The following is a 920839-nucleotide window of genomic DNA, read 5'->3' on the forward strand; positions in this document are numbered from 1 at the left end:
AATTTAAAACAGACTGAAATCAGCAAGGTCTGGAGTTATGAGTAAAATTTTCATGGATGAAACTTGAAATGGAATTTAAGCTGAAAATTTTTTAACTAGAAAAAGGAGAGTTAGAAAGAGCATTCCAAGCTAGAGGGAAAAAAATCTATTAAGAAGCAAGGATGTGGGACTAGCTATGGAATAGTCATCAGAAAACAAAAAGACTAGAATCATCAGGAAGGAAGGAACATGTCAGGAAACCAAACAGTAAGTGGGCAATAAGATATAATGGGTCTTATAATGCAGGACCAGACACCCAGACAGGGATATCTCAAGTTGATACAGGAAGTAAGGAGCTCCTGATAGTGTTATCCATTTCAAATCAATTCAATAAGGGTTTATCGGTAAACCCTGTTGTATGAATTGGAATCTGCCCTCCCCCCACAGCCCACTCATTAGCTCAAATATTAACCTCTCTGCCTCGATATTTTTTATTTGCAAAACAGGGATCATTAATTTCTTTATTTGTTAAAACAAGGATCATATTACTACCACAAGGTGGAGATGAGGGATAAATAATTTAATATTGATAAACTTCTTAGAACAGTGCCAGACACATTGTAGGCACTCTATGAAGGTGTAAAACAAGTGGAAAGCACGGTTTACAGAAATAATAGACCTGAGATGTACATGGCAGAACCTTACCTACGACCCATCATCTTGTCTTTGATTTTTTTTTACTCCACTTAAAAGTAGTGTCAGGGAGTGTCCTCTGGTTGAGAATGAGTGACTTCTGGGTGTTGAGGGCATAAATCAGGCTCTGATTGTGAGGGCTGAGGAACAGAACATACCCTTACAATGTTTTCAAAGGACATTTTATTTTATGTTCCTAGAGATGAAGAGGAGGCTTAAGCAAACAACCAAAATAACATTAGGTTTCACTGAACATAGAAATGAATTCTCACACATTTTCTCAATTTCACACTATGAGATATACCACCACATCAACAACAGAGGCTCACAAGATCAAAAACTCCCTATTTTAATATGGAATCTTACAGTTTAGAAAGCATGTTTGCATAAATTGGCTTTCACGATAATCCCTGCATCCCTGGGAGGTGAGTGGGAGTGATCCTCTTGTCCCATTTTCAGATAAAATACTGAAATTCTAGTCATAGGTAAAGAGTCAAACCTGCCATTTCCTACTTGAAAGTTCTTTTTTAAAAATTTTTATTTATTTATTTGAGAGAGACAGAGTGAGCACAAGCAAGTAAAAGAGAGAGAGCATGAGCAGGAAGGGAGGGGGAGAGGGAGAAGCAGACTCTCTGCTGAGCAGGAAGCCTGACATGGGGCCTTATCCCAGGACCCCAGGATCATGACCTGAGCCGAAGGCAGACACTTAACCAACTGAACCACCCAGGTGCCCCTAAAGTTCTTATTCTTAGCCATTCTATCCCTTAGACCTTGTCCTTCCCAGTGTCTTCAATATGTGTCCTATTCTCTGCACTTCCAAAGAAATTATGTTGAGAATATCACTGATGTCCTCCGATTTTGTCATCTACCTGAAGGAAGCAGCCTAATCTTGCAATAAGTATTTTCATTTTGGCAACCTCCAGTTGGAAACTGCTTTAGAACCCTTCACCAAACATCTGAATCAAACGGATATGCCTAGTCATTAGGGTGGGTGACCTTTGTGACTAGCTTTCATAAAACTAGTCTGGGCCAGGTGTGGGCTGAACTTGGGAAGCTGAAGACAGGGGAGCATAGTGGCAAAAGCATTGGCTTTGGCTTCAGATAGATGTGAGTTTGAATTCAGTCTATAACCGTGCCATTTAGCTCTTCACTAATTCTTAGAGTAAAAGAATAGTGTATGTGTGTGTATTATTTAAATATATATATATATTTACAGATATGTGGTGTGTACTCAATAAATGGCTATAGCTATTTTTATTACTCTAAAGCTCATTGTTTAAACAAACAAAATAAAATAAATTAGATTGCCATTTGCAGAAAGCCCCTAGAGTCTATTCCAACCTCTTCTCTATGGCTTGGTCACTGGATATCTGGGACCAGAGTGACACTGTGGTCAAAATTCAAGTTCCCTTTATCCTCCACCACACATAATATATATGTGACCAGAAATGCAGAGTCTGAGGCTTCTCTGACACTTGCTGTGAGATCTTGAGGGAATCCTTAAATTCCTCCAAAGTTTAAAAATCAAGCAAACAAGGCAGTGAGTGGGGAGTGGAGGAGAGGATAGGAGTGGCAGACAGGGTATATAGTGCCTGCCCAGTCTACTTCCAGGGTTCTATGAAGGATGAAATGTGCTAATGTATGTTAAACTGTCATACTAACCTCAAGGGGCCATGTGAATGCCAGAGACTATTACAGGGAGTTCTGAGTATGTCTTCTGCTGGCTCCATGTTGCATGCAGCTTGTGTTTCTCTTTAAAATGTGTAGCAAACATTTGATCAAAGAAAACTTTACAAACACCTCTGCCTGTGACTTCCCTCCTTGCACATTCTCATTTTCCTCCCCATCAGTGCTCACCTGCCGTTTGTGAAAGTGGCGAACTGACTTGCCTAAGAAACTGTTTCCTTTGCTCAACTCTCAAACTGACATAAAGGAAACTCTTCCACTACTTAATATTTTGCTGACCATTAAAGCAACACTGCAAATGACATCAAAGTGATCTCATCTCCATATTCACTTTAAGCTGTAAAAGTCTGGGGCAAAGTACCCAGAAGTGGATGAAGAACTCCATATCCATCTAGAACTTTGACAACTTGCTTAATCATGGAAGATCGCACGCAGAGAAAATAGGCTCATTCTGTCCAGACTTGGTGAGATCAATTAGACTCAGAAAGACAATTTAAAATTTTACCAGAAATGGCTCTTGCTGATGGCGAAATCAACTTGAGAATCCCAAATTCAATAGATACTTATTGAGTACCTAATATGTACAAAGCACTATGAATACTACAAAGTCATCATCCCTACTTTTAAGAAAGCTGCCACCACATATAGTAATTAAAGACACATACATCATAGACTTGGTTTCGCTGGAACACAGGACCCTGATGGAAAAGTAATGTGGAGGGGCACCTAGGTGGCTCAGTCAGTTAAGCATCCAACTCTCAGTTTTGGCTTAGGTCATGATCTTATGCATTGTGGGATCACACACCAAGTCAGGCTCCTTGCTCAGCAGGGAGTCTGCTTGAAGATTCTCTCCCTCTGCCCCTCCCACACACATGCTCGCACTCTCTCTCTCTTTCAAATAAATAAATATTTAAATAAATAAATAAATAAAAATAAAAAAAGAAAAGTAATGGGGAATAAGTTCAGAGGCTTACTGTAGGAAGCTCAGCATACAGAGAGCTACTGTTTTTTTGCATACTCATTACCTAGTGTCCAGTACCTCATTCAATCTTCCCAAGAGTCCTAAGAAGTAATTGTTATCACCTTTGTGTCATAGATGAGCTGGGTTTTAGAGATATGAAATAACTTTCTCCAAATCATCCAACTAGAAATAAGCTGAGCTGGGATTTGAACCCAAGTCCCTCTGATGTCAGTGCTCATGGAATTTCCATGATGCTTCATTTCCTCCCCAAATGTCTGCATAAGAAATTTTTATAAAAGCCTGGGCAATTAGGAGCCACTGAAAATTATTGAGCAGTAGAGTAAAAGAATAGATTTGGATTTTGAAAGATCAATTTGACATTAATTAGTAAAATGGATTAGAAACAGGGGAGAGATAAAAAGGGAGACATTTAAAAATCTATTTTAATTGTCTGGCTAAAGGAAATGAAAGTCTGATCTAGATCAGTGGCAACAAGATGGAAAAGAAGGGGCAGAGACAAGAGACACTGCAAAGTTTAACTTATTAGATGTAGTAAATGTCTAGCTGTGGAGGAAACTAAACTGAAATGAGAGGGGTCACAGCTGGATGAAGTGAATACCTTTATGACAGATGTCTTTGAAGGGTACACTGACCTTGTACTTGACCTGTCAATGAGATAAGCTCCTTTTTAACTGCAAAGTTCCATGGTTTTAAGGAGGGCCTAAATAGGGTTTATTTCTTACAAAACTGTAGAGATGTGTACCAGGGTCATTTCACCTTTGACCTGAATTCATGGTCTAGCTCTTCAAAAAGTTATTCAAGGAATAACAGTCCCAAATGTCCATTGACCCCAACTTAAAATATGTAGTAAATGGTTGTCTTGTCACAAAAAGGTCTACCTGGTTGGGTGATAGGCATTCTGGTCTATTATCAATTGAAGTTCAGTCCTTAAACTCGTAAGAAAACTCAAGCATTTTATAATACTTAACTTTCATTTTCAACAAACAAACAAACAAACAAACAAAAAACAAAAAACAGAATAAAGGGGGAGGAGAGGCAAGAAAAGGAGCTGAGTTTCAAAAGATGTTTTCCAAGATACTGTGCAATTGGAAAGCTTTATAGACAGTCATTTTAGGTGATACTTATCTTAAATTAATGGAACTTGCTAGCTCCAAGAATCTCTCTGGTCACCTAGGATTTATTCCACATGTTAGCAAGTGGCAATATATAAAACACAAGATGTAATATTCAAAATGCTTGTAATAGCAAAGTCCTTCCTGCCAATTTTAATAGCATTAAAATGACTACACACGTCTAGCAAATCTGCTGGCTTCCAGTGGCTGGAATCAGACCAGATTCACCTTCTGTCTGCTGTATGAAGCCAGAACTTGAAGACAGGAAAAAAATTACTGCCAGTATTAACTCTGAGCTTTTGGTCTTCTATTACCCCCATTAGACTCCACTCATGAAGTCCACATTTTCTACCTTCTAAGAAGGGACAGCTGGAGTGCAGAACACAAGGATACCTAGGGCCTTGTAAAATCACTGAGATGAAATTGCAGGGAAGTCTAATTGAGGGAGATGCTCCCTTTCTTATGTACATGGAAAAGAGATCAGACTTTACCAAAAGCAATAAGTATAGAACTGAGAAGAATGTAGGAAAGGCCGTCTAGGGTGCTGGGTTGGAAACCAAAATTATCTAGAATGGATCAGAATTGTGGTGGACACTGAAGAGAAAGGACTAGAATGAAAGTGGCACTGAAGTAAGAACAGGGGGAATGGGCAAAGAAGAGAGAACCATTTCTAAGGAAGAGTCTGGTCACGTCAGAGCAGGCTATTTAGTTACATACCCATGTGAAATATGCACTGGGAAAATCAAGGAAAAGCAGAGGCATGTGGGTGCTCATCCTGATCAAGCTAGTAATTAATTTGAGCAAGTTATTAAAATTTTCTAGTCCTTTGTTCCTCAGCTATAAAGATGCTCCCTTTCTACTCTATGGCTCTATATGCTTACGATTTAATGCCTATGATTTTCTAATATAACCTCTAGAAGTTGGAAAATTGGAAAAGTCTTTGAAATCAATGAGTCTAACTCCTCTTTCCAGGACCTAAAAAGAACAAAAAAATGGGGGCATGGAATTTGGAGATACTATGATTTTCATTACTTAATCCTATGCTTAGAACATTTTGAAAAGTGTAAATTAACAAGAAAATTTATCAACATCTATATGTAAATTACCTTTGAACTTTCTTTGAATACATCTTAAGACCTGAATAAGAGTTATACATGCAACTAACTTTAGGAAAACTTGATGTGGAAAATCCAAACTTATAAAACCAATGAGTTAAAGGGCAACTCCTTCACAGAGCAATTTACCTTAGCAAACTTTTGTGTGGAAATTTTCTCTTCCTGGAGGATTTAAAACATTTAAAAATTGAATTTTGTAAAGCAAAAACAAATTCCAATAGGACATTTCTGTATAAAGCTAAATGTCCCCAGCAAAATATATTCAGAAAACTGTCCTAGAGTTTAGAATGTTTTATATCAGGAAGTTCTGAAATTACAAAAACATACCTGCATTTTGTTATAAACATTTTACTAAAGATCTAATCTCACTGAGAGTAAAAGTCAAATTCCATAAAATGACCTAAAGCCCTACAAGACTTCTCCTTCTCTTACCCTATCAGGTACCATGCATCTTCATCTCCTACTGGCTTCTTCCATCAACCACCATCCCATATATTTCCCTCCAACCATGCTGATATTTTCACAGTTCATGTAATGTGCTGGCATGCTCCAGCTGCAGAGCTTTTATACTTGCTATTCCCTTTGATTAGCATGCTCTTCCCCCTAGATATCCAAATGAATTGTTCTTTCCCTCTTAGTGGAATCTATCCTTGGTGCCTTTAGCAGTAGTTGGCATAGAGAAGGTAGGTGCCCAATAAGTATTTGCTGAGTTAATTAATAGTCAAAAATGATGGCATATGGATCATGGCTCTTCTTCATTTCTAATTCTTTTTTTTTTTAAGATTTTATTTATTTGCCAGAGAGAGACAGCAAGAGAGGGAACACAAGCAGGGGAAGTGGGAGAGGGAGAAGCAGGCTTCCCACGGAGCAGGGAACCTGATGCGGGGCTCAATCTCAGGACCCTGGGATCATGACCTGAGCCGAAGGCAGATGCTTAATGACTGAGCCACCCAGGCAGCCCATTTCTAATTCTTAAAAAAGAAAAAAAGATGGCTAAAATGATATCTCCCCATTCATTTTACAAACTGCTAACCACAAGAGATAGGTTGAGGGTATCCTTATTTGAGGGGACTGTTGTGAATTACATGATTAGAAATGCATATTTGTGGAGTCCCATAATTTTTTTATGAATTATATATCTTCAGTCTTAATTCAAAAGAGTTCAAAACAGATTTTATCAGTTTTATCCAGATGAATGATATATTTATAGCCTAGTTGTAACTATCGATAAACTTTTATTAGTATCAATATTAGTATTTAATAAGTAGAATTGTTCTCAAGAATTCTGGGAGTTACTGCAAATGGAGAAACATTTCAATTTGAACCAGAAATTTCAAGAGTCTTGGGCTTCATATTTGGTCCCATAAAATTCCAGAACACTGTGGCTTATTAAGGCATGGTTTGCTTTCTCTTCAACCATTTCCTCTGCTTAAAACTTATCTACACAGATACTACATCTTACTAAATGACTGATGTACATCTAGAGGTTTGCCCCCATCAATGGCAGCTGCAAAAACTTAATGTTCAATTCAAGCTCATCAAAATTTGTGAATCTCTTCTGAAAGTGTGGCTTCATTTCCACTATATAGAAGTGACTATTGAACTCATCATACTTTAACAATGGAAAACAAGGGCAGTAGAAAGACATCAATTTCCTTGACCCAGTTTGAAAATAGATGCAAGTACTTCCTTGAATAAATCCATAATGCTCTGATCTCTCTTTCCTCACTGTTTTAAGTTTTTTTGTGTGTGTGTGTTCAGTTGCCTTCAATGTCAATCACAATGTGTCCACCGGAGAACAACAATTCTAAGGACCTCTTTATTTTAATGTACATTGTTGGTTATAGAGAGAAGGTATTTGTCAAGGTGTTTCTTCATATAAAGTACAAGTTTTTATTTTATTTTGGCATCTTCCAACTGTTCCACAACTTAGGGATTGTTAATGATGTGGTTATCAAGGAAGCTCACCATTTTGATGTCTTCCTTCATCACTTTTTTTAATTAAACTAATTTGCAATATTTGGCACACCCTTCTATAGAGTGACAGAGAATTAGTAAACTAACTTTCTTTTTAACTTAAACACTTGTAACTTTCCTTTTTCCTCTTTCACTGGTAAGCAGAATCAATTTTTCCATGCTTGGGCTGAACATCTCAAATTCCTTATTAGCAGGGGTTAGACCACACTGGTACATATATACCAGCTAGTCTGATAAAATCTCTTTTGCTGAATTCTCAAGCATGAAGCACCCTGGGGAAAGGTAAGTTGGATTGGACCCGTGGAATGAGTTCTGGAATAAGCCCTGGACTATGAGTCAGATGACCTGAGTTCCTGTCTTATACTGCCAGTTACTGATTCTGGGAGTATGGACAAGTCATTTAACCTTCTTGAGCCTCAATTTCCTCTTCTGTGTAGTAGAGGGGGATATTGTGGTTTTTAATTTTACCAGCAGAGAGATATATGGGGATTAAATAAAACAATGTTGTCACAGTGCTTTATGAGCTGAATATTATATAAAAATGTGATAAATTATTACAATTGTTCCAACTATTGCCAGCTGAAGTTTGGTCCATGCCTCATTTCTGGCCAGGCTATGTTCTCTTCTGTATTCTTTGGCTATTACCTCACACAATCCAGAAGCTGCACAAATTATTTTGCTGCACTGGACATTTGGGATGTCTAATATTGTTGAAAATAAATACCTTTGAGAATGCTTTTTGCTCTGAGATTTCCTTGTGATTTTTTTTTTCCAGTTAGATCAATCCTCGGCAAAATTATGCAACAGTATTTTCAGCACCACTCATTATTGTTCTGGCAACACCATCTCAGTATTCTCAATGCCCTTCTTTTTTCCAGGGAGTCTAATGCTTCGTCTGGCTCTGATGCCAAAAGAAAACCTTAATCTAGTAACAGTGGTGCTCCATCCTTCATTGTCTATGTAGGTAGCACCCTCACTGGTCTCCCATTCTCTAATACACTTCCAAATAGATCTGGCTAGAGCTCCATTCTTGGCAAATAGAGCCAATCCGGTTAACTAATTAGCACTGAGTCAATAATGGAAATAATGGTCCAATATGTTTTCTGCACCCAGGTTTAAAATTTACATTTTAATATGTGCTTTTCATGCCTTAGCTCAAAGGCCATAGGGTATTTCTAGGATTCTGTTCTCTAAGAGAAATCTTCCTCACCTATTCCTCTACTTTATCTAGTTAATGCTTATTCTACTTATTCTACCTCCATTAAGAGAGAAGTTTTCTCTGATCTCCCTTATTAAATCAATTCCTTCTAATGTAATTTCTTATAACATCATGTTTTTTTCTTCATACCATTTATTGTAGTTGTAATTTTACATTAATTCACGGATTTTTTTAATGACTTTCTCCCCAACTCCACGCTAAGCTCCAAAAGAGTATAGACTATCTTTTACTTTTCATCTTCATGCCCCAGGTCTAGAAAATAGCAGGGACTCAATAAATATTAAATAAATTAACAGATTCATATATGAAAAATTCATTTTTTTTTAATCAGGGAGATTTTACTTTTGAATCACCTCCTGAGGGTGATCAAGAAGGGTCAGTGGGAGTTCTTACCTGCAAGCAAAACTTGACCCTCCGTCTGGGTATTTCAAGTAAGGGTAGATTTATGTGAAAGACTTTGAGGGTAAATGGCAACAAGCATTCACCAATAAGCAGATGTGTGCTGGGAGATCAGGTTTGGAAACAGTAGAAAGTAAAAGAACTAAATATTTGAACCTAGAAAAGAGGAAACGCAACAGTCTCATGGGCAACAAAAGTTGGTCTAAATGTCCCTTCTGTTGCCTCTCCTTCCACTGTAATTACTGCCCCTTTCCTATGTTAAAATGAATCTGGCCTCTACATACTAACATCTTCCTTTATCACTAAGAGTCAATGTATGCCCAGCCTTTCTAGATACGAGGGAATACTTCTGCCATATTCTCTTTCACTAAGCGTATGTTATGTGCCAAAAACAGAAGTATCTATAGTGGGAAGAGACCATAAGTGGCAGGTACCAGGAATTACAATCTAACCTGGATTGTTTCCATTTAAGAGAAAGAATTCCATGGGACAACGGAAGGAATGGATGCTGAGCACCAGAAAACCTCATCAACATCAAGTAAGCAGTAAGTTAGTATAATTCTAGCTCTGTTTATTCAGAAGAAATCCGAAAATGGCAGAAAAAGTAAGAGGAAAACATTCAGAATCCTTTCCATAGGTCCAAAAAGAAGTATGAAAGACAGAGATGGTAAAGTCCCCACAGATTCAGACATTAAGCTTAATATGGACACACCAGTCTTTCCATAACAAAAGATTCACTTAGGAATTAGAATTCTAATGAGGCTCCCCATCTATTCAGTGACTAATCATCTATGACTAGCCAAGATGGAAAAATATCTTCCTCAGATAAACCTATGCCAAAAGTCAGAAGCAAAGTTAGAGCAACAAACAAAATCCCTAGCTTTCTTCATTTTATTCCTCTTAATGCATTCAGATTCTAGTAAATTACTAGGGCAATAACTGGATGTTATATCTAATGCTCAATACATTGCCCAAGAGAAATAGATTACTTTCTGTCAGAAGCTGTTCTACAGAAACTTCCATAATTCCCTGATCCTTCCATTTAACTGCTCCCACACCCATATTCTGTGTGCTTTTTTTCATAAACATCTCTATTTTCTGTTTTCCTTTTGTTATTCATCTCTTTTAATCTACAATGTCCTTCCTTTTCATTGGTTTAGCTATTTGAAAGTTATAACCAGTCAAACAGCTAATACCAAATGTTAGGAAGTAATCCTTCTTCCTAACTCCTGATGATTCCTTTCTGTGGAAGGATCCAACTTAGTGTAACACTTGGCCTCTACTGCTTCTCTCACTGGACCCAGAATAATAAACCTGCCAGCATGACCCAGCTCCATACTTGTCTTCTTCTGAGGAGTATGTGCTACCCTCCACTCCCCCTCAGATATGCCTTTTGCTGTTCTTGCAGGGCAGGATCTTGCCCATGTCCAGTGTTGTAAGAGACTCAGAAACAAAGTCTGCCATATTCTAGGGATCTGAGCTTTCATACTTGGCTCCATTATGAACATGGATTGATTTTATAAGGTGATGTGCTGTCCTCCATTTGTCACTCCTCTGTTTAATTATTTCTAATTACTCAAAACCTCAGTGAGAAGAGTGGTGCTATTGGAGGGACCTTCAGAAACCAAAATACCAAACACTTTTCACCTAATTTTAACTCAACAGTATTTTTATCTCCATATTTGCCTCTCTCTCTGTGAAGTGAGTAAAATCTAGGGGAAACTAAGGAGGAGAAACGAAGTACCCAGGGCTCTTGTCTAAGCTGGCAGATAAGGTACGTTCCTCTGGTCTAGAAGATTTTTCACATAGGATCAGTCCTGATGAAATCATGAGAGTTTAAAATGAGAACATCTGGCTGGTAAAATCCACAGAGGTTAAAGAACTTGTGCTCATCCCAAATGTGCCATCACCAATGTTATGAGGAATGTTTATTATCTTGTATTCTCTAGAATGCATTGTAAAGAGGAACCAGGTGCTCCAGTCCTCTTCTGTTGCACAATTAGTAGCAAACCATGCATGGAGTACAATTGCTTGGTCCCTGAGTGATTTGGCTTTCCAGACTGAAGAGGCCAAGAGCAAGCTGGCGCTTCCCCCACAACTCAACTCACAGCTGGCTACTCTATTCACAGGACTCCATCCCAGCCTCATCAATGTGTGTCCAGTCTGTCAGGGCTTATAGAAGCTTGGAGGGAACAAAGAAGAACATTTTAGATTGATTGTTTTCAGGCACAATTCACCACACTGATTGTTTGCCTATAAAGGGAAGTGACGATGGTTCCTAGATTTTATTTGCAGAGGGCTCTTATACCAATAAAGTCAGTTGTTCAAGGTAGTTCTGCAAAGGATGGTTAATTATTTCAGATTTTTAATGGCAAAAAATAAACAGGAAAAAACTGCTTACATTGAAAGCACGAATCAGGTTGTTGGGTTCAGAATGGCTTTGGCCATTCATCTGCATGATAAATCAGATATGTCATTTATCTACTTAAAATTCCCTGTGGCTTCCCTTGTACCTAGGATAATCCAGACTCTACACGCCATGTTCATTCCTGTCTTAGGATCATTCCACAGGCTCTTCCCTTTGCTTTAGATACTTGCTTCCCCCTCTGCCAACACCCTGGACCTGATTAGCTCACTCTTATTATTTGGTTCTCAACCCATATGTGACCTCTTCAGAGAGATCTTTTCTAACAATTTTATTTAAAGAGGTAAACTCCTGCAAATCAAAACCACAATGAGATATCATCTCACACTTGTCAGAATGACTAAAATAAAAAATCCAAGAAAAACACAAGTGTTCACAAGGATGTGGAGATAAAGAAACCCTTGTGCACTCTGGTGAGAATGTAAACTGGTGCAGCCACTGTGGAAAACAGTATGAAGGTTCCTCAGAAATTAAAAATAGAAATACCATATGATCCAGTAATTCCACTACTGTGTGTTTACCCAATGAAAATGAAAACACTAATTCAAAAAGATAATATGCACCCCTATGTTTATTGTGACATTCTTTACAATAACCAAATTATGGAAGCAGCCCAAGTGTCCATCAATAGATGAATGGATAAAGATGTGGTACACACACGCATGCGTGTGTGCACACACACACACAGAGGAATATTACTCATCCATAAAAAAAGAATGAAATCTTGCCATTTGCAATAACATAGATGGATCTAGAGAGTATAATGCTAGGTGAAAGAAGTCAGTCAGATAAAGACAAATACCATATGATTTCATTCATATGTGAAATTTAAGAAACAAAACAAACAAAGAAAAAAAAAAGAGAGACAAACCAAAAAACAGTCTCTTAACCACAGAGAACAAACCAGTGGTTACCAGACGGGAGGTGGGTGGGAATATGGGTGAAATAGGTGAAGGTGATTAAGAGTACATTTATCATGATGAACGCTGACTAATGTATAGAATTATTGAATCACTATATTGTACACCTGAAACTAATATAACACTATGTTAACTGTACTGGAATTAAAATTTTTTAAAAATTATAAAAAATTAAGAGGCACACTCCTGAAGCTTGTTTTTTGTTTGTTTGTTTTGTTTTTTTCTTTCCATTTATTGCCTATCTCCCTCATTGTAGTATATACTACATGGGGGCAAGTGGCTTGATTGTCATATTCACCATGATAGCCCCACATTCTGGAATAGTGCTGGCTATAACATGATAGGCACTGAGATGGATTTGTTGAAACATAGCAACTTAAGCACTTTCAATGAAAATTTGAAATATATATACAATAACTACAAGAATATGTAGTAAGTGAACCTTTCTATATCTGGTAATTGTATCATTTAACACCATTTGGTGGAGTAGCCCAGTAAGCTCAAGATTAATCACCAGTTTCTCTCCATGAATCTCTACATAGTGCTATAGAGTCAGGATCCCAAAGGAAGGAAATCTGGACAAAAATTATATATGTCCATTATATAGCCCTTTGAACAAAATATCCCACTATGCTTGCTTCATTATTCAGTCACTCTCTGCTTTTAGTAACAGGGTGAAAAATAAAGGAGCCTAGACAGAAGGAAAAATGCTGATAAAATTTTTGGTCATATCTAAGTTTCCATAAATAATAAGCAGTAGATTTTATCAATGTAGAACCTGAACTTTGGGGGATATCTGAATCCATACTAATTCATCAACTTTACTACTTTTTTTTTTTATTTCCAACATCCTGTGTTACATCATCTAAAGTGATGTCATGACACATATAGATAATGGCTACACAATAAATAATGTTTTGATTTATTTTTACAGTGTCATTGAACTCTTGAGTAATCTTTTTAGAAAATAATCAGGGAATGCCTGGGTGGCTCAGTTGGTTAAGCATCTGCCTTTGGCTCAGTCATGATCTCAGGGTCCTGGGATCAAGTCCCACATCGGGCTCCTTGCTCAGCAAGGAGCCTGCTTCTCCCTCTGCCTTCCTCTGTCTCTCTCTCTCTCATAAATAAAATCTTAAAAAAATTTTAAAAAGAAAAAAAAGAAAATAATCAGAAAAACAATTCTCATGATGTAAATTTTTAATGTTTAAATTTTCCATTTTTAAATTTAATGTTGGTTTCTTCAGATTCAGTCTTAAACTGTTCTGCATCAGAATTGAGACAGGACACATATTAAACTTCAAATCTCTTTTAGCAAATAGGTTATATCTGTATGTGTAAGTGTGTTCATCACATATGGTTATAAACCATTCTCATGGATCCTGGAAAGAGTTATAGGAAACTACAAAGTATTCTTATTTCTGAGGCTCCCAAATAGTATTAAGGCTCTTTTGGTTACAAGTGATAGAAAACCAAGTAAAACGAGATTAAGGTCATGCTTAATGAAATTTATTGGTGCATTTCACCAGCAAGTAAACCAAAGTACTTCAAGAATCAGGGAAAGTGCCCCAGGAACTAGGGTTTTCAGTTATAGAAGTGGAACCTGGGATCACAATACTGTTATTTCTTTCCTCTTTTTATTCATCTCATCTCTGCCTCACTTTGTTTCTCTTTATATGTTGGTTGAATTATTTCCTACTACAGAAAAGCTTTCTCCATGTGGCACTGAATGTAGCACCTGCCAGCTTAAACTTAGCACAGAAAAAGAAATCTTTTCTTTTTCCCAATGCCCTTGTGTCAATCCAAGGGAAAGATCCCAATTGTTCCTGCTTTAATTAAATGCTGACTGTTGTGACCAAGGTTGGCAGAGTCCATTAGCAAGAAGCAAGATCTCATTGGGCAGGAAAAAATGTTATGACAGTACATTTCAAAGGCTAGGAATCAAACTTTCTTTCCTATTATCATTTACTGAGCACCTCCTTAGTATTAGGCATTGGACTATGTACTGTCAACACAGATAAAATGCACAATTGCTAACACATTAATTTACACACATGCTTAATATTACTTTTGTATTGAGCTAGGAACTCAAGATACAAAGATTAACTAGTTTTTTTTTCCCTCAGTGGACTCAAAATATAGTTTGAGAACAGGGCCATGGACATTAATGGAGTCATATATGACTACTTAAAAATATTAAATAAGATATGTAGCTGATTAATGCCATAGAATTTTTCAAGGGGGTCAACATTATTGGGGCTAAAATAATCTGGAATATGCTCATGGAAGAAATAGAGCCTGAGTTACTGGCAGATCTCAAAAAATAGCACCTCAATAAGCAGAGTCACCATCTCTTCTGGAGCTAACATTTTCATGTTGTTTAAATGTGCCGGATATGACTGGAATCCATGAAGGATCCAGAATTCTATAGCCCTTGTCCAGCATCTCCCCCCAGAATTTTAGAGTGGGCATTGAGACCCCAATTCAATCATGTCTCTGGCTTCAGAGTCTTGGGTGGTAGGAGATGTACATAAAAACAAATAGCTAAATAAGGATCTGAGTATCAGCTTTGTAATGGGCCAAGTCAGGGCTCTTTTATGACTGCTCAACTGAAACAGGACAGAGTTTTGGTTGTTTTTAATTTTTGCCTTGTTTATAGTTTCCTAGGAGGGCTGTAACAAATTACTATGGAATTTAAAAAATTTACAAATATATTCTCCCACAGTTCTGAAAACCAGAGTCCAAAATAAAGGTGTTGAAAGGGCCACACTTCCCTGGAAGTTTCCAGGCGAGAATCTACCCTTGCCTCTTTCGGCTTTTGGTGGCAGCAGGTGTTCCATGACTTCTGGAAGCACAACTCCAATCTGTTTCCATATCTACATGGCCTCTGATCTGTGTTTCTGTCTCACATCTCGCTCTGCCTCATATAAGGGCCCTGTGATTGGATTTAAGACCCACCCTAAATCTAGGATGATTCCATCTCAAAATCCTTAACCTAGTAACAACTGCAAAGAGCCCTTTTCCCAAATAGGGCCACATTTACATGTTCTAGAGTTTGGGACTTGGACATATATTTTTTTGGCCACTTTTCAACCCACTGCACCCTGTATTAAAAATAGTTGGCCCATTTGACTTACTTACCCAGCCACATGCAAGAAGCTAGAGAACGGCAGGCCCTACTTCCACTTGAGTGGGCTTAATGCCTGGATTTTGGAAGAAAAGGAGAAAACCAGAAGACAGGAGTGCTTATGAGTCTGAGCACTTTCCACTCCAAGAGATCAAGACAGAAAGGCACTTCTATGTATGAGTAGTACCCTCCCTTGAGAAATAAGGCCCTCTGGAAATAATGTTTTCACCCCTCAGATTCATGACTCCTCATCCTTAAGGGATAGTCACAAACATATGGAAGGTGAGCCTGGATGCTCATTCCAATCCATTTCCCACCTCCTGGGGAGGAAAGCAGAAGTCATCTCCTCTACAGAAACTTATGAAAGTAGAATATGGGTTTTGAACTGATGACTTCTACTCTGGCCTTCAAAAAGAAAAGCATTCGCATGAAGAGCTAATAATACAAGTCATCTAGAACATTTGGAAAATTATCTCCAGGCTGATACATAGATATATTTAAACATTCACTTAGTCATTTATTCAGCAATGTGCACTAAGCACCACCTATGTTCTGCAAATACAGTGGTCATGGTCCCTGTCCAAATAGAATGTAGAGTGTAGGTAGTGGAACAACATATTATGCTATAATGGCATCTTCCATTAACTAAGTTTTTGATATGGGAACATAGACCAGGGAGCATATAAACTTAGCTGTGAAGGGGTTAGGAGAAGTAGTGGCATTAAGACTTAAATCAAAGAGAAAGTGTCTGGGCAAAGGGAAGCAAGGCGGGGCAGATGGCAGGTGAGAGAGACCTGGAACTGCAGCAGCTGGTGAGATAAACAGACATTAGAACAAAAGGGCCTTGTAAACATGCTAAGGTGTTTGGACTTGTCCTGGAAGCTTTGAGGAGTCACCTAAGAGCTAGTGACCTAATTAGATTTGCATATTGAAATGCTCACTCTGACTGTAGCATGAAGAATTGATTAAAGAATACCAGAGGTGCAGGGGCCAATTAAGAAGCTCTTGTAAAATGAGGGTGTTTATTGGCATGTTATATGCCAAAACAAATCAAAATCCTCTGTGACCCTCCTATTTATTACCTCCATCTTGAATTCTCCAGTATGTGGGCCACAATAGCCAGTTCAGCATATGAAGAATTTAAGAGATTCCTGCTTGAACCTCAAAGAGATGTCTTCAGGCTTAAAATTGGGGGAAAAAATCAGAGAAATTGTTGGCCTTTGTAAGTAAAAACTAGTTTCAGACACATCTAGATCTGGGAACCCAAAAAATGTCATCAGAACAGGTCTTTCTCCCTCCATTTCTTAATTCTTCTCTCCCTGGTGTTGGCATGGCCCTTTGTCAGGTCTTCTCCAAGGGGTAGTCCCCTACACTAACCTAAGGGATGCATATTCCTAGTTCCATGATCAGCAGAAAGAGCACATTTTTTCTTCAAAGAGTTGTGACAGAAGTCATTAGTACAAATTAGATCATATGTCCAACTCTGAACTAACTAGTACGGCAAGAAAATAAAATATACTCAATAAAGTAGGGTCTGGTTGAGGTGCTCATTCTTAGAATGGAACATGGATCCATATTATATCACATAGTCTAAGAGTGAGAAACAAGTAATTTTCAAAAGTAAATTTTAAGTATTGTTATCAGAAGTAAAAGATATGGATTCTTGATGGGCAAAACCAAAAGATGTCCACAGTACATTCTCATTCTTTCTAGCCACCACATATGGATTTACATAATTAATGTAGGAAAATTAATGTTTTTTTTTTAAATAATTTCAGGTCATAGACAAGAATCCTGGACCTTGGGAAAGGAAGATTACAAAGGCTGGGGCTTTTTTCTGAGCAAACCCAACCTCTCAGCTCAACAAGCCAAGGCATTATTTGTTGTGTGGCAGCCAAGTGGCCTGCATTCTAGGGCAGAGAAGACTGCCAACTGGGTATTCCATGCCCCATCCCAAGTTAGGTCTAAAAGAAAAGAGATAACATCTTGAATGAAGCCAGCTTGGAATCAGGAGGGGAGACCAAGAGAACATTGGGATAGTACAAACCCCAGGGCTTTGTCTTTCTCACTGCACAACTGTTGCACTACATATAGAGCAAATTCCATTCAAATCCGAGCCCCAGAAAGTGCAACTTACTCATTCAAAGTATCTGTGGGGGACACATAAAACATCTTGGCTAAATCAATGTCTCAGGGATGGGGAGTCTGGACCCTGGCCAAAGATGGAAGGAGGCCCTTTTGGCTGGGAATCCAAAAGCAGCAGTGAATACAGTAGAACTCTTAGTGGTTAACACCACTGAATAGTATTACATGAGATTCCAGTGCATGTATTGACTACTCCTCTTTGGTCAAAGAATCATGAAGTTACAGTGGAAAGATGAATTTTCTTTAGGATAGCCTTTCATAGGAATTTTGGACAATGAACCAAAACTTGGCATCTTGGGGTTTTTGTTGTTGTTGTCATTGTTTTGTTGTTGTTGTTTTCTACAGAGGACACACATCTTCTCTGCCTGCTTAAAGTCCATTTCCTTTTTTGTAGTAATACCCCCATCTCAGTGGTTCAGGGGATGTTCCAGGGGTGAACATGTTGCCTAGCCTAGAAAAACACTTTGGCCTCAGTGATTGGTTCACTGATGAACATATGACCTAACTAAGGTCAATGAGAATCTGACCTGGAAAGAAGATCTGCTTGGGCACCCTTCAGAAATAAGCAATTTCATCTACTTCTACAAAGGCCTAGCATCATTTTAGAACTCTGAGAATAATGGTTTTGTTTTAATTATCTACTCTTACCTGACAAACCACCCCCTAAAACTTAGTGGCTTAATAAAGGAATCATTTTATTTGCTCATGATTCCCTGAGTCAGGAATTCTGTCAGACACAGTGGGGATAGCTAACTTCTGCTCACTAATGTCTGGAGCTCTCAGCTGGAGGGCTCAAATATGAGAGATGGCTGAACATGGGCCATGTGTTAGGAAACTTGGTTCCAGCTATTGCTCAATTTTCTCAGTTTACTTTTAAGTGGCCTCTGTATGTGACTAGCTTTGGGCTTCCTCACAGCATGGTGAACACTCAAGGTAGTAAAATTTCTTTCATGACAACTGGGTTGCCAAAGGGAATATTCCAATAGAATAAGACATGGAACATTCAACATTGGTACAAGTGGTTATTAACACTCTGAATCATGTTTTCTGATATTCTTTTGACAAAAACAAGTCACACAGTCAACCCCAGAGTCAATATGAAAGGGGATAAAGCAAGAACTTGAATACTGGGAAATGAGATTCAATTGTGAGGAGGAGCACTAATCTATCAAATCTACTACAGGCTTGAACACTGAATTTCTGACAAAGACGATGAGCCTTCTTCAAGCTCCTTCTTAGAGACCATAGGTAAGTAGTAATTACTAGATCAGGAAAGAAAAAGCATAGCAGCCACCAAAACTTCACTGCTGCTGAAAGAGTGCCTTGTAGATACAAGGAAAGCACTCCCTTGGGCACTCTGAGAAATAACTAGAAGATACCATGAAGGGTACTAATTTCTTACTTGAGTTCTTACTTGGTGCCATTGTAATGTGGGTGTAAATAGTAATATGGCTTTCCTCTCTGGTTAAGTTCTGGAAAGGTCTGGACTTAGGAATTACAGAAAATAATGAGAACAACAATAAATAGATGGTATTTTAAAACCTAGACTATTTCCTTAGCTTTCATCCAGTTTCTCCACACGACATTTGAATCATACACAACTAGTGGTTCTTATAATATTTTAGAGTGAACTAACCAAATAGAATATAGATTCCTTCATAAGATAGCATAAACTTTAACCTGATTTAAAAAATTCTAATAACAACCTCCACCACAGGGACTCAATTATGCTAAAGCTTATCAAAGAAAATATCTTCTATCTCTTTGTCACAAGTCCAATGTTGGTTGTCAGGATTCTCCAGAGAAACAGAACCAATAAGATATATATATATATATCTATATATAGAGAGAGATTTTTTATGAGGGGTTGGCTTACACAGTTATAGAGTCTGAGAAGTCCTACACACTGCCATCTGCTTGGTGGAGGCCCATGAAAGCCAGTGGTACAGATAGTTCTAGTCAAAAGCTGAAGGCCTGAAGGGCATCTGGGTGACTCAGTCAGTTAAATGTCTGCCTTTGGCTCAGGTCATGATCCCAGGGTCCTGGGATTGAGCCCCACATCAGGCTCCCTGCTCGCCTGCTTCTCCCTCTCTTCACTGCTTGTGCTCTATCTCTGTCTCTCTCTCTCAAATAAATAAATAAAATCTTTAATAATCTTTAATAATAATAAGTCTTAAGGCCCAGAAACCAGGAGCACAACATTTAAGGGCAGGAGAAGATGAAAATCCAGGCTCAAGCAGAGAGAATAAATTCACTTTCCCCTGCCTTTTTGTTCTTTTTAGACCGTCAGTGGATTAGATTAAACCCACCTGCATTGGTGAGGATGATCTGCTTACTCAGTCTACTGATTCAGATGCTCATCTCTTTCAGAAACACACCCAGACAGGGGTGCCTGGGTGGCTCAGTCGTTAAGCATCTGCCTTTGGCTCAGGTCATGATCCCAGGGTCCTGCGATTGAGCTCGGCATCAGGCTCCCTGCCCTGCAGGAAGCCTGCTTCTCCCTCTCCCACTCCCCCTATTTGTGTTCCCTCTCTCGCTGTGTTTCTCTCTGTCAAATAAATAAACAAAATCTTTAAAAAAAAAAAAAGAAAGAAAGAAAGAAACACACCCAGACACAGACACACTCAGACACACCCAGAAATACTCACAGACACACCCCAGAAATAATGTTTTACCAGCTATCTGGACATCCCTTAGCCCAGTCAAGTTGACAAATAAAATTAACCTTCTCATTGGTCAATGCTTCAAAACCTACTTTTCTAAGAAGAATCTGTCCTGTCCCCTTAACTATTCTCACCAATAAAATGAAACTCAAAATTAATTTACTCTACCAGTTGCTGGTGACAATGGTCAAACTCTTTAAGAAATCAAAACTCATTAATTAACAGCTCAGATGGGAAGGTAAGCTGCAACTCATTTGATGATAATACCACATGTTTCAAAGACATCCCTCAGAGAAAAGTTGTCTGCTTGATACCGAGAACTTCTCATCAGGGGGAAATATCAAGAACATGGGAGAAGAGAAGATTGGCATTTTCTATAGAAGATAGGGTATAATTTCTATTCTAGTTTTATTCTTTGCATCTGAAAACTCTTCTGCAACTTAACAGGGCTCAATATTAACCACTTGATTTGTTCTAACTCAAGATAGATCACAATGAAGAAGTACAAGACCACTCTAATTAAAGTGAATATCAAACTTTTCTCCCATTATTATCTATCTTCTTTAGCATTAAAAAAAGGCCTTGATTTTAGTCAACCCACAAATTTTTGTTGTACATATAGTATGTACTAGGTGCTAGGATTACAAGTGTGAATAAGACAAAATCCTTGCTTAAGGATTTACCCTTAAGGAGTGTAAATTACTCCTTACAAAGAGTGAGGAGGAAAATGGTAAATGCACATGCAAATAATCATATTTCGTGTACTAATTAATGCTGTGAAGAAGATAAAGTGATGATATGATGGCAAGCAACGAAGGGAAGGAAGATGAAATGAAGTAAGATGATAACCAGTGCTCAGGTAAATGAAGGGGAGGCTACTTCAGCTAAAATGATAGGACTCACCATTCTGAGATCAGAGATCAGTTGGCAAATAGCTAATCTGAGGTCACAGATGGGCAGGCTGGGACTACCATCTAAGTCTTTTGGCTCTATGAGATTTATAGTGACTGTATAATTTATTGTTGTTATGACTTTGTTGAACTAACATTTGTTAAGTGAAGCACAGGGTGTCAGGTGATGAGTCATGGTTCAATGACAGACCTCAAGAGAAACTGAAATAGAGAAGTTTATCAATCATGGGTCCTGGAGGAAATACCTAGGATGCCACAAGGAACCACACAGGGAAGTGAAGGCAAAGTGCAGACAGACAGAGAGATAGGACCTGGAGCACATGCCTTTAATAGGGTCTGTGGGTGGGGTGCTTTGAGGTTTCCAGACTGGAACCAGACTTTTCAATTCAGACCAAAAGAGCAGGGTTTTGGTCAGCTCCAAGGTGGTCTTGGAAAAGAGGAAGGAAAAGGCATAGAGGTGCTCGGAGGCAGGGAAAACTGTTGATCACAAGATCTGTCAGGGAAGTCCTATCAGGAACTCACGTAGGCTTGGGACTCCATAGCTATTATCGAGTACGTCCACTTGCATTAGGGACAGGTGGCAGACTGGAGGCTGCCTGGCCAAACAAAATGGATGCCACATCAGCAATACTATGTAGTAGCTGAGCTAAACTCTGGACAGTTGTCCAAACTGGACACTTCTGAGAGTGAAAGGGAGATCTATTAACATTTACTTTAGAACAACAGGCATAGATGGAATCATCTTCGGTGAACCAAGACATGTAGTCATACTAAATTTAGTGAAGCAAAATACTCTGTTATTCTTTATCAAATAATAAGGTGATAATAACTTAAAGATGGCATTTATCTCTGGAGGTATTCGGATTCTTTCCTATATATTATTTAACCGATTTTCTTGAGGAGAAGAAAATTCCTCACAAATAACAGACCTGTTCCAAATAAAGAGGCAAAATAGTTCGCAAAGATTTCAAGAAACACCATACATTTTACAAATCCAATATGAAAACTTTAGAGGCCCTATTTAAATTAAATACAAAGAATTTGAAAGAAAATAAATATAAACATGAAATTAGCAAATATTTACTAAGTACATAATAAACACCAGGCACAGTGCTGGGTTCTAGGAGACAAAGATGAATAGGAGCCCATTGCCCTGGAGAAGGTCTCTTCAGTCGGCTAAAGCATACTGCCTAAAACACTTACTATGAGTCAAAAATAAAGAGCATGTGTGGTTTCTGCTTTTTGCATCCTCTGTTGTATAATCCCTAAGTGGGAAGACTTTGACTATCAGTAGGTATGACTGCTGATTAGCCACTAGCACAGTAGCTCCCATAACATCCACGTGTTCCTGCAAAAGGAATATAATTATTCCCATTACCTCCATCTTCACAGCAGTGTTTTGAAGACAGAGGGAATCCAGGGGTGAACACTCTTTTGAGAAAGCTCTCAGCAGGCAAACCTTGAGGATAAAACTTCTCTGGGTGCCTCCAGCCTCTAGCTTTATCCCTTTCTTCTCTGCTGGAAAGAATAACCAGTACCTACTTCTAGATTCCTTGTTCACTATGAAAACCTACCCTCAGGGATAAATTTGATACGTATCCAATTGAATCAATTGGCTTCCTGTCCCTGTGTATTTTCATTATAAAACTTACTGCTAATTTCTAAAGGAAGGCTTTGTCCTGGTTAGAGGAATTTCAGAAATCTTGGAGAGACAATGAATGAGGAGTTCTGAGAGGCAAGGTGCCTAGTCTGTTGAAGTGTAAAGCCTAGCAGAAGGGAAGATTAAATTCAAGATATTTCAGGGAGAAGAGCAGTCTAATATCCTGAGAGCCCTCGAGAGACAGCGTGCCTATTGGGAGATGGGCATAGAGATGGTGGTAGAGAAAAAAATGAAAGGAAATCAGGGCTGACATTGTGAATAATTCCACTTTCTCCTGTTATGACTACCGTTAATGCAGCAGTTAGTTCTAAAATTTTTCTAAGTCACTCAATGAGCTGGCTTGGTTAATAAATCAGAAGTTATAAAGAGCTGGTGTTTATTTTCCAAGAAAGCAATGGGAACCCAAACTTTGAAGACATGTTACCCCATTCATTCCTTATTGACAGGAGATAATGAACCGAGAGCTTTAAGGCAACCTGGGAAACAGGAGCCTGCCACAGCCTGTAAACCCAGAGGCTTCTAGTTCAAAAACAATCTGTGTCAGCCTGGCCTGACCTCCTGCACGTTATATAACTCAACTCCCTCACGTGTGCATTGGGGAAACAGAAGAAATCCAATCAGAATGTGGTTGTAAAGATTTTTTTTAACCAAGTGCAGCAGTGAACATGCACTGAGAAAAGTCAATATGCATTTGTCAATTGGCTTGAAATGAAAGAGAGTCACAGTGGGAAGACTGTGGTGAGTTGTAACCTGCCCATTCTTCCACTTCTGTGAAGTAACAGCCAGAGCAGTGGGAGAAGATGGTCCAATAAACACCCTGATGATCGCACCTCCTCCTTGCAAATCACTCAAATGAAACCTCCCACATGGATGCAAAGGAGAGAAACCCCATTGCCAAAAGAAGAGGGCAAATTTGGGGGATGGGAAAGGAGCTTGAAGCATAGCCAAAACAGTTGCATTCATGACACCTACCTTTTTTCATTTAGTCTTTCAGGCTTTATTCATTAAAACAGTGAATATTTATTGAGTTTCCACTCTGGATCAGGCATTGTGTTAGGCATGTGAACTCAAGACCTGTCCTCAAGTTTATGATGCATCAGGAGGGGAAGATCGGCAACTCAGTGATGTAAGCGTCTTGACAAGGAAGATCAGGAGATGTTGTGGGAGCCCAGTAGAGGAACACCCAGCCAAAACATTAGGAGGGAGGATCAGGTGAGGCTTCCAGAGGAGGCGATGTCTAACCTGAGACTGAAAGATGAGTATGAGTTATTCAACAAAAATTTCAGGAGTAAGTGAGCAATAGTGCCAGAAGGAGTTTTTAGGAAGGGGAACAGTATGCCCAGAGGCCAGAAACCTTTTTTCCAATATTTGCAGATTGTTCCCCACAAGGTCCTAGAGGCAATGTGATATATTATAATGGACAAGAAACATCTCCAGGGAACAAATACCTTAAAACCTAACAAATAAGATGGTTTCAATAATAGTTATAAGGCAAAACATAATTTATATGCCAAAGACCTCTTAGGTTTGGTCAGTTGAGTTGACTCAGTCCTTCAGCCCACTCCCTCCACAACTCCCACTCCCCAAAAATGAACTAGTTCTTAGGATTCGTGTTAGCCAAACAATCATTTAACAGATGATTTTCTTCATCCAGTTCTTACAATATCATAAGAAGGGGGAAGAATGAAAGTCATTCTGCATTTGTATACTCACTTGAAAAATGGTCAGTTCAATGGTTAAAAGAAAGCCCTATTGCATCTCAATAAGTCAACAGTGATTTACTCTGATCAGTCCAGTAAGCTGAACTCCTATAATTACTACCACCCTATCCTCTTTTTTGGTACTTATTCTCAACTACCTTATGTTGTAATGGTTAGGGGCACATAGTGACTATACCAACCAGAACACATTGAAAAGGCTTCTGTGGAGAGAGCTTCTGCCACGTAATTTCTGTGTTTCCTGCCCAGTATCTAACACAGCAACATATATTTCAGAGAACATTTGTTCACTCATTATTGGTTTGACCCAGGTCATGAGAGTGTTTGAAAATAAAGAAGAGTAAATATTTGAAAGGTGCAAACACCTAGGAGGAAGAACAAGGCATTGGCCATGATTTAAGGACATAGAAGTGAGGAAGTACAACTGACCCAGGAAATTGGCTCCTGAATGTCAAGTAATATTTTCAATCTGGTGGGCTAGGACTGTCCCCTCCGAGGATTACCGGAACTCTTTTGGGGCCCTCTAGATGCCATCTGGCCTTGAGTAATGCTGGAAAGGAAACCTTAGAGAGTACTGTAGTCTTTCTCTGGCCCCTGATAAATGAGCAGCTGACCTGGTTTTGTCTTTTTCATCTCAGATTTCAGTATGACTCAGTTGGCCTGGAGCTCCAGTAAAACGCAGTCCGCCCTGAACTCTGGTGTCCTGCCTCATGGCCTGAGATCTAGCTGCCAAGTCACCATGGTAGCTCCGACTCCTGGCCTTCTAACTTTTCCTTGTCAGAATCTGGTCATGTAATAAAGTACAGCCTCTCTTCTCCTGGCAGTTTCCAACATCTGCTCCATTTCACTTGCATTTATTCCACTGGCTTTTGACAGGTCACTCTCTATGTGAAACCACAGTCGAAATTCGAATCTGCTGAGGTTCTGAAGGGCTCTCTTTGGGAATGAAAGAGAAGCCAACAACAAACAAACAAACCATTGAAGTAGAGCATTTAGGGGCAATGTTCCTGGTTGGGATGTCCTCTCTCTATCATGTCACTTCCCTTGCTCCACTCATCTGGTCTTCTTCCCAAGGAGATGCTAACCAAGCACTGAAAAGCAACAAAAGCATACTAGAGAGTTTGGGGAATATGCAACCTGATTTATGGGTTTTAAATATATGAGAGGTAGCTTTATAGCTACATGTAAATATTGGTATTATCTTGTGGATCCAAAATCTCCTCTAAAGTGTTGTGGAATGGCTATGGGCTTTTAGCTTCACCAACTAGTTGTTGGAAAGTCATATTATATCTCTACTTAAAATCAGCATTTATAGTCCTTACTTCAGAATCAGAATGCAAGCACTGCATTTCAGACCACTTTTCAATTGGGGAAAGCCACTCCCTTCTCTACGCCTCAGTCTCCCATCCTTATTATGGTTCTTAACATTACTCACCCTCTCTTGTCACCCCCAAAGTTAAAAGAAGAACTAAATAAAAGCATATCTTAGGAGAACACAGAATATTCTAGGCTAGTCTCAGTGCAGACTATTGAGAAAAGGGATTCAAGCATTGCAAGAGCAGGTTATAAAAAACAAAACAAAATAAAAACCTTTCCCTATGATCATGAATTAGTTTTCCTGAGCCAAAATTATACTTTGAAATACAAATATCCAAAATATAAATGATTCTCTTGTGGCCAGTTTCGGGGGGAAGGTAGTTAAGTTTGGCATTAGTACTCTCCTTGGGGTTATTTTTTATCACTAGGGATGGCTAAGTTGCTAAGCTCACCCGAGATTAGAAGTGTTTTCAAACTGCCTCAGTGTGCACACAGGTCAGAATTTGTCCCAATGGGACAGCTGCCTCTTAACTGCAATTCTTTTTTTTTTTTTTTTAATTTTATTATGTTATGTTAGTCACCATACATTACATCATTAGTTTTTGATGCAATTCTTAATCAGGCTCCTCTGGGGCACTGCCATGTCAGTTTCATGTACATCATTATCAAGCCTGATTTTTGCTCTGTGGCTGCAACAACTGACTTTTGACGTACTACATTTTAACTTTCATGTTTTTTCCAGGTGAGATTTTTGGGAACATGGCATAGAATTTTGGTAAAATATTACTTTGACCTTTACCTTTCCTGAACCCTTAGAAAATATGTCCTTCTTCTCATGGGATAACCACCAGATTCCCTGGCAAAGAGGAACTTCCAGGGTAAACTAGGAGCATAGGGGTTGGTATCTATAAATTACAGGGCTATCCAAATGCAAATCTTAGGAAGGAGTGGGCTGAATAAAGAGACCTCCCTTCTCTGCTCACCTTCTGTCTTTAACAGATTCTCACTTCTCAGCAGCACTACACCTGACTGAAAGTATGAATCCCATTTTTTCAAGGAGTATAGCCACAACATCCAGGTCTTCTTCAATGTCTCCTACTAATGAAAGCTACATCACATACTTTAGGCACCTTTTTAATTTCACCTTTTCTAAGAAAACAAGGAAGCTGGTGATCAAGGTGTCTGCAAGCAATAAGTGACTGGGCTGATATTCAAATACTGACACCTCCATCATGAGGCACAAGACTGAGGAGGGCTGGGGGCTGGACTTTTCAGTGCTCTGAAGCTTCTCCAGCCAAGCCTCTGCCTCTGCTTTTACACTTACCTGGGGAAAATAATCCAATTCTAGATTGAATGAAGCCTGAAGTGTTATAATGTTGGGTTTACCTGTGCAGGAGAGGAAAAGGGTAATTGGGATGGGGTGTGTGTCTTGGACTAGTCCCATGCTAGAAGTATTTAAGAACACCCGATGACTCATACCACCCTCTCCATCCCGCCTCAGCTAAATAATTGCTGGCAAGATATGGGAATGAAACCAAAACTGATTTTAAGAAAATTTATCTTAATTCATAAAAGAAAGTCCAGGACTTTTCAGATAGAAAGAACAAATTAATAAGGGAAAGTGACTCTGCTAAGTAAGCCAAGTGTGATAGAGTCTCTCAGACAGACATGGACTATTTGGTTGCTAAAAGAGCTTTCTTTCTTTCCCAGGAGAGGGTTAGCACAAAGGTGAAATCAGAGAGGAGAAAAGGTGATGGGGCTGCTGGAAATTTTCTCAAATACACGGAGTCGCCATGGAACCAATTTAAATTTTTTTCACTGTATCAAATTTCTTCCTTTCTGTTGCATTACCCCTACTCAAAAATACACAAACATACCTTAATAGGATCTCCTTTCAAAATTAAAATCTCTGTCCAGTTATATCTCAACCTTCTGCTCTCCTTCACAAGAGAAAACTCCAGAAAACTGTGTGCTATCACTATTCCCTCATTTACATTCATCCTTCAGCTTTCCCCAGTAGCTCATCAGTGCAACCTGGCTTCAGCCCCATCACTCCACTGAAACCATTCTTGTGAAAATCAGCGGTGACCTCCACATTGCCAAATACAAGGAACATATTCTGTCTTCTCTCTTTGATGAAACATTTCCTTTCTTGGCTTCTGTAACAATATCCTCTTCTGGGTATCTCTCCCTTTTTGTTACTGGTCATTCATTCTAACTCTCTTTTGCTTGTTTTTCCTCTATTTCCTAAACTTAAGTACTGGTATTCCCTGGGGTTTTGCCTTGGACTCTCTTCATTTTTCTTCATACAGCAGCTTCTGAGTGATTTCATCCATTCTGATTGCTTTAATTATTATCTCTATGCTAAACACTCCCTCTTTTATATTTTGGGCCCACACCTCTTCTCTGAGCTCCAGACCTCTTCACCTAACTGCTTACAGCTTCATAGCCTCATGGTCATCTGAGGATTAACGTTCCCAAGGCACAACTCTTATTTCCTTTTGCATCTCACTTCCCCATGTTAGAAAATAACATCATCAGGTATTTAATTGCTAAAGCTAGAAATCCAAGTGCCATCCCTTTTTCCTCTTTGTCCCTCTCACCCTCCACATCTAATCCATCTCAATCCTGATTATTTTATCTCTAACATGAATCTCAGCTCTGTCCATGATGCTCTATCTTCACTGAACCACCCTGTTCCAACCATCATTCTCTTTTTCCTCTTGGCATGTCGCCCTATTTCCATTGCCATCCATCTTCTACCAATTTTCTTTACAGCAGCTAAAATTATCTTCCTAAACATGTAAATCAAATCACATTGCCTTTCTAATTCAATTCCTTGGATGAATTCCCAATGCATTTAGAATAAAATCTGGACACCTGCAAGGCTCCAAATGATCAGATCTGAATTTATCTCTTCATTGTACCTCATTCCAGTTTTCCTCATCCTTACTTTCTAGCCATAAAATAATACTCATCATTATTCTTCATCATAGTCCCCTGTTTATTTCCTTCACAGGGTATGTGGTAGGCTGAAAAAAAAACCCTCCCCCACCAAGATATCCATGTTCTAACCACTGAAGCCTAGAATGTTGCTTTATGTGGCAAAAAGGGACTTTGCAAATGAGATTAAATTAAAGATCTTGAGATGGGGAGATTATCCTGGGTTCTTCAGGTGAACCCTAGATGCCATGACAAATATCCTTATGAGAGGGAGGCTGAGGAAGATTTTGCCACAGAAGAGGAAGAAACAGTGTGAGTATGGAGGCAAAAATCAGAGTGATGTGGCCACAAACCACATCAGTGAATGTCAGCAGCTTTAGAAGCTGCAAGAAGCAAAGAGTGGATTCTCCCCTAGAGATTCCCAAGGGAATACAGCCTGCTGACACTTTCATTTCAGCCCAGGGAAACTAATTGACCTTCAGAAGCATGAGAATAAATGTCTGTTGTTTAAGCCACCAACTTTGTGGTAATTTGTTATGGCAGCCACAGGAAAATGATTCAGACATAATTTGTGATGATTTTATCTATTTATTTTTTCAGTTATGTCCTCCCTTATTACTCTGCAAGCACTGTGAGAGATTAAATCTGTGTATATTGTTTGCCATTATATGACCAGTATTTGCCATAAGTAAAAGTTCAATAAACATATCTTGAATGAATGGATTAATTCCTTACAATAAGGTGTTACACTTTAAAAGACCATCCAGAAGGCTTAAAATTCAGTCTTTTATTTAAAGGCTGAGATCTTATAATGTCAGTCAGTGAGGCAGGCAACTTTTTTTCCTATCTCACCTCCACCCAACCCAAATCCAATCAGTCCCATATTGTTCAATCCTCAGTATATAGATCTTTCTCCAAAATCGCCCCACCTCCACCCTGTTCCAAACTACTAGAATCTCTTCTTGGACCACCAAAATCTATTCTTAACTTCCCTTCTTTCTCATTTCTAATATGATCACTACACGAAATTGAGAATGACCTTGTAAAACAGATTGGCCACATATGCTCCTGCTTGAAATCTTTCAGTGACTTTGACCAAAATTCTTAACATGGTCTACAAAGTCCTTTATTGTCTCTCCTCTTGTACATCTTAAACATATCACCACAACATCCACTCCCTATCTCCTTACAGTAGCATGGAGCCTTCTTTATGTCCTCATTATTCACCTTACTCCTTCCTATTACATAGCCTTAACACGTTCTCCATTTTCCTTGGTTTCATGCACTAAATGTTTGTGTCTCCACAGAATTCATATATTGAAAGCTTAAGCTCCAGTGTGATGATATTTGGAGGTGGGGGCCTTTGGGAAGTAATTAGCTTAAGATGAGGTCATGAGAGTGGGGCCCCATGATAGTATTAGAGCTCTTACGTAACAGGGGAAGAGACCAGATCTCTCTTTCTTTACACTACATGAAGACACAGCAAGAAAACAATGATTTGCAAGCCAGGAGGAGGGCTTTCACCAGGAACTGAATCTGCCAATGATCATGGGATTCCCAGACTCCTGAACTGTGAGAAATAAATGTCTATTGTTTTAACCCCCTAGTCTATGGTATTTTGTTATAGTAGCCCAAGCTGACTAAGATAACTGGTTATTATTGGTATCTTTCACCAGACTGTACAAGAGGGCGTGAGGGTAGGAAACATATATTTTTTAAAATATATTACTATTTTCACAGAATTTAGCAAAGTATCTACCATAACAGATTTTCAATATTCTCAATTGTTGAATGAGTGAATGGTAGCAAAGAAAAAATAATGTTTTAATTTTTCTAAAACACTAACTTTTTATGATGACTTTAAATATTGGAAAAGTGTTTTTACACATTATTGCATTTCATACTCCTAGAGATCCTGTGATAAAGACAAGACAGGTAATCTAATTTTTTGCGTTTTACAAGATGAGGAGTTAGTTTCTCAGAAGGTTTAAGTGACTTGCCTATGATGTTATGGCTAGTAAGTTTTAAAAGGCATAATTATACTATACACAAGTATACAAAATGACCTGTACTTTGTATATGAGCATATACATACTATGTCTTGAGTGCAGCATGTCAGGTAGTATGCTAAACATTGTAAATGAATTAATTCATTTAATCCAGAAAACAATCTTATAAGATGGGTACTATTTTATTCCCACTTCAAGGATGAAGAAATTGATCTTTGGTTGAGCAACTTTCTCAAACAAACAAATAAACAACAACAACAAAACAAAAATAAACAGCTATTATGTAGGAGAACTGAGACTTAAACATAAGTCTGTGTGATTCCAAAGTCCAAAGCTCTTAACCACTCACTTGGGAGATTCTTTTTTAATGCTGAGGTGTTTCAAATGTACAAAAAAGTATAAAAATTATAGAACCCATTAAGTCATCACCTGGCATAAGAAATAAAACATCACAAGTAAAAGTGATGTCTCCTAAGTCTTTTATCATATTCCCTTCTCTCACTGGTAGAGCTTACTTACCTGAATTTATTTTATCATTTCTATGTGTGTGTTTAATACTTTTACTACATATGTTTGCATTCCTAAATAATGTATGGCATTGCTAGCATATTACATAAATGTTATCGACTATCTCCTTCCACAACATCCTTTAATTGTTCATGACATACATCTTTGTGGATATATGTGGCTCTCCTTCACTTATGTTAAGAGTTAATTCCATTATAAAGTTAGGTTTATACCAAGAAAACAAATTAACCTTTTGAGAGAGGAGGATTTCTCTATTGTTCTAATCTATGCATTGGAGAAGAAATGTGAAGGGAAGAGTAGTTTGTGTAGCTTCTATCCCCCCAATGCATTATACCAGTGTAGCATTTAGGTTGAAAAAATTGGTAATTGTTCTGTTCATCTTGAAGCCTGATCCAAAGCTCTTAGTCAATGAGAAGATGCCTTTGAGCAGCCCTTTGGAAAATGCCTTACTAATCCAGATACTTCACAAGCCTCCTCTGATGGAACACTAGATCCCTCCTAGGAATAGGGAAACTGTTTCTAGCACATCTTAATCCCACAGAAGGCTACTTCAAATTTTGATAAGATTTTGGATGTAGTGTTTTTCAGAAACCAAACCTTTTTTTTTTTTAAAGATTTTATTTATTTATTTGAGAGAGAGAATGAGAGAGAGCACATGAGAAGGGGTAGGGTCAGAGGGAGAAGCAGACCCCCCGCCGAGCAGGGAGCCCGATGCGGGACTCGATCCCGGGACTCCAGGATCATGACCTGAGCCGAAGGCAGTCGCCCAACCAACTGAGCCACCCAGGCACCCAGAAACCAAACCTTTGAGGGAGTTTAAGCTTCTTTGTCAATTACCTGATTGTTAGAGAATCAGTTAGGTGGAACTATAACATTTTTTTTTTCTTACAACTAGTGGGATTTTTGATGCTAAGAAGACATGGTTGTAGAATCCGTGGAACACTTCTCAGGCATTGCCTTATTTAACTTGGAGAGACTCTGCTTGCAGGGGAAAAAAAAGTACGGCAGATGGTTGTTTCCCATGACACAAATGTATAAAACATTTGGTCTTAAATTCTCTTTCAACAGCTGGTATTTTGAATCTGAGCTCTGGGTTGTATCATTAATTCAAAGTGCTTGTGATACTGTTCAATGCATGTGTCCATTGGCTATAACACTTTCCTTAATTGTGCCTATTGGCTAACACAACTTCTTCACAGGGTTTACATACCCTAAAAAAATGTACTGGCCCTATTAAGTGAAGCAAAAGCTTATTAAATTGGATGATTATTACATGTCATCCTGTCAGTTAATTGGAATATGGAGTCACTCTGTAATCAGGATAGGTCTCTATATAGTGGCATATTTGTAAAAACATAAAGAAAACCGGAATGTGAAAGAAATAATGAGTAGTTACTTTTAACTACAGGCTTGAACTGAACCTTGTTTGGTTATTCTTCAAGTAAAATTTTCCTTCCCTTTGCATAATAGCATTAAGTTTAAGTTGAGGACTGGCTCAAAAGAAAAACAAACAAAGAAAAAGAGGGAAATTTCCATCCATCCTCAATAAATTAATACCAGTAAAAGAAGAGTCCAGTATGGATATTCCTCTAAGGAAAACTGCAAAAAATGCCTTTGTCCATGTCTCTGGAACGGCCTTTTAAGAAGCCCAGAGACAGACTGACCATAGGAATGAACACAAGACAATCCATTTTGTACAAGTTAGGTGAACCTTACTAAATATCTCCAGCTGAGTGGTGAGAATGCTTTGTTCCAGACACCTGCAAGTGGAAATGTGTCCTGACATTGGCACCATTGTTTGCTCTTGTCTGGGATGTTTTCACACTTCATTCCCTACCTTCATTCTCCCTCCGCTCCCCTCTCTCTCTTCTATTCCTTGCAGTCAAAAAAGATTCATAATGGAATGTTGACTTGGTGATCTCATCCCAAGGCCCTGTCTATTTAGACACAATAATTTGAAGAGGAAATAAAACTGGTCATATTGGGAAAGGAAAACTAATAAAAAGGTTTCAGTCAGTCACTTAAAAGGAATAAACTAAATTCAATCTCTGTTTCATTCCCAAACTGGTTTGTGCATGTAGGCCAAGCCTTGATAGTAACACAAACCCAACAAATTAGGATTCTGTTCCTGACTCAGTATGTAGCTGAAAGGCCCTCTTACTGGGGTCCTTCGCTGCAGTCATTTCTGGGGTGGAATGTGGCAGCTGTCTCACAGCTGGCTAACATCATGGATCAGTGGTGACACTAGGAAGTGACAAATAGCCTTTTGAATGTCAACCCTCAGGTTGATGAAGGAAGAAGAATGCAGTCCTAAAGAATTTCAGGTTGGAATCTAGCTAAAATTTTGTATTGAACATTCTTAATATTAATCAAAAGGAGTCAAAGACACTAATTAACCTCAGAAATTCAAAGTTACAGATTTATCCCTTCAGAAAACTGGAATCGTTTCCCCAGTACATCATGAGACAATAAACCAAAAACTCAGGAATGATAACTTCTGACAAAGAACATATTTTTCAATGAAAGTTAGTTGTATGTATTTCCTGGTGGTTAATTAAAAAAGAGAGAAAAGTAACATTTACTTAACATCCACCTGTGTCAAGCATGGCACTGGGAGATTGACATATATAACCCCATTAAATTACCACAACAGTTCTACGAGCTCCTGCAAAGAGAAATAAAAGTCCTTAACAAGGTTTCATTTCAGAGTCCTACAAAGATCTAGGTTACTTTCTAACACTAAATGAGATTAAGCTTTCTGATAAAATGTAGTAAAGAAAAGGTAATGCTCCCATATAAGTACCCTAGACAGAGATGAGCTTTTGAACTGAAACAGAACTTGACAACTCTCCTAGTTGCTAACTCTTCTAGTGAGGGAGATACCAGATAGTCTTGGAGGGACAAAAGGATTCTTTGTGCACAGTAGTAAGGAAGAGGCTGTTTAAGTAGGAAAACTGAGTGAATTAAGCAATCAATCCCCTTAATAAGATCCAAAAAGGTTTGTTTTGGAGCTGAATTACTAGATCATTCTAAGACTCCCAAAGATAATTTGCCCTTTGATCCTCAAATCTGGATAAAAAATTGTTCCATTCAATTAACATTTATTGAAAACTCTTCACTATATGATACAGTGGAATCTATAATAATCACCGAAATGTGGTTTTATTCTTTCAAATAGCTTTCTATGTAGCTATTATTTATAGTTTGTGTAGGGAGAAGGTAGAGCAGGAGGAACTTGAGGGAAGAACTAGGAGATCTGCTTGACCACCATAGCTAATGTCTAAAACAGTTTAAAACAGCTCCAAATAAGTAACTTTTAGTCATCCCAGTATGTTTTGCCGATGAACTTTTCTAATTAAACAAATCATCCAGTAACAACTTCAAATAGTTAATAGATAAGGAAACTGGGACTCAGAACAGTGAAGTGACTTGCATATTCGCATGGCTTGTCAGAACCAGGCTCCTCTTTGTTGCATCCAACGTGGTTTCTCCTATACTACTTGGCCTCACAGTGCCAAATTATTTCTCAACCCACTCTGAACCATATTCATGAATTAAAACTATGGTTTAGTGTATTTATTTACTTTTAATTTTAATGGGTTGATCAATTATTTCAGTGATTGTCCAATTCAGTCCAAATGGTCAATCCTATAGCCTGAGGTAGACTCAGCTTCCAAAACTTAACTTCTCCTGGCATTCAGAATGATGTCAGTGTGCAAAATTGTTTGTCAAAGGACAACATGAACTCACAATCAGCCTGTTTGGAAAGATTCTAGTGACTAAATCTGATAATGGTGTCAGTGCTTTGGCAGCATGGTCATGAAAATTTATTCAACAACTTAAATCCAATGGCTTATTACTCCATCTGGAGTTTCCTGATGAGAGAAGACATGTTGTGTTGCCATGCCTATATGAGATTAAGATAATAATTTTAACAGTAAAGACCAAAGACATTGGGAAATATTTATTAGTAACTATTAAGCAATCCCCACTTTGGATTTTGCCCTGAGTGTTGCATTGTCATTAAAGTATACCTAAAATTATATGGCTTGGATATTTTTATATGATCAAGAGAGTAATGTGTCTTGCATATTGTGCTGGAATAACTACCCATGATCTCCGTATGTTCAGCTCTCTGAAAGTAGGAAATGATACACATTTGTAGACTGAGAATTCTGATAGATTTAGAAGACAAAAACATTTGAAACTCCACTGAGACTCTCCCTAATATTCTTGAAACTTTTCACTGACTCATCGTTTTGGAATATAAACCAGGCAATCATGTTTAAGAAGTTAATGACTTCTGATTGAATTGAACAGTAATTGTTTATCTTGGTGGTTCTCCCAAATAAGTGCCCTAGACAAAGAAGAGCAACATCACAACAATCAGTAGTCTTTGATACCACTGGGGCCTAACATCTAACTAAGGTGACTATGATCTTTGGAAGAAATGAATAGATTTCATTACAGTGGTTCCTTTCTAATTTCTTGGAGAAGATATAAAATAAGGTGCTGGAAGATTGGTTATCTAGTTAAAAGATTAGTTTATTTCTCTTCTAATCATCATAAGCATGAAGCTATTAGGAAAGAGAATAATGTATACATTAGATGGTAATCTCACCATTGTCTCAATGAGTAGCAGCCACAAAACTGATATTGCTACATATGACTTCCTACCTTACATTCTACCCTTCGACCAGTATACTGTTTTCCTCCAAGAATACTGTGTATATTTACCCTTTTCCAAAGATACTAGAAAGTTCAGCTTTTCCATAAAGTCTAAGTAAAAGCGTGGTGTTCTGATTAGGTAAACTCCTTGGCTAGAGCATGAGAATGAGCAAAGTCATTTTGATTCTCTTTGTAATAGACTTCTCAAAAAATATATTTTAAAAATATATAATTAAATATATCTTAGTTATATTTTAGTCAAATATATTTTACTAAAATATAAAAATGCAACGACGTGGGTGCCTGGGTGGCTCAGTCGGTTAAGCATCTGCCTTCGGCTCAGGTCATGATCCCAGGGTCCTGGGATCAAGTCCTGCAACAGGCTCCCTGCTCTGTTGGGAGCCTGCTTCTCCCTCTCCTCCCCACTTGTGCTCTCTCTCTCACTATCTCTGTCTCTCTTTCTCTCAAATAAATAAAATCTAAAAAAAATTTTTTTAAAAATTCAATAACATGGATGGAACTGGAGGGTGTTATGCTGAGCAAAATAAGTCAATCAGAGAAAGACATGTGTCATATGACCTCAGTGATACGAGGAATTCTTAATCTCAGGAAACAAACTAAGGGTTGTTGGAGTGGTGGGGGTGGGAGGGATGGGGTGGCTGGGTGAAAGACATTGGGGAGGGTATGTGCTATGGTGAGCACTGTGAATTGTGTTAAGACTGTTGAATCACAGACCTGTACCTCTGAAACAAATAATACATTATATGTTAAAAAGAAGAAGAAGAAGAAGAAGAAGAAGAAGAAGAAGAAGAAGAAGAAGAAGAAGAAGAAGAAGAAGAAGAAGAAGAAGAAGAAGAAGAAGAAGAAGAAGAAGAAGAAGAAGAAGAAGAAGAAGAAGAAGAAGAAGAAGAAGAAGAAGAAGAAGAAGAAGAAGAAGAAGAAGAAGAAGAAGAAGAAGAAGAAGAAGAAGAAGAAGAAGAAGAAGAAGAAGAAGAAGAAGAAGAAGAAGAAGAAGAAGAAGAAGAAGAAGAAGAAGAAGAAGAAGAAGAAGAAGAAGAAGGAGGAGGAGAAGAAGATAGCAGGAGGGGAAGAAGATAGCAGGAGGGGAAGAATGAAGGGGGAGAAATCGGAGGTGGAGACGAACCATGAGAAACGATGGACTCTGAAAAACAAACTGAGGGTTCTAGAGGGGAGGGGGGTGGGAGGATGGGTTAGCCTGATGATGGGTATTAAAGAAGGTATGTTCCACATGGAGCACTGGGTGTTATACACAAACAATGAATCATGGAACACTATATCAAAAACTAATGATGTAATGTATGGTGATTAACATAACATAATAATAAAAAATATATATATATAAAAATGTGGCTCCATAGCTCAGGAGTTAGAGCACTGGTCTCATAAAATATAAAAATGTATTAAAACAAAATATAAAAAAATCGTTCTTAAATACCTTTAAAATATTAATAAAACAGGATAATGATCCCTACTTTAAAATCCATGATTTCCCAAATTTTCCTGCAATGAGGTGAATAGAGCTCTTAAAAGCATTTATAAAACTAAATAAAATGGCAATGTATTTGCAATCCATACTGGCATTTAGGGAAGCAAGATGGCCTCCTGAGGTTCCTTTAAGACATTTGTATCTATGGACCAGTTAATTAATCGTGTTTATCATGGATTAATCAGCTATTCAAGTCATACATCTTTATACAACTGTGGTTTAGTGATTTAGCATTTGGCTTCTGGAAACATATGGCCAGGATCTGAAATCTGTTTGCTTCATGTTACAGGTAACAGGTCTTAGGCAAGCATATTAACATCTCTGTCTAGCTTTCCTCATCTGCAAAATGAGAATAATAGCAACATCTGCCTCATTGGATTACTATAAAATAGATTAATATAAATTATCATATATGATATAAATATTAATATATATTATTATATTGACATAAGTGGACTGCTTTGAATAGTGCCTGGCACAAAGTAAAAGCAAGAGTTGGCACTGTTCTCTTGGTATTAGTTCTTGGTCCCTCACCTCAGATCAGCACTCTCCCTACCCATATACCTCAACTTGCTGCTAGGTTCCTCTTCTGATTTACCCAGATGAACACCTCACCCTGACTCATAGTACCACAGAAACTCCTTAGAGACTACAACCTTTGCATCTTTGTATTTCCCACGTGACCTGGCATTATATTTCCCATAGGGTGGGTAAAGTTTAAGTATTTATCAAAACTAACTACCCTGGTTGTCCCCTGGCAAGAAATTGTCAGTCAGGCACACATTTCCCTCTCTGCTGTCTTAGTGAGATGACCCTGTGCCACTCTTGAGAATTATTAAAGAGTGTCATAAGCAACATGAGTATAATTGAGCCATGAAATCTTATAGGGTGTGATCTGCAATATATTCACTACTTTGTACTCAGTGAATTATTGGGCAAAAGGACAAAGGTCAAGAACACATGTGAAGCTAGATGCCAGCTAATAGACTCTGATATTCAGATTATGGACTATGATGGTCAAATTATTCTTTCTGAAAGAATAACTTCATTATTAATAAGAGATAGGCTGAAGAGATATCAAATTACAAATTATACTTACATAAAGCCAAGAATCCAGTTTATCAAAATACTCTTTACCTTACCAACTCACCTGCATAATCTGAGATAATAGCCAAGACTAAATGGTACTAAAATATGTGAACAATTCAAACAGTGCAGAAAAAATGAATTAGTAAAAAATGTTGTTCAACAAAAGTCATGCCACTTTACCACTCTAATTTTTTTCCCTTTATCATCTATATAGAAACCAAAGAAAGGTAGACTACTACATGATAGATAGAGTATTCCTTCCAATTTAAGCATTCTATGATTCTGACCTTGACCAGGCAACCAGAAACACACTATGTATTATCCTTTGCAACTTTTGTGCTAACATAGTCCATGGCCATAGGAAAATAAAGTGGGACCAAGGAAGTGAAAATGAGTATTGTAGGAGAACTCAAGGTCACTCATTTAATGTAGACCTAGTAAATGACTTTAATAACATCTCTAAAAATAAGAGAAATCCTCTTACTGGTTAATCTCATTTCTCTTAGGTTCAGCCAGGCATCTTTAAGTTTAGTGGGGCCGACAGACATATAAATATGAGAAACACATGGTGTATATTTTTTAATTTGAAAATGATATTTTTGAAAGTTTCCATCTAAATCAATGTTTTATAAATCCAATCACAGCTAAAATGTATTAGAAAAGTTTGGTATTTATTTATTTATTTTTTAACATTTTTTTTTTAAGATTTTATTTATTTATTTGACAGACAGCAAGAGAGGGAACACAAGCAGGGAGAGTGGGGGAAGGAGAAGCAGGCTTCCAGGCAAGCAGGGACCCCGATGTGGGGCTCGATCCCAGGATCCCAGGATCAGGACCTGAGCCGAAGGCAGACGCTTAACAACTGAGCCACCCAGGCGTCCAGAAAAGTTTGGTATTTAAAGTAACTCTATAATGATTCTACAAATAAATGATTGACAGCTCACGTATATGATTGATATACTCAACTTTTTTCATTAAGAAGAGTTCATCCTTACCAGAAAAAAAGTGCCATAATGCCAGGGTTTCTTATCAGGTTTATTCTTGCCTTTGTTTTGTGAAGATTAAGCAAGTTAATACACACAAAGCCCTTCAAACAGTAATGCAGCATTCAAGAAATGCCAGCTGTTATTATTCTTGTTGCTTTTTATTTCTATGATAGTATGTCCATACATTCCCAAATATTCCCTAGTGCAGTGGGCTGGAAAAATTTCTTTCTTATCTACTCTTTTTCTGTGAACCTCCCCTCACTACCAAATTCTCCCTGAAGCAAGTAAAAGTTCTAACTGGAAAAACAGGATTCAAGTAAATTCTTTAGAGGATTTCACAATCAGATGTACCTCAAGTAATGCATAATTCATCATACTGAGTTCATATTTTGGCTAAGACAGAAAGTTGGCTATTAGCCTTAATGATATTAACTTAAGTAGTAAAAATCACACTTTTATTTCTGTTTAGCCCTTTATTGTCACATCTGATTGCTTATTTGTTTAAGCTGATCTGTCTTATCGCCTACAAAAATCGTTTTGTTTATGATTTTTACTTTGTCTTAAATTTCACAAATGTTTTTGAATTTTTTTAAACCTAAACCCATGGATATATCTTTATATGCTATCAATTCTGATAAAAGGTGTAAAAGGAGGCAGTACAGAATTAAAAGATGAGTTTTGGAATCAGACAAAATTTAGTCTTTCCATTAATCATGAAGCTTTAAGCACATTACTTATTCTCTTCCAGCTTCAATTTTTTCATTTGTAATAGACAATAGTTCAGAGTTCATAGAATTATTGTAAGGAATTAAATAATTTAAAATAAATGTCAGGGACCTTGTATCTGGTAAGTAGTCAATGCTTGTAAGTCTATAAAAATTGCTGAGGTGGGCAGAACCTCAGAGGTCATTAGAGTGGCCTTTAAACAGGGAATTATTAGCCTCAGCAACTATTCTTTTAATAAAAGAATAAATGAAAATATAATACATATACTATTCTTTAAGTACAGATATGTACTTGGCTCTTATCCATTGATACTCAATTAGATCTAAGTACATACACACACATTTAAGTAGCTATGTATACATTTATATGTGCATTTATATGTATAACAGGTATATTATTGGTCTAACTTCCTTCAAACACATTTAATGCTACATTACCTGAGTCTCTCCTGAACTCAACATTGGCCAAGTATGTTCTCATTTTCACTCAAATTTTCTAATGTTCAAAAGTTTCTAATGTTTTCTACAGCTTTTTAAATACTTAATGTATATTCTTAATCCATTACCTGTTTGTAATTCATAGTACTTTATATTTAAATCTGGACCACCCATCAAAGGTTTAGAAAGAGCATCCCCTTCCCATAACCATCTCCACATCATCAATTTCCAAATGCATTAATCATGTTTCAAGGGACTTCCAAGCCTTGCAGTGTTTACTTGGACAGTACCTAAACGTCTCTTGGTAAAATTTGTATGAAAATCACCTAAGAGTAGGAAAGCATCCAGTTACTTCCATATTGGTAAACACTGGTGTTTGATTTTATAGGGAGTATAAGATTGAGTAACCTACTTATGTTTAGCCAATAATAATAACTTGTCCTTTGTAATAAAGATGATGCTACTGACTTATCTTCACAACTCAGGTATTTGAATTATTTTTCTAGTATAGTAATGGATTACATAAACCATGGATAGTCTTCTTTTTGAGTAAATTCTGACTTCCTGGATCCCCCACCCCTGCCATCTCCACTCCATTCTGTTCATGACCAAATAAACTTATGACCAGCGTAACTGGGGTTAAGAGTACACCACATATTCTTTAATAGGTAAAATAGGTAAAATTAGAGCTCAGGACCCTGGCCCATATTGAGCTCATGACCCTGACTTCATTAGGAGCTTACACTCATTAATGGAACTAACTGGCCTATATTTAATTGATATTAATTAGGTTATTGAATAAATTAAATTAGCCATAGTATGGTTTCAATGCCCTGGTAGTCTCAGGAAAAGCCCTGGCTACCAAGTGCAGTTATACTGTTCACATCCCATCCCTTTCTATGCTTAATAATCGAGTTTGGAGGTTGAACCTAGACAGGCTTTGAGTCTTTAAGGTTCTCTTTCGTCTCTAATTGGTGCGCTTTTACACTACATGTGTGTGTTAGCTGTTACTGTGCTGTTTGAATTATTCTAAGCTTAATCTCATTGTTTCTTCTTTCTTATTTTCTTCATCACTCATAAATATGCTAAGGATTTTTTATATGGATCTCATTTCTGGGTTTTCCATGAAGTTGGTTGTCTCTGTATCATTTTCTTGTCTCCTCCTTTTTTTTTTTTTTAACTTACCATCTGTTTTCCCTTTAAACATACTTTCCACTTCTTTCTGAACTTTTGCTTAAGGCAAATGCTGTTAGAATGGAATAAAGACAAAGGACAGGAATATGTGCTCTTAGCTAACTCATCAGAAAAAAAAACGTTAATGCAGCCCAAAGTTTATTTTGGAAGATTCTAATTGCAACTCAGAGATCTACAGATGAACTTAATCTTTTTCAGGTCAGCATATAGTCTTCATATTAAATAATACCATAACAATAATGAATTTTTATTAATATAATATCAGAAAAATGGTGTAATGTAAATAGTATAAATATTACAGTAAACAACATATTCTATAATTGTATACTTGTAATATATAATAATATGAACACTGTGTCAATACTGATTTACATAATAGAATGGAAATCATTACTATGATAAATAGTATAATAATAGTTTTTTATTATTTATGTTATTAAATAATATTATTTTAATATTATTAATTCCCTTACATGAGTAATCAATTACAGGCACAATATCTTTTATGTTATTTTCAATTTCTTTGTGATGCTCAGCAAATCTGACTCAGGCAGTAGCCAGTATCCCATTAATTGATTAATTAATTCATTTATTCACCCAATTAATAGGCATTGAATAGTCTTCTATGTGCCCTATACTATGCAAAAAACTGAAGACACAACTTAGAATAAGGCAGAAATGCGTCTGCCCTTACGTAACTTGCATTCTCATGTGGTAAGAGCAATATTAGAGTAAAATTCCTTCTACTACCTAATTCTTTCCTCCCCTGGGGAGGTGGAGTGACTTATCTGATTGGTGAGTCTTGGAGTAGGTCCTCAGCATGCATATCTCAACCATTCCATTCTTCCTTCTTCTGAGGCACCAGCTTCTCTCTGAAAGCCCATCCCAAAAGATGCCAGTCCAAATGTAGCATTAGATATTAGGAAGCTCTCTGTTGCCTCACATCTAAGCCATTTCCTCCCATTCAGTAATAAAGCTAACATTTCTATGAATAAAGTAGTTGTGGCATATATATATAATGGAATATTATGCAGCCATCAAAAAATGAAATCTTGCCATTTGCAATGATGTGGATGGAACTAGAGGGTATTATGCTAAGCGAAATAAGTCAATCAGAGAAAGACAATTATAATTATGATCTCACTGGTACGTGGAATTTGAGAAACAAGGCAGAGGATCATAGGGGAAGAGAGGAAAAAATGAAACAAGATGAAACCAGAGAGGGAGACAAACCATAAGAGACTCTTAACCTCAGGACACAAACTGAGGGTTGCTGGAGTGGAGGGGAGTGGGAGGGATGGGGTGGCTGGGTGATGGACATTGGGAGGAAATATGTTATGGTGAGCACTGTGTATTATGTAAGAATGATGAATCACAGACCTGTACCCCTGAAACAAATAATACATTATATGTGAACAACAATAAATAATTTTGTAATTACTGACAAACATTAATTAGACATTGTGGTGATAATGTTACAATATATACAAATATCAAATCATTATATCATACATCTGGAAATAATATAATGTATGTCAGTTATACTTCAATTAAAAACAAAACAAAACTGTGAGCCTTCCTTATAAGGATGGGATTTAATAAAATCATTATCCATGGTGATTAATGTGGTAAAAATAAATAAATAAATAAATAATAAACCTAAAAAAAAAAAAAGCTATTTCTATCTCCAGGATTATCTTTGAATTATTTGTCTTAAGTTGTTCCAAGTTCAGCTGGTAAAGAAGATTGCTCTTCATTGGGTTTCCTTAAACCCAACACTGACCTAGTGAAGAGAGAAGGGACTAATTCTATATAAGGTGAGTGGCAGACATGGGTGCTGCCCACCAATGTTTCTGGATCTTCTCTTCTTCCAAATATGAGAGTCAACTGCACATTATAGTCCCTTACTATAAGGTCTGGCCATGTGCTTTGTGTTGGCCAAAGAGCAGAGGACATGTGTGTGATTTCCACATGGATGTATTCAAGACCTGGCATGCCACACCATTCTCTACCTTCTCTGTTCTGTTCTACCACGAATGTTGTAGAGACAGGCAGTAAAATGTGTCATTCTATGAGCATGAAGCACCCATCACAGACCGTGAATGACTATGATGAGAAGAACTGTCCTGCTGACCTGCTTTGGGTATGAAGTGTGAATGAGAAATTGACCTTTGTTGTTTTTGTTTTGTTTTGTAACATTTTAATTTGGTAGAATGAGTTCATTTTCTTTTCTTTTTTTTTTTAGCATAGTTTTGTATTTATTATCAGACAAGGAAATCCAAAAATTATACCAGAAGTTTAACTTAGAATATACGAACTATACATGTGGAATATGACTTTTTTAAAAAAAAATTTAATTTGAATATAGTTGACACACGATGTTACATTAATTTTAGGCGTACAATATAGTGATTTAACATCTCTACATGTTATGCTCACAAGTTTGTCTGTCACTATACAATCCTATTATAATATCATTAATATTCTCTATGTTCCCTACGCTATACCTTTCATTCTTGTGCTTTATTCATTCCATAATTGGAAGTCTGTATCTCCCTCTCTCCTTCACTCATTTTACCTATCCCCCTTCCTCCCTTACTTCTGGCAACCATCAGTTTGTCCTCTGTATTTGTGGGTCTGTTCTGCTTTTTGTTCATTTATTCATTTGTTTTTTTTAGATTCCACATATGAGTGAAATCATATGGTATTTGAACTTTGTTGTTTAAAGCTATTGAGATTTGGGGGTTATAAATCATGATGCAAATGGTCAGATAAAGAGATGTCTTTCTGGGGAACTATAGTGACATTGAAGCCGATGCCAAAGATAAGAAAGAGCAGGCCCCACTCAGAGTAAAGATAAAGGTTTTAAACATAAAATGTAATTTTAAACATAAACTGAAGAAATAGCTGGCACAAAGGACCCGAGGAGGTAAAGAGTCCAGAATATTTAAGGAAATTGTGGAATTCCAGCTAGAACAGGGTCTGAAAGGAGAAGAAAGTGGCCCAGGTGTTACCCATGCCACTCCTTCTGGCTTCTGGCCACTGCAAAAGGCAAGGAAGAGAATTTTAGCCCCAGAAAGTTACATCTGTGATCATGATTGACCTGGGATATTACTCTTTGCTCTTGATTTTCCTGTTCACTAAGGTGAAGACAAACTGTTTGGGAGAAAAGCAGAGAAAGATAACTTAAGTAATTTCCTCAATAAAGTATCACCATTCTCTGAATCCATTATAAGCAGGCTATCCTCTGGAGCACAGATATGATCAGAAGGGGCATGGTCAAGGTTTGTGGGGTCTGAAGTATATACAATACTCCAGGAGAGGCCTCTTTAGGCCCTTAAAGTGAAATTTCACTGGCTTCACAATCAACTCATCTTTATGTGTTTTTCTGGTTTTAAATCTGTGGTGGCTTCTCAGTGCCTCTTATAGTAGAAAAGTAGAGTAGAATATAGTAGAATTTTTAATATAGATTGTTTAAAGGAAAAAAATCACCTATGATCCCCTTAATATTGCCCATTCATGGTGTTCTTTTCTTTGGTCTTTTGCATTTCCTATATACTTCAAGAATTCCTTTCTGTGTAAGGTATGAAAAAAATTTTTTGTTATTTTTTTAGAGAATTGTGTTCATTCAAAAAGCAAAACAAAAATTGCAAAACATATTCCATATCCTCTCATGATTTGACTTTAAATTGTGACTGTACTTTTTGGTGGAAAAATATATAAAAATAATGAACATATGCTATGTTCACTCCAAAATTCCATAAATTTAGCTAGCTTAACTAGAGAATGAACTTATGATATAGTATTTTTAGTCATTGTTTTATAATTAATTATCTAATGATAGAATTATGTTTTATAGTGAAATGGAAGACTCAGCAAAACAGGGTGGCAACATTTTTAAATGGGAAAGGCTATTTTTATTTTTTAAAGTAAATTTTTAAAGTAATATATGCTCACGATTAAAATTCAGAAAGATATAAAGTGGATTTCATTATCTAAGATATAACTAATATAAAGTGGCCTGACATCCTTCTAGAATTTCATATTCACATATAAGCTCTTTAGATCAAAAAAATTCCATGCTATTATAAATTGTTCGCAACTTACTCTTTTCAGATAACGGAGTATTTTATATATATATATTAGTGTATATATCTGTAGATCTATATCTATGTCTACATGTATAGATGGATAGATGGATGGATAGATGATAGATAAATATCTCAGTCTCCCTTTTAATCTCTGTATTCTGTGGTATGGCTAGGCTGAAATATGTCTAACTATCCTCCAATTAATTGACAATATGGATTATTTGTTTGTTTTTGTTGTAGTTTCTTTTAAATCCAACCTAAAAATCCTTTTTTCTTTTAAAAGCTAAGTTAACAATAGCCACAATAGGTAAATTGGGTCTTAAAACCATTTATGTGTCGTACGTATTTTGTAAATTTCTTTGTTTTCTATTTATTATCATATGGTGCTTTATCTATTTTGTTTTTGCTTTTATTCTTCCTTATAATATTTCTTCATGATTATACTTATAATTTAATGTTGAATACTAAAGCTCTATTTCTGGATTTTTTTTCAACTTCAGGCAGTATTTATGCTTTGTAATATTTCCACTTATGAAATATGACAATATTTCCCCATCTACATTTCCTTCTCCCACTCCTTTCCTACACTGTCAGATATTTATGCATCATATTTTAATTTTATCTTGTCAAGGTTTTTAATATTTACATTTAGTTTGTCATTGTAATCCAGTGTTATGCAATCTGAGGCCTGTATTTACATTGATTCTGTTTCTTAACAATTCTTATAAGACATTGCTTTTCTTTTTCTGAATTTTTTATTCAATTCATTTCTCAAGAGGCTGACTTTTATCATCAAGAAGTTCTCTCATTTTTGTTTTCAATATTTTTTTCTTAATCCAACAAGAACTATAGTTCATGAATCCTTGCTTGCTTGAAAATATCATTGTGTGGCATTTATACAAAACCAACATCTTGGCTTAGGACTTTTTTCATCATATATGTATAGTTTCAGAACTCTGTGATGGCAATAAGGAAACTCTGACACCAGATCACACTTAAAGATAAACTGCTCTTCCGGAAAACTCTTGTCTCCCTTTATTTGTGGAGATTTTTCTTCTATTTCATCTTTGAATATATTTCCATTTCAGCATGTTCTATACCTCAGGCACACTAATTATATGATTGTTTGATCTCCTTTATCTTCCATATCTGACAGCTATTTTTTCCTTGGTGGCATCCTCAAACCTAAATACCATGTCACTGATAAGATACTTTTGAGGTCTGAAATGTTTTGAGTAATAAGCCTTCTATTTTTTGCCACCTCTTCTATGTAGTCTTTATTTATACAATAGTGTTATTTTTTCTTAACCTCTTTTCTGATTTTTGCCAGTATCCCTTGTGTCTCCTAATTTTGTCTTATCGATTTTTTATTTAAAATTAATTAGCAAAATTAATTAATTAAAAATTAAATAAAACATTTAATCAGATAAAAATGATTAAAAGAATTTTGTCTATTAAATCTCGTTATTTCTTTTAAAATATTTCCTTTTCTTTCTAATTCTCTGAAGTTATAAAGAAGTGTTTGGCTGAAATTATCTCTGATTTCAGAGAAAGTTCATGTTTTTCTAAAATGTACTTTCATCTGCTCTTTAATATAAATTATGTATTTTTTGTCTTTGTAACGTCTGTACCAAAGTCCTGCTTTGGATCTCTTTGGCTTATCATTCATCTTTGAACCCGCAGTTCTAACCTGGCTTACTTTTTTCTAAGGAACAATATGCGAATGGGCAGGTGTCTGACCTGCATCACCTGGCTTGTCATCTCTGAGCTCCTTCTCACCAAATCTGCTCTGTCTTCTCTTCTGGGGATATCTTTCTGCAGCAGATCTACGTGACTGCAGTCTGTGTTACTTGCAGTGAAGCATCTCACCACAAATGTCTTTATTTAGTGATTTAGTGTTTAGCTTTGGTCAAAGTACATGCCCACCCATCATATTCTTCACTTTCCTCATGACCATCCACACCTTCACTCCTTATTGTTCCAAGTAAAAAAAATCATCAGATGGACCCATTAGGATCCTTACTTACTTTGAGAGGAATCTATAGTCTGCTTAAGCTCAAGAGGTATATATTGGCTTTCAATGTCTTTCCTCCATTGAATTCAAGTCCCAATATATTTGGTGGATGGTTGCAATTCATAGACTGTGTTTGGGGATTTTAACCAAGTTTCAATTCAGGTAAGATTTTACATTTCCACATTTAAATTGTGTTCATCAGGATTCTGGCATGTAAAGAGGTAGGAATTGAAATAAATATGCCTTTATTCCACCATGTTTTACAGGAAATTCCTTTTCCCTTTTAAAACTGTGTGACAATGGGGTCTATTTCAGGGAATTTATGTCAATCATATACATGTCAATCATAAAGCTGTTGCTGAATTTAATTCAAAAGTAGTAGTATAAGTTACTGATGTCTACTATCTATATTCTGTATCTTTATTCCTAGTTGTGGGGATGTCCTGAATATTTCCAACACTTAAAAAAACAACTTTTTCAGAATCAAAGTAATATATATCAATTGCTGAACATTTAGAAACGTATGTGTATTATAAGAAGGAGAATTTAAACCACGTATAATTCCACTACCTTATAAACAGTATATTTCATTTATTATAAGATGGACATTTTCTCACATTTTAACATCTCCAAAATCAGGTTATGTCTTACAGTTGGTGGCACATCATAATTTAATCAACAGAATATTATTTTTTCTTATTGGTACATGAAATAATGGTGCATCATATGACTAATTCTGTCCTAGATTTGATAAACTCTGATATATTTTCTTCCAGATATATATACTATTTTAAACCAAAATTGGGATCATGTTTATACACCTTTGTGGCCAAGTTTATTTTTTTTAAGATTTACTCCTTTATTTTAGAGAGAGAGAGCACATAGGACAGGGATGGGCAGAGGGAGAGGGAGAGAGAGAATTCTGAGCAGACTACCCAGTGAGCACAGAGCCCAGTGCAGGCTCAATCCCAGGACCCTGAGATCACAACCTGAGCTGAAGCCAACAGTCAGAAGCTTAACCGACAAAGCCACTCAGGGCCCGCCCCTCCATCTTTTTTAGAGAGGGAGGGAGAGAAAGAGCATGCAGGGTGGGGGGGAAGGGCAGAAGGAGAGAGAAAAAGAGTGAGAGAGAATCTTAAGTGGGCTCCATGCCAAGTTCAGAGCCTGACACAGGGCTTAATCTCATGACCCTGAGATCACGATCTGAGCTGAAATCAAGAGGCGGATGATTAACGGACTGCACAATTTAACCGACTGAGCCACCCAGGCACCACTTTTGTGGTCATCTTTAAATGAAATGCAACAATTGAACTTTTTGTAGAATAAAATAAGCAGTATCACAACATCATCATCCTTTAAAAATGTTATACAGTTGTATAAATGGATGAAATAAATGCCTACATAATGTAAAAGAAAGATAAGTACTTGTCTCAAAATCTGCAGGCCACTTACCTTCTCTAAGCCTCAGTTTTACTTATCTGTAAAATGAATTTACTCACAATACCTACCACCTAGGAAGCCAGGATGATTCAATGCAGTGCTTACTTTAGTGCAACACATGTTAAATACTCAGTAAATGGGAGTCATCAGCATTATTGTTACTAGTTGCAGTGTCATTAGTAATGATCCATTAGGGACTGGCCTCTTTGACTTATTTCAAAAGACAGATGGCTGATTCCATGCTATTAAACTGACCTACTTACCTCATGTCAGATACTATCTGGGCACTGGGAATACAGGGACAACCGTAACTCTTACGGAGAACACTCTATGAACCAGTGTACTTTCAGGATCCTCTTCATTTATTTTGGGTAAACAGATTTATTTTTTCTGAACACTCTCTGCTCTGACCACAGGCCAAATCTTTCCATGCACTCTATACTCACATAATACTTGCCATTCTCCTCACACGCCCTTTGTCACCTTATTTCTGTACCTATATTATCATTCCTTCATCTGTAATGCTTTTCCTTTTTCCTATCTCCAGAGGTCCAAATCTCTCCTAACCGAAAGAATATTTTAAAGTTAAGAAAGAAGTTCCTTATCATTTACATTCTATTCAAACAAAAGAGGAAGGAGAACTAGAAAACAAACCAGTTCACACAGGGTATTGGGCAATGCCATTCACATGCAACTCTCCTTGCATCCTTCTCAAATCCAACTGTTTTTACGCCATTGCCTCTTCCTCCATACTCCCCAGAGCATTATTTGCAATATTTCTTATTACATTCTGCATCACAGTATTTGTGTGCGTGTCTTATCTGGCCTAGATTATGAGGTCCTTGAGGGCAGAAATATTCTTTGTCTTTGTCTCCATAGCATCTGTCACATAACGCATGCTTAATAAGTTTTTGAATTGAATTAATTTAGTCACCTGACTCTTACAACCATTATCAGGGTTATTTATCCCTTGAAGTAAGTCACTCCATCTACTTATTTGAAAATAAAAACAATGTCAGGCAGTTTTCCAAGTCTTTCAATAAAATCAACCATCTCTTTGTGCTCCTTTCCCAGTCTTGTCCTCAGAGGCAAACACTTGCCCCTCCTTTAGCTATTCCTCCCTACGGTTTGCTTCTCCATGTTTAAACAGCACATGTGCTGTGCTCTTATCTTAACCTTCCTTATATTATGATGTGGAAGATGAGCACTGATCTTTTTACATGCCTTCTTGTGCCCCATACTTATTTCACCTCCCTGCAAACTTTCAATGATTGTTCAACTTAATTCCTCCTCAGGTTCTCATGTTCCAACCCTCTTGTTCCAACCCAGACTGTCATTCTTGAAGTCCTGGGATGTCCCTTTATTAGCATGTTGGCTGTTCTTCTCGGTCCTCTCCTGTATTGGTTTCCATGTTTCTTGGGTTCCAGATATTTATATTTTTGGTTTATTCCTTACTTTGGTGCATTACAGCTTCAGCAGTTTTTCAAGAAATGCTTTATCAGAAATAGTATTTACTTTTTTTGGAAAGGGTAATTGGAGAGGCAACATTATAGGGGAAGGGACAGGGCTGAAATGAAAGCCAGGCAGGTTTTCCAAATCATCATTGATTCAAACATGACAGAACACAGAAGGAAAGCCCGCTGAGAGCAAAAGGATTGGAAGTGGAGACAGATAATACGGAGCCAGAAAAAGAAATGTCCTGGGACAAAAAATAAATAAATAAACTAAATTATCCCCAGTCACTTTCAACTTGGTGCCAACAGCTGGTTGAGACGGAGCCTCTTCAGTGGTTGACCACAATCTTGACACCTGGACACTCCCATCCCAATTTCATTTTCTTAGATGAGGTTAGCTCATCTCTCACAAATTCCCATATAACCCCAAAACATAAAATGCAATTGTACCATGAAGCAAAGCCATTCACGGTTTCCTAGAATTCAGGATCTTTTTCAGTCCAGAAAATAAGGCCAAGAGCAAACTGGCTCAAATGCTCTTTCAAATCGTTCTGCTGAAGAGGGCCCTTTAGTTCTACATCATTAGTCAGCCGCTATCTCTGAAATGGGAAGGTTAGGCATGTTGGCCAGGCCAGCAGCAACCTAACTGGTGACTGAGAAGCCTGAACAGCCATAAGATGCAGAATTCTACAAGGATACAAAATTCCATCAAAATCAACACCAACAAATGAGTGAGCAGTGATACCGTGTTTTCTATTATGCACTGCTCCATATTGCTGGAAGGTTTCTCTTCAGTCTTGATATTAATGCACTCCTTGGACTTTTGAAGTAGTTGTGAACCTTCAGGACCATTCCCTAAATGGTGCTTTAATGTGCTCTTCCCATACACGGTGTAACAAAGTTTCCTACTCATGGATACCAGATGATATTAACAGGCCAAGACTATCAGCTATTGCTTATAAATAGAGTATGCCTACCACCTCTCTGGCCTCTTCCAAAACAGATGGGCTACATATCTGCTCTGGGAAAGGAAAACTCTTGTCTCATGCAAATTCCTCACTTAAAGCCTTTTGCTTAGAAATAATACTTATTTTAGCTTTGGGTGTTTATGAAGCCAAAAAACACTGGGCAAAGAAGTACATCCCTTTGTATCTCAAGTAAGATAAGGAAAGTCTGGAGGAGGGTTACAAAGAACACTCTCCTGCCACCCAATTGCCCCTTTGCTGAAAAAGTTACAGGTTTTTCACCTACAGGCCATGATTCACAAAATGGTCTACTTAGCAGCATCAGATCACCAGGGATCCTACTAGAAATTCAGAATCTCATGTCCCATCCCTCCTCAATCAGAATCTTCATGTTTAACAAGATCCCTGAGTGATTTCTATAAATATTAAAACTTGAGAAGCACTGCCTGTAGAGATGCGGCATCATATTAGGAGGCACAGGATGTCAGTAAGTTTCTTTACTGGTGTTACCTTTGATCATTTGGATGAGGTGGTATCTAGCAGGTTTCTCCACTATAAAATCACTTATTTTCCCTTTGTGATTAATAAGCATTTTATGCTGAGATACTTTGAAACTACACAAACATCCTATTTCTCTTCACATTTGTGCCCACTAATTTTTTTTTAATTTTTTTAATGTTATGTTAATCCCCATACATTACATCATTAGTTTTAGATGTAGTGTTCCATGATTCATTGTTTGTGCATAACACCCAGTACTCCATGCAGAACGTGCCCTCCTCAATACCCAACACCAGGCTAACCCATCCCCCCACCCCCTCCCCTCTAGAACCCTCAGTTTGTTTTTCAGAGTCCATCGTCTCTCATGGTTCGTCTACCCCTCCGATTTCCCCTCCTTCATTCTTCCCCTCCTGCTAGCTTCTTCTTTTTTTTTTCTTAACATATATTGCATTATTTGTTTCAGAGGTACAGATCTGAGATTCAACAGTCTTGCACAATTCATAGCGCTTACCAGATGTGCCCACTAATTTTAAGATCCATTAATGATACTTGACTGCCACAATCATTACTATGGTAATGACCAAGTGGTGATTTTTTTTTAATTCTAATAGATTATTTTTAAACAGTTTTGGAATACATTTCCCCCATACCTAGTTTCCCCTATTACTAACATCTTACATTAATATACTTATTAGGGCCACCCGAGTGACCCAGTTGGTTGTGTCTGATTTGTGATTTCAGCTCAGGTCATGATCTCAGGGTTTTGAAATCGAGCCCTACATCCAGCTCCGTGCTCAGTGGGGGAGTCTGCAGGAGATTCTCTCTCTCCCTCTGCCCCCCCCACTCGTTTGCAGCCTCTCTCTCTCTCAAATAAATAAATCTTTTAAAATTATATGCTTGTTGGGGTGCCTGGGTGGCTCAGTCGTTAAGAGTCTGCCTTCAGCTCAGGTCATGATCCAGGGTCCTGGGATCGAGCCCTGCATCGGGCTCCCTGCTCCACGGGAAGCCTGCTTCTCCCTCTCCCCCCCCCGCTTGTGTTCCCTCTCTCGCTGTGTCTCTCTTTGTCAAATAAATAAATAAAATCTTAAATATATATATATATATATATATGCTTGTTATAATTAATGAGCCAACCCTGCTCCTTTATTATTAACTAAAGTCCATAGTTTATTCAGACTTCCTTAGTTTTACCCCCTGTCCTTTTCTATTCCAGAATCCCATCCAGATTGCCACATTACATTTAGTTATGTCTCCTGAGGCCCCTCTTGGTTTGGAAGTTTCTCAGACATTTATTTCCACCACACTTTCCTTATTTATAAACTGAAATTTAACTTAAAGGAATTCACTTATTTAATTATTTAGGTCTATATGCACCTGTGGACATTTATTTTATTCTACATATTTTAAGCTATTGCTATCATTATCTATGTTATTACACACATTGTCTCAGATGTGTCATTTGGAATTCAAGGTTCAAGTTGACTCCTCAAGATGCTCCCATTGGTTTTTGAGCACTTCCTTACTTTCTGGCATCTAAAAATATTCCAACTCCTATCATGTACTTTCCTGATTCCAGACTTTAATCAGGCATTTCTTTGAGAAGTCTGGCTCCTTTAATTGGTGAGTGGTATTTAGAAAACAAGGTCTGGGGTATAGTGTTCTTTTTGCTACTAGGGGTGTCATTATTTCTAGACTTTCTCAGTGCCATGGCCAGAAAATATGGGTGTATTCTGACTCATACACCCATGTACACCTGTATCTATTTCCATGTATATTAAGAACCATGAGTTTAGGGGTGCCTGGGTGGCTCAGTTGGTTAAGTGACTGCCTTCGGCTCAGGTCATGATCCTGGAGTTCCGGGATCGAGTCCCACATCAGGCTCCCTGCTCAGCAGGGAGTCTGCTTCTCCCTCTGACCCTCCCCCCTCTCATGTGCTCTCTCTCTCTCATTCTCTCTCTTTCAAATAAATAAATAAAATCTTAAAAAAAAAAAGAACCATGAGTTTATACTGACACCTCTGATTCCAATCCACTAGTATATGGTTCTCTTTAGCCTTTCCCTTTTATTTATTTTTTCTCTGACAATGAGAAACCTAGCTTTCATTACCATATCATTGTATTTACTTATTTATTCAATCCTAGAATACAAATAAATAAGTTGCAGAATTGCTACTCCATATCTCTGACAACAACAAATGTACTAACCAGAGCACAAGATTTGCGTACAGTTCTATCTTTTGCCTTACAGTACCCAGTTGAAATATTGTTTTCCAAGATTACTTAGTAATTTTCCTTCCCACCCTCTTTATTGTGGTTATGTGGCTCATTTGTTATATTCCTAAGTTTATTTGTTGCTTATATTCCATCTTGGATTCCAGGTAAGAGGAATGTTTGGACCATGGAAGGATCCCACTTTCAAAAAAGAGCTAAAAGCAACCCAGGTAATATTCCAGTATTCCTTGACATTGTAAAGTATTTAATAGAGAACAAGGGATATTTAAACCTCTTTGATCAGCATATTATTATCAGTATTTTAAAATTCCCATCTCAATATAATCCAAAGAAGCAAAGTAGGAGCTAGTCCAGAAAAGAGAGGCATTCCTAATTAAGGCTTCCTCCAAAACAGTGGTGTGCCTTCTCTCAGTAACTTAATGGTATTTCTAATTTGAATTCATACATTCAAATAAAACTTAGGGGTGAGGGGAGGAGGAAGTGGCAAGTCCATCAGCCATCAGTGAGAAAACATATTAGGCACTTATTGAAATAAGATTGAGGAGTCAAAACAAGCATTTTATTTTTTTTTAAAGATTTTATTTATCTATTTAACAGAGACACAGCGAGAGAGGGAACACAAGCCAGGGGAGTGGGAGAGGGAGAAGCAGGCTTCCTGTAGAGCAGGGCGCCTGATGTGGGGCTCGATCCCAGGACCCCTGAATCATGACCTGAGCCAAAGGCAGACACTTAATGACTGAGCCACCCAGGCACCCCAAAAACAAGCATTTTAGAAAGTCCATATGGCACTTAATTTTCTCTATGGCAGCCAAGGCACAAATAAGTAAAAAATTAATAATTTATAAGAGTAAAATACACATCTCTTTGGTCTGGATATCTAAAAGTCAATGCAACACTTTTCATTTGTTAGTGGACTCAGGGTCCTAAGCCCTATCAAAATATTAATAGTTATTTTCGTTTACCCTCAAGGGAAGCTTCCTTAATTTGGGGCCCAGTAGGTAATACACCAATCCTCACTATGACCCCCATGAGTCTTACCAATGCCTCTAGAGTGCCCCTGTTCTGTGTTCTTTCCTTCCTGCTTCTAAATCCTGATAAATCTCTCTCCTATGAGTAAAAATTATGTACATAGTTTAATCTCTCACTCTCCCTACCAAATGGGATAAGATAGCTTTATAGCTCTCTAGAAACAAATAAACACAGCTTTGTAGACACTTAAATGTTGGCTCTAGTTGCTTCTGAAGGAGCCAATTATGTAACAGTCCCCACAATTTGGTAGGGTTTTTTTCCTTCTATTATGTGAGATTTCCCAGTATATTCTATAGTTAATACCATTCCAAAATTTGAGTGGCTTAACACATTTTTTTTAATCTCATTCACACAGTCCATACTGTGCATTTCCATTCAGTGGCTTTTCTCTGAGCAGTGACTGGGACTCAGGTGTCTTCTATTTTGTGTGCCACTTCTCTACACAGAGACCAAATGAGAAAAGCAAATGGAGAATTGCACAAGGGAGGGATGCATGTGTCAGGTCTGTACGTGGTACCTATCAGCTTTGCCCACATTCCACAGGCAGAACCAGTTACATGGGCATGCCTAACTGCAGGGAGGATGGGAGATGAGTGCAACTGAATGCCCAGAGGAGAAAAGCAATGGTTTGGTAATCAGCCAACCTGTCTTGATGGTAAGCAGTAAACTCTCCCATCTAAAAGATTCCTATCTTTGCTTAAGCTCATTTGGTTTGGTATTTTGTCACTTGCAACCATAGGTACAGACTAATACAGGTCTTAGGCATAGTGATAGTAATAAAGTTTTGACAAGGACAAGTCCTAAATCTCTCAGGTAAACATTCAGGTAATTGCAGTATAGATTTCATTGTTCATTTCTGTTGTAAGAAAATAAGAACAAAGACCCAGAACATAAAGTAAGAGATGAAAGAAGTAGTAAACATACACCAAAAAAAAAAAAAAGGTCATAATATCCAGCAAAATATTAAGTCCTTTTGTTAAGAATTAAACTTTTTCTCTAGCCACTGACATGCAGCCCTGTCTTAGAGAGAGACTGATTTCCTTATCCCTTTCTAGCAAGGTCTAAACTTAAACATTCAGAGGTTTTATAAACTCTTCTGAGTTATTCTTCATAACCAAAGGTTCTTAGATTTGGCCATGCATCAAAATAACATGGATATCCAGCCCAAAACCCAGATATCATCAATCATTAATCTAGGTTAGAGTCTGTATATCTGTATTTATTTAATGCCACAGGTAATTCTAATGCACAACTAATTTGGAGAACCTCTGTCATAGGGTGTAGGAATAGATGTGAATCTTATCTCAGTAACATTATATTTCCCACCGTTCCCCAAGGTAAACTTAAAATGTAAATAATTACAATATTGGGTTATAAAGACCAAGTGGAAGATACCCAAAAATACCTATTAAAATAATTCCCATAAGATAAATGGTAGGCACTATGAAGTTGGAGATGTCCCTGGCTGACCTGGGCTGTGCAGCCTTCATGGGGCAAAGTTATTTGACCTGGACCCTGGTAAAAAGGTAGACTCTGATAAGAAGAGGGCAGGAGAGGCCATCCCAGACAAATGGAAGCAGCAAGAACAAAGTCACATTTGAGAAAACACCAGGTAGATTCAGGGAATAGTACACAGGGTCAGTATGGCTGGAGCAGAAACAATGAAGAAAAATACAAGGTAACATAACTAAATGTTAAACTGTGCACTGTGAACTTAAAGTGCTATGGAAATTCCAAAAAAAAGAGTCATTTGGTTAGAACAGCCAAGAAGACTTCATGAAGAAAGCAGAACTTGAGCTAGGTCATGAAAGACAACTAGGATTCTGTCAACAAAGAGAAAAGGGGGGGGGATTATTTTTATTTTGATGTTTCTAAAACCCAGCAGGCAAAATGAAATACTATATGACTGACTATTCTATTTTTTGTATAGATGATCTAGGGTATTATTTATATAGTTCAACACTACTGTAAATGTGTACTAATTGTTTGTTTAAATGTTGGTATACCACAGAGGGCTTGAGTAGGCTTTTAAGAAATTCATGTTATAAAAAAATACAATATAGTAGGATCTTGGAAGCCATTCTGGGCCTGAATCGGGCTATGTGGGATGAGACAGTTGGGAACCTATTTCTGTAAACCAAAATCAGGAAAAAATACAAATAAAAAGAGGCATTAAAGAAAGGGAGAGATTGAACACAAATGTATAAGCATATAAGCATATGTATATTTAACATAATTGATTATGTCAGCTGAAATTTTGTCTCAGAGCTTCCTGGAGATTAAAGCAGAAATAGAAACATGATCATTTACACAATTCTCAATAGCGATGAAGACATCCAAGAAGTTATACTAATCCTTCATGGGAAGGAAAATTTGGCCTCCACCTACCAGAAGAACTATGTCAACTTCGTATTAAATATTGAACAATGTACTCACCAAAGGAGTTTTATGTGTGCTCTTGAGTGGAACCACAGAAGATAAGTGAATCTCAGAAGTTGCCCAGACAGAAGTTTCAGTCTCCTTGGTGAACTTCATGACAAATCAATTGCTCACTCATGGAGAGTGAAAGCAAACTTGATTTTCACAAGATTTTCCCTACTGTAGGCCCTAAAGCTCTGGAGGAACCAGTATCATCAGAAAGGAATGTTTCTGGTGTGTCTATACAAAGTTGGTTCAGCTGCTTTGATTTAATTAACAACCAGTCAATTCAATCAATTAACAATTTGATTCCATGAAAAACATTCCATCAAAACTCAGCAATATGAAAATGAAAGAGCCCGCTAATATCCTATATTTTTTCTATTCAGATGGCTATGTAGACCATGCAAAGACACAGCTTTTCTCTTTTCCTGTTTTTTTCAGATAAAGTTCCGAGTATTCCTTGGCAGTGGCTAATTACCTGATGATAATGATTGACATCTGCATTATGTCTTCAGAACTTCTTCACAAGTATAACCATCATGTGAGGTTGCGTTTTCACCTATAAAATAGGAGGTTCAATGACTTGACCAAAGTCTAACATGTAGTTATTAATAGAAGAGGAGGAAGTATGGTGTAATATGAAGAACTTTGGAGTCATGGTAAACAAGGGCTTATTGTCCAAATCCTGCAATTACTAGTTGGGTGGATTGATGTCACCCACCAAGTTCCAAATTCTTGACTCTACACTTTCAACTTTGGTCTCTAACTTTGACCCCTCTAGAGTTAGTGTTTATTTTCATTATCACTTGAAATTTGGTCCTTGGCTTTATTCTTACTGTTTTTGACTGAGCCAACCCCTATGGTCTCAGCATCTTTTGTTGTCTGGGATCAGAACACTTTTCCAATTCTAACAATACAGAACACAGCCCTTAGATTTGCCCTTGACTGGACAGCCCTAACTATTCCCAAGGTATCCACACACAACTCAGGTAACTCCCACAGGTAATGAGGACTAGAGCAGGACTGATATCAAATGACACACAGGGGAAGGCTTGGACAGCAAAGAGAATTAAGCTCCATGTATATAATATACATTGATACATAACAAAAACAATATAGGTGTCTTACTTACCCTGGGACAAAAATGTGTTTAGATGGGTTTCGAGTGAGATTCTATGATTAAAGATCATAAGCAAATATAGATGCAAAATTCTATCCACTTCTGTTTACTTCCTCAAATTATTAATGAACAAATCATTTCCACCACAGGGAAATACATATTTAAAATCATGCTATCAATTGCACTGTATAAATAAAACCATATGGAATTCAGCCTCTCATTTCAGTATTACAGTCCTACCCCCCACCATTGACAAGATTAGATTTAGAGTATCTTTAATTAAAGGCTATCAATACATAAATAGACTGAGTGACACTGGATGGTAGCAGAGACAATTAAAACAAAGTTACTTGGTATCCTATTTATCTGTCATATGGGCTGATTTATAAGCTTCCTACAAGAAGTAATTTAATGGCTCTTTAATAGAAGGAGGCTTGATAAAATACCAGCAGATGGTATTGTGGGTAATGACCCAGGCTATAATGATTTTAGTAATGACTTGTCTTATCTATTTACTTATACTCAAACAAAGGCTGAGCTATGTACACACACATGCACACATATTGTCTTCTGGTGGACTAGGCTGCCTAAAATCCTTTTAGTAGAGAGAATGTAAATATAATTAAGTAATTAAAGTATATAAAACTCAAGAAAGGCACAAACCTGGAGAAGGTAATGATAGTAGTAGTAGTAGTAGTAATAGTAATAATAATAATAATAATAATAGTAAATTGATGTGATGATGATGATACAATCCAAACAAAAACTACTTAGTACTTCATTCTCATTTGCCTTGGCTTTCTATCAAAAGATATATGGCATCTTCCTAGAATATAAGCCTTTTAACCACTCCCAGCAAGTTTCATAGGGATCCTGAGTTATCTACTGCCAAAATGGATGAATAGTAATGGCTTATTTCCTCCAAATAGACCTTTGGCATTCATACACAACACAGGCAACTCTCACAAGCACTAAGGACTAGCACAGGATTCATACCAAATGACATCTCTTCTACTGATTAATTTCTCTTGGTCTCTATTGTCTCAGTTACAGACCCAGCGGCTATGGCCACATCCTGAATGGCTTCCCCTGACCTTGTAGGAGTAAATGTATAATTGGGAACTTTCCTTAGAGGAAACCACCAGGTCAAGTGCAGCGACATCCTATCTATTGTTTCACTTTAAGTATGGTAGTGTATGAGGGCCAGAAGTCTAGGTGCAAGCCAGGGGATCAGTCAGGGGCAGAGGCCAAGTCCTAAGAAAGAAAGTCTACAATGACTGGATCCCTTGGCAGTCCTAGACAATGGGATCAAGGATCGTCAAGGCCCTGTTCTCTCTTATGGCTTGGCCAGAGCTGAATCAGTTTTGGGCACCATCTCTGTCTGGTCTCTATGGGTGGAAATAGCAGTGCATTATTTCAGGGAAGTTGAGCTCACCTCTGACCTCTGCTCCTGGTGCCCCAGACAGTACTACTTGCCTCTGGCCATAATGAGAAGGTTTGTGAGCTCATTTCTGGGCAAGTTTTCTATGGAACAGAGACAGGGTCCCCTGGGGCTAATATGTGAGGGAAGTTTTAGGGCCCTGTTTCCTAAGTGAGCTGGAAAAGACATTACTAGGTACTGAGAAGAATAGCCTGTGGGCTTTTTAAATAAAATAAAAAAGGGAAGGCAAAATGAGAATTTTCCCAGTAAAAATTGACTTGGCTTACTTTCTATGGGTGGAGCAGCAGACACCAGCACTGACCTTGCTGGCCGTCTTTAGATAAAGTCAGGAAATAAGCACAGCGAGTCATCTGGGCTCTTGCTAAAGCACCCTCAGTCTCTGCACTCCCCTGGCTTCCCCCGGGACCCATTCAAGGTTTGCCCTCCCTGGAGGAACCCCATCCCGCAAAATTTACAAGCTGGTTCTCTAAGTGGTCCAAATGGTAGCCATTAGCCACCTGTGTCTATTGAGCATTTGAACTGTAGTTCGTTTGTGTTGAAATATGCTATGAAATGTAAAATATATAACAGATTTCAAGACTTAGTGCAAAAAAAAGAATATAAAATACTACCTAAATGTTTTTATATTGATTACATGTTGAAATAAAAATATTTTGGATATATTAGGTTAAATAAAATATACTATTAAAATTAAACTGCTTCTCTTTACTCATTTTTAAAATGTGGTTAATATAAATTTTAAGATTACATTTGTGGCTTGCATTTGAGGCTCACATTATATTTTTTTGTGACCACACTGTTTCCTATCCTCAGGGCTTTTATGTCTAATATGGTAAATTTACCCTTGACAATGACAAAGGTGAGCTTTCTCAAATAATATGCTTGATTTTAAAAGAGTTAATGGAGACAGATATGTGGGGGAACAGGTAAATCCCTTGTCCTGGAATGTGTCTCCTTCTTCTTTATTCGGGAAACTCTTATTCATCTATTCATGATCCAGATCAAATATCTCCTACACCAGGAAGCTTTCCCTAATTCTCTCAGGCAGGGAGAGTTAGTCCCTTCTGTGCTGTCTCAACACTCCATGCAAATCTTTACCAGAGCACTCTAAATCATACCATGATATACCTTAATTTATATGTCTCTGAACTCCTTCAAAGTAAGGATTTTAATAATAATAATAATACCATAGTAGTCATATTAAATGTGTTTTCTGATACTTAACTTATTCATTTTTAAATTTATTTATTCATCCTGAAATCAAGCCTTCTGAGCCATTCAATCAGAAGCAGGGATCTGCCCTTACCCCTTGTTCTTCAAATAGTCCATAATTATACACCTTGAAGTGAATTTTCCTCTGATGAATTGCCATCCCAGCTACTTCTGATGAATTCACCTAGAAATGACTATATTTATGATAACTGAACACAGAGTTTTAGCCATGTCCCTTGATTGCCTATGTAGGTGTCCTGGATTTATCTCTTTATACATGTAACACATAATCCCACCTAAACCAGATGTGTCCCCTGTTCCTGCACTGTTTCCTGCTCTCTTTCTTTCTAGTCTTATTCTCAAGGTTCTGTTGTAAACTGTCTTCTTACCTCACCCCTGAAAATACTCTCTTGCTTCCAAATGTATTGTTTATTACACTGTTTGGGTGTTGACTCTCCTCAAAGCCAGTGAAATATGGGATTTATTAGGAAGATGATGAAACTATGCTCCAAAGACTTAATGATAAGTCAGCCTTCTAACACATCCCAACCAGGCTGTCACTTTGGTCTTCCCTGTTGCTTTGTTAGTCCTTGTCATATAGACAGGTGTCCTATGTGTTGTAAAAGGAGTCACGACTTTGCTTAACTTGGGGGGGGTGTTTCTGCATAAACATGCCATGGAATACCAAGGAACAGGTCTTGCTTCTGCAGCCAGTATCCATTTTCCTAAATGTTGCTATGTAACCAACTTCTATTACCTGGCTTTTGAAAAAGTAGGTCCCAGTCTTTGTAAAGCGTTGCCTCAAAAAAGGAAGCAGCCTCAGTCCTTGTGAATTGTACACAGTCAAAACTCAACCTTCAATTACTGTTGAGGTAGTGAAAAGAAATTTGATTGACAAACAATTATCATTAAGTCAGTAAAAACAAACCAAAGTCCATTTTGAAGTGTTAAACTCTCTTTGGTCTTGAGAGGGTAGTGACAAGACACTTAATTTGACTCTCAAAGGAAAAAGAAAATCTAATTGATGCATGTCTTCATGTTTTAAATATGAGGTTGCATAACTGTGGAAATTTAGTTCCTCACTCCTTGCCTAATTTCTATGTCTCAGGTCCACTGGGATAGTTTAGAGATAAAAAATTTGGTCTGCCTGGAAGGCTCCCAGCCCTCCCACTTTGCCTGAAGAACATCTACCACTTCTTCCTTTCTGAGCTTGGATACCACTCCTACAGAAAAGTCTTCTCTGATCTCCCAAGATGGAGAGAGAAGTGTGTCTAGTTCTGAGCACAGTGCCACATAGGCACTCAAGAAATATTTGTGGAGTGAAGGAATGAGTGGTAGTGGATGTAGACAAAAAATACTTGACTTGGAGATAAGTTTTAGCTCTGCCATTTATCAACATCATTAACTTTTCTGAGGCTGTGTGCTCATCTGTAAAACAAAGGAAATAATAGTATCTATTTCATAGGCTTTTCTGAGGGCAAGTAAGGTCAGGTGTGTGACAGCATTTTATAAAATTTATAAAATTTGAAGCTACAACTTCCTTTTACCTTTTACCTACATATTTGTTATGAATGACAATTTAAATATAATGCAATATCTTGGCATGTGAGTCAAAATTATCTGGGAAGTAGGTTGGAGAGAGCCTGCTAACCATATTCTCTGCTAAATGCAGGTCCACAGTGGACTGAATATAATCCAGAGCTAATATGCAAAGAATTACTTCTGGTCAATCCAGGCAGGCCAGCCCAGGGATCTTAGAAATCAGAGCAACAGAGGAGTAGGTATTGGATAAAGAAGATGGTTTTATGCCTCTCAGCACCTGTGACTCTGTCCACAGTCAGGACTGACAAAGCTTTGAGACCTGTGTTCAGTGGGAGAGCTCTGAATACTATTCAAATGTCCAATGTTTTAGTATTTTTACCCCATGATTGGGAAGTGTATGAAGTTAAGAGTATCATCTTGCCTGCCCAGGCAGTAGTTTCTAGCAAAGTCAGAAGAATGAAAGAGATGCATACAGCAACTTTGCTCACTGGCCTCTTAATTCAGCATAGCATTTAGAATAAGCTAAGAAAGAGGACTGACTGTGAAGAAAAAGAAAGGGAAAATGAGATAACCAGGAAAAACTGGGTTTTCACATTGCACCAAGGGGCTTATGGATACTTTTTATATGTTGCTGATCACATTTCAATTATCAGTTGTTATGAAGTAGGACTGAGCTGTAGAACAGAGCTTAGTATGAGGACAGCCAAAGAAAGAAAAAAAGCCAAGATTCCTCACCCAAATCTGCTTAGTTGTGTGAATGACCCTGGCAAGGTTTTTAACCTCTGGTGCCCCAGCATCCTTATATAAGAGATGAAAGGTCAACATAAACAAATCCAGTAGAGTCAACTATTGAATCTTAAGGATAAGTGATTAAGTTCTCCCAAGTTAGTGTAGTTGACATAAGTGTCTTTGTGATTATTTGTGACAAGGAATGGATAGTTAGCTAGCTTATACAAAAGATCTGTACTATAAGGAGGCACAAGATATTTAACAGGCAGCTGAGAAAAGAAAAAGAAGAGCAGAGCCACACAAGGACAAGAACTGGAACTGGGAAGTCTAGGAGTGGGGCAACTTTTTTGTTTCTCTTGGGCAACAGGGGCATCTGTATCTTGAACTTTCTTTGTATCTTCTTTATCTTGATTGTCCCCCTTTGGTTGCATCTGGTCCAACATGGCATCTTAGGAAATCCACTATCACTGCTTTCTAACACCCAGGAACATTGGCCTAGATGTCTCCTCTTTGATCCAATCAGTTATGGCCATTAAATACAGGGTCACATGATAGAAGAGGGCAGTAGGGCTTGGTGTCGAGGCTGAGTTTTTAAAAAGAGGTTGGAAGCAGAGGTACAAGTCACATAAATTGCCAAATCTAGTCTTTAAGAGCAGTTTGGGGCTTATGAATGGTGCTGAGGATGTGGAAGAAGAGGCACATGACTGAAAAGAAATGAGGAAAATGGTTTTCTTTATTTAGGAACCAGCCCAAGAAAGCAGAAAATCAGGGTTGACCAAAGTATGATACATCTCCTCCCTTTTCTTGTGTTTCCCCTCAATAGGAAATGGTGATTTCAGTCTTCTCTGAGTCACAAAGAGAAAGGAACCTTTTCAAGTGGGCCTCTAATTGTGGTTTAGGAAAAACACTTCATAAAAAAATCTGTACCTGATTTTCCCCCTACCTACTGGTGTACTCAGCTGTACTCAGAACCAGTAACCAAAATATTAATCTACTCTTAGATTTTAAGTGTCCTTTAATTGTCCTATGCATTGCTTCTGCTTGCCTTCTGCGAAGTAGATAGCATGATTCATGACAAAAGTACAAATGGCCTTACCCGATACTCTGGTCCATTCACGTTTTCTCACACCTGCCTCCATATTTCAACACAAAGAGCCTTAGCCACATGGACTATATACACCCACCTCAATCTATATTTCCAAAATAATCACCCTTTGGCTACCCTATGGATCAAGAGAAACTGAGCCCCAGCATAACTCACTCTTGGGAAGACAGATTAGGGAAGAGGACTGAGCAGGCACTGAGAACAGGCTTTAGTATCTCAGGTTCCAAAGCAGTATAGAAATGAAGGAGGTGTGGGTTCCACAGACTTTTCATGGGACTCTAACCCAGGTGGGGTGTTTGGCATTGGGGTTAGTGTTATGCTTCTAAACTCAAGGCAGGGAAGGATGCAGGCACTCACATAGGTCATTGGCCATGCGGGGCTGGGAGTCTCTGGATTTCTAACCCATGTGCTGTCAAGAAAGGAAAAGGATCATTCAGTGAGACCATTATAGCTCCAAAAGAGTGTTTCCTAGATGGATTTCAGCCATTATTCTGTAATACCCCAAAGATGTGATGTCTCTTCAACACCAGAAATTTAACATATATGAAATCAAATTTGTCATCCTTTTTCTTAAACCTTTTCCTCTTCTTGCTTCCCTTCACTGTCTTATCCCTACTGAGAGTATCATTGTTCTCCCAATAACTTTGACTCCATATCTCTTAGGTTTCTCTCTTTCCCCTGCTCTCTAACATTGAATGCTGTCACCAAGTCCCCTTGACTGTTCCTCTCTGTTACATCAAATGCCTCTCCTCTTTCCTATCCTTGCTGCAAGGATGTAGTCCTGGCTCTTATTACTTCCTGTCTAGACCATTACAATAAATTCCAGTCAATTTTCCACTTGAATCCAACCTAAACAATAACAATAATTCTGTCTTAATCTCAGGATACAAATCTGTTCACATCACTTCCCTTCTTAAAAAGCTTCAGTGGCTTCCCATTGACCAACAATGCATCCAAACTCCTTAACCTGGAGCTCCACAACCCAGCCCAGCCAAGCTCTAGATAGCATCTGATTTAGTTTTTTAGGTTTTTTTTAATTATTATAAAAATAACTCCAGGTAATTGTAAAAATTTGTGCAAAAAATATGAAAATGATATAAATCTTAATTTTACCATTCAAAGATATTTTGGTCTACCTACATATGTCCTTCTTTATTAAAGTGGAAACATCCCCCTTTTTTTTCATTGCTAGTATATTGGTAATATTTTTTCATGCTTGAAAATAATTTTTAATTGTTTTAATACCATTTGCTACACTGACTCAAATATAAGTGATCTGTTGTTATTATGTAATGAATCTGTGCTTATGTCAAAGTGTATAAAATTTAGATAAGCATAAATAAGTAAACAAGTAAATTTATTCCATACTTAGGTAACATAGAACTAATAATTATTGGCATTTTGGCATATATAGTTACTGCTTATTTTATTTAATTATTTTTTATTTATTTATTTTTTTTTTTAAGATTTTATTTATTTTTTAGAGAGCGAGCGAGAGAGAGCATGAGAGGGGAGAGGGTCAGAGGGAGAAGCAGGCTCCCCGCTGAGCCGGGAGCCCGATGTGGGACTCGATCCCAGGACCCTGGGATCATGACCTGAGCCGAAGGCAGATGCTCAACCGACTGAGCCACCCAGGCGTCCTATTTTATTTAATTATTATATCATGACATTTACCTGGGGTTATCTTTTTTTTTCATTTTCTCTAGTGATTTTGAGGTTTACATCATGTTTTCTTTCTGGCAGTGATAAAAATATTAAATTCTACTTTTAAAATACATTAGAATCTAGTTTCTCTAGTTACCAATATCAAGAATCAAAAATATACATTTATTTTCCATGTATATAAGACATATTACTTTATCATTCTTCTTATCAGTTTCCAGTTATTGTTGATTTAATTTGAATTTTTAGATTGAATTATTATTGGGTTATTCTTTGTTTGTCACGCATTACTTTAAAGATTATTTTTGATGTTCAAAATATTTCATCACCCAAGAAATAATTATTGATATTCAAATGGCTTTATTGCTCAAAATTAATTTTTTTAACTATAACTTACTTATCCTTGAGTTTATTATTTTGTTTTAACTGTTAATTTCAATTGTCTTCCACAGATGTGTATTCAACTAATTTCTTTTTTTCAGGAAAGGTACACTAATGACTCCCCTAGCCCCTGAAGATAGGAAATATCTCTCCTTTACCCAAACACAATCCATTTGCCAAACATATTGTGAGTATAGAATTCTTGTGTAGCAATGTTTCAGAATCCAAAACCCTTTTGTCATTCATTCTTATTGTCTTTTGTATTTGGGAAAAGTATGAGTCCAGCCTCATCTTAGTTCTTTTTTTACCCAGCTTGCTGCAATTAGCTTCTATGTTTTTAAGTTTATTTCTTTATCTTTGATTTTTAAGAATTTCAGCAAGCTATTTCTAGGTGTTGGTATATTTTCATTAAATTTGCCTGATAACTGGTGAATTGTCTCAATGAAAAACTTGGTTTTTTTTAAGATTTTATTATTTATTTGAGAGAGAGAGAGAGGGAGAGCGCACAAGCAGGGGAGAAGGGCAGAGGGAGAGAGAAAAGCAAACTCCCCACTGAGCAGAGAGCCTGATGTGGGGTTTGATCACAGGACCCTGAGATCACTACCTCAGCGAAAGACAGACACTTAACTGACTGAGCCACCCAGGCACCCAAAAAACTTGGGTTTTTCTTTAGTTTGGCACAATTTCTTCTTTTATTTCTTTACTTATTCTTTCTGTTCTTTTTTTTCTATTCCTTACTGATTTCCATTCTATCGTATGTAGATTTTTTCCCCTAAATCTGTGTTCAATTTTCTTTTGTTCTCTCTCTTAAGAATTCCATTTTTTATCCTCTAGGCTCTTGGAGAAATTTTCAAAGTTTCAAACCTCATTATTCAGTTCTCAAAGTATTCAATCAACTTTTTCACTGCCTCCTTTTAGTTAAGCATTTTTAAAAATTCCCATGCAATCTATCATGAGTTCAGAATATTTCCTTTTCACAACAGCTTGCTCAATTTTTATAGCTGTGACAACTTCTTGAATCATGTTAGTAACAGGAATGAGAACATTGCTAAATTTTTCTTCATCCACTTATGGAAAGGCAGTCTTATCCTTTTGAATACAATATCATTTTGACGTGTTTGGTGATATTCCCTATTTACATGCCTCCATAGATAAAGAAAAAAATTCAATTGTATCTGCCCTTTGCTAGAATAGAAGAAGCCCAAAGAGGTAGAACTTCCTCCATTTCTCCAGGATAAAACTTGATCTTCTGGTTTTTGCTTCTTGTGACTTCTTACCACAAGCCTGCCATTCTTCTGAATTAGCAGCCCATCAACATGCTCTACCAGTCTCTGATAATCTCTACTTTTCAAGCAGAGAACACTTGCTCTTTATAGGAGGGGCAGCTTTAGGTCATTCTTCTATGCTTTATTTAATCTGTCATTTTTGGACTTTATGTGGCTGAAATTTTTTGACATTTTTAGAAGATGAATCTCGTAGTTTCTAGTTTTCACAGATTTTTGCATGACCTTGGCCATTTCTATTGGAATCTGGTAATGAGGGAATTGAATATCTCTGCTAATGCCACCATCTTTCCAAAACCTTTCTTTCCAATATTTTTTCTTTTCTCTTCCCATTATATTTTCTATCAATGTCTTCACTATATCTCCTATGATTTCTGGAAAACATGTGTTTTCTTACACTGTTACCTTCTCCTAGAAGCTCTTTCTTGGTATCTCGTCTCAATTCATCTCTTCCTACTAAAATAACTAAGACTCAAGAACTTTTCAATGAGGAACACACTAAAAGTGTTCATAAAAGAGAAAATATAGAACTCTCTCTTCTATGTGTTCTTGTGCTATTTGTTAATATACATTAGAGTCTACCATGAATGATAGCTATCTGTGGTTATACCTTATTCCCAATTACAAGCACCTAATCTTTGAGAGTAGGAATAATGCTGTGCTCATGTTATTCCCTCTGTAGGACACAAACAGAAACTGTCACACAGAAGAGGCTCCATAAAGAAGTATGTTAAATTTAGTTTAAGTTCAGCTATTTTTTGTTATGCACTCCATATCAGTAATGTGTTATTTCTGTTCCCCACAACGAGCATCAGAGGTAAGTATTATTGTCCCTTTTTGTAGAAGAGGTATCTGAGGCACATACAAGATTAGTAACATTCAGGTTATACAGTTAGTGACTGAAATTAGATTCACACCCAAGTATGACTCCGTTGGCCATGTGATTTTTCTGTCACACCATTCTGATTCAATTAAATTTTAATTAAGTTTAGATGACTTCACCAGGCATAAAATTTGCAGAAGGAATATAATTGGGTTAGATATGTAACAACATTCCTCCCTCACTGAGCCTACTTTGTGTCCTCTCTCTTTGATCAAAAATGAGAAATAGACTTCAGGGTTTCTACTGAATTGCTGCCTATTGAACTTCTGAAGCCCTTTGTAGATCTCTTTTATTCTCCCAAATAATGTGGCAATTCTCTGATTAGGATCTATATAAAGTAACTAGCCATAGCATACCTTGGAAATCTGAACTAAGATTTATAAAATATAGTTTTTCCTCATGTCTTAATTTCAATGTCATCCTGGAACATTAAACCTACACCTATTATGATCCAACTCTACTGGGCTAGATCTATCTCTGTGGAGGCAGGAGAAACATAATATGCAGCAGCTGTTGTTCACTGACCAGAAAAGTAGTAATTGAAAATGGTAAGAGCAGAAAAAAATCCTTTAAAGGATAAACTGGCAGCCATGGGCCAAACCCAACCCACTGTTGTATTGTGTTTGGATTAAACAGTGTTTTAAAGCTATTTGACTTTGTGGCTAATATTTAAAAGTTTGAAATTTTACATAAAAATCCAGATTTCTGGTTTCTTTTTTAAAAATACGAAGATCTGATCACACCAGGCTTGCATTCCTGCATGAAAACCACATACTCAGTTGGGTAGCAGCAGGATGGCTGGTGCCTCCAACTGTGGACCAGTGAATTTGCAATATTTAACACATGTGGAATAAATATAAAATATAGGAAGTTAGAGCTGGAAGGAACCTTCATAAAATTAAGACAGCTTTTCATTTTAAATAAGGAAACTGAACCAGGATGGTGATACCACCCAAGGTCACATAATTGGCTAACGATATGCTACAATAAAAATCTAGATTTTCTGACCACTCAGGCCACTGATCTGTTTATTGACAAACTTCATAATGCAATAAGGACCTCTCATTAAATTGCATTATTTAATACTTCAAAAGTGAGATGTATTTTAAAACCCCTATCTCTTGTTCTCATGTTCCCTTGGTGCCGCCCACTTCTCTAGTTGCATTAGCTAGCACACTGACTTATTGAATGACAAATAAATCTTTTGAGACAGGGATGCCAAATTATTTGAGTGACTATTTGTCAACATAGTTCTGAAAATAGGATACTGTACAAGATTCAGATTGTACAAACAAAAGCGTTGGACCCGTACAAATCTTATTATGAATATACAATACTTAGTTCATTTATTTAACAACTATTTATCAAGTATCTATCAGGTTCAAGGAATTGTACTGGGCACTCACTGAGGATAAAAAGAATGAACAATACAAATAACATCTCTGCCTTTATAGTCATATTAGCAGTACCATCTGTAACAGAATCTCCACCAGTGAATTATCTAAATACGTGTTCCTCTAGATCTAAACGTCTTTATAGATCACAGAGTATAGCAGATATAACACATATAATCCATGATTAGTGCCAGATTAGAATCAATCTCATACAAAGGCAGTAAATTAATGAATCAAGTGATAGGACAAATGCTCTGGAACTAGGTAAAAATATTAACATATAATAATCCACATTTTGAGTGAATAATTTGATTCTTTGAAGGTGAATTTTAAGGCATCCCATGATGCAAGAATATTTATATTGGAATAAAGGGTTCCCAACCACCCATCAAGTCACAGGGTAATTATCTTCTAAAGGTGCATGTTGAGTCAGAGACCTGACTATGGTTGGTGGTAGATGTAAAATGAATAAACATTTTTTTTCATTTCTCATGGAACAGTCCCCTCTCGACAAGATAAAGTCTAATTAAAAGTTACTGTATTGAGCACTAACTATGAATCAGGCATTATGTTTATCACTAGGAAAATAAAAGATGACTAAAATATTTACTTTCCTATATTAAACATTCATTAAAGAGATTAAGGGAGATAGAAAATAGTCAATGCTTAGTTACATGTTGTTTTATTTTATTTTTTCAAAAAAATTGAAAATAAATGCAATAGGTATCCAAAAGTAGGAAGAAAACAATGAGTTAGAGGATCCAGGGGCACACTTCAAGTGGGTAATGAGTCTTGAAGTATAGATAGTAACTATAATCAAGAAAAAGTAGGGAATCTTGGGGAACTGCAAGATCAAAACCTCACTGAGGGTGGATAACCAGGATTCTTTTTATTATAGAAATTTAGCCCCAACTAGATCCCTAAAGGGAAATGAAGGATGGCTAAAAAAAAAAAAAAATAGATTTGTTTTTAAAAGGTGAAAAAAAGTTTAGCAAGAAGAAGCTAAAGATCAATAAAGAAAAGGAGGATGGGAATTTATTGACTTATTTAGCTAGCTGATATTTGATTAGATGCAGGCACTGAAATGATGTCTTATGTCATCAGTAAAACATCTCTCTCAGCTTTGCCTTTCTTCACATTGTCTTCAGTGTCTTCAGGGTCATTCCCTACCTCCAACGAACATTGGAATCTCTTCTTTCTTGTCCCCACCCATATACGTGTTACCTGATACAGACATTTAGGCAATTGATTATATTTAGTCAATACTTAATTGAAAAATAATATATATGAGTTTAGTAAATAAACTCTTTTTTATTAGCCATTTGAAACCAAGAATCTTGAGGAAAGAGCCAAATAACATGTCTTTTATATCAACTGTAGCAGCTTGCATATTACCTTTCACAAAGATGATCAATACATACTAGATACATTGAAATTATATCAAATTATTCTTAAGTGAGGTGATTAGGATCTTATATTCTGGGTAGGAATTAAGAATGATAATTTAGGGGCGCCTGGGTGGCTCAGTCGTTAAGCATCTGCCTTCGGCTCAGGTCATGATCCCGGGATCCTGGGATCGAGCCCTGCATCGGGCTCCCTGGTCGGCGGGAAGCCTGCTTCTCCCTTTCCCACTCCCCCTGCTTGTGTTCCCTCTCTCGCTGTCTCTCTCTCTTTCAAATAAATAAATAAAATCTTAAAAAAAAAAAGAATGATAATTTATAGGGGCACATGGTGGCACAGTCAGTTAAGCAGCTTACTCTTGGTTTGGGCTCAGGTAGTTATCTCAGGGTGGTGATCTCAGGGTCCTAGATGGAGCTCCACCTGCAGCTCTGCACTGAGCATGGAGTCTGCTTAAGATTCTCTTCTCCCTCTGCCCCTCCCCCCCCGCATGTGCATGTGCACATAGGCAGGCACACTCTTTCTCTCTCAAATAAATGAATAAATCTTTTTAAAAAAAGAATGATATTTACAATACAGATATTGGGGCAAAGAGAGGAGACAGTGACAGATTGCATAAAGGATATAAAGGTGTTTCTTGTATTTTCAAAGCTTGCAGGCTAAAACTAGGAATAAGATTGATTTGTTGAAGAATAAAATAGCAACATTGGATAGGAGAATCAATTCCTGGAAGAAGATAAATTCCACTTTGGACACCTTGAGCTTTAACAGCTGATGAAATATTCAAGTTTCTAGTTCATATTAACAAATACCTAATGGAGGGGCACCTGGGTCGCTCAGTAGGTTAAGCATCCAACTCTCCATTTTGGCTCAGGTCACGATCTTAGGGTCATGAGATGGAACCCTGAGTCCCCTCCGGGCTGGGGTGTGGAGTCTGCTTAAGATTCTCTCTCTCCCTCTCTCACTGCCCCTCCCACCATCTCTAAAATAAATAAATTAATCTTTAAAAACAAAAACAACAAATGCTTATGGGAAATAGAAAGCAGATGGCAGTGTAGGTCTGAAGATCTAGATTTGGGATTCACTGTCCGTTAGCATAGAATTGATGATAATAATCACTAGAATGAACAACATTCCATAGGAATGAATAGCAGCAAGTTCTGCTTTCAGCAGTAGGATCAGGAATATATTCCAGAAACTATAAACCCTGAGAAATTCTGGATAAAATAAAACAGACTTTAAAATACATAGATGAATAACAAAAAAGTAAGAGAAATTCACAAGTTCAAAAAAGAAGAAGGAACCTAAAAGAGCATGCAACTGAGTGTAAGCAGGTGCTGAAGTCACAGAGTGCTCAGGGGGCATCTCCGGACAGCAGGAATCTAGATGCTCAGGTTTTAATAGTCAAGACCTGGAAGGGTGAGAAAGACCTCAGTCTGGATCACAGTAATAAGTCAAATCTGGGACTCCTACAGAAAGTTCGGTTACTTGAAGAGATATTCCCTCAATAAAAATGTAAGCCAGAAAAAAATTCATCCACTGGAAAGGAGAGCAACAGAGGAACAAGTTTGCCTTAGGTCTTGGTGGAAAGGAAAAATGACTCTCCCCTGGAAATTCATAATGACAAACCTGCCCTCTCAAAGGTTAGGGACTTGAACACTTGGTATCTTTGCATTCTAGTAAACTGCAAGCAAAATTAATTTTTCAGGGCTTCCAGGTTATTAGTGGCCCAGGACACCTGGCAGAAAGAAACACGGATCTTGTTTAGAGGAGCAATTCCCTTAACCTAGATTCCTCAGAATCTCCATCAATTAATATCAGCCAAATGATCAAAAACAAGTAAACAAGGTACTAACAAGAGATAGAGCAAAACAGCCCAAGGTCTTCAGATGTTAGAATAATCAGATACAGATTATCTTAAATATGCTTTAAAAGTTTTGGGGGATAAGAGAGAATCAAAAATAAGAACACAGAACCTGGCACTTTCAAAAAATAAGCAGGAACATTTGAAAAAGAACTCAAAAGAATTTTCACAAGTTAATAATATAAATTTTGAACTTCAAAAATCAGCACATTGCTTAAACAACAGATTGGACACAGCTGAGGAGAGATTCAGGGCACTCACAAGAGAGATCCGAGAAAACAAAAGCAGTGCAGCGCCTTTGGAATAAAAAAAAGTAAGAGATTTGGAGAACAGAATAAAGATACACATACATCTATTTGGAGTTAACAAAAGATAAAGAAATGGAGGAGAACTGACATTCAAAGAATTAATGGCTTTGAATTTTTCAGATTCCCTGAAAGTCATGTATCTTCAATTCTGGAAGCACAACAATACCAATAAGAGTAAATAAAAGGATATACTCATTTTAGTACACGATAGTGAAGTTTTAAAATACCAATGACAAGAGGAAAATCTAAAAATACAGCCAGAGAGAGAAAAAAAACAAAAACAAATGGATAACAGACTGTCAGCAGATTCTCAACAGCAATATGGGAAACACCAACAGAATAACATGTCCAAAAGTTTATCTATAATTATATTCCTGCCTAAACTTTAATTCAAAAGCAAGAATGAAAAGGGATATCCATAGAAAAAATTAAAAAATAAAAGGCGGAAAACATTTACCACCAGCACACCCTCACTAAAAGAAGATCAAAAAATTTTCTTTAGGAAAAAAGAAACTCATCTCATGAGGTAGGCCTGATATTCAAGAAGCAAATAAATTGGCAAATATGTAAGTAAATATAAATGAGTAATGTCTGTGTATGAAATGAGTGTAATTTGAAAAAGAACTAGATTATTGCACCAAAATAACATTGCAGAATATGTGTGAGAAATTTATTGAGAAAATTACAAATCTTCATTGCAAAACATTAAAGAATATCTAAATAAATGGAAAGATATATCATGTTCATAGACAGAAAAATGTGATACCATGTAGATACCAATTATCCCATAAAAATAATCTATAAATTCAACAAAATTCCAACTAAAGTGCTGAAAGTGTTCTTTCTTGCAACTTGGAAAACTGACTCTAAAATGTATATGAAAGAATAAAGTGCCAAAAATAACCAAGATGCTCCCTAGAAAGAAAAGTATGTATGGGGAAAATAAGGAGAGGAACTTGTAATAACAAAGCTTATTATGAAACTTTAGGGTTAGTTTTAATTCATATGAAACTGACATTTTTATAGGTCAAAACCAAATATTGGTAACTGCTCATGGATTAACCTAATAATAAAGATGTAGCATACAGAAAGACAAATAGACAAGGCAAATCCAGACCAGAGAGCATAGGGACAGACCTATGCATGCCTAGAAACTTGCCAGAACTGGCATCGTAGATCATTAGGACAAAAGGAATAAAAGATGCTATAATCATTAATTACTTGATAGGAAAGTAAAGTCAAATTATATTTCTTACCTAATGCCATAAACAAAATTAGCTCCAGGTGGATAAAACACATACTTGTGAAAGGCAAAACGGCTAGAAGAAAATATAGAATGTCTTCGCAAATATGTTTTCCCCTTCTACAATCTAGAATTTTCAAATGGGCACATAGCCGTCAAGAATGAAGACTATATTTTCCAACCGTCTTTGCAGGTCAGATTGTCCTATGGCAGAAGTTCCAGCCAAGGGATGTAAGTGGAAATGTCCATAAAGCAGTTTCTAAGAATCTCCTTTTTAAAAGCTGGTAGACACCTGCTTTGCCTTTATTTCTCTTCCTGTTTCTACTCTCTGGCCTCAGAGAGGGGTATATAAGGACTATAAGGCCTCATGGGGGTGGAGCAGAAGCAGGAAGGAGCCTAGATCCCTCAGGACTTTATGGAACAGAGCTTCCATACCTGCTGCAGATTGCCCACCTCAGAAATTTTCCATGAGAGAGAAAAATAAGCTTTCTGTCTTAAGTAATTATTATTTTAGGTCTCTGCTCCTCACAGGCAGACCTAAGGCTAAGTAGTGCAATTTGTGACCACATTTCCTCCCTCTTTATTACAGAAAGACTACAAGAGGGAAAAACAGAATATAGAGGAATAATCATGGGGAACATTCACTTTTAATGGACTAAATGAGAATAAGGAACAGTAAAAGAGAGAGAAGCTATAAAAGTTCCAAGTGCCAAATGCTGTGAAATACGGAAAGCGAGGACTGAAAAAAAATTACCTCTGGACTTGTCTAGCTTAGAAGGAGGTCACTGGTGACTTTAGAAGATTGTTTCCAAAGAGTGACTAAAAAACCAGTGAAGCAACACAGCCCTCAAAGGATTGTTGCCACCTGCACGTTATTTGGAGGTCTTGCAGCTCCACACAAAACCAGCATACAAACACGTTTGGTGTTTCTGGGCGACGGGTGTAACTAGATGTACCTAAATCATCAAGAAACAGAAATAGCCCTTACCCTGGATAATTTCTTGATGTCTTTTCCACAATCATGGTACACCCATTAGCAATATGGTTGGTCCGCTCCATCCGGTCACTAGAATAGTGACTGACAATTCAATTGGGGTTCAACCTTTCTCTTTCAGTGTATAACGGGATTCTTTTTTCTCTAGGTTTAGAAGGTAACTGGATTTTTGTTTTGTTTTGTTTGCCATTAAATAAAACATATAGGTTACTATTAATGATATATTTATAGATGTGTGTATAAGTGTTTACCTGTAATAGAAAATGACAAATCTCCTAAAGATATAACTAAAATAGTTAGATATAGATGTATCCTTCACCAATCTCTGCGTAGAAGCCCTGAGCACCAGAACGAGGGGAGTGGATGCAGGCCAGAACTTTGAACTTTGCAAAATAGATGTAGGTATTCCTTGATATACCCGAAGGGGGGACTTTTAAAAAGTCTGCACAAACTAAGAACACAAATGCCAAAAGAAATTTTTCCATAAGAAATAGTGGTAAAGAATGAATTCAGGGGATTTCAGTCATTACAACATATGAAGAGCTTATATATATAGTTACACATCCTCAAAGTATAATGGGGAACACACGCACATGGGTAGAGTCAGTAGTGGAGTGAGTTGACAGAGTGCTGGGTTTGATGAAAGAGACTGTCCCTATTACAAAAGCAGGGGAGGTTTGTCTCCCTCATGATGACTGTAGGAAATGAGGGATTAGTTGTGCCTAGCACCAACAAGGGGTGAGAATTCCTAAAATTTCCTTTAGGGTGTTTTTTTCACTTTAAAGAAACTTTCCTAGTCATGCATTTACAAGGCAGTACTTCTCCCATTAGAGCTGGTAAAGCACCTAAACCTTAAACAATTAAGGTAAAAAACGTAACCAAGGTGTAGATGAATAGAAACACAAAAGGCGATGAAAATGTGGTGGCTGAAGTAGGGTCCCTGATGAATCTATCCTGCAGCATTAAGTGCAAGTACCACTTAACCATCTGTCCTATGGGAGTGGCCTATGAGGATACCTAGGCCTATGGTCTGTGCAAATGCTAATAAATTGCTTAAATTGCCTCCTATGTGTTGTCTAAAACATATAAGTCAAGATTTTTGCCTGAATTGCATGGACTATATCAATCATACAATCCACTCCACCCTAGCCCATCTCCACGCTCACTGCAGTCAGGCTAAAGTCCTTATCTTTTTCCTAGGGAGAGGGAAAAATATAAAGGGGGTGGCAAGGCCAGGGAGGAAAGAAAATTTAAACTCCCTTTTCTGAAGCAGAAGTGGGAGTGGATGGGTTCCTGGATCCCTAGCATTCTCTCCCACCCAATCTCCCTGGTTTGGACCAGTTACGATAGCCACAGTTTATCAAGAGATACCTGGAATCTTTTATCACTGCTCTATAGATGTAGGCAGCTACAAGACCCAGAACTAGTCCTCCCCGGACATTTAAGCTACAAGTATCAGCATGTGTCCCATGAGGAGCCGAACTGCAGCAAGGCTCCAGCTGGTCTTGGATCCTGACCGTAGATCCCTTTAATTCCCAGTGGCTAGGTGTGAGAGCTCACCCAGGACATTGCATTAACTTTGCAACAAAGGACCTTGTACTTCCCTGATTAAAGATCGCCAGTTTTCGCACTGGCATATGTTGGGGGTTTATTCTATGCCTCTTACTCTTACGTATACTTTTTGTCTCTTTATACACATCTAACCCGCAGCAATTGACTAAGATGACTAAACCACAGTGAATCCTCACCCATGTGAAAATTGGAAAAGGATTGTGAATATCTTTGCAAAATGCCCCAATAAAAGGCATTATACTAAGGAATTTTATTACAAATTTTCCTGGAATGTCTTTAAGAGCTCCATGCTGGCTAAAAGATTCCTTTATTTTTTAAGTGCCCTTTTCTCTTTCTTTTTCCCCCTCCAATTTCTTCTGAAGGTCCTTCTTGATGGAGTGAAATGGCAATACTTCGAGGGTTTAAGGCTCAGCACATTTGGAGCTTGTATCTGACACATCAGATTTCATGTTTAGATTTTTCATTTACCAACAAGACTGTAAACACTTACGGTGTGGGAAACCATATTTCATACCGTTTGCATATATACCCACCAAATGTGGTGTTTTGCTGGCTAGTCTTTTATTTATGACTTAGTAGATGCTTAAAACATTCATTGGTGATTGCATTTTGGATATTTAAATGTCTGCTCACCCAAGAGAGGGAGAAATACAAAGAAATTACAAAAACACAGCTTCTATCCTCAGTTTTCTCAACTTTCACTGAAGCGGATTGAATTCTCTCTTCCAAGGATGATGGCCATTTTAATGTCTTATTTTTTGACGGGTTTGGCCTTCTTAGTCACATCTAATGGACACTTATAAATACAGATTGACTTACTAAATGAAAGTCCATCTTCCGCTCTTTCTAAATCTTACCCATTCGCTGAGGTCAACTCCTTTTATACTCCACAAAACCTCCTCTGAGAGCTCTACCCAGAGTTCTTTCCTTCCTTCTTCTGAACTTGTTCTTATTGATTGTACATATCCAATCACTTATTTAACCCTCATTATTAGGGAAGTTAAAGAAATGGCCACTGTGTTAACTTCTGATACCTTTGGACATTCCCAGCACTTCTTGCTCTCCTTCTTTTGGTAGCAGACCCTGGTCCAATTCAAGTCCTTCTGTGGGGATAGGGTCAAACTCTAGCTGAAGCATCTTTTAGTTACAATGTAAGTAATGTATAGTACAGTAACTATCATTAATACTGTATTACATATTGGAAAGTTGCTAAGATAGTAAGTCATAAAGTCCTCATAATAAGAAAAAAAAATTTGCAACTAAAAAAATTTTAGTTGCAAAATTTTTTTGCAACTAAATAACATGGTAAACTGAGTCAAGCTCAAAATTGTCCAAAAGATGGATTTATTCAGGAATAGCAGAGAAATTGTAATTTGGGACAAGCGAACTGTAGCAAGTTACAGGCAAGTCTGCTGAAGGTTTGGGGTAGCTGCGTTTATGGGCAGGAGTATAAAGAGGAGAGAGCTCAGTTCGGTCTGTTAAAATAAAAAACAAGGGGTGCCTGGGTGGCTCAGATGGTTAAGCGTCTGCCTTCGGCTCAGGTCATGATCTCAGGGTCCTGGGATCGAGCCCCGCATTGGGTTCCTTGCTCAGCAGGGAGTCTGCTTCTCCCTCTTTCTCTGCTGTTCCCCCTGCTTGTGGTCTCTCTCTGTCAAAAATAAATAAAATCTTAAAAATAATAAAATAAAATAAAATAAAATAAAAAGCAAATGAAGACCAATTTTGAAAATTCCGTAAGCAGACAAAACCAGTCCAGTCATACAAACAAAGCTCAATTCAACTCATCTTGCAAGACCAACCTGATCTGGGTCATTTCCTGTTCATGTGTCTGGAAACCATAATCAAAACTTCCCAACATTGATTTGAGGCAACCCCTGAACACCTCCCTATCATTTAAGAAAATTCCAATATTATCAGCTTTCTGTAAATCACGCCTTTACAGGAAATCATCTCTCATTCCTTAAGATTTTTTCCTGAATTTTCCCATCTTATATCTTCCAATTCCATTTTAGGTTGAAGTTCTTTCAAACTACATACAGTGACAAGTGTTAACTAGACTTATTGTGGTGATCATTTCACAATATATACAAATTGTTACGTTGTATACCTGAAACTAATATGATGTTATATGTCAATTATATCTCAATAAAAGAAAAAAAAAGAATGTAAGTAAGGAACTTCCCCCAACCAGATCACCCAACATGAGAAGCTGATCTGAGAGAAAAAGCTGACACTCAAAAAGAGCAGAGACAAAAGACTTAGCAAGCAATGAAGGTTTCTAAAGTCCCTGGATCCATCCAACTGTCCCTGAGGTAAGTTTCATTCCAATCATTTCTAGGGTTTGGTTATACTGGCCAATAAATTCTACTTTTTTTTTTTTTTGGTCAACTAATTTGAATTTGTCACTTGCAGAGCTTTGACAAATTGATGACAGGTTCCTGGGGGGAGTCATATCTTTGTGAATTTCGTTTCACGGCTTTAACACCTCCCGTTGCGCCCAGCACAGGTTTTACCCTGCAAAGAACAGAATCCCAATCAATAGTTGTCAGAGTTATGATTCCTCAAATTTCCATTAAAATTCTGGCATATTATATAAGACACCACAAATATTAATGAAATTATTATATGCAGGAAATCATGAGCAAGTTCAGAGTCTCAAGATATATTATTACATCGGTTAAGTCACCTGTTTTCAGGAACTAAATGCACATATTTAACCCATTGCAAATATATCTCTTGTCATTAACAGGCCATTGCCTACATAAATCATTCATATCCTTTACTACCTTCTCACAATGCAAAGTACTTGATATAAATGTGTTTAAATTTTTTTTCATTCCACATTAACACACTGCCAAGCATATTTTATATAACATATATCTGTATGTATATATATGTATATATATACCTATATAAATATTGGGATCAATGTAAGTTAAGTTAAGATCAAATATAAGTTAATCTCCACTGCTATATAGATATAGGTATATATATAGTTTTAACCAACTCCTGGAAAGTTTATTTATTGTACTTAAAAAACCTGGGGCATAAATATAACAAAGTAAAACTTTGCTCCACAGTCTCAATAGGGCTTTTTCCATGAATTCTGTGTGTGACTTGTTCACGAATATGGAAAGTATCTGAAGATTTTCTTCTAACTTGTCTTGATTTCCTTGAAGACTCTGGCACACAGCATGAGATTAAAATAACCTGGCATCGCTGGCGTCTTTACCCACAAATACCAAGGAATAAATATTAGAATGATGGATTCTCTTTCCCTTGTCAACCATGAATGTGTTCCAGCCAGGGGCAAGGTCTAGAGAGTAATTTTCCAAAATAAACAAACAGAACCAAAGAATAACTTTATTCTTTTATTCAAAGTTTATTAAAATACAAGAACAAATTTTAAAAGCACACATACCACTCAGCACCAATATAATAACACTCTTTCTACTGATAATCTCCAAAGCATTTCTGTTTCTGCAACTGAGCAGCAGAGAAATACACACGTGCATTCTCACCACATTTACCCAGTACCCATAGCATCGTGCCCCAAATAGTCTCCTTGCCAGGGAGACAAAGATGGGCAGAGGAAAACTAATGTGACTACATCCAACCACTAACTGAGTCGGTGACTCTTTCATCAGTAGTTATCATTCGCACACTGGTCACCTCTGCACATCCCAGTCTCCCTCTCTGGGTGCCCGATTACTTGGGCTAGTGATAGAGTCTGGCGATAATGTGATGCAAAACTAAGTAAAACTGGCCAACATTCCCTACCCAATATCTTTTAATTGCTTTGGTTACAAAGTACTGGATACTTATGTCTTCATAGTCTCTCATCCTAATACACATAAAAAGTACATGGGCCAGTGACGTAGTCCGGAGAAGTCTTGAGAGAATTTCTATTTATTCCCCACCCCCTTCTGTGGGTTTCTTTCATTTATGTGTTTACCTGTTTGCTTTGGGGGGAGAGGGGGGAGTTTTGAGCCCAAATAGTGACTTCATTTAACATCTCCTGGGTCCTTGAGATCTCCTCAGCAAATACTAAATAAACTCCCTGCAGCCCTGGTGCTAGTTCCGTCAGATGGGCAGCAAGCCCTGACTTGCATGAGCAGTCTTGTTTGGACATCTGTACATGTTGGCTTTCTATTGGTTCAGACTCGCCTTGAAACAGAGCTGGGTCTCTTAAGTCTGAGACCTTGCCTCTGCTGCTATCCACAACGTAAGGCGTTAAGAAGCGGCCCAATGTTCTCCTCATCCTAGTCATTCATTGACACCTAGCAGCCCTCTTCCATTGGTGAGAAGTTTCTTTTCAAATTCTCCCAAATCAGTTGACCCAATTCCCAGGGCCTAGCTCTTCTCAGTTAGCAACTTCCTGACTCTCCCAGGCCCTACTTCCTTCTTACATGGAGGACCTCAAGATACTACCAAGAGAATGCTGATCACCAAGCAGAGATCCATACTTATGCCCCATTCTGGATGTACATATGAAACCTAAGTTTGGATTCTATTTTTAAGATAAAGGAGAAAGTTGGACTATAACTAAAAACATTTTGCTCTGATTTTTGGCAATATCATTTTAAGTTCCTGGAATTGGAATTCTTACTGTTAATCTCCACTGCTGAGAGACATGACATTGGACATGTTCTGAAAGCTCTACGTGCTGGAGAGGTTTCCATTAACTCTTCAATGGGACAGAAATTGGTGTCTACATTTTCCCCTTTGCAATGGCCATATGATTCTAATTAAGCTAATTTTCCAAACCATCAGTCAGCTTTACGGATTGGAAAGTCCTGTACATCAGTGCATTCCTTTTGCTGTGGATATAACCCATAGGGCATGCTAAGAGCACCTTGTATCCAGCTGGGAATTCTCCCAAAGGCATAGTTTTGTCTTTAACATGCCCTCTGGTATTTTATGCAGCAAGGCAGTACCCACACATGACCTCACCATGTTTCATATTTTTTATTCAAGAGCCCAAATAGTGAAATACACTTCAGGCAAAATAAAAGACAGCAGGCTTCTCTTCTTTCCTTGGTCATAGAATAGGCATTTTCTGCTTAATGGCAGAATTTAAATCAATAGGTCATTTAGAACTTGATATTACCAAAAATCAAGGATACATTCTATAAACAAGGTGAAGACATAGTACCAGAGATCCAAAACATGAATATAAAAAGTCATATAAGTTAAACGACTGTCACTTTAGCTATACAAAGAACAGTTACTAGTCCGCCTCTAAGGAGGTCAGTTACATTTTAATATCTATATCAAACATTTCTACATTATTGTGTGGGCATTTCATTCACGCCCATTCAAGAAAGTCGTTGTTGATTCCACTAAAATTTTCTCTACGCAATAAAATAAAGTAAGTTTGAATAGTTCCAAGACATACATCTTTCAAACACAATGTTTGAGTAAATCCAGATGCTATGATAATATCTAAAATCTCTTGGAAACTATTTCAATAATAGACAAGCTAATTCAGTTTAAAAGGCTAAACTGATAGCTCCATGTAAACACAGCCTGTGGGGGAGGGGATGTTTAAGTCTCAATTGTTCAAAGGAACATACTTTACAAAGTATGTTTGAACAATTGTTCAAATGAACATACTTTACAAAGACAAGGTAGGTGGGGTGGGTATCAACAATCTAATAATTTCTCTGAGCATACCAGCTAAGCATTGATTCTCTTCTACTTCAGATAATGAGTTCTTGTTATATTCATAAAAGATACATCATAGGAAATCATAAAAAATCATGTTGAGATAAATAGGTTACATAATTACAGGCTTATCATAACTCTGGTAACACCAAGCCATTCTACATACTGTAGGATTCCTGAGCTTTGTCAATTCACTTTCTTCATTGGCCCCTAACTGCCTTTCTTCCAGAAAGTCTTCTATGTTCTATTGAACATATCTTTTTCCCTGATATTCAGCCTATGCCTTTGTATATTTACTTCCACTGCTTCATTTTTCCATTGGAATATCCTCGTGGAGAGGAATTGCACACACACGACCTTCTCTTTTCCTTAAACATATATCACGACTGGGTGCTTTTTCCATCATCCTTTTTCCCAGACAACTAGCACTGCCTTAGCCAAATCTCATCCCCCCACCAGCTTCTCTAACATCCTGTTCCATTATTGTACATGTAGAACAAAGGGGAAGTTTAAGGACAACAGGGCGAGTGAGCTGCAACCAAGTTTTCATTTTACTTTTCTCGGGTACCACATAATCTTGACACCATTTTAAAGATAAAATTCAAGGGGGCTCACTGAGTAGTCTGGAGTATATAGTTTAATGACTACGAACTCTGAAATAATCTGTTTTCCGTGGGAATTTCCAGAAATTTGTTAGATGATGCCACATTTTCAAAATTTGCTTTGTTTCTTTGCAGGTGTATTTTATAGAATTTAAGACACTGGGAAGCTTAAATGTTGCTGTAAAAAAAACAATCAGTTAAAAGAGTACATTAATACCTAAACAATAAACTAGTGATATGACTGATACATTGTTCCAGTTCTGTTTTTTTTTTTTTAATATACTTTTTGTTCTTACACACTCAGTTTCCACCTTTTCCTTATTTCAGGCAACTAGTTCCGGAAGATATTTTCAACTTGAGATTTTTTTTTTTCTATGACTTTTATTGTATGATTCAATCATTAATGGAATGGTCATAAGAACCTTTGATTGTACATATCAATACAACCATGTACTGTGATTTGACAGCATCCTCAAATTTACAATAAAAAATTTATAATACAAAATTAATTGGTCTATTCTTTGGGGGTTATGATATTTAGATATTATATTATAGGTAAAACTATAGTATCTTTAAAGAGAAATGTGTGTATATATATATATATATACACTGTGTGTGTATATATATATATATATACATTGTGTGTGTGTGTGTGTGTATATATATATATATATATAGCATTATAATGATGATAGAGGCCTTAGATTACTAGACCTCAGCTAATTGGAACAAAGGAAGACCCAGTCCAAATTTAAATGTAAATGGGAATTCCATTTCACCAAATTCCATGCCACTGAGGGTTGCCTTATATCAAAGCCTCCAAAATTATTAATGAGAATTGTCTCAAACTAACTTTCTACTCCTCTATTTTGTAACTGAAGAAATCTTGCTTATTTGCACCTATTATTCATTATAGTTCACCTACTTTGGGAGGAGAACAGTGCTATAGCTGAATGGCTAGGGCACCTTCCTCCCACAGCAGCTGAGAATATATTTATATATATTATAAAGACTATATTATGAAGAATGTACTCTCCAGCTCAGCCACCGTTATGGAGACTAAGACCAAGAATGAGTGGGGCCACATCATAATTGTAGGAATGGAGAGGGACAGACCAGCACCACTGGACCTGCTGGTTTTACATTTAATCAGTATCACGGGGTATAATTCACCCACTGAAAATATACATACCACAAACCTGTTTCAAAAAGTAATTATTTCTACCAAAGAATCCTCATAATTACAAATAATGAAGTGTGGGGTTCTTTTTTCTCCCCTTTCCATCCCCTTTTCTCCCTCAATTGAGGAGTATATGATAAATCCATTGATTTCATATGTATATTCTCAATGCTAATTTCAGTTGAGCTGTTTCTTTTTCTGGCCCATATATGTTTTATGTTTCCATGTTTCTGTGACTAACAAGTTAGTCCCACTCTCTATAGCTTCAAGGTGAAACTCTGTGAAGCCTCCTCATCTTTCTGCCTCCTGTCCCTAGCTTGTCAATTTGATTTTCTTCTAGGGCTTTCCCCACCTGCCTAGAAAGGAACCCGAAGATTTCAGATAATCATCCTCATCCTCCAGGTAGGGCTCATTCTTGATATCTGCAAATATACCTGTGAGTTCTGGGATGTTTAGACTGGCATAGAGCACCACAAGGCTAGAAACTAGAACAGCAGAGACTACTCAAACACTGTTAAACACAAAAGCCTTAACCACAAGGACTGGGCTCAAGGACTCGTTATAAGTAAATATTTGGGAACTTTCCAGATGGGCTCTATCCGTGCTGAATAAAGTGTAGGCAATACCCCTTATACTAATAAGGACAATAGTTCCCTAACATAGTAGTTATTCAGGTAAGTCTTTTCTTCAAGTCCCAAAGCATGCATCAGCTGTATTACTTCTTTCCCAAGGCAGAATGAACACATGTTGAAACAGGGCTTCTTCCTCTCCATCTTGGGATCTTTTCACTCAGGGCTTCTCACTAGGAAGAGATGTGCTGGGGTACTATTTAGCCAAATGCCATTTGAGTGGTAAAAGGAGTATGGAGATGTTAGAGGTTTATGTTCTTCTGACATGTAAATTCCTGTCTTTCAACAAGACAATGGGACTCAGTTGCAATAGTAGATTCAGTTCTCAGTTTCCTTTCCTTTACATAATTTAAAAAACAAAAACAAAAAACTCTTTTACAATCATACCTTTAACCAGCTAATCTAGATTTCATCTTTTGCTGAAATTCTTCTCCAGCCAACGCCGGACTTCTTGAAGGTTGTAGCAGAAGGGGCCCTTTCCTCCCAGATAAGCAATTTTCTGTCTCTGCACAATACACACACGTTCAAAGGCTACCCCATAAGCTACATTGGCATTATTGTCCATGCGGTCAGCCACAACTTGGCACTGGGGCGGCAAGGAGAAACGCTCCAGAAGCTGGTGGGCTGCTGCACATCGGTCTTCCTGGTTCCTGTGCTTCTTCACTTCAAAAGACAAAGAAGAATCACCAGGCACTGCCCAACCATCTGAAGGATGAGCCTCATCAATGTAGACCAACAGGAAGTCAGCCACTGACGAGAACTCTTCCACCAGTTTGCTGAAGGCTGGCAGCTGGCTGGTAAAAGGAGGTCAAGTGGCTGAGCCAAAGTTGACCACCAGTGGGCGCTCAGGGCTGGCAAAGTCAAGAAGGTGGCACTCCGCTCCATCAACCATCTTCACCTGGGCACCATTTCTACTGTTGTCACCTCCTTCAGAATTGGAGACATGTACCACACTGGAATTGGGGGCATCTTCACCCAATTTCACCTGGTGGTGAAAAAAAAAAAGGGAGAGAATACCATATGAAATGCGTTGTTACTCCATTTCACTCTATACAAAAACAACTGGCTCTAATCAAATGTGGTATTCCTTTATAGGATGTAATAAACCTATATTGATTTAAGTAAAGAGGCATCATGGCAGGTAATGTAAAGAAAGTCCCTAAAAAGAGTAGAAGTCTTTTTCACTCTGTAGAGTCACTGAGACTAATTGTTTTCAGCATTGAAGGCATCTCAGTTAACTCTCTTCATCATTACGTTGAGGCTGGTATTCTTTATTACCCTTGCTTTGCCGTCAATGGTTAGCACGCATTGTATAACAAATGATTAACTGACTTCATTTTAAAAGTTAAAAGTGAATGGTCTAGTTTAAGAGAAATTATCAGAGTTGTGGGAGTTAGGTACCTCCATCTGAATTCCCACTGATGAATCCCAAAATACTTGGGAAAGACCTTTATATTCTTGCATGATGCTAATTCATTTAATCTCAACCAATGGACAATGATCCCAATGAAGTGTATTTCTGTCCAGAGCTAGAAAACCCGGGCTCTGCCATTTACTGGAAGGGCTACTTCCACTTTACTTCTTCAGTGCCTCAGCTTTTCCATCTGTAAAATGGTGATGCCTTCCTTGGACAGTTATAGGGTGATAACATAAGAAAATGAGCTCTTGTACACTACAAATCATTGTGTGGGTATAGGTTCCATCATTAAATGTCACCCAAACATGTGAAACAGCATATCATCTTTCTGGGAAATTCTATGTTTTAAAAAAAGATTATCCTTAGAAGTGATTTGAGCTCTTCTCTATATGATGTCCTTCCTGGAGGTTTCTCGAGCTGCTACTTACTTTCAGGTTCCTACAACTGGAACCTCACCATTTCCATAAAACAAATGAAATAACAAAAACCTACAATTATTCCAGAATTCTTTTAATTCCTCATTTTTCATGTGTTTTTGGTTTGGTTTGTTTTCTTGTTTTTATCTAGGAAATCACAAACCATTTACTAGTCTGTCATACATTCTATTAACGAGCACCTCTGAACTAAAAAATATTCAGGCAGGTAGAGAAGAAGGTATGCAAGAAAATTGTTCCACATTCCCCTTTGCAAGTGGTTTAAATAGCTGAACACAGACTGAAGGAAAGTTTGCTGGCCTTTGGATCTGTAAATTGATGATAAAAAGCTGGCAACATAAAAGAACCAATTACTTCAGTTTGAATTAACACAATCGGATCTTCCCCTAGAATGGTTTAATCAAAGCCAATAACATTAGGGACAACTTACAACAGCCCAATTGATTTTTATACACTATACTTAATATTACAAAACACTTCCAACTGGATCGACTTATTCCCTTCATATAAATTCAGCCACACATAACACTGCTAGTAATTGAAGTCACTTAGAAGTAAATTGTTAAAAACTCAACAATCCAAACTGATGTAAAATACTCAAGGGCTTTTATTCATAAGCTTCTATCTAATGTGAATGCGTAACTCATTTTAACTGTAGAGAAAGAAGTAAAGAAGTTCTTTCTCCCTTCTGAAAAATCCTAGCAATGCAGATTTGAAATGACACAATTAGTTTTCCTAAAAAATCTTAGAATAACAACCTTCTTTCTTAGAAAAGGAAGCTGTTGGTATGATTTAAATAAGTACGTTTGTTTTCAGTTACTATCAGGGAGAAAGTTACTTTATTTATATTAATTTTCTTGGTTAATTTGCAAGTTACACTAGATGGAGAAATTTAATAAGCTACTTCCAGCTGGGTTATTTTATACGAGGTAAAATAATACCTCATTTATCTCTGAGGTATTAAAATATACTTACAATTTAAAGATACACATTTTAAAGGTATTATAAACTTTTTTTAAAAAAGATTTTATTTATTTTTCAACAGAGAGAGAGAGAGACAGCGAGAGAGGGAACACAAACAGGGGGAGTGGGAGAGGGAGAAGCAGGCTTCCTGCTGAGCAGGGAGTCCGATGTGGGACTCGATCCCAGGACCCTGGGACCATGACCTGAGCCGAAGGCAGATGCTTAACGACTGAGCCACCCAGGCGCCCAGGTATTATAAACTTTTTAATCTATGGGTACTTCTTGTACTTCTTTGTAGATCTAGGTGGTGGGTAGCATTACCATTACCTTCTCGTTAGATTTTTCCCACTTAAAATACAGGTAATAATTCTAAGAGGGCTGCTTTCAATGATATTGCGCTGTGTTCCTCAATACACTGTGATATAAAGATCTGAATGCATTCAGACCAGTCTAAATCCATGAACTGTCATAGTGACTTCTTGTTAAGTGAGCAACCCATACACAGGAGAAAAATCATCTCTGGACTGTAGACTTATAGGTTCTTGGTAGGTGAAAACAAACCATCTGCTTGCTGGAGTCATTTTAAAGACCTCTGATGCCCCTGACTCTCACCCAGGCAGAGCTGCTGATCCTCGCATTATTCTTGATTATTCAACTGAATAATCTAATCTGATGCTTCAGTCACAGGTGACTCTCTTATTACCTGTAGTTAATTTTCTTGGAAAGTTAAAGCACCTTCTCCTTCTTTTTAGTGACACATAGTTCAGCCACATAATTCTTTCAAAATACAGACTAGTCCACGTCAGAAAATTTCAAACAAGTGTAATACATTCACTCTAAAATTAAAAATTAGAAAAGTTACCAAATACATAATGCTTGTGTGTGTGTGTGTGTGTGTGTGTGTGTGTGTGGTGCCTGCAGCAGGGTTGGCATTTTGTTAAGCTGGGAATTTTGTTGAATGAATAACTGAGTGAATAATAGCTGTTATACTCCTAGGAGTAGGGGTCAATGAAGAATTTTACACTTAATAATAATCTTGACCTGCAAAGAACACAACTGTGTTTGGGTGATGGATATGCTACTGAGTCAGATAATTTGGAAATGTGAATCCTGGAGCCCTATTGTAGAATTCCGTCATAATCAACACCAAATACTATCAATCTGTTCTTGATTATCTCGGCTGGTCCATGTATGAAATGATAGTATCCAATCCTCTTTATTTTGCTGAGCAGCCATGGGGCCCTACCGCAGATTGGAAGGTCATAAGTGGACATCCTGTTCATGAGGGTGACTAGGTTAGAGAAAACGTGTAGGTAAGACCAATGATATTAATAAACCTATGGGGGGGGGGGGGCGAAACACCTATTATTTGTGAGTCCCAATGTGAGTAGACCAGTAGTCTCCTCTTGTAAACCTCATCCACTAATTGTAAAGTTTGTCCATTTTGCTAAAACCTGCTGATGACAATTTAGCAATGATAAAAAAAAATAAACTTCAGAAATTTAAAAAATGAAAGTTCCCTTTAACCTAAAAAAATAAACCTTTTAAAAGGACATTATTGTCCTTTCTCAATTGCCATTTGAGACCAATGTCATTTCTCATTTGATCTCTGTGACAATTAAATTCCTATTATGACCAGAATTTCAAATGAAGAGTTTCTTGGTTTGCTCAGTTATACGCCCTGCTGAGACGGAATGGGAGAATCACCATTGTCTTCAATGATGGAAGATTCTTTGCTTTCCCCAGGAGCAAAACATTCCTTGACAAAGAGCCAGGATGATGAAGAAAATAAAAGTTTGTCCCATAATAACATTTAGGCTGCAGGAAAGAAGCTCAACAAAAACAAGTTATCCCCTGGTACTCCCAAACTTTGTTTTAATTTCCCACAGTGGCACAGAAAGTCTCCTGGCCACAAGTTACCTATCATCTTAATTTCTCCTTCTTAGAGGGTTTGTGTTTGGTTTTTGTCCTTAATGAGACATATTTGCCAAAGAGGCATTCAAAAGGCATTTTTTACTCTTGCGGAAGAGTAATTAGGTCGGTACCTCTTTCCCTGCCAGCATTAGCTGCTCTAAAGAGAACCCTGCCCAGTATTTAATGCCCAAACACAAGAAGCATCATTTCCACTAATTGGTCTTGAAGTTCCGATGTTCCCAAAGGGTCCCTTTATTTTGCAAGGATCAGAAAGGACATACGTAAAATGTAATATCGTCATCACTGACTTTATCGCTCTCATCTGCGCTATTACAGTTGTCCTTTCTTATGTTTGTGTAATCAACATCAACACAACATCAACAAGGAAGGTAAATAAAGGGTTGCATTTTTACAATACAGGGCATCTCTGGGCAGAGCACAAATGTTGTGATAGCTATATTTATAAATATGAACGAGAGTATAAATATATGGCATATAAATTGACTCCCTTGATGATGGTATTCCTTTTACTGACAGTGTTCAGTGCATGGGGAAAAGGATAATACTTCTTTAGCATGTGGACTGTGAAATGCAGGGCAAGGGAAAAAAAGAACCATTCATCAAGCAGAAGCTGGAAATAGAGCATATACTACTAACCTTGTTTTTTTTTCCCCCTTTTCCACAGCCCAAGAAAGGCTTCTGGACAAAATATCACCTCATCTCATGGTAGGAAGTAAGGCAAATGATAAAAATGGTGGTGGGTATGTGGTAGAACAATATTTACACATCCTTCTTGCTAACCAAAGCCCTGGAATGGCTTTATTAACCATCAAGAATTTTCAAATTTTTTGAAATAATGACCAGAATGCATCAGCGGCCTTACAAACGTGGCCAAACAATTATTAAGCAGCAATTTACCCATTTACATTCAAACTGGCCAAATAAACCAGAGTTGAAGAATGAGCTACGTACTCTTTCCTCGATTCCCTTTTGGTCATTCTCTTTTTGATTTGTACCTTGAAAACCTTGATTTGTACCTGAGCTCTAGCACTTCCTAGTGGTTTATCCAAGTGATGGACAAGCTCTGGCTGTGGCCTCCTTTGTGTTCTTTTGGGACAATTTCTCTCTTAGGAGGGCTATTTTCCATTGTAGAAACTAGTATCAAAAGGTTTGAGGTGAATGAAGAGGAGAAGGATGTTAGAAACCCTTTCAAAACCAAAATTATATGTTCAAATGAATATGTTTTCTGTACTACTGCAGTATTTACCACGCAGAAGCTAAACTGCTTGTCAGCCTCTATACTGTGTGTTTACTTTTACACTTCATTTAGGTAGGAGCCAGACTCCCAGACAGGGTAGTTTGCTTATTGGTTGCATTTTTGAGTCTCGGAACACCAGCACAAGGATGCAGTGTTAGACGCGATGACACAGATTAGGAAAACTTAAAGAACACGCATCTGGTGTTCACCTCTGTCACAAGTTTCCGTAGACATTCTTTTTCATCAAAACCTTGCACGGAACTCCCTCTAACCGAGCGCAAGTTATCTTTAAAGGTTTCCCTCTGAAGTTAATTTTAACTCCCAGTCAATATTTTAACGTAGAAGGGTTGTTTTATTTGGTTCTGTTGCTTTCCTTGTGGCCTCCTATCGGAGCCAAACACAGGGATAGCACTTTTATAGCAATATCTTCCCAAATAGCTGACCTGCAACAGAGGGAATTAGAAAGGACGAGCCTAACGTTTACAGGTGCGCAAATCCCTCAGCCGGGAAAACTCTGCTTCTGCAGGTGGCGGTCTCAAAGTAACGCAAGTCAGGGTTGTGAAATACGACCCTGCATCACACAGAACCTCCTCCAGGGTGGCCCTAGATTGGCTCCACCCAAAGACAGTGTCGCAGATGACAACAGCAGTCAGGGAAGTGATTCAACCTCTTTCAGAGATTCGCCGTGACCCTTAAATGCCACCACAGCCGCCACCACCACCTTGTCATACTTGGGAGACAGAAGGAGACCTAAAATCAAGGCAAGCTGTGTTCACAACGTTTCTATTCATTAGACACCCAGTCCAGTCTTGTCTCTGGATATATGGGTTCTTGAGTTGCTTCTTCTCATGGTATCTATTATATAAATCATAAAAAGCAAACATAATAACATCAGTTGTGAACTTGGTCACTAATCAAATCAATAGAAACAATATAGGAGAAGAATACATAAACCATATGCAAAAAAAAAAAAAATCACTTGTCCTTGTCAATCTCTTGGACTACGAAACACAAAATATTGCAACACACTATATATTAGTGAAAAAAATAAATAATAAAGTTTATTGAAGAGGCATTTGGTTTTTTTTCCCCCTTTTTATTCCAATAAGCTGCTTAAGAGGAGACACACTCCTCTTGTGGGTAACAGCAGAGCCCCCATATTTTATGTGAGATATTTATACAAGGATATATGTGTATAAGTAAAATTCTCCCAACTGGTGACTTTCCTTTTATAGGCAAAAAGTCCATTATCTTTCAAAGAAGTAAGAGTTTAATATGCTGAGTTCAAGCCACTGGCACTGGCATGTTATCTTCCTAATACCTACAAGATCCAGATATGGATGAGGGAACTTGCTAATAACGTCCCTGACATACGTGAGTGTGCATTCTCCACCCTCGTCCGAAGTCTTTTCTCCCACATCAAAACATAAAACTTTCACATTCAATGATACATTTGTGGGAATGAAATGGCCATCTCGATATCTCCCTCCCTCAATTCCCCTTTGCCCAACATACATAACATTATATGGTTAGAACCTTAAGCATTGTTTCCTATTATTATAAAGGAACTTTTATTTACTAACAAGAGCTCTTACTATTCTCTGGCCTTAAGGACAATACATGCAGACGTTCTGCAGGTAACTTTTGATAACAAAGACATGCAATATAGTAAAACGCCCCTAATTCATGATGAATATTTCCTTCTTGAACACTTGTTTAATTTTCAGTGGAACAAGCTTACTCTGGATTCTTTGTGACTAGAAGTTACTTCTGTTCCTTTCCTGGTGCGCAGATTTTATTTTTCTAGATTTTATTGATGGGGGATTCATTCCTCCCCCCCTCTCTGATTCTGAGTTTTAATCCTGTTTCTGAGGTGCCACTTGTCTATAATGTACCACTTCACTGGCTTCCATATGCCTCTCAAACTCCCTTCCCTGGCATCTCGGACAAGGTCCCCCTATACAGTTAGGGAAAACCAAGATTGTCTACTTTGACCACAACTTCTGCCAAATGAGTCCATTCTTCTTAATTAAGCCCAGAGATCTTTAGGACTCATGTGGGCATGGACAGAGGGGACAACCGACAAAGGACCAGTTCCCCTTTGCCCCTTGAGATTTGAGTTGGGGGTGTCCTACCAACATCTCCAAGCAGCCAAAAGGCTGGGATGTCAGTAAGTCTTAGAAACAAAGATCATCAAGTCTGGTCTTGAGAAGCAGCCCTGGGACATGAGTTCCGCAGCTAAGTAAGGTCACTGCTCCGGTGCTCAAGACACGTGTTATAACAGTTTTGAGACTGTAACGAACCATAGACTTATCTGCTCTTTCTAGGACAACTTGTTTCACTTTTGAGAAAGCAAATGTGGTTTCCCTTACAAAGTCTGGATTTCTGACAGCTAGTTCTCAGCTCTTTCTTTTTTGCAAATTGGTATCCGCTAACCCCGGGACTCGGCGCCTGATAACCACTTCAAAAGGGTTCAAATCAAATAAGTCACGGGGATGAAAAGTGTAGCATAGGGAATATAGTCAATAATTTTGTAATAACTTTGTATGGTGACAGATGGTAACCACACATATCATGGGGAACATTTCTTAATGTATATAATTGTCGAAACCCCATGTCGTACACCTGTTCATTGTATGTCAACTATCCTTCAATTACAAAAATGTCCATGTAGAGGAGGATGCTGCACGCAGGGCTGCCTTCATTAACTCTTACCTCTACCAGGAACGAGGGGGGCTATTATGCCAAATCACACCAGCTGTGACCATTTTGCTACATCTTGCCAACTCTGAGGGTTCTGAGTAGCATTTTCTTTTTTTCCCCTTGCTTTTCAGTGCCCGCCATTGAACCGTCTTTCCTAATGCGCCTCCACCTCTCATCAAGCAAACCCTCAAAATCCCAGTTTGTGACAAGAGCAGGTTAAACGCAGCAGTCTCCCCTCCCCCGACATTTTCCGACTTTTCCCCAAGTTATTTAACCGGCACAAACACCCTCTACTCCAAAATTGCAGCAAGACACGAATGACCCTATTAGAAAGCCTCCTTACTAAGCCACGCCGAGTCATTATGACTTAATACCTGTCAGCCCCAAATCTAACCTGTGTGACAGGTGTGGAAGGTGCAGGAAGGAGCTCCCTTGAGCATAACCTCCAGGCCCCCAAAGAGAGCTCCGTGATCCCAGCCCAGGGCTCCCCACGGCCTGCCGTCCCTAACTTGCCAACCCCTACCCCTGCTGATCACGGGAGAAGCCCCTGTCGCAGCAGCTCACCTGCTTGTAGGCATCGAGGAGGAAGCTTTTCCAGATGCAGCGCATTCCCTCTGAGGTCAGCATGCGCCTCCACTCCCCGCGAGTGGACTTGGAGCGGCTCAGCAGCAGCACCACGTGCTTGAGGAGAATGACCGAGTCATAGAGTGCCAGGAAGAGGCAGTTGGAGAAAAAAACTGGCAGAATTTGCAGTGTGATCAGCAAGTCTACGCTGAGGATGCCCATCTTCTCTGCCTCCCAGTCAGTTCCCTTGTGCGCTCTGGTTCCCCTTCACCCTCTTATTTAAAAGGGGGGTGGTGATAGAGGGGGTGGGGGAGATAAAGGGGAAGGCCGGGGGTGGGGGGAGAAGGAGAAAAACTAAATTAAAAGGAAGCCCAAGTTGTCTCCTCTTTCAAAGAAGCAGAAATGGTAAGACCAAGTCCAGTCTCTCCAGCCCAGCAGTTGGAGTGTGCCCATCAATTCATTCAATTCGGAGCTGCTGCTTTTTTTTTTTTTTTTTTTTTCAGGATTTAAGATGTTAAAAAAAAAAAAAAAAAAAAACCACACACACACACACAAACTGGCGTACCCGTTCCTAATCCAGTTACCCCTCTCAGAGTCGGTTAAAGACAGGCAGTTCTACTTTCATTTCCAAGCACCTATGAGACTGTGGCAGAGATTGCAAATTTTTCTTTAGCTTTTCATTGTCTCTATGTTCAGAAACGTAGACTGTTTCTTTCTTGAATTGCCAGAGTTTTAAAAAATGTGCTTTAAGGGTAGTTTTTCCCCTTCTTTACTCCGTTTTACACACACTTTCTGTTCTCCTTCTCCCAGGCTGTCTCTCTCTCTCCCTTCCCCAGGAGCGACTGACTCCTCTTTTCCTCACTCCCTCTGGCTTTTCCTTCGTGCTATCTGTCTGTGGTGCAAAGTGCCTCTCTCTCTGCAGCCCAGTGAGTCTCCCTGAAGCCTTTTATACATTCCCTGGCTAATTGCTGCAATAGAGAAATGAAAGCCTAATCTTGGTAAAGATCTTGACGTCATTGAGAAAGAGGGCTTTACTTTGGCCAGAACTGCAGTGAATAGAAAAGCAAAACTCAACAACTTTTTTTTTTAGAAGGAGGGGGGGTAGAGGGACAGTGGAATTTTGCTTTGTGATTTAAAGAGAGGGAGAGAGAAAAAAAATTAATACTTTTGACGGTTTTCAGGAAATGCTTCCAGACTTTGGGAAAAGTAATTTAATGTAACGTGTAAATTGATAGGGAAACTCTCTCTCCTCTGATGATGATTATTGTTATTGTTCATTTATGAGGGGTTTTTGGAAAGAAAGGATTCTGGAAGGCAGGTAGAAAAGAAAAAGAGTACTCAGGGATGGTCTCTGTTCTATTTTTTAGAAGATGTGGATGCTTACATCTGGTCTTTATACCTTTATACTGTGACAGTTTCTCGTCAGATTTGTGACCTAGGTTCTTTAAATATTTTTGAGTCATGATCTTATTTAAGAAAATTCAAAGTGAGTTGTGAGGTGGAAAACTTTTAAACTCTTTGAGTACCATCACAGCATTTCTCTAAAGCTTTTTGCAGAAAATGAATACAAGTTTTCTTTTCAGTGTTACTGAAATTTCCAATGCAAAAAAGAAAAGAAAAAGAAAAAAAAAATCTTCCAGACACCATGAAAGTAGCTAGGTGACCAGACCTTCTTTTTGTTCAATTTTGCCTACATGCAGATTAAATTAAAACTTTCTATCAAGTGGCATTAAGATGCCATAAGACTGAGAAATAAATTTCTTTATAAGTGAGCTCTTTAAATTCTGCACTTCCCCTGCTTCTATTAACATAACCCTTAAGAGACCTGAAGCTTTAGGGAATCTTCCTTTTTCCTTGAAAAAAAAATTTAATTAAATTTGTAGGTGGTTAGGAGCAGACTTTGAATTGGTTCAAGAGCCACACTGAACATTGCTCAATGGCTCGCCTCTGCCATTGGTTTCCAGGACCGATGTCTAGGCAGACAAGGCTTTGGCAGAATGCCATGACCCCCACCTCATTCTAGTTTTCCTTCCTCACTTACCTAACCAATCACCTCTAGGAATTATGTTTTCTTGGAAGAAGGAGTAGTAAGTACAGACACTGGGGTGGGGATACAGAATTTAAATTGAAAATTAATTAGCCAACTTTTCTGTGTACACAGTGCTCTCATTAAGCATGAGCTAAGCAGGAGATGCAAACCTGTGGTCAGTACATTTCTGTGTTTTGTCCCTGTGGCTATAACCTGCAAGATTACAAAATAATTTAAAAGCCTAGAGCAGGGGGTCATTAATTAGTGGGCCAATGGGCCAAATTCTGCATATATATGCATTTTATTTGGTTGGCCCAGTGCTTTTTGCCTTTAAAAAAATAATAATACAGTGAGAATGCTTTTAGTTTTCATGAGACCAGGGATTCCTATCTGCTTTCTCTATTGCTATCTTCCACCAGTTAGAACCATGCCTGGCAACGGAGTAAATTCAAGGAGGATGTACTGAATGGACCAATGGGCAGGGTATGCATTGCTCCACACTAGGGGGCACCATTCACATACAATATGATATGACTACGGTGCCCCAGAATTGTACACCTGGCTGCTCTTGGATGTGGCCCTTCCCATTGACACAACCCTGGCCATTCCCTATTATCTTAAAAACCTGATTCTTTCATCTTTCTCATCAGTTTAGCCCATTATGAACCTTGGATTTATATTCCATGGGCTAAATTTTGAGAGATTTCAGAGCTTAGAGAAATGAATATAAACCATAAAGAAAAATATTTTTCCTGTGACTAGTATACATTGTTGGCTAAAGAATATTATTCATATACATGATCTCCATTTACTCTATTCATTCTCTCAATCTTCTCAATGTCCCTATTGAAGAAAAAAAGACAAAAAGAGAGGAAGTGACAACATGGCATTTTAACTAGTGTAGAAGGGAAAACTAAAGTGCCAGATGAAGTCCCACTCCACAATGACAGAAGGTCTGGAGTCAGGAAATGATGTTTCCACTCACTGTTCAAGCCTTAAAATCTTGCCCCTTCTCAGACATTCATTTTGACCTGTTTGAATGAAAGCAGTGCTCATTTAAGGCAGAGACTTTAGCAGCTATAAACCAATTCTTCCTCACTTGTCATTTGCTTTCAAGGAGAAAGATATGGTTAGAAATGGCAAGCTAAGGAGAGGGATTGGTAGAAAATCAGAAAAAATGTTTTCTTTTTAAATGCAAAGTTCAAGGCACATCCAAACTACAAATGGTTATAAATCTGAATGGCTTTTTTTTTTTTTGGTCTTTTTATTTTCCTTTCTCTTTCTTTCTTTCCTTCTTTCTTTCTTTCTCTTCTTTCTTTGGAAGTCAGATGTGTTTGAGGTTTTTTCTTTTTTTAAATAGAAGAACAAATAGACACATAGCCAACCTCTTCATATCATTTCTCAGATTTCTTCCATCACTTTTTTCAATGAATAAATGAATCACAAAACTGAGAGCCATTCTTTTACCTGTTAGACAACTTTTCCATTCTAGAAATTACATTTCTCCAAAGCTATTTTTTTTACACACAGTTTGCTTGTTCTAATTATTAACAGTATTCAGCATTTTGGTTTTCAAGTAATTATATACCCATGAAGTAAAAAAAAATAACACATACGGTGACAGAGAATGATTTGTCCCATCATATAGATGAGAGAAAGTGGATCATGAAGTCTATAGAGTCAGAGCTCATGCTAGGATATTTTCCCTAAAGCTGAATCTCACTTTTTTCTTATGTAACTGTTTTGTGGGTCCTGGTCATACTCTGAAAATCGAAACCCTTGCCAAAAGCAGCTGTGCTAAATTATTTTACCTTCTAATTTGCAAAGGATATCTGGGATTTCACATCTGTTTAATATTGCCCCAATTCAAGCTCCTGGTTTAGATTTCATATGGTCATTTCAAAGGCTTGGATATCTTCGTGGCCGTATAAGTGTTCTTAGCAATTAACATTGTAATCAGCTAATTGCAAACCAATGTGTGGCATGTTGGTTGAATTTCTCCATACAACGTTGTACACAACGTTTCAAATTCTAAACAAAGGCAGCTTAGGGCAAAATGCTTTGGGTTTTTTAGTAAGTGCAGAAACGCTGTAAAATTGTTTAATTGTGTTCTCTTTCTATAGTAAGAGAGCATCATGTCCATCATTGCTTCCTTCTGGTTGGAGAAATAATGTGAGTGGTAAGTCTTCCTTTGGTCTACTTTTTGACTCAAATTGAGACTGAGAACATGAAGGTGGATAATTTGAGAGCAGACTTGGAAATTTCAGGGGTGGAAGCTATCACTGCTATCTCGTTATTGTTTTATGAAGGAGCCAAAGTGCATCCAAAGAATTCTGTGGAGTTAATAATTCATGCTGTGGATTTTTAAGAAGTCTTGTTTCACAGAATTTTATTCCTTGTAATTCAAACAATTTATTAAATATAGTTTAAAAATGGAGTTTAATTCTTCCTTTATTAAAAACTTGTCAAATAAATAGATTATAAATCAAAAAATGTCTGGTCAGGACAGGTGTGTTGGTTTGGGGTTTGGGAATATGACTGCCATATACACCACCCCCCAAATAGTGCAGTCCTTATCAGAGAAGGGAATCAAAAACTGCACGACCTTCCGTCTCTACTAACTCCTGGTTGTGCCCAAGAGGGAGTAATAATGAAGGGTTTGTACTACCACTACTGAATCATTCAGAATTCCCTGTGGGCCCAGCCATTTTACAAACGCAGCCGTGTTCCCTGCCTTGTGATGAAACAAGCTCAATGGATAAAATAGACAACCCCAGAGTAAACTCTGACACACCTTGAGCAAAGCAGCTTAGGGCTGGGGCAGAGAAGGCAGACGCTGTGGGAGGTATGAGCGTTCTATCCCAACAGCTGGTCTTAGGTCCCTTTGCAAGCCCTGGCAGAAAACACAGGCTGAGGTGTTAATGCACTTTTCCCTCAGGAACTGCTGCTACTCTTTTGTTTCCAGGCCACCTGCTGGTAAGGCAGAGAAGGAAAGGAAAAGGGAAAAGACAACAGGAAGGGGAAAGCAGAAATGAAGAGAAGGAAGATGAGGAGGGTGGAGAGGAGAAAGGAAGGGAGAAAAGAGAAGTTTCAATGAACTGGCTGCGGGAGGCTCTGAGCAAGAGAGCCAATTAATGCCAATTGTGGCAATGTTTTCTGTGAGGAAGACAGCTGTCCAGAAACTGGATGGAAGCCACCACCTCATTTCACAGAGGCCACGGAACAGCTGTTTAAAGACAACAGCCTTCATTTGCTATTGACCTGCTCTAGATCTAAATTGATGGCCAATGCCCACCCCCAGCTGCCCAAACCTCTCTGGTGCTATGAGGCTCTCTGAGTGTTATTTAGTTCGGGGAATAGTTTATTAACCTCTAGAGGCACCTAAGGCTGGTGGTGGGGAAGGCAGGAGAATAGAAAAGAACATTCTGTAAAGTGACCCAAGATGAACTCCTTCAGGACAAGGAGCTCTCAACATGAATACATTGAACGCATCCTCTTTTCCTAAAATTTGACTCAATGTCTTCTTTCTCCCTAAAACTTTGACCCCATGTAGCAGACCAAAAGAAACAAAGGAAAACAGTCAAAAAGTCATCATCTTTGGAACAGCTTTTCCTCTACTTAGTTCCACTCTATAGCTCATAGGAAACCACCAGCTGACATTAAGTTTTAAAATAAAATAGGCCATTTTTTATAAACGGCTTTACAATTGCCTTTTAAAAAATCACTTATACATTGCCTCACTCATATACTGAGTACATGAACAGAGCATGACAAAATATATTAAGATTCATGCTGGTTCATGCAATTCCAGAGGCAATAGTACCTTGTTCCTACTGGGAGCAAAGGGTGCCACTCCTCAAGAATTGGTAGACACTAATGCACAGAGAAAATAAGCTAGATATTCTAATCTCAGTGGAGATAGTGAAACTAATAGAATTACTGTAGCATAAAAAAATCCACATTTCATATGGGGATAAAATACCTGCAATGAGGATGACTATACAATGAGATATGTTACCAAGGGAGGTTATGAAAATGTTATCAGTGGGCTTATTTTCAAGGGAGGGAGGGAGGCTAATAAGACAATCTCTCAAAACCTTTTTAAGCCATGGTGCTCTTAAAATAATAGTTTAGAATAAGTTAATATGTAACAAATACATAAAACCATCCAACAGGGCTAATGGCAGAATACCATAATCATAAATTATTGCTCTGTTTCCATTTCAATTTTGAAGACACTTTTTTTTTTTTGTACAATTAAGTAAAACCTTATGCTTTTCTAAAAGGTAGTAGACAGGAAAGCATTTGTTTGTTTTCTGCAGACAAAATATAAGGCATGAAATTCAAATCTATTTTTAAAATCCAGCCTCATTTATTAGACGGATGCTTGTAGTCTTTTATAAAGATACAACCACTTAGCTAAATGATTATTTTAAAAATAGATGTGTACAAATTCCTGAATACTCTTATTTTGTTTTCTCAGGAGAATTTTCTATCATGATTTAAACATTCAAAATCTGCTTTCCCAAAATAAAACCAATACCCTCATGACTTTTGTATCAGTAATGAACTAAATGATACACAAATCTAAGATGCTGAACTCCTTAGCCCTAGTATCTCAATTTCTTCTTGATAAATGTTAAATAATACCAGCTCACTCAGCAAATTGGCATTCACCTCTTATCAAGAGATATCTTATTCTAGCGGACTTCAAACATCAGAGACAGAATCTGTTTCTGGGACCATATAGGCCCATAGGATCAGAAACAAACCTCTGGATTGATCTTCTACCTACAAAATGGAACTAAAGCTGTCTTCCCATACTTATCTCATGTTGGTGGCTGATATATTCATGTTTTTAAAAAACTTAGTCTCATTCTAAAAATATTCAAAATAAAAAGCAGTCCTGGCTGGTAAGTTTATTTGGACCTCTTTGTATCAGCAGATTCCCTCTAATAAAAACTTCTGGAAAAAAAATAACCCTAGCAGGCCAGATCTGATTTTAGTATGAATTACCAACCTGTTCTAAATGACCTTAAGGAACCTTTGTTTACTTAGTGGAAAACAAGAAAGATTACCTGTAATGGTGGTTATTAGGGATGCACAAACTGTGCCTAAAAAATAATAATAATGAACCCGAATCTTTAACCAGACTCAACCCTGAACTGAACCTGTTTGAGAGCCCTTTGGAGAGGAATGTTCCTTAACTCTATAAATTATTCACCATGTAACCACTCCTTCATCTTCCATGATTCCAGGGAGACTAGAAAGAAAATCTACACAAATATCCCTGATCCTAGAAAACAATTGATCTCCTAAGCTTTTTTGGACCAGAATGGGGTAGAGAAACGCTCAATAGCAAAAGAGGAAAACCACTGACATTTTAATGGACAATGTGTTTGTCAGACTGAAGCCTCAACAAAATCCAGTGCCTGCCAACTACTTTGTATCTTATTTAAGAGAATGTGTACTCACCTGACATAGAAATATTTCTCTCCTACCATGGGACCTCAGAACTATGGGTCTTAAAAGAGCTATCAAAGCTATTTGGTTTTTGTTTTGTTTTGTTTTGTTTTAAACAAAACGACTCTTCTAGAAGGGACTAAGAGGCAATAGGGGCGGGGGAGAAAAGGGATAAGGCAGAAAAATAGAAAACAAGGCTGGATTTAGATGAATGAATATAATAAGGGTTTGGGGGGGCAGTGCACATTCAATAACATTTGATTCGCTGATCACAATAGATATTGGATCTATTAATTAATATATTAAATACTGGGAAAGCAGAGAAACACAAAGAATATAGAGATTAGTTCAATGAAAGGATGAGAAATTGGAAGTCAGTGGGTAAAATATTTTCCTCTTCTATGTGTAGCCCCAGTGAAAGGATATGGGTCATGTGAGAAAAGAGATAGGAAAAAGCCAAAATTATCTGCTTACATAATAAAATAAGCTCAAATTCACTCAAAAGATCAGCCACCAGAAGACATTTATTTAATTTGCCAATCTACTTACAACAAACATTTATTAAAACCTACAAAGAGCTTGTCATTTTGCTGGGCATTGAAAAGGATTACTGGTCTCAAACAAATTTGGAGTCCAGTAGAGGGGGACAAACATGTAAACTAAAGAAGGGAACTCATGTTATAGGTGCGATAATAAAGAAAGTTGCAGCGTACAGTATGGTATAAAAGAAGAATTAGCCAATTCTATGTGGGACAAGAGTCAAGAAAGTGTTAATGAAGCCACACTAAATATAGTACTGCAAAATCAAATTCAGAAATGTGGTATTTGATAATAAAGAACAAGTTCAAAACAATGTTTATGTATTATGCTAGTAGAGACTATTGATAAAATAATCTCTATTAGAGTTATACATACAATGTATTTTTTTTTTTTTACCTTGGGACTAAGTTATTTAGGTATAGATAATCTTTTCTTGATAAATGATAAAGTTGTTATGTTTACACAAAATGAAAAAAAGTTTGATTAAAACTTTGTTCTGACAAATTCTACCAGTAACAGCTAGGAACAAGGACCTAAATATATATTTTCTCTCCTTTTATAATTGAAAGTTAGTATGTACAAGTTCAATCTTAATATCTGAATGTTATGGACATATCATGGAAGGTAGGAAGTTCTTCTTGATAATGCTGTTCACATCCAGTTAAAGAATAATCAGTGATGGGGATGAGAGTAATCAGGTCAATCCTAGTCTTACACTACCATACTTGTGTGATTTCAAGCCATTCATTTCATTTTTAGGTTCTCTAGGTACGTCACAAAGGCAAGCTCATAAAGCGTACTGAGATTCCAAATTAGTGACGATCTAATATGGTAGCCTTTGGAACCTTTATGCTGCTACAGAGAAAAAATAGGTTGAGTAACTCAGAATCCAAATTTTCATTCTTCCAGTTCTCTTTAGTCAATAGCTTAGGGTATCCCTCTTGCTTCTTTGTGATTTTTATTACTTTCGTCTTCTCATGACAAATTACCCTGATAGTGTATAGGATGCAGGGTCAGAAACATTGAATATGTTTATTAGTTGGAAAATTTTGTTAAGTTCCTGCAAGAAAGATGTGGATATCAAGATTTTATGGAAATAGGAAATATTTATGAAATATAGAGCCTGCAGTATACATGCAAAAAGGAACATTCTTATTTCCATATTTGGAGTATCAACTCCTGCTGGGAAATAGTAAAATCCTGGGATTTTAGGAAAACTTATTATGGAAAAATTCAAACATATGCAAAAGTAGAGTGATGAGAATAAGGAATCCCGTGTATCCATCAACCAGCTTCAACAGATATAAACTCAGGACCAATCTTGTTTGATCTCTATCACCCTCACCTACTTCCCTGCTTTCCATGTAATTTTGAGGGAAGTTCAGGTCAGGTTTCTTTGATTTTCCCAAAATATCTATGATGTCTCTTTGCCTACAGAAAGTATCATATAAATTAGCTAGCTAATTGATTTATTTTCTTATATCTACCTTTTTACTCACCGTGACATTTATCTGTCAAGCCGCTAAGAAAGAAATGGAAAACAGACATTCCTCCCCCATCATTTTTGAGCTTGAATCCAATTTTTCATCTGAATACCCTGGTGCTACAGTGATGGGTGTTGTAAAAAAAATGCATAAACAATAAAACTGTAACACTTTTCATAAATTATTGAACCAGTCATTTCCTTTTTTCCCCCATTTTTAATGGTAGGCAGTACACATGTTGACTCAGAGTGAGATTGCTTTTTAAATTATGAGGTGGTCTAAGTTTACTCATTTACATCCATCCCAAAATGCAATGTGCTACAAGGTACAACATGAAATTGCCAACTAGGTCATAAGAATTGGACAACTGTGGTAGAACAAAAGCTGATAGGAACTCATGGAATTGATCAATGACAAGCTGATGTGTTTCTTAATGTGAAATTTCTCACAGGGAAGCTTCATTAATACAAGAAAATCATGATATTTGCCATAAAAAAACAAAAATCATATGAATGTAAAACTTAACTTCTTAGTGAAACCCATAATAATAGGTCTGTGTGCCTGTTCCTTAAAGTCATTCTCCTTCCCTGAGTCATCAAACATTCCCCAAAGGTAATAATCTCTTCCATTAGAGATTTTTCCATCTTCCCAACTACTTACCATTCCAGAACAACTCCCAGCCTAGAAAGTGATGAATGGATGTTTGGAGGGTTTTATGGAAAATATAATACCTTTCCCCATATCAACTGATCACTAAGGGAAAGTGTGGAGGGTGGGAGGGCAGAAGTGTGTGCATCTATTTAAGTGCCTGCATCTTCTCCAACAGAAAGTATAAAATTTTACCTGATGCTATGCTGGAATAGTGTACTTGCATATGCATGTACATTAAATTTTGTAGGTGTGCTTTGCTATATTGGAAAACATATTCAAATAATAAATCTCAATAAATGAAAATGACTTTCTTTTTCTACAGTATATAAAAATGCCAGGGCAATCTGCTTGCCATGTTCAGATACCAAAGAGCTAAACATTGAGTGATATCCAACTTTGTGAGACACATAAAAATGAAATAAAAATGGATAAGAAGATAAACATTTAAAGAGATAAACATTGTCAAACAGAAATGATTACAAAGTTTATAACAATCTGCAGTTTTCATTGTTTTCTGTTTACCTAGCTTTCCGTACTATGAATTTCTTTTGCTCATTTCCCTTCCTTTAATAATGCATGTTCCCATAATCATTGACATTAAAGGAAAGGATGTGAAACAGGACCCAGTTTATATTTATTGGGAGAAATATCAGTAACTTGAAAATGCAAAAATTTCCTTATATACTTGAATGTTTCATCTAGCTACTTTCATTTAATAGCTCTGGGAAATTGAGCTCCTTCACAGGGGTACTGTCTGTTTACTTTGTACTGTATGAAAGCACCACATTCAACCTTTTTTGACCTACTAAAACAGCAGTTTCATATTACTTAACCTAATAGTATTTCAAATGTCAAAAGGTCTACAGATTGCAACTGCACTTGAGCTATATGTGGTTATTTCTTGGTGAAATGCACAGAAAAAAATGGAAGTATTCCCATTGGTGCACCCTTGACATTATTTGAAATCTTATTTTTTTAAATCATATTAATAATGGAAAACAAATTAATATTATTTTTTAGTCTGCCTGTCATTGTCTCTGTCAATGGCATAATGTAGCCCCTGGAAGAAATTATGTCCCCTCCCAATTAGTGCAATACACCCAGTGGTTCCTTCTTCAAAATGATGAAACCTAATTTGTGTGAGAACACAGAATGTCACTAGAAAGCCCAGTAATACTTTTAGCTAGAAAAGGTTTTGTAGACAATATGTTGTTTTATTACTAACAAATTAGATGTTCTTATACTGCAGTAATGATGGGGGGAGTGGAAAGGACAATCTAAAGTGTTACAGGTAGAAAGGCTAACTTGAATGGGAGACTGATATTAAACAAGCCAAGTTATTAAGGATGGTACTCAAATTTAGCAGGAAAGGATTTCTGTTACAATCTAAAAATCTGAGATTTTACGTCCATAAAAAGTTGAAAACGTGACTCAAACATTTTCAGAGTATAGAATAACTTATTCTCTGAGAGAATACTACATCTCTGCTATTCCTAAAGCTATTGTTCTTAATGGGAAGCTCTATAAGACTTGGTTTCTGAGTTGCCCTCTCAATATAGGGGTTAACTTAGTCTGTCCCTATTGTAGAAAAAGTTAAATGAACTCCACAAAGCAGATTAAACACATTCTGTAGACACTAAGTCACCACTTTACTTCTGTGACTCACCTTCATTAAATTTGTCAAAGCAAAATAAAGTAACAGTAAAGAAATGTGGATTATATCATAGGCCACCAAGCAAGTACCCAGTTATCTTCTCACATAATCCTTTTTTATCAACACAAACAGCACCAACAAGTACTGATAGCTGACACTTACTGAGAACTTCTTATATAACAGTAAATTTCTAAATATTTTAATTGTATTGAGTCATTTAATCTTTGTAACAATCTTATTGGCCTAAATACCATCATTGGGCTCATTTCATAAGTGAGAAAACCAAGGCTCAGGGAGGGCGGAAGCAAATTTCCAAAGGTCACAATCTTTGGATCACAAAATCCTAACGCTGGAAGGTACCCATGAAGCAGGCAACCAGTTTATCCCTCAATTTGTGTGGTTGGCTAAAAAAAAAAAAGACCCCCCTCCTGAAAAAAGAATTTTAAATCCTAATCCCTGAAACCTATTAAGTATTACCTTATTTGGAAAAAGGGTCTTTGCAGGTGTGATTATGTAAAGGATTTTGAGATGGGGAAATTATCCTGGATTATTCAGGTGGACCCTAAATGCCATCTCACAGATTCTTGTAAAAGAAAGGCAGTGGGAAATTTCACACACAAGTGTGCACGCACACACACACACACACATACACACACACAAAAGGCAATGAGAAGACAGCAAAAAGAGATTTGAAGATGCTGGCCTTGAAGACTGGAGTGACGTGGTCACAAACCAAGGAATTCAGGCTGAAGAAGGCAAAGTAAGAATTCTTCCCTACCACCTCTTCCCTACCACCATAGCATAAATGCTAATGAATATAACCAGTTGGCTGACCAACACCTTGATTTGTGGCCCAAAGATACTGATTCCAGACTTCTGGACTCTGGAACTGTGAAAGAATAATTTCTATTGGCTAGAGCCAACCAGTTTGTGCTAATCTGTTACAGCAGCCATTAGAAACTGACACAGGCTACAATTAAAAGAATATCTAAACTACTGAACATAAATTAAATGTTCTGGTTTTTAAAAACTCTAAAAAAGAGACAATTTTTCCTTCAGTAACATGTTAACATTTGACCATCCCACTCTCAGGAAATTATCCCTTCTAATTTGTCAATCATTCACTTTCTTTTGCTCTGCTTTCTAAAGGAACAGATATTAGTTTATTTCTGTCCTTTATGAAATCTTCCATACTCTAAGTAACTTCATATCACTGTTATATACATAGGATGAATAATGCTCATTTATTTAGTCTCTTTATTACAGGACCAATTTCTGGTGTTACAATTATCTTTCCAGTTTTCCTCTGATATCCCACTGTAGTTGTGAAATTCAGAAGTCATTCCAGAATTCAATAAACTAGATTTTCTTCAAGGTCTAAGCATAATGGAGAGACATATGCCAATGGGATGAGTATGGTTGTATGATTTTCCAAATCAATAATGGATCTTTAACTCAAAAACACTTAGATTAATTCAGTCAAACCCCTCCAACATTAACAGTGATTATTTATTCCATAAACATTCCTATCAATTCCACAAAGTTACTTTTAGTCATCCATATGGACTGTAAAAAATTGTTAAATAATGTCATCTGTTATTTCTATAATGAGTTTAATCTATAAGGTACTATTACTAATTGAAACAAACAATATTTACTTAATAGTGATAGATAAGAATTTTTGTATAACAACAAATTCAAGGGACATCAGACCTCTAGTTTACTTATGGAAATTATAAAAATTACAGATACACTTACTTGCCCTAAGCTATGGCAGATTTTATACCTACCTGATTCCTCTAAAACAACAACTAGATTATTCCATCACAGAAGAGCAAGCAGAGGTGAAGATGTCCACCCCAACCCATTTCTCTTTCTCAGTGAAAATGAAAATAGGGTTCAGCAATCAGAACCTGTTTTACCTGAGCCAGTTGTTGTAGCCATAATTAACAATGGCACAAGAGGCTTGGAAGCTCATGGTAGAAGGGATGCATTTTCAGGTTGCCTATAAGACTTTCAACACATCATCATCAAAAAGACTTCACTTTTTCTACTTTATGTGCACTGTTTTAGACCAGGGTTTCTCAAACTCAGCATTATTGACAATTTGGGCCAGATAATTCCTCATTTTGATGGTTTTCCTGTGCATGGTAGGATATTTAGCAGCATCCCTGATCTTTACCTACTAGATGCTAGTTGCAACACCTTACCTGATCCCCCAATCAAAAATGTCTCCAGATATTGTCAAATGTTCCAGGGAACAAAATTACCCTTAGTTGAAAACAACTGTTTTAGAGCAAGCATAAATGCTAATGAATATAACCAGTTGGCTGAAATGACATAAGAAACAAAGAATGGAACTAATATGCCTCTTTTACAGTGGTCTTGCTTTAAAGGAAATCATAAAGCTGTAAAGCAGGCCAATAAGGACCCCCTTTAACAGTAAAGATAAATTTCTTTAAAAAAAACAATTGAGAGTTTATTTTTAATCAGACAACTCTGTGTCTGATCTTGACGCCAAAGGACAGCTTGTTCATGTTCCATATCTCTTCAATACTTCTTAACTCAGGTTTCTGGGAATGAGGATTTTAAAGCCAATCCTTGATTTACATGGATTACACTGACATTCAGGGCAGATGTGCATCTATTCATATATGTATCTAGAGCATATGGAGGTGATGTTCCTGCATCAGACATTAGCAGTTTCATTAATGTAAGTGGCCAGCAGGCACATTTTTAATTCTCTCTGTGATTTAGAAGTGGAGGTAAAGAGAAAAGGACTTAGGAGAGGGTCAATTGAGATGCTTTTCCCTTGTTTCACCCCAAAATGTGATCTTTGTTCTTTCTATAGCAGATAAAAATAAAACTAAGGCACATGGATGATAGGGTTCCTGATAGAGATAAGCTATCATGACCTTTAAAAGAAATAGAAATTTGTGAAGCAGATTTTCAGCTCTTTATATATTTTTAAAGATTTATTTATTTATCTGAGAGTGAGTGAGCAAGTGAGCACAGGGGGAGGGGCAGAGGGAGAGGGAGAGAAAGGCTCAAGCAGACTCCCCTCTGAGCTCGGAGCCCAATACAGGGCTTGATCCCACAACCCGGAGATCATGACCTGAGCTGAAATCAAGAGTTGACAACCTACTGAGCCACCTAGGTGCCCCCAGCTCTTTATTTTCAAAACAATAGAATAAACATATAAGCACCAAAATGTTTTAAATCCATCAACAGAATGGATTTTTGGGAAAGTTTATAGAAATAACACCATCTGAGCTACCAGAACTCCTAGTAGTTTCAACTTGCACTGTGATTTCTCTTCAAATCGTGTAAATACTCTATTTTTAATAATACCAGGGGTTACATGACACTCTCTAGACATCTACTTTATTTGCATTAGGGTAAAAAATTACAGCTCTGCTTTCAGATCTAAATAATCCTTACACCCCAAAAGACAGTCCATTATGGTCTTCCTCCTATTACCAAGTGAGGTCAAAGCTTAATAGCTAGTTTTCATTTCTAATACCCTCAGCCAGCCATTCATTTCTGCTCATCCTGCAAAGATAATGCATGTATAAACAAATATGGGCAAGTGTTTATTGTTGTTATTTTTAATCAGACATCATTTGTGAGAGTATTTGGGCAAAGTTGCTCTAACCCTCCTATTCCTGGCATCACAACCACTCCCTTCCAAGGCAGAGGACGCAAGCCCTGCCCTAGCTCTTGTACCAGCAAGTTGAGGACTTCTGCTGAGGATCACTTTCACAGTCATGCAAAAATTAGTATAAGAAGCTCTGTAGACTGAAAGTAGATGGGGCCAGTTCTGTTGCCAGAGATGTGCATTCCTGCCCCTCCTTCTGATTAAGTGTTTTGCTCTTTCGACTGAGGGAGTTTCAGCAGGTGAGGAAAGCTACCCTTGAATTGTCATCTTTTAGGAGGAAGCTGACAGTGCTAATAGTTCAAACACAGATTGATTGATGAGACTGTCCCAGCCTGACAGGCTGGCAATCTTTGTCATTGTCAGGATCAGGTAAGCAGTTTCACCTGCCAAAATTCTGGTCTCCCTCTTCCTCATCCTACCTACCCCCAAGGAGAGAGGAGCAGTACTGTTACTGAAAATAGAAGTTTCATGTGATGTGAGTTTTGTTGACTTTGAAGATCCAAGGACTTCGGCTTGCAAATTGGAGAGTACTTTACCAGTTCTTTGTAGTGAATAAGGTAGCATAAGAGAGAACACAGGAATAAATGCAGGTTTTATGAGGCTGGAAGTTTCTATAGTTTGGGAGGGCCCTCTTTAAGAAAAAGAACATGTAGTTATAAATACAAAAATTAGGTACAAAAGTAAATAGTTATTCAGAATGTTGAAAAGATATCATGACAAATTACAAATTTTTAAAGGCTGAGAAATACCACAAACATCACAAAATCCAGAAAAATAGCAAAGTATTTTTTTATTAATTAACTACAGGATACATTTCTTAAATTTCTGTGACTGTATATTCTTTGATCATCTCTTCATAATACAATAAATAATAATATCAAATAAAAAGATAATAGTCTTTTATATAAAATTGCAAACAGGAATAAAATTTCTTATTATTGATCATTTAGAAGATTTTCTTTCAACTTTATAACTCATTAAAGTCAATATAAAGTTTTAGGAGGGATGTCAAATGTTCTTCCATCTAAGTTTGGATAATCCAGCAGTAAGCTTCTGATTTTATATATATTTCCAACCTTATTTTTCCTCCACAATCACATCTTTAGTCCTTTGGTCCTCTACTTTGCTGTCACAGTATCAGTTGATTTGTTATAGAGGGCGATATTCCTAGAAACAATTCCACACCAGGACAGCTAACAGTAGCTTAACTATGCATAAGTGACTGCAAATAACATAAATACATCCCATTAAACCTGAACTAAATGCATTTCTACTAAAAATATCTGCTGCTCTCCAATACCACTGAACACAAAAGTATGAAAGAATAAAAGTCAGGATGTAAAGACAGTTGATTTAACCAATTGTGGTTAAAATACCTCACTTATGTAAACTTTGCAAAAATATACAACTATATAAACACATTGCAAGTGAAGGGCCTGAGGCTTAGCTTCATTAGCAAACCATAAAACTGCCTTGGGGAGAACTGTGAAGGCTGTACTCTCTGTCCACACATTCCTATCCCTCCCTTATTTCCCCCCACATACTTCACAACTCTGTATTACAAAGTGACTGACAAAAAACTTAGTCATGTAGCTTTCATTAGGGAAATTTCTAACACTAGAATGACTATATTAATTGTAAAAAGAAGATGGCATGAAGATTTAAACACACAGGATGCCAGGAACAGGGTAAAGCAAAAACATAGAGATGGCGTAGTTGAAGAAATAAGTACATGAAGACAACTTCATTCTGTACACATTCATTAAACTACAGGTATGATGTACCTGTCGATCCAAGTACTGTACTTAGTGTTAGAGACAAAAATAAGACTACAATCTGGACCTTGCCCTCTGAGGGGTCCTCATTTAAAAAATAATGTGTGTAATCAAATTCACATGTATGAAATATGTTCCTATATAAAAACACATAAAATCATGAAAAAAATTACTAGAAAAGATAGGTAAATATTTAACTCCTCTCTTTTGGAGGATGGATAATTAAAGCATATAACAGCAAAAATCACAAAGGAAAATCTTTAGATATTATAAGGAAATACTACTCTACATACAAACTATTATTGACCAAGTTAAAAGGCAAAGAATAATACAAAGATATTTTAAAATAGGTCATAAGAATGTATATGTATGAAAAATTTTACAGAATGAGGTTCATCACAGCATGCCTATAATAATGGAAAAGGTGGGAAAAACATGAATGTGCAACAATAAATTAATTATAGTCCACCACATTAAGGGATATTATGGAGCTATATCAGTGACTACAAGTTACTTGCCTAATATCCATTCTACTCTATTCTTATTTCTTAATATCATAACCCCATTCTATTTGAGACTACTTACCAGATAAAATTCTACATTACCAACCCCCTTTACAGCCAGGTGATCATGACACTATATCCTAGCCAATGAGATAAAAGCAAAATATGTTAGGTGGAACTTCTGAGAATATTCCCCTAAAGATCAGATAACTTGTGGGGGTTTTTTTCCCCATTCTTCCATTTATGCTTCTAATGACATGGTGGCTAGAGTCCTGGCAGCCATCTCAGACTCTGTGACAAACTTGAGGATGGAAACCACATTCTAAGTCTAGTAGAACAGAAATATAAAAATATCCCAGGTCCCTAATGACCACAGAAATGCCAAACAAGCACTAGATGGATTATTTCTGGTCTTCTTTAATGTAAGAGAGATATAAACCTTTCTGGTATTCAAGCCACTGGTGTTTGCTGTTATAAGCATCCAAACTTAACTAACACAATAGTTATTTTAAAATTGTGTTTAGCAATACTGCCAAAATAGGTAATTCAAGCAAAAGCTCCCATTGAAAACAAATAGAAAAGTTAGACAAAATTTTTTTTTAGATTTCCTGAAGCTATGAGACCTAAGGAGACAGTAGAAAATTAGAGGTCAAAGATTTAAGAGAAAAGGTCCCAGAGAGGTGTGTCTGACATTTGAGGCCACTTTAATTGTAAGTGCTTGTAGATTCTAGAAAAGCCACTGAGAGGCTAAGAACCTAAGAAGAGATTTTGAAAAACTTTTAGGATAGAGGGACAAAAATGAAAATCCAAGACCCCAATGCTTTATATTAAGACCTCAAAAAGCTGCACCATAAGAATAACAATAAATCACAAATATACCAAAACTCACAAAGAATTAGATAATAATCTCAAACCCTGAAATTAGACTAAAGTTGTCTCGGATTGTCGGTGCCCCTAGCCACTTGTCAAACAAATGTAAAACCTTGCTGAGGAAAAGTAACATTATCCAGTTTACAAATTATTTATATATAATGCCTTACACTCAATCAAAAATAAATACACACATATGCACAAAACAAAAACTGTGATGGGGGCCTGGAATGATAGTAAAAGAAACAAAGCAATCAAATATCTAGATAATGGAGTTACCAAAAATAAATGCTGAATCAAGTATCAATAATAGACATTTAAACATTTGATGAATATGCATGAAGAAATAGAATTCAAGATTGGAAGTATTTTTTTTTTAAACTAGCAATTGTATGGGGCACCTGGGTGGCTCAGTCGTTAAGCGTCTGCCTTCAGCTCAGGTCATGATCCTGGGGTCCTGGGATCAAGCCCTGCATCGGGCTCCCTGCTCCGCGGGGAGCCTGCTTCTCCTTCTCCCACTCCCCCTGCTTGTGTTCCCTCTCTCGCTGTGTCTCTCTCTGTCAGATAAATAAATAAAATCTTTTAAATAAATAAATAAATAAATAAATAAATAAATAAATAAATAAATACTAACAATTGTAAAAGAAGTGAATCAAAGCACAATTTCAGAAAGCAAAAATACAATAATCAAAATTAATAACTCAATGGATAAACAAGAAGAGCTAAGCTGCAGGTGAAGAGAGAATTAGTGAATTCAAAGACAATTAGGTGAAAGGAAAGGGTTCAGAATAAAACATATATTTTTAAAAGCATGAAAAATACAAAAAAAAACACTAAGAGAATAAGAGTCTAAGGACATACATTAAGAAGGTCTACTGTACCTTCAGGACTACTAGAAGAAGAAGAGAAACAAAGAGGTGAGAACATTCCAAAAATGATGAAAATGCCATAGTTGATTAAGTTCATAGTTTTTCTCATACTATCTTGACTGGAGCATGCTGAACTTCTTAGATCTCTGTAGTGCTATCTTTCATCTGTTTTGAAAAATTCTTGCCCATTGTATCTTCAAATATTGCTTAAGTATCATTCTTTTGCTTTTCTTCTTTTTTGAGACTCTGCTTATATGTTTGACTGTCCTGCAAGTCTCTTAAACTCTTCTTATTCATTCATTTCAATTTCTATTGACTTGCTTTTGAGTTCACTAATTTTATCTAACATGTACAATCTAATGCTAAGCCATTCCCATGAAATCTTAATTTCAGATATTGTTTTTGTTTTCAGATCCATAGTGTCTGCTTGGAAAATTTGTTAAAATTGTATTTATCTGTCAAAATTCACCATCTTTCTATCAAATTTTTCCATTTTTTTTCTATTTTTCCATAACAAATTGTGTAACAGTCATTTCAAAGTCCTTGTCTACTAATTCCAACATCTGGATCATCTGGGGTCCGGGATATGTATTTCTCTTTGATTATGGATCACATTTTCTCCCTTCTTCATACGCTGCATAATTATTTTATGTATGCCAAAAAGGACAATAGAGACTGGAGTCAATATTATTTTCCCTCAGAGGACATGACTTTTCTTTGTCAGACAGGGAGGGTAACTGGCTCTTTTGAACTCCTTAATTAGGAATTAAGCTGGGTAAGTGTTTCGGGTTGCCACCTTAGTTAGACTAAATTACAAAGGCGTGAGCAGTACCGTGTTTATTATAAACATTTCCACCTCACAGAACTTTGGCTTCTAAGTATTGGGACTAGAAATAGTTTTTATTGAGTATTTCAGCCCAGTCTCCCATCTCCCTCCTGCAGAACCCTAGACAAGAGTCTTATGGAGAAATATGGTGGGGGAAAATAGCTATGCATTTAGGACTCATCCAGTTTTCAAGTGGCTGTGCCATCCCTCCATTAAAAGCTCCCTGATTTCTCTTTCCCTCATCAATTTCTGCCTGTCTGTGTGGAAACCTCAACTTATAACTGGACTTGGTAAAAGCCCCCAGAGGAACATGGCTGCCAAACTCTGTCCATGTAGAAGGTCTCTTCTTGGAAATTAATTCCTCTAGACCTCTATACATTCACTATTTTCTGATAACTTTTGTAGGCATAGATACAGAGATAGAGATACAAGTAATAGGTATATATAATTTTTCAATTCATCCAGGTTTTTCTAGTTGTTACAGAAAAAGGAATGTTTGCCACTATTTTATATATCTTAAAGGAATATAGACTTTCCTAGAACTATAATATAATTTAATTCAATGAAAATTTTTTTCCATTCAGTCATGCCTGCATGACTTTGTTGATAAATTATATGAAATATTTGAGGAAGCACTAATACCAATCTTAAATAAGCTCTTCAAGAGAATGAAAAAAAAGAAACACTCTCCAACTCATTTTTTGAGGCAGCATAACCTTGATATCAAACCTTATAAGGTAAATTATAGCCAAATCTCTCTTAGGATTATAATTGCAAAAACAAAACAACAAAATTTGCAAGATTTAACTCTAATCTAAATTTATTTGTAAACAAATACCAAAAGAATAATTCATCACAATCAGTTGGGTTTACTTCAGTAATATGAGGTTTATCATTTGAAAACAACATAACTTCCCACATTAACAGAGAAAGAAGTAAAAGCATACTGAATATCTCAATGTATTCAGAGAAAATAGTTAATGAAACTCAATAATTCATAAAAGAAGCAAACCAGGAGTAGAAAAACTTCTTTAATCTGATGAAAATTATTTCAACAAAATAGCAAACAGCAAATGCCCTACATAATAGTGGTATGTTAAAATTCTCCCTCTACTATCAGTAACAAAACAAGGATTCCCATTATCACCAATTTGATAAATATATATGAGAAGTAGCAAAGAAGAAATAAAAACTGATAAGATTTTATACACAAAAAAATGAAAAGAATCTACAGATTGGATGCAAAGTCAGTATATAAAAATCAATAGTATTTTTTAAACATCAAAGAACATAAAATGAAAATTTAAATTATATCATCTATAACAACATCCAAATATATTACATGTTTAGAAACTAATCTAAGGAAATATCTTAGGAGTCCCACACAGAAAAATACAAAACATTATAAAAAGAAATAAGCAATATTCAAATGAGAGGCAAGCAAGTATTTTTTGTAAAGGGTCAAATATTAAATACTTTCACCTTTGCAGGCTAGATAGTCTCTGCTACAACCATCAAACTCTGCCCTGTAATGCAGACGATATGTAATAAATGGGTGTGGCTGTGCTCCAGCAAAACTCCATTTTCAAAAACAGGCAGAGGACCATATTTAGCCAATGGGCGGTCATTAAATAATCAGAGGAATAAAATATATTACAATATAATGAAGATATAATAAACATATCTATTCTCCCCAAATTGACCTTTCCATTCAAATTTCTTGCAGTCAAAATTCAGGAAGTGGGTTTTTGTTGTTGCTGTTTGGTAGACAGTGACAAGCAAATTCTAAAATGAAGTAAATTTACAAAGGGCAAAAGTTTGCCAATCTTGAAGGACAAGAATTAAAGGACTTTAACAGATGTTGAGACTTATTTTAAAGTTTCAGTAATTGGGACGCCTGGGTGGCTCAGTCATTAAGCGTCTGCCTTTGGCTTAGGTCATGATCCCAGGGTCCTGGGATCGAGTCCCACATCGGGCTCCTTGCTCAGTAGGGAGGATGCTTCTCCCTCTGCCTGCGGCACGCTCTCTCTCTGACAATAAATAAAATCTTAAAAAAAAATAAAAAATAAAGTTTCAGTAATTAAGGGAGCATGGTATTGCCAACAGAATAGATGCCTAGATCAACAGAACAGAACAAACAGTCCATTAATATCCTTACATATACATACAATAGGTTCATGACAAAGGTGGTACTCTAAAGCAGTGGATAAAGAATGGTCATTCTAAAAAATTATTCTAGCTCATCTAGATAGGCATATCATAAAAGAAAATATTTCTCATATTATGCACAAAGATCAACTAAAGGTATAGTGTGATCTAAATGTGAAAGATAAAACAGTGAAGCCTCCGGAAGAAACTATGGAAGAATATCCTCAGTAATATGAGGTAAGCCAAAATGTCTTAATCAGGACACACAGAGCACTAATGCTAAAGGAAAAGACATTAAAATTAAAAACTTCCACTTGTCAAAGGATATTTTAAGAGAGCAAAAAGGTAAGGCACTAATTGGGAGAAGATATTTATAGAGACTCAGTACACAAAAGAAGGTATCCGATGAAAATGTGCTCAATATTATGACACTTTAGGAAAATGTAAACCAAAACCACAAGAAGATATCAACACACACCAGTTGGAATGGCTAAAATAAAACTGGTAATCCTAAGTGTTAGTGAGAATATGGAACATCTAAAATTCTCATAGAGAGCTGGTGGATTCTAATGAGTAGAACCACTCTGGAAACATACATCCTATGCTGATGTTGAATATACATATGTCCTATTAACAATTCCATTTTTAGACATATTTCAAAGAGAAATACATGTGTGCATACAAAAGAATGTTCATAGCGGCACTATTCATGATATCCTCACACTGGAAACCACCCAGAAGTTAATTAATGCTAGACTGGATAAATATTTTGTGGCACATTCAATAGAATACTACACAATACTGAAAATGAATAAACTACTGTCCCACATACAATGTGGATAGAGCTCACCAACATAATATAGGAAATAATTTTCCAGACACAAAAAGAATGCATATTACTTCATTTAAATAAATGTTTAAAAACCAAGCAAAACAAACTATAATATTCTAAGTCACGACAGAAACATTTGTAGAGGGGGAAAGTAGTCACAGAAAGAGCATATGAGGGTTATCTGCACATTTGCCATATCTATTTCTTGACAGGGGTGATAATCACATAGATACTTCCTTATTATTCTTTCAGTTACATACATTCACACTATATTAAAATTTTTGCTTATTCAGGTAAGTGAATAATGATTGTGTTTCTCTAATGCATGGAACAATGGCCAGAAGGATAAATAGCAATATAAAATGCTCATTTCTAGATGGAGGTTATGAATATTTATTTTAATTTTTATTTGTACCATTATACTACTAATTTTCTTCTTTATAAAAATAACAGGATCCAATATTCTTCTATACTAAGAAAAAAATCAATACGATTTTTTTAAATTAAAAACCACTTCAAGTTTGTCGGGACTGAGTGAGAGGATGTTAAAGTCATTAATCAATACGGATAATAATAGAGGGAAAAGGGCAGGTTTTGGCAAAAAGAAAATCCTGCATATAGCTTAGTTTTATGGACGGTGAAGTAGCAAAACAGAGGAGTCAATCACATATAAAAAATCAGTCAAGGCTGAAGGTATAGATTTAGGTCTTGCCAACAAAGATGTGACTGTGAGAATGGGGGAAATTTTTAAAGGGAAATGTAGACTGTAAATCTGTGTGCCAATTTTTATCAAATATCAAAAGTTTTTGATTATGAGTGGATTATCAATTCGGAGAGAAGTCTTTACTCTGGAGCGTCTCCATTTTAATGTTTTTATTTACTACTGGGGTGAATGTTGCATTACCTAGCACATTACCTTATACATGGTAGTTTTTAAATAAATGCTTGATTAATGAAATATTTGTTTACCAAATTTGCTGATAATGCAAATCTAGGAAGAAAAGTAAACACACAGATGTTAGAATCAGGACTGAAAAGATCTCAGTAGGCTAAAACAATGTAACCAAATTTCCAAGATAAAACAGTAGGAATAAATGTGAAGTCCCAAATACAGTTTTTAAAAAATCAACCTCTCAAGTATAGGATGAGAAAGAAAATTTTATTACATAGACCTTAACTGAAAAGACTTCAGGTTTGAAATGACACAGAACCCAAGATAAATTCATGAGGTGTACAAGGCTACAAAAACCTAGGTCAGTTTTAGGCTATATCAATAAGTGTAGTGTCCCAAACAAGAAAGTTAATAGTCCCATCAGACATTTTGCTGGCCAGAACAAACGAATGTTGCCCTCGGTTCTGGCTGCATGTCCAGGGGAAGGTAGCCAAAACGGTGAGGTATCTGGAAACCTGATTTAAGGAAGGTTGATTTTTGGGAAAAAAGAAGCCTAAAAGGGAACAAGGCAACTGTCTTAGAGTACTTAAAAAGCTGTCATGTGTAAGTAGGATTTGATTCTCTATGAAACTTTATAGACCAAATAAAGAATAAGTGCTGAATGCTTCAGCTTAACATAAAGAAAGAGATTATAAAGTAGACATGTCCAAAACCAGAATGGGTTATTCATGAGATTGATCTGTCACTGAAACTTTTTTTTATTATGTCGAAACATTTCATAAAGTGGTACATTAAACAAATTTCAACAGTTTAAACAATAATAATATTTAAAAACCCATGTATTTAGCACTAAGGTTAAGGGAAAAAAATATCAGCAGTATTTTAGAAGCCCCTGTGGGACAGAAATATCTTGAATTCATATTTATCATATCTTTGTTTTTCTTAGAGTTTCACAACCTCTGTGTCGGTCTCCCTAAATAATAGATTGCTAGTATTAAACTTTGTAGGAACTAATCATGCTGTTATATTACTTTGCCTCATGTTTTTCCCCCTGAACTTGCAGTTTTGCATCCATGCTGATGGTGATGCATAGTGATGGTTGGTTTGTTTTTGCTAATGAATAGCACTCCATTTGTATGAATATCTCACAATGGTACCAAATTAACATTTAAAGATGTTAAATTAATATTTAATATTAATATTAATGTTTAATATTAATATGTGCATTTCAGCTGTTCCCAGTTGCTCTTAGACATGACCCTACTAAAAACATGCTTGTTTTGTATGTTTCCTGGTGCACGGTATGGAGTTTCTTTGGGTTCCAGAGCAAGGAAGAAATACTCAAGTTCAACTTCACTTGGTAACCCCAGACAGTTCCAAAGCAGTTGTACCAGCTGACTGTCCGGCAGCATCCGATGAGAGTTTCCATTGCTTCAAGTTATCACCATCCCTTGTTATTTTCAGACTTTTAAAGTGGCCCAACTGGTGTGTAAAATGTATCTAATTGTGATTTTAATCTGTTATTCCCTTAATGCAAATGAGGTTGAGTGGCTCTCATGTGTTTATGAACCATTTGTGTTTCATATTCTGTGTAAACCTCTTTATGGTTTTTTGTTTGCTTGTTTGTTGGTCGGTTTCCTATTTCTCTACTGAGTTCTTATCTTCCTTTCTGGTGTTTAGCTGCTAATCCTTTTTTGATTGTTTAATCTTCTCCTGGAATGTGTCTTGCTGTTTGGTATTGGTTATGGAACTTTTAAATATTAATTTAACATCTTTAAATGTTAATTTAGTACCATTTATCAGTCTTTTCCTTAATGGTTTACCTTTAACTTTTTAAAAAAATAATAATATATTCTTCGCTGTTGAATCCTGAAGTGTTCTCTAGGTTTGGCTTTGGCATTTAAGTCTTTATTCAATCTAGAATTGATAGTTGATTATGGAATATGGTAGGGATTCAATTTATTTTATCATTTTCATATTTTATCATTTATCATATCATTTCATATAATCACTGATATAAAAGGTCACCATTTGATAATTACTTTTATGCATGCATGAGTGTAAGGACTCCCTTTTCTGTTCCATTTGTCAATGAGTCTTTCCCTGCATATATATCAAGTATATGGCAGGGAAAGATGTACACACACACACACACACACACACACACACACACACACACTCGGGCTTTCCTCTTCAGGAGCATGGGGCCTTAGTTTCTTGGACATATGCTCTACAGTATCTATTTTAAAACCAGCTTATCCAATACCATAAAAACAAAACAATATAAGAAATCTTACTGAGGTGTTTTATTTATTTATTTATTTGAGAGAGATAGAATGAGAGACAGAGAGCATGAGAGGGAGGAGGATCAGAGGGAGAAGCAGACTCCCTGCCGAGCAGGGAGCCCGATGCGGGACTCGATCCTGGGACTCCAGGATCATGACCTGAGCCGAAGGCAGTCGCTTAACCCAACTGAGCCACCCAGGCGCCCTAGAGAATTCTTTTTAACCTATAAATCAACTTGGAGAGATCTGCCAATTCAGACCATTGACTCTCCCTATCCGAGATCATTATTTAGGTTGGTTGGTTGGTTGGTTGGTTTTACTGTTTTTTAATAACACAAACATTGTATCACAGAAATTTTTAACACCGTTTGTTAGATTTATTTAGTTTCATACCTTTCATTGTTGTGTTTCATAGAACACTTGCATCAAACACCTCTTGTGCATCATTTCATGACTTCTTATTCCAACCCTCATGACAATATAATCTCCAAATTTGGCCAGCTTAATTACATGCAACCTTATACACAGTACAGTGCCTTTGTTCATATTTCACATGGGCTAATGCCTGCCCTGAGCCTCTCTGACACACTCATGGTGCTCATCTGTAGGCAATCTGGAAGTTAGCCCTCCTGGGCCCATCCTGGAGCACTGGTGGACAAGAGCATATGGATAAATGCTTCCCTCTTTCACACCACAGAAGGATGTTTCTGAGATGTGTTGCCTAAGATCTTCAGAAGTTCTTGTGGCCAGATCACTAACACAGACTTATCTTGGCTTTCTTTTCTTTTTCATTTATTCCCCCATCTTTCACAACTGCTAAATGGTATCACATTTTCTACTTCCCTAATTGCACAAAAACCTTTGTTTCAGACTCCTAAAGAAACCTAGGCTAAGACAGTAATTTCAAATGACATTACCTAGTTGCTGATGTACAGGGATGCAACTGACTTTTTTTTAACATCAATAACAATTCTACCATTGGAGTTCCAGGTGATAAGTGCTTTATGGACATTATCCACTTCAATTCCTCACAGACTCTATTATGCAGTTATGTTAGCATAACCAACAATAAACTTTAGTATATGACTTTTGTATATAATGATGTTGCTAAATTCATATTAATTATAGTAAAATTCCTATAGAATATTTAGAATTTTCCATCTGAACAATTTTTTACTTCATTTTGATATAAAAAGAAATGCTTTCAACATTTCATGGTTAAATATGATGCTTACCATAGGATTTTTGCAGATCCTTACATTAGATAAAGTTTCTTTTATTACCAGTTTGCAAGAAGTTTTATTTAAAATGGATATTCAAGGGCACCTGGGTGGCTCAGTCGGTTAAGCAGCTGCCTTCGGCTCAGGTCATGATCCTGGGGTCTTGGGATCCAGCCCCATGTCCAGCTCCCTGCTCAGCGGAGAGCCTGCTTCTCCCTCTCCATCTGCCTGCCACTCTGCCTACTTGTGCTCTCTCTATATATCAAATAAATAAATAAAATCTTAAAAAAATAAAAATAAAAATAAAATAAATAAAATGGATATTCAGTTCCACCAAATGCTTTTTTTTTAACTTATTTAGTATTGTGACATTTGATTTCCCATCTCTGTTAATGTGATAATTTACTTAATTGATCTTAGACTATCATTGAGATAAACCTACCTTAGTCATGGCTCTCTTTTATATATGTCACTTGATTTTATTTGCTATTATTATTGTGTCCATGCTTAATAATAAAATTGACCTCTTATTAATAGTCTTGCCTGATATTCAGTATCAAGGTAATATTAGCCTTATTGGAGAATATTTTTGTCTTCTTCAAGAGTTTAAATGAGTTTAGAATTATTTTATCATTGACAATTTAGTATAACTTGCCCAGAAAGTCATCTGAGCATGGTGCTTTCTTTATGGAAATGTTTTTAAACTCCAATTCAACTTTCTTAATGATTATATAATTAGTCATATATTTCTTCTTGGGTCAGTTTCAAAAACTGTATTTTTCTATAATTTATTGACTTCACCTAGGTTTTCAGATATTTTGGCATAGGTTATTTATAATATCCTCTTAATTTGCATAACATCTCTTCCCTTTTTCATTTCTAATATTGCTTATTTGTAATTTCATCAATTTTTTCTTGATTAATCTTGTCAGTGTTTCATTTATAAGTATTTTTCAAAGAACCAACTTCTAGTTTTGTGGATTTTCATTGTGTTTCCTCATTTTCTATTTTATTACTTTCTGTTCTTATTATTTTCTTCCATCCACTTTTTTAGGATTATCTTGCTCTTCTAACTTTATTAAGTTCAATGCTTAAGGTACTTGACTTATTAATTGTGAGTCTTTCTTTAAGGCTAATAATTGCTTTCTAATACCACTTCAAATACCTAACAAGATTTTGACAGTAGGAATTTCATTATTATTAAATTCTTTTTTTAAAAGATTTTATTTATTTATTTGACAGAGAGAGAGAGCACAAGCAGGTGGAATAGCAGGCAGAGGGAGAGGGAGAAGCAGGCTCCCCACTGAGCAAGGAGCCCCATGTGGGGCTCGACCCCAGGACCCTGGAATCATGCCCTGAGCCGAAGGCAGTCGCTTAACCAACTGAGCCACCCAGATGCCCCTCATTAATATTAAATTATAATTATATTCCAAATTTATGATTTGTTCATTGTTTCATGAGTGTATTTAGTAACATATATTTTAAATTTCAATCATTTTTTTCATATTTTTAGGGAATTAATGACTTCTGTCTTAATGGCATTGCAATTAGATAATGTGGTATTTATGTCATCAATCCTTTGAAATTTGTTGTGGTTAACTTTATGACATAGCACATGATCAGTTTTCATAAATGTTTTATATGTGCTTGAAAAGAATGATTGTTATCTAATTGTTGGATGCAATATTCCAGATAGGTGAATTAGACCAATTTTGCTGATTTTGCTGTTCAAATCTTCTATACACATAGATATAAAATTATTTTAGTTGGCTTGTGCTATCAAAGACAGAGATACAGTACCAATGCCGATGATTTTGTGTACATTTCTCCCTGCAAATTTGTCAGTTTTTAAATCAAATTTTTGAGGTAATTGTGTACATAAAATTTGAGAATGTTTTTCCTAAGCTTATCCTTTCATCATTTTTTTATATTTCTCAAAATCGTAAGTAATTCTTTTGCCTTCATGTTTACTTTAGATGATACTGGTATTGATATTGATAATGGCAACTTCTTTTGGTTAGTATTCGACTTGAAGTCCAGAGGAGTTGGATGACAGGCCCAAGTTCACACAGATAATTCACAGAAGTAGAGCTAAGACCCACACTTCCTGACTCCCAGTCCAGTACTCTTGCTAAGGGTCCCAACAGAATAAGCATGATATGGTACCGAGGGCAGAAGAGACTCAGAAGAGAATGAGTGGTATGTGCCAATGAGCAATGGGGAATGGCAGGCACAGCTATCGAGGAACAATGGGGGACTACTAAAGCTGGCACCGAGTTTGAATTTTATGACAAGATGTCATGACAAAGTAGGATTTAAGGAAGCCTATCATTTTAGCAATATTCAGGAACGAGAGAAGGAAATGATTCGGTTTAGGAGGGTCCTCGCCCTCCAAATCCCATATAATGTAATGAGAAATTGAATCAAAGTAGTGGGAATGAAGAGGAAAAGGTAGACTCAAGAGCCACCTTATGGAGAAAATGACACATCAAAATGACTTCATGGATTTTAGAGATGAAGAAAACTGTAGAGTCAAAGGTCCTACCTCATTTATGTCTGTTGTACCCTGACAGCTTCATTATTTCTTAGGTTAGAAGCCTGAGTTGGAAAACAGTAGTTGGCCTAGAGGAAGAAAGAAAATAATGAGTTTTCTCTCCATGCAGTGAGTCTGGTATTTCTAGTAGACAACTGAAAACAGAGGACTAAGAACAGATCCAGATCCAGACCTGCAAGTTTTTTTGTTTTCTTTTTTTGCTGATGATGAAAGGGGCTACTTGCATGGAAGTGATAGTTGAATGTTTGGATTAAGCTCTATGTTTCTTAAACATTTCTGTTTTTTAAACACCAGGTATCATTTTTTTTGCCAAAATTTTTAAATTAAAAATGCCTGTAATTTGTTACTGTCATCTTTTAAAAATTGATATGAAGGATAATGGCTGCATGAATAAACTTCTGGACAACCCAGAGCGCTTTCTTGGACAACCACTATACTCCAGGTTGCTCTTGAGTAGCACTATATCAAAAAGTAAGGTTTACTGCTGCAGACCTTTAAAATTCCCTGTAGACCTCCCCTTAAAGTAGTGACAAGGCTCAACCCTGTTTAATTCTCAACCATTAAGATCAAAGCTTTAAGTGGTACATCTGCTTATGTAATTATCACTAATGCCAGAACACAGCTTTGTGAATTTGGTCACAATGAACTCTGAGGGAATAAGCAGTTGGAAAGGCTCTAGGAACGTTCTCCCCAGAAGTTTAAAAAACTGTACTCAACCCAGTGAATTTTTTTTCAGTGAGTTTGGTTTTGTTTTTTGTTTTTCCAACTGGATATAATAAAAATGTCTGAGATTTTGCTACATAATATCTTTTTGGAAGGGTCAACACTAATGCTTTAGGCCAGTTCAGCAGGCTTGAGTTTAACTCTGGAAGTGTGTAATCCTTTCAACAGGATTCTAATAAATCCACCTAAAAGAGCCAGCATTTGTCCATAGATTATTTATGTTGACCTCCTCCACTGGTAGAATAGGGGAGTCCTGGGGGAATCATTTAGTTGTCTGTGTATCAACTGTAAAATACTTAGAAGCACTGAAATCACAAATCCAAATCCCCACAAGGCCCACTTGGCCCTCCCTACAAGGTGCATTCATGGAGTAGAATGCTGTCTGCTAAAGAAGGCTTCAGAATGAGACTTTTATATTAATACAGAGTACATGGAACTCTGGCTTTAGAAATCCCAAGCCATTTTTGATATCAGGAGAGATTGTCTTAGTGCTCTCAGCCAAAATTTCTGGGACTCAGCTAAAGTTTCGGAGCCATTGAAAACTTGGCTATATATATGTAATAATAAAAGACATATTTCTTTATTTAAAATATCAAAATGTATTGGATCTCTAGAGTAAACAAAGTGCTTCAAAAATGTCTCCCTAAAACAGAACTAGAAGAATCTATATTGGCCAAGTTTTCACCTCTGAACTTCATATAGAACCATGAAGAATTTCCAAAAATTTCAGTAAATATTAAGTTCTTTAAAGTTTTTTGGAAAAGAGATTTTCTTCTGTTTCACTGAGAAACCTGCCAGCTGTCCATGTTTATCTTAAACCACCATCTCTTGCTACTCTCATCCCTTTCCCATGCAAGAATGAATGGGGCATGAATGAGACTAACTGGAGTTCTCCTAAAGTCACTCTCTCTCTCTCTCTGTGCATTTTCACGTGTGGTTCCTCCTGCTATCTAGGTTGACCTATCCAACATTCTCTTTTAGTTAAGTCCTAAGGATCCTTTAGCACTCAGCTGAGCTATCTCTTCTTCCAGAAATCTCTAGAAACCCTAATTGTCTTTCTTTTCCATTGACCAGGTTAGGAAACTTCCCCCGACTTCCACAGTCACATTTGCTTCTTTCTGTCATAACACTCCTCTGTGTGTCTCGCCCTCCAGCGAGAGTTCCTTAAATACAGACTGCCTTATTTGTACCTGCAGTCCCAGCACCTAGTTTAATAAATATTTGTTAATAAGTGCATAATGAAGCTCTGGTAAACTACTTTTTCCACTCATTTGGCAGAAGTACAAAAGTGGATCTTTTAAAGTGGTTAACAGATTGCATTCATTCATTAGTCCATTAAAGATACTTATTGAGAAACTGTTATGTGTCTGGCACTTTAGAGGCAGAAGGCAGAGTGATGAACAAACCAAAAATTATCCCTCTTCTCATAAGTTGTATTCTAGTGGGGGAGACATACTACGAAGCAAACCAAAGCAAACAAACAAGTAAATCTACAATACGATGTCAATTAGTGTTAAGTGCTATGAAGAAAAAGCATTCAGAGCCAGGGATAGAAAGTGAATGTGTGGGGTGGGGTAGGGTGTCATGGGGGTGGGGAGCTCAGGGAAACCCTTTCTGACCTAAATAATGTGAGTGACTGAGAGCTATCCATGGAGAGAAGAGCATTCCAGTTAGGGGAGCAGCAAGTGCAAGGATTCTAAAATTTAAGCATGTTTGATATGTGTGGAAAACAAGGAGCCAGTATGGCTAGAGCAGAGAGAGTGAGGGCAGAGTGGTAAGAGATGGATATAGAGGTGGTTATAATGAGATAGATACAAAGAGCTCAGACCATCCCTCTTAGGGACTTTACATGGGATGCATATAATGCAACTGTGAAGGGACACCCTTTGAAGTCTTTGATAAGGGACATGATGTAGTCTGATATAGATCTTAGATGGAGCACACTGGCTGCTAGGTAGAATCAGAATGTAGATGCACACAGAGAATTATAAGGAAGTTCTTAGAGTAATCTGAGCAAGTGATGATGGTCACTTTATCTAAGGTGACCACAGTGGAGGTGGTGGGAAGTAGTCAGATTTTAGATCAATTTTGAAGGCAGACAGATTAGGATTTGGCACTTAGTATTGTGAAGTTATGTTTTAAGTTTATTACAAAGTAAATTAGGATCAGGCTAATCCTGTGATTAATTATAATACTAACAACACACACATACACAGACACATATGCATAAATACACACATATCAAACAGATAGTTAATAACACAGAATACAGGAAGCCCTTGGTTTGGTCTGATCTGAGGCTTTAGGTACCATTTTCAGATGGTATGGGTGACTTAGGACAACTACTGAAAAATTGCTCCAAATGAGCCACCTCTGGATGCTCTACCCGGCTGATTAGTCTACGACAACAGTTTGTCAGCATTCACTTCACACATACATTGCCCTATGTGAGTCTGAATGTTGGTGTGTCCATGGGAGTTACTTCTACCTCTCCACTATCACAAAACCCTGGTTTGGTGTCAGCCCAGAGAGGCTGAGCTACCCCAACCTCCACTTCAGAGATATGATGAAAAGAGGAGAGGCTTGGAGTTTGAATCTTAACTCGGTCACCTAATTGGCTGAGAAAACTTGGATTGCTTACTTAACCTCTCTGAACCTTACTTTACTCATTTGTGAAATTCAGATGTTTAATAAACTTAAAGAGATGGAAAGATATTTATCCCCATTCTGCTTCCTGTGCTTCTGGACCTCATTCAAAGCCTTTCCCAAGTATGGCATCAAGGTAACACTGTAAAGGTAATGCTGGTGAAACCACCAACAGGGACATCATGGCATATTCAACATTCATAGCCATGTCCAAGGTCAGAATCTGTCTCTGCTCTAAAGACCTTTAGCTTGGAGTTGTTCCAACTCCCGTCTACAGTGACATCACTGGGACCACTTGCTGTCTCTGTAACAGAGTCCAAAGACAGCTTCCAGTTTCAAGTTTCCATCCTTGGCACTCTTAAGGGTAATAATACTCTCAGCATGGCGATCCACACACAGATAATAATGATGTCTCAGAAAGGAGCCATCAGACTGAGATGTTTTCAAGATTTGGTAAGCCAGTCTCTTTTCTTTATCTTGCCCTTTTGGTCACTGAAGGGCTAAGGCCACTTTAGTTTCATTAATTTTAAAGTAGCATTTTAGGATAAAGGCTAAAATTGCTCCAGTGGGAGGGAGAGAAAGAGGGGGTAGACAAGAGCCAAGGGTTGAGGGTTGAGCAATGTGTCAATACAAACAATGGAAATCATCAGCAGACACTGAGGGCAAATTGCTTTCATATATAGAAATTATACCACAATAGAAGACTGATAGATGCTTACACAGCTGTGGTTATTAGGGTGATATAATAGCGTTTGTTCAAAGCAAATAATGGAGTAGCAGCAGGCTCAATATGACAGGCTTTCAGAACTTACCAACAATAAAGAAGGGACAAGTACCAGATAAGGCAATAAAATAATCAGGGAAAAAGAATAAAGATTGAGCCCTGGGTTGATGTGACAGGGTGGAAGTGATGTGAGGAGGGTTTTAACAAGACAACTTTTCTAGTGTATGATGTGAATTCTAAATATCTAACAGGTTAACAATTTTCAGATAATTTTATAACCTGTGTGTAATTGAAGTGGTGTTTGTGAGTTATGTGTTTGGTTTCCAATCGAAATTTGGAATTTGGACTGTGTAATGATTGGTGTCAGAAGGGAGATGGCACATGGAAAGAGTTGGCAACTTGTCTCTTTAAAAGGAGATGCCTATGAGCCCAACAGATAATGTAACCTAAAAAACTCTTTCCTGGAAGTACCTTAGAATGTATAATTTGGATAAAGTATATTATTGGAAATGGTGGTAAAGAATTAACTAAAATAAGTTTGTGTCTCTTCTGTTGACATCATCTTTTAATACACCCCCTCAAGTAAAACTAGGCTCTCTCTTCTCAAGAAATAATACGTCTTCTTCCTTTCTTTGGACAAATTTTACCTGAGCAATAGAATTTGGTTTTGATAAATATACTCTTCAATGCCATAAGAAAGACAATCACTATATTTACTATGTGTCTCAACCTGATAGGACTCTGGAATGCTACCCATTGAAGGTGCCAAGAAGATGAACAACTTCACCTATTATATAAAGTTGAATATTATCACACAGTGATTATTACATAATCACTTTTACAAATTTGTGGCAAAAAGCAGAATCTATAGCTATTGTTAAAGAGTTATTGGCATTATCAGCCAACCAACACTAATTCAAGGAATGCTATAACCCACTGACTATAATCCCCTGATTATATTTTCTGCAAGCAGGCCCTGTGACACCCTTAAAATGTCTTGTTTATTTGGAGCCTGAGAGTCCACTGGTAATGGAAGAGTTAATCATGAGTTTGTAAAGCTTAAAGTCTTCACAATCTCATTTGTTTCTTTTTGTTCAACAGAAAGAGGCCTTGAGAAAGTATGACTGACATTTATGATAATTACATTTGAAGATTAAAATAATTTAGGGTTTTGAAAGGTTTAAAAATTATACACCATATTGGGCCCCACATGATTATGGCTTCCTCCACATCATTTTAGCTGGGTGTTAAAATCCATTTGATGTGAATGTAATAGTCATTTTAATGGATATTGTTAATTCCTTGTTTTCAGCATAATAGATAAAGGGGATTTTAATTAAATTCATTGTGTGAGCACTTATCGGGGGTAAAAAGGTTCACAGAATTATTATTTTTCTGGCATGACATGTAAAGAACATTGTAAAAGGGAAGAGAGCAATATCAGAGTGTGGCTGGCATGAGAAGTCAGGCTAGTTTCATCTCCTGTGCAGACGATGTGACGAGGCAGGCTTCAAACACTGAAAAGTAGAGCTTTGAAACAATAGTTTCCATAAGGGACCAGCACGATGTAACAACATTGCTTGCTTTCTTCTTCAAACCTAATGGAACTCTTTAGGTCAGAGTTTAAGTTTCCCCAAAAGTCTCAATAGAGAGCCAAATCCTAAATCCCATTAGCAGTCAGCTAGAAAAATGGCAAGAAATGGCAAGAGCTTTTGTCCCAGTGGTTCTACTTCCTGTGCTAGCTCAGAAAAACAGAAGATAGCCTCTCCCTCAAGGTTTTAGGACACTCCTGGTTATAATCACTGGATGACCGAAGGGTTCCAAAAGTCATTGGACTGGTTACGAAGGAGCTGTGATGTCATGGAGGGTAGCATTCAGGGAATCAAAGGCCCAACAAGAACTGCTGAGATGGTGAGTTTATTTTGGTAGAAGAGAAAAGTCTGAATTATTTATTCTGTACAATTTTTACAACATATTATCGATTGACCATATCTCTTTGGGTCATTAAGCTCAGAAACACTGGCCTTAGCTTGCTACTCACAAACCTCTGTCATAAATTCCTCAATGTTGTTAGACTGCATTCAAACAGCATAGTCATTAAATGTAAAAGTATACTGGGAGCTTCCACTGGAAAAAAATAGTTATAAGCAGTTCCAACCAGCAGCCATAGCAAAAGAACTCTACAATAAACGAACCCCATACCCTCCTATCTAATCTTTAAAATTTTGAGTTAGGATGCTAAAATTAAGTCATGCAATAGGTGTATACACACACACATATACACACACACATAATATGGATATGCTAATAGTTTTCTCTGGGAAGAGGAATTACATGGGATTTTCTTTTCTTTTTATATGACTATATTAAATGATAATATGCATTACTTTTTAAAATCTGTACAAATACTTGACAAATTGAAAAACTAAGTAACATATATACAAAGCTCTCTCTCTCTCTCTCTCTCCAACACTTGTGCATATATATGCTTATGTATCATTTTTCCCAAACCAAATCCAAATCCTTACACATTCAACATTTATCCTAATAATCTTTTCAAGATTCAAAAGCAGTTGGTGTGCAGAGGAAGGCATAAAACAACTCCATCACATTTTTTAACTTTCTCAAATTAAGTGGAAGGGGTGGCTTTAATACATATTTTGGGGGAGAATTTCTGCTCCTAACATGAACTCCATGATACCACTCTTCCTTTCTTGATTAAAATTCTCAGGGGCACTTCTTGCCAACCTCCTTGCCACACATTTCTCAGTGTTTACCATGGGTCTTCTACCTCCCACCCACTAATCCCTTAAAACTCTTCTCCCAAACCTCACCGATGACTTCCTAATTACCCAATTATTAAATCTTTGCTCACTCTTTCTCTTTGATCCTTCTGCTATATTTGACACTTTTATACATCTTCCTCCTCCTTTAGAAACCAAAGGTAAATGGATTTTATTACTCAACACTCTGGTTATTCTTCTCTAATTCCATTGGCTATTCTTGTCTTCCATAATTTCAGTGGCTATTCTTTCTTTGTTTCACCCATTCTCACTCTTTTCCTGGCTCTGCTTTCTCCTTCCACTCCCCATGTAAAAGCCATTTCCAAGTCTGTTTCCAGTCTTCATGCCATTTTATTTCAGCAAACATTAATTAAAAAGCTTGCTATATATTTAGCACTGTGTTAGGCACTGGTTTTGGACCGAAAACAGAGTGAAGTGCGTAAAAGAGGAAAGTAGCAGATTCTGCTTGCAGAGGAGTCTGGAATGACCTCTGCTAGGAAATGACAAATCTCATAGATGATAATAAAGAGATTAAACTTCTTAGACTTTATCCCATGGATGAAGAGAAACTGAGTATTTTTAAGACAGGAAGTAACACCAATTTGCATTTTAGAAATATTGTTGAAAGCAGGGAAAGCAATGGAAGAAAATACTCAGCTAGAGAAGTGGAGACTTATTGGAACTGTTGGCTGGGTGAGAACTGATTCAGGCATGACCTAATTAAGCATCAGTGAAGATGGAAAAGGGGAGATGGACAGGCATGAAGGATCAAAGAGGTAAAATCTATAGGATTTGACCCTAATTCCATATAAAAAGGAGGGAGAGAGAGAAAGGAAACCCAGATGACTCCCAGGATTCTGAAAGGATACTGCTGGTGCCTTATCTTACAGACAGGCAATATAAGAAGAAGTCTATGTTAGTGGGAGAAACAGTGGGGTGGGTTTTAGAAACAATGAGATTGAGATATCTCAGAGGAATCTGGAGAGTATTGGCTAGATGGGTCTGGACTTTGTGCTTTGGATTGGAATATAATTTGATACTCGTAAGCATAAGAGAGTCCAATTATATGATTATAATGGGAAAATAGATGAGGGAGTCAGGGAAAAAGAACAGAATAAGGAGAAAATAATACCAAACCAGAGTCCAGGAAGTATCAGCACTTAATTGGTAAGCAAAAGAAAAGTCAGCAAGGGAAAAGAAATTATTGCCAATTCTATAAACCTACCTGTACTGGCAGTCATATTCCATGTTTTCCTTCTTGCTACAAGTGAAGTGTCCCAAGCAACCTTGCAAATAACTCAAAATCTGTATCAATTAGTCAACCTCTCTTCTAAACTCCTTAGTAACACTCTCCAAATCTGAATCAAGTCTATTTTCTTTCCTACCATAACTCTTTCACATAGCCCCTGATTTTTACTCAATCAAAATTACCCCTTTTCTTCAAATTTTGCATTCACTATTCTGCCCTCTGCTTTTATTCACACTGCTCTCTCTTCCTGGGATTCCCACATACCCCACACCCAGCATTTCCACCAGCCATCATTCATCATCCTTAACCATGGCCTAAGAGAAGCTAAAAAGAGCCCAAACTGAGGTCACTAACATCAAAGGGTAAAGAAGGGAGAGTACTAATATTTATTCAGGATTTACTCATATATTAGAACTGTGCTAAGCTGTGGATGTGTGAGTGCTTGTGAATAAATATCATTTAATCTTCACGACAACTCTAAAAAGTTCCTTTTATATACAAACATACTGAGGCTCATTCATGACTTAATAAATATTTATCAAATAAGCACCTATTATTTGCTAGGCACTGTGCTAGGTGCTAATAAGCAATGGTGAACCAAACAGAGCCTCTAGGTTGCCCCTTCCAAGGGCTAAAAACTGTGGGAGAGACAAATATTAAAAATATAATTAAGGAAATAATGTATTATAGAAAGTTGGAGCAAGGGCCATAAAGTAGAAGGATTGGGACGATAATTCAGGAAAGCAGGCCTCTTTTCTAAGATAGGGACACTTTAGTTAAGACTTCAACAATGAGTACCCAGGTGAAAGGAGGAACAATGACGTGTGAGGCAAAGGAAAGAGTCTGTTAGAAGTATAAGGAACTAATGAAAGGCCAGTGAGGTTGGAGAAGTTGAAGCAAACGGGAAAGAGGTGCTCCTTGAGACTGGAAAAGTAGGCAAGGACAAGATTTTGCATGTCCTTGTGGGCTGTGTTCAAGAGTTTAGATTTTAGGGGCACCTGGGTGGCTCAGTTGGTTAAGCGGTTAAGTGGTTAACCGTCTGCCTTCGGCTCAGGTCATGATCCCAGGGTCCTAAAATGGAGCCCCGCCAGGCTCCCTGCTCAGCAGGGAGTCTGCTTCTCCCTCTCCCTCTGCCTGTTGCTCGGCCTGCTGTGCTCTCTCTCTCTGTCAAATAGATAGATGATAGATGGATGGATAGATAGATAGATAGATAATAGATGATAAATAAAATAAAATCTTTTTTAAAAGTTCAGATTTTACTCACCAAGCAATTAGAAGAGATTGAAGGATTTTAAACAGCACAGTTATATAAGGCTAACATTTAAAACAAATCAGGAAAGCTAAATAAATAAAGTCATCCATTTAATAAATGGTAGAGCCAAAGATTAAATGCTGGGTCTGGTGCCTACCATTTGCAGGAAGTTTGTAATCTCAGTCCAAACCTAATCTGAAAGGTCTGGCCTCTCCTTGTTTGGCATGGGTGGTCTCAATTCAGATTCTGATGCTTCTTATTCAAATGCAAAGATTTAGCTGACAGTATGAATTACAGAAACTTTCCCTTTGCCATAGGGAACCCTAGGGCTATCCTTCAAGTGATGGGTGCCTTAAAAGGGCATCAGCCTTTAGTAAAGGCAAATTTACGTGCCTTTCAACTCAGGATCATCCCTTAGAATGACATCTGTGGTTCAACAAGGTGTTTGGGATGGTGCTGCTACTGTTAACATCAGGCCTGTCATTACCCCAGTTTACTGGAAATACGGCTAGCCAACCAAAGGCAGCATAGGGTGATGGAGCCCGATTGCCTAGGCTCCAAATCTGGCTTCACTACTTATTAGCTGTATAGCCCTGGGCTAAGCGCTCTGAGCCTATTTTCTCATCTATAAAATGGGGATGGTGGTAATAATAATAATAATAGTACTTAACTCATAGAGTTGTGAGGATTAAATGAACTCACATATATAAAGCACTTGCAGTAGTACCTAGCACAGAAAAAGTGCTGCCTAAGTGACATCTGTTATTGTCACCAGCTAGACCCCAAGACCTGACCTTTGCTGCTCACCTACTAGTACTCACTGACTTTTGTCCCCCATTTTTCCTGAAGCTCTTTTTTCCAGCTTATCTCTTAGCTCAGGCCAGTGGAAACTGAAACCACCCCTCAAGTGATAGTGTCTGCCCTGACAAGACCTCCAGCCAGTCCAGACCACCCAGACCAGTTAGAATGTAACCCCCTGACTCGTGTCTGCACAGATGGACCATTAGACTGACCTCTAGAATGACCGACAACTATATTTACCTCATTTTAATACTAAAATCTCCACCCAAGGAGGGGCACAAGCCTCATTTACCTAACATATAATGTATGTAAAGGCATGTTTCCTTAAGGTGCATGCATGGCCTTATGCCCATCTCTACACAGATGACAAGGCTTCTCTATCTAAAAATTCATCCTAACCCTAAATAAAAGGAACCCATTCACTCTTGCTTGGGGAGTCATGGCTTTGGAAGTTCTTCCCTGTGATCTCCTTATATTTGCTGCAAACAATGTTTACTTTGTGTGACAACTCCATCTGGTATACCTGTGACTCACCAAGGAGGGAATGAACTCACGTTGTTTGGGTTATATCATTACCAACAGTTATGAAGGCATTCATCATTTAAGGTGTTTCTTAAAAAAAAAAAGCATATATTCATTTGTAACCATTGTTTATAAATCGACTGGGCTTTTAAGGTAGAGAATCCAAAACAAAGAGAAATGTTCTTTCATCTCCCTACTGTAATATGTAATGTTTGTGATTGCCAGATGCTTCATGACCACTTTGGTGCTTCTGTCCCTACATGGGAAGTAGGAAAGCCCAGGTAAATGGGCTCTGTTCCATCTGGGGTCTGGTGGAAAGTGTACCCTCACAGCACCACTTCTGAAAACACAGTGGCTGGTAGGATCTGGAAGCTACCCAGCAACCTTCTGAAACTGTTTCTGGTGCTTATGAAATCAACAGCCACCAATAAGTAACAGAAACAAACCTTAGAGACCATATCAGACTGAATACTTCACTAAGGGGACAATTCATCAAGAAGATTCTAACTAGATTCTAGACAAATTACATGAATAATATTCTAAGTGGCCTCCATACCTCCTCCCTGCAAGAGAGAATGCAGAACTGAGGAGGGGAAGGGCTTTCCTGATCCTACTACTATACCGAAGAAATGCAAAGGCTTTGCATCCATTGGTTATTTAAATGGTTATTTAAATATCTCCAGCTCTACAAATTCAACTTCCTGTTTGGAATGTTGACATTGCAGCCAGAATTGCACCTATCTTGGGATTTCGTATATATATTTCTAGTTGATGGTGTATGAGTAGAGTAGGTGGTAGGTGTATATTTTTGCATATTTAAAATATTTTCTAATAAAAAAGTATTTTAGAAGGGATGAAATGAAATTACATTTACAAAACTATTGAAAAATGAAAATTAAAATGAAATTACAATTACAAAACTATTACATGAAATGTACCCATCAGTTAGAAGATGCTTTACAATTCCAAGAATAATAACACACAGGGTAGGGTTGGGGGTGAGGAGGGAGTAGTCTGATGTACAGTCAAGAAACACAGTGCTTGTGGACTGCCTCAAACGCCATCAACCACGAACAGAGTAGTACCTCCAATTTTTTTTTTTTAAAGCTTTTTAAAAATCACACTTGGGGTTTTCTTAGAGAAAGGTACCCTTGGCTCATTTTTCTGTTCCCTTTATGTCAGGAAGCTTCCTTCAAACGTGTCTAAGGAATGAATGAGTTCCTTTCATGGTTTATTTGGAAATCTGATACAAATTATGGCAAAACAATTGAGCCAAAAAAAAAAAAATCATGAGAATATACGTATTACAATATCTAGTCCAAAGTAAAAAGAGGTTGGAAAAGATAAGCTGAAAAATGCCCAAGGATTCAATTCCTTGTGTAACTCATTTGTTGATTTTACTTTTTTTTTTTTTTAAAGATTTTTATTTATTTACTTGAGAGAGAGAGAGAGAACACAAGCAGGGGGAGCTACAGAGGGAGAGCCTGAAAGAGAAGCAGACTCCCTACGGAGCATGGAGCCCAATGTGGGGCTCAACCCCAGGACCCTGGAATCATGATCTGAGCTGAAGGCAGACACTTAACCGACTGAGCCACCCAGGAGCCCCTCATTTATTGATTTTAAATGAGAAAACATTTCTTTAAAAATCTGCAATCTTAACATTTTATATTACTTATTTAGACTACAAAGGAACGGGAATTTATAAACTTTGGGAAACATATAAGTTATATTATAAACTTTGGAACTATAGACAAAATTAAGGAAAAATTTTAAGTCTTCCATAATATGTCTACCTAGATAACTGCTAACCTTTTGACGTGCATGCTTATATTTTTCATGGATATATTTATATAAACTTAAATAAAATTGGAATTATCTTTATATATGGTTTTATAAGACTTTCACTTAACACTTAGGTAATAACACTTACCTAAATTATTACTCTTCTAAATTATCATTTTTAATAACTACATAGAATCTCCTTTTATGGTTATACTCTAAATTATTCAATCAATAACTCCTTGTTGGTCATTTCAGTTGGTTGCAATTATAGTAATATTGCAATAAGCATCCTTGACATAATTTTGGGAATATATCAGATTATTTCTTTAAACTAAGTACATGGAAGAAGAATTATTAGGTTGAAGGATATAAACATTTTTAAGACATGTGATATATATTGTAACTTGTGCCATGAAAGTGTACCAATTTGCCTTTCCACTAACAGTATAATCTACATTGATTAAAAAACAAACTACAAACCCTGAAGTTAAAACTACATAACAATTTCTGCTTCCAGCAGAACCAAACAAGAAGATGGCAAAAACAAAAAGTTATAAATAAAAGTAATAAGCATAGTTTTTCTTAAATTAGTGTATAAAAATTTGATACATTTATTTAGGCACTCATTTTAATGCTCTCTAAACTTAAAAAAAAAAAATCTCATCTAGTCTTTTAATCCCCGTATTTTATATATATATATTTTTTACTTTTTTATTATGTTATATTAATCACCATACATTACATCATTAGTTTTTGATGGAGTGTTCCATGATTCATTGTTTGCGTATAACACCCAGTGCTCCATGCAGAACGTGCCTCTTTAATACCCATGACCAGGCTAACCCATCCTCCCACCCCACTCCCCACTAGAACCCTCAGCCTGTTTTTCAGAGTCCATAGTCTCTCATGGGTCGTCTCCCCCTCCGATTTCCCCCCTTCATTCTTCATCTAGTCTTTTAAACACATGGTACAGAATGACTCGGAAAGGCTTTGAAGTGAGAGAGAAGTGGGTTCAAGTCCTAGTCCTCTATTCGAAAAGTGTGGGTTACTGGAACTCTGTGAGGTTAAATTCATTCCTACGTAAAATGCGTAGGCAAACTTCTCAGGGCTGTTGGGAAGACTGCAGGACATGATGAATGGAAGTTGCCTAGGATAATGCCTAATTCTTAGTAGGTCTTCACTCCTAGAGAATCTTCCATCTCTTTTAAACATGTTCCATTCGTGGAATTTTTTCGATACCATGGGAATATGCTGGTAAGTTGTTGAAATGAATCTAAAAACTTTTGTGTCCATTCGTTTGTTAATTGGCTTTCTTTCAGCAGGCAATATTACGAGAGAGGCCATACCATCCTGACATAAATATTTAAGAGAAAGTTTTCTTCATTCAGTGTTTTAAAAATTAAAATTACCAATTCAAACCAGAAAAATGCAGCAAATGCCACCTGTGTTATCTAAACTCTTTCTCCGTTACATCTCTGTGGTTACAAAGGCCTTTTCCTCAGGGAATCTGCCCACTAAACAGCCATTTTGGTCTCTTTTTCCTCATTATTTTCATATATTTTCCATATCTTCTCTAATGATTAATCTTTCCCATAAAGCCTGTGCATCCTGAGTTCTTCCTTTCTGCTCCATTTTGTGATTTAAATTCTATCAGGCAGGAGGGGTGGGGGGCCAAAAAGCTTATAATGAGAGACACTGAAGAATAAAGTGGTAGAGACTTGTCTAATACACTGATGAATAGCTAACATAATTGACTCAAACATATGAACAAAAGAAAGTCATGATAACTAAAAATGTGTGGGCATTAAAATATGTCATAAACAAGGGATTAGCCCAATGAGTCACAGAACCATGCTGTCTGAATATAAGAATATGGATCAAGAGAGGAAAATAGATGAATTTCCACCTTTTGTTCCAGAAATTTTATTTTTTTCATTGTGAATAAATTAAGCTTTAATATGTTTAAAATTCTAATACTGAGTGTGAGTGTATGTGTTGACGCATGTCATCTTGTCGGCATTTAATATTCACTACAAAGTTACACTTGGGAATCAGCACCCCATTCAAGAAAGCTACAATTGACCAAATGTTCAAATTGGCCTCTGTAATGGCACAAAGATGAATGCATTTCAAAGGAGGATGCTTGTCCTTTAGGTTTATATAAAATAAGGGATTTTTAAAAGGAAATTATTAAATTGTTGCTATAAACTGAATGTTTTTGCCTCTTCCCCCATTTATATGTTGAAGCCTAATTCCCAATGTGATCATATTGGGAAGTCGGGCCTTTAGGAAATAATTAGGTGTAGATAAGATCATGCGGGTGGAGCTCTCATGATGGGATTGGTGTCCTATGAGTACATAAAGAGTACAGAGAGTGAAAACAGCCAGGAACAACATCTATGAACCAAGAAGTGGGTCCTTGCCAGACATTGAATTGATTGGTGTCTTGATCTTATACTTCCCAACCTCCAGAACTGTGAGAAACATCTGTTATTTAAGCCACCCAGTCTATGATATTTTTGTGATAGCAGACTCAACTAATTAAGACAGTTGTCAATATTGGTGAAGTTTGCCAGAGTACATCAATAAAGAAAAGAAAAAATAATAGGGTAAGAGATTTATTCTATGTGATTATTAGAAAATGGAAACAGGTAACATAACATTTTCCCAGCGAAGTTTGCTTTAGTTTATTATATTATAAACCAGATCATAGACTTGCCAAACCTCACAGAGGTTTTGAAGGTAAAAGTAGAGGCCATACCATAACCCAGGACCCAATATTGTATCTCTATGTTACCAACACATCCAGATAGTCTACTAAAAAAAAAAAAAAAAAAAAAAAAAAATCTATTGGCCCCATATTTGAATGTCCATTTTTCTCAATTCTCAACTATAATTTAGTGCAGAAGTCACCCAAAGATGCAATTTATATAAATAACTAAAATCAAGATATTTACTGAGATGGTCACCCATCCCAAATGTTTAATCTTGAATAGAAAACATAAATCTTGTATCTGTGCATAGTAGACACCACTGGTGTTACCCTCTTTTTTTGCTATGAGAACCCTCCTTTTATTCTTCTAGGAAAAGAAATGTGTTCAGAGAAGATAAGAACCTCCTCAGACATTATTGTTCCAAATTAGTCAGAGCAATTCCATTTCATTTTACCAGTAATTATTTAGGAGTAGACATCTGAACTAATTCTAGCCAATGAGACGAGAGAAGTGACCTAAAAACAAAACCATCACACCAAGGGTGGCAGGATGGAAAAGTAAAACTCTATGTCAGTGCACACATCCTTCTAATACTGAATGAATCCTAAAATTCACCACCTTAAAATTTCTTGTGTAATGATATAATGCATGTTTTCATTTGTTCTTTAAACTACTTTTAATTACATATTTTGTTACTTGCAGCTGAGGTTATCATACGTTATAATTGGTGAGACATTAGACATTACTTCCAGAAATGGTTATAAACTGCCCATCTACTTAGCCTCTGGCTAAGGCCTAGTGCCTTTCTATATCACTGTGTCTTGCTCATTATGTTCTTTCCACCTAGAGTGCCCTTCCTCTCTTTCTTCCCTGAGCAAATGGCCCAATATCCCTTTGTAATGCTATCCTACATTCCCCTGCAAGAATAAAATTACTCCATTACCTCTGTTTCTGTATAATTTAGCCATTGTAATTATTATTGCTGTTATAGTCCAATTACCAAACAATATATTTATACTCTGTGCCACGTTTTACATCTTGCAGTAGATTGTTCTATTTGTTCATGAATATTTATCTGCTTCTCACTCCTGCCATGCTCCTAGAAGGCAGAGTACTCTTCCTTATCTATTGACCTTGGGCTTGGCCATGTATGCCATGATGTGTAATTGGATACAGGTGGAGAAGGAAGGTAAGATGTATTAGAATTTTCCAAAGAAACAAACAGGATGGATGGATGGGTGAGTGGATGGATGAACTAAGAGATATTATAGGGAATTAGGTCATGCAATTATGGAGACTAAGAAGCCCTGAGCTTTGCAGTTGGCAAGCTAGAGGCCCTTGAGAGCCAATGCATGACTCCAGCCTCGAAAGGCTTGAGAATTAGGAAATCCAGTGGAATAAGCCCCAGTCCAAATGTTGGCAGACTGGAAACCCAAGAAGAGCTGATGTTTCAGGTGAGAAAAGACCCACGTCCAGCTCAAGCCCCTTAGCCAGGAGGCGTTCCCTCTTACTCAGCCTTTTTGTTCTAGTCAAGTCTTCAACTGATTGGATTAGGTCTGTCCACATTAGGGACAGCAGTCTACCAATTCAAATGTTAATCTCATCCAGAAACACCCTCACAGACACACTCAGAATAATATTTGACCAAATGTCTGGGCACTCTTTGGCCCAGTCAAACTGACACATTAAAATTACTCATCACACAGTATTCCCTCATGGAATGAATATACACTCGATGTGTTAAATTCCTACTCTATGCTTGAAATAAATCTTCCTATCAACATCCCTGTAGTAACCAAATTTTCATCTTTCATCAAAGAATTTGAAAAATAAAGTGATCTTAGAAACTATGTTGTTCAATTGAATCATTTTTACAGGTAAGAAAATAAGGTTCACAGATACTAAGTGACTTGCTCTAAGCAACATAATTTTACTGGTAAAGACAGAGGTTAAGACTAGAGCCAAGGTCAAGAGGAAATTCTCTTTCCATTATACTACATGGTTCCGCTTCTTCTCAGTACTTGATTGTGAATCCCAATCCCGGAACAAAAAAGAAATTAATAGACATATAAGTCTTGCGAAGTGTTTATCTTGCTGCAGATATATACACACAAGCATTTGTGAACACAGGGAGAGATAAAATCTTTATTATAGCTTCCAAGCAATAGTAAAAAACATTTTAGATATAAAAACAAGATTCCCATAGATAAAAATGCATCTTTTGTAGTTTTTTATCCGTTAGAGGAAAATATAATAAAACACCCAATTTCTATTCCTGAATGGAGTATTTCAGAAGTTTAATTTTTCTTGCAAACTTGCAAGTAACCCAATGATGTTCATCTAAAAATGAGGGCAAAAGGTATTAAATTCATCAGCATATAAATGACTTTTCTAGAATGTAAAGATGGATCACAGTGAAAGACATCCATGATTCCAAATATTATTACTTACCAAGGAAAAATAAATAAAGTCAAGTTTTTCATGCCATCATTTACAAACTATTTCACTGAACTGTTCTTATATTATCACTTTCTGTTTTATGATTTTCCCTCAGAGAAATTAACTAAAAAATAAAGTGTATGACTCAATATTCTTCAAATCTTAACACATTTCTTCTCTCATTGTTTCCCTAAACAATCCTGTTAGCAAAAAACATTGGTAATTGACCCACACCGACTGAATATAAATGGCACCAGCTCAGAGTGAATTTCAAAACGGCTGTCATTTTGTTTCCATGCCACAGAAAACATGATGTAACCACAAAGAAAGGCAGAAATAAATGCCAGGAAATGCTTATATACTCTAGTTTAATTTTAGTACCCAGATGCATAGATAGTTGAGGACTATTATTTCGTGATCTCTTATGAACTGTTAATAAAAGTATATGAACAATCAAAAATCTCTCATAAACTGACTAAAGTTCAATTGTTTATGTATCTATTCATCCATGTACTCAACAAGTACATCTAGTTAGGCTAACAAAGGTCAGATGCTAAGCCTGGTCTCTCAAATATTTTAGAAGCTGAATTCATAAAACGTAATAATTAACTGATAGGAGTAGAAAAAGAAGAATTATATGAATAAAATATGGCTCCTACATTAAGGAGGGCACAGGGTTTGGGGAGGTCTAAGTAAATAACGGAGTCCAGGTATATTACAATACTCTATGGAAGCAAGGTAAGAGGACAATTACCTGCCTGACAAAGATTCAGATGGCTACTCAGAGGAGATGACACTTGAAACCTATCTTTATCGAGCAATGAAGAAGGATGAGGTTATTATTGAGAGTGTGAAGAATATCAAAAGGCTTAGAGGTATAAAACAGCAATATAGTTTTTGTTGAACACTGAATAGTCCAAAAAGAAAGTAGCATGTGCAGGTATGAAAGATGGAACTGGAAAAGTAGGCTGGGGCTAATCTATATGCTACGCTGATACATTTAAATATATCCCTTCCCTACTGGGGTTAACACAAAGTTTTTACACTGAAATGTAACAAGATTAATCATGAGCTCTAAAAAATAGTAGGAGGAGGAATTAAAGAGAGACCTGAGTCAATGATAATAATTAGGCAAATATAACCCAAGAAAAAAATGATGAGCACCTGAAGTAAACAATGAAGGAGGGGGATTCAAATGTACAAGTGGATCCTAAGTACCTGCAAAGTCTGTATTTGCAAATACTCCTACTTACTAAAAATTTTCTGTAACCCTTAACTCAATACGTGTGTCCCTTGCATAGTCATTTGTGGACTTGCACAGGTTGGGGAAAATTTTGAGTCGCCCAAAGTGCATATTCTCAGCTGAGTTGGCTAGATATGGAGGAGAAAGGAGAAGTCAAGAATAAATATTATTTACCTTGCTTGAGTATCTGAGAAGATGGTAATGCTATAACCTACAATAGGCAGACAGGAGATGGTACAAATTTTAAGAATTGGCGCTGATTTAAATTTTGAATAGGTTAGATTTGAATATGTCAATATAAGAGACATACAGCCAGGGAAATTTAGAAAGCTTTGGGGCATAAAGGTGTGAGACTTAGGGGTGGTGATATAGACTAGAAAATCAGCAGCATGGAGATCAGGGTTGTAGTCAAGGGAATGAATAAGGTCATGGTAGGAAAGATGTATAATAAGAGAATTGGGGCTGAGGAAGACGAATTCTCCTTGCAACAAAACAGAGAGAAGTCCAAAAGGGAGCTCATAAATAAGCAATAATTTAGGAAGAGAACCAAGGGAAAGGGAAAAATAAAAGCCTAAGAAAAGGAGACAGGCTAAGAGGTCCAATCCTCCAAGAGTCAAATGAGAGTCTAGAAGAGATAATCCAATCTCAAAATTGGAAGACCTTTGGTGACATCAGTGAGAGAACTCCAGGAAAATGGTAGGAGAGAAGCCAGACTGAAATGGGAGGAGGAAGTAAGAAGGCTGACCCATCAGCAAAGGAGTAGAGACAGTTTGTTCCTGCAAAGACTTTGGCAATAAAGGAGAGATGAAATGTAGGCTCTCAGCTTGAGGACGAGGCAACTTACTATAAAAAAAGAAGAAAGGAGTTCATGAGGTTTGCCTTCTGGGATCATCTGGAAGTTTTGAGTAAGATAAATGTATTCTTTTACCAATGATATCTGGAAAACTGGATTTAAATTATCATGTCAATTTCATTTTTTTTTAATTGCTACAATTTACCTGAAGCTTAAATTGCCATTTATCACTCATTCACTCAGCAAACCTTATGGGAACCCACCATGTGCCCAGCATTATTCTAGACACTGGGGATATAGTAGTGACAACAACAACAAAAAATAGACAAAATTCCCTGTCCCTGTGAAGATTATATTCTAGCATACTATATCTTCTAGGAAGAGAAATGGCATTCTCCAAGTATAACATAAGCCAATGGATGATATATGGAAATCAGAAAATTACATACAGAGAGTGAAATAAAAAATAAAGAGCAGATCTCCTAGAATTGTGTTAAGGATAGGAAGGAGTTTCAAAAAAAATCACAGTAAAGAATGACAAGAATGACCTTACTAACCAATAAAAATAGCAACTGAAGATCACTTCTGGCAGTTTTGTGGTGAATGGAATGGCAGGGAGCATTGGAACTCTACTTGCTTATTTAAAAACTATAAAGTATAATTTTTCAACTGGCACACAAGCCTTTTGAAGTACCAACTAAGTATTATATTCCTTTGGCAAACCCCCAATAACACTAGCATAGGGATGAACCCATCTAATTTAATACCTCAAGGGCATCCTTATATGCCCCTCAAGGATAGCTAAATAAGAAGAGTCATGATGGCTCTTCTTTCAAAATCAGAGAGATTCAGCCATCCTAGAGTGGTATGGCTCTGGAGCTGAATTCTAGTGTAAACATGAAAATGCATCTTCAGCCTTTAAACTGCTTACCCCTTAAGTGACAGCTGATGATAGACACAACAAGACTGACAGACCTGAATGGATTTTGTAACGTTTGAGTATCTAGAAATATATTATTAATAGTATAATACTTTTTTGCAGTTATAGCAATGCATAATGCTGGTTCATTGATTTTTAGAAACTGTGTGCACATGTTATCAATCTATATAAATAATCTGATATACAAATAATTGCTTTGTTTGGATGTAATTTTAATCTTGGGAATCCCTGAAGATCAGAGTATTACAAAAACACTTTGTTAATTCATAATCTACTCAGTTTGAATTTGTGATAGATCAGAAAAAGGCTAAAAGAAAAATGGTATATTAATGAAATAGCAAATATATATGGTACTGCAAAGTTTATGTTTAACTGACTAGAAAAATTTTGAGTACCTAATTTTTTATCAATCCTTAAGTAATATATTATGAATTCTTCTTATCCATTCACTTTTTAGGAATTTAGCAAATTCCTCAATGGCCTCTGACAAACACTTTAGTTACCAATTGGGGGGATTAAGTAGTACAAACTTCCAATTATAAAACAAGTAAGTCATGGAGATGAAAAGTTCAGCATAGGGAATACAGTTAATAATACTATAATATCTTTGGATGGTGACAGATTATGACTACCATTATCATGGTGAGCATTTCATAATTTTTATAATTGTTGAATCCCTATGTTGTATACCTGAAATTAATATTTTATATCAATGTACTTCAATTAAATATACATATGACTCAAATTTAATATTTCTATGACTATGTCTCAATTAATCTGAGTTAGTATGATTTAATGTCATTCCTATTTAGCTGCTAGGTAAAAGGCCCAATTTTTCTACATATCCTGGATACTCCTAAATAATTAACTTTTATTAGTCAATATCAGTAATTATACCCATTTGAGATCTCAGACAGACTATTTTGATTTCTGTTCTCTATAAAAACAGGCTGCCCAAATTATTTCCAACAGTAGAACAGTTGTCAAAATATTTCAAAAGCATTTAACCAGATTTTTAACTCTGCAGAGACGACTGTTTTAATTTATTCATACCAGGACACTGGAATCTTGATGCTACCTACAGTTGCCTTTTGAAGTGTTTGCCAAGAAAACAAAAGTAGAACCTAGACCAAAAATCCACTGTTTTATTTATGAATAGATGATGTGAAATAAGAATTTAGATGTAAGGTAAAAGAATGAAAGGAATTTGTTGTTTTTTTAACCAGAGCATCAACTTAACCAAAAGCAGAGATATCTAGGTATGTGTAATAGAGGCAATTAAGAAGTCATTTTAAAAATGATATGAATTTATATGGCTACCCTCCAGAAGAGCTAAAATAAAAAGATAGAAAAAAACAAAATTGGTGAGGCAAGTTAAGGATGAAGAGCAAGTTAAGGATGAAGAGCACTGCTCGTGGTGTATAAATGGATACAACCGCTTTGGAAAATTGCTTAACAATATCTACATACCTTATGACTTAGCAATTCTACTCCCAGGTATAAACTCAACAGAAATGTACCATATGTTCACAAAAAAAATGCAGTACAATATTCATAGAAGCACACTTCATAATTGTCCAAAACAAGATACTTCTCAAAAATACATCAGTAGTGGAGTGAATCAATAAATTACAGGATATTTTCACAATGAAATACTATGTGACAATGAATATAAACAATCTACAACTACAGGCAACTATATCGATGGTCTCTTACAAACAAAACAGGTTAGTGAAAGAAGCCAGATACAAGAGTATATACTGTATTATTCCATTTGTATCCAGTAAAAAAAAAAAAAAAAAGAGGGGGGAATCTAATCTATATTGTTAGAAGTTGAGATAGTGGTTAGTCATGGCAGGTGGTTAGAAAGAGCTACACGGGGGTTCCTGGTATGCCAGTATTGTTCTATTTCTTGATTTGAGTGTTGGTTACAAAAATTAAGTTCAAGTTTATTAAAATCCACCAAGCTATTTAATCATGCTCTGTGTACATTTTTTAAAATAGACATTTTTTTAGAGCAGTTTTAGTTTCACAGAAAAATTGAGGGGAAGGTACAGAGATTTACCATACAATCCCTGACCCCACATATCCCCCTGAAGAGCCTCCCCTATTAACATCCCTCACCAGAGTGGTAAATTTGTTATAATTGATGAACCTACATTGACATATTGTTATTATCCCAAGTCCATACTTTACATTAGCGTTCACTTTTGGTTAAGGGGTCTCTGCCTTTTCGTGGCTCGACAGCTCATTTCTTTGCAGCACTGAATAATATTCCATTGTCTAGGTTTAATACAATTTATCCATTCACCTACTGAAGGACATCTTTGTTTCTTCTAAGTTTTGGCAATTAAGAATATAGCTACTCTATGCATCCATGTCCTGGTTTTTGTGGGGATATAAGTTTTCAGCTCCTTTGAGTAAATACCAAAAAGCATGGTTGCTGGATCATATGGCAAGAGTAGTTTTATCTTTATAAGAAATGGTCAAATTGTCTTTCATAGTGGCTGTACCACTTTGCATACACACCAGCAATGAATGAGAGCTCTTGTTGATCCACATCCTTGCTAACATTTGGTGTCAGAGTTCTGGATTTTGACCATTCTAATAGGGGTGTAGTGATATCTCATTTTTGTTTTAATTTGCATGCCCCTAATGACATATGATGTGGAGCATCTTTTCATATGCCATTTGTCATCTGTATTTCTTCTTTGGTGAGATGTCTTTCAAAGTCTTTGGCCCATTTTTTTTTTTTTAAGAAATGTTTTTTTTTTTAAGATTTATTTATTTATTTGAGAGAGCGAGAATGAGAGAGAGTACATGAGAGGGGGGAGGGTCAGAGGGAGAAGCAGGCTCCTCGCTGAGCAGGGAGCCCGACATGGGACTCGATCCCAGGACTCCAGGATCATGACCTGAGCCGAAGGCAGTCGCCTAACCAACTGAGCCACCCAGGTGCCCCGGGCCATTTTTTTTTAATTGAATTGTTCATTCTCTTATTCTTGAGTTTTGAGAGTTCTTTTTAGGGGCGCCTGGGTGACTCAGTTGGTAAAGTGTCTGCCTTCGGCTCAGGTCATGATCTCAGGGTCCTGAGATCTGGGATCGGGCTCCCTGCTCAACAGGGAGTCTGTTCCTTGCTCTCCTTCTGCCCATCCCACCCCTCCGCCCTGCTCAAGCTCTCTCTCTCTCAAATAAATGAATAAACTCTTTAAAAAAAAATAAGAGTTCTTTGTATATTGTGGTAACAGTCCTTTTCAAATATTTTTTCCCAGCCTGTGACATTGTTTTTGAATCCATGTACTTTTCAGCATTTACATTATATCATTATTTTGTTTTAAGAATTTTACCTTTGTTATTGTGGCATAGATACATAATGCAAAATTAACTGAATTTAACCATTTTTAAGTGTACAGTTCAGTGGCACTAAGTACATTCACATTGTTGTGCAATCATCACCACTACCTATCTCCAGAATTTTTTCACCATCCCAAACTTAAACTCTGTCCATTAAACTGTAACTTTCCATTTCCCTTTTCCCCCAGCCCTGAAAACTACTATTCTATCCCTATGAATTTGACTATTCTAGGTATCTCATATAATTGTAATCATACCAAATTTGTCCTTTTGTGTCTGACTTACTTCACTTAGCTTAGGGGTACAAGTGGAAATAGAAATGGAGATGAAGATTACGAAATTTGTCCTTTTGTGTCTGACTTACTTCACTTCAACAAGATTCATCCATCTTGTTGCATGTGTTAGAATTGTGTACCTTTTTAAGGACTGAATAATATTTCATAGTATGTCATCATTTTAAAATGTCATATAAATGGTCTTCACATCAAAGTCATGAAGCCAAACATCCTTGGCCAACTAGCTGATACCATGAGCAATTTGGCCAGAATTATATGTAAATGATGTATGTGATCACTTCTGTAGCATTATTTGAGGGAACTGAGAGTGTCCTTGTATTCTTAAATGTCTCCCTTCCTCACTTATGATACGTTATTTAAAATTCTACACAGGCTATTTCTAAACTCAAATATTCCTGGAAGAGAGTAACTTATTAAGACAGTAACATCTTAGGATGGTTTAGATATACTACTTTCTTTTGTGAGAGGAGAGATCTTAAGAGGGAAAGAAAGAAAACATTTCTTCTGTTTCAAGTATTCTGTGAAGTGTCATGTTATGCTCATATCAGCTCCATAAAGCAGGACTGATAATCTTGGAAATGAGGAAGTAGAGACTCAGGTTCAGCAACTGGGACCAGATAAACAACTGCTATATGGGAAACTGGATTTCATTTTCAGGTCCAATACTTTCTTACTACACCATGCTGCCTACCAGAAAGAGATAGGATTTATGAAAGAGGAAGTAAAAGAAAGAAAATACCAAGAATAACTCTATCAACTTCCTAAGTTTGTCTAAAACTAGCAAAGGTTGTCATTTCAACTGGTCTATTTCACAGAAGTTGCTTCTTATCATGAAATGACTAACATACACACATTAAAACTAATTTAAAATTTAGTCCATACTGAACTTTCCCAATAAAAAAAAAAAAAAAGATTTACTGAGGGGAAAAAAAAGTATCTGATTGATTCATTGGATTCCAGGGAAGTCCTCTACCTCTAACCATTATGTCCACAGTGGCTCCCGTGGATTACTTTTTTCTCTATGGATGAGAGGGGGAAAAAAATGCCAGGCTTATGTTTGGAAAGTCATGTCACTGTTTGAAATCCTTATTCTTAGGAATTTCTTCCTTAGACATTAACAAAAATCTTCTTGCTTTAAAACTATTTTTCAGAATAGATGGAGACTAACTGGCCAGTATTTTTCAAGATTCTATCCTAGAAGATTCTCAAACAGCTTTCTTTCCCCAGGTGAGATAATGTTAATGACTTTCATCGTATCTCCTAAAATAATCAGAATTTTCTTAGACTTTAGTAAGAAGTGTCAAGACTGAGAAAGAAACAGTTCATCTGCAGCTATTCAGCATCAGCCATGATTCATAAATGCCAAGTGCATCTGCTAACATCAAGCATAAACATGAAAGTAGCTTTATTAGTTTAGGCACATTAAACTGAAATAACCTAAACTGATATTAATTAAAACATGGGAAGACATAGCTATATCACCCAGATTTTAAAATGTATCTTACTATAGTGTTGTAATTTTATAGACTGAATTATATAGACAGAGATACAGATAGAGATAGGGGTACAAGTGGAAATAGAAATGGAGATGAAGATTATGAAATTAGATTGCTTTAGATAAGACCTGAAAAAAAAAATCACAAAATCTATTGTTAAGATCTTTATAAAGCCCTAAAATCAACTGTAGAGGAATCACAAAAGTTCTCAACTCTGCAGAATGAAATAAAGTCTTTCATGTGTTTCTTTGAAATATAAACAAATCACGATATCGTTGTTGCCGCCTGTTACCCTACAGTATAGAAGTCAAGCAATATTAGATCATACAATAGCCCAAGAAAAACCACTTCTCCCTTTGACCTAGTTTCAAAAGCATTTTCCCCTGGCTTTGAAGATGAATAAATATGCTTGTTAAAATACTAGATCAGGCCATCCACTCTTAGTAATGGATTCTATTAATTATCAACTAGTCCCTATTAAAGTGATTTTAAAATTTACTTGGAAAAAATTCTTTATTGTATAAGCCTTCTAATGTCTCTCTTTTTTTTCTACCAAATGATTGCATATTGGTTGCTCAAGAGATTACTAGTTATGCTTAGCTTTTGATTATCCCTTTAATAGAAACAAAGCTGAACAATATTCCCAATGCTCTACAAGTATCATGATTAAGAAACTTAAAAATAACCTCCCCTCTAAACCCCCTTAGTTATTCCATAAAGTTTAAATACTGGAACTACCATTTTCTTTAATAAAGATATTTCTACAAAACAGCCATTATTATCCATTATATTTCTTAAGTACCACTATGCTTGTTATATAAGCAAGATTTATAGGAGGTAAATTTTTGCCCAGCAACAGCCAAAGGAAAGGATTGTTAGCCATAATCCTTAATTCTATTAAGACAGAAAATATTGGCAAAGAGATTGTGATTATTTCCTTTCAAATTGGTTGGCATTTCCTAGCTCCAGATGCACTAGACATTTGAAACTGACTTGGGAGAATAAGTAATTTCATACTTTCTGTCTAATAAATGGTTCAGTAGTCCTGCCCTTTAATATACTTTAAGTTCATGTGCTAATTGAATAATACAAATTTTAAGATAAGAATACATTTGCAAATGTAGCATATCCCCATTTCTATTTGGTGATATATATAATTGGTTTTGGAAATGTTTAATTTACCAGTATCGAAAAGGTTGTGCCTAAAAAAATCAAGTTGTTTATCCTCTCAGTAGTTTAATAATGATAATTTTTTTAATTGAGTTTTATACATAGGCAGTCAATATTAATTATTACTATGAATCTGAATGTTTAGAAATTTATCAGATTATTTACAATTAAAATAAAGAATACCTGAAGACTTGGTTGACTATTACAATTGCTTTCTTATGAAAGAGAAAACATTTATCAAAGTGCATCTTTCTTTTGGTATATCATAGTACTAATTGTGTTCTACAAAATATTTAGCAAAGAGGAATATTAAAACCAAGAAAAAAACTATCTTTTGGTTTAATAGGCAATGATGATTTCTACTAGACTCTTTCACCCTGTTGCCATTCTACTACTATTACCTATTTCTACTAGACTCTTTCACCCTGTTGCCATTCTACTACTATTACAACGATATCGTGATACCCATTAGGTGTCGCCTACCTAATGGGTAACAAACTTGCAACCCTGTGAAGAAAGGGTTTATGGATGAGAACACCTAAATTTTAGAGAAGTTATATAAGTTGATTGAGGTCACATTGCAGACAATGACAGAAACTTGATTCAACTTCAAGTGGATCTAATTCAAAAATTACATGGACCTTTTTTCATTATTCCATTACATTATGCTTTTCTCTATAGCCAGCAACAACTAATGCTATTCTCAATACCACCATCACCATGATCTTGCCTCCTAATCCCTTGAACTATATACATCTAAACCCTCACAACAAAATAGTACGCATGCTCTCAGGCGATTTAAAGTAGAATTGGGGGTTCCAGGGAACAGAGCCTAACTTGAAGGTGAATTCAAATCTGGATATTTAAAAAGCTACAAAAAAGAAGCTTATTCTGCATAATAGAAGCCTCCAAGAACAATAAATGTCAGGGTAAAAGGGACAGAAAAAGCAGAGTGTGGCCCAGATGTTCTCAAATGCACCAGCTCTGTGCTATCTCTGTGTCAGGGGTACCCCTGTTGTCTCACAGTTCTTCTAAAGAATCCATCTACACCAAAGTACTCAGGAGCAGCGCAGATTTTACTGAAGATTTTGTAGCGAAGATGGAGGAGGAGATTTAAATTACACATCTCTCCAAAGCCTTTAAAGGCTTCTATTAGATGTTTCTTTTCTTTTCCAAATCACTACCAAGACTTTTTTTTTTTTGTCTCGCCTCTTTCTCCACATGCTAGCCAACCTTGCTTATTCTTCTCTTTCCACCCTAAATTCTCAGAATCTTCAAGCACATCTCCCTTCAGAATGCTGAAATTTTCAGCTCTGCCTCAGGGACTACCTCCAAATTGCACTCAATCCCCTTGACATGCAGAAAAATAAAGGCCTTCTGATTTACATCACTCATCCTCCATAAAGGCAATGAGAAATTATAGTATTTTCTGAAATAAACTTGGCTCTCCAGAATCAGTGTCCATAAAAATTTATCCAGAATCACTGTTCATGAACATTATGTGGACTGATGCTATTCTCTACATAAACTCTGCCTGTCTCCATGTTCATTCTAGATGTCCTCACCTCAATCTCACTCTCACCCTCACTTATTTCAAATCCTGAACCTCGAGTCTGACTTTGGCCAAAAATCAGAATGGACCCTGCTTCCAAAGATGTGCACCAATAAAAATCAGCAACACCACATTTATTTAGCATTTCCTGTGCACTTGGCAGTCTGGTGAACACTTTAAAAATAAGGAATTTAAACCTCCCAAGAAGTCTATGAAGTAGATATCCATGTTCACATCTGCCCCTTGGCCTTTCCCTTGCATGAAACAAGACTTTCATCTTGGTGTTCACACATTAGTGATAAAGAGACAGTTTGCTCCGTAAGCAGCCAGGAACAGCACAGATATGTAGGTAACAATTACTTCGTACTCACATCTTAATGATTTAATGGGACAAAGAAAGTATGCCATTTTTTAAATTTAATTCACTTAAGTTATGTAGTGCTAAATAACTTCTCAAATGGTGTCGCCTACCTAATCTTCCCCAATCTTCACAGTAACATTGAGAAGCAAATATTGTTATGATCCCATTTTCACAGACCAGGAAAGGAGACTCATAGATGTTAAGAAACCTACACAAAAACCTATTAGCAAATGACAGATGTAACAGATGTCTTATAATCTCCCTCCAGACCTATGCACTTTGAACAATATCATGACTCTATGTAACTGTGTATATTAGCTATATAGGATAGTTAACTATATAACTATATAAACACACACAAACACAGAGTAGTATGTGTTGTAGGGGCCAAGGCCAAGATGGGTCACTTTGGCATGAACATTATTTTGAGCTGAAGGCAATGTAGACCCCTGCAGTTTCAAGAAAAACTTTTGCCCCTCCCTTAACTACAAAGCAGAATCTAAATTGGGCATCTTCCTCAGAATAAGGGTTATTAGCAAAGTTAATTTTTATGTAAGTGACCCATTTGCAAGGCAAGGTAACATCTAATTACTGAACATCAGCTCTTCTTATTGCCCTGTGAATTGCATTCTTCTGAATTCCCAGACCCCTACCTTTTTCTCCTTAATTCAGGATGACATATATACCTCATTTTGCCTGACTATCTTTGGAATTTCCATGTCTTTGTGGATTCCCCATGCATATGCTATTAAATTTTATTTTCTCCTATTAATTGGTCTGATTCTTAGTCCTGCTAGAAGGACCTTTGAGGGGACAAGAATTCTTGCTTACTGACAGTGTGTATATGTGTGTGATTGTGTGTGCCAAAGAAATGGCACCTGGCTTAACAAGGCTGACTTATTTAATGCAGAGACTAATAGCTCAACAGCTACTCCTCTGAAAAAGTAAAAAGTTCAAGTATAGTGAACTGACTCAGAAATTCATAACTATAACATGTAAAATTGCTTTTAATTTCATCATTTAAAGCTCATATTTTTCATCTGTAAACTAGAGGTTATTATTATTATAGGATTTTGTATTATTTCAAAAAATACAACTTTACTTTGATTTATGTATGGATGGGTACTGGGGGTGGGGGTACCACAGTGTTTTCAGAGCTGACAGCTTCTAAAATTTTGAACCCAGAGCTGAAAATATAGATCATTCCTTCACACAATGTCTACTGAAAGGAGAAAAATAGGGTGGTAGCTAGGTAGGTAAGGAGCAATCTGAATGGGAAGGAAAACTGAAATCAAGACAACTTAACATATATTACATGTATTACCAAGTGAATATGAACTGCAAAGTGTAGATGAAGTTACAAATACAAAAGAACTTCCAAGAAATGAGATGACAATCATAACATTTCTCTCACACAAGACAATTTGCCAAGAACATTATATGCATCATTTGTTTAATCCTCACATTGATTACACAAGGTATTTTATTATTATCATCTGCATTTTGTAGACAAGACAGTAGGCCTGAAGGGGTTATGCAAGAGCCCTAAGTCACCAGCCTGTGAATGGTATTAGCCACCATTTCCAAAGTGTGGCCACTACTAGCAACATTCTCTCAGGCAAAAGGGAAGGTGCGGTGGGAAGAGCTAAAAGTGGAGCAGCCAATCCACATGAATTTACAAAACAAAGAAATTAGAGTAATTTCAAACTCAGAAGTTGAAAAAAAAAAAGGAGTAATTCATGGCAGCTCAAACATTAGAAACAGGAAGTTCTGTAGCAACAGGGGCTTAATAAAAGAATAAAATATAGATAGATAAAATGTATAATTTAACAAATGTGTTCAAGCTGGCTCTTCCTGTGGAGCAGCTATGTGGGGGGAGGGGAGGGGAGTGGAGGGGAATCATGACTTAAAAAGACACCAGAGGGGTGCCTGGGTGGCTCAGCCGTTAAGCGTTCGCCTTCAGCTCAGGTCATGCTCCCAGGGTCCTGGGATCGAGCCCCGCATCAGGCTCCCTGCTCAACCAGAAGCCTGCTTCTCCTTCTCCCAATCCCCCTGCTTGTGTTCCCTCTTCTGCTGTCTCTCTCTCTGTCAAATAAATAAATAAAATCTTTAAAAAAAAAAAAAAAAAGACACCAGAGACGTATCCTAAGAGTATTGCAAGGAATTCTCGCTGAGAACAATGAAAAGAGAATAGGAAAAAGTTTCAATGTCATAAAATCTCAAACATTTGGGCAAGAATTAGAGTTAACTGCTTGAAATAAGGTTTGGAAAATGATTCTTTAGCTAATATCTTCTTAGAAAAAACAGAAGAACATTAGGTAATTTAATCACAATTACAAGGAAGGTTTATATAAAATTTCCTGTTTCTCAAAGCCTCACCTTAACTCTTGCTATTCACATCACCATTTTTGATTCCAGAGTACTGGAAACCAAGACTGTGCAATCACAAATAGAAAGTAAACATGCCGTGGTGAGTTTGTTTTCCCTTACTCAGGGTTTTCCTGTGGGGTGTATATGGTAGGAGTTACATCATGCATAGCCAATTGTATTCAGTTCATCAGCTGATTATAGACATCCCTTCCAGGAAAGCTTCCATCCCTGATATGCTCAACTCTATTACCCAACTCTGAGGCACAATGAAAGATTCATGAGGACAATGACGTATAGAGGTGTGAAATGCGAGATACCCAGGAGAAGATGAAATTCATTGCTCAATCACAATGTGTTTTATATAATACAGTGTGGCAAGCCACATACATGATCAAAAACATATCTTTATAAACTATGGCACCTCATACTTTAGTTATCATTTCTGCAAAGTAATACCTCACCTAGGCAGAATGCTCATGATGAACAGAAGATGGTCATCTCTCTGAACAGCTAGTATGCACTTACTTCCAAAGCTCGTACCTAAAACTTCCACATTTCATTCAGTGAAAAGTTTATTGGACTCTCACTTAGAGCCTTCTTATTTTTACTTTACACACAATTCTATTAATCTAATTCAAAATTAGACAGTCTCTCCCACGTATTAGTTGGTGAGGAATTTCATATTTCAAAGCCTCCATTGATTCACCTATAAAATGGGTATTTCACAGAATAGGTATGAAAATGTAATCAGCACATTGATGTAAAGTATAAACACAAAGCAAGTGCCCTAGAGTTTAAATGCAGATATTTTTTCATAGAACCTGATACCACATTGTGAACCAACTACCTTATCTGAGCCTCTGAGTAAAAGCAAACCTTTCCAATGCCAAAAAAAAATGGGCTATTCTGGAATTCTTGAGAGACTGATTATATATCGATCTCCACAGGGGAAACTCCCTAGGGAATTTTCAAAGGTAACTGTAATTTATAGGATTGCCTTTTATTGCTAGTGTTGATATCTCCCTAAGAATTCAAACTGCATGGCAATCTTAACCTAATGAGCACAGGAGTAAAGAGCTCTTCCTAAGCTCATTGCACTACATTATAGCACAGGATAATCAATGCTCATGATGATGAATAAAGCCATCAAGAAAGTGTTAAGTATATGTTCTTTAATGCTCTGAGAAAGAAGACAAAGTAAAGAGGCATGTTTAGAAAGATCACCCCTTTAAAAACCTAAAATTTAAACAGCATTTTTTTCAGGAAACTTAGAGGTTTCAGTCAAGAAATTTCATTCATTCGGGGCACCTGGGTGGCTCAGTCGGTTAAGCGGCTGCCTTCGGCTCAGGTCATGATCCTGGAGTACCGAGATCGAGTCCCGCATCGGGCTCCCTGCTCAGCGGGGAGTCTGCTTCTCCTTCTGACCCTCCCCTCTCTCATGCTCTCTGTCTCATTCTCTCTCTCAAATAAATAAATAAAATCTTTAAAAAAAAAAAAAGAAATCTCATTCATTCCAAACAGAGCTGATCACAATGTCAGAATATAGGACCACTGTCTTCCCATTCATTTATATAAATGGTTTAATATATTAATGGTTTAATGAGTTTTCAGGACTTGAACTCAAGACTACCAAGGTAATTCTTCTTTAGGTGGAAAAAAGCAGTTACCTAAACATACACCCTTTCATGACCTTTGCTTACTGTACTAAGTTGTTTATCTTTTTTTATTGATTTGTAGGAGCTCTTTAGAAAGGCCCTTGAGGATATTAAGGATATGAGCCTTTGCTTCTGAATTTTAAATAAATTTCCACAGTTTACCCTTTGTTTTATGGGTTTGTTTGTTTGTGGGTTTTTTTTGCCAGAAGTCGTAAATTTTAGTGTAATGAAATATGACATATTTTTCTCTTATGATCCCTGAGTTGCTCTCACGTAAAGGGAAACCTTTTCCAATCTGAGATGATTAAAATATCCTCCTATACTTTCTCCTATTACCCTGTGTGACTTTAGTTGCACATTTAAGTCATTAATCCAATTGTAGCTTATGTTTGCATTAGGCAAGGTAAACAAATTCCCAATAAAACATCTTGTTTGAAAATATAATTCTTTGCTTCTTAATCCATGCAGATAAAAGCATGGATTTTTACACTATGCATAGGAAAAATAAGTGGAGTAAATTTTTCATGTTATTCTAAATTATCAAACATTCATATCTGTTAAAATAAGTACACATTTTGGTGTCGTGATGAGAAGGAAAAGGGAACTAACACTTACAAAATGCCGAAAATGTGCCATGCACTGTCCTGGGGACACTATATACACCATTTCATCGAATTCAAATGAAGCAGAGATTCAGAAGGGATGACAACTTACCCCCCAGTCACGTGGAGCAATGGTTCAAAACCAGCTTGTTCTAACCTCAAAATGTAGATTCTTTCTGCACAAAGACACAGAAATGTTACAACATGTCTAAGGGATGCAAGATTATAATATTTAATGGTTAATGCTATTTTTTCCCAAATGCTAAGTAGCCCATTTAATGCTTTGGATAACAGTTACTATCATCATGTTGTATCAATTATAAAGTGCAAAAATGGTAATATAAACGGAATTCTATTCCTGAGTAAGATGAGGGCTGGAAAATGTATTATTGTCTCTTTTTCTAATTCTGTGTTCTGAATTTCGAGACTGGAACTTAGTACAGAGGTGACATGATAATCCACAAAAGTTCTAGGCAGTTGGGTAATTTTGTACTTCTAGGTATTGCTCCCATCCTCTATACACTCATCCACAATGATTAAGGACCTAGGTATAACCACTTTGTGAAGTAAAATCAAAATAAAGTAAATTCTGTTGTTTGCACATATAGCCCAAAAGAAATATTTATGTTAATGTTATGCACACTATTTTTCCTATTAATACCATGTCAACACAAAGGTTTATAGCACTTTATTACATGAAACACATCACCACATACATTATCACGATTGATTTCCACAATCACGGCATAAAAGGAAAAGCAGGGCAGACATTATTTCCTTTGCTTTACAAGGTAACTGAAGTTGCACTTACCTAGATCCCAAGGCAGGGAAACAAATGAATGAAGGAGCAGGAGCTACAACTCAGCTCCTGGGATTCCTGATTCAGTTCTTCCCCTTGCTGTACTCCTTTAAAAAGAAAAGAAAAACTAGCTTTAATTTTAAAATTCAATGAAAGTCTAATAAAATAATTTTAAATGATTTATTTTATTAACATCTGCCCTATAAACCTACCCTCTTATAAAAAGAGATAGTGTAATCTCAGTCCCTAGAGCTATTTGAGAAGTTAACAGGACAAATATCTGTCCTTGAGGATTGAGAAAAATAGCAGGTTGACAAGAAGGTCTGCTGGGTTTCATACTAAGCCAATAATGAATAGTCATAAAGGATTTACAACTTTCATATCTTTTTGGGAAAAGTTCAATTCCTGACATGCTGATAGACCTACTATATACAGAGCATTCGGAGGGGTACTAAGAAAATACAGTGGTAAGTGAGATGTTTGAAACCAATATTTCCTGTGGCTGTCTCTGAGAGTGTGGGGCTTAGGGGAGTTCATCGACATAATTCTATCTCCAAATTTTTATCTAATTAGCATGCATTTGTTTTAGAATAAGAAATAAATAAATAGAAAAAGTATGGAAAAGGATATAGTATAGTGCATTCTTATTTCTAATAGAAGAGGCCCCCCATTTTAACATGCGGAAAGAGAGGAAAGCCACATTGATTGAGCAAAGACTATGTCCAGGCATTTTCTTAGATGGTTAGAAACATTAATCTTATTTACTTCTCACCACAACTTTTCAAGGAAAATATTATCATCCTCATTCCATAGATTTAGAAACTGGCTCTTACTGAGAGTATATGACTTGCCTTTGGTCATGCAACAAGGTTTCAGACCCCAAGTACAGTACTCTTTGCGCATTCCCATAATACCTTTCTTTTTATCCTATAGACAATAGGCTTGCCTATTGCAGAGAATACCAGTCTGACTTATGACTAAAAAGGAAAATCATGTGCAGTCCCTAGGAGCGCTATATGCTTTTTTATTTGTAGTTCCCTAATACACCAAATATCAATTCTTAATGAATTATTCCTAGTTCCAATGAATTATTGCACTGAATCTATTATATCCAACCAATTGGTTTGCTTGTTGATCAAGTTTTCCCAGTAGATAAAATGGAAAAAAATATCAACCACTTACCTGTTTTATTTTTATTTTATTTATTTATTTATTTATTTATTTATTTATTTGAGAGAGAGAGAGAGCATGAGAGGGGGGAGGGTCAGAGGGAGAAGCAGGCTCCCTGCTGAGCAGGGAGCCCGATGTGGGACTCGATCCCAGGACTCCAGGATCATGACCTGAGCCGAAGGCAGTCGCTTAACCAACTGAGCCACCCAGGCGCCCCCACTTACCTGTTTTAAACTAATGTAGTTCAAGCAATTGCCTGAAGTGTTCCATAATTGATATTAACTATGCACCTAATACCACCCTGAAATTTTAATTTGTACATTCCAGGTTAGAAACAAAACATGGAGCAAACAAATGATTCAAGTTGAATGTAGAGACTGTCACTTAATGAAAGAAAAAATTTAGAATTATAAATTAACAAAAGAGTTTTTTTAAAAAAGCACATAGTCAGGAAAGTTCAGATTGGATTAATATATATCAGCAAGATGCTAAAGATTCCAATATGTGCAGCAAGATTAATATTTACAGAGAAAAATAAGCAAAATGATTAGATATTTTTGAGAAATAAAATTACTTCTAGCCATCAGGAAAATGGTTTTTCTTGGAAAGTTTTAGTGACTGAAATTAGGGACAAATGGGATTTCAGTGAGGTTCTCTTGCTTGATCTCAATGCTGGTTAAATGTGATGCTCAGTTTGTGTTTTCTGTTTGTATATCACTGTTCAATAAACATTTCTAAGAAATTATGTCTAGCAGTGAAGACTAAAAACACCCTGACTGGTTTTTAAGGATTTTTTTTGCATCTTTGCACTATAGATTAAAACAAACAAACAAGAGTCATGAGAATAGCTTATATAGTCAATATCTATTCACTTGCAAAAGAAAAAGACAAAATAGAGGCACCTGGGTGGCTCAGTTCGTTGGGCATCTGCCTTCAGCTCAGGTCATGATCCCAGGGTCCTGGGATTGAGCCCCACATCGAGCTCCCTACTTGGCAGGGAGTCTGATTCTCCCTCTCCCTCTGCCCCTCTCCCCGTTCATGCTCACTCTCTCCCTCTTGTGTGCTCTCTCTCTTTCAAATAAATAAATGAAATCTTAAAAAAAAAAAAAAGAAAAAGGCAAAAGAAAATCTCATAAAATCATTTCACTAAAGAAAAAAAGATGAGTTCCTCTTAGTATTCCATAAGTATTTGACCTGGGATAAGAAGGGGTGATCTAAAGTCCTCAGACACAACAGGCACCCAATTAACTCCCCTTTCTTCTTACACTCATATGCACACATGCACAAATACACTAACACACATACACACACCCATGCATGCACCCCAAACCAGGTAAACCATTCCTGAAAATAAGTCTCTGATCTATAAAGAGTCACTATTGAGCAGGACTCAGACACTTATATTTCTAAGGGTTAACTTTAGGATAATTTTAATTAGTGTCAAATCTGACAAGCCAAAATGCTTTGTAGGGTTATTGCTGATCCATGACACTCTTATTTTTAAAGTCAATTATTTGAACCCCCAATTCTATTGAAAGCCTATTAGAAGATAATTTTAAAATAGCACACTTAATTTCAACAGAAGCTAGTAATTCTCTAACTTTAGAATTCATAAGGATGGTCTGGAACATTTGTTGACTACATAGACTTTTAATCTTTATGTCAGAGACCTTGATTCAGTAGATCAGTAGGGCCCGTCCCAGAAATCTATACTTTCCTGAAGCATGCCAGGTAATTCTGAAACAGATAATCAGCACACCACACCTTGAGAAACACTGCCATTACTAGAACCTCAAATTTTAATTTCCTGCCAAACTCTGCATGGGATTCAGAGAGATCACAATACAAGCAGTGTGCATGGACCTGAATAACCAGATGGTTTTCATCCTGGAAATCTAACAATCGATGATTTAATACCACGCTAGAGTAAAACAAGGGAGAACAGCACAACAGGACAGGTGACTTCACCATGTTCTCTTAGTAAGTTTGACAAGATGTACCCTGGCTAAAGTATTGTACATTTGTAAACTTTGTTCCAGTACTTTCACAAGCCTTCATCCTATGAAACACAATAGTTTATGTGAGGGAAAAGGGTTCAACTCAGTAAACTTTTATGACACCCTGACCCATGGTTGGCTAACACCTAACAAAGACTTTGGCTAGCTAGCAGGCAAACACTCCTTTTGGAGACAAGCCCCATCCATGGAAGCTGTTACTCAACTTGTCACAGCAAGTATACAAGCATTACATCTGGACTGTCATGGGCTGTCAATCACAGAATGGCTTACTAATTTTCTGCAACCTAGAACCTTATCATGCTAGAGGCAGCAGCTACCTTGTTTACCCTCATTCTTAGGCAATCTTTCTCTGCACTATCATTTTGTTCATTAACGTTCTTGCATTGACAAGAGCCAAAGAAAATTCAAATGCAACCCAGAAACAACAGAAATGTGTCATCCTGGAACAGACATGTGGTCCGTCCAACCTAGGCACCTGCTTCTCATGATGAGTAATGCCAGATGTTTCGGGGAAAGATATAAGTCTCTATTACACATGTGCTTTATTCAATTGTGCAATGATATATCACAAGGGAGTTTTCTTTTTCTGACCCTGGGTTAACCAACAGTTGCAGCCTAATATTTCAAGACAACAGCCCTTGAACCCATTACCCCTACATCCTTTACAGCACCCTCTGAAGAAAGAAAAGAAAAGAAAAAAGAATATTTGTTCAATATGTTTCCTCATCAACTCTGGACCAAAGCAATTATACTTGTAGACAACATTTCCTGGTTTCCATTAAGAAGATGGCTGGATATTTGATATAAGGATAATATTTGTTAGATACAGTAGGTAAATGAGAACTAGTTCACATTTGCAGATTGCTTGGAGACAAAAATCTCTATGCTGATAATGTTCAAAGTTGGTATTAGGAAAACCTTCCAGAATCTGTATAGCTGACAGCATAATTTGGGTAAAATGACAAAAAAAAAACAAAAAACAAAAAAACTAGCAACAATTGCAAGAATTTTAAACACTAACAATTTCTCTTTGATTATATATTCTTGAAAAAATTCAACAAGAAACAAAACAACAGTGTGATTTATTCATTTGTTGAACAAATATTTATAGAGTACCTTCTCTATTCACTGTGTTAAGAACTAGGGAAGTAGTCATGGGTTTTACCCTTATGTGGTCAAAGAGAGGAAATGGACAATTGTTAGAGAAATAAATAGATAATATAATGACAAATTGAGATATATGCTCTGAGAGAAACCAGTATGGTTATAACAGAGAAAAACTAGAGGAACCTCCTTAGAGTGGCCAGGTACAGCTTCTCCAAGAGGTGATGTTTAAGCTGAAATGAAAGCTTAAGAAAATTAAGATCATGTCAAGAGCAGAAGGGGAGTGTTCAGAGTAACAGAAACAATGAGTCAAGTCCTACAGGTAAAACCAAGGTTGGTGTGTTGTAAGAACTGAAAGGAAAGGGAAATCAGTGTGCCTGGTAGTCAGTAAAAATCAGATCTTATAGGACTTTGTAGGTTATTGTGAAGAGTTGGGGCTTTATAATAAATGAGATGGGAAGCCATTAAGGATCTTCAAGTTGCAAAATGGTATAAACATATTAACGTTTTTTAAAGATCACACTGGATACAGGGGAAGAATGTAATGGAGGAGGTGAAGAGAGTTTGGGGAGGTCTGTTAGAGCACTGATTCTCTAACTTTAAAGTACACGGGAATATCTGGTGATCTGGTTAAAATGCAGATTCTGACTCTCCAAGTCCAGGGTGGGACATGAGATTCTGCATTTCTAACAAGCTCCCAAGTGATGCAGATGTGGTCCACGGACCACACTCTGAATAATAAAGTATGAGAATACTTTTACCACAGTCCAAACTTTTGTCTCTTTCAAGATGGTGGCTTGAGTTAGGATGGAAAATGTGGTAATGGAGGAAATTTGACAGATTTGATATACATCTGGGAGTTAGAACTATCAGATTTGCTATAGCATGCTTCTTTACATCATAGCAGTGTAGAATTAAGAAGACCTCTGAAACCAAAATTTATGAAGGTAAAAGTGGATCCAGAAGTTCTGGTCTCAACACTGGGTATGGATGGAGATAACAGCTGAGGAATTAAAGTCAGACGTGGAAACTTTCAATGAGTAGGCCAGAGCTTAATTTGGGGGATAACTTAGAGGGGGTTGAAGGAGGTGGTAGGTGGGATAGAGCTGTTGTCTGGGGCTCAGCCTGACAGCCAGGGAGTTATCAACAGTACATCAGTGAGACCAGATGACCAAAGATGCACAAGAAAGAACCTCGAACCTCAAACTCAGGAACTTTGTTCTCTGCCACATTTTAGCTCTGTGTCTCTGAAAAAAAAAAATCACCAGTCCTTATATCTATTTCTTTATTTAATAAAATATGATGCAATGAGATCATGCACATGAAAACATTTAGCATGACACCTATCATAATGAGAAGGTATTAATAAATATCAAGTGAATTACACTTACATGTTTCCATGGGGGACCACTTCTGCTTATTCTGAAGATATAAAAAGAAAATTGCTTACTTAGCTATAGGAGGGAGTGATTTCATAATATGGAGTGTGTCCATATGCAACCCATGTTATTTCTGTTCTGGTAAAGATGCTTTCTGACAATGAAGTTGGAAAGCCTTTTCTTAGGGGCAATAAGTAAGTATCACCTTTAAATTCAAAAATAGTCCACACTTCTGCAAATGCTTCAAAGGTAATTCCAATAAAATATAATATTGTTAATACAGAACTTAAAGAGCTTATCCAGTCCCTTCACCATACCTGAAAGCACCCCTAAAAGACTTATGTTTCAAAACTCTTTTTTTTTTTTAAGATTTTATTTATTTATTTGAGAGGGAGAGAGTGAGAGAGAGCATGAGAGGGGAGAGGGTCAGAGGGAGAAGCAGACTCCCCACTGAGCAGGGAGCCCGATGTGGGACTCAATCCTGGGATTCCAGGATCACGACCCAAGCTGAAAGCAGTTGCTTAACCAACTGAGCCACCCAGGTGCCCTATGTTTCAAAACTCTTAGGAAGGGATCGGCAACACTGAACTTGGCTCTTTCAGGTCACCCTGCAGTGGCCATCAAAATTTTTCTCTTGATTTGATCTCAGTCTTCTACTGTTGTTTGTTGTATTACTTGTACTAAGACCAAGGCTTGCTGACTTTATCTTTCCTGGTTAAATTTAAAGTCATTCATTTTACCACACTTGCAGAGGGAATAGAAAATACCTGGTCACCATATTCCAGTACTCAGGTCTGGTGTGAAGTTAGATTGACTTCAATTAAGCCTCTTTTGTAATTAACAGCAAATACTTGCATACAAACAAAGTGCCAGAAGTCCCCCCAAGCTGTTTGATCTCTAAGTGGGTAAAACATGATCCCTGTAAACATACTCTGCATCATTAATTCATAGTGATTATAGTTTTCCCAGTGATACAAAGGCAAATTCAGTCTTTTCAAATTACATATATAAAATAATTAGCTTCTTTATAATCTTAAAAGACATGGGTTTTATGGCTCTCTCAGGATAGGGAAGAATTTACAGAGTACAACTTGTATAGCCCTATGAGTTTGTTTACTTGTTGAACCCTATGCCTGAAATAAATGACCAGGGATCTTGCCCCAAAACCCACTACATCTACCCAATCAAGGCAGATGTAGTATCAGTGACCACATTCCTTTTCTTTCTCTGCACTAGAATAATTCTCAGATTCTGAAACAGGGCCTCTGAAATTTCCATTGGCAATCCACTCTGATAGAAAAGGAGTAATAATTTTGGTCATTATCATTGTGCATGCTCTTTTAGGCAAACTTTAGGACCATATCCAAAATATCACATGCAACTCTAGCCCTCTGTGAGAACTTCTCACAAAACATTTCTAAGTCAATTCCTCAATTGCACAGAACCTTTCCAATGCAGAGGAAACATCCAGGCATTTCCCGCTCTTGTGAAACAATCACTGTCCACTTCCACTCATAACCAGGGCAACATCGAGGAACTAAGTAGTCTAACCACACGAACTTCTGAATCCTACAGACCAGTCCTTCCCTTCACTTGGTCTCATAATAAATAATGCCAAATTTGGGGGTTTCAGAGTTGAAAAACTTTTAAGAACCTAACAGTTAGGCAATTATCTCTCACCTATATTTCTGAAATGACCTTGATCAAGCTCTCCCTACTGCCAATTCACCTCACTTAAATCCATCCTACACACTGACCCCAGAGGGAGATATCCAAGGTGCAGATTTGATCATGGTGCTCAGGCAATGGAAGAGCTTATATTTAACACATTAAACCCATTGATATTCTTGTCTGACTCTCTCACTAAACTGTAAAACATTTAAGGCAAGGAACAAATCATATTCATCCCATTAATCCCACAAGCTAATACCAGGCATGGCATTTAATAGATACTTCATAAATGTTTATTGAATGAGTAAATGTTAGGTCTTTAGAATCACAGATTCCCAAAAATGGAGATCAAGGAAAAAATCGGGGGGGGGGGGGAACAGTAAATGACAAAGATGCCAAAGTATAGACTTTCTCCTGCATCTTCCCTTTGTTCCCCAGAGCAGTTAAAGTAATATCTGAAGTAAATGCTTTATATCACAACCTCCTGCTACATCCAGAGCTTCTGAGATCACCATCACTTCCCAAGTGATATGCAAGGAAATCACATTTTACACCAACACATTATTACTGAAACAAAGCAAAGCTGTCCTCTAGGTTTTAAGTAGAATGGAATGGAATGTTTTCTGAACCCAATTTCACTAAAATGGATGTCAATACATATCCTCCAGTAATGATATCTCAATATCATCTGCCTTTCTATGCCTACCACACACACACACACACACACACACAGGTTTTTGATACAGCAAATCCTACTTAGATATACGGGGGGTAAAGCTTACTCACCCTTAACTACCATTCCTCCTCGGCTCCCCTAACTGCATTATAATCATAGTCATTACTGCCTTAATGATAGTAATAATGCTTTGTGCTTCTACAGCACTTCTCAGATGATCTCAAAGCATGACTGGATCATGACTGTAAAAATTAAGAACATTTGCCTCCTCTGGAGATGGCGTTTGTAATAAGGGCGAGAGCTCACAGACTTGTCTGACACCCACAAGTCAAAATTATGAGGAGGCTTGCACAGATTTCTTTTATTTAGCTAGGAAAGGGTGATTTTATGGACACAGGTCAAGACAAGTCTCCAGAGGAGCCCAGCAAAGAAGAAAGACCTACTTCTTATTCAACACTCTCTGACCTTATCAAATACATTTCATACTGACAAGGAGGAAGAAAAAATTTAATGCTTCCATAGTTTAAATTTGCAAAGTGCCTTTCAAGTCATGACAACAAATTGACCAGCTGCCCCATTTAGTCTTGTTCTTCGGTCTCAAGCCAAACCTCCATATGACTCAAACTTCTTGTCCCCCTTTCATGCGACACTCTCACAGCTCCCCCAATATCTCACTGCAAGTTCTATATGGTCATTATTATAATTATGTTCCCATGATCCCAGGAAATCACTTAGAAAACTCTACAAAACATAAGGAATCCAGTTCACCCTTCATGAGGACCAACCATCTATTATTATTATGCCAGGATAAGGCAAAGCACTGGGAACAATATGTAAAGATGTACTCTCTGCCCTTGAGGAGTTCATATTCTTTGTAGGCTAGAGATCATGAGAAGGGATAATTGGTCCTGCTTCCACACCATGACTGCCCCAAGAAGTTTATTCTCTACATGGCAGCAGAAAGACAAATTTAAAATACAAATGAGATCATATTGCTCATTTGCTCAAACCCCTTTGATAATTTCTCAGCACATTTAGAATGATACCTAAATTCTAACCATGACCTACACAGGGCTCCCTGGATCCCTTGCTGCCTGCCTGTTTCTCCAGTTTCATTCTTTTCCCTGTGAACCTTCCAAATTAAAGCACATTCACTTCCTTTCTGCTTCTTTAAAAATCTAAGCTTAAACACCTCCAGGCTTCCACACTTGCTGCTCCATCCTCTTATAATACACATCTAGACCATCATATGACTTGTTCCCTCATTTTATTAAGCTCTCTCCTGCAGCCTCAACTCAGAGAAGCCTTCCTTGACCACTTCCTCTAACATAGCTATCCCAATCTGTGATAGGTCAACTCTATCTTTTTAGCCTACTTCATATTTTTTCACCATACTTACCCCTATCTGGCATTATAATATATGTGTTCATGTGGTTGATTGGTCACCATTGGTCCTCTCCACCAGAATGTAAGCTCTATATGGGCAGGGATTTTGTTGTGTTCATTACTGTTACCCAAGCACCTAGAATAACACTGCACATAGTGTCTGCTCAATAAATATTTCTTGAAAAATAAATAGTGGAAAAATTCTCTATACCAATTTTCACCTAATAATACCACTGGATCACCTATTTGCTCCAGGTACCCTAAGGATTCTTTAAGGTCTTCAAGATGGGAAAAGGAAGGGAATGGATCTTTACCTATTGAACTGAGACACACTAATGTGGGTAATATCTATTTGCCCACAGTCATCCTTTACTGTCTATAATCCCAGGTCTCTCTGTCCTTTACACATTAGGCACTATAATTATGATTTTATTACTGGAGACTGGCTGTCCAGTCATCAGGAAACATCCTTCTTTGACGTGTGTTGCCCCATGGACATAGATAGGCCTGATAACTGTGCCTCTTTGTCTAAATCTGCTCCTATTTCTTTTGAGCAGGCTTAAACTTGATGCATTCATATATCCCAAGAAAGTTTCCTCATGAGAACAATAACAGGAACTGGATTGTTTTCATAAACCTTCATGTCTATCTTGTTAGCCCCCAGGGGTCAATTTTTTTTTTTTAATCTTGCTTCCTTATGGGGTATTTCAAACTATCAAAACAAGTTTGTGCAACAGAAAAGCAACTTGGTTGGATTCACCAAGAGCCTGGCAGTGTATCTATAAATACACACAATTATTTGTGCAAAATATTAATGGGCAAAATGCAAGGGCACAAAAGTCAAGCTTATCAAAATGAGCACACAAATCATGAGATATACCACATTGGTGCTTTTGAAGTTCTGATACGTTCAAATAAGTCTTGGAACTTACTGTAATGTCTCATTCATAATTGCCCCTAATTCTGTATAAAGCTGCCTCCCCAGCAAAGATCACTCCCTCCTTTCCACCCCAATGCCCAGTAAGTATATTGGTTCCCATTGCCAGCAAGCAGCACCCTGTGGCATGTGAGAAAACAGGTTGATGGCATTGTTTTTATACCTCTTTTTTGCTTTAACAATCAGTTAACAGTCGGCTTGATCTCATTGGCTGACAACAATGTTAATTCAGAAAATGTGGTTTCCAATCACACAGGATAAGCACAGTTTTCCCAGCAGTATTTCATGCCATCACCTGTCTTTCTAGAAAGTGAGGTAAAACACTACAGGCTTACCAAAATATTTATTAGTCATGATACTGGTTTTCTTTTGAAACTGTATTAGACTGAGCTAAAAACTGCTTTTCCATTTCTGAACCTAAAAATGAACCAGAGCTAAGTAGCCACACACCCATCTGTTCATCCACTCACCTATCCCTTTTAACATGCATTAAACATCTACTCCAGGGCAGACCCTGCTAGAATCGCAACTATAAGTATTAACAAGACACGGTCCTTGCTCTAAATCAATTATCTACCTTCAACCAAAGTTTTTGTCTTCAACAACAGCAATAGCTTTTAGGTCAAAACATACGTAGTCTGTGGAGCTTTACACCTACTAATATCCCTTTCATGGCTCTCTACCAAAGCTTTAATCGAATCCATGCTCCAAATCTGTGATGTTGGGATTCTCCTATTTCCTTGATTATTCATAGTCTATAATTTACAAAGTACTTTTCACATACAGCATTTCAATTAATCCTCGTAACAATCTGTGAGTTAAATGTCATAAACCTCATTTTATTTATTTTAAATTTTTATTTGAATCACCCAGTGCTCATCACAAGTGCACTCCTTAGTCTCCCTCACCTATACAACCCATCCCCCCACTCACTTCCTCTCTGGTAACCATCAGTTTGTTCTCTATAGTTAAGAGGCTGTTTCTTGGTTTGCCTATTTTTTCCCCTTTGCTCCTCTGTTTTGTTTCTTAAATTCCACCTATGTGAAATCATATGATATTTGCCTTTTTCTGACTTATTTCACTTAGCAAAATACTCTCTAGCTCCATCCCTGTTGTTGCAAATGGCAAGATTTCATTCCTTATGGCTGAATAATACTCCACTGTTTATTTCATGAATCTCATTTTATAGAAGCAAGAGCAGAACCTCAGGAATGCTATTTCACTTGCCCAGGGTTACACATGGTCTTCAGGGTAGAAATGGACATTTCCGACTCCATGTAACTGCACTGTGGCTTCCAGTTATCAGCTGGATTGTCTCCTTTTAGTCTTCTTTGGTTGCATACTCCATTAACAAATATTTGTTATTTTTTAAATATTTATTTAAATATTTAAAAATTTATTTATTTTTAATAAATTTATTTATTTTTTTTTGACTGCTTCATTTTAAAGAATGTCCTGGGATTTGCTCAAGAGAATATAAAAACCTGCTGTCCCTGTTTCCATTTCCAGACCCAGACATGACCCTACTACATTAAAGCATCTGCTTTTGATTTTACATCTTTCTATCTTAAGGGCCATCTTTCTGAACTAAGGTTTAAAGTAGCTCAATAAGCAGCAAGTGTGAGATGAAGGTAATGAGGGAAGTGGTTCTGGTTAAAAAGTGGCAGAAATTACAGAACTATCTATGTAACCTGAGCTTTGGTCTCTGTCAAGCACCATGCTGGCTCTTTTCTTTCAAAATCTCACTTAATCTTTACATTTGTCCTACAGTAAATATAACTGTGTCCACTATAGAGATGAGCCAGTTTGGGCAAAGACACATAGCAAAAGCCAGAATTTAAATTAATGCCTATCTGATTTCAAAACTTGTTCTTTTGGGGGCACCTGAGTGGCTCTGTCAGTTAAGCATCTGACTCTTGGTTTAAGCTCAGGTCATGTGCAAAATATCTGATAGGCAGGAGTATTCAATCCTTGACAGACTGGTCAACTTCAGTTCTGAAGTTGATCGGGTTGTTTATCTCTGTGTTCCCTGAATCTAGAACTAGTTGCCTCTATAGTTTCTAGACAAATACTATAAAATATCATGCAGAATCTGACTTAAGTAAATGTCCATTTCAGCTCCATTTCAGAAAGGGTCAAAGCTTTTCTCCATAACTCGTATCATTTTTTTAGTTCTTTTCTTATTTCGCATAGTAGTTTTTAGCCATAGTGCTTTTTCCCCTTGCCCCACCTAGAGAGAAACATAAGTAGATTAGAGGAGAAAGGGATAAGTCACGTTGCAATTCTTCTGCTGTACTTGAGAAACACAGGTGGATGAGCAGCTAGATGCACCAGAGCCCATGGCAAGTGTAAATGGGAGGCCATGAATATAGATGACTACACCAAAGCTCAGGTTACATAGATAGTTCTGTAATTTCTGCCACTTTTTAACCAGAACCACTTCCCTCATTACCTTCATCTCACACTTGCTGCTTATTGAGCTACTTTAAACCTTAGTTCAGAAAGATGGCCCTTAAGATAGAAAGATGTAAAATCAAAAGCAGATGCTTTAATGTAGTAGGGTCATGTCTGGGTCTGGAAATGGAAACAGGGACAGCAGGTTTTTATATTCTCTTGAGCAAATCCCAGGACATTCTTTAAAATGAAGCAGTCAAAAATATAAATATTTCCGTTAGTCAAAGGATACCAGATTAAGGTTTGTCAAATCAGGGACTATGGGAACTTCTCCAAGTGGAAAGGTTTACATGAATACTGAGGCACTCATCATTACCAAGAACTTTTGTGGGACATATGCACCCTTCTCCCTCATTTTCCAGATATGATGGTATGGGATGTTAAAGAAAACAAGAATTAAAGGACACAGGCACTGAAAGGAAAAAGAAAGGAGAGAGGGTGGGTGGCATAAAAAAGAACAAGTTTTTTTAAATAAAGATTTATTTATTTGAGAAAGAGAGAGAGAGAGGAGAGAGAGCATGTGTGAGTTTGTGGGAGAGGAGTAGAGGGGGAAAGAGAGGGAGGGGGAAAGCATCCCAAGCAGACTCCATGCTGAGCATGGAGCCTGACAAGGGACTTTATCTCAGGACCCTGAGATCATGACCTGAGCCGAAACCAAGAGTCAGATGCTTAACTGACAGAGCCACTCAGGTGCCCCCAAAAGAACAAGTTTTGAAATCAGATAGGCATTAATTTAAATTCTGGCTTTTGCTATGTGTCTTTGCCCAAACTGGCTCATCTCTATAGTGGACACAGTTATATTTACTGTAGGACAAATGTAAGGATTAAGTGAGATTTTGAAAGAAAAGAGCCAGCATGGTGCTTGACAGAGAAGACCCTCAATAAAGACAGGTGGCAGTGACTGTTTTTTTTTTAGAGTAAAAAATTGAAGAAAGAGAAGAAAAGATGTTCTCACTGAACGGCATGTCATTCTCAAACCAGATTTTTAAGAAATTTCTATTTCTAAAATTCTATCTGGATAGTCCAGGATCTTTTAAATAGATTATTATTTGAACTATTCTGATAATTCTATAGTGTATGGATACAAAGGTAAAGCTGCCCAAAATAAAAACTGAAAAAAGGTTTTGAGTGCACTGTTCTCAATCAGAATCACTTGTGGAGCTTTTGAAAGAAATCAAATCCCCAGGTCTGACCTCCACCTAATTTGTTTTTAGTAGGTCTTGGGCTGGGCTTAGACATTTGTACTTTTTTTTTTTTTTTTTACATTCCAAAGGTATTCCAACACCCAAACAAGGTTGTACACTGCTGTTATAAACACTACATAAAATTGGGCATTTGGGCAATGTGAGGCTTCTCCTACCACTATCCTAAATTAATGCAAAACATCAGTAGGGAAATAGACATTCAACATTCAACATTGCAACTTTCTTTATCAGATTGAAACCAACAGTTACAAAATATTTTATTTTCTGCATCTATTTGCTCAAACTTCTCTGTGTTTATACCCATCTATAAAATCAAGATAAGCCCTACAAGAAAGACTATGGAAACACAGTAAACCTTTCCTCTAGAATGTACTCCAAGTTTTAACCAATCTTTCATGGGTCTATATAATGACATTTATAACTTAATGACATCTACTTCAAATGTGTAGAGAAGTACACCCTTGAAAATGGGGCAATGACTGTATGTAGCTTGTCATGTTCTCAGGAGTGATGGGGTAACATTACATAATTGACATTTTGCTTCAATTTGTTTGGCTCCCTCCATCTGCATGAGTTATCAATTGGTGTATGGAAAATGAATTACTTCACTTCCGAATGGGTCATGAGGGAATTAAAACAATCAAGGCTAAATGGCTAATAATGTACCATGTTCCAGTAGAAGACCCTTCATTGTCCACTGATCCTTATGGAGTACACTTTTAATTCAAAATTACAGTTTTGATTGCTTTAAAAACTATCATTTCTACCATTCCAAAAGGAATATCGTTATAAGAATACAAAATATTCTTATACAGTTAACCATTTTTGAAAAGCTTTGCTTGCAAAACCCAAATGAGCTTATAATACATTTGTTTTTAAATATGCAACAGAAAAAAATGTTCCAAATAAATTTTAAAATGAAATGCCAGAAACTTGGGAAAATGTACTCAGTGGGCCAAGAAAACAAAAGAATGGATGGTGATGAGAGTTTCCCTTCTCTTTCATCAGGTTCCACTTAGTGAAGGTCAGTCATGCAATTGCAGATAAACAAACAGAGGAACTTATATTTAAACATGGTACATTCCTAACAGGACTTCTCAGCACAGGAGAGAGAAGCCATCTTGGTGCTTCCCTACCTCATGGAAGCACCAGCTGCTCCTCATCACTTGGGGAGCAAGTTGTAAAGAACACTAGTGACTTATAATTAAAGTGAAGAAATTCCATTCAGATGTAATCATAAAGGGAAATGACAGAGACACAAAAGAAATGCAGAAATTAAAAAAAAAATTAAACTCACTAAAACCTTAAAGGCCTGAAGTGACCCCAGATTATTAAAAAAAAAAAAAAAAAAGATTGGCCTTAAAAGAATTTTCCTTTTGATAGGAAAGCCACATCAATTGACATGAATTCTGAGAAAAGAAGGCCTTGTTGGTATGAACAGATACCATTTTAATAGCTTAACAATACAGATCAGCTGGTGAAAAAGGAAGGGTGGCAGCTCATCAATCCTCTAATTATTTACTTTCTTTAGGACACTGGAAGATTTTACAGGAGTTTCCAACACTGAGTTTACTAAATACGTTTAGTCTTACCAAATAAGTTTAAGGTAAAATCTCTTTGAGATACACTGAATATTTTCCGTCTCCCATAAACATTTAGATATAATGGAAGTTTCTATTCAATAATTTTATTTCATTGTTCATTTGCACTTTCTCTCCCCACCCCCATTCGTCTATCCCCTTGCTTTCTCTCCTTCTCTCTTCTTTGAATAAAGAGAAAAGATCCAATGTCTTTTTCACTATGTTCTCAAGACAGCTAAGCAGAAACACACCACTGTGGTGATGAAACAGATTAATCTTTCATTGAAATAGTCCTTCATACATTTTTTGAACCTGAAAGGAAATTACAGAAACAACCTAGCCTCATGGGCATAGTGATGTAGGCAAGAGCACCATCCAAAATATTTGTAGGGGCTACCAGTTGCTTTAGTACAGTGTGGGTATATGGCAAAAGAGGGGCCTGATGTGGAAGAGGAGAAAAAAATGATATATCAAAGATATTTGCACCATTTGCTTGCCAAGTTACCAAAGTACTGGCCTCCTATAGGTATCAGAGACAGCTGGGGCCCTTTAGCTTCAATTTTTATATATGACTTATCACTTGGGGTAACTTTACATTATAAACAGCTAGTTCGACTATTTGAATAGTTGGGAACCTAAAATAATATATTCAATGCAGAGACTTTAATGAAAGTCTATTAAGACTTGCTTACCAGATTCCATCAGCTCTCTTGGTAACAGCACATTCATAAGCTTAACTCTTCAGAAGGAGAATGAAATAGAGGAAAGCACATGAACTGAAGAGCAATGGAGACCCCATTTTAGAAGCTCTACCATAGGCCATGTGACTTTGGAAATAATAACATTTACTGAGAAATCCCAGACACTGTTATAAGCCCCTGACATGTATTAAGTATAGTCTATATGATAGCTGTATGAATTAGGTGATATTATTTTATTGATATTGAAACAAATACAGTTTCAAATGGCTAATTATTGAAAACACCAATATTTGAAATCATGGTGCTAGCCGTTGAGTGATGTTCTTAACCTCTATGCTATACCATTCCTTGGCATTATTTGTCTGACTCTAATCAATGAGAAGGTAAAGACTGTGATGATTACATAATACATACAATGTCCTTAACATTTAATAGTGCTACCCTTAAGGGGACTTCTAATTCCAGTCATGAGGAGATAACATAGACTAGATTTATCCTCCTACCTTAAACAGAAAAACTAGAAGGGGATGGAGGGATGTGAAAAAAATGATATTCAAATATACAACAGGCAACATAGGCCAGTGGTCCTTGAGAAAAATAAAACAAAATGATCTCCCTGATTGACACCACCTATTGCCTACAGAGTTTCCAGGCTGCAGTACAGAAAAGGGGATCCCAAATAGAACCAGAGGTCTTTCTGAATTGAGGAGACAAGAGATTGGAATTCAAGGAGGCTAAAAGAGCTAGAATTAGTGGGGCAGAGTACCAGAGAAGGAGTTACACAGACAGCAGCCCCCAGAAATCTGAAGAGGGGGTGCCCTTGAGTTTTTGGCTGAATACTGATGTGCATGCATGTGAAAGGAAACTATCCAAGGGTTAAGGAAGAAGAGGTAAACAATTCCTGAAACTCACACAGGGCTGAGAATAGTTCTATTCCAACCATGCTGATTAGAAAGATCTCCTTATACATGGGGAATTGAGTCTTCACTATGGCATTACCTTAGAAGTAGGGCTAAATTAGTCTTAGACTACAGGTTGTCCTATCCTAATGATAGGGTCTGTCCTAATGAAACTTAAAAGCAAGGCTTAAAAGGATGAGACTGATTCCAAGAACTTTAACTGCAAACTAGAACATAGCCAAACAGAAGTCATCATTCAAGTACATATAGTTCACAGTGTTGGCATCCCATCAAAAATTACCAGGCATGGAAATAAGGGGGAAACTATGACCCATTTTTAGGAGAAAAATCTATCAATAGAAATAGATCCAGAGATAAAAATATGACAAAATTAGTAGACAAAGATATTAAAACAGCTACTATAAATAGGTCCAAGAAGGCAGAGGGGAAAAAACATGAACATGATAAAGAGAAATGGAATATGCAAAAAGAACCAAATCTGACATGAACAAATGCACTGAATGTGATTGAAAATAGATTAGACATTGCAGAAGAAAAGATCAGTAAACTTGGAGACAGAGCAATAGAAAATATCCAAAATAAAACAAAGAGGAAAAAAAGACTAAAATACGAATGCATCATAAATGTGGAACAATATCAAATGATCTAACATGCAAATGGAGAGGGGAAATACTTGAAAAATATAATGGCAAATATTTTCTGAATTTAATAAAAACTATAAACTCACAGATCCTATAAGCTCACCACACCCCAAGCAAAATAAACACGAAGAAAACCAGTGAGTGCACATATTTAAATTGCTGAGACCAGTAATAAAGAGAAAATCTTAAAAACATTGAATGAAAAATGCATTATATATAGAAAACTGAAGGTAATAATGACAGCAGACTTCCTCTGAGAAACTATGCAAGCAAGATGACCATGTAGTGACAGCTTTAAAAGTACTGAAACCAAAACACTTTCAACAAGAATTCTACACCCAGGAAAAATATGTATCAAAACTGAAGGTGAATTTGGGCGCCTGGGTGGCTCAGTCATTAAGCATCTGCCTTCAGCTCAGGTAATGATCCCAGGGTCCTGTGATCAAGTCCCACATTGGGCTCCTTGCTCAGTGGGGAGTCCAGTTCTCCCTCTCCCTCTGCCCCTGCTTGTGTTCCCTCTCTCGCTGTGTCTCTCTCTGTGGAATAAATAAATAAAATCTTAAAAAAAAAAAAAAAAACCTGAAGGTGAATTTAAAACTTTTTCAACATTAAAGACTTTCAACATTTCAACTTTAAGAATTGATCACTAGAAATTTTTCAGAGAGAAAATGATACCAGATAGAAATTCATATCCACAGAAACATGAAAAACCCCAGAAATATGTGAGTAAATATAAAAAACATTTTTTGCATTTGTTAAATTTCTTTCTTTGAGAGATAATTCAGTGTTTATAATAAAATTAATAATAATGTAGTATGGATTTATATGTAGAAGTAAAATGTATGATACTGATATAAAGGATTTGGTTTGGCACAAGTCAATTTCAGTTTAATGATATGCAAATGGGAGTCCTTATATTAATGCAATCACTTCATTAAAGCACCTAGCATAGGACCTAGCACATAGTCATTAATCCTAACCATAGATGTTACATTTATTCCTGAATAATTTGGATTTTTATACTGGAAGGTAGAAGTACATTATTCAGTGCCATGACAGGCCATATTGAGGTTGAGGAAAAAGGGAAAATCAGAAGTGCTGATCCTGTTTTTATTTAAAATTTTGATATTGTGTTCATCATGGACTTTTTGCATTATTTTTAATTTTTAAAAATATATTAACAGGGCGCCTGGGTGGCTCAGTTGGTTGAGCGACTGCCTTCGGCTCAGGTCATGATCCTGGAGACCTGGGATCGAGTCCCACATCGGGCTCCCTGCTCGGCAGGGAGTCTGCTTCTCCCTCTGACCCTCCTCCCTCTCATGCTCTCTGTCTCTCTCTCTGTCTCAAATAAATAAATAAATAAAATCTTTAAAAAAAAAAAAAAAGACTTTAAAAAAAATAAATAAATAAAAAATAAAAATATATTAACATATTATTAATGCGGGAGGGGTTGATGCCTAAGTCTAGTGCCTCATCCTCATCCCAGCCCTGTATCACTTATGTAAATAAAAGAAGTGGAAGAGGGGCGCCTGGGTGGCTCAGTCTGTTAAGCGACTGCCTTCAGCTCAGGTCATGATCCTGGAGTCCCGGGATCGAGTCCTGCATCGGGCTCCCTGCTCAGCAGGGAGTCTGCTTCTCCCTCTGACCCTCCTCCCTCTCGTGCTCTCTGTCTCTCATTCTCTCTCTCGCAAATAAATAAAATCTTTAAAAAAAAAAAAAAGAAAAAAAAGAAGTGGAAGAGAGGCTTATTCCTTGATTACATAGCCCACTGATCAAATATTGTGGAGTTATAGGCCTGGCCTCCCACTCTGAAAGAATGGGAGATACCATATCCTAAGGGTGAAGTGTTTTCACTATTCAAGGCATTTCCTATGCCTTCTTTCAAATACCCAATTCTCCTAAAAGTATTTCGACAAAGAATTCAGTTTACTGAAAAGTTGTTTGCACAACTCTTCATAAAAATGTTTTGCTGGCAAAATTACTTCAAACAAGAATAGTAATTTGGTAACAGTGTTCAGTTTGTGTCAAGTATTGTTCTCAGCATTCTACATATGTCAAATGATTTACTTCTCTCCATAGTCCTATGAAATAGGTACCATTTTTATCTCTATGTTTATAGATGAAGGAATTGAGATCCTTTAAAGTTACATGACTTTCTCAACATCACACAACTGGAAGGTGGCAGTCAGGATTTGAAACTAGGCTTCTTGATCTGGGGCCTCACTCTTAACCGCCACACTACATGGCCTTTCACTCCCAAACTTAGCTGGCAGAGATTCAGAAAACCATAGGATGTTGGTAGGCAGCAAACACATCTAGGACCCTTTAATTCCTGCTTTTTATGGTCCCAGATATTGACTTGACTAGTATCATGGATGGGTAAACCACATCAACAGCTGGTTCCACTGCCTAAATATTCAGGAATATAAAAGAACATTCTCCGTGATTTATAGTTAAACTGGCTATTCACTGGCAGAAAGAAACACACAACACACACACATACATCCTTGGAGTATACATGGGAATTCATTCCACTTGTCAAGAGGGATTTGTGTACAAAGCAAGAACACTTGGATCACTTAGGCCTGAACCCCTTTTTCTCATTATGATATCTTTGCAGTCATGAAGTCTCCTGACAGCATGTCAATTTGGAAAATGGTATCTCTGTTGAAAGCTTGATGAGTACATCTTATTTTTAATGCTAACTAATTCCTGCTTACAGATAATCCTCTTCGAGTGATGTTTACACAAGATACACAGAAATGACAGGATAAAAATAGTTACTATGAAATTCTCCACAGGCTATAAACAGTTTTAACTTTTGGCAAAAGGACTTTATTATTTACATACTCAGACAAATATAGGTCATGCTCTTCTCAGATTATTAATGTTCTTCTGCAAATAATTGACAGTGTGTGAATATACCAACTGAACCCCTTACTGTGTCTTAATTAAATTCTAGCAATCTTGTTCAGAGTCTTGTATATCTGGTTTATCTTAGGGTCATCATTAATATATATCAATAATATTACAGTCAGAGATCTTTTCTTGCCATACTACAGTCAGAAGTAATTTATTTCCAATGATAAAGTCTAACGCCAAAATCTCAAGATTCCAATCCCCCACTGTCCAAAAGTCCATAAACTTCAAATAACATCAACTCAAATGCCATAATCTTAGTAGAGAATGAGGTTCCAGATTCGGTAACTGAAGTAAAGAGCACACTGGTTTACATTAAAACAATTATTTCTCTGTCAAATCCTCACAGCAAGAACAGAATCTCAGTTCAACATTTTAGGCCAAATGAAGCATCATGTTTATAAATAAAGCCTTCAGTCCTTTTCCTCTCTAAGCAGTAAATTCTTTGCAATCTCTGGCATTTGCAGTATGAACATCTGTCTGATTTAGTTGTAGGACAAAGGACTCTGTTGTAGGACTCTGTTATGGAAAAAGCAGCATTTCTTCACTCACCCATATCCTAAAACATTCTTAAAACGTAGGTGTCCTATGGAGTCTGTGGTAGGTGGAATAATGACTTCCAAAATATGTCCACATCCTCATCCCTGGAACCGGTGAATATGTAAATTATACGGCAAAAAGGACTTTGCAGATATGATTAAGCTTAAGGATCTTCAGATGATGAAATTATTCTAGATTGTTCAGGTTGGCACAATTAATCACATGGGTATTTAAAATAGGAAAACCTTTCTCAACTGGGTTTAGAATCAGAAAGAGAGATAAGAGTACAGACGAATGGCCAGAGAGATGCAGTGTTGCTAGCTTTGAGACAGAGGAGGGACTGGACTTGGATCCCCTCACCCTGATTATGAAATCCAGCATTCCTTGACAGCTAAAACCCTATGCCCTATGCCTACTGAGTGGCGTACCTTGCAGGAATGCAGAAGCAGGATGCTTACCAAAGGAGGGACTCAACGACAAAGATGAGTGAAGACTGGACCTAACCAGTCTGCATCAAGGTGGGCCCCAGTGCTGACCTTTCATCCACTTTTTCTCTCATTTTAATACTAAAAATTATGCCCAGGGGCAGAGATTTAATATGCTAAAGAGACATGTACATGTTTTACCCACTGTGCCTATGGGCCCAACTTCCTGTATCTCTCCCTGCTCCTCCATGCTTAGATGTCACTCCTTTCATGCCTTAGCCTCTTTAAATACAGTTCCCGGTCTTTGTTCTGAGAGTCGGTAGGAAGGGCCCTTTCCTTTGTGCTGCCTTCCTTGTGAATCAAGCATAAGCCCTGATAAAAACCTTGCCTGGAAATTCTCACTTGGCCCCATTTGACTCCACTACTTGCGGATCCCAAGGACCCGAGTCAGTAACAGCTTTGAAGATAGAGGAAGGGACCACAAGCTAAGGAACATGGAACACTCTCTAGAAGCTGGACTAGGCAAGAAAACAGACTGCCCCCCTAGCGCCTTCAAAAAGAAATACAGTGATGTCAACACCTTGATTTTAGCCCAATCACACCTGTGTCACGCTTCCAACCTGCAGAACTGTAATAAATATGTGTGTTTTAAGCGACTAAGTTCGGAGTAATTTGTAACAGCAACAATAGGAAATACAAAATATATTCAAGTTCAGAGGCAACTCAGCTTCACAAGGAATATGACTGCACCTTTACAATAGGTATTTTTAGCATCTTTCCTACCAAGAGAAATGCCTTGTGATGGTTAATTTTCGGTGTCAGATAGACTAGCCATGGGGTTACCAGAATAAACATTATTTCTGGGTGTGTCTGTGAGGGTGTTTCCTGATGAGATTAGCATTTGAATCATAGACTCAGTAAAGCAGATTACCCTCCCAAATGGGCATCATCCAAACCATTGAGGGCCTGGTTAGAACAAAAGGTGGAGGAAGAGGTAATTTTCCCCTTTTGCTTCCTGCCTGTCTGAATTGGGACATCTCATCTCATTTTTTTCTGCCCCTCAGACTGGGATTTATACCCTTAGCTTCCCCAGTTCTCAGGACTCAGAATAAATTAGACCATGGGCTTTCTTGTGTCTCCAGTGTGTAGATGGTACATTGTGGGACTTCTTTGCCTCCATAATCTTGTGAGCCAAGCCAGTTCTACAAAATAATATATATATCTATATACATACAGATACCCTTGTATCATACTGGTTCTGTTTTATTTATCTGAGAGAGAGAGAGAATGAAAAGGAGGGGCAGAGAGACAAGGAGATGCCCTGCAGAGCAGGGAGCATGACTTAGGGCTCTATCCCAGGTCCCTGAGATCAGGACCTGAGCTGAAGTCAGACACTTAACCAACTGAGCCATCCAGACACACCTGAACTTTCTTTTCTTTATACAGAACCATGTATGGTATTAGGACATAAAGAATTTATTAATCTTCTATTTTCCAAGAAATAAACTAAAAGAGTATTCTTAGGTACTGAAACCAAAACCATAGAACTAGAAACCTCAAGTTTCAACAATTTTTCATCTGTCCCTAAGATACAAGATCCTCAAAATTTCCTAACAATTAGCAACTTTTGATTTCTCATATCTTGGGTTTGCCATCAGGTTGTAAGGATAAGAGATGGGGGAGGAGAGGTAAACACAGGCCTGACTCCTGGGTGATTTCCTTTGAGAGCACCAGAGTTTCACATCTACCTGGCCGGTCAATTTATCATTTACTCATTCCTTAAGCAAATATGGATTGTGCCTCTATATTTCCAGGCACTGTGCTAGATGCTGGGGATACAGTGATGAATATGACAGGCTGTGCTTCCATCCCAGAAGCTGGAATTTACCGAGTTTACAGAACAATGAGAGCTAACAGGAGAGTAAGAACTTCTCCCCAGCTCATGAGTACCTGGTAGAGAACTTTGCTCTGCAAGAATGAAGACAAATGACTTAGTAACTACTGAGACTCACTTCACCCTCCAGGTGACTTCTAGCTTTGCATTTAAACCCATTCCTGACCAGCAAGAGCAGAACCACAGAGGCCCTACAACTTCATTCTATTCTCTGCTCTCCAAAATGCTTTCTTTGTGCACAAGTTGAGCAAGCCCTTTAACCTGGTTGTTCTCAAATTCTAGTGTGCAAAAGAACCACCTGGAGTGCTTGTTTAAAATAAAAGTTCCTGGGCTCTCATACAAGATAGCCTGATTAGGTGGGTGGGACATGAGATGCAAGAGTCAGAATTTTTAAACAAATACTCCAGCTGAAATCTGCTCAAATGACTACAGATGGCACTTTGACAAACTGATTTAACTCCTACATTTTTCATATCCATAAGGCTATGATGTTATTACCATTTTTAAAAATAATTTTTGGTTTATTCTGAATTTTAAAAAATTTTATTCATGTTGAAGAAAAAAAAATCACACAAACAATAAATCAGCCCACCTTCTTTTATACAGAGATAACCACTGTTAACATTTGGTAGGTTTTCTCCCATCTGTTTCCTAACGGGAACTAAAAAATATTTGAAGTCATTCTGTATATAAAGCTCTGGGTCTTGCCAATTTCAAGTAAATATTATAAACAATTACCTATCTGATTAAATCCTTCAAAAACGGAGTAGCTTTTGATTGGTCTTCTTTTAAGTTGCTTAGTAAAGCTTATGAATTTTCTGTCAATTATACATACTTTGTAATAACCTTATTCTTAGATATTTTCAAATTTTGTGATTATTAAAGAAATTGTTTCTATTATGTTTTCACATTTTAAAATCCACGGATGAAAGGTTGCTCTAAACTTTGCTGTGAAAGAGAGGAGAAGGCAAGGGGGTCAACACTCAGAGAGGAAGACCCTTTGCTCTTCTTTGCTACCACCTTTATTGGTCCTTCAGGATAATCATAAATCCTTATCACTCTTTCTCCAGCACGTGATGTGTGACAAGGGGTCTTACTGGAGCTAGGAAAATCTGATTACAGGAAAGATACGATATGCTAATCTGTGTGTTCTACAAGTTCTGCTAAACATAGCCTAAGGGACATGCATACATCTCTTAGATCACAGGACGGCTCTTTGGGCTAAGAAAGCTTTGGGTAAGGCAACTCCTAGCAGCATTCCTACGGCACAGTGGTCACTTAGGCCTCAGCATTCCAAAGGCCTACGCCCTTCTCCGAAACCTTCCCTGCCCTCAGCGGCCTCCGTGTTACATTTTAGCAAGCCAGGTATTATGGCTGATTTCATGCTCTACATTAACCTCAACAATTCTCTTGCTAGTTTAGAAATTTAGAAATTTATCTTTCTATATGATTTGCAAATAATAATGTCCCCTCCTTTCTAATATTTATAACTCATTTATTTTTATCTTATTCCATCTGTTAAAAAGCAATACTAAATAAATTAGTAATAATTGATATATTTACTTTATTCCTGATTTTGACATTATTCTAGCCTCTCACCTTTAAATATCACATTTTCTATTTATTTCAGACTGATAATTTTAGTATTTTAAGCAAGTTTTCTTCTGTCATAGGTTACTAAGACTCTTATTTTTAAGACCAAGAGGTGCAACATTTTACCAAATAATTTTTTGCATCTACTAAGAAAACAATATACATATATTTTCTTTTTCAGTTGAGCCTAGCTTAGTAAAACAAATTGAGATGTCCATCTTATACTAAGCTTTGTTTCAGAGCATAGATACATCTTTTCTTCAGAGATTTAAAAGAATTTGCCTTTAAAAAACAAAATTAAATTTCTGAAAATTTCCTTTTGATGCCATGCATGTGAAAAATAGGTTGAGTGAGTATAAAATTCTTAAGTCATATTTTTCCCTCAAAATCTAAATGTTATCTCATAGCATTTAATATTGTGAAAGGGATATAATTTATAAATGACTTATTTCTTCTGCCTAATATTTGTAGGAATTTTTCCCTTTTTTCTTCAAATTTAAAATATGTTGAGGTTAAGTGTAGGTGCAGTTTCTTTTTCTTTTTCTTTTATTTTGCCTGAATTTGATTTGATAATTGCTTGCAAGTGTTCACTCGTGGGAAATTTTCTCCTCTTCATATTTTTTTTATTATTTATCTTCCTTTTTCTCATATTCCTACATTGAATAGCCTGGGACTACTCTTCATATTTCTTATATTTTCTCTTATAATTATTATTTAAATTTTTCCATGAGTTTTGCGATAATTTCTCAAAGATAGTTGAAGATAGTCATAACAGATTCATTAATGTGTTTGCAAGTTTGTCTTCCATATTTGTTACAGCAGCTGTAAGTTAACTAGGCATGTGATCTTGCTTCCTTAACTGAGATAACTGTCCCTATAAAGTACTTCAGAGGGGTCTCTACTTCATTCAATAGGCTGTTTCAATCAAGCACAAGCTATGAGAACCATAGCAGTAGCTCAAGGTACACATCTCAGAGATTTTACTGAGATTGATATTTGTGTGTTACTTCCTCTATCTGCTGATAACCCCACAATTAAATTGTCCCAAGTCTATATCACTCTGAAGGAAGGACCAACCAGCCTGTGAGTCCCCACAAGCAAAGAAAAGCCTGCCTGGCAAAATCCCTTTAATATTTGCCACCTCAATCAGTCTCTCCTTTACCAGATCCTAAAAAAAAAAAAAAATTAATTCTTTAATAGGATTCTTTATGGTATTTAGACCTAGTTTTCAGTTGTGATAAGCAGTTTCCCTCCTTATTATGGCCCTTTGTCAAATGGGCACGTGGGACAAAGACTAAGGTGACAAACAGACTCGGACCATGTCATCATATGGGAAGAACACCATCAGTCTCATAAATACCTCAACATAAAGACCAAAAAAAAAAAAAAAAAAAAAGAGTAGAGGATTAAAACAAAGCATTCAAAAAATGTTAGACAACAGCAATGTTTTAACATGAAATTACTAAACTCCAAGAAGAGAAAGAGAATAGAACATCAAAACATTTAGAGAGAGTGGCTAACAATTTTCTCAAACGAATGAAAGACAATGCATCACAGGTCTGATAAGCTCAGAGAATCCCACACGAGATAAACATGAAAAAACACACAGACACATCATGGTCAAACTGATGAAAAGCAAAGATAAAGAGAAAATCCTCAAGATAGAAAAAAGGAATATACATAGAGAGAAACAAAGACATGGCCTACACCAGATATTTTGTCAGAGATTACACAAGCCCAAAGATAATAGACTCACATATTTAAAGAATGGAAGGAACAAAATAATAACAAAACAAATAACAAAAAACTGCTGACCCAGAATTGTATATTCAACAAAAATTTCTTTCAATAGTGAAAGAAAATCTTTTTCATAAACCTAAAGCTGAAATAATTGTTAGATGTGTACTCAAAAAATTTTAAAGAAAAATTTCCATCAAAAAGAAGTATGATACCATTTAGAAATATGGATCTTACATAGAAAAATTAAGAGCAGAGAAATGGCTTTTTTAAAGGATGCTCTGTAAGAAAGATACAGTGTTCTAGCAGACCTATCACAGAGACCTGGCAGGCCAGAAAGAACTGGCATGATATATTCAGGGTATTAAGCGAGAAATATATGGAGCCAAGAATATTTTATCCAGCTAGGCTGTCATTGAAAATAGAAGGAGTGATAAAAAACTTCCAGGACAAACAGAAACTAAAAGAATTTGCAATCACCAAACCAGCCCTATAAGAAATATTGAAAGGGGTCTTCTAAGCAAAGAGAGAGCCCAAAAGTAACAGAGACCAGAAAGGAACACAGACAATACACAGTAACAATAACCTTACAGGCAATACAATGGCACTAAATTCATATCTTTCAATAGTTACCCTGAATGTAAATGGGCTAAATGCCCCAATCAAAAGACAAAGTGTATCAGATTGGATAAAAAAGCAAGACCCATAAATATGCTGTCTGCAAGAGACTCATTTTAGACCCAAAGACACCTCCAGATTTAAAGTGAGGGGGGTGGAAAACCATTTATTGTGCTAATGAACATCAAAAGAAAGCTAGGGTGGCAACCCTTATATCGGACAAATTACATTTTAAACCAAAGACTGTAATAAGAGATGAGGAAGGACACTATATCATACTTAAAGAGTCTATTCCCAACAAGAAAATCTAACAATTGTAAATATTTATGCCACTAACGTGGGAGCAGCCAATTATATAAGCCAATTAATAACAAAACCAAAGAAACACACTGACAATAATACAATAATAGTAGGGGACTTTAACACGCCCCTCACTGAAATGGACAGATCATCTAAGAAAAAGATCAACAGGGCGCCTGGGTGGCTCAGTTGGTTAAGCGGCTGCCTTCGGCTCAGGTCATGATCCTGGAGTCCCGGGATCGAGTCCCGCATCGGGCTCCCTGCTCGGCAGGGAGTCTGCTTCTCCCTCTGACCCTCCTCCCTCTCATGCTCTCTGTCTCTCATTCTCTCTCTCTCAAATAAATAAATAAAATCTTAAAAAAAAAAAAAAGAAAAAGATCAACAAGGAAATAAGGGCTTTAAATAACACACTGGATGAGATTGACTTCACAGATATATTCAGAACATTCCATCACAAAGCAACAGAATACACATTCTTCTCCAGTGCTCATGGAACATTCTCTAGAATAGATCACATCCTGGGTCACAAATCAGGTCTCAACTGGTGCCAAAAGAATGGGATCATTCTCTGCATATTTTTGGACCACGATGTTTGAAACTCAAACTCAATCACAAGAAGAAAGTTGGAAAGAATTCAAATACATGGAGACTAAGAGCGTCCTACTAAAGAATGAATGGGTCAGTCAGGAAATTAAAGAAGAAATAAAAAAATTCATGGAAACAAATGAAAATGAAAACACAACTGTTCAAAATCTTTGGGATGCAGCAAAGGTGGTTTTAAGAGGAAAGTATATAGCAATACAAGCCTTTCTCAAGAAACAAGAAAGGTATCGGGCGCCTGGGTGGTTCAGTTGTTAAGCGTCTGCCTTCGGCTCAGGTCATGATCCCAGGGTCCTGGGATCGAGTCCCACATCGGGCTCCCTGCTCGGCGGGAAGCCTGCTTCTCCCTCTCCAACTCCCCCTGCTTGTGTTCCTGCTCTCACTATCTCTCTCTCTGTCAAATAAATAAATAAAATCTTTAAAAAAAAAAAAAAAAAACAAGAAAGTTCTCAAATACACAACATAACCCCACACCTAAAGGAGCTGGAGAAAGAACAGCAAATAAAGCCTAAACCCAGCAGGAGAAGAGAAATAATAAAGATCAGAGCAGAAATCAATGAAATAGAAACCAAAAGAACAGTAGAACAGATCAACGAAACTAGGAGCTGGTTCTTTGAAAGAATTAATAAGAATGATAAACCCCTGGCCAGACTTATCAAAAAGAAAAGAGAAAGGACCCAAATAAATAAAATCAGGAATGAAAGAGGAGTGATCACAACCAACACCAAAGAAATATAAACAATTATAAGAACATATTATGAGCAACTATATGCTAGCAAATTAGACAATCTGGAAGAAATGATGCATTCCTAGAGATGTATAAACTACCAAAACTGAACCAGGAAGAAACTGAAAACCTGAACAGACCCATAACCAGCAAGGAAATTAAAAAAATAGAAATATTCCAAAAATATTCCAAAAATATTAATGGGCAGAAGACATGAAGAGACATTTCTGCAAAGAAGACATCCAAATGGCCAACAGACACATGAAAAAGTACTCAACATCACTCGGCATCAGGGAAATCCAAATCAAAACCTCAATGAGATACCACCTCACACCAATCAGAATGGCTAAAATTAACAAGTCAGAAAATGACAGATGTTGGCGAGGATGCAGAGAAAGGGGAACACTCCTACACTGCTGGTGGGAATGCAAGCTGGTGCAGCCACTCTGGAAAACAGTATGGAGGTTCCTCAAAAAGTTGAAAATAGAGTGAGCCTACAACCCAGCAATTGTACTACTGGGTATTTACGCAAAGATACAAACATAGTGATCCAAAGGGGCACCTGCACTCCAATGTTTATAGCAGCAATGTCCACAATAGCCAAACTATGGAAAGAGCCTAGATGTCCATCGACAGATGAATGGATAAAGAAGATGTGGTATATATATACAATGGAATATTATGCAGCCATCAAAAAATGAAATCTTGCCATTTGCAATGACGTGGATGGAACTAGAAGGTAAGTGAAATAAGTCAATCAGAGAAAGACCAGTATCAAATGATCTCACTGATATGAGGAATTTGAGAAACAAGACAGAGGATCATAGGGGAAGGGAGGGGAAAAATGAAACAAGATGAAACCGGAGAGGGAGACAAACCATAAGAGACTCTTAATCTCAGGAGACAAACTGAGGGTTGCTGGAGTGGAGGGGGGTGGGAGGGATGGGGTGGCTGGGTGATGGGGAGGATATGTGTTGTGGTGAGTGCTGTGTATTGTGTAAGACTGATGAACCACAGACCTGTACCCCTGAAGCAAATAATATATTATATGTTTTTTTATAATTTCTTTTTTTTTAATATTTTATTTATTTATTTGGCAGAGAGAGACACAGAGATAGAGGGATCACAAGCAGAGGGAGTGGGAGAGGGAGAAGCAGGGTTCCCGCTTAGCAGGGAGCCCAATGAGGGACTCCATCCCAGGACACTGGGATCATGACCTGAGCCGAAAGCAGATGCTTAACAACTGAGCCACCCAGGCGCCCGTATATGTTAATAATAATAAAAAAGAAAGGTACAGTGTGCTTATTTTCATTGCTTTAACAAAAAACTGTCTAAAGCAAAAACAATGTTTTGCCAGATTTATAACATGTAAAAGTAAAATGTATGAAACGATCTCACAATTAAGAGAGAAAGGAAATGAAAGTAAATTGTTGAAAGTTTCTTATACCATCTGTGAAATAGTGTAATATAATTTCAGTGTCAACTATTTTAAGTGAAAGATATATATTTCAACCTTAGAGTGATCTTGAAAAAAATTTAAAAGAGGTATAGCTAATAAGCCTATAATGGAGAGAAAATTGAATCAAAAAAGGGGAACTAAGAATAGATGGAGCAAGTAGAAGAGAAGCAACAATATGTTAAGTCTAAGCATGTCAGTAGTTACATTAATATAAATGGTCTAATACCCCAATTGAAAGGCAAAGATTGTTAGATTGAATTTTTTAAAAAGCAAGATACAACTATATTTTAAGAATCCACTTTATCTATAAAGACATACACAGATAAATAGTAAAAGGTTGAGAAAAGATATACCGTGCAGACACAAATCAGAAGAAAGTTAGAGCAGTTGTCATATCAGAAAAACCACAGCACAAAGAATATTACCAGGCATATATAGGGACATTTCATAATGAAATAACAACTGTAAATGTGATTGCACCCAAAAGCAGAGCTTCAAAATACATGACACAAAACTAAGGAACTAAAAGAAAAAGTCAAATCCACAACTGTTGTTGGATATTTCCAAGATCTTCTCTTAGTAATTCAAAAAACAATAGAAAATCAGAGAGGATATAGAAGACTTGAACAACACTATCAACTAATTTCATCAAACTGATATTTATAGGCTCTTCCATTCAACAACAGAATGACATATTTTATTTTCTAGTGGTGTGGAACATTCACCATGATAGGCTTACACTCTGGGCCTTAAAATGAATCTCAACAAATTTTTTAAAAATTGAAATCATACAGGGGTGCCTGGGTGGCTCAGCTGGTTAACCGTCTGCCTTCAGCTCAGGTCATAATCCCAGAGTCCTGGGATCAAGCCCAGCATCAGGCTCCCCGCTCAGCAGGGAGTCTGCTTCTCCCACTCCCTCTGCCTCTCCCCACTGCTTGTGCTCTTGCTCTTTATCTCTGTCTCTCTCTCTCTCAAAGGAATAAATAAAAAATCTTTTAAAAAAATTTAAATCATACAAAATACAATTTCTGACCACAATGAAATTAAACTATGGCAAAACAGAAATGTATCTAGACAATACCCCAGTATTTAGGAATTACAAAATTGGTTTCTCCTAAATCTCTCAAATTTATCCTTTTTCTCCTTAAGCCTAAATCTGTTTTTGGGGTTTTGCCTCAAAGGACATTACCAGCTTCCCATGCTCTAAGACATTCAATTTTTCTACTTTTTTCTTTTTTAACCCCCAACCCCCCTATCAAATACACTCATCTGTTGACAGATCTGTGATGCTACCTCTGAGAAGTCTCTATTTCACAATGCCATTTAGCCCCAGTTCATGTTCTTATTACCTTCCCCGTGGCTATTCTATCAGCTTTCCAAACACTCTTCTTTCATTTACTCCTTCAATCCAGTCTCGCAATAAGTATGATCTTCCTAAAACAGGATTTCCAATGAAGTGTGCACAATGATCTGTTAATCCCTTTAGATACACTATCACAAAGTATTTCTGTTACCAAAAATATTAGGAAAACATAGCTTATTACATCTGTCTCTTTGAGCCTTACAACACCTCTTAGCATATTAAGATTATTTAAAGTATTGCAGTAAAAAGAAAAAAAACCTGTTTAACTTTGCTTAATCTAACATGTCCTAAATTTGTTTGGAAATTAAGTTGTTGTTTTTTCTTCATATAATACCTACCAATAATCTAAGAATCAGTGTTTAAAAGAATATCCTTCAGCAAATACTTTCCTAAATCACAACAAAACTTCACTTTTCTCCTCCTTTAAAAATCTGATGTTTAGATTATGAAATGATACCCAAGTTCTGTGGCCTAGCTGCAAGGTCTTTCATGGTCTGGCTACAACCTTCCCTTTGAGCTGGTCTTCCTCATACCCCCCATGCTCAGTCCACCAAACTGTTTATGATTCAGCCATTCTGGACTAGTGCCCATGACTCAAAAATACCTTGTACTTTCCTACAGCTCATTTTGTTCTTTCCCCTGAGTTCACCATTTAAGTCCAGCTACCCTTCCATACCCAGCACAAATACAGCATCATCTATGATGAGGTGTCATTCATTTATCCAGAAAACATTAATATCTACTAAGTACTAGATACTAGGGTCTATTCCGAGAAGGCTTATTGGAAATAATCTCTCTTTCCAAAATAATTCAACAGCAAGCTCTGCCTATGTTACATCTGTGCTTATATTTTATGTATAATAAAGCACTGATCAAAAGCTGATCCTCAAACACACTAGGCGCTCTCCTGCTGAAGGTTTACAATTGCTATTCCCTCTAAGATACTCTCCCAGGTATCTGTATGGCCACTTCCTTACTTCTTCAAGTCTTGATAGAAATGGGATCTTCTCCATGAGGCCTACTCACACCATTCTTTAAAATTGTTGCTGCCCTTCTCTCTTTTTTACTTTATTTTCTCCGTAATATTTATCATGTGTTATAATGGAACGTTTACATATCTGTGTGTTGTAAACTCCATAATCACAGGGATCTTTATCTATCTCATTCACTCCTGTATGCTTAGTACCAAGAACAATGCTCACTACTTAGTAGATGTGATGGCCAATTTTATGTCTCAACTTGGCTAAACCATGGTAACCAGATATTTGGTCAAATACTAGTTCAGATGTCACTATGAAAGCATTTTTAGATGACATTAATATTTAAATCAGTAGATTTTTGAGTAAAGTAGATGAGCCTTCATAATGTGGGTAGGCCTCATTCAATCAGCTGAAGGCCATAAGAGAAAAAAAACTTGACCTCCCCCTAAGAAGAAAGAATTCTGCCTTCAGACTGGCATTCCAGCTGTAGTATCCACTCTTTTCTGGATCGCCAGCCTGCTATCCTACTTCACCGATTTTAGACTTGCCAGAGCTCACAATCTTGTGAACCAGTTCCTTAAAATAAATCTATCTATGGATATAGATATTTATATCCATCTCTGTCTCTATCATCTATCTATCATCTATCTATCATCTATCTATCTATCTGTCTGTCTGTCTATCTATCTATCTATCATCTTTCAAGAGGAAGAGTGAGATAGGTTCTACCGATTCTCCTTTTCTGGGGAACTCTAATACAGCAGGTACTCAGTAAATATTTATAGAATGAATACATGACTTATCATTAGTCATTTACAGCTTAGACTCTAAGCTCCTAGAAGGGGGTATAACTTACCTACCCTTCTATTTGTTTGGTGCCTAACACCATTTTTCTTTCATTCATTCATTCATTTATTCATTCAACATATATTTGTGGGGTTTTTTTAAAGATTTTATTTATTTATTTGTGAGAGAGATAGTACAAGCAGGGGGGAGCGGCAGGCAGAGGGACAAGCAGGCTCCCTGCTGAGCAAGGAGCCCGATGTGGGACTTGATCCCAGGACCTTGAGATCATGACCTGAGCCAAAGGCAGCCACTTAACTGACTGAGCCACCCAGGCATCCCAACATATATTTGTTGATTACTGATCTAGTACCAGGCATTAAGTCCACACCACATACATGTCTTTTACTTCCCTACCTCTGCCTTTATCCTCCCCCCAACCCCGTTCACTTATTTAATTCTACCTATCCTTCAAAATCCAGTTCAAATACAACATCTTCTATGAATAGGAAGCCATTCATCTATTCAGCAAACATTAATTAAATGTCTACTATGTACCAAGTACTGGGTTATGTTTGTTGAATAAACATATGAACTTCTAAATAGAAAGTGTTACATAAAGAGAAAGCAGGCATGATTTTTAAAAATGTACTTATTAAAGCTGAACTTGTTAGAGAGTCTATACATTAATAGCATCGCAAACAGCAAAAATACATAGATCGTTTGATTGGAATCACTTGAGTCATGTGAGATGTAGTCCCCAGTCAGCCAGAGGACCACAGCACTGGAGCATTTAGTACAGGAAAGTAGCACATTCACATGAAATCAGAAGGTCAAGCAAATGCGGGAGGTAAGAAGTGGACACGTTCAAATAGGAGTACAGCAGGTTGGGGTAATAAAGAAGGGAAATGGTAAAGGGTTTTCAAAGGAACATCATTTTTGCACCTTATCCATATTTTTCCAACCATCAAAGGTGATTAGTCCAGGTTTAGCATCAGCACTAGCAAGCGAAAGCTTTATGTATGAGGTAAAACCCATCTTATTGGCTCCCGCCTTGCACTGAAATGATATATGAGGATAACAAAGATTGACAGCTTGGAAAGGTCACTTGTCCAGTCAGCCCAGCACACCTCATCTTGCCTCCATGTCATAATAAACTTCACTTGCAGACCCTGCCTGAAAGCACATCCATATGCCTTGGGTGCTCCAGGAATGGAAAGGTCATGTTGGACCTGAATGCTTCTCGGTCACGTGTGGGTGCTCCTGGTCTCCCCTGACTTGCATATATTTGTATTTAAAGCCACAAGCAGGTAAGTTTCCATCTCTTGTTCAGCCTGTCAGCCTAGGTCTGAATCATAAATTATATATTTTTTTCATTTTATAGTCAGAAAAATCTCCTCTTCAATGATAATAAAATCAGTGGACCAGTTTCTGCCCTTCGTTACTTATGTACAAATCCTGCTGAAGTCAGCAAAACTTAAGGGCATGCAACTTTGGGCAGAATGTATTCCAACTTTTTTTTTTTTCTTTGCTGGATTTTTATTACCTGACATCTTTCTGATTCCTCTGGATTGCACAATAAGGGAAGGGTGGCCCAGTTTGGGTAAAATAAAAAATGACCCAAACCACTGACCTAAATCCTGTCTTTGAAATTTAAAATTACATTTACTAGGAAGGAAAATAGTTTTTGAGTGTGGGTGGTTTTCTTTTTCAAAACCCATTTTCAAATGTTGACCTCCTGAATGTTATCATACCAGTTTGGATTGGAAAACAGAAGGGTAGGTAAACATTTTTTTAAGCTTGGTGGGGGGAGGTCATCCTTTCTGAATTCATTATCTGCAAAGAAGCAGGAAATACCAAGAACTTTTTTTTTTTTTCCAAAAGATTTCCTGGTCACATTGCCAGATTTGACTCCAAAAGTAGATTGTCCAATTTTGTGAAATATTGAGACTTTTTGTCTTCCCTTCTTTCAAAGGTGAACTTAGGTAGTGAAGAAACAAAGGCAGGAAAGCTTTGCTTGGGGGAAAGAGATAAGGGATGAAGGTGATGAATCCTCCTTTGCACAAATAAAGGGGCCACATGCACATTTGCCACATAGATGACAGCCCTCGTGATTCGATGTAATGACTCAAAGACTACCCCACCATAAACCTCGCAGCTTTTCCCTTGAGATGCTTACTGATGTCAATCTTTTACAATAAGATGTCATCTCTAGAAGCACTCTGTAAAATATCCGGGATATAGGATTCTAACACATTATAGCCACATACTCAATTATTTACCAGTTCTCTGAGATTAGAGCCCTGACCTAATGGAACATGACACAGGCAAATTTTGATAAGAAAGAAGAAGGATAGATGTGATAATGGAGGAAGGAAAGATTTGGAGCAAAGCCCTCTGTACATTACATTAACACTGTCCCACTGTGTTGTCATTCTTTGTATATATAACTAGTCCCTGACCTAAACTGATCTCCTTAAAATTGGGGTCTCTGGCTCATTTATTTTTGTTTCACTAGTACCTGGCATCGGGCCTGATAACATGGAGGCAGTTTAACACAGTGCTTTGATTTTACAGTCTTGGCTTTGAGTTCAGATTTTGCCAATTACAAGTTATATGACTTTGGATAAGATATTGTACCTCATTAAGCCTAATCTGTAAAACGGGTATAGTAATTCCTTCCTCCCAATATTCTTTTGAGGACAAAGTAGGATATACTTTTAAGTGTTTTTCACAATGCTTGGCACAGAGTTTGCACTTAATAAAAACCATAATTATTACTATACATTCGAAAAGTTTGTTGAATGAATGAATGACTCAATCAATGGGTCAACCCCAAATTAAGAATTAACAAGGGAACAGCGGGAGCATGTGAGAGCTTTGTCAGAGTGAGACAAAGTAGGCATGAAGCAATTAACCTCAATCTTTGTTCTCAGCACATTTTCAAAAACTCATCACATTTGGTGGGACACTTGAATAGAATAAAAGTCCCCGAGTAGCACTAAAATAGCAATAATTTAGAATACCAATGTTTCACAATGTCAATACCATGCGCCGGTAATCTTTCAGCCCTGGGTAGCTATTTAAGTAAACTATGTATGTGCTCTTTTAAAATCTTGTAGAGCAAAGTCACCACATGTTCTAGGAAACATGTACTCTTTCTTTCCTGCTGACATGATGTTTATGGGGCCACTAACCTCATTCCAGTCATGCTTTGCCTCATGCTACATCCTAAAAAGTAACATTATGGAGAGCTTACTATGCACTCAGCACACTTCTAAGTATTTTACATGAATCAATGTATTCAATTTTCACAACTTCATGGTGTTAAGTACTACCTATGTGGAAGTTACCAGAGTCAACTTTATTTTACAGATGAGGAAACTGAGGCCCATGGAATCAAATAACTTGGCAAAGGTCACAGAGGTAGCAAGAGCTGCAGTGTATATTTGAAGCCAGACAGGTAGGCTCTAGAGTTTTTAACCACAATGTCCAATGCCCCACCAGACACACTAGCTCCAGTTCCCTAACGCGGGCACCATCAGACCACTGTTTGTAAACTATATTGTAGCTACATAAATTTTCCACTTTGGTGGAAATACACCTGTATACCTGCGAAAGCTCTTTATACATGGTATGAGATCTGCTGACAGAGGCACAGTGTCTTATGGGCAAATTCTGCTTAGATCACAAATATGCCAAGGGCCAATGTGCCAAGCTGAGGAAGTGAGGCGAAAATTGACCATGTTCTCAAACATGTAATTCTCAAAGGAAATGTGGCCCATCATGAGAACTCAGCAATAATCCCTGTTCCTACTGGGATGTTACTGAAGACCTCTTCAACCCACTTTCCAAATTTTCTGTCAATGGAGCAGATAGCAGCTGGGCAATTACGAAGCATAGCCAGAGCTCCTTAAAGCCTCCTAGCTCAACTTACAAATCATTAGCAATTACTCACTCATAATAATCTTGCTTAAAAATAAACTTGAGCATGGCAATCACCAAAAGAAAGGACAACAATTATTAAAGACAGTAACCAACATGGGGAATACAGAATCTCCCATTCGGTTTGTGTTCTGGGCCCAGGCCTGTGCGCCTATATACCAGTAGGTCTTGGCAATGCTGTCATACACCAAGTTACTGCCCTCAGAAACTTCACTCACACGTATTTTTATATCTGTGCATGAGCTGATTAATAGAGCTCCCCACTTTGACTTGTTGCTCTTGGATTTATTGCATCTAGATACTAAGATTCAGCAATAGCATCTATTCTTAATTTTCTGTACAATAGCTGAATTCGGTAACTCTTGTCTAACTGAATATGTCAAACCATTGCAATTATATGCTGTATTGCATCCAAATAAAATGTTAGTTCTGTCCTAGAACGGGCAGATCGGATTGCATATTTATTAAAATTTGGAAAACAGGCCAAGGACTTTGGGGAGCTCAACTTTGTTACCCTTGGGATCTTTACCATTGCGAGCTATCTTTCTCCTCAGCCGGAACAGTCATGGCCAGTAATGGAGAACTGGTAAACTCCTTTGAGAGTCTCAGTGGAAAATTTCTTAAATAGTCCTTAGAATACTTTTAATTTTGCATATCACCTTGCATCTCTAGAGCTGTCCCTGCTGACTTATTCATCTTCTCTGTTGTCTCTATCTCAAAAGGGAGATAGCCCTTGAAAACAAGGAGCATTCCCACTTGGCAGATGGAGAAAATGGGCATCTGATTGGTTGTGCTCTACTCACATAATCAATATTCCAGAAAATCATGCAGCACAGATAGAATCCATGGGATGAAAGGAGTGCCAATTCAAAAGTAATCCTCACCCTTAGTAATCCTAACCCACTGAAGTTACCAAATAAATTGAGAAGAGTATTTCCAATTAAGATAAACACTGTAGAACTCTTAATGTTTGTCATTAAGCTTTGAATACCCTGCACCCAAGGAGTGGTAACTAATCAAGAGGAATGTCCACAGTCTGCTGCCCCTCTTCCAGCTGTATGCCCATAACAGGAGCCAGCTAGGTAATTGGCATTGGGTAAATAAAGCTAGGGTAGGATAACATTAAATCCAAGTTACCATCATATCTTACCTTGACAACTGTAATACTTCTCTACCACCATTCTTGCCCACTTCAACCCTTTCTCTTCACATAGACTAGGGTTGTTTTTACAAATACTGCATCAAGTCCTACCCTGGACCTACCTAAAACTTTCGGTGGCTTCCCATTGCACAAAGATAAAGGTTCAAATTCCTTAGTATGGTGGACAAGGTGCTTTATAAGCTGGCTGCTGCCTGCCTCTGCAACCTCATCTTAAACCCTTTTCCCCTCATCTCCTTCATTATCTCATCAATACTCACCTCCTTTAACTCCCCAAACCATGCCAAACCCTTTCCCAACCCACAGCATGTACTTTTCCCTCTTCGTGTAGCACACCACTCCCCACCTGTTCCCCCTCCCAGATGACTGCCCTCCCTCTGACTCTTCTCATGATGGCATCTTATTTTTCAGGTTTGCACTTTATTGTCCCTCCTGAGACAGACCTTTCTTTATTAACCTAGATAGATCTCATCCACTCTTCCCTATCACAACACCCTGTTCATTTTTTCATTCACCTAACAAATTTATTTGTGTACTTAGTATGTGCCAATAACTGTTTTAAGTGCTATGGATACAACAGTGAACAAAGCACATCAAAAAATGCATGCATTCATGAAGGTAATATTTTAGACAGAAAAGAATACAGTGAGCAAAGTAAGTAAGTGAATGAGTATCAAAAATATTTAGATACTGGAGCTAGGGAATGTTTTACTTAGAGGGTAACATGTGAGAAGAGAGCCGGTGGGGAGGGGCAAGTCTCCTTGTGACTACTCAAGGAGAAAGTGTTCCAGGCAAAGGGAGTATCAAGTACAAAGGCCCTGAGGCAGGAAAGTGCCTGGAATCTTTGAGGAAGGCAATGAGCTGCAGCGGCTGAAGGGGACTAAGGTGGAGGACAGTTGTAAGAGATGACACTAGAGAAGTAATAGTAGGGTCAGATAGAGCAGGACCTTGGATATCATAGCAGGTTCCTTGGCTTTTACTCTGACTGAAATGGGAAGCCCTTGGAAGTTTTTGAGTGAAGGGTGATATGATCTGCCTTGCATTATAACAGGATCATCCCAGTTGCTCCCTGGGGGAATAATTTGAAGGACTTATGCAATGAATGTTTGTGTCTTGTGTCCCCTCAAAATTCATATGTTGAAGCCCTAAAACCCAATCTGTACTTGGAGATAGGGTCTGTGAGGAGGTGATAAAAGTTGAATGAGGTCATAAGGGTGAGTCCCTAATCTGATAAAGCTGGTACCCTTATAAAAAGAGGAAGAGACACCAGAGCTTTCTCTCTTTGCATGCAGGCACCAAGGAAAGGCCATGTGAACACACAGTGGAAAGGAGGCCAGAACTGGACCAGGCTGCACCTTGACTTCAGACTTCCAGCCTCTAAAAGTATAAGCAAATAGATTATTGTTTAAGCTACCCAGTCTATAATATTTTATTACTGCAGCTAGAGTTGCAATAATTTTTATTATTTATTCTAACCCAAGAGAACAAGAATGGAAGACTTTGTTTTCTTCCTAGCATTTAAGAGATTTTGTAATTTAAAAAATCTGCTAATGTGTATTTGTTTCAAATCTTCACTCAACGGTCAACTTCAAGAGGCTCGGCTCTGGGTCTCTCTCATTCACCACTCTACCCCCATGTCCCAGTACTGCACCTTGCAAGTCACGCATGCAGGATAAATATTTGCTGAATGAGTGATTTGATGAACTTAGGACTTCTCCTAAGAAGGTCCCATGCATTCAAGATATTTGCTTTTGAATTACAAATACAAACCCCAGCCACGGCTCGGTGCAAAGATGAGCCCTAGTTGCTTACTTCAAGCTGTTAACAGATTTTTATGTTTTTCTTATTCAATATCATAGTATCATAATAAGAGTTCAAAATGCAAAAAAAGGATATATTTTTTACCAGAGCCAGGCATCTTTAATTTCTGAAATGTTTTTTTACTGGACTACTTTGCAATCATCTGTTAGAACTCAGATGGCACCTACTCAAAATGTAACTTTTGTATATGATAGACTACAGGTTTAAAATTTGGATCACTTTAAAGAACTCTTTTATTAGTTTCTTAGGGCTGCCATAACCAAGTATCATGAACTGGGTAGCTTAAATAACAGAAATTTATTGTCCCATAGTTCTGGAGGTAGAAGTCCAAAATCAAGGTGTTAGCAAAGCTGGTTCCCTCTGAGTTCTGTGAGGGAGAATCTGTTTCATGCCTCTCCCCTAGCTCCTAGAGGTTTACTGGCAACCCTTGTCATTCCTTGGCTTGTGAAAGCATCATCCTAACCTCTGCTTTCCTCTTCATGTGGCATTCTTCCTGTGTATGCTTGTGTCCTAATTTCCCCTTCTTATATATGAGACAACCAGTCATGTTGGATTAGGAGCCTATCCCACTTCTGAATGGCCCCATTTTAACAATTACATCTGCAATGACACTCTTTCCAAATAAGGTCACATTCTGAGTGGAATGTGGGAGTCACATTCTGAATGGGGGAACACAATTCAGCTCATACCAACTCTTAATAAAGGAATAAATAAAAGTTCTTCTCAAAGACTCCTCCACCTTCCAGCCCTTAATAATTACTTGTCTTTGATCAGTGTGGGGTTCCAAAGTTGAAAAAAAAAGTGGAATTCTGCATTCTACAACTTTTTTTTTTAAGATTTTATTTATTTATTTGAGAGAGAGAATGAGATAGAGAGAGCATGAAAGGGGGGACGGTCAGAGGGAGAAGCAGACTCCCTGCTGAGCAGGCAGCCCAATGCGGGACTCGATCCCGGGACTCCAGGATCATGACTTGAGCCGAAGGCAGTCGCTTAACCAACTGAGCCACCCAGGCGCCCTGCATCCTACAACTTTTATAAGAAAAGCACCAAGGGGGTGCCTGGTTGGCTCAGTCAGTTAAGCATCTGCCTTCAGCTCAGGTCATGATCTCAGGGTCCTGGGATCCCGCCCCACCTCGGGCTCTCTGCTAGCAGAGAGCCCGCTTCTCCCTTTCCCTCTGCCTGCTGTTCTGCCTGCTTGTGCTTGCTCTCTCTGTCAAATAAATAAATAAAATCTTAAAAAGAAAGAAAAGCACCAAGGTATAGCAAAGAAAACACTTTAGCAGAAGTCATAAAACACTATTCCAGTCTCACATATCTGATAACATTTGATTCAACTAACCTTATTGAGGATATCAGTGAGATTCCTCATATATAAAAGGCAGGGTCAACTTTCATCACTACCAATGTCTCAATCTGTCCCAAGAAGGAAATAAATGTTGTTATTTGTGGTAAGCAAAATTCTAAAATGACCCCCTTAACCTGCACCTCCTGGCATTAGCCTTGTGATTGCTACCTCACGTGGCAAAAAGGATTTTGTGGTTGTAATTAAGATTATCAATCAGATGACATAATCACAAGGAGATTATCCATGTGGACCTACCCTAGTCACACGAGCAGTTTTCTCCAACTGGTAGTGGGAAAGAAAGTCAGATTCAAAGTATGAGAGGGGTTCTTGTAGGTGAGGTTCTCCATTGCAAAGATGGGCTTTGGGGACAGGACCCAAGAGTGGCCTCTAACAGCTGGGAGAGGTATTGGCCAACAGCCAGCGAGAAAGTAGGGGCCTCAGTCTTACAATCACAGGGCACTAAATTCTGCCAACTTGAATGAGCTTAGAAGCAGACTCATGTCTGGAGGCTGCAGATTAACGAAATTTTTGAGACTCTAAGCAGAGAACTCAATCAAGTCCACCTGGACACTGACCTATAGACCTGTGAGCTACAAATGGGTGTTGTTTTAAGCCACTGACTTTGCAGTAATACATTACACAGCAACAGAAAACAAATACATTACTACATTATAGTGAGAAAAGGAAGAGAGAAACCAGGAGGAAAGAGAAGAGAAAATGGAGTGGAGAAAGAAACCAAGTAAAAACTGAGTAGGATGGAGCACCATCAAAGAAAAGAAGCGAGGGAAGACATAGAGGTAGAAAGAGATAAGATACATGAAGTTTGCCTTAATTATTTCTACTTAGAGTTAAAACAGGCTTATATTTCTTTAACTGTTCCCCTGTTTGCATGAGTGGTAACAGTGCATCTGACTCACACCACTTTGGACAATGAAACTGAAATCATGACCCATATTATCTAGGAAACGATAATCTAATAAAAAAAATAGAAGGGAGGGGTGCCTGGGTGGCTCAGTCGTTAAGCGTCTGCCTTCGGCTCAGGTCATGATCCCGGGGTCCTGGGATCGAGCCCTGCATCAGGCTCCTTGCTCAGCGGGAAGCCTGCTTCTCCCTCTCCCACTCCCCCTGCTTGTGTTCCTGCTCTCGCTATCTCTCTCTCTGTCAAATAAATAAAATCTTAAAAAAAAATTTATAAAAAAAAACAGAAGGGAAACTGTGCTCTTTGCACATGAGGAAGAGTAGAGGAAAGGAAGGGATAAGGAAAGAAGAGAAGATGAAGGAGAGAGAGAAAAGATAGGGGAAGAAAAGAAGGAAACTGCAAAACAAATGGTTTTTAGAGCAATATAAAATTCTGCACTGAAAATTGAACGAATATGTGTCAGAGACAAGCATGGTGGTATCAGACTTCTCTTGAAGTTCTCCAGAAGCAATAGAGAAATTGCCATTTCCATTCTGCCTTTCAGCCTTTTTGAGCTTCACTGAGTTGCCTGGCTGCCTAAACAGCCTTCAATGCCATCAAAGGGAGCAAAAGCTCCACAGCCATGACATTAAAAAAAAAAAAATGTCTTTACCTCATGTAGGTATTTCTGAATCCAATAATTATGAAAACACAAAATCACATCTGTTTGAAAGAGATGGGTAAGCCAATAGCAATGTTAGACATTTCCAATAAAATTCAGTAATTGAAAATAAGTTTTATTAGGAAAACATCATTTCTGGACTTTTCCTCAGAAGGCAGAGAAATTACTCTGACATGGTCAAATCCCAAGGAGAATTTTTTCCTGTGTCCTTAATGGTTCTATGGCTCCTTTATAGTATGCGGAGACATTTCACCCCATGTTCAATGTCCAGTGACACAGACCAACCTCAGCGCACTGAAACAAAAACACAAAGACCAAGTGGGTGTAGAATTTACAGTAAAGAGCATTACAGGGCCAAAGTGGCCAGGCAATTAAAACAACAAGCACTAAAAAATGAGTAAACTCTGTGCACAGACAGCTAGTTTCGTGTAAGAATTCTTTTTTTAATTGAGCTATTAAACACTAAAAAACAAGAGCTGAATACACAGGACAAAGTTCAGCTATACAAGCTGGCATCCAAATAAGGAATAAGAAAGCAAATATTCATCTAGCAACTTCTGTTCAGGGTTCTAAGGAAATACCAACTCTATTTTCTTTGTCTATGACTACCAATATTACTTGTAAAGCATTCTCAACAAGTTGGTTAAATAAGATCTTTTTTCCAGCAAGAGCTGAAAGACCTCTAATGGAAGTATGCTTTCAATAGCTCCTCTTGCTGTGCTCAGGAAATTCTACATGATTATTGCCATTATTTCCTACATGGATGACTGTTATATAATTGTCTATTCTCTGTCTTGTGGCCTTGGGAAGACGATTATGTGATGGTTGATGACCAGCCAAACCCCAAGACTGTCAAGTGACCCAAAGAGTTGTTTATGCCAATCTCAGGAAGGAAAAGTACTACATAATTACAAAATAACATATTTAGACCAGGGGTCAGCAAACTACTTCTGTAAAGGCCCATAGAGTAAATATTTTAAAATTTGTGGACCATGTGATCTTTGTCACAACTACTTGACTCTGGCTGTTAGTGTGAAAGTAGCCATAGAGGATACATAAATGAATGAGTGTGGCTATGTTCCAATAAAGCTTTATTTATGGACAAAAATTTGTATTTCTTACAATTTTCTTATGTCATAAAATACTATTCTTATTTAGATCTCCTTCAGCCACTTAAAAATGTAAAAACCATTCTTAGTACACATCCATCCAAAAGCAGGTGGTAGACTGGAACTGCCAGGAGGGCCATAGTTGCCCACTCCATATTTATACCATTTTATGTGTTTCCAGAATCCATCCCATGATTATACTTTAAGATTGAACACATGATACAAACATACTAAAAATTGGTTCAAGTTATATACAATGGGTACCAGATGCACACTACTGAATTTTGTGAATATTAATAGATGTTCACCATTTCTAATATATTGTAATTCTATTTACTTGGTGCTTTTAGAGCTTCTAGTCCATGAAGAAAATACAATGCAGAAAATCTGAAAGTCCCAACTAATTTCACTGCCTATCAATGCAATTTTTTTTGACACTGAAATTCTATATAACGTCATAAAACCCTGAGATTTGTTTTCCAGCAGAGAGAAATTATATCAGAATTATTTGGTGTTATTTATTCGGCTGAGCAATTATCTCAGAATTATTTGATGATTTATCATGTGTGATAACACAATTACCTATAGTCAACATCTGCCTTGCCCTTAGTCCTCTAACATCAGCAGTAGTATGAAACGGATACAAACAAAGAATCAAGTTAAGGCTGACTCCAGTTGCAGATCTTGGGGGCAGCTCTAGTGGGAGTTTTAATGTGGCTTTACTATTATCCACACAGAGTGATTCATAGTTCAAGGCAACACTAGTCATTTTTAGTGCAGCACTATTTGTATATATGTAAGTTGTCCAATGCATATGGCTGCACATTCTTCATAATTATGCAAAACAAGGTGATTGCTAAAGAGTTTTCTAACCCAGTTCAGTTTTCTCAATAAGTCAACCACCTTGTACCAACTCTGTGACTTATCTGAAGCTTCCCCAAATTCCCTTTATGTCTGCTTCCCTTTCACATACCAGTGCAAGTTACCTCTTACAATTCAGTAGATCTGGCAATTACTTTCCCCAAATTGTCATTGTTCCTTCACAATTGAATTTAAGTTTTAGGGATGTAGTTAGGCTCCACTACCAAGAGAACATGATGCAAGTGTTTGAAAAAGTAAATAAATCTGAGGTTTTTTTAAGCCCTTCCACTCTCAACAGGAAAACATACCTTCTTCTTGGCTACACAAAACAAATGCCACATCTTTTGTCTTTTCTTTAATTCATCTCTGATTTACTCTCTCCTTCAACTCTTCTTTGCTGTCATTGACTGCCTTCCTCTTTCTTTTCTTCCCTTTTTCACAGTCCCCAATTTTTCTTCTTTCCTTTCATTTTTCCCAACCTTCCTTTCTGCAAACACTGATTAGCTATCAGGCCCTGTGCTCGGCACCAGATGCACAAAGATCAGCAAGACACATATGTTGGAGATAGAGGGTGTCATAAAATGTGGAATGGATCTCAGAGTCAACTCCTCTCTGTGCCTGAGACCCTATATGCTTCATTTTCAAGAGGCCCATGTTTTATCTCCAATCTCTTCAGAGTCTTAAAAGTCTCCCTATTTCTTGCACCCTCTAGCTTCAAATGTAATCATGCCTCCCCAAATTGAAAAACAATCTTCAGTTTCATGTTTTAGTAAAATATTTCAAAAATATAAAGAGTAAAATAAGAAGTCATCCATCTAAATGAACTAATTAGAGTTTTGTCTTATTTAATTCAGACTTAAAAAATAAAAATAAATAAAACATTTCAAGTGCATCTGAAGTTTTCTTTGCAGCTATGGTTGGCCCCATTCCTACCTAATACCCCTGCCAGGTCTCTCCCCCACCAAGTAATCACCACGATGAATCCTTCCCATTTAGTAGTTTATACTTTTGCTACATAGGTATGGGTCTATGTCATTTTGTTACTCTATATGTAGTTTTAAAAATAGATAGGTTTCCTTTGAGTGTTTTAAGTACATGATATCACACTTTATGTTCCGTTCTGAAATTTGTTCATTAAATATATTTTATATATTATTTCTATACTTGAGATTTATCCATATTGATACATAACTTCAATTTATTCATTTCACCTGATGAGTAATATTCATCATATAAATAAGACACAAGTTATTTATCTTTCCCTTATGATGGACATTTACATTGCTTCCAAATGTTCACTACCACATATAATGTCGACATTTTAGTACATGTCTTTTTGTGGGCATGGGTAAAAGTTCTTCTAAAGTAATTAGCCAGATGTACAATATCTGGACCTCAGGCCATGTGCATTTTCATCTTCACTAGATACTGTAGCTAATACCAATTGCCTCTCCAAAATAGTTGTTTCAATGTTGTGTTCTCCCACTGTTAATGTCTGAGGCTTCCCCCCAGCCTTGCAGCAATTGGTGTTGTCAGATTTTTACATTTTATACTGTCTATGGGTTCAAGTGTATCTTATCATTGCTTTTCAATCTGGTTTCCATCCTCATTTAGCTATAAAACTGTTCTTTCCATGGATATCTAACAATCACCTTCTTGCCAAATCACAAAGACTTCACTTGTACTCGTCATTCTGCTTGACCTCAATTGCATTTGGCATACTGGTAAACACCAAGTCCAAATTCACTCCTCTCTTTGCTTACATTTAACAGCATTCTGGGGAAGAGAAGGCAGAGAGCAAGATGTCCCCTTAGAAGTTCAGATGTAAATCTGGTAGATAAATCAGGAAATGTTTTCTTCAAAGAAATATATTTAATAATAGAACTACAAACTTGGAAAATTTTTTAAAAATACAGGTAGCTTTCATAATATGAAATACATAAAATTAATATCAAAACAAATACTCCTAACTTTGGGTGTACAAGAAACAGCATGAGAATACATTCATAATAAGTACTATACTTAATGCAACATTTAATAATTACTTCTTAATTATGTTTAATATAATTCATGTGTGATGTATTTTTATTGATAAGCTTATTTCCTATTGAAATATAATGTTTTATGTTTTAAAAATTAAAATATTTGAATCTACTGTAATATCAAAAAGGGGGTGGTGGGTGTCATGAAAGCTATTTATGATGATGCATCTTCCTTTTCCATGAGCTATGGTTCATTCTGACTAAGCAAGCTAGAATACAGATTTAAAAATAAGATCAGAGGTGCCTGGGTGGCTCAGTCAGTTATGTGTCCGACTCTTGGTTTGGCTCAGGTCATGATCTCAGGATCCTGAGATGGAACCCTGCCTCAGGTTCCTCACTCAGCAGGGAGTCTCCTGAAAATTCTCTCCCTTTCTTCCTCTCCCTCCCCTTCTACTCTTCCCCTCCTCCATGCACCCCTCAGGCTCTCTCTCTCTAAAATAAATAAATGAGTAAAATCTTAAAAAACAAACAAACATAAATAAATAATAAATAAAATAAGATCATTTGAATCTGGCTCCAGGAACCTTAAAATGCATCTAAATGAGTAGCTATTCATGGAAAATTACCTAAAATACTGCTTATTGGAGCTCACATATATCTCAAATAGCCCCACCATCCATTGCCCACCCTTGACATCACTGATGACATTAAACAAATATTCATTTAAGAAATTTACTCAACAGATATTTTCTGAGCAATGATTCATCAACTCTTCTAGCTGAAGGGATTGAGTGGTGAATAAGAAAGCCTCTTCCCTCACACAACTTAGATTCTAGACCTCTGTAAAAGTAATACCAGGCTCTGATCAGCCATCTCCTGTTTTTATAAGTTAAGTGATGGGGAATGAGGCATTTTTGCTTTGGGGAAGAGTAGCATAACTGTCAAAGTTAGCAAAAAGAAAACTCCAAAATATTATAAGGCTGATACCAAGAGTCACAAATATTGTAAAAAGATGATGTCCAGATTTCTCAGTATAGTCCAAACCTAGGTATATAGAGCAATGGTACAAAATGATCTTCTTGAATGGCACTGGAATAAAAATTTTTTAATAAAAATCATACAAGTCCTAAAAAAAAAAAATCCTGAACTATTATTTGACCCACACTTGAAGTTGGCAATTACTAAAACCTATAACCAAGAATCCTCAAAGACTGTAAAAATTTTATGTGAAATAGCCCCTTTAATTGCAAAATGTAAAAACCTTAACTTCTTTGGTGACTTGTATTAAACCTTGTATTCTGAATGTTTCCAAAACTCTTATGAAACAAACACTATGGTGTTTTTTTATGGAAGAAGTAATATTCCTTATTAAAGAACAGTATGGTGTTTCTTTGTGTAATTTCTGTAGTCAATCTTCAAACAGATAACTCAGCAGAAAATACCATAACTCAAGTTTGGCAAAAAAATCAATCCTTACCTTTTGTTTTCTTCGGTTCACTTGGTATGGTTCTATCACTGGGAGAGTCTATTCAAGTATTAGTTTATTCTGAACATTTAAAGATTCTATCAAAAAAAATGCTTTTTTTTCAAACCCTAGCAACTACCACAAAGATCTATTATCTTCCTGATTCTATCAAAGTTTTTCTAAACAAAGGAGTAGAATTAGGGAGGAGAAGGATTATAGTATATGCTTTTCCTAGTCTAGAAATATTGGGTTTGCTCATCTAGATTGCTAGCAAAAAAATTGGAGAGGAAGAAAAATCATCAGTTTAGATGCCCTGTGCCTTTTGTCCCCAAGCAATGTACTTCCAAATGCTGCCAAGTTCTCTTAGAGAAGAACTCATCCCATTATCAAGATAATCAATATGAGAATAACAGTATATGAAACACCAGGTTTTTTTCCTTTGCTTTGTGAAGATATGTATGTGGATCAAAAAATACTTATGTTCCATGTTGAGGTCCTTTGAGTCTCAAAAGGAAATATGCTTGGCAAAATTTATGAGCTGAAAGACCAAGTGACCTATTTTTGGAACACCAGAGAAAAGACCAACTGTGTCAAACTTGAAAAAATTATAACTGTCAGTGGATCTTGGCTGTTTGGCAGATATACTTTAAGCATAGAGTATACTGAATCTGAAATTTCAAGAGAAAAATTCCAACCTTTCTCATTATAACAAATTTTAAGCCTTTATAGCCAAACCCAGTTATGGGTACTGCATATTAATGCTAAAAAAAATCTGAAGTTGTCTCAAGTTGGTGAAGATTTCAAGGACAATGCCTTAAAAATTATTTTAAGGAGAAAAAAATTGAGTTTCATCTACTCCTACTATAAGAAAAGTATGGATGGCATTTTCTTGATGCTGTGGCTAAAAATCCTTTCTGGAAACTCACAAGAAATGGGTTCTAGGATTGGACTAGACACAACTCACTTGATGGAGACTTTTTAAAGTATGCTTAATCCAGCTTCCAAAGTTAAATTTTGTACAATCATAAGTGGAGTAAAATATCACCCCAGAGCAAGTAAACAGGCTTTGCTTGTTACTGTTCATCAAATTACACGTGACACACGTTTTCTTCACTTTGAGCAAACAAGAAAAATAATGGTAGGACACATATGATACTGAAGCACACTATTATGCCTTCGTTTTCCACATAGCTTACCAGAGAAAATTTTATAGCAACCAAGAATGTTCAAGTCTCACATAATCAACTTTTAAAAAAATGAATGTAGGATTAAGCGTAGTTTTTTCTTCTAAAACTACCACTAAAGTGCTGTTTTTACCCACGGATTTGAAATTGCAGAAACTTTATACATTGAAGCTACTGTCTTTCTGATCTGTACAATTTCTTGTGTGGGGTCCTTGTCTTGTTACACTTGCCCACTAGAAGACTGTACCAAGACTTGGCTCTTGGTCATTTTCTTTCTTCTTCCCCTCTCTTCCCTCCTACCCTCCCTCTCTTCTACCTCCTTTCCTCCCTTTATCCCTCCTTCCCTCCTTCCTATATCCCTTCCTTCTTTCCCTCCTGACATTCATTCAAAAACCTTAACATTTCTCACAATTTGAACGAGGATCTCTGTGCAGAGGACTTCCAAATCTGTGTTCTTGACATTTAATCAAATCACATTATACATTTACTTCTTTCAAGCCATTCACCTAATATGTATAGGACACTGACTCTATACAGGTCTTGCCCACAGGCATCTGGTATACAGCAAACAGTTCAACAGCGCACAAAGCAGTCACTGTAGGTGCCTTTGGAGCTGCCTGCCAATGACCTCCTTACATATATGCTCAACACACTGCATTCAACATTCATTGCTTAAAACTCATCATCTTCCTTTCCACTAGCTCTCCTTCTTTTTTTTTTTTTTTTAAGATTTTATTTATTTATTTGACAGAGAGACACAGTGAGAGAGGGAACACAAGCAGGGGGAGCAGCAGAGGGAGAAGCAGGTTCCCCACTGAGCAGGGAGCCCGATGTGGGGCTCGATCCCAGGACCCTGGGATCATGACCTGAGCCGAAGGCAGACGCTTAACGACTGAGCCACCCAGGCACCCCCACTAGTTCTCCTTCTTGATTAATGTTTTTTGTCAAAGCTACAGTCACTCTCCTATTAATCCAGATGTGTAATTGTGGGGTTAACTTGAATATTGGAAGAAAGGCAAAGAGAGGACATTTTTTAGTTTCCACTCCACACTTACCTACTTTTATTCCATGTCTGTTTTTCAATTCATTTTTCTAATGAACCTTTCAGAATTCAGGGTCTTTCTCTTCCAATCCTTTCTCTATAAAGGTGGTACATTATTTTTAGAATATTATCTGCATAAGGTCCCATCTCTGTTCAAAACCATCCTTGGTTCACTACTACCTAGGTAATAATATCTAAACCTGTCATTCTAGTATTCAAGACAATCCACAAAGTTTAAGACCCTTTCCAACTTTATCTCCCATGACTCCCCAAAATATATTTTTTCTGCTACAGCCAGACCATTCTCCTCACTGTTCACAAAGCATACTTTAGCATTTGCACCTCCATAGTCAATACGTCCTGGAATGTTTCCCCCAACCCCAACCCCCATTTTCTTCCCTAGCTGGCCAGGTTTTACCCCATTTAAGACAGACCTATAGAGTCTGTCTACCTCCTCCTGAATTTGTTCCTTAACTGTTCCAACCAACATTCAACTCTCTCAGAAAGCATGGACTATTTTATCTTATCCCTCTCTGTTTTGATGATTTAGTTTTTAAAAGTGAACATATTTTATCTCTGATATCAAGTTCAATTTCCTTAAGTTGGGGCCTTCATTTTTCACTTTTACAACTCCTAATGTTGTGATTCTATTTGTCTAAAGGTTTACACTATGGAATGACTTGGCCTTTTACAGATTTTGATGTACTACAGTCTAATCACACCCTATGAAAGCAGTACCCACATGAAATATCATGTAAGATATTTATTTACAAAGAGTTGCATCCCCTTACAGCAATGTTTTCACGGAATCTCCTGTGTGACAGTGTTCCTTCTCTTTTTATTAGGTCTCAAATCAAAGAATAACTCAGTGCTTCCACATGCACCATTCATGGTGATCCAATTAGCAGGGCTTTCGTGTCATCGTAGAAAATTAAACATTATTTCCTTTCTTTCGCATGACTTCAGAGCAAGCGGCAAGAATTGCATTTTGATTTTATGTTCTCTTTGTGAACTAAACTTAGGCATTTGATTCTATTAACTGAATTAACATGTGGAAAACCTCGTGAAAGACTGGCTATCCAGACAAGTTTATAAACATGATTTGCTCTCTGCACAGAAGAGTAATGGTGAGAGATTACGGGGAGAATATCAGATGCATTTACTGTGACTAACAGCACTCACACAGCCCCGTTCTTGCTCCATTACTGTTTATTATCTGCTTTTCAACAGTGCTCTGCATTTTCTCCAAAGATTCTGATGTAGAGATGAGCAGAGTGTTCCTCAAGCGAGAACATGCTCAATGTGCGGTACATCAATAGCAAAGCGCTGATGGACATTATTCAAGAATTTCAGGATGTCAGGAACTGCACCCCTGTGGCTCATAATGGGAATCAAGTGCAGCTATTAGATTTATTTGCCAAGGCCACACCACTTTGGCTGACAGTGCCAGAAAAGACAGAGGTCCTCATCCAGTGCCTCCCAATTAATGTGTTTACAATTCCTGTCATTCTACTAAACAGCTTGTGCCTGAAAGTCACAGATAATTTCTGTGGTCAGAGTAGCCCCATCTCCCTCCTCACCTCTTTCCAAGGAAACTAAGTGTCCAATTGGCTAATAATGCTTCTGAATGGACTCCAAAGGATTTGTGAAAAGATCATGGTGTTAAGATCAGTATAATCTAAAAGAAGCGAACTGTAGGCTGGACCAGAGCAAAGACAATTCCCAAAAATATGAGTTTTCAATAGTTTTACAGGAAGAATAGGGAGCTTTAGGAGCAGTTAGTTTTTTTCAACAGCTTTATTGAAGTATAATTGATATAGCATAAATTCACCCATTGTAGGTATATAATTCAATGCTTTTTAGAAGATTTATAGAGTTGTGCCCCCATCACCACAATAGAGTTTTAGAACATTTCTATCACCTCCAAAAGTTCCCTTGTGGGGCACCTGGGTGGCTCAGATGGTTAAGCGTCTGCCTTCGGCTCAGGTCATGATCCCAGGGTCCTGGGATCGAGTCCCACATCGGGCTCCCTGCTCCTTGGGAGCCTGCTTCTCCCTCTGCCTCCCTCTCTCTGTCTCTCATGAATAAATAAATAAAATCTTAAAAAAAAAAAAAAAGTTCCCTTGTGCCCCTTGTTTGCAGTTAGTCTTTATTCCATCCCAGCCCCCAGCAACCACTGAACTGCTTTGTGTCTCTACAAATTTGTCTCGTCTCGGTGTTTTATATACATGAAATTATAGAATATATAGTTTTATGCATTGGGATTTTTTCACCAAGCAAAATGTTTTTAAGGTTCAATTACATTTTAGCTTATATCAGTAATACACTCCTTCTATATTCCTTCTAGTATCCTATTGTATGTTTGTCCATTCACCAATTGATGGTCATTTGGATTATTTCCAGTTTGGGGCTATGATGAATAGTGTTGCTATGAATATCCATGCACGTGTCTTGTCTCTGTGTGGATATAAGTTTTCACTAAAAATCAAAGTAATCCTATCTTCATGAAAATTAGTTCTTTTTCCTCAATGCCATAATTCTAAACTCCACTGAAGTGGTCAAACTCCACAGAAAATACCAAATACCAATACCAGCAAGACTTTAAAAGAATGAAAAGCCAGACCGGATTCATTTCAGTCTACTGAATTCTTTACCTGAACCTTTCTCAATTTTATTCTGCGTCCAGGCAAGTTTATACAGGGAAATGACACAAGTTCAACTCAAAATGCTAGATAAGGTAGCCTTTATCAGGGGTTATAGACTTTTTTCTTCCAGGTGTACAATAGTCTAAAGAATACAATAAAACTTATTGGCACCAACTTATTCAGTGCCATAGATTTCTTGAGACAAACAGAATAATAATCTATTAAAATGTGATTCTCAGTTTATTCTAAAATGTATTCAGCTATACACTATCTCAAAACAGAAAAATTTGCTACTAATTTATAGACACAGAGAATATTCTCCTTACAGCCTGAATTATGTCCATCTAAAATTCATATGTTGACGTCCTAACCCCCAATGTAGATGGTATTAGGAGGTGGAGCTCTGGAGAGGTAATCAGTTTTAGATGAGGTCATGAGGGTGGGGTTCTCATAATGGGATTAGTTCCTTATAAGAGACCAGAGAGCTTATTCTTGCCCTCTCTGCCATATGAGTATACAGCAGGAGGCAAATATCTACAAGCTTGGAAGAGGATTCTCACCAGAACTCAACCACGCTGACATCCTGATCTCGGACTTTCAGCCCCCAGAACTGTGAGAAATAAATGTCTTTTGTTTAAGCCACCAAGTCTATGAGATTTTGTTATTATAGCCTGAGCAGACTAAGACAATCCCCTTTTATGATCTTCATTCCACCCTAAGAAAACTTTTCCTTTCAAAAACAAAACAATACAAACAAAACTGTGGAAATTAAGATATTATTTTGTTGTTTATTTCTAGTGTAACTTCTTACCTTAAAATTTTGTGAAATTAAGATGATCCAACAAGGCCATTTCACTTATTTCTGATATCTTGTGGATAATTTTTCAGAAGCCATTCTTTCAAAATAAGTATGTTATTGCAGAGTTTTTTACATTAAAGAATGATTTTAATTTGCCGTAGTGCAAATTATAATGTAAATCACTATAAAATGTACTTTTCTTTATAAAATGTGTTCAGAAGAATTCTTGAGACGCATAACCCTTGGTAAATTGATGTATGCCCAAAATGTGCATAATCATTCCAGTGCATGTAGCTTTAACTGAGGTCTCTAATAAATGTCCTTGTTTAGCTGGCAGAAAGTGTATGAGGGAAGAATGTACCATTACCAAATGCCTCTTGGGACACTCGGCCTCATGAGCCCAAACTATGCTAAACATTGATAACATAGTAACCACAGCAATGACTTGGTATATGATAAAATTAATAAGCATGTACAAAATTCTGTATAATCAAAAAAGAATATAGAATATTATCAACAGGATATATCTCTGGGACAATCAATAAACAAGTAGAGACTCTGGGAATACCTCTTGTAAAGGCACATGGACAGACAAAAAGGATACTCCATAACTTCAGCCATAATCAGCATATTTACCTTTCAAAAACAAATCATTATAATTGCAAAAGGCGACCGTCTACACTCAGAAAACATTTATCTGAGTATTAGGAGTTTAAACAGGAGTTAAGGGGGTGCGCCTGGGTGGCTCAGACTGTTAAGCGTCTGCCTTCTACTCAGGTCATGATCCCGGGGTCCTGGGATCGAGTTCCTCATCAGGCTCCCTGCTCAGCAGGGAGTCTGTTTCTCCCTCTGCCTGCTGCTCTGCCTACCTGTGCACTCCTCTCTCTCTCTCTGTCAAATAAATAGATAAAATCTTTTAAAAATAAACAAACAAACAAACAAACAAACAAACAGGAGTTAAGGGGACCTGGGTGGCTCAGTTGGTTGAGCATCCAATTCTTGGTTTTGGCTCAGGTCATGATTTCATGGTAATGGGATTGAGCCCCGCATTGGGCTTGATGCTTAGCACAGAGTCTGCTTAAAGATTCTCTTTCCCTCTCCCTCTGCCCCTCCCACTTGTACGCTCTCTCTCTCTAAAATGGATAAATAAATCTTAAAAAAAATAAAAACAAAACAGGAGTTAAATCTTGCTTCCTTTACTATTTTCTTTGTTGTCAGAAAAAAATAAATGGCATTCTTTTTATAGTCTGCTGGTATAGGAGCAACAGATGCTTAGGCAATACTGAAAGTGAGGTGGCCAAAGGATATCAACTCCAGGTATCCCATAGTTGGAAATACCAGTATGGAGCTCAGAAGAGAAATCTGGCTGGAGATTTACAATTGTAGTTCATCAAATAAAGATGCCAACTGAAGCCATGACAATCCATAAGCCAGTGAAAGGACAATTTGCAAACTGAGTAGAGAACCAGGAGAAAATTCTCCTAAATGTCCACATATAAAGAACATGCAGAGGAGGAGGAGTCTGCAAACACTGGTAGGCTGTCTCAAAGCCACAGGAAATGAGCATATAGAGTGCATAGATGAGAAGGGGTACACCAGCCATGCCAGATACTACAGAAAAGTCATGGATGAAAAATCCTGAAAAGCATCCATTTGATTTCATAAGGTTGTTAGTGATCTTAACCAGATCATGGGAGACTGGAAAGTAGAGATGACAAAGAGAACAAAGATACAACCAGTGGGGATTATTCTTTCAAGATGTTTGGCTGAAAAGAAGGAAAGAGATATGTCACCAGTGGGAGGAACGGAGGATATGAAATTAAAGACACTTATTTATTTAGGTAATTTGATAGACTAAAAGAGGCTTGGGTACTAATGAGAAAGAAGAAGAGAGGGAAAGATGGAAGACACAAGAAGAGGGATTCTGACGAATTTTAGGTACTCAGCCAGTAACAAGTTTAAGAATGAGGGACCGAGTTCAACACCTCTCCATTTTAGATACAAGGATCCTAGAGCTTACAAAGATTAGCTTACTTGCCTAGTTGTGCTACTAATAATTGGCAGAAACAAGGTTTCATCACAGGTATACCATTTAACAGCCCAGGGCTTTCTCTACTGTACCACTATGCAGGCTGTTCAACCCAAAGAATCTGCCAGGGTGTGCTTTGTGTGGTAAGGTGGTTAATTCAGCAATGCCAGTAAGATCTGAGAAGGACACACTCTAGAAAACCAAAATTCCTGTTACAACCAGGAGACCTAACAGCTTCCCTACCCTGAAACAGGTTTCTCCCCATTTTCAAGATCCCCTTGCCCCAATTCATTGTGTGTGTTTCTGCTTGCCCCCCAATTTGCCTGTCTTGGACCCATGGCTGTGCCTCTTCATCTGCCTTTGTCAAACTCCTGTGGTAGGGCTGCTAGATAAAATTGAGGATGACCCCCACAAAAAAATTAATTAATTAATTAATTTAATTTAATAAAATTGAGGATGCCCTGTTAAATGTGAATTTCCTATGTTAACTATACTGGAATTATAAACAATAACAAATGTGAATTTCTAATAAACACTATTTTCATTTAGTATAGATATGCACCATTCAATATTTGGAATATACTTACATTAAAAAGTTATTCCTGTTTATCTGATATTCAGTGTTAACTGGGTATCCCGTATTTTTGCTTATTTGTTTTTTGCTAAATCTGACAACCCTATCCCAGGGGCCAGATAGCCTGATTGACTTTCTCTTTCCCAACACTCATAACCCTTCATTGTATGGCAGTCAGCTCATAACTCTGTTCTCCAGTCACCACCACCTGACACCCAGATGGAGAAATATTTATATACTCTGCAGGTATAAGAGTCCCCCAAATATCTGATAGATCCTAAATCATATATATCTGTCTTAACAATGAAGTCTAGGATTGTTGTTGGTTTTTTTCCTAGATTTGCTTCCTTAATCGTGTAGTTCAAATAAGGATCAAAATGTCTTAGTATTCTAAGACAAACACTAATTAATGGCAGATAAAGTCAGTAGAAATGAGAGAGAAGAGAGGAAACTGACTCATATTTTTGTTTTTCCTCTAATAATCCACAAAGCAGATAAGGAGCAATAATTACATTTAATCGCTGCTGGTTGGTTGATACATAAGGCGCAGTTTGGGTAAGAAAGTCAGGGATGTATCTTCTTCATCTTGTCTCAGAGGACTGCCTGGAGGTCAGCAACTCCTGGCACTCAACAGTTGCTGACCCAACGTGATGGCTTAAATAATAAATGCAATGAAATAAGGGCTCAGTTCATTTATGCAATTCTGCCCTGATCTGTTAACCCAAGTATATACTAAGTGCATATGGGAAAGAATGGTAGAAGTTCATGGTGTTTCGTCTATAAAAAAACCAAAAACACATTTTGCCCCAAGCATTTTCCCCTTCATTTAAAAGTTAAATTGTCTATTTCAAAGATAAATCTAAGCCATGTGTCTCACTTTTTCCCTTTAACAGCAAACTGTTCTGAAAGAGCTCACTGTCATATCAAGGACTTCCAGAATGTCATCTTTATTCCAAATGAGAAAAATCACATTTGTCCTAAACACACAACATTCGATCTCAAAAATACATATTGTCCTAACTCATGTCTCATGAAATATAATAATAATCAATTATTCAGTTGATCAACCTACATCATTTCTGAGGATACTTGTCATCTGATCAATGCCATTAGCAGTTTAACATTTATTAAGAGACTATTATGTGCCAGGCACCAGACTATATGCTTTGCAAATGTTACTTCTAACCTCAATCACCCTCGTAGGGAGGTATTATTAATTTACTTAATAGACAAAAATATTAAAGTTTCAGAGGTTATATAACTTGTGAAGCAAATAAAAGGCTAACACAACTTATGCCTAACACATAAGCCCACAGTCTTTCCATTTTTCCAGATGGTAGTATGTTCCCTTACAGATAAGAAAAGTCACATCATCCCTATTTTCTATAAGTTGATAGTCTTAATAAAACACATAGACAAAAGCATATTGGGCACCTGGGTGGCTCAGATGGTTAAGCGTCTGCCTTCGGCTCAGGTCATGATCCTAGGGTCCTGGGATCGAGTCCCGCATTGGGCTCCCTGCTAGGCGGGGAGCCTGCTTCTCCCTCTGCCTCTCTCTCTCTGTCTCTAATGAATAAATAAATAAAATCTTTAAAAAAAAAAGCATATTGACGCAGAGTTGACTAACCCATATTTAACTCAGTGGAGAACAATGCACTAAAATGGTACATGCATGGATCTAAAAAATCCATCTTTTACAAGAAATTAAATTGTAGAATTCACAAAAAAGTATTCAGATTGTCTTTGTTAAGATGATGTATAATAGAAACAAATAATGCAATATATGTTAAGAAAAAAAAAAAGAAGAAGAAGAAGGTAGCAGGAGGGGAAGAATGAAGTGGGGGAAATCGGAGGGGTAGACGAACCATGAGAGACGATGGACTCTGAAAAACAAACTGAGGGTTCTAGAGGGGAGGGGGGTGGGAGGATGGGTTAGCCTGGTGGTGGGTATTGAGGAGGGCACATTCTGCATGGAGCACTGGGTGTTATGCACAAACAATGAATCATGGAACACTTCATCTAAAACTAACGATGTAATGTATGGGGATTAACATAAGAATAAAAAAAAAGTTAAAAAAAATATATATACTGATGACAAATAAAAAGCTCAAAAAAAAAAAAAAGATGATGTATAATATATTCTATCTCCAGTACTTACAGCTCTTTTGGAGGGCTGTTAATTACATAGAGATTGTATTTTTTGGTATTACGAGGGTAGAAGAAAAGAGAAAGAGCATTTTCAAAGTGTATGCATGAGAGAGCCATCAGGGAATAGTGAATAAAAATTCACATTCTGGATTCTGACACTCCTGGGTTCCAAACCAAGTTCTGCTGCTCACTTGCCAATTATTCAGTTATGGGCTCTTTACTTAACTACTCTGTACCTCATTGTCCTCATCTACCAAATGGACATAATAATACCTGTCTTATAGGAATATTAGAATAATTAAATGAGATTATATTTGGAAAATAGTTGCCCTAGTGCCTGGGACAAAATAAGTATCCTGGGAATGGTGGTTGTGGTTACAGCTAAACCATCAAGTAGAAAACCTTGGCAGTCATGGTAAAGTCATGGAGGTCAGTGAGGCACTTTCAAACAATTGTAGCCCATGCAGAGGAAAAGATGAAACCTAGCTAAGTGCTGGACAGCCCTGGGAGGAAGGTGGGGGGGGGAAGGTGACTGTCAGAACTGGCACATATAAAGACCCAAAGGGCTTGTCAACAAGCATGGCATGTATCACAAAGAGAGGCTACTTATATTTGTAGCCATAAATTATCTCCCATCTGAATCTTTCACACAGGAAAACATAAGACATTAGAGAGATGATTTTCATTGGAGTAGGAGAAATAAAAAATTAGGGGATTCAGAATTTGTATGGTTTAGACATAGAAGCATTAGCCCATGTGCCTCTTGCCTCAAAGTAACTCTATTATTATTACTAAGGAGATTCATACATTGGAACTTTTAAAAAGTGGAAGAGACAATCAATTGTCATTATTTTGTCTTTGTTTAGTAAGAATGAAAACTTGCCTTTGAGGAAAAACACTGAATATATCTGCTTTGGTTGTTTGTGTTTTTGTTTGTTTGGTGTTTTCTTGTGCAAGGGCCAGCAAACTGCAGCCTGTGACCAAATTGGCCCATTGTCTATTTTTATAAATAAAGTTTTATGACACCACAGCCTCATTTGCTTTTTTAACTACCTGCTTATAGCTGCTTCTGTGCTACAATGGCAGAGCTGAATGGTTGCAAAAGACTCTATGACCTGCAAAGCCTAAAATATTTACTATGTGGCTCTTTACAGCCACAGTGTGCTAACCTCTTTCTTAGAGCTAAGAGGTAAGTATTTCATCTTAGTCAGCTTGGGCTTCCAAAATATGCTAGCGCGTAACAAGATGGTGGCCGATTATAAGCCAGGAAGAAAGCTCTCACTAAAACCCAACTGTGCCGGCACCCTGACTTACAACCCTCGGAACTGTGAGAAGATAAATGTCTAATGTTTAAGCCACCTGGTCTGGGGTATTTTATTATGGGTTGGAGGTGAGCAGGAAGAGTGAGCAGTAATTCTTTGATGACTAATCTTTAAGGACACTAATCCTATCCTATCAGGGCCCCACCTCATTACCTCATTTAACCTTCATTATCTCCTTATAGGCTCTATCTTCAAACACAGCTGGGGGGGGAGTGGATGGTTAGGGCTTCAATGTATGAATCTATACAATTCAGTCTATAGCATGTTTCAAACCTATAAAATCTGATTTAGCCATAAAAATATCCATCATCTTTCATTCTCAATGTCCCTTCCAATGCATCTTTCTAACACATCTGGAAAACAGGTTAAAACCAAAGTATAGTGAAAACCTCTCCTGCTGACTAAGAGTAAAGAGACCATCCAGAAACCTTATCCCAAATGTTACCCTTAGCAAAGCATTTGAGCTTGGAGAAAAATAGAGATGAAATGACTTCTGGAGGGCAGAATGAATTCCTCCATTGAGAAACTGAAAGGCACCTATTAATCCATTCCCCAAATGGTAGTTTTCATCATGTGGATGCCTTTTTATCTTACTGAGAAAAAGAGCAGCTAAAGTACTTGGGGATAATCTGTGACCGAGTGGGGTCAAAAGATTCAAATAAGCATTGATGTGTCAAAGACAAGTTGTAGGCTTCATCTTTCTTTGCGCTATTTGCAAAGAGGATACAACTCTATTTCTCTAACAACCACAGAGTATTTTAAGAGACACTACCTCATTCATCTCCTGAGTGCCCTTTGAAGTAAGTGTCCCATATTTTATTTCTATTTTATAAGTAGAAAAACTAGGGCAGTGAGGAGTTGTATGCCTCTTCCCAGAGTGAATCAATCACTAGAGATAGAAGAAGTTTAAGTCTTTTGTTTTCTATGCATTCAACCACGGATTAGTGTACTGAAGACCTTTCCATAAATAAAGTGTCTTGTGCTCTTTGGATATAGTATTACTCATACCACAATTGTGGTGTGTATTTCCTGTCATGCCAATATGGTGGACAACTCTTCACTTTGGCACTTTTAAGGACTCCTTATCAATTATAAGTAGAGAAACATGAACTACAATAGGAAAGAAATGTTAAACCAAAATAGGTTATGGCCGAAGCACCAAAAGTAGTACTGGATTGAGTGAAAGCCCCAGACAAAATGCCTCATGACATAGAAATAGGCTCTAGCACCATCTAGTGGGAGACCAAAATAACTCATGGATTATTAAGAAGGTTGTTTGTCATCCTGGGGGCTCCTTTCATCAAGAGGTTTGGATTATTTCCAGTTTAAAGCTTCCTTGGGCTTAACTCCTAAGTAAGCAAGTATATTTTTTATTGAAATCATTGTAGAAGTCCATCAAGGGTTGGGCTTGGGTTACCTGTTGTAGTTTATTTCCCAATGACACAGAGTAAAAAGGGCAAGGACTAGAAGTAGAAGAGATATGCTTTTAAATATATTCCACCAGCAGCTCTTTGGTTTTACACAGATTACCCTATCTCTCCCAGGTCCCATTACTTCACCAATATAATGAACTTAATGCCCATCTAAAGGGTAACTGTGATGATTAAGGGAGATCTTTAGTTTATTCCTATTTGTTTATATAGTGACTGTCAACAAATATTAGTTTTTTCTTTCCCCCAAGAGATTTCTGTGATATTTCCATATAGCACTACATTGGTTTGTTAGGGATACTTTAACAAAGCATCACAGACTGGCTTAAATGATAGAAATTTATTTTCGCACAGTTCTGGAGGCTTGCAATCTGATATTAAGGTGTAGCAGTGTTGGTTCCTTCTGAGGACATGAGAGAAAGATCTGTCCCAGGCCTCTCTCTGCTTATAGACAGCTATCTTCTCCCTGTGTTATTTTCCCACTATCTTCCCTCTGTACATGTCTGTGTCCAAGTTTCCTCTTCTTATTAGGACAGCCGTCATATTGGATTAGGGCCCATCCTAATGACATCATTTTAATTTAATTATTTCTTTAAAGATCCCATCTCCAAATACAGTTGCATTCAGAAGCACTAGGGGCTAGGACATCAACATATGAATTTGTGGAGGGAGCACAACATAGCCCATAGCAAGCATGATGAGCAGACAGCCATGCAGCAAGTAAATAGTAGAGGCAGGATAAATCCCCAGCCCTAGCCTACTGTGATATAGCCATGCTGCCTCCAGAGAGAGGTAAGTAGGAAAATCCAGTTTTATAGATCAAATGAAAGATCCCATTTCCTTTGGTTTAAGGCAAACTAGTAAGATCCATTTCCTCCAGAATCATAGGGTTCTGAGATAAAAAGGACTCTACAAGTACAACAATATATTGTTAATTATAGCAGCCCCCTCAGGTACCCTGGGCAAATAAGGAGGGGAAATCAAAACATTTGTTCTATCTCCTAAATGGATTGAATCGATGGTTCCTGAGTTATTATGCTACCCACCAGTGCTAAACCAACTTCGGGAAACTTCATTATTTAGCTGACTCAGGAAGGGCTTATTGTAACTTCTAGCTAATCTACAGTACAATTCAAAATCTTCAGCTGCTAAAAAAAAACAAAAAAACCTGCACTCTCCAGTTTCTATTCCAAAAAAAAAAAAAATGTGTCTGCCAGCATTTTCAAAATGTATTTTGTGAGGGGCACATATGTTAATATAAGTATAGCAAAGATTGTCCACCTCGTTGCTCTCCTATTAAGCAGATTTCCCTTTACAGTCTCCCACATAACCAGTCTCTACACTTCAGGTTTAGAGAGAACAGAATTTCAATGCTTTTTCTGCCTGCTCTACCGTGACTTTTACACTGTTTTTTCCTTCCAATCTCTCCACCACAGCTATTTGCATGTCTGGTATCCAGTCTTTCCCTGCCTGGGACAAAATAAAAAGTCATAATAATAAAACACAAACAGAAGCTTCAGAATCCCAAACAACTGCACTCTCCAGTTACCATTATCATTATTATACCATTTATATTTTAAGTGACTATATGAGTTTACCTCATAAAAAGAGAGAAAACAGTGAAAATAGAGCAATATCAAGCAGTACTTGGTTTTGAGAATCTAAATGAAGTTGGGTCTTAGAGGTCAGCTAGGAATTTTTCTTCTAGAATTGCATATTCCACTCAATTCCAGGGTGGCTTGTTATATATTTACCTCATAGTCTCGTCATCAATTTAAAATGCCTGGATAGAGTTGCCATTCATATTAATGTACAGTGTTTCACGTGGGTAACCAGTGGGCATCATGATTTATCTCCAGCTTCAACACATAATTCAAACCTCAGCTATCATCCAACCCATTCCCTTCATTCTTAGTTCTTGCTCTTCTTTCTTCCACTGGACAGATGATCCCTTCCTTTCCCTTAAGCTGACATTTTTCTAATATACAAACATTACTGCTTTTATTTTTTTTTAAGGTTTTATTTATTTATTTGACAGAGACAGAGACAGCGAGAGCAGGAACACAAGCAGCGGGAGTGGAAGAGGGAGAAGCAGGCTTCCCCCCGAGGAGGGACCCCGATGTGGGATTCGATCCCAGGACCCCGAAATCATGACCTGAGCTGAAGGCAGACACTTAACGACTGAACCACCCAGGCGCCCACATTACTGCTTTTATACCCAACACCTAGATCTTCGTTTCTACTACCATTCTCCAATTAAAAAAAAAAAAGGGACTGGTTCTAAGTCTGGCATAGAAAGGGGGTATACAAGATGGGCCTGGAGCATTTTGTAGTGTCAGAAAGTTAGAAAGTGCTCAATGAAAAAAACAGTTCATTTTTAAAAAGGATGGAGCATGTCAGAGAAACAAAGGAACCTACCTGAAAGAGCTCCAATGGCCAAAGCTGGAGCAATTTCAACAAAATAAATAACATAGAATTGGATTATAACACAAATATAAATATACATGAGTCCATATTGATTTAAATGATTGAATAAATACACAGAAGAGACAAATCTTTCATACAGAAAAGTTACAAGTAATTTATGTAGATACTTCCCATGTTATGGACTGAATATTTGTGTCCCTGCCAAAACTCATAGGTTGAAATCTTAGCCCCCAATGGGATGGTATCAGGAGATGGGCCATGAGGGGGTTATCAGGTGGCACCCTCTTGAATGGGATAGTGTCCTTATAAAAGATACTGAGAGAGCTCTCTCTGCTCTCCACCATGTGAGGATACAACATGAAAATAGCTGTCTATGAAATAGGAAGTGAGCTCTCACTAGACACCTAATCTGCCGGCATCTTGATCTTGGTCTTGTCAACCTACAGAACTGTGAGAAATAAAATTCTGTTGTTTATAAGCCACCCAGTCTATGGTATTCTGTTATAGCTGCCTGAACAAACTAAGACACCCTTCTATAAGGTAGGGCTTAATCTCCCCACACCCTGCTCTGCATATGAGCTGGATTTATGACTCACTTCCAAAGAATACAGTATGAAAAGGAAAAATCATAAACTTACAGTGGAGAAACCTGGTAAACATTATTTAAGCAAGTAATTAAGCTTAATATCTCCAGTGCTAAGTCATGTTGATACCATGAACTCCCTTCATCTGATGTAATGTGAGAGGTCTATTTGTAATATTTCTCTCCAAAACCCATATGCCCAATCTAATCTTGAGAAAAAACATCAGACAAACCTAACCTGAGGAACATTTTATAAACTACCTGAACAATTCTCTTCAATATTGTCAGGTTTAAAAAAAAAAAAAAAGAAAGAAAGAAAAAGAATGAGTCAGTCACAGATCAGAGGAGGCTAAACAGATGTGACAACTAAATGCAAAGTGGTGTCCTGGACAGGATCCTGGTACAGAAAAAGGACATTAGTGGAAAGACTGGTAAAATCTGAATAAAGTTAGAGTTCATTTAATAGTAATGTAGTAATGTTACTTTCTTAGTTTTTGGTCTTGGTCCTGCAGTTGTATAAGATGCTGACCTTAGGGGAAAGTGGGTGAAGGACATATAGGATTTCTTTGTAACATCTTTGCAACTTTTCTGTAAATCTAAAATTACTCTAAACTGAAAAGATCGTTTTAAAAATTAAAAAGCAAAAATAATTCTGCTCTTTAACATGTTGCTCATCTACAACTTTAGTTTACCACTACAGAATCTTCCTTTAGGAAAGGGTAGTAAAAAGGTAAACAAAGGAAGAAAATAACTAAAATGAAGATAGCCATAACTCGGGGGGATGGAAGCATACTCACCTCTATCTATTTGAAACAACTCACATCCCATAAAATTGACAATTTTAACATGTACAATGCATTGGTTTCTAGTGCATTCACAAAGCTGTGCAACTATTACCACTATCCAATTCCAGAACATTCTTTATCACCTCAAAAAGAAAGTCCATACTCATTAGCAGTCATTCCCATTCCCCTTTCCCTATAGCCCCTGGCAACCACTAATCTATTTTGTGTGTATATATCTCTATGCCTATTCTGGACATTTCATAACTGAAATCATATAATATTTGGCCTTTTGTGTCCATCTTCTTTCACTTAGCATAATGTTTTTCAAGATTCATCCATGTTGTAGTATAGTATAAATCAGTACTTCATTCCTTTGTATGTTTTTTTTTTTTAAGATTTTATTTATTTATTCATGAGAGACAGAGAGAGAGAGAGAGAGAAGCAGAGGGAGAAGCAGGCTCCCAAGGAGCAGGGAGCCCAATGCGAGACTCGATCCCAGGACCCTGGGATCATGACCTGAGCCAAAGGCAGACGCTTAACCATCTGAGCCACCCAGGCGCACTCCTTTGTATGGTTGAATAATATCTCATTGTACTAATAGTTAGCATTTTGTTTATCCATTCATCAGTTGATGAGCATTTGGCTTTCCATTTTTTGGTTACTATGAATAGTCCTGCTATGAATATTCTTGTACAAGTTTGTTTGTTTGTTTGTTTGTTTGTGAACATATGCTTTCTTTTGTCTAGGGTATATACCTCAGAGTGGAATTGATGTTTTATATGATAACTCTATATTTAACCTTATGAGGAACTGCCACTGTTTTTCAAAGCGGCTACACCATTTACATTCACACCAGACATGCATGAGAATTCCTTTTTCTTTTTTTTTTTAAGATTTTATTTATTTATTTGAGAGAGAGAGAATGAGTGAGAGCACATGAGAGGGGTTAGGGTCAGAGGGAGAAGCAGACTCCCTGCCAAGCAGGGAGCCCGATGCGGGACTCGATCCTGGGACTCCAGGATCATGACCTGAGCCGAAGGCAGTCGCTTAACCAAATGAGGCACCCAGGCACCCTCCTTTTTTTTTTTTTTACAATCCTAACCAATGCTTATGATCTGTCTTTTATATTATAACCACCTAATGGATATGAAGTAGTATCTCACTGTGGCTTTGATTTGCATTACTTTGATGGCTAATAATGTTTAATAACTTTTTACATGTTTATTGGCCATTTCTAGATCTTCTTTGGAGAAATATCTGTTCAAATTCTTTGCCCATTTTAATCAAATTATTTGTCTTTTTATTGCTGAGTTGTAATCATTGTTTATATATTCTGGATACCAGACCCTTATCAGATATATGATTTGTAAATATTTTCTCCCATTCTGTGGGTCACCTTTTCACTTACTTGATAGTGTCCTTTGATGTATCAAAGTTTTTAATTTTAATGAAGTTCATTTCATTTATTTATTCCTTGAATTTTGGTACTTTTGGTGTCATATCTAAGAAATTATTGTCTATTCCAAGGTCATGAAGATTTACATCTATGTTTTCTAAGACTTCTATAGTTTGAGCATTTACATTTAGGTCTCTGATCCATTTCAAATTAATTTTTGTATATGACAGGAAGTAGGAGTCCTCTATAATATATTCTCCTTTATGTATTATCATGAATAATCATTGGTCTTAGAATCAAAATTCCAAAGTTGAAATACTAGTTCCACCGATTAATAGTGTAAATGTGTTTCCCTTTTCTGAGATCCATTTTTTCACCAGTATTGGAGGGAATTAAATACCTTCTTGTAACCTGTTTCAATTCTATTTGGGGTTTTACAATCACTAAAATTTCAAGATACATTTAAGGAATTCATCCTTATTTTCTACAATTAAATGCTGAAATATTTATGGATGAAAATGTAAGATGAATTTGCTAAATAAAAAGAAAGAAGGAAAGAAAGAAAAAGAACAAAAAAAGAGGTGGATGAGCAGTGATATAATCAGACAAAATAGAATTGACCATGACTTATGAATTGTAGAATACACATAGGTTTGTTATACTTTATATATATATTTAAGGTTTAATGAAAAAAACAGTGATATTTTAGGTAGCCAAGTACAAAATTTTTAAAAATCTATTATAATTATAGAATTATTATCATTATAATTATAATGAAAGAATGGTATATGCCAAATAATAAGAGCAATACCACCTTTACATAAAGGGGATTTCTTTAATTTGGGGAAAAAACAGCTTCATGAAAACTCATTGCCTTGTCCTTTTGTTTTTCACTTGGCCATGACCAGTACTGATTCCTAGTCTAATGGTTGGGAAGCACTGACTCTGATTATAATTCTGAGGAATGAACCATAAAAGCTCAGGTTTATGATCGTATTTTTTGATAAACAAAGAATAGCATGGTGGTAGGAACTAGATATTCTCAGGTAGAATCCTGTTCATACCAAGCTTTCAATAAACCAGAGAGTGTTGAACTGTAGGACACTAAGTGAAGCTCCACCTTTATTCACAATACAGTAAATTTTTCATGAAGCTCTCATGACTACAGACTAAATCAAAATAACTGTGAGACAAGGGGAAAGTGAGAAGGGAAACTGTCATATCCTTTCTTGATGTTTGTTATTTTTTTAATTATTAAAATTATGCATGGGCTCAAATACATTGTAGTAAGTTTTAAGTGTGTGTCTTTAATTGAAAATTATTAAAATTCTAGTAACATACAAAGGATAAAATCTAGCAATAGACATAATTCATTTAGTATTTAGTTGAATTAATTAATTGAAAATTAAGAAAATTCTAGTAACATACAAAGGATAAAATCTATCAGTAGACATCATTCATTTATAAGATTCAATGTGCTGGAACTGTTTGTATTAGAAACCTCCTTAATATGATAGTGATTTCATAAATATTTTGAGGAAAACAGACAGAATTATAATTTCCAAATCAAAGAATTTTCTTTGGCCTCTGAAAGATCTCTAGACAAATAGCAAATTAGTGTCTCTGCTGACTCAATAAATTTTAGACCTTTTATCTAAGCAAGATAAAATGGTAAAATTTATCAGTTCTGTAAAAATAAGGGTAAACATTTTCTGCTGTATATATCACTTGTACTCAAGAATGGAATGGCCAGGGGCTCCTGGGTGGCTCAGGCGGTTGGGCATCTGCCTTCAGCTCGGGTCATGATCCCAGGGTCTTGGGCTTGAGCACTGAGTCGGGCTCCCAGCTCAGTGGGGAGCCTGCTTCTCCTTCCCCTCCCTGCTCCAGCTCTCTGTCACTCTGTCTCTCTCTCTCAAATAAATAAATAAAACCTTAAAAAAAAAAGAATGGAATGGCCATTAAACCATTACAACTTTGAACTTATCTTAAATGTCTTTATATATTTAGCATTTAGTATCATCCATATATTTTAGGGTGATACTCTGAACTTCCAAATTATCCCCTCATCACCTTTTTGGATAGCAGGTCTTACAATCTTTACAAAGGAATTTTGAATTTACAAAGTACTTATTTTTAAAGAAGTGATTCTTCAGCGTAATCCTGCAAAATGGATTAGTCCTAACACATGTATTTTATAGCTGAGAATTCTGGATTGTTGAAAATTTCTATGAGCTGCTTTCCTTAACTTCCTCCTTTTCCCTATCATCCCATGCACCACTTCCAGACAATTCTCCTTTACTAGTGTTTGGATCACTTTCAATTAATCATTTACCAAATATTTAATGGGTACCTCCAGGTTCTAGACATTGTTTGCATTATATGGATATAGCAGTGAAGAGCAGCAACAAAATAAAGAATGAAAAAGGCATGGCACACCCGGAGCTCCCCCTATCTTTAAAGAGGGAAAGGAAGGAAGGAAGGAAGGAAAGAAGGAAGGAAGGAAGGAAGGAAGGAGTAAACAAATTAATAAATATAATACAAGGAATCTTATTTCCATAACTCAGCACTAATTTGGTCTTCTAGTTAGCCTTACTGTGACTTTATATCCTATATTTGGTTCATGAGCTTTTCTCTTATACCCTAATACAGGCTTACATCTTGTATCCTGACAAACTAGTTTGTCTCTTCATGACTTGATATTCCAAAACTGTGATGGAGGGGATAATACAAAAGTTCAAAGAATCACCCAGAAAATATATGACTGATAATAAATGCTAATGGTATAAAGAAATTTAGGATAAGTTCAAAGTTGTACTGATTTAATGCCCATTCCATTCTTGAGTGCAAAATGATATATATAGCAGAAAATGTTTAACATTACTTTTGTAGAATTTATGAGTCTTACCATTACCTTGCTTGGAAAAAAGGTCTAAAATTTATTGAGTTAGTGGAGACACTAATTTGCTATTTGTCTAGAGATCATTAGGGGGCCAAAGAAAGATATGATTCTCAGATCCTACAGGCAATACTTTTAAATATTGCATCCTTCCTTAATTTTTCTAGCCCATCAAGGCTGCAGTCATGCTAACTAAATCCTCATCATTCAACTGGTGCCTGACACCTTTGCCAAGATCATGCCTCGCTGGACCACTTTGACACTGACCAGCAGCTGAATTGTTAAGTTCTATAAATAGCATGTTCCCTGCTTGTCTGGACTTCTTCCTCAACTGTTTAGAATAGTTTTTAAAATATCACCTCCCCACCTCTCCATCCACTCACTGTGTGGATGGGACTTTAGAGGTTGGGACTTCAGAGGTGGGTCCATTTTCCTGGTGCTTAACTTTCCTGGTTTGGCTGCCAGGCTGACTCCTGAGCTCAAAACTTCCTTCTCAAATACAACCTACACATACAGGCATAGGCAGAAAATCAGATGGGATTACCATTCTAAACTCAAGAATTCCCTAGATAAGCTCAGTTACTGATCCTTTTCCAAAGTTTATAACATTTTGCCCTGCAAATTCAACATTATCTAAGTAGATGGTTATTAGAACTTTATACTATGACACAGAAATAATGGCTATATTTTAATTATTCCATTGGATTAAATTTGAACATTTGAACATGCAAAACATAGTATTGTATTAAGTAAATGTCATAGTATTCAAAAGAGAAGTTATTCTTAAATTCAGGATGCTAACAAATATCAGAGTAATAATTCAATAGTAGTAGTCTCATCAATCAAAGGCAGGATTCTTTGAGGTCGGGATTGAGGTATCTTTGCAGCAAACAGCATGCACATGGGTCCACAGATCATAACCTCCCTGATCATGCTAGAGTCACACTGGATAGAATATTAAAAGGATGGGGAATGGGGACAGGTGTCTAGAATGAGCTAATCAGCTTTATCTTATCACCAGTGTGTCTTTTTAGTAAAAAAGGAGCAATTTACTCATCTTCTGAAAGATGGTAAGATGGGAAACTTCTTCAGCATCCAAATGTTTGTCAGAAAATAAAAGTATTTGTCTTTTGGTTACCTTCCCACATCTACTGCCCCCTCCCCCTTCATAGTGTTCTGAAGCAACAAGAAGTGCTAAGTCATACCAATGTAACAAAGGTGGCACTGCCACAGAGAAAGTGGACTGAAATCACAAAGTTAATTGGACCAGTGTTTGTCAAAATGTAGCCACTTCAAAATCATGTTTGTGAAATGGTTTTCAAGTACCATCTGAAATCAACTGAGTTAATCAGAATTTCTGAGGATGGATTCATGATAGCTATATTTTTGGAAGATGGGCTTCAGAAAGTTAACCTTGCTGACTCTAATGATACTAAGGTCTGAAAAGTATTAAGTAGATACTTTACCAAAGACAGAAGGAAGCTCCAGAGGTGGAGCTGGTATTGGGAGCAGGTAACTGACCTTGGCAGGGAGAAAGGATTTAGGAAGAATTGATGTTTGAACTGAGAGGAAATAATAATAGTGTATATCATCTTCAGTCATGAAAAGGAGTTTTTCCTCACACATGCTTCAGAGCCTGAAAAAGTAATGTGTAAATTGCTAGAGATATCACCCTTGACTTTGAGCAACACTCCTTAAGGTCAAAGTCGCTAAAGGAGGCATGGAAAAGGAGTAAGGGGAAAAGGTATAGTCTGATAGAAAGTAAGATGCATTGCTTTGTGACCAATAAGTGAATATCTAAGGAGTATTATGGGTTTATGTGACACCACTGCAAAGAGCCACACAGAAAGAATTCTGCAATAAAGAATAATAAGCATAGAAAAAAGATACTCTGCTCTTGGTGAGGCAAAAAAAAAAAAAAAACAGGTAAAATAATTTTGTTTAGAGTAGTCACACTGACAAAAATTTAAAAATCTCCTCTGTTTTGAAAGCAGAAACTAGAGCAGAGCCACACATGTTTCTATATAACAATGATATTACCTATCATACAGACAAGGTGAATGTATATGAGGAGTTTAATTTTTCAGTGTTTATTAATAATTAACCTGCTCATCAGTTTTATTAGACAGGATTAATCCCTAATTAGAACAGAACAACTGCAAGGCAAATTATTAAAATAACTGATGGAACTTTCTTTCTTGACTTTAAAAGATAAAGCTTGGCAGACCCAGATATTTCTATGTCCAGTGTGAGAAAAGAATGGAGTTTTTGGTCTTAAGAACTCTAAAGTGGACCAGCTGTGATACACTTAAGTACAAACTGGATTCTTTGAGTACTCAAGTAGGGTTTAATACAGACACTGTGAAAAGAGAGTATTTAAAACCTAGATATGTTTCTCTGGTAGGGAGGGATGCTGACAATGAAGGAGGCTATCTATGCATGTGTGAGAGCGGGGATATATGGGAAGTCTTCGTACTTTCTTCCCAGTTTTGCTGTGAGCCTAAAACTGCTCAATAAATAAATAAATAAATAAAGCCTTAAAAATAGGCATGTGTCTGTGTATTGACATAGCAAGTCTTCTACCCAACACATGAGGCTGGTCACCATTGATGCCACATTCGCTAAGAAGACCACAGCAGTGTATGTGTGTAGGAAAACATATATGCAAATTGATTTCTTAAAACTATATCTGACATGGCTTTGATCTCCTAAGGTTTTTACAGATTTAAAAAATAAATAAAGGTCGCCTTCAAAAAATCCATACTTGAAATTTTATACTAGAAAACTGAGGAAGAATAAAGTCTGCCAAATATAAAAATAGGTGATACTGGAGGAGGAGCAAGATGGCGGAGGAGTAGGAGACCTAAATTTCATCTGGTCCCAGGAATTCAGCTAGATAGGGATCAAACCATTCTGAACACCTACGAACTCAACAGGAGATTGAAGAAAAGAATAGCAGTAACTCTCTGAACAGAAAAGTGACCACTTTCTGGAAGGTAGACCTGCAGAGAAGTGAATCCGAGGTGATATATGGGAAGATAGGCGGCGGGGGAAGGGACCTCTGTCAGCCAGCTACCGGCAAGTGATAGAAGAGCAGAGCACAAAATCAGAACTTTTAGAAGTCTGCTCCGCTGAGGGACGTTGCTCCAATGGCTAAGTGGAACCCTCACTGGGACAGTGTGATCTCAGGACCCTCAGGGTCACAGAAAGACCGGGGATGCCTGAGTGTGGCAGAGTTCCCAGGTACCAGAGCAGGGAAGCCAGCTGCAAAGATGGAGCCTAGGAGTGGGCTCCTAGCTCGCGGTTGCCATAAACCGTGATCCACGGCACAGTTGGGCCACTGCTCTTTCAGCAGGGATCCAACAAGCGGCAGATCCAGGAAGACTCCCCTTCCTCCCCCGGGAGAAGCGGCATGGGAGTGCACTGCAAGAATCTGCTGGGTTTGGAGACTCCAAACGGGCTTGTGTGCCAAAGATAGAAAAGCTCAGTCACAGGCCGGGTGAGCACAGAGTGGCCGGAGACTGGGGAGACGGGAGTGACTGACTGCTTTTCTCTGGGGGCTACTGAGGAGTGGGGCCCTGAGTTCTTGGCTCCTCCAGGGCAGAGATTAGGAGGCCACCATTTTCACTCTCGTCCTCCAAAGCTGTATGTAAAACTTGCAGGGAACAAAAGCTATGAGAGCAAACCCAAGCAGATGACTTAGCCTGGACCGGACAAGGGTAGGGCAATTCTGCCTCCAGCAAAGACATTTGAGAACCACAGCAACAGGCCCCTCCCCCAGAAGATCAGCAAGAACAGCCAGCCAAGACCAAGTTTACTGATCAATGGGAACGGCGGAACTCCAGCGCTAGGAGAATACTGCACATAGAATTCATGGCTTTTTTCCCATGATTCTTTAGTCTTTCAAAGTTAATTTTTTTAATTTTCTTTTTTTCTTTTTCTATTTTTGTTTTTGAATTTTTCTTTTTCCCTTTTTCAACCAACATCTTATCAATCCCTTTTTTAAAAATCTTTTTTATTTTTCATCTTTACAGTCATATTCCATCCCTTCAACATATTTACCCTTATTTTTGTACATATATAAGTTTTTCTTTCTTTAAAATTTTGGGAGGCAGTTTCTTCTAACAGACCAAAATACACCCAAAATCTAGTGTGTGGCACTGATCTGTTTATCAGCCGGATCATATTTGATCATATTTTTTTTTCCTTCTTTTTTCTTTCTTTCCCTTTCTTTTCCCCTGGTTTCAGATCTCTTCTGATTTGTTTAGCATATATTTTTCTGGAGTCGTTGTTAGCATTTTGTTCTCTCATTCATCTATTCTCCTCTGGACAAAATGACAAGACGGAAAAACTCACCTCAAAGAAAAGAACAAGAGGCAGTACCGACTGCCAGGGACCTAATCAATATGGACATTAGTAAGATGTCAGAACTAGAGTTCAGAATGACGATTATAAAGATACTAGCTGGGCTTGAAAAAGGCATAGAAGATACTAGAGAAACCCTTTCTGGAGAAATAAAAGAAAATCTAACCAAGTGGAAATCAAAAAGGCTATTAAATGAGGTGCAATCAATACTGGAGACTCCCAGGAGGGGGAAGAATGAAGGGGGGGAAATCAGAGGGGGAGACGAACCATGAGAGATGATGGACTCTGAAAAACAAACTGAGGGTTCTAGAGGGGAGGGGGGTGGGGGGATGGGCTAGTCTGGTGATGGGTATTAAAGAGGGAACGTTCTGCATGGAGCACTGGATGCTATGCACAAACAATGAATCATGGAACACTACATCAACAACTAATGATGTAATGTATGGTGATTAACATAACAATAAAAAATTAAAAAAAAAACCTGGAGACTCTAACTGCTAGGATAAATGAGGCAGAAGAGAGAATTATTGATATAGAAGACCAAATGATGGAGAACAAAGAAGCTGAGAAAAAGAGAGATAAACAACTACTGGATCACGAGGGCAGAATTCAAGATGAAACAGTGTCAGAATAATTGGGATCCCAGAAGAAGAAGAAAGAGAGAGAGGGGCAGAACGTATATTGGAACAAATTATAGCAGAGAACTTCCCTGATTTGGGGAAGGAAACAGGCATCAAAATCCAGGAGGCACAGAGAATCCCCCCTCAAAATCAATAAAAATAGGTCAACACCCCGACACCTAATAGTAAAACTTACGAGTCTCAGAGACAAAGAGAAAATCCTGAAAGTGGCTTGGGACAAGAGGTCTGTAACCTACAATGGTAGAAACATTAGATTGGCAACAGACCTATCCACAGACACCTGGCAGGCCAGAAAGGACTGACATGATATATTCAGAGCACTAAATGAGAAAAATATGCAGCCAAGAATACTATATCCAGCTAGGCTGTCACTGAAAATAGAAGGAGAGATAAAAAGCTTCCAGGACAAACAAAAACTAAAAGAATTTGCAAACACAAAACCAGCACATCAAGAAATATTGAAAGGGGTCCTCTAAGCAAGGAGAGAGCCTAAAAGTAACATAGACCAGGGCACCTGGGTGGCTCAGTCAGTTAAGCGGCTGCCTTCGGCTCAGGTCATGATCCTGGAGTCCCGGGATCGCGTCCCGCATCGGGCTCCCTGCTCGGCATGGAGTCTGCTTCTCCCTCTGACCCTCCTCCCTCTCATGCTCTCTGTCTCTCATTCTCTCTCTCGCAAATAAATAAAATCTTAAATAAATAAATAAATAAATAAATAATAAATAAATAAATAAAAAAAAGTAACATAGACCAGAAAGGAACACAGACAATATACAGTAACAGTCACCTTACAGGCAATACAGTGGCACTAAATTCCCACCTTTCAACAGTTACCCTGAATGTAAAGGGGCTAAATGCCCCAATCAAGACACAGGGTATCAGATTGGGTAATAAAAAAAAGACCCATCAATATGCTGTTGGCAAGAGACCCCTTTTAGACCCAAAGACACCCCCAGATTGAAAGTGAGGTGGTGGAAAACCATTTAGCATGCTAATGGATATCAAAAGAAAGCTGGGGTGGCAATCCTTATATTAGACAAATTAGATTTTTAAACCAAAGACTATAATAAGAGATGAGGAAGGGTACAATATCCTACTTAAAGGGTCTATCCAACAAGAAGATCTAACAATTGTAAATATCTATGCCCCTAACATGGGAGCAGCCAATTATATAAGCCAATTAATAACAAAATCAAAGAAACACATCGACAACAATACAATATAGTAGGGGACTTTAACACCCCCCTCACTGAAATGGACAGATCAATGAGGAAATAAAGACTTTAAATGACACACTGGACCATATAGACTTCACAGATATATTCAGAACATTCCATCCCAAAGCAACAGAAATCACATTCTTCTCTAGTGCCCATGGAACATTCTCCAGAATAGATCACATCCTGGGTCACAAATCAGGTCTCAACTGGTACCAAAAGATTGGGATAATTCCCTGCATATTTTAGGACCACAGTGCTCTGAAACTAGAACTCAATCACAAGAGGAAAGTCGGAAAGAACTCAAATACATGGAGGCTAAAGAGCATCCTACTAAAGAATGAATGGGTAAACCAGGAAATTAAGAATTAAAAAAATTCATGGAAACAAATGAAAGTGAAAACACAACTGTTCAAAATCTTTGGGTTGCAGCAAAGGTGGTTTTAAGAGGAAAGTGTATAACAATACAAGCCTTTCTCAAGAAACAAGAAAGGTCTCAAATACACAACCTAACCCTACTCCTAAAAGAGCTGGAGAAAGAACAGCAAATAAAGCCTAAACCCAGCAGGAGAAGAGAAATAGTAAAGATCAGAGCAGAAATTAATGAAATAGAAACCAAAAGAACAGTAGAACAGATCAATGAAACTAGGAGCTGGTTCTTTGAAAGAATTAATAAGATTGATAAACCTCTGGCCAGACTTATCAAAAGGAAAAGAGAAATGACCCAAATAAATAAAATCATGAATGAAAGAGGAGAGATCACAACCAACACCAAAGAAATACAACAATTATAAGAACATATTATGAGCAACTATATGCCAGCAAATTAGATAATCTGGAAGAAATGGATGCATTCCTAGAGATGTATAAACTACCAAAACTGAACCAGGAAGAAATAGAAAACCTGAACAGACCCATAACCAGCAGGAAATTGAAACAGTAATCAAAAATCTCCCAACAAACAAGAGCCCAGGGATAGATGGCTTCCCAGGGGATTTCTACCAAACATTTAAAGAATAATTAATACTTATTCTTCTGAAACTCTTCCAAAAAATAGAAGTGGAAAACCTCCAAACTCAATTTATGAGGCCAGCATTACCTTGATCCCAAAACCAGACAAAGACCCCATCAAAAAGGAGAATTATAGACTAATATCCCTGATGAACATGGATGCCAAAATTCTCACCAAAATATTAGCTAATAGGATCCAACAGAACATTAAAAGGATTATTCACCACGACCAAGTGGGATTCATTCCTGGGCTGCAAGATTGGTTCAACATCTGCAAATCAATCAACGTGATACAATACATTAATAAAAGAAAGAACAAGAACCATATGATCCTCTCAATAGATGCAGAAACAGCATTTGACAAAGTACAGCATCCTTTATTGATTATAAACTCTTCAGAGTGTAGGGATAGAGGGTACATATCTCAAGATCACAAAAGCCATCTATGAAAAACCCACAGCAAGTATCATTCTCAATGGGGAAAAACTGAGAGCTTTTCCCCTAAGGTCAGGAACACGGCAGGAATGTCTACTATCACCACTGCTATTCAACATAGTACTAGAAGTCCTAGCCACAGCAATCAGATAACAAAAAGAAATAAAAGGCATCTTAATCAGCAAAAAAGAAGTCATACTCTCACTCTTTACAGATGATATGATACTTTATGTGGAAAACCCAAAAGACTCCACCCCAAAACTGCTAGAACTCATACAGGAATTCAGTAAAGTGGCAGGATATAAAATCAATGCACAGAAATCAGTGGCATTCCTATACATCAACAAGACAGAAGAAAGAGAAATTAAGGAGTCGATCCCATTTACAATTGCACCCAAAACCATAAGATACCTAGGAAAAAATCTAACCAAAGAAGCAAAGAATCTGTATTCAGAAAACTATAAAATACTCATGAAAGAAACTGAGGAAGACACAAAGAAATGGAAAAAAGTTCCATGCTCAAGGACTGGAAGAACAAATATTGTGAGGATGTCAATGCTACCTAGAGCAAACTACACATTTAATGCAATCCCTATCAAAATATCACCAACTTTTTTTCAAAGAAATGGATCAAATAATCCTAAAATTTGTATGGAACCAGAAAAGACCCCAAATACCCAGCGGAATGTTGAAAAAGAAAACCAAAGCTGGTGGCATCACAATTCTGGACTTCAAGCTCTATAACAAAGCTGTAATCATCAAGACAGTATGGTACTGGCACAAAAACAGACACATAGATCAATGGAACAGAATAGAGAGCCCAGAAATGGACCCTCAACTCTGTGGTCAACTAATCTTCGACAAAGCAGGAAAGAATATCCAATGGAAAAAAGACAGTCTCTTCAACAAATGGTGTTGGGATTATTGTACAGCCACATGCAGAAGAATGAAACTGGACCATTTCCTTACACCACACACAAAAATAGACTCCAAATGGTTGAAAGACCTCAATGTGAGACAGGAGTCCATCAAAATCCTAGAGGCAAACACAGGCAGCAACCTCTTTGACCTCAGCCACAGCAACTTCTTCCTAGAAACATCGCCAAAGGCAAGGGAAGCAAGGGCAAAAATGAACTATTGGGACTTCATCAAGATAAAAAGCTTTTGCACAGCAAAGGAAACAGTCAACAAAACCAAAAGACAATGGACAGAATGGGAGATTATATTTGCAAATGACATATCAGATAAAGGGCTAGTATCCAAATCTATAAAGAACTTATCAAACTCAACACCCAAAGAACAAATAATCCAATCAAGAAATGGGCAGAAGACATGAACAGACATTTTTCCAAAGAAGACATCCAAATGGCCAACAGACACATGAAAAAGTGCTCAACATCGCTCGGCATCAGGGAAATCCAAATCAAAACTTCAATGAGATACCACCTCACACCAGTCAGAATGACTAAAATTAACAAGTCAGGAAATGACAGATGTTGGTGAGGATGCGGAGAAAGGGGAACCCTCCTACAGTGTTGGTGGGAATGCAAGCTGGTGCAGCCACTCTGGAAAACAGTATGGAGGTTCCTCAAAAGTTGAAAATAGAGCTACCATATGACCCAGCAGTTGCACTATTGGGTATTTACCCCAAAGTTACAAATGTAGTGATCCGAAGGGGTACATGCACCCCAATGTTTATAGCAGCAATGTCCACAATAGCCAAACTATGGAAAGAACCAAGATGTCCATCAACAGATGAATGGATAAAGATGTAGTATATATATACACCGTGGAATATTATGCAGCCATCAAAAAAAAAAATCTTGCCATTTGCCATGATGTGGATGGAACTAGAGGGTATTATGCTGAGCGAAATAAGTCAATCAGAGAAAGACATGTATCATATGACCTCACTGATATGAGGAATTCTTAATCTCAGGAAACAAACTGAGTGTTGCTGGAATGGTGGGGGGTGGAAGGGATTGGGTGACTGGGTGATAGACATTGGGGAGGGTATGTGCTACAGTGAGCACTGTGAATTGTGTAAGAGTGATGAATCACAGACCTGTACCTCTGAAACAAATAATACATTATATGTTAAAAAAAAAAAAAAGAAAGTAGTAGGAATGGAAAAATGAAGAGGGGGAAATAAGAGGGGGAGATGAACCATGAGAGACTATGGACTCTGAGAAACAAACTGAGGGTTTTAGAGGGGAGGGGTGTGGGGGGATGGGTTAGCCTGGTGATGGGTATTAAGGAGGGCACGTACTGAATGGAGCACTGGGTGTTATACACAAACAATGAATTATGGAACACTACATCAAAAACTAATGATGTAATGTATGGTAATTAACCTAATTAAAAAAAGAAAAAAAGACAAATATAAAAATAGGTGATATTAAACATGAGTGCATCTAATACTTTATCTTGCTTTTTCACTCCCATCCCAAATATTACCAAGTACTTTTAAAGACTTATGAACTATCTCTTTTTAGGTTCTGGGATATCTTCGCTGATTTATGCCCTAGAATATACAGATTTAAAAAATCAAAATAACTCTTTGAAAAATGCCTGGCTCCATTGATTTTGTGGAGAGGCTCTTGCTTGGCTGAATTTAATTTAAATGTAGTCCTTTGTTATTGCTTCAAGAGGACGACAGTCATTTCTAACAAGCACAAATTATTCAGAGCATGACCCTAAATGCTGTATTTCAAATAGCAAAAGAAAACAAGCTATCCTCTAACCTACTTCACATTGCAGGAAGAGAAGCTGTGTGAAAGAGAGCTGCAAAAGGGCAACCTGACCCAGAGAGATTTGCCCTCACCGGGGCCCTCCTCCCAGCTTTCGTGGGTCTCTGGATGGGCCAGTTGCACAAATACAAGAAGATCAGGCCAGCATCCTGGAAGGGGGGAGGGGGCTTGGTATCACCCTCCTTGGATAGCTCTTTGCCAAGTTCTAGTTAACCCAGTTACAGTAAAGCCATTGTGGACTCTAGTGGAGCAAGCCTCAAATCTACATGGCATGCACGATTTTTTGATGGCCATGGCCACAGCCAGTAACTGCAATTTAGTGGCTTACACATTGTCATGAAAGGGGGCGGGCAAAGGCTCAAGAGCAGTGGATTTTACGGCAATAGGAAATAGGACACATTTTGTGCAGTCGCCAACTCTTTTGCATTTCTGAGGATGAAATGCCCCCTAGATCAAAGTGACAAAGTAGTTAGGATATTCACGGGACAGAAGACAAAAGGAGTTCATTCACTGCCAAAAAACAGCCTTCTGTTAAGTATTTAGAAGTTTAATAACAGTACTTACATGAGAAGCAGAATGCAGGAGGGTAACTTGAAAGTGTGCACAGCTTAACAGAAACTGGTCATTCTTCAGGAGAGCAGACAAACGATGATTCACTTATTCACTCATCACACATACATCGAGCACCTTCTATGTGGGGCACTGACCTGGGTATTATAAGGAGTATAAATATACACAACAAAAGCCTCTACCTTTAAGGAGCTTATAGACCTATAAAATAATATATTATTATACACTATAATATATTAATTACATATAATTAGCTTAATCATAAATGAAATTAAACCAATATATTATATATAATACATTGTATATTATATATTATACATATACATACATATCACATATATTACATATGTTATTATATATACACACACACACACATATATATGTGTACACACACACACACACACACACCCAACTCGAGGTGTCAGGCCATCTGTACAGCACTTGCAAAGTGGATGGACAAAAACTAACCTTACAGTTTTAGCCTAACACCCTCTTCAAGGGGATAAAATGATTGTAGTTAAAGAGGCAAGAAGAGAAATTCTTTCTTTGGAGGGATTTGTTGGAATACCGTACATTTCCCTCTACATGTGCCCCCCACTCTATCAATGGAGAGGTTGGGGAGTACTTCCTCCTTAGTTGATACCAAATGAAAGACATATCAAAAGAACCACTTGGGGGGACTGGCCTGTTTCCCTTTAGAGTTTTGGGGTACAGGGTCTAATGTAAGACATATATCTGAAAAAAATCTCCAGGCAAGAAGCTGCCTGAGGCGGCCTATAGTGTGTGATTTAAAAGCTATATTGAGGGACGTCTGGGTGGCTCAGTTAAGCATCTGCCTCCAGCTCAGGTCATGATCTCCAGGTCCTTGGATTGAGCCCCATCAGGCTTCCTGCTCAGCAGGGAGGTGGCTTCTCTCTCTTTCTCTCTCTCTCCTTCCCCATCACTTGCTCTCTCTCATTCTCTCAAATAAACAAAATCTTAAAAAAAAAAAAAAGCAAGCTGCATTGAGAGCAAATTGTGCTTCCCCTAATAGCAGAGACAAGGATGCATAATGTTTTCTAAGTACTGCATGTGGTCCACAGCACGTGGGAAACAGCTGCCCTAGAGCAGTTAAGGTTTTTTACCTAAGAAGGCTGCCCAGAGGGACAATGGGTTTAAAGAAATGAAGGAAGATTAAGGGAGTAGAAAATGAAGTTGGCTTCTGCCTGCATCTGATGGAGATCAGCAGTTAAATTACATTAAGGTAGAAAGTCTAAATCTCATTAAGATACTTGAAGATACAGTGTTATGGGAGAAAATTTTAAGTCACCTGACTTGTGTCACTGAATAAAGGCTGGATCTAAAAAGGTTGTATCGATAAACCTAAGTGGTCAAAAGTGAAATTTTAAGTTATTACCCAGATATTTAGCTTGCATTACTCCAAGTTTTTACAAACATACAGAGTTTGGAAGTTTGGGAAACTACACTCTTCATCTACATGCCTAATAGATAGGACACAAATAAAAAATGTAGACTCAGACTCAGTCTAAATATATTTGGTCCCTTGGCATAAAAGGCCCTTAGAGAAATGCCTTGTAAGAGTGAATCAAATAGATAATTATGGAGAGTTTACACACTCTTTCCTGGAGGAGTTGAGATGGGGTTGAAATACGAGAGAGACAAAGATAGTTTTTCCAGGCTCATTCCTGCTCCTTAGTACGGGGAGATTAGGACATTCAGAAAGCAAAGGACAAACCCTGCCTCCATACCCCAGCTTCCCTCCTTTTTTACCCTGTTAGAAAGTCCCCCTCCCCACTGCCTTGCTTCTCAACCCCCTTGACTGCTTAGCCAAATAGGTCATGCCTAGGAGTTCTTTCAAGGCTGAAGCCATGGTTTGCTGCATGCCAAGACAGCTAAAGTCTAAGCCAGAGGTCATGTGGTCTACATACCTCTGTTCTGAGGTTTCGAGAAGTGGCCCACTAATCAGGTTGGTGGCAGTGACAGAAGGAGAATCTGATCTACTGCTTCTTTAATAAGGCTATTTTGACTACACTACACTGTAGGAAGGAGTATGGGGTCACATGCACAGACACACCCCATTGCCCTGCCCCATTCTACATAGTAGTTTGGGGCCATGATTTCAAGCAATTTTATTTGGTATTAGGCAGCAACCAAAAAAGAAGGAGAAGGAGGGAGAGGGAGAGAGAGGGGGGAGGGAGAGGGAGGGAGAGGGAGAAAGAGGAGAAAGAGGAGAAGGAGTAGTAGTAGTAGTTGTAGTAGTAATTTGGAAAAGTCAAAGAAATTTACAGAACCACTTTATATACTATGAAGGTGTACCATGTGCTCTGAGTCAACCAACCAATTAAACTGGGAATGTTATGAATTCCATGAATGCTCATGTCATCTCTGCCTAGAAAAATCATGAGATTAAGTAACTTCTGAAAGAACATTTCTCTAATTTCCAATCACCTGCAATTCTCAGTGTACAAACATATAAATCTCATGTGGTTGTTGTCCAGTCTAGACAGAGGTTTCAGGCAAAGGGCCCTGGGGTTGTCTGTAGAGCCTGTGACAGAATTAATTTTGTTTTCTGCAGGGGTCCTGTTCCTGTGATGGTGCATGGGCCCACGTCTTTCTAGGAACCATTCCTAGATAAGAGTTGATTTCAGCCAGTTTTCACTCCACAGTGTCCCAGCCTCATACTAGTGTCTGCAGGCCTTCACAGAGGGTCCTTGCTCTAAAAGCAAAAAGCTGAACAGAACTGGCTGCTAAGAGTCTCCTACATTTGGAGGCGCATTCCTTGATTTGATCATGGAGATAAAACCAAATAGCTCAAACAAAACACCTAGATCTCCTGCATCAACTGTTCTTTCAATGGCAAAAAAGCAATTTTTTCCATAACATGAATAATAAAAAATATGTACTAATGAGATTTACGCAATACTGGAAAGAAGGATTATGAATGGGTAATCAAAATTTCAGGTGATTTACAGATTTCAACCAGTTCAGCCCCAGGGTATGATTATCTCATTAGTCCTGTGCACTCAGAATAAATATAGAATAGGTTGGGTGTGACCAGTGAACAACACATTTTGCCAAAAACTTGAAAAGAACAAACTGCGGATTCAGTCGGGTATGTACCAAGTATTACCTAAGTGGATTTCATGCTTATGAAAGGTGAGCAGCACCTGGCAGAGCAAGATCTCCATGTTCAGAGCCATTCACACATCTGCCACATGGCCAGACTCCCAAACAAACTACATTGTCTCACAACCATCCTGGGCCACCCCTCCTCAGAGTACTCCGTGTTCTTTCTCGACCACACTGAAATTACTGACCTACCTCTCCCTCAGGCCCTCTCTGTGGCTTGCTCCTCCAACTGTCCCTGGAAATGAGTTTATTCTCATCCACACTTATTCCTGGGAGGCACATGAGAATGCCTCCGGAAGTGTAAACCTACTGCCTTGTCTTCAATTAGATTCTACCCTAGAAGAGTTCTCCTGAAGAGAGCAAGCTGGGAAGCGCACAGGTGACCAGTATCCACGTCAGAAGAACAGTTTCATCAATAACGGCTAATGTCAAATGAACCCCTGCTATATGCCAGGCACTATTCTAAGAGCTTTATCTGTATTAACTCATCTAATTCTCTCAACAATTTCATGAGATAGGTGCTCCTAGAATCCCCAATTACAGAGTAGGAAATAGAAGTGCAGAGACATAAAGTCAATTGTTCAAGCTTAGAATGTTGGAACCAGACAGTCCTGCTCAATCATAATACAATTAATTGGACACTTAGTTGGTTTCATTAGTGTTAGTCATGTGCCAGGTACTGTGCTCTAGGAGTTATATGGATTATTTCAATGAATCCCTACAACAACCTCATGAAGTAGGTACTAATATGATGCCTGCTTATACATTGGCCTTATTTTATATCCAAAGTTCAGAAATGTTAAGCAATGGATGGAAACGAAGGTTTGAATAAAGAAAGATTTGTTGTTGTTGTTGTTCTTTTTCTCCTCACTATTGCCTCTATAAAGTTATATCCAGCTAGAGAAAGTGGGTGGGATGCTTAAGACGACATGGAGTGCCCTACTATTGAAGACAGTCAAGGAGGGGGCAGACATTTATTCAAATGGGGTAGCCTTTTTTTTTTTTTTCAAAGATTTTATTTATTTATTCATGAGAGACAGAGAGAGAGAAGCAGAGGGAGAAGCAGGCTCCCAAGGAGCAGGGAGCCCGATGCGGGACTCGATCCCAGGACCCTGGGATCATGACCTGAGCTGAAGGCAGACGCTTAACCGTCTGAGCCACCCAGGCGCCCGGGGTAGCCTTTTAAAGTCCTTTCTGTATTCTCCTGTACCTAGGGATATATGTTTATATTCATTCACATTGTTTTCATGTCTTTCTTGTATTCTTTTCCTCTCTGGTTCCTATTTACTTAACTTGAGGTTGCAAACTACCTTTCCTTTTTCATTTTAATTTTCTCACAACATCTGGGCCTCATCTTCAATAATTCTTGCTGCTGGAGCAGCTAAGAAATTTGAGATTATGGAAGGCCCTGAAAAACAAGTCTGAATTGTCTTCTTACAAAACAGACATCTCCTTGCACAGTGTTTGTGCTGAGAGCGGGGATCACATTGTTCAGACTTGTAATGGACTGGATGCTCCGAAGACGGCAGCACCACCACACCCAAGCATTACCTCAGGGATGTTTTCTTTCTCTTCAAATCTGGGTCTACAGGGTGATGTTAGGTTCCGGTACACTTACTTGGAACTTTGTGATCATAGATTAAGAATCAAGTGATCCACAGTGATGAAAAGTCCGTAGGTTCTGAATCCATTATTGTAGTGGAGTCAGTTTCTCCAAGGAGGAGGATATCATAACAAGTATAATAATAATTATTACTTAATATTTACTAAGCACTTACTCTATGCTACTCTACTGACCTCTTTACATTTATAATCTCATTTAATCCTCACACACAAAAGAAAATTAAGATATGTATTAAGATCCATCACCTGGTTACAAGTAAGAAAACAGAGGCTTTTGAAAATCATAATCAAATAGCTAACTCAGGATGAGAAGTGAAAATAGGATTTTAAAACAACCACTGGGCTCTAGAAAGCCTGCGTTCTTCACCACTACCCAACATGGCCTCTCACCTTCCCAATATAATCTATCAACACAGCATCACAAAGTTGTGCTGAAACAAGAGCTTTTATGGATGCTGCTTACTAGAGCTTCTGTGAGGGCCTTCTGTGTGGAGATAAGTTCTCACCTGAAGTAAATTCCTGCCATCTTGACTCTAAATTCAAAATGGCCCTCACTCAACTAGACATTTACTGGGTATGTTCTCACTGTACTTCCAAATATCAACAAATCCATACACTATGGATTTAAATTCACAGAACAGGGATTAAAACCTATCTTTAGTAGGAACTTCCTCTCTCCTTATATGCTTGTTTATTGGTGTACAACCATCCTCAGAATTATAGTTTGAAGAACTGGAGGCAGGATTGTGTATGTGCTACACGGACCCCACTTTAGAGGCACCTGGGTAGCTCGAGTTACTCTTGATCTTGGCTCAGGTCATGATCTCAGGGTCATGAGATGGAGGCCCATGTGGGGCTCCTTGTTCAGTGGCAAGTTGGCTCCTCTCTCTCTCCCTCTACCCCTCCCCACTGCTTGTGCACTGGTTCTCTCTCTTGAACTCTCTCTAAAATAATCTTAAAAAAAAAAAAAAAGGACTCCACTTTAGAATACACAAATTCTTTTCTGTTTCAGTTACTGTTTGGTAGAGGGGATTTGATTTCACTTTTTTTTTTTAAAAGAGATTTTATTTATTTATTTGACAGAGACACAGCGAGAGAGAGAACACAAGCAGGGGGAGTGGGAGAGGGAGAAGCAGGCCTCCCGCCAAGCAGGGAGCCCGATGTGGGGCTCGATCCCAGGACCCGGGGATCACGACCTGAGCCCAAGGCAGACGCTTAACGACTGAGCCACCCAGGCGCCCCTTTTTAAATCTTTTTTTTTTTTTAAGATTGTATTTATTTGACAGAGAGGGACACAGCGAGAGAGGGAACATAAGCAGGGGGAGTGGGAGTGGGAGAGGGAGAAGCAGGCTCCACGCGGAGCAGGGAGCCCGATGCAGGGCTCGATCCCAGGACCCCGGGATCATGACCTGAGCCGAAGGCAGACGCCTAACAACTGAGCCACCCAGGTGCCCCTGATGTCACTTTTTGCCATTGAGGATTATCTTTTTAAGGTATTTAGCTTGGAGAATGGCAATTTTTAAAAAATTTTGGCCACTTGTTTCTGATAAAATAGTTTTAGGGCATATTTTGTGGCACAGACAGCCTAAAACCATGGACATAAAGGAAAATTTTAAATATTTCATATAAAATGACATGAAAAAATCAGATGGAAGTTTAAACTAAATACATAAAACTTTAAGACTATGGAGACATGGCATCAGGGAAATACAAATCAAAACCATAATGAGATATCACCTCACACCAGTCAGAATGGCTAAAATTAACAAGTCAGGAAACAACAAATGTTGGCAAAGATGCAGAGAAAGTGGAACCCTCTTACACTACCGGTAGGACTGCTACCCTATAACCCAGCAATTGCACTACTAGGTATCTACCCAAAAGATACATATGTAGTCATCCAAAGGGGCACCTGCACCCCAGTGTTCATAGTAGCAATATTCACAATAGTCAAACTATGGAAAGAGCCCAGATGTCATCTACAGATGAATGGATAAAGAAGATATGGTACAGGTACACACACACACACATACACACACACATACAATGGAATATTACTCAGTCACCAAAAAAATGAAATCTTACCATTTGCAATGATGTGGATGGAACTAGAGAATATAATGCTAAGTGAAATAAGTCAATCAGAGAAAGACAATTATCATATGATTTCACTCATATGTGGAATTTAAGAAATAAAACAAAGGATCATAGAGGGAGGGAGAAAAAAATAAAATAAGATGTAATCAGAGAGGGAGACAAAGCAGACTCTTATCTCTAGGAAACAAACTGAGGATTGCTGGAGGGGAGGTGGGTGGGGGAATGGGGTAAATGGGTGATGGTCATTAAGGAGGGCACATGATGCAATGAGTAATGGGTGTTATATGCAACTGATGAAAAACACTGAACTCTACCTCTGAAACTAATAATACACTATATGTTAATTAATTGAATTTAAATAAAATTTAAAAATAAAAAAAAGACTATGGAGCCAGATATAGCTAAGCTATATTGAATCCAGACTCTAGATTGGCTTGAAATAACAATATTATAGAAGGTTTACTGTAAAACTTCCTTAGAAATGAGCTGTCCCAGTACCCTCACCTCCAGGTGAGGAAAGATAAGGCCCATTGTGTTAAGGTGTCTCATCTGGGATGACATAGGTAGTCAGGCGCTGAAACAGGGCCACAGTGTGCAATCCCTTCTCAGGCTTGTCACTTGGCCCCATTCACCAAGAGATCCATACTCAACTTCCACCTCTGCCACTAACTCCCTGTGGACAAACCATTTACCATGGTGCTGGCCCCTTGCTGTAACTTTGGTCATCTCTCTCTCTCTCTCTCTCTTTCTCTTATTCTTCCCCTCCTTCCTTCTCTCCCCCCCTTCCCTCTTTCACCCTCTTCTCCTTCTTTCTCTCTCATTGATCCCAAAACAAAAGCAATGACTGTACCCTAGAGCCCAGGCAGCATCAACAGGGACAACAGATTCTCTGAATTTTACAATTTCGGAAGCCCTTGTATCTCAACCAGTTACTTTTTTAAGGACCTGGAAGCTACAAGCAAGTGATGTAACATGTTCTCTTGATAACAAGCCAAAGGCAAGATTACATATTGGTCTTTCTCATGGACATTCAGCCAGAAGTCAAACATTACCTTCCCCCTTTACTATGGTGAAGTAAAATATTTGTGTCAGATGGTTCCAGTGTATTTCATCAGCCTAGTTTTCCCTTGATGGGAACTCTTCTCTCAGAACAGATCAATGGTGTTCATCAACCGATTTCAGGGTTCTAAGTAGCCAACACCAAATGCTGTTCTAGAAGCTTCCCTTGCCTTCTTCACACACTGAGGGGAGCAGAGGGGACTGCTCTGCAAATGCCAGCAAAGAGGAAAGGAGTGTTTGTGCCTTCTGCAGACATCAGAAATCTTCTCGGACTGTCTCACACAGTGTATCTAACTGCCACTGGAGATGGCCCACAGAGAGGGGCCAGCTGGCAACTCACCTGCTGGCTGGCTCTCTGAGACAGGTTCAACTCATTAAATCAAAGTTAATAGCCAAGCCAAGATTATTCTGACCCTGCATCGGAAAAGGCTGAAACCCTGCCACTGAAAGGAGGTGGCAGGGAACATGGGGAGGTTGTTCTGGGTGCAGAGTTTCTGGCTGAGCAACTGCATCTTTTGTTCAATAGCTACATCTTCCTGGATCATGTTATGGTTGAATTCTATCCATCTGAAAACGGTATGTTGAAATTCTAACCCTAAATACCTCAGAAAGTGATCTTATTTGGAAATAGGGTTGTTGCAGATGTTATTAGTTCAGATGAGGTCATCCTGGAGTGGGGCAGGCCCCAATCCAAGAGGACTGGTGTCCTTATAAGAAGACACAGCTTCACAGAGAGAACACCACGTGAACATGAAGGCCGAGCTCAAGGAGATGCTTCTACAAGCCACGGGATGCCAGTGATTGCCAAGAACCACCAGAAACCAGGAGAGAGTCATGGAACAGATTCCCCCTCATAGTCCTCTGACGTAACCAACCCTGCCAACACCTTGATCTCAAACTGCAAGCCTCCAAAACTGTGAGACAATAAATTTTATCACACATGGTCCGTGAGAGTTGTTATGATAACCCTAGAAAAGCTACTACAGACCATACTTCCAAAGTTGTGAGAAACTTAATGTATAAAGCTCTAACAATCTCTCTATTCCAGTAACAAGTTACTAGACTAGAAGAAGTTGTGTATAATTCATCATAGTTAGTATTTCTCCTTATTGGGCGATACATTGTTCATCAATTTCCACCCAACACATACCATCCTTTGAAGGTCTCAAAATACGCTGAAACAACAAACAAAAAAGCAAACTCATCAATGAAACATAGATCTTTCTGCATAATCCTTTCCAAAGCAGAAGAGCATTCCCAAAGTGGACTTAAGATCAGCTAAGGACTTCCCATGATTCAATTGGTACACTTGAGATGTATATTATTTTCTTCTCTACAAGTATTACTGTGGGGCTGCTCTGTGCCAGGCACTCTGATAAGCACTTGAGAGCAAATAGTCTCAACAGCAAAACAGGTAGCTGTTGTCTTCACAGGGGCCCATGTCTGGTGAGGAAGATAGATTTTGACCAAATAGTCACTCAAATATGTAGAATTATTAACTGACAGGTGCAATGACAGGAAAGTATCGCCACATTCTGTAGGCCATGACTTTCCCTATGGACCTGTGGACAGGCAGAGCTGGGCTTACGACTCTGCATTCTATGTGATGGTTGCAATACTATGAGTTTTCTTCCATCAAAAGAGAATGCTGAATTTTACATTCGGGGGACCAAATCACCTGCCAAAAATAATCATCTTCATAAAACATGGGCCCAAAAAGAAGGAGGGGGTAGGTGTTGAAATGGGTAAAGAGAAGCAAAGAGACAAATGAGACCCGGAGAGAGTTAAAGAAATAGGAAACTCAAGAGAAGATGCTGACATTGAGTCCCCCTCCCCGGCCCAGGATTCAAGAATAAGCGAGTGAAGATATATGCCTGGTGCTGTGAGTGTGGCAGTGGTAAATGGCATATAGTTGGGCATGAGATTGTGCGCACTTGAAAGGTTGTTACCCGAAATAAAAGCCTACCTTTGTTTGCAGCTCTGTCCTTTTAAACTGGAACATCACTGTTCAGCATGTTCCTTGCTCTGTGCAATTGTGAGCCCTTCAGCCCACTGCCAAACAATGTAGCTGGTCACCAAAGCTGCTGAATGCTGCTGAAAACAGGGAAGAAATCCATTGAACTAGTCCTGAACATTGCAAAAGCGGCTGCCTCTCTCAATTACTTTGTCAAGTCCCATTATAATTGTGGCTCTGATCACATGCAAGTTTCTCCCATGGATGGGGAAAGAGCCAGGCTCCTCGAAGTATTGACATGCATCACCCACCCCCATCAGGCCACTGTGGACAGGTCTGCTCTGCTGCATCGCTTGCCCTTGGTGGACATCGGACAAGGCTGACAAGACACATTGCTTCCTTGACATCTATATTATCCTTAGCAAGGGTTATTGCCTGTTGGTGGTGACCAACTGACATGATCTACTTTGAGATCTCCCAAACAACTTATGCATAACTGGTTTTACAAATACTTTGAAAACAACAAATGCATCACTGTATGAAAGAAACTCTAATCCTGGAGTCTGGAAATTATCAGAGGGTCTAAGAATCAAAACAATGATGATAAAGAGATGAAGAAAGTCATGAAAGAAGACTGATTATTGAGTGGTTTTTCAACTGAAGGGTGACAGACTGATCCCTGTCCTTGTGACATTTGCGGAATTCCTACAAGTTCCCTACAAACAGTATTTTCATCCCCAGATTCTTAAGTGACTGGTGAAGTTTCTGTGGCCAAGCAAGTATTTGGTATGACTGCCTTCACCTGAATCTGGACATCTTCCTTCTGAATCATTCACTGAGTGAGAAGAATTTGAAAGGAATTAGTAAAACACATTCTCTGAGGTTGGAAAAATACAATCTGCCCTAATCATAGAATGGCTAGGTTGGTACAAGCAAATGACACACAGATAAGACACACAGACTATTTTTATTCTACATGGTATGGTCTTTCTAATTATTATGTATACCTAGGAAACTTCCAGGCAGTGGTCACTGGTCAAAGGTAATGTAGAAAGGATTGAAAATTCAGGAAAGGAAAAATGTGCTACAATAAAAGTGTAGAGTTAATGTGGTTTGTCCCACCTAAAGCTAAATGCCAGAGATATTTCTCCACTTTCCTTACCCACCCAAATGTTACAAGCAACTCTTAGCTCCGGGATATTCACAAGAAAGAGGTTTGAGTGAATGGAAGTTTCTTTTTCTTTTAAACTCCTTCATTTAGCATCTACCAAAAAGACACTCGTGTGCCTAAAAGTGCCATCCATTTGCTAGTTTCATTCCCCCAAGCTAGGAAAGTAAATGTATATTTTGGCAAAAGTCTTAACTAGCACTCAAAGTTGGGTATACCAGCCATGCTTGAGAAACATTTTATTTATTCAGTGTTCCCTTATAATAGCAGGTGGTGCAAGATTAATTTTGAAAATACTAGGAATATTCTAATAAAATCTCTTTTTTGCTATGCCTAACTTTTTTTTCCAGGTATGATTGTGAGCCTCCTATCTCTATCACAAACTGACATTTCAAAAAATTCTTTAAGGAGGACACCCAAATGTGTTAGCTTCAGAGCCATCAAATCAATTTAATTTCAGTTTATAGAAATTATTTCACTGAAAAACTAACATTTGCTCATTCAAGTCCAATTCTGTGAGTACAGATCCAGAATTCAATTTTCTCTACTAAATTCTTCTCCCTTTTTTTTTTTTTTTTTTTTGTACAGCCAGGCGGCAACCTATAGTCATAACTCTGCCAAAACATTTGAGGGCACTAGGAAGTACAAAAATAGTAATTTAATATTTTCCACCTGTAGCTATAACTCTCCTTTAGTACATACTGGTCTCATGCTGGCAAGACTCATGTAATGCTTTTGACACACCTGAATTTTATAACTTTTTCCTACTGTCTTTTACTCACCACTAAGAATAGCCTTCATTGTTTATCTCTTGTTTTAGGACAATGCAGTTTTAGTCTGGGGTGCCTTACCAATCCTACAGATCAGCAGCCCAAACCCTAATTTGTTCACCAGCGGTCTTCAAAACTGAGATGGAAAGGGAACGGGTTCAGACCTCATGATGGCTATGAAATGGGGAAGAACCACTCTTAGAAGCACCAGCCCAGAGGGTTGCTCAAAGGAATTCCAAAGTTTGGCTGAAGTTTGGCTGAAGCTAAATTTCCTTTGGGACTTAAAGAGCCGACCAGTTATTTTAGGTGATACATGTCAGTTTTATTGTGATCTGTTCCTTACACTCCCTAGGCAAGTAGCTTGCCTGAGACTAAGGAAGCCAAATACCTCAAAGGACTCAGGTATCCAATGAATCAAAACTCCCTCACCTCTCTCTCTCTCTCTCCAAAGACGTGGATGGAATGAGAGGGTATTAGGCTAAGCGATGCAAGTCAATCAGAGAAACACAAGTATCATATGATCTCACTGATATGAGGAATTTGAGAAACAAGACAGAGAATCATAGGGGAAGGGAGGGGAAAAATGAAACAAGACAAAACCGGAGAGGGAGATAAACCATAAGAGACTCTTAATCTCAGGAAAAAACTGAGGGTTGCTGGAGTGGAGGCGGGTTGGGAGGGATGGGGTGGCCGGATGATGGACATTGGGGAGGGTATGTGCTATGGTGAGCACTGTGAATTGTGTAAGACTGTTGAATCACAGACCTGTACCCCTGAAACAAATAACACATTATGTTAAAACAATTAAAAACAAAACAAAAAAACTCTCATACACACACACACACACACACACACAGAGTTTAGGAACCCAAATGCCTGTAGTGGGGTGTTTCTCAACCTCAGGAGCACAGGGCTCTCTTGTTTTGCCCCCTCTCTTTCCGTTATCAACTAAATGGGGGTTGACACTAATTGGAGCCATGTGGATTAATGTGCTTCAGCTTTTGTCAATTGTATAAAACTTACTTCCTACTCTTCACATCCCCTTAAATTTTCACTTATACCATGTCCATAATATATGTCACACCTCCTTACAATAGAAACCTTTGAAAGACAGACATTTCCAAACCCCTCAGCCACGATCATGTCTTTTTCTCAGACAACATGCAATGCTATAGTTTTCTCTTATAACAAAATTTTCTGGACAGTCCTTGGGAGTTCATCTGAAAGAAATTGATAACTATAAATAAACACAAACAGTTTGAGGAAAAAAAAACAAATCTTGCCATTGACAGCACTGCTTTCTTCATATCATTTCATAAAATCTGATTATGATTTACTGATTTACTTGGTAAAAAAGCATTTACAAGACTGTTTTCATGTATACCCCATTTACCTTCCACACCATCTCCTGATTCCATCCCTAGTTTATATAAGTCATTCAGTCTCCTTGGTGTAAAATGAGGCAGCTGACCAAATAGTCACTAGCTTCCTTTCTAAGCCCTCAAAGTCTCTATCTTCAAAGAGGTTCAAAGATTCATATTTTTTTCAGTATATTTCATGGACTTTCCCTACGAAGTCCAAACTACCCCACCTAATTAAATTCAAGTTAACCCATTCATTTACTCATTTAACACATATATATTGAACATCGACCATGTTCCAGGCATTCTGCTAGATGCTGCCCTTAAGAACCTCATAGTCTAGAATTTTATATGTTACATATTTGGTAGATATTTATTTTTAAGAGAGCTACATATACTCTTATGTAGCACATTATCCATTTTATGTGTGTCAGTATAGAAATGCTCAACTTGGTCTAGCACCCTTGAGACTATAGACATCTCCAAATTCAGGAGAATATATGATCAATTTTGGCCCTATAGACAAAGAGGTTAAGAGACAATCTATACATTTAGTATAAAGACAAAACAATAACAAATAGCTTATTCAAACAAATTAAGGAAACACTATACATAACTTTCTTAAAATTTCCAGGTAAGGTAGAAATCAGTAATTCAAATCCCTGATTGTGAAGACAATTGGGATGAGATTCAAATGAGATTTGAGGACTATATTTGCTAGTAAGTTATTTCTAATTCTTAACCATTACCAATTTTTCCTCAAACCTGTACATAAATCCAGTATAAGGTTATATCAGTTAGGCAAATAAATTCAAATTTCATTCTAATAACATTTTTATCAAATTCTAGTAATCTCCAAAGTCCATCAGTTAGATTTAAAATTTAATCCAAGGGCTATGAAACCCTGCAAAGCAAGCCTATGAGATAACTTATCGGCATTCCTAAGTATGCCAGAATATTATCTTTTCATTGTTCTTCATCCAGTATCTTAGGAAACATAGAGATGTTCATAGGTATAGGAATTTTAACTACACCAGATTTGAGAAGCACTAGATAAATCACCATGCATCTGAATATCTCCCTAACTGACAAAAAATTATCTGAATTTTTCCATTAAAGGTGCCTTCTTTTGGGTTCAGACACTGCGTCATCAAGAGTGGTCTGGTTACAATAATAATGCCCATTTATTAGTGCCTAGTCTATTCCAGACACTATGATAAGGGCTTTACATACTTATTTCCCAAAACATCCCTGTAAAATAAGTATTCTCTCTTTTTCTTCCCCCAGAGGTAAGTGAAGTTAGGGTGGTCACCTAACTGGTGAGTCGTGGAGCCAACATTTAGCTCCCACACTCTTCCACTGTGCCTCCTGGGGACATTGTGTTAAGCCATCATCACTTTGGTGGCCCTGTCATAAAGAATTTTATTATATTATTCTCCCAGACTGTTGAAAATAATGAAATATTTTCAACAGCAGAGAAGAAAAACAAATGACTCATCTAGGGCCTGGGGCATTTCTCAGGGTGATTGTAGAATTGGTCTCTCTAGTGAAGAGTGGTAGAAAAAGATATACACAAGGCTGCAAAATTTGGAGGAAATAAATACAACAATAATTATTATAGCTAGCATTCACTGAGAAGTTACTATGCATATTCCCTGTCCTAAGTACCACATATATCTTAACTGATTTAAACTCCCAAGATAAGAGAAAGATCTCAAATTTGGAGAAATCTCAGAGACACATGGAGACAGGAAAAATAAAGTATACCAAACAACTTTTGTCTGCTTCAGGGATATTCCTTTGCATGGACAGCTACTTTGAAAGCAACCTTGCAGCTATCTGGACACATCACACTTTTCTAATCTAGGGCCTACAATCTTTTAAATAATATTTATATAATGAAGGAGACAGACTGAGAGTTGTTAACCTTAAAGTTTATGAAATTTGGGGGTCCTTCTTTAAGAAAAAGAATACAAAATTGGTTGTGAAAGTACATGGTGGTTATAACTGGATTTTGTTAGATTATCTTGTGTTTTCCAATTTTGCACAACATGTGAATGCATTGCAAGAGCTCCTGCTAGAGACTTGGAAGGGGAACGTGCAAGCAAGGGGTCTTAAAGCTTAAGCTTCATTTGATTCAAGGTAAACCTGTCTCTGACAATGAACAAGAATGAAGTGAATACATTAAGCAGGATGTTAAAGAAGTCATCAGTGAAATTGCAAATCGAAGTTATCTTTCAAATTAACCACCAACAGCCCAACTATTTATCTAAAAGAACTTTGTAACTGCAAGATCTCAGGAACTGAGATAAACGTGGCAACTGACGATCCAACCAGAGACTGAGGCACATATAATCAGGTTTAAAAGTGAGGCTAAACTTGCCTAGCAGAATGATAGAGTGACATATTGTTACACTCCTTAAACCTTTTCTGGGAAGCAGCAACCACCTCTCCCTTCTGAATGTGTCAAAACACTCAGAGCATTAGAAAACAACTCAGACATTTACCACATTTCCATTCTTGTATATTGACCCAAGAGATAGGGAGGGGCAAGTCTTGGTGAGGCAGTGAGCATCCTGTTACACATAATCCATCCAAGAGAACAGAATTTATTTCTTGACTCACTATCACACCCTGGGCCCCTTTGTTTCTCAATAATAGATGGACTCATTTTTCCTTCCACCTTGTAAAATCCAAAAAGAAGGAATTTAATGCAGTCAGAGAGCATTAAAAAATTCCTTAGTGGGGGCGCCTGGGTGGCTCAGTCGTTAAGCGTCTGCCTTGGGCTCAGGTCATGATCCCAGGGTCCTGGGATCGAGTCCCACATCAGGCTCCCTGCTCGGCAGGAAGCCTGCTTTTCCCTCTCCCACTCCCCCTGCTTGTGTTCCTGCTCTCACTATCTCTCTCTCTGTCAAATAAATAAATAAAATCTTTAAAAAAAAATTCCTTAGTGGGACCACCCATTAATAACCTCACCCTAGAAGAGATAAAGAATAATGAAGTATAGATATAAGAATCAAAGGAACCAGGTGAACAGGATCCTAATGGCTTTCATGGAGAATGTTCTCATAAAATGAACTGGCATGGTTCTCCTTTCAAAAGAAATCTTGAAATGAAAGAAAAATATCTTATGCAGAGTGAAACATACAGTTTTAGATAATGGACACAGACTGACTTCCTTATTTGCACCCTTAGGTTTTTCAGAAGGCTGAAGAGATTGAACCCTTCCCTGCTGTTTGTTTGATTTGGTCTGAGTTGAAGCCAAGAGATGTGGTGATGGAAGTTTGGAAAAACAATTGAAAAGAAATGTATGCAGTGGTTTTTCTGGGATCCTAATTAACTGACCCATTTCTAGGTAACATTAGGGAAGTTGTGGGCAGTGATTATTATCTCTTTAAAGTCCTAATTAAAATGTCAAACTGTAAGGTAGAATGTCTTCAAAGCTGCATGTAATTTGATTGTGTTGGCTTATTGGAAAAATGGCCTTGGAAATACAAATAAACCAGCCACTAAAAAGATCCCAGAAGTCCAGGCTTTATTCCAAAAGTATAATCTGTTGAACCAATAGCATTTTATAACTAACCACTCACCAAGTGGTAGACATCCAAATGTCAAAGCCAGTTTCATAACATGGTAACACATAACATGCTGCAAGAATGCCTCGCCATAGAATACTGGAGTTTGAAAAGGGTTTTGGCATTAGTTCACCTACAAAGGCTTATCACTCAGCTTTAAATGTTCTCATTTGATGAGCTTCAGAAATGGCTGGCATCCCACCCACGCTCTAAATTAGTCTGCTAGAGCTTTGGAGCTCTAAAAAAATTCCTGCCTCCTACGGCAGACCTCTGCTACGCTCAAGGATTGAAATCTCAGGCGGAAAGGAATCCCTATCACGCCTGTACATGAGCATTAGTAAAGCTGTCCTTCATTTAAGAAGATGATGCAGTTATGACACTTTGGGACACAAGTGACAAAAGAGCCAGTCAAAAAAATGGCTTAAACAATACAGACACCTGTTGCATAACAAGTACAACATTTGATTAACACAGCATTGCAATGATACCAACAATGGTGCACTTTCTTTCCATTTTTTCCACACTGCCACTCTCAGCATACCAGCTGCTCCCCTCATTGTCACACTTTGCTTGTCTGAGCTCTAGGCATCACCTCCTCATATAATCACTTCTAAACGAAAGGAACAGGAATGTTGCCTCCCATGCATCTCTTTTTGTCTTTTCCTAGACACCCCTCGGCAGATTTGCCATCTTGTTTCATCACCCATAATGGCATCACATGCCAATGCCTAAAGCAAGCACTGCCAAAGGGAATTACTATGACTGGATTAGCTTAAACAAGACTCATCTCCCATCCTCACACCTAGTAGGAGACCCAGTCTCCCCTGACATACATATCACACTGACACTGTAAAAACAAATCATAACTCTATCTGCAAGAAAAAAATGGAACAGTGGTTACTGGGTAGGCAACCAACAGCATCCACCCCAGTAAATAATGTGTCTACCACACCACTGTCAGTTGGGTCTGAACACAGAGTTGCTTTTCTAATGGTGGGCACATTTGTATGGATGCATCATTCACATTCTCTCTTCTAGCTCCACTCATGGCAACATGTATACAAAATACCTAGCTGAGAACTTTGGCGATGAGTAAGAGAAAAACTACTTCCTCCTTGGAATTCATCAATTCATTCACTTGTTTATTCACAAATATAGATTGAGCATCTACTAGGTAGTAGGTCCTGTGTTAGAGATTCAACAAGTCTCTAATAACAGAGAGCTGAGAGTCTGTTAGAGAGAATACATAAAGGTAAATGGTAGTATAGTATCCTAGGTTCCTTAACAGGGAAAGCACAGTACAGGAAAGTACTTAAGTAGCATATTTTTGATAGCAAAAGTCCAGGGTACTATATAGATGCACATAGAACATGTATCCCACCCAGTCTCCTAGAGAAGAGATTCCTGGGATAAGAAATGGAGAATAATATGAGGATGGGTTGTAAGTGGAAAGAGTTCAAAGGAGATTAAATAAGCCCGCAGCTTTGGCTCTTATCTAATTAATTTTGACTTATTCAGCTAACTTCTCAAGAATACCTATATGACTAAAACTGAGATTCTTAGTTTGGGATACATGGATGTGATTCAGATTACTGAACTTGGAGAAGAAAAAAAATACATCTTTATTTGTATTAACCACTAAGTGAAACTTAGCATTTCCTTCAATGAAAATGTGGGCAAAAACCTACAGTAGTGTTATCATTACCAATTACTTTGTCAATTATAGAAAAAGTGGCTATGAAAATATTACATTACAGTTGATGCAGATATCTCAAGAAAATGTTCAAAATTATGGCATTAATAAGACCTACTGCTAGATCTTGTTCTTTAAAGCATTCGTTTCTTAAAAATGTGTTTAACATTTTGATTGCTGTATTTCAATGTTAGATTCCTTTTGATTCTCTAGGTTTTATTTTATGCATCTAAAAGCAATAGTCCAAGAGAGGTTCATAGATTTCACCAGACTAATAGGAATGTATTTCTTCCCAAGTAAGACTAAGAGCTTATACATGAGACTTGAAAAAATTACCAATTTAACTTTTGTTGTAATGGTCCATCCTGCCCAGTTGAAATTTTGTATCTGATTTTCAGCAATGCTAGCTCTGTAGCTACAAAAAATAAAATATTCTTTTAGCACTGCACTGGAGCCTCTTTGAGTGTCTGAATTTGTCATTTTCTTTCTGTATGAGCAATCAGAAAATCCATTCCACGCCAAAGTCCTTGTCATCATTATTACTGTCATAATGGTCAAGGTCAGTAGCTTCTTAGGCTCTCACTTTATCACAGTCAATCACAGATAATCATCTGATTAAACAAGATCCTACTGCATGCCATGGATTATTAGCACCTAATTTCAGCATTGTGTTCAAGCCCAAGAATATGACCAAATCAATCCCCAAATCCCAATTTTTGGGTGCTCATTTCCTGGAACCACTTGTGGAACCTTTTTTTTTTTTTTTTTAATCAGTCAGGGTCCAAGGAGGAAACAAAACCATTTGAGTTAGTTGAACAGAGAGAATTTAGTATGAATTTTTTAGATTCTAGTGTAAACTTGTTAACTAAGAAGGCAAGAATAGAACATTGAGGCAGGGTTCAGTAAACTTTTTGTATAAAGGACCAGATAACCAATATTTTAATACAGTCATATGATCTCCAACACAAGAACTCAACTCTTCTGTTCAAGAACAGAAGGAACAATAGTCAGTATGTATGTGTAGTTGCCTACCACTGCATTAAAATATCACAGAGGTATCAATTGCAAGAGGCAACCACACTCCTTGGCCTGGCCAAAAAAAAAAAAAAGAAGAAGAAGAAGAAGAGGTTGGAACTTTTTAAACTTAGAAGAAAGACCCTGTGGAGCTGAAATTCAGACTCCTGATATACTCAGAAGGGAGTACAAGCTGGGGCTGAGGTCTTTGAGGTGGTGCCATAACCCAACTCTGTGTTAGAAAAGCTACAGACTGAAACCAGCTGTCATTATGCAAGTATACTGCTGATGCTAAGGGGAAGAAGTATTGCACAGTAATAGGAAATAGGCAGGAAACAAACAGGAAACCCAGACAAAGCAAACAAGAAGGATAAAATCCTCCCTGTTCTGTCCCCCAGTCTTGTCATCTATCTCTCATGCTTCCATTGGCATAGCCTTGCAAGGAACCAGGTGGCCATGCTGAAATATGGTTGGCAAAGTCTCATCCTCAGCATCACACAGTGGAATTTAGAGGAGTGAGTTTGCAGCTAAGAAACAGTAGCTTTATAACTGGTACAGACATGGTTCCTAAGCTTCACCAGACTAGTAAAGGATAGACAGCACAGGAAAACAAGTGAAGAATGAACTGGCTCAACTTTTTCATGAGCTCTGACTACTGAATATGCCCATTAAGTAGCCTGCATGAACAGTTTACTTCAGCAAACATTCATTTTTACTATGCCCTAATAGAGTATTGAGAAGTATGATCTCCCTCGTTATCAGTTTGAAAGATCAAGAACTATAACTAACTGATCAGTAAAGGCAATGACTCCATTCGAGTCACTTTTAAAAAAAGAAAAGACCACTAAAGCTGAAGCAGGTTCTCCTCCTATTATTATTACTGCTTCTGGGCATATGCAGATGGTTCCATAATCTCTTCAAAATCTACTGGGAAATTAAAAGGAATAATAAATCAATCTAACATTTTTAATAAAACAGTAATGTTTTTTAATGGAGTCCATTGCTATGGGTGGCAGAAATGGATTGGAGACAGAAGAGATGATAATTAGTAAGCTATTTTATTTATGGAAACAAGTTCCTGGTCAAAAGGACCACACATTCTTTGCCCTTGGATAATTTCCACTATTAAAAACCACAGGGATTCTGAGTGATAAAAAAAAAATAATAAAGCACATTCCAGGTTGACATGTCATAGTTGGAGGGCCCATCAAATATTCTAGGTTCCATTTTTCCCTAGGATGTTTATACCAAACAACACAGAGGACCACATAATATTTGGAATTTTTTTCCTTTTCTATCCCCCATTCTAGGTCTTTGAAAAGAAACAAAACCCTTGCAAAATTATATTACCTTCTTTGGAAACTCTGACTAGTGCCAGTCAATTCTCAATCACTTTCATATACTGTGCATCCTTATGACATTTTTCAACATGGCTTCCTCAGTCAATAACCACACCCTGTGTGTTAACTGCTTGATGCCTAGCACTGCCTGGGGTACTACAGGATTCTCAGAATGACTTCCGTTGTCAAAATGTTTACTATATGGTATGGAAAGCAGAATGGGACTATAGGAAACTCTTGGATTCACTAGAATGTGAAATGAGGTCATTTCTTACCCAGCATCTTAGTTCATAGACTCATCCCTGGCAAAGAGAAAAGAAAACAAACATTCATGAGCTCACGTATGTAGCCTACAGTTGCAAGTTAAAAATAGCATTTAGACTGGGCCTTGAAGGGTCAGTAGAATCTCAACCAAGGGGAGTGAGGCCAGGGAAATAGCTGAGCAAAAGCACAGAAGCAAAAATAAAAATTCTGACTTGGGTGAGGCCAGGGCTAAATATCTAGAAAAAAAACCCCTATGAAATAAGGTTCATAACAGTTTATGGAAGTACTTGAAAAATGATCAGTAAAGTGTGAACTTGAAGCAGAAACTTCAAGTCGGCAGGATCAGACATGCTGAAAGTGGGGTTTTGCAAAGATTGATCATTAGTATAAAGAACGGTTAAGCAAGAGGAGGGCAGACCTGGAAAGGGTTGCCTAACAAGGATCTTACACAGTGGCCACAGCAGAGGTAGGTAGTAGTCCTACTACAGCAGTAGCCAGGAGAGGAAAGAGGAAGGCTCTCGCCTATAGAAACTGAGGTCACCATGGAAGCTAAACACCAGTAGTTGATCACTTTGACAGTGTATTTTTCAGCACCCTTGGTCCCCTTCCAGTCTATCAACCTTTAGCGTGTCCCCTCCCAACCATCTGTGTCGATTGCTCAAGGATCTAAACAAAGACAGCACCATGCCCCCAGAGCGCAGTGATGAAGGCTTTTGGGTGCCAAGCTGACCATGCTGACCCACAGCTTTCATTGTCTCTTTTTTTTTTTTTTAACTACGTTCCTCCCATAGTGTTTACACCCACCTCTAATCCCCTGAAATCTTCCCTTCTGTCCCCCTACACTGAGAGAATGAATGTGCCTCCTGCTTTATGATCTGATTGAGGAATTGAGAGGCATCGGAGATCCTATCTGACCACTTCATGCTATGATCGCAAGCCCCATCTCAACCCAGAACACTTGGCCCTTTGCACAGCAGGATACATTCTTGCTTTACCTGACTTCTCGAGCCTCTACCCCCATACCTCCTCTAAAGCATCACCATATGTTTTATAGATACTCAGTGTATTGGTTCATTCCTGGTCTTAAGGAGTTCATATAGATAAGGCTGCACCATAGATTTTTATACTGTATCATCATCAGCTTGTTTTATTTTTTTTCCTCTATACTTGGAATCTACAATCTCCAAGCACAGAACTTTGTCCTGCCTAGGTTTAGCATAGCATTGCCATTCTGTATCTCAATAAACATTAGTAAATGAGCTAATATTTTTAAAAATATTTATTTATTTATTTAAGAGAGAGAGAGTGTGCGCACATGAGCTGGGGGAAGGGCAGAGGGAGAGAATCTTAAGCAGACTCTGCACTGAGCTCAGAGCCCAAAATGGGGCTCGATCTCACAACACTGAGATCACGACCTGAGCTGAAATCAAGAGTCAGATGCTCAACTGACTGAGCCACCCAGGTGCCCCGAATAAGCTAATATTTTAAATGTTTTTATTTCCTTGCTAAGGAGCTGGGGATACAGATGTAGATATCTTGACAGGGAAACCTAGAATTTCCAAACTTTAAAGGCATTGACTTGCTAACAGTTGAATGAAATTTCATAAAAGCATCTTTCCCTTTAATATATGCTGAGAGATAAATTTATATAGGCACGAACCCCAGGCTTTGAAATGTCACATTTAGAAAAGGATCTTAAGTGTTCCTTGGAAAACAACTTTAAAGTAAAACAGAGCCCAGTGTGAGGACTATTTCTCTTTTTTTAAGTAAAATGTCATTTGTTCTTTGGCACAGTGATCCCAAAATAGAAATTTATATTATAGTAAACTTTAATAGCATGGAAGCTCAGATTATTCACAGTTAATGACCATTACCTTTTCATGTTTGATTCACCAGGCACAGATTTTCATTGCCCAACGCCCCACCCTGCACATTATTGTAGGACGATTCCTCCCCTCCCATTCTTTAACTCAGTTTCTCATAGTCTCCTACCTCTGCAAAGTGTCCACTAAATACATCTAATTTCTCAGTCAATTCCTGCCTATCTATTTGCAAACTAACTATATTAATGCATCAAACCCTGCATTATTTTAACAATGTATTCTTCATGGCCAAGTTTCTGATGCTCCCTTCTCCTCCTGGAATAGAAAGAAAAAGAAAGGAACAAAAATAGCAATATCTTTGATAATCAGATACCCCAGAAGGAAAAAATATCAAGTTGAATGAAGAACATATACAAATATATTTTTTTTTAATTTTTTTTTAAAAAGATTTTATTTATTTATTTGACAGAGAGATAGCGAGAGCAGGAACACAAGCAGGGGGAGTGGGAGAGCGAGAAGCAGGCTTCCTGCCGAGCAGGGAGCCCGATGTGGGACTTGATCCCAGGACCCTGGGATCATGACCTGAGCCGAAGGCAGACGCTTAACGACTGAGCCACCCAGGTGCCCCAATATACAAATATTTTAAATGTTATCAAAAGGTAGAGTAAGTGTGAAATTGAATTACAAAAATCTATCACAGGAACATGCCTTTTAAACCAAATATGCTGTTTCTCAGGTTTTAGCCTAAATAAACAATCTACATGGGTTTATATTGATTTTTAGAATAACTAACCTTAGAGAAATTACAAAAGAATTGGTTTTAAAAGGTGCAACATAAAATAGAATAGCACATAGCCATTATAGTCATGTAGAAAAAAGAAAAAAACACTTAATGATATGGAGAAATGCTTGTGGTATATTAAGTGAAAAATCTGGCTGAAAATTACCAAACTTGGTATGATCCCCTTGGTGTTAAAAATATATACAAAAGCTGGGCACCTGGGTGGCTCAGTCGGTTAAGCAACTGCCTTCGGCTCAGGTCATGATCCCAGGGTCCTGGGATCGAGTCCCACATCAGGCTCCCTGTTCTGTGGGAAGCCTGCTTCTCCCTCTCCCACTCCCCCTGCTTGTGTTCCCTCTCTCGCTGTGTCTCTCTCTCTCAAATAAATAAAATCTTTAAAATATATATATATACATATATATATATATACACAAAAGCTTGTCTACAAAAAACCTACAACTAACATAATTAATGGTGAAAACTGGAAACTAGATAAGGATGTCCACTTTTGCTATTTCTATGCAACATAGTAGCAGAGGTCTTAGCCAGGGCAATTATGTAAGGAAAATAAAATCTCTAGATTAGAAAGGAATAAGTAAAATTGTCTCCATTTGCCAATGATATAACCTTATACATAGAAAATCCTCTAGGAATCCACAAAAAAAAAACTATTAGAGATAATCAATGAATTCAGCAAGTTGCAAGATATATCAAAATATGAGTATTAATTGTATTTCTGCATAGTAGCCATAACCAAATCAAAAATGAAATCAAGAAAATCATTCCATTGAAAATAGCATCAAAAATACTTATGAATAAATTAACTAAAGAAATGTAAAACTTACACTCTGAAAACTACAAGACATCATTGAAAAAAACTAAAGGCCTAACTCAATAGAAAAATGCCCGGGTTTGTGGATCAGAATATTTAATATTGTTACAATGGTAATATTCCCCAAATTGATCTGCAAATTCAATGCAATCTCTACCAAAACACCAGCTGTCTTTTTGCAGAAAAAAAACAAACGGATCCTAAAATTCATATGGAAATGCAAGGGATGAGAACAGCCAAAACAATTCTGAAAAAGCAAAACAAAATTGGAGGACTCACATTTCCCAATTTCAAGAGCTACTATTGGGCACCTGGGTGGCTCAGTTGGTTAAGCGACTGCCTTTGGCTCAGATCATAATCCCAGAGTCCCGGGATCAAGTCCTGCATCGGGCTCCCTGCTCGGCGGGGAGTCTGCTTCTCCCTCTGACCTTCCTCCTTCTCATGCTCTCTGTCTCTCATTCTCTCTCTTTCAAATAAATAAATAAAATCTTAAAAAAAAAAAGAGCTACTATAAACTACAGTAATTGAGACAATGTGATACTAGTACAAGCACAGACACATAGACAAATGGAATAGAATTAAGAACCCTGAAATAAACCCTATTGGTTTCAATAAGGATGCCACAGGTTAGATCCCTACCTCACATCATATACAAACATTAACTCAAAATGGTTTAGAGATCAAAGTACAAATTTGCATGAACTTAGATTAGGCAATGATCTCATCAATAGGACACCAAAAGCACAAGGAACAATAACAAAAAAGGGATAAATTGGACACTTGTAATTTTTTTGTTTGTTTTCTGTTTGTTCCTTCTGTTTTTTGTTTCTGTTTTCTTCTTCCTGTCTTCTTGTGGGGTTTTTCATAACAGAATTCCATTTTAATTTATTTATAACATTTTTCAGTTTCTTTGTTTAGCTTTTTAAGTGGTTGCTAGAGTTACTACATTATATATACATAGCTTATCAGAATCTGCTTAGTACTGTCATTCTACCAGTTCAAGTAATGTGTAGAAACTTTACCTAGCTTTATGTCCCTTTACCCTCCTGCACTTGAAATAAACATTTCCTCTACATGTATTTAAGTCCTTATCAGTGTGGTAATTTTTTTAAACCATCAAACATAACTTCTGTTTAAAGAACTTCCTTTAGTCACTCATTTATAATAGGTCTGCTGGCAACAAATTCTCTTAGTTTCCATTCGTTTTAAAATGTCTTGATTTCCCCTTTCATTCTTGAAGTATGTTTTCTCCAGGTATGCAATTTGGGGTTGAAAATTCAGATTCCTGTGCCCCAAGAGTTGCATGGGAAAGAGCAACAGCACCTCTGGACTTCAAAGGATCATGGGCTTTTCAAGGGTAACCAGAATGATGCCCAGATCTCTGGAAAGTCTATGTGGCCAAAGATTTCATCCTTGCATTACATTTATAAATAGGGAGGGAGTCCCAGTAAGAACCCAGAGTGAATTTACCACTATCTCTGAAGTATAGCAGCTCAGGACCAAATTTAATCTGATTCAAAAAAATAAAGTAACATACGTTTTGATCACTTAGCTTTGTAAAATATAGTTTAAACCTCTTATATAGTTCTCATTTTTATCTAATTCCGGCAGGGAAATGGGAACTCTTGATCCTAGAACAATTCTACTTACCTCCTTTTGATTTTTTTCTAACTTGTTCATTTCTAGATCACTGTAGCCTTCTATGATGTTATGCTCTCAGTTTTGTTTTTTTGTTTGTTTTGTTTTGTTTTAAGAAAACATCTAAAAACAAGTCAGCTTTCTTTACAGAGCTAACATTACACACTGTGGAATGACCTTAGCTTGGGCCCCAGTGTTAAAAGAAAATTCATCAAAAAGAACAGGTGATGTTTTCCTCATCTTGCACCTAGAATGTCACCTGTAACTTTAAAGGTAAAAATGCCTCCTTTTATGCTCTCTATTCCCTCTGTGGTCTGGGAATTGCAAACATTGCCTAGATGATGTGAGTCTACTTTTGTAGTTTTACAGACCTAGTGGACATTACTGGTTCTATTTTAAGACTTCTGGTATACCATGCATTCTTCCCAAGGCTGCATTTTTTCTATTACTTTTTTTTTGCTTGAAACCTCCATCCTAGTCTTCTGCTTAAAATCTTTTAAAAGCTATTTCTTGCTCTCGTTTTTTTTCTAATTATTTTCTCAACTAATTTAAAAACATTTGGGGAACTCAATAGATACGGCAGTTGTAGATATATTCTTGATTATCAAATAGTTATCTCAAGGCTAAGTCTGTCCATCTCCCTGACGTCAGACCTGTAGAGCCTCCCCTACGACATATGGAGATTTCCCCCAAGGATGCAACAAATGTATTTCAGACACAAAATATACGAAACTAAACTCCAACTTCCTCATTAAAATCAGCATCTCTGACGATAGACTCTGAAAAACAAACTGAGGGTTCTAGAGGGGAGGGGGGTGGGAGGATGGGTTAGCCTGGTGGTGGGCATTGAGGAGGGCACGTTCTGCATGGAGCACTGGGTGTTATGTACAAACAATGAATCATGGAACACTTCATCTAAAACTAATGATGTAATGTATGGGGATTAACATAAGAATAAAAAAAATTAAAAAAATAAAAAATAAAAAATAAATAAATAAAATCAGCATCTCTTCTTGGGAGCCCCATATCAGGAAATGGCACCACTGCATATCTAACCAGAAGCCCAAGCTATATTCTCACTCACTTCGAAGTTCAAACTGTTACCAAGATTTGAAACCCACATAGCATACAAAATTCTTCCCCACCCCTCCATCCCCAATGCTGCTTTCCTAGTTTAGCTTCCAATCTTTCTCACCTCAACAGACGACCGTCATCATTGCTGTTTTCCTCATGCTACTTCTGCTACTACTAACAATAGTAATAATAAAGCCAGCAGTAAGCACTTTCTATGAGCCAGGCACTGTTCTAAGTATATAACATGATTTGATTAATTACTTCTCACGACCTTAGAGAGTAAATTCTACCTTTAATCTCAACGTAAAGATAAAGAAACGGAGGGCACTGAGAAATTACATATTTTAACCAATGTATCATAGCTTATAAGAGGAAAATCAAGGATTCAAACCCAGGAAGTCTGACTTCAGAACCAGGACAGTTAACCACTAACCCGGTGCCTCCAAGCTCACCACCCCAGTCCCCCAATTCCTCCTTCGAGCCACAGTGATGGTTTTAAAATGGAAATCTGACCATGCCACTCACCCATTTAAAATCCTGAAGATAGCATGAAATGGCTGCCTACGTCATTGAAAAATATTCATCGTCTTTACCATCCAGGCTCATCTCCCAGAGCACACACCCTCCTAGCATGTTCCAGTCACATCAGCCACATATGGGTCCTTTGCCCAGATTCTTTTGACTTCATCCCCCCCCCCTTCTTCCCCTGGCTAAAGTCTATTCTTACTCCTAGAAGTAAATAGGTAGGTGGTAACCTCTTAGCAATCTCCAGGGCAAGTGGTTTCCATTAGTCAGGGGCCATTCTCCTAAACAGGTGGCAGGTATAAGGCATTAGCTTAGCATTGGTAGCAGCTGAGGAAAATGTGTCCCAGCCAGGGAGAGGCGATTTGGTAATAGCATCCTCTATAGCCTCTCTCACATTTATTGCTATGGCTTGTAGTTTTCCATTTGTCATCTTCATTGCTACCCAGGGAATTTCCTGAGGAAAGTCCAGAGGACTACAGTTTTTACTTTGGATCTCCTTCGCAAGCACACTGTCTGGTAAACTAATGAAAGAATGAATGAATGACAGTGCAGTCCCTCCCACCGTAAGTGAGGAGATAAACAGACAAATACATACAAAGCAAAGTGAGTAGTGCATTAGAAATGCAAAGGAGACATTCACGCAGTGTTGGCTTCCAAGAGAATAGAAGCCCCAGAGAGCAGGGTTTCTGTCTGCCTTATTCCCTAGCGTATCCCCTGAACCTAACAGAGGACCTTGACATTACTAAGCACTCAAAAAATACTTGTTGACTAAAGAAGAGAATTTGTGTGGATAGAATTCCTGAACTCAGGTGTTGATTAGAAGTAGTTACACTTAATTTCTACCAGCTTGTGTACATCAGAGGTCAGCAACTTCTAAAACAGTTCTCAAAGTAAGATCCCGACATAAGTATGACCTGGAGACATGGTAGAAATGCAAATTCTGGAGCCCCACCTGAAATCTAGAGAGTGAGAAACTCTGGGGATGGTGCCCATCAATACATTTATTAACAAGTTCTCCATGTGGTTTTAATGTACGCTGAAGCTTGAGAGGCATTGTTATAAAGCAATGGTTCGAAACCCTGGCTGCACATTAGAATCACCGTGTGTGTGTGTGTGTGTGTGTGTGTGTCCGTCCTAGGGACTGAATGTTTGTGTTCCCCTACAATTCATATATTGAAGCCCTAACCCCAATGTGATCATATTTGGAAGTGGGGTCACTGGGAGATAATTTGGTCTGGGTGAATTCACGGGGGTGGAGCCCATCCTTAGGATGAGATCAGTATCCTTATAAGAAGAGGCAGAAAGACCAGAGCTCACTCTCTCTCCACCATGTGAGGACACAAAGAGAAGACAGGTGTCACAAGCCAGGAAGAGGGTTCTCGCCAGAACCTGACAAGCTGGCACCTTTATCTTTGACTTCCAGCCTTCAGAACTCTGAAAAATAAATGTCTGTTGTTCAAGGCACCCTGTGCATGGTATTTTATTATAACAGCCTAAGCAGACTCACAGGGTGTTTGTGTGCACATACATGCAGTTACATACACAGATCCATACATATATACCTATATATCAGTCAAGGAGCCGGATTTAATTGGCACTTCACGCACATTCTGTTTCCTGCTACTCAGAATGCTCAAGCCATGTCTCAGAAACCCTTGGTTTCTCAGTCTAAGGAGAACTGTGTTCTGAATCTCACAGATGTTTACTATTAAATCACTATTTAATGAACAGTACATCATTCTTCTCTCCACCTCCCCCCATCCTTTGCTTCCTTATTTTTCGAGGCAGTATATGCTGGGATAAAAAGAGCATGGCCTTCAAAGCCCAAGACACAGATTTTGCTTTTATCCCAACTCTGCCAGTAAATGGCTTTGTGAGCTTGAGCAAGTCAGCCTTTCTTAGCCTCAGTTTCTCATATTTAAAAAAAAAAGTGGAATAATACCTACTCTCTGAATACTGTCAAGATTAAGTTACATTAAAATAATGTATATAAAATTCTAGCATAGCTTATAAAGCTAGGCAAATGTCACTCATCTTTTAAAATAAGCATTCCTCTCAGAGATCATATGATAAATTTAAAGGCTTCCCCAAACTTCATAATCATAACAACAAAATAAAACAAGGTGTATTTTCTTCATTTCCGACATGTGCATTTTGAAGCAATAGCATGGAGCTTTTTTTTTAGAGAATATGCTTTCCTCAGTGACGACACACAGAATATCTGCATATTCACTAATAAATGACATCCAGTTACAAAATACCAAGTGAGAAGAAAACCAACAATATTTTTAATAAGAGATTTTAATAAAGAGTCTGAGACATGTTCCAAAAGCACACAAAAAATCATGCTTGAAGATAGCCTTACTTCCTTGGAGAATGAACACAAGAAATTACATTTCATGGTTATATTCCCCTAAGCTAAGGGGAAATGTGAGAGTTTCCTTCTCTTTCACTTTGCCTCCTCAGAAAGTAAGGAGACGTATGAGGCTGCATTCCTTGTGAAAGTGTACATTACCCTCACTTTCATGAAAGACAATTTAGTTTCCCTTTGAAAATTCTTAAAAATCAGCTTTTTGGGGTGCAATTTACATACAATAACATTCACAAATCTTAAATGAGCAATCTGATGAGAATGGATAAATGCACACAGTTGTATAAATACCACACATTATCACGATGCAGGGTATTTCCATCACAACAAAAAGTTCTCCTGTTGCAGTTAATCCTCTCTCCCAACTCCAGACCCTAAAACCTACAGGTCTGCTTTCTATAGTTTTGACTATAGTTTCTATAGTTTTCTAGAATTTCCTATAAGTGCAATCATACAGTGTTCTGTGCTTGGCTTCTTTTATTTAGCATAATGCTTTAGAGGGCATTTGATTTGTTTCTAGCTCTTGGCTATTATGGGCAAAGTTTTATGAATATTTCTGTACAATTAATTGTGGGGACATATGTTTTCATTTCTTTGGATACCTAGGAGTGGGACTGGTGGGTTATGTGGTGGGTGTATGTTTAATTGCATAGGAACCTACAACGTTGTTTGCCAAAGTGGCTGTAACCACTTTTCATTCTCACAAGCAATGTGTGAGCATTTCAGTTATTCCACATCCTCATCAACACTTGGTATTATCAGTATTTTTTATTTTAGCCATTGTTTTGTACCTGTATAATATCTACTTGTGGTTTTATTTTACATTCCTCTGATAACAATTTTTTCATGAGACACAGTATTTTCTATTACAGAATATGATTTGTTATACTGAATATTAACATATTAAGTTAATGTGAGTTTGATTAAATACTAAATTAATATTAACATTATATTTACTACTTTTCAGCAAATATTCTGGTTTACATTGCATCACGGTTTAAAGTGTGTGTCTTGCCCATATTTTATAAATTTATTCGTATTTCAGACTTTTATCACTATTACAAATGATACTTTTTACATCTCAATCTCCAGTTGCATATTGCTTACATATAGAAATACACTGATTTTTGTGCACTGGCCAGGCATCCTATGACATTGCTCAATTCACATTAGTAAACAATTTTGTAGGACTTCCCTTAAAATTTTCAAGACCAACCAATTCGTGGCCTGAAAATAAGGCAGCTTTCCTTCCTTTCCAGGAGTCACACTTAAATCTCAAGTGAAAATTTATCTTACATAATAACTATTTATTCAGCCACTCTTCACCATTATAGCTCTTGAAAAATTAAGCCACATTTTGAACAGCTCCTTTGTTTTCAGAATAACATCTTTTTCACTCAAAAATATACCAAATAAGGGACGCCTGGGTGGCTCAGTCGGTTAAGCGTCTGCCTTCAGCTCAGGTCATGATCCCAGGGTCCTGGGATCGAGTACCGCATCGGGCTCCCTGCTCCGTGGGGAGCCTGCTTCTCCCTCTGCCTCTGTCTCTCTCTCTGTCTCTCATGAATAAATAAATAAAATCTTTAAAAAAAAAAAATACCAAATAAATACACATAAAAGATGATATTTTGACATAATCTCACTAATTTTCTTGACAGTTTCTTCTTCGGAAAGAAATTATGGAAACAAATTTAAATTGTGTGACCATAAGGATGAATCCAAACATTTCACTTGTATACATATGCATACATACAAATGTTTTGCTCTTACACCATGCCCACAAGGTGAGACAGATGGAAAGGTAACCACTCTTGTGTCTATATTGTATGTGTGCTTTCTCTTGTTTTTAAGAATTTAATCTTTATGAGGCCCTACCAGTGATTTTCTTTTTTTTCCCTAAGATTTTATTTATTTATTTGTCAGAGAGAGAGAGAGAGAGCATATGTAGGGGAGCTTCAGGCAGAGGGAGAGGGAAAAGCAGGCTTCCTGCTGAACAGGGAGCCCAACTTGGGGCTTGATCCCAGGACCCTAGGGCCATGACCTGAGCCGAAGGCAGACGCTTAACCAACTGAGCCACCCAGGCGTCCCACTGCCAGTGATTTTCTATAACTTTTTGGAGTGTAGTTTGATTGCAAGATAAGAATGAGCCTCAAATTATCACAAATTGTTTGCTGTAGGTTTCATATTTGCTTCCTGCCTGTACTTCTGTGAGCATCCCCCTAGCAATGTTTTCACCTTGGTAGCAGCAGACCCTTTCAGTAACAGCAGCTGAATCTAGTTTTAATTATTCCGATATTGGTAGAAACATCCTTATCACCCACCTCCCCCCGTTAAGTATATCAGCACCAGCTAAGCACAGTGACTTAGTCAGAAGCCTGTCTTCCAGGACCACAGGCCCTTCCTCCCAGCTCCCAGTGTTTAAAATTTCCAACATCTCCCTCTTGCTCTCTCCCAGCCCTAAGGGAATGGGTGCTTCCAGCAATGGTTACCTCTGAGACACCCTAGTGTTCTCTCTGTCCCCCTCATTGTCTCTCTCTCCTTCATTATCTCTCTCTTTTTCACTCTTTTTCTTTTTCTGGCACATAGATACTAATTTTAGTCATAGTTACTAATTCATTCAATCAATCCATTTCTGCTCAAAACACTGCTATGTTTTCTTTTTGATGGACCCTGACATAAAGATACTGGCACTAGGAACAGTCCTGTGAAGCAGACTATCAAACATAGTATATTGGGGTCAATTTGGTCATTTTGTGGGTTTGCATGAGTGTCGAGCTCCTTGTTAATGGGAAATGGATTGTTCGTGATCCATGACATGCACTGGCATATGATTAATCAAAGAATTACATGTGATTGATTGTGGTAAGATGCCCACTGAAGCAGGTCCTTGGGAAACTAAATGGCTATGGCCTTTCAGCTACCATGGCATTACAGTAACAAGGACTGTAGTGAGATGGATTCTCTGCGTACATCGGAACAATTGCAGGGAGGAGATAGGGAATACTCCGAGTGGATTCTAAGGATGTTAGACCAAGGACGATGGAATAGAATTCTGGAAAGCACCAAATTTATTGATTTTGATGTATCGATAAGTGTTTATGGACTTAATGTGTTGATTGGAAGTGGTTCTAATAGCTTATTCTGGTTGAGTAACCCTTGACTTTTTGATAACCTGCATTTAATGAGATGGTAGAACATCCCTGGCAAAATGCAGAACAGATCCAAAAGGCTTGAGGAGATAAGAGTGTTAGAGCAGATTTATCATATGTGACCTACATTTCCACCTCACTACTACCCTCAACCATTGCTACATTCACTTAGAGAGATTAAAGGACACTCACTGTACATTGGTGAGGGGAGAACCAGAATCTTGGGAAAGCCCTCTGATTGCTGTTATTTGTAGGAAAGGTATGAAAATGGAAGATGCTGCCGTCGAGATGTTCTCCTGATTTTCAATGGGATCCTACAGTTGCAGAGGCCAAGTGTCAGTGCCTAACTAACAGAGGCAATGTGGATACATTTACCATAATGGGGAGGAAGGAATAAACTGGTAGTTGGTATATTTTGTCTTGCAGATATCTTTGCAGTGGCAAATTAATTACAGTATCTCTAGGAATGAAATACATAGATAGCTTACTAAAATGTTACTTGATCTATAAAATAATAATTTTCAGGCTGTTAGAAAGCAGATATGAGTTGACACAATGCCTCTCTCCCAGTTTCCATACGTAAGTCCAGAACCCTTTCATTAAAGGGAGAAGCTAGTTTCATTTGTGGGTACAGCCTGCTACACTGCCATGTATATATACTATAAATATTTCTTAAGCCTTTTCCACTGTACGCATTTATTAGTATGACTGTACTATAGGAAAAATAAATACCCAGATATTTCAGGAGTTATTAGGCACTGGCTTTGAACTGGTTTTGACTTCTAAAAACCCTAAATGCCACTTTGTCCACCAGCCATATTGAAGGTTCATGGTGGTCACATAGAAAGTGGAGATAACAATGGTGTGCTGAAAATTTAAGATGGAGATATAATTTGGAGTCATTAAAATATAAATGATATTTAGAGACAAGATACTAGATGATATCACCAAAAAGTGGTGTAGATAAAAGAAAGTCCAAGGTCCAAAGATTAAGCCATTTTAATCCAAGGGTTAAAATTTTAGACAGTGATGATATGAGAAGGAACTAGCAAAAGAGATTGACAGGCAGTAGCCAGAAATACAGTGGGGGTACCAGCTGGATGTGCTGTACTGGAAGCCAAGGGAAGAAAAGCATTTCAAAGGAGAGAATAAGCAAGCTGTGTCAAATGCTAATATTCAGGCAACTAAGAAAAGGACCAAGAGATGGCAACAAGATTTCAGCGATGTGGCAACCAGAAGAAAGGAGTTTCAGAGCAGTGATTGGTGCAGAAGCCTGATTTGACTGGGTTCAAGAAAAAAAAAATGAGAAGACACATTGGAAACAGCAAGTGCTGACAGCTTTTTAAAAGAGTTTTGCTGCAGAAGAACAGAAATAGGGCAGCAGGTGGGAAAAAACAGTGAAGTCAAGAGGATGCTGTTTGTTGTTATTGTTGTATGATGAAAAAATAATGGCATATTTTACATTGATGGAAATGTTCCAGTAACAAGGGGGAAATATGATGCAGGGAAAGAGGAGAATAGGCAGGCCAGTGTCTTTGAGTAGGAGAAAAGAATAAAATGTAACACACAAATGAAGAAGTCAGACTTGGCTCTGAGCACAGTTTATCCACAACAATAGGAGAGATGGCAAAAAATATTAGTTCAGATTTAGAACACAAATCAAATAGAAATAATCTGCAAATAAAAACTTACTTCTACAATTATAGAATTCTTATAAACTTGATTTTATTAATTCTTATAAACAACATAAGTTAAAAGTTCTGATAAAGTTTTAAAATTGGCAAAAAAAAACCTCATTTGTCAAGAAAAAACAATGCTTTCATAAGCAAAATTAGGAATAAAATAGATATAATTTAAAATGCTACAGATATTTCAAAGATAGTAAAAGACTTTCATGACCAACTTTATGCCAGCAAATTTCAAAAGAAAGCCTAGGAAAATGTAACTTAGTAAAACTGACAAATGAAGAAACAGAAAATTAATAGTCCTATAACATTTTAAAAATTGAATCTGTGATTTAAAATCTTCCTACAAAATAAACTCATACTCAATGATAAAGTACTGAAATCATTTCCTTTAAGATTAGGAATAAGAGTAAGAAGAAAAGAAATAATCACCATTTATATTCATCATTATATTAAAGAAACCAGGCCAAACATTGAGGCAAGAGAAAGTCATGAGAATCAGCAAAAAATGTGTAAATACTCTTAATATTCACAGATGCTATCATTGGCTACATAGATAACCTGAAAGAATCAACAGGCTCTAAAAGGATTAATAAAAGATTACTGGATTAAAAATCAGTGTATAAAAACCAGTTGCATTTTTATAAACTTTCAACAGAAAAATTATTTTAAAAAATAATATCCTTTCAATAATAATACAATTATAAATATTTAGAAACATACAAGACCTATGGAAAAAATTGTAAAATTGTTGAAAGACAAAGGAGACCTAAATAAATGGAGATATACCATATTCATGGTTCAGGATACTCAATATCATAAAAATGTCTTTTCTTCCAAAATTAATGTATACTTTCAGTGCAGTTCATCAAAGTGTTAACAGGTTTGTGTGTGTATGTGTATGGGGGTTGGAGGGTACAAATGTGTGTATAAGTGAGTAAGTGAAATCTGATAGCTAATTCTAATATCAATGCAGAAGTATGAGGTTACCAGAAAACACAAAATTCTCTCAAATAAGAATCTACAATAGGGGTGCCTGCGTGTCTCAGTTGGTTAAGTATCTGACTTTGGCTCAGGTCATGATCCCGGGGTCCTGGGATGGAGCCCCACTTCAGGCTCCCTGCTCAGCAGGGAGCCTTCTTCTCCCTCTCCACCCAGCTTGTGTTCTCTGTCGGTATTTCTGTCTCTCTCTCTCTCTCTCAAATAAATAAATAAAATCTTTAAAAAAAAAGAATTGACAATCAATTTAAGGAAAAAATAATAAAGTTACAATTTTAAAAAAGAATCTTTTAAAGTATCCTATGAAATTTTTTAAACAGCTTTATTGAGGTGTAGTTGAAGTATAATAAACACATATTCAAAGTGTACAGTTTGATAAGTTTTGGTAAGTTTTGACCAGTTTGATACACTTGTGAAACCATCACCCTCCATAAGTTTCTTTATGCCTCTTTATAATGCTCCCCCACCCCCACCGTGTATCAAGGCAACTATTGATTTACTTTGTGTCACTATAGATTAATTTTTATTTTCTAGAATTGTATATAAATGGAATCATACAGACTGCCCTATTTTTGTCTGACTTCTTTCACTGGGCATAAGTATTTTAAAACTCATCCATATTGTAGCATGTATCAATAGTTCCTTCCTCTTTGTTGCTGAGTAGTATTCCCAAGTAAGATTTGAAATGGTAACTTCCTAAACATGGTAAAACAAAGATGAAGCAGATGACCTCACATCCTACAAATCCTCCAGGAATGCATGTTCACAGGTTTTCTTATGATGGTCCTGATTTTGCTAACCCACTTTAGAAAGCTGTGGTTTTAACTAACCAGATACTTCTCAAAGAGCCTGTTGCTAAACACCATTCTTTTTATAGGCTTTTTTTTTTTTTTTTTTTTTGGCTGAATACAGCATATTGTTATAAAACTGCAGCTATGAATGTGGTTCTCTTATGGGCCATTTAGGCTTTACTTTATTCTATTTTTATAACTGTAGCCCCACACAACAGCTAGTTGATCTGAGCTTTTGATCCCAAGAAAGAGTTTGTGGATAGGTCAGTGCTCTTACTGCAAGAAAAGCTACTGCAAGAAAAGCAGTTCAAAGTGCAAACTGACAGATTATCAGGACAGACAACACAAACAGCAAAACTTCTAATAGATACATTATTTACTCTAATGCAGTCGTGCAACTAACATTTACTTGAGTATTTTCTACATACTTGGCATTGTTATCAGAATTTTACATGTATTGTCTCATGCAATCCTTAAATCCCAAAGAGATTAATGCTATTAATTAGTCTTATTTTATACAGAGGAAACTGAAGCACAGAGATTATAAGGTCACAGAGGAAAGGGCAGAATATAGCAGAGCATAGACTGTAGAGACAATATACCCTAGTGTGACTTTTAGCCTGACATTTAGTAGTGCCCAGTTTTCTTGCTGGTTAAACAAGACTTCTGTAAAATAATTACCATCAAATAACAGTACCAGCTTATAAGGTTGTTGTGTGGCTTAGATGATACTGTGTATGTAAAGTGCTTACCACAGTACCTCACACAAACTAAGTAATAAATAGTAGCTATAATAATTATTATCATTATCATTACCATGACCGAGTAGTAATACTTTCAACCATTATTACCCTGAGTCAATTACTCAAAAGTAAAATGTTTCCAAACCTCCTAATCAAAAATGAGCTTGTGTCACTTCTAAATACTGGGCATTTAAGAAGCACAGGAGATTAATATTAATTAATATACCTTCTGATTTTCCACCACATGTGTTGATTTGTACCCTGTCACTGAGCAAGTCTCTTTACATTTTAAAACAACTAATTTTCTTTAATACACATAGAGAGAAAAACACACCTAATATTTTAATCTAGTGACAAATGCGTTCGACACATGGGTATTATCTGAGAGTTAGCAATTTGACTCCTTGATCAACAATCCCGGCTTTACTTTGTTCAGTTCAGCCAACTCCTATTTCTTTTACTTTTCTCAGCACATAATGTGATTAATGTTCCCACTGCAACATGTCACAGGGTAACTGAGGTTGCCAAGGTACACACACACACAGTCTCACCAGGCGATGAGGAGGAGGGTAATTCAGCAAGGCTGCCATGGCATTCTGGAATTCTTTATGGCTAGGGAAACTTGAAGGCTTGCTCTTGAATACAGTTAATTTCATGGTGATTTTTAGTGTGAGTTTCCTTCCCCATACATTTGATCATAACCAAGGATTATAGGCTCTTAGCCAAGACAAAGTGGGGACCACTGGCTTGCCACATGCCCTTGCATGCCACATGACAAAATTAGCTTTGCCAGTTGCATCTCTCCCTACCCCCATTCCAGTTTAGGATTAGTGCAATGACCTTTTCTAATTGGTTGGCACAAATTCCTGTCTGGAGTCTTACTCTGAATTGTAGTTACCCATCATATGACTGTAAGAAAATACTCCAAGCTGTTAGCACCAGGCAGTTGGAGGAGAAAACCAAGGTAGGAATCCTTGTTCTACAAAACTGTCCTTGGCTCTTTCCTTGTAACCGAACAGAACTGGAAACACTGTCTCGTCCTGTAGGAAAATAAAGATGAATATTTGGCAATTGTCACTCATAACCATCAAGTCCTTCTCAAATACCTCCATGGAAGATGATTTTACTAATTTTAGCCTCCTCTTGGAAACAAGAAAGAGTTGGAAGTGACCTTAGTCTTCTTCACATTAGGTTTATTGCCCCAGTCATCTGCATTTAGGATCCATCACATCACTTGCTTGTCTCTCCCTCAATAATCCCCTCCTGCACACACAAACACCAAGCTCTCAATACCATCCAGCAATAACGTAATGTCTCTTCTGTTGACTCCCTCTTCCATTCTTCATAAGTAGTATGCCCAACTCTCTACTCTCCTTAAATCTCCAGCACCCTCTCACCTACCAAAGCCTTTTCAGTCAGTGACTTCATCCTCCTGCTTCACAGAGAAAACCCAAACCTTCACAAATGGCAAACCTAAAAGAGTGCATCAACACATGTTGTATCCTTCCACAATGAAGAATGGATGATCTCTTCATTTAAGAAGAGAATTATTTTACCTGTCCTTTGGATCTTTTAATAGTCCTCCCTTCTTTTTTCTTTCTTTTTTTTGGGGGGGAGGGGGATGTAGGAGCGGGAGAATCTTAAGCAGGCTCCATGTCCATCGTGGAGCCCAACATGGGGCTCGACATGGGGCTTGATCTCACAGCCCTGAGATCATGAACTGAGCCAAAATCAAGAGTGAGACGATTAACTGACTGAGCCGCCCAGGTGCCCCAACAGTCCTCCATTCTTGAGAACCTGATCATATGGACTGCCCCACATCATTAATTCATCATCATCCTTTTTCTCTCTGTGGCCTCTTTGCTATCAACACTTAAACATTCTCAACTTTCTCTTCTTTTAAAAAGACAGAATCTCCTTTAACTGTATTTCCCCCACCAGACATATCTCTCTGTTTTTATTCACCAAACACTACTTCTAATTTAGTACCTTTCTCTGTTTTATTAGTTCTTCAGAATCTTGTCCTCTACTCTACCACAAATACCCTGAAATGGTTCTTGCCAAGGTCACCAAATGTCATCAAATTTAATTGGTCTTGCTGTATTTATCTGACTTCTCTATGGTATTCAGCACACTCCTTTCTGCTGGAAACATTCTCTACTCTTGATTTCAGAACACTATAATCTCCTGTTTCCTCCTACCATAGACATCTCTATCTCTTGTCAACTTCCCAAACTCCTCCTGCTCTACCTCATCTCCAGGGAATGATGGAATTCCCCAAAACTTAGTTCTAGGCTCTCTTCTCATGTAAAACTAGAAACTGTCGGTAGATAAATATTTATGGTCAACTGATTTTCAACAAAGATGCCAAACAGTTCAACAGAGAAAAGAATAGTCTTTCCAACAAATTGTTCTGGGACAACTGGATATCTGCATGCAACAGAATGAAGTAGAATATCTGCCTCACATCATATATAAAAATTAGCTCAAAGTGGATCAGAGACCAAAGTGGATCACATTACCTAAATGTAATAGACAACATAAAAATAGTTTTAAAAACTATAAAACTCTTAGAAAGAAAAAAGGAATAAACTTCTATGACCTTGGGTTTATAATAATTTATTAGATATTACTTCACAAGCACAAGTAGCAAAAGAAAAAATGAATAAGTTGGTCTTCATCACAATCAAAACTTTTGCCTTTGAGGCACTTCAAAAGATACCATTAAAGTATCCCAAGAATGGGAGAAAATATTTGCTAAGTGTATATATTAAAAGGGACTTTTATTCAGAATATATAAAAATGATCTCTTACAACAAAACAATAAGAAGAAAAATAACCCAACAAACAAATGGGCTAGGAATCTGAATAGTTCTTCAAATAAAGTGTACAAATAGCCAATAAACACATGAAAAGATACCAAACATCATTAGTTATCAGGAAGATGAAAATCAAAATCACAATGAGAAACTACTTCACATCCACTAGGATGAATATAATACAAATAGACAGACAAGAAATGATGATGAGGATTTGGAGAAATTGGAGCCCTTGTACATTGCTGGTAGAAATGTAAAATAGTGCAGCCAGTTGGGAAAACCACTTTGGCAGCTCCTAAAATGTTAGACACAGAGTTACCATATAATCCAGAAATTCCACTCCTAGTTATGTCTAAGAGAAACAAAAACCAATGTCCACACAAAAACTTATACATAGATATTCATATCAGTATTATTATTCATAATAGCCCCAAAGTGGAAACAATCCAAATGCTCATCAACTGATTACTGGATAAACAAAATGTGGTATATCTATCCAGTGGAATACTATTCAGCAATAAAAAGGAACGAAGTACTAATATGGGCTACAACATGGATGACCTTCAAAAACATTAGATTAAGTGAAAGAAGCTAGTCACAAAAACCACATATTTATGACTTTGTCTATGTTAAATGTCCAGAATGGGAAAACCTATAGGGACACAATTATAGCACGTGTAATTGTGCTAAAAAACACTGAAACCCACCAAAAAAGGTTTTCCACTTGAAAATACCTACATCGTAAGATTGAGCCCACCTGGATAACCCAGGATACTATCCCCATTTCAAAGTCCCTAAACTTAATCACATCTGTAAAATTACTTTTATCATGAAAGGTAACATATTCACAGGTGCCAGTGTTAAGTTATGATGTCTTTGGGAGTCCATTATTTTGCTGACTACAGTAGGTAAATTATATCTCATTAATTTTTTTTTTTTTTTAAAGAGTGGGTACATTTTGCTCTTCTGCCTCCAGAACATCTCCTAGGTCATATCCCAGGTTTGGCCTCCAGGGGCAATTTGGAAGCCCATGTCTCTCTGTCCCTGTGATGGGGCCTGCACAGATATAAGATAGAGATCCTGGCAAAGTGGATCTATAGGCTAATACACTCCCTTAGTGGGCCATTTCACATTCTAGACTTGGACAGAGGCATTAGGAAAGAACTGGTCACATACCCAAGTTTCCCTTGAAGGATGCAATTGTCTCATGTCTCAACTCTCTTCAATTTATTCCAAACTCAGAGGTTAGAGAAAAAGAATTATGTCTCCAGAAGCTCAAGCATTGATTTTGTCTTCTAGATAATGCTCATAAACATCAATTTTACCCCATCTTTATTGTCACCACTTTAAGTCCCCATCATGGCTCAGTAAGATTATTAAAATAACTGCTTTGCATATTTTCTTTTTGTCTTCTAATCCAGTCTCCTAGATACAGCCAAAGTGACCTTATTCAAATGCAAATTTTATCATGTGATTCTGCTGATTAAGCCTTCACTTTGTTTCCCATGACTGTTGGGATAAAAATTTTAAGTATCTCACATACTCTAGATTCCAACCACAGTGCCAGTCTCCACTTAAGCCATTCTTCTCCTGGATCATGGCATCTCAGAACCCTAGTATGCTGCTTTTTTTCTAGGTGGTCCCCTTTTCCCCTCTATTTTCACCTGGATTACTCCAGCATAGTCCACAATCTCAGATTAAACTTCTCTTCCCAGAGCTCACTAAAAATTAAAAATCTTAAGTTATGCCACTTTTCTTTTAGCACCTGTTCTTTTCCTTTGAGGCACTTAACCACAACTTCTATTTAATATCAGTATCAATGAATATTATCCACCATTTCCAATCCCACCTGGTACATTAACAGACTATTACCAGTACATGAGAGAGAGAGTAACCATGGGGTTCCCGCTGTCCCAGGCAGCCCTATTCCCACCAGAATGACTATATAATAACTGAAAGAGAAATTCACCCTGGGGAAAATGGCACAACCCAATAACTTCTTATTTTAATATAATTTTGTATTATTTGTTTGGTGGTAGAATTAATGTGTGTAATAAGACTATGAACACACCCATAAAAATAGGTCATTAATAAGCTTATGAAAAAAAATAGCCATATAAGTTACTTGTATACATATAAATGGAATATTGCTCAGTCATAAAAAAAAGAATGAAATCTTTCCATTTATGACAACATGGACAGATCTCAAGGGTATTATGTTAAATGAAATAAGTCACAGAGAGAAAGACAAACACCATATGATTTCACTTATATGATAAATCTAACAAAATAAGCCAAACCAAACAAAACAGAAATAGACTTATAGGTATAGAGGAACAATGTGGTGGTCATCAGAGGGAAGGGGATGGGGAGATGGGTGATATAAGGGAAGGGAAAATGTATAATCTTTCAGTTATAAAATAAATAAGACATGGAGATACAATATATAGCATAGGGAATAGAGTTAATAATATATAATAACTTCGTGTGGTGACAGATGGTGGCTAGATTTAGCATGGTGATCACTCTGTAATGTATATAAATGTTGAATCACTATGTTGTATACCTAAGACTAATATAATATTATGTGTCAACTACACTTCAATAAAAATAATAGCTATATCATAGATGTCAATATTTCAGTGACAAATCATATTTGTTTCTCCTACCACTTTCATTATCTAGTGATAATACATTTCTTTTTTTAATGATTGGAATCATGGGGTTGGAAGGGACTTCAAAATATCACTAATTTTGTAAAGGTAATTTATATGGCAGTATATAAAGAAATAGGTGGAAAAAATCTTTAAATTTTGAGTCTTGACTATGCCACCTACTAGCTGTGTAACTTCAGGTAAATTATTTAACCTCTCTTAGCCTCCATTTCTTTATCTGTAAAAGAGATAATAATAGCTAACTCAAATGGCTGTGAAGAGTAAGAGTCAATTATGATATTTGTGAAGTAACTGATCAATATCAAGCACAGTAATTCCTGGACTTGTAGATTTCATGGAAATTTCATATATATTATGTATATGCATATATATACCATATTTATATAAATATAAAATATAAAAATAATATATGTTCATAGATACATATAATTTGATTTAGGTAAGACTCACAGGATGTGTTGTTGCTTTTATTTTGTCAAATATCATTATGAAAAAATCTATAGAACACCATTATTTTACTAAAAGACACTTTAAAGCAAAATTGGAAACATTCAGCTTTATGTTATACATTTCTCTACAGAAGGATGAAAACCTGATCTCAGAGTATTACTAGCTTATGGGCTGGATTTGGAGACCCACATTTACAGCAGATATTTCATAAATGGGACTTAAACCTAGACCTGGTCTTGGCTATCATTGCAGACAATTCAGTGTCTAACCCATTCAGGACCAATTCTTGCCTGGACTCTAAGTTCTCAAGAACAGACTCTCCTGTGACTCATGGCATGCCCAAATCTATATATGCCACATAAGACTAACCTTTAAGGTACGTTCAAATAAACTCATGCCTATTGTTTTTGATGGCAGAAAAGTATAATTCCTAGTAGGAGTTTTTTAATTAAAAAATGTTTACCCAATTTTAAGTTGTTTGGGAAAATTCCAGCTAGGATATTTCAGTCTACTTGTCTCTAAAATAGGTTTAAAGAACTTTTTAAAATATGGGATTAAGACCCTAAATAATGAAGCTATAGAGCTACCTACAGAAGGGTTAAATTACGGGATATTTGAAAAATACTACTTAGGGCTCTTGTGAAATATAACTTGTACAACTTTTTTGAAAGCAAGTTGGCAGCAACGTAGTAAAAATCTTAAAATAGCTATACCCTCCAACTTGCATAATAATCCATAATAGAAATCTTTAAGAACAAAGATGTTCTTCTTAATTTTAATGACTGAAATTTGGAAAAATCCAAAAATAAAGAAAACCAAAATACAGACATGACACACACACTCGCATGATGGAATATAATTATTAAAATGTTCATAAAGAGTTTTTAGTTACATTGTATCATAGACATCTTCTCACTTATTAGGCCAGTGGTTAGCAAACTATGATAGCCCATGAGCTAAATATATTCTGTTGCTTTATGGCCTATGAGCTAAAAAGTGATTTTTACATTTTTTAATGATTGAAAAAAATACCAAAGGCAAAATAACATCTTGTGATACAAGAAAAATATATAAAATTCAAATTCCAATGCCCATATATAGAGTTTTATTGGAATATAGCCAAGCTCATATGATTATGTATTCTCCATGGTTTATTTGTCACTATAACTACAGATTGAAGAGTTGTGAAAGAAATTATATGGCTCACAGAGCATAAAATATTTATGATGTGACCCTGTATAATAAAAATTTTGCTCAACCCCATTCTAAGCCACAGTGCTATTTTAGGTTGGTTTGATTCCAAAGCTCCTTCCTCATGCCGTGCTGCCCTCCCACCCCCGCCATTGCCAATGGGGTGGGGTGCAATGCAACAAAACAAAATGTTAACAGTGGAAACTTATCTTTGAGAGAAGAGCATCTGGCCCATGATAGACACTCAATATTTTTTGAGTGAATAAATGTGTACGTGAATACCAATACATCCAGAGGGATTCATATGGAATAGAGTTCTTTAAAAGTCCTATGTCAGTCTGTCCCTTGCCATTATCTACAGAGAAGTGGCCAGTCAATGAAAAAGCCAACAACTGCTTAAAGGAGCTTTTGGGTTTCTTATTACGAGAGAATGTCCTGGCTTTTGAACTTCTAGAGTCATGAAATAATGGGGAAAGTGTCTTCTTTCAGTCAAGTCTGGTTTCTGAGAAGGCTCTTCTGACGCTATCAACTGCAACAAGCTAGCAGGGTCATTGGACTTGAACATGCTTACAACAGAGACCATGAAATAGGAACCTCTGGTACATTAACTTGGGTCTAGACCTATGCCATTAGCAACATGTGGCTCTATTTATATTCAAATGATTTAAAGTTAAATATGATTAATATTTCAGTTCCTTGCTCACACTCGCCTCATTTCGAGTGTTCAGTAACCACACACAGCTAGTGCTTCTGTTTTGGACAGCTCAGAATAGGTCATGTCCATCATCATAAAAAGTTCTGTTGAATGACAGGACAGTTCTTTTAGGCAAGTGATGGTATGGTGTGGGATTGAGCATTTTTGCCCTGAGTCATCTGTGAGATTTGTTAAGCTTAGCTTCTGGTCCCAGTATTTTCCATGACAACACATCTCTAAATTTAGAAATTACTGGGAGAGATTTGTCTTCCAAACTTCTGTTTTCTAAATTTTAAGAATCGATGTATATCTCTCATACTTTATGCTTGAAATCCAAAAATTAGGCGTGGCTCCCCATCTCACAGTAGAAACGCAAAGACTGGTTTTTCATGGCATATAATTCTTATTATGCAATTATGATAGGTCAAGCTTTGTGGATGCACATTGGTAGTCGTTTCTTTCCCTTCTCTACTTCTCTGTGATGTGTTTAAAGCCTTGTGGGCTATAAATCAGTAATTGTTGAATGTGTACTGGCTTGCAACCTTACTTATAGCACTGTTCTCTACTCTCAGGGCTTTTTATCCAAGCCTCTAAGAGTACTTTACATCTCTGGACTCATTAGAACATCTCATTCTCCTGGAAGGGTGACAGGGATTAAATCTGCTCACAGATGGAGAGACAGAGGGAAAGAGAATTACAAGGTCACTATGTGACATTGACCATTCTAAGAACTGAATCCACTAGACCAACAGTAACTGACCCAGTGCTAATAGTGATTATTTGACCTTTGAAGAACATTCCTCATCCAAAACTTCTTTACAGGCATTTTTATTTCTGGAACCATTTTCTGCATGTGGAAAAGAGCAACTTTTTTTTTTCTTTCCTTTTTTTCTTCTTTTAGTAATTGTAAAAGTAGTGCATGCTCATTTTCTTTTAATTTAGCAAGTATAAAAGAGAAAAAAAATCCAGAATTCAATTGTTAATTAATTTTTTTTCATCCAAGAAATATTTAATAAATGCTTAGTACACGCTACATACCATTTTACTTGAAGACAAATTTCCACTTCACCTCTTGGTGCCTTATATAAATATAAGTCTGGGAGATAGCAGAGTATAGTAGAAAGAGCCTGATCTTCAGTCTCAAACCAACCTGTGTCCAAATCCTGGCTCTGACACTTAACTGTGTGAAGTTGGGCAAGTCACTTAAACTCTCTGAGTCCCATTTTCTCATATGTAAAATCAGTATATTAACAGCAGCTCTGCAGTTTTTCTAAGGATTCTAATAATCTCCACTCTGCTGGATAGTATCTAGGTTGTTTGGGACACAAGCCCATGAGTCTCAACCAAGTTTTTGCTCTGCACCAATCTGGAGCAACATAAATGAGCAGGAATATATATATATATATATATTTAATCATAAAAAGAATGTTGGAGCGGGGAATCAGGGGATATGGGCTACTGGGATAGTGGCCAAGTTTTTCCAGATTCAGGGAGGGAAGACAGATTTTTTTCCCCTGGGCCAAGCTTGCAAATCCCCAAGTGTGTCACCAACTACAAAGCACTCCATGTTAACACACCATTCAGGGTGAGAATTGTTAGGTTCTCAAGCAAAGTTGTAGACTCAACACAGAAGGGGATGTATGCAGGGCAAGTAGGGCTGTGTAATCTTAAATTATAGTGAGTTAAATGGGAGCCTTTGAGAAATGATTAGGTTTATCCATAGTATTTGCTGGTCTCTCTTGCCAGCTCACATACTTCTGCCACAATGGGAATGAAGGAATCATGGAACCTTCCATACAGCCTTGCCAATTCTTTTTTTTTAGTAGGAAGCTGATTATTCAGTTTGGAAATTAACCCAGATTCCTTGTTTCTCTTTCTGCCTACTTTCCTCCACTGTTTTCTGATCAGTTCACTTATTAGAAGCTCTGCCAGAGGGTAGAAAGGAACATGTTCAGGAAGCATTGAGTCAATGTTTCATTGTTTTCTGGTTACACAGATAAAAGTTATTTGGAAGACTATACTCTTAAGACTGTCCTTTACTCCTGATTATGCAAATGACAGATCAATCAAAGCCTTGGTAGAATTATCTTGTTTTCTATACCAATACTCCATTCTTTAGAACTGGGCACTCAAGAACTACCATCTCCTTTTCCCCTCATTACCATGGACAAATTAAAATCTGGGTGTACCAAAAATCTCCCAGAGGTTTTATATTTATTTTTAGCTCCACACATTGATCCAAAACTAGTTTAGGAAAAAAAAAAAAAAACAACAACAGTGAATTTCATCTTTGATGAGAGCAATTTACAACATATTGAATAAGTTAGAGTTTCCAGCGTAAAGTCAACAATTGATAATTTAGTTTCCTGTCTTATAACCTGATTTTATGAAAAGTATAGTTGTTCAGAAAATTTTTAAGAATGTAACTTTCTAACCATCTTGCCACCATGCAATATTTATTGTTACTGCAGAGATTATTTTCCCCCCTTAGTCCCAGCTTGAGATCATTTTATGCCCTAAAGCACATCACAGTATGCCCTGGAGCATATCTTGGGAATCAGAAGTGAATCTTTAAATCACCTAATTTCACATCTCAGCAGCTATGGTTTGGTCAATATCTGTGCAAAGTACACAATGAGGCAGAGGTTAAAACCACAAAGACAAAACCTCAAACTGAGTGGAATAAAGAACTTGCCTTCAGGTAGAAACAGTGTATTTTTGTTGATTTTATCTTTCATAAGACCCCTTTTGAAAAAGATTAGCACCTCAACATCCACAAAACAACATCCTCCTCCCATCAAAGTATTTTTAAAATAATCAGGCACTGTCTTTATTACATGTGAGTTGTCAAATAGAAGATATATGCCTCTGGAGTCTGCTTCTAGGTGATATATCACTTCTGATCTTTATTTGTTCAATTTGAAGATTATTGCTTTTCATATTGCCTGTGAGCCCTTGGAAGCTAAAAAATGAGATCCAGCTATCAAGACCTAGGCAAGCTATCTATCCAAAATCCTCTAGAAAGACTCAAGTATGCAGATTCAACTATGGCTATAAATATACTTTTATTTTATTCTCAAAATTATAGAAGAATATACGTAGACTTTGGAGACTGGCAAAAAAAATTGCCATGTGACCTTCATCAATTTAATTAGGCCCAGGCTTTTGTTCTGCAAAATGGATTTAAAAATATCTACTTCGTAGGTTGGTTGTAAAGTCCAATGCAGTTCTCATTGTAAACTTCCCAGAGTATTACTGTCATAGAAGAAAAATTCAAATAACCACTCTATTTATAAGCAAACTTAAAAAGTTAGTTGAATATCTTCTTGTTATGTTACAGACAGGAAAAACCTATTTGGAAACAGAAATGTCCAGAACATCGGTTTGTCTGAAGTGTCAAAAGAAGGTGGGCAAGGGGCGGTTGTTTTGTTGTTTGGTTTTGGTCTAGTTTTGTTTGCAGTCTTGCTGTATACCACACATGAGGCCAGGCGTTTGGTATTTATTTCTCTCTGGGTTATAGTAGTAGGGGCTAACTCCCCATTATCCATCCCCAAATCATTGGCCCAAGTAAATATTGCTAATTTCACACCTGTCAGCGATGGGTTCAGGAGTACCCAATTCTGGCATGGCACAAGTTTAGAAGACAGGACACTTGCTAATAAATTGCCCCATGCTGTGTTAATTTCTCTCCTACCTCCAGACTTGGTCATCTTGGGACATAATGCTTAGAGCTACAGCATCCGTCTTGACCAGCATGAGGGTGAAATGAAAGCCAGGGATGGTAGAGGGCATCTCCTGACAACATCATGGAGTTGCTGAAATAACCAACCCTAGGGTCTACTTTGCTAATGGACTTTTATATATGATACAATCGTGTCCTTGTATAAGCCAGTTTGGGGCGCTTGGATTCAACAAAACAAAACACCATTCTAATTAAAAGGAGGAGCCACCAACTGGTTCTCTTGCTTCTACTCTTGTCCTTCATATCTATTCTCACACATTAGCCAAAGTGACCTTTCAACTCATATCTTATTATTGCCTGGCTCAGAATTATCTGGTGACCTCCTATAACCCACAGAATAAAATCCAAAAGCAGTACCAAGGCTTACAGTCTTCTATAAGCAAATCTATAGGGGCCTCCAGGACAAGGGACAACAGCATTCTATATGATCTGACTTCTTTCTACTTCTCTACTTTTCCCTTTTCTTTCCTATCCTTCTTACCCTGTCTAGTTCTGCTATCGCCACAATGGCCTTCTTCCTGTTCCTTAAACAGCTCTTTCCCACCTCCAGCTCTACATTCTTGCTGTTCCCTCAGCCTGGAATGCTCTTAACCCGATTCTTTTTTCATCCTGTTCTCAGCTCAAAGCTACCTTCTCAGAGAGGCCTTTATCATCCTACTACAAAAAATAGCTTACATTCTCACCGAAACCCAGATCTTCACGCCATTATACTATATTATTTTCTTTGTAGCATATGTCACTATCCAAAATTATATTATTCACTTATTTGTTTGTCTTCCACCCTAAAATGAAAACTCCATGGGAACAGAGAGCCCACCTGCCTTGTTTTCCCTTGCATCCCTAAGGCCATGTATATGGTAGCATATAGCAAGCATACAATAAGTATCTGTCAAATGAATGAAAAGCAGAATTATTGTAGGGATAGGAGTAACTCAGTCTGGGATAAACAGATAATGCAGAAAAGGAATTAAAGGAAATAGGGAAAATATTCAAAAGAAATCTGTGGAGGGTCATTAAAATGAAAAAAGTACAAAAAGCAATATGCAATACAAAACAAATGGCTCTGAATACCAAAGGCTAGAGGTCTAGCTCTGAGAGAAGAAAAATCAATGGATGTTCCTTTAGTATGACAATAAATCTGAATATGAAGAGGAGGACATGGTGCCCAGGTCCCAAGAAGAGGTAAGCCCCACCCGCCCAGAAAGTCAAAAGGACCCGAGATCTAAATTGGAAGACCCTTCAGACGTAAATTCAATTGTAGCTGGTCAAAACAAAAAGTTTGGGATTGCATATTCCCTCCCTTTCTTCTGGGGAAAAACTATGAAAAATTGGAAAGAGATATGAGATCTGTCTCTAGGAAACTGCTAAAAATTTAGAGAAGTATGAAAACATAGGAGGGGCTCAACCTTTTAAAAGTACCTCTTTAAATACTATTAAGATGACATGCTTTTTGGAATACACATAGAAAAAGTTAGAGAATTAAGAAAATGAAAGGATATTCAATGAAAGAGGTGGAGCCAGGTGAAACTGAAAAAACTTTCTTTTCTGTGCACACAACCATGAGGCTGAAATCATGTCCTCCAAAGCTTAGAAATTAGTTTACAAGAGTGAAAAAAAATTGTCAGCTATACCAGTGAGTAGTTAAAAGATGCCTGAAGGGAAGAGCAAGACATAAGCACTTTGTAACCTGTATTTAAAATATGTATGAAGAAGGTGTCGATGAAGAGGTAAATTTAAAAGCTTTAAAACAGAGATTTCCATCCACATAAGCGGTCGGAAAGAGAAGAAAAGAAGTAAAATTTTCATGGACTTCAAGTAATAGGGAAAAAGTAAAGTTGGTTTAAAGAAGTTCATAATGGTCTTTCTGAACAGTTGAACCCGGACCTGAGCTTATGAGCTATGACTTCATTGTTATGTAAATGCTTACCATTAAGTCAAGGACAGCAGTGTGATTATAAACAGATCCAGGAAAAAGTGTATTAACAACACTAGTCTTCAAAAACAAACAAACAAAAGCCTTAGAAAAATAATGTTTATCTGGCAGACATAAGAAGAGAGGAAAATAATAAAGCCATCTGTGTGGACCAAAGTCAGGGGTTTGGAGCAGGGGTCCTGATTACCCTGGTTATCCACAGGACTGAGACTGAATTGTAAAAGAAGGATAAGGCAGGCACTGCCAAAGGTTGTGCAGTCTTGAAAATTCTAATCTCTTTCTACTACGTAAGATGCCTGAAGTTATTTTCACTAAAATAGTAGTAATAGCTAATATTTTTTAGTACTTACTGACTACCCGATACTTGTTCTAAGCATTTTATACATAGGATCTTATCTCTCACAACAGCACTACAAACTAGGTTCTCCTCTTCTCCATTGTATGAGCAGAAAAAGTACTCATCTCTGACATCACAGTGTCTGAGAAATGATGGACCCCAAAATACGTATTGAGCCGATAAATAGGGAATGAATAAAAAGGATCAGAAGGAAGAAAAGAAAGGAGGAAGGAGAGATAGCCACAGCGAGAGAGGGAAGGAAAAAAGAAGGGAGGGTGAAGAAGAGAGATGTGATTCTGGAACAACTGGTAATAACAAAGGTCAAACAACATTAAGACAAACCAAAAGACCTCAAACAGAGGAAGATGAAGGTTTGAGATGATCTTCAGAAAAATAGCAAAATAACACCAGGCATAATTGCCTAAAATGCACCAGAAATCTCAAGTAAAAACATCTAGCATGCCAGACAGGATGTAAAAACACACAAGTCTAACCATTTGGGTCCATGCTGCATGTCCCTTGGGCACAGGTTAGACAAACAAGAGAAGTAATTCAGCCTACCGAAGAAGATGGAAATTGTTTCCTTCGAGGTAAATAAAATACAAAAAAAAAAAAAGAGAGAGAAAAAGAAAGGCAAGGGAGAAAGGAGAATGGCAAGAGGAGAAGAAGGAAAGGAGGAAGAAAGACTAACATCCTCATTGTATTTATACTGATTCCTGGCACCCGGATATTCCACAGTATAAAATTCTGCTCTGAAGGAAGTGCCAAAAATAAAGGTACAGTTCAACATTCTGAAGCATGCCTTTCTCTACGAGAGAAATTTGTACGAAAATTAACAAGAAATGTAGTCCATTGTGTGATGCTTGTTCTGGAAGAAAAGACCACTGTTCTTACTAGGACTTTAGTCTAATGAAGCAACTCTTTATTGCAAGAGCAGGAAGGCTAAAATGCAGGGTATGACCGAGTGGTACGTAGAAAGACAGCACAAAGAGTAACATAAGCTCCCAATCTGTGCAAAAACGTACAGAAGAATAGCCTGGGAGAGACTCTGAGAACTTGGTAATATGTTGAAAAAGACAGTTTTTAAGGCCACGAAGAAAGAAAATATTTATAGTAGTACAGAGACTACGCGATACATCCAGAAGGTTGTCAGAGACAGATGAAGTGATGCCTACCACTCTATGCACTGGTTTGATCCGCTTAAAACCAGGATTGGCCTGAGTGTCACAGGGCAGGGAAAAAGACTGCTCACCTTTGACATGTCTATTGTCTAGTACCATTTCTACTACCAACTAGCTGGGCAACTTACACCACCTCTCTGGGATTCAGTTTTCTCATTTGTAGGAGGCAAAAAATTATATTGATCAGAGAGATCGTTTCCAATTTAGTAAGCAATTCTCTGGGGGCCTCCAGTAAGAATGGAAACAGGGACCACTGCAAGAAGGAACATGCAGCAGCAAATAGGGCAAGTCTTCGTAAAAAATTAAAAAAAAAAAAAAGGTCACCGTCTGTTGGAAGAAGATGGACAACTTCAGTGTAGGAATCTCTGCATTACATGGTAGTTCTTTGCAAAAGTGATGACTAGTGAATTTCAGAAATTTCTAAACTCTTATGAGATGAAAATCATGGTCATTATTTTGAATGCCTGTGAATTTTAAGTTTTTAACGATTTTAAGAATTATCTTCCGACCTGACCCTTGGAATCTTTTCCCTCAATCTTCCTCTATCTCAGATTGACCCGAGTCTTTCTTCAGTGCCTGTAGCTCCATCTCATCTTCAAAAGCACCCATGCTATTTCCTTCATACTCTAAATATTGTCACTTTATTTGTTTTTGAAAACCATTCATCTTTCAACAAAGATTTTTTGAATACCTACCATGTGAACAATGACAGGCGCTAGGAATACAATGATGAAAACAGAAACCATCTGAAAACAGAAACTGATGGAAACAACACAGTAATAAGAGGGGGCACAAATGCTCTAATTTCTAAAATATCAGTCTTAGATACGTAATTAAATTTTAAACTAGGGCAAAATGTGAAGGGCAAGGATTATTTTGTTCTTTCTTGATTCCATTAGAGTACCAAGCTACAGAGGTTTTCTAGAGTAAGTGTTCAATAAACACGTGATTGTTTTGTTACATGACCCCTGTGTCATAACTGTCTTTGCGCTATGTGTAGCAGCTGAGTCTTTCACCCACTGTTCCCAATTAAATATTTGCTGAATGGCTATTGTGGGCCAGGCATTGTGCAAGGCCCAGGTGTCCTGGCCGTCAAGGAGAATGTAGTCTGGATGAGACAGGCATGTTTACACATAATTATGATAGTACTTAAGATACACCAGAGTACCATGGGAGCAAAGAAGAGTGACAAACTTCATTTAGGGAAGTAAATATAATTTTATCTTATAATAGGACCCTTAAAGTGCAAAAGTTTTGCAGGCAGAAAAAAGTGGAAGAGGCTATTCTAGGTCATAAGAACATCATGTACTAAAGTACAGAGGCATGAAAAAGCAGTTGGGTTTGGAGATTAGCAAAGCATTAAGTATGGATAGAATTGAGGTTGGGTAGGAGCTGAGTGATGAGAGATGAGGTCATAGCTGGGAATTGAGAGCTTTGTATGCCAAAGTAATGAACTGAGATATTATTCTATGGAGATCAAAGAACAAATGGAACATTTTAAGAATGGCAGAATTGTGATTGGGTGCTTTGATTTATTTGGAAGTGACCACCCCATGACAATGTGGAGACTGGTATATGTAAGGATGGCTTGTAGAAAGGCTGGTTAGGAAGGGTGCCTCGGTGGCTCAGTGGGTTAAGCGTCCAACTCTTGATTTCTGCTCAGGTCATGGTCTCAGGGCCATGAGATCAAGTCCCACTTCAGGCTCCATGCTGGGCATGCAGCCTGCTTAAGATTCTCTCTCTCCCTCTTTCTCTGCCCCTCCCCCTTTTTCCCTCTCTTTAAAAAAAAAAGGCTGGTTAGAAACAGTTCCAGGTTCAAAATGATAAAGGCCCAGTGAGGCTGGAGGGTGGACTGAAGATGTGTGTGCAACAGGGTTTACAGGATATGCCAAGTCAGTGGATGGGAAATACAGAGAGGTAGGTAAACCAAGTTTGCGTTGTGTCTAAGTTGGGAGCCCAATGGGAGCAGTGACTTCATAAAACAGGAGGAAAGGCAAATTCTGAGTAGAAAGGCCACTACTGCAGATTTCAGTCCTGTCTGGTGTGCTCATTGTTCTGCAATTCAGGTAAGGTAATTCACTTTCCTGAACCACAGCTGTGTCATCTACAAAATTGAAAAATACTATCTACTTCATGGGATTGTTAAGAAGTTAAACAGGAGTAAAACATATGAAAACATCTAGCTTACTGCCTGGACAGAGAAGTTGCTTGATAAATATTTGTCGAATTAAGAAACAATAAATAGCAGAGACTAGGGTTGAAAACTAGGCTTTGTTGTGTGACCTTGAGCATGTTACCTAACCTCCTTGACACTTGGTTTCCTCACATGTGAAATAGGGAAAATTTATCCTATCTTACTGGCTAGTTGGGAAGATTGAATTGGAAACCCTATGCAGAGTCTGAGCTAGTAGTCACTGGCACATAATTAGTGCTGAATAAATGTGCATTGAATAAAAATATAAATTAGCTCAACTGTGGTCAGTACATCTTGTTTAAGGAGGTAGAAAATGACCTCAGTTTACTAAATATTACATACATGATCAGACACATACTCACAAAAGAGAACATTGAGTGTTCCACATTAGAATTTAAAATTGTAAGATACCATTGTTCGAAAAGTTAACTTGCTTAGAAAAGTTTATTTTTCAGTGTCAAAAAATGTCATGCCTTTCTATTATATAAAAATTAGAAACTACGTTCATATCTTCTCATTAAAAGAAAAACAGCTAAATCTTCATGCAGAGTGTAGATGACCTGCATAAATTTTGCTCCATAGAACTGATACTGAGAAAACTATTATTTTTAAATAACCCAAGTTTGACCAGCATTACTTCAGTTTTTATTAGTTTGAATGCCTTTGATGATTTGTTTGGATTCTGTTCCTGCTTGGATAAATGCATTTCACTTTGTATATTGTAGCTGTGACAGATAATGCTAGATGATCCCCAATACAACTTCTCCACTTTGTTCTAATAGATGAACTCACCTCTCCAACCTCTGACCTTCTTCCTCCATCCCATTTTTAGAAACATGGCCTTCCAGCTATGGACTACATTTCCCAGCATCTCTAGAAGCTAGATAAGTTTATGTGCTAAACTTCCGGGCAATGGAAGAGGAGTGAAATCGATATCTTTCATTTCTGGGTCATCTCCTTAAACACTTGTCCTGTACTCTCCCCTGTCCCTTCTTCTGTGGGCCATAGCATAGATGTGGTAGAGACCCAGGTTTGGCAACACTGAAGAGGAATGGTATGACATCAGGGAATGGTAATGCAGCAGAAAGGAAGGAACTTGCGTCCTTTAATGACCTAGAGGAGTCAATCTACTTCACCACCTGGACCAGCGGGACTGTAATGTGAGAAATACATTTCTATCTATGTAAGCCACTACATTTGGGGTGGTTTTTTTTTTTATCGTTGTTATTATAGTATCTCAATCTCTACCCTGTGTATTGCAGGGTTTTACTTATTTTTCAAGAAAAAAAATGATTTCAGTTGTGAAAATTGCCTCTAGGACTTTATGGGACAAACAGATTTTTAAAGACAAAGGTCTGATGTGTCAGGCTGAACTCTGAATATTCATTACCACAACAAGGTTATTACCAAGGGCTTTCTATTGCTCCTTATTTAATAACAGTATTTTGAGTTCTAATGGAGAATGCTTAATTGTCAACTTAGTCAGTTTTGATTATGATTATGCTGTTGTTTACAATGAAGTAACATTTTTCTGTTTCTTTTACCATCTTCTGCCAGTGAGCAGTATTTGAATAAACTAAAGGCCTTTCAATTAGACTTAACCACAAATTAGATTAAAAACTGGGGGGTCTCAAAAGAGAATGTCTAAAAAAAAATGGTTCGCTAAGTTTTAACCTTGAAATAATAGTGTCATTTTGTATACCATAACCACCAATTTCCATTAAGACTTTTTTTTTTTTTTTACTAATGGGCAGTCAGAATTGGAAATAGAATTCTATTATATTGTTTTGCCACTCTTGTGGCAAACGAGGTAAAATATGATTCAAGATACTAGTTTTGCATACCTTCAGCATAGGGTATTTGCATCAGTATTTTTATTACTAGTGTAATGAACAGCTATGTGATGGCTTAGTTATCAAAAATAAAGTCAATAAAAAAGATAGGTAAGAAAAGAATTAGAGCATCAGGTGATGGTGAAATGTAGCATAATATAGACAGAACATATCACAGTTATCATATATGGCCACCTACACAACCTAACCCAATCACACATAGGATTGTCTTGGATCAACTGGTTTGGAAAACAATTGCACTACTGATATTTCAGTCACTTTCAATAATTCTCAGCTTCAAAAAAGCCAAATCAGTTTCTTCCCCTCACCTCAAGTAACCAGTGACAACTGTTGTAGTGGAAAGAACTCTTGGCTAGGAATCAGGAAACTTCATTGCTAGGCTTGGCTTCCCACTTAGGAAGTGTGAATTCGGGCAGGTCATTTAACCTCTGTGCAGGGTGATTATGAAGTTCAGAATAGGATCATCTATAAGAAGTATTTTGGAAAATAAAAAGCTTTATACAAATATGCAATAGTATGTGTGTGAATATATGTGTGTGTGTGCATGTAAGAAAAACTAACATCATCAATAGTAGAAAGCCACCTATAAATGTATTTGTTCATATGTATATATGAACACATATATAGAGATATATACATGTATATATATATACATAAAGATACATACACACATATATTTACTAAATTAAAAACTTTTACTATTTAGGATTTAGAAGCAGGACTGGCTGCTTCTAAAAGGAGTCAAGGCAGTTATAGATTAACACACAATGCCAAGGTGCAATGAAGAACTTTAAAAAAAGACAAAGTCCATGTAGATGACATTTAAAAGTATGTTTTAGTGAAGCCCCTTTGCTCTTCATTGATGGTTGACAGCAAAGCAGATAAAGGGAGTTTTGTTGTAATAACAACAGGTTACCAATAATTTATTGAACACCTGTGAATTCCCCCCACCCCAAATGAAAGTTAGAATCTTAACAATGACCTACATCTAATCAAAAGGTTTCACCCATATCCTATTCCACAGTCTCCCCTCTCTGGGTGATAAAGTTAATAGGTCACCTCTGCCAGAGTTTTCAGGAAGTAACATCTGGGAAGTGTCAAGTTCCCATAGTGAATACAAGGCACACATTAGGCTTGTACCCTGAAGTCAGTAGGATATTACTGTAACAGTCTTTTGAACTTTTCTCTTCGTGATCATCTAAGATCAAGGAACAAAACGACAATCCTGAGAATAACTATTCTCCCTTACCTAGTCCCACACCACCTGATAATTGTTGAGGACCCAATAATCTCCTCTTCTAAAATAATTTTAAGTGAGCTACATTCCTTTTTAAATACGTATCAATAAATTAGGAAGGAATTTCATTGTGAGGTGGAGGGTAATACAAACACCTTTGATTTGTGAGCTCAGGCAATGCCATTCTGTTTTGAAACCATCCATCAATACCCTTTGATCTTTATTTTAAACAACCAAGAGTAAAGCATTGAATTTTAAGGTCTCAGTCCTCAGTGTGAAAAACAAATATATTATACTGTATTTTTATTGGACAGATTAGCATTGATGGTCATCTACCTCAAACTGAAACTCACAGATTAATCACTAGATTAATTAGGACCAGCCAAAAAAATGGTTATGTGATGTTACCTCCCACCCACACTCCCAGACTTTAAAAAAATGATAATGTGTAAAATGGGTTCGAAATCTCTGCACAGGAGGCAAGGAAAGAGAGAGCAAGAGCTGATCATTGCCTACCATTCTGTACTTTATTCTACTGCTGTGGTTAGTTTGACTCATTACTTAACCAAAGCAATCACTCCAGGAGCATCTCCAGGCATTAAAAAATGCTCACAACTAAGACATACGTCTTTCAGAAATTGGAGTTTCTTCTCCAGATTAATATTTCTATTTTCTGATACCAAAAAAAGTTTCTAAGGAAAAATTCTGCAGCAATATATTCAAAGCTTGCCACCTTAGAACCATAATGTGCCTTTCTTCTAAAGGAGACCTCCAAAAGCAGTGTCTCATTTAGTATCATGGTGTACTTGCCAAAGAGGCCACAGAGAACACGGGCCCCGTTTTACAAATGGAGACCTGAGTGTCATCCCAGCCTCTCTCCATGCAGAGAGAACAAGAGGAAGCAGTGACAGCCACATATTCTACTCATTTCTTAAATGTGCATTTGTGAGCTCACATGTCAATGACAGAATCCTTAAGCAGGTGCAAAATAAACAAGTAAAATACATTGGGAATGCTGGTCCTTGTGATTAGAATTTAATCCGTCTCACAAAACAACTGCAAAGGGACAAATGTATGCAAGTAAACATAGTCTAATTGATTCGGGACTCACCTGACCCTTCTTGTCCTCTTGGAGTTGTAAATACCTGCCCAGATTGGCAGAAGTCGGCTAGCATAGAGACAGTCCCAAACCTTTAGTCTTTATAGGCATCCCCCCTCTCTGTTCCAATTCCAACATCCTCTTCACTCTGATTGGCTTCTGGTTCTCTCACTGCTCCTTGCCTTTGAAATGTTCTCCACTCAGCAACATGCAGGGTTAATGTCTCCAACTTCCCCCAAAACATCTACGCATGTCCTGGGCATGTGTATTTCCAGTGACCCAAAGTGACAGTCAGTGGGAAGTAGCTTCTTCTAACTCCTTTTCCTGGAGACTTGTCTCTCCCTTGCATGGCTTGTCTTGGCTCTTCTAAAAGGCTAAGGGAGGTTATCTACTCTCTTCATCCACAGGTGACAAACCATAATGTGGCTCTGTTTTAGAAGGATGGCCTGCATGACTAGGGTATCACTGCCAGAAAGAAAACTCAGGTTCTATATTTGAACCCCTACCTTGTCTTCCAAATCAAGCACCTCCAAAAATTATGAGCTCATTATTGCCTTTCTATTTGACATCTTCCTACCCAGGTTAACAATATTTCCTTTCTTAATCTGATTTCCCCCCTTTTTTCTTCTTTATGAAGTTTTCTTTATAAAGTTTCTTCTGACACAGGTGAAGCTATGGTTGTTTTCTGGAAAAAAAAAAAGAAAGAAAAATTCTTTTATTCCTAGCTTCCCATACCATCTTACAGAATAAACATATGTGATTTTCAAGGAACAATAACTGGAATAATTTGTTTGTCATTTCATCTTCATTTATTGATTGAACAAATTAATGTTCAGGTCAAATTCTGCCATAATAAGACAAGGGAGTTTCCAAGTTACTTTCTTGCAGTGAAATATTATTATACTTCTTACTTAGTGAAAGCAAAAGAGAAGCTTAAGAATCATTCAGCTCAGGGCACCTGGGTGGCTCAGTTGGTTAAGCATCTGACACTTGATTTCAGCTCAAGTCATGATTTCAGGGTCGTGAGATTGAGCGACACATTGGGCTCCAAACTGACCATGGAGCTGCTTAAGATTCTCTCTCTCTCCCTCTCTCTCTGCTCCCTGACCCCCTCTCTCTCTCTCTAAAAGAAAAAACAAATCATTCAGCTATGCATAGACTTCCTATTTTAATGATATTTGCTGAAATAGCAAATATCCAATATACCATTTTTGAATTTCACCATGCCAGCTTTGATAACCAGAATGTGATAGCATGATTACCTACATGTAACTTGAATTTTACAGCCCTGGTCTACACAGAGACTGGAAAAACATCTTTTTAAAATCATGTTCAATTGAATTTAACTTCTTTCTGCCAAATAGATAAATGTCAGCTTTCCCTACAGTCTTTTATTCCAGTGAAATTCAGTTAGTAATGGGATTTAACATTTTCAACAATAAGTTTAATCTAAGTTTAATCTTTTGAGGTCTTGAAATGGACTAATGTACCGCTTCTTCCCAATTTCTCTGGAATGGAGATGTACTGAATGTCCTCTCAGAATTCTCAAATGTTGAGTTATTTTTGATTCAGAACATTTCCACTGGTTGCCCTTGAGTAGACATTCCATATTATCACATTACCTTTGGAATCTCTTTAAACTGTGACTCACATTCTTAGTAAGGCAACTAGATATGAACACCTTCTTTTCAACCAACTTTTTTTTTTAAAGACATCTCCCTTGAGTAACTGGTCACCTTGCAAGGTTTCAATTCATTGAGCTGAGTACACGTGATACATATTCCTATGAACTGTTGGGACTTTTTGTTTGTTTTGCTTAACTTGGAAGGACCAAGAGCTTTAATATTGCCCCCCATATCTGAGTTGTAATGTTCACAATATTGTCCTAGAGAATTTCATTACTCAGTATTTCTCATAATTTCTTCACACCGTGCACACTAATTACACATATGTGTGTGCACTCATATATCCAGTTAAAAACTTAAGTTTTAGGTTAAGTCCCACCTATGTAACTCACAAGGCAGGACTTTAGATAAAATAAATTTTTCATTACCCTCTTAACATTCATTATTGTTCTCTGTGCATACCAATCAGGGTACGCTATCTTTCACAATAATCTTTTTCACGTGGTCTATCTGAAAAAAATCTTGTGAAATCATTGTCTCCTTGTCTTCATCTTCACCTCCCCTCTCCAGGTGCTCAAACCAGTCTTCAGAAGTGTGTTTAGCTAACACAGACTTCTGTCTACTACCCAGATATCTTCATTTTAATAAAAAATGAATCTTAATGAATTTCTAAATGGCATGTTTCCAGATACCCGTAAAGGGGGTAGGGGAAATTGGTGTGGAAACATTGCCAGTGCTTTGGAAGGAAGATAGCAAAAAGAAAAGTGGCAAAATGAATAGCTTGCAATCTTAATGAACAAAGTTGTACCAACTAATCATTGTATTTCCATACACTATTTCTAATATTTACCCTGAAGAGTGGGTATTATTCTTATTAACCCCATGTTTACCAATAAGGAAGCTGGAGCTCCTAGTTGTTCTGTGATTTGCCCAGGTTTAGATAGCAGTGAAGTAGCCCAGCCAGGATTCAAACCAGCTCTGTGGATGCTCATGCCCACCTACCTGTGCCTGCACATTTTACTAGACTTTGGGGAAGGGTAAGTGAGAGCTCAAAATCTCCAAGTATCAGCTCCAAGTAATTTGGAGTTTTTGTACATGAAAGGATGTTCAGACCAGAAGACACATATGGAGAATCTAAAAATGTCCCTCCTTCCATCTCTTTAAACCCAAGGAAAGTGTAAGAGTAAAACAGAAAACATGGACTTAGAAGTCAGAAAGCACCAGGTCAAATTCTGTTTCTGCCAATTATTATACTGGCTCTTACCTTGGGTAAATTTAGTTGTTTGGAGCCAGGTTCTTCCATATAACAATAAATATAACAATATCAATTCCATTGGTCTACTGTGAGGATGCAATGAAGATAACTTAGATAAAAGTCTCAACGTGAGTCCCCACTCCTAGTAGGACCTCAATAAATGGTCCTTCCCAAGAACCATTCTCTCATCCTCCCTTGAAAGGAAAGGATGGTCCTCTTTTCATCCATTGTCATAGTTTATTTATAACCTTTAAATAGTTGCAAAAGAAGATGTTTTTCAAGTCTATGGCAACATATTCTTAAATGATCACTGGACAGCAGCTACGCTACCATGGCAAAGAGTATAAATTCTAAATCCTAACTGCTGGTTTAAATCCTGGCTCTACTCTTAAAAAGTTGTATATCTTACTATATTTGCTCAATACTTCTGGGCCTCAGTTTCCTTATCTGTAAAATAGGAATAATAATAATAATAGCACTTACCTAGTGAGATTTCATAAGATTTAAATTCATTAATACAAGTAAAGTGATTAGTACAGTGACTGGCACTTAGTAGTGCTTTATAAATGCTAGCTATTATTATTAACCATGCAAATAATGGAGCTAGAATAGTAATTCTCAGCCAGGGGTGCTTTAGCCCCCCAGGGGACATTTAGCAATGTCTGGAGACTTTTTTTATTGATACAACTCAGTGAGGGGATGACATTAGAGGGTAGAGGCCAGGGACGCTATTAAACATTCTAAAATACATAAGACAGCACCTACAACAAAGAAATATCTAGTCCAAATGTCAGTAGTGCCAAAGTTTAGAAATACTGAGCTGAGAAAAACCATCCCTGGTCAACAGAGATCCTGAGATATTTTCCCAGGGGGCATAAACAGTCACTAACCAAATACTGCTGGAAAATCAAATAGGTGTATAGAAACTGTACCCTATTCAATGTCAAGTAAGCTAATATTGGAAAAAGTCAAATGGTTATTGGCTATATGGGACTGTAACACTTCAGTGTGTCTTAGAATTACATTAAAATATTCTTTTAAAAGAGTAATATTTACTTTTTATAGGCATCATTATTCCAAAATACATTGAATAAGAATTTGGAGGGTGGATAAGCAAAGATACGCAAGGGCTTTAGAGCCTGCAGGTCCTATAAAAATTAAGGCTTGCAAATTTATTGGGATTCCTTCCCCCATGGGATCCAGCAAGAGAAGATGGTCTACGTATTATGGACACTGGGTAGGAAAGAAAATGGGCATGAATTTTCATGCTACTTTGTATCTTCACCCTCCTCAACCTTACTTACTTTGTGGGCAGTGAGATTATTTAAAGAAAGCTAGACGTGAAGTGCTCAAACTATCTCCTTCCTCGCAATCTCAGGGTCTCAGGTGAATTTAGCAGGATCTTGAGCTAGGAGGACTCCTTTTCAATCCTGTGACTTTCTCTAGATATCCTCTAGCTTGGGTTGAAGAGGACATGTTGGCAACTCTAATCAGAACTAAGTAAGCCCAAGGGATGGCCTTTCTTTTAGGCCTTTCCTTAAGAATAGCCTTCAAACTCTGAGGAAGAAAGTAGGAAGCTCTCTATCAGGAGCACACTAGGTTCTGACTTGAGTTATTTGGGACCTGGTGGTTGGTACTCAGGGAACTAGAAAGATACAATGAGGTCTCTTCTTCTCCAGTCCTTGGCAGGGAGATACTGCTCAAACACAAAACACTGTTCCAATGAACAGAAGATACATGAAGAGGTAGGACTCCTTTCTAATGCTTGCGGGTGAGATCACCAGAGAGGTTCAGATGAGTTTCGGATGGACTCAGTACTATCCGCCATATAAAAGGAGGACTCTGTATCATTGTGATTGTAGTGGGCTGAATAATAGTGCATAAATATATCAGGTCCTAATTCCCAGGACCTGTAAGTGTTACCTTATTTGGAAAAAAAGCTTTTTGCAGATGTGACTAAATTAAGACTCTTGAGATGGGGAGATTATCTTGGATTATCTGGCTGGGCCTTAAAGGGAATCAGGAGTATCCTTGTGAGAAGGAGGCAGGGGAAGGTTTGACACACAGAGAAGAGGCCATGTGACCAGGGAGGCAGAGCCTGGAGGAACAGACACCAGAAGTTGGAAGGGGCAAGGAAGGGACTCTCCCCTAGAGCCACTGAAGTAAGTGCAGCTCTGCCAATACCTTGATTTCTGTCCAGTGAAAATGATTTTGGACTTTTGGCCTCCAGAACTGTGAGAAAACACATCTCTACTGTTTTAAGCCACCAGGTTGTGGTGATTTGTTTCAGCAGACTCAGGACACTAATACAGTGGTCATGACTGTGGCTTCTCTTCTCACAGGTGTCCATTAGCCGAACCTAAGTGAGAAAAAGGAAGTGGAGGAAGAGGAAGAAGAATAAAAAAAAACAGAAGGCAAGCAGGAGATAGAAGACTGAACAGGAGCAGGAAGAGGAGAAGAAAGAAGAATCAGAAAAAAAGTGAAAGAGAAATAATTCACTGAATGGTACAGGTCACGTGTGAATCGTATTGGGGAGAAGTACATACAGTCCCTAAATTCCACTCTTATCTACACGGTGGACATTAAGGTTATGCCTTAGGCTTGAGTCACAAGAAGAATTTTGTCTTTAAAACATCTTCGTGATTCATCCAATGGTTATATGTAGCTCACTAAAGTTTTTCTCATCAAGGTTACCAATGACCTCCCTTCAGGCAAAAGACAGTAACCTCTTAGTCATCAAGCCTGACTTGCCAACACTAAACATCTGTCAAGATTCTGCTCATAACCCACTTCTTCCATAAAATTTCCCTTGATCTTTGTTTCTATTTTCTGATTTCCTATTACCCTCTCAGGAGATGTGGCTTTTATTCCTGCCCCTCTAAAAAGAGGCCAGGGAGGCTGCTAAGCATCCTAAAATGCACAACACGACTTCCTACAACAAAGAATTATATTTTTATACCCCCTCCAGCACTTTGCACAGGGCTGGTGTGGAATAGAGTCCTGTGGTGACTGACTACCTATTAATTTGTTCAATAATACAGATGGTCTCATCTCCTTCTTCTTCTACCAATTTATCATATTGTACAATGATGATTGATATCGAGAATTACATCCCTGAGGCATGCTAGACCTAAATCATAAAAAATAAACTGACAAAATTCATTCATTGTCTTGCTGGTTAAAAAAAAATCTACTCATACATTTTAGATTTCCAACTGGAAGAGTTGAGGCCAGAAAGCATTACTCATTCAACCTAATTTAACTCCAAAATGCAATTAACAGCAACTCCTCAAGTCCCAAATACTCACAGCATCTGAAGATTTACTTATTACCAGGAGAGTTACAGGTTTGTCCTAAAATATACCTGAGGGTACCAGCTTTCTGGTGTTTATTTCCCAATATATGGCAACTCTTAGTAGAAAAGTAAGCTTATTTTAAAATTGATTTTATGTCCTGGTTTAAAATTTCCCAAAGGAGATTCTGCATTTGGGAGACTGTTTATATGTTTCATATTGCTCATTTGCATCCAGTGTAACTGAAATTTAAGTCCAGTTCAACAAAGCATCCCACAGTAAGTGATCAGATAACTGCCCACGTGCAAACCATTACATACACACATGGTTGAAGAATCCTGTCAAGGACATAATAACTGTTTGTGAGCATCTCTCATGATTTCACATTTTAATGTTTATTATTTTTTGTTTTTTAAACATAAAAAAACCTACGGCACACTGTGGCATTCCCATCATGTAAGAGCAGTTTATAGAAAACACATTACAAATTAAGAATCACAAACGCATGGAGAATGGAAATAGATTAAATAAAACAAGTGAACTAACTAACACCCTTCCAAAACAGAAAACCAAGACTTAAAATATTGTACACCTTAGTGAAATAACAGCTGCTCTTACTAAAGACCATATATTCCCTTAGTATAGTATTTTGTAATTTATTGCTTTTCCCACCTTGGAAAAATTATGTTACAGTTATATGGCCCCATATTAACATTTTTTTGGCCTTTTATAAGTAACACCTTTGAAACTGGACATTTAGTTATCCATTAAGTCAGTTGCTTGAGAAAAGGTTTCATTTTTTTTTTTTTCTGGCTCTTTAGAATGCTTCAAAAGAATGATTCAGGGAAATCATAAAAGGATTAATTCAAAATGATGAAATGATGAAATTGTAAAATGTAAATGCATCCCTCCACACACACCCACTCTGTTATCTATGTCTCTAAAGCATGATGCATTCACATTACCCATATATACCACAGATTTCTATTTTGATGACATTAATTACTCCAGAATAATGACTAAGGTCAAAAGTCCCACACACCATGAAAAGCCCGGTTTTATGTAGAGAAAAGGGTCCTTGATGAGGCTGATATTACCAGGCTTCTTCTCTCCACTTTCCAAAGAGAATCCTATGAGTTGTAGCCTGGTTTCCTGTTTGTTAATGATAAAATGCCTAGTATTCTACTAGCACTTTCTGAAACTCTTAAACTTCACTGTCTTCCTGAGACAACTCTGCCCTGAAGGGAAAAATAGTTTTCTTCACCCAGCGTCTTTTTCCTTGTATTAATATTAATATCCCATGAGAATATTAGCTCTGGAGGAAAGAATTTGGTGGCAAAATTCCATATTTACTCATGAAATCCACCCCCAACTTCCACTCACACATTTTAAAAGGACAGTCAAAGGAAAAGCTCCCATGCCTACTACCCTCTCTTCACGCTTCCCCTCAGCTTCTTCTGACACCCACTCTGGGTTTCTTTTCTGTTTTTTTTTTTTGTTGTTGTTGTTGTTTTTGGTTGTTCCTGCTGAACCAAAAGCCACTTTTACTAGCAGAGGCTGTTTTTTAGAGTATACTCTGTATTTATTGGGACATAAAAGTATTTAAGTTAAGGGCGCCTGGGTGGCTCAGTTGGTTAAGCGACTGCCTTCGGCTCAGGTCATGATCCTGGAGTCCCGGGATCGAGTCCCGCATCGGGCTCCCTGCTCGGCAGGGGGTCTGCTTCTCCCTCTGACCCTCCTCCCTCTCATGCTCTCTGTCTCCCATTCTCTCTCTCAGATAAATAAATAAAATCTTTAAAAAAAAAAAAAAAGTATTTAAGTTAAAAAAAAAAAAAAAAGACTCCCTTGGCCCTGGCTAGAGTGTGAAGACAGAAAATGATGTGTGTCGAGTCCTCTAGGCTCTAACCCCGCCTGCCTGTTCCCCCACTGCCTGGCCCTGCCTCAGGGGTTGCAGGAAGTGTGTATCAAAGCCTCACGCATCAAATCTCAGTAAGATTTAAACAATGCAGTGGGGTTGACAGCAGTTGCCTATCCTTCCTCTCCTAGAAATGTTGTTTAAAAGACTTGCTGAAGGGAACTTGTTGGTGCTACTGAGTCTTTAAAATGATTTTTAAATGGCTATTTGCATATGCAGCTGAGTGACAAAGCACTTGAACTCTGAAGCCATTCTCTGCATTCAAACGTGGGCTCCATACTCGACCTTGAGTAAGTTACTCTACTTCTCGGTGCCTCAATTGCCTCATTTGAGATAGTCTCGAATGAAAATGGTAATATCAACCTCATAATGTTGTTGTGAGGATTAAATAAGTTAAAATATGCGAAGTTCTTCAGAAGAGTGTCGGCATTTGGTACACACTATGGGTTAGGGATAAAGTATCTGCATCTCTTTATCAGACACACATAGAGATTTGAAGACATGCTTGTAAAAATACTTTGACCTCTGAACAACAGTTGACCTTAAACAACATGGGGGCTTGGGGCCCTGACCTCTCATTCAGTCAAAAATCTGCGTATTAACTACTGACTCCCCCAAAACTTAAATACTAATAGCCTACTGTTGACCGTAAGCCTGATAATATAAACAGTCAATTGACACATATTTTGTATGTTATATAATTCATATACTGTATTCTTACACTAAGGTAAGCTGGAGGAAAGAAAATGTTATTAAGAAAATCATAAGGGGGGTGCCTGGGTGGCTCAGTTGGTTAAGCGACTGCCTTCGGCTCAGGTCATGATCCTGGAGTCCCAGGATCGAGTCCCGCGTCGGGCTCCCTGCTCGGCGGGGAGTCTGCTTCGTCCTCTGACCCTATCCCCTCTCATGTGTTCTCTCTCTCTCATTCTCTGTCAAATAAATAAATAAAATCTTAAAAAAAAAAAAAAGAAAAGCATAAGGAAGAGAAAGAGAAAATACATTTACAGTACTGTACTGTATTTATTTAAAAAATCCAAGGTAAGTGGATCTGTGTTCAAAGTCATGCTGTTCAAGGGTCAACTGTGTGATGTATGCGTATATATATGTATACTATATACATAATATATAAGAATATATAAAAATATTTACAAACTTATGTATATAACATATATATTATATATATATATCCAAACTGGCACTCGGCAAATAGTTGGTGAATTAATACCACCTAACAGAATAAGTGTATTATCTAGAGTATAATTAGCTTTGTCACTGTTTTATATTTGCGGTGATCCATTGCTGTTAATCAATGGAGATAAGCATCGCAGGGTTCAGGGTAGACAGACCTGTATAGATGAAGGGGCTCAGGCCTAGATAGTAAAGAAAGAAATGTACAGAGAACCACCACATGCCATTTTCTGAGCTTGGCACTTTTCATGTGCCATTACTTATAAGTCTCTTAACAGCTCTTTTAAAGTAAATAATGCAGTAAGTTGTATTGTGCAGATGAGGTCAATGAGCTCAGAACTCCTCAGTAAATTATCTCAAATCATACAGCTAGTAAATTAGTGGTGGAGGTGGGATTCTAATCCTACACCATTTTAAGCAAAACAAAACAAAACAAAACAAAAAACCCATAATATGGAAAAAGGACAAAGATGGGTTATGCAAGGGAAGTGATTTTATAAAATGGTTATTATGAATATATCATTGACAAACAAGGTTTATAATTCAAAGATGGTTTGGTAGATCTTAGACTCAGCCTTGAGGTAGATATTCAGACTACATACTATCTATTTTTAATCCCATGAAGAAATTCATCGTACATTTCAATTGTAGCTTCAAACATGGTCAGAGATGGAAAGCCACTTAGGAGACCATTTAGTCCAACTTCCTCGGTTAACAGTTAAGAGACTTCAGAGGTGAAATGATAGGCTCAACGTCATACAGGCAATTAGCAGCACAAGCAGCCGGGATTCTCCTGGATCCAACACTCCTCCCCTTATAGCATGTAGAACAGCCAACTGGGACACCACAGTTTTAAATGTATCCATTTAGATGCATGTAAATTCTAGTTCATTTTAAATATTCCAATTCCTACTTTAGCATCTAAACCTAAAAAGAATATTAAGGTGATTCTTAAAATTCTTTGGGAAGATACAATAAATAATAATATTCTCTAGTAGAAAACAGAGTTTATCTCTAGGAGCTTCTATTTTTAAAACCTGACCAAAATTCTGGTACTGCTGTATGCTGTCAAATGAGAACAAAATCTAAATACTGTCTTCGGGGGGAAAACAGCCTTTTAAAAAGAAGGTGGTGTTTTTCTTCATGCAGAGAGGAATTAAAGGGATTTTAAACTTTTTTGTTGTTGTTATTAGATTACATTCATTCAACAAATATTTAGAGTACCAAATAACAAGAATAGCAGGAATCCTCCTTTCCTTGTGTATTTCGTAGCACTCATTAGAGAGGTGGGTTTTTGATAGTCATTGATTGGTGTTGCCTTTTCCTATGTTCAGCATAGTAGATGGCTTCAGGACAGTAGTCACTGAGATATGTCAGCTACTACTGATGTCCTTTTATAGAGGTAGAAGGAGATGGCTCTTGACTATTTCAGTGTTTGTGTTGTTTAGAACCACGCAGCGTGATATGCATTTTCTTAGTTATACCAGCATCAGTATTGTGAAGTCCAAAGGCTTACAATTTCTTTCATTGTGCTTACACCAGAAATTTATCATTAACAGCACTATTTCTTATCTGGCTGCCATGGATGAGGTAGTATGAAGGTACATATACTAAAAAAAAACTGTACCATCTAGCTATATCATAGTATGAACCTTTATCATGGAGCCTAGGAAGCTTTGTTAATGTGAGTTATAAAAGACAGTTATAATGTGAAAAGCACATTATCCACTGCTTCAGAAATATTGCATTATTTTTCTAAAAGATGTTATTTATTTGAGCGAGAGAGAGCGGGAGGGAGAAAGCACAAGCAGGGGGAGGGACAGAGGGAGGAGGAGAAGCAGGCTCCCCACTGATCAGGGAGCCCAACTCGAGGCTTGATTCCGGAACCCAGAGATCATGATCCGAGCTGAAGGCAGATGCTTAACTGACTGAGCCACCCAGGCACCCCAGAAAAATTGCCTTATTATAAACATAACATAACAGCTAAAGATGCTAGATCTTGGGAATCTCAAACTTTTCTACCTAAACTTCAAAATGTGCCAAACATCATTTTCATAGGAAGGGTTGCAATGGCAATGTGGAAAGGAAGTACTAAAGGAAAGACAAAGAAGGGTGGAAGTACACAATTCTAAGTGATTTTTATAGCAGACGCTTAGCCCAAGTCAGCAAATAAATTGCCAACTGACAAGAAACTGGCATCCGAACTAAGCAAGTTTCTCAGGCCAAATGTCCAGAAATAAAAGAATGCTGGTGGAACTGAATAGGCAGGGAAACCACAATAAGCCACAAGTTAGCTGGATATTGTCAGACTTATAAGGTCCAGCAAAGATTTACTTGCCATATTGTATAAAGGGTGAAGTCCCACTCTCTGAAGATGATTGAAAAGTCAACAATGATGGAGCAACTCATGTTCATTCATCATATGTGTCTATTTCCGTAAAATTCTGTTATAAAATCAATTTGGGATTTAAGGGACCAACATCACAATCTCAGGGAGTTTGTTCCATATAAACCATCTGGTGGAAAAGTCCTGATGAACTATGTGGTGATGACAGGAATCTCTATAAAAATCCACAAATATGATGTCCAACACAGACTCGGCCCTCAAGAGCACACGTACACAAACACAAGGGAGATGGTGCACGCAATGGTAACACAGATACTTTACTGATGTCCATTATGGGAAATCAGCACATTTCATGCTCAGTAAATTAGTCACTAATATTGGTGACATACTGACGTTATCTGATCAGTGTGGTTTTCATGCCATTCAAAGCACCGAAAGCATGGTTGAAACCCTTAGGCAGAAATTCCAAGAACAACACCGTGATTTGAATTTTCATGAATACAATCAGGCAACTGGTCTGTTAAGTGCTGAAAGACACTGTAAATCTGGCTATCACGATGTTAATAAACACCTTTTGCTTAGTGTAGAGAAAGATGATGGAGAGTGTAGGGTGGTTAGTGAATACATTTTGAACACTTGCACTATGCTAGCTCCTATGCTAAGCAAAGCACGGTGTCTTTTTTCAAAGAGCTTACTACCTAGTAAGGCATCTTGCAATTTAGAAATATAGTTATATTGATAGCATTTATACATACTACATAAAATAAAGATGCTTTCTGGGGACCACTGGTTGATTGGACAATTTTCCATGTAGCTTTCAAAGATTCTGATTCTGGATCCATATTGATTTAAAGAATCAAGATGTTCAATCTATGATGATATCAAAATAACAAAAAAAAACTAAATCTTGGTTCCAATCACATACATTTTTTTGGATGCTAGACAGACTTTTGTCTAATAATTAGAAAAATGAACTGCCAATATTAAAGTGGTGATTTACTTTGGTCTGATCTTCCCAGATCCTACCTGGATTCCAAACATTTCCAAATGGCTCTTCCCACAAGTTATGGGTAACTTGGGAATTCGCTCTCCTGATGCTACCAGCAAAAGGTAAGTAATTATTCTATTGGTAAAAGACAATGTTGCCTTTGTAAAATCGATCAAGCAATTGTATAAGGTTGGGGTGTTGAGATCAGTATCAAAATAAGCATGGATTTCAGTCAGGTAGTTGCCACTTTGATGAGCTTCAGTTAAGGTCACATTAGGAAAGTTGGTAAGTTTCAAATGTGTTGATTGCACATGCGGAAGGGCAAAACAAGATTCTTTTGCATCCATGCTTTCAATCTGCAACTTGGGGCCTGGTGGGGGGCGGTTAGAGACCTGGAAGATGTTAACTTACTCTCCTGTATATGCCTATTTTGTTTCCAGTTCACTTGTAATCACTCTCTGAGAAGAGCAATAAACACTAAATATTTAAGGGTAATGAAAATTTAGGCTGAACATCTACTTGTATGAACACGGCATGGGCAAGTTTTATTCTAGCTGCTCAGTGGTACCAGTGTCTGCGACTGTACATCCCACTGAGAAATATAAAGAGTCCCAAAGAGTAAAATTAAGGGTAGAGAACATCTGACCTCAATCATGGGCGTCAGGATAAGAAACGCGTAACACATATGGTCACAACTCAAAAGCAGTGATCTCGGGGTTACTGCAGACAGAGCATGGCAGCTGTTCAGTTGGACATCTGGATCTCTGGAGCCAGAACGGGATTGTTCTCACATGAGATCAGTCTACGAGAAGCTCAGCCCATCTTCGGTAACGGTTTTGAGAATCTGATCTCATCTTCATGTAGCGCCCAACAAATGGTAAATTTCTACATATACATAAGATCCTTGTTTCTGGAAAGTAAAGGTTGCCCAAAAGCAAAATATTAAAACAAGAAGGATCATTTTGGGGTTGTATGGCTCTGTCCAAACTGACCCTTCACCTTTAGTGCTTACACTCAAAAGAGATTGAGGATAATGTAAGGGTCTTGGCTGTCTGCCTGTATTATTTGATATCATCTAAATACATATAACTTTTTACCTACTTTTTAAAAGTTCAATTTCATTCCCTTTTCTGAGAAGAGCAATAAATAGCAAAATGTTGATGGGTAATGAAAGTTCAGCATATGCAAGTCTGGGTTAGTATGTAGGTTTAGTTGTCATCAATTTCAAATGGTGTATTATTAACTATTATAATTGGTAACTAGGAATTATGAAGTATTTGTATATTTAAACATATACATTCAGCTAATAAAATTTATCAGTGCATCAAATAAAGAAATTATATTTAAATTCTTAAAAATTACAAGATTAAGACTGGTGATACATAGAGAAGACTTTTGGATAGACATTTGAATTAATGGAAATAATTTCTTGGGTGGAAGGCCACCAGTGCGAAGTAACTTATGAATGTAAGTATGTGGTTGGCATAGTCCCTGTTCAACAGTGGAAAATTTTTCTAAAGCAGATCACAAAAGGTGTAATAAACAGCATTTGTATACTTACGTAGGCTTTTTTTGTTTTTAAATTATTTATATAACTAGTTGGTACAAATCCCAAACCATAAAACAACTGGGGTTATTTTAAACACAGTTTGAAGGGTTAAGCTGTTTGCTCAATTTACTTGATATTGCTATTTATGTAAGAATTGTACATCAATTGCTGTAACGGGCTGCAATTGGCTGGGGTGGGGGCTTAGCAAAGACTCTGAATGGAGTCTATTACATTACTGTAGTTGCTCAATAAATAAGTACCTTTCCAGGAAAACACACTTACTTTAATGTTATGACATAGTCTAATATTTAAATTAATTGTTCAGAAACTGAGAGAAGTTCTTGAAAAGATTTAGTTAAGATACTTTAGAATTGGAGAATTCTGTGTAGATTTCGATTTAGTCCATTCCTAAACAAATGAGAAGTGGAAACAACTTAATTTCAAACAAATATTTCAAATTATCAGTCACATATAATGGGGGGAGAGGTACAACATGTAAGATAAGAGGCCAAGACAAATTATATATGGCCATTAATCATCAGTCTTCCAAGGACAAAGAGATGGAATGATGCAATAAATCCCTGATCGCAGTTGGAGACAATGAGGGAAAGGTGGATGAGACTTAACTGTTCAGTGGTCATCAAACCAAAATCTTTCTTAAGCTGACAGTGTCAGAGTCTGGAGATGTTATTCTGAAACACAGCCTGGATGACTATGCGCTACTGGAATAGATAGAACAAAACGAAACTGCACGTGAAATGAGAACACAGAGCCAATGTCCCAATTCAGGCTGCTTCCGAGCACATGGGAGGAAGGAAAAGCAGGTTCAGAACTCAACCCTAAAGAAGTTCACACCGTTTTGATAATCAAATACCTGTTCTGCATTCCAAGCCAGAGAGAGGTGTACACCTATAGGTCCTGATTTACTTGGATGCCTCCGTGATGATCCTGATAAATGGGTGAAGAGTTCTGGTTAATAGAAGTCAGCCCGGCAGAGCGGGTGGGGAAGTAACCTCGAGTGGTAGGTAAATCAAGTATCTTTGGAAGCTGCTTTAAGCCCTCCACCTGGGTGACCCAGAGGACTGGAGTCATAGCTTGGACACCTGGAAGAATACAGAATACTGGAAACCAAATTTTAAAAGGGTACCCTTGTATATCATGTGCAAAAGAAACCACATTGTTTTGTTTGGGGATAGGAACTAAAGCTCAAAGGCAGCTACAATCAAGTGAACCTTTAAGGCATGGCTCTTGAACTTGAGCATTCATCAGAATCCCCTGCAAGACTTGTTACAACACATTGCTGGTCCTGCCCCCAGAGTTTCTGAATCACTAGGTCTAGGGGTGACCTGAGAATCTGTAGTTAACCAGCTCTCACGTGCTGCTGCCACTGCTGGGTTGGGAACCGCACTTTGAGAACTGGGAGTTTAAGGAATACTGGACAAAAGGATACCTATCTTACAGAAAACTAGGACTTGTTCTCAATGGAATCTAATCAGTAAGTTTACATGCAGTTAAAATAAAAAAATGAGCAATGACCACCACCGTTACTTTGCAACAGTCAAACTAACCTCACAAAAGACTTCTCCAATGGAAAAAATGGGAAACTCTTTCCACGGTACACATTGGCTTTATTGGCTGTGGTCTTAGTCAAAGCACAGAATGAACCTTGGCCAGCAGCATGAGGTCTCTCAAGCTTGCAGCTGTTGAGAGGAGGCTGCTCTCCCAGTGACTCTGGGCAGGAAGTGCCTCGTTAGAACCGATGCATCTATTTTATTCAGCTCAGAATAAAAAAAAAAAAAAGGCAAAACTCCCTAGGTTTATCCAAATTTCTTCTAAACTGCCCAACGTCCCAAAGCCACCATATCAGATGGTTTTACTGCCATGGCTGCCTGACTTCTGGTAACTGACAGCTTGAGGTTCAGAATGATGGGAAGTTTTCAAAATGCGAAGCCATCAGTCAAGCCTGTATCTTCACTCACAGTGGGCTTAATGATAGCATAAATAAAATGGAAATCCAAAATGACAGACAAGCACAGGGCACTCAGACTGAAAAGCATCTGAAAGGAGGCCCCTTTCCACCTGGATCCAAACTGCTAGGGAGCAGTCCACAAAGAACGTTAAAGATTAGTGTGACTTGCATCAGAAAGAGGACTCAACAGTGTGCAAGTTCACAGCACTTCTCGCCACGCCGCTTTCCAGGACCCGGCATCAGATAAAGGATGCAGTGCTACCGCAGTTCTTTTTTCTTTCAAGTCAACAGTTTAAAATGTGTGTTGTTGAAGGCAACCCAGCCTCCTCTGTGCTCATATCATTTTACAGAACTCCTGCCATCCTTCATTCCCTTCTCCAGCTAAGTGTTCAGCAATAATGGACAAACGAAATTTAAACTAGCATTACCACTACCCTGGGGATAACACTGAATACGAGTTATGCAGTATGATCTGATAATGCTTGGCTTCAAGGGCTGGGGGAGAAACAAACACAAGCACCACCTTGTAGAGGGGATATATTAGAAACGTAGAGTTTAAATCCTATGTGCAACGTGACACACATTTTGGGAACTGCTGTTTCGGCTTTCAGGTAAAAAGGTGACATAAATAGGTTCTCCTGATAGATGCAGTACATATAAACAAATACTGCTCTAAAAAATAGCTGTGAATCATCACACAAGGGTGAAGAGAAACAATCTTGTTTTACCAAAGGGAGGATTTCACCCCTTGTGAACAGACCAGCCTACATCGCTAGGGAAAAAAAAATCGATTAATTACTCATCTCACTAACTCTATGGTTGCCATTTATCCTGATGTCTTGAAACATAGGCACAGGACAAGCAGGTAGGACTCTGGTCCACAGGCTGGCCCAAGTGAAGGATATAAAGCTGCTTACAAAGATCCTTGAGGAAATTACTATGAATCGCAGAGAAAGAAATGAGAGAATGAGAGAGAGAGAGAGAGAGACACCTGGAGGAAATATTTCCAATTGAAATAGAGTATGTCAAGAACAAAGGGAGATGCACTATCTCGAAGTACAGATTTTCACCTTGTCGACCAAGTGTTTTAAAAATCATTTGAACTCCCGGTGGCTTTGTAAGAAAAGCAAAAACAAAAGGAAACTGTAATTTGATAGAAAACCTGATACTGTAACATTTAGACTTGTCCTTTTTTTTTTTAAAAAAAAAAAACCTTTTAAGAAAATATTAAGTCAGAATAAAAGGAGACCGTCCATTAGTGACTAATGAGCATATAATATATTCCTCCTTTCCCTCAAATTAAGATCTTTTCTTACTTTTAAATTATAACATCTGAACTGTTGGTAGGTTAATATCCACTAATTTTGTTTAAAAAATATTGCTTCAAGCCAGTATTCTGATCTTTTATATCCCGTCGAGTATACAGCTGACACAGAGCTCCAATATTTAAGGGTAAATTTAACTTTTTTAAAAAATTTAAATAATGCTAGTCAAAATGCTTTACTAAAGAATAATGTATGAAAGGATGTCAAGTCGTGGGGATCTATGGAGTGATGACAGAAGACAGTCTGGGCACGAATGTCCAGCATCTGCCAGTCTGAGAAAGACAGGGCATTCATTCTGGAATGGCAACTGTGTGACTTAAAACATAATGTTATTGTTCGAATTACAGGCGAGGAGTGTGGTATGGCTCTTTTTTGAGTATGGTAGCATTTTTTTTTTTCATGTTCCCGCCTCTGTGCTCACTGGTACAAGACTCTACCTTTTGAAAGGTGGAGGTCATCGGATTACATATTGTTCTGACTATCCTCCTGAAAGGGAACTATCCTGCTGCTAAGTTTAGAAATACAGTATTTTCCAGCAGAGAGCGAGGAAACAAGTTCTCATCCACAACTGTCACATGGCTTTGTACCATGTCAGAGTCAAACTGTGTTACAGAAGATACCCAGCCACAGAAATATTCCACCATGGGCAGCCAAAGACACTTGCCATTTAAATCCTTTTGCAATTGGCTGGCCCCGAAAGACAGGCAAGTGCTACAAGCCTCTGACAGTCTGCCCCCCTCACTGTAGGTCGTAGTTATTAGACTTCAAAGGCCAGTGGTTGGGGCTGATCTAGTGAATGCTATGAGTGACCTGAGTGGGGTTTGGATTTAGGGAGGATGTGGGCCTAGGTGTGGACAAAGCAGGAGACGCTAAGCTGGGGGCAGATGAGGTTAGAACTTGAAGGTCTGTCTGGCCTGGTCTCACCAGAGCAGAAAAATTGGTTTACTTTGTTACTAATCAAAAGCAAGGGAGACTTCTCTGAAATTTGTTTGGGGGCTTGGAATCTACAGTTCTGTTTCTAGATGTAAGCATTTCTCCTAGCCTTAAATTAGATGTGTCGTGTTTTGTACGGAAATGGAACTAAATGGAATCTTTCATGGTTTAAATTTCTTTTCTCAAATAGGGATAAGCTGATGTTTTTATTGCTAAACATTTGAGAACTTAAAAGTTGAAAGATGTAACTATTTTTATATCATACTTTGGTGCATGAAATGCCTTTATATACAAACTTTCCCAAATTTACTTTCCAGCTTACGGTTCATGGTTTAGTTTTGATCCAAGAAAACCAGATGCCTTTGTGAGGGCAGCTTCCTCATTTGAAGGTCATGAAAATCACAAATTTTCTTTCTTTCTTCTTAAAATTAAATTGAGAGGAAATACTGGGATAGTTTGAGGAGAGGGATGTAAGAATCTCAGAAAAGGAATAATTTACTCAATGATCACTCCTATTCTTGGCTATTATAGGGATATGGAGTTGGGTTTATAGTACAAATCCTGAGAAGAACAATTTGAGATTCCTAAATCCTTCTAAAAAAGGGTTTGCTAAGTAAATATACCACCTAATTATATGTAAGAATTGGGTCCCATTTAAAAAATATTTGCTATTTAACTATAAGGTTCAATATAGATTACAGAAAAAATAACAATTACTGTGACTCTAAATACACTATATATACCATTGACCAGAGCCTCAAAATGGAAAATGCATTTACCTTACTCGAAGGGATAAAAATGGAAAAAAAAATAGGCTTGTTTTCTTAGCTAGGTAGGTAGGCACTTTTAACCCACATAACCTTTAAATCCAAATGTCTTACATGTACTGTTTTGTTAAGCTACAGATTTTATCTCTTTTCTTAGTACAAATATGTAAATTATAACAATAAGAAAAGCTGGTAATCGATTCTGGGAAACTGGATGCATAAGATGTTATATAACCAACTGGTTTCCAACCTTTAAATCAGACACTAGTCAAGGAAATAATAATGTTAGCCAATGGGAAAAACATCCAGCCAGATTTCTCCCAGCTGTGTTTCTCCCCTCTGTGGCCTTCAGTAACTTCAGTGGAAGTTTAGTGTGTTTAGGGAGAAAGATGGCCAGAAGAATCAAAATTATTATACCAAAAAGGTCAATCCTCAAATTAAGTCTTGGACCAGGCTCACTGCAAGAATAAGGTTAATACCTTCCAATGTCCCATTACTATAAGCAATATGGCTGACCAGCCACAACTCAAATGGGGCTGATATCACAAGTTATCCTGCCAAAGGGGTGAGTGAAGGAAAAACAGTTGCTGGCTTTGAAATGTACAAATCAAGCTATTAGTGTTTCCTTAGCATTCCTTTTGATTTCCAACTTGAGCTTACGGTGACTGCAAGAGATAGGAAAAATCCTCAGAAAAGACAGGTCCTTGGATTTAATTCCATATAAACAGAGGGCCAAGGAATTTTGACAAAATTGTTTCTCACAAAAAGTTGACTTTGCCTTTGAAGTTCTTGTGTGTTCCATATTTAAAGTCAGACACCTTCATTCATCCAACAGTAGCACAGGGCCTTCAATAATATGATATAATGCCTTTTTTTTTTTTTTCCCAGATTCAAAAAGGTCTTTCATGAGATCCCTCTCCATTCTGTTATAAAAATCATCAGCTAATATGTTTTCAAGGATTTGCCAGGTAAATAATCTGTGTTACCTTCAACTTTCAGGCCTAACTGGCCTGATGTAATTTTTTTTTTTTTTTAATGGCCACAGATGTGTGAACAGTGTTTTAAATCAGTTCCTAATGAAAAGAATGGACTGCATGGAGTTCCTCCTGACACATCAAGGGAAAAGCTATTTAACTAACTTTTATCCATAGGATTTAAATAAAACCTGTTACTATTCTCCCTTATTTTCTCCCCAGTTAGTCATTTCGATCCAAGGAGATAAAATAGTATAGTGTTGGTTAAAGCATCAGTGAAAATACTGACCTAATTTCTCACTAACCCCCATATTATTCCAGTGTGACAGAGGTTCTGAGAAGTACGGGGACTGGGAACCGCTCCTTCAAAAAGGGTTACTCCCACTGAACCCCACATTGCTCATTAGCACATTAACAGCTTGAAGTCCTGAGGTTAGACAAAACCAAACCAAACCTGTTTAACGTTGTCTAATGCAGAATTTCTCCAGCTAGCCTGAACACATCACTCCTTTTTCCATGGAATCCCTAATGCCAAACAAACTGTGGGTCATGCACAGCTGGTTTTGTGTCTCTGTTTTCCTTCTTAGCACAACTACTGGCTCCTAGTAGGAACTCAATAAAAGATTTCGGTAATGGATAAATGATAAAATGCATGGCTGTCCTCTCAGAGGTTATGTAGATTGTGTTAGGTAATTTTTTGAGATCAAAGATCTCTGTCTTCTGCAGTGAGCACTGGCACTCAAGTTCAGAGACAAAGAGTGCCGTTTCTTCTGGACATTCAAGTATAGTAAGTGAGTAAAACATGGGGTTGTGGAAATAGAAGCATCTTTACAGCATGTGAGAAATCTAACAAGCAAGTATACGTTAACAAACACAAAAGGTAATTAGGAAGGTATTGCTTTATTGCCCTTGTCCCTCTGAAGAACATTCCCTAATGGCCCAGTGGGATTCAGTTCCTGGATGCTTTATTCTTAGTTAGCATTTAACAGAAATCTTTCTCCAGTGGTAGATTAGCATGTAAAAAGCAGAAGTTCTTAAAAACACTTTGATGTTGAGGAAGGCTGAGATGCAGAAAGTATATAGCGCCAGATTATATGGAGAACTCTTGCAGAGCAAATCTCATGACACAGGAGTTTGGCAACTGTGCATTTGGTCAGAGTAAACTGAAAGACGGTCCAGAATACGACTGAAGTGACTGCAGTGAGATATTTGGCCACAAAAAGATAAATAAATAAATTGTGCTATGAATTCTTTACAGTGTTCTACAATTCAGGTATCACTTGTAAATTCTTTATTGCTATTAAAAATGGATGATTGGAAATAAAATTTTAAGATACTGCATGTAGTAACAGACTGCTGAGATGATGGGTGTAACAATCCTGAGCGTTTATAAAGTGGACTGTCTAATGTTATATATGCATATCTCCATGACATGTTATAGCATGTGAGAATTAGGGAGAAAGCTTTTTTAAAAAATCAATGTATATAAACACTCCCTGAATCTAAAGTGCTGGCAACTTCTACCTCAAGGGGAACTCGTTGCCCTCCTTTTTAGCCAGTCATTTGTAAAAAAAACTCCCAATTACAAATCCAAATTTTGTTTGGAAAAATGTGACTGACCACACCTGAAGAATGAAAATGCAAAGTGAAAAGTATCTCTCTTTCTCTGCTGGTGTAAGTTGCCATTCGTGAGCTGATATTACCTGAATTGATTTAACTTCTACCATTCCCAAAGACCAAATATATTGTTCTTTCAGTCAGTGTTTGGCAATGCTGAAGCGCAGAAGCTGCGGATATGCCTGCGCAATAATCTGGGCCAAACTGCAACAGGGACAGATACGCTGTCATTTGTAAAACACTCATGTAAAGCAACGAATTACATTTTGCTTTTATTGCTTTCATAGTCCTCTTTCTTAGACGGTGGACTTGTTCCATCCATTGGTAAACTTGTGGCATCTTCCTTGATTGAAGGTGAATCTGGAGTAACTGCTCTTTTGGTAAGTGCTGGCAAGGTGAGAGAAAAGACAAAAATAAACCGAGATGAACAGAACCCCCAGGCTGACAAAATTGCAAGTAATCACTGTATCTAACCTAGTCTTCTGTAAACTTTACATGGACTAACAGACCTTCAATGTAGGAATAAACGCAGTACGTTTACTGTATTTTGGAAAACATCTATTCATAGGATTTAATTTGGGAGGGATATGAAGAGTATCTCAGAGCAGGAGATGTGTGTTTGGTCAATATACAATGATACAAAGCACACACACAGTGTTGGAGGGAGAAATCTTCAGGGCCTTCTTTTTACAGAATCTTCTTTGTTACACAAACTAAGACTAGATCCGGAATCTAGGTTTACTGTCTTTCTACAACCACTTACCTGTCTTTGAGTTCCGGATGGGCATGTCCCACTACCTATGGGAAATCCACCTGCCTGATATCTAATCTCTGATGCTTGCCCATCCCTTACTTTCTCCATCTTAGAAAGTGACACACTCATCCCCCCCAGCCCCGGTTTCTCAAACTTTGGTTCCCTCCTTCCTTTGTCCTGTCTGCTCCACCCATCCCATTTAAGGGTAAATTCTGAAGATTTTACCTCCCAAATTGACCCCAGGCCTCCAGCTCTATACCATCTCCATTTCTATCACCTCAGCCCAAGCCACCATTTTCTCTTTTCCTATTTTCATTGTGTCCCCTTCTCCACACCACAACCAGAATTATCTTTCAAAAAGGTAGATCCGATTATGTCACTTTCCCACATAACCCCTCCCCCCCAATCCTCCAATGGCCTCCCAGGAAACTCCGAATAAAATCCAAACATCTGACTGTGGCTGAAAAGGCTCCTGTGGAACTTTACCTCTCCTCTCCCTCTCTCTCTCTCTCTCTCTCTGCATCCCCTTTTCCCCCCCTCACTCAGAGCTCCATCTCTCTAGAAGACCATACCCGATTCTTCTCTGCTCTATCAGGAAAGCTCTTCCCACCCAATTTTAACTCAGCTGATTCTTGCCATTCAGGCTTCAGCTCAATTGTAACCTCCTCAGAAAGGAATCTCCTGATCACTGAAGTAGTCTGGTCCAGGTACTTTCTATCATTTTACCGTCATAGCACCAAACACCATTTAAAATTATTTGTTTACTTGCTTACTGCCTGTTTCTTCTATGGGATGAGGTGACGTTTTCTGTCTTGTTCACTTACTGTATCCTCCCTGAGGCCAGAGAGCCTCCTGCATAACCTCTTAGTAAATACTGTTTGAAGAAGTGAATACACTTACGGGATTTTTAAGAGATAGGCAATTGGGGATTTTCTAGCTGCTTTCTAGAAAATATCTACAGAGTACCTTGTGAATCGAAATAATCAGAACTCAGTTATTTCAAAATATCCGACACCTAACTGGTCAGGGAAAAGATCATCACACACACAAAAGTCACTATCACATGAACTGAAACTATAAAAAATGGAGAGACAAATGTTGTGCTTCCATAAAATAAATAAATCCTTAATGGACAAGAAAACAATTTTTTTTTTTTTGCCTTTATCAGTACCCTACATTTTGATTGTCATAAATCTTTGGCATTTTATTCTGCAAGTCTGAGGACAAACTACATATGAAGCAGTTCAGTTAGCCAGTGGATCCTGAGGTACAACATGGAAAAGAGTGTGCTGTTCTTGCTGTGGAGAAATAATTTTTCATCGGAGGGACTTAAACCCCCACTAAAGGCACTTCAGAACACAAACTGAGAACAGTAACTTTTCTTTTCATAGCAATGTAAACTGAGGTAAGAAAGCAAAAGAAAGTTCCTTTTAGTAACTTTCATTGACTTGCTTTTTAAAGAATATCAAGTTAAATTAATATGTAAGATTCATATTCAAATCCTACAATAATCTGAAGATAACTTTCCCACCCATCCACCTCTTGAAAAATCACAGTCCTTTCTTTTTTGGTTTGTTTATTTTAATAAACGTTATTGACAACAGTTTTAGAATTATAGAAAATTTGAAATCTGCATTTATTTTTAAAATTTAGTTTAGGGATACCAACTCCACAAACATTTGGCATTTTAATCTCAAAGGACTCGAGATTCGAGAAGTCATCAGATTACTACAGCCCTCCCTCAAATCCAGTCTGGTCCCAGCCCCAAGAGTGAGGGCCCTGTCTTGACAGTTGTGTTCCTTTAGCCTAAAAGAAGCTATACATGGAGACTAGTGGTCAGTCACTACTTATAAAAAGTAAAAATGACAGTTTCAAAAGCTGGCATTATAAGTCTCTCTTTCTAAGCCCCCACTGTCTAGAGGCTGAAGGTAATGGAATCCAAGCCTTCTAAAAGAGTGTCCTGAATCACGGCCATCACTTCTAGCCAGCCAGGATAAATTTGGTAGTAATCATGGCTCTAAAATAATGGATTTCTGTGTTCCTATTTCCAATGGTAATATAAACTTAAATTTATACATTTCTTCCCTTCTTCCTGGCAGAAGGAATCTACCTTTTCTTGAATTGACCTGAACTACACAAAGCTGACATAAATTACAACTTAAAACAAACTTTCATTAATGCTGGATCATTTCAGAGACCACAAATTATGCAGTATTTTCCCATTTCCTTTGTTTTTTCCATGGTCAGTGATTCTACGCTTTCGTTTGGTCACAGTTTGACAGGGCACCTAAGTCAGCAGAATGAATGCCTTCGCATCTACGGCACAGACAAAAGGGCCTCGTCCCGTACAGATCCCAACCTGAGTGAGAAGGAACCTGTTCTGTGGGCTCATAAACTCACGTCTGCCTCAGCACCTATGGTTACGTACTCCTCACGTCTCTGTATAGGTCTAAACTGCTCTAAACTCCAACCCCCAGCTTTCGTGTTCCATTCAGAAGGCAATGAGAAAATCAAACACTTGCTGGTTAGACATAAAAGCTGGGGTGTTGTTAGTAGCATTTTATTTTTACAAGATGCCTTTTCAGCCAAAGTGTGCATACACCTATCAAATAGCATCAAAGGGCTACACAGAAAGGCAGCAGCCTCTTACCCCATCTCGTCCAGTCCCCCAACCTGCACCCCAGAGTCAAGCACAATCAACCCTTTCAGCTTTTTTGTGTGTGTTTCTTTCAATTTTTGTAAGAAAGAGAAGCTTATATGGCTATTTTCTGACTTATCATTTATAGACGTATTCACGCCCATCCACTTCCCCTCACCCCATCCTCCTTGTATAGTTACATTTGAACTTCTAGTTGTGTCAATAGTGAGTATTTATAATATTATGTAAATATGGCTCACACAGACCTAATAAGTATACTATGACAACATTTCTTTTCTTACCCATTTTTCCCCTAGAGTTATTAATTGACCCATGTTTTTATTTTTGCTTTTTATTTGCTCTTTCTCTGTGACTATCCTTAATTATTTCTAATAGCTCAATGAGATCTGCCATATTCTAAATGCTCAGCTAAATCAAATAACCTGACATCTTTATTTTCTAAAGATTTTCCTAATGGAATCTTTCCTTTCTTCCATAAGGTTGAGAGAACTAAACATGAGTGTCCGGATTAAAAGTGACCACCCATCCAATAGCTAGAAAAGTGAATAAAGTAAGTCCTGCAGGGAGGCAAATCATCACAAAACTCACTGGGGTTCAAGAGAAGATCCTTAAATGTCGCAGGGCTGGGGGTTGGAGTGTTAGTAGTGGTGGAGAAGATCACTTCAAAGGAGTGGAGGTCAAAACAAAAGGACGTAAGGTTTTTCAACAGCAACATTAGATTTTGGAAGAGAACAGTGTAATGACTTCAGAAGGAAAGTCACTTTCAACCTAGATTTTTATAGCCAGCCAAAGTCTCGTCAAGTGTGAGCGGTGGAAGAAATCTATTTTCATAAATACAAAGACTGAAAGCATTTACCTCCCTTTCTTTGATGTGCTCCCACAGAAGAAAGAACTGAGACGAACAAAGGAAGGCATGCGTTCTGAGAAACCTGGGCATGAACATAGGAGGGGGTGAAGAAAAATCTCAGGATGACAGCCATGCAACAGGTATGGGCTGGGTGGGCCCTTCTAACCTACTCACTCCTGGCTCTTGTTCTCTCCTCTCAAGACTCGCTAATCAGGTACTATTCCTCTTGAAGAGATTTTCTAAGTATCTTTTCTCTTCTATTGTCCCATTCTTTTTCTTCTATTTTCTTTGTGGTTTTCACAACTTTGTCTTCCACCTTTCTAGTTTTTCATATTTTACATTTCTGAGACCTCTTATACTGTGTTCCTTTTTCATAGCACCTTGCTCTTATTTTTAATGGATGTAATATTTTCTATCTCTGAGAACATTAATGATATTTTAAAAGACATATTCTGTTCCCTGTATGATCGATTTACTGTAGGTTCATTTTTCTCTTTGTTGGTTTTGACATTTCTCCTTCTTAATCTTGGAGGTTTAAAAGAAGGTTAAAGAAAAATTACAGGATAATTTCTGTAAAGCTGATAAATTTCTGTAAAAGCTGAAACTGTTTGTGCTACAAAAATGGAGCACTATTCAGGATGATCCTGATCCACTTCTAAAATACCACATTATGAAAAAACATATAGAAAATTCAAGGTTCCGGAACGCCTGGGTGGTTCAGTCAGTTAAGCGTCTGCCTTTGGCTCAGGTCATGATCCCAGGGTCCTGGGATCGAGTCCCACATCGGGCTCCCTGCTCAGCGAGGAGCCTGCTTCTCCCTCTGCCTGCCACTCCCTCTGCTTGTGCTTTCTCTCTCTCTCCCTAATAAATAAATAAAAATCTTAAAAAAAAAAAAAAAGAAAATTCAAGGTTTATCAGAAAAGTAAATAAGAATAACTATGATCTCTAGAAATAAGTTTAATTCAATCATTTAAAATGATTAACAATAAGGTACCTATGATTAAATTTTTAAAAGTATCCTTGGAAGCATGGAGGTAGGTATGGAGGAAAATCATAAAACAGACTTGTCAAAAAAGAGGAACAGTAAAATATAAAGCTATGAATTAATAAATTAATTAACTTAACAATAAGTTAATGAAGAGGTTTAGTTAGTTTTTTTTTTTTTTAAGATTTTATTTATTTATTTGAGAGAGAGAGAGAGAAACAGCATGAGAGGGGATAGGGTCAGAGGGAGAAGCAGGCTCCCTGCCGAGCCAGGAACCCGATGTGGGACTCGATCCCAGGACTCCGGGATCATGACCTGAGCTGAAGGCAGTCGCTTAACCAACTGAGCCACCCAGGCGCCTGAAGAGGTTTAGTTTTTAAGCTGGATTTTTTTCAGTCCAGATTTTACAATGTAGACTATAATAAGTACTTTCATACCCAAGTTACATTCTCAATGATATTTTTTCCTATTCTTATTTAACTTTGTTTCCTTTTGAGCCAGTATTTATATAGAAACCTATGGCTTCCTGTGAGGAATGTATCTTAGAGAGATGACCACAGCTGGTCATGAAATGCCACTGAGTATAAAGCTGGATGTCATTTCTTTCACTGCTTGTCATAATAACAGTAAAAAAAAAAAAAAAATTCTAAAAATCTTGATGTTTTCCCTCTAATGTCTCCTAACCACTATTTCCTAGGTGCCTTTCTAGGGAGCCTTATGAAAGTCATAATGGGAAAGTGAAATAGCAGGAGAACAATGACCTCTGTGCCCATATCATGGTGCTATTTATCTCCAGGCTCCCGAATGTCTTAATGGGGGGGATACTATGATGTTTGATGATGTTTTGTCCTTACTCTCCGCCTACATGTTCACATGCATCCAACAGACCTGAGGAAAATTTTCCATTTCTTCGTATGAAACACAAAACATTTGTGTATGTGTATATCAGATTCTGAGGTACCATAATTGGCTTGAGATACAATCTACATTGAAGGGCAGCTGCCAGATTAGGATGGCAGGGGTTTATGCAGACATAAAAAATCACTTAGCAAAATGGTTAGGACAGGAAAGAGAAAATGTTCAGCCTTTGGAATAAAATAATCATGATATAATGAAAACCAAACCATTTATCAGAAACTGATAAATATTTATTCAATGAATCCATGAATATAAATCAGCAAAAATGAGAGCTATCACTTTTGGATCTGACCTACTTCTTTGTGGCTTATTTTGGTATTTTATTTTACAGCAACCTACATTTTTTAAATGACAGAGTTGTCAGTTTTAATATACAAACTCTATGTCCATGGTAAATTGAGGAGCTAAATAATTATTTAAATAAGAATCCATTAAATAATATTTGAGATCCAATGGTTTGGATAAAAGTGGACTTAAAAAAACTCATATATTCATTCATCTAATATTAATTGAGCATTTACTATGTTCCCAGTACTATGTAGGATGCTGAGGAAACAATGGTGAACAAAATGGACATCGTTCCTTTCATCACAGAATTCATTTCTTTGGTAAAGAGAATAATCACTAAACAAAAAGTCACTCAAGTAAAAAATAACTCCATAATTATTCTAAGAAGGGTTTTAAAGGAAAATTGTAATGTGTTATGGGCACTCATAATAAACACCATATTTAAAACCATAGGTTCCAAAGGCTTCTTTAAGGATATTACATACAAACTGAGACTTGAAGAGTAAGTATAATAAGGAAGAAGAGAGGTAAATGGTGGGGGAGGGTATCCTGGATTAACAAACTCACACCTTGTTCACACTGGTAACATTTTATCAACATTTAAAGTATATTCACAGAATGAAATCTAGCCACTAAGAGTATTAGTGTTCTTATTCTTTGCACAAGATGATATATTTCTGAACAGTTCTATGAAAAGATTTTCTACTTTTTGATGATTTAAATTTTATAATAATATCATCTAACTGCCTTTGCCCACTCATCCACAGTTACCAGCAACCTCCACACAAAAAATTTGCTTAATTAAGATTACTACCTTGGGTGATTCATTTTAAGTTTTTCTGAGAAGTGTAACGTCTAAAAAGAAGATATTCCATACACTTTTTAGTAAATTGGGTAACATAAATGTATCTGGGGGGCATTATTTGTATAATTCATAACAACAATTTCTTTAAACTCCTAACACGACTATTACTATCATGTACTTGCCTTACATTTTAATCTTTCTATGAGTTGCATTTCCTTAAATCCAATTTAAAAACTGGTACAGGACTTCATTACTTACGATTCAAGTGTGAAAACTGTGGACTAGACAGGAAGCGACTGTGATCACGCCAAGAGAATGAGTGCTCTAACCCATGAGCGAGGGAACTTTCAGGAAAGAGTCTGTCATCCTAAAACAAAGAACGCAGCACTTCAGTTCAATGATTACAAAATGTAAGGATCAGGATTCATTTAAATGTGCTGAAAATGAAATTGAACCTACTATATGAGCTATGTTATACAACAATTTAATGGTAAAAAAATAAGTGCACGCTAAAGAAAATATTACAAAAAAAAAAAAAAAAGGGAGAGAGAGAAGGAAATCACTCATGGCCATAACAGCATGACATATTTCTTTTGAGTCTTTTTTTTCCTGTGGCTTGGTTTTGTAAATGTTGTTATAAAACTGTGTTCTTCATTTATGTATACTAATACTCTGAACACTTTTGAAGTCACTATGTTACCTTAACCTTTAGCTTATGTGTTACTCATGTACTATCTAGTGGATAAACTATGGTTTCCTCAGCTATTACTTTATTGGGCATTTAGGTGGTTTCCAATGCTTTTCTCCTATAAATAACAATGTGAAAATATCTTTAAATATATAACCTTTTCTATATTTAGGACTATTCCTTATAACAAATTCTTAGGTAGAAATACTGGGTCAAAAAAACCCAATTTGATGTTTTTAAATACACTTAGCTACACTGCATTCCATAACGATTATACCAATCCTCTTACTCATTCAACAAATATTTAATACATAAACAAAGATGAATATAGAAAAAGGCCCTCTCCTCATGGGCTGTATGAATGTGTTCTTGTACCCAAATCTTAGCTGAAAATGGGAATTTTAACTACAAATAATTTATTAATTAGATTAAAAACAAATGCTTTAATATGTTTTCTATAATAGTGAACTTGCAGTTTTTTTTCTCTTGGATGTGTTCTAATTATTTACACTACCCTTTACTTTTTTCTTTTTTTCACTGATTCATTCATGCAACAATAATTTATTGGGCACTAAGTATGTGCTGGTCAAAGAGCAAACAAAACACTGAGGTATACAGTTATGAAACCTTCAGGCTTGCAGAAGAGAAAGGCACCAAATAAATAAACTATGCAAAATATAATATAATGAAAAATTACAATGAGTGCTAGAAGAAGAATAGGAAATAGTTAAATTTAGATTAGAGGTCCAGAGGAGGCCCCTCTGGGATGTGACATTTAAAGCAATATTTGAATGCTGAGTATGAATCAGCCAGGCAAAAGCTTACGGGTGGAGGATGAGAAAGTGGGAGGCAAGGGGGAGCAGGAGATGGTGGTCGGGGAATGATGTCCCAGACTTGTGTGAGGGGCTGAGGTGGGAAAGTTTGGTGTGTTTGAAGAACTGAAGGAAGGTCCCTTGGCTTCGGCACACTAAACCAGGGAAAGTGGTTACAATGAGATCCAGAGGTGAGATTTGGATTTGGGATTTTTTTTCTTAGGTACGATGAGAAGGCACTCAAAGGTTTTAAGGAGATTTCTATTTAAATTTTAAGGAGATTTAGGGGCGCCTGGGTAGCTCAGTTGGTGAAGCATCTGCCTTCAGCTCAGGTCATGATCCCAGGGTCCTGGGATTGAGTCCTGCATGGGGCGCCCTGCTCAGCAGGAAGCCTGCTTCTCCCTCTGCCTGCTGCTCCCCCCTGCTTGTGCTCTCACTCTCTCTCTCTGTCAAATAAATAAATAAAATCTTTGAAAAAAATGAATAAATTTTAAGGAGATTTAAATTTATATTTCTCAAAGATACTCTGGGCTCTATGTGAAGAGACTGAAATAGCACAAGTGTTGAAGTGGGAAAACCAGTTTAAAAACTGTAATTGAGGATGACCGTGGGGCCAAGGGAGAGGAGGGGATCAAGAATGCTACCAGAGTCTAGATGAGACATCTGCAGGTTAGGTGGCCCCCATGGATTCCTCCCAAACTTTGCCCCACAGAATAGGGCCTCATGCCACAGGACCATTTGATGAACTAGTCGTCATTCTCCGTATCAAGTACCAAGTTTATATTTTATTTCTTTGTCACATATGTATGTATGCAAATGCAAAAGAAAGGCCAAAAAGAACAAGTTTATGTATAGTGGTAAAGGCCTATTATTTCTGAACTAAAAGCATGGACATTATCCTCAGATAATTCAAGATCATTAGCCTGCATGTACCAAGAGGGAGTTTAGGTCTATTTAAGATGAAGGCCCTGAGTGATTTATGGTTTTTACTAATTATGGGGATTTCATAAGAAACTAGAAGTCATTCAGTGTACGATGTCTGGAAAGGAAAGGATATACATCGTGTCCCCAGTGCATTCCAGTAACTACTTTGAATGAGCTGACATGGGGCAACTAAAGGTGGGGCCAACAGAGCTAGCTTATCACAGTTCAGACACAAAACACTTAAGGCCTGGATATGGAGTTGGAAGATGCACAAATGAAAAGGAGAGTTATGTCCTCAACCGGTGCTAGAAATCTCCATTTAATTAAGCGTGGTTTCTATGAAGCATGAAAGAGAAAAGCATAATAAATGGCTTCCCACTAACAGATGCTTTGATCATTATGGGCCAATAAGAAAAAGAAAAAATAAGGGAAGCAGTGGAGAGAGCAAGAGGGGAGCTGTAGGTCTGGGCGTCGTGCTGAACGAAACACAGTGCAAAGACAGCCTTAAAATGGGCCTACCAGAGGAAGGATACAGAACCCGAAGACATTCAAATCCTATTCATCCTTCCCAAAAGACATGGTTTTAAATTTCTAAAACAAAATCAACTGGTATCAAGACGTGAGTTATATGTTTTCTGTTTACAGAAAAAGAGTAATTTATATTTTCAATGACAAAACCAGCTTACTAGCATATGACAAAATATTTTAGCAAATTTGGAAAGTACAGAAGAAACTGAAAGAAAATAATGCAATAAATTAAAAAGTAGCCTACTAGCCTAATTTAAGGGTATGTTTTTGGATTCTTTTTTTTTTAATTTTTTATTGTTACGTTAATCACCATACATTACATCATTAGTTTCTGATGTAGTGTTCCATGATTCATTGTTTGCATAAAACACCCAGTCCCCCATGCAGAGCGTGCCCTCTTTAATACCCATCACCAGGTTAACCCATCCTCCCACTCCCCTTCCCTCCAGAACCCTCAGTTTGCTTTTCAGAGTCCATAGTCTCTCATGGTTCGTCTCCCCCTCCGATTTCCCCCCTTCATTCTTCCCCTCCTGCTATCTTCTTCTTTTTTTTTTTTTTAACATATATTGTATTGTTTCAGAGGTACAGATCTGTGATTCAACAGTCTTGTACAATTCACAGCATTCACCATAGCACATACCCTCCCCAGTGTCTATCACTCAGCCACCCCATTCCTCCCACTCCCCCCCACCACTCCAGCAACCCTCATTTTGTTTCCTGAGATTAAGGATTCTTCTTTATAAATACCTTTTTGTCTTGAGATTACCATTTGTTGACAATTTTATTTCCTACTTTTTCATGTAGCATGGGAATTTTTTCTACCATCGTCATTATCATCATTATGGTTATACCATAGTTTATTTGACTAATCTCCCATTGTTGGAAATGCAAGGCCGATTTCAGGTTTCTTTTTTTTTTTTTCCTGTTATAATTTGCTAAACATCTTGGTATGCAGAGCTTGGTCCACATTTTAAATTTATTAACATAGATTTCCAGAAGTAGAATTATGAGGTAACACATTTTAAGGGTGCTTTTTAATAACCATTTCATCTAAATTGTCAAATTTATTGTCAGTATGCTGATACTCATAACATTTCCTAAATATTCTTTTAGTGTCTGTGAGAGTTCTAGTAACATCCCTCTTTCATTCTTAATATTGGCAATTTGTATATTCTCTCCTTTTTCCTAATCAATCTGGGTAGAGCTTTAAAAATTTTACTGATCTTTTCAAAAAACCTGGTTTCGTTTTCATGCCCCTTCCCCATTTTCCTGCTTTCTATTTCATTGATTTCTGCTCCTATCTTTATTATTCTCTTCCTTTACTTTATTTAGGTTTGTTGTTTTTTTTTTAGTTTCAAGCTTGGATTATCGATTATCAACTTTTCTTCTTTTGAAATATACACATTTAATGTTATAATCTTCTCTCCAAGCACTATCTTAACTGAGTCCCAGACATTCTGATAAATTGTACTTTTATTTTTATACACTTAAAATATTTTCTAATTTTCCTTTTGAACCCCCAATGGGTTATTTAAAAATATGTTGTTTATTTTCCATCTAGGAATCGTCCAGATATCTGTTATTGATTTCTAGCTTCATTCCATTGTAGTTAGATGACATACTTTGCATAATTTCAATCATCTTAAATTTACTGAGATTTGTTTTATTGCCCAGAATACAGTCTATTTTGGAGAATGTTAGATGTGCACTTGAAAATTACATGTAATCAGCTGTTGTTACGTGGAGTATCCTATAAATGTCAGTTAGGTCTAGTTGGCTGATAGTGTTGCTCAAGCTTTCTATATCTTTACTGATTTTCTGCCTACTGTTTTATCAATTACTGAGAGAGGGATGTTGAAATCTTCAGCTATAAGTATAGATTTGTCTATTTTTTCTTTATGATTCTATCAAGTTTTGCTTCATATATTTTGACACTCTGTTAATAGGTACATACAATTTAGGACTGTTATCCTTTCCCTTTAAAACTGTTGACTTTTTCAAACCACTCATATGCCTGTTTTTCATGTATAGAAATGAGGAAGCTTAACTCTAATTCAGCTTTATGTTGCAATATTTTATAGGTCTTCAAAAGACTATCAGACTCCCTCATATCACCTTGAAACGTAACTAATGAAATGAACTGTAAAAGAATACCCCCAAAGAAAAATATCTCACAATCCCTTTGAACAGTCAACATACTAGAATTTGGAAAAACCAACCAACCAACCAACCCTCAATTTTCTCCAATTTTATATTGATATTTAATTTGTGGAATTTCTATACAACTAAATTTTACAAGGTAATCTTAAAATGAATGTTTCTTTTGAATTCTTACCCATCTTTCAATCAAATACTTAAATATTTAATGGAAGTACAGGTTAAAAAAGGAAGATTCTTTGCAATTTTAGGAATCCTAGCTTTTGCTTTTTACCAATTCTTATATCCTTAGCACAAGGACCTATTTTTATTGCTGTCTTAAGTCTCAACAAGCTAGTTAGCCAGAATTCCCTGCAAAAATTCCACTGGGTGAAGGGACTTGCATTTTCTAATATTTTCCCTGGGTTTCTTCCACTTCTCTTTCATAACCCACATTGTAATTGGTTTCTTAAAAGCTGTTCCAACCTGACTAAATCTCTTTGCTAAACTGATCTCTAATGATTAATATTTAATGACGCCCACCAAGTATTTTTCTCTCAGGAATATTTTAAGTTCAAAGTTTAGAAGACAGATGATACATGTGATTTTTTTTTTTAATTTTAATTTATCTAACCCTTCCCCTGGAGAGAAGGAAAAAAAACACTGATGTGTTTCTGAATCTGTGGCAGCAATGTTTTCCTGAATTTGTCTCTTGCCTAACAACTTAGTGTACCTCCATCTCTTCCCCACTCTTAATTCCCAATTCTCCATCAGTGCTCGAAAAAGCTTAACCTCTTCTTCAGTAAATTTTATTCCTATTTGAAAGTTCACCCTGGCAGATAGTTTGCTTAAGGCCTGTCTTCCCTATCTCGATCTGCATGGATTCAATTTTAGCTTTTAACCTCAATGAGGGTGAGGCTTTCCTTGTCTCAATCCTTCTACCTACCCATCCAAATAGTCCAGAATTTAGCACAGCACCATTTGCAGTAAGGAACCCAAAAATGGTCATATATGCTCATTTCTTGGCCAAAGTGAAGAAATTAAAGTTTGCTATGGTTGAAGCTGGGAAATAGGAGACTGCCACTCTCACATTCCAGTTTCTTCATGTTGAAAAATGAGGTTGCTGGAGCAGATCATGTCTAAGTCTTCTGGGCACTAACATTTGATGATTCTAATCTGTCTGAACAGAACCATTGAAGAACCAGTACTCTATGCAAATGATCTTTACCAGAGGAAATGCAACAATACCAAAAACCCAAAGCCACACCTGTCCACATGAAGGGACTCACGAAAATAATGTGCCAGATCAGGCTATTTGATTAATTTACCTTTATCCAATTGATATTTTATTATATATAATTTAATATTCCTAGTGACTCACTAATGAAAAAGATTGTAATTGTTTTTTTTAACATACTTTAGATTTGGACCTATATGGCTTTCATCCATTTTCAGAAATCAAATCTACTCACAGTGGATAAAAATTTGCCATAAATAAGGATACTCAAGAGGATGTGCCACTAACTTGGGAATCAAAGGAAGAAATCAAAGATGTTTTAATCATGGTGCTTCATTGGAATCAGTGCTTCTTCTCTTAAGGTGACCGTTGTAAAGGAAACAATGCTTATTTGGATAAATATGTTATGAGATTTTTAATTAAGACTAATAAGACATTTAATCAATATTCCTTATATTTTTAGCCTCTAGAATTTTTAGCGACTAAAAGTGTTACCTTTACAGGTGAATTTCTCTACAATCTTTCCTAATGTCCTTGTTTAGTAAATTATAGGTAAGGTGAAAGTATGGTGCTTATCAAGGGAACTAAGTTTGGTAGAGGGCAGGCTCTAGTAGGTTAAAAAATTAAAATGCTCATCTAAGTATCTGTGTTGATTCCTAAATAAGCACCTTTGACTCACTGCTATTTTCAAATTTTATAACAAAGAAAAATTCCAATTCATTTGGCAATCTTTTGTTTAGAGCTAGATGAAATCAACTAGTTAAATATTATAGCTGGCAAGTTAGTATTGATCACTTCAAAAGAATAAAAATCTCTTTAGGCTTCTGCATGATTTGTTTGCCTACAAAGTTTCAGATGTGTCATCTAAGCATTACTGGAAAAACAGCATTTAAATTTTTTGTGAGAATTCCAGAAAAGCTGAAGCTAGGGGGAAAAAAAACCTATTCACCAATTTAGCACGTGTAGTATGCTCACTGTGTATTCTGGAGTTAAAGATGAGGCACAGTGTCCTCAAAAGTCATATAATCCAGTAGGGCAGCATTTCCCAAATTTCAGTCATCACCTATAGTTATACTTAGTATTTTTTTATGTTAGCTTAAAGATTAGCCTTGCACCCTAAATCGCTATATAGGAGAGGCTTAAAGGATGGGAGACTGGTTGGGGATAGGGGAAGCCTGCAGTTGTATTTGCACAGCAGTTTATATATGATTTCTCATCTAAGCATGGAGAGAGGTGATTATAAATGAGATACCTGGAGTATTATGGGGTTAAAGCTCCTCAAATTCTCCCATGGTTGCTGCTATTGTTTCTAAGCGACATCTGTAAAATTACCTCAATAACAATACACTGGTGATAGATTTTAAGAGTTATTAAATGAACATCACCTCTAATCTTGAATTGCACCAGGAATTATGCATAGCATGCAGCAGCTACTACTGGAGAAGATTTAAGCTATGTACAGAAATAGCTGACCTAAGAGAGGAAGTGCTAACAGCCATTAACTGCCATGAGCAAAGTATAAACAAATCATGGAGAGATTCAAGGAGGGAGAAACAGCTTCCAGGAGCAAAGCATGTACTTATATCATACAAATGCTTACACTGAACAAATATGACAAAGGGCTTTGGCTGCAGTTTCTGTCTGCAGAAACTGTGCCGAAAACCATTGTCAACACTTCCTCACCTACCCCATCTTATCCTGCAAAACATCTGCTTCTTTAAAAAGACATTACGTACTAAGTCTTCAACTAGAAATTGAAAATTACAATTTTCCTTTCAGGAGGAGGAATAAAGGGGAGGAAAAAAACATACCTTCTGTGATTTTACTATAAAATCCCCTGCTAATTAAAACTGTATATTTAGTATGGGTAGAGAGCAAAAAAGGGCGGGCAGCAAATGGGGATTTTTTTGGACAAAACCATGCTCCTCTGTGAATTCAGATTAGGAATGCTATGTTGACTTTTGAACATTCTGTTCTATTTGAAACAGCTGGGACAGCAAGGAAGACTGTATGTTTTACAGAAACCCAATTTGATGAAAGAGAGGCCATGAAAGGCTTCTGGTGTCCACACGGAGAGAAAATGTCGTGTCAGATTCAGCTTTGAATTGCATTCTAAACAAACTTTTAGAGCAGGCTTTGTCCAGTTAACTTGGTCAGCTCAGTACAATATTATATTATGCTCTCAGAAACTGTGGACATTGATCCTACTGAAAATTTTGAAAGCTTTATAGAAATCTAATTTTTTTTTTTTTTTAGTTTTAATTTAAATCCCAGTTAGTCAGCATACAGTGTAACGTTGGTTTCAGGCGTACAATCCAGTGGTTCAACACCTCCATACATCACCCGGTGTGCATCCTGACAAGCGCCCTCCTTAATCCCCATCAGCTACTTAACCCATCTGCTCTCCATAGAAGTAAACAGCAGGAGGCTGCTGTAGCCTAGACAGAGAGTACCTGGCTTGTCTACTTCCTGCTCACCGCTCTCTCCACCACCAGTGTGGTTATGCTGCATGTCTCACTGCTTTCTTACAACAGCAACAAAATGAGAGAAGCCAGTTGCCAATCTGGTTCTGATGTGCCAACAGTTCCTTGTCTGTCAAGAGTCATGCAGTCAGGGTTCTACAACCATAATGTTAATAGTGATCCTCTTCCAAACCACTGTGCATAAAACTCCCCTGTGCCTTGTCATCATAAGCCTCTTTTCAAAAGCCTTTGTAGCTGTCACATGCTCTACGTGCATTAGCTCATTTAATCCTCGCAGCAACCCTGACAGGTTGGCCCCGTTATTTGTCCCCTTTTACCATTGAAGGTTATAGAGCAAATAAATGGTGGAGCAATTAAATGGTGGAGGTAGTGTGTTGACTACCTTTTCTCTGAACACCTACAGCAATTTATTGAGGCCTCCTCCATTACAGGATTTAGCCCTTTGTCTCTTGCACTACAGTTTGTGTGAAGGCTTTAAATCCCTAAGGGTTGGTAATGACTTTTCTTCTTCTGCCATTCTCTCCAGCTGCGCCCCTGCCCCGCAGAGTGCTTGTATGTTATAGAAACTCAAATGTTTGTTGGATGTTGTATTTAAACAACAACAAACACCAGTGTCCTGCAATTAGAATGGAAGCTCCAAAGAGGCAGGGGGCTTCATCTGTTTTGTTCACTGATGAGTCGCATGCACCTAGTAAGTTCCTGGCACATAAGGGACACTGAGGGAATATATGTTGAATGCATGGGTAAGTATGAGGACTTTCCAAAGAGCGGGGGAAGTAATCATTTGATCGGTAAATCAAGAAGAGGACATACTGTATACATGCACACAGGAAGAAAGACGAGGTTGGTAATTTCTCCTTTCTTGAGACCAGGGGTTGGCAAACATAGTCTTTCGAGGGCCAGATCGTACACATAGTAGGCTTTTTGAGCCATCTACTCTCTGCCATACCTACTCGACTCTGCTGCTGAGTGTGAAAGCAGCCACAGACGATATGTGAATAAATGTGTGGCTGAACTTCAATAAAATTTTATTTACAAAAGCAGTCAGCAGGCAGGATTTGCCTCATGGGAGGCAGTGTGTTGACTCCCGCTCTAACACAATGGGGCAAGAATTAATCTCTTCCGTAAGACAAATAGGTAACCACTCCCTCCAGGAAGACCATGCCTTTGGCATCTTTATATGTCCTGCATCCTCACCTCATTTAGGTAGTACAGGGCGTTGTGGTGTAGTAGCAGCTCAGTATGTTTGTCGAATTAAACTGAATCCTATAGTAACTGATTTCCTGGAACCGCAGTTGTCAGGAGAACCAACAAATTCAAGTCACTGCAATGTGCCTTTTCTTTGAAGTCTCCTAGCAGAATATGTGGGCAGTTAATAGCTGTGGAAATAATAGCATATAAAACTAGGGCAGCACCTTCTCTCTTGACAGAGGACCAATGCCTCTTACTTGAAGCATATCCTTCAGGATGTCAACTATTAACCGGAGGCAGCTCTTCTGATTATCCATGAAGCCAAGAAACGATTAACAACTGTCTCACTGCCCATCTGAGCTCTTGCTTCTTTTGAAACATTTTCAGTGAATTATTTTCATAAAAGGCATAGTACCTACAACTGGCCAAAATATGCTCCCACATTTTCTTCCCCAAAATATGATCTTCTCATGGGTGCTGAGTTAGATTATGCATTATTTTGGGCCAGACATCTGTTACAAATGGTGAGAGTCTACTTATTCATTACTGAAATGGATCAATGTTTTACAATGTTTAAGTAATATTAATGTAAGAACAAATGTCATCATAAAATGTGCTTTGCGGCCTTTTCTTATACTTGGACTACCTACTTGCAAAATTTTGCTAAGTGTTGGCCTCACTTACAAACCAGGCCTGATTTCTTCTTCAGCTGCAAATGTAATTTTAAAGAGAACTCCAACAAGATTACTTGCTGAACATGTTAAACATTCATAGCTTTGCCATATGCTGTTATGGAAATTACACTGATTTAAAGCAATTTGGGTATCACTAGATAGTACTGACTCACCTGATACCCAATCTATCTGTAGTGAGAAATAATGTTTTAAAGGTGTCATTTGCGTCTAGACCTCTGTTGAACTAAGAGGCCCATACTGTGTTTATGTATTTTTGGAGACAACGGATTTTCACATATTAAAAATATGGTCCAACATTTGGTGATTTCTAGAAAAATTCAGGTATAGGAGGCCCAAATTTACACTATTATAGCTTAGCAGTCAAGGATATAGATTACCGAAGCCAGGCAGATTTAGGTCTTAAACTTGGCTCCACCATTTAATTGCTCTATAACCTTCAATGGTAAAAGAGGATAAATAACGGTGCCAACCTGCCAGGGTTGCTGCGAGGATTAAATGAACTAATGCTTGTAAAGCATGTGACAGCTACAAACAGAGCACCTTCACGTGGTTGGCTCAAAATGAGTCGGTAGTATTATTAGCTATTGCTGCCTAACCCTCCTACTTCTGTTGAAGGTTAGCAGCATCCCGTGTAAGTGGTGGAGAAATGCTTGAGTGTATGGGACCTGATGAGGCTGTTGGAAGATGATTTAGTGAAATTAGGATCCGCTATACAAGACAACAAGGTCACTGTTATAGTCAATAATCCCCAATGATAAAAAAAACAAAGGGAAAAAGGCACAAAGTCACAGGACACCCTTTGCACAATTAGAGCATCAATAATGTGGCATAACTGTGTTGTTTTTACTTGGGATGGGAAAGTGGAGAGCTCATTTTAAGCATGCTAGGGAAGGACTTATGGACATGAACACTGTCTTTAGATCCACTGAGCATTCTATCCAATTACATTCAAAGGACGGAAGAAGCTTCTTAGAAATAATTACATTCGGCTGTAATAAGTGAATATATACAGTGTAATGAATATTCATACATATTGAGGTCTGTGAGAATATAAAAAAGACAGAAGAACCTTTACCTTTTTTTTTTTTTTCGCCCCTAACTTGACTTGGGAGTAAACATTTGAATATAGATGGATTCTCTCTACGTCAGTGTTCTGAATGGGGAGACAGTTTTGCTCTCTAGGGGATGTTTGGCAAGTGTCTGGAGACATGTTTTGATGCCATAACTTGTGATGGAGGGTGCCACTCGCATCTGGTGAGTAGAATCTAGGGATGCTGCTAAATGTTCTATAATGCGTAAGACAGCCTCCACAACAAAGAATTATCTGGTCCAAATGTTAATGCCAAGGCTGAGAAACGCTGCTCTAAGCTAATAACTGTTCAGGACCAAATGGGTTTAAAATCATCCACACCCCAGGTGGATCTTGGGGAGACTCTAGAGAATGGTAGGCTTTTTTGTCAATATGGTCAACTCTTTCAAGTCTCCTGTGTTGATTCCACACTAATGAACCATAAGCTGAAGTAGTTGTATGGAGTTCACATCTTCAGGAAAAGAATGATTATAAATGCCAAGATTAGAGTTTACAAAGTACTACGTGTTACTTGACCTTCTGGAGACTTCAGCACTGAGAGTAGCTGGACTTACTACACACAGAGGTGGGCATCCACCTGTGCTGAGCCTCTGACCAACCAAGAGACCAGGGGTCTCCTGGTACATGATTTCTTAAGCAACATCAATGCCAAGAGACAAACAACATGTTAAGCAACAATGGCATAAAATTAAAGATAGCTCCCAAGTAAAAAGTTATAGGTATAAACCTCTGGAAATTTTATTCTCTACTCCCACAGAACTGAAAATTAAGGAATATCTTTTCTTTTATAAGCACCCTTACATTAACCCTGCAGGGGCAGCTTAGAAGGCTGTAGCCACAAACATGGATAATGCTCAAAGACTGAAAATGTATAAAAAGGACATTACTTTTAAGCCTCTGACTCTGTACTTGGTGTCATCTTGGTGCTGCTGAAGAGACTCTCCGTGAACTCTGTATTTAGAATATCTCCCATCAATTCTCTCAGAAAAACTGTGGGAATCCTGAAAAAACAAAAACAAACAAACAAAAAACAATGTCAAAACCAGTAGATGAAAGGAAAATCAGTACTTGAAATAAGAATTAGAAAGTATTGGGGCGCCTGGGTGTCTCAGTCGTTAAGCGTCTGCCTTTGGCTCAGGTCATGATCCCATGGTCCTGGGATCGAACCCCGCATTGGGCTCCCTGATCACTGGGGAGTCTGCTTCTCCCTCTCCCACTCCCCCTGCTTGTGTTCCCTTTCTTGCTGTGTCTCTCTCTGTCAAATAAATAAATAAAATTAAAAAAAAAAAGAATTAGAAAGTATTGATAATTATAGGTGTTTAGAAAGATCTCGGGGAACCATAGGTCACCAAGGAGAAAGAAGGAAATGGTTGCTCTGGATGCTACCTTAAAAATAAAAACAGGGTTACAGTTTGGTTATTTGCATTCTTTTCACAACTAGTTCTTATGCAGTCTGAAATGACTGACACTTTTAGCTGAAGGGAAACAGGTTCAAGTAACAGTGAGTTGTCCAAAGATGGTCATTAATGACACCACGTCACTTTCGAATGCTGCGTACTCTCTCTTGGAGTAGTGCCTGACATTAAAATAGTCTGTGTTTAAAAAAAAAATGTTACTGTGGCACCTGGGTGGCTCAGTTGGTTAAGCATCCGACTCTTGGTTTCAGCTCAGGTCATGATCTTTTGGTCATGGGATCGAGCCCCGTGTGGGGCAGGCTCTGTGCTCAGTGTGGTCTGCTCCAGATTCTCTCTCTCCCTCTCCCTCTGCCCCTCCTCCTCTTGCACATGCACGCTCTCTCTCCCTCAAATAAAATCTTAAAAAAAAAATGTTACCTTTAAAACTAAAGTCCTCTTTCATCATTAATTCTTAAACAACATTCTACCCTGTTAACCAATACATCACGTAGATTTTTAAACTGAAGGATACTTCATCTGCTCTCAAAAGCACAGAGATTCAGGTAGTAAAGAAATTAAGAAAAAAATGTCATTCATTCATTCATTCATTCTTTCCCCCCTCTCTCCTTCCCTTCTTCCCTTCCTCCATTTTTTGGGGAGAGGATGGAATGTAGCAGTCATGATACCCAGTTATTTAGACATTTCTATTATGAATTAGGGAGAAATTAGAATAAAATGAGAGCAACTGATCTGCATATGTAAGAAAAATTATCTGTGGGATTTAGTTCCCCAAATAGTCCCAAGAAACTTATTGAGTGTTCAAGCTGGAAGGGGTATTAGAATTCCAAAATTCTCATTTTTATATATAAAAAGTTATAGCCCAGTGGAAGTTAAGAATGATTTGCCCAAGACTAGGCAATTTGTGACAGATTTGGCTTGGAGCCCAAAGCTATTTCCTTTCTACCATACCAAATATGTAAGGTTTAAATGTGGAATTGTAGAGTTGAACAACTTCTTTCAAAATAAGGTTAAAAAAATGAGAGGGCCTATGACCTGTTTAAAGAAAAAAGGCAAGACTACCTAAAAGGATGAGATTTGTACTTACTATAGCTTATACTTACTTAGTCAGAGACCATAGTATTATCAAGAAATATACATGTGAAATATATCTTCACAGAGATGCTAGTAATACCAGTGTGAGTACGAGCCATAGAGATAACATTGCTCAAGCCCCTCATTCTACAGATGAGGAAATACCAAAGATATTAAATAATTTTGTCTGGTACATGAGCTCGGAACAGAGCTTACATCTTTGGGCTCTTGTTGACAGCATCTTGATTTTTAGAAAGTTTTAGGGGCTTGAAAAACATGAGCTACATCTCATAATCCAAAGGCTTCATGCATTTTTATTTAAGGCCATGTTTAGTTGTTTTCACTAAGTTGACTAAACAAGCTCTTTTTAATCATAGAGGGGACTTTAAAGTACATAGAGAGTGGGTTTCAAGCTAGAGGCAGTTAAGGCAAAGAAAATGGGCTTTGTAGTTAAACATGGAACTAGATCCCAGTTCCAATCACTTTATGTACTCCAAGCTTCTGTTTCTTTGGCTGTAAGACGGGGGGAAATAATGCCCATGTGTAGGGTGTCTCTGAGGATTTGAAAATAAGTGTAATATAGGTTAGAATGTAGCTACTGCCTGCTGCATAGTATGTGCGTATATAAGCTAGACTTGTAGATAATCACTAGCCCATAGGATAAAAAAGATAAAACATTTTGGTAATAGTAGAGAACTTTTAAATTGTACTTGTGAATATTCTGTTCAGTGTAGACCCCTGGAGAAAAAGGGAGCTGTCACTGGAGGTTAAATGTTTTCTTTTTTATGCTGGTATATGATAGACATCTGTTTTTCACTGGCAAATGCCACCTGTTTCCAACACCTTCTCTTGTCTGCCCTTCCTTCCCTTAGATGACTTCTGTTAGCTACAGAGAAAAAAGTGGAAGGGATATGGGTGTAACATATTGCCTGCTATCCACACTGGGTAATAGGAGGGTGAGTCAAAATTACATCTCCTTGGACATTGGTTTCATAATCCTTTGATAGGGATTTAGACTGCAAATATATAATCAAATCATGAGAAAGAATCGAAACTTTAGCAAAACGTACTAGAAACACTTCGTTTGTTTTATTTGTGACAGCCTAGATTTCTGGATGTGTCAGTTCAACCTTGGATCCTGTTCAATAATGTTTAGTTACTGAACTATCAAAATATGCTTAATGAAATGTGACTTTAAGATAGCATAGATCTTCAGAGTATAGGGATAGAGGGTACATACCTCAATATCATAAAAGCCATCTATGAAAAACCTACAGCAAATATTATTCTCAATGGGGAAAAACTGAGAGCTTTCCCCCTAAGGTCAGGAACGCGGCAGGGATGTCCACTATCACCACTGCTATTCAACATAGTATTGGAAGTCCTAGCCACAGCAATCAGACAACAAAAAGAAATCAAAGGCATCCAAATTGGCAAAGAAGAAGTCAAACTCTCACTCTTTGCAGATGATATGATACTTTATGTGGAAAACCCAAAAGACTCCACCCCAAAACTGCTAGAACTCATACAGGAATTCAGTAAAGTGGCAGGATATAAAATCAATGCACAGAAGTCAGTGGCATTCCTATACACCAACAACAAGACAGAAGAAAGAGAAATTAAGGAGTCGATCCCATTTACAATTGCACCCAAAACCATAAGATACCTAGGAATAAATCTAACCAAAGAGACAAAGGATCTGTACTCAGAAAACTATAAAATACTCATGAAAGAAATTGAGGAAGACACAAAGAAATGGAAAAACGTTCCATGCTCATGGATTGGAAGAACAAATATTGTGAAGATGTCAATGCTACCTAGAGCAATCTACACATTCAATGCAATCCCCATCAAAATACCATCCACTTTTTTCAAAGAAATGGAACAAATAATCCTAAAATTTGTATGGAACCAGAAAAGACCCCGCATAGCCAGAGGAATATTGAAAAAGAAAAGCAAAGCCGGTGGCATCACAATTCCGGACTTCAAGCTCTATTACAAAGCTGTCATCATCAAGACAGCATGGTACTGGCACAAAAACAGACACATCGATCAATGGAACAGAATAGAGAGCCCAGAAATGGACCCTCAACTCTATGGTCAACTAATCTTTGACAAAGCAGGAAAGAATGTCCAATGGAACAAAGACAGTCTCTTCAACAAATGGTGTTGGGAAAATTGGATAGACACATGCAGAAGAATGAAACTGGACCACTTCCTTACACCACACACAAAAATAGACTCCAAATGGTTGAAAGACCTCAATGTGAGACAGGAGTCCATCAAAATCCTAAAGGAGAACACAGGCAACAACCTCTTTGACCTCAGCCGAAGCAACTTCTTCCTAGAAACATCGCCAAAGGCAAGGGAAGCAAGGGCAAAAATGAACTATTGGGACTTCATCAAGATAAGAAGCTTTTGCAAAGCAAAGGAAACAGTTAACAAAACCAAAAGACAACCGACAGAATGGGAGAAGATAATTGCAAATGACATATCAGATAAAGGGCTAGTATCCAAAATCTATAAAGAACTCATCAAACTCAACACCCAAAGAACAAAGAATCCAATTAAGAAATGGGCAGAAGACATGAACAGACATTTTTCCAAAGAAGACATCCAAATGGCCAACAGACACATGAAAAAGTGCTCAATATCGCTCGGCATCAGGGAAATCCAAATCAAAACCTCAATGAGATATCACCTCACACCAGTCAGAATGGCTAAAATTAACAAGTCAGGAAACGACAGATGTTGGCGGGGATGCGGAGAAAGGGGAACCCTCCTACACTGTTGGTGGGAATGCAAGCTGGTGCAGCCACTCTGGAAAACTGTATGGAGGTTCCTCAAAAAGTTGAAAATAGAGCTACCATATGATCCAGCAATTGCACTACTGGGTATTTACCCCAAAGATACAAAAGTAGGGATCCGAAGGGCTACGTGCACCCCGATGTTTATAGCAGCAATGTCCACAATAGCCAAACTGTGGAAAGAGCCAAGATGTCCATCGACAGATGAATGGATAAAGAAGATGTGGTATATATATACAATGGAATATTATGCAGCCATCAAAAGGAATGAGATCTTGCCATTTGCAACGAGGTGGATGGAACTGGAGGGTATTATGTTGAGTGAAATAAGTCAAACAGAGAAAGACATGTATCATATGATCTCACTGATATGAGGAATTCTTAATCGCAGGAAACAAACTGAGTGTTGTTGGAGTGGGGGGTGGGGTGGGAGGGATGGGGGGACTGGGTGATAGACACTGGGGAGTGTATGTGCTCTGGTAAGCGCTGTGAATTGTGCAAGACTGTTGAATCTCAGATCTGTACCTCTGAAACAAATAATGCAATATATGTTAAGAAAAAAAAAAAAAGAAGAAGAAGAAGAAGGTAGCAGGAGGGGAAGAATGAAGCGGGGGAAATCGGAGGGGTAGACGAACCATGAGAGACGATGGACTCTGAAAAACAAACAGGGTTCTAGAGGGGAGGGGGGTGGGAGGATGGGTTAGCCTGGTGGTGGGTATTTAGGAGGGTACATTCTGCATGGAGCACTGGGTGTTGTGCACAAACAATGAATCATGGAACACTTCATCTAAAACTAATGTTGTAATGTAAGGGGATTAACATAAGAATAAAAAAATTAAAAAAAAAAAAAAAAGAATGTAAGCTACATGAAAAAAAAAAAAATAAAATAAAATAAAATAAAAAAAAAAAAAAAAAAAAAAAAAAAGATAGCATAGATCTTTTTTTTTTTTTTTAAAGATTTTATTTATTTATTTGAGAGAGAGAGAATGAGAGACAGAGAGCATGAGAAGGAGGAAGGTCAGAGGGAGAAGCAGACTCCCTGCTGAGCAGGGAGCCCGATGCGGGACTCGATCCCGGGACTCCAGGATCATGACCTGAGCCGAAGGCAGTCGCTTAACCAACTGAGCCACCCAGGCGCCCAAGATAGCATAGATCTTGAGAGCCACATCCTATCAGTGTATCTGATCATCAATATGGCATGATCAGGCTGTACTTCCTACTCATTAGATTCTCAAGTAATACGTTAGATTTAAACAAAACCTAAATGTAACATGTTATATTTTAAAGCCAATGTGAAATAAGAGGTTAATGGTTTTCAAAGAATACTCTCACCATTGCTAGCTTCAGCCACATGGGGCCAAGGTATTGTAAATCACTACAATTGTCCATTATATATGCTTCCCTAAAGGGATATGTAAGGTATTCTCTGGCCTGAACCTTGTCTGGCAGGACTGGTGGCAGAATTATTTATTTTGCATGTCTCCTCTGTGAGAACTTCAAGAAGTTCCAGTAGGTAAGTCCACACATGTAATTAATTTCCTTGAAAATGAAATGATTTGTGGTTAGAGTTCTATCAATAAATGGCATGGGATATAAAATCTAAAACTCTGTGGATTTGAATTCAAAGATCATAGTATAGAGATAACCTGTATACTATCATATCTCTAAAACAAAGAGTACTCTGAAAATTTGTAGTTAAAGAAGATAGTCCATAAATTAAAACTGCTTGTCAAAAAAGTTATCTATTGTCAATGTAAAGTGTAACCTCTTTTAAATCTTAGGTGTTTCTCAATTAAAGTTAAAGCTTTAGGAAGCCAAATGATCTTCTAGTGTGAGGGTAAAAGTCTCTATTTTCCTCTATTGTGGTAATATATAAGTTCCAGTATTTTCAATTCTGACTTAATGAATGTCAATAAACTCTGAAAAGATGGAGTATTAAGAGTCCCCAATGTTTTTTGGTCTTTACTCCCTCCCTACAATCTTTTTGCACATCAGGAAGATGTCACATGTTCTCACTCAGATAAGAATACTGAAAGAGACAAGCCAACTTTTTCTCACTCTGAAGTCTTTGAAATCTTCTAGTAAGCTCAGTTTCTCAGGCACAGACTCCAGATGGTCCAAGGCCACTCGGGTACTCTGAAAAAGAAAACATAAGGAAACCAAACATTATAAAAAATTGATCAATACTCTCAGAATCCAAGTACTAAAACTCACTTGTACCATGGTTAGAAGCAATTCAAGCAATAGATTTAGAGAGTCAAATAAGAACAGATATAATCGTATTTCTGAGATAAATACATCTTTTTAAGTCAGGAGAATTATTTCCTTTCACAGAGTATATGAGATGCATTTGCAAAACTGACTCAGATATAAAAACTCTTCCTGGATAATTACTTTCAACTGATATGCTATGAAACTTTCTATAGAGCATTTCATACAATATTAATTTATAAAAACCTGCTTCAGCGAACATCAGAAATAAAGCACAAAATAATATTGAGAAACAGATGAATTTGCAGTTACTTCACTATGGAGCATATTAGAGATCCTCACATGTTGCCATTATACAGAAGAAAAAAGTTCTCCACAATTATTTTAGTTAAAAAAGAAGAAGAGGTTCTCATAAAACTTGGGAGAAACATCTGAAATTAAGTATTTGCAACAGGGACACAAAATCCCATTGATTATAAATCAAAAACTTAGTTTTTAATTAGCTGGCCACTGATTTACACCCACCAATACGAACATTAAGAGGGAATTATCTAAACATTATTTTAAAGGCAATATGAACTAAGAAGTGGTAGAATAACCTTGAGAGCAGAGACTATATCATAGGCATCTCTGCATTCTTAGTCCTGTCACAAGACCAGCACATCTCTGTATTCTTAGTCAACAGATATTAAATTTAAAATGAATTGCAATTATTCAATGAAATAAACCACAAACCCTGGGGCTGGTGCACGGGAAGAAAGTGAAGTGCCTTGTGAGAACCAGGACGTAAGTTTGCACAGTGTTGTTGAGAAGTGAGTGGCCGCCCAATATTCCATGTGCTGCTTCCCCTACATCTCCCACGTGAGTGGTTCCAAACAACACACTATATAAGTGCAAGTGACATGTCTCACTTATGAGCTGAGTCAGTAAAGAGCTTATGTGCTCCTGCTTCCATCTCAGCCCCTGCCATGAGGACCTTGGGGGCCACGTGCTTCAGATGGCAGAGCTCCGAGAGAGCTACTGACCATATTGGACTTCATGTGAGTGAGACATCAACTTCTACTGTGTTAAGCCATGAGATTTCAGGGTTTGCTAGTTATTTAATAACACAAATGCCTTAATTATTAAAAATAATGCCTGAGAAGGACATAAATTGTAGGTTAGTCAGGTGGTCAATTGGTTCTTTTTTTGGTGGGAGGAGACTCCAAATTATGAGTATATGAGGATTTTTTTCCTCAGAGGGAGTTCAGTCTTTCTGGAACCAGAAAGGGTTAGGAACTGGTGTTACCACCATTTGGTATATCCACTTACATTTAATCTTCCTATTTTAAATCCTCTATCTCACCCTAGTGCTGTTGTCTGCCTTCACTTCCAATCTAGAGCTTCTCCAGAACATACACGTATGCCTCTGCAGGGTTTGTGTTGGGGTAGGGATGGAGACAGAGTTGAGGGTCTAACTCCTCCTTGCAGACATTTTCGATATACTAATTTCCACCCTCCCCTTCTGTAGTATAGTAAATGGTACATCCGATTCAAAAGCCTCCCTAAAATTCTGCAGGGTGAATATTTGCTTTTCGTTGGTATCCCCTTGATAGGCGCTTGCATTTTACCTTCTCTGTTTTGAGTTATTTTACCATTTTTCTTTCAGTATTCTCCAACTTGGGAGTTATACATGTCTTCTAGTTGTCAGTACATAATCAGTGTTTCTCTTTGTTCATATTCTTATTTTTCTAATGTGATCTTTGAGAGAGCAGAAACACCCTAAGTTCGCCATTTTGAAACGAAGTCATATGTGCTGTTTCTTCAAGTTCATAAAATCTTCCTTTTCCAGTTCCATTTAAAGGATTTAGTATTTTCTTCCTTTTGCTTAACATTTATATGCTTGTTAGGATTTTTTTTTTTTTTTTTTTTTGCCCCATGTGCTCACTTAAATGCCCATGCATTCTAAATGGCTTCATTTAATTTTTTCATGTGTTGGGAAGATTCATCAGAATGACATGTTTCTTAATATAGGCCCCAACATGTAGGTTTAGGAGAGCAAGTAATTTTAGCCACCATATGTGCTATATGCTTTTTAATAGTAAAATTAATAGATTTCCTCAAAAATTATATTGGCCCTTTAACAATAAAATACAAATCCACACCATGGTGATTTTAAAACAAACTTTTTTTGCATCAGAAAAAAAATCTTCATAAACAATGATTCCAATAGATTTGTAGTTTGGAAACTTTATTTCCCTTTTGTTAATCCTGTAAATTTTCTCATTCAGAAGTGACCCTCTGAACTAGGGAGAAGTATGTTAAACTCATTTTGTTCTTAAAATAAGCACATGATTTCTTTCCCTACTGTAAAATTCAGCGTGTTATGCAAATATTTTTGTTTAAAATTTTCAACCAACCAGGTGATTGCATGAAGAAATTTTTTCTTGCATATTTTCACATACTAGTTTATTTTGACTATTTGATAGTTTTTGGATGCATATTCAAAATGGCTATATATTTTTTTTGAGTGAACCTTAAAAAACTCCTTGGCTCCTACTTTCTTAAGTACAGTTATTTTTCTACTCTCCTCCCCTATCCCCTACATCTCCATTAATATCTTTAAACTTTTTCATCATCTATTTCAGTTGTGGCTTACTTTATATTCCTTTTATGTGTTGTTTCTAAGTATCTTCCTCAATATCTGAAATAGTTTCTAGTACACATGCCTTTCCCTACATCCTTACAGTTTTGTCAATCAGGTAACATCAAATATATATCTAAATATAACAGAAAGGTCCACAGGACAGAGATGACACAGTTCTTGTTCTTTAGAAGCTTTTAAATTATGGGGGCGGGGAGGGGGAGAAATTTGCATATGCAATAGATGTAAGAATTATACAAAGAAAAAATTCACTGCATTTATTTTTTAAAAATTACATATACAGATGCTGAGATTTTTAAGGCATCTGAAACAATAAGATATGAAATAATGAAGACAATGAGTCCAGGCCTGCAGGCATCTCACATCTCATAATTTCAAGATTAAGTGATATCTGGGGCGGTATATTTATTTTCTGACTGCCGTCTCTCTCTGCATGCGAGTGTGCTTAAAACCATCACTTCGGCATATAGACTCAAGAGTACACATATTCACATTCAAACATTTTTTTTTCTTTTAATAACGTGAGATTGTCTGAGATTCTATGATTAGAGTATGGTCACATTACATGTCACTTCAAGTTCACTTTTCCCCAAAAACTAACAGTGCTAGAAAAACAGAAACATTAGCAGATGAATAATCTAAATAAGGAACCTGTTGGTTTTTAGATGCCGTAAGGACCTATATAGCATGTTAGTTCCTAGGGCAAAATACCTCACGCAGAGTCAGGGAAACTTTTTAATTTTTAAGTGGTTAATTATTTCTGCCTTACACAGTCTAATGCTTTAAAAGGCAAGGACAAATCCCTACTACTAGAATTAAGGAAATAATTTCTCCAGTTTATTCAGTAATGGCACCAGCAAATGACAGGTGCTTAACCTGTCTTTAATTTTCTTAGGTCAATTTTCTAGAAGAATTAATGAGACATTCACAAAAGGGTTTAAAGACGATTTCTCTTTTGAAAATATTTTAAGATACTAAATTTCATATCAAAATTGAAAACAAAGAAAAATTCACAATTAAGAATCCATTTAATAAAGGACCAATACTTTGTGTAGAATACTTGGTTTATCTCAGGAGCTGAACTTCCCCTGAGCTAAGAGCAGTGGCAAAGCAAATGATCAATTACTCCTAATTCTGTTTAGTAGCATGATGAAGGACTGAACCATAAAAATGTAACTCAATTTTGAATATACTTCTTAATCCTCACACCATTGTATGGTGCAGATACTATTGTTATTCCCATTATACAGATGAAGCAACTGAGAACCAAAGTGTAACTAACCTCGTCAGTCATGCAGTGGCAAATCTGGGATACAAATCCAAGCAGTTAGAATGCAGAAATGGCAGTGTTCTTAGTATAGAAATACTTTCATGGTAAATCCCCAGAAGCTGTAACATTGCTCGATGTAAATTCCTAATCCCTCTCTAGCTATCAACTTTTGGCATCTAGAACTTTGGAGATATGTCCCTGATGGGCTTATTTATGGAAGAGAAGTTTCGAGACACTTGAAAGGAAGGAAGAGGTTCATCTGGCTGAAGAGTCCGTGCTCAAGATCATGCATCCAAGCACATGCAAGCACAGGAGGGCTCAGGATTTTCTTTCTTTTGACTTGAGGAAGTTAGGTATGAGATTCAGTTTTATGATACTCACTAACACACCCTTGTCTTTCTTTGTAACATTTTGCAATAGTATAGCACACTATCTGGCCACAAGAGGTGCTTCAGTAAATGTTGGCTGTAAAGACAAAGGCAGAGTTACCACTCTCTGATCGACCCACCGGTTCTTGGCTTCTTTATTAAAAACTGAGAAGCGAAAGTTTGCAGTTTCATTTATTTTCTCTAGACTAAGGCAAGATCAAGTGGTAGAAACAACAGTGAAATTCAGAAATCGTGTCCATTCGGTTCTGTGGCATTTGCACCTACAGGCAGGTTTAGCTATCAATCTGTCCAAGAGCACAAAGAATAAGCTGGCAATTTTACCATTCCCAAATCTTCAACACACATCAAACTGCCATGTAGTTGAGCAGTTTGTACTAGTCAACGGTATATTTTTCCTTAGTTGTTCCTTTGTTTCAGACTACAGGGAAATTGAGTAATGAATGTAGTATGACAACATAAATAGCAGCAATTAGGAACTAGAAAGGGGCTTTACTGCAGTTGTTAGTTTCCTGTCTCCTGTAGAGAAAGCTTAAAGAAACAGATTTAAACGTGGGTATACTTTGGTAAATATCCTTCTCTTTGTAAAAATGCACGTGTTTATTTTATTCGGAACATATAACAACTACCATTTTCTGAGAATGCTATTGCAATCATACATTTTGAGGTTTAGATGATAAAAAAATTAAAGGAGATGCTATATTTTTATTTTAAAAATAAGTGTGTGCATTTTTGGCACTATACAGATGTTAAATAAACAAGGTTATGAAGCAGTTTATTTGGGTTCAAAAATGCAATTCTATTTCATTTGGAAAGAGATCCACTGCAAAACTTTCTTGACAAATGGCTGAAAGGTGGTAAGAAGACCTGAGTAAACAAATTTCAAGGGGAGGAAGGGTGAAATCATAAAAAGGATAGACTGTCTGTCTTTTTACTTGTGGGGATTCTATCCAGCACAGCTGTATCAGCTTCATCGGGCCCTCTTTTCATCCAAACTGTATCAGGCACTCATTGAAACCAAACGGAACAGTCGCAGAGAATAGGCCAGCAAGTCATTTTGTGGATGTACATCCTTCAAAGGGCCTTAGTGCTTTGAGTTGTGTGGATTTCTCAGAATACCAGAAGAGTCCTCTATTTTTAGATTGTGTACTTTAAGAGAGTTCTAAAAATCAGACACCCACTTAGATACAAGTGTTTATGTGTATCTTGGAGTAAGAGGGTAAATAAGGCTTGTTACATATAAACACCAGTTCACGTGGCAATATGACACCAGTGACTATATTTGAGCTAAAATCTAGAAGAATTTTTGTCAACAACAAATTCTATGACTTCATATAACACCATTCTAGTCACAAGTAGTGGAAGAGCTCCTTTAAAAAGCACCCATCTATAAAATTTGAGAACAGGTGGCATATCTTCATTGAAAAACTTGAATAAAGAAGGCTTTCTAGATCTTTTCCAACTCTCATTCCCAATAATATTTTTTAAGTGCACTATATGAAACTTACAGAATTTGCTATTCCAGAGTACTGCTTTTTTTTTTAGACATGACCAAATTATAAGTCATAGTCAACCCATGATCTTATTTTAGATTAATTGGGGGAGTTTTTTGAATAATACGAAGAATGAGTTGAAGGGAAGACAGAAAGAATAAACAAACATATCTCTTCCCCTTGAGATTTTTTTTTTTTAAAGATTTTATTTATTTATTTGACAGAGAGAGAGACACAGCGAGAGAGGGAACACAAGCAGGGGGAGTGCGAGAGGGAGAAGCAGGCTTCCCGCAGAGCAGGGAGCCCGATGCGGGGCTCCATCCCAGGACCTGGAATCATGACCTGAGCTGAAGGCAGACGCTTAACGACTGAGCCACCCAGGCGCCCCTCCCCTTGAGATTATTGAGATTCCCTTTCCATCTTTTTCTTGCCACTCCCTCATGTGAGGGAAGAATCACATATGAAGACAAGTGAAGACTAGTTTAATGTTCTCTGTATGCCCTTACCACTGGTCTAAAGGCAGGAGGGTCTTGAGATCCACTATCTGATTTCTGTGACATCACTTTATTTCTTAAAATTGAAAATAAAAATTATTCCCAAGGCAAAGAATTTTAAGAATATTTGCCTCCAAGATGTGACTGCATGTTAACCAGGGGTAAACAGTATATGCAAAGACTTCCTGAAAGAGATGGAGTTTAGCCATTTCTGCTACGGTGGCAGGTAAAGAGACCATGCTTCTGATTTATTGGTCCCAGACACATGCTTCACGCCGGCAGATGAACAGTGGTGAGGTGGAAGGCAGGCTGAACCGGAAATCGGCATACCTGATTTGTGGATATGCATAGTTCCAGTAATGTTATTTGTGTTCTGTAGTTTGGGGAACATCCAATTTGCAATTTTATTTGCAAAATGGGGATAAACAGTGATGGTCTTTATTATCTCATACCCACAGGGCAGCTGTTATTATTAAGTAAGAGAGTGAATCTGAAAGCGCAGTGAAAGTTGTCAAATACTTTGCAAGCAGCAGGTATTTTAAAAAGGCTGATCCTGTGACGTACTGTCAACTCTGGTAATTCTCAAATGCAGAAGAGGAGGTCAGTGACACTCTAAAATTAACAGCTAATAAAAATTTGTCACAGAGTTTGATGCAGAAACAAGGCAAACTTAATTAAAACTATATCCAATATTTAGAAATACATTTGCTGTTCTATAGACATTATCCAAAAGACAAAAGTAATAGGAGTTTAATGGCACATAAATACTTTTATACATACTGTGCCCTCAGTGGAGAAGGTTCCCTCCTGTTTCCTTATCTGGTTAAAACTTTTCCCCCCAACATTACGAGCATTTTCAAGCATATTGGAAATCTGAAAGAAATTTACAGAGATCACCCATATACTCACCATCTAGATTCTATTATTAACATTTCATTATATTTGTTTTATCACATTAATCCATCTATCTATCCCTATGTGTATCCATGAACCCAACTTATTTTTTGGATGCCTTACAAAGTAAATTATATACATTAGTACACTTTCCCCTATAGACTTCAGCATGCATATCATTAGCTCCACTTGGATTTTTAATTTTTAAATGTAAAATTTATGTTCAATGAAATATACAAATCTTAAGTAAACTGGTTAAATTTTATTATCTTTTATCACTTCCTTAGGGAACGCTCCCCTGCCTTCACTGATCCCATCAAACAAGCTCTCCACTGTGCCCTGAGCCTTTCCTTTGCAACACTTACCAGAATATTTATTTGTGTGATTATTTGATTAATGGTCATGTTGATGCTGGGAAATAAGCATCACAAGGGTAGGACATATCTGTCTTCACTCGCCACCGTACCTCCAGCACTCTACCCCGTACCTCCATAGAGGTGGTATTCAATAACTACTCCCTGAATGAATGAATGAATGAATGAATGAATGAATGAATGGGTCTTATTCAGGGATGGAAAGGTTCCCATTCATTTATTCAATCTGCAAACATTTAGTGAATGCCTCCTCTATATCGGACACTGTTCTAGAGTTAGCTGAGGGAGCACACAACAAGATGAGGCCAAAGATGCCTCTGGGGCAAGATCTTAAGAGGGCCTTTTTGGCCACAGTAAAGTTTTTTATATTTAATTCTGAGTGAGATCAAAGGTCTTCAGAGGACTTTGAGCAGAGGAGGGATATGCTCTTATTTACAGCCCAAAGTAAACCCTCTGATGTTGTTTTCAGATCTCTAGTCCCTCACCCCCACGCAGGAGAACTCCTGGAGTCTGGGGAACTGAGAGAAGGAAAGACAGGCATCTCATTCCCAGGTTAGAGTCCTGCTGAGCAGCAGAAACTCTGAGACCCACCTCATGGGCACCATCCAGGTGGAGCTCCATGAAAAATATACTGAGAGAATATACCATATCCCTAGATAGTGACTGGTGCCATATCAAGAGCCCTTGATTTACCCAAAAACATACTTTCTGACTGTAAGCATCTGAAAATGTCCTAAATGTCCACCAAATGGTTTCTCTAATAACGTTAGATTATTTACATTAATCAGATAACATTTTTATTGTGGTAGTCTTCTGAGGTGAGGCAGCAAGACACAGTGGAAAAAAAATCATTGATTAGAAACCAGGAGATACAAGGTTCTATCTCCGCTTTGCCATAACCAGTTGCATGAACCGGGAAAATTATTTAACCCATGGGCTTCAGTTTCCCAATCAGGAAAATGGAAAAGTAGAATCTAAAAATCTCTAAGAGACCTTCTGGCTGTAGCTTTAATCACTGTGGCTTTAACTTCTTTTCCACAGTAAGTTGGGTGTCTGATTTTTAAGCTTAAGAGGTTGGAAAGAATGTGAAAAATGGTTTTATAAAGAGAAAGTAAAATAAGGAGAAAATCACATATGGGATTTTAGGAGTTAATACATACCCAAGCATACTTGTGGGGTGGAAAAACCTTCACTGCTTTATAGCAGAAAGCAAAGTTAATGATTACATAAGAAAAACAGGAAGAAAGGCATTTTGGCCTTCTTGGCTGTTTGCCCCATCAAAAAACTCCAGATATTTACCATTTTGTATTTTTAGAACAGATACTTCCAAAAGCAGGCAAAGAATTGCTTTTCATTTTTTTTTCACTTTATAACTGCCCTTAAATATATATATATATTTTCCCTTCATCTAAATACTGCTAATCAGGTTCCAGTTCTATTATCATGAATGTTACTCCATACTTCTGCTTCTGTCCAATCATGACTTTGCACATGAAGCCCTTCTGTCTGAATGTTCTCCACACACTGCTTAAATTAGCTCACGGATTCTCCTCCAAGACTTGGCTTGGTCTCTACCTTCTCTAACATGGCAGTTAAAAGTGTGGGCTCTTGAGCTGGTCGGCCTGACCTGAAATCCTGGTTTAGTCACCTGCTAGCTATGTGTCTCTAGGGAAGTTCCCGGATCCCTCTGCACTGGAACTCAGTATCCCCACTTATAAATAGGAATGATAATAATACCCACAGTGTAGAATTATTGTAAGGACCAAATATACTGGTGCATGTAAAGTATTTAGAGCAGGGAGGGACACTAGTAAGCACTCAGTAAGCACTAGCTATTGTTAAAACGGTAATCCTAGTTATTATTCTGTGAAAGGCTCCCCTAAAGTCTGGGTTAGGTGCCTATCCTCAGTGCTTCTTATGCACACATGTCTCCTGTCCTGTGTCTGATCATTTCCTAACTGTGTGCTTGCTTGTCCCTTTTAGTAGACAGCAAATGCCTTAATGGCAGGACTGTATTTTTCCCTATATTTCTAGTGCTAAGTACCTAGCATCACACACAATAGATTTTAGTTTTATGGGGGGAAAAAAAACCTCTCCTCAACACAAAGATCAATAAAGGCACAATAAGAACTCAGAAATGTTGTGGAAAGAAAAATACACTACAGATTATCTTTTAAAGGTAGAATTGAAAAGGCAACTTTTTGAGGTAGAGAATGTTTCTAAACAGACTAAAAATTAAAGGAATAACAACAAAAAACAGAACTGGAAGAAAAATGAGGGACTGTAAAGTTGAGTTAAAAGGTGTAGACAAGAGTTAGAGACAGGAAGATGAGAAATAAGATCTTCTTGTGGACCTGCGAAGCTGGAGCAGGAAGCTTGGGATGGGGAGAGCACCCTCTTCCTGTGGACGAACTGGCAGGGGGCTAAGCCACACCAGGCTGTGATGGGGACACCCGACCCAGGGCAGATACTGAGAAATGCTAATCATTTCCCTGAATACTGCAAAGCCCTAGTCCCAAGGCCTCAAGACACGCTAATGCGGGCAATCACGGTTGTCTCTTCTGTATTTAACATGGAACAGAGGGTCCTGACGTAGAACACTGATAAGGAATGATAATTGTTCTGGTTGATGTAGGGTCCAGGCTAATTTACTTAAAAGCACCTTCGTGAGGTGAATATAATTAATCTTCGCTGTTTTCAAAATAAAGGGCTATTTTCTTTTTAAGAGATGTCCTGGGTTTTCAAAGAGAATGACAAAACAAATTAATCATTCTCTATTACTCCACACACAGCACTTGGATTTTGAAAGAGCATGTGAACAGTTAATCCCCTATATGGATGAGTTTCTGGTGACAGGCAGATCAGATCTAAATAGAAATCAGGCAAGGTATTTTATTTTTATCACTGTGGCTTTGAGACTTAATTCAAAAATAACCGAGATCAATCCTGCCTATACTTTTAAAGTTTGCTTTCATAATTAATCCTTTTTTCAACACTTAGAAACACTCTTTTGGATCTTGTATAAAGCATTCCCCTGGCCGACTGCTGCCAAAGCAGACAGAAGCAGAGACTATCTAGAATATTTTAAAACCATTGAAAATTCAACTGCACTATCTTGTAAGGAATCCCAACTGCCAGGCCATACTTAGTTCAAAGTACCAATAATTTGACATTAGAGCAATGCATTTTGGCAGACAGCTTACCTAAACAACTAATGTTAAAGGTGAACTTTAAGTATGTTTGAGATGCTCTGTTAAGCTATGTCTTGAACAGAGGGCAAGAGGGCATAGGTGGAGTATATGTGAGCAAAAGTACGTATTTTTAACTAAAAACAATCCATTTCTAAATTTTCTGCCATTGGCTGAGAAAGATGGACTACCAAAGCCAGTGGGCATAAAACAGCTGACAATAGGATTTGGTGAGCAAATTCCTCTGACATTTGCCACAATCAATTGTTTTCCTGAAATTTAAATTGCTAGAAAAAAAATTTTTTTTCCCCCAAATGAAAGCCATGCATTTATTTAACTGGACAATAATGAAGCTTTGTGGCCTTGTGGTTAGTGTGAAAAGGAGTTGGTCTTGCCAAAACAATTTGAAATTTTGAACTTAGGCTCCCTCTCCCCACACTTCATTTTAATATACTCAACTAAAAGGAACAAGTTCTGTAGCCTCTACTGGACACATTTAAAAAAACAAAAAAAACAGAAGTGGCCAAAACCATATGACTTTGGACATTTAAAGTATGCTATGAAAACTCTAGAGAACATGCAAGACTCTGGAAATTGTGCAGCATTTTACAGCATTTACTATACAGAAAGTAGATGAAACATCAATCTTCCCTTTATGCAACAAGAATTACTAAGCACTTACTATGTGCAAATCAAACTATATAACATCACTACATCAGACTTCATTCTGCTAAAGCTGCCCAGATTTAGTTCAAGCATATTCTTTTGGTTCCTGAATGAAAATAAGTTAATAGGGCAATAGAGAGAAATATGTATACTGATTGCACTGTAATGTTTCATTAACTGACTTTTTTCACCATTAAACTGGGAAATTTTAAGTATAGTGACTATACCTTACTGTTCTTTGGATCTATGGTGTTAATACATAACAGCTACTCGATAAATACTTCTTGAAGGTGGTGCTATAGTTGCTTCTCAGCCATCGGGAACTATACACATGCAATATTTTAAAAATATGCTAATGTAAAAGATAATTTATATTCAATTTGGGAATGATCTCATATGCTCTCCAGTGAATATGGGTGTGCCAGGAGTTCTGGGATACACTCTAAAAGAAATAATGAAGTTGCAACAATAAATCATATTATGTGAAAAAAGTATTCAACTTTTTCTTTGAGGATTCTTGCTCTCTACATTTTCTTGGGATATACTAGGACAGGATGCCCTTGAGAAGTACCAGTCAGAAGGACCAAATTTGAAGTATTTTATATTGCTTTATACTGCCTTAACCCCCCCCAACCCCCCATCATCAACTTTAGTTGAAGGCCAAAGGTGAGAGGTTTATTCTATATAATTTCTAAGGTGGTGCCGACACATATATATCACAAAGTCATGCAGAACACTACTTTAAATATAAATATGCTCTCTCTCTCTTAAACTTAGAGGGAATCCAGTGATTCAAAGGAACTTTCTAGAGATGGAAACAAGATACCTATTGATAATGAATCTGGGTCTATCAATATAATTGATTTGAATATCATTTGAAGTCAGTTGCAATTTGCACCCTGTGGGAACCATAGGAGATTCATTTGTAACAAAAACAAACAAACAAAAAAACAAAAAGAAGGGAATACAGAATGGAACTTTGCTCCCAGATCCTGGAGCACAACAATGTACTTCTGCTTAATCTTTAGTGTATCAGAAAAATTAGTCATCACCATTTACTCTGGTCTAATGGGTGAAGTTTAAAAAAAAAATTTTAGTTATATGATAAATAATTTAGAGAATGATAGTAAAGAATAACTTTGTTAGAAATTTTAGTAAGAATTTAGGCATATTACATATTCCCTGGTTTTAAAGGTATGAATGCAAATGACTTCTGATGAACTATCATTCACAATTCTGGAAAATACCCATCTTATAAATATTGATTTCAGATTTCAAATATATTTCTAATGAGTCCTAGTTTACCATTACTTCTGTCTCATTATTCTTGCACTTGCATCTTCAAAACACAATACTTCCAAAATATGACAACTCTTAACTGTCTAAAATTGATAAAGCTATCTTTTCACTACATAACTGTAAGTTTTTCATTTTTTAGATTTATAAGCATCAATTAGAATGGTCAACCCAACAAAAAATTTTCTGTATCATCTTCTCCTTCTAATTGCATTTTTATACAACCTGCTTTCAACATTTGCGCACTTATGAACCATGTAACGTAAATTTTGGTGAACAAACATAAGTTGAAAGAGTATTGAATACATTCTTTAAGCAAAATGGGCTGGTCCAGGTTCTTGTTGCAAAATATTACATGATGAAGTCCTTCTTGTTGAATAACTAACTGGATGAGACTGTCTTATTTCCTTTCTGTCCTTAGAATATATTGTTCATTCATTGATTCTTCAGTTTGCAAAATTCATCTAGAATATTATCATTTGAAGACTCAATCTGACTTTTTGCTTATACAATTTCACCATCTTCATTAGTTTCTAGAGTGCCACTGTCTGTCTCTTTATATTCATCTTCTGATTCATCTAATAACTGTAAAATGTATTCCTCTGTCAGATTCCTTTTCTTTGTCATTATGGAAGAAAATGAGAAATTCTGAATTCTCAACCTCCGTTCAGTAAAAGTAATAATAATAAGGAAAAACACTACCAAGCTTCTTCTTGAAAGGTAATAGAACACTTGGGAGGTATGTCTCCATGACACTGCTACATGTCTTGGGATAGCTGTTATCCTAGAATAGCTTTTCAAGGATGTTTGTATAACAAACAGAAACAGTGTCTCCCTCTGGTACAAAGGTTGGGTAAGATTTCTTGTAGCTCTTTTTATAAGACTGGGGGTTGCATAACCTCAGGGTTCCTCAGCTATAACACAAATTCACTTCATGTGCCACAACCACCTGGACCCTTGTCCATTGCCCCTATGGGACTTGAGAAGCAAAGGGAAGACACAAACATGTATGTAGTTCATGGGGCCTGCTGTGCCATGAATAATAAAGTCTTTTGTCTTGTGTCCTCTTCCAGCATCCATCAAGTGTGTCAGGATAACCTGGTGAAGTGCATGTACGGTAAAATCTCTTCATTTCTTGATAAACTTTGGACAACACAGTAAGAAAACTGAAATATTATGTAATAGTAATGACTTAGTTCACTTATTGCAAATCCTTCTGTGTGATTCCATTATTCCTCCACTTTCATACTATTTTAGTTTTGCCTAGCATAGTCGGGAACAATTGATGAATAACAATAAAATAATTCCTAGGATGGTGAAACAGAAAAATGTTTCAAGAAAATAAGTTCACCAAGATCCATTATGTATTTATTACATGGTACAATAGACCCATGTGGTATTTGCGAGACAGAATCAGTTTTTTCTCTTTTAAAAGGGAGGAAAATTTCTCTTTATTCTTTGGAAGATATTTTAAAAAGAACAACGGTAAAAACGATGACAAAAAAAAAAATCAATCCTAATCAAAAGGAATGGAAAGACCAAGACTGGGTCCAACTGGTACAGTGAAGATTAAATCACCCTTTTAAAGCTCTCCACCTTTTATCAACACCTTTCAGAATCCTCTTTATCCATTTAGTGCCAAATTTCTCTTCCCTTGGAGCCTTCCTAAACTGTTCCTGGGGTGGGGTGTGTGGCTAATAGAAAGTCTGACAATTCATGAAGCACGTGTATGGCACTGCCTTGTGAGAAGACTTGCTTCCCCCTCAGTCTTGCACATGGAGCATCCATCTGGTTGTCACATGTTGAATGGAGAAGTGGCTGAAAGGTAATAAGCGTGATACTACCAAGGGGATCAACACAAAGGTAGTACAAGGAGAAAGAAGAAATGAGGAAGGCAGGTAATCAACATAACCTTAGTCACTATGCCAAAAGCAACTTGATTAAATAACTAATTTTCCCAACATACTGATGTACAAACAACTTATTTGTTTTGAACTGTTCATACAGTTTCCAAAAGTGTTGTTTTTGTGAACTGCCTGGTCTGTTAAAATTTGTTAAAATCAGAGAATTAGTCATTTGGCAAATTCATGATTGGATATATTTGCCCTTGAAGTTAGGCCTCGTGAATTTAAATTTTAGTAAGATGCTTGAAAAATTAAGGAAAACTGTCTGAGAAAGAATCTTACAACTGTTTTGGTAGATTAGAAAGAAGAAATACTAGAGACAGAATACATGATACTAGCAGTCAAAAAGGCATGAAATTAATTCAGTGGAAATGAATAGGACTAAATCCAATAGACATGAAGGCAGAGTAGCACCGGGCCCTAGGGGATGGACCATAAGGCATATTCTTAAAGGGCATGTTGACGATGGCCAAAATCAGTGATTCTCAACCATAACTGCACATTAGAATCATCTGGGGGAGCTTTAAAAAAGACTGGGTCCTACCCCAGGTCAACCAAATCTGGGGGCTGAACTAAAATTATTAAGATTATTAGTAAGATCCGTAAATCTGTATGTCTCAGAGCCAACATTGGAAACGAGCGAATTAAATTTTGGAGGCAAACTTCAGATAACATAGAGTGTCCAGACACATAACCTGTGTGGTGAAACTCAGACCAAAATTCAAATGTCCTGATCAACGAGCCCAAACTTCCTAGTTCATATACTGCTTCTGTGACTGGTGAAGGTAACGCACACATAAGGGAGGAGTATTTTTAAAAATTAGGAAAGGACTTTCTCATCCATTATCTCATTTGCTCTTCTCTGCAAAACCATGAGACAAGCAGGACAAGCACTGAGCTCATTTTATAGATAACAGAAAAATTAGGCTCAGAGAAGTTCAGAGATTTGCTACTGGCAAAAGAGCAGGGGTTCACAACCATATCTTCTAACTCCCAGTCTACCAAATCCTAATCAGTCTCTAAGAAATTTGGAGGTCACCTGCCTTTTGTCTTTCCCTCTCACTCAACTGAGAACAAATACACTCTTCTCCAAGACTAAACAAATGTCTAATGAGGAGCTTTGAGGTATTAGAGCACAGAACAAGTTCTGAGTTAGAAATGATAGAGAAATGCAAATGATGAAGACAGGAAGTTCTCTGAAAAAATGTAGAGGAGTCCTTCAGACTCCTTTTGTTTTGTCAGGGAGTCTATACTTAATGTGTTGTAGACAATCCAGTTAATGTTTGATGACAATGAAACAAACAAGCCAAGGATGTGTTTCACTGGCCTTTGCTGTGGACAGGTAGAGAGGGAGATGATAGTCGTGAAAAACACTGAAAAAGACCCAGAAAACCATTTATGTAACACCGGCTATGCAAAATAATTAGGAACAGAGCCTGGAGAGAATAATGAGGGAAGGGTTATTTTGATGGTTTGGCCTTTTACTGTTTGATGTTCAAGTATAATATAATTGGGGGCAATGATAGGTTGAAATCATTCACTAATGTTAAATAATTAACATAAGACCACTTTGGATATTTATATTAATAGTGCTAATAGTGACAATTTATGCTCTCTCCAGCCTTTCATCTGAGATCAAAGTTTATTAAAAGCCCTAAACAAACTTTATAAACACTTGTGTAAGTAGAATTAGAGTTGGTATGCAGATGCATAAAGTAAAACAGATCAACTGAAGCAAAATGTATCACTGAGCAAGCTCAAGACAGAACTAGTAATACAACCTAGAGGCATGCCAACTCTTTTCTTCAAAATTCAAAAAGCAGAAAACTAAGTTCAAAGTTGCTTTATAAAACTTTATTGATCAATACGTGGAGGGCATATTCCGACAACCCTACATATGGTCCATGAATGTCAATGTCCTATTTATAAGTCCACTTCTGGCCCTGCTCAAGGTAAATACAGGACCTGGCTGTTGATCTCCTTCCTCTCTACTTTGCACATTCACCAGACCCTTGTAAAGTGTTCCTTAACTCATGTCTTCATTGCTCTTACCAGTCACAAGAGGAGCATGTGGAATGGAAAGAACACTGTGTCACTAATCAGGCCACTTGAATTCTAGCCCTAGTTTTGCCACACTTGGCAATTCATAAACTTCTTTGGCCACTTCTCGTCTGTAGGGTGAAGGGTTTTGAAAAGGATCTCTAAGACTCCTTCCAGCTGTCATGTTATCTAAAATGTGAGACTCATGGCATCAGGGACCTAACCTGCTATACACTGAGGGATGTAACCATGGCAGAGATTCAACAAGCACCTGTTATATAATATTATATGATTAAATCAGGTACACTGTTTGATAGTAACTATTGGTAAGTCAGAAATTTTGAAGACCAGAATTTTTAATTCCTCCTAGACTAGACCAGAGCCTTTTAGGGAGGGGACATTTCATGTATCACCTGGCCTAGCCCAATCATTAAAAAAATAAGAAAACTTAAATTTAGAGAGGTTAAACAACTTGTCCAGGATCATGTGCCTGGCCATGGAAAGAGATATGACCAGAACCTACTTTTCTGACTCTGAATCAGATACTATTTTTACTATATCACCATCAAACTAGGCATGTAATAATTTTCAGCTGAAACTTGTAACTGGTTAAAACTAGATGCACAAAGTGAAAATCCCCCAAAACAGCTTTCTATTTAAAGGCTACTTCAAAAATGTAACACACACTATTCCCACCAACCATATATTAAGTGTATAATACCAATATTTTGTTTTATAGTTGTTAGGATATTAAAAAAAGACTTAATACACTATTACTCTGAGATTTCACCCATATATGCTCTTTTAGAGAAAACAGAAAGCATTTCTTCTATGTATTATATTTTTCAGAAACATCCTTCCATTGTGTTTTGTAATACACACTCATATTATCTTCACAGTATAAAGCAAGAGCTTCTTACAGAGAGAATGCCCTGTTACTGATAGTATTTAGAGCAGGGCTATGAAACACATTGTCTAGCATCGCAGTTAGACGGGCGGTGTGACTACTTATCAGCATCAAATATGAAGCTGTCAGTCTGACCTCCAAACACTGAGCAATTCGATAATATTAAATTCATCTGCCAGTGAATCTGTATTCATTATGTAATTTCTCAATGACACTTTCCCTATGTCACTGTGTTTATGAGAAATTTGACAGGGCTGTAAGAAACCACTTTTGCAGGCTGAAGGAAGTCTTATATTTTTAAATTGGTCATCACCTTTTGCCACAAGGTTGCAACTCTGAACACACATTCTATTTGTTTGAGTAGCATTTTCTTCACTTGACCTTAAATACAGTCATGTTTTAGAAATTTAACCCTTTGAAGATGACCCCATTATTGGGAAACATACATACTTTAATACTGACGAATGCAGAAAACAGGCTCTGTATTTTGGGACAAGGTGGCGAAAGGAGAATGTCTAGATTGTTTCAACCAAGATCCCTCATGAGAGATTCATGAGGATATTTCCGTTTGCCCTCAATGCGAATATACAGAAGGTAGACTAACATTAGAGCAGTGGGAAACTTGGCAGAACGGGGTAGGACAGGGTTTGTGCAAAAACTTTTTCCGGTTTCAGTTTGAATGGGTTCCCAGGAAGTGTCAAGTTCGAACAAATCCAAAATTTTACAATGTAGCTCAGCCAAAACTGCTGAGATTCACCTGATTCTGGGTCAAAACTGTACAGAGCACACTGCGTTTTATTTGGTGTAAAGCCAAGTCGACTGAACCTTTCAGGCAACTTCAATGAGAGGCTCATAGCCTTGGCAAAACCAAAAATGAACCTAGCTTGATCTTTGGTTTTGAAATAGCAAGTCTGGCTTTATAAAGAGATAAAGGCAAGTTTTACTTAGCTTTAAGATTCTTACAAATACTCAGAAGAAGCACTGCAAATAATTAACAGTTATTTGGCCAGATTTACATTCCCAAGTCAGTTATTTCCTGAGCTTAACCAGGACACTTCAGTAAGTACATTAACTCTATTGGCACCATATACCCCTAAGTGCCGTAAAACAGAATCTGGTGTTCTGACAAAGAATAATGGTCCTTCCTCAACAACTTACATGCCTGCAGAGTGGATTGCACGTGTAGTAGGATGAAGCACAACTACTGCAGGCTCCAGGGTGGGAAGGAAAGAATTAAAAATAAAAACTCCAACAGCAATTGTCTACTGTAATGGCAGACACATGAAGGAAGAGTATATAGTGTTGCCTGGTGATTTCCACAGACACACACCGGCATTCTCTTGTAGTCTTGGACACCAAGGTCTTGAAGATCTACTGATGTGCAGAGTTCAAATCTGTTATCACTAATATTAGCTGAATGAATCCTTTAGGGATATGCCAAAAGCTCCACCAGTTTTTTTTAAATAAAAGCCATATTTTAAAGAGTTTTCTAGTGTTTTATAATTTTTCTCAATATATGTAAATTTATGTATACATTTCTCCATATTGCTACAGGTTAGGATTTATTCTATAAGTTATACTATGTCTTTAAGTACACATTGAAAACAAGGGAGATTAGATTGTCTTAGGTCACTTGGGTTTGAGAAGCTGATTAAACACTGATGAATTACAGCTAAATGATTACACATTTGCTCCAAGTCAATGATTTTCAAAGTTTTGAGTAGATACTCCCCTAAAATAATTTTTTAAATTATATATCTCCCTTACCTCCCACCCCCACACACATTTTTAAGTTTTCTAAATGTTTTCATCATAAATTTAGGTAGTTGCAAAGGATGAAATTTCTGGAATATCATAAATACTGACATTTTCAAATGAAACTCTTATATTACTCATATAAACTTTCCCAGCAAACTTTAAATACTTCAGTAATTTGTTACCACCATTTATCCACTGACAAAATAACTAAATAAGATCCTCCTTAAAAGACAGAAATTTTATATTGTTCCTTTGCCCTTTGAATTTATTTCCCATCTATTTTCCCCAACAGACTTTTATCCTAATATAAAAAATATTTATGCTTGGAAGTCTTTTTATTGGTTATCCTACCATACTTCATCTTCTCTGTAAGAAAAATGTATATATACAACAGGGAAAAACTGATTTTTAAAATGCCCTGTGACCATAATGCTCCAAGGGTTATATATTTTTATAGATGGAATTACCATTTCAATATTAGGTCTATTAAAATTTTTGAGAAAAACTATTAAATGTAAACCCCAAAACTTCCAAAAGTATATCCCTTAATGGGATGGATACTGCTTTCTCTTCTCCTATACTTAATTAACTCATGTATCATTGGTTAAGTATTAACTTTTGTTTGAATAAGACAAGGTTCCATTTCATTTCTATTTTTTTGTTGTTGTTTCTATAGATTTAATCACTGAGAAATCTTGTTCACATAAAAAAGTACATGAGAATGAAAGTAGTTTGGTTATAACAATGTCACTCAATTTCTTGACTGCCGTCCTAATTTTATGGCAAAGACTACACAGTGATCTGTCATCAAAAATTAATTTTAATGATCTATCAGCTCGATTAGGTCCTCTTTCAATTTTGTTGAAAGCAAAGAATTAGAAACCACTTGACTTGCCAAAGGACTGTAATGTAGTTATTAAAGTCACTCACTTTCTGTTTTGGAAGGTATATGAAAGAGGCTTTATTTACCAAGACTTGTCAAATAACTACAACTGTTCTTCTTTCACTTAGAGGCATTTCAATGAGTTCTACATATGCAAAAAGTATTGAGAAAAGTAAAAAATCTTATTAATGTTAATACCATTCTATACATTTAATTTAAATTATATATCTCCCTTACCTCCCACCGCCCACACACATTTTTAAGTTTTCTAAATGTTTTCATTTAAACATTTAGGATTTATTCTATAAGTTATACTAACTTATAGTATAAATTTTTAATACTTTTATTTTATATTAGCATTAAATATATTTTCATTAAAACCTTAGATCTGCAGATTGGCAAAGCTAGTCTTTATTGTAAAACCAATTAGCTCAATCAGGCTTACTTTCTGGCAGGAAAAAAAAAGTCTGACTTCATGTGCCCTGTGACAATGGCCTTTTGAATTATAATCCTAAAACAGATAAATGAATAAGGCACGGAGCCAAGCCGAAGTTTGTCACCTGGATGAAGTAAGACACTTTCAATGATTTCTTTCCAAGACTCAGTTTTGTTTTCTGGATCTATATGTTCTCAGATTATAGTAGGGTGGTAAAAGAGGTGAGATCATCAAATAAAATTGTCATTCCTCCCCCTCATCATCAATCAACAATATATGTTGATTTCAGAACACCCCCTTCCCAATACCTCATCTATCTAATAAAACTCTTTGTCTTATCAAAAATATATGTATGACTAACAGGGACAAGGAGACTTGATTAAAGAGGATATGAAAGCATCAAAATCATAAAGTGCCCCTTGTCTGGCACCTTGAAGTGCCTGGGGGAATCTGCCATCATGCGACCCAGGATGGGTGAAAGGTAGGCCTTTCTCTCATCAAGTGGGAGGTTGAATAGGAAAAGTAAGATGGCCTCCTCACGCAGCGTCATGTCAAGGACTCTGCGCTTGAAGTGCTGTAGAAGCTGAGGATACAAAGATCGGTTCTCTTAAAGCTATTTGTGTCTGAAGACCCCTTGGAAAATCTCTGCATGCTCCTAGTGGTGTACTACTCCAGTGTGAAGACTAACTCACCAGCTATCTTGAACATTACCCTCAGGGACAGCATTAATCATTTCATCATAAAATTAGGAAAAAGAAAAAAAGTTCTGCTAACATGTTTCCATTCCCTCTGTTTTTTGGCAAAACATGTCATAGGCACAAAAGAGTACATAAAATATACACATGGAGTTTGAAGAAAATGACAATTCTTTGTGGTTTTAATTAGCATTTCCCTGTTTACTAATGAACCTGAATATGCTCACATATTTCTTTTTCAATTGAAATGCTTGCTCATGTCTTTTACCCTCTTTCTTTTCCTTTTCTTTCTTTCTTTTTTAAATCTGGGTTGTTTATCTTTTTCTAATTACTTTGTTGGCAATAAGATCTGGATACAAAATAATTTCGATACAAATCGCTACTCAGCTATATATTTTGCCACAAATATATCCCAAGTGGGCTTTTCTTTTCACTCTTTTTATGTTGTCTTTTGACTTACAGAAGTTCTTAATTTTAATGTGGTCACATCAGTTACATCCTTTTGGATCTATGTTTTCAGCGTCTTTTTTCCCCTCAGAAATCCTTCAAAATCCCAAGATCATGAAGATATTAAACGGCACTTTGTTTTCAAGTTTTATGGTTTGCCATGCCCATTTAGGCTTTCATCCGTTTCTGCATCTGAGATAGGAGTTCAATTTCATTTTTTTTTTAATACTACCTATTGAAAAGTCCCTCCTTATTTCCCCGCCAATAGGTGATGCCAGTTATATCAGAGACATCAAGTTTCCATGCACACGTATTTCTGTTTCTGGGTAATCTCTTTGATTACATTGGCCTATTTTTATATTCCTGTGCCAAGACTACATACACCATCTTTTTTTTTTAAGAGTTTATTTATTTATTTGACAGAGAGATAGAGAGCACAAGCAGGGGATCAGGAGAGGGATAAGCAGGCTCCCCACTGAGCAGGGAGCCTGATGCAGGGCTTGATCCCAGGACCCTGAGATCATGACCTGAGCTGAAGGCAGATGCTTAACCAACTGAGCCACCCAGGCACCCCAAGACTACACTAACTTAATTTTCACAGCTTTAATAAGGTTTGATACATAGTAGGAAAACTACCCCCAACTTGCTCATCTTCAGAAGTGTCCTGACTATTCCTGAGTGTCTTCTCTATGAAGAACTTGTATTTTTATTGCTGTTGTTAGATTCCGCCCCCCCCCCACGTATTTTGTATTTTTTGCTACTTTTGTACTGGTATACTTTTAATTACATTTTCTCTGTACTTGTTGCTGGAATTAGAAGGAAAATGGACTTTTGTAAACTGGTTTTCATAGATTAAACTTATTAAACTCTTTTTCTTAATTTAACTATGAATTCCTAGAGCTTTCTATATAGACAGTAACACTATTCAGAAAATAATGCTAGCTTCACTGCTCTGGCCAGGTCTGCATGCACAGCATCTAACAGAAGCTGAGGAATGGCGCATCCTTTCCTTGTTCCTGGTCTCAAAAGAGGACTTTCAAAATGCTAAGGTAATGTTTGTCATTGGGTTTTTCATATGACTTAGATTAAGTCAATTCCCTTCTCAGTTTGCTAAAAGGCTTTTGATGATGATAATGATATCATGGGAATAAATGCTTCTTATTCAACCACTGAGATGACCTTACTAAATTTATTTCTCTGTAATCTGTCACATGGTAAGTTACATTGATTGATTTTCTAATATTAAACCAACTCTGAATTCCTGGAATAAACTCAGCTTGTTCATGATGAATTATCCTTTTAATACATTCCTGGATTTATTTTGCTAATATTTTTTGTATAATATTTTTGCATCCATGTTAATGCATGAAAAGTCCCTTAATTTCCCTTATTTATATTTTCTACATCTGGTTTTGTTTCAAAGGTTATGCCAACTCATAATGAGTTTGGCATGTTCCCTCCTCTTCTAGTTTCTGGAAGAGTTTTTATAAAATTAAAATCATCTGTTCCCATAACATATGGTAGAACTTATCTCTAAAATTTATTTGGGCTTGGTGGCCCTTTCTGGAGAAAATTGTAATTGATTAAAAATTGTTGATGAAACTTTTTATTATTTAAAAAAATTTACTTATACTACTATGTTATTTCTTCTTAGTTCTGGAAAATTATATTTTTCCAGGAATTTAGTTATTTCTCCTAATTTGCAAATGTATAATTGCAAAATTATTCACAATACCCTTGTATGTGGTTAAATTCTCAAATAGCTATAGTTCTATCCACTTTTTCACTCTTGTTTTATTCATTTGTATCTTCTTTTTTTTCTTCATCAGTCATGCTGGATATTGGTCATTTTATTCTTTTTAAACAACCAGCTTTACTTTATTGGCCCTGCATGCTGCATGTTTGTTTTCTATTCATTATAATCTTTTCTCTATTTTTTTTTTTTTTAGGTTTTTGTGCCGTGCTTTTAATTTCTTATGTTGCATGATAAGTTCATTATTTTTTACCTTCTTTTCTAATATAAGCACGTAAGCCATTAAGTTTCTCATAAATACTACTTTTGCTGTATCATTCACATTTTATAACATAAATAATCTTTTCTCTATTTTTTTTCTTTTGTTTTTAGGTTTTTGTGCCATGCTTTTAATTTCTTATGTTGCATGATAAGTTCATTATTTTTTACCTTCTTTTCTAATATAAGCATGTAAGCCATTAAGTTTCTCATAAATACTACTTTTGCTGTATCATTCACATTTTATAACACAGTGTTGCTATTATTCAGTTCTGTATATTTCATAATTTCTACTATAATTTATTTTCTGAACTTGAGTTGTTTAGAAGTTTACTTTGAAACTTCCAAAAGTCTATGGCTTATCTGGTTCTCTTTTTGAATCCCAGAGTTATAATCATGTCACTGAATTCTGGCCCATGGAAATGGACAGAAATAATATGTGCAAATCCTAGTTTCTACCAAAGGGAAGTTAAGTGCTCTCCTTCCTTTCTTTTGTCTTGTTACAAGGCAAATATAAGGGCTGGAGGCGGTACAGGCATCTCGGATTAGGAATGGGAAGCAGTATTTTGAGGACAGTGGAGGAAAGAGACAGAAGCAGCCTAGGTTTCTGACACCGTGTCTGCCACTGACACCACACATTTGGATTGTTACACAAGAGAGCAATTAATTTCTATCTTGCTTAACCCACTACTGCTTTTGGATTTCTCCGATAATTGAAGTCAGGCCTAACTTTACTATGAAGGTATGCGAATATCATATTAATGGAAAGGAAACTAAATATAGATTTGAGAGTTGACATGAAAAACTGAATTTACTTCTCCAAGCTGAACTGTCTTACATTCCTTTTAAACTTCCTCAAATGACTCTTACTGTACTGTCTCTATCGCCTCTTCACCCTTGACCTCCCACTTACTAAGTTCACTAATTCCCGTCTCTAAACAAGGGCATCCATTTACCCCTGCCTTTTTGGCACCAAGTGCCCAATCCCTAATTTTCCAACCACATTTCTAAAGTTGGATTATGTCCAACATGCACTGTCTCTATTCCTACGTGCAGTCTTTCACCGCTGCACTCTACCCTGCATAGAACTACGACATTTGCATTCCTACACACCACATTTACCAGCCACAAGCCCTGATTAGAAACCATTAATGGGGGCGCCTGGGTGGCTCAGTAGGTTAAGCATCTGCCTTTGGCTCAGGTCATGATCCCAGGCTCCTGGGATCAAGTCCCGCATCGGGCTCCCTGCTCAGTGGAGAGCCTGCTTCTCCCTCTCCCTCTGCCTGCTGCTCTGCCTTCTTGTGCTCTCTCTCTCTGTCAAATAAATAAATAAAATCTTAAAAAAAAAAAAAAAAGAAAGAGATAAAGAAACTATTAATGGCTCCCCATTGGCTCTATGGCCTTGCTACCACTTTAACTCTCAGAGTTGTAGGTAATAGATAGCAATGCAAATGATTCTTGTTCATAGATATGCAAATAAATGTTGTCTGGGGAGGTTCAATTAATTCCCTTCCTTCACTTCGGAAGAAGCCAGTTTGCATCTATTTTAAATTCACTTCAGCACTCTAGTGCCTACCTATGTGGTTCTTTGCTCCTTTAAGTCAGCTGTAACATTTTACTCATTCTCTCATTAATTAATGAGTTAAATAAACTCAGGTGTTATGACTTCATTTTATATTTGTGTAAGAGTCATGATTTCATAATTTTACTTTTTTGGAAAAATATTCTTTTAACAAACCTTTTTGTTCCTTACTATCTTCAGAGTTTGATTACAGCCCCAACATGGGATGCCTTCTCTGGCTCTTTCTGCCTGACACTACTGATTCTTTGCATTTCAGAGATGAATCTAATTTCCTCCATCATGTCCTCAAACTACAAAATCCATGGTTTTCCTAGAACCTAGACCATGATGACGTCTTATTTTACAACTTTTTTTCTTTGTAAGAGCTCCTACAAAACACGTTGTTTTTCATTCATGTGGCACAGTGTATTTTTATCTTACATCATTAATTTATTTACATGTAACGTCTCTCCTCAAAGTACAGGTTCCTTGAGAGAACTGATCACAGTTTTTCCTTTTCTCCTCTTCAGTGTCAACACAGTGCCAGTAAATATCCACTGCTATGTCTCATCCATGGCCCATCAACTGGGGCTATCAATCTAGATTTTTTTCAGATAATTACTTAGCTTTATTTGGGGAATCAACCTGCCATATTTTGGCAGAAAGCTGGTTCCTTCCTAAAAAATTCACATTAAACTTTAATGAAAATCATAAGAGCTTTCATGAAACATCAAGTAAAGTACAATACTAATTAGAAAGGCTAGGGAAAAGAAATAAATTGATGTGCTTCTGGGGAATTTTTTTCCCTCAACTATTGAACTGGTTCTGTGTATACCTATATTCATAAGAACAGTCTTACGTGAGGATCATATATGCACAGTTGGACCTTCATTCTTTCCTTCTACAAATGTTTACTGATTGTCCAATATATATCAGGAGTTTTTGACAGGCTCTGGGATGCATTTGCAAGTAAAATGTAATTTCTAATCCAAGAAGCTTACCTGCTAGTGAAGAAGGAGAGGGAAAAGTTGAGGAAGAGGGGGAGAAATAGACACACGATTGTGACCTAAGCATTTGGATCACTGGTGACAAGCCGTATCAAGGTGCTCATTATGATGAAAAGACCATTTTATTTTCATGTATTGTAACTATTGAAACTTTCACATCTCCTAACGAAACAATGAAATTTCAAACTTTTGCAGATTTGTATCACCATAACATATACCCTACATTCAACACTTTTTATGTTAATACCAACCCAACCAAATGTAGACCACCAACATTTTCTAGTTTAAGTGCTGAGTTAGTGAGAGAATAATAAATGATCTCGAGATTACTTTCAGCATATTTGATTTTATGAACTATAAAACACTTTACCAGTTGAATAGTCTACCAAGTGTATTAATCTGCTGCTTATAATGTCATATGAAGTCAAAGAACTTCATAATATTTGAGCATTAACATTATTACCAAGCATTTTCATTTTTATGGTTTTACTTATGATAATTATTTCAAATTAAAACCATCTTGAGAAAACTGCCACTGCAAAAAATCTCATCCATTTAATCAATTTTATTTTTCTCATGATGACTTTTTATTTTTACCTTTACTCCTAAAGGAACCCTTAGAATAAGGCACTTAAGATCATACTCCATAGTACTTTTAGTAAAGAGATTATGTAAATACAAAAGACTAAGAAATGCTAATAAAAGTTATAGGCTTTTGGTTGTTGTTGTATAATTTTCAGTTTTGCATGGCATACTGGCATAATTAAAATGATTAAATAAGAAATAATAAGCAATCACATAATGATAACCTAACATTTGTCTGGCCCTAAATATTTTCACATGTATTCTGTCTCTTAATTCTCACAACAACCTGACAAAGTTTAATTATTATCATTTTTACAGGTGAAGGAATCAAGAAACAAGTGATTTGCTGAATGTTGTATAAGTGGCATTTTGTATGCTGAACCCAAGTCCACAGACTCAAAATTTCTGTTTTTGTTCATACCTTTAAAAAGAGCATTTAATTCACAAGCCAAATCCTGTTGGCAAGACACTTCCTAAGGGTAAGTAAAATATACGTAGAAGAACACTAAACATTTTATTCACCTACAATGTCATCATACTGAAACTGAGAAGGTCAGTGTAATTTCCAAATGGCCCAGTTAAATCTAAGGAATAGATTATTTACCCATGAGGGTCTGGACACTGTCAATCAAAATCACTTGCTTACACAGGACTAAATGTGCTCCATTAGCATCTTTCCATTTCTCACACTCACAAAATAAATATTTTATTCTTTATTGGCCACATTGTTTAAAGATTTATTTTTTTCCTGTTCATTAAAAACATATAAAGAAAAAATAAAAATCACCACTAGTCCCAAGCCACTTTTAATATTTTGTGTGCTTGCTTTCTGAAAGTCTTTTTTAACACAAAATATTCAATATTTGCAACATACTCTCCATATGCCTGTATATTCTACTCCCCCCTCCCCTATATAACAGCATGGCAATATTTACTTTTGAAAAATATGACTTTTTATGGCTGAATAATCTTTCGTTGTAAGGTGGTACCATAATTTATTTTACCATTCTTCCAATTCACATGGGTTTTTATTACAAAAAGGTTTATTTATAAAAGGAATATAACATTTTATAAAACTTGAAAAAATAGAGAAAGGAATGAAATCACAGTCCTAACTCTCATTAACAAGTCACTTTTATGAGTTTTTCTCAGTCTCTTCTATTCTTTATTCATATGTCTATCATTACATGTTATCACTGAAGTACACATGATTTTATTTCTTTTTTCAGTTTGTTTTCTATTATAAGCCTTTTCCGTAACCACAGTGGTATGCTGGGTGGAAAAGTATACACTTTATCCAACCATTCAGTACTATATTGTCAAACAATAAGTTGTCTCCCCTTTCTTCCTAAAATCATTTAAAATAACTCATTTCACAATAAATATTGCAAGCATGTAGTCTTTACGTTCACGCACCTTATTCCCTAATGCTAGATTCCTGCAAGTAAGATTATTGAGAAAAAGGCTGACCAGCTTTTAACATTATTTGAGTACTGGTGAAAACCATGTACAAAAGGTATTAAGGTTGAATTTCTGAACTTCATATAAACAGCACCCCAATCTCAGCTTCTGATCAACCAGTCCTTTTAGCGATTGGGAAATACAGACACAAATATATAGGATATTGATTACATTTAAACTAATTACATTTTTCATAGATTAGTACATCTTGGTATCATCAGTCTTGAGAGAGCAGTGACCACTTAAATAGGCACATTTTTGTTTTTTCTTTTTTCACTTTAAAAATCTGTATCCACATACCTTTCAGGTATAGTTTAGCTTATTCTCCCCTTTGAATCCTTTGAATCTAGAAATGCCTTCTCGAACTGCTTCTTTTGGGGAGTGCTCTGAAATCCACCTCAGGACACAGCAGTAATTCTGACAGAAGGAGAAAGAAAATGCCCCAACTTACCGTTTCTAATGCATTTAGACGGTCCTGCAAATAAAGCATAATGCAGAATTATAAAAACAAAGCTATTAAAATCATTTCAAGTTCACTTAATTTTCAGATTTTCTACTTATCCTCTATTAGTAATAATGTTTTAAAAATCTCAAAAAATGAAAACTCCTACTCAGGATGATTTCTACAATAGAAGGAGTCATGAAAGAATCACTGTACTCCTCATCTCAGCTAGTGTTCGGACCGCAAGGTTTAATTTAACAGTAAATATCATAAACTCATATACAGTGACTAAATGGGATAAACCTTACGACTTTTGCATTGGTAAAATTATTTATCTACTTAAGGATTTATAAGTATTACATACATTTGAATATATGAGCAACTAGATGATAGTAGTGATATAAAAAAGGACGTTGGTACACATACCTGCACTCAGGTACACAGTATAAAGTGTGACTTGGAAAGTAAAGTTCATACATAACTTCATCAATTCAAATTAAGAAGTAATTTGTTAACTGAAACAAGGCAGGAAAAATAAATAAGAAAGATGTCACATGCAGGCAATCTTGAACCCAGATGGGCCTTCTCCATCTATAGTATCTTCGAAAGTTCTACAGACAATATTGCTACAAAGTTAAATGATTAGGTCAATGGTTGCATTCGCAAAGCGACAGCTGTATTCTCAACTCTTTTCAGAGCTGACAGCTATGTACAGGAAGTCTTTACCAATTAAAAGAGGCTGAATATGAGAGAAGAGAGTCTGAAGATTTAAGAAAATAGCCATCAAAAAACCCGAAATCTTGACATTTGCAACGATGTGGATGGAACCAGAGGGTATTATGCTGAGCGAAATAAGTCAATCAGAGAAAGACATGTATCATATGATCTCGCTGATATGAGGAATTCTTAATCTCAGGAAACAAACAGAGTTGCTGGAGTGGTGGGGGGTGGGAAGGATTGGGTGACTGGGTGATAGACATTGGGGAGGGTATGTGCTATGGTGAGCGCTGTGAATTGTGTAAGACTGATGAGTCACAGACCTGTACCTCTGAAACAAATAATACATTATATGTTAAAAAAAAAAAAAAAAGAGAGTAGGAAGGGAAAAATGAAGGGGGGGGAAGTCGGACGGGGAGATGAACCATGAGAGACTATGGACTCTGAGACACAAACTGAGCGTTCTAGAGGGGAGGGGGGTGGGGGGATGGGCTAGCCTGGTGATGGGTATTAAAGAGGGCACGTATTGAATGGAGCACTGGGTGTTATACGCAAACAATGAATCATGGAACACTACATCAAAAACCAATGATGTAATGTATGGTGATTAACATAACATAATAAAATAAAATTAAAAAAAACTTACACTAAAAATAAGAATTTTTCCCTTGATATTAAGACAACTCCTTTAAGTAAGCTATATTTTGGATTTTTCCAGTATTCTAAAAGGACAAAATATCTGATTTATATATTCTGCCTTCTGGAATATTCCAGCATCTTGAAATAAAAAATATCAATAAGAAAAAAGAAAATAGCCATCTTTTTGGGGAAGATCAAGGCCACTTTTCCTTCTTTTCTCTCATTTTAAGCAATGGGAGATGTGTGACATCTGGATTTCCTTTTCGTTTAATCAAATTAACTTTGCCTAAGAGGCAAAGTGGGGAACTGGTACAAAGAGCCACTCAGCTAAGATCTCTCAGTAAACCTACAGGGACCCAAGTGGACACGGACACTTAGGAGCAGCAAGAACTTGGCGCTCATGGCCGCACTCCCAGCCGCACTCCCAGCATTACCTAACACATACAGGCCTTGCCTTTAAGGACTTCCACAATCCGACCTCCCACCCTCAGACTGGGAAACTGAGTTGAACATTTCTACCCTTTAAACATTTGGTTATGTGGGTACAAGTGAAATGAATATATTATGCAAAATCAGCCCAAAGCAGACTGTTCTTAGCAATATAATCTGTTTAATTGCATTTTGTTGGCATACTTGAGAGAACTTCACCCTCGCCCCCATAATTTTCATGAAATAACTGCTGTTTTGTTGGTGACTTGTGTACTGTCACTTTTGAATGCTTCATAATAAATGCATATAATAATGCCTCAAGGGGGCTTTGATCTGTTGTTACCAGGCATCTTATTCACAGTCCATCTGGGACAAAACCATTCAGCAATGCTTTATCATCCTTTGCAGATTGAACAGAAGAACCTCATTAGATACCTTACAAAGACAGAAACAGCCTTTGGGCAGTATCACATTTATATGAACCATCTTGGAAGGCTCAAAATATTTACAGCCACTATTTGGGTCTTAAGTTTTCCCCATACCATATATTTATGAGCTCATATTATTTAGGATTAGCACATTTTAAAAGCAAACATATAACTAGTTTTAAAAACACACATAAAGCTAGTTTGAAATCAGAGTTTTCATATGATGTCAAAACAATAGAATTTAATTAAATTTTGTCTGTCTTAATTCAGATCTCCGTGTCTGGCAAAGATAAACTGATATAATTTATGTATTAGTGTCTTCATTTTACTTGAATATTTGTTACAAGGCCTTAAAAGAAATACGCAGTCATGGACTGCATGTTCATATCCTCACAAAATTCATGGATTGAAACCCTAATCTCCAGCGCCATGGCATTTAGAGATGGGACCTCTGGTAGGTAATTAATTAGGTCATGAGGACAGAGCCTTGTCTTCATGGTGGGATCAGTGTCCTATAAGAAGAGACAGAATGTTTGCTTCTCCTTTTGCTCTCTGCCCTGTAAGGACATAATGAGAAAAGATGGCCATCTACAAGCCAGGAAGAAGGCCCTCACCAAGGACTGAATCTGCCAGCTCCTTGATCTTGGGACTCCTCAGCCTCCACAACTGCGAGAAATGTTTGTGGTTGTTTAAGCCACCCAGTCTGCGGTAATTTGGTGTAGCAATCCAAGCTAAGACATGTGCCTAGTCTTCAAGACTATGAACACAAATGGTCCAAGAAAACTCCATTTTGTTAAAATACAAAGATGAGGGGCGCCTGGGTGGCTCAGTCGTTGAGCATCTGCCTTCGGCTCAGGTCATGGTCCTGGGGTCCTGGGATCGAGCCCCACATCAGGCTCCCTATTCCTCGGGAAGCCTGCTTCTCCCTCTCCTACTCCCCCTGCTTGTGTTCCCTCTCTCGCTGTGTCTCTCTCTCTGTCAAATAAATAAATAAAATCTTTAAAAAAAAAAAAAGAGCCTGTGTTCAGAGAGGCTGCTCAGGGAGTGCTTCTTCGAGGAGGTGACAAAGAACTGAGACCTGAAGAATGAGGAGCCAGTTAACTAGATGAAGGAAGGGAGGAGGAGCCATCTAGGCATAGGGAAAGGCTTGTGTGAACCATACACAAGGGGACTAAGACAGCGACATGAGAGCCAGAAAGAAGATGGCCAACAATTCCCACCCCAGAATCCAGGCTGACTTGGGCCCCCCAGGTCTCCCCCTGGGGGAGGAGTCCTCATCCGCAGCTCACACCTATGGTGGGGGAAAAGCCCGGCCATGGTGGTGCACACACATTTCTGGCAAGGCCTGGGACTGCTAAACCCTGATGGGCTCACCCTCATAAAGCTATAAAACTCCAAAGGCCTCTTTCCAACAACCTTCAGAGGTTCCTACACCCAAAAATAAAGGAAGAGAGGAAATAAGGCAGGGGGGCCTTGCTTACGGTGGCACCATTTCCTGTCAGGATGGACTTCCCCAGCCTTTGGGAGGTGGCAAAATGCCCACACGGCAAATGAGCCTCAGCTTTGTTCCTATGCCTCAGAGCCCCGAATAAGAGAGCTCAGGTACGGGGCGCCTGGGTGGCTCAGTTGTTAAGCGTCTGCCTTCGGCTCAGGTCATGATCCCAGGGTCCTGGGATCGAGCCCCGCTTCGGGCCCCCTGCTTGGTGGGAAGCCTGCTTCTCCCTCTCCCTCTGCCTGCCGCTCCTCCTGCTTGTGTTCTCTCTCTGTCAAATGAATAAATAAAATCTCTTTTTAAAAAAAATAAAGGGGCGCCTGGGTGGCTCAGTCATTAAGCGTCTGCCTTCAGCTCAGGTCATGATCCCAGGGTCCTGGGATTGCGCCCCGCATCGGGCTCCCTGCTCGGCGGGAGGCCTGCTTCTCCCTCTCTCACTCCCCCTGCTTGTGTTCCCTCTCTCGCTGTGTCTCTCTCTGTCAAATAAATAAATAAAATCTTTAAAAAATAATAAAAAATAAAATACAAAGATGAAGAAATGATTTACTTCACTGCAATTTACTTACGTCTTTTCATCTATAACCTACTTCATTCCAAATTGGTAGGGAGATAGCTTTCTATGAAAAATGTAATATGTTACCAAAATGAGAAAATTAGGGCAACAGGCAATTCAGTTCATTAACCTGAATTTCAATAATTCCATTTGCCAATCAGTGGCAGCTAACAGAAGACCAGCCATCACTGCCAATTAGTGAGTTTCGTCTAAACTGCGCAGTTGTTTGGTCTTAATTGTAGGCTATCAGTAAAAAGAAAGTACTCCTGACCTTTATGGACTTACTAACTTGCTTTTAAAAGTTAAGAAATGCTTTGAAAATGTAAATGGCTGACTTCTTTTTTGGCAGGTAAGGTTAGCTGTTATAATTCTTTATATATAAAAGAATTAGGCTACTGCAAATATTTATTCTCAAACAAGCTATGTCCACACTTCCTTTCTGGTTCTTCTTACTAAAATAGAGGTAACTTAAGCCAATACTGCGGCACTGACACAGTCTGTGAAACAAACGCCAGGATATGTCCTAGAATGAACACATAAGTACAGCACAGTAAATTCTATGCTTCTTCACCTCTCCCCCTCTCACCAGAAGTGCACAGTGTTTTGTGGTTGTTGTTGTTTAATTTCCAATTCTCATTTCAACAGATTTTATCTTCAAGATCAACCTGAAGGTTCAACACTCGCCCCCTCCCCCACCATGAACACACACTCCCACACTTGGATCCTGAAAAGTATTGGGACATTCAAAGGGGGGTTAGAAGGTAGGAGGAGCCAAGAGGGAAGACAGCCTCCAGAAAGAGCCAAGATGACTTAAGAGTCCTGCTACTTCAGGTGGTTTTAATACATCAGTCGTTCTTATTTTTGTAGTCAGGGACTTTGAGAGCCTGATGAAACTTGATCTTCTCCCCAGGAAAATGTACATTATCCACAACATACACACAATTCTGCATACACTTTTAGGATAACTGTAGACTCTCAGAGGCCTTCAAGTCCTTTTATCCCCAACAAAAACACTTGAAATAAGATGTAAGAATATTATACAAATAAATCATTTTATTAAGTTAAATCTATTGATTTCTCCTATGTGAAGTATTTCTGGATAAATAACACCAATAACAAAGAAAGAAATAATTGGGAGAGGAAGGTTAAACAAAATCAAAGGAAAAATACCTTCAATGTTTTGAAGAAAAAAGTTCTTGGGGGGAAAAATCCCATTTTGTTGCTATTGATTTTTTGTGACTATTCTTTCATTCTATCCAAGGAGCGGAACAGCCTAAGAAACACCTAAAATGGCAACAATTATTGAATGTTTACTCTAAAAGATTATACATGTAGTCACTGTATAGCCATTGAGTTCCAAAGTAAAGTGCTAGTTATTCTTTATAATGTGAGTATTACACACAATTTCTGAGTGTCAATAATGCTGCTAGATAACACACTGTAATTCATTTGGGCTTGGCAGATCAAGAAGGGAGAGGCATATTTTAGAAGAGGTCTATAGCATACATACTATGAAAAGATGTATATTAACTTTTTATGAGCAGGTTAGTAACCTGCCTTGAGCTGTATATATGCCTTTTCTGCCTGATCACAGTGGTTTGTACATTGGAATTTATGACTGAACCAAGGCAAATTCATTAGCATCACTGGAGATGGGCAAATATTTGTAGGCTAAGTTAGAAAATGAGTGCTATATGGAGCGCTGGTATCTGAATCCCTGATCATTAACAGTTTGATTTAGCAAAGCCAATCAATCATCCACCCCACCTAAGAGATGAATTAGAGGCCTTGTAAGTCTAAATAATCAGAGTTTTGCCTCTGGTAGTATAGCTGAACAGGCCTAGTGACTTTATCACAATTATACAGCATTTTCCAAGAATGCTTTACATATATCCATTGACAAATGAAAATGCACAATACTGGTATAAGAATATACCAAGAGTCTCTCACTCTTCCAAGTCTAAGGATCTTTAAGAGTATAGAATAATTCTGAAAACTTCTCTGGAACTGAAAGACCATGATGGACAAATAATTTTCAAAAACAAAGACCGACAATGGGGACTCCCTCCATTACTGTTCCAAAAGCAAAAAGCCTCTCTTCTGAAGGAAAAATCCACTTGGCTTCAACCAGAGATACCACTGTGTGGCATTTTTCCTGTCAATGTTAATTCTGTTTAATCAATACTCACACTTTACTTGCTACTTCCTATATAAGTGATAAAAAATGAAAAAAAAAGTGCATTTTTTTCTTTATGAATTTCTACAAGGCAATCCATTACATTTAAGACATTGTCCACCATTTTTTAATAATTAAAAGAGCTCAAAACAATTCCAAGTATATTCTTTTCTAAAATTCAAGATATTAAAATGAAAGAAAAAGAAAAGGCCTTATGAGTCATCACAAAAAAATGAATGTTCTACATAGTGATTTAAAATAAATTAAAGAGCTAAAAACTGCAAACCACCTTAATGTTGCAACACCAAAAAAAGTTTTAAAATACAGCCTAAGTTGACTTTGAATATACCAAACGAATCAATGATCTATAAGTAAAATCCCACGTTATCTACTAAAAGTCAGACAAAATTACTCTACACTTAAGACAAACCAGAACGAGTGGCCTGAGAGCAGCATGCAGTGGTTTCCCAACCAGGCAGATTTCATTTCACCCATCACTGGATACCTGTAGTCTGCCCTTGTTCATTCATTTCACTAGCTGCTTAAGCGTCCTTTTCAAATAATCTACTACAGGATCCAAAGTAACAACACAGAAATACTGAAAAGAAAACCACAGCAAGGCATCAAGATTTTGTCTAGAAAGTTGTCAATAATAAAACTGAATGGGAAAAAGTCAGAGAGAAAGACAAACCACGCAAGACTCTGGACTCTGAAGGTCACAGAAGGGAGAAGAGTGGGGGAATGGGGTGACTGGGTGATGGGTATTAAGGAGGGCACGTGTTGGGATGAGCACTGGGTGTTATATGCAACTGATGAATCGTTGAACACTACAACAAAAACTTGCGATGTACTATATGCTGGCTAAATGAACATAATAATAATAAAAAAAGAAAGATGTCAATAACCCTCCTCAGTCCAACTCCCCAACACTGACTTATCAAGAAAAGCCAGTTTAAAGGGATGTATCATTTCCTAGCCTAGAGGGAGTGCCCAGTAACACTCCTTGTTACCTGCTTTTCACTCAGGGTGTGGCAAATCCCTGATAGAATCAGAATCAGAAGGAGGATTTAGGAACAGAGTCAAAATATGTGCTCCACATTTCTGCTCTGTTCTTTCATCCACTACCACTGTCGTGACCAGTCTGACACAGCCAGTTGTTCTTCTAGGGTTCCTCAGCAACACTGCCAGGTGGCATTGTGGGTTTGCAGTCTTGTTGTGAGGCGATCACCAACCCTTCTACTCTGACACTGTCTGTGTCGCTGTTTGACCTTGTTCAGAGAAGTCTGAGATTACACTTGCCCGCAAGTGGGATGTGTGCATGTGTTTGTTGGGGCGGGGGTGGGGCAGGAAAGATGGAGAGAAAGATAGGGAAATGGGGCTCTGTTGGTTTGTTTCAACAGATTTCACACTGGAAAATGCAGCCTGAGAGGCAAAGTAGGATTTTGCTTGAAATCCCTGTAAACACTTCCAGTCAACTGTGTAAAACTAAAACCAAAAAAATCTCACATTTACCCTTTATGTTTCAGACAACGGAGCAAAGCAATGAGGTTTCTTTTTTTCCCCCACTTTAAAATGAAGAATCATATTAAGATTCTTCTTTAATGCACAATGTAATTGGTGCATACGTGCCTAAACTAGGATAAGACTACAAACCAAATGAACCTTCTTTCTCCCAGAACTGCTCAATTCCACGGTAAGCCTGCTGTTAACAGGTAACAAGAATTCAGTGAATGACATCTGGACTGGGGAACAACTAAAAATTATTTGCAGATACCATAAAGGCTATGATGGTGGTTAGGGGCAATGCAAATGACAACCAATGTAATTGCAAAGACTGACCGTCCCCAAAAACAGATGCAGGCACAGTAGCTGAATAGTTGGGGGAGAAAGCCAACGACCCAGGAACCAACATACTATATATTTTCCCCCCAAGGATTTACATTTTAAAAAATAAAGTACATGTCTCCAGTGGTGAGGTTAGTCATATATCAGCTGAATATGCTCTGAACTCATATGCAAATTACAGTGCAGCAGCGATTATGGCATAATTTATGAGTAGGTTTGTGTCATGGAGAATTTGTGGAAAACAACTGGATATGTTTTTTTCAGGGTGTGTATCTGACTGTCACCAAACACAGCTGGCCTAATGAGACGCCCTGAGGCTGACATCTCCTCTGAATCCCTCAAGGACACACATCTTCCAGACTTGTAGGTGAAGAATATTCACAGAGAAACCCACATAACCATGGAACACACTGTCCCAAGCTCCTTCTTCCTGAATATTTGAATCGCAGCACTTTGTTGTTGACTATCATGCATGTCACAAGCTGAGTCATTAAATGGTACGAGCAAACAGTCCACTTTGGGAGTTAAACTGCTTACCTTTGAGCAATTCCAATAATGCACATCTCAATTTACATGCAGTTATTTACTCAAGTGTTTTCAGGAATTAAAGCACAAAGAACAAGTTTTAGAGGCTCTCTCACCCTCATTCCCACATTCCTTCTGTGGGTTTCTGTATAGTTACCTCTCACTGTTCTATACTAAAGAGACAGACTGTTGATAAGGATAATCAGACATAAGCAGATGGTTTTAAAATAATATATTTGGCTGACACGAGTTAGGTTTTTCTTGTCTCCTCTTCAGTTTGACTAAGATGAAAACTATTATTAATCTCCATTTCCTGATATAAAAGCATAGGTGGGAAGGGAAAGATAGTTAAAGGATTTAAAACTAACCTCAGATTATCAGTACTCTGACCATCAGTGGTGCACTATTCTTAGTATCCAAGAAAACCAAGGAAAAGTCCCAACAACTTAGTTTCTACTTATACTGCTGAGATACATACCTGAAGGCTGACTTATCCTATATGTCCTAAAATTAAGCAGACGTGGTTTGACTATTTAGTTCCAAATATCCTAAATTTTCCTACCCATGAAATACTTAACTGATTTTTCTTCAAATTGAGCTTCATTCTGATTTTTCATTGCAGTCTGACTAGCATCTTCCCAAGGTGGAATTTTAAACAGTTGCTTTGGCTGTTTAAGAGAGATGTGAGTAAAGAAAAAAGTTGGAAAGCTCTATTGTCTTAAAATATTTGAAAGCACTATAAATAGTCATAGCTATAAAATAACACTAATAGGACTACAATAATTTCTACTAAATTTTTAATTTCTGCATTTAGAAAATGATATCACACTGTGCTCTTAAAATGTCTTCCCCAAATAATTCCTTACCCAACCTAAAACACACAAATTGTAGGGAAATCATTACTTGAAATTTTAAACATTTTATTCTTCAGGATTATAGAGCTAAAATTCTTCAGGATTATAGAGCTAAAGTATTCTCAAACTGTCTTGCTTTCAAACATCCTTAGAAGTAACTAATCCTAAATTCCAAAGTCTATGATGCAAAGGAATAAATAAGGTGGGAGCTTGCTAATGGATACACCTGGGCAGTTTTAACCAGTCATGAAAGCTACTTTTAACACTCACAACCTTACTTGTGGATAATACAGCACTGATGTAATGTGCTTTTAGGAGTTCAGGAAGGTCTGATTAACTCAAAATTATGCTTTCCTTCCATTTGCAAAATTATTAAAAATTCTACCAATAGAAATGTATTCTTTGCCTCCTCCCACTCCAGTTCATCTTTTCGAAGGCAAACAGTCATGGGATAGAAAACCATTAAACTAGTTCATTCTAAGGCAGGGGGTCAGCAAAGTAGGACACTAAGCCATTCTAACCTGCCACTTGTTTTTATAGGCTCACGAGCTAAAAATGGTTTTTATACTTTTATTTGGCTAAAGAAAAATCAAAGTAAGAAAAATATTTTATGACACATGAAAATTACATGGAATTCAAATTTCAGTTTCCCTAAATAATTTTTATTGGAACACAGCCCACTCATTTCTTTACATATTGTCTATGGCTGCTTTCAGTCTGTAGTGGAAGAGGTGAGTCATTGGGAGATAGCATATAGCCTGTAAAACTGAAAATATTTAGAATCTGGCCCTTTACAAAAAGTTTGGCAACCTTCAGTTCTAAGGTGTTAGCAGCCTATAGGAATTACTTCCTGCCTCACAGACGGAGGTCACTCTACAGCAAAACAACCCCTGTCAGTTTCTGGAAGGAGCCTATAAGGTGAAACACACTGACCAGGGGAAAGAAAAGACAACAGGAACCAGAAAATTTTTACCCAACTTTTAAACTTTAAAATAACATCAGAAAGTTGTATATGCATAAATACATATATCCAGAATATAAATCATTCCTCAGGGTATAAAAGTTTCTTTTTTTTTTTTTGTCCTTTATTCCTTTTATCCATCATTTTTTTCTTTCCTTCCAATGTCTTTCCTCCCTCCCACCTTCCGTCCCTTCCACTCACTTATTCATTTAATTAATTCATCCATTCGTTCACATTTATTAAGGCAGACACTTTGTTGGGCATTGGGTACACAGTTATCAACAAGGAAGATAAGGTCTCTCTGCCTTCATGGAGTTTACATTCCAAAGGAGAAGACACATAAATAAGATACTCAAAAAACCGTGATGGGGGGTGAGGGCAGAGATTTACTTTAGACAGGTTGGTCAGGTTAAGTTCCCACAAAGAGGTGACATTTGAGCTGAAACTCAAAGGATGAAAATGAGCCATCACTGAAAGAGCTAAGGGAAAAGCATTACAGGGAGAGGAAGTAGCAAATGCAAAGGTCCTGGGACAGGGAAAGGGTTTGCTTAATTTCAGGAATAAAAGGGAGAATGGTATGTGTGTTGTGGCTGTTAATAAAAACATCCTTTTAAAATACCAGTATCATAAAACTCAACACTATTTATTAAAAGCTTATTATTTGCTGAAAATATGTTTTCATTTAATGCTCCCCCGAACTCTCAACAGGTGAATATTAATTAATTTCATTCATTTTATAGTCCGAGAAATAGACTCAAAGATATTAAATGTGTTGAATTCCACATTGTGATTGGGTTTAGACTGTAATCCAGGTCCACATGACTCAAAGGAATCTATACTTTCAAAAACAAATTAAAATTCACGTTAAAAAAACTACGTATGGGCACCTGGGTGGCTCAGTCGTTAAGCGTCTGCCTTCGGCTCACGTCATGATCCCAGGGTCCTGGGATCGAGTCCCACATCGGGCTCCCTGCTCTGCGGGAAGCCTGCTTCTCCCTCTCCCACTCCCCCTGCTTGTGTTCCTGCTCTCGCTGTCTCTCTCTCTGTCAAATAAATAAATAAAATCTTCAAAAAAAAAAACTATGTATATATTTATATATTTATCTATACAAACGATACCTTTTTTATTACCACTAGGGCTATACTTTGTGTGTGGTGGAGGTTAGTGTTTACACTGGAAAACTGTTTCAGAGCCTCTTTCTCAAAATTACACATGCCAGAACAGCATTCCAGAAACTTATTTTTAACAGATGTCAGGTGACAGTATGACAAAACACATACTATACCACAATAAAATTTCATGTTCAAATAAAAACCATTATTTGTACACATTCTTATAGTCATTTACCATATAATCAAAGGGATTATGTTTTTGCCATATGCCTTTCTTAAGTAAGTTGCAACTGCTTCTGACTTCTGGGTCTGGCATTAGGCCAGCTAAAGCACATACAGCCAACACCAATGGGGAAATATCAGAAAAAAAGAATAAAGAAAAGCATAGATCCAAACTTAATTAGCTGTGATGCTATACAGCAAACTGGCACCTCTATTGTGCTCATCTCCCAAGTCTTTCAGGTCTGGGCTGTGCAAGTTAGATTCATTACTGAGCTCATAAATGGCCTCTCCCCCCACACCTGCTTTACTGGTGACAAATTTATTAGTTCTTTTCTAACAGTGAAATGAGAACTAGGGATTTCAATTACACTCAGAATGTAGTAAAGGCATGGAATCTCTTGTAGGTAATATTTTTCTATTCCATTTTATGAGCAAATATAGAAGTACTGTTAATAGACATTAAATGTTATTTATTAGCATGTTAATAAGCCTTCACACTTTTAAAAGTAAACATTAAACTTCTAACAAATTACATTTAGAAGAGTAAGTGTAATGCAGATACTCTGGAAAGGGAATGCACTTCAGAATCAGTTTTTAAAAACCCATATCATCACTGATTATGCTAAAAAGACAAAGATAGGAGGAGATGCTTATTACTCATTCTTTCAGCTCATTTTAGTTTTATCACTTTTTGCACAATTTAAAATTTATGCAAACATTTTCAATGTTGCCTTTAATTTTTGCCAGAATATTTTGAACCTGGTTTAAAACTGAAATTGAAGAAGTCCAAGGAGGGCTTTAATAACAACTTTCTTTGGTCTGTTTATTTAAAACATGATGAATAAGCAAAAAGAAAAGGTGCAGAATGGAAAAAGAAAAATGAGCCCTTCTCCTTCCTAGAAGTGTTTGAGATTACTGGATTGTTCATAATCTTGCACCAGGAATTAAAAATCTTCCCCACATGCCAATAGCCAACCCACACACACACACCCAGTTGCCATGTATATGTAAGCTTAGAGCTAAGGGTTTGTAAATAGTTTCAAAGTTAATAGAAAAGCAGTGAGGACTTTCATTAATATTAGTCCCCAGTATTGCCTGATTTACTTAAGGCACTTTCAACAAATCATTTAGCTTCTTATAGTATTTTTCTTGAGAAGGTAAGGGGTGAGTTAGTATTTTACCACACTAAATAAATACTTAAATATTTGTAAATATGTTTTCTAATGAATCATTCTCCTAGAAAAAAAAAAGAGATGGAAGAAATTCAAAGAAGGATAGGCCAAGAACCCAAAGAAACAAAAAAAGTGTGGAAATTCTTTTCTCCATAAGCTCTGGAGACATTTAAGTACAAGAGTACAAAAGACAGGCAGATTCTAGTATAAGTACTAGCCCGGCCAACTGCTGGCTGAATGAGCTATGAGCCTCCTTTATCTGTAAAATGAAAATAACAGTATTTATCTTGTAGAAATGGTGCAAGGCATCGATGACATAGATTTATAAGTGTTGGCACAGTGTTTGACACAAAAGCATTGTCTGGCACCATTAAGATCATTCGTTAACCAGCCAGGGGGTGATATTTTCTTCTCCTTTGATGCACAGACCATCACCCTTTGGGATCGATTTAGCAGAATCTTGACAGGAACTAACAAGTACTAAATCAGTACTTGTTAATAATTGAAACATAGTATTAGTGAGTTTTTAAGATCCCAGTCTGGGGAAATCCTCTCCAGTGATTCTTTACCTTCTGGAAAATCTTCCAGAGATGGGGGTGGGAGATGGCCCTAGAAGGGAGAACTACAGTTTCTTTCAATGATCTTCTATTAATACTTGGAACCTCAGAGATTTGTTTTTACAGTCAATGTAAACGGTCTCAACCAGAAATGTATTATTGTTGAGCATCTGTTCCCAAATCTGTTGCACACTATAGTCATCCCTTAGAATATTGTTTTCACAACTGTCATTGTCATCAGGAGACAGAAGACAAGATGGAGAATGGGGCGTTATGGCCTGAATGTTTGTGTCCCTCCCTCCAAAATTAACAGGTTGAAATCCTAATCCCCAAAGTGATATCAGGAGATGGGGCCTTTAGCAGATGATTGGTCACAAGGACAGATCCATCATGAATGAGATGGTGCCCTTAGAAAAGATTTAAGAGTGTTCTATCTGCTTTTCTCCTGCTATGACCCAGGAAGTAGGCCAGATACTGAAGGCAGGTACTGAATCTGCCTTGATCTTAGACTTTCCTAGTCTCTAGAACTGGGAGAAATAAATGTTTCTAGTTTAAGCCACTCAGTAAACGGTAGTTTTGTTATAGCAGCCCAAACGGAAGACACACGATTATTTATCCAAAGTCTGAGGCCTATCCAGGGGTGTGGCTGAGAAGAATAAGCAGATACACATAAAGGAAAGTGGTCTTGAAGTGATTACTTAAATTGCGACCCAAATGAAATTGCCCCGAACTGTAAGGTGACAGTTGACTCTGGAAATGTGGCAAAAACTCCCAGACAAGCTCAACACTGCAAAACATCATAACATACTTAGATGGTTTTCATTTTTCACGAGAAAACATAAGCTGTTCTTTCATCAGCCCCAGTGCTCATGGAGCCCAGAATTTAGACTCTGACAAAGGCACTAAGGGATATTTTATGGAAGTGTTGCTTTTCATGGAGTCAACTGCAAAGGGGTTAGTATATGGAGACAAATAAATTCCCCCCTGGGCGCCTGGGTGGCTCAGTTGGTTAAGTGACTGCCTTCGGCTCAGGTCATGATCCTGGAGTCCCGGGATCGAGTCCCGCATCGGGCTCCCTGCTCGGCAGGGAGTCTGCTTCTCCCTCTGACCCTCCTCCCTCTCATGCTCTCTGTCTCTCATTCTCTCTGTCTCAAATAAATAAATAAAAATCTTTATAAAAAAAAATAAAAATAAATTCCCCCCTTGTGGGAATAATTTACAAAATTTATAACACACACTTGGCTCATCTACTCTACCAAGTTTTTAGAAAACTTTGTCACAGAGTAAAATTTGGGCACTTGAACTCAAAAATTACACTTTATATTTGCATTTTTAAAATGTTTCCAAAGGGTGTCTATCTTTTTTTTTTTTTTTTAGAGGCTTTTTTAGACACTTGACTCAAAGGAGACTGCTGAATCCTGAAGACTCATGCTTTGCATCTCTCTGGATAAACAGAACCAGCCACATATTCATATTTCTTTTATCCTCCAAGGAAAATGATCTAGTCACTCAACGTCCATACATTCAGACAGAGACTGAAGTGACTACTTCACTTTCAGGGTCTTCTACTTTCCAGTTTTATTGCCATAAATTTGGAACTAAAATTAAGTTGCCAATTTTAGGTAAAATAGAGTGATAAAATTTAATGGTCATTAAAATTTCAAGTGGAATCGATTTTACTGAGCTTGGTTCCCTGTTCCCCTGAGGCCTCTTGACGTAGTAAATGGAAGTGTGCAAATCTAATTGGCTGAGACCCTGCTTGACCCTAATACAGACTGCTAATGTTTTATTTCTGTGGAGACCTCATACCGAATTTAAGCTTGGTAAGCTTCTTTACCTTTTGAGAAAATGAAGAGATTTTAATGGGCCATTAAGTCAGCTAGTCCTCAAAGTGGCCAGTGTTGCCCAATACTCCATCCCCCATAATCACCCACGTTTTGCTTGGTTTATGTCATTGCTTACAACAGTTATTATTTTTTTTATCATACATCAGAAAAAGAAAGAGAGACATATAGTGATTTGCCTACATTCTTGCCTCTTGGGAAGAATACGTAGGTATGCGTTATGTTTGATTTCTAGAATTACGGAAGTTGCATTTTAACTCTCATGGGTCACCCTAGAGAGGAGCAGGATACTGCATTTACCTTCTAGTTTAATAAACAGTTCAATCATAATTTGCTAATTTAATTATTATTAAGTCGGGACTTCTAAAAATGTTCCTTAGTATCTCCCAAGCAAATCAGAATTTCTGGGGCAATTTAAGAATTGCTTTAATGAATCCTTCAGTTCTTCTAGAGAACCAGTGTTAGAACACAGCATCCGATTTCACCCTTACTTTCCCTTCTAAGTTAACTCAGGGATTCTTAGCAGCCCCATCTTTGCATTTGTACCTATAATCTCTAAAATCCCCAAATCACTACGTGGTTTGAAAATACAGGCTCTGGGCATTCTACAGTTAGAAGAAGAAGAAATGATTGACAGCAAAATTACGGAAATTATCCAGTTGGTCTCTTACTAGCCCAGCTTATCACGTGGTTGTTTAGCAGGAGGACTGGCCATCTATGGGTACTACTGAGATGTTAATGCACGATCCTGCTAGCCTCAACAAGGGCAATCTTTTTACCCATGTCAGCTTTTTGTCTTTGGTGTTTTTCTTGCCCAGTTTTGTTTCCAACAATGTATCTGCCAACTTTACACTGGAATTCTTTTTTGTAGTATAATACCCCTATATTAATATTTATTAGACTTCCAAAAGAACTAAGAAATTCGCGTTCTATTTTTCCCTCAAACACCATGCTGTCATAGGTTACTCCATAAGTAGCTGAAATGAAGTAATGACAGAGGAAAATATTATCTTCTCCTTCCGCTCACGTCAAATGCTTTTGCCTGAGCACTACTGAGGCGACAAAAACAAAATCAAACACCTGCCCTCACTCCCAAAACATTTCTAAAAAAATAAATCAAGTCCTTCAAATGGAAGATTCCAGAAGCTACTCGGGAGAGAAATTAAATATAATTATGGGTTATCTGAAAAACAGCGTGTCAGTAATGCCACTTCAATATCCTTCAAAGGTATATATATATATATGTAACTTCTGGAATGTCTCAAAAAAATTATATTACTTAAAAAAACCCCCACAAACCCAATGTTTTTAATTAAATGAAGGATTTAGTTCATTTCTAATGAAAATACTGATAATGAAGAAAGTGTCCAGAAACACTGGTGACATTTATAGATCCTACAACTAAAATGTTTCCTTTTTCTTCTTAAATAATGAGACTGATGTTCAAATTCAACCCATATAATCAATTTCATTATTGCCACAATGTACCTTTTTTTCACTGTTTCATTACATTTAGTAGCTATCCAAAGATGTAGCATAATCCTTTAGCATAATCTGGCCAAAATCTGAATTTAAAATCATGGTTGCCCATGAAAGGAGCAAGGAGGGTCAGACAGAGGGAGAGGGTGACTGGGAGGGCACAGGGACATTTACCACTTTATCCCAGTATGCAGCACCATGTCTGGTGTGCAGTAGGTGCAAACAAACAGTGTGTAGAATTAATATTTATGAAAGCCCTGCCAGGCACCAAGGTTTGTTTCTGCATTTCTTATCCCAGTTAATCCTCTTAATAGTCCTATGAAGTATTATTACTGTCCCCAATTTATAGATATGGATAGTGCCTCAAAATGACCTGAATATGGCTTAGTAAAAGAGGAAAGTGAATAGGAAAAAATCATGTTCATAATCATCAAGGTTTATCTTATTTGAAATAAAATGAAAAGCGAGATGGCTGTAAGTCAGCAAAGGCGGGGGACATATGTGTTTTCCAGATACTCTGCTTAGCGAGCGTCGTAGGTAGCACTTTGCAGCTTTTCATGACTAAGCATGATACTCTTCTGGTGTGATTTGCACTCCAGGGTTCACAAAGCAAGAAATCGATGAAAGGTGAACCAGGTAGGTTGGCGCTTCAGAAAACGAAAACAAAAAGCAATAGCGGCACCTACCATTACCACTCATCACAAGGAAGGTGACAGTCATTGAAATACTTTTCAACTAAAATGAGGAAAATGGATTACCCTTTGTGTCTATTTAAAATGTTTCAGCACCTGATCTCAGAGCGGATTAAAGAAGGGATTTGCTTGTTTCAATGTACCTCAAACCCATATGCCAATAGGACTCTGGTACCCTACCACACATTGAGAGTCAAAGATAACACTGTTTTTATGAAGAACAGCACGCAGTGTAACTGCAAATGAATGTCATACACACACACACACACACACACACACAAACACACCCCAGCCAGACAATATTAAGCTCCAGTGAAGAATTTTGGTAATGACCAACTGTATTATAGAAATCACTGTCAAGTATGTTTGTCTCCATTGTTTGTGATTCCTCTTAAGATTGAAAATACTCTCCCCGCTGCTGCCTGCCTCCCTCACCATAATATCCTTTTCCTTTTTCACTTATTACTACAACTCATGCCAAATTACTCACTTATTGACCTTTTGGTTCAATACTACATTCAAAGAAGGAGGGGGAACACAGCAGGATAGAGAAAAGGAGGGGGAGTGAAAGAGTGTGTGTGTGTGTGTATGTGTGTGTATACACAGGAATACTAGAACTTAGGAGCCCTCCCCACCAAAAATTTTTAACAGAAAATGAACTCTAGGACAGGGATGGTTGCTGTTTTTTAATGCGTAGACCTTATGAAGACCAGAAATAGGTGCTAAATCAGAGTCCAGTAGGTGGTATTCATGTGTTTATTTGATCAACAAAAATTTACTGAGTACCCATTATGGTGATGTGCTGTGATCTTTGGGAATGTGAAAGATGAGAGTGGCTGCATAGGTATGATAGGAAATTACCACTTATTATATGGTAAATTTTAATTTTAAAACCGAAGCCCCTTAGCTAGGGGGATTCAAGGGTTTATTTACTCAGTTTTATTATTTTTCCCTTGAAATATGCTTTGCCACGCTTCATGATACTCTGCCTTCCTGACATTATTTTCTCTATGTCTTACACGGCTTTGCAGGATTTCCGTCCTTAGCTTGAAACTTGAGTGTGAGCGTTCCCTATGGTACTGGCCTAACTTTTCATCTCTTTATTCTACATACTTTCCCTGGGGGATCCTCATTGCTCCTACAACTTTTTTTTTTTTTTTTAAAGTAAGCTCTACATCCAACATGGGGCTTGAGCTCACGACCTCAAGATCGAGAGTTGCACTCTCCACCTACTGAGTCAGCCAGGTGTCCCACTCCTATGACTTTTAGTATCATCTATATAATATGGAGACCAATCTGCTGACAACAAAATCTGCATGTCCAATTCACACACCTTCTGAGCTCTAGACTCATGTGTGAACCCCCTCTTGACACACCACCTGGATGTTTCAAGGCACCCAAACTGAAAATATCAAAAATTGAACTAATCAACTTCTCTTTCTCTCACTGATTAGCACAGCCATCCATGAAGTGGCCCAATCAAGAAACCCAGGAGTCACTCTTAACCTCTTCCTATTTACCTTCTAACAACCAATCTCAAAAGTTTCATGGAATTTTAGATTTTAAAATACATTAAGAAACCACCCACTCCTCTTCATGCTCTCGCTACCACCCAATCCAGGCCACTATCATCTCTTGTCAAGATTCCCATAAACGTCAGCTTAAATGGTCTCTGGTTTCAATCTTACCTGTTCCCAGTTATTTTGGACTTTATAGCCAGTTAGTTACCTATTAAAATAATGAAGATGTGAGGGGCACCTCGGTGGCTCAGTCAGTTAAGCTGCTGTGTCAGGCTCCCTGCTCAGTGGAGAGTCTGCTTCTCCCTCTCCCTCTGCCCCTCCCCACCACCTCTCTCAAATAAAAAAATAGAATCTTAAAAAAAAAAAATGAAGATTTGATCATATTGTTCTCTTGCTTCAAACTCTTAACTGGTTTCCCATATACTAAGGGTAAAATCCTTAACTCCTTTACGAGGTCCTCTGTTTACCTTACAAACACTCCTGTCTTGCCTCTCCTCTCTCAATGCTACATTCCACCATACCAAGCTTCTTCCACTTCCTCAAACAGGAAACTGATGTTCTTTTACCTTAGGTCTTCCCATCTCCTTCACACTGCCTACAACTTATCATTACTCCAAACTTGCCAGGGCTAACTCCTGGTTATCATTTAAATATTGGCTTCCTTTGGGAAATCTACTTGATTTGCCGCTCTACTCCATCTCACCCTACCCACCACCTTCAACCTCCTACACTTCCACCCAACCTACCCTATATCTCCACCAAGGCAGGTGTTCTTATTTTATGTTCCCACAGTGACTTGTACGTGACTTAAAAATATCATTTTTAAATATATTATTATTATATAACAGATACTTTCCCAGGGCAGGAAGGCATCAGTAGAAGCAGCTTGCTTTTGTATCCCTAGTGCTCAGTACGGTGAGTGCCTTGCACAGAAATGGTGCTCAACAAGTATTTGTTCAATGAGTATGTGAAACATTTTTTATCTGGAAAAAACTGGAAAGGGTATAGAGATGAACACCCCCTATCCTCAAGGAGGATGACATTAAATACCGAATGTCTGTTATACATAATTATATGATGATAATGAGTAAATAAAATTGACTCCAATTTGGATACATGGGGATTTGTTAACATTGTAAATTGGAATTAAATATTTAGCTCTCCCTCCTGGGATAATTTAATCCACACTAAACACTTCTGGAAGACAGTTTTATAATTTTATATTACAGATGAGAAAACAGGCACAGCAAAGTTAATTGAGTTACTCAAAGTTGCCCAGAAGTAGAGCCAGTATTAAAATTCAAAGTCATCAATTTCCAATCTTTTGCTATCATTTTTTTTTAAACTGTTTTGTCTTTGACTCCATCCGCAAAGTTCTACTGTGTGACTGTAGGACTTCAACCTAAATATTTTTTTTTCCAAAGATTTTATTTATTTACTTGACAGAGAGAGAGACAGACAGACAGCGAGAGAGGGAACACAAGCAGGGGGAAGAGCAGAGGGAGAAGGAGAAGCAGGCTTCCCGCTGAGCAGGGAGATGGATGCGGGGCTTGATCATGGGATCATGACCTGAGCCGAAGGCAGATGCCTAGCAACTGAGCCACCCAGGTGCCCCTCAACCTAAATACTTTAATAGTCTTCTCAAAACTATCACCTGTGATATTTAGAATATGAATACACATATTCAGGAATATAGGTCTTTTCAATGAATTTTCCTTTAGTGTTAAAATGAAAGTTTTCTGTGATGTGTCTCTGCACTCTTGTGCACTCTTAGAGGTGTTAGTTTCATTGTTCTTAATAGACTGTTACTATTAGGTACTAATTGTCACTACAAAGTGCCAGCATTGAACTTTCCTGCTGTTGGACATCATACTCGATACTCTACATCTATAAATGCCCATGGTTAGTTGGCTGGTGCATTCTATTGCACCCGCTGGACATTTTGGTAGGAAATGCTGCCAGTTCTTAATAAATATTTGAGAAGCAACAGAGGCTATTAAACTTAACAGGATTACTGATTCCAACATTCGTATTGTGAGAGAAGTAAATTCAAAAAGGTTTGTGCTGTCATTTCAAAAGGCCATATATGTACTATCTACTCAATGAATTTGTTTATATGTGTTATTCTGGCAAATACAATGCATAACCAAAGTGCCTCAAAAAGACCTTATTACCTTTTCAATATATACATTTAGTATACATGGAAGCTTTGCTTTTCATGACTCTGATATTAATTTCTCAGACAGGATGAGCATACACTTGAGATTTTTCCTAGCCCCAGACAGGACCAACCAGGGCTGTTTCTTTTTAACCTGGCTCAAGATGTTAAAAAAATTTAATCTGTACAGAACTGTGGCCAACACATGCCACTTTTATTAGGGATACAGAACTATCTTCTTCTTCATTTTTAGATGAATAAAATAATTTTCTTTTAACAAATACACCATTAAACAGAAGAACCCCCAATTATAGAACATTTCCCCTGCTCTTTGGGCTTCGCTTGACCCATCCTTCTTTCACCAGAAGCAAACATCTTTACCTCTAAAGCTATTCAAGCCAGCTCATTATATCACTCTTCAGTCCTGCCTTGCAGCTTCCAGGACCAGGAAGAACTCTAAATGTCCAAAGTATTTACTGTTCTTAATCCCCAGCATGACGTTAAGTGAATTGGTTCTGTCATGTGAGTATAACTGATTATGTTTCCCCTAATAAAGATAGACACTTGAGCTACCCATCTGCAAGTTAGCCCAATGTAAAAGGTAGAGAGAACCACCTCTGTCAGATGCCAAGTTAACATCAATTGCTCATACCATGGAACTGTCAATTAAAATTCTAGAGTAATCTTTCAAACACAATTTTCCAGGCCAAAAACTATGTATAAATCCATAGTGAATTAAGAGGCACAGAAGGTAAAGTCTTAAGCTCCATGTATGTGTTAATATTCTTGGTTGGTCACTGGTAGATGACATTCATGGAGTCAGAATACCCTTGACTTTCACTCGAAATGTAGGTTCCATGAATTCATCCTCATTCATCAGCCCTGTTTTTTGGTGAAATGACTTTGCAAAGACGTTGCTTTCATTTCTTAATGCTGTGGTTCCTAGTAAGCTATACCAAGGTATAAAGGTTCCTTTCAAGAGCAGCACAGGGGCTGACTTGGCTTCCCACTTTAGGAGATTATAAATATTCTCACACACTTCTAAAAGGAAGCAAATTCTAAATTGGGGCTTTAAAATTCTGACATGTTTTTCACTCCATTTGTCAGTGGTCTGAATGTGGCAATAATAAAGGCTAACAGAGTAAAAACAAATGTTTTTATCCCAAGGATACCTGTCCTATTGGAGAATTTACTTTACCTGCAGAGATTCCATTTCTTCATCTTTTCTGTGGGTCTCCTCCAGGAGATCTGTAAGAAGAAAGCAAAATGCCCATCAAGATAATGTGAAAATGAGTTGCCTCTTAGTATCAAACCAAATTCAGTCAGGAGCTTGTAAAAACTGATGCCTGGAAAGAGGATTTGATGTTTAAGTGTGAAAAGGAATGTAAAAGAAAAGCCCTTTGATCCTAACTGATGAGATGGGGCAGAGCTCTGGACTCTGCTAATCGAGCTAGCTGAGAAGCCCTGGGAGGTCTGGACTCTGGTGGAGGTACCAGAGAAGAAAGCCAACCAATTTACAAATCCAAAATCATATCAATATTTCAGGAATTTGGCCCACTGTTTATATAACTCTGAAGTAACACAAAATTTTCTTTTAAAAAAAAGCTTATTTTTCTTTTTAATGAAAAATTAGAAACAAACCATTTGCTCTTAAAATAAGCTCCCAAGCCACGTTCCACCTCCAGAGTCAATTTTTATAACCAAATTAAAACATCCTGGAATAATGGGTGTTATTAATGGAAGTAGAACACCACCTTAACTGTAAAGTCGTATTAATTATCATTTCACTCTCAGAAGGCGGGAAGCACTGGAGCTACATCTGACCAAGCACTTGGCATTATCTCAGAGAGATGAGTGGCTGGAAGGGAAGGTAGTCAACTGAAGACAGTTCTGTCTAAATGCATGCATACAGCCATGCTATCTCAGTGCTCTACATTAATTTACAAACTCACTCTAAAGGAAAATACATTTGGCAAGCAGAATTTTCTGCCTGCAGCTAGACCGCCCTGTGCTATGATCTCATTAGATCTCCCAAACCGAAAGAGGGCTGGGCTGAGTCAGAAGTTGGATGAAAACAGGCAAGAAACACCTACAGCAGTGCACATTAACATGAGCATTTGTCTTGCTCTGTGATTGATATAGCTTACCAAGAGGCCGTGCTGCATAAAAGGAAAATATAACTTACAGAAATTCAATATGTATCTCAGAAAGGCAAGTGCAAATGTTTTTAGCAAGTGTTGTACTACATACAGCAGGAAGCAATACTACAGTGAGTAGTCAAGTCACAGTGCTATCTGTCATAAATGAGCAGGCAATACACTGAAACTTCAGGAGACCTGGCAGCTGGTATAACTGATGGGGAGATTGCATGGCTAATTCAGCTACAGAGGAGCTGCAAACAATCCCCTCAAGACACAATGTACTGGGATTCAGGAGAACAGGTGATTTTTGCTCTGCATCCCAGATAGGAGCTGTCTTTGGCTCCCAAACCTTCCCTAATCAGAGTTGGGTCAATAAAGTGAGGAGAAAGCCAAGGCATTAGGCGGCATTTTTAAAGCGGTCTTTGGTTGGCATAGCAGGTTCTCTAGCTATACAGAAACCAACTTGGGGGGTGGCAGATTGTTTAAGTGCCTTCAAAAATTCCTCATCCTGAATCCTTACTCATGTGCATTGGGACACTGCAGCTGGTACCATGAGGAGGCCACACGCATCTACTTTCTACACCTCACATCTGGGCGGGCCTCCTGACTTTATTGGCTAAATAGAATACAGCAGAATCTGTGCCCATCTGCCCTGAGAGTTCGAGGCCTTGCACATTTTCATTTTTCCACTTGGAACTCTCTCACCACCATAGAACAAGCCCAGGACAACTTGCTGGATGACAAGGGCCCAGGACTCTTCCTACCTGCAACATCCTGCAGGTTGCCTTAACTGGCTGCTAGCAAATGCCCAGAAGCATAGCTGTCCACTAGCCTGAGAATGACTGGATGACTCAGAAGGGGGGCTCGATAGAGGCCAAACTGCCCAGTGAGCCCAGGGACAAGCCCAACTCACAGAATCATGATCTATAGACATGGAATTGAGGGATGGTTTGGTACCCAGCACTTGCAAACTTACAGCAACCATTTGTTAACTGTACAAGAAGCATTCAGAATTTATTAGAAGGATATAAGAGTAACTAATAGATGCATGGGAAAAGATCCAGACTCTACAGAGAGTCTGGTCTGGGATAGTAGGGATGTAAGGAGCATGAATTAATGGGCATTTTATCCTGGGTGCCTCTAGTCTTTGTGTGACTCTACTCCGGATGAAATTCCAGAAACAGAAAAGCTAATGAGCCTAACTTAGATCTCTTGCCTACTGCTTGGCTAGGGGAAAGGATGGAGCACTTCCACTGATAATCCCAAAGGGATTAGATGAAGAACAGAAAGGATAGTTTCTAAATGAAAGATCAGGGAACTGTTAAAAGAAGGAGGAATGTGTATCAGACAGGCTAAAAACAACAGTTTCAGTAAGTTGTGTCTTCAACACAACTCTCTTGAATATTCACAAGATATAAGATCACTACTGTGTCCCTATGTGAACCTGGCCATTTTGATTCACTACTTCTGGATATTTGAAGGTTCTCTGAGCTAGGCCCCTTGCAGTGAATTACACTGTTTAATGGTACATTGGACCTGGAGTGATGGATAGTAGGGTCCATCAACCACCAACGAAAACTGATCTTGTTCCTCCAACTCCACTTAGTACAGCAAACACCAAACACCTTAGCTAAAACATAGCGGATAAATAATGGGTATTGGATCTCTTGTATAATCAAACTCAACTCGCAGATTTAATAAAATTATAAATGTAAAGATGTTCAGTCACCCTCAGAACTTCAGATAATTATTGCAATTTAAAAATTATGTTCTCAATTTTCTCCAAATATATAATAGAGGTTATGCTGCTTTTCCAACAAAGCTAATACCAATTGGAATGCTTGATTTTGGACAGCTGAACAGCAACAACAAAAAACCCCAAAAAAACCCAAAAAACTACAAAGAGATTCCTACACTTGGCATTTAAAATATAGAACTTCTAGACTTTTGGGAAAGATGGTGGAGTAGAACCCTAAGCTCACCTCATCCCATGGCTACAACTACATAATGCCCACATCAGTGTAAATAACCCAGAAGACTGGCAGAACAGACGTTTCACAGCTAAATGTAGAGAAGAGGCCACGTGGAAGAGGATAAGAAGGGCAGAGATGCTGCTGGGAGCTAAATAGACCCTCACCTGTCCTCAGGAGGGAGGGACACCTTGAGCCTCACAGTGGGCACCCCAGGCATGGGGAACCCTCACAGGGAAGAGGAATCCTGTGACATTTGACTTTGAAAACCTAGTGCACAATATCAGGAGTTCTTATAATCAGTGGCACTTAACACCTGGAACTTTAAAAATAATCATGCTGGGCTCTGGGAGAGCAAGGAGGGTGAGAGGAACTGAGTCTCCACCCTTAAAGAGACAGCACGACAAAGAGCCTTGCAGAGATACAGCAGAGAAGCAACAGTCTGAAAAATGCCTGGGACATACGGGAAAGAGATTTGTTTACTAATCTCAGAGTGTGAGCTGGAGGGGCAGGGGTCATTGGGTGACTTCTCTAAGAATAAAAGAGCTGGTGGGCACCATTTCCCTTCCCCCAGTCCCCAACCTAGACACACACGGACACCTGTCGGAACCAGCGAGGTGCCAATGCTTGCTACCTAACTTGCTAACAGCATGCCCAGCAGACAGGAGCTGCCCCCCTCCAGCTAGGCTTCAACTCAAGCCCCAAGTGGCTCCAGACTGGCCCACTAACAACACAGGGACCAAACCCTGTCCACAACAGGCAAAAATTGGTAGACTTTCTCTCCTTCTGAAGCCACAAGCTGATATTAGCCTGGTGCTTTCAAAGCCATGTTTTCTACTATGCCAAAGGAACCTGTACAAAAGCAAAGCTGGTAAAGAAGAAAGCAGAGCCAAGAGACAGAGAAAGAGTAGGTTGAGGACAAGATCCACCCTTGCCTGAAGCCCACATAACTCTCGAACTTCTAACTCTCCTCTCTCCCTCCCTCCCTCTCTCTCTCCCCCCTTCCTTCCTTTCATATTTCCTTCCATCTTTCTCTTCCTTTCCTCCCTTCCTTTCCTTCTTTCTTGTACTTAAATTAGGTTTAGTTGGATTGCTGTCAGTTGTAAAAGTCTCCGGTTGTGTGGCTGTACTGAGCTTTCTTATCTTTATTCGGAAACTTGGAGAACTCAGAATTGGCAAGAATGTTCTATTTTACAGTGAGCACTTCATTCGACAATAAATAAAGACATGAGGTTCCAAGAAGGCAAATGATCTGCTTGAGATTACTTAGTCTAAAGCCATAGCTACAGCCTTGCTCTCCTTGCAATCCTGGAGCCATCTTCCTGCCGTGTATATATCACATCATGCTCTCATTTGTACCACTGGTACTTAATTGTACCTTCCTTAATACTGTTATTTTTTAAAATGCACATGTTTGTATCCCTCTGATTTCCTTTAGGAGTTCTCTGATGTCAACGATCAGGCCTCCGATGTCTTCATATCCATATCCTCCCTAACTACTGCTTCTCTACCTCTGCTGCTTAACTTGGATCCCCAAAACTGTCTCCTCCTCTACATCACTGCTCTGTGCAATTGCTCACTTGTTAGGTCCCTTGTTCAAGTACACCCATTTGGGATGATGAACAGGGTTATTAACCTGTGCTGATAAAATATGGCTGAGAAGTAACTACTCTGCTGCAACCACAAGAAGAGAGAATACAGGTGAGACTTCTGGACAGCTGAAGTGACAGATGCTGTGACAACAGTGTGATTAGCGCACCTCGTTATAATGAGCAATCCTATTGTTGTCCGGTCTTACCGGCTTTAGAACGAACGATCAGCATTGAAAAAGTGGAAGGGCTGCCCTGCTCCCTTGCTCACCACTGGCATGTTCCTGTTTTGCTTTATTATTCTCTGGTTTGCTGTTCAATACAAACAGCAATTCAACTGCCATGCAAATTGCTGTGGCTAAATGTGCTTCCATCAACATTAGTTAATGAAAGATTTTTTTTTTTTTTCTTGGTGAAAAGGGCAGCAGTCCTGTGTATTTTCCTTGGATTCGCTCCAGCTCTTTAAATGAGTTGATACTAACTCATTATGACATACAGTCATTAGAGAGGGAAAAAAATCCCATTTAAAAAAGCAGGCCAGCATGGATGAGAATTGGAGAATCTGGTTGTGTTGTTTTGTTTTGTTCCACTTTGCATTTCTCTGGCACACTCAGAGTAATATATCACGACCATGTTTTTGGCTAAGACGGTCTTGTACTACTTCCTTCACAGTTTTCGCAACTAGTGGTCTGGCTGTTTAAGGAGCTTTGACACTTTTCATGTTGATTCTGGTTCCTGGTAGCCAAGGGAGCAGACAGGTTGTTTGTTTATTTGCTTTTAAAAGGAGAATCATGTCCAGCTGTACATGAGCAACCCATCTATCTAGAAACTTGACCCTGTTTCACAAAAAGGTTGGAGATCAAGTTTAGAAATGAGTAGATTTTTCCCCTTAATCTTTACTATAAAATATCTCATCCATATTATAACTCCACCCAGCTGGTCATGGACAGAAAGTTATAGAAACAAGGGCTTCAGACATAGCAACATTTATAACGGCAGCACTGGACAGAGGAGCATCGACAGCAGAATATGGCAAATTAATGATTGCAGAGATTAGCTCTGGCTCCTACACCTCACTTAGTAACCAGTGCTCCTGTTCAGTGTTCCTCTATGTGCTGACATTTACCTAAAACAATAGAGAGTGTAAATTCTCAAAAGAATGTATGCTTTTTCAAAAGTAAATTTGTGCCATTCTTCTTTGTGGGCGGCAGTTGTGGTATAATAAAATTAATCATATAAAAGAGCACCTTACAACACTTCAGAGGTCATAAATGATGGACCTAGCCTCCCATAGGTGTATACTAGATACGTGAGACACTAGCTACATGCTAAAGACCATGGCCAATTTCTCTTTTTCTTCTTTGGCTCCCCAGGTTATTGGAATCATTAATGTTTTAGGTACAGAAGGGATCATTGAAATAACCTAATCCCAGGGTTTTCAATCTTTTATTTTTTAAAACAAGTAGAATTTTGTCTTACGAGTGAAATCATACACACTTTCAAGTGTATACAGTATATAAATAAATACAGTAATTTAGAGAGCTGAAAGGAAGCTTCTTAGGTGAAAGCAGAGGAGAGGACCTGAGGCCCAGCCTGTTGGGACTTCATTCCTATCCTGGGATCAACCCCTGTGGTGCCACGGTGGAGCTATAAAGCTCCAAATTATGCTAATTGGAAACCACTGATCTAATCCAACCTCCTCACATTTTATAGACGAGGACTGAGTTCCCAAAGGGCAAAGCCTCTGTCAACATTACACAGCTAGTGAACAGAAGTGCATGAACCTGAGCCCAGGGCTTCTAAACTGGATCAGGGTCCAGTACTTTTTCCCACAAAAAATTGACTATCCTCCTTTGCTTTTCAAGATGTATTGAAATGACATATTATTCCAAACTCTATCATAAATGCTTATACATTGTCCAACGCCTCCCCAAACTGAAAGGAAACTTTGCTAAAGCAAACTGCATAACAACGATCTGGGAGAAAACGTATAGTTAACTGCTATCCAAAATGAAATTCCTCAACCCTGGGAGAGGACATCAAGAGATGCGGCTTTGGTGGAAAGCAAATACTTAGAACATTTGAAAAGGCAGTTGTTTTTGGCAAGATGTGCTCATCACAAAATGTACAGAATATCTCACAAGATAAAACAACAAAAAATCTGTTCAAATCAGTGGCGGACAGATGAATAATTCCTCTGCTTAATATAACATTTATCAGCAAATGTTTTTTCTGTTGTTACCCTAGTATAGGTAAATAGGATAAATGAGTAATATAACTGTACATTAGCCCAAATACCCTGAAAATAATCAAATGTGTTATTTTTCAATTAATATATGTAAAACACTTAAAATTATGTCTGGTACATAGTAAGAATCATATATACATTAGCTGTTATTATTATTTTAAGAATTACCCTTCAGTATGCCTGCTAAAGTCAGGAAAATGTGTGAAAAATAATCAATTGCATTTTAAAACAAGCAAAAAAAGCCCTCAAGTGTACAGCTTTTAGACTCCATCTATGATCGGTACCTACTTTATTTAGAACTCTGCCATATCTACTGCCACCACTGGTACATATGTGGATATACCACAATGAGGTAAGAGTTTTCTCATCAGGACTGACCACAGAAAACACACAGATTAAAATGAAGAACAACATTAAAAAAGTACGGCTATCCTCTGTGGTTTGTCTCAGACGCTGAAACAACATACTGGTCTACTGATGGAGCCCAAATAGTCCAATAAATGAAAGGTTTATAATCCACTGTCTGTCTTGGGTATGTGGTAAAACATCCAAATACAGGTACTCATGTTTTATTTGATGTCAATTCACTTCTGGTGAAACTTTCCATCTTGACAACTTTAGAGACTTAAAGCCTCTTCTCCGCAAAACTGCTATGCTACAGAAAACAACACAATAATCTATCCCATTCCATCTCATTCTTGGCTCTGGCTTGGAGAAACACCAAGATGTGGAACAAAATGTTCTGACTCTGCCACCTATTAAGACTTTTATCATTTTTATTAGCAACACAACAGAGAAAGTAAGAATATATTCTTTAGTAAAGTCACTGTTCTAAATTGGTCTGAGGGCTGTCTTGGTCAATGAGACTACATGTCACAATTAGCAAAATGAGGAAGAGAAGTTTATAATCTATTGTAAACACCACTCCAAGAATAAGTTTCATATGCTCGTATCTAGCCATAAAATCAAGCCTCTTTCTGCATATACTACCTCTAAATAGTGTTCACTTAATAGAAAGTTTCACTTTTATTTAAATTCCTCAGGTTGGAAGGCAGTTTATTTTAGACCCGTTTTGGCTCTAGACTCATAAGGTGCAAGTGAGTATGTATTTTGGGGCTCATAGAAATCCTAGGTTTATGACTTGTTCTTTGATCGTCTCCTGTTTATGGAAGCTACAAGTCTGTGCTGGTTTCTTGATGCACCTACTACTCAGCTGGGCATTTTAGACTCCTGGGTCTACCCTAAATCTTCTCTAGACATCACAGACAAAGTTCTGAAAAACAAATATGAAGAACAAATCTTGAAAGCAGTGAGAGAGAAACAATACTTTAGTTATAGGGGGAAAACAATTAGAATGCTAGTGAATTTCTCATTAGAAACCATACAGGTCATAACACATTTTTTAAATGCTGGAAGGAAAGAACCGACAACTCAGAATTCTGCAAAGCACTGAAAATATCCTTCAAGAATGAAGGTAAAGTTGAGACATTCTCAGGAAGAAAAATTAATTTGTTGTCAGCAGACCTACACTAAAACAGTGGCTATGGAAGTTATCTGAAAAAGAAAAGAAATGATTAAAAAAAAAAAGGAATCTTAGAAGATGAGGAAGAAAGAACACAGTAATAAATAATACATGTGTCTGCTGGCCATTTGGATGTCTTCTTTGCAGAAATGTCTGTTCATGTCTTCTGCCCATTTCTTGATTCAATTATTTGTTCTTTGGGTGTTGAGTTTGATAAGTTCTTTATAGATTTTGGATACTAGCCCTTTATCTGATATGTCATTTGCAAATATCTTCTCCCATTCTGTCAGTTGTCTTTTGGTTTTGTGGACTGTTTCCTTTGCTGTGCAAAAGCTTTTTATTTTGATGAAGTCCTAATAGTAGGGGGTTGGGGGGATGGGTTAGCCTAGTGATGGGTATTAAAGAGGGCACATACTGAATGAAGCACTGGGTCTTATACGCAAAAAATGAATCATGGAACACTACATCAGAAACTAATGATATAATGTATGGTGATAAAATAAAAAAGAATAATAAAAAAGAATAAAAATAAAAATAAATAATAGATAAATCCAATAAAATTTCCTTCTTCTATTGATTTTTAAAATTATGTTTGATGTTGAGGGGCGCCTGGGTAGCTCAGTCGTTAAGTGTCTGCCTTCAGCTCAGGTCATGATCACTTCTCGGCCTTTTGGCTAAGATCAAGTGTAGCTCAGGTCATGATCCCAGGGTCCTGGGATCGAGCCCCGCATCAGGCTCCCTGCTCCACAAGAAGTCTGTTCTCCTCTCCCAATCTCCCTGCTTGTGTTCCCTCTCTCGCTGTGTCTCTGTCAAATAAATAAATTCTTTTTAAAAAAATAAAAAATAAATAAAATTATGTTTGATGTTGAAACAAAAAATTGAACACTATCTGACATGGTTCTAAATGCATTTAGAGGAAATATTTATTTTATATATATATAATATATATATTATATATATATATTTCAATTTTTTTTTTTTTTAAGTAGGCTACATGTCCAACGTGGGGCTTTAACTCCCAACCCAGAGATCAAGAGTTGTATGCTATACTGACTAAGCCAGCCAGGGCAAAAGAACATGAAGAAAGAAATTTGCTACACTTTAAACTGGTAAAATGACAATACCAGTAGACCATCAGGCTGTGTATGTACAATGTAATGCTTAGAGCAACCACTAAAAGAGCTACACAAAGAGATGCACTCAAAAACACAATTGATAAAATGGGATTCTAAAAAAAACCCTGTTCAAATAACCAACAATAAGGGTGGGGGTGGGGGGCGGGAAGCAGAGAAATAAAAAAACACAGAAAACAAGCAAAAATGGCAGAATTAAAGTCCTAACATATCAATAATTACCTTATATGAAAATGGTCTAAATATACCAATTAAAAGATAGAAATTGCCAGATTTGATTAATGACCTCTCTGCCATTAATCTATGACATGATCCATGCATGATATGCTGTCTATTACAAACTCACTTCAAATATACTGATTTGGCAGGATGAGAGTAAAAAATGAAAAAGATTACACCATGCAAACATTAATGAAAAAAAAAATCAGGAATGATATATCAATATGAGACAAAGTAGATTCCAGAGCCAAGAAAATTAATGGAAACAGAATAGGACATTATATAATGATAATAAGAGCTAATCTATGAAGAAGATATAACAATCCTATATATGTATGTACTAAATAACAAATCTGCAAAAAAAAGTGATGAAAAACTGACACAACCGAAAGAGAAAATAGAAAAATTAAAAATTATAGAGAATTCAACATCCCTCTCTCAACAAGTGATTGTACAACTAGGCAGAAAATCATCAAGGATATATAGAAGCACATATAAAAGATATATTTAAGCATAAATATAACAGTAAAATCTCTAAACATTGGAAACTAAACAATATTAAATAATCTATGAGATAAAGAGAATATCTCAAGGGAGATAAAAAAAAAAATCATGAACTGCATAAAACAATTGTGGGACACAGCCAAAGCAGTGTTGAGAGGTAAATCTATAGCACTAAATGCATGCATTAGCAAAAAGGTCTTAAATGAATACTCAATACCTCAAGCACCTAAAGAAAGAACATAATAAATCCCAAGCAGCAGAAGGAAGGAAATAAGAAATAACAGAAACCAATGAAATTAAAAACAGAAAAACAATAGAAAAAAATTAACGAAGCAAAGAGCTGGTTCTTTACATAGTTCAAGAAAACTGACAAACCTTTAGGAAGATTGACCAAAAAGAGAAAGAGTTATTGAGACAGAAAGAAAGGGGTGGGGGGAAATTACCAGTATCAGGAAGGAAAGAGGGGATATCACTACAAATCCTGCAGATATCAAAAGGATAATAAGGGAAGACTATGAGCAACTCTTCATATATAAATGTGAGAACATGGATGAAATGAACCACTTCTTTAAAAAGCATAACTTAGGGCGCCTGGGTGGCTCAGTTGGTTAAGCGACTGCCTTCGGCTCAGGTCATGATCCTGGAGTCCTGGGATCGAGTCCCGCATCGGGCTCCCTGCTCGGCAGGGAGTCTGCTTCTCCCTCTGACCCTCCTCCCTCTCATGCTCTCTGTCTCTCATTCTCTCTCTCTCAAATAAATAAGTAAAATCTTTAAAAAAATAAAATAAAATAAAAAAATAAATAAAAAGCATAACTTACCCAGTATAAAATATATAATTTGAATAGCCTGTAAGTATTAACAAAATTGGATTTATAAGTGTAAAACTCCCAGAAGAGAAGTATCCAGGCCAGCAGGTTTCACTGGTGAATTCTACCAAATGTTTAAAAAAGAATTAGCACCAATTTTACACAATCTCTTCAGAAAAAAAAAAGGGGGGAATACTTCCCAATTCATTTTATCAAGCTAGTATTGCCTCACTACCAAAAATATACAGTTAAAAAAAAAGATAAAGAAAAAAAATGGCAGCTCCCTCCTAAATACAGATGCAGAAATCCACAACAAATATTAGCAAATAGAATTTAACAACATATAAAAAGAATTCTATTTCATGACTAAGCTGGGTTTATTCTAAAGATGCAAGATTGGCTCAATGTTCAAAAATCAGTCCATATAATCCATCATCTTAACAGAATAAAGAAGAAAAATCACATGATCATATCAATCAATGGATAAAAATATACCTGACAAAATTCATAACACAGTCAAGATTTTTAAAAAACTCAGAAAAAAAAAATAAGGGAATTTTTTCAACCTGATAAAGAGCACCTACAAAAAAACCCTACAACTAACATTATACTTAATGTTAAAGAAAGATGAAAGATGGAATGTTTTCCCTTTAATATCAGAAATAAGGCAAGAATGCTCTTTCTCACAATTCTTATTCATCAGGGTTTGGGAAGACTTCCTAATGCAATAAAACAAAGAAATAAAAGGTAAACCATCAGAAATTCTCTACGGAAAGAAAATGTAACTATAGTAGCTAAAAGAGTTTTTAAAAAGAAGAGTAAACTGGGAGAAATCAGTCTATTCAATTTCTAGGTTTATTATACAGCTACAGTAATCAAGACTGTGTGGTCTTTGTGGAGGTATATACACACAGATTAATGGAACAGACAGAGAACCCAATTACAGAAAATGAAGAACAAATTAGTGGTTGCCAGGAGTTAAGGGTGGAGTGAGGGTGAAAGGGAAGTCAGTGTGGCTATAAGAGGCAACATGAGGGATCTTCATGTGGATGAAAATGTTCTGTTATCTTGACTGTATCAATGTCAATATCCTGGTTACACTATATACAACAGTTTTGCAAGATATTTCTATTGGGAGAAAATGGGTAAGGGGATCTTTATATATTATAAGATTTCTTGACAGTCTCACAACTTCATGTGAATAGAAAATTATCCTCAAAATAAAAATTTCAATGAAACTACTGTTATTTAACATAGTACCAGAAGTCCTAGCCATAGCAATCGGACAACAGAAAGAAGAGGCATCCAAATCAGCAAGGAAGTAAAACTTTCACTCTTTGCAGATGACATAATACTCTATATAAAAAACTCCAAAGAGTTCACCATAAAACTGCTAAAACTTATAAGCAAATTCAGTAAAGTCGCAGGATAAAAAATCAACATACAGAAATCTGTTGCATTTCCATACACCAATAATGAAGTAGCAGAAAGAGAAATTAAGGAATTAACCCCATTTACAATTGCCCCCCAAACAATAAGATACTTAGGAATAAAGTTACCCAAAGAAGTGAAAGACTTGTACTCTGAAAACTATAAAACACTGATGAAAGAAATGGTATATGACACAAAGACATGGAAAAACATTCCATGTTCAAGGACTAGGAACAAATACTGTTAAAATGTCTATATTACCCAAAACAATCTATACATTTAATGCAATCCCTATCAAAATACCAACAGCATTTTTCACAGAGCTAGAACAAACAATTCTAAAATTTGTATGGAACCACAAAGACTCCAAATAGCCAAAGCAACTTTGACAAAGAAAAGCAAAGCTGGAGGCATGACAATTCCAGACTTCAAGTTATATTACAAAGCTGCAGTAATCAAAACAGTATGGTACTGGCACAAAAACAGACACATAGATCAATGCGGCAGAACAGAAAACCCAGAAATGAACTCACAATTACATGGTCAATTAATCTTTGACAAAACAAGTAAGAATATCTAATGGGAAAAAGGCAGTCTCTTTAACAAATGATGGGAATACTGGACAGCAACATGCAAAAGAATGAAACTGGGCCACTTTCTTATACCATACACAAAAATAAATTCAAAATGGATCAAAGACCTAGCTGTGAGACTTGACACCATACAAATCCTAAAAGAGATCACAGGCAGTAATCTCTTTAACATCAGCTGTAGCAACTTCTTTCTAGATATGTCTCTGGAGGCAAGGGAAACAAAGCAAAAATAAACTGTTGGGGCTTCATCAAAATAAAAAGCTTCTGCACAGTGTAGGAAACAATCAACAAAACTAAAAAACAACCTAGAGAATGGGAGAAGACATTTATTTGCAAATGACATATCTGATAAAGGGTTACTATCCAAAATATATAAAGAACTTATAAAATTCAACATCCAGAAACAAATAATCCAATTAAAAAGTGGGCAGAAGACATGAATAGACATTTTTCCAAAGAAGACATCCAGATGGCCAATACACACATGAAAAGATGCTCAACATGACTGATCAACAGGGAAATACAAATCAAAGCCACAATGAGATATCTTACACCTGTCACAATGACTAAAATCAAAAAACACAAGAAACAAAAAGGGCTGGTGAGGACGTGGAGAAAAACAGAACCCTTGTGCACTGTTGGTGGGAATACAAACTCATGCAGCCATGGTGGGAAGTAGTACGGAGGTCCCTCAAAAAATTAAAAATAGAACTACGACATGATGCAGTAATTCTATTATTGTTATTTACCCAATGAATATGAAAACACTAATTCAAAAAGATAGTATGTACCCCTATGTTTACTGCAGCATTATTATTTACAATAGGCAAATTATGGAAGCAGCCCAAGTGTCCACTGATAGATGAATGGATAAAGATCTAGTGTATATATATATATACACACACACAATGGAATATTACTCAGCCATAGAAAAGAATGAAATTTTGCCCTTTGCAATGACATGGATGGAACTAGAGAGTACTACGCTAAGCAAAATAAGTCAGTCATAGAAAGACAAATACCATATGATTTCGCTCCTATGTGGAATTTAAGAAACAAAACAAACGAGCAAAGGGGGGGAAAAAAGAGAGAGGGAAGCAAACCAAGAAACAGTCTCTTAAATCTAGAGAACAAACTGATGGTTCTCAGAAGGGAGGTGGGTGGGGGGGATGGGTGAAATAGGTGATGGGGATTAAGGAGTACACTTGTGATGAGCAGCAGGTGATGTACGGAAGTGCTGAAATCACGATATTGTCCACCTGAAACTACTATTACACTGTATGTTAACTAACTGGAATTTAAATAAAAAATCATAATGGCTTTAGACAAAATAACAGATAATGGATATTAAAGATAACTAATTAATTAATTACTTTTTGAGGTCAGGACCTCAACATCTGCCCTTTCCTGTCCATCCTCATTGCAATTGCCCTATTCCACACATCTTCTCTTTTCTAGACCACTATGATTACCTACATTTCTAAAGCAAAGTATATAGCTTGACAATGAACTACTACTAAAAGAAAAGAAATAAAAAATAAAAATAAAACCTTGGACATGCTGAGGAATACAGAACATGAGCTTTGGTGTCAGAGTCATTTGGGTATATAATCATCCACCTACTCCTCTTTCCTTCACTCTAAAAGGTACAAAAATGCCAACATTATATAACTGTTGAATGATTATATGAAATAATGTACATAACTTTTTCAATTAATAGTATCATCATTATTTCATCACACCTGTATCACAATAATTATTAATTATGAATATAAATTGTGTTGATGATTAGAGAGCCCTGCTTTTGCAAGAGAGAAAATAATTAGGTAAAACCGCACATTGATAGGGTAAAAACCATCAGTATTTTCTCGGATACTGTATTCTGTTCTGAAGACAGAGACTCTACAATATTATTCCCTCCCCCTCATATCTTGTAAACTAGAAATTAAGTCCTTTGTTGATCTGAATTTATGGGAATCTATACAGTAGACTGCTGTGAAATATGCTATGCGGTTTTTTATTAAATCCCAAATGGATGCTATGGGGGGAAATGTTACTAAAACTTTGAGAAAAGCAGTGATCTTCAAGTTCCATAAATTCCACTTCAAAAACGTGATCTAAAATTCTCATCTGAAATACTACAATAGTGTCTTGGCTATGTTCTCTATCCCCAGTGTCTTATCACTCAGTCTTTCCCCTAGACTGCCCTGAGTGATGAATCTAAAACAGATATGCTCATGTCACTCTTAGTTCAAAGATGTTTTGGGCCTTTGAACTACTTACAGTGTTGTATTCCATCTGTACTGCCATAAGTGACTGACTGGTCATGACTTCCTAGAGTGTATATGGTCAAGTATTCTAGGGTATGCCTGAGCTCAGTGGAAAGAAGGTCTTAAATTCAGTTTGGATGTCTTCCATGGATATACGGGTAGGGGAGATTAGTAAAATGTAGAGGTCTAGTATTTCCCATGCTGAGATAAAATCCAAACTCCTTAGTAAATTATTTATAAAGGATCCCTCCACAGTTTACTTCCAAGACCATTATCTTTTGTCATCACTTTAATATCTCCTTACATTACCTATAATGTCCTTCCTGAACTTCACTAATTAGAAAATATCTAACCCAGCTTAACAAATATCCTTAGTTGACTTTCACAAGCCATCCCATGACCAAACACCACTCATATTCCTGGAAATACTGCTTCGGCTTTCATGTTCCCAGAGTAATTTCTTTTATTATTTATTCTATTATAGTAAATTATTATACATTTGGATCTGTTACCAAATTCAAACTCTTTGGTAAGTACCATGTTCAGGAGCTTTAGCTCAGGCTAAAGAAACATTTACTGAGTAAATGGATTTTTAAGAAAACAATAAAAGCTGAATTTCTTACAAAGATTCATAGAGTAAGTGGGGGAGAGAGAAAAAATATTGACTCCTACTTTGCTGTACTCTGGTCTTCACATCTATATACCATGTTATCTGGAAAGCTGGAGAGGTCAAGGGCTCACTATCTTGGACTGATATAGAAACATCACAGACTTGATATACGTCCCTCAAGATAGGAACATCAGATGACAAACCAGATGATACAAAATGGGAAGTACTATCAGCATTTCAAACTAATTATTCTGAAGTTATAACTACAATTTACTTCATTACATTTTATATTATTCTTCTATATTTTATCCCTTTCTAATAATCCTGAAACAATTGGGATTTCCTATCCCCAAAATAGTATCCTCTGGCAAAAGTGAGAAGAATCTAGTCATATCTACAATTGGGATAACTTGACAATTAAGATAATAATGGCAAAACCCATGATAAGCCAATGAGCAATGTTCAAGTTCATGGCCAAGTTTCTACCAAGCCCATTCAAAGAAGGTATGGTTTAGTTACTATTGTAGAAAATACCAGAATGACAATCAGGAGATCCGGGCTCTAGTTCTTCCTCTGCTATTAGTTAATAGAGTTATAAGAATGACCACTTAATTTTTCTTGGCCACAGTGATTATATCAACAAGATAAAGGGAGTAACCTATGTTATTGCAAAGATCCATTCAGCACTGAAACTTTAAGCACTGTACTTTGGTAAATTGCTGCATGGTCTCTACATACTAGTTGTTGTCTCTTAGTTGAGTGGCTCAATCTGTATGAGTAATAATTATTCAGAATTAATATGGATGACAATCATTTCCCTAAAACTTTTTAGAAATCCAAACAGATTCTTTACTTAGTTTAAGTAATTATTCATATTGTTAGGACTGTTTATAGATATAAACGTGACAAATTCATTCTCATTGACCTCTAATATCTGTTTTCTTTTACACCCAGGGTAAATACACTTTAGATAATTACAAATCTTCCCTTTTTTTCTTCAAATCCTCACAATTACAATAATTCTTTTATATCTTCTTATTCAGAGTCCTTTTTAAATTCCAATAAACAAATTAAATCAACTGTTTTAACTGGAAGTAGAAAAACAGCACAAAGTAGATTTTTACACAAATGAAGATTATATAACACAAATATTTTCATTTGCCAAATCAGTTTCTTTCCTTGTCAGTGTCAAGGCAAAAAAACAAAAACAAAAAACAAAAAGACCAAGAGTGTCTTCAAAGGCATTTGACAGGCATTAGACAGACCTTCTACAAGGCACTTGAGCACCCCAAACCCAGTTCATAAATAGGTAGGATTGGGATTTTAGTGGTTTTAGTCCTTTACTATTAATAAGAATTTAAAATATGTGTCTCATTTAAATAGGGATTAAAAATACTCAACTGGTAATATAAAAAATAAAGACTGAGCCAAAACAGTCCCCAATGTAAGAATATACTATGAAAAAAAAAAATCTTAAATGAGTGTTTTCTTTTGGTGTTATGTTCAGATGGCAAATAGTTTTCATGGATAATCTCACATACAGGTCATTGCTTCCTTTAATTAGTAACTTTTGTTAAACATAAAAAAAAGCTTCAAGTTATTTTTAAAACAGATTACAACTGCCTAGTCCATTAACAAATTGTCATATTAACATTGGCCACATTGTACTGCCTTTCTTTAAAGGTTACTCGATTCATTTTCATAGATTTTAATTAACTTTTCTTTTCCCATTAGGGTTGATCATGAAACAGTGACAGAGGCATTTTGTCTTTTTTTGCTTCTAGATCTACAGCATTTTCTGGTCCTGAAAAACAGGACCAGAAAATGCAAAAGATGTGGATCCCAAATTAGTCGGTGGTGACTTGTAGATATATTCAAAGAATCCAGGCCCTGTGAAATCCACCAGCAAACTGACTGAATCAATTTCATGTTGCCACCATACTTCTGGAAGTCTCTTTAAAAATTCCTATTTCCATCAGCAGCTTCTCTTATTTGCATTAGCTGGGAACTGTACATATAATCATAACTGACAGGCTAGAGAGAGTTTAGGCTTATAAGACAGGGAACGGAAAGGAAAATGTTCATTGTTTAGGTTCCCTAAAGTAGAAACTGTTATCTTTGTTTCAGAAACAGATGTACTATACTTGCAGTCCAATCCATAAGGTTTAGGCAAGTCTACAAGTTTGTAACAAATTCAAGGGTTCTATTCTCACACAATGACCTCTTTTCCCAGCACTTTCATATGTGAATATATGTAGAGACCAGAAGAACCTGGCTCTTGAACACCATGTTATGTATATACATGTAATACACGCACAAAAAAACACATACACATACATATACACGTGTGCTGGTATGATCTCTGTTCAAATGCCATCTTATCAGAGAGGACTCTCCTGATCTAAAAAGATCTAAAATAGTACTTATATTTGTCTTTGCTATCATTACTCCCTATACTCTTACCCTGTTTTGATACTGATATACGTACTTATTAATATCAAAGGCTATATTTAAATATGAACACATGTAGTTCATTTTCAAAATAGGTGCTATAAAGAAAATAACTATATACTAAGAAAAGACTGAAATTGCATAATAAATATGACCAGTTACAGGGTAAGTAAATCAGTACAAAATTGGAGGAAGAGGACGAGGAAGGAGATAGGGAGACATAGCAAAAGACATTACATGGGAAGGACTGCTATTCCTAGAGCATTTCCCCCTTCTCCCAAAGTAGATCTCATTTTTTAAGTCCTGTCCTCACATATGCAACCATTCCTTCAATATGTCCACTGGCACTCTCTCTGCTCTATTACAGCTCTCCTCCCTACAGTCTCAGCTCCAGTCCTGCTTGCTTCTCTGCCCTAGTATATGCCATTTATTCTGCCTCAGGGTCTTCGCCACGACCGATTCCTCAGCCTAGAACAAACTTTCCATTCAGGTCTCTGTTCATATTGGAAAGAACTTCCCTGATCTAAAAAGATCTAAGGGGCACCTGGGTGGCTCAGTCGTTAAGCGTCTGCCTTTGGCTCAGGTCATGGGGATTGAGCCCCGTGTCAGGCTCCCTGCTCAGAGGGAAGCTTGCTTCTCCCTCTCCTACTCCCCCTGCCTATGTTCCCTCTCTCGCTGTCTCTCTCTCTCTGTCACATAAATAAAAAATCTTAAATAAATAAATTTTTAAAAAAGATCTAAAACAATACACCCATGTCCCTTCCAACTTACCCTGCTTTGATTTCTTCTTAGTCCTTTCTGACATACAGAATATTATCTGTATGTCTCTTAACTGTTTATTGTCTTTTTCCCTCCACCTCCACCAGAATATAAGTGCTATAAAAACATGGATTTTGTTTGTTCAGGTCACTAAGTATCTTAATGCAGTCTAGAGCAGTGCCAGGCACAAAGAGGGTACTCAGCAAATACTAGTTGAATTAATGACTCTAATTCTAGCCTTCCTACTAATGCAAAATTGAATTTTATACAACACAAATTACATCTCATTTCACATCTTCATTTTCCTCCAACACCAAACTAATATTGCTTAAAATACCGTAATCAATCAGTTCCCTATGCTTTCAGACTATCATCCATATCCCCTTTATGAATTGAACTCTGTTTAATTTTCCAGTCTTATTTTTCACCATCCCTTTTCATATTCTAAATTCTAGTCATACTAAACTCTTTGTAGATCTAAAATGTAGTATGCTCCCTTCAACTTCGAAGTCCAAGTTTGTTTTTTCTACATAGAATGCCCTATCTACCCCGTTTATCCTGGCTAACTCTTACTTGTCCATTTGGGGTTAGATACCCTTCATAATTGCTCTCATAATCACTACCCTGTGCTTTGATTTCACACACCACTTTCACACTATTTTTTTAAAAATAATAATGGTTTCCTTATTTATCTGCTTCACCTCCCTCATTGCATGACGGGCTCTTTGGGGACTGCAAAGTGTCTCTTTACATTTATTCAACATAGTACCTGGAACCCAGTCAACACTTAATGAATATTGACTAATGGAGACATATTATAAATTTGTATTAAAAACTAAAGTATTCTGGTTTTTGAGATTTGAGAGCTTGCTGAACCATGACCTGAGAAAATTGGAGACATACTATGATACTGCTTAGACTAAGATCACAAATTTCTACATTAGAGTCTTCATTTTCAATAAACTACATAATCAAATATTAGTTATATGTAATTTCAAATATACAGCTGAGATATTTTAAACTTGGTAAAGCATTTGGATAAGTAAATATTATGTAATTGGGAAGGGCTAGGCATGACTCATTTTTTTTTTTCAAAATGTAACCTTGGTTAATATTTCAAAATTTGCCTACAAACTTAACTTCCTTGCCTGTAACTGACTTTTAAAACCGAAACATTAAATCACATATCTTGAACTTTACAGCATAAATAATACAAATTTAAGATGTAAACTTAGAGATTCCACTATGATAGTACACCTCAATCACCCCCTTCTCCCCATCAGCTGGGTGAGCATTTGGGTGTCCATTTTCCCACATGGTGATGGATCTGCACTTCGCTTCATCAGGTCTCCCTTGGGCCAAGAACACATTTTAGACATAATTATGGGAGCAGTCTGTGGCGGTGGAAAACCAAAGTTAGCTGAACCACATGGAAATAAAAACCATGTCATTGGTGTCATTACCAGTACACTCTAACCAACAGAGTTAACCTCAATGTAAACACCGGGCAAAAATAGCACAACACTCCATCCTTTGGAGAAATCAGTCCCTTTGGAAAGAATGCAATAAGTAGGAAACACCTGGACTCATATTTTTTGGACCCAAAGAGGACACAAGTATTTTTTTTTTTTAAAGTTTACATGCATGTAAAAAAAAAAAAAAAAGTAAAGCAGCTGAAAAAAAGTTTACAGTGAAAAGTTTCATGATCTATATAAAGAAAAAGGACTCAAGAAGGTGTAAGTGACAGTAAAATAAAAACTTTTATTTTTTTATTCTTAAATAGCCTAACAGATAAGTTTTTTCAAAATGATAATAGCAACAATGTATTAAATTACATATGCTTATGTATGTAGCTTATGTGTATATGTATATGCATGTACATATATCTATGCTTATGTACACTTACACATAAGCAAAATAAATAATAATGATATAAAAGATGGGAAGGAGGAAAATTAGGACTATTTTTTTATTATAAATGAGGTGCCAGTGAGGTGGCATAGTAGTATTTGAAAGAGGACTTGTATTAGTTGTAAATATATATTACAAACTCTAGGGCAAACACTACAAAAAAGAAAAAAAGAAGTATAGATAATATACTAAGAAAGAGAGAAAACAGAATCATATAAAATACTAAAAACCACATAAGGCAGAAAACGAGTGGAAGAAAAACTAGGAACAAAGAACAGGAGCAACAAACAGAAAACAGTAACAAAAATGGTAGGTATTAATTTGATTATATCAAATCACTTTGAATGTCAATAGTCTAAAAGCATGCAGAGATTTTTAGAGCACATCAAAAAAACACTGTGACCCAACTATATGTTATTTACAAAGAATCTACTTTAAATATACAGACAGGGGCGCCTGGGTGGCTCAGTCGTTAAGCGTCTGCCTTCGGCTCAGGTCATGATCCCAGGGTCCTGGGATCGAGCCCCGCATCGGGCTCGCTGCTCAGCGGGAAGCCTGCTTCTCCCTCTTCCACTCCCCCTGCTTGTATTCCCTCTCTCGCTGTGTCTCTCTCTCTGTCAAATAAATAAATAAAATCTTTAAAAAATATATATATATATATATACAGACATATATAGATTCCAAGTAAATGGATGGACAAAAATAAACCATGCTAACAGTAATCAAAAGACTCAGGAATAGCTATATTAATTTCAGATGGAGTAGACTTCAAAGGAAGGAAAGATATTAGGAATAAAGATGGCATTATAAAATGATAAAGGGATCAGTTTTCCAAGAAGGTATAATAATCATTATAGAAGATATAATAACCATTAACATGTATGTACCTAACAGCAGAGCATCAGACTACATGAGGCAAAAACTGAAAAAATTACAAAGATAGATGATACATCCACCATAATAGCTGGCAACTTCAAAAACCCTCTATCAAAGGTGGACAGATCCAGCAGGCAGAAAATCAGTAAGGATGTAGTTGAACTCAGCATCATCAATGAACTGGATATAACTGACATCTATAGACTACTTCATCTAACAACAGCAGAATACATAATCTTCTCAAGCTAACATATAACATTCACCAAGATGGACCACATTCTAGGCCATAAAAGATATTTTATCAAGTTTAAAACAACAGAACACACAGTGTCTGCTCTCAGACCACAATGCAATTAAACTAGAAATCAATAACAGAACGATAACTTGAAAATCCCTAATACATAGTTGTAAAATAACACACTTCTAAATAACACATGGGTCAAAGGAGAAATATCAAGAGAAATTAAGAAATATTTTGAACTGGATGAAAATAAAAACAGCACTTATCAAAATTTCTGGGATGCCATGAAAGCATTGCTTACCGGGAAATTTACAGTATTGAATGAATGTATCAGGAAAGAAGAAGGATCAAAAAATCAATAATCTAACTTTCTCCCTTAGAAATCTAGAAAAAAAAAAGACAAATCCACAGTAAGGCTAAGAAAACAAATAATAAGAAATAGAACAGATATCAATGAAATTGAAAACCGGGACTCAATAGAGAAAATCAATAAAACCAAAAGCTGGTTCTCAATAAAGATCAATTAAATTGATAAGCCTCTAGCCAGGTTAACTAAGAAAGAAAGAGAGGGCACAAATTACTAATATTGGAAATGAAAGAGGGGACATCACAATAGATCCCATGGAAATTAAAAGAATAATAAAGAAATACCATGAATAGTTCTATACCCACAAATTTGAGAGCCTAGGTGAAACAGACCAATTCCTTAAAAGATACAATCTGCCCAAACTCACACAAAAATAGACAATATAAATAAATCTGTATCTATTAAAGAAGTTGAATCAATAATGAATATCCCCCCTCAAAAAAAATACAGAAAGCAACAGGCCCAGATGAGTTCACAGGTGAACTTAATTATAAGGAAGAAATTACACCAACTTTCTACAATCTCTTTCAGAGGATAAAAGCAGAGGGAGTACTTCCTAACTCATAATATGAGACCAGAATTACCCTAATGCCCAGGCTAGGCAAAATATCTTACAAGAAAACGACAGACCAGTATCTCTTATGAACATAGACGCAAAAACTCCCAACAAAATATTCAGAAAACAAATCCAACAATGTCTAAAAATAATTATACTCCACAACAAAGTGGGATTCATACCAGATATGTAAGGCTAGTTTAACATTTAAAACTCAACTAATGTAAGCCATCACATTACAGATTAAAAAAGAATCACATGATCATATCAATAGATTAAAAAAGCACTTGACAAAATCCAATACCTCCTCATGACAAAATTCTCAGTAAACTAGGAATGGAGGGAAACTTTCTCAACTTGACACACACAAAAATTATAGCTAATGTCACATACTTAATGGTGAGAAACTTGAAGCTTGCCCACTCAGGATGTCCCTTCTCACCGTTCCTTTCAACATCATTCTGGATCCCTGCTAATGCAAGAATGCAAGAAAAAGAAATGAAAGGTACACAGATTGGGGAAAGGAATAAAACTGTCTTTGTTCACAGATGACATGTTTGTATATATAGAAAATCTGAAAGAACAGACAAGAAAAACAAAAACAAAAACTACTTCCTAGAACTAATAACTACAGGCAAAGTTGCAGGATACAAGGTTATTATACAAAGGTCTATTGCTTTCCTATATACCATCAATGAACAAGTAGATTTTGAAACTTAAAACATAATACTATTTGCATTAGCATCCCCAAAATGAAATACTTGGTATAAATCTAATGAAAGATGTACAAGATCTATTTGAGGAAAATGACAAAACTGATGAATAAAATCAAGGAAAACTGGATAAATGGAGAATATTCCATGTTAACAATAGGAAAACTCAAATGGTCAAGATACCAGTTCTTCCCAACTTGATCTACAGATTCAGTGAAATCCCAATCAAAATCCCAGCAACAGGATTTATTTTATGGATTTTGACAAACTGATTCTAAAGTTTCTATGAAGAAACAAAAGATCCAGAATAGCCAATACAATACTGAAAGAGAAGAACAAAGTGGGAAGACTGATGCTACCTGACTTTGAGATTTACTATAGAGCTACAGTAATGAGGACAGTGTGGTATTGGGACAAGAATAGATCAATAAAATATTAAGCAGAGAAAAAACCCACATAAATATAGTCAACTCATCTTTGGCAAAGGAGCAAAGATAGTTTCTTCAGCAATAGCACTTGAACAACTGGGCTTCCCTATGCAAACAAGTGAATCTAGACATAGACCTTACATCTTTCACAAAAATTAACTCAAAATGGATCACAGACCTATATGTAAAATGCAAAACTACAGAATTCCTAGAAGATAAAATAGGAGAAAACCTAAATGACCTTGGGTACAGTGAATTTTTTTAGATACAACACCAAAGACAGGACCCATGAAATAAGGAATCGATAAGATGGACTTCATTAAAGTTAAAAACTTCCTCTTTGTGACAGACAACATCAAGATTATAAGAAGACAAGACACAGACTGGGAGAAAATATCTGCAAAAGACACATCTGATAGAGGACTGTTACCCAAAATATACAAAGAACTCTTAAAACTCACAATGAGAAAATAAACATGATTCAGAAATGGGCCAAAGACCGTGAAAGATATCTCACCAAAGAAGATATAGAACATATGGACAGATGCTTCAATTAATATGCCATCAAGGAAATACAAATTAAATGATATTCCGCTGCATATGGACTGGAATGACCAAAATCTGGAACACTGAAAACAGCAAATACTGGAGAGGATGTGGAGCAATAGTAATGGTAATAAACTGCTGGTGGGAATGCAAAATGGTACAGCAGCTTTTGACAACAGTTTGGCAGTTTCTTACAAAGCTAAACATAAAAATTGCCATACATATCAGCAATAGCACTCCTTGGTATTGACCCAAAGGAGTTGAGAACTTATATCCACATGGAAATATGCACATGGATGTTTACAGCAGCTTTATTCATTACTGCCAAACTTGGAAGCAACCAAGATGCCCTTCAGTAGGTGAATGGATAAACTGTGGCACATCCAGACAATGGAATATAACTCAGTACGAAAAAGAAATGATCTATCAAGCCACAGAAAGACATGGAAGAAACTTAAACACATTTACAAAAGTGAAAAAAGCCAATATGAAAAGATTACATACTGTATGATTCCAACTATATGACATTCTGGAAAAGGCAAAACTATAGAGACAGTGAAAAGATCAGTGGTGCTAGCAGATTGGAGGTGGGAATAAAAAAAAAAGGCAGAACACCAAGGATTTTTAGGGCAGTGTAAATACTCTGTATGGTATTATAGTAATTGGTACGTTATTATACATTTGTCCAAACTTATAGAACATACATTTCATAGAGAGAACCCTAATATAAACTATGGACTTTTGGTGATCAGGATGTGTCAATGTAGGTTAATGAAATTTAACAAATGTTCGACTCTCGTAGAGGAGGGTGATAATGCAGGAGGCTTGTGTGGGGGCAGAAGGGAGGTAAGAAATCCCTGTACCTTCCTATCACTTTTGCTGTGAATCTAAAACTGCCCTAATTTTTTCTTTCAAAAGGAACCTTCATTCGCTACTACTCAAACACTGACTCCTCATCTCTTAGGTAACCCCAAGTCAACTTCTATTGCTACTTCCTAAATTTCATTTCCAGCTCATTGTATTGTCATGTGCATATGTGATGTGTGTGTATATGTGCGCAGTCCTCTCTCTTTTTTTTTTTTGAAGATTTTATTTATTTATTTGAGAGAGAGAATGAGAGAGAGAGAGAGAGCACCAGAGGGGGGAGGGTCAGAGGGAGAAGCAGACTCCCCGCTGAGCAGGGAGCCCGATGCGGGAATTGATCCCGGGACTACAGGATCATGACCTGAGCTGAAGGCAGTCGCTTAACCAACTGAGCCACCCAGGTGCCCTCTCCCTTTGTTTTCTAAACAAATGTTGCAAGTTATATACCTGCTGGGTTTTTTTTTTTTTAATGTAAATCTTTGATCCATCTGGCATTAATTTTGTTGAAAGGAGTGTGGTATAGATCATACTTTATCTTTCTTCTTCTTTTTTTTTTTTTTGAATTTTTAATTCCAGAATAGTTAACATACAATGTTATATTAGTTTCAGGTATAAAATATAGTGATTCAACAATTCCGTATATCACCCAGTGCCATTACAACAAGTGCAGTCCTTAATCTCCATCACCTATTTCACTCATCCCCCTACCAACCTCCCCTCTGGTAACCATCAGTTTGTTCTCTATAGTTAAGTTCTTGGTTTATCTCTCCCCCTCCCCCGCCCCGCTTTACTCATTTGTTTTGTTTCTTAAATTCCACATGAGTGAAATCATATGGTATTTGTCTTTCTCTGACTGATATATTTTGCTTAGCATTATACCCTCTAGATCTATCCATATTGTTGCAAATGGCAAGATTTCATTCTTTATTTATTTTATTTTTATTTTATTTTTAGATGTAGTGTTCCATGATTCATTGTTTGCATATAACACCCAGTGCTCCATGCAGAAAGTGCCCTCTTTAATACCCATCACCAGGCTAACCCATCCCCCCAACCCCCTCCCCTCTAGAACCCTCAGTTTGTTTCTCAGAGTCCAAAGTCTCTCATGGTTTGTCTCCCCCTCCGATTTCCCCCCCTTCAATCTTCCCCTCCTGCTATCTTTTTTTTTTTTTTAAACATATAATGTATTACTTTGTTTCAGAGGTACAGGTCTGTGATTCAACAGTCTTACACAATTCACAGCACTCATCATAGCACATACCCTCCCTAATGCCTATCACCCAGCCACCCCATCCCTCCCACCCCCCACCACTCCAGCAACCCTCAGTTTGTTTCCTGAGATTAAGAATTCCTCATATCAGTGAGGTCATATGATACATGTCTTTCTCTGATTGACTTATTTCGCTCAGCATAATACCCTCCAGTTCCATCCACATCGTTGCAAATGGCAAGATTTTATTCCTTTTGATGGTTGCATAATATTACATTGTATATATATACCACATCTTCTTTATCCATTCATCTATCAATGGACATCTTGGCTCTTTCCACAGTTTGGCTATTGTGGACATTGCTGCTATAAACATCAGGGTGCAGGTACCCCTTCAGATTCCTACATTTGTATCTTTGGGGTAAATACCCAGTAGTGCAATTGCTGGATCATATGGTAGCTCTATTTTCAACTTTTCGAGGAACCTCCGTACTGTCTTCCAGAGTGGCTGCACCAGCTTGCATTCCCACCAACAGTTTAGGAGGGTTCCCCCTTCTCCACATCCCCACCAGGATCTGTTGTTTCCTGACTTAGCAATCTACACATTCAATGCAATCCCTATGAAAATACCATCAACTTTTAAAAGAAGAAGAAGGTAGCGGGAGGGGAAGAATGAAGCAGGGGAAATTGGAGGGGTAGACGAACCATGAGAGACGATGGACTCTGAAAAACAAACTGAGGGTTCTAGAGGGGAGGGGGGTGGGAGGATGGGTTAGCCTGGTGGTGGGTATTGAGGAGGGCACATTCTGCATGGAGCACTGGGTGTTATGCACAAACAATGAATCATGGAACACTTCATCTAAAACTAATGATGTAATGTATGGGGATTAACATAAGAATAAAAAATAAATAAATAAATAAATAAATAAATAAAATACCATCAACTTTTTTCAAAGAAATGGAACAAATAATCCTAAAATTTGTATGGAACCAGAAAAGACCCCAAATAGCCAGAGGAATGTTGAAAAAGAAAAGCAAAGCTGGCAGCATCACAATTCTGGACTTCAAGCTCTATTACAAAGCTGTCATCATCAAGACAGCATGGTACTGGCACAAAAACAGACACATAGATCAATGGAACAGAATAGAGAGCCCTGAAATGGACCCTCAACTCTATGGTCAACTAATCTTTGACAAAGCAGGAAAGAATGTCCAGTGGAAAAAAGAGTCTCTTCAACAAATGGTGTTGGGAAAATTGTACAGCCACATGCAGAAGAATGAAACTGGACCATTTCCTTACACCACACACAAAAATAGACTCCAAATGGTTGAAAGACCTAAATGTGAGATAGGAGTCCATCAAAATCCTAAAGGAGAACACAGGCAGCAACCTCTTTGACCTCAGCCGAAGCAACTTCTTCCTAGAAACATCGCCAAAGGCAAGGGAAGCAAGGGCAAAAATGAACTATTGGGACTTCATCAAGATAAAAAGCTTTGGCACAGCAAAAGAAACAGTCAACAAAACCAAAGGACAACCAAAAGAATGGGAGAAGATATTTGCAAATGACATATCAGATAAAGGGCTAGTACCCAAAATCAATAAAGAACTTAGTAAATTCAACACCCAAAGAACAAATGATCCAATCAAGAAATGGGCACAACACATGAACAGACACTTTTCCAAAGAGGACATCCAAATGGCCAACAGACACATGAAAAAGTGCTCAACATCGCTCGGCATCAGGGAAATCCAAATCAAAACCTCAATGAGATACCACCTCATACCAGTCAGAATATCTTTTTTTTTCTTGACATAAATGGCTAGGTGACTTAAAACCATTTATAAAATTACCAAAATTTTACCCACTTGTTTGAAATGAAATCTTACTGGGAACTAAATTCTGTATGTATTTGAACACATATCCAGGAATACTACTGTTCTTAATATCTATTTGCATAGTTATATGCTACTACCATTAATTAATGTTGCTCTATGTTTTAATAACTCAGAAGAGGTATAAGAATCTAACAACATATCATGTGGTAAGTGACAGAATGGTAGATGTAGCATTATGATATGAAAGCTCAAAACTATAATTCATGGGGTACTTTCAACAATCCTGAATCTCAAATATTTACATATAAAATAGGGATAAAATCTTTGGTTTAACAATCAAGTAAAAAGTATGAACATATGTTGCATGAATGAGGGAATACATATTTTCATTCATTCCTAGCCGGAGTGAAAATCGGTATAACCCTATGGAAAGAAATTATACAAACACTACCAGAATGATCAATCCACATACTCTGACTTAACAATTCTACTTTAGGGGATTTATTCCACAGCCATACTTTTATTTGTGCAAATGACATATATATGTTTTTATTCATTGCAGCATTACAGCAAAATCTGAGAATATATTATATTCATATCGGCAGGGAAACTTACTAAATGAAGTATGGTATATTCACCCAATGGAATTTCTACACAGTTGGTAAAAAGGATGAAGCTCATCATACATTAATATGGAAAGATCTCCAAAGCATATTAAGTGAAAAGCATGATGTTGAACAGTGTGTAGCATGTCGCCAGTTGGATAAAAATTAATAGAAAAATGATATGTATTTTTATTTGCTTTTATATGCATAAATTATCCCTGGCAGAATATATAACAAAATAGGATGTGCAAATGTGTGGCAAAGGAACAGAACAAATGGTAAGATTTTTAAATAAATCTTCTAATGTATCATTTTAGTTTTAAACCTTGGAATCAATGGTCAATAAAGTAATGAAAACCTATTATGTTACAAGAATCAAGGATTTTTCACTTTCATTATTAAATTTATTCAATGCATCTTTATTAAATATTAAAAGATTATAGAGAAAATATTAAGAACTTTACATTGCCATGCATTATTGGGGGAAAAAAAGAGAACTGGATACCAACATCAGGTAACTAAAAAAAAAAAAAAGTAATTCTATCTAAAGTAAATTTTAGTTTGCAATGATAAAGTTCATTATTAATTATGGCTAAGTAAATCAACAGTGAAATCTAGTGAAAAGTGCCTCAATAAAACATGGATAATTCAATTTAACACTAATGTCATAGCATATTAAGTTATGGTTCTTTTAAAGTATGACATTTTGATAAAATTACAGCTTAATTTCAAATTTTCCTCAAAGTTAAGTGATAAAATATTAAATATTTTACATATAAGAAAAATCAGTAAATAAGTACCTGCTAGCATAATGGCTACAATCTTGCTGTTTTATGTGGTATAAGCCACAAAAGTGTAGTCTGACTTTTAACTATTCTTTAAACAATGGTAAGCATTTCTTGCCCAATAAGCTTGATAGATTTCAGAGTTGTCTTATCGGCTTCTATGAAATTATGTTATTATGTTAAAATAGTTATGTTAAATAAACAAATAAGTTATGTTAAAACAATCTCAAAAAATCTCAAAATGACTTGATGAAAGAATTCCAAGAGTAAACAAAGAAAATATAGAGTTATGTATACATATACAGTGAAAGAATGAAAAGGAAGAATGTAAAATTCTAAGATTAGGAATAGCCTGGACAAAGAGAATAATCATATTAATTTGATCAATGTACTTCTCTTGTTATGTATAGTGCTCTTGGTGATGACATTAGATCTTACTAGATCAGAACATTATGATTCTTACCTACTTAAAAAAAGTACCATGAATTTTCATTTGAGGCTTAACCAGAATTCGAATTTAAAGGCTTAGAAATAAAAACAACTGCCAGGTAATGATGGCTGTGATCTTACAGTTATGTGTACACAGACTACATACAGTAATTGCCATTTGCTTCAAAACTATTCTGAAACAGGGCGCCTGGGTGGCTCAGTTGGTTAAGCGACTGCCTTCGGCTCAGGTCATGATCCTGGAATCCCGGGATCGAGTCCCGCATCGGGCTCCCTGCTTGGCAGGGAGTCTGCTTCTCCCTCTGACCCTCCTCCCTCTCATGCTCTCTGTCTCTCATTCTCTCTCTCAAATAAATAAATAAAAAATCTTAAAAAAAAAAAAAACTATTCTGAAACAATAGAAAGCATTTTTAAAAAGTATTTTCCAAAATCATTATCCAAATGACTCTTTACAAGAGATGATCGGTCTGTCTCACTTTTCTATGTATGTGTGTATATGCATGCATGTAATGTATAATATATTTCCAAATATAAATTCTAAATGACGTCATTATATTTTGATTAAAAGTCATTATGAATTAAGATAGCATACATACCCAGGAATATGGGTATGTATGAGTAGAACACTGAGTAGAAGACAGCAAAAAGACCTTTCAGGAAACAGAGTTCTTTATGATGGGAAGGTTGAGAAATGTGCAGATACAAATGGTACCTCTTGGGGTGCCTGGGTGGCTCAGTTGTTAAGCATCTGCCTTTGGCTCAGGTCATGATCCCAGGGTCCTGGGATCGAGCCCCACATCGGGCTCTCTGCTCAGCGGGAAGCCTGCTTCTCCCTCTCCCACTCCCCCTGCTCATGTTCCCTCTCTCGCTGTCTCTCTTTGTCAAATAAATAAATAAAATCTTTAAAAAAAAGAAACAAAAAAAACCAAATGGTGCCTCTTTATCATCACAAGTACAATGGAAACCATTTAATTGTTTACATAATAAGCTAATCTCATTTAATAAAGAAAAAGTGGTTATAGAAAAGATTTTATAATTTTCCATGATAATAATGAGATAATGTTTCAAAATAATAGGGGGAAGGAGTTACAGATAAAGAGAGATATAAGAATTAACGAGTAAGATACACAGAATATAAATAAAATGGGAAGGAAAAAATTGAGGTAGTTAAAAAAGGAAGAAGAAAAGAGGACAAGTAACAAAATGACTTACTCAGAGGTAATATATTTTGTTCTATATAATTATAGCAGCATTACATCACCTCCATATATTGCTGAAGCCAATGGGTAAACTTTCTATTCCTACCTTATTTGGGATCTTTGCAGCATTTGACACTCCTGATCACATTCCCATCCTGGAGACTCACCTTTCTTGACTGATGCGACAGTGCTCTCCAAAAGTCTCTCCTATCCTTTTGTCACTCACTCTCAGTATCTTTTGAGAATTCCCCTTCCCATGACTAAACCTTAATTATTACTATTTAATTGTTCTATCCCTAAACTCTTCAGGTTAATATCCAGGGTCTCTACAGATCTTGTTCAATAGGAGTAGCCGAATTTCAGCTCCCATGACCTGCCTCCACCCATATAGCACCCTGTCCCATCCAGGCAGGATGCTTCATGAGATCTTGTTTTCAGAATCCTGCTCCTTCTCTTCTGAATGCCTTTCTTTGCATGGATAACTACTACTTAACCTTTAAAACTCTGGCGTAGTGTCATCTCTAAGAATTTTCTCATAAATCCTTAGTATAGGTGACTTTTCTCTGTGCTTCCACAGAAATCTGCTCATGTAATAGCATTCAACACTACTTAAAAATCATTAATTTACATGTCTGCTTTCCTACTAGACTATAAATTCCTTGAGGTCAGACCACATCTTTTTTTTACCTTTTTTAGTAAGAAGTATAAAGTGCACAAAGAAAGTTATCAAATGTACAGTTCAATGAATTATCACCAAGTGTACACCTGTGTAACTAATCCTAGAAAGATCATATATCTTACTTGGATTTGCTTCCTCAGTGATTAGTGCATAATAAATAATAAATATATGATAAATAGTAATAAATGACATTAATTAGGTTTGGAGTAAATCTGCAAGAAATGTGCAAGAAATCATCCCAGTGCTGTGATCCAAAAATCAGATTTTAGATACAAAGATTAAATATCATTTATAATGGGGAACCTCTATAGTCACATAAACTAGCAACAGCATAGAACTAAAACTTGCAATTCAACAATATGAGGTCAAATAATAATGTTGCCAGGAAACTAAAAATATAGAGAGCTTAGCATCAAAATCCAGGGGACAATCAGGGTCCATCAAATATTGCTTTTGTCAGCACTCGCTCTTCTGGGCTAGCCAGTTACCGGGGATCTCTAAGAGTAAAACCCAGAGATAAGCAATCAGCCAACAGCCAAACAAATTGGCTTCTTAGCACTGAACATGTCAAAAGGATTGATGAAAATGGAACAGCTACCCATTTGCCCCATGGTGAGGAGATGCGGGAAACTGAGAAAAGTGGCCAGGAGAAATGCTATTGGGACACAGAAGCACAACTCCAAGAGTGAATTGCTTAGAAGTGACAGCAGCAGACAGGCCCACTGGTGTATAGGATTGAGAGACAGATTGTCTCAATTTATGTAAGAACACTCTGCAGCCTGGGAGGCTAAACAGCACAAGCTTAAATATGGAAAGGCTGTACAGTTGACCTCTGGACGACACCTGGGTTAGGGGCACTGACCCCTGAACATTGACCTCTGAACGACACCAGGGTTAGGGGGGCACTGACCCCTGAACATTGACCTCTGAACGACATCAGGGTTAGGGGGTCACTGACCCCTGAACAGTCAAAAACCCACATATAACTTCTGACTCCCCCTGTTGACCAGAAGCCCAACAGATAACATAAATAGCCAAACAACACCTATTCTGTATGTTACATGTATGATATACTGTATTCTAATAATAAAGTAGGCTACAGAAAAGAAAACATTAAGAAAGTCATAAGGAAGAGCAAATATATTTACAGTACTGTTCTGACCAAAAAAAAAAAAAATCCATGTATATGTAGACCCATGTTGTTCAAGGGTCAACTATACAAGTAACAGCAGCAACTGCTAACCAATGGGACTGACTACAAACGTACTTCACTTATTTTTTTTTTTTAAGATTTTATTTATTTATTTGACAGTGAGAGAGGGAACACAAGCAGGGGGAGTGGGAGAGGGAGAAGAAGGCTTCTCGTGGAGCAGGGAGCTCGATACGGGGCTGGATCCCAGGACCCTGAGATCATGACCCGAGCTGAAGGCAGACACTTACCGACTGAGCCACCCAGGCGCCCCACAAACGTACTTCACTTAGAATGGTTTTCCTGTGTCCTGTTCAACTTTACTCTTGCTGATGAGAACAGAGTAGGAACCAGACTCAAAAAATTATTTAACACAACTAAAAAATTTGCATCAATTTCAGTGTTACATTTTTACTTCCCTGATAGTTCATTTAGTGGGAGCTATAATATAAAGGAAAGATGCTTAATAGGAATCATCATTGTGACAATGACAATAAGAAGAGCTAAAATTAATGAGTGCTTACTTATTTTGAACTAAGTAATTTTGAACTAAGTAAGCAGACACTGCACTGAAGGTGTTCATGCATTTGCTCATTTAATCCTCACCCAATTATGTAGAGACTATTATTTTCCCCATTTTACAGAGGATAAAACAGGCTGGGAGAGAAACTCACCTCCATGACTGGGAATTAGCAAAGCTGGACATCTAATCCAAGATGGACTTAAAATGTGCACTTTTCTCTGTTATGCTAAATCACCCAAATTCAATGATTTCTTTCTCTGACATAAGTATTTTAACAATCAAGTGCTTGCATTTCCAGTCACGATGACTGATGATAATGAGATTCTTAAGAAGCAAACAGCCGGAGGTCATCATGTGAGATGACCAAGTTTACCTTAGTTTTCCCGACATCAGCTATGAATGTTTCAAATTTACATCATTATACATCACAAAAATACTAGATGGAGTCTCGCTGAGGAAAGAGCAGCAAAGTAAGACTGTATCATTAAGACTTAACTGTCTGTAGTTGAAAAAAGTAAATTATTATGAACTACTAATATTGAATGAGAGTATCTGAGCTATAAAAACATTTAGAGAGGATGTAGTTTAAAAACAAACAAGAGAAAACTGAAACCCAGGAAGAATAGGTGACATAATAAACAGCCCTACCACCCTAGTCAATAAAACAAAGACTATTTTGTTCAGACTTCTTAGTCCAATGATGCTTTCTGTTAATCACAGGGCCCCAGTGGATATTACTCCGTCCCCTAAACAAAACTTCCAATAGTTGGGTTGGTAATTTTCCAATCAATAAACTGTATTATAACCACAGAAGAACAAATTTTGAACTAAGTAAGCCAGCCTACCAACCATAGGGAGGATGTTTGGCAGCAAATAGACTTAAGTTCAAATTCAACTCTGATTCCCTTGGGCAAAATACTTAACTTAGGTGAGCACCATGTCTTAAAAACCATAAAAGGGTGGGGTGACTGGGAGTAACTACTTGTAGGACTGTTGTAAGCATTAAATAGGAAATGGGTGAAAGGGCTTAGCATGACAGACAAACCATGTTTGTTCAAAATGTTGTTTTTCTTTCCTAAAAGGAAGTGTGGTGTATTGGTTAAAGCATCAGCTCCCTAGTTGGGCTGCATGGGTTCAAATCCCACTTCGGTTAATAGCCATGTGATCTGGGCCAGATACCCACATTCTCCATGCTTGAGCTTTCTCATCTATGAAATGGGAATGGACTATTTCTAAGGATTTTATTAGATGACACATGTAAAGCACTTAGCTTACATTCCAAGACACATTAAATGTTCTTGAGAGCAATTCTCTTGATTCCATTTTATAATACGCAAGACCTTTAAGTATTCAACACTCCTATTTTGACTGTATAAAAGATACTATGTCAATATCTTTGCTTCAATTTTTATTCCCATATCTTGTGTGTGTGTGTGTGTGTGTGTGTGTGTGTGTGTGAAGATTTAAAGAACCTGGGATCATCAGGTAATTATATAAGGAAAACTGAGGGCCACATATCTATTCTGTTTCCAAATTTAAAACAAATCACAATGTGTATTCACTATTCAAGATAAATATCAGTATACAAAATGAACAATTTAGCTAACTCTTCTGGCAGTAAGAGGACTCTAGCTATGCTAGAAGTCTTCTTACTGCACACACCTTCATATTCTAAATAAAACACGGTTGAGGGCGCCTGGGTGGCTCAGTCGTTAAGGTCTGCCTCCGGCTCGGGTCATGATCCCAGGGTCCTGGGATCGAGTTCCACATCGGGCTCCCTGCTCTGAGGGAAGCCTGCTTCTCCCTCTCCCACTCCCCCTGCTTGTGTTCCTGCTCTCCCTATGTCTCTCTCTGTCAAAAAAATAAATGAAAAAAATCTTAAAAAAAAAACACAGTTGAGTTCACAAGAAAAACAAGATGTCCCTGAATGCACAGGGTAAAATGACAACCTGAGATGGACAAACAAGTTGTTGTTGCGGCAGACCTTGTGGTGGGGACAGGACTGGGGGGAGGTCTATCAAACCTGAGGATAGGCCCTATCAGCTAGAGTTTGGGATTTTAATGCCCATTAATTGACAGGAAACAAGGTCTTGATGCCCGCCTAAATGAGAAAGCAAGCTGGAACTGAGATTCTTGCATGAAGTTGGAATCCTCTCTAAGTCTATACTTCCCACACTTCAGCATTCATAAGGATCACTGAGAGGGCTGATTAAAACCTAGATTCCTCAATCTATTTCCAGAGAGTCTGACTCAGCAGGTCGGGGGATCTGCATCTCTAACAAGCTCCCAGGTAATGCTGATGCTGCTGGTCCTTCACATACAAAACTTTGAATAACTCTGCTGGGCTGCACCATTAGTGAATAGGTTCCTTAAAATGATCTTTCTTGGGGCACCTGGGTGCCTCAGTTGTTTAAGCATCAGACTCTTGATTTCAGCTCAGGACATGATCTTAGGGTCATGAGATCAAGCCCCGCGACCGGCTCCACGCTGGGTGTGGAGCCTGCTTAAGATTCTTTCTCCCTCTGCCCCTCCACCACCCACCCATCACCACCCCTCCCTCCCCTGCTGGCACATGTGCTCTTAAAAAAAAAACAAAAAACAAAAAACTTTCCTGCCCCAAAGAGATGATAAGAAAGCTTATCTCTGATCTGACCAGGGCTCCTATGTTGTATACTGGTTTGGAGTAAAAATGTACACTGCTTGCACAGTATATGAGTGCTACATGTAAGAAATTAACATTTTAAAATTGGTCTTGGGTTGGGGATTCCTCTCAGGCATATGAAGAAGGAAACATAAGACTGCTTTAAGGAAAACTTTCACAAGCCAGGTTATGTAAAATTCCCATTTAGATAACTCACAAGCAACAATTACAAAACACACAAGGAAATGTTCACTATGAGTAAGAGTCTACCAAAAAAACCCAAAAACAAAACAACCCCCCCAAAACCCAGAAGATTGACACCCCCACAATTTAAGGTAATAGAATAACTGAAGGAACCTATAAGCTTTCAGTTATTTAAAGACACACACACACACAGAAGAATAGAAAACAAAACAAAAAAAAAGAACTTGTAGAAATGAAAAATAAGTCATTACTACTAACATTTCAATAGCTAGGTTTTAGATTAGAGACTGTTGAAAAAAGAACCGGTAAACTGGAGGAACTGTCTAAAGAAATTACACAGAATGCAGCATGGGATAAAAAGATAAAAAAAAAAAAAACCACTAAAGAGCAGTGAAGGTATATTAAGGTTAGGATGAAAAATTCCAACATGTGGCTAATGGCCATTTTATTATTTGGCTAAAAATAGAAGCAATTTTAAAAGATATGATGGTTAAAAATCGTTTAGGACTGGGATTCTGGGATTAAAGAATCGTAGAGAGAACCAAGCAGAATAAATAAAAATAAGTCTATACCAAACATATAAAAATAGTAAAACTGCAGAATACATTGGCAAAAAACTGTCCACCTACAATTCTCTACTCAAGTAAAGAGCCATTTAATAATTAAGACAAAATAAAAGACATTTCCAAGACAGAGAATCTACAGTTCATTGGACAAACTACCAAACAATGCTTTTCAGTAAGAAAAAAACTGAGCCCAGACCAAAAAAAAAAAGACTGGGCCACAAGGACAATGATGAGCAATGAAAATGGTAAATAAGTGGGTAAATCTAAATAAGCATCATAATTAACAACAATAATTAGCATAAGAATGTTTAAGAACAATATGTAACTAAAGCTAGATAAATTCTAACATGCAAAATGGGGTGAGTGAAGAGAGTGAGATTTTAATGTCTCAGGAGAGAGATACTAGTATTGTATGCTGTAAGTAGACGTTATGGTTTCAAAGTAGGTACCCAAATAACAGAAACAGGATGCACACTTCCAAACATGTAGAGATGAAAAATGTAAAGAACACAGAAACAAGTTACGAATGCATACATAGATAGTAAAAGTATAAATATACCCACAAGAATGATACAGGATAGTGGTCACAAATAAAGACTGTGAGAAGGAAAGCGATATGCTTCGGACTCTAACAATATACAACAATTTCATTAAAATATGGCAAAATGTTACCATCTGCTAAATCTAGGTTGTGGGTACAGGAACATCCAACATTTTGATCTCTGTATACCATGAGCTGAAATATTTTGTGATGAATTTTTTTTTTTTTAAAGATTTTATTTATTTATTTACTTGAGAGAGAGAATGAGAGACAGAGAGCACGAGAGGGAAGAGGGTTAGAGGGAGAAGCAGACCCCCCGCTGAGCAGGGAGCCCGATGTGGGACTCGATCCCGGGACTCCAGGATCATGACCTGAGCCGAAGGCAGTCGCTTAACCAACTGAGCCACCCAGGCGCCCCGTGATGAATTTTTTAATTTAAGAAAGTAAATAGGTTTAGCTAATCCAACTCAGTAAGAAAGGCTTAGTTAACTGGAAAGTAAACAACCTAGCACGGATTTATTTTCCAAAAGAAGTCAGAATGTGCTAAAGTAATTAGGTAGCAGGCCCATGAAAACCAGGTTAAAAAATATTTAATACATATTCTCTTTCCTCTGGAATTTCTTCCTATTTGGTTTGTATAAGACTCTGATTGCAGAAGAACTTATAATGAAAAAAATATACACCAAAATGTGGTGTTCTTATTCCACTGATGGTCGCCTCCGTGGTTAGCAGAGGATTTGAACGGATAAAAGATGCCATCAAATGGGATTTAAAGCAAATTCTACAGATGAACCAAAATCTTGTAAAACTACCTGAAAGGTGATAGTACTATTTTAACCAGCTTAAAATATACACATAAGAAAATCAGAAAGACTAAAAACAGGTTGCATTCTACGTTAGTGTTTGAGATTCATTAGTTTTAGTCTTTCTCAAAAGTCAAGCTCCAAATCTGCTGTGATATATTTTTTTATTTTGGCTTCAAAAGACTCTAACCTCAGCATTTTTCACTGATAACTCAATCCTTCTGCTATTTCCACTCAACATCATATGAAAATCATGCTTCTTTTTTTTAATGACTCATACCTTATAATATGTTGTTTATTAATTCCAAAACAATTCCTGTTAGTGACTGTTATGTTATTCCCAAGAGAAAGAAGGCTAAAATTAGACCTTTTGGCTTCCACTTTGTTCCTGGGCAGGTATGTGCACACTTTGACCTTTCCCCCCACCAGCTGCTCATTTCTTATAAGGCAGCAGCATAAGGGCAGAAGTCAGAGAAATGGAATTGTGTGGCCTCACTTTTAAAATTAAAACTGACAGGTACAATGGGGTAAAAGAAAAACATGTGCACATAGATGTGGTCAAAGACTTCAGAAAGCCATTTATGGCATTATTAATGCAGCTAAAAATACGTACTGGTAATGGGAGTGATTTTTTGTTTGTTTTGTTATTTGTTTGTTTTTGCCTGTAGACAAAAATGGCATCTTTTCAAAATACTTAGGTTTCCGTGAAATGGGCCTCTAAGCTGCCCTACCCCCTTGCCAATATCACTTATTAAGATTTAAAGCACTATTTGTTTCAGATTTCATCAGCTCTGGTCAGAAATATAAAATGCTACAACTGACATTCATATTTTATATTATAAAAATAAACTATATTTGCCAATGTCATGGAGCAGAAAAACGGAAAACTAGAAGGTCACAGACTCAGCACACAGGAGACACTCAATAACCATTTGGTGAATTCAATGACGAACTAGACCCAAGGTCAACAAACTTTTCCTATAAATGATCAGATAATTATTTTAGGTTTGTAGGCCATAGGTCTCTTTTTCAAACATTCAACTCTGCCATTGTAGTGGGAAAGCAGCTTTAGACGATACATAAACAAATCAATGTGGCTGTATTCCAGTAAAACTTTACGAACACTGAAATCTGAATTTCATATAATTTTCATGTACCACAAAATATTATTCTTTTGATTTTTTTTTTTACCTTTAAGAATGTAAAAACTACTCTTACTTACTAGCCACACAAAAACAGGCAGAGAGCCAGAGGTGGTCTGTGGGTCATAGTTTGCCGACCCCTAAAAGAGAGGTTAGTGATTTCATAAGCCATCTGATCTTATTCTTCAAAATTACATGTGAATGTAAAGGATTAAATTGAAGAAAACAGTAAGAAATGTGGGTAACAACTGAAAGGATGAGCAAAGTAGTTTAAAGTGTATATACAATTACACGTCTTTTTCTTTTTGAGTAGCTTCACAAAAGACTAGTAACTTTGATTCATGGATCTGTAGGCTGAAAGCAACACACATCCTAAAAATGCAGATGCATTGCTTTGAGTTGAATTTTATAACAATACAAACCTAAGGATACATCTAAGTCAGGAATTCTTAATCTGGGATATATACATATATACTTAGAATTAATGGTTAGTCTTCAGGGATCCCTTGAATTTTTTTTATTTTTGAAGTTGTAAATACTTGTTTTATGTGCATTTTTAATGTAGAGTCAGTGATGCTTTCATCAGTTTTCAAGGGGCCAGTGGTTCAAACACCAATGATCTAGCAGATTGGAATTGATTAGCTAATAGGCCCAACTACTATTCCTTTGAATCTTCAATATCCAAAAGCAGTATCATTAAAAAAGCAAATACCTAAAAGCTTGATATTCAAACTAGTATTAAAGGGAACCCATACTTTTAAAAAAATCATTTCCTTCTAGAATGACTTTTTAAGGTATGGAATTAGTTTTCTCATTCATGCCAAAATCAAGCGGGCCTGTATTTCTCTTAAAAGCCACAAAGTACTAAAGAGGAACTGTGGTAGGCTGAATAATAGCCCCCCGAAGATATCCAGGTTCTATTTTCTAGAAGCTGTGAATATGTGACTTTACGTGGTAAAAAAAGGACTGTAAATTTTAAGGATCTTGAGGTGAAGACACTGTTCCAGATTATCCAGCTGGGTCTTAAATGTAATCACAATTGTCCTTATGAAGAAGGAGGCAGAGGGAGATCTGACTGCAGGAGAGAAGGCTATGTGACCAAGGAGCAGGGGTTGGAGCGATACACTCTGACAATGGAGTAAGTAAGGGGCACAAGCCAAGCTACCGGCAACCACGAGAAGCTTTTTGAAAAAGGCCAGGAAATGGATTTTCCCCTCAGAGCTCTCAGAGGGAACCAGCCATGTGGACATCTTAATGTTAACACTGCAAAGTGATTTCAGACTTCTGACTTCTAGAACTCTAAGAGGATAGAGCTGTGTTGTTTAAAGACACCCAGTTTGTGGTAATTTGTTACAGCAGCAGTAAGAAACTAATACAGGAACTCTATTCCTGCTTCCACCAGAAGGTAATCATTGGTCCTGCACCTTTTTACCTTAATTTTTACTGAGTTTAATCTCTGGTTTCTAGGAAACGAGGATACGGACAATTTGATTTTGAATTTTATGTTTATGTGTTTCACAACTAGAGAAGTACAAAAACACAATCAAAATGAAAGGGTCTAAATCCAACCAACTTTTCCCTCCCTAAAGCAAATCCTATAGATGAATTTGTTGAATAACTGAGAACTTTCATATAAGTTATGTCCCAGTTTTATCCTGAAAATACCTAAAAAACAAAATAATTTTAGAAATTATCAGAATACAGGGGCGCCTGGGTGGCTCAATTGGTTAAAAGTCTGTCTTGGGCTCAGGTCATGATCCCGGAGTCCTGGGATGGAGCCCCGAGTTGGACTCCGTGCTTAGCGGGGAGTCTGCTTCTCCCTCTCCCTCTGCCCTTCCTCCTTGCTCGTGCATGCACATGCGCTCTCTCACTCTCAAGTGAATAAAATCTTTTTTAAAAAAAGAAATTATGAGAATACGTACAAAATAATTTAAGAATTATCAGAATATCATATGCCTTCTCTAAATACCTAGTAATCTCAACTTTTAGAGTGCAGTCATGAAAACAATATCCTCTCTCTAAAGACATCCCATTTTACCTTTCTCCCACCACATATATGCTCATAAGTTTGAGGTACAGGGAGAATGATACTGAATAGTCAAGACAGATGCCCCAGAATTGATGCACCCAAAACATCATACATTTTATTCACAGGTAAAACTCTCAATGTTTTCCTCGGACCATAAGGACTTTTATATTCCATAAAATTCTGACCAGGTATTTTTTAGACCAATGGATGTTTAAAGAAGACAATCCTACTTGGGCACAAGGAGATTCTGGGAAACTGACAGAAGAATGTACTCTCGACTGCTGGAAAAAGCAACATCTCAGAATATGGAAGAAAGTGACATGGGAAATGTCAGAGCATGGTACATGAAAAGCAAGTAGGGCTGTACCCTCAGCTGATGCTGAAGATAACTATTTTGTTAGAGTACAATCATCAAGTTGAGAACAACTGCCCCAAGTCTTTAAGTAAATGCTTGGTATATTCTGCTTGAGAAGGTTAAGGGAGGGGTGCCTGGGTGGCTCAGTCGTTAAGCGTCCGCCTTCGGCTCAGGTCATGATCCCAGGGTCCTGGGATCGAGCCCCGCATCGGGCTCCCTGCTCCGCGGAAAGCCTGCTTCTCCCTCTCCCGCTCCCCCTGCTTGTGTTCCCGCTCTCGCTGTGTCTCTCTCTGTCAAATAAATAAATAAAATCTTTAAAAAAAAAAAGGTTAAGGGAAAACGAGGAACTATAAGGCCCTTATTGAAAGCCTCAGATGCAATTAAAACAAATATTCATGCTTAAGGAAGTGTCAATCTGAAACATTTATCTATTTACAGCACTACTAATGCTGCTAGCAGAACTTTGTAGATGGTCGACTGCCATTTGATGGATAAATTCATGAACAAACAGTGAATTAAATGAACATCACTTATTGTAGATATGCTGATATAAGTGTAATAAATTATATATTTACTTAGGTTGTATTTAAGAGAACTTAGGTTGTATTTAAGAGAAATATTTAGAAATTATCTAGTTCAGGAGCAGCTTTGGGAAATGAAGAAAATAAGAGAAATGAAAATACTTAGAAAAATAATTTGCAGTTTATTTTTTAAAAGCTTTAATAAAGTTAAGCCCAGTGCCTGCTCACTCAGATTTTTGGTGTTAGACACATAACAGAACTAGAGCAATAACCCCACCAGGCTATAAAATGAAAGTTCCATATCAGAGATTGCATTCAATTTCCCTTAAGAGTTTTTCAAGTAACCTAACACGTTTACTTCACTCAGGCTGTGTGTGTGTTTAAGTCATGTTCAAAATCTCCTCAGCAGTGCTCAGTTGGAGGCAGTTCATTCTCAGGAGTAAGCATACCAGTGAAAAAGCTTAGGCTGCAAGGACAGAAAATTCAGAGAGCTTTATGCTGCTATAGATCCATATGGTAGTTTGACAGATCAAACTAACCTCCAAAGGGACCTTTCCATCTGAATAGTAAGTAGATGATTATAGACATGTGCTTGAGGTTTTATTTAGAAACATAGATTAATACACCTGCTATCCTAAACAGTGAATGTTGGCCATAAAGATTTTCCTTTCTTACACTTGGGGTCACTACAGATATGTTTATTGGTGTCCTCTTGCATTTTCAACATAATGTACATTTTCTTTAGCTTGATTAAATGTCTTTAGACATAAGTATCAAATTAGGAAAAGCACTTTGCTAAATTGGTTACATGCAGTAGAAGCTAGAGAAGAGAGGTATTTCAACGTATTTAAACAATTTCAAAATATGAACTGAAATGGCTTAACAGGCTCAATTCTTAACATACAGCTACAATGGATGCCTATTGGTTTTGCCTGTCCAGTGTCCATCTTCCCCCTTTCCCTAAAAAGAGTGCCCAGATTTTGCTTTGGCAACCACCCTTCCCCACATTTATCCTATAAAGTTCTAGTAGGGCTAACCCCACTATCTGGTTTTAGCTTTGGACAAGTGGCTGAAAGCTGGTCAATAAGAGTACCATAACTGGGAATAGTTTAAGGGTAGCATACATGGTTAGGTAAATCATAGTCAAGGAGCATCAGTCCCAAGACTTTTACTGGAACTACTGAAAATTAAGCCTTTGCTTGCTATTGCTTGCTAAGTAAGATGATAGGATGTCAGCCTACAGCTAACTAGGACCATGTTGTCACTACTTAAGAGCCTTAAAAGTTAACATAAAAGAAGCTTTTTTACATAAAAGGGCTGATTGGTCAATAGAGTAAGATTTTTGGATGACACAAATGAATTTTCTTGTGCCACAGTGAGACTACATTTGTATTTTTTGTTCCTAAATCAATAAGTAACCTAAATAACTCCCAGCTTTTTTTTTTTTTTTAAAGATTTTATTTATTTATTTATGAGAGAGAGCGAGCGAGCACAAGCAGGTGAAGCGGCAGGCAGAGGGACAGGGAGAAGCAGACTCCCCGTTGAGCAGAGAGCCCGAAGCCAGGCTCCATCCCAGGACCCTGGGATCATGACCTGAGCCAAAGGCAGCCGCTTAAACCCACTGAGCCACCCAGGTGCCTCTCCTTTTTTTTCTTAAGTCGGTTTTTTTTTTTTTTTCTTTTAACCAGGTTTAATGTCATTTCAACAAGATTACTACTACAATAGCTCCTACCATTCACTATTTCTTTCCAAATGACTTTGACATTTTGTTATCTATCAACAATCAAAAGAACTGGGCTCTGACTACCCAGTGAGGCTTGGGTTCTAATCCTGGGATCAGTAATGTGCACTGTATGGTCTTTAATGAGCTATGTCCTCTGAGGCTGGTTTATCTCTTTATATACATGTATTTATATGTATCTTGCAAGGCTGTTTTAAAGATTAAATGCACAGTGTGCTAAATGTCCAGCAGATTGGACACTTGGTAAATTGCATTTCCTTTTCCTTTTTTAAGAAACGGAAGGGCTTTTATATATTTATTTTTATATTTTTTACATTTCATGGTGAAATGACAAAATGGTTCCTCTGAGATAGGGTTCTGTAGTTCAAGAGACAAAGGTAATCCTTAACACATATATTAGAAGTGTGTGTGTGTGTGTGTGTTTAAGGTAGGGACAACCCTGTTTTGGAGAACTAAGAAACAGAAGTCTAGAAATAGGTAAAAAAGAGAGGATCTACTAAAAATTTTTTTCACATAAGTAGAAGTCTTATTAATGTACATCAACAGGAGGTATATAGTCTAGACAGACCTACGGTTTGCACAGAAGTTTTTCTATATGGTTTTATTGTTTGTTGATTTTAATTGGCTTGAGGCTTTTGGCTTGTTTTGCTTTTCTTTTTCATCAGTGATTTACCCAATCTGAGTGTCTGTAACTTTGAGTCACATAATCCTGGGATACTATAGTTCTAAAACAACACGAGAATTAGGTATCCTGGGAAAAAAACATTTTGAACTGGTTTTTAGGTAGACAAATCTATTTAAGAGTGAATTTAATGTGTTTTAATCATGTGGTTTGCTATTCACTGACCCACTCATGAAACTCTGTAATGAATTCAACAAACTTGAAATTTCTAAAGCCATGTAAGTTTAGGATATTTTAATATTTCTTTTATCCTTGAAACCCAACCTAGATGATATGTTCATATAACTATTACTCACCCTCAAAAGAAAAAACAATCTGTAGTAATTAGACACAGAAGAGTCCTGTCCACTCTGTTTAACACTGCTCTAGCAGTGGTCAATATAAACACACCAGTACATCAGTGGTTTAAAAGCTGATAAAAATTGTCAACTATTACTCTTAAACACTCACATATTTTTATAAACTGTGGTGGAGACTTCTCTTACATGGCATTAAGTTACAAGCAAAAATTTAATTCTATAAGCTCAAAGCAATTCACTGTAATTATCTAACTTGTGATTTTGGAGAAATCATAGAATTCTGTAAGCAGCTAGAACTGAATACCTATAATTACCAGTATGGAAATGTGACATGATATTTAATATTTAAATTTTCTATAGGCTTTCGAGTTTAAACTTAGATGTAAGATGAATTCATTAGGATAGTAATTTATGGGTAGTCAATTTAACAATTAACGTTAGGAAAGATTCTTTAGCATATGAAAATGAGATTCTTAAGAAACACCCCAAAACCTATCTTTGTAAAAAAAACTGAGTCATAAGGCAAAAACACAAGTTACAGTAGAGGTTGCCTCATTACAAGCAATACACACATTGCTTCTGAATTATATAGATAATGAAATCTCCAGTGTTCTAAACCAATAAACAAATATTTCTATTAAATTCACATGATTTGTTTTCATGGCAGAATGTAGTCATGTTTTTATTTTGTGAGGACTGATCAATATAAAGAAAATAATTTATTCAATCTAGATGCAGAAATACAAAGAAATAAGTCTGTAATATCTAGAATCACAAAAATTTACTGTCAGGGCACAATCTAATACAATGTGAATAGAAGGTAATATTAAGATTACAAGAGACATATTTTTACAGGGTCAAACAATTTTCCATAAGATGTTTTATTTGGGCTTCTGTTTTTTACTGAAGGACCAATGTAAAAGAAAATCTACAATGCCAACTTACTAGAGGGTAATTTTTATCTCTGTAACAGAGAATTAAAAATATTCATACTTTTTTGATCCAGCAATTCCACTTAAAAGAAAAATCAGAAATGTACAGAATTACATATATGTAAAAATTATCATTTTCTTGTTACTTATAATAACCCCATTTTCTAAAGAACCTAATATCTGGCAACAGATTAGTTATTACCTCCTCTGAGAATCTGGTGAACACCAAGGATTCTTTATTCCAGAAACATACACATTTGCTTTATTTCTATAATACACACACACTGAACATAATATAAAAACTGCGTTGTCATCTAACTTTGAAAACTATTAAAGGAGTCAATAACAGTTTTATAGTGTATAAGAGTAACTTTTAGGATTATGGAAGGAAGAGAATGCAGTTTTCAAGAAGTGAAAAATGCAGTTCCTTTGGTACTGAAATTAAAATGACTGGTCTAAAGAACTTAGAGAGATAGCAGATAAAATTCAAATTAGAGACTACACAAAGGTGCTCATATACTATTAAAGTTTATTCATCTCTATTTTTTGTATTTAAAGACAACACTACTGATATCATTCTATATATGATTCAGAGGCTGCTAAGATTAATGAGTGAGGCTTTAGAAAGCTGATCTTTGATTTGAGATTGCAACTGTGATTGACAAAGCTTAGAACAATTTGTATTTCTCTTGTTCCATAGAAGTACAAAGTACAATGTTCACTTATTCATGCAACTCACTTCAATTCTATAAACATACTCATCAACTCAATTCCATAAACATATCTATTATGTGCCAGATTTAGATGCTGGATATACTTAGATGAATAAAACACAGAGCCTGTATTCCAGGGAGCTCACTATTTTAAGAAGCATTCATAAACATTTATTTACAACAGCAAGAGAGTAAACCTGCATGAGGATAGGGATTTTTTATTATTTTACTCAGTAGTACATCTTGAGTACCTAGGACAATTTCACAATTACTAAGAGAGAGAGGCAGAATTTGAAATATGGTTTGTCTGACTCCAAAGTTCATATTCTTAGTCAATACATTATTCAGCTCTCTGGTATTTTGACTCTTCACCAAACTACAGATTAAAAATTGGCTTATTCTAAAACATATAAAATCATATATCTGAAACACAACAGCAAGGACATTACATAATAATAAACACAGAAAATTCAGAAAATAGCCAGAATAGATACTATGACCACTATTATTCAGATTTGTTCTTTATACTTTTCTATGTGCACATATCTCTAAATAATATGTTTCATTTTACTGTCTTTTGACATTATATAATTACACTAGAAGTGTTCTTTTGTGACTTGATATTCTCAACTTTATAATTTTGAGACTGCCATGGTGGTGAGTTGATATATATAATGCATTTGTTTAAACTGTTTTTCAGTATCCTGTTGTATAAATATGCCATGGGTTTTGTTTTGTTTTTTTAATTATTCTATGGGTGGGCATGCAGTATGCTTTCATTTTTTTTTGCAGTTACAAATAGTGAATATTTATGTGCATAATCTGGTTCAGGTGCACAAAGAGTTTCTCTTGGGTGGTTGCCTAGGAGTGGAATCACTGACTCATGTGGCAAGCATACATTCAACTTTATAAAATAATGCTGAGCTATTTTCCAATGTTCTTCTACCACTTTATAAGTACACCCTAAGAATGAATGAAAGTTCTGTTGTGGCAGTCTGCACCACATTTGTTACTATATTTTTTTTTTCAAGTTTGCTCATCTAAAAAGAAAGAAAAAAGTCTTCCTTTTATGACTTTCGTCCAGAGGGATAATACGTATCAGCACAAGAGGACTGCTATGTTGGTAGTTAATACTTCTCTTAATTTAAAAGTTTCACCATAAAGTCTTATGGATATTAGGATACAAATCTACTCCTATCACTCTCCTGCTAACAGCATCCCTGCTCCTCTATGTTGGACAAGCAGGACTTACCACAATGTGCTCCCATCCACCAGCTGGACTGCGGGTTTTGTGAAGTTGGGGCTGAGCTCTACCTCATTCACCACTGTATCGTCATTGCTTCAAATAAGTCCTCAATAAATATTAAAATGGATGATTAGATGTTCCTAGCTGAAATAAATCTGCTCCTTAGGAAAGGCATCTACTCTTCCTGTGAAAAAAATCTGCATCCTTAAGTCTAAGTATCAGATGGTAGACCATGATGAATAGATCAAGGTTAAGGGCGACCACCAGAGCCCTCCTGAGGGGAGTCTTTCCTGGGTGTGCACGTCTAGAACAAGAAGTACCTGGGCCACATGTGTCTTCTTTAATATCTGAAATATCAACAATTTCCACGGCTGGAGGTATGCAGGGGTCAGGAGATGAGGCTACAACTCTGGGTCACTATGGGTCCTGCATGCCGCATTAGAGTTCAGATTCTGTCCTATAAGATTTAAGCTTAGGCAAGTTATGACTAATTTAGGATTTCAGATAAACTTCCTAGGATGTTTTATGGAGGAAAAAACTTTGAGAAACAAGGCTTCTTGCTGGAAGCCCATGATGCCAACTTTTACTTTACATTGACTATATTCTCATAGATGAATGAATCCTTAATATTTTCCTCCTGGGAGCACTTTTTGGATTTTGATACTGAAGGGCATGTATGGGTAGAAATTTTCAAAGCAATGAAAATGATCTCTGAGGACATTTATGACTATTTTAAAATATCTGAAAGTGGCACTAACATCAATATAGAAGTTCCATGAAGACACAAATAGAAGAGCAATGGAAAGTAGTCATTTGGGCAACTTTTCAGTATTTTATATTTTCTCAGTTGGTGAGTTCAGCTTGGTAGGTATTTTCTTCAGATTTTATCGAGTAGAAGATAGAACTAACGTTGCTATTCTCCCTTTACCCTAGCCATCATTTATTCCTAACTTCTGGTTCAGAGAAGCCAACCTCATACTCTCAGTGATCTCTTATTTCTTTCTCTTTTCTCCCTTACATCTTCTACAAAGTCACTCATGTGTCTTTTTCTGCCTCCCCCCCCCCCCCCCCCGCCACAGCTACCACTTTGGTCCATCTCCTGATGCTTGGATTATAACAAAAGCCTTCAAGCAGTTTTTCTATATTTTCTCCCAACTCCAGTGTATTTCCAACACAGTCAAGATGATTATCTCCAATTTTCATAAGATTGAAATTTCACAAACCTCATAAGATTTTTCCCTCTTATATAAGAGCCACCAGTGTCTTCCCACAGCCTGGTTTATCAGTCTGCATTTGCCTTAATATTCTTGGTGAGCCATTAACATATGAATCTGGCTCCAAAGCACCAGCCCTTCATATTCATAACTCACTGTTTTCTAAATACCTCCTCTCCTCCTAGAAACTGATTCCCTCTGATAAATCCCGTTATCTGCCTTCCTCATTCCAGCTACTTCTAATACGCCTACCTTTCGATAGCCTTAAAGAACTGTTCCTGGCTTTATTTCTTACAACTCTGATCACTTCCTGAGTCTGTCAATGAAAATTCATTACAATGTTCTCCTTGGAGTGTCTCAATTATAGATGAGACACTTACTAATTGAATTTCTCTTTGATTTGGACCTAGAATAGATATGACACACTGAATCCAATGCACAGTACATTATAGGAAGACTTGACATCATCACTGCCTCTGTGCATTCTCTCTTCCCTCTCCAGAATGTCCACTCCAAATTAGGCCTTTCCACCATCATTCACAGCACCCAAACATGACTCTGTTATTGCACGTATTAAATTGTTAGTCCCTAAGACTAAAATTCTGAAGGCAAGAACAATATCCCATCATTACATTAAGAGAATACAATGCTATACAACAACAACTAATATTAGGTTTTCAATAAATTATCAATCTATCCATTTACAGAGTACCCACTCTGTGTCAAGCACTGGTTCAGGTAATACAGATTTCTCAGTGAGCAAAGCAACTTAATCCTAAGGCATCCTGAATGAATAAAAGTGCATCTTCATATTCCTACTACTTATTGCTACTTATTTGTCCTCTTGTTTTCTGAAATATTCTATATCTGTATCTATGTCTTCTACCTTTATGATGTTATTCCACAGTATGGGAGCTGTATGTATGTATGGTAGTCAGTGACTGCTTGCTAGATACATGCATGGAACATACAAAAGTTATTGTTACTAATACTCAAATAAATAAGAATGCTACCTCCCAACATAACACCCATCTCCACCCCTACTGCCCACAACTATCATTCTCCAGGAACACAGGTTATGTTTTATAGTATAAAGCTACAGTCCCACTCTTTTCTGTTTTTCATATGCAGTTCTCCACTCATGCCAATCCTCACTCCAAAAGTCTATTTTCATGCTTTTCCCCCCTTCTACTACTGTTGTCTCCAAGCTATGCAGAAAAACAACATGTTATTTTTTTCCCCAAAAGCTGTTCCTCTTCTAATATTCTCTCTTCCAGGGAATAGTACAACACAGTCTTTTGGTTCTGCACGCCAAAAATGCACCCCTCATCTCTAATCTACCATGGGTCTCTCCGATTTAAAATCTCTCTTAAGGCCAGCTGCATCTCAGCATTTCCATTACCACTACCCCAAGCTAAGTATATTTTCTCTGGGACTGGGATGGCTTCTTAAGTGGCCTCTCCAGCTCTTCTCCCCCTTAGTCAGAATTACCTTTTCAAAATACAAATCTGACCATATGTCCCCAGCTTGCTTAAAACCCAGCAATGGACTATCAGTGCTATTAGGATAAAGCTAAAATGCTTAACATGATCTGTGTTACCTGTGGTAGACAAAATAACAGCCCCGAAAGATGCCCCCATGGAAGCTAGGAATATATTAGATTACATGGCAAAGGAGAATCGGGTTTGCAGATAGAATTAGGTTGTTAATCAGATGACATTAAAATAAGGAGAATATTCTGGATTGCCAGATGGATCCTTAAACATAAAAGAGGGAACCAGAAGAATCAGAGGATGAGATGTGAGGGCAGAGAGAAGAGAAGCAAGGTTGTCAGAATGACGTGATGTAAGGAGGACTCAGTCTACTCTTAGGACTATGAGCCAAGGAAAGTGGGAAGCTTCAGGTTCTCCCCTAGAGCATCCAGAAAGCCCTGCTGACACCTCAATTTTAGCCCATTTTGGACTTCTGACCTAGAGAACTGAAATTCATAGAAATAAATTTGTATTATTTGAGCATCTAAGTTTGTGTTAATTCGGGTTAGCATCAGTAGGAAACTATTATACCACCTAACACTCCTCTCAGCCCCTCCTTACAGAAGCCACGCTCTCTCCTGCCACAGGGCCTGCAAATATTTGTTACAACTATTTGCGTCATCTTTGGATTAATAAAACCATGTCCCTAACTAGATGGAAAACTCCATGTAGGTGGACACAGCGTCTCCTTTTTGTTCACTATTTTGTCACAAGCTCCCAGCCCAGGGCCTACAGAAAGTAGAACAAATAAGTATTTGTTGAATGAATGCAGCCAAGCATATACGTACCATCAAACTCTTGACTACCGCCCTCTAGTGGACTATTGCTCCAGTGTTTCTCTATTCTAACGCATTCTATACATGAATCCTGGATACAGTCTCTTAAACTACCAAGCCATGATTCCTCAATTTAAGAGTTGACCATATCTCAGGAACCGATCATGGATCAAGGTCAGTTAGAGAGATGTACATCAGTGAAGCAAATTGCAGTTCCCCTTTCACCGCTTCTTTGCTGAGTTAAGTGTCTTTAGACAATTCAGTTAACCCCTCTGGGCTTCAGGTTCTTCACTCTTAAATCACAATAATTTCACAGAAATTAGGGATGTGGACAAGAGATATATGACTCTGCAATTCCTAATCCTTGTATTATAGGCTCTCTGTTTTTTGTCCCTACTTTACCCTCACTTTCACCTCTATGACGTATAAATTCTATAACGTCTATAAATTCTATAAAGTTAAGGTCTGTGTGTTTGCTTCCATGTCTACAACTGTGTCCTACACAGTGTCCATTGCAGACATTTGGTAAATATCTTCTACATGCATGAACATAATCATTAAATATTTGCTAAGCACATAAAGGAAATATTCCTGATAGAAACTCTTACATTCTTGTTAGATGGGGCTCTGTATTGTTAAACATGCTTATCTTCTCTATAGTGGTTTGAATGGTGGCCCTCTAAAAATATCAAGACCTAATCTCTGGAACCAGTGAATGCTACATTATAAGGTAACATTTTTTTACAGATGTAATAAGTTAAAGATACCGAGATAAGGATATTATACTTGATTATCTAGATGTGATTGAATTAAGGATCTTAAGAGGAGGAAATTATCCTAGATTATCCACGTGGGCCCTAAATGTTATCACAAATGGCTTTACAAAAGAAAGGCAGAGAAAGATGAGACATATACAGAAGAGGAGGAGACAATGCAACAATAGAGGTAAAGGCTGGAGGGATGCAGCCCCAAGCCAAGCAATGCCAGCAGCCACCAGAAGCTGGTGAGGCAAGGAATGGTTCTCCCTTAGAGGCTCCAGAGGGACTGAGGCCCTGTTGATACCTTGATTTTGGCTCAGTAAAATTAATTTTAGATTTCTGGCTTCTAATATTGTGAAAGAATACATTTCTGTTGTTTTAAGCCAACAAGTTTGTAGTAATTTGCTACAGCAGCCACAAGAACGAATACACTCGAGGGGCACCTGGGTGGCTCAGTAGATTAAACATCTGCCTTCAGCTCAAGTCATGACCTCAGGGTCCTGCTCAGAGGGGAGTCTGCTCCTCCCTCTCCCTCTGCCCCTCCCTCCCCGTTTGTGCTCTTTCTCTCTCTCAAATAAATAAAATCTTAAAAAAAAAAAACAAAAACTAATACACTCTCTTTTGAACTTCTGATCATATTCCTGTCCATTCTGAAATGCCTTATTTTCATGTGTTAATAAACGTTCATCAAATAAGTAACAATAAATAGCTAAATCCTATAGTTACTTCAAGTGTACTTCTTCCATAAAGCAGTCTCTGGATATTGAAGGCCATGTAAATCTCTTCCATCTGTGTGTAGAGATGATAAATTCTATTGAGTTTTGCAATCCTGGCCTCATATACCCACTGGTATATTTTTCTAATTAACCCACAGAAGCAATTCAATGTTTAATTTTTCCTGGTGTCCCTCAGACTATGCACAAAGCCCAATTATGGGCATGTAGGCCTGAAATGTTTTCTTCCCAGATGTCCACAGGGTTTCACGCCTCTCTTCACTCAGATGCTCCCTTGTCACCTGATCAAAGAGGCCTTACCTGACTACCCAATCTAGAAATAACACCTCTCCCCCATCCTTCTACTTCCTTACTCTATTTTTCTTTATAACACTTTTCATATACCCTGACATGTTTTTTGTTTATGATGGTTCTTCCCCTTCCACAAAGAGAAAGTGAGCCCCAAGAGCATAGCACGTAGTAGGAACTCAGTAAATACTAACTGAATGAATGAATGAATGAATGAATGAATGAATGAATGAAAAGAAATGCCTAATATTAATCTTATTAGCTTTATGAAACTAAGTAATCTGGACATAGGTGATTGAAGTAGTAGCTCCTAATATTTGAAATACTATCTCTGAATTCAACCAAGGCCCAAATTTCAACTCCAATAACTCCTTTATTCAGTTTCTTCTGAATGTCTGAGAGTCAATGACCCATTGCAAAACTACTTAAAGGTTAAAAAAATAGAGTCCTTCTTTTCTCTTCTTTTTGTTCCATTACACAACTCAACTAAAAGTTGAGACGTGAAGAAAAAATTATGGAATGCAGTCCCCCAACTCTCTAATGTGTAGGTGGTTGGTTATATCTCATATGCAATGTCCAGCTGATGTGGGAAACAAAGGCAAAAGAAAAATTAAATTTCCTTACAACCTACAGCCCACTGACAAATCCTTGAAACAGGCAGAGTGACATTCCTCTAGGAACTCAGCTGCCTCGATGTTAATATTTTGCTAAGGGCAAAAGGCAATCTTAGCCTGATCCCCAGAATCCTGTAAGTCTACTTTAACATTTAAAAATTCCTTTGTAAACTTCCTTTATCTGTTGGCAATCATCCCCTAAGCATATGACCACTGATACACATCTGAAGAATCTCATGACTAAGGTTTTACTAGACAGTAATAAATGACCTTTTCCTACCAATAGCTAGCCCCCTCAAAGTCCTGGAAACCTTGCCTCCAAAATCCCTTAAAGATTTACACTATCCCTAACCCTCTCCCAACTTAAAAGTATATAATGGGCCACTTCTCATGACCCCAGGTCCTGTCCCTGTGCTTTAATAAAACTACCTTTTTGCACCAATGATGTCTCAAGAATTCTTTCTTGGCCATCGGCTTCGAACCCTAACATTTTTCCTACATCAAAGCAATGACAAATTGACCATTTGTCAGTGAACTCTGTTAGAAAATGGTATTAAAATAAAAAACCAAATCAATATTGAAATTAAACTCCTTTATCTATTTCCACAAATGAGATTTAAACCAATTTTTACCTTCAAATGACTGAAATGTTTCTGATTACAAAGTGAACTGTACAAAAATAACTAGAACAATCCTCATTCTGGCAGCTACATACATGATATGGTTCAGAAGCTGAGTTCAGACAAAACAGTTTTATGCAAAAGCTAACAAACATATGGGATAAGTTACCAAAAAAGAACTGCTGAAGCAAAAAAACACCAATATGTTCCACTGAGAGCAAGAAGAGTATTTACATACAATTCAAATGAAGAATGTGGGAGAAGAGTAAAATACAAGAGAACTGGAATTGTCCCCAGAAATCTGTGTCTGAAGTATATTCATTGTATTATTATAATTGAAAAACAATAAAGTATTGTATGCCCTTCTTAAATGTGTTTATTGTTGATATTTGTTAGATTCCTTATAATGAAAATATGTGGACCACCCAAATCTTTTTATTCTACTATAATTTTTCTAAAATTAACACATTAGTGGACATTCTTTGTTTGTATGTCTTAGAAACAACTGACTGCCATCTTTCAATAATGACTAGTCTACCTTGTGGGGTAAAAAGGAGGAGTTGAAGAGAGAATGCAAACTTCCCTGCTCCTTTGAGTAGAATTAAAAACTCATGATGAGCCATGGTTTGTTTTGATGTTTTGTTTCGTAGATTGGAATAGGCAAGAAGAGCTGACAGTGATCATTACAAGCTGTCAGGACCAAAGAACAAACAACAAAGTTTAACTCAGCCTCTCTGACTTTGTACAAAAGCAAGTAACACATTATCAAATTCTTTCTTATAGGAAGTGACTTTTCCATGGACCAAGACCAACAAAAAGCACTCACTGTATGACATTTACAGTAACCTCAATAACAACGCATTGTTTCTAACCATCATCCTTTGGAATACAGAAACATCCTTTGCTATTTTACCTTGAAAGGGTATTTACCATAACGGATTTTTATTTCAAATGGGATAGGTCCCTCTGTGATTAGTCAGTTCAATGGCTAGACCACAGTATAAATAAATCTAATTCAGGTACACAGGAGGTACCCTCTTCTTCCTTTTCCAGATCATAAAGTATGTCTTTAGTGGTAGATGGGATCAAATCAGAGATGGACGATAAACTTTCTTTTTTTATCCACTATCCTTACTGCTAAAAAACAAATTTCATGGGGCACCTGGGTGGCTCAGTCGGTTGAGCGTCACACTCTTGATTTTGGCTCAGGTCATGATTTCAGGGTCTTGGGATTGGGCCCCGCCTCAGGCTCCACACTTGGCAGGGACTCCACTTGGGGATTCTCTCCCTCTCCCTCTGCCCTCCCCCCCACACCCAAGGCTCACACCCTCTCCCCCGCTCTCTAAAATAAACAAATGACTCTTAAAAAAAACAAATTTCATGACTTATTAGTAACAGGTGAAGACTGCTACTTTCATAAATGGAGAACAGTGCATTCATATTATTTTTACTACCTCATTTATTAATTTCTCAAGCTTTTATAAATGGACTCTCACCTCTTCTCAAAACCACTACCAATTCTCTCCCAATGTTTAGTCCAAGTGACTAACCTAACTTGACTTATCTGTTGCACTGGATGCTATGGACATTTCCTCAAATTTTTCTTTTTTTCTCCTACAACGTTCTCTCCTTTACTCATTATTTAAATAACTCTGATTATTTAAATAACTCTCAATTTGGCTCTCCCAAAAGACCCATCATTTTTTGGAGCTTAAGTTCCAAATTCCAACAGTCTCTTAGAAGACTTGACCTAGATATTTTAAGGTACCTCAAACACAACACCTATATCTATACTTGTTATTCCCTACCTGTCCTCCTAAAAATTTAAGAGCATGAGTTTTGCAGCTAGAGAAAAAAAGCAGCTCTGTCACTGCCTAGGTTAAAGTTATTTGTATTAACTTCTTGACATTCCTTGATAATTGATTCCTAGTTACTTTGAAGGGCTATTATTATAAGAATTAAATTATATTACATAATGGCCCTCAATAAGCATAAGTTTCCAAGGTTAGTTCTATTTCCTTATAGTCTGTATCTCAGTTAAAGGTACAACAACCACCTAGACATTCAAGGTAGAAACCTGAGAATCATTCTGGACCTCTCTTCTTTTCCCTACATCTATAGCCAATTAGTAATAGACTATGAACTGTCTACCATCGGCAAATCTCCAGAATTTGCCCCCTTCGGTATAACTACTCTCCTTTTAGATTAAATCCTCATCCTTCCATATTGCAATTATCCACTGACATCCATGCTTCTAATTGAACCTACACACTATGCCTCTAAACATAAAATATGCTATGGCTCCGTGTTGTACAAAAGCTAATATTTTATGTGCTCAGCATGGGATCCAAGTGCCTTTTCCACTTGGCTTCCACTTGCCTTTCATTTTTATCAAGTGCCAATTTCCCCAGTACCTTAAGCTTCAATCACAAACTACAGATGTTGTGTTGTCATTATTTCATTATTTCTCCAGCTTTGAACTGTGAGCCTACCTTTTTTCTAGAGTCTGATACAATAGCTGGCATGAAGTGTGCACAGATAAAATACTTGTTGGATTTAAAACCAAATTTTAAAGTATTTATGGCTGCTGAAGAGTGCTTTCTGGGTCTAATGTTAATAGCTATTAAAAGGTCAAAAAGGATATTTTTTTCCTACTTAACAGTATTTATCTTAATAGTGAAAGAAAGCTCTTCTGTAAATAATTAAAATAGCCATGTCAGAACAACTTGGCAAATTAATTCAATTCAACTCAGTACTACATGTGTGGGATACGGGAAATACAAAAACATAGGGAGCTGGTCCTACCTTGAACTCAAGCTGCAAACTGCTAGGATTCATATCACCCCAGGGATATTTGAACAGTTGGTACGGAGGAGCCTGACAGGGACCGGTTTGCGTGAAAAAGAGAGGGCTTTCCTGGAAAGACCTCATCTTAAAAAAAGAAGGGGTGAAGCTTTGTCCAGTAATGAAGCTTTAGCATTAATGAAAAACAAGTAATTCTTAATACAACATGGGATGTGTAACTAAGATTTATTGCTTCAGAACCTACCTTATATAAATTGAAAGAATGCTGTGAGGTTCCACGAGTTTCCCAGGCACCAGCAAGGTTGCCACAGGCAAGTACAGGGCCCAGCGGGAGATGGCAGTCATGCCCATCAGTAATGGAGGCCAGAGGCACCACAGCAATTAGCAAGGACAGTTGGGAGGTCTCATCAATGTGGCACATACCCTAGCTCAGGCAACGGGGCTTAACCATGGTGGCAGTATGTGGAATACACAGCAATATGCTGCCAAAGGAGCACTGGTATCCAACAGAGACAGCAAAGCCTGGCAGAAGCAACAGCATGTGGCAGAAATAAACATATTCCCAGCAAAGGGGGCAGAGTGCTTGGCTCATACCAAGTATCGTGGGTTGAACAGTGACCTCCCCAAAATTCAGGTCCACCTGCAGCAACCTCAGAACGTGACCTTATTTGGAAATAATGTTAGTTAGAGCTCAAGAAGAAATCATTCTAGATTTAGAGTGGGTCCTAAATCCAGTGACAAGTGTCTTTCTAAGAGAAAAGAGAGGAGATATGGATGCAGTGACCTAGGGAAGAAGGCCATGAGATGTGGGGACAGAGACAGGAGTGCTCACTCTGTAAGCCAAGGAACACCAAGGACTACCAGTCACCACATGAAGTTGGAAGAGGCAAGGAAAGATTCTTTCCCAGAGCCTGCGTAGGGAGCAGGGCCCTGCCGACATCTTGATTTCTGACGTCTAGCCTCCCGAACAGTGAGAGAATAGATTTCTGCTGTTTTAAGCTACCTGGTTTGTGGTACTTGTTATGGCAGCCCCGGAAAACAAATATAACACAAGTTACTCATTAGACAGGGGTATATGCCCATCAGAGTCAAACACTTAGGACTCCTCAAAATACTTGTAGCAATAGGAGAGAAGACTTTACTGACAGAGTGGGACCTGCAAAAGCAAGTAAGGACAAAAGCTAGTAAAATAGGGGTGTTATACTGTCAAGAGAAATACATTCTACTTTGTTGTCTACATTTCACTATCAGTACTTGTTTCTATTGTTTCAAGAAGAAGGTATTGTTTACTTTCTCAGAAATCTCACTGAACCAAAATAATGAGAATCAAAACTCAAAAACTGGAGCAGCAATTAGTAATGACCATTATTCATATTAGACTCATTTGTAAATATTCAATTCAATGAAACAACACATTACAGTATTAACATAAACCCTGTTTATGTTAATTAAGCTCATCTGAAAGTAAAAGGATGTGAGTCATGACAACTGGCCTTTGGTTAGTTTCTCATTTCAATGAATTAAATAAATAATAAAGGTACAAAAAAGAGGCACAGTAACATATATATTCATTGTTATTTTAATGAAATAGGACATTTTCAATAACACGCTCTTAAATCACAAATTCGCATTTTCTAGGAATAGAACCCATTTTCACAAACAAAACTATTCCTATCTGACTCAGTAAAAATGGGAGAACAATAGCACAGTTTTGAGGAAAGACTATGAAAGGTGATAAATGAAATGTATCACAATTCTACCTCTGTGACGTGGATTGGGTTATCACAACACTGCATCCTGGCTGCCTCACAAATAAGTTAAAACGTTAACTAGGTTAGGGGTGTCTGGGTGGCTCTCTCTCCCTCTCCCTCTGCCCTTTCCCGCTGCACACACTCTCTCCCTCTCTAAAATAAATAAACAAATCTTAAAAAAAAAAAAAAGTTAACTAGGTTACTTTTCACTCTAATGAGCTATGATTCTATGAACTACATATAAACCTAAGACTATTTTACCCACTTCTCAACAAAAATGAAGCAACTGAGATATACTATGGGTACATTTCTAAATGGTTTTATTTTTTAAATGATTTTCATCTGAAAAATATAACCCCAATCCTTCTATTCAATAAATGTTAATGTTTATATTTTACAGAAATGTATTAAGTACTGCATCTTATGTAAAAAAATGGCTGCTGTCATCACAGAGTTAATATTCTAATAGGAGAAATGAGAAAAGAAATGAGCAGCATGTAGTGAGTCTAAATGAGTGGTAAAAATGAAGATAATTACAGTATGGAGTGGGGAGGTACTTAATGGGTTGATTAAGGCAGTATTATGGAAGTTGTAGCATTCCAATTGGGCATTTAGGATGGGAAGGAATTAAAATAAGAAAAGAACACTGACAACACCAAGTGCTGGCAAGGACGTGAAGCAACGGGAATTCTCATTCACTACTGATGGAAATGCAAAATTCTGCAGACACTTTGGAAGACAGTTTGGCAGTTTCTTACAAAACTAAACACATCTCTTCCCATATGATCCAGTGATTGTCCTCTTTGGCATTTACCCAAATGAACTGAAAACTTATGTCCACATAAAAACCTGCACAAGGATGTTTCTAGCAGTTTTATTCATAATTGCCAAAACTTGGACTCAACCAAGATGTCCTACGTTAGGTGAAGAGATCAACTGTAACACATCCAGACAATGGGATATTATTCAGCGCTAAAAAGAAATGAGCTATCAAACCATTAAAGACACAGAGGAACCTTAAAGGCACATTACAAAGTGAAAGAAGCCAACCTGAAAAGACTACATACTCTTATGATTTCAACTATATGACATTCTAGAAAAGGCATACCATGGAGACTCTAAGAAAATCAGTGATTTCCAGTTCAGGGAGAGGGAGGGCTAAATAGGCAGAGCACAGAGGCTTTTTAGGGTAGTGAAAATACTCTGTATCAAACTATACTGGTAGCTACATGTCAATACACACTTTTAATACCTAAAGAATTTACACCAAGAGTGAACCCTGATGTAAACTATGGAGGGTGATTATGACATGTCAATGTAGGTTCAACAATTTTTAACAAATGTAGCACTCTGGTGGGGGATGTTAATAACGGGGGAGGTGGTGATGTGTGGGAGCAGGAGGTATATGGGAATTCTATGTACTTTCCATGACACCTTTTGCTGTGAACCTAAAACTGCTCTAAAAAATAAAGTCTGTTTTATTTATTTTTAAAGATTTTATTTATTTATCTGAAAAAGAGAGAGAACAAGCAAGGGAGAGCATGAGCAGTGGGGAGCAGCAGAGGGAGAGGGAGAAGCAGGCTCCCCCCTGAGGAGAGAGCCCAACATGGGGCTGGATTCCAGGACCCTGGGATCCTGACCTGAGCTGAAGGCAAATGTTTAATTGACTGAACCACCCAGGCGCCCCTAAAAATAAAGTCTATTTTTTAAAAAAGCAAAAGTTGGTGGAAAGACTTGGAAGATAATATATTCTAAGCAAACACAAAAATATAAACAACAGTATGGAGTTAGAAAACCATAGTGGCTATTAAGGGTTCAGGTGATGTTCAGATTGGTCAAAACATACAGTTCTTCTGAATCAGTAATAGAATTGATCTTTAATAAGTTTAATGAATAATTGCTCCTAAATGAATATATCTTTAACATATAAACCTACACATACCCTGAGGAAAACATATGTCATTATACATACATATATATGTTATCACATGATATTGATATATATATATACTTATATCTCAATGTCATCATTGAAAATGGATGTATAATATTCCATTAAACACATTCATGAATGTAATCAACAAATATTACTGAGTGCCTACTGTGTCCAGTCACTATTTAGATATACTAGGATTTATTCAACACTCTCTACTTTGGCCAATTATATTGATTTCAATTATCGTAACACTGAGATGAACATACATGCACATAAATCTTGCACACTTTTTTTTTCTAAGAGCAATTTCTTAGAAGTAGAATACTGGGCCAAAGAATACTTAGATTTATAAGGCTTTAAATATATGTTTATGCATATATATGTATACACACACACATATATATACGTGTGTGTGTGTGTGTGTATATATATATATATGTAAATAAAAGGTAGAAGAGCTTAATTACAAGGTTAACATGAACTTGTGGGAAAAGAGGCCTGCAAACAGAAAAGATGCTGCAGCTACCTCCTGAAAATGTACACGGGTAGGGTGATAGAAATGGGGCAGGTGAGTGAGGTGGGAGGGCTCCAAAGGCTAACACTAAGGACTAGGACTCAAAGTGCATCCCCGATTTCCCACCCTCCTCCTCACCTCCTCTCCTCTGCAACTAACAGGGTCACAAAGGGCAGGCGCTACATCTGTCTTCTAAGGTCACCCGTAATCTGACTGGTTCTACTTGATACTACTTTATGACAGAGGTAAAAGGCAGGAGGGGGGAAGGCTTAAAGCGCATGTCTCTAATTTTTGGCTTATGACAAAGGCTGTCATATGTAGAGGGCATGAAGAATGAAATAATGAAAAAATGAAGTGTAAATGAAATAAAGACGCTAGTGCAGTAGAGAAAATGTGAGCCTGGCGAAAAGACTGGATCAGATGAATGAGACAAAGAGATGGAGGGGAAGCAGCAGGACTTCTGAGCCTCTGCAACCTCAGAAAGAAAGATTCTAAAGCCTTTCAAAGTGTGGTCTCCAGGCCACTCGTATGGAGCTTATTTGGGGACACTGTTAAACAGTCTCTTCTAGGGCCCTACCTTGCAATTACAGAATCAGAATCTTTTGGGGGGTGGGTCTCAAAAACCCACATTTAAAAAAAGCCTCCCCAAGTACTTATTAACTTTTGGTTCCCAAAAGGAACCAGAGGGTAAATCTAGTCCTGATTTAAAAGCAATCTTCCAAATCTCGTCCAGAGTTTTTCACATTGTAAGATATGACCCAATAGTGGACTGTTATATCAACAATTAGTAAGTTTTTTCACTTTGTAATGACAAAGAATGCATAGCACAGTATTAAAAATAAAATCACATCCTGGCATAAGGAAAGTATTGTTTCATGAAACTTTTGTTTCAGTCATAAATATGTGTGCAGTGCACGTGTGTCTCTCCACTGCTACTCATATGTAGTGGGGTAGTGACATTGAATGCATTTCTTATGGAGGGGCAGGGTCAAAAAAATGGGAAAGACACTATGTTACCAAACAATAAGGAACATTCACAGTCAGTAACTGGCATTCAGTTCTTGAGCCCAGGAAGAAGAGATGAGCATTTGTGGTTGGTGATTTCCTGCTGTGTGCTATATGGGTCTGACATGACAAATTAGAAAGTGTGCTATTTTCCTATAGCAAATATCAGATATATGACCTGACAAAGCTTATCAAATCCACTGGCTGCTATTTATTATTTCTAATTCACCTGGCCATGAATAATATACTTGGGAAAAAATGGAGTACATGTATAGTGACTCTGAAGCCCAAGATAGGAAGCTGAAGGGTTTGGGAGATATAGTTTTCATTTCTTCTTTTAGTTGAAGGTCAGGACATTAAAATAGAAAGGGGAATATGGGAAGCGAAGGACAACTGCATAAATGATATAGGACAAAATGAAGTTAGTTTTCTGAACCGAGGATATGAAGTCAAAATGGGCTTCTGGCAGGGAAAGAAATTTATCACATCATTACAAGAAAAAAAAAATGATAGGATTTTTATCAAAATGCCAAAGGGGATTTTGACCTGAAAATGTGGACAAGTGGGAAAAAAAAGCTGAAAATAGATACTACGTGAATCACTATTCAAGGTGAGCTACATATTTTATAGGAGAAAGTAACCCAGGGAAAGTGAAGAACTGTACAAACATCCATGGACACCTATATATCATTATGGAGAACATGGGTGATAGTCATTGTGAACTTATAGTTGAACACATGGAGAGAAAGTTGATGTTGTAAATATCATCAATGAGGCCCACTTGTTCAACAGACACTCATTCAGTCTCTTCTTTTAGTTAGGTAAGAAAGAAACAGGTGTCACCCCTGAGGAAGTTCTACTTTATGAAAACTTACACATAAAATTATATTAATTAGAACATGATTAGTATCAGAAAAGATGCAGATAAACTGCAGTGCAGATAAAACCCAGAGGAAGGAGAAAAAACTCGGCATGGAAATTAGGGAAAGCAAGAGGTAGCCTGCTTGCTTATGTATTTATTTGGTTGTATATTCTCTATCCAGATTTTTATGAGTATAACAATGATAATTTTATAAAGAAACAGATATCTCAAAAATTTCCCTCAATCGTTTTATTGCCTTCATCTCATAGAATACAAAAAGAGGAAGACATCAAAATTAAGAAATAATTATCACTGATTTTTATGTCACTTTTATAGAAGAGGTAGCTTATTTTGAAATAAGTCTCACAAGAAGAATCACACTAAAAATAGATTGATCGATCTGGAATGGGATAACAGAATAGTACACATTGTTTTGGAAACTCAATCCAATGAAGTGATCTAAAACTAGTGATAACTCCCATTATATTTATATGTTTATTTGTATTTTCATATGTGTATATCTGTCATAAATGCATATATAAATACATGAATAAAATGGGAGGTATAGTGAGCAGCTTTTTTTGTAAATAAAGAGAAATAAATTGGTATTTCTGGGGAGGATATTACATCCTGATCTGTTAAACAGAAAACACAGAAGATGCCTTCCCAAAACTTATTGTAAAGCCAGACTACAGAGCAAGATATAGTAGTGAAGGGAGAACACAAGGTCTCATCTAGTCAGAGACTGTTCTTATTTATCTTTGCATTTCCTATATACCACCCATCCATTTATTCCGACCCCCTACCTTGAATAGTGTGCATTTACCATTTAAGTATCAGTTGTGCAAATGACCAAGAGAATAAAAAAAATGAGTGAACATTTCTAAGAGAGCACTTGAAAATTCTAGACTAGCTAGATAGGAATGCACAGGACATGATCAAGAAACAGCATGACTTTCAGTTTGGCTGGAATACTGGGAGCATGTAGAAAAACATAATGTTCACCCACGGGATTGGTGAGAGATTAACATTTGAAAGTTAGGTTAGCTCTGGTAGGGTGACTTAAATCCAGGCTTTTGCACTCAGGCTTTGTACATTAATAATGGGGAGACACTGAGGATTACTGAGAAAGAAGTGACATGATCTGAAAGAACTCTAAGAAAATTAATTTAGGAATAGGTAATAGGTTGGACTTACAGAGACTGAGCTACAGTGAAGTATTTGAGAATCATCACTGTGGTAGAAAAGACCCCCTGGGAGAAGTTCAATGAAACAGCTTTGGCGATTACCTCTCACTAGAAAACTTCCTTGAAAGAGTAGACAGCAAATGTCTCCACTTTCTTAACACCTGTTTAACTCTTGCAATTTGGCTTGAAATGGTATCTCAAGTATCCATAGTGACCTAACTGCCAAATGCCATGTTCTTTCCTTTTTCTCAATCTTCAACTTTCTTGAGGTATTCTATATAATAACTATTCTCTTTCCTTCTTGAAACATCTTTTTTGTGTGGACTTTTTACTCTCCTGGCTCACTCATCTCTCTGATCAATCTTTTCCTCTTTTCGCTTTTTTTTTTTTTTTTTCTACTTCACTCTACCCCTACTTGTTTTTCAAGTCTTATTCCTGACCTTTTTTCTTTTCTCTTTATCTCTTTTCTCCTTTTACTTTCGGCATTCTCATTGTGTGAACTACATCTCTATATGCATGATCTAAATCCTCATGGGCTTTAACATTATAGCTATCGGTAGCAACAGCTCCTCCAAAGTACCATTTCACAGTGTTAGCTGTGGTTCTAATTGTCCTGAGAATGCAGTTTGTGTAAATAATCATCCATCTGAAACCAAAATCATTTTCTCTCTAAACATCGCCACAATTCTCATAGTCTCAGTCAAAGTAAATGTCCCTTTCCTCTCTCACCTCTTCAGTGAGTTGGCAATTCCTGTTGGTTCTTTGTTCACATATACTCACATCAAATCCCTTAACCTATATGTATTGTTTCTACCCCTGTTTAAGACCTTATTATTTCATCTTCCATAGCTAGACCCTAAATGCCAAATCCAGGTAGACAGGTGGGAGATACACAAGATTATATTTTGGAATAAAATATTATAATATCTCCATCCCTATTTATCCATCCCTCCATCCATTCATCCTATTCATATTATCACCACAGTGATCTTATCTGAGAATCTGATAATATCGCATTCCTTGTGCATCCTTCAATTAGAGCTCTTACTATGATGTGCAAAATCCTTAGCTAACACTAAAGATTGTTCATAATGTGGCTACTGTTTCCACTCTAGCCTAGTCATCCACCATATGTCTTTCCCTATACTCATCTCTATCTTTTGTAATTCTCCTATTCTCTCCCTCCCACCCCCCTTGTTTGTCTGCCTAGCATCCTCTTAAGGGGCTCCAGGGGTAAACACATGACCCAGGCCTGGCCATTCAGGGAACAACTTCTTCCTGGACACAATGATTGGTTTCCAGGAAGACAGCTGATTGAACCTGAGTTAAGGCGGTGTCTCTAGGGGACTTTTGTTATAACTTTCAGCAAAGTGGTACCTAGCTACCCTGATTGTTTGGCTGGTAGAAAGACAGATGGGGGATACTGGTGGTCATCTTTGCCACCACTTGGGAGAAACACAGAGGACAATGGAAAAGAGATGAAGGCAGATTCCTAACTATAGATCTATGCTAGGCTTTTGGATCACATGAACCAATGGAAGTCCTTTTCCTGCCCCGCCCCCCCCCCCCCCCATTTAAGCCAGTTTTGAGTATTCCTTTAGTTGCAGCTGAAAGTATGCTACTCGTAAGAGTTACTTTAAGGAACATTTGCTAAATCTAGTTTGTTTTATTCATCCTTCTTCTCTGTCGTATGCTGCTGTTTCTCCACTCCAAGTATCATGCATCTGGTCACAGAGTTAGACAAAAACTGGAGCCTATCAAATACTTCAAAAGAAATTTTACATCTTTGGCCAAGTCCAAAGTTAATTTTCTATAATAAAGCTCTCCAATGAGATTTAATGAGTAAGCAGGGGGTGGGGAGGTCAATATTAATGTGAAGGATCCTCAAATTTTTCTTGAATAATCCAAGTTTATAAAAAGAAACTCATTCAGGACAACAGCTCCCCTGCTTTCAAAATTCTCCTTCTTATAGCTGAAGCTATAGACTGCACTTAGTCAACTTCATTGACAGCAAGGGAATGCCACAAGATAGAATGTTAGAGTACTGAATAAAAATAATGAGGACTGAAAAGATGGGACTCCTTTTGCTTACCCTTCTTAATCATGGAATTATTTAGAAACTAAATGTGACAAGTTCTAAGTTGCCTCAGAAGACTCTTAAATTTAGCTCTATTCTACTTCAATCTAATGGGAAATTTGTGAATAAGCATTCTTAAATCAAAAGAAAACCAAATCTAAATTTAATTTTTGGTGACGAAGAAAGAGACCAGAATTAATATTTATAGTGTGTTACTAAATTCCCCTCCTCTGGTCATCACCTAATATCCAGGTTCCCATTTCTTTTTACTGGTCCTGGGTCCACCTAAGTTCATTCATACAGACCTTTCCTGTTCCGAGCTGTCCTGGCCTAACCCTAATGTGGTGTAAATAGAACTTAACCAGACAGACAAATAGAATACCCAGTCAGGTTTGACTAGTTGGAAATCCATTCATTTTCTAAGAATACACTGAACTTTTTTTTTTTTTTAATGGTGGCATCTCATTTTCCTTAAAAGGCAGAAATCTATTTTGGCCTTGTATATGTGGCCATTAAATGGATATTAAGTTTCTTCAAGGGAAATGACATAAAGTAGTAGCTCTACTTACTGTGTATTTTTTATACATACAATTCCCATTAACACTAGAGAAAAACACATAAAAAATTTATGGAAGAAAGGGAGGGGAAAAGGGAAATTTGAAACTCTTTCTAGTAAGGCAGACAGGGGTCTGTTTGAGCAAGAAATCTTTTGTAACCCAAAAGACTAAGAAGTGATGGGTACTGATGTTAAACAGGACAATAAAATGTACCTCTAAAAACTCTTTTTGAAGATAAGGACTCTTGAGTAAACAAAGTTTAAGTTGAAAGTCCCACTGAACACCCTGTCTCCTCTTATTGTGTATACTTTAAGTTTTTAAAAGCTATCACCAAAGTAGAGTACTTTAGATTGATAATTTAGGCCTTCCAAGAACATGGGAAAAAATTAAGCTAATTGGTTTTTAATTCACCTAGTACAAGTTTTAAAAAGGTAATTTGTCATTTTTGATCTGACATTGCTTATGGGCATGGCAACTATAGAAGAATTATGACAAGGGATATAGAAAATGACAGAGAGAGGAAATTGGTTTTGAGTCTTCGTAGGTTTTGCATCAACATTCTTGCTGTTGTTGCTTGCAAGCTTTATTGCCCTATTCATATCTATGCCTGTCAGCAAATTTCCCTTGGCTACTTTCAAAAGGCAGCTGTTCCTCCATAGTCCCCAGTGAATAAAGGATATATCAAAGCCAATTCTGGGCCCGATAACATGATCTGATTTTTAGAAGAGCTGCCAGCTTCCTTAAGATACTCACAGTGTGTCCCTTGGACCCAGGCAGCCTACATATTTATTTATTTTTAAATTAACTATTACCGTATTCCAACAATACTGTAAAAGTAGGATAATCACTTGAAATCTGGAGGCTCAAAGCAAGTAGTAATTCCATTGTTTAAATATCTCTATGTATGTAGATTGTCTATAACACCTTAAAAAAGAATGATGCAGATTCCTCTTTAAAAGGCTGTTACAGGAGGCGCCTGGGTGGCTCAGTCGTTAAGCGGCTGCCTTCGGCTCGGGTCGTGATCCCAGAGTCCTGGGATCGAGTCCCACATCGGGCTCCCTGCTCAGCGGGAAGCCTGCTTCTCCCACTCCCCCTGCTGTGTTCCTGCTCTCGCTGTCTCTGTCTCTGTCAAATAAATAAATAAAATCTTTAAAAAAAAAAAAAAGGCTGTTACAGGTACAAAAGATGTGATACCCTTGTGAGAAGAGGTATGGCTGATCAAGAATTAAAACAGGCACAAGCAACTGACAGAACCTGGTATATCAAGAGCTATTTTGATTTGGGAACACCATGGGTAAAATCATATTAGCTATAAAGATGTTCTACCACCCTAGATGAGGACTCAGCTCCCACAGTAATGCTTACATTTATATAATGAGACTACTGACAGGGGACAGGAACAACCAGGCTACACAAGACAACTTTTGTTTCCATGTTAACTGACCTACATGAACATAAAGTATAAATGTGGCCTGTGAATACCTGAGGAAATGAATTGAGAGGCATTTTTAGAAAGACAGTGGTCAGAGTATTGTGACAAGTGTGAAAATGATTTCAAAGGACAAAGTTACTGAAGAACTTTGTTCTCTTCAAGGAAATGGCAGACCTTTTCAATGAAAATAAGCTTTGCTAATAAAGACAAAAGTGATAAAGGTACAAATAGGGCACAGTTAGGTTTCTTGAAGAAGACATTCTAGAGAGAAAGTGGCAAGATTTGGTAATAATTTTGCCCCACAGCAAGAAAGGAGTCAAGAAATACAGAGATCCCCAAATGCCCCTCTCTGCATCAAACTAATGTATCTTAACATGCGTTACATTTTATTATTATTACCTGCTTCAGGGTCTGTCTGCTCCATTGGATGGTATGCTTCCTGAGGTCATGACGCATAACAAGGGCAACATAAATATTTGTTCAGTGAATGAGGATACACATGCATTCAGACACAAGTAGAAAATCACAGCAGTACTCTGCCATCACTTAAGGCTTTCCTGCCCGTCACAAGCCTCAGTGATATCTACAATTTCCCAGTTTCCTCAGCTGAGAGCTCTACCACCTTAAAATTTTGAAAGTATTAAACTAAGTATAATAAAATGCACTTGCTGATTTAAATAACTGTGGTTTCCTATTGAAACATGATGGTGACATTTCTATTTTAACTAACAGAATAGGCCAGTACCAACTGGAAATGACTGAATCAGGTATGTGTTTCATTAGTGGCACTGGCTTTTTAAAAATTCCCATAAAACTATTATAAATAATGATGATACCCATTTTTCCAAGTCAGATGTGCAATAACATGACAAATCAGCAGTACTTATGATTCCTCAACTATTAAGATGGATTCTGAGTAGCCCTTTACTAAAGTACAACCCTGAACTTTCCCAGAACCAAGGCCCCCTTAACTGCAATGTTCTCAGGGCCAGAGAGTGTGTACTCAAAGTTGTGTTTATCAGAGATAGCAGATGTGAGGTAGGTGGCAAACGCTTATAAACGGACGGGTGGGTCTTTTAAGCACACTAAAGATACTGTGAATAATCAAGATTATAGCATTTTCAATCTCTTCTTTACCCACGTACTCTAAATCCTCAAAGACAGAAGAGGATTTGGCTTTGAGATATGGAAGACGTTTAAATAACAGGATGGGGCTCAGAGCACTTCAGATACATCATCTATAAAAATACAGATTATTATATTATATTAAAAGTCTTCAGTTTGGACATATTACCTGAATTAACATGTCATCTTATCATATCTTAAAATGTTCTTTGCTTATTGACCATATCAATGAGTTCAGAGATACAAATGCAGTAACTGACACCCCATGATAACTATCACACCTGAGTGAGTTATGTGCCATTTTCCACATTAGACACGCTTGCCAATTATGCAGAGCATAAAATTAGTTCTTCTATCAGATCTTACAATTGCAGTGATAAATCCGGAAGAGTCCATAACTCACATAAATTTAGCCTGCATCACACGTAGGTGTAGACAGATGCACGATGAAGAGCAACTTAAAAGCATTCACAGATCATTGCCATGTTGACTACAGTGTTCAATAACATTTACCGAACACTTGGTATTTTTAGGTACTACGCTAATAAGTACAGTTATCTTCACAATAATCTTATGAGGTATTTAGTATTACTTTTATCCATGTTTTATGCATGAGAAGAAACAGAGGGTCAGAAATGTTATAGAACATTCCCAATGTCGCATGGAAAGAGGTAAAGCTGAGCCAGTGTTTTTATAGCCATTTGGCTCTTATTCTGTGCCCCTAGCACATTTCCCTTATACATATACCCTGAAACATACAGAGATGTTTCATATAAATTATCACCTAAAAAAAGTCCTGCCCAATATCTATAGCTGAGTTATTATCATTGCTTAGAAAAAATAAAATTCATATATTTTTTTAAAGATTTTATTTATTTATTTGAGAGAGAGAGAATGAGAGAGAGCACATGAGAGTGGGGAGGGTCGGGGAGAAGCAGACTCCCCGCCGAGCAGGGAGCCCGATGCGGGACTCGATTCTGGGACTCCAGGATCATGACCTGAGCCGAAGGCAGTCGCCCAACCAACTGAGCCACCCAGGCGCCCTAAAATTCATATTCTTACCTACTGACTTACCCATGTCCTTCTACAGACCCTTTAATGCGTGTACTAGGAATCCTATAAAAATCAGGGCCATGCTGAACACCAAGCAAGGTTCAATGAAGGCTTAATTGTCAAATGAAAGTTCATTTGCCTGAATGCAGGCTCGGCCACCCAGTGAAATCAAAATATGAGGTTAAGAAATGGAACTAGTAAGTACTATAAAAAAATAAAATAAAAAGTGCTCCCCCACCAGACAAAGCAATGACATCAGTCTTTCCTCCTTTTCTGCTTCATTTTTAACAATGCTATGCCATTATTTCCATGTGTTTAAAACTAAAGAGTCTACTGGCCTGTTTTGCTAATGTGTTATTCCTAGGACTACCCCAAGATCTTAGGGTCACCATCAATATGCTTCAAAGATATGAAGGGCCCTGGACAAGCACAGAAGCAGGTAGCTGTTCTGCCTAATGGTCTGAAGTCATGAGTCTTTTTAACTGAAGATAGGTCTCTGCTAGTGATAGGGACTAAACTGAAGTTTCCCTCTTAAGAATAAGAACAACAAAAATAGTACAAATTGTTGTCAAGGGAAATATTTATATAATTGAGAGACCAAACTGTTTGCAAGAACTTCAGATGCACTTGTTACCTAGATACATATAAATAAACTGTAAATACAGGCAAACATTGTTCCTTAAAAATATATTGTAAAATTATAATTGTTATCTCTTCATTAAAGAAGGTTTTTGCTCGGTGATTTGACTTCAAATAACTATATATATTGAGGAATTTAAGTACTTTTTTCTAGAATGCCTTAAGCTTTATAATTCAAATTTTTTCGCTAATGTTGCTTCTCAACTCTAATTAATGAGATTTAAAAATGATCAGAATAACCAACAAAAATGAATTCCAAGTAGTTTTAGGGAGGGCAGATGAAATTGCTTAATGGACTAAAGAACATCAATTGCTTAATTATACAGAATACATTGGGCTGAAACAATATCACTCAGTTTTTATCAAATCTTCCATCAGCAGAGACAGAAGTTTTCTAGCTGCTTAGATAAATGCTTTTTCCAGTTTGGGTAGAACTACAAGATATTTAGATATGGGCAACTTGATGTGCGTTGAACGCATGAGAAACAGCAGTGACAATATTTCAAGTGACCCCAATATCATAGGACATTTGCTGAAACATCCCATAACTAATTAATGAAAAATGGGTATGTGCATCATTTGTGAGCCCTAAAACATTTAGGAAGTGAGTCTGAACAGTTCATGCCATGGACGGTGGATGACTTATTTGTGCCACAGTGGTGACGCTGATTATTTCTTTTTAGAATAGAAAATATTAAGCATACTTTCAAACATTAAATCTGAAACTCTAAATTTATATCTAGGTAATATAGAACACTGCTATCTCTAGATATGGTTATTTTGCCACATTTTTAAGTAATGACTAATTATAAAAATTCTTCAAATCAATTATCTTTAAGGAATTATTATTCATTCTGACCTTAGTCTTTGATAGAATCCAGATGGACTATCAAGGAAAATTTCTACCTTGTCCACCCACCAATATAAAGCCATTCATCCAGGCTTAATTTGACAGCATGTAGTTAAATGGAGGATTGGCAACATTGCAAAAAAAAGAAAAATGGAAAAATAAAAGGGTAGGCTGTGTAATTATATTCTGTAACTTACAATGTACCTACGATTTTCCCATATATAATAAGCAGATGACAGGTAATGGGATAATATATTAAAAAAAAAAAAACTGAGAGAGGAAAAATAAAATATTAGACATGTCCCTTGAGCTAATTTCAAGTCTTAGGGACCACACTGATATTTATTCCACTATTGTTCAAAAGAACTTTCTGTGATGATAGAAATGCTCTAGATAGGGGCGCCTGGGTGGCTCAGTTGGTTAAGTGGCTGCCTTCGGCTCAGGTCATGATCCCAGGGTCCTGGGATCGAGCCCTGCATCGGGCTCCCTGCTCGGCGGGGAGCCTGCTTCTCCCTCTCCCTCTGCCTGCCTCTCTGCCTACTTGTGCTCTCTCTCTATCTCTCTGTCAAATAAATAAATAAAATCTTTAAAAAAAAAAAAAAATAAAAAGAAATGCTCTAGATATGTTCAATACAGAAGCCACCGGCCACTGGAAATGTGGCCAGTGCAATTAAGAAACTAAAATTTTAAATTTATTTAATTTTACATAGCCTCATGTGGCTAGTGGCTCTGTACTGGACAGTCTAGTTCTGTATGTCTCTTCGTTACCATCCTTGACCATGACACTCTCATATCTGAAATACAAAATATGAGAACTCTATCACTATTATCAGGCTTTGTTGCAAAAACAAAAAACTCAATACTATGAGTGAGTAAAGATTATTTTTTGTCGGGCTCCATGCTATCTTCACTATACGCTCCCGGCTGAGGAGGCAGCCCCAGGACAGAAGGGAAGAAAAGGGAGACTGCAGACTGCAATCTGGCTTTTAAAGTTTCTATTTAAAAGTAATTCATGTCACTTCCACCCGCATTATTGGCCAAAACTAGCAATTTCCTGATTTCAATAGGATGGAGCCTAATGTCACATGGCAGAGCTAATGTCAATGGGACCAGGCAACAGAATCCTCTTCCAGGGAGCAGTAGCAAACATCTTCAACAATATTATAATCTACCACAAGAATAAAATTTTTATTTCAGTCGGTGAACATATACAGGTTATAAGACATTTTGGTTTACACCATTTGTCGGACAGTCAGGATATAAAAATGCCCCTAGATCTTGTAAAGGGCTCTTCTCCAGCCACCTTCCAATGACAACAACAACAACAACTAAAATCACAATAAAAACAGCAGCAACAACACCAGCACTTCCCAAGCCCCTCCTTGTGCTGGTGTGTACTGTCACAGTGCTTAATGTACATGATTTCACTGTATTCTCTCACCAGCTCCAGGATGTTGGTATCATTTCCATCAGCCCCCTTGTAATAGAGGAGGCTGAGGCTGAGGCCCAAAGCCAGAGACCTAAGAAACTGCATCACTCAATTACATCACAGATGCCTCAGATGGGACTGACTTCTCATCATATTCTTGGGCTACACCTATTCCTGGTATCAAAGTTGATCGTTATTAACTATAATGTCAGTATCCAGAGGTAGGTACAGTGCAAAATGTACCTGGAAAATCCCTACCCTGCACTCCTCATCCACTCTACCTCTTTACACATCCAAGATTCTAAGCAGCCACCAATGTAACCATCACCCCAACCTACCTGCCCCTGGCAAGAAGATACTACATTAATCTTCCCATCACCTTTCTTGGAAAATGTGTACTTCTAGGGTTTTTTTAACACCTTTCATTAGCTGTTCAACCCAGAATATGGGCTGTTTCACATACAGACGGCCACCTATATAGTGCCTAACATTTGGAAATTGGAGGTGCCCTCCGGTCTAGATGTTCTGGAAAACTGGTGAGGGGATAGCCCCAAGGCCTCATAACAGAAGGGAAAGACAAGAGTTCAGGTCAAAATCACCCTTCACAGGGCCTGAAAATAACTGAACTAAGATTCTGGGAAAATAAGAATATCAGAAAATTCACCAAGTTAGGCAATTTAAACAATGAGCAAGTAGAGAAAAAGCTATCAGAGGGATGTAGCCAGTAATGCTGATGCTGTCTACATGACAGGTTAGAAAGCAGAATAAGGAAATGAGGCAGTAAAAATACTACATTAATTATTGATCCCATCAGACAATGTGCTAAACAACTGCTTGCAACAGCTCTTGGATATAGGTATTATTTATCTTCATTTTACAAATGAGGAAACCAAGGCCATGAGAGAATAAATTCACTGCCCCCATCACAAAGTGGAAGTGATGCACTTCAAACCTAGGTCTATCTGACTTTGAGGAGAGGTTCTTTTTTTTTTTTTTTAAAGATTTTATTTATTTATTTGACAGAGAGAGAGATAGCGAGAGCAGGAACAGAAGCAGGGAGAGTGGGAGAGGGAGAAGCAGGCTTCCCGTGGAGCAGGGAGCCCGATGTGGGACTCGATCCCAGGACCCTGGGACCATGACCTGAGCCGAAGGCAGACGCTTAACGACTGAGGCACCCAGGCGCCCGAGGAGAGGTTCTTAACTTTTAACGTCAGTATAATTTTTAGAAAGAAAAAAAATAACTGCCAATTTAGGCATGCCTAAAATCACGACCATAGAGCTGGTCAGCCAATTGGATGCTAAGAAATTGTTTCCTAGGGCAAATTTCCCTTCTCAGATGTTGGAATTGACTGGAAAGATGAATACATCACCTGCATTTTCAACTTTCCCTCCATGAGCACAGGTGATGGAGATCTGACTGCAGTGTGATTGCAGTGTATTTCATTAATCAGTGACTTAGCCGAACCTTAAAGCAGTCTCACAAGTCGAAACCAATGAGCTAATGACTCTGCCAGCAATAAAGGCTCAAAACCAGAGAAATGGTGTAAGAATCTACAATTTTAGATTGGATTTTCTATAATAGCACACAAAAAAGTCAACTCCAAGGGTCAATGAAATATACCTACAGTGTGCAGGTAGGTCAGGGGCAGTCTGCTTTAATTAGTTGGATGTCAGCTGGGTATCTGGTGCAGCACTGAAACCATATCATATTTTAAAACAAATAAATGAGCATTTCCTAGTAGCACCAACTGTCAAAACTAACAAGAGAAGACTAAGAATTGGAAAGGGAAATCTAATTAATTGGTGATGGCCAGGAGACATGGAAGTTAATTAACTTGGGAGAAAAGCAAAAGGCAGAGACTGAAAGAGGAAAAGAGGGGACTTTAGATAAAACAGACTCTCTGGGCTTGACCTCTCACCCCTTTATTGTAAGGTACTATGGGCTTATGATAGGGATAAAATCAAACTCATGCTATCATCTTAATGTGTGTGTAGCAAGTGGAAAAGCAAAAGTTTCAAACCTCAGGGGCACCTGGGTGGCTCAGTTTGGCTCAGGTCATGATCTGAGGGTCCTGAGATTGAGTCCCAAGTTGAGCTCCACGCTCAGTTGGGGAGTCTGCTTGAGATGCTTTCCCCCCTCCCTCTCCCTTCCCCTTTGCTCCTCCCCACCTCTCTTCTCTCTCAAATAAAATCTTTTTTAAAAAAGTTTCAAAGTTCTCCATAAAAAGGAGATAATCCACAGTTTAAACCTGAAGAAAACATGATAGGGTATAAGGAATTCCTGTCTTCCTAATAACCAGAATCACTATCTAAATGATTATTCTTTGTTCCCTAATTTCTCCTCAGAAAAAATTAACAAATGCAGGTAACTTATACTAGATATAGAAAGATACTTTTCTTAAACAAATTTAAAAAAGTATGAAAATTGAATCAATAGCTGAGAAAATGCACATTTCTCCACTCTAGGCCCCAAATCATAAAATGGTAGTTATGGAATTAAATAAAAAAGATACAGCTATGCCAGTACTAGAAAGAAGAAAGTATGCCACAGACTGACTAGAACATGAGAAATTATTGCAACATTTTAAAGTAGATGGAAATGGAATACCAGGGAAAGAAGAGAGGAGGAAAGATTATCGTCCAGAGAAGGACAGGAAAAAAATCACCTTTGAGGTAGGAGCAATTCCAGGGCTTTTCCAACATCAGAGTAAAATTTATTACAGAATCAAGAGAGGACCACCAGGTTAATTAATTTTACAACTCCATTAAACTGATTCAAATCAAGTTTGCTTATAATGAGCAGCAGAGGGGAGTGATATGTGCCCCAAGGAGAAAACCCTAAGTAATCATCTTAAATAGATCGATAGCAATTCTCAGAAAGGAAGGAAAAGAAAGCTGGAAGCATCAAGCTCCCTGCTTTTAGACTCTATCATAAAGTTATAGTAATTAAAACTATATGGTACTGGCATGAAAATGGCACATAGATCAACAGAACAGAATAGAATGCCCAGAAATAAACCCATACATATATGGCCAATTAATTTATGACAAAGGAAACATAGGGGGTAAGCTCCTTGAAATTGATTTTGGCAATAATTTTTTGAGTCCGACACCAAAAGCAAAAGCAACAAAAGTAAAAATAAACAAGGGGGACTACATTAAACTAAAAAGCTTTGCACAACAAAATGAAAAGGCAACCTACTGACTGACAGAAAATATCTGCAAATTATGTATCTGATAAGGAACTACTATTCAAAATACATAATGAACTCATATAACTCAATAGCCAAAAAAAAAAAAGAACCAATTCAATTAAGAAATGGGCAGAAGATCTGAATAGACATTTTTCCAAAGAGGATACACAGATGGCCAACAGATACATGAAAAGATGCTCACCATCATTAGTCTTTAGGGACATGCAAATCAAAACCACAATGAGATATCACTTCACGCCTGTCAGACTGGTTACTATCAAAAAGATAAGAAATAACCAAGTGTTGGCCAGGATGCGGAAAAAAGGGAACGTTTGTGCCCTGTTGGTGGGAATGTAAATTGGGTTTTCCACTATGGAAAACACTGTGTGGGTTCCTCAAAAAATTAGAAATAGAACTATCATATGATCCAGCAAATCCACTTGTGGGTATTTATCTAAAGTAAATAAAAACACTAATTCAAAAAGATATGCACCCCCATGTTCACTGCACCATTATTTACAATAGCTAAGATATGGAAACAACCTAAGTGTCCATCGATGGATACACACACATACACACACACACACCCATCACAATTTATTTCTGGCATAAGTCTCACAGATTTGATTGTGGGGCAGGATCATTAAGACAGGTCTTGGTAATTTATGTCCCCCAGGAAGCAGGAAAGACTTAATCTCCAGGAAATCATCAACACCCATAATCCTCTGGTAATATGATCTGTCTCTCTCCCAATCAGAATCACTATTCTCTGAGAAATCCAACAGAGTTCCAATATACATTAAACCGAAATCCATTAATGATGAAACATTTCAAGAAAAAACACCAACTTTTACTCATTGATTCTACAAATGTGTAAGTACCTACTACATAAGTAATGGGAATTTCTTAAGAGCATAGGAATATAGTAGGGAACAAAACAAAGTACTGTGCTCATGGAACATATGTTCTAGGGGGAAGAATAACAATATCCAAATAAACATATAAATGCAATATCGTATGAGTCCCAAGAGAATTAAAGTAGGGTAGAGAAACAGGAAGTAACAACTGACTAATAATAAAGTTAATTTCACAAATGATAGAAGAGAAGAAATAATATAAATAAAAGTAGGCATTAAAAAGTTTCCAATCAGAATGACACAGTAAGTTCTGCACCCCTTTGCTCCAAAACACACCAATACTGAGTAATAGATAAAAACAAGAAATCAGTAAGCCATTTCCAGAACCCAAAAGAAGGCAACTATCTCCATGAACATGAGGCCTCACAGGTCAATGATGAGCATGGCTGAAGTCACACACCTGCTTGGCTACAGATCAAGAAAGCAGGTGGTAGATGGGGAGTTCAGCTCCTAAGGATAAGGGTGACCCAAAGTAGTCAGTCATTCAAGGGAATGGGCCCAGGATCTCTGCTTGAAGCCTGAAGTTTGGGGTTGGGTTACAGACACTAGAAAGGAGGCTAATGAAAAAATGCTGCCTGAGGCTGTTATAGCTACTGAAACAAAGACACAGACACACCTTGCAAATGGGAACAATGGAGTGGCTGAGAGGCTCAATAATCGGGTGTAGATTCAGCCCACATGTTCCTAGCACAAGAACTCAGAATCAATTATCAGGAGGATTTTGGAATGTGGGATAGGGTAACTATAAAACTGTTAGGGGGTGGGGATTCTAGAGGAGGGGAGACAACAGTAATGATAATTAACCAATCAACATGTGCTTTCAAACACAAATTCTAAAACACTTGAAAAAAATCTATAAAGCCGGCCAAGAAAATCAACACTCAGAATATGAATTTCTTTCAGATTAAATGAATTTTATAGTGCATCATGACAAAGATTTTATTTATTTATTTATTTTTATTTGAGAGAGAGAATGAGAGAGAGGGAGTACATGAGAGGGGGGAGGGTCAGAGGGAGAAGCAGACTCCCTGCCGAGCAGGGAGCCCGATGTGGGACTCGATCCAGGGACTCCAGGATCATGACTGAGCTGAAGGCAGTGGCTTAACTAACTGAGCCACCCAGGCGCCCCATCATGACAAAGATTTTAAAGTAACATTTATCATACTCAAAGAACTAATGATACTCATCATGAAAATGATGCTGATGATGAAGTTTATTATGATGGTGGTTAGTGAATGATGATGTCACTACCGATAATGAGCTAACAGTAATTGAAAACTTACTATATGCTAGGCATTGTTCTAAACATCTTATGTAAAGTAACCCTTCAATTCCATAAACGCTCAAAATAACTTATAATATATATTTATATTATCCTGATTCTACTGATGGGGAAACTGAGGCATGGTCTCGTTAAGTAACTTGCCTAAAGAAACACAGCTGTTATGTGAAAAGCTGGAATTCAGACCCAAGCAGGCTGCCTCCAAAACCTATGAATTTAACTATACCAGTTTTCCTGAAGGAATAAAAAGCACTGAAATCCCTTTTAAAAGAACAAGAGAGGGGCACTTGGGTGGCTCGGTCGTTAAGCGTCTGCCTTCGGCTCAGGTCGTGGTCATGGTCCTGGGGTCCTAGGATCAAACCCCGCATCCGGCTCCCTGCTCAGCAGGAGGCCTGCTTCTCCCTCTCCCACTCCCCCTGCTTGTGTTCCCTCTCTCGCTGTGTCTCTCTCTGTCAAATAAATAAATAAAATCTTTAAAAAGAAAAATAAATAAAAGAACAAGAGATTATGAAACACAGTGAAGCAGAAATGAAACAAGAATTTTTGGATATAAAGAATTACCAAAGTGAAATATTAAGAAATGAACACATAGTGATTCAAATAAAAATTAATTACATGTGATAAATTCTGGACCACACAAAGTAAATTAGAGAGTTGGAAAATGAAAACTGCTGGGGAATTCATTCAGAATACAGCACAGAAACAAGAATGCAAATAAGAGATAGTTAAAAATAATATGAAAGAGCAATTATGTCTCATGAAGGATAGATTGAGAGGTTCCAATGATTGGTTATTAGGCATTCCTGAGGAAGAATATAACGTGGAAAAAAATACTGGCTGACAATCTTAAGAACTGAAGGAAGATGTGAGTTCTCAGAAATACAAGGTGGGCTTATCACAGTGAAATCATGAAACATTAACAAAAAGTGACAATCTGAAAGGCGACAAAGAAGAGAAAAATGATGTGAAGAAGAAAAAAAAAGACAACTAGACTGATAGCAGATTTCTCTTTGACAACAATAACCCCAAGGGAAAATGGTGTAATATTTAAAAGAATTAAGAGAAAAATTAAATTAGAATTCTGTATTCAATGAGTTTTTAATCATTGATTCATATTATATATTGTCCTTTCTCAGTACAAAGTGATATAGAAATAGATGTAGCTTAAAATTGAAAAAGAATTAGAATTAACTACTGAGTCCTAAAAAAAAAAACCTTTCGTGTGATTCTTCTTCAAAGATAAAACTAGAATAAAATTTATAGCTTCTAAGGCATCAAAGAGGGGAAAGGGTAAATATAGAAAATGTTGGAGAGGTTGTGGAGAAAGGGGAACCCTCTTAACATTGTTGGTGGGAATGCAAGTTGGTATAGCCACTTTGGAAAACAGTGTCGAGGTTCCTCAAAATATTAAAAATAGAGCTACACTATGACCCAGCAATTGCACTACTGGGTATTTACCCCAAAGACACAGATGTAGTGAAAAGAAGGGCCATCTGCACCCCAATGTTCATAGCAGCAATGTCCACAAAAGCCAAACTGTGGAAAGAGCCGAGATGCCCTTTAACAGATGAATGGATAAAGAAGATGTGGTCCATATATACAATGGAATATTACTCAGCCATCAGAGAGGATGAATACCCAACTTTTACATCAACATGGATGGGACTGGAGATTATGCTAAGTGAAATAAATCAAGCAGAGAAAGTCAATTATCATATGGTTTCACTTATTTGTGGAACATAAGGAATAGCATGGAGGACATTAGGAGAAGGAAGGGAAAAATGAAGGGGGAGAAATCGGAGGGAGAGATGAACCATGAGAGATTATGGACTCTGAGAAACAAACAGGGTTTTAGAGGGGAGGGGTTGGGGGGTGGGTTAGCCTGGTGATGGGTATTAAGGAGGGCACATATGGCATGGAGCACTGGGTGTTATACAAAAACAATGGATCGTGGATCACCACATCAAAAACCAATGATGTATTGTATGGTGACTAACATAACATAATAAAATTAAATTAAATTAAAAAAATAATAAAAAAAGAAAATGTCAGTTTAATTCAGGTCAAAAACAAAAGAAATAAAAGTAAAGAATAATAAAATAACATCACACCCAAAAAGGGCAGAAGTCCCAATATATTATTAATCACAATACATACAGATGGAATCAACATACCTATTAAAGACATATTTAAAAACAAAAACTGCTGCTTATAAAAATCTCACCTAAGGCAACACAGCAGCGTGAAATTAAATTGGTAAGAAAAAATATGACAGAAAACAATGAACCACAAAAAAGCCACTGTGGCATTTTTATATCAAACTAAATTGTACTGGGGGTGCCTAGGTGGCTCAGTTAGTTAATCGTCCGACTCTTGGTTTCAGCTCAGGTCATGATCTCAGGGTCCTGGGATTGAGCCCTGTGTTGGGCTCTGCCCTCATTCGGGAATCCGCTTGGGATTCTCTCTCTCCCTCTCCCTCCCCCCACTACTCGCACTTGCTCTCTCTCCCTCTCTCTCAAATAAACAAATCTTTAAAAAACAAAACCAAATTGTACTGAACTTTTACGCGGAAAAAGAGATAACATTTTTAAAAAAGTATAAGCCACAGGGGTGCCTGGGTGGCTCAGTCAGTTAAGTGTCCGACTCTTGATTTCTGCTCAGGTCATGATCTCAGGGTGGTGAGATGGAGCCCTGGGTTGGACTATGCACTGGGCATGGAGCCTGCTTAAGATTCTCTCTCTCTCCCTCTCCCTCTGCCCCTAACCCCTGCCCCCCCAACTCACACACACTCTTTCCTTCTTTTTCTCTCCCTCTCTCAAAAAAAAAAAAATATATATATATACACACACACACACACACACACATTCCACAAAGAAGATAGAACATTAATGAGCTTATATGCACCTAGCAACAAAAAGACAAAATATTAAAAACAAAATTGTTAGAAATGCATTAAGAAACACACACATACACAATCTTATTGAATGCTTTAACATACCTCTATCATAAATAAATAGATGGAGCAAATAAAAAAATAGAAAATATTCTAACAAAATTAATAAGTTAAATCTATTACATATACAAAATCCTTAATACTACAGACAGAAATAATACGTGAATATATTTTAAATATGCATGAAATATTTACAAAAGTAACTTTTAAAGATCATCAAAATGGAAAATTATTTGGCAATTTACTTCACAACATATAAATGTATATTCTTGAAGAAATAAATATAATAATGTGAGAAGCAAAAATTTTAAATTGCTATTAGAAAATATAGAAGACGGGCGCCTGGGTGGCTCAGTTGGTTGGGCGACTGCCTTCGGCTCAGGTCATGATCCTGGAGTCCCGGGATCGAGTCCCGCATCGGGCTCCCTGCTCGGCAGGGAGTCTGCTTCTCCCTCTGACCCTCCCCCCTCTCATGTACTCCCTCTCTCTCATTCTCTCTCTCTCAAATAAATAAAATCTTTAAAAAAAAAAAAAAGAAAATATAGAAGACTATCATTATGAACTCAGAGCAAAATTAAAAAAAAATCTTCTATTAAATAATTGAAGCCATAATCAAAATTAAATACTATGCGTGTCCCAATGTTATATAAACACAAAAGATATAATTTTTTTAAATGGGCAAAAGAAAGAAAAATGTCCCATACACATGAAAATGTAGTTTCACTGGTAATCAGTAAAATACAAGGTAAAGCAATGTCAGATACCATTACCCAGCCATCCGATTTCCTGGAAGTAAAAAGTCTGCAAATGCCATTATTGTATAAAAATATAAATCAAGAGAATGATGGAAATATATACCAACCACTTTGGACAGCATTTTGATAATAATTTGGATTTTACCTACAGCTTGGCTTTGATCCAAGAACTCCACTCCTAGGTATCGATCTTGAAGAAATTATCTCACATGTGTACAAGGATATATATGCAAGGATGCACAGTACAAAAATTGCTTTAAAAGCAAGAAACTGGAAGGAACCTAAATGTTTATGAATGAAAACTGGAAAAACCAATTATAGTATAGCTACAATTAAAATGAATGAAAACTTTACTATACGGTCAACAGTAAAAATTAAAAATCAGATTATTGTAGGAAAAAAGTCATCTGTATAAAGCTTAAAACCTACAATCAATAGTATATATATTTTGTTGATAAATAATATGTAGTAATAAAAGTACATAATATGTTCAGGAACCACAAACACCAAATCAAGATAATGTTACCTCTGGGTTTCTCTCTCCTCAGAAAAAATAATGGAATTGGGAAGGAGTAGTAATTGGTTATAGAGGCATCAACTGACTTCTTTAAAAATAATAGTAAAATAAATCAATAAAACCCAAAGCTGTTTTATTTTTCTAAAGCCCAACAAAATGGAAAGATATTTGCCAAGTCTAATTAAAGGAAAAAAACAGAGGACAAACTGAACAGCATTAAAGATAGAAGACCTGGGTGCCTGGGTGGCTCAGTTGGTTAAGCGTCTGACTTCAGCTCAGGTCATGATCCCAGGGTCCTGGGATTGAGTCCTGCATCAGGCTCCCTGCTCAGCAGGGAGTCTGCTTCTCCCTCTGCCCGTCTCCCTGCTTGTACACACCACTCTCTCTCTCGCAAAAATAAATTTTAAAAAATCTTTTTTTTTTTTTAAGATTTTATTTATTCATTTGAGACACAGAGATACAGAGAGAGAGAGAGAGAGAGAATGTGCAGGGGGAGAGGCCGAGGGGGAGGGAGAAGCAGGCTCCCTGCTGAGCCAGGAGCCCAACATAGGGCTCAATCCGAGGACCCTGGAATCATGCCCTGAGCTGAAGGCAGACGCTTAACCGTCTGAGCCACCCAGGGGCCCCTGAAAAATCTTAAAAAAAAAAAAAAAAAAAAAGGATAGAAGACCTACATTTTTTGTGTAAGTCCTATACCTTTTGTTATGGGCTAAACCGTATTCCCTTAAAATTCATATGATGAAGTCCCAACTCCCAGTACCTTGGAACATAACTGCATTTGGAGACAGGTCCTGTAAAGAAAAGAATTAAGGTAAATGAGGTCACTAGGGTGAACCTTAATCCAATATGACTGGTGTCTTTAAAAGAAGAGATTAGGAGGGATGCTCACACGTGTGCACTTGAACACACACACGCACAGGGAAAACTATGTGAAGGCAAAGGGAGAACGCAGCCTCTACAAACCAAGAAGAGAATATAACCGACCCTATTGACACCTTACTAGCCTTAATTGTGATCAAATAAATTTCTGTTGTTTAAGCCACCCAAGCGGTGGTACTCCGCTATGGCAACCCGAGAAAACTAATACACACAGGTCTGGAAGTCCCCTTATTAAAAGAGACCGTGTGCATTAGGTTTCCTGTCACTTCACAACACTAACAAATCCTAATACATTCAGTCATTTTATCTTGGTACACCTTTTTTTTTGAAACGGCATTTAATTTACTGCAAATACATTTTAATTTGCAAAATACATACTATTTTTGAAAAGTACTAGAAAAACTTTCTCAGAGGCTCAAGTGTTCTTTACATATGAAGAAAATGCCAAAGTGCACATAATTATTTCAAACCTCTCCTTCTCTAAAGAATTGCAACTGTGGCTTGACCAACATCTTTGGTGAGATAACATTTATTGTTAATTTAAAGCTGGTGCTTCTTGAAGATTTATTTTGTGAAGACTGAGATGGTGAATGGAATTGAATTCAATTATTGATTTGTTCCGACTTTACTATAATACAAATCTAAGCATTAAAGCTTTACTAGCTCCAACATAAAAACATCCAAATCCAGAAAAAAATAATTCAGCTGCTCACTGTATCTTAAATATAATGAAAACAAATTATCACAACAAATTATTATTATTTGTAAGAACTCCAAGTTGCAAATAGTTGAGGGAAGAAAACAACTTATCTTCAAAATGGCAACTAGGAGTTTAAGACAAGATGAACATGCAATTTCTAGATATCTGTTAAAAGTCTGAGGGTTGCTGGTAGGGGAGGGGAGTGGGAGGATGGGATAACTGGGTGATGGGCATTAAGGAGGGCACGTGATGTAATGAGCACTGGGTGTTATATACAACTAGTGAAATCACTGAACTCTACATCTGAAACTAGTAATAGACTATATGTTAATTAATTGAATTTAAATAAAATTAAATTTTAAAAAGTCTGAAGGACTCAGAAAAATTTAAAAGAATTTGGAAACAATCAATTGTAAATGAGTGTATATCTAATTAATGTGGTCAATACTATTATATTTATATAAGGTTTTGCTCACTGTAGCAAAACTGGAAACTATTCTGCTATTCTGTGCTATTCTACTGTTACTGTATCGTATTACTGGTTTTGTTTTTTAAGAAAAAAAAAATCATCTTGATGCTGCTCTTAAATAGAGAACATAACATTGATCTACTCTCTCCCCAGGGTCTTCCTGCTTTGATTGCTTTCTGGTACTCTGATTTTTATCAATAAAAAGTACTTTAAAATAGAAAATTTGGAAGAACATGGCTATAGCACATGATTATCCAATTTAACCAAGAAGTTAATGGCACAGGACTAAATGTTTCAGTGTGTCTAACCTACATATGTGAGATGAAACCAAAATCCCAGATATTCGGTAGTATTATAACAGATCAATACTTCAAAAAACTAAAGCCATCATACTTCATTCATCAGTCACTGGTACGTGTACTCACCTCCAACTTTCAGTTCACTTTTATAAAGATCCAACACACCATTTTTAAAAAATAATATAAACCTGAAAATTGTTATTGAAAAAGATTTTTATCGATGAGAAGAATTCTATACTTGACTTTTTAATATACATTTGACTCAATGACAGCCATCTTGAGCCATAAGAGAACTATCATATTCAGCTGCTGCTTTTTTTTTTTTTAACTGTCTTACCTTTAACTTCTACTAAATGAGAGAATCCTTACTTAAATCAATAGGTCATCAGAGGAATGACTAGAAGCATAAGGTAGCTTTTTAGGATGTTGTAGATAATCAGATCAAACACAGACCCAGAAAGAGTATAGGAGTTTTGTCACAGACAACAACTTCCAGCATTTTATCAAATAGTAAGCTATCAAATATAACACACTGAAAAGTTAGAAGGCTAAATATTTCCACTAGGGGTATAAAAGCAAATAGATTCGAGGTAGTCTATTAATAAACTGATTGTCTTCTTGAATTAAAAATAAGGAATGAGAACTACAAACCACAGCTCTATAGTTAAACTGCCTTGGATCGTAAGTAAGGTACTGATGGTATCAGACAATCTTTAACAAATGCCAAATTCTTTGATAGACTTCTCCATTAGTTAGTAACACATGGCTTGGCTCATCAATAATAAAAATATCACAAGGCAGACTTCTGGAGAAGAGTATCAAAACTAAATCTAAGATCAGTTCAGTCATTCTCAAACTTCGTGTGACATCAAACCAGCACACAATACAATCACTGTGTCTACAATGAAAAGAGGACCCACAGAACTTTTCTTTACCTTATAAATAATTAAAAGATAAAAAACTCCTTTCTGGGCCAAAGACAAGCTATGGGAAATGAATAGAGCTAAGCAGGCAACTGACTGATAACAGACGAAAAAAGACTTTGGGTATGTGAACAGTTCAAACTGAAATTCACCACTCTTTTTGCAAGCTGGACAAGTTGGATGCTTTATTTTAATGAGCCATGGAGAAGAACTGATTGATTATAGGGGATGTTGCTTTATGGTTTACTGTTCACAAATCACTGATCTCCTTACTGTATTGTCTATATATAGTAATCCGTTTTCTCCTTCTTGCATTTTTGGGGAAAGAACAAAGAGGTCAGGTTGGGGAGAATTTTACATCTTCAAAATTATCCTCACATATCAACACTGACAGGCTTGAAGTTTAAAAGCACCTTTCACAACTCCAATTTAGTAAAAGCAAAAACAAGAGATTTACACCAAAGAGATGACACATATAAAAGTGACCTTGAATCCCGGTGGCCTGCCAATTATGTTTCTTATATTTCTAAGCTTATTTTCCTGGCAATACCAATAGAATACATAAGCTAGTTACTGACCATAAAATAAACAAGTCTATGCCATTTATTATAAATTTAAAAATTCAAACTAGAAAGAAATATTGTTTAAAATAATCTTCATAAAAAGCATAGAAGTCTTCTCTTGTTCTCTGAAATTAACGACATTAGCATAAACAAATTCTGAGATACTTATAAGCAATAAAAGAAAGTGTACTGAAAATAAAGAGAAAAAATGTTTTTAAAACAAATAATATCATAGAATTGATATTAAAATACTTGTTGAATTTAAGTTCTATGAAAAGATAACCAACAATTTGAATTAACAGATCCAACATGGCTAAGATTTTTAGGTAAAATGTTTACCTACAAAATATAGGGGATGAGGGATGGGGGAACCATAACATTTTTGAACTAAGTTCCATTGTTTTTAACACTTTAGTTGGCTCCTTCTTTTTCACTGCCAATTACAGACATTTATGCCCATTAAAGGCACATCTATAGTATGGTTTATTTTCACATTTCTTATAAAATTTCATTGACCCCTAAATCAATTGATTAGTTTCATTTCACAAGAACAGCCTATACTCTCTGATTCAAAAATACCTTTTTTCTAATTTAAAAGTACTATAGTATCTGGAGAAAATATTATATATCACATGAAAATTAAGCAAAATCAAAAGATAATACTTTTCTGTAAAATAATTCTACTGAAGTTTGTGAAATTAGTGAATTAAGTAAAAACCATCAGTGGCAATCTAATTCTTATCTGTCTTTATCCTCTCCAAATAATCTGTTCTCAAGCCCAAAACTCCAAACTTTGTCTCTAAAATATTTGAGGTTTAAAAAAAAAGAAAAGTGTGGGACACCTTGGTGGGTCAGTCTGGTCAAGCATCTGCCTTCAGCTCAGGTCATGATCCCAGGGTCCTGGGATAGAACCACACATCTGGCTCCTTGCTCAGCAGGGAGTCTGCTTCTCCCTCTGCCTGCAGCTCCCCCTGCCTGTGCTCTCTCTCTCTCTCTCTGACAAATAAATGAATAAAATCTTTAAAAAAAATAAAAATAAAAATAAATAAAAGTTCAATGGTTAGAAATATTTTTAGAAAAGAGAGGTAAACATCTATGTATAGTATGACCTATATAATAGCACTTTCCTATATTTAGGGTGTTTTTCCCCTGAAATCTATTTTAGGACCAGGATTAATAATAAAAGGGAAATTTACAGTCTGAGCAAAAATTTAAAATTACCATTCTACTAGAAAACTTACATAATTATAAACCATTTTAAAACAACTCCATCCTGAAATCATAAAGGAACTCTTTGTGGTATTTGTTTGCACAATTAAAGGAAGCCAGAATATTCATTAAAAGAAATATATTATCATCTCTTGCTTCACTAAAACTATTGTTTCATTAATGAGCTGATAAGCACTTTTTAAATGCATTAAAGCAAAGGAATATCACATTCAGAAATGTAAAATTGCTTACAACCTATAATCCTGGCCTACTTTGGGTTTTCCTGACGGAGATATGTATGCCTTTACTTTCCTTTTAAGCATCAGAACTCCAGAAAAGATAAGCTTCCATAAACCCCTGGATATTAATTAATAAATCCAAGAATGTGCTATCTTCATATCAAAAACAATAACTAAAGGATTTTGAATCACTGGTCCTTTACAGGAAATTGACAGTGCTTCCGATTGGCAAATTTTGAAACAATTCAGCAGAAAAAAATAAAATAAATAATTGCATAAATAGGATTATGAAAAGGAGGTCCATTTACTCTTCTTTTCCTACACAAAAGAATCTTTTAAAAAGTTTCTTGAATACTCATTCTATTTTTTTTACCACTTTGAAAAATGTACCCATTTTTGGTGTGGAGAACTGGTAAAGAACTAAAAGATTTTAATCCAAATACCTGGGTTCCAAGCCTAGCTTTAGACATATCAACTGTGTGACCAGTGAACCTAAGAGGATAACAATATCTAAATCAAAAGGCAATTGACCTCCTACGAGGCACTATTTAAAGCCATTTTAAAGGTATTTTCCAGAAATGTAAATAAAAAGGCAAAATCAGGGGTAAAAAAAAAAAAAGGCAATTGAAATTATTATTAAAAGCAATTAACACTATGCTTAGCATTCAATAAGCAGTCCATGAATGATGTTATTATAATAACTGTTCCTGCAATTATTCACTATCATCATCATCCTTACAGATATTTTGGAAATCACATCATTATAAAAATTTTCCACCAAGTGATCCTACAATTTTCAAAGTGACATAGCCCATGATTTCCATAAAATGGACTGCTAAATTCTGAAAATAATTCAAAGTTAAATGCAAAACATATTTTAAAACAGGTAAATAACAATGTTTAAGGGCTTATTTTTCTGCTCCTTATATTTCACTGAGTTTTAGAAAAGCTCTACAGTTTTAAATGAAGAAAAAAGGTCTCAAAAATGTGTATATGTATATATATATGTATACCAATATATGTGAGAATGAGATAGAAAATAGAGCCACATTTCATACTAACTTGCTTTATTTTATTCCACCAGTGCCTCTGACCTAGCTCTATTTCGGAGAACAGAAGATATTAAGGTAAAACAGTCACAACTGGCTTAACCACCAGAAAACTTATTTCATATTTTTCCCTGTAAAGTGACCCAAACACCTTACTCCACTGTGTAAGATTAATAAACAGATACAATTCCCTATTAATCCATAAGTATACTACTCATGTAACACATTACTTCTTGTTTAAAGTATAGAGCTGTTCTAAAGCTCAAATGGAAACCACATTTGACTTTAATGAAACCATTAATTACAGCCATTTTGCTTTAATCTCGAAACACTCCCACTCCATTTCACCCTCTCCTGCTCCCTTAACATGGTCTTAATTTAAATCATTCATTCATTCCTTCTCATTTATGGAAAATTTCAAACATACACAAAAGTAGAGAGTATACTTATAATGTCTTGCTATCCAAGGTGTGATGATGAACATTTGAGTTCTTTTTGCTATTTTAAACAATGATTCTATGAACATTCTTGAACATACCACCTGTTAGACACAGGCAAGAGATTCTCTTGGGTAAACTCTTATGAGTAATATTATTGGAACAGATGATATGTGAATATTCAACTTTAGAGTACAATTTTTTTTCAAGAGAGGTTATACCAATTCATATTACACCAACAATTCATAAGACCCTAGTGATCCATATTCCCTCCAACACTTGAACTTGCTAGATTTAAATTTCAACTAAATGAGTGAAAGTAGGAATTTATTGAATTAGCAACCTGCAATTATCTCATTTCTTCTTACTGGACCCACAGGACTTCCTTCTATTAAATATTTGTTCATGTCTTTTGTCCATTTTTGATTGAGATGTTGCCTTTTCTTACGGATTTGTAGGAGTTCATTTATTCTTGATTAATCTTGGTAGGTTAAATTTTACAACTAACATCTATCTTTTAATCTGTAGTTTGTTGCATTATTTTTTTAAGTATCTTTTAATGAGAAGTACTTAATTTTAAGGTAGTCAAAACTATTAATAAGAAATTCTAATTTTTTTTCTATATAGATTAACCATCTATAAATGGTCCTCCATTTTCCCTTAATATGCCATGTAAACTGTGTCATATTGCAGTTTTTATACATATATTCTATATATTAAATTAGAATTATAATTAATACTAATTAAAATGGAATTAATAGCACTAAATCTATAGGTTAATTTGGAAAAGACTGAATATTTTTATGATTTAAAGTTTTCCTTTTTTTTTTTTTTTAAGATTTTATTTATTTATTTGAAGAGAGAGACACAGCGAGAGAGGGAACACAAGCAGGGGGAGTGGCAGAGGGAGAAGCAGGCTTCCCGCGGAGCAGGGAGCCCGATGCGGGGCTCAATCCCAGGACCCTGGGATCACGACCTGAGCCGAAGGCAGACGCTTAACGACTGAGCCACCCAGGCGCCCCTAAAGTTTTCCTTTTCATAAACATGAGATAATCATTTATTATCTATTAAAGTATTTCAGTAAAGTTTTGCAATGGGTATGTGCACATTTTATACATCTTTCAATAGATATATTCCAAAGTATATTATTATTGTATTATTTTTGTATATGGAATCTTAAAAACTGTTTTCTAATTGTTTATTGATAATAAGTAGGAATTAATTGATTTTACATATTGAATTTTATATCCAAACACCTGTTAACTTCTTATATCATTTCTAATAATCTGTCTACAGATTCTTTTTTTTAAAGATTTTATTTATTTATTTGAGAGAGAGAGAATGAGAGAGAGCACATGAGAGGGGGGAGGGTCAGAGGGAGAAGCAGACTCCCTGCCGAGCAGGAAGCCCGATGTGGGACTCGATCCAGGGACTCCAGGATCATGACCTGAGCCGAAGGCAGTCGCTTAACCAACTGAGCCACCCAGGCGCCCTGTCTACAGATTCTTTTTCTTTTAATAATCACATTTATCTATAAATCATGGCAGTTTTACTTTCTCCTTTCCCACCTTTATACATAAATTTATTTTTCTTATTTTATTGCACTGGCTAGCATCTCATACTAGTATAAGGTTGAATGAAAATAGTAAAAATGAGTATAGTTTCTTACACCTGTTGTTTTTTTTTTTTTAAATAGTATCTTCCTATTTAAAATGATGTTTTTAAAGGAATTTTTTGGTAAATATTTTGTTTTAAATCAGGTTTAAAAATGCCCTTAATTTGCTAAGAAATTTTTGTAATATGTATTTGTGTAGAAATTAAGCAAATATATTTTTTCTGCAAATATTGATATGATAATGTGTTTTTCCTTCTAATCCCTTAATTTGGTAAATAATATTTACAGATTTTCTAGTATTAAACTATGTTTGCAGTTCTGGGACAGAGCCAACTTGACCATTATATATTATTTTTCTTATATAATAATTAAATATTTTCATTTAAATGAGTGAAATGCCTAAAACACTCTTTTCTTATACTGCTTTTCTGGATTTAATATCAAAATGTGTACATCTAAAATACAGATTTATATGTAAAGTTATTCTATTATTAAATTACCTATAAAGAGTTTATTTCAATATTTCTTTAAACTTTGGAGTATGCATATGTTTGTGTGTGTATACATCTGTCTGCTTCTTCTCTACTGATAACCTGTTCCTATCTATAGATACATTAGCCTTAACAAGAGCTAGAAAGCAATTCTCCAACCCAGGTGGTTTAAATCCAAAGAAGGCAAGTTTAACCAAAAATATGCAATGAAGAGTAAAAGGAATTAATGTTATTTAGGTCAACAAAAAAACAATATAAGGAAGTTGTTTTAATTATAAAAAAACTAGCATCTTTTGCATATTTAAAGGAAAGTATTGTTCCTCAAGTAACAACCTAGAGTTGATTAAACACCTAACTTGCCCAAGTGTGTTGAGCTCAATTAAAAGATAAAAGATAAAGATATTAAAAGATACATATCTAGGGGCACCTGACTGGCTCAGTAGGTAGAGCATATGACTCTTGATCTCAGGGTTGTGAGTTCGAGCCCCACACTGGGTATAGAGATTACTTAAAAATAAAATCTTAAAAGAATAAAAGATATAGGGCGCCTGGGTGGCTCAGTTGGTTAAGCGACTGCCTTCGGCTCAGGTCATGATCCTGGAGTCCCGGGATCGAGTCCCGCATCGGGCTCCCTGCTCAGCGGGGAATCTGCTTCTCCCTCTGACCCTCCTCCCTCTCATGCTCTCTGTCTCTCATTCTCTCTGTCTCAAATAAATAAATAAAATCTTAAAAAAAAAAAAGAATAAAAGATATATATCTAAAGAAAAACAATATTATTTATCTCACAATATATAAAAGCCATAAAACCTTCACTGGAATTAGGATTTTAGATTGGTATTAAAACAACATATAATTTAGGAGCTTGCTTCACAGCAAGAAAAATGGATGCTCAAAAATGTTTACGACATCTTTCATATGTTTTAGAATTACATACTAGAGTCCGAAATATAAAAAGCTAGGATAAACTAATCTATATTTTTCAGATTTTCTTGGCTTAAGAAAGGACTGTTTGTCAATTGCTATCCACCCTCTATTTTCAACATGGACAGTTACTAAGAGATATATATGCTCAAGGGAAAATTACACAGCAGTTGAAGTCATGAAAAACTGCCATTCAGTTAAGCACAGATTCCTGCAGGTGATCTGAGAGCCCCAATTCAATTAAAATGAAATGGAACAGCATGTATACAGTAGATCGAGACTTTCTATCACTTTTTTCTTAGATACAATCATTGAGGATAATCTGTAATCCTGCTGTGAAAGAAAATAAACACAAATGCTACTTTCACATAGAAGATCATCTATCATCAAAAATGCTTTTACGGGCGCCTGGGTGGCTCAGTTGGTTAAGCGACTGCCTTCGGCTCAGGTCATGATCCTGGAGTCCCGGGATCGAGTCCCATATCGGGCTCCCTGCTCGGCAGGGAGTCTGCCTCTCCCTCTGACCCTCCTCCCTCTCATGCTCTCTGTCTCTCATTCTCTCTGTCTCAAGTAAATAAATAAAATCTTTAAAAAAAAAAAAAATGCTTTTACACTGCTTACTCCAAAATGTTCTAACTCTATTCCTTAAAGAAAAGAAAAAAGTGAACTCTAAATATGTATGAGGTTAACCAGTTAGAAACTGAAAAGGTAAGAGTGAATTCTCCCCAGAAATGAGATTCTACTAATGCTTGAAAATAGACATTTGACCACTGGATGCTTGCTACCTGATGACATGCCCTATTCTTTAAAAAACATACATACATAATAGATTTTTTTCCATGTGACAGGTAATACATATATATAGCCTAGGAATTAAAAATAATTTTTATACCTCTATGAAAAGTCTTAAATCATTTACCTTTTTCTGATAATTGCTTTATATTATTCTAGCTTTTTTTTTTAAGATTTTATTTATTTATTTGACAGAGAGAGATACAGTGAGAGAGGGAACACAAGCAGGGGGAGTGGGAGAGGGAGAAGCAGGCTTCCCACTGCGCAGGGAGCCCGATGAGGGGCTCGATCCCAGGGTCCTGGGATCTGAGCCGAAGGCAGACACTTAACGACTGAGACACCCAGGTGCCCCTCCAGCTTCACTTTTTTTTTTATTATTTTATTATGTTATGTTAATCACCATACATTACATCATTAGCTTTTGATATATGCAAACAATGAATCATGGAACACTACATCTAGCTTCACTTTTAATAGACTAAGTCTCTATCTGATTATCTATGTCTGGTTTTCCAATCAGCTCTTTTATAAAATACAGGCTTCTCATTGTTTAATTTAACCTCATCACTAAATATTTACCCTCTACCAAAATGCATGCTTCCCTAAACTCTAGGCTGGTTAGAACAAGTATTAAATATTATATTAATTTCACTTAAAACAACAAAAAGTGTTTCTAGATGATCAGTAACTTCTTCATGAGATCTGCAGAATTTCTTCTAATCCTTATGCTCGCTGGTTTCAATTATCTAGTCCAGAATCCATATGACCTTAATTGTCGGCTCTCTATTTTGTCCTCATTGTAAAAACAGCCTCACCAACAAATAGGAAGAATGTATAAATTATTCACTAGCCTGTTCTATATCCATGTAATAAAAATCAACGAAATCAACATTATTTACTGACTTAACAGCATTGGCTTTAGCAAGAAGCTCTTTGCTATTAATAGTTCTTAAACCTATGGTAACAAATGTTTTTATACTAAGCAATCTTTCATATTTGTTTCATGTTGTTTCCCCAATTGTAAGATTAGATTAAGGCATCACATAGAAAGCTCATGAGGGCCCTCCGTTCTTAACAGTTGATGACAGGAAATAGAAAGGATCAAAATTTTGGAAATATTTCACAAAGCTGGTTTGAAATAATAACAAAAATGACCATTCTGTCTCTATTTTGGTATAAATAAATAAATAGAGTGAGTGAGTGAGTGAGGGAGAGAGTGAAAGGAGACCTTGCTTTATAAAGCTTTGGAATAACTAAATCAGATAGCTTCAGTAAATTCATTAGAACTCTGTTACTTTATTATAATTTCATCTATACATCTCCTCACCATCAAAGCTGGATTACATCAAATCCTTTTGAGGGCAGGCATTAGATGGGTCCAAGAAAAAAAAAAGACCAAGAGTTAAAGATAAAGGAATCATAAGGTAGAGATTTTCTCAGCAAACATAATTATCCCAAAACATTCATCAAGAAACTGCTATGAAACCTCACAATACACCAAGCCCTAGAGATACAATGATGGATAAGAAATGCTTCTTACCCTCAAGTTATTCACAGTCCAAGTAGGAGGAGACTAAACTACATTAAGCTACCAGTTGGAGGCATCACTGAAATGAAATGGGCAAGTGAATTTACAGTGATCTCAAGTAGGAGAGGGCAGAGCTGGAGTTAAAGAGGGTCAGGAAAGTGGCAAGATTTCTAGGTTATTTTAACTGCTACATAATTAAGCATTATTCCCAAATTCCAGTCATCTATATAGCAGATGCAACTACATTTAAATAACACAATTGCTCAAAGACATGCTGAATATATGTTAGATTCTTAGACTACACACATTAAAAACTTTAGGTTTTGAGCAGCTTAAACAATACTAGGGTACTATGGGGGTTGCGTGTGCACATATATTTATATATACTTTATGAATAACATAACAGAGGCCAAGGAAGTTCTTTTCTAAAATGGATAATATATTAAAATATTTTAAAGTGGAAGCATTCTTAACTTATGTATTCATAATTAAAATTTATATAATGATAGAATCAAAAGATCATAGATTGATTTTAGTGACTTCCTCAACTATATCCCTTTTAAAAAGTCATATAACTTGAGGAAAAGGACAAGAGGAACAAACATACCAAAGTAATACAGCAAGTCTGTGATACCGAAAACTAGGCATGGCAATCTTAAAAATATCAACCATCCATTCTGTTCTAACCCCTTCCACCTGCTGTTGCATTAGCAAATTGGGTTCATTGTTTTATACTGTTTTATATTTATGATTGATAGAAAACACAGTTTGGAAGACATATATTCTCAGTTAAGTTACTCAGGAAGAGAGCTGAATGCTAAGTAGCTTCAGTCTTCAAGAAATTAAATTTCTCACATTAGTTGGCTTAGGTATAGATAAAATCATTGCAAACACACCTTGTCTAAGATATTTAAAGGCAAGCGTAACAAAAAGCTCTACGTCATGACATATATCTGGGTGACAAAAAAACCAACGTATTTCTTTTTATGTGTGTGTAATTCCAAAATAGTGCAATTCCAAAACCCAACAATCAATATATTTAATACCTTACTATATAACTACTACTTTGTGACTTTCCTGCACCCCTTTATGGTACTACTGAGGTCTCTTTACCATGAAACCTCTTTGAAGCTCAAAATAATTTTATGATATAGTACCCTGAAATACTGCATTCTTATTAAACAAAAGATGTTAATATGATGAATTAGTGGGTCAGAAATTTTTTCTTTCATTTTTTTTATTCATTAAAGATAAATAACCAATGTTAGGAATGCAAATTCAGTTTAAATATTTGCCACAGAATTTTAAAACACATATTTTTAATAGATGTGAAAAATATTATTTCCATTAAGATAGTAATGTGAAAAAATGATAATGCAATGTCTTTCCTATTTCAACATCACAGCACAAATCTAACCTAACAGGAGAATAATGAATAATCCCATAACTTTTGTATGTTCAATTAGAACAAGTACTATGACCTATAACTACATGTAGTATCATCTCATTTTGAAACCATTAACACAGAAATTTTGTACTAACCTCCACAGACCAATAATTATAGATACAAATTCATCTTAAACATCTGGCCTTTCCAGTGCCTTAAGAATTTTTTTTCCTCCTTCTTCTGTAAATGGGGCAAAATTTACTTTAAAATTTACTATAAGGTGACAAAGACAAATGATATTAACCGGTGATGTCAATTCTTTCTGGTTAGTGAAAAATAGCAGTCATGCAGGTGCCCGGAGAGAAGAGAATGTCATAGCAATCACAAATCACCATTTAACCACAACCTTCTGCCCCTTATCTGGGGTCATACTCTCAGGGGAGGATTAACCATGTCTAATGTGACAGAAGGACCTAGAACATGCTCAGCTTATCCATAAGCCTTAGCAACTAAACAGGTGAGTGGGGCTGACTGCCTGGCAGGAAGAGAGGAGAGCAAGCTGTTTAATTCTCTCATAAACAATCTAGACCTTCTTAGATTTATAAAATTTCAACTTAAAAAATATTATCCAAAAAAAAGAGGAACAAAAAGTTACTAAATCTTCACAAATAAAGGGCCAATGGACTAACTGCATAACTCTAGCACTGAACCATATGAATTGCAGTTTTATAAGTCAAAAAAGCTCAATCTAGGTTCCAAAAACATTAAAAATTATGACATGATAATTATAACTAAATGAAAACTTTAATATCTTGCATTTATTGCCAAGATATAATCATTTAAAAATATTCCACATCCATAAATATTTAATAAAGTTAAGTAACTATAGTGAATCAAGGAGAGCCATCAAAAAACATTCAGAAATCTCAACAGGATTAAAGGCAAATCAAATATGAAACATAAATAGTGCCATCCCCTCATGGCCACAGAGTGGATGCAAAAGAATCCCGAAAAGATTAACTGTTATAATTGATCAACCACATAGAGGGATTTTTGGAGAGAAGGTGAAAATTGAACTTGGGGGTTTGACAGATTGCTGAACAGGAGAAAACGTAACTAGTTATCAGGAAAGGTCAGGATGCAGGACCCAGCAAAGAGGAGGCATCGCCTGTTAGGAAATGCAAAGATATAATACAACACCTGTACGAGGTGATACAGGGGGCTAAGCAAGAGACAGAGAAGTTTGGTCAGCTACAAAATTTGAAAGAGTTAAAGATCACGGTTCTGAATGCTATAAAAAAAATCAATTTCCATCAGTCATCTTCATATTAACAAATGTCAGGAACTCTCTGCCTAAAAAGTAAAATTAATCTACTGAACTCAATCATTCAAAGCAGTGGCTCTCATGTTGGTAACCAAAGAAAGGATGCATACTCTGAATGTTAAAAGTGGAAACAGGTACAACTCACAAGAAAACTAGCATGAAAATAAGAGATTTAGGAGAATGTCCCCATGACAGGGTGAAGAGTTCACTGAATTGGGCGGAAAGAAACTTCATGGGTAAAATTAAAAGTACAAAATAGGTATTGAGGAGGGCACATGTTGTGATGAGCACTGGGTGTTATACTTAACTAATGAATCATTGAACACTACCTCAAAAACTAATGATGTATTATACAGTGGCTAAGTGTACATAATAAAAAAAATAAAAGCACAAAGAATGGAATGTCCTTCTCCTCTATATCTAGTTAGTCATTAAGTGGTATATAAATTATTCTAGACTATACTAAGTGGACTATTATTTCAGGCAACAATAAATTTTGTTCAATAAAGACTTAACTTTTCTTTTGGGAAAATTAGATTTCTAATTATAAAGAGATAGGGTAGGACTAGATATCTCCCTGAGGCTCCTTCTAGATTTAAAACAACATAATTCTGAGTAGGTCTACTCATTAATACCTTGGTTTTACATCAGAAAGTTTGTTCATGTGGTGCTGTGAAACTCCCCCAAACCATTTTTACAAGGAGACTTCCCATCTTTCTCCACTGAGGGAGCCTAATACTCCACTAGTCTAAGGCAGTGCTTCTCATACAATGTGTACGTGAATCACTTAGAGATCTTAAAATGCAGACTTGAATTCAGGAGATCTCGGATGAGGAATGAGAGGCTACATGTCTAACAAAACCTCAGGTAATGTAAATGCTGCTGGTCCATGAACCACACTGTGAGTAGCAAAGGTCTGAGATACTCTGGAGGTATCGATGGTTTTGAAAAAGAAAAAAAAAGGCAGCAGCCTACACCAGGTTTCTTAAAATCTGCAGAACAACAAAAGATATTTATAATCTAGATCAAATCTAAAACCCATTTATCAGTTCGACTTATTTTTCAAGTCCCCTGTTAACAAAGACATAATTTCCATTCCACTGCTAATATTTCATCTTAGGCCCATAATTTAATGGTGTCAGTTAGAAAGGAACCTACATCTGCATGTCAGAAAATACAAGTTATAAACAGCTATGTTCTATGTTAGAAGCAATAGTACTGGCCTCAGGGTTTATTCACAAAAATTCACTTTTCCCTTAATAACACATAAAGTACTCTCAAAACTCAATTGAAATCCAATTTTTTCTATAAGGAATTTATTTTTGATCATTGAAAATCAGTTGGTATCACTCCTTCTGTTTGGAAAAAAAATCATCAAATATTTTATTTTTTTTAATGATTTTATTTATTTACTAGACAGAAAGAGACACAGTGAGAGAGGGAACACAAGCAGGGGGGAGTGGGAGAGGGAGAAGTAGGCTCCCCGCAGAGCGGAGAGCCCAATGCGGGGCTCCATCCCAGGACCCTGGGATCATGATCTGAGCCAAAGGCAGACATTTAATGACTGAGCCACCCAGGCACCCCAAATCATCAAATATTTTAAAGATGCTCTACAAAACAAGAACTAGAGGCCATATTTATTTTTAAAAAAGAGAGTGTCCAATACTAAGTTATGAGATCTAAAAATAAAAAATATTACAAAAAGGCAGCTCCATACTTACTAATATGTTTAACTGAAACTTTAAGTCAGTTGTTTGAAATTTAGACCATAATTTCCCACTTAAAAATGGTTTTGTCCCTAGAACAGATCATAATGCATAAAGTGATACTTTGTTGAAATATTGGTTTGCATTGCCAAAATATACATTTGAAAAACTTATTAATAAAAGAAAAATACTACAAATGAATAAGAAATCATTTTCAATTTACCTTAGATGCTAGCGTTTCAGAAAGGATGTTTAATTTGAGGATGAGGATGGATATAGCAGAGACTCCTAAGTATCTCCCACAAATGCTTTAGACTCTTCCAGATACATGACTTCAGTTCAAGACTTGATTTTTTTCCTTAAGACAGAAGACTTCATTTGCATGGTTTCCATACATTCATCACAACTAAGGACTGTTTTTGGAACTATTAAGCTAATCATATTATTTGCAGTATATGAATGAGGAGGTAAAAAGGAAAGGAAGTAGAGCTGTTTCCGAGGGCAAACCTTGGAACAGAAAGAGAAGAAAATTTGTTGCCGGAGGTTACATCTGTGCCTATGAGAGAGAAATGTGAAATGCAAGACAGGAGAAATGGAAAGCACACGAATACATGACCTTCATAAAGGAGAAAACAGGGTTTGGGAAACATTGGGTCAGAATTGTCTTCATTGGTCTAGACAGAGGTTGGAAAAAGGCCAGGCAATATTTCAGAGAGTAGGTGACACATAAGTTGAGCTTTAAGAAATAGATGAAGCTGTGTCTCTAATAAATAAATAAAATCGTTAAAAAAATTAAATATTTGATGATTTTTTTTTCAAACAGAAGTAATGATACCAGTTGATTTTCAATGATCAACCAGTAGATGAAGATGGACTTCTAAACAGAAAAGAAAAAAAAAAAAGTATTTCCAAAGGGTCAAGATATGAAATGGGAAGATGTGCTCAAATAATGTCAAATCATGTCACTGGAGGGCAAAGTGTCAGGGAAAGTAAGAGTAGTAATAGACTTAAAGATTCCATAAAAACTTTAAGGGTCATATGATGTACCCCTTATACAACAAAATACTATGCAAAGGATTAGGCAGGGTAAACATCTTCAGATTTCTTTATGGATCAAACACTCTGGTATTACAGAGAATAGACTGGATGGTGGAAAGACTTAGAGACAGGGTATGTGCCATGCATAGAACATAGAAAGGCTGAACCACAGTTCAGTAGTAACTGGGAAAACACAATAAAAACAAAAAGTGGTGGTGGAGGGGGTGTGGTGTGCGGATTTTCAAGCTATGAGAAAGGTAAATGAGGACCACTTAGTGATAGTTTGGTTACTGGTTTGGGAGGAGTATTGGGAGGATACTGGAAAGACCTGGAGGTTTCTAGACTGGCTGAGTGGATAGAGAAGAAATAAAGGAAGACAAGTAGTATATAAGAACATAGTAGGTTAATACTCAGACACAAGGCATTTGAGCTACTTGTAGGACATCCAAGCAAATATGTATTTGAAAGATAGTAAGATACCCATGTATGAATACTGAGGAAGGGGCTGTAGCTAGAAGTCATCACCATTTGGATATTTAAACCATAAGAGCAAGCTAAATCTTCCAAGAGCACATGGGGTATGAAAAGATAAGAGGGTCTGGAATATTTAGGAAACACTAAAATTTAAGGAATGGAGAGTAAAAGGAGCTGACAGAGGAGCTTGGAAAATGTTTAGAAATGCACTTAGTTGGGGCACCTGGGTGGCTCAGTTGGTTAACTGTTCAGCTTTTGATTTTGGCTCAGGTCACAATCTCAGGGTCCTGGGATCAAGCCTGGAGTTGGGCTCCATGCTCCGGGCAGTCTGCTTGTCCTTGCCCTCTGCTCCTCCCCCTATTCATGCACATGAGTGCATGCGCTCTCTCAAATAAACAAAATTTTTTTAAAAAATAAAGGTATCTTGATGAAGTCCCAATAGTTCATTTTTGCCCTTGCTTCCCTTGCTTTTGGTGATGTTTCTAGGAAGAAGTTGCTGCAGCTGAGGTCGAAGAAGTTGCTGCCTGTGTTCTTCTCTAGGATTTTGATGGACTCCTGTCTCACATTGAGGTCTTTCAACCATTTGGAGTCTATTTTTGTGTGTGGTGTAAGGAAATGGTCCAGTTTCATTCTTCTGCATGTGGCTGTCCAATTTCCCCAACACCATTTGTTGAAGAGACTGTCTTTTTGCCATTGGACTTTCTTTCCTGCTTTGTCAAAGATTAGTTGACCATAGAGTTGAGGGTCCATTTCCGGACTCTCTATTCTGTTCCATTGATCTATGTGTCTGTTTTTGTGCCAGCACCATACTGTCTTGACGATGACAGCTTTGTAATAGAGCTGCAAGTCCGGAATTGTGATGCCACCAGCTTTGCTTTTCTTTTTCAACATTCCTCTGGCTATTCGGGGTCTTTTCTGGTTCCATACAAATTTTAGGATTCTTTGTTCCATTTCTTTGAAAAAATTTATGGTATTTTGATAGGGATTGCATTAAATGTGTAGATTGCTCTAGGTAGCATTGACATCTCCACAATATTTGTTCTTCCAATCCATAAGCATGGAATGTTTTTCCATTTCTTTGTGTCTTCCTCAATTTCTTTCATGAGTATTCTACAGTTTTCTGAGTACATATTCTTTGCCTCTTTGGTTAGATTTATTCCTAGTTATCTTATGGTTTTGGGTGCAATTGTAATGGGATTGACTCTTTAATTTCTCTTTCTTCTGTCTTGTTGTTGGTATTTCTGTGCATTGATTTTATATCCTGCCACTTTACTGAATTCCTGTATGAGTTCTAGCAGTTTTGGGGTGGAGTCTTTTGGGTTTTCCACATAAAGTATCATATCATCTGCAAAGAGTGAGAGTTTGACTTCTTCTTTCCTGATTAGGATGCCTTTTATTTCTTTTTGTTGTCTGATTGCTGTGGCTAGGACTTCTAATACTATGTTGGAAAAGCAGTGGTGATAGTGGACATCCCTGCCGTGTTCCTGACCTTAGGGGAAAAGTTCTCAGTGTTTCCCCATTGAGAATGATATTCGCAGGAGGAAACAGTCAATAAAACCAAAAGACAACAGAATGGGAGAAGGTATTTGCAAATGACATATCAGATAAAGAGCTAGTATCCAAAATCTATAAAGAACTTATCAAACTCAACACCCAAAGAACAAATGATCCAATCAAGAAATGGGCAGAAGACATGAACAGACATTTCTGCAAAGACATCCAAATGGCCAACAGACACATGAAAAAGTGCTCAACATCACTCAGCATCAGGGAAATCCAAATCAAAACCTGAATGAGATACCACCTCACAGCAGTCAGAATGGCTAAAACGACACATGTTGACAAGGATGGGGCGAAAGGCGAACCCTCCTACACTGTTGGTGGGAATGCAAGCTGGTGCAGCCACTCTGGAAAACAGCATAGAGGTTCCTCAGAAAGTTCAAAATAGAGCTACCCTATGACCCAACAATTACACTACTGGGTATTTACCCCAAAGATACAAATGTAGTGATCTGAAGGGGTACATGTACTCCAATGTTTATAGCAACAATGTCCACAATAGCCAAACTATGGAAAGAGCCAAGATGTCCATCAATGGATGAATGGATAAAGAAGATGTGGTGTATATACATATATATTCCACAAATGGAATATTACACAGCCATAAAAAAAAAAAAAAAAGAAATCTTGCCATTTGCAACGACATGGATGGAACCGGAGGGTATTACGCTAAGCGAAATAAGTCAATCAGAGAAAGACATGTATCATATGATCTCACTGATATGAGGAACTCTTAATCTCAGGAAACAAACTGAGGGTTGCTGGAGTGGTGGGGATGGGAGAGATGGGGTGCCTGGGTGATAGACACTGGGGAGGGTATGTGCTATGGTGAGTGCTGTGAATTGTGTAAGACTGATGAATCACAGACCTGTACCTCTGAAACAAATAATACATTATATGTTAATTTAAAAAAAGAAGATAGTAGGAAGGGAAAAATGAAGGGGGGATATCAGAGGGGGAGATGAACCATGAGAGACTATGGACTCTGAGAAACAAACTGTAAGTTCTAGAGGGGAGGGGGGTGGGGGGATGGGTTAGCCTGGTGATGGGTATTGAGGAGAGCACATATTGAATGGAGCACTGGGTGTTATATGCAAACAATGAATCATGGAACACTACATCAAAAACTAATGATGTAATAATGTATGGTGACTAACATAACATAATAAAATAAAATTAAAAAAAAATAAAGGTAATGCACTTAGTAAGCAGAGAAGAATGGTGTCAAGAGTTCACTTAGAAGAGAGCAGCCATCAATGTCAAGTGCTACACAGAGATGAAATGCCAAGTCCACTGAAAAGCTGCCTTTGGATTTTACAATTAGGGTATCACCACTAATCGTGAGAGTGGTTTCATAAAATCAGTAGGATGAGAAATCAGATTTCAGTAGTTTGATGAAAGAATGTGGGAGCTGAAAAAAGCAATGAACATGATGGTTCCTCACAGACCTTCAACCAAGAGTAAAATTAAGTTGGGGCCTAAATTCAGACTGGGTTGTTTGTTTGGACAGAGCACTTTAGCACATTAATATACTGGAGGAAAGGAAACATTACAGAAAATGGGTACAAAATATGGAAAAGAGTGAAGATAACTGACATAGCAGATAATGATTCAGGGCAGAGATAGAAGGTTGGTTTTCAAGTAGAACCCTGCCAGAGGACTGTGTATATTATACCTGGATTAAACCTAAGACACCGCCCCTTGAAATTAGCTGTTTATTTGAATTGAGGTCATATCAAATTACCAAATGCCAGTGACTGAAATTTAAGAAATAAAAAAGTTTTCCAAACATCAAAAGTAAGGAACTCTATAAATCAATTTGACCTTTCAGGGATACAAGATTTCCTTCTCTATTTTTAGCTTTACTATAAAACAGATCTTATTGATGAACCAGAAGTGTAATGGTTGTCCTCCTTACACAATAAAAATAATTTAGAGGTACTAAAAGGTAGGTAATGGACTTTCTATTTTCATGCCATAATTATATCTACCAAAATGTATCTAACAGTCATTCAATTGAATGTCTTCGAGCACATCTTTTGAAACATCTGAGATTAGGGAATTTTAATGAAATACTTTCTAAATTATCTACTTTTCCCTCTCTAAACTTATTACTATTAAAATCACATTTGAAAAACCTTATTTAATTGATTTTATTCTTAAAATAAAACGGCACAGCCATTTTCTTTTTTGTCTGTGCTTGCATTTTGTTTTTAATAACTTGGGCTAACTTGGAAAATGCTGAATAGAAAATAGGCTAACATTTTTAAATAGAAATATAGAGGAAGTCATGCTGTAACATCTGTTCTATCTCCTTACCTCAAAATGTGAAGATACGTTTATATCAGATTTTGAATGTGCTTTGTTTTATTTTATTAAATAAGAGTTTAGGGACGATCACAAGAAGACTCATTGAACAAAGAAAGCGTGGTTAAGGCAAAAGATGAAAATCAGACACACATCAACATTTGGGGAAATAACATATGTCATCAGACATAACCAAAGCTATTTCACAGGACTGTGTACTTGCCTTTACAAAAAGAAAAAAAAATATATATATATATATGTATATATATATATATACATATATATATATATTTCAAAGACCATATATAGTCTATATAGATTTTTTAAAATTATTAGTTTTTATGGACGCCTGGGTGGCTCTTTCGGTTAAGCATCTGCCTTCAGCTCAGGTCATGATCCTGGGGTCCTCGGATCGAGCCCCACGTCGTGCTCCCTGCTCAGTGAGGAGTCTGCTTCTCCCTCTCCCTCTGCCCCTCCCCTGCCCCCAGCTCGTGTGCTCTCTCTCTCTCAAATAAATAAAATCTTTTAAAAATATATTAGTTTTTAACTTGTCTTTCTGAGCAATACGAGCTTTGTCCTGGTCATTCCAAAGCAGCTACCTAAGTGGAGGTTACAATTAGTAACCAAGGGTTTTGTTTTGAATTAGTAATTTAGGATTTTGTGGCATGAGGGATTCAAAGAGAAAGAACAATGTAATATTAACATTCATCTTCTTTCATGCAATATAGGATTTTTGGAGCCAGATACCAACTTGAGAGAAAATACTGTCCCCCAGTTTAGCAAACCAAGGGACAAGCTCGTTTAACTGACCATAGAGCTTTAATGTAAGGGATATCCAAAAGGAATAGGATAGGATAAATAAGAGAGTCTGTTCCTTTTGTCTCAAAGGAGGGCAGGGAGGAGAGAGATAAACAAACAAGGCTGTCTCACATATGAATTGATTTTCCTTTCTCTGTTCTCTGTCTAGAGAGGAAGAAGCTTATTAGATCGGCAAGGATAAAACTGAGGGGAGGGCAAGGCTCTAGTTTCTTGGTTCTTGTTCAAGACTGTGAAAAGTGACTGCCTCGCAAGCTGCCCCAGACAGCAAAGCCACATCGCCCTGGCAGGAGAGCACCGTCAGGTAGAAAGGGGACCCAAGGTTTAATCTGCTGATTAGCCTATGGCTAAGAGCCTATGGCTCTTGTGTTGTCTAAAAGAAAGCAGAAGCCACTGACAGTCTGGCTGAGGCCCCTACCTGAGAGGCTGCCATAATGAAGGGAGGCTGCAAGGCACAGGGTTCTGTGGAATCAAAGTGGACACATATCCAGGTCTCAGAGGAGCTGAGGGCAGCGGTGAGAGGAAAGAGGAGGTCAGGCTGGCCAGCGCTACAGGAAATGCTGCCCGAGATGAAATGCAGCAGATGACAAGTGACACCAGCTACAGACTCCAGCCATCAAATCGACACCAGCAGGGAAGCAACACCAAATGGATGGAGAACTTCACTCAAGGACAGAGGAGTCGGGCCAGTCAAGTCTTCTCTTCTGCCTCAAAGATGCATAAGCTGACCTATCCCGGGAGGTCGAGGAAGTTATCCGAGAGACTTAGCTTTCCTAGACTAAGTCAGGCTGAAAAGGCCTGTTTTAAACTTTAAGCTATATTTAGTTCACTCTTTCCCACTCCACCATCAGCCTTCCCACCTCAGAATTGGAGAGTTCAACGTTTCAGCTGTTCAGGCTAAAATCTTCATTATCATCTTTGACTCCTTTCTTTCTCTCAAATTCCCCAACTACATTCACACCCCACCCCCGCCCACTCTACTCCTGCCACACTGGCTTCTCTGTGGTCTCAAATAAGCTGGACATACTGCTGCCTCTGGGCCTTTGTACTACTGCTTCCCTTTGCCTGGGATGCTCTTCTCCCAGATACACACATGAATTTTCTTTCATTCTTTGTTCCAACAGCACTTTCTCAATGAAGCCTACTGTGACGATCTTATTTAAAATTATACTTTGCCTTTAGTAGCATTCCTTAGCCCTCGAAGCCTCCTTTCTATGCCTTTTCCCATGGCAATTACTATCTTCTAAGGTACTCCAAATTTACTTGTTTTTGTCCATCACCTGTGTCCTGCCAATAAAATATAACCAATACACCTGCGGGGATTTTTGTGTATTTTATTCACTGCTGTATCTCTAGTTCCAAGAACAGTGACTGGCATTAAAAGGAGGCACTCAAATATTTATTGAATGGATGATTAACCAAAGGGACGAGATTCAAGAGGAAAATCAGATTATGGGCTGAATTAAGGAAATCACCTTTGTTTCATACATCTATTTGCCCTTGACATTACAGGTGCTCAAAGGTGATTTATTGACTCCTCGTGTATATACTCCTGATCATATTCTTATTGTCACCTTTCCCCCATTCCCCAGAGTAGCTCCTAGACTAAGTGATGTCTAATAAGAGTAAAATCAAAACTATGAGCCATGTTTAAAAATAGCAGCTAACATGTATTGAATGCTTCCTAGCCACTAGCTACTATTTCAATTTTTCATATATCAGCACATTTGATACAACAATCCTACCAGTTAGACAATATTATTAGTGCAATTTAACAAATGAGGCGACTAAGGAACAGAGAGGTTGGGAAAGTTTCCCAAGGTCACAATGTGGTAGAGCAGTGAGACTGCAGAGCCCACGCTCTTAACTTCACCCTACGGTTCATGCGTGTCCCTAGGTTGCTTGGATACCCTGCAGCAACCACCTGCTTATTTTTTGTACTATACTATATCAAGAGCTACTTGTTTAAAATCAAGTAAAAAAAATGTCTAAGAGAGATACAGTAATACAAATACATAAAGCAAAACACTAACCAAAATATCCACACATAGCAGGGTTTTTTAATCACAGATATGTCACCGCCTAAAAATGTACACTGTAAAAAGATTATTTGTTCATTTGTCTTTACTATTCTTATGGTTACTTATGGTAACTTGGAGAGAACAGAACTAAAGGTAAAGTTATTAAAATAAAGGGTACAGATTGACAGATTAAGCAAGAAAAAGGTCAGATATAAAAAGGTAGGCAAAATCAATCACTCACAACTGTGTTAAAACAGCAGAACCTTGGGAAAAATTTCTTAACCTTTCAGAGTCCAGTCTTTCATTTGTAATAAAGACACTTATAAAAAAAATAAGGTATAAAAGGACCCTCCCAGTTCTGAAAACTATGATTATCTCTAAGTCCAAATTAAGTTGTGTACATAAGTTCTCCAGCATCTACCAGGAGACTACATTCTCTGTAGTATCCCAACTGTGAGCATGCCTTCAGTTACTGAAGACTTCCAGACGACTTTGTGTTTGTCATGGCATATCTAAAAATGTTTTTGCTGAACAATATCAGTTTTTAAGAATTTGCTCAGGTCCCTTTCTAATTTAAAATTTTAAAAATCAAAAGCTAAAAACTAAGAAATCAGAAAAAACTGTTCACTATTTTAACTAGATTTGATGTCTGATTTTCTTAGAACAGTAATTTCCCATTCAAAAATATTAAAATCAACGTAATCTATTTTTCAGTTTTTATTGTGAGATAATTATAGACTCACATACAGTTGTAAGAAATTATAGAGAATGATGTGCTTGTACTCTTTGCCCAGTTTCCTCCAATGGTACCATTTTGCATAACTGACATTCAATACTGCCACCAGGAAGTTGACCTTGGATACAACCCACAAACTTTATCTGGATTTCACCAATTTTTAACCTATACTGTGTACGTGTGTGATGTATTTAATTCCGTGCAATTTTACCATTTTATCACATGTGCAGATTTGTGTGAACAGCAACACAGTCAACACACAGGACAGTTCCTGCACAAAGATCCCTCATCCTACGCTTTTATAGACACAGCTACTGCCCTCTCTATTTTCTTTTAAAATAAAAGAACACTCAAGAAAATTGTTTGGGCAACAGTGTCTTAATTTAGATTCAACCCACAAAGTAATTACTGATAAAACTCTAAACTACAGAATTAAGAAACTAGATTACCAAGACAGAGGCCTCTGTGATGGGAAGAACACACTAAAAATAGCACCTTCATTTCTTATCCACAATTAAGTTTAGAATGACAGTATCTCTGGGAAACAATTTCGATATGTAGTCCCAGATCATTAGAAGATTTTACAAAGATTAAATTGGGATTTAAGAAGCCAGTACTCATTTGAAGAATAAAGAAAGCCATAGGGCAAACATCCCAGCCAAAAAGTTAACATTAGCCAAAAGAATATTCAAACTAAATTTTCCAAGAGGTATCATAAATAAAATTTAGGGTCTAGTTATTTGAAAATAAAATTATCCTTCACTTTTGAAGATTACTGCCACTCTTATCACACCTAAAAAATTAGTATTTAATAGTATATTCAAATATTATTAGGCAGTTGGTGTTCATATTTCCCTGACTTTTTTTAAGTTTGTTTGAAGTGGGATCATGCAATGCAATTTCATTCATTGCACTGACAGATGGGCCTCTTCAGTCTCTTTTAATCTACAGATTCTCCCTCCAGCTCCTTTACTCTCTGTAATTTTTGTGAAGAAAACAGATCTTTTCTCCTGTAAAGTTCCCACAGTCTGAATTCTGCTGATTGAAATGATTCCTATGTATATACTATAAGTTGGTAATTAGATCTAGAACCTTGATCAGATTCAGTTGTGTGTGTATGTGGGGGGGGGGGGCAGGATTACTTCATGAAGAGTAAAGAGCACAGTGGTTCTAAAAAAACATCTGAAAATCTTTAATATACCCCCCCCCCACTGAGAGGTGAGAGGGGTGGGAGAGCTATGGAGGAGGGACATATGGACAGGCTTGTGAGTAGCTTGTAACCAACAGAATACAGGGAAGTGATACTGTGTCACTTCCAAGGCTAGGTTAAATGCAGCTTCTGCACTATGCCCTGGAACCCAAGCTAGGAGCCCTGAGGCTGCCCTGCTGTGAGCAAATGGAGCCACGTGGAGAGCCATGTGGAGATTCTCTCATGGGTAATTACAGTCTTTAAATCAGCCAAGCCCACATACCAGACAACAAAGAGACATTTCTCTTCATTGCTGCATATTACCACCTTCTGAATGCACCACTCTTTCTTCAACTAGCTCCCCAATGATGGACACAGCATTAGTTCCAGTCTTGTAATTAAAAGTAATACTGCAATAAGTAGTGTTATGCAATGGGCCTTTTGTATGGTTGCTACTGTATTTTTTTTTTTTTTTGTATCTTTAAAATAGATTTCTAGAAGTAGGAATGAGGAATCAAAAGTAAATAAATGTTTAAGAAAATTAACTAGATTCAAAGTCACCTTCAAAGGAGTTGTAACATTTTGCATTCCCACAAGCCATGTATGAAAGGTTGCCTCAGTTCCCAGACTCACAGACATTCTCACACATCTGGACTTTTTATAAGTTGTTTATATATTAGGGATATCACCTCTTGTCTATTATAAGACTTGAAAAGACTTATTCTGAGTCTGTAACTTGTCTTTTTCTTTTGCTTATGGTGGGGGCTTTCAGCCATTTAAAAAAGTTTCTATGCAACCAAATTTATTAATCATTTTATTCCTTATTGCTTCTGCGTTTTAGCTAGTAGTTAGGTAACTTTTGCCTACTGCCAGACTCTAGAGGCGTGTGCCCATGCTTTTTCTAGTATTTGCATACTTTCATTGTTTACATTGAAATCTCTGGTGCATTTTAAATGTGATCTGGTAGATGGTGTCAGGAATGGAGCTAACTTTACCTTTTTTCCATATAGATATCCAGTTATTCCAGCACACGTGTTAAAAAGTCTATCCATTCAACTGATTTAAAATTCCAGTTTTATTTTAGACTAAACTTTTTCAAGCTTTTGGGTCTATTCCTGAATTTTCTATTCTGTTCCACTAAAAGAAAAAAATTATTATAAAGATTTACAACTACTCTTTAATCATGCTCTTCTTTTTCAGGATTTTGCTGGATATTTTTTTTTTATTATTCTTCCAAATGAATTTTACAATCAGCTTTCCAAGCTCTGATTTAAAAACAAAAAACAAGGGCGCCTGGGTGGCTCAGTTGGTTAAGCGACTGCCTTCGGCTCAGGTCATGATCCTGGAGTCCTGGGATCGAGTCCCACATCGGGCTCCCTGCTCAGCAGGGAGTTTGCTTCTCCCTCTGATCCTCCCCCCTCTCATGCTCTATCTCATTCTCTCTCTCAAATAAATAAATAAAATCTTTAAAAAAAAAACAAAAAAAAACAAAATAAAAACAAAAACAAAAAGAGAGTATATGTATATGGAATTGCATTAAATTCATAAATTAAGAATAAATGATACCTTTATGATATTTGAGTCTTCCTACCCAAGAAAATGGATACTTTCCTCTAGTATTCACTCCTTCCAGTATACTTCTATGTCTTTCAGGTGTATTCTACAGTTTTCTGCATATGGGGTTTTACGTTTCTTATTAAGGTCAGTTATACCTAGGTATTTTATTTTTTTTTTTGATAAATAAGGTCTTCATTTCCATTTTATTGACCAAATTTTTTTTGGAATGGTTCTGTTTCTACTTATTTATTTATATAAAGAAAGTAAGAACACATGCATGTGTGGGGAGGGGAAAGGAAGAAAGTGAGAGAGAATCTCAAGCAGACTCCACGCTGAGCACAGAACCCAACATGGGGCCCGATCTCACAAACCCAAGATCGTGACATGAGTTAAAATCAATAGTTGGACACTCAACCAACGGAGCCACCCAGGCACCCGTGAATGGTTCTGTTTTTTCCTATCAACAATTTTGATAGTCTGCAAATGAAATGTCACAAGAAACATCTGCCTTGCTTAGAGATGATACCTGATCTATGGAGGATCCTCTAACTGTAGACAATTCATTAAGAAGTAAAGCATAATCTAGAGCTGTAAGAAGTTTGCAATGGGATCGATACGTATTTCACATTTGCTTCTATAATCAAGTCACAAAAACCACAATGAGATCGTCATCTTTCTATCACATACTATAGAGCGACATGGCTATAGACTATAGAGCACATACTATAGAGCGATATGGCTATAGACTATAGAGCGAAATCTAAAAAACTGGGCGACCAACTAAGAACAAGAGAATGGCTGAAACAGGTATTCTCTTGGGGGAAAAAAAAAGTAGCGAGCACAATTAATTCTAGCCTAATAATTATTTTTGAATCCCGACCTTTGGGTCAAAGAAACAGATATTCTGTACCTATAGCTACTTACAAAAACTAGCTATTTGTTAGGGACAGGTATGGACAATCTCAGAATGAAATCATTTTGTAAAATGGTACACATATAATCTCCATCACCAAAGGTTTTTAAAACACAGGCTGAACAGTTTCTGTGTTCTTACCAGCCTTACTTGATAATTAGTTACTAGACAATAGAGCTTATTGACTTTATTTTCTCATGTGAGATCCCACAATTGTAGCGTGAAATCAGTATATCATATTAGTATAGGATAGAAAAAAAGTTAAATTCTGATTAAATACTCACACACAAAAAAAACAACAAGATAAACCTACTCACATCTACTTCAGAGTCTACTGGATTCATACATATCTCTGTAAACCTACCAAAATAATAATAGTAAAAAAAATATTGTTGTAAAAAGTAACAATAACTTGTTCATATCATAAAACCTAATTTCTTGGACTTTTCCACAAGTTATTTTGGAACATTATATATATTAAAGGAATAAATATCTTTATTTACATACTTTTATTAAGTAGTATTCAAGTAAATATAAAATAAAGCAAGTCACTTCTAATTTAAAGTTCTCCTAGAGAAGATTATCTAATTAACCCCTTGTTGGTTGGTGTACACATCAACCTGCCCGAATTCCCCACACCTACTTAGGAATTATATAGCATGTACAATCCATTGACTTTAATTGGATATTCTCTTGAATGGAATAAAAAAAACAAAAGTGATTTAGAATAACTAGAACTGGCATGTACAAACTACAAAACATTTACACAGAACAATCTTAACGCCATAATATGATTTTGGAAATGAACCATCTGATATCCAAATTGTCTAATAATTTTTTCTTCTTTAAAATGATATAAAAAATTATAGGCTAAAATCATTAACTTGCACACTCTGGAGCATTAAAGTAAATCGTGATAACTCACCAAATATAGCAAACATCCATCCTCTTCAGAAAACAAAGTATGGCACCCAAAACCAAAACAGTCCCCTAGGCTTGCGTGAAAAGCTTTCTAATTTTGTTTTTCTGATCTCCAGAAATGTTTTTCACTGTTTCTGTAGATTGAGTTAAATGCTGTATGAGGCAATATAAAGCCAACAAATTCACGTAGGACACCTTTCCTATTCTAAATCAGTCCCTTTTTACTTTTGTAGTGTGATCTGAAGTGTGGTCTGAAGATTGACATATGAGACTAGGCCATATATATGCACACAAATACAGTGAGTGTGTGTGTATGTGTATACTGTGTGTGTATATATACATATTTATTGTTTTGCCACTCTAATAGGATTCTTACATAACATCAAATAACACATAAAACATCACTTTCTCGTCAAACATAAGCAACAAGCTAGCATTAAGAGAAAACAATGAAATTGTAGTAATAGTATATTTTTTTAAGAGTGAGAATAATTCCTTAGATCTAATTGCATTTATTTATTTTTGTACCAATTCACTTTTGATTATCTTTTTTTACTACAAACATAAGTACATGAAATGAACTTGTGCATTCTATTCTAAGTCCAGTGACTACACCTGGCCATCCTAAGGAATCAGTGCATAATTCTCTTTCGAAAGGAACTTTTTAATTTGCAACTTAAAAAACACTGAATATAAGAGGACTGAAAAATTTGAAAATACAAACGCTAATGTTAAGCTCTATCTCCAACACAACGAAGAGTTTGAGACAGCTAAGTTTAGGAGTAGTGTCTGTCTTCTCTAAGGAGCTCAGCGGATATGGCTCAATTCTATGTTGGAGCCTCTTGATCATTTTCACTTCCACATTCCCAACTGATCCTATCAGATCCAAGCAGGCTGTCCTTAACAATTTCAGGGATGTAAAAGGAGGCCCTGTCGCCTGTGGTCTTCCTTTTCCACCCCAGACTCCATCTAGCACCAGGGGGCCTAAGCCATGAATGTGGAAACCACTGCACACACCCAGTCCTTTTGTTCCCTCAGCTACTTTTCAACCACCTCTTGGGCCTAGAGTTATTCACAGTGTCCTTGAGAAGATATATCCAGGAAAGCGGCCTGAACTGTTCCTCTACACAGGCTCTGGCAGTTTGAACAGGGAATTCTGGAGTCTAGTAGCCAAAGCATGGTCTAGAAAAGGGAGATGCTGTGGCTATGAGTGGTTAGTCATGCTTCCATGGCCCCATATACTCCTCATCCCATAGAAGGGTGCTCTAAAGCACAAGGCCCAACACAGGTACTGAGATGTACCCTCACAGGGTAGCTAGAGAACACAATAATCATCAAGACTTACATACTTGTTAAATTAGAAACCTTCTTAAAGTTCTGCCAATCAACCTATCTCAATCAGGAACACATCAGCTATCCCATCATTAATATTCTAAAATGACAACCAAGTCAGTGGCCAGGGTACACTTTCCCTGAGCCTTGCATTCCCCATTAGATCCAGCTCCAGCTGGACCAGCAGACTACTTCCAAATGCTACATAACCTACAAAGGATACACTGAAAACACAAGGTTGAACTAACTCCACCTTTTGCCAGACACTGCCCTGACCTACCTGGAAAGAATACAAAAGTTAAATTTAGCCATATCACAGGGTAGTTGAGATAGACACAGACATACTAGCAAGTTGAATAATATCATAGCTCCTTGTCAGTACTAATAATACAGCAGCTATTAAGAAAAGCACTTTATGTGGGAGGCATTATAGGTAAAAATTTCCCCATTGCTCCGAGCATTAGCCTACAAATAAGTAAAAGGAATCATCACACTCACCCACTAGAAAACATTTGGTCATTGATAGAAAACACTCTTCATAATCTAGTATCACACATTTCATCTTATTTTATTCTTCCTGTCCCACTATATTCATCTGCTAAAATTTTCTCCTGCTTCTCATCTAAGGAAGCTGTTTTTTATTTGTGCCTTCCTGAATTTTGTCCTATTTCCTGGGCAAACGTGGCCTTTTCAGAATTCTAAGACTTTGTGTAGGCTGTTTCCTTTAGCTACTTCTTCACCTGGCAAATTCCTGTTTAACCTTCAGAGTCCAAAGGAAATACTTCTCAGTTCCCTGACCCACTCAGGTAGAGCTAGTGCCTTGGTTATGCATGTATATAGCACCTTATTAATATCTACAGCAATATATATGAGGGTGCATTGCATGAATATCTAGACTACTGGGCCATAACCTCCTCTAGAGGAGGGACTTAGTCTTGCTATTCTTTGACTCTTCCCAGTCATGCACATAGTAGGTTTACTTTTGTGTATGTATTTAAAGCATAAAATGTTTTTAAATACAGTAACTTCTGTTCAGCATCCTTATAAGTACTGGATAAAAGAGAAGGTTGAAACTAATGTTAGTGATTTTGTTTCTAATTTTATGTAGATTGTATTCATCCTCCTACAAATAGCCTATTTGCACAAAGAATCAAGAGTCAGCTGCATGGAAAATCTTGGTTATTAGAAATGATGTAAAAGCAACTGGAGCCTGGCCATTCAGTGTTGCAGTTTCCTATTCTGTTTTCAACACCTAGTGTTTACCTCTTTTGCTCTGCTGAGTGGTAAGAAAATAGAGAACTCAGTTCAGTGAATATTACTAATGCACGTAGGATCCAATTTTAATATCCTGAAAAAATAAAGCTACTTGTAATAATACCAAATATCATATTCTTCCTCAATACAGCAGAAGCCAGCAAAATATCAAAGTGTAAATCTCAGACATTTAATTGTACAATATACTCCTTCCTAAACAAGCCCATGTTTTCTTTAGGATGTACGTAAAAAATTGGAATTTAAAAATTTCCCTGTAAGTCTACATGGGTTGCATCAACCCACCACACACACATAGTTATTTCTCTCATTGGGAATATAAACACCACCACTCTGAGATGGGAAAGGCAATAGAAAAATAAGAGAAGGAGGCCTATTGCTGAAAGGCCATTATGTCAATGGAGCATTAAGGTGTGTTTCTGTGCACATGTCTATGCACACATGAGTCCATGTATGTGTGTTGGTCCAACTAAAAGAGAGAAGACTGATACAGCAGGTTTTCTCAGTGGTAACTTAGAATCAACTAAGAACAGATCTAGAAAATTACCCAAGCTCTTTCATATTTTCTCCATGCTGACTGTAGCTACATCACTTCAAGGTCCCCGTAAAACCAACAGCCGAGAACTGCTTTCCCCACTCTTCACACTCTACCCACACCCCACACGTGAGAATAATAAAACCACAATGTAGAAGCAGCAGATCAACACCTTAAGAAACATGGAACATTTTAAGAGCAGCAATATTGTCCAATCAGCCAAGTATATTATCAAAAGGCCAGTTCCCACCTTAAAACATGAGTCACTAGGGCATAGAGTCTTCATTTACTTAATCCTCTGAAAATTGGCCTCAACCATAATTTGGAAAATATATAAAATCCTACCCTCCCAAAGTAAGTCAGAAAACAAAATTTTTTGAGCTCCTATTATTTGTCAGGCATTGTTCTATTAGGCAGGTGCAAAGCACATTCCAATTAAAAAATAAAGAGAAGTTAATTTCAAACACTGATAAAGGCAATGAGGAAAATATATGAAAATGTAAGAGCAAGTTGGAATTACTGAAGACGGCTTCTCTGTGGAGGTGACACTGAAGTCAAGAATGATGAGAAGGATGGGCGCCTGGGTGGCTCAGTTGGTTAAGCGACTGCCTTCGGCTCAGGTCATGATCCTGGAGTCCCTGGATCGAGTCCCGCATCAGGCTCCCTGCTCGGCGGGGAGCCTGCTTCTCCCTCTGACCCTCCCCCCTCTCATGTGCTCTCTCTCTCTCTCATTCTCTCTGTCTCAAATAAATAAATAAAATCTTTAAAAAAAAAAAAAAAAGAATGATGAGAAGGAAAAAGACTCTAGAGGAGGAGCACTCCAAAAACAGGGACTGAGTACAAATGGACCAAGGCAAGAAAGAGCCTGGTAGACGGGAAATTAGTTAAAAAAAAAAAAAAAAGAGGAGCCAAGGAGACTATGTCACTAGAGAATGTTAAGCCAAGGGATTCCTTGATTATTTTATGTAACAGCCATTTACTTGCTGTATTACCTCGAGCAAATTACTTCTCTGTACCTGAGTTTTCCCATCTACACAATGGGGACAGTAACAGCACCTACCAATTAAGTTGTGGTAAAGATAAAACAATTTAACATTTTAGTACTTAGAATAGTGCTTGGCACTGTAAATTATGAGTTAACCACTATTTCATTAGCATTAATATTACCTATATTATCAATAATTTAAAAATAATCACTCTGGCTGATAGATAAAACAAAAAACTGTGTGAGTGGAAGAGTGCAAGCAGGTAAACCAGCTAGGTCGTCACTGCAGTAATGTCCAGGCAAGAGTTGATTCTGAGTCAAGATTACAGCATGGGACAGATTTGGAGTATAGTCTACAAGTAAAGCCGATAAGACCATTTAATGAATCAAATATGCAAAGTGCAGGAAAAAATAGAAATAAGACTCCTAAGTTATTAACAGTTTGAGATATAACTCATACACCATATAATTAATCTATTTCATGTGTATAATTTAATGGCTTTAGGTATATTCACAGAGTTACATGACCATCACCAATACTAGAACATTTTTTATTACCCCCAGAGGAAACCCTGGGCCTCTTAGTTGTCACCTCCCAGTCTACCCTTCCTGTTCAGCTCTAGGCAACCACTAAGCTACTTTCTGACTCTATACATTTGCCTACTGGGGACATCTGATATAAATGGAATCATATGTGGCTCTCTGAGCTTTCTTTCACTTAGCATAATGTTTTCAAGGTTCATCCATGTTTTAAAATTTATCAGTACTGCATTTCTTCATATTGGTAAATAATATTCCATTGTATAGCCATCCCACACTTTATTTATCCAATCACCCGTAGAGAGACATTTGGATTGTTTCACTTTTTGGCTATTATGAACATTTGGCTGCTATGAATATTTGTGTACAAGTTTTTGCGTGAATATGTTTTCATTTCTCTTGGGTATATATACCTAGGAGTAATACTGCTGGGTATCATGGTTTAATTTTCAAGTAACTGCCAGACTCTTTTCCAAAGTTGCTGCACTATTTTACATTCTTATCAGCAGTAGATAAGGGTTCCAATATCTCCACATCCTCTCCAACAGTTATCTGTCCTTTTGATTATAGCTGTCCTGGTGGGTGTGAAATGGTATCACATTGTGGTTTTGATTTGCATTTCCCTGATGGCTAATGATGTTGAGCATCTTTTCATGTGCTCATTAACCATTTTTATATCTTCTTTGGAGAATTGTCTATTAAGACCTTTGCCCATTTTTTAATTGAGTTATTAGTCATTTCATTATTGAGTTGTAGGAGCAAAGCAAAATACTTCAAGCAAAGGTTAATTGAGAAAGAAATAATGGTCAAATCTAGTATGTCATGTTAGTTCACAAAATTTGTAAGCTTAAAGGCAAAGACTCTGCCATAACTCACTTTGAAGGATACTTGTCCCTTATAGAGCGACTAGCAGAATCAGACGTAAATTATCTTATTTTTTTAAAGATTTTATTTATTTATTTGAGAGAGAGAGACACAGTGAGAGAGAGAACACAAGCAGGGGGAGTGGAAGAGGGAGAAGCAGGCTTCCTGCGGAGCAGGGAGCTGATCCGGGGTTCGATCCCAGGACCCTGAGATCATGACCTGAGCCAAAGGCAGACGCTTAATGACTAAGCCACCCAGGCACCCAGATGTAAATTATTTTAAAGCATAAATGAAAATACTGGAAACAGAGCCCTTGAAACAAGAAGGAAGTGCCATTATCTTCAGTTCAGGTAGAAGATGGTAACATTTAGAACTCATTTCCCACGGATATGAACAACTACATTTCACTCCATGGAGCAATTTAAATCAGCTGGGCAGTGGCTGCCTAAAGCAGTGTTTCAGGAGGGATACTGAAGTCGTGGCTAACTCAGTAAACTTAGTTTACTAAGGAGGAGGACCAGAAAATGAGAATGGTGGCAGTGTGTTGTAGGGCACCATCCCTAAGAAAGTTTATATATCTTGAAAATATAAAAGCAATGCAAGAAGTTTTTTAAGGCATAAAGGTTAATTTTTATTTATAATAATTTTTATTTATAGTATACTTTTAATATTTGAAAATGACCAAATAAAATGTAAGGATTAAGCTTCTACCAAAATATCACTTAGTACCATTGTCAGAACCAGAACATTGAGTCAAATGGATCATAGATCTAAATTAGTATGTCATTTCTTTCTTTTTTTTTTTTTAAGATTTTACTTATTTGACAGAGAGAGAGAGAGAAAGCAAGAACAGAGGTAGCGGAACACAGAGGGAGAAGCAGGCTCCCCACTGAGCAGGGAGCCCGACGTGGGGCTCCATCCCAGGACCCTAGGATCACGACCTGAGCTGAAGGCAGATGCCTAACCGGCTGAGCCACCCAGGGGCCCCTAGTATGTCATTTCATATGCATCTTTCTCAGAGCCTGAATCACCGAATCCTCATTTTCACATGACTTAATCAAACCCACATGGTAAGCCTGTTATTTTCCCCTGTAGTTGAACATGTGACTCAGACTAGAAAGATAACCACAAGTCTTATACAATTCAGTAGCAATGATTTTACTGACATAAAAGACAGTCTGTACAAATTATTGGCAATTCATTAATTTTAGTATAGGGATAATTTCACATTAGTATTTATATTCAACAAAGTCTCACAGTCCTTACTTCTAAATTCTAGTTAAAAAAAAAGCCGATTAAAAAAAAATTAAACTAGGTTCAACGGATCCAAAATTTATATGGCATAAAAATACAATAATTTTAGCAATAAAATGATATAGGGCATAAGTTATAATCATTGTGTAAGTATGTGTGATATGATATATATGGAATATCATATCACACAGATACTTTACCTCTCAGTTTTCAGAAATGGAAGGAATAATAGTAAGAATAGAATTCTGGACAAAAAATACAAAGTAGCAGAAAAAGTGGAACCACCATTTCCAAACTAAATAAAATTAGTTCAGCATGACCTTGTAGTGATATTGGGAAGTATTATTTAACATAAGAAAACAAAATGGATCATGACAGTCCCTGCTATGTGTGGTTAGGGATAGGACTGTGAACATTAATTTGTTAAGACTCTTTGTAAGGGAGGGAGAGACAAGTTTAACTAGTTTAAGTCAAAAAGGAAAGAATGAAATGCAGCATCTGATCAAGAAGGGCACAGGCATAAATGAGGGCAAATGGGGACAAGGGCTTGACACCAGCAAGCCTATCATTTGCCCTACATCTCTAGTTCTTTTCTGAGTGTTGGCTTATTTGTCTGCTATTACAGTTTTGTTTTTTTTTTCTCCTTGCATGAAATACGATCTCTGATAGAGGTTTATAACCTATCAATACCATGTCCCAAGTATAAAAAGAGGTTTGCTCTCCTATTTTGAGTTTGAAATTTTCAATCAAGGAAGGATTCAAAATGGCCTAGACTGCATCATATCTCTTACAAAAGTCCCTGTGGTGAGGGGCCAGTGAGCCACCAGGGCAGATCAGCCTGGTTATATCACCATCCATGTGTGTCAGGAAATACAGTCCATTAGAACAAAGAGGGGGATATGAGGCTAGGAAGTCAACCAATTAGTATTTATTACAATTTGGCAACATTAGTAGATGAAACAGAGAAGTGAGAAAATGAACTCAGGATGGACACTTCAGGACGCAATTATGGCAAACCAGGTACCAAAAGGCAAATATTTACTCCCAGCAAATATTAACTTTGCACCCACCACAGCAAGGGCAACAGATATGGTCACTGGCCTTATGGAGTTTATACTCAACACATATATACATATATATAGATGAAGGACAGATGACATATAAATAAATACATGAACATAGCCAAATAAAATTATAGCTTTACATGCTCTTTAAAGTAAATGAACAGGCTGCAATGACAGAAATAAAGGAAAGGACCTACTCAGAATGGGCGGCAGAGTGAGGTCCACCTGAAGAGGGAACATTTAAGTGAGCTAAGACCAAATGCAGCAGGAGAGCAAAGCTGTATGTGCAGGGGAAGGGGGAAGCAGAAGTAGGACACGGGAGGGGAAACAACAGGTGTGAAAGTTGTGAGGCCAAAATAGGCTCGGCAAGTAAGAAGAACAAAAATAAAGGCAGGATAAAATGTGTCTAGAACTTCATGCTCAAGTTGAGATGGGAAATGGATGAAGCCGGAGCACAGGGAGGAGCCAAATCAGGAGGGAGGTTGCGAATCATGGTCAAGAACTTGGATTGTTCCCCCCGCCCCCCACCTCTCCAGGTCACTAAAGGGTTGAGGTAGGGTATGATATAATTTATGTTACAAAGTAATTACTCTAGGCTGCTGAGTGGTGGATGATAGTTTAATGGGAATAAGAAGAAATGGAGTCATTTCCTACACTTCCAGTCCAGCCACATTTTACAAAGCAATCTCTTATACATTATCCATAGATCCAAAAGCTTGTCACTTAACCGCTCATAGCTTTAATTTTCTCATCAAGAAATCAGAAATAAAAATACCTACCTTTAATAAAAGATTATCTGAGAAGTTATGTAAGATGTCTAACACAGAGCTTGGCATGTGGTAGGTACTCAGAAAACATTAGGTCCCTTTTCATTTCCTTCCTGTGTAGCTAATAAAAACCTTGGCAAATTCATTAGCAGGTGCTTAATTTTGAAAAACAAAATGCTAGAGCCAAACAACTTGGTCTAGACAGTCGAAACAGTGCCTGAGCAATTTAGACTCCATAGTCTGAATGGAAAAAACCTTGACCAGAGCAAAATATTTACTAAGCTCTGCTGTCTAAACCAAAGACAACATGACCCAGGTGCTGCAAAGAATAAACTCTGTTTTTAATAAATATTCAAATTATTTACTGCAAACTATACAATGTAGAAAAATGTAGGTAAAGTAGGCAAATAAATCCTAAAGTGTGCTTCCTTTTAATTTGTTAAAGTGCCCTTTACTACTCAGCTGCAAAAATAACTGCTATTCTCTACCATCTGCTTTTAAACAGAAGTAGAGAAAATTGAAAAATTCAAAGAATCTAGCCTATTCAAATCATTTCTACATATCTTTAATTTCCCTTCTGATAGTTTGGTATTGTGGCTATACTATTTATCATAAGATGCCTTAAATCATTTTTTAGATCTAAAGTAAATATTTGTTTCATAAATATAATATTAGAGTATATAAGCTTCTCTTTATAATAAAGTTACCATCTTCTGCTTCCTAAAGAGTCCACAACAATCCTGGCAATCCTACTACAGATAAATGTCTCACTGCAGGAATGATGAAATAATAGACAATACAGAGGGTCTTCTAGGGCTGTGCTGTCTAATACACTAGCCATGAGCCACACATATGCTACTGAGTGTATGAAATGCAGATGGCTGGAACTGAGATGAGCAATATGGGTAAAATAGCTGCCAGACTTCAAAAGTTCCATATGAAAAAAAGCTCAGCGATTTTTCATATTGATTACATGCTGAAATGATCATATTTAAAATATGATGGGTTATATAAAACACATTATTAAAATTAACTTCACATTTTCTTTTTACCTTTCTCAATGTGGTTATAAGATAATTTTAAATTACATATGTAGCTCACATTTGTGTCTCATTTCTTTTGGACAGCACTGCTCTATAATGAAGTACATTTTTCAACTAACAGCTCTGTATAAATCTGTTACGTAAGTCAAGATATAAACAAATAGATGGATAATTAAACAGATAAATAAAGCTCTTGATATGATATCTCTGGTTAATTTCACAACATGGCTTAATAATTGTTTGAGGGAAATGCTAAGTTTAAGTAATTAGGTAAATTTTAAAGTTAGTATTACAGGTTATCTAATAAACATGTATTAAATGAAATGCTTATGGGTTACACGCTGTGATGGGTCATGGAACACCAATATATTTAAGATAAGGTCTATGTTCTTATGTGGTTCATAGGTTTGTGCAAGGATATAAATAAGAAAATAAGTAAATGCAATAAAACATTTTCGGTGTTGTGAGAAAAGAATCTAATAGTTCTCTAAAAGAATTTGGGGAAGGGGAGAGCATTTTTCTTCTTTCAGAGAATAGATAGTGCTACTGGTATTTAGGGTTTGGAGACCAGGATAATCAGATGCCTTTCAATGTGTGAGAGCATCCTGGACCACAAAGAACTGTCCAGTTCAAAATATTCCTAGTGCCCCTACTGAGAAACATTCAGTGTCATGACACGCTGTAGACATGATCACAAGGGCAAAACACAACACAGACATGGCAATTATGTTCTGAGGCTGGTTCCTGAACACTAAGAGACTCCATTCTAAGAGTGCAGTCAACATAAAATTACCCAAAACCTCCTCTGTTCTTTGGTATATAAATATAAATACACATACACACATAAACATAACATATACACTTATAGATATGGTGTGTCTAAAATAACATATTTTGCCATTCTCAGTCTAAGAAAAAAAATAAGTTACTTGAAGCATTTAATAGCTATAAAACAAAATTTCCATATATGAGCAAATAACTTCTTTTAAAAAATTTTTACCATTTACAAATACTTTTGTTACTGAAACAGGAACACCAACCTTGCCATTCTTATCAGACTCCCAAATGGAAAATAAGTAGAGAGAGAGAGGGGGAGAGAGAGAGAGAGAGAAACCTCTCATTTGTCAACGGAGCAATCACTATTCCTTTTAACCATTAGAAAAGATACTGCCAATCTAGAATGATACAGTAAACAAAAAAGATAGTAACTACTCAATAGAAAATGCCAGAATCTTTAAAGGAAAAATGAGCCAAACTACCATAATTAGAAATTAAAACATTCATTATCTGAAAATAATAACATATATATGAAATCTATAAAAAATGTCATAGCTCAATATCAAGCATGCTCATCTCTCCCACCCAAATCAAAGAAAGATCCTTTGAAGAACTTACATTCTAGAATCTTATTCAGGCTTGAAGCAACAGGAATGTTTTAATCCAGGCTTAAATCTAGGGTAGCAAAGCTATTTGCCTCAAAAATAAGGGTGTAGTACCCTTTTCAAAATGCCTTACTACATAATTATCTCTATAAGAAGCACAAAACTTTGAACCATAAATTATGGAGGGAAATCTAGCATAATGGTGGAATAGTGTCCAAAAACTGATACCCTTATTTCATTAAAATATTCAGGGCTAATTGTGATTTTAGCACTTGTTTTTATCCTCACTTTGTTCATTGGCCAAACTTAAACACTTCTCATCTCCTTCAATGAAAAGTGGTGCTATTATGTGTCTGGAAGCATGAGCACGGTTCCTCAAAGCCTAATTTTAAGGTCTTAATTGGCTGAGGCAATGGGAGACCATACAAAGCCCACTTCAGAGAGAAGGGCAAGATTGCCAGGTCACTTGAGAACAGATGAAGAGCTAACTAGAAGCTATTGCTGAAATCTTACAGTGTTCTGGGAAGTTTTACCAAATAGTAACTTACAAAGAATGGAACATAATCATCCATCATAACACAGAACCCAGAAAGGTTGAAGATGGCTTATAGAAGCAAAGCCTAAAACAGAAAGAGTTATCTTCACTTAATAATTGAGGATCCTAACAAGGCAAGAAAGTTTTATAGAAACAGTACTGTGACTGGTTCTGCGGTGTGTTGTGGATATCAAATAATTGGCTATATCTTCTCATAACCTCTAAGTCTCAGGAACCATGTGATTATAATTCAAGAGGGTACTACTTAGTAACACTTTTGCTTATTTGGTACTACTGGACCTGTAGTCAACATCTACCTTTGCAAAGATGACCAGTCATTCATCCATCCACCCAACATTTGTTGTGTGTTATGTGATAAAAGACATGACATCAAATAAAAATTATCTTGGCCCTCAAGCAGTTCATCATTTAAAAAATAATACTTAATAATTCATCAACATACATATATTATAAAAACACCCAATTTGGAATAATTTTAAGTAAATTAATTAATTTATCATCAACTCCAACCACTGATAAGTTCTCAAAACAAACCTAGAGAAGACAAATTTTCATTTGTGAAATTCAAGATTATGAAAAAAGAAAAGTTAAAAGTCTGGAATTACCCTATAAAAGTCTTTAAAATTATTTTATTTTCACATTAACAATAAAGATGCATAATAAAAAGATATGAAACAATATACACTTTTAGGTTTGAGAACAGTGAGAACTTACTACTGATTTTTTTTTTTTTAAGATTTTAATTTATTTCTTTGACAGAGAGAGAGCAGGAGAGCACAAGCAGAGGAGAGAGGCAGAGGGAGACCGAGAAGCAGGCTCTCTGCTGAGCAGGAAGCCCGATGAGGAACTCGATCCCAGGACCCTGGGATCATGACCTGAGCCGAAGGCAGCCGCTCAACCAACTGAGCCACCCAGGTGCCCCTTACTACTGATTTATATATGTCATCAGACAGATACTCCTGAAATTTCAATAAAATGTTTGTAAGTTTGTTTCAATCCTCTCTGTTAGAAAAAGATCTAATGAGAGGCTTAATTCTTTTTTTGGTCCCCATGCAATTAATACATTCTGATTATTTACTCTAGACTACATACCCTAGTTGTTTGCTCCATTGTTCATTCACCCATTACTTCACTCAACAAATATTTACTATATGTGGCTATGAAGAACAAGAAAAACTAAGCTGCCTATTATTAAGTTTTACCTCCAACTGCCTCTCCTGGGCACCAAAGGTGTTTTGTTTATTTGTTCTTTTTTTTTTTTTTTTTTCCTATCAACCACTGAAATTCAATTCTTAAGTTCAGGTATGCTCTATCTCATTCTTATTTTCCCAAGGCCTTTTACTGCAGAAAATTTGTTCCTTTATTTCTATTACCTATTCCAGAACACAAGTTCCCTCTTATTCAAATTATCCCCAAGAGGAATGACCCACAATTGACAAAAACTGAATATACAAGGAGGAAAATTTCTATAAATCCAAGAATTATAACATGCTGGAATTTAAAAAAAAAAATTTATTTATTTATTTGAGAGAGAGAGAAAGCGTGCATGCACGAAGAAGGGGGAGGGGGGTGGAGGGGCCCAGGGAAAGGGAGAAGCAGGCTCCCAGCTGAGCAGGGAGCCCAACACAGGGCTCAATCCCAGTACCCTGGGATTATGACCTGAGCCAAAGGCAGACGTTTAATCGACTGAGCTACCTAGGTGCCCCAATATGCTGGAATTTTGTATAAGAGAAAGTTCATATTGATCAGAAGATATTGTAATTCACAATCAAAATCAAAATCTAAGAGGAAAACCTCCTTTTGGAAAAAATATGCATCATTTAAAAAAATGGAAATCTTAAATGGTATTAATTCCAATTAATTAACTTACATGGAATAATCAGACATTGGTATTTTTCAGCTACATTTACAGATCTTCAAAAACTACAAATGAGGGAGATGAGATCTAAAAAACAATTATCCCCCCAAAACAACTATCCCCCAATAAATGCTCTAATCATTTACTTACTCTGTTCCTTCACCAGGAATAAGAAAAGGGAAGAAGTAGTATAAGATACTATGCATAAAAATAAAAACTCTGTAAGATCCTTTTTGTAGGTAATTGGCACATCTCCCCTTTTCCTTCCCAATCTCCAAATCCTCCAAAGCATAGGTGCTTCTTTCCTTACTTGTGACAAAGAAGCCAACAGACCTCTCCTTCTCTACTACCATAACAGCTATGATATGTCTGATTTAGCCAAGAAACGGGTACTAATAACATCTGACTAGCAGGGAAACTTCCTAGTAACAGAAATCACAAAGACAAACTTCTCTTTATGAATGTTACAATAATCTACAGTTTATATTTCCTCAGGGCATTTATAGCATTTCACAGTCAGAGAAGACAGAAAGAGTCATCCCTTCAGTGGCTGTTTCCTTGGAAGCAACAAACCTACATGAAAAAAAAAAAACAACAACTTTAGAACCAACCAGAGTCACTCCATCAACAACTTCTCCCTTCTGTAGAACATACACCCACAACTATATAATCCTTTTCATAGCTTTCTATATAAATGTTTGTGTAAATACTTATCTGAATTAGAATTTTCGATTGTGTTAAAGAGTATGTCTCTGTCGCATATGGAACACAATGGAACACCACATACTCCAAAGACACTAAAAGGCAGTCACTGAAAATGAGGCATTTTTGGCCTTTCTTATAGCCTGCCTGAGCAAGACAAGTACTTCCATTAGCATGAATTGAACTGAAGGAGAAAAATATAAACTATACAGCCAAATGTGCGTTATATAGCAATGGATCTCATTTAATACTTCTACCCAGGTAATAATAAGAATAAATGGATATTTCAAAGAGAAGGCGTTAAAAAAAAAAAAAAAGTAAGCATAGTTAGTGACTAAATCCCAATTTCTTACAAAATGGACTTTGGAATTGAGATACTGAAAAGGTGAGTAAAATATTTGAGAACCAGAAATGTAAAAGGAGGGAGACCTTTCAAGGTGCTCCGGGAGGTAAACTAATCTGAAGAAAGACTACAAGAAAAAAAAAAAATTGCAAATGAAAAATAAACTAGAAATTTAGATGGAGGTTCTAGGAGCTAGAACTGTGGAAAACTAGTAAGATGCTTCATCACCTGGACGTGATTATGGAGGCGTGGAGACTGAAGGACCACTACAATACCATCATGACAGAGTGCAGATTGGTTTACATGGCGCTGTACAGCTGAGACCCAACAACATTTAAGTCTTGTCTAATACTGACCTTCCAGCAAGACTTACACAAAAATAAGGTTATAATGTGATGTGGGGGTGCGGGATGTTTGTAAAGAACTTAAATAGTAGGGTATATCACTTTAACATGGAATAAAGATCAATTTACAGTAAAGTAAAAAAAAAAAATCAATCAATAAAAAAGCTTTGCGTGCTGAAGCCTCGGGAGGAAATACAGATGTCCATGTCAGCTCCTTGCAGATGTCTGAGCCAGCGACACAAAGGCAGAGAGAACAAATCCTAAAGTACCCTCTGCCAGAAAGTACATTTTGAATGTTTCTTCCACAGATTCAAAAAAAAAAAAAAAAAAAAGAGGAAAAAAGAGTACAGGTTCACATGTCTATTGGAACTTTGTAAAAAGCATTAGAACTGAAATCAAACCCAAAGGGCAGGAAGACATTTCAAATTCTTATTAACGCTTATTTTTAAGGTATTTAAATCAAATCCTTTTTATTCTTTCTTAATAGTTGATTAGATTTTTTCTCTTCCCGGATTAAAAGAAGGGGAAAAAAAAGTGATAATTCTTAGATTGAAATAGAAAATTAGAATAAACACACATGCAGATATGAACACTGTAGAAGAGTATATAAACACAGTAGGTCAGAGTTTTTACCTTGATTTCTAAATAATGTAACCAAATATTAATTAGTTATATTTTCCCTCTTTTAACAGTTTATTTTTTCAGAACAACTTTTACATGAAGAATGTTTGGAAATCGGGCATTTCATTGAAATTGCATTTCCCTCTTTTCCCTTCATGAACCCCATTCTAATTAACATATTTAATAAATTATTATAAGAATTTATGTGTATAGAGAGTACCTGCAAAGTTGTATTACACATAGCAGCCATTTTCTCTTCCCTGTACTGTCCTAAAAAACTTTCTAACCTCACCATGAACAAAGATACAAATACTAAAGAAAACCCATTGGAGACTTCACTGATATGGAGGAACAAGAGACCGTGTTACTTAGATACATACCTCTGCAGAGTGTTCATATTAAATAACCAGAGCCATAAAGTGCCTGGAAAGCAAGAGCAGTCCTTATTTAAACGAGAGTTCACAATTTCGGTTCAAGAGGAATAAGAAAATTAACTCCTATATTTGTTCATAATCACTAGCACTTCATTGCAACTAAGTCATACTACACAGATGTCTCTCCCTCTGAAGATCTTTGAAGACAGGACTCCTTCCAACTGCCATAGATATTTTAGTTCTAGGAACCTCCTAGTTTCAACGTATTCTTACATCTTAGCTAAATCCTTCCAGCTGCAGTTTACATCTCTTTTCTCAAGATGAAAGTGCTTCTTTGTTAAGCTATGTTGAGTCATTCTCCATTCAGAACAGAAGAAGGTAGAGAGAGCTGTGAACCTGAGGGTAATTGCTAAAACACTGCCAGATGCAGCTGAGGTTCTTGTGGCAGATAGGACTGTGGGGGGGGGGGGGGGGGGAGGAAGAAACCGTAGATCACAAATTGGATATCCACCTGTCCTGACTCCAGTGAAATCTGAAAGCTTTGAAGAGAGCCAAATTTCTCATGACCACAAAAGCAGAAGTCAGAGGAGTTCTTGGAAACACTTGTTCCATGGAGCTCAAGCTACATAGAGATGAAAACTCACTGGTTGCTCTGAAAACTATCGTGCCCTTTAATCACTCTGAATTTTAAAACCACAACAGAAAGATGTGGTCTTGGGTAACTGATTAGGAAATAGATATCACATTCATGGTAGCCGCACACATAAGAAAAGGTTTGATATTAGTTTCTTGGTTATGGGAGAGAAAGGTCCTATACCATAATATTAGAATTAGTTTCATTAATTAACAACTAAACTAGTAGCCAAAAAGAGTGGAGGTTTTGACAGGGCAATTTTATTTCTAATATTCTTAACAAAAACTTGATCTCTTTACAACTTTAGAGAAAAGAGCCCAACAGAGTGGGGAAGGATGGGTTCTTTCCAATTTGCAAGGCCTACTGAGCTTGACTGAGTAGCACTGGTTCATTCTGATATGTGATATGACAGTAGAAACATATGATGGAGTTTCACAAAGATCTCTCCCATCTATAATTCACTGTCCCACCTTGTGAGAAGAAAACCTACCCTTCCCTCGCATCCCAGACTCAGCTGCCTGACTGTAAAATGGGATTCATAATTGCACAAGGTTGTTTTAAGGGTTAAATGAGAAAATACATATAAAAACCTGAATACAGCAAGCCCTCAAGAAATCGCTTCCTTCATTCCCCTAAAGGACATCTCAAAGACGCTGAGAGTGAATAGTTGAACATAAAGATTTAACATCACCTGCAGGAAAGGAACTGTGAAGAGCAATCTTTTCAAAGTGTGACATCATTAAGAAGTGAATTTTAAATACTAGAGTATAAGTTCAATAGTCTCAATAGGAAATCATATCTGGAATCTCTCACTGCTGATGTGATGAATTGTCATCAAATCTAGAAAGGAGAACATGTATGTCAAAGTCTTTCCAAATACTATCAGGGAAATAGGAGGAGGATTCTCTTACTGCCAATTATCCTAGTTTCAAAAGATTTAGTGAAGACAGCTAAGCTAATAAAGGACATCATCAGCATAGTTTGGGGGTAATTCTGAGTTGTTGTCTAATACCTCGTGTTTATTCCTGTGTCCTGAAGCAGAAGTAAGAATAAATCAATATTGATGTTTGTTTCCTTTTTGATTGGTAAAACAGACCTAAGTATCTAGAGTATATATTGTTGGGGGCATGATTTCTGATGACATACCATAATAAATGGGATAAAGAGGTAGGAAGCTAGATCTGTGTTATCCATTTATCTGTCCATCCATTCATCCATCCATCCATCTGCACACCTACCCAAACACCCAATAATTATGTTTATTTCCCGTTTAAATACAAAAACTGGTACAAGATGCAATGGGAAGACAAGGGTGTATAAATGAGATTAAAAATTAATATAAAGAAATACACATGTAGATACCCAGAATAAAAAGCTATAAATGTAAAATGTCATGTAATTGTATCCAAAAGTTTTAATAGTAATGGGGTGGTAAAAGGAAAAATGTCTGCTGGCAAGGGTTAATAACAAGGGTAGAGTTTTAGAAAGAGGGGAAAATGGGAGACTCCTAAAGGAGTTTGAACTTTTATTTGTTCGGCAGTGAGAAAGCCACTGAAGGTTTCTGAGCTGAGGGTCTCATGCTCAAAGCTGTGTTTAATGAAGATTCATTAGGCGGAACTGATTGGAACAGCAATTGTATGTGCACACACGTGTGTGTGTGTTCTCCAAAGAAACGCTACTGAATGGAGGTCAATTGCGGGGTGTGTTGCAAGTAATTTATTACAAAAATACAAAACCAAAGTTTGAGAATGATTTACTTTTTTGTATTGCTCCGAGCAATTTCAAGGTTATTTATAAAAGATGTCATCCTTACCAAATGCTTTATTAGAGAAATGGATGAAGGATGGCTTGGGCCCAGGGAATGGTGTGAACTTGAACACATCCACTGGAGTGTGTCTGCTTGGGAAAGTCCTCTGTCTTGGGAGCTCTGTCAGTCTCATAGGTAAAGACCAGTGAAACAGACTAAAGGTTAAGAAGGTCTTGCAAATAAGAAGCTTCTGCAATCCTTGGAGATGAAGTAATACAGAGCTAAGTAAGATAGAGGTCATCTAAGTGGAGGGAGGAGTAGATTCACAAGACACAACCAAGGAAAACTGTAAAGTCACTAGTTGCAGAGGACAAGTGAACGGGAGAAAGTAATCTTTCTTTCAAATCGTAAGTGTCAGAATAGGTTTTAAATGCTCTCAGGAAATCTTTCAAATTAATAAAATAAGAAAATTTTCCTTGGAGTTTCAAATTTCATAACCATAAGGCAATACAGGCTTTATATACAATATGTCGGCAGCCTCTATTTAAAAATATTTCCATTTTAAATATCATGACATGCATATGTTTATTCTCTGCAACCATATCTGGTATCTAAAGCATTCTGGATCCCAACTAACTCCACAATAAAGAATAATCAAACTTCAAATCTTAGTCAAGAATTCAAGGATAAATTAAAGTTTTATCTACCCAAAATATACCAGTCATCTGAACAGAGTCCACTGTAGGCACAGAGGTAATTTCATTAAGTCTACTATCTGTAAAACATTAGGTCAGTTAAAATCTTTGTGCTTGCATTCAATCTCCTTATGTCAATATGCTCCAGCCAAGTTCCTTCCCGCTTCAGCCCTTCACAAACACTGTTCCCTCTGCTGGGACAACACTGCCAACCGTCTGGACCTGACTAATGCCTACTCAGACTTAGGATCCCCATATGTGTCACGTTCTAAGGAAATCCTGTCCTCATCCCCTACTCTATAAAGTCAGATCCTCCATATGATATTATAGCACAGCCTGTATTCTTCTATCTGAGGCCAACTTCTCCACTAGGCACAGTAAGCACAGTGTCTCTGGCCAATGAAAATGTATTCATTTTATTATAAAGCTAGAAGAAAAAAATGAATAAAATAATTAATATATAATAATAAATCCAGCCTGGATTATATTCATCTTCATATCACCATAACCAAAAATTTCATTATTTCATGGAGGAAGGGGCCTGAAGGTTAGGTGCCTGGGGACTACAAAAGTCATAACGTGTCCCTAGTCATTTTCAAGAATTTCTACAAAGAAATAAGCCCCCAATCGTTATCTTTTGAAATCTGAATGATAATACCTACTTGGGGATTAACAAAATAATAAATTGTTTATAGCTATAGCACTTAATATCTGACACACAGCAATGCACGTTAGCTCTTATTACTATCTAAACAATAACTGGAGACATTGTTACATTGCTTATAGAAAGATGAATATAATATATTCCCCTTGAATTCAGTTTCCAGAATGTTTGTTTCTCATAGGAGTTTCCGTGCCCTCTTTAACTAGGATGATAAGAACCATGTGACCCAACAAGTATCCCTCTTAGATGTCAGAAAACTCAGAAGTAAATGAAGTATATTGATAAACTACAATAACTCCCTTCAGGTGCCAGGGACACTGTTTCTCTGCTCCGTATTTTTGTCTTGTGATTTTATTTTTTAATTTCCTTCTATGTACATGTTAATACTATACTTTAAGCCAAAGTGGAAGAACAATAAAATGTAAAGGTGGGAAGGGCTATAATAATGAACAAAGGCCTCCCAGCAGCCAAAGCCAGTAAGTATCTATATTTCATGTTCATTCACGACCCAATGTAATTTATTTGAATTTTCTTGCTATATTTAAGTGAAGAGGACCAAATACGTATAGACAGGTATAAGGAAATTATATTCATTTTGAAAATACCACATTTCACACATTTTAAGAACTGCCTCAGTGCATTTCAAAGTTAATTTTAGTAGACTGAAAGTAATATATGTATATTCCTAACTTTCTGACAAACATCCAAAGATGGACACATGTACCCAAAGAGGTTCAAGCAGGCTTGAGAATTACTTGATAGGCCGTGAATAAAGTGTCAGAAAAACTATAATAAATCTCTAATTTCATGATTTTATTGGTGTATTAGTTTATCATGTATCCTGCTAACCAATAAATCTAGTGCCTTAAAACAATGCAAATTCATTATGTAGATCAGAAGTCTGATATGGATCGCACTGGGCTAAAATCATGTCAGCAGAGGTGCATTCCTTTGTAGAGGTTCCAAGGAAGAATCCTTCTCCTTGCCTTTTCCAGCTTCTTAGAGGCCATCCATATTCCTTGGCTTATGGCCCTCCTCCTTCATCTTTAAGGCCATCAACAGTAAATTGAGTCTTTCTAACACTGAATCACTCTGACTTCCTTTTCTGCTTCGTCTTTCACTTTCAAGAACTCTTATGATTACACTGGGCCCAAACAAATAATCCAGGATAATCTCCCTTTCTCAAAACCGTTAATTTAACCACAACCACAAAATCTCTTTTGCTATGGAATGTAAGATATTAATGGGTTCTGGGAACTAGGACGTGGACATCTTTGAGAAGGTGGGTTTTTATTATTCTGCCTGCCACAATGGTAACTATTATGTATGCAACAAAATAGAAAAGATATAACACTTAAAAGATATAATGCTTAAAAGAACTCAAACACAGTAAGGATATGCTTTGAATTTAATAAAGCTATTTACTGACTTAAGAACTCATTCAAATCTATTTTAGCACATGTACTTCTATCTTACTCTTCTCCCTGAGTATGCTCATGATTCAAACTCAAGTAGACCACCTTTGTTGTACTATTAAACAGCAGAAAATAATGTAGATAATCTATCAGAGGATGAAACAAGAAAATCTAAGAACTCATTCATATCATATATTTAACATTTGTGGATTTTCCAAAATATAGTCCAGAATACACACACACACATCCAATAATTTAGAAGGGGAAAAATGTAAATTTTAAATATCTGAACTCTCCATCCAGTCAATACTTAACTATTACCAACTAAGCATATTACTGGAGATACTGAAAATGTTTGTCTCTAAAATTAAGTTTAGCCAATAAGAGCATAAGCTTTAGGCTCATTACATAAAGGGGCAGGTGGGCAGAGATATTTATAGCTAACTAAAAAATAATTAGCCAAACTTTCTGTTGCCAATTTACTAACAATGTGAATGTTGATTTCATATTCAATTGAAGTTGATACCTGCACAGATCTGTGGATCAGGAACTCCAGCATAACATTAATGTATTTAATTCTGGTCCTAGAAACATTCAACAAACAATGTCAATCCCCGTTGACCTACCTGGATTTCAAATCATAACATAAAACATAAAAGAAATAAAATTATTTTAAAAAAATAAAATTATCATAATGAAACATATATAAGCAAAAACACAGATGGAGATTAAAACAAAATTCTAGTTTGACTCAAATAGTGGACATAATTTAAAAAAAAAAAAACTATTTCTCAATTGGTTTTTGAAAATAATTATGAAGAAAACCCAAAAATAAAAGGGAGAAGATGTATAATTTCATATCAAACAAAAATGACAGTTTAATGAGTTTAAATAATTTCCTCAATCTATCAATCAAAATAGTATTTCATTATCTCTAATAATCAACATCACTGAACTTCTGAACTGGTGACAATGTAAAACAAGGTCCTAAACAGATTTTTTAAAATTAACCAAAATCCAAATAAATAAATTATATTATAATTAGAGGTCATCCCCTAAATTAATTTAATTACACTTCAGTATGAAATAGGAAAAAAAAATGGTTCTCTTGTTGTTAGACAACAATGACTAGTATTTATATAAATGCTATGATTGTCAAATACTCTTTCATATAGACGAAAAAAAAATGGCTTGATGTGGAACTAAGTAATAGATGAATGTGTGAGTGGGGGGAAAACTAAACCAATAAATAAAAAAATGTCATACATAAAATATAAACCATGCAACTCCATATCTAGTATAGGAAAGATGTCTTAGTCTGCAAGTCCCTCCCTTATTTCTGTCCCACAAATGAATTCTAAGAAATTATCCTCTGTTCAGCCATCTACCAACTGCAGAATTGGTACAGAGATTCAGATGAAGAACAAGGAAAAACAGAGAAATCAGCTGAAAGGACTTTCTCAGAACTCTAGGAATAGTGAAACCAAAGGAAAAGCTTTTTCTATGCAGCACCAAGCATAGAGTCAAACCAGGTAAATGAGAACCTATGAAAATGCAATGTTTTTAGAGTCAGTGCCTTGAACAACAGAGCAATTTTAGAAAACTGAGAAAAAACTGAGTCATATCTCTATTACATAGTAAAAATGCTCATCCTCAGAGACATTCTATATAGCCAGAATAATGAGGGTATAGTATACAAGCTTCATCACTAAGCTGGCTCTATGCCTTGGATAACCTTCACATAACAAGTGTTAACCTTTGGAAGCATCTTGCAAAAAATATAGTCATGAGAAACACTCTACAGTCTGTCTTAAAATGCACAAGACTTCTACTAAAACAGGTCTCTCAGGGTTGTGGACAAAGGGGAACCCTCTTACACTGTTGGTGGGAATGCAAGTTGGTACAGCCACTTTGGAAAACAGTGTGGAGATTCCTCAAAAATTTAAAAATAGAGCTACCCCATGACCCAGCAATTGCACTCCTGGGTATTTACCCCAAAGACACAGATGTAGTGAAAAGAAGGATCATATGCACCCCAATGTTCATAGCAGCAATGGCCACAATAGCCAAACTGTGGAAAGAGCTGAGATGCCCTTCAACAGATGAATGGATAAAGAAGATGTGGTCCATATATACAATGGAATATTACTTAGCCATCAGAAAAGATGAATACCCAACTTTTACATCAACATGGATGGGGCTGGAGGAGATTATGCTAAATGAAATAAGTCAAGCAGAGAAAGTCAATTATCATATGGTTTCACTTATTTGTGGAACATAAGGAATAACATGGAGGACATTAGGAGAAGGAAGGGAAAAATGGGCGGGGGGAATTGGAGGGGGAGATGAACCATGACAGACTATGGACCTGAGAAACAAACAGGGTTTTAGAGGGGGGGAGGAGGGGGGTTGGTTAGCCCGGTGATGGGTATTAAGGAGGGCACGTACTGCACGGAGCACTGGGTGTTATATGAAAACAATGGATCGTGGATCACTACATCAAAAACTAATGATGTGGGGTGCCTGGGTGGCTCAGTCGGCTAAGCGGCTGCCTTCAGCTCAGGTCAGGATCCCAGGGTCCTGGGATCGAGCCCCGCATCGGGCTCCCTGCTCGGCGGGAAGCCTGCTTCTCCCTCTCCCTCTGCCTGCCACTCTGCCTACTTGTGCTGTCTATCTCTCCGTCAATAAATAAATAAAATCTTAAAAAAAAAAAAAAACTAATGATGTATTGTATGGTGACTAACATAACATAATAAAATTAAAAAAAAAATAAATTAAAAAAAATAAAAAAAATTATATAAGTTGCAAACATCACTTTGCTTACATTTCATTGGGGGAAACTGAGTCACATGGCCACACCTAGCCACATGGAAGGCTAGGAAATAAGTAAAAAAAACAAACAAACAAAAAAAAAAAAACAGGTCTCTCAGACTTACATGGCAAACCCAGTAGCTACCTCTCATTCCTTCCGTCCTTTTCTCTAAGCAGGTATTGAGCATAGAAAAGGCAAAGATCAACTAAAGCCATCACAGATGTTAAGGAACAGTCAAAATAAAGAAATCACTACATAAATTATTGTGATAAGTGAAATTGCCAAAAATAGTAGTGTATTCAAAGAGCTAAAAAGGTAAGGAGGAAAAGCAAAACTCTTTTCCTTATTCTTTCCAAGATTCATTTTTCCACTGTTACTTTTGACCCCATCCATTCTCATACCTTCTGGGATCCTGCAATACCAATTAACCCTTCTTTTACCTGTTCAACCTCTCCCATTCTTGGATCCTTCTACTCAACATTTATAACCATGCTTAAGCTTGTTTATCATCAATAGCAAATAGGAAATTATAATCTAAAAGCTATAGTCATTTTACTATTAAGGACTGAAACTATTTTAGAAATACACGTAGTTTTAATACTGTTTACTTTTTTGGTATTCAGGTATTTTTAAATTTTTTTCAGATGTTATACTAGAGAGCTAATCAAATCATAGTACAAAATGGGGCTAGAATTACTACTCACAATGTTATAGCACCCCTAAATGAATCAGAAGGCTCTTAGAAAATATTGTCACGAAATGAATAAAAACATAAATGTTTTAAATATTTCTACTGTAAAATGTTATAGATAACTGAAATATTAGGAAAGACAAATATTGTTACCTAATCCCAGAGTGTCATAAACAAAATGTAAACCACTCTGATTAAATTACTTACTTCTGCCAAACATTTGCTGATTTGCCTTTTGGTTATGCAGAGCTTATTCTGGTTACATAGAGTACATTGTTTTTTGCTTTTCTGGGGTTTTTTTTGTGGGGTTTTTTGTTGGTTTGTTTGTTTGTTTTTGTTTTTGATGCACCTTTTCTCTACTGCCTACTTCTTGGCTAAGGCATAGTTCCTACCCGCCCCCCCTCCCCAAAAAAACGATCTGAGCAATTACTCTTCTGCTGCAAAAAATATTACCTTCTGAAGTGGCTGAAAAACTACTTCCCTTCTTCCACATTCTTTTAGTATTTTCCCTTTTATTCAGAAAGTAACTCCCTAACAAAGAGGCCTTGACAATGGCCTATTTCATCCTTGCATGTACATTCCCAATAAGTGATATATGACAGGAAGAGACAAATTAGGGAAGCCTGAATCTAGAGTGCATGCTGCTGAGAATTAACTACCTTTCTAGGCATTGTACCTATCATAGTATCAGGGTAGTAGGGAAGTAGGGATCTTGGGGAAGATCCCACCTAACCCAATAAAGACAAATGAATATAACAACTACTCAAAACTAGAAACTGGATAAGAAAATCAAATTTCATCTTTAAGGGAAAAGAATTTCAGAGGCCATGTCAATTTCTAATTACTCCAAGAAGAAAAATTATGTACACTAAATAGTCACAGTCACAACCAGAGAGTGCCTGGAAAGTAAGACAGGTCCCTTATTTAACTAAAGCTTTGTAATTTCAGTTTAAGGAAAATTATGTTAAGAAAATTACCTGCTATATTTGTTCATCATCATTAGCATTTCATATAGCAAGAATGAATTTAAATCATCCTATACAAATGCCCCTCCTTCTGAAGCTCTTTGAAAAAGGGAATCCTTTCAAATTCCACATAAATGTTAGTTTTTAGCATAATTTCAAAGTATTTTTACAGAGAAATACTGGCACATACAGGAGCAGTGGCTTATCAGAATATTAAGAAGGTAGACAGCAGTTGGTTTATTAAGAAATTATTAAAAATGACTACCTACACAAGTGGAAATATACCTAACAACTCCCAGCTGCAGTTTACATCTCTTTACTCTGGTCTTTGTTACCATTCATAACAGTGATGAATTCCTAAGTCAATAATTACTGAAATTCTAAGAGGGCCATTACATTAACTTCTAATTAGAGTCCCTCTCCTTTTTGAACACTCCAGGCCAAACCTACATGCCTAGAATAGCCCAGGAAGCATAGACAATTCAGATAAACAAATCTGGCAGCACTCACTGATAAACTGCTTGTACATGGGTTTCAGTTAACATGGCACATGTTAGTTAATATGACATTAAATCAAACTATATTAATGCAGAGAATGGCAACTGCAATGAATAGAAAGTTTCTTTGTCATATTTCTCTTATAAATAAGTTAACCTTGTTCTAACAGGTAAGTTTCTAAGATGGTGAAAGGAATCAAATACAAATTTCTACAACAATTCATTTTGATGTTTCAGAAATATATAAATTTAACCATCAGTCTTGCTGCCTGTCACCTCTCCTATATATATACCATTGTAAACAAATGCTAAAGTACCCAAGAAGAGATCACTATGCAGATAAATCCTGCAAAGAATCTTTCTTCCTCTTCTCTCTTATAGAAATCCTGTTACATTCTTCAAGGTCTAAATCAAAGAACATGCCCTACAAATAACCTCCCCATATGGGCCTCTACCCAAGTAATCAATACTCCCATTTTCACCAGAATATGTTGCTTGTATTTCTAGTAACATATTTATTTCACCCTACCTCCTAATAAATATGTTTATATGTCTCCAACTGTAACAGCCTTTGCTTAGTTTTCATTATTCATATTAAGTCCACACTATTTCTGAATCACAGACACTCCTAATACATCTTACATACATAAGGCAAGAGACTACCATATCATTTCTTTGTTAACAAAAACTTTTTTTCATTTATGACTTTAAGGAATAGGTAAAAAATAGGATCCCTCTTTCTCTGCCATCAAATCAGCCCCTACTTCCCAACTTCCTTATTTCTCCCAGTGGCAAAACCACTGAGAACTTAGATTCTCCTATATGTGTTCTATCACCTACACTGCCCCATCTTGCACTAATTCCTCCGTAATACCTTTTGCATTTGTTGCCACTACCCATACCCAACTTCTTTTGCTTTTATTGAGACTATTACAATAGGCTCCTAGTAGACACATTTACACAATCAATACTAACTAAAATAGATCTAATAACAGCCTCAAAATATATAAAGCTAAAAAAAAAAATGACACATATGTACACAATCAAAGTAAATAGCTGGATATTGTAACCGTCTTCTATCAGTTATTGATAGAAGTAGACAAAATCAGTAGGGATACAGAAATCACCAGGGACAGAAAACATTATGAAAGAATTTGACATAACTGATATTTATAAAATATTTCATAATAAAATCATAACATAACTTGCTTTAAAGTACACATGGAAAATTCACTAGGACAGATCACATTTGGGGCCATAAAACAAGTCCTGGTAAATTTCAAAGGATCGAAAATATGGAGAGTATATTCTATGACCACAGGGTATTAAGTTAGAAATCAGTAATAAAATATGCAGAAAACTCTCCACATAATTGGAAACTAAGTAGTATTCTTCTAAAATACCCACAGGTCAAAGAAGAAATCACAAGGGAAATATTTTCTCATTCAAACTAAATGATAATGAAAACATGACACTGAAACATTTGTGGAATACATTTCAAGTATTGCTAAGATAGAAATTTAGAACTTTAATGACAATATTAAGAAAGTTATTAAAATAAGGCTTCTGACTTAAGAATCCAGAGAAAAAAGCAAATGATACACAAAGTAAATAAAAGAAGGGTAATTAAAAAGTAGAGATCAACATTAAAAAGACAAATAGAAAAACAATTAAATTCAAAGGTTGTTTCTTTGAAAATATTAATAAAATTAAAACCCTCAACAAGACTTATAAAGGATAAAAGAAAATTACCAATATTAGGAATATAATAGGAAGCATCAGTACAGATCTTACAGAAATTAAAAGAATTTAAAAGGGGATATTATGAGAAATTTTAAGTCAACAAATTTGACAATTTAGATGAAATGAGCAAATATGTTGAAAGGCACAATTAATAAAACTGACTCAAGAAGAAGGAGAAATTCAGGGCGCCTGGGTGGCTCAGTTGGTTAAGCGACTGCCTTCAGCTCAGGTCATGATCCTGGAGTCCCAGGATCGAGTCCCACGTCGGACTCCCTTGCTCAGCGGGGAGTCTGCTTCTCCCTCTGACCCTCCCCCCTCTCATGTGCTCTCTCTCTGTCATTGTCTCTCTCAAATAAATAAATAAAATCTTTTTAAAAAGAAGGAGAAATTCTGAATAGCCATATAGCTATTAAGAATTTGAGTTTGAAATTTACTTTTTTTTTTTTAAGATTTTATTTATTTATTTGACAGAGAGACACAGCGAGAGCAGGAACACAAGCAGGGGGAGTGGGAGAGGGAGAAGCAGGCTTCCCGCAGAGCAGGGAGCCCGATGTGGGACTCGATCCCAGGACCCTGGGATCATGACGTGAGCCGAAGGCAGACACTTAACGACTGAGCCACCCAGGCGCCCCTTGAGTTTGAAATTTAAAGCCTTACCCAAAAAACTACAGGCCCAGGAAGCTTCATTCATGAATTCTATCATGCACTTAAAAGAAATAATACACACTTTATATAAATGTTTCCAAAAGTAAAAGGGAAACATAACTTATTTTAAGAGGTCACTGTTATATTAACATTCAAATCAGATAAAGACATTACAAGAAGCTACAGAACAATATTCCTCATGAACACAGATGCAAAAAATCTTAACTATTACTAAATCAAATCCAGCCATATGTAAATGGGAAAATACATTTTGACAAAGTAGAGTTGATCCCAGGAATATAAGGTTAGTTTAATATGTACTGGAGGTCCCATCCAGTTAAGACAAAGAAAGAAAAAAAGAAAGAAAGAAAAAAGAAAAAAACCCACCAGGAGAAGCAAAAACTGTCTTTATTTGTAGATGAAATGATTATGTATAAAGAAAACCCGAAGTGCTAAGAAATCAAAAACAATGATGACAAAAACAAACAGCTACTACAACTAATAAATGAGCTTAACACAGTTAAAGAATATAAGGTTAATACACACAAAAAAATCAATTATATTTCTATATACTAGAAAAGAATGTCAGAAATTCAAGTTTTTAAAATATCATTTAATGTAACACCATAAATCAGAAAAAATTAGGAATAAATCTGAAAAAAATGTTTAAGGCCTGTCTGCTGAAAAGTACAAAATATCCATGAAAAAAAGTTAAAAACCTAAATAAATGTATAGATATACCATGTTCATGGATTGGAATATTCAATATCAAGATACCCATTCTTAAATGTTACATTTAACAGTCTTACTAAAACACTAGTAGATTCTTTTAAAGATTATTTATTTATTTGAGAGAGAGAGACAGGGAGAGAGGGAACACAAGCAGGGGAAGAGGAAGAGGGAGAAGCAGGCTTCCCGCAGAGCAGGGAGCCCGAAGCAGGGCTCCATCCCAGGAGCCTGGGATCATGACCTGCGCTGAAGGCAGACTCTTAAGACTGAGCGACCCAGGTGCCCCAAAACACTAGTAGAGTCTTTAAAAAAACAAAACAAAACTGACAAGCTGATTCTAACATGCATAAAGGAATTCAAGTGCTCTGTGGATACAAAATAAGCAATAAATTTTTATTAAATTTGCATAGTAGAAATAAAAGAATCACCTTGAGAAATTATAACCTTTGTAACTTATCTTCTGAGGCTTTTATGAAAAAGCTGGGCATTTAAACATAATTATTTCAGTGCACAAATATTTGATTCTTTCCTTTTGGATTTGTCCCCCTAAGGGTTATAGGTATTTATAATATACTATTGCATTAATCCTTATACAAAAAAAAAGAATTTACTGGGTGATAATATTTACTAAAAGAAAAACCAGGTTGCAATCTAGTGTTTGTAAATAGTCTATAACATGTACAGAGATCATACAATGTTTTAATCTATAAAGTTCATAATTAGATTCTATTGTACTGTCCTTAAAAATATATAAATGTATTTATATCTATCTATATCTATCTATTATCTATCTATCTATCTATATTGGCATCCTCTGACTTTTCCTACTAGCACATTTTTCAATTGCACTATAGCAGCAGTTTGCAATGGATGGTTTGGGGATCATCCAAGACCTCTTATTAATAATATGAAGATATTACTTGCCTCTTTCACACTCAAGTTCTCATAAATACAGTTCAGTTTTTCCAGAGCTTAGACATGGAATATAACAACAGAATACAGATGCAAACACAAAAATGCAGCTGTCTTCTTTTAAGACAGCAATGAAAGAGATTTACAAAAGTGCAAAACAATGCCATCATCAATATTTTTGTATTGAAAGTAGTTAAAGGTCATTAATTTTTATGTTAATAATGTAATATGTTTATAATTATTATTTTAAAGGAATGAATATTTTTAAATGCTCAGATTTAATTTTTAATACGGTAGATATTAATGCATATAACATACATTGATTAAAGCTCTTTGAGTTCTCAAAAATGTTACAAATGTAAAGTGGTCCTGATACCAAAAAAAAAAAACTGAGAATCACTGCATATAGCAAAAATAATTTTTAATTGGTACCTGTAGAAGGAATAATCCTGATAACTAAAATGAAAAACCAAAAAAATTTTTAGGTAGCTATCATATGTTGATGTTTTGTTTTTCTTAGTGGGACACTATATTAAGCCTCTTTCTGGTTCTTAAATTAATAAAGTTCACCAATAAAGAAAAGACCTAAGGCCAACACAAGAAACACAGGATTTCCATACATAATGCTGTTTTTCTTCTTCCCATCATGATGTTTCCCTAGTAGAACCAAAAAGAAAAGCAGTTTTCCAAAGTTCTTGTCTAACTTTTAAAGTACTGCCTACATATTTAACATATTAATCCCTGCCCCCTGCTCTCCCATACTCCTCTTACTCTACTGTTTGCACAATTGTGCTTATAATTTTCTAATATATTAAACAATTTACCTATGCATTATATTTATTTTCTGTCACTCCACTCTATACAATGTAAGATAAATAAGAGGATTTTTTTTTTTTTGCTTTATTCATGATGTAGCCTCAGCACTTTTAATAGTGCCCAAGACAAAATAGGCACAGAGTAAATATTTATTGAATAAATTAATGAATATTCTCCTGAAGTAAAATATAAACTTCAGCATTTTATCAGGGAAGCACAAACATCTGAACACATTAATACTTGCAAATGGCAACAGACACAGTGCTATCTACCCAGGAGAGATGCACAAGCTGAAGGAAAAACTCTCAGGGCAAACAGTTTTCTCTTCTGGACCCAGAAATGAAGAAAGATAGGGAGATGAGAGACAGGAAAGGAGAGGGATTCAGAAATAATCCAAAGTAGAGACAAGAGAAATAGGTTTTTCTTTCAAATCCTAGGATTCCATAAATACAAACAAAGAAAAATAAGAGTACAAAGAGTTAACACACCTCTTTTCTCCTGGTGTATTTCTTCCAGAAGCTGCTCTTGTCTTTCTATCTGTTCAAAGAGACACTGGAGCTCAGATTCCTTGTTTTCCATCATGTTCCTCAGCTGTTGTCTGCACAGTATCAGCTGGTGCCGCAGATTTTTTTCTCGGTTTTCTCTCTCTTTCAGTTCCTCACAGAGCCACTGAAGTTTAGTCTAAAAAAGACATTTATATATCTTGTTTTTTAAAAATCTAGAAAACAGGGGCGCCTGGGTGGCTCAGTTGGTTAAGCGACTGCCTTCGGCTCAGGTCATGATCCTGGAGTCCTGGGATCGAGTCCCGCATCTGGCTCCCTGCTCAGCAGGGAGTCTGCTTCTCCCTCAGACCCTCCCCGCTCTCATGCTCTCTCTCATTCTCTCTAATAAAATCTTTTAAAAAAATAAAAATAAATAAATAAAATAAATAAAAATCTAGAAAACAGTAACATTTCAAAACATGAGGGAAAAGTCAAGATAAGCTGAACAAATATAAACAATAACAAATTTAAGCAAAATAAAAAAGTACCCATAATATTTTAATTTGATAATGATTTATATTAGTTAAAAGTTGGTACAGAAATTAAGCCATGATTTTCTTGGATTTTTATAAAATATTTGATATTCTCTATCATCTTTGGAAAGGCAATACTATGGAAAAGTTTGGCCTACTGAACTTGCAATCATAATACAATTAGCTCCCTAATGTGATATATAAGGCAGTCTAGTACATTTTTAAGCATTTTTAAAGTAAAAAGTACCCCAGAATAGAACACTACAGACTTGTCACAAAAGGGAGTTTGAATTCAGAGATTTTTTTCTTCAAAAAAAAGACATCAAAAAGAATGAAATCTTGTTGGGGCGCCTGCGTGGCTCAGTCGGTTGGGCGCCTGCCTTCGGCTCAGGTCATGATTCCAGGGTCCTGGGATCGAGCCCCGCATCGGGCTCCCTGCTCGGCAGGAAGCCTGCTTCTCCCTCTCCCACTCCCCCTGCTTGTGTTCCCTCTCTAGCTCTCTCTCTCTCTGTCAAATAAATAAATAAAATCTTTAAAAAAAAAAAAAAAAAGAATGAAATCTTGCCATTTGCAATGATGTGGATGGAACTAAAGGGTATTATGCTAAGCAAAATAAATCAGTCAGAGAAAGACAAATACCATATGATTTCACTCATATGTGGAATTCAAGAAACAAAACAGTTGAACATAAGGAAAGGGAAGGAAAAATAAGATGAAAATAGAGAGAGGCAAACTATAAGAGATGCTGAACTCTAGGAAACAAACTGAGGATTGCTGGAGGGGAGGTGGGTGTAGGGATGGGGTAACTGGGTGATGTTAACTACAGTGAATTTAAATAAAGAATTTTAAAATAAAAAATAATAATAATTTTTTTTAAAAAAAAGGATAAAATTCCTAGGTTTGGTTCCTAAAAATGCATATCCCCAAGGGTCCAGCTAATCATGTAGAGATATTCTATGTAGTATGAGGGAGATAAAGTCAGTTTTTGCCCACATTTAAAAGACTAGGAAATTTAATTGAAGCAACTCTTTTTCACAGACTCTAACCTCACCATCTTTATTATTTAGATATTTAAATCAGGGATGAGGAAAAAAAAAAAAATCTTTCACCTTCACTAGAACAGGATTTCAGTCAGCTCTTAGGAACCTTCCCAAGTGAGGCTACCCTTCAAATTCTAGTTGATTTTAAATAATCTAAAACAGTTTTTATTTCGGTAAGAAGCAAAATAATGGAAGCAGTGGACCAAACAGGAAAATTAGGTTAAGCTAAGGGATAATTTCCCTGAATAGCGTTCATCAGTAAGCAAGAAAGTTCTAGGCCTCCAGAAATCAAAGAGGTTCTCAGAATATGCCACAGTATATTAAAACTGGCTGTGATACTTCAGCCTATGATAAAGTGGGACTGGGATGTGGACCCTAAACTGGGGGCTCCCCACAAAAATCAGCTTTCAAACACCCCCAGAACTGACCTCTGGTCAGAAGGTCTGTCTAGCAGACAGTATCTCTGGGACATAGAACAGATATCATCACTAGTCAAATTGTGGAAAAATTATACCCTAATATTGTAAGGCAAACAATGTATAGTATGTGAATGTGTTAAGTGAAGGGAAATCATGCTTGTAAAGGCAAAACCTAGATCACATTTATTATAAATGCTCATCAAAAACAAAGCGGGGACTGCACAGAAGTTCCACTTCCAGAATGAGGGCAAGAGTTCTGTGAAGCTGCTCTTACATGAAAATGTTAGGTAGGAACACACCCTGTGTGACCAAAGCTCCACTTCACAGTCCACAAGGGTATTGTCAAGAAGACAGAGCTCCCTCTTTCCCCAGTTCACAGTCAAGTTATATGGTATTGTGGCACAATAAGAAAGATATTTGGTCTTTGTCCCTAATTCTTGGCACAGAGCTTCTAAATCCTTGGAATTTACAGCATAAGAATGTCCTTTGTTATTCATAACAAGCTCTTGGATCCAATCAGAGTTCATGCTAATGAGGTTGTTTAGGGTGGGGTCACTGGATAGCCTCAGGATGGGACTGGTGATGAGGGATTTGGAACTTCCAGCCCTACCCTTCAACCTCTAGAAAGTGGGATTACAGGGTCCACTGGAGCTTAAATTCTATAAAAACTCTTGAACAATGAGATTTGATTAGTTTCCATGTCAGTGAACACATCACTGGAGTGCCAGGAGTATGAAATACCCCCAAACTCTATGCAGACTCTTTGGGACCTTACCCTATATAACCTCTTCATCTGGCTGCTTCTTTCTATTCTTCATAAATAAACTGGTAATAGTAAGTAAAGTACTTCCCTTCGATCTGTGAGCCATTACAACAAATTATTAAACCTGAGGAGAGAGCAATGGGAACCCCTAATTTGTAGCCATGTCAGATGGAAGTTAGGTAACCTGGGGACCCATTACTTATGATTGGCATCTGAATTGAGTGCAGATGGGACTGAGCCCTTAATCTGTGGTATCTACTAACTAGGTAGTTTGTGTCAGAGCTGAAATAAATTGTAGGACACCCAGTTGGGTGTCTGCAGAGAACTGGAGAAATTATCTCATGTGGAAAACTCACACAGTTGGAGTAAGAAGTGCTGTGAGTAGAAACAGAACATAATAGTAGGTATTGCACTGGAAGGGCAGACCACTAGGATTTTTCATTTTCACAACTCTGATCTGCGTAGGCTGAAGTCCTGGCAAGTGCAGTGGAGATCACTAGGGATTCCCTCCTCCACCAACCCCTCGCTGACAGGGTGGTCACTCTACCTCAAACACAGCAGCCTGAGAACACTGGGGCCCAAAATGCCACCTCCACAGATGTCTTTTAAGAATTAGAGCAAAAGCTGGGACGCCTGGGTGGCTCAGTCGTTAAGGGTCTGCCTTTGGCTCAGGTCATGATCCCAGGGTCCTGGGATCGAGTCCCACATCGGGCTCCTTGCTCAGTGAGGAGCCTGCTTCTCCCTCTCCCTCTGCTCCCCCTGCTTGTGCTCTCTCTCTCTGACAAATAAATAAATAAAAATCTTAAAAAAAAAAAAAGAATTAGAGCAAAAGCCACGTGATCATATCAAAAGGTTCAGAAAAAGTGTATGATGAAATTCAGCACCTATTCACAATAAAGTCATTCAACAAACTAAGAATAGAGGGAACTTTCTCAACCTGATAAAACATATCTATGAACAACCCATAACTATTATGACACTTAATGGTTAAAGACTGAATGCTTTCTCCCTAAGATCAGAAACAAGAAAAGAATGTCTCCTCTCACCACTTCTAACATTGTATTAGGATGTCCTGGAAGGGCAATTATACAGGAAAATATCAATATACATAAATTATTTGTATTTCTATACACTTGAATGATCAACCCAAAAATAAAGTTAAAAAGACAATCATGTTATAATATCAAAAGAATACTTAATAAAACATACTTTTTTAAAGAAGTGTAAAACTTACACTCTGAAAACTATAAAACACGGTTGAAAAAATTAAAGAAGACCTAAATAAATGAGAAGCTGATCCATATGTACATATATCAGAAGACTTAATACCTTTAAGATAGAAACAGTCCCCAAACTGATCTACAGATTCAATGAAACTGCTATCAAAATCCCCGCTGGCATCTTTGGAGAAATTGACAAGGTGATCTTAAATTTCATATGGATATTTGAGGGACCCAGAATAGCCAAAAACAGGTGTTGAAAAAGAACAAAGGTGGAGGAGTCACACCTAACTGATTTCAAAGCTGACTAGAAAGCTGTAGTAATCAAGACAGTGTGATACTGGCATCAGGATAGACATAGATCAATGGAATTAAATTGAGAGTCCAGAAATAAACCCATACATACATGGTCAACTGATTTTCAACAAGGCTTCCAAAATAATTTGATGAAGAAAGATTAGTCTTTTCAGCGAACAGTTCTGGGACAACTGAATATCCACATAAAAAGTATGGAACCGGACCCATACTTCATACCATATATGAAAATTAACTCAAAATGGATCAAAGACCTAAATGTAAGAACTAAAAATAGCAAATTCCTAAAAGAAAGCACAGGCACAAGTCTTAGTAACCTTGGTTTGGCAATGATTTCATAGATACGACACCAAAAACACAAGCAACCAAAGAAAAAAAGCTGATAAACTGGACTTTACCAAAATTAAAAACGGGCTTCAAAGATTACGATCAACACAGTGAAAAGACAACCCACTGAACAGGAGAAAATATTTATAGATCATATATCTGAGAAAGAACTATTTAAGATACATAAAGAACTCAGTAATAAAAAAAATAATGAATTGAGCAAGGGACATTTCTTCAAAGATACACAAATAGCCAATAATCACATGAAACGATGCTCAATATCATTAACCATCACAGAAATGCAAATCAAAACCACAATGAGATTCCCTTTCACACTCAGGCGGATAGCTAGAATCAAAAAGACAGATGATAACAACTGTTGGTGTGTGTGGAGGAATTAGAATTCTTATATAATGGTGGTAGGAGTGTACCATGGTACAGCCACTTGGAAAACAATCTGGCCATTCTTCAAAAGGTTAGACATAGTTCCCATATAACCCAGGATTCTACTCTTAAGTACATATTTAAGAGAAATGAAAACATATGTTCATGAAAAACTTGAACTCAAATGTTCATATCAGCATTATTCATGAGATCCAAGAAATGGAAATAACCCAAAGGAACATCAACTGATAAATGGATGAATAAAATGTGGTAAATCCATACAATGGACTATTATTTAGCAAGGAAGTGAAGTACTGATACATGCTACAATACAGATGAACCTTGGAAACATTCTGCTGAATGAAAGAAGTCATTCATAAAGGACCACATATTGTATGATTCCATTTATAGGAAATGTCCAGAACTGGCAAATCTATAAAGATAGAAAGCAGATTACTTGTTGACTAGGGTTGTGGGCAGGGATGAGTGGAATGGACAGATTTAGGAGGTGATGGCTAAAGGGTCCATGTCTTCTTTTTGGGGTGATAAAATGTTCTAAAATTCATTGTGGTTATGGCTTCACTCTTCTGTGAATATACTAAAAACTATTGAATGGTACACTCTAAATAGGTGAATTGTATGGTATGTGAATTATCTCTCAATTCAGCCGTTATTTGACAAAAAACAAAAAACAAAAGAGGGGACAGGAAAACAAAGCTAAAATTATACCTCCTTGCAGAGATGAAACCTGGCTTTATTACCTGTTACATAATTTATAGGCCCCTGTCTTATCTGAATGTCACTAGGCAAATACAGAAGTCCCCAACTTAAACTGAGCTGTGGACTTCCAATTATGATTGCAAAAATTTAATGAAGGCTGCTTCATTTCCCAATATCCACTTTAAAATACCCATGCAAATACAAAGAGATAAAAAGCTTCCTTAGGACAGGAAACCAGGAAACTTAGTCAACTCTTTGCCATATAAAAGGAGCACACCCTACTAAAACTTTTCTCTCAGTAAAGCACTGAGGCAGAATATAGGGTCGACGGTGAGGGTGAGTGATATACCACCATCCCCATCTAACCACAGTATGAAAGAGACACAAGAAAGGGAATTGGACTGTTCTTTAGAAAGCTTGCTCTTTGTATAGAGTGAAGCCCACATTGGAGGCTAGAACTCAATAGACTGTTAGCAATATTCGAAACAAGAGAAAATGGTAAGGAATGTGTGTGTGTGTGTGTGTATTTGAGATTTAAATGTTAGGGATAAAGGAGAGAAAGGAATCAGTACTGATGTTCAAGTTTCTAGCTTAAGAAAGTGTGAGAGAGGAAAACTAGAAGCAAAGATTTAGGGGTTAAAAAGTTAACATCAGATTGCAATAAGCTGAAGTTGTTATGGCCAAGACACAAAAGTGTGAATGACTGGCTGGATATATAGATCTAAAGCTTGAGAGATATGGACGAGAGATACAGACTGAAGAATTAACAACATGGAGGACATTCAAGGCAAAGGAACAAATAAAACAGCCCACGGAATGTCTATAAAGTAAAGAGAGGAGAGTTTCAAAGAGATGAACAGAAGAGAAACCTAAAAATAAAGCTAAGAAGAAGAAATTGGAAAGGCACAAGGAAAATCTAAGAGTCTGGGTTGACAGAATCCCAAAGAAAGAAAATAAAAATACTACAAGAAGATGGATATGCTTAAAGTGTCAGAGACTTCCAAGAAGAAGGGGCCAGTACATTTGGCAATTTAAAAAACACACATCTATGTCAAAAACAACTGCAGCCCAACCCACCAAACCAAAACAGGACTGAAAAGATGAACACCAAACTGTTAATGATGATTATGCCTACTACGGAGAGAGGTACAAACAGGGAAATGAGGGTAGATACTCTACTCTCCACACTTCTATATTGTTAAAATCTTGAAAATGAGAGAATATGTTCAGTGCATGATGTAATAAAAATTATTCTAGACAATTTAATCATTTTAGATACAAGTCAGTAGGAAAATGATTCTAAAACATTACCACTTAAGTCATTCATTTACTGCTAGTAACTAGCCAAAATAAGGGGAGGTCTATGCTATTGCTGCCTGCCTCTGTGTGAAAACGACAATCTGAATCTACAGATTGCACCTTTTGTTCACCTCCCCAAACTTAACCAGTTACTCAAGAAAAATAAATAAACCGGGCGCCTGGGTGGCTCAGTTGGTTGAGCGACTGCCTTCGGCTCAGGTCATGATCCCGGAGTCCCGGGATCGAGTCCTGCATCGGGCTACCTGCTTGGCAGGGAGTCTGCTTCTCCCTCTCCCGCTCCCCCATCTTGTGCTCTTTGTCTCTCTCACTCTCTCTCTCAAATAAATAAAATCTTTAAAAAAAAAAAAAAGAAAAAGAAAAAGAAATAAACCAAAAAGCCCTAGTAATTTTCATATTATTATTGGCATGATAAAAGGTAAAGGTTAGATATACAGTTTCTGGAAAAGATATATTTTCAACCAAGTCTTTTTGCCGCTTATTTGGCGCCTTAAACACGTACACCTCTTTATCTTTGTATATTAAAGAATTTGATATACTAAATCCTCAAGATTGTGTTTAAGAATTTTAAATTATTCTTCAATTTAAAGCACCTTGGGAATGGATGTGTGTTCACATTTGTATGTGAGCACACACACTACAATTAATACAGCGTTCTGCACATAATGAGGACAGGACACATGCAATTAAATGAAAAATTAGATGCTGTGGAGTTCTTGCAAAGTGGTAGCACCTTGCATTTAAGTAATAAAACAGGAAAATAAAATATCTTGAAAAGAAAAATATCCAAGATTTTTTTTTAGTATCACTATATTAAGAAAGTTTAATGGCCATTCAAAAATAACGCATTTAGGACCTAAATACCACTGATCTGGATTAGAAAAATACAACCATAAAGAAGGGCTGGAAGGATGCCCCTTCTAATGTGATCATGTCCATGGTTCTTCTCAGCTCCAACAGTTTCCTATCACATAAGAATGAAACCCTAATGTTATCAGATCTTCTGATACCTCAAAAGGAAAACAAATTCCATGCTGTAATTATGCAATTGAATAATTTTTTTTTTAAATGTTCATTACCAATTCTATTTTTTAAAACCAATGTGGTCCAAACAAAGTGAGTCCCTGGGGATCACCAGTTTCAATCACCCAGTTTAATCTGCTCCTGCCCAGTGATTTAAATGCAAATTTAGAAAATAACTGCACATTTCCCTTTTCTCAAAGATTTCCTACTTACTCCATCTCAATCTTTGGCCTGTGCTCAGTACCACTGCTAAGGGTTGATAATGAAGAAACAAATAATTTGTTTTGTCATAACAATAATCCCACTGGTTCTGGTAAAAGCAAAAGAATAACACAAAATAATCTCTGAAACAAAGCATTAATCAGGTTTGATAATGTGTTATGGACTAATTGTGTCCCCCTCAAGTTTGTATGTTGAAGTCTTGATCCTCAGTGTGACTGTATTTGGAGATAGTGCCTTTAGGGAGGTAAGTAATAAAAGTTAAATGAGGTTACTACCACAGAGGGGCCCTACTCCTAAAGGACTGGAGTCCTTATAAGAGGAAGAGACACTGTGTCTCCTGACACCCCCAATTCTTCCAGTAATATTCCCAACCCCCCAAATGCCCCTCCCCTACATGAAAGTGGCCATCTACAAGCCAGGAAGAGGCCTCACCAAAAACTGACCCTGGGACCTAGACCTTGGACATCTAGGCTCCAGAACTGTGAGAAAATAAGTATCTGTTGTTTAAGCCACCCAGTTTGTGGTATTTTATTATGGCGGCCTGAGCAGACTAATATATGTGACCTATGGCTTCAGTTTATTCCTATAAAGCCTTTAGTCCATCACCATACAAAATTTAAAAATAGGTTATAGTTAAATGCTTATTGTGAATTGAATATGTAAGCAGAATATATTATTAATCCTACAAAACAAAATATCAACTTATGGAAATTTAATCAACCAATAGTCAATTATGAGAATCAGTGTTTGTTAGAGAAAACCCAACATCTTTCATTAAGTGTCTTAGAGAAACAGCTTGGAATACAGTATAGGAATAACTTTACCAATTCCAAATAATAATTAGCTGACAAAGCTATTAATCACAGTGCAAACACCATTCTATTAACCACTCCCAAGAGCATCTTAAAGATTACATAATAGGCTCATTTATTTAACTACATCAAGTATTGCTAAATAAACTAAAATAGAGAAAGCATTTCTAAATAAGGCAGTTTTTTACCTTCATAGTTGACAGCTTGCAATTAGGTGGGAATAAGTATCTAGTAAAACCATCAAAATGATCTTTTTAATCTGTAAGAATCCCCTAGTGAGATTTAGTGTAACACTATACTAAAATCATTAAGGAATGACTCAAAGCTAAAACCTAGAGAAACAGAAAATTCGAATAAAAAGATTATAGCTGATAGAGTTAGCAATTATATTAAGGCCCATAATTTTGCTGCTTTTAACTACTACACTTCCTTTGCCAAAACTCAAAAAACAATTTTGAGAGGAAATGTTTATAGAAGAACCAAAAGTAAAGAAGAGAATGGCAATTCTTAAGAATGTGCCAGGCCACCAAAACAAAAATTAAACCAGAAGTACGAAATTCAAACCCAAAGCAACCTCAATATATAATTCTTTTAGTAATATTCTCCACTTTTCTACATAGTTACGAATACAATTCAAGAAGAAAGAAAAAATATCTCCATAATAAGAGTACATATTTAAAAATACAAAATACTTTTTTTTCAATTAAACTGAATGTGTTCCATGCGCACAATCTAAAGTATCTTTCCAACAAATGAATCAAGATACCTGAGTTTTATATCTCATTTTGAGGTCTACACTGGAAGAATAAAATACCAGATGATTATTCACATCCTTCAACAAGAATTAAATACACTGAGTCTAATACTTCTCACACAATGACTGTTGTAAAAAGTCTATACCACTAAAAAGACAATATGCATAGAAGTAAGATTTATATTCAAATGTAGATTACACAACCAATGGAAAGAAACACTGACACAGAATTCAGAGACCCAGGTTCTAAACCCTTCTCAGTAACTAATTAGCTTTAGGTCCTCAGGTAAATCTCACAATTCCCAGAACCTTCTCGAAGTTAAACTACATGATCTCCAAAGCTACTTCAGTTACAATATTCCAAAAATGGCAAGGAAAGGCAACACCTAAAACACATTATACCATTAAAAGTATGAGTCCTCGGGATGATACCAAACAGAGTAATAAAGGAAAATTCCCAACTAATTTAGAAGTGTATTTCTTATCTATGTAATCTTTAAAGTTTACAGTTCTGATCAAATGAAACAATAATTGAGAGTTAATAAATTTACTGAAATCTAAACTGCTTGCTATTTATTCTTTGGTGATATTCAAACTGAGGAAGTAACTTGAGTAGACAAATGTAGTATTCCTAATAAACTCTTTTTAAAAAAAATTTTATTGAGCATTTAGGTAGGTATTATGGTAAGTGCTCAAGATGTAATGAGGAACAAGTTAGAAACAGGTCTTCCCTCATGAAGTTTGCAGACTAAAAAAAAGAGGAGGAGAATAAATGGGATAAAGGTGAAGAAGGAAGAGATCTTTATAGCCAAAGAAGCATATACCTTTTTGTATCTTGAGGAATTAATAGGTACTGGACTTCCCAAATTAAATGTGTTCTTCTGTAAACAACAGAGCACTCAGGATCCTGCCTTGTGCTAAAGAGCAGTTCGACACCAGCTTTTCTTTTATTTGTATCATAAAATGATACCTTAAGATCTGGGATCAACAGTGATACTCTCTAGTATTGTCATTCCATCCTGAGAGTGCCTGCCTGCTCTAGATTTGAAATTTGTCCGCATTTTCTGGGAACGTCTTTGCTACTTCCCGTTTCTTTTCATGATTTGAACCTAAACTCTGATCTCTGCCTCTGACCCAGCTTCTCTTTGGGGCTTTCTGTCCAAATAGGACTTTCTAGATATCAATCCCAGGCTGACAACTCTTCCAATACTTCTTCTAGCTAGCCTAACTGGGACTCTGTATATGCCCATCTATTCAGAAACCAAACTTTGAGAGAGTATCTTCTAGTTTGTCTTGAAAATCCTAGACATCTCCTTCTCTATCACTCCATCTGACATAACATTAAACATCTCTTGTGTATTGTCACCAAAACATTACTTCAGTCTGTCCCTTCCTCTGAATCTCTACAATTTCCTTAGTTTATGGATTTTCACCCCAGAGATATTGGTCTCATCCAAAGACCTCTTAACTGGTCTCCCTGCCTTTGGTCTTCCCAGCTCTAATCTACCTTTCACATTGCTATCAGAGTAATGCTTCTGAAATATGAATATGAGTAAATCAGTATCCTGTTCAAATCTCCTTTGTGGTTCCCCCCAAATGTAGAACTGAACTTAACCTTTTAAATGGCATACAATGCTCTTCTTGGTGGACCTATTCTCTACCTCTTTCTAGAGCCTCATCCCTGCCATTCTCTGTCTCACACTTTCATACTGTAGTACTGCCAAATCAGTTGGGGTTTCTTTGTATTTATCATGCTGTTTCTCTTCCGTACCATGCCTACAATTGTTTACTCTGCACACATGGTCTTTCCTCTTTATCTGGCCAGCTTTAATATTCATCTGAGATATCAGACTCCATGACAGCTTCTGCACACCTGTATCACAGCTCTTTTTTTTTTTTTTAAAGATTTTATTTATTTATTTGAGAGAGAGAGTACAAGCTGGGGAGAGAGAAAGAGGGAGAGGGAGAAGCAGACTCCCCACTGAGCAGGGAGCCTGATGTGGGGCTCGATCCCAGGACCCTGGGATCATGACCCGAGCTGAAGGCAGACGCTTAACCAAAAGAGCCACCCAGGCGCCCCTGTATCACAGCTCTTATAGATAATATTGAAATTATATATGTGTCAGCTTTTCTAGAGAAAAAATATTCCTCAAGAGGAAGGATCACGCCAAATTCATTATTATGCCCACAGCATGTAATACAGTGTCTGGGACATAGTAGCTACTCAGTAAATTCTGTTAAACTGAATAAATTTGGCCTCTAAATGCCTTGTTGGGATTTATGACAAAAACAAATCCCTGATCTATGGGAACTGCTTGCCTAGTATTCCTTAATGACTATCTCAGTCCTCTTCCTCCCTGTAATGTATCGTTCTTACCATTCTTTGCTTATCTTATCTGTGAGCCTGGCCCAACTCTTAGCTGGACTTCATATTTATATTATGCGACCAATGCCAACAAAGCAATAGTGACACTATCCTCACCCAATCCTCTAGTTCTTCCAGGATTAACACTAACAGAAGAAATTCGTTTGGCAGATTTATGAAAACAATTACCAAATGCCCTGAGAGGTCCTTCTAATACTGCAAAATGTCAGCATGGACTAGCTGAATAGCAATTCTACTTTCTATATAGTTTTTGTTCTCTGATTTCAGATCTTATCTTCAATACTTATAGAGCTGTCCAGTCATAGTTCACGGGAATTACAGTATTGTAGCCCATCCATAACCTAAACCATCTTTCTAGCAAATAGATTAAATTCCTCCTTAGTCAGTTGGTCAGTGTGGTATTGCTTATCATGACCCTTTTACACTATAGAGGAACACTTGTCTCATGCAGTATTAAAACTCGTCTGATCAGAAGTTCAATCCCATTAAATGATAAGGGAAAACTGCTCACTAGCTCCCAAATTAAAGAGCTATGATTAAGAGTCATCTCTGGCTCTCATAATTTAACTGAACAACAGCAGTGAAAGCTTTCTGTTCAGAAATGATAAAGATTTTAACTTAAAAGAAAATTCCAAGTACATTGCTCTTGTTGTCACAATTGAGGAGTCGGGAAAAAGAAAAAAGAAAAATGCTTTATTAATGAACAACAGAAGTTTCTAGCCCAAAATTTCTGAGACAGCAAAACATGTATTTCTAAATTTCCTATGCAGGTGGCATAAATACAAGTTTGCATTTGGTTTTATCGAAATGGTTAGGAATGAACAGCATCACTGTACTTAACGTAGGAGGAAAATTTTACAAGGTTGTGCAAATTTCAATAGTCCATCATAATGCTATTAGTTTCTTATTAAGATTTTTTTTAAGGCACAGCTGGCCTTCCAAGGTGAACCCTGTCTTTCCCCACCACCTCCCACCTGTACCTTACTCATCAAGCTCAGGGCATTATCTGTGTTCACTCAGATATTCTTAACTTCTTGCCATTATTATACCTATAATTAGCCAACTGGAGAACTTCTGCATATTTTTTGTATGATCAAGTTTCAATACTACATTTTTGCAGAAACCTTCTGTAACACGCTGGTAGCATCATACCCTCTTATCTCCTAGCACAGATGTCATAGTCAGTTCTTCCTCTTGTGTTTCCTTGTCAATGTTTATATATTTTTATAACAATATAACACACCTTAAGGATTTTAAAAATTTGTATACATTTCCATTTTCCTTATTAATTTCCATGGCTTGCTAACACTTATAACCCTCATGTCTATACACAAAAAAAGTATGCAGTCAATAAATCTTGGCTGAATGAAAACTTTAGACAGTAATACACACAATGGTAAGAATATTAATTGTGAGTCTAACATGCAATCCATTTTCCCATTCTTTATACGGCACTGGAAAAGTCACATACTTTTTCTAAAACCTCACTTTTCTCATATTTTTAAATTACGATATGGGACAAACTTAAGAGTTCTTTCTTACAATAAAATCCTAAGTTGGACCACAGTTGTTCAGGTTTATAGTACAGTTGGTTTTCTTATAGAATTTAAATGGCATGGAAGATTTTTCACTTTAGCATCTCAAAGCTGAAAAAACCAGTTTAAGAAGGAATACAAATGCCTAAGTGTCAATACTTGGATAAACAGACACCTACATCTTATACGGTCATAATTTTCTATATATTTTAATTAAGGAATTTCCAAGTTCATCTGATATATGAGAATAGCTGGTAATCATCCCATAGTGCAGAGGAATCTTCTGCTAAAATTAGCAAATTGTTCAATTTTACTTAGATTTGCTTACCTGCCCTTTAAATTTAAATCACTAAAGAACCACAAAGCAAGAAAGTTATCCTCAGAACATAAAGTTTACCCTTCCCACTTTGCAGGTGAAGAAACAAGATATCCAGAGAAATGAAGGGATTTGTTTGAGCCACACAGAGATTTGGCAGGCTTTGAGCTTACCTCCAGGAACTAAAATATATTAAGTATCTATGTGTAAATAAAGGTTGGTTATATCTGCCTGGACCTTTATACATTTCCCGAGACATTGCCTATCCCAAGGAAAAGGCAGAAGAATTTGTCTGACAATCTAGTTTTGATATTTCAACAGTTTTACCTTCCTTTATTCTCTCATTCTGTGAACTATAGTCCTATATAGTTAAGCTAATTTTTAAATGTTAAACTAAAGGAACATGGAGGTTTCTTAAATGCATGACAATGATATCTTCCCCAAAACAGCTTTTATGTTCTGTTCTATAACAAAATGTATGGCTGGCCCAAATAGGATACCTTGAAAGTCATAAATATTATGGTAATTTTAGGACTTAAAGATAAATTACCTTGCTTTCTGCTAACCAGCGATGTGGGTCATAGTTAATATCAGGACTAGATGAAAAAACCTACAAAAGGAAATAGTCTATTAGAAGTAGAATTTTTTCTGAAATGAACTTACATAAGTGAAATTCTTCACCATAATATCCAAAAGTTTAGTCCCTAAATTTAAAGGTTTAAAAAGAAAAAAGTTCATATCAAGTACCCAACCAATTCCAAACCACCATTTATCTGGTATGTCTACTTAAGTACACATGTATGTATGTATATACGTATGCACTGACAGTAAATATTTAGCACAAATACAGAGACATGAATCAACTCTCAAGTGTTATCATTGTTAGAATCTCTGAAGGCTGATTCCAAGGATTTCTGGCAAGCAGCCTCAATTAAACCAGTGTACTTCATTTTTGTTTGTTTCTTTGCCTCAGTCTTGTTCCACATAATATATTTCACAGTGGGTTAGATGTAATTACACGAAACTTAATTCTTTGTCTCATTTATCCTTCTTTAATTTCATACTATGAGGGCCATTTTGTCTCATTAATGGTTGTGTAGAACTGACAGAAACTAATCAACATGACTTTGTGCAAACATTGCTTTATATTTCATGATGGTAACAAAATCCTACAATAAATAGGTTGTCTATACCAGCTGCCTTGATTTCCTTCACACCAACTCATTTATAAAATCCTTTGCCATCTGGTTCTACCTTATTACTAATAAAACGGTGCTCAAAGGTTGTCACTGACTTTATGATTGTAAACACAAAATTTTTTCTCAGTTCCTACTTTCTTTGAAACAGGTGCACCTGTGATATTTTTACAGGCCTCCTCTCTAGAAACTTTCTGCTTAAAAATACCCTATCCCTTTGCAAGAGATGTCTATTTCTATTCTCAAATATTTCCATACTTCCTGATGTGCGTGCACATCACTCCCCCAAGGAATATCACTAGGTAATTCATTTAGACACATGAATACATAATGATGCCGACCATATGCCATAAACAAGAGTGCTATATTCTTTTTTTTTTTTTTAAAGATTTTATTTATTTGAGAGAGAGAGAATGAGAGACAGAGAGCATGAGAGGGAGGAGAGTCAGAGGGAGAAGCAGACTCCCCGCTGAGCAGGGAGCCTGATGTGGGACTCGATCCTGAGACTCCAGGATCATGACCTGAGCCGAAGGCAGTCGCTTAACCAACTGAGCCACCCAGGCACCCCAAGAGTGCTATATTCTTATATCCAACTTTTTTCTCCTCCACTTTTCTCACCATCCAAATCTCATCAACTCTCATGCCTCTCTGACTTCAGTGAAATCCTGCCTCTAGTTCATAGTGTTTTCTTCCTCTTTGAACTCTGCTTTTTTGTAAGCATCTATTTGTCAATTATTGTCACTGATTATATGTTTTTATTGTTCTTTTCCATTCATCTGTGTCATAGTTTTCAATTAAAACTTCAGTGATCTAAGATCGAGTGTTCAAGATTAAAGTCTAAAATAATTTGATAGGCGTATAAGTAATGTTCATATTTTGTGATTTTTTTTTTTACAAATGTATATATAGTTTAGTGTTTAAGAGAACAGCCTTGTCCACTTACAAGTGGTGTGACTGAATTTCTCTAAGCTGCAGATTATCATCTATAAAGTAGGCAAACTGCCTCATAAGGCCAAAGTATAAATTAAATAAAATGAGGGTTAGCACAGTGTCTGGCACATAGAACACTATTATTACTACTAACTGCATATAAAGATGTCATCATCAGGAAATAGACTTCAAGGTCTCTTGTGACAAGAGCACTGTAACAACAATTTGTCATAAAAAGTTAAAAGAAACAGGGGGGCCTGGGTGGCTCAGTCAGTTAGGCATCTGCCTTTGGCTCAGGTCATGATCCCAGAGTCCTGGGATAGAGCCCCATGTCTGCTCCCTGCTCTGCAGGGAGTCTGCTTCTCCCTCTGCCTCCCCTACCACTTGTTCTCATCCTCTCTCCCCCTAAAATATTTTTTTAAAAAAGTTAAAAGATACATATACATATACAAATATATATGAATATATGACCAAAAAGAAGGACACTACATAATAATGTTAGCTAGCATTAGTTGAGTATTCACTAAGTGCAAGGTATTTCACTCCATAATATGCACCTTGTATTATCTTATTCTACTTTATCCTCAAAATAAACCAACTTATAAATGGGACATGCATTCTTAGAGAGAAGAGAAATTACATAACTTGTCCAAGGTCATACATTAGCAATTTGGAGAGATGCAATTTGAGCCTACATCTGTCTTGATCCAAAGTCTATCCTCTTTATACTCTACAAATGAGTGAATACTCAGACCAAGTGTTATGAGAAAAGCTCTTCAATTATCAAAGATTGGTCTATGAAAATGATGTAACTTTAATTCAGACACTTTCCTAATTGTTTTATAATAGTCGTTGCTTATTGTTTGTCCTTAAGTTTTCAAACACTACATGCATTTACTAAAGTGGAATAAGTAATAAATATGGTAGCTGGAGAAAGAAAAAGGTAGTTAGAAATAATATCAATACTCCCAAGGACTTTTCTCAGGCTCATTCCTTACATATCTATTATCCAATTCATATCATAGCTGTCACTCTCTACATAAAATGGCTAAAAACTTTCATCAGCAATATATCAAAATCAACAAATGACAAAGAATAATTGTAATTATTCCATTTTTTAAAACATTTTGTAAGGACCACCACTCTCTGAACTATAAAGCATAGAATCAATTTTGTTTTAACAACACCTTGGGTGGTTTATTTGAGGTGAGAGCAAATGTTATATTCTTCGGTATTCATTTTTTTCCCCAAGTTTATAGGAAGGTTAACTGTTATAACAGAAGTTACTAATAGAAAAAGACCCACAATGAAAAAAGTGTACTCTAAACAAAACAACAACAAAAAACTTAATAGAATTTCCATTCTTTTGGATTTACTTTCCACCCATCACTTGGATTAAATGTCTTTCTCTAGGGGAAGAGGTGTAAAGACCCATTACCAAAGTTACTGCATTCCTGAAAGCCTATTATAAAATAGGGTGCTTTTTGTAGTATGTTGGAAGGATAATTTGTGCCTCAAAAAGAAATAAAATATTTAAGTAATCTGCTATCTACCCACTATATTTTAGCCTGTAACTGCCCATCACAAGGTTTATATATCTTATAGTATGATCCAAATTATACCATTTCTATGTCTCTATGTGATTGAAAATAAGCCATCCTGACGCAAATACTTAAATATAGAATAAAGATTTCATTGTTAATATGTGCTTCTTTTAGATGAAATTAGGATCTGAAGGCCACACATCCTTAAATATAGGTAAACATGACAAGTCTTAAATAAAAAAGTAAATAAACAAATAAAATTAATAAAATAAATTAATTAAATAAAAAAGGTAAACATGACAAGTCTTAAATAAAAAAAGCAGCAGCAGACAGGAAAAAGAATAGGCCCTATAACAAAACTGAAAGAGTTTTTCCTCTAAAGCCAATTACTTCTCATATTTGGCTCACAGTCCTCTCAAAATGACATCTGAGCCTTTTTAAAAATGTAGATAGGAATACATATTGTAGAAATTCCATCAACTTCACCAAATTCTACTCATTGAGATACTTCTGTTAAAGGTGAATCCTAAGATACCTTGCACTGCAAGAGTAGAAATATAGTTCTATTTTCTTTAAAACACCACATAAGAAAAAAAAAAAAAAGGAAAAGAATAAGAAGGAAGAGCAGGAAAAAAGAGGAGAAAGCAGCATGAAAAACAAAAAGAGAAGATCATTTTATATGAGGAAAAGATAAATGACAAAATAAAAAGAAGAAACACCTGGAAAGTATTAAAAACTAAGAAGCCCTTAGGCATAACACTAAAATTTGAGTCCTGCCATCTCATCACTTGAAATCAGTACAGGGTAAATGATGGCTAAGTGTTATGGTCCCACTGTATCGAAGCAATGCAATGCATCATAGCAGTACTACAACCTAGACTGAAGGAGGTGCTCGCCTTCAAGGAATTAAAAACATTCATGATCAATCCTGTTTTTATTTTTCATTTCATTAGAACTATAAACTGGATAGCAATATTCTGTTTTAAAGATAGAAAAACTCACTTGAGTGTGATTTGTCTTAACAGGGAACGCAAATCGCATAGGGGACATGTGATTAAGCTCCGGAGTTAGATTACCAAGGTCTAAAGTCCTGGTTCTAGCATTTAACGAGCTACATGGCCAGGGGCAAGTTACTTAACCTCGCCAAGCCTTGCTTTCTCTAGAATGAATTTAATCAAAGTACCTAAAGGACAGGGTAGTTTTAGGGGTTAAGGGAGAAAATCCTACACCGTAGCTACCACAGTACCTATAATATAACTAGTACTCAATAGATAATAGCCATTAATACACTAACAACAAAAATGGCCTGTGATAATGAAAACCCAGGCCTTTGGACTCCAAGGATACTTTTTCTGTCAGAACTGCTGCCTCTCTCATAAGACATTTTCTTTTACAGAGTGAGATAGAGGCAATTCAATGAATTAACGGTACACTTTCTCTCCCAGGACCATGCAATAGGTATAGTATCGTGTTCTTAACAGTGCAAGATGTTATTTTGTTTCATAAAACTTGCCAGAATAAAAATGTGACTACCACGTAACTATGCATTAAAATCTTATTATAATTATATATTAGGAAACTAACTGAAAGGCACAATGAGAACTCATAACTACTTTCAATTTCTCCATCGAGTCCCTGGAGAAGGTTTTACAAGCTGCATCAATTTCCTTTCCTATGACACCAAGAATGGATTCCTGTTCAGTCTCCAGGCAAAGAAGTTGATCCTTGAGCTGCAATCTGGCCTCTTCCATCCTCCTCAAGTGCTCTTCCTCATTGCTTATATGCTTTTCCTAAAACATCGATAAAAAGAACAGAAGTTAATTATTAAATAAAGGCAAGAAACACTTGTAATATCTGTACAACCAACTCAAAGGAGTGTAGTAGAAAACAGATCTGACCCTGTCAGTCTCCTTACTTCACTAAAATAAACGTTTTGCCTACTCATCAACTGAGGTCAAGTTACAGAGAATTCGGAAAAAGGGCACTGAAGGAACTGAGTGAGTGGATACTTGGCAAAGAAAATTAAAGTAATTCTGTAACCAAACGAAAATGAAGTTAAAAAAATCCTTTACATTTTAATAACATAATGCCATTAATGGACTGGAGGGTAAAAGCTGATGCCACAAACAGACTTTGAGCTTTCAATAAATATTAGTGAAATACTAGAAAAAGTAAAATATAAAATAAGATTATGTTAGTTTCATTTCAGAAAAAAATACCTATTACTACCTTATCTCATCAAAACATTGTTTTTAAAAAGTCTAAGTTTTCAAATGCAGTCATACTGCATAAATGCTTTGAGTCATGTAAATTTGATAAAAGCAAGATGGAGGTACGTCTCAAGTAAGCAAATATATTTAATGAAAAGAGGTTTCTAAGAATCCTTAAGAGATTACAAAGACTTGGGGCCCCCCTCTAGGCAAAGTCAGTCTCAATCATGATTGCACAATTTCATTACTAGAGAAATTCTAGTGGTGTAGCACAAACCTGAAAGAAAGTAACAGAATCACTAGAATTATAAGTATAAACAATGGCCCCAAAAGTCATGGTGGCTGGCTAGCTATGCTTTCACTCATTACACAGTAACCTGATCATTCTTTACCTACTCTTAAAATTAAAATAATAAAGAGATCCATCCACTCAATGAAAGTTAATCATGAAAGGAAAGATAGCATTTTAGCAGAATCACAAGATATTTCCTTTCAACTCAAATTACTTTAAAAAATAAACGAAACACCCTCTGCCCAAAAGAAGAGAGTCCTTTCACAAACTGTCTTCTATCCTTCCCTCCAGCTTCACACCTCCTTCCCACTCTGTCATATGTCAACTACTTGCAGCTTCTCAAATATGCCTTCATATGTGTCTCCAACCACATCTGATGTGTACAACACTGCCTGAAGCTGCACTATTTGAAAATGGGGCTGGTAGCTAAGAGACAGCGTTTATCTTGACGACTACATCCTTCCGATATGTATCTCAGCTTGGTAAACTTAGGAACTGGATCCTCTCCCCTTTGGTACCCTGAGTGGAGTCCTCTTTCAGCAAAAGAGTAACATTAAGCTCACAAGAGACTAATGTACAAACTAGAATGCCACTCAATTAACTACATCAGTTTACAATGAGAACCATAACTGCCATATGGATCAGAATGTTCATGTCAGCATAACCAGTACATTTTCTCCCTGCAGACCAATGTGGATGGGAAGGCAAATTATAATCAGAATGTTGCTTAATGAATAGGAAACTGGGCGAGGGGAGTTTGTTTTATGAAACAATGTGTAAATGGCATCACGCTAATGGCAGCCTGGCGTGTCCGTTGACACATCAGGGATTAACAAACCACAACAAGTGTTCCATTCTCCTGGGCAGTGTGTGAATGGAGACTGAAGTACATCTCCCCTTCTCCCTTGTTCACATTGTTTCTGTCCAAACTCTCCCTCCTGACTGATACGGCATCTCTTTAGAGATACTGATATCTTCACAGAGTCTTGCTCTCCTCTAGGAGTCTTTCTGAAAAATTAACATCCTGGCTCTGAACATTTGATGATTTTAAAGCTTACTTACTAGAAAGCAACCTTCCTGTCAAGTCCCTAGGTGAGGATACTCGCCCCTGCACTGTTGGCTATGTACCTACCACCTATACTTCCTATCCTTCAAAATTTATCCTTCAAGACTTGGTCTCCTTCCTTTAATGATTTCCCAAAGCAGAATGTTCCCAGAGCATATTATGTATATCACAGTTTTAAAAAAATATATATATCAAGCTGTAATATAATTGTTTTTCACCAGCCTCCCTCAATAAACTGCCAATTTCAGGAGCCTGCAAAACATGCTTATAATCATCTTTAAACTCCCCAAATTTGTTGAATAAGTGATTTAAAATTTTTCAAAGACTCAAATTCAACACTGGAAAGATCATTTCATCAATGACCATGCAGATCTATATATACTCAGAAGCTACTGAGGTGTGTTTGGATGTTCCTTCTATGCACACATAGACCTCCAGACTGCTGCTGTATTCTCACTGTTGTGAGATTAATAAAGAAAATACTCTATCGGGGTTACTGAAGTATTTTGAGGACAACTGGTGATATTCTAAACCCAGGCAATTCACAATGATGTTCTAACTGTTCTTTCTTTTCCCATTTCCCTCAGAGCCAGCTTTCTTCTATCCACTATCAGTTTTCTGTGCTATCACTTGACTCATCAATAAGAAGACAAAACTATTTCTATATTTTGATATTCCTAAAAAATACTGATATTGTCAGAAAAGGCTCTATAAATTCAATCTCTTTACCAAAGACTGAAAACTTCATTATCCACTTCACTTATCTTTTGTGAGACAGTCCGCAGGCCATGTCTAACTGACCTCCCTTTGAAGTAAAACTCACAGAACTATGAACGCACATGGACTTTTGGGATCAGTAGGTCTAACTACCTATTATTCTTTCAAGAATCCTTTCTTTGACATTTCCAACAAACGGTCATCCAACCCCCTACGTGACCAGCCCTAGTTTCAATGAATAAAACACTTGACAAAACTATAACATCTTTTCATTTGTCCATGTGCTATACTCAAGAATGAAAGTGAATAGAGGGAGGAGCAAGATGGCGGAGGAGTAGGAGACCTAAATTTCCTCTGGTCCCAGGAATTCAGCTAAATAGGTATCAAACCATTCTGAACACCTACAAACTCAACAGGAGATCAAAGAAAAGAATAGCAGCAACTCTCTGAACAGAAAAGCGACCACTTTCTGGAAGGTAGGATGTGCAGAGAAGTGAATCCGAGGTGATATTCAGGAAGACAGATGGCGGGGGAGGGAGCCTCTGTGAGCCGCTACTGGCAAGTGATAGAGCAGCGGAGCACAAAATCGAACTTTTAGAAGTCTGCTCCACTGAGGGACGTCGCTCCAGTGGCTAAGTGGGGGGTGGAACCCTCGCTGGGACAGTGTGGTCTCAGGCCCCTCGGGGTCACAGAAAGACTGGGGGTGCCTGAGTGACACAGAGCTCCCAGGTATCGGAGCAGGGAAGCCAGCTGCAGAGATGGAGCTAAGGTGCGGGCTCGCAACTCGGGGTTGCCATAAACTGTGATCCATGGCACAGCTGGGCCACTGCTCTTCCAGCAGGGACCCAACAAGCGGCAGATCCGGGGAGACTCCCCTTCCTCCCCCAGGAGGAGCGGCGTGGGAGCACACCGCAGGGATCTGCTGGGTTTGGACACTCCAAATGGGGTCGGGTGCCAGAGACAGAAATGCTCGGTCACAGGCCGTGTGAGCATGGAGTGCGGCCACAGATCAGGGAGACAGGAGTGACTGACTGCTTTTCTCTGGGGGCTCACTGAAGAGTGATGCCCCGAGGTCTCGGCTCCTCCAGGGCGGATATTGGGAGGCCGCCATTTTCACTCCCATCCTCCAAAGCTGTACGGAAAGCTTGCAGGGAACAAAAGCTCCCAAGAGCAAACCTGAGCAGATGACTTAGCCCGCCCCCAGCAAGGGCGGGGCAATTCCACCTCCGGCAAAGACATTTGGGAACCACTGCAACAGGCCCCTCCCCAGGAGATCAGCAAGAACAGCCAGCCAAGACCAAGCTTTCCGATCAATGAGAACAGCGGGACTCCAGCGCTAGGGGAATACAGCACATAGAATTCAGGGCTTTTTTCCCACGATTCTTTAGTCTTTCAAAGTTAATTTCTTTAATTTTCTTTTTCTTCTGTTCCTATTTTTTTTTTAATTTTTCTTTTTCCCTTCTTCAACCAACATCTTATCAATCCCTTTTTTAAAAATCTTTTTTATTTTTCATTTTTAGAGTCATAGTCTATCCCTTCATTGTAGTTAAACTTATTTTTGGTTTTGATTTTGAGTCCATCAAAATCCTAGAGGATAACACAGGCAGCAACCTCTTTGACCGCAGCCGCAGCAACTTCTTCCTAGAAACATTGCCAAAGGCAGCAAGGGCAAAAATGAACTATTGGGACTTCATCAAGATAAAAAGCTTTTGCACAGCAAAAGAAACAGTCGACAAAACCAAAAGACAACCGACAGAATGGGAGAAGATATTTGCAAATGACATATCAGAGAAAGGGCTAGTATCCAAAATCTATAAAGAACTTATCAAACTCAACACCCAAAGAACAAATAATCCAATCAAGAAATGGGCAGAAGACATGAACAGACATTTTTCCAAAGAAGACATCCAAATGGCCAACAGACACATGAAAAAGTGCTCAACATTGCTGGGCATCAGGGAAATCCAAATCAAAACCTGAATGAGATACCACCTCACACCAGTCAGAATGGCTAAAATTAACAAGTCAGGAAATGACAGATGTTGGCGAGGATGTGGAGAAAAGGGAACCCTCCTACACTGTTGGTGGGAATGCAAGCTGGTGCAGCCACTCTGGAAAACAGTACAGAGGTTCCTCAAAAGTTGAAAATAGAGCTACCATACGACCCAGCAATTGCACTACTGGGTATTTACCCCAAAGATACAAATGTAGTGATCCAAAGGGGTACCTGCACCCCAATGTTTATAGCAGCAATGTCCACAATAGCCAAACTATGGAAAGAGCCAAGATGTCCATTGACAGATGAATGGATAAAGAAGAGGTGGTATATATATACAATGGAATATTATGCAGCCATCAAAATATGAAGTCTTGCCATTTGCAACGACGTGGTTGGAACTAGAGGGTACTATGCTAAGCGAAATAAGTCAATCAGAGAAAGACACGTATCATATGACCTCACTGATATGAGGAATTCTTAATCTCAGGAAACAAACTGAGGGTTGCTGGAGTGGTGGGGGGTGGGAGGGATGGGGTGGCTGGGTGATAGACATTGGGGAGGGTATGTGCTATGGTGAGCGCTGTGAATTGTGTCAGACTGATGAGTCACAGACCTGTACCTCTGAAATAAACAATACATGTTAAAAAAAAAAAAAAAAACATAGTAGAAAGGGAAAAATGAAGGGGGGGCAATCAGAGGGGGAGACGAACCATGAGAGACTATGGACTCTGAGAAACAAACTGAGGGTTCTAGAGGGGAGGGGGCTGGGAGGATGGGTTAGCCTGGTGGTGGGTATTGAGGAGGGCACATTCTGCATGGAGCACTGGGTGTGATGCACAAACAATGAATCATGGAACACTACATCAAAAACTAATGATGTAATGTATGGTGATTAACAAAACATAATAATTTTTTTTAAAAAAAGTGAATAAATGAACCCCCTACCCTTACTTAATCACATTCCAGGTAAATCCATGTTCTTTTATTTAAGTAGGTTTCAGACAGTGCACCATAGTTGTTCACCATCTGCGTGTGTTCCAAAACCTAAAATTTAGTAGGAGTTAAGTAAGCTCTTCTATTCTGTACTTCTATACCATTCTGTATTGACTTATTCACTCATTCAACAATTTTTATAGAAGGCCCACTATGGTAAGACATTCTCCTGAGTACTAGGGACAGAGTGAATAATTAAGACTCCTGTCCTCATAGAGCCAACAACTATCTCCATGAAATGTCATCCCTTTTATTTTGCCTCATTCTTCTGGCTTGAGAATACCTACCTGAATACTAATTGCTCCCAATGAATTAGCACTTTTTCTCCCAGTTTCATGTTTCAGAAATAGCTCTACAAATGGAACAAGCACAGCTAATTCTGAGGGAGAAATGGGAAACCAGCTGACATTAATCCAATCATCCTGTCTGATTTGAGGATATATGGATTAATAAGGGGAGATGATATTATTTAGGCACCATTATGACTATTCCCTGGTTTTCTAGTGAATTCAGAAGAAGTAATTCCACAAGATTAACCAAAAGCCATCATATTTCTATAAAACTAGATAGCTCAAGGTATTTTAGAGACTATTTAGAAATATGGAAGCAAAAGTGGCTTTGTGGCACAATGGATAGGGCACTGACTGGACTTCTAGAAACATGGAAGATACAGTTAGTCCAACTTCAATGTTTCAGCATGAATGGACACAAATGTCTATGTCTTGGGAACATAAAAGGAGCTTCTCTGTGGGGGAGAGGATGAGGCTAACTAGACAGATACAGATGAAGCTGACTATCGCAGTCTGTATGATCCAAAAAGGAAGATATCCTAGACCATGACTAAGTTTGAGAAAGAATCTTAAGAGAACAAACTCAACCCTAAATTCCACAAATGAGGAAACCAAAGTTCAGACAGACTAAATAACTGGACTAAAGTTAAAGAGGCCATAACTATAACTTGAGTCCCCTGGCTCCTAAGTGCTCTCCATTAAAATGCCAGATAAGTTCTTAAAACTGGAATTTAGAAAGCCAATGTGAAAAACTCAGGGAAGTTATCAGCTGGTTATGTGGGGACTAATACAGCCTTAAAGTATAAAGAATAACAAAAAATACTGCTGAATGAACACAGTTACAAATGAAATATGTGACATATTGGGAAATTCAGAACAAACCACAAATTAAAAATAAAAAAAGAGAGAGAGAGAGAAAACATCAAGCATGCACAAGACTAAACTTCTAGGGGCTATCCATCTAAACTGGAGATGTACCCTGTGTGCACATAAAATCTGCTCTTGGCATTTTTAATCAAAAAGTATACTAATCACACAGTAAGCAAGGTACAGTTCCATTGTCAAGACAGCAAAGATTTTATGAAGCTTCCATGTCAGGACAAGAAAGGCTTACACTGTTGACATTTGTGTCTAAAGTAAATTAAAAAAAAAATACTGCTCACAGTCTCATCAAACACACATATGTGCACATATACAATGTTGACTGGCTTCATCAATGGACCTGTAATTCAAAGGATGAGAAATGTTCCTCTAATTATATATTTATGTTGCACACTCTTTACAACTCAGAACATTCATTTTCCCAAAGGCTGTAAAGATTATAAGGAGACACAATCTTAACGGAAATAGAACTTCAATAAAACTAGAGCATGTCCAAAACGTTATCTCCTTGGCAGAAGTTTATGAGATTCCTTCAATGTCTTAAGAGTCCCAAAAGAGCCACTTTATTTCCAATACGGTTGGTTACAGGACATGAAAACAGTTCTTCACATATCTAAAAAGAAAGAGTTTAGCAAATAAAGCACACTCACATGACTAAATAAATCATGAATACAAAGCTACTGTTATTCCTTTATTGAAAACTAACTTGAATAAGCAAGTATGACAATATTTCAGCTCCAAGGCCATCTTTAATACATCAGCAGTGGATGAGGGAGAGATAGGATGAGAGGCAGAGAGAGCTCAAATTATATTAAAGGTTGGAATTAAAACAAGTATAATATAATTCAAAGTTATTGGAAGCCTGGCATGTTGAAACTATAGACCAGCACATATCACAAAAAAATTTTGAGAAAGAATATTTCTGTAACTCAAGATTACTGCTACGCCTAAGCCTTAAATCCAGGACACTAGCATTACAAGGCAAATTATGAAACTCTCCTGAACAAAAATTGGATCTGTCTGGAAGCCATTTATCTAACTCTCTAAAGAAAGCTCACATTACTTACACCAACAGAGTTGACTCAGCTACAAGGAAGTTAAGTTACAATGAAATGCCAACCAAGGCAGAAACTGCAGAACAACTAAAAGAGAAGGATCTACTGTGCTTATTACAGGGTATCTGAAAGGAGTTTCATCTAGAAAATTACCACACTGCAGTTCAAACTGTCTTGCAAAACAAGAAGCAAATAAGTAAACACATAAAACATTAAGTCTTGGCCACACCATAACTACTTTTTGCAAACTTATTACTTAAAAATACAAGATTTTACATGATGGTGCATTTTTTAAATTCGAAGTATGGCTATATGTTAAATGTTCAAATTGGTATTTAAAAGTAAACAAAACAAAACAAAAAAACAAAGCAGCACTTCCAAAATCAACAGTTCAGATCAGTTTGAAAAAGTCTCCATGGATCCAACCTATGTATATCCTTTGCCCTCAGTGAACCCAACACTACTCAGGAATAAAGAGGACAAGGGAAGGTCATAAACTGAATTTTTTTACCCGTTATAAAAGTGCAATAACATGCATTTCCTTCCTCACCCACACAGATATTAAAACAACAGATAAACTTGAGCTCTTAAGAATAATAGGAATATCTGCCCCTTTTCTTGCCCCCAAGGCACTTTTATAGGAGCTTCCCCTAGGGTTCCTACTACTTTGTGTGTCTTTCATGTCTGTCTCCTTACCAGACTGTGAATTCCTAGGAGTAGAGATCTTATTCTTTATTTAAACATCCCAATACCTAGTAGAGTGTCTCATATAGCAGTCAATAGATACATTTTTCTGAAACATACATATCCTTTTATGTTCCATTCATTCTAGTGAGCATTATTTTGTGTGTGTATGCTCTACGGGCCAAACAGAATAGACCCCAACTATACAACAATGAAAAAAACAGAGTCTCTGAACTCAAATGACTTCTTAGGTTTCTGTAAGTTGCTTTTGCAATAATTTAATCTGTAAACTCACTGAGGACAATCATCTTGTCAGCAACACGTTACTGTAAATGGCAAGGCCAGGTGATGTCACAAAAACGAGGGCACTGCCAGTAGTAAGAAGTAATCAGATGCAGAGTAAGTTTTAAGGATAGAACCAGTAAGATCTGCTAATGAATTAAGTACGGATGCATGTGTGAGTGAATGAGATGCTTCTTTTTATGTATTTGATAAGCAAAAGGACACTGTAATTCCTACTAGAAGATTGGCTTCCTAAAATAAAAGTGTTACTATTTTGTAGGTTAGATATACTCTTTTTTCTCCTCTGTAAGTAGATGCTTTACACTATTTTCTTCAAAGGAGGGGAAGAAGTTATAATTAATAGTATGCAAAGAATAAGAACTGAGAGCGCTGTGAATTGTGTAAGACTGTTGAATTACAGACCTGTACCTCTGAAACAAATAATACATTATATGTTATTTAAAAAAAAAAAAAAAAGATAGTAGGAAGGGAAAAATGAAGGGGGGGAATCAGCGGGGGGAGACGAACCATAAGAGACTATGGACTCTGAGAAACAAACTGAGGGTTCTAGAGGGGAGGGGGGTGGGGGGATGGGTTAGCCTGGTGATGGGTATTAAAGAGGGCATATACTGCATGGAGCACTGGGTGTCATACGCAAACAATGAATCATGGAACACTACATCAAAAACTAATGATGTAATGTATGGTGATTAACATAATAAAAAAAATAGAACTGAGAGCATCAGTAAAACAGTAGAGCTAATAGAAAAAAAGTAAGGTATAATTCCATAACCTAGTCTTAGGCAGGCGTAGGAAAGTTATCCATAAAACAGAAACAGAAAAAAAATGCAAATTCAGATTTAAACTTCTAACCCCACTTAAGGAAATTATTCTTGCCTCAGGCTTTTTAGTATCTTTTTCTAGGAGAATATTGAGCAATACAAAGATCACTGGCAGCATAATCAGAAAGGTGTCAGGATATGTACTGGATAAACTCTAGAAATTAATACTCAAAGTTGGAAACAAAAATACTGCTAAACGGTATTTTACGCATTTATTAAGTTTTAGGACCATTTTGCAATTATTACGTATTTCTCTTAAGTCGAATGCTAGGAAACAGAAATAACGTTATTTAAAATCAGCCACTTTTGATGCATTTCTATTTCTGAAACAAAATAGGGACAAAGAAACAAACAACTAGAGTTTCAAATTATGCATTTGGAACGAACATTGTTTAATTTTCAAAAGAAAACAATGTATCATTCATCACCAGAGAAATGTTTATAAGCTTAGTGTCTTTAAAAACCATCAGGATTTCTTTTTTTTTTCTTAAAAGATACTTAAGCATGCATTTATTCTTATGAAAGAATATGGGGAAAAAAAGTTTAAGAACAAATTTCCAAATAATATAACTTATGTGAACAATGAGAACCTGTTGGTTGTTTTCCTAAAATTTACAGAATATTGCTCATTTGACATTAAATGACAAAATGGATAGGGTCACTTTATGTTGTAATTTTAAAAAACTCAAAAGACAAAAAAACAAAACCTCACTTAAAACAAACCTGGACATTCATTTTATGTTCCCTTTTAGGGTCTACCGAAGCAAGCAAGCTAGGACTGCTTAACTCCCATCAAAGCACTGAAACAAATATAGAACGCTTCATGCAGCCTTTTCCCCTTGGCTTTCCACATCACAACCAGCTGCATGTGCCATTATTTAGCCTAACTCCGACACTATGGGTATCACTCACAATCTCAAAATTAAATGAAATCAAACTAACAGTAGTACAGGATTTTAAAGAAAAGTGTCCAACAAGACTACTTTCCTCTCAGGCCCTTGTAGTTTTCAACCACTCAACGAATTAAGGATTAAATGGTAGTCCTCTCAAATCAAGTCGAAATCTGGGATGAAAAAGATGCAAACTTTGACTTCACTCACTATATTCATTTAAAATCAACCTCTTTGATTGTAAATGGTTGGTAGGAAAGGTCACTGCCAATGGAATAGTGTTTGAAAATGGCTTCTCCACACATGTTCCATTTTGGAAAGTAGAGACCACATGTACTTCTATACAGCCTTTATTTCTTGCCCCGTCTCTGCCACAGCTGTATGTATAACTGCCCCCCATCAATGCATAGTCACTTCACCTTTGCATTCTAAAGATTTTTATTTATTTATTGAGAGAGATAATTATAGACAGAGAGCATGAGAGAGGGGAGGGTCAGAGGGAGAAGATTCCCTGCTGAGCAAAGGAGCCCAATGTGGGACTTGATCCCGGGACTCCAGCATCATGACCTGAGCCGAAGGCAGTCACTTAAACAACTGAGCTACCCAGGCGCCCCACCTTTGCATTCTAAACCTGTTTCTTAAAATCTGGCATAATGTTTCATACATGGTAAGGACTCTGATGTTTCAGCCAACTCTCTGTAAAAGTCAAAGATTACTCTGGACTTAATGACTATAAGGGATTCAGTTAAAAGCACTTTATAAATAATAAATACAAAACAAAATTTGTAATTTTACCTTTAATTTGACCATCTTATCTTCATTTTTTTTAAGATGACAGCAATTTCACAGGAAATTACTCATAACATCTTAGTCAGTGTTTATTTAGAGTATCTGGTTTAAATTTGCCTCCAAATTAATATATGGTAGCTACAGCTTTCTTCCCTTTATTCTAGTCACACAATTTAAAATAGATGAAGCACCAAAGAAATAGTAAGTCCTGCCTAAGGATGGCCTAAAGTATAAACACTAAACACTATAGTAAATGAAAGAAGTCAGCAGCTCATTTGCTTCTATTTCTTTCTTGCTGTTCTGAAAAAAAAAAAAAAATTAAAATCGGAGAATTCTGCCTGCTACAAAGAATTCTTAGTAAAAAAATACAGAACAGTGATTTTGCAAAGTAGTGAATACTTTATAGACAGTTGACAATCATATATATTTTTCCACATGATGAGAAGTACCAATCCTAAACAGATGGTCAAATTAGAACCAAAACACAAAATTAAACAACATTGATTCTTTTTTTCCTGTCACAGATATATTTTATGTGGTAATATCAGGTTTTAATTAGATTTTTCTAACAAAATCACTGATGACTTCTTTTCCAAAATTGGTGTCAAGCTAAAAAAATAAAAGAGTATATGGTAATCTGTTGAATATAATAACCCTAAATTTAAATTCAACACTATGAGTTCAATGAAAAGATATAAATGTGAGTCATTTTACTGGTAGTAAATAAAGGGAAAAAATAAAAGGAATTTGTGCTCATATCCTGTTTCCACCACAAGCTGTAAATGTTGGGCGAGTCACTGTATTATACTCTCAACCTCAGTTTCCACCATCTGTAAAAATGGGCATCATAATTACATTTGCAAATGAGAATTACCGTTTTTCAAAGATCCATATTTTGTATTAGAAAAATATCTCCCCTAAGTGTTTTTATCCAATATAATAGTAGCTTTAAAATATGTTGCTAGGTGTCACTTCACAAATAATTTGAATAAAGCATTTCATGGGAAAGAACAAAAATACATGTCTATGAATCCTGATCTACTCAACACTTAGGTTCCTATAAACCACTATAGCCTCGGATGTCACAAAATCTGTGGCCTTACAGTGTCTCCTAATTGTGTCATCACAGTTTCTCATCTCCTGAAAGAATAGAAAAAAAATCCGCTTGAAAGAATTCAATATACTACATAAATTAGCAATAAATATATGAGCTAGCTAAGAATCCCAGATAACCTATATAATCTATATACTGGTTCTTATAGATTCTGGTACAACAGAAAAAAAAAAATAGAATTGGTAAGCCTGATTCCTATTTCCATTTCTACCAATGGACAGCTGGTGCACTTGGGCAAGTCAATTAACTCTTTGAGCCAGACCTGCCTCATCTATAAAAGAAGGTGGTGGAGGATTAATATTGTTTAAGGTTCTTTTATACTTCAGAATTAAACTGATGCAAAGTGTTTTGGGAAACACCACCTTTGCACAATATTCCAGTGTGATCTTGTAAACACTGAGATACTGCTTTTTAAAAATAAAAGCTAGCACATAGATTTTCTTGTGGGGCAGAAAAACAAACTACTGAAGAATCTTCCAACACTGTCATGGCTAGCTATAGCCACAAGGTATGTGTACCCATGTGACAGCATCTCTCATAACGGGGGGAGTTCTACATATGGTTGTGATTATGGGTGGATTAAAGGAGAAAAGCAAAATGAGGAGAGTGGATACCTCTGGCTTCCTCCAGATTTGGGTATCTAGTAGCAAGAAGCCTGTTTGCATAAATCAGTAACAAATACAAATGAAAGCTCCAAATATGGAAAGTACTAGATCATACAGGAGAGAAATTACTTGATCTATAATTTTAAAATAGAAAAGACACAGTAATGTAATCAACAAGAGAATGCCACATTCACCAGATAAAATATTGGGTGTCAAATAAACTTGACTTTGAAAAATGTTCAAGGACACAGGCAAATTCAGAACACAAAGCTGTGCATGGCGAATGATCCCAAATGGGATCTGTGTATCTGTGTGTGTAGAAAAGAACCCCAAAAAGAATTCCACCAGAACTCGAATGCAAGAGAGTTAGGTGGTAAGGTCACAGGTGAGTTTTTAAACCTTCCCTATAAAGTACCCTGCATTATCCAAACTGAAAATCTGTTTTATAATTTTTAAAGTTCCCTCTTAAAGAACAAAATAATTTTCTAAACAATTTCAGAATTTATAAAAATGAATGTAATCAATAAAATTACTCTTTCTCTAATATCTGAAAATTAATGTATTATGTCTACATTGGACATAGGAAAACAATCTCAGAACATTACTATCATTTTTCATGCCATTTTTCTCACTGCTTATAAAAATACCTGAACAAAATATTGTATATATTTTTTCATAAAACAGCCATACTTCCAAAACATAAGGTTCAAGAGAATAGACACAGTATAAACAGAACAATCTACAAAATAATATTCTCTTAGTTTCAGACACCATATTTATGTCTAAAACATCATGTAAACGTGTTCAAAATTAAAAACAATGTTTAATACACTACAAAATTACTTGGAAAGCTCCCCAAAGATGGCCAGTATCATTAGTAAACTCATACCTACTTTAACAAAAATTTTTTAAGTTGGATCAGATACAGGTCTGTATAAAGAAGACATTTAAAATCTTCACTATGTAAACTTTGATGTTGACTTGCTGAGCAAAAATGGCTTAATTATATGCTAACTCTTTTGATGATTCAGATTCCAGTGAAACCAATAAAAATATATTTCTGATAAAACAAACAGCATTATGAGTTTCCAGGTAAATGCCAGAGAATAAAAAGATTAATATTAATAAGATCCTTTTAGAACAAAAGAAGAAATCAAATATTTTCCTTTAAAATTTTAAGCAAAAGGAATAATAAATTTCAACGACACTACAAAGTTCTACCTAACATTTCATGAGAGCTTTTTCCCCAGTACGAAGTTCATAATAAAGTTTTAAATGCATACAAATTCTGTGGGTTGCACAATACTTGTTCTCTATGTCATGTAAAATTGAAAAAATAACATTCGATGTTAAAGCAAAATCAGATGTTGGAAAAAATGCATTTTATTACCACATATCACCACTGAATACATGAGGAAAATATGCCAAAGTTAGTTATTCTGTACATATATCCTAACAGCTATCTTCTACTGCTGATTCAGGCTGCTGATGTTAATGGCTTTACATGAATTGTGATGCAATTTTAACATTTCTTAGCTTACAAAGTAATAACATGACAAGAAACAAAGACCTAAAGTAAGCGGTCAAAATAGTAGCAAGACATTTAAAAAAGAGGGGAAGTGCCACTTCGGCCACTAAGACGGGCATGCGAGAATAATGCTATGTTAGGTAAACAAGAAAGGCATCCCTTTTGATTATAGCAGAATCACATTTGAAACCCCTTCAAGCCCTAAGGCCCATTTATCAAGTTCAACGCATTGCTTACATAGTAATCTTTGGGCTATAAGTCATGGGACTTTTTTTTTTTTCCACTGAAAATATATCTTCGTCTTGTTTTCTTGTTTTTATTTTCTGCAGTCTGCTGTCCCCCCAACACACACACAAAATGAATGTACATATACTCATAGGTTACCCATATTTTATCTACATATTACACGTATGTGCAAGCATGTATGTATGCATACACACACACTCCTCTTTATCCACAATTCACTTACAAATTACCTACTGTGTATCTGGCTCTGTGCCTGATCTTGGAGATGGAAAAACAATCAAGATTGGGTTCCTGCCCTCAAATAGAAAACATAATTATAAAACTGCCCATTTGTTTGGTTTGCTTAACACACATGCCTTCAATATCACTTGCTAATAGAACTGCCAGCTCTTTTCACAAGGGAGCCTCCTTTGTGGGCCATCTGTCTCAAGTGATTCAACGCAGTCTGGTTCTAAACTTCCAATCTGCATAGTTCGGCAATAATTCCTACTCCCAGGTCCCTGGCCCTTCACTACCTAACATTATTAGATGGACCACAGGCAGTCAATCAATACTTGCTGACTGGTTGACTGCTTGGTTGAACCACGAGCAGCATTTATTTGGAAACACAACAATAACAAAATAATGGCATTTACTAATTGATAGCTTATTAGATATCAGTTACTCTGCCAGGCACTTTATATATTTTTTCACATTTAATTCTATAGTAGAGGTATCATCATACCTTTTTATTTTTTTTTAAAGATTTATTTATTTATTTATTTGAGAGAGAGAGAATGAGAGACAGAGAGCATGAGAGGGAGGAGGGTCAGAGGGAGAAGCAGACTCCCTGCCGAGCAGGGAGCCCGATGCGGGACTCGATCCTGGGACTCCAGGATCATGACCTGAGCCGAAGGCAGTCGCTTAACCAACTGAGCCACCCAGGCACCCTCATCATACCTTTTTAAAGATGATAAAACTGAGGCTTTGAGTTTTAAGCAATATGTTTAAAGCCATACAGCTAGAAAATGATTTACACTCAACGTTCTGCCCATACCCACTAATGATATGCCGCCTCTCAGAGAGCAGAGCCCTATCTATAGATGGCGGGACCCAACAAAATTTTGATTCATATGTAACCATATACTATGGCACAGGTCAACACAAACAGCTAAGTGAATCCAAAGTATGTAATAATCATGTATACAAAAAATATTTCTAAAAGAAAAGCAAGCATAGAAGCTATACATATATATTTACATTTGTGTGTTTAAGATTATTATATCTTTAAGATTACTCACAAGTTAGACTCCAGAGACATCTTTTCTCTGCATTAGCACACACTGTCAAGACTTGACTATACAGTTTTAACAACTGAAAGCGATTTTGTTTTTCATGATCTGTCTACAAGCATTCAGTTGCAGACCCGTGTCTTATCTATATCCAACCCTCAGCTCCCAGAACAAGGCCTGCCACATCCTGGATGCTCAATACATAGCTATGGAATACAATCATTAACTCTTGAAACTCTGTCGTAAGGTGAATGTTCCATTTATATGAACGTGTGTTAACACATATATATCTAGAACATCACAGATAGAATCAGTGAAGAAACATTTATTTTAAGCAGAGCAAGGTAAACTTACATCCCAACATAAGAAATTTTCACCACTATTTCTTAAATGCAAATGTGTAAGTATAAAACACGTTAACACAATCTTCTGGCTAGAATTTTAATTATGAAAAAGTTGGGAAATTTAGCATTATCTCCACAGCAACTACACCCTGGCAACAGATACAGTAAATATGTGTGAACACTGGACACACTCAAAACAAAGCATGACATAAGAACTAAATTGCAGCAGTTGTCAAGATTGTAGGCCTAAATTTAGCAACTTAATTTAGCACATTCAATCATAAACACCAAACCTGTATCTTATTTCCTTGATTTTAACAATTACTAGAAAGGTAAAAAAATATACCTATAAAGTATAGTGAATTTTGCAGAAAACATAAAGAGGAAAAGATTAGTAAAGTGGTTAAGGAAGTTTCTTCCTAGAGGTGTGTGAAGCATTTTATGATACCCCACCCAGTGGTGGCACCTTCCTCATACATGTAACCTTATCAAGTACGGGACTCATTTGACCCTGTCTATGTTGTCTTATTCTACTATCAGTAAGTACTTCAATGGTCATCTTTACATTTGACTTCTATAATACCCAACTACCAATCCTTTTTGGAAGTTGGTGGAAGAAAAATACTCTGTCTTCTATTCCTAGTTGACTTTTGCCACAGAAGTAGTGACTCTCAAAGTCCCTAGTATTCTACCCAATGCCTGATATATATAGCAGATACTCAAAATAAATTCACACATCTACTGAAAGGAAAGCAGTAAGCCTGCTAGGGATGTTCCAAGGTTACCAACCTTCTTAAGCTTCAGTCTCTGAAACCGAAAAAATGAGCATAATAGTATCGATTTCATAAAACTTCCATGAGCATTAAAAGTGCCTCGCACATAGTGAGCACTTAACTATTACAGGTTTTATTTTGAGCCTCAGTTTCCTCATAGGTTAAAAGGGATCAATAAAATCTAACCCAAAGAGCTGTGAGAACTGAGTAAGCACACACATGTAAATCAATTGGCATAAATGCCTGACATATAGCAGGTCCTCAATAAACCAGAATTCCTTTCTTTGCTACCCTTGCCTCTAAACTCCTATTTTAAGATCCAGAAGAAATTTAAAAATCAAATGTAGTAGATGGTTAATAGTTGGTTGAAAGTTTATTAGAATGCTGGATTTTTATTCTATCATTCTTTTTGTGGCACCAATATAACTTTCCTATGAAAGACTACAATTAGCATTTATTAATACATAAAATGGGGGCACCTGGGTGGCTCAGTTAGTTAAGTGACCAATTCTTGATTTCGGCTCAGGTCATGATCTCAGAGTCCTGAGATTGAGCCCCACCCACGTCAGGCTCCGTAATGAGCGTGGAGGCTGCTTAAGATTCTCTTTCTCTCTCTTCCTCTCCCTCTGCCCCTCCCCTCCCCCCACTTGCAGGCACACTCTCTCTTTAAAAAAAAATCACATAAAATATATTCCAGAAGAAATACTAGAAGAAATCTGAGTAAGTAAAATTAGAATTCATTCGTATTTTTACCTTTTCTTCTAGCTGGTCCTTCAAAGCCTGATATTTTAGCTTCAGTTTTCTGTTCTCATTTTCATTCTGGGTTAATTCCTCTGTCAGCCTGTCACACTGTGATTTCACCTTCTCTAGCTGACAACGATGGACTTTAGCCGTATTCTTATCTTCTATACTTTCTGCCTGAGAAAAAGAGGAGAAAAGAAAAAGTCCACTGGCCACAGCTAAATTGTACACCAAACAAATTACACATTTTATCAGTGGGCAAAAACTTCAAGATTTTGCTCTAAGCGTCTGTACAGAACATACAAAGGAAAGGAAATGCCCCTTGCATTTATTCAATCACTCCTTAGTGCTCACTGAGCACTTACTCAGTGAAAGGTACTGTACTGGGTGCTGAGATAGCGAATATGAACAGTAAATTGCCAGATGCACCTATCAATTCTACAACAATGAATGATAAGTGCTTAACGAAGGCAGAAGCAAATACTGTGCCAACCCCAAGCTGGCACCCCAACTCTGCTGAGAGGGAAAGGAGTTGTGAGAGGTGTCCCAAAAGGGAAATACTATGACCCAGTACTGACTGATCAGTTTCCTCCTCTATAAAAGGAGCTTTACAACATTCCTGTTCAACCTCTCTCCTGGGTTTTGTGAAAGAACTGTGTGCTTTCAGTACAGCAAAATTACTGATCCCACCCTGAATTGTAGCAGCCAAGAAACTACAAGTAACTTAACTTGAAAAGGAGTTGATCAGTGATTATTATTTCAGTGCCAACAGTGTAATTAATAAAGTACCTGGTTTTTTATCTTTTTTTCGAATATAACCAGAATCAACTTTAAGAAAAAATTAGGAATAATCTATTCCGTGTACAATAAAGATTGGCCAAGTATGTGAATTTTAAAACTTTTAAAATAACAATGATGCAAACACTTCCTATATGTCAGGCACTGCTCTCAGACCTCTTTGCATAGTTCTTCCTCATTTCTCACAACAACCTGACCAGGGAGGTACTATTACTACTGCCTCCTTTTTTGAAGCTGAAGCCCAGAGACACTAATAACCTTGCCCCAGGATATGTAATAAGAAACTGCAGAGCCAGGATTTGAACCCAGGAATTCTAATGTGCAAGGCTTTCAACTATTCCGCCACACTGCCTTTAGGAAGGTACATTTATCATTTTTAAAAACCAGCTGGGTACAACTTAGCAATGTTAACTGGTCACACCTACCAGTTACTAACAGCTTGTAAGCAACTACCTATGATCTGTTTAAAACACATGTTTTAATTTCTAAAATACATGTTCCTTTTTACAAGTATATTTTATGTGTGCAATCAGGTATATAGGAATTCAATCACAGGAATCAATTTCCTGAGAGAAAGTTTTGTCAGCTTTAGACAAAATCTGTATTATATTCACCTCACAAAATTCACCTAAGACTGGATACCATTTTAAATTAACAAAGGAATTGATTTTTAATAAGGAATCCTGTTTTCACAACCCAAAACAAAATTACAAAATAAAGTCTCTTATCAGGAAAATTGCTCAATTATGATTTTAGTTTCAATAGAATGCTTTGCCTTTTCTTCATGGCTAATGCAACTCTTGGGTATAGAAGGTTCCCCATAAGGCCTGTGGAGAACTGAAGCTGGCTCAGGGAGCCTTAAGAGGCAGCTGTGCTTCGCTCTTCCCAACACTGTCCCTCTCGGGTGATGTCTTCTGTGATAGTCAAATGCGGTATATATCCAACACTAAACTGGGCAAATGCTACAAATCAGGGTTTCCTCCTTGACTCCCCCTCCCCCCCCAGAGGCTTTTTAAAAACATTTACCCACATGCCAATGCCTAAATTTGACTTAACTTACTTCTTGTGATTTTAGTACATTTACATTTCACTCTAAGGTTTACAAAGTGATGCTGTACTCTCAAAACCCTGTGATAAAGACATTACTAGTCCCATTTTATTGATGAGGGGGGGAAAGGTTTAGTAACTTGACCAAGATCATATAGCTAGCAATTAGAAAAAGTACAGAGCTCAAATCCTTGGTCTTTTGATCCCCACCCCCCAAAGAAAGGCTCTACCAAATGATTTCTGTTGAAATCATCATGAGGTAATAACCCAATATCCTTCAAATATTAATAGTAGCTAGAGTATTTCATTAAAATATTTTACATTTAAATTTAAAAATAGGCCTAAGTAGTCCTAGATGGAGAAAACATAATTCGTGCAGAGAAAAAAATATGGCTAACGCATCAGCATTTATTAGACCCAAAAAATAAGGGTGAAGCCAAAAGACAAAGAAATAGAACATTTATAGAGCTATTTGTCCAAAGTCCTCTTGTACATAATTCAATACACTAAGTCATCTGTGATGACATTATCAACTCCTTCTAACTGATATAAATAAGTAAAAAGTATAGGATTATGTTAGTGAAATAGCAAGAGGTAGGGGTTTTTTCCTTATGGGCAACTCATTCAGTTTACAATGAAAGTGCTCACAATCTCTGGTTCTCCTTTTAAGCTCTTATGCTGCTTTTGTACCGTATTAAAGAGTGGCTGAAATACCCTTCCTCTATTTCTGTCTTCCAAATTAAAAAAAAAAAAAATGCCTAAAAATTTCAAAATATCTACAGAGTACTTCTAAGTTATATACTCTTTACACACAGGTAATTTCTCAAAGCTTTACTGTCATTTCACTACACATGAATACAAAGCACTTCCTAAAGAAAGGATGGGGGAAACTGCCCTGTCTCCTGTTGAATATTATCCACTCTGTTTTGATCCAACCCCCTCACATTTCCTCATGGACCTTCCCTAGCCATCTCTGACAAATGGAATGAACACGTTTTTAGTTCTTCTTTTAACCTGCCACATTTGACACTCTTTTTTAAAAAAAAAAAAGATTTTATTTATTTATTTGTCAGAGAGAGAGAGCGCACCAGCAGGGGGAGTGGCTGGCAGAGGGAGAAGTGGGCTCCCCGCTGAGCAAGGAGCCTGATGCGGGACTCAATCCCAGGACCCTGGGATCATGACCTGAGCTGAAGGCAGACACTTAACCAAGTGAGCCACCCAGGCGCCCCACACTTTCAACACTCTTGACTATACCTTTCTTGAAATGCCCTGCCTAGGTTTCCAAGACACCATTCTTTTCTGGTTCCCTCCTGTCTCTCATATAGTCCTTTATTCTTACCTGCTAGAACCTTTTTCTCAGTACCTCCCTTAAACATTGGTGTTCTAGAATTTCATCCTCTTCTTTCTCCCTATATGATCTCATTAAAATCCCATGATTTCAACTACCACCAATGGGTCACTGGATCCCAAATATTCCAACTTTAATCTCACTTTCGTCCTCAATGTCTAACCCATTAGGTACTAAAAACTGTTCTGCCTAGGTCTTTCATGGTTAGGCTTCCGTTCCTTTCTACCTAACTCAACATGCTAAAAAACAAACAAACAAAAACTGGATTTGCGACTCCTCTCTCCAAATCTCTCTTTCTGCATTATCTACCTTGACAGTCTCATCATCCATCTTGTCACCCAAGTCTGTGCCTAGTCATCCTTGATTCTAAACCTTTTTTTTTGAAGATTTTATTTATTTATTTGAGAGAGACACACACAGCGAGAGAGGGAACACAAGCAGGGGGAGTGGGAGAGGGAGAAGCAGGCTTCCCGCCGAGCAGGGAGCCTGATGCGGGGCTCGATCCCAGGACCCTGGGATCACGACCCGAGCCAAAGGCAGCTGCTTAACGACTGAGCCACCCAGGTGCCCCGATTCTAAATCTTTTCGACTTATAGCAGTGTAGTTAAGAACACAGGCACTTGACTACCTAGGTTCAAACCCTGTCTCTGCTACTTTCCAGCTCTAAGACCTTGGACAGTTAACTTTCCACGCCTCAATTTCCTCATTAGAGAAGAAATACCAAACAATCTGCAGGGATGATGTGAGGATTAAATGGTTAACGCATGTAAAGTTCTTACAGTAATGACTGGCATGAACTAAGTGCCGGGAAAAAAAAAATGTCTGCTAGTATTATTATTATTGTCACAGCCAATCAATCAACATGTGACATATATTTTAAGATTAGCTCTTCTCCATATCTCTGATTCTACTTTTGTTTATGTCCTCATCAACTCTGACAGACTATTATGCCATATTTCATCAATATTAAGACATATTTTTCCACATTTTACCACCTCTGTCTTGGGATATTGTCTTGCATTGAGAGTATGTTAAGTTTCAGAAGTATTTTTTTTTTTCTTAATAGCACATATGATGAACCTTATAACTGATGGTATCTTAGGTTGAATGAAATATAGTAAGGCCCTCCTACCTATTTCCCCAGTCTCCATTCTGCTCTGTGCACCCCAATTAATAACCCCAAATCCACTATTGCCAGTAGACTATATGCAACTGGGGGAGAATTCATAAAAAGCTGAAAGCATTCTACAAATGTCAGCTATTTCATTATAATTTCATCTTTCACCAGAAGCATTTTTATGGTAGTTGTATTTCAAGGAATTTGAAAAAAAATTATAATTAACCCTTGAAGACTTATCTACTTATTCACCTATTCAGTGGATATCTACAGTGTTCCAGGAACTGTTCTAGGTACTGGAGATATAGGTGTAAACAAAACAGACTCAAATCCCAGTCCTCATGGAGTTTTCATTCTAATAAAGGGAGACTAAAAAATAAATAATATGGAATCTATATCACATGATGATAAGTAATACAGAAAAAAACTAAAGCAGGAAGGAGGGACAGATTTATCACACTCCTGACAATCATGTTATAAAATAATTCCCCTGCATGGGGATAAGGCTAATACCATTAGACCCTAGAAACATTTCCCCAAATGCAAGATCTCAGTTATGCATTTACCCAGGCCAACTTTGATTTGGAAAAGAAAGGGTAAATCTCAAAACCCTTGGGTTTACACAGCTCATAAGCTGATCCACTTTAGTTACCATTAATAAAGGACTGTGGTTATGACTTCTATGGCCTTAACAAGTCTTTGCCTTTTATATTTTAGGAGGCCACAAATGTTGAATGAGGGCACGTTTCAGGTCCACGACTTATTGCCACCTCTGCCTTTCCTGAACTCCCAAAATAGCTAAACATTCTTTTTAAAGAGCTTCAGTGCTCTGAAATAGGTGCTCCCAGGTGGCTGCTAGAACTCATTTCAACCTGGCTGAACAGGCATGAATAAGCCTCTTTACTGTTAGTTTTATCTTCCCTTCAGTGCTTAGGAATACAGAATGATCTCTGAAAGTTTACGCTTTATTAACTTCATGAGCCACCAGAAAAATTCCTTCAGTATCATCAGGATAATTCAGCGCAGGTACCTTCAGTGTCCTAATATGATTCTCAGCCTCACTCTTTTCTTTCTTGAAGTGCTTCATCAGCTCCTGGATGTTCTGTTCGTGTTTCGTTTTCACACTCTGCAATGACGATGTGAGATCTTCCAGCTCCCTCTGGTGAACGTCTCGTTCTAGCTTTAACTGTGTAATGATTGTATCTGTTTCTTCATCTCTGGATTTCACCTGTGTCTTTAGGTCAGCAAGGTTCTTAAGCACCTCCTTCCTGGCTCTCTGTTCCTCGGCTAATTTATTAGCGAGATCTGCCCGGATGGCACTCAAGTTCTTGATGGCCTCTTGCATCTCGAGAAGTTGGGCTTTGTCCCTGGCCTGGCTCTTTTTTAGCTCTGTGATTTCTTCTTCCAGGTGAGCTTTCTCAACTTTCATCTGGCTTTGAATCTTACTCTGATGCTTCAATTCACTTTCTAGCCTTTGGATAGTGTCCAGGGAATCCTTGATTTCTAGTTCAAGGTCAGCTTGATGAGCCTTAACATCACTTAGTTTCTGCTCCTTACGGTGAAGCTCCTCCTCTTGAAGGGCACGCTTGGTTAAGACATCGTTCAATTCCTTTCGAAGATTCTCTATTTGTTGTAATGCTGTATAAAGCTGGCTTTTCAGTTCATCCTTTTCTTTTAGAATCTACCAGGTTAAAAAAAAACAAAACTATAAAATCCATCATAGAGACTGTCAGAAAATAAAGTTTAATACACAGGAGAAGAAAGATCCATAAAATAGTATTTTGTATTTTTTCCATTTTTTAATGAAAAATAGCTTTTAGGCTAGAAAAAGAAAAATACAATTACCCTGATGTAGCACCACACTGAAACAATATGTTGCAGATTTTCATCACCAACACATATCAATCCTTGATTATAAATAATTATTTAAATGTAGGATAAAATTTAGCAAAAGAAGGGGGAAAGAAAAAGATTCCTATTATAGTTTACCAGAGGTTGAAACAATATGTTACTTAAAATAACAGTTCTTTGCATTTCAATTGCACACTTTTAAAAAGGAGAAACCTCAAAATAGAGAAGGAAGACAATATACGGAAGCATGCAGATACAATCTAAGAAAGGTTTTGGTACAATCAATCATTATTAATAGAGTCGGTAGGGACAGGAAATACACCAGTATGTAACTGGGAGTCTCGAAACCCCATAAAGATATAAATGAGATTAAGATTAGGATAGGTGGGAAAGGGACACAAGAGAAAAGTCAAGGGACCAGACGTCCATCACCCTTTGCCAGACTCTCTGCAGGGTGAAGGTGGACACTGAGGGATGGATGGAGGCCCAGAACTACCCCTCTCATCCGCACCACCTCCCAATGCAATGAAAAAGCCAGCAGCTAAGGAAGCTGGAATCACCCCCTTTCCCCCCAACACTGGCACCAAGAACAATCTCCATCTCTGCTTACGGATGCCTGCCATGGCTTGAACCCGGAAAAAAGAAAATTAAGATTCTCATTTCAGAATTAGAAATAACGAGTAAAAATGCAAATACTTACAAGGCAGTTTTACACTTTATATTTTATACTTAGTATGAAACAATTCAAGATAAACTACAATGAGTCAATCACTCCAAAGAAACCATTTCCTCAAAACCCTGTCAGTTTTAGCAGGGAAAAACAGCATGAAGCCAGCATGAGAAATAATAAAAGGAGGTGGTTAAGCAATTGAGCTCTGACCACAGAAAACTGAATGTGATTCTCAGTCCAGTCATAAGTCACCCTAGGGCCTCAAGGAAATTATTTATCTTTATAAAGATAATAATGGCACCTGTATCATAGGGTTGTGATGAAGACTAGTGGGAAAGAGGAAAAAAAAAAAATTGGCAGAGGATCAAGTTCAAGGAGAAGCCAGGATCCCAGGGAGGCATTCGTGTAAGACAGTAATCAGATCTTTGAAGAGCAGGTATAACTGATAAAGCAATGTCCCTGGACTGAAAAGACTAAGGACCACAGAGGATAGAGTTTACTTTGAAAGACAGGAAAAATGGCTAGAAATATAGGTAAGTCTAAGGGTAGATGTATTATTTTTCTACTGCAGTGTAACAAATTCCAACAAACTTAATGACTTAAAACAATACCATTTATTGTTACCCTGTTTCCACAGATCCCAAGTCCAGGAGAGGTATTGTGCCCAGAGTTTCCTAAGACTAAAGTCAAGGCATCAGCTGGCCTGTGCTCTTACTTGGAGGCTTTAGGGGGAGAATCCACTTCCAAGTTCATCCATGTCATTGGCAAAATTTAGTTCCATGCGCTTCTTAACACTCTGGTGTCTATTTCCTAGCTAGCTTTGGGCCAGGGTTTGCTCTGAGCTTCTAAGGCCACCCACACTCCTTGGCTCATGGACCCCTCAGATTCTGAAGCCAGTAACACCACAATGAATCTTTCCTGTGTTTCAAATCCTCTGACTTCCCACTCTCGCAACAGCCAGAAAAATTTCTAGGCTTTTAAGGATTCCTGTGATTAGATCAGGCCCACCCAGATCATCTCCTTATCTTAAGGTCAACTCTGCCATATAACATAACCATGAGAGTGATCTCATCATGTTCACAGGCTCCAGGAATTAGGGTGAGTCATCTCTGGGAGGTCACTCTACTTACCATACTAGAGAAGACAGAAACCGACAGAATCGAGTCTTGGCTGTAAGGATAATGCAAGAGGGGCCTGAGAACGAGGAGAGGTAGCTTCAAGACAGTGATTGATGTTTGGAACAGATAACATAGGCCCCTGGCCAGGAGTTAAGAGACTTCCCTGCAGCCCTGAATATAAAGATTTTATTTTCAAGATGAAGCTCTAGCAGGTAAAACACCTTTGATTACAAAATACTACATTATCTTCCTAAAGTTGGTTTAAACAGCAAAGGTATTTATTTTTCTGACATAACAGGAACACCAGAGATGGAGCACTTGAAGAGTCCTTCAAAACTCAGGCACTGCTACTCTACAATTCTGCAGGTTTCGCCCTCGGTTTCAGTATTCCAAGCATCACATCAACTCATGACAAAGGTGGCAGCCTTAGAGTGGACAGTCACAGACTATGTTAGTCAAGTTTGCTATTTCTTTGGCAATACAGATACTAAAAACTAAGTAAGTTCTATTGGCTTTTTGTTAATTGCTTGGCTAGCAGCCACAGCCCAAGATTTTGTCTAGACATTGTCTCCGAGTCTGAAAATGACAGTGTCTTAACTGCCACCTCAATATCCTGGACATTCCCAGGGGCCCTCAGTCGAATAGGTTTTATCTTGAGGGAACTCAAAACAATAGGCTTGGATCCCCTTTGTCTGGCCAAGAATGCTTAAGTAGAAGCACTTGAAAGGGGCCTGAGAAATCAGGCTTGTTTTTCACCTCATTTTTATTTCAGCTAAGTTTCCTACTTCCCTCTCTTGCTTGGACTAACTTCAGCAAGGACAGATCATTTGGCTATTCCAAAACTGAAAAACTCCAAATTATCAGACCCCGTATATTTGGATTATAGATTGCAGATTTTCAGTCTCTCTACCCGCCCCCTCCCCCCAAGAAATCTTGCGCTCTGCTTTTATTATTTATTTCTCTCTGCTTTTAGACAGGCAGGCTTCAACCTATACTTGTCTTTCTCTTGTGGAACTTTTCTGAAGGCTGCAGTAAGATCACAACACATGCCAACATCCTAAAGTTTTCATACCAGTATTAAGTAACTGGTATGAAAACTCTGAGGCACACCATCGCTGCCCCAAGATAGGATTTCTGATGGTTCAACTAACTACTTCCAACAGCACAGTTTGTCAACTTTCCCTTTAGAAATGTATGATCCTCCTGTCCCCACTTCATTTCTCTACTTAGTTAATCCTACATTTTAGGCTCTTTTACTTAAAGCTCCTTACTCCGAGAACTGATGTTTCGTATCAGCTTGAGTATCTTCTGCTCAGAGTAAGAGAAAACTCCAATTCAAGCTGACTTAAACTACAAGGTAATTTATTATCATTCCAGGCAGAACTGTTCCAGACATGGTGTCAAAGCTCTAGCTCCAGCTCTCGGCACTCCTCCCGGCAATACCTTCTTGTGTGAGAGACTTCGTTCTCAGGACCATAGCAAGACAGCCAACTGCGGCCACTGCAAGCATCACAGCCGAATACGACAAAACCAGAGAAGGAGAAAAATCTCTCTTATGTATCTTCTTCAGGAGTGAGTAAATGTTTACCATAAGCTCCCCCCAACAAACTTCATAACTCATTCTTCATTGCTCAGAACAGGGTTATGTGCTTGGTAACTGGCCTACATTAGTTTCTGAATGGAATGGAATGGATTGGGGCAGAGAGTAGATGGGGATAATCAAGACCCCTATAGAAGCCAACTGATGTTTCTAGGTAAGTTTTGCTGGTACTAGTCAGGAGCAGAAATGGGAAAAATAAGAGTTGGGTTGATTCCAGACTGAAGATCAGTTAGATGTGTGAGGTGGAAGAGAGAAATCAAAGATGCTGGTGAGCATGTCATCAGAGTAGCTTTTCACAAAGTCCAATCTGACAGGAAAAAAAAGGATTCCAGGAAATGACTGGTCAACCAGAGGAATGTGGAAAGATCAAAATCAGATGGTAATGGTTAAAAAAGGAAAAGGAAATAAAAGAAATGTGTAAGATCAGAGACTGAAATTTTGGAACTAAAGATTTGAATTCACATAGAGAAATTACAGATGAGGACAAATTTTAGCCACAGAAATTAGCTGCTGAGTGACTTGAAGGTCACTGTAAAATGGGAAATTAGTGAAGTTTAAGGATGCTGAAGTTTAAGGTTGCTGACTTGAGCTTTGTAATCACCAAAGATGACAAGAATTACATGTAATTTAACAGGCTGAGGGGAAGCCAGGTGCAAAACTCCTTGAGAAATATAGAGGCGTAATGGAAAATTATGTAGAAGTCAGGAATAATGAGAAGAGAATGTTCTAACCAAGCAAACCCAGCTTCCAAAGAAGAAAAGCTGTAAGAGAAGATAATGAAGGGAGGATTGAAAATGACTATGTGAAGCCAGAGAATGATACTGTCTAAAACCATAATAAGAACAGAAACCAACTCCTCAAAGCCTGGCCACAAAGTACACACAGATTTTTGGGCTTGTTTTTGTTTTTTAATTAACTAAAAGGTAGAAAAAATTTTAAAAAGAAATAAAAGTTATTTTTCTGCATATGAAGGTACATGCAGATGGACTGCTGGATTATTCTAATATATCAGTACTTTAGCCTTTCTAAAATTGCATAGGACAGAACCATATACACATTTAAAATGTACTTTAGCACTGATCCTTATTTTTCAACCTTTAAATTGGAAAATTCAGCTTTTAAAAATTTTTTTTTTTTAAGATTTTATTTATTTATTTGAGAGAGAGAGAGAATGAGAGAGAGAAAGCACATGAGAGGGGGGAGGGTCAGAGGGAGAAGCAGACTTCCCGCCGAGCAGGGAGCCCGATGTGGGACTCGATCCCGGGACTCCAGGATCATGACCTGAGCCGAAGGCAGTGGCTTAACCAACTGAGCCACCCAGGCGCCCCAGGAAAATTCAGCTTTTAAAAGACAGTATATATTACATATACTCCCTTTTTCCTCAGCATGAAGGCAATACAAAAAAAGAAAAGATGGAAATTTAAGATTCTTGAAGTCAAATATTGTCAAGCAAAAAGCTCAATACAGGGCAAATCAATTCTTCTGCCAACTCAGCAAGAAAAACAAACAACCTAAGAAGCATTCCTATCATCCATATTAAAATATAGATCTATGATTTTGGAAATATTCAGAAAAGCATACATTGTGATCAGAATCCAAGTTCAAAATTTTTTCCTTTATCATTTTCAAAATAGGTATAAGAACCAATAACTTCAAATAGCACTTTAAAAGATAGAGAAAAAAATAAAAAATAAAAAAGATAAAGACAAAAATATCACAATTAATGATTAGATTATTTGTATCTACAGAATTTTAGGTCTTCCATCATATGTTTATCTACATATCCCTAAAGAACATCATATCATGATGCCCTGATGTAAACATCCATGCCATTTTCTTTCAAGGAAAGTATACAATCTAATCTTTCTGGGTTTTTTCTGCAATGTTATGCTATTTGTGGTGATATGCTATCCATATCATTTGATAACAAAGTAGTTTTGTAATAGGATATATATCTAATAATCTTACCAAACTTCCAAAAATGTAAAAAAACAGAAGAAAAGTAAATCAGAGCAATTTTTAAGAGAATACAACTCTTTAGCCTTCTACTACATTTTTAAGTGGCAAATCTTAAAGCAGAAAATAAGTTATGCTGGAAAAAGAGAAATGGAAGTAGACAAAACACAAAACTGCATCATTTGAGCCTGGAAAATGGCTCAACAAGGCTACTTATTAAACAATTTACTCTGCAAAACATAATGTGTTTTATTTGGAAATTAGTATTATTTTTATTTTAATATATACTTCCAAATATGCCCTACAGTCACTTTTTGAAAATAATTAGTCCAAAAAAACAAAAACCAAAAACAAAACAAAAAAAGAGTAGGCTGTATTCCTAATGCCTTAGGGTGGCTTTGTGATTTTATTAAGAATTAAATACTCCTTAGAGGTATTATTCAGTAAGACATAAAGATATAGATGCTTGTTTCCAAAATTATTTACAATGTATTTCCACATCTCATGGATTTACCGGACACTTGCATGTGCAATGAAATAGCTGTTACCCTTTCTTCCTTGATTAACCACTGCTCTAAGTGCAACATGCCGCATTCATTTTTAAGGCTTTTAAAGTGGAAATTACAATGCCTGCTGTGATAATTGTGATACTACCCTAACTGTGGCAATCACTTTAAAACTACTCTTTGCTTATCATTAGCAATGCTAAGTGATAAAAATAATTATATCAGGAGCATTCTGAGAAATAATTGTTTAACAATTTTGAATTTTCTAAAAAACTCCATCTAGAAAACTCTGCACCATGGATTAGGATACTGTCTGATGACATGGATGGACCCTTCTAAATTTCCTCTAATTAAGTAAAATCCCCAGATGGGTTTCAATCAATCAATCCCTCCCACCCCCTTCTTTCTAGCTACCTCCCCTACTGTCATGCTCATTGAACCAGTTGCCAGCCCAGACTGACAACAGAATAATCAAGGTAGAGCAATTTCCTGGGATCAGATCAGTTCAGATTCAAGTCTGAAAGCTTTAGAACTGCTTTACCTCAGGGCAACTAGTCACCCAGTGTGTGTCAGATGGGTTAAATTGAAAAGCAGTCCAAAATGAGTGCAAGGTGATCGCTTCCTCCATCCTCTATATGTCCACAAAATTTATATCTAAATGGTAAAGCATCTTTTCCACGACAGCTCATCTGAAATAAGCATCTGTCACTCTTAAGTGCTGACAATTGATTTTATAAAAGTAACTGCCCTACATTGTGTTTTCCTTTGAAAGAAAGTCAACTTATCCAAATGATTATTCTTCTGGAATGTTCAGAATTCTTGACAAGTGACAAATGACAAAGCAGAAATGATAAACCAAGACTAAACACGGATAAAAATCAACCCTGACTTTCCTGCTTATTATCTTATAAACATTTAGGTTTAATTCAACCCAAAGATATAGTTGAGAATCAACACAGGAGCATAAAATCCATTTAAAGTAACTGATTATACAAGGGAAAAGATGATGTGCAATGCATACATGGATCAGTGAAATGCTTTTTGTTGCGATCAAAAGGCACAAAAGCAGAATCTTAAAGAGGCTTGTGACCTGGTAATACTGCTCAGGCAGTGAGATTGTGAACGTCATTCATTCAGTGAAACCCATTATAGTTGCTGCCAGAAAATGGTCCAGTAGTAACTACTGCATTTTTAAATGCTCATTTGCAACCAACACTTACTTAAGTTGAAATATACTAAAAATAAGATTTTAAAATACATGCAACTGGGGGAAAAGTCAGGTGATATTATGGAAAACTTTGTGATTTTTTTTCCAACTGAACATTAAAGAACAATTTCAACTTAGGGAACTAAAAGCTAAACTGGGGGAGAGGGATGGATCTCTTTTAAGGGCCAACTCTAAAAACTCATAGAATGTTAAACTATGAAAAAGACTTTAAAAAGATAAAAAACTAAATTACTTTTTACCTTGCAATAGCCAAGACATAAAGACTCTTCTATCAAGGACATCTTGATAGAGTACATGCACAGCATGGCACTCAAGTGTTTGTTCGAAGGATGGATGAATGAATGGTCACAGCAAAAATCATTCCTTAGGAATTTGGCTTTTATACCTGATTATTCTTGTCTGTTAGTTGATCAAGAGTTTCAGACTGTTTCTCCAATGCTCGCTCTAACTTCTTATGCTTAAGCTTCCACTGCCTGATGGACTCCTGAGCTTTCAGTTTCAACTCTTCTCTCCTCTTCTCTGCCTCCTGTCTCAGGGCCTCTGACTGCTGGAACTCGAGAAGGTACTGCTCAGCCTGCTTGGTTGCTTCCTCAGCATGGTGAGTCAGCTCTGAGATCTGAAGGTCGGCATGCTTATGTTTGGCCTCACAAGTCTCAAAGTGATTCTGGATCTCCTTAAGTTGATCCAACATCTGTAGTTGCTCCTTTTCCTTGTGCTCCAACTGATGTGTTAAATTCTGGGAATAAAGCATGAGAAATATTAGGAACATGTTCTTGTCAAAATTGGATGTCTAACAGCATCAAACAAGAATCTCTAATGTCACTGAAATGGGAATCATCTGTACCAAATTTCATTAGTAGTCAGTCTAGAAGATATGAGTCCCTTTCTATGTATTTTATAGGCACATTAGTTGGGAATAATTCTTTATAGAAATATTTTCTCTTTTTAGACTATTTCATTATCAAGAAAGGGAAAATACATATTTTCCAATTGACTGTCACCAAAATAGAAGGTCTTTTTTTTTACTATTATATTATGTTAATCACCATACATTACATCATTAGTTTTTGATGCAGTGTTCCATGATTGTTTGCGTATAACACCCAGTGCTCCATTCAGTACATGCCCTCTTTAATACCCATCACCAGGCTAACCCATCCCCCCACCCCCCTCCCCTCTAGAACCCTCAGTTTGTTTCTCAGAGTCCATAGTCTCTCATGGTTCGTCTCCCCCCGCTGATTCCCCCCGTTCATTTTTCCCTTCCTGCTATCTTTTTTTTTTTTTTTTTAACATATAATGTATTATTTGTTTCAGAGGTACAGGTCTGTGATTCAACAGTCTTACACAATTCACAGCACTCACCATAGCACATACCCTCCCCAATCTCTATCACCCAGCCACCACATCCCTCCCACCCCCCACCACTCCAGCAACCCTCAGTTTGTTTCCTGAGATTAAGAATTCCTCATATCAGTGAGGTCATATGATACATGTCTTTCTCTGATTGACTTATTTCACTCAGCATAATACCCTCCAGTTCCATCCAAACTTCCAAACTCATTTTATGAGACCACCATTACCTTGATCCCAAAACCAGACAAAGACCCCATCAAAAAGGAGAATTACAGACCAATATCCTTGATGAACATGGATGCAATAATTCTCACCAAAATACTAGCCAGTAGGATCCAACAGTACATTAAAAGGATTATTCACCACGACCAAGTGGGATTTATTCCTGGGCTGCAAGGTTGGTTCAACAACCGCAAATCAATCAATGTGATACAATACATTAATAAAAGAAAGAAAAAGAACCATATGATCCTCTCAATAGATGCAGAAAAAGCATTTGACAAAGTACAGCATCCTTTCTTGATCAAAACTCTACAGAGTATAGGGATAGAGGGTACATACCTCAATATCATAAAAGCCATCTATGAAAAACCCACAGCGAATATCATTCTCAATGGGGAAAAACTGAGAGCTTCCCCCCTAAGGTCAGGGACACGGCAGGGATGTCCATTATCACTACTGCTATTCAACATAGTACTAGAAGTCCTAGCCACAACAATCAGACAACAAAATGAAATAAAAGGCATCCAAACTGGCAAAGAAGAAGTCAAATTCTCACTCTTTGCAGATGATATGATACTTTATGTGGAAAACCCAAAAGACTCCACCCCAAAATTGCTAGAATTCATACAGGAATTCAGTAAAGTGGCAAGATATAAAATCAATGCACAGAAATCAGTGGCATTCCTATACACCAACAACAAGACAGAAGAAAGAGAAATTAAGAAGTCGATCCCATTTACAATTGCACCCAAAATCATAAGATACCTAGGAATAACTCTAACCAAAGAGGCAAAGAATCTGTACTCAGAAAACTATAAAATACTCATGAAAGAAATTGAGAAAGACACAAAGAAATGGAAAAACGTTCCATGCTCATGGATTGGAAGAACAAATATTGTGAAGATGTCAATGCTACCTAGAGCAATCTACACATTCAATGCAATCCCCATCAAAATACCATCCACTTTTTTCAAAGAAATGGAACAAAGAATCCTAAAATTTGTATGGAACCAGAAAAGACCCCGAATAGCCAGAGGAATGTTGAAAAAGCAAAGCAAAGCTGGCGGCATCACAATTCCAGACTTCAAAATAGAAGGTCTTTTGATGAGAAAAACAATGTGCGTTACTTTAGTAAGAATCTAGTGCTTTGTCCAACTGAAAAAAATGTCAGTGTTTTAAAAATTGTCAGATTATCACAGCAGTCATACGTAATATTTCACCTTCTGGCAGCACATAAAATTTTGTTACAATAAAATAAAAATACCTAATAAAAATGCGCATTGATGATAGAAACATCAGTATAGATAATACTATATTTGAAAGTCCACTTAAAAGACTCTCGGGGGCGGGGGGGGGCACCTGGGTGGCTCAGTCATTAAGCATCTGCCTTTGGCTCAGGTCATGATTCCAGGGTCCTGCGTCAGGCTCCCTGCTCAGCGGGAAGCCTGCTTCTCCCTCTCTCACCCCCTGCCCCCCGCCGCTTAATGTTTCCTCTCTCACTGTCTCTCTGTCAAACAAATAAATAAAATCTTTAAAAAAAAAAGACCCTCAATAAAGTGTAGATAGGTTATTTCCAGCTAAATCTAATGTTATAAGTTGATGAACTAACTCAAGCTTACATGAAATCAGTGTAGGATATATTTTTAAACAAACTTAAATTTATTTGGAATACATAATAATTAAGAAAAGCAAATCTGAACTCTTAAAATCTAGTTTCCCAGAATGGGTCTACATATATTTGGAAATTGCACTAAATCATCATGATTCATACATATTTTTAATTTGAGAAATAACTGGTAAAGATCTATTTTGAATTTCAAAAATGAGAGGACACTGCTTATACAAATAAAAAAATGTTGTAATCATTAACATTAAGCCACTCTTGTAGAGTTTTGGAAGGGAGTAACAAATTCAGAAATAATGTATCCCATAAGCTGCGCCTCCTTACTTTCCAAATACGTGGGTGACAAAGGTAACATGAAAAGCCCATGTTCAGAGGACTACGATGATACCAGAGCTGGACAAACAATAAGTATCATCTACATTGTTGTAAGGCTCCTACAAATGAAGACTGGAAGCCTTTACCAACTTCCTCTGACTCTCTCAGCAGAATGTTCAGTTCCAGATTCCATTATCCCTGCACTGTGGCTCAAATAAAGTTAAATACAATTTTTTTCATGGTTAAAGTCATGGTTTGACATTATAGCAAAAAAATTAAAATAATGCCTTGAAAACAAGTTTCATTTTCAGAGCAACAGGTCTGCATTTGCTCAGTTTGCTAAATTCAATGCAGCCTGGAAGAGATGAGTCACTCCTTTATCTACCCAAACAAAATAGTAAATTAAGAACTGTGCACTTGTTTGTGTGGAAAATTCTAAAATGAAATCAGACAACTATAGTGGTAGTGGTTTACCCTTTTGCCCTTATCTAAAAGTTCTACCATGAAGCTAGAAATCAACTTTACTAACCAGCAGCATTCACGTGATTTCTCCATCAGCAGAGATGTACCAATGTTTTTTTTTCCAACAAACATTTCGGAGAGTGGGTACTCTTCCTACATGTTAAGCACATAGCTTAAAGAATGGTTACTAAGACCTGGCTTTGATACCAAAAAAATAATAATAATAATAATAATATAAATTGGGGAGATATACTACCTGCTAGATTACAATAGCAGATAATGCTAGATGCTAAAATGATGGACAGTTACCTGAAGGGGCCTGTATTCTATAGTGTGGCTGGGGAGGGTCTCTCTTAGGAGATGACATATGAGCTGAGATCTAAATGAGAGGGAGCTAGCAATAATAATTATTATTACTACTGAAGTTTACTGAGCACTTGAGTTGTGCAAAGGATTGAGCAAATGCTTTATAAGAATGACCTCACTCAGTCCCACTATTACTATCTTAATTTTAGTGATGTGTAACCAACTCTTGGAACTTGCCCAAGATCACATACCTAATATGTGAGGGAATGGAATTTAGACCCAGATTGTCTGGCTCCAGAGCCCATGTTTTCAACTCTTTGCTAAGCGGCCAGATTCTCAGATGACCCTAACTCCATGCCTCTCTGTCACCTACTCCCACAGTCCTATCTTAGTGGTTTTTTTCCCAGAACTGCCACCAAGCAAGAGGTATGTCCCAGTACTCCCTTCTCCCCACTAATCCCTCCTCCCACTCCTTCTCCCCACTCCTCAAGCCTTTGGCTTTATCTACCCATCTGCCCAGTTTCCTCACTCTTTTTCTTCTGATACATCTGCTCTTCATTGTCAGGAAGATGACCACGCCTTGACATTTCTTTTGCTGGCTTTAAGTCCAAGTTCTTTGACCTAACTTCCTTAATTTTCACTTTAACCATTCTCTTGTTCACATTTCAAACTCCTTTTAAAGCTGAACTTAAATGGCAAAACCACCAGCTCTGAGGGAATTAACAAATTTCCTTTTTCCTGTATCAGGTTACTGAGTCCTCTAAGGAAAACCACACAGGAGTACCAGTTGATGTGATGGCACATGGAGAGGCAACCTCTCAAGTGCCCAGAAGTTCTACTGCATGCCTCTTCCCAGCCCAAACAGTGGCCCTTCTAAAACGTCCTGCCTCAGACCCACCATCTGTTCACTCACTTCTGGTATGTAACATAGCTCCTTCTTTTTTTTTTTTTTTTTTTAAAGATTTTATTTATTTATTTGACAGAGAGAGACACAGTGAGAGAGGGAACACAAGCAGGGGGAGTGGGAGAGAGAGAGAAGCAGGCTTCCCACGGAGCAGGGAGCCCGATGCGGGGCTCAATCCCAGGACCCTGGGATCATGACCTGAGCCAAAGGCAGACGCTTAACGACTGAGCCACCCAGGCGCCCCGTAACATAGCTCCTTCTTAAGAAATAAAATTGAAGCTATTACGCAGGACATCCCCAAAATTTCCTTAATGTACCATTCTGAAACTTACCAATGACTAGTCTATCCTCCTCTCTAGGCTTTGAGGAAAAGGAATTGATCCTTCTTAGACAAATCAGCCTATCTTTGTAATTTCCTTCCACATCTATCAAGGGCTTCACTACACCAATTATGTACTCTCTTCCTTGTACTGAACCTCTCTTTTCCTACTGGATCATTCTTCTCTACTATTCCCATCTTTAAAAAAAATATCACAGTAATTTTTTCTTAATGAAACAAATTGAAGAGGATACACACAAACAGAAAGATATTCCATGTTCATGAATTGGAGGAATCATTATTGTTAAAATGTTCATATTACCCAAAGCAATCCACAGTTTCCATGCAATCCCTATCGAAATACCAAAAGCATTTTTCACAGAACTAGAACAAATAATCTTAAAATTTGTATGGAACCACAAAAGATCCCAAATAGTCAAAGCAATCTGAAAAAGAAGAACAAAGCTAGAGGTATCATAGTCTCAGATTTCAAAATATACAACAAAGCTTAGTAATCATAACAGTATGACACTGGCACAGAAACAGGCACAAAGACCAAAAGAACAGAATAGAGAGTCCAACAATAAGCCCACGCTTTTATGGTCAATTAATCAATGAAAGAGGAGGCAGGAATACACAACGGGAAAAGAGTCTCTTTAATGATGTTGGAAAAACAGCACAGCTACATACAAAAGAATGAAACTGGACCACTTTTTTACACCATAGGCAAAAATAAACTCAAAATGGATTAAAGACCTAAGTATGAGATCTGAAACCATAAAATTCCTAAAGGAAAATATAGGCAGTAATTTCTTTGACATCGGTCATAGAAACAATTTTTCCAAATATGTCTCCTTTGGCAAGGAAAACAAAAAGCAAAATTAAACTATTAGGCCTACACCAAAATAAAAAGCTTTTGTACACTGAAGGAAACCATCAACAAAACAAAAAGGCAACCTACCGAGTGGTAGAATGTATTTGCAAATGAAATATCCAAAAAGGAGTTAATATCCAAAATATATGAAGAATTTACACAACACCAAAAAACAATAATCCAATTAAAAAATGGACAGAAAACCTGAACAGACCTTTTTCCAAAGAAGATATACAGATGGCCAACAGACACACGAAGAAATGCTCAACATCATTAATCAGCAGGGAAATGCAAATTAAAACCACAATGAGATATCACTTTATACTGTCAGAATGGCTAAAATACAAAACACAAGAAATTACAAGGTATTGGTGAGAATGTGGGAAAAAAGGAACCTTCATGCACTGTTGGAGGGAATGCAAACTGGTGCAGCCACTGTGGGAAACAGTATGGAGGTTCCTCAAAAAATTACAACCAGAATTATCATATGATCCAGTAACTCCTTGACTGGCATTTACCCAAAGAAAATGAAAACACTAATTCAAAGGGATACATGCAACTCTATGTTTACTGCAGCATTATTTACAATAGCCAAGATACAGAAGCAACCCAAATGTCCATTCACAGATTAATAAAGATGTGATACACACACACATACACACATACATGCAATGGAATATTATTCAGCCATAAAAAAGAATGAAATCTTCCCATGTGCAACAACATGGATGGACCTAGAGGGTATAATGCTAAGTGAAATAAGTCAGTCATAGAAACACAAATGCTATATGATTTCACTCATATATGGAATTTAAGAAACAGAACAAATGAACAAAGAAAAAAGAGACAAAAATACCAGACTCTTAAACACAGAGAATGAACTAGCTGTTGTCAGAGAAGAAGGGGGTGGAGGGATGAGGAGGGAAACAGATAAAGGAGATTAATAGTACATTTATCTTGATGAGCGCTGATAAATGTGTGAAATTGTTGAATCGTGTTCTACACCTGAAACTACTGTAGCACAGTGTGTTAATTATACTTGAAAAATCACAGAAATCATTTTTTTAATGAAACAAACAAAAACCTTTATCAATCCAACATGATCTAACCAGCAACCTATACTCTGCTTCTTATTAGCCAAACTCCTGGAAAGAGCAGTCTACACCTGGTACCCCACAATTTTATTCCTAATTCATTTCCCCATTCATTGGATTTGGTTTCACTCCATCATACAATTAAAATAGCTCTCATCAAGATACTCAAAGATCACCGACAGCCAAATACAATGGACTCTTTAAAAATCTACCCTAGTTTCCTTGTAGCATGTGACACTGTCAATGGCCGCTTCTGATTTTTAAGTCTCTCTTCTTCCCTGACTTTCATAATACCTCTCTCTTCACTAGTTCTCTTTTTTCTTCCTGTTCTTTAATAATCTCCTTTCCTGGGTTTCTTCCACCATTTACCTTTTGAATACAGATAACAGTATAAGGTTCTAGTATTAAGCACCATTCTATCTATAAAATATCTTCAGTAAGTAAGCATGTAGGTAGATAAAGATATGTGATTTCTAATTCAGAAGCCAAACTGATTTTCTGAACTCCAGACCTTTAAATATCAAATTATATAATGATGTCCTATATTTGGGAATCCCCTAGGCATCTTAACTTTAGCATGTCAAAAAAATTGAATTTATCTGATGCCCAACTCCTAACAATTAAGATAGTCCTACTAATAAAATGGTGGTAAAGGCTGTCTCTGCTGAAAAACTACAGAAATGGAAGTGGAATTGTATATTTAAATAGTGAGAAAGTCTGAAATAACAGCTATAGGAAAAGAGAAAATGAAAAAGAGATAAATGTTTAAAAGCTAACAAACAGAAATAAGGTCACAGTTAGATAGTCTCAAATTTATAATGGACTCAAATATGCAAAATTCTTCAAATATTCCCAGCAAGCTTTTGAACCCAGGAAGAAAATAAGTTCAGCACTATTTATTCTTCTGTAATTACAGGACAACAAGAATAGGCACATGATTAACATATGTAAGCCAGAGCTTAAGCACATAAATATCATTATTCTCACATTTTAAAAATTACAGGCTTTCATATTAACATATTACATACAATAACTCACTTAGAAGAACCTTTGAAAACATCACGGCATTAATTGGGTATATAAGTATAAATGAATAGAAAAGGATGTGGTTCTACTTGTAAATAATTGTGGTTCTGACTACTGATGGAAAGCAGGTTTGAATTTGAACTGGATGAACACTGCCTCTAACTGCCCTGGGTCTGGAAACTGTTGCCACTGATTTGCACCCATCAGTTTGTCTGTATTAGGCTTTAGGTAAAACCTGTCATAGAACTCCTTCTTATATTCATTCCTTGGCAGGTCCTATTCAGCCACTGTTTTGACATTGTCTTTAATCCATCTTCCTCAAATAACCAATCAGAATAACCTAATCGTAATAAACATTTCACCATCAATCAAGATATTATATTACAGAACCCTCATAACAATCCTTCACACATACACACACATCTATAGAGAGCACACAACTAAACAAACACATCATTAATCTGTGCATAAGTACTTTTAAGGTAGGCACATATACTAAATATTAGTACCTTCCTATGTTCTACATGAAATGCTAAATGAAAAGCAAGTTTCTTATTTATTCCATTAGGATGATTTTCAATTCTGTTACTACTATCATACATTCTTGGATCCTCTTCTATCCTAAAGAACATTTTATAGTTAAATTGTGTGAAATTACCTCAGCCACTAGAGCAGAGTGGTTAAATTTCATATCATTTAATCAAGCCTATTATTTATTTCTCATTATATAAGTGCTGTCAAAGACAGGAACCATCCAAAAACATAGAAATGTCCTTTTTTCTCCAAGAATTCCTTCCAGTTATATGGGAGGAAAAAACTTTTAGGTTTTTCTAAGGGAAAGACAGATTAACATGAGAAAAGCACACAAATTTTATTTAATATTTTTACATACATATAGGAGCCTTTGTTGGAAAATGAAGACCAAACAAAGTGGTTAGGACCAAGAGCTTCTAAGCCTTTTTAACAGAGAATTTATGGAAAAATGACAAGAAAAAGGAAAAGGGATCTAATAAGCTTTGAGGGATAAGAAACTGGAAAAGTGGCTAGGAAATATATGGCGAAAACTAACTGAAGATCAGGGTTATTTTAGGTTTCTTTATACAGATCCGTTTTGGAATCAACTCCCAATCTCCAATGATAAAAAAAAATGTTCTCTTCCTGGTAAATTCCGTTTTGGAATCAACTCCCAATCTCCAATGATAAAAAAATGTTCTCTTCCTGGTAGAACCCAAATGTTCCCAATCTCCAATGATAAAAAATGCTCTTTTCCTCATGAGAAATAATATGACCGCCTTTAGGTATAAAAAGAGGTCAGAGCACCCTTCCTGCATCTACCGTTTCTCAAGTGCCTTCAGCTCACAATAATCAGTATGCCAAAGTGGCACATTTTGGGGTGGTATGTTCTGATCCCTTTCACAGCACCTTACCAAAAGTTTATAAAAACTCCAACTCAGTCTAAAACTTTACACATTTCTCTTTTATCTCTTTCTCTTTCTTCAGGTGGGAAAAAATGTTAACGAGTAGTTGTGTTGAGGGTCTCCAGTTTGCTGATAACTAGAAGGATTCACTGGATTCAGCATATAGCCATACTTATGCTAATATTTATTAGACTGAAAAGATACAAGGCAAAATCAGCAAAGGGAAGAGAACATAGGGTGCAGTCCCATGGAACCTGGGCACAAGCTTCCAAGAGTCCTCTCCCTGTAGTGACACAGGATGTGCTCAATTCTTCCAGCACTGAATTCTGACAACATGTGTGAGGTACTGTCTACCAGGGAAACTCATTAGAGACTCAGTGCCCAAAATTTTAATTAGAAGTTAGTCACTTAGCTACTGTCTGCCTAATATGTACCAAAATCCAGACTCCCAGAAGGAAAGCAGGTGTTCAGCATAAACCACATTCTTTGTACAAAAGGTCTAGGTACCGTGAGCTACATCTTACCATTCAAGGAAAGTTTCTTATTTGATTATCATTAAAGTTCCCAGATGCCAAACAAGGCCTATTTTGGAAGCAGACCTAAGGAAATGGTCTCTGGTCTACTATGTTAACTCCTTTCTTCACAGTAGTAAAATGGCCAAAGAATAGACAGAAAGGAAAAGAATGTCTTAAAGAATGCACTATAACAATGCATTTAGAAGATGGTAGAAAAGAACTCTCTTCCTTTAAGATTGATTGGCTTTGGCTACCATTAGATCCCTTTTTAATTACTGCAGTGGTTGTATTCAAATTATAACTACAGACAGCCTACTCATATGAATAAGGCAGATGAATAAGGCATTAAAATGAAAATAGAAAATGAAAAAGATATTCTTTTTTAAAAAAGTAGTACGGATAGGATCCAACATAAATTCTAGCTTTAACTGTTCACACATCTATGATCATAATTTCACATATGTGGATTACAAAAAAAAAATATTTACCAACTTGAAATTACAAAAGTGGAAAAATTGGACTAGGTAGGAGAATAATGGAGTAAATTTACAGAATAAAGAAACCAGTTCCGTCTAGTATACGAGAATCTTCCTACCTGCCTTCTTGCTATTTCTCATATTCATGAAGAATTACTAAGCCTACATTGAAACAGTTTCCATTAAAGGACAAAAAGTAGACTACTATGGAGGTGACAACAATGATTATTTGTTCACTGATATCACTAAAATATAACACAATTTCTCCTCTACTCTTATTTGATAGTCAGTGCATACAAAGGACTGGGCACCTTAGTGGATATTTAAAAATGAAAACTTGACCCCAAATAAGCCAGGTTACTTGGAATATTTTTATTATTTTTTGTGTGTGTGTGTGTTTTTTTTAATTTTCCCATGTTTTTTTTTTTATTATGTTATGTTAATCACCATACATTACATCATTAGTTTTTGATGTAGTGTTCCATGATTCATTGTTTACGTGTAACACCCAGTGCTCCATGCAGTACGTGCCCTCTTTAATACCCATCACCAGGCTAACCCATCCCCCTACCCCCTCCCCTCTAGAACCCTCAGTTTGTTTCTCAGAGTCCATAGTCTCTCATGTGGATTTTTTTAAATTTTATTTTATTATGTTATGTTAGTCACCATACATCATTAGTTTTTGATGTAGTGATCCACGATTCAGCTTTCTTTATTTTAAATAAACATTTTTCATCTACAGTATTATGTACTTTGTGTGAGACTTGTAAGGGTAATGAGAAAACAGCTACATTTTAATGACTCAAAAACAACATCCCAGGGAAACAGTAGCATATCATGGAAAGAACATGAGTCACAGACTTGAGATCAAATCCCAGCTCTGTCACTCTATAACCTTAGGAGAAGTGCTTACCATCTGTGAGCCAAGGTAACTAAATTTATAAAGAGGACTCAATAACATCTACATATCAGAAGAATGATGACCTACACAAAATCAATTAGATAAACATCTGGAAGACTGACTGGCACATTTTAGGAACTCAACAATGGCAAAGGTTTATTACTAACTAGAAACAGCATTAAAATTAGAGAGATAGGCACCTGGTGGCTCAGTCGGTTAAGCAGTTAAGTGTCTGCCTTCAGCTCAGGTCATGATCCAGTATCCTGAGATCAAGCCCTGCATTGGGCTCCCCGCCCAGTGGGAGTCTGCTTCTCTGTCTCCCTCTGCCCCTCCCCACTGCTTGTGCATGATTTCTCTCTCTCAAATAAGTAAAATTTAAAAAAAAAAAAATTGGAGAGGTAATCCAACGTCTATATTTTAAAGATGAGGAAATTGAGAGACAAGGAGATAAAGCAATCAATCCAAGATAAGGGAAGTAGTTTACAGCAGAGAAAGAACTAGCCACAGGTCCCTAATATTCAAACTAACATTAATTCCACTTCACTGTATTACTGACTTGGATACTAGCCAAAAAACCTGTTAAATAATTAAGTAAGTTACCATGTTCTTTCCTGAGATAGGAGGAAATATTAAATAGGAATTATACAATCTCTGATGCAGGATGTTTCTGCAACATTCTGTCAACCGTCATAAAACTGAGAGGAAAAAAAAAATCACAGAATAGAGCTGACTTGGTTAAAACAAAATCAGGTATAGACTACTTATCTCCTTCTATGTTCAAGACACCGGCTAGACACTGAGGAAAGTATTGTATGAGAAACATTGATTGGGACAAATATGATCAAGCAGGAGGGAAGTGACATCAATGTTAGCTAGTAGAAACAGAATTTAAGTTAGTAAATTCAAGAGAAACTGCTCTGATCAGCAAGAATTCATAAAGAAAGGTACATATAATAAGGAGACAATGAGCAAACTCAAGTGTGAAGAAGAGAAAAGATTGGGTCACTGATAAAGGACAGGCATTTAAGACCAACAGTAGCATGGGCAAGAGCCACAGACTGGGCCATCATCAGGGCTGTTCATGAGGAGTAAAAGTTCAAGAGGGCTAAAAAGAGATTAAAAAGTAAGGTCAGAAACCAGGGTGGGAGAATGCTGATCCAGTTTAAGCTTGCGAAAGTTTTTCAGCAAGGGAATAACGTGATCAGATATGTGCTTGAGAAAGATTAATCACCAAAGGACATTATGCTAACATTAGGATATTAAAATATCATAGCAACATTAAAAATAATTGAAGATCATCCTTTTAAAGCAGGAATGGACTTTTAGAACCAACTTTTTTCTCATCTGAATTCCATTTTCAGCAATCAAATTCAATCGAGCTGGCTTATAATAGATCTATGGCATTCAAGAGACTAGGGGGAAAAAAAGAAAACACCACTTATCAGTCTCCGTCTTTCTGAAGAAAATATAGGTATGTTTCCATTCAATCCAATAAACATTAACTGCACTCAGCAATAGCCAAGCTGCTGAGACACAAAGACGAACAAGACGGCATGGTTCCACATTCTACTGCTACAGAGAACCATACAGCGTGGTTAGGCAGCAGACACGTAACAGTTATTTTTAATAAATGTGATATATATGAGCAATTTTTTCTTCTGTATTTCAAATTCAGCCTCTCTTCCCAATTTATGCTACCTAATCTATACTTACATTTCATTCTTCAGTGTCTTCATCTGTCCTTATCTTTATATGTTTTCTAACAATGATTCTTTGTCAGAAAAGAGCCCTGAGCTAACACCATTAGGTGATAGCTAAGGGAACCAAAAGAAGATAATTTGCAGTTGCTAGTGAAAGTAATAAAGACAAAGAGCAAAAAAAGGGAGGCAGGGGGAAGAAAGAGGCAGAAACATGGCTAGAGAGAAAATGAATGCCCATGCCAGCCAATCTCAGAAGCCAACACCACTAGGGCAAGAGTGTGCATAGCATTCCTGTTCTGTTTCCCTTTGGTGCCTTCTTCAATGATGAAAGTGCTCATAATGTGGGTGTGGGCAGGGGAAATGTGGTTGAGAGGAGAACGGGGAAGAAGGAAAAGATTAACAAGAGAATCTGATCAACTAGACACCTCTCCCAAAAAGTCTTCTGTAAGAATTCAAAATAACTTGATTCTATAATATTTGAAAAAGAATGATCTCAAATTAGGGGCAAGCCAAATGGAAATACAGTCACTTGTAAAGGCTTTATTTACAAATGAAAAATTAGTGGAGAGAAAAAGCCACTTGGTCAATTTTCCCAAAGAGTTTGATAAAAGCCTCTTCTAAATTCTAGGACAAAAAATTACTATAAATTTTTCTTTTAATTTTTATAATTGCTAGCCTTTGAGTTTTAGATATGTCAAATATATGGTACAACAGTTATAGATACACAGACGTACACATCACATACTTTTTAATACACTAAACATGTATACTGTAAACTTACGTGTTTGTATTATACTCACTTTATCAAAAATTTAAAAAAACAAATTTAAATTATTATAAAGATTAAGAGTTTTTATATCTTGGCATTGATGACAAGGTCATCTTAAGCATAAATGTTCTGGTTCCCAAGTCTCCTTGGTTGGAAGCACCATTCTTAATTATAAAATTTCTCATATAAACACAAACCACAAGAGAATGATCTGTTTTACAATACAGTGTCTAGAAACCCAGCACAGTGAAAAGTAGCAACTGCCTTATCAAAATGATACATTGAAACAAATATGATATTTAAAGTATAGGCAAATATAAAGCTCAATTCTTTATCAGGACAAAAATGGCAACAAAGTTAGTAAGTAACAAACAAGCCTCAAGTAGAACACCATTCTAAACAGAATTCAATTAATTATCTTAATACTGACTCTGTGAACAAAGACTAATCCCAGCCCAAAATATGACTTCCTTAAAGCAGACACAAGATGAAAACACTGACTGAATATGGATATTATATCCAAAATGAGATGTAAACATCTCAGTGAGAAAGAGGACTGATTCAAGCACAGGAAAAAATAAATATTTTTTGTATTTATTGAAATTAAACTCTTTTCCAGCATGTTGGAACATTTTAGGTTCCACATGACCAGTTAATTGCATGTATAGATGATTTAGTTTTAACTAACCTAAAATGGACAGGAAGCTTTAAAAACAAAAACCTGCAAAGAAACTACACATTGAGGGGTGCCTGGGTGCTGCAGTCGGTTAAGTGTCTGACTTAGTTTCGGCTCAGGTAGCAATCTCAGGATCATGAGATTGAGCCCCATGTTGGGCTCTATGGTCAGCACAGAGTCTGCGTAAGACTCTCTCTCCCTCTGCCCCTCCCCCCCACGCTCACGGGCTCTCTCACTCTCTCAAATAAATAAATCTTTAAAAAAAACCCAAACTACACATTGAATATAACATTACTAATGTATGGATACATATTTGTAAATGTGACATTAGGATTAACATGAATTCAACCAGCATTCTCAGAGTGCCAACTATGGACACAAAGCTAGCCTCAAGGGCTATGAAAAATACAAGGCAAGTCATGTTGCTCAGCTAAAAGAAAACCTGGTTAAGGGCACTGTGGTTTATGACCTGACCGACAGCAGTCAGCCCCATCTCCACCTCCTTCCAATATATTCTTATATTCCACAGAGGCTACAAAACTCAATGTTCAGACTCTCTTAAGCTAGGTTGGGGGCGGGGGGCAAATTAAATTCAATATAGAGAGAATTAGAATGTGGAAATGAGGTAGAGACAATATACTTGCTAATTTGGCTTTTTGCTACTGGCCAGCAAGGTCTTAAAGATATAATTTATTTTGTTCCATAGTGAATATCCCCCTTTGTGCTATCCCTTCTTAGAAGCCTAAGCAAGGCCACATCTGCCAGTATTATTATAAACAACTATTGCATAAAATACCTAGAGCAGTTCCATTTCCCACACTAACCCCTAACTGATGTTATAAAGTTTTGCTTTTACTGTATAAACAAAAGAACAGATTTAATAGGATTTCACCTGAAATTCTCGGCTTCTCAATTAAGCCATGCCCCACTCACCTCTACTGGGAAATTAGCCTGACATACTCTTGCATGTCTTGATAAACTCATTCATTTCTGTATAATCTAGGTGTTTTATGAACTGATAGTGAGAGGACAACTAATCAATTTTCCACAGTCAGGAGAACTAAAGGAAGTCTCTGAATAAAAGAACTTAAACCAAGCAAAACAAGTATGGTAGCCCAGAAATATAGCTACAGGAAGCTAAATCAGGCCATCACTCATTGGGATCTCACTATTTAAAACTTGTTAAAGTCATGATTGGTAGAAAGTAGAATATATACTTAAAATCTGTGAGTCAATTTTTCTTAACTCAAGCAAAATACATATTAATAATCTTTAATAACTGATTCAAACCCTTTTATTAGTTAGGGATCAGCTACATAAAATATCAGGGGCCACTATAATAACAATGTCACAAATAATTCTTCCTTTACAAATAAAACCTTCTGTCTTTTCTATCCTAATTTGTCTACATATACTATTACCATTTTCTTTTTGCCAAATGAAGCAGAGACACAGAAAAGGACATTAATCCCAAATAACAGGTTCCTCGGTCTTTCTCAGTGATTAAAAATAATTATTTCTCCACAAATCCTATGAGAACATATCTGCTTCATACAACTACAGTTTCCTTGTACTTTTTAATGAAACATGATACTAAGCTTAAGCAAAGTACAGAAAATAATGTTCAATTAATTAAATACATTCATCTCTTTGTGAAGAAATAAAATATTAACTTCTGTTTCATTAGCCATGATGTTCACTACATGGAACATTTTAAATACACATTTCTTCAGAGTATTCAACTTATTACACAAGGGCACATATAATTAAAATCTAGGCCCCAGCAACACACTGGGGGAATTCTGACCCTGGCACACATATCTCAAGTATATTTGTGTTTTCTTCATTTTTCTCACACTCTATTAGACTGATAATTGTAACTCTGCAACTCTGATGTTTAACTAAAGTAGGCACTTTGGGAGAAGAAAATTTGAATACAGATAAGATAAAACCAAAGCAGATTGGTATTTGGGACTGCTTTTGATTGAGGTGGAACTGCCTCTGATTAACACATTTGTTATGAAATGCAATAGGACAAAGCAGGTATCAATACAAGACAGACACCTGTGTCTCACCAGTATCGATGTGGCAGCTCAGAGGACCAAGATAAAGTTCATAGTTCAACTAAAGAAATATGTCATCCCTAATTACATTATATATAGCAAAGAGGAGAACTTAAATGTAACCTAACACTTAATATTATTGCTCTACATCATTATAGAGCACAGAGATCAGACACATTATCTTACATGATACAATAGAGCTGTGCACTTGAGAGAAATCAACTTTTCTTGATTTCTCAATTTTTATTTCTTGAGACAAATCAAAGCTAAGGAGGCTAAATGAGATAAAAAGAGCCCCCCCTTTTTTTTTAAAGATTTATTTATTTGAGAGAGCGAAAATGAGAGAGAGTACATGAGAGGGGGGAGGGTCAGAGGGAGAAGCAGGCTCCTTGCTGAGCAGGGAGCCCGATGTGGGACTCAATCCCGGGACTCCAGGATCATGACCTGAGCAGAAGGCAGTTGCTTAACCAACTGAGCCACCCAGGCGCCCCCCTATTTTTTTAAGTAAATACTGTTTCAAACAAAAATAATGATCACTTGAGATACCACCTCACACCCATTAGGATGGCTACTATTAAAAAAACCAAAAACAAACAACAACAACAGGGAAAAAAGAAAAAAAGGCAGAACAAGTGATGAGGATGTGGAGAACCTAGAACCCTTTGTGCACTGCTGGTAGGAATAGAAAATGGTATAGCCACTGTGGAAAAAAGTATGGTGGTTCTTCAAAAGATTAAACACAGAATTACCTCGTGATCTAGTAATTTTATTTTTGGATATGTACCCCAAAAATTGGAAGCAGGGTCTCAAAGAGATATTTGTACACTCATGTTCATAACAGCATTAATTATAATAGCTAACATGTGGAAGGAACCCAGGTATCCATCAACTGACGCATGGATAAGCAAAATGCGGTATATAGATAGAATGGAATATTATTCAGCCTTGAAAAGGAAGGAAATTCTGCAATATGCTACAACATAGATGAACTTTGAGGACATTATGTTAAGTGAAGTAAGCCAAGCACAAAAAGACAAATACTGTATGATTCCACTTATATGAGGTACTCAGAGCAGTCAATCTCATAAAGACAAAGTATAATAGTTATAATGCTGGTTGCCAGAAAGTTGGTGGGAGGGAGGTTGGTTAGGATGGGGAGTGGGAGTTATTATTTAATAGAGAGTTTCAGTGGGGATGAGGATGGATGGTTGTACAACAATGTGAATTTATTTAATACCACTAAACTGTATATTTAAAAATGGTTAAGATGGTAATTTTATGATTTGTACATTTTACCACAAAAAAAAAGAAAAATAATAAACTCTTTCTTGACTCCAGTTGATTTTCTAGGAAGGGCTGGCTATGAGGGATGTTTCTTTAAGCAGCTCTCAATAAAATCCAAGACTACCACGCTCCCACCATACAGCCATGTCATATTCAGGGAAAGTAAAATCAGTGTGCTATCTATATCAAAAGGAATTCAAGACATGGCTCCTAATCCAATTTCATACCATCCAATCACATTCCCACCTGTTAAGTTCCACCTATGGTTAAGTAAAATTTTTTTTTTTTAAAGATTTTTATTTATTTATTGAGAAAGATAGTGATAGAGAGCATGAGAGGGGGAGAGTCAGAGGGAGAAGCAGACTCCCTGCTGAGCAGGGAGCCCGATGCAGGACTCGATCCCGGGACTCGAGGATCATGACCTGAGCCGAAGGCAGCCGCTTAACCAACTGAGCCACCCAGGCGCCCCGGTTAAGTAAAATTATTAATTAAAAACTCAAGTCACACTGACCTCATTTCAAGTGCTCTAAGAGTACATATGGCTAACAAACTGAACAGCACAGCTATAAAACATCTCCATCATTGTTGAAAATGCTACTGGGCAATGCTAATCTAAGGCAACCACTGATTCATACCAACATGACTTGATATTCTTTATAATTTTTCTCCTCCTTTGTATGTATAGGTAGAGATCCTTTCCTGTTCTTAATGTTGATTATGTATATACTCTTTAAAAAAAAATAAATTGCATAAATTTTACCTAAGAGTGGAAAAAAATTCTATTTGTTCTCAAAAATCAATACTTAGGACAATATGTTTTGTGGAAACAATGTGATTGAACACGATTCAGTGGCTTGTTTTTAGTTTAGATCTGACCAAAGTTCGTTTTAGTTTGGTATTTGGTTTTAATTATTGTCTTAGCTGAAATACATAACCTGACTTGTTAGTGTTAATAATTTTCTTATAGAGTGTCTGGATTTTTTAAAATATCAATTGGAAATAAAGACAGCATTATTAATTCCTTTAAACAGATACCTTTCCTTCTCCCTTAATTACTGCCTGGACTATTAGCCCTATTACATTGGTGAATAGAAGGGAAGTGCTGGCTTCATTTCCAATCAGTATTTCACTATTAAGTACAGTGTGCGCTATAGGTTTTTAGTAGATACCCCTTCAGTATCAGGAAGTTTCCCTCTCTTCCTTTTTACTAAAAGTTTCCCTAATTAATGGATGTTGAACTTTCATAAATGCTTTATCTCTATTCTTTGAGACACTAATATGATTTTCTCTTATACTGATTACAAGTGTTAAAACAACCAGGCATTGCTATCATGAACCAAATATATAGGAATGATATATAAACATGATACCAGTCTTTTGTTCCATATAGGATCTGTGAATATCTTCCCCCAGGGTGGCTTGTTCTTTTCATTTTCCTAATACAGCCAAGTATAAGGAAGAAATTTTTAATTTTGTTCAAGTCCGATTTATAGTTAGTTTCGTTTATGATTCATGCTTTTGGTGTCCTAGTAAAAAATCTTTGTTTATCCAGTGTTGGAAGTCATAGTACAGTCATAGTAAGTACATAGTAAGTACACAGTAAGTCAATAAGACTTTTTTTTGGAAGTTTTTTTGTTTGTTTTTTTAAGTAAGCTCCACGCCAAATGAGGGGCTTGAACTCGTGACCCTGAGATCAAGAGTCATATGTTCTACTGAATGAGCCAGCCAGGTGCCCCTGGAAGTAATTTTTTTTTCTAATTTTATTTATTTATTTATTTGACAGAGAGAGATAGCGAAAGAGGGAACACATGCAGGGGGAGTGGGAGAGGGAGAAGCAGGCTCCCCACTGATCAGGGAGCCTGATGTAGGGCTCGATCCCAGCACTCTGGGATCATGACCTGAGTCGAAGGCAGACGCTTAATGACTGAGCCACCCGCGGCACCCCTTGGAAGTAATTCTTTTAACTGTTTCACTTTCTTCCTCTGTATTAGTTATATACCGATTACTCTTCTTTTAGTAGTTACCCTAAAGGTTACTATATGCATCCTTCACTTATTAACATATAAAGTAGATTAGTAATTTTATAACACACTTCATTAAGAATCAAAGACCTATAGAGGGGCCATCATCCCCCAGATAGACAAATAGAGTCAAACACTGAAGGCAAAGACAATGAGAAAATCTGGAAAACAGCAAAAGAAAAGTGACTCATCATGAATGAAGAATGCAATAGGATCAAAACTTATCATGAGAAACAAGGAAGAACAAAAACCAGTGGGCTGGCATATTCAAAGTGCTAAAAGACAGTCAACTAAAATCTTATATCCAGCAAAATGAGGTGTAATAGGGGTGCCTGGGTGGCTCAGTCGTTAAGCGTCTGCCTTCGGCTCAGGTCATGATCCCAGGGTCCTGGGATCGAGCCCCGCATTGGGCTCCCTGCTCAGCAGGAAGCCTGTTTCTCCCTCTCCTACTCCCCCTACTTGTGTTCCCTCTCTTGCTGTATCTCTCTCTCTGTCAAATAAATAAATAAAATTTAAAAAAAAATAAAAATGAGGTGCAATAAAGACATTCTCAGATAAACAAAAAATGAGAAAATGTGTTGCTAGTAAGCCAGCCTACAAGAAATATTCAAGGAAGTTTTTCAGGTTGAAAGCAATTGATACTCAACAGTAATTCAAATCCACACATACAAAAAAAGAGGGCCAACAGAGTCCAGTGACTCCACCACCATGGTCACAGACGACTGTACCAATGAACTAATGCTAAGCCCAAAACAGCGATGGCTCAAGTTTTCTTATCTTTGCAATCTAAAGAGTCTCAATGACAGCACTGTTTCTCCATGAAGCCCAGGGGGGCAGCTGTCAAGATAGTTTCTTGCCTCCCTACATTAAACCCCCATTTGAGTGTTTCCCAGTTTCCTGTAGCCTAGAAGGAACAAACAAATATAACTGGATAATGTGGCATAATAAGCCTGTAAAACTATAAAACCATTGTTCAGATTTTCAATCACCAATTACCAATTTCTATTTGAAGATATTTCCGCTGTTTTTTGTATTCTGATGACTCTTTGCTTTTACATTTATTGTTCTGTCCTCGGAGGATGGGGGCCATCTTGGTACGGTAAGGATGGGTACTCCTCATGCCCAACTCCTAAGGTTCAGACTCCCCATACCTTTGTTCCTCATTTTAAATCTCACTATGATTCTGCCCATCCATATTGAAGGGGGCCTGGCTTTCCTAGTGAAGTGAAACTTCAGTGCTAAATGTGAGTTCAATGATTGTGACTTTACAGAGGGCAATGAATGTTGTTTTCATTTGTGTGCCCCCAAATTCTACCACTAGACTCAATACCTAATACTCTTAATCAAAATTTACTGAACAAAAGACTGAATAAATTGGGGTTCTTTGCCAGTTAGAAGATAGAAAAACAGATCATAAAACCAGAAACCAAACCACATAATAAATTATATAACCTAAGCATGCATATGGATGGAAGTCTCATAAAATTCTTCAGAGGAATAAGAAAAAAAATGAATCTAATATTTGGTTAAACCCTACCTATCTATCCAGCTCTTATGTTAATCACCACACATTACATCATTAGTTTTTGATGTAGTGTTCCATGATTCATTGTTTGTGTATAACACCCAGTGCTCCATGCAATACGTGCCCTCTTTAATACCCATCACCTGGCTAACCCATTCTCCCACCCCCCTCCCTCTAGAACCCTCAGTTTGTTTTTCAGAGTCCATCGTCTTTCATGGTTCGTCTCCCCCTCCGATTTCTCTCCCTTCATTCTTCCCCTCCTGCTATTTTCTTCTTTTTTTTAAACATATATTGTATTATTTGTTTCAGAGGTACAGATCTGTGATTCAACAAGATTTATATTCTTTTTATAATGTCCTGTTCTCTACTAGAACTATCTTATGATCTAATTTCTTAACATATTAATAACCAATGTTTTGTTTTGTTTTTTTTTTAAAGATTTTATCTATTTATTTGACAGAGAGAGACACAGTGAGCCTGGAACACAAGCAGGGGGAGTGGGAGAGGGAGAAGCAGGCCTCCCTCAGAGAAGGGAGCCCAATGGGGGGCTTGATCCCAGTACCCTGGTATCATGACCCGAGCCGAAGGCAGACGCTTAACGACTGAGCCACCCAGGTGCCCCAATAACCAATGTTTTAAAATTGATTTCTGTCAACTCCAGTATCTGAACAGTCTATATGCCTATTTCTATTTCTCACTTATATCTTGTTTTTTAGTAATGTGGTTTTATTTCTTGATATGACTGCTAAGTTTTGATCAAATGCTAAACACTATATAACAAATTATAGAAATAATATGAGGGCTCTGAATAATGCCTTCCTCCTCGAAAGATCTACTTTGGTTAGATGAGCAGTTAGGGTAGGGACAGATAACATCACAGCAGATTCAAAGCTATGTTACAGTCTTTGTGACTGTTGGTGCATTTCCAGCTTACCCAGACTCTAGGGTTTAGCCCTTCGGGTATCCCAACTGAAAGAGTGGGATGATTAGCAGCGTCCTTCTTCTTTAATGGGCCTAAGTTCTACTGTAAGCTTTGTTCAGTTTGTGACTTAAACTTTTCAGGGGAAAAGTGGTGCCAAGTATCAGATTCATCACTCTGCATTCCACTCCTCAACAGAATACATGATTCCTCCTGTCCTTATACCCAGATAACTCTCTGATAACTTCAAACATATTTTTAAAAATGTATGTCTTACCCAGCTTTTCTAGTTTTTCTCAGTAAGAAGTCTGTTCTGCAACAAGCTAATCCACCATTAACAAAGGCAGAAACTGTTCTCTAATCAGAATTGCCAAAAGTTTACCTAATTTGTTAATCTTCACTGAGGAAGAGCAAACTATAGCCTAACACCATTATAGGTTCCCCCCAAATAAGCACTGTATCACATAAACTCATACTTCATGCAAGTAAAGTACTAGAAATTAAATACGTTTAATACATTTGAAAAAACTGCTAACACTAACCTTTGCTTATGTTAGCCATGTGTTACTTATTAAAAACGTTTTTTTGCAAAGATAATTTATACCATTCCAACATTTAAGAGTACAACAGGCCCACTGTTTTCATTGTTTAAGGCTGAGTATAGTCTCATTTCTCCTGGTAGAAAGCTGCCTGAAAACAAACTTCTAAAACACAATTTAAGTCTCCACTTAAAATGATAACGCTATCAAATTAAAATCACTCTAAAGGTTAACTATAACGACTTCGGGAATAATGCATAAACAATTAAGATATGCTTATTATAAAGTCTACTCTATATCCCTTTAATAGCGTTTGTAGTGGTCAAGAAATGAACAACTATCAATTACTAAGATTCTGCAAAAAATATTACCTCATTTGTTACATATCACCTATTTTTCCATAACAAGTCCTTTGATAATTATTCCCAAAGGTATATATTATCTTTATACTTGCTTTTAACGTCAAATCTATCTATAATTAATATAAATTATCAATACTTCATTGTTATGTGGGGAGTGTAAGTTTCTCCCTCCCCCCACCCCCTCATGCATGTGTCCACATACACGTGCACACACATCACAGAGACATACACAAAGGCCTACACATTCAACTTATACATAAAACACATGAGGCAGAAATTATCATGACTTCAGAAAATAAAGAACTTGAAAATTGACACTTTTATTCCTAAATTATTTCTTTACTGACCCTACTAAATAGTAAATATTGGTGATGTCTCAAAGGAAAATTTAAAATATTTGATCCACTTCTACTTTCTGGCTTGATAGAAATACTATGCAACTGTGAGTTACAGAAAACAGAAGAGCTGCCTTTCTTCACAACTCCGATTTTTCCATAGATGAAAGATTTAAGAATTAAACTAAATCATCTTCAAAGTGTAAAAGTTCACTTAGTTTTGGAGTTTTTACTTGTAGGGCATCTCTGCCAGTAGTCATCTTCATGAAGAACTCGGAGAATAGAGCATTTGTGGACTTAGCAATCTGCTTCAATGTCAGTTAATGTGGTTAATAACAGAGGCAGACCTCATCTGCACTAGGTTCGACAATTATAGCCTGTCTATAAAGTTTTGCTGCCAGTATTTGTTTTCTTTATAATCTGTGTATTAAAAATTACTTAGTACTCAGTACCTTATTTTACAACAAGCACTTGGATAAGGAAGAAATTATTAAGATAAAAAAAAAAGAATAGAAAATTACAGATAGGACAATGTAGGTCTCTAAGAAGGGCTTTAAAGTAGTATTGAATTGGGGTGCCTGGGTGGCTCAGTCGTTAAGCGTCTGCCTTTGACTCAGGTCATGATCCCAGAGTCCTGGGATCGAGCCCCACATCGAGCCCCACTTCGGGCTCCCTGCTCCGCGGGAGGCCTGCTTCTCCCTCTCCCACTCCCCTCACTTGTGTTCCCTCTCTCTCCCTGTCTCTCTGTCAAATAAATAAATAAAATATTTTAAAAAATAAAAAAATAAAAAAAAAATAGGGGCGCCTGGGTGGCTCAGTCGTTAAGCGTCTGTCTTCAGCTCAGGTCGTGATCCCGGGGTCCTGGGATCGAGCCCCACGTCGGGCTCCCTGCTCCGCGGGAAGCCTGCTTCTCCCTCTCACACTCCCCTTGCTTGTGTTCCCTCTCTCGCTGCCTCTCTCTCTGTCAAATAAATAAATAAAATCTTTAAAAAAAAAAAAATTTAAAAATTTAAAAAATAAAGTAGTATTGAATTGAAGGGGGCATTATTAGATAGCAAAGTAGCCAGCTTTATATATAAGAAATGCAAGAATCAAAAGTTTATCTTAAAAGCATATTAAAAGGAACAACCTTCCTTCTGTTCCAAATGTACTCATCATCAAAAAGAAAAGTTATTATTGATTATCATTTGTTTTCCACTACCCTCTTTTTAAAAGTAAATTATGGCATTACAGTTCTAAGTTTCCGCTAATGAATAATCATGTCAGTTGTCACTCAATTATCACTTTCAACATTTAATCTAAATTATGTACAGCACCTTGTGTTTTTTTTCTTTCTTTGAAGTTCCTTGTTGAATTTAAAAGTCAAATTTTTTTCTTCAAGAAAACTAAGTTGATGGAAGATGGAGGCTGAGATTAAATCAGGGAGAATCATTGATCAAGGATACTTGGAATTCTTATGAATACAAATAGCCTATCAAGGTTAATGAGGTTCAACTCAAGTTTAGAAGAAGAAAAAAAATGTACTTAGTATTTTCTATGCATATACAGATTTAGGGTTTTAGGTACAATTTGAAAGGTAAATTATGCAAACCCAAACTCAGCTTTCATTCTGGTTTTTTACAAGCTATTTTCACTGTTTTTCTCCAGTGTAAAACAACTGCTTAAAACATATACTCTGGATCAACAAAAACTAATGCAATTAGTGAGAAAGAGCAAGGGTCCCCTTGAATACTGACCGACAACTCTCCCAGAAATTAATGTGCTTTTAAAGAATGACCAGACAACAAATGTTAGCTTTGAAAACTAACCATAAAAGTGTTCTACAATTCACTATTTCAGTCAACAAATACTAATATGGGTAAGACACTATCGGGGCACAAAGAAATACAGAGATAAGACCTGGTTCTTAACCCATACTCATTTATGATTTGAAGAAAGATATACGTATTTAATTCATAAGTGGCTTCCAGAATGCCACAAGTTTGATTTACAACATCATCGTGTACTGGTAAACGACCCAGAACAAAATCTGTGCATAGCAACATATTAAAAGAAAATGCAAACAGAAGGTTGAGCATCAGAGTGGAAGCAGAGAAGATTGTTAGAAAGACAAAAGAAGTCAGTTCAACACACTCCAAAAATAAAAACAGAATCTGGTGAAATAAATAGATCCCTGGTTACAAGGACTCTGTTAAAGAGAGGTAGAGGGTGGGAGAGCCTTACCATAGCCAGGAACAAACAGTCCTTTACACATCAGTATTCTCTGACTGTGTTCACCAAGCAACTTCTTGGTTACTAATTCACCTTTCTAAAACCTAGGTATAGAAAATTGGGTGACTTGATGCTCTGCATACAACTGTTTAAATATCCATATAGAGCCCCCACAGGGTACATCAATGAGCTGGCACTCTTTTATATACTGTTCTCTGATGGGTTTCCTTGTTAGTATGAATGTCTCCTGGGCCACATTAATTCTAGGACACAGAAAATTCAAGTTTCCAGATGTGAAGACAAGACTGAAACACAAGGTCTTCACCAAGGTAAGGACATCGAGGTCAGATTTGTCTTAGTGACAGGGCAGCTTTCTTCTGCAGTCCCCTATCTCCTTCATTTCAATTCATTTTGAAATTTTAAAGACATATACCTATATACTTTAAGGCAGTGTGAGAAAGGTGCCATAAGAGTATTAGTGATGTGAGTGAAAGGATGGGGTATAGAAGGAAGGATTATCACATGTAGAAGCTATAGCCAAAGAAGGCTTCAGGAAGGAAAAGGCTTAGGATTTCCACAAAAAGAGGACCTTACAGAATCAGTGAACAACGGGAATAAAGTCAAAAAAATGGAAATGAGTAGGAGTTTAAGAAAAAATGAGTTAAGTGCTCACTTCGGCAGCACATATACTAAAATTGGAACAATACAGAGAAGATTAGCATGGCCCCTGCACAAGGATGACACACAAATTCGTGAAGCGTTCCACATTTAAAAAAAAAAAGAAAAAATGAGTTGACAAGACTGGGTATAAGGTTTTGTAGGAAAGGTGTTAGGAAGTTAAAGAGAAAGAGACTAGTGATTGAACAAACCACAAGAAAGAGTATTATGGCAAATGTTTTGGGGCCTGACCAATTAGTCACATTTTGTGCATGTTTTCTTATTTACATTTGGTTTCTAAAAAGCAACTAAAGAAGATTAAACTTCATTATAGAATGTCTAAGGCAACACCAATTTTTTTTTTTAGAGAGAGAGAGCAAGCGCAAGTAGGGCAGAGGGAGAGAATCTTAAGCAGGCTCCATGCCCAGCGTGGAGCCCAACGTAGGGCTTGATCTCACGACCCTGAGATCATGACCCGAGACTAAACCAAGAGTCGACACTTAACCAACAGCCACCCAGATGACCCCAACACCAAATATTTTTGAAAACTAAAGCAGAAACTAAATGCTTGTCAATTAAATTTCAATCAAATACCCAACAGAAGTCACATTGAGTGATCCATGACCGATACCATCACAAAGTCTACGCTAGATGTCATTTTGAGAACAGCTTGGTGATGTTCAAAGGGCCTTCACAAGGTATGAAAAATAAGCTATAATCAGAAGTGTCACAAAATCTAAAACAATGGATATAAAATTTAATTAATTATTTTATTGTTAAAAATAAAGTCGGGGGGAAAATAAAACTAGTTAATGGGAATTTCTTCCAGAATAAAGAATGTCTTTGTAATACCTTTTTAATGGCAACTGGGAAAAAAATCTTTCATCCTCCAAAAGGAATTTGATCCAAATCTAAAATACATTTTCCACTGATGCACTGACAAGATGAAAGAGAAACTCAGACTGCAGTAACATTAAATATTTCCTTTGTATTATATAAAGTTAGGTATCTTTGGGGCGCCTGGGTGGCTCAGTTGGTTAAGCAACTGCCTTCGGCTCAGGTCATGATCCCGGAGTCCCGGGATCGAGTCCCGCATCAGGCTCACCCTGCTCAGCAGGGAGTCTGCTTCTCCCTCTGACCCTCCTCCCTCTCATTCTCTGTGTCTCATTCTCTCTCTTGCAAATAAATAAAATCTTAAAAAAAAAAAAAAAAATTTTAAAGTTAGGTATCTTTAACACCAATTTTCTACCTTTCATTATAATTTAGAAAATTCTTCAAATGTGGCACCTTATTACAATTAGAATACAACTTCACTAATAAAAACAGATAGAGAAGAGGACTGATACATATCTATTTCCAAATCTGTCATCCATGTTTGATATAATTTATATAATTATATTAGAATTAAGACATCTCCTTTTTATGAAGTTCTTTCTTTTGATTTTTAATATTTTTGGATAATTACCCCAATTCTGCCTCATGTAGAGCCGTGAGAGATTTAAAAACCTTTATGGTACCTTTTTTTGCTGTGCCTTCTGCCAGTTTCACCCCAAAATAAATGATAACTCACCATTCCTTCAAAGAAAGGCCCCATCTCTCTGAAGGAAGGGCTCAACTGCCACTATAACAAAAATGTTTTCAAGTTTAATAGGTTCCTGGCTTTAAGGTCCAAATGAAAGAGAAATGAATCCATAGACATCTCTATGTATAATTAAAGTAGTCATCTACATAACTTTACATTACATATACTCAAACTAGAGTTCATAAAATACTACAAAATTTCTATTAAAACTTCATTAAGCAATTCTCTGAAACAGAACTAAAGTCCTTTGAATACAACTTAAAAATAGCAAAGTCACCTCTATATGTGCTGCAAACTGTGCTTTCTCCTTGTCTTTTCGCTCCATGCACCGCTTCGCTTCCTCTAACTCAGATGCCATTGCACTGAAGTTCAGCTGCACCCTCAAATCTGACATCTGCTTCTCCAGATTCTCTTTTTCCTGCTCAACCCCTTGAAAGAGAAAATGTAAGGCTTGACAGTTGTTCTTTATTCACAGGAGAATGTACTTTGAAATGGTACAAAGCCTTGGTGTTCTAATATTCCAGCTAACATAACCCACTATTAACACTCAATAGACTTTTCAGAATTTGCCAGCCTATTGTTTCAAGTCTCACTCAGTATTCTAAAATATATACACTGATGTGTTATCCAATATTATTCCATTTTGATACTAAAACTTGAAATGTTAGCAGATTTCTAGTACAACTGAACTCAGGGAAATCCTACATATTTTTTCTTTAACTTTCCTTACATCTCTACCTCCAAACTCTAACACAGAAATACTGAAAGAATTTTCAACTGAGTTATACATTAACTGAAAGTTACTGAAGTTGACACACAAAATAATTCTTTCTTGCAAAATAAACAAATGATACTGTTAAATCTCTGTGTATGATCATTAACTAACTAATTCTGGAGACTACCACCTGAAATTATATCACTGAACAATATAGACAGACTTAGTATTTAATTCAACATACTTGGTCTGTGACGCCAGGACACTGTAACACCACCTTCTTCAAACATAAATAACACAAAAACCTTTTCTCAATTACCTTAAACTCCAAGAATAGAAACAAGACATATAAAATACTTCCTTGAGTCTAAGATGCCAAAAATTGGAACATATATTACCAATTTAACTATTTTTCTGGTAGTTTCCTTTCCAGGAAAGGAAAGGAAGGAAATGCTAGCAAATTAAATTTATACATCATTCATAAGACACATCTGAACTTAAGAGATATCAAAGTGTTCAAAATTGTACATCTTGTATGTACATGGATGGAAGAAGATACATAGGCATTTTAATAGCATGACAAAGGCAATGACAGACACTATACAGATATTTTACAGATACAGTTATCATACAGAAATAGTACAAAGGAGAGAGTGATTAACTCTATCTTGATGAAAAACTCAGGTAGGAAGAAACAGAAACTAAGTTAAAGAATGAATATAGACTCTCACCAAGCAAAAGAGATGGGGAGTTGGGGTGATAATTCAGAGAAAGGAAGAGACATAAAGCACAGAGGTACAATACTGGATTTAATATTCAGGTAGCTGCACACAGTACTTCCACATAGCTACCACATAAGAGGGAAGGAAGAAGGAGAGTCAGCAGGGTGTTTATACATTGCTAGAGAGCTTAGAAATTATCCTATAGATGAGGAATTAGCAAACATTTTCTGTAAAGGGTCAGAGAGTAAATATTTTAGGCTTATGATCTCTGTCACAACTACTCAACTCTGCCATTGTATTGCAAAAGTAACCTAGACAGTGAATAAATGAATGGGAATAGCTATATTCCAATAAAGCTTATTTACAAAAGTCTGGATTTGCCCCTTGGGCCATACTTTGCGCAGCCCTGCTAGGTTTCCAACCTGAAAATATGCATATTTGTTTATGTGTAAAAGTATGTATTCATTTTACAAATATATATTTTAAATTTTATATTTAGATAGGTATAAATATGCATATGTGTGTGCATATAACCTATCTCTAGAGTGTCTATCTTAATATATAGGCATACATTTCAGGATATATATTATTATACATACAAAGTAACAGGAATATATATTATATAAAATATGGAGATATTAATACATATGAATACATGTATTAATACATATACATAATTTGTGAAACATATATTTAATGTGGAAACATAATAATTTGATAAGTTTCATAATCTAGACACATATAAAATAATATGGATATATAAATATATACCTAGGTACACATACATACATATATATAACAAAACGTTTAGCAAAATTAAAATACTTAAAACATAAGGTATAAAATGTAAATCGTGTTACGAACACTCTCCTCTCATACCCAGGGGATTGTCTCATATGTTCCACTTTGAAGAACACTTGCCACTTGCTACAAACACGATGGGTCAGTACAGCATAGCAGTTAAGAGTTTGAGGAGTTCAGGTTTGGGGAGAAAGAGATTCAGGTCTGTTACTTCCCACAAATATGACCTTAGGCAATCTCTTTATTCTTCAGTCTTTTTTTTTTTCCTTATTCAAATGGAAATAAGACTAGTACCCTTCTTATAGTATAGTTATAAGAACTAAAGGAGATAACATAAAATGTGTAGCAAAATGCCTCATGTGTAGTAAGAACTCAATAACATATAACAAAACTTTTAAGCAAGAGTAACATGAATGGTTTGTGGCTTAGAAAGCATCCCTTTAGTAGCAGCAGTATAGAAGACAGATCACAGAGGAATAGAATAAGTTAAGACGGTAATACAAATGAGACAAAGCATGCCTAAACTGGGATAGTGGGAATAAAGAAGATGGGCCAAATTCAAGAAATACCAAGATCTATAAATAGAGAGGGACAAAGCAGATGGAGGAGAGAAGGAATAATTTCAGATGTTCTTTGTATTTTAGCCTTGGCTATTTGGATAAAAGATGGTGGCATCAATTGAAACAGGAAATAAAAACAGGTTTTGAGGAAAGGATGAATTCAGCTGTAAATCTGTTGACTGGGGCATTCTGTGGAATAGCACATGAAGATGTCCAATGAGAGGCTCCAACTGGGGGACTGAAGATTAGTGGACTTAAGATTTAGGGATCATCATTACAGGTGATAGCTAAAGCATAAGATTTAAATAACAACCTCTAGGGAGAACTATTAAGTGAGAAACCCCATAAAGAGGATTCTAGACAACACCCGGCATTTAAAAGACAAGCTGTGAACAAAGGGAAAAGATTCAAATGAAAAGAATGAAAACAAGGAACTCAGAAGAACCAGGAAAGAGTAGAAACACAGAAGTCAGTGAAGAGTTCCAAGAAGGAAGAGGGAAAAACAGGGGTCAAGTAAGAAAAGTAATACCATGATTCCTTTGAATTTGACTGAGAAGACTACTAGTAAAGTAAAGCAAAGTCAATTTCATTTTTTATGTTTTTAAAGATTTATTTATTTGACGGAGAAAGAGAGAGCACAAGCAGGGGGAGTGGCAGAGGGAGAAGCAGACTCCCCGCAGAGCAGAGAGCCAGATGTGGGGCGGGATCCCAGACCTTGAGATCATGACCTTAGCCGAAGGCAGATGCTTAACCGACTGAGCCACCCAGGCACCCCAGCAAAGTGGATTTTAAAAGCAGATGTGGACGTTATTTTGCAATGGATGGAGGAATGAACAGCAACAGTGTGTGACTATGAATGTGAATTCTTGGGCAGATTTTTTTAAAAAAATAATACAATTATTCTATAAAGATGAAAATTTTAGAACCATTAAGAGAAGGTGAAGAAGTTCATTATGATATTGATATGAGAACTTTCAGATTTTTTTTAAACCTGGTAAGTAGTTAAGAAAAGTGACATTCTTCTAGTCCTCAAAGACTTACACCAAGAATAACTAGATTTTTTATAAGGTGAGAAAACATGTAACAAATGTACCACAGTCTTTTTCCAAACAAAATAAGAGTTCTTATGTGCATCTTTATGCAAATTTGATGAATAATCAAAAACCTTAGGATTTTACTTTTAAAAATAAATTTTAAAATATTTGATGTCAAAATATATTTCAATTATAACATCACATGAAACTTAGGTGAACTTAATGGCATGCAATTATGTTAGGATAGGTATGTCAGCATTTGCCTAGTGAAGATTTTCTGACAATGTGGAAATTCTAACTTAGGCAACATACTGAGTTATGTGTAGGGAATCTGGGAAAATATTTATCTTCCCTGAATTTGATAGTACACCAAATGCTTACAAGAGTTTCTCCAATAATTTAGGCATTTGAGTAGGAAGCCTCATTACTGAAATAATTTACAAGCTCAACAATCTGGATTAGTCTATTAGAAACCATTATAAAATTTCAATGTTACCATTTCTGTTACAAGTAAACTTCCAAAAAGAAATACATCCAGACTCATTAAATTCCACAACCTAAATCAACATCACCACTAAAAAGGTATTCTAACATTTCTCAGACACAAAGTATTCCTAATCTACATAAAAAAAGCCAGTCATACGGTTCATGACCACTTCTGCCAGATGATTAATTTTTGTCATGGATCTCAATCACAAAAAAGACAGGATCTCAATTTTAATTGTTTGTACATAATTTCAAATTGGGATAAAAGAAAATGAAAACATAGGGGTATTGCCAATTTAAGTACAAGGACAAGTACACACACACATTTAGGCATGGAAATAAGAAGCTGGAAAAAATTCCACTACTAGCTTTGTTGGCTCTTTCTAGGAGAAAGCCCCATGAGATAAGCATGTCTGAAATGGGTTTAAAAATAAAGCAGAGGAGAGATTAAAATTAGATGCTAATATCAGCAATGAACAAGTGAAATTTGAAATTAAAAATAATACCATTTAAATTTGCATCCAAATACTTAAATATAAATCTAACAAAATCTATATGAGGAAAACTACAAAACTCTGATTAAAGAAATCATAGTTGAATGAAATAAATGGAGAGAAAGTTCATGTTCATGGGTAGGAAGATGCAATACTGCCAAATGTCAGTTCTTCCCAACCTGATCTACATATTCAATGCAATCCCAATCAAAATCCCAGCAAGTTATTTTGTAAATATCAACAAACTAATCCTAAAAATATATGGAGAGGCAAAGGATCCAGAACAGCCAATGCAATATTGAAGGAGAAGAACAAAGCTGGAAGACTAACACTATCCAACTTCAAGACACACCATAAAGCTACAATAATCAAGAGTATGGTACTAGCAAAAAAAAAAAAAAAAGACAAATACATCAGTGAAACAGAACAGAGGCCCAGAAATAAACCCACATCAAAATAGCCAACTGATCTCTGACAAAGAAGCAAAGACAATACAGTGGAGAAAAGGTTGTTTTCAACAAACAGTGTAGCGCTGGGTGCCTGGGTGGCTCAGTCGTTGGGCGTCTGCCTTCAGCTCGGGTCATGATCCCGGGGTCCTGGGATAGAGCCCCGCATCGGGCTCCCTGCTCAGCGGGAAGCCTGCTTCTCCCTCTCCCGCTCCCCCTACTTGTGTTCCCTCTCTCGCTGTGTCTCTCTCTGTCAAATAAATAAATAAAATTAAAAAAAATAGTGTAGTGCTGAACAACTGGACACCCACATGCAAAAAAATGAATCTAGATACAGACTTTTAGGCATGGAAATAAGAATTCCTTTTACAGGAGTTAATTCAAAATGGATCACAGACCCAAATATAAAACACAAAATTACAAAAATTTAGAAGACTGGAGAAATTGTGGATGACCTTGGGTTTGATGATGACTTTTTAGGTAGAAGAGCAGCATCATGATCCATGAAAGAAATAACTGATAAGCTGGACTTCATTAAAATTAAAACTTTTCAGTCTGCAAAAGACACCGTCCAGAGAATGAAAAGAAAAGCTACAGACTGAGAAATTATTTGCAAAGACAGGTGATAAAGGAGTGTTATCTAAAATATCAAGAGAGGGGCACCTGGGTGGCTCAGTCGTTAAGCCTCTGCCTTTGGCTCAGGTCATGATCCCAGGGCCCTGAATCGAGCCCCTTGTTGGGCTCCCTGCTCCAAGGGAAACCTGCTTCTCCCACTCCCATTCCCCCTGCCTGTGTTCTCTCTCTTGCTGTGTTTCTCTCTGTCAAATAAATAAATAAAATCTTTAAAAAGAAATAAAAAATATCAAGAGGACTCAAACTTCAACAAGAAGCCAACCAACCTGCCTAAAAAATGGGCCAAAGACCTTAATAAATATCTCATCAAAGATATACAGGTGGAAAATATGCATAATAAAAGATGCTCCACATCATATGTTATCAGGGAAATGTAAATTAAAACAAGATACCATTACATGGGGCGCCTGGGTGGCTCAGTTGGTTAAGCGACTGCCTTCGACTCAGGTCATGATCCCGGAGTCCCGGGATCGAGTCCCACGTCAGGCTCCCTGCTCAGCAGGGAGTCTGCTTCTCCCTCTGACCCTCCTCCCTCTCATGCTCTCTGTCTCTCATTCTCTCTCTCGCAAATAAATAAAATCTTAAAAAAAAAAAAAAAAAAAAAAAAAACAAGATACCATTACAAACCTATTAGAATAGCCAAAATCCAGAACACTTGACAACTGCAAATACTGACAAGAATGTGGAACAACAGGAACTCTCATTCATTGCTGGTGGGAATGAAGAAATGATACAGCCACTTTGAAAGACAGTTTGGAGGATTCTTACAAAACTAAATATACTCTTACCATACAATCCAGCAATCATATTCTTTGGTATTTATCCAAAGTAAATGAAAACTTATGTCCATACAAAAACCTATATACAGATGTTTGGTGTATAACAGCTTTACTCATAATTGCCTAATTTGAAAGCAACCAAATGACCTTCAGTAGGGGAATAGATAAATAAACTGTGGTACATTCAGACAATGCTAAAAAAAAAAAAAAAAAAAGAGCAAGCGAGAGAGAGAGAGAGAGAGAGAGCACTACCAAGCCATGAAAAGACATGGAGGAAACATAAAGGTATATTACTAAATGAAAGAAGCTAATCTGAAATGCTGTATGATTCAACTATATTAGATTCTGGAAAAAGTAAAGTATAGGGTCAGTAAAAAGATCTGGTTGCCAGTGGTTAGAGCAGAGAGGGGGATGAAAAGGTGGAGCACAAGGGATTTTTAAGACAGGGAAATTACTCTATGATACTGTAATGGTGCCTAACTGTCACTTATACATTGTCCAATCCCATAGAATACACAACACCAAGAGTGAATCCTAATGCAAACCACGGACTTTAAATGACAACGATGTGTCAAGGTAGGTACGTCAGTTATAACAAACACATTTCCAGTGAGGGGAAGTTGATCGTGGGGGAGGCTATGCATGTGTGGGAACAGGGAGCATACAGAATAATCTCTGTACCTTCTGCTCAATATTGCTGTAAACACAAAACTAAAAAATAAAGTCTGATAAAATATTGATGCTAAATTAGGATTAGCTTATTGAAAAACCTTGTAGTAGATCAAGAAATAAGATGACAAGAGCACAATGTATGAAATGCATTTCTGAAAATGGGAAGTATTTAAGAAAGATCAAAAAAAAACAAAAACCCCACACATTTACAAATCAGAATTATACCTCTCCTAAACCTCCAGTCATCTCCTTGTTCATCCTGTTGCTTGGACATCTGAGATACTTGATGTTGTAAACCCTTTCGATCACCTTCTGCTTTCATAAGTTGTGTACGGAGCTCTTCTACCTACATACATATTGTCAAAAATGACACTTTTATCAGTTTTAAATGCAGGAAAAGAATAATTGAACTTACAAATTATTTCAAATTATTTTTCTAGGGAAAAATATTACTTCTAATGGACTACTGTCAGCACAAGTTGAAGCCAAGTTAACCTCCTTGTTATGCCAAGCACAGTGGAATAGTCTCTTGCTCTATTTCTTTACTCCTCCCATTCCTTCCACAAAGAATGTCTTTTCCCCTTCTCTGTGTCTACTGGGACAAAGAATTTGACACACACACACACACACGCAAAAAAAAATCCTTTATTGTGAACTCAGTCCACTCTACTACTATTAACCCAAGCACCCCCATAACTGTTTTTATACTTTTCACTCCTCCTCTTTTATATGAATATGGTCTACTGATTGATAACCTGAAGTGAAAAGATCACAATTTAGCATATTTTAATATCAAAGTACTGTTCAAAATAAGAAATAAATGCTGCTGAATAAACTAGAAACTCCTTGAGGTCAGGGACTATGTTATTCATCATTTCTAAAGACTAGCAAATTGCCTAGCACATTTCAGATATGTCCCCAGTAATCATTAAACAAAATAGGAGTCTCAAAAAGACTCAGTTAAAGTCACAATGACAACCTGAACACAGTAATCTCTTACTTCAAAAGATGAGATCAGAAATCACAAGTCAGAGCTCAGGGGAAAAAAAAAAGGTCTGAACTCTGCCAACATTAATTCCGTTTTAAGAATGGTTGCAGAACAAAACCAGTGAACATTTTTAAAGGTTTTGTAAAATAGGTGTCATGGTGTATTTTCAGCACTAATTGTCAAAATGCTTAAGCATCTATGATGCCTGACATCTTCACCTACCTAGCAGACTACATAGCAACTTATGTAAGCCACAACTCAAAACAGAAAGGTACGAGTGCAGTTTATATCAAACACAGGCAGAGAGGCAGTTAGGGTATGTGCTATGGTGAGCGCTGTGAATTGTGTCAGATTGTTGAATCACAGATCTGTACCTCTGAAACAAATAATACATTATATGTTAAAAAAAAAAAAAGAAGAAGATAGCAGGAAGGGAAGAATGAAGGGGGGAAAATCGGAGGGGGAGATGAACCATGAGAGATGATGGACTCTAAGGAACAAACTAGGGGTTCTAGAGGGGAGGGGGGTGGGAGGATGGATTGGCCTGGTGATGGGTATTGAGGAGGGCATGTTCTGCATGGAGCACTGGGTGTTGTACGCAAATAATGAATCACGGAACACTGCATCAAAAACTAATGATGTATGGTGATTAACATAATAATAAAAAATTTTAAAAATAAAAAAAAAAATCTATATGCCCTTATCCAATGTATGTAAGATGACTATTTCAAGTTGCTGAACTTTAAACAGCAGAAGCACCAAACTCTCATTACAGGCTAATGGGTTGCAAAATGTTATGCTTTAAAATTAAGCTTTATCTTTGGTTAAAAGGGGCAGGTAGCAACTTGAAAACGTAAATATAAGACAATGCAAAGTAACCTGAATATGTAAAGGTCTGTTTCATGTATTTTACTTCTTCCTTCACTCCCCAGTGCCTCCTTGAATAAAATTAAGCCCCTGGGAAAATTTTATCTTACACATCCACTCTCATTTTTACACCGGTTATGCTAAGAGAGATAAATTCTAAACTGGAGCAGCAATCAGCAAGACACACCATCACAGTGGGAACTTGGTCCAGGGTTTTGTACCAGCTTTCTCTGACTCTTCCTGAAAGGATTTCATCTTTTGCTTATGTGTTTTAATATACATTCCTTAGGGGAAAAAAATTCTAGACCTAGGTGGGTTTTTTCTTCCTTTCGCAAAGACATTTAATAGAAAAGGGGACTCAATTCTGATTTAATTTAAAAGTAGATTATCTTAGCTTGCGTAGACTTACCTGATGCAGAAGTGTTTCTCTGCTGCTTTCTGACTGATTCAGTAACCTTCGGGATACCTCTAATTCCTGTTCAAGCTAGAGTTTCAACAAAGGATAAAGAAAAATGTCCAGTGGGGCAGAAAATAACTAAATTATTATGGGCATAGTTTAAGAGGAGAAAACTCGAGAACTTTTCAGAAGATATTTACAGCTAATATGAAAAAATATCTTGCTATCAAAACATATCAATGCCTCCATGAAAATAATGTTATTTGGATAACAAAAAGTGAACCAGACCAGACCTCAGGGGTTCAGTTCCCATCTCAACTATGACACTCTTTTCCTAGGTCTCCTTTCTGTCATCTCTAAAATAAGGCCTTTATATTAGACAAACTCCGAGATTCCTCCAGTTCTAAATCATTGTAATCTAAATTCCAAAGCAATTTTTTCCTTTAGTACATGTAATGTCATATTGAACTGAATTAGAATAAAAACTTGAAGGACCCAATGACTAAAGTATATTTCATCCAATTGGTGATTTTGTATATTCTTAATATTCCAACATTCCTAATATTTCCCAATATTCATAACATTCCTAAAATTTAAAAATACCTAATTTCAGAATAAGACACTTAAAATTTCCCTAATAATATAATCATAAGATAAATATTCACAGAAAATGTGCTAATTAGATGACAAAATACCTAAAAAGTTTGAATGTGTCTAGCTTACTACAAGTTGAAAATATAAAAGGATGTGAAGGGGAGAGGAATATGCCACCACCCTCCCCGCCCTGCCCAAAATATGCCTCTTTGGCATAAGGATTTTTTGAGCTGAAGGGAATCAAGACCCAACAGACTCAGGAAAAGCTTTTTACCTCTCCCTGAATTACATTAAAGAATTTAGAGAGGGAGTCTGTACCAGGAAGAGAGCTATTACCACAGATAAGTTTTTATATATGAAAGACTTATCTGTAAGACGAGGCAAACATTTGTTTATGAAACATTTGCTCCTCTCCTCTTCCTCTGAATTGTCTTTCTCCCCTTTGAAGCCCAAGACCTCTATCCCATTTCCTCAGCTCAGGATAGTATATAAGCCTCAACTGCCTGGCTGCCTTTGAGCTCATATTTTTATGCAGCTCCTATAAATACAATATCAGATTTGTTTTTCTCCTGTTAGTCTATTTTAGGTCAACTTAATTATTAGATCAGCCAAAGAACCTAGAAGAGTAAAGGGAAAATTACTTTTTCACCCCTACAGGTGGGACACATGTTTGTTAACATTCCTGAGATTACACATGCTAGACATGTTTCCATTTTGTAACAGGCTGTTTTGTGAAACCACAAATTTATATTAAGATATTATTTAGTGCTTAGATTTGTGATAGTTATCCTAAGTTATCATTTCACTTGACCAAACTACTACCTATATATTAGTCCTTTAAATATTGTCCATGGGGTAGGTATGGCTATCAAGGAGTAACATAAAGGGGCACTGTAGTTCTGTATCTTCACTGTGGTGACAGTAATGTGAATCTATACATGATACAACTTCATAGAACCACATACGTGAATGAGTGCACATAATGTTCGTGCAATCTGCATAAATTCTATGGATTGCACCAAAATCAATTTTTCAGTTTGGATATGGAAGGACAATTATGCAAAATGTTACCGCTGAGGGAAAGTGGGTGAAGGGCACATGTGACCTCTCTCTACATTTTGTCTTGCAACACCTTCTGAATCTATAACTATTTCAAAATACTTTTTAAATTTGGTTATATAAGTTTTTTAAAAAAAATTATACATGTGGCCAAGAAAGTATCATATTCTGACGAGATCGGGCGCGTTCAGGGTGGTATGGCCGTAGACGAAAGTATCATATTCTAAAAAAAAAGTAAACTATATATAGAATCACAGAATCCACACAAAATATTATCTCACTTGTCCTCTGGTTTCTCTGGGGAAATCAAGAGGGAAGGAATCACACTTCAGTCAAAATGTTTTCAAAATCTACCAAGGCCCATACTGGTTATGCTCCCTGGATAATACCAGCAGCCTCAACTCCTTAAGAGCAAGCACAATGGCCTGACACGACTTGCTCACCGTAATGGGAGCATGGATGCATCATTTAACTCGACATAGGTTGGTGAAATAAAAATCAAAGAGGTAATGGTAGATTTACAGAGTGATACAGAGGAGAGAACATCACATCAGGGGCAAATTTTCATTTTATCATTCATTACCTTGGGCTCATGCTTAAATTTATTCATTTGCAAACTGAGGAGAGTTGGCTGTCCTCTAAATGCCTAACATGCTAACAGGCTCTATAGATTCACAGACATGAATATAGGTCAAAAGTCCTTAATATTTAATGCGCCTACACCGATTTTCTATGATGAAAATGAATATATTCAAAAAACCCACCCTTTAAAGAACAGGTCTTTCCTAAATAACCCTGCAACAACGTCAAGCTTCCTAAGTGTTTCCCAGCAAGGAACGATAAAGTTCAACTGGCCTCTAGAAAGGGAGTAAGTAGCCAGGTGACAAGGTAGCAAATGACCTGTACATGTTTCCCAGAGCAAGCTGCAGGAATAGCAGAGCTATCAAACCAAGCGACTCCACATCAAAACATAAAGGCTTCACTGTGTTCTAACAAATGATCTCAGGGACAATTTTCAAGGCACTCAACAAGTATCACCGGCCCCATTTCAAAGAGCATTACTCTTTGAAAGATAACTTTCAAAATCTTACTTGACTCTTCTCAGTTTCGGTCTGTTTTAGCTTGTTTTTCATGACTCCCTCATTTTCATCTGCTTTAGCTTCTTGTTTCTTCAATGCCTAGAATGAAAGATACGAAAAAATATGTATTATTCCAAAATACATACAGAACTGAAAGACACTATTAGGATTTATTAATGAAAAGGGGGGAAGAAGAGGATTATGAGTTGTACAACATACACAAAGGAATTACAACCCTCTCATTCAGTGAAGTCCTAAGAACACTTCAGCAGTGATATATATTTTTGTATCAAATATAAAAAACTTCTTGATCTTCCTAATCAATTTCCACTTAGTTTCACTTTTTCCCATCTTTGGGTATTTTGTTACACATTTAGGGAGTGTAGACAGCTAACAGTTCTCTTGGAAACAAAGCTTACTGCCCGGTGAAATAATAGTATAAAAATCATTATCTGTTCAACCATTTAGACATAATAATAAAAATTAGCTCACTAATTTTTCAAATTCTGAAAAAATATCTTAAGATAGAAACATGCTTGTTGCATCATTATTACATGTATGATGTTTTATCACTACACAGAACTGGCCCTTCAAACCATTCTTCACAAAGAGAAAAGAAAGCATTCTTTTCTACATTTGTCTCTCTTTAATAAAATGGAAAAAAGGAACTTAAAGAAAATTTGAATTTCAAAAGGTAACTAGAAAAATGTGTGTTTTGGTTTGCTCTACAGTGAAACAAAATTAAACTTAAGAAAAAATATATATACTTGGAGCAATCTTTCATGACATTTAAAAGGCATTCTATTTAAGAAAAATTTTGATAATTCTAGCATTTAGACTTAGCAAGGTATATGTGCAGAGGACATCCAAACTGAGAAAAGCCAAATGCCAGAGGTCTCCAACAAGATCTATGGTGCTCAACAGAAAAACAATTTTTAGACAAACAGCAAAACATGTTAAAAACTATTTTGATGCAGGGGCACCTGGGTGGCTCAGTCGGTTAAGCATTTGACTCTTGATTTTGGCTCAAGTCATGACCTCAGGATGGTGAGATCCAGCTCTACCTTGGATCTCTGTGTTCAGCAGGGAGTCTGCTACAGATTCTCTCTCTCCCCCTCTTCCTCTGCCCCCCCCCCCGCACATGTTCTCTAAAATAAATAAATCTTTAAAAAAAATTGTTTTGATGTAAATATAATCGATCATATTCAACTTCCTTAACTTACATATCCAACAAATAACTCCTAAGTGCATTTACTATGTGTCAGGCACCATGCTGGGGATACTAATATACATGCATATAAAATAACCATGGCCCCCTGTCAGGAAATTACAGCTCCCTCTGCCATGGCTCCAACTCTAATAAAAAGGAATTGAGTAAAAAGTCAGAGAGGCATCATCAAAATGAAAAATAATTTTGGTTTGAGTATAGTAATAATATTACAACACTTACAGCATTCACTATGTCCAGGCGTTCTTCTTCTTACATATTAAATACATTATATATATTGAACATATACACTTAATCTTTATTATGTGGGAAACAAAGGCAAAAGAAAATATTAGATTTGCTTACTACCTACAGCCCACTGACAAGTCCTTGTAACAGGCAGAGTGACATTCCTCTAGGAACTCAGCTGCCTCGATGTTAATGGTTTGCTAAGGGCAAAATGCAATCTTAGCTTAACATTATCCTCACCCCCAAGATCCTCTAAGTCTACTTTAACATATAAAAATTCCTTTGAAAACTTCCTTTATCTCTAGCCCCCAAGATATATGTTAGCAATCATCTTCCAAGCATACGACCCATCGATATACATCTGAAGGGTCTCATGACTGAGTTTTTACTAAACAGTAATAAATGACCTTTTCCAAAAATAAATAAATAAATAAATAAATGACCTTTTCCTAACAGTAGTCCCCTCATCAAGGCCCTGGAAATCTGCCTCCAAAATACCTCGGAGGTTTGTGCCATCCCTAACCCCCTCCCAATTTGAAAGTATATAATTGGCCACTCCTCATGATCCCTGTGCAGTTCTTTCCGCCCACGGGTCCTGTCCCTGTGCTTCAATAAAGCCACCCTTATGGGGGACCTGCGTGGCTCGGTTGGGCAACGGCCTTCAGCTCCGGTCATGATCCCAGGGTCCTGGGATTGGCCCGCAACGGGCTCCTTGCTCTGCAGGGAGCATGCTTCTCCCTTTCCCTCTGCCTGCCACTCCTCTGCCTGCCTGTGCTCTATCAAATAAATAAATAAAATCTTAAAAAAAAAAAAAAAAACCCTTTTGCACCAAAGAGATCTCAAGAATTCTTTCTTGGCCGTCAGCTCTGAACCCCAACATTTCAAACCACATCATTTATAAATCCATAAGTTATTATTAAGCCAATTTTATTAAGAGGGAAAGTGGGGTACAAGTAGTTGAATCGTACTGCTTTTCAGGTAGTTATCAAATGATTTTGATGTTTGGTATCTGTCCTTTCTTGTAGGGTAAGTGGAATTTGTAATAATATTTAATTCTATATGCATAATCTATTCAAGGATGTGTTTATAAATTTTGCCTGCACTAAATTACCCTAGAAACCTGAAACTGACTGCAGGCATCTTTATTCTTTCCATGACGCTTTCCCCAGCCAACATGCGTGTGTAAGAGAATGAAAAGATAAAAGATGTTGTTGCTACATTTTTTAATCATTTCATAAAGTTTTGAACTATTTCACTTCTCAACATCATCATTTCAACCTAGCCCCATTTTGTTTTAAATGAGTTAAACTTAATTGGTTATCTTTTCAATATTTTTTCATTGAGCTAAAAACCAGCCTGGGCTTTTTCCATGGTGGGGGTGGGGGGTTATTACAAGGAAGACTTCCTCTGGCAGCTGGTAAGTTTAATTAAACTATAAATAGCCTCTGATTCTGGATTCAAACTCCTGAGCAGAAGCCACTCCAATTCAAAAGGAAAATTAAGCTCCACTTCCCTGTGGAGGGAAAATATCAAAAAACGTGTGGTGCTATGTTAAAAACCACTAAAGTAATTAACACTTATTTTGGTAGATACTTTGAGACTATACAAATATCCTTAAAGTTTCACCTACCAATTTTAGTTCAAAGCCAGAGCAAAGATAACACACACTATCAGGCCTTTTTTAGTCTACAAAATTTTCCCCCACCAAACCTTGTAATCTAATGCCACCCAGATTCCTAGTAAATTAACTCAGAGGTCAGTTCCTACCAGTACGTGGAACGCTAAAACTCTCTGCATTTACCCCAAGATAACTTGCTTACCCCCAAAACACTAATAAGTGATCTGGAATTTATATAAAACTATTATAGATCGATGGAATACACTCCTCAAAGCCCCACCAAACACTGGCTGTTCTCTTAATTCTCTTGGGCTACCTCCCTGTCCCCTTACATCTTGTCCATCCTCATTGTTTACTTTCTTTGCACCTTCTGGACCTTCCCCACAACCTTCTAAAACTCCCTCTCCAGGTTCTGCAGAGCAGTTTGCCTCTATTCCAGTATTCAATTTTGAACAGTTATGCTTGTAAACACACCCAACACCCCTACTTCCCTGACCCTGTGAAGACTTATCAGTTACCAGAATTCATTCCCCCCAAAAGGGCAATGTGAGAAATTATTTTTATGCTCATACTAATAGATATTTAATCTTCATTTTTTATAATTAGTATAAATATTAATAATTTTACTTGATGTTAAAGAAATAGAAATCAATAAGCTGAACTTTAATTAAACAAATTGTGTTTTAGAACATGGAATTATACCTTACAATAACATAATTCTTCAGAAAGTCAACTTTTTTTTAAAATCCTAATTTCCATATATGAGCTAGTTGAATAAAAGAACCTCTAATTCTTTTGGATACCTAGAAATCTGCAAAAAAAAAAAATGTCCTTTCCTCATTACTTTCTACCTTCAACATCTGACCAGTTATTTATAATATCGCTTTTCCAAATAATATACTTTTCTACTATAGTTGTACTTTGGTGCCCAAAATCTTATTTAATACCCCCCCTTTTTTTTTCTCCTTTTACTCTAAGGATATATAAGTCTTAGAAAAATTTAGTCGATGAGAACTTAAATTCTATTGTTTTCAGTAGAGGAGCCAAAGTGAGGTCTAAAGGAGCAACCCAAAGCAAATAACTCTATATCCACCATATCATCTAGAAATGTCATTAAGTTTGAGCATTATTTCTGCTTCCTACAGACCATCAGTCAGTAAACAAGTAAACACACATGCAATATCTAGCCCAGAATACTGAACATATTTTCTACATTAGCTAGTTTAAAATGAAAGACAAAGAAAATCTAACTCTTAAGACCTAGTAAAAACATATTAATGCACTTTTAACTTCTGAAAACACGAATAACACTCAAGGAGAAAGACTTTAAAAACTGAATCCCCAAAATCACAAGCTATTTCTTTAAACCTTAATAATAAACTTTAATCTACTATCTTTTTAAGTGTATGAGGCTGCACTATATTTCTTTTCCATTTGCCTTAGATCAAGCAATGAGAATTATATTAAAACTGACCCAGTAGAAGCAGTTATAAAAAGAGAAAAAAAATCACATGCCAATGAATTTCTATTATTATGTTATTTTGCTTTTTAAAGTGTGGGTTTTTTTTTTCCCCTAAAAGCAGTTTAGCTATAAAGCTATCATGTGCCCTGCTCCAGGATTCAGATTGTCTTTTACACATTTAAGATTACGGCAACAACACTGAGCCTTAATAGTGCGTCCCTGGAGCACATTTAAATCTTTAATAACAACAATTTTTCTTCTTTTCCTTAAGTGTGCCTATTTCCATTAAAAAGACTAACATACTGAGTATTATACTACTGTAGTTCTTTAGAGGTAGAGGATTCTGAATTCTCATGGTTACATATATTTTTTTAAAAAAAGCAGCCTTTTCCTTTAGAAAGTAAAGGAAAGGAGAAAAGGAAGATGTTTGTAGACATCTCATCTGACCATAAAAACTCCCACAACTTTGACAGGAGGCATATTTATCAAGAGGCTCTAAAAAATAACACACTCAAAAAATAAAGAATAGGGAATTAAAGGCCCTTTGTCTACTGAAAAGGGACCAGCCCGCTTGGGTAAGAATGGAGCTGGAATGAAACAGAGGTAGGTCCTATGTTAACTCCCACACAGGCCACGGAAATTTAAACAAAAACAAACAAACAAAAAATGATGAACATAAACTATCCTGTCTCATCCTAACCAGTCAGCAGTGCTCCAAGTGCATGACTTTGGTCACAAGGACAAGAACATGCAGATGACTCACTGGTAAACCAACAAAAACTATAGAAAAACAAATCTGCTCACATGGAACAATAGGTCAGTAACATTACCCTTTAAAAGGTACAAACTTCCAAGTCAGATTTTTTTCCCCAGTAACAAAGAATGAGGTCATGTCACTGAGAATTAGAAAACTACCGCTCTTACTATGTATTATTAAAGACTTTTTTTTTTTTTATAGCACTTTTAGGTTCATAGCAAAACTGAGAGGGAAATGGAGTTCCCATATACACCAGTGTCCTCATACATGCATAACTTCCCCATTATCAACATCTTCAACAAAGTAGTACATTGTTACAAGTGATGAACCTACATTAACACATTATAATCACTCACAATTTACATTAGGGTTCATTTTTGGTGCTGTACACTCTATGCATTTGAACAAATATATAATGACAGGTATCCATCATTACAGTATCATAGTGTATTTTCATAGTGTATTTTCACTAAAAATCCTGTGCTCTACCTATTCATCCCTTATCTCCCAAATTCTGGCAACTACTGATCTCTTTACTGACTCCATGGTTTTTCTTTCCCAGAATGTCATATAGTTGGAATCATACAGTATGTAGTCTTTTCAGATTATTCTTTCACTTAATAATATGCCTTTAAAGTTCCTCTATGTCTTTTCATTGTTTCATAGCTCATTTGAATATATTTTTATAATTAAATTCTTCATGTAGGTACAAAATAAAAGTTAGCAAATATTTTAAGCTTCACAATATAATGTAATTCTGATCCAAAGTAGACCACATGAACTATAAAGTTAAAAGTTTATATTAATGTATATTGAAAATTTTAAATAGCTTTAAGAACATTTGTTATATTTCAAATCAAGAAAAAACATTAAGTACTTAATATGTATAAAATACTGTAATAAGAAACATATTTAATTGAGATTTTTTTAAAAGATTTGGAAATCTGGTGTCTATTTCCAAAATTCTCTTTTGAAAACCTAAATCACAACTCTAAAAACCATCAAATATCAATAGAATAATACATATTTTGAAAAGGAATATATATGCATAATGCAGCAGGATTTTATCGCTCAGGACTACTACTACTCACTTAAATTAACATAGATTTTATTTCTGTCAAGCTCTGTGAATTTCTAAATTTTGTTTTTTCCTAAATCAAGTTAGAGATTCCTCCCACATGAGAACTAGCTAAAGTCATGGAAAATTTTAGCCTTTAAATTCATCCAGTTGGGGATTATCTGTGCCAACAAAAACCAAACAAAAAAAAAAAATTTCTTTTCAAGACAGAAAACAATGCATTCATATTCTAAATCCCTGAACCAATATTTAACTCAAAAATAGCTAGATTTTACTTAAATTGTTCAAAGAAATTTATTTTTCAGCCATAACCAAGGAACAAAAATTCTATACAAACTACCACTAAAAAAAAAAAGAAAAAGTTTAGTAAGTTAAAGTAGACCTGCATGATAAAGTCCAAAGAGAACCCAGTTGTGATCATTACTATTATAACACCATACAGATTTTTGGGATATCAGAGGGAGAAATTCTAAAAACCTGCTGCCAGTTGAATTATGTGTATTTTCCAGATGGAAGTGGTAAGCACATTGTGTGTGGAGTCACAAGATACAACCATTCCTGTTTTTCAAAAGGCAGAGTAATATCAAGTATCATGCAGTTAGGTGAGATTTATCAGTAGTTACTTCTGATGGTAACTCTAATCCTTAATGATGTTCTTTAAAGATACCTGAGGTCTTGAAACATAAAACTCAAAGCTTCTCTTTGAGAATGGCCCAGATGTCTATTTTTTTTTCTTTTTTGTCTTCTTATGATAAGGTGTTTATTTTTTCAGGAATCTGAAGAGCTTTTATAGAAATGATTTTGGTAGGATATATGGTCACTTATTACTGACCTATTTTCCCCAATGAATAGGAAACTTCCTGTTTCTACTATGTCCATATTTATGGAGTCTGTGACTGGCTGGGGCACCCTTTGCCAACGAAGCCAACCAAGGTCATGGGTTCAATCACCATGAGAGCCAATTCCCTTTGCTCTGTTCCATGGTCATAGTCCTTACCCTAAACCTTAGCCAAAGGCCACATGGAAGACTAACTAGGCCAGAGACCCTGGATGAATCAGCAAGATCTACCAGAACTATAAAAATAACTTAAAAGTAAAATCCCTATTGACTACTGTCAGGATTTCATTCTTTAAATGTTATTAAATTTGCCAATCTGCAAAACAAAACCTTAATTACTGCCTACAAAGTTGGTTTGCTAAAAAGACATACAAGTCTTTTGCCTTCTTTAATTCAAAAGCAACAATGGTAATGAGTATTATTCCCTAAAATGCCACTGCTTTTACTGGAACGGATTTTATTTTTATGCAATCTTTCACTTACGAATAATCTTGCAAGTAAAGTTAAATGCGAGCCCAACAAGTGCACTTTCCAGGATTTCCTTCAAAATCAAAAAGCAAAGGCTCTTAGTGGAGGGTCTGTTTTTATCTGAGTAGTTTCCTCTTTGAAAAAGGACACTCAGAGTTTTATTAGAAACCCCAGAGCAATATGATACTTCATTTGACTTTCTAAATACAGGACCACTGAGTTAGAATTGTTGACAAACAGAAGATCATAAATAATTACAAAAATTTTAAATTTCTCAAGTTTAAAAAATATTAAAATAAAATTTCTCAAGTTTTATATGTATTTGAGCAGAATGCCCTGTAAATATATAACACCTTTCATTGCTTAGAGTTAGAGGATGTTATTTTATCCTTTGAATTTTTTTTTTTACTATTTTCTAATCAAAATAAAACAGTACCAAGTCAATGAGTAAATCTATCTGTAGCAGAGTGGTCTTTGTTTACACAACATTACTATGCACTCAGTAGTTGCCCAATAAATATTAATTGATAATGATGGAAAAGAGCTTTATAAACAGATGGTCTAGGATAAATTCACTGAAAATGTAGATAGAAACATTACACTCTTCAAGAAAAGCACAAAGTAGAAATTAAACAAATCCTGCACTCAGAAAATCTCAGGCTATTGTCAGGCAGCTGTTCAGTCAACAAGAGCACAGATATTTTTCACCATCATCATAACATTAGCAGCATTAAATGTCTATTTGCATATGTTGCTACACAAAGGGACTCGCACAGATTCATGCTAACCTTATTTGTTATAGTTTACAATGACAATATTAGCAAGAACAAGTAAGTACACACAGCAAAATAAATGTGATTAAACAATACTTTAAGATCTCGTCATATATGGTATGAACATAAAATGTGTCAGACTTGATTGCAACTCACAACAGCAATAAGAGTATTTATTCATAATGCAAACCTCAACTATTTCCAAACAGATTCTGAGGTTCTTTACAAGAACATCTATACACATGCTTAAAGAATAGGTGAAATAAAGAAAGGAGTCAGAGGCCATAATGGTCATTTTGGAGAAAATAAGAAATGACTCTTCAAGAACCTAGAGAGCAAATGATCAGGAAAAAAAAGAAAAGAAAGTAAAACAAAAAAACTGTATGAGGACTAACTTCAATGAGGATAGGAACAAAGAAGCTACAAGCAAACTGATCAACCCAGGAAGATAACCTGAAAAACACAGCTTATTCAAAAACATTTGAATAATAATAAATAGTTACATACAAATAATACATTATATGTTAAAAAAAAAAAAAGAAGATAATAGGAAAGGAAAAATGAAGGGGGGGAAATCAGAGGGGGAGATCAACCATGAGAGACTATGGACTCTGAGAAACAAACTGAGGGTTCTAGAGGGGAGGGAGGTGGGGGGATGGGTTAGCCTGGTGATGGTATTAAAGAGAGCACATACTGAATGGAGCACTGGGTGTTACACACAAACAATGAATCATGGAACACTACTTCAAAAACTAATGATGTATGGTAATTAACACAATAAAAAATAAAATAAATAGTTACATACATTGGAGGATTTTGGAGAAATGCTGAAATGGAGAGGTGAAAGGGGATAGAAAGTACACTGCAAACATTTAATAATTAATAATTAACATCCTTAGATAATATTTTCTTAATAAAGTAAAAAGTCTAAGAAGAGATGACATAGGTGTTAATTATACAGAAATGAGATTTTAAGAATCTCAGGACAACTGACATCTACACATCATCTCATAAAACTGCACCCTTCAAAGGAACCCAAAAACCTTCCCTAGCATCCTAACACTTGGCATTTTACTTCTCTTATGATGTAGGATACAGTTCTATACTTTCAACTTTTGTTTTATCAATATTAAATAGCAGGCTCCTGAAATATATGATCTGGAATATTCTTTAATCCAACCAGCTATTACTATCAATACTACCCAATAAAAGAAAGAGGGAACATGGCTTGTGGAAACTGTCTATAATATGCATGAACCACATGGGAATTATGCTCTGTGAATGGAAATTCAAGTACTGAGTGAGTACAAGGTTGAAAGAGACAACATACAAGATCTCTTCCAGCTTCTCTTCTACAAGGAGTTCTGGGGAAAATGATATTTTCTACAGAAAAAAATATTAAAAGGGTTTTATTGTCATCTGAAATGATCAAAGCCTAATAAAACAGACTTACAGGTATTAAGTCAGCAGGGGAAGGGGCAGGAGGCAAAGAGGTAATCAAGAAAAAGACTAAGGAAGAAGACTGGAGAACATGATGTCTTGGACCTGCACGTTTCAAGCTATGCCAAATAGTGTTCAACCGGCTTTGAAAGACAAATCCTAAAATAGAAAATCATTCTTTTCCATCTATTTCCTTTTTATCAGCATGGTAACATTAATGGTTCTTTCACAACCTTACAGAAAAGTGTTTATCTTTGCAAAAAAATAAGTAATTCACAGGTAACAAACACAGAAGAGAGAAGAAAATAACATGGTATAAAATAGTAAGACAAAGAACAATATTGTAAATCAAAACTATATTGAATCAGAATTTAAATACGTATTTCGGCCATGGATTGGTAAAGTGCTTATCATGTAGCAATAAGCAATGGGACAGAATCACATTCATAAAAGAAATACCTAAAATGATTTGAAAACACAAAGTCTCAGCAAAAATGCCACTTCTTCCACCCAAATTTTCCCAGAGGGTTAAGAAAAGATAACTATTGGTTCTAGAGGGGAGGGGGTTGGGGGGATGGGTTAGCCTGGTGATGGGTATTAAAGAGGGGCATGTACTGCATGAAGCACTGGGTGTTATACACAAACAATGAATCATGGAACACTACATCAAAAACTAATGATGTAATGTATGGTGATTAACGTAATATAATAAAAAAAAAAGTTGAAAAAAGAAGAGATAACTATTTCCCCTCTGGGCTCCTCTGAAGCCTATTTCAAAACTGAAATAACACGCTTAGTGAATTAGAGAGATTATTAACATTTCTTTCTCAGCTAAACTGGGGGTCTGTCAAAGTCAAAACAATGCTTTAAGTACCATTAAATCTCTAGTCTGCAGCACAGTACCTGGCATATACTAACTACGTGAAGGTATAGGCTGAATATTTTACTATGTATAGTTCTGACTATATAGTAGACAATATTTATTCATCACTTCCTCCAAGAAACACTTATTGGGCCCTTATTCCATGCCAGCCATAGCTCTAGGTACTGTAGATACAGCAGTGAACAAAGTGCCTGCCTTCATAAAGCCTGCATTCTGGTCAGGGGGCAGACAGATGACAACAAAAAGCACTAATAAAAAAAAATATGGCAGTTTAAGAGGCTCAGGAGTGAAGAATGGGTTTATCTAGGATAGTTAATAAGGTCTTGCTGAAGTAGGGCTCTGAATGACATGAGGGTAAACAGCAATGCAACTGTTTCCAGAGTTGAAAATTCCTGGCTCTGGAAATGGAAAGTGCAAATGTCCAAAAGCAGGAGGGTGCCCGGCATGTCTCAGGAAAAGCAAGGCGGCAAGTGTAGTTGGCCTAGAGTGGACAAGAAGAACGACAGAGAATTAGGGGAGTGGGCATGCAGGAACCCTAAGATGGGTCTTGTAAGCAGAGGACTTTATATTTCATTCTGAATATCATAAAGAAACCATTGAAGAGTTCTGAAGAATGATGTGGCACTATCTGGTTCTGTGGGGAAAAGACTGTAGGAAGGTAAGAATCGGAGCAAGGGGGCTGGCTACTGCACCAGCCCAAGCAGGAGAAAATAGAGACAAGAGGATAGATGAGAGTAGTAGTGATGGAGGGGATGAGGAGTGATCAATTCAGAAAATATTTTTTAAATATTACTGATGTGGTGCCTGGGTGGCTCAGTCCATTAAGCGTCTGACTCTTGATTTTGGCTCATGTCATGATGTCAGGATCATGGGATCAAGCCCTGTGTCCACTCAGCATGGAGTCTGCTTGCCCCTCTTCCTCTACTCTTCCTCCTGCTTGTCCTCTCTATCTTTCTCTCTCCCTCCATCTATTCTCTAAAGTGAATAAAATCTTTAAAAATAAATAGAGCTGACAGAGTTAATGATGGACAGGATGTGAAGGATGAGAGAAATGGTAAAGGCGAGAACATACAGGAACCACATAAAAATTTTTTAATATAAAGTTAACATTGCTTTTGTCATCAAGACGAGTATCCATCCTTTTAGAAGAAATAAATCATAGGAGCTACTTACTAGGCTGAACCACACAAAAAAAAACACAATTTAGTACCTTCTATTCAAGTTCCCAGGTCAGGAGGGGAAAGAACAGGAAATGGAGCTCCAGCAACCCAAGTCTGCCCAGGCTTTGTGGCTTTAAATCACAGCACCACTCTAACTTGATTCCCATCCAAGTCTGATATTGCCTAACAATACTTCAGGTTCTCAATCTCAGATGAAAAATAGGAGACTGGACAACTTCTTCTCACTGCCAAATAAGCCCATGGACTGACAACATAAGGTTATAGGTGTAAATAGTGTTCTAACTTGACCATAAAAGATAGAAAAATCTAAACAATTTCTCATTTCTTGAGTAATAATACCACAGCTTCAGTATTTACACATACACACACACACACACACAAAAATCTAGGGTACTGAATAAAAATGTAAATTAACTAGAAATGCAAGGAGTCATACAGCTATAAAAAATGCTTTTGTATCAGGTGAAAGAAACACAAACAAGATCACACAAAGGAAAATCAAACAACATTAGAACACCAGTGGCAAATGACTGTAACTGGGTTGAGTAGACAACAAGGTACAAAGGCAGTGATGATCAAGGAAAAGAAAACGATAATTAGGAGAAAGAGTTTGGATCTATATAAGATAAAAATGTAGAGAAAGTATCTTTGGGACATTCCTGTATAGATTAGATACATGAACCATAGACTAGGGCATGGGAATACATGATTCCAGTGACATAAACTCTCATATCAAATTACAGTCTCTAATTGTTTTACTATATGTAAAAAGATTTTTTCCACAGAGGGAGGGAGGGAAGGAGGAAGAACTGTAACCCTAAATAGGAAGCATAAAAGAAACTCCGGCAAAAATGCATAAAAATGATAGTTTTAGTGTTAAATATAACAGATCCTCTTAATATATAATACTCAAAGTGTCATATTTTATTTTTCAACTGTAGAAAGCAACACTGTTTCAAATTTAAATTTCCAAATAGCAATAGTTAATTATATTCTTTTTCAGTTGCAATGTTTGTGCCAAGTACACTTTCAGGGAGCCCTAATAGTTGAGGTATATATATTATCATCATTTTCCAAGAAAGTTTAGCAACTTTAATGAAGGATGCCTGCTGGGTCACAATTGATGGTTCAATACTGACGACTAGTGGTCAAAAACATGTAGTCATTCCCTATTTCCAAGTATTCTAAGACTTTTACCTAAATTTGAAACAGGTAGTGTTAATCATGTGAAAAACATATATTAAAAGAATTTTCAAACATTCTGAAAATTAAAAACGAAAAACTATCTCTTAAGTCTTTTCTGTCCATTATTTGCTATGTCTCCAAACCAAAGTCAATCAGCCTTTGATATTGACCCATAATGGGAACCTCATGAGGTGTTGGTTCATTCACAACCCCACAGTTGAATTAACAGTTTCAGAAATCCATAATTAATATCTTAAAGAGATCTTAGTTTCAGAATTCATATATCTGAGCAGTTCTAAATTTTTTTCTAACTTCATCTGTTAGGCACCAAGAAATCAGAAATTTAGCTGTCCTAAATTCCCAACATAATATGAAAAACAGTAAAGTACCATATCAAAATATTCTTTCTAAAAAGTTAAAATTTAATTGTGATTGTCTTAATTCTTGAAGAATGCTTGTGGGATTTCAGTTAAATCATTCCAACTGCTACATACTCAACTTCAAAGTTGAACAAATTTGTTAACATTCACTTTCTTCTCTGCAGGAATAAGAGCAGTAGGATAATACAACAGAGACAAACCTTTGAGAAAGAAAAAAGTTTGTTTTTTTAACCAAGAGTGTTGCATGCAGCCAAATGGTCACTCACATGTGAAAACAATGGTCATTCCTTCAAGAACTATTCACAGACTGTCTGCCGTGGGAGATAAACACTGCATTACATGCCCCACAAAACAGGTGTGATGGACAAAGTTCCTGCCAACAGAGTTCCCATTTTAGTGGGGAAGACATACAATAACAAACAAATATACAATTATAGATGGTGTTAAGTGCTATGAAAAGATAAATATGACATGACAGAAAACAATGCGGCAGAAAAGAGCTACTTTATTCTTTAAAGATTTATTTATTTATTTGGGGGAGAGGGGGACAGAGGGAGAAAATTTCAAGCAGACTCCCTGGTGAGCATGGAGCTCCACTCAGTGCTTGATCTCAGGACCTTGAGATCACGACCTGAGCCAAAATCAAGAGTCAAAGGCTCAACCAAATGAGCCACCAGGCATTCCAGAAAAGAGCTATTTTTTTGTGTGTGAGTATAGAGATAAAAGTTTATTAAGTGAAGATACAGAAAAAGCTCTTAAGAGTGAGAGGCGTCCCAACAGGGTTGCCCGAAAAGAGCTATTTTAGAAAAGGGAGGGGCAGGGCAGTTCTCTCTGAAGAGGTGGCAACAATTAAACCTGAAGGATGAGAAGATGTAAGTTTGCTGAGGGTCAGAAGTGTTCTAATAAGACATGGAAAGGAAATCACTGTGCTTAGAGCACAGATTTCTTAGAAGAATTTGTATAGATGCAATTTTTAAATTTGAGAATAACCATCTAAAAAATGGAAATCTAATCAAAGTCAGAAGTATAAAAATGAATATATAACAAATTTTAATCCAGTACAAAACAAAAAAAAAGGGGGGGGAACCAACAACAAAAAAAGAAGAGATGTTAAAAAAACAAATAAAAGGATAAAAACATTTCCAAATGCATCAATAATTTTAAGTATAAACCGACTAACCCAGCCATTAAAAGACATAATTTATCAAATGAGATTTTTAAAGTCCAGCTATAAGGTGTTTATAAGAAACATACAAAAATAAGTTACAAAGGAAGGATTAAAATATAACAGAAAAATCATGTCAAGAAAACAGTAACTCAAAGAATGCTAATATCAAGAGGAACACTACAGATTAAAAAATAATTGACCAAGAAGTAATTAATTCATATCCATGAAACCAGTCACAAAATAGAGTGAAACTAAAACTAAAAAAATAAACTAGAGTAAAATCTTGGAAACCTAGGATAGAAGGCAATGTTCTTAATCTGAAAAAAGACAGCACTGAAAAAACCAGTAGCAAACAATATGCAACCAGATTAACACTTTAGAAGCATCCCTATAAAAACAGAAATAAAGCAAGAATTCTTGCTATCTTTGTTTCTATTCAACATTGCACTTAAGTTTCTAGCCAGTGCAGTAAAGCAACAACAAAGAATTATAAAGTTAGAGACTAAATTGCCTTTCATTTCATATATGATTATCTACACAGTGTATAGTACATGACAGTAATACATGAAAGCTGCTAAATTATAAAATAAGATCATTAAGCAAAATTGTTGCATACAAGAGCCACATATAAAACCAACTGCACTCCTATATACTACAGATAACCAATCAGAGATGTAATAGAAGAAAATATTCCATTCACAATAGAAAGAAAAACTCTAAGATACCTAGGAATAAGTCTAACAAAAGCTGTTAAGACCTTTATATACAAGTACAAAACATTATTGAAGAACATTAGAAACCATCTCTCTTCAAATTAATCTATGTAGTCAGTGCAATTATAATCAAAATGCCAGCAGGATTTTTCAAGGAACATGACAAGAGATTTTCATTATCATTTACCAAAATATAATGAAAGCTATAATAATGGAGATAAAATGATATCAGTTCAGGGGTAGACAAACAGATCAATAGAAAAGCATATAGAACCAGAGAGATAACATGGGAAACTAGATATAAAACAGAAGTGGCATTTAAATCAGAGGGGAAAGAACAAATTATTCAAAAATGATGCTGAGGCAACTCATTAGTCACATAAAAAAAAACAGATTCCTTCCTCATGCCATTAAAAAAGTAAAATTCCTGAGGGAAAACACAATAATCCAATATTTTCAAATGAGCAAATGATAAACAAGCTACTGTACCATCACAAATGCAAACTGCCAAAAAAATATGTGAAAAGATGTTCAAATTCACTAATAGAGAAATGCAAATAAATATAAAAATGAGTTAACACTTTATACCCGTGAGCCTGGCAAAAATTAAAGAGAATGTAGGGCAAAGGGCCATTTCCAACCATTTTACTAACAGAACTGTAAAAGGTTAGAACCTTTTGGTAAAGATAATCTGATAGCCTCTATTATAATAAAAATCCATCCATGGGAATAAAAGATTAAGTTTGAACCATATCAGCTAGTTCAAGGAATTTCCAGAAAGTACTGGTGAGAGGAAAAACCAAAAAGCAGAAATGTGTGTGTGTATGTGTGTGTGTATAAAATATGATCCCATTTTATTAAAATGAAACATACCAAAAAAGTCCTATATATGCAAAGGTATATATGGTCCATATACATCTGTCTAGGATAATTAAGAGTAATAATTAAGGAAAATATAAAGGGATCTCTCCCAGGCTGTTCACACTGGCTCCTTTTTCTTAGAGAGTGGGGTTAATGGTTGATGATCAGAGAATACATAAGCGGGGGAAAAAATGGGCCAAGCAAATAAACAAAAGCTGAATTAAAAAGAGAATGAATGAACATTTATGATATGATCACATTATTTAGTTATACATTTATTTAAATTATATATGATTAAATACTTTTCATACTAAATAATAAAAATGTTAAAAGAATTATGTGAGAAATAAACTAAAACAGTGGATCAAAACAGTGTATGAATATGGTCACTACTTAATGCATTTGACAAATATTTATTAAGTGCATACTATGTCAAACGTTAAAAATGCAAAATGCTCAAAATGAGTACAATTAAATATCAGGAAATAGTAATTAGTAATAACCTGGCACAAAAACCTCATGTAAAATAGATCACTAGAAACAGAATAGTGAGGAGAAAAAAAGCCATCGCTGCAAAAGGAGAAAAATAGTCAATGGGATTAGGGTTTATTAAAAAAATAAAAACCAGGACTTAAAATAAGGCTCAGACTTACCCTACACATATAGCTCCACCCCATGAAGAATAAACACTAGAGCAGGAGTTCTAGGATTTTCCCCAGCTACACACATTTTCCTACAAAATAGTATATGTGTAATTGTCCTGTTGTGATACTCTGCTTTCAGGCTGTTGGTAGTCTGAGGGTCCTGCCTGTCACCCTTACTGTGTTACTCGGTGCTTACTACATCCCACCTGGTCACCTGGGCCTGAAAAGAACCGCATTCTAGAGCTCATGTCCCAAGGATTGGGAAAATAAGGTGCATCTTCTGGGCCTTCCTCATGCTTTCCATGGAGCTTGTATTTTAAACTCCCATTGACTTGTATATTCTACTGGTCTTTCTCAAAGCCCAGGGAAGCTGTTGGGCTGGTCAATGTCAGAGTGATTTAATGGGCATTTATATAAAAGGCATCAAGTAACATCAGTGGGGAAGAGGATGCTTGTACTATGAAATAAATATGTGAAAATGTCGTACTATGAAATAAATATGTGACAATGTCGGGGCACTGACTATGGAAACAGGAGGGTAAAGTGCCAAGCAAAAGTTATACAATTCAGCCTTGGAAAAGTAAGTGAAGTCCAAAAATGTACCAGCCTCAGAAAGGTCTCCTTGTCAATCCAAACCAAGTAGGAGAGTCTTAACAGGAAGGGGTTAATGAGGCCACCTTAGAACATTTGCCTGACTAGATTCTCCTCTGAATTGACACAGAAATTTCAAGGGAGATGCTAAAGCTATTAAGAGGACATTAGGAAAACATTCTTGGCTTCCTTAGAAGCTTCTCCCTTAATGAGTCCAAACTAAATACATTTATAAACTGTACCCAAGGCTTTTCTTAGGTGAAGTATCCATATTACTCAGCATCTCTGGAGCCACAGTGACATTTCTGGGAAGGAACAAATAGCTATTTCTTCATTAGGTTTTTCGCAATTGGTACAGATGCCAAAAGATGGAAGAAAAATATAGGAAAAAACATCTATCAATCACTTTAACTTTTCTGTATAGGCTTTAACATTATTGATGAGGCTCACATAATCTGGTTTCTCATAGATGTACAGACTGAAAACCATTGAGCTGAGCTCCCATCTTACACTTAACAATTACCCACTAATCTTCACCATCTTCAATTAAGATTCCATTCTTCACCTTCCCCATAGACTTCTCCATGAAGTTCTTTTAAACCTTGAGGCACCTGATTCACCCTAGATCACTGGCAAGCATGGAATATTTTTTTGTGGGGGTAAGTGGGAGAACTAGCACTTTAATATGCTATGCAATGTTCTGAAAGGCATATACAAATATGCATCCAGCATTTATCAGTAGCACATGAATAGTTGAGACTCAATAAAGGAAGCAGATTCCAGAGCATCTACAGCCCTCCTGCTTAGACCAAGAGGGGGGAAAAAACACAAACACATTAAAGAGTGAACAATTCCTTAAGACCTCTAAACAAGAAGAGGAGAGTGGCTGTTCTTCAACCAATTTCCAATCATTAATACTGTGTTTTTCATTAAATGGGAACAGATAAAGCTCCAAGGACCTAAGGACCTCATTAGATCACTAAAAAAAAGCAGGTTTTAGTCAAAAGTACATATTGCCTCCCCATGACATTATACCTAGAAATCTGACATTGGAATTTTTAATGAATACTCCTAATCTCTTAACAATTTTTAAATGTCGTAATTTTCACTAACATTGAATTATACATTTTAGGGAGGCAGAGGAGCACAGTGGCTGAAAGTCCAGATCTCCTTACTCACCTATAGATTCATTTTCCTCACCATAGCCAGAAACAAAATATATCAATTACTATCATCATACAGTATAGGTCTTTGCAAAAGTATTTTTTAATATTGAAAAGAAAGCAAAGTGTTTCCTCTCCTTAAACATGACCTTTCCAGAACAGCCTAAGCCACTTAACTTAGGAGTAGGAAAACATAACAGCCTAAATTAATCCTTTCCAGCTTCCACTGCACTGTTTAATCCAAAAACCACCTTTTAAAAGCGTATAGGTCACCACTTATATTAAAGTGACAAAATATGAAATTAAACATTTCTTATCAATAGTGATCCTCTACTGTATTGTCAGAGATGGAATTCCAAATCACAGCTCAAGCTTTTAGTCAAATTGACAATTACAATGCAAATATTCAGGCTCTGGTTTCTCAATAATAGGGGTGGGAAGCAATCTTCCTCTCCCTCTTTGTAATTTTGTGCATTCTGCAAAGAAGAAAATAAGTACGGAAAATTTCTCTAATTTTCTCTTGCAAAAAAGAACAATTGTCTATTCTTATGCTCACCAGATGCAATTTGCTTTGAGAACAAATGTATAAAAATCAAGGTTTAAAGAAAAAAAAAAGGCTACCCACATGCTATATCTAATTATTCAACAAAGTATCCCCTTCAAAGTAATTACCAACTAACAAGGGTATGCCTCCTTTTGTGAAATGGAGGAAAATGGAATTTTAGAAAACAAAAGTAGATTTTCTATTGCTTACATTATAATTTCAGGGTTGCCATTTTTTCTAATTTTCAATTGGCAGTGTCTAATAATGAAAAAAAAATTTTAATCCATCAATTTATAAGGGTCAATGATCTTCAAGCACACATAAGTGCATTTTTAGAGCACCACTTTTAGAGAAAATCATTTTGTAAAAGAAAAAGAAATCCTTTTTAAAATCTTTTTAATTTTTATACTTTACGTATAAATCTAAGACATTTAAAGGGAAATTCAACAAATTAATTTTCTATAATGATAGTAATAAAATATAACTAATGTAACACAATGAAATTCACAAATCTACACCAACATTAATTAATTAAAGGAAAAAGCAAAGTCTTTCCTCACAGTAGGAATCTAATTAATAAATGCAGAAGTGATGGAATGTGTAAAAAAAAAAATCACGATTTAGCATCACCTATAGTAATAATTGTTTCATGAAAGAATATTAATGCATGCTAAAATCTGTGGATGAAAATACAATAATAAGCTATTTTCAAGTTTCAAAGAATCTCCACATAAAATAAATATTTAAAAAAGCATAATAGTAAAATTTACAGTGGAGAAACCTGGCAGACAACACCCTAACCAAATGTTCAGTTTTCACCAGTAATGGGACAAATGGCTCCTAATAAGATAGTCCTCCTAATAAGATATCTGGGGAAGAATGCAACACCAATTCTCTGGGTTTCCTGCCAAAAGTCTATAATGTAAATTTAGTCATGAGACAACATCAACAAACCAAAATGCAAGATTTCTACAAAATAACTGGCCAGTATTCTGCTGAAAAACTGTTCCAGATCAAAGGAGACTAAAGAGACGTGATGGTCAAATGCAATATGTGACCCTGTATTATATCCTGGACCAGAAAAGGATGTTAGTGACAAAATGTGAATAAAAACTATAGATTATATCATAGTACTGATCCAATGTTAATTTCCTGTGATTATGGAAGAGAACATACACACCATATTATTTAGGTGTAAAAGTATTTATATCACGTCTGCAACTAGCTCAAAAAAAATTATATATATGTAATATATAATAACTGTTATACATTATTATTATTATTATTATTATTATTATTATATAGATATAAAATGTGAATATTGGAGGAATCTAGGTAAAAGGCATACAGAAATCCTTTATTCTAATTTTTCAACTTCCTCCTGAGTCTGAAATTTCAAAATAAAAAAGGTACCTAAAAGGTAAGTGATCTCAATTTTGGAATGGTATGACCATAGTCTAGTCCAGGGGTTGGCAAACTTTCTCTAAAAGAGCCAGACAGGCTTTGTGGGTCATACGGTCTCTTTTACAACTTCTCAATGCTGCCAGTTTCAAAAAACCACCCACAAACAGTAAATGAATGGAATGGCTATGTTCCAATAAAACTTTATTTACAAAAATAGGCAATGGGCCACATTTGGCCCAGTGGCCATAGTTTGTTGACCTCTGGTCTAGTTCATGCCAAGGAAAATTGATCAGAGTAATCACACTTTCAGTTAACATTTTTGAGCACATGCCAGATACTGTATTTAGTGGTTTATAAGCATTAACTCATTTATCCTCACACTAACATGATTAGGTAAATACTATTTCTGTTTTTCACAGAGGAAATGGGCCTAGAAAAGCAAAGGAACTTGCCCAAGGTCACACAGCCAGCAAGCAGTAGACTTTGGGTTTGATCCAGGTAGGGCTGTCTTCACACACTGAACTAGATAACCTATACGCTATACTTCTCAGACGGACTGAAATATATATGCAACAACCAAGGAACTCTAACCATTTTAACAATGGCTAAATAACTATCTGAACTATCCGAACTCAAGATTTACATTCTGGAAGGTATTTTTCACAAACCTCCTGTAGCTGTAAAGAAATAAGTCCCAGCTGATCCTGACGTTTCTCCACCAGCTCTCTTTCTGTGCGCATCTCTCTTTCTATTTCCTGAAGCCGTCGTTCCACCCGATCTGAAACCTTAACATGGACAGAAATGGTGACATTACAGAGCTGTTAGGCAAAAAGAGAACATATTGAAGAGATATTTTATGCCAGATACACTACCACCTTCAGCATTTAAGAATGGCTTGTTTATAGTATCCTTTTTAATACTATTATACAACAGATTGCAAAAAAAGGACTGAAAGTTACAAAAGAAAACAATCATTAGTCTTTAAATAATCAAAACCTGGATCCCAATAAAGGACTTAAATCTTTCAAAGTATAATAATTCAATAGATCAGAGTTAAAATAGACTAGAAAAGAGTGCCCTCTGGTGAAGTAGAAGGAAAATACCAAGTTTGCCAATGACTGCATTTATTACTCTATTAATGATAAACTGTTCTATTTAGTTCTTTTTCATTTTAATTATCTATAAACATGACTTGCCTAGAAAGGTTTTGATGTCTATGAGCAGCAAATAATTAAAAGGTTTTTCATTAGCTTGTCAATCTTTTCTACTGTGATCTACTGAAAATAAACCAGCTGTAAAAGATCAAAAACTAAAGTCAAACAGAAAAATGTTTAATTGGGACTCTCTAAAATAAACACGAAAGAATTTTTTTTCTCTGATGCAAGATTTTCCTTCCTAAAAGTTGTACAAATTTAAATACATTTCATGTGTATAATCATATAGTCCCCTAAATAAAATTTACCTATTTGATGATGTATATATTTCATGCAGGAGGCTATGGGGGATAAAAGACATTTGGATTCATTTAAGAGCAGCAATAAATATAGCCTGTTATAAGAAATCTTTTGTTAACAATTCTATATAGCCAGAAGGGTTCTGGTAACAAGGAATCTTACTGGGGCGATAGAAATGTTCTAAACTGGATTATGATGATGGCTGCACAACTCAGTACATTTACTAAAAATCATTGAGTTGTGCACATAAAGCAGATTAATTTTATGATAAATTATAGATTAAATTGTTTTTTAAAATGACACTGGTAAACATAAGTTTAGTCAATAAAAGCTGAGCAAAAATATTCTATCAAAAAAATTAGCAGTTAATATTTACTAAGAATAAAAATTCTTGGTTTTCCACTTTTTACTGCTTAAAAACAATTTTAAGATATTTACTATGATACTCACAGTGCTTTACTAAAAATTCAAACCACCCTTCAGCATCAAGCTTCTAATTTATCGTAGTAATCAACCCTAATATCCCAATAAATAATTTACTACTGTGGGCGCCTGGGTGGCTCAGTTGGTTAAGCGACTGCCTTCGGCTCAGGTCATGATCCTGGAGTCCTGGGATCGAGTCCCGCATAGGGCTCCCTGCTCAGCGGGGAGTCTGCTTCTCCCTCTGACCCTCCCCCTTCTCATGCTCTATCTCATTCTCTCTCTCAAATAAATAAAATCTTTAAAAATAATAATAATAATAATTTACTACTGCATCTGACATAAACGTAGTACCTGCTGTAATAGAAAACAATACTGGATAAATACTAAAAAATAAAAGGTTGTTAATTCATGCAATTTTTACAAAATGGAAATACCTTTGTAGTTCACTCTTAGTGTAAAAAGTAATTAATAGCAAAATTCATCAGAAAAAAAAATAATACAGAATCATCTCAAACTCATTAGGGTGGCTACTATCAAAAACAAACAAAACCAAAAAACCAGAAAATAACAAGTGTTGGAGAGAAAGTGGAACCCTGGTACACTGTCAGTGGGAGTATAAAATTGTACAGATCCTATGGAAAACAATATGTTGGCTCCTTAAAAAAATTAAAAAGAGTTACCAGCAATTCCATTTCTAGGTATATACCCAAAAGAATTGAAAGAGGGTTTTAAAGAGATATTTGTAGACCCATGTTTATAGCAGCATTATTCACAATAGCCAAGAGATGGAAGCAACCCAAGTGTCCATAGACAGATAAATGGATCAACCAAATGTGGTTACAAATACAATGGAGTATTATCCAGTCTTAAAAAGGAAGAAACTTCTTACCCATGCTACAACATGGATAAACTTTGGAGACATTATGCTAAGTAAAATAAGCCAATCACAAATAGACAAATACTGTATCATTCCACTTATATGAGGTACCTGGAGTAGTCAAATTCATAGAGACAGAAAATTGAAAGGTGATGTCCAGGGACTGGAAAAGGGGTAGCGTGGAGAGTTGTTGCTTAATGGGTACAGTTCCAGTTTTGCAAGATAAAAAGAGTTCTAAAATGGTGAATGTGCAGAACACTACTAAACATTTAAAAGTGATACAATGATAGGGTCCCTGGGTGGTGCAGTCAGTTAAGCATCAGACTCTTGTCTTGGCTCAGGTCCTGATCTCATGGGTCGTGAGATCGCGCCCCACGTTGGGCCTTGTGCTCAGTGCGGAGTATACTTAAGACTCACTCTCCTTCTCTCTCATTCCCCCCCCAACCCATGTGCACTCCCTCCCCTCTCTCTCTTAAACTAAAGCTTAAAAATAAAATAAATCTTTAAAAAAAAAAAAAGTGAGGATTACCTGGGTGGCTCAGTCAGTTAAGCATCTGCTTTCAATTCAGGTCACAATCCCAGAGTCCTGGGATCAAGCCCTGGGGTCTGGCTCCCTGCTCAGTGGGGAGTCTGCTTCTCCTTCTCCCTTGGCCCCTCCCCGACTCCGCGCTCTGTCTCTCTCTCTCTCTCTCTCTCTCTCTCAAATAAATCAATAAAATCTTTAAAAAGTGATATGATGGTAAATTTTATATTTTACCACAATTAAAAATAAAAAAGAATAAAAAGAAATAAATATAATCTGCTAATACCATCCATGAAGAGAAAAACACTGATAAGTATATTGTTGTATACTTTCAGAAATTTTTCTATGCATATGTGCATGACGAGTCAAACACATATCCATTTCACTTCTTCATATAAAAATGAAATAAATTTTTTGCAGTTGACTTATCATGGGCAACTTTCCATGACAACAAATAAATCTATATCCTTTTTCTTAACAAATGCATAGTTCTCCATAATTGATTAAAATAATTCCCTACTGATAATGGGATAACAATTATTTATTTTTACTGTATGCTATGACAAATATTCCTATGTAATTTTTGTAAATTCAAGATACAATCTTTAAGTGGAACTGTTGAACCAAAAGGTATGAATCACTTACAAAAAAATAAAACATGAAATAAAATAAAACTTGGAAGTATTTTGGATTTTTATCCAAATCTTTTACTCTAAAAGAAGACTGAGGAGATGAAGTTACTAACCAGGGGTCACACAACTAATCAGTGAGAAAAATAAGCCTAATACTTTCCAGCAATATTTTTTTTTAAAGATTTTTATTTATTTATTTATTTGAGACAGAGAGAATGAGAGAGAGAGAGCACATGAGAGAGGGGAGGGTCAGAGGCAGAAGCAGGCTCCCTGCCGAGCAGGGAGCCCGATGCGGGACTCGATCCCGGGACTCCAGGATCATGACCTGAGCCGAAGGCAGTCGCTTAACCAACTGAGCCACCCAGGCGCCCTCCAGCAATATTTTAAAAGCCTCAGGTCCATTTTCATGCATTCATTCAATAAACATGGACACTCATTTGTTCCAGTTGTTGTAGTAGGTAGGAATATAGCAATACACTGTTGTATCCATACCCTGCCTTCAAAGAGCTTGCTACTGAAGACTGATACTGAATGAGCAGTTAGAATTTCTCTCATTAAATTCAATGAGTTGAATGACTTCTGTATTTCAGGAAGGAAGGCTGTGCTTTTTAGCAAAATCCAAATACAGAAATCCAAATACTGAAATAAAAGCCCAAAATTATTAAGACAGTTTCTTCAATAAATGGTATTGGGAAAACTGGGCAACTATACACAAAAGAATTAAACTGAAACACTTTTTTTTTTTTGGACCATTTTCTTACACCATATACAAAAGTAAACTCAAAATGGATGAAAGACTTAAATGGAAGACTGGAAACCATGAAACTAGAAGAAAACATGGGCAGTAAGCTCTTGGAAATTAGTCTGTGCAATATATATTTTTTGTATCAGTCTCCTCAGGCAAGGGCAACAAAAGTAAAAATAAATAAATGTAACTAGACCAAACTAAAAAGCTTTTGCAGGGGCGCCTGGGTGGCTCAGTCAGTTGGGCAGCTGCCTTCGGCTCGGGTCATGGTCCCAGGGTCCTGGGATTGAGCCCCGCATCGGGCTCCCTGCTCGGCGGGGAGGCTGCTTCTCCCTCTGTCTGCCGCTCTGCCTACTTGTGCTATCTCTGTTAAATAAATAAATAAAAATCTTTAAAAAACTCTTGCAGAGCAAAGGGAACCATCAACAAAATAAAAAGGCAACCTACTGAATGGGAGAAGATAATCTGCAAAAGATATAACAAATAAGGGGTTAATATCAAAAATGTATAAAGAACTCACCTAATTCAATACCAAAAAATCCAATTTAAAAATGGGCAAAGGGACTAAATAGACATTTCTCCAAAGAAGACATAAAATGGCCAACAGACACATGAAATGATACTCAATATCACTAATCCTCAGGGAAACACAAACCAAAACCACAAAGAGATATCACCTCACACCCATTAGAATAGGTGTGCTCAAAAAGACATGAAATAACAAGTGTTGGCAAGCATATGGAGAAAAGGAACCCTTGTGCCCTGTTGGTGGGAATGCAAAATGGTTCAACCACTCTGGAAAAGAGTATGAAGGTTCCTCAAAAAATTAAATATAGAACTACCATACGTTACAACAATTCCACTTCTAGGTATTTATCCAAAGAAAATGAAACCACTAATTCAAAACGATATATACACTCCTATGTCCATTGTAGTGTTATTTATAATGCCAAGATATGGAAGCAACCTATGTCCATCAATCGATGAAGGGATAAAGATGTATACATACACAAAAAAGAATGGAATCTTGCCATTTGTGAAAACATGGACAATTCTAAAGGGTATTATGCTAAGTGAAATAAGTCAGACGGAGAAAGATAAATACTGTGATTTCACTTATACATGGAATCTAAAAAAATACAAAACAAAACAGACTCAGTGATACAGAGAACAATCTGGTGGTTGCCAGGGGGGAGGGGGGGATGAAACAGGGGAGGGGGATTAAAGGGTACAAACTTCTAGTAAAAAAAAAAAAAAAAAAAAATCCAAAATTATTTAGCCATTAGCTACTTCACCACCATAGCTAGTACATGTGATGATGTCGAGTTACCCTATTGGGAGGATTCTTTTTTAAAATTAATATTTGTGTTAGGTAGCTTCTGACATGGTTTCAATGGTTTCTGCTTCCTGGTATTCATCTACCTGCATAATTTCTTCCCCTTGAGTGTGGGCTGGTCCTAGTGACTTCCTTCTAATGAATACAATATGGCAAAAGTTATGAGATACCACTTCCATAATTAGGTTACAAAAAACAGTGATTTCCATTCTTGGCAGCACATTCTCTCTTGCTAGCCCTCTCTCTTGCTTGCTCTGATGAAGCAAGCTGCCATGTTGTAAATGCTCTATGGAGAGGCCACATGTCAAGTAAATCAAAGAAGTCTCTGACCAACAGATCATGATGAACGGACACTTCAATCCAATAACCTACAAGGAACTGAAGGAGCTAGGAAGCAGATCAACTAGTCAAGCCTTGAGATGACTATAACCTGTGAGAGATCCTAAGCCAAAGGACCCAGCTAAGCCACACTTAGGTTGCTAACCCAGAGAAACTATCAAATAATAAATGTTTTAACCCAGTAAGTTCAGGGATAATTGTTACACAGCCATAGATAACTAATGTACACACATTCTGCCATCTTAGATCATGAATTTGAGGCCATAACAGGAAAAAACAACAACAAAAACATGACAGAAAGAGCCAGAATCCCTTACACATTGTAGGGAGCACCACACAGAACCCTGAACTTTCTACTTAAGATTTTCCCATAAGAGAGAAATAACTTTTGTCTTTTGTAAGTCACTGTTATTTGAGGCTTTCTGTTATTTATGACTGAAACTCAACTGATAGAAGCACTTAATGAACTACAAAACACTAAGCAAGTACAACTACTGCCTTATACAACCATCAGAACATGGGTAAATCACAATATACTTCCTCTATTTTAGTCAAGTCAAATATAAAAACACTAATTCAAAAAGATATATGCACCCTATGTTTATTGCAACATTATTTACAATAGTCAAATTACCAAATTATGCAAGCAACCCAGTGTCTATCGATAGATGAATGGATAAAGAAAATGTGGTATAAATACACAATGAAATATTATTCATCCATAAAAAAGAATGAAATCTTGCCATTTGCAACAATATAGATGGATCAAGAAGACAAAATGCTAAGTGAAATAAGTCAGAGAAAGACAAATACCATATTATTTCACTCATATGTGGAATTTAAGAATTAAAAAAAAATTTAAAAAAAAGGACAAACCAAAACAGAAACTCTTGACTATAGAGAACAAACTGATGGTTGCCAGAGGGGAGGTGGGTGGCGGGATGGGTGAAATAGGTAAAGGAGATGAAGAGTAAACTTAACATGATGAGCACTGAGTAATGTACAGAATTGTTGAATCACTGTATTATACACCTGAAACTAATATAACACTGCATTTTAACTCTACTGGAATTTTAAAATGAATGAATAGATAAATAAATAAATATCACTTGGCTACTGTGAGAAGCACAGATGGGGAAAGTGTAAAGAGAAAGAGAACAAGTTCAATGCAGGCCACCACAGTCAGCATAAATGACAGTGGCCTGGACAGAAGTATTAGACAGAAGTAGAAGGAACTGAGCAGGACTTCAGTAATAAAAAGGACAAGATTTTTATAATGGGTTGGGACTGTGGTATGAAGAAAAGATCTACAGTGAATACTAGATGACCACTGGATGGCTGTGATGCCATTTCCTGACATGAGGAAGACCAAAGAAAGAGCAAGTAAAAATAGTTCTAAATGGAAGGGCATGGACTCTATACCTAATGACACAGCATATATTGATAACTTTTGAATAAGATAATTCCCAATAAGAATTAAAGACTACAATTATTAATGCCTCCTCACTTTTTTTTTCCATTTCTGAGACCTAAAGGAAAAATATTAACCATGTTAGTTAATTGATTTGATTCAATTACATTTACTACTAAGATAGGAAAAAGTCCTAAATCTCTATAGTTATAAAAATAGCAAAATAGCAAAATGCAAATTAAAATAGCTTTTAATGTTAGCATTTAATGAAAGAAGGCAAAATAAGGCGAAAGCATTCTGTTTCTGGGATTGTATTATGGTTTGCTGATTATGTTGTTGAATATGTTGATTCCTCATACCTTGAACAATATCTGCTGGTTTAAAATCTGTTTCAGTAAATATGTTGTATATTCTGTTGCTGTAACCTATGCAATAACCATGTTATCCTAAATGCAGTGTTGACAGAAGTCTCAGAGTTCAATTAATGACCAACTCTTCCAGAAACAGCTGGATCCATGCTTACAGTGACCCGCTTATAAAAAACTAAAATAAAAATGACTTTTCCTTCATGAATAATCAAACTTAGTAAGTACTCATATCACACTCAGATGGGTAGAATCTAGACAGCTAATGAACTGAAATTTCCCCTGTGGTATGAGGCCCATGCAATATTGACTGTTTATTACCAAAATTAAGTCTTAACAGAAAATATTTTCCAGAACATGTTATAAATAATAACTATGCCCTTCTAATGGGAAGTATAAAAGAAACCAAACAAACAAAAGTCTATGAATCACAAAGGATTAACAAATCAAATCTTGGCATGTCTGATAGAAACCAACACTTCTTGCCTCTCAAAGAAAACTGTGTCCTATAAACTTTCAAGATATATTTTAGTTACTGAGAAAATGCATGATAAACAACTGTAGCCTCAGAATATTGCACAATAAATGTGAATAACAGTGGGTACCAACAGAAACCAAAATTGGTGAGAGACAGTGGCAGTCGTTCATTTTTCTTTATATATTTGTACAACATTTTTTAAGTTTTCCACAGTGAACGTGCATCACTTTGGTAATTTTATTTCAAACTTAAATCTGGAGGGGGGAAACAGCTGCAGCCTCTGAGAACTTTAATGTTCAAATAACAAAACTGCATATTCTCTGACAGCATGCTATCATGAATTCACAAATACAACACAATATGTCAGTTATAAAATGTAAATGTTGACTTCAACTGGAATAAGTGAGTCAGAAAACCTATATTAAGCCTTGTATAAATTGGAAGCAAATATCATGTGGCCTTCAGAAGACCTTCTAAAATTCAAAAATATTTAAGTTTTGCATTAGACAATTGTTTCTTAATCAGGATTACATACACACACATGAGGTATGAGATGCCCTCAATTAGGAGACACCCCTACTTTGAAAGCAAGTTACAGAAAACACAAAACAAACCATAGCAACACAACCTGATGGGAGAAACTAGCAGTTGAACAACTCAACCAAGAGCACAATTAAGCATGTATAATTTTCCAGGTTTAGACAATATAAAAGGATACATCCTGAGGAGCTGGGCACACTGGACAGCTAGGTAAACTGGTGAATTGTATACACCAATTATACCAATGAGCTGAGCACTAGTGAGGTGTAACATCCAGTTGTGCAATCACAGCTCTATCTGATGTGGAATAATTCTTGATACATGGTAATAAGGATAAAAGAAGTTGGACTTTCTTTGAATTCAGCTGCTAACTTTAAGTTCAGTAATTATGTTTCAGACCCCCATTAACACTCTTGACTGTAGATGGTACATACCAGTTTTATTTGCTATATAAAAGAAATAAAAATGAAATAACTCATTAAGGGTTCTTTGTAAGCAGTGAAAGGTAAAACATTAACAAATGCAAAGCACACTATGCAAATTAGTATTTTCAAACTCCAAACTCAAACTATCCCAACTAACATCATCAAGAAACAGCATGACAGTACAACTGTCCACAGCTTACTCAAAACTACAAAAATCTCAGCAGAACATTGAGCATATCTGAGTTTGGAGCAAAGCCTTTGTTAAAAGCATGCTCACAAGTTGTATAGCTATGTACCAAGTTAAAGGAACCTCATACAGTGGATATAAAATAGCAAAACCCTGTTAGAAATAGCATTAGAAATATCAAATATAGTAATAGAACCATATATATATGAAAACATTCAGGGAGTTCCATTTTGAAAAATGACATTCTAGATAAGTCAGACCAAACCTTCCACTAAAAATAATTCAAAAAACTAGAAATTTTAAACAAAAAGCAGTTTTAAAGCCCTGGAAAGATGTAGGAGACCAAGATGAAAGAGAAGAAATAAATTAGAGATGTTAGTCCATCTTTTCTCCCTGAAATATCAGCCCACTTCTGAAAAAGCAATTGTGATACTGAGAAGCTAAACAGAATTTTTAACAGACGTGTGGGGCTACAGAGGGAAAAACCAGAGTTGAGAGCCTTTCCAAGGAAGGGGGTGCCTAGTTAAACTTCCCCAACCCCACCCCCAGCCTTTGGGCTAGATTCCTGAAGAGTCATCCACTAGCAATAAGGTGAACTAGAAATAGTTGAAACCCAGCATTGAAGTTTTAACATTGAAATAGCTCAACAAAAATAATAAGGTAATCCATGATTGCTATGGCCCTTAATCTATAATAAAAAGTAAATATATATTCTAATACATATTATCAAATTACTTATCCTTATCAAATAAGAATGCAATATATTTTCTGTCAAACAAAAGTAACCAGATAATCAAAAATAAACAGTAGGCAAAAACAATGTGATCAAAATCCAAGAAAAATAAGAGATAACAGAAATAGAAACAGACCTTTATAAGATCTAGACAATGAAGTTATGACACACAGATACACAGACTGAGGATTTGGGCAAAGAACTACAAAGTTAAAAACAATGAAATCCAAATTCTAAAGTGAAATATGTGATAACTGAGAATACAAAAATCAGTGGGTGGGTTAATAGAGTTGATTCAGTTGAAGAAAGAACAGGTAATTAAATAAAAGGTCAAAAGAAAATAGTCAAAATAAGGAATAAAAAACAATGAATTAATACTTATAAAAATGAACATAAGAGACAAAGGGAATAGGCACAAATCAAAAGAACACAACTAAGCTCATCATAGTAAAACTGAAGAAAACCAGAGTAAGAGGGAAAAACTCAAAAGCAAATTAGAGAAAAATATATATTACCATACAAAAAGCACCAACAAGACTAACAGCCAACTTCTCAACAGAAACAATGGAACTAAGAAAATGATGAAATATCTTCAAAATACAGACTAGGGGGAAAAAAAAAGGACTATCTAGAATTTTATATCCAGTGAAAATCTCTTCCAACAAAGAAAGTGAAATAAAGACATTTTCAGACAAATAAAGAGAGGATCTGTCACCAAAGAACCCACTCCAAGTGAAATTCTAAATGGGATCCATTCAGGCATATGCAGATTCACTCTGAAGAAAATTTCAAAGTATGTTCTTAAGGCAGATGAGGAATCTCAGGATGCAAAAAGGAATGAGACATGGAAAGAAATGAAAGCTGAAGATGGGACACCTGGGTGGCTCAGTCAGTTAAGCATCCAACTCTTGATTTCAGCTCAGGTCATGATCTCAGGGTTGTGATCAGGCTCCATGCCTAGCGTGGAGCCTGCTTAAGATTCTCTCTCCCCCTTGTTCTCTGCCCCTCCCCCCGCCAAAAAAAATTTAAAAATTAAAAAAGACAAAGATTGTTAATTTTTTTAATGTTAAGTGATACTCTATGGCATAAAAGTATCAAAGTCCAAAATAAATCTTAAAATTAATGTATAACACATAAGATCTCTAGATAAAAAAACTATAAAATATTAATGGAAGAATTTGCTCTGTTCATGAATAGGAAAATTCAACATTATAAAAATGTCAATTCTCTCCATGTTGGCCTATACATACAATGTAATCTAACAAAGATCCTAGGTTTTTAATAATTTCACATGTTGATTCTAAAATGTATTATGCAGAAATGCAGAGTAAAGAATACACAGGATAAACCTGAAGAACAAAATGGAAGGATTTACACTACCATCTCACAACTTATCATAAAACAACAGTAATCAAGACAATGTGATATGGGCACTGGAATAGACAAATGAACCAGAGGATTGAATAAGTCCAGATACAGATGTCTGCATATATGAACATTTGACTTATAACCAAGACAGGACTGTAAAGTAATAACAAAGGGGTGGTTCTTCCAATAAATGAAACTGAATCAATTAGATATTTATCTAAACTGTATGATCCCTACTTCATACCTTAAACATAAATTCCAAGTAGATATTAGATCTTAATGTAAAAGGTAAAACAATAAGCTTTTAGAATATTACATAAGAAAATATTTTCATGATCTGAGGACAGGGAACAATTTCTTAAACAGGTCAAAAAAGCACTAACCACAAAAGAAGAGATAGAAAACTGAACTAGATTAAATTTCAACAGAAGACCCCATTAAGAGTTTTAAGAAGGAGACAAAACAACTCTAGACAATTAGAGACAACACTGCAATACATATAACTTACAGAGTGCTCATATACAAAATAAAGACCTCCCACAAATCAGTAATGAAAAGACAAGCAACCCAATTAAAAAAAAAAAAAAGTGGGCAAAAGAAGCAAACTGGCATCTCAAAAAAGAAAATAGCCAATAGTCACTAACAAGAATGGAGAGGATTCCTACTTTGAAAAAGAAAATCAAAGCTGGTGGCATCACAATTCCAGACTTCAAGCTATATTACAAAGCTATAATCACCAAGACAGTAGGGTATTGGCACAAAACAGACACATAGATCAATGGAACAGAATAGAGAGCCCAGAAATGGACCCTCAACTCTATGGTCAACTAAACTTCGACAAAGCAGGAAAGAATATCCAATGGAAAAAAAAAAAAAAAAAAAGACAGTCTCTTCAAAAACTGGTGTTGGGAAAATTGGACGGCTACATGCAGAATAATGAACCTGAACCACTTTCTTATACAATACACAAAAATAGACTCAAAATGGGTGAAAGACCTAAATGTGAGACAGGAGTCCATCAAAATCCTAGAGGAGAACACAGGCAGCAACCTCTTTGACCTCGGCCACAGCAACTTCTTGCTAGACACGTTTCCAAAGGCAAGGGAAACAAAGGCAAAAATGAACTATTGGGACTTCATCAAGATAAAAAGCTTTTGCACAGCAAAAGAAACAGTTGACAAAACCAAAAGACAACCGACAGAATGGGAGAAGATATTTGCAAATGACATATCAGAGAAAGGGCTAATATCCAAAATCTATAAAGAACTTAACAAACTCAACACCCAAAGAACAGATAATCCAATCAAAAATGGGCAGAATTCCTGAACAGGTATTTCTCCAAAGAAGACATACAAGTGGCCAACAGACAGATGAAAAAATGCTCAACATTACTTGGCATCAGGGAAAGACAAATCAAAACCACAATGAGATACCACCTCACACCAGTCAGAATGGCTAAAATTAAAGTCAGGAAATGACAGATGTTGGCAGGGATGCGGAGAAAGGGGAACCCTCCTACACTGTTGGTGGGAATGCAAGCTGGTGCAGCCACTCTGGAAAACAGTATGGAGCTTCCTCAAAAAGTTGAAAATAGAGCTACCCTATGACCCAGCAATTACACTACTGGGTATTTATCCCAAAGATACAAATGTAGTGATCCGAAGGGGCACCTGCACCCCAATGTTTAAAGAAGCAATATCCACAACAGCCAAACTGTGGAAAGTGCCCAGATGTCCACTGACAGATGAATGAATAAAGAAGATGTGGTGTGTGTGTGTGTATATATACACACACAATGGAATACTACTCAGCCATCGAAAAATGAAATCTTGCCATTTGTAATGATGTGGATGTAATGAGAGGGTACTATGCTAAGTGAAATAAGTCAACCAGAGAAAGACAATTATCATATGTGGAATTTGAGAAATGAGACAGAGTATCATAGGGGAAGGGAAGAAAAAATAAAACAAGATGAAATCAGAGAGGGAGACAAACCATAAGAGACTCTTATCATAGGAACAAACTGAGGGTTGCCAGAGGGGAGGGGGATGGAGGGAAGGGGTAATTGGTGATGGACATTAAGGAGGGCACATGATGTAATGAGCACTGGGTATTATATAGGACTGATGAACCACTGAACTCTACCTCTGAATCTAATAATACACTATATGTTAATTAACAGAATTTAAATTCAAAACAAAAAAACAAAACAAAAAAGGAAACAAAAACAAACAAAAAGAATGGAGTAGATTCGTAACAGACAATTCAGTAGGAAATTGGGGAAAAATATCAATGATGTGATAAATAAGGCCCATATCAGGCCAAAAGATGAGAAACTCTAGAAAAGACAAAATGTGAAAAATGTTCATCATCTAGTAATGATGAAAATGCAAATTACAACCATGATGAGACACTATAAACACCTAACATACTGGCTATAATTGAAAGTCTAATAATACCAAGTATTTGAAATGATGAAAAGCAACATAAATTCTCCCGCATTGCCAGTGGTAGTGCAAATTAAGGCAACCACTTTGGAAACCGGTTTATTAGTATCTACTAAATGTGAAGGCACCTATCAATTGCACTACATGTTACATACCAACAGAAATGCATGTACATAGGCACTAAAATCATGTATGAGATTACTCACAGCAGCCTTATTTGTAATAGCCCAAAATTTGAAATAATTCAAATATCATGTTAAAATACATTGCAGTAAATCTATACAATGGAATACCAAGGAGCAGTAAAAATGAACAAACTGGAAGTACTTGACACAACGCCCAGAAATATCATAACCTTAAGGATTAGCAAAAAACAGACACAAAAAACCTTGCCCTATAGGATTCCACTTACGTAAAAATTCAAAACAGTCAAAATTAACCTATGGGGTAAAAAGTCAAAATAGTCATCTCTGAAAAAGAAGGAGTAATTAGTGATTGGGACAGGGAATGAGGAGGCTTCTCGTGCACTGGTAATGTTTTATTTCTAGATCTGGGTGGTGGTTACATGGGCCTGTTCACCTTGTAATAATTCACTGAGTCATACACTTTTCTGTAAGTAAATTATCTCCAAATTTAGAAAATTAAAAATTAAAAAACAAAAAACAAAGCTTCAGCAGGTTCTGCTATAAATTGACAGGTTCCACTCTAGAATATATGACAAGAGCCAGAAGATCATTTAGTAAGTTATAAAGGTCTGGGAGCTACATTCTTCAAAGTATGTGTTCAGTTCCTGTTTAGATAGTATGTAAATCAGACGACGGCATAGACTTCTTGCTGTGTGAACCACTGCAATTAACTAAGAAAGGCTCCAAAGTGTTAATCTCAGAAAATACTTTTGTTTTTGAAGTACGATAGTTCAAGTATTTTAGACTGGCACAACTTAAACTGAAGTTTTTGGTATGCTTTGAAAACTCTAGGACTTTATGTAAAAAAAAGGAAGTATCCCATTTCCTGATCACACATCAGCATCACCTGACATATCATCAGGCACTAACTGCAAAGATTTTGTCTATTTCAACAAAAGACAGACATTGTATCTTCACCTCTCCAGGGCACTTGGTAGGAAATCAGCACCAAAAGCACAAGAGGAATGTGCTTTTATGTGGCCAGATGTTTATTCAAATTTTTGAAACGGGCAAATTTCACTGCAAGAAGAGTAACTAAGTTGATCTCTTTAAAAATAGAGCATATCCATCTCTTAGCATATGTGGCCAATAAATTCAAACTCCAAAATAAACTCAACATATCTATGTAAAGAACTGTAAACACAATAAAAACAGCAGAAAAAAATATCTGCCTATATTCAGAAACTTTCAGTTTGAATAAAACATGTTAAGAAAAAAAGTCTGTCTGCTACGATTCCTGGTCTTGAAAAAACAAAAGGTACTGTGGGATATGAATAAATACACATTGCTCCTGAAGTTGGTAAATTTCCAAGTTTGACAATTTCTATTGATTTTTTTCTCCTAAAAAAAACAGAGAAACAACTGATGATGCAAAGAAACAGACACTGTATGTACTTCATTTTTCACTTTAATTCCACAAGGACAGTGATTTGATAAAAAGAAACCACTGAATAATGACTGTCAACAGTCTGAGTTTGAGATAATAAAACTTGAGAATTAGGGGTATTTTCAATTGGCATTATGTCCAACAACAACAGACAGCAAGGTCTTTGCAGCAATTCTGATTACAGATGTATGTGAAATAAAAATACTGAAAATACTTAATGAGGAGTGCTACAGAGTCACTACCAAGAAATTCCGTATTTTTCAAACATCATTTAACACAAGCCATGGAATCACTGGGTCTCTTCTGAATATTCATAAGGAAACTCTAAAATATTAAATAATAACTCTATCTCTGATATATTACCACTATAAACATTTAAAACTTTAATACCCCAAATTTATTAATATTTTATAAGAAGTACAAGAATATATTTTAGACAAAATGGCACATGTCACCCAAAAAGTTAAAATCTACTAAGCTTAACTATGATTATGATGAGCCCAGCCACACTATCATCTGCATATGAATTTATTTATTTATTTATTTATTTATTTATTTATTTATTTATTTATTTATTAACAGAGAGTTCTTACCACATCTGGTTTTTGGGCTTCATTAAGTTTTTCTGTCAATTCTTCCAAAGCTCTTTTTGTTTCAGCATCCGACCTAGGCAAAGAAAAATATTTTAAGTTGGCTGAGAAAATATACACAATTAGTTAAATTTACAACATAATAGTTATTACATAATACTCTACTGCAGTGGTTCTTAAACATTAGCCAACATATGAAACACCTGGAGGACTTATTAAGACGGACTGCTGAATCAATAGATCTGCAATAGTGCCCAAGAATATGCATTTCTACAAATCCCTAGCTGATGCCGATGGTGCTGATTTGGGAATGACACTTGTGTTACAAGTAAGCAGAATGGGATCCTAAAATCACAAAGTTAAGTCACCAGGTTTCACAAGAAACTTGACTTCTAATTTGGCTTAAGTAAAGTTTCTCTGCCTCACACATGCCTCTGTGTCATACAAACTATCAGCAGACCATACCAGCCCATGGATCAGAAGATTCCCAGTCCACCACTGCACATCCAAATGATCATTTAAACTAAATAAATAAATCATCCCTACAACTTCCCCTTTGTCTTCTTATAGGATAAATTTCTAAAATTCATGTTCCTAGTGCTTAATTTGTACCCTTTCTTCAAATGTGTAAAAGCTACATAATAAAGCAATCCAAGAACATACTATATTAGAATGCTGACACCATTCTACTAATTTTATTAACTTGTCAAAACTAAACACCTAGTTTTTAATTAACTAACCCTTACTGGCTTAAAAGATTAACAATAAACATAGCTCAACAATGTAGCTCAAAATTCAGGAACTTAATTTCTTTATTCATACCAGCTATATCAAGAAACGATCCTGAACCACAGGTGGTTCCATAAGTGGTAAAGAGCAAATACTCTGGGGCCATATGCCTACATCTGAATACTGACTAGACCACAAACCCCATTTGAACTCCAGCAAGTTGAGTTACTTCATCTCTCTGTGCCCCTTTCCATATCCAAAAATTGGAAAAAATAATAATGATAATAATAATAATTTGGGTTGTTGTAAAATTTAAACCTAAATCTATCTGACATGAAGTAACTGTTAAATAATATTAACTACTAGTAGTAGGAGTAATAGTAAGGTATTTAATTCTTTTTTTTTTTTTTTTTTTTTTTTTTTAAAGATTTTATTTATTTATTCATGAGAGACAGAGAAAGAGGCAGAGGGAGAAGCAGGCTCCCAAGGAGCAGGGAGCCCGATGCGGGACTCGATCCCAGGACGCTGGGATCATGACCTGAGCCGAAGGCAGACGCTTAACCATCTGAGCCACCCAGGCGCCCCAGGTATTTAATTCTTATTACTAAATTTCCTGCCTTCCTCATTTAAAGGCAGGTAAGTTATATAGACTACAGTTGATAATCACAGATTTACATTTATAGCTTTGACCCCATTTTTGCTATAGCAACACAAAGCTGGTGTGTGGAATGATTTTGTCAGCTGGAATGGGAGTTAGCAAGTGAACTTGGTAAACAAACTTCCACTCAGCTTTGTTGTTCCCTCATCACTGTTGTCTATAGATTGTGACTCTTGAGAAGGGATAAAAAGTTTGGTTTCTTGTAAAAATATGGCCTCCAAATGAAAAACAACTGTCACTGCTGATGATGAAAATGAAAAGACAGTGAAGAAATTTTAAATAAAGTGATACTTGTTGGGAACTACCCAGAATTGATAAAACTGCAAAGACTTGTCAGATATAAACCACTCACTTTTGAAGATTTCAACTGAAAGCTAAAATATCAGATTGGTCTCTGCCTCTGCCTCTCACCCCCTCCAATGTATTTGCAAATCGACCTCTTTGCTAAGGTCTCGCAATGTATCCCTCTGTAATGGCAGCACTCCAGTATAGTAAGTTAAAATGTTTTTAAAAATATGAAATTAGGGGCACCTGGGTGGCTCAGTCTGTTAAGCATCTACCTTCGGCTCAGGTCATGATCTCAGGGTCCTGGGATCAAGCCCTGATGAAGGCTCCCTGCTCAGAAGGGAGTCAGCTTATCCCTCTCCCTCTGCTCCTCCGCCTGCTCATGTACGAGAGCGCACGCTCTCTCTCACTCTCAAATAAATAAGTAAAAATCTTTAAAAATATATATGAAATTAATTTGGCTAACAAGGAGTCATAGTACATTCTAAATTCAAAGGATTTTTAAACTGTTCCTTTAATAAATTTTAAAATACTGGTATAAAAACAGCACTGTTTTTTAAATTCATGTAAACATGTCATTTACAGAACTTATTGTGTTCTTCTAATAACTCATGCCTCCAACAAAAACCGTATTCTGTTTTTACCGGCTTCTTCTGGCAAGTTCCCGATTGAAATCATCTCCAAGCCGAACTTGTTCACTGCTGAGGTCTCGGAGGGACTGATGAAAAGCATGAAGCTGGTAAAGACAAAACACAGTTATCCATTTAGGATTCTGTTTAATTCTTCCATGAAGATTCACTAAGGTTAGTAAGAACTTATTTTTTGCACTAATGCCCAAATTTTATAATGTTATTAAGACATAATAAAATACATGTCTATTCTGAAAGAAATATTTTTCCAAAGAAAAGCAATTTTTAAAAAGTTACATATAACTTTTTATATATAAACCATCACATCCTTTATAGTACAGTAATTCTGGGCCTTTTAGATACCCTAAAAGAAAAAAAAAAAAGTCAGCAAACTTTTTCTGTAAAGAGTACAACAGCAAATATTTCAGGCTTTCAGGCTATATGATCACTGTCTAAATTACTCAATGCTGCCATTTTAGCACAGAAGTAGCCATAAACAAATGAGCATGGCTGTGTTACACAATAACTCTATTCAACTAGACCACATGCCATAGTATGCCAATCCACACTGCAGAGAAACTCTTACCCACGTGCACCAGGAGCCATGTACAATAATGTTTGGAGCAACACTGTTCATAATGAAAACACCGAAAATAAACCAAAAGCCCATTAAGAACAGAATGGAGGAGCGCCTGGGTGGCTCAGTCGTTAAGTGTCTGCCTTCAGTTCAGGTCATGATCCCAGCGTCCTGGGATTGAGCCCTGCATCGGGCTCCCTGCTCAGCGGGAAGCCTGCTTCTCCCTCTCCCACTCCCCCTGCTTGTGTTCCCTCTCTCGCTGTCTCTCTCTCTGTCAAATAAATAAACACAATCTTGAAAAAAGAAAAAAGAACAGAATGGATAAGGTGCCTGGGTGGCTCAGTTGGTTAAGCAACTGCCTTCAGCTCAGGTCATGATCCCGGGGTCCTGGGACTGAGTCCCATATCAGGCTTCCCTTGCTCTGCAGGGAGCCTGCTTCTCCCTCTCCCTCTGCCTGCCATTCCCCCTGCTTGTGCTGTCAAATAAATAAATAAAATCTTTAAAAAAAAAAAACCAGAATGGATATAAATAAATTATGATATATTCTCCCAGTGGAGTATAATATAGCAGTAAAAATGAAATGCTCAAACCTACCTACACATTAGTAAGGCTGAATGTCAAAAATGTAACATCAATTGAAAAAAAGCAAAAGAAGACATACAGTATTATTCCACTTATATAAAGTTTAAACAAAGAGAATACTAAACAAGATGTAAGTAGTGCAAATGTTTTGTTTTATTTTTAAAGCAAGAGAATGATTAATATAAAAGTCAGGATAGTTGACAGCCCTTGGGGAAGGGAAGAGTGTAAAAGAGCCTTTAGGGGTATGATAATGTTTTGATTCTTGGCCTGGGTGGTGGTTACATGAATTTTTCTTTAAATTATTGTACTTTTAACTGTAAATATGTATACCACATATATATGTGTATACTATAATTTACAACAAAAAATTAAGCTATAGAGATTTGCAGAAACAACAAATTCATTCATTTCAACAAATGCACATTGAGCAACTAATCAGTGCCGGCAACTGTGGTAGGAAACAAGGGGCTCAGAATTTAACATGGGAGATAGACATGCAAACAAAATGACAAATGATGTGCAGGGCATTAAGAAAGTACACAGTCGGGGCTCCAGGGTGGCTCAGTCGTTAAGCGTCTGCCTTCGGCTCAGGTCATGATCCCAGGGTCCTGGGAATAAGCCCCGCATCAGACTCTCTGCTCGGCGGGAAGCCTGCTTCTCCCTTTCCCACTCCCCCTGCTTGTGTTCCCTCTCTCACTGTGTCTCTCTCTGTCAAATAAATAAATAAAATCTTAAAAAAAAAAAAAAAAAGTACACAGTCAATGTGGAGCTAAAGGTCATCTTAAGAGACTTAAAGTCAGGAAGAACAGTTAAAAAGAAAGGAGTGGAGGTAATACAGTAAATGAAGAGCAGACCATTCACTTGGGTTTTGCCATGGTTTTCCAGTTTTGCAAACCAGAACCCTAGGACTCAACCTTGACACCTCCTTTTCAATCATTCCCACCCTCCCCAAATGGTCATCTGATCTTCAAGACCTTTTATTTTACCCACCAGATAGCTTTTAAGTCTACCCCCAACCCCATTCTCTCCAACTCCATTTATCCTAATCCAAATAACTAGCATCTCACACCCACAACACAGCAATATCCTCTTAATTGGTTTGCCCACACTGATTCCATTTTTCCACACTAGAGGTGGAGTGATCTTTTCAAAATAACTGTCACCCCCTTACAAGGCTGTGCAGTCTCAGCCCTTCATATGTCTTCAGCCACATGGCCTTCTTTAAGCTGTTCATAGGTGTTAGCTTCCTTCTGCCAAAGTATTTGTTCTACCTAAAATGACTCACTCAACTTTCAGGTCTCAGCCCATCAGCCTTTCTTCAGGAAACCTTCCCTGACTGGGGCAAGTCCCTCTACCACACACTCCCATGGCCTATGCTTTCTGCTGTAGCTTGCAACTCAGCTCACAGTTAAGGGTGTATTTGTGTACTTATTTGATTAATAAGTAGCCCCCCACACACACACCCAGATTACAAGCTCCAGGAAAAGGTAAGTTTTACTTATTCCTGTTTCCAAGCACAAGCACTGTCCCAGAACACTAGCACTAAATAAATAGAATGAAAGAGTAAATGAATCATGCTAGGATATTGTTCTCTGCTCCAGGCTTCATTATATAATCCACTCTAGCAAGTTGCACCTACCAAAAAAATAAGTAACACAGTAAAGGAAAAGTTTCTACAAGGCATCTTCTTGTGCACTTGGTTCTGTTACTTCTATCCTAAGCTATAACAAGTAAAAGCTACAGGTGAGTATCCTGACAAACTTTGAGCCCGCAATCCCGAAACAACCAAAACATAGATGTCAAAGTCAGCAACATCCTCTAGTCCCTTATCTAATTAATTTAGCTACCCAAGGCAACAAGAAACATTTTTTCAGCTCTTGTAGGGAAGTTTAAAGTAGAAAAAGAAATATATCTGTAGAACTAATACATCCAAAATCTTCAGTGAATACATGAAATACACAAAAAAAGTATAAAAGGTCTTGCTTCTATTAAGTAGCTCCATCAGTGATTCAACAATCAGAAAAACACTAATGAAAAAAATCAATAGGTTAACAACACAGGACTAACTTGTTTATATGAAACAAAGTAGCTGACTTAGCAGGGCTACAGAAGAGTGAGCCACCCGAACAAGGAAACAAAACATGTCCAGCTTAACTCACCTTTAAATGTTCCACAAAACATCCTCCTCCATTACAAAATTCAAAGTAAATGATAATTATTTATTGAAAATAAAATAGTTTACTTGGTTTAAAAATATATATATATCAAATAGAGATTACAGAATAATACAAAGTACCTGGCCCATGTCATCAGGCTCCCGAACAAATCGGACACCAGTTCTGGACCTAATTCGCTTAGTACCCTTTTGATCCCCATAGTCCTTGAGGGGTGAGGTAGGTGGAAACCGGTAGCTCTCTTTAGAGATAAAAGAAAAAAAAAGAGAATAAAAACAAGCAGGAGAAGAAACAATCTAAAATTTTGTTTAGATTGGCCCTAACACAGACTATTTCCCAAGTATCTTGCTAGGGCCACAAAATCAGCACTAATCTTGCTCTTAAAGCGATAAAATGAGCAACAGAAATAACTTGGAGATAGAAAACATTAAAGGTTTTAATTTGCTATACTTTTCAAAGATGTAATATAGTATTTCCCTTATTTAAAAATAATAAATTGGCAAATAAAAATAACTTTTATGTCTTTCTAAAATATAAATTAAACAATTTTTCAAACAAACTAATCTAAAATCTGAACATTGTTTAAAAAAATCAATAAAAACTACATAAAAATAGCTAATTGTGTCCAATTTTTAATCCTTATTATGATCAACAGCAATATTAACAATGTGGGCTACTAATGTTCACTTCTATGTAAATCACCTCTCTTCACTGCAGACTTCTCTGTTCTTTTCTATTCTAAGTCTTTTCCATTCAAATGTGATCTCAGTGTTGTAGAAAAGTATTAAGATTAACTACAGGCAAACCAAGTGTTACATCTTTAACCTAGCCGTTGAAATCTAGCTTGGCACCAAAGATAAAATTCACCTGTTCTTAACAAGTGTCATAGGATATTTCTTAATCAGACTTTGAAAAACTATGAAGCCGGGACAAGACTTCTCATCTAGAAAGTACACCACACAGTAAATCCTATTTGTGTATTCGTTTTGATTAGGGACAGACAATTAAATCCAAGTTTTGTCAAATAAAATTCTACGTAGTCTATCAAGTCTGAGAACAAAAGTAATAGAATAACAATGTCCTACTGAACATATTTCAAAATAGTCACCACAAAATTACTGACAACTGCATCTTCTTAACCTTATTTGTATGATATTGTATATGGGTCCTATTTCTCCAAAGACTAAATGTATCCAATAATGGACTTCAGGAATATTTGTAAAACAAAAAAGAGTTTTCAAAACATCTGAAGAGTTTACCTGTCACAGTGCCACCATCGAGGTCACTTGCACTCAGACTTGTAACAGAAATACTTCTCCCTCCTGAGTTTCTCAATAAACGTTGACTCCGCAGTTGGCCTATTGATTGTTCCAAGCTTTCTTTTAACTAAATTAAAGAATATAATGAAGGAAAAGTTATTCTCTTTAAACAATTCCAAATACAAACAGACAAGAGATTTTTAAAGCTATTTCTGAAATTATCTGAGTTCCTAAAGAGAATTTATATCAGAAAAAATTTTGAAGTAAGGTATGTTAAGAACTATAAACATAGTAAAGAGAAATATTCTCAGAACCAATTCTAACATCTGGTTTTAAAAGGCATCTGTTGCTACCCATTCCGTCTATCAGCAGAATGTGAAAAACTGATCTACTACCTAAGGGCTTACAAAACCAGATTAAATGTCTAATTGATGTGCCACCCATACTTAGAAACATAACAAGGCCATATATCTGAAAGAAGAGAGAGAGTCTTCCTTCCTTCTAAATATTCCTTCAGAAGCCCCAGGTCTATAACAAATAGGAAACTAACCAGTTATCACAGTGACTTCTGCTATTAAAATAATGTACATTGCCCAACTGCATATCAGAACATCTTTTTCATTCATTCAAAGACTTCAAATACCAGAAAACTATGTGGTCAGATGTCAAACTGTTAATACATACTAGAGAATAGAGTTGTCCAAATGTTCTCTTCAGATTATTAAGGAGTCAGCCAGCAGGGGATATAAGACAACTTTTAGACCTAAAGAGCTGCATTAAATAAAAAGACACTAAATACAAAGAATAATGTCCAGAGCTATACACAGCTACAGACCTGAAAAGAGGATTCAACTGAAACCCAAGGTAACAGAGAGAAAAGCTGAGGGAAATCCACATACCCTGAACTACTGGGCAACTTCAGGTCTAGATAACTTATCCAAGGATAAATAAAAAATAATAAAAATAATGCATAGATCCATAGAACAAATCACCCATAACTCTTTAAAGAGAATGTCAAAACAAATGATTGACAGGACAGGGTTTCCTAAATTCAGCCAGAATTAAAGAGTAGAAGACCACTTATGGAGAGAACAATTTGGTTTCCTTGGGGAACCGTGCAGAAAAAAAGTAACCTCAGTTGAAGAGAAAGCACAGATGAAACAGAATGTGAATGACAAATGAGCAAATCCTTTCTCATTTTGGTTATTTGGATTTAGCTCTTCTGCAGAACCGAGGATAAAACGTCTGGATTAAAGAAATAAAATTTCAGGAGTGCACCTCTAATGTTGCTCTCATTTCTGCGGGGTGGGGGGGGAGGCTAATATTTCTGCACTCTCTGTCCCCTGCTTCCCTAATTTGGGATATACAAGATACCATCCTGCCTGAGCATTCACTGGCTATAGGACCCAGTCTAATAATCCAGAGAAATACAAAGAGAAGGCCCAGGAAAACAAGGTCTACCTTGAGAATCATTTATACGTAAGTAAAATAAAATTAAATCTAACATGTAAGTAGACCAACGATTTTACAGTGAACACGAAATAGTGTATAAGTAACCTATGATAAGCTCTGAATAAAATTAAACCATGTTAAGAAGCTCAAATCTAAACTGTAACATGAAAAAGGGATTAGAAATATAAAATGACTTTAGATCACACAAGTTAGTGACAGAACCAGCTCTATTAACTTTTTCTGTGTTTATCTTTATTATTCACATCTTTCAAGTGAGGCCTGATGACAGTATCCTTTTAGAAACAAAAGTAAGCGGTCATTTCTTGTTATTGCTTTTCTTGTGGATAGTCTGCCCTTTCTAGCTCTAATTATTAAGATTTTGTTTGACTCTGTCAATGGTCTTACTGTGATATAACAATGTGAAGTTTTATATGTAGCTATCCCATTTTTGACCCATAGAGATCATGGAATCTCTACCTTGATATCTTTCCTGTGTTATAAATTCTCAGCCATCATCTCTTCAAACATTATTTCCGCCCTTTCTCTCCTCCCTCTCTTTCTGAAAATCTGGTTATATTCAAGTAATCTTTCTACCAAATCCTATATGTCATTTATGCTCTTTTCTATATTATTCATCCTTGCATTTGTCCATTTTTCTTTTTTGGGTATCTTATGCTGGCCTATCTAATTCATTAATTCTCTCTTCAGTGTAATACCAACTGCTATTTAATCCATACTTTAACAGAATTGGTTTATTTATTTGCCTATTTTAGTTATATTATTCAGTTTCTGTAATTTTCATTTGGTTCTTTTTTGGAGTTTCCAATTCTTTGTCAAAATTCTCAATCTTGTCTTTTAATTTCTTGAACAGGTTAATCAGAATTTTTTTTATATTCTTGTGTATGTTTCTATTGTCTGGTTTTTTCCCTTGATTTTCAGTCACCTCTTATATTTTCTTATGCCTGATTATCATGCAATAGACATTGTATATGAAAAATTGTGGAGATTATTTAAAGCTCTGGATGATGACATCTTCCTCCAGAAGGGATGTGGTTTTGCTTCTAGCAGCAAGTCAGGCTAGGGTCACTAGGAAACCCAAATAACCTTAATCTGGTTAGGAACCAAGATGATTCAAAGCTGGGCTTCTGCCCCCATCAGAACAGGTCTATTTTCAGTTCATCACTTCTCTCATTTTCAGCTCATCATTTTTCCTAGGCTATCATTCTTTAGTGTCTCCAGTGAAAGCCTGAAGATTCCTGAATTCCAGTTTGGGTCTCTCTTGCCTCTCCAATCTATGGAAAGCTTTGATCCTATCCTCTCTGCTTCTAAGCCATCTCTTTTGAAATCAGCGACCGCCTTACACGAAGAAGAGTCACAAATGCACAACTCATCCTTCTGGACTTCCATTTTTGACAGGTCTTTACCAGATCTAGACTACAAAATCCCTCACTTTCTTGGTTGTTCTCTGATAGATTCATAATACTTTTTTTTTTTTTTTTTGCCTTTCTAGTTGTTCTGAATAGGAGAGGTTATCCAAAATAATCTTATCTACCAATGCCAGAAGGAGAACTTGCCATCATCCTTTTCATGTGGGTTTACTGCTAACAAATCCTAAACTGTAGCTAAATGCTGATGAATAAAATGAATTTACACACACACACACACACACACACACTCCCTACTAATAAAAACAACAACAACAACAACAACAAAAACCCATCATGGAACCATATGGAAAATATTACAGAATAAGAGAAATGATCCATTACCCCCAAATCTAGAAGTAATAACAAATGTTGGAAATTTAATCATTTCAGAAATAAGATAAAAAGTTAGACAAACTACCTGGCAACCTCATTTTAAAATTCTAAAAAGATCTATCATACACCACTGAATAGATGAACAGGCTGATATATAAAGACCAAAAACTATAATGTAAAAGGTAAATGAGACAAATATTTTTTAATTACTCCTACAAGTATCATGGCAAAAACAGGTCCTCCTCCTAAGATACAAAACTGAAAATATAATTGAATTAAAACCTACACTTCATGGGGCACCTGGGTGGCTCAGTTGGTTAAGCATCTGCCTTGGGCTCAGGTGATGATCTTGGGTCCTGGGATCAAACCCAGTGTCCAGCTCCCTGCTCAGCGGGTGTCTGCTTGTCCCTCTCCCTCTGACAACACCCCCCCCCCCGCCCGCCGCCTGTGCTCTCTCTCTCTATCTCAAATAAGTAAAATCTTTTTTTTTTAAGATTTTATTTATTTATTTGAGAGAGAGAATGAGACAGAGAGCATGAGAGAGGGGAGGGTCAGAGGGAGAAGCAGACTCCCCGCCGAGCAGGGAGCCCGATGCGGGACTCGATCCCGGGACTCCAGGATCATGACCTGAGCCAAAGGCAGCCGCTTAACCAACTGAGCCACCCAGGTGCCCCAAATAAGTAAAATCTTTAAAAAAAAAAAAAAAACCCTACACTTAAAGTAGCAATAACACAAGAGATACTGCATAAAATCTAATTGTGATATATGAAACCAATCTGATAACTCCTAAAACATAAAAACAAAGAGATAAAGAAATAATAAAATTATAAAAACTGTTTTAAACTCTTCAGGATTTTAACCCCTAACTAGGTGCCAAAGCAAATCAAACTTGAAATTAAATGGGGGGAAAAAAAAACACAACACTAATAAAACTCAATTTAAGATTAATGTACGATGACGGATGATGTTGTTTTGCTGATCGCTAAGTCAATGCTCCACACAAGACTGTGCTGCCGACTCCAGTTGTACAGGTTCTAAGAGCTTAGCGTGGCTACCTGTGCAGGTACCAAATGATGCTTCCATTTTCCACCTATGTCCCCATGTGAAAGACTGGAAAAGCAGCATCATGGAATATGTTATGCCATATTTTCCACCTCAACTTGAGATGAATGTATTATTTACATTTTAGGTCTATTCATTTACCGCCATTCATTTGATGTTAGACTAAAATAATTGAGACATTACTACTATGTACTGGTACGAATACAAATAAAACTTGGGCACTGAAACTGAATGGCAATTATAAAATAGTTTAACCAAATTGTCAAGACATGCTTTTAAACTTTAGCATTCTAGTTTAAAAGCATATTATGCTTCTAGTCCAGAAGTCCTCCTCTAGGCAGGGGCGCCTGGGTGGCTCAGTCATTAAACGTCTGCCTTCAGCTCAGGTCATGATCCCAGGGAACTGGGATCATCGGGCTCCTGGCTCGGCGGGGAGCCTGCTTCTCCCCCTCCCTCTGCCTCTCCCGCTGCTCATGCTCTCTCTCTGTATCTCTGTGTTTCAAATGAATAAATAAAATCTAAAAAAAAAAAAAAAGAAAGAACTCTCCCTCTAGGCAATGATGAAATAATTTGAGCATCAATGGAAATATTACCTACAATGGATTCAAACACTTCAAATGTGCATAAATTTGTGAGTTAAAAATCTTCAAGGGAGAAAAAAAACCACTGGTCACTACTGAGCATGCTAGGAAACCAACTCATTATTTTGGAAACTAGCAGATAAATGAAATCGTGTAAAACTACATAAGCTTTTAGACTAACATTAAAATAAAAATATCAGGGCGCCTGGGTGGCTCAGTCGGTTCCAAGTGTCTGCCTTCGGCTCAGGCCATGATCCCGGGGTCCTGAGATGGAGCCCCGCATTGGGCTCCCTGCTCAGCGGGAGCCTGCTTCTCCCTCTCCCTCTGCTGCTCCCCCTGTCTGTGCTCTCTCTGTCAAATAAATAAATAAAATCTCTAAAAATAAAGGAATGAGTAAATAAAATAAAAATATAAAACCTTAAAATTCTCACAGAGCTCTGAAAGTTCTGTGATGGCTCTATGTGAAAGACTCTAATCAGAGACAAAACAGAAGTCAAATTTAATGAACTGAAAAGAGAGTATATAACTCTAAAGGACTGACCACAGTGCAAAGCAAGTCTATGAAAGGGAGTCATCCAGGCGTCAATGGGGAGTCCAAATAAGAGGTGTGATCATTGAAAACATCATGATTCAGAAAGACCGGAGGGAAGCCGGGCAGTGATTTCCTCAGAGGTGCTACTTTTGCTTCTGCTTCTGTTCTTATCCACATAGTTCACACCATAGCAGCTAAAATTCTGTTTTGTTTTGTTTTTGTTTGTTTTGTTTTGTTTTTGAGGGCACAATAAGACAGTATGTAAAATAATTAGAACAGTGCCTGGGGAAGATTAGTTTGCTCAGTATATAGTTTTTCTAGGATGACTGTAGGCAATGCATAGAAGAGCAAAAAATAAATGGAATGAAAAAATGGGATTTTTACTCTGGATAAACTCTTCAGAAGAATTTGTCATTCCCTAAAAATGATTTCACTAAATTCCTCTGGCTGTATACTTAGGGACTCTTGAATAGCAACAGTATCGATATTCCCACTAACAGCAGGTATTTCTTTATAACTCCACAAAGAACTCCTTCATAATATGATTCACATTTCATTTCCAGCATTATCACTTTTCACTTTATTGTTTTACTATCAGCCGATCCCTTATTATTTATTTTTGTAAAAGAGCACACCACAAGTTTATCATTAGAAGGCAAGAAAGTAACACAACTATATGTTTTACTATCTGTGAGCAATCAGCAACAGACTTCAAAAGCAGTCATCTCTTATTTACATAGTAATATGTGAACTGAAGAGCTAGTAGCAAAGTGTGTACTTTTTGCAGTTACTCATAGTTACTAAACTTTGTTAACTGAAATTCAAATTGTGTTGTTTGGGGACTGGTGTTATTTGGCCAAACTGAGGAATGAAACTCATGCACATCAAAACCAAGCCACAAGGACTGCCTGTATTTACTTTCCAGAGTCCTCAAATAGCTGCTCCATGCATTCAGTAGTGGTTTTATAGAATACCCAGTGAACAATATGCTAACTCTACCTACGTGGGCCTGGAACTCTGGTTTGTTTTTTTTTAAGTTAAAAATATTGACTTTCCAAAATTCTTAATGGCAAACTTCTTGACCGGTCGTAGGAAGGTAAGGTTTCCAAGCAATAGTAAACAGTAGGAAACTAGGCACCAACTCCACAAACAGTTATCAGAAATGCCTAAGCAATAAATCATTCAATAAAATTTGGCTTCAATAAGAGAAAATGAGAAATGGCAAAGAACCACATGTATAAACTTTCTTGGTAAATATAGAGCAACAGTAACTACTTCACTAATAATCACTGTACCTCACAAATTCACATTCACAGCAAAACTAATTCCATCCTTGACTATGCTCGTTTTGAGAGAGAAAAAGAAAATCACACAAAAAATAGTCACTAGAAAATTCTTAAAAGATACTTACCCTTATTCCACAGAGACCATAATAGAAATAAACTAGGACTAGTCATTATTCACATATACATATAATAGCTACCAAATAATCATCAAATAATTAGCTTCCATACAAATGAAAAATACAACTTAAAAAAAAAAAAAGCCAGCAATAACCTTGGTAAAAATTATAAGTGCTGCACTTTAAAGTAGGCTCGGGGGTGCCTGCGTGGCTCAGTCGGTTAAATGGCCGACTCTTGGTTTCAGCTCAGGTCATGATCTCAGGGTCCTGGGATCAAGCCCAATCTTGAGCATCAGCGCAGAATCTGCTGGAGGATTCTCTCTCCCTCTCCCTCTGCCCCGCCCCCTGCTTGTGTGCGTGTGCGCATGCATGCACATTCTCTTTCTCTCTCTCTCTCTCTCTCTCTCTCTCTCTCTCTCTCTCTCAAATAAATACATCTTAAAGTAGGCTTGAATTTTGGAAACCATGTAAAGATCCCATTCAGTTTCTTCAGATACTTTTCTCACTCTAAATTGTCTCTTATTTACATACCAAGAAAAAACGTCCCCTAACATAACAGATTCTACAGAAATGCATGCAAATTTGCATAGTTAAGCAGAAACTGGAAAACATTCTGCCTGAAAATTGAGTTTTGTTTTCACCTAACACTAAAGAGTCAGTATTTAGCAAACATTCACAATATATACAGCACCAGTGACCATAGAAAGTTTGTGTTATAAATTTAGATGTATCTACAATAATGACATGTAAAAATAAATTGAAGTACTTCGATTTACAAATGATAGAGGTCAGCTTGACAAAATCCAGGGCAGAAGCGCAAGCAGAAAAGAGGTCATTTTAAAAATTCTGTCCAGGATAATGATGTCATCCATAGGCACTTTGATTAACTGCTTTTATGCCTGGCTTTCCTTCACTGCCTATTTCTCTACAGAATGCCAAAGTTTATCTGACAACAGACTGCAAAATATATTGGTTGTAGAGCAGTTAATTGTATCAGCTCTATTTTGGTTCCTTACAGTCTATTTGTCTTCTACTATTAAAAACAAGAAGAGGAAGAGGAGGAGGAGGAGGAGTTTTAAAAAATTAAACAAGAGTGTAAATTTATGGTTTGCATATTTTTCTGGTCCCACCATCTGTTGCTGAGATGTATTTTTAAAATGGTTGCTACTATTTTATTTTTTATTTACCAAAAGATCATTAGCTCCAGGTGCTTTGCCTAACCTCTCTCCATACGCTGATTTATGGAACTATAAGTGCATGATAGTATTCCCGAAATTGAGAAATTCCCTTTCAAATGATACATTTTTATTTATGTAACTATTTTGTTTTTAAATGAAATCATATATTCAAAGCCCATATATCATACACATTCTAATAATTTGGAAGTATTTTTAAAATATTTGTATGTAGTTATTTTAAGTATCAATAAATGAGCACTCACGGAATGTGTTCTTAATAGACATACTCATGAATAGAAGATAGACAAAAAGCAATATTTTGTATGTTTTAACTTAGCATATACTTTGAAGTCAAAATAATCAGACATACATATCCCTGTGAGTGTTGCAACACATTATGTTGTTTATTGTCACAATGATACACAAATGAAACTGGGTTTAGGCCCAATGAATTCAAAGAAAGGAAAGTAACCTGTTCTGAGTGCCTAGAATATACCAAGTACTACATTAAGAACATAGCCAATGCTTGAAGGTAAGGATTATTGGATGAATTAAAGAAACAACAAAAACATGAATGTTTAGCAAGTGTCTAAACAGTGTGACCACATTAATAACTGTTAGTTATAATGAGGGATATAGGACAATGTTCATTTTTCAGATGATGAAATTCAAGTTCAGAGAAGTTTAATACCTTGTCCAAAGTCACTAAAATGGTTTCAGGATTAAATCAGGATTAAATTTCAAATCTGACTCCAGAGTCTACATTTTTCCATTAGCCTCAAAGCAAAATTCTATAAAAATTATTCTCCTGTCTAGCAATTTCATGGACTTGGTAATGTAACTTTAAATATAAGACTTTAAGAACCTAATTCCTAAGATCCAAAACATATTTACAAAAAGGAGGTAGTAGCAGAATTTAACTGCTTGACTATAATTTTTTACCCATAGACTTTTTTTTCTTTTTTTTAAAGATTTTATTTATTTATATGACAGAGAGAGACAGCGAGAACAGGAACACAAGCAGGGGGAGTGGGAAAGGGAGAAGCAGGCTTCCCGCTGAGCAGGGAGCCCGATGCGGGACTTGATCCCAGGACCCTGGGATCATGACCTGAGCCGAAGGCAGATGCTTAACGAGTGAGCCACCCAGGCGCCCACCCATAGACTCTTACTACTTAACATTAAACTGAATAATTTTCACCTTCAGGACAATTAGTAAAACTCAGCCAGGAAAACAAGGGGCAGATAACCTTCAGCTTTGGGATATTACAAGTGGTTTGTGCCTGGCCCTAAACCATTACCATTATCCTTCTGGGATGTCACTATATTTGAGAACTGAAACCCATTGAATACAAGAAAAAACCTGAACTTTATTATTTAACATTCAAATTCTTTCAAAGTCCATATGCCAGATGGTAACATCCTATTACTCCCAAAGGGAAATTTTAATCAGAGTGCCTAATTAGAAGAAAAATTACCTGTTAATGCAAGTCTCTAAGTTCTAATTTGATATTACTATATTCTCATCAATCTTTACCTTAAAAATGAACTTAATCAGTCTGCTGATTTGAATCAAGACAACTGTATTTTTCTCATATAACCAATAGTAACTAGTGTAGCCTCAGCTGGTAGCCTCAGCTGCAATCCAAATTTCTACTGCAAAAGGTATTAACTTTTCATGTTGAATATTCTTTTTTTTTTAATAGTCTTCCTTGAGGGCATTCCATTTTTATAATATTAACACAAAAACAGACCCTGCTCTCTCATGAATAGGAACACATAGTTCTAGAAATATTTTAAACACTAGGCTTATCAACTGTACTATTATATACAGGAGTACAATACGTTCCAACTCTTCATAGTAAGCTTTCAAATAAAACCTTCCCCACAGGTCCTCTTTTGCCCAAATATTCTCAGACCTCCAAAGAAATCTACAGCATGAGAAATAATGTAAGATGACACTTCCATAAAGTCATTAAGTTCATTGCACCCAAAGACCCTAAGACATACTATCCAACTAAATATGGCTCATTGGCTGAAGCAGCTGCAAAAAAGGCTCGTGAAAAATCAATGGCTGTTATTTAGGAGGAAGGGAAAAACTGATGCTGATGTAGGCAACTTGCAGAACTTTCCACATTGCCTAAGTGGCAGCTAGAACCGCCAACTTTGACAATCTGTCAATGCCAGTCCTAGCTCAGTGCCATATTTCTTCCCAGTTCTGTTTCTGGATTTGTTCCTGCTAACTCTCGTTCTGGACATTGTATCAGCTATAACATTAATGACTTGTGTGACAGTGGGCTTCTGTTTTTCTATCAGTTAATATAATCCCCAAAATCTAGGTTATCATCGTAAAGTACATAAGCCTTCAAACTTTGAACCCAAAATCCCAATTTTCAGAAATATGAACTCACAGCATCACACAAATGTGAGCAACCATGACTCAGTGAAGTAAATGAATCCTGATGCTAAGCTTCAGGATAACATCCTATCCACAGCTCTGTCACTAACTAGCCCTGAGCCCATGGGCAAGTTAGCAACCATTCTGTGCCCCCGATTCTTCTATCATGTAAATGAGGATAATAATAGTATCTACCTAACAGGAGAGAACTCAACTAGGTAATATAAAAGAGTGGAGAGAACTCAACTAGGTAATATAAAAGAGTGCCTGGGATGTCCTAGTAAGCATATGGAGACATGAAAAGGGAGGTGTGACCCCGTGGACTGCATCACCGATATGCTTTAACACTGCTCAACTCCTCGTAGAGAGGCCTTCACATATAAGAAGAAGTAAATCTAGGATTGGCAGTTATAAAGATTTAAAGGAACAAGGTGAAATTATGCTATAGTTCAAGGAAAAGTCATCAAAAAAGTAACCCAACATGACTCTTGACCCTTAGGCCTTACAAACCAACAGGAGTAATTCTCACAGTTCTCTTGTTGGGGGAGATCACCCCAGGAGGGAAACGCTACGTTAAATATTTGTATTTCCCCTCACCCACTGCAAATTAGGTTCACCAAGTTAAATCCCAATGAAACAGATACTAAATATGCATATATATGCACACACACCTCACTTATCCATTTCCTGAGGTTTAGCAACAGAATCATTTACAAAATCTAAGTTAATAATAAAAATTATTGTCTTCCCTAGAGCAAAAGAATTTGCTCATTTTCTAGGAAATCTCTTCTATTTTAAAAAAAGAAATGCTAATTTCAACAAAGCAATGTATATTTAGAATGGAGAAATTTTTTAACAATTGAACACCGGTTAAATACTGGATAAACCTGTTTCAGGATGTTTAGGAGAAAAAAAAAAAGACAGCAGGTTCTATAGCAAGAAGACTGGTATGAGTTACAGCACAGCCACCAAAAGAAAAAAAAAAAAAATCACTCTCCAGAGTCTCTCCCTAAACAGGACACATATTGATTAAAAAATAAATAAATAAAAAATAAAGACAAAAACCCTCATTTTTGGTTATGATATATTCCATAGCAGTTTAATGCTAAGAAAGCAATTTTCATTGAAGAGCCCATCAGAATCACTTGTGAGAAATACTCTTTCCAATTTACACATATTCCCACAGATTATGGCAGATATTCCCACAGGTAATTTACAGGTGGCAGGGTAAAAATCATTGTTCTAATGAGTAAGTCTAATATAAGGCAATGAATGACATACTCTTCTACTATGCTGCAGGGAAAAATCATTGAGAACCAATTGTTGTAATAGAACAAGAATTTGGGGAAATGAACGAAGAGACTGTAGACCAAAGAATAACCTAAAGCAAAAGGAAAGACTCTTGCTCCCTATGTCTTACTTTTAATGAATAGCTTTGCATTCTACGTACTTATAACTCAGATGGAAATGAAATACCCGTTGAGTTTACTTACTTCCCATATATAAAACCTCACCCCAGAGTTCAGCATTCTTCAACTCTAGGCCTACCACAGAGGCTTAATGCCACAGAATACATTTTGTGTTTTAAATGTTTATCTATACAGAAGTTTACCTAATACCATTTCCCAATTCCTCCAATCAAAGGAAATCTGCTACCATAATTAACCATTTAGTATTCAGCATTAGAAAGTAGGTTTGTGCCTACTAGCTAATACTGCTTAAGTTTTCACTAATAAATTAAAAAGCAAAAAATTAATTCTCACTATTAATAAAGTATTTATAGGTATACATGCATAGAAAATGTTCAGAAAGATATACAAGAAACTGTCAAATTGTTGCCTCTTTGGAGTGGAACTAAGAAGGGCTAAGAGAGGTCTTATAATTTATTTAAACAATGAACACATATTACTTTAAAATAAACCATCCATAAAATTCTTAACTCCCATGAGGGGTAACAGTGGCCCAAATTTAGTAAGTCTCAGTTTAACTAATGTCCTGAATTCTTCCTCCTCTGACTTTAAACTTTCAAATTCAATAGAATCTAATCTATATAAGCTAGCTGGCAATCCATTTGACAAGCTAACCTACTAAAAAATAGTAATCTAAAAGCTAAAGCTGTTCACAATGGTTCTATCCTTTATCTCACCTCCCTACTTCTCAACAACTGATTTCCAAAAAGGTAGGTAAGAAAAAATGCAAACATATGTAAACATTCTCACATGTTCTATAGCACCCGCCTGTCCATTACTATAGTCTCGATACTGTCCAAGCATCTGGTCTACTTGTCGCAGGTTCCGACTGGTGTCCTTAAAAAAGGAAATGGATTTTATTAATTGTTCCAGTGTTTTTCTCAGCCTTAGCAGTATGTCAAATAGCTAAGACAACCATTTGCAAAAAGTACGATTTATATCATACTTAAGTTGGATATTAATATACTTTATAAATCAAATAAATATTAAAACCACTGAGAGAGAAACCCAAATCCATCCACAATTTACTGAAGCACACAATTTAAATCCTTATCCAAGGTTCCATAATCAGTTGGCAACAAAAAGACTCTTCATTATTAATTTGTGCACCTCAACTAATTCACACCTTTTTTATAGAAAAGGAATCCTGAAAGAACAAACCTAGGTAGACTATGTCTAAGAGAAGCAAATCATTAGGATCAATGTTATTTCAAATATAACTTCACCTCAGAACTTGATTAGGAAAAAAGAAAAAAAAAAAAGGATCCTTTAAACCTTTAGCTATAAACAACAAATTTAGTTCTAATCACAAGAAAAAGGGTTTCTACCCAAATGTACCAGATTTTACCTGAAAGATTAATGAAGGCATTTCTTTCAAAAATATATACTTACTAATGTGTCTCACTGGTGGGCAAGTATAAGGATCTGTACTCTAAAAATCCAATGGTATGCTAGTTTACATAAGCTTAAAAAGAAAGACTTCATGAGTTTTAAGTCAAATTATGGCCTCTCCAACATAAATTAGCCTCTTCTTACCTAAGCATACTAATCCAAAGCAATTTTGCTTATCCAGGCAAAGCAAAAATAAGAGATTAACAGGTAGGAAAAAAACCTCTTTTCTTTTGCCCGGGTTGGTTGTGTTACCCTTCCCCCACCTCTTTTCCCAAGTCCTTTCTATGGAGAGGATATAAACTGCCTCCATTCAAAATTCCAAAGGCAGTCAAAAATTAGCCTCTGAATAAAAATGACATCTCAGTATTGTTCATCCATGAATAATCTGCCTAGCCAAAATATGAGCAACTTCTCTAAGGGCACATGGCCACAAGAAACTAATCTGTGGTAATTCCTACTCGTTTCACTCCCACACATTTTATTTGGACATACTGCCTTATCCCAAAACACTTCCACAACCTATCATAAATTTCAAATATCTTTACTGACTGTGTTAGGCAGAATAATGGCCCCCAAAGATGCCCAAGTCCTAATCCTTAACTTGTGTATATGTAACCTTACGTGCCAAAGGGATTTTGTATATAAGACATGTATCTCAAGTTAAGGACCTTGAGACAGGGTGATTATCGTGGATTACTGGGTGAACCCAAGGTAATCACAAGTGTCCTTAAAAGTAGAAGAGGGAAGAAGAGTAGACAGAGTGATGGGACGTGAGAAGGACTCAACCCACCCTTGCTGGCTCTGAAGATGAAGGAAGAGGGCCTCAAGAAATGTGGGCAGTCTTTGAAAGCTGGGAAAGGCAAAGGAACAGACATTCCCCTAGGGTTTCCAGAAAGGAATGCAGCCCTACTGAACCCTGATTTTGGTGCAATAAGACCAGTGTCAGGTTTTGATGTACAGAACTATAAAAAATAACTTTGCTATTTTAATTATGAATTATAATTACTTATGTAGTTAGTTTGTGGTAATTTGTTACAGCAGTAAAAAAAAAAACTAATATGCTGACCAAAACTATTTCCAGCCTAAACTATTTAAAATCTACTAAATGCAACCACAGTTTAACTAACCTGTAAAGTACTCGTTATAGTGTTGACCTTCTTGGTGACACCTACTGTAGGACGACTTAGAGATTCCCTGTATGTTGACCTGGCAGTCCATCGACTCAATCGATCACGAGAGCGAAAGTGGTCTGAATCGCTGGAGGATTCTGCCATTGATGTACACAATCCTTAAAATGAAGCCAAGTCAAGGTCAATCAAACAGTAAAGAGCATGGAAATATGAGATTAACCATTTGCATTTTGATCTTTTTAAGTATTACATTAGTCCTTTGGCATATCATAATTTCTAAACATGTAGGTTGAAAACACAAGTCAATTCCCCAGGTAATTCTCTTTCCTTTGTTTTTTCTGCTATAAGAGAGCAACTCCTCAGATATGATTTTAGTCATGGTTACAAATAATAATAATCCCTTAATTTTGTGCAATGCTCCGAAATTTTAAAAGCACTCTCACGTATAGTACCTCACCTAATCTTACTAACAACACTGCAAGGTAGAAGGGACAGGTAGATTGGCATCTCTACAATTGAAAAAAAGTTATTCTTTAAGCTAGGACCTGCAGGTCTCAATATTGGTCTGAAGTCCATTCTACCAAGCTATAAGAATATGTGTGTCTTTAAACAAAAATACAACACTCACAGAATGGACCTAAAAAAAAGAGAACCCCATTCAGTGTATAGTGAACACTCTCATGCACTTTTTTTTTTTTTTTTTTTAAGATTTTACTTTTAAGTAATCTCTACACCCAATGCGGGGCTTGAACTCACAACCCTGAGATCAAGAGTCCCATGCTCTACAAACTGAGCCAGCCAGGCGCCCCCCATGCACCCTAATTTAAAATACAAAATTAAACAAATGCTATAACAGAGGTACAAATTCCACAGTAACAAATATGTGAGAAGATGGCATCTTGAACATCTCCACCAAAACAGAAAGCCAAACATCCTTAGTTTCATCAGTAGAAAATTCTCTAAATATGCTTTCTCCCCATCCTTACCTCAATATTTGACTTAATGCAAAAGAAAGTTATTTCATGCAAGACAACCTCAAAAGTTTCAGAGAATCTTTTATGGAATTTGAAGAAAAAAAATATATTTGGAACAGAAAGTCATCAGAGAACACTCATTGATCAAAAGTGGAAGTTTACAGAGTATTCCAATTTTATTTTTTGCTTAATGGAGGCTTAACAATCTTTAACATTGTTATAATCTTCCTAAAATCTATATGGCCATTTTTTCTGGCTTATTATATACCGTGTGATGAAAAATTTCATTAATGATCTAGAATATTCTGGACTTTCTGGATCTTTATTCTCAGTATATCTGGGAAGTACATGACCATACATCTAAAACAAAAATAAAGGGAATCTGCTAAATATAAATAGATCCTAGAGCAATTCATGAAAGCAGTTATGTTTTTAAAACGTTAGATAAAATAAAACTAAATAAAAAGATAAACAAGCAAGGACCTTTGCTGTAAGTTTAGGGTTTTTTTGTTTTTTGGGGTTTTTTTTAAGTGAAATACAGTCTGTCTGTGTAACATCAGAGAAAGAATCAACAGAACATCCAACTTCTGACAGCAGAAAAAGGGCCAGAGATTACGCTGTCAGACTCCTGTCTATGCCCTGTGCAGGTCTCTCAACCCCTTGCTGCACCCATCTCCTCTGCTTTGTGCCTCCCATCTCTTGCCCACAAGTCCAAAGGTATATAGAGCCTATAGTGTAGTACCCTCCCACATCAGGAAACACGAACCAGAATTATTTAGCTCTGCTTTTCTTGGATCACAATTGTTTAAGTCCAAAAGAATGTATTTGAGGAGAAATATTAAATATAAAGTTCACCTTTTAAACTTAGGAAACCACTTCCTATGTATATATCTCATAAATTGATACCACATTACCTAAAATTGTTTACTCTAAGTACTTTCCAGCATTCTCCATTAGTGAAAGCAGGAGGAATCAACATTTTCTTGTTGATTAACCATTGCTGTGTAGGGATAGCTCTATTTTCAACTTTTTGAGGAAACTCCACACTGTTTTTCTAGAGTGGTTGCACCAGCTTGCATTCCCACCAACAGTGTAAGAGGGTTCCCCTTCCTCTGCAATCTTGCCAACATCTGTCGTTTCCTGACTTGTTAATTTTAGCCATTCTGACTGGTGTGAGGTGGTATTTCGTGGTGGTTTTGATTTGTCTTTCCCTGATGTCGACTGAGTAGTCTCTGCAGTGTAGGGATAGAAGGAACATACCTCAATATCATAAAAGCCATACGAAAAACTCACAGTAAATATCATCCTCAACAGGGAAAAACTGAAAGCTTTTCCCTTAAGGTCAGGAACACAACAGGGATGTCCACTCTCATCACTTTTATTCAACACAGAACTGCAAGGCGTCCGCACAGCAATCAAACAACCACCTCCACCAAAAAAAGGCATTCAGGTTGGCAAAAAAGAAGTCAAACTCTCACTCTTCACAGATGACATGATACTCCATGTAGAAAACCCGAAAGACTCCATCCCAAAACTGCTAGAACTGATACAGGAATTCAGCAAAATCACAGGATATAAAATCAATGCACAGAAGTTAGTTGCATTTCTATACCCTAATAATAAGACAGAAGAAAGATATAAAGGAATCGACCCCATTTACAATTGCACCAAAAACCGGAAGATACCTAGGAATAAACCTAACCAAAGAAGTAAAGGATCTATACTCTTAAAAACTACAGAAGAGGAGTGACTGGGTGGCTCAGTCGGTTAAGTATCTGCCTTCAGCTCAGGTCATGATCCCAGGGTCCTGGGATCGAGTCCCGCATCAGGCTCCTTGCTAAGCAGGGAGCCTGCTTCTACCTCTGCCTACTGCTCCCCATGCTGTGCTCTCTGACAGATAAATAAAATCTTAAAAAAAAAAAAAAAAACCTATAGAACACTTATGAAAGAAATTGAGGAAGACACAAAGAAGTGGAAAAACATTCCATGCTCATGGACTGGAAGAACAAATATTGTTAAAATGTCTGTGCTACCCAAAACAATCTACAAATTCAATGCAATCCCTATCAAAATACCATCAGCATTTTTCATAGAGCTGGAACAAACAATCCTAAAATTTGTATGGAACCAGAAAAGACCCCAAATAGCCAAAGTAATATTGAAAAAGAAAACCAAAGCTGGTGGCATCACAATTCCGGACTTCAAGGTGTATTACAAAGCTGCAATCAACAAGACAGTATGGTATTGGCACAAAAACAGACACACAGATCAATAGAACAGAATAGAGAGCCCAGAAATGGACCCTCAACTCTATGGTCAACTAATCTTTGACAAAGGAGGAAAGAATGTCCAACGGAAAAAAAGGACAGTCTCTTCAACAAATGGTGCTGGGAAAATTGGACAGCCACATGCAGAAGAATGAAACTAGACCACTTTCTTACACCATACACAAAATAAACATAAAATGGATGAAAGACAAATGTGAGACAGGAATCCATCAAAATCCTAAAGGAGAACACAGGCAGCAACCTCTTTGACCTTGGCCACAGCAACTTCTTATTAGACATGTCTCCAAAGGCAAGGGAAACAAAGGCAAAAATGAACTATTGGGACTTCATCAAGATAAAAAAGTTTTGCACAGCAAAGGAAACAGTCAACAAAACCAAAAGACAACCGACAGAATGGGAGAAGATATTTGCAAATGTCTTATCAAACTCAACACCAAAAGAACAAATAATCCAATCAAGAAATGGGCAGAAGACACGAACAGGCATTTCTCCAAAGATGACATACAAATGGCCAACAGACACATGAAAAACTACTCAGTCAGCATCAGGGAAAGACAAATCAAAACCACAATGAAATACCACCTCACACCAGTCAGAATGGCTAAAATTAACAAGTCAGGAAACGACAGATGTTGGCAAGATTGCAGAGGAAGGGGAACCCTCTTACACTGTTGGTGGGAATGCAAGCTGGTACAACCACTCTAGAAAACAGTATGGAGTTTCCTCAAAAAGTTGAAAATAGAGCTACCCTATGACCCAGCAACTGCACTATCAGGTATTTATCCAAAGGATACAAAGGTAGTGATTCAAAGGGGCACATGCACCCCAATGTTTATAGCAGCAATGTCCACAATAGCCAAAATATGGAAAGAGCCCAGATGTCTATCAACAGATGAATGGATAAAGAAGATGTGGTATGTGTGTTCGTGTGTATACATGTGTATACATATATATATATATATATATTTGTATATGTATACATATACACACACACACACACACACACACACACACACTGGAATATTACTCAGACATCAAAAAGACTGAAATCTTGCCATTTGCAATGACACAGATGGAACTAGAGGGTATTATGCTAAGCAAAATAAGTCAGAGAAAGGCAAATACCATATGATTTCGCCCATATGTGGAACTTAAACAAAATAGATGAACATAGAGGAAGGGAAGGAAAAATAAAGATGAAAATTGAGAGGGAGGCAAACCATAAGGAACACTGAACTTAAGGAAACAAACAGGGCTGCTGGAGGGGAGGTGGGTGGAGGTAAGGGATAACCGCGTGATGGGCATTAAGGAGGGCACATGATGTAATGAACACTGGGTGTTATATGCAACTGATTAATCACTAAATGCTACCTTTGAAACGAATTAAAAAAAAAAAAGAAGAAGAAGAAGAAGAAGAAGAAGCCATAAGTGATTCTTAACGATAGAGAACAAACTGAGGGTTGATGGAAGGAAATGGATGGGGAACAGGTTAGATGGATGATGGGTATTAAAGAGGACACTTGTTGTGATGAGCAATGGGTGTTGTATGTAACTGATGAATCACTGAACTCTACTCCAGAAACCAATATTGCACTGTATGTTACCTAACAAAATTTAAAATATATATAGTTATTATTTCCAATTCTGACATGTGTCCTTCTAATATTTTTAATGAAATATTTAGAACATTTTAAATAAAGTCTTAGTACCTTTCCACCCCACCCTCCACTCAGTAGTATTCCTGCCTCGCATCAGGGCAACCACTAGCATGATTTTGTGTTTAACTCTCCAGGCCATATTTTTATACTTTTACTGCAGGTGTATGTTCCTCACAGTCAAGTTCTTAAGAAACACACATTATAATCAGTTGATAAATATTAACAAGTGAAAACATGAGGTATCTGAATTTAACTTTAAAACAGAAAATCTTAGCAGCATTAAATAAAGAATTGAACTAAATTATGTGTAATTGTCACACAATACAAAAAGAAAGACCTCTCACTTACCCCTACTAGGGATTACATATTTTTAATAAGAGAAAAATCACACTTTCCAGCATGAATTTCACTGCTACACACACACACAAAGTCTTCGGCTATTAATTTCAATTACTCTGAGCAATAAAAGATGTTCAAACTCCTGCATCTGATGGAACTCCTGTAAAGATATCAAGATGTAAGATGAAATCGATCTGAGAATTCTGCATGGCTTTTTTTAATACAAAATAAGAAACATTCAGCAACCATCTAAGCACTTTAATTATACATAAGTGTCATAAATGTTGAAGACATTAAAAAATCCATAATAAAAACAGAAATTAGATTTTCATTGTTGATAAAAACTGAGCACTTTCTCCAACTATTACTGACAACTCACAAAGTCAAACGTGACCCGCAAAGCTAACTGAGAGAGCACTTACCCTAAGTGTCACAACACAGAAGGCAGCTGTGATGGCAGAGACCCAACCTTATCAAAAGATGCCATGTCTCATCAGCCAACACCACCACTCCCCAGACACAGAGTTGAAGGAGGGAGAGAGAAACAAAAGAGAAAAGAGCAGCTACTAGAATTGGCAAGAAGCTAATGCCAGCCACATAATCAGAACCAGGAGTGAATATAGGGAGATCCATTAAAATAGTTCTGAAGAGCCCCTAATATAACTTACTAAAAAAGAAAAGCACAAAGCAGTAAGTGACAATTACACACACTTTATTCCATTAAGACTGTCTTATTTTACATTACAATTTAAAAAAACTTTTAAAATATCGTATATCCTACTATCAGTGGCATTAATGAAAATTGACCAGGCCTCTGAAAACTTCTCCCCAGTGAAACTGTACCCAGAGCACTAGATCTATTCCATGTTGAAAAAAGTTTATTGAGAGTGGTCACATAAGTAAACACTCCGCATGGTTATAAAAAAAACTGTTCTACCTAATTAACCTAAAATGTAAATTAAACAATGAGATGCTTTTCTAGCCTATTGACTTGTTTCCTGTTAAATAATAATGTCTATGCTTAGCCAGGTTTTAAGGGAAAGAGCATTCTTCTACTGTCCTAGTGGGAATGTGTAAATAGATACAAACTTGTCTGGCTATCAGCAAGCAGTATGTATCAAGGGCAGTTTGTACCTATCACCTACTAACTATACTTCCAAAAATTTCCCCTAACAAAATCATCTGAATACATACAGAATTTATATGTAAGGATATATGTAAGGACATATACTGAGAAGTTATAATAGAGGTAAAATAAAAAAAAATTTCAAATTATAAAAGAATGGTTAAAATACAGTACCTCTCATGCAATGAAACAGTATACAGATACTAAAAAGTCTGTTTCTGGAGACATTTAATAGCAACACAAGGACAAAACTATGAATTTTGTAATTAACATTGTATGTTGTCTATATGTGAATATAAATTATCAGTAAACAAATTTAGGGCGCCTGGGTGGTTCAGTTGGTTAAGCGACTGCCTTCGGCTCGGGTCATGATCCTGGAGTCCCGGGATCAAGTCCCGCATCGGGCTCCCTGCTCAGCAGGGAGTCTGCTTCTCCCTCTGACCCTCCTCCCTCTCATGCTCTCTGTCTCTCATTCTCTCTCTTTCAAATAAATAAAATCTTAAAAAAAAAAAAAAAAATTATCAGTAAATTTAAAGGAGCAGGAAAAGGCAACAACAAAAGGGTAAGAAAATAAACCAAAAGTATATTTACCATCCAATATTTAGTCAATTTCTGTGTTTTGAAACATTCCTATCTTTCCTGAATTTTCCACAATGACTGTATAATCGGAAAGAAAAATATAATATATACTTAAAAGAAAGAAAAATATAAACATAACCTTTAGAGGTAACAGATTAATAACAGGATGACAGCCTGGAAGACGTGTTTAAATAAAAGCTGGATTCAGAACTCCCTTTTTCTTGACAGTTGTTTCCTTCTCCCAAGCAACTTTCTTGATCAACTACTCAGTCCCCGGACACCTACCTAAATGGGGTCATGTCACTAGTCCTCACCAACTGATGAGCTAAAGAAATGGGATCACAATGTCAATGTCTACTGTTGCATACTGTAGAATACTGGCTGACCAAAGAAACCATTTATCATGAGTTTATGAGCTAAAAGAGTAATTTTTTTCATCATGTATGACTCTATCTTTGCAATTTTGCTGAAGGACAGTCATTAAATTCAAAAACGGACTCTCTTAAACATTCTAAATACTGGAACAAACGGAAAAGCTGAAGGACTATGTGGAAGTATACTAATGCGCACTGACAGAGCTTACACGATCAAATTCGGCTTTGGGAAACAAACTAAAAATGGTCTGAGAATGATATTTAATCAAAATTACAATTTGAAGCCCAAAGAGAAATTATTAAGACGAGTAGAAAAATAATGTATGCTCAAGAAAAATCTATCATTATGGTTAAAGATTTAAAAGAAGAAAATTCAGTTGGATTAGAACTCTTCCATCATAAGAAATTTAAGTGTGACATTTGTTGACAGAAAAAAGAGTTGCTAAAATTGAAGAATGCCCAAAGAACTCTTTCAAGAACTATTTATTTATTTAAGAACAATTTAAAGAAGCTGAATCACCTAAATCCTGGCTAAAGGTGAGAAAGCATTTCCTTCAACTGAAGAAAAAGCAGTAAATGTTCTCTGCAGCTTACTACCACTTACTAGTACAATAAAATCTCTCATTGATGAGAAAAACAATAATATTCATGCTGTCTGCTTCTCAGATGCTGAGCTTTTTCCAAAACCCTAGAAAGGACTAAGATGGGTGACCTCGGGTGAAAGTCTCCGGAGTCTTAGAGAAAGTTCTTGGTCTGAAACCAGATGGTACAATTCTTAGAGTAGTTTAGTTAGCTGTTCCCAACACATCAGTATTTAAAGGCATAAATATTGTTGCTTCTGTCTTAATGAACCTTATAAAGAAGACAGACAGCCACCAGAGCAAGAAATGAACCCTCATCAATTCACTCCCCCTGAGGATCCATCAAAAACAAATGTCCATATGCAAACCTGAACAACGACCAGAGAGTAAAACTGCGTTCAATCCTGTAGGAGGACTGGCAGGGAGTCTTTGCAAACTCAAGTCCACCTCTTTTGTTATTTGACCTAAAGAACCATCAGACTGTCTTCATTATAATGATGCACATTTGTATGTATGAGAGCTATAATTTATTGATTCCAAGTCTCTTTTCCTCAGAGCCAGTTTAAAACAATTAGGATTTGCAAGCTGTTCCATAAAAGATAAGCACCCAGCATCAGGGGTGATATTTCACAAAGGCTGACTAGTGCATGTTAAGTAGGTGATTGCTTCTGTGGCCTTCAAGTGCCTCAGCCGTCCCTGTCCAAGGCAACTGTCCTCCATGTTCAAGGTAATGATGTTGATATTTAAGGGTTGGGGGCGGGGGGGGGAGGTGGGAAGTGGATTTTAAGCTTAATCACTAACCAAGTTCAAATTTTAGAAAGCATTTCTCACTGTTTCAATAGCTGTAGGACTTGAGAGCTTTATTCTCTCCTTCAAGAGAAAATATTAACAAGCCAGCCGACGTTACCATGTTATCAATTGTACCTGTCTTCTTTACACCAGTGCTCCTCTGTAACTTCAAACTCTCGAAAGCTTTTGGTAAGTTAATATAAGATCAAAATTAACAGTATAGTCCATCAGCCAGTTCTCTATTAAGTCAATAGATAATGTAAGACATAGGAAACAGAATCAAAGAGATGCAATAGATTCATGCATTCATCATTTACTGAACTGCCACCACATTAGAAACGGATGAAAGTAAATTAAAAAAAAAAAAATCACAGTCCTTGATGGGAGAGAAAAAGGCTTATGAAAGTACTATACATGGTGAGCTAAGTAATATAACAAAATGCCAGGGGAGTTGGGTCAGGATCCTTTCACTCATCTGGAAGATGAATAAACGTTTGACAGATGACAAGGAAACGGGATCCAGTTAAAAACCATCTGTCTCAAAGGAACTATGGGGCGCCTGGGTGACTCAGTCGGTTAAGCGTTTGACTTTAGCCCTGGTCATGATCCTGGGGTCCTGGGATCGAGCCCCTCGTTGGGCTCCCTGTTCAGCGAGGAATCTGCTTCTCCCTCTGTCTGCCCCTCCCCTCCATTCGTGCTCTCTCTCACTCGCTCTGCTGTCAAATAAACAAAAAATATTTTTAAAAAATACTTTTTAAAAAAGTAACTAAAGGTACAAATAAGCAAAGCTCTCACATCCTTTCACCAGGGCGTAAATTTAACTGTCTACAGATATTGGTAAATGTCCCTGGGGCAGGGGCAAGGAAGGGGTGGCTTGGTTAAATCATCCCCTGCTAAGAACTTTTTAGAGAATTAACACTTACTTACACACACACACACACAATCTGATTCTTTATTGTATATTCCACTTATTCCTGTTGCTCCCATGCATCTCCTCTCTCCCCCACACACACTCCCACACTCCTCTATTCAATGGGTGAAGCCAGGCAGGCTCAGCCCCTTGGCTGCATTTTGCTCCCTTTACTCCAATACCTCTGAGTTCAAGGACAGAGTCACAGGGACCAGTGCGCAGCCAGCAGGAAGCAGGGGTGTTTCCGGAAAAGGCCATGCAGCATACAAAATGACTGCTTACTCAGACATGGAGAAAAAAAACTAGTAGCTGCTCAGATAATTATATATGTACCAATTGATAAAAATCAGGGCTGTTTTAAAAGAAAATAAAGTTACTTAATAACCCCCTCTCTGTCTCACAATCAGAATGCTATAGATATTTTAGATTTATACACCCACACACTTCTAAAATAAATGAAGTTTACAAAATTAAATAGAAAGTAGAACATGTCAAGACAAATACAACAAATGAACACTCGAGGAAAAAAACAGAAAAAGGATGCTAAAAAACCCAAGATGGATTTGTTATTTGTAATTAAACCCTAGATTTGCACTCTTGCATTTATTTGCCAACCAAAAAAACCACATATTACAATATTCCCAAAATAGCTGATAAGAATGAAGTACTCTTGGGGTACAGATGACCTCTACTAACTGTCCAAACTGCTTCAGACTGGGCAAGATATCAGCATGGACAAAGATGGTGCTAGCATCCAAGTTTCTGACACCATTTTGTTTAAATTGGAGGATGAAAACTGGAAGACTACATACCAAATCCAGGCAACCAACATGTACTTAAAAATAACACTCACTGTGTTACTTTAAAGCTTTAATTTGAAAACAAAGATTTCACATAAAAATTTCAATTTCAGGGGCGCCTGGGTGGCTCAGATGGTTAAGCGTCTGCCTTCGGCTCAGGTCATGATCCCAGGGTCCTGGGATCGAGTTCCACATCGGGCTCCCTGCTAGGCGGGGAGCCTGCTTCTTCCTCTGCCTCTCTCTCTTTCATGAATAAATAAATAAAAAAAAATTAAAAAAAAAAAAATTTCAATTTCCAACTTCTCTTTAAAAAATCCAGAGAGCTGGCAATACTGGGGGTGAATTTTTCCATGGCAACATGGACATAATACCTATAGTACCTGCCCTAGAGTCAGGCACATACCTTCTTGTTTTCCCCAGTCCCCACTGGACCTGCTTCACACGGTGAATTGCCTGACTGGCCCCACTTACCAGTTGAGCCTGCAACTTTATTTTAGATAAAGAACCAAGACAACGGAAGTTTACCAGTCTCCTTCCCCAGTTAAAAATGAGCAAGTCAATCATGAAGACTGAATCAAGGTTAAATGCTCAAAAAACAATGCTTTCCTCTATAGACAAGAAGGAAAAATGGATAATACAACTCTGATATTAGCCATCCCTATAGACTATAAAACCAGAAAGATATACTACTACTGAGCAGAAGAACTAAAACTACTTAGAATGTTTTCCCACTTAGAATGCTTCCCTATTGTATAGATCAGAAAGTACTTTCAGAACGAAAGTGTACTACAATGCATAATCCAGCTCTCATTCTTCACCCCTCCCTACATACACTGCCTTCCTACCATAGATGGAGTTACCTGCCCATGGAGTTACCAGCCCAGGTCCAAGCAAGGGTTTGAAATGAGATTATGCACTGGAACTTGCTCTCCTGCAACTCTCCCATCACCATGAGGATGTGCCCAGGCTATGCTGTTGGATGGCATGGATCCATGGTTGCCCAGTGGCTTCCAGCTTAGATCAGTAGATCAGCCAGCTGAACACAGACAAATCAGTCTAGGAATGATAAGCAGAGAGCTTAGCTAACCCATCACACAAGCAATAACCATGTATTGTTTTATGCCTCCAAGGTTTGATTTGTTATGCAGCAAAAGCTAACTGAAAAAATATAGTTTATTAATAAATCATTTGATTTGATTCAGAAGATGGTTAATTTCCTGAAGTTTGCTCTCAAGCCTACACTCCCTGAGAAAACAGGTTGGTTTCAGGCTGGTGGAAGAAAGAAAGGATAGATTCAAATTCAAAATAAGCATAAGCAGTCGATAAAACAAGTGAAAGTCTAGCAGTTTTTGAGAAAAAAAAAATCTAAACAATCATAAATAGGCAGTTGGGGATATCTGTTCTCTGTATAACATTAAGTTTTTTTAAAGAAATAAGCAATTTCTTAAGTATATTATGAAATACACTTGTTCTCTTCCTCCTTGTTTTTAAAGTATAAAAAGAGGGACACCTGGGTGGCTCAGTCGGTTAAGCGACTGCCTTCGGCTCAGGTCATGCATGATCCCAGGGTCCTGGGATTGAGTCCTGCATCGGGCTCCCTGCTCAGCAGGAGCCTGCTTCTCTCTCTGCCTGTTTCTGCCTGCCGCTCCCCCTGCTTGTGCTCTCTGACAAATAAATAAAATCTCTAAAAAATAATAAAATAAAAAATAAAGTATAAAAAGAAATTCCTCTTGACTTTCCTAGTGAACAAAACACTAAGAATTTTAAGAAAACAGTTACGTACGTAACTAATGAATCACTGAACACTACATCAAAAACTAATGATGTACTATACAGTGGCTAACTGAACATAATAAAAAAATAAGAAAATATTTTATTGCTATTTATACCTTAAATCTGCATATTGCTTTATGGATTACAAAGCATTTTCCCTAGCCTTCTCTCTTTTGATCCAGTAAAGTTGGTACAATTACAACCCTTTACTTTTGCTGAAGAAAAACAAAGCTTTGAGTAAAATACTTGTCTGTGATGACTCTGCTAAAAAGATGCAATAACAGAGGTGGAACCCACATCTTCTGCCTCTAAGCTAGTGCTTTTTCCACTTCATTCTATACATAAAAGAATTATGTAAATTCCAAATACACTGCCCAATCACTGAAATGTTTTCTTTGTCCTCCCCTACTATATTTCTTATGATCCATCCTCCCCCTCCAAGAAATGCATTTAGGGCCAGAATATTCCATATGCACTTGTTTAAAGGTTTATATGATGAATATAAGATAATAAAGTATTAAAAACTTAAATGTGCTATAAATCCAACTTACTACAGCTATTTTAAGACATCTCTTAAATAATCCTTTCTCTTGTTAAGAATATTTACAACCCAAAAAAAAAAAAAAAAAATGTAAGAATATTTACAACCCATTTCAGGCCGAAAAGTGTCCCTATTTTTCAGAAACCATATCCTAAAACCTTAAACTTTAAAAAAAGGTATTCTCCTCATGATGTATACATATTTTCTATTTCTCTTTTCCACCACTCTCAATACCCATATTTCTTTCTTGCCCCATTCTTCTTTTACTTTATATCTTTAGATCTTTCCTTTAACTCTTTTATAATAAAAAACTGGAATATATTTTTATTGTACCTATGGATATGTTTATTCAAGAGTTTGGCATTTATTCTTATTTTTAGAAGTGGATAAACAGAATGATTTGTATATTCTTTCCAAAATATAAAAAAGAAAACCACTTATAAAATGTATTTTAAAATGGTCGTTGGAGTTCTTAAGTTTGACTTGTACCATGAGCTGTTTCTGGGAATGTTTTTAAATGTTTGAATAAAAATTTTAAAACCTATAGGGTTAGAAAGGAATCCAATTATAATGAAATGCACTACAATATCATTTGAAACCAATTACATTTAAAAATTAAATTACTGGGAGTATATGTAAGTAGGCCCTGGTTAAAAACCTCAATTTCAAAAACCTTCAAAAAACAAAAGTTGAAATAATATTAATGCCGAATAACTAAGACTTCCACATAACAGATTATCGTACAACAATAACCCTACAAAGTAAGTACTATTGTCATCCCAACATATACATAAAGGGCTTAAAGAAGCTAAATATAAGTGTCCAAGGTTATACAGCTCCCAAGTGGCACAGCCGAGTCTTGAACCTTTCTCCCACCTTCCTATTTACCCCTTCTCATCGCCACTGGCACCACTCATCATTCAGGACCTTTCTCAACTCAGTCCTAGCCACCAACATGGTTTCTCTGTGAGTCTTTTCCTAGCCATTCCAACTTTCACGGACACTCCACCGCCCATGTAAGACTGAGTCTAAGTTCCTGAATCAGGAATTCAAGACCCTCAGCTAGCCGCCCTCCTCTCCAGCAAAAGAACCACAGAAAACCTAAGGCCTGCATTCAGCTGTTATGATCCCGGCTATTCTCCCATCACTTCACTCCCTCCCTAATATCATTAGTTCTGTCTAGAACATCTTCTGCTGTGTACCATTGCCACTTATTGAAATTCCACTCATCGTTCCAGGCATAGCACAAATAATACAATCTCTGTGAAGCCATCTCCAGCCAGAAGTGATCTTGCCTCCCTCTGCATTTTTTTATCTCTACAATCATAGCAAGACATTTATTAAACATGTCCTTAAAATGTAATTATTTGTGCCATGGAATTTTTTTTTTTTTCTCAATTCCTCAAACATGGCATACTCATTTCACTGCAGGATTCATAGCCTAGAACTTTCCTTTCTCTCCTTTTCCCTTAGCTAACTCTTACTTTTTCCTTCAAATCTCAATTTACAGGAAACTTCCCTTAAAAAGCTTTCCTTCACTGCCCTCACCCAACTCTGGGTCAAGTGCCCATAGTGGATACTACCTCATCACAGCCGAGAGATTGCTAACTGGCTGTTTACTTGTCTGTTTCCTCAGTAGACTCTAAATTTCATCAGAGACTCCATTTATTTTGTTCATGGCTGTGTTCCAATACCTTGCATAGTGCTGGGCATGTAGTTGGAACATTTTTAAATGAATTTACGATTAAATTTTATTATCCTGTCTGATTAACCCAGAGACAAATTTCAAAGAACAGGACTTTGCAAATAGCATGTACTAATTAAATAACTGCTGCATGAAATAATTCTAGTGGTAAATGGCCTAGATTAATTATCTTAAGCCTTCAAACAATATGGATTGAACTGAAAAACAGTGTAAATATGAATATTTGATAATATGTCTATTTAGAGTAAACAAGGATAAACATTTCAAATTGGCTTGAACACATGTGTTAAAACTTATAACTGAATCAAACCTAGAGGATTTCCTTGACTTGCTACAAATCACTTTATCATTGTCATTTGCAGCTACCTGCATTCCTCAATTATTATTTATCTGCACTATGGAGCTCTAAACTCCCAATTACTTGGGCTCTTTATCATCTGGGTCCATTCTCAGTACTGCTTCGATGTACCAATTGCTGCTCACAGGAAAACCCATTTTGCCATTTTAAAGCCTTCACTCTCCCACCACCAAGCATTTTTTTTTTCTTTCTATGATCTATAAAATTTGCCTATCTCTTCTTCCTTTAAGGAAGCTTTTGGTGTTTGGCTCAGAGAAGGCCAAGGTGCAACTGCCTTCATTCATCCCAAATCCGAGTTCATCCAACACCAGCCATTTCCACTATGCCACCTAAGTTCGACCCAAACAAGATCAAAGTCGTATACCTGATGTGCACTGGTGGGGAAGTCGATGCCATGTCTGCCCTGGCCCTGAAGATCAGCCCCCTGGGTCTGACTGAAGTAGCACCTTCTGCCTCTGCCCTGATGATCAGAACCCTCAAGGAATCACCAAGGGACAGAAAGAAGCAGAAAAACATTAAGCACAGTGGAAATATCACTTTTGATGAGACTGTCAACATTGCCCAACAGATGTGTCATGGATCTTTAGCCAGAGAACTCTCTGGAACCATTAAAGAGATCCTGGGGATTGTCCAATTTATGAGCTGCAATGCTGATGGCTGGCACCCTCATGACATCATAGATGACATCAACAGGCGGTGCAGTGGAATGCCCAGCTAGTTAAGAACTACAAAGGAAAATATTTCAATAATGGATCATTTGACAACCAACCAACCTACCAACCAAATAAATAAATAAATACTAATCATAGGTCACTTCTTCAATGATATCTCTCTTCATTCAGAAAAGCCTAGTTCAGGCTTACTTTAATTCACTCCTCCATTCATCTCTAAGCTCATTCATCCATGAGCACTCATTAATTCATTCATTCATGAGCACTTATATGGCAAATCTGATGCATAGGGTAGACTCTAAATGTTCATCAGCTAGCTGGATTCATGTAACCACGAATACTCCCATCTCCCAAACACTCCAAGCACCAGCATTGTACAGATCTACATGAAGAGTTATAAGAATTTCAGGGAGGTGTACGTATCTGAGAAAGGCCTGATTAGTCTCTTAGGATCATTCGTAACCATTAATAACAAGACACTAGAAACAAGGTTAAAAATCTAAAGGACAGGGGCGCCTGGGTGGCTCAGTTGGTTAAGCGACTGCCTTCGGCTCAGGTCATGATCCTGGAGTCCCGGGATCGAGTCCCGCATCGGGCTCCCTGCTCGGCAGGGAGTCTGCTTCTCCCTCTGACCCTCCTCCCTCTCATGCTCTCTGTCTCTCATTCTCTCTGTCTCAAATAAATAAATAAAATCTTAAAAAAAAAACAAAAAAAAAACCTAAAGGACAAACTCAAATATATTTGCAATATATGAGAATGAAGGGATTAATCATCTCTTTTAAAAATAGAAAAAAAAAAGTGTAGTAAAGGATACAAAAGGATATGTAAACAGGCTATTCACAGAGTGCATACAGCCCTAACATATAACATAGTTTATTTCACTAATAATTGCAAATTAAAATGATAAAATCATATTCTTGTTTCCCTGTTTTGTACAGATGGAAAAAAAGCTTTGGCATGGGTACACCTTGCTATAAGAGTATTAACTAGAATAATTTTTCAGGGTGCCTGAGTGGCTCAGTTGGTTAAGCATCTGCCTTCAGCTTGGGTCATGAGCTTGGTCCTGGAATCCAGCCCTGCATGGGCTCCCCACTCAGCAGGGAGTCTGCTTCTCTCTCTCTCTCTATCTGCCCCTCCCCGCCCCTCGTGTGTGTGTGTGTGTGTGTGTGTGTGTACATGTAGGTGTGTGTATAATTTCATTGAATTATTAGTAAAAAAAAAAAAAAATAAGAAAAAACAAATAGATTAAATGGATCTACTCATTGAGATACTGGTAGCAGTTAAAACAGGCAAGGCAGAAATTCATGTGCTAACATGTAATACATTAACAAGAAAGAAAAACACACTATAGAATAGTATGAACAGACTGAAAACATTTCATAATAGAATCAACCCAGTGACAGTGTTATACGGATAACAATGAGCTCTAGATTATTTTCATATTACTGCCAGATGTATCAAGACTGCAGTTCAGAATTTCTGGGCTAGACTATCCTATCAGGCCCCTCCAGTTCTAAAATTCTTTAATTCTAAGGATTTTGTACAACATAGATCCGTACATGGTGTTATTGCAAGGTCCCAATGCATCTCCCCTCTATGTTGAAGGACCCTTCAATGCAGCATGAAAATATTGGGGCTCCTGGGTGGCTCAGTCGATTGAGCATCCCACTCTTGGTTTCAGCTCAGGTCATAATCTCGGGGTTGTGGGATTGAGCCCTGCGTCAGGTTCCATGCTTAATAGAGAGTCTGCTTGAGATTCTCTCTGTCCCTCTCCCTCAGCCTTGCCCCCCCAAAACAATAAATCTTTAAAAAAAAAAAAAAAAGGCTAATAAAACCCTTTGAACATATAAAGAGATAAATAACAGTAAACACTGCTTATATGGTATATCTAATCTAAAAATGCTAACTGTAAATCAAATCTGATTAGAGAACTATCATAAACAGCAATGGGGCTTCTTTGCAATGGGCAGGACTGGGATTTGTCAAAAGATCTGGGAACAAAGACCACTGTTTTGGCTCCAGATAGCAAGCAAGTCAAAAAAATCTATCCGAACTTCCACTGCCTCAATTGTAAAATGAAAATAAGAATAAAAGTATTATATAGATAACATGTGAAGAGTGCCTAATACATTGCTTGGGACAAAATAGGTTCTCAAACACTTGTCTAACAAAAACAGTTACAGTATTGTTGCTTTTGTTATCTAGTTTGTTGCCCTGAATTTTTGTAACATCAAATCCGTTTTGTTCATCTGAATTTTTGTAACACCCTTCTCACAGCCATCCTATCTTATCTTTATACTGCATGTTAGAAAGGAGTTTCTTGCCCCCAAAAGTCTATCTGTTGAAATATTCTTACCCGCCATATGTGAAAATCTGTTAACTCAGAAACTTAGGGAGAAAGCATACTTACAAAGCACACCCCCAAAAGTCCGTGTTGTTCTCCTCTGTGTTCTCCTCCGTGCTCTTCTTAGGCACATGTGTTTGCCTCCTATCATTTCTTCATGAGGTTCAGGGCAAAAGGCCTAGTCAAGTAGATGATCTTTGGTCGCCCCTACACTTTCCCCAAACCACCTAGAGATAAACGAAACAAGGGGGTAAAATACAACTACAACCTTAATTTTTTAATATATATAATAAAGGATAAAAATAAGCTCACCTTCACCATGCACAATTTACAGCATAACAGACAACAGAGAAAGTGTTCCTTGGATCATGCAAAAGCCCCAGTGAACTCACAGGATTTCTTCACATCCAAGTACCCAGCCAGCATACCCTTCACTGGTCACTTCCACTCATGCCTGGTTACCCCTTGGGCTGGCTAGTGTGAACTGTAGCCCAAGTCTGGCTAAAAATACTATCCCTGAGCATGTCTATCTGTGGGTAAACTCACTAAGGCAGGTAATGAAGTTGACATGTTACTTCTGAATTTAATGGCCCAATTGTATTTCTAAGCCAGTAATGAACTATCCGCCAGCACTCCTAAAGGAAATATTTTATAAGCTGCCCAACTCTTCCCACATTTAGTACTGCAAATCAGTAAGTAAAAGTAAAAGGTCTCTGGTTGTTAGAGCTATGGACAGAAATATTTTCAATTCTCTGTGACTGCTTTCAAAGCAGTCTGTAAGAATCCACAGAAAGTTCGTCTGGGAACTGGTCACTGTCTACATAAAAAGTAGTTCTGGGAATACATCTATGAACAACTTCAAGAAAAAAAGTACTCTGGAAAAATTAGATCAAAATAAACTGTCCGAGAGTTCAAAGTGACCCATATCACAGAGTGACAGAGAGGACACAGGTAACATGCACACACAATTCACTCATCTAACAAAGACGCAAACTTCCCCAGCTGAGTTACACAAACAACCAAATTTTTCCGTACTAATGCGAAATGGTTGAAGTTTTAACCTTCTATCTGTGCTGCCAATACAGTAGTTACTAGCCACATGTGGCTACTGAGCTCTTAAAACCTGGTGGGTTTGAAATGACAAGGGTTGTAGATGTGAAATATAAATAACAGAATGTGAAGATTTAGTGCCATTAAAAAAATTGTTTTAAAAATGTAACATATCTCAAAAAGGTTCATACTGACTACATGTTAAAATGAGAATGTTCTGGATATACTGTGCTAAATTCTTAAAATTAATTTCACCATTTCCTTTCTACTTGTTTAACGTGGGCACTAGAAAATTTAAAACCTGTGTGGCTCATATTATGTTTCTATTACACAGCACGGTCCTGCCGAATTAATGAACAACAAACACTGAGCATTTCCACTGGGTCAGGCCCTGGGCTACATACTCCACACCCTACTTAGAACAAGGCCGCAAAGTGGTTTTACAAGACATCTGCCTAAGTGGCTGAGCTTCATCAAACTAATAAAGGATGCGGCTGGAATTCAAGGTCAGGCGTTCCCACCAAATAACTTAAATAAGGGACTGTTAACAGCCAACGCTGGGGCAACTTCCACGATGGCCTAGGAAAGCCAGGTCACTGATACAGCGTTCCCGAGAGCAGCAAACTTGTAACCAAAGAACAGGTACAAAACGTCAAGTTGTATCTCAGGCAAGTTAACACCAGAATAAGCCCAGTATCCTGGACAGCTCAGGCTTCGCAGCTGCCAGCAGCAACACCAGCTGCTCCCCAAAAAAGGACTACGTAGTTCAAATTCCCTGGATAACTTGACCACGACCCGACCGTGAACACTCATGCTGAGGGAGGGGCGTCGGGATACCAGGCACGCTGTCCACCCCGACCTCGGCACACACCCCACCCATCGCGGCCACACCCCAGATTTCCGCGCAGCTTTGGCGCCCCCGCATCAGGGACTAAGGGAAGTGGGACCTAAAACTTCTAAGATAGGATAGGGAAGTAGTAAAGAAAGGGCGAGGAGGCAGTTGGGGACAGGTACCTGAGACAGAAGAGGACCCCAGGTCCTTAAAGCCGGATCATCGCCGAGGCCCCTCCCGGCTCCCACGGCCGCCAGCGACCCAGAAGGTGCAACTGACCTGACGCTGCGGCGCAACCGCCTGTGCTTTCCCCAGATTCGCAGCTATGGCAACTTGAACTAGCCGCCTAGCCACAGCGAGAGAACAAGACCCCGCTCCTGCCGCTTAGCCCTCTGGGAGTTGTAGTCCATCTTGTCCTCAAAAGTAGGGAGTCGTCAAGAGAGAGGCCCGAAGAGAAACTTCAAATCCCAGGATGCCATATGACGGGCTTTAGGGCGACTTTCCCGGAAGAAGCCGGATTAGCCAGCACCTGAGCGCCTAGGCCGCGCCCTCTTGCCCTGTTCTTTTTTTGTTAAAGGGCCAGTAGCTTAAATAGGAGGGAAACACCTGATGGTGAATTAGCTGCCTTGCCCCCGACTGTAATTTATTCAGAAAAGTCTAAAATATTTACTTTTTTAAAAAATAAGAAAAATTCAAAGTCGTTGCAATAATAACAGACTCCGTTTCTTTTACGACTTTCAAAATAGGGAAGAGTAATTTCCAGAAGTGAAATGTACAAATCCCCTTAATACCAGATCCCAGTGTCTTTTTCCGAAGGCTCACAGATTCTTAGAACTGGAAGGGAACAGAAATTACCTAGTCAAACTCTTTAGGCCTGGAAGGAGTGACTTACCCAAGATCACATACTCATTAACAGCAAACCAAAGTCTGTAAGGCCGTCACTGCATGATTGCTGCTACATGCAGTCTACAGTGTCATCTCCTCAGTCATTTTAGAAGATGAGAGAGACGCATTCCACCGAGAGAAGTTGGTTTCAGTCGCCAAAAAGGGGGGGGGGGGGGGGCTATAAAAGCCTCAGCAAAGAATTCAGCTTTGGAAAAGCTCAGAAGATGTGAAAATCAATTAGTCATGTAGAGCCTCATTTCCTCGTGCTCTGCCAAAAAGACCATTGATCGCTTTCTCCTCGAGGCTAAAATCAAAATTTACTTTATCTGTGAAAGCTTTCCTGGCTACCTCAAGAAGAGCTAGATCACATTAAATGCACAGTTTCCCTATTCTAATAATTTTGTGCTGTAATTATCCATTTCCCAGTTGGTCTCTTCCATCAGACTCAGCCCTTCAAAGGCAGGGGCCAAATCTTTTAAAATCAGTATCTCTCTTCTCAGTCTTTCCTCACTTCCCACTCTCCCTTCCCCTCTCTCTCCCCACCCCCCAACCCTCTCATACAGGCACAAAATCATAAATAATTAGCATACAAATTTGATATATTCGAATAATTCAATTATTTTCTCTGGCCAACACTGAGGGGTAAAGTTTATTCCATAACCAGTTTGAACATAAAATAATTCTAAAAATTACCTATGTATTTTCATCTGTCTTCAAGCTGCTTACTCATAGTTGTATTCAAGAATATACTCCACCTGATACAGAGATTAAGATAATTCAGAACAGCCATAGTTTTCCCATATGCATGGGGAAACATAACTCCATTTATCTGTTAACATTTTAATTTTTCAAAACAATTATATTCATTCATTTAATTCAGAAAATGTATGTCATATCTTTCTAGCATCCAGACACTTGTATTAGACACTAAAAATGCAGTAAACATGAAAAGATGAACAAGTTTCTTTGCCTTCATTTTGCTCAGAGTCAAGTGAAAAAACATACTACTAAACAAATTTCTACAAAGTACTGTGTAGGTTTCCATGGAGAGACATGAAAGAGAAACTTTTTGAGGAAGTGATATCTGATCAAATGCAGGATCTAACAAAAAGGCTAATGTCATCTTGGGCTGCATTAATAAAAATTGACTGTCCACAACCTCTCTTCACTAGTCCAACCATATTTAGAGAACAAATTAAATTCTGGAGCCCCCATTTTTAAAGTGATGTTAACAAAATAAAGCAAAATCAGAGGACACAACAGGGACTAATGGGTGGAGAATCAGATTTGAGTTCATTATGACCAAGATATTTTAAAATACACTATTAAATTAAAGCAACTTTTTGTCATATGGTGTGCTCTCCATCCACAGATGTGACATCGGAAAAAATCTAGTTAAGTCAGATCATAGGATCTTTCTCCTCCTTAACAAAATAGACAAAATAAGAAAGCCAACAAAAAATATTTTACATAAAATGTGTCTTATAACTCCTAAAAACATTTATTGCTTTTAATCAGTGTGACAGACCCACATTATCCAACCCCAAAGCTACACTCAAGTTGAATCACCTGATTTTAGAGTCGGAAAAGCCCACAAAGATTACCACCTGCAGAACCCTTCTGTTGCAAACAATGTAAATAGAAACATAGATTACATTGCTAGTAAATAGAAACAGAGAGATTACATTGCTAGTGCTGTTATAATAAAATACCTGATTTTAGAGTTGGAAAAACCCTAAAGATTATCACCTGCAGAACCCTTCTTTTGCAAACAATGTAAATAGAAACATCGATTACATTGTTAGTAAATAGAAACAGAGAGATTACATTGTTAGTGCTGTTATAATAAAATACCACAGAATGGGTGGCTTAAAAAAACAGAGATTTATTTCTCACAGTTCTGGAAGCTGCAAATCCAAGAGCAAGGTATCAGCAGGTTTAGGTTCTCCTGGGGACTCTTTCCTTGGCTTGCAGATAGTCATTTCCTCTCTTTGTCCTCACATGGCCTTCCCCCACCCCCTGCACAGGCAGGTACTTGATGTCTCTCCTTCTTATGAAGACACCAGTTATTTTGTATTAGGGCCCCCGTCCTTAAAAACCTCATTAAACCTTAATCACCTGCTTAAAGGCACTTTCTTTAAATATGGTAATATTAATGCTTAGGGCTTCAACATATAAGGCTGGGGAGGAAGGCGGACCCGATTCAGCCTGTAACACATGATTTCCTCAAAATTGTACCCATTTACTACTAGTGTCATCAATGATTTTCCCACAACACAATACCTTGATAATGGTAGATGTAGCAGATATTTTTGACACACCTTACCCATATCACCCCTTAACTTGAAATGATTCTACCCACAGTGTTGGGCCCCAAAGTCTTGTTTATATTATATAAAGCCCCTTCTCTGACCATGGCTGATTGGTAAATGGCTGAAACAATTTGAGCCATTCAGGATCTTTATCCTTTAAGGGTTTAAAATTGGGACTCCAGCATTCAATTGGTTGTCTGAAGAGTCTTGATGTACAGGTACAAGCTGAGGTTGTCACAGTGAGGTGACCATCTTCATCACCCTTCAAGGAGAAATGGAAAAATCTAATCTGCAGAGAAAGAGAGAAATGAGTAAATCAGCAAAAGTAAACTGTGCAGCCCCAGAGGAAATAAGCCTAAGAGGACAGAACTTTGGCTCCTGACAATTTCCAAGTTCCTGGCTTTAATCTCTTGTTATTTCCACTATATTTCACGTATTTGTGTTCTGGGATACATTAGAAGCAGCCGGAGGTGGTTAAATGCACAGATTCTTGACCCAGACCACTTGGGTTCAAATCTTAGCTGTAATACCTCTCAGCTGTCTCACCTCAAGCAAGTACCTAATCACTCCGTGTCTTCACTTCTTCCCCTGCCAAATGGAGTTGATAAGAATAGTACCTAACATGTAAAGTTGTTTTGAGGATAAAAGAAATGAATGTATATGAAGCATTTCACCCAGTGCCTAGTCCATAGTAAGCCCTCAGTATATGTTGGCTGAATTTGCAATGATGTGGATGGACCTAGAGGGTATTATGTTAAGCAAAATAAGTCAATCAGAGGAAGACAATATCATATGATCTCACTGATACAAGGAATTCTTAATCTCAGGAAACAAACTGAGGGTTGCTGGAGTGGTGGGGGTGGGAGGGATGGAGTGGCTGGGTGATAGACACTGGGGAGGGTATGTGCTATGGCGAGCACTGTGAATTGTGTAAGACTGATGAATCATAGACCTGTGCCTCTGAAACAAATAATACATTATATGTTTAAAAAAAAGAATATAGTAGGAAGGGAAAAATGAAGGGGGGGAAATCAGAGGGGGAGATGAACTGTGAGAAACTATGGAGTCTGAGAAACAAACTGAGGGTTCTAGAGGGGAGGGGGGAGGGGGATGGGTTAGCCTGGTGATGGGTATTAAGGAGGGCACATATCAGCCTAATATAAGTATAATATCAGAATCCTCAAAAGACTAGAGAGAGATAAGGGGATAGAAAAAAATAGAAATAATGGCTAAAAAATTTCCAAATCTGATGAAAACCATAAATACACAAATCCAAGGACCTCAAAATACTGCACAAGAAATATGAAGAAAAATACATCAAGGTACATGGTAATCGACCAGTGATAATGAGAGTCTTAAAAGCAGACAGAGGGAGGAAAAAAAAAAAGTGTGTTACAAAAGAACAAAGAAAATTATGACAGAATATTCATCATTGGAAACAATGCAAGTAACAAAACAATGGAGCAATATTTCTTAAATACTAAAAGAGAAAAATACTGTCAATCTTTAATTCTATGTTTAGCAATGATATACTTTAGAAACGAAGGCAAGATTAATACTTTTTCAGACACACAAAAGCTGAAATCATTCATCACCAGAAGATCTGTACTACAAGAAATGTTAATGAAAATCTTTTCTTATGATTTAAATTCCTTTAAAAGATAATTGGCTATTGGGGCACGTGGGTGGCTCAGTCCCTTAAGTGGTTAAGCGTCTGCCTTCAGTTCAGGTCATGATCAAGGGATTGAGCCCCTTTATTGGGCTCCTTGCTCAGCAGGGAATCTGCTTCTCCCTCTGCCCCTCCTCCTCCCCTTAGTGCACGTGCACTCTCTCTCTTTCTCTCTCAAATAAGTAAATAACATCTTTAAGAAAATTGGCTATCTTAACAAATAACAATGTATTATGGGGCTTATAACTTATGTGTAGGTAAAATGCATGGCAACAGAAGCAAAAGGCTCTAGGAGAGAAAAAAATGGAAGTCAGGTTCTTAAATCATTCATAAAGTGGTATAATATCAACTGAAGGTAGACTATAATAACTTAAAGATGCATTCTATAAACCCTAAAACAACTGCTATAATAACCAGACAAAGAGTTATAGGTGAGACAACAAAGAAGATAAAATGAAATGATGAAAGTTCCTGGATTGATGCAAAAGGAGGTTTAAAAAAAAGGAGAAAAAGATCAAAAAACAAGTGGGACAAATAAAAAACTAGTAGCAAGATTATGGGACTTAAACTTATTATCACTAATGACATCATATATAAATAATCTATACAACCAAAATAAAAGGTAGAGATTGTCAGGTTGAAAGTAAACCTAACTCTATGGTATGTATAAGAAATGCACATTAAAATAAAGACATAAAGAGGATGAAAAAAAGTATAGAAAAACAGTAACATGGTAATGCTAACCAAAAGAAAGTTGGATTGGCTCTATCAATAAGTAGATTAAAGAATAAAGGATAGCACAAAAAATAAAGAAGTCTATTTAATAATGATAAAAGCATAAATCTGCCAAGAAAATAATAGAGTTCTTAAACATTTATGTAGCTAATAAACAGAATGTCAAAATACACGAAGCAAAACTGACAGAAATGCAATGGAAAAAAGAAAAATCCCCAATGTAGTAAAAAATTTCAGTACCTACATCTCATAATCGACATAATAAATAGATAAATCATAAAAAATACATAAGACTTGAACATTATCAACAATTTGACATATTGACAGTTACAGAATGCATGCCTTGACAACAGCAGAATGCGCCTATTTTTCTAAATGTACACTGATCATTTATCAAAATAGACCACATTCTGAGTCACAAGTGTCACTAAATTTAAACATTTTCAAGTCATAAAAACTATATTCTTTCTCTAAATGGAATATTTTTAGAAATTAGTAACGGAACAATATCAGGAAAATCCCCATATATTTGGAAACTCATACACTTCTAACTAACCCATGAATCAAAGAAGACATTTTTAAAAGTTAGAAAGTATTTTAAGCTGAAGGAAAATAAATATACAAGATATCAAAACTTATGTCTCTGAAGCAGTACTTATAGGGAATATATATACCTCAATATATCTATAATATTATCAAAGAGACAATGTCTCAAATCAATGCCTCCAGACTTCAACTTAAGAAACTAAGAAGGACAGGGGTATGTAGGTAGTTCAGTCCATTAATCATTTGATTCTTGATCTCAGGTTGTGAGTTCAAGCCCTGCATTAGGCTCCATGTTGGGCATACAGCCTACTTAAAAGACAAAAAAGAAAAGAAAAGAGAAAAGAAACTAAGAAGGACAAATCCAACCCAATGTATGCCAAAAAAAAAAAAAAGGCAATAAAGATCAGAGCATATATCAGTGAAATAGAACATAGAATAACAATATAGAAACTATGACACAAAAAGCTGCTTCTTTGAGAACATTAATAAATTTTAAATTATTGGCATAAATGTGTCCATAATATCCTCTTGTCATCCTCTTTATAGCTGTGTACTGTGTTCTAATGTCAACTCTCTCATACCTGAGACTGGTACTTTGTGTCTTTTTCTTTCCTGATTAGCACACCTAGAGTTTCCATTTTGATGGGGATGGGAGGGCAGAAAGAGACAAGCAATAAATGAGTAAACTAATCAGTAACAATAACCAATGATAAGAGGTTTGGTAACAGTGAAATGAGGTAATATGATGGGGGCGTTACTAGACAGGATTGTCAGAGGAGACCTTTCTGAGGCAGTGATATTTAAAGCAAGATTTGAATAATGTGAAGAGCTGGGGACAGATCCTTCACAGCATAGAGTTCCAGTAACAACAAATCCTGGAGGTGATAATAAACTTGTCTTGTTCCAGGTCCAGCAAAATGATGGCAGGTGCTGGACCTTGAAAGGCAGGGATCAGCAAACTTCGGCTTTCAGGTCAAATCCTTCCCCAGGGTTGTTTTGGTACAGCTTACAGGCTAAGAATGGCTTTTATATTTGTAGAGGGTTGTGTAAACAAAAGAGAAGGAGGAGGAGAAAACGTGACAAAGATCGTATGTGGCCCACAAAGCCCTAAAATATTTACTATATAGTTCTTTACAGAAAAAGTTTACCAGCCCCTAAAGTAGGGCCTTAGTGCTTAGGCTAAAGAATTTATATATCATTTTCTTTTTTTTTTTTTTTAATTTTGTTATCCCCCCCTTTTATTTTTTTGCAACAGAGTATTTCCATTGTATGGAGGTATCGCTGTTCATTACCTAGTCAATGGAATTTTGGGTTGTTTCTATTTTGCGGTGATTATTAATAAAAGCTTATAAGCTTTGAAATATTTTAAGTGTACAGTGCAATGAATTTTAATAAATGTATACATCCACTTAAGCTCCTGGCTAATTAAGATATAGAGCATTCCCATAACCCCTGTGAGTTCTTTCCTGTCTTTTTTCTGGTCAATCTCTCTAATCATTGTTCGGATTTCCATCGCCTGTCCCTGTCCCAGAAGAAGATATAAATAGAATCACACAGTATGTGAGGCGTTGATATTCTCTTAACCCAAGAAGAATTAGTAAGCAACTGAAGGCTTCTAAGAGGGAAATTGGGACAATCTGATTTATATTTTAAATTATCTTTTTAGCTACTATGCGAAGACTGGTAAGTAGGTGATAGTGTGCCACTTACGCATTCTTTTTCTTCCCATCTTTGGGGGATGGTGGGGGGGGAGGGGGGCAGAATATGGCTCAATAAAATTCCTGGGCAGACCAGAACTGACTCGTCAACTTCAAATCCTACGGCAAAGCCGGTTTCAGAGTTCTGATCAGGGCTCGGAAGTGTTCCTGCAGTCCCTGTTCTCCGCAGCAGATGGCCCCAGAGCGCAGTTCCTGACCTGCCTCGCGGAGTCCTCCGCTGCCCTAGGAGCCCCGCGCCGCCCGGCGACTCCGCGCGGCGACTGCTGTGTTCGTGGCGGCTCGCGCCCAGCGGTCCCGGTTTGCGCTAAACTCGGCGGGCAGCGAGGACCCGCCCGGGGTGTTGCGCCCGGCTGCGGCCGCACTCCGGCTGGCCAGCGAGGTGCGCCCGCCTCCGACTCCCCGCAGAGGCTTCTTAGGTTCGGGAGAAGCTGAAGTTCTGCAGGATCCCCGTCCGCCCTGGGACAGTCCAGCCGCGGGGACTTTCTCTGGTTGGAGTGCGTGCAGGTGGTCCCGGCTCCCCACCGGAAAACGTGGACCACTGGGTTTAGGGACAAGGCAGCGTCTAAAGTAGGCTTTGGAGAGAACTCCTGGCAGAAGCGCGCGGGGCAGGTTAGAAAGCAGAAGGGACAGCCCGGACTGGTGTTGAGTGTCGGGAACCGACGGAGCGGGGTGCGTGGCTCGGGGCACGGAGAGTGAAGCAATTAGGCTTGTTTGGGTGGAGAGTTGCCTAGGGAAACAGAACACTTAAGAGCCACTTCTTTTCCCCTCTCCAGCCTCCTCTTGGGTGCTGAAGTCACAACCCCAGCGAGCCCTCTCTCCTCCCACGCTCCCTCTGTCTTTCAGCCTGCGGGAACCCAAAGCGCAGAGGGCCCAGAGGATCGTGGAGAATGAAGAAATAGCCTTGGGACCCTTGGAAAATGAGGCCAACGCCCCTTCTGCAGCTGGCGCTGCTTCTCGCCCTGCCCAGGACCCTGGGGGGGAAAGGGTGTCCGTCTCCCCCCTGCGAGTGCCACCAGGAGGATGACTTCAGAGTCACCTGCAAGGATATCCACCGCATCCCCAGTCTCCCGCCCAGCACGCAGACTCTGTGAGTACCTGGGAGAGGAGAGGGTAGGATCAAGAGGCCAAGGGCAGCTGCAGAAGTGGACAGAAGTGCACAAAAAGAGCTTAAGAATAGACCAAAGGGGGTGTGTGTGTGTGTGTGTGTGTGTGTGTGTGTGTGTGTGTGTGTGTAAGGAGTAAAAACTCAATGGCCCAAATTTGGGATTGCTGACACACTAGTTACTCACAACACAGGAAAAGGTAACAAAACTTTGGTACAGGATGAAAATGAGAGTTGTCCTTTCTAAAGAGCTGCTGTTCCCCAATTTGCCTAGGCCTGGCTGACTCTGACTTTCACTTGAGATATTAACACTAATAGCAACTCAAGAATTGACCTCTAACACAGGGACCCTGTCTTTCAACCCTGAATTCCTTGTACCCAGCACAGGGCCTGGAACTAATTTAGTGCTCAAGCAAAAGCTTGTTGAATGAATAAATGAACAAATGAATATGCTAGTCTCAGACTGTCCTTTGTGTGATGGGGAGAATAAAAGGCCAGAGACATCATCACTTCTTCAGAGACTGCTTTAAAGGGGACAGAATGGCTCTGACCATGGGTGGAAACTTAGAGTCATCCTGTTTATAGTTCCACCCAATGTTGAGGAGAAAGGATAATGTTGGAGGAAGAGGAATGGACTAGGAGTCAGGATGTATTCTCTTCATCCCTCTCTCACCAACTGTGAAATTAGGTGAGATCATTTATTTGGGAAGACCCAAGATTATTTCTGGGTAAAAGAGGGGGTTCAATTAGGTGCATTCTGATGTCTTTGATGCAAGTGAGGGGATCCACTGAATCACAAAGAATAAGAAGTAGTGGGGAGACATTGAAAACAATGGGAGTGGGGGGCAGGGGAGGGACGGTGTTCTGCGGAAGGAAGTTATTCTGAGATACAGAAGAGAAATTGATGAAAAGCATGAGTGAAATGACATGCCAATTTAGACAATGGCCACAGCCATCTGCAACAGTAGCAAAGTGACTTTCAAATCTTTGGGGGGCAGTAGAACTCTTTTGACAAAGGAAAGCTTATGAGAGAAGTCAAGTCTGTAAAGCTAACAATTATACTGTGCTTATTATTCCTGTCCTCAGCACTTTGCACGAACTCACCCATTGACTCCTCACAAAATCCCACTGAGTAGGTAATTTTACTACTCTCATTTTATAGATGGAGAAACTGAAGCATGAAAAGTGAGGCAATTTGTTCAATGTCATGCAGTTTATAAGTTGTGGTGCCAAGATTTGAAATAGCACAGAGCTGCCTCTGAAACCCCCTGCTCTCAGATGAAAGCAGGTCTCACCCAGCTTTTCCCCAGTATGGTCATTAGAGAGAGAGCGAGAGAGAAAGAAAGAGAGAGAGGAGGGAGGGAGGGAGGAAGGAGAAAGGAGAGAAAAATGTGAGAACTCAGAAGAGTAGGAGGTTAGGGGGAGGAAAGAAAAAAGAACAAAAAGAAGGAGGGAAGGGGAAAAGAGAGGATGGGAGGGAAGGAGGGAGGAAAAGAAAGACTATATCTAGGTTATAGAGGGCATTTTCTGCTGAAACAAACCAGACCTTTGTCATTAAAAACCTGTTCTGGGTGGTAACCACTTTTCTGAAACCTGATGCTGTGTAAACACTGCCTAGCTGTTTTACAAATTATCATGGTGCTGAGAGTATTTTTTCCTAAGCCTTATCTTCTATCCATGTATTATGGTGCTGAAAGGTAAACAGATTGTCCCTTTCTGCATTACCCATACACTTGCCACGTGATCTGGTAGATGGATGGGAGGGAGTTACATTCTTCGTGGCTCTCATTGAAAGAGTGGTTCTGAATCTTCTTCTCCACTTCCCCTCCCCTCCAAGGGGGCATGATTCACTCTTTTAACAGTGGTTCTGACTAGGTAGGAAGTAAGGGAGAACTGCTATTCCTACTTCCCAGGGGAACATTTAGAATCTTTGATATACAGGTAGTTTGAAAAAAAATGCTCCTCCTAATTGAGAATTACTGATTTAAGGGAAATTAAATTAAGCCAGCAGAATAAAACTAAAAATTTAAATGTTGGCATACAGTTATAGATCATATTATGTCAAAACCAAGGATAGCAAGATGGACCTATTACCCTCATTCAGAGATTTACCATTTGTTACCTGTGTGCACAAGAGTACCATCCCTTCTCTGAATGAGGAGGAGGATGGGGTTAGACAGTCATTCTGGATTTATGTGGATTCTTCCTCAAGAAAGTGCTGCCTTGCCTTGTCTTGTCCTTTGACCTACCCGCTTTCAGGCTAATGATGGTGACATTCACTCCCTCCACCCCCTCCAACTCCCTCCAACTCCGGTGGAGTGATGGTTTGTCCATCACACACTTGTGTTCCTTCAGAAATGTTTCTGAAGGAGCTGTTGTGGCTATTGTTGTTTTCAGGTTTTGGATTTTGCTTCCATTATTTACATTTTGCATCTGTGGCTCTAATTGATGGATCAGCCCAGTTTTTTTTTTCCTAAACTGAAGACACTCACTCACCATCTTCAGGATTTTTCCCTGTGTTCCACCTGTGCTATTATTCACTCGTTATCTTTAAGTGACTCACTAACTGAAAAAAAATTATTTAGAAAGCTTCTATAGCGACGATAAATGGGAAATCAGCATGACTTGCTATAAAGAGGAGGTAATCCAGAAAGCTAAATACGTTGAAAACACAAATGTAATTATATTCTAGCTCAAGACTATTGCCTGTGAATGCTCTAAGCCTGAAGCTGACTTTTTGTTGTTGTTGTTAAAAGGGAAGAGTGATAAGTGTTAGAGAAATATAAAAGAGACACCAATTCAACTTTCTGTCCTTGGTGGTATCAGAAGAATTGAAAAACCGTGGGAAAGGGAATCCCTTTTCCACTGTGTGATTCGATATTGTTTAATGCCATGTGAGCATTCCACCTAGACCAATCTCATGTCATACCCGCTTTCCTCGCTTAGAGAAATGTGGGTTTGTCCCCTATTTCACAACTGTTTTAGTCACAATTGGTAGTCATAACGTGAATAACATTTGATTTCCAGCCTAAAGAGAAGCCCTCTGCTTTAGCACCCACATGCCTGTCAAATACAGCCCAATATTTTGCATCTTACAAAGATGGCATCGCTTCATGCTTGTAGACTCCATGATTTATTCTTTTTTTTTTTTTAAAGATTTTATTTATTTATTTGACAGAGAGAGACACAGCGAGAGAGGGAATACAAGCAGGGGGAATGGGAGAGGGAGAAGCAGGCTTCCCGCGGAGCAGGGAGCCCGATGCGGGGCTCGATCCCAGGACCCTGTGATCATGACCTGAGCCAAAGGCAGACGCTTAACGACTGAGCCACCCAGGCGCCCCGATTTATTCTCTTTTTATCCTCTGTGTGTGCAACTCAAGGTTTTTGATGGAAAGTAACAGGAAACCCACTCTGTCTAGCGTAAGGAGGGAATAAATGTTCTGAAACAATAACATGTAATTTACAGAATCATTGTAGATCCAGGCTTTCAAAAGAAGCCAGAGCCCAGGGCAGGCAGGGAGTTGCAGCAATAGCCAACCATCTGGTTGGAACAACTCCATACACAACAGCATAACCACAGCCACTGGACATCTGTGGTGCTGGGCACCTCGTTCTGTAGCCGCTGGACTGTCTGTGCGCTGCCTTCAGTGATTTCTCAACTGTTCCTGCCACTTTGAATCACCAGCCAGGAAGTGATTTCCTAGATAGGAGCATCTGATTGTCTGCCATAGGTTACCTGCTGTGTCCTAGCTGCTGGGGGCCGGGGGGTGGGAGGCGGGAAGGTCCCTTTTCCCTGACTTTCCATGTCTGTAGTGGGAGGTGAAGAACTGGGTCCTTCTAAGAGTACACACACACAAGGGGGAATTTTCCACCAAAGAGGGGCTATATGCCCTCAAATTGCTCATCACTTCCTTTATTCTGCAAATATTTATCGAGCACTGGCTATGTTCCAGACACTGTGCTAACACTCTAGATTTGGTGGAGAACAACATCAACATCAACATGTCCCTGCCCTCAGGGATCTTGCAATCAGTGTGGAAGCTGAATATTAATCAAATAATCATATAAACATATAATTTGAATTGTGTAAATATGCTGAGAGTATACTTGGTGGGGATAGGGTTGGGGACCGACTTAAACAGGGGAGGTTTTGAGCTACATCCTGAACCGGTAGGATTTGGGCATAAGGAGTTGCAGGTGTGGAGTGGAGGGTGAGAAAGTGGTGCTCCAGGGGATGGAACTGCTCATTTGAAGAGCTTTGAACAATTCTCACCTGATCAGTGAAATAGTTGGATTTCTTCACTTGGAACAAACAACAAAATATGTTGGGCAACAAAATATGTTACTACTTTCTTTGTAACACAATACAGGTCAAGGTGAATTCTTATGTCGGTAAGGGCAGCTTTTGTGCCAAAAAAAAAAAAAAGAAGAAGAAGAAGACTTATTGGGGGTAAATGGATTTAAAACCAAATATTTGATTCATTAAAGTAATGAATGTAAAGACTAGTTCTTTTTTCAGTTTTCCATATATTTATTATCTTATTTGTAAATTTAGTTAATGATAATAATTCAAGGAAGATTTTATAATGTAATAATATTTTAATAAACAATTTCATAAATTGTTTATACTAAATTTAAGTACAAATTTATTATATTTTATTTTAAAGCCCTTTAATTGCTTTCCAAGTACTTAGAAAATTCTAGAAAGTCTATTAAATTAGGCTTTATAAGTACCAGGAATCCTAAGTTTTTTAGCTATCTCAGTGCTATTTATAGGGGCAGGAGAGTAAAGTGGTGAAGAGTACTCTTTCTGGAGTGAGATCATCTTGGTTGAATGCCTTGCTCTACCATTTCCTAGGCATGCTTTTGGGAATGTAGAGAAGAGGAAAATATTTTTCCTTCTATTCTTCTAAATTTTTAGCGAGGACCCCTCATAACAACAACAACAAAAAAGATTAACAGGAGAAAAGCATACAAATGTATTTAATATCAGTTTTGTGTGACATGGAATGAGGACCCAAAGGTCCTTGTAAGGAAATGAAGACCCAAGGAAGTGATTAAACCTGAGTGTTTCTACATCAGGTTTGATAAAGAGTGGGAAGTCATGGAATAATGTGATAGGGGAAAAAGAGGGGATGAGCTAAGTGTAGAAAACTGGGGCACACAGCAAGTTCTGTCCCTTCAGATTCCTCTTGTTTTCCTTTTGTCTTTGAGATAAGGATGCTCCTTTCTTCTGGGTATAGGGAAGTCACCTCTCATGTGAAGGTCTTATGATCTGCTCTAGGGGAAGGTCAGATAGTCCTCTGCACCTGCTAGTTCTCAGATTCTTCCAGCTTAAAATATTAAATATGCCAAGATGCCATGTTTTGGGAGCATGTTCTGGACCCCATCAGGACCATTACCTACTTGCTCTGTAACCTCAGTTTCTTCATCTGTAAAATAAGGGTAATAATATCCTGCCTCGTTCAATTGCTGGGAGGTATAAGTGAGTTAATGGTGTTAAAGGATAACTTTCAAAGAAAGGTAAAATCATGATTCTCCTACAGCAATAAATTGAACACATTAAAGATTTTATTTAACTCTAAGTGTTTTAGTTCCCTAAGGCTGCCATAACAGAGTACCACAACTGGGTGGCTTAAAACATCATAAATTTATTCTCTCCCAGTTTGGGAAGCTTAAAGTCTGAAATCAAGGTGCTGATAAGGCTATGCTAACCTCGCACACTCAAGGAAAGAATCTTTCCTTGTCACTTCCTAGCTTCTGAAGACTGACTGCATCCTTGGTTTTCCTTGACTTGTAGTGGCATGACTCCAGTCTCTGTCTCTTTATTTACACAGCCTTCTCTGTGTATCTGTGTGTCCGTGTGTCCTCCCCTCTTCTTATAAGGATACCGGTCATTGGGTGTAGGGCACACCCTAATCGAGGATTATTTCTGCTTAACTACACCTACAAAGACCCTATTTCCAAATAAGTTCACATTCTGAGGTCCAGGTGGATGGAATTTGGGTGGGGGGGAGACACTATCCAACCCACTACAGTGAAGAAACTGGTAAAATGTTGCAATTATGTTTAAAAAGAATCCACAAAATGGACATTTATAGATAAGGAATATTGAAGTGAATGTGCTAATGGAGGCAGAAGTAACTTCTTTCATGGTCAGAGGGTGGGAGGGAATCACTTGAAGCTCTCTACCAAACAGGACAGAATTTGCCATGTCTATAGATAAAATTATTTTGCATTGCTATCAATCTACAATCTACAGAATTGTAGAAGAGCTCCCATAGAATCAGACTCAGAATCTTGGAAGAATATGCTCTAGTCAATGCATAAGTTTCCACTGAAGCACAATTTTTCCACCTAAACATTCCGAAAATGCTTAGAGCAGTTACTGGCTGCCAGTAAATACTCTACAAATAAACTCAGTAAAAAATAATTTCCTTTTCAACTTAAATCACAGGTTGAAATAAATTACTCAACTATACATTTTAAATTGAAATTGCAAGGCCGATCTATTAGATATTCCAATAGGCCAAGTTTAAATAACACAAATACTCAAAATACCAAATATATATTGACTGTTCTGTTGTTGTTGTTGTTGTTTTAAGATTTATTTATTTTAGAGAGGAGGGGAGGGGCAGAGGGATAGGGAGACAGAGAATCTCCAGCAGACTCCCTGCTGAGCATGGAGCCCAGTGCAGGGCTCAATCTCACCACCCTGAGATCATGACCTGAGTGCAAATCAAGAGTCGGATGCTTAACCAACTGAGCCACACAGACACCCCTATTGACTATTCTTAAACTCATCACAATTTAATATTATGGGTCTGATTTAGATTTTCATTTCTATTTTTAATTCTAAATTTTCCTAAGCCAAAAGATGTTTATTCATTAAGCAAGCTGGGCTCTCCCCCACCACTTTTGAACTCCAGTTCTTGATGGTACCATCCATTGGCTTCCTAGGTTCCTTATAGTTAGTGTTGCCCTATCTAAAAGGAGCTTCCTCTTGCACCTGTTATCTACTTGTAATTAATAGCATTCCTTTCACTCTCAAAGCTGTCTCAAATTGGAGGATAAATTACTAATAGGTCTTACCAATAGACCATTGAGTCCAGAGGCCCATGGGACATGCTGGAACATTCTGAGCTTTGTTTATTGTTATCATAACTGGGAGTCAATAACTTAAACAGGGGTTGGTCTCTTGGTATTGCCTCATAATCTGCAACCCCCACATAGATGGTAGTGAACTTTCTTCACAGTGTCAGCTGATAATTTTGCATTTCTTTGGCTCTCTTAAAATACCTGTGTCTTCCCTTCTGGCTTATTCTAGGAGCCACCTAACAGGTCTCCTGCTTTCACCCTTGCTGGACCTCCACAGGCTAGTCTTCACACAGCAGACAGATCTTTTAAGATGTATGTCAGGTCATGTCCCTCCTTTGGTCAGAACCTTCCAACAGTCTTCCTAGTTATGTCAAGAAAAAAAACCAGAGTCCTTACAGTGACCCCAAAGGCCTTACATGATTCAGACCTTCTTTTTCTTTTCTTTTTCTTTTTTATTACTCATTCATAATTCAGCTTTTACTCCATTGGCCTCTTTGCTGTTCCTCATGCTCGGCAGGCTTTCCACATTAGGTTCTTCCCCGTGCCTCAAACCTTATTTTCCCAGTTGTCCCCATGGCTAATCCTCTCACCTCCATCAGGTTTTTGTTCAAATGCTACCTGCTCACCGCCACCACCCCACCCCCGCCCATTCTCTCTCTCTCAAATAAATAAATAAAATCTTTAAAAAAATAAAAGAAAAATAAAATTTAGCACTTCTGCTTTAAAAAGCAAATCCATAGAGCTTGGCACCTTTTCATATACGACATAATTTGTTTGTTTTTATGTTTCGTATTTATGTCTTTCCCCACAGGGCAAAGTTTTTGTTTTGGTTTGGTTTGGTTGTTTGCTTTGTTCAATTATGTATCCCAAGTGCCCAGAAAGAGCCTGACATATGATTGGTTGCCAATAAATATTTGTTCAATAAATGAATGCATGGATGAGGGTCTCCAGAGGTCCTTATATGTCATTCCATTGGGTTCTTCAGACCCTTTCATTCTTTTTCAAAGTCCTTGAGTTTTATTGCCCTGTTAAAGTAGATGAAATTCTATCTTTAATACTTTTTCTTGCTACCTGAGACACTAGTAATTAAACTACCCTTCAGATTAAGATTCATTAACCGGAAGTTCTTCGCCTTCCTTGGTGGTCCATGGTTCTCCTCCTGGAAATCTGTGATTAAATGAAAATTTGTGTACATCAGGGCACTGCTGAGAGAATCTGTAACTTCCCTCAGATTATTAAAGGTGTCCTGACCGCCCCCCAAATTAAGAAATTGTCTTTTGGAATAATTTGACTTTTTTGTGTGAGAAGTATACATTGGTATTAACTATGATTTAATCTTTTTATTACAAAGAACACTAAAACATATATTTAAAAAAATAAACCAAAACTTCCTGACCTTTGAATGTGATATTTTTTTTTCTCCTGAATACAGTACTATGATTACTTTTTTATGCCTCACACTGAGCCTGTCTCATGAATAGGCTTTTCTCACAGAAATTCCCTAAATGTGTCTATTCTTCAAGTTAGTAATATAAAAACAGATTTTACAAGTGTCTAATGCCTCATAGCTGGCATTAAATCCTTTCTACCAACCCTATTCTATTCTCACTGAATCTGTCTGGCATGCTTGATTATTCTTTTGCCTTTCATTACTGCAATTAAAAATAATTGAAGGAAATTTTAAGTGTGGGAAAAATGGTTCCATTTGTTCAGAGCTACAAGTTAGATTTTGAAGTATTCCATTTTGATGTCAGACTCTACTTACTTTGATTCATTTCTGTATGAATCCTTAAGAATATGCAGGGTGTTCCAAAAATTTTCAAAGCAAGTCCTTTTCTTAGAATTACAAAGCAGGCATTTGTGATTTTTAAAGCATCTTATAAATGTTCTTTACATGTAGTGACATGTAAATCTAACCTGGATTTTTCTGGTACAGCCCTATTTAAAATATTTTGCCATCAGAACATTCCAGAAATTCAAATATTTTATCATCATCATTTTAACTAAACTTCCCACACCCCTTTTGCACCTGGAAAGAGCTCCCTGTGTCCCAGTTTTTCTTTCAAAAACACGATCTCTGTATTTATATGATACATGAAGCTTTTGGCTAACATTTTTGCAGGCATTAGCTTAATTTTACCCACACCCAAGTATTATCGTAATTACTCAACTCCAGAGAGGGATTGAAATTGTCTTTTCTTATTGCCAGCTACTGTCACTTTATATTTTGTTATTTCAATCTTTCTATGAGCTGGGAAACTAGAGGCTAGGGAAAAGACCTGTACATGACAATAAATAAAGGATCTAGAGGGAGGGCACAAATGAGGGGCTCTCCTGTGACAAAGTCTTTAGTGGGCTTTGCAGCTGCTCAGTTTCCCTCTCAACACCCTTTCCAATTATTTCTGAGTATGCGGCCATGATCCAAAAGTTTTTGATGACAGGAAATCTTACTCTAGACAGGTGACATTTGATTGTGGTTAGTATTTGCTCCTTTCTTTCTTCTTCTTCTTTTTTTTAACCAATATTTATTGATCACCCAATATATGCAAGTAATATTCTAGGTATTGGAGAGATATAATAAATGACCTCCTTGATCTTACATTCTAGCAGGGGGAAATAGCCAACAAAATTAGTAATAAAACATAGAATGTCAGATGGTGATAAGTATAATGGAGAAAAAGAAAGGAAGGGACAGGGAGAAGGAAGGCTGGGGGTTGCCTTTTAGATGGTCAGAGAAGGCCTTACCGAGAAAGTGACATTTGAGTAAAGACCCAAAGGAGCCAAAAACATTAGGCCGGGCTGACATCTGGGGGTTGGGGGAGAAAATTCTGAATAAATGCAAAGACCCAGAGTCCGGGGGGATATGGGAGGAGCATGCATAGGATGTTTAAGTGAAAATGAGAAAAATGTGTCTGAAGCAAGAGAGGGTTGTAGGAAATGAGATCAGAGTAGTTATGGGGGACCAGAGCATTTGTACTTTGTAGATCATTATAAGGCATTAAAAAATATAAATATAATAAATGTAAAATAATATATATATAAATGTAAAAGGATATGTTCTATATGTATTTTTTTTTCTGAATGAAGTAAGAAGCTATTAAGGATGTTGAGCCCTGCCCCCAAAATTGCTTGAAGCTACCTACATTCTACTAGGAGCCCCCAGGCTAATTTGTTAATGAGGTGAGAAATGACCCAGCTCCAACCAGCTTACTACCAGAGAAGGTGGTGAGAAATGGTTGAGTCCTGGATTTATGAGGAAGGCAAAGCCAACAAGATTTCCTTACAGAGTGTGTGGAGTCCAAGCGAAAGAAAGGAGTCTGTGATGTCTCAGCCTGGATTCTCCAGAAAGCAGAGCGGGTTTGAGAATTCTTACTGGGGAGTGTGATTCCAGGGAGCAGAAGGGTGGGTTGGGGAAGTGAAGCAGGAAGGGAAGGGAGTTTGCTGCTGCTAGAGGCAAAGGATTGCTGATCCCATGGGGCCACCTGAGAATGACATGCATCTTGGACCCTTGCTCTTTTATCCATGAGTTCTTGTCTGCTCACCCCCACCCCATAGATCAGAGTGGTAACTCCATTACCATTCCGGGATTCTTGTGCATGGGTGATGGAGTCCTGGATATAAACAGAAATGCCCCAGGGTGGAAAGGTAAGGAGAGCATGAGGCAGGGCTGAAGTGCAGCTCTGTCAGGTTGCACCTGGATGAAGCTAGTCAGCACTTACACAGATCTGGTGGCCGCAGCATGGCTAGAATAGGACAGGTAAGGCTGAGAGGATCTCAAGTGATGTATTAAGAGGTCTCCAATGTAGTTCGCCCTTTGAACCACTCAGATTTTCCAAAGCTTTCCATTATGTCTGGCTTTCATCTTAAAATATGGGACTTTCTATTTTGTAAAAATAAGATGCCCTTATGTCTTTTCTGAGATAGAGGGGGACACAAGTCCAATCTGCCACAGAGCCCCCTCCAAAATGCAAACTTTGCAAAGACATTAATGCAAGAGGGTTTGCATAAGGAAATAAGCTAAAGTCTCCTCTGCTGTGGCTGATCCCACGACTGTAATTGATAGTCACATCTCCCTTCACCTCCAATTCGAGATTTCTCTTACCCTTTGCTTGACTTTGGCCAGTGATTGCCTAGTGGAAGGACTCAGACTTTCAGCTGCAAGTGTTCTAAACCCTTGTTTGCCTTACCCTTATGAGCTATAGTTGACCTCTTTCCCACTCACCATTATCACTGGCCACAGAAAAACCAAGACATGTCCCAATGAAATGTATGTTCTGGACATACTCCTCACAGCTGATGTGCAGCAGCTACCTTAGTTTCTTATGATTCTTTTATTCCTATCAGTAGAGAAACTCCTTTATTTGCCCATTCACCCATGGTATCATGAGCCCAGAGGACCAAGTGCTCATTATAGCATCAGGCTCCCTATGGAGGAAGTAATCTTTCCACCCAGAAACTAGGACCTCTAATATGGCAGGAGCAGAGACAAGAAGTTCAGATTCTGAATATAGGTCACTGTGGTGATGGTGAGAAGGGTCAATCCTACCAACACCTCTAGGTCCTATTCTAGCTACATGAGTATTCTAGTGTATATTGGCTATTGGTTCAGCATGTATACTTCACTGGGTCAGATCCCTAACCCTGCAGGCTCTCTCCCCAATTGGAACCTTACCTGAGCCTTTAATGGGTCATTCTGCCATTCTGTTGGGCAGTCTGTTTCTGCATGATTGGGAACACAGTAAGATTAGTGGATATGATGGTCATGTGCCCTTTATTGCACCTTCTCTCCCAAGAAATGGGTCTCTTGGTTAAGTGTTGTGCTGTTGCAGTGTGTGCAAAAAGTCGGTTCTTGCAGTGCTGTGTAGGATTTCATACTGGTAGATCAGGCAATCTATAAGCCCTCGAATAGTGGTTCCAGTGGAGGCAAGGACATCAGAGAAGGCAAACCCAAATCCAAATGAACAGTTCTTTTTAAAATGAATTACTACTTTCGACAGGTAGAAAGGGTCCAGAAATCTCATCCTCCCTAAAGGAGATCTGTACTGATTAACCAATCACTCCCCACTCTCTCTCTCCATCCCCCCTGGGAACTACTAATTTGCTTTCTGTCTTCATGGATTTACCTTCTCTGGACATTTTACATAAATGGAATCATACAACATGTGACCTATGTGCCTGGCCCCTTTCACTTAGCATAATGTTTTCACGTTTCATCCACAGTGCAGGAATAGAAAGAATGTGGCCCATCAGACAAGTGGCCTGATGGAAAAACAGATGTAAACAGGCCAAGCTTTATGTACTTGCAGGACTTCTCAAGCAGGTTCATTTCTAGCATCCTCGTGTAGAGAGCAGTCCCACTCCGTGTCTAAATGCCTTATACCTTAGATATAATCATTGGAATGCCAAAAATGCCCATAGTTATTCTCAGAGGCTTAGAGCTACAAAACAACTTTCCCATGTCAAAAGGTTTTGAGAGTACCCACCTTATGAAGGAGAGTGTTTCCAGCCAGCTGGCTGACCAACACCACGTGCTTATCCCTTCTGCATCCATGGCAATCTTAGTCAACACTTCTAGAAAGAGGTGACTTAATAGCAATGCATGAGCCATTATCTATAACTCTTTTACCCTTTTAAGAGCCAGTACTTACAAAGAGCTTTTCTGTTATAGGTGAGTTGCAGAACTCAAACAATATCCCATTCGTAATGGTGTTCATTGTAATAATATTGGCTTCTATATCTTATAGCTCCATTGAACAATTTAACCAATATGCCAATAAAGAAAATTTGCTAATAATGAAGAAAAGGTTAAATGAAAAAAAATAGATTATTCTTCCCGTGAGGCTTCCTGGAGCTTACTTCTCAGCTATTTCTTCCCGACCCACTCTGGAACTTGGAGATAGAAGATGAGTGGCCAAATTCTAGCTTTCCACCAACTCACTATTTGGGAGAATCTGTTTGCTCAACTCACAGGATGAACAAACTAGTAAGATCTGTTATGCCCACATCATGGAGAAGTCACGAGGATCATATGAGGTGATGCTATTAGCGTATACGTGAAATACCTGGTAAACCAGAATAAAGCCTGATCAAAGTTAACTAGGATCACAAACGCAGTAGTAGATCTGAGAACTTGTGAGACCTGGCCTGATTTAGCCCTCGGTGTGGGTATTATATTGATTTGGAGAAAGCATGCTTCTATCAGGGACCATTCAGCAGCTGTTTGGCTTGAGGATTGTGCAGCTTTATTAAGACCAAACACTTGTCCACAGTGCAAAAAGTACATTTTAAATATTTGTAAGATTGCTTATCTTCTTCCAGAGATGTTCATCCCTAGGGAGTTACTGTCAGTAGGGTAAAGTGACTGAAATTCTAGCTGGGGATGGGGGGGGCGGGTCTCTGTCCCAATAGGGCCCATAAATCTGTAAGGATCTATCTGTTCTGTGTCAGAGTTTGGCTGAAAAGGCTGTTAGGATTTCCAAACTCTCCAGATGCCCCTATTTAATGCTTGGCTGGCCTTCTTATGTAGCATAACCAAGTTGCCATTTCACAATCATCCTCAATCCCTGGAATCTAAAACAACAAAGCCAGAAGCTCTGAAATGTGCGCTATGAAGCATGAAAGAACCTGTTAAGGTTCTGTCTGATTCAGTTTTTTGTGACAATAGAAGTTCTAATGTACTTACGAAGAATTCCTTTTACTCGTAAGAAACTTAACACTTTCTAGAAAGAACGTATCTCATTACCAAAAAGACCCAGGGTGTCTTGGAGGGGCTATGCTTCCTTTTTATATCATATCCAGTATCTTCATCTTCAATAGCAACAGAGGGAGGGGAAATATCTTGAATGAAGCTAAGTCAGCTAAAGTCATGGTGAAAAGTAGAAGATGGGGGGCACCTGGGTGGCTCAGTCAGTTAAACATCCAACTCTTGATTTTGGCTCAGGTCATGATCTCAGGGTTGTGAAATCGAGTCGGGCGTGGAACCTGCTTAAGATTCTCTCACTCCTTCTCCTTCCGCCCCTCCCCTCTCCCAAAAAGAATTTAAGTAGATGGAAATTTCCCACTTAAGGAAATTGTTGATGAACATTTTAGTAAGGCACTTAAATCTTTCTGTGTCTCGTCTTCTGTATCTTGAAATGAAACCATAGGATCATTCTGTCCTACTTTGGAGAACTGTTGCAAAGACCAAAGAAGTAATTGTTCAAGTGTACAAGGTGACATTGGTTATTCAGGGACAGTCTTTCTCATTCAACAGAGTAAGAATATGGGGGGTTATGCTTTATCAAATATTTGGGGGAACACAGATTTATCACACAGGGATTTTGAGAGAATTGGATTGTACAAACAAACAAAACAACAAAAACTAAACAATTTAAAAGCATCTCCACCCATCCTTTCAAAATCTACTCTTCCAACAATGCAATACTCCTCTACTCTTCTACCTGCATCTGTGCTCCCTGGTCTCCTCACCCCCTTCTTTGACTTCTTCCCTCACCCTCATCTCTCAGATTCTTTCCACTGTTGTCTAAACACACTCAAGTCTCGTGCTAAAACAAAATTCCTCCATGGTTGTCACATTTTAGTCCATCTGCCACTGCTGCTTCCCTACCTGTCTCCTTTCCTTTGCAGCTGGATGTTCACAAAGACTTTTCTTAAGTTGCTCTCTTGATGTTCTTACTTCCATTCACTCTTTAGCTTACTGCAATCTGGCTTTTGCTCCCATTACTCAATTTAAAAGACTCTTGCCAAAATCACTAACAACTTTTGTCGCAAAATCCAGCAGACATTTTTAGATCCTTTCCTGGATTGAACCGATGGTAGCTTTTGTAGTGATGACCACTTCCATCTGATTCCCCCACAATTGCACTCCTTGATTGCCTGGTGCCTCACAGTGCATCTCTGATCAGCCTGGGAGGTAGGGCTGCAGTTTCACAATGAGAGCAGATACTGAGATATGAGCCAGTTAGGAGTGCTGCCTGGACCCCTTGCATTTAGCATCAAGTGCATTCTTTTGTTTTAAAGTTGCATATAGTTCTTTTATAGATTTTATTTATTTGAGAGAGAGAGAGCACATACAGGGGAAGTGGCAGAGGGAGAGGGAGAAGTATGCTCCCCAGGACCCTGGGATCACGACCTGAGCCTAAGACAGAGGCTTAACCGACTAAGCCACCCAGGTGCTCCTATAGTTCTTGAATTCAGTAAAGTTGCAGGATACAAAGTTATATAGAAATTGGTAGCGTGTCTATGCACTAATAATAAGTAGCAGAAAGAGAAATTAAGAAAACAATTCCACTTACAATTGTACTAAAAAGAATAAAATACCTAGGAATAAACTTAACCAAGGAGGTGAAGGACCCGTACTCTGAAAACAATAAAACATTGATGAAATTGAAGATGACACAAACAAATGGAAAGATATTCCATGCTCATGGACTGAAAGAATCAATATTGTTGAAATGTCCATGCTACCCAAAGCAACCTACAGATTCAATGGAAGTGCGTTCTTGAATAGAGGGCTCACCTCCATGGCTGCCGAGGCTCACCCCGTGTGCTATGATCTACTTCCCCATACACATTTGGAAAGCAGAGCATCCAGGATTCCAGTGGGTCTGTCTTCCTGCAGGAATTCAGAAGAGAGGTTAGGGGGATGAACTCTAGCCCCTATTGCTCTAGTTGATGTCAGGGCCATAATTGTGCTTCTGTCTCTCTCCACTATCCCGACTCTAAATTCCCCTCACACTCAGCTTTTACCTCTGCTGGTCTTGATGACTTATCTGCTGGTATGATCTAAGCTCTTATTTCTGAGGGGTCTGAACCCATGGTAACTATACGTTTTGCAGGTGGGCATTGCTGGGATTGTTCATTTTAGTCATAATTGAGCAAGTGCTATGGCATGCCCAAGTGGATTACATGAATTCCACATATATTCCTTCCTACTGTCATTGGGTCACAGCAGACCTATCTCTTCCCACTGATCAGGATCAGTTACTCCTACCCAGATAGTAACTCCTCCTTTAGTCTACTGGTCCCTGGATTTAAAAAGTCCAAAATCCCCAGATGGCAGTCTTAGCTTCTAGATCCCTGCAGAGCCTAGAATTGTAGGGATTGGAAACACAAAATCCCTCAGTGGGTCATTGGATATAAAGACCTTCATATTCTTCCTAATGGGACACAACATCCAAACAGAGATTTGTGACTTAATGTGTAACCTGCATGACGATTTCTCTGTGAAATAGGTCTCATGGTTATATGCTGTGTTATATGAGATTATATACCTGGATCACATACTTTGAAATCTCCCAGATAGGGGTGCTTGTCTGAGGTTATAGAGGCAAGAAAGGTGAACAGTACCAAAGTAAGTATCTACTACTATGACAACAAACCACTGGCCCTTCCAGGAAGAAAGGGCTCAATGTGGTCAATTTGCCACAATATAGTACCCTCAAGTAATAGTGCCACATGGAATTCTGTTGCTAACTGTTTGGACTTTCAATGGTGGTAGTAGACAGATAAGCCGTGGTTAATGTGGGTCCTTGCTATTGACATGTAGTCTCCACTCTGTTAGTGTGCCAATTGTGCTAGTTCTGGGGTGGCCAGTGACAAAGACTAGCTACCCTCGACTGATCAAGTCATTTTGTCTTGGTTACTCAATGCTTATCCTATGGTGACTGCTTTCTGGTGGTCATTAATATCTTATACAAAGATCTTCACATTTCATGCCCACTCCCATATACTCATCCTCATGCATCTAGCCCAGACTCTTTTTTCTACAATCTTCTAGCCTTTTTCTTCCCAGGCTCTGACCAGCTCACCAATCCATTTGCTCTTGAGTTCATATATATTCTTATCTTAGGCTACTTTTCAATGAAATCCACCCATTGGGAAGATTTTCCCTGGCTGCTGTTTTTCAAGGCCCCCTTCACATGTAGCTCATGTCCATTTTGGGTGGACATACTTAACCAACTTCTATATACCAAACCAAATGATCCACTAACCAAGTTCTGGCTTTTGTCTTTTTCCTTTAGCTGCTCATATGGGACACTTCATACAGCCATAGCTGTGAGCCAAGGAAAGGACAGTGATATAATCTTAGTAGTTGATGTGGAGGTCTAGGATACTACTAGCTCATAGAGTTTATTCATGCTTTGTAGTCCTGCTCACCTTTGATCCCTGATGTGCTTTTCCATCTGATAAATTGCTCCAGAGTCTGCCTGATGTTATGACAGTGGGTTCTAGAGAACTTAGCTCATGATGGGCAATTTAGGATGCATGGTCACTTGACTTCCATAGTCAAATGTTCTGTCTCATTTGACTGACAGCCCAATAGCATACCAAGAGCTGTTCTTCTGCACTGCGGATGTGTGGACTTGCTCCAGAACTCTGGGGAACTGCATTATGAGTCTCCTGTGAAGGCTTACCTTAAACTCCACACCACAGTCTCTTTTTCCTCTGTTGACATCTCCAACACAATAGAGTTTACCATATCATATGACCCAAGGTGGAGTGCAGAGTCCTGCTCAGCCCCTACTCCAAGCTGGCAGAATTCCATGTCAACTGAAATATGATTAGAGCCATCCGTGTACAGTATTCCACTGAATGAATAAACTATAATTTGACTATTTTTCCTACTGAGGGATAAATAAGAGCATAACTCTGAGTCCTGAGATTGGTCTTAGCTTTTTCTGATTTCCCACTGACTGGATAAGGGCTTTCACATTTGGTTTTCAGTTCTTAGTTGTCTCAGCTTTTCATTATCTGTCTGTAGTAGCTTCAATACAACTTAATTGAAGTCAGCTGATTGCATGGATGCATTGCTTTTCTTCAGTTCACTCATTCCTACCCCAACCTACCCCTGACATGCATACTTTCCTGTCCTAGAGCATGAATCATTCCACAGGCTGCATTTCATCTGATTTCCATAGTTTTATCTTCCAGTTCACTATTCTTCAGCTGACTACTCTTCTGTTTAATCCATCCAGTATTACTGCATGTATTGTTTATTTCTGTTATATTTCATTGTGTTTTTTATATTTTATTTTTTTGTGGTTTTAGTTATGTTTTTTATGTTCTGGATTAATTTAAACAAACTTTATAGTCACTATGAAATTGTTCTATTTTCTGAAATTCTTGGGGACTTCAATTTGTTAATTTTTGGGTCTACTGGCTCTTCCATGGTGAATTGTTACCTTCTTATTTTATAATTTTGGATTACGAGCTCATCTTCAGCATGACTATATCATTGAGAATTTTGTACAGCCTGGGCTGAGAGCGGGAGTCATCAGGAGCAACATTAAGGATATCAACATTAGAGATTTCACCACTCAGGTGAAACATATTTTATGTTACTGTCTCAGCTTGGGAGATGCCTCAAGCAGGGAGTAGTTTAAATGCTATCCCAAACACCCAAGTCCATGGCTAGGAGCATGATTCTAGATTCTCAAGAATATTTTTTCAATACAGAACATATACAAGGGATATACAAACTTTGGTCAGGGGTTAGCTATTTTCTGCCTCATATTTTCACTAAGTATGTAGCCTTTTTACATTATCAAGTTTATAGCAGTAGCTTAATTCCACCTCTGCCTTTCACATGTGCCAAGGTCTGTTCTTCTGACCTGGTGTCAGCATTAAAAGCCAAGCTCCCAGGCTACTGAGTTTGAGGAAAACTTCCCCACTATAACCTTCCTGCTCTTAGAACACTCACAAAGCTTACCATTCTGTTTTCAGTTCTCTCTGGATATCTGGGAAGTTCTCTTCCTTCCAGGGAGTTCAGCTATTCATTAAAAGAATTATGTCTTATCCAGCATTTGTGGGTGGCCACAGTGGGGAGGCTCTTGGGCTGGGCAGACTCTAGGAAGTCTCCATTTTTCAGTCCCTACATTATTGATTCTACAGATATTTATTTTTTCAGTGGCTATATTGGGTATTGAAAATATTATGTTAAGAAAAGGAGAAATAGATCCTATGTTATCAACTTTATGATATAAACTAGACATCAGTTTCTCTAGGAAGATTTCCTGGACCTTTCTCAAATCTAGATTACATAGACCTAATCTAGCACTGCATATTTCCTCATTCTATCAGACTATTTCAATTGCATGTTTCAATGTTTGCATCATCTTCTAAATTAGACTATAAGCTCTGAGATGGTAAAGAATGTCCTCTCAATTAATGATTCCAAAGCACCTTGAAAGCCCAGCATATTAGCAGGAATTAGAATGTAATTGTTGAACACAATTATTTCTGAAAACGCTTGAAAAATTTCAGTGTCTTTATGAAAATTCCATTATCAGCCTTTCATTTTCCAGGTCATTCTAACATTATCAACCTTTCCTTTATCTTAAATTCTTTCTTCTCTACAAATAAATTTGCTCAAGTCTCCTTTATTTTTACAGAGCAAAGCAAAACAATAATACCTCCCCTAGTACTTGACACCTTCTCAAGATAGTATTTCTGTCTTCTTCAGTTAAGTACTACTCAACTTGCCATTCTTGCATCTGCAAATTCTCTTAAAAGCCAGGCAAAGCAGTCCTGGTTCTTCCTATGTGCCATTTCCAAAGTCATACTGGTCCTCTATGAGGCAATATGCTGTAGCACTCTGGTACTCTGCCGGCATTTTATGACTTCTGCCTGATTCCCTTACTTTCTGGTGACCCCCTTGCTTGTTTCTGTGTGGGTACTTTAACCTTGGTTCAATCTTCTTGTATTCATTTTGTTTTAAAAACTGCCCACACTCTCTAATTGACAGCAAAGCTCACCTGGGATTCCTCCACCAGGTCACTCAGCTGGAAGCTCTCTATTGTCTCCTCCTGGTAGCTGGCAGACTGGCATTTCAATTAGCTTATATTAACAATGCTAACCTTTTTGCTTGATGAAGTTACCCCTTAAGTTCTAGTATCTTCCTTTCACTCTCATATTCCTCACTGCCACTGTTTGTTCATTCTTTATCCCTTTTCAGATTGACTTCTGCCCCCATCCTTCTGCCAAAACTTGCTGTACCATGGATACAAGGGTGTCTTGTCAGTCTTTGTCTTCTGGATGATTTCTGATATTTAAAAATACTGCCCTTTCCTTTCCTATATATCCATGACATATTTATTCTAAGAATTGGAAACTCCATCTGAAGTTAGCTACTTAAGGGGTTTTCAAATTTGACTGCAGATTAAGATTGCCGGAAGAACTTATTAAAAATATTGGTTCCTCATGAGAGACGATGGACTCTGAAAAACAAACAGGGTTCTGGAGGGGAGGGGGGTAGGAGGATGGTTAGCCTGGAGGTGGGTATTGAGGAGGGCACATTCTGCATGGAGCACTGGGTGTTATGCACAAACAATGAATCATGGAACACTTCATCTAAAACTAATGATGTAATGTATGGGGATTAACATAAGAATAAAAAAATAAATAAATAAAATCTCAAAAAAAAATATATTGGTTCCTGAGCGATCCCTGAAAATCCTTACATATTAAAAGTAAGAGGTAGAGGTAGAGGTTGGAAATCTGCATTTCAGTTTATTTGTTCAGTTAGCAAAACATCACTTGGTAGAAATTTAAACCATATGTACTGGTGGATAAATGCTAAAATGTAAGTCACTCTTAACAGTTCTCTTTTGTTCCCTCCCCTAAGGCAACTACTGTTAGTAGTTTCTGGAAGATCCATCAAAACACAAACTCCATGTTTTTAATATATGTTTCAACTGATTTTAATGCAGCTGTTACATCAAGTTTGGGGAGACTTTGATCTTGTCCAACCTCCCGTCTTTCTTGAAATTCTTTCTTCCCTTGATATCCTTTATGCTGGTTGTCCAACATTTCTGATAGTCTTAACTTATATTGGTTCATGCTTCTTACTTTTTCTGACTCCTAAACATGGGCATTCCCTCAGGTGTTCCCTATGGTCTTCTTTTCTTTCTATATTTTCTTCCTTGACAATCCTTCTCAGGCCCACAAGTTACTTAGAAGATACACTCATACCTCAATCTTTTGCTTCAACATTTCAACCTAGTCACAGTCCAATATTTCTTCTACTATTTAGACATTTCTGTCTGGCTGTCTGGAAGGGCCTCAAATTCAACATCAAAATATATTTATTTTCTTATCAGCAAAAATGCTCAATCTTCTCTTTTTCCTATTATCCTTATAGTCTCCCATCATCCTTGACTCCTCCTCTGCCTCTCCATTGTTATTGTACCTCTGAGATATTCCACACTTTCATGCTCTGCACTTCAGTTTTATTTATGTTACAGAATTTTGCGCACTAGTTTCACTTCTAAGTGTTTCTCGCTCCTCTGCCCACTGTTCACAGACCTGTTGGGGACACTATCTTATTTATTTCTGTGTCTTCTGCACCTCACTCACTGGCTGGAACATAGTAAGTATTCTATAAATATGTTGAGTCAGAGAAAACATGATAAAGCTCAAACTTAATGTGCAGTTGGAATCTTCCATTTTCTACTTTACCAGTCTCTTAAATTTAGATACTTATCTACCCCTTACCTCAACCAGACTGAACTATTCACTGCTCTTCCTGAATGTGCATTATACTTTTCTTTTTGTATTCCTTTGTATCTGCTTTTCCTCATGCTTAAAATGCCCATCTACCTCCTACCTGCCCATCAAAATCCCACAAATCCTTCAAGCCCATATACCTCCTTTTTCATAAAAGCTTCCCAAGTCTCTAATGCCCCGGTTACCACAGCACTTGGATTCAGAGAATGTACCTGTCATACAGAACTGGTTAGAGTCTTCCTTCTCTTATACTAAATTTATAAAGTCACAGAATTTTAGATGTGGAAGGGACTTTTGAGGTTATCTAACACAACTTTGTGTTTTACAGCTAAGAGAATTGAGGTCCAGAGAGAATTAATATCTCACTCAGAATTAAATGTCAGCCAGGGACTAGCTGAGCCAGACCTGGAAAGTAACTCTCCTGAATCCACTAAAGCTATACTGTCTATGCAAATGTTCTGTCTTCTCTTCTAGACTATTAATGCTTAAGATCAGAGATCGAACTCTGTTCAGCTTTGCTTCCCTTATAGTTCCTAATCTAGTGCTTTGCGTACAGGAGGCTCACAAAATTATCCTGGATTGAAATGAACCCTTAATGTGCTGGTTAATAGATATTTTTAACCAACAGCCATCCTATTCTGTGTTCCCCAGATAACAGAGTCTAAAGCAGAGGTTACTTGCCAATGTGAGAATGAGGAAAGGAGAAGTAGGCAGGGAGGGTTGGAAATGCACTGGTTGCTGCTTTGTTCCCAATGAGCCACAAAGAACCCAGCAAGTTAGGTGGCAAGTGCATCTGCACAGCCATTTGGGATAGCTGTGGTAGGCAATTTGGAACATCCATGCTTTAGGGCAGTTCATAAGAAAGAGCTTACCCACTCCCTCCCACTTCCTGTTTCCCATTGATCAGAGTTGCTCCCCCACCCCCATTCCTATCCCATACTTCTAGTTGTGACCTCTGGCCCTTCATTTTTTTTTTTTTTTATTATGTTATGTTAGTCACCATACAATACATCATTGGTTTTTGATGTGGTGTTCCACGATCCATTGTTTTCGTATAACACCCAGTGCTCCGTGCAGTACGTGCCCTCCTTAATACCCATCACCGGGCTAACCAATCCCCCCTCCCTCCTCCCTTCTAAAACCCTGTTTGTTTCTCAGGTCCATAGTCTCTCATGGTTCATCTTTCCCTCCAATTCCCCCCGCCCATTTTTCCCTTCCTTCTCCTAATGTCCTCCATGTTATTCCTTATGTTCCACAAATAACTGAAACCATATGATAATTGACTTTCTCTCCTTGACTTATTTCACTTAGCATAATCTCCTCCAGCCCCATCCATGTTGATGTAAAAGTTGGGTATTCATCCTTTCTGATGGCTGAGTAATATCCCATTGTATATATGGACCACATCTTCTTTATCCATTCATCTGTTGAAGGGCATCTCGGCTCTTTCCACAGTTTGGCTATTGAGGACATTGCTGCTATGAACCTGGGGTGCATATGGCCCTTCTTTTCACTACATCTGTGTCTTTGGGGTAAATACCCAGGAGTGCAATTGCTGGGTCATAGGGTAGCTCTATTTTTAAGTTTTTGAGGAACCTCAACATGTTTTCCAAAGTGGCTGTACCAATTTGCATTCCCACCAACAGTGTAAGAGGGTTCCCCTTTCTCCACAACCTCTCCAACATTTGTTGTTTCTTTCCCTGTCCATTTTTGCCATTCTAACTGGTGTAAGGTGGTATCTCAATGTGGTTTTGATTTGGATTTCCCTGATGGCTAATGATGATGAACATTTTTTCATGTGTCTGTTAGCCATTTGTATGTCTTCTTCGGAGAAGTGTCTTTTCATATCTTCTGCCCACTTTTTGACTTGATTCTTTGTTTTTTGGGTGTTGAGTTTGAGAAGTTCTTTATAGATCTTGGATACGAGCCCTTTATCTGTAGTGTCATTTGCAAATATCTTCTCCCATTCTGTGGGTTGCCTCTTTGTTTTGTTGACTGTTTCCTTTGCTGTGCAGAAGCTTTTTATCTTGATGAAGTCCCAAAAGTTCATTTTTGCTTTTGTTTCACTAGCTTTTGGAGATGTATCTTGAAAGAAGTTGCTGTGGCCGATGTCAAAGAGGTTACTGCCTATGTTCTCCTCTAGGATTTTGATGTGTTCCTGTCTCACATTGAGGTCTTTCATCCACTTTGAGTTTATCTTTGTGAATGGTGTTAGAGAATGGTCGAGTTTCATTCTTCTGCATGTGGCTGTCCAATTTTCCCAGCACCATTTATTGAAGAGACTGTCTTTTTTCCATTGCATGTTTTTTCCTGCTTTGTCAAAGATTATTTGACCATAGAGTTGAGGGTCCATATCTAGGTTCTCTATTCTGTTCCATTGGTCTATATGTCTGTTTTTGTGGACCTCTGGCCCTTCAAAGGCTCCTTGGAAAGCTGGATTCCATGCCCTATTGAAAGGCTTCTCATTTGAGTCAGACTAGAAGAAGATGCCCTGATATGAATCTGACAAATATCCCTAAACCTTAACCTGTTACAGCTGTTACTTTGTTAGTTTTTGAAGTACACTGATGCTACAAACACAAAATTGGTGGCTGTTTTCTTTCTTTTTTTTTTTTTTTTTAAGATTTTACTTATTCATTTGAGACACAGAGATACAGAGAGAGAGAGAGCATGAGCAGGGAGAGAGGCAGAGGGAGAGGGAGAAGCAGGCTCCCCACTGAGCAGGGAGCCTGATGCGGGGCTCGATCCCAAGACCCTGGGATCATGACCTGAGCCGAAGGCAGACGCTTAATCATCTGAGCCACCCAGGCACCCCAGTGGCTGTTTTCTTTAGACAGAGGCCTGAAACAGGAATAATTTTTAAATGTTTTATACAAGTAAGCAGCAATGTTCGTGAATTAGAAGATTGACATACAGATTGAACAAGTCCTGATTTTTCTCTCTTAATCAAGAATAATTGGCAAATGCATTCATAGCTCCTAAAAATTAGTATTTTCTCATATGATGTTATCATTCAAGATTAAAAGACCTATAAACTCCTCTTCCCATTAAATTACTCAATATAATGCAAAACAGTCCATCCTTTTAACCTGTCGCTCCATCCTCATATGTACCTCATACTTTTAATGAAAGTTGCTAACCAGTGCACATGAGAAAAAAGACTTAAGTGTGGAGAAGAATTCTTTTTTTCAAACAAGTGGTTATACCTACTTACAAAAAAGACTTGAGAGCTTGGACACACTCCAAGAGCCTCTGAATATTTTTCTTCAACAGAAATTCCAGCCCAGACGTTCAGTAACCCAGGTTTGTTTTCAAAGAGGGAATAAAGAAACAAATTTCATAAAGACAGGCCAAAATTTGAAAGCAATTAATGGTGACAGGTCCAAGGCTTTTACTTCATTTTATTATTAACACGACACTCTTTCCAGATTTTATTGTCAAATATTGGAGAAGAGGAGGGAAAAGGAGTCTAGCGATTAAAGAGAAAATTCAGTGGAAAGGGGCATATAAAAGCCATGTTGAGAGTAGAGGAAGAGTAATTAAAGACTCAGCAGACTGCCAGGGACACTGGAAAGTTAGCGAATAGCAACAGGTGACAAACAGGAGCCTAAAGCAGGTCTTCTCATGGATTTCAAACTTTGGGAAGGATATTACAGACCAAGATCAGCTGACATTATAGGTGGAGAAGTTGCTTTAAGTGAATTTACACCAACAAACCTGGAGAGATTATATCCCTAGGTGCTAAAGTGCTTTAGTCATAAATCTCTGAGGGCACTGTCTAGAATTTCTGGGGAATCTTGGAAAATAAGCATTGAACCAGAGAAATAGGATAACTTTGTCCTGGTTTTCTAAAAAAGGGGAAAAGATAACTTCTTATTTGCTGGGTCACTTAACTGCTCTGAACCTCTAGTTCTTCTGTAAACTGCTGACTATTTACTAGCCCTATTATCCACCAGAATTGTTTTCAGAATTAAATAAAATAAGATATGCAAGTTAATCAAAAATTCTAAATCAATATAAAAATATTACCAATTATTGAAATATCTTCCTTCTTTGTATGTTCATTGCACTTTACACATGCCTGTTACACAGTTTGACATGTTGCATGATGGAAAAGTTTATGTCCAGTTTCCTAACTGGAATGTGAGATAATCAAGAAAAGAGACTGTGACTTATTTTTTTATATGAACTCACAACCCAAAACACTGATTAGCATTTAATGGGGGCTTAGTGAGTTTTTGTCAAATGAAGCAATATTAAAAAATAATCTCAGTATGTTGTGCTTTAAGTCAAAATGCACAGGATGTTATTTGAGATAAATGTTAACCCTAGGTTTAGGTCTAAAAAATACTTGCAGAGTTACAGGGGTAACTGTAAAAGTCAACTGGTGAAGTCTGAGCCCAGAGTTCACAGTAAAAACCTCTGGGAGCTGTAGTCAACTATAAAAAGAGCCGAGAGACAGATGAAATTTCCAATAATATTAATATTAATTTTGTTAACAGTACATGGTATCCAAATCAAGAGAAATGTTAATCTCATGCATTCAGTACAAGTTGAATCACATTTTAAAAGGGAATTGACAAACTAGAATAAATTCAGGTGACTGCAATTTAAGAGGGTATATATTATGGAGTTGAAAGAGCCCAAGTAGGGCCCAAGGGAAGAGAAAAATAAAAGATAGACTTGAGCTGTCTTCAGATATTTAAATGTTATCCAGTGTTGCCTCTGTAGGTGAAACTTAGGCCCCCCAAAATTGTAATTCCAAACCGGGTTGTCACATGTCAAATTTAGATGCAATATAAGAAGGAATGTACTAATGATAACAGCTCTTCAACAATGGAATGACTCTCTATGAGGTGGAGGGACTGTCAAGGATTCAGCCTGTGGCTGAACGCCTATGCTTTAGATATTTTTTGTACTCCTATCCATGCTCAGCATAGTGGTGAGCACACAATCCATAGTCCCCAAATATTTCTCACAGATTGATGCCAAGGAAAATAATCATATTTAACTATGAGTATGTGCCTACTCTGCCCGGTAGAGTTTAGAACTAGTCCTGTTATTTAGAGTAGTGATCTCCAGATCTAATTCATTGTGTATTCCTATCAGTAAAATTTTTGAACACGTACTCCTGATATACACATTCATTTCTAAATTTCATGCTATACAACTGTAGTAATCAGCACATCTTATACATGTTTATAAGACACATATAATATAAAGGTGAAGGTGTGAGATAAAGAAAAAGAAATGTTAATGTGGTTTTTTTTTTTCTTTTCTATATGAAATAGCTCCATTCAGCCAACCCATTTTGCAGAGCACTGGTGGACAATTAAGGAGCTTAATTTACCTCTGTCTCAAATACTTGGATATTTTGGACCCTTCCTGGTGCTAATTATCTACAAATTAATCTGAAAGTTTTCCATTCCCCTTTTCTCATGTAGACAAAACTAGTTAGGTGGGGTTCTTTTGCTTTTGTTTTTTGAAGAAGGTTAAGTGATTTTTCTGGAATTTCTGTATATGTTTTTTGTAAGCCTTAAAAATAATAATTTTAAAAGTCAGTTTCCTGTTTTTGATCCATGGTTTTGATCCAGTTTTTCTATTTTGTGTCTCAAAAACAGGTGTTTTCCCTTATAAATATAATACATTTTTCAAAATTGTAACTGTGTGGTGTTCTGTTGAAATGAGAAATTCAAATTAATTGCATCAGCAGGAACTGAATTGCTAATTCTTCCTCCTTCTGTTAAACTTTAATTGAATCCCAAAGTCCCAACATAAACCCAGCAGCCTTGTGTGAATTTTTAGATGCTCTCTGCTTCACCAATATCTTCTCCCTTTCCTGGAAGATTTGAACTATCTTGAATGAATTGTTATGCAATATAATGCTACACATTCCCATGATTCTTCTTTATTCTTGAAAACTTTCTTCTATGACCTAGTGAGTGACTATAATTTGTTTATTGTGAAATTTGTGAAATCACGTTCCTCTGTCGTGAACCATCAGAGGAATTGCCAAGAGACAAGCAGGTTTCATCTGAGGAGTTTACTTCCAGTTACTTAAGGGGCCCAGAAAACTTCCACATTCAGACTTGGTTTTTGTTGGAAAGAAGTGTTGTCCTCGGGCACCTGGGTGGCTCAGTTGGTTAAGCAACTGCCTTTGTCTCAGGGCATGATCCTGGAGTCCCACATCGGGCTCCCTGCTCGGCAGGGAGTCTGCTTCTCCCTCTGACCCTCCTTCCTCTCATGCTCTCTGTCTCTCATTCTCTCTCTCGCAAATAAATAAAAAATCTTAAAAAAAAAAAAAAAGAAGTATTGTCTTCATAATTGGGAAAACCCAGGTGTTAAGCAATGGTACCACTAAGAATCCAGTCTCTTGCCTAAGGTTTCTTGGGATTCCTGTAGCAATAGTGGAGGGAAAGTCTTTTGTACTAGTCCCTCCTTGGGCCTTCAGGGACTCCTGTTTTCTCAAATCCTAAAGAAATAGACCCTATGGACTGAGGTGGGTGGGGTGGTAGGATAGAAAGAAAAAGAAAAAAGTTTCTTCTTGTCTAGTTTCCACTCACCAAAAGTATTTTTCCCAGAGGTAATACAGGACAAAACACTGGTTTACCAAGTCTCTCCCTGCTCTGCTTTCTGGGTGACCTGATAGCAAATTAGTAAGTTACTGAACATCAGTGTCTTCCATTGTAAAGAAGATACAATATTATGATTATGGTGCTACTATTACTATCCATTTGGTAATTCTGTCTCCTGCACTTAATCTCATTTAATCTGAGGCAGGTTTTATTGTTCCCATTTTACAGATGAGGAAACTGAGGTTTAGTGAGATTCATGAATGCAGTCAAGATCATATCGCTAGAAAGGAGTGGCCTTGGGCCTTGAATGAAAACTGCTTCCTGAGCTCCAGGCTCTGCACCTCTACTGGGAATAAGAGTAATATCATCTCTTTGGGTAAATGCCCACTAGTGCGATTGCTGGATTGTAGTATAGTTTTATTTTTAACTTTTTGAGGAACCTGCATACTGTTTTCCCCAGTGGCTACACCAGTTTGCATTCCCACCGACAGTGCACAAGAGTTCCTTTTTCTCCACATCATTACCAACCCCTGTTTCTTGTGTTGTTGATTTTAGCCATTCTGACAGGTATGAAGTGATATCTCATTGTAGTTTTGATTTGCATTTCCCTGATGGTAAGTAATGATGAGCATCTTTTCATGTGTCTGTTGGCCATCTGTATGTCTTCTTTGGAGAAATGTCTGTTCATGTCTTCTGCCCATTTTTAAATTGGATTATTTGCTATATTATATACCTGAAACTAATATAAAACTGTTATCTAACTGGAATTGAATTTAAAACTTAAAAATAAAAAGCAAAACTGGAGGGGATTATGCTAAGTGAAATAAGTCAATCATAGAAAGACAATTATTATATGGTTTCATTCATATGTGGAACATAAGGAATAGAGCAGACGACCACAGGGGAAGGGAAGGAAAACCGAATGGGAAGAAATCAGAGAGGGAGACAAACCATGAGAGACTCTGGACTCCGGGAAACAAACAGGGTTACAGAAAGGAGGGGCGTGGGGGGATGGGGTGACCAGGTGATGGGTATTAAGGAGGGCACATGTTGGCATGAGCACTGGGTGTTATACGCAACTAATGAATCATTGAACACTACAACAAAAACTTATGATGTTGGCCAACTGAACATAATGAAAAATAAAAAAATATATATTTATCAGGGGACTAAATAAATAATTTAAAACCATCAAAAAAAAAAAAAAAGCAGTACCATCTCACAGTTATACCTTACAAATCACTTTGATCTTTATTATCCCCACCAGAATAATTCCATAGGTAAATAGGACAAATATTAACATCTGCTCCTCCCTATCCCTCTATAACTCTTTAGCCCCCATTTAAAAAAAAATAAGGAAACCAAAGCTCAGAAAATGCAAAGGATTTTTCTAAGGTCACATAGATAGTAAATGGAGTTGAAACTGAATGAGCTTTAGTCCTGTGATTGCTACACCACACTTCTTTGTCACCTAGAGGTAAGGAGATCCAGCTTTGCCTCTCACTAGCACTTCCTAAAATGGTCATCTAAACCCTGCAGTTTTTGCATATGCAAAATAGATGGGAATAACAACAATAATAATCAGTACATTAATTATCTCACAGTGTTATTACAAAGATCGAATGAAATAATATACATAGGTTTTTATGGAATGAGTAGATTATATCCAAACCAAGATAATTTTATTATTAGGACTATCCCATGTTAGAGACTAGATTGTCCAGCTTCTGCTAAATTGCAAGACAGGGCAAGCGTTTACAACTACCCATCTCCTCACCTCCCAATTCCCAGGTAGCACACACTCCCCTGCTGCTTTTGTTCTGCCTCTCAGAAAGGAATTTTGCCTGAAAAGACATCAAAGGTATGTAAGCAGCAGGAGATCTTCCATATTTGCCTACATTTTATGATGAGGCTGCTTCTCTCCCCTGTCCCTTGAGGTGGTATGTACTTACTTGGGAAGCCATCCACAGCTTGTTCTCCCCTGTATGGGACATGGAAGTGGTTTTGTTGTACTTTATTTTTTTTAAAAGATTTTATTTATTTATTTGACAGAGAGAGACAAAGCAAGAGAAGGAACACAAGCAGGGGTAGTAGGAGAGGGAAAAGAAGGCTTCCCACTGAGAGGGAGCCCGATGCAGGGCTCAATGCAGGGCTCGATGTGGGGCTGGATCCCAGGACCCTGGGATTATGACCTGAGCAGAAGGCAGAAACCTAACGACTGAGCCACCCAAGTGCCCCACTTTTGTTGTACTTTAGAGGGAAATCTTGAAAGCTGGATGGCCGGTCCTTACACCACTATGAACTGTCCCAGTGCCCATTTGATATAGTTGATAACAAAGATCAATGAAGTAGTTTGAAAGGAAGAAGTAGAATCTTTGCACTGATCCAGGATACTGGGGAGAAGAAAGTACTGCTTTCTTTCTGCAATTTGTGAAACAAAAAGGTAGACTGTTTCTATTCTTTTAAGAAATTGTTCAAAAAAAATTGTGTGTGTGTGTTGTGATGTGGAAGATATAAAGTGTTGGAGAGAGCAGGTTTTTCGTTTCATTGCTAGATTTATTTATTCAATATTTTTTGGGTGCTGACACTGTGCTAGGTCATGGAAATGGAATGCTGAATAAGACAGATAGCTTGTCCATATTCTCATGGAATTTGCATTCCAGATGGACGGCCAACATTGATCAAACAATTACAAGTTCAGTGGGTATTACAAAGGAGAAAAACAGACTTCCATTGTAACTTTATTTGGGAGCACTCTGCAATGTCTTGAAGTTCTTACTTATAAAGATCAAGTGCAAGCTACTGCCACATACTAGAGAATTCCAAATGACTTCCAAAAATGAAAAACTTGAACTTCTTAAATAATAACTATTCTAAAAAGAAACTAGAATGGCTAATCTTGGCTCTCAGTCTCTCTAAAGCCAGTGTAAAGGAAACAAGAGATACACAACATTATCTTGACCTCGCTGACCACCAGATAGCCCAAGAAACAGTGCAGGCAACATGGTAGAAAGAAGGATCAAAGAATGTATTTTATAAGGATAATGAATTCTGCTGACTTCTCCTCTTCTGGGTTATAATAATTTCGGCCTTTTTTGTAATCATACCCTGTTGGAAAGCCACATGGCTTGGACTGATTTTTGCCTACTACAGATTTTGGTTTCCAAAACTACATCTCCATGACTGAGGAAATGGGCAGTCTCAGGTTGGCTGGCTCCATCAAGAACACTTAAAACTTGATTGCACAATTGTATGACCAACTGGGCTCTTAGCATCAACTAGAATTTTCTCATTGGCATCTAATTTTGAAGATATCATATTGCTTGGGGGAAGAAAAGGGGAATACTTATGATTTTTATGGACTTATAGAGTTTTAGTACTGGAAGAGGAACGTGGAGACCATCTACTTTAAACTTCTACCCAATGTAAGACTCTCCTGAGCTTGATTCATATTTATCCATTGAATACACATGAGAAAGGGAACTTACTATTTCATTTTTGAAGAAGTCTGTTATTCCTTCCTACACTGGAAAAAAATCTACCACCTTTGGTCTTAGTTGTGTCTACTAGAGCCCCATAAAATAAATCAGAAAGAATCTCACTTCTATTTAATGATTTTCCTCTCTCCCATAAGTCTTTTCTAGGCTAAACAGTTTTTTTTTCTCCATTCTAAACGTACGTGACCCTCCAAACTGCTACCATTTTGGATGATGGAGATTGAGGAGATGGGAGAGGAGTGAAATGTTTGTGTCTCTTATGGAACATACTTACTGTTCCTCTCAGTTTTGTAACATCAACAGGTCTGATCAGCATACAACCTGTGCCCTTCTTCACACTGATATTTACACTGCACGGATCCACTTTAATTGTAAAGATAAAGGCAGAATTTCTCCATTAATATTGCCAAATGTGGTGACTTTCCTCTTCATTCTCTTTGGTTCTAAAAAATGCCCAATAAATATAATACTGGCTCTAAAATTATGCTCTGGGTTTGCCATGTTGTTGAGTCACGAGAATATTTTATTTTTTAATTTCTATTTTGCTCTGAATTTTAGTAAGTTTGGCAAAAGGAATATAAAAACAGCAGTCCCCAACTTATAGGGTTGTTTTCCAAAATTCAGTTGTTTGGAATGTACTTTACGTGTATGTTAAATTTTCTGGCTAGCCTACCAAAGACCTTTTAACCCCTCAGATGCCTGACCTTGTAATACCATACCAGAAACCAGCTGCAAACCAGAGATCAGACTCAGGTTTTTGGTTTAACATGTGCTTTAAGCACTGCACCATCAGAAATACTTTCGTAGCCAACACTATGTTTCACAATGTTTTTCTGGATTAATATGTCCAAGTGACTACTGGGAATACCAGGAATGTTTTCATGCTTCCCCTCTCCTATCCAGTTGAGTTCAGGATTCCCTGCGCCAGCCAGCCGAACACAAAACCCTGGGGCTCCTAGCAACCTGAGCCTGGTGGTGGCTAGAAAGGTGACCCGCAGTGACAGATGCTCCAGACCTTCTGGAAAAAGATCATACCATTCAGGTATACTTCTCAGTCTTAATCTGTTCTACCTGGGCTCCCATGCTTTTCATCCATGTTAGTCTCTTACTCATTCTCAATCTCTCTCTCTATTTTTCTCTTTTCTTGGGCATCAGGATGAAATCTCTTACTTTTGCTTCCCTTGCCCCTGAAATACTCTCCAAGGTGTTAGCAGTTTTCTAAGGATTTTTCCTCGGTGGTAGCAAAATGAATTAAGTGAATGAATGCATGAATATTGCTAGTCACAAAGGGAAAACAGGAATTAAAAAAAAAAAATCTCTCTTATAGCATTCTCTGTCCCTCAATCTCTCTCCCCCTTCTCAGTCTCACCTGTACCTGGAAGGGAGAGGCAGAATCACCTTGACCCCTCTGGTGGGTCAGGTAAAATACAGGAAAAGCAAGGACAGAGCTTTCTAGACCTTAAAGGTGAAAAAGTGACATCTGCTGGCATTTGACCTTCGCTAAGAAAGTAGAACAGAGCTTTTGTGGGAGTTGGGAAAGAGGAGCTGGGGCCTAATCTTGTTGGTCTTCCTTTTGCCCCGCCTCTCTTTTCACAAAGGAGCAGGTGTTCCTAAGCTTTTCCAAGACCCCACTACCAGCTTATCCTCTTCCTCTCCGTTGGAGACCTGCTTGAGTATTACAGGAGCACAGTGGCTAATCCGAAAGTCCAAAATTCAAACAGCTCGGACCCTTGACAGTTTTCTGGTAACTCATGGCAGAATAACTTGGCCCAAACTGATTTGAGATTATTCAGTCTTATTGATAACATTTATTACAAAAATATCAATTACCAGTGTGACTGTGTTTAAGGTACAGCCCCAGATCCTGTTTGGCTGTAATAAAACATGTGTATATTCCCTTTCTAAAAGCTGACAATTTCTGAGTTCTAAAATACATCTGGCCCCAAAAGTTTCTGAGTAAGGGATTATGGCCCCTTATGTCCTATTTTCCTGCACCTTCCTCCCTCCAGCAAAGTGTAGAAGTTAAGAGTATAGACTCTGGTGCCCCAGGATGGATTCGAATCCTGTCTCCAATAGTAGTGTGTGAACTTGCTTAATTTGCTTAACCTCTTTGTGCCTGTTTCCTCATTTAAATAGGGATAATAATAGTGCCTACCTCAGTGTTGTTGTGAAGATTAAAATGAGCTGATCTGGGTAAAGTGTTTAGAATAATTCCTGGCACACAGTAAGCACCTTACATTTACTATTACCATCATCCTTTGTCTTTCACCACTACCTACAGTTTCTGCACATAAAATTCCTATCCTAGTCTGCCTCCTCATAGTTAACCCTCTATCAGTTTCCTTCCATTCTCCATCATAAAGCAAAAACCTTACTTTCTCTTCAGGGATCATACTTTCTAGTTCCTACTTAGTCTTTGACCTGCTAACAACTCATTAGTTTTCCCATTATTTACTCTCCTAGAGATCCCTAACGACTCAACCACCTATTTAAAAGGTTATGGTTCAGTTTTTATTCTGCTTGGTATTTGTGTAACATGTGATATTTCTATAACCAATAGACTCTCCAAGCTTGTCACTGTTCTAACTCTCCTGAGACTTGCTCATTAAAGGTTGACCTTCCTGAGGATTCATTCTTTGTCCTCTTTGAACACTACTAGGCTCCTTAAACAATCTCATGCTGTGTTTGCCTTTCTGTGTCTGGCTTATTTTAGTCAGCATAATGTCCTCAAGATGCTGCATGACTCCACTTATTTGAGATATCTAAAACTGTCAAATGTATAGAATCAGAGGGTGGAATGGTGATTGCCAAGGGCTGGCAGGAAGGGAAATGGGGAATTCTAATCAATGGGCATAATGTTTCAGTTAAGCAAGGCGAATAAGCTCTAGAGATCTGCTGCACATTGTTTACCTATAGTCAACAATACTGTGTTGTACACTTAACGTGTCATAGACTTAAAAATTTAGAGTGTAGATCTCTGATGTTCTTACCACAACAAACTAATATTTAAAAAATAAAAATAGGGGTGACTGGGTGGCTCAGTCGATGAAGCATCTGACTCTTGATTTCAACTCAGGTCATGATCTCAGGGTCCTGAGATTGAGCCCCGCGTCACCCTCCACCCTCAGCGAGGAGTCTGCTTGAGGATTCTGTTCCTCTCTCTCTACCCCTCCCCCTCCTCGCTTGCTCTCTCTGTCTCTAAAAATAAATAAATAAATCTTTAAAATAAAAATAAGTAAGTAAAAATAAAATAACTCTTAATACTTAAAAGAAGGAATAAAAACTAGCATTTCTATAATGGACAACTAGATGGGTGAGTTTTTCTTAGCATTTTCTATAAGAAAAAGCAGCTTTTGGAAAACAAATGCCTAATATTCATATTTAAAAATGAAAATAGACAGCATATTATGGTTTTTGTGCAAGATATTTATGTTCTCTTGAACAATATTAGAACAAATTATTGTGCAGTTCAGTAACATAATGAGCACATAGTGGAGTTAATCTCTTAAAGTCAATTCTGGCACAATCATAATAAAGTAATATAGACAATTAGTTATTTATCTTGCCACTTTATTAAATTGCTTGTTCATTTCACATTGTTCTTTTAATGTTCTTCAGTGAATCATATAAGCATTCTATAAAATTTCAGTCTTATCATAAAATGTATCTATACTGATTGACTTACTTAGGCTCTGTTTACAGTTAATCATATCATCAATGAATCATATTTAAAAGACATTTTAAAATGTTCTGTGCTAAACTAATCTTTCCTAACAGAGTCATAAGAAAGTGTTTTAAGTACTAAAATGTAAATGAAGTTGAATTTTGTGATATAAATTCTTTTTGGTGGGTAAACCAAAAAGAAAAATGAAAAAGAAAATCTCATCCAATTTAACATGTCAGCTATCACCTGGATAATAATGACTGCAGACTTTATCATTAACACTGAACTCTTCCTTATGCTTCAGACTATGTTTCCTATTGCTTCATAGATGTGTCCACTTGGATGACCTATGGGAATCTCAAACTCAACTTATCTCACCCAAACTCATTATCTTCTCACTGACATCCTGCCCTCAGTCTCCACTCCCAACTCCCAAAAAATCCCACAACATTTTACTTCCTCTCTCCCTTTTTTTTAAAAGAGTTATTTATGTATTTTGGAGAGAGTGAGAATGAGAGAGCACCCACAGAGAGAGAATCTCAAGCAGACTCCCCTCCCCACTGAGCATGGAGCCATACGTGGGGCTCAATCTCGGGACCTGATCTCATGACCCATGAGATCTTGACCTGAGCCAAGATCACCAGTTGGAGGCTTAATTGACTGAGCCACCCAGGCGCCCCTTAATTCCTCATTCTTAATCTCAGTTTTAAGGACATTACACTTCGAGTACTAGCTTAAGCTAGTTCTGAAATTGAGTCATCACCTTTCTTTCCTTTCCACATTCAATTAGTCACTAAATCCCATAAATTCTTTGTCACTATCATCACCAGAATCTACCTACTGCTTTAATCGGGGCTTCCATCAACTACCATGCAAACCAGTGGCTTGACACTTTGGACCATGACCCATGGTAAAAAATATACTTTACATTGTATCCCAGGATACAGACATATTTATGCATGTATGCGTTCCATTTTATTTTATTTCATTTTTCAAAAAGGATAGTCATGATACAATATATTGATTTTATGATCTGCCAATGGCCTACAACCTACAGTTTAAAAAGCACTAACCTAGAATAATGGCACCTTACCTCTCCACCCCCTCCTGAGTCTGTAACAGTGGCTCCCACGTCACACTTGCTGTGTGTGTATCAGAATCTCCAAGAGCAGAACTTGCAATCTGAAGAAGAAAATGGCCCCCCACAGGTGGTTCTAATATCTCCCATATGTTCTACCCAGCTATCAAAACGATAATGAATATTTATTAAGCATCTGTTTATTAAGCTGTATACAGAAAGCAGATAGCAGTGGCCCCAATAAGCATGCTTTACTTATTTGCCTTTTATATTCACATTTACTTGGAGTCCTCACAGGTCTGAACACTCCCAGCATTTCACACTTCCATGACTTTGCACATACTATTCTCCTTGCTTGGAATGCCCTTCACACTCCCTTTCAGCAGGCAAATATCTACCTTTCATCATGTATGTAAAAAATCTATTGCTTACCAAAATCAACTCAGTAAAAGCCCAGTTTACGTGCCTCTCCAGCTACTCTGTTTCTTTGGTGAGAGTGGTCCCAGCATCGGGTCCTGCCATTCCAGTTCACCCATAAAGCTTGGGTGCAACGGCCTCATTTTGCTCTGATTTGTTCTGACTCAGAGGTCCTGGAAGTCAGGGTCAAGGTTTATTGAAGAACAAGGAGAAAGATAAAACTAAGCAATGTGGCTTGTAGGTTTTACAACCACATGGCTTTCTGATTAAGAGTTTCCATCCTAGTAAACTTGGGGTTTCCTCCTCATCCCTCTCCAACACAAGGGAGGTACTAGGATGATCCCCACTTTAAGGAAGAGGTGCTGGGGCACAGAAAGATTGAGTAATTTGTGCAAGGCACGTAAACCAGAGCCCATAGTTTAAAAATATCCCTAGAGATGAAAATGTTACTTGTCTCTGCTTTTGTATTTTTTTTTTAAGATTTTTTGTTTATTTATTTGAGAGAGAGAATGAGATAGAGAGAGAGCATGAGAAGAGGGAGGGTCAGAGGGAGAAGCAGACTCCCCGCTGAGCAGGGAGCCCGATGCGGGACTCGATCCCGGGACTCCAGGATCATGACCTGAGCCGAAGGCAGTCGCTTAACCGACTGAGCCACCCAGGCGCCCCTCTGCTTTTGTATTAAGGGAAATAAAGACTAAGACTTTTCCACTTGTCCACTTGTCCCGTCTTCTAAAGAAGTGGTCTCCAAATCCTTTTTTGTGCATGTTCCCAATCAGTACTCTAAAATATTATGTGTGTATGTGTCTTACAGATATGTGCTATTGTATTAATATACCATGTAAATTGTAAAACACAAAAACAGAAAGTCAGAGTATGAATTTTTTAAATTACAAGTCAAGGTTCTAATATTTTTTCCATACCACAAAGTATTGCCTTAGACACTGCACTTCTTTTATTTATTTATTTTTAAGATTTTATTTATTTATTTAGCAGAGAGAGAGAGAGAGAGAGGGAACACAAGCAGGGGGAGTGGGAGAGGGAGAAGCAGGCTTCCTGCCGAGCAGAGAGCCTGATGTGGGGCTCAATCCCAGGACCGGGACCATGACCTGAGCCAAAGGCAGACGCTTAACGATTGAGCCACCCACCCAGGCTCCCTGACACTGCACTTTAGAGACCACCTGTAATGTATCGTACTTAATAAAAAAACATGTTTTCCTTCATATACGGAAATAATATAGATCTGAAGTCAATACTTGTTCAGAGTTGCTTGTCAAGGTGTAGTGTTGGTCTGTATGTCACATTCCCCAGGGCACCGTGAAAGACAAGCATTTGCAGCTTGAGATGGCAAAGTGGATTATAACATGCCACAGATTATGACCTAATGTGCCCTTGGAACTGCTGGGCTACAGAAGTTTTTGGGTATAGGGTCAGTTAGGAGTGATAGGAGGAGGGCTGGATTAATAGCTGACAAGAGCTCTAAGTCATTTGACCTCTGCCTAAAATAGCCATGGGACTTGGGTAAAACACTTAATGACAAGTCCTTTAATGACATTGTGTTTGCATGTAGTAAACCCATTGGTGTCATAATAACCCTGTGAAATATGTAGGGAACCTTCATTTGATAAAAGAGCAAAGGCTTAAAGAGGGTAAGTAACCTGCCCGTGTTGTATGAGGTATAACAACTGGCCTTCACCGTGGCATTTTTGGCTTACATACAGCCTTGCCTAATCTTTTCCTAAAAATGAAATACCGATATTCGTATATCAAAACTCTAACCCCCAATGTGATGGTATTTGGAGGAGAGGCCCTTGTGAGATAATTAGGTTTAGATGAGGTCATAAAGGTAGGGCCCCCATAGTGGGATTAGTGCCCTTATAAGAAGAGATAGAGAGACCAGAGTATTCCCTCTTTCTCCACTGTGTGAGGATAAAGTGAGAAGACTACAATCTGCAAGATAGGAGAAGAGTCCTCACCAGGAACCAAATCTGCCAACACCCTGAACTTGGACTTCCCAGCCTCCAGAACTGTGAGAAATAAGTATCTGCATAAGCCACTCTGTCTATGGTATTTTGCTGTGGCAGCCTGAGCAGACAAAGGCAATCATCATGTCCCCTTAGGCTCCTCCTGACTGTGACATTCTCAAAGTTTCCTTGTTTTTGATGACTCTGATGGTTTTAAGAGTACTGGTCAGGTATTTTGTATATTGTCCCTCAATTGGGACTTCTCTGATGTTTTTCTCATGATTAGACTAGGGTTTAGGGTGTTTGGAAGACCACAGAGGTAAATGCCTTTCTTATCAAATCATATCAAGGGTACATACTATCAACATGATTTATCAATGTTGATATTAACCTTGATCATCTGGCTAAGGTAAGGTTTTTCAGATTTCTCCATTGTAAAGTTACTATTTTTCTCCCTTCAATACTGTAGTTTTTGAAGGGAAGTCACTATTTGCAGCCCACACTTAAGGAGTGAGGAGTTATGGCACTTTACATTTTTATCTGTAAACCAGTAGGGCTGGATTAGTTGATTTCTAAATCAATGGTTTATTTTTCCTTATAATCAGTGATTAAATATGAAGTCTATAGTCACAGAACACGGTGAGAGCAGGATCACTTAGGTTCAAACTTGTAATTTCAACATCCTTAGCTCTCTGACCTGAGGGACTACAAAAAACCATTGTGAAGGTAGGGCAATGTAATGGTCTACTTCATTGCAAGTTGACCCTAATAATATTGATCAGACTTGGACAGATCACTTAATCATGGTGTTCAGACTCACTCTGAAAACTGCAGGGGCCTCTGCTCTTCATACTGATGCAGAGAATTGGATGCAACTCACTGTTTTTAGTAATTGGCACTCAATAATTATGTTGATTGCCGAATAGTTGAAGCTGACAAACATAAGAAACTCTTAGTACCATTTTCTATAACTAAAGGGTGGAACTTACTAGAAATTTTACCTTGAATAGAAACTCTATGTAGTTTATGCTTTTTATCCCAGTATATGATGCATGCATTAAAACTAAATGAATATGTAAAATAAGGTAAAACAAATGAATGTTGAATGGAAATTAAAGTCTTTAATCTTTGTTATATATGAATTATTCTTAAAAGGTGAAGAATAGCTGTTTCATATCAACTTCCTATTTCCTGCATCAGCTTTAATGGTATTTGCATTAAGAGATTCTTAGAAACTCAAATTATTCTAGAATAATGGGCATTTTTCCCTTTAAATAATCAGCACACTAATTAGTTTTGTAAGAGGATTTCCTTTTTTAATGACAATAAAATTACATCTGTCCATGATATACAGCAGTGTACCCATGTAATATGAGATTGTATTTTCCCATAAATAGTCCTCAGAGGAAACATAATTTTATTGTTTACAAATGAATTAAAATCAAGTTTATGCCCCATTAAACCTGATTACATGGTCAAAATACCCACATTTTTAAAGAGTTCTATGATGTTAATTTAGAAGAGTGATTATAATTAATAGCTTCCAGGGTGCCTGGGTGGCTCAGTTGGTTAAGCAACTACCTTCGGCTCAGGTCATGATCCTGGAGTCCCAGGATTGAGTCCCACATTGGGCTCCCTGCTCGGCGGGGAGCCTGCTTCTCCCTCTGACCCTCCCCCATCTCGTGCTCTCTCTCTCTGTCTCATTCTCTCTCTCAAATAAATAAATAAAATCTTTAAAAAATAATAATAATAACAATTAATAGCTTCCATATTCTCAGATTTTAAAATGATGTCAACATAATCATATGTCCTTATAATTTATGGGAAAGAGAAAAAAGGATCTTGTCTTGGATATGGGAAGATTTTTTTAAATGATGAAGTTTCTGAGTTGCAAGTGTTTTCCAATAGCATCATTTGGCTTGTAAGTCACATTTATTCATATACTGGCTATACCTTACATATTAATTATAGGTTCTTTATTATGGAATATTTCAAATGCATAAAGATACACAGTGTCCTATAACAAATACCTACCTCCAAGGAACACCATTAACAATTGTGGTTAAAAATTAAAATGTTAGGGTGGCTCAGTTGGTTAAGCATCCAACTCTTGATCTCAGCTCAAGTCTTGATCTCAGAGTTGTGAGTTCAAGCCCTGCATTGGGCTCCATGCTGGGCATGGAGCCTACTTTAAAAAAAAAAAGAAAAAAGAAATGGAAATGTTACACTTGAGTTCCTCTTGGTTCCATTTCCATTCCTTCCTTCCTTCTCTAGGTCTCTCTTTGTTGCAGTTGATGTGCATCATCTTTGTTTTGTAGTTTCATCAAATATGTCATATCCATAGATACCATAGATAATTTTTTAAAAAGATTTTATTTTTTTATTTGAGAGAGAGAGAGAGCAGAAGGAGGGGCAGAGGGAGAGGGAGAAAGAATCCCAAGCAGACTCTGCACTGAGTGCAGAGCCAATATGGGGCTTGATCTCCCAACCCTGAAATAATGACCTGTGCCAAAATCAAGAGTCAGATGCTTAACCATAGTTACCCAGGTGCCCCCTGCTTTTGTAATGTAAGATTTTATTTACATGGTATAATACTTTGTGTATCATCCTGCAGCTTATTTTCTTGACTCTATACGTGAGTTTGAGAGAAATTAATGTTGATGCATATAGTCTAGTTTATTATAATTGCTGCATAGTACTTTATCATGTAACTATACCAGAATTTATCCATTTCCCTATTGATGGACTTAAAAGTGGCTCCTGACTCTGGTAAAGAATGCTGAAGTGAACATCCTTGTACATTCTTGTATGTGTCACTTTGTTCTGTTTCTTTGGGCTATATACCTAGAAAAGAGGATTTGTTGGGTTGTAAGTTATAGTTAGCTTCAATTTTAGCAAACATCATCAAATTACTTTTTAGAATGATTGTAGCAGAATCATTCCTAAGTGTCCGAAAATTCCTATTTTTATATATCCTAATCATATCCTCAGATATTAAACATTTACCAATCTGATAAATAGTATTACTCTCATTTTCCTGATGACTAACAAGGTTGAGCATTTTCCATGTTTATTCATCATTTTAACTTCTGTGAATTGTTTGTTTATTGCCTTATCTTTTTATTGTTTCAAGAAGTTCTTTATATATCCTGGTCCTAGTCCATCACTCGCCTTTTAACTTAAATATATGTATTGACTAGGAAATTATATCCTGGTTATTTAACTTTAATTATGCAATCTTTTATTAGAGAGCTAATTTAAATTATAGTATAGCTGAATATATCTCTAATTTCCTTTCTATCAAATCTAATAATTTCCTCCATTGAGGTCTTAAATGTCTTTCATTTATTTTTAACTATCTTGTACTTTTGTTTTTATTTTTTTATGAGACTTTTAAAAAATTATATTTTTAAATTATTTTTGTGGGTATATAAGAGTGCTAGTAATGACTGTTTATTAATCTTGTTGGCACCAATTTTGCTGAACTTCGGTCTTCCCTACAGAAAGATATATAAATACAGTAATTCTGCTTCTCTTTTCCAGTATTAATTACTAAATTTTTGTCGTAGTCTTAGTGCATTGATTAGGATCTCCAGTCCAGTGCTGAATAGCAGCACTTTCTCTTCCTGACCTTAAAGACAGTGCTACTAAAGTTTCCCTATTAAGTATAAAATTTGCTATACTTTTTGGTAGACCCCTGTTATAAGGTGTATCAGTCAGGATTTGGGGTTAGAAGTCACAGAAGCTCACCTTGACTAACTTCATCTGAAGTTGGACACATCCATTTCCAAGGACACTGCCAAGGACACACCATTACAGCCATTGCTGCTCTTGACACTGAGTGCTGGTTCCATCATGGTCACTGCCACGGCTACCAGAACAAAACTTCCCAACTGTTCTTACATCTTGTGGTCCCTCTCTCAAAATTCAAAGGCCCAAATGAGAGCATCCAGTTAGCTAACGGTAGAAACTAAACATGTTGGGTTCGGCTTTTTCTTCTTGTAGTACTCAGGCCTACTTTTAGTGTCAAGATGAGTCAAGTGAGTCAAGACACCTCCTTTCTTTCTCTTTCTCTTGTTCTCTTTCCTTCTCTTTCTTCCTTTCTCCTTCCCTCCCTCCCTTCCATTCCTTCTTCCTTTTTTTCTGCAATGATTCGTACAAGTAGGAGATTATCAGTTTCTTGAAAGTTTTGTAAATTGTAAATCCATTCAGGCTGGTGCCTTTTGGGGGGATGCGGATATATGGATAGATAAAATTTAATCCTTATTTGTCTATTCAGTTTTTCTATTTTTATTTTTGGTTTTTTTTTTTCCTAGAGACTTAACAATTTCATTGAATTTTTAAAATTTATAAAGATAAAGCTACTTTTTTATTTTTATAAATTTATATAGTATTTAAAGTTGTAACCTCTTCTTCATTCCTAATATAATTATGTATTATGCGTTCTCCTTCTCCTGCTCAATCTTGCTAGATATTTGTCTGTTTCATTAGATTTTTTTCAAAGAACTAGCTTTTATATTACTTTATCAAGTTTTAAAAATTGTGGTACAATATTTATGGCCTAAAAGGAATAGTAATTAGAATTTTTAGTCATAAGTAGAAAGTTCTAGGAAGAAATTAATTTCTTTGTTTCAATGACACTGAAAAGTCCCCAGAAAATATGATTTAAGTTTTTTTTCCTATGTAGTTCTTGTGAGGAAAATCTTAACAGATGTACATGATGTAGAGACATTTGGGCATTTTTTTTTTTTTGATGAATGTATGTTTCTATAGGATTTATTAAATAATCACCATTGCTACAAAGATAAACATACGTACCTTGTCCTCTAGGAGTTTTCAAGCCAATGAAAATTTATAGCCACTCTTTATTGTCTGCTATACTCTGTTATGAGTTAAGGCCTTTATTAACCAAATTCTCATGACACTGGGCACTGGTTTTTTGGGAGAGTAAGTGACTGGCCTGGACCTCACAGCTTAATCTTTATACAAGACCGCACATATGGCCCAAAGACTGATATTTACTCTGCCCTTTTAAAGTCCAAGAAAACATTGTTTAGTGGTCTGGCATCATCTATATTTACTTGGCTTGATTTGGGATAGAGTATAATCCTAGTTCTTGATGAAAGGATTTTCATGTATTAACATTTTGAGTCATGATATTGGTGGGATTATTTCCACTCATAGAGTGATTTGTGGAAAAAATATGTACTAATCCTTAATTTAGGATTAAAATGGATATATCCATGAGAAATGGGTCTATAAAATTCATCTTAATTTGAGAAATGAAATAAACATTTCTAAAATATCCTGTTGGCTCAGTTATTTCAGCCCAAAAGCCAATTGGAGATCTGTTCTGTATCAAAGTTTTTCAGCCCCTTTGTGAGAAAGAGCTGTTTTTCATTTGCTTGCAGCCTTGAAGAGGAATCAAAACATCAGGGATGGTCCTCAGAGCCCTTAGAAGGTCTGCCTTTATATAGTTATTTGTCTCCCCGGGAGGAAATCAGATGAGCTGAGTTTAAGGGTTAGACCAGAGAAAGTAGCTGGGTATCAGCAGCCAATCCATGACTTGAGAGGTCCGCTGGCTGGTTTGCCAGAAGCCAAATAATAAATATCTTTCTGTTGGGTGTCAGAGTCTAGGAAGTGGGGATTTTGTGTCTGGGGGTATAAAAGAACAAATGAGATAAGGTATATTAAAAGCCAGGTAGGAGTCCCTGAAAAATAGTCTTTAATAGATTCCTTCTCCACTTTCCTCCTTCTCCTCTTCCTCTCATCCTTAGCACTCCCTGGACTTGTCTGTGCAAGCTCTAAAGGTTTGATTGAACAATGGCACTCTACAGTTAATGCTACTGGACTCTTTAACATGTTCTGATTGCCCCAGTTCCATTGGATGGAAGCATTTTGGTTGGCAATCAAAATAAGGCTAACAAACTTTGTCATAGAATTCCCACACCAAGTAGGACACATAAAATGACTTGGAGACCTGGTCATAGTTTCTGCAGCAATTAGTCATGGTGTGTTAGTGGAACACAATCTCAAAAAGTTATTTCCTAAATGCCTTCCAAAGACCTGGTTCTTCACAGAGATAGTTTTGGCCAACTGTAATGACGGGGAGAAACTAAAGCGTCAGGAAGAACAGAATTTATGCTTTAAGTTTAACTTTGTTTTGGATCAAATGTTCCTTAAAAATAAACCTTCAGGGGCGCCTGGGTGGCTCAGTCGTTAAGCGTCTGCCTTCGGCTCAGGTCATGATCCCGGGGTCCTGGGATCGAGCCCTGCATCGGGTTCCCTGCTGGGCGGGAAGCCTGCTTCTCCCTCTCCCACTCCCCCTGCTTGTGTTCCCTCTCTCGCTGTCTCTCTCTCTGTCAAATAAATAAATAAAAAATCTTAAAAAAAATAAAAATAAAAAGGAGGTACCAGGGGCACCTGGGTGGCTCAGTAGGTTAAGCATCAGCCTTCGGCTCAGGTCGTGATCCTAGGGTCCTGGGATTGAGCCCCGCATCAGGCTCCCTGCTCAGTGGGAAGCCTGCCTCTCCCTCTCCCGCTCCCCCTGCTTGTGTTCCCTCTCTCGCTGTCTCTCTCTCTGTCAAATAAATAAATAAAATCTTTAAAAAAAATAAAAAATAAAAAAAAAATAAACCTTCACCTGATCCTAATTTTCATTTCAGTTTCCTAGACTGGTGATTTGAGTATTGGAGATAGAGTTCTTAAAATCTGTTTATGTGGTGTGAATACAGAAATGGTCTGGTTCTGAGTATTAGGATCGTGATCTGTGTTTTGATATAAACTCGAAGCCTCTCTAAGTCACGTGTTATTTTTTGAAGCACAGAAATTGGACTTTGCAAACAACATAAATCCCGTTGTTTGAGAAACTTTAAATAAGCACTGAGTTTTCTTGCCATAAAGTTCTGCACTGCATCTAAAAAGCTTCTTTAAAAAATAGCTCTGAAGACCTGAGGCTGGCAAAGAAGTTGGATAGTTGAATGGGAAAATGATAGAGAATTCTGTTTTGTGGTAAAGGAGAACAAAAAAGAGGGGGGAAAGTAATTATTGTCAATTTAAAATTTTATATTAAATTTCTCGTGTACAGTTTTCAAGACTGGCAAAATTTCAGTTTTTTTTATCCCACCACAGTTATGCTGTTAGACTTGTGCTAGAAACCCAGCGTGAATGTCACCTCCTTATATTTTAATAACAAAAGAGATGGGAACATCAAGGGAATAAGGATTAAGCATAGGCTCTCATAATTGGTGGAATGTCAAGGGCACTTAGGGATTACAAAGGTAAACTAAGAAGGGAAATGAATGTGGGCAGTGCCTCGCTTTCACCCACATTACAAGTGTCAGCCAAATCTAATGTTCTGCTGATATTCTGTGGTTTTATAGGATGGTAAGTTTGGATGGTGGAGGAATAGGACTGGACATCAGGGTAATGGCTGCTTGAACCCTGGTAGAGTTCTAACTAATCCAAGGGCAGCTTGAGGGCATCAGGAGTACATAAGGAGGGAAGGGAGTGTACAAAGGGACACCTGTCCCACTTTGTAGTTTAAGCTAAAAGCCCTGCCTGACTCACTGTTATTTCTCAAAAGGTAGCCCAGGACAGCTTGGATCCACATTACTGTGGGCCTGTTAATAATCTAAGTTTCCAGATGTCACTTCAAATCAGTGGAATCAAAACACTGGGAATGGGGCCTCAGAATGTGAGTTTCAAACAAAGAGCCTAGGTAGTTCTTAAGCACATTCATGTTTGATCTGTGCACCAAAGTGTAAGTCAAGAGTAAGAAAGGAACTTATAAACACCATGTGTAAAAATGTTGTGTTCAGGCTTCCACAGCCCTTAGGTCCAAGATCCCCTCTGCAGTTGCCTTCAGAGTCATTGAGAAAATTTCAAATGTAGATTTTTGGAGAAGCTCTCATATAGAAGTAGAAGAAGAGAGAAATTGCAAAATGCCAAATAAGGAGATAAATGCCACTTATTGGAAAAGAATGGCTAGAGCCAGTTTCATGTCTCTCTGTTTCCGTCTTTAAACCTTATAGTCTGTCCATAATGAGCTGACTGCTTTTCTCCAAATGGGCCATGCTTTCCTTTGTTTCCATGCCTTTGCATTGGTTGTCCCTCTGGCTAGAATGTCCAACTCTGAGGGCAGATTTCTATTTGTCATTTATATCTTAGTTCAATGTCATTTCCTCTGGGAAGCCTGAGCACCCCAAATTTCATGTTCTACAGTTTTCTATAATAGTATTTAATACCCTCTGCTGAATTACTTGTCCTTCCCATTGGCCTGTGTATTCTTCAGGATCATCTCTTAAATTTAACATAGAGCTTATTTCATGAATTTATTTAACTTAACATAGAGCTTATTCATGAAAGCTGCTCAATAAATGTCCTTTAAATTAGTAAATGACAAATGTCTTGATGTCCCAAAACATATTCCCTTAGCCAGCCTGAATATTTTCATTACCTAAGATTCCATTTGGGATAACTGAGAATTTTGGTTTAATTAATGAAATTTGTCAGTTATCTAGTAGTGTGAATTAACTCCACCTTTGGTTTTCCAAAGATGGGAGAGGAACTACACATAGAGAATGGGGAAAAGGGCACATGGTAATTTTGACACAGAGTTTTTAGGGTTAAGTTGGTTCTGGGTATAGCCTTGCAATGAATAAAGCCTGAGGATGAAGGGGTTGTAGGGAAAGCCACAGAGAGGTGAGAAAGGATGTATGTTGGGGGTGGGGGAGTAAGCTGCCTATTTCAAAATTTTACCTAGAAACAACCCAGCACTCAGAATGGAGAGAGAAAACCCTCCTCCTGTGATGGCCATGGCCTCCTCATAGTTCAACACAAAGCTCAAGCTGGTCCTAGTTCCACTCTATGAATAGGTGAAATAGGCTTTGGGGGCCTTGGCCTCAGAATTTGACCACCCTATGGAAAGATGCATTCAAAATCCCAGAAAACAGATTTACAAACAAACTTTTGGAATCTAACCAACTCAGAAACTGAATAAGGCCTAGATTACATTTCTCTTGCAAATCATCTTAGCAATAAAAGCATGTTATATTTGTGAAGACAAAGGTCAGGACTCTAGAGACACAACAAGAGACATTTTATGGGATGGAAACTAGATGCAGTCTGAGGAGCAGGAGAAATTAAAAAAAAAAGTATACTCTTTAAACAAATAGTAACAAAATGACAATATTTTCCTTTTTTAAAAGATTTTATTTATTTGAGAGAAAGAGAATGTGAGCGGGGTGAGGGGCACAGGGAGAGGGGGAAGCAGGCTCCCCACTCAACCTCAGGACCCTGGGATCATGACCTGAGCCAAAGTCAGACATTTAACCAACTAAGCCACCCAGGCACCCCATGACCATAGTTTCTGAACACGAAAGCAGACACATGATTTTATGTCATATAACATGAGTTGGTAAATTCCAGAGAGCCAATGGTAAGATCAATATATAAAGAGGGTGATCCAAACTGTGCCAAAATATAAGCAAGACTGAACAGACCCCCTAAAAATACGGATGGTTTAGTACATGCCAATCTCAATTCTAAAACCCATTAACAAATATTTATTAAGTCTGTGTGTTTGTGTTACACTAAGGCACATAAGAGGAGTTTAATAAATATTATTGAATGAATGAGTGAATGAATGAGCATTCGCTTTGTGTCAGGTGCTGTACTGATACTGAGGAATAGTACTAAGTGGACTAATACCTAATACCTAAATGGTATTTGTTTGCATGGACATTACAGTCTAGTGGAATGACATAGAATTAAAGTATCATGTGCAGAAAAGGGAGTACCCATTTCTATTGGAGCACATAGAAGTGGGTTTAATTTAGAGGGCCAGATAAAATATCTCTATGGAAGAATGGAAAGGAGAGAAGGCAGGGGACGGGGTTGCAATGTAGAGCTGTATAGGTAGTGCACTGCACAACCCTAGGAGGTGCCATTCATATACGAGTTGGCCATAGAGGGAAGACTAGGATGGAACAGTATATGCAGTGGCCTAGAATATAGGAGAAGTATAGTAAATGTAATCAAGGAACTGTAGAGAGGCAAGGGAAAAGTCAAGCAGGATGAGGCTGGAAGAAGTTGACAGTGGCCTATTCCAAAAAGGTTAAGGATTCGGGACTTTATTCTAAGAGAAAGGGAAACCACCTATAGTTTTGAAATTTATGTTTAGAAAAGAAAACCAGCACTCCTGGTTGAAGGGTGAAGAGTGTTTTGGGGAGTGGCAAGAGTGAACTCTGAGCAGAGGGCTGCAGTAGGGTAAGCCACAGTTGATGGAAGAGACAGTCCAGCATATGGGTTATGTTCAAAAGATGGGCCAGTTGGTTGGGTTTGGGGATTAAAAAAAGAGTCAAGTGTGTGAGTGGGTATGAAATTAAAATAAAAGAAAACCCTAAGTGTACAAAAAATATTTCTTTGTTTAAACTAATTTAAATTATATACATCCCCCAGGCTTATCACAAGTGTATTCCTTAATCCCTATCACTGATTTTACCCATCCCTCCACCCACCTCCCCTATGGTAACCATCAGTTTGTTCTCTATAATGATGTATGGGATTGTTGAATCACTATATTGTACACCTGAAACTAATATAACACCGTATGTTAACTACACTGGAATTAAAATTTTAAAAAAAGAAAATTACAGTTTTCAATGGAAAAAAAACAGTTTTTTTAATTGAACTCTGAGCCACTCTTCTGCTCCTCTGTGAATTCGCTTTCCATGAGTTTATAACTAGAGAATGAATGGAGGGATCCAGTACCTACCCAAAGCAAAACACTCTGAGAGGCTTATACCACTAACTAACTGTTGTCCAAGCCATGGCAAATGGGCCACAGAGTTGCTTTACTGAAACTGGGAGCCCCAGTGCTTAGGATGGAGCCTCCTAAATATTCCAAGCAGCCATTCTTTCCCAGGTCTTGGCCCCTACTCAAGACACTAACAGATGGGGAGGTGGAGATTCTACTCTAGTAACCAAGACCTTTCAACCTTTCTTTTGCATGAGAAATTCCTCTTCTCCCTCCCTGAACCCAAAGGCACCTACTCTGTACCTTTCTCCTTTGGGGCACTGGATCTCTGTAAGTAGATTTTTAGGGTTTCATAACTGGGAGTCCATGAACTTGTATGGGAAAATTTAACATCTTTATTTTCAGATTTCTAACCATAATTCAGCATTTCCTTCAATTATGAATGTAGACAGCAAATAACAGCAAGTCAATTCTTGATGACAAAGTTGTAAATACTATATTTTGCCAAGTTTCTGGCTTGAACAACTCATGGGGATATTACTGAAATGAAGAAAACTGGAGAAAAAGCAAGTTTGAAACTGGGGTGGGTGGACGGAGATGATATCATGACTTTAGAACATACTGAGATATAGTTAAGTTCAGTTCACCTGTGAACTGAATCCGTTATATTGAAACACAGAAAACTTCTGTCATCTGTAGTCTAAAACTTTAAACTGAAGCTAGAATTCTGCTAAAAATATGCAGCATTAGCCATGAAAGTCTTAGGGCAATGATTATTTTTTTTAAAAGCCATTTATGAAGTAAAAGTAAATCTGTTCTTTGAAGTGGAATTGATTGCCTAACAGAGCTCTTTTCTTCCTGTCAACTTTATGCTAACTAAAAGGACTCAAGAGTGTGGATATTACTTAAAGTAAGTAGTCATTATGTTTCAGAAGAGGCTTGTATAATTCAGCTGAGTATTCTTAACTGCTAATTTTAACTATGTAAAAATTTTTTTAAAAATATTTTATTTATTTATTTGACAGAGAGAGACACAGCAGAAGAGGGAACACAAGCAGGGGGAGTGGGAGAGGGAGAAGCAGACTTCCCACGGATCAAGGAGCCTGATGCGGGTCTCCATCCCAGGACCCTGGGATCAGGACCTGAGCCAAAGGCAGACGCTTAACGACTGAGCTACCCAGGCGCCCCTAACTATGTAAAATTCTTTTGAAAATCTACTTAGGATCAAAACAACTTCTTTTATTCTACAGATGTACACACACATACATACCTTCCCAATCTTTTTATCAGGCCAAAATATATGGAATTGCCATTTTGGGGTCAAAATGGTTGAATATGAGCTGTCTCATATGGGTTTCATATGGTTTGACCTAAAATTCTGCAACAGTACCATGAGATCTCTGATATAAATAAAAGGAACCTCAGGGGTACCTGGCTGGCTGTCAGTGGAGCACGCAACTCTTGAACTCAGAATAATGAGTTCAAGCCCCACATTGGGTGTAGAGATAACTTTTAAAAAAGTTACTATAAAAGGAATCTCTGATATTCATGTTAATGGTACAACTTCATTCTGACTAGATGGATGGATAGATGGATAGATGGATAGATAAGTATTTTCCTGCTGAATCTGAAGGAAGTATATATTTATTTCTATTTTTAGCCATTTCAAATTTCTTAGAAACATAGACTATTAGACCTGGAAACAACTTTAGGTATTCACTCAGTGAGTTTAGGTAGTTGGTCAAGTCAATAAAGGTTTCAATTTTGATGGTGATTATGGACATGGACTTTGAGGTCAAAGAGATCTTGGTTTATCTATTTATTTGACAAGTTATATTTCAGATTTCAACATTAAGCCAGATATTAATAGAAGCCAACTTAAAATAGTAAGCAAAATTTCTCACTAGCCTACATGGGATTCTTCTTATGGGACTCAGTTTTCTCAGTGATGGAGATCGAAAATGGATAAAAACATATGCATTATAGAGTTGCCATGTATATTAAATGAAATTAATACATAGAAAAAATGTCTAACATATAGTAAGACTTCAATATATGGTGCGTACTGGCAGTACTGTAGACCAATCCCTCATTTTAAAGCTGAAAAAATAGTATCACCCAGGTGTTTTCATTCTCCTCACAGCCCCACCCATCTGTTACCTCTGTGCAAGTTTTATTCTCGGACAGCCTTGCCAATATGGTGGCAAAGATGGGCACCCATAGCTTTAGGCTTACATGGTCCTCATTGCTAATGATCCCAGCAAGAAGACCACTTCTTTGCATAGAGAATGGTGGGTGGTGAGCAGAGGATAGGGGTCAGTCCCACTTGAACCACATGCAAAGGATTTATGAAAAAGAGGGCTTCCATAACTAGAAAACTAGGATGAAGGAAGGGCAGGCTAAGCAGATAAGCACCATAACTACCACAGCTCACTTTAGGGAGGCAAAGGGGAAAAAAAGAGATGTGTGGTGGTGGTGGTGATGTGTGTATGTGCAAGTGCGTGTGCATATGTGTTGTGAACTGTGATTATGACTCAGATGAAATCTGAATGGACTAGAAACCACAAAAATGGGCAGCTCCTGAAGAAGAAAATGAATGAAGAGTGAGCTCTCAAAAACTATCATATTTGCATTCAAATTCCTTCATTTTACACTATGTTGCACAATTCCGTATTATTTAATATGGAGATGTCAGCTACAACATTATGGATTAGAGCAATCAATCAGACTCTTTTGGTTTCAATGATCAGAAATCTATCTCAGAGTACCATCTCCTGAAGACAAAGATTGGAGTTGAAGGTAGGCGTGGGCCTACCTGGAGATCACAAGACCAAACCAGATTCCTGTACCAGTATATGCAAGTGATTAACCTGCTTATATTTGCAAGAACAAGATCAGAACAGGTACACTCATGAGATTTAGCTCCTATAATATAAAAGAAGAGGAAAGATAGAACTTCTTGAGGTAGATTCCATAACAGTCTGAAGCTGGTATCACCAAAACACATGGGCAACAACAGGAACTTTCTAAATGACTGTGAATAACCACTGAATGAGTTTATGTAATAAGCAGAATCATCAAGAATTTATACTGTTTTACTCTGTTGATCATAATTTGCCTCAACCCAACATCCTTGATCTCAGAGTGATGCTCAGAAATATTAAGAAACACATCCCAAAGTCACACAACTTATAAGTAAGAAGCCTTAGTTGGGAACCCAGATTCCCTGATTTCTACCTGTAGTTCTCTGTCTATCCTAGTGGTTGTCAAACTTGAGCATATATCAGAATCACCTAAAGGGCTTGTTAAAATACATATTGGACTCCCAACCCCAGAGTAAGAGCCCAAGAATTTGCATTTCTTTCAAGTTCCCGGGTAATGCTGATGCTTCTGGTTGAGAGACCACACTTCAAAAATGACAGGTTTATACAAAACCTACTACCTTTAATATCTCCTCAATAATAAATATGGGATGCAATTAACTGCCAACCTGCATCGAGAACTTACTATGTTCCAAGCACTGTTCTAGGTACCTTATGTATATTAATTCCCATCAGACAGGTATGAGGCAAGTAACTTGCCCAAGGTCATACAGCTAATATGTGGCAAAGCTGAGGTTGCAAAATCAGGCAGTCTGGCTCCAAAGACCAGTATTTGATTTGCACATTATAGTCCACCTGCAGTACTTCAGTAGTACCTATGGTATATAAGTCTACCCTTGTCACATACCTGGTATAATGTCAGTAGATCCAGAGCTGAGAGAGACATGCTGGCATACAGAAACAGACGTAATGAATGAGAAAGAATTTTTCTAGTAATATCTATAATCTCTCTATTGCCTATAACTCCACAAAGAGTAATTGCAATCAGTCATAGTCTTAAAATTATCCAACTGCTAATAATTCCCAAACAAAAAATATAAAATATTAAACATGAAATTATTTGAGTACTAATCTGAATATTGACAAATGTTCAATTTGGTTGCTACTTTTTTGGTTAACAAGAATATGCAAAGGCACATAGTGGCTCAGTTGGTTAAGTGTCTGTCTTTGGCTCAGGTCCTCATCCCAGTGTCCTGGGATCAAGCTCCACATCAGGCTCCCTCTCTGCCTCTCCCCTGTTCATTCTCTCTCTCTCTAATAAATAAAAATCTTTTAAAAATAGTCCAATCACAACAACAAATTATTAAAAAAAAAAAAAAGAATATGCAAGCAGAGAGTCAAGTAAATATAAAGGGAAGTGAGGACAAGAAGCCTGAGAAGAGCTATCCAAACAAGTTGTCAGAATAATAAGGGTGGAGAAAGATACTGGAAGCTGGAGTCTGAATCCATGGAAACAAAGAGCTAGACTGGGACAGCAGGAAATGGTGGATGTCATAATTTGAGTAATTTGGTTGGCAGTCACAGAAAGCAAGTTTGAATGCCTTAAGAAAAAATGTACTAAAAGACTATGAGGTTACTAATAATGCCCTAGAATGTATCTCTTTGCTGATGAATTCCTGAAGCCCAGCTGAAGTGTCTCCTCCCCCCAAAAGTCTACAAACAGCATAATTAGCCACTGTTGCACTGAAGAGCTCATGCCATCAACCTGGGTTAGTTGTTCTACCTGTGTATCTTTCTCACTAGGACAAGAGCAAAAAGATTCTGTGTTTTTTCCATCTTTGTTTCCTCCAAATCTACTGATCATGGTAGGGGAAAAAAGAAAAGGAAGAAAAGAAGTAAGGAACAGAAGAGAGGACAGTAAAGAGGGAGAAAGCAGGGAAAACAGTGAAATAAACCATGCTCCTCTGCATCTAAGGAAATTATGGTGGCTGAGAGATCTGGTAGCCTGGTTGTTAGAAAATCAAAACCTCAATTCTACCTTAGACTCAGTAAACAGTGTTGAGTGACATTAATTGTTCTGCCACTCTGAGAATAAATCTGTAATTTTAAAATGCTTTGAATCAGGTCTTTGTTTTTATCATGTTTTTGCAGATTATTGAAACCACTCAGCACACTTCTAGGTATGTGACTCATGATAAAGAAGAAATTTTCTAGGTAACAGTATCAGTAAATATATGGCTGCACTTTCAATTATGACTTATTTTTATTTTTTCTAAGTTTACAACCTCACGCTCTCAATGACTGATGCTATTCAAAAGCTAGTACATTGCATTCATTGATCTAAAACTGGACTCTTAAATTGCAGTTACTAGTATGGGTGTAATGGTTAATTTTATGTGTCAACTTGACTGGACCACAGACTACCCAGATATTTGATCAAACATTATTCTGGCTGTTTTGGTATGAGATTAACATTTGAACAAGTAGGCTGAGTAAAGAAGATTGCTTTTTCTGGTGTGGGTGGGCCTCATCCAATCACTTGAGGGTCTGAATAGAAAAAAAAGCTGACCTGACCCTCTTTCAGTAAAATAAAATTCCAACTGTCTGATTGCTGAGCTGGGATGTTAGTCTTTTCCTATCTTTGGACTTGAATGAAAACACTGGCTCTTTTTGGGTCTTGAACCACAACTTGGACTAGAACTTGTAGCATCACCTTCCCTGGTTCTCAGGCCTTTGGACTCAAATTAGAACTACGCCAGCAACTCTCCTAGGGCTCCAGCTTGCCCACTGCAGATCTTGGGACTTCCCAGCCTCTGCAATTTCTTCACAAGCCAATTCCTTATAATCTCTCTCTCTCTCTCTCACTTTCTCTCTCTATATATAGATATAAATATATATATATGCATCCTGTTGGTTCTGTTTATCTGGAAAACTCTAATATAAGATAAATCAGTAATAATATGTACTTGTGTTTTTAATGTGAGAAGAGGTATAAAATTAGGTTTGGACAGATCTGAAGCTGTTTTTATGAATATTGATTTGTTTACTTAATATTTGTCTTTCATATAAAATAAAGTATAATAGAAAGGACATTGAACTCTGGGAGTCCAGATGCTTGAGTTCTAGGACTGGATTCAAACTACAAATTATATATGAGGCCTTGACCAAATCATTGAACCTTTCTAGGCTCAAGTTCCCTCACTTTAAAAGGAAAAAGATGGGATATTTAGTTTCAGGATAGAAAAGACATCTAGAGCCTGTACTCCTCTCTGCAAATCAGCCAAAATTAACAAGAAAACTTAGCAGCAGACCCTCTCATTTGTGATTATTAGAAAATCCTCATTAACTTGAACCATAATATACATGCAGAACACCGTCAAATACAGTGAAAATTGGACCAAAGGAAGGAAGTAAACTGAAATAAGGGGGCTGTTGGAGATTATAGGCTGAGAGCGCAGAGTTCTCTGAAGTAGCTGGCATATATCAAGGGGCAAGGCAGGCATAGAGCAAAATGGCTGAGCTCAAGAAGATCCTGAAATCCCACAAGATACCCTGCAGAGGCAGGGGATGTGATGATTCATGAGGGCATTTGTAGACAAGCTAACTCTTCAAGAAGGTATCTTTCTGCTTGGCAGAGTGGATAAGAAGCTGTAAATAATAAGCAGCCTAAGGCTGTCAGTCTTTATCATCTACAAAATGTAAACTCCATGGAGGCAGGGTTTTTTTTCTTCATTTTATTTATTGCTATATTCCCAAAACCTAAAGCTTCACCTGACACAGAGTAGGTGCATAATAATATTTTTAAGATAGATGGATGGGTAAAGAGAGGTTATGGCTAAATCATCTCATTAACATACTTATATATGCATACAGAGAGAGAGAGAAACCTTTGTATTATTTGGGACCTTGTAAACTGAAAAATCTTTCTACTGTCTCAGGGCATCTCTCTGGATCCAAGGGAGAAGAAAATGGGAGGTAGTTTAAGTGTACTGGTTTTCTCATCTTCAATGTGTATTGTTTAAGGCTAATCTAAGATCAAGTACATAACCAAACAAAAGTGTAGTAGTATAGAAAAGCAAGGAGATGAAAGAAACAAATGATTCTAAAAATATTATCATTCAGAGTAGGGAATTAATAGATTGGTTAAAGAAAGAGAGAACTTACTATATTATACAAAGTCATGTTTTAAGCAACAAGAAAATTACTTGAAGAACTAAAATTGGACCATAAATCTTCTACATTATGAAAAAGAAATATATACACATGTCAAATGAACCTAAGAAATCACAAATCAATGGCAAAATATTAAAAACAAAGTATAAAGGACTTCTGTTTCCAAGAATATTCAAAATAAGTTGCACAAAATGTACACATAATATAAACCACTCCTATTGAGAAAAATTGACAAAGCATGATAAAATAACTTTTTTTTTTAATTTCGCAAATCAAGGTAGCAAAGAATTATGACACAAAGAGGAGATAAAGGAAACCTAGAGCAGTAACTCCTAGGAGTGGCTGATGATTCTGGAAGAGGTTAAGGAAGAATTGAGCAGAGGTTTTGGCAGCCCCAGAGGGCTAAATGGTTTTAAAAAAATCAAATCCAAGTTCTATCAAAAAGGAATCTCTGCTAGACCCCCATTCATTGAGTTGGGTTCTCAAAGGGCTCCGCCAAAGAGTAGGGAGTACTGGGAAAACCTGGGACTGAAGTGGTTATCTCAGTCCCTACAATTGGATTAAGATGATCTAAGATTGCTGGTGCTCCTAACCACCTGCCAAAGGCAAGTCTAAATCCTCTTTGAAAGAAGAAAAATTCTAGGACTCAGATTATGTCAATACTTTTTTTCATGTACTTCATGTCTTGCACACAGTAAAAAATAACCAGACAAATGAGAAGAGAATGTAATTTAAAAAATCAAGAGAAATAATAGCAATAGAAAAGAATGCACAAGAGTTCAGATAGTGAATTATCAGACACAACTTTAAAATTTTTAAGAGAATTTAAAAAAAACAAAATTGATTCTTTGAAGAGACTAATAAAATTGATAAACCCCTGATGAGGCTCATCAAAAAAAAAAAAAAGAATCAGAAATGAAAAGGCATATATCATTACAGAGCTTACACATATTTTAAAAATTATCATAATATCATTTATAAATATTAACAACACTGTGGTTCTAATTTGAAATTTTAGATAAAATGGACAAGTTTCTAGAAAAAAATACAACTTCCCAAAACTAACACAAGAAGAAATAAAAAATTTGAATCATCTGATAAACTTAAAAGAATTAAAAAACCATAACAAATACACATTGTGATATCCTCAGAGTTATTACACTCACTTGTTTCTACTTAAAATTTTATTTTCATCTTTTTGAGAAAGGATTCCTCATTTTGGCTATAGGAATGTTTGAGGAATTTAAACATTATGAATACCTATTTCCATTTTACTTTACTCAATGTTATCAAAACTCTTCCATGATTTACTTCTGCAGATTATATGTATCAGCTCTCAATTATATTGCAAACTATGGGACTGGAGAACGTGAGGCATAAGAATGAAGAAAAAATGGGAGAAAGACATGGAAGGAGGGAGGAAAGAGACAACTGTTCTGAGTTGAATTATAATTCTACATCCACATCCTGCAGCCTGGTTATAGCCTTCTGACATCATAGTCATAAATAGTCACTGATATTATTAAATGTAAAACATATTCAGAGAAGCAATATGACAAAGTGATTAAGATTTGTGTGTGTTTGCATATGAGTGTGTAGTCTTGCAGCCCTTGAGCAAGGTCCTTGGACAAATAACCACTTTAATTTTCAGTTTCCTAATCTATAAGATAAAAATCATCATGGTATCTCTCACATATCATTGTAAAGATTTAGTGAGAAAACACATGGAACAGTATTAGCACGGATCCCAGAAGAATTCTATGAATAGTAGCTATTATTTATTATTATGATGGGAAGAAAATAAAAATATGTGTGATTTGATTTTAGATTTTAAAATGTGTTGATGAGGGGCACCTGGGTGTCTCAGTCGGTTAAACATCTGCCTTCAGCTCAGGTCATGATCTCGGGGTCCTGGGATCAAGTCCCACATGGAGCTCCCATGCCGGGAGTCTGCTTCTCCCTCTCCCTCTGCCACTCACCCCCATTCATGTTCTCTCTCTCTCTCTCAAATAAATGAATAAGATCTCAAATAAATGAGTAAGATCTCTCTCAAATAAATTAATAAAATGAATAAATGAAAAATTTTACTTCATGGAAATAAAAATTTTCTGTACGGAATGGTAGAAATGAGTAAGGCAATTCTGGGGAACTTTCTAAGTTGGGATACCTGGTAGTCTATAAGTTGATCAAAACATTTGATATTTTTCTAAAGAAAAGACGGTTAAATAATAACTTAGTCTCTCTTTAAAAAAATATACCAGGGACTCTGCATCCCTGCCAGTTGTCTGTCACATGGTTTGTTGAGACTGTCCAACATTGTCTGGAATTTCCAAGCCTCAGCACTATAAAAATAATTCACTAGAACTCCCTCCAAATAATTTTATATTGTGTAATTACTTAACACTGCCCTTCGGACTACAATATGGGGTGGATGTGCTGGGAATTATGTTGGGTTCACTGGAAGTCCTGCAGAAAGCCTGCTTTGTCATAAAGAATGGCTCTTTGATGTTTAAGGAACGGTGTTGATAGGTTCTAGAAACTTAGTACCTACAACTACTGGAGCATATTTATCACGGCAAAGAAGGCAGTTGAGAATGGCTGGTACAAACTCTGAAAAAACAAGGATACTAATGTTCTAGCGTGAACCCTCAAGAGCCCTTGAAGAAACAAATCACTGTCACAGGGAACTTTGAATTGCCTGCTCTCTGATGTCTAAACAAAATAGACCGGATTCATTTTTTTTTTCTTTGTGTCTTGGCTAAAAGACCACAGAAAATGGTCTTTCACTAAATTTCCAGGGAAAAAAACCCCTCTATTGCTTGTGGTTAAATTCATTTTTCATCTCAAACTTTAAGCTCCAGGTTATCACATCAAAATACATTTTCTCTAAAAATCTAAAATTTTTGTGCTGAATTTTACTGCAAGTAAATTCTATTTTAATGATACAGGATGAAATATTTTGGTACCAATCCTTTTCTGTCTCAAAGAATTAAGATATATAAGAAGCACTATTTAAAAATCATCTAAGATAAATGTTAAATCCTTTTCACCAATGATCTTTTGTTTGTGAAGCCAGTTTTGCAAATACAATAGCATCACTCAAGAAAAGACTTTACTAAAAAATGTTTCTAACCATTGGTTAGAGTTGGAATTATCTGAATATGACCTCCCAGATAACAGATGCGTTTGGATTTCCTATCCATTTAGGCTGTTTCATTCGAAATGGAAAATCATGTGGTTTCATTTTTATTGTTTTTTAAATGGAGAGGATCGTCAGGAAAAAAATGTTTATGTGGTTTTTGTTATCTTTTTTTGTTTTAATCAAGTGGATTGTCAAAAGGAAATGATTTCTGTATACAATACTCATGGAGCAAACATGCCTTTTTGGCCATAATATTTTTCCATCATGACACTGGAGGTTTTTCAGGGGTATATACCATGTTTTGCTTCCCTTTTCATATAAAATTATACCATCATAAAACTTCAGACCTGTCTCTGAAAGCTGTAGTGGGAACCAGGAAGTTCTGACTCATTGCCTTGATAAAACAAACAAACAAACAAAACCAAAAAAACAGGAAATCTCTAGATTTTCCTTCCAGAGATTTTTGTATCCAGGTACGCCCTGCATAAGCCCTGGATCTTACAAACCTGTCCACACCCTTACAACTGGGGACAAGGGAGATAGAAAGCTGACCTGTCAGTGACATACACAGTTTTATACTCAGAAGAGCATGGGTTCCCTCCACCCTGCCACTCTGTTCTTGGCATCAAATCATCCAGTTTGTGTCCATTGTTATAGGCAAACCTCTGGAGGAAATCCAGAAATCCACATATAGGAGGCAAAGTGGACATGGGCTCTGAGTATCTTCATTAACATTTTGATGAATATGCTTATCAAAAAACCTTCTTTTAATAAAATAGTAATTTGCATTATAGTAAAAATATCAAGTGTGTGGTGTAGGAAAAGCATTAAACTTCAGTTTTGAGAAATATATTTTAAAATTTTTATTTATTTATTTGAGAGAGAGAACACGAGCAGTGGGGAGGGGCAGAGGGAGAGGGCGAAGCAGACTCCCCGCTGAGCAGGGAGCCTGACATGGAGCTCAATCCCAGGACCCCAAGACCACGACCTGAGCTGAAAGCAGATGCTTAACCAACTGAGTCACTCAGGCGCCCCTTGAGAAATATATTTTAAGATATTTTTATCTTAAAAGATAAATATATTTTATCTTTTATCTCTTAATATATCTCTTGAAATATATTTTAAGATAATTTTACATTGTTTCTCATTTATTTATACTTTGCTACTATAGAACACCAATAGAGTGTCTTGTTTCAGATTCTAAAAGGTTTTTTTTTAATCTGCAATTGCTTCATTCTCTTTCAATTCTGTTTTAGTATCTTGTGTATTTGGAACAACTTCCTAAAAAATCCTTTGTGATTCAGAAAGAGACATAGAACATTAAGGCTGAGCCTACTCTTCACTCCAGTGCTGTCCAAGAGAAATTTCATGCAAGCCACATATGTAAGTTACAATTTTCTAGTTGCCACATTAAACAAAGTAAAAAGAAACAGGTGAAATTAATGTTAACAATGTATTTAATTAAATTGATGTATCCCAAAATTATAATTTTAACATGTAATCAAAATAAAATATCATTAATGAGATATATTACTTTTAAGTTTTCAAAATCTAGTATTTTATACTTACAGCATATCTCAATTCAGATTAGCTGTATTTTAAGGGCTCAGAAGCAACCACATGTGGCTATGATTATTGTATTGGACAGTGCAGTTCTACACTATGAAGGGAGCTTATGGCTACTGTATTGGGTTGAAAGAATCAGTATTTTCCTCTTTCCACTATCCTTAACCCCCAGTTTTCAACCCCCATGCTTTTGACCTTTTAATGAAGGAATGACTCTTCTAGAACTATAAAGAATCCTTATAGTTATGAATAATATTGATCCAACCCTGTTCCACCTGTTCACACTTTTTAAAATGGTTAATAACTTTCATTATAAATGAAATAGATGTTTTTGTAGACAAATTAGAAAGTATAGATTAAAAAAAGAAAATCTTAAGTATCTCTGTTCCCATTCCCTAAGAACTTCTGCTAAGATTTTGTTGTACATCTATTTAGAATTTTCTTGTATAACGTATGTAAAAAAAAAAAGTTTTATAATGCATGTGCTCTTTTGTAACTGGTTCATTTTAACATAATATTAAATTTTAAACACCTTCTCATGTTCTTTTCATGCAACATCTGGGTGAAATTTTTTTAAGATTTTATTATTTGAGAGAGAGTAAGCAAGAGAGAGCACAAGCAGGGGAAGGGGCAGAGAGAGGGAGAAGCAGACTGCTGAGCAGGCAGCCTGACGCAGGGCTTGATCCTAGGACCCTGGGATCATGACCTGAGCCGAAGGCAGACACTTAACCAACTGAGCCACCCAGGCGCCCCATCTTCTGAATAAATTTTAATGGCAGAATAGTACCATAGATGTACCATAATAATTTATTTAACCAATCTGTTGTCTTTGGACATTGCAATTACCTATCTATCATCTATCTATCTATCTATCTATCTATCTATCATCTATCCATCTATCTATCATCTATCTTTTTGCTGTCACAAATGAGCCTATTCTTTAGGTTTGTTTTGCTCATATTTGGAGTGAGGCAGCAGGGAACAGTTTTACAGGTAATCCAAAGAATTGGGAGTTAGTTACAAATTGTAGCCAACTAAATAACAGTTTTTTGATTTGTCCAGATACTTTGAAATATTCACTTTAGTATACATAAAGGAGCACATGAAACAATCAGAAAAACCATATGTGTGTTTAAAGATTGAATACTTTTTAAATGCTTTTAGGCTAATGAAAGAAAACAGTATAACAATTATAATCTCTTCCTTTTCTCCAAGTAGATAGTCTGAAAGAAAATAAAACAGGTAAACACAATCTCTTTTATGTTATAATTTATTTTTTGATTCATCACCACTACTATTTCAATGAAAAAATGAATCCAAACTCATTTCATTTTCTGAGTAGTTAGGGAAGCTAGAAATCTAAAGGGTAATTTCATGAGTGCAAAACATCAACATCAAGTGTCTCATTTCTAGGGTATTGGAAGGAGGGAAGACAGTTGGTTTAGTCCTCTATCTTGCCCCCAAATTATTGAAAATCCACAGAGACTTTTTTCACAAAGTCAGTTTTGCTCCGTAAGAGCAGGTAGAAATAGCTCACTGCCGCAACAAAGCCATTACTCTTCCAGATCCCTCCATGGGATGAAGTGGGTCTTCAAAGAAAGAAAATCTTACATTCAGCCAAGCAAGGTCCATGTTTGGATGCCTCAAGTTATAATGTCTTAGCTCATACTCTCATGACAAGTAATTATTTCCATAATGACCAGATTAAAAGGGATGACCCGGCCACAGATCCACTCTGCACAGAACTCCTATTAGTGCCACAATTGTTTAAATGCATGCAGAGTCTAGGTCAGAAGTCTCCATTGCCTTGTCATTCAGCAGAGTCCATCAAGGGAGCCCCTAGGTGTCTTTCCTTTCAGTAGATTTCACAGAGAACCATCTCCATCCTTTAGAAATGTTCTAGTAACATCTCAGGAGGGAAAGGGTGAAAGCTTTCTTTCTCAGGAGACCTTGATCCTTGTATAAACTGTCTCACATCTTCTTCAGTAATCAGCCCTTTGAGCAAAAAGGTAATGGAATAGAGAGCTTCATCAGTCCACAAAAGGGTTTCTCTTACCTATTTCCAAGACAGCTTCAGCAGGCCTAGGTTCAAATCTATGCCAACTCATTTGAGAAACTCAATCTTACTGAACCTCAGTTTCCCTAGCTGTGAAATGGGAATACTCTAGGTCACAGGGGTGCTGTGAGGTTTACATAAAATAATGAATGTAAAACACTTAGCCCAGCAGCAGGCACCTAAGGAGTTGCCAGTATCTGTTCCTATGTTACTTACCTGTGCATTAACCTAGAGGGGAATAGCAGACACTGTGGTACTCCATCCATATTAGTCTAGGTCCCTTTTACTGTTTCTATGAATCCCTTCCCAACTTGATTATGCTTTTGCTTCTGGCAGATCATGCCTGCTCCCTTAGAGGAGTACCTGGAGCTGATTTGAGGAGTTTACAGAGGACCGAAGTAGGACTCTGAAAGCCCCCACTCTGAGTTAGGACAACTCTAAGGCTTGATCCATACTCCAGAGCTCCTCTGTAGATTCTGCTGAGGTTGCAACTTAGCCAGTTTCTCTGGGGAACACTTTCTTAGCAAATCACTTGCACACAAATCCTTGCCTCAGGGCCTGCTTATGGGCAGCATGGACTAAGATGGGGAAATCCGGTGACTGTTTTCAACAAAGAAGATCTCATCCAAGGTGTATGATGTCTTGACAATGTTAATAGCACTTTCTTTTGTGCACAAACAAACTCAAGTATGCTTAATTGGACACCAGCTACAGTAATAATACTAATAAAAGTTGTAGGTAAGGTTGAAGTAACAACAAAACCTTATAAATCATCTCATGGGGGAATAAATGAATTTTTGGCCATTTTTATGTGACTCGTTTTTGTCCTCCCCCATAGAGGGTCTCATGAAACTCTCAAGAGCTGTTTGCCACTTTATAAAAAGTAGTTCATTTTAAAACTGTTGTAAGAAAGCATCATTATCATCTTAATGTTATTTTTTAAGTAAAATTGTTTGCAGGGACAATATTTATTAGCTTCTGCCTCCCTCCTTACCCCCAAGGAAGGCTCTCTGTAAGCCACTTTCTTATATGATTTGTATACAAAATCAGGAAAATGGGTAGAGTAAGATAGTATCTAAAAAGGAGGCAGAGGGGTAGTCAAGCGTCTGTCTCTTGGTTTCTGCTCAGGTCATTATCTCAGGGTCCTGGGATCGAGCCCTGCATCAGGCTCCACACTGGGCATGAAGCCTGCTTAAGATTCTGTCTTTCCCCTCCTTTCTCTCTGCCCCTCCCCCTCTCTAAAAAATAAATAAATAGGCAGAAATAACCAGTAAGTCTAGATCAGTTTGCATAATGCAACATTTTTAAGAAAGAATGAGGTAGAAAGAGAAAGGGAGGAAGAAATTTGACAGAGTTTTGGAGGTTTATCAGAGAGAGAGTGGCTTTGAAAGAAGGAGAAGTGAAGGCAGGAACTTTTAAAGATGTGTTGTGAGGATTACAAATGGTTCTCCTTTAATGGAATTCCTTTTATTGACTTAACAGTATTTTTTTTTTTAATGACATCACAGTGAGCCTAGATCACATGGGGGCCTTGAGTTATTTTTTGAACTAATTTCAACCTCTACCTTTCACTATTTCCTAAATCAAAGTTCAATTTGAAAATGAGAGACTTCTGTTCTCTTTAAACCATTTCTTTATCCCTATGATGGGGTGGGGGCAAATATTTTGAGATAAGTAGTTAAATGCTTGTTAATTATAATAATTGTTAAGATTATTATAATCACAACCATAACATTTTCTATCTAATTTCAATTAGATCATTTTACCTGATTCTCATTACAACCCTGTGGATTAATGAAAAAACACATGTTCTTCTCCACACACGAACAAAACATTGAGGCTCAGAGAGTTTATAATTTACCTAAAGTCATGGATAGTTATTAGCAGAGTTGAGACAGACCAGTCTAGTCAAAAGGCAGCTGGAGTCTCTTCTCCATTGTACTGATGGAACACAGGTGGTAGAATAAACACTGACATGCTATATGGAGAAGACTTATCCCTAGATTGCCTCTTACAAGTTCTTAAAACCTATTATTATCCAAGTTTTCAAATAATATTACAACCAGAATAGAAATAATAGAGGAAAAGAGAACGGTGGGCTCAAAGCATAACTTCCGTCATTCTATAGGTGTTTATTATATAATTCTACTAATTTTATCTCTACTATGTTCAGATGTAGCTACTCTGAGCACTATGTGATATATATAAAAATTCTAGCCCAATATCTAACATCTAGTAGGTGTTTTGGTTATTTATTGTTGCATAAAAATTTGAGGTTTAAAACAACCATTTTATGGCAAACTGGATGAAAGGGAATGGGAAGTGCAAGCTTCCAGTTATGGAATGAATAAGTCATGGGCATAAAAGGTACAGCACAGGGAATATAGCCAATGGTATTGTAATAGTGCTGTATAGTGACAGACGGTAGCTACATTTGTAGTGAGCAGAGCGTAAGTACGGAGTTGTTGAATTACTGTGTTGTACACCTGAAACTAATGTAACATTGTGTGTCAACTATACTTCAATTAAAAAAAAACATTTTATTATATCTAACAATATTGTGTGTCAAGAATTGGGGTAAGATACAGCTGAATAATTCTTATGGCATCTAAGAGTTTACTCAATGGTATTCAAATGACAAATAGGTATGGCTGGCTCCATGCACATTTCTGCTACCCTGATGGAGATGGCTAAATGCTGGTCTCAGGTGAGACTTTGGCTTCAGCTGCTACATGTGGCTTCTCTAAGTGATAATTTCAGGGTAGTCAAGACTGCTTTTATGAAAATTCAGGGCTCTCAAAGAGAATATTCCAGGAGACCCAGGCAGAAGCTCTAAGACTTCTAATATAACCTCAACAATATTACTTCTACCACATTCTTTGGCCAAGCACCCAAGGCCAGCCCAAATTCAAAGAGAGGGAAATTTGTGGCCATCTTTTACTACCACAGTGGACCTCAGTAAATCCTTTTTCTTTGCAGTAGCAGTTTCTACATTATCTTATCTCTCTATGTAACAGGAATGAAAATTTAAAAAGGAAAGAAAATATCCATAATAAAGAGTAAAATCAGTTAATAGCAGCAGACCCAGAATGACAGAGATGATGGAATTAACAGGCAATGACTTTAAAACATTTGTTATAAGTCTTCCAAATAAACTCAAGAAAATAAAAGAAAACATGATCATAATGAAGAGAGAAATGGAAGATATAAAGAAGACCCAAGTGAGACTTCTATGGCTAAAAATATAACATATAAAAAGAAAAATTAACTGGATGGGCTTAATAATATTAAACACTACAGAAGGAAAAAAACCAAGAACTCAAAGACTTAGCAATAGAAACTATCCAAAATTGAGCACAGAGAGAAAAAAAGATATAAAGAAGTGAAGACTATATTAATCAAATGTATCAAACCATTGAGTCATTTAACATACATAATTGGAATTCCAAAAGGAGATGAGAGAGAAAAGGAACAGAAAAAAAAGATATTTGAAGCAGTAATGACCAAAAGTTTTCCAAATTTGATAAAAACTCTAAACCTACAATTCCAAGAAGCTCTAATGAACCCCAAGAAGAACAAACAAAAAGAAAACTACATCAGGGCACATTATAATCAAATTGCTGAAAATCGGCTATAGAGACTATTTTAAAAAGAGAAACTACACAGTTTCTCACGCAACAGAATGACATCTTTAACTACTAAAAGGAAAAAACTGTCAACCTATAATTTTATGCCCTGTGAAAGTATCTTTCCATATTGAAGGCAAAATAAAGACTTTTCCAGATAAACAAAGTTGAGTGAAGTCATTGCCAGCAGACCTGCACTAAAAGCAATCACACCACATTAAAGGAAGTTCTTTAGGCAGAAAGATAACAATACAAAATGGAAATCTGGATCTATTTAAATGAATGAAGAACAATAGAGATGGTAGGTAGGAAGAAGGCGGTTTTAAATCAATGTAGAACAGTTGAAACACAAACACAAAAAGGAGAATTAACTCATACAAAAATGTTAACACCTGAAATGCAAATTAGAAATGGAAAGAACTTGCATTTTGGTCATTTTTCAAATATAATTATTTTTCTTCTCCATAACAGGAACAACAACAAAAACAAACATATAATACATATATATATATACACACCCCTCCTCCAAATATATATTTGACCTTACTACTCAACATTTCTGAATAGAATATGTAGATGATGAATATATGCATACTATCTCTTGAATGTCTAGCTCATTGTCCTAATCTGAAACTGGGAACTGATTTAAAAGTTCCTAAACCAATAAATTATTTTCTCCCTGGATAAAATTCACGGACAATACTTTGAAATTTTAATGAAAGACAGTGAACTTATGAACTTCCAACTGGCATGTAAGAACCAGGAAAAAAAATGTCACCCTCTGCCAAAGCCTGCACTTGCCATTTGTAAAAGAAAACAAGAAAACAAAAACAAAAAACTACTTTTAGAACACTGGACAGATGACAAGTGTTCACCAAACTGCTTTTATCTAGAAGTACATTCTGAATGCCAGCTATGTTTACAGCATCATTTTACATAAGACCTCAAACATTATAATTTCTGACATTCATTCAGTATTTTGCAATATATAATTCACTTTCCTATCCACCTCACCTTAATATTGCCCTTTTTTGGTTGAGGTTCCAAAAGCCCAATCCATCACCGTTTCCTTCACTGACACTTCCAATCCTTCAGATTCTGTTATCAGCTGCAGCCTTAGGTCACAGCTTAAATCAGTTCCCTGGAGAGGACTTGTCATACACTTGCATAGATCTGTACTCTTCCTTCATAGCATTAACACAATGATAATATAGTTATTTAAGTGGGTTTTTAAAAGTGTCTTGTTCCCTCACTGGTCTCAGCTTCATGAAGGTAGGACCCTCATCTTACTTGCTTACTATAGCATTCCCCACACCATGCATGATGCCCAGAACATGGTAGGCCCTCAACATATATGTAGTACTAAATATATGTTGATTTCTGAAATGTGGGTCACAACTTCATAGCAAAGGAAAGAATCTGTCCATAGTTATGTAGCTTCAGAATACCATATACTTTATAATGAAAAGCTTATAGGAAACCAGACTGCTATTACTTAATTATATGAACTTAAGTCACTCAAACTTTCTTCAGATTATTCATCCATAAAATAATGAGATTTTGGACAAACACATAGGTTTTAAACAGTGTTCTTCAAAGCCTAAAGGGTTCCACAAGGTCTGAAGAAAAGTATTAAAGGAAATCATTTCCATTTTTTTCTTTTAAAAGGAACACAACACAAATTAAACAACAGTCCAAGGATAGGTCTTAATAAAATATTCCCAATGATATTGCGGCTGCACTGTAATGCTCACTAGAAAATTAGAAACAAATGAAACATATAGAGTAAATTTCTTAAGTGACACATAATGGATCATATTAAAAATATAGAAAATCTCACAGAGAAAATAGAATAGCCCTCTGCAATGTAGTTGAAGACAACATCCATCAGGCAGAAGATTGGTCAACTGAAGGCAAGAAAAAGTGGGGTCAGAGATGAGAATTGTGGAAATTCTCATCTAGTCAATGTCCAGGACAAAGGAAACTTAAATCAGTGGATGCTTAAACTAGTGGATGTCAAACTCCACAGGCAAGGTCACTCCTTGTAAGAAATGGAGATGTTAGGCTCTCTTAGCCTGAGAACATTAAAAAGCCATTTTATCTCCTTGTTTTGATTGATTTCATGCCCTTCAAATGATCTTCTGAATTTGTCTTGGTTCCCCACAGTAGACTGCCCACAAGAAAAAATAGACATCATGAATATTCTGGTCCATATGACAGTTGTATTTCTCATCATCAATTAATAATTGGCCAACTGATTTGTATGTTTTTGTTTCTTTAACAAAAACATTTACCTAGTGTTCACTATGGGCCAACATTGTTCTCTAAGTGCTTCCAATAATAAGTTATTACATCTTCATAGCAAGCCTATGTGGGAGGTATTATTATCCACATTTTACACTTTGCATAATTGCAGTAGAGTACACTAAAGAGTCTGAGGTCTTTTTCCCCTGTCATTGAAACCTGCTCTCATACCACTGTGAGGCTTTCACCAAGTTATTTAACCTCTCTCTATCTCTGATCATCATCTGTAAAATGGGTTAACAATATTACCTAACTCAGAGGGCTGTTATGAATAGTAATGTAATGCAGTTTTATAGTGCTTGGCATGGTGAGTGCTGTGTAGGTGTTTATTTTTTCAATTTAGATGCTCGTTTTATTAGTCTGGGCTCTCCAGAGAAATAGAATCAAGAGGTGTATATACATATATAATGAGACCAGAGACAGACAGACACAGACAGATTGATTTTACCATAAGGAATTGGCTCATGTGATATTGGAGGCTGAGCAGCCTAAGATCTGCAGTCAGAAAGCTGGAAATACAGGAGAGTTGATGGTATGGTTCCAGTCTGAGTCCAAAGGCCTGAGAATGAGGAGATGAGGAGAAAGGGGAACCCTCTTACTCTGCTGGTGGGAATGCAAGCTGGTGCAGCCACTCTGAAAAATAGTATGGAGATTACTCAAAAAGTTAAAAATAGAGCACCTGGGTGGCTCAGTTGGTTAAGCGACTGCCTTCGGCTCAGGTCATGATCCTGGAGTCCCTGGATCAAGTCCTGCATCAGGCTCCCTGCTCGGCAGGGAGTCTGCTTCTCCCTCTGACCCTCCCCCCTTCTCATGTGCTCTCTCTCATTCTCTCTCTCTCAAATAAATAAATAAAATCTTTAAAAAAAAAACTATAACTATATAAAATATGACCCAGCAATTGCACTACTAGGTGTTTACTCCAAAGATACAAACATAGTGATCCAAAGGGGGACCTGCACCCCAATGTTTATAGCAGCAATGTCCACAAAAGCCAAACTATGGAAAGAGCCCAGATGACTATCAACAGATGAATGGATACAGAAGATGTGGTATATAGATACAATGGAATATTATTCGGCCCCATCAAAAAAAGAAATCTCATATATAGCTGTCCAATTTTCCCAGCACCATTTATTAAAGAGACTGTCTTTTTTCCATTGCATATTTTTTCTTGTTTTGTCAAACATTATTTGACCATAGAGTTGAGGGTCCATATCTGGACTCTCTATTCTGTTCCATTGGTCTATATGTTTGTTTTTGTGCCAGTACCATGCTGTCTTGGTGATCACTGCTTTGTAATATAGCTTGAAATTGGGCAACGTGATGCCCCCAGCTTTGTTTTTCTTTTTCAACATTTCCTTGGCGATTCAGGGTCTTTTCTGATTCCATACAAATCGGACAGCTATATACAGAAGAATGGAACTCGACCATTCTCTAACACCATACACAAAGATAAACTCAAAATGGATGAGAGACCTCAATGCGAGACTGGAATCCATCAAAATCCTAGAGGAGAACATAGGCAGTAACCTCTTCGACATTGGCCACAGCAACTTCTTTCAAGATACATCTCCAAAAGCTAGTGAAACAAAAGCAAAAATGAACTTTTGGGGCTTCATCAAGATAAAAAGCTTCTGCACAGCAAAGGAAACAGTCAACAAAACAAAGAGGCAACCCACAGAATGGGAGAAAATATTTGCAAATGACACTACAGACAAAGCGGTGATTTCCAAGATCTATAAAGAACTTCTCAAACTCAACACGAAAAAACAAATAAAGTCAAAAAATGGGCAGAAGACGTGAACAGACACTTCTCAAAAGAAGACATACAAATAGCTAACAGACACATGAAAAAATGTTCATCATCATTAGCCATCAGGGAAATCCAAATCAAAACCACATTGAGATACCACCTTATACCAGTTAGAATGGCAAAAATTGACAAGGCAAGAAACAACAAATGCTGGAGAGGTTGTGGAGAAAGGGGAACCGTCTTACACTGTTGGTGGGAATGCAAGTTGGTATAGCCACTTTGGAAAAGTGTGGAGGCTCCTCAAAAAATTAAAAATAGAGCTACCCTATGACCCAGCAATTGCACTCCTGGGTATTTACCCCAAAGACACAGATGTAGTGAAAAGAAGGGCCATACGCACCCCAATGTTCATAGCAGCAATGTCTGCAATAGCCAAACTGGAAAGAGACGAGATGCCCTTCAACAGATGAATGGATAAAGAAGATGTGGTCCATATATATACAATGGAATATTACTCAGCCATCAGAAAGGATGAATACCCAACTTTTACATCAACATGGATGAAGGGACTGGAGGAGATTATGCTAAGTGAAATAAGTCAAGCAGAGAAAGTCAATTATCATATGGTTTCACTTATTTGTGGAACATGAGGAATAACATGGAGGACATTAGGAGAAGGAAAGGAAAAATGAAGGGGGGGGAATTGGAGGGGGAGACGAACCATGAGAGACTATGGACTCTGAGAAACAAACTGAGGGTTTTAGAGGGGAGGGGGGTGGGGGAATGGGTTAGCCCAGTGATTGGTATTAAGGAGTGCATGTACTGCATGGAGCACTGGGTGTTATACGAAAACAATGAATCATGGATCACTACATCAAAAACTAATGATGTATGGTGACTAACATAACATAATAAAATTAAATTAAATTAAAAAAAGAAATTTTGCATTTGCAACAATGTGGATGGAACTCGAGGATATTATGCTAAGTGAAATAAGTCAATCAGAGAAAGACAGTTATCATGTGATTTCATTCATATGTGGAATTTAAGAAACAAAACAGAGGAGCATAGGGGAAGGGAGGGAAAAATAAAACAAGATGAAATCAAAGAGGGAGACAAACCATAAGAAAGTCTTAATCATAGGAAACACAAATTGAGGGTTGCTGGAGGGGATGGAAGCTTTAATCTTAATGGCCCCAAATTGGAAAAATATCAACTGGAGAATGAATAAACAAAGTGCACATATTCATAATTAGTAATAAAAGGAATAACTGATAGGTACAACAACATGGACAAATCTCAAAAACGTCACGTTGAACAAAAGAAGCCAGACAGAAGAGGGTGGCTAATGTATAATTACATTTATGTGAAGTTAATAAGGAAGCAATCTGTGGTGGCAGAACTCAGAACAGCGGTTATCTTCTGAGATGGGTGGAGTTAATGATTGGAAAGGGGCACACGGGAACTTTCTAGGATGATGGAGATAGTCTATATATTTTTTTAAAGTTTGTTGAAAAAGCAGTTACACTTTATTTTTTTATTTAAATTTCAGTTAGTTAGCCTACAGTGTAATATTAGTTTCTGTTGTACAATATAGTGATTCAACACTTCCAAATACCACCCAGTGCTCATCACAAGTGTACTCCTTAATCCACATCATCCATTTAACCCATCCCCCACCACCCACCTCCCCTCTCGAATCCATCAGTTTGTTCTCTATAGTTAAGAGTCTGTTTCTTGGTTTGCCTCTCTCTCTCCCTTTTTTTAATCCCCTTTGCTCATTTGTTTTGTTTCTTAAATTCCACATATGAGTGAAATCATATGCTATTTGTCTTTCTCTGACTGACTCATTTTGTTTAGCATAATACTCTCTAGCTCCATCCACATTGCTGCAAATGTCAAGATTTCATTCTTTAATGGCTAATATTCCCGTGTGTGTGTGTGTGTGTGTGTAAATGTATGTGGATGTATATGTATGTGTGTATATATAAATGCATGTATATGTATGTATATCTTCTTTATCCATTCATCAGGCGATAGGCACTTGAGCTGTTTCCATAATCTGGCCATTGTAGATAATGCTCATAAACATCAGGGGGTATGTATCCCTTTGAATTAGTATTCCTTTTTTTTTTTTTTAAGATTTTATTTATTTTATATGACAGAGAGAGACAGCAAGAACAGGAACACAAGCAGGGGGAGTGGGAGAGGGAGAAGCAGGCTTCCCGCTGAGCAGGGAGCCCAATGTGGGACTCGATCCCAGGACCCTGGGATCATGACCTGAGCCGAAGGCAGACGCTTAACAACTGAGCCACCCAGGCGCCCTGAATTAGTATTCTTGTATTCTCTGGGTAAATAAATACCAAGTAGTGCAACTGCTGGATCCTAGGGTAGTTCTATTTTTAACTTTTTGAGGAACCCCCATACTGTTTTCCACAGTGGCTGCACCAGTTTGCATTCCCACTAACAGAGTCAGAGCATTCCCCTTTTTCCAACATCTTCGCCAGCACCTGTTGTTTCTTGTGTTGATTTTAGCCATTCTGAGAGGTGTGAGGTAATATCTCATTGCAGTTTTTATTTGTATTTTTCTGATGATAAGTGATGTTGAATATTGTTTCATGTGTATGTTGATTATCTGTATGTCTTCTTTGGAAAAATGTCTATGTCTTCTGCCCATTTTTTAACTGGATTATTCGTTTTTTGGGTGTTGAGTTTTATAAGTTCTTTACATATTTTGAATATGAGTCCTTTTTTGGATATGTCATTTGCACATATCTTCTCCCACTCAGTAGGTTGCCTTTTAGTTTTGTTGATTGTTTCCTTCACTGTACTGAAGCTTTTGATTTTGATGTAGTACCAATAGTTTATTTTTTATTTTGTTTCACTTGCCTCAGGAGACATCGAGAAAGAAGTTGCTATGATGTCAAAGAAGTTACTGCCTGTGTTCTCTTCTAGGATTTTTATGGTTCCAGTTCTCACATTTAGGTCTTTAATCCATTTTGAATTTATTTTTGTTTATGGTGTAAGAAAGTGGTCCAGTTTTCCCAACACCATTTGTTGAAGAAACATTTGTTTTCTCATTGGATATTCTCTCCTATTTTGTCAAAGATTAATTGACCATATACTTGTGGGTTCATTTCTGGATTTTCTATTCTGTTCCACTGATCTATGTGTCTATTTTTGTGCCAGTACCATTCTGTTTTGATTACTACAATTTTATAATATAACTTGAATTCCAGAATTGTGATGCCTCCAGCTCTGCTTTTCTTTTTAAATGTTGCTTTGGCTATTTGGGGTTTTTGTGGTTACATACAAATTTTAGGATTATTTGTTCTAGCTTTGTGAAAAATGCTATTAGTATTTTAAAAGGGATGCTTTGAATGTGTACATTGCTTGGGTAGTATAGATATTTTAACAATATCTTCCCATCCATGAGCACGGAATGTCTTTCCATTTCTTTGTTTCATCTTCAATTTCTTTCATCAGTGTTTTATAGTTTTCAGAGTACAGGTCTTTCATATCTTCGGTTAGGTTTATTCCTGGATATCTTATTGGTTTTGATGCAATTGTAAATGGATTGTAATGAATAAGGATTGTAAAAATCCTTAATTTCTCTTTCTGCTGCTTCATTATTGGTGTATAGAAATGCAACATTTTTCTCTATATTGATTTTGTACAACTTAATTAGCTTATCAGTTCTAGCAGTTTTTTGGTGGAGTCTTTCAGGTTTCCTATATATAGTATCATGTCATCTGCAAATAGTGAAAGTTTTACTTCTTACTTACTGATTTGGATGCTTTTTATTTCTTTTTGATGTCTGATTGCTGTGGGTAGGACTTGCAGTTCTATGTTGAATAAAAGTGGTGAGAGTGACATCCCTGTCTTGTTCCTGACCGTAGAGAAAAAGCTCTCAGTTTTTTCCCATTGAGGATATTAGCTCTGGGTTTTTCATAGATGGCCTTTATTATGTTGAGGTATGTTCCCGCTAAACCTACTTTGTTGAGGTTTTTATCATGAATGGATGTTGTACTTTGTCAAATGCTTTTTCTGAAAAAAAAAAAAAAATGATCATATTGAAATGATCATATGGTTCTTATCCTTTCTTTTATTAATGTCAGGTATCACGTTGATTGATTTGCAAATATTGAACCACCCTTGCAACCCAGGAATAAATCCCACTTGATTGTGGTGAGTGATTTTTTAATGTATTGTTGGATTTGGTTTGCTAACATTTTATTAAGAATTTTTGTATCTATGTTCATGTTCATCAGGGATATTGGCCTGTAGTTCTCTTTTTTAGTGGTGTCTTTATCTGGTTTTGGTATCAGGATAATACTGGCCTTATAGAATGAATTTGGAAGTTTTTCTTCCTTTTCTATTTTTTTTTTTTTTTAATACTTTGAGAAGAATAGGTATTAACTCTTCTTTAAACGTTTGGTAGAATTTGCCTGTGAAACCATCTGGTCCTGGATTTTTGTTTGTTGGGAGTGTTTTGATTACTGATTCAATTTCTTTGCTGCTTATCTGTCCAAGTTTTCTATTTCTACCTGTTTCAGTTTTGGTAGTTTATATGTCTCCAGGAATTTATCCATTTCTTCTAGTTGTCCAATTTGTTGGCATATCGTTTTTCATAATATACTCTTATAATTGTTTTTTTTTCCTGTGGTGTTGGTTGCTACTTCTCCTCTCTCATTTGTGATTTTATTTATTTGGGTCCTTTCTCTTTTCCTTTTGATAAGTCTGGCTAGATGTTTATCAATTTCATTAATTTTTTCAAAGAACTAGCTCCTGGTTTCATGTTTTAGGTTTCATTTCATATATATATCTGGAGAACTAAACCAAGTGTCGTGTATAGAAACTCTATCCCAGATGGCCTAAGCTGGATAATTTCCATACAGCCAAACCTGTCAAGCCATTGCTTGAGTTCCTAAGTCTAAAATCACCAAAGTTAAAGCCCAAATGGAAATTAACTGTCCCAGAATGATGATTCACAGCTGCCTTTGGAATCTGGTGTTATATTCTAATATTGTACCTTGAATTGTAGGCATCACCTGGTATTTTTGTATTATTTGTAAATAATTCAGCAGGAACACTGACTAAAATGCCATTTAATTTGTAGTTAAACAAATTCACCAATGAGAATCTTTTCAGCAAAGTAAAAACAGTAGGCAAATGACAAATGTCATATTAATATTGTCCATTTTATAATCCACAATTTCACAATATTTAAGTATATGGATTATTTGTGCCAATTTCTTTTTCTATTACCAGTACATTCTATGGTCATGTTGACTAGTTCAGTGTTACATACTTGACACATCTCAGTGAAATATTGGTTGATTGATTGACACAAGTATTTAATACAAAAGGAGGCCTTTGAAATGCAAATGAGAATATTAAACAAACAAGCTTGATGCAGAATCACAAAATATTCTTAGCCTGATTGCCAAGAGACCAAAAATGTGACACACAAATGGGAAGTTGGTGTTTCTGGCCCACACAAGCTTAGCCATGGCAAACAAGATCAACCATGCTCCTCAACCCAGTAAAATTCAATCATGCTCATCCATTCATACTTTACATTCTTTAATAAATAGGGGCTGTAGTGGGAAAAATGAAGCATTGATCAACTAAAACTCACACCCACATGTGCACACATACATACAATGTATTTATGATTCCAGAGAACTTGTACAAAACAAAATGTTGGAATGTTGATTCGATTTACATGTTGCTAAAGTTTCAGTAAAATGAGCCTATAATCATGTGAAAAATGTAATGACACAAATTCTTCTTGTTGGAACATAGAGAACTATCTGTTCTCTTTGTTAGCATTAACCAGGTTTCCCTCCCCCATTACTACTGCAAGAACAAAAAAGACAGTCCTTAAAACTAGATCCTATTCTGCAAATCTTCAAGTCAATCAATGGCACTTCACATGCATTTCTAGTTCTGCATTATATCTGCTAAATGCAGATATTTGGCAAGGCCCAAAGTAAATATTTGATTCTAAGTCATACTCTCATTGATCATTCTTGGTTAAGTAAGTCATAGAAAAATAAATTAAATTGCATCATCAGCTTAAATATTGATTCTCTCTTAAATATTTATTATAAAATACATTTATTATTGTAAATATTTATTATTAAATAGTTATTCTTTCCATATGCTAAAGCCAACTTGTTTAACTACTACATGTACATACTTCACTTAGGATATAAAACTATAAACTTTTTTCCCCAATGAGTTGTATGTGATGCCTTCATCATTAATAGTAAATATGGGTACTATTTGTATGAGGTTCATTTTCTGAGTTTTTTCATTATATATTAGAGCACATAACCACTGCCTTCTCGTTATTAACATCAAAAGCAAATAAAAAACAGAGTCCCTTCAGTCCCTAGTATATTTTCATATGAAATAAATACTATTTTGATGCTAATTCTTTGGACAATAGTGTAACACTTTGAAGCTTTCCTGATGTTTTTGTCAACAGAATATATACTTAGATATGTATTTTTCCTTTTCCACAAATATTCAAAATTTACTCTGAAAGTAAAATAAAATATTCTAGCCAAATAATCACAATCATTTGCTTTCCTTCTCTCCCATCTGCTCTTAAAGCAGCAATCACAATGTTAAAAGATTCTTTGAATAAATGTTTTGCTTTTGAAAATGCAGACAATGGAAAGAACATCCAGCTGCTTGCTCCTATGGGAGGGGACAGAGAAACAGGTTGATAATAACCACTTATCAGTTAAGTCTAGCTACAAAATTACTGCCTAACAAAACAACCATGAACCTCCATAAGTTTTAAGGCTCATGCATCTGGGGTCAGCTAGGGATCAACAAGGCATCTACATGTTACAATAATTTATTCTCCAGGATCCTCAGCTTATAGTAAAAATATTGGGGAAAATGGAAGAGAGGCTCTGTAAATAAACATGCTATGTTTATAATTTAATTAGCTAGATGCCACATTCCAGCCAATTATTTTTGCTCTTTATTTCAAGAGAAATAGGTACTTTGGAAGAAAACTCTTCCTACTTGTTTTCATAATGTTAATCAGGCTAATAACATTTTAAAAGTTAGGGAAGAAAGTGAAGGAAAGCTTAAGCTAATATGTGGTGAATTTTACAGTTGCAACTAAGATAATTTATACCAGTTTATGTTTTTTAACTCACTAATGGGTTTATTTTTCCAGATAGTGTATACATTACTGTAATATATCCAGGCAAAATGTATAAGCTGCTAAACTGAATTTGGCAATTTATATGATCAATTGCTATTCTGATAATTCATTCATTTAATATTATTGAAATCAGTCTTCTGTCTCAGGCTACACTATAATCATCAAGATATTAACTAAGTTCATCCAATAATTGATAATTCATTTTCATCTTAGGCTGGGATGGCTGTCATTTCCCCATTCACTTTTGTTTAGGATTGATTGTGCATAGTGTATCATTAGTAAGACAGTGGTTCTGAGACCCATTATCCTTCTTGGTCTATTTGTATTGGTAGGCTTTCTTTGGTGAGAAATCTAGCTGAAAAGAATGAGTAAAATGTTAGCATTTCAAACATTTTTGTCTTGTAAAACATGTTGTGCTGTGTAGAGGATGAAAAAACATCTATTCCTACCCTTCTAACTTCTCAGCTATGGCTCAATAACCAAAGAGAGATTAACAAGAGAAAAGCATACATACTTATTTAATGTAAGTTTTACATGACATGGGAGCCTTTATGAAGAAATGCAGACTTGAAGAAATGACTTAACCTATGCATTTGTATGGTAGGTTGGATAAAGAATGTAAAGTGGTGGTAAAATGTCATAGGACAAAGGGGCACGAGCTAAGGATAGTAAACTGGGGGAAACTTAGCAAGGCCCACTTATTCAGATTCCCCCTTGGCATCCTTCTGTCTTCAGAAATAAGGTTGCTCCTTTCCTCTGGATACAGGGAGGGCACCTCTCATATGAGAGTCTTAATGACCTGCTTCAGCAGGGAGAGGGGGGTCAGAGAGTTCTTCCTGAACCTGCTGTTTCTCAAATCCCTCCAGCTTAAAATATTAAATAGGCCAAGGTATCATATTTTGGGGTAGCATATTCTGAACCCCATTATTCTCCCGTCTGAAATTTTCCCCAAGAAGTTTGACAGTCCAGAAACTTAGTTGATAGATCATCCCATATCCCAGTGAACCAGTCCCTCAATCCTAGGAATAGGTCAGTCCTAAAGAGTTGTTCCATTTCAGAAGGTGGTGATATGTGTGAGAGTAAGAGTACCCACCTAAGTTAGGCTAATGGTATTAATAATCAGGCATTTAAGGAGGGACATTTCTGAGGAAATAAAAGTAAAACAAAAGTTAATGGTTCCAACAAACTATAAATTCAGTTTTTGAATCCAGAGGGCAGTTAGTCAAGATTTCTAGATGTTGGGTAAGGTAGTAAGGACAGGCAGTAACGATTGATAAAATTTTGGGTTTGTAGTTTGAGTATCTCTGGTGATAGCATTGGACATTCTGGTGAAATTTTTGGGTGACCTAAACAGCCATAGGTACAAAGAGTGCCCATACATGATCTGTTATTGTGATTCCCTAAAAGTTTTTATCATCATCCAGCTTCAGCTTATAGGACTTTGGGAAATAGGTAGTTTTTATTTCTGGTGATGCCAAGTCAGGAAGGTGGGAAAAACATTGGATACATTAACAACTGACAAAATGCAAAAACGGCAGGATCCAATTTACAAGAAGATGAAAAATAGCTCAAAGATAATGAACATTCACAACGGCAGGTAATACTTTTTCACTGAAACAACATTTTTCTACAGTCACCTCCATTTCTACCAAAGACAATCCAAGACTATTTTTATTTGCAAAAATAAATCTAGTCTTATTAAACTTGGCCTAATTATTTATACAAGTGCAACAAGAAAAGACGATTGGATATATAGGCTCTTTTTAAGTCTGCTTTGCAGGGATCCTCTGGAAAAGCTCAAAGTTAGTTCAAAGTTAAAAAAGACTTTATTTAGAATTTGATTTTGGGAAATTTGTCAAATATGTCAAAAGATTTGAACACTTAATTAAATAAGATCCTGGTCATCTATTTAGCCAGAGTGATGATAAAGCATTTTAAAGGCAAATACAGATGGTTACACAGTTGTGAACAAAACCCTCCACTCTTTTAATATTAAGAAGGTTAGATTTTCTTAAGTAATAAAAAGACTTAATAAAGACAACATGAAGCACAAGAAATTATTTTGATAAAACACAGAATCTTTGTTTCCTAGGCAACTTTCTTAAAAGGTAACCAATGACCTGCATATCCTGGCAGGTAAAAAGCCAAGCAAGGCTCTCAGGATACAAAACAAAACAAAACAAAAAACCCAAACAAACAGGAAAGCAATACCTGTCCCTGGAGGGAAAGGATCAATATACAATGGGTACTCAAAACTAAACTCACAAGGGTCACAGTCCAAAGAACTAATTCTTACAAATATTATTTCCTGCTAACCTGAATTTGGAAAGGAAAGGGCAAGGAGAAATATTTACATTCCTCTCTCGACTAAGCACTAAGACAGAGATCTAGGAAACTGACATGTTAAGAATTCTTACCTTCTACTGGCTTTCTGTCATTTGTCCCAGACCTCTGCTGCAGTGTCCAAGGTGAGTGGCGTATCCCAGCCTTTTATTATCCAATCCCCATCACCAGAAACTGTAGGGGAGGAAAATAGTATGTTTTTCCTTCTACCCTTCTAGTTCCTCAGCTGGGGCTTTGTAACAAAAGACAGATTAACAAGAGAAAAACATAAAAATTTACTTAATATAATCTTTTCATGTGTCACAAAAGCCTTCATAAAGAAATGAAGACCCAAAGAAGTGATTAAACCTGAGCATTTTTATGCTGGTTTGAGGAAGAATGGAAAGTCATGGTGATAGAACCAAAGGGTATGAACTAAGGGTAATGAACTGAAGGAAGCTTAGCAAGGTTTTTTCATTCAGGTTCCTTTGGTATTTTCAGAGATAAGGCTATAGTCAGGGCACCTCTCACAAGAGGGTCTTATGACTTGTTTCAGAGAAGAAGAGGGATCAGAGAGTCCTTCCTACACCTGCTGTTTCTCAAATTCCTCCAGCTTAAAATGTTCCATATGCTAAATTACCATGTTTTGGGATAGTGTGCCCTGAACTCCATTAAATGTAACTTAATCAGTAGTAGGGAAAAGATCTTTGTTAAAAATTTAAGTGTGTATGTGTTTATATGTGTGTGACAGAGAGAATTCAAGAAACATGAATTATATATTTCAGAAATTCGTACATTGGGAAAGGATATAAACATTATTTGAATCTTGAATCTTTTACTCAGAGTCTATTAAATTGCATTTAGATGGATTTCTGTTCTAAGTCAGACTTCTTAGATACCATTGTAAACTTACATGAATTTTCTAAATATGTCATTTTCTTCTGAACACAAATAAACCCCTCAATTTTTAGCCAATGAAAGTTACAAATTAGGTCCACATTACCTAGTATGTGCGCCTTATGATAAGTATGCCCTCAAGATCCACGCCTTAGGACATGCTCTATACATAGGACTACCTTTGAGCTTGAGAAACTCAATCTCCTTGGGTGATACCCAACAGGTGTGTATCTTATCCTTTGTTTTCCTTTGGCATGGCCCAATTTTCCTGGGAGATTTTAATCGAATGATTTGTTGTTCTCATTTTTTTTTTTTAACTTCAGAATCTTGGATCTGGACCAACAGCTTTTAATCAATCCAATTAAGGGAATGTAAGTGGGAGACCTATGAGGAAGGGTGGGTAATTTATGGGACTTAAATTTTTGAAAACATTAAGGCAGCATTGGGCTTCATGCTGAAACACCAAGAGCTAACAATTTACCCTTTTGTCATTCACATCACCTCCCCTCCCCCAAGTTAATAGATCCTGTGATAAACTAATTTGGTCCTGCTGATGCATCAATTAGGCAGATATATTTCTTGATAGACAGACATGATATACTGGGTAAAAGGAACTGCTATAAATATAAGGCCATTAGTAATGTGACGGTGAGGTGTTGGGGGAGGGGAAGTGTTCTATAGTCTTGTGATTAGGTCTCAGTCTTTTAGTGAGCCTGTGCCTCCAGACTCTGAACTTTACCAGTGTTTCTCAGGTTTTTTTTTCTCTCCCCTTAGTAGCACAGGACTGTTCCCAGGTCAGGCTCCAGTTAATAGTGTCCCCTGAGGGCAGCCCTTGGTAAGAACTGTGTGCTCTGGTATATTTCCAAATGTTTCCTTTTCCCCTCCCTTTGCCAGAAACATCAAGGGGATTTTTTTTTTTCCTAATGCTTACCATTAGAACCTGTTTGAGCTCCTGGAGGTAAATCTTACAAAATTGTGGACCTATGACCAGGTCCCCCTGGAAATTTATCAGCACTGTGCCTCCAGCAATTCATCAATCCCAGTATAGGTTTCCTACCCTGACACTGGTTCTCCCTGTGGTTTCCACACATCAGTCTCTGTTCTGGGAGTCGGGGACTACCTTCATTTGCCTGGCTGTCTTGGGAAGAGCAGTTTGCCCTGTGTCTTCCCTTCTCCTAGAATAGTTGTTGAGTTTTCAGTCTGTTCAATCTGTTCAGCTTTTTACTTATTGTTAAGAGGGAGAAGTGACTTCCAGGCTTCCAGAACCAGAAACCAGAAGTTCCAAATGCATTTCAATGACTGCAAAAATTAATAGTTCAAAGAATTCAGAGATCAAGGAAATAGATTGTTGAGAAAAAAAACACTGCAGCCTAGAACGGAAACACACAATTTTAGTCTAATATCTTTAAATAAGGTAGTAAATGGGTGATATGTGATTACTCATATTTATATGGCAAAAACAGACCCATGAAGAAGATGGTAAGTGTAGTGAGGCATTGTCTTTTTGCAAAGTGAGTTGGGACACCTTCTTCCCTACAGGATTCTATCAAGCAGTTGCAATATCAAAAAAAGGAAGTCAAAAATGGAACAACTCGGGATGCCTGGGTGGCTCAGTTGGTTAAGCGTCTGCCTTCAGCTCAGGTCATGATCTCAGGGTCCTGGGATGGAGTCCTGCATTGGGTTGCTTGCTTAGTGGGGAGCTTCTCCCTCTGCCTGCCACTCCCCCTGCTTGTGCTCTCCCTTTCTTTCTCTCTCTCTCTCTGACAAATAAATAAATAAAATCTTAAAAAAAAAAAAAAGGAACATCTTGGTGGACAGACATCCTGAAATGCATGAAGATGTCTTATTACCTATAAGGAAAATAATCTCGGCCTTCTGAAAAGTATCCAAAAAAGCAAACTGGAAGAAAAGCCACAACCTTTAAATTGCATATGCAATAAAGATGTCACAAGAGAATTAGCTCCTTGTCAGTCAGTTATTTCCAAACTGTAGCAAGTAGATGATAAGCTCAAGGTAATGACTGAAGAGATCTTTGGTTGGACAAAAAGATTGTAACCATACCACTATTTTTAATCTTCAAGATATATCACATGCATTTAATGCTCTTAATATGCTCTTCATATATATTCCAATGGCGTTCCAAGACATTTCCATTGACATGTGCATGATGTGTATTCAGTAGTCCTAATAAACTTATGAATATGTTATATTGGCCTCCAGTTAATAATTTGAATATGATGTCAAACAAGGCATACGAGTTCACTGCAAATTCAAAAATGATGTTTGAAGTTTTATTTTCTGCATTTGAATCTCACTCTCAATTCTTGTTTTGTTGGGGGAAAACTGTATGTTTGTTTTTCCTTGATTATGTATGATAAAATATATATCATAAGGACCAGCATGCTTTTAATAATGTATTGTTTGTAATTAAGATGATTTATTATAAAAATCCAATGATTAAAACTCTAATTGTGTAAATGTTATTTTCACAGGAAGTTTACAGAAACTCATCTGAAAACCATTCCCAGTCTTGCATTTTCAAATCTGCCCAATATTTCCAGGATGTAAGTCATTTTTTAAAATATAAATAAAAGTTTGCAACTGTGCCATGTTATTTTTTAAATATGTTTTATCAAGACAAATACTTGATATATATTGTACTTGTATAGGTCAATACTACATCTCCAATGTATGTGAAAAATTTATGTACAAGATGTTTATTTGATTTTGTGATATCTCTAATCCCAAATTCCTAAATGCTTTCTTTCTAATGCAAATTTGGTCTTGAGAATTTAATAATTCTCAATGTATTTTAATGTATCTTGGGATGTGGTAAAACCTTAGCCAGGAATCTCCCCCATAAACAGATTTATGTAACGATCTCTAGTCCATCTCCCCTAGTTACCAAAAAGTTGATTTTACCACTAGGAAAATGTTTACGTTTTGTCAGAAACATAGGTAATGATGTCAGACTTCTCTCACTTAAAAAAAAAAAAAACACACAAAAATAATTCTAAACCTTAGAAAACTGAATTGCTATACACTCAAGAGCAAGGATAAAAAGGACTTCCATATTGAGTTGACAAGAGTATAACTGTATATGAAATGAACCAGGGCCTTATTTTGTTTAATGGATTCTGACAAGCAATGAAGATAATCCAGGCACACTAAATGACAATACAACCAGGAACAACCTGTATTGATTTGGGCTAAATTCATTCATTTCATGACCATTTATTGTCTATTGTGTCATTTCAGGGGGTTTTGACATTTTTAGTTGTTACTAGAGGAGGGGACTACTGGCATCTCCTGGGTAGAGCAAAGGATCTGCTAAACACCCTACTGGGCACAGAATATCCTTCTGCAACAAAGGATTTTCTAGTCTCAAATGTCAGCAATGCTGAAGCTGAGAAACCATCCTGCTAAACAGCTCTGCAGTCTTTTATTTTCCTGACCAGTGTTTCCTTTTTCAAATTCTTGTCTTCTTTGATTTCCTGGATATTGCTGTCATCCTTCTTTTTAACATCTTACCTTAGCTACTCTTCCTCAGTCTCCTTTCCTAGCTTCCTATTCATTTCATTCAATTCTTTAAAGATCAATTCATTCTTTAGTTTGTCTCAGTTCCTTTATACCCTCCTCTCCTTGAAGGAACACTCCCATTCCTTTGGCTTCACTATTATGTAACACAACTAATTCCTAAATGAACATTTCCAGCCCTGATTTGTTCCTACAAGTCAGGCCTGCTTTAAAAGCTTCCTTCTGGGGCACCTGGGTGGCTCAGTCATTGGGCATCTGCCTTCGGCTCAGGTCAAGATCCCAGGGCCCTGGGATCAGGCCCCACATCGGGCTCCCTGTTCCGTGGGGGTCCCACTTCTCCCTCTCTCACTCCCCCTGCTTGTGTTCTCTCTCTCGCCATGTCTCTGTCTGTCAAATAAATAAATAAAATCTTTTAAAAAATTAAAAATAAATAAAAATAAAAGCTTCCTTCCAAGTATCATCATCTTGATGTCCCACAGTCACTTTAAACAGCAAATCCAAAATAAACCCATCATCTTCCTGCTAAACTGTTCCTTTTCCTTCTCTCTTTAATGGCATGACCATTTAGTGACCTATAAGCTAAACACCTCAAATTCCCCTTTAGCTCTTCTTTTTCCCTCAATTCCTATATAATTGCCTATTTGGTGCCTCTACTTGGATGTCCCAATAGCTTGACAATTACTTTATTCATTCATTCAACAAATATTTATTGAGCCCTACTCTGTGTCTGGCACTTTGCTAGATGCTTCACATACAACAGCTGACAATACTCATACAGCTTCCACTTTCATTCCTAAGAGAGTGATAGTGCTATGATAGGGTCAGTCATAGAGTGCTATAGAACTCATACAAGAAGCATGTTACCTGGATGGAAAGTGTGGTCAGGGAAGGCTTCCTGGAGAAAATGACACCTAACTTTTGATCTGCATTATCTGGGTGGTGGGATGGGCGGGGGGAGGTGGAAAGATAGTTCCAAGCAGAAGGGAAAAGCTGAGCTGTCGGTTAAATTAAAATAAATTTGTTGAGGCTGGAGCTTAAGCTGGGAGAAGGGCAGTAGAGAAAAATGAAACCAGGGAATAAACAAGTTCAGGGCCTTGTGAACCATGTAAAGCAGTTTGAAATCTTCCCTAGGGGCCAACCCACTGAGTGGTTATAAGCAGGGAAGGGACAGATCAGGTGTTTTAGAAACATTCCCCTGTGCTGTAGAAAGGGAGTCAAATGGAGTAAGACTGGAGACAGGAAGCTAGTGAGGAGGTTGATGCAGTGTCCTGGGGAAGAGGGGATTGTGAACTGAGTGATGATGGTTGAGGGAAAACAAAGTGGCCGTGTGTGAGAAATAAATAGGAGAGAACCAACAAACTGGAAAGTTGATTGATTTGGAGGTGGAGAGAGATGGAGAAGAATTTCATCCAAGTGTCTGACTAGGACATGTGTGTAGCTGATGAGCATATTTGCTGCACTAGAGAAGTTTTCTGTGGATTTGCTGTGGAGGGTCAGGGAGCAAGTTAGGAGTTCAATTTGGGGCACATGGCATTTGAGGTGCCTTTGAGGCATCAAGCAAGCTATGTCCAGCAGACATCAGGACACAGACATAATTTTTTATTCATGCATTTGACAAATATTTATTCTGTTCTAAGAGATGAAGATACATCAGGAAACAAACAGACAAAGATTGATGCCCCTATGGGGTTTACATTTGAATGGAAGGAAATGGGCAATAAACCAAAACCATAATAAATATATACTAGTTTAGAAGGGAATAATGGGTATGGTAAAAAGAAAAAAGCAAAGTAGAGTAAGGAGGACTGGAAGTGCTGGGTATGGGGGATGCTCAGGGAAGACTCGCGTAGGGGTTTTTTTGAGATTTGAGAGTCACAAACAGGCAGATGTAACTGAGACCAGGGAAGGGCTTCAGTAGAGAGGGAGAGGCTAAGGAGAGTGAAGAACAAACAACTTTAAGGCATGAGGTCCCTGAGAAAGCAAGAAGGGATGGTATTCAAATAGAGCAATTGACTTGCTACAGGAAGATTGTCATCTTTTATACTGTCACAAGAAAGTAGTAGTAAGGGAGGAGGCAGGTACAGGTAAATTAATAGGCTTCGTGGTGGAGAATTCTAGGAATTCTTATCTCAAGGTTTCAGTCTTTTCTACAAATTATTAAAAGATAATCTGCTAATATTGAGGGTGAAGAGTTAGAAATACGAGGTTTAAAATAAAAGTGATGGGCAATAAAAGAGGGAGGGTTGGCTCCTGCCAGGACACCCAGGCAGATTTGAAGGCCTTGTTGAGACTTCCTCCATGGAAACTATGCTGGATTCTCCAGTCTGGTTAAGTGTTCCCTGAACCACATTAGTGCACTCATCACTCTACATGTTAATCCCATTTACTTACCTATATTACCCACTACTGTGAGTTCCTTGAAGCTAGGGAACAGATCTGTTTTGTCAATGCCCATTTACTGACATAGAGTAAATATTCAACAGATATCTGTTGAATGAAAGCACACAGATATACATAAGTAATCGTTAAAGATCTGGTATGTCTAGGGGGCAAGAGAGAAATCATTTGGGTGATCCTAGATAGGTTTGCCTGGGACAGGACAAATTTCAACCTATTATTCAGGTATAATTATTAATAGCAGCCTGTGTAACTCACAAAAATATCCTAGTTTGGATGATAAATGATATGGTCACCCTAGTGATTACATAAGACTTATAGGCTAAAGAAGAAATTTGAGGAAGAGGTGGGATCTGATTTTTCTTGTTTATAAAAATGGGATAAGCAAGCAGGGAATCACTTCTTTCATCCCACTGAATAAATGGTTCCTACATGTTGTCTTCACAACTGAGCTGTAAGAGCCCTTTGAGGATGTATAATTCATTTGGAGAACTGGAACTTCAGTTATTATGACATGGGCAGAATGACCATCCCAGTAACCCCTTGAGAAAACTTCATCTTCTAAACTAAGAAATTCAGTAGAAAATTTAGAGCAATAGGTATGATGTAATATTTAGGAAAACAAGTTTGCAGTCTTCAAAATTAATCTTGTCCTTCAGATGGCTCAGCTTCATCCATTATAAATCTCTGCAATTTCTACACAATAAATTAATCTTTTCAATGTCTTCCATTGTTTCCACTATGTTAAAGATATATTTGGATCAAAATAATTTACATAATGTTATCCACAAGTGGCAATGGCTTGGGGGACCTGATAAAGGATAATTGTTTGGAGAATAGATAAATCAAAACAGAAAGTACAGGACCATTAGAATATTCACAATGACCATGGCAGAAACTCAAATGGAACAGTCAGAACTCCTCTCATAAACATTGTATTAATGAAAGTATTTTGCTGACAGACTTAATTCAAACTATAGATGAGTGGTCCTCAACCCTGCCTGCACATTGGAATCATTGAGGAAGCATTTTAAAAATAAAAGTATTTGCACCTCATCCCTCGTAAACTCTGACTTAATTATCCTGGATTATGTCTTGAACATATGTAAATTTTAGAAGCTTCCTGGGTAGTTCAACTCTATGGCCAGGGTTGAGAATCTCTGCTGTGACTACAAGTGGATACCATTTATTAATTCTGAGTTTTCCCAAATATCAGAGATGCCTCTCAATAAAAAAACAATCATTGAATTTGGCTGCGTTAGTCATTCTCATTACAGGAATAGAATTTGTGGAGACTCTTCAAAACAATATTCCCTATGTATTCTTGACAAGTTGTACTTAGAAGTTTCTCTTTTCTCTTTTCATACTTAAAACTTTTATTTGAGTTATCTTTTGCTTACAAAGTTCAAGACAAATCTTGAATTTTCTGCTTCATCAAAATAAAGAAGAAAAGTCTTGAGTGGATATGTAGTCACCACCCTATGGAATGTTCCCCTGGAGAATTATAGATTTCTCATCTCTGAAACTGTATTTCTAATCCCATGCTATCACATACTCCATTAATAATGCCTCTTTTTTAATTCTTGTGTTCCTTTCTAATGTCTTTCATTTTCTGCTATTTTGAGTAACTCATCTATTCACCCATTCATTCATTACCTTAACACATTTATTGAGAGTCTACTACATGCCTTACACTATGAAAGGCACTCAAAATTCAAAGGCCACCCAAAACAGACACAGTTCTCCAATTCAGAGAATATATAGCCTAATCAGACAACATAAATCAAATATTATCCAAACAATAAGACAGTTGCACTGTGATAATTAGTGAAAGGAGTTCTTGGTATAATGAGGTATACTTAGGGGAAATTTGACCTAATTGGGAAAGTCAGGAAAAGCTTCTGAAGGAAGTATCAGTTGAGTGAAACCTTAGAGATGAATAGGACCTAAAGAATTGGGAAGCTTTCAGGTATCACGGGATCTGAAAAAAGTATAACTAATTTTAACATAATTAGGGAGAAATCATGTTGCCTGATCTGGGAAGCCCTGGACAAAGAAGTTTTATTAAGATTAATGTTTGAGATATGTATGGCATTCACAACCTGACTAACTTTCTACTTTGCTTTATATTTTTGTGACATTCAGCTACTTGTCAATAGATGCAACTCTGCAGCGGCTGGAATCACATTCCTTCTACAATTTGAGTAAAATGACCCACATGTAAGTACAATGAAAAGTGCAGCATAGACTCCACCATAGCCAGTCTTGATTGATAATTCTAGGGCTCTAGATGGTTGTAACAGCTGGGTTTTTGACCATGGGTCAAAACTTCCATTTATGATTAAATTCTTAACTGGTTCTCACAGTTTGTTAATCCATCCAAAATTCCACTTCCATGGTTGAAAGGTAAAGACAAAACTAGAAGTTCTCTTCTTAAATTGTCATTTCATTCTATTACTACTGTGTCAGCAGATTTCATTGGTGTGGATGTTGATGAGTCAATAAATAATTACTGACTACTGACTTGATTCCAGGACTGTGCAAGATTCTGCAAATCTAACATTTTTTCTCAATTAGGAAAGAGAAATGTAGTTTCAAGGGATTAGAAAAGAAGTGGCTTTAGGAACTCTGGCCTTGGAGTTGGTTAGAATCAGATCTGAACCCTGGCTTCTCTGCCCATTCACTACCTAACCTTGCACAATCATGTAATCTTTCCTAGTCTCACATTCCTTATTTGTAAAATAAGGGTAATAAGAGCTTCAACTTCATATGGTTAGTATAAATATTGAATGATATAATGCATGTAATCCTGTGCCTAGCACATTAAAACCAGGCAGTGCACTTCATAAGTAATTATTCTGTTTTTATTTCTCTAGTACATTACAATCAATTAAAAGTTGTACATAATCACATTACATTCTTCTAAGCAGCCATTTAATTTTATGAAATACTATGAAATATTAATTATTTTCTTGAAAAAACAAAAATACGTATTATCTATGTTCTAGGGGCACCTGGATGGCTGTCAGTTAAGTGTCTGACTCTTGGTTTTGGCTCAGGTCCTGATCTCATGGGTCATGAGATCGAGCCCCCCCATGAGGGTCTGCACTCAGTGGGGAGTCTGCTTGAAAGATTCTCTCCCTTTGCCCTTCCCTCTACTTTTTTATCTCTCAAATAAATCTTTAAAAAGAAATCTTACTATGTTCTAGATGTTATACTAAACATTTTTTTCTGTACTTAACCCCCTCATTTAAGGCTCAAAAAACAAACCTATCAAGTAGAGATTATTTTTTTCCATTATTTATATAAGAAAAACATAAATTCATAGAGGATATATATGTTTTCCTTAGTCACACAGTTATGAGGAGGTAAGAGCAGAATTTTTATACCTTAAATGTCTTACTCAAAAATTCTTACCCTATTCTCTATATTATACTGCTTTCAAGGACACTGAGGCTCAGAATGTTACTTCCAGCTATGGTAGGCAAGCTTACATCAGATCAATCATTATCTGAAAGTAACTAGAGAAGATAGATAGGGAAAAAAATCTTTAAGTGGATTTAAGGGGAGAGAAGCAAATCCCAAAAACAACATTTGATTGTTTTCCTCTTGAGGTATTCTGTGAATTATAAGCAATAACTGAGAGACTGATGTTGAACAGAAGTTTAGGAAATCTCATAGGGCTAGCAAACCAAAAACTGGAGTTCAGGGCTTACAAAGTAAGATGGCTCCTTCGTAAACAAACATCACAAGATTTTAACTCGGATCCCTAAAAAGCTTCATCCCAGAAGTATGGAATAATGGGAAATAGATCAGCCCTCATGAAGGCTAAAGCTTAGCTTTAAATCAATAAAAATAACAGGCATACAAAACAAAACAAAACAAGAATATATGGAAAAAAATCAAGAGAAGAAAACAAACAACAGAAAATGATTACAGAAGATTCAAATATTGGAGTACTGGAGTTATCAGGCACAGACTTTAAAGTAACTAAAATTAAGATATTCAAAATTTTAAAAACAAGATAGAGAATTTCAAAATAGAATTAGAAACTATAAAAAGGATCAAATCAAAACAAGAACTTAAAAATTCAATAACTGAAATAAAATCTAAACACATGAGTTTGACAACAGATTAGACACAGCTCAAAAGAGAATTAGTAATCTGGAAGATAAGTCAGACGAATATATCCAGCCTGCAGCATGGAGGAAAAAAGAAAATTTAAAAATATATGGCACAGTAGGGGTGCCTGGGTGGCTCAGTCAGTTAAGGGTCCAACTCTTGGTTTAAGCTTAGGTCATGATCTCAGAGTCCTGAGATCGAGCCCCATGTTGGGCTCCCCACTCAGTGGGGAGTCTGATTCCTCTCTCTCTCTCTTTCTCTTTCTCTCTGTCTCCCCCCTCTGCCCCTCCCCCCACCCATGCATGCTCTCTAAAATAAATAAATAAATCTTTAAAAAAAAAAACCCAAAGACAAAGTGAAAATTATTAAAAGCATCCAAGGGGGGGGGGGAATACACACAAACTTTCAAAGAAGTAGCAACAAGATTGATAGCTGATTATTCATTCAACAGAAAAGATAGGATCCATAAAATCAATAGAAAGATACCTACAATGAGAACAACAAAAATAACAATGGTAAATACCTGCCAACCCACCAAAAGTATTCTTTGAAATTAAAGGCAAAAGAAAGACATTTCAAGCAAATAACAATCAAGAGAATTCATTACCATTAGGCTCATATTAAGAACCTACTAAAGGGAATTTTAACATTAAAGGAAAATAATGCTAAGTGGTAGCACAGAAGTACAGAAGGAAATGAAAAACAATAGAAAAGGTAAATAAAAATGAACCTTGGCTACACAAAACAAAACAAAAAATATCTTACTGGGCTTAAAATATAGGCAATTCTTGCACAGCATGATGGTGCAGGATCATGAAACTGCATGCTGAAACTATGCAAAGTGATCTTTTTTTTTTTTTTTTAAGATTTTTATTTATTTATTTGACAGAGACACAGTGAGAGCGGGAACACAAGCAGAGGGAGTGGGAGAGGGAGAAGCAGGCTTCCCACTGAGCAGGGAGCCCGATGCGGGGCTCGATCCCAGGACCCTGGGATCAGGACCTGAGCTGAAGGCAGATGCTTAACGACTGAGCCACCTAGGCGCCCCTGCAAAGTGATCTTAATAATCAGTGAAAAAAGTTGTGATTGTGACTTTTAAAAGTTTTTATCAAAACAGTAAAACCTTTCTTTCTATTGGTTATAAATGTATAGGGAAAGGAAAAATAGTAAACTGATACTTATTTAACACACTGTAAATTTATTGTATTTTTTTAAAGATTTTATTTATTTATTTGACAGAGATAGAGAGAGAACACAAGTAGGCAGAGTGGCAGGCAGAGGGAGAGGGAGAAGCAGGCTCTCCGCTGAGCAGGGAGGCGGACGTGGGGCTCGATCCCAGGACCCAGGGATCATGACCTGAGCCAAAGGCAGCCGCTTAACCAACTGAGCCACCCAGGTGCCCCAATACACTGTAATTTTAAACTTTAAAAACATTTAGAACTAAAATATTTTATTTCATTGTAAAAAAAAAACCAAACGTATCAAGCGTAGTTTGAACAGTGCATGCCTTTTTTCTCTTTGCTATGTAACTTGCAAGAGCATCCTATCAATGTCTTGGCAAATTGTCATACTTCTTTCTAGATCTGGATCAGCTTCCAAAATTTAATTCTCTGCTCTTTCAATGTCATAAAATATTTCTAAGAGTTCCTTTAATGTGATTTTTTTTATCAGCATCATTTATTTTGGGACATCTTCATCCTTTTATTTGCAACCACTTTTCTCATTGATGTCAATAATTTGCCTTCACTAAGTTCTTTTGATTGAATATCTAGAGTCTCTCAAACAGTGGCAGTATCAACATTCACGAGGTCAGCTATTTCTCCTATGACTCCATTTACATATAATTCAAATTTCACTTCCAGCATTATCACATTCTGTTTCTTTGCTGCTCTTTCATCTCAGCTGGTCAGTTCCCTCTTTCAATTATCCATTTCTATAAAATGTCATATGGGTTTATCACTGGAAGACAAGGAGGCAACTGAATAACAGATGCTCAGTGACCAATCACCAATGACTTTGAAAGAAGTGGTATAATTGGTCACCTATCATGATATGCATTTGTTATTTACATATTGATGCACATATTGAAGAGCTAACAGCAAAGTTTGTACTCTGTGCAGTTATTCACAGTTAATATATTATGGTAGCCACAACTTGAACTATGTTGCCAGGACCAGCTATTATTTAAATTTAACTAAATAATGGTAACTTCATATTATGCATATTGGAACCATGCAAAGCAAGGACTACCTACAGCCTCAAAATTAAAATACACAAATAAACAAAGGATGGGAGGGTTATAAATGGTGTTAAAGTGTTCTAAAGTCTTTGAGTTGTCTGAGAAATGTTAACAGTAGTAACTTATATTAGATTTTTATAAAGAATGAATACTTTTTTTAGTATTTATTTTTTAAATTCAATTAAGTATAATGTATTATTAGTTTCAGAGGTAGAGTTCATTGATTCATCAGTCCCACTAGTACCCACTGCTCATTACATCATGCGCCCTTCCCAATGTCCATCACCCAGTAACTCCATCCCCCAACCCAGCAACCTTCAGTTTGTTTCTTATGATTAAGAGTCCCTTATAGTTTGTTCTTCCTCTCTGATTTCTTTTTTTTTTTTAAGATTTTATTTATTTATTGACAGAGAGAGACATAGCGAGAGAGGGAACACAAGCAGGGGGAGTGGAAGAGGGAGAAGCAGGCTTCCCGCTGAGCAGGGAGCCCAATGTGGGGCTCAATCCCAGGAATTTGGGACCACGACCTGAGCCGAACACAGACGCTTAACAACTGAGCCACCCAGGCTTTCCTCTCTGATTTTGTCTTGTTTTATTTTTCCTTCCCTTTTCCTATGATGCTGTTTTGTTTCTTAAATTCCACATTTGAATGAAATCACATGACAATTGTCTTTCTCTGACTGACTTATTTCACTTAGCATAATATCTTTGAGTTCTATCCACATCATTGCAAATGGCAAGATTTCATTTTTTTGATGACTCAGTAGTATTCCATTGTGTGTGTGTATATATATATATATATATATATATACACCATATCTTCTTTATCCACTCATCTGTTAATTGACATCTGGGCTCTTTCCATAGTTTGTTGTGGACATTGCTGCTATAAACATTGGGGTACAGGTGCCCCTTCAGATTACTACATTTGTATCTTTGGGGTAAATCCCTAGTAGTGCAATTGCTGGGTCATAGGGTAACTCTATTTTCAATTTTTTGAGGAGCTTCCATACTGTTTTCCAGAGTGGCTGCACCAGCTTGCATTCCCACCAGCAGTGGTAAGCGGGTTCCCCTTTCTCTGCATCCTCATCAGCATCTGTTGTTTCCTGACTTTTTAATTTTAGCCATTCTGACTGGTGTGAGGTGGTATCTCATTGAGGTTTTGATTTGTCTTTCCCTGATGCCAAGTGATGTTGAGTATTTTTTCATGTGTCTGTTGGCCATTTGGATGTCTTCTTCACAGAACTGTCTGTTCATGTCTTCTGCGCATTTCTTGATTGGATTATTTGTTCTTTGGGTGCTAAGTTTGATAAGTTCTTTAAAGATTTTAGATACTGGCTCTTTATCTGGTAAGACATTTGCAAATATCTTCTCCTATTCTGTAGGTTGTCTTTTGGTTTTGTTGACTGTTTCCTTTGTTGTGCAGAAGCTTTTTATCTGGATGAAATCCCAATAGTTCATTTTTGCCTTTGTTTCCCTTGTCTTTGGAGACATGTCTAGGAAGAAGTTGCTGTGGCTGAGGTCAAAGAGGTTGCTGCCTGTGTTCTCCTCTAGGATTTTGATGGATTCCTATCTCACACTTAAGTCTTTCATCCATATTGAGTCTATTTTTGTGTATGGTGTAAGGAAATGGTCCCGTTTCATTCTTCTGCATGTGGTTGTCCAATTTTCCCAGCACCATTTGTTGAAAGACTGTCTTTTTTCCATTGGACATCCTTTCCTGCTTTGTCAAAGATGAGTTGACCATAGAGTTGAGGATCAATTTCTGGGTTCTCTGTTCTGTTCCATTGATCTATGTGTCTGTTTTTGTGCCAGTACCATACTGTCTTAATGATTATAGCTTTGTAATAGAGCTTGAAAACCGGGATTGTGATGCCACCAACTTTGGTTTTCTTTTTCAACATTCCTTTGGCTATTCAGGGTCTTTCTGGTTCCATGAAAATTTTAGAATTGTTTTTTCCAGCTTTGTGAAAAAAGTTGATGGTATTTTGATAGGGATTTCATTGAATGTATAGATTGCTCTAGGTAGCATAGACATTTTAACATTATTGGCTCTTCCAGTCCATGAGCATGGAATGTTTTTCTATTTCTTTTTGTCTTCCTCAATTTCTTTCATGAGTGTTCTATAGTGTTCTGAGTACATTTGGTTAGATTTATTGCTAGCTATCTTATGGTTTTGGCTGCAATTATAAATGGGATCAACTTCTTAATTTCTCTTTCTTTTGTCTCATTGTTAGTGTATAGAAATGCCACTGATTTCTGTGCATTGATTTTATATCCTGCCACTTTGCTGAAGTACTGTATGAGTTCTAGCAATTTTGCAGTGGAGTCTTTTGGGTTTTTCCAAAAGCATCATGTCATCTGCAACAACAGTGGTGATAGTGGACATCCCTGCCGTGTTCCTGACCTTAGGGGAAAAGCTCTGTTTTTCCCCATTGAGAATGATATTTGCTGTGGGCTTTTCATACATGGCCTTTATGATACTGAGGTATGTTCTCTCTATTCCTACACTGTGAAGAGTTTTAATCAAGAAAAGATGCTGTACTTTGTCAAATGCTTTTTCTGCATCTATTGAGAGGATCATATGGTTCTTGTCCTTTTTTTTTTTTTTTATTAATGTAGTGTTGTATCACATTGATTTGCAGATGTTGAACCACCCTTGCTGCCCAGGAATAAATCCCACTTGGTAGTGGTGAATAATCCTTGGTAGTGGTGAATAATCCTTTTAATGTACTGTTGGATCCTATTGGCTAATATCTTGGTGAGAATTTTGGCTTCCATGTTCATCTGGGATATTAGTCTGTAATTCTCCTTTTTGGTGGGGTCTTTGTCTGGGTTTGGGATCAAGGTAATGCTGGCCTCATAGGAAGAGCTGGGAAGTTTTCCTTCCATTTCTATTTTTGAAACAGCTTCAGAAGAATAGGTATTAATTCTTCTTTAAATATTTGATAGAATTCCCCTGGGAAGCCATCCAGCCCTGGACTCTTGTTTGTTGAGAGATTTTTGATTACTGCTTCAATTCCCTTGCTGGTTATGGGTCTGTGCAGGTTTTCAATTTCTTCCTGTTTCAGTTTGGGTAGTTTATACATCTCTAGGAATTCATCCATTTCTTCCAGATTGCCTAATTTGTTGGCATATAGTTGCTCAGAATATGTTATAATTGTATTTCTTTGGTGTTGGTTATGAACTCTCTTCTTTCATTCATGATTTTATTTATTTGGGTCCTTTCTCTTTTCTTTTTGATAAGTCTGGCCAGGGGTTTATCAATCTTATTAATTCTTCCAGCTCCTACTTTAGTTGATCTGTTCTACTGTTCTTTTGGTTTCTATTTCATTGATTTCTGCTCTGATCTTTATTTTTTCTCTTCTCTTGCTGGGTTTAGGCTTTATTTGCTATTCTTCCTCCAGCTCCTTTAGGTGTAGGGTTAGGTTGTGTATTTTAGACCTTTCTTGTTTCTTGAGATAGGCTTGAATTGCTATATACTTCCCTCTTAGGACTGCCTTTGCTGCATCCCAAAGATTTTTTAACAGTTGTGTTTTCATTTTCATTTGTTTCCATAATTTTTTAAATTCTTCTTTAATTTCCTGGTTGATCCATTCATTCTCTAGTAGGATGCTCTTTAGCCTCCATGTATTTGAGTTCTTTCCAAACTTCCACTTGTGATTAAGTTCAAGTTTCAAAGCATTGTGATCCAAAAATATGCAGGGAATGATCCCAGTGTTTTGGTACTGGTTGAGACCTGACCTGATCTATTCTGGAGAATGTTCCATGTGCACTCGAGAAGAATGTATATTCTGTTGCTTTGGGATGGAATGCTCTGAATATATCTGTGAAGCCCATCTGGTAGAAAATCTGGTGAAACCAGAACATTCCACTCCTACTTTGGAGAAGGGCTATTATACAACATTCAGTCAGCTGAAGATGGATTGGTAGAGAGGTGTCTATATGTAAGTTTCAAGTCATTTTTGCTTGTGCAGAATCATCCAGATCTTCCCAAGACTGAATGGGCAGTCCTGTGGCTTTTTTCCTTTTCCATATTCCCAAAAAGGCTACATGAGGTTCAACTCTTGAGGAGCCACTTACAACAGCAATTCCTTAGGAGCCAACATGACAGGTGGATCAGATTTCCCTGTGAGAAACAAAACTGGCCACCTATAGCAAGTCCTTCTTTCCTTTTCCTTCTGATTATGTACAATATGTCTCCTTTCAAGACTCTTACCCCCACCATACTTATTCCTTCACAAGTCTAAACCTTCAGGTTATATGAAAAAGACTGACATCAAGAAAAGAAAACTCAATTCAGAAATTAAGAAAACTGGAAGGTATGCAGTACACCCCAGAGCATCTCAACAATCCCTGCTATATTATAATTCAGTGTACTGCTACAGTCCAGAGATAAACATTGGCAGCTTAGAGTTCATTTTTTTCCCCTCTGGTGGTTAAAGGGTACCAAATAAATACTGGGCAAGAGGAGTTTGCTGGGAGAGTTAGAAATAAAAAATTAACCAATTTTTATCCCTGTGATAATTCAATGCCAGTAGAAGGCAAGTACTGAAGAAGAGAAAGAACAACTTGCATGCTAAAAAAAGAATTCCTCTAATCATTATGTCACCATCTCTTATTAAGAATCCAGGGAATCCTAGAAATAAAAAATTAGTTTCAGAAGACCTCTGAGGTACTTTAAAGCCTTAAAAAATTACAGTAATAATAAATTAGCTATTGCTCTCCAGAGGCTTACAGAGCAGCAGAAGCATGGAAATCAGGTTCAAAAAGTTATGTACAGATTATAAGCTTCTGGAGCTGCTCAGTCTTCTCTAAAGCTTAGTTGAATCTCCAAATATCTTTAAAAAGACATACAATTTAATGCAGATGGAGTGGATCTTTTGTTTAGTGGTAGTGTGAAAGCAGGGGCAGCAGCTGGTCTTCATCCTTTTCAAACTCAGGTTACATTAATAAGTACATTAAGACAATACATAAAAGAAATACTACAGCAAAGGGGGGAAAAAGCCCAAACTGACAAATACCTCAAGGAGTGACTAGGTTCTCTTGCAGCCTTTGACTTGCATCTCGCTCTCAGTTTTTCTGTGGAGATGTGTAAGAGAGAACATTTTTCTCATAGAATGCTAAACCATGGCATCGAATGGACAAAATGGTTATCAAGGGACTGTAAAAATCTGGCCCCAAGGAATCTAGGACATGTAAGGGTAATTCAGAGGTATACTTCTGATTTGGGACAAATTCTAGACTAAAGAAATGATCATCGTGGGTAAATGTTATAATAGATGAAAGTAATTCCAATTTTTTTTTTAAATGTTCTACTGCCTTCAGCTATCAATCATCTCTGATAGCTCAAGCAGAAGGTCATCTTCATCTTTCCCAGGATCCAAGTCGATCTCAGCTTCTAATTTGCCTCCTGAAATCTCCCATATTAGTTTCTCAAAATCACCCTCCACAGAAAGCAGGGGCTTTCTTGTTGAGGTGGAGCTGAGTCGGTGAATTTTCGCAGCCATCTGGGATGAAGAAGCGCTAGATACTTCCGGTGGGGAGGAATCTGAAGAGGACTGAGGTGGAGGCAACACAAGAGGGTCTCTAGTTATTTCCATCTCAGGCATATTGACTGACTTGTCCTCAGAAAGGAATGGGATAACCGCCACAGCCGCTTTTTGCTGGGGCCTCCCTGGAGGATGCTGCTGGAGCTGAGTGGCTTCACAGCTGCAATGATGGCAGGGTGGATCTCCCCTGCCTTGGCGTTTGGGGGCCAGTTTGGGGGATGAGACAACTTTAACCACAGATGGCTTCACATTGACTTTGGGTTTAGCTTTACCCCTTTTTTCCAAGGTCTGTGCTGCACATCTCACATTCAGTATTGAGTCCCCAGTGCCTGAGGTTTCTACCTCTGCCTTTTGGGACGACTTTGTGGGAAGCCGCTCTGTCAGGTGCCATGTGATGCCCACCCAGTAGTGAGCACTGGCTTCTCTGCTATCTGAGTATTGCAAGAGTCTACATTTCCCCAAAGGGGTATCAAAATTGACTTTTCCTTCTGTGAGGTTTCCCTCTCCAGCTGTTTCAGCATGTGCTTCTCTCTCATGGTCTCACGTCTCTTTTTTTTTTTTTTTTTTTTTTATTCATGAGAGACAGAGAGAGAGAGAGAGAGGCAGAGGGAGAAGCAGGCTCCCAAGGAGCAGGGAGCCTGATGTGGGACTCGATCCCAGGACCCTGGGATCATGACCTGAGCCGAAGGCAGACGCTTAACCATCTGAGCCACCCAGGCGCCCCGGTCTCACGTCTCTTGACTTGAATTTTAGTGATGCCAACTCCTGTGGTCTCTACTGAAGCCTCTTTAGCCTCTGTTCTAGGAACACTGCTCTGGGAAGCGACTTCACTTCCTTCTTGAAGTTTCTTCTTTTTTTTTTTTTAAAGATTTTTTAATTTATTTTTTGACAGAGAAAGAGACAGCGAGAGAGGGAACACAAGCAAGGGGAGTGGGAGAGGGAGAAGCAGGCTTCCCGCGGAGCAGGGAGCCCGTTGTGGGGCTCGATCCCAGGACCCTGAGACCATGACCCGAGCCGAAGGCAGACGCTTACTGACTGAGCCACCCAGGCTCCCCTCTTCTCTTCTTTTATACCTGTTTTGTGTGTGTGTGTGTGTGTGTGATTCAGAGGAGCTGCCTTGCCCCTGGGGGGTGGCCTCAAGCTGAGGCTGGGAGCTGGTGCTGCTCTCAGAGCTCTGCTGTGCCCGCAGTGCCATCTCCTGTTTCATTTCCTCCAGCATCTTGATGTGCACCTCCTGCATAGACTGTTCCACCTGTGGGCTCCTCTGATTGTCCTTTGCTGTAACTAAGTATAGGAGGCAAAACCACTGTTTTTTTAATTTCACTATTGGTCTTTAGCTTGATGCAAGTTATATCCTTTTTGCTTTTTTGTCTCTCTGCTTCCTGCTGCCAATGTTTCTTTCCAGCCAGGACCTCAGAGAAGGTTTTGATTCAGATAGTGGAGGGGCTTCTTGTTCCTAAAGTAGAATTATCAACTTTTGGAGGTCCTTCTGTCTTGAGTTTAGGTTCCAATTCTCCACGTTTCTGACTAGCTTTTTCAAGAAGAATCTCTTCTAATGTCTTCACATGGATCTCACCAACTTTAGTGACTCTCTGCTGACTCCTCAATGTTTGGAGCAGCTGACATGCCTAATCGCTCCTTCAGAGACTTGGAAACGTGAGCCTTCTTTGGTGCTTTGTCAGTGTTCGTAGTTTCTGTAGCTTCTACTTTCTTCCCTAACCTCTGTGCAAGGCTACGCTTTAATGGAGGATTGCTGTCCTCACCTACTGACAATTTTCATTTTCCCAGTCTCTCAGTGAGACTCGGTCTTACCAAGGGTTCTTCTTGTTTGCTGGAAAGAATTACTGTCCTCACCATAGTCCAGACATTCTCTTTTTCAGGACCTGGAATGGGCTGAGGTTGGAGTAAAAGACTGGAAACTCCAGAAGAAACTTCACCTTGCTTCTTGGATTTTTCCTTCATTTTCTTTGACTTAATTTCCTCAAGAGTTTTAATTCCAAAATTCAAACATTCACCTTGTTTCAAATTGACCCCAGGTTTTTGGGCAGAGGCTGTCTGTAATCCATTATGAACTTCGGAAGGCAGTTACAGGATGGGTGTTTTGGTTTCATCACCTTCCTCAGAAAACCAGTCATCATCATCTTCATCATCATCTGCAGCATTGATTACAACTGGTAGATGGGTGGGGCTAGGAACATTTTCTAAACTTTCTACTTTCATAACACTTCGCAGCTGAGGGGAGGGATTAGACTGGACAGACAATTTGTTCTGTTGAACTGTGAGCTGGTTAGCCTTCACTTCCTCTTCTGGTGACTCAGGCACAGTGGACAACACAGTTCTGTTTGGAGGTAGGAAAAGGCCATCAACATAATGTGACGGAGAGCGCAGTTTAGTTTCTGACATTCCACTGGCTGATTTTCCCAGTAACAAGGAATCTCACTACATTTTTTGTCAATCTCCATGTGCCAAAACCTGCACACCTGATGAAACCAGCGCCCTTCTTGCCATAATGTGCAAACAGTTTCATTTCCTAGTGCAACCTCACAGTGATGGAAGGGACAGCTGTCACCTTTGGTACATGTAGAATAGGAAAAACAAAAATAAAAAAGCAGTATTCTCCTTGACTAGGCAGGCTGGGTAGATCCTCAGATCAGAAGCGGCTTCTTGTAAACAAGCCACCGCTTCCTCAAGGCGAGGACCAGCTCCAAATCCTCTTGAAATAGGTTTAATCTTCCAAAAGACAACTCAATCACAGAAATCATCTTTTTTTTTTTTAATTTTATTCTTATGTTAATCCCCATACATTACATCATTAGTTCTAGATGAAGTGTTCCATGATTCATTGTTTGTGCATAACACGCAGTGCTCCATGCAGAATGTGCCCTCCTCAATACCCATCACCAGGCCAACCCATCCTCCCACCCCCTCCCCTCTAGAACCCTCAGTTTGTTTTTCAGAGTCTATCGTCTCTCATGGTTCGTCTACCCCTCCGATTTCCCCCGCTTCATTCTTCCCCTCCTGCTACCTTCTTCTTCTTCTTCTTTTTTTTTTTTTCTTAACATATATTGCATTATTTGTTTCAGAGGTACAGATCTGAGATTCAACAGTCTTGCAAAATTCACAGCGCTTACCAGAGCACACACCCTCCCCAGTGTCCATCACCCAGTCACCCCATCCCTCACACCCCACCCCCCACTCCAACAACACTCAGTTTGTTTCCTGCGATTATGAATTCCTCATATCAGTGAGATCATATGATACATGTCTTTCTCTGTTTGACTTAAGAAATCATCTTTTAAAATGCAATCATTAGCTGGTTGCTCTCAACAGGAACCTCTGTGTCTTCCCTGAGTTCCAATCTATTACCCCTTTTACTCACACTTAATATGAGTCAATTTTCCAGGAAATTTTGGGGAAGGGAATATCCCCAAATCCTAAAAAGCATCGCTATCACTAGTCCCACAGCCTCCTTCTTAAGATCCAGAATCAAGGCCTGCAAATATCAACATCATGGGCCTTCCCCCAGGAATCCGCACCAATTATGGGAGTGTAGGGGGTGTTCTTCAAGACGGTTTCATCAGTCTGAACCGCTGACACTGTCCCCAACTCCTGCTTGCTGCCACGTCATCCTTCTTTCTTCGCCACTGCCACCCGCCCTCCTCACAGCAGCAACACCCTAACGAATACATGTTTTAATCCCTAGGGCAACAGCTAAAATAATTGTAAAAGAATAGATAACTAACAAGCTAATAGTAGTGAGGAATAGAATAATAAAAATTAATTACTACAAAGGGCGCACAGGTGGTTCAGTCTGTTAAGCATCTGACTTTGGCTCAAGTCATGATCTCAGGGTCCTGGGATCGAGCCCTGCCTCAAGCCCTGTGTTGGGCTCTGCACTCAGTGGGGAGTCTGCTTTCCCTCTGCCGCTCCCCCTGCTTGTGCTCTCTCTCTCTCTCTCAAATAAATAAAATCTAAAAAAAAATTACTACAAAAAGGGCAAGAAATTAGAAGTAATGAAGAACTTCTAAAACAAATAGTAGATTTAACACCAAATAATCAGTATTTACATTAATTGCATTAAATGTAAAAGGACTTAATATTCCAACTACAATACAAAGATTTCCAGGTAAGTTAATAAAAAAAAAAATCAGCTGTATGCTTCTTACAAGGGACATACTTTAAATACAATGCTATAGAAAGACTGAAAGTATAAGGATAAAAATATTAACATGCAAACAATAACCAAGAGAAAATAGATATAAATATACTGCTATATATTAACCCTGAAGTCTTACTATATATAAAAAGGGAAATTTTATTATGATAAAAAGGATTACTACAGAGAGATACAATGATTCTAAATTTTAATATCTGTAGGAGAACTTCAAACTATGTAAAGCAGAAATTGACAAAACTGAAAAAATAAAATAGATACCCACCATCATAGTGGGGATTTGTTTCAATAGAGCTTTATCCGATAGAACATGCATACAAGAAAAGTAAAAATACTGATAAGAAATTAATAAGGTTTGAACAACATAATTTGCAAACTTAACCTTATTGACTTATATAAAATATTGTATCCAACAATTGCAGAGTACATATTCTTTTCAAGGACACATGGAACATTTATCAAAATTAACCATATGTAGGGCCATGAAAGCAAGTCTCAATAGCTTACAAAAAATTAAAATCAAGTTCTCTGACTAGTAAACAATGCACTTCTAAATAACCATGAGTCTAAGAAGAAACCACAGTAGGCACTAGAAAATAGTTTTAGCTAAATGACAATAAAAATATGATAAATCAGGGGCGCCTGGGTGGCTCAGTTGGTTAAGCGACTGCCTTTGGCTCAGGTCATGATCCTGGAGTCCCTGGATCGAGTCCCGCATCGGGCTCCCTGCCCGGCGGGGAGCCTGCTTCTCCCTCTCCCACTCCCCCCTGCTTGTGTTCCCTCTCTCGCTGTGTCTTTCTCTGTCAAATAAATAAATAAAATCTTTTAAAAAAAAATGACAAATTAAAACCCACGAGATGCAGTTAAAGTCACACTCAGAAGAAAATGCATAGCTTTAAAAAGACAGAGATTTTGATTCTCTGCCCCTTTCTCCAAAAAAAAACCAAAGAAACTAATTTGTAACAAAGCTCTATATACACCCTGCAGCAATTAAAAGCAACTGTTTTGTTATGATTATGGCCTTTTCTTCATAGTTTCTAGTTGTTAACATTTCTCTTAGAAATATCAACTTTCTCCCTCTGAGCAAAAGAGTTAATTTCATAGAGCAAAGAAAACTACTAAATACAAAAACTAAAAAGAGGATGAGTTTGGAAGTGGGTTTTTAAAAGGATATTTCTCTTATGTATATGAGGTATTCAGTCTAATATCTTAGAAAATAAGAGAATAACACATCTTGCATTCTCCAGATTTGTCTAATATATATCCTACATTATTATCTGCAAATGGTTTTAGTTGGCACAAAGGGTAAGTAAAGACTTCTGGACTCCTGCCACACAAATGCTTAATACCTTTATTTTGTAATCACTTATTAAGCAATGACTATAAACAAAGCATTATGCTACTCGCATGAGAGAAACAGAGCTGAAAAATCTCTCTTCTTCCCTCAAAGAACTGAGATAGATGGAAAGCATGAGACCAAATATCAATATAGAATGATTTATCTCATCTACTCATCTACTGTCAGCCCAACTTCCCTGGCACTCCCAGCAGAGAACTAAAGCCCTCTGATTCATTTATGAAGCAGAGCCCTTCACCAGGTTGGATTTGCTACAAGCATAGATACTGAACTAAGGTGTGCTGATGGCCAGTGCCATTGCATATTGCTAGCATTTACTGAAAAGCCTCCGGGAGAACATTAGCAGTTAAAGAACATAATGTTACTCTGTTGCATGGATGTTCTTCCTCAGAGGCCCTCCCTCTCTCCCTGTCCCTTTTTTGTCGATGTGATTGGTAAATTGGCTGAGTTAGGGCTATGGAAGGACTCAGAGCTCATCACCCCCACTTCTAACCATCCCTTCACTGCTTTTTCAACCTTCTCCTGCTAATGCACTGTATGTTTCCTATGAGCCGGCTTCCTAGTTCTTGCTTAGATTGTGCTGATAGGAATTGTGATGGTAGAAAATATGTGCTAAAATTGTTGGTGACCTAGAGCTGGCATTCCAAAGATAAAAAGCTACCTATTCAGTCAATTAATACAGTTACGTTTAACATGGTGCTGAAACTATGGTCATTACATCTTACAGCTAGACACAGGATTCAAAATAGTGGACCATTCTATTTTTACTGGAACCTTCTTCCCTTGACCTCTGGGATTCCACACTCCTGGTCATCCTCTACCATCTTGGTTGGTCTTTCTCATTCTCCTTTGCTAGTCCATGCTCCTTCCTCACTTTTAAACATTGGGGTTCCATATGACCCAGACCTGTGTCTTCTTCTCTTCTTACTCTACAATTCTCCCCGCCCCGTGACCTTATCCAACTATTCTCAAGTTTACATACCTAGTCCAGGTCTCTCGTTTTAGCATTGGGCCATTTACCTGTTGGTCTCCTTGATATCTCTTCTGAGATGTCTCACATATATCTCACTACTTAAATGCCCCAAACTGAAATCAGCCTCTCCCTCTGATCTACCACTCCTCCACTATTTGCTGAGCTGGTACATGGCACATCTATTTATCATACTGCATATTCCAGATACCTGAGGGGTATCACTGTACCTTCTTTCCTTATCACCCCCTTCTAATCCTTCACCATGTCCTGTTGATTCTACTACGCTAATATACAAAAAATGTACCCTCTTCCTCTCCACTGCCATGACCTACACACAAGCTATCATAATTTCTGGGAATTATCACATGGAAATGGAGAAGGGCTTAGCTGAGCTTTTTTTTTTTTTTCTTTTTAAGATTTATTTATTTATTTGAGAGAGAGCAGGGGGTAGGGGCAAATCAGGACTTCAGAGGCTAAGAATCTAGTATATACCAAGAGCTTTGTCAGACTTTATACTTTTTCTTTTTAAAGATTTTATTTATTTATTTGATAGAGAGAGCAAGAGAGCACAAGCAGGGGGAACAGTAGAGGGAGAGGGAGAAGCAGGCTCCCTGCCAAGCAGGGAACCCGATGCGGGGCTTGATCCCAGGACCCTGGGATCATGACCTAAGCCGAAGGCTGACACTCAACCAACTGGGCCACCCCGGTGCCCCAGACTTTATACTTTTTGACCTAGTCATTCCACTTCAATAAATTTCCCCTAAGAAAATAAATAGAGGAGTGAGAGTTTACATAAAAGCCCTTGTCTCATCGTTAATTTATAATAGCAATAACTGGGAAAGTATTCAAATGCTCAGCTAGAAGGGTCTAATATGAAATACTAAGCAACCATTAGAAATCTGTTGTCACAGACCATTTAATCCCAGAGGAAATACTTTTGACATAATGCTGTTTTAAAAACACAAAACATACTTAAAGACAGAAAAAAAACTGATTTTCTTTATATCATGGAATAATGAGAGGTTTCACATCTTTTGATGTGAATGTGTTTAAAACTTATTACAATGTATATGTATTATCTTTATAGTCAGGTGAAATAAACTTTTTAAAAAATTAAGGCTTCCTTCAATATACATCAATCTTAAAATTAATACTTGGTGTAAATTAATACTACATGGGTGACTTATTATGTGGTAAAAAACCTATCAGAAAATGTTACTTTAAAATTAATGTACTTAATTCTTAGTCCCAGTTTTCACCTCAGTACTGTGCAGTATTTAAGGTATTTAAGGTAACAAAATTATGGCTTTGCCAATACATACATACCTTCTTTTTAAAGTAGTTAATTAATTAGTTATTACTTCTCTCTGCCTCCCAGAGCACACGGTAAAGTTGCACATAATAAATGTCCAATAATTATTCCTTTAGTTTTAACCAGTCTCTCCCCACTCTCCACACTAGAGCAAGCTGGCCTAGACTGGCCTGCCTCCTATTTTTTTTTTTTTTTTTGAACTAATGGTACTTAAAAGCAGACTAGAAAAAAATTAAAAATCAAATTGAAGTAAGTTGAAAAGAAGCTGGGGAATGGCCAAGATCTAGGTTTTGGGCTCTTATTCACATTCGGTTTCTTATTTTACACAATGTAGTCTTACACATTATTGCATTTGTATTTCTTAAAATTCCAACTATGCCAACTGGGGCAGCTTCCCTTCTCTTCAGATATCTTATTCCAGTTCAGGGTCCTTGCCTGTGCAAGCCTGCAACCTTCACATGTCCGTTGGCCCCATCTTACTTTGCAGGTAAAAAGCCAAGTCAGTTTCATTCTTGCCCTCAATTTGTTACCCAGCCTGGCATCCTTTCTCCTCATGAACTGGGGGCATTGAGGGTGTGAGTAAATATCTCTAAGGCTAAGGATCATAGTCAAATGCCATGATCTAATGCCAGTTGAATAGTTAAGAGAGAAAAGGGGGCACATGACGATGGAAGGAAAAAAAAAGTTGGAAAGTTCCTTAAGAGTAGAAGGATCTAAGCCTTCATTTCTCTTCCCTTTGCCTCTCTCTCCCCGACCTGGGGACTCTCTCCTGTCACTTTGCTGATTTCCCAAACTGTGTGGGGTGCAGGCTGGTGTGCTAAGCACCCGCCACAATACCAGCTGAACTGAACAAGCCAATTTCTCTGTTCTTTGCTCTTACTAAGAATGAACAAACGGGGGCACCTGGGTGGCACAGTGGGCTAAGCATCGGACTCTTGGTTTCAGCTCAGGTTGTGATCTCAGGGTCATGAGATCAAGCCCCCCCACTGCCACTTCCATTGGCATCTGTGCTCAGTGTGGAGTCTGCTTAAGATTCTCTTCTCCCTCTGCGCTGCCCACCAACACTCGCTTGCTCTCTCTCTCTCTCTCAAATAAGTAAATATATCCAAAAAAAAAAAAAATGGAATGGATAAATATTTCCCAGAAGAAGAAAAAGCCCAGAATCTTGTCATAGGATTAAATGAACCTAATGTATGCTAAGTTATTGATCTGCTGGTTTGTGAAAACACTGCACACTTGGTATCACTGTTACACTTGTCATTGAAATGTCATTGAAATGTCCATTTTATTTGAAATCCAGTGAAGGGAAATTAAGCAATAAGGAGTATTTAAATTTCTTTTTAGTTCTAGTGGATGATCTCCTTTAAATACCATTAAAAAATAATAAATGAAGCAGTATTGGGAGTTAGAAGTCCTAGGTTAAGGCCCAGGGTTGCCTCTGTGTAACAGGAGATCAGTCACTTACTCTTGCTAAATGTGTCTTTGTTGTTTTGTCTGCAAAATGAAGAGGATTATTACCTGCTACACTTAAGTAAGTTCCTGAGTGATAAGTATACCCAGTCCCTGGTTACCCTGTAATCTCCAAGGCTGGGCTTTTCTAATCAATAAGCTTCAAGATCCTCAAATATTTCCCTGACACAGCTAAATCGCCCCACTCCATAGAAGAGCATACTTGAAGATTGAAGGGACTATCTGGCACTTTATATATTTTTTAAAATTTTTATATAGAATATATATTCCTTTGTGTGTTTTTTTTTTAAATTGGGGGGATTTTTTTATGCCTTTTATTTCATTTTTTTTTTTAATTTTAAACAAGATAAAATAGGGTATCCTGGGTGGCTCAGTTGATTGAGCATCTGACTCTTGGTTTCGGCTTGGGTAATGATATCAGGGTCCTGGGTTTGAGCCCCGGCAAGGTGGGCAGGTGACCACTGGGCTCCTTTCTCAGCTCAGGGAGGAGTCGGCTTCTCTTCCTCTTTTTCCTGCCCCTCCCCTCACTCACGGCTGCATGCGCTCTCTCTCTAAAATAAATATATCTTTAAAAAAAAATAAGATAAAATAAAAAGTGAAAAGTACACATTCCTAGCTTCTAAACCTACCTACCAGAGACAACCACAATGAACACTATGCTCTGTATTTTAAGAATTTTATCGATGCTTACTGTATTCGTTTGGGTAGGCTAATAACTGTAAGAAATAGACAAAAATAAAACTCTGTAACAGCCCTAAGGGAACTGAAGGTTATTTCTTGCTCATGGGACAGTACTGGGTAGAGGGGCAGGCGGGCAGGCAGGTCGGTGCTCGTCCATGCAGTCACTCAGGGACCCAGGCTGCTGATCCAGGGGCCCTGCCATCCTCAACTCTTGTTCATACTCACTCCGGGGGACAGCTCTATGCCAACCTGCCATGCTGGAATTATATACATGTTTTCTTTCTCTTGGTGTTCCCAGCGTCCTGGCAACATGGCTAGCCTCCTGCACTCTTGGGCTGTCATGGCTTAACTCAGAATTGTGCGATTCAAGTTCACCCTCCCACGCAGGCTTGGAACTTACTCAAATTTGGACCCCTTTTTCACCCTTTTCCTCCTTTCAGAGGTTTGTGAGTGCTACTCCTCTCTGCTTTCCATCATTGAAAAGGTTATACCAGCTGCATTCACTTCTGACATCTGTCTCCATTTAGCTAAGGTAGCAGTTCATGCCCCCTCCCCTTCTGTACTTCAGCAGAGATTTTGTTTTTCTGGGTTTGAGATATAATTGACATGTAACACTGTGTAAGGTTAAGGTGTACAAGGTGTTGGTCTGACACACTTATATTACTGCAAAATGATTACTACCGTAACATTAGCTAACACTTCCATCCTGTCACATTTCTTTTTTGTGGTAAAGACACTTAAGATCTCTCTTAGCAACTTTCAAGGATGTAACACAGTATTCTTATTATATTATTAGCTATAATCACCATGCTGTACATCAGACCCCCAGAATTTGTTCGTCTTATAAATGGATGTATGCTTTGACCCCATCCCTCCCCAGCCCCTAGAAACCACCACTCTACTTTCTATTTCTCTGAGCTTGGCTTTTTTAGATTCCACATATAAGTGAGGTCATACAGTATTTCTCTTTCTCTCAGGAGGGATTTTTTTTTTTTTTTTAAGTCACTTGTGAGCATGAGCAGCTGACTATCTTCTTACCTCAGAAAGCGGCTTCTTTTCCTTGAAGTTTTCTTGCGGTAACTCTTGCCTATCTTAGATTTCCCCTAAGAAATCCACCTCTTTTTTGTTTCCCCTCTCCCCGAAGCCTCTCTCACCTCTTTCAACCATGTAGGTTGCAGCCTGCGTTAGTCAGCTGGAACCCACAGCAGTTTCTCATTTCTCGTTCGCTACCTCTAAAGCTGCTTCGGCTGGCTGCCTTTCACTGTGACATTCTCTTGGGCCACTCTTTCAAGTCCGGCTTGTTCATGCAGCAGTCTGCCAGACCACAAGCCACACTCAGTTTCCAAACTCTCCTAACTAGTTTATATTTGATGGACAGCAGTTCAAACCCTTCTCCCCACATGGAAAGCTCTGGTGAGGAGTTTATTGCTCAACATGCAGAGAGAGGGCACCTCAACTCGGCAGTGTCTAAAAGTATCTTAGAGGGGCAAGGTGGGAACAGCTATGGGATTGTGCAATAAGGTAGCCAACCATACCAGTTTACCCAGGACAGACAGAGCTCCAGAAATACAGGGCTTTTAGTTTCAAACCAGGACAAAATTTTAAATCTACTTTAAAGTGGTTCTTTCCATGCAGGAGCTTGATTTTGAGGTGAGGGATTCTAAGGGTCTTGGGATATAAACTGTCGATGCTTTCTGTTGAAGCATGGATGTGTCTTTCAAGAGATTCCAGTAAAGAACAATAAAGTTAGCTGGGCAAAAATTATGCTAATGAAGACAATGGACCAGTAAGTTTATATTAATAAGACAGTAAGTTGAGGTGGAGGCAAGATAGTTTCTTTTCTTCTTATTATTTTATTTTTGAGAAAGCAAGTGCATGAGCAGGGGCGTGGGGGGGTGGGGTGCAGGGGCAGAGGGAGAGGGAGAGAGAGAGAATTTAAGCAGACTCCAGGCCCAGGGCTGAGTCCGACATAGGCCTTGATCTCACAACCCTGAGATCATGACCTGAGCCGAAATCAGGAGTCCAACACTTAACCAACTGAGCCATCCAGGTGCCCCAATAGTTTCTGATTCTATCCTCTCTCAAGATCTGTTTCATACTCCACATCCTTAGTCAAACACCACACCCAGTGTTTTGTTTTTTTGATTTTGTGTGAACACTGCAGCACCCTAGCCTCAAGTCTCTGATGTCTATTCTAGCTTTCATTCCACTCAGGAGAATAACTATTGTTATAATAAAACTGTTGTTCATAAAGCCTTCACTGTGTGCTAGGCTACATGTCAAACCCTTTATAGACATTATTTCATTTTCACAAGAGTCCTATGAAGATGTGCTATTATTATCCCTATTTTATAGATGAGGGAATGATGGCTCAGAGAGGTCAAGACACTTGCCCAAGGTTATGTAGCCAGAAAGAAGAGGTAGAGTCAACATTGGATCTCAGTTCCACCTGACCATTCAGCAATAAAAAGGAGCAAACTACTACTATGTACTACAATGTGTATGAACTTCACAGACATCACGCTAAGTGAAAGAAGCCAAATAAAGAAGATTACGTATTTGCAATTTCAGTTATATGAAATGTCCAGATAGGGCAAATTCAGAGGTAGAAAGCAGGTCCATGGTTCCTAGGCATGGGGGAGGGCTGGGAATTAACTGCAAATGGGCAAATGGGGTTTTGTCATTGAGAGAAATGTTCTAAAACTGGGGTGTGATGATGGTTGCACAGTTCTATAAATTTACTAAAAAATACCTCATTGTATACCAGGAGTACATGAATTTTATGAAAATTCTCCTTCAGTAAAACCATTTTTAAAGGTCCAGGGCCAGATCCTAAGTCTTCTAGTTGTTACTATCCGCAAGTGGATGCAGGTTCCTTTAGCCTTAGGTGCCATCCCTAAGGGAAAAGGATACAGGTGTTACTGGGTTCTTCTGTCCTCTACATATAAGCATAGAGAGTGCCTTTAAACTCTTTCAACCAATCTATATGTGTTGAATACCTTCCATTTTACCGATGAGAACCTCTTTCTCACAGTCATGAACTTCACTAATGCTAACTGTACATTTTGATCGGCTTGTAAATAACCCTAAGTATATAAGTTGCTGACATACATGATATCATACTGGTATAGAAAAATCAACTCAAGTGAACTGTTAAGACTCACTACATCCACTATCTCTGAAATAGCAATTGACAGAGGAAGCTCACTGCCCTTACTGCCTTGCTATCATCCATCATTTAGTCTGCTCAGCTTCCCGCTCCAGGGCCAGGATACATGCTGTTGTTAATAATAAAGATATCTGTTCTCAACAAACCATTAGAGGGACTTTTCTTGTCTATTTAAATATAAAAAGTTGGGGGGGTGGGAAAGGTTGTGAGACTACAATTAAGAGAAAGGTCACCCATACATTCAAATGGACTGGAACTAAGTCAGTGATGGGGAGGGCTGAATATAGCCTGTGTGTCCCTGGGAGGAGTTTGCTGCCTGCCGATGGGACTGATTCCCAGCAGAAACAGTCCCTGGGGCCCCGCATCATGAACATTTGTTAAACCTGATTCACATTATTTTAACTTTGGTAAGAACAGAAATGGATGTATTATGGTGAATGTGTTTCCTATAATGCTTACAGAGAGATTCGGAACACCAGAAGCTTAACTTCCATAGACCCTGATGCCCTAAAAGAGCTCCCTCTCTTGAAGTTCCTGTAAGTATTAACACCTATCCCATCCTACCTTTTTTTTATGAGAGAATTATAATGCTGTTGTCTGCCAGGAGTCTCCCTAGGATGATGTGGGCCAAGGTCATTTTAGTGGTATATGGCCTGAGACAAATCACATTCTGCGACTTACTCCCCACCCTTTCCCATCAGAAAAGGTATCAGGTGAAATGATTCACATTTGAAAAACCTATTTAAAAGTCAGCACATAAGGCTGGGACCAAAGACCTGATCTTTGAGGGAGACACGAGGGAGAAAATACCATGATGTGTACATAGTCTTTAAATGGAGTGTAACAACAAAACAAAAAACTCTGGGAGTCCATTGGTTAATTTTATTAGGAAATGGGTTTCACAACAATATTAAAGTGACTGTTACACAGGGGAAAAAAAGCCACAAAGGGCAAAATCCAAACTCTTAGAGGTTGGGGGGACAAAAATGGAAAAGACAACACTATCGCTTTGCTTTGGTGACACATTATGAGCTAACTATAAACTCCCTGACAGCAGGAACCACAGCACTTGACTCTCTATTGCATCTATACAGCCTGGCACAGAGTAGGTGCTCAATAAAAACGTGTTCAATGGATGTGTATATATGGCCTCAGGTCCTCTAAGCACCAGCTGGAAGAACCCGCCCCTTCTTCCCTTCTTTCCTGCTCACAGGCATTGTAAAAGATTAGAACACAAAAACATTATGAGAGGAAACAATTAAAATCAACCTTTATCCCAAGACCCAGAAATAATCATTATTAACATATTAGTTTGTTTCCATCTAGGGCTTTTAAATAAAAGTAGACATCCATATATATTTTATGAATTAAGTCTTTAAGGATGAATAGAAGTTATCCAGGAAAAGAAGAGGGAGAGGTAGAAGAAAAATACAGGTGAAGGGACTAGCATGATAAAGACACAAAGGTGTGGAACCGTATGGCTCATTTGGGGCCCTAAAAATAGTTCAGTATTAAAGAGGTGGGAGTGGGAGATGGCAGGGAGAATAGAAGAGGATAGTGATGGGAAATGTTGCTGGAGGGGTATCTGGGAAGTAATAAAAATTTATGGGACAAGGCAATCACTCCTGTGTGGACCTTGAGTTTCAGTCAATCAGTAATTCTTTGATACGATGATCCCTTAATATGTGCGGGGCTCTGTGGGGAACCTGCAAGATAATAAAACATTGTCCTTACCTTCAAGAAGCTTAAAATCTAGGGGCGCCTGGGTGGCTCAGTCGTTAAGCGTCTGCCTTCGGCTCAGGTCATGATCCCAGGGTCCTGGGATCGAGCCCCGCATCAGGCTCCCTGCTCAGCGGGAAGCCTGCTTCTCCCTCTCCCACTCCCCCTGCTTGTGTTCCTCCTCTCACTGTGTCTCCCTCTGTCAAATAAATAAATAAAATCTTTAAAAAAAAAAAAAAGCTTAAAATCTAGTTGGGAAGATATTATATATAAAATTAAAAAGTTCCTCTCCCACTGGAAAATAATGATAAGTGATAAATAAGAGGTACATACATTATTTGGGGGTACAGTTAATTAGAGGACACATCAAAAAGGAGATGGATTTGTTTGGGGTTTTGAAGAAAAGAGAGGTCCTGGTCCCTAATCTGGCATTTCCAGCCCCACTATATGGTCCCCACTTAACTCCAGGGCCTCCCCCCACCAGACATACTTCCACATGAACCTCTCTTGCAATCGACTAGTTTGTTCACTGTTTCCTGTTCTTCGAATATCCTTTATGGAATCTCCACTCTCTCCTTTGCTACCTGGTCGCTGGTGGTCTAGTGGTTAGGATTCGGTGCTCTCCTTTGCTATCTGGAATATCCCATTTGCTCTTTGTGAGACCTCTGGCTCCTGTTTTCTCTTCAAATCTTATGTTTTGCCCTCTAAAAGAGCCAGGCCAGAATTTGCCTAAAAAGGTATATCAATGGAACCAGAGTGTTCTCTGTGGGAAGACTTTCTTTAAAGCTTTACTGGTAGTGTCGAAGTCTCACCCCATGCCATGCCATGCCTCTCAAAAAAAAAAAAAAAAATCCCATTTCCACTACCTACTTTCTAGTAGCTGCAACAAATGTTAAATTAACCAGGAGCCTGAGAGTGGCTATATTTGTGCTGTTTGATGTACATCTTTTAGTCTTGACATTTTGCCCTGATGACACAAACTTTGGAAAGTGAAGACATTGTCTTTGATTGACTTTATCCCTTGTCTAGACATATTTTCTAAATGGCACTGCTGCTGTCCTACTCCCAGGTGACTGCCAGGGGAAAATAATTCTTGCCAAAATAATGAGCACAATATAATGTGAAGGTTGAAAGAGGAAGCCTGGCTTGGAGCTGGGTATTATATTGTCTTACTGCCCCATCCTCCCCTATTCCACTGCCCCTCCCCCATAATGCCCTCCAATTAAAACAGGGAAATATCACACACACACACGCACACATGGAAAGAAACCTAAATTCCTATTTCTAGGAAGCCTACTTGGTTGAAACAATCCTCATATTCTTCTAAACAGAAAAAAAAAAAATGTACTGACACTGGTGGACAGAATTAGATTCTTGTACCTTGAGGGAGCAACCTCTCATCCAAGGGTTAGGACTTGCCCATGGTCACTCAGATATTTAATGAAGGAGTTAGGATTTGACTCTAGTCTGACTTCAGAACCCATAAAAATTCAGTTAGTACATTATTCTACTTCCTATGTGTTGGATTTCTTACCTTATATCTGCTCTCTCTTCTTTTTCATGCACTATAGTGGCATTTTCAACACTGGACTTGGAGTATTCCCTGACCTGACCAAAGTTTATTCCACTGATGTCTTTTTTATACTGTAAGTATGCACACATGCAATATTTGGCAGCATTTTGTCACTGACAAAACATTGGACATGCTCTCTGGCCTACTAAAGGTTTCAGAGAGTTAAATAAGAGGACTGCCTTATGGTATGGTACTCTAATCGATGACAAAATGGTTTAAGTAACAAGAAAAGTATTCAAACACTAACAAGAAGTAGGGTGCAGCCATAGGGGTTGGTTGAAACCAAGTGAAGCAATCGTCCCAAGGGGAAGCATTGATCAGCTGTGACACTGGTAGATGAAGTAAGGCAGAGACTGAGAAATGACCATTGGGTTTAGTAATATGGGGCTTTCATGATTCTGACAAGAGCAGTTCCAATGGAGCTCTAGGGTGAAGTCTGGTTGGGGTTGGCTCAAGAAAGAATCAGAAGGGAAGACTTAGAGAGAGTGACCATTACAAACTCATTGGAGAAGTTTTACTATTAAAAAAGTGCAGAAAATGTCTCAGTAGTTGGAGGATACTGGGTCGGGAGAAAAGGTTTCTTTTTCTTGTTTGTTGTTGTTTGATGGGACAAATTATGGCATGTTTGTTTGCTGATGGGAGTGATCAAGTAGAAGGAAAATTTGATGATAATGATGATACTTTATTTTCCACATAATTTTTAATAGCTTTTCAAACACATACATTATCATGTTTGTTACTCTTGACCACCTTAGAAGGCATAAAAGTTAACATTTTTTTTCCATTCTATAAATAAAGAAAAAGAGGAATAGAAAACCTAAGTGATTTTGTCTGAGCAGAGTCCCAAGGAGTAGGAACGAGTGGTGTTCAAACTACTTCCTATGGCTTCTGATTGGCGGCCATGTGCCCTTTTCCAAAACCTGTGACACGGTCAAGTGTCTTACCTAGTTGTATAGAAGTAAACCGACTCAGGCAGCATTACAGGGTGAGTTTGCACCACAGAGTCAGCATAATGTAGAGTGATCAGATCTGAACTCTCGGGATTTTGCCAGAAGAAAAAAATTGACCATGCTTCTTTGCTGCTGAAGAGCTCAGTTCAAAATGTAGGCAGTTTTCTAGTAACTAGACTGGCACAGAAAGTTCTCCAGGAGCATCTGCCTGGCAGTGGTTTGCAAGTAGAGGACATTTCAGTAATACTCATAAGAAGAAAGCCACTGATCTCATTCTACCAGCTCTTTTTGGAGGTTCCAAACACTTAGAAAACTCTAGTTGCTATGGACCAAGTATTTGTCACAGATTTACAGACGTCTCTAAGGCCCACCTGCTCCCCTTGCAAATCAGGATTTAGTCAGGGACTTCAGCCCACACCCAACGCTCACTGGCTTATGCACATTTGAGAGGCTGTGAGTGCGAGTCCCCCTATGACAGCTCTCCACCTCACCAAACCTCTGAGCCACCAGCAGCTATGAAGGGTCAACAAAACTTAAAAATAAACTTAAAAATAAACTAAATTGCATCAGGTTTTTTTTTTTAAGATTCTTATTTATTTATTTATTTATTTAAGAGCGAGAGAACGAGTGGTGGGGAGGGGCAGAGGGAGAGAGAGAAGCAGACTCCCGCTGAGCAGGGAGCCTGATGCAGGGCTCGATCCCAGGACCCTGAGATCATGACCCGAGCCAAAGGCAGCTGCTTAACCAACTGAGCCACCCAGGCGCCCTGGGTTAGGTAATTTATTTGAGTGCAGAGGTGGAGCAAGAAGAGCCCAACTCCAGAAGGAAATCATTTATTTTCACCAAGCGTTTTTGTCCCTCTCTTGCAGGGAAATCACAGACAACCCTTACATGACTTCCATCCCTGCCAACGCTTTCCAGGGGCTGTGCAATGAAACCCTGACACTGTGAGTACTGCCCCTTGCACTCCTGCCAACAATCGGAATGTTATTGGGACCACTGTCATATTTTCACAGCCCCTCCAAGAAACATCCTACAGGACATGCTCTCTGGCCTACTAAAGGTTTCAGAGAGTTAAATAAGAGGACTGCCTTATGGTATGGTACTCTAATCGATGACAAAATGGTTTAAGTAACAAGATAAGTATTCCCTTATAGAAATGGTCAGCACACTTGATCTAGAGAAGACCATTAGGTCTTACAGACCACATGGCCTTTGTGGCAACTGCTTACTTCTGCCATTGTAGGTAAAGGGCAGCCATATGCAATACATAAACTAGGGAGCCTGTTTTTCCAATCAAATTTAATTTACAAAAACAAGTAGTGGACCAGATTTGACCTGCAGACCTTGTAATATACTGTATTCTAGTACCCCCATTGTATAGAAGAAGAACCTGGGGTTAGAGCGGTGACTTTTCCAAGGTCACTGAATTAGAAAATGGTGCAACTAAGAGCTTCTCATGCTCTTTGCACTCACAAGCAACTCGGTCATCACAACTATTATGAAGTTCCTACAAAGCCATATTGAACAGAAAACAGAGTTGCTCTACATCATTATTTTTCAGAGTTCGAATGGATTCTGCTCTTTAGATGTTCAAAAGGAGATGTTTATCAGAGAAGTTCATAAAATGTTCTAATAAAGAAGTCTAGTAGAGGTATAAAAGATAAGTTAATTCTCCAAACCGGTAGAGAACTCCCCTCTCTCATCAAATTAGCCACAAACTAGAGTTGTCCAAAGGATCCCTTCTCTCTAGCTTCAGTACCACTGCCCAAGCTCAGGCCTTATGGCTTTTTTGCCTGGATTGTCACCCAGATCCCTTTCTCTGTTCACACTACAGTCCAGGGTTTCTTTATCAGATACGAACTTGATTGGATTATTCCCCAGTAAAATTGACCCAAGCATCCCCACAACTCTTGCAAGGAGCTGCTTCCAAGCCAACCTAAGTCTATCAATCTAGGTCCTATGAAACTGCCTCAACTTCTGAGTCTCTATCCACAGTGGAGCATTTCGGTTCATCCCTCTCCTTGAAACATGGGGAGAGGTCTTTTTGAAAAGACGAGAGACTCTTCTGGGCCACCATTCCATTTGACGACACAGCAAAAACCTGTAGTCTTAGCCTGCTCAGTCTCAAACCTCAAAGCCATTTGCCTCCTCTGTAAAGGTTTCCATTGTGCCATTTAACCACTCATTGCATGTAAACTCCTTTCTCAGTTTCTTTACTTTCACCTTCTGGCATTTTTTTCTAAGGACCCCATGTCCCCAGGAGCCCTCTCAAGTGAAAGCAGCTCCCTGTCCCACTGAGCACAGGGCACAGTAGGTATTTAATAAACATCTGAATGAGGGAATCCTATGCTTCCTGAAATCGAGAGTTGGGGATGGCATTATCTTTTCAGATGATTAGTTTTACATTCCTGCAAAAGTCCTTGCTTCTTTGAAGCTCGTGCTCAAAAAACTGCATGAGAGGGTATGTGTCCAACAATGAATTTGTACCCGTATTCCTGGCAGGAGAGTATTTCAATCAAAGTTTGCAATCCTTTTTTTTTTCTTCTTCACTATTTTTTTCTTCCTTCATTATTTTCCCTTTCTAAGGCCTATTTGTCTATTAAGAGTTTTGCTTAATCTCTGAAATGTAATTCCAACAAAGAATATTTTCACTGTCTAGGACTCTTAACAAAGTTTGGGAAAACAGAAATCCCAAATGTATAATTCTCACACATACATAAAAGAACTCTGGTTCAGAAAAATTAACTTATCTCTCAGAGCTTTCTTCACCCCTGTGCACTGCAGTCCTCACCCAGGACACAGCAGTAGCTGAAATTAAACTCATTGTGTCATTATTTAAAACAAAATAAAAAATAACAACAAACAAAGATTACTCTCAGTTTTCCACAACAACAGAGAATAAATCCAAGTTTTGGGGATATTCTTTTCAACATGGTCATCTTATAAGTGTCCCACACTGATAAATATATAGCTATTTGATTAGGTATTATTATCATATTCTTACAGATAAGAAAACTGAGGACAATAGAGGTTGAGAAATTCTCAGGATCCACATACTATGAAGTGACAGAGACAGGTCTAATTCCAAATTTAGAATCTCTTGTATACTTCCTAATGTGTCACCAGAGTTGACAGGTGGTGGACTACAGTCATTTTCAGAGTTCCCCTACAATTGCCCCTAGCTATACTTGACTGTGATATGGCTGCCTTCTCTTATAGCACGCCAGTAGCCCCCATGCATCCTCATGGAAACCAGAGCTCCCACAACCAGGGTTCCTTCTCCTTTGGGTGGGTGGGAAGAATCACTTCTGAGGTCAGAAATCCTGATTCCCAACAGGTCCGCAGCAATGTGGCTTTCTTTGGCAAGTCACCTCCACCTCTCAGGAGCTTGACTAGGAAACAGAGGAGATGACACTAGCCCCAGGAATCACTGCATGAATTAATTAGTTGCAGAAACATAGAAACAATTTAAAACATCAAAATTTCCATAAAAGGGCATGGTCTATCTATTTTCTTAGATTTGTCTTTGAAGTTCAACTTAATTCAGCCCACAACCATTAAGCATTTAATCTATGATAGCCCTGAGGATAAAAATTTGGATAAAATACAAGTGTGACATAATATTTTAAACAGAAAAATATAAAACCTACGCATTCAGATGAGCAATGTCTTTAAATATGTTCATCTTAAGAAACTGAAGTTATTCCTCCATTATTGACATTGGGTTAACTATTACCTGAAACCCTTCTTTTTTCAATATAGGTAGAATATTTTTTTAAAAATTCTTAATGGTGGCAAATCTTTCCTTCTCAAAATGAATGGCTTCTGAGAAACAGCTTGAAATTACTAGGAGCTGTATGGAAAAAGGGGATTCAAACTGGGAAATATTCTATGTTCCAAGCAAGACGTATCATAAAGTTCTCTTGTGGGACCTGAGAACCTTCATGCACATTTCTGACACTGCAGAAATGAAGCCCAACCATCACCTCTTATGGGTCACTGATTTCTCCTCCCTCTCTTGATTGTAGGAAACTATACAACAATGGCTTTACTTCAATTCAAGGACATGCTTTCAATGGGACAAAGCTGGATGCTGTGTAAGTCAAGGGTAGCCTTGGAAACCACTGTCTTCCTCCACACTCCCACCCCCATCCAATGAGGGAACATTCAATGGGTCAGAATTCTGTTAGAGCTGGGTTTACCAGAGCATTCCTCAACCCCAGAATGAGTATGCCCAAAACGTGGGGATGATATTAAGGAACTTGGCAAGAGCCAACTTTAGCGAACACTTACAATGGCCCCAATTCTAAATCCCAAAGCTTTTATCCTTGATAAAATGGAGAACCATGGTGTCACCTTCAGTTTCCTTGTAGGAGTATGTGTGTGTATGTAAATGTTCATGAAGTACACTGTATATGTACATGAAGTAAAGCATGTCTTTAATTAAATCCAAAGCTGTTCAGAAAGTAAGGTTTTTCTTTTTAGTTTCTCTGACATGTTTTCAGAAAGATTTAGTTTATATTTGATTCACTCAGAAATAGCTGAAAAGTCATATCCAACTTTTTCCAGCCCCCATTAATAAATAATGCCTAGAATAGAATGTTGGCAAAAAGATAGTCACTTACATGAGGTCCTGTCTTTGTTGTACTTTTCCTGTCAGATCTTTGTGGCCCCCAGTATCTACACCAGGGCATACTTTGTGTCTAAGAGCTTGTGGACTGGTTCAGCCATACTAATTTGTGTTTTAACTTAATATCTAATAAGTGAAAAAATAGCTTTAGTAGAGTCTGCTTCCCACACTGTGGTAGACTAGTTAATTTGTAGGGCCTTCCTACTATAAAACAACTAGATCACCCATTTAAAAAAAATTACATTTTATGTCATACCTCCAAGAGAGGGAAATAAACTAACAAACCAGGAGCTGAAACTAAAGTGGTAGTGCTTCCAGAAGGTTGAGTTTGCTAAAGGCAGCTGCCAACATCAGTGATGCCAGAAGACAAGGCTTTAGTGCAGTGAGAAGACAGGGAAGTGATATAAACCTGAGACTCCTGGATTAAGCCAGGGAAACTGGACGACAGCTGGAGTGGGATGACCATATTAGTACCTTCTGATTCCTGGCAGAAATAAATGCAAAACTCTGCAGAGGGAAAAATACCAATGCAGGCCCCCAGCTTTTTTAAAGATCTAGATCAATCAAATATGAGCTCACAGTCAAAAATCACACATAGGAGAAGAAAAAACCACCATGGTAAGAGTCCGCTAGACCAACAAACAACAGATTTTTGTGTTTGTTTTATAACATATCACTGAATATTTTTTAACAATTATATTTTTTTCATTCCATAATTTCTATTTGCTTTTTCAAAAAATTTGCTTGCTCATTTTTGACAGTCTTATTGCTAACTCACTTTTGTGATTCCATCTTTTTTTTTTCCCCCTTTAAACATTTCATACATAGTTATTTTATATTCCAGAAGTGGTCATCACAAAATCTGAAGGCCTATGGTTCTGGATCTGTTGTGTTGTACAGTGCTTCTCAAAATTTATTGAACATATAAGCCATCTGGGATCTTATTAAAATACAGAATCTGATTAAGTAGATCTGAAGTGGCCCCAGGAGTCTGCATTTCTAACAGGCTCCCAGGCAATGATGCTGCTGCTGATCCGTGGACCACACTAAAGCTGGGTGAGGTGAATGACCTGCACAACCATATGCAGGGGACTTGGATGCAAACAAACAAAACACATGTAGATGAAGTGGTCTTGTTCTGATTTGGGAATGAGGTGGTGGGTTCTGGTATGATTCCATTTTTAAAGAATAAATGCTAATAAGTTTTGAAATCATTAGACCTTGGCATGGCTTTCCGAGTTCTGTTTGAAATGCAGTCTCATTCTTTGCCAGGCTTTTGGGTTTCCTCATAGTCTTTATCAAATAGAAATTAAAGTGCCTTTCTCTAAATTGTCTCATTCAGATTATTAGTCATTTTTTTAAATGCATAATTATAGGGGAAGTCTGAAAAGACTCAACAGAGTGATGACATGAATACTTACACATCAGTTTTATTTAACTTTATCATACAAATCTCACATAATCCTTCATCCATTTTTCCACATTTTTATTGAACACCTACAATGAGCCAGGTACCGTGCTATTCACTGGTGCTACAAAGATGAACAGGAGCAATGTGCTCCCTGCCTACACTGAGCTTGCATTCTAGTGGCGTCAGCTTGAGGGCAGCAATATTAAGGGTCAAAGTACATTAGAGAGAAATGAACCAAATCCAAAATATGCATTTAAGATTGAAAATAACTACACACTAAATATCCAATAACACTGGCCTCCTTACTTGGAGATACAAGCATGATTTCCCCTGGATTTATCATGTTTTTTTTTTAATTACTAATATTCAACTTTAATATTACATGCATCTAACCAAATATTTTCCTCTTTGATTCAACTATTCCTATAAAGCCATGGACTTAAGGGCAATAATCTTCCCCAGTCAAATTTTCTGTGAAGAAAGTAGAGAATTGAGACTTCTTAAAATAATTAAGACAATTTGCATATACTGCATTGGAGGGTCTCACCCTCAATCACTCTCAGTTATCATTTTTTAAGGACAGCGATATGGGGTATATAATTCAGCCTTTGAGGTCTACACAGCATATTTCTCAGTACTGACTGAAAATTGAAATCACCTGGAGAGATTTGAAAGCACTGATGCCTAGGTTTTACCACCAGACATTCTGGTATAATTGGTTTAGGTGTAGCAAGGGCATGGGGATTAAAAAGTCTCTGTCGGTGCAGCCAGTGTAAAGCAAAAGTCAAAAACCAACCACTCCCTACAACCTACAACCCAGCAATTGCACTACTAGAGATTTATCCAAAGGATACAAAAATAGTGATTCAAAGGGGCACTTGCACCCCAATGTTTATAGCAGCAATGTCCACCATAGCCAAAATAGGAAAGAGCCCAGATGTTCATCAACAGATGAATTGATAAAGAAGATATGGTATATATACATACACACACACACACACACACAATGAAATATGACTCAGTCATCAAAAAGAATGAAATCTTGCCATTTGCAATGACATGGATGGAGCTAGAGGGTATTATGCTAAATGAAATAAGTCAGAGAAAGATAAATACCATATGATTTCACTCATATGTGGAATTTAAGAAACATAACAGATGACCATAGGGGAAGGGAAAAATAAACTAAGATGAAAATTGAAAGGGAGGCAAACCATAAGAGACCCTGAACTCTAGAAAATAAGCTGGAGGTTGCTGGAGGAGAGGTGGGTGGGGGAAAGTGATAATTGGGTGATGGACATTAATGAGGGCACTTGATGTAATGAGCACTGGGTGTGATATGCAATTGATAAGTCACTAAATTCTACCTCTGAAACTAATAAAAACAAAACACAAACAAAATAAAAAGTCAAGAACCACTGCTGTGAAGTATCAGTTATCAAGAAGACTCTTGTCCAATAGTCACATTTTGCATATGAAGGGAATGAAGCCCAAAGTGAACACAGGGCTTTTTTTTTTTTTTCCCTTAACATGACTTTTAAAATTTGATAGAACTAGCTAGTGGCCAAGCCAAAGCCAGGACTGGGATCCCCTTGTTCAAGACTCTTCACTATGCTCTGCTGGGATTCATCATTGCTGACTTAGCAGCCACCACCAAGGCTTGGACATCCAATTCCTCTGGCTACTGCTGCTTATTAACCCATGAGAATGGGCTAGGAACACTAAGCTAAGAACACTTCTATACTTATGTAAGAAGATTCTCTCTACCTTCCCACCCTCTTTCTCCTCTGACCATATCATGGGCTCTGTGAGAGGCTTGGCAGATGACAGAGAATTATTCCACTGGAGACAATGGATTTTAATTCACCGGTTCCCTGAATCACAGCCTTTTGTAGTCACTGTAACCATCCCTCTAAACATAGAAAAGAAATTAGTGCACCATAGTCTCCATACTTTCTTGACCTTTTTATGTAAAACATTAAAGTTTTTGGAAGGATTTAACAAAACGGGAAATATTTAAGTGAGAATCATTTGTTTCTTGACTTTTAGAAGTCTAGATTGAAGATCAGCAGGCATTTTTGGAAAGGGCCAGATGAATATTTTGGGCCTTGTGGGCCATATGATCTCAGTGGCAGCTACTCAGCTCTGCCATTATAATGTGACAGCAGCCAGACAATGGGTAAACAAATAAGTGTGACTGTGTTCCAATAAAACTTTATTTACAAAAACAGGTGGCAGGCAAGATTTGACCAGGTGATCATAGTTTGTGGACCTCTGTTCTCAATGGGGGTATTCAGTGAGGATGACCATTGTGTGATGAAATATGTAGTCTATTTCTCCCAATTCCTGGTAAAGGTCAAAGGCAAGTATGGGATAAAGATAAGTATCTGGACAAAAATATTTTAGGGTTTGAAAGTTCAGATCCAATCATAATAGAAAACAAGGATCTTGTTTTTCCAATTAGTATTTTGAATCCAAACTTGAAACTGTGTTCTAAAGCAATGTTCTGTCATTCTGCCCTAAGTTTCTGATTCCTGGTTGATGGAAACTTATTTTTTCTTAGAGTTAAGCACTTCAGTAAAAAGTATGTAAATCCAAGGTAAAATCAAATGATGATGGTGCTAAGGATGTTTGAGACTACAGGAAGATCAGGGTTGAGTAGCAGATGGAGAAAACAGAGGTCACATTTCCACAGTAATAATGAAAGAGTATTCACTTCGTGATTTTAACATAGGGCTAATGTCTCTGGTCTCAATGCTAATTGTGATCTTAAACTAATGTAACACATCAATATCCTATAATGATTCTGTTTGTGTACAAAGATTATACATAGCATGTTAGCAATTTGGTAAATTCTCTAGAAGTATGTTCAAATATCTTTAGGTTCTAATTTAAACAATGTGTTATCCTCCAAAAGAGCAATGATTCCCCATCATCCACCCCCTGTCAATTTACTGAAATTAGCAGAGGTAACCTCATTTAGACATTTTTTTAGTGTAACTGAAGCCAAGTTGGACAAATTCCACACTGAGAACAAGCACTGATGCCTCAGCAGCAGTTGGGTAATTAGTTAAAAGTTCATGAATATTATGGCAGATGTGTAAAAGCACATGGTCCTGTGATTTCATATGGAACCAAGCACACTGTCATCACTCAGATGTGAAATTAATAATAATAATACAAGCATCTCTTGCTCAGCAGAAGTTGAACTGCTCCCAGTCATAAGCGAAGTCACACATTCATTCCTTGGAACCTCTTTTCCATCTTCTCTTTCCCCACAATCTGGCATGGGGATATGTTGCTCATCTCAGAATGTTTGATTGCCTGTATTGTATTTTCTATTGTCAAACACTGGTAACTAGCTACTATCTGACAGTAAACATTTGGGCAGGAAAAAATACCATTTTGATCTGCTAAGAACATACCAAAACCCTAATTATTATGAACAGAGAAGTCAACACGATTCATGTGCTAATTAGCATCACACATTAGCTGATTAGAAGCAAAACACCACAGCTTGGAGCACTGGGACAAGATGACGATAGAGAAGATTATGGGATGAAGCAGGCTATTACTTCTCATGGAGTCTTTGAACGGCTTATCGAATATGCTCCAAGGCTGACTTTTACCTCTGTTGAAACCTTGAGCATTTTCTCACCTGTTACTGTTTACAGACAGGTCTCCTGATTTCTGCTACCAAAAGGATTTCCATGGAGCAATGAGGGCTAGGCAGGGGTTCCCTTTAATTCTTCCAAATAACCAATGCTATGAGGGCGAAACATGGTTCCTTACAGAAGTGTTCCCATGAGTCTCACAACGTAAACAGGTGCCAGCCCAGGTTTACCCCAAAGGGACTAGGGAAATGCAGGCTGAAATTCCATCTTGGAGCTGAAATATATCCCAAAACTCCCCAGAGAGCAAAGCTCAGCAGCAATCACAACTTTCCTTGCCATAATGTCCTTCTCCTCCCTCTGACATCAGTCACTTCCTCACCTAAACATAATACAGAGGGCGCCCCTAGCTAGGAGTTAGTTACCCAGCAACTGGACTTGGATTTAATCATCTAGCAAGTTTTTACTGAATGGCTGCTATTTACCAAGAGTAAGTCCAATGAAGGATGTGAGCTACAATATTGTATCTACCATACTAAGTTCATCCATTGGATATTCTTTCCCAACTCAGTTCTGACCATCCTCATTTTTCTGACCACATTGTTCTTCCTTAACTGTGAGATATACAGCACAAACAGCGTAAAGGCATTGAACACACACGTACCAGTGTCTATATTATTTTTAAAGGAAATGCTATTTCTTTCTCATACGCCCTTCACAGTATTTGTATTTAGAAATCCTGGCTTTCTAGAAGTCTTTCCTTTCAACTCTGACTCCAAGACTTTATACTGTATATTAAGTTCATTTATGTCTGCCATGTCCTTGCAAAAGATAGTTTAAATGATCACATACCCCACCCCTATAAAATAAGGATTGTCTGGAGTAGCTTACCCATAGATCCTACCAAGATTTGTGATTTATTTACCCAAGCTGGTTTATAGAATGTGGATTCTAGGGGAATCAGCCTAAGTCAGGGTGGGGGAATCAGCCTAAGTCAGGTTGAAGAAATCAGTCTAAGTAGACTGACATTTCCAGGTAACATTATATGATAAATGGGGATGACAGAAGCACTTTTTTCTTGGATATTAAGGATTTTATGGATATATGGCCCCATCCCATCCTCTTAGCTTCAAATGGAAAGTAGGATCAGCAATCTGAACCCAAGGTAAAAAGCTTCATGGAATTATCACAATCTGTGATAATAAGCAAGCCCTCCAAACTGCTACACATGGAGTGATAGTTTTATTTTTGAGCACCTAATTATCTCTAAGAGATAAAGTACTCAACAACCCTGCTGGTTTTAGAGAACACAACCTCGCCCAAGATCCAGTTCATCTCCGTTCAAGCTGGCTGCGCCCTCTCTCCATCCTCCTTCTTCCCCCTGGACTCTGGCTGGCTTTCTCAGTTTTAAATCTTCTGCAGCGTTTCTGGTAAACTGCAATGCTTATCAACCATTCTCCTTATCCTTGGGGGCGTATTGAATATCAGATGAAAACACTACAGAATTGGACAAGCAATTATTTAGTTTTACAATAATTTCTAATGATTAGAGCAAGCCGATTTTCACTTGCAGCAGTCTGAGATGAAGAGGAAAAAGTGAGATGAGCTCACCGATCCTCACTTGATTTTCAGCAGTCTGGGAACAGAATGTGATCTGCAAGTTGCATGGTCCAAAGAATACAAAAAGAGATGCAAGCTAGTGCCACACTTATGCTTAGCTTAGTTGTCTTTTTACAAAAGCATGCTGTTCAAGATCTTCTCTCCTGTTGTTTCTCCAAGGTGGTTTTTGCCCGCTCTAGCTATCCCTGACCAAAGGAATTCCATGGACACTGTGGGTTGAGGGACAGTCAAACAGTGACCAAAGAAGCCTGTGATTGACAGCCTTACATGATCGTCATTCAACCTGAAGGCACAGATGAGCTCCTGTAGCATCTTAGTTGGGTCTTTGTATATATATGGGATTAATGGAATCCCACCATTTCAGATTTACCAATTTCCTAGAAGCTTAATGTCCAGTCACTGCCTGAAAAAGCCACATCTGGGCCATACCCTGTGGCATTTATAATCAGCTGCCTTGTCACTGCCATCAAGAAAGTCAATGGGCCACCACATCGTATGTTGAGTCTTCTCTTCTTTCATTATTACTTTTTCCTTAAAGCGATCGCATGTGTCACCCACCTCACTATTTTGGAAGAGAGGTACACGGATTTTTTTATTCACTCATTTACACATTCATTCTCTGTAATCTTATCTGTGTAACCTGCCCCCCCAAAATAGGATTGTCAGAGAAAATATAGGCCATCCCATTACATTTGAATTTCAGATAAACAACAGATAACTCTTTAGTACAAGAATGTTTCAAAATTACATGGGGAATACTTATGCTAAAAATTATTCATTGTTTTTCTGGGCATCTTGTATTTTTATTGCTAAATCAGGCAACCCTGCCCTGAAGAAAAGATCTGAGTCTCTGACAGTCTTCATTACAGATACTGCATTTTACAAATTGAAGAATTGCGGTGACCCTGGATCAAACAGCTCTCTTGGTGCCATTTTCCCAAACAGCATTTGCTTGCTTCATGTTTCTGTGTCACATTTTGATAATTCTCACAACATTGCAAACTCTTTCACTATTATTACATTTAAATTCCTGCAATCTCATGATAAAACTTGAATGGATGAGGAGTGGTTTCTTATGGGTGAGCAGTGGTTTCTTGAGATGGACTCTATACCTGGAGAAGATGCTGTGAAGATTGTTGAAATGACAACAAAGGATTTAGAATATGATATAAATTTAGTTGATAAACCAGAGGCGAGGTTTGAGAGGACTGACCCCAACTTTGAAAGTTCTGTGGGTAAAATGGTATCAAACAGCATCACATGCTACAGAGAAATCGTTCTTGAAAAGAAGAGTCAATCAGTGTATCAAACTTCACTGCTGTCTTATTTTAAGAAATTGCCATATCCACCCTGACCTTCAGCAGCCACCACCCTGATCAGTCAGCAGCTGTCAACACTGAGGCAAGATCCTCCACCAGCAAAGAGATTATGATTTGCTGTAAGCTCGATGATGGTTAGCACTTTTTAGCGATAAAGTGTTTTTAAATTAAGGTATGTACATTGGTTTTTTAGACATATTGCTATTGTATGCTTAAAAGACTGCAATATATAGTGTAAACATAACTTTTCTATGCGCTGGGAAACCAAAAAATTTATTTGACTCACTTAATTGTGGCGGTCTGGAACCAAACCTGCATATCTCTGAGGTATGCCTGCAAATAGGGAACTACGCGACTTTTATAAAATCTAGATATGCAAACTGTATCATAAACGTGCTCACTTCCAAAGACATCTGCTATAATTAATATGTATAAACCTTGCACAACTATAACCTAGAATGTTTTGAGTGCTTAAGCCAGAAGAAGGTAAGGTGTTTTAGAGATTCTTAAAAACCAGTTAATAGGGGCGCCTGGGTGGTTCAGTGGGTTAGGCCTCTGACTCTTTTTTTTTTAAAAGATTTTATTTATTTATTTGACAGAGAGAGACAGTGAGAGAGGGAACACAAGCAGGGGGAGTGGGAGGGGGAGAAGCAGGCTTCCCACCTAGCAGGGAGCCCGATGCAGGGCTTGATCCCAGGACCCCGGGATCATGACCTGAGCTGAAGGCAGATGCTCAACCATCTGAGCCACCCAGGTACCCCAAGCCTCTGACTCTTGATTTCAGCTCAGATCATGATCTCATGGTCATGGAATTGAGAACCGCATCAGGCTTCATGCTTGGTGGGGAGTCTGCTTGAGATTCTCTCTCTCCCCTCCCTCCCCCTTTGCCCCGTCCCTACTTGCCCTCTCTCTCTCTCTCTCTCTAAAATAAATAAATAAATCTTAAAAAAAAAAAAAGCAGTTAATAGCTAGGGAGATCATGCTCACATTTAATTTTGGTATTTATATTAATTTGCCTAATCTCACCTGATTCATTCTCTCTCTCCCTCTCTCTCTCTCTAGTTACCTGAACAAGAATAAATACTTGACAGCTATTGACAAAGATGCATTTGGAGGAGTGCACAGTGGACCAACCTTGCTGTGAGTAAGACATACAAAAGAACATCAGTCTTTGTTTTATTTTATTTAGAATGAAGGGGGTCACTAAGAGGAGCAGCTGATGTTCATGGGTAGGGAATGTTGATGTCTTGGCTAAAGACTTGGCTAAAGACTTAGCTCCTCCTATATAGGCTACTGCTTAGAAGAAAGTCCTTGTTCTTTGAGACTCAGAAGGTCTCCCACTCCACCATGCCATCCTGGTGCTTCATCAGGAAATCACCTTGGTGTGGACATTCATGGAGGCCCTCTTGTGGGAAAAAAACCAGATATTTTTGAGCAGCTGCCATTTGCAGAATTCTGAGACACGAGATCTACAAATAGGTGGAAGGCATTCTATGCAGGGAAAAATGTGTGTGAATGTGCATTGCACAATGCCTGGCATGAAAAAGGAAGAGTATAAATAGTTTGATTCTTATCTGGTAAAACTTACCATCACTGGAAAAGATGGGACATAATTATTTTTTAAAACAGCATGAAAAGATGTCTACTTGTGCATTTCTCTGATTTGCATCCCCACAGCTAATAGGTAATCAAGTTCTGTCAATTCTGTCTCTCTCAAGTATCTTTATTAGTGCCATCTTTCCCATCCCCTGGTTTTACCTTTTTTTTTTTTTAAAGATTTTATTTATTTATTTGAGACAGAGAGAATGAGAGACAGAGAGCATGAGAGGGAGGAGGGTCAGAGGGAGAAGCAGACTCCCCGCTGAGCAGGGAGCCCGATGCGGGACTCGATCCCGGGACTCCAGGATCATGACCTGAGCCGAAGGCAGTCGCTCAACCAACTGAGCCACCCAGGCGCCCCCCCTGGTTTTACCTTTGTTTAGAATCTCACCATTGAGCATCTATCTGGTCAAGCCTTTGCCAAAGCAAAACACAGCACCCCAGGAGAAATACAAGATAATCCATTAGAGGCAAGAAGAAATATTAGAGATTCTATTTATACTTAAGTTTTTAAAAATAAGAACAAATTAAGTTTTGCTACTATTTTATACACAGATGACTGAGGTCCCTCAGGTGTCAGATAGGGAATGGAGGCATCCCCAGGGAACAGGGGGTGATCTACAGTTCAAAGACTTAACATCTGCAACTTTCACTTTTAACAATTGTACCTCCCTTTCAGATTGAATGCACCTAGTTAAGTGAATTCATGGTCTTATTTTCTTAACAGATAGACTGCATGTGAGAGGGCAGAGTGACCCTGAAAACCTACTGTATCACATGGGGATTCTTTGTTAACTCATGGCAAAACTCTTACAAGCATTATGCTTTTTTCTTTCCACAAAAACAGAAGTGAAAAAAATGTGTTGACCTTTTCTGTGATTTTTTTTTAACCTCAAAGATACTTTTAAAGACAACTTTAACTGCTCCTTCAAGATAAAGGTGATATTTCACTAATGAATGTTGTTTTTCTGAAGAAATTTGTGCTTTAGAAAGGGCCTTTAAAAACAGGTATTTAAAAACATTTCCATCTTATGTGATTTTCCTGACAAGAATGGTGAATGTCACTCATGAAAATTATGTTTTGTTAAAACCAGAAAGTGAATTTTGCCCTGTTGAAAAATAATTCAAATTAATAACTGAAGTGAGTCTAAAATCCATGTTTATAAAATATGAAAATGAAACACCTTTAAGTTAGTGTACAAAGACAACTGATTGACATCTGAGAATATGAATTTCAATAAAAACATGTATTTAAGTCCTGAATTGGATTAACAGATGAGAATCTTAACTTAGTAAGTACAGCCAAGTCTGCCTTATTCCATGTGGAACCATCTGTCTTTGTGAGGTAACTTTTTCATTGACAGCCATTTAAACCAAAGCCAAAATAAACTAAACCAGAAGCAGACCTCTGGAATAGCTATATCAGAAAGGGTTAAACAGCAATTTTCGAAATTAGTGAAGTATATTTAATTACACTGCTTTCACTTTAGTGAAATTTTTAAAAAATATTGTTTATTTATTTTTATCTTATCCTTTTAAAATGTATGCTTAGTGTTTTTATAATGTATATAACATGTATTACAGTAATATGTGTGTAAAGCTCATAAATGTATGCATGTTAAAGGCACATACTCAAACATTTTTTACTTGTGAATATGTGACATTGGAAGAATTTAAAGACCAATGATGAAGACCACAACCATTCAAATTGGGGATCTGCTACAAGGTGAATGGCTGGCCCCAGATTTTACAAAAAATTACAGCTTCCTTTATGAGAAAATCTTCCCATGAGAGCAAAGTTGCTCCAACTAACCAGTGTGCTTCATGAAGTCGCTGGCTTGCCTTATACTGTAAGCTTCTTACTTTTGTCAAGGACTCATAAGAATAAGTTAGCCAGGGGGCACCATGCTTTGAGTAGCACTAGTCTAGATGACAAGAGCCCCCAAATTTCCCTTTGCCTTCTATGTTGGTCCCTCTCAATTTCATCCTCCCCAAACCTCTGTGTGTTAAAATACATAGGATCTTAACATGCAATGCTGGTCTCCCATATACTTCAGGATAAAGACCTTGGTGTGGCATGCAAGCCTCTTTTATAATCTTCAGGTTTGTCTCTCACATCCTATACACCCCTGACCAATGATCCATCCATATTAGCTCCCCTAACGCTCCAACCTCCATATGTGGCCATGTTAAATTCTTGTTTTTCATACTGCTTGAAAAATCCTATCACAACCTTATCTGTCTGATGAGCACTTACTCTTACTACCACTTTGACATTCAAGCAAAAATCTCCTCTCTGAAGTCATTCTTGACCCTTCTTCTCCTTAGGCAAAGATAAACATTTCTTCTTCTATACTCCACTACCTTTATGTATGCATCTCAAAGCACCAGTAACATGTTTCTGTCTATCTCTCCAGGAGCTCCTATAGGGCAGGATTATGTCTGTTTTATTTCTACAGTTCTACTTCATCTTACAATGCCTGAAACACAGTGCTAGCTTAATAAATGTTCGCAAAATCAATACGGTATACAATAAATATTTGAATCACTCTTCTGTAAATGCTATAGTGTTTAAATAGCAGTCACAGGATGAGACACCTGTGACACTTCCAAGCAGTGATGTCTACAGATGTGAAAGTAACAAGAGAGATCAGGGCTAGAGATGTATTTGAGATGCTTTGGAATGTAGGTGGTAATGGGAGATGTGAATATGGAGGAAATCTTAACAAATGGATAGTATGGAGACTTGGGATAACCCTCCGCACCGAAGTAATTTTCCCTGGTCCTTCCTTAAACATTAAAATGGGAGTACTTTATGAAAAAAGAGCATAAATTAAAAAGCATAAATTCTCAATGACAAAGTGAGTGGAATAAGTCACAGAAGAGTAAGTGGTCTTGAAAAACCAAGAGAGAACTGCATGCTAACTATGCTGATTCAAAAATCACTAAATCTAGGAAATATTTCATCAATTAAATCTTAAGTATTCTGCAGGTGGGGGTCTAGGCGACATTGAAGTTGGAAGTAAAAAAAAAACAAACAAACAAACTTCACCTGTTCCCCTAGGTTTCCTCTCCCACCCTGCACAGGTGAGCAACTACGTTTTATCAACCCCAGAAGAAAACCAGAGTTTACTTTCTGTTAAAATGTCATCACCACAGTTGAAGAATAATAGGCACATTAGAGGGTAGAAGTGAAGCACTGTCTGCAAACAGGATTATGTGAAAGTTTACATACTAAAATGCAAGACCAACAAGTTTCTTACCCACTCAACTCACACAATACTGTCATCAAAGTTAATACCTTCCAGATAGGAGATTACGGTTCTGAGGAGGCTGACAATCCCAAGGAAAGAAAAAACCTACAAAAATGCTCATTGATATTTCCCCAAAGACACTGAAGTGAAGCCCATCAGGCAACAAACCAACACACAGAGAGCTTTCCATAAGCCTCCCCCACAAACATGAACATGTATCCAAGGATCCCCAAATCTTAGGGGAAAGCTGTTGACATGAAAAACAGAGACTAGAACAGAAAAGGGAACTTTAAAGGAATAGAGATAAGGCAAGAAACAGAAAACTTTAATAAAAAATTATAACAAATACGCTCAGCGAGATAGTTTTTCATCCATAACTTAACTTCTTATATAGTAATATTCTGAAAACAAGAAGAAGCTTATGACTCCTAGAATAAAACATAGGGAGAACTTTCTTGACATAGGCCTTAGCGATGATTTTTTAGATATGACACCAGAAGCACAAGCAACAAAAGCAAAAATAATCTCGTGGGACTACATTAAGTCAAGAGGCTTCTACACAGCAAAAGAAACACTCAGCAAAATGAAAAGGCAACCTACAAAATAGAAAAAATTTTTGCAAATCATGTCTAATAAGAGGTTAAAACCTCTTATATAAGGAACTCTTACAAATCAATGAAAATAAATAAATAATCCAATTGAAAAATGGGTAAAGAACGTGAACAGGCATATTTCCAAAGCTACAAGTAAAAGGCAATTTCCAGTTACAAGCTGAATAAGTTTTGGGGCCATAAAATGGCCAATAGGTACATTAAAAGGTGTTCAACATCACTAACCATTAGGAAAATGCAAATCAAAACCATGAGATGTCACCCCACACATGTTAGAATGGCTATTATCAAAGAGAGAAAAGAAAACAAGTGTTGACAAGGAAACGAAGAAAAGGAACACTTGCGTGCTATTGGTAGGAATATAAACTGCATAGCTATTATGAAGAATAGTACAGAAGTTCCTCAAAAAATTAAAATTAGAACTCTCATATGATCCAGCAATTCCATTTCTGGGTGTATATCCAAAGGAAATGAAATCACTACATTGAAGAGATATCTGCATTGCCATGTTCATTGCAGCATTATTACAAGAAGTAAAACATGGAAACAAGCTAAGTGTTCATCAATGAATGAAGAAAAGATATATATATATATAACGGAACATGACTCAGTTGTGAGAAATCCTGCCATTTGAGACAACATAGACGAACCTTAAGGCCATTATGCTAAGTGAAATAAGTCAGACAGGGAACAACAAATACTATAGGATCTCACTTACATGTGGAATTTATAAAAGCCAAACTCATAGAAACAGAGAGTAGATTGGTTGCCAGGGGCAGAGGGTGGGGGAAATGGGGAAATGTTGGTCAAAGGGTACACAATTTCCAGTTATAAATTGAATAAGTTCTGGGAATCTAATGTACAGCATGGTGACTATACTTTAATAATACTGTATTGTATACTTAAAAGTTGCTAAGAGATCTTAAAAGTTCTCCCTACACATACTCACAAAAAGAAATGCTGGCTATGTGAGGTAATGGATGTGTTAACTAACCTTATTGTGTTAATCACTTCACAATATATACATATAGCAAATCATCACACTGTATACTTTAAACTTACACAATGCTATATGTCAATTATATCTCAATAAACCTGGGGGGAAAAGAAAGAGTCCTTGGAAATAAAAAAATATGATAGTCAGGATCATAGGTAAATGCATATATAACTTTAGGATATATTTTTTAAGATTTTATTTATTTATCTGAGAGCGAGAGAGAGAAGAAGACTCCCCGCTGAGCAGGTAGCTTGGGGCATGATCCCAGAACTCCGGGATCCTGACCCTAGCCGAAGGCAGACACCCAAGCAACTGAGCCACTCAGGTGCCCCCAATTTTAGGATATTTTGACAGCCCATTCCCCCAAAGGGTTTTACCAGTCTGAGTTCCACCAACCAATTATTAGAGTGTCTGTTTCTTCACAAGCTTGCCAAAATGTACTGTGTATGCTCTAATGTCAAACATTCTTGTGGGTGATAGGTAAGAAATGGTATCTCCATATAGTTTTACTTTGCATTTCTCTAATTATGAGTGTGGTTGGACATCTTGCTATCTTTTTGTCTAGTTAAGTATATCTGTTCTTACTTTTCCTAATAGGTTTTATGCTTCCTTGCCCTAAAATTTTTATTGTTATTTATAGACCATAGTTATTATATTCTTTATATATGATATCATTTTTAAGTACCCTTTCCCATTTTGTTTTCTGTCAATTAATTTTGTTTATAGTGGGGGGAAAATATGATAGCCAACACACACACAAAATTAAGTTTTCAAAGATAGAGAAAGCTACACAAGAAAGGAAATGAAATCAAGATATACAGAGTTGTAATAAGCAAAATACTAAATATAGGTTTAACCAAATATGTCCTAAAACTATGTCGGGAGATTAGAGGGGGTGTCAGGAGAATATGTGCGTGGGGTAATGGAAGAGAGCTAAATCCTCATCTTCCATAGCAGGAAGTCAGTGGTAAATCAAAAACCAATAAATCAAGAAATATTTACAATTGTGGAAAGAAATACCCATTAAAAGTTAAAAGTAGTTGTTTCTGGGGCATCAGAAAGCAGACTGCAGGGAGAAATGGCACAAGGGCCTGCTGTTTGTATTACCAAGCTTCCAGTGTAATTTGCTTTTTAAAAATAGGTCCACGCATTATTTTAATGAAAATTAGAATTTAATTTAAAAAGAAAACCACAAAGCACAGGAAGCGAAGACAATGGAGATGGCAGCATTTGGAAAGCCAGTAGCAGAAAGTATGGAGTGGACAAAGAGTTCAATCTCACTCTTCAAATTTCAAGTTGTCTTAAAATGCATGTATTAACTAACCATGGATGGCTTTATGACATCACCTTAATTCTTGTCTTGAACTTTTGTCAAAATCTTTGTTACTGTATTTCCCACAAACCTCCTCCCCATCAACTAGATTTTAAGATCCTACGGAAATCGATTGTCTTACACTTTTTGTAATTGCCCCACTTAAAAAGACAAGATGGCGAGTACTCAATAAATATTTGATAAATTGTAGCTTCATATCAAATAGCCATGATTTGGCTGTGATTTGGTATAAAAGCCAAACTTGGAAAATCTTAACCTCCAACTAAAGAGAATAGAAATGGATGATATATATATTTCTGGCCTCATACAGATATTTGAGAAAGAACACAGTCATTTCTAACAGTCAACAAAAACAGTTAAACTTGCCCATTCACATTACCATCTTTTTTCAAGTCACGTCTCAAAAGAGTCTAATTCAAAACAGGTGCAACATCTAAAGTGAGATCTATTCTCCGATCATTGCTATTTAAAAAAAAAAAGCCTTTTAAATTTAGTTCAGAGTTTAATATTTTTTATTTACTGATTTTTTCAATCAAGATATGCAATCTCATTTTCAATTTTTATGCTTTCCATTTTTGATTATCTTGTTTTCTTTTAATCTTATTTTGAAAGAGAAGCTCTTGGTGTTTATAATCCCAAAGGAAAGAACACACTGAAATGCAATGCCTTCCATAATAACCAGAGTTCTCTAAGGTCTAAATTATGTAACCCACATTAATAAGCACTTAACTTACTATTGAAAATGACTATAATAGCCCCACTTACTATTATAAGTATCTCCTAAGAAGAGGACATCTCTGTAACAATATCCTTGAGTTTGTAGAACATGCCTCAACAAAAATAAACTTTTGTTGCTATTAGCTGATCAAATTAATCATTTAAAATCTAAAGGTCATGGCACTGCCATCTTGGTTTACAGAAGAATAAGCTTTTTATGTTCTTTTCTTTTACCCTATGATCTTCACAAAATCATACCATTAGATGGCTGAAAAATGGTGGCAGAGTTCTTTTTGGCATGTCTGAAGTCCACAGGTGTGCTGAACACATGATTTTCTAGGTTGATCCTGGACAAAATTATTTTTTATTGAGGTATAATTTACATACAATAGCATGCAGTGCACAGTTTGATGAGTTTGGGCAAAATTATGTTATCCTATCCTAGTCCAGGCTTAGAACATTTTCATCACCCAGAAAGTTCCCCTCATGCCCCAGCTTCCACAGACTGCCACAGATCTATTTGTTTTTCTCATGTAAAAATCTAGGAGTGAAGTTGTCAGGTCACAGGAGAGATGTACATTTTAACTTTATAGGAAATACTGCCCCCCAAAAATCCCATTTTCTATTCAAATCAGAGAGTATGAAAGTTTCACACTCACTAACCCATTGTATTGTCATTCTTTTTGATTTAGCCATTCTAGTTGCTATAAAGTGGTATCTCGTTGTGGCTTACTCTGTCCCTGATTATTAATGATGTTGAGCATCTTTTCATGTACCTAGTAACCATTTGTATATTTTCTTTTGTCAAGTGTCTGTTCAAATATCTTACCTTATTTAATTGGGTTGCTTGTCTTTTTATTATTGAGTTGTGATCCTGAGCGAATTTTAGGCCTAAATGAAATCAGCTTTAGTCCTAACTCCCAGCCCTTCATCATCCATAGTTTATCCTCTCTTTCCCTTTTCTCTTTCCCTTCTAAGGAGAAATAGCTACTCTGAAGCATTATTGTCAAAGTGTTCATTTGCTCACTTATTCTGTAGGCATTTTACTGAGCACCTACTGAACTCCATGAATGTTATAAAATACAACTTATGCTTTTAAAGGAGTTACAGTCAGGGTGCCTGGGTGGCTCCGTCATTAAGCGTCTGCCTTCGGCTCAGGTCATGATCCCGGGGTCCTGGGATCGGGCCCCATATTGGCTCCCTGCTCAGGGTGGAGTCTGCTTCTCCCTCTCCCTCTGCCCCTCCTGCTCCACTGCTTGTGCTCTCTCTCTCTCTCAAATAAATAAATAAAATCTTTTTTTTTAAGATTTTTATTTATTTATTGAGAGAGATAGTGATAGAGAGAGAGCATGAGAGTGGGAGAGTCAGAGGGAGAAGCAGGCTCCCCGCTGAGCAGGGAGCCTGATACGGGACTCGATCCCAGGACTCCAGGATCATGACCTGAGCCGAAGGCAGTCGCTTAAACAACTGAGCCACCCAGGCGCCCAATAAATAAAATCTTTAAAAATAAATAAGGAGGTTACAGTCAAATTTAGGAGAAATGTGCGTGAGTAACTCTAAGTTTAATGTAAAAAGAGCCATGAGACACATTCTGCATGGAGCACTGGGTGTTGTGCACAAACAATGAATCATGGAACACTTCATCTAAAACTAATGATGTAATGTATGGGGATTAACATAAGAATAAAAAAAAAAAAAGAGAGCCATGAGAGATATTTAGAGAATCAAGACACCATTTCTAGGTAGGGTGACCAGCAAAGGCCTCATTAAAGAAGGTGATATTTCGGGCGCCTGGGTGACTCAGTCGTTAAGCGCCTGCCTTCGGCTCAGGTCATGATCCTAGGGTCCTGGGATCGAGTCCCACATCAGGCTCCCTGCTCAGCGGGAAGCCTGCTTCTCCCTCTCCCACTCCCCCTGCTTGTGTTCCCTCTCTCGCTGTCTCTCTCTCTCTGTTGAAAAATAAATAAAATCTTTAAAAAAAAAAAAGAAGGTGACATTTGACATGGGTTTCAGATGAGGGGTAGAATTGCAACAGACAGAGATGGAGTTATGAGAGAAAGAACAAAGGCAAGTCTATAGAAAAACATAGGATGTATTCAAAGAATAGTAACAACAACAACAAAACATAAATTGAGCCAAAGGATAGTGTTGGAAAAGTGTGTTGTGTTGAAATCCTATTGTAGGGAACATGACCTGACTCAGGAAGTTAAGGATGGCTCACTGAAGAATTACCGTGCAAATATTAGTAATAGTTATATAACCCATTATAGTTTGTGGCTCTCTTCAATGCACCCCCATGCCTTCTTTCTTTCACCTTTGCCCACCCTCAACCCTGACTGTCTTAGTCCTGGATACCTGTGACAGATTGCTGGGACTTAAAGTATTAGCCTTGTTTTCTTGTATCAGTGACTATGGATTCTGACCTCTCCAACACTACTTCTCTCATATTTTTGGTGATTTCACCCATATCAAGTCTCAATTACTTGTGGAGTGAAAGAAGAGAAATAAGATTGCATAGGGCCAAATAGCTGAGGCAAATATAATGTTATGTAGAAAGTTTTACTTGTGATTTTACAATTAATTTAAAGACTCTGGCAATAGGCTTACTGATTGGAGGGGTAAATCAACCTAGGATTAAAATTTTCAATAAATAACCTACAAACATAAGCACAAGAAGCAGTTTTTGGTGTGTACAATGAGGCACTCAGTTCTTCCCAAGTAGGTAAGATGAGTGCTAAATTCTTTGACTCTTCTGAGATTTTTACTCTTGGGACAGATGGAAGGAAAAAAGGTAGTTAAGGGTTTTCATTTTGACACACTATTTCTGCCAAGTCACTGAAATCCATTTTGTTAATTATGTTCTGCTTCTGAGTCTAAAGGAAATAAACACCTTAAAAGAAATTAGACTTTTCATTTCTCACAGGTAGCATTGAGGCTCTATGGTGATGGTCATTTTGTAAGTGTGTTAGGGAGGGAGAGGATTCAACACTGAGGACAAGGATAGGTTTGTGTTTAGCATCTGGCTATTGGCAATAAATTGCCATCATTCCCTCTTGTCATTGTGTGATAGAGAGCTGACCTTACTGAATTACAGTATATGGATAGTTTTTCTTTGAAGAATCCATTATGCTAAGATAGTAAACTCCATGAGATTTTGTAGGTCATGGAAGCTACAGACTTAAAAGAACTGTAATTATATAAACTTGAGAGGGAGAAAAAGAGGATAACAATGATACCTGAATTACAAAGCAATTTTATATACACACAAAGACTTCAAGGAAAGATTAGTAATTTATGATCATCTGAATCTTTGGACTAGCATTTGCTTATTATTAAGGGAAGCCATTATTGAGCTTCAGCTGTGATCTAGGTTCTTTACAGATAGTAGATCACCTTGAGCCTTTTTAACTATTCAATGGCAAGTGTTATTATCCCTATTTAACAAATGAGAAATTGAGGTGCAGAGATGTTAGGTAAGTTCCCAAGGTCACCTGGCCATAAGTGATGGGTCTAGAAAGCAAACCCAGTACTAACTAACCCAGAAACACCATCTCTTCCTAGCACACAAGGTTAATCCCTCTCACGTGCGATTATTTTTGCATCTGTTGTTCTCCAACTTTGCTAGATCATTTTCTCAAATTTCTGCTTAAAATGATCCAGGTCTTTAGCATCTTCCTCAGAAAAAAGCCAAAGTCCTCATAAATAGCATTCAAAGACCTTGCTGTAAGAGCCTCCTACCCATGACCTGTTCTCTGGTTTCATCTCCTACTTCTTTCCTCCTCATCACTCCATGCCAGCCACACTGAACAAGTCCACTTAGGGGCTGTGCACGGTCTTCTCTAGATAGAAGGCTCTTTCCCCAGATATCCACGGGGTTTGCTCCTTCACCTCCTTCAAGTTTTTGCTTACAAGTTATCTTCTCATTGAGGTCTTCCCTGAACACCCTATTTAAATTTGCAAGCCGCCCACCACTCTTCATCGCACATCCCTGCTCTGTGCTTCTCCATGATGCTTATTACTATCACCATTTGGATGTCTAATAGGCATCTCAAACTCAACCTGTCCAAAACTGATCTTTCTCTCCACACCTGCCTCACTTGCAGTCTTCCCCATCTCAGGAAATGACAACTCCATTCTTTTAGTTGCAGACCAGAAATCCCAGAGTTGTTCTTGACTCCCTCTTTCCCACCCATATCCAATCCATGAGGAAGTTCCATTGGCTCTACCTTTTAAATCTATACAAACTCCAACCATTCTCAGCATCTCCAGTGATCCCCCTCTGGTCCAAGGCACCATCCTCTCTATTGTTGGTCTCCTTGTTTCCACCCTTTGCTCTCTTTGGTTTACTTTCAAAGCAATAGCCAGATTGATCCTTTTAAAATAAGTCAGATTACAGCATTCCTCTGAAGACTCTTGATCTCATGCTAATAAAATGACAAAGTCCTTCTGATGGCCTAAAAGGCACACATGATCTGGCTCCCCATTGTGTCTCTGACTTCTCCCACATTTCCTACTCCCCCACTGCCTCACCACCCCGCCACACTGGCCTCCTTGCTTCTTCAAACATAGCAGGTACACTCTTACCTCAGGGCCTTGGCACTAGCTGGTCTCTCTGCCTGCACTGTTCTTGCCTCAGATATCAACACGTTTCTCTCCCTCACCTCCTTTAGACCTCTGCTTTACTATCTCCTCCATGAGGCCTTTCCTGACAACCTCCCCAATTGCACCTCCACTTTTGAGCTCTTCCTTTCCTCTTCCCAGTATTCCTTTTCCCCATAGTATTTATTATTATTATTATCAAATATATTCTGTGTTTTACTTATTTTTTTAATTGTCCCTCTCTCCCCACTAGAATATAAGCATGAGAAGAGCAGGAATTTCTGCCTGTTTAGTTTACTGCTATGACCCTAGCTCCTAGGACTATAGATCAATACATAGAAAGCAATCAATAAGTACTTGTTGAATAAATGCATATCATGTTTTTAAATTCTTATAATCAATCAGGGTCACTTTCTTGAACATATAACTTTTAAGCCCTTAAGGTACTTCTGAGTCAGTATTAATAAATTAATTAAACTGCCTTTTAATCAGTAAATTAATCTTTCTGTTTTAGATGCATTTCATCTACCAATTTGCAGATGTGACTACACATCTTTAATGGGTCAGCTTCTGCCTATTGACCTTTAGGAAAAAAAAAAAACCACATTTATTTACAAGCAAACACAAAAGAGACCTGCAATTGCTGCTGAAAAACACTGGCAAGCTAAGTAGTGCTTATTCATTGCAATTGGATTCATCAAAGGTTCATCTTAAATAATAATGACAACACATCTCACAAAAATGGAAATTGTTCCAGTGTTTGGGGATTTTAGGGTATATAATTGCTCGAGGAGCAATTTGTTCTTCCTATGACATTGAATATCAATTGGCTCTTTTTTGTTTTCCTGGCATCATTCAAACTCAGTGATCTTCTTGCCCTGTATATAACCCTGCAGATCTCACTTTCTCCTAATTCATGTCCTGTTACTTTCATTAGACACTTAACTTGAGATGGTTCCCATGACCTAGACAATTAGGCTTCCAACTGTCTGCTAGGCTGAGCTCAGCTGCATTCTGTTTTGTGGGTAAATACTTGTTAGAGACAAATTCTCAGGAAGCTCAGTGCCCATCACTTGATGAGCCCTTTGTGGAAAGTGCTCAAGTCACTAAGAGAGGGCAGACCTCCAGTTTGTAGGTTTCCCTCCATATGCCTGCACTCACAAATCATTTTGGATCCTTTTATTGCTGATAGCTACTCTCCATATTCTCTCACTCTGAAAACAAAATTTTTAATTCTACTATATTTTGAAAGTTTTATTTTAGAAAGGAAGGTACACTATTAATAAATCCTGGACTCAGAGTGGTCAAAAAAAAAAGTGGGTGAATGAGGAAAGATACAGCTTCAAAGAACTTAAAGTGATCCCTGCCTGGTTGAATATGGGGCTTTCATCATAATGAGGCTCTTTCTCCCCATCAACTCCGGAGATGGGAAACTGTCTAGTTGTCTGGCTGACTCAGCACTCAACGAGTATTTGTTCTAAGCTCTTGCACAGATATACATGCTAAATGGAGTAATGATTAAGAGTGATACATTAAACCTAAGGTTTTATTTCCTCTCCCTCATAAGAGACCCCTAAAAAGATGGGAAAGGAATTTTTAATATACATAAATCCACAAGGACAGAGAGGGCAGATGAGGATACATGGGTGGTCTGGTGAGCTACAGAATTCTGAAAGAAACAAAGCAGAGGGGAAGGAAGGCGAATGTAAGAGTAAGAGTACTAGTCACCAGAAGCATATATCTGAAGGTAGCTGCCTTGTCCTGCAGAACATCTGATGGGCATGGGACTGGGAGGTGATGGGTGTGGCATTTGGAAAGAATGAGACATGGGGCTAAAGACAGAAGGATTTATTGAAGGTCTACATCTGGAAATGTTACTCCACTGCCCTGTTCATGCAAAATGCCAGCAGCCAAGATTACCTCCCCTCTAAGCTAGAGATTTAAAGTCTCTTTTCTGAAGAAGTTGAAAAACTCTAAAACAAAAGAGAGCACCATATTCTGGCATTTTAGAGTCCAACAGCATAATGGCCAACTCCCCCACACAATTGCCCTAAAGCAGACTCTGCCCGTGGACAAGCTCCCAATCAGATTTTCAGTCTTGCTCTTAAGCCTGAACCTAGGATCACCAGCCAAAGAATGCTTATAACATGAAAGATTGAAACCAAGATAAACAAGGGGGGTGGAAATAAGCCTGGAGGAGCCAAACACATTTCAGAGAACAGAAGAGAACTTTTAACAAGGCCACCATTAGTGACCTGAGATAAATCTGGGAAGACATTTCTCACTGCAATAATGACAATAGATATTTATTGAGTACACACTGTCAACGATTGTTCAACAAACCCAAGATGAAGAAACTGATGCACAAAAGGGTTCAGTGACTGATAGTAAGTGCAGAAGCCAGGATTCAAATCCAGATAGTCAGAATTTAAAAGCATTTCTAAACATTATGTGTGCTTCCTCAAATACACTATAAAAAAGGAAGAGAAGGGGTGCTTGGGTGGTGCAGCTGGTTAAGTGTCTGACTTTTGGTTTCAGCTCAGGTCCTGATCTCAGGGTCATGGGATTGAGGCCCGTGTAGGACTCTGAGCTCAGCACAGTGTCTGCCTGAGATTCTCTCTCTCCCTCTACCTCTCCCCCCACCACGAGCACATGTGTATGTGTGCTCTCTCTCTCTCCCTCTCAAATAAATAAATAAATCTTAAAAAAAAAAGAAAGGAAAACATGAAAGCTCTTTTTAAAATATATCTATGCATTTGACAATTATGTATTCAGAACCTCTGTCTTTCAAGCACCAGTCTCGGTGCCAAAAATATGGCAGTGAATAGAATAGGCAGAGTTCCGGCTTTCATCAAACTAAAACTAAAAAATCCAAAGCCCGGCACAGAAAGACAGATGCTGCATGGTCTCACTTATATGCAGAATCTAAAACAGCTGAACTCATTGTAAGAGAATAGATTCGTTGTTGCCAGGCTTGAGGGGATGGGGAAATAGAGGGATATTGGTCAAAGGGTACAAAGTTTCAGTTATGCAGGATGAATAAGGTCTGAGGATCTAATGTACAGCATGGTGACTGTAGTTAAAATACTATTTTGTATACTTGAAATTTGCTAAGAGAGTAGATCTTCAATGTTCTCACCATAAGAAAAAAAAACAACTCTGTGAGGTGACAGGTATGTTCATTAGTTTAATTGTGGGAATCATTTCAAAATGTACTCATCTATCAAAACACCACATTGGACACCATAAATCTATACAATTTTTATTTGTCAGTTATACCTGGATAAAGCTGGAAACAAAAATTTTAATTAATTTTTTTTAATTCAGTAGAAGAGATGGAAGATACAGTCAAGGAAGTCTACCATTAGACTCAATACAAATAATAGGGAAGGGGCGCCTGGCTGACTCAGTCAGTAGAGCATGTGACTCTTGATCTCAGGGTGTGAGTTTGAGCCCCACACTGGGTATAAAAACTACTTAAAGGGACACTTTAAGTGGCTCAGTTGGTTAAGCAACTGCCTTCAGCTCAGGTCATGATCCTGGAGTCCCAGGATCGAGTCCCATATTGGGCTCCCTGCTCAGCGGGGAGTCTGCTTCCCCCTCTGACCCTCCCCCTTCTCATGCTCTCTCTCTCTTTCTCATTCTCTCTCTCTCAAATAAATAAAATATTTTTTTAAAAACTACTTAAAAATAAAATCATAAAAAATAACAAGAAAAAATTACAAGCAAAAAATGGAGATAAGTCTGACGAATATAGGAAGTTCCTTTTTCATTTACTAGGAATTACAGAGAGGGAACAAAGAAAATGAGAGGAGTAAGTTATCCTAGAAACAATACCAAAAATTGTCCTAAAGCTGAAGAGCACACCTCTCCAGACTGAAGGCTTCACCCCCACCCCCAGGGGCCAGCACAGTAAGTGCAAAAAGATCCATACCAAGGCATACCTTCATGAAATCTCACACCGGGAACAAAGAGAGTGCCATATAATCATTTCACAAAATATACATGTACCAAATCATCATGTTGCACACCTTAAACTTATATATGTTATACATCAATTGTATCTCAGTAAAGCTGGAAAATAAAGAGAGAGAGAGAGAGTGTCATAAAAACTGCCGGTGAGTAAAAACAAGTCAATGACCAAAGAACAAGAACCTGAATTATATCAGTCCTACCAAAAGCAACAATGAGTGCTAGAATTCAAAAGAGTAAAGCCTTTAGAATTCTGAAGAAACACTCTTGCAACCCAAAATTTTATTGCCAGGTAAAGTATCAACTGAATATAAGAGTAGAAAAAAGTCATTTTCAGACATGCAAGGTTGTAGAAAATATCTCATATATAACCTTTCTAAGAAATTACTCAAAAATGTGCTCCAGTGAAATGGAAAAAATCAAGAACATTACACAGGATTCAGGAAGAAATTCCCACTGGGGACAAGGAATACTCCTCTAGGAAGCTTGAACCACATTGTGTAGACATTGGAGGAACCATGGCTTCAAGCTGGAAAGCAATACAGTGAGATCCAAGTTTTAGAAAGAACCCTCTGTCTTAAGTCTGAAGGTGGGTTCTAAGACCAATAAGGAAGTTTTGGCACAGCTCAGGTGAAATGTAATTCAGACCTAAACTAAGGTGGTAGCAATGAGAACCATGAGACTGTGGACAGCTACAGACATATAAACAGCTAATCTAGCATCCGATTAGAGGGTATAGTTCAGTTGCATCTTACTGTAGATATGCATGGCATAAATGCAGGGCAAGGGCAAGAGAGACTCCATGGGAACACAAGTCCTAGAAGATGGTGGAGAGAAAATAGGACATAAACACCAGTAGGCTTGGAGGGAAGAATCATTCCATTAGGGATTTTTTTTTTTTTTAAGATTTTATTTATTTATTTGAGACAGAGAGAATGAGAGAGACAGAGAGCACATGAGAGGGGGGAGGGTCAGAGGGAGAAGCAGGCTCCCTGGGAGCCTGATGCAGGACTCGATCCCGGGACTCCAGGATCATGACCTGAGCCGAAGGCAGTCGCCCAACCAACTGAGCCACCCAGGCGCCCTCATTAGGGAATTTTTGAGTGGAGAGGCAGTACTATAACCATTTTCAAGTGTAACGGAACTCCTACCTTCCTTTCTGATAGCAGCCAGACTGTCTGATTAAAATTGTAGATCTCTGCAAGAGAGGTTAAATCCCAAAAAAGGGGGAAAAGCAATTGTTCCCCTTGCCTGACTCTATAAAGTACCAAAGGAGCATGAGTGGAGCAGCCTGCATTAGGAAAGGGCAGCAGCTCAGAAGCACTTTAGGTTAACAGCAGGTCTAATGGATAGTTAGAGCTACATCAAGTGGCTCGCACCAACAGGGAGTGAGATGGCTCCAGAGAGATTCCAATTTGGGCTATAAGTGGCCTGAGGCCCCTGAGATGAGCTTGGAGGTATAAGCAAGGGCCAGATCTTCAGGACATTAAAGGGCATGGTGGGAAGAGTAAATGTTATGTATGGTACATTGGGAGGTCACTGAAAGGTTTTAAGCAGGAGAGTGACCTTACTCAACCCCTATGTTACATCTGACTACTCTGGCTGCTGTGTGGAGGATGCACTGGAAGGGAAGAAGGGTAGACAAGAAAGCTATTGCACCAAGAGATTATGTTAGCTTGGACTAGAGAGTTTATACTGGAGATGTAATTACATGGATTTGGGGATTTGGGGGGAGAGAAGTTTTGTTGTTGTTGTTGTTTTTCCCTAGATTAAATGGAGTAGGCTGGGTGGGGATGGAAGATCAAAAGTTAAGTTTGGGATGGACCTGTTAAGTTGGAGTTGCCTATGAGGCATCCAGGATGAGATGTCAAATAAGCAATTGGATGTACAAGTCAAGATCTGGCCTGGAGCTGCATTTGCCGGGTTCCTTGCTTCTGACTTGTGCTGAGATAAACCCCAAGTTGGGCAAGAAAGGCATTTGTTGAACACCTACTATATGCCAAGTTCTCACTATGTTACAGATGTCTCATCATAAGTTTTACACACATTTTCCAACACCTCCTTTTCTCCATGCCTGTATAAGCACCCTCCCAATTCAGCCCCACTGGGACCCAACTGGAGGCCACCTGAGATACGCTTTTTACAGACACTCAGACAAACCATGGAATCAGTTCCTCCCTCCCAGATTCCTAATGAGTCCCTGGAGCATTGCCACACCTGGATCTGTGTTCAAAAAAGACTCCAGAGACCTGATGATAAGGGGTAGAGAAAAGTTCCTAGGGCACTGAACCTAAACTATAGATCCAAATTACAGTTACAGCTCCACCCTTGATTTGCTGAATCTCTTTGGATATAACATGCCTCCTTTTCTTTGTCTTAGCTTTAACATCCACCTACTTCATAAAAAAATGTTCTGAGAATTGAAGTGAGATTCTAAATTACCTAGAGAGTATCTTAAGTAATGCAGATTCCTGGGCCCCACCATCAGAGAGTCTAATCCAGTTGGTTTGGGGTGTGGCTCAGGAGTCTGTATTGCAAGTAATTCCTGGACAAGAAACACTGATTTGCAGAGTGATAAATTCCCAGTTCTCACCAAATATCTGCCTCAATGCTATCCCCACCCCTTGTAGCAGCTTTAAAATAAGGCCCAAAATTCTTTGACACTCCTCCCATTGTGAGATAGGTTCTATGTTCCCTGCCTTTAAATCTACAAGTTCTCTTGGGACACCCCAGATGCTTCCTCTCAAAATGCCCCCTCTCAGAACTTGACCACCATGAATGAGAAGCCCAAGCCCCACGGAAAGCCACATTAACAATCCCAGCTGAGCTGAGCTTTGAGTCATCTCAGCTCTGGCCCAGATACGCAAGTGAAGGAGTCTGCAGATAATAGCAGCCCCAGTCACTGACTTGTCCCAGCCTTCAAGTCTTCCCAGCTGAGCCCCAGACACCATGGAGCAGAGACAAGCCATCCCTGCCCTGCCCTGTTCAAATTCCTGACCCACAAAAGCTATGCTAATAATAAAAAGATTGTTGTTTGATGGCACTTAGTTTTGGGGTGTTTTGCCATTCAGTAAGTGGGATGGTCCCTTCAGTATTCTCTCAAGAAATATCTATTAAAATGCAAACACAGTACTTGGAAGGATAAACTCTTTCAGATGAACACACGTAATCAGTGTATCCAACAGACAGCAAAGGAGGGAAAATGAGCCAAGAGATGCTCTCTTGTTTCACTGACATGAAAGCATCACTGGGTAAAGAGACACATAAGTTGCTTCCAGAAAGCTGAAGGCAGAACGATAGCAACCCCTCGAAAACAGCGTGGCTAAAAGAGAAAATGCGGCATCAAAAGGACAGACGAGGCAAGAGGGCAACATCTAGCTTCATTTACTTCCCAACTGCATTCATGGCTGGTTCCAAACTCCCTCAGGTCTCAGCAAATACAGCAAAGTTGTTCATTTATGCCAGTTTCCCAAACATACTTGCTTAATGTTAAAAATTACCTGGGTTCACATAGTAATAAGCACCAAGGGTAATTCTTCCCACCAGGCAAGTTTGGGAAATGCTAAATTATAGAATTTTTAAAGTACATACAAAATAGACTAGCAAATGTGACACCCTTCCCTGAGAATCACTGTAGTAAGAATGGGGTTACTGTGAGAGCTTCATGTTTATAAAAAATGACTAGCAAATTCTAGCAGCCTTGAACCCTGAGAATGTAAATCCCAGCTAAGTCAAATTACAAGGATAGGGAGGAAGAAGCTGTAAATATTGGCATTTTCTTGCTAATAAGATACTAATTATATTAAACATTTTTAAATGTAATTATTAAAAAATTGTAACTTTTTACAGTCAGTTAAGAATCAGACTCTTGATTTCAGCTCAGGTCATGATCTCAGGGTGGTGAGATGGAGGCCCGCATTGTCACTGGGCTCCATGCTCAGCAGGGAGTCTGCTTCTCCTTCTCTCTCTCCCTCTGCCCCTCCCTGCTAAAATAAATAAAATCTTTTAAAAAATTATAAAACCTTATAAAATATATAAAATATAAGAATATTTAGTGAATATTTTAATTTATAAAATATAAAATGAGAGATATTAGGTTAAATATTCATGGTTTTATTCAAGCTATTATTCAATGCAAGTAAAAATGATGGAGCAAGACATAATAACCTGGACTCCCTGGGACTGAGAAAAGAACAGGAAATGTCACACTGCAATGTGAATTAATTCTACCTTAGTAACTAACACTAATGTCTATGTCCCCAGCTTTACCACCCTCTTCATTGTTTTTGGAAGTATCTTGAATCTCACTTCTCAGGTTATTAATCTAAATAATCTTAAATTATTAATATAAATACTGGCATTTTCTTTCCATGAAATACATTTACAGCCTTCTAAAGAAACTGTGGGAGTTTGTTCTCAGTCATGAATTCACCATGTAACTGGTATGAGTCCCAAATTCTGCATCATTAGAAGAGTTCCATGATACCAGTTTTGGTCCATATCAGTGAACAGCTTATTAATCCCAAATCCCTAGTCCCCAAAGAGACTGAGAGCAATTCAGGCCCCTTTAAGCCTGTTCAAATACATTTCTCTTGCCTCTGGAGACCCTTTAGTAGTTATATGGTGTAATTTTCTGGAGTAAAACTGATATCTGTCTCTGATTCCAAGAATTTGCATTTATTGCAATGAATAAAATAAAATGTCTGCTAACTGTTATTTGTATCGATGCATACTGGAATTCTAAGTAATAAAAATGGGGAGTCCCTGGTAACATATCAACTGAGAAGCCAAATATCCCTCCTTAGACCAGTGGCAGTATCTAAAGAACTGAGTCTATGTTCAAGAGCAGAAAGGAGCAAGCCCCTATTAATCTCAGGCCTGCTTGACCTTCTGGTCAAGAAGTAGAAGGCTCTGGCTGCTCACCAGCTCTGTGTTCTCTCCTTCCCAGGGACGTCTCTTACACCAGCGTCGCTGCCCTGCCATCCAAAGGCCTAGAGCACCTGAAGGAATTGATAGCAAGAAACACGTGGACTCTAAAGAAGCTTCCACTTTCCTTGAGTTTCCTTCACCTCACACGGGCTGACCTTTCTTATCCGAGCCACTGCTGTGCTTTTAAGAATCAGAAGAAAATCAGAGGGTAAATGGCAGGTGTCTGGAATAAACGACAAGAGGTGTTGGTGGAAGTTGAAGTAATTTCTGGGTTTGGGGAAGGTTTGTGATGTGAAAGCCAGGTGGAAAGAATTGAAGCATACATAAGAAACATGAACTCCATAGGACACAATGCCCCTGCAGACTCAAAGTGACTGCAGATGAGAAGACCAATGTCACTGGATCACAGCAGGGAGGTATGGGGGTCATGTAGAATCTTGTAGAGATTATACTACATGATTCCTAGTCTCCAGATTCAATACATATTAGGTTCTGCAACACATATTAGATGACACAACTATGAGGACAAATTTAGCAACACAAGCAATTAAGACTTTGCAAATGTCACAGCTTACTGGTTACCTGTGTGTGGGCTTTGGACTCAGCTGGCTTTGTACCCGAGGTCTGCCGCTTTCTAGTTGTGATATTCCAGCCTACTTACTTAACTTCCCTGAGCCTCTGTGAATGGAGATTGTAATGTTATCATTCACAGAGGTTTTGAGAAGATTAAATGAGAAACTGAATAGAAAACACCTATTGCCATGACCTGGAATATTTTAAATTCTCAATAAATAGCAGCTATGTTGTGAATTATTTTATTATCCTTACAAGCTGCAAAGGAGGGACAGCCTTCTTCTCTCCATGCTTTCTCTGCATCTTGTCTTCACCTACACTTTTACTCTGCTTTATTCCCCCCTTGTGTCTCTTGTAATCCCGTTGTCCTAACACCACCTTCATTTCTCATTTATTCACTTCTTCTCAGTGTCTATGCAATATCTACTGGCTGACTTTCTGACTCATATTTGCAGTCAGAAACAAACTGAAATCTGGTTGTGGGGCAGAAGCAAAAGGGAAAGTTGAATGGCTGTGCAAAGAAGACCAGTATGGGCCTAGCACCTGCCAAAAGCCAGACATCGGGTACGGGGATGGTGATAGCAGGCTTGATACTGACGCCATGTGGCCCTGGCTAGGAAAGGGATGGGTGGGAAGCTAGAGTGGCCTTCAAGGGCAGGGCCCAGATTTCTCATTAACCCCCAAACAGGTTGGAATAGGCAGTCCACTGGGCATTTTAACCAGAGCACAACAGATAAATCAACAAAAAATCCTTTGTGATCTCAGTATGGTGGGCTAGTGAAAAACTAAATCTCACTTCCATGAGTATGCCTGCATGATAGCATCCATTTATTTGTTCGATAAATATTTACTGAGCACCTACTATGTGCTTGGCACTGTCCTATCCCATAGCAATGAATAGGTTGGACAAGAGCCCTCTTGCACTTTGTTGACATTCTAGTAGAGGAAGTCAGAAAATAAGCAAGCAAATAAGAAGATATCATATATTACTATAAAAGAAATAAACATAAGGTAGGACAATTTATTTAGGGAGATGAGGGAAGGCTTTCTGAGAAAAGGACACTTGAGTGGGGTGGGGGGGTATAGGAAATGATGTAGGAGAAAAGGCCTGACTAGATCATGTAAAATCTTGTCAAATCATGTAGATCATAGTAAGTATTCCATATACTTTGCTGAGTGTTATGGGAACCGTTAGGGGTTTTCAGGAAGCAGTGACTTATTTCTGTTGCCTTGCAGAATCCTTGAGTCCTTAATGTGTAATGAGAGCAGTATTCGGAGCCTGCGTCAGAGAAAATCTGTGAATGCTTTGAATGGCCCCTTTGACCAGGAGTACGAGGAGTATCTGGGTGACAGCCATGCTGGGTACAAGGACAACTCCAAGTTCCAGGATACCCACAGCAACTCTCATTATTATGTCTTCTTTGAAGAACAAGAAGATGAGATCCTCGGTTTTGGCCAGGAGCTAAAAAACCCACAGGAAGAGACCCTACAGGCCTTTGATAGCCATTATGACTACACTGTGTGTGGGGGCAATGAAGACATGGTGTGTACTCCCAAGTCAGATGAGTTCAACCCCTGTGAAGACATAATGGGCTACAACTTCCTGAGAATCATGGTGTGGTTTGTTAGTCTGCTGGCTCTCCTGGGCAATGTCTTTGTCCTGATCATCCTCCTCACCAGCCACTACAAACTCACTGTCCCACGCTTTCTCATATGCAACTTGGCCTTTGCAGATTTCTGCATGGGGATGTATCTGCTCCTCATCGCCTCCGTAGACCTCTACACTCATTCTGAGTACTACAACCATGCCATCGACTGGCAGACAGGCCCGGGGTGTAACACAGCTGGTTTCTTCACTGTCTTTGCCAGTGAATTGTCAGTGTATACACTGACAGTCATCACCCTGGAGCGCTGGTACGCCATTACCTTCGCCATGCGCCTGGACCGGAAAATCCGCCTCAGGCATGCATATGCCATCATGGTTGGGGGCTGGGTTTGCTGCTTCCTGCTTGCCCTGCTCCCTTTGGTGGGAATAAGCAGCTACGCCAAGGTCAGCATCTGCCTGCCCATGGACACTGAGACACCTCTTGCCCTGGCATATATTATCCTTGTTCTGTTGCTCAACATAGTTGCCTTTATCATCGTCTGCTCCTGTTATGTGAAGATCTACATCACAGTCCGAAATCCCCAGTACAACCCAGGGGACAAAGACACCAAAACTGCCAAAAGGATGGCTGTGTTGATCTTCACTGACTTCATGTGCATGGCCCCAATCTCATTCTATGCTTTGTCAGCACTGATGAACAAGCCTCTCATCACCGTTACCAACTCCAAAATCTTGCTGGTTCTCTTCTATCCACTTAACTCCTGTGCCAATCCATTTCTCTATGCTATTTTCACGAAGGCCTTTCAAAGGGATGTATTCATCCTGCTTAGCAAGTTTGGCATCTGTAAACGTCAGGCCCAGGCATACCGGGGCCAGAGGGTTTCTCCAAAGAACAGCACTGGCATTCAGGTCCAAAAGGTTACCCGGGACATGAGGCAAAGTCTCCCCAACATGCAGGATGACTATGAACTGCTTGAAAACTCCCACCTAACCCCAAATAAGCAGGGCCAAATCCCAAAAGAGTATAACCAAACAGTTTTGTAAGCTGACCCTACACTACTCACAGTGGTAGGGGGACTTCTAAAATGCTGGTTTCTTGAACATGTATTCCAAACCCATTATATACACGAGACAGCTGACCTAACCCTTGTGCAGGTGATGTCTCATGGGGCAAAAGTTCATCTCTGGAGAGGCGATAGCATTACCACTTAATCATTACCTCCCAGAAGGAAGAGAGGCTACCAGCACATCTGAATCCCAGGTGATATCAAAATAACTGACACTTTCTAGAAAACTTGCTTGATGCTAACCGCAGTGACGTTGTGTAAGATGCGCAACAGAGATCAACTGAACCAGATCAACGCTGAGCTTCTCACTTATAGATAGCATTTCATACTATAAAGATTCAGCAAATGGCAAATGCTATTAACTTAGTTGGTGACCACAATATAAAATTAGCCCCATGTTGGCTTGGTCCCCCTTCATGTTCCTGGATACAACCAAAGACAATGTGAATTCCTCAAAACTGAAAAGTCCAACAGGATACATGCATGGAGCAGCTATTATGAGGTGAAGGAGGGGAAAGGCTTAGCTTTGAGTTGTTTTTTTCAGACTCTGAAACTATTAATCATCTCTTCACAAGGATCTACCTGATGTGACCCAACTATTATGTGTTGCCCAGAAAAAAAAAAAAAAAAAAAAAAAACTGGCAAGATTTCAGCTTATGTGGCTGAGCAAACTAAGAATTGTTCTTCTTGGCTGGTCTCATAGCAGAAAAGACATGAACTCTAGAACTATTTCTAAGTAGCAGCAAGTGGGAATTATGAGCAGAGCACACTAAATCACCCATTGATTAATAAAGCAGGCTGGACACAAGGTAACTGTTAGCCCTTGGGCAAATCACGGGGCCACTTCTAAATCTAGAAATGAAAGAGCTTGATGGCCTCTTCCAGTTTTAAAACTCCATGTATATCCCTTTCCCTTAAAACATGTTTCCATGACCAAAAAGAAAAGCACGAAGAAAGAAGGATCTGTTTTTCCTATCTTGTAGGACCACCATCTTTTTCTCTTTGGAGCCTAGACATATGACCCAGGAAATTTCTTCTTTGTTTACTTTTTGGTTATGATGTCTCAACCATACTGGGCTGGATCTGAATCACTCATTGAATTACTAGATCTACACAGCTACAATTATCAGGCCAAAAAGAGATTGGTATTCATATAATAGAATAGAATAAAATGTGGTTTTGCAAATTTTGGTTATTCAGAGTTACTACAGTTACTACTTCACTGTGAAGATTCACTTGAAAACATTTAACTTGTCTTCAGGGATTGGTTTCTTTACTGATTTGTTTCCAACCCACAGTAGGTACTAAAGCTATCAAACACTCAAGGAAAGCAATACTAAAGCTATCAAGAGAAGTTTCTTCTCTCTGAAACTGCTAGCTCTTTCCAACCTGTTGATCATTGGACATAATTTCTATTCCCCAACAGTACTCCCTTACTTAAAATGGTTAGGATCAATCTTTATCCACAGATGTACTCTTCAGATTTTCTGTCAAAACAGCCCCTTAATTTCATCCCAAACAGAGATGGCATTTGCTTCTCAGTGTTCATGAAGCACACCAAGGAATTCAAAGCTTTTGTTGTGTTAAGTCTGTGGAGTAGGGTTAGTGGGCCCAATGGGCCCCCAGAGATGGTCCCCCTTACTCCCCTAGGATATCCCCATAGCAATACCCATTTCTGATTATCATTGAGACTTGGACATCTTCATAGAAATATCATACACAGTTAAAAAAAAAAAGAAATACATAGTTGAAATCATGACTTATCCACTAGTTCACTTGTAACTAATGAAACTAAACAGTTGTGTTACCTTTTGACATGTGTTTCTCACCTGTGCCATTTTGAAATAGTACATCCTGATAATGTGTTTTATCTTGAGTAGTTGAAATAACACTTTGGAAACAATCCTAGAAAAGTAACTTCAACACAATTATTACTAAAATTTGCATTCAGAGAAGTAACTTCAACACAATTATTACTAAAATTTGCATTCAAACATGAAATAAATTTTCTTCCTATGAAATGATTGTGCTGAGTCTGATAGTGATGCTTTTCTAATTTGTGAGCTTCTTTTAGGGTCACCATTATCTGTGTTACAACTCAAGACAGGAAAAAAACAATTGGCAAATTTGCTACTGAATTCATATCAGTAAATAAATCGTTGACTATCGATAACTTAAGTATAAAATTGTATCTTGATTATAAATGGTCTTTATGTGAAAAACCTACTCATGATTAGATGAATTATGATCCATTGACAGGTAGTGATGGCTAAGAGAAAAAATATGATTAGTATTGACATTAGGAATTTAAATAGTGGTCTAATGAAGATGATAAATCTATAATACTTGGTCAGAGTTAAATTTATCTAGCAGCTTTCAATTATCTGAAGATAGACCCAAATCATTAAGGATAAAGGGCCTTAAGCCAATCTTAATAGATATCACAAAAATTCATGCCCTAAAGTTTATACAGGTTGCCCAAAGGAATGTCTCTCAAAACACCCTCAAAGTTTACTGATTCTTGCCTTATGGATAATCTACTTTATATCAGAAGTAGCCAATTAGAAGAAAAGAGTGTAATTCAGAGCAGCACCGTGAGAGTGGCAATAAGGCAAAAGTGAGGGCAAAAAATGAAAACTATAATCACAAGAACTCAAAACAATAACAGTTTGAGAAGAAATACTTTTAACCGCTTGCAGCCTTTGGAGGGAATGTATTGTAACACAACAGAGTGATTTTAACCCTGAATACTAAGGGGACAAGAAAAACCGGATTGTAATGCATTCTGTTTTAAAAGATAGAAAAGTTCCAGCTCAGAGGGATGAACTGAGTCCTGGCACCCACCAACCTTCTTCTTTCAAATTCCACTGAAATTGACAGTGAAAGAGTATAAAATGGGACCGAGCCAAAGCCATACTGCGAACAGGAGGAGTGACACCAACAACAGACCGCAGTCTCGTGGCTTTCTGAAAGATGGAGAGAGTCTGTGGCCTGGAGCTGATGGATAACAGAGTGGAGAAGGCAGCGGCCAGAACACAGTGACTGGATGAGGCCGCAGCTGTGGAGGGATGTATTCTTCCCTGCAGGGTCCCAGAGCCTGAAAGTCACAGGACTGAGGGGCTAACTAGAGTAATGAGTTGCAAATCTGTCTCATGTGGCCCCCCATCACCTCTCACTACATCAGTTAGAACAACTGACAAGTTCAGTGTCTGCCCCAGGCTGAAATCAAGAAAGTGATCTTAAAGGAAATGAGTGATCAGTGTAGATGGGGCCAAGCTCCTGGTCTGGGGCAGGGGCAGACCCAGCCCACTTGCCTACTTCTACCTTCACATCATAAAACGAAGCCTGGACATTGACCCAGGCATCACCATCAGCCCCCCGGTCAGGGAAAGGCATCTTGGGGAAAATATATATACACCATTAACCTGACATTAACCATCCTTATCTTTCATTCAAAAATATAAGTGAACCAGGAGAATTACCAGACATTTGAGGAAAATGAACTGCATGTCAATAGCACACCAAAAAAGACCAAATTGAACAAACAGGACATTTCTCTCTCCCTCTCCCTCTGCCCCTCCCTCTGTACACGCTCTCTCTCTCTCTTTCTCTAAAATAAATAAATAAATCTTTTTTTTAAAAAAAGAAATAAAGGTCTGTTTTCAAAGGTTATAAAGTCAACCAATTGAAAAAGTTAAAATTAATACTAGCAAAAATTTTTTTAAAGCTGGGAGTTAGCAGATAACACTGTCAACTGATTTCTTATTCTTTATTATAGTCAGCTAAAAGTTATATTGTCTAAATATCTATACCCCAAAAAAAATGTACTTCAGTATGTAACAGAATTATGAAAATAACCACCAGAAGAATTAAAATAAAAAATTGACCAATCTGGAGATTGAGACTAGGGATTGAGTGGTGTTACACACCGAATTGTGTCTACCATCCTAACACCCAGTGTGCCTGTATTTGGATGCCCAGCCTTTATGGAGATAATTAAGATTAAATGAGATCATAAGGGTGGAACCGAGTCCTTATGAGAAAAAGAGCCACCAGAGATCTCTTTCATTCTCATGCACTCACAGAGAAAAGGTCACAAAAACTCACAAAGGTCCACAGCCAGAGAGTGGCCATTGAAGAGAGCCCACACCAGAAACTAAATCTGCAGGCACTTGAATCTTGGACTTCTAGATTCAGAATTTTGAGAAAGTAAATTTCTGTCATTTGGGCCACCAATGTGGTATTTTGTTACGGTAGCCCAAGCAGACTAATACAGATGGAAAATTTTCAGTTGGTACTCTTCTGTACTGCTGATTTCTTTTTATCACGTGCATACTTTTTTAAGACAGTGATATGGGGGGTGCCTGGGTGGCTCAGTCAGTTAAGCATCTGCCTTCGGCTCAGGTTGTGATCCCAGGGTCCTGGGATGGAGTCCGCATCAGGACTCCCTGCTCAGCAGGGAGACTGCTTCCCCCCTCCTTCCCGCTCATGCTCTCTCTCACTATCTCTGTCTCTCTCAAAGAAATAAATATTTTTTTAAAAAAGACAGTGGAATGGAAATTATTATAATAGTATTATGCTTTAAGATAATTAACATTAAAAATGTGGCATTTTAAAAAAAGGTACATAATGGACAATTTCATCAGATAGTTGAGTTAATGTGTCTTTAGAATTATCAGAGAGGGAGGCAGATATCACACTGAAAGTGACTTGAACGATAATCTAGCCATTACAAAATTTCGAACTTTAGGATGTGATAAATCTAAGCCAGTGAGTCGTAAAGTGCCTATTTGGTAGCTATATCTGGCAAGCTAAAAACTAAGAAAAGTAAAATCCCTTTATGGTTTATCCTATTGGACAGCCTAATCACATTAAATCAGAATTCACATTTCCTATAAATGCTTGCTGTTTAAGTTGCTGCAGGAAAAGTAAGCAACTACTTGTTATCTGTCATATGAATTTAATAAGTAAAAAGTAAAGCTTTAAACAAAGTGCGGTAATCAAGATAGTGTAAACAACTTGGATTCTATCACCCATTTGATGCAATTTGGGGATCTATCTGGGGAATATCTAGGCATATTTTATTTCATTTATTGAAGTATTTTTAGACGGAGGGATTGGGGAGTTGATGGCAGTTGCTGTTTGACAGCACATAATAAAAAAGTCTAATTGTATGTCAGTCGTGTGCCCCTCAGTCTTAAATGACAACATGGTTCCAACAAAATGACTCATGGTAGCGTCACAACGCACTATAGAAATAGGTCAGGCACAAGGAAACCACTAATGATGTATTAATAATTCACCATAATAGGATTTAAACAAAGGATTCTAATCATTAGGAAATTTACAACTGGAAAGAGCACTACAGATCTGCCCCTCAGGCAGGAGGTATTTTGACAAAAGCCTATTTATAACTTATTCCCATGACTCCATTTTCTTTCACTACATCTGAATCTGAAGGGCTAACCCCAGAGTTCAAAAAAGTCTGAAAGAACCTCAGTTCTCTTGGAGGCTCTTCAAGTTTCTCAGCAAGGGCCATACTAAGGAGATGAGGTAAAAGTTTGAGAAAAACAAAACTGTATCGTCCCTGTTTCTTTTTAGCAAGACCCAGGTTTAAATTTTATTATATTCCACCTCGGTTCTCTAGACATCACGTGAAAGAGGCTTCTGGTATTAGAGAGGACAAATTTAGATATTGTCAGACTAGATTTGTGGATCTGTGGGAATATGGGACTCCAAGGATTTGTTATTAAAAACAAATAGGACCACTTCACTCTATTTGCTCTCAGATATTTGTGTGATTTCTCCAAGTGTTCCTTAAGCATTCTGACAGAAAAAGAATGAGGGAAAGTATTAATAGCTTCACCAAATGTTGGAGAAATGAAATACCCTGCCCAATCGATGCCATGGTCCAGATGAAAAAGGAGCTGCCTGACATCATGCCTGTTTTCACCATCTGTGGGCCGGCTTTGGAGAAAGGGAAAAAGTGAGCACACACCTCTGGCACTCTCTGGTCTTCCCAGACATCCAAGTTGAGCCACTAGTGGGAGCAATAACTGAAGGAAGTTGAAGTATTTTCTTCTGCTTCTTTAACTGACCATCCAAGCTATATGGTCCTCATGAGCTCTCTCTAAACCCACTCACCCTGCAGCCACACTCTCTCTACCATCTGGAAGACCTTCAACCTACACCAACTCTCCCATCTATCCTGGTCTCAATACCCTCTCTCCAACCACTCATTCTATTCTATCCCTGAGACCTAAAAATACCACCTCTAGGCCCCTCATGCCATGATTAAATAGGAGAAGGGGCCCCTGATGATTGATGTGTCATCTGGGATATACTCAGAAACTTTTCAAGAATCATCATAAGCTGGTAATGGCAACAGTACAGAGTATAGGAGTAGGAATGGTTGAATGGTTCAGGATTAGAGATGGTAATTATATAGAACAAAAATAAAACCTGTGGCTGGTGCTTCTTATTGTCTGTCCCAGTTAGCTGAAAAGAAAATGCAGGGGCTAATGATTTCATTCTTACGTGGCTGCCTCAGAAATTGTGTAGTATTGTCCACCATTTTCAGAGAAAGATTCTTTAACTTTTTAATATACTAACAACAACCATCAAAAAAATCCATGTTTGGAAAAAATGTCCAGAAGCATCTAATCCACCTATTTGCTTTAAGGTTTTATTAAGTAAACCATCTCAAACGTTCCTAAGATGATCCTCAGTTTTGTCTTATGTATTAAAAGATATCCTAAATTAAATGATAATTAATTGTTTATTCCAAGTCTGAGTTTAGGGAGACACCAGCAGGCTGGAAAATCAGTAGATTATCTTCTGTTGGTCTTAATTCCACAGAGAGGTTCGGAAATTTCTTTGAAATATCTCTGCTAAAACCTTATAACGATTTCTATTACTTTGGCTTTCCAATTACAAAGCCTTCTGAGAATTGCCAACTAAGTGTTAAATGGGAACATGGAAGTTGACAACAACTGATTTATTTCCTAGTCCCCTGTATTTCCTCTGATTGTGCTTGCTCTGAATCAACTAAGAAAGGGAGGACAAAGTGTACAAGTTGGTATTAGCCTTAACATACAGAAATATTTTTTTAAGATTTTTTTTTATTTATTTGACAGAGAGCAACACAGCAAGAGAGGGAACACAAGCAGAGGGAGTGGGAGAGGGAGAAGCAGGCTTCCTGCTGAGCATGGAGCCGGATGTGGGGCTCAATCCCAGGATCCTGGGATCATGACCTGAGCAGAAGGCAGATGCTTAATGACTGAGCCACCCAGGTGCCCCAGAAATATTTTTCAAGGGAAAAATCATCATCGACCTTGTTGATAATAAAATTACTGCTAAATAAGGCTAATGATGTTAGCTCTAAGGTCAGTGGAATTATATCAAATGCCTCTATTATAGGAAAATTTAATGAAGAGGAAAATTAAGGTATCAGCTCAGCTTCTTCAACAGAATTGGGTCACACAGTTTATCCCCAAAGAAAAAGTCCTTCTAAACTCTAAGGTGGCAAACAAAATTGTCAGTTAAAAATCAAAACCTTTTTACAGCTAGTTATTCTAATTAAATTATTTTTATTATCTCTGTATATTATTTACCTTGTATAATTATGGACAAGGATGTCTATGTTCTAGTAAATGGAGTACAGATTTTCCTCTTTAAGGTATTATAAAACAAAATTATCATACTTTGGATTTTCCTCCTCTATTGTTATCACCATCAGCATGTAAATATGACATTGTTTTTCCTATGTTAAAAAAACCTCTTCTTGACTCCACTTCTCTCCCATCATTTCTTTGGTTCCTCTGTCACAAAGCTAGAAAAAAAGAGTTGCCTTTTTTTTGCTTTCCTCCTATTGCTTGTCAAACCCACTCTAACTAGGTTTTCAATCCCACAGCTGCACGGAAACCGATCTCATTAAGGTCATCCATGAATCCATTTGCTAAATCCAATGGTCAATTTTATAATCTATTAGCAGTATATTGTTATAGCAGTGTCTGGTATATTGTTCACTTCCTCCTCACTGATTCCCTTTCTTCCCTTTGCTTCCAGGAGACCATACTACTCTGGTTTTCTACTTAATTCACTGACTGCTCCTTTCTCTCTTTGCATCAACCTCTTAATGTTGTGATAACCTGGGGTTCAGTCTTTGGTTCTTTTGTCTTCTCTATCAATGCTTATTCCCTGGCTGACCTCACACAATCACAAGGCTTTAAATACTATCTATTTGTGATGATTCCCCAAAGAATACCTCCACACCACACCTTTCTCCAAAGTCTAAACTTGTACATCCGGTCTGCCTCCTCACCATCTCCACTTTGATATCTAATAGGCATCTCAAAGTCAACATGTTCAAATGAAACTTCTGATCTTCTCCCTAAAACCCACTTTACTTACAGGGTTCCCTATCTCAGTTGATGGTAATATATCCTTCTAGGTGCTCAGATGAAAATCCTGAGATCTTCCTTGATTCTTCCCATTCTCTCTTACCCCACATCCAAATCATCAGCAAGTCTTTTTGGCTTAACCTTCAAAATGCATTTAGAATAGGAACGCTTCTTCACCTTAACTGCTGTTGCCTTGGTCTAGATTATCATCCCTCTTCCTTGGATTACTAAATGGTATCCATTATTCTCCTTTTATCCCTTTACAGCTATTTAAGAGGTTGACAAACTACTGCCTTCTGGCCAAATTGGTCCAACTTCCTGGTTTTGTACATCCAGAGAGCAAAATTGGTTAAAGAAATCAAAAGGGAGAAGAATATTTTGAGGCGATATGAAAATTATATGCAACTCAAATTTTGGTCTCTATAAATAAAGATTTAATGGAACATAGCCATGCTCATTCATGTGTATGGGTAGACATATGCTATAGCAGCAGATTTGAATAGCTGCGAGAGAAACTATATAGCCCACATAGCCTAAAATATTTACTCTCCAGCTCTTTACAGAACAATTTGCCAACCTCTGGTATATTCTCAACAGATCAGGATAGAGTGATCCTTTTAAAACTTCAGTCAGATCAGGTCATTCCTCTGCACAGTCTCTTACATGGCTCTCCAGTTCTCTCAGAGCAAAAGCCAAAGTCCATATGATTTGGCCCCAACTGTCTCACTGCTTTCATTTCCTACAATTCTTTTTGTTGACTTTGTTCCAACTGCTCTGCCTTCCTTCTATTCCTTGATCACACCAACAGACTCCCTAACCAGACCCTTGGCATTGACTCATCACTGTCTGGAACACTTTTGCCTGAGATAACTCTATGGATAAATCCCTCACCTCCATCAAGCCTTTGCCTAAATGGCACCTTTTTAGTGAGTCCTGTCCTGACTATTCTACTTAGAATTGTAACTAGTTCCATGCTGCTCTATTTTTTTTTCTGTTGCACTTATTAGCTCCTAGCAAACTATATAATTTACTTATTTATCATGTTATAATAAACATAATAGGACATAAGCTCCACAAGAATGGACATTTTTTGTTGGTTTCTACATATCCCAAGAGCCTAGACCAATACCCAGCACATCATAGATGTTCAATAAATATTTGATGGTTTGAATTGAAATTCTGATATGTTACTGTTTATGTCTATATCATTTTTAATTGATCCTGAGCCCTTAAATATATATCCTCCCCAATATAATGCCATATCTCTGGTATAGCACAACTATTTGGTAGTTATCTACTTTATGATACAGTTAAGCATCCTCTGTGTTAAAAATTAGAGATAGCCTTATATGAATTTTAAAAAACCATGAGAAAAAGATTCTACCATACACCTTTTCTGTTGCAAGAAGTCCCATTTATTGAGGCATCAATCTTACAGAAGGAAGTATTTGCAATTACTAACCTAAAACTCCAGAAACTCCTGAATTTTAAAACTTCCCCTTTAAAAACCCAGAGAACTAGCTATCCTCACCCAAGAAAAAGCATTTGAATGGGACATTTTTTTGGTTTAACTTATTACGCATTTGAGTACTTATTACATGTAACACATGTAAGTCAAAGATTTTTTTAACTATATCCCAGTCTTTAAGAAACTTATAATCCAGAGAAAAAGACAGATGTGTTCACTGTAGTATAAAAAAAGATTACAAAGAGTTTCTAAATGTTAGTATAGAAGAGTGCTGTCCAATAGAAATATAACAAGCCACTACACCATTGCAAATTTTCTCATAGCCACATTAAAGAAAGGTAAAAAGGAACAGGTGAGGGGGAAGGAACAGGAAAAATTAATTTTAATAATATACTTTATTTAACCCAATATATACATAATAAGATCATTTTGACATGTAACCAATATAAAAATTATTGAGATATTTTACATCCTATTTCTTCTTACTATGTCTTCAAAAGTCATGGAGGCTAAACAATCAATGGATCAATCAAGAAATCAAAGAAGAAATAAAAAAATACATGGAGACCAAAGAAAATGAAAACACAATGGTCCAAAATCTTTAGGACACAGCAAAAGCAATTCTAAAAGGGAAGTTTATGTGATATGGGCCTTTATCAAGAAACAAGAAAAGTCTCAAATAAAAAACCTAATCTTAAAACCTAAAGGTACTAGAAAAAGAAGACCAAACACAGCCCAAAGCTAGTAGAAAAAAGTAAATAATAAAGATTAGAGAAGAAATAAATGAACTAAAAATAAAACAATAGAAAATATCAATGAAACCAAGGGCTGGTTCTTTGAAAAGATAAACAAAATTGATAAATCTTTATCCAGACTCATCAGAATATGAGAGGACTCAAACAAATAAAGTCATAAATGAAGGAGGAGAAATAACAATTGATACCCCAGAAATACAAAGAATATAAGAGAATGCTATGAAAATTGTATGCCAATAAACTAGACAATCTAGACAATGGATAAATTCCTAGAAACATACAATCTCCCCATAATGAATCAGGAAGAAATAGAAAATTTGAACAGACCAATTACTAGTAACAAAATTGAATTGATAATCAAAAAACTCCCAACAAACAAAAGTACAGGACCAGATGGCTCCACAGTTGAATTCTACCAAACATTTAAAGAAGAGTTAATACCTATTCTTCTCAAACTATTGCAAAAAATAGAACATAAAGGAAAACTTCCAAATTCATTCTATGAGGCCAGCATTACCCTGATACCAAAACCAGATAAAGATAGAACAAAAAAATAAAACTACATGCCAATATGTCTGAAGAACACAGATGCAAAAATACCCAAAGAATTATGAGCAAATGTATTCAATAATACATTAAAAGGATCATTTACCGTTATCAACTGGGATTTATTCCTGGGATGCAAGGGTGGTTCAGTATTTGCAAATCAATCAATGTGATATATCAAATTAACAAGAGAAAGGATAAAAATCATATGATCATCCCAATAGATGCAGAAAGAATATTTGACAAAATACAACATCCATTCATGATAAAAACTCTCAACGAAGTGTGCTTAGAGAAAACATACCTCAACATAAAAAAGGCCATACATGAAAAAAGGGGTCTCAGCTAGCATCATACTTAGGGTGGAAAACAGAAATCATTTCCTCTAAAATCAGGAACAAGGCAAGGATGTCCATTCTACCACTTTTATTCAATATAGTCCTAAAAGTCCTAGCTTCGGCAATCAGACAAGAAAAATAAAAGGCATCCAAACTGGAAAGGAAGAAGTAAAACTGTCACTATTTGCAGATGGCATGATACTGCATATATAAAACCCTAAAGACTCTACCAAAAAACTATTAGAATTAGTAAATGAATTCAGTAAAGTTCCAAGATCACAAAATTAGTATACAGAAATCCGTTACGTTTCTATACACTAATAAGGACATAGCACAAAGAGAAATTATTAAAACAATCCCATTTACAATTGTCCCCCAAAGAATAAAATACCTAGGAATAAATTTAACCAAGGAGGTGAAAAACCTATACTCTGAAAACTGGAAGACACTGATGAAAGAAACTGAATATAACACAAAAAATAGAGGGATACATGCCCATGGATTGAAAGAATTAATATTGTTAAAAATGTCCATACTACCCAAAGCAATCTACAGATTCAATGTAATCCCTATCAAAATACCAACAGCATTTTTTCACAGAACTAGAACAAATAATCCTAAAATTTGTGTGGAACCAGGAAGACCTCAAATAGCCAAAGCAATCTTTAGAAAGAAAAAAGCTGGAGGTAATCACAATCCCAGATTTCAAGCTGTAGTAATCAAAACAGATGATATTGGCACAAAAATAGACACATAGATCAATGGAACAGAATAGAGAGCCCAGAAATAAACCTCTGCCTCTATGGCTAATCAATCTATGACAAAGGAGGCAAGAATATACAATGGGAAAAAGTCTTTTCAATAAATGGTGATGGGAAAACTGGACAGCTACATATAAAAGAATGAAATTGGACCACTTTTTTATACAATACACTAAAACTCAAATGGATTAAGCACCTAAATGTGAGACCTAAAACCAGAAAACCAAAAGCAAACATAGGCAGTAATCTCTTAGACATTGGCCTTAGCAACATATTTATGTCCTCAGGCAAGGGAAACAAAAGCAAAAATAAACTATTGGGACTATGTCAAAATAAAAAGCTTTTGCACAGCAAAGGAATCCATCAACAAAACAAAAAGGCAACCTAGTGAATGAAAGAAGATATTTGCAAATGATGGATCCAAACTACATAAAGAATTTTAAAATTCAACACCAAAAAAACAAACAATCCAATTAAAAAATGGGCAAAAAACCTAAATAGATGTTTTTCCAAAGAAGACATAAAATGGCCAACAAACACATGAAAAGATGCTCAACAACACTTATCATCAGGGAAATGTAAATAAAAACTACAATGAGAGTGGGGCGGCATGGGTGGCTCAGTTGGTTAAGCATCCAACACTCAATAATCAGCTCAGGTCTTGATCTCACAGTCATGAGTTCAAGCCCCATGTTGGGCTCCATATTGAGTGTGGAACTTAACTTAAAAAAAAAAAAAACTGCAATGAGATATCACCTCACACCTGCCAGAGTGGTTAAAATCAACAACACAAGAAATAACAGGTATTGGTGAGGATGTGAAGAAAGGGGAACTGTTGGTGGGAATGCAAACTGGTACAGCCACCCTAGAAAACAGTATGGAGGTTCCTCAGAAAGTTAAAAATAGAACTACCCTATAATCCAGGAATTGTACTACTACATATTTACCCAAAGAATACAAAAACACTAATTCAAAAGATTACATGCACCCCAATGTTTATAGCAGCAGTATCTACAATAGCTAAATTATGGACACAGCCCAAACGTCCATCAACTGATGAATGGGTAAAGAAGTGATATATATAATGGAATATTACTCAGCCATACATAAAGAATGAAATCTTGCTTTTTGCAATGACATGCTGGAGCTAGAGAGTATTATGCTAAGTGAAATAAGTCAGTCAGAGAAAGATAAATACCATATGATTTCATTCATATGTGGAATTTAAGAAACAAAACAAATGAGCAAAGGGAAAAAAAGAAAAAGAGGCAAATCAAGAAACAGACTCTTAACTATAGAGAACAAACTGTAAAAATTTAGGGCAGAAGAGCTTCTTTTTCCAAAGAAGACATACAGATGGCCAACAGACACATAAAAAGAAGCTCAACATCACTAATCACAGAGAAATGTAAATTAAAACCACAATGACATATCACCTTATACCAGTCACAATGGCTAGTATCAAAAAAGAGAAAAAAATAGTAAGTATTGACAAGGATATGGAGAAAAGGGAACCCTTGCATACAATTGGTGGGAATGTAAATTCGTGCAGACACTATGGAAAACAGTACAGAGAATCCCCAAAAAATTAAAAATAGAAACACTATATGATCCAGTAATTCCACTATTGAGTATTTTCCCAAAGAAAATGAAAACATTAACTTGAAAAGATATGTGCACACCTGTGTTTATTACATTATTTACAATAGCCAAGGTATGGAAGCAACCCAAGTGTCAATCGATAAATGAATGGATAAAGAAGATGTGGAATATTAGCCATAAAAAAGAAAGAAATCTTGCCATTTGTGACAGTATGGATGGACCTAGAGGGTATTATGCTAAATGAAATAAGTCAGAGAAAGACAAATACTATATGATTTCACTTACATGTGGAATCTAAAAAAACAACAACAACAAAAAACCCAGACTCTTCTTTTTAAACTTTTTTTTAAAGATTTTTAAATTTATTTATTTGAGAGAAAGAGAGAGAGAGAGCGAGCACAAGCAGTGGGGAGGAGGAGAGGAAGAGAGAGACGCAGACTCCCTGCTGAGCAGGGAGCCCGACACAGGGCTTGATCGTAGGACCCGGAGATCATGACCTGGGCCTAAGGCAGATGCTTAACAGACTGAACCACCCAGGCGCCCCCCAAAAACAGACTCTTAAATACAGAGAATAAACTGGTGGTTGCCAGAAGGGAGGTAGGTGGGGAGATTGGTGAAATAGATTAAAGGTACAAACTTCCAGTTATAAAATAAATAAGTGATAGAGATGAAAAGTATAGCATAGGGAATATAGTCAATAACATTGTATGGTGACAGATGGTGACTACACTGATCACATTGAGCATTGAGTAATGTATAGAACTGTACACCTGAAATTAGTATAACATTGTATAACATTGTAGGTTAATCATACTTCAAAAAAAAAAAAAAAGCCAGTATATCCTTACAGCACACTGCAATTTGAAAACCAAGTTTTCTTCAGAAATACTTGATCTATATTTAAAAGTTCATGAAATTTACAGTTGAAAAAAATAGATTTGCATACCCAAGTAGCTCTAAATAGACTTAAAAATTTTTTCATAACCAAACTGAGTACTGGTATTTTAACTTGAAATTAAATTACAGTAGCCGGCCCCCGGCCCCACTTTAACCAAAGTTCAGTTACCCACAGACAACTGCAGTCCAGAAACACGATCCTTCCTCTGACATATTGTCAGAAGGTCAATAATAGTCTAATGGTACATCACAACACATCATTCGCCTCCCTTCATCTCATCACATAGGCCTTTGATCATCTCATATTATCACAAGAAGTAGGGTAAGTATAGTACAGTAAGATATTTTGAGAGAGAGACCACATCCACATAACTTTTATTATAGTACATTGTTATAATTGTTCTATTGCATTATTAGTTATTGTTGTTAATCCCTTACTGTGCCTAATTTATAAATTAACCTTTATCATAGGTATGTATGTATGTACGTGTGTATAGGAAAAACATAGTACACATAGGGTTTGGTACTGTCCATGGTTTTAGGCATCCACTAAGGGTCTTGCAGTGTATCCTCTATGAATAAGGGGGGATTATTCTAATTAAAACTTAAAAATTCCATTTTTTAGTCATACTAGCCACATTTCAAGTGTGCAATGGCCACATGTGGCTAATGGCTATTATATTGGACAGCATAGGTTTAGAGTAGCTTCCCTAAGGATTAGGTGGTTCAACGTTGAGACACATTTGCAACACATTTCAGACATTCTAGTTACGCAGTTCTGCCTCAGGACTGCTAATGCCATCTGCAGAAGATTCTCTTCCTCTTGGGACTCTCATGAATTATCACTGACCTCAGGCAGGGCCTAGTCCTCCTGTAGCATTTGATCCAGTCATAGTCACATGACTCTTCCCCTTTTTCCTCCATAGCACACCTAGGGCCATAGCTAGCCCACACTGGACATGTCTGCAAATTAGAAAAAGACACCCTTGTTCTGGATGGACATTGCCCAGCACTGGGGTGTGACAGCAGCCAGCTGAGATCAAGAACATTTGATTAAGGTTTTCTTAAGGGGCAGCTGGGTGGCTCAGTCGTTAAGCATCTGCCTTCAGCTCAGGTCATGATCCCAGGGTCCTGGGATCGAGCCCCGCATCGGGCTCCCTGCTCAGTGGGAGGCCTGCTTCTCCCTCTCCCACACCCCCTGCTGTGTTCCTTCTCTCGCTGTGTCTCTCTCTGTCAAATAAATAAATAAAATCTTAAAAAAAAAAAAAAAACTCATGGGATTATAGAAATAAAGAAGTAACATGACTTAATAACCAACCTGCTTACTCATGCTTAACTCAACTTGGGGCCCGCAAGAAGGCTGGCTGCCTTCTTACCTTGCTAGACACATTTCTAGCTTTCCTGCCTGTCACTCTGTTCTTGCAACCCTTGTAGCTGGGAAGTTGACTGTCTGGTTCTATTGGCTGGCTCTTCCGTAGGTAGCTTGACCTTCTATGAAAGCTATACTTGCATATCAAATAATGTATTTCCATCCTCCCATCTTATGCTGAGCTTTAGGATCTATCTTGATAACATCCAAGATTTCTAGAAGTTGGGCCATGTCTATGTCTTCTTTCTTAAGGTTCTACTCCTACTTCTGCATCTAGGCCACCCAGTAGCTAGGCTCAACCCATTAATCCAACAACATAATCCAGAGTATCAACACCCTTATCAAAATCAATCCTTTCCCTTCCAAAGTTGGCAATAGAGAAGGCAAGGAGAGGAAGAATAGAAGTTGAAGCTTTTAAGTTCAGGTACCTTCTCTTTGTGGAAGGTCTTGCTCCTTGGCCATCTTAAATCTAGGCTTGATTTTAATAGGGAATTGACAGAGAATTTTAGTTTTTACTTCATGTAAAGGAAATATAGTAAGGTCTCCTTTGAGTCAAATGCACATGCTCTCACACTGAGGTGAATGGGCCTCTTGACTAGTTACATGCCTTGTGTGTATTTACGTTCTCACCTATGTCCTGGGTACCTCCAGCTGCTGGACAGATGCACTCTTTAATAGCATCCTAAAATGGATCTGGCAGACCCAGGCTCAGCATCAAAATGTGACAAGGGATGAACTCTTTTCCAAATGTGGGTAAGGTTAACATGACCTAATACCAAAGCTCCTCTGTTCCTTGCCAAATATGAATGAGCTTTTTGTGAGTAATAAAAATGAAAACCTTAATGAGACATACCTGCATCACTAGGTGTGCTTTCTACAGACACTCAGCTAGTCCATCAGGTCAGTGGTGAGGTCAAGAACTTGCCACATTGAAGGGCCATCATCAACCAATGGAACAAAAAGAGAAGGAGAAGGAGGAAGAAAGTTAAGTAGCTTTGAGCTGAGACATGAGGCACACTTTCCTACTTAGGTCTACTTGAAATATGTTTCTCCCCTCTGCTCTTGCCAGAGAATCAGGGCCTGTCCAGGTCTTCACAGTTGACTGGTATCACACACCAAATCCTCACCTGGAGAGCCTTCTCTCCCTCTGAAGGCTGCACAGCTAGAACACAAGGAAGGCACGTCCCCTCAGCAGTCCCCAGGCGTGACCGACAGACATGTCTCCTTACCCTTAGATGTCATTCTCTCAACCAGCATATTATGATAATGACTAATTGCTCTGCTGCTGACTCACAGACCAGGGAAACAAAACCAGATAGTATGTGGGCCTGAAACTCGGCTCTGCTTCTTGACTTGTTCACCTTCATCTGTAATATTGGCCATGATTTAGATACAAAATATGTTAGCATGGCCCCATTGGTACCAGAAAACACCAAATTAAGGAGCTTTCTCACATTCCATGAGACCTTTCAGCACCTTCTTGTTTTAGTTAAAACTCCAAGATTGCTTGTCCCATTTGCTAATGATGGTAGATTGCATCACTCTCCCTTCACCCTCCTCCTCCTCCTGCGGTGAGCGAACTACTCAGGTGGTTTGAAAACAACTTCCTTTCTATAGAGGGTGGGGCACTGGAATCCAGGCAATCTGTCCCCAAGTTACCTTGAGACCTGTCAGGAGGCAAGTTGTTCTAAGGAAAGAATCACGTGAGATAGGGATGTTTCTTGCAACCTAATTATTCACATCTTGCATGTTGGGCATTAGACTTTCACAGGACTGCCTCTCACCAAATTTCTCACAAGAATCAGACTATATTCCTTGAGTGAAGCCAAACCCTTTTACGTACCCCTCTTTCCCCCATCTGTATGCTGAACTCCTGTGCCCAAATGTCGTCAAATCCAAAGCAACATTATTCCGGCAAGTGCTATCAAAGAGAGTGGGCAGACTTGAAGAGTCGCTCTACCTCTGCTTTGCTGGATAGGTGCAAATTTCCTACAAATCATGAAGTTTGTAAGCAAAAGGGCTTAGTGCTGCCCAACAACAAAGCACACTCCCCAAGCCACAGGGAGGTCTGTGGCAGCAAACACCAGAAAGTGTCAATGATTAAGCTTCTGTTGAAGAATGTGATGTTTTTAAATACAGAGTTGATGATGCATATTTAAAAGTAAATTCAATTTCTAAGACAAAATGTTGACAAACTTCTTCAACGAAAATAATGCAGTATTTATACTCTATTCATTACATAAAATAAGAAGCGAGCTGTGTATTGAAACAATTTGTTCAAACACGTAAATGAAATAGTGTTTAGGCTATAGGTCTCATGCCGATGGCTATTAGGAAATAATAGAATATAATTAACTTGGAAAAAATATGATCACTACATATTTTAATTATCCCTGTTATCTTTTTTTTTTAAGATTTTATTTATTTATTTGACGAGAGAGAGAGAGAGAGCACAAGCAGGGGAGTGGCAGGCAGAGGCAGAGAGAGAAGCTGGCTTCCCACTGAGCAGGGAACCCGATGTGGGGCTCAATCCCAGGACCCTGGGATCATGACCTGAGCCGAAGGCAGTCGCCTAATCAACTGAGCCACCCAGGTGCCCCCTGTTATCTTTTTCATACTTGCACACATGATTAGCTATCTTACAGCAAACACCAGGACATCTGCTCACCATTGTCCCTACATCCCAGGCGCACACTTACATACACATCTCCCGGCCCTCCTTTACAATGACTAAAATCTGGCCAATGGAATACAGGCAGGGGCAAGGGGTGACACATTCAGGTATATAAAACCTCCCACACAATCCTCCTGTGTTCTCTACCTTCCTTCTCTGTTAGACCAACACAAAGGATCCTGGAAAGAAGGAGAGAGTAAGTCCCAAGGAAAGACAAAACCACTCCATGGGAGGAGCTTACATTCCTGAATCACTCCACGGAGCAGAGCCATCCCTACCAACCGTACTGGACATGCAGAAATATACCTTTACTGAGTTAAGTCCCTGAAATCTTGGGAGTTTAAGGAACATTACATAAGTTCACCTTCCCTGACTAATTCACATTCTTACATTGTATTCTTATCCCTTTACTTCAGAAAGCGAGGAACTGGGAACAACATATGTTTATTTTTTCCATAGTCAATGTATTTGAACTCTTTGTCGATGTTACTAGAGTTCCTTCCATGTCAAAACAATCTGACAGCAGATAAATAATGTGGAATTGTCCAATCATCTTTTATGCAGCCCTTTCGACAATCATGTTGACTCATAATGCTAAATTTAGAATAAAAATGCATAGAATCCAAATATAAGGAGTTGGAAAAAATCTTTTTTTTTTTAAAGATTTTATTTATTTATTTGACAGAGAGAGACACAGCGAGAGAGGGAACACAAGCAGGGGGAGTGGCAGAGGGAGAAGCAGGCTTCCCGCTGAGCAGAGAGCCCGATGCGGAGCTCGATCCCAGGACTCTGGGACCATGACCTGAGCCGAAGGCAGACGCTTGACGACTGAGCCACCCAGCTGCCCCAACAAGGAACTTTCAAAAAGTGTTTTCCTAAAAGGAATAATTTTGACTTTTTTTTGACACATGTAGTAATGCTATATGACCCATAAAACCATGTGAAGTACCTGGACTAAATCAAGGATGTGTCCAGGAATGAACACATGTCAAAATGCTTAAGAGAGAGGAACACAGCCTTCATCATCCGTACATCTCCACCAGTCCAAGGTAAAATATCAAAACTAGAATAACCAAAATGTGCATTTTCCCAGTAGAATCAACTTAGGAGGCTAATGATAGCGGCATCCACAAAAAAATATTCTTGACTCCACTATTTTGTTATCTTTGAGTTTTTGTTCCATATTTATACATAAGAAAAGTTTATTGGGCTATCACTTCTGAGGAGAGACAACCAAACTGAGATCAAAGCTAAAATTTGTCCTCATCTATATAGAGGATCTCCATTGTCTACAGTTCACAGAGTAATTGAATTTTGGTCTAATTATACTTGTTTCATTTTCTTTTAAAAGTTCCCCCACGAATGTTTTTCTCATAGTTAATATTTAGATTCATCCATCCACACCAATTTGCTCGCTTTCCATCCCTTTTTCCCCTAACCCCCCCGCCCCGCCATAATCCTTCCACAATCTTTTTTTCCTGAAATTCATTATTTAATAGTTTTTTTTTCCAGCCCTGGCCTTAATAAATAATAATCACTTTCCATTTTTATCTAAGCTTATCTTTATTTCTTCCACATTCAATAAGAGCTTCAGCTGGATAGAGGCTTCTAGGTTGAATTGTCCCCTCTGAACACTCTGAGTACTAACTAGGTCATCGCTCTTGTTTTTGAGGACAAATCTGCTCTTAATGGGTAAGTAGTCGGTCTCTAAAGTCAGCCTGGGTTCAAGCTTGGCTTCACTTGTGTGGCTCTGAGCAAGGTACACAGTCTTTCTGACCCAGCTTCCCTATCTGTAAACTGGGGCGGGGGGGGGGGGCGGGGGTAGAATCTAAAGCATACTGCTTTGAGTTATTTAAGATTCATATATGACCAGTGTCTAGAACATAAAATGCATCTGGTATCATTTTTACTTATCTTGCCTAGGACTAGATGTCTTCTTTTTTTTTTAAATTAATTTACTTAATTTTTTATTATGTTCAAATAGCAATAGAAGTCTTCTTGAATCTGTGAATTGTTCTTACGTTATTTCTAGCAAAGTCTTGGTCAATATCTCTTCAAATATTGCCTTTCCTCCACCCTTTCCTATGAGAACTCCTGATAAATGCATGCTAGGCTTTCTGGCTTTTCTCATTAACATCTCCATGTCTAGCAGCCTCTCCTGCTTTTATTTATTTATTTATTTATTTATTTATTTATTTATTTATTTATTTATTTATTTATTTGGAGGGAGGGGCAGAGGGAGAAGGAGAGAGAGAATCTGAAGCAGGCTCCACGTCCAGTGTGGTGCCTGATCATGACCTGAGCTAAAATCACGAGTCAGATACTTAACTGTGCCACCCAGATGCCCCTCTCCTGCTTTTAATATCTTTACTTCTCTGTGCCATGTTTTAGGTGATTTCCTTATGACTGCTTTCCCAGTTCACTAATACTCTTTTCAGTTATGACTAATATGCTGCTTAACTTTTTTTGTTGTTAATTTTAAAGATATAAATTTTCAAGTGTATCAATGCTAGTTGTTTTATTTTCAAATACGCCTGCTCTTTTTCATAGTGCTCAGGTATTTTCTTGTGAGTATAGAACTTCGTTTATCTATTTAGTCATTTTACACATACTATAGTCTTTTGACATTATTTTTATCTTGAATTTTATTTTTTAAAGATTTTATTTATTTATTTGACAGAGAGACAGAGAGAGAGCACAAGTAGGCAGAGTGGCAAGCAGAGGGAGAGGGAAAAGCAGGCTCTCCGCTGAGCAAGGAGCCCAATGTGGGGCTCAATCCCAGGATCCTGGGATCATGACATGAGCCGAAGGCAGATGCTTAACTGACTGAGCCACCCAGGTGCCCCTATCTTGAATTTTAGAGTATTAATCTTCTTGTTTGTAATATCATCTGATTCTCTCTCAATAGTGAACTGGCTCCTCATGTAATTTTTCATTCTTCCCTGTGTGCAACTCTTTAGCCAGGTTTGGCTTTTTCTATGAGAGCTCCACGTACCCCAAGGGGTGGCAACATTGTGGACAGAAATTTTGCATTGCTTCTGCTGTGCACTCCACGTATTTCTGGGATCAATTTTGATATTATATTTTTTGGCTTCAAGATTCTTGAGTGAATGCCTAAGGTAAATTTAGATTCTGTACATATGCTTAGAACCTTGAGTTTACACGGGCAGCTTTTTGTCTCACCAGAGCCCTGGGCAGAATGATGCATGCTTCCTTGAAAGGTAATACAGGATATAGACTAAAAGCACCAACCCTAAATACTTTAGGGTTTTAATCTTCACTTGACTTTGTAATTAGCACTGAACCTCAGACATGTTCTAAAGAAAAGAAAAAAAAAGACAAAAAACACTGAAAATTTCCCTGTCTAGAACCCTCCAATGAAAGGGAATTAGAAAAACTCCACATACTGGGATGCCTGGGTGGCTCAGTCAGTTAAGCATCCAACTCTTGAGTTTGGCTCAGGTCAAGATTGAGCCCCATGCTGGACTCTGCACTGAGCATGGAGCCTGCTTAAGATTCTCTCTGTCCCTCTCCCTCTACTCGCCCCCCAAAAAAACTCCACATATCAGCACAGCAAAATGGCAATCACAGCGAATGCACAGCACATAGCATGTGCCCTGTACTGTTCTAAATGTTTTACCTACATTAACTCATTTAATCCTTACAGCAACCTTACCAGGTAGGCAATATTATTAACTGTATAAAAATTATATATAAATGTATATATATACAAATATAAATATATTTTTAAGATAGGAAAATGAAGTCACAGGGAGATTTGTTTTACAATATGAACTACCTCAGGCATATTATTTCACACTCAGTTCTGTATATAATCTTTTTTCTTCTTGTGTACCAGAAAAGGCTTGGTGGAGTGGTTGGGGTAAGGGATGAGGAGTGGGGAGTGGGGAATGCGGCTCACACTAGCATGGTCAGCAACGCTGCCAGAATCCAAAGTCTGCAATCAAATTCTTCACACTCTTTCCATTCAAAGCCATTGCTAGAAAAGGCTCATTTTCCAATACCAAAAGTTCCTTCTGAAGTCATTTCTTCCCTAATGCCATTTGAGAGAGTGCTTTAATTTTCTAAAAGCTCGCAGACCACCTATGGTCATTTCCAGAGCACATCACTCCTCTGAGCTGAAAGCGCTTCTAATCTGTAGGACATGTGCAAAGGCTACCCAGAGTCACCTCTGGAATCCCTGGCCTCTTCCCCAAAATCACCTATCTTAATCATTGAACAAAAATAATCTTCCTAGATTCACTAGAATCATTTCATATAATGGAAGAAAAAATACAATATATTTGTCAAAAATATTTTGCTTAAAAGTTCAAAGAAATGAGTCGAACCAGAGACTTTTTCTGACAGAACCAGCTTTTTATTGTCCACTGTATGTAGGAAGAAATAAAGAAAATTATCGGGAAGAAAAAACAATATCCATAAAATTTAACCATCTAGAATTTAAACTGGTGAAATTTCAATACTGCTCAAAACCTGCTATGATTTTCTAAACCATTTCTGTGGCAACTGCAAAACAATAGTGGGTAGAACCACCTGTGAAATTAGTCCATGGTGCCCCTCCATTCTCCCATCCCAAGATGCTGGTGACAGAAGTTCATGGCAGCAGAAGTGGGGTAGGATGGAGTCTCACAGTTGGCCCTCCACTGAGAATCAGTGACTGGATTCAGGGCTCAAACCTGGGAGCTGCTGTATTCAGGTCACTCAAACCCTCTTCGTTTGTAAAATGAGGGACAACCGAAGTGTTAGCCAGCCACCTGATGATACTCCAGCTCTCCAGTCTTAGAGGTCACCATTTCTTTAATATTTAAATTAAAATGGTGTAAGCTCCCATTCAAACACAGAGAAGAAAGCAGCATGCGGGCTCCCACCCTGAATAGTTCTGGAGATACCCAAGAGTATCCATTTCTCCAGGTGACCTTCTGCTCAGATTTCTCTGAGCCCCTAAATCTTCAACTCCACTCACATCTTGCCTCCTGCAGTTTAATCTTCCCTTCGCTCTCAGTAGCCCAACAAATAAAGTAACCCCTTTTTCCTTTGATTCCCCAAAGCCACCATGATGACAAGCCTTTTGAATGTATCAAACCATTTTTGAAGGCTTAAGAATAAAAGGGCCGTGGTGATGGGGGTGGGGAATGCCTCACATCACAGCATCATACTCTCATAAGCCTTAAATTTGAACTATAGACACTGCCGTTCTCAAAAGTCTCTTAACCATCCTCGATTATGGAAACATATCCCTGGCTGTTTTCCTCCTCAGGGATCTCCATGTAGCTCAGGACCAGCCCTCTCTACTTCTCTTCCTTCTGTAACCAACCTTCGGGTTCCCACAATGTCTTATCATTTTTCATACAGCAGTTCTTCACTCCTTACCCTAAAGCTTCTGCCGCCTGCTTGTTACCATGGGAAACTCATTTAGATGCTTCAAAAATAAATTAATTAGTTAAGTAATAGATGAAAAATAAAGGGCCATCTATTTTTCCCTCTTTCCTAGCCCCAAGCCCAAACACATTCCTGGAAGCGGCTAAACTTGTACATCAATGTCTTTAAGAAGGGAGCAGTATAAGGACACATCCTTCCTCTTAAATGAATTATGCCACTTCCTCCTGTTATCTCCCGTGAAGAACCAGACAGTCCACTTTTTTGTTTTAAATAGCAATGTTTCCCTTCCCACTGCAGGGATTAATACCTGTTCTCCAGTGGGCATGAGGATGACACATGTGGACAAGCATACAAACTACCAGGCCTGTACTGAGTTTAGTAAGAGCATTGTGGTTGCTATGATTTTTGACTGATATTTTTTCCAACCCTCCCCTTTTGGAACTACATAGTGATTTAAAAAAAAAAAAAAAGGGAAATAAATATATTACCCTCTGCTTTCAACTACCCAATAGACTCCCACTGCACTGAGAATATAATCCAGTGTCTTTATCACAGTCCTACTTCCTAGCCCTTCCTTATTCTTCTACCTCATCTCCAAGAACTCTTCCTCTTATTTGTAACACTCCAGGTATACGGGCCTTCCTTCAGTGCTTTCATTCAAGACACGTGTATTGAGTGTCTGCTGGGTCCCAGGTAATGTTTTAGACACTTGAGGTCTATCAGTGAACAAAACAGAAATGCTTTCTCACCCAGAAGATATTGTAGCTGCTATTTCCTCTTCCTAAAACATGTTTACCCCAGAGCTTAGCAAGGTCCAGCTCTTCCTCATCCTTCGTGTCTCAGTTCAAATGTTACCTCCTCCAAGAAGACTTCCCCAACCACACTTTGGAGTGGCGCCCCCCACTCCCCTGATCACTGTGTTATTTCATCATTCTTCTTATTATTTACTTATTATTTATCTTATTATGTACTTATTATTTGCCAATATTATCTTGTTCACTTTCATCTATGTATTTAATTTTTAAATTTTAATTATTAGTCATCTGTCTTTCCCAGTTAGAAGGTAAGCTCCAATGAGAGCAGGGACTTGGTCTGTTACACTCCCTGTTGTATCCCTAGCCCTACTGTAGGCACTCAATAAATTGTACACACCGAATGAGTGAATGAATGAAGGAAGAAAAGAATGAAAGAAACTGTATCTGCTTTTGCTTGAGGACGTTCTTCCTGCTGCATGTGGTCCTTATTGATCTGTCAGTAGTGGTACAGCCCTGCCATCCCTGGGTAGAGGTGGACATGTGACCCAGCTTGGGTCAGTTATGGACTTGCATTCTTTTGGATATGGTGATTAGTCCAAGCCAGGCCAACTGGTACACTTTTCCAAAATTTTCAAAATAGGAAGTTAAGAGGGATATACGAGCTTTAAAGATATATTGGTAAAGCTGCTGGTGGCCACCATCTTCCTCTGACATAGAGTCTTTCAAGGGTAGACCTGAATGAGATTAAAATTTAAGGTGAACCTGACCAAGAGATAGAGCTAGAGAGAAAGCCTTAATAACATTAGTTGAGCCTGTGTTCCAGTCTTGCTCAAAGCCGTATATCCCAAGTCATTAAATTTCTGTTTTTGCTTAAGCCAGCATGAGTTGGATTTTTGTGCCACATAACTGAAAGAGTCCTGACCTTGAACAGCTGACTCCCAAACCCCTCTACTCCTCTTCTCCAAACGGAACAGTCAAGCATAGCAGCCCCAAGCAATAGTCTTGGCATATGGCCCTGCCATCCTGGAGTGCTGTTTAAAACCTGAGCTTGAGAAAGGCAGTCACAAGTTTACTCCTGCAATTCAGAGAAGCTGCAAGCTGTTTGAGGGGTTGCCCAATGTTCCCTTCCTCTTACCACTCAGTAAGCAACAAGGAGCAAGGTTTATGGTCAATGGAGTGTGACTTTTTTCTCCCACCCCAGACCCGCTCCAAAGAGCATCCTTTGCCCCCGATCTGGCCATCAATAGCACTGGCCATGGTTATTTTCCTCTCTCCATTTCCCCCCCAACCACACCCCCTTTCCCAGGGGCCAGAGCCCAGAGGAGAGGCAAACCAAAATCTTACACCTAAGCACAGAGCGTGGCTGGCTTATTTATTCTACTCTGTGAAAGACAAAAGCAATGATACCTGTTGGGATGATTATGCCTGGGTGGTTGCACAACACCTTCCCTGCCAAACCCAGAGCCTGAGCAATTCACACTGGGTGCTTGAAATCTCATCAGAAAACACAAAGCAAAAAGCAGCAAAAAGCAGACAATAGGAATGAGGCCCTGATCTTGCTATGCTTAGCACTTGACTGGGCCACTTGACTTTTCAATCAAATTCTCCCTTTTCTTGAATATATTTATAACCTGGCAGGGATCTGGTCCACTAAATAGAATGCTACAAACAAGAGTGCATCAGAAACAAAGGCCTCCTCACCTTCCTATTCATGAACTTCCCTTCACCCGCCAAGACCTAGGGGCAAGAAAACACTGAAATGAAGGAGCTTCTAAGGTCTACCAAATTCTCTGAACCACACAGTAAAAAGAAACAATGAAGAACCAGATTTGCCTTGGCCTGTGACTGGGGGGAGAGGCCGGTACTGTTTCTTGGATATGCTCTGCACAGAGCCCAGCGTATGTACAGTGTTTAATATTCACACTAAGGGTTAGCTGTAGCAGGTTGACTGGCGGCCCCCAAAAGATAGGGCCGTGTCCTGGAACTTGTAAAGGTGACCTTATTTGGAAAAAAGATCTTTGCAGATGTAATTTAATTAAGGATCTCAAGATGAGATTACCCTGCTTTACCCAAGTAGGCTCTAAATTCAGTGTTGAATGTCTTTATAAGAGTGAACCACAGTGGCTCATTCTGTTAAAGGGCCGGCTCTTGATTTTGGCTCAGGTCATGATCTCAGGGTCCTGCGAGCAGGCTCTGTGCTCAGTGGGGAGTTTGCTTGAGGATTCTTTCCCTCTTTCCCTCTCCCTCTGCCCCTCCCCCTGCTCATGTATATGCACTCTCTCTAAAATAAATTAATTAATTAAAAAAAAAAAAAGAATGAGGCAGAGATTGGAGTTATGAAGGTGTAAGTCAAGAAACACCTGGGCCATCAGAAGCTGAGGAAGCATGGAAGGACTTCCCTTCTGGAGCTTTCAGGGGGGACACAGCCCTGCAGACCCTTTGACTTCAATCTTCTGACCTCTAGAACTGTGAGAATAAATTTCTGTTATTTTAAGCCAGCCGGATGGTGGAAAATCATCTTGGCATCCCAGGGAGACTAATGCACCAGCCCACAGCACGCTTCATCTGCCCAATACCTGTGGTCAGGTGCTTTGCGGTCACCTTCTCCTTCATTCATAGCAAAACATCCTTAAAAGGGGGGGAATTTAGCCCCTGAAGCAGACAAAGGGTTTAAAAACCTTGCCCAAAGTCTGCTGAGGAAAGGTGGCATCTGAATTCAAATTCGAATCCAACTCTAAAGCCCAGGCTCCCTCCAGCATTACTACAGGTGTTTCTTTTCAAATCATTAAAGAATTGGGTCTGATCTGGATGCCCAGTTTCTAGCATATTTGACACCTAGAACATCTCATTTTTTAACACCTCCTCTTCCTTTATAGGACACAATTATTTTCGGTAGTAGTCATGAAATGAAACAAATATATTTGTTTATAGACTAAAATTTGCATTTACCAAACAAAATGATTGCGTTTCACAGCTTGCACTGTTTCACTGTTTTATATTTAAACACATAAAAACTCCCAGTGGTCACATTGAAGGACATAATTAAATAACTAAATTCTGTTTCTGTTCTTACAATTGTTGTACTCCAACTGTTTCTTTCTAATATACTGTCTAAACACAGATATATATAACACCACAAGAGTTGGATGCATGAGTTGAGCCCTAAATGCGAACAATTCTGAACCCACGGGAATTTGCTCTTGAAACAAATGAGCATGGCTATGCCCCGAGTGTCGGGGTCTGACTGTATAATCGAGAGTTGTCCAATTAATTTCTATACTGAATATAAGATTTATTAAAAGATACATGGACCTTTTTTTAAATGTGGTAAAAACACATTAAAAAATTTACCATCTTGGGCGCCTGGGTGGCTCAGTTGGTTGAGCGACTGCCTTCGGCTCAGGTCATGATCCTGGAGTCCCTGGATCGAGTCCCGCATCGGGCTCCCTGCTCGGCAGGGAGCCTGCTTCTCCCTCTGACCCTCCCCCCTCTCATGTGCTCTCTCTCTCTCTCTCAAATAAATAAATAAAATCTTAAAAAAAAAAAAAATTTACCATCTTAACCTTATCTTTAAGTATATAGCTTAGTAGTGTTAAATATATTCACATTGTTGTGCAACCAATCTCCAGAATGTTTTCATCTTACAAAAATGAAACTCACTACCCATCAAACAACTCCTCATTTCCCCCTCCCTCTGGCCTGCAGCAACCACTTTCTAATTTCTGTTTCTATGTACCTGACACCTTTAGTTACCTCGTATCGGTAGAATAATACAGTATTTGTAATTTTTGTGATTGTCTTACTTCATTAAGTGAAATGTAGAAAATGTAAAAGTGTTTTTGAAAAAAATACGTAATACAAAGGAAGCTAACAAATATATTATTATTAAAACTCAACACTACCTGTGGTATTTAGGCCAAAAATACCAAAAAACTTATGTTTCTTATAGGGAGTGTTCATCATTAACACTGCTGAGGATTGCTGCTACGTGGACTATAATGAAATATAATGAAATACTGAATTTAATCAGCTTCGTTACCGTGTTTAAACTGTGCCAACAGCTCACCCCCTTCTTGCCTGCTCTGGGGACAGACTGCTGCCCACCTTGGGCATGCCACTGCTGCAAAATATGCCAAGGAAAGGTGTGTGAGCCTCCAGACAACGAGGGCTACCATGTTCACCTGCCTAAATTAAAAAATGAAAGTGGGTTTTTTTTGATGACCAGGCCACCGGCCTCTGGGTTTCTATATTCCTGCTGCCCCCTGCTATGAGACGCTCAGAAGCCAGCGCCCACTTTGATTCCATTAGGGAGCTCTCTTGGGAATAAACTTCCAGAAGAGAAGCGGTGTGAGCTGAATGCAGATGACACTCCCTCAAGCAAACAAAAATATTGGGTTTTTTTCCCAAAAACACATTCTTTTCCTTTATCTCATTTAAATTGACACTATTAGTAGAGGGGAAAAGCCAGAACTCGCCACTTTGCTGATCCCCAGCTCAGTACAGAAGCACTCTCCAGAGTGACTTCGCCACCATGGCCCCGGGCTGTTGTATTTGTTTCCCTGTCTTTTCAGAATGGTAAGTATGGACAGTAAAGACTGGAGGAGTGCTCCCAGAACAGAAGTGCGTCCTCTGAACAGAAACAGGAGACCAGGCTGCTGTAAGAGCCACAGACTCTTGTCAGCAGGTTTAGCTGAAGTGGACACTGGCGCGAGCCAAGCTACCCATGCTGTTTGACAAGGTCCAAGTATGGGGGACGATCCTGAAAACAGGAGACTCCACAGCTGGCTCCTGCTATTCTCTTTCATTTTGTTTATGGCAATCTTTATAATTGTGGGAATATTTCTGGGGTTTCATGATAAAGTGACTACTCATCTTAGTTACGCCTATCTAAGCAATCATAATGAAACTAATTCCACGAAGAATTAGTTTCTATAGAACAAAATAACAAGACGGTCACATTCTGTCTAGCACCTTTCTCTTTGCGTACTGTTTTTTAGTTTTAGTGAAAGTCAATAAGCGGAAATCAGTGAAGGTCATGTTAATCATTACAAAGGAAAAATGAAAGAAGGCTATGTCTGTAATCCAAAAAATGATCTAAGATTATCTCGATAAATTGTAAAAAAAACATAATCACATGTTACGAAAGTATGGAAAAACAAAATATCCTAAAATATAAAGTTCCTCCGAGGCTGTCAGGAGGAGATGCTTGCAACCTGATCCTGTGTCTGTGTCTCCTCATTCGCGATGCCGTCCTTTCCTTCAAGAGACCCACCCCGGCTGGAGCTGGACCCCTGCAGGACACCATTTGTTCCTACCAACTGAGGGATGGAGGGACCTATCTAGTCCTGAGTATGATCTTGACCTCACTCAACCCCCCAGCTCCAGCCTCACTATTGTTTTGCCATGTGATCTGGGGCAAATTACTTAACCTCCCTAAAGCTCAGTCAACCATCTGTAGAAGGAAGATATATAAAATCTTTCAATGACCTTCTCCTTCCATTTTTAATGCCCTCCTTATTTGAGAACAAGAACTCCTCATATAAGGTTCCTTGACTGTGGAAGTAGAATTCTATGGGAAAGCTCCAGAATACGTGAAATATGTCAAAAAGAGGATTTTAAGAATAGGGAAGTTACATTTCGTACATATCATACACATACTCCTTATAATGTAGGACATATAAACTAAATGGCATCTCAGGATAGGGTCTGGCATCTTAATATGTGTTTGCACCAAGAAAAGAGAGAAAGTTTGGGAGCAAGGGACCCAGTGCAGGCAGACTTGGGCTACAATAGGTTTAAGGAGATGTCTATTACTGTGGAAACTCTGTGCTCCTTCATCCCCTACAAATGGGCCTCCAGTGGCCCCATCCAGACAAGTCCCAGCTTGACCTCCAGAGAGCAGCTATGTCAGGGATGAAGCATCTTGACCTGACCCTGCCAAATCTCCCAACCAGTCGGTCCACCAAGACTGTATCGGGTTGGATTTGGGGTCTAGCTCCCATTGTGCACATAGTAGGTACTCAATACATGAATAATACAACAATAAGTAAAGGGCTAAAATGTAACTGAAACTCTTTTATGCTCAAGGATAATTAGTCAGCCAACCACAACTGTAACTGATACTGATAAACAACAAATAATATTAATAATAATAATGTCCATACATTGCTGTTTTGTGTATCTTGTGAAGATTATAGGATACTGAATGCTTAATGGAAAGAAAAGGTTAATACAAAGGTAGAAGCCTCTCTGCAAGGGAAGGAAGGTGATTCTTAACCAACTGAGCCACCCAGGCGCCCCATGGGAAGAAAGGTGATTCTTAAGACATGCTTCATTATTTCCATAGTTTTGCTGAATCAAACTCTGTTTACCCCAGCTTACCAAAAGATAAATGTGGAAGTATGTGAATACCATACAGATGTGTAACTGAGAATGAAGTTTGTCACTGAGACACACAACATATACTGCTTTTGCATGATAAAGCTTTTCATGCCAAATGAATGCGTAAGGTGGCTCATTCCCAGACGAACTGAGCTATACCATCAGGGTTTTTGGTTGCAAATAAGAGAAATAGACTCTGGTTAACTGAGGCGGAAAAAGGAATTGATTTGAAGCATAGAGTAGTCTGCAGAATTAACAAGAAGCCTGGAAAACCAGCCTCAGGGAAGGATCAAGCAAGAGGTAGCAAAACCACAGCCCTGCCCTTGCAAAAATTTGCTTAGAAGGCTGCCACTGGCACCCTTGTCCCAGACAGTCACTATCGCACCACTGGACCTGGACATATGTAGGACCGCCGACTGCTCCTAAAACTTCATTTCATGCCCTCGAGATTCAAAATCCTCCGATTTTAAAACTTACTACAAAGCAGCAGTAATTAAAACAGTACAGCACTGGTATAAATGCAAAATACAGACCCTGGAATAGAGATCCCAGAAAGAAACCCTTACATACATGCTCAAATTATTTTTGAGAAGGGTTCTAAGGTTATTCGATGGGGAAAAGACAGTCTATTCAACAAATGGTGCTAAGAAAACTTATATATGCCAAAGAATGAAATCGGACCTTTACCTAATACCATATACAAAAATTAACTCAAAGTGAATCACATACCTAAAGGCAAGACCTAAAACTATAAAATAACAGAAGATAACTCAGGGCAAAAGCTTCATGACATTGGATTTGACAAGGAGTTCTTGGATATGATCCCAAAGGCACAGGCAACAAAAGAAAAAAAATGGCAAACAGGACTTCATGAAGACTGCAAAATTTTGTACATCAGAAGAGAGTATCAACAGGATAAAAAGGCAAACCACAGAATGGGAGAAAATATTTGCAAAGCATCTATCTGATAAGGAACTATAGCCGGAATAGAGAACCCCTGAAACTCAACAACAACAACAACAAAAAACCAAGCAATCTGACTCAGAAATGGGCAAAGGACTTGAGTAGACATTTATCCAAAGAAGACACACAGATGGTCAATAAGTACATGAAAAGATGCTCAACATCACTAATCATTAAAGAACTGCAAATCAAAACCACAATGAGATACAATCTCATACCCTTTAGGGTGGCTACAATCAAAGAAACAAACAAACAAACAAAAACAGAGAACAACAAGTGTTGATGAGGATGTGGAGAAATTGGAACCCTTGTGCACTGTTGGTAGGAATATAAAATGGTACAGCTGTTGGAAACAGTATGGCAGTTCCTCAAAAAATTAAACATAGAATTATCATACGATACAGCAATGCCACTTCTGGGTATATACCCCTAAATATAGGAAGCAGGGTCTCAAACAGATATTAGTACACCCATGTTCATAGAAGCATTATTCACAATCACTAAAATGTGGAAGCAACCTAAGGGACCATCCACAGAAAAACAGATAAGCAAATTGTGGTGTATACATACAATATAGTATTATTCAGGCTTAAAAAGGAAGGAAACTCTGACACATGCTATATTCAGCATGGTTAAACCTGAGGACATCGTGCTAGGTGATATAAGCCAATCACAAAAATACAAATACTGAATGATTCCACCAAGGTACTGTACTTAGTTAAAATCACACAGAAAGCAGAATGGTGGTTGTCAGGGGCTGGGGAAAAGGAGGAATGGGGAGTTACTGTATAATGGGTATAGAGTTTCAGTTCTACAAGATGAAAAGAGTTCCAGAGATGCATGGTGGTGAGGGTAGCACCTTATAAATGTATTTAATACCGCACACTTCAAAATGATTAAAATGGTAAGTTTTTACTTTCTGTCCTTTACCACAATTTAAAAAACTGAAAAAAAAGGGGGGGTCACAGTCTTGAGTGCAAGCATCAGACTGGGTACCTTGAGATTTTGGCCCCTGTTTCTGGATGCAGAGGCAGGGAAGCGATGACCTGCCCCATCCCACTTCCCTAACAAGAGGTCTAGCCCTGCCCTCCATCCTGCTTGGCATGAAGCAAAACAGGCAGAGTGTCCTGGGAAGCCTAAACAACAAATAACTCTCATCCATCTCTTTGAAATTAAACAACCATAAGGAGCCTTTATTCTCATCATCTGTCGAAACTAACCTGGATGGAATTGAATGCTGGAATGGAACCCAGCATTGCCACCCTAACCTGCGGTATCCTCAGTGTGGACGTGCTGGGAAGGAAAGGCAGGGGGCTCTTTCCAAAATGAAGGAGACAGATCTCTGACTTCCTTCCAATTAACCAGCGCATCACTTCTATTTATCATCACTCATACATTCAACAGACGTGTCCCCCTGTGTGCCTGGCACAGAGTCCAGTCCTAGAAATACAGTTATGAAATGGAAAGACAGTCACAGCCCTGATGGGATTTATAGTCCAGTGACCCAATATTCACCCCTAAGGAACCTTATAGGATATTCTTTTCTGGAGGCTTTTAATAATTGCCTAAATTCTGATCAGCTTCCTGGCCTCCAAGCCGCTATCCCTCAAAAAATAAAAATGACCTCGATGACCACTCAACTTTCCCTCAACCTATGGGATGTATAAAGTGTTCAGATGTTGAGCTTTTTCACATTTTAGAATTCATGTAAACAGACAATTATTAAGGAATGGAAATGACTCCCTTCAACTGAGGTCCCTGAGATTTAAACAACAGAGCAGCCCGCTGTGCCCTGTTTCCCTAATTACAGTTGGGCATATTTCATACAAGGAGGTACAAAGCTAAGCAAACACAGACATTCTGGTGGTCCCCAGGTACCCCCCTCTAGCCCCCCCATAGCTTGCCCTGTGGCAAAATAAAATTTATTTTTATTTTGAAAAGACCACAAAGCTTTCAGCAGCTTCTCACTGATAGGCCCTGGAGAAAACAGAAAGTCTAGGAGGGTAACTACTTGACTTTGAATTAAATGGGATATATATATATTTTTTTAAATGGGATATTTTTATAAATCATTTTGCATCTGTTCTTAAAACCAGCAGGAGGGGCTGACAAGTTATCACATGGGACCACAGACTCAGTGCCTAAGAACAGGTGCAATTGGTATAAATACGTAAAGTAGCCTGGGTATAGGAAAAGAAGTCCTATCCTTGCATTACAACTAAGCATAAATAACCACCATTATATACCGTTAAAACAAGTTCAACAAAACATGGTCAGGTAACATCACTCTCTTTAGGTTGCCTGCCTCAAGAAATGGGAGGGGAACCTACCTAGGTATCCAACCTTCTGGTGATAACTTTTATTAGTTGTACATTGGTCAATTTGCATCCCCTTTTGGGGCTTTAAAGTCTCAACTGTAGAATATGAAGCTCAAATCAGAAGAACCCTAAAGCCCTTTTTGCTAACAAAATATTTTCAGAGTCCAATATGTGCCCTACACTTTATACACACTGTACTTTACAAGGATGCAAGATAACCATTATTGTGTCCATTTTTCAGATGAGGAATCGAGGCTCAGAGAGTATGGGTATAGCTGGCACTCGACTTCAGATCAATCTGGTTCCAAAGCCTGTGTTATTCCAGCCTGTAGAATTTTCCCCTATGTGTCTAGGGCTATGCTTACAGGCCCCGGCAACTCTAGGGAAGCAAGAGAGCAGAGACACAGTCTCATCACCTAGGCCTAAACCAAGCCAACAAATCAACAGGGGGAAATGCAAAAAATTATATATAGCTACGGAAGGCAAGGGCTGGGGGGCGGGGTGGATAGAAATAAAGAAAATGAATGGCAAACAGAAACTATAAAATCAGAATCTATGATAACTAGAAATAGAATAAATTACCTACTTAATTGTGTAATTAAGGACCCTGTTTCTTTCCATCTTCTGCTCTGCCTCCCTGTGTCATGTGTCTGTTAAGCTTGGTTCTCCTCAAGGTCATGGGATAGCTGCTGGTGCAACTGAGCTACGTGCTTCCTCGTTCAAATCTGCCAAGAGAAAGAAAGATTTTGTCTGAGCATTTCAAGCAACAGTCCTGAAGTTCACGGAATGACTTCTTGGGTCACACTCCCACTGCTGAATCAGTAACCACGGCCAGAGAAGCAGGATGGCTGAGGCACCTAGAACCCAATCCCCACTAAAATACTGTCCTTATTGATAGCTTCTCCCCTTTCTTCCCACTTTACTGGGCCTTACTTGCTTTGCTCGTTCACCCTACTGATTCTCAGGGACAGCTTCAAGGGTGTGTGACACGTGCAAGTGTTTAATGCTCTGCTGTCGCGGTCTTGAAATTCTTAGGAAGGTTTGAACAATGGGCCCCACATGGTCATTTTGCATTAGGTTCTGCAAATTCTGCAGCCAGTCCTGTTAACTACTCCTCTTCCCAAATCCTGCCCTGGGAGTGCCTTTCAGATTGGTCTCGAACCCTCTTCCTTTCTCTATTATCTCTCTTTGTGTTCTGGCTTAGATGAATCATTTCTATGGCTTTAAATGCCCTCCATCTGATAGTAATTCCCAAAGATACTGTTTAGCTCAGGCATCCCTGCCGAGCTCATCTACTTATATCCAACTTGCCATAGTGATACCTCAACCAGGATGTCTCAATGGGCACCACACACTTAAAAATATATCAAATATGAATCTTTTTATTATTTTCTTTCATTTTTTATTTTTATTATGTTCAGTTAGCCACCATATAGTACATCATTAATTTTTTTTTAAAGATTTTATTTATTTATTTGACACAGAGAGAGAAAGCACAAGTAGGCAGAGAGGTAAGCAGAGAGAGAGGGAGAAGCAGGCTCTCCACTGAGCAGGGAGGCGGACGTGGGGCTCGATCCCAGGACCCAGGGATCATGGCCTGAGCCGAAGGCAGCCGCTTAACCGACTGAGCCACCCAGGCGCCCCTACATCATTAATTTTTGATGTAGTGTTCAATGAATCTTTTTATTTCCTCCCCCGAAACATCTGTCCCTCTCCCATGCTCACCACAATCAAGGCTCTTTGGGTAAATTTCTGCACCTTTACACACCATCTCCCTTTCCTGACTCAAAGCATTTGTGTGTTTCTTGTTCCCTCCGTCCACCAGAATGTTTATATCGATTTATGCTTCCTCAAGCAATCTATCATAAAGCCCATTTACCCACACCCTGACGTGACAGGTTATTCTTTCTTCTAGTCATTGGATAGGTGGAAAAATGGTTTCTTATTGTCTTATTTCCTATTCTTTCAATTATGAAAAAGGTCAATTAATTGACTTTGGCCCTTCTTTGAAGAACTGATTTCTTTATTCCATGTGTCCACTTTCCCTGGTGGAATATCTTATTAATTTGTATGAGTCCATTATATATGAAAAATATCAATTGTTTGTCTTAAAGTGAGTTAGAACATACTTGGAACAAGGAAAGACAAATCATTATCAGTTCTCAATGTAAGATAAAGCATGGTGGAAGCAATAGAATGTTCTTGACTCTGAAACCATAAAGTTCGAAAGGGAGAGCACTGGGGCACCTGGGTGGCTCAGATGGTTAAGTGTCTGCCTTCGACTCAGGTCATGGCCCCGGGGTCCTGGGTTTGAGCACCATGTCAGGCTCCCTGATCAGCGAGCGGGGAGTCTGCTGCTCCTTTTGCCCCTCCCCCTGCTTGTGTTCGCTCTGTGTGCATAAATAAATAAAATCTTAAAAAAAATAAATAAAGGCTAGAGGTTATTATGCTAAGCAAAATAAATCAATAAGAGAAAGACATGTATCATATGATCTCACTGATATGAGGAATTCTTAATCTCAGGAAAAAACTGAGGGTTGCTGGAGTGGTGGGGGGTGGGAGGGATGGGGTGCCTGGGTGATAGACATTGGGGAGGGTATGTGCTATGGTGAGAGCTGTGAATTGTGTAAGACTGATGAGTCACAGACCTGTACCTCTGAAACAAATACAGTATATGTTAAAAAAAAAAAGAGAGAGAGAGAAAGATAGTAGGAAGGGTAAAATGAGCGGGGGGGAAATCGGAGGAGGAGACAAACCATGAGAGACTATGGACTCTGAGAAACAAACTGAGGGTTCTAGAGGGGAGGAGGTGGGGGGATGGGTTAGCCTGGTGGTGGGTATTAAAGAGGGCACGTTCTGCATGGAGCACTGGGTGTTATACGCAAACAACAAATCATGGAACACTACATAAAAAACTAATGATGTAATGTATGGTGATTAACATAATAAAATAAAATTTTAAAAAATAAAAAATAAAGGGAGAGTGTTGCAGGCAAAGGGCAAAATCAGGTGCAAATGCCTTGTTTAGGAATTGAATTTTGGGGGCGCCTGGGTGGCTCAGTCGTTAAGCGTCTGCCTTCGGCTCAGGTCATGATCCCAGGGTCCTGGGATGGAGCGCCACGGCGTCGGGCTCCCTGCTCAGCAGGAAGCCTGCTTCTCCCTCTCCCACTCCCCCTGCTTGTGTTCCCTTTCTCGCTGTCTCTCTGTCAAATAAAATAAAATCTTTAAAAAAAAAAAAGAAAAGGAATTTTTTATGCTTGTGTTGTCAGATGGGTCCCTATGTGATTGACACTTATGCATCAGGACTTTGAATGAATTCCACACGGACATGAGTTAATGGGCTTTAGTGAGACATAGCTACTAAAGTCAGGGTCAGCAAGAGAATGACAGACAGGCCATGGTGGGGCCCTCCTCCGATGGACACTTTGAGATCCAGTTGAGGGAGACTGACCCACTGTTTCTCCCTTCATGTGAAAAAGCAGCTTTGTCAGACTGGTTGATGGCAGTCTGATTTAGGGGTGACTTAGACTACATACCAGGGAAAATAGAAGTTGTCAATGTATATATTGACAGTAGATACAGCAAAACTTGCTGATAGATTGGATGTGGTAAAGTGGGGGGGAGGGGGGAGAAGAGCTTCAGGGTTGACTCCTTGGGTTTTGTTTTGAGCACCTGGTAGACAGTAGAGCTATTCACTAAAATTGGGTAAGACTAGGGAAGAAACAGGTTCAGATGACACTAAGTTTCAAATCCCAGTGAGTGGGAAAACAGCAGTTACTGGTAAACGAGGTTTGGATAGGGAAACAGAAATGGGAATGAATTGTTTCTGTAACACTGTGTTTGAGGAAGAGGGCTATTCCAGAAGCACTCAGTAGGTAACTGAGTGCAATTCCACAACCTTCGGAAAGGTGAAGTTTGAAGGTAAGTGAAGACTCAGAATGTTCTTGATCCATGAAAGCAAAATTCATTTTCAATGTGAAGATCACAACTACAATTCAGTTTCTAGAATTATCTATTTCTGTTGACAAACTCAGTGCCCAACATAATCACTAATGTTGTCTTCTGAATCCCTCAGTTCAATTGCAGAGGCATCATCACAGGTTGTTAACCTGTGTCTATGAAGGTAGGAAGATAAGGAAAACACACATAAGTAACCTAGTCAAACTAACATCTTTTCTGGGACCATTATCCCTTACTAAAATACATGGGTATGTGCACCTTTATTGAGCAGTTGCCATGTGCCAAGGACTGTGTTAAATGCAACACATGCATTATCTCATCTTCATGACAACCCCAAGGTAGTCAGGTTTAGTAACACACCCAAGTTCACACCGTTATTAATCCAATCTACACTAGAATTAGAACCCACACAATTCGACCTCACAGCTCTGAAAATGTGGCAACTGTCTTATTCATCTCTGGGTCCTCCAGTAATACTGGTCACAATTCCTGGCTCATGGGAAATCACTATAGAGTGAGTTGAATGAGAGTTAATATATGCTCTGTGCTCAATTTCTTCTCAGACTAAGAAAACTGTATTTCAAAACAAACAAAAGTAAGCAACTACTTAATATCTGCCTCTTCCTTGGCTGAGGAGTAGGAGGGTTGACACAAAGTCCATTTACCTCCAGAAGTAGGACTGCCAACAATCACTAGGAGGTTTCAGGTCAGACTCAAGGTGAGGTAATCAGAGCTTCAAAATCCTTCCCTAACGATATTTTAGTATCAATGTTGTTCTCCATAAATGAATTGGGAAGAACCCACTGACATTTAGGAAAATTGTGTAATTTTTAAAAATGCTGCAAATCTACTAATTTTAGCTTTGGGAAAATTCAACCTGTTTTAGACCTGTAATTCAGAATATTTTTACTTTAGGGTGAAAAAAAGAAAAGCTTAAAGCCTCCTAACCATGTTTCATTACCCCCTCCTATACCTGTCCTTTGCTTTTCTTCCCTCAGGCACTTTCTGCTACAGCCACTGCTTCACTAACTCAACCTCCCAGGCTTAATTTGTTCAGTTGTAACCAAATCTTTCACTGCCTCAACTTAATCAGATCACATCTCTTTTGCTATTTTTCACCATTAAAAAAAAACCTTTTTGGGGCGCCTGGGTGGCTCAGTTGTTAAGCATCTGCCTTCGGCTCAGGTCATGATCCCAGGGTCCTGGGATCGAGCCCCACATCAGGCTCCCTGCTTGGCGAGGAGTCTGCTTCTCCCTCTACCCGTCCCCCTGCTTGTGTTCCCTCTCTCGCTGTATCTCTCTCTGTCAAATAAATAAATAAAATCTTTAAAAAAAAAAAAAAAAAAAAACTTTTTGCGGCTCCACTAATCAAATTACGTAAACCAAGCACAATTCTAAGAGCTTTACATGCAATATACCTCAGTCCTCAAAATCACAGTCATCATTTTACAGATGAAGAAACTGAGGCCAAAATGGTTAAGGTCATCAACAAAGGAGCTTAAAGTGCAAAAATACAAGATTTGCTGGCAATAAATGTCTTTATGATTGTTTTAATGGTTAAAATTCGCTGGTTTCCTAAAGTAGTAACAGGATAAAAAAAAATTACAAAAAAACCACAACCTTCTTAATGATTCATTTGAATTAACTATAAAATTAAAATACCTGCCAATTATTTAATACCTTCTAAAATAACACAAAATATATACGTAATACAAACCTCAATAATCCAGGTCTCCTATTATGCAATTATTTACAAACTCTGAACTAAGGAAAAGATTCAGCTAAACAGAATAATTAAAAAACAAATATGCCCTCAAATAATTTTATCCTACGTAATCTATTCCTTGGAGTAGAATTACTCATTTATTACAATATGTTAATTATATCAATTTTTAGTTATATTTTGTTGGTGTGAATTTAGCCCAGTTTAAATTCCTGTGTGCCTGGTCAAAAATTGACAAGGCAAGAAACAACAAATGTTGGAGAGGTTGTGGAGAAAGAGGAACTCTCTTACACTGTTGATGGGAATGCAAGTTGATACAGCCACTTTGGAAAAAACAGTGTGGAGTTTCCTCAAAAAGTTAAAAGCTGAGCTACCCTATGACCCAGCAATTGCACTCCTGGGTATTTACCCCAAAGACGCAGATGTAGTGAAAAGAAGGGCCATATGCACCCCAATGTTCATAGCAGCAATGTCCACAATAGCCAAACTGTAGAAAGAGCCGAGATGCCCTACAACAGATGAATGGATAAAGAAGATGTGGTCCATATATACAATGGAATATTACTCAGCCATCAGAAAGGATGAATACCCAACTTTTACATCAACATGGATGGGACTGGAGATTATGCTAAATGAAGTAAGTCAAGCAGAGAAACTCAATTATCCTATCGTTTCACTTATTTGTGGAACCTAAGGAATAGCATGGAGGATATTAGGAGAAGGAAGGGAAAAATGAAGCGGGGACGTCAGAGGGGGAGACGAACCATGAGAGACTATGGACTCTGAGAAACAAACTGAGGGTTCTAGAGGGGAGGGGGTGGGGGTATGGGTTAGCCTGGTGATGGGTATTAAAGAGGGCACGTACTGCATGGAGCACTGGGGGTTGTACGAAAACAATGAATCATGGATCATCGAAAACTGGTGATGTATTGTATGGTGACATAACATAATAAAATTTAAAAAATAAATAAAAAATAAAAATAAATTCCTGTGTGCCTGGAAAATACGACTATTCTTCTTAAAAGCTACTAAGAACTTGTAACAGTTTAGTATTTCAGATTGACATCCCACCCTACTTATTTTGAAGGTATAGAATTTAATGATGCCCTTTTCTTTTGATAAATGGAACTTATTAACAATGTAAGCATTTTCCTTTCTAAATTGTATAGTTTTAGTCAGTTATCTATATAAAAGTCTTATACACTAGTAAGCAAAGCAAGCAACATTTTACTCTTTTTTAAATAACATCTTTAATTAAAGTTTTTGCAAAGGTAAAATATTAAACTTAAAATAGGTCTTAGTACATCAAAATACTAAGTTCTCTAATTGTATTCCAAGATGGTCTTTAAAACATAATATCCTGTATATCACAGAAGAGCAACCTTGATCTGCAATTGTACAGAATGAATTTTACAAACATAATAAATATATTTACGCCCTTACACATAACAGTATGTACAACAGCAGTTGACAATAGTAGCTCAGAACAGCAAAAGGATTAGCCCCTCCCCCAAAATTGTAGCCCTGACACATACTGGAACGATTTAAGGAAGCTTGACTAAAATAGTAGTTACTAATTCAATGCAGTTCCTTCCCTTAAGAGAAGAAAAAGGTTTCTCCTGCTCCTCAAAATAAACACAAATATTAAGTTTGGTGTGTTCTTCCTTAAATCATAAAAAATGACAAAAGATAGGCTAAGGCAGGCTTAAAAAGGGAATTATAAACTTCAGAATAATTTCCATAGCATAATAGATTAAAATGCAAAACTATTTAATATAAACTCATGAGGAACTATTTAAAGCAACTATGCTTTAACCAATGAATTCAAAATCTGAAATAGCTGACTCAGATGGGAAACAGACATGAAATAAAATGAAAATGTACAAAGATGGATCAATAAAATATTCCATTGCACAAAAGTTCAAAAAAGTTCAAGATGAAATAATCCGAAAATATAGGAATTTTCTCAAGTGGAAGAAAATGCTAAGTTATAAAGGGAACTCCCAAGAGGAAATTATGTCTGTTTTCCTGTACAAGGCATATTTACCTTTTGAAAAGAATGGTGACATTATTGCTGTAAGGTAACCAAAAATTACTTAGAGGGAGACAACCCTTTTTTATTCCTCCATAAAAGCCAGAAAAAAGAAAACCAAATCTTTGACTTTCAATATAGCAAAAGAAAATCTTTATACAAAAGCTATTATATTTTTATGTTCTTGCTAAAACCAAAATCTATTAGAATATGCTCTTCAAGAACACATTTTAATCACTATACACACCGCTCAGATCCTGATGTATTCCTAAGAATAACATCAAGGTGGCTTTGATTTTAAGAGAGGCAACAATATAAATGTGATATGACGGCATTTAATTAACAGAAAGAAATGTGAACATTTAAAAAAATATAAAAGCCCAATATAAAG

General features: G+C 37.4%; 4 protein-coding genes, 2 long non-coding RNA genes, 1 other non-coding gene and 1 pseudogene across 30 annotated transcripts; 4 read left to right on the plus strand and 4 right to left on the minus strand.

Annotated features, from left to right (window-relative positions):
• Window positions 1-86736: 86736 nt before the first annotated feature.
• On the minus strand, window positions 86737-96081 carry DIO2 (iodothyronine deiodinase 2). Its single transcript, XM_045901330.3, is given in 3 exon segments — window positions 86737-86899; window positions 86902-87472; window positions 95741-96081. Coding segments are annotated over 3 exon segments (816 nt in total). The 5' UTR covers window positions 95963-96081; the 3' UTR covers window positions 86737-86876.
• Window positions 96082-117079: 20998 nt separating this feature from the next.
• LOC123861841 (uncharacterized) lies at window positions 117080-301091 on the minus strand. Its single transcript, XR_008508165.2, has 5 exons — window positions 300425-301091; window positions 241544-241686; window positions 160269-160363; window positions 159570-159633; window positions 117080-118109 (listed from the first exon to the last, which is right to left on the minus strand). It is a non-coding gene; the product is annotated as an uncharacterized LOC123861841 (long non-coding RNA).
• On the plus strand, window positions 297181-376044 carry LOC123861840 (uncharacterized). Of its 5 annotated transcripts, none has more exons than XR_010405289.1 (11): window positions 297181-297406; window positions 305635-305797; window positions 313055-313145; window positions 320455-320534; window positions 326050-326120; window positions 326454-326557; window positions 335924-336100; window positions 362016-362126; window positions 362480-362563; window positions 371437-371525; window positions 375959-376044. It is a non-coding gene; the product is annotated as an uncharacterized LOC123861840 (long non-coding RNA). The 5 variants fall into 5 exon arrangements; XR_010405288.1 differs by having other exon boundaries at window positions 297181-297383; XR_010405290.1 differs by having other exon boundaries at window positions 297181-297383; window positions 362480-362523.
• On the minus strand, window positions 321422-715032 carry CEP128 (centrosomal protein 128). Of its 14 annotated transcripts, XM_064571428.1 has the most exons (29): window positions 714837-715014; window positions 712839-712999; window positions 710122-710232; window positions 700231-700381; window positions 694960-695120; window positions 693191-693277; window positions 680610-680736; window positions 679473-679591; window positions 676033-676124; window positions 673720-673792; window positions 657940-658056; window positions 636677-636763; window positions 633945-634019; window positions 631906-632026; window positions 624616-624767; window positions 596272-596622; window positions 587988-588638; window positions 582660-582824; window positions 564648-564824; window positions 559915-559974; window positions 545285-545477; window positions 400118-400167; window positions 386926-387015; window positions 377553-377576; window positions 355769-355861; window positions 348549-348626; window positions 342085-342198; window positions 329672-329780; window positions 321422-322544 (listed from the first exon to the last, which is right to left on the minus strand). In XM_064571428.1, the coding sequence occupies exons 5-29, from the start codon at window positions 695104-695106 to the stop codon at window positions 322417-322419; spliced, it is 3480 nt and encodes a 1159-aa protein (XP_064427498.1). In that variant the 5' UTR covers window positions 695107-695120; window positions 700231-700381; window positions 710122-710232; window positions 712839-712999; window positions 714837-715014; the 3' UTR covers window positions 321422-322416. The 14 variants fall into 14 exon arrangements, with proteins under 14 accessions (XP_064427498.1, XP_064427497.1, XP_064427499.1 ...); XM_064571427.1 differs by lacking the exon at window positions 710122-710232; XM_064571429.1 differs by lacking the exon at window positions 700231-700381.
• Window positions 600466-710560, plus strand: LOC135361638 (large ribosomal subunit protein uL11-like). Of its 2 annotated transcripts, none has more exons than XR_010405287.1 (4): window positions 600466-600594; window positions 600916-601086; window positions 631519-631584; window positions 632121-633107. XR_010405287.1 is itself a non-coding variant. In XM_064571441.1 (4 exons), exons 3-4 carry the CDS (start codon window positions 631566-631568, stop codon window positions 710473-710475), a joined length of 507 nt encoding a protein of 168 aa, XP_064427511.1. In that variant the 5' UTR covers window positions 600466-600594; window positions 600916-601086; window positions 631519-631565; the 3' UTR covers window positions 710476-710560. The 2 variants fall into 2 exon arrangements, 1 of the variants encoding a protein (XP_064427511.1); XM_064571441.1 differs by lacking the exon at window positions 632121-633107 and adding an exon at window positions 709988-710560.
• On the plus strand, window positions 622765-622871 carry LOC123862550 (U6 spliceosomal RNA). Its single transcript, XR_006795254.1, has one exon. It is a non-coding gene; the product is annotated as a U6 spliceosomal RNA (small nuclear RNA).
• Window positions 715033-722532: 7500 nt separating the features above from the next.
• Window positions 722533-881548, plus strand: TSHR (thyroid stimulating hormone receptor). 6 transcript variants are annotated; one of them, XM_045901332.3, is made up of 11 exons: window positions 722533-723188; window positions 723363-723606; window positions 807521-807592; window positions 813108-813182; window positions 836473-836547; window positions 839302-839376; window positions 841123-841200; window positions 844285-844353; window positions 853910-853987; window positions 874878-875066; window positions 876668-881548. In XM_045901332.3, the coding sequence occupies exons 2-11, from the start codon at window positions 723437-723439 to the stop codon at window positions 878079-878081; spliced, it is 2295 nt and encodes a 764-aa protein (XP_045757288.1). In that variant the 5' UTR covers window positions 722533-723188; window positions 723363-723436; the 3' UTR covers window positions 878082-881548. The 6 variants fall into 6 exon arrangements, with proteins under 6 accessions (XP_045757288.1, XP_045757287.1, XP_045757289.1 ...); XM_045901331.3 differs by having other exon boundaries at window positions 722533-723128; XM_045901333.3 differs by having other exon boundaries at window positions 722533-723023.
• Window positions 822460-829230, minus strand: LOC123862011 (zinc finger CCCH domain-containing protein 11A-like; annotated as a pseudogene).
• Window positions 881549-920839: the final 39291 nt, after the last annotated feature.

The sequence above is a fragment of the Mirounga angustirostris genome, unplaced genomic scaffold (assembly GCF_029215605.1).
Source record: "Mirounga angustirostris isolate CCGP_5_RB_7025 unplaced genomic scaffold, mMirAng1.0.hap1 SCAF_9, whole genome shotgun sequence".
NCBI lineage: Eukaryota > Metazoa > Chordata > Mammalia > Carnivora > Phocidae > Mirounga > Mirounga angustirostris.

Coding starts and splice junctions, on each gene's coding strand:
- CEP128 (XM_064571430.1), bottom strand. CDS start 695,106: ATGGCAGAATCCTCCAGCGATTCAGACCACTTTCGCTCTCGTGATCGA. Junction 636,764..657,939: donor TTTCTTTACAGCTACAGGAG/GTTTGTGAAAAA, acceptor CTTTCATTCTAG/GCATTGAAGAAACAAGAAGC. Junction 342,199..348,548: donor AAGATTTCAAAGACTTCAGA/GTGAGAAAAAGT, acceptor TTGTTTTTTCAG/GATTCCCACAGTTTTTCTGA.
- TSHR (XM_045901332.3), top strand. CDS start 723,437: ATGAGGCCAACGCCCCTTCTGCAGCTGGCGCTGCTTCTCGCCCTGCCC. Junction 807,593..813,107: donor CTGCCCAATATTTCCAGGAT/GTAAGTCATTTT, acceptor TGTGACATTCAG/CTACTTGTCAATAGATGCAA. Junction 839,377..841,122: donor ACTGATGTCTTTTTTATACT/GTAAGTATGCAC, acceptor CCTCTCTTGCAG/GGAAATCACAGACAACCCTT.